We start from the raw sequence: 1,153,433 nt of genomic DNA, 5'->3' as shown, positions 1-1,153,433 counted from the left end.
GTGGGCCACAGTCTGCTCACAGTAAATAAAATGACAATAAAGTTATCTAATAGGCGACTTATAAGTTACAAGCTATAACTTGTGCTTGAGGCACATCTTAGCCCAATTACTTAGGAAGAGCTAGAGCCAATCAGCAAAAGATGACATCTTTGCCTTATTTCTTTCTGCATTTCAGAGTTGAGTCAATACCACATTAACTATAAATTATATCTTTTGTGAAGCATATATTGATTTCAACCGTGTAATCAAATTTCACCCTATGTCCATATCTTCTAGAATTTTGAACAGAAATAATTGGTTCAGGTTATCAAATGGTTTTGAAGTATATTCTTCTAGAGTTCCCACTTATAAATAGATGTCTCTATATGTCTATCAGTTCAAAACTGCCAAGATAAATTCTTGTCCCAAATTCTTAAAAATCAGCTTGTTTGTTTTCAACAAATTTCACCCCTCAATTTTATCCTTGAAATAGAATTCCTTCTAATTTGGCAATATGTGATCCAGTCCTTTACTTAATTCAAAATTACAGATTTATTAGTGGTATCTATTTATGGTGGTACCCACTTAGAGATTAGATTAGATTAGATTAGATTTATTGGATTTATATGCCGCCCCTCTCCGCAAACTCGGGGCGGCTCACAACAATAATAAAAACAGTACATAGTAGCAAATACAATTCCCACCAATCTAATTACAATTTTAAATTAAAAAATTCATAAAACAATCCCAATATATATAAAAAACAGGCACACAGTCAATCAATCAAACGGCAAAACAACATGGGCAAGGGGGAGATGTTTTAGTTCCCCCATGCTTGACGACAGAGGTGGGTTTTAAGGAGTTTACGAAATGCAGGAAGGGTGGGGGCAATCCTAATCTCAGGGGGGAGCTAGTTCCAGAGGGTCAGAGCCCCCACAGAGAAGGCTCTTCCCCTGGGTCCCGCCAGACGACATTGTTTAGTCGACGAGACCCGGAGAAGGCCAACTCTGTGGGACCTAACCGGTTGCTGGGATTCGTGCGGCAGGAGGCGGTCCCGAAGATATTCTGGTCCGGTGCCATGAAGGGCTTTATAAGGTCATAACCAACACTTTGAATTGTGACCGGAAACTGATCGGCAACCGAGGTACACATTTTGTTTCAGTATATAATGTCTTCTGTAATGTGGGAGTTCAAAGACTTCAACTGGGGGAAAAATTCATCTACCACGCAGAAAGACTAGAACTGGAGTGAAATAAATGCAAAATTTTCACACTGCAACTTCTTGCCTTCTTTTTTCCTTCAGCAAAAGATGCACCAGTGTCTGTGGTCGAGATGGCAGCAGCTCATTTGGCTTTGTTCTATGAGAAGTCTCTTCAAGATGTCTTCATTTCTATCACAGCCTCAGTTGAAAACCTGAATCAATCTAGTGCAGGCACATCACTTTCCTCTGAGGTTGCTACATTGTAAATTGCATTAAGGTAAGAAGATGAACAGTAACAGAGATGGTTCTTACCCAAGAAATATATAGTATTTCCAAGAAATATAGTCTTCATAGAGGGGTGACATACAAATCTAATAAACTATAACTATTTATGATGGGTTGTTTACTTTAGTTTTAAAATAAATAACTTTAGAATGCTAAAATGCAATTAGCAACTTGACGGATGATAGAGTATGTTCCAATAAAAACCTGGCAGATAACATCCTTTAGCTGAAGTTTTTTTTCAAGTAAATACAAGATAGATTGGTCACATTTTTATTTTTAGGTTGTTGTAGTCTCTGAAGTATTTACTACTTTCCTATGGAAATGTAGCCCATTTCCTTTTCTCATGAAAGGGACCAAAAACCTGTCCTTGTGACAGTATTTACATTATAACTATCTGCTTTGCTTAGTTTTGATGTTGAAATTCTGATTCTGCAGATTTCAATGGTAAAGAAAGCAGTTTCTTGTATGTTTTATTAGATCATAGCAATAGCACTTAGACTTATACACCACTTCAGTTTTTTACAGCCCTTTCTAAGGCGTTTACTGAGTCAGCAATTGCCCCCAACAATCTGGGTCCCCATTTTACCGACCTTGGAAGGATGGAAGGCTGAGTCAACCTTGAACCAGTCAGGATCGAATTGCTGTCAGTCAGAAGAATAAGCCTGAAATACTGCATTCTGATCACTGCCCCACCACGGCTCTACTTTACCTAGAACAGTGATGGTGAACCTATGGCATGGGTGCCACAAGTGGCATGTGGAGCCATATCTACTGGCACGTGAGCCGTTGCCCATAGCTCAGCTCCAATGTGCATGGGTGGGCCAGCCAGCTGATTTTTGGCTCACACAGAGGCTCTGGAAGGGTGTTTTTGACTTCAAGAGAACCTATGGGGGAGGCATTTTTACCTTTCTCTGGCTCCAGGCAAGACTTTGGAGCCTGGGGAGGATGTAACATGAGTCTACTTGGTCCACCAGAAGTTGGGAAACAGGGCCAAAGGATCTTCAGGGGGTGGGGGAAGCTGTTTTGTCCTCCCCAAGCATTGAATTATGGGTATGGGTACTCGCGCATGTGCGATAGTGCGCGCACTCTCTTTCAGCACCCGAGGGGGAAAAGGTTCACCAATGATTGACTGTCAATTCTGGAATAGCTGTGTGATGCAAAAGCAATTAGACCTTACAGGGAATATCTAATACAGGTAGTCTTCGACATACAACAGTTCATTTAGTGACTGTTTGAAGTTACAACATCACTGAAAAAAGTGACTTATGACTCTTATTCAAACTTACAACCATTACAGCATCCCCATGGCCTTATGATAAAAATCTGGATGCTTGGCAACTGGTTCATATTTATAATGGTTGGGTGTCCTGTGCTGTGCAGTGTGATCATCTTTTGGGACCTCCCGACAAGTAAAGTTCATGGAAAAAGCCAAATTCACATAAAAACCGTATCACTAACTTAACCACTGCAACAATTCCCTTAACTGTGGCAAGTCTTTATATGGAGCAAAATTCACTTACAGTTGTTTAGCAACCTGAAATTTTGAGTTCAACTGTACTAGGACGAGCGCTACCTATGTAGGCTTTGTGTTTATTAAATGAATTTCTTAGAATATATGTGTGTATTCAGAGACAAATTACAAGTGGTTCAGTGTCCATTTGAAGTTACAGTGGCATACAGTGATTTATGACCATTTTTCACACTTAACAACCTTTGCAGCATCCCCATAATCATGTGATCAAAATTCAAACATGTATTGAAAATGAAAGCCAAGTGTGTGACTATGGGCCAATCAGCTGCGAATCCTTGTCCTCCCTTAACTATGAAATCCACTGTGGTTGATAAATCCACAGTGACTGAATTGAAACATGCCTGGGATAAACATAGATCCATCCTAAGATAAAATACAGGAAATAGTATAAGGGCAGATTAGATGGATCATGAGGTCTTTTTCTGCCGTCAAGTCTTCTATGTTTCTTCTATGTATTTATGAATACATGTTTGAATTTTGAACAGTGCAATATTTGCACTGTCCCATAATCACTTGATCACCATTTGATCCCACCACTGGATGGCATCACCTTCCTATCCAATTTCTGATAAGCAAAGTCAATGGAGGAGGCCAGATTTACTTAACAGCTGTAGTGACTGGCTTACTAACTGTGGCCGAAGGTTGTAAAATGGGGCAAAATTCATTTAACAACTGCATTTGTTAGCAATGAAAATTTCAGGCTCAGTTGTGGTTGTATGTCCAGGATTACCTATGAATGGACAGCAAGTATTACAAAAGCCAAGTTAATTTAAATGATCATAGGGAAATGGATGGACCAGAGATTTTGAAATAAGGCCAAGGACTGCAAGATAGCCAGTCTGCTTTGCATCCTGTTCCACCCAAGGCCTTTAGTCAGATGAATAAATTATGTATTATTTATTCATTAATTGGATTTGTATGCCGCCCTTCTCCGAGGACTCTGGTAGAATTTAATTCTACCCACCTTATCTCATCAGCTTATGATGACTTTTGTTCCCTGCCATGAATACCATCTATTTTCAATAATATTGTCTTATATTTGTTTAAAACTGTAGATATAGTAGTATTGAATATTTGAATATAAACTTGAAAGACCCTCATTTTTTTAGGCTTATCCTACTTCCATCACAACTTGATTCTGGCCAAGCTCTATAAAGGGCCATAGGACAGTACATCTAACTTACCTGACTGAAAGGAGACATATGTGGAATTATATACGTATCTGATTTAGGAGGAACATCTCTGTGGATGAAGATTTTGAATATCTGAAAACGCTGCAAGAAGCTGAATTTGGCACATTTGTATCAGTCTTTCACTCAAAGCTCCCAAGACAGACTATACATTACAGAAGTGAGGAAAGCTGTTCTCAGTCTTGGCTCTGATCTCGCATTTTCATAAATTAAATATACATTAAATGGGGCAATGGTATCACATTTTCTTTATATATTCTATATTTTGACATATTTTATTGTGCAATACAACTTTTAAAAAGAAGTCCTAATCTGTGTGGTAGTAAATATAAAATGCTAACTAATAATCAGGGTTTGTGGTTCTTAACAGGGCAGCCCTTATTTTATTTTTATTTTATTAATAGAGTTGAAAGGGACCGTTAGGTCATCGAGTCCAACCCCCTGCCTGAGCAGGAAACCCTACAGCACCCCAGCCAAATGGAAGTCCAATCTCCTCTTGAAGGTGTCCAGAGTTGGGGAGTTCACCACCTCCCCTGGCAGGCAGTTCCATTGGTTGATCGCTCTGACCGTCAGGAAGTTCTTCCTTATTTCCAGGTTGAATCTCTCCTTGGTCAGCTTCCAACCATTGTTCCTGGTCCGGCCCTCTGGTGCCCTGGGGAATAAAGAGACCCCCTCCTCACCGTGGCAACCCCTCAAGTATCTGTAAACTGCTATCATGTCCCCTCTAGACCGTCTTTTTTCTAGGCTGTCCATGCCCAGTTCTCTCAATCTCTCTTCGTAAGTCTTGGTTTCGAGTCCCCTAATCATTTTGGTTGCTCTTTTTTGCACCTTCTCCAGAGTTTCGATTGTCTTCTTACCATGCAGCTTCTCCCCACCAGCCTCCCAGCATAGCCTTTGCTGATTTGGGATTCATCATTAAGACACAAGTCCTCAGGGTTTAGCCATACAAAATTTGCTCTTTATGTTTAAATCAGACAAAAATGGTGCATCAGCAGAGCAGCTATCCTCTCTTGACTTTTTATAGTTAAATATTCCAATAGCATAATGGCACTTTTAGATATCACTCTGAAATCAGACATCATTTTTTCTAATAAGGTTATTTAGCATTCAGCCCAAACATCCACAATTCTCCTTAGGGTGAATGACACAACTCCTTTTTTTCCCCCCCGAAAGAAAACAAGAGACCACAGTTTCAAAATCAAACTGAATCTATTTCAGAAACTAAACAAATTACATATTTTTTTTATTTCAACGTAACAATCAGATGAAGGCTTTTCATAAAACAGCCTCAGTTCAGGCTCTTCCCTTGAAAGCATCAGCAAAGATGAGGGCAGAAAAGGAAGCAAGGCACAACCTGAAAGAGGCACCTTACTTTCCCAATTAAGATGCATTAAAAAATATAAAGATATCTGTTCTCATATATATTATCATATATATATTTATATTCTTTCCCTTTCCCTCTCCAAAATAGAGCATCTTGTCACAGTGAAAAGAAAGATTCCACCTGGTCTCTCCCCCCCTCCCCTTTCTGCTATATGCCTCTTTTGAGGCAATTATTAACTCCATTTGAACCAAGTGGGCCAGGTGTGAACTTTATGCAGTGTTCCCAGTTCATCTACCTATTTGTAGTACCCACTCCGAACTTGCATTTATTTTTACAAAGAACTCTATGCAGAGCTTGGATCAATGGAAAGTCAAAAGCGCTGCACATTTGAACTAAAAAGATAATGCGATCAAAGTGATGTTGCCAAGCAAGGCTGCAGTGAGAATCCTATTACCTCCAGGCCTGAGTGTGCAAGAAGCCACACGTATTTGTGCAAAAGGCAGGGCTCTTCCTAGCGAGACCTCCTTTCTACTGCCCTTTCTATCTCAAGAGACAAATGCAAACTGATGGCAAGGGAGCCCCTTTACAAATAATAAATGTTCAAGAAGAAAGGAACAAGCAAAGGGGTGATTTCCTGTAAATCTATCAGTGGTGTATATATCAATCTCCCATCCAGAGCAGCAGGTGCTGAAAGCAGTTTGTCTTTGGGCATTACAGAGGTACCTGTTTTTTTTCCCTGCTATCCGCGTGTAAGAGTGTGAGAACCTCAAGAACTGTCAACCACCTGATGAGGCAAAGTCACGCATGAACCATTGACAAAGGAACCTTGCTTCTCACGTCCTTTCATAAAATAGGTCAGCAAGTCCCCTTTGCCTTTGACATAAATGTGCCCTCGACGCACAAAACGGAAGCCATACTCTTTCAAGATAAAGTGAGTTTCTTCCACCACCTGAAAAGAATGAAACAATACACAGATAAAGTCAAACCGGTTGCAGACAAGGCTTATCAACCAAATGTATCTTTTTAGACTGTTTTGGGTTTGGGGTCAATATTTCACCCTGCTTTTTAACTGACCCAAAAGAAGTGGACTACAAAGGCTATGTTATATTATCGAATGAGAATGTGTCAGGCCTCATTAACTGAAAATAAATGCAGAAGTAGAATTCTACAGAGATCCATAAATACCATTTATTTATTGCAGGATAAAAGCAGGAAAATGTATTCTAAGAATATATGAATAGAATAGAATAATAATAATAATAATAATAATAACAGAGTTGGAAGGGATCTTGGGGGTCTTCTAGTCCAACCCCTGTTTAGGCAGGAAACCCTACACCACTTCAGACAAATGGTTATCCAACATCATCTTAAAAACTTCCAGTGTTGGAGCATTCACAACTTCTGGAGGCAATCTGTCCCACTGATTAATTGTTCAAACTGAGGAAATTTCTCCCTAGTTCTAAGATGCTTTTCTCCTTTAGTTTCCACCCATTGCTTCTTGTCCTACTCTCAGACTCTTTGGAGAATAGGTTGACTCCTTCTTTTTTGTGGCAACTCCTGAGATATTGGAACACTGTTATCATGTCTCCCCTGGTCCTTTTCATTAAACTAGACATATCCGGTTCCTGTAACCGTTCTTCATATGTTTTAGCCTCCAGTCCCCTAATCATTTTCGTTGCTCTTCTCTGCACTCTTTCTAAAATCTCAACATCCTTTTTACATTGTGGCGACCAAAACTGAAAACTGGGTTCTCCAATTAAGTAACTTTGCCAATATATTCTGATCCCATTAAATCAGAATGCCCAGTGCATTGACTGAAGATTACAATGGTTCATTATATTTGGATGAGCCCAACTGATTGTCTGCTGCTGTATCTTAAGAGCAGATTGTAATTAAGCCACCAAGTCTGCTGGTATTCAGTGTGACTAGAATGTAATTCCTTTAAAATGCTCCCAGGTTCATTATCTGATTTATACAGACCTCATTTTAATCTGCATTGAGGTGAACTAGGTAAATTTCTTGTACCTTTTCAGAGCATCATAATATAGAAGAAATAATGAGATTCCATACAATACTGCTATCATATTGACCCCTACTGTCTCCACCTGTGGCCACAGTTTCTAATTCTTTCTGCCCTTGCTACACAGTAATTATTAAAGCTGGCTTTAATGCAGTTACTGTATAGTAAGAAGTGTGTATAATTAGAGTTAACTGCCACCATTTCCAGAAACCTTTCTGTCCCAATCAGAATAGAAGAGTATCCTCACCTGTATATTTCCCATAACACCTGTGGACTCCATCCGGCTTGCCACATTCACAGTGTTCCCCCAAATATCATAGTGAGGTTTTCGGGCACCAATCACCCCTGCCAGCACTGCTCCTTTATTCATGCCTGTCAGTACATTATAACAAAAAGAGAAAGTAAGAAACAAAAGCATCAGGTATTCAACAGTACTTTTTGGTCTGTCTCAGAGCCAGAACAAGGCTACAGGTAGAAAACTAAAATCCCTGATAGATTTGAACAGAAATCAGGACGCTATTTTTCACAGTAATCCAGCCCAAAAATATGAGTAAAGTAACATCCTCCCCACTTCAAGTATTAGTATTTAGAAAAGGACTATCTTGGACATTTGGTTGACAGACTTTTCCTCCTCTATTTCCTTTATAACGTCCATTAAAGCCATCTTAAACCAACAGCTATTATCTGGTGATATGCCTTGTGTAAGCATTCCCTTTGCTCTGAGTCTGATATTAATCAATTACAATGTTCCAGTGCAGGGGTCTGCAACCTGTGGCTCTGGAACAGCATATGGCTCTTTCATCCCTCTGCTGCGGCTCCGTCGCTCAAAGCATGCATCACAACCACCAATGTGCGACAGCCACCAGCACACAATTTATTGAGTTTTTCAGCCAATTTTTTTTCCGGAATTCAAAATGTTTTTGTTGCATGCAGAAATAAAAAATTGCCTTCTCTGTAGCAGTTCACTGATTACATAAATGCAACACACTATAGGTTTTTTATGCATAGCATAAAGGTAAAAAAATGATACATGCAGTGTTATATTCATGTTAGATGTCAAAGGGGTTTTGTGGCTCCCGGGGTTTTCTGTGGGAAACATCTCGAAATGGCTCTTTGAGTGTTTAAGGTTGCTGACCCCTGTTCTAGTGTAATATGATTGGTCCCATCTAGCCCATATTTATCACACAGGATACCCCACTTGCCTATTCGCAGCATGAAGTTATTGAAGGACTGATAGTTAATGTTCATCAAGGTCTCTTTCATGGCTAAGGCAAAGTCTGCAAGATCTGCCAAATGTTGCCAGCGCTCCTTTTCTGAAAGATCTTCCTTCTAGGGAAGTTAAAAAAAAAAAATCAGAAGAGGAAACATAGAAACATAGAAGTCTGACGGCAGAAAAAGACCTCATGGTCCATCTAGTCTGCCCTTATACTATTTTCTGTATTTTATCTTAGGATGGATATATGTTTATCCCAGGCATGTTTAAATTCAGTTACTGTGGATTTATCTACCACGTCTGCTGGAAGTTTGTTCCAAGGATCTACTACTCTTTCAGTAAAATAATATTTTCTCATGTTGCTTTTGATCTTTCCCCCAACTAACTTCAGATTGTGTCCCCTTGTTCTTGTGTTCACTTTCCTATTAAAAACACTTCCCTCCTGAACCTTATTTAACCCTTTAATATATTTAAATGTTTCGATCATGTCCCCCCTTTTCCTTCTGTCCTCCAGACTATACAGATGGAGTTCATTAAGTCTTTCCTGATACGTTTTATGCTTAAGACCTTCCACCATTCTTGTAGCCCATCTTTGGACCCGTTCAATTTTGTCATCACTTCTCCAGTTTTAAATTCTATTACAAGCTACCCTGAGTAAGTCTAGATCCCAAATCTCTTATACATGTTAGACTTTGTTAAATGTATACACATATATTAAAACTCATTTCCTAGTGACTTGCAAGGTTTTTGAGTCAAGGCTGTTTTATTTTGTCCTTATTTTTAATTGTTTTAATTTTGCATCAGACATTGGTAAGCTGCCCAGAGTCTTGTTGAAATGGGCAGTCATAACAAATTCAAACAAGTTATACCTGATTATTAGGCTGTGGAGTCTATAGCCCTTTAGTTGGTTCTCAACATCAATTCCATTTTTTGGTTAGGTCTGCAGATTTTGGTTAAGTCTGCAGTGAGTTGCTACTCAGAAAAAACTGGAAGGGGCCATGGTGGTTCATGTGCTAAGGCGCTGGGCCTGCCCACCACTGAGGTTGGTGGCTCAATTCCCATGAGCGAACAAACCGCTCCAGGACAAGAAAAGAGCCTCAATTGCCTACTGGCATTCAGGTGTCCCGCGGGTAAAAATATCACCACCCCAAAAAATTCACAGATGCAGGCAGCCACCTCGGTGATCCCTGGCTAACATGTGCTGTATGCTAAATAAATAAATCTGGAGGATCAGAGGTTCTCTACTGTTAAAGGAGAGGCAATTAATTCTATATTAATCAAGGCACTACATAAAATTGTGCACAGGTAGTGCATTCATAATTGAGTGACAGGGTAGTTCTCCACTGCATCTGGAAGGAGAGTCCAACATGGGTAGTTTACCAATCCTATTGGTAGAGACTGAGTTAAATATTTACATATTAATTGAGTACCGCCCCCTTGTATCCCCCATGAGCTCAGTTTTAAAAACGAAGAAACTATAAGAGGATAACCAATTTTTATTTTCAACCATCAACAACTAAACAGATTTCCCCCCAACTCCAGCGTCCCTGAACATAACAGTGCCGGGTGGGTTTGGACTCTCCTTCCAGTGCAGCGAGAAGACCGTTCAGGTAGGTACAACGGTCCTTCTATCTGTATCATTGAAGGATTGAAAGATGTGACAGTCTGCTCCTTCTCAAAGAATCACTGCTGAACTCAATAGTTCTCTATAATTTTGTTACCCATTCCTCTTTTCGACTGCAGCTTCAGGCAGCCTTTGAAGCAGCAACCATTTCCTGTGAGAGTAGTACTGAGGTAGCATTGATTGCAGTTAATAATGATGTATAAGTGACCTGGTATAGGGACCAGGATAGGGAAGATGCATCCATCCTGGCCATTTCTTGACTTCTTAACACCTTTCAATATTTTAGTAATTAATCATGGTATTTGGTAAGAGCAATGTGTGGGGATAGACTGCAAGGTATATTTTGTATAAGTTTTCTTTCTTCATGGCCTGTTCCAGTCAGTGTTGGGGCAGAGGAAGATACTTTTTTTTAACCTTAGGGCCTCACTTTAGAGGAGGTCACAGAAAGCTCAACTACATATCATCTACATAAAGCCCAACTACATATCATCTACATAAAGCCTGAAGGAAGTCATCCAATAATAAAGGATTAGAAATCATCAAAACACTGATATTCATATATACAGCTCAGTCCCTGGTTGCATAATGATGTCTCGACTTTATGACCATTTTTATGATAGTCATAAGTTGAGTCATTGGTCATTAAGCAAATTCATTCTCTCAAATGTCCAGTTTGGCTGGAAAGCAGCCAAAAACAAGTGGACATTTGGGGGAAGGGAGTTACAAATTGGGGGACATTGAAATCGTAAATATGACCCAGTTGTCAAGTGCCTAAAATGTCATGTGACCATGGGGGTAGATGGGTATTTCCACAGTCGTAGTTCTTCTGTCTTCCTTTCACTGCTTACCTTAACAGTGTTGTAACCATTGGTGTTGACATCGGGTGTCACACCAGAAGCTGCCATGTAGGTACTGCCAATGGTTTTGATTTTAGTGATGCATCGGAACTGGGGATCATCCAGGAGCTATGAGTGTTAGAGATACCAATAATTATTGCAAGGATCAATAAATCAGTCAGGAAAGTAGATTTGAGATACTATGAAGCTGATCAGAAATACTAAGGATCAATTCTTGATGTTACATGTATGGTATTATACATGTGAACACTATTAATGTAATGTATACTCAGACACATTTATATAGTTTTCCCTACCATTTGTGCCTCATGTAAAAAATTGCATAGAGATACCCCCCACCTCATGAAGTGCATAATATAAGCAATAGCTTGAAAGAACTATGCTAGATTTGCAAGCTTAAATATATTGCTCAAAAATATAAAGGGAACACTTAAATAACAGAATATAACTCCAAATAAACCAAACTTCTGTGAAATCAAACTGTCCACTTAGGAAGCAACACTGATTGACAATCAATTTCATTTTGTTGTCAGCACATTCAACTTTGTACAGAACAAAGTATTCAATCAGAATATTTCATTCATTCAGATTTAGGATGTGTTATTTGAGTGTTCCCTTTATTTTTTTTGAGCAGTGTATTTTAAAATAAGATGCCTAGAGCAAACTGACAAAAATTTATCAATGCAATAAATGAAGCTATATGGCATTGACATTTACTCTCAAGGTTCAGATGGATAGATCTTGAATTCACATGATCTTATTTCCCTTTTTGAAGGGGGAAGGAATTAAGGGTGAACATTTATAATATAAAAGTGATCGGTGGCAGGATTAAGACAGATCAATTCCTCTGGTTTCTTGCCATTCTAGTATGCAATTAATATGAGTCCAACTGAACCTTTCAAAGGAAGAAGCAGATTTTGGCTATCTCTGTTGACAATTGTCCATTGTATGCCTGTTTTAAACTGAGTAGCAGGATTTTCTTTGGCAAAAAATCCATATAGATACCTTGACTTGGCAGAAGACTATTAAATAGGGCAAGTGTTTGGTTTAGGAACTACACTATCTGTGTTTTGAACTTGTGCCTCTCTTGCTTTGGTTAATGGAATTGTTGGAATTCCAAGGACATGAGAAATACAAATGCAATAAATAAATAAATTCCTGAAAATCGTACTGGTGCTAAAACAAGCTGATACCTTATTTTTTGGACTATAACTATAAAGACACACCAGAGTACAGTATAAGATGCACCTTAGTTTTGTAGAGGAAAGTGAGAAAAAAGCTGATTGGTGGGTGGATTAGCCACCCGGACTACCCAATCAGATGTTCCTAGAAGTGAATTTTAGCAACAGGTTCATTGGTTGCAAGCTCTGCGCCTTGCTTTTTTTTCTGTCTCTGAAATCTCCAGAGGTTTTTTTCTGAAGCTTTTTTCAGCCCCTGAAACCTCCATTTGAGAGGCTGTGCGGGACTACATTGAGAGTATAAGACCCACCTATATTTTCACCCTCTTTTGGGAGGGGGGAGGTGTGTCTTATACTCCGAAAAATACTGTAATTTAATTGCAAAGTTGTTCTTCAACATGGTTTTACTTTTGTGGATCACCTGTAAATTGTTTTTTTAAGAGTGTTTGGCACATAACTTTTTTTCTTCAGCACTACCAACAAAAGCGAGATATATACGGATAAACAGTTGTATAATGAAAATCTCAAGTTTTACCAATTCATGACAATCAATTCAATAAGTAATTTAGATAAAATAATAGATTTCAATACTGCTCTGTAACAAAACTTAAAGTTCCTAACACAGGAAGCATATTTCTTCAAGGACAACTCTTAGAATAAGTAATTGATTTTATTTGGGTCAACTGATCAAGAGGTTACTTTAACTATTGATTAAAGATAACTCACCGCATCAAAATCTGAGATTATTTCATTGAGGAAGCGAAGGCACTCAATCCCACCATTATTTACACTTTCCTCTGTATAGAAGTCGGCAAAGTTGGGGATAGAGGCAAACATAACACCAATTTCATCGTAAGACTGACTATACAGCTCCTACACAAAAGGAAAGAAAGGAGAGGAAATTAAAATAGATAGATAAATGGTGCTTCTGTATTCAGGCATAATTGTCTTCATGTACTCAATTGTGCAATGCAATATACCCAATCTCATCTCATAATTTCTACATTGTCTTCTAGTTTATAGTACAGTGATACCTCGTCTTACAAACACCTCGTCATACGAACTTTTCGAGATACAAACCCAGGGTTTAAGATTTTTTTGCCTCTTCTTACAAACTATTTTCACCTTACAAACCCGCCGCCGCCACTGGGATGCCCCACCTCTGGACTTCCGTTGCCAGCGAAGCACCTGTTTCTGTCTGGAGGTGGGGTTTCCCAGCGAGGGGAGCCTCAGTGAAATTGCAGCATCACAAAAACACAGAGGTCTGGAGGTGGGGTTTCAAGCACTTTGGTGTTTTTGCGATGCTGCAATTTCACTGAGGTTCCCTTCGCTGGGAAACCCACCTCCAGACTTCCGTTGCCAGCAAAGCGCTCATTTTTGCGATGCTGGGAGTCCCCTGCAGCATTGCAAAAACACATTAGTCCAGAGGTGGGGTTTCCCATGGAAGGGAGCCTCAGGGGTATCCCAGCCGCACAAAAACGGGAGCTTCGGCTGGCAAAAGGGGTGAATTTTGGGCTTGCACACATTAATCATTTTTCCATTGATTCCTATGGGAAACATTGTTTCGTCTTACAAACTTTTCACCTTAAGAACCTCGTCCCGGAACCAATTAAGTTCGTAAGATGAGGTATTACTGTACTGCATTCCCCTGAAGGTGGAAACAGCTAGCAGTGCTTTTATCACCATTGGTTAATCCAGCAATTGTATACCTTTTTGGAAGAAAATTATTTTATTGGTGTGACTAACATACTGGTTATCGCCAATCTTGGTAATTATATGATCTGCACTCACTTGATTTAATTCTCATTTCTGACTATCATCCCCTTAACAACCAAAAAATCCTACTTGCATACTGTTTTTCCCATGAACTTCTTTTTTACCCATACATACCTCATCTCGTTTCTTGGAGCCAAGAAAATGGCGGGCCACATGTTCTGGCAGCATGTTGGTGACAAGAGCCTCATTCCAGCGCCGCATCTCATACACACGCTCCTTCTGGCTATGAACATCAATCTTCCATAAGAATAAAGTCCTAGCCAACTTTTCTACCTGCAGCAGGGGAGTAGGAGAAATGTCATTCAGATAATGTAGTCCAAAATCCCACATTAAAATATGATACTTTCTTTTATTCCTCAATGATACTAAAAAACTATGCCATTACCAAGTTGAATCATTCATATTCTGGATGAATCTTATTATCTGATGGCAAAAAAGGACACTATGTTCTAACCAAGAATAGGAATACTTTTTTGGTTGGGTTTTTTTTGGCCCTTAACCCTCCTGTTCTGTTTAAGAAAAGTAACAAATCTTATGTTCCCGGGTCACCCTGACCCGGACCGAAAACTCTTCATTTGCAGTGCTTATGTTTGGTCTTTTTGAAAGCTTTTTTCACTTGGAAAGTAGTCTGAACATTTCTGCACACAATGATATGAAAATTGAAATGAAAAAAGTAAATCTTATTGGTTTATTTTGCGGATATAATGCACGCCCCCCCTGTTTTTGTGAATTTTTTTTCAATTTATGGATAGTTTTGCTTGCAAAATGCATTCTATTTTACTAAAGTTGGTATGGGATTGGTAGCTTGAACATTTCTGAACATAATGATATGAAAATTGAACTGGAAAAATTGATGCATATTGGTTTATTTTGTTGATGAAATGCACGCCCCCCCGTTTTTTTAAAATAGTCTTCACTTTATGGATAGTTTTGCTAGCAAAATACATTCTATTTTACTAAAGTTGGTGTGGGATTGGTAGCTTGAACATTTCTGAACATAATGATATGAAAATTGAACTGGAAAAATTGATGCATATTGGTTTATTTTGCACATAAAGTATGCCTCAATTATTTCAATTTATATAAAAATTATGCTGTTAATTTCAAACTTACATACTTTTTTTTAGTAAAATGGATTTGTTTCATAAAATTAGTTCTCTGGCTACAATGTGGTTGATTTTCAAAAGGATATTCCAAATATTTCTAGACAAATATGTATAAACAGTGACAATAATGGCACACAGCAAGGCCGAGGGGGGGTGGCCTTTTTGTGGCAAAAATAAACCAATAAGAACCATTTTTTTCAGTTCATTTATATTTTTCTTATATTCAGAAATGTTCAATTTAGTATATCAAACCTTTTGGGGGAAAATTCCTTAGGGATTTGTAGCCTTAAAAAATAGAAATTGACACGAAATTTAAAAAGGATGGGGGGAGGGGCTTTTTGATCAAAATAAAAATATAAGTCTCAATTTTTCCAGTTCAATTTTCATATCATTATGTTCATAAATGTTCAAACTAGTTTTCCAGTTGAAAAAGTTTTCAAAAAGATCAAATTCAAGTACCTAAAAAAATTATTTTTGGTCCGGTCACATACGAACAGAAACAGATTCAAAGTTATGATTTTTTTTTGCCCAGAAAACAATTAGCCACCACCCCAAAAATATTTTTTGATGATCAGCATTGTTAAATTGAGTAAATGAATGCCTAAGATTTTAAAGAATATTTCGGATTTGGAGCATAAAAAAATAAAAAGTGAAAATGGTTGCAAGCAGCCAAGGGGGGGGGGAGGCCTTATTTCTGATGTTAAAAAACCAATAAGAATCATTTTTTTCAGTTCCTTTATATTTTTCTTATATTCAGAAATGTTCAAGCTACCAATCCCACACCAACTTTAGTAAAATAGAATGCATTTTGCAAGCAAAACTATCCATAAATTGAAAAAAAATTCACAAAAACGGGGGGGGCGTGCATTATATCCGCAAAATAAACCAATAAGATTTACTTTTTTCATTTCAATTTTCATATCATTGTGTGCAGAAATGTTCAGACTACTTTCCAAGTGAAAAAAGCTTTCAAAAAGACCAAACATAAGCACTGCAAATGAAGAGTTTTCGGTCCGGGTCAGGGTGACCCGGGAACATAAGATTTGTAACTTTTTTTGCCCAGCAAAAACTAAGCCCCCCACCCCCCCAAAAAAATTCTCATAGAGAGAACCCCTGAAATGATGAACCAGCATGAAATTTCAAGTTTCAGATATGCAGGGAAAATTTTTTACAGGGACTCAAACTTGGCTTCGGGTCACATACGACCCGAACAGAACAGCAGGGTTAAGCAGTGAAATCCAGAACTGTTAGGTTTGAAAAACAAGACTCCTCAGTTTATAGGAACAGAAACATCTTTGCCATTTGAGCTGTCCTCCAGTTTGACTGGAAAGAACGCAGATATGAATGTTAAGGCAAGCTATGATAGATAAGGCACCCTGAAATAGTAAAATGCTGAAAAATACAAAAATGAGAGAATAAGAGAATGTGATGGCAAAGTGAGCTTCCAAGATACCAACTACCTAAAATAAGTGATTTAGCAAACTACTCACATGGCGTGAGAAATAGTAGAAGCTGAGCATCATGACCAAGATCATCACTGTCATGGAATATTTTGATGGAACTATTGAGATCCTGAAAGAAAATGAACAGGATTCAAGGTTAGATAATTGGAAAGAGTGGACATTTATTCAGCCAAGTCCTGAGATCAAGGTCTTCCTGAAAACTTCACTTCAGTCTGCAATTTTCTAGGATCTACCTAGAAAGCAAGCATATGAGGAAAAGCAGGTCTGTTGATTTGTTCTCTAAACATAGAAATATTTTAAAGAACATGAAAGAACATGCAGGGGGGCGTTTGCCCAGGTTCGCCTGGTGCATCAGTTGCGGCCCTATCTGGACCGGGACTCATTGCTCACAGTCACTCATGCCCTCATCACCTCGAGGTTCGACTACTGTAATGCTCTCTACATGGGGCTACCTTTGAAAAGTGTTCGGAAACTTCAGATCGTGCAGAATGCAGCTGCGAGAGCAGTCATGGGCTTCCCAAGGTATGCCCATGTTTCACCAACACTCCGCAGTCTGCATTGGCTTCCGATCAATTTCCGGTCACAATTCAAAGTGTTGGTTATGACCTTTAAAGCCCTTCATGGCACTGGACCAGAATATCTCCGAGACCGCCTGCTGCCGCACGAATCCCAGCGACCGATTAGGTCCCACAGAGTGGGCCTTCTCCGGGTCCCGTCAACTAAACAATGTCGTTTGGCGGGCCCCAGGGGAAGAGCCTTCTCTGTGGCGGCCCCGACTCTCTGGAACCAACTCCCCCCAGAGATTAGAACTGCCCCTACTCTCCCTGCCTTTCGTAAACTCCTTAAAACCCACCTTTGTCGTCAGGCATGGGGGAACTGAAACATCTCCCCCTTGCCCATGTTGTTTTGGTGTTAGATTGATTGTATGCGTGTTTTAATATTCTGGGGTTGTTTTTATGAATTTTTAGCTTAAAATTGTAATTGGATTGGTGGGTATTGGATTTGTTATTATGTATGGGGGAACTGAATCACCTCCCCCGGGCATGTACAATTTATGCATGGTATGTTTGTGTGTATGTTTGTTTAGTTAATGGTTTTTTAAAAAATATTTTAAATTATATTTAGATTTGTCATGAATTGTTGTATCCTCCTGTGAGCCGCCCCGAGTCTGTGGAGAGGGGCGGCATACAAATCTAAATAATAAATAAATAAATAAATAATACAGAATTGGATTGCCGCATTTATAATGGGATTACAGGTAATATTTGATTTATAACTAATGGAGCCTGGAATTTCTGACATACATCATGACAGTCATCAGTCAAAGCACTTATATGACTGATTCAATTTTACAACTATTTTGGAGTGACTGTGAAGCAAATCCCACAGTCAAGCAAATGCCTCATGTTTTAAGTGAATCCATTGTCCACAATGGGCATTTTTTGCTGGAACCAGTGGTAAACACCAGTTTCCTGCAAGAAATGTCATTACTCATAGTCAAATGACTGCAGGACACTGCAAAAGGCCATAAATATGGACCAGTTGTCAAGAGTCCAAATTGTGATCACACAGGATGGGAAGGTGTTAGAATTTCAAATCTGGGTCATAACTACCTTTTGGGAGGGGATCTTTCTTAATTTTCAATGGTTGTTAAGCGACCAGTTATAAGTCAAGAAATAATTGTAGACTTAGAAAGAATATGTTGTGACACATTTGTGTCCTGCACAATTAGTAATATACCCAGAGGACTCAGAGACAGTGGAGGCGTGGTACAGGTGTCCTGTGTTCCTGAGACTGACAGCAAAGGGTACATGGTATCAGAGGCTGAAGAGCAACCAGGACCTTCTGTACTTCCTGAGATGAGTGACTCAGGAGAAGAGGATGCTAAGATTCGCAGGGCCTTTAGGAGGCATGAGTGGTTACTTAGGAGGAGGTTTACTCGTGAATAGCAGTGCTGGCTACTGGACTACGCTCTCAGGCTATGTAAGACGGAGTCACATGATGCTTCGGTGCAGAGTAAGTCGTTCGTCCTAGACATCTAGTTTCAGTTCGTGTATTTGGCTTGTGTTTAAAGAACCACATTCTTGGCTTTCTTGATGAGCTCCCGGCTTCCAGCCAACTCTTATTTATTTATTTATTTATTTATTTATTTATTTATTTATTTATTTATTATTTGGATTTGTATGCCGCCCCTCTCCGAAGACTCGGGGCGGTTCACAACAAGTGGAACAAATCATAAATAATCCGACTAGATTTAAAATATTTGAAGATTTTTTTTAAAAAAAAAACCCCATATACTAACAGACACACACACAAGCATACCATGTATAAATTAAACATGCCCAGGGGGAGATGTTTCAGTTCCCCCATTCCTGACGGCAAAGGTGGGTTTTAAGGAGTTTACAGAAGGCAGGAAGAGTAGGGGCAGTTCTGATCTCCGGGGGGAGTTGGTTCCAGAGGGCCGGTGCCGCCACAGAGAAGGCTCTTCCCCTGGGGCCCGCCAACCGACATTGTTTAGTTGACGGGACCCGGAGAAGGCCCACTCTGTGGGACCTAATCGGTCGCTGGGATTCGTGCGGCAGGAGGCAGACTCGGAGATATTCTGGTCCAGTGCCATGAAGGGCTTTAAAGGTCATAACCAACACTTTGAATGGTGACCAGAAACTGATCGGCAGCCAATGCAGACTGCGGAGTGATGGTGAAACATGGGAATACCTAGGTAAGCCCATGACTGCTCTCGCAGCTGCATTCTGCACGATCTGAAGTTTCCGAACACTTTTCAAAGGTAGCCCCATGTAGAGAGCATTACAGTAGTCGAACCTCGAGGTGATGAGGGCATGAGTGACTGTGAGCAATGAGTCCCGGTCCAGATAGGGCCGCAACTGGTGCACCAGGCGAACCTGGGCAAACGCCCCCCTCGCCACAGCTGAGAGATGGTTTTCTAATGTGAGCTGTGGATCGAGGAGGATGCCCAAGTTGCGGACCCTCTCTGAGGGGGTCCATAATTCCCCCCCCAGGGTAATGGACGGACAGGTGGGATTGTCCTTGGGAGGCAAAACCCACAGCCACTCCGTCTTATCCGGGTTGAGTTTGAGTCTGTTGACACCCATGCAGGCCCCAACAGCCTCCAGGCACCGGCACATCACTTCCATCGCTTCGTTGACTGGGCATGGGGTGGAGATGTAAAGCTGGGTATCATCAGCATATTGATGATACCTCACCCCATGTCCTTGGATGATCTCACCCAGCGGTTTCATGTAGATGTTAAATAGCAGGGGGGAGAGGACCGACCCCTGAGGCACCCCACAAGGGAGAGACCTCGGAGCCGACCTCTGACCCCCCACTAACACCGACTGCGACCGGCCAGACAGGTAGGAGGAGAACCACTGGAGAACAGTGCCTCCCAACCCCTCCAGCCGGTGCAGAAGGATACCATGGTCGATGGTATCGAAAGCCGCTGAGAGGTCAAGGAGCACCAGGACAGAAGATAAACCCCTGTCCCGGGCCCGCCAGAGATCATCCATCAACACGACCAAAGCGGTTTCCATGCTGTAACCGGGCCTGAAACCCGACTGCTGGGGACCTAGATAATCGGCTTCTTCCAAGGACCGCTGGAGCTGGAGTGCCACCACCTTCTCAACAACCTTCCCCATAAAGGGAAGGTTGGAGACTGGACGATAGTTATTAAGTACGGCTGGGTCCAGGGAAGGCTTCTTGAGGAGGGGGCGCACGAGCGCTTCTTTATAGAGTGTTGGAAAAACTCCCCTCCCCAAGGAAGCATTGGTAATCTCCTGGGCCCAGCTCCGTGTCACCTCCCTGCTGGCCGAAACCAACCAGGAGGGACACGGATCCAGTAAACAGGTGGCGGAACTCACAGCTCCAATGGCCTTGTCCACTTCATCAGGTGTCACCAGATCAAACTCTTCCCAGACAGGTGGACAAGTACGTGCCCCAGTCACCTCAACTGACTCGTTGTCAGTCGACTCTGTTTTACAATTGGAGTCGAGGTCGGCCCGGATCTGAGCGACTTTATCAGCGAAAAATGTGTTAAAATCCTCGGCACTGCTCTGCAAGGGCTCCCCAACTCCCCCCCGGTTAAGAAGGGAGTGGGTCACCCTGAACAGAGCGGCCGGGCGGGATTCCACTGATGCAATCAAGGCGGCATGGTACGCGCATCTTGCCGCCTTGAGCGCCACTTTGTAAGTCTTAATAAAAGCTCTTACAAGTGTTCGATCAGATTCAGACCTACTCTTCCTCCATCGCTTCTCTAGTCGTCTCTTTTGGTGTTTCAACTCCCGGAGCTCCTCGTTGAGCCATGGGGCTCTACGGGGTCTAACGCCACGGAGAGGTCACAAAGGCGCAATCCGGTTGAGAGCCTCCGCCGCAGTCCTGTTCCAGGCCTCCGCGAGAGACTCCGCCGAACTGTGGACGAGTGCCTCTGGAATAACCCCAAGCACCGTCTGAAAGCCCTCTGGGTCCATCAGGCGTCTGGGGTGGAACATCTTCATTGGTTCCGCCTCCCTGCAGGGAAGGATTGGAGCCAGGAAGTCAAGCCGTAGTAGAAAATGGTCTGACCATGACAAAGGCAATGCTTCTAAGCCCCTTAGTCTCAGACCATTACTCAGTTGCTCAGAAAGGAATACCATGTCAGGTGCGTGCCCTCCCTCGTGAGTCGGACCCTGTACTACTTGAGTCAGGTCCATGGCTGTCATGGTGGCCATGAACTCCTGTGCCAGCCCAGAGGTTTCACCGAGTGACGGCAGGTTGAAGTCCCCCAGGACAATGAGTCCGGGGAACTCCACCGCCAACCCGGCTACCTCCTCGAGTAGCACAGGCAGGGCTTTTGACACGCAGCTGGGAGGCAGGTACGTGAGAAATAAGCCCACCTGAATCCCTAAGTCCAACTTCATCAAGAGGGACTCGCAACCCGCAATTTCCGGAGCAATGAGTCTACGCAGGCAAAGGCTGTCCCTGGCTATAATAGCCACTCCTCCCCCCCTTCCCTGGGGTCGAGGTTGATGCCATATCTGAAACCCGGCTGGGCAGATTTCAGAGAGAGGAACACCTCCCTCTGGGCCCAGCCAGGTTTCAGTAATACATGCCAGGTCGGCCTCCTCATCCAGGATCAAATCCCGGATGAGGAGAGCTTTATTTACCACCGACCTGGCATTAAGCAGCAGTAACCTGAGCCCAGGGCCAGAGTTACACTCACCACCAGTACCCAAGATTGGGCTCACAGAGCCAGAACAAGGGACCGTTATTAAGCAATGATCCCTCGTTCCCCTGGAACGGCTAACTCTGTGGCCCCCGCCATATCTGCCTCTCCCCAGCAACACAGGGATATTCCGACCCTCTGCCACCCCAGAGATCGGTGCCCCTTCCTCTCCTGTCTCCCGAGCATCAGGTGGGCCAAATCTATCATTCACACTACTATCAATCAACTCATCCATACCATAACCCCACCCACCCCCACCCATCCAATCATACCAGTCATTCCACTCATACCCACAAGTATATTTATCCCAGTCATCCATTACTTTAGAACCCCAATTATGTTAAAAAATCAATTAAATTAGTAACAGTGTAAAATAGCAGTTAATAACAATTTAAAAACACTAAAACATTAAAAATATAAATATATAAAATATAAGAGTAAAAATTATAAGTTAATATAAATTGATTTTGTTTGATGGTATAAAATGTAGTCTTGTTAGACTACAATAAGAAACCTACTACAATCTAGTAATTATTTCCTGTATTTATCTATTCCTGGGACTCTGGCTAGCTGCTAAGACTTTATAATCAGTGCAATGAAGCCTTTGCTATATTTCACCTTCTTTACAAAGAGACTCAAACTGTATATAGTAAAACCTTTACTAATCTGGGGGGGTGCATCTGATTTTTGGGGGGGCTTGGCGTTGGGACAGAGCAGAATACCTGACATATTAATACAGTTGAATATAGTATGCAACTCAGTTCTAACTTCACTCATCAAGCAAAGAAAGGTAGTTGAAATTTAAGAGTCTTTTACATTTACTTTCATTACAGGAGCTGTCCAGAGGAAAAAAATGCATTGGAGGGGGCAAAAGACAAAAGTTTTAAAGGTTCTCTGTGTCCAAAGCAAGTTCTCCTGAATTCAAAGAACAAAATATTGCTACCTTACTCTCTCTTTCTTTAAATATTCTTTATTTTAAAATTCCAAACTTTGGAACCTTGGACTTTGGATTCTTCATTTTAGAACCCAACTCTAAATATATGTAATTGAATGGAATGCACTTTTTTGTACTATCTACTTGTTATATTTTTATCCTCACTTTTGGGAACTCAATGTAGATCATATACAACTTCCTCTACAACAACAATCCTGTAAAGAAGTTTAGGCTCAGAGTGAGCAACTGACCCAAATGATTACTGGTTCATAAACTTTACCACCTCAACCAAAAGATTAGCATCTTCACTTTTGTAACCCTTTTCAATATAAATCACTTAATCTATGGAGTCTTTTCAAGTTACTCTGTAAGTTCGACATTTATTGCTGATGTAACATACATTAAAATTAATTAAATAATTTAAGAGAACAATGCATACTAAAAGTAACAAAACAGTGAACAAATTATAATGTTAATCTCTTTTCATTTCAGATATTTTCTAAGCCCTATATTACCCTAAACATACTCCCGTGACATTTTTGACCTCAAGTTTTCTTACATGTTCTCCTGGAATCGCTCCTGATCATATTCATCAAAGATCTGTTGCCAGGCCAGAATGTTAACCACTCCCACTGCCCCTGTGATCGTCACCATCAGAGTGAGCTTGACCATGTGGCTGACTTGCACCAGCATTATGGTTGCAATCAGTGCCAACACTGCTATGTAGCTGTAGTATTTGGGGTTCTCCACACAACCACCCGGAAGCACTACTTGAGCTGTATCATTGAGAGTGGTGTAATACTGCTGGCAACTGAGCTGTTGAAACAAAAGAAAAGGGGTTAGTCTGTTCTCCATTTTAAAAACCTTATTTTCCAGTTAAGGGGGGAAAATTCTTCTACCTAAAACTGTAATATCGGGAGAACTATTAGATAGCACCACATGGATACAGAAAATATTAAATCTCTTGTGATCACTTAGATTTTTCTAACCAGCATATGCTATCCCTACACACCCCACCCCATGGAAAATCTTTGGTCACTCCTTTCCTTAGGTGCTATACATAATACACATAGGCACTAATCATGTCAATTAGTTTAACTAACTGTCACTTCCTGTTGTAGGGATAATTATCCCCATTTCTGTTTATAAAATACATCACTAAACATTCTACATTTCTAGCCCACGGATTGGCTAATGAACTCTACTCTGGTTTATTCACTTGTGATTCACCAAAGCCCTGAAAACAGGTTTTGTGTTGGCTCTAATTTCTTTCAGATAAGTAAATCTGGTGCAAAACACATACGTTTAACATTTTAAACATTTTCCTCTTCAACCTTTATCTTTGTTTTCAGAGTACGTTTATAGCTGGGGGGGTTTCTGAAATCATGTAACTTCATACCCTAACAAGTTGAACTGAGATTCGTAATACCCACTGTAAAATGATCAGTAACAATAGATAACTACTGCATCATATGCAATACAGTATTGAGCTGTACAGTGGTAGACAGAACAACAAAACAAAACAAAAAAGGATTTAGGTGGGCTCACAGCAGGCGACTGCAAAATGAATAAACCCTGTAGCCAGGCATCTGTGAAGGCAAACAAAATTCTGGGGTGCATCACTAGAAGATCACCAGCAGGAAAAAAGGATGTCTTAATCCCACTGCATAGGGGTTTGGTGACCTCATTTTAAAAATATATTGTTAAGATTGAGTTCAGAGATGGGCAACAAAAATGATGCAAAGTCAAAGGAACAAAGGATTTGATAATCACATGTCCGCCAGTCAACAAAAATGAAAATATATAAAAAAATAAAAATAATTTTAAAAAAGAAACTTAAAAGAAAGCAAAAAACACTCAAATACAGACTTGATGGATCCCTAAGTCATTTTCTGCTGCCAGTTTTCTCTATGATCTATCAAAACAGTCTTTGCAAGCTCAATATGCAGTAGGTGAAAATAACATATCACTCAAAAGGGCCTTTTAAACCATCAAAGGATTAAAAAAAAGAGTCACCATAGGGCAATATGAAGATTTGTCTAATTGATTTTTAAACCTTGGATGTTTTCTGATGGATTAACAAAGCCTGGACTGATCCTCCTTAGCAGGACTCCATTATCAACACACCATTCCAAACATGGCCAGCAATGGATAGAAGGAAAAGGCACTGCATTAAGTAATTCTTATGCCATTTTTTTTTCAGAGAGACAGAAAGAAAAAATAACATAGCCTTCCCTCTCTTTCTCCACCCCTTTTGGAAACCTCATCTAAGTTTGCCAGCCTGAAAATAGTATTTCCGTATCAGTTTTAGCACAGAAGAGCTCAAGGTCTGGCCAATTATTAACAGGTACTAAAAATAATCAACTGCAGCTGGCTTTTTACTAATTTCCCTTAATGATTTCCTCTGTACAAACTCTTTATATACTTATCAGCTCAGGCAGGAAAGAACTTCACAGCAGGTGTCAATCACATCTCATGCTAAATTATTTAGGAAAGTGGCAAGTAGTTTCATTGTCTCCTCCTACTTGAAACCACTGGAAAGTAGGACTGGAGAAAAGACCATGGTTTTGATATGTCGGTGTTCTTTTTAAATTTGCTTGGAACAGGAGTAGACAAAGTTGGCTCTTTTATGACTTGTGGACTTCAACTCCCAGAATTCCTGAGCCAGTCATGCTAGCTCAGGACTTCTTGGAGTTGAAGTCCGCATGTCATAAAAGAGCCAACTTTGCCTACCCCTGGCTTGGAGTCTTGGAGAAGAGATGAGGAGGGAACAAAATATAAACATTAATCATTTCTATTATCTGATCATTAAAATCTATGTTTAATACCTTCTCAATTTTTTCTCCCCTCTATCTAGAAAGCTAGCAGAATGCAATGACATCAAGAATGAAAAAATGCCCCCCCCTCCCAATCTTTGCTTACCATATCTACAATGTCAGCCATGGTTACAATGAAAATGGCAGACATAGCCCAAGTGTTCCTGGCCCAACGAGTTCTGTCAATCCATGTGGAAAAAGACACAAGCTTTTTAGGGAAAACCTGTATTAATAAAAACCACATTATTTTGTTATTTAAATTTACTCTAGCACTGATGTAGCAACCAGCATTGATAAGAGTAAGAAAATAAGGAACATAATAATTTCCTATGGAAAACAGGAATGGAAATGTAATAATACCATTTTGTATGCCTCAGCCCATAGCATCTGGCCATCTCCCTATTAACCATTAATTGCATTTTCTAGAGTCACTCATTCATTGTTGTTCCTAATTGTGCCCAAAATAACAGTCACAAGGAAAGACTTTGTTGCATTTCAGTGATGGGTGGATGGATGGTGCTATGGTTTGCTATAGTTCATTAGCAAAAAAAAAATTCGACATTTTGAAACATGAAAAAAAGGAAAGCTGCAATCCTCCCAAATTAATTCTATCAAACACACTGATACTATCCATTTGAACCATTGCAACTTAAAAAAAACTTAAGAAGTGGGTTATTTTTTCTGGGGGTGGGAATGGATACCTTAAGCTGCTGCAAAAGAAATTTTCATTTCTGTCTCTTAAGTCCCATCAATTAAAACAACCACAAAAGCTGCCAGGCAAATATGGCTGTACCTACTCAAATTGAATTCATAATGGCACCAATCCATGCTCAAAATGGAAACTCATTGAGCAGAAAATACTTAAATACGTATGCACATATATAGGAATCTTACTCTTATAGCTCAGGTGGAACTTGAAATAAAAAAATATTTTCATAGAAACACAAATATTTCTGGCAGTATGGTAAAAACAAACACGATTTGGCATTGAAGAATGGCAAAGGGTGAGATTCCTACAATAGTTAACAATTGTGTGTTTTCAAGGAGATCTTACCCCGGGAAAGATGGCAGCAAGTGAACAAAGAGTCAAGATGAGTAGAAGGATTTCGCCAACACCAAATGTCACATAATTTGCTAGCAGCCTGCAGCAGAACAGGGAATTAAAAAACAACAACACTAGATATAAAGAAGATCAAATATCAGTATTCTATTCTGATTGCAGAGGTAGTCAAATTCCGTTATAAAAGAATTTTTTGCACATAATTTTGCCATTCTTTTATATAATTGTTTCATTCTTCTTGATTGCCACCTATTGCTGGAATTGGGCATGGATAGTCTAGTAAAAAGAAGGGCTAGGGGGGACATGATAGCTGTATACAGGTACTTAAGGGGTTGCTACGGAGAGGAGGGGGACACACTATTTTCCGGGGCACCAGAGGGCCGGACGAGGAACAACGGTTGGAAGCTGACCAAGGAAAGATTCAACCTGGAGATAAGGAAGAATTTCCTGATGGTGAGAGCAATCAACCAGTGGAATGGCCTGCCAGCGGAGGTTGTGAACTCTCCAACTTTGGACATTTTTCAAGAGGAGATTGGACTGCCATTTGGCTGGGGTACTATAGGATTTCCTGCTCAAGCAGGGGGTTGGACTTGATGACCTGTAAGGTCCCTTTCAACTCTAATAATAAATAGATAGATAGATAGATAGATAGATAGATAGATAGATAGATAGATAGATAGATAGATAGATAGATAGATAAATAGATAAATAGATAAATAAATAAATATTCCTGAAGGTTCTGGGCAGATAAGACTGTCATAAAAAATACAGATTTCCCCTCGACCCAAATATATATAAAAACATCAATAATTTATGTTGTTTATGCTGTAAGATGCCCCGAGTCCTCAGAGAGAGGCGGCATATTAACAACAACAACAATAATAATAATAATAAAAAATGCATGTGAATGTTACATGTCTTCAATGATCACATTCATGTGCCCATACACCCTCTTTCTTGGCAGGACTAAAAAAATAAGTCTTCACAATTGTCATAAAACCCAAGAGGCTGATCAAATTTTTGCCAGAAGTGTTTCAAAATAGTAGGGACAGGTACTAGAAATGCCAATTTCCATGTAACAATCCTACTGGATCTGGAAGAAATTGATCCTGTTTGATCTAGTATGGGTAGATATAAGAAAAGGCGTTTCTTCAAGTAACCAGGTCTGGAACTATAGCAATAGCATTTACATTTATATACCGCTTCATAGTGCTTTCCAGCCCTCTCTAAGCGGTTTACAGAATCAGCATATTGCCCCCAACAATCTGGGTCCTCATTTTACCCACCTTGGAAGGATGGAAGGCTGAGTCAACCTTGAGCCAGTGGTGAGATTTGAACTGCTGAACTACAGCTAGCAGCTAGCTGAAGTAGCCTGCAGTGCTGCACTCTAACCATTGCGCCACCCTGCCTCTTATAACCTTAAGGTAACTACAAACATCTTGATTTGCAAGTGGAAGCTATTTAGCAACCAACAAAGCTTTCAAAACAAATATATCATTGTCCTTGAAGAACAATGGGAATATCCATTCACAAGCCAATGACCAGATAAATGTGGTTTAAGCCCATTTCAAGGAAAAATTTATTAAAATGTCCCCTAAATTACATGAAGGGATGGAGAAGGGAAGTACATTCAGACTTGCAAGATTCTATTAACTGTTCTAATAAAAGTAGTTTTTTGCCTGTATACTATTGGTTTCTTCATCTGGTTTAACCTAGAGAGGTGACAGGTGCATTGTGGCATTGTGCACTAGCTATAGCTTCCATGTAGAGAATTTTATAGCAGTCCCAGTGGGAGGTGACTTTTTGAGCCAACATTGCTTGTAATAGGTATATAAAATGAACAAAACTCATCCTAGTCCCAGTTACTACCTGCTCTTCAAGCAGAAGCTGTCAGTCTCGGAATTTCCTAAATTTCAGACCTCTAATCTGGGAAGTACAACTCCATTCAGAGTCACAAATTGAATATTCCTGGAATAAACTGGCTATAAACTGAATAAACTCTTCGGAGAGGGGGGGCATACAAATCTAATAAATTGAATTGAATAAACCAAAATCAACTCTGACTTGGTTTTCCCCCCCAATATTTCCACATGTATTTATTGAGAAGTACTAAAGATATACACATTTTGTACAAGCTTTCAATATTAATTTACAATTTCTTAAATAATATTATCCCTAGATAAAATCATAATATACATTACACAGATCCTTGGCTTTAAAAGTTCCATAAGGCTGCTATTGCTGGGTATTTAAATGCAATATTGGCTCATGTCAGTTATGCTTCACACTAAAGTATTAAAAATACCACATTGATTCAAGCATGTAAAGGTGGCTCCAACCTTTCCCCCCACAATCCAAAATGAAAATCACATCTAATATTAAAATGGACACAACCCCATATTTTTCAACATACAGAAAGTTTGGGTTCTGTTGCTCAACCTATTTGAACAAATTTACTTTGAATTGCAACTCTTTTTCAATGTATATTTGGTTTATAATATTTGAGTTGGTCCTAATTAAGATGTTACCCTATTAGACAGGTGCTGAAAGAGCATGGGTGTGCGCTATCGCACATGTGTGAGTGCCCACACCCATAACTCAATGCCTGACTTGGGAGTTTTCATTTAGACCTTATCAGCCTCCATCCACTGTATCAGCACATTAACCACATTACCTGTCCAGTCTGGTAATGAAATGTTTAATTTCATCCTTAGCTCTACAGGTAGTCCTCGACTTACAATCATTCATTTAGCAACTGTTTGAAGTTACAACAGTACTAAAAAGAACATTCCTCACAGTCATATCATCAAGGCAACCAGCTCATATTTACAGTGGTTGCAGTATCCTAGGATTACGTGATCACCATTTGGATCTTTCACAATTAGAACTTTCTCATTGTGCAATGGACAAAATCAATCAATAGATCAATAAATAAATAAACAACCAGTTTCTGATAAGTCAAATCAATAGCGGAAGAAGTTTTTTTATATTCACAGCAAAAAGGATTGTAAAATTGGCTGTAGTCACACGATGCCTCACTTAATAATGGATTTTCCAATCCCAATTGTGATTGTAAGTCAAAGACTACCTGTTTTCTAACAACCCTGTTTGAAAGGGCATAGTGTGACAGATCTAGTTGTACTAACCGTGGATCAATGAAGATCTCCACCATAGCAGTAAAGAGCAGGACCACACATGAACAGCTGAAGGCAGCCCCGCTCTGCTTCTCCTTTTCCACCGAGTAACGTGTCTCCATCTCTGGATCAATGAAACGCATGGAGAGGCGATAGGTGGACCTGCCTTTTAGCCTGTCAGATATTTAGAACATGTCAGATATTTAGGATCCTCATCTAGGATGTATGCGATTTTTAGAACAGTAGTGAAATGATACGCTCTCAGTCCAGTTTCACGGAGACTTCAAGAAAAATCATTCTGTCTTTAACTGCCTACCATTTGAGGGATGTATTCTGCTTGTGGACTCTCAAGGGCATCGTATTTAGCCTTAGGAGAATGTGGGACTAGAAGGGCCTTTGTTCTGATCCTACATGGATTTTTTTGAACTCCTATCTCTGCAGATAGAAAGCTGCCTCATTGCAAATGAGAATGGCCCATCTATTTCAAATCTGGCATTATCTCTTTGAGGCCTCGGGAACAATCTTTGGGGCCTCGGGAACAAACTTTGCCTTTCGTAAAGTTCTTAAGACCCATCTCTGCCGTCAGGCATGGGGGAACTGAGACATCTCCCCTGGGCCTATACAGTTTATACATGGTATGTTTGTGTGTATGCTTGCTTTTAATAATGGGGTTTTTAGTGTTTTTTAAATTATTAGATTTGTTCTTACATTGTCTTTGTTATTGTTGTGAGCCGCCCCGAGTCTACAGAGAGGGGCGGCATACAAATCTAAATAATAATAATAATAATAATAATAATAATAATTAAATAAATAAATAAATAAAATAAAAAAAGCAGGTGTTCTGATCACTGTTACATGTGACACTGCTCTTGGTATGTCCCTAAGAAATTCTTTAAAATCACCCTTGATCCGTGATCTATGGCACAGATCCACAAGTGGCACATGGAGCCATATCGGTGGGCACGCAAGCTCAGGTTCAGAATCCTGCACGCACTGGCCAGTTGATTTTTGGGCCTCCTGGGCCCACTGGGAATCAGGAAACAGCCTGTTTTCAGCCTCCAGAGTGGGTGGGGAAAGCTGCCCCCCACCCCCGGCTCCTAAAAGGCTCTGAAGCCTAGGGAGAGTAAGAATACAAAACCTCTGGTTCAACCGGAGGTCGTCAAACAGAACATTTTCAGCCTCCAAGGTGGGAGGCTGTTTTTGCCCTCCCCAGGGTCCTAGAAAGGCTCTAAAGCTTGGGGAGAGTGAAAAACAGGCGTGCCTTTTTAGTTTTTTCTCTTTAAAATGTACAAAAATAAGCACTACGGCTTAGTTTTTCATTTTTAAGGTATTAGAGATATTATTATTTTTCTAATAATGAAAGGAACATTAATGACAAATATAATTAGAGGATAATTGGGTGTATCTGGATGACAAAATTAGAGGAGGGGGTAAGGGAATGTGATTGATACCAAAACCAAATAGAGGGGAATTAAAATTTTGTTGATTATGTATGATTTACTAACTCTAGACTACTTTATTGTAACAAAAATAGATGGTATGTATGTATTATTGTAAGAATTTATGTGGTTTACGTGAAGAATGCCAATGCAATGTGGAGAGAAAAAATAAAAAATTCCAAGAAAAAAGAAAAACGGGCATGCCATCCTGTGCTGGGAGGGGGAGGTCACACACATGTGGGAGGGGGTGCATGAAATTATGGGTGTGTGGGCGCATGCGTGTTACCCGCAGTGCCACCCCGCTTTTGGCATGCGAACCAAAAAAGGTTCACTATCCCTGCCCTAGATGCTATTTAAGTCCTCATTTTATTTTGGGGGGAAAAACTTATCAGCTTAAATCATAGAATACAATAGAATAGAATAGAATTTTTATTGGCCAAGCGTGATTGGACACACAAGGAATTTGTCTTGGTGCATATGCTCTCAGCGTACATAAAATAAAATATACATTTGTCAAGAATCATGTGGTACAACACTTAATGATTGTCATAAGGGTCAAATAAGCAATGAAGAAGCAATATTAATAAAAAATCTTAGGATATAAGCAACAAGTTACAGTCATACAGTCAACATGGGATGAAATGGGTGAAAGGAATGATGAGAAAAACTAGTAGAATAGAAGTGCAGATTTAGTAGAAAGTCTGACAGTGTTGAGGGAATTATTTGTTTAGTAGAGTGATGGCGTTCGGGAAAAAACTGTTCTTGTGTCTAATTGTCTTGGTGTGCAGTGCTCTGTAGCGACGTTTTGAGGGTAGAAGTTGAAACAATTTGTGTCCAGGATGTGAGGGGTCAGTAAATATTTTCCACGCCCTCTTTTTGACTCGTGCAGTATACAGGTCCTCAATGGAAGGCAGGTTGTCAGCTCACTATGCTGAGGGTGGTTTGTTCTTCAGTTTTATACAGGTGTGTGTGGACTAAATGAATAACAAATTCTTCAAATGCAATGTGAAGCTTTTTTGAACAAAATGAAATAAAAGTTTATACTGCAGAGACAGAGACCCAATGATAGAGATATTTTCTGAACTAAGTGAATTAGCCCAGTGATTTTCCCAACAGGGAAAAAATACCCAGACATAGCAAAGAGAATTTGCAGCTTGAATTGTAAAATAGAGGAAAAGTAGAAAGTAAATGCAATAATAAATAAACAACTAAAATGAAGTCTGTTGGAAAAATACTTTTTCCAACAATACAAAATAGCAACCAAAGCAGGTCAAGGACCTGAATCATGGTGAAAGTCTGAAACCACAGCAGTGGTGGACATTGTTGATAGCAAGTCTGATATTCAAACTGGTAGAGAAAGAAAGAAACATTGGAATGGAGCAAAAAGCACACAGTAAGCTCTAAGAGGGAAGAAAAAGAGGAGACATACGCCTGGACAGATTCCCTCTCCAGCAAGGCCTCATTAAGCAATGTGTTGAGTTCCTGCTCATTTTCTGAAGCATCCACCACTCTCTCTGCTAAGTCACGCAAGCGAAGACGCCTTCGAGGGTTGGGAAAGGAAGGATTCGCTGCCTGGATAGAAAAGAAAGCAAAGCAATAGTTGTATTTTACTTTCTGCTGAAATTTAATTAAACAAGATTTTGTTTTTAAAAAGCACAAATTTATTTATTTGTATGTTAGTTATTTGTCACCCATCTTGCAGTTCTGCAGAGAGGGGCGGCATACAAATCTAATAAATAAAAATAATAATAATAATAAGTTCAAGGTAACTCTGGGCACTTCTTTATACGAAGTAACCCGATGGGTTTGTTTGTCCACTCCCAACCCACCCATCCCCCAAAGAGGTTCTCTTCCTGCCCAGCCTTACTTCATCTCTGTTTTTGACCGCGTGGGCAGTTTTACAGAAAAATCCCCCCTTATTTACCATACAATTTTTTATTTAATTTTTAAATTAACTCTCTAAAAATAAGAAACAAGGAAGGGAATGGAAGTCATGTTGCCACACATGGATGGCAAACCAAGATTTACATGAAAGAATCGTATAACATTTTGTTGAAGCAATCAGCTGAAATTAATAACAGTTGAAAATATTGTTTGCATTTCTCAACTTTTCTGCTTAGATTTGGACACTTGGATGCCACTCACTTACCCGCATTGCTATTTTTAACCTGTTTTACTACTATTGTTATTGCAGTTGTAACAGGAGCATATACAGTACTTCTGAATACTAAATTTGACATATTCCCTCTTGTCACTTTTGTCATGAAACCATGTTGCAATTGTATACATACACACCACACACACCCTTTTTTTCTGCACAATGTTCAAAGAAAACATCTGCGATATTTTCTGATTTTGGAAGAAGTGACACTCAAGTTCTTTTTAAATTTATTATAAAAACAAATAAATAGAAAATATGAAAAACATTAAATATCAACTCCATTCAAAGGTGCTGTTCAAAAGGCATTCTCAACAGTATTTTTAGGACAGTCATGAGTGGGATGACTGAGAATCACCATAGATATCAACTCCGCTACAAAAATCAAAACAAAGAGCAATACAGTGATCCCCCGGTTATTGCGTCCCCGACCATTGCGAACAGGGTAATTCGCGATTTTTCAACCCGGAAGTCAAAATACCATCTACGCATGCGTGCCGGGCACGCATGCGTAGATGGCAACCAGGAGATCAGCTGCTGGGCAGCTTCCCTGGGTCTTCTCCCTCTTGCTGGCGTCAGCGAGGAGTTTCCCCACCGCCCACGCAAACTCCTCGCTGCCGCTTGCCCGCCCTTCGCCTGCCCACGCCGTTCGCTCCCCCCTCTTGCTGGCGGGAGGGCGAGAAGCCCTCCCCAGCACCCGCTCGCCCGCCCTTCGCCGCTCGCCCGCCCTTCGCCGCTCGCCCGCCCTTCGCCCTGGCCGCTTCTTCCCAGCGGAGAAATTCCAGCCCCCACCTGGTCCCGCCCGATCCTCCTCCCTGAGGCAGCTCGCCCTCCCATGGCCGCTTCCTCCACCCTCCATTGCAAGCCCTCGCCACCGCAGCTCCTTTCGGCCCAGCATCCCGGGCCAAGCAGCTGCCTTCCGTGACTGAGCCTGGCTCGCCCGGAAGATCGTAGCGCGCGTTGGCTGCAGCGGCGAGCGAAGCCAAGCCGGCAGCAATGTCACCGCCGGTGCAGCCAACGCGCGCTACGATCTTCCGGGCGAGCCAGGCTCAATGACGGAAGGCAGCCGCTTGGGCCGAGAGGAGCCGGCCTTGATCCGCTGAGCCTTCACATTCCTCCAAGTCATTTCGCCGCTCATGTCCTGGCTAAACCGGGCAGCAGGAGACAGGCTTTGAGTTTTGGCTGCGGGGCGAGGGAGTTAGGAAAGTCCTACTTCTCCCCCCGCAGCCAAAACTCAAAGCCTGTCTCCTGCTGCCCGGTTTAGCCAGGACACGAGCGGCGAAATGACTTGGAGGAATGTGAAGCTGAAACCGGCCGGTTTCAGCTTCACATTCCTCCAAGTCATTTCGCCGCTCGTGTCCTGGCTAAACCGGGCAGCAGGAGACAGGCGGTGGGCTGGGAGCCGCAGGCGAAAGGATCTCGGGCATTGTTCTCCGGACCCCGCCCGCAGCCTGGAGAGGGAAAGGGCCGCCGCGGGGCTGAGCGGGCGGGGTCCGGAGAACAATGCCTGGCGCCGCGCTCCGATGCCCGAGCTCCTTTCGCCTGCGGCTCCCAGCAGCACTTTGAATCCAGCAGCTTCTGCTGGATACGGGCGGTGGGTGGGACGAGCAGCGCGGAAGCCAGGGGCTGTGGCAGCTCGCCCCCCCATCGCCCGTATCCAGCAGAAGCGGCGGGATTCAAAGGGATTCAAGGCTAACTTCTGCGCTTGGCTTGAGGACTCAGCTCGGAAGCTGCACGGGTGTTTTAAAAGGTCTCCGCCGGCATGGGGGGCTTCCTACCACCTCCCGAACCCCCAACTCAGGTTTGGGGGGGTGCTAAGAAGCCCCCCATGCCGGCGGAGACCTTTTAAAACACCCGTGCAGCTTCCGAGCTGAGTCCTCAATCTTCGGCTCCTCGCTAGCGCTGCGGAAGTAAAAACACCATCTGCACATGCGCAGATGGTGTTTGTACTTCCGCAGCGCTACTTCGCGAAAACCCGCTCGTTGCGGGGGTTCCTGGAACGGAACCCTCGCAACGAGCGGGGGATCACTGTAAAGAAAATGGGAAGTGATTAGAAATCACATTGTAAGTAAATATTTTTTAAACTTTTACCATATAATGACAGAATCATCTTCTTTGTCCCAAAGACTAATTAAAAGCAATGCATATCAGCAATACTGCAGCAAATCAAGCATAGATTTTTACTTCCTATACTGGTCAAGCGCGGGGGGGGGGGGCTTTCCCAGAGTATTAGTACAATAAGATATCAAAGATTATTTTATTGGCAGGCATTTCCAATCAATAACATACGATTATTGAAGTGATTCTTCTGGAGTGTAATCCTTCCCATTGTACAGGTAAAAAGAGATTGAACTGTCCCTGGCTCTGCCTTCATGCAGTTCTACATGTTGCTTCTACATGCTGGTAATCTAAGTACAATTCCCCTAATGCAATGTCTTAAAGAAATGCGTCTTAATACAAACCAACTATTTCTATCTGTGGTGAAAGCACACTTCGAATTATATAATAACCTCTTTAGCTAATCTTTGCCCTCAAACCCACAATTTTATTCCTGGGAATATATTGAAGAAAATCATATACTGTACATCCTTAACATACTGCAGATGACGCAGAGTCATCTTTACATCCTGTTAATATTATCCAAAATATTGAGCTTGTCCTAGAACAAATTCAAACCAAGTAGGTTAAAGGATCAAATAGCAGGGTAATAGTATGCAACCTATATTAAGGCTTCAAGTACATATGAAGCAAACTTAGTGCTTGGTGTACATTTGCTTGATCACTTAGCAAGTATACACTGGAATGCTTAACAATTTTATACTGGATTACACTCATTTTAAAAACTCAGAACTAATTCTATGGTGTTTAAGGCAAACCACCATTTATATAACTCAGCTGTAAAGTACACACTCTGCCTGCAAATACTTTCTTATTATTCCCTAGCCCTAGGAGAAGTGTAACAGATGGCACAACACAGCAAGCTTGACTGAACTTTATACCAATCCTCATCAGAGACCAAAGGATAGGAAGTACTTATTAGAGAGCTTCTTGACACAGAAATTTCTCATGCTTGGAACTTTGCTACAAAATTAACCTGATATGTCTTTTGTTTATCCTCCCTCCCTCACAACCTGCACTCATGTAAAGGTTGTTTTTAAAAAAAAAAAAAAATGCTGGACTTACTGCCCTTAAGCTTCCCCTTAGTTTTAATTACCTGGTTAAAGTCAACTGGTTATTGATTCCATTTTCATTTTTAAAGATTTTATTTTTTTAAAGCATTTCAAAGTGTACATTACCAAGAAGGATTTTAGAAATGAATCACTTTTCTATCCACAAAACCCCCATCTATGTACATGCAAATACAGTGGCCCCTCGATTTTCGCGGGGGTTGCGTTCCCAGACTGCCTGCGAAAGTCGAATTTCCGCGAAGTAGAGATGCAGAAGTAAAAACACCATTTTTGGCTATGGACAGGCAAAAACTACACCCGTGCACCCTTTTCCAAGGCCGTGCAAGGAGCTGGGCTTGAAGTTGGGGGCGGGGAGCGACGACAGTGCGGAGGCCGGCAAAGATTGTTTTGAATGTCGGCCGCCCCCACCCCCCCAACGCCTCCGGCACCCTCGCCACTACCCCCGCCCACCCGATCCGCCCCTCTCACCGGCTTTCTTGGGGCATGGGTCCTCGTGCAGCAGGGCTGACGGCTACAGCTTCTCGTCCTCATTCAGCCGCTAGCCGCTCTGAGTGCTTTGAGAATGCCCGCCCCACCCCTCTTGCAGTCCCTTAGCTGAGAGCGCTTTCATCCCAGCTGTCAGCGAGGAGGCTGCAGGAGAGGCGGGGCAGGCGTTCTCACAGAGAGAGAGCAACAGACAGATCGAGATAGAAATGAGAGAGGGAGAGAGAGAGGGAGAAAGAGAGAGTGAGAGAGAGCAAGAGGGGGGAAGAGTGGAAGGTAGAGAGAGAGAGAAATGATAGAAAAAAGGGGAGAAAAAAAGAGAAATGAGAAAATGATTGAAGCAGAGAATGACAGGAGAAAGAGAGAGAGAAGTGACTCTTGGTGGTGACGTATGACATCATCGGGTGGGAAAAACCGTGATATAGAAAAAAACACCATATTTTTTAATTAATATTTTTTGAAAAACCGTGGTATAGCCGTTTCGCGAAGTTTGAACCCGTGAAAATCGAGGGATCACTGTATATATAATTTGTATGTCTTACGGAGATTCTCGGTCATCTAGGTCATGGTTGTCCCAAACCATGCTTTTTCAAGAGGCAACTGGATTTTTTGTTTTTTTTCTTTGAAGATGTTTTGCTTCTCATCCAAGTAGCTTCTTCACCTCTCCTTTAGCTCAGACCTGAAGAAGTTTCTTGAATGAGAACTGACCCATTTACAATGAAAAACCAGAAAAACCAGTTGCCTCTTGGGACATCATTTTTACATTTTACATATACAGTGAACCCTCGATCATCGCGAGGGGTCCGTTCCAGGACCCCAAGCGATGATCGATTTTTCGCGAAGTAGCGGTGCGGAAGTAAAAACACCATCTGCGCATGTGCAGATGGTGTTTTTACTTCCACCGCCGCAGCGCGTTGCTGGGAAGCGCGCGCTCGTTGCTGGGGCCGCTCCCCAGCTGGGGAGCGGATCTGGGGTTTCCCCAAGCGCGCGCGAGTTGCTGGGGCCGCTTCCCAGCTGGGGAGCGGATCTGGGGTTTCCCCAAGCGCGCGCGCGTTGCTGGGGCTGCTCCCCAGCTGGGGAGCGGATCTGGGGTTTCCCCAAGCGCGCGCGCGTTGCCGGCTCCGCTTCCCAGCTGGGAAGCGAAGCTAGGCTGCCCCAAGCGCGCGCGCGTTGCTGGGGCTGCTCCCCAGCTGGGGAGCGGATCTGGGGTTTCCCCAAGCGCACGCGCGTTGCCGGCTCCGCTTCCCAGCTGGGAAGCGAAGCTAGGCTGCCCCAAGCTCACGCGCGCCGCCCGCCCGCCCACGCTGTTGCCGGCTCCGCTTCCCAGCTGGGAAGCGGAGCTAGGCTGCCCCAAGCTCGCGCTCCAGCCCACCGCCGCTGGGGTCTTACCGGGGCAAGAGGGGGAAGACCCAGGGAAGCCTCTGCCCGGCGGGGAAACTCCACCATCTACGCATGCGTGGAAGGGCACGCATGCGCAGATGGTGGAGTTTACTTCCGGGTTGAAAACTAGCGAAATAGCCCTTTCGCGATCCTTGAGGACGCGAAACTCGAGGGTTCACTGTAAGTAGCTTTTCTTGGAACACATGTCAATGAAGCGTTCATTTAGTCTTCTTTATCCATTCTGCCCCTTTACCCTGGTATCCGATTCTTCTGCCTCATCTGGGGTTGTGCAGGTCGTATTAATGCTCCCATTGCATTCTTTGGTGTTGATCAATTGAGGGGAGTTCCCATGGGAGGATGAGACAGATAACTTCTGTAACATGAAACAGAAAAAGAAACAGAACAATGAGTATAGGGCTAGGTTATCTAAATTAAAAGTATCCAGAAGGGATTAGACATCTTGTCACAATTTTTCCCTAAATGCAGAGGAGTCCCAAGCAGAATAATTTTTGTTTGTTTATTTATTTAATTTATTTATTTATTCATTCATTTATTTGTCCAATACACAAATACATAGGAAGAAAAATAGACATGTGGTAATATATATAAGGGTAAAGTGAACTTAGAGGAGAGGATATATGAAAGAAAGAAAATATATATGATAAGTGAGAGAAAGGAAAGACAATTGGACAGGGGACGAAAGGCTTTGTGTATGTGTATGTTTTTCTTTGTGTTACAAAGAAAAACATACACATGCTTAGAATAGCTAATATCAGTAGCAGTATCAAGGTACAGTGATCCCTCGATTAGCACGGTCTTGATTAGTGCGAAATGCTACAACACGGTTTTTCAAAAAATATTAATTAAAAAATACTCCACGGTTTTTTTTTGCTATACCACGGGTTTTCCCACCCGATGACGTCATACGTCATCACCAAGAGTCACTTCTCTGTCTCTTTCTCTTTCTTTCCTGTCATTCTCTGCTTCAATCATTTTCTCATTTCTCTTTTTTTCTCCCCTTTTTTCTATCATTTCTCTCTCTCTTTCTTCCTCTCTCACACTCTCTTCCTCCCTCTCTCATCTCTTTCTTTCCTTCTCTCTCTTTCCTTCTCTCTCCCCCCCTCCACTTGCCCACGAGAAGAAAAAAAGCAACCTCTGCCGGGCAGCTCCCCTTGTGCCCCCGCTTTGTGCCTGCCTCTTGTCCCTCTCTTTTGGGGATTTTTTTTTCTTTTCTGTCTGAGTGCGTCTGTGTGAGCGTGAGAGAGGGAGTGCGTGTATGTGTGTGTGTGTCTGTTGCGGCTTGGGCTGGTCGGCCTTGGAGGCGGGAGAAGGCGAAGAGGTAGCAAGCGGGGAACCCGGCGGGGTGGATGGTGGCGGCGGCGTGTGTGTGTGTGGTGGCCGCCTTCAGCTTGGGGTCGCCGCCGGCGTGCTCGAAGGACGCGCCGCCGCCCGCCTTGGAGCCCTCGAAAGCCTCGTCGTCTTCTGTGCTCTGCTCGCCGCTGCTCTCCAAGCGGGGCGCAGCGGCTGGGACCGCGCGCCTTTTCTCCCCTGCGTGGATCCTGGCTAGCCGTCGCGCCTCTCTTGAAGATGGGGAGCCTGGCGACGCGCTGTTTTCCCCCACCGAGGACAATCGGGGTAAACTCTTTTGGTTGGGAACCAACCGGCCCGGTGCTCTTTTGGCTCTCTTGGGGTTTCCCCTTTGCCTGGGCAGCAGGAAGACCCAGGGAAGGTTCCTTTGGCCGCCCAACAGCTGATCTGCTCTGCAGCGCGGCAGCAGCGAGGAGCCGAAGATGGGGTTTCCCCTTTGCCTGGGCAACGGGGAAACTCCATCTTCGGCTCCTCGCTGCTTCCGCGCTGCAGAGCAGATCAGCTGTTGGGCGGCCAAAGGAACCTTCCCTGGGTCTTCCCCGCTGCCCACACGCAAACTCCACCATCTGTGCATGTGCGGCCATGGGAAAAAAAGGGCGCGCATGCGCAGATGGTGTTTTTACTTCCGCACCACTATAACACGGAAAATCGATTAGCGCGGGAGGTCTTGGAACGTAACCCCCGCGCTAATCGAGGGATCACTGTAATCAATCTGAATTAAAACCGAGCATCAATCTGACCTAGTATCCTGATGAAGCTAAAAGGAAAATGATAGATGAGAACATGTTCTTCTTTCCTTTGATTCCAACAAAGCTGATCTATAATTCCATTCATTTCAAAGGATCTATTGAAAGGAATACTCACCACCCCATTGATCCCATTCTTGAGTGCCTGCTTCGAGACTATTATGAGGTAGGTAGTAATCCCCTTTTCCTTTAAGTAGTCACATCGGGACCCACCATCTCCTGGTTCTACCTCAAATTCTCCTTTTAAGCAGTTCATGGTGCTCTGAGAAATGTGGACACGCCTAAAATGACCACAGAAAATACAGTCAGCTTTAATAAAGTAGAATGCGTAAGAACTGTTAAAGAAAAAGACTGGAGAAAAGTCCAGAACTTCAAGGACTTTTCAGAATTTAAACAAATAGAATATACCGCTGTCCTGAAATAAATAGAAAGTATTTTGCAGTATAATATCCCTGATAATTTTTATTAAGAATTTTGATCCTAATAGATGGACACTGTTGATATTAAAGCCACTAATTTCTGGCCCCATTCTTCAAAAGTCTCTGTTTCACTGTTACAACATGTTACATTATTTTGTAGGGCCAGTTAACTAACACAAAATGTAAGCTTTATTTTTTTTCCCTTAGCCCAGAGTCTTGTCCTTTCTAGTGTCCAATTTTAAAAATCATAAAATTAGTTATCTTTGTTACATTTTGCAATAACTAAATCAGGTCTATTTCCCACAAGAAGCCATTTGTTTTTTATAATTCATTCCAAGAATCTTAAGAATAAAACTTTCTAAGTTTCAAATTTATCTGAACCGTTAATTTATTTATAACTTTCTAAGATCAAAATCTTACTCGTTCTTTATTTAAATTATTTAAATTCTTAAGCTTATGATTAATAATTTTTTTCATTCAGGATTGAAAAAGAAATCACCTAGTACTTTCAAACATGACATTCTGAAGGTCTCTAAGCTTAAAAGAAGTTAATAAGTAAATAAGCAATTTCTGAAAGTGATTAGAAAGTAAAATTAGCAAACTTAGTATTCTTTAAAAGGTGCTGACCATGGTTGCAAGCAAGATGGCTAGTCCCATCATATCCTGACACTCACACTGGTGGGAGACTGCTGTCCTGTGGTCTCCTGCCACAGAGCAGCCATCCAGAGCAAATATGGGCAATCTTCCATCCTCTCCTTATCTGGAGAAGTTCCAAGGAACATGTCTATTCACCAGTTCCTTGGTCTTTGCTACAGTCATCAGTTCTGAATGTAATGCAATGCATAACATATGTTTATAAATTTCCAAGTGATCCTGAAGCATATCCTAAGAACTAGTACCTTGTTTTTACTGCAAAACAATGAGTCAAGGTGCTAGTTAAAAATAAATACTGATTTAAACCAGGTGGGTTCAATAGATTTGGTTTTGGATTTTTTTAAGTTTGCAGTATTAGCGTGCCTTCTAAACACAAGTTACAACCTTATTTGTTTGTTTGATTTGATTTGATTTGATTTGATTTGTATGCTGCCCCTCTCCGAGGACTCAGAGTGGCTCACAACATAATAAAAACAGCATACAATATCAAATCTAAAATCCAATTAATATAGTTAATTGCTCTAAAAACATTGGAGCATTAAAATCATTCATTCATTTTCAGCAACAGACATACTTCGCACTCATCAGCCAGAAACTAGGGTCTAATGACCCCAGGCCTGGCAGCATAGATAGGTTTTCAAGTTCTTATGGAAGGCAAGGAGGGTGGGGGCAGTACGAATCTCTGGGGGGAGCTGATTCCAGGGGGCCGCCCCCCCCCCCCCCCCGACAACCAACATTGCGCAGTTGACAGGACCTGGAGAAGGCTGACTCTGTGGAACCTAACCGGTCGCTGGGACTCATGCAGCCAAAGGTGGTACTGCAAGTAATCTGGTCCAATGCCATTTAGGGCTTTATAGGTCACAAGCAACACTTTGAATTGCGCCCGGAAATCAATCAGCAGCCAATGCAGTTTGCGGAGAGCTGGAGAAACATGAGCATGCCTTGGGAGACCCATGACGGCTCTTGCGGCCGCATTCCGCACGATTTGTAGTTTCCGAGCACTCTTCAAAGGTAGCCCCATATAGAGAGCATTGCAGTAGTCAAACTTCGAGGTGATGAGGGCCTGATATGATTCTTTGTAACATGTTTATAACAGTCCTGGAAAAAAAAACTAATCCTTAGGAGGCACTTACCCAGGGATGCCGCCTGCTTCCATCTTGTTGGCTACAGTTACATCTGTAGACCATACATCATACTGCCAACGTTTCTGCCCTAGGACTCCACCAAGGACAGCACCGCTGTGCACCCCCACACGCATGTCCACATCTGTTTTGGTCTTCTCTCTCACATAGCTTTAGAGGAGTAAATTAACAATAAGCAATATTTATTTGAGAAGACTTTGCTATGGCTGCCTTTATTGTGCATCGGGCTTCATTGCTGCTAAAGGCAGTAAGAAGGAAAAGAAAATAAACAAATTTGAGCTTGCTATAATTGCTGGCTGGGGAATTCTGGGAGTTGAAGTCCAGCCATCTTCAAATTGCCAAGTTTGGGAGACACTGCTTAAGGGAACACAAACCTCCCCAATAATAGTAGTCTTCAGATGTGGATAGACTACAAGGGCCCTAAATCTCAGGCATCATGACTCGGGTTTTGAAGAATATTTGAATACAGGAATCGCCACATTAATAAAAATTAATTCCAAATGCAAGATATGGTTTTTTAAATAGCGGGGTGGGGTGGTTAAGCTATAGCTGGGTAACAGAGCCGTTTCTTTACAGCTCAAGGGTCCCCTGTGAAACCTTGGCCATTTAGATAGGGCTGGGAAAACTATGGTCAAAAAACACGATGAGCTCTATCACTGCCAACAATCCTGGCTTAGAGCACCAAGGAAACATAGTTTTGTTTATTCTTAGGAAATCTGAACTTGTGCCACATTCCAAGGATTGCCTAATAATCCAGCTCTCCTTTTCTCCTCTTTTATTTCTCTAGCTTGTTTCTATAATTGAGCTGTAAAACTAATTTCAGTGTTGCTATTCCTGTAATTTTGCATAAATATTTTCAAGGCCAAAGTTTTCCATTACTTAAGACTTTTCTAAGCATAGAATTTTGTTTTATAGAGAAGCAAAATTAGCTGGATGATAATTGTTTAGTTATCATAATGAATGGAAAAAAGACCAGGAAACTTTTTTCCCCTGAATCTCCAGCTGGAAAAGATAAACTAAGATGAAAATTTACAATTCAGAAGCAGCCACACTTAGGGGAAGATTTCTACCCAATTAACCTTTAGGTGAAAACTATGCAAGGATACATCAGGAAATAATCATATAATAAACATTACTGACTTTAATTATAGTAGGACAACAGAGAAGAGGGAAAGAGTTCTGTAATCAAATGGAGAATCTTGCAGTAAGGCTTATTTATGCATTTATTAAATTTATTTGCCGCCTGTCTCACTCCTTAATAAATGACCTAAAGCAAATGAATTAAGCAAATATGGCTCTCACATCTGTAATTTAATAAAGTTCTTATAAAACAATATATATTCACAAAAAATATTCCTTGGCAACATCATAAAACAAGAGTTATTCATGTAGGAAAAAGAAAAAAAAACATGAGTGGAAGAAAAAAAGACAACAACCCGGACTGCAATAACCAAAAACAGCATGCATATTTGCAAAGTGTGAATGCTTACGAAATAGCTTCCACCATAGCAAGACCCATCATGATTGAGCAAACAGCATGGTCCTCACGGTAGTCTGGCAATCCACAGATACAGTAGTAGCAGTCACCCAGAATCTTGATACGCAATTGATGGTATTTCTGTAAGAATGACATTTTTTGAAAAAAAAGGGTAATGGTTTCAGAATGGTCTCAGAAACCTGCAATTTACTTTTTATTATTATTATTATTGTTGTTGTTGTACAATTTTCTTGAGTTGCATATAACATTTCTATATTCACAATAAAAGATGACGCCAAACTGGCAGAAATAGCCTACTTGGACCGGGAGTCATTGCTCACAGTCACTCATGCCCTCATCACCTCGAGGTTCGACTACTGTAATGCTCTCTACATGGGGCTACCTTTGAAAAGTGTTCGGAAACTTCAGATCGTGCAGAATGCAGCTGCGAGAGCAATTATGGGCTTCTCTAAGTATGCCCATATCATTCAAACTCTCCGCAGTCTGCATTGGTTGCCGATCAGTTTCTGGTCACAATTCAAAGTGTTGGTTATGACCTATAAAGCCCTTCATGGCACCGGATCAGAATATCTCCGGGACCGCCTTCTGCCGCACGAATCCCAGCGACCGGTTCGGTCCCACAAAGTTGGCCTTCCCCGGGTCCCATCGACTAAACAATGTCCTCTGGCGGGACCCAGGGGAAGAGCCTTCTCTGTGGCGGCTCTGACCCTCTGGAACCAGCTACCGCCTGAGATTAGGATTGCCCCCACCCTCCTTGCCTTTCGCAAACTCCTTAAAGCCCACCTCTGCCGTCAGGCATGGGGGAACTGAAACATCTCCCCCTTGCCCATGTTGTTTTGGTGTTAGATTGATTGTATGCGTGTTTTAATATTCTGGGGTTGTTTTTATGAATTTTTAGCTTAAAATTGTAATTGGATTGGTGGGTATTGGATTTGTTATTATGTATTGTTTTTATCTTGTTGTGAGCCGCCCCGAGTTTTCGGAGAGGGGCAGCATATAAATCCAATAAATCTAATCTAATCTAATCTAACTCTCTAGAAGATAGGCTCAAGGCACAGAAGGATCTTGACAGACTTGAACATTGAGTGCTATCAAACAAAATTTACTTAACAATCATGTTACTAACTTAATAGTTGCAGTGATTAACTTAACAAATGTGGCAAGAAAAATTGTACTGTGTTTCCCTGAAAATAAGATCCAGTCTTACATTTTTTAAACCCCAAAATAAGCGATTGGTCTTATTTTGGGTGAGGTCTTATTATTTTGGGGTGCATTGAGAAAGACTCCTCTTGCCATCTTACTTGATTTCCAACTCTGTCTCTTTAACCTTAACCAGAGGAAATTGTATTTTGGGGGAAGGGTTTATTTTCGGGGGATGGCTTATTTTCAGGGAAACACGGTAAAACAGGGCAAAACTCACTTAACAAATTTCTCAGTTCACAAGATAAATTTTGGTCTCAATTGCAGTTCTAAGTCAAGGACCGCTTGTACTTTAAATAGCTGGTATAATCATAAAGTACAGCAGCTTCATTCTATATTCTCTTCAGTCCTATTTATGAGATTTAATCTTTGTGAAAACATTGCCGTCCAGATGCATTTCACTACACTTGCATAGTCTTAGCCAGCTGGCTGAGAAAACAAATGGACAGTCAAATCAAATCTCTCAAGCAATGCTATAGAAACCTTATAATTAAAAAGTACTAAATCTATCCTGATCTGATATTTGAATACATTTAAGAATGACATCAGCTGGGCACAGAATCTTGTTTGGAAGTTGAATATATTGCAGTAAGATATATTTATTTCTCCAGAACTCTCAGTATAATGTCAAAAAAATGTTTTATATTTGAATGTGGTTCTGTTAGTATTCCTTATTTCTAAATGTGTAATTTCAGCCAAAAAAAAGCAGAAGGACAGGAAAACTTAACCTCATCTCAGATATATCTTCTCCCCTTTTATTGGTGCTTGAGTATCAGAATTCTGTGTGTCTCCATAAAGCCATAATTACACATATGATGGGGAAGAGCCTTCTCTGTGGTGGCCCCGGCCCTCTGGAACCAACTCCCCCCAGAGATTAGAATTGCCCCCACCCTCCTTGCCTTTTGTAAGCTACTTAAAACCCACCTCTGCCGCCAGGCATGGGGGAATTGAGATACCCTTTCCCCCTAGGCCTTTACAATTTTATGCATGGTATGTCTGTATGTATGTTTGGTTTTTTATTATAATGGGTTTTAATTGTTTTTAGTATTGGATTATTGTTATACGCTGTCTTATTATTGCTGTTAGCTGCCCCGAGTCCCCGGAGAGGGGCGGCATACAAATCCAATCAATCAATCAATCAATCAATCAATAAATAGTAGTTTAGGTTGAAGTACACACAATTTGCTCTGAAGAGCTAAAGGATTTCCAGATTACATGTAAGTAAGTAATTAAGATTGATCAAGAAACTCACAGCTGCTAGTTTATCAAATCGAGCAAAGAGTTCGTTCAAAAGTTTCACCAATTCTTGGGCACTGCAGGCGGATGACAGCTGTGTAAAACCTACGATGTCAGCAAAAAGGATGCTGTAGAATGAAAGACATGAGAGCCAAAACAGGTGAGATGTCATCATTTAACTTAGCTCCAGCAAAAACAATTTATGATGGCTGTTATACCAACTAATTTATTAAATCTGAAATTTAGTCTTGGTGTCATCAGTTCTTTTGGTATTACTGCTTTTCTGCTTTAATTCTACTCCACATTGATGTTTACTAGCTTCTTCTATTTCAGAAATGTACACTGTTTAAGACATTGGGGGGCTGCAACTGACTCGCAACTGTTTGGAGGGCAACAAGAGGCTATCTGCTAATTTAATAACACAGTAAAATGACACACCTAATTTTGTTCAGCTTTTAGGAAGCATGTAAGGATAGGATTGGGAACAAGAGGCCTCCCAGTGTCACACCATTCCATTCCCATTTCTTAAAATTCTTATCACCACCACAAAGTTAGGTTCAAGGTGCTTGCTGGAAAAATGCAAACCAGTTTGCAGAGGGTGTCATAAAGAAAATAATTGCCTACTCTTCCTCTGTTATTTTATTGCAACACTAAGCACAATAATTATATTATTCCTTCTGCTTCTGAGCTGCATGTTATGCTGTGATGAATCTGAAAAGTTATTTTGCTTGATATGTGCTTTGTGACATAACTGAATTACGTAATTACCTTTTCCTGTGAAGATACTCATTGTGCCCATAAAGATTTATTTCAAATAATGGCTTAGCATTGGATTTTATTTTCTCTTATTTCTCTTATTCCAGGAGTTGGCCTTGTCACTACCAGCAAACCATCTATAGCAGGGGTCCCCAAACTGTGGGCTACAGCCCACTACCAGGCCTCTTGGCCACTGGGCCGTATGAGTGGCTGGCCAGTGCATGTATGGGTGTTTGCACCCACCTATCCCAGTCATGCTACCATCACCGTGAGCATTCTGCAGGCACTACCATCACCATGAGCATCACATGCCCACAAGTATTACAAGTGTCACATGGGCGCTAGCGTCACTGCAAGCATTATCTGTGCTTGTGGCCCCATTCGTGCAGGGAGGGGAATTTGTGCATGTAAAGGCGTCTGCCCCTCCCCCCTCTGGGCCACCAACCCTGAAAGATTGGGGAACTCTGATCTATAGAATATCCTCCTTAGATATATAGAGTTTGCTTTTTGATCCATCAGGAATGCAAACAAAATGGAATTGATGTACAATGTAACCATTTTCCGTTCTTTTTCTATTTTCTTTTTATTCTATTTTCTTTTCTCTCTTTTTTCTCTCTGTCCATCTTTCTTGTTTCTCTTTCTTCTCTTTTGCTAGGTTTTTCCTTCTTTTTCTTCTCCCTACCCTTTCTTTTCTTTCTCTTAATTACATGTTTGCAATAGTCGTTTACTATTCTTTTTGAATTGTATTGTTTTTCTATTTGTGAATAAAAACTTATTTTTTATTTTTTTTTAAAGAATATCCTCCTTAAAACAGCCACATTCATTACCTGACATTTTCATGGCGGTACATATACATGGTGTTGAACTGTTGCAATTCTTTTTGGCTTGCATCTTTCTTCATATCTTTCAGCATTTCATCCGCTACATGCCTGGGCAAAATTGAAAGCATCAAACTTTCCTAAAATGGAAAAATAAATAGACATATTGAAAAGATGGAAGAATTGTTTAAAAAGAGATTATTACTGTAGCAGATTACACCAGAAACACGTAGGAGAGATTTCAGCTGCAGTGGGGATTTTTCCTTGTCTCGAAGTGAGAAAGAATGAAAGTTCAAAATCACGTCTTTCAGGCAGAAATGTTCTTCCAGATATGAACGATTGGGGAATGCCCACTCCATACTCTGATTACTTATGAACTGCCAGGAAGAACCTGCCAGTAGCATCTATCACAGGAGTCTTCTCTGGCCAATTGTCCCAATGAAGAACTTTTGTATAATTCTTGTTTTATCACCAACTGATTTAGCATGGATGATCACATTCTGAAATCCTATGCCATACAATAAACTTATATATATCTGTGGAGCTAAAGAGCTTGAAGATCTGACTCACATATTATTTGATTGCCATTATATAAGGGGGCAAGAGGTAAGTGCCTTGGTTCACATATTAAACATATGGCCCAATGGGAGACCCATATTAAAACAACATGCCTCATCTGTGGCCAGAATCTGAAAATGAAATAGAAACATAGAAGTCTGACGGCAGAAAAAGACCTCATGGTCCATCTAGTCTGCCCTTATACTATTTTCTGTATTTTATCTTAGGATAGATATATGTTTATCCCAGGCATTTTTAAATTCAGTTACTGTGGATTTATCTACCACGTCTGCTGGAAGTTTGTTCCAAGGATCTACTACTCTTTCAGTAAAATAATATTTTCTCATGTTGCTTTGGATCTTTCCCCCAACTAACTTCAGATTGTGTCCCCTTGTTCTTGTGTTCACTTTCCTATTAAAAACACTTCCCTCCTGGACCTTATTTAACCCTTTAACATATTTAAATGTTTCGATCATGTCCCCCCTTTTCCTTCTGTCCTCCAGACTATACAGATTGAGTTCATTAAGTCTTTCCTGATAACGTTTTATGCTTAAGACCTTCCGCCATTCTTGTAGCCCGTCTTTGGACCCATTCAATTTTGTCAATATCTTTTTGTAGGTGAGGTCAGGATAATTTTCAGGATAATTTTGTTAAGATATTTATGAACTGGGAGACCCGATGAATAGGCATAGCAACTAAGTCAGGCAATAGGAGCTAACCACTTCTGCGTCTGTGCAGAGAATCGTAATTGAAATTTTAGCTGAAGGCTGGACATGGCTCAGTCCACTCTGCTCTCCATCAACTGTGCTCTCAATGCTGAAATGAAACTAACTCCTGCTTGTGTTTACTTGAAGAAAGAACTCTGCTAATGAATTGTAAATTCATCTATTATTATATTTATAAAGAAATGTATGAATCCAGCTGAATCAGTCATCTGTGTATGCTGCTGGAAATTGATTTTTCTGCAACAAATTTCTGACTAAAATGGTCCTACACAGATCAATATAGAAACATAGAAACATAGAAGTCTGACGGCAGAAAAAGACCTCATGGTCCATCTAGTCTGCCCTTATACTATTTTCTGTATTTTATCTTAGGATGGATATATGTTTATCCCAGGCATGTTTAAATTCAGTTACTGTGGATATATCTACCACATCTGCTGGAAGTTTGTTCCAAGGATCTACTACTCTTTCAGTAAAATAATATTTTCTCATGTTGCTTTTGATCTTTCCCCCAACTAACTTCAGATTGTGTCCCCTTGTTCTTGTGTTCACTTTCCTATTAAAAACACTTCCCTCCTGGACCTTATTTAACCCTTTAATATATTTAAATGTTTCGATCATGTCCCCCCTTTTCCTTCTGTCCTCCAGACTATACAGATTGAGTTCATTAAGTCTTTCCTGATACGTTTTATACTTAAGACCTTCCACCATTCTTGTAGCCCGTCTTTGGACCCGTTCAATTTTGTCAATATCTTTTTGTAGGTGAGGTCTCCAGAACTGAACACAGTATTCCAAATGTGGTCTCACCAGCATTCTATATAGTGGGATCATAATCTCCCTCTTCCTGCTTGTTATACCTCTAGCTATGCAGCCAAGCATCCTACTTGCTTTCCCTACCGCCTGACTGCACTGTTCACCCATTTTGAGACTGTCAGAAATCACTACCCCTAAATCCTTTTCTTTTGAAGTATTTGCCAACACTGAACTGCCAATACAATACTCAGATTGAGGATTCCTTTTCCCCAAGTGCATTATTTTACATTTGGAAACATTAAACTGCAGTTTCCATTGCTTAGACCATTTATCTAGTAAAGCTAAATCATTTACCATATTACAGACGCCTCCAGGAATATCAACCCTATTGCACACTTTAGAGTCATCGGCAAATAGGCAAACCTTCCCTACCAAACCTTCCCTTATGTCACTCACAAATATATTAAAAAGAATAGGACCCAGAACAGATCCTTGTGGCACACCGCTTGTAACCTGACTCTGCTCAGAATACTCGCCATTAACAATAACTCTCTGATGTCTACGCTTCAGCCAGCTGCAAATCCATAGAACTATCCAGGGATTAAGTCCAATCTTCACTAATTTATCTATCAGCTCTTTATGTGGAACCGTATCAAAGGCTTTGCTGAAGTCCAGGTAGGCAATATCCACGGCACCACCTTCATCCAACACCTTTGTGACATAGTCAAAGAAATCAATGAGATTAGTCTGACATGATTTGCCTTCAGTAAAGCCATGCTGATTTGGGTCTAATAAGTTATTGTTTTTTAGGTGCTGATTTATCCTCTTTTTGAGTAGAGTCTCCATCATTTTAACTACAACTGATGTCAAGCTAACTGGCCTGTAGTTGCCAGCTTCTTCTCTACTGCCCTTCTTGTGAATAGGCACAACACTGGCCATTCTCCAATCCTCAGGAACTTCTCCTGTTAACAAGGATTGGTTAAACAAATCAGTCAGGGGGGTAGCAATGACAGATCTGAGTTCTTTAAGAACTCTGGGGTGGATGCCATCTGGACCCATTGCCTTATTTATCTTTAATCGTTCAAGTTCTTCTAAGACATCGGCTTCTAAGATCACTGGAGCTGAATCCGTACAGCTGGAAGCAATGCTATATCCCTCTATAGTATTATTTTGTAAGGTGTCTTTTGAGAAAACTGAACAGAAGTAGCTATTGAAATGGTCAGCGATCTCCTTATTCCCATTAATGCATGTATTATTCCCGGTACTAAGCTTCGTGATGCCGCAGTTTTTCTTCTTCTTATCATTAATATATCTGAAGAAGGTTTTATCCCCCTTCTTTACAGATTTGGCAATTTCTTCCTCTTTTGAGGCTTTAGCAGCATATATTACCTGTTTCGCCTCCTTCTGTCTCATTTTATATACCTCCCTATCAGCTATACTTCCAGACTCTTTATACCTCCTATAGGCAGCCTTTTTTTCATTGACTATAGCCCTTACATCATTGCTAAACCATAGCGGTTTCTTCTTCCTTTTACCTTTAGTTATTTGTCTTACATACAGTCCAGTGGCTTTTAAGATGGCCTTTTTTAATACAGTCCACTGGATGCTCGCTCCTGCCATTTTATCCCTCCCCTTTAATTGATTATCTAAATATTCTCCCATTGCATTAAAATTTGTTTTTCTGAAATCCAATACTTTGGTTGCATTATAGGATTGCTCACAATGAGTTTTTACATCAAACCACAAACATAGATGGTCACTGCAACCTAAATTTTCTCCCACCTTGACATCTGAAACCCAATTCCCATTTGTAAAAACTAAATCTAGAATATTCTCCCCTCTAGTTGGTGTCTTAACCAGCTGTGCCAGAGCTGCTCCTGTAAAGGCCTCTACTATATTCTTACTTTTGCATGTAAGGGCACTGGGGATATTCCAGTCAACATCAGGCATGTTGAAATCACCCATAACCACAATATCTCCCTTTACTGCCATTTGGGTAATTTCATCCACCATCTTGTTGTCATATTCCTCGGATTGCCCTGGAGGCCTATAGATCACCCCAATTCTAATGACAGAACCTTCTTTATTTTGCATGCAAATCCAGAGAGTCTCTAGATCTTGACACGTATTTTGAATCAGTGTTGTTTTTAGACTTTCTTTAATATAAATGGCTACTCCACCTCCCCTTCTCTCTATTCTATCCTTCCTATACAGTGTATATCCTGGTATGGATATTTCCCATTCATTAGAATCCTTAAACCATGTCTCAGTTATGGCAACCAGGTCCAAATTATCTCTAGATATTATGGCCATTAATTCACAGAGCTTGTTGCTCAAGCTTCGAGCATTTGTGCACATTACCCGAAGAACATTATTTTCGTTATTAGTTTGCCCCTTATCATCAACAACTACATCTATATTATTTGCAGCTCCCTTTTCATAAGCTTCCAAAAACTGCTTTATCCTCATTGGTCGGGGACAGAAATCACCCACATCAGTTACATCTCTGTCCCCTTTACCTAGTTTAAATGCCTGTCCAAAAAAGTTCTGAATTCCTCACCGAGCACCTGGGTACCTCTGTATGATGGATGCAAACCATCCCTCTTAAACAACTCCCTATTAGACCACCTACTGACATCATGACTTACATAGCCAAAACCTTCAGATTTACACCACTGCCTTAACCACACATTAAACTCTCTGATACACGTTGTTTTATCCTCTTGGCCACAAACCGGTAACACCTCTGAGAAAGTCACTGAATCAGTTATTTTACCCAGCTCCACACTTAGACATTGAAAATCTCTTTTTACTACATTAACATTTCTCTGGGACAAATCATTTGTGCCAAGATGCACCACCACATCAACGTTATTACATTTACTCACAGTCTTAACAATGTTTGTAATCCGCCTCCTGTCCCTGCTGGCAGTGGCCCCTGGGAGACACCTCAGCACCTTAACCACATCCTTGCTCTGTCCCAAATCAACACCTCTAACGGTCGAATCACCCACAAGAAAATGTGTCCTCTTTTTATTTCTACTAACTGTACTTGATGGTTTGGTGACATTTACGACAACTTCCCCTTTGAACATCCCCTCATTCTCTGCCTGAGGGACCTTGCTAATATCTCCAACATCCTTACTATTTAAATCCGCAAGAACACTATAGGAATTCGATACAGAGAGACCAAAATAGGCGTTGATCGCTTACCTGAACGCCTCTTCTCGTGCGGTGAGCGGGTACAGCAGTCACGTGGGTTGCTCATGTCCAATCCGGTGGAACTGAGCCTTGTATTAAAAAAGCCTGCTGGATCCGCCCCTTCCCAGAATTCGCGAATCCGTAGACTTAGGCTCAGATGTGAAAGCTCAAGTATGTTCAACTCTCGTGAAAAGGAATAAGGTTAGGTTATAGAAGATAAGAAAAGGAAAACACATAAGGGAGGGAAGTGACTGCTGTACCCGCTCACCGCACAAGAAGAGGCGTTCAGGTAAGCGATCAACGCCTATTCTCCGTGCTAAAGGAGCGGGTCCAGCAGTCACGTGGGACATACCCAATAGATAGGTCCCTAGGGAGGGTTCAAGTTGTCATTGTGAGAAATAACGGATTGGAGAACCCTTCTACCGAAGGCCGCATCTGCTGAGGCATATGTATCGATTTTATAGTGTCTGATGAAGGAATTAGGTGAGGCCCAAGTGGCTGCTTTACACACTTCTTCCAACGGGGCTTGAGTCGCCCAAGCGGCCAAAGTGGCAGCACTTCTGGTAGAGTGTGCCGTAATATTCTTTGGAATGGGGAGAGAGGCTGACTCATAGGCTTTAGATATGGTTCCCCTGATCCAACGGCCTATCACTGTTGAAGACACTTTGGAGCCCATGGATCTGGGGTGATAGGCCACGAAGAGTGCTTCAGATCTCTGAATGTGGCCTGTGCGCTGGATGTAAATTTTCAGCGCTCTAGTCAAGTCCAGAGTGTGCCATCTAATAGCTAGGAGATGATCCTGTTGGGAGCAGAAGGAAGGTAAAACAATATCCTGGGATCTGTGGAACATGGAACTGACCTTGGGTAGGAAGGTGGGGTCCAAGCGTAGAACCACCTTGTCCTGATGGAACTGGCAGAGGTCCTGTCTGATTGAGAGAGCAGCCAATTCAGAAATGCGTCGGGCGGATGTAATCACCACCAGGAATGCTACCTTGAAAGATAGGTACCTGAGAGACGCTGATTTCAGGGGTTCATATGGTGCCTGAGTAAGGGAGTGAAGAACCCGAGGCAAGTCCCAGGAAGGGTATCTGTGGACCTTAGACGGTCTGAGGTTGGCCATACCCTTGAGGAATTCTTGGATTTCCGGAAAGGAACGGAGCGGCTGTCTCCGAGGTCCTGCCAAAACCGTAGAGATGGCTGCTAAGTGCCGACGGATAGTGCTGGTGGAGAGACCTTGATGGAAACCTTTCATGAGAAAGGTAAGTATCTTGTGGATGGGAAGACACAGGGGGGATAAACCCTCCTGCGAGCACCACTGATGAAATTTTGACCAGGTATGATCGTATATCCTATTGGTCGATCCCCTTCTGGCCTTCAGGATGATTTCCACTGTATCCGGATCGTACCCTCGCAGGTCTAAGTCTCTCCGGATAACAGCCAGGCGGTGAGGTGGAACCACTCCGGGTCTGGATGGAATGAGGCCCCCTGCCGTAACATATCCTCCAAAACGGGGAGTCGCCAAGGGTCCTGGACGGATAGTTGTTGAAGGTCTCCGAACCAGGGCTGGCGAGGCCAGTGGGGGGCGATCAAGATCACTCGAGCTCTTTCTAGGATGATTTTGTGAATCACCTCCGGTAAGATCGGAATTGGAGGAAAAGCATAAAGGAGGCCTGGAGGCCAGGGGCTCCTGAGGGCATTGGTTGCCTCCGCTCCCGGGGCTGGAAATCTGGAGATGAAGCGAGGGAGCTGGGTATTGGTTTCGGTCGCAAATAGATCCAGTACTGGAAACCCGAACCTGAGGCAAATTTGGTGGAACAGTGTCTGATGGAGGTTCCACTCTCCTGGATCTATGGTTGCTCGTGAGAGCCAGTCCGCCTGGACATTGAGGCTTCCCGAGATGTGATCGGCTAAGAGCGACTGGAGATGTTTCTCCGCTCAAAGGCCTAACTTTAGGGCCTCCCTCATGAGAGCCTTGGATCTCGTGCCTCCCTGTCTGCAAATATGGCTTTTGGTGGCTATGTTGTCGGTCAGGACCAGAACATGTTGGTTGGAGATGTGAGGATAGAATTGCTTTAATGCTAGAGAGACGGCTCTTAACTCCAGCCAGTTGATGGGCCTGGAGGCCTCCTCCAGAGACCAAGTGCCCTGGGCTATCAATCCTTGGGCATGGGCTCCCCAGCCCAGGAGACTGGCATCTGTGGTGACCACAAACTGGTCTGGGCACCTGAAGGGGGAGCCCCTGTCCATGGCTGGAGAAATCCACCATTTGAGAGATCTGCGAACTGCCGGTGGAATGGCGATACGCCGAGTCGAATTGCTGCGTCCCGATCTCTGGAAAGGTAACAGAAGCCACTGTAGTTCCCTGGCGTGAAGGCGAGCCCAGGGAACAATCCCAATGCATGATACCATTTTCCCCAGCAAGGAAGATAGGGAAACTATGGGGACTGATTGATGGGACAACACACAGAAAATCAGGTCATCTATGCTCTGCTTCCTCTCAGGAGAGAGAAATACCTGGGATATCTCAGTATTAATAATGGATCCCAGATGCAGAATGGCAGTAGATGGTCGAAGGTGACTTTTATCGAAGTTTATGGAGAAACCATGGATCTGTAGAACTGACATGGTGATAGAAAGATCTGCGGCCACTCCATCTCTAGAGTTCCCGTGAACTAAAATGTCATCTAAATAACATAATATGTGAATGGGCGTGGACCGGATGTGAGCCGCTAGAGCTCCCAAAAGCTTGGTAAAGACTCTTGGGGCTGAGGAGAGCCCAAAGGGCATAGCTCTATATTGAAAGTGTCTGCCCTGGAAGGCAAAACGTAAATATTTCCTGTGGTGTTTGGCAATGGGAATATGGAGGTACGCCTCTGTGAGGTCCAGAGAGACCATGAAATCCCCCGGATGAATGGAAGCTAAAATGGATGCCAAGGAGTGCATCTTGAATTTTCTATACTTGATGATTAGATTCAACTTTTTGAGATCTAAAATGGCTCTCCAGCCTCCAGACGTCTTAGGGACCATAAAGAGGATGGAATAAAAACCCCGGCCCCTTTGGTCGGGGGGGACTGGTTGGATGGCTTTAATAGATAGTAAATGAGAAATAGCTTCCTCCATTCGGGAACTGGATGAGGAGGATCTAGGGGAGGGACATGAAATGTAACGTTTAGGGGGCAAGGAAATAAACTCTAAACAGAGACCCCTTTCTACAGTGTCAATGACCCAGGGGTCCTTGGAGGAGCGGCGCCAAGCGGAGGAAAAGTGGGCCAGGCGGCCGCCTATCGGATGTGAAGGGAGATTACCATCTGGGTTTCTTTGAAGCCCTATTGGAAGAGGCTCCTCTTTGGAACCGGAAGCCTCTGCCCCTGGCGCCTCTAGCTTGGGAACGAAAGCGAGGGGAATACTGACCTGGCTGTCTTTGAAAGGTAGATCCCTGCTCCTGTTGGCGCCCTGGGCGATGAAAAGGCTGTGTTTTGGACGCCTTCTTGATGGTGGGGCCCAAAATCTTCTTCTTGTCTGTGGTCTCCGTGAGCAGGGGGTCCAGGAGATCTCCGAAGAGGAGGTCACGTTTCAATGGCCCCATGGAAAGTTGCCACTTTTGACGTACTCCTGCCTGCCAAGGACGGAGCCATAGGAGTCTTCTGGCCGTTGTGGAGGCCGCTATAGATCTGGCTGCAAATCTGGAGGATTGAAGAGTGGCATCCGCCACGTACTGGGCAGCAGCAAAAACCTTGTTGAAGTCCTGTTGACCCCTCAGATCATCTGGAGGAATATGCTGTTGAAGTTGACGAAGCCAAAGAAGCATAGCCCTGGAGAAGAAGGATGCAGCTGCAGCACTCTTTATTGCCCAGGAGTCAGCGGTGAATCCCCTCTTGAGCATTTGCTCAAGTCGCTTATCTTCTGGGCGAAGCACCTCCTCTGCCTCACCAGGCATGGCTGCAGCAGAATGGAGAGTTTTGACAGGTTCATCAGGTTTAGGGCATGATAGAAGCTCTTCGTATGAAGGAGAGAGCTTGTACAATTTCTTGTCTTTGGTAGTGAGGTTGAGGCCAGAGGCTGGATGATCCCACTGTTTGAGTAAGGCATCCTTAAATAATTTTGGCATAGGAATTGCCTCATTATCTTCCTGCTCTTCTGAGAAGTATGGCAAATTTTCCTCTGGGGGGTCAGTGGAGGAAGCAGTCTGCTTCTCCTGTCCAGCTAAACCTGTGGATACTCTTGCCTTGAGAAGGAGAGATTTGAAAAGTTGAGAAGGAAAAATAGTAGCTGGAGTAGGTGTTTTGACTTGAGATTCTTCGTCCTCTGAGAGACCCTGAAAGGGGTCCTCCTCCTCTGCCAGGTATTCATCCTCATCTTCGTCCTGGGAGGAGTCTGAGACCTCCTCCATTGGAGCCCTAAAGGTTGAGGGAGAACCATGGGGGCAGGAAGGACGCACAGGTGGGTGTGACACAGATGGCACATTGATGGCTGAGAGCTTAGCATCAATGGCCTTGGATAAGACAGAGAAAATAGATCGAAATTCTGGTGGTAGAGAAGAAATATCAGCAGGAATGTTAGAAGAGTCCTTGGGAGCCTGAGAGGTTTCTGGCTGGGAGGAGTCTTCCACTAAATCTGGTTCCTCTGGCCCTAGACCCCACAGGTTAGGTTGGGGTAAGTTTAGGTTTGGCTCATCCAGAGATAAAAAAGATGACCCAGGGGGAGGCAGAATAGATGCTTCTGAGGGGTCAGGATTAGGGTGCACTTGGGCCTGCACCTTTAAGCGTTTAGCTGATTTGTCATGAATTTTTTGGAGGGCTAGGTCCCTTCTCTTTTCAGCTCTGGTGGATTTAGCCACATGGTGAGCTCCAGCAGGAGAGGAAACAGAGGCCTGGGGTAAAATAGTAATCTCATCACCTGTAGGCCTGGCCTCTCTGGGACCTTTAGCTGTGCCTCTCTTGGGAAAAGAAGCCATAGTCTGAAATTAGCAGAAAACCAGGCTTGAGCCAAAGAACCTAGGAGGGAGAAGCACTTTAAAAGGGTTTATTCCCAAGAGGAATGGGATCCTGCTCCTAGGCCTAGGAGCTGCTGCGACTTGAGAGCAATCTGGGCGAGACCAGAGTTCGTGTCCTCAAATGCAGCTCGGCTAGCCTCCCTAAAGATAATTAATTAACCAAGGCACACTGGTTAAAGGCTTAGCCGGTGGAGAATTTAGCCTGAGAGACTCAAAGCCCACTCCAGGGACCCAGCGGTGGACTGTAAGCACTAAACGGATGGCAGAAAGCCAAAAACGAAAGTGCGCAATTAAGGGGACATGAAGGCCTTCGCGCCAAAAAAAAAATAAAAAAATTAACGCTCCGAAGTTTAAAGAAGCGATGACTAAGTCCAGGAGACTGACAAGAGAAACTTGAGAACGTCTCACACCGCAGGAGGTAAAGCCCTCTAAGTAAAAGCCTCTTGTTTATAAAGAAAAATAAACCTCCAGGCCGAAAGGATTGAGGGGAAACAATCCAAGCCGGCAGCAGCAGCCGGCTAGCGGCGAAGGGAAAGCCGCGGGGGGCCGGGCTGCAGGCTTCTCTCTTAAAGGAGCCAAGCCGGTTACGGTTGGCTATATACTAAGTAAAAAATAGAGAAATATGCTTACTGTTCTAAGCAGAAGGAGTCAAGGGAAGGTGTTATGTTGAACGAGCGTTTCACCGTACCGTGGATACGAGAACTGAGCGAATTCTGGGAAGGGGCGGATCCAGCAGGCTTTTTTAATACAAGGCTCAGTTCCACCGGATTGGACATGAGCAACCCACGTGACTGCTGGACCCGCTCCTTTAGCACGGAGAATTGCTATGTTTTTGCTCAACTGCACTCAATCTTCCTGAACCGACAGTTGTCCACACAGCCCTCCTCCTCGGGGGGCGCTGTGGAAGTGGAGGCTGGACACATGGCTGCATTACAGCACGTGGCTAGGACAATCTTTCCACTTCTGACTGCAAGCTACAAACTAAGGACTGCAATCTAGAGATCTCGCCATCTAACCTAGATGTCATGCAAAGAGGGCAGTACCCCAAGTTCCACAAGGTACTACGGAAGACAACAGCCAAACAAATGTTACACTGCACCAAGCCAGTCATCTTAACAATGTATTGAAATACAAGTACTTAGCAGGAAAATCAACAACCCCTATTGCTACCAAACTTTGCTGTGATCTGAAGTGCAAATTAAAATGGCTTTTTCCTGCCTTTTATACTTCCCAGTCTAATCCTGCCCCAGCCTAATCTGATTGGTCTGTGTTTGAAAACAAACTGCTAATAAAATTGTCTGTAACAGCCAGTTATAAATGCCCCTTCTCTTTGAATTCAAAAAATGCAAATGCAAAAAGTAAACAGCACTACCTTCCTCTCCTTCTCTGTGATCTGAAGTGCAAATTAAAATGGCTTTTTCCTGCCTTTTATACTTCCCAGTCTAATCCTGCCCCAGCCTAATCTGATTGGTCTGTGTTTGAAAACAAACTGCTAATAAAATTGTCTGTAACAGCCAGTTATAAATGCCCCTTCTCTTTGAATTCAAAAAATGCAAATGCAAAAAGTAAACAGCACTACCTTCCTCTCCTTCTCTGTGATCTGAAGTGCCTTATTTATTTATTTATTATGTTTGTTTGTTTGTTTATTATATTTATATGCCGCCCCTCTCCGAGGACTCGGGGCAGCTTACAACATATAAAAAGATAGTATACATCGAGATACAAATTAATTTAATATGTGGGTCTGATTGGGTTAGATTGCAGGGGTGATAAAGAAATTCAATTCAATTCAATTTATTAGATTTGTATGCCGCCCCTCTCCGAAGACTCGGGGCGGCTCACAACAATAATAAAAACAATATTCCAGCAAAAACAAATCTAATATTAAAAAGCACATAAAACCCTATCATATTTAAAAAAGCAAACAACATATACATACCCAAACATAAATATTAAAAAAGCCTGGGGGAAAGGCTGGCGGTATAGATGGCCGCGTTCTGCACGATCTGAAGTTTCCGAACACTTTTCAGAGGTAGCCCCATGTAGAGAGAGTTGCAGTAATCGAACCTCGAGGTGATGAGAGCATGAGCGACTGTGAGCAATGACTCCCTGTCCAAATAGGGCCACAACTGGTGCACCAGGCGGACCTGGGCAAATGCCCTCCTCGCCACAGCCGAAAGAGGATGTTCCAATGTCAGCTGTGGATCGAGGAGGACGCCCAAGTTTTGAACCCTCTCTGAGAGGGTTAATAGTCCCCCCCCCCCGGGTAATGGACGGACAGATGGAATTGTCCTTGGGAGGCAAGACCCACAGCCACTCCGTCTTGTCTGGGTTGAGTTTGAGTTTGTTGACACACATCCAGACCCCAACAGCCTCCAGGCACTGGCACATCACTTCCACTGCTTTGTTGACTGGACATGGGGTGGAGATGTATAACTGGGTATCATCGGCATACTGATGATACCTCACCCCATGCCCTTGGATGCTCTCACCCAGCAAAATATAATTGTATGTCATTTTATTCTATTTTCCATGCTTAGCAGAGGTGGGTTCCTACCAGTTCAGACCAATTCTATAGAACTGGTAGTAACTTGGTGGTTTGAGTCGCTGGAACCAGCAGTGCCCAGGCCTGCCACATCCCCAAAACTGGTTCTCTTGGCAGCGCTATAAGCAGTGCCATCTTCTTCTTTTTTTGTTCTGTGCATGCGCAGAAGCTTTAAGTACTGTGCATGTGCATGCGTGTAAAGTACGTCCCCCAGCGAAACAGCAGTAAAGAAAACTGGAACCCACCCCTGATATTTATGTATGAAATTTGTGTATTTTTTTCTTATAACTAAAGTATTTTACCCTACTCACAATTATTTGTTTACAATTTTATTGGTAATATGCATTTGAACCTGTAGGTTGATATGGCCTATAGGCTAATCAAAAAATTATACATACTATACATGCGCGTGCACACACCAAAACACACACACAGTGATCACATGAGAGTGGCTTCTGGGAGCTGATAGTTAGGAATCATGAAGGAAAAGCCGTACTCAAATTGAGGTATCGCAATAGGCAGTTAAAGGGGTCCCATTCTGATTTCTGACCCAGCTCTACATATAGAATTGAACTGCACATAAAATGGTTGACCATCATATGCACGCAACATGTCTACCAGATGAAATCTCTTCTTTGCATCATATAAAATCTATATGATGATAGAGCTGCCACTCCAACTCAGGTGTGATAAGAAATAACGGAAAAACTTCACTGAGACTATTTAGGGAGCATTAAATGCAGGGAATGCACTAGACCAGTGATGGCCTTGGGTGCCAAAAGAGCGTGGGCGCAAGCTATCACACGTGTGCGAGTGCCCACATCCATAATTCAGTGCCTGGGGAGGGCAAAAACAGCTTCCCACACTTTTCGGAGGCCCTCTGGAGGATGGAAATGGCCTGTTTCACACCTTCTAGCAGGCCCACCCTCCCCAGTCTCCAAAGGCTTCCCTGGAGCCAGGGGAGGGTAAAAAAAACCCTCCCCCGAGACTCTGGAAGCCAAAAACGCCCTCCCAGAGCCTCTATGCAAGCCAAAAATCAGCTGGCTGGCACACACATGCATGTTGGAGCTGAGCTAGGGCAACGGCTCGTGTGCCAGCAGATATGGCTTCACATGCCACCTGTGGCCCCCGTGCCATAGATTCGCCATCACTGCACTAGACCAACGATGGTTAACCTTTTCAGCACTGAAAGTGCATGCAAGCTAGCGCCCCCATAATGCAGTGCATGTACAACCCTGCCCCTGGATGCCCTGCCCCCCACGTATGCACAAACAACCCCATTAATGTATGCACAAGTGTCCTGCCCCCCGCGCATGTGCAGCAGGAACCCCAAAAATACCTGGCTGCCAGGAGGAACACACGCATGCACAGCGAGGCTGATCTGGGTCGACGGCTCATGTGCCTGCAAAGTGGGTTCTGCGTGCCACCTGTTCACCATTACAGCATTAGACTATTTCTTTTGCAGCTACAGTTCAGTTTAAAAATGGTTTAGTAAACTGTGAACTTTGCCGGAAAAACTATAAAAAGAGCACCCAATACTGTAGTTATCAATGATAACTGTCAAATGGTCAAAGCAATGGAAACTGCAGTTTAATGTTTCCAAATGTAAAATAATGCACTTGGGGAAAAGGAATCCTCAATCTGAGTATTGTATTGGCAGTTCTGTGTTAGCAAAAACTTCAGAAGAAAAGGATTTAGGGGTAGTGATTTCTGACAGTCTCAAAATGGGTGAACAGTGCAGTCAGGCGGTAGGGAAAGCAAGTAGGATGCTTGGCTGCATAGCTAGAGGTATAACAAGCAGGAAGAGGGAGATTATGATCCCGCTATATAGAATGCTGGTGAGACCACATTTGGAATACTGTGTTCAGTTCTGGAGACCTCACCTACAAAAAGATATTGACAAAATTGAACAGGTCCAAAGACGGGCTACAAGAATGGTGGAAGGTCTTAAGCATAAAACGTATCAGGAAAGACTTAATGAACTCAATCTGTATAGTCTGGAGGACAGAAGGAAAAGGGGGGACATGATCGAAACATTTAAATATATTAAAGGGTTAAATAAGGTCCAGGAGGGAAGTGTTTTTAATAGGAAAGTGAACACAAGAACAAGGGGACACAATCTGAAGTTAGTTGGGGGAAAGATCCAAAGCAACATGAGAAAATATTATTTTACTGAAAGAGTAGTAGATCCTGGGAACAAATTTCCAGCAGACATGGTAGATAAATCCACAGTAACTGAATTTAAATATGCCTGGGATAAACATATATCCATCCTAAGATAAAATACAGAAAATAGTATAAGGGCAGACTAGATGGACTATGAGGTCTTTTTCTGTCGTCAGACTTCTATGTTTCTATGTTTCTATCAATCTATGCTGATACTATGAGATTTCCATCATGGTAAATCTTTTAAGATCTATTATCCTCAGTTGCTACTTCGGAACTCAGATTTTAAATTTTCACTCTTTGCAGAGAAGCTTATTAAAACGAACTCCTATTAAAATCAGTGGGAGAGAACAGTGGTTGGTTCATGTTGCAAAGCAAATTCTAGGAAAAGAAGACCTATTCCTGATTTCCCATCGATTTCATTTACTTCAATCCAACACATTTAAACATGGGTTGTCTCGGAAATGAACTTATGCTATTCCCGGCTTGATTCCAAAGATTCCAAATTTACGTGCATAATATTCAACTTGATTACCAACATGGAATTCACTATTTGCCAGAACTACATCCAGGATCCAACGTGCAAATTAAACTAGAGGACCAGCAGAAATAGTTACAACTGAAGAGAACCAAGAAAGTAATAAAGAAGTAAATATTTTGAAACTGTTATACAAGAAAAAAGGACAAAAGTATTCTTTAAATCTTGAGAACTGAGTTAGTATTAAGAAAACCTCAAGTTGACCCCACTGTAACTTTGTGTAAAATATAGTGTACAGAAAAATATGGATGAAGAAAATCTCAACCAGGCTAACAAGACTGGCCATCTAAGTAAAGAACTCAATCTTCAATTTTGTTCATATAGCTCAAGTGCTCATTAAAACTGAAGCATCAAATTATCACCACTGTATCCCTTCTGAGAATCCCTCAAGAGCTTTTGAATGGCAACAGCAATAGCAACAGAAAACATCACCCATTCAAACTCTCTTGGTACTCATTCAGATCCATCCCATAAATTGCCAACAGTATTAGCACTTGCCTTCAAGCTCCTCCACCATTACACAACACAGTATCATTTGTGGCTTCACAAGGCACACATTCCAAAGTCAAACAAAAAAAGGGAGGACTTGAACCTGACTATACTGAGTGCAGAGTTTAGTGTAACACTTGCCACAGAATGTCATGGGTGCTTACATGATGTGAAACAAATATTTAGTTGGTGTTTTTTTCTAAAAAAAAAAAAGTTGCACATTTCAATTCTGGCTGTTGAACAATCAAAACCTTGGAGATAAAAACCTAGAAAGAAAACAATATTCAGATTCAAGATATGTAGTGTGCGTGTGTATTGTATGTGTGTTGTATACATACACACTGCATAGATAGATAGATAGATAGATAGATAGATAGATAGATAGATAGATAGATAGGAAGAAAGATAGATAGATAGATAGATAGATAGATAGATAGATAGATAGATAGATAGATAGATAGATAGATAGATAGATAGATGTGAGCCGCCCCGAGTCTACGGAGAGGGGCGGCATACAAATCTAATAAATAAATAAATAAATAAATAAAAAGATAGATAGACAGACAGACAGACAGACAGACAGACAGACAGATACACACACAGAGAGAGAGAGAGAGAGAGAGAGAGAGAGAGAGTATACAGTGTGTATATACAGTATACAATACTGTATATCATCATCATTTTAGCCATTGTCTATCCACTGAAGGATGAAGACCTCTTTCACATGTTTCCAACCAATACATTCCTGAGATTTCTTTTGCCAATTGGGTCTGCAATACTTGCATTGATCCATCTTATTTTAGGTCTCTTTCTTTCTTTCTTTCTTTCTTCCTTTTTTTCTTCCTCCTTCCTTCCTTCCTTTTCTTTCTTTCCTTCACTGAGCCAAGGTGGTGCAGTGGGTACAGTGCAGTACTGCAGGCCACTAAAGCTGACTGATAGATCTGTAGGTCAGCGTTTCAAATCTCATCACCGGCCCAAGGTTGACTCAGCCTTCCATCCTTCCAAGGTAGGTAAAATGAGAACCCGGATTGTGGGGGCAATATGCTGGCTCTGTTAAAAAGTGCTATTGCTAACATGCTGTTATGCCCTTTGTTAAAAGGGCATTATAAATAAATGTTTATTATTGTTGTTGTTGTTGTTTATTTATTTATTTATTCGATTTTTATGCCGCCCTTCTCCTTAGACTCAGGGCGGCTTACAACCTGTTAGCAATAGCACTTTTTAACAGAGCCAGCCTATTGCCCCCACAATCCGGTTACTCATTTTACCCACCTCGGAAGGATGGAAGGCTGAGTCAACCTTGAGCCGGTGATGAGATTTGAACTGCTGACCTTCAGATCTACAGTCAGCTTCAGTGGCCTGCAGTACAGCACTCTACCTGCTGCACCACCCCAGCTCATTGTTGTTGTTGTTGTTGTTGTTGTTGTTATTATTATTATTATTATTATTATTATTATTATTATTATTATTATTGAACTCTAACAAAACAATTTTAAAACAATTTAAAACCAACAGCTTATGGATGCTTTTTATCCAGCAGGATCCATTCTATGGCTGCCTTGGCCCAACAGCCGTCTAATCTTCTTGCTATGGTATGCAACCAGCCCATTTCCATTTCAATTATTTTACACTGGTGATATTGCATACTTTCATTTGTTATCTAATGTGCAGGTCTTTCTATCTTGTCTTGTAATGCCAAGCATGTATCTTTCCATTGTTCTTGGCACCAGTTCCACTATCTCGAACATGCTAAGCCCACAACCTCAAAAAAAAAAAAACATTTGTGATTGTATTAGATGTTGTATTCATTTTGTTGCAGTGGTTTAGCATGTATTTAATAGCCTTTTATGCTGCACAGGATAAACATTGTATTATTCCTTTCGTTTTATATTCTGAAGTTTTATATTTTATGAAGCTTGGAGAAAATAAAGGAAGCAAGTAGGAAAAGAAATTCAATTAGGTTACCGGATTCTGTAGAGTATAAAATATAGTTAACTAAATTCGTTTTTTTCCAAAGGGAAACCAAAGGAGGCAAGCGGGGAGCATCTGCAAAGGAACCGAAAGGGAGTGAAGATCAGTGTCTTTCTGCTGTGATGCTTATGATCTTCTTTGTGTCATTCAGTTCAGGGTAGGGTTTTTTCTTCCATTCAATTGTTTCCAGTTCTCATGCGTTTGTAACACAATACAGTGTCCCCTCGATTTTCGCAGGGGATGCGTTCCGAGACCACCCGTGAAAGTCGAATTTCCGCAAAGAAGAGAGGCGGAAGTAAATACAGCATTTTTGGCTATGGACAGTATCACAAGCCATCTCTTAACACTTTAAACCCCTAAATTACCACTTCCCATTCTGTTACCAACCATTTACTCACCATTATTACTGGTACTCACCATTGAATAAGACATTTAGTGATCCTGATATTTATAAACATAATTATTTATTAACAATAATTATTTTTTTTGTTATTTATTTGCAAAAATTATTACTTTGGCGATGATGTACGACGTCATCAGGTGGGAAAAACCGTGATATAGAAAAAACCCCCGCGAAATATTTTTTTATTAAGATTTTTGAAAAACCGTGGTATAGGCTATTCGCAAAGTTTGAACCCGCGAAAATCGAGGGAACACTGTATAGGAAAACAAACCCATCAGGAAAAGTTTCAGCAGTCCAACTGCATTTAAAGGATAAAGGCCCCTCTTTCAAAGACAGCAAAGTCCACATTTGGACCACTGGTTTGAAAGAGGGGTCAAAGAGGCCATCTATGCAAAACTGAACAAGCTTTTCTCAACGAAAGGGTACATCAAAAATTTTGCCCTTAGACTATCCACTGTTCATCTCACCCGATTCCTAAGAGGTCAGTAAGGGGCGTGCAAAAGTGCACCAGTGTGCCTACAGTCCCTGTCCTAATGTTTTCCTCTTATTAGTACCATCTCATGTATATGAGCCTTGGTTGTGCAGTGGTTAGAATGCAGTACTGCAAGCTAGTTCTGCTGACTGCTGGATGTAGTTCATTAGTTCAAATCTTAACACCGGCTCAAGGTTGACTCAGCCTTCCAGCCTTCCAAGGTGGGTAAAATGAGGACCCAGATTGTTGGGGGTGATATGCTGACTCTGTAAACAGCTTAGAGAGGGTTGTAAACCACTGTGAAGTGGTATAAAAGTCTAAGAGGTATTGCTATAAAAACAACATTATATCTCTGTATACTACCTATAAGTACTTAACAAAATAAAATAAATTTAAAAAATAATCTATCTTCAGTCTACAGGAGTCCTTTCAGAAGTTCCAAGGCGGCTCCACATCCATTTGCACTACTCAGAGGACACAGAGGACACAGATAAACCTCCAGGTGGGCTTAACAACTCGCTAAAAGAATGCAAATGACCAGCTATGTGCAAGAAGTATAAATCCTTCCGTTTCCCACCATCCAGTCACAGCTGAAGAAGTTCTTTGGATGAGAAGCAAAACATCCTCAAAGAAAAACAAGGAAGTCCAGCTGCCTCTTAAAAAAACACCTTTGGGACAGTTGTCAGATATTGCCTACAGCAGTGTTTTTCAACCAGTGTGCCGCGGCACACTAGTGTGCTGTGAGACATGGTCAGGTGTGCCGCAAAGAAGGAAGCTCAGGTTCCGGTCTTGCAACATTTTGCTAAAAAGGAGAAAGGGGGAGATAGAGTGAAAGAAAGAGAGAGAGAGAAAACAAGAGAGAAAGAAAGCAAGAAAGAGAGTGAGAGAGAAAGAGAAAGAAAGCGAGAGAGAGAGAGAAAGAGAGAGAGAGAGAAAAATGAGAGCAAAAAGGGGAGAAGAACAGGGAATTGAGAAAATGATTGAGGCAGAGAATGAGAGGAAAGAGAGAGAAACAAAAGAGAGAGAAGTGACTCTTGATTTAAAGCATATGATAAAAAACACCCAAAGAATAAGAGGGGGGGACAACCCAGCCCTTACCTGTTTTTGGAAATGGTTCAAGAGTGTGTACATACACACACACACACACACACAAGGGGGGAGGAGACAAGGATGGAAAAAGAGAGGAGAGTGTCTTAGAATGTCATTCTGTGTCATTTTGGTTGTTGGTATGCCCCAGGATTTTGTAAATGTAAAAAATGTGCCCGGCTCAAAAAATGTTGAAAATCACTAGCCTAGAGCAGTGATGGTGAACATTTTTTTCCTTGGGTGCCGAAAGAGCATGGGTATGTGCTATTATGCATACGTGAGTACCCACACCCATAATTCAATGCTTGGGGAGGGCAAAAATGTGTGTCCCTCCCAGAAACCATTTGGAAGTTGGAAATGGCCTGTTTCTCAACTTCTGGTGGGCCCAGTAGGCTCACGTTCCACCCTCCCCAGGCTCCAAAGGCTTCCCTGGAGCCAGGAGAGGATAAAAACACCCTCCCCGACCCCCCGGAAGCTCTCTGTAAGCCAAAAACACCCTCCCAGAGCCTCTGGGCAAGGCAAAAATCAGCTGGCCGGCACACACATGCACGTTGGAGATGAGCTAGGGCAACGGCTCGTGTGCCAGTAGTTATGCCTCTACGTGCCACCTGTGGCACCCATGCCATAGGTTCGCCATCACTGGCCTAGAGGCAATCCTGCAGGGTTGTTTTTTTCTTCCTATGGCTGAGACAGGCCCAAAGACAGGACTGGAACTCATGGTCTCCCAGTTCCTCACCTCAACCACTACACTAAACTGGCTCTCAGTCAGTTCGGTAATGAAAAACAATTTGTTCTATGGAAGATTCATATTTTCAGTGAAGGATTACAAGCGATGAACTAGTTCTATTCATTTAAATGGCCGGAATTGCGCGCAAATGCTTGGAAACTCTCTGATAGGAATCAGCATTGAGACCAGCAATAATTCTGGGTCATTCCTGAAGATGCGGCTTTACAAAATCGAGACAACAAAGCATGAAGGGCACCACTATACAAAGTAAATTGTTTACTACTATGAATACATCAGAACAAGCACCCAGTGGGCTGTATTAAAAAAGGCCATCTTAAAAGCCACAAGACTTTATGTAAAGCAAGTAACTAAAGGTAAAAGGAAGAAGAAACCGCTATGGTTTAGCAATGATGTAAGGGCTATAGTCAATGAAAAAAAGGCTGCCTATAGGAGGTATAAAGAGTCTGGAAGTATAGCTGATAGAGAGGTGTATAAAATGAGACAGAAGGAGGCGAAACAGATAATATATGCTGCTAAAGCCTCAAAAGAGGAAGAAATAGCAAAATCTGTAAAGAAGGGGGATAAAACCTTCTTCAGATATATTAGTGATAGGAAGAAGAAAAACTGCAGCATCACAAAGCTTAGTACCGGGAATAATACATACATTGATGGGAATAAGGAGATCGCTGACCATTTCAATAGCTACTTCTGTTCAGTTTTCTCAAAAGACACCTTACAAAATAATAATAATACTATAGAGGGATATAGCATTGCTTCCAGCTGTACGGATTCAGCTCCAGTGATCTTAGAAGCCGATGTCTTAGAAGAACTTGAAAGATTAAAGATAAATAAGGCAATGGGTCCAGATGGCATCCACCCCAGAGTTCTTAAAGAACTCAGATCTGTCATTGCTACCCCCCTGACTGATTTGTTTAACAAATCCCTGTTAACAGGAGATGTTCCTGAGGATTGGAGAATGGCCAGTGTTGTGCCTATCCACAAGAAGGGCAGTAGAGAAGAAGCTGGTAACTACAGGCCAGTTAGCTTGACATCAGTTGTAGTTAAAATGATGGAGACTCTACTCAAAAAGAGGATAAATCAGCATCTAAAAAACAATAACTTATTGGACCCAAATCAGCATGACTTTACTGAAGGCAAATCGTGTCAGACTAATCTCATTGAGTTCTTTGACTATGTCACAAAGGTGTTGGATCAAGGTGGTGCCGTGGATATTGCCTATCTGGACTTCAGCAAAGCCTTTGATACGGTTCCACATAAAGAGCTGATAGATAAATTAGTGAAGATTGGACTTAATCCCTGGATAGTTCAGTGGATTTCAAGCTGGCTGAAGCATAGACATCAGAGAGTTATTGTTAATGGCGAGTATTCTGAGCAGAGACAGGTTACAAGCGGTGTGCCACAAGGGTCTGTTCTGGGTCCTATTCTTTTTAATATGTTTGTGAGTGACATAGGGGAAGGTTTGGTAGGGAAGGTTTGCCTATTTGCCGATGACTCTAAAGTGTGCAATAGGGTTGATATTCCTGGAGGGGTCTGTAATATGGTAAATGATTTAGCGTTACTAGATAAATGGTCAAAGCAATGGAAACTGCAGTTTAATGTTTCCAAATGTAAAATAATGCACTTGGGGAAAAGGAATCCTAAATCTGAGTATTGCATTGGCAGTTCTGTGTTAGCAAAAACTTCAGAAGAGAAGGATTTAGGGGTAGTGATTTCTGACAGTCTCAAAATGGGTGAGCAGTGTGGTCGGGCGGTAGGAAAGGCAAGTAGGATGCTTGGCTGCATAGCTAGAGGTATAACAAGCAGGAAGAGGGAGATTGTGATCCCCTTATATAGAGCGCTGGTGAGACCACATTTGGAATACTGTGTTCAGTTCTGGAGACCTCACCTACAAAAAGATATTGACAAAATTGAACGGGTCCAAAGACGGGCTACAAGAATGGTGGAAGGTCTTAAGTATAAAACGTATCAGGAAAGACTGAATGAACTCAATCTGTATAATCTGGAAGACAGAAGGAAAAGGGGGGACATGATCGAAACATTTAAATATGTCGAAGGGTTAAATAAGGTTCAGGAGGTAAGTGTTTTTAACAGGAAAGTGAACACAAGAACAAGGGGACACAATCTGAAGTTAGTTGGGGGAAAGATCAAAGGCAACATGAGAAAATATTATTTTACTGAAAGAGTAGTAGATCCTTGGAACAAACTTCCAGCAGACGTGGTTGGGAAATCCACAGTAACTGAATTTAAACATGCCTGTGATAAACATATATCCATTGTAAGATAAAATACAGGAAATAGTAAAAGGGCAGACTAGATGGACCATGAGGTGTTTTTCTGCCGTCAGTCTTCTATGTTTCTATGTTTCTATTCTACCATGCAAAGAACATTCTCATTTAGATAACTATTAGTCTGCCTGGGATTTCCACTTTTGAAATTCCACAGGGTTAGATGCTGCCAATCACCTAACTCTAAAAACACTGCAATAAAATATACTCCTAACATTTTAATCACTTGCACTTCATTGTAGTCCTAAAACACGGCCAGTAAGAATATTTAGCAGGCAAACAACAAGACTACCCTCAAGAGCAAAGCTGCTAGGGCTCATGAGCACATATTGACTCTTCCTTTATTTTATGGTAAGAGGAAACTGATACTTAAAGTTACCATGCCGATCACTGCAAAGTTTTTCTTTTCTCAATCACTGACAATCTGCAATGTGTAACCAGTGAAAGAGAAGTTACGGACAGGTGCGAGGAGAGAAAGCACATCTCCATTGATGAGAGTAAATGCAGGTAGTTCTCAACTTACAGCAATAAGGTAGTTAATGGTATTTTAAAGGTAAAACGCAGGTAGTTCTCAACTTACAGCAAAATTGAATGGGTCCAAAGACGGGCTACAAGAATGGTGGAAGGTCTTAAGCATAAAATGTATCAGGAAAGACTTAATGAACTCAATCTGTATAGTCTGGAGGACAGAAGGAAAAGGGAGGACATGATCAAAACATTTCAATAGGTCAAAGGGTTAAATAAGGTCCAGGAGGGAAGTGCTTTTAATAGGAAAGTGAACACAAGGGGACACAATCTGAAGTTAGTTGGGGGAAAGATCAAAAGCAACATGGGAAAATATTATTTTACTGAAAGAGTAGTAGATCCTTGGAACAAACTTCCAGCAGACGTGGTTGGTAAATCCACAGTAACTGAATTTAAACATGCCTGAGATAAACATAGATCCATCCTAAGATGAAATACAAAAAATAGTATAAGGGCAGACTACAGTAGATGGATCATGAGGGTTTTTTCTGCCGTCAGTCTTCTATGTTTCTATAACTGAGCCCAAAATTATTTATTATTATTTATTTATTTTATTATTTGGACTTCTATGCCGCCCTTCTCTGTAGACTCAGGGCAGCTCACAACAAGATAAATACAAAATACAAAAATAAAGCATATCAGAAATCCAAACCCTAAAATGAATCTAAAACCCTGATACTTAAAAAAGTCAACCACATTCATCCCATCATAATACACATTCACATCATCGGCTGGAGTAAGATGTTAACACTCAATGGCCCCCAAGGCTGCCAGTAAAGGTGAGTTTTTAGGACCTTGCAAAAGGCCAGGAGGGTGGGGGCGGTACAAATCTCTGGAGGGAGGTGATTCCAAAAGGCCAGAGCCACCACACAGAAGGCTCTCCCCCTAGGCCAGTGATGGCGAACCTTTTTTCCCTCGGGTGCCAAAAGAGCGTGTGCGCACGCTATCATGCATGTGTGAGTGCCCACACCCATAATTCAAAGCCTGGGGAGGGTGAAAACAGCTTCCCCCAACCCATAGAGGCTCTCTGGAAGCCAAAAATGCCCTCCCAGAGCCTCTGTTTGAGCCAAAAATTGACTAGCCAGCACACACATGCACATTGGAGCTGAGCTAGGGCAACGGCTCATGTGCCAGCAGATATGGCTCCGCGTGCCACTTGTGGCACCTGTGCCATAGGTTCGCCATCACTGCCCTAGGCTGTGCCAGACAGCATTGCCTAGCTGACGGGACCTGGAAAAGGCCAACTCTGTGGGACCTGACCAGCCACTGGGATACATGAGGCAGGAGATGATCCCGTAGATAATCTGATCCTAAACCATGTAGGGCTTTATAAGTCATAACCAAAATGTCTGTTGTTGCTAAGCAAGCCTCTTGTTAAGTGAGCTCTGCCTCATTTTACAACGTTTTTGCCATCGTTGTTAAAACAAACCATTGGAGTTGTTAAGTGAACCATGTGGTCGTTTAGTGAATCTAGTTTCCCACATTGACTTTGCATGTTAGTAATTGGCTGGGAATGCTGCAATGGCTGTGTGAAAAACAGATATAAATTACTTTTTTCAGTGCTGTTTTAACTTTGAATGCACACTTAAAAATGGTTGTAAATTGAGGACTACTTGTAGTAGCCCAACTGCAGTATATACCAGTGATGGTGAACTTTTTTTTTTTTTTGCTCAGGTGCTGAAAGGGTGCGCGCGCACCACTGGGTGAGATCATCGACTAAACAATGTTGTCTGGCGGGACCCAGGGGAAGAACCTTCTCTGTGGCGGCCCCGACCCTCTGGAACCAGCTCCCCCCAGAGATTAGACTTGCCCCCACCCTCCTTGTCTTTTGTAAACTTCTCAAAACCCACCTCTGCCACTAGGCATGGGGGAATTGAGACATCACCCCTGGGCCTATACAGTTTATGCATGGTATGCTTGTGTGTATGTTTTCTTTTTAATAAGGGGTTTTTAATGACTTTTTATTATTAGATTTGTTATATATTGTGTTATTATTGTTGTGAGCTGCCCCGAGTCTACGGAGAGGGGCGGCATACAAATCTAATAAATTGAATTGAATGGAATGTGTGCTTACACCCTTCATGCAATGCCCTCCTCCCCACGCATGTGTGCACAACCACCCCATGCTGCCCCCCCCACTGCGCATGTGCACAGAACTCACAGAGTCTGTGAATGGCAAAATAACCCAGATTCCAGCTGATTTTCGGCTTTCTGGAGGGTGGGGGGAGGTCTTTTTCACCTTTCCCAGGCTTCAGGAAAGCCTCCGAAGCCTGTGGATGGCAAAAAATGGACCCAACAGCCCAACCCGATGTTCGTTTCCAAACTTCTGGTTGGGCAATTGGGCCATTTTTCACCCTCTCCAGGCTTTGGGAAACCCTCTTTATGCCTTCTATCCAAAGTAGAACAGATTAAACTGCCATAATAGCTTTTATCCTGTTTACTTTCTATAAGTCTTCTTTCTGGCTTTCTGGCTTTTTATTCATGTTAGTGAAACTATAAAAAATTATAGATCTGTTCTCTGATGCTACCCATCGACTCTTTAAAATTAAATGTGCACTCAGACACTACTGAATCTGCAGTTCCAGGAACAAACATGCACTTCTAAAGGACTGTCAGTGCAGCTGAAAATGTAATTAATGCTACCTAATTTTAAAAGCGAGGGTGCTTTTAAGCCTGTATCAGCCAAAATGCTGTGAACAGAAATTATTTTGGATCCACTGGGTTGTATAAATTTTTCTAAGAGACAATGAAGTATGAGAGTTGCTGAGAGTTATAGAGAAAAAGCAGGACCAATGATGGAGAACAGAAAAGCTTCACAATGCTTAGAAACTTTATTTCAGAACTAAGAATTAACTTTTTGCAGTTCCAAAATAACCCCACTCTGATAACTAGGAAAAACAAACCAATCCAACCCAGTACATAATTGTACAAATAGTCCTTAAGTGACAAGCCCTCGTTTAATGACCTTTGAAAGTTATGACAGCCTTGGAAAGGGTATTTTATGGCCAGAAAGTCTTGCTGACTGTCATACTATAAACCCCACCCCACCTTTGAAGTAATGTGACCCCATTTAGGGGGCTTGGCAACCAGCTTGCATTTATGACCAATTGCCAAGTGATATGCAATTATGTGATAGAAACATAGAAACATAGAAGACTGACGGCAGAAAAAGACCTCATGATCCATCTAGTCTGCCCTTATACTATTTTCTGTATTTTATCTTAGGATGGATATATGTTTATCCCAGGCATGTTTAAATTCAGTTACTGGGGATTTATCAACCACGTCTGCTGGAAGTTTGTTCCAAGGATCTACTACTCTTTCAGTAAAATAATATTTTCTCATGTTGCTTTTGATCTTTCCCCCAACTAACTTCAGATTGTGTCCCCTTGTTCTTATGTTCACTTTCCTATTCATTTTCATGATCTCCATTTTCAATCTTCTCTGTCGGTTTCCCCAGACCGGGGATAGGCAAAGTTGGGTCTTCTATGACTTGTGGACTTCAACTCCCAGAGTTCCTGAGCCAATCATGCTAGCTCAGGAATTCTGGGAATTGAAGTCCACGTGTCATAGAAGACCCAACTTTGCCTACACTTGCCCCAGACAGTTAGGTTGCAAGCAGAGGAAAGAGAGAAGAATTGAAATCCTTTGCCCTGCAGAAACAGAGCTGCAATCTTCATGTGCTTAGAAGAGAGGAGAAATTCTTCAGCAGGATGCAGAAATGGAGCTGAAATCATGAATATTGTGAATCCTAAAGACTGGTAGCCTCACAAAGATTTCCTTTAATGCATGAGGGAATTTGACAATCTTTGGTGGGCTGCAGGAACATTTAAAACCAAAAGGGATGGCTGCTGGGAGGATTTAAGCCCCATGCAGAGCTGAAATCCTGCAGCAGGCAGCTCTTTTGCACCACCTGCTTAACAATTTGGGAACCTGCTTACTGACTGCCAGTAAGGATTGCAGATATTGCAGTACTGAGCAAATAATCATGTTGCATCTTGCTTAATGACCATTTCACTCAACAACCAAGATTCCCATCTCAATTGTGTTCGTAAATCAAGGACTACTCATATGAGTGTTGGAAGGGAGGGAGTAAAATGTTAGGGGAGTGTTCTCCAGGGAAGAAAAATGGGGGGGGGGGGGGGAATTAAAGGAATACATAAAGGAAGTATATAGAGAAGCAGAATTACAGAGAAAGAATAAAGCAAATTTATGTCTTAAGCATAAAGCGTATCAGGAAAGACTTAATGAACTCAATCTGTATAGTCTGGAGGACAGAAGGAAAAGGGGGGGACATGATCGAAACATTTAAATATATTAAAGGGTTAAATAGGGTTCAGGAGGGAAGTGTTTTTAATAGGAAGGTGAACACAAGAACAAGGGAACACAATCTGAAGTTGGTTGGGGGAAAGATCAAAAGCAACGTGAGAAAATATTATTTCACTGAAAGAGTAGTAGATCCTTGGAACAAACTTCCACAGTAACTGAATTTAAACATGCCTGGGATAAACATATATCCATCCTAAGATAAAATACAGGAAATAGTATAAGGGCAGACTAGATGGACCATGGGGTCTTTTTCTGCCGTCAGACTTCTATGTTTCTATGTACACTGTGTCAGCAAAGCTACTATACATACAACCTGATTGCTGAAAAAACAAAAGGTTTCTTCTAAAAAACCATTTTGAATTATCAAGAGGGATGGATCCCTTTCACTGGATGAGTTTAACAAAGGATAGAATTCCTCTATTAAGGATACTTTTACTGGAATAATAGATTGGATTCAGTGGCCTAAAATAATGACTATTGCAACCCTTATGTCTCCAGGAAAACAGAAGGAGGAAGGGAAGCCAGAATGCAGCAGTCTGACAGAAGTCAAGATTGGCCAAAGCTCTAATCAAACTATATATCACAGACATTCTTGCCTTTATTCTCTTCGCTTGCCTATTTTAGAATCAGATCCAAAAGCTTTTATAATCTCCAGTGAAAACTCAGGAGAGATGGGATCAGTTTATTATATACAGAAAACTCATCTTTATGCCTAGGCAACCTTGTTGCTCTCTGTATTTTTTCTGATACCAACAGTTTGACTAATCTGGAAATATTTGCCTTTTGCTGTGTTGGAAATGGGTTGCCATAGTGACTCCATCTTACATCAAGGTTCAATTACAAGAAGTGGACCGATCTGATTGGAACTGTGGGGTGGAAGGAAAACAGAGACATTTTATTTTGTTAAAAGAGAGGGAAGGAGTCTCTTCTAATAATCTTCTTTTCTCGTAATCTCTACCCGCGTAAGTAAGCATATATGTTAAACTGCTTGCAGTTTGAAATGAAAATGTTGCGTTGAATCTTTCAGTATGTATTATTTTCATCCAGCAACATGCTTGACACATAGCTCTTTTACAAGCCTCCAGCCAAAGTATTATGCACTAAAAATGTTGCGCTTTGAAACCAAACTTACACATATCTGCCTATTTTGTATAATTCCTTCTCCATCTGCTCAAGGGTGGACTATAATGTGTTTTGATCTTTAGGCATTTGGAGGAAGTTCTATTTTACCTCTGAAGTGAAACTAGATCTTAGTTCACAGCATCTTTGAATTTGAAACACAAAATACAATTATAGTTCCCTTTCCCCAATATTGGTCAGAATTCAACACAGGAGACAGAAGTTTAAACATTTCCCCCATTACTGTCTTGCTGAAAAATCAGACTCATATTCATTGAACTACTATTTATTCCCAAAACACTTATGCAAAATCAGAAGAGAAAATATAAAAGACTTCAAAAATATTGAAAATATCTGCATAGTATAATGTAGAAAATTTGGGAATATAAATTTGAAATGAAACCACAACACTTTCTATTAGGTATAGCCTCAGAAAAAATAACAAGAAATACCGTAATTTAACAAGCTACGTGTTTAACAAACCAAAGATAAATTTTGCTCAATACTAGAAGAAAAATTGTCAGGCTCCAAAAATCATGGAAGACTTGCAGAGATACTTTTAAGCAATTTTCTTTATTGTTTCTGACCCACAGAGAGAAATCTTGCAAAACTAAGCTTTCATCGTTAAAAATATACTCTAAAAGAAATACAGTGGTCCCTCGAGTTTCGCGATCTCGATCTTCGCTAAACGCTATATCGCGAGTTTTCAACCCGGAAGTAAACTCCACCATCTGCGCATGCGTGCCCTTCCACGCATGCGTAGATGGTGGAGTTTCCCCGCCGGGCAGAGGCTTCCCTGGGTCTTCCCCCTCTTGCCCCGGTAAGGCGCGAGCAACGGCGTGGGCGGTGTGGGCGGCACACGCGCGGGGAAACCCCAGGGCCGCTTCTCAGCTGAGAAGCGGCCCCAGCAACAGCGCGGGGCGGGGCGGGCGGCTGCGCAGCGCGCGCGGGGAAACCCCAAGGCTGCTTCTCAGCTGAGAAGCGGCCCCAGCAACAGCGTGGGGGGGCGGGCGGCGCGCGACGGCCCCAGCAACAGCGCGGGGGGGCGGGCGGCGCGCGCGCCGCGTGGGGAAACCCCAGGGCCGCTTCTCAGCTGAGAAGCGGCCCCAGCAACAGCGCGGGGGGGGCGGGCGGCGCGCGCTGCGCGCGGGGAAACCCCAGGGCTGCTTCTCAGCTGAGAAGCGGCCCCAGCAACAGCGCGGGGGGGCGGGCGGCTGCGCGCGCGCGCGGGGAAACCCCAGGGCCGCTTCTCAGCTGAGAAGCGGCCCCAGCAACAGCGCGGGGGGGCGGCGGGCGGCGCGCGCTGCGCGGGGAAACCCCAGGGCTGCTTCTCAGCTGAGAAGCGGCCCCAGCAACAGCGCAGGGGGGCGGGCGGGCGGCGCGCTGTGCGCGCGGGGAAACCCCAGGGCTGCTTCTCAGCTGAGAAGCGGCCCCAGCAACAGCGTGGGGGGGCGGGCGGCGCGCGACGGCCCCAGCAACAGCGCGGGGGGGCGGGCGGCGACGCGCGCGCGTGGGGAAACCCCAGGGCTGCTTCTCAGCTGAGAAGCGGCCCCAGCAACAGCGCGGGGGGGCGGGCGGCGCGCGCAGCGCGCGCGGGGAAACCCCAGGGCTGCTTCTCAGCTGAGAAGCGGCCCCAGCAACAGCGCGGGGGGGGGGGGCGGCACGCGCGCGGACAAGCAGCAGCAGCGAGGCGGCGGGGAAACCCAATCTTCGGCTCCTCGCTGCTGCGGTGGAAATAAAAATACCATCTGCGCATGCGCAGATGGTGTTTTTACTTCCGCACCGCTACTTCGCGACAAATCGATCATCGCGAGGGGTCCTGGAACGGAACCCTCGCGATGATCGAGGGACCACTGTATACTCTAAAAAATATATACTCTAAAAGAGTAAAAAAGAGGTATCTTGACCCTCTTTTTTCCAAACAAACTATCTAAATTTCACTATCTCTTGGTCCTCCCTCTTGGAAATCCATTCTAACACAAAAATACAGTCCTGAAAATTATCCAATGGTGAACCTATATCTGAAGAATGTGCAGCAATGGGAAAATTAACAGTATATCTACACAATGGAAGTTTAAATACATTTAAGCAGAATTGCTTCCCTTGCATACAATATATCAAGAAATACGATAAATATAACTGGCTTTTAATCCTTAAATCCTTAAAAAGTCTGAGCCTGAACCCTTAAAAAGTTTGCAAATTAACATTAAAACAGGGAAGCAAGAAATCAATAATTTTAAAAAACTCTCTCCAGATTTATAATGTTATAATAAAAGGGAGATGGGAGTAGAAAAAGGATGGAAGGCTTTAGTAGACTAATTTTGTTCCTGTACTGTAGATTTAATATAAATTGATAAAGGTATCTTGTGGGATTTTGTTTTGTTTTGTTTTTTTGCATTGGAAGCAACACAAGACTATCATCTGTCATGCCTATGAAAAAAATATTGTGCTGTATGTTGGGAAGCAACATTTCAAACCGGCATCACTTTGCAGTATTTTTTAATGTGGTTCAATATATTGCATTAGGTTTTACAACATAATTCTGCTGTGTGTTTACACCAGACCAACAAAAGACTTCCTGACCTCTTTTGCAAAAGAACTTTCATCTTTCGGATTTCACCCACCCTAAATTTTACCATTACTACTCAAAAACACAGGAAAAATGTTGCTGTCAACATTAATTCAGGACAAGGCACTTTATATGCCTCACCTGTACAATTTTAAATAATTTTTCTCTCCTGTCTCCAATACTCTCTGTGATATTACTGTTCTCTCCCCGTCCCTCCCCCCTCCCTGTGTGTGCATGAAAGTACAGAGAAATGGCTGATATACAGAAGTTTAATTCTACACACATATGTTTTTCTGAAAATCAAATATGTTCATGATAAAATATTTTTTATAATCAGAGGTTTAAACCCTCCTTTTTGAGCTATGAATGAATTATTCCTCTGGTTTTAAACTGCAGAATGATTCAGACTATATCATGACTATCTGCAAAGTCATGGAATCATTCATACATCAATCCATCACCCTTCACCTAGAAACTAACAATCTATTCTGTAACAATTTGGTTCAGAAAAAAATTATCCACTAACCTGCAACTCCTACACTGCAAAAACATATGGACTTCACAACTCGATCAAGGTAATTCAATAGCTGCAATTTACATAGGCTTTTGTAAAGTCTTTGATTCAGTAGTACACAACAAACTACTTTGAAAACAAAAATTGTATGCCATCTCTGGTCCCCTTCATGATTGAATAACTGTGTTTTTGTCAAACAGACAATAAATGGTTAAAATAGGGAATGCCCTATCAAATCCTGTACCTGTCATCAGTGGTGTCTCTCAAGGCAGTGTTCTAGACCAACACTATTCATTCTTTACATAAATAACCTTTGTGATCACATTATAAATAACTGTGTTCTCTTTACTGACAATGTTAAACTATTCAACACCACCAATAATACTTCTACCCTTCAAAAAAAACCTGGACCATGTATCACAATGGTCTGATAACTGGCAACTTCAAATCTCAACCAATAAATGCTCTATCTTACACATTGGCAAAAAGAATCAGAACACAAAATACAAACTTGGAGGACACAATTTTGTAGACAACCCTCACTCTGTTAAGGACTTTGGAGTACTCATATCTAATGACCTAAGCACCAGAGCCCATTGTAATAACATTGCCAAAAAGGTACTAAGAGTTGTTAACTTAATCTTGTGTAGCTTCTTCTCTGGCAATATTAAACAGCTAACCAGAACATACAAAACATTTGCCAGACCAATCCTTGAATACAGCTCACCCGTTTGGAAACCTGCACTGCATATCAGATATTAATACAATTGAGAGAGTCCAGAAATATTTCACAAGAAAAGTCCTCCACTCCTCTGCTCACAACAGAAGACCTTATTCCATCAGACTTGAAATTTTGGGCTTAGAAAACCTAGAGCTACATCGCCTTCGATCTGATCTAACTGTAGTTCATAAAATCATCTACCACAATGTTCTACTGGTCAATGCATACTTCAGCTTCAACCGCAACAATACACATGCACAAAATAGATTCAAACTCAATGTAAACCACTCGAAATTCGACTGCAGAAAATACGACTTCAGCAACAGAGTGATCATTGCATGGAGTGCATTACCTGACTCTGTGGTTTCTTCTCCAAACTCCAAAAACTTTAAACTGTCTACAGTCGACCTCACCCCATTCCTAAGGTCTGTAAGGGGCATGAATAAGCACACCATCATGCCTACCATTCCTACTGTGCAAACTTATATCTACTTGGCTTTTGTTTATGTTTATACCGTATCTATTATCTTGTACACGTTTTGACAAATAAATAAATAAAATAAAATAAAAAATACATCAGAAAGAAAGATGTTGGTATATCTTTATTTTAGCTCTCTAGGTACCAGTTTATGATGTTTAAAGATGAAGCCTATCAGACTAATTACATTTCCTGCCTTTCTTAACTAGCCAGATGAGTTGGAAATGCTGAGAACAGACAACATACAATTCAGTTTTTGATATAATATGGAGCTACTTTTTGAAGAATTATTTGGACACTATTGCTGACCCAAAATATATCAGTTCACTTACTGATTGGTAAGGGCTTCTTTAACAGGATTCCATCCATATTATGAGTACTGCACTGGTTACAATACAATTCAAAATATAAGTTTTAATTTTTAACCCTACATTAGAAACCTTCAACCTAAATCCGACCTTTTTCTGTGCTTCATCCGAGAGGGGTTGTTGGGATCAGCTCATCCTATCTATTCTACTTAATTCAATGGTGAGCCTACAACTGGAGTCTCACTTAGCATAGGCTCACAAGAGAAGACAAGCTGAATGGAGAAGGATTTAATTTATTCGGTTAGCCATCTTCATGAAGTTTCTGTTACAACAGTATACAGTATTCTAATTTTGTTTTGGGAATTGCTCTGAATGAAAATAACATGATTATTAGGTGCATTTTTACTGAAGGCCTGGAGAGGGTTATTCTTTGGTAACAGATACAGAGAATGGGTTACTATGGGAACAGCACTGTCACCATAGCCTCTTTCTTGGTTTCACTGAAAACAGCTAATCTATAATAGTATAAACAAGAAAGAGTCCTCTCAATGAGATGCAAGCTTAAATGACAAGTTCTAAACTCCAGGAAAGAGGCAAAATCCTCCAAATAGAAGGGGCGTTAGTCCTACCTGATACGCCTCTTCTACGATGGTGGATATAGCAGCCATGAATGGGTTAATCCGGTCTGCTCGGTGATTGGACTGAGCCCGCCAAAGCTTCTAATATTGTTGTTGTTGTTGATTCCTAGCTCCAGTTCAAATGAAGGAGCGAAGCAGCAGACTCCATTGTGCTACAGCCATCACACCGTACTACAATATCCTAAGTCAACCGAAACCATAAACCAAGTAGGGAGGATCTGGCTGCTATATCCACCATCGTAGAAGAGGTGTATCAGGTAGGACCAACGCCCCTTCTTCCTCGTGGATATATCAGCCATGCATGGGACATACCCAAGCTGACAGTCCAATGCGGGGGGGGGGGGGGGGGGCTAATCGGTTTGACAAGACCTCAATCCCGCACAACTTGCTGAACTACCCACCGGTCAAAGGATGCCTCCGCTGTTGCATGACAGTCAATTTTGCAATATCTTACAAATGGCGTAGTAGTCGTTCAGGTAACCGCCCGACATCTCCTCTAGCGACGCCTGAGATGCCCATGCCACCGAGGTAGCCACGCTTCTGGTAGAATGGGCGGTGAGTTGTGAGGGAGGTTTCCTGGCCTGCAACTCATAAGCCTTGGTGACAGTGGATCAAATCCATCTAGCTACGATAGACGGAGTAACTTTTCGACCTAGAAAAGTAGGTTGGAACAAAATGAACAACGCCTCCAATCTCCTGAACTCTTCTGTGCATTTAACATAAATAAGTAGAGCTTGTCTAAGGTCCAAGGTACGCCAGAGTTTTTCCTTGGGATGTACCAGATGAGCACAAAAACTGGATAAGACCATGTCCTGCACCCTGTGAAAAGCCGGGTTGACCTTTGGTAAGAAGGTGGTATCTAAATGCAGGACTACCTTGTCATGCATGTACAGATCCTCACGCACTGACAAGGTCACCAGTTCTGACACATGTCTTGCCAAGGTAATAGCCACTAAAAAGGCCACCTTACAAGTGAGGTGACAAAGAGACGACTCTCTCAGTGGTTCATATGACTGTCAGTGACTTCAGTACCCTGGGTAGGTCCCAAGTCAGGTAATGATGTATTACCGGTGGGGCAATCAGGGTGGCGGCCTGGAGAAACCTCTTAATGTGTGTGTGATGGGCCACAGAACTGTACTGGCTACCTGTTATGACAGTCACCAATGCCGCCACTTGGCACAGGATATTGGGGCTAAGACCCTTGTCCAATCCATCTTGGAGAAATATCAGAACCTCAATTTCGGTTGCCTCTGATGGCATCACATCTAGTTTTGCACAGCAGCAGCAGAAAGCTACCCAGGTCACATTGGTCACATTGTAAATTCTCGTTGTCAATGGTCTTCATGATAACTGCATGATCTTGATGATTCATTCGGGAATCCTATCTTTCCTCAGAATGACCCGCTCAAGTACCAAGCGGTCAGCTGGAGCCACTGTGGGTTCAGATGAAGCACTGTTCGCTGGCAGCATGGAACGAGTCCGTCCTCTAAGGCAGTGTTTCCCAACCTTGGCAACTTGAAGATATTTGGACTTCAACTCCCAGAATTCCCCAGTCAGTGAATGCTGGCTGGGGAATTCTGGGAGTTGAGGTCCAGATATCTTCCAAGTTGCCAAGGTTGGGAAACACTGCTCTAAGGCAATTGCCACGGGGGTGATACAGAGAGGGCCGAAAAAATTCTGCATGGACAGAATGCAGTTATCAAGATAATGTTCCACTTTCTCCTATATTGTCTTCTGGATGACCCTTGGAATAATCGGTATCGGGGAAAAGCATAGAGTAGGCCTTTGGGCCAAGAAGAGTGGAGAGCGTCCATGAGCAGAGCCCCCAGTGTGGAGAAATGAGTGAAAACCCGAGAGACCTGAGCATTTGCTGAACTGAGAAACAAGTCCACTCCTGGGTTAGAAGCTTTGGCAGGCTCAGTCCATTCACCGAGCAGACAGGATGAGCCCATGCATGGCTGCTATATCCACCATGAGGGAGAAACTAACATGGCTCTCACTAGTAAGCTAGAATTGGGCCAGTAATTTTCTCAGAGATGGGCCCACTAAATATGATGCAAAAATAATTCTGTCGTGCAAAAATAATTCTGTCGTGCACCTACATTCAAACCTAGAAATCAAAAACTAAGGAAATTGATTTTCTGAGATATTAAACTCAGGTTTTGAATTGCCCGTGTGGTTATGAGCCAGAAAAAAAATAGAAGCTGCAGATTTGTTTGTTTGTTTGTTTGTTTGTTTGTTTGTTTGTTTGTTTGTTTGTTTGTTTGTTTGTTTGGATTGATATGCCACCCCTCTCCGAGGACTCGGGGCGGCTCACAGCATGTACAGAAAAACAGGAAACAATAATAGCAATCCAATTATACCTTAAAAAACAATCTTAAAATTCTAATTAAAAACTATCAATATCATTCACTCGGCAGTCAAACTAAGCATTGATCGGTCAGGGAGGAAGGTCTAAGGAACCCCAGGCCAGGCAGCAAAGATGAGTTTTTAAACTTTTTTGGAAGGCAAGGAGGGTGGGGGCAGTACAAAACTCTGGGGGGAGCTGATTCCAGAGGGCCGGGGCCCCCACAGAGAAGGCTCTTCCCCTAAGTCCCGCCAGCCAACATCGTTTGGTCAGCGGGACCCTAAGGAGACCAACTCTGTGGGACCTCATCAGTCGCTGGGATTCGTGCGGCAGAAGGCGGTCTCGGAGATAATCTGGTCCTATGCCATGTAGGGCTTTATAGGTCATAACCCACAGTTTGAATTGTGTCCAGAAACAAATTGGTAGCCAATGCAGTCCGCGGAGTGATGGTGAGATATGGGCATTTCTTGGAAGGCCCAAGACTGCTCGCGTGGCTGCATTTTAAACAAGCTGAAGTTTCGGAACACTCTTCAAGAGTCTGCGGAGAGGGGCGGCATACAAATCTAAATAAATAAATAAATAAAATAGCTCCATGTAGAGAGCATTGCAGTAGTCGAACCTTGAGGTGATAAGGGCATGAGTGACCGTGAGCAGTGACTCCCGGTCCAGATAGGGCCGCAACTGGACCGGGAATCATAGAACTGTTTGATTCTTACCTGCTGCTGACTTTGCTCTTCAAGGTTGAGCTTGACCTCCAGAGATTGCCGAGCTTCTAGGAAGGCTTTGCGGTGCTTGCGGTCTGCCATGTAGTAAGACATGATACCCACACAGATGGTGCACAGATAGATGGCAACATTGGATAAGATCTTGAATGAAAAAGTGATAAATTACAGTTATCAATCATCACAAGATAAGTATTATTTTTTCCCTAGAAATCTAGGAAGGTTATAGGAGGCTTTCTCTGAGGAATGGCAACTCCCACTAATCCCCAACATGAGCCATACTGAAATGCACTGGTGTTTTATATATTGTCCATTCTTCTCCAAAATATTGAGATATGGAGAGTGAGGAAATTGAACCCCCTTTTCTTATCCATTTGAGAAACTGCTCTTGATTGTAGCATCCCCTAATGCCATATAGCAGTGAAAACAATCTTAGCATGCTTTAGAATTCAACTCCCATAACATTCAGCCAGCGTAAAGATCACAACTTCAGTAAATCTGGCCCTTATTGTTCAAAAATCCTGAAGGGTTTCAGGTTGTTTACCCCTAGTGGACCACATAGACAGAAAACACAAACAGCACATTCAGGATCGGAAAGAATTAAATTGAATTTTTAAAAAGCATGACATTAGTTTATAAAATTGTAAATCAGATTCAGTTCATCTCACAAGAGCAAACAGAACACTCATCTCTTTCCCAGCTCTGAAAAAGGTTCTTTTCACTAAAATATCTCCCCATCTAAACCTCTCTATATCATACTGAAGTTAGGATATTCTGCCTACAAAATACAATCTCTACCAACACTTAATGTTCAGACCCTCCATCCAGTGAAGTCTAGTATTCTAAATATAATATTGCCAGTGTGGTTTAAATAATACTACCACTTCCTGTGGTCTTGATACTGTACCAACTATTGATGCAGCCTAGGAATGTGTTGGCTTTTTTGGCAGCTGCAGTACACTGCTAAATCATATTTAAATGTGGTCCACCAAGGAACCTTGATCCCTCTCATAGCAATAGCAACAGCACTTAGACTTATATGCCACTTCACAGTGCTTTACAGCCCTTTCCAAGCGGTTTAAAGAGTCTGCATATTGCCCACAACAATCTGGGTCCTCATTTTACGAGTAACCCCATGTAGATTTAATTTAGATTAGATTCAATTGGATTTGTATGCCGCCCCTCTCCGAGGACTCAGGGTGGCTCACAGCATGTACAAAAAAACAGTAATAACAATCCAATTAATAGTACATTAAAAACAATCCTTACAATTCTAATTAAAAACTATCATTTCATTCAACAATCATACTAAACATTCATTGGTCAGGGGGAAAGATCTAAAAACCCCAGGCCTGGCGACAAAAATGAGTTTTCAAATTCTTTTGGAAGGCGAGTAGGGTGGGGGCAGTGCAAATCTCCGTGGGGAGCTGATTCCAGAGGGCCGGGTCCCCCACAGAAAAGGCTCTTCCCCTGGATCCCACCAGCCAGCATTGTTTGGTCGCCAACTCTGGACCAACTCTGTGGGGCCACACCGGTCGCTGGGATTCGTGCGGCAGAAGGTGGTCTTGGAGATAGTCTGGTCCTATGCCATGTAGGGCTTTATAGGTCACAACCAACACTTTTAATTGTGTCCGGAAACAGATTGGTAGCCAATGCAGACCGCAGAGTGATGACGAGATATGGGCATGTCTTGGAAGGCCCCAAACTGCTCGTGTAGCTGCATTTTGGATGAGCTGAAGTTTCCGAACACTCTTCAAAGGTAGCCCCATGTAGAGAGCATTGCAGTAGTCGAACTTTGAGGTGCTAAGTGCATGAGTGACCGTGAGCAAAGACTCCCTGTCCAAATAGGACCACAACTGATGCACCAGGCAGACCCGAGCAAACGCCCCCATTGCCACAGCTGAAAGATGGTGTTCTAAAGTTAGCTGTGGATCGAGGAGGATGCCCAAGTTGCAAACCCTCTCTGAGGGTGTTAATAATTCCCCCCCTCCCATGGTGATGGATGGACAGATGGACATGTCCTTGGGAGGCAGTACCATAGCCACTTCATCTTGTCTGGATTGAGTCTGAGCCTGTTGGCACCTATCCAGACCCTGACAGTCTCCAAGCACCAGCACATTATTTCCACTGCTTCGCTGGGTAGAGATGTACAGCTAAGTGTCGTCATCCAAGGGCATGACCTCACCCAACGGTTTCATGTAGATATTAAACAGCAGAGGGGAGAAAACTGACACCTGAGGAGACCCACAAGGTAGGGACCTAGGAGTCGACCTCTGACCCTCCGCTAACACCGACTGCGACTGACCAGAGAGGTAGGAGGAGAACCACCGTAGAATGGTGCCTCCCATTCCCAACCCCTCCAGTCAGCGCAGAAGGATACCAAGATCGATGATATCGAAAGCCACTGAGAGGTCAAGAAGCACCAGGACAGGGGATAAACCCTTGTCCAGAGATCATCCATCAGCCCAACCAAAGCAGTTTCTGTGCTATAGCCGGGTCTGAATCCTGACTGCCGAGGGCCTAGATAATGTAACCTCAAAAGGATGGAAGGCTGAGTCAACCTTGAGCTGGTAAGACTCGAACTGCTGAAATGCTGGTAGTCAACAGTCAGCAGGATTAGTCTGTAATAAATCTAATAAATAGAATAGAATAGAATAGAATAGAATTTTTATTGGCCAAGTGTGATTGGACACACAAGGAATTTGTCTTGGTGCATATGCTCTCAACGTACATAAAATAAAATATACATTTGTCAAGAATCAAATAAACTAATAACAGGTGACAGGTTCTTTTTCAGTGGTCCTGTACAAGCAGAGGCTAGAAAGTCTTATCCAAGATGCAGCAAAACCAACAAATAATTTAGATTCCTGCACACAACAAAAGCTAAAATTAAATGGTGCTACTGACACTTTCCATCTTCCAACTGAACAATTATCTTTGCATCTCGCTGTTCTAGGAAGCTGCACATTCTCAGAATCTCTTCTCATCCTGCTTACAATCTTTTGGGACTGTTGCCTTCTAGCAGAAAATACAGAACAATTAAAATTTGGACCACATGTTTTCTGAATAGTTTTTATCTTAGAGCTATAATTGTACTTAAAGGGTCACAATCAGTGAGCTGTTGGACAGTATTACTTAGTCTATTGTTTGGGGAATTACTTAAGTCTATTGTTCAGAGTGGGGAATTTGTAGTAGGTGGGGCGTGTTTTTGGGACTGATCTTTAGGTATTATGTGAATTTCATTGTATAAGTATACTGTATATATACATACAATGACAATAATAAAGTATCTTATTAATGTATAATTCTCTGTTTCTCTACCATCAATAATCCTTTCATTGAATAAAAGTGAACATTATGACAGAGAAATCAGAAAATGGCAATGAATACTCTAACATTTTGGGGGTTTGGTGGGTTTTTTTTTTTTCAATTTTTCTGCCCTTAAAGTGCTGAAAGTCATATTTCAAAAAGTCAAGGGTACAGCTACCTCAACACAAACTCTGTTTTAATTTATTTTGCATATAATTAAAATTAAATACAATTTAAATGATTGTTATCTAGTCATGTAATGAATACATTTTCTCTTCTGTCCCACTGAAAATTATAATTTGGTAACACTATCTGGAGTTGTTTGTGGACTATAGTTAAAGCATAAACAATTAAGGACTACAGCTAAGAGCTTAAAAAATCCCTGGGATTTTGAGAGTACAGCACATGTCTGATTTAAAGTTAAACCTTCAATAAAAATGACAGGTATAAATGCCACTTTGTTGTTGGGTAAGCAAAAGAAACAATGAGACCAAAACAGAATACAATAACACAAGACAAAAAAACCGAACACCCAGATATCTCATCAGCAACATTTCAGATGCCATTGCTCATAGGTCTTCATTAATGTGTTTTGGAAAAGAAAAAAGCACTGTCATTTCTCTAGATATTTGAATATCAAGGGGCAAGAAGGTGTCTGGGGAGAGCAACTTTTTACAGACAGCTAGCATCCCATAACCACAGAGCAAACATATTTCTATCCTAAGTCCAGAACTAAATCACATCTGGCTTAGATGACCGCTGCCGAAAGTTGCCTATTTTTAAGCCTTTTACTTACATATACATTCTTAAATGGACCAGTTTTACTAGTGATTTAAATCGTGATTTAAATCAAGTTGATTCAAGTTGATTTAAATCAAATCCACTCTGTCGGGAGTAGAAACTCCATATACAGAAGCTCTAAACAAAATATGGGCATACACTATTAGCTAAAAGCTGTTAACTCCTGGCCCGATTCATGGCCTTTTGGAAGCTGATCACATCTAGAAATATTACAACTAATTCCATTTACATCTCACTTCTTTTCCTCATCAAATAGGAGACAGCAAACCATGTTCAACAGTCTGGATTGCTAGACAGTCTGGGTTCCATCTAAAGTACAATCAATTTCCTCCATAATGTTTTTCTGTTTACTGTATCAAATGCTGCACCAAGATCTATTTGTTGACCCAGTTGTTTCCCCTTACTGACATATTTTGCAATTAGATGTTTCCAAAGTGACTGTCAATAATGGATCGATTCTGTTTAAAGCCTGCTTGTTCTTCTGCAAGAATATACTTTTCATCAACTCAGTTCTTGATTCTACTCAAAGTGGAACCGGGCAGATACTGTATTTTAGCCACGGTATTGTATCTATTAGGCTAATGGTCCTGTAATTGCTCATGTAGAAACATAGAAGACTGACGGCAGAAAAAGACCTCATGATCCATCTAGTCTGCCCTTATACTATTTCCTGTGTTTTATCTTAGGATGGATATATGTTTATCCCAGGCATGTTTAAATTCATTACTGTGGATTTACCAACCATGTCTGCTGGAAGTTTGTTCCAAGGATCTACTACTCTTTCAGTAAAATAATATTTTTTCACGTTGCTTTTGATCTTTCCCCCAATTAACTTCAGATTGTGGCCCCTTGTTCTTGTGTTCACTTTCCTATTAAAAACACTTCCCTCCTAGACCTTATTTAACCCTTTAACATATTTAAATGTTTTGATCATGTCCCCCCTTTTCCTTCTGTCCTCCAGACTATACAGATTGAGTTCATTAAGTCTTTCCTGATACGTTTTATGCTTAAGACCTTCCACCACTCTTGTAATGTTTATTCTCTTTTTTAAATTTATAAGAAATCATAAATTTTGAAACTCCTTTAGGGTGCAAACGTTTAAGAAACATTTGCCCAGGAGCTTGGTCAATGAGAATATTTCCTCAGTATTAATTGTAAACCTCTCATCTGCTGACTGTAATTAGAAAAAAATTGTTTTCTTTTCTGAAGTTTTTACATCATAATACAGGCTTACCTCACAGTGATGTGCAACAGGTAGGAGGAAGATTGATCTGCAAGGGATGGTGATTTTGGACTGCTGTTCCAAACAATTCACTTTTCCCATCCCATTTGGCTAGTGAATGCCAAAGATTATTTTCCTATAGATAGCTAGAGCTGCCAATTTTTTCACGTCTTAAAATTACATCACCCATTTTTGTATGGTTAGCAAACATTCTATTAATATACACAAATATCCCTACTTGCTCTATTTTTAAACATATACATACACACATACATACATACATTACGTGTGTGTGTGTGTGTGTGTGTATGTGTCTGTGTGTGTCTAGAACAGTGTTTCCCAACCTTGACCACTTGAAGATATCTGGACTTCAACTCCCAGAATTGAAGTCCCAATATAGGGCTATATATATACCTACAAAAGGAGAACACAGATTTAGCCAAATGATGCAATTTCTTCAGGAAAAATGGAGTGAACCATTGTAATTTTTCAATGGTTCACTCCATTTTTCCTGGAGAAGTTGCATCAATTGGCTAAATCTTTTGTAGGTATACATACATACATACATACATACATACATACATACATACATACATTTTTTTCCAGATGAGAAGATTCCTAGAGTAGAATACAAAACTTGTTGTGGCCCGTTTGTGTTTTGTGCAATTAGTAATGGACCCAGAGGACTCAGAGACAGTGGAAGTGCGGAACAGGCTATTTAAAGGGGAGTTGTGCATTGCTTCGGTGCAGAGAACAACACAGTTCCTTTCAGAAATTATTATTATTATTATTATTATTATTATTATTATTATTATTATTATTATTATTTAGATTTGTATGCCGCCCCTCTCTGCAGACTCGGGGCGGCTCACAGCAAGATACAACACTTCATGACAAAATGTTGTTGCAGCTCGTGTCTCCGGCTTGTGTTTAAAACCACATTCTTAACTGCAGTAATCAGCTCAGGGCTTCCGGCTAACCTTTGTATGTCTACACTACTGAATCTTGCTTCAACTTGGTAGTTACTGTCATGTTTATCTCTTCTTGGGACTCTGGCCAGCTGATAAGACTTTATAATCAGTGCGGTGAAGCCTTTGCTAGATTTTACCTTATTTTCAAAAAGACTCAATTTGCATAAGACTTTTGTAAATAGTAAAACCTTTATTGTTGTTGTTGTTGTTGTTTATTAGATTTGTATGCCGCCCCTTTCTCAGGATGTGTATACTGCAAAACTCAGAGCCATTTCAAACAAATTTAATCTGTACATTTTACGATGCTGAGATGCGCACCCTTAGGATCTCAAAAACCAAACTGACTTTAACAGATGAAAACCAACAGGAATTTCCTACCATTCTGTGTCAGTGGTTAGGGTTAATGGTTAATAATTGGTTAAAATTCTACAAATTAAAACAGTAAAAATCTCCACGTGGTAAAGTTCTGCCTAACACCTTTGGAAAATAGAAGGATAAAATCCATCCAGTGATATTTCAGAATTACTAAGCTAAAAGACTGGGATTTATTTTAAAATAAGATGACACTCTCATTCAAGTGCCTCTGAAAAAAACATTTCTAAAAATAATCTGAAGGAAGCCCACTCCATCTCCCACCTCTACTTTCAACACCAATAATTCTCATGCACGTTCACCACTGACTTGCCATTTTTAACACTCTGGAGTTGTCATGACAACCAGCTATGTTCTGAAGCACTGAAAATGTGCTGGCTTCAATATGAATTTTATAAAGCCTAGTCATTATATCATAACATAGACTACAACAAAGCTATATTTATATGTCTCTAAACATTATTAATTATTATCGGAAATCTGTGCATATGTATGTGTGTGCATTTGTGTGATATATATACATATATGGAGGATAGTCTATCCTCCATACTAACCTACCCAGACCTGCCACGTAGGGCTTTATGCTTTATTTCCTCGCATCATACAGATTTTTCTTGCTATGGATATGCAGTCCAGGTGAAAATTCCATGGTCTTTCGAGACTGAAGGATGCCAATGCATATCTATATAGACCCAGAACAGGAAGAATATGTTTCAAATGGGGGGGAAAAGCTATTATTTACTATTATAAAACTAAAACGTTATACAACTAGACTGAAGTCAGGCATTCAATCATAAACGTTCAGAAGGCCACAGTTTAACTAGATTAAACAAAGTGACAATGCATTATAGTATTTCTATGATTCCTTGTATAACCTTTAGTAGCTTGAGCTGTAGCAATAAGACATGAGATATAATGGAGGCCACTGATGGATCTGGACAATTGGAGGCTAGGTTGAAATCTTTTCAGTTATGGAACTCTTTGCTCATTCATTCATTCATTCGTTCATTTGTTCATTTGTTTATTCGTTTATCTGATTTGTATGTCGCCCCTCTCTGAGGACTCGGGGCAGCTCACAACATATCAAACAATATACAATGTACATATCTAAAAAATCCAATTAATATCGCTAAAAAACTTTTAAAACTCTAATAACATTTAAAATCATTCATTCCCATTCGCACAGCAAGACATACTACACTCGTCAGCCAGGGTGCCAGGGTCTAATGGCCCCAAGCCTGGCGGCACAGATACGTCTTTAAATTTTTACGGAAGGCGAGGAAGGTGGGGGCAGTGTGAATTTCTGGAGGGAGCTGATTCCAGAGGCCGGGCCCCCCACAGAGAAGGCTCTTCCCCTAGATCCCACCAAATGACATTGTCTAGTTGACGGGACCTGGTGAAGGCAGACTCTGTGGGACTCATGCGGCAGAAAGCGGTCCTGGAGGTAATCTGGTCCGATGCCATGTAGGGCTTTATGCTTTATTCCCTCGCATCATACAGATTTTTCTTGCTATGGATATGCAGTCCAGGTGAAAATTCCATTACTTGTTGTCTTATTTACTAGCCTACCATTGCAGGAAATGGATAACAAGGGGAAAGAAAGTTGACAAAGATCCCTTGAAATGTTTGACCTGCAGAAATTAGTCGACGAACCTTTATCTATCCAGATGCAAAGCAATACAGGCACTCCTCGACTTACAACAGTTCACTTAGTGACTGTTCAAAGTAACAACGGCGTTGACCTACGACCATTTTTCACACTTATAACCACTGCAGCATTCCCATGGTCACATGAATTACATTTGGATGCTTAACAACTGACTCTCATTTATGACGGTTACAGTGTGTTTCAGGGCTGTGTGAACCCCTTTTGCAACCTTCTGACAAACAATGTAAATGAGGAAACCAGATGCACTTAACGACAGTGTTACTAATTTAACAACTGCAACGATTCATTTAACAAATGTGGCAAGGAAAGTTGTAAAATTGGGCAAAACTCATTTAACATATTTCTCACTTAGCAACTTAAATTTTGGACTCCACTGTGGTCTTAAGTCAAGGACTATCTGTAGATGTTGTTACTGAAGGAGTGGACTGCTTTCACAGAGGATAGGTAGCCTTTTAATTGAAGGCTTTCAAGCAAACCTCTGACAGGGAAGTTTGCACTCCAGCAAGCAATCAAACTAGATTACATTCAGTTTCCTTCCAATTATATTTATTATTTATATCCTCATGGAACTAATGCAGCATACACAATTCTTTACCCTACCCATGTATTAATTTCCCAGCAATCCTGAGAGATAGATTAGAAAAACAGGAAGTTGCTATACTGCTATCAGTCCAGTCAAGTATTAACTATAGTGATAACTCTTTAGGGTTTCAAGCAGGAATCTTTCTATCCGTCTACTACATACTACTAAAACTCACATGTCTGTAACCTTTAACTGGGTGAAACAGTTCATCATAGGGCAACATTTTTTGAACCGAAGTACTTCAAATGGGCTAACTTACAGAATGTGTCCAGTATCCAGATCCATAACTCCTGTGGAATTAAAAATTGGCAAACTTTGTCAAACATTTTATGACATAAAAATTATCATACAAAATATCATAAAACATTTCTTCTGTTCAACTCCTGATGACGTGACTATGCTGTACAGTTCCATGTGGCCCATTTTCAAGGCAGTTACATCTCTGAATAGTTTCCTGAATTTTCAAGAGCTTTTCAAGTACACTAGAAGCTCTGCCTTTATTAAAGGCACTAAGTTAGGTTCAGAAAGACTAGTTAGCTCAAAGTCACCCATCACTAAACTCAAATAAATCATGTTAAACTATCGTTTTGTTTAATAATAGTTTCAAGATTAAGCCATAATTATCTGGGTTCACAAATAAACTATAAATCATGGTTTAGAAATCTCAGTGACTGAGTTCATACATGATTCAATGACAGCATGACAAATGAGAAGACCCTTCTCTGTGGGGGCCCCCGGCCCTCTGGAATCAGCTCTTCCCCCAGAGTTTCGCACTGCCTCCACCCTCCTCGCCTTCCGTAAAAGCTTAAAGACCTATTTATGCCGCCAGGCTTGGGGCCATTAGACCCCCTGGCTGACGAGTATATCTTTTGCTGTGTGAATGGAAATGAATGATTTTATTAGAGTTTTTAAAAGTTTTTTAGTATATTAATTGGATTTTTAGATATGTATATAGTATATTGCTTTTGACATGTTGTGAGCTGCCCCGAGTCCTCAGAGAAGGGTGGCATACAAATCAAATAAACAAATAAACAAACAAACGAATGAATGAATGAATGAATGAATGAGCAAAGAGTTCCATAACTGAGAAGATTTCAACCTAGCCTCCAATTGTCCAGATCCATCAGTGGCCTCCATTATATCTCATGTCTTATTGCTACAGCTCAAGCTACTAAAGGAATCATAAAAATACTATAATGCATTGTCACTTTGTTTAATCTAGTTAAACTTTGGCCTTCTGAACGTTTATGATTGAATGCCTGACTTCAGTCTAGTTGTATAACATTTTAGTTTTATTCTAGATTTTTTTTGTTTGCATATCTTATTGTGAGGATGACCACTAAGGTAAATGGTTTTATAGCAATAGCATTTAGACTTATATACCGCTTCATAGTGCTTTTACAACCCTCTCTAAGCAGTTTACAGAATCAGCATCTTGCTCCCAACAATCTGGGCCCTCATTTTACCCACCTCAGAAGGAGGGAAGGCTGAGTCAACTTTGAGCTGGTGGTGAGATTTGAACTGCTGAACTACAGCTAGCAGTTAGCTAGCTGTAGCCTGCAGTGCTGCACTCTAACTACTGCGTCACCCCGGTTATTTTTCTTTTATAAGAAGATGAAACAAATAAGGAGATGAAACAAATATGTATTAAGATATGAAAAGTGAAAGTGAATATTCCCAGGATGTCCTGTTTCCTTTGTCTTCCTGACTCTACCAATCCAGTCATTCCACCAGGATTTTCCTAAATAAGTATTCTGGAACAGAAAACAGTTGGATATATTCCAGAGTATTCTAGTATTTCTTACAAGGGGCAATTTTGTACATTATATAATGAAGGAAGGAAGATGTGCCGATGACCTTTGCTGATGATATATATGGACCCTCTATGCTTAGAAGGACTATATCTCTCCAAATGAATGTCGATGCTAAAAACAATCATAAAAAAATACTATTATTCTGATGCTCTGATAGGCCACTCTGAAAAGCAGGATGCTGGACTTTATTGCATTTTCATCTATGTAGTAATTAAGGCCAGCCTTCCTACTGTAATATTGACTTGCTGTGAAAAACAAATTAGAAGACAAAAGAAAATGACCTTGAGATGCGAATCAGAAAGAGCCAAGGACATTAACTACCAACTTCTATTTTTTAAGAAAGATCAAAGTAAAATAAAAAAATGAACAGACTGTCTTAATGAACACAACATCCAATTTTTTGAAAAATAAATCTATACAGTGTGAATCAGAGTACTATATGTGTGTGCATGTATGAATGTTTTAATTTATTTTTCATTTACATTCCATCTTCCTTTTAGAAATAAAAGTAGCACCCATTAAAGTCTCCCCTCGTTCTCACTGCAATAACCAGAAAAAGAGATTAGGCCAGGGGCGGGCTACCATTCCCAGCCCTACTGGAACGGGCTGATAGCGCATGCCCCCACCCCTGTGCGCCCTGGCGCCCTGCAGGCGCACGCCCCCCACATGAGATTCAGCATGCGCAGAAGCCTAATCTCGCGTGATGATAAGATTTCTGGGGGGGGGGGTTTCTTCTGCACATGCCCAGAAGCGAAACCCCCCCGGAAATAGCCTTAAAAGGGGTAAGTGGCCACTTGCTGCTGCTGTTCGCCCTGCTCGCCACCGTTTGCTCTCCCACCCGTGCACCTTTCATGGCGGCTCCCTGCCGCCTTTTGCCCTGCCCGCCCCTGATGCTCTCGCAGCAGCGGCAGCCTGCAGCCGCCAGCCGCCTTTTGCCATTCCTGCCCCCGGTGCCTCTTGCGGCAGCGGCTCCCCACCACCACCCACTCCCGCCTGCCCTGCTGCGAGCGGCCGGCCAGGTCCTTACCTTGCCTGCAGGGGTGTCGGGAGATGGGTTGGGCATACAGAGATCATTTTGTTCAAGTGAGACCTGAATTCAAACCACTTTAATCCAGCACATTAATCTGGGAATGAGCAGTATGGAATAAACCAGCATGTTATACTATATTCTGAGAAGAAAGGCTGACCCCCATTACACTCGATTTTTAAAAGGAATAATTATTGTAAATTAAAAATCACAGAAATCTTCTGAGACCTAAATCTTAGAAAATCTTTTGAGTCTGTGCAAAAAGGAGTTTAGTGTGATGACTCCCTCAGATCCCTAGATGCCCCCGGTACGCCTTGGATCTCCCGATCCTTTAGTGCAGTGTTTCCCAACCTTGGCAACTTGGAGATATTTGGACTTCAACTCCCAGAATTCCCCAGCCAGCAAATGCTGGCTGGGGAATTCTGGGAGTTGAAGTCCAAATATCTTCAAGTTGCCAAGGTTGGGAAACACTGCTTTAGTGGAAATAGTGATTAATGTACATCTGCGTGTCCCCCCCCATGGCCCCCCATGTAAGACTTTCTTCCTGTACATGTGTGGGGAAAAAGAAATAGGGAAAAATCATTGATTTTCATTGATTTTCGGCCTTTCTTTGTTCTTGCGCATGCACGGAAGCAAAGAAATCAACAAAAATAGCTGAAATCGCACTCATGCGAATGTCCTCACGTGAGATTTTTACAATTTTCGCTGGATTTTTTTGCTTTTGCACATGTGTGGAAAAAAATTCTCGCACAGAGGTGCATGGCCCGGTGCGCACCCACCCTGACCTCCGGGACTGATCTACTAGGGAAAGGTAAGTGTGGCCTTTCACTGCCTAGATCCCACTGCAGATGTCAGCTTGGAGGACGATGAACCAGTCCCAAGCACATCTGAAAGGGAGTTGGTCAGTGGCTCCAAGCAGCCATCTAAGAAGGTTTTGGCTGAAGCACAACCATAGCAGGACAGCCCTGAGGCTTCAGGTGAGGAAAGCATGTAGCTGCAACCAGTTGGTGATGAGGAAGAGGAACATTGGCTGCTGATCGGTTTCCGGTCACAATTCAAAGTGTTGGTCATGACCTTTAAAGCCCTACATGGCTTTGGACCAGACTACCTCCGGAACTGCCTGCTACCGCACGAATCCCAGCAACTGATAATGTCCCACAGAGTTGGCCTTCTCCGGGTCCCGTCGACTAAACAATGTCGTTTGGCGGGCCCCAGGGGAAGAGCCTTCTCTGTGGCGGCCCCGGCCCTCTGGAACCAGCTCCCCCCGGAGATTAGAACTGCCCCCATATTCCCTGTCTTTCGTAAACTACTCAAGACTCATTTATACCGCCAGGCATGAGGAAGTTGAGATATTCCTTCCCCCTAGGTCATTACAAGTTATGCATGGTATGTCTGTGTGTATGTTTGGTTTTATAATAAGGTTTTTTAGTTGTTTTATTATTGGATTGTCACATGCTGTTTTTATCATTGTTGTTAGCTGCCCCGAGTCTACGGAGAGGGGCTGCATACAAATCCAATAAATTATTATTATTATTATTATTATTATTATTATTATTATTATTAACTGCTTTCTGCACCTGATCCAAGAACACACAGAGCAGAGAAAAGGCAGGAGAAGAGGTGGTCATCCAAATTACTCATGAGGAGTAATTCTTGCAACAAAGGATATATAACTAAATACTGAGATTAACTTTTGTTATTGACCAAATACTTATTTTCTACCATAATTTGCAAATAAATTTGTTAAAAATCAGACAATGTGATTTTCTGGATGTGTTTTCTCATATTGTCTCTAACAGTTGAGGTCCACCTATGATGTCAATTACAGGCCTCTCTCATCTTTTTAAGTGGGAGAACTTGCACAATTGGTGTCTGACTAAATAGTTTCCCCCCCACTGTATCCATGTATATGTATATGGGGCAGATATAGAATGGGGAAGGATGGGGTCTTCATTTTCAATTCTTTTTTATTGCTACCGGTATCAGAGAACTTTCAATCCAATATGGTAAATGTACTATACAAAAATAACCAACATATTCTTGGCATGCCCAGCTTTATGTATTCCAAATAGTACTATCCAGTTACAAGAGGATATTCCTAAGATCGCTGAAATAATATTTAGAAAAATAACAAGGAACCCTCTAAACAGACTGACGTAGGGGGGACACAACTTGCTGAACATCTGTGTATGTGTACACAACATCCGTGAACATCTGTGTTTGAGAACAAGGAAGCTGAATGGAATGAAGTATCTTGAGAGCAGAGCACAGGTATCTAGAACAGTGTTTCCCAAACTTGACAACTTGAAGATATCTGGACTTCAACTCACAGAATTCCCCAGCCAGCATTCGCATCCCAGCGGCCGATAAGGTCCCACAGAGTTGGCCTTCTCTGGGTCCCGTCGACCAAACAATGTCGTTTGGCGGGCCCCAGGGGAAGAGCCTTCTCTGTGGCGGCCCCGGCCCTCTGGAACCAACTTCCCCCGGAGATTAGAACGGCCCCCACCCTCCTTGTCTTTCGCAAGTTACTCAAGACCCACCTGTATCGCCAGGCATGGGGGAACTAAGACATCTCCCCCAGGCTTTTTATATTTCATGTTTGGTATGTATCTGCTGTATGGTTTTTAATTGTTGGGGTTTTTATATATTTTTTATTATTAGATTTGTTCCATTATTACACTGTTTCTTATTACTGTTGTGAGCCGCCCCGAGTCTTCGGAGAGGGGCGGCACACAAATCTAATAAATTATTATTATTATTATTATTATTATTATTATTATTATTATTATGTCAGTACAACACAGCAAACGAGATCACTATGCTGGATTTCGTATTTCACCACCAGTCGGGCGCTTACCAAGCACCTAGGACTCCGTGATGTAGCGGCGAATTATGTTTGCCAATCCCAGTAAAGCGACCTTTTGCAATTGACAGATAGAGATTTTGTCAATTCCGATGGTTTTCAAATGTCCACTGAGATCCTTTGGTACTGCGCCCAGCGTGCCAAGTACCACTGGGACCACTTTCGCTGGCTTATGCCAGAGTTGTTGCAGCTTGATTTTTAGATCTTCGTATTTCACTAATTTCTCTAGCTGCTTCTCCTCAATTCTGCTGTCTCCTGGGATTGCGATGTCGATGATCAATACTTTCTTTTTCTCCACGATCACAATGTCTGGTATGTTATGCTTCAGAATTCGGTCAGTCGGAAGTCGGAAGTCCCACAGTAGTTTTGCTTATTATTATTATTATTATTATTATTATTATTATTATTATTATTATTATTATTTGAAGTCCCAATATCTTCAAGTTGCCAATTTTGGGAAACACTGATCTAGAATCCCAGATAGAAACTCTTCATGCAGCAACTCAAAGCTGCAAAATCAGTTTACGCTCTGTAAAGCATATATGCAAATATAGCATGAAAAAAACAACATTAAGATGCCTGCAGTGAACTCTCTTCTATTGTGATTTGGAAAGACTGAGAAAACATCAGCTCCCAGACCCCAGTTCCCCTCTTTCTATCAAATAAATACCTGTCAGAAGAATCACATGACATGGGAGGAAATCAAAAGGTCTTGTTCCTATGGAAGATTTGGAGCACAGGAGGCCTAAAATCATCCACTAGCTTTGCATGTTATTATTGTGCATCCTTTTGACTCAGGAGGTAGATAGTTCCCTGCGGAGACAGTTCAGGGCTTCAGTTGCCTGTGTTAAACACAAGCAATTAGCTTTAAAGAGGGCAGGGAGACAAAGTGTCTCAAAACAAACAAACCTCAACAGCAGAGAAGCAACACAAAGGGAAAGAAAGACCAGCATGGCTGATCATTCCAAACATATAACATTCATGTAACATAAACGGTAATACAGGTAGTCTTTCCCTTATGACCACCACGGACCCAAAGATTTATGTTGACAAGTGAGGGACATTTGTTTGCCCCATTTTACAACCTTTCGTGCCACAGTTATTAAGTGAATCACTGCAGTTGTTAGGTTAGTAACACGGTTGTTAAGTGAATCTGGCTTCCACATTTGACTTTGCACGTCAGAAGGTCACCAAAGGTGACCATATGATCCTGGAACACTGCAATCATCATAAATATGAATCAGTTGCCAAGCATCTGAGTTTTGATCCTGTGACCATAGGGATGTTGCAATGGTCATGGAAGTGAAAAATGGCATCAGACCAGAGTACCTTCTGCCGCACGAATCCCAGCGGCCGATTAGGTCCCAGAGAGTTGGCCTTCTCCAGGTCCCGTCGACAAAACAATGCCGTCTAGCAGGACCCAGGGGAAGAGCCTTCTCTGTGGCGGCCCCGACCCTCTGGAATCAACTCCCCCTGGAGAATCGAACTGCCCCTACCCTCCTCGCCTTCCGTAAAATGTTGAAGACTCACCTTTGCTGCCAGGCATGGGGGGATTAATCTCCCCCCCTCCTTTTTAAGCTGACCTTTAATAGTTTATGTTCAGTCGGACTGAGTGTGTATGATGGTGTAGCAGATAAGGTTTTTATAACAATGTATTTTAAAATTAGTTTTTAATTTTTTTTAACATTAGATTTGTATTTATATTGTATTGCTGTTATGTTGTGAGCTGCCCCGAGTCTTCGGAGAGGGGCGGCATACAAGTCTAATTAATACTACAGTACTACTACTACTACTACTACTAATAATAATAATAATAGTAATATTATTATTATTATTATTATTATTATTATTATTATTATTATTATTATTATATGCAGGGTGGGTTCCTCCCGGTTCGGACCAAATCTCCTGACCAACAACCACTCGCTGGTGATATCACAGATCCGTTTCGGTTGGTGCTGCTCCGTGGGCGCAGCCATCTTTTTTCTTCTTTCACTGCTTGAAAAAGGACCCTCCCACCTGTCCCCGGTTAATACTGACTTTTATTTCTTTGCTCAAAGCACAGCTGATCAGCTCCTTTGCTGTGTTTCGGGCCAATTCCAGCTACTGAGCATGCATGGAAGCAAAATTGCACGAGGGGACGTGTACACCCAAATGCCACAATGCAAACTGGTGGCAAAGATAGAGTAACTCACCCACTGGTCATATGTCTTTTTTTTTTCAGTGCCATTGTAACTTTGAACAATCAGTAAATGTATTCTTGTAAGTGAGGGACTATCTGTAGAGACATAAATTCCTCTGAATACCATTGGACTGAACAAGCAAGGAAGCCTCTTACCCAAAAAGTTATGAAATCTGTGAAGCAAAAGTGGCAGAATTTTAAGCTACACAGCAATGAGTTTTTCTGGGGAAACAATGTGATTTAGGCATCAATTAACTGTTTATCATTGATGACCTACCTAGAACAGTTTCAGTGTGGTTTAAAAATAGAATAGAATAGAATTAGAAATAATAGAATTAGAAATAATAGAAATAGAATAATAGAGTTGGAAGGGACTTTGGAGGTCTTCTAGTCCAACCCCCTGCTTAGGCAGGAAACCCTATACTATTTCAGACAAATGCTTATCCAATGTCTTCTTAAAACTTTTCACTGATAAAGAATTCACAACTTCTGGAGGCAAGTTGTTCCACTGGTTAATTGTTCTAACTGTCAAGAAATTTCTCCTTAGTTCTAGGTTGTTTCACTCCTTGATTAGTTTCCAACCTTTGCTTCTTGTCCTATTCTCCAGTGCTTTTGAGAATAGCTTGACTCCCTCTTATTTGTGACACACCCGGAAACACTGCTATCATGCCTCTGAGCATGTAAAATGATTCATTCAATTATATCATACTTTACCATGAGTCTATAGGCATAGTTCCCTCTAAGCTGAGCAGTGAGCAATCGCTCACTTAAAAATCATCATCAACTCAGAGTTTTCCAAACCTGCCCAGAAGCCGAGAGGGAAAGAGTGAGAGGGAAGGAGAGAGAGAGGAAGAGAGGAAGAGAGAGAAACAGATAGAAAAAAGAGAGGAAGGAAAAGAGAAAGAAAAAGAATGGGAGTAAGGAAGAGAGAAAGAAAATCAAAATCTAGTTTGAAACTAGCTCAACTATTTAAGTGGCATTTTGATATTGATAGAGTTGCCCTATTATGAGCTCACTGTTATAGACACACAGTACAGTACAGTATTTTATTTTGAAATTCTCTGAGGCAAAACAGGGTGGGTTTTTTATTTATTTATTTGTTTGTTTGTTTGTTTGTTTATTATTTCTGTGCCACCCAGTCCCGAAGGGACTGCCGCTCAGACACTATACTTTTCCGCCAACCCCCCCCCCCAAAAAAAATTAGAGGGAACACTGTCTATAGGTGTTTTTTTTTAATTAAATCCCATTTGTTCAGTGATTGCAGAGCACATTAAATCTCATAGTTATCCTATGGAAGAGCATGAAAGATTTTAACCGAAATCCCTCTCTGACTCTCAGAGAATTGCAGTTCTAGTTTTCCTTAGTACAGAGCTTATAGACATTAAGGTAGTATGTGCTGACAGTGTAAATATAAACAAGGCTACCCTGGTATCAAACTGGGAATTCCCCTGATATTTCCCACAGTTTATTAAATATACCTTAGAACAGGGATCAGCACAGTTTTTTCCTGATGAACTTTACTATGTCCTTTTGTCCCATGGCATGGGTTTAATGGCTGAAATTCATTAATCCGGAATGTTAATCATATGAGTGACCTCATGAAATCATTATGCAATAGCCATTGAGAGTTTTTATTGTGAGGTTTGTTGCAGTATGTCAGGTATACAAGCATCATCTACACAAGGGGTCTTCAACTTGGGAACTTTATGTTTTTTGGACTTCAACTCCCAAAATTCCTCAGACAACTTTGCTGGCTGAGAAATTCTGGGAGTTGAAGTCCACAAGTCTTAAAAGTTCCCATGGTTGGAGACCCCTGGTCTACACCCTCAGCCTTGGGAGGAGCAGGTTGCTCTATTCACTTTATTGTGGAATTTGCAGGTTTCAAATCCTTAGAACATCTGTAGCTTGCAGCTAATCTGGGGAGAAGAATGGAAGGAGGAAGCAAGCGGTGTACAGTGTTCCCTCGATTTCCGCTGGGGATGCGTTCCGAGACAGCCCGCGAAAGTTGAATTTCCGCGAAGTAGGGATGCGGAAGTAAATACACCATTTTTGGCTATGGACAGTATCACAAGCCTTCCCTTAACACTTTAAACCCCTTAATTACCATTTCCTATTCCCTTAACAACCATTTACTCACCATTATTACTGGTACTCACCATTGAATAAGACACTTAGTGATCCTGATATTTATAAACATAATTATTTATTAACAATAATCATTTTTTTTGTTATTTATTTACAAAAATTATTAGTTTGGTGATGGCATATGACGTCATTGGGTGGGAAAAACCGTGGTATAGGGAAAAAACCGTGAAGTATTTTTTAATTAATATTTTTTGAAAAACCGTGGTATAGGCTATTCACGAAGTTCGAACCCGCGAAAATCGAGGGAACACTGTAATTAACTTTGGGATCAGGCAATCAAACAGACAGATCTGATCCTTGTCTCTTTTGCTCACTCCTCAACTGCCATCTTTGCTAATACACCCAGGCTATTAATATTACCTCCCTAGAGAGAACTTTCCAAAGGTTTGTATAACAATTATAATAATAATAAAGTGGTTCAGCAAACAATGTTTATTTCTGAACATTATGTTCCTCTTTTTTTCCATCTGGGGCATGCTGCGTTGCCAAGGTTTTCCTGGCTAGGTACTTCCTGTACCATCAAAATGATCAACACAGAAAAAAACAAAAAGCAGCTTGCAAGATAGTCACTATAAGATCTGGGTCACCCAGAGGCATTTCAAATTGGGAGCAGAGTACCTCTTTGCTTCAGTTGTAAACTCTCACTTGTTGATTAATGTAAATGTATAAAAGCTTCATTTTTATATCATCTATTTACTCAACTTAAGTAAATCTAGCCACTGTATAAGCATGTACAGTGTTCCCTCGATTTTCACGGGTTCGAACTTCGCGAAAAGTCTATACCACGTTTTTTCAAAAATATTAATTAAAAAAATACTTCGTGGTTTTTTCCCTATACCATGGTTTCTTCTGCCCGATGACATCATATGTCATTGCCAAATTTTTGTCCGCCTTTAATAATTTTTTTTTTAATAAACTTTAATAAATCAACATGGTGAGTAATAATCTAAATGGTTGCTAAAGGAATGGGAAATCGCAATTTAGGGGCTTAAAGTGTTAAGGGAAGGCTTGTGATACTGTTCATGGCCAAAATTAGTGTATTTACTTCCACATCTCTACTTTGCGGAAATTCGACTTTCGCGGGCGGTCCCGGAACGCATCCCCCGCAAAAGTCAAGGAAACACTGTATATTGTACACATCCATATATCACTTAAAAACAGCATTACATAGCCAATAATAACATCCATCAGTATTAGAGAAGTGTATGCCATGTGAGGTCATAAATTAGTCTTTAAGAGTATTCTTTGACTAACACAAGTTGAGATACATTAAAAAGAAGGGCCAGGGATAATGACTCTTTATGATTGGTTGCTAGGTTCTAGGCTGCATTACCTGTTCTAGGCTGCATTAACACGGATAGAATCAAGATCACATCATGTGTTAATACCACTTTATAATGCCTTGGTAAGGCCTCACTTGGAATACTGCATTCAGGTTTGGTTGCCACAATACAAAAAGGATATTGAGACTCTAGAAAAAAAAAGTGCAGAGAAGAGCCACAAAGATGATTAGGGGACTGGAGGCTAAAACATATAAAGAATGGTTGCAAGAACTGGGCAGGGCTAGTTTAATGAAAGGAAGGATTAGAGGAGACATATAGCAGTGTCCCAATATCTCAGGGGTTGCCACAAAGAAGAAAGGGTCAAACTATTCTTCAAAGCACATGAGAGTTGAATAAGAAGCAATGGGTGGAAACTGAGACAAACAACATGCTTAGAAAAATTGACAATTGATGATTGCCATATATATCATTTCATTTTCATGAGTTCAACAAAAGATAGAATGGACAGTGTGCTGGAGAAGCAAGAAGGCAGTGAAAAATTTATACAAGATGATGAAAAATAAGGACCTCCAGACCAGCAAATTCCTGTCTTTAAGTTTAGTCCAAACCATGTCATCTCATACAGTTCATTAATATTTTCTCAGACAACTCTATACATGCCTTTTACTCCTCCAACCATCAGCATCCTCCTTCCTTAAAATACATTTTTTTTTGCTGCTGCCATTCATAAAATGAAAGCCTGGTTTCTATTATTTCTTTCACTGGAAAATCTTTAGTCTCAAGACTGGACTGCAACACATTTTGCCTATTGAAGCAGTGGAGCCCGAATCAAATCAAATCTTTATTATGGTCATAAATCAGCTTACAACCAGTAGAATAATAGTCCCTCAGCCAGCAACAAAGTGAATTGTACTTAAGTCTGGGGAAATCATTTGAACTTGTGCTGTAAAAAAATCTTGTAAGTGCCTTCCCCATGTAGAAGCACTATAACAACTATAACATATTATGAAGAAATGATTTTCTATTCTTTCATCTCTCAAAATCAGCCATAGCAGGTGTGTCATTTTGACTAATAACAGACAACTCTCAACTTGAATTGCCATTAAACCTAAACACTTGTAATTCCATTAGATTCCATTCCATTATGTTTCACCAGTTCTCATTGCAGGAAGCTGGTCTTATACACTATTAGAAATGGCACAGCACAAAAATTCTTCTAGTGTGTGTTTTTCTAACAGTATTGCATGAGTCTTGTTATTAGTGATGGGTGAACTGAACCCGCACACCTCGGGTCCGTACCGAATTTTGCGGTGTTAGGTATGCCGAACACGAACCCGAAATTTTTTCAAACTTCGGGCAAAGTTCGGGGTTGTGTTCAGAGTTCGGAGCTTTGACATCACGGGCAGGTTGTTAAGGACGCCAAGGTGATCACTTCCTGGATTCCATGGAATCCAGGAAGTGATCACCTTGGCGTCCTTAGCAACCTGCCCATGACATCAAAGCTCCGCCCCCGGAATCTCTTCGTTCAGGTTCGGGTTCGGTTTTGTCCGAATTTTGCGTAAAGTTCGTCCGAATTTGCCGAACCCGAACACCGTTGGATTCACCCATCACTACTTGTTATTAAACGTACTGACAGCTACTGGTTTGTTTCCAGAGACAGTTCAGGATGCTAGACCTTACCTACAAAGGACTTGCTTCCACATGCATGAATCTGTAGAAGATCTGATTTATCTGGTGGTCTCACTGTTAACAGTTGCTGATAGAAGTATGGGAGAGAGATTTATGTATGTCAACGTTTCTTTTATTCTCTTCTTTGATTAATTTTAATTGTGTTTTAAATGCTTTCAGCTCCATTTGGCTATTGGATAATTTTAAATATACTGCTCAAAAAATAAAGGGAACACTCAAATAACACATCCTAGATCTGAATGAATGAAATATTCTCATTGAATATTTCATTTGCACAACTACTCCATTTGCACAACAGCATGTGAAATTGGCTGTCAATTAATGTTGCTTCCTAAGTGGACAGTTTGATTTCACAGAAGTTTGATTTTCTTGAAGTTATATTCTATTTTTAAGTGTTCCCTTTATTTATTTTTTATCGGTGTATATTAGCACTGCTATCTGTTCCCAAAGGTTTTCTCTCATTCATTATTCCATTGCTTGTTTTTGTTGTTTTAAAAGTTATAAATTATTTTCTAGTTTTAAACTAGGTTATACTGTATACACACAATATCTCTCAATTCTTTTACTTTATGAAGTTGTGTAAAAAGTTAGCACCCACCCCTTTCCTGGATAAATGAAATGTTTTGAAAAATATTAAGAGGGCAGAGTATTTCCCTGGATGAGAATAGGCGTTGATTGCTCACCTGAACGCCTCTTCTCGTACGGTGAGCGGGTACAGCAGTCACATGGGTTGCTCACGTCCAATCCGGTGGAACTGAGCCTAGTGTTAAAAAAGCTTGCCGGATCCGCCCCTTCCCCAGAATTCGCGAATCCATAGACTAGGCTCAGCTGTGAAGCTCTGTAGTGTTCAACTCTTATTGTTAGAGGAAAAAGGATTATAGAAAGGTAAAGAAGACACATACAAGGGCGGGAAGTGACTGCTGTACCTGCTCACCGTACGAGAAGAGGCGTTCAGGTGAGCAATCAACGCCTATTCTCCGTACTGAAGGAGCGGGTCCAGCAGTCACATGGGACATACCCAATAGATGGTCCCTAGGGCGGGATTAGATTGCTATCGTGTGAGATAACGGATTGGAGTACCCTTCTGCCGAAGGCAGCGTCCGCTGAAGCGTAAGCATCAATCTTGTAGTGCCTGATGAAGGAATTTGGCGAGGCCCAAGTGGCTGCTTTGCAGACCTCCTCCAACGGGGCTTGAGTCGCCCAAGCGGCCAAGGTGGCTGCGCTCCTGGTGGAATGCGCTGTGATGTTCCTTGGAACTGAGAGGGAGGCCGATTCATAGGCCTTAGATATAGTCCCTCTGATCCAACGGCCTATTACTGTTGAAGACACTTTGGCACCCATGACTCTGGGGTGATAGGCTATAAACAGTGCTTCTGACCTCCGAAAGGGTCCTGTGCGTTGGATATAGATTCTCAGCGCTCTAATAAGATCCAGGGTGTGCCATCTAAGTGCCAAGGGATGGTCTCGTTGGAGGCAGAAGGAAGGTAGGACAATATCCTGAGTTCTGTGGAACATGGAACTGACCTTGGGTAAGAAGGTGGGGTCCAGTCGCAAGACTACCTTGTCCTGATGAAATTGACAAAGGTCCTGCCTGATTGAGAGGGCAGCCAGCTCCGAAATGCGTCGTGCAGAGGTAATAGCCACCAGGAATGCTACCTTAAAGGATAGGTACCTGAGGGACGCCGATTTCAGGGGTTCGTATGGTGCCTGCGTGAGGGAATGGAGAACCCGTGGCAAATCCCAGGATGGATACCTGTGGACCTTGGAAGGTCTGAGGTTGGCTATGCCCTTGAGGAATTCCTGAACCTCTGGGAAGGATCGGAGAGGCTGTCTGCGGGGGCCCCCTAGGACAGATGAAATGGCTGCCAGATGACGCCGGAGGGTGCTGGTGGAAAGTCCTTTATGGAAGCCTTGCATAAGGAAGGAAATGATTCTGTGTATGGGGATGCACAGAGGAGAGAGGCCTTCCTGTAGACACCAGTGGTGAAACTTGGACCACGTGTGGTCGTAGATTCGATTGGTCGAACCCCTTCTGGCCTTTAAAATGACCTCCACTGTATCGGGGTCATGACCACGCAGTTCTAAGTCTCTCCTGATAACAGCCAGGCGGTGAGGTGGAACCACTCCGGGTCTGGATGGAATGAGGCCCCCTGCCGCAGCATATCCCCCGAAACGGGGAGTCGCCAAGGGTCCTGGACGGACAACTGTTGGAGATCCGCGAACCAGGGCCGGCGGGGCCAATGAGGGGCGATTAAGATTACTCGAGCCCTCTCGGTGAGGACCTTGTGAATCACGTCCGGGAGAATTGGAATTGGAGGAAATGCGTAAAGTAGGCCTGGAGGCCATGGACTCCGGAGGGCATTGATTGCTTCCGCTCCCGGGGATGGAAATCTGGAAAAGAAGCGAGGGAGTTGGGCGTTTGCACTGGTCGCGAAGAGATCCAGAATTGGTAGGCCGAATCTGAGGCTGATTTGATGGAACAGATCTTGATGGAGGTTCCACTCTCCTGGGTCTATCGTTGCTCGAGATAGCCAATCCGCCTGGACGTTGAGGCTCCCCGAGATGTGGTCGGCTAGGAGCGACCGAAGATGTTTTTCCGCCCAAAGGCCTAACTTGAGGGCCTCCCTCATGAGGGCCTTGGATCTCGTGCCCCCCTGTCTGCAGATATGGCTTTTTGTGGCAATGTTGTCGGTGAGAATGAGAACGTGCCGGTTGGGAATGCGAGGAGAGAAATGCTTCAGAGCCAGGGAGACGGCTCTTAACTCTAGCCAATTGATTGGCCTGGAAGCTTCCTCCGGGGACCACGTGCCCTGGGCTATCATCCCCTGGGCGTGGGCGCCCCATCCCGATAGACTGGCATCTGTGGTGATGACAAATTGATCCGGGCACCTGAACGGGGATCCTTTGTCCATGGCCGGAGACTTCCACCACTTGAAGGATCTGCGAACACTTGGTGGGATGACAATGCGACGATTTGAGTTGCTGTGCCCCGATCTCTGAAAGGGTAATAGGAGCCACTGGAGTTCCCTAGCATGAAGGCGAGCCCAGGGAATGATGCCTATGCATGACACCATCTTCCCCAAAAGGGATGACAGAGTTACTATGGATACTGAAGATTTAGATAAAATGTTAGAAATTAACTCCCCTATACTGAATTTTCTCTCGGGAGAGAGAAAAACCTGGGAGGATTCTGAATTAATAATGGATCCCAGGTGTAAGATGGATGTGGAAGGTTGGAGATGACTTTTATCAAAGTTAATGGAAAATCCATGGTCCTGAAGGACTGACATGGTGACAGAAAGGTCTGTTTTCACCTTCTCTAGGGAGTTCCCATGAATCAAAATATCATCAAGATAACATAAAATGTGGATGGGAGACGCCCGGATATAGGCCGCCAGGGACCCCAAGAGCTTTGTAAAGACCCGAGGGGCCGAGGAAAGGCCAAATGGCATCGCCCTATACTGGAAATGCCTGCCTTGAAAGGAAAAACGTAAAAATTTTCTGTGGCATTTGGCTATAGGAATGTGGAGGTAGGCCTCAGTGAGGTCTAAGGAGACCATGAAATCTCCTGTGTGGATGGCGGCCAAAATAGAAGATAAGGAGTGCATCTTAAACTTCCTATATTTGATGAATAGGTTCAGCTTCTTTAAATCCAAAATAGCTCTCCAACCTCCGGAGGACTTTGGAACCATAAATAGGATGGAGTAAAAACCTAGGCCCTTCTGACCGGAAGGAACCGGTTGAATGGCTCTGATGGACAATAAGTGGGAAATGGCCTCCTCCATACGGTTACAATCTGAGGAGGACCTGGGAGAAGGGCAGGAAATAAAACGTTTCGGGGGAGAAGAAATAAATTCTAAAAGAAGGCCTGTTTGAACAGTGTCAATGACCCAGGGGTCCTTGGAGGTGAGACGCCAATTAGAGGCGAAATGGGCTAGGCGACCCCCTATGGGAATTGAGGAAAAATTACCATCTAGGTTTCTTTGAAGCCCTGTTAGAGGACGCTCCCCTTTGGAAGCGAAAACCTCTGCCCCTGGAGTTCCTACCTTGGGAACGAAAGCGGGGGGAATACTGACCTGGAGATCTCTGATAGGAAGCCGCTTGATCTTGTTGGCGCCCTGGGCGACGAAAGGACTGCGTTTTGGTAGCCTTTTTGGTGGTTGGACCCAAAACTTTCTTCTTGTCCGTGGTTTCCGTGAGGAGTGGATCCAGAAGATCACCGAAAAGAAGGTCGCGCTTTAAGGGTCCCTGGGATAACTGCCACTTCTGGCGTACTCCCGCTTGCCAAGGGCGAATCCATAGGAGTCTTCTTGCCGTTGTAGAAGCTGCAATAGACTTAGCAGAAAATCTAGTAGATTGCAAGGTGGCATCAGCCACGTACTGGGCAGCTGCAAAGACCTTGTTGAAGTCTTGTTGACCTCTCAAGTCATCGGGAGGAATATGCTGTTGAAGTTGGCGAAGCCACAGAAGCATGGCTCTGGAGAAAAAGGAAGCCGCTGCAGAACTTTTAATGGCCCAGGAATCTGCGGTGAATCCTCTTTTGAGCATTCGTTCAATCCGCTTGTCCTCTGGGCGGAGGACTTCCTCCGCTTCGCCTGGCACAGCCGCTGCCGAATGAAGGATCTTGACAGGTTCATCCGGTTTGGGAAAGGATAGGAGCTCTTCATAGGAAGAGGAAAGTTTGTACAATTTTCTGTCCTTGGTGGAGGGATTAAGCCCCGAGGCTGGGAAATCCCACTGTTTAAGTAAAGCATCTTTAAACAATTTAGGCATAGGAATTACCTCGTTATCCTCCTGTTCCTCTGTGAAGTAAGGTAAATTCTCCTCCGGGGGATCAGTGGAAGTGGAGGCTTGTTTCTCCTGGGCCGCTAATCCCGTAGAAATTCTAGCTTTGAGGAGGAGAGATTTGAACAATTGAGAAGGAAAAATAGTAATTGGAGAAGGAACCTTTATTTGGGATTCCTCATCATCTGAGAGGCCTTGAAAGGGATCCTCATCATCCTCCATATCCTCATATTCGTCCTGAGAGGAATCTGAATCATCCTGAATAGGAGCTCTAACCGCTGGGGAAGAACCCAAGGGGCGGGAGGGACGAGGAGGAGGAGGAGGTAAGGGAAGCTCATTGATGGTAGAGAGTTTGGCATCAATGGCCTTGGACAACACAGAAAAAATAGATTGGAACTCAGGAGGTAAACTAGAAATATCAGCAGGAATGGCAGAAGAATCCCTAAAGGCCTGGGAGGATCCTGGCTGGGGGGAATCTTCAATAATATCTGGTTCCTCTGGACCTATGCCCCATAGGTTAGGTTGGGGTCTGTCTAGGTTAGGCTCATCCAGAGATAACACAGGGACCCCAGAAGGAGGTAGACTAGAAGCCTCTGGGGGGTCTTGACTACTGAGTACTTGGGCCTGTACTTTCAAACGTTTTGCTGATTTGTCATGGATTCTTTGTAGGGCTAGGTCCCTTCTCTTCTCGGCCCTGGTGACCTTGGTCGAGGGGCGGGCCCCTGGAGAAGAGGAGGAGGAGGCCTGGGGGATACTAGTAATCTCATCACCTGTAGGCCTGGCCTCTCTGGGACCTTTAGTTGTGCCTCTCTTGGGAAAAGTAGCCATAGTCTGACAATTAACAGAAGACAAGGCTGAGCCAATAACTGAATAATTAAGGAGAAGAATTTCAAGGACTTCCCAAGAGGAATGGATCCTGCTCCGAGGCCTCGAAGCTGCTGAGACTTGAGGGCAATCTGGGCAAACCCAGAGTTCGTGTCCCCAAATCCAGCGGGGCCAGCCTCCCTAAACTTTTTAATTAAGTAAACCAAGGCACTCTGGTTGGAGGCTTAGCCGGTGGAGAATTAAGCCTGGGCGTCCCAAGGCCCACTCCGGGATCCACGCGGTGGACTGAGGCCTACGAGGCTGGCAGGAGGCCAACACGAGAGGCCTAGATTTAAAAAGGGCGCGAAGGCCTTCGCGCCGAAAAATCGCTCCGTAATAGGATTCTTAAAGGGGAAGCGATCGACTAAGTCCAGGAGACTAGAAAGGCGTCTCACTCCGCAGGAGGTATTTCTTAAGCCCTTTAATAATATACAATAATGAATCAATAAAGCAATAAATCAATACTTGCACCAAGACCTCCAGGCCAAAGGATTAAAGGAATCCACAAGCGGCCGCGGGGATCGTACACGGCAAAACCGCCGGGGGAAAACGAAACCGCAACTTCTCCAAAGGAAAAAAAGCCGAGCCACAAACGGCTGGCGCTATTAGTGCAAGTAAATAATAATGGTAAAACAATTCTTACTACTTTTGAAGGAAAAGATCGAAGGGAAGGTGTTAGAATGTTGAACGAGCTATCACAATACAACCGCAGGATATGCGAACTGAGCGAATTCTGGGGAAGGGGCGGATCCGGCAAGCTTTTTTAACACTAGGCTCAGTTCCACCGGATTGGACGTGAGCAACCCATGTGACTGCTGGACCCGCTCCTTCAGTACGGAGAAGTGGAGAAACATGCTCTTGGAAAGTAGCCCTCAGTAGATGTCATCCCTTAAGAAATAAAGAAATAGCTAGCACAATTCATAGGCAGATTCCTGCAGCAAGTTCTGAACAAGGTAGGATTAGCTCTCAGCTACAATAGGAATTGCCCTTTCATTGCATTAGCCAAACTTTAACTGAACCTGGGAGCTGAGACAACGTAGAGAGCCAGCTATGATCCTTACAAGAGCCAATAGAATACATGTTCTTGCACAGGAACATGAAGCTCAAGTTCAAATCCCAAGGGGTTTTGGGAAGTATAAAAACCCCTCACTCTCATTCCATGTGGTCAGCTAACCAGAATCACATGTGCTTTGTGGTTTTATCCATCATTAAAGCATCTTTCCAATTAGCCTCCAGTGTCTTTCTCCCAGCTTGGAATTGAAGCATGTGGATATTTCTTCCAACAATTGGTTATTTAACTAGTTAGAGTTGAGTCATCTTTTCTCAGTATTTCAAATATAAAGTCAACAGAATATGGCTTCCAACACAGCATCAAAAAGGAAACTCTAAGCTATAGGCATTAACTACTATGTAGCCCAGAATTATTAAATTGGTGAATTTAATACATTAAAAAGCCAAGTGATGGGAATGGGGGAGATCAGTAGCTTATCTCTTTATTGGCAATCAGGAATATGGAAATTGTAGATTTTTCTCTAGGGATAGATCTCTGATGATTTTCAGTAGATCTTCATTAATCTCTGACAAGTAAGCAAAAGCAGATAGAAAAAAAATAAAAATAAAATGCAAAACTCCTTTCTGTTTGGATTTGTGCTAAGTCACCTACCAGACTAAGCTTTTCTCATCTAAAAAACAGAAATATTTATTGGTTCCTCTGGCCAAATTGTTCTAGAATTGGTCTGATTCTGGAGATTTCAGGAAACACATAGTTCAGGTCCATAATGAACATGCATAGATGCAATTCGTAACTGGTCCCAGCTTTGAATCATTTTACACCATACTCTATTTTGCCCTCATTCCAATCAAGCAACCTACCACAATTGTATCAGAAACTTCCGGGTTCTGATCATCCCAAATCTGCCTTAACCAGAGGCACGAAGTCAAACTTAAGTTTCCATTTCTTCCGACATGGATTTCTTCTGACACATTTTCCATTTTCCCTCCTTCTGCTCTGTGAGTTTGGTTCTAGCTTTTTGGGGGGACTCTTCCTGCTTGCAATCTCCTATTTTTCTACCATTCTCTACTTCCTGCCTTCCTAGAAATCTTCCTTTTCCCCCCCTCCCAATCTTTCTACATGTGCTGCCTCTGCTAACTGGATCAGGGCTGCTCAACCAATGGCAAAGATGCTTCTGCCTGCCTCTGCTCTCTGGGAACTTAGCCAGACTAATCCCGGCTGTCAATGTAACTCTACAAACTCTATTTAGTGTACTGCAACACAACAGAGTTAGTATGCAGGATTTAGCTTCTTCTTGATGTAGGTTGCAGATTTTAGGGTGGGGGTTCATAATGTAAAATTTGGGTAGCATCTCAGTTTATTTGTTTAGAAAGAGTAAAGGTGTACAGCCCATTGCTCTAAAGCAGGGGGTCTCCCACTAGTGGTGGGTTGCTACCAGTTTGCCCCAGTTTAGGTGAACCCGTAATGGCGGTGGCAGGAAGCTCCACCCAACCAGCCAGACGTCATCACGGACAATCTGCACACGCGCAAAAGCGATGCACGTACGCACGCACACGTGTTCACAACTGGTAGCGAAGGTAAGTTAAACCACTACTGTCTCCATCCTTAGCAACTTTAAGCCTGGACGATTTCAGCCGAATTGAAGTCCTCCAGGCTTAAAGTTGCCAAGGTTGGAGATCCCTGTTCTAAAGGATATGTCACCCTTTATACAAGTGAATTATGTTATCTTTTGTGAATTGCCTCAGACAAAAATACATAAACCCCAAGATAATATTGGGCTGCACTGACTACTGATTGGTTTCCAAATGCAATTTAAAGTTTTGGCTATTACCAATAAAGCCCTACATGGCTTGGGACCAGATTACCTATGGGACCGTCTTCTGCCTCATATATCCCAGCAGCCAGTCAGATCCCACAGAGTCGGCCTTCTCCAGGTCCCGTCAGCCAAACAATGTCGGCTGGCGGGGCTGAGGGGAAGGGCCTTCTCTGTGGTGGCTCTAGTCCTCTGGAATCAACTCCCCCCCCAGAGATTTGCAACTGCCTCCACTTTCCTGGCTTTGCGAAAGGCTTTAAAAACATGCCTTTGCCAGCAGGCCTGGGGTTAACATTCTTCTCTGGCCCATAGTATGTTATGGTATTGGATGAATCTTGGATGAATGGCTTTCTTTTAATGTTTGTGGTTTTAAAATTTTGCATTTGTTTTATTCTGTACGCCGCCCTGAATCCACTGGAGAAGGGCAGCATATAAATTTGAGTAAGTAAGTAAGCAAGCAAGTAAATAAATAAATAATCTGTCTAAAGAAAACGGAAGGACATTACACAGGTTGTAATGCATATGTATATATTGATTTTGAAGTATTATCATTTCTAAGAGGCTAGATTGTCATTTTTAAACCATTACAGAAAAGATAGAACGCAGAAATCAGATGCGTGACAAGCAATAAGTAGTCATCTTTCATCTGACTGGCTGCTTGCCTCCAAGTTAATGAAATTAAACTGACCATGATTCCCCCTCTGAGACCATGATTTCCCATCTGTTCTACAGTTTCAACTTGCAGGCTTTACAAAAATCCTGTACGTGCAAATACATAAGAGGTGTGAGCTCTAAAGAAGGGAAAGTGGCATCTGCGCCAGCTGTACAAAGCTCTATGAGTCCAGAAATAGCAAATGATAAGCATACTTGGCAGGTGACATACCCGTATCTCTAGTGTTAATATCTACAACTGTTATCAACAACCTAACTGCGGGTGAGGGAGAGATTCTTAAAATGCAAACTATTGTCCCACGCAAATTGTCCCCATTTATGGGACTGTCTTCTGCCTCACACTTCCCAATGGCCAATCAGAGTCCACAGGGTTGGTCTTCTCTGAGTCCCATCGGCCAAACAGTTCCGACTGGCGGGACCGTGGGGAGGGCCTTCTCTGTGGTGGCACCGGCTCTCTGGAACCAACTATCCCCGGAGATCCGCCCCGCCCCTATCCTTCTGGCCTTCCGAAAGCCCTAAAAACATGGCTCTGCCAGCAGGTCTGGGGTTGTTGAGCTATAGCACTCTGCTCCAGCCTAGAAGTGATGAGTGCTCTTTGTATTGGGGTTTTAAAGTGTTGTATTTCTACTGTACACCGCTCAGAGTCCATCAGGAGTTGGACAGCCCATAAATTTAATTAAAATCAAAATTCAAAGGAATGATTATACATTGGCCCGTCTTACCCAGTTAGGTGGGGAGGATATTTTTCAGAGGCCCATCAGTTAAAGAACTTTAACTGGTGGGGTCCAGTAAGACAGTCTTTCTGCCATCTCCTGCCCACCCATGTTTTAAAACATCCCCCCCCTGAAGTGAAATGGGCCCCTACTCTCCAGAATTTCTGAAAATATCTGAAGACCGTCGACTTGCTTGGGATCTCAGAGGAGCAATTGGTTAGCAGGGAGGCACCTTTTTAACTTTCATTTGTAATAATTGTGTTTTTGTTTCATTGTCTGCTAATATAATATTCATATATTTTTAAATATTTTTTTAGGTTTAATTGTATACCACCCAGGGTCACTCCTGAGTGATGGGTGGTTTCTGATTGATTGATTGATTGATTGGATTTATATGCTGCCCCTCTCAGAGAACTCGGGGCAGTTTACAGCATATAAAAGATAAAAATAATGCAAACACAATGTCCTAGTCCAATTAATTTCAATTAACTTATCTAATCTAAAATCCCCAATTATGTGAAAAGTCAGGCATTCCCACTCAGACAGCAAACATACATAGCATCCATCGGCCAGGGGTTGGAGTCTAATAGCCCCAAGATTCTCTGGAGGGACCTGATTCCAGATGGCTGGGGCCCCCACAGAGAAGGCTCTTCCCCTAGACCCCGCCAAGCGACATCATCTAGTTGACGGGACTCGGAGAAGGCTGCCTCTGTGGGACCTGACCAGTTGCTGGGACTCATGCGGCAGAAGACCGACCCGTAAGTAATCTGACCCCATGCCGTGTAGGGCTTTATAGGTCATAACCAGGGATGGGCTATGGGCCAGAACAGTGGGAATGCTGTTCTGATGGCGACAATGGAGCATGTAGCTTCACTGCACTGCCACCGGGCGTGCATGTGTCGTGCACGCGCAACTAGTGCGATTCCGGTAAAAAAATTCCCGTTTGTAATTTTTGTTGCCGGAAGTACGTCCGCACCTGAGATTTCTACAAATTCACAGAAGCGAAAAAACCCGGAAATCTCGCATGTGCACATCCTCACGCAAGATTCGGCTTCCGCCCATTCTGGTAGCGCGGGGAATGCTTGGTCAGAACCAACACTTTAAATTATGTCCGGAAACCAATCAGCAGCCAGTACAGTCCACGGAGTGCTAGAGAAACATGGGCATGCCTAGGAAGGTCCATGACGGCTCATGCATTTTGCACAATTTGTTGTTTCCGAACACTTTTCAGAGGTAGCGCCATGCATTGCAGTAGTCGAACCTCGAGGTGATAAGGGCATGAGTGACTGCGAGTAGAGACTCCCTGTCAAAATAGGGCCGCAACTAGTGCACCAAGCAAACCCTGAGTAACTCCACAAGGGAGGAACCTAGGAGTCGACCTCTGACCCCCTGGTAACACCAACTGCGACTGACTGGAGAGGTAGGAGGAGAATCACCGTAAACAGTGCCTCCCACTCCCAACCTCTCCAGCCGGTACAGAAGGATACCATGGCCAATGGTATTGAAAGCTGCTGAGAGGTCAAAATGCACCAGGATAGAAGATTGACCCCTATCCCGGGCCTGCCAGAGATCATCCATCAGCGTGATCAAAGCAGTTTCCATGCTGAATCCTGAGTGTTGAGGGCCCAGATAATTGGCTTCATCCAAGAACCATTGGAGCTGGAGCGACACCACTTTCTCAACAGGACGATAGTTGTTAAGTACAGCTGGATCCAGGGAGGCTTTTTGGGGAGGGGGCACACAACTGCCTCCTTGTAGGGAGCCAGAAAGGACGCCTCCCTCAAAGAAGCATTGACAATCTCCTGGAACTCCATGTCACCTCCCTGCTGGCTGAGACCAGCCAGAAGGGACATGGGTCTAACAAGCAGGAGGCAGAGCTCACAGCTCCCATGGCCAAATTAGTGTCCTCTCCTGAAAAATCAATTAGAAATGTTATACCTCTGGAACTGCCTGCTACCGCACGAATCCCAGCAACTGATAAGGTCCCACAGAGTTGGCCTTCTCCGGGTCCCGTCAACTAAACAATGTCGTTTGGCGGGCCCCAGGGGAAGAGCCTTCTCTGTGGTGGTCCCGGCCCTCGAACCAACTCCCCCCAGAGATTAGAACTGCCCCTACCCTCCCTGTCTTTCCTAAACTACTCAAGACTCACTTATGCTGCCAGGCATGGGGGAGTTAAGATATTCCTTCCCCCTAGGCCATTACAAGTTATGCATGGTACGTTTGTGTGTATGTTTGGTTTTATAACAAGGGTTTTTAGTTGTTTTATTAATTGGATTGTTACATGTTGTTTTTATCATTGTTGTTAGCCACCCCGAGTCTGCGGAGAGGGGCGGCATACAAATCCAATTAATAATAATAATAATAATAATAATAATAATAATAATAATATAATATTAAAGGATTTTCCAGTTTTCCACTGGAATCTTATCTCATTTTTCCTCCAAACCTAGCTGATCACTTTGAGCAGCTCATTGCTTACTTGACTGCTTAGTAGATAATTATTATATCAAAAACTATTTCTTCTCATATTCTAAACAAACTGTCACATTTTAAATGTTCAATGTAAACTTTTAAAAGTAATATTGACCGACCTAGTGTTATCTCAGAAGCATTCTTAAAAGTCTGCTTGTTGACAAGCGATGTCCCATACACTCGGAGGTACCTGACGAGTTAATGCAAGTACAGCATTCCCAGGGAATGGAACACAATTTTGCCAGGCACATAAGACATTCAAGCATCCAGTCACTCTGCCAAGTTAAATGCATCAAATAATGATAGTAATAGACACCTTGGATGTAATCCCAAGAATATGGAGCAGCGCTTGAACACCATCGGCATTGACAAAAGCATCATCAGTCAACTGCAGAAGGCAGCTTTACTTGGAACAGCTGATTGATTGATTGATTGATTGATTGGATTTGTATGCCGTCCCTCTCCGAAGACTCTCCTGCAATGATACCTTGAACAAGTCAAAAGCAACGTATCTCAAGTCCTTGGGAAAGACTCAACAGGTGAATAAAAATGCCAGATCCAGTCTAAACATATGGTTGACTATGCAACCAACAACATAATCATCATGATCGCCATTATCATTATTATTTCTTTTATTTATTAAACATGAAACTTAGTCGACTGAACATTTAAAGATATGTCATAAATACCACTGACTAGTGCTAATGGTTGATACGGATTGGTGTCAGCATCCTAGGTATCAACCAAGTGTCTTCTTTTTTACTCCTGGTTTTTTTTTCTTTGACACTGGCATCTCCTGTTACAACGATATCAATAAACTGTATTCAGAGGATGAAAACATCCCTATTCCAAAACATAATTTTCCTTAAATATCACATCAATCAAAGGAATTCTAAAACCATAAACAATAAGCAATATAAAGCAATTTTGGGAAAGAATGATAATAGATAACAGTTCAAAGCAACATGCTAAGATCATATAAGTTTTTAAATCTGTGGGGGGGAAATTGTCTAGAGTGGATCTCTAGAGTGATTTTAAAAGGAAAGTGAACACAAGAACAAGGAGACACAATCTGAAGTGAGTTGGGGGAAAGATCAAAAGCAACATGAGAAAATATTATTTTACTGAAAGAGTAGTAGATCCTTGGAACAAATGTCCAGCAGACGTGGTAGATAAATCCACAGTAACTGAATTTAAACATGCCTGGGATAAACATATATCCATCCTAAGATAAAATACAGAAAATAGTATAAGGGCAGACTAGATGGACCATGAGGTCTTTTTCTGCCGTCAGACTTCTATGTTTCTATGTTTCTATATTTCTATCTGTTTATGACAGTGTAAGATATCCTGAATATGACAAGCAACGGAACATTCTAGATATTTAGTATTCTGGGAAGGCTTAAAATAAATAATACTGTGGGCTTTTTCGGGATGTTAGCTGCCCAAGTAAGGATATACTACTGGACAAAACAAGTTAGAAATAGGAAAAAATGTGTAAGTCAAATTCAGTTTTCTCCCTAGAGAATTCCTTCTGTTTTCTTAAGAGTACTAAGATTATCATCATAATCACCACCACCACCATTCTCATCTTACTTTTCAATATGTTATTTTATTTCTCATCCATATTCTACTAGTAAGATGACCTACTTTCCCAGTCATTTGAGAGCAAATTTGTTTCTTTTTCTTCTATAATAGACTTTGGTTCTAGTTAAAAAGCTCAGAATTATATTTACTGTGATTTTTGTGCCTTTAAGGCACCAAGAAACAATGTGTTTTAGGGCGTTTGTAAACTTATTTCAGAAAATCTAATCCATACCCTTACTTATCTCACAGCATGGTTAACAAGAAGTCATAATGAGAGATAGTCTTAAATAAACATTGACAATATGGAAAAAATGGAAATCACTGATTCAACAGATAAGGGGATGCTGCATTTCTCAAAGGACATTTCATGAGTGGAAAAATATTTTGACGAGCTATTTGCCCTTGAGTGATACGATTATAGTATCCCAACCTTGGTGCCATTTTGCTTTATGAAAGACTCAGAATTCCATTCCTGCCAGACGAAGGCCACTTATTAAACATAACACATTTATCTCTGTTTGAGAGATAAGAGACTCCAGGACTATATATAGTGATCACTGAAGCTGCAGAATATCTCTGACAATTTACATTATTCATCCACCACTACTAGGCTTTATCACTACTATTATTGTGCTAAAGAATGGTCTAGAGAGACCCAGGTGGATTTTCTCCAAGGGAATTCTTCATTAACAAAGGAATAATGATTTAGGAATTTTTGGTACCTACAAACAACCATAACAGATGGATTTTTCTGACTATATCTGACTTTTACAAAGAACGCTTAGCTATCTTCATCTTGACAATATCAAAAAGTTGTTCTACATATTCTCTTGCAAAATTCAAATGTGAGGCTTTTCGGGGATTATCACGTAGCATCAGAGCCACCTGAACAAATATAAGACACACCTTTCCCCTCCCAAGAGGCTGAAAATTTGGGTGCATCTTATACTCAGAATGTAGCTTTTTTGAAGTTTTTTTTCCAGCCCTTGTTGTGGTTCAGCCTGAGGCTGCTCAGGGACCGGCTGTGTCTCTGCTGGCTCCATGCCCGGAGGAGGATGACAGCAAAGAGGAGGGGGCTGAACAGTTGGACGGGGGAGAGGAAAATCAGGAATGGGATGAAGGAGAACAGCATGAGAGCCCCGGGGGAGGGGGCTCTCCCCAGCCAGTAGTTTGGAGTCATTAGGTGATGAAGCTCAAGCCGTCATTGACATGCGACAGAGACGGTCAGATCAAAGAAAGGAGCAATTAAAGAAGTATTGTCAGCACTGAATTAGGAACAGCTGGGTTTGGGTGTGGTCCTCCTTAGCAGGGTTTAAAAGGCAGGCAAGCCCTTGAAGCCATGTGGAGTGTTATCAGTTTGGAGTTGCGTTATCCTGTCTTGTTTCTCGGCGTCTCTGTTCCTGGCTTGTGGCCCAGCAGCTTTGGAAGACCCGTGGGAGGTGTAGGTCTGCTATCTACAGCCTCGGCTTGGCAGCAAGAATTCTGTATTGCTGCATGGACTTTTGCCTTTGTGGATACATCTGAAGATACAGCATTTTCCTGTTTGTAAGGACATTTTCTGTTACCTGTGTTTTTCTTGAATTTTATAAAACTGCCTTTGCCTTTTACCAGTGTGTCTGGCTTCTCTTTTTGGGTTGGTATTGGCTTCTGGAGTGACCCAGACAGAACAGCCCTAATGTGTGCTAATTATCTTCCCAGCTTGCAGGCTTGTTTTCATTGCTAATCCAAAGGTTTTTTTCCAGCCCTAAGTCTTTGCAGGCTTGTTTTCATTGCTATTCCCTCCAGAAAAAGTTTTTTCAGCCCTAACCAGGTAATAAAATAATGTGCTGAAGCTGAACAGATTAAGGATACTAGCCAGATGAATACCCGGTAGGTAGATTTCCCCCCCCCCCCTATTTTCCTCCCCCAAAACTAAGGTGCATCTTATATTCCGGTGCATCTTATACTCCAAAAAATACGGTAAGTGGACTTCTGTATTCAAAAAGAGTTTCAAATTTTCCCATTTCTCATAGCATTTTTCCTTGTGTATGGTGTTTTCATTTCTGCCCTTGTTTGAAATGTATGTAACAACAATGGCAGCTGTAGCTATTGACAAAGTGTGGATTGTGGGCAAACTGTTTTTCCCACGGAGACACACTCCACTCCACTGATGTAGAAAAACACCCCACTAGTGCAAACTGTTCCACCTTGATGAAGAGCTAAGTTTACCCAGCCTGCCTCAACTAGCATTGTCTCTTGTAAACAGCAGTGAAAGGAAGTAAAGCAGCTGCTTCAGTCCATGAATTAAATGTATGGTATAATTTCATGGATGACGAAACTAGCTGCTTTGGTTCCAGGCAGCTTCTGAGTAAAATTCAAAATGTGAGTAACACCTATAAAGCCCTGTGTGACATAGGATCTTTCATCAATTGTCTCCAACCATTTCTCCTTGCCCAATATGTTTTGGCAGAGTAGATGTGCTTAGGAGAAATTTCCTGACAGTGAAAACAATCAACTAGTGGAACAGCTTGCCTTCAAAATTTGTTGGTGCTCCATCACCTTTGCCGCCAGGCATGGGGGAATTGAGATATCTCCCCCAGGCCTATACAATTTATGTATGGTATGTTTGTACGTATGTTTGATTAATAATGGGGTTTTTAAAATGTTTTTTAAATTATTAGATTTGTTATGAATTGTTCTATTGCTGTTGTGAGCTGCCCCGAGTCTACGGAGAGGGGCGGCATACAAATCTAATAAATAAATAAATAAATAAAATTAATTTGTCTGAAATGGTATATTGAGCAGGGGGTTGGACTAGAAGACCTCCAAGGTCCCTTCCAACTCTAATGACGTTCTGTTTTGTCCTGTTCCATTTGTCATCTTGTGGAATTAAAGTGGCATGTCCTCTCTGTTGCAGCCCCTTGGCAACAGCATCCCATCAGACAAGGGTGGCAATCTCTCTTCTAGGATTCCTGAAAGCTCTGAAAACCGGGCGCTAATGTATTATTGCTTGCATAGAGCTTAGATCGAATTTTACTCTGGGCTATCAATTTGGTTTAATGTTTTGATCTATTTAAACTATTTAAATAGTAGTTAAACTACTGAAGTTTGCAGATGATGCAACAACAGTGATCAAACTCATTCGAGACAACAATGATGAATCTGCATACAGTCGAGTAGTTGAACAACTAACCTTGTGGTGCGACCGGAACAATCTGAAACTGAATACACTCCAAACTGTAGAAATTGTAGTAGAATTTAGGAGAAACCCACCCATACGTCCACTTCTTACAATACTAGACAACACAGTATCAACAGTAGAAACCTTCAAATTTCTAGGTTCAACCATATCACAAGATCTAAAATGGACATCTAAAATAAAAAACATCATCAAAAAAGTACAACAAAGAATGTTCTTTCTGCGCCAACTCAGAAAGCTCAAACTGCACAAGAGCTGCCAATACAGTTCTACAGAGGAATTATTGAGTCTGTCATCTGCACCTCTGGTTTCATTCTGCAACCCAACAAGACAGACACAGGTTTCAGAGGATAATTAGAACTGCAGGAAAAAACAATTGCTACCAACCTGCCTTTCATGTATATTGCATGAGTCAAAAAAAGGCTGTGAAAATATTTAGAGGCACCTCACATGCTGGACACAAACTGTTTCAACTCCTACCCTCAAAATGATGCTATAGACCAGGACAACGAGACACAAGAATAGTTTTTTCCCAAACACCATCACTCTGCTAAACAAATAATTCCCTCAATACTGTCAAATTATTTATTAAGTCTGCACTACTATTAATCTTCTCATTGTTCCCATCACCCATCTCCTCCCACAAATGACTGTATGACTGTAACTTTGTTGCTTGTATCCTTGCATTGACTGGTTCCTAATATGTTTCTATGCTTATTTGTATCCAGATTATCATTATGATTCTTGATGAACTTATCTTTTTTTTATGTACATTGAAAGCATGTTTATCAAGGGAAATTCTTTGTGTGTCCAATCACACGGCCAATAAAGTTCTGTTCTGTTCTATTCTATTTTAATGTTTTTCTAGTTTTGTACACTGTCTAGACTCTAGAGCAGTGATAGAAAACCTTTGACACGGGTGCCATAGGTGGCACGAGGAGCCATATCTGCTGGCACCCAAGCTGTTGCCCTAGCTCAGCTCCAACATGCATGTGTGTGCCAGCCAGCTGATTTTTGGCCCACACAGAGGCTCTGGGAGGGCGTTTTTGGTTTCCAGAGAGCCTCCAGTGGGGGAGGTCATTTTTACCCTCCCCAGCTCCAGGGAAGCCTTTGGAGCCTGGGGAGGGCGAAACACAAGCCTACTGGGTGCACCAGAAGTTGGGAAACAGGCCATTTCTGGCCTCCAAAGGGCGTCCAGGGGGGAGGGCAGGAGAAGCTGCTTTTGTCGTCCCCAGGCATTGGGGTATGGCCAGTCATGCATGCACGATAGCGCACACGCATGCTCTTTTGACACCCAAGGGAAAAAAGGTCTAGAGTCTATTAGAGTTCATTTGCTACTAAATTGAAACAAAGTATAAACAAAGTATAATCCCCTTTTACAGTCACTCATAAAGAGCCAGAATTTCAGCAAATCTGCAACATGGATGCTTTCAGTATGTCCAATGCCAGAGTTTGGTAAATATGTACATTTTGTTCATCTGAAGCACCACAGAAGGCAAAATAAATTTCAAGGTATTAAATATGCACAAGCCTGTCTTTTACAGGTATCACCAAAAGGGTCAATTTAATTTCTAATATTCTGTTGTTTATTATGTCAATTTCATAAGATTGTTGTTTCGCAGTATTGCTCCATCATAACTCTCTTGAGACAGGTGTCCATGTCTAACAGGACCCTAAACCAGAAGTGGGTCAACCTGTAGCAACCCACTGGCGATGTTACAATGATGTCACCGAACTGGCTTGACAAATGCCAGCCTTTGGATGCTGCCATCATTTTTTGGATTTTTTATTTTTATTTTGGGTGAAGAGATTTTTTTCCAGGGTTATTTTTTTCTGAGCATGTGCAGAAGCTGAATTTCCGGCACTGCACATGCGTCACCATCTGGTTTTGGCTTTTGGGGGCGGGGGGTTGGCACACACTTTGCATGCACACACCCACAAAGCACAGCCATGCAGCACGGAAGTGAACCAGCAGTGAAGTAAGTTAGAACCCACCCCTTCCCTGAATTCTACCGCAAATCTACGAATTCGGTCATACACACTTGCTAGCTGATTAACTAACAACTCACAATCAGCCTTCCCCAATTTCAAATGTGTTGGATCACATGACTTAATTTCTGCCAGGGCCTACTGGCTGGAAATTTGGGGAATTATGGCTCATTGCATTCAGAAGATTTCAAATTGATTATCACTCTTGATTCAGCAATACTATAGCAAGTTCTATTTCCGGTCACAATTCAAAGTGTTGGTAATGACCTATAAAGCCCTACATGGCATCGGACCAGAATACCTATGGGATGGTCTTCTGCCGTATGAATCTCAGCAGCCGATCAGGTCCCACAGACCTTCTCTGGGTCCCGTCGACTAAACAATGTCGTCTGGCGGGACTTAGGGGAAGAGCCTTCTCTGTGGCGGCCCCGGCCTCTAGAATAATCTCCCCACTGAGATTCGAATTGCCCCCACCCTCCTTGCCTTCTGTAAGATGTTGAAGACCCATCTATACCGCCAAGCATGGGGGGGGTTTGATTCTCCCCTTACCTTTCCTGACTCAACATATGAGATTGCTATGATTGTTTTCGAATTGTTAGTTTATAATAATGGGTTTTTTAATATAGTTTATATTGGATTTGTATTTTATTGTACCTATTTTTGTTGTGAGCCGCTCTGAGTCTTCGGAGAGGGGCGGCAAATCTATTATTATTATTATTATTATTATTAATAATAATAATAATAATAATAATAATAATATTTTCATTGCAACTTGCGTATCTTCATATTGGTTAACGTGACTGGTAATCTTCGCTTTAGGAAGAGCACTCATACAAGAGAAAATTTCTGCTTTTACTCAAATGAAATCAACTTTAAATTATCTGTAGATTCTCTATGGAGATTCTCAATTATTCAGGTCATGGTTTTCCCAAAGGTGCTTTTCCATATAGGTCCGTGATGGCAAACCTATGGCATGTGTGCCACTGGTGGCACGTGGAGCCATATCCGAGGGCACGTGATGTGTTGCCCTATGTCAGCTCCAGTGCACATGGGTGCACTGGCCAGCTGATTTTCAGCCTTGGGGAAGGCCACTTTTGCCCTTCCCAGGCTTCAGGAGGCTTTCCTGGAGGCCTCCAGAGTGCAAAAAGGGCCAAATCGGAAGATCGGAAAAACGGACTTTTGGTTTGCTCGTTGGGGCATTCTTCAGCCTCCGGAGGCCTCATGGAAGTCTGAGGATAAAAAACAGCCCAAGAAGTTGGGGGGGCACATGCATGAGGATATGTGCATGCGCATATAGCACACAGCAGGGAGTTTTGTGCTGCCACGCACACACTCTAGTTCATGTGCCCACTTCCATTTTTGAAACGCAAGAAGAAAAAGGGTTGCCATCACTGATACAGGTAATTGTACTTTCTTGAGATTTTTTTCAGGAAACGTTTTGCTTCTCATCCAAGAAGCTTTTTCAGTCCGATTGAAGCACCTCTGGAATATTTGTAGCATTACAAAATAATACCGTTTACAAGCTTATTCTGTTTTGGCACCCTGCCCCACCTAGTACAATTCAGACTGTGAAACCTAAATGCTTTTTGGCTTTCAAAGTTTGAAACATTTTAAATGCGTACTATCTTTACAATATTAAAGTACTAAAGGGAGATCTCTGTAACAAGCTTTATTTGGACTTGACAGTTGGATTTTCTCTCTGTGCCTAAAACTTTATAGTGTGGCAAGAAGAAACTTTAAGGATTATTATGTCTGATGGAGTAGAAATCAGTACAAGAAGGGGCCAGTCGTGTAGATCAGGGGTCCCCAACTCCCGGTCCATGGATTGGCACCAGTCCACAACATGCCAGCAACTGATCCATGACAACAAGTGAGACCCCATCTGCAGGATGCAGGCATCATACAAAACCACGCCCCACTCCGGTCCATGGAAAAACCTTTCTCCATGGAATCAATCCCTGGTGCAACATAGCAACACCCTGCACAGCAATGCCAACACACTGTGTTCAAAGTCATGAGATCTTGAAACCCCATGGTACCATTTGCTTGTTTTCTGAAATGTGGCTGTGATTCTAGAAAATTCAAATGATATAAAGTAGGTTAGGCGTGGAATTCCACATATGTGAACTAGTTCTATGGAGTCATTTTATCTGCAGCACGAATCTGCCCCCACAAACTCACTAATCCGTCATCTAAAATCAAAAGATCCCATTTTTCTCTTTCCCTTCCATTAGGCCACAAAAGTTTTAGAAGCGATTCCCCGAAGAATTCCAAAAATTATTACCATCTTGTAATTTTTAGCATGACTGTAATTTGTATTCCAGTTATAATAAATTAACCAATTGACTTACTGTCATGAAATATCAGCATTAAGCTAAATCAGGGGCCCTCAAACTTGGCAACTTTAAGACTTGTGGACTTCAATTCCCAGAATTCTCCAAAGCCAAGAAGAGCTGACTGGAGAATTCTGGGAATTGAAGTCCATAAGTCTTAAAGTTGCCAAGTTTGAAGGCTCCCATCAATCTGCTCAATAGCCAAGGGAAGCTTTCAGCCTAGAAGAAGATAAGCACCTTTGTACTCATTCACAGGCCTTTAACCAAAACATCGTTTTTACCTGCCACAACAAGGCGATTCCATAGATCGATTCCAGCTGCTGCTGCTTCTGCTGTGCAATGGTGACTCCTAACACCAGTGTGTGGATGCCACAAGAAATGGCTGAGATAAGGACAATGGGCATGAGATGCAAGGGCAGGGTGATGAAGAAGGAGAAGACAAAAAAGGCCTGCCATCCAACTGTGTCACTGGCCTCGTGGTAGCAGGCAAAATTCAAGCCCAAGTAGCAGAATATCTGAGCAGCTATCAGTATCCACAGAATGTATGGCATGAATTTCCGGGTGACACGATCAGGCAGGAGTTGATACTTGCATAGGATAAAGAGGAGGATCTGGGCAGCCAGGCCCACGGAGGCTGCCACGGTAGGTGCCAACTTATCTGAAGTGTACACCACTGTGCACATGATGATAACGTAGCAATCGAAGAGGGCTGCAAAGACCACCAAGACCAGCAAAGTCTCATGACGCTGCCTCCGGAAGTAGGTCTGGTAGAGGTTCTCCAGGGACTCAGGGGCAAATGTGAGTCGCATAAAACGGGGCAGGCAGAGACAAGAACCTGAGTTCCTCACCGTCACCTCATGGGTCCGGCCGACCCCATGCTCAGGGTCAGAAGGCAAGCTGACTGAATAGTCTGCAGAATACTCTACCGAGTATTCGGGCTCGGAGAACGCCCTATTCCGAGGCATCCTGCTGGTTTGCAACACCCAATCCTTTAGATACTTTTGTGAAGAGAATCTGCCTAGAAGCCAAAAGTTACATCAGCGACAGTTCAGCTCCCAGTAACCTGGAAGGCATGGAAGCTTTAGGAGCAGGTATTCAGTGGCTTCTTCCAGTGTCAACTTTCAAGACGTCATCTTCCCAACACATGGCAGCCCCTGACTGAGAGAAAAATATATTAGCAAGGGGAAAAAAGACAGGATCTCTTCCCTTCGTATCTGGCCTACTATAACATGGGTTGAATATCCAAGCTCTACAAACCATCACTGTCAGCTGTCACTCCCATTTCCCTGTAACACTTCACCCAAATTTTGTACATGAATTTTGTACTAAGAATACATTTTAAAATAACATTTTGCAGACATAAGTGATTATATTATATGACTAAGTTCCAGAAGCCTTTTATTAAAAAGCTTAGATAGTCTGGTTTTTCATAATTTCAGGAATCCAAGCAACTGGTTTCTAAAAATGTCGGAAGATAGAGCAAAGTTAATTTCACAATCAATCATTATATATTTGCTTCTTTTACCATTTCTAGCTTCTGCTTCACGCCTGTGCCCCTGTATCAATGGTCGCATTCACAAAGTGTTTCACCTGAGTTAACAAAACTCAAGGGCTATATTCACATTATTGTACAGGCAGTGCTCAAACAAACTACATACTAATATTATGTTCTGGTTTCACAGCATACTGAACCACAGTTGGCCCAACCTGAGCAGGGGGTTGGACCCGATGACCCTGGAGGTCCCTACCAACTCTATGATTCTATGATTCTATTTGTATGCCGCCCCAAGTTTTCGGAGAAGGGCGGCACACAAATCTAAATAATAATAATAATAATAATAATAATAATAATAATAATAATAATAATAATAATAATAATAATAATAAGTCCTTTGCAATTGGGCGGCATACACACACAAACACACACATTAATTTAAACCTTGTCTAGGCAAATTCACTCAATAAATATAGAAACAGAAAATGTTGGCGCAAATGTTGGATTCCTTTCTTACTGCAATCGTCCAAATCTGATCAGAAAAGGGTCCTGAATCCATAAAGAAGGATAAGACAGAAAGAATGGAAGTAAGTTGGACACTCTGCCTGCACCCTCCCACAATCTCCCTCAGTTCTTCCATCAGGACCAGTATCTCCCCACTCAGTTTCATATTCATAGAAAATTGCTTCGTCTCTTCTTACCAGCATTCTGGGTGGTGTCTGCAGAAGTAGGTTGGCTGAAATCTTTGGATCAGGCCCCATTGAAATGTCGTCTAAGCTTATTCGAGAAGAATTCACAAAGTAATTTCGCTTAGGTGTGATATTCCGCTTTCTCCCACACAGGGAAGGGAGCGACAAAAGGTGGGAACCAACTCTTGCCAAGAGGTCTTCTCTCAGCGTCTTCCCGGCTGCCAATTTTGAGATGGAGAGCTCGACAAAAAGGGGGGGAGGACGAAGCCTCTCTCAGCAGCAACCCAGCCCAAATAACGCCACCATCTTTTCACCGAAGAAATCCCAGTTTGCTTTTCAGCGGAGAGGTCCAAGCTCAGTTCTGCCCCTTCCTCGGGTCTTCTCTATCCATCCATTTCACACCCGAGCCTCCGGAATCTCATCTGTAGCTCGGGTTTGGTGACCTGGGGTCTGGGGATCAAGCTTTCCTTTCGCTTGCTCTCCACCCAAAGGTGCGCGGTTGGTTCTCTCGGCCCCTGTGGAGGACCCACGTTGCTTGTTCCTGCGCGCCCGCGAGGGTTTTGCGCGTGTGTCCCTTTGCACAAAGGGGAGAGATATTTTTTTAAAGGTCTCCTCCCGGAGCCGCAGCCAAAGAAAAAAAAGGAGGAGCACAGCAAGGCCTCTTCGCCAACGACGAAGGAGACGGAGGGGTGGCGGCGGTGGGGATGGGAGGAACTCAAAATAATAATAATAATAAAAAAGTGCCAAACAAACACCCACACGTGTCAAAACGCCGAGCTAACTGAGGGCGGGGAGTTGGCGACCCTTCTCGCCCGCCGAAAAACGTCACACGGCGCAAAGCGAGGCGGAGAATCTTCCAACGACCCACGAGGGATGGCCGGGAACCGCCGGACTTCTGGCCCCGAGAAGCTCCGGAGTGCGAGAAGCTCCGAAGCCAAGAGGCATCTTTTCTCTCGGGATCTCTCCTCAGGCGGGGAACCCGGCGAAAGAGGAAGATGCCTTTTTGCTTTCCCGGCGCCTCCGCCCGAGTTGGCGCTCGGCTTCCAAGGCTCGCTCTGAGGGCGCCAAAAAGCGGGGGGCGGATTGCGCGAGCTCCCCGTCAGAGCTCGGCCAGCTCTCCTCGGGCGGTTCGGTAGACCTCGGCCGGGTTTCGACGTCGGAGCTTCTCCCGGCCCGCGAAGAAGGATCGCTCGGGAAGGGCGCCCGCCTCTGTTCTCTGGCGGCGCCGGCGGTGGTTCTCCTCACAGGCGCAAGCGCCTAGCGCCAAAAGAGCAGGCTGGCCGAGCCGACGGCTGAGGCAATCCCACCCCTGCCGGTCCGTTGCCTCGGCCTCTCCCACGCTCTGCTCCGGTACTTGAGTGCCTGGGAAAAGGAAAGCCGGCACAGCTGCCCAAAAATCCCACCCTTTTTCTCTCGGCCCTTTGGAGAACTAACCCTTTGTGCTCTGGGCCGACAACATCCTGGGCAGGAAAGACCCACAGCCACTCCTGCCTTTTTTTTTTCCCGCCACGCGGTTGCTAAGATGCCCAAAGCTCCGCCGGCCACTAAACTTTCTTAGAATGACGCCTTGGGCAAAGTGCCTTGCCGTTGTTTCATGGCCTCTCCGGTTTGAAACTAAAGGTTCAAAACAGGCGTAGAAAGTTCTAAGAAACGAAAGAAGTAGATTCAAAGTGTTGTGGGAATTTTTTTAAATAGATTAGAGTTGAAAGGGACCTTGTAGGTCATCTAGTCCAGTGATGGCGAACCTTTTTTCCCATGGGTCGCCAAAAGTGTTCACCCATGCGCTATCGCATATGCGCGAGTGCCCACACCCATAATTCAATGCCTGCGGAGGGCAAAAATGGCCTCCCAATGGAGGCCAGAAATGGCCCATCTCCCAACTTCTGGTGGACCCAGTAGACCCATTTTCCAGCTTCTGGTGGGCCCTGGCTTCTCCATTGACTTTGCTTGTTGCAAAAGGGAATTACATGACCTGGGATACTGCAACAGTCATAAATAATCAATTGTCAAGCACCTGAATTTTGATCACATGATCATGAGGTTGTAAAATGGTCAGAAGTCACTTTTTTCAGTGCTGTTGTAACTTTGAACGGTCACTAAATGAACAATTCTTATGTCGAGTACAAGATGAATTAATTCTTATCTTCACTTTTCTGGAGAAGTTAGGGTAACTGGAATATGCATGTTGCTAGGCATATTCACTCACTCATCCTTTGTATTAAAAGTGGCAAGGTATCTGATATTAAACCTATGTACCTTAATTCTACTTTCTAAATTTAAGGATGAGAGAACAACTGTGTAATGAAAGTGAAACAGGCAGCAACTAGATAAGAAATACCAACACATTGGAAAAGCTGCTTGAGTCATTCAACAGATAAGTGGATTGGGAGATTATGGAAATAGCTTTGACTGAGAATATGAACGCAAACTGACTTTCCTAAGGAAATCTTGCTTTGGCCTCACTGTACATGCAGGTTTTTCATCATACATGTTAATTCAAATAATCAAATTAGCTTTTTGAATAACTATTGCTAATTGCTCTTGGCCAACATTCTAGCAAAGAACCAGGCAACTGATAAAATAAATGTCATCCAATGAGGGATTGGTAGGAACAATTAGATATTCATGTTTGGTGTTTATAATAAATTTATTATTTAAAAAGTTGCATTTCACTACAGTGGGCAGGTAGAAACCTGGGATTAAAGGATTAAAAACCAAGACTGTCATAGGTTTTGTATTCTATAATTATTTCACCTGGTAATTCATGTCGTTCTGTCCTTATAGCATAATATATTCCAGTTAACATGCACAATAAAAATAGATATTCCTCAATTTATGACCACAATTGAACCCCAAATTTCTGTTAGCTGAGACATTTATTAAGTGAGTTTTGCTCCATTTTATGACCTTCCTTGCCACAGTTAAGTGAATCACTACAGTGGAAGAGTTAGTAACACAGTTGTTAAGTGAATCTGGCTTCCGTTGACTTTGCTTGTCAGAAATTCGCAAAAGATGAACACCTGACACAAGTGAACACAGTCATAAGTATGAGCCATTTGCCAAGCATCTGAATTTTGATCACATGACCATGGGGATGATATAAAGGCCGTAACTGTGAAAAATGGTCATAAATCACTTTTTTCAGCACCATTGTAACTGAATGGTCATTAATTCTTGTAAATTGAATACTACCTTATACAAAGTTCACTCCTTACCTGATTTGTGCAATGCTTTAATGATTCTCCTTTTGAAAATTATTTGCTTTAATTTAAATAAATTAAATAAATAACCCAATATATTGGGTTATATTTTGTGTTAGAGATCAATTTATGGGATACAGTTGAGGGCTGTAGCTGAGCATAAAGGCATTATGTCATCCATCTCAAGACCTAAAATGGTCACCTATTATCAAAAACGTCATTAAAAAAGCACAACAAAGAATGTTCTTTCTGCACCAACTCAGGAAGCTCACACTGCCCAAGGAGTTGCTGATACAGTTCTACAGAGGAATCATCTGCACTTCTATAATTGTTTGGTTTGGTTCTGCAACCCAACAAGACCGACACAGACTTCAGAGGGTAATCAGAACTGCAGAAAAAACAATTGCTGCCAACCTGCCTTTCATTGAGGACCTGTATACTGTACTGCACAAGTCAAAAAGAGGGCTGTGAAAATATTTATTGACCCTTCACATCCTGGACATAAACTGTTTCAACTCCTACCCTCAAAACGTTACTACAGAGCATTGCACTCCAAGACAACTAGACACAAGAACATTTTTCCCGAATGCCCTCACTCTGCTAAACAAACAATTCCCTCAACACTGTCAAACTATTTACTAAGTCTGCACCACTATTACTACTAGTTTTTTCTCATCATTCCTATCCCCAATTTCCTCCCACTTATGACTGCATGACTGTAACTTGTTGCTTGTATTCTTAAGATTTTTATTAATATTGTTTCCTCATTGCTCATTTGACCCCTATGACAATCATTAAGTGTTGTACCTCATGATTCTTGACAAATGTATCTTTTATATACACTGAGAGCATACACAACCAAAGACCAATTCCTTGTGTGTCCAATCACACTTGGCCAATAAAGAATTCTACTCTATTTAAAAATTGAATAAACTTAAATACCTGAAGTGATCTGGCAGAGCTTGCAGACTAAAAAAGTTAACTTAAACCTCCTTTTCCAGAAGTGCTCTGGGGCTATACACCTAGCCCCATTTCCTACTTTGACATAGTTACTTGGTATTTACAGCTCTCATATCCGGTCGTTATTTTTATTTATGTTAAACACTTACATAGCCGCCCATCTTATAACAAACACTGGGCAGCTCCCAATAAAAAATTAAAACCTAAAAGCCATGATTAAAACTATAAAACAACAACAAATGCATTAAAAACAAGGCAACGTGCCAAGTCAAGGTTACAATATATTTATTTATAAATTTTATTGGCTGTCCACCTTACCACAGGGTAATTCTGGCAGCTTATGCACTCACCTTATCTTATCCCAGGGCTTGGGCAAAAAGCCAGGTCTTCAGTACTTTACAGAAGACTAAAAGTGTTTGAGGCCTGATGAATTCGAGGGGGAAGAGTGTTCCAAAGGGTAGGAACTGCCACTGGAAAGGAAATGTTTCCTAGCTTCTGTAAAATGACAGTGTTTAAGGACAGGTAGATGTCTCTAGGGAAAGGTGGTAGGGAAGGGAAGGGTGGGAAGCCAGGCAGGCAAGTAAGTTGTGGAGATTGCATAAAAAACTGGCTAGTCAACTTACAGCCACTCACTCTCAACCCAACCCACCTCACAAGGTTGTTGTTTTAGAGGAAAACAGGAGAAGACATATTAGGTATGTTTTCTGCCTTGAGTTATTTATTTATCTCTTTTTTTAATTATTATGATATATAAATGTGAAATTAACACGGTCAAGATTTTTATAAATATAGAAAATAATTGTTAGAAAGCTGCAGTAGCAATGCCAACAAGTAGGTTGGCAAACTTATAAATCGTTCAAGTGTTTAAGTTAGTTTTTATGTTCATATAGGTTATGTTTTGTCTTCGCTTTTAGTTTTTGTTTGTCTTTATTGTAAATTCTTTTTGTTGTTCTGTATTTGCTTTGTCTTTTTTAATGTTAATAATTAATATATTTAAAAATAATAATAGAAACATAGAAGACTGTCGGCAGAAAAAGACCTCATGGTCCATCAGTTACTGTGGATTTACCAACCACGTCTGCTGGAAGATTGTTCCAAGGATCTACTACTCTTTCAGTAAAATAATATTTTCTCATGTTGCTCTTGATCTTTCCCCCAACTAACTTCAGATTGTAATAATAATAATAATAAAGGCAGAATTAACAAAGGAAGGAAGGAAGGAAGGAAGGAAGGAAGGAAGGAAGGAAGGAAGGAAGGAAAGTTGCCAGAATACTCCCCAAATTTATACCTGAGTGTATAGTTCTGATTGTATGGCAATTGTATTGATTTGAAAGTGGTTTCTACAATTTCTGCTTTCAGTAGCTTTCTACGACTATGTCAAACTGAGGTCTAAGGAAACAAAATCACAAATGTTCGGTGGGGGAAGTTGGTATTATTATCATGTAGCGGGAAGCCAGCGGAAGAGAGCTAGCAGTGCCAGTGGTCAGTAGATCATCGTCTGGCGTTGTGGTGAAGGTTAGAGATGAGCGTCCTCATCCCGTTTCCAAGTGTGAAGTGCAGACTGTAATGCGTTACCTGAATGCTAAAGGCATGAACGCTGCTGCGATGGATGCACAAGATTTGTGCGCGATGGGTACCCAAGATTTTTGTCGCTGATTGCTGAGTTTTGAATTTGGGGGCTGATGGAGAATGGGTATGGTGCCACTGCATTGAGTGATGTTTGCTCTCTGGAGTATGGTGATAAGCCCAAGTTTCATCTCCTGTCACTATACAGTTGAGAAAAACCTCACCTTCAATCTTGAAATGGTCAAGAAATTTTCGGGTGGCACTGACTATTGATGTTGTGCATGCCCTTAGCATTCAGGTAGCGTATTATAGTGCACACTTTGCAATTGTAGGGAAACAGAATGAGGACTATGATCTAATGACCACTGGCACTGCTCGTTCTCTTACGCTGGCTTCCCGCTACATGATAGTAATATCAACTTCCCCCGTGAACATTCCCGACGAGAGCGACTTGCCTTGTAACCTTACTTTCCAGATAACCCTTGTAACATTAGCCACTTCCTCTCTTACAGCATATGCTTGGGGGCAATTAGATACAGGCTTGGGGCAATTAGATCTTGGCCGCCTGGCTGACAAATGTTTTGTAAGATTGCTATTTGAATGGGTAGGATAGATTTTTACGTTATTGGGGATTTTAGATTAGTTACCTAGTTTTAATTAATTGGATTTAGACACTGTATTTTATTGTTCTATTTATATATTGTAAGCTGTCCCAAGTCTTCGGAGAGGGGCAACATGTAAATCAAATAAATAAATAAACAAACAAACAAATAAGCAAGCCGACAAATAAAGAAATAAATAAGAGTTGCCATGAGTAAGAGATGGCAGCTAATAAATTTTACAAATAAACAAACTACGAAATTGCTGTACATTTTTTTGTGGTATGGCAACCTAAGCCTTATTTTTCCCTCCAGCCATCTATATTAATTTGAGTTTGAAGATTTGTAGTAGACAATATAGTTCTTTTTTCCCACTTAATACCCTTGCCTCTTCATTTGTTATTTTAGAAGACAAATGCTTACATTTCTGGAGAGCTAATGACTATCATCCTAAAAAAGTACTTTTGCATGGTATGGTTGTTTTGCAGTTGTTTTAATCTACTTGGACAAATAAGGGAAAATATATATAAAATGTTTTTTAGATGGCATTTTCCACCAGCAAGATTGACAAAGAAGTTTAAAGATAAATCAGCTAAATGTTGGAAATGCCATCAGACACCTGCAGGGGTGGGGTGGGTTTCTGCCAATTTGGACCAGATTGCCCAAACCAGTAGCGACCCGCTGGTGACATCACAATGGTGTCACCGATCTGGTTCGATTGGTTCCCTCTTTCTGGGGGGAATTTTTTTCCAAATCTTTTACCGTTTTGAAGTTTTTTCCTCAGTGGCTGCTTGAAAAAGGGCCCTCCCGCCCACCCCCGGGTTTATACTTAGCTTTATTCCTTTGTTGATTGTAGCTTCTGAGCATGAGTGGAAGCAGAATTGTATGAGGGAACGCGAGCGAGCCGAGTGAGAGCACACGCACAAAACGTCATGATGCGAACCGGTGGCAAAGATAAGTGGAATCCACCCCTGGATGCCTGGGTCATATTAACACATGTGGTGGACAGGCGTAGAAGCCAAAAAATATTGGCCAAAAATATGTATTTGATTGGAGAAGATGATACAACAACGTATTGACTTGAAACCTCAAATATTCTTATTGGGGATTTTACCAGAAACTTTACAGTAAAGAAAATGTATATTTGATTATTCATGTAATAACTGTAGCAAGAATTGTATTTGCACAAAATTGGAAAAGTGAAGAGATTCCTACAGAGGAGAATATGATTAGGAAAATATTAGAAAATTATATATATTGTAATATTATATATTAAAAATATTAGAATGTGCAGAAACGAAAAGGTTAACATTAGCAATCAAAAAGTTATTTTATAAATGTTAGAGAAAAAATCTGAAAATTAGAAACAAGAGTAGAGGAGTAAAATATAGAAAAATGTATTAATAGAGTTAAATAAGTCAAGAACAGGGTTGTTATAATATTAGATATGTTAAGTATTGGTATTAAGACTAGATAAGATAATGAATATGGCAGTTAGTTTACAGCCATATTCATTATCTTATCTATTATTAATACCAATACTTAACATATCTAATATTAAACTTTAACTGTTATTGCACAAAACATTTGTACCCAGACGACACACTGTTTAATGAAGGAATATTTGTATTAAAATAAAGAAAAAATATATAAAAAATATCAAGCTAAGCCTTCTTACTCCACTTGTTTCAAGTGAAACAATAAAATATGATGTGTGGTAGAAGTTTCATCACAGATGGCAAAATGAAATGGCACACATCATGTTGTATAGTTTCACTTGAAACAAGTGGAATAATGAGTTGAAATATGATGTGTCTCAAAGCTGTCAGCAAATATAGCACAAAATGAAAGCTATTTTGAAAAATCTCTGTTTCCCAATAATATATTGCTTAGAATGCTGTTTCTCAAAATAGGTCTGTATGCTTCTGACTATAGCAGCACCCAGTGGTCACTGCAGTATATTTAGTATACTTTTTTCCACCTAGAAAATGTGTTCTTTCGTGGTGTAATATAGGACTTGCACTCCACAAAGCATTTCAGCACCAAGACAAACTTCCAATCCCCCCACCCCTTCATTGGATAAACCGATTACTGAATGTCCACAGTTCCAGAATAGTTAGAAATGTATGCATGTAGACTTGTAACCCAGCCATCTTTGAAACAGCTATCAAAGATCATGTGCTTATCTCTTGTTCTCAGATTTCTTGGCTGGTGGGGGAGGGGGAGAAATGATCTTGACATTTGGTATTTAAAAAAAAAACCAGATCTGGAAAATGAATAGTCATGGTAGACTGAAATTGCAGGGCTACCATGCTGTTGACGTTTCAGCCAAGTGTAGATTTAATTACAGAATGCAGATGGGAAGTCAGGTTTTAATTTAAGGAAACCCCAAGCTCAATAATGTTCATAAAATAACTGTAAAAAGCAGGTAGATGGTTTTAGGTTAGCACTCATTCAAACTAATGCAAACTAATGCCATAATTCTAACAGGCAGAACGGTATACAGGGCTCTCGGTCCCAGTTAAATATTTTTTAAATGACTAACTGATGCTGTAGATTTGATAGAGATTTCAAACACATAAGGCCTTTGACAGAACAGCAAGTGGGAGTGGACAGTGTGATGTTTTCAGTTAAAGATCATCTATGCCTACAGGCATTTTCTTTAAATGATAACCTGCCAAATAATAGAGATAATTCAAATTCACATACTCCAGCAGAAAGTCTAGCAGTCTGAACAACAGAAATTATATTTTTTGGGGGGGTGGGGAGGAATCTTGCTATTATGTAACTGAAGCTTAACTACCTTCAGTTATATTAGTTCCTTTTTTTCCAGAAGCAAAGGCTGCACTAGGCAATGCTTTTTGCACAGAAATGTTTGTGCGTTTTAAATAAAGACTGCAATTAAAGGAGGCATGCCCAAGGGACAACAGCAGCAGCAAAATGTTGGGTTTCATGTGCCTTGCTGATTGTGCCCCCCTGTACTAGAAATCACAACAAGCTGCTGTCCAAATATTCAGGATAGGACAGGATCTGAGCTATCTGTTACCTTTCCAATATTCCATGTTCCGCTCTATAAATACAGTACTTTTGCTTCAGTTAAGATGGCATTTTGCTGCCCTTTAATAGAGATTAGAAAGAACTTGTTTCAAAGAACTTCCCACAGTAGTTGTCTTGAAGGTGAGTTTTCCTCAAAGGCTTTGAGCTATTCGCTCATAAATACATCCACCAAATTATGTAATTTGAAAATTAATGTAAAGGATGGCAGCTATTTTAAAATAAAGTTAATGCAATATAATTACATTCACAGCAATTTTACAAATTCCCAATTATACAATGTGCTATTTTAACCTTTCTGTGGTACTCCTTTTCCATTTGGCGGAAGAGCACAAGTAAGTGGAGAAAGGGAAATTAAACTGTCTTGTAAGGAGAAGTGGTCAGTTTCGTAAACCTCATTCTCAAAGATACCTATTATTTGAAATAATCATGTATTGTATGTACAGGAGAAAGAAGAATCCTAGATTACCAGAAAAGCCTGCAGCTTCTTATATATCTAAACTGTTACATCCGATAAGCTACCGATATAAGAGTAGGGTGGAGAACTAGACATGGAATTTCAAGATTGAAGAGCTTATCAAGAGTTGCTTCTTAAGACACACTTGGACATGATTGATGTAAAACATTATAGACAAAACCAGGTCACAAAAAAGTGCAAGTTTATGAATATACAGCATATCCGGTAGCTTAAAAGAATTTGACATTACAAAGCATTCACAGCAACCAGAAGACTAAATATCACTTCAAGAATACAGGAAAGAAGGGACTATTATTGAAGAAATGCACAGAAACAGATCAGCTCAAACAACTAAGGCTTAAAGTTCATATAGACACATACACAAAGAGCAATGTGTATTTTATATTCATACACTGCAGAGTATGCTTTTATTTTGGCTGTGAAGAGTCTTACATGTACATCCTGAGAATGCGGTCTCTTTCCTTGGCTCAAAGAACTCATAGAAGGCATACAGAGGAACATTCTCGAAACCTTCTCAAAACTGGAACCTTGTGGTGACCTGATGGTTATTTTCCTCAATTAATATGTACTTGCAGGTACAACTGCTGTCCTCTTAGCACACTCCCAAAGGTGTGTCCCTCCCATACCTTCCAATACACAATGTAATACAGTTGCCAATCCTTATGGTCCTCCACAGGGCACTGCATAAACAGAATCACAGAGTGATCAAGGCACACCACTATCTTAACTTCTTGTACTATGTTGAGATGTTCTAAAGAGCAACGGGCAAGGTATAACTGCACATCACAACTGCTGTGTTACATTTGACCATTGGAAAAATCAGCTAAATGGCTGAAACATAGTTGCATTCATATTTCTCAACATATAAAAGAGCTGTTTTCCAAAAGTTCTTAAATTTTAGTTTAATGAAGTCTAAGATCTTCAATATTTGGGACTACTATATATTCTTTGTAAACTCAAGAAGGGGGGGGTTGGCAACTCACCCATTTGTTCATAAGGCATTTTTTTTCTCTTTTGCCAGATGATGTGCTGTGATCCTTAGAAAGGTTAAAAAAATTCAATAATTTGTATCCTAAATTAGATCAGTTCTGGAGCAAATCCACGCCAGAGGCTGTGTTCTAGGTAGTGAAAACCTATTTCTATGATCTACAGGCCAGCACAAATTCCAGAAAAGAGTTAAAGTATTGCTTAATAGTTATCATTTTGCCTGAATATTCTTTCAACAAAAATTCCAAGAAGCACTTATCAATACAGCTGGGTTTTCTTCATTTCTTTCTTTGGAATAGCATCATACCACATCCCACCCCTAACTTAATGCCCATTTAATTTTAGAACTATGAATATGCTATGAACATTGTTCCTTTCTGTAATTGGAGTAATAGTGTTATTTATATGGAGTTCCTGTATCATTTGGTAGGAAATTATTTGTTTGTATTACTTTTAAGTTTACTTCTAGGACAAGTGCGTAAGCTGTTCAGAAAATAGCAATAGTGCTTAGACTTATATACTGCTTCACAGTGCTTTACAGCCCTCTCTAAGCGGTTTACAGCGTCAGCATATTGCCCCCAACAATCTGGGTCCTCATTTTACCGACCTCGGAAGGATGGAAGGATGAGTCAACCTTGAGCCAGTGAGATTCGAACTGCCCAATTGCTGGCAGTCAACAATCAGCAGAAGTAGCCTGCAGTATTGCACTCTAACCCCTGTGCCCCCACGGCTCATCACAACAATGGCATATAAATCAAATAAATAAATAAATATGTTCATATTAGTCATGAAACGAACAAGCTTTTTCCTTTTTCCCTTCCCTTCTTCCCTCATTTATGGTAATTTACAATTGAGGAGAAAGCGAGAACAAATTAAGACAAATTAAGTTTCTTTGTGATTGAATCCCTCATCTGGTGAAGGCTACATTCCTTGCCAGGGCCAGAGAGTTTCAAAGTACAGTAATACCTTGTCTTACGAACCTAATTGGTTCCAGGGGGAGGTTCGTAAGATGAAAAGTTTGTAAGACGAAACATTGTTTCCCATAGGAAACAATGTAAAATCCATTAATCCATGCAGGGGGGGGGGAAAAACCGCCAAAAAACGCCGCCGCCCGGCTGTCACCTTTTAAAACAGCTGGGGGGGGCTTCTCAGCAGCCTCCCGAAGCCGAACGCCAAACCCGAACTTCCGGGTTCGGCATTCGGGAGGCTGCTGGGAAGCCCCCTGGCTGTTTTAAAAGGTGACAGCCAGGCCGCGGGGCTTCCCAGTGGCCTCCCGAACGCCGAACCCGGAAGTTCGGCAAAAGTTCGGGTTCGGGAGGCCGCTGGGAAGCCGCGCCGCCCGTCTGTCAGCTTTTAAAACAGCCGGGGGGCTTCCCAGCAGCCTCCCGAACGCCGAACCCGGAAGTTTGGGTTTGGCGTTCGTAAGACAAAAAAAGTTCGTAAGAAGAGGCAAAAATTTTCTGAACCCCAGGTTCGTATTTCGGGTTCTTCGTAAGATGAAGGGTTCGTATCTTGAGGTACCACTGTATACACAAACACTCCTAGAATAATATGACTCGAATAATGAGCAAATCAACTTACCACCTAACTCATTTTTTAAAAAGTACTACCTGTCCCATCAACTCCCAGTCGCTACTAGTGCTTAGCCCCACGGCTATTATGCTATTATTTTTCCCATTTTTATTTGCAAAAGCAGGAGTACTTTAGCCACTTAGTAATGAAGTGGCTCAAAGAATATGAGTGGATAAAGTCATTTCTAGTGTAGGACAAAGAGGAACAACGAAGTGCTTAATTAGAGGCTGAATATCAGCATCGTTTGGAAGAAAATAATGTGCAATATCGAAACAAGTGATTTAAATAGAAGTAACATATTTTAGAGTCATCTCACTCCACGGCCAACTTTTCTGCAGGGGAAAAGAAAGGACAGGATATTACCGTTGTTACTATTACTGAGGCATTCAGATGGGTTTGGAAGTCCACTTCAGAGAAGTCTACTATACTGACCTATTCGTAGTAGAACAGAAAACAGCTTTGGGAATAAATGGTGATGGAAAATTGCCTTTAGGTATTTTTCTGTGACTTGCTTCTTTTGTCTTTTGCAGGAGGCAATCCTTGATGCCTCTCTCGGAATAGGCATATCACTTGCTACTGGTGAAAGCCGCATTTTCTTGTGTTTTACTTGATGTTTTTGAGCAAGGCAGTCCGTGCATTCACCACAGCCTTGAAGGCGTCCTCACTACCTGGAGCCATACACTTATCTGGGTGGAGGAGCACTGCCAACTTTCGATAGGCCTTGTTTACTTCATCCCTGCAGAGCAAGAGAGAAAGAGATAATAGAAGAGTGCGATGTAATGGGTCTATTTATAGAATGATAAATCTTAAAATGTAGGTCTTTCAACTACTGAAGTTTACCGAAGTATTAAAACTAATTGAATGGCACCAACAAAGAACTACAATTATTATTCATTTCGGTTAACCAGGTAAATAGAATTCTAATCAAACAGAAAAATGAAACTGAATTTGCAGTTATATTCAGAACTTAAAGGTCATTGTAGCTTCATTTATTAATTATTATTATTATTATTTATTATTATTTATTTGATTTGTATGCCGCCCCTCTCTGAAGACTCGGGGCAGCACACAACAGTAATAAAAACAATATACTGTAGTAGTGGAACAAATCTAATATTAAAAAACATATAAAACCCTATCATTATTTAAAAAACCAAACAGCACATTCATACCAAACATAAAACAAAGTACTGTATAAAAAAGCCTGGGGGAAAGGTGTCTCAACTCCCCCATGCCTGGCGGTATAAGTGAGTCTTGAGTAGTTAGTTATTTACATTTATTTATTTACATTCATCTCCTGCATTGCTCTACTGCAGTACTTCCCAGCCTTGGCAACTTGAAGATATTTGGACTTCAACTCCCAGAATTCCCCAGCCAGCGAATGCAGGCTGGGGGATTGTGGGAGTTGAAGTCCAGATATCTTCAAATTGTCAAGGTTGGGAAACACTGCTCTACTGTACGCGCTTAATTCCAGACATAGAATTACCATAGTTTCAGACAGAGCCGGGGTGGCGCAGCAGGTAGAGTGCTGTACTGCAGGCCACTGAAGCTGACTGTAGATCTGTAGGTCAGCAGTAGGTCAGCAGTTCAAATCTTATCACCGGCTCAAGGTTGACTCAGCCTTCCGAGGTGGGCAGAATGAGGTTCTGGATTATAGGGGCAATATGCTGGCTCTGTTAAAAAGTGCTATTGCTAACATGTTGTAAGCCGCCCTGAGTCTAAGGAGAAGGGCGGCATTAAAAAATTGAATAAAAATTGAATAAATAAATAAATTTGTCATAGACAGTACTCCCTCCATTCTCTCAGTTCACAAGAAAGGGCTGAATCCTGAACAATGCCAACTGACGTGGTCAATGGATACTGGAACTGTTACATCCATTAGAAGTCATACGGGGGGAAAAGAGGGCTAGGGTAAATAGCTAGTTGTTGTGAAGATGCATTCTGGCCAAATGTCTCTTATGCTATACATAAACATTTGCTGTAAATTAGAAGATATTTTACCTTACATTTCTAAATTCAGAGCTTCACCATACCTATCCTATTCTTTCTAGTCCAACTCTTACCTTATCTATCTATCTATCTATCTATCTATCTATCTATCTATCTATCTATCTTTCATTTATTTGTTTGTTTGTTTGTTTATTAGATTTGTATGCCGTCCCTCTCCGAAGACTCGGAGCAGCTCACAACAGCAAATTTGCTCATTTCTACACCGGCAGCGATTATTTATTTTGTAAAGGTTGAGTCCTTTTATTACCTTGTGGCTCCTGGTTTGACACCCAACATATCCCAGCTATCCTTGCTGTTGCGAATCCTCCGGATGGTGTCTACTTGCTCCTTAGTGAAACTGTTGCTTGCGCTGGTTATGGGGCGCTTCCCACCATTATCACATAAATCAACAATAGCCGAGTAGAAAGTCTGCAAGCACAGGGAAGGCAAAGTTACAAAGTTCTTGTATCTGCCCATGGCTCAGCAATGTTTATTTCATCAAGGAGATCAACGTCCAAATCATTTTCTTTGCCTTTAACAGATCATTCTATTGCCTCAAACTCAGAAATCTTGAGAAAGGAAATGACCTATAGATTTTTAATCTTACAAGCAGAAAATCTTTAAATGCAGAAGCATACACGGCGCCTACTCTACTAAGTGCTTTCTTAATTTATTTTCAATTGGAATACTGTGCCATGTGCCTTCAGATCATCCATTAGATTAATTCTCGCATATTGAAACAATCTCTTGCACCATTTGTTCTTGCTTTTTTTAATAACATAACTTTATGTTATAAATATAACATAAAGACTAAAGGGAGGTAATTAATTTAAAATTCCTTAGAAAACTTGGGAGAACATTGCATATGCAGAGAGAATAAATGAGAATTTGCCAGTAAAAAATGAGAGACCTTAGGACATTTCAAGTCAAGAAAAGGTATTGCTAGTTTCAAAAAGATACAAGAAAATACAAAATATTTTACCAAAAATGCCTTAAGAATGAAAAGTGAAAAATGACAGAAAAGCATCTGCATTCATGACTGGAAATATTTCTGGCATGTTTTTAATCATGCCTCCAAACAATGTTTCATATGACTTGCAGCAAGTCAAAGTAACCATGTTTAAAGGGGAAAAAATCAACAGCATTTCATTTTGTGTAACATGATGAAGATTTACAAAAGCAGACAAAATAGTTGCTTACAAAAACATTTTAGAGAGAAAGCAAATTCTCATTAGGAATAATTCAGTCAAGGATGTCTAGATTACAAAGCACAAATCATCACACTTCAAGGGGAAAAAGATGCAGTAGGACTGCCTTGTTCTGCACTGTAGATTTTACCTGGAACATTTCATTAATTCCTTCTCCAGTCTGGGCAGAAGTTTCAAAATAAAAAAAGCCTCTGCTTTCTGCCCATACTCGCCCTTCACTTTCATCCACACAGCGCAACTTGCCACAATCAATCTGAAACAAAAATGAAAGAAGAGTCTAATCCCAATTATTTATATGTTCGGCCTTAACCCTTCAAGCATTTAAGGAACATGAGTTTTCTATGCCAGTCTTTACCTTATTGGCACAAACCACAAAAACTATGTTTTCCATGTTTCCATGTGGTCCAAGTTCTTGCTTCATCTCAGCAAGCCATAAGTCAAGGCCATCAAATGATTCCTTTTGCCCAACATCATACACTAGCATTACACCCTGAGTGTCTTTGTAAAATTCATTGCGAACCTAATTTAAGGCAGAAATAATGCAGGTGAATTTGAGAGACCAATAGACAGTTCTAGAAAAGTGACTCAATCTATAAATAAGGAGCTTAAATTGGGCAAATAAGGAGCTTAAATTGGGCAAATTTCTGACCATTTATGTGCAACTGCAGAAAATAATATGTGCATTACCCATGAACAAGTCAAACTTTGCAGTACATACTGGTGCACGAATAACAAATATTTTCCATTTAGCACGCATTAGTTGACAAAAGCCAGCTAATTATTACATTACAGTATTACAACTCACACAGAGCTGCAAGTGTTCAGTTAAAAAAAAACTTGGATACAATTTTGGTGTAATGTACAGATTATGGGGCTGTATTTCAGTGATTATTTTAACAAATAAAGTGTACTTGCATGCTATGACCACCAACAACTACAGTTTAACCATTCATTCTCCTTCCGAACAACACAACTACAAACCACTCATTCTTGGCTTATTTTCTGCTAGCAGTTGGACTCAGTACAATTACTATTAATGAGGGGCAAAAAACCCAGAGAATGGATCGGATCCAACTTTACTTTAAGTCATAGACTGGGTAAAATCAGAAATAATCACCAGGCCAAGTTTGCATCTAAATTATAAATCATGATTTATATCCCACAGTGCCTAGGTTCACACATTAGACTAAGACCAAATAACGTATAATTTAGTGTACTGTCTGAACTCTGGTACATAGCATTTTAGCATCTTTTTGCGTAATTTATTCCGTCCTCAGTGCTGAAAAGCCATCACCTTTCTTACCTCGTAAAAGAAGGAGTGTCCAGCCATGTCAAAGATATTCACTTTGATTTCTCGGTCTCTAATTTGCACTCTAAAAGGAAAAGAGTCCTAAGATGCAAGTATGGGCACTCTAAAGAATATTTTTGATGTTACTAAACTAGCATTAATAAGTATCACATTATGACAGTTGTGCCACGAGTAAAGTTAAAGCATTGGTATAGTTATAAAAAGACAGAGGAAAAAGATTCAGGATTAATTTAAGACAAGATGTAATAATTAAATAATCAACAAGAGGAGATACAAGAACTATCAAATAGGACACAGTAACATCACCGTAAAGACTTGATTGAGTCTTCGGAGAGGGGCAGCATACAAGTCTAATAAATTATTATTATTATTATTATTATTATTATTATTATTATTATTAATGATCAGAGTTTTAATAATTTTCCATTCCATACACAAAAATACTTGCAGGGAAACATTTATTGGCCTCATATTATATGCAATGGGATGTCATTGCATATAATGTGAAACATCAACTTCAAAACTGAGGTTTTGAATCATCATCAACTTCAAAATTGATATTTCTACCAATAGCAGAGCCGAAAAACTACAAATGATTGTGATGGATGAACAATCAAGAGCATTTTTCATCTCTCGCATGTATACCTTTTAAGTTTAGCTCGCATGTTGTTGTCTGTAGCTACAGTTGGATATAAAAGAAGAGTACTCACTTGGTGACACCATAATCAATTCCAATTGTTGCAAGATATTTGGGCACAAATCTCTTCTCACAGTACCGCTTGATAATGCAACTCTAAAAAGTTTGTTTAAAAAAAATCTGTTATATTCAGTCCAGTCTGTGCTCGGTTTTTCATAACTAATTCTAATCAAAATATTTTTTAAAAACTGATATGTATATCTAGCAATTAAGTAAATACAGTAGTAGTGCAATTCAAATAAATATAGCAGCAATAAACATAAAATAAAAGCAGGTTTAAGTTGTAATTAAGTATTAATATTTTTTTATTACCGTCAACTACCAGTCAACACAAAACAGATTACATATATAAATCTAATAATTAACTATGAAATAAATAAATACACATTACATGACAAAATGCAGCCCCATTTAAAGAAACAGAGCTTCTCTGAATCTGAAATAAATATTTGTAAATAATATTGAGCAGGGAATCTGGTTTGATGTGGGGTTATGAACTCAAGGTTGGATTCAGAATAAAACAGTACAGTATAACAAAAACAACTGCTAGATGTCTATTTTAATGGCTCCTAAGTAAATATAATTTTATTTCCTACTCAAAACATTGTACAGGTATATTCCAGTTTTTATCATTCATATTACAGGCCAGTGATGGTTCCCATGCCAAAAAAGGGGAGGTCAATTGTGTGTATGCCCACACTCATAATTCCATATGCCCCCCTATGGATGCACGCGTGACTCACCTCCAGCTTCCGGCATGTGGTGGCACGCCCATTTTTTGCTCTGCCCAGGCTTCAGTGCCTTTCTAGGAGCTTGGGGAGGGCACAAATGACCTTCCCCACTCCCATAGAGGCCCTCCAGAGACCAGAAATGGCCCATTTCTCAACTTGGCCCATGGTCCATTTCTGGTCTCCAAAGGGTCTCCATGGGTGAAAAGCCATTTTTGCCTTCCTCAAGCTCCCAGAAAGGCTCTGGAGCTTTTCAGAGCTCCCCAGGATCCTAGATACACTCTGGAGAGCAAAAAATGGGCCATCCTCACCCCCTCCGAAAGCTGGAAACAGCTTGTTTCCTGACTCCCAGTGGGCCCAGAAGACCTGTTGGCCGGCACGCGCATGCACGCTAAACCTGAACTTGTGTGCCCACCAATATGGCTCCGCGTGCCACTTGTAGCACGTGTGCCATAGGCTCACCATCACTGTTATAGGCAGTGCCATCAGCTTACTGTATAGCAAGTACAGAATAGAATTTCATTTATTTTACAAAGAGATAGCATAGATGTTTTCACAGGATATAATGCATCCTGCTATCCATATAGAAAAGAAAGATTAGAATTGCAATTAAAAAGGCCTCAGGCGTAGTCGTTTTTATCTGGAATTTGGAATGTTGTATCAACAGACATAGTACCCATGAGAGATTGGGCGGCACAGAAGTCAAATAAATAAATAGTATAGGTAGTCCTCAACTTACTCAAGTTCATTCAGTGATGGTTCAAAGTTACAGCACTGAAAAATGTGACTTTTGACTGTGACTTTGTTTTTCACAGTTACAACCTGTACAGGATCCCCATAGTCATGTGATCAAATTTCAGATAGCGATAGCATTATAGCAATTAGACTTATATACTGGTTCATAGTGCTTTTACAGCCCTCTCTAAGCGGTTTACACAATCAGCATATTTGCCCCCAACAATCTGGGTCCACCTCAAAAGGATGGAAGGCTGAGCCAACCTTGAGCCGGTGGTGAGATATGAACTGCTGAACTACAGCTAGCAGTTCACTGAAGTAGCCTGTAGTGCTGCACTCCAACCATTGCGCCATCCCGGCTCATTTCTTGGCAGTGGACTCATAACAGTTGAACTGTCCAAGAGACATGTGTTCATCTGTTGTGACCTTCTTACAAAGAAAGTCAATGGGGAAGCCATAGGTGGCACAGTGGGCAGAGTGCAGTACTGCAGGCCACTGAAGCTGACTGTAGATCTGCAGGTCAGCGGTTCAACTCTCATCACCGGCTCAAGGTTGACTCAGCCTTCCATCCTTCCGAGATGGATAAAATGAGGACCCGGATTGTGGAGGCAATATGCTGGCTCTGTTAAAAAGTGCTACTGCTAATATGTTGTAAGCCACCCTGAGTCTAAGGAGAAAAGCGGCATAAAAAGATCAAATAAACATATATCCATCCTAAGATAAAATACCAAAAATAGTATAAGGGCAGACTAGATGGATCATGAGGTCTTTTTCTGCCATCAGTCTTCTATGTTTCTATGTTTCAAATAAATAAATATTCATTTGACAGCCGCATTACTAAACGACTGCAGCGATTCAACTGAACTGTGGCAAGCAAGTTGTAAAAGGGGGCAAAATTCACTCAACACATTTCTCACTTAACAATCTGAATTTGGGGCTCAATTGTAGTCGTATGTCGAAGACTACCTCTGCGTTCAAAATACAGCCAATCAGTCAGCTGCCCAAATCCGGCCAACCTACTTGATTCATTAACCACCTTGAGCCATTCGTCATTTTTACTCTGCTCACAGACTAAAACAGAGATCTTCTCTCATTCAACCCTTATCTGGCAGGAGCCATTCCATCATTCTACAGGAATAGAGGGGGGAGAGAGGGGGAGAAAGAAAGCAGGACTGTTCTGCCAGCAAGCCTGAGAGATAAGCAACTGTTTCCCTTCCAACTTGTCACTATATAAATAGTGAATGAGTGTTTTTGGGTTTGTTTTTGCACTGTTTGCTCTTCTCGGCTAGGATATCTTCCAGACAGCAGGGAACGGTTATACGGTATTACTGGTCTTTATAATCTACAGTGAGTCCTCATCTTATGCTCAAATTCCTGTTGCTAAGTGAGACATCATTTCTAAACTGAATCGTTGCAATTGACTAAGTCAATAACACAATTGTTAGGTGAATCTGGCTTTCCTCTATTGATTTTGCTTGTCGGAAAGTCACAAAAAATGATTGCATGACCCTGGGGTACTGTAACTATCATAAATATGACGAGCATCTGAATTGTGATCGCATGACCATGGGGATGCTGCAAAAGTTGTGAGTGTTAAAAACAGTCGTCATGTTTTTCAATGCTGTTGAATCTGTTTGCTTTGAATAGTTGCTGAGGAATTGTTGCAAGTCGAAGACTACTTGTACATTGGAATATTCTTTCCTTCCTTCCCTCCCTCCCTCCCTCCTTCCTATTTATAAGCTGGCCATCTTCTGACCGACTCAGGGCAGCGTACAACAGTAAAACAATATACAAAACTAAAACCCCAATATTTAAAAAGCATTCATCCATCTACCATTCGTCACTATGGTCCTAGGCCTGCTGGCAAAGCGATGTTTTTAGGCCTTTTGTAAGGCAAAGAGAGTGGGGGCAGTGCAAAACTCTGGGGGGAGTTGGTTCCAAAGGGCCAGAGCCACCACAGGGAAGGCCCTACCTCGCAGCCGCACCAGTCAGCATTGCTTGGCTGACAGCCCAGAGGCCAACTCTGTGTGATCTAATCGGTCACTGGGACGTGTGAGGCAGAAGGCAGTCCTGTAAATAATTTGGTCCTAAGCCATGTAGGGCTTTATAGACGATAACCAACACCTTGAATTGCATTCAGAAACTGAGTGGAAGCCAGTGCAGTTACTATGCCTTACTTGCTAAACTGCCATAATTACCCATGGAGATTCTCAGTCATCCAGGTCATGGTTGTCCCAAAGGTGCTTCTTTTCCAGAGACCACTGGGCTTTCTGGTTTTTCTTTGAAGATGTTCCTCATCCAAGAAGCTTCTTCAGCTCCTGCCTCTGGAAAAAGCACCTTTGGGACTGCTATCATTACCAATCATTGGCCCTGCCTGTTGTGCTCATGAGAGTCCTAATCCAAAACTTCTGGAAGGCATCAGATTCCGAAAGGCTAAAACAACCTAGGATCAAGATGAATAGAATCCAGTCATCGATGTAGACTGCATCTGTTGGCACCTCTTTACATCAAATGTGCCTTCCTAGGATTATATAGCTCTGAATCACATTTTCCTCTACAAATCCAGAATCTCTGCACAGCCCTAACATAAAAGACAACAACTCCCACATGAACTCACATAATTAAAATGAATGGGATTAGAAGGACACGCAAGTGAAATTGTAATAACTATTTTATTTGCAGGATGCCCTGCTCTTAAAGACTAGGCTGGGTATTTGTGTAATAGAGTGATCCTCATTCATTATTATTTATTGAACTATAATTACAAAAAATTTGTGAAGCACTAAAATGTACGTGCATGAATGCTAAGGGTCTGCCATCTCACATATTTCTAGTGAATTACATTAACATTTATACTATCTGTTGCCTATTCAAATTACTCGATTACAATAAAAATCTAAATGTGTGTGTTGTTCCTAACATTTGTTCCACTTTGTTGCAAATTTTGATTATTTCTGTACACTCACTTCAGTTCATATAATGCAGCTATCAGTGTATGATGCACCATGGAAGGTTGATTTTTTTCAGCAGCTTGTCCCAGAGCCTGACAATGATTAGGAGTAAGAAAAGTAACTGGCCCAAGATCACCCCCCCCTGCCTTCTCTGCATGAAAGCAAACTAGAACCTGAGTCTCCTTGCTCCTAATTTAGTTTGAAATTGCTAGAAATTAGAGGAAGTAGGTGCAATAGAGACTGCAGCATTGCTTGTATTCATAATGCTTTTATTCCGGGTACATTTGAGACAGGGAAGTCCAAGTATTAATTCTTTATGTATTTGACTTACGTAATATTTTTATATGACTGTTCATTTACTAAAAACTCCGGTCAGCAAGCAGATAAAAACAGAATAAAACAAGAATCCACTATATAAAATTATGAGGTCAAGTTCCCTTTAAAAAATGCTAATAGAACCTTAATCCACATCAGAGTTCCATTAGTAACCTAGATCATGTTTTCACAGCCTTATGGAAAGGTAGAAATCATAGAAATTACCTGAAGAGCATTGGACTGAAAAAGACAATTCTACCAGTACAGTATAATCTAAGAAGTACATCTAGATCCACCTCTCTATACTTTTAGATAGTAAGTTAAGTACGTATCTGCATTTAGGACCCTTTTTCAATTCCAACAGTATCCAGTGTTGTATTTTCTGATCAAGGAAATCTTTATTTTAATGGAATCTGGATGCTGTACTGCACACACATCAGACAGGGGACAAGTCTCGATTCACTAATAACATTTTCTTATAAATTTAGAGTAATTACCTTCACACACAAGTTGTGATAATAAAAATCTAATATCTTGAATAGGAGCGGAATAAAATTAACAACATTCCACCTTGACAATCTCGCCAAATCACCCAGTCCCATTTGATCTTTTAAGAGGAGTTTGTCAGATTTGACACAATTTATAAGAATTTATAATTTGACGGATTTATAAAACTGTTAATAGCATATTGCATCACATAAATGTTATTTTTATGCTATTAATATACCTTGTGGTGCAACCTGAACAATCTGGAACTGAATACATTCAAAACCATAGAAATGGTGGTAGATTTAGGAGAAACCTGCCCATACTTCCACCTCTTCCAATACTAGACAACATAGTATCAACAGTAGAGACCTTCAAATTCCTAGGTTTGACCATATCACAAGATCTAAAATGAACTGCCTAACATCAAAAACATCATCAGAAAAGCACAACCAAGAATGTTCTTTCTGCATCAACTCTGAAAGCTGATACAATTCTACAGAGGAATTACTGAGTCTGTCATCTGCACCTTTATAACTGTCTGGTTTGGTTCTGCAACCCAACAGGACCGACACAGACTTCAGAGGATAATCAGAACTGCAGAAAAAACAATTGCTATCAACCTGTCTTCCATTGAGGACCTGTATACTGCACGAGTCAAAAAGAGGGCAGAGAAAATATTTACAGACATTTCACATCCTGGACACAAACTGCTTCAACTCCTACCCTCAAAGTGGACGCTATAGAGCACTGCACGCCAGAACAACTAGACGCAAGAACAATTTCCCCCCAAATGCCATCACTCTGCTAAACAAATAATTCCCTCAACACTGTCAACTGGTTCCTAATATGATTTGATTGCTTATTTGTACCTGGAGTGTTGTACCTTATGATTCTTGATGAACTTATCTTTTATGTACATTGAGAGCATATGCACCAAGAGAAATTCCTTGTGTGTCCAAACACACTTGGCCAATAAAAAAATTCTATTCTATTCTATTCTACACTACTCTACTCTATTCTCCGTCAGGCTAAATAATGATACTGAAATAATAAAACAATTTTCTTCGCCAAGTCTTTTAAATGAGAAGCAATTTACCATTTTTTATTTTTATATTAAGCTATGGTGATTTTATATGAGAACTACAATATCTGCTGCTTCCAAACTTCTAATACATTGAATCTGTTTTCAATATTCACCACCAGATATCTGGGTTGCAGGAATCCCCATCTGCATGACCAGCTGATGGCAACCAAGAATTTTGTTTTGCATTTCTTTGCTGTTTCTGGCGACATTCTGGATATTTGCAGCCAAAATATGATAAGATTTAGATGGAAAGCAAGTCAAAAAAAGTTGCCACGGCCTTCACCGAACATACCTTGCAGACTTTACAGGGGGATAAATGTAGTGGTATAATCCCTATCATTTAAGGATTATTTGGCAGGTTGTATCCATTAATTAAACATTAAGTTTAATTGTTTTTAATTTAAAAAAAATAATTGATGATTTGATCGACTATTTTGATATGGGTGGCCACCTAAATTTGGTAAATAAGATAAAAATTAATAATGCATAGCAAAATTTTATGAGGGTCTCAAATACTTTGAATTTTGGAAGCGCCATCATAATAACCTAACTCCTCTACCTCTCTGGAGGGAAAAAAATAAACTACAACGTTCTATTCCACAAACGATCTCCAGTGTCACAACGGCCTAATAAAGCAAAGCGAACTCATTGGTCGACCGGCTTGTCATTCACCTGCCTCGAACCAATAAGGCGCCTCTGCTTCTATTCCCGCCCATTTTACCTTGCCAACCTCGGCGTTACCCATGGAGATTACTTTGATCCTCAACGCCTTGCGCGTTTCTTTCCGTTTCGTCTCCATCCTTAGCGAGCAAGACTGGGAGGAGATAACTCGAAAGCTCACTTCTTTGCCGGGGTCTGAGTAAAACTCAACGGACTCGCGCAAATCACCATCCCAACGCCCCGGCTCCTTGTCCTCACTTCCGTTATCTCCCTCTCCATAAGTCAGTTCAACGAGGCTTAAGTCAAGCCCCGACAAACGCTTCGCGAGTCTTCATGATATCGCGAGAATCATCGAAACGCTGCCGGGCGCTCAATACAAAAAGCAAAGGAAGTCTCGCGAGACCCAATCAGAATGGGCCTTTCGGTAGTCGGGAAAAATCGAGGAATCTGAGGTGTTCCTGCATTAATCGCAGACGCGTTTGACTTCAAAGTTGGTTGTTTCTCGATAAGCTGCTATAGCCTCGTGGCGTTCAGTGCTGTAGTTAGCTGCAATGTATCCTGTTCGTGTATATACTGTACATCTCATTTTGCCTACAATGTCCAGAAATATTTTACTAGAAGAGCCCTCCACTCTCCTCTACTCGTAACAGAATATCCTATGCAACTAGACTTACAATCCTAGGTTTGGAAAGCTTACAACTACGTCGCCTTAAGCACGACCTAAGCATAGCTCATAAAATCATCTGCTGCAACATCCTTCCTGTCAAGGACTACTTGAGCCTCAACCACAAAAACACACGAGCACACAACATACAGTACAAACTTAAAGTAAAACGCACCAAACTCGACTGTAGGAAATATGACTTTAGTAACAGTAGTTGATGCATGGAATTCACTACCAGACTCTAGTATCATCACTTAACCCCCGAAATTTTACCCTTACGCTGTCCCAATTCCTAAGAGGTCAGTAAGGGGCATGCATAAGTGCACCGGCGTGCCTTCTGTCCCCTGTCCTAATGTTTCTCATTTACTAGTATCGTGTATAAATATTGTTATATTTTTGTATACTACCAATATGTACTTGACAAAACAATTTTTTTTTTTCATTTGGTATAGTTCATAAAATTATATACCAAAATGTCCTACATTTTGGTATATGCGACTACTTCATCTTCAACCGCAACAACACACAAGCATGAAATAGATTTAAACTAAATGTCAACTGCTCCAAACTAGTCTGCAAAAAATATGACTTCAGCAATACAGTAATCAACCTCTGGAATGCACTGCCTGACTGGTTTCTACTCCTGACCCCAAAACCTTTAACCTTAGACTATCTACAATTGACCTCTCCCCCTTTCTAAGAGGTCTGTAAGGGGCGTGCATAAGTGCATCATTGTGCCTACTGTCCCTGTCCTACTGTTCTATTGTCATCTATCATTATTTTTTATCACTACTTATCTAATGTTTTATTTGTACAAATTACCATCCTATAATTGTTTGATAAACAAACAAACAAACAAACAGAATTGTGCTGTAAATTAATGAAAATCCCTTTCCATTTCCCCCCATTTTTTAATTTTTCTCCACTTTCTCACATACAAAGTAACATGTATATACCTTCCAATGTTACAAGTAACATATAGTTACATATTTTTATCCATTGTTCCGGAATCCACATATTACTCTGCCCTTTTCTTAACTATCTGCCCCTCTTCTTGTTCTTTCTTGCACTCCCTTCCCTCTCTCTCCATCTCCTCCTCTTACCTACTTACTCCTTCACTCCTACCTCTCCCTCCTTCTCTTCCTCCCTTCTACTTCCTCTTCAACCTCTTTAACCTTTCCCAGAGTGTTTTCCCTCGTAACTCATCTCTTAATTAGCAGACTGACGCTATACAGGGATATATTCAAATTTAAAAGCTATCAGTGGCTCTTCCAAAAATTCTTATTGTTTTTAACATTTACTCATAAAAGGAAAAAAAACCCTCTTTATTCTAGGTATATATCGTCAAAGAAAAAAAGGTACCCCCAATTTAAAAAATCTAGTTTTGTCTTCTGGGTTCTCTGTCAAATTAATCCAAAATTTTACTCCCACTGGAATTCCTCCCCATTTTTATAAGGCTGAATTCCTGCTTATTTTTATGAGGCAGCAGAAGTTGGGAAAATGCTGGATAAACGTTAAGCACAGAGCTTGGCTTGCATCAGACACAGAATAGTGAACAAATGGGCAGAAAAATATCTGGCAGTTTTTGCATTTATTATATGGCTGTAGTAGAAGCAATTTCTTTCAACGCATCACTCGTGCATGAGACGAAAAGCTGAACCTCTCTGGTGTTTCTATTTGGCGCATTCCTTCGGAACCCTTCGTGAAACCCTGCAGCGTTCTGCCTTGTTAAAAATAAATCTGTAGCTTTATTGCAGAAATACTCATGTTGGCTTTGATTATTGACTGATGAGGGAAGTGAACACTGCAGATGTACAAAGAGGTTTTTTTTACTGTGTCCCCCCCCCCCCCCAATTAGCTGACATGTTATCTGCCTTCATCAAGGGTATGGACACTAAATGGAAATGGACATTAGATAGATAATAGATGCATAGAAATACAACAATAGAGTTGGAAGAGATCTTGGAGGTCTTCTAGTCCAACCCTATGCTCAAGAAGGAGATTTAATACAATTCGAACAAATAACTGTCCAGTGGCTTTATCTTGGTATTGAGGCTCAGCTTCTCAAAATAAAAGAATAAAGGGGCATTGGACCTAATTGAAACTAATTTTGATATAGGCAGTTAGATTTTTTTTTTTGTAACAAAATAGCACCATCTAGTGATTTTTTTAAAAAAAAATTATGCTTAAACAAGATGATCTATGTGCTGAGCAGGACCTTAGGCTAAAAAAAATGTTTAAGTGTATTTTGATACTCAGTCACAGAATTATAGAATAGAATAGAATAGAATAGAAATTTTATTGGCCAAGTGTGATTGGACACACAAGGAATTTGTCTTGGTGCATATGCTCTCAGCTACATAGTATAAAGTTTTCAGTACATATAGCTAATCATTTGTGGAGAGGCTAATCAAATTTTAGATTATATTCCCAGTAGAAGAGAGAACAGTTTATGCAGCTGATTTTTTAAAAAATTAGGAAGCTAAAAAGTAAATAAGTAAGTAATTATGTGTGTACATGTAAATGTTTGTTCAAAATCTTAAATCTCCGAAAGTTCTCACTGATTGCTTTGAAATTTTGACACAATGTTGCATTCAAATATGCATCACTCGTGTTTTTATATACCTATATTATATACATGTCACACCTGTGACAGGCAAAAACATACAGGAGCTCAAAACAGGACCTTCTTTACCGATTGCTTTGAAATTTTCACACAATGTTGCATTCGAATACACATGTTTTTATATACTTACTATTATATAGGTGTCACACCTAGGACAGGTAAAAATATGCAGATGCTTAAAACAGGACCTTCACCAATTGCTTTGAAATTTTGATACAACATTGCATTTGATAATGTGTGTGTTTTTATATACCTACTATTATATAGATGTCACACCTGTGACAGGTAAAAATAGCAGCAATGTAGCTGTATGGCAAATTCTTTCATTTCCCATACATGAACCAGCTGTTGTTCACTTAGCAGTAAATCTAGAAAATGGACAGTGTGTTTATTTCACAGCTGCAAATGTGCAACAAATAGCCCTGGATCCACCAGCTACAACATTAACTACTTTCTTCACATTATGTCAAAATGACGCATTTACAAAAATGCTGCTGTATTTGGAAGTGCCTACATATTACAAATGGAATGCGAGTAGAAAATAATTTGAATGTGACAAATGAAAAGAGCAAGTCAACGGACAACCTAGCATATTCAAAGAAACTACGATAGACAGACTGTACACCGTGCATCCAAATCAAGATGAATGCTTCTTTCTTCACATGCTGTTGGTAAATATGTTCGGTCCAACATCTTTCCAGCAACGGAGAATTGTCATGCCACTTTCTGCAGTGCATGTCAAGCTCTGAATTTGTAGGAGAGTGACCGACACTGGGATGTATGCATTAATGACGCATGCATAACATCACATCCAAATCAAATTCATGTTGACCGCCTGCTCTCCTTCATCTCCAGAGTCTTCGGAGAGGGGCGGCATATAAATCTAATTAATAAATAAATTAATTAATTTATGGGAGTGTATGGGAGAAATATAAATCGCACATGGCTGATGATATTTTCCGTCGAATACGTTAGGAAAATGCAAATATTAATATGGATTTCACAGGAAGCAGACTCACTCTTAATAGCCCCCACCATCATCAATAGCCCACAGTAGATGTTAGCACTTAAGAAATAAAGAGATGGATGGGTCTATTCATAAACAAATACCCTCATCCAACACCCAACAAAGGTAGGATTAGCCCTCAGCCACAATAGGAATTGCCCCAAACCCTTCATTTCATCACCGGATCTTAATTCAGACAACCTCAGCTGGACTCCCCCCATAGTCCCCTGAGAGTCTAACAACCAATAGACTGGTTCAGATGAACGGGTAGTTCCGACAAGCAATAGTCTGGAGCATTCGTGGACAATCCCAATTCTCTTCTTGTCTGGAGTGACATCCCAAACAGTCAGTCTATTTACTGACTCTTCATTTCACTGAGATTGTTGGCTCCACTCTCAGTGAAACTATCTTCAGTTCACAATTTCTTCCCAGAAAGAATAAGGGCATTTCCACATCACCATTACTACTATTCTTTAAGTTCATAAAACAATTTGAAACTGATTGGTAATTATTTTCTTTCCTATCCATATTGGAACACAAGGAATAGATCAAATGAGCTCATCAGTCTCCCTCCAACTTGACCCTAGTGCAAAACCCTCATTTAATAACCACTCTGGCCCCCATGAATTATTACAGTCCTGGAAAAACAAAAGTCCCCCTCATTCCAAGCACAAAAGATAATGAATAACTACATTATTACTGGAATGTGAAAGTACATGAGGAATGATGGTTTGTTAAAAAGAAACATCCAAGCCATTATATCACCAATACAGCAATTGCATAGCAATGGAAAATGAAATGATACCATTAGGAATTTAAGTGCTCTCAAATCAGATCCAACCTATGGTAGTTGTAAACATGTCATCTCAACTGCTTCCAGTGATAATTTATTGCCCTTTCATAGATATTTCCGCTCTATCATTCTGGTCATTCACTTTATCTCTTCTAGTTTCTTTCAAACATGCCAAGCATAATCTTTTTTTCCCTATGCCATCTCCTCCCTAACATGAACGAGTTGCTTCTTGCTAATCTTTATTTATTTATTCAACTAATTAATTTATATAGCCTTCCATTTGTTTGCCACCAACTCAGTTTTATTTCTTTCAAGACTTCTTACAGTCCACACTTCTCTTTAAAACTACCTCCATGTATGTAATTCAAAATATATAATTCATGATTATTCCTTTCTTAGCAACTAAGTTTCACAATTATACAATATAAGCCATTATTTAACTGTTGTGACCTTGATTGTCATGGAAATGTCCTTCATGAACATTTCCAAGTTATTGTTACTTTCTCTAGTCCAGTGTTCATCTTTATCTGGCCTTGAAAATTGTATTGACATTACTTATTCATCATCAATGATAAATTCAGTAATCATTCTGCTTGACATTATCTCTGTATTTTTATTTAAATAAAACTTTCTCTTCCCATGTTTACTTTCCTTACACATTTGTTTTCTTTATAATACTTTCACTTAAGTTATTATTATTATTATTATTATTATTATTATTTAAATTTGTATGCTGCCCCTCTCCGGAGACTCAGAGCGGCTCACAACAAAATACACAGTACAAATCCAATAATTAAAAACACTTTAAAACCCTTAATATAAAAACAGTCATACATCCCAGACAAACCATACAGAAAATGGAACGGCCCGGGGGAATCAATTTCCCCATGCCTGACGGCAGAGGTGGGTTTTAAGGAATTTGCAAAAGGCAAGGAGGGTGGGGGCAGTCCTGATCTCCAGAAGGAGTTGATTCCAGAGGGTCGGGGCCGCCACAGAGAAGACGACATTGTTTCGTCGACGGGACCTGGAGAAGGCCAACTCTGTGGGACCTAATCGGTAGCTGGGATTCGTGCCTGGAGAAGGCGGTCCCGGAGATATTCTGGTCCGATGCCACGAAGGGCTTTATAGGTCATAACTAACACTTGTGACCATAAACTGATTGGCAACCAATGCAGACTGCAAAGTGTTGGTGTGACACTTCAATTTCCATTTTTATTCCAGTTCTCATCCCTTTCAGTCTTGCCATTTTTAGGTCATTTATGCTTCCTTGTCTCGTTATCTTCTTTATTGTGTACCCATTTCTTCAAACTCAGTTCTTTCAGTATCTTCTTAATCATTCTAAAATTTCCTTGGAAGCATATTTAGATTTTGAAGCAGGCCTATTAATCCTAATATATTCTATTTCCTGGCATAATCTATGTGATCAAAGACTTTGCTATAGTCACAATAATAAATTTGTGGGGTTGGAAGTCACGTTGGAGATCTTCTAAATCACTACCTTGCTCTGTACCTTACTCACTATCTTACTCACTACCTTACACTTACTCACTACCTGACTCTGTAGTATCATCACCTAACCCCCAAAACTTTACCTTTCTCGATTCCTAAGAGATCAGTAAAGGGCATGCATAAGTGCACCAGCGTGCCTACCGTCCCCTGTCCTAATGTTTCTCTCTTATTAGTATCATGTATATAAACATTGTTATAGCTTTGTATATTACCAATACATACTTGACAAAATAAATAAATAAATAAATCCTCTGCCCAGGACAGTCCGCGACAATGACCATCTAGCTTCAGGAACTGTTCTATTCCTTAAGAACTAATCTACGGTTGACCTATCCAGATTCCTAAGAGGTCAGTAAGAGTGCCTTCCGTCCCCTGTCCTATTGCTCTCCTATATCTCCTATACCTTTCTTCTATTCCTATATCTCTTCTTCTATTCTTTCATTGATATGTTCTATTACTATATCTTCTTTTCTATTCTTTCTTAGATATATTTTACTATGAGTATCTCCTCTATAACCTTCATCGTGTATTTTACTATGTGTGTGTATGTATGTATGTATGTATGTATGTATATATATATATATATATATATATATATATATATATATACATATATATGTTTTTTTCTTATGTCGGATCACCCTGGTATATTTTTAAGGAACGTCACACAAAAAAAAATATACCAGGGTGATCCGACATAAGAAAAAAACATATACCCCTCCCTGGTACAGAGCTGAGAGGATTCAGATCGGATGGGTCTAATTGCTAGCTCTCTGCTTTACAATGCAGAAGCTTCCCAGATCGAATCCCAGTAAAAGAGTGGGTGTGGCCAGCTGATGAGGCCTAATAAGGCCGAAATAGATCTATCCTGGTCTCCCTTAATTTTAAAATTCCAGCTATAAACATTTAACACATACATATATATATACACACACCCCCACTAAATCCCTCATTGTGTATTGGACAAAATAAATAAATAAATAAAAAATAAACTCTCACAGACAGGAAATCCGTCTTAATTTTAAACGTGGAGCTCTCTTTTTAAAGCTTTTACTCATTAGTTCTTATCCTACTCTCGGAGATAAAAAAAAAAGGCAAGGTAAACATTATTCTTAAATTCTCTTACTCTTTTTGTTTTATCATTTCATGTATCTGTATGTTTTCTGCAACCTAACTGTCTGAAAGACATATACGGTACTTATTTAGATGTACAAAAAGTTCTCGCCTTACAAGCACAATGGAACCCAGAATTTCAATCTTAAATCATTGGGGTTCTGTGTGACCTGACTTAATTTTATGACTCATCACAAGTTGAAAACTACCTATATAGGCAGCCAGGTTCAAAGGCTCGAGGTGGCCTACAGAATTAAAGCAGCATTGAAAGAATATAGTAAAAACCATAACAGCATTTAGCAATAGCAATAGCATTTAAATTTATATACCACTTCACAGTGCTTTACAGTTTTCTCTAAGCAGTTTACAGAGAATAAGCATATTGTCTCCAACAATCTGTGTCCTCATTTTACCGACCTTGGAAGGATGGAAAGCTGAGTCAAGACACATATAGTGCAGTGAGGAGAAAAATTCACTTAAATATCAACAATCCATTTCCCCAAAGATCATAAATCATTCTTCCTCTAGCCTGTTTAAGCATCAGTTTTAGAGCTTTGCTAAAGAATTGCAAGGTTTGAACAAGATGGGAAGGGTGGCGTTCCAGAGAGGCACCAAAGGAGGTGGGAGTCTAAGATCTCGCCGTTTCATGTCTCTAACTTATAAAACATTACGCAACATTTTATCTGTTTGAGGAATTAAAATAAAAGATAGTAATGTGTACATTTGCTTCTCTCCTCTTTTGAATTAAGGAATACATACCAGTCTTCTCCAACTTTTATGCCATACAGATTGCTTCTATATTTGTTGACGTAGAATTCTTATCAGTTTGATTGGCTATTCTGAAGCTTTAAACAGTTCAGTATCATTTTCTCTGTGGCTGACATGTGAGTGAAGCTTTGCCTGCTCATTATGGGCAATGTCCATGATTATTTTGGTACCACAATCAAATTGTCATGGACAATATCTTGACACACCCAATTCCATTTATGAAGTCTGTCAGTATAGTTTCATTGTCTTCTTGTTTTTTACCTCACTTGCCTAAAAACCCTATTATTATTATCATCAGTATTTCTGTGATATCCTTGGTCTTCATAAAAAGCACTTTCTTTTCATGTTATTTGTTGACGTTCTTGATTGAAATATCTTTCATCAACCTGTCTTACTTAATGTCAAATATCTGCATTCAGTTGTCATCATACATTCTTCTTGTTACTCAAAGCTTTTATCCTTTGTTCCTAGTTGTCAGGGTTGCTTGCTTTGAAATTCACTTCTACTTTTTTTTTCTCTTAGAAGTTTAAGGAGCATTTTTTTTTCACAGATATCTCTTGCTTTAAATCCTCCAGTTTCTCTTTTGTATGAGAATAAATAAATATTCTGAATCTGTTATTTCCATTGATCATATATTCTGATCCTATGGTTTTCAAGTCGGATATTGCTGGCATCCTGCTGTTTCATTTTCTCATGCATTTGACTTAATCTGTAATTTAATTCCCTATTAATATCAAGGTGCCAGTTTGCAACCAGGAAATTTTCCCCATGACCATGCATTCCTGAAGCTAAGCAAACTGATGTTGGTGAGAGAAAAGGTACAAATTTCAGAAATTTGTAAAATTCATTCCGATGTAAACTCATTCAGTCTTTGCAGATTCCATTTGGCACATCCAGTAGTTGGAGTGAATTAAAGTAGGATTCAACCTGAAAAAAAAGTTTTTTTTCCTTCTTCTCTTCTACAGGATATCCCTTCAAAGCACCATGTTGCTTGTTTGTTTGTTAAATAGCAGCTTCTCTTGAAACAGAATTGCTCAAAAGGCAGAGTGAGTTAAGAATTACTGCCAGTGGAACATTGACTTCCTACAAGCTCTGCATTGCAAAGCCAATCCTGTTTTTTCTCTTATTTCCAATTATGAGCTGGAGTGGCACAGCAGGTAGAGTGCTATACTGCAGGCCACTGAAGCTGACTGTAGATCTGTAGGTCAGCGGTTCAAATCTCATCACCAGCTCAAGATTGACTCAGCCTTCCATCCTTCCGAGGTGGGTAAAATGAGGACCCGTATTGTGGGGGCAAGATGCTGGCTTCGTTAAAAAGTGCTATTGCTAACATGTTGTAAGCTGCCCTGAGTCTAAGAAGAAGGGTGTCATAAAAATTGATTGAATGAATGAATACACACATACATACATACATACATACATACATACATACATACGTACATAAGTACATAAATACATGAATACATGAATACGTAAATACATAAATACATAAATAAATAAATATTGGCTGCAGAGCTATTCTTCCCAATCCCTTCCCACTCCCAGATCCTTCTTCTCTCCTTCCACTCTCTCACTTTCAAGGTGGGAGGGAAAACCAAATAAAAACAGGAGGCAAGGACAGAAAATGGTGCATGGCTAAAAAACAGAAGGGCATTTTTCAACCGCTTTCTAGAACTGAAAAGTTGAGAGGACCCAAGCAGGTGTGGATTCTAACTTACCACACTGCTGGTTCACTCCTCAAGATGGTGACCGCATCTGCCAAAAACTCAGCTTCCACACAGGCTCAGAAGAAAATAAAAAATAAAATAAAATAAAATTTAATAAAAAAGAAGAAGCCAAAAATAAGATAGTGACCACATGCACAGTGCTGGAAACGTGGCTTCTGTACATGCTCAAAAGAAAAATAAAATAAAAAATAAAATTTAATTTAAATTAAATTAAAAATTAAAAGGAAAGCTGAAAACAAGATGACAACCACATGCACAGTGCCAGAAACCTGGCTTCTGCACATGCTCAGAAGAAGATAAAATAAAAAATAGAAAAAAATTCAAAGAAAAAATGGCGGCGCCCATGAACCAGCACCAACCGATACAGTTCGGTGACGTCATCGTGATATCACCAGCAGGTTGCTATCAGTTCGAGTTAACTGATCCTCCCCTTAGCCAACCCCTGCTAACCATAGACTAGGGCAATTCAACTTCATAGCCAACCCTAAACACTGAAACTCACAATATAGTTTTGGACGAGTGGTGGATTGTAAATATTTTTACTGCTGGTTCATGTGCGCGCTTGTGTACCTGCGAGCAATACTTCTGTGCATGCAACACTTCTGCGCATGTGAAGCATCCTGAATGGGTGGGAGAAGCCTCCTACCACCGCCGCAACCCATCACTGTTTTGGACCCAGTTGTTCTCTCAATCTAATATACCTTGCAAGATTGCTGTTAGGGAGCTATAATGAAGTAAGAACTATAGATAAGCTCCTTTGAGCTGAAAAGAAAGATGGAATATAAACCAAAGAAATCCTAGGGAGTTGTCGAAGGGGCTGGTGGAACTAGAGTGTGGCTGCATTATTAATTACAATCCTTTGCTACCAATTCTTTTCTTAGCTTTCTTGTTACCATTTTTAATTTGTCAAAAAATAATACTGATGATAATTCTTATAGATATATATTGTTTTAGCTTTGTTGTCCACCATCCACCATCACTTATTCTGTGATTGTTTTGAATCTAGATATTGAGTACATCATAGTCCATACTGTAGAGTCATATAACATTCTGAAGTGTAAATCATGATTTATAATCTGCTCTAACTGGTTTCATCAGACATACTAAGCCACCAAGAAACCACTCACATTTTCAAAAAAAGAGAAGAGTTAAGAGAATCAACTTCAAGTAACAATAAACTTTTAATGGAGTTCTACAAGTTTAGGTTCAAAATTTGTAGTCCCTGGGCTGTAATTCTTACCTAGAAATGCAAGGTTTCTTATCACTAAATATGTCTACTTAAAAGGCCACAAGCTAAGAGTTGTGGAGCACATATAAAACAAAGACTAATCAATAGAACAGTGCAGGCAGTGATAAAATTTATTAAATGGAAGGCACAGACCATGTAGCAAGAGAGCAATAAAAGAAACAAAGAAAAAGACCCAAAACATTTTAACTGGAAGAAAGATAACTATTAGGAATAAATAAATAAGGATTATGCAGTTACTTTCTTTTTCCACTCAATTTTAAAAGGTATAAATATATTTTGTTCTTCTCTACCTATTCCACCTATATTTCAGGTACTACTTCTGAAATATAAATAATAGTGTTGATTATAGGAGCTTTAGTTAATCTTAGATGTGTGTTGTACTTCTCAAAATCATTAATATATTAAATTAATGTAACAAGTCTTTTAAAATATTTGTATGCCTGTATAGCATACCTTAGAGCTATGATGGCCAACCAATGGCACATGGAGCCTTATCTTTCTCCAGAGCAGGGGTCCCCAAACATGGCCACTTGAAGACTTGTGGACTTCAACTACCAGAATTCTCCAGCCAGCAGAACTCTACACAGTACAGTTGTAAATTGCCCAAAGTTGCTGGGAGCTGGTCAGTATATCAAAAAGTTACTTGTTTTCAAAGAACTCTGTTCAATCAGACCAAAGTCTAGCTTATCCCATATTCTGATCCCATATTAGCCAATCAGATACCCATGAAAAGTCAAACAAACAAATTCATTCATTTTAATCTTACCTTCTATCAGGCATACTGGTTTTGTTTTTGAGAACAGCACATACCAGGGACATAGTAAGGAACCATTTTCCACCCACAGACAGGACATACATTTGCATATACTACTGTAAATATATATAGCATATGTATATATTTAAAGGTGGTTGGCAGGCATTCGGCAAGCTAAGCATAATTTTCAAGAACATGAAAATTATGTTCTGAAGAGAAAAGTTTTCAATCAGTGTGTGCTACCTACATGGTTAAAGAGAAGGACAAAAAGAACACATTCTATACTCTAACAAAAAAAACTAAAGAAATATGACAAGAAAAAAAATATGTCAATAAACTGTAACAGTCCTATATATACTTACCTAATGCAAATGTCATAGAAATACGTATATGTGTAAAATATATTTATATAGCTAGCTTTTTTCCCTACTGTATAAACGAGTCCCGTATTTTATTATACTTGTCTATACAAAGTCTCCATCTCTATGCAATCCTCTCATAAATTGCAAGTGAAATCAGACCTTCTATCCACTGAATAAATGGAAAGATACATTTATCTTCCCAGTTCTGCAATATCAGTGTTTTAGCCATAGAAGGGCACAGAAATCTATTTGTGTCTGGTTATCAAATCCCATGTATGAGGTACATGGTGTGTTATCATGTTCAAAAGACTTCTGAAAATGTTAGTTTTTGTGACACAATCCTACCGTATTTATATAACCCACTGCTTTTTCCCTGAAACTTGGTAAATGTAGGCCATTTTGAAACATATATTTTAAAGAAGCATTGTATACTTACTATACGTCCAACAAAATGCTATTTTTTGCAGTCTTTTGCTATAGAAATGTAACAGAGTCCAATAAAACAGGAGTTTATTTTATTCTCAGCATTCAGAAGTGCTCTCACTTGTTATTGTTGGGCTAATTCAGTTTTGCAATTTTCACCCATCGGTTGGCTTCCACATTTGATCTGATTTCAAGCTGGGATACTCACTGGTACTTCACTGGTACCTTCCCATTGAAGGCTACATTCCTTAGATGGCTTTGGAGGATTTGTTTGCTGCTTTTCTCAGGCTACCACACTACCAAATTGAGAGGGAGTCCATAAATTTTACAACACTAGCATCTCTCATCCTTGCATGCCAGCTGAGACTATTGGGAATTGTAGCTTAGCAACAATTGGCAGAGTGTGTGCATGCTACCTTCACAAGGGATGGACTGGCATAATAGTTCTGCCATACTTTTTTCTTATGCATTTTTTTGTTCTTTAAAATTCAGAAGTGCTCTTTAAAGTGCATTTTCTCTACTCTAAATAGTGTATGTGTATACACACACACACACACACACACATACATGTTTAATGGGAATTTTTCTTTGCTATTTACTTACTTACTTACTTACTTACTTACTTACTTACTTACTTACTTACTTACTTATTTATTTATTGTTAGAGTTGAAAAGGACCATGCAGATCATCAAGTCCAACCCCCTGCCTGAGCAGGAATCCTAAAGCACCCCAGCCAAATGGCAGTCCAATCTCTTCTTGAAAGTGACCAGAGTTGGGGAGTTCACAACCTCCGCAGGCAGGTTGTTCCACTGGTTGATCGCTCTGACCGTCAGGAAGTTTTTCCTTACTTCTAGGTTGAATTTCTCCTTGGTCAGCTTCCAGCCGTTGTTCCTCGTCCGACCCTCTGGTGCTCTGGAGAATAGAGTGGCCCCCTCCTCTCTGTGGCAACCCCTCATATACCTATATACAGCTATCATGTCCCCTCTGGCCCTCCTTTTCTCTAGGCTACCCATGCCCAGTTCCCGCAACAGGAAGCCATTTAAAAGGGGTGGGGGGATGTTTAGCTACAACCATAGGAAAAATATTAGATCAATATTAGACCAAAAATCAAGAAGCAAACAATACTCCAATCAAGGAACTACCAACTCAGACAAACAAGCTAACAGTAAACAATAGTCTAATTGAGTAACCACCAAAACCACTCCCACCAGTAGGGCAAGTCAGTAGTAGTACAGTATATAAAACGAGAACAAATCCCACCCAATCCTAGCACTGATGATGTTGCCTAGTTTGGTAATGAAACATTGCCAAGGAAATGACTAAGAAATCCTGAAGGAAAAGAAATCCTGAAATCTTTTAGGAAAAGAACTTCCCTGGCAAGAAAATTATCTATTTACAGTATTACAACATTTTCTTTTTTATTTTATTTATTTATTTATTTTGTCCAATACACAATGAGGTTTTAGTGGGTATGTATCTATATACACATAGTAAAATACATGATGAAGGTTATAGAGGAGATACTCATAGTAAAATATATCTAAGAAATAATAGAAAAGAAGGTATAGTAATAGAACATATCAATGAAAGAATAGAAGAAGAGATATAGGAATAGAAGAAAGGAATAGGAGATATAGGAGAGCAATAGGGCAGGGGACGGAAGGCACTCTAGTGCACTTGTACTTGCCCCTTACTGACCTCTTAGGAATCTGGATAGGTCAACCGTAGATAATCTAAGGGTTAAGTGTTGGGGGTTTGGGGATGACACTATGGAGTCCGGTAATGAGTTCCACGCTTTGACAACTCGGTTACTGAAGTCATATTTTTTACAGTCAAGTTTGGAGCGGTTAATATTAAGTTTAAATCTGTTGTGTGCTCTTGTGTTGTTGTGGTTGAAGCTGAAGTAGTCGCCGACAGGCAGGACGTTGCAGCATATGATCTTGTGGGCAATACTTAGATCTTGTTTAAGGCGTCTTAGTTCTAAACTTTCTAGGCCCAGGATTGAAAGTCTAGTCTCATAGGGTATTCTATTTCGAGTGAAGAAGTGAAGGGCTCTTCTGGTGAAGTATCTTTGGACATTTTCAGGGGGGTTAATGTCTGAGATGTGATATGGGTTCCAAACAGATGAGCTGTATTCGAGGATGGGTCTGGCAAAAGTTTTGTAAACTCTGGTAAGTAGTGTGAGATTGCCAGAGCAGAAGCTACGTAGGATTAGGTTTACAACTCTTGAAACCTTCTTGGCTATATTGAGGAGAATTAACATTGAAGAGAATTAACCCTTTCCTAATTATAATCCCTTCCTCCTTGAAATCTATTCTTCTACACTACAGTTTAAATTAAGGAGGGGAAAAAAATCTATGAAAATATGTTCAAAATTTAACTGCTGAGCCAGGAGTAATGCTTAGAGGAGTCCACAAGCTAAAAAAATAGGAGGGTTAATAGTAATTTAAGTTTACGAATTTAAAAAAAATTCTGAATTGATCAATACTGGATTTTCTATATGTCCCAATCATGGGGAAAATATACCTAATATTTTTCTTCCCAGCTGAGAATTTCTTATTCATGGCACTTTAATTGAAAGGGATTAGCTGGAGGTAAGATACCCAACACTGGGAAATAGATTTACATTTTTAAAAAAGCAGGAATAATATATACTTAATAATTATGCATCTTTCCTGGCAATACAGTCTTTTCTGATATGTGATAAACAGCATTGCACCATACTTATTCCAGGTTGTTTTGACATTTTCTTACCATCGACCATGGTATCCTTCTGCGCCGGCTGGAGGAGTTGTGAGTGGGAGGCACTGTCCTTCAGTGGTTCTCTTCCTACCTCTCTGGTCGGTCGCAGTCGGTGTTAGTGGGGGGTCAGAGGTCGACCTCTAGGTTACTCCCTTGTGGGGTGCCTCAGGGGTCGGTCCTCTCCCCCCTACTATTTAATATCTACATGAAACCGCTGGGTGAGATCATCCAAGGGCATGGGGTGAGGTATCATCAGTATGCAGATGATACCCAGCTTTACATCTCCACCCCTTGTCCAGTCGGCGAAGCAGTGGAAGTGATGTGCCGGTGCCTGGAGGCTGTTGGGGTCTGGATGGGTGTCAACAGACTCAAGCTCAACCCGGATAAGACGGAGTGGCTGTGGGTTTTGCCTCCCAAGGACAATTCCATCTGTCCGTCCATCACCCTGGGGGTGGAGTCACTAACCCCCTCAGAGAGGGTTCGCAACTTGGGCATCCTCCTCGATCCACAGCTCACATTAGAGAAACATCTTTCAGCTGTGGCGAGGGGGGCGTTTGCCCAGGTTCGCCTGGTGCACCAGTTGCGGCCCTATTTGGACCGGGAGTCACTGCTCACAGTCACTCATGCCCTCATCACCTCGAGGCTCGACTACTGTAATGCTCTCTACATGGGGCTACCTTTGAAAAGTGTTCGGAAACTTCAGATCGTGCAGAATGCAGCTGCGAGAGCTATCATGGGCTTTCCTAAATTTGCCCATGTCACACCAACACTCCGCAGTCTGCATTGGTTGCCGATCAGTTTCCGGTCACAATTCAAAGTGTTGGTTATGACCTATAAAGCCCTTCATGGCACTGGACCAGAATATCTCCGGGACCGCCTTCTGCCACACGAATCCCAGCGACCAGTTAGGTCCCACAGAGTTGGCCTTCTCCGGGTCCCGTCAACTAAACAATGTCGTTTGGCGGGACCCAGGGGAAGAGCCTTCTCTGTGGCGGCCCCGACCCTTTGGAACCAACTCCCCCCAGATATCAGAGTTGCCCCCACCCTCCTAGCCTTTCGTAAGCTCCTTAAAACTCACCTCTGTCGTCAGCCATGGGGGAATTGACATGTTCCTTCCCCCTAGGCTTATAAAATGTATGCATGGTACGCTAGTGTGTATGATTGGTTTTAATTTGTGGTGTTTTTTAAATTAATTTAAATATTGGATTTGTCTTACATTGTATTGCTATTGCTGTGAGCCGCCCCGAATCTGCGGAGAGGGGCGGCATACAAATCTGATTAAACTTAAACTTAAACTTCTTTATTTATAGTAGAGCCATATGTTGCTTCCAGAGCCTTTGTGCTGACCTCTAAGCCTCTGTCACCAAAATTCAGCGGTAAGCTATAAAAAAAATGAGAGCATAGTTTATTTCCATATTTGAGGGAAAATGAAAGTGATGACATCAGTTTTCCAAAACAAATACTACATTGATAAAACATTTTAGAAATTTAAAAAAATAGAAGCTGAAACTCTTGCCCCCATTCTTCTCGTAGTGTTCTTCTCTCATTGTATTTTTCATCAAGCAACACATTTTTACTTGCAATATCTACAAAATATCTGCATCTCATTTAAATAAGCATGGCAATATTTGCATTTTGTAAATTTATTCCTTTTAAGATGATCCTCAATATGGAACTTTGGTTTTTCTTTACATGCTGAGCTGATGTTTTAATCAAGTTCCTTTTCTTAGCCAGACACCAGCAATTTATACCCCAAATATCACCTTTACATAATAAAGTTCATTTACCACTTATCAATAGCATTCATTCATTCATTCATTCATTCATTCATTCATTCATTCATTCATTCATTCATACATTGGACTTTTATGCTGCCCCTCATCGAGGACTCTGGGCAGCTTACAGCATATATCAGAACAATATAACATCCTAAATCCAATTAATTAAATTAATAGTCTAAAAACCCAAAACCATAAAAGACACTCATTCCCATTCAAACAACTAACTCACAATACATTTGTCAGCCAGGGGGCTGGAGTTTAATGGCCCCAAGCCTGGCGGCATAAATGAGTCTTAAGACTCTTGCGGAAGGCGAGGAGGGTGGGGGCAGTACGAATCTCCAGGGGAAGCTGATTCCATAGGGCTGGGCCCCCCACAGAGAAGGCTCTTCCCCTAGGCCCCACCAACAACATTGTCTTGTTGATGGGACCTGGAGAAGGCCAACTCTGTGGGATCTAACCGGTCATTGGGATTCATGCAGCAGAAGGTGGTCCCGCAAGTATTCAGGTCCAATGCCATGTAGGGCTTTATAGGTCACGACCAACACTTTGAATTGCATCTGGAAACCAATTGGCAGCCAGTGCAGTCTTAGACTTAGACTTATATACTGCTTCACAGTGCTTTCCAGTCCTCTCTAAGCAGTTTACAGAGTCAACATATTGCCCCCAACAATCTGGGTCCTCATTTTACCCACCTCAGAAGGATGGACGGCTGAGTCAACCTTGAGTCTGGTAAGACTCGAACTGCCAAATTGCAGGCAGCTGGCAGTCAGCAGAAGTAGCCTGCAGTATTGTATTCTAACCATTGTGTCACCACTTTCTCTTAGAGCAAGTAGTATCATTTTACACAAGCATAACTTCCTGTTCATCAATTTATGCCCACATTTTGCATTTGTAAATGACAAATCATATTTTAATGTGTAATATGGTGTCATATACAAATCAACTCCTAATTTTCAGCTTAAATGCACCCCCCCCCCTTTTATCCATTAAATTGATGGTTTCTGATTTTTCCTTCTCCCGTTCTAGAATTGTGTGCATTTTGCTACCAGCTGTGTTTCCAATATAATTTGGAAATATTCAAAAGTTTGCAATTCATTTGGGAGACATTCTTTTAAACGGTTCCAATAGAATACCATGCATGAGGCAACAGATTAGTACATTCACAGAATCACATCTTCTTGAGGAATATTTTTCATCATATTGTATCAATAGTTGTTTATTGGGATAATTCAAGTATTTGAGATAGTTCAGTAAACCGTAATTCGATTTCCATGGGCTTACATAGGTAAATTGGACCATATGACTTCCTGGTTCAGAAGTTGAGCCTGGATTAAAGGTCTAGACCAGTGATGACAAACCTTTTTTCCCTCAGGTGCTGAAAGACCAACCCACACTTTTAACTTCTTCAGTTTACTATTTATTATTTACTATACACTATTACTATTTACTATACAGTTTACTATTTGTTATTCCTTACCCTAAACCAGTTATGGTGAACCTTTTTCCCTTTCCTTCCGAAAGAGCATGAATGCGCACTATCCCGCATGTGTGAGTGCCCACACCCATAATTCAATGCCTGGAGAGGGTGAAAACAGCTTGTCCCACCCCCTGGAGGCCCTAAGGATGCCAGAAAGGGCCTGTTTCCCAACTTCTGGTGGGCCCAGTAGGCTTGTGTTTCATCCTCCCCAGACTCCAAAGGCTTCCCTGGATCCGGACGAGAGTAAAAACCTTTGGCTCTCTGGAAGCCAAAACGCCCTCCCAGAGCCTCTATGCAAGCCAAAAATCAGCTGGCCAGCACACACATGCACATTGGTGCTGAACTAGGGCAACGGCTCGCGTGCCAGCAGATATGGCTCCGTGTGTCACCTGTGGCACACGTGCCATAAGTTCGCCATCACTGGTCTAGACTACAGAATTATTTCATTGAAATGATGAAAGTGTGATATTATTGCAACACAAGATTTGCTCTTTTGTACCTGTATTGTTTTCGATGACATACAAATGGGATAGAACTTATATTATAGTATTAATTTTTTAATTTGCTTCCATCAGGGCATCTTTAATTTATTATTATTATTATTATTATTATTATTATTATTATTATTATTATTATTATTTGTATGCCGCCCCTCTCTGAAGACTATCATATATATGATTGAGATTTTTTTTTTCTGGTTTCCATGAGTCACTTTTTGATTCTTGACAACTGCAAATTTCCTACTTGCTGCAGTTTTCTTGGCAGGGATTTTCAGAAGTGGTTTGCCACTGGTGTACCTCCTTCCTAGGACTCAGAGGGAGTGACTTAAAGTCACACATTTGACTTCATGCATAATCAGAACTAGAACTGCTAAATCAGTGCTTGCTTGCTTGTAGGAAAATGCGGAATTTTGACATGTAGGATGTCCATGGTTCTGTGTCCGGGTTGTAGAACGCCGGTACCTGAGCCATGACCGAGCTCATGGTTGGTCAGCGGGAGTTCGACCTCCTCGTCGCCACTGTTAAATCAGTGCTCGGAGACTGTCTCAGTTCAATAGGTTTATTTCGTTAGGCATAATCAGTGGTACAGCTCTCTTGACAATCAACTTCTAACAAGGGCAACGGCTAATCCGTTGCCCTATTTATACTGTTCTTTTACGCGGGAACATTTTCTGACAACCGTTTATTTTTGGCGGCATTCTAACTTAAGCCGTGTCTTAACCAATCAGTGATTTTACCATTTATTTCTTTTTTACAAACATAACAAGAACTTATGGTCTCTTGGTGACCACCTGAAGTCCGGCGATGAAACAGTGAGATCCAATTGATTCCAGTCCTTTATTCACTGATACCTAATAGACAAAATCTTGCCAAACTAAAGCTTTAATACAATCCCGAGGGATTGTAGGGTGTGATTACTCTGAACCTCTTTGCCTTTCCCTCTTCCAGCTTGGGATTCCCAGTCTCTTGATCTGCCTCTTGGGAAAGTTCTCAGTCAAAAAAATCCTTCCCTTCTACTGTTGTAGGTGCACTTTCTATCACATCCTGCTTCTAGCTTGATGTCTTAATCACTACACTAAAGTAAGTCTCTGAGGAAGGATTAGAGGAAGAAAATAGCTATTTGTCAGCAGGTTTACAACTCTTGCATTACACTAGAAAAAATACCACCTCGCGATTAGATAGAGAAAGCAATTTGCTGCATCATATCGCTATAGGAAATAAATTTGTCAGTGGAAAGGTTTAAGGTGAAACAGGAACCTACAGGCTAGTAGAAAGACAGCATGCCTGAAATCAATTAGTGAAGTAGTCTGCATATCAATTAAGAGCTTTTCTTACTTTGTTCTTGCAGGGAAGTGGAATGAGAGATTTCAGAGTATGTCTCACCACAGCAACAGAGTTTATATGTTCAAGCCCTATGGTTAATTAACAATTTTCAGCCTGCCTTTAAGGATCACCTGGTTTTGCATCAAAAAATTCTGATATATTTCCAATAAACATATTTGGCTGCAAATATAGAAGAGCAACATTTCTTTATTGTAAAAATGGCCCTTCTGGGCCCAGACCAAAGATCTTGTCTGATCCAGCTATCTGCCTCCCACCAACTATCTCTGGGGAACATTCGTTCAAATAAATATACCCTGAAAATAACAACTGCAGACTCTAACAACCCATGAAGTTGTGAGTGAAGAAAAGCCATATGTATACAATTTATACTGTTTATATTGTACCCATAAATTCTAAGGGTGAAATTTTGGGGGTTTGATGATGAAACCACAGAGTCAGATAGTGAGTTCCAGGCATTAACCACTCTGTTGTTAAAGTCATATTTTCTACAGTCAAGTTTGGACCAGTTCACTTTGAGTTTGCATCTGCTCGTGTATAGTTATGGTTGAAACTGAAATAATCGTTGACAGGTAGGATGTTGTAGCAGATAATTTTATGAGCTATACTTAGATCGTGCTGAAAGTATTGATCATAGACAGCCATGTTTCTAAATTTATTTATTTGTAGCCATTTATTTCAGTTTCCTGTGGCACAGTTCAAAATAAATGATTCCAATCATTTATGAGTTTTCTTATGCTGTAACAGTCCATCACCCCATACGGAAAAGGCTGTAGCTATGGCAACAACAGAGGCAAAGATAGATAGAGGACTACTTAGTGTTAATTACATCATAGGATAACTAACTACATCAATAGAGCTAATCATCTCATCCAAACTGGGCTTGCTGGATGTGCCAGGGAAAAGGGGGGTGGGGGTAGATATCCTTAGCATTACTGCCACTTGCTTTTTCTATAACCTTCTATTGCCCTTGGTGTACTTGCAAATTCCTTCTTCTTGAATAATCCTCTGACTTGGCCTATCAATTTTTACCTTTCTAACTAGAAATAGACTTGTAGATAAATAGAAATATGGGGTTTAAATAGCTACCCAAAGGTTGAATACAGTATCCATGTGCAATGCAACATAGACATAGTGCAATGCAACATAGACATAGACATAGTATAGTATAGACATAGACATGTGCAATGCAACATAGACATAGTATAGTATAGTATCCATTGTAACATGTGCAATGCAACATAGATACACATAAGTGCTGGAGAATCTTACTCAGCAAGTCACCCACTCCCACATAATTGGAAAAAAGCCCCATACTTTTTGGTGGGAGGAACCCCAGATCTTTTAAAGCAGACAGGCTTCGTGGCTCTTGGGATGGGGAATGGATCTACAAAAGGCAGGAACATTTGACATACCCTATCTGTAGCCTTTGCTACCTCTAATTTTTCCCTAACCTACTAGTCTCAAAGGTGCTTTTTCAAAAGGCAACCGGACTGTTTTTTCCTTGAGGAAGAAGAACAAAATGTTTTGCTTCTCGCCCAAGAAGTTTCATCAGTTGTGTTAATGGGGTGGTGTGGTGTGGTGTGATGGAAGTAGGATTGGGTTCCTTACTGGTATGGGCCACTCTGCACATTGGTAGTTAAAGCAGCGATGTGTGGGCAGCTCCTGGTGAGACTTTGCTTCTGCACATGCGCAGGAGGCAAAATCTTGTGAGAGGATGCGCACACGAGATTTTGGCAATTTTGTGCTTCTGCACATGTGTGGGAAGCAACATCTTGTGAGAGGATGCGCACATGAAATTTCGGCAATTTTGTGCTTCTGCACATGTGCAGGAAGCAACGTCTTGTGAGAGGATGCGTACATGAGATTTCGGTGGGTTTTTTGTTTCTGCGCATGCACAGAAGCAAAAAATCACCGAAATCTCACACGCATGCCCATCCTCTCACAAGATTTTGCTTCCTGAGCATGCTCAGAAGCAAAATCTTGCCAGGACGTGCGTACCTTCCCGTTGGTCACCTAGAGCTGTCCATGCATTGTACCGGTACTGGTAAGTAGGACCTCCCTTCTGGATGGAAGTATAGGTTGAGTGACAGTTGAGACTGGCTAGTGGGGAGATGGAAGGATAGGTTCTGATTAGGTGATAGGGGTAGATGAGTGGAAAGATTGTATTTCATTGTAGTCACCTGGTCATTGGTACTCTCCTGAGAGCTCTTGAAGCCACTTGGGAGTTTACCTTTACCCTCAGTGTTAGGTTCGAGTTTCCTTCGTCGCCAATGTTAGATCGGAATAAATGGAAGGACACGTTTTGGCCTGATTCGTTTTTATTAGGAATCGGCCTGTGCAACAAAATAACCAGTAGAAGTAATACAATTGAAGTTCATGGCAAAAAGACAAGGCGCGCAGCACGGTTTCAACATTTAAAGGGTTTTCTTGCTGTAGGCGGGGCTTTGACAGCCATTTGGATTTTCTCACCCGCTGTTTAGCCAATCACCGGCTGGTTGTGTAGATGAGCAGATTTAAACTAATATTAGCATAACTTATTAACATAACTTATTTACATAGGTACATAACACTCAGGGTCGTCTTAATCAATTGTGGAATCGGTTGTGGAATGTTCTTGGAACTGTTGCAATGGGTGCATTGTAAACTCGAGTGGTGTCTTATCCCTTCCCCTCTGTTGACAGAGAGCTGCTCAATGTAAATGTAAATTTAAAACCCCAACATGGCATTGGACCAGACTATTTGTGGGACTGCCTTCTGCTGCATGAGTCCCAGCGTCCAGTTAGGTCCACAGAGTCAGCCTTCTCCAGCTCCTATCAACTAGACAATGTCGTTTGGCGGGGCCGAAGGGAAGAGCCTTCTCTGTGAAGGCACCGGCCCTCTGGAATCAGCTCCCCCCAGAGATTCGCACTGCCCCCACCCTCCTCGCCTTCTGTAAGAGTCTAAAGACTCATTTGTGCCACCAGGCTTGGGGCCATTAGATTCTGCCCCCCCCCCCCCAGCCAACGAGTGTAGGTATGTTTTGCTGTTTGAATGGGAATAAGTGATTTTAAATGTTATTATGGTTTTTAAAGGAATTTTAGCTAAATTAATTGGAATTTTTAGATTTGTATATTGTTTTTGACATGTTGTGAGCCGTCCTGTGTCCTCAGAGAGGGGCAGCATATAAATCCAACAAACAAACAAACAAACCATTAATAAATAAATGGTCTCTTTTATTCCTCTTCCAAAACAAAAATCCTCTCTATTCAAAATGTGGTTGTCCAAAAAGGTAGGATGTTGGACTTTGATTCTGAGATCCAGCCTAGATACACCACAAATTAAAGGTCAACATTTCTTTGGAATGTTCAAATGTATAGTAATACATGTCATTTAGGGTACCTTGTGGATATTGCTTTTGTTCACAGCTTTCTGTCAGATCAAGTCCCCTGATTTTAAGCACCTGTGCCTACTGATTACTCATTGGTCATTGTCTTTGGCAGAGCCCCCAGTTTCAAAATTACTGTAACATGAAAACCAGGTAGATTTGGTAGCTATCATGTACTAGGGAAGAAACACAGACACAGATAAACAGTACAAATCACAATATTAGAAGCAGGCTACACTGATTCATTTAAAAAAATATGGGAAGAATTTGTATGCTCTCATCAGGTACAGATGATATTCAGGATATCACTCTAATCAGAATTTTCAGATGAGGAGAAAGCAAAGTCCACCTGTGATGTTTGGCTATCTGATCTGGGCAGCAAAAATTGAGCAGACTGCAAACTCTTTGTTGCCATCAATCCAGACTCTTCCAGCCTTTATCTGGTTACTGGTAGTCCTAAAATGCGACTCTGTATTTTATTCTGTTGAATAATATAATGTCCTTACTCTAGAACTTTGTAAGAACTAAAAATATTTTTCAGTGTTAGCAGAAATCAGAACAAAGCAGAATACACTCTCACTGCCACCCAAAATCTCAAAAATATTCAGAGAGAGGACATCTTAAAACAGCAGATGTCAGCTGTGATGATTCACTGGTCAAGTGTGAAAAAGGAAAAGTTAAAAAAAATATATAGTGCAAGCAGTTATAATTTGCGACAAGAATCTGTATGTATGATGTAAAGAGATAAGGACCGACACAGAAAAAGGACAAGGAAAGGTGATGAGAAAATATTAATTCAGTAGCTTACATGCTTAAATTCAAATGAGAAGTTATGAATCAAAGTGAGAAATGTACACGTATATTACTGCATGTAGTCAAATCATATTCTACCTTATTTGAACCCAGGCCACAAAGGTGTTCTAAGAAGATTGAAAGAGCATTGGACTCATGGTGGGATTGGGATTGAGGGAGTATGGCCCTTCCGCTCCAGATAGATCTCTCTATAGTAGTCAATAATAATAATAATAATAATAATAATAATAATAATAATAATAATAACAACAACAACAACAACAATAATGCAGACTCTGTAAAGAAACAGATGAAACAATCGATCCCATAATCAGCTGCTGCAAAAAGATCGCACAGACTGACTACAAGCATAGACATGATGCTGTGGCACAGATGATCCAATTGAACTTGTGCCGGAACTACCATTTACCAATGACAAAGAACTGGTGGGATCATAAGCCCGAAAAAGTGGTTGAAAACGAGCAAGCAAAACTACTGTGGGACTTCAGACTTCAGAACTGACCAAATTCTGAAACATAACACACCAGACATCCTGATTGTGGAGAAAAAGAAAGTATGGATCATCGACATTGCAATCCCAGGAGACAGCAGAATTGAGGAGAAGCAGCTAGAGAAATTAGTGAAATATGAAGATCTAAAAATCGAGCTGCAACAACTCTGGCATAAGCCAGTGAAAGTGATCCCAGTGGTACTTGGCACGCTGGGTGCAGTGCCAAAGGATCTCAGCGGACATTTGAAAACCATCGGAATTGACAAAATCTCCATCTGTCAATTGCAAAAGGCCGCTTTACTGGGATCGACAAACATAATTCGCCGCTACATCACGCAGTCCTACGTGCTTGGGAAGCGCCCGACTGGTGATGAAATACGAAATCCAGCATAGTGATTTTGTTTGCTGTGTTGTATTTAAATAATAATAATAATAATAATAATAATAATAATAATAATAATAATAATAATAATTTATTAGATTTGTATGCCGCCTCTCTCTGAAGCCTCGGAGTGGCTCACAACAGCAATACAAAATACAAATCCAATGATTAAAAAGCAAAACAGTTAAAAACCCTTGATTTAAAAACAATCATACAACCCAAACAAGCCATACATAAAACAGAACAGCCCAGGAGAATCAATTTTCCCATGCCTGGTGGCAAAGGTGGGTTTTTAGGATTTTGCAAAAGGCAAGGAGGGTGGGGGCAGTCCTAATCTCTGGGGAGAGTTGATTCCAGAGGGTCAGGGCCGCCATAGAGAAGGCTCTTCCCCTGGGTCCCGCCAGACGATATTGTTTTGTGGACGGGACCCGGAGAAGGCCAACTCTGTGGGACCTGATCGGTCGCTGGGATTTGTGCGGCAGAAGGCGGTCCAGTACCAGTGAGCATGGTAGCCTTTCTGGACCTCCTGCAACAACTGAGGAATGGCAACACATTTTTTGGAAGAGATAGATTGAAAAGAATACTGCCTATTTTGTCCCGGGTGTGTGTGGTGTAACAGCTTCATGCCGCTAGGTCTTAAGTAAGTAATTTATGTTGATTTTATAGTTAGGAAATTTTAATGCTTTATTTTATGAATGAGTGTTGGGGGGAATAAACAAACAAACAAACAAATAGAAAAAGAGTTCTATTTTCATTTGGTACAATTAAAATAAATGTAGATACATATTTATATCCTAGAAATCCCTTCCGGGCAGACAGAAATTGGACAATTTATCCCAAAAGAGATTACTATGATGTATAAACAAGTTCATTAAAAATCTCATTAAGCATCTCAATACTTTTTTTCAAAACAAGAAATTAATAAACAAATCCTCAGACTGCTCTTATAATTTAGTGGACTTCCCACCATCCAAACTTTATTCTGTTATGGACTCTAGAATATTCTTCAAAAGCCATACAGTTGGCCATTTCTTCATTTTTCTCAGTCAGTTCTTTGTATTCCAGAGTTAACCATTACTTTTGCCGCTAAATTTCTCTTTGCTTTGATGCACAGAGTCTGTTAAAAAATAATTCTTGCTTGATCTAGATTCAGCTGCAGAAAATACCATTTGTTTGAGTTTACATGTGCTATGAATCCTGCCGTTGAATCCTACCGAGTCTCCGGAGAGGGGCAGCATACAAATCCAATAAATAAGTAAGTAAGTAAGTAAGTAAGTAAGTAAGTAAGTAAGTAAGTAAGTAAGTAAGTAAGTAAGTAAGTAAGTAAGTAAACAAATAAACAAACAAACAAACAAAATACCGTTGTGGTTTATTTGATAAATTTCGGTTAATTAGATTATGCATGGGGTGGGTTCTAAATTATCTTGCTGCCCCCTCATTTCCTCCTGCACCGTTTGGCTGCATGAAAATTGTGCACTGAATGGCTGAGCCTGGCATGCACGCATACACAGCGCTGAAAACTCAGCTTCTGCGCATGCATAGAAGCCAAAAATAAGATGTCAGTGCTGGTTCGGGGGCATAGCCAGCTGGTGGTCGCTCCCGGTTTGGCGAGTGGGGGGAAATTCCAACTACCAGTTCTATAGAACTGGTCCAAACCAAGAACAACCCACCTCTGATTATGGCTCATCATAAAATGTGTCCAGATTAAAATGTCTGCCTAGTTTAAAAGTCTTGCTCAAGCAACAGCTAGAGCTTGTCTCTGAAAATTCAGGCAGCGGGAAACAGATCTTCCAGCACTATTCCCAAAATTTATTCAGAATTAAATTTTATTTATTTGTTTGTTTGTTTGTTTGTTTGTATGCCGCCCCTCTCTGCAGACTCGGGGCGGCTAACAACAGCAAACAGTATATAACAAAATCCAATACTAAAAACAGTTAAAAATCCATTATATAAAAACCAATCATACATACAGACATACCATGCATAAAATTGTAAAGGCCTAGGGGGAAGTGTATCTCAGTTCCCCCATGCCTGGTGGCAGAGGTGGGATTTCAGCAACTTTCAAAAGGCAAGGAGGGTGGGGACAATTCTAATCTCTGGGGGGAGTTGGTTCCAGAGGGCCGGGGCCGCCACAGAGAAGGCTCTTCCTCTGGGTCCCGCCAAGCGACATTGTTTGGTTGACGGGACCTGGAGAAGACCCACTCTGTGGGACCTAACTGGTCGCTGGGATTTGTGCGGCAGAAGGTGGTCCAATACCAGTGATCATGGTAGCCCTTCTGGACCTCCTACAACAACTGAGGAATGGCAACACATTTTTTGGAAGAGATAGATTGAAAAGAATACTGCCTATTTTGTCCCGGGTATGTGTGGTGTAACAGCTTCATGCCGCTAGGTCTTAAGTAAGTAATTTATGTTGATTTTATAGTTAGGAAATTTTAATGCTTTATTTTATGAATGAGTGTTGGGGGGAATAAACAAACAAACAAACAAATAGAATAACAGTTCTATTTTCATGTGGTGCCATGAAGGGCTTTATAGGTCATAACCAACACTTTGAATTGTGACCGGAAACTGATCGGCAACCAATGCAGACTGCGGAGTGTTGGTGTAACATGGGCATACCTTGGGAAAGCCCATGATTGCTCTCGCAGCTGCACTCTGCACGATCTGAAGTTTCTGAACACTTTTCAAAGGTAGCCCCATGTAGAGAGCGTTACAGTAGTCGAGCCTCGAGGTGATGAGGGCATGAGTGACTGTGAGCAGTGACTCCCGGTCCAAATTTTACCACTATACAGAAGTTTCAGTCAACTTTCAGGGCAAATGGTCATTAATGGTGTGCCCAGGGGTTGGCAGCAGGCAGGACGGGGTGGAACACAGTTCCACCAGTGGAAACTTATTTATTTATTGGATTTGTATACTCCGAGGACTCGGGGTGGCTCACAACATAAATGAAGCTGTGTGCAAAGCTCCAGCTGACCATCCCTCCCTCCCGTCCTCCTCCTCCTCGGAAAGCGGCAGGGAGACCAGCACCGGCAGGAGTTGCAGGGGGCCTCTTTCCTCCCCCATCTTTTCTCAACAGCTGATTGGCACCCGTTCGCCTAGCTACCCAGCCTGAGGCAGGGAGTGACCCAGGAAGAAGAGCGCGGAAAATGCAAAACAAATTATCACCCCAGAGAGCGACATTGGTGAGATTGTAAGTCGAGGACTTAACAGTTCACTTGAAAGATGATCGTTCAAGCCACTCCCACCTGGTCACATGACCGACAAGCCACTCCTACCCAGTCACATGACCATCAAGCCATACCCACAAAATAAGCCACACCCACAGTTTGGCAGTAAAAATTTTGGCTGCCCATTACTGAGGGTGCCAATGGAGTTGTGGTGGCGCACTGGTTAGAATGCAGTATTGCAGGCTAACTCTGGTCATTTCCAGGAGTTCAATTCTGACTGGCTCAGCCTTTCATCCTTTCAAGGTAGATAAAATGAGGATCTAAATTGTTGGGTGCAATATGCTGACTCTGTAAATCACTTAGAGAGGGCTGTAAAGCACGGTGAAGTTGTATATAAGTGCTAAGCACTATCCTGCTACAAAGAAATTGAATCTAAGGATCCCTTCTGTATCTTGTAGTATTCAGCTGAAGACATTTTCTCTCTTTTTCTCTTTCACAATGTTCAGAAACGCACATTTTTCTCAAATAATGCACTTCACTAAATAAAGAATATTGCTCTCAGAAGGGACACATGGTCCCATATTATTAAGATATGCCGTTTGTTTCTTTATTGTAAAGTGATTTCTTAGTGATACTTTTATTTTTTTACAGGCTGGGGGCAAGGTCTATGTATTTTTTTTATTTGACAATCTGTAAGAATAATTCCCTTCAATAATTCAAGAGGCTTCTTCTTCTATCCAGCTCCTATTTGCATTCATTTCAACCTCGCAGAGGCAGCACACTCACCAATCCCTAAAGAGTAAAAGCTAAACTCAGGATCTGCACTGCCAAGGAATAAAAACACCTGAATAATTTTAAAACTCAGTACAGGTAATCCTTGACCTATATCAGTTTGTTTAGTGACCGTTCAAAGTTACAACAGTACTGAAAAAAGTGACTTATAACCTTTTGTCACACTTAATAAGCAGTGATGGCCTACTACCGGAACAGTCAAGTGCTATGGTCCGGTAGCGATTTTCGGGATTCACCCGCACTTACGCAATATTTGGCTTCTGTGCATATGAAGACACTTGCACAAACAAGATTTTGGTGATTTTTGGTGATTTGTTGTTGGTTTTTGGTGATTATTTGGTGATTTTTTGTGATTTTTTGGTGATTTTTGGTGATTTTTTTGCTTGTGCATGCACAGAAGCAAAAATATCAGCAAAAATGGCCGAAATCTCACTTCCGCACATGTAATCACGCAAGATTTCACTTGTTGCGCATGCACAGAAGCCAGCTCTCTCACTGATGGGCGCGCCTGCACCTGCTGGACACACGTGCAACCTCAACAGCCTTGGAGGGCGCACCGGTAGTGCCGAAGATGGCAGCCTTTCGGTGCTTACAACCCTTGCAGCATCCCCCTGGTCATGTGATCAAAATTCAGATTCTGAGCCACGGGCTCATAGTTAGGATGGTTTCCATGTCCCAGGATCTTGTGATCTCCTTTTGTGACCTTTTGGCAAGCATACGTGCACCAGTGTGCCTTCCGTCCCCTGTCCAATTGTCTCTCCTTATCTCATTTATCTTTTCTTCCTTTCAAATATGTTCACCTATACTTTTATATATTTTCTTCTATTCTTTTCTTTACTTATATTATTACATATCTTTCTCTTCAATGTGTATTATGTATTGGACAAAATAAATAAATAAAATAAAAATAAATAAAGTCAAAGGGGAAGCCAGATTCACCTATCAACCACATTACTAAGTTAACGTAATGATTCATTTAACAACTGTGATGAGAAAAAACATACACTGTGGCAAGAAAACTCACTTAACAAATGTCTCACCTAGCAATTTTAGGCACAAATGTGATTGTAAGTTGAAGACTCCCCGTATTTTTTGGAGTATAAGATGCACCATTTTCCTCCCTTAAAAGAAGATGGAAATGTTGGTGCGTCTTATACAGCCATTTTTGGCCTCCTGAAGCCCCGCCCCCATGTCCCATTTTTGCGATAAATGGACTCGTTTTTCACAAAAATGGGGTGGGCAAAAGGTCTGGGAGAGCTCCTGAAGACTGGGGGAAGGCAAAAATGCCCCATTTTTTGTGAAAAAACGGTCAAAACCAGCCCAATTTTGTCTTCTAGTTTCCCCAGTTGAAGCTGTCTAGTATTAAAGCTGTCAAATTTGAAGACCTCTGGGTTAGGGGTTGGAGGTGCAAGGATCTTCAAATTTGGCAAGTTTAAGACTTGTGGACCTTAACTCCCATTCTTGAGCTAGCATGACTAGAGGAGGAATTATGGGAGTTGAAGTCCACAACTCTTAAAAGCTGTCAAGTTTGAAATTTGTAAAAAGTATACATGGTTGTAAAAAGTATACATAGTCCTAAAAAGTCTTATGCTATACTGGTATTTTATTAAATAATATATTACTATAGTACAGTGATACCTCGTCTTACAAACGCCTCGTCATACAAACTTTTTGAGATACAAACCCAGGGTTTAAGATTTTTTTGCCTCTTCTTACAAACTATTTTCACCTTACAAACCCAAGCTGATGCCACTGGCATGCCCCACCTCCAAACTTCTGTTGCCAGCGCGCCCGTTTTTGCGCTGCTGGGATTCCCCTGAGCCTCCCCTCCATGGGAAACCCCACCTCCGGACTTCCGCGTTTTTGCAATGCTGCAGGGGAATCCCAGCAGTGCAAAAATGGGCGCTTCACTGGCAACAGAAGTCCGGAGGTGGGGTTTCCCAGCGAGGGGAGCCTTAACGAAGTCACAGCATCACAAAAACACGGAAGTCCAGAGGTGGGGTTTTGAGGACTTCCGTGTTTTTGTGATGCTGCAAGTTCACTGATGCTCCCTTCACTGGGAAACCCCACCTCCGGACTTCCATTGCCAGCCAAGCGCTCGTTTTTGCGATGCTGGGATTCCCCTGCTGGGATTTCCCTGCAGCATCACAAAAACACAGAAGTCTGGAGGTGGGGTTTCCCATGGAGGGGAGCCTCAGAGGAGTCCCATCAGTGCAAAAACGGGCGCTTCGGCTGGCAAAAGGGGTGAATTTTGGGCTTGCACGCATTAATCACTTTTCCATTGGTTCCTATGGGAAACATTGTTTCATCTTACAAACTTTTCACCTTAAGAACCCCATCCCGGAACCAATTAAGCTTGTAAGACAAGGTATCACTGTATTTGGTTCAAAATACTTTTTTCCTTATTTTCCTCCTCTAAAATTTAGGTGTGTCTTATACTTGGGTGCATCTTATACTCGGAAAAATGCTACACATGTTTTATATTTCACTCACTTGTATAAGTCACAGGAGAAGAAGACTATTGGAAGAAATATAATTTTATTCTCAGGATCAAATCTGAGTCAGTCACCAGGGCCAAAAGTTTATTCTTCCAAGCTTTCAGACTCATGTTGGAGTCCCTCCTCAGGGCTTGTCTCCCAAAGTTGTGAATGCTCCAACACTAGAGGGTTTTAAAAAGATGTTGGATAACTATTTGTCTGAAGTATGGTAGGATCTCCTGTCCAAGCAGGGAGTTGGACTAGAAGACCTTCAAGGTCCCTTCCAACTCGGTGGTTGTTGTTGTTGTTGTTGTTGTTGTTGTTGTTGTTGTTATTATTTATTGGATTTGTATGCTGCCCCTCTCCGGAGACTCGGGGCGGCTAACAGCAATAATAAAACAGCATATAATAATAATCCAGTACTAAAAACAGTTAAAAACCCATTATTATAAAAACCAAACATACATACAGACATACCATGCATAAAATTGTAAAGGCCTAGGGGGAAAGAGTATCTCAATTCCCCCATGCCTGGCGGCAGAGGTGGGTTTTAAGCAGCTTACGAAAGGCAAGGAGGGTGAGGGCAATTCTAATTTCTGGGGGAAGCTGGTTCCAGAGGACCGGGGCCGCCACAGAGAAGGCTCTTCCCCTGGGTCCCGCCAAGCGACATTGCTTAGTTGACGGGACCTGGAGAAGACCCACTCTGTGGGACCTAACTGGTTGCTGGGATTCGTGCAGCAGAAGGCGGTCCCTGAGATAATCTGGTCCGGTGCCATGAAGGGCTTTATAGGTCATAACCAACACTTTGAATTGTGAGCGGAAGCTGATCAACAACCAATGCAGACTGCGGAGTGTTGGTGTAACATGGGCATATTTGGGAAAGCCCATGATTGCTCTCGCAGCTGCATTCTGCACGATCTGAAGTTTCCGAACACTTTTCAAAGGTAGCCCCATGTAGAGAGCGTTACAGTAGTAGTAGTAGTAGTAGTTGTTGTTATTATTATTATTATTATTATTATTATTATTATTATTATTATTATATGGACAACAAACTAAACATGAGCCAACAATGTGCAGCAGCGGCTAAAAAAAGCCAACACAATATTAAGCTGCATAAACAGGGATACACTCCAAGACAAGGGAGGTGCTAATTTTGCATTCAGTTTTGGTCACCACACTACAAAAGAGACATTTATACTCTAGAAAAAGTGCAGAAGAGAGCAACCAGAATGATAAAGGGTCTAGAAACTAAAACATAACAGGAAAGGTTGCAAGAATTGGGCATGGATAGTGTAGCAAAGAGGAGGTCCAGGGGGGACATGATAGCAGTGTACAAATACTGGCTGCCAAAGGGAGCAGGGGAACACATTATTTTCCAAAGCACTAGAGACAAGGGGCAACGTTTGGAAGCTATCCAAGAAGAGATTCAACCTGGAAATAAGGAGGAACTTTCTGACTGTGAGAGTGATCAATCGGTGGAAGGGTTTGCTTACAGAGGTGGTGAGCGCTCCAACACTAGTGATCTTCAAGAAAAGACTGGAGTGCTATTGGACTAGCGTGATGTAGGGTCTCCTGCACCAGCAGGGGGTTGGACTAGATGACCTGCAAGGTCCCTTCCAACAATAGATAAATAAATAAATAAACAAACAAACAAACATGTTTGTTATATATTACATTTTTAAATTATTATTATTATTATTATTATTATTATTATTATTATTATTATTATTATTGTTATTTATATTTGTATGCCGCCCCTCTCCGAAGACTCGGGGCGGCTCACAACAATAATAAAAACAATATAGTAGTGGAACAAATCTAATATTAAAAAACATATAAAACCCTATCATTATTTTAAAAAATAAAAATAAATAAAAACCAAACAGCACATTCATACCAAACATAAAACAAAGTATAAAAAAGCCTGGGGGAAAGGTGTCTCAACTCTCCCATGCCTGGTGGTATGAGTGAGTCTTGAGTAGTTTACGAAAGACAGGGAGGGTGGGGGCAGTTCTAATCTCCGGGGGGAGTTGGTTCCAGAGGGCCGGGGCTGCCACAGAGAAGGCTCTTCCCCTGGGCCCCCCCAGACAGCATTGTTTAGTCGACGGGACCCGGAGAAGGCCAACTCTGTGGGATCTTATCGGTCGCTGGGATTCGTGCGGTAGTATTGGATTATACCTCCGAGACCGCCTCCTGCCGCACGAATCCCAGCGACCGATTAGGTCCCACAGAGTGGGCCTTCTCCGGGTCCCGTCAACTAAACAATGTCGGTTGGCGGGCCCCAGGGGAAGAGCCTTCTCTGTGGCGGCCCCGACGCTCTGGAACCAACTCCCCCCGGAGATTAGAACTGCCCCTACTCTCCCTGCCTTCCGTAAAGTTCTTAAAACCCACCTTTGCCGTCAGGCATGGGGGAACTGAAACATCTCCCCCGGGCATGTACAATTTATGTATGATATGTTTGTGTGTGTGCTTGTTAGTATATTGGGGTTCTTTTTAAAACTTTTTTAAATATTTAAATTTATTTGGATTTGTTACGATTTGTTTATGCCTTGTTGTGAGCCGCCCCGAGTCCGCGGAGAGGGGCGGCATACAAATCTAAATAATAATAATAATAATAATAATAATAATAATAATAATAAGCGATTCCGGAGGTACTCTGGTCCAATGCCATGTAGGGCTTTAAAGGTCATGACCAACACTTTGAATTGTGACCGGAAACTGATCGGCAGCCAATGCAAGCCACGGAGTGTTGAAGAAACATTTACGTGGAAGGCTAAATCACATAGGTTGACTCAGGGCAGCTTAATGCCTTCACCACCCACAAAGATTAATGGATCCCCATATGCCTCCAAATACTGGCCCTACTCACATGGGAGCTACAAGAGGGTAAGAGTGGGCTGTGGGCAGTGAAGGACTACCAAAATTTTTACTACCACACTGTGGGCGTGGCTTATGCAGGACACCCTGCATTTTCTTTCAACTTCTTTCAGTGCAAATTGGGTGCTCTGGTATGGAGCTCCAGTAGCCCACCCCGGCTGTGGGTTACCTACCTTTGCTTGAGGAAACTGCTGAAAAGCCTTCTTATTATGAAGACTGTTTCCTGTTGACAAATTTGCTCCTCTTGACTAAACTATGTTTTTCCCCTGTGGTAGATTGAATTTCTTCTTGTTATTATGCTGCTTAATTTTATTATTTGCATTTTAGTTTGTGATATGGCTCTTTAGAGAAAGTTTGGCTTGAAAAATAGCCTATATGTTTTAATATACCAGTAAATAAATCATTTACTTTGAAAACATGCAGAGAAAGAGCAGCAATCCATCATTAGGGATGAACCAAAGAAAGGATTCCTTTTAAAAACAATAGCAACAATAGCTGCCCTAGCCTTCATCTTCTGCACCATCAATCAATCACCCCCTGGGTGTTACAAAATTCTTCTGCATTTCAAAAAGTTTGGCAATTTTACAATCAAAAAAACCCTCACAGGGAAGGAAATAGAAACTAATTGTTTTGTCACCCTGACAAATGATTAAATGGCAACTTCTTGTATGAAGCAAATACTCATAAACCCAATTCAGGCACCAGCCTAGAAGCAAAAAGAATAAAATTAACAACAACAAAAATCAATTTCACAATTTTCAGTCTAGAAATGCCACTGGTTCATAGTTTCTTGTTATTTGTAGGTCTCACTTTGTGTTTGGGCAATGTCTATATCTTTCAACCAAAATAACATAGAATCTGGCAGCATCTGGAGTAAATGACTGATTATATGGTACCAAAAGTGTAACAGATCCAAAGGCAATTGTTAGATGTACTATAGGTTTGTGGTAGGAGTGGGTCCTAACTTACCTCCCTGCCAGTGTGCTTCCTCCTGCACCATGTGACCATGCTATGTGCTTTGCGCATGCATGCACAGTACCCCAAATCCCCCCCCAATCCCTCTACCAAAAGCCGAAAACAAGATGGTGATGCACACTCAGTGCTGGAAACTTGGCTTCTGTGCAAGTTCAGAAGAAAACTAAAATAAAATTCTTTTTTAAAAAAAGTATTCCAAAAAAAATTCCAATTTTTTTTTTAAAGATGCCAACAGACTGGCACTGACCAAATTGGTTCTGTGACATCATAATAATAAATTTATTGTCATTGTCAAAACAACGAATTGTCATTGGCAACGAAAGTCGTGTGACACCCAGAGACCAGTACCACCATACATAAAATTTAAAAATAGAATAAAAAATAGAATAAAATGTCCCACCCACTACAAATTCCCCACCCTGAACCACTCAACCATCTACATGACAAACCGAGTAATATTGTCCAACAGTTCACTGATGGTGACCCTTTAGTTCGTTGTTAAGTGCGAGTATAGCTCTGGGATAAAAACTTTTCAGGAAACGTGTGGCCCAAGTTCTAGTTGTTCTGTATCTTCTGCCAGAAGGCAACAGTTCAAAGAGATTGTAAGCAGGATGAGAAGAGTCTTTGAGAATGGTATGCACCTTCCTAGAACAGCGAGATGTGAAGATGTCATCCAGGGCGGGTAGCTGGAGCCCAATGATGTTCTGGGCAGTTTTAATAATTCTCTGTAGAGCTTTTTTGTTCACTAGAGAGCTGCTCCCATACCAAGCTAGAATGCCGTATGTCAGGACACTCTCAATGGTGCTGCGATAGTAGGACAACAGTAGATGCTGAGATAAATTTATCTTCCTGAGCATTCTCAGGAAGTACAGCCTCTTTTGTGCCTTCTTCAGAAGCATATTAGTACAGTGATACCTCGTCTTACAAACGCCTCGTCATACAAACTTTTTGAGATACAAACCCGAGGTTTAAGATTTTTTTGCCTCTTCTTACAAACTATTTTCACCTTACAAACCCACTGCCGCCGCTGGGATGCCCCGCCTCTGGACATCCAGCAAAGCACCCGTTTTTGCGCTGCTGGGATTTCCCTGAGGCTCCCCTCCATGGGAAACCCCACCTCCGGGATTCCCCTGCAGCATCGCAAAAACACAGAAGTCCGGAGGTGGTGTTTCCCATGGAGGGGAGCCTCAGGGAAATCCCAGCAGCACAAAAACGGGAGCTTCGGCTGGCAAAAGGGGTGAATTTTGGCCTTGCACGCATTAATTGCTTTTTCATTGATTCCTATGGAAAACATTGTTTCGTCTTACAAACTTTTCACCTTAAGAACCTCGTCCCAGAACCAATGAAGTTTGTAAGACAAGGTATCACTGTATTCATAGTCCATGAGAGGTCCTCTGAGATATAAGTGCCCAGAAATTTGAAACTACCAACCCTCTCCACCTCCTCGCCATTTATGTGCAATGGACATCATCATGATGTCACCAGTGGATAGCTACCAGTTTGGGCACACCAGTCCAAACCGGGAGGAACCCAACTCTGATTTTTGGGCTTCCATATTCTCATCTCAGTCTGGCTAGTGAAGCATTTGATGCTTTCTGAGTATTAAGCCCTGATCCAGAAGATCACCTTTGGCTGCAGCTTTTGCCATGCATGATTTGCATCAAACGAAGTAGCTTATTGCCTTAGTGGAGGATGCTCTCCGATTACCAGTGCAGAAAGAAACACAGCAGACAGTCTGTGCCTGGAATATAGAGAGGCCTATCTTTACTTTGCAAAGCATTCTGTTGCTCATTGGCTGCTGGATCTCAACGACATTGAGCTATCATGATGAGTAGAATTAAATACACAATCCTATAATCTTAAGAAAGCTAGTGATTTTGGTGCTGAACCAAAAGATCCATGTTCCAATCCATAGTTGGCTACTGAGCTCACTGAATAACTGGAGGCCAACAGCTCTGTTTGTCTACCTACTTTGTTTTATAGGTTTATTCTTGCAATGATAACACTGAGAATCTAGAACCTTATGAATGATGAATGCTACCTTGGGGTTCAGTGAAGGACTGCAAAACATTTTACTACCATACTATGGGTATGGCTTATTTTGTGGGTGTGGCTTGCCAGCCATGTGATCAGGTGGGAGTGGCTTGACAATCATGTGACTAGCTTAAAGGTGGCCAACTTGACATCACTCACATCAAGGGTTAGGGTTAGGGTGCCTGGCCTCTCCTCGCCTCAAAGAGATACAATTTCCCTATCTATTTACTATTACTGAACATCCAAAATATGCTATTTAATTCTATGTATATATGCCATATTTGTACATACACACAGACACACAAAAATATACATTATCTACTATATAAACTGTATGCGTATGTACACACACACACGCACGCACGCACAGCTCCTCTAAAATTATACACATTCAATCTCAATTACTGTGATAGGAAAAACATACCCAGAGTCCAGAAGGGAAAAAAAGAAAACAAAAATTCAAAATTTTTCTACCAGTTCTGCGTATCTGACCGTACCCGTAGGAGCCCATCACTGCTTGGGTTCTAGGAGAAGGATAGAGTATAAATGCAGTCTTCTTAATGTCAATTTCTGTTCCATAGTTGTTTTCCTGGATATAACATGACTATAGTTTATCATAGACTTTATTTGAGATGAGTTTCAACTTCAAAATTTAACATGCAAGGCCAAGATTTCCTGGTTGTTTGTAGCATCCTTCCTGTCCCAGTATTAATCAGACCAGTCTGATATTATTATTAATAATCATAATTGCTGACTATCTCTTATCATTAACTTCTGTAACAGATGTATTTTAGCATTCCAAATACTGATGGAGTTGATTCAGATTAGAAGGGAAATGGGTTAGAGAAACAAATAATTATTTCCACAAATGGAAGTGATCTTCTTTGGAGCTTCAACAAGCCATACTGTAACAATTTGCAAAATGTTCTGCTTAATTCCTCTTTCCATCCATTTTTCTGTCCCTCTTACAATTTAATTAGCATTCAGTCATACTGATTGCTTTGTTTCTCTCCATAGAGAGAAATGATGATTTATAAATATATCATTGAGTTTGGAGGGTATGTGTGTGTGTTCTAAAAATATAAGTGTCTTAGTTTACCAATATCTCCTATTTAAAAGTCAACTAGATTGGATATTGTCACATAATTAACAATGGTTTGAGTAGAAAGTAAATAATGACATCCCTACAGAAATCTGAATTATCAGTGATGATGGATTTAGGGAGAAATGCCAACGACTGAATCTGGGATCATCTGCATGCAGGGCCTGTGCTCAGCTCCTAAATTGTCCTGTCTCTCATTTGTCTTATAATCCCTCCCCTGGGGACTGTCCTTGACTTCTCCCATTTGATAGTCATAAAAGGAATGACTCTGCTTTATGTCCTGGAGACTTGCTGCTACCTACTGTAAAAACATGCAGCTGGAATAGATCAGCCCAAGGATTCGACTTGCTGGGAAAACCATTTTTAGATTTCAGATATTTTACTAATTAAGGCATATATTAATCACCCTACTGACGTTCCAAAAAGCCTTAAAGACGTGGCTATTCCAGCAGGCCTGAGGTCATTGATTAGGTGGTAAACCATGGGAATCTAGCCACAAGATATATTCCTGTTTTTTTCCTTAATTGTTTTAATTGCTTGATTGTTGGTTTTAGATGTTTTGAATTGTGTTTAGGAGGTTTTTATGTTATATTTTTAATTGTATTTGGTTGTGAGCCATCCAGAGTACTTCGGGAGTTGGGCAGCATAGAACAATAAATAAATAAATAAAACAATTGTGAATACTGTTATTTGTTATTGTGAGTACTGTCAGCTATTGTGAGTACAGTAACGGTCCTCTTAACTTATTCATTTATTTGTTTGTTTGTCAGACATGTATAGGATAGTAGTTATTTGTATAAACATAACATAAGTAAAAAGTAACAATAAAAGAGGACAATAGGACAGTAGGACAGGGATGGTAGGCACAGTGGTGCGCTTATGCCCGTCCCTTACAGACCTCTTAGAAAAGGGGAGAGGTCAATTGTAGACAGTCTAAGGTTAAAGTTTTTGGGGGGTTAGGAAAGAAACCTCAGAGTCAGGTTGTGCATTCCAGGTATTGATCACTCTATTGCTGAAGTTATCTAGAAACATAGAAGATTGGTGGCAGAAAAAGACCTCATGTTCTATCTATCTGCCCTTATACTATTTCCTATATTTTATCTTAGGATGGATATGTATATTTATCCCAGGAATGTTTAAATTCAGTTATTGTGGATTTACCAACCACGTTTGTGGGAAGTTTGTTCCAAGCATCTACTACTTTTTCAGTAAAATAATATTTTCTCACGTTGCTTCTGATCTTTCCCCCAACCAACCTCAGATTGTGCCCCCTTGTTCTTGTGTTCACTTTCCTATTAAATAATAATAAATGTATTTGCCTAAAAGATGGAGTACAGCTTCCTTTCTGGAACACTTTTATTTTATTTTATTTATTTATTATTAGAGTTGAAAGGGACCTTGCAGGTCATCAAGTCCAACTCCCTGCTCAAGCAGGAAACCCTACACCACCCCAACCAGATGGCAGTCCAATTTTCTTTTGAATGTTTCAAGTGATGGGGCGTTCACAACCTCTGCTGGCAGGCTGTTCCATTGGTTGATCGCTCTCACCATCAGAAAGTTCTTCCTTATTTCCAGGTTGAATCTCTCCTTGGTCAGTTTCCATCCATTGCTCCTGGTCTGGCCCTCTGGTGCCCTGGAAAATAGTGTGACCCCCTCCTTTCTGTGGCAACCCCTCAAATATCTGTATACTGCTATCATGTCCCCTCTGACCCTCCTTTTTGCTAAACTATCCATGCCCACTTCCAGAAACCTCTCTTCGTATGTCTTGGTTTCCAGTCCCTTTATCACTTTAGTCGCTCTTTTCTGTGCTTTCTCTAGAGTCTAGAGTTTCAATGCCCTTTTTGTAGTGGGGTGACCAAAATTGAATGCAAAATTGAATACATCTATACCATACGTTTTATTTCCTGGATCAGAAAAACAGCTCCTTCAAAAAGTTCAGGAATTTTTCCAAGTGGAAAAGTCCTTCGCCCATCCATCACCTCTGATAACTTTATTTATTTTATTTATTTATTTATTTCGTCCAATACACAATAATACACAATGAAGGTTATAGAGGATATAGTAGAGAAGATATAGGAGATATAGGAGAGACTATAGGACAGGGGATGGAAGGCACTCTAGTGAGCTTATGTACGCCCCTTACTGACCTCTTAGGAATCTGGAGAGGTCAACCGTGGATAGTCTAAGGGTAAAAGGTTAGGGGATGATACTACAGAGTCCGGTAATGAGTTCCACGCTTCGACGACCCGACTACTAAAGTCGTTTGGAGCTGTTAATATTAAGCTTGAATCTGTTGTGTGCTCTTGTGTTGTTGTGGTTGAAGCTGAAGTAGTCTTTGACAGACATTGCAGCATACGATCTTGTGGGCAATACTTAGATCATGTTTAAGGCGTCGTAGTTCTAAGCTTTCAAGACCCAGGATTGTAAATCTAGTTTCGTAGGGTATTCTGTTACCTGCGCTCCCCACACCCGGCATCCCCGTGTTGGATTCCCCACTAGGGGGCGCATCCTGTCATTTTTTATTTTTTATTTTTCCATCTCCCCGTTTCAAAAGCTGGGCTTCCCACAATGCACCGAGACTCGGGTTATTACACAGTAGTCCTTGTTTGCACTCTGGAAGTGGGAACAATGCTGCGGGCGGCTGCAGGCGGCGACTCGGCTCGTCCGGTCAACCAACCTTTCCTCGCTCGCTTGCTCGTTCTCTCCCCGACGGGGAGCGCTGCGTAAAAGTTGCTCCTCTTCCCTTCCCGCACATGCTTAGGTAAGAGCGGACGGGATTCGCTTCGGTTGCTTCTTCTGGCTCGTCCTACCGAGCGGAGCGGGCAAAGCGGGGCGCCCGGGCGGAGATCTCTCGCTATGGCTTCTGCTTGCTCGTGCAGGCTTGGGCAGATTCGGAAAGCCGGAGGGAGGCTTTTTTTTTCCTGAGCCGATTCCATGTATTATTATTATTATTATTATTATTATTATTATTATTATTATTATTATTATTATTATTATTATTATTATTATTTTGCACGACGGGAGTTTTTTCCCTCCCTCCGTCCATTCCCACGCAAGGGGGAATTGCTTGGCGTGCTTTTTCCGAGGCTGGGCAAGGAAGAGGCTGCGGTGTCAGGCGTTGCGAAGGGAGCGTGGGGCGTGTGGGGGGGATCCGCGGGATTGTTAGTCCTCGCTGGAGTTGCGCGCTCTTCTTTTCCGGAGTCTCCCGACTTCGGCGAAGTGTCGATGGTGGGTGGGAGGGAGGCATCGGGCGTCGGCTTGAAGCGGCGATGGGTCGATGGAAGAATGTGGCCGGATGCTCGTCTCCTTATACGGTGTACGTTCCGTCCGGGCTGATTATTTTATTTTTATCTATCTATCTATCTATCTATCTATCTATCTATCTATCTATCTATCTATCTATCTATCTATCTATCTATCTATCTATCTATCAAGGCAAGTAGGATGCTTGGCTGCATAGCTAGAGGTATAACAAGCAGGAAGAGGGAGATTGTGATCCCCTTATATAGAACGCTGGTGAGACCACATTTGGAGTACTGTACTGTGTTCAGTTCTGGAGACCTCACCTACAAAAAGATATTGACAAAATTGAACGGGTCCAAAGACGGGCTACAAGAATGGTGGAAGGTCTTAAGTATAAAACGTATCAGGAAAGACTTAATGAACTCAATCTGTATAGTCTGGAAGACAGAAGGAAAAGGGGGGACATGATCGAAACATTTAAATATGTTAAAGGGTTAAATAGGGTTCAGGAGGGAAGTGTTTTTAACAGGAAAGTGAACACAAGAACAAGGGGACACAATCTGAAGTTAGTTGGGGGAAAGATCAAAGGCAACATGAGAAAATATTATTTTACTGAAAGAGTAGTAGATCCTTGGAACAAACTTTCAGCAGACGTGGTTGGTAAATCCACAGTAACCGAATTTAAACATGCCTGGGATAAACATATATCCATTGTAAGATAAAATACAGGAAATAGTAAAAGGGCAGACTAGATGGACCATGAGGTCTTTTTCTGCCGTCAGTCTTCTATGTTTCTATCTATCTATCTATCTATCTATCTATCTATCTATCTATCTATCTATCTATCTATCTATCTATCTATCTATCTATCTATTATCTATCTATCCCTCCCTCCATCTATCATCTATCTAGCTACATTCTATCTATCTATCCATCCATCCCTCCCTCCATCATCTATCTCAGTGTTTCCCAACCTTGGCAACTTGAAGATATTTGGATTTCAACTCCCAGAATTCCCCAGCCAGCCAATGCTGGCTGGGGAATTCTGGGAGTTGAAGTCCAGATATCTTCAAGTTGCCAGGGTTAGGAAACACTGATCTATCTACATCTATCTATCTATCTATCTATCTATCTATCTATCTATCTATCTATCTATCTATCTATCATCTGTCTATCCTTCCCTCCCTCCATCATCTATCTATCATCTATCTATTTATCTACAGTATCTATCTATCTATCTATCTACCTACCTACCTATCCATCCATCCATTTATGTCAATCAAGTATAGGATAGTACTTTATTTATTTATTCGCCTTCTATGCCGCCCAATCCCGAAGGACTCAGGACAGCTTACAACAACGGTATAAGTACAATAAGAATAAATACAAAACAGGAAAAGAAATCGAACAGTTAACTAAGGTTAAAATATGTTGTATATAAACACAACATAGAAAGTAATGATAAAAGAAGACCAATAGGGACGGTAGGCACAGTGGTGCACTTATGCCTGCCCCTTACAGACCTCTTAGAAAAGGGGAGAGGTCAACTGTAGACAATCTAAGGTTGAAGATTTTGGGGTTTGGGGGAAGAAACCACAGAGTCAGGTTGTGTGTTCCAGGCATTGACCACTCTATTTGCTGAAGTCGTATTTTCTGCAGTCGAGTTTTGGAGCAGTTTAAATTGAGTTTGAATCTATGACGTGCTCCTGTGTTGTTGCAGTTGAAGGTGAAGTAGTCATTAACAGGAGGGACATTTTGGTATGGGATTTTCCTTGGCAGCATCTCTCTCCCTCTCCCTCTCTCTCTCTCCTGCAAACTGGACACTTGATCTTTTGGGGTCGGTGCAAAAAGCACATCAAATGCTGTCTTGTGAAAGGATCTTGCGTGGTACGGAATCCCTGAACTTGCCCTATCCCCCCCCCCTCCACTCCTCACTTTACAGCTTCAACTTTCTCGAGAAGATCCTTTGTGTTGTGATCAGTTCTGTTTCGCGGATCTCTTTGCTCCTTGGCGAAGAGAGGGAATCCAGGGGCTTCCTGTTTTTTGTTTTTCCCTGTTCGGGATTTGAATGGCTTTGAAAGGTTGCTCCGAGCACGGGCAAAAAGAAAGATGAGTTGATTGAGCATCCGTAAGAATTAGAACTTGGACTTGCATAAGGTGTGACTCTGTTGAGTCAACCTCTACTCTTGGCAAATCCATTGAATTTCATGTTCCTGGTTTATAATTAGATTCACCGTTGGGTTATTTCTTTACCCCCGAATCAGGTTATTTATATACAGTGATCTCTCGATTAGCGCGGGGGTTACGTTCCAAGACCTCCCGCGCTAACTGATTTCCGCGTTATACTGGATGCGGAAGTAAAAACCACCATCTGCGCATGTGCGCCATTTTTTTCATGGCCGCACATGCGCAGATGGTGGAGTTTGCGTGTGGGCAGCGGGGAAGACCAAGGGAAGGTTCCTTCAGCCGCCCAACAGCTGATCTGCTCCGCAGCGCGGAAGCAGCGAGGAGCCGAAGATGGGGTTTCCCCGTTGCCGCGCTGCGGAGCGGATCAGGTGTTGGGCGGCTGAAGGAACCTTCCCTTGGTCTTCCCGCCGCCCAGGCAAAGGGGAAACCCCAAGATCACTTGTCGCTTGCCGCTTGCCGTATTGCAGCTTGGAGCCTTGCTTCGCCTCCTTCGCTGCAATACGGCAAGCGGCAAGCGATCTTGGGGTTTCCCCTTTGCCTGGGCAGCGCTGGGGCCATGCGGAGCCGCTCATCTAGGGGGGCGTGGACCGGCAAGGTGCCCTCCGCTCTCTCTCTTTCTCTCCCTGTTACCGGTGTGGTATAAGAGAGAGAAAGAAAGAGAAAGGAGGGCGACTTGCCAGTCCACGCCCCCCTGGATGAGCGGCCCCGCATGGCCCCAGCGCCGGACTCCGCCGTTGCCTCCGCCTCTGCAGCTGAGAGGCCACGTCCACCCCCTCCTCGGTGTCCCCGGCACCCAGCGTCCCCACGCCGCCTCCACCTCCCGGTAATGCGCCCGACCTCTGCCTCTCTCTTTCTCTCTCATATACCACGCCGGCAACAGGGAGAGAAAGAGAGAGAGAACTAGCGTGGACTTATTTTTTATTTTTTAATATTTTATTTTTTTAATTAATATTTTTTGAAAAACCGCGTTGCAGCGTTTCGCGCTAATCGAGACCGTGCTAATCGAGGGATCACTGTATATAGACTTTCTGAAAAAATTTCAAAGCGAGAGAAATCAAACCTGGCACTTTCTGTATTCAAAGCTGCTGCTGCTGTTGCTGTTGTTATTACTATTGATTTAATCTTCAATGCGATTCACAGTCTGGGATTGGTAAAAATTTAACAGTACAAGTCCTATCCTAAGAGCTATTAAGTTAGCATCTGGGTATCTATGCAGTTCTAAGTAGGGTGGTATTGTTATTGTTGTTGTTGTTGTTATTATGCATGCTAGCTATCAGAAAGGGCTAGAAATAATTTCAGAATTATAGAAAACTAACTCTGAGAAGTGTCATCCTAAATGATTGTGAGATGTATTTTATAATCAAAAGAAATCTAAATAAAATGCTGTTTATCTTTAAAACCTCTGAATTTATTTTTGCATTGTCCTGCTGTAGGAGATGTGGGGAAGGAGTCTTGTGTATGCTTTTGAAAGTGCATAGGAGAAAATAATGTAAAAATGTCAAATTTGTGTTGTGTTATTTTTCTGAGGACGTTAAAATCATGATGCTATCTCATTTGCTCTCTCAAACTACTCAGTGCCTGGGTTTATATAGAACCCCCTTCCTTGCTGAATCAATCCATTCATGGGGTTTTTAAAAGCCTTGCATTACAAACCAATCAAATGGAGTACATTCATATAGTGTGTTAAAGCTGTGGTGGAAAACTCACCCCAGTCAACATTTGGAGAGGATCCAACAATTGTTTAAATTTTCTACAGTCATAAGGTTACAGTAAGTGATTAATATTTTGCATCCAGATATCAGCAATGCCCCAAGATGACATGCTGTATATCAGTGTTTCCCAACCTTGGCAACTTGAAGATATCTGGACTTCAACTCCCAGAATTCCCCAGCCAGCATTTGCTGGCTGGGGAATTCTGGGAGTTGAAGTCCAAATACTGTATCTTCAAGTTGCCAAGGTTGGGAAACACTGCTGTAGATAAAGATCAAAGGTAGACTAAGCAGGTATAAAAGCCCCCATGTACAGAAAGAATGATTTCCCATATGATAAGGGTACAAGATAAGAGAAAGGAAGTTCTCATCACCTCGAGGTTCGATTACTGCAACTCTCTCTACATGGGCTACCTTTGAAAAGTGTTTGGAAACTTCAGATCGTGCAGAATGCGGCCGCGAGAGCCATCGTGGGGCTTCCTAGATTCGCCCATATTTCTGCAACACTCTGTGGCCTGCACTGGCTGCTGATCGGTTTCCGGTCACGATTCAAAGTGTTGGTAATGACCTTTAAAGCCCTACATGGCATTGGGCCAGAATACATCCGGAACCGCCTTCTACCGCACGAATCCCAGCGGCCGATAAGCTCCCACAGAGTTGGCCTTCTCTGGGTCCCGTCGACCAAACAATGTCGTTTGGCGGGCCCCAGGGGAAGAGCCTTCTCTGTGGCGGCCCCGGCCCTCTGGAACCAACTCCCCCCAGAGATTAGAACGGCCCCCACCCTCCTTGTCTTTTGCAAATTACTTAAGACCTACCTTTGTCGCCAGGCATGGGGGAGTTAAGTTATCCTTTCCCCCTAGGCTATTACAAGTGCATGGTATGTTTGTGTGTATGTTTGGTTTTTTATAATAAGGGTTTTTTAGTTGTTTTTATTAATTGGATTGTTCATGTTGTTTTACCACTGTTGTTAGCCGCCCCGAGTCTGCGGAGAGGGGCGGCATACAAATCCAATAAATAAATAAATAAAAATAAATAAGTCACAAGTTTCATTCAAAGTGTAAAGACCCTACAGGCACCCTTTTTGAAATAGGGGAAGTGGTAAGGCTGTAATTGTTATGCCTTCAAGCTGAGCCTGTGGATGAAGGAAGAGAGGTAAAGAAGTAACATTACACACCCCTGCTTTCAACAGTCTTTGCTAAAGGCAAACATTTCATGGGTATTTAAATAATTGACAACATATTGATATAATTAAAAAATTCTTTACTGAACAGAACTACTAAAGCATATGAATAAAGGCATATAAGCAATAATATCTGTATACAGAAACAACTGTAGAGAAGTATGATTTTAAACAATTAAAACAAATTTCTTCTGTTCTTCGCAAGATAACCCCGTCTTCCAAATCTATCCCAACTAAGGTGCCACTTGGAGTTATAACTGGAGTTTAAAATGCAAAAGGTTGGGCAACTCTTTATCTGAGATGATCCAAAGATTCCTACCCTGGAAGACCATAGTTTGGAGCCATCCCTAAATCAGTTTCCATTGATTTTTTACATAATCATGATTGTTTTCTTTACTGTATAGGCTTAGCATAGTCAAAAATGGTTTGGCGAGCCACACTGGGCCACACAGTTCAGCATCATTTGCTATTGGGGATATTTAACAAAACATGATTAAGCCAATAATGCCTTGTGGAATGCATTAACTCAGCTACACCTTTATGCATTTTTGGACTGAAATGGGCTTGTTCTCCCATGGGAGGTTTCTAAATTATCTGGAGGTCTGCACACAAGTGATACTTCATTGTTTCTGTAGCTAAGTAAGATTTGCAACATTTTTTTTTTTTAAAGAACCAGAACAGATATACTGGAAGAATAGATTGAGACAGGAAGCAGGCCAAAGTTAAAACAAACATACTCTTGCTTCATATTTTCTTGTGATGGGCCAGGGCTCCTGGTGTCTTGTACAAACAGCAAGCATTCCAAACAGTTCCCGAATTCCAAGATGTATTTTTTTTTTCATCAGACACAAATTTGGCTGGTTGTGCTTTACTTTTACTACTTGGCTATATTTGCACTCCCCGCTGCTGCCATTTTCCTTTTTCATCTTCTGAGTCATTACTTTTGGGCTCTTTATTCCCTGGGTAGATTCCACCAGTTCAGCTCTGTTTCAGCTTTTATCCATGTTCTGCATCATTTAATTGAAACAATTAAATTTGTTATATTTTGCACAGCGTGCGTCAGAGGTGGGCTTTCTGGCCTCTTTACTTTTTAAATCCTTGCCTCTCATCTCATCTACATCATATTTAGGGGATTCTCACAGTCTGAAAATGGGCGAACAGTGCGGTCAGGCGGTAGGAAAAGCAAGTAGGATGCTTGGCTGCATAGCTAGAGGTATAACAAGCAGGAAGAGGGAGATTGTGATCCCGCTATATAGAGCGCTGGTGAGACCACATTTGGAATACTGTGTTCAGTTCTGGAGATCTCACCTACAAAAAGATATTGATAAAATTGAACGGGTCCAAAGACGGGCTACAAAAATGGTGGAAGGTCTTAAGCATAAAACATATGGCAGTTCTGTGTTAGCAAAAACTTCAGAAGAGAAGGATTATGGGGTAGTGATTTCTGACAGTCTCAAAATGGGTGAGCAGTGTGGTCGGGTGGTGGGAAAAGAAAGTAGGATGCTTGGCTGCATAGCTAGATGTATAACAAGCAGGAGGAGGGAGATTGTGATCCCTCTATAGTCTGGAGGACAGAAGGGAAAAGGGAGACATGATTGAAACATTTAAATATGTTAAAGGGTTAAATAATGTTCAGGAGGGAAGTGTTTTTAATAGGACACAAGAACAAGGGGGCACAATCTGAGGTTAATTGGGGAAAAGATCAGAAGCAACCTGAGAAAATGTGATTTCACTGAAAGTGTAGTAGATGCTTGGAACAAACTTCCAGCGTACATGGTTGGTAAATCCACAGTAACTGAATTTAAACATGCCTGGGATAAACATATATCCATCCTAAGATAAAATACAGGAAATAGTATAAGGGCAGACTAGATGGACCAGGAGATCCTTTTCTGCTGTCAATCTTCTATCTTTCTATGTTTCTATATTTTGAAACATGTTTAATTATTTTAGGAACCTGGACCTGCAGGGTCAGATCAGTATTCTTCCCCTCCTTGCAGTTTCATTCCATTGTTTCTAGTCCTTCTTTCATTGTCTGTGAGCTGCCCTAAATAGAAAAGTTTTCCTGACCTTTTTGAATACTGATAGTGATAAAACCAACTTTATCTTCAGATATGTTTTCTAGAAAAGAGGAACTATCACTGTGATGGGGTCTGTCTTGGAGTCCTTGATGCTGAGGATCTGAAGCAAACTGCTCTCTCTCTCTCTCTCTTGTTGAATGAATAGATTCCACAAGGAGAAGGTGATCTTGCAGATATCCAAGTCCTGACACGAATCATTTCAAAGGTGACAAACAACACCTACAGTTCTATCCAGAAGCCAATTTGCAATCAGTATGGTTCCTGTAGATTACGGTATATGTAATTGAGCATGTTATTGATTGAGCTATTCTATTCTGGATCAGTTGAATTTTGTGGATGATCTTCAAAGGCAGCCCCATGTAAAGTGAGTTGCAGTAGTCCAAATGTAAGATGAAAAGGGCATGTGTTACAATCCCATCTGTCTGCCCATTACCCTGGGAGGGGGAAATCACTAACCCCCTCAGAGAGGGTCCGCAACTTGGGCATCCTCCTCGATCCACAGCTCATATTAGAGCGTTTGCCCAGGTTCGCCTGGTGCACCAGTTGCGGCCATACTTGGACCGGGAGTCACTGCTCACAGTCACTCATGCCCTCATCACCTCGAGGCTTGACTACTGTAATGCTCTCTACATGGGGCTACCTTTGAAAAGTTTTCAGAAACTTCAGATTGTGCAGAATGCAGCTGCGAGAGCTATCATGGGCTTTCCTAAATATGCCCATGTCACACAACACTCCACAGTCTGCATTGGTTGCCGATCGGTTTCCGGTCACAATTCAAAGTGTTGGTTATGACCTATAAAGCCCTTCATGGCATTGGACCACAATATCTCCGGGACCGCCTTCTGCCGCACGAATCCCAGCGATCAGTTAGGTCCCAAAGAGTTGGCCTTCTCCGGGTCCTGTTGACTAAACAATGCCGTCTGGCGGGACCCAGGGGAAGAGCCTTCTCTGTGGTGGCCCCGACCCTCTGGAACCAACTCCCCCCAGAGATCAGAGTTGCCTCCACCCTCCTTGCCTTTCGTAAGCTCCTTAAAACCCACCTCTGTCATCAGGCATGGGGGAATTGAGATATTCCCTTTCCCCTAGGCTTATAAAATGTATGCTTGGTATGTCTGTATGTATGATTGGTTTCTCAAATTAGGGTTTCTTAATTTAACTTAAACTTAAATATTAGATTTGTTTATATTGTCTTATTATTGTTGTTAGCCGCCCCGAGTCTACGGAGAGGGGCAGCATACAAATCTAACAAACAAACAAACAAACAAACAAACAAACAAACAAACAAACTGGGGTTCCTGATCTGGCACAGAAGCCTTCCAAGCTGATCAGCAGAGTTATACAATTTGTCCGAGTTGTGTTAGAAAAATAACTGTTGTTCTAAGCTTTAACATAAAATGTTAAAGCTCTAAAATTCTTCAAGAACTTTGATTCTGAAATATTTTGGTGAAATAAATAAGTTGTTAAGCCCTATGCATATTTTTAAGGTATGTCTCATGAATGGACTAAAATGCAGTTATGGGCTAATCAGAAGTGACATCTCTTACCTGGATTAACATAATTATAAATAGAGCTGCTGAATAGTATTTCAGAGATAAGTCCTTAAGTCTCATTGAGAAAGTCAGTTTGTGTCTGACTGTAAGACTCTCGATGCAATCTGAAGTGGTACACTTCAAAGAAAACTGGGTTACTGGCTAGGCTATAGTCTTGACACAAAACTCAGTGTGATTGAGATGTGTCAGGTTATTGAATTCAATTGTTCCTGTGGACTGGCTTATTTTTAAAGCGCAGATAACTTGGAGCTTTTATTAATTATTTATAGTACATTTACACTGCTTTTCATCTAAAAAGACTCTCCAGACTACTTTCATAAGATCAATGAAAGAGGTTAGTCCCTATCCAGGAACCAGCAGTCTAAAAAGTGTAACCCAGGGGAAAATGAAGAGGAAGAAAACATTTGGCACAATTTTAACTCATTTAACTTTAATCTATTTACATTGCAAATGGGTGAAATGGAGAAATATCAAGATTGTCTCATAAATGTTGAGTGTGTGTCATTTTTTTGCCTGTTTTAAATGAGGTGGAGATTCAAAAATAAACCCAGTTAAAACTTCTGCACTTGATCTGATTGTTAAGAACATCCACTCAAACAGTCATCAAGGGAATTAAAAATCTAGCAACTTACTTTCAACCTAAGTAAGAGGAAAAAGTTAGTGAAACTAGAAAGTGGAAGCATTGTATGGTATTAAGAAACATGTTTTCCCTATAAATACAAATGCCTGTTATTGCTGTATGTGTAGGGTGATCTTTACTAGAGCCATCTATATTATAAAGTATTTTCCATATCTATGAGTGTTTGATTATAAATGGGAAAAATTACGGGATAGGTTAAAAATAAGTATTTCTCTATAAATGTTTATAGGGTGAGGTTCTCAATACCCTCTGTGTTATTCATAATAACATGGTTGGTATCGGTGGCAGGGATCAGTAGCATCTTTCCAACTTTTTGTCTTGGCAGTGCTCCATTTTCTGTAGCTTTTTTATAATAGTTAAAATATTGCCTATCTTTCTTATCTATCCCTTCCTTCCTGTTGTAAATTGCAGTGAAAATTGATGTTTCGCGTTAGTTCAGAACTAATTTAATAAACAATGAACAAATGTTTAGATACTTGAGCATTCTGTTCTATTCTTGGCATCTGTTTCAAATAGTAAAAAAATGGATTTTATTTATTTATTTATTGGACTTATATTCCGCCCTTCTCTGTGGACTCGGAGCGCCCTACAACAATTCAATAAAAATACAATATATAAAACACTTCTAAATCCAATTAATAGAAATAATGAATTTAAAATATTTTAAAAGAAAGCTAAACATTTAAAATCAAACATTCAGAACAAAAACATGCTACAACATCCTACACATTTTGGTTAAAAACTAGGAAGAACACCATAATGACATAATCTTATAGTAAGTAAAACAGTATAGTGGTTAAGGCGCTGGATTAAAACTGGAAGATTGAGTTCTGGTCCTGCTTTAGGCATGAAGTCAATTGAGTGCTTTGGGCCAGCCACTGACTCTCAGCCTTGAAAGGAACCAATGGCAAACCACTTCTGAAAATGTTGTCAAGAAATCTGCAAGAACTAATTCAGGCAGTCACCAAAAGTCAATATTGACTTAGAGGCAGAAAAAAAGCAAGTATAATTGCCTCTAAAGATTGTGGTTTCTCTCTTTTTTTTTTGCAGAGATGTAATCAGAAACTGGATAATTATCCATCAAAACAGCTTGCAAAGAGATTTCCTGTTTTGAATTGGATGATAGATTTCGTTCTTGGGTTTTCAGAATTTTGAAAGTTAGAATGATGCCCTCAAACCAACAATAACATCTGATGCTCTGTTTGACTAACTGGTTTCAAAGACCCTTCAAAATTGATGGGAAAAAATGTAAAACATTACAATCAATCTGGATTGATTTATTTAGTACATTTATATAGTTGTCTTGTCTCATTTGCATGATTCAGGCAGGAATACAAAGTTAAATATACAAAGTACAATACAACAGGTAATCTAAATCTCCCCCTCCAAAAAAGTAATTAAAAGCAGTAAACACATAAAACATAACTTGCAAGAGAACAATATAATTTCCCTAATAATATAGCCTTTGTAGGCTCCATACCTCTTGGAGATAGACTGACTGAACCAGAGGGAAGAGTCAAGCAGGGAGTTAGTCTGAAATCCTTACATGGGCACAAAGTCCATAGTCTGACACCCCCCACACCTTTGCTGTTGAACTTTATCTAGTCTGTATTAAAGTTTGTTGCAAAATCAAAACCACATTTCTGCTGGCAGGCTTGGGGCCATTGAGCATTGCCTTTATGCTCTGGCTGACAGAATGAATGAATGGCCATGAATGAATGTTAGTTAAATGCTTTTTAAGTACGTGGGGTTTTAGATTAAGTTTTATATTGTTTTTTAGGTTTTATATTGGGTTCCTCAGATTTTGTATTGTATTGACTTTATTATGTAAGCCATCCTGAATCCTCAGGTGAAGGGTGGCCTGGAAATCCAATAAAACAAACAAACAAATAGTTCTTTGGTAGGCATTAGGCTTCTTTCAACTTTATACACTGCTCAAAAAAAATAAAGGGAACACTTAAAAAACAGAATATAACTTCAAGTAAATCAAACTTCTGTGAACTCAAACTGTCCACTTAGGAAGCAACACTGTTGTGCAAATGGAATAGTTGTGCAAATGAAATATTCAATGAAAATATTTCATTCATTCAGATCTAGGACGTGTTATTTGAGTGTTCCCTTTATTTTTTTGAGCAGTATACTTTATTCTGCAAGTCATTTGAGCACCTGACACATCTGGAGGTCATGGGTTCTGGTTGCTAAATCATATCTGAGAATCTAAACAGTTATATTTGGTTTAATAAACTTGATTAAACAAACCATGGCTACGAGAACATTTAAAATGGGAGTATATCACGTTGAATTTGACGGAGCTTACATCTGAATATTTACACCTAGGATACTTCATTGTAATTGCAGTGAGTGAGTGATTGCTGTTGAGCCAGATACAATAACTGTAATTTTATACCTATAGTTTCAAAGTTGTCTAATAGAACAAGCTACATTTAGTATTTGAATATTTTCCATGTTAATTTTTCAAATACCATTTATCGTTTATTAGATTAGATTTATTGGATTTATATGCCGCCCCTCTCCATAGACTCGGGGCGGCTCACAACAATGGTAAAAAAAAATACATATTAACAAATCTAATATTTAGCAATCTAAATTATAGTTTTAGGTTAAAAAATCCAAAAGAAACCCCAATATATAAAAAACAAGCACACAGTCGAATCATACACAGAAACTACATGGGCAAGGGGGAGATGTTTCAATTCCCCCATGCCTGACGGCAGAGGTGGGTTTTAAGGAGTTTGTAAAAGGCAAGAAGGGTGGGGGCAATCCTAATCTCTGGGGGGAGCTGGTTCCAGAGGGTCAGAGCCACCACAGAGAAGGCTCTTCCCCGTTATAAGGAAGTGAGGCTTATCTAGCACTGAACCACTCTCTGGTAGATGGTAAAGGCACATGGAAGAATTTGCAGAGGAAGGAACATTTCTGTTTGGCAAGTGAATATTTAATGGTTAAAGTTTCCTTTCATCAAAGTCTTCATGAACTCCAAAATTTGAGTTAGTGTTCTCTGATGTGTTGGTAGTGCAATTTTGAAATCCTTGATTGAGAAGTCTATCATATCTAACATATCTCAAGGTTTCCAGGGTGGAGTACTTTGGCAATTTTTTAAAGATGTGTGAATTTCAACTCCCACAGTCAGCTAGGGAATTTTGGGAATTGACACATCTTAAAGTTCCCAAGATTGAGAAACACAGCTCTATGAGTTCATTTGGAAGGGGTCCCCAATCGGGCTACAAGAATGGTGGAATGTCTTAAGCATAAAACGTATCAGGAAAGACTTCATGAACTCAATCTGTATAGTCTGGAGCAGTGTTTCCCAACCTTTTTTGAGCCGCGGCACATTATTCATATTTTCAAAATCCTGGGGAACACTGAAAGGGGGGGGGGGGCGGGCTAAAGAAAAGTTTGGACAAAAAAACCCTCTCTCTTCCTCCCTTTTGCTCTATTTCTCCCTCTTTCTCTCTTTTCCTTCCTTCCCTTCTTTCTCTCTCTCCATCTTTCTTTCTTTCTTTCTTCCTCTCTTTTTTGCTCTCTTTCTCTCTCCCTCCTTCCCTTCCTCTATGTCTTTCTCTCTCCATTTCTCTCTCTCTCTGTCTCTCTTGCTATCTCTTTCTTGCTTTTTTCTCTCTCTCTTGCTCTCTCTCTCTTTCACTGTCTTGCTATATGTCTTTCTTTCTCTTTGCCTCTCTTGCTATCTCTCTTTCTTTCTCTATCTTTCTCTCTCTCTGTCTCTCTTGCTATGTCTCTCTTTCTTTCTCTTTCTCTCTCTCTCTGTGCCTCTCTTGCTAAGTCTCTCTTTTTCTCTTGCTATGTCTCTTTCTTTTTCTCTCTCTCTGCCTCTCTTGCTATGTCTCTCTTTCTCTCTTTCTCTCTTTCTTGCTCTGTCTCTCTTTCTCTGCCTCTCTTGCTATGTCTCTCTTTCTCTCTCTGCCTCTCTTATATGTCTCTCTTTCTTTCTCTCTCCAACCGCCACCGTCAGGGCTCCCGCTTGCAGTCAGCTGAGAGAGAGAGAGAGCGATCCCTCTCGCCGCCGCCATCTCCCCGCGACTGCCTGCGGTAGCTGCGGCCGCCCCCCCCGCTCCCATCGGACACTTGCCGTCGAGAGAGAGAGAGAGAGAGAGAGAGCGATCCCTCTCGCCGCCGCCATCTCCCCGTGACTGCCTGCGGCCGCTGCGGCCACCGCCCCCCACTCCCATCGGACACTTGCCGTCGAGAGAGAGAGAGCGATCCCTCTCGCCGCCGCCATCTCCCCGCGACTGCCTGCGGCCGCTGCAGCTACCCCCCCCCCCCGCTCCCATCGGACACTTGCCGTCGACGGCAGAGAAGCTCCAGCTGGGCGGGGCGCTGCCGGTACTTCCGTCCTGGGGCTCCCGCTCGCAGCTGTCCCCCGCCTCCTGCTCGATGCCGCGGTTTTCGGCGCTCTCCTGCTGGGCCCCAAAGAAGGAAGGCGGGAAAAAGGTGCGAAGAATGGAGCTCTCCTTCTTCCTGCCTTCCTTCTTTGGGGCCCAGCAGGAGAGCGCTGAAAACCGCAGCATCGAGCAGGAGGCGGGGGACAGCTGCGAGCGGGAGCCCCAGGACGGAAGTACCGGCAGCGCCCCACCCAGCTGAAGCTTGGTGGCACACCGGTTGGGAAACGCTGGTCTGGAGGACAGAAGGAAAAGGGGGGACATGATCGAAACATTTAAATATGTTAATGGGTTAAATAAGGTTCAGGAGGGAAGTGTTTTTAATAGGAAAGTAAACACAAGAACAAGGGGACACAATCTGAAGTTAGTTGGGGAAAAGATCAAAAGCAACATGAGAAAATATTATTTTACTGAAAGAGTAGTACAGTGATCCCCCGGTTATTGCGTCCCTGACCATTGCGAACAGGGTAATTTGCGATTTTTCAACCGGAAGTAAACAACACCATCTGCGCATGCGCGCCCTTTTTCTTTCTATGGCCACGCATGCGTAGATGGTGGAGTTTGCCGGGCAGATCAGCTGCTGGGCGGCTTCCCTGGGTCTTCCCCTCTTGCCGGGGTTTCCCCTTTGCGTGGGCGGCGGGGAAACCCCAGCCCCGCTTCCCAGCTGAGTGGGGGAAACCCCAGCCCCGCTTCCCAGCTGAGTGGCGCGAGCAATGGCATGGGCGGGCGAAGGGCGGGCGGCGCTGGCTTCCCCTCAGGAGACGCGCCTTCTCTCTTTTTTTTCTTGCGGCGAGCCCGAGCCGTTCCTCTCTCGACCCCTTTGGCCCCCTTTGGCCCCGTCGCCTCCTCCCCGCCTGCGAGACTCTTCTTCTCCGGCTTTCGGAGCTCCTCCGGCGTCACCCGGCTTCTGGCAGAAGCCTTCTCTCTTTTTTTTCGTGCGCTTGGCGAGGAAAAGCAGGCGGGGAGGAGGCGAAGGGAAGCTCGGCTGCGGTCGAGAGAGGAACGGCTCGGGCTCGCCGCAAGAAAAAAAAGAGAGAAGGCTTCTACCAGAAGCCGGGTGACGCCGGAGGAGCTCCGAAAGCACGAGCGGCGGCGGCACCAGCAGCGGCGGCACGAGCGGCAGCAGCACGAGCGGCGGCCGCACCAGCAGCGGCGGCACGAGCGGCGGCCGGACGAGCGGTGGCCGCACCAGCAGCGGCGGCACGAGCGACGGGGCCAAAGGGGGCCGAGGGAAGCTTGGCCGCACCAGCAGCGGCGGCACGAGCGGCGGGCGGGCAGGCGGGCGGGCAGGCGGCTCTTCAGCTGTTGGGCGGGGGTCTTCCCAGGTGCGGAAGTAAAAAACATCATCTGCACATGCGCGGCCATGAAAAAAAGGGCGCGCATGCGCAGATGGTGTTTTTACTTCCGCAGCGCTACTTCACGAAAACCCGCTCGTTGCGGGGGGTCCTGGAACGGAACCCTCGCAACGAGCGGGGGATCACTGTAGATCCTTGGAACAAACTTCCAGCAGACGTGGTTGGTAAATCCACAGTAACTGAATTTAAACATGCCTGGGATAAACATATATCCATTGTAAGATAAAATGCAGGAAATAGTATAAGGGCAGACTAGATGGACCATGTGGTCTTTTTCTGCCATCATTCTTCTATGTTTCTATGGAAAGCAATAGTCTGTACTTTGCTATCAGCAGAAAAGCTTCTGAAGAACTCAGTCCTGTGTTGCAAAATGTACTGTATCGTTCACATTTCAGAATGTGTCTGATGTGAGAATATAAATATAATGAACTGTTATTGAACTGTAAAAATGTGCAACTTGGAAAGAATCTTGCTAATTTGTCTCTTATCTGGTTTGCTAATCTTTGGAACTTCTTGGGAAAGTGAAGAGAAGAACATTCTTCACCCAGAGGGTCATTGGTTTATGGAATTCACTTCCAGAAGAGGTCGTGACAGCTGTCAGCCTTGATAGCTTCAAGGCAGGGTTAGACAGATTCATGGATGCCACGTATATAGATGGTTATTGAAATGGATGTCTAAGTGCTGCCTCTATGTTGGTTGAGGCAGGCAGGATTCCCTTGAGTATCACTTGTTGGGGGTCAAGGGAAAGGGAGGGTCTTGCCTTCTCTTTCTGCTCAAGATCCCCATGGACAATTGGTGGGCCACTGTGTGACACAGAATGCTGGATTTGATGGGCTTTGGCCTGATTCAGCATGACTCTTCTTATGTTCTTATGTTCTGTCAAGTAATTCTGTCATTGCCTGTATAAATTCAGAATAGAACTTATCTGTAAAAACAGGGCCATACTTATCTTGATACTATTTTAGAATATGAAATATGAAAATGAAATATGAACAGAATTTACATTTCAGAAAGAATGGTAACATATAGTCAATATATTGACAATCATTGTTAGTTTGTAAGCATACATTTATCTATACATGTAAAAGTGAAATACCACTCAGACATCATCGTAAAATGTCCAGAATCATAAAGCCTGCAAACTTGAAACTTGGCACGTATGTTTCTCTTGGCTTCTAGGTGCTCTCTAAGAATGGATTTTTTGAAATGACCATCAGATCATTAGTATTTCTTAAATTATTATTAACACACTCTGATGCTAAGGAGTTAAATGTTCTACTCCCCCTTCCCACTTGAAAAGAACTCTGTTCCAATTGCCAGCTGCTGTATATTAACTCCCCACCTGAAAGGGAGAGAAGGGGATAAGATAAGAGAGGATTCTGTAGGGCAAGCGTGAGGAAGGGAAGAGGAGAGGATAGGCTTCTGTGGGGCAAGCCTGAGGGGGAGAAGGGGAGAGGAGAGGCTGATCGTAGCTACTCATTAATGTTCAAGCTTTAACTCAATTTATCAAGCCCGATCACATACTTTTCTAGCGTCTCATGGGTATCCAGCTACTAGTAATGTAAATAGAACTAATATCAGAATGGTATTTTGAAGGGAAGACACTCTGGACCCACTTTCCCCTTTCAATAGCTACACAAAACATTTGATGCGCAAAACTGCCTATTTTTCATAGATAATTGGCAGGCGACTGCATTGCTGTTAGATGCTGTTATGGTGGGAAGATCTTTGGAGCCATAAAAAGAGACATTGCTTCCATTTCTGCTCTAAATTAAAATGTAACCATCTTTTTCAGATGCTTTCTGGAGAATTAAAATGTTAAAGACAGCTTTTAGTGTGTTTAGGCAAGAATCTGAGCAAGGAAGAGGATTTAATTAAAGCCTGCCTCAAATAAATCTGTGCTACATTTTTTCTTCAATCTGCTGTAAGAGAGGAGGAGAACCAGAGCTTCAGACTAGTTCTATAGAACCGTTAGCAACTTAGCGGCCTGGGTCACTGGAACCAGCAGTGACCCAGGCCTGCCATGTTCCCGAGCCAGTTCTCTCACTGGCGATGCCATCTTGTTTTTTGCTTCTGCGCAGGCACAAAAGCTTTTTTTAGTATTGCGCCTGTGCGGAGTGTCCCTGAATAGCAGCAGCAGAATCCAGAACCTACCCCTGAGGAGAACCATATAGAAAGTTACAGTATATTTATTTGTTTGTTTGTTTATTTATTTGTCAAACAAGTACTGTATAGTATTATAGTACATATTTACATAACATAACAAAAGTAGAACGTAGTAATAGAAAGGATAATAAGACAGTAGGACAGGGACATTAGGCACAAAAGTTCCCTTATGCACAAAAGTTCCCTTATGCACGCCCCCTTACAGACCGATTGTAGATAATGTAAGGTTGAAGATTTTGGCGTTGGGGGAAGCAACAACAGAGTCAGGTAATGAGTTCCAGGCGGCGACCACTCTATTGCTGAAATCGTATTTTCTGCACTCAAGTTTGGAGCGATTTTCATTCAGTTTGTATCTATTACGTGCTGTTGTATTGGGTCTCCAATCATTTTAGATAATGTTTGAATTCTATTTATCGCTTTGTATCTATTTATATTGCATTTTTATTATTGTTGTAAGCCGCCCTGGGTCCTTTGGGATTGGGCGGCATAGAAGTCGAATAAATACATTTCCATATGTTTGGATATACAGAAGTTTCTTCAAATGCCTGTGTTTGAATCATGATACTGTATAGGCTGATAGAACAGTCTGTAACCAAAGAGAAAATAATGGGCTAGGATCCAAAGGCTACAGAACAATTTCCAATTGTGGGCTTGAGGGATGGCACACGTTCTTTTCTTCTGAAGTTTCCATATGTGGATCTGGAAAATTCAGTTCAAAGGATCTCCAAGAGCAGAGCCAAGAAGTTGGCTCTTAGATGAGAATTTGAGGAAAAGACAGTTCAAGATTCTGCAAAAGCAGCCAACGTTTGTGTAATCAAACCAGCCTCCTGCATATGTTTAGCTAGACCTCATGATCATTGTTGATTGAAGTTTATAAAAATTGGTTCCATACAGATAACAGGGAATACAAATACAGTGTTCCCTCGATTTTTGCGGGGGATACGTTCCGAGACTGCCCACGAAAGTCGAATTTCCGTGAAGTAGAGATGCGGAAGTAAATACACCATTTTTTGGCTATGGACAGTATCACAAGCCCTCCCTTAAGACTTTAAACCCCTAAATTACCATTTCCCATTCCCTTAACAACCATTTACTCACCATTATTACTGGTACTCACCATTGAATAAGACACTTAGTGATCCTGATATTTATAAACATAATTATTTATTAACAATAATTATTTTTTTTGTAATTTATTTGCAAAAATTATTAGTTTGGCAATGACATATGACGTCACTGGGCGGAAAAAACTGTGGTATAGAAAAAAAACCCGCGAAGTATTTTTTAATTAATATCTTTTGAAAAACCATGGTATAGGCTATCCGCGAAGTTCGAACCCGCGAAAATCAAGGGAACACTGTACAGATATAAATAACTCCTACCTAGGGAAGTCTCCATTTCTTCATTCTTGAAACAGAAGACATGCTCTGAAAGAAGAAAGTATAGATTCTGAGTTAGTTGGGTGACTGTCAATTACTTTCTCTCGACCTACTTTGCAGGCCTAAAACTAGGGCAGAAATCTTAAGTACGCCAACTTGAGTTTTCAGAAAAAACGTGGGACATCATTGCCTTCTGAACCCAAGTCATTAATTGCAGGAAGCTATGCATAGCATAGGGTCAAGCTACCTCAAGGTCTGCTTTAATGGTGCACCTTCTTGGATTTTGGGGGGAGTTTTTGGAGTTTTTCCATGGAGGCCCTGTGCTATGGAACAGATTGATAGTAGAGCGTAATAGTTCCTTCTTAAAATTGAGGAGATGGCGGAACATTCGACTATTAACGTTTCATGTTTTGACACCCTATCTGTCTAGCTTTACATTTTAGTGGTTTATTGCTGTTGTATTTTTAAACTACTTAAGAGTCATGAAAAGCGTACAAGGCATATACATCTTCTCAATAAGAAATAAACATTCTAGCAATACAACTAAATATTTGGGTATGTTTAAAGTGATTCTGGAGATCCTGGCCAAAATTTGCTGTTGTGGGAAGTAATGGGTTGCTAATGATAAGAAGGTTAGCAAATAGTATAGTACTGTATTGTATTGTATTGTATTGTATTGTATTGTATTGTATTGTATAGTATAGTATAGTATAGTATAGTATAGTATAGTATAGTATAGTATAGTACGTATAGTATAGTATAGTATAGTATAGTATAGTATGTATAGTATAGTATAGTATAGTATAGTATAGTACGTATAGTATAGTATAGTATAGTATAGTATAGTACGTATAGTATAGTATAGTATAGTATAGTATAGTATAGTATAGTATAGTATAATACAGTACAGTACAGTATAGTACAGTACAGTATAGCACAGTATAATACAGTGCAGTGCAATATAATGCAATGCAATACAATACAATACAAAACAAGATAGAACGGTTGAGGAACTGGGCATGGCTAGTTTGATGAGAAGAAGGACCAGGGGAGACCTGATAGCAGTATTCCAATATCTCAGGGGTTGCCACAAAGAAGAGGGAGTCAACCTATTCTCCAAAACACCTGAGGGTAGAACAAGAAGCAATGGGTGGAAACTAATCAAAGAGAGGGGTAACTTAGAACTAAGGAGTCTGCGGAGAGGGGCGGCATACAAATCTGATTAAACTTAAACTTAAACTTCTTGACAGAACAATTAATCAGGGAAACAACTTGCCTCCAGAACTTGTGAATGCTGCAACACCGAAAGTTTTAAAGAAGATGTTGGATATCCATCTGTCTGAAGTAGTGTAGGGTTTCCTGCCTAAGCAGGGGGTTGGACTAGAAGACCTCCAAGGTTCCTTCCAACTCTGTTGTTGTTGTTAACATGATATGACATGACATATAATAATATAATATAATATAATATAATAATATAATAATAATAATAATAATAATAATAATAATAATAATAATAATAATAATAATATAATCAGTGATGGGCATATCAGGGAAGTGGAGTCTTTGTATCATATTTTTTTAATGTATGGCCATTAGATTTTGCTTTTTCTCCTTTCCCCCTCCTTCTTCCTTGACAGGGCACCCACTGGATTGTTGTTATTTTGTTCTTTCCCATCCACAGCGGATGAACAGTTGGGGAGGAAGAGAAGGGGGGGAAAGCATCTCTCTCTCTCTCTCTCTCTCTCTCTCTCTCTCTCTCTCTCTCTCTTATTTATTTAGGTTTGTTAATCTCATATTTATTTCTTTACTTTATTTATTTATTTATTTGGTGGCTTTCTGTGCTGCCCTTCTCCGTGGAAATAATAAATAAATAAATAAAATGTATTTATTTATATCCTGCCTTTATTATTTTTGCAAGTCATTCAAGGCAGCAAGCATATCCGACGTATTTTCCTCCCCCTATTTTCCCCACCCACAACAACAGCCTTTTGAGGGGAATTGGATTGAGAGAGAGAGAAAAAAAATGACTGACCCAAGTTCACCCACCTGGCTTTCATGGCTAATACTGGACTAGAGAACTCAAGTTTTCCTAGTGTGGTACTAGACCAAATTTTATAAATAACTTGAGGCAGAAAACATATAATAATCCGACCATTCCCTCCTATTTTAAGAAGTCTTACTCCCTTCTTGGCAACCCTGCTTTAAAAGAAGACAGCAACGGCTAAATATATCTCTAGGACAAGATTGTTGTATAACGTTTGGCCCATCACTGAAAGGCCTGACTTCTACTCCATGCACTTTACAAGTGGGGATGTAAGTATAGACCCTCTTGATCAGAGGTCTTCAAACTTGGCAACTTTAAGAGTTGTGGACCTCAACTCCCAGAATTCTCCAGCCATGTAGGGCTTTATAGGTCATAACCAACACTTTGAATTGTGCCCGGAAACTAATAGGTAGCCAATAGGTAGTCTGCAGAGTGATGGTGAGATGTGGGCATTTCTTGGAAGGCCCAAGACTGCTCACGCGGCTGCATTTTGGACAAATATGTCCAGAAGACAGCACCCAAGTGGATTTGAAGGAAAAAAGTATTTATTTATCTATTCAATTTTTTTAATGCTGCCCTTCTTCTTAGACTCAGGGCATGTTAGACTACAACATGTTAGTATTACAACTCTGTTTTTTTTTAAACAGAGCCATTATGAAACATAGTTGGAGGCCCTATGGGTATGTTTAGTTTGGAGGGGAAAAATTGGGCACAAGGAGAGACACAATGATATTTTTAATGCATCTGAGGGGATGTAATGTAAATAAAAAAGCGTTTTTCCCCCTCCTGTTATGCTGGGACAAGAAATAATGGATTTAAATTACAATGGGTATTTGTTTCAATTTTCCTAATAGCAATAGGTGTTCAATAGAGAGACAGACTGCTTCGGGAAGTAGTAGCCTTTCTTTATTTGGAGGTCTTTTTTCAATTTTTCTTCATTGAATGAGATACTGTACTGTAATAGTAAATTACTGTACTAGGAAGGGAATTAGACTAGATGATCTCCAAGAATCTTCCCAACCCTTCCATGCTATGATTCTATCAATGTGGAGAGGTGTATTTCAGAAAAATCAATGGGAGACAAATGAATTGCTTTGCATTTTATAGCAATCTCCTCTCTTCTGAATTTGTCAGTGGAGTTCTTAAAAAAAAATGCACAGGGACATGTTCCCTATTGTCTAGATTCTTTTTAAAAAATCGCAAACTGTTGTGGAAAGGAATTGAAAAATGACCTTACTGTTGAAAACATAAGAAATTGAACTAATCGTAATATTGACAGATTTGCCTGCTTTATATCAACTTGTACATTAACAAGGAACAAGAGGTTTGCAACAGCAATACATGTCACAATGGGCGGTGGCTTAATTGGTTTTCAAGAAGGAGATGTGATTACTTTCAAGCCCCTAGAACTGCCTTACATTCAGCTGAAAATGGTACCATGATTTCCTGTAGTTCTAAAGTAGAAGACACAAGGAAAACTGCTAAGCTCTAAGTAGTTTTTGACAAACATGCTAGTGTAGGCTTTCAGTTGGTGTGAATTGTTGGGAGATACACTACAGAGCAGCAGCTCACTTTGCCCCTGAAGATACCAGCCATAGCTGCTGGTGAAACATCGCAACAAAACAAAACTAGACTGTGGCCATTCAGACAGTGCCGGATTTAGGTATAAACTAAACAAGCTTTTGAGAGGCCCTTCACAATTTGAAGAGCCTCTCAAAATTTCAGACTACTGTATCAGTTTTCTGATTTTAAAATAAGTTTATTATATTAATAGAAGTGACCCTGATCACTTATTTGTCAACATTTTGTATAATACATATAAATAACACACACACACACACACACACACACATATAAATGGATCTGAAATTATTGTAAAAATTACATTTGAGTAATATACCTCTATAATGTATATTATAATCTGAGAGATATCAAGCCAGCCAAATGATAAATAAGTAATCAATACATTTATTTGAAAATAATTTGTACTTTTTACTTGGAATACCTTGCTGTTAAATGAGAGTTTTCCTAAGAACTTCAGATTTTCTCACTATTCAAAAAAAAAAGAGCACTGTTTCTCTTGCTGCAACAACCATTCAAAACATTTCCATTCTTTTTATTTTTAAAAAAAATATGTGTATCTTGTACAATTTGTGTTGCAATATTCAGGGTTTTTTCAATAGGAATCCAGATGTTAAGACTCTAGAAAGAGCAAAAAACATGATTAGGAAACTGGAGGCTAAAACACATGAAGAATGATTGCAGGAATTGGGTATGTCTAGTTTAATGACAAGAAAGACGTATATAGAGCACCCGCTGTATAGAGCTCTGGTGAGACCACATTTGAAATACTGTGTTCAGTTCTGGAGACCTCACCTACAAAAAGATATTGACAAAATTGAACGGGTCCCAAAACGGGCTACAACAATAGTGGAAGGTCTTAAATCTTATCCGGAAAGACTTCATGAACTCAATCTGTATAGTCTGGAGGACAGAAGGGAAAGGGGGGACATGACCGAAACATTTAAATATGTTAAAGGGTTAAATAAGGTTCAGGAGGGAAGTGTTTTTAATAGGAAAGTGAACACAAGAACAAGGGGTTAATCTGAGGTTAGTTGGGGAAAAGATCAGAAGCAACATGCGAAAATATTATTTTACTGAAAGAGTAGTAGATGATTGGAACAAACTTCCAGCAGATGTGATTGGTAAATCCACAGTAACTGAATTTAAACATGCCTGGGATAAACATATATCCATCCTAAGATAAAATATAGGAAATAGTATAAGGGCAGACTAGATGGACCATGAGGTCTTTTTCTGCCGTCAGTCTTCTATGTCTCTATGTTTCTAAGACTAAGGCTGACATGATAGGAGTGGTCCAATATCTAAGGGGCTGCCACAAAGAAAAGGGGCTCAACCTATTTTCCAAAGCATTTGAAGGCACAATAAGAAGCAATGGGTGGAACCTAGTCAAGGAGAGAACTAACCTAGAACTCAGGAGAAATTTCCTGACAGTGAGAAAAATTAATCAGTGGAATAACCGGCCTTTGAAAATGGTAAGTTGCTCCAACACTGATTTTTTTTAAAGCAGAGATTGGACAACCATTTATCTGAAATGATATAGGGTTTCCTGCTTGAACAGAGAGTTGGACTGGAAGACCTTCAAGGACCCTACCAATTCTGTTATTCTATAATTATTTATTGCAATATTGCCTTAGAACACGGGTGTCAAACTTGCAGTATAATGTTGCCATCATGTGACATTTTGCAACATGTCCCCCATTTGCGGAGCTGGGGTGGGCGTGACCTGTGTGTGATCCATCCAGCCCATGGGCCCCCAGTTTGGCACCCCCTGCATTAGAAGATTCAGAGAAACAGAGCTCGGTATCACCAGTGTAATATTGTTATTTAATTCTGGTCCTCCCAGTTGGCCCATAAATTGTTAAGCGCTATAAAAGATGATGAATACAGGATAGTGTTTAAGGGATGTTAAAATAAGACAATTTTGTTGAATGTTCATCTAGCGCAAGGGTCCCAAAGCTAGGCAACTTTAAGACTTGTGGACTTCATCTCCCAGAATTCACCTTGAGGCTCGACTACTGTAACGCTCTCTACATGGGGCTACCTCTGAAAAGTGTTCGGAAACTTCAGATCATGCAGAATGCAGCTGCAAGAGCAATCATGGGCTTTCCCAAGTATGCCCATGTTTCACCAACACTCCACAGCCTGCATTGGTTGCCGATCAGTTTCCGGTCACAATTCAAAGTTTTGGTTACCTATAAAGCCCTTCATGGCATCGGACCAGAATATCTCCGGGACCGCCTTCTGTCGCACGAATCCCAGCGACCAGTTAGGTCCCAAACAGTTGGCCTTCTCCGGGTCCCGTCGACTAAACAATGCCGTCTGGCGGGACCCAGGGGAAGAGCCTTCTCTGTGGTGGCTCTGGCCCTCTGGAACCAACTCCCCGCAGAGATCAGAATTGCCCCCACCCTCCTTGCCTTTCGTAAACTTCTCAAAACCCACCTCTGCCGTCAGGCATGGGGGAATTGAAATATCTTCCCCAGGCCTATATAATTTATGTATGGTGTGTTGTGTGCATGTTTTTTAAATTATGGGTTTTTAATTTTGTATTATTAGATTTGTATTGTACATTGTTTCTATCACTGCTGTGAGCTGCCCCGAGTCTACGGAGAGTGGCAGCATACAAATTTAATAAATAAATAAATAAACAAACAAACAAACAAATAAATAAATAAAAATTAAAATAAATTAAAATAAAATAAATAAAATAAATAAAATAAAATAAAATTAAATCTTAAAGTTGCTAAGTTTGAAGACCTCTGATCTAGCAGGACAGTATATGCATGTGTAGGTTCTGCAGAAAATGGGAGTTCAGACTGACTTTTAATCTCTGTTAATAGGTGTATAATAATAGGTTTGCTAATTTTAATATAGCACAAGATTCTCTCCAGTGCAATTTCTTACTTCAGTGTAACAACAGCTGTGCAGAGGTTTCTGAAAAGCACTTACTGGAGAGGCTAGAATTTAAAAAAAAATTCCTTACTTTGCTTTTATGTTTCTGGGGGCTTTGAAACAATATGTATTGTTTAACAATATTTAACAATACATATTTGATTAACAATATGTAAGATAGAGGGAAGCAGAATAATTGGAAATTTGCCTAATGAAGGAAACTCTCATGTTCCCCCATACATGAAGTCAAGTTAGAATGTTGGAGATGTTTGGTTTAGGGGAAAAATTACTAAATAAATGGGAATATAATTGATGAGCAGGGCCATCTTTTTATCTCCAGGTGTCTCAGGTGAGCATAGCAGGTGAGCAATTTCTTTCTTTCACCTTATATTTTCTATCCCAGATTTTCACCATCTATTGCTCTTTGAATGTATTCAGTTTTTATCCTATCCAGACAGCAGGGCCAGTACTCATACTGATTATACAGCTTGGGAATGTTAGCCATCTGAAAGGCTGAGAAAGATACGGTCAGCCTTTTTCTAGCAAAGCCAGTGCTCTGATCCCCTAGGAGCAATCCTCTGAAAATTATTCTGTTGCTTTCTGCCACAGCTGTACATGGCAAGTGGGCCAAATAACTTAAATTTTATGCTAGTCATATAGAGCACCTACAATAGAAAGCCCAAATGTGAGCTGAGAAAACAAAATTACTCTGAACTTGCAATGCATGATGACTAAACAAACCAATTTATGGCTTAATAATGTGATAACCTGATTCACACACATAGAAAAGACAGTGAGTGATCCCTACAGCATGCTGAGCCTAAGTCCAAAGAGCCAAGATTTATTTTATTTTTTTAGTTATTTTTTTCGTCCAATACACAATAATACACAATGAGGGTTATAGAGGATATAATCAGGTAGAATGTATTAAAAGGGGAATAGAGGAGAAAATAAAGGAGTAAAATATAACTCTGAGAGAAAGCAAGAAAAGATATAGCTATAGAAGAGAAGATATCCCAGCGACCGGTTAGGTCCCACAGAGTGGGCCTTCTCCGGGTCCCGTCAACAAAACAATGTCGTTTGGCGGGCCCCAGGGGAAGAGCCTTCTCTGTGGCGGCCCCGGCCCTCTGGAACCAACTCCCCCCGGAGATTAGAATTGCCCCCACCCTCCTCGCCTTTCGTAAGCTCCTTAAAACCCACCTCTGCCGTCTGGCATGGGAGAACTGAGATATTCTTTCCCCCTAGGCCTTTACAATTTATGCATGGTATGTTTGTTTGTATGTATGTTTGGTTTTACAAATAAGGGTTTTTTAATTGTTTTAGTATTAGTTTTAGTATTGGATTTACATGAAGTTTTATATTATTGTTGTTAGCCGCCCCGAGTCTACGGAGAGGGGCGGCATACAAATCCAATAAATAATAATAATAAAATAATAATAATATGAGATATAGGAGAGACAATAGGACAGGGGACGGTGGGCACTCTGATGCACTTTCAAGTGCATTTATCTAGTTGGATACTATAGAAATGATCCCTGAAAGTATAGTCTTTAGATCTGAGCCTAAGATTTAAGATCCAAACAGATGTGTGTTTCTCCAGAGGATAGGCATACTAAGTCCCATGTTAGTTCAGCTTAATACAGGATATTGTGCAACCTAGAGGTTATGTCTTAATCAGCCCTCAAATACACATGAGCCATATGGGCAATACACAAATCTTTTTAAGTGGTTTCCTTGGGATCTACTGTATTACATAATTCCAACCAGCAGTTTCACAGTGGGAATTTTAATTAATATAGCAGAGGGCAGCAATTTGACCAAAGGCTGGGGATTGATATGAACAAGAATGAGATAACATTGTAATTGTGTCCTACCTGGATCAGCACATGTTATTAAATGTTGCAGGTATAAAAGACATGTGGTAATGTTTACATTAATGATGATGATGTATCTAAAGCAACATAATTTTATATCTGCATTTACCAGTTGGACGTATACATTCTGATACGTCATAATGTGGTTTGATTTCACTTTGACATAATATTTTAAAAAAATGTTTTTAAATTATTAGATTTGTCATGAATTGTTTTACTGCTGTTGTGAGCCTCCCCGAGTCTATAGAGAGGGGCGGCATACAAATCAAATCAATCAATCAATCAATAAATAGGTGAACCTGACCAGTGTATTCCCTGAAATATTCTCTCACCTAGCTGTATAAGATGACAATTTATTATTAGACTACCTGTTGCTTTTAAGGAACTCAAAAATCTTGAACTGCTTCAAGATTTGCCCCTTGGAGTTTAAGCAGTTGTATGTTTCTCCAAAGGATAATATGCTGGCTCTTTTAAAAAGTGCTATTGCTAACATGTTGTAAGCCACCCTGAGTCTAAGGAGAAGGGTGGCATAAAAATTGAATAAATAAATAAAAACAAACAAACAAACAAACAAGCATGGTAGGGTAATAGAAGACTAGCTGTGGATCAAGGTTGAACTGTGCAGCTGTGGTGCTGAGGTTGTTTGCTTGTATTGTAGATATTTTATTACCCAACTAGGTAGCATAATATTACCTGCTTAGGTAATGAAACATTGGTGATGATAGATAGGTTAAAATTCTGGGAAATGACCATCCTTTTGACTTGAAAAGTTTACTTTCTTCTCCTTCTTTTATAATGCATTATCTGATAGGAAGACTGATTCTACTATCAACCCTTGCTTCTTTGAAGCAAGCAACCAGACACATTTATCAGGATAACAGAATAACAGAGCTGTAAGGAACATTGGAAGTCTTTTAGTTCAATCTGTTGCTCAAGCAGGAAACTAACTATTTCAGATAAATAGTTGTCCAATCTGTTTATTCAAAACCTCCAGTGTTGAGTATTTACAACTTCTGAAAGTAAGTCGCTACACTGATTAATTAATTTAGCTTTACTAGATAAATGGTCAAAGCAATGGAAACTGCAGTTTAATGTTTCCAAATGTAAAATAATGCACTTGGGGAAAAGGAATCCTCAATCTGAGTATTGTATTGGCAATTCTGTGTTAGCAAAAATGTCAGAAGAAAAGGATTTAGGGGTAGTGATTTCTGACAGTCTCAAAATGGGTGAATAGTGCAGTCAGGCGGTAGGGAAAGCAAGTAGGATGCTTGGCTGCATAGCTAGAGGTATAACAAGCAGGAAGAGGGAGATTATGATCCCGCTATATAGAGTGCTGGTAGAGACCACATTTGGAATACTGTGTTCAGTTCTGGAGACCTCACCCACAAAAAGATATTGACAAAATTGAACGGGTCCAAAGACGGGCTACAAGAATGGTGGAAGGTCTTAAGCATAAAACGTATCAGGAAAGACTTAATGAACTCAATCTGTATAGTCTGGAGGACAGAAGGAAAAGGGGGGACATGATCGAAACATTTAAATATGTTAAAGGGTTAAATAAGGTCCGGGAGGGAAGTGTTTTTAATATGAAAGTGAACACAAGAACAAGGGGACACAATCTGAAGTTAGTTGGGGGAAAGATCAGAAGCAACATGAGAAAATATTATTTTACTGAAAGAGTAGTAAATCCTTGGAACAAACTTCCAGCAGTAGATAAATCCACAGTAACTGAATTTAAACATGCCTGGGATAAACATATATCCATCCCAAGATAAAATACAGAAAATAGTATAAGGGCAGACTAGATGGACCATGAGATCTTTTTCTGCCGTCAGACTTCTATGTTTCTATGTTTCTAATTGTTCTGTCAGGTAATTTTTCCTTACTTCTAGGTCGGTTCTTGTTTTCATTAGTTTCCATCCAATGTTTCTTGTCCTACCTTCAGGGGCTTTGAAGAATATGTTGACTCCCTCTTCTTCGTGGGAGCCCCTTAGATATTGGAATACTGTTATCATGTCACCCCTAGTCATTCTTTTCATTAAACCTGACATACCCAAATCCCAATATCAGAATGGAGGCTTCTAAGTTGGTGTATGGAGAAAAGAATGTTTGTTATTTGCAAATAGAATTATTCATTTATTGGCCAAGTGTGATTGGACACACAAGGAATTTGTCTTGGTGCATATGCTCTCAGTGTATATAGAAGAAAATATACATTTGTCAAGAATCATGAGGTACAACACTTAGTGATTGTCATTGGGATCAAATAAGCAATGAAGAAACAATGTTAATAAAAATCTTAAGGATGCAAGCAAAGTTACAGTCACGCAATCATAAGTGGGAGGAAATGGGTGATAGGAATGATGAGGAAAAACTAATAGAAATAATAGTGCAGACTTTAGTAAAATAGTTTGACAATGAATGTGCATCAAATCTTATGTAAAACAAAAATAAAACTTCAAACAATTGCCATAAATTCCCCTTTATTTGATTTTGTCCGTAAAGTATTTGTGATATAAAGGTGCCAAGCCGCACCTTGATATTTGGGGCGGGAAAGTTAAAAAGTTTTGCCTATACGGGAAAAATCGGGGATGAGGATTCGGATTCCGAACACAGTCGGCTGTTCTAGTTATCCGCGGATCGTCTTCCTGTCTCTTTTTCCTATCTCTGGATTTCCCTCTTGTCTTCGCTTCCCGTTCGGTAATTTCCGTTCACACTCGTCTTTTCCCGTACTCTTTTTTCGTCCCCTCCCGACCACTTTTCGACTATTTCCGCTGTCGGCTTTCGGAAATGACCGAAGACGCTTTGAAGGAACCGGCGCCGGGCGAGAGAAAGTAGGGAAAGCGAGAGGGGAGCAGAGATTTTGCGGGTTGGATTGCTATCTCCGGACCGAACCATATGCGACTACCTTGAAGGTGAAGGACGGAGGAAATATATTGACGGAGGCGACCGAAGAGGAAAACAAGCACCCTTCAAAAAAAAAAGGGAAAAAAGGACCGCTTCTGGATAGTAGGAGCCATTGACTTAATATTGCGTCGTCGTCAGGAGGGAGAGCTAATCTCAAAAGGCAAGTGGGGGGCGGGAGGGATCATACTATAACCGATGAAAGGGTTGTGTCCGTGTATAATATACTGTACATATATGCTACGTTTTGGAGACTGTCCGAAGAAAGGTTTTAGAGGAGAAGTGTTCCTCCCCCTCCCTTCTTGCAAGATGGTATAGTCGAAAAGCAATGTTGCTCCCGTTTTAGGTAGTTCAGGGGTACTACTTGGAGTGGTGCTGCAGGGACTTCCCCAAATAGGGGACTGATGGAGGCATGGAGGGACGACTTTAGGAGTCCAAAGGCCCTAATTGTGAAGAATCTGCCTAAGGAGAGAGCGAGAGCTGGCTGTGTTCCTGACAAGTGTAGAGTCAGCATTGCAATTCAAAGAGCTCTCTTAGTCCTTTAATTTAATGAAGGAATTGGTGTTTCTTACCTTACACACATGAAATGCTCACAGCTCAGAATATATAGAATTTTTTATTGGCCAAGTGTGATTGGACACACAGGGAATTTGTCTTGGTGCATATGCTCTCAGTGTACATAAAAGAAAAAGATACATTTGTCAAGAATCATGTGGTACAACACTTAACGATTGTCATAATCAATATTAATACAAATCTTAGGATCCAAGCAACAAGTTACAGTCATACAGTCCTAAGTGGGAGGAAAGGATGATAGGAATGATGAGAAAAAATTAGTAGAAATAGAAGTGCCGACTTAGTAAAAAGTTTGACAGTGTTGAGGGAATTATTTGTTTAGTAGAGTGATGACATTTGGGTAAAACTGTTTTTATGTTTAGTTGTCTTGGTGTGAAGTGCTCTGTAGTGACGTTTTGAGGGTTGGAGTTGAAACAGTTTGTGTCCAGGATGTGAGGGGGTCAGTAAATATTTTCACCACCCTCTTTTTGACTCCTGCAGTGTACAGGGCCTCAAGGGAAGGTAGATTGGCAGCAATTATTTTTTCTGCAGTTCTGATTATCCTCTGAAGTCTGTGTCAGTCTTGTTGGGTTGCAGAACCAAACCAGACAGTAAACTCCTTAAAACCCACCTCTGCCGTCAAGCAAGGGGGGATTGAGACATCTCCCACAGGCCTATATAGTTTATGTATGGTATGCTTGTGTGTATGTCTTTCTTAAATAATGGGTTTTTAGATATTTTTAAATATTAGATTTGTTATGTACACTGTTTTTATTATTGCTGTGAGCCGCCCTGAGTACGGAGAGCGGCGGCATACAAATCTAATAAATAATAATAATAATAAGTGTGTGCAGACACATACATGCAACATCCTATTCATTTTGAGGGTTAGGGTTAGGGCAGAGATGCTGGTACACCGAACCATATTTGCTGGCGCACGAGCCATTACCTTAGCTCCGCTGCAACATGCATGTGTGTGCCGCCCAGTGGATTTTTGGCTCACATAGAAGTTCTGGAAGGGCGTTTTTGCCTTCCAGAGAGCCTCTGGGGAAAGGGGGAGGGCATTTTACCCTCCCTGGCTCCAGGGAAGCCTTTGGAGCCTGGAGAGGGTGAAACATGAGCCTACTGGGCCCACCAGAAGTTGGGAAACAGGCCATTTCCAGAGAGCCTGTGGGTAGTGGGGGGAAACTGGTTTTGCCCTCCCAGGCATTGAATTGTGAGTGTGGGCACTCGCACATGCGGGATAGTGCGCACCCATGCTCTTTCGGCACCTGAAGGAAAAAAGATTCACCATCACTGGGTAAGGGTAAGGAATAACAAATAGTAAACTGTATAATAAATAGTAATAGTGTATAGTAAATAATAAATAGTAAACTGAAGAAGTTAAAGATGTGGGTTAAAGAAAGAATCAGTATCAGAATCAAAATAGAGCTGGAAGGGAACTTGGAGGTCTTTTATTATTGTAATTTATTATTGCAATTTATTTATTGCGTCTCCTAATGATCTAGTCCAGCTCCCTCCTCACGCAGGTGATCCTATACAATTTTCGATAAGTGACTGTCCAGTCTCTTCTTAAAAACCTCCAGTAATGAAGCACCCACAATTTATATCCCACACCTTTTATTGTACTTCTTCATATTTTTCCATCCTTGCAACAATTCTTGCTTTGATCATATCTATTTACCAATTCGTAAATTTCATTTTGTTTTTTGGTATTTCTCATCTGTTTTTCGGGAGTTCATTGAGAGCCTCCCTTGGTCTTTTTTCTTTCTTTCCATTCATTCACTCTTCTTTGCTATATTTGTTTTGCACTTTTCGTTCATGTGCATATTTGCTTTTTGTTCCTCATTCACTTGCTCTACATGACTTCAAACCATCTCAACAACTTCTTATTTTTTGTACTGGTCCTTCTTTGTTCAGCTATACATGCTTCTTAGTCTTAAGTACCCCAACTTCAGTCAGTTTTCTTTTATATTTTGGGCTCTCATTTTCATGTAACAAAACATTAGCTAGTTCAAGTCTATTGCCTGTATTACAAACTTTCTCCAAATCAACAATTTCCCCCACACACTTGTGCCTTATAATTTTCCCAAGCATTTCTTTTCATTCTTCTTGCTAAATAATTTTATACACTACTGTGATAATTACACACTTTTTTCATTCTGTTCCAAGCAGTGTTGACAGTTTATTCTTATGCCCAGTTTGCACTTACTCTATTGAAAGATTAATTATTTTCTAACTGCAGAATTTATATTTTCACTTCAGATTCTTTCACTTTCATTTTTAATATCCTTTTTTCTAGTAATTTGATGTTTGACAGCACCAAATTATGTTCTGTTCACATTCATCATCTCATCACCTTTATATTCAGTGTAATTCTCTCTGTCCTTTATTGTAAACAATCACATCAATCTGCTTTTACATTTATATTTATTGCTTTACCAGATAACATATAAATAAACTTAGGTCTTAAATCATATATTTGGAACAGTTATTTTTCTAAGCAGATTTTTACTAGTCAATATTCTTGTTTATTGTGGGTCTGTGAATGACCCAATTGCTTTTTTCTGTTCTCTATCATTTTGTTTCTATGTATCCTGAGTCCTTCAGGATTGGGCAGCATAGAAGTTGAATCAATCAAATAACTAACCAACAAATCAACCAACCATTCATGTCACACAACACAATGTTTTCATGGATCTAGTTCATTCAGAATGTTGCATTACCCCAGACTTCCTGTCTAGTTCTCTTATTATCACCATTAGCAGCTCTGAAGACAAAAACAATAATATCAGACCAAAAAACATACCATAACTATATCGGACCATAGTAAAAAAAAAACCCCACAAGTATGCCTTCTAGTTCTTGTTTGCATTCAAAAAGGCTTTAGAAGATGTAATTAAATATTGATATAATTTAAAAAGGACTCTGAATCCCTCTTGTAAAAATTCTTGTGCACATTTCAAGACTAATTAATTTATTGTGATTTGAGTTTTTGTAGACAAGAGATGGATTGGCTGATGACTGAGGATTACTGTGCATGTCTTTAATGATGTTGATTATATTCTTTGAAAATACTACTCCTCCTCTGCTAGTTTTAACATTGCTGTAACATTTGTTTTTATCTTTCCCCCCCTACCAACTGAAGCTGCAATTAGTGGTGTAGGTGTTAGACCAGGACTGGGGAAGCCCAGATTCAAGGCTGTCCTCACTGGGTGAATTTCTTAATAGAAACATAGAAACATGGAAGACTGATGGCAGAAAAAGACCTCAAGGTCCATCTAGTCTGCCCTTATACTATTTCCTGTATTTTATCTTACAATGGATATATGTTTATCCCAGGCATGTTTAAATTCAGTTACTATGGAATTACCAACCACGTCTGCTGGAAGTTTGTTCCAAGGATCTACTACCCTTTCAGTGAAATAATATTTTCTCACGTTGCTTTTGATCTTTCCCCCAACTAACTTCAGATTGTGTCCCTTTGTTCTTGTGTTCACTTTCCTATTAAAAACACTTCCCTCCTGAACCTTATTTAACCCTTTAACATATTTAAATATCATTCACTCTCTCTTAGTGGAGCCTACTCATAAAATTATGAGAATAACATGAAGGAAGATCTTCATTTAAACCTCTTGAAGTGCATAGAAAGGCAAATTGTAAGAAAGTACATAAATACATGATGAAGGGACTGTGAATTATAGCTGGCAGCACTGTATATAGATGTACTGTACTTGAGATAAAGAAAATATCAAATGCCCCTTTCTTTCTAAAGTCTACATAAAAGAGCTTTTTTGGTAACGAAGAATAAAAGCAGCAAGTAAATCTTCTTGTATACTAGGGTGTTTATCAGACAATGTCTTTGCCCATTTCATCTGTTCATCTATTTTCTGTGAGGTTAATACAGAAAATGCCTTGGATCATGTATTCTTGGCAAACATATATTTATAGATGAATAATTCTTAGCAACTCTTATTTGTTGGGAGAGGGATCCATGGTTTTCTTAATCTAGGTTGTATGGTTAGAGTTAGGGTTAAGTTTGTTTTAATAATGTTTTGTTGAATAGACCCTAGAAGAGGGCTTTAGTAATATACCAGAGAAAAGACAAGGGCAAAATATACTTTCATGAAGAGCTCGGATACTGGCAGGCCTAGACCATGTGATTGTCCCTGCAGAAGAAGCCATGATGGTTAGTGAAAATGGTGGCAGTGCTGGAAATGGCAGTGACAGAACCAAAAGGGTTAGGGAGACTAACCACATTATTGCCAACACCAGTGGTAGCCATCCAGAATTCTTCCAGGTAAATGACAAACTGTGAGGAAAAGCACATGGGCAACCAGAAGGAACCTTGTGCTACTGAAGAATAAATTGCCAGAATAAGGCTCTAGCATCAGAGTTCCTACAGACCGATTTGTTTACGGTGATTTTTAGAGTGATGCAGACTTGAATCTTCACTGGGTTCTCACATTGTGATAAACCAGGACTTGCTTGAAATGTTCTGTTGGTAAACCATGACTTTCTGAGTTCATATGACATGATAAGCCAAGGGTAGGCAAAGTTGGCTCTTCTATGACATGTGGACTTCAACTCCCAGAATTCCTGAGCTAGCATGATTGGTTCAGGAATTCTGGAAGTTGAAGTCCACAAGTCATGGAAGAGCCAACTTTGCCTACCCCTGTGCTAAGCCAAAATCAGATAAATCACATTATAAGTTATTAATATAAATTATGAGTAAGTGATGGGGTGTGCTGGTGTTGAAAAGATATTTCATGAAATAGGAAAAGATTTCGTTGTACAGTATTACTTTGTATTATAATATTCATTTTTAAAATATGTAATTCTATAGACTTTAAAATTATACTGAAGACACTTATTAGAGAATAATATTCATTAAAGCCAGTAAGGTTTTTTTCTGTGAGAAAAAAGTGCACAGCCTTGAATTATTACCGGTAAATTGACTGGTCTAGACTTTAATCAGATGAATGTAGTTTCTACTTTACATTATGTTATTATGCTCCTCAGAATCTGAAGCCTTGTATTTTTCTTAGGATTTATCCAATACTTCATTATCATAGACTTTCACTACTGGATTAAATCAATATTAAATGAACAGATTCAGCAATTGTGATGACAGCCAAAGGCCCCAGAATGGGGAATGCTGCGTTCAGCAAGAAGCTTTGTGTAGGCATAATGATTATCTTGTATTTGCTGTAATTTTGTGTGTATATGTGTGTACGCGCATGTTTGTGTGCATGCATTTTGATGCCTCTTGCTTCAGCAGCTTCATCTTCAAGCACACTCAGAAAGACTCTGCATTCTCTGAAGTCTTGCTGAGTTCTTTTGTTTTCATCTACTTCATTTCTAGCGTTGCTGTTGCCTTCCTTAGAATTCAGCTCTGTACAGCCAAATTGACTTAGCAGTGAAAATATGGTGCCCAAGTCCATGCAATATTGAATATTCCATTACAGAATAGATGTCAGACAACTTTTTATGCTGCCCTGAGTCCATTGGAGAAGGGCAGCTTATAAATCTAAGAAATTAAATTAAATTAAATTTGTTTAAAGGAGAACAAGTACAGTGGGAAGAAATAATGAAAATGTTGTACTGTGTTGTTTAAGATGTAGACATATATCAGAGCTAGAGAGCAGATCTGAATAAATGCAGAATGATAATGAAGTGTACTTAATTTGGGAATTTTCATCTTTGGATGATTCTGCTTAGCGTACATTTACAATTTCTGATTTTCTTAGATTATGAATTTTTATCAGAAGTAACATTAACCAAAAGTTATCCGTCATAAATAAGTACTTTTCTCTTATGCAGTAGTCTAATTGGAAACTCTTTAAGCACAATTACCTCTCTATTATACATCTTCAATTTTGTATTAAAATGCTGTGCAGAATTTGTCTCTTGTCTTCTTATCTTCTTTCTGATCAGCATTATCCCTTGGAAGTGTTTTAATTTTGGAAATCTTGTATTTATTTTATAAACTTTGACAATTTCTGTCTCAGTACCTCTCTTCCCATTTAAAAAAAATTGATAATGTTTGATAATACAGTATTATCTCTAACATCTTTACCAAAATCCTTTGGAATTGTTATGAATCTCAACCAAAATTCTTTCTCAATTCTAGGAATTAAGAAAAAAATTAAAATTATACAAGTTACATTATCATTTTAAAAAAAATCTTTGTTGGAAGTAATATTCTTCTGGGTTCAGTTCCAAGTGGGGAAAAAGACACTCGATTCATGGAGGTTGCTTGGAAAGAAGGTTTAATGGTGGAGAGGAGCACATGGCATGAGCTCTTGTACAGAAAAGGTGGATCACATGCTTCCAGATGTTGGGTCCAGAGAAAAAAGAGCAGTTTCTAAGAATCTCTGAGTTTTTATAACTTCTGTTGGGCCCCACCTAAGAGTTTCCTGTTCCTGTATAAGAAATGCACTCTGATTGGTTGTCAGATTCCCATGGGTGTCATGCAGAAGCAATTTTATAGGCTGTGTTTTTGAGTTCAGGTTTGGTGACCCTTTGTTGGGTGATGGTGGAATTTGGGAAATTCCTAATATGGCTGTTGTTTGTTATGTAGAATAGATTGGTCCAGCTATTAACAAAGGGGAGCTGGGCCACTCCTTGATAGCATATTAACAAAGGTAGGGGCTACTAGGAGTGAGTCTTTTTCCTTGCCTAAAAGCATGTTTCTCCGTACTGAAGGAGCGGGTCCAGCAGTCACATGGGTTGCTCATGTCCAATCCGGTGGAACTGAGCCTAGTGTTAAAAAAGCTTGCCGGATCCGCCCCTTCCCCAGAATTCGCTCAGTTCGCATATCCTGCGGTTGTATTGTGATAGCTCGTTCAACATTCTAACACCTTCCCTTCGATCTTTTCCTTCAAGAGTAGTAAGAATTGTTTTATCTTTATTATTTACTTGCACTAATAGCGCCAGCCGTCTGTGGCTCGGCTTTTTTCCTTGGAGAAGTTGCGGTTTCGTTTTCCCCCGGCGGTTTGCCGGTTACGATTCCTGCTGCCGCTTGTGGATTCTTTTAATCCTTTGGACTGGAGGTTTTGGTGCAAGTATTGATTTATTGATTCCTTATTGTATTACTATTAAAGGGCTTAAAATAATACCTCCTGCGGAGTGAGACGCTTCTAGTCTCCTGGACTTAGTCGATCGCTTTTCCTTTAAGAATTCTTACGGAGCGATTTTTTTCGGCGCGAAGGCCTTCGCGCCCTTTTTAAAATTTAGGCCTCTCGTGTTGGCCTCCTGCCAGCCGCGTAGGCCTCAGTCCACCGCGTGGATCCCGGAGTGGGCTTTGGGACGCCCAGGCTTAATTCTCCACCGGCTAAGCCTCCAACCAGAGTGCCTTGGTTTACTTTAATTTAAAAGTTTAGGGAGGCTGGCCCCGCTGGATTTGGGGACACGAACTCTGGGTTTGCCCAGATTGACCTCAAGTCTCAGCAGCTCCGAGGCCTCGGAGCAGGATCCATTCCTCTTGGGAAGTCCTTGAAATTCTTCTCCCTAATTATTCAGTTATTGGCTCAGCCTTGTCTTCTGTTAATTGTCAGACTATGGCTACTTTTCCCAAGAGAGGCACAACTAAAGGTCCCAGAGAGGCCAGGCCTACAGGAGATGAGATTACTAGTATTCCCCAGGCCTCCTCCTCCTCTTCTCCAGGGGCCCGCCCCTCGACCAAGGTCACCAGGGCTGAGAAGAGAAGGGACCTAGCCCTACAAAGAATCCATGACAAATCAGCAAAACGTTTGAAAGTACAGGCCCAAGTACTCAATAGTCAAGACCCCCCAGAGGCTTCTAGTCTGCCTCCTTCTGGGGTTCCTGTGTTATCTCTGGATGAGCCAAACCTAGACAGACCCCAGCCTAACCTATGGGGAATAGGTCCAGAGGAACCAGATATTATTGAAGATTCCCCCCAGCCAGGATCCTCCCAGGCCTTCAGGAATTCTTCTGCCATTCCTGCTGATATTTCTAATTTACCTCCTGAATTCCAATCTATTTTTTCTGTGTTGTCCAAGGCCATTGATGCCAAACTCTCTACCATCAATGAGCTTTCCCTACCTCCTCCTCTTCCTCGTCCCTCCCGCCCCTTGGGTTCTTCCCCAGCGGTTAGAGCTCCTATTCAGGATGATTCAGATTCCTCTCAGGACGAATATGAGGATATGGAGGAGGATGAGGATCCCTTTCAAGGCCTCTCAGATGATGAGGAATCCCAAATAAAGGTTCCTTCTCCAATTACTATTTTTCCTTCTCAATTGTTCAAATCTCTCCTCCTCAAAGCTAGAATTTCTACGGGATTAGCGGCCCAGGAGAAACAGGCCTCCACATCCACTGATCCCCCGGAGGAAAATTTACCTTACTTCACAGAGGAACAGGAGGATAATGAGGTAATTCCTATGCCTAAATTGTTTAAAGATGCTTTACTTAAACAGTGGGATTTCCCAGCCTCTGGCCTTAACCCCTCTACCAAGGATAGAAAATTGTACAAACTTTCCTCTTCCTATGAGGAGCTCCTGTCTTTTCCTAAACCGGATGAACCTGTCAAGATCCTTCACTCGGCGGCGGCTGTGCCAGGCGAAGCAGAGGAAGTCCTTCGCCCAGAGGACAAGCGGATTGAACAAATGCTCAAAAGAGGATTCACCGCAGATTCCTGGGCCATTAAAAGTTCTGCAGCGGCTTCCTTTTTCTCCAGAGCCATGCTTCTGTGGCTTCGCCAACTTCAACAGCATATTCCTCCCGATGACTTGAGAGGTCAACAAGACTTCAACAAGGTCTTTGCAGCTGCCCAGTACGTGGCCGATGCCACCTTACAATCTACTAGATTTTCTGCTAAGTCTATTGCAGCTTCTACAACGGCAAGAAGACTCCTATGGATTCGCCCTTGGCAAGCGGGAGTACGCCAGAAGTGGCAGTTATCCCAGGGACCCTTAAAGCGCGACCTTCTTTTCGGTGATCTTCTGGATCCACTCCTCACGGAAACCACGGACAAGAAGAAAGTTTTGGGTCCAACTACCAAAAAGGCTACCAAAACGCAGTCCTTTCGTCGCCCAGGGCGCCAGCAAGACCAAGCGGCTTCCTATCAGAGATCTCCAGGTCAGTATTCCCCCCGCTTTCGTTCCCAAAGTAGGAACCCCAGGGGCAGAGGTTTTCGCTTCCAAAGGGGAGCGTCCTCTAACAGGGCTTCAAAGAAACCTAGATGGTAATTTTTCTTCTATTCCCATAGGGGGTCGCCTAGCCCATTTCGCCTCTAATTGGCGTCTCACTTCCAAGGACCCTTGGGTCATTGACACGGTTCAAACTGGCCTTCTGTTAGAGTTTATTTCTCCCCCCCCAAAACGTTTTATTTCTTGCCCTTCTCCCAGGTCCTCCTCAGATTGTAACCGTATGGAGGAGGCCATTTCTCACTTATTGTCCATCAGAGCCATTCAACCGGTTCCTGCCGGTCAGAAGGGCCTAGGTTTTTATTCCATTCTATTTATGGTTCCAAAGTCCTCCGGAGGTTGGAGAGCGATTTTGGATTTAAAGAAGCTGAACCTATTCATCAAATATAGAAAGTTTAAGATGCACTCCTTATCTTCTATTTTGGCCGCCATCCACACGGGAGATTTCATGGCCTCTTTAGACCTTACTGAGGCCTACCTTCACATTCCTATAGCCAAATGCCACAGAAAATTTTTACGTTTTTCCTTTCAAGGCAGGCATTTCCAGTATAGGGCGATGCCATTTGGCCTTTCCTCGGCCCCTCGGGTCTTTACAAAGCTCTTGGGGTCCCTGGCGGCCTATATCCGGGCGTCTCCCATCCACATTTTATGTTATCTTGATGATATTTTGATTCATGGGAACTCCCTAGAGAAAGTGAAAACAGACCTTTCTATCACCATGTCAGTCCTTCAGGACCATGGATTTTCCATCAATTTTGATAAAAGTCATCTCCAACCTTCCACATCCATCTTACACCTGGGATCCATTATTAATTCAGTATCCTCCCAGGTGTTTCTCTCTCCCGAGAGAAAATTCAGTATAGGGGAGTTAATTTCTGGCATTTTATCAAAGCCTTCAGTATCCATAGTAACCTTGTCTTCCCTTTTGGGGAAGATGGTGTCATGCATAGGCATCATTCCCTGGGCGCGCCTTCATGCTAGGGAACTTCAGTGGCTCCTATTACCCTTTCAGAGATCGGGGCACAGCAACTCAAATCGTCGCATTGTCATCCCACCAATGGTTCGCAGATCCTTCAAGTGGTGGAAGTCTCCGGCCATGGACAAAGGATCCCCGTTCAGGTGCCCGGATCAATTTGTCATCACCACAGATGCCAGTCTATCGGGATGGGGAGCCCACGCCCAGGGGATGATAGCCCAGGGCACGTGGTCCCCGGAGGAAGCTTCCAAGCCAATCAATTGGCTAGAGTTAAGAGCCGTCTCCCTGGCTCTGAAGCAATTCTCTCCTCGCATCCCCAACCGGCACGTTCTCATTCTCACCGACAACATTGCCACGAAAAGCCATATCTGCAGACAGGGGGGCACGAGATCCAAGGCTCTCATGAGGGAGGCCCTCAAGTTAGGCCTTTGGGCGGAAAAACATCTTCGGTCGCTCCTAGCCGACCACATCTCGGGGAGCCTCAACGTCCAGGCGGATTGGCTATCTCGAGCAACGTTAGACCCAGGAGAGTGGAACCTCCATCAAGACCTGTTCCATCAAATCAGCCTCAGGTTCGGTCTACCAATCCTGGATCTCTTCGCGACCAACGCGAACGCCCAACTCCCTCGCTTCTTTTCCAGATTTCCATCCCCGGGAGCGGAAGCAATCAATGCCCTCCGGAGCCCCTGGCCTCCAGGCCTACTTTACGCATTCCCTCCAATTCCAATTCTCCCGGACGTGATTCACAAGGTCCTCACCGAGAGGGCCCGGGTAATCTTAATCGCCCCTCATTGGCCCCGCCGGCCCTGGTTCGCGGATCTCCAACAGTTGTCCATCCAGGACCCTTGGCGACTCCCCGTTTCGGCGGATATGCTGCGGCAGGGGGCCTCTTTCCATCCAGACCCGGAGTGGTTCCACCTCACCGCCTGGCTGTTATCAGGAGAGACTTAGAACTGCGTGGTCACGACCCCGATACAGTGGAGGTCATTTTGAAGGCCAGGAGGGCCTCGACCAATCGAATCTACGACCACACGTGGTCCAAGTTTCACCAGTGGTGTCTACAGGAAGGCATCTCTCCCCTGTGCATTCCCATTTACAGAATCATTTCCTTCCTTATGCAAGGCTTCCATAAAGGACTTTCCACCAGCACCCTCCGGCGTCATCTGGCAGCCATTTCATCTGTCCTAGGGGGCCCCCGCAGACAGCCTCTCCGATCCTTCCCAGCAGTTCAGGAATTCCTCAAGGGCATAGCCAATCTCAGACCGTCCAGGGTCCACAGGTATCCATCCTGGGATTTGCCACGGGTTCTCCATTCCCTCACGCAGGCACCATACGAACCCTTAAAATCGGCGTCCCTCAGGTACCTATCCTTTAAAGTAGCATTCCTGGTGGCTATTACCTCTGCCCGACGCATTTCGGAGCTGGCTGCCCTCTCAATCAGGCAGGACCTTTGTCAATTCCATCAAGACAAGGTAGTCTTGCGACTGGACCCCACCTTCTTACCCAAGGTCAGTTCCATGTTCCACAGAACTCAGGATATTGTTCTACCTTCTTTCTCCCTCCAACGAGACCATCCTTTGGCAATTAGATGGCACACCCTGGATCTCATTAGAGCGCTGAGAATCTATATCCAACGCACAGGACCTTTTCGGAGGTCAGAAGCACTTTTTATAGCCTATCACCCCAGAGTCATGGGGGCCAAAGTGTCTTCAACAGTAATAGGCCGTTGGATCAGAGGGACTATATCTAAGGCCTATGAGTCGGCCTCCCTCTCAGTTCCAAGGAACATCACAGCGCATTCCACCAGGAGCGCAGCCACCTCGGCCGCTTGGGCGACTCAAGCCCCGTTGGAGGAGGTCTGCAAAGCAGCCACTTGGGCCTCGCCAAACTCCTTCATCAGGCACTACAAGATTGATTCTTACGCTTCAGCGGACGCTGCCTTCGGCAGAAGGGTACTCCAATCCGTTATCTCACACGATAGCAATCTAATCCCACCCTAGGGACCATCTATTGGGTATGTCCCATGTGACTGCTGGACCCGCTCCTTCAGTACGGAGAATAGGCGTTGATTGCTTACCTGAACGCCTCTTCTCGTACGGTGAGCGGGTACAGCAGTCACTTCCCGCCCTTGTATGTGTCTTCTTTTCCTTCCTATAACTTTTCTTCCTTTAACTATGAGAGTTGAACACTATAGAGCTTCACAGCTGAGCCTAGTCTATGGATTCGCGAATTCTGGGGAAGGGGCGGATCCGGCAAGCTTTTTTAACACTAGGCTCAGTTCCACCGGATTGGACATGAGCAACCCATGTGACTGCTGTACCCGCTCACCGTACGAGAAGAGGCGTTCAGGTAAGCAATCAACGCCTATTCTGGAGATATTCTATATAATGTTCTGCCTTTTAAAATATTTCCTAGGATATTTCATATTTTTCTAGGAGTGGGGTGGATAGTAACTTCCTACACATTGATGGACAATTTTGAGCTTGATGTGTGGAGCAATTCAAGATAATACATTTATTTTTCTAAAATACACATATCTTCTCCAAGAATAGATATATTTTGATTTTGACAAATTTGACTAATAAGGTGCATAAAGTAGAGATATTACCAAAGACCTTTTCAGATCCAGTAAGTAACGCACCCTGAGTCCCCGGAGAAGGGCAGCATATAAGTCCAATCAATCAATCAATCAATCAAGTTTATAAATGAAAACCCAGTTCCTTGCTAGAGCATTGTTTCCCAACCTTGGCAACTTGAAGAAATCTGGACTTCAACTCCCAGAATTCCCCAGCCAGCATTTGCTGGCTGGGGAATTCTGGGAGTTGAAGTGCAAATATTTTCAAGTTTGCCAAGGTTGGGAAACACTGAGCTAGAGGTTAAATGAAATGTTATTACAGAAGGAAGTAATAGTGGGGGACTGTACCCAGTCAGACTTGCGAAAATATACCCTAATGTAGACCCAACATGCTCGAAGTGTAAAATAGCTCATGGTACATATTATTATCTATGGTGGGCCTGTCCAATGGCAAGAAAATTTTGGAACATGATTAGGAGCTGGATAAAAGAAATGATAGAATTTGAAGTAGAATTGGAACTAGAAACATTTATTAGTGATTGTCAGAAGACAACATACAAAAGCAAATTGCTTACTTATTATACACATTTAACAACCGCTAGACTCCTTCGCACAGACATGGAAGGAGGGATATCCCCCGAAAGAGAACACGGTGATTTAAAAAAAAAAGTTGGATTCTGCAGAAATGAGTAGACTTACTTTAGAATTATAGAACTGTCAAGAGAAAGAATTCTTTACTGTGTGGGAAAAATTCTATAATTGGCTTGGGGGGGAAAACCTTAATAATAAGTAATCTTATAAAATTGCAAATATTAATATAATTGTAAATAAATAATGCGATAGATTGACATGAATGCACAAAGATTGTATACCGATAACACAGAAATGTAAAATGTAAATATGTTTACCGTATGTCTTTTACCTTTTTTTGTATTTTTCTTCATTATTTTAAAAATTGAATAAATTTAAAAAAAAATAGTGGAGGGACTGTAAAAAGAAAAGAGATGTAAGAATGGTTTGGGACTCAAGCAAAGCTTTCGTAAGAGGTTTCCTGAACTTCAAAAAGAAGAGACAAGAGGAAAAAACAAGCTATTTTGGATGAGATAAAAAAAAGTAATTAAAGTTGTTTCCAGAGATGATAGGTATTTCTCAACAAATTAAGCTGCTAAGGCAACAATTATCTATGTTAATAGTAATCAATGGAAAGAAAAATGAATTATGCAAAATAAAACCCTTTGAAATAAACCAGAGAAGTGGTTGGCATACAAATTATGAAAAGAAAAAAATGATATTGAAATTACAAGAGGATGTGAGGGTGTGTGTAAAAGGCATAGTGTGGGTTGGGGAGCGTGTGACGCAGGTAACTAAGGGTGTGCAAAAAATGCAGGTATGTTCAAGAGGCTGGCATGGTGCAAGCAGATAGGGGCTGTTGTTGGCTTGGATTAGAGCAGAGGTCTTCAAACTTGGCAACTTTAAGACTTGTGGACTTCAACTCCCAGATTTTTCCAGCCAGCATAGCTGGCTCGAGAATTCTGGGAGTTGAAGTCCACAAGTCTTAAAGTTGCCAAGTTTGGGGACCCCTGGATTAGAGAATAGGTGCTGCTAAGAAACAGAAGCTTCTTAGAGTTATAAAAACAGAAGCCAAGGTTTGAGTGGCACTGATATTTGTGGCATGCAAAAATTAATGTTAATATAGATTACAAAAATAACTATGTTAGACATGCCATATTGGGAATATGGACTACTTGCTTAATGATTTGTCAGTTTGAAATTTGAAGTTACAGTGGACCTGCCCAAAACGTATTTAACGGCCTGACTCCCGAGTTCCAAATGTGTAATCTCCCTGTGACTTTGTTAGAAAATAGTGTTAACAAGTATGGTATTCGTTTAACAACTGCAACATTTGTTTAACAATCACTACCAAAAAAAATAATAAAATCTGGTTGGTTGCATGGTGTCTCAATTTACAATTGAAATCGCAGGCTCGTTAAGAGTGTCTTTGATTGATGGATGCTATTAATTGACAAGAATGCTGCTATAGATTGTTTTATAATTTTATCTGTGTTTCAGGTTTTAAAGACATTTTTGCTTACTGCTATGCAATCATACTTATACCATGGATGTTTTTTTTGTTCTGCTGAGAATCTCTGTTGTGGAAAGCCAGATAAACGAATACATATGTAGAAATACTCAGTGGCGGGATTCAATTTATTTTACTACCAGTTCTATGGGCGTGGCTTGATGGGCATGGCATGGTATAGCTTGATGGGCGTGGCTTGATGTAGCATGGCAGGGGAAGGATACTGTAAAATCTCCATTTCCACCCTACTCCAGGGGAAGGATACTGCAAAATCCCCATTTCCTCCTTATCAGCCGGGACTTGGGAAGGCAGAGAATAGATGGGGGTGGGGCCAGTCAGAGGTGATATTTACCAGTTCTCTGAACTATTCAAAATTTACGCTACTGGTTCTCCAGAACGGGTCAGAATTTGCTGAATATATCTATATCTATAACTGTATCTATATGTATATACTGTATATCTATATCTCTGTCTGTCTGTCTGTCTATCTATAATCTATCTATCATCTATCTATCTATCTATCTATCTATCTATCTATCTATCTATCTATCCATCATTTATCTATCTATCCCAACTATCATGGTTCCCAGGCTTGCTGGCACAGATGTGTCTTTAAGACCTTTTGAAAGGCAAGGAGAGTGGGGGCAGTTGATTCCAGAGGGCCGGGGCCACAACAGAGAAGGCTCTCCCCCGTGGACCTGCTAGTTGACATTTTTTGACCGACAGGGCCCAGAGGAGACCGACTCTGTGCACATCTTGTGATATGTATATCAGAATGCCACCTCTGATACATACACACACACACTGCACATAGACAATTACACACATACTGGTGAGGTCCTGATGGAGCACATTTCACAGTCTCATCTGTTTTTGTGTAGATAATGAATGAATTAGAAGTTTTGGTTGCTGTCTAGCTTGGTAAACCGATTTCAAAAGAAAAAAAAAAGAGGAGAGCTAATTTTCAACTGCACATCTTTGTTTTCAGAAATAATTGGTAATAAAAATCTCCCAAAGAGAGCGGCCACTACAGTAGCCTGGCTCATTGATGTTAAATTGTGACGTTCAATGAATCCTGATTTTTTTTTAGAGGAAATGAATAGTTTGGGGGCAATAGATGAAACAGCTGTTTAATTCTGAGGAGACTTTTGTCTGTGCTTTTTAAAGATTGAGTTTTCCCATTATTTCAATGTTCATGGAGATTCAGCAGGTCTTTAAATATCCTTCCAAAATATTTCCTCAGGGGCACTTACAGTATAATAGTTTCGTGCAGCAAAAGCAAGAGTTTCAATCCACCTACCAGACACAAAGACTATACAATAATAAGTGTCTTGGTTTTAAAGTGCCAGAAGACCAGGCTTTAAATAACCTGACCATTTGTTTGTAGAAAGGATGTGGGTGGATAATATTGCCTTGATTACTCAATTAATAATGCAAACTGTGAAATGTTCCAATATGAACAATGTGGTTCTTTTTCACATTGTACTTCTTGCTAAATAGCTATCAGTATGTGTTGAGATGTTTATGCTTATATTGGCAATTATATTTTTATCCTTTCTGGCTTTAACTATCATTCCAATTGGTGTGCACTATCACATCAAGAAAATATTTATAATCAAGCATTTAGAATTGACTGTGGTAGGTAATCGGTGCCCTCCTATGCATAAAGTGTATAAATAAATGGAAACATTTAGGTTTAATTCCTACCTTTTCCTCCTTTTTATGAGTACGGTGGGAAGAAACGGCAAAGGGGTGTATTCTTAACACAGTTTTAGAAGGATATTTCATATTTGCATATATACAGTGTATATTTAAAAAGTTTTAATTTGCAAAAGGTTTTATTCTTAATATCTGCTTTGTAAGCTCTGCTACACAGTTATTTGGCAAGGAAATAGTATGATTTTCTGTTTGATTTCGCAAAAGCAGGTTTATGGTTATTTCACTGGAGCTACTGTTCTACTGTTACAATATTTTATAAGCAGTCCCATCCTCTAGGAATGCATTGTGGCATTTATCTATTAAGTGTTCCTTAAATTCCAGATCATTTTTATACAAATGAGATCTGTACCAATGATTGGCTGTTGTGCTTAAGGTATACTTCAGGCTAAAGTAGATAACATGAGAGGAACAAAGAACAGAACTGTATCATGACACAACCTAACAGTTCTCATTAATTAATTAATTAATTTTTCAATTATATCCTGTCTTTTTATCCAGAGGAAACTCGAAATGGCTGTAGTTGTTGTTATTAGTATAAATTCTTACCCGATTAAATGGAAGGTTTTTAAAAATAATAATAATAATAATAATAATAATAATAATAATAATAATCCCACAGAGTTGGCCTTCTCTGGGTCCTGTCAACTAAACAATGTCATTTGGCGGGCCCCAGGGGAAGAGCCTTCTCTGTGGCGGCCCCGGCCCTCTGGAACCAACTCCCCCCTGGAGATTAGAACTGCCCCCACCCTCCCTGTCTTTCGTAAACTACTCAAGACTCACTTATGCCGCCGGGCATGGGGGAGTTAAGATATTCCTTCCCCCTAGGCCATTACAAGTTATGCATGGTATGTTTGTGTGTATGTCCGGTTTTATAATAAGGGTTTTTAGTTGTTTTATTAATTGGATTGTTACATGTTGTTTTTTATCATTGTTGTTAGCCACCCCGAGTCTATGGAGAGGGGCGGCATACAAATCCAACAAATAAATAAATAAATAAACAAACAAACAAACAAACAACAACAACAACAACAATAATAATAATAATAATAATAATAAGCCCTCCCTGAAAATATTTAACCACATGTGTAGCTGCTTCCTGCCATTTCCTCTGGTTAGGGTTAGGGAAATCAGGTAAGATGGGAAGAGGAGCCCTGTCTTGCTCCATGTGCCCCAAAATAATAAGACCTCCCCAAAAATAAGGCCAAGGATTTATTTTGCCGTTCAAAACCCCCCATAGGGTCTCATTTTGGGGGGAACATGGTATGTAATTGTAGAGCACTGTGAAGATTAGTTGCAAGAACGTGAACACTAGAACTATGCATTGAAAAGAGTGCTAAATGCATGATAATTTAGAGATTCAGTTCACAATCTCGTGTGATGTTTCGCAAAATTTCTATTTTGCATATCACTGTGAAGAGAGGTATTATTTCAGCACGATGCATCGCTCTTACAGTTCATTTAAAGAAAACAACAGCTGTGTTTTCTTTTAAAATTCCAATTTAGGCAATAATCTGAACTCCTAAGAAGGATCCTAAAATTATAATAAAAAGTGCTATGGGAACATCTTTGGTATGATTCAGTAACCTAACCTATTTTTTTTTAAAAAATTACAAACTTTAAATAGAGATAATTAGGAAAAGTTTTGAAAATAAAACATAATTTGAGTTATTCTGATCTTGAAAATAATATGGTACAAAAGAGTATCTAAAATTGTGAGAGGGCTGAACTTTGCCTCCAGTTTAGGAAAAAGTCATATGAAAGAGGATCAGGTATATGGTAGGTTGAAAACACCTTCCTTCCTTCCTTCCTTCCTTCCTTCCTTCCTTCCTTCCTTCCTTCCTTCCTTCCTTCCTTCCTTCCTTCCTTCCTTCCTTCCTTCCTACCCTCCCTCCCTCCCTCCCTCCTTCCTTCCAATTCAGTTCAGTTCAATTCAATTCAATTTATTAGATTTGTATGCTGCCCCTCTCCGAAGACTCGGGGCTGCTCACAACAATAATAAAAACAGTATAATAATGGAACAAATCTAATAATAAAATTATATTAAAAAACCCCAACAATTTAAAAACCATACAACACATACATACCAAACATAAAATATAAGAAAGCCTGGGGGAGATGTCTTAATTCCCCCATGCCTAGTGATATAGGTGGGTCTTGAGTAACTTGCGAAAGACAAGGAGGGTGGGGGCCATTCTAATCTCCAGGGGGGGAGTTATTCCAGAGGGCCGGGGCCGCCACAGAGAAGGCTCTTCCCCTGGGGCCCGCCAAACAACATTGTTTGGTCGACGGGACCCGGAGAAGGCCAACTCTAAAGCCCTACATGGCATTGGACCAGAGTACCTCCGGAACCGCCTGCTACCGCACGAATCCCAGCGGCCTATAAGGTCCCACAGAGTTGGCCTTCTCCGGGTCCCGTCGACTAAACAATGTCGTCTGGCGGGCCCCAGGGAAAGAGCCTTCTCTGTTGTGGCCCCGGCCCTCTGGAATTAACTCCCCCTGGAGATTAGAACTGCTCCCACCCTCCTTGTCTTCCATAAACTACTTAAGACCCACCTATACCGCCAGTAATGGGGGATTTGAGACACCTTTCCCCCAGGCTTATTATAATTTATGTTTGGTATGTATTTGCTGTTTGGTTTTTAATTATGATAGGGTTTTTAGTTTTTTTTAATATTAGATTTGTGCCAGTATAATATTGTTTTTATCGTTGTTGTGAGCCACCCCGAGTCTTCGGAGAGGGGTGGCATACAAATCTAATAAATTATTATTATTATTATTATTATTATTATTATTATTATTATTATTATTATTAACTCTGTGGGACCTTATCGGCCGTTGGGATTCGTGCGGTAGAAGCCTTCCTTCCTTCCTTCCTTCCTTCCTTCCTTCCTTCCTTCCTTCCTTCCTTCCTTCCTTCCTTCCTTCCTTCCTTCCTTCCCTCCCTCCCTCCCTCCCTCCCTCCCTCCACCCACCCACCCACCCACCCACCCACCCACCCATCCATCCATCAGATTTCTATGCTGCCCTTCTCCTGGGACTCAGGGCAGCTTTAACTTGCTTTTCAACTTTACCTGGAATTAGGGTGTCCCAAAGGTGTTTTTTCAGGAGGCAACTGGACTTTCTTGTTTTTCATTTGAAGATGTTTTTCTTCTCATCTAAGAAGCTTCTTCAGCTCTGACAGGTTGGTGGGGAATGGAAAGGTTTATATTCCTTGCAGACAGCTGGTCGTTTGCATCCTTAGAGGGTCATTAAAGCACTTGGAGAGTTATCTGTGTCCTCAGGGTCACCTAAATAGAGCTCCTGGTTCTTCTAGTCTGCAATTTATTTCCCTCTGGAAATCTATTCCTACTCCCACACCATTCAAAGGGTGTTCATCCCAAGTCCTTCATTCCCCGCTATCCCATCAGAGCTGAAGAAGCTTCTTGGATGAGAAGCGAAATGTCTTCAAAGACAAAACAAGGAAGTCCAGTTGCCTCCTGAAAAAGCACCTTTGGGACAACCATGACTTGGATGATTGAGAATCTTTACGGAAAGTAGGGTGGTACATATCCCTATAATCAGAGATCATCATCTCTTTTAGATAGATTGTATGTCAAAAATTTTGAGAACCTTGTTGGACTCTTCTTTACAAAATGGGTGTTGCCTGCCATGAAACATTCATTTACCAGAAACTTGATTGCAGAAGTGGTCTTCAGAATCTCCTTAAACCTGTACACATTTCTTTAAATGCTAGGGGTTTTTGGTGTGTGTGTGTGTGTTATTTCCTAACAGTTCTTAAGCCATTTCTGAAAAGACCATGTTCATTATTTTAAAAACAGAGCATGTCAGATACAATGCCCATAGGTATCATGTAGGAAATTCCCTCTAGAACCAGAATCTCTGGAAAATGTAAAAATGGTAAGTAAATTCTTTTCTTTCGGTTATTAGTAACTGTTCTGTCGGGCTCTCTGGTAGAATCCTCCCAAAAATTGACAGGTACAAATGTCAGACACACACACACGTTTGAAAATTCAAAACAATGTTCTTTATAATGAAATTTCACTTAAACTAAGCCCTTTTTTGGTATAGCAAAGAACACTCGTCTCCAACCAAACTGGTAATTTGTACAAGTCTCTTATCAGTTCTGGGATACTTAGATTGCAGCTGTGAGGCAATTCACAGTCCTTCTTCTTTCACAAAGTGAAACACACTTTGCTCTGTTTAGTTTCAAAGCAGGGAAAAATCAGCACACAAAAAGTCTAAGTCATTAAAGCAGTCACGAAACACAAGGATCAGATAATCCTCCACAATGGCCAAACCCACAGGCTGCTATTTATAGCAGCCTCACTAATTACCACAGCCCCACCCAACCACAAGTGGCCTCATTTTCTTTGATAATAATCTCTCAGTTGTTGCCTACCCATTGCTCTCCTCATGTGTGGCTGTATCATTAACTCTTGTTCTGAATCCAAGGAGGAGCTAGATAATTGATCTCCTTCTGAGCTGTCTGCCACACTCTCCTCCTTCCTGTCATTCATGTCTTCTTGGTCAGAGGAGCCTTCATCAGCAGATTCCACCGGGGACAAAACAGGCCTGCGGCATGTGGATGTCTCCCCCACATCCACAGTCCTTGGAGCAGGAGCTGGGCCAGAGCTAACCACAACAGTAAGGATGTGGTTTAAGAGAAACATATGATTGGGGGAAATTAACTTTGTTTTTCATATAGGATATAATTATGGTGGGCTCCAAGTTATGAATGTAGTCTGTGGCTTAATGATTTTCAAAATAAGATGCGTTTGATTACAGAACTATAACAGCTACCATAAATGAAAGCTTTTGCCTTAATGTCAAATTTGGATTTCTTTTTCAAATTTTGGAATGATTTTGGCTAAAATAAACTATACTCTTCTTATTAATGCATCAATAAACTTTAATAATTTTCTTATTAATGCGTCGGAATGGCAAAAGGAATGGCAGAGTGAAAAAAAAGTGTGTGTTTGTGTGTGTGTGTGTGTGTGTGTGTGTGTAATTAAGGAGTCATTAAATCCATGTTGGATGTACACCTCTAGTAGCTTAAACTTTCTCTTTTGGCATGACCCAAAAACTTTTATAAGAAGGGATCTTATGATATTTTATCAGGCAGTGATTAAAGAGAGAGAGATAGAGATGAGTTTGATTTCAGAAACAGAATTTGCAGTCCCTGACACAATCAGCTCTGAGGTTGTTGAAGCACACTAAAGGGCCCGTGTGTGTGTGTGTGTGTGTGTGTGTGTGTGTGTGTGTGTGTGTAGGGACCTTCCGGATATCCTGTTCCTAAACTGAATGAAGCTTTAACAATCTTGACTCTCCCCTTTAGTTGGCCCAGGAAATCATATGGAGGGAAATGATCTTTCCCATTAATAACCTGGCTGTTGCATTCTCAATAGATTGTTCAGTTGCCATCTGGAAGAGTATTTCTGCTTCTCATCCTAGAAGAGTAACAGTAAAAATTTCCGAATGCAGTTGACGCTCCTCAGACTGTACCACGCTGTTCCAAAGCATGCCAAGGAATCAATTTTTTCCAGTCTTACACGTTGCTGTGACTTTTGATTGTTGACTTACATTAAATTTCAGTCTCTTAAAATTGTCTAGAGACCCCACCCCACACATACCTGGGTGGGGCAATATTTCTAGGAGGGTAACATAAAAAAGAACTATGTAATTTTGTGTTCCAAAAGCTTTAAGAAAGCCTTTAAGATTTCTGTACTCCACTACCCGAATCCTTTGCCATTACTAGAAGTCTGGCTCCAGGTCCTTCTGGATGTCAAGTTAGTTGGCTGGAGGCTGTTGGAGTCTGGATGGGTGTCAACAAACTCAAAACTCAAACCAGACAAGACGGAGTGGCTGTGGGTCTTGCCTCCCAAGGACAATTCCATCTGTCCGTCCATTACCCTGGGGGGGGAACTATTGACCCCCTCAGAGAGGGTCCGCAACTTGGGCATCCTCCTCGATCCACAGCTGACATTGGAACATCATCTTTCGGCTGTGGCGAGGGAGGCGTTTGCCCAGGTTCACCTGGTGCACCAGTTGCGGCCCTATTTGGACAGGGAGTCACTGCTCACAGTCACTCATGCCCTCATCACCTCGAGGTTCGATGACTGCAACGCTCTCTACATGGGGCTACCTTTGAAAAGTGTTCGGAAACTTCAGATCGTGCAGAATGCGGCCGCGAGAGCCATCGTGGGGCTTCCGAGATTTGCCCACGTTTCTGCAACACTCGCCGATCGGTTTCCGGTCACAATTCAAAGTGTTGGTAATGACCTTTAAAGCCCTACATCAGTGGTCCCCAACCTTTTTTCCACCAGGGACCAGTTTCAGCAAGACAATTTTTCTATGGCCCGGTGGGGGCGGAAAGGGGGTTTAGCTTATCGTTCCATTGTCTCTCTCCCCCCCTTTTAATTTTGCGGGGGAGTTGAGGTGACAGAGGGAGGAAGGGTAGGAGGGGGCAGTTTCCTGTCTCTTTCCCCTCCTGTTCACTCGGGACCGCCGTTTGCCTTTCAGCGGTTCCAGAGGACACCCCCCCCCCGTTCCGGCTGGGATTGCAGCAAGGAATCCCAGAGCAGGGGGAGGTGCCTCCACGGACACAGTCACCTTCCTTTGCGATCGCTGCCTGCTTGGAGCGCCCACCAGTGCCAGGTCTGGTAATTTTCTTGCAGCAAGGAATCCTTCCAAAAGAAAATTACCAGAGCTGGTGGTGGGGGTTTCATGGTCACACACACACCCCTGGCTTCACTCCCACCCAGGACCCCGGGAATAGGGTGGGGGAGCCTAACAAAAAAAGAGCTGCACAATGCCAAAGCCTTTTCGTTTGAGCTGCAGGCAGAGCGAGGGCTTTGCAAGGGCTTCGCAAGGAGGAAATAGACCACTTTTGACGAGAGAAGAAAGACAGGAAAGGAAGAAAGCAAGCAAGCAAAGGTTTTCTCAGCCCGAGGCAAATGGCGGTCCCAAGTGAACGTGAGGGGAAAGAGACAGGAAACAGCTTGGCACTCGCCGGCTCCATAGCAGCTGCTGACTCCACGGACCGGTGCAACATGCCTTGCGGCCCGGTACTGGTACGCGGACCGGCGGTTGGGGACTCCTGCCCTACATGGCATTGGGCCAGAATACATCCGGAACCGCCTTCTACCGCACGAATCCCAGCGGCCAATAAGGTCCCACAGAGTTGGCCTTCTCCGGGTCCCGTCAACAAAACAATGTTGTTTGGCGGGCCCCAGGAGAAGAGCCTTCTCTGTGGCGGCCCCGGCCCTCTGGAACCAACTCCCCCCAGAGATTAGAACGGCCCCCACCCTCCTTGTCTTTCACAAATTACTTAAGACCCACTTTTGTCGCCAGGCATGGGGGAGTTAAGTTATCCTTTCCCCCTAGGCTATTACAAGTTATGCATGGTATGTTTGTGTGTATGTTTGTGGGTTTTTTTAAATAATAAGGGTTTTTTAGTTGTTTTTATTAATTGGATTGTTCATCTTGTTTTACCACTGTTGTTAGCCAGCCCGAGTCTGCGGAGAGGGGCGGCATACAAATCCAATAAATAATAATAATAATAATAATAATAATAATAATAATAATAATAATAATGAAGAAGACCAGAGTGATGCATCAGCCAGTTCCGAAAGCCAAATACCAAGAGCCCACCATCAGAGTAAAGGGACAAAAGCTACAAGTAATGGGCCAGTTTACATACCTTGGCAGCACCCTCTCCCCAGCAGTGACAATTGAAATTGAGGTCAATTGCAGAATCGCCAAGGCAAGCTCTGCATTTGGCAGACTAATGACCAACATGTGGTCATAAGCCTTGCTACAAAGCTCAAAGTCTACCGACCCAGTAGTGCTAACTACCCTGTTGTATTCCAGTGAGACTTGGACTGTATACAGGAGACATGCTAGGCCAGTGATGGCAAACTTATGGCGCGGATGCCACAGGTGGCACGCAGAGCCATATCTGCTGGCACGTGAGCTGTTGCCCTAGCTCAGCTCCAACATGCATGTGTGTGATGGCCAGCTGATTTTTGGCTTGCACAGAGGCTCTGGGAGGGTGATTTTGGCTTTCAGAGAGCCTCTGGGGAGATGGGGGAGGGTGTTTGTACCTCCCCCAGCTCCAGGGAAGCTTTTGGAGCCTGGGAGGGCGAAACACGAGCCTACTGGGTCCACCAGAAGTTGGGAAACAGGCCATTTCTGGCCTCCAGAGGGCCTCCGGGGAACAGGGGAAGTTGTTTTGACCCTCCCCAGGCATTGAATTATGGGCACTCGTGCATGTGCGATACGTGTGCACATGTTCTTTCGGCACCCGAGGGGAAAAAGATTCGCCATCACTATGCTAGGCAATTGAACCTGCCTCCGTAGAATTCTGAGGATCCGGTGGCAGGATAAGGTGCCTGGCACTGAGGTCCTCTCCAGAGAAGACCTGCCATCAATTCCCGCCCTGCTGATGAAAGCCCAGATGCACAGGGCAGGCCATGTTGCTAGGATGCCAGACCACCGCATCCCTAAACAGTTCCTCCATGGTGAGCTGTCTAAAGGAAAGCGATCGCATGGGGGACAAAGGAATTATTATTATTTTATTTATTAGATTTGTATGCCGCCCCTCTCTGTAGACTCGGGGCGGCTCACAACACTAACAAAGACAATGTAAGAACAAATCTAATAATTTAAAAAACGCTAAAAACCCTATTATTAAAAGCAAACATACACACAAACATACCATGTATAAACTGTATAGGCCCGGGGGAGATGTCTCAGTTCCCCCATGCCTGATGGCAGAGATGGGTCTTAAGAACTTTACGAAAGGCAAGGAGGGTGGGGGCAGTTCTAATCTCTGGGGGGAGCTGGTTCCAGAGGGCCGGGGCCGCCACAGAGAAGGCTCTTCTTCTGCCAAACGACATTGTTTAGTCGACGGGACCCAGAGAAGGCCAACTCTGTGGGACCTAACCGGTCGCTGGGATTCGTGCGGCAGAAGGCGGTCCCGAAGGAAGCAATACAAAGACACGTTGAAAGCCTCCTTCAAGTCTCTCGATATCGACACCACCTCCTGGGAAACCCTGGCGCAAGATCGATCAACATGGCGCATGCTGATCCACCAAGGTGCCAGACATCTGAGGCCATTCATCGGCCAGAACATTCATAGCAGAAGAGAAGCAAGCGCTCTGCAAAGCCAGAATTGCAAATGCTGTGACAATGGTGCCCACACATGTGGCAGAACATTTCATGCCCATATTGGCCTTGCCAGCCACCTGCGGACACATTGCGCACAGGCCACAACCCATTAGATGTCAAGGTCCTCTTCAAACACGATGGACGAACATCATCATTTGAAATATTTCCTCTTTCCATGAAGGTTGCCTGTATTAAATCTTAAATTTAATATTTTCAGCCAGAGAATGTTTATAAGTAGTTTTCAAATTATTTTTATACATGTTATTGATTTAAGGATTACTGCTGCAGTTTGATACTCAATTTTATTTTCTGTGTTTTAAAATTGTATGCTTGAGGGATTTGCATTGACAGGAGGATGTTTAACAAAATTGATTTAAATATATTAAGCCAGTTGGGGAAGGATACTTTAAGAAAACAGAGCTTCGGTCCTATTTTCTTTTTATATATATTGTAATAACATGCTGTGACAAATACCTGCTTCCATCGGATTTGTAGCAGAAAGCTGTGAATGGTAGTGGTGTTAATGTACGGTATGTCCAGCAAAAAGTTCCTGTGAATGGGACAAAATGCCATATCCACTCTTTGCTTTTGCTTATTTATATCTTTCAGTGAAATCTGGTCATGTCACTCTTATTTCAGGTTTTTTGTTAATTTTAAAAAATAAATCTTGAAGCCTTTCTTTTTCAATGGACAGTGATGTTCTCATTTTAGAAAACACCCCTATAAAGTTAACCTCTATCTCTGCTTTTCTTTCTCCTTTTTCTAGTAGAAGAAACACTAAACAACATTGTGATGCAAGAAAGTGGGCCTCTATAATGCCCTCCTTTTTCTCATGTATTTATACTGTGTGCAGGTGAGAAGGGTGGGAGAAAGGTGTACATGGAAATAATAGGCAGTGCTGGGTTAAGTGAGTAGGCAGATATAATTTAGGAAGAATGCTCATCTTAATTAATGCTATTCTTCCCATAAAGGAGAGTTGTAGATTTGACCATCCATTTAGATCGGCTGTAATTTGTTCAATTAATTTTTCATAATTGTCTTTTTTAAGTGTGGCACACCTCACTGTTAATTGTATCCCCAAATATTTTATTTTCTTTGTTGTTCGAATATTCAATTTCTCTATTAGTTCTAATTCTTGCAATTTAGTTATATTTTTTACTATTATTTTCATTTTTTCTTTATTAATTTTCAAACCAGCCAATTCCCCGTAGTCTGTAGAGGCAGATATAATTCCATGATGTTATCTTCAAGGTTGGTGTTGGGACTGTTTTTGTTAAACCTATAGGTAATTCCTCCCCTCCCCCCCAAAAAAATTGTAACTCGGAGCATTAAGATCCATTTGTGGATTGAATAGATGAATACATACTTCAGTGGTGCTTTATTGTAATATTGTAAAGGAAAAGAACATGGAGAGTTTTACAGTAATGTGGATTTTACACAATAATCAATAATCAGACTTCACACCATAATAATAATAATAGCCTTGTAATGAGTTACTATTGGGCCCTAAGCCTCTTGATGCTAGCAGTACATGAAGCAAAGAACAAGTAGCCTGTTCTTAGATATGTTTATTTGCCACAATAAGATGATGTATACTGTGTTATTTCCGTATACAGTGATCCCTCTATTATCGCGAGGGTTCCGTTCCAAGACCCCTCGCGATAATCGATTTTTCGCGATGTAGGGTTGCGGAAGTAAAAACACCATCTGCGCATGCGCGCCCTTTTTTCTATGGCCGCGCATACGTAGATGGTGGAGTTTGCGTTCCCCGCCGCCCACGCAAAGGGGAAACCCCGATTCGGCTCCTCGCTGCTGCTGCGCTACCAAGCAGATCAGCTGCTGGGTGGCCGAAGGAACCTTCCCTGGGTCTTCCCCCTCTTGCTGGCGGGCGGGCGAGCGGCGGGCATCAGCGAGGAGCTGGGGTTTCCCCTTTGCGTGGGCGGCCGGGAAGACCCAGGTTGGGGGTTCGGGGGGGTGCTGGGAAGCCCCCCAGGCCGGCTGCGACCTTTTAAAACAGCTGCGCCGCTTCCCAGCTGACTCCCGAAGCCAAACCCGGAAGTGGGGTTTTTTTTAAATTAATATTTTTTTAAAAATAGCGATATAGCGTTTCGCGAAGATCGAGATCACGAAACTCGAGGGATCACTGTATATCATGATTACTATTAAATAATAATAATAATAATAATAATAATAATAATAATAATAATAATAATAATAATGGAGAGCAAAGAGTCAGCATTGATGGAGGTCAACAATAGGAAGCTTCTCAAAGTGAAGCAAACCAAGGACCAGTATAGAAAAACTGTAACTCAATCTCATATGGACAGTTGGTGGAACAAAGCATTGCATGGCCAGTTCTTGGAGAAGATTGAAGGCAAAGTGGATAAAGAAAAGACCTGGTCATGGCTTACAAGTGGAACACTCAAAAAGGAGACAGAAGGACTGATACTGGCGGCACAAGAACAGGCCATTAGAACAAATGCTGTCAAAGCCAGAATTGAAAAATCAACAGACGATCCAAACTGCAGACTCTGTAAAGAAACAGATGAAACAATCGATCACATACTCAGCTGCTGCAAAAAGGTCGCACAGACTGACTACAAGCATAGACATGATGCTGTGGCACAGATGATCCACTGGAACTTGTGCCGGAACTACCATTTACCAGTGGCAAAGAACTGGTGGGATCATAAGCCCGAAAAAGTGGTTGAAAATGAGCAAGCCAAACTACTGTGGGACTTCCGACTTCCGACTGACTGAATTCTGAAGCATAACACACCAGACATCCTGATTGTGGAGAAAAAGAAAGTATGAATAATCGACATTGCAATCCCAGGGGACAGCAGAATTGAGGAGAAGCAGCTAGAGAAATTAGTGAAATACAAAGATCTAAAAATCGAGCTGCGACCACTCTGGCATAAGCCAGTGAAAGTGGTCCCAGTGGTACTTGGCACGCCGGGTGCAGTACCAAAGGATCTCAGCGGACAATTAAAAACCATCGGAATTGACAACATCTTCATCTGTCAATTGCAAAAGGCCGCTTTACTGGGATCGGCAAACATAATTCGCCGCTACATCACACAGTCCTAGGTGCTTGGGAAGTGCCCGACTGGTGATGAAATACGAAATCCAGCATAGTGATCTTGTTTGCTGTGTTGTATTGAAATAATAATAATAATAATAATAATAATAATAATAATAATAATGCTGAAGAAACAGTGGACCACTTGGTTAGCTACTGCAAGAAGATCTCACAAACCGACTATGAACAACAGCATGACAAAATAGCAACAATGCTGCTATTGAAGATCTGTAAGAAATAACATTTGCCTGTAAATGAGAACTGATGGGACCATAAAATAGAGAAAGTCATAGAAAATGAAGAAGCTAAAGTACTCCGGGACTTTAGTTTTCAAACTACCACATAACACTCCAGACTCCCAATTGTCAAAAAGAAAGACAAAAAAAATCTGGATAGTGGACATAGCAGAACTTGGAGACGGCAGAAGAGAAAGAACTGGAGAAGATAACAAAATGCAATGAGAGCTGCTTATAGAAATAGAATGACGGTGGCAAAAGAAAGCAAAAGTAATACAGTGGAACCCCGACATAAGAGCTGCTCTACTTAAGAGCAACTCGTGATAAGAGCTGGGAGGGGAGAGATATTTTTGTTCTACTTACAAGCCCAAATTCGAGATACAAGCGCCAAGGAGCTGTCTCCTGAAGCCAAACGCTAACTTCCGCGTTCGGCTTCAGGAGACAGCTGCGAAGCGGCGCGCGTGTTTTAAAAGGTTGCAGCCGGCCTGGGGGGCTCGGGGGGGTGCTTGCAGCTTTCTTTCTTGCTCTTTTTCTTTCTCTCTTTTACCTTCCCTTCCTCTATTTCTTCTTTTCTTTCTCCTTCCCACCTTCTTCCCTCCCTCCCTCCTTTCACTCATTCCTCTCTTACTCTCCCCTTTCATAAGTTTCCTTGCTTCCTTCCTCTGTTCCTGTCCCTTCCCTCTTTCTTTCTTTCTTTCTTTCTTTCTTTCTTGCTCTTTTTCTTTCTCTCTTTTACCTTCCCTTCCTCTATTTCTTCTTTTCTTTCTCCTTCCCACCTTCTTCCCTCCCTCCCTCCCTTCACTCATTCCTCTCTTACTCTCCCCTTTCATAAGTTTCCTTGCTTCCTTCCTCTGTTCCTGTCCCTTCCCTCTTTCCTTCCTTCCTTCCCACCCTCCGTCCATTCATTCACCCATTCCTCTCTTGATCGCTTAAAGCCGGTCCCTGGTGCAAAAAGGGTTGAGGACCTCTGTCCTACAGGATTGGGTGGCAGAGAAGTTGAACATATGTAAATTTAAAAGTTTAAGAAAGTTTACAAGTTAAGTGAAAGAAACTTCATTATTCATTTATATGTACATGTACATTTCTTCATTAAAAACATGTCTTTCTGCATAATTTAGACTAACTTTGTGAGTTTTTTGAGGGCTGGAACCAATTAAAATTATTTACATTAATTCCTATGGGGAAAAGTCGTTCGAGATAAGAGCTGCTCGACTTAAGAGCCCAGGTCCGGAACGAATTAAACTCGTATCTCGAGGTACCACTGTACTATTAATAATAGGTGTCTTGGATGCAATCTCAAAACAACTGGATCACCACTTGAATACCATTGGCATTGATAAAATCACCTCCAGTCAATTGCAAAAGACAACTTTACTTGAAACAGCTTGCATCCTGCAATGATGCCTTTAACACCAACAAAAATTCACATCTGCTTATTCCAGGTCCTTAAGAAGGATAAAAGGATAAAAATGCCAAACCCAGTCTGAACATCTGGCTGACTGTAGAGTGAACCATAATAAGAACAACAACAATGCAAAATCAATATGGGATGGCTTTTATATTTCAGCCACTTTAATTTGTGTTTGCTAAAATTAGTGGTTTAAAGCAAGAGCTGAAACTTCCTTGAACAAAAACATGAAGGGCTTTGTTGTGGTGCACTGAAGGTGACGTGGTGTGGGTTGTTGGCAGTAGATTCAGAAGGGTTCATCTAAAACTTTCGCAGCATGAAGTGTTAGCATAATGAAAACTGCATTTGTGTTTTTCTCTTTCCTGCTACGAATCCGATATTGTTTCCGGAGAATCTGAACCATTAGCTATAGGCTGTTGCTCCAAAGTTGAAAACTGCAGTTCCACTTTGGAATCTTGTTTTATTTTGCCTGATCAAAATGATTACAATTTTTCTGAGGTGTATTTTTATTCCTGGATAAAGGTTCTTCAACGTAAAATCGTTCACAGCATAGCAACATCTATTTCCCCTTCGACCTCTTTTCATTCTTGCAGTGTATAACAGTGTGAATGCATTGTTCCTTCTTTCCCAAATTCACACTGAGCAGTGATCCATGGATTTTTTACCCATTGAACTTTACCCACTTTCCTGGGGAGTCTTCTGCTCTAGGTAGGAGAGTTTTAATCATTTTTGCAAGTTGTTCTCTTTATAGATTTTTGAGGCCAGCCATTGGCATGTTTGGGATGATTTTTTGTACCAAGAAAGAAGCAGAAATATACTGTAGAATTGTATCTGTGCTCAACAGAAGAATGTGCATAGATTTCCCCCCGTAAAATAGAATAGAATTGAATTCTTTATTGGCAAGGAATTTGTCTTTGGTGCATACGCTCTCAGTGTACATAAAAGAAAATATACATTTGTCAAGAATCATAAGGTATAGCACTTAATGATTGTCATAGGGGTCAAATAAGCAATCAGGAAACAATCAATATTAATAAAAATCTTAAGGATACAAGCAACAAGTTACAGTCATATAGTCATAACAAAGAGGTTTTTCTGCTGACTTAGACAGTAGAAAGCACGGCTACATTGCCAGGGTTTTTTTTTTTGTTGGATATATTTATTACTTCAACCTGTAAGGAATTCCAATTCATAATTATTTCATTTCTACTCTGTTCCCCCCCCCCCAAATAAGACATCCCCTGATAATAAGCCCAATTGGGCTTTTGAGGGCATGGCAATAAAGCCAAGGACTTATTTCAGGGTTCACAAAAAATATAAGACAGGGTCTTATTTTCCAGGAAACACGGTAAATAATCCCATATCTTAGAAAGTAATCAGGAAACCTTTCTGTTCGGTTTTGGGGGAAACAGGCATGTGATCCAGACTGTTCAGCTGCACGCCTCCCTGATAACAGCATGTTCTTAGAGTTTTGTTTGGAGCTTCTAAAAACCAGCTGAAAAGGAGTGGGAATATGGCAGTGATTAATTGCTACTTGCACCATTCTATCTAAGTTAACTGCTTCCCTCTGGGTAACATTACCTAGCTTAAATTTATGGCTGTTCAGAAGTACAGTGGTACCTCTACGTAAGAACTTAATTTGTTCCTTGACCAGGTTCTTAAGTTGAAAAGTTTGTAAGTAGAAGCAATTTCCCCCCTTATGAATCAATGTAAAAGCAAATAATGTGTGCAAACCCATTAGGAAAGAAATAAAAGCTCGGAATTTGGGTGATAGGAGGAAGACAGTCGCTGCCAGAGCAAAGGGAGCATTTCTTTTCTCTGGGCGCTGGCAGAGGTTTATTCCCTCTCCAAGTGCCCAGAGAAAGGAAAATGCTTTGTTCGCTATGGATGCCAAAGCCTCCTTAAGCACCACCGAAAGACTCCTCTGGCAGCCCAGAAAAGCCCGAGATGGCCAGGATTAAAGGGGGGATGGCCGGAAACTGGCCAGGCCTTCGTGTTGCTCTCAAATTAACTGGGAAATTTTTCCGGACTCGGGTTCTTAAGCAGAAAATGGTTCTTAAGAAGAGGCAAAAAAATATTGAACACCCGGTTCTTATCTAGAAAAGTTCTTAAGTAGAGGCGTTCTTAAGTAGAGGTACCACTGTACAGGGGTTTTTTTACAGTCCCCATTTGGAGATGTGTAAAGAGTTCATAGGATCTATTTTTCTTGCTTCATTCTTCTTACAAGACCATCTGCTCCAAGTGAGGGTTCCGGGATTGTCACGTTGGATGTGAGATTTCATTTCTGCACATGCGCAGCAAGTGAAATCTCATGCGAGGATGCTCTTGCCTGTGAGATTTTGCCGATTTTCGGTGATTTCTTTTCTTCTGAGCATATGCGGAAGCAAAAAACTTCCAAAAATCAGCGAAATCTCATGCGTTCATGGACATGCACACATTGGGGCACAGAGATATGTGCACATCTAAATTTCCGCCACCGGAACCCTGATCCCAGCCGTGCCAGCTACAACCCACTACTGATCTGCTCTAAGAAAAGATACCCCATCCCTCATCGGTGTCAGTCATAGCCCTCCACAGATGCTACCCAGGAACACTACAAGAATCCTACCTTATGCTCTCATGGAATCAACATGCCTTCAGCAATTCAAACTTCTTTAAACCGACATTGGGTTCTGTTCTTCTCCAATAGCTTTCTATGGCTTTCTTTGACTGTCGGTTTTCATAACAGGATGGCCAACTGTACTTCAGCTGTCAAACTTACAACTTACATTTACATTCTACTTCATCGGATTCCTGAGTGGTTGTTGCATTTCCTATTAAACATGCTACAGGTGTTAAAAATATAAGCAGAAATAAAAGCGAGTCTTTGATACATATTCCTTTAGGTAGAGAGGAAATAATCCCATTCATAATTATGTGAGCAAAGGTATTCAAATATTTTTTTTCCAAGAAATAAATTTGATTAGGAAATCTAATTTTCTTCATCAGTTACATCAAAAATTCAATTTGCAATAATATTAAGGCTTTTGCTGCAGCTAGTGATGCCAGGATACTTTATTTCTTATATTTACATAATGGTAATAAATGCAATAATTCTTTAATATTATCAGAGGCTTGACACCCTTTTCATAAAATCCGACTGTGTAGGAAGTATTATTAAAGAGGATACTTTTTGAATTTTTGTGCCATCATAGCTACGTAGGAAATGTGTCAAGAAGTGTTCACTAATAATAATTCAATAATTCCAAAACAATTCAGGAATGTTCGTTTTACAAATAATAAAATTTGGAATACTGTGTTCAGTTCTAGAGATCTCACCTACAAAAAGATACAGTATTGATAAAATTGAACGGGTCCAAAGACGGGCTACAAAATTGGTGGAAGGTCTTAAGCATAAAACCTATCAGGAAGGACTTAACAAACTCAATCTGTATAGTCTAGAGCAGTGTTTCCCAACCTTTTTTGAGCCGCGGCACATTATTCATATTTTCAAAATCCTGGGGAACATTGAAAGGAGGGTGGGGGTGGGGGGCGGGCTAAAGAAAAGTTTGGACAAAAAAACCCTCTCTCTTCCTCCCTTTCGCTCTATTTCTCCCTCTTTCTCTCTTTTCCTTCCTTCCCTTCTTTCTCTCTCTCCATCCCTTTTTCTTTCTTTCTTCCTCTCTTTTTTGCTCTCTTTCTCTCTCCCTCCTTCCCTTCCTCTATGTCTTTCTCTCTCCCTTGCTCTCTCTCTCTCTCTCTTGCTATCTCTTTCTTGCTTTTTTCTCTCTTTCTTGCTCTCTCTCTCTTTCACTGTCTCTTGCTATATGTCTCTTTCTTTCTCTTTGCCCCTCTTGCTATCTCTCTTTCTTTCTCTCTCTCTGTTTCTCTTGCTATGTCTCTCTTTTTCTCTCTCTCTGCCTCTCCTGCTATGTCTCTCTTTCTCTCTCTCTTTCTCTCTCTCTCTTTCTCTGCCTCTCTTACTATGTCTCTCTTTCTCTCTCTGCCTCTCTTATATGTCTCTCTTTCTTTCTCTCCCTCTCTCAGCTGACTGCAAGCGGGAGCCCTGACGGCGGCAGCTGGATGTGCTGCTGGACACCGTATATGCCAGGCCCACAGCGCCAGCATGTACGACGTCCAGCAGCACGTCCAACCGCCACCGTCAGGGCTCCCGCTTGCAGTCAGCTGAGAGAGAGAGAGAGAGAGAGCTCCCTCTTGCCGCCGCCTGGAGCTCCCTCTCGCCGCCACCATCTCCCTGCGACTGCCTGCGGCCGCTGCAGCCACACACCCCTGCTCCCACCGCCAGTGCCCTCCCGCCGGGCCACAAAGGACACTTGCCGCCGACGCCAGGGAAGCTCCAGCTGGGCGGGGCGCTGCCGGTGCCTCCATCCTGGGGCTCCCACTCGCAGCTGTCCCCTGGCTCCTGCCTGATGCCGCGGTTTCTGGCGCTCTCCTGCTGGGCCCCAAAGAAGGAAGGCGGAAAAAAGGCGCGAAGAATGAAGCTCTCCTTCCTTCCTTCCTTCCTTCTTTGGGGCCCAGCAGGAGAGCGCCGAAAACCGCGGCATCGAGCAGGACCCGGGGGACAGCTGCGAGCGGGAGCTCCAGGTCGGCACCGGCAGCGCCCCGCCCAGCTGGAGCTTCCCTAGGCGCTTCGCGGCACACCTGACCGTGTCTCGTGCCGCGGCACACCAGTTGGGAAACGCTGGTCTAGAGGACAGAAGGGAAAGGGGCGACATGATCGAAACATTTATGTTAAAGGTTTAAATAAGGTTCAGAAGGGAATTGTTTTTAATAGGAAAGTGAACCCAAGAACAAGGGGGCACAACCTGAGTTTAGTTGGGGGAAAGATCAGAAGCAACGTGAGAAAATATTATTTTACTGAAAGAGTAGTAGATGCTTGGAACAAACTTCCAGCAGACGTGATTGGTAAATCCACAGTAACTGAATTTAAACATGCCTGGGATAAACATATATCCACCCTAAGATAAAATACAGGAAATAGTATAAGGGCAGACTTGATAGAAACATAGAAACATAGAAGACGACGGCAGAAAAAGACCTCATGATCCATCTAGTCTGCCCTTATACTATTTTTTGTATTTTTTGTATTTTATAAAGGATCTACTACTCTTTCAGTAAAATAATATTTTCTCATGTTGCCTTTGATCATTCCCCCAACTAACTTCATATTGTGTCCCCTTGTTCTTGTGTTCACTTTCCTATTAAAAACACTTCCCTCCTGGACCTTATTTAACCCTTTGACATATTTAAATGTTTCGATCATGTCCCCCCTTTTCCTTCTGTCCTCCAGACTATGATGGTCCATAATGTCTTTTTCTCCCATCAATCTTCTATGTTTCTATGAAAGCTGAATGTTGAGATTCACAGGATCCAAATTTTACACTAAAACTTAGAGGCTGTGTAAACTCGTGGAATCCATGCAGCTGTACATATCCATTTTTGGTCTTGCAACCCCAGGTTATGCTTTTCAAAAAGGAAAGCTTGTCGTTCCATTAAAAAAAAAATCCCCCTTTTTTCTTCATCTTTCGTAAATGCACTTCTGGCTATATTTTCTCATTGATCATATTTCTAACTTTGACTGCAATGTTCCTCTTGTTCTTTCACTTGTCTGTGGAACACCTGTTGCTTGTAAGCATGCTTCAAGGATCACCAATAAACCCAGAACTCTTCTTCAGAAATATCTGCGGGCTACTATAATGGCATTCTCAGCTCAGTTGCAGCTGTTGAGCTTCTGGACCAGCCTGTACTGTACCTTTACTCTTCATTAGACTCTATTCACAATTTGAGGCTGTAACAAATATTTTGCTTATGAGATTTGCTGATAGGGATTTGGAAAGAGATTCTGCTACAATTTTCAGGATTATGCATGTTATTCTGAGCCTTTGCCTAAACAGCTGTTCCCCTCCCCCCCTGGGAAAGCAGCAGTTTTGCTTAGGGCTTTTAATTCAGATTTTATGAATGCAAAGGGCATGTTTGCCCTTGTGCTCTATGCACTTCAAAGAGAGGAAGCTGAGCACCTCATTTGCAACCCAAAGTGCCTCTGGAAATATATGCTAAGGACTGATCAATTGAACTAACCCAGGAGGCAAAACATGCACTAACAGACCCGACAAAATATCGTCCGCATTGATTGCACTGATGCATTTTGACAGAATGAATCATGTTTCTACCACTATGGAATAACTTCACATTTTGTCAGATTTAGGGAATCTTCTCTATGCTAGTTTGAATGTTGGGGAATGACATGTGTCTGCCACTGAACTGTTTATTTGAGGCCTCTGGCATTGTACCAGGCTTCAGTAAGGCCCGTGCAATGCGCAGGGGGCAGCGCAGGGTGTATGCGCTTGCACGGGGGGATGGAAGGGGTATGGGCATGTACACGCATGCCAGCACAACCACACACACCCTTTCAGCATGCAAACCAAAAAAGGTTCCCCACCACAGGTCTATAGAGTTAACTAAGGGCTTTCCGCTTGCCATCTTTTGGGGCTAGTGAGTTTTCCTGGGTCTTCCGATCTTCTTCTCTCTCTGGATGTCTTTGTTGTGTAGAGAAGTCCTAAGCCATGATATCTTTCTGTTTGTTTTATCTTGAATCATTGTCAGGGCCACTTGTCTTTCAACACTTGGGCACTACATGAATTCATTGGTTGCTAATCATTTTTTTCTTCTCTTCCCCTGAGTTCAGCTTCCTTCCTTCCAACTACTTCCTGCCAGGTTTTTCATCCATTTCAGCTTTTCCTGCCCATGCAATGGTGTATGAAAAACCTGATCTGATTTTCTCCTTCTTTTCAGGTTATCACCACAAAGATGGTGTCTACTTTCTCCATTCTGTCCTACTGTGTTGTTGCTGTTGTTGTTGTTGTTCTTCTTCTTCTTCTTCTTCTTGTTCTTCTTCTTGTTCTTCCTGTTCTTCTTCTTGTTCTCCTTCTCCTTCTCCCTCTTCCTCCTCCTCTCCTCTCCTTCCTTCTTTCCTCCTAGCATATTCCCGGGGGTTCAGGGTCCAAATTCTTATTCTTGTTCTTCTTCTTCTTCATCTTCATCATCATCATCTTTATTATTATTTAAATTTGTATGCCGCTCCTCTTTGAAGACATACAAACAAGGAAGGTTAGCAAGCTGCAACCACCTTTACGGGAAAACACACATATACACACACACACACACAAAGTTAGTAAGCTGCAATCATTTTTAGGGGAAATCAAAAGGTACGGGTGCACAAATTGACTATCCCTTCCTCTCTTTTTTTGTCAGTCCAAACCTAAATTTAGAATAACAGTAGGAATTATCTTGTGTGCCCTTTTTCTGAACTTGGAATTATGGAGGAAGCTGAGAACTAAACCATACAGTTTCATTGTTCATGTTGTTCTATAACTGATCCCTTTGAACTATAATTTGTCTCCCTGCTTGAGCACGGGACTCAGTTGGCCTGCAATACGTGAGGCTGGTATCGTATAATCCTCTACTACAATGGGAAGGGCTATAGGGGAAAAAAATCAATAAATGTCAGTCCAAGCTACAATATAGAGAAAATTGATACACAGTGTTTACAGATTGCATATAGGCCCATATATGATTGCTAAGAAAAATAAAGCATGTAACAATGAATGTTGTAAATGCCTTGGTTAACCCAACTGAGTCAGTTCAGTATTGGAAAATAAAACACTTCCTGTGTCTGGTGTAGAGCAGTGTTTTTCAACCAGTGTGCCGCGGCACACTAGTGTGCCGTGAGACATGGTCGGGTGTGCCGCAAAGCTCAGAGAGAGAAAGAAAGCAAGAGGGAGAGAGAGAAAGAGCGAGAGAGAGAAAGAAAGCAAGAGGGAGAGAGAGAAAGAGCGAGAGAGAGAAAGAGAACAAGAGAGAGAGAGAAAGCAATAGAGAGAGAGAGAATGAGAACAAGAGAAAGAAAGCAATAGAGAGAGAGAAAGAGAGAGAAAGAAAGCAATGGAGAGAGAGAGAGAGAAAGAAAGCAATAGAGAGAGAAAGAGAGGGAGGGAAGGAGAGAGAGAGAGAAAGACATAGAGGGAGGTAGGGAGGGAGAGAGAAAGAGAGCAAAAAAGAGAGGAAGGAAGGAAGAGAAAGAAAGAGGGATGGAGAGAGAAAGAAGGAAGGGAGAGAAAGAGGGAGGGAGAGAGAAATAGAACAAAAGGGAGGAAGAGAGAGAGAGGATTTTTTTGTCCAAACTTTTTTTAGCCCCCACCCTCCCCCCGCTCAATGTGCTCCAGGGTTTTGTAAATGTAAAAAATGTGCCGCGGCTCAAAAAAGGTTGAAAATCACTGGTGTAGAGGAACATGTAAGTGGTGTTATTTGCAACAGTCTCAAGGAAGATACAAATCCAGATATTGACTGATACTGCTGTTAATTTTAAGGGGGATGAATGGAACGGACACAAATTGTTACAATTTTATATGAACTTTGCTTAAACCGATGATTGCAAATAAACATACTAATAACAAACTGAATCTTGGAAGTTGATTTTGCCTTTTCCTTGGAATGCAGTGACTTGACACTATCCACATATGCAGAAATCTCTAGCGGGAGCCTTATTAATACGGCAGTTTAGGGTAATACAGGGGAAGCTAGGTAATACTTTGTGTGTTGATCAGCATCACATTTTCAGATCAGTCTAGAAAGCAAATCAAATGCCTTTATTCAAATGTATGAGACTGAAGTAATCATGATATAGGTGTATTTTTAGTCCATATTATAATTAGTATAATAAGTCATTCAGTCATTTTTATCTATGTAGGATTAGGCTTCCAAGTACTTCCTCTGCTGTTTGGTCTGCAATTTTAATTTTTTTCTTTGCTATCTAGAATATTTTAGCTTTTCCTTCTCAGAATTTGCATTTAGATTGGCTACCTGGAGTGAGAGCAGCATAGATAGTAAAAGAAGATGCCAACCAGTTTCCTTTTCCTTGTAATCGCCTTGCAATGAAGAGAGATGCATAAAAGCATCTCTCTTGCTTATTGATCAACATGAAAAGCATCCTTTTTAGCTTAATTTTTCATGGAGAAATCCCTCTTTTACGAATCCACAAAGCTATATCATGATTACTTTGGTCTCATACATTTGCGCAAAGGCAGCTGATTTGCTTTCTAGGCTGATCTGCAAATGTGATGTTGATTCAATACATAAAGTATTACCTACCTTCTCCTAGATTACAAAGAAGCAAAAAAGAGGGATTCCCCCCTCATTTTTTTCTTTTGCACTTTTCTACAATAATTACTTTGTATTGGTTAAGCACAATTGCAAGTCTGTGCTGTACAGGTATAATAAAACCTCAAGAAGATTACTTAACCTTGCAGAATGTGGGCAGGGAAATATTTAACACCATGCTTTACGAACAGAGTTGCCTTTGGCACGTTGAGATTTATGATTGTAAAGATTGTAAAGCAAGTGATTCTCTTTATCCTCAGTCCTGGTGGAATTTGGTTAAAAGTCAAGGGAAGAACTAACATTCTTGACTTCCTTTTCTTCAGGGCCATATTAAAAACAGGATTATTCCATAGACAATTAATTTCTTGACTTAGCAGCCAGGGGAAAAAAAGCCTCAAATTGCTTTTGTGTTCTTAATTTATATTTCATCCATGTTTCAGGTTTGCAGTTAAGAATAATTACCAAGGAAAGGAGAATTTTACTGGTGTGGGAGTTTTACAACCTGTCTTTTCTGAAATGCTATGAAATAAAATAACTTAACACTTATGAATCAAGAAGTCCTTAAACTTTGTATAGATGGCTAACTGGGTTAAGGTGCTCATCCTCAGCCCTTCTGCCTCTGATATGGGGATATTAGGATTGATTTATATAATGCCTGAAAGTGCTTCAAAGACTTTAGAACACAGTATAAATATTGATCAATAATCTTTAATTCCTGGATTAAATGGAAGGGTTGATTATTTTAAAAGTTAAATAGGAAAAATAAGGAATCTTTGGAGCAGGCTTCATTAACCAGAAAAACTTCAGATATTTTGAGCTATGACAGCCAGGTAAATACAGCACTTTGCTACCTTCTGGAACCAGAGGTGTTATGCCTATATACTACAGATCCTTCCCAGGATACTATTACTGAATTTGGAGGATAGGGCTTCTTATATTATAGGTGCTGTTTGGGCAGAGCAAAACTTCTGCATAGCATTCCAGAGTTTAATGAAAAATGGTTTTACATATATCTTAGTGTCATTGGTAAGTCATTGGAGACCTACGGTATCATGAAAAGCTTGAAACCCAAGGACAATTAAAAGTTTATTGCCTCCCAAGGACACGTCCATCTGTCCATTCATCACCCTGGGGAGGGGATTATTGACCCCCTCAGAGAGGGTTCGCAACTTGGGCGTCCTCCTCGATCCACAGCTAACTTTAGAACACCATCTTCCGGCTGTGGCGAGGGGGGTGTTTGCCCGGGTCCACCTGGTGCACCAGTTGCGGCCCTATTTGGACAGTTAGTCTTTGCTCACAGTCACTCATATCCTTATCACCTCGAGGTTCGACTACTGCAATGCTCTCTACATGGGGCTACCTTTAAAGAGTGTTCAGAAACTTCAACTTGTCCAAAATGCAGCTGCGCGAGCAGTCTTGGGCCTTCCAAGAAATGCCCACATCTCGCCATCACTCCGCGGACTGCATTGGCTACCAATCTGTTTCCAGGCACAATTCAAAGTGTTGGTTATGATCTATAAAGCCCTTCATGGCATAGGACCAGATTATCTCCGAGACCGCCTTCTGCCACACGAATCCCAGTGACCGGTGAGGTACCACAGAGTTGGCCTCCTTAGGGTCCCATCAACCAAACAATGTTGGCTGGCAGGACCTAGGGGAAGAGCCTTCTCTGTGGGAGCCCCGGCCCTCTGGAATCAGCTCCCCACAAAGATTCGCACTGCCCCCACCCTCCTTGCCTTCCGAAAGAGCTTAAAAACTCATCTCTGCCGCCAGGCTTGGGACTTTTAGATCTTCCCCTGATCAATGAATGTTTCAAGTATGAGTGTTGAATGATTGGTTTGATAGGTTTTACTTTCTTTTAATAGAATTTAATGGTTGTTTTTATGTAGTATTAATTGGATTTATGTTATTGTTCTGTTGTTTTGTATATGCTGTGAGCCGCCCCAAGTCCTTGGAGAGGGGCGGCATACAAATGCAATTAAATAAATAAATAAATGAGAAATACTTCTGTGGCCCAGAAATACTTCTGTTCATGTGGATTAGGAGCTCAGATAATAATGGGAGTATTGTTACTGTTTCTTGCAGTTGCCTGCCCAAACTAGACTGTAAAAAATATGACTTCAGCAACCGAGTTGTCGAAGTGTGGAACTCATTACCTGACTCAATAGTGTCAACCCCTAACCCCCAACATTTTTCCCTTAGACTATCCACGATTGACCTCTCCAGGTTCCTAAGAGGTCAGTAAGGGGCGTGCATAAGTGCACCAGTGTGCCTTCCGTCCCCTGTCCAATTGTCTCTCCTTATCTCATTTATCTTTTCTTCCTTTCATATATGTTCTCCTATACTTTTATATCTTTTCTTCTATCCTTTTCTTTATTTATATTACTACATATCTATTCTCTTCAATGTGTATTTTGTATAGGACAAAAATAAATAAATAAATAAATAAAATAAATTATATCTTGCACCCTTCCCCAGAGAGCCTAGAGCCGTGATGGTGAAACTGTGGCACACGGTGCCATATCAGTGGGCACGTGAGCTCAGGTCCTGTGTGCATGCATGCACCAGCCAGCTATTTTTTGGGCTTTTTGGGCCCACTGGGAGTTGGGCAACAGCCTGTTTTCAGCCTCCAGAGGGGCTGAGGATGGTCCGTTTTTCGGGGGGTCTTGGGGAGAACGAAAAACAAGTGTGTGGTGTGTGTGAGTGTGTTATGCATGTATGCATGGGGTGGGTGGGTGATGCATGGAATTATGGGTGTGGGCATGGATGCCCCCCCACGCCCCTCCCCTTTTGGCACACAAACCAAAAAAGCTTTTCTATCACTAGCCTAGAGGGAAATCATAATCTGTTCTGCTGGGAATAAAATGGCGGCTGGATCTGCGCCAGCATAGTACATTTACTGTCTACAAGTGACAACATTTTGCTGCAGTTGGTTAATTCCCCAGAGGGTCTTGAAAGAAATTTGAAAAGCCAGCAAGCCCCAAAAGTGGATGCTGGTGGGGAAAATGGACGAAATGTTAGCATGGGAAAATTGTACTCTAATTCCTTTGCATTTCATTTTGATGACAGACTGATGGGCTTTTAACACAAAGCAGTGACATTAGAGCTTTATTTCAGTCTCAAAGAGATTCACGGAGGATAAGCCTGCTGGCAATAAGCCACAGAAGCTAGATGGAGCTTCCCAGTCCAGAGGTGATATGCTTCTCAATACTAGATGCTGGAGATAAAGAAAGGAGAACAGATACCTTCATGCCCCATTCAGGAACTACTTGGATAATTCTGGCCAGCCAGGCCGTTGTTGAAAATGGGAAGCTAGAAGCTATGTTTAGCCAAAGAAACCACTTATCATTTTGGATTTTCGTTCAGGAGCAGGCCAAAGGAAAAATGACCTGTTGGATTCTAAATATTTACTTACTTCTAACCCAGGGGGATCAAATTCGATTTTATTGAGGGTTGCATCAGGATTGTGTTTCATCTCTTCATATTTTTAAAGAAAAAGTATAAGAATGGCAAAAATTTAATTTATTTATTGTATTTATATGCTGCTCATTCCAAAACAGACTCAGAGCGGTTAAAAATATACATTGGAAACATCAGTGTATTTACCAAAATCTACTCCCTTTACTATAAAAAATGTAAAAAAGTCATCTATGGGTCACTCCCCATAGAAGAAAACCGAAAGAATTGCATATTTGAGTTCAAAGACAAATGGAAGAGATTCTGAGCAAGATTATCAAGAATGTTGTTGGTGATTTCATTCTTGCAAACTGTAATCAACATTCCTGCCTGTTAATTAAAAGGCATCAAGGCAAATTAAATTGTTCCCCCTGAACAATCGATACAGTTATATTTAATTTACAGTAGGTGTTATTTTGGGGAAACTCAAAATACTATAGAATTTTTACCCAGTTTCCCTCAATCTCTTTAAAGATTTGTATAAAGCATTCCCTGTTTCAGCTCAAATTCATCTTGATTTTAAGCAATAAACTAGCTGTATAAAAACAAGTGAAGAAACCATTTTCCAGGACCCTGAGTTCCAATCTTTACTACTTCTTTCTAAACTTGCACATTGATTACAGAATTGGCCAAAAGAATCAAGCAAAAGACTTATCTCTAGATTTACTTGAATCTGTTACTTCTTTAGCATCTTTAAAAAAAAATCACTGCAGTGCCATTATATTTCCATATCTCAACTATGATTTTGAAAATGGGCCAGCAATTGGCTTCCAACTATTGAACAGCTGGGCTTTGCTTATTAAGCCTAAATTGGGGGGTTGATGGATTTGTCTCAGACACAGACTAAATGCTTCCATCACATTTAGAAATATCTTAAAAGAATGCAGGGTTTTTTTGAACCAAACAAACAGAAAAACAACAGCAGCTTTATTTTCAAATTCCAGTATGTTTCCTCGAGACAGGCTGTGAGCATTGGAAAAACTGCTAGTGCATCAATTTTAATTTAGGGTTTTTTACTTACCTGCAATCTTTAAAAATTGCTCTAGCATACCTGTTTGAAATACTAATCCCATTTGTCATAGGATAAGTTAGCATAAAAAGAATCTGATGTTGTGTCACTGTTACTGTACAACATCCTAAACCTATCTGCACAGCCACAAGATGGAATATTTTGTCTCAAATAAAAATCTCTTTTTTTAATGAATGGGAGCCAAGTGTATGTCAGTGTTTCTCAAACTTGGGAAATCGAAGATATATGGACTTCAACTCCCAAAATTCCTGAGCTGGATTATATAATGGGTGAGTCTCAGATCTACCAACAAGGACTAAGAGCCTCGGTGGTGCAGTGGTTAGAGTGCAGTACTACAAGCTACTTCTGCTGATCACCGGCTGCCAGCAGTTTGGCAGATCGACTCTCAGTTGGCTCAAGGTTGACTCAGCCTTCCATCCTTCCGAGGTCAGTAAAATGAGGACCCAGATTGTCGGGGGCAACATGCTTATTCTCTGTAAACCACTTAGAGACGGCTGTAAAGCACTGTGAAGCAGTATATAAGTCTAAATGATGTTGCTAAATGCACGTGTAGAATAAATGCCTCCAGTGTCTGGAGGCTATTAGGACCTGGGTGGGTGTTAACAGGCTCAGATTCAACCCCAACAAGATGGAGTGGCTGTGGGTTCTGCCTACCAAGGGCATTTCCATCTGTCCATCCATCACTCTGGGGGGGAATGTCTGACCCCTTCAGACATGGTCTGCAACTTGGGCATCCTCCTCGATCCACAGCTGACTTTGGACTATCAACTTTCAGCTGTGGCGAGGGGGGCGTTTGCCCAGATTCGCCTGGTGCACCAGTTGCGGTCCTACTTGGACAGGGAGTCTCTACTCACAGTCACTCATGCTCTTACCACCTCGAGGTTTGACTACTGCAATGCTCTCTACATGGGGCTACCTTTGAAGAATGTTCAGAAACTTCAAATTGTGCAAAATGCAGCCGTGCGAGGGGTCATGGGTCTCCTCAGATATACCCATGTCTCTCCAAAACTCTGTGGACTGTATTGGTTGCTGATTGGTTTCCGGACACAATTTGAAGTGTTGGTAATGGCCTACAAAGCCCTACATGGCATCGAGACAGATTACTTACGGGACCACCTTCTGCCGTATGAATCCCAGTGGCCGGTTAGGTCCCACAGATGGCCTTCTCCAGGTCCCGTCAACCAGAGGCCTAGGGGAAGAGCCTTTGGCGAGGCCTAGGGGAAGAGCCTTCTCTGTGGGGGGCCCGGCCCTCTGGAATCAGCTCTTCCCAGTGCAGAGCAGATTCACACTGCTCCCACCCTCCTCACCTTCCGCAAGTGTTTCAAGGCTCCCTTATGTCACCAAGCTTGGGGCCATTAGATCTAGGCCCCCTGGCCAATAAATGTGATGTATGGCTGCGATTGAATTGTTTGATTAATTTTAATATACTGGGGGTTTAGCTTACGTAGTTTTTTAATTAATTAGATTTGTTTTGTATTCACTGTTTTATATTATATCCTGTGAGCCGCCCCAAGTCTTTGGAGTGGGGCGGCATACAAATCTAATAAATAATAATAATAACAATAATAAACAGAACGCCCCAGATTTAGTCCTTCACATCTATAGTTAAAAACAACCAGATAGGTAGGAAGTATTGAGAAAGGCGATCTCTCTTGAGAATCCTGCAGAGCTGCTACTTTCAGAGCAGAATATACAAGAATAGGATTTAGGGGTAGTGATTTCTGACAGTCTCAAAATGGGTGAACAGTGCAGTCAGGCGGTAGGGAAAGCAAGTAGGATGCTTGGCTGCATAGCTAGAGGTATAACAAGCAGGAAGAGGGAGATTATGATCCTGCTATATAGAGTGCTGGTGAGACCACATTTGGAATACTGTGTTCAGTTCTGGAGACCTCACCTACAAAAAGATATTGACAAAATTGAACGGGTCCAAAGACGGGCTACAAGAATGGTGAAAGGTCTTAAGCATAAAACGTATCAGGAAAGACTTAATGAACTCAATCTGTATAGTCTGGAGGACAGAAGGAAAAGGGGGGACATGATCGAAACATTTTAATATATTTAAAGGTTAAATAAGGTCCAGGAGGGAAGTGTTTTTAATAGGAAAGTGAACACAAGAACAAGGGGACACAATCTGAAGTTAGTTGGGGGAAAGATCAAAAGCAACATGAGAAAATATTATTTTACTGAAAGAGTAGTAGATCCTTGGAACAAACTTCCAGCAGACGTGGTAGATAAATCCACAGTAACTGAATTTAAACATGCCTGGGATAAACATATATCCATCCTAAGATAAAATACAGAAAATAGTATAAGGGCAGACTAGATGGACCATGAGGTCTTTTTCTGCCGTCAGACTTCTATGTTTCTATGTTTCTAATAGATGTATGCGTAATCTGATTTGGTGTTTTTGGTATTGCTGTGTTCAGTAGTGGAATGTTTATTGGACAAGGAGCTTTGAAACACCTCTCCAATCATTTGACTTGAGCTTTGCGGGGGGATAAACCTTCAAAGATTTCCAAGTCCTCTTTTGTTTTACTCCTGATGTGCTTTTACAAAATGTCTGTATGTAGCCGGAGTAATTACAAGACATGCAGAAATGAGAGACTTTGGATTCTAAAACAAGAACAGTGCCAAAAATGGGAACAAGAGCTGTAATCTTGTTTCTTGGAGTTCATTTTTTCTCTCTTGCTCATCTTCTAACATTCTCCAGTTTGCTGTGTTAGATATGCATTGCTGTTAATATCTGGATATTGTAAAGCGCTGCTGCCATAGCTGTTTTGTTTTTTTGTTTTATCTAAAGCAAATCAAAAGCAATCTTTTTAAATCTTTTTAAATATTTTAAATTTATTTGGATTTGTCATGATTTGCTGTATCTTGCTGTGAGCCGCCCCGAGTCTGCGGAGGGGGGGGGGGCATACAAATCTAAATAATAAAATAAATAAATAAAAAATAAATAAATAAATCCCACGGTCCACAGAAAAATGAAATGAAAATGCTTCCCATTGTTAAATCCATTCCTAGCTCTCTAGCCTACTGGCTCTTTCCAGATGAAATTCTATTGAGAAAATGTTATACAGTGATACCTTGTCTTACAAACTTAATTGGTTCCGGGACGAGGTTCTTAAGGTGAAAAGTTTGTAAGACGAAACAATGTTTCCCATAGGAATCAATGGAAAAGCAATTAATGCATGCAAGCCCAAAATTCACCCCTTTTGCCAGCCGAAGCGCCCATTTTTGTGCTGCTGGGATTCCCCTGAGGGTCCCCTCCATGGGAAACCCCACCTCCGGACTTCTGTGTTTTTGCGATGGTGCAGGGGAATCCCAGCATCACAAAAACGAGCGCTTCGCTGGCAACGGAAGTCCAGAGGGGGGTTTTCCCAGCGAAGGGAGCATCAGTGAAATCGCAGCATTGCAAAAACACGGAAGTCCTCGAAAATCCACCTCCAGACTTCTGTGTTTTTGCGATTTCCCTGCAGCATGACAAAAACACGGAAGTCTGGAGGTGGGGTTTCCCATGGAGGGGAGCCTCAGAGGAATCCCAGCAGCGCAAAACGGGTGCTTCGCTGGCAACGGAAGTCCAGAGGTGGGAATCCCAGCAGTGGTGGGTTTGTAAGGTGAAAATAGTTTGTAAGACGAGGCAAAAAAATCTTAAACCCCGGGTTTGTATCTCGAAAAGTTTGTAAGACGAGCCGTTTGTAAGACGAGGTATCACTGTACTAGGAAAAGGAGATTGTAATACAGTGATACCTTGTCTTACAAACTTAATTGGTTCCGGGACAAGGTTCTTAAGGTGAAAAGTTTGTAAGATGAAACAATGTTTCCCATAGGAATCAATGGAAAAGCGATTAATGCGTGCAAGCCCAAAATTCACCCTTTTTGCCAGCCGAAGCGCCCGTTTTTGCGCTGCTGGGATTGCCCTGAGGCTCCCCTCCATGGGAAACACCACCTCCGGACTTCTGTGTTTTTGTGATGCTGCAGGGGAATCCCAGCATTGCAAAAACGAGCGCTTCGCTGGCAACGGAAGTCCGGAGGTGGGGTTTCCCATGGAGGGGAGCCTCAGGGGAATCCCAGCAGCGCAAAAACGGGTGCTTTGCTGGCAACAGAAGTCTGGAGGCAGGGCATCCCAGCAGCAGTGGTGAGTTTGTAAGGTGAAAATAGTTTGTAAGAAGAGGCAAAAAAAGCTTAGACCCCGGGTTTGTATCTCGAAAAGTTTGTATGACGAGGCGTTTGTAAGACGAGGTATCACTGTATTTTAATGAACAATCTCTGAGAATCTTTACATGTTTCCTATGTGCTTACAATGTGTCAAGGACATCCGAAGTTTGGGGATCCTTGGTAAAACAGCTTATTTTGAAACTAGTGTAGGAAACATTGCAGCATATAATTGTAATACTAAATGCATAAGCACAGCAAGGAAGAAGCCCCACTGAGTAATGTGCAGAAGACCACAGTTCTAAATGTACATGGATATTTCAGGTTCGGTAAACAAAATGATAGATCAGTACATTAGTTTTGTCATTATTGTTGCTTAATGACAGGTTTTTACACACACACAAACACACACGTTGGAGATTGCTATAGATCAGCATACCGCTAACAGATTTTAGAGAACATTTACTTTTTCAAACAACTACATGGCTTAAAGCCCCATTTCTGGATATTAATGAAAGATATTGATTTTAAGCTTTTTAAAATCCCCAATCAACCAGGTTCAACATTCTTTAAGGATTATATTCTCCTACAGAAACCTGCTTGGTTGTTGCAATCTGCTTTAATTCCTCTATAATCAGCTGTGGAGGGCTCCAGTTGATGCTGCTGCCTTTTTAAAGATCCTGTACAGTGGTACCTCGAGATACGAGTTTAATTCGTTCCGGACCTGGGCTCTTAAGTCGAGCAGCTCTTATCTCGAACGACTTTTCCCCATAGGAATTAATGTAAATAATTTTAATTGGTTCCAGCCCTCAAAAAACTCACAAAGTTAGTCTAAATTATGCAGAAAGACATGTTTTTAATGAAGAAATGTACATGTACATATAAATGAATAATGAAGTTTCTTTCACTTAACTTGTAAACTTTCTTAAACTTTTAAATTTACATATGTTCAACTTCTCTGCCACCCAATCCTGTAGGACAGAGGTCCCCAACCCTTTTTGCACCAGGGACCGGCTTTAAGCGATCAAGAGAGGAATGGGTGAATGAATGGACGGAGGGTGGGAAGGAAGGAAGGAAAGAGGGAAGGGACAGGAACAGAGGAAGGAAGCAAGGAAACTTATGAAAGGGGAGAGTAAGAGAGGAATGAGTGGAGGGAGGGAGGGAAGAAGGTGGGAAGGAGAAAGAAAAGAAGAAATAGAGGAAGGGAAGGTAAAAGAGAGAAAGAAAAAGAGCAAGAAAGAAAGCTGCAAGCACCCCCCCGAGCCCCCCAGGCCGGCTGCAACCTTTTAAAACACGCGCGCCGCTTCGCAGCTGTCTCCTGAAGCCGAACGCGGAAGTTAGCGTTTGGCTTCAGGAGACAGCTCCTTGGCGCTTGTATCTCGAATTTGGGCTTGTAAGTAGAACAAAAATATCTCTCCCCTCCCAGCTCTTATCTCGAGTTGCTCTTAAGTAGAGCAGCTCTTATGTCGGGGTTCCACTGTATTATGATTGTGTGTAGGTTTGCACCTATGTTTACTAGAATTTGTATATTTCTGTGTGAAAGTGAAATGACTTCAGATTCTCGAAAATTGAACAAATAGGAGCACTTGTTGATTTGTACAGCTTTTTTGTTACAATTACTTTGCATATTAGAGCAGTCATTTCAATAGAAAGGAATGAAATTTCTTGAGAATCAATATATAAATATAGCAGGACTTCAGTAGATGTGACCTTCTTGGTCTAAACCCATGTCTTAATACTCGCTTGCTTTTCCCCCTTGAACATTTACTCTCAAAAACTAGTTCTGATGTTTTTCTCCTCCTCAAATTTATTACATTGAACTAAAAAAATTAAAAGTGACTGTCAACAGAAATCATTTGATCCCTCTGTCTGCTTGCCAAACTAATCTAAATACATTAGCTGAATTTTAAATCACAATTATATCATCTGTACTCAAATTTGTCTGCCTAGTGATTGATGGGTCATACCTTTCATTACCTACTCTATGCATCTAATTTCTTAGCTTCTTTTTCTTGGTATACAATAGCTGTCAGTTTTTTGTTCTTGAGTTGCTTGCTTACTGCCGTATTTTTTGGATTAGAAGACGCACCGGAGTATAAGACATGCCAATATTGCCCTCCCCAGCCTCCTGGAGCACTCTGCAGGCCTCCCAAACCTTCTGCGCCCCCCATTTTTGTGAAAAATGGGATGCCAGTGTGTGTGTGTTTTAGGAGGCCAAAAATGCCTATATTCAGTGTATAAGACGCACCAACATTTCCACCCTCTTGGGGGATGGGGTGGGAGTGTTTTTTTATACTCTGAAAAATAGGGTGCTTATTTTTCTACTGTCCTCAGAATTCATTTCTTTTTCTCCAACTCACTTCTTAATATCAATTTTCTAAAGTTGCTTTGTTTGTTTATTTTTTGTTCCAAACAGTTAACTCTACAGGTAATCCTTGATTTATGACCATAACTGGGGCTGAAATTTTGGTCATTAGGCAATGGAATGGAATGGAATAGAATTCTTTATTGGCTAAGTGTGATTGGACACACAAGGAATTTGTCTTGGTGCATATACTCTCAGTGTACATAAAAGAAAAGTTCATTAATTTAATTTAATTTAATTTTTGTATCTCTGTGCCACCCAGCTCCCAACAGGATATAGAAAATACATTTAAAACATCATAAAATATTAAAGTAAAAACAGTTTAAAAATCACATACATACATATCATTCAAGGCCAGACCTCGTAAATTGTGAGTTCGCTGGCCCCAAACCTGCAGGAAAAGCCAGGTCTTCAATGCTTTCCAGAAGACCAGTAGAGTGGGGGCAGTCCGGATCTCAGGGGGTCGTTGGTTCCAGAGAGCTGGGCCAGACACAGAGAAGGCCCTTCCCCATGGGCCCGCCAGCCGACATTGTTTAGCTGACAGGACCTGGAGGAGACCAACTCTGTGGGATCTTACCAGTCGCTGGGAACTATGTGGTAGCAGGCGGTCTTGAACATAACCTGGCCCTGAGCAATATAGGGCTTTAAAGGTAATAACCAACACCTTGAATTGAGCCCGGAGACCAATAGGGAGCCAGTGCAGCTCACGGAGTATTGATGTAATGTGAGGGTACCTAGGTGCATCCACAACCACTCGAGCGGCTGCATTCTGGACCCATTGTAGTCTCTGTAGCCCCATTTAGAGTGCATTGCAGCAATTCAACCATGAGGTGATAAGGACATGAGTGACTGTGAAGAGAGCCTCCCGATCCAAGTAGGGTTGCAATTGGGGCATCAGACGAACCAGTGCAAAGGTCCCCCTAGCCACAGCTGTTAGATGTTGGTCTAATCTTAGCTGTGGGTCTAGGAGGACACCCAAATTGCAAACCTGTTCTGAGGGGGACAATTTCTTCTCCCCCCCCCCCGAGTCAAGGATGGACAGTCGATATAGTCTTTAGGAGGCAGTACCCACAGCCACTCGGTCTTGTCTGGATTAAGTCTGAGCTTGTTGACACCCATCCAGACCCTCACAGCTTCCAGGCACTGGCACATCCCATCCACTGCTTCATTGAACTGATGTTGGGTGGAGATATACAGCTGGGTATCATCAGCATATTGCTGATACCTCACCCAAAAATGTTGGATGACCTCACCCAGTGGTTTCATGTAGATATTTAATAGAAGGGGATACAGGACTGAGCCCTGGGGCACCCAGCAAACAAGGGGTCTAGGGGTAGACCTCTGTCCTCCTGCCAACACAGGCTGTGAATGACCAGAGAGAGGAGGAAAACCACCGCATCACGGTGCTTCCCAACCTAAGCTCCCTTAGTTGTCCCAGTTAGTTGTTCAACCTCTCGTCTGTATGCGGATTAATCATTGTCTCGAATGGGTCCGATCACTGTTTGTCATCTACGAACTTCAGTAGTTTAACAGATGGATCATTAGAGATGCAATCATTGGTATATAGAGAGAAGAGAAGTGGAGCGAGCACATAGTAGTTAAACAACTCATCACATGACCCAACAGATTTTATGACCATTTTTACTACAGCTGTTAAAGCAAATCCAATTAAAATGAGCAAATAGGTAGGAGGTGTCGGGAAAGATAATCTCTTCCTAAGAATCCTGCGGAGCTGCTGCTCTCCGAGCCGAATGCTCTTCTTTAGATGAATACTATAATCTAACTTGGCATAAAGTAGATCTTGGTGATGTTGCTGTGTGCTTCTGAAATACTATATTGTAGGTTGGCAGTTTGCCTGCTGGCGTGGAAAATCTGGAGCCACTAGACAGCCCTTCCCTACTAGATTTGATAAACTATGAACAGCAAGGATTAAGCTTGTAAATGGTAGACCAAACATGTCTGAGTATCTTTCCCACCTTCACAGGCTTCAATTTCTGAAACTCATTGAATTATGAGAGCTCTAAGCATTTCTATTTTTGGTGTTGCATTAATTTGGTTAATTAAGTTTCAGTTTGTCTAAATATTTCATAAAGTATATAGTGCAGGGATGGCGAACCTTTTTGGCACCGAATGCCGAAAAGGGAGCACTTGTGTGCTTCGCACACATGCACATGCTCATCTGGACCATGACCAGGAAGAGGAGCTGCCCAGAGGGTATGCATGTGCCGGAAAATGAATTTTTGGTTTCCGGAGCATGCATGCCAGCCAGAAAGTCTTCTGCATGCGCACATGTTAATCAGTTGGCTGGTGTACATGATTACGCCAGAAAACAGAAGACCAGCGTTTCTGTTTTCGGGCACTGCGACATGCGCATAGGCCAGCTGATCGTCATGTGTGCATGCTTGCCAGAAACCCAGAAGAGGAACAGATGGTGCCGCGAATGTTCCACTTTGGGCATGCATGCCCTAGATTCGCCATCACAGGTATAGTGCATCTCTCATAACTGATTTTTCTTCCCTTCCTGCTTAAAGACTTGACTGATCAAGTTTTGGATTAAATAAATCTGATCCATAAGATTTATTTGACAATGCTGTTCATTTTTTTAAACATTGTTTTTTTAGAATGGGTGTATCTATCAGTATATAGAAATGAAATGAGTCTTGGAATGATCCTACTATGATCACAAAAGGTCTTCAGCAGTTCACAAAGCTAAGAAATCACCATCATCATATACAGTGGTACCTCTACTTACGAACTTAATTTGTTCCGTGACCAGGTTCTTAAATAGAAAAGTTTGTAAGAAAAAGCAATTTTTCCCATAGGAATCAATGTAAAAGCAAATAATGTGTGCGATTGAGGAAACCACAGGGAGAGCGGAGGCCCTGTTTCCTCCCAGGAGATTCCCAGAGAGGCCCCACGGAGGCTTCTTCCCGCCTTTTCCGGCCCTGTTTCCTCTCAGGAGATTCCTAGAGAGGCCCCTTGGAGGCTTCTCCCTGTCTTTTCCGGCCCTCTTTCCTCCCAGGAGATTCCTAGAGAGGCCCCATGGAGGCTTCTCCCCGCCTTTTCCGGCCCTGTTTCCTCTCAGGAGATTCCTAGAGAGGCCCCATGGAGGCTTCTCCCCGCCTTTTCTGGTTACAGTTTAAGAGACTCGGGTTTGTAAGTGGAAAATGGTTCTTGAGAAGAGGCAAAAAAAATCTTGAACACCTGATTTTTATCTAGAAAAGTTTGTAAGTAGAGGCGTTCTTAGGTAGAGGTACCACTGTATAAGAGCATCTTACAGATACAATTTTTTTTTGTTTATATCCCATCTTTATTATTTTTACAAATAATAACTGAAGACCGTGAACATATTCAAACATACCTTTCTCCTCCTATTTTCCCCACAACTACCCTATGAGGTGAGTTGGGCTGAGAGAGAATGACTGGTCACAAATCACCCAGCCAATTTTCATGGCTAAGAAGGGATTTGAACTCACAGTCATAGTTCCCTCTAAGATGAGCAGTGAGCAATCGCTCACTTAAAAATCATCATCAACTCAGAGTTTTCCAAACCTGCCCAGAAGCCGAGAGGGAAAGAGTGAGAGGGAAGGAGAGAGAGAGGAAGAGAGAGAAACAGATAGAAAAAAGAGAGGAAGGAAAAGAGAAAGAAAAAGAATGGGAGTAAGGAAGAGAGAAAGAAAATCAAAATCTAGTTTGAAACTAGCTCAACTCTTTAAGTGGCATTTTGATATTGATAGAGTTGCCCTATTATGAGTTCACTGTTATAGACACACAGTACAGTATTTTATTCTGAAATTCTCTGAGGCAAAACAGGGTGGATTTTTTATTTGTTTGTTTGTTTGTTTGTTTATTTATTTATTTATTTATTTATTTATTATTTCTGTGCCGCCCAGTCCTGAAGGGACTGCCGCTCAGACACTATACTTTTCCGCCCACCCACCCCCCAAAAATTAGAGGGAACACTGCTCACAGTGTTCTGCTTTCTCGCCTGATGCCTTAAACCACCAGACCAATGAAAACGTCCCTGAACGATATATGAATTATTACTTGGTTTGGATAGTTTAAGTCCCCAATACTTTCCAGCCTTCTCTCTCAAAGGCCTAACTGACTTTGGAATCTGTGAGGCTTTTTTGTCTGAAATGTTATGTGAAATAGTCTCCTCTATTTTTAATATAAAATATGTGAAGCATGAAAAGGTAGAGATTTGGGGGAGAAAGGTTGTATATATAGTTGGATGATTTCTTAAATCATGCGGTTTCCAGATATACATTATCTCGCAATAGTTTTATAATAGTGTTCTTTTTAATTCATTGGGATAATAGAACCAAATATTCCTTGGGTAAATGATTTTGCACAATTCATTTAATTTCAGCCAAAAGGAGAAAATAAAGTATCAGTTTTAATTGCCTCCATCCCATCAAGTTTGGCATCAACCAAACTTACTTTGCTCAGGGTTTATTTAGCATATTCCGATACCCGCAAGGATTATTGTTCACTTAAATGCTTAGTTTGCAAAGAATACATTCAAATAAGCTGTCATGCCTCAAAGATAATTCTCAAAATTGCAGAATGGGAGAGTAAAAAGAGAGAAAGGCTGATTAGAAGAGGTGTTAAATAATCAACAATTTATTTGCTTGGTTTAGCTCAAGGTCAAAAATCTTAAAGTTTATAAGCAACCCCAGTAGATCCCAAGAGCATTCTAACATAATCTTTTTGTTTCTCAGGGATCCTATTTCAGGTTCCATTTTGTCAGCAGCAACCCACTTGGTTCCTATGTGATCTGTTTGCATGTCAGTTTCTTTTGGGAGTTACAGAAGAGAGAGTTGGAGGATTTAGCATTCTCATTACAGCTGCTAGACTGACTGTCAGTAAATACTGGAAATGCAGAATTTATTTAACTAATACACAAATTATTAAACACGTAATTACCGGTGTGCATGGGAGGCTTTTAATAATGGCAAAAAGATATGAGGAAGAACATTATTTTCCTAATAATACTTCTGTCCCTGCTGAAATTAAAGAAGCAATAGGCATCACTGCTAATTTAATTATTCTGAGTTCCTTAGAATGTTTATTTACATAAATTTGTTTCCTTGCTCACAGAGTGTGGTTTGGTTTATACTTAAAGTATAGTGATACCTCATCTTACGAACTTAATTGGTTCCGGGACAAGGTTTGTAAGGTGAAAAGTTTGTAAGATGAAACAATGTTTCCCATAGGAATCAATGGAAAAGCGATTAATGTGTGCAAGCCCAAAACTCACCCCTTTTGCCAGCCGAAACCCCACCTCCGGACTTCTGTGGTTTTGTGATGCTGCGATTTCGCTGAGGCTCCCCTCGCTGGGAAACCCCACCTCCGGGCTTCCGTTGCCAGCGAAGTGCCCATTTTTGCGCTGCTGGGATTCCCCTGCAGCATCGCAAAAACACAGAAGTCCGGAGGTGGTGTTTCCCATGGAGGGGAGCCTCAGGGGAATCCCAGCAGCGCAAAAATGGGTGCTTTGCTGGCAACAGAAGTCCGGAGGCGGGGCATCCCAGTGGCGGCAGTTTGGGTCTGTAAGGTGAAAATAGTTTGGAAGAAGAGGCAAAAAAATCTTAAACCCCGGGTTTGTATCTCCAATATAATTTGGATTATTATCATTGTCAAAAATGCATTTGGAGGGAAATTTGTACTCAGAAAATCCATTAGTAGTGACCCTTCCTGAGAAACTACCCCATAGATTATGGTTCAAGCAATCGAAGCTCACAAATAATTTGTATATTTGTTGGCCTGTCCACCTGTGTATATTTGCTTATTTATAAATGCCTTCATTTGACTGCTATTTCTCGTTTGTTTTGCTGTCCTGCAGCTGGTCTGCTCATCATCTGCTTATGTCTTTGGGGTGCCAAAGGAGTCAAAAGATGAATCTTTCAGATTAATGGATTGGAGGCTAATTTGGGGTCTTGGGCTGAGAAATTTGAAGGTAAGATGGTATTCTGTCATTGCTGGCAATTTTCTTTACTACTACAACTTCTTTTCATTGCAAAAATATCCAAACCATTGAATCTTCTATGAGAAAAATATGTATACTTACTATTTATTTGTTTATTTAGTTCAATTTGTATGCCGCCCAACTCCCTAAGGACTCTAGAAATGCATTTTTGGAAAAAGTGCCTTTCTTTGGGGTTCTCAGTATTTCTACCCTATTTTCTCTGCTTTTAATGATTATGGCTGCTTAGAGTCTGTATAAGAAAATTGCCCAGACTGCATTTGTATAATTTATCTCTGCTGGTATCTCCTGTGCCATATAATTGTTGCTATGTTGTTTGTATGTTTTTTTTTTAAAAACTAATGATGTAATTTTTTAAAAAAATGATTTTTAATGTAAGTCTTCATAAACATCTGATTTGACATATAGAGTAAACCTTCAATTTAATGAACTGTTTGTAAGTAGAGACTGGGTGTACATTAAACCCAAATGCCCATTAAATCTGAATTTATATGAGTATCAACAATTTGTTCATTTAAGTAATGACATGTGGCTGATTAATCTAAATTATGTCATTTACATTAATTGTGTTATTTGTATAATTATGTAATGAGGATAATAATATAAATTGTTAATATGTACCATTGTATACAGATGACACAAATTTATAAAAATGTTGAAACTTATCTGGATTATTGTAGAACAAAAAACTTTATATCTTAAATGCTGAAACATAAAAAATGTGTTCATTGTTTCCAAAATTTACTAACCAAAGGTTCATTAAACCAAGGTTTACTGTATATGGATATATATTTATGTATTGTAGTTAACAATGTATTTTTAAAAGCTAATAGATATTATGATCTATAGACTAGAAGTATATTTCAGGTGATCCATGCACTAAAGATTATAAATGAATATAATTTGTAACTAATTAATTATATGGGGTGGCGCAGCAGGTAGAGTGCTGTACTGCAGGCTACTGAAGCTGATTATAAATCTGAAGGTTAGCGGTTCAAATCTCATCACCGGCTCAAGGTTGACTCAGCCTTCCATCCTTCCGAGGTGGGTAAAATGAGGACCTGGATTGTGGGGGCAATAGGCTGGCTCTATTAAAAAGTGCCATTGCTAACATGTTGTAAGCCGCCCTGAGTCTAAAGAGAAGGGCGGCATAAAAATCAATGAAACAAACAAACAAATAAATAAATAAATATGAAATAACTAACTTTACATAAATAAAATCTAGATATATTTGAACTAATAATTCCAAATTTGAATCTCAAGATACATCATTGACTAAATTTATGGTTTAAGATTTTCTTTAAAAAAATCAAGAACTCCAGCAAGACAATTATTTTGCCTTCCAAATCACTTATTCCTGTTTTATCTGTTCAGTCTTCCTTGTTAAGTAACATTCCATGGGAGATAGCTGTTCCCCCTTTGGCTTCCTCACTCCTTTGAAGAAGAAAGTTATTTTTAGGGGAAGATAGAAATTTACTAGAAAGATCATTCTTTGTAGAATTAGTGTCGTGCAGATGTCAAGGTAAACTACAGTATGTGATTTATTTTGATGGGCATCATCTATATCTCCTCATTTTTTACATGGTTAGTAGTATATCAAAGCAATAGTATAGTTTCTAGTCCTTCCATTTATTTTAATTCAGATCCTCTCAGTAGTTCTACCAGGTTCGTTCCTTTGGATATTTGTGGAGCTGTAGATATTTATAGGCTTTAGTATTCCTTTACTACATTTAGAATAATCCAAATTGTAGTCTTCAAAAATGAGAATTTCCTTAATGGATGTCATATAGTTTTGAAGTCATATGTGTCAAATTTAGTTCTCATTCTTAGCTGCCCTATAACCACTTTCTGAACATCTATTTTATTCAAAATTGTATTTTCCCGAGCCATATCTGCCGGCATGCAAGCCATTGCCTTAGCTTAGTTCCAGCGCGCATGTGCATGCTGGGCAGCTGATTTTTGGCTTGTGCAGAGGTTCTGGGAGAACATTTTCATCCTCCGAGGGGGCGGGGTAAAACCTCTGGAGCCTGTGGAGGCAGAAAACGGGCTTACCAGGCCTACCAGAAGTCGGGAAATGGGGGAGCGGGGTGTGTGTCTTGTGCACATTGACCGGGGGCAAAGCAGTGGTGTGTGTGTTTATGCACGCATGTCCAGGGGGCAGGGCATGTTGAATTATAGGCGTGGGCATGCACATGCGCATGCTTTTGGTATCCAAGGGGGGAAAAAGGTTCACCATCACTGCTATATAATGACAGCTCTAGAGTGAAGATGACCATATCAGACTCAAAGCACTCTTGTTTATCTCAGGTGAGAATATCATACACCTAATTTCATTCAATTTTCTTCTCCACTTGATTTCTACTGTTTCCCCTGCTGTGCAGTGTTCAGTTGATCTTTGTAACAAATCAAGTAACATAAAACATCTCCAACTATATCCCCATTACCTCCGTGTGCAATTGAGAGTACAGTGATACCTCGTCTTACAAACGCCTCATCATACAAACTTTTCGAGATACAAAGCCGGGGTTTAAGATTTTTTTGCCTCTTCTTACAAACTATTTTCACCTTACAAACCCACCACCGCCTCTGGGATGCCCCGCCTCCAGACTTCCGTTGCCAGCGAAGCACCCGTTTTTGTGCTGCTGGGATTCCCCTGAGGCTCCCCTCTATGGGAAACACTACCTCCAGACCCCACCCCAGCAGGGGAATCCCAGCAGCACAAAAACAGGTACTTCGCTGGCAACGGAAGTCCGGAGGTGGGGTTTCCCATGGAGGGGAGCCTCAGGGGAATCCCAACAGTGCAAAAATGGGCGCTTCGGCTGGCAAAAGGGGTGAATTTTGGGCTTGCACGCATTAATCACTTTTCCATTGATTCCTATGGAAAACATTGTTTCGTCTTACAAACTTTTCACCTTAAGAACTTCGTCCCGGAACCAATTAAGTTTGTAAGACAAGGTATCACTGTATTAGAAAAAAATATTTGCTAATGGTTAGTTCATTTTTATAGATTTGTATGTCACTGTCCATAGAAAACATTAAGAGTGGCAGCAGGTTCCTGTATCCTGAATTCTTATTTGTTTGCTTTGTTTGTACTGAATTGTATTTTGAGACGAACACAGCAAACTAGTGTTTCTGAAGGACAGGGCCATTAAGTAAATGTCATCTGTGCTTGTTTGGCTTTGTGTTCCTTGTTAATAATTATAGAGAGGAAGCTACCTATTTCCTCTTCTCTGTCCCCCTTCACCCCAGTGGAAGTGTGTGGAGGCCAGATGTTTGACCCAGGGCAGAAGATAATGATGGCCTTGAACTGCCAACTTAAAAATTGTGATTGTGCATGTTTCTCTTGAGGCTCGCAATGTCATCCGAAGTGTATGGATCAAAACAGAAGGGTGAACTTAACTAGAATTACTCCAATTTTCCAATTTGTTACAAGAGTGAAAGACCTGTTGTGTTTGTAACTGTCGTAAAGTATATATTTTAGAAATAATATACAATACAAATAAAAATATAAAAAACAATAGTATACCTTTTAGAAAAGAGTAAATAGGCAGAGGAGAAAAAGCTTTGTACACATGTATACGCATGCTAGACAGAACACATTTTCCATCCTTCGTTCTGTCAATTATCCTGTCTTCCTAACTGAACTGGAAGTTTGGATTAATAAGAGTATTGTTTGTCTTTTTAAAAGTCTGAATCATATAAGCAAAGGTTTCTAGTTCTCATGGCAGAAGGAGTGCATCTGCTTGGGGAAGTCTCTGGATCCGGTGCAAGTCAGACTTCTAATAATGAGATGAGTAAGATTTGTTTGCTCAGCATGGTTTCCCATCTCTTCACGCAACTAGCTACCGCATAGAATGTTTCTGCAGATCACATTGCAGCTTTATTATTTCGATCATAATTTTTTCCCCAAAGAAATAAAGGTTCATTTATATTCATTGGAGTTAAAATTACTGTGTTAAATAGCTGTTATTGCAGTCATTATGAGCTGGACTGACTGCATCCTGGGGTCTAAACGAAGCTGGTATTCTTGTAAAACCTTTCATTCCTTTTATGGTTCCTGTTTACTTTCAGCTCAAAAGAAATGCCGGTCCTACCCATCGACTAAATAAAGAGGATGCAGGCATAGAATAAAGTGCAATAGAGCAAGGACCAGAGGTGGATTCTAACTTATGTCCCTGTCGGTTCATTTCCTCCCGTGTTGCATGGCTGCGCCGGCATTGCACATCGCGGGGCCAGGCGGTGTGGGCACACGCACGCATGTAGTGCCAAAAAACCCAGCTTCTGCACATGCACAGAAGCAAAAAACCTAGTTTCTGCGCATGCACAGAAGCAAAAAACAAAATGGCGCTGCCTACGGGGCCGCCATTAGCTTTGGGGGTATGACCACCCGGTGATTGTTCCTGGTTCAGTGAGTGGGGGGAAATTCCTGCTACTGGTTCTATAGAACTGGTCTGAATTGGGAGCAACCCGCCTCTGGCAAGGACTCTGGACAAAGATCCTGGCTTCCTTTCAAAAAATTTTAATTGAAAAATCTTTAATTGAACAGAAGAAATAACAGAATAGAGTAAAGCAGTTTTTAAGACTTACATTTTGGTCATGATGACCGTTATGCAGGATATATATATGGGGATTAGAGAAGGCAGAACAGAACATAGGCTTTAAGGAGTAGAAAACCTCATAAAGATAATTTAATTAGCAGATCACTTGATATATGTAAACATATTGAAAAGTAACTTGAAACTTGACTTTTGGTCTATCTGTCTCCAGGCAGCTAGTCTCACTAGCAGGGTCATTTATCACAGGTCATATTTCAAGGTTTGTAAAATAGATGGTTCTATGTCAGGCACGGGAATGACTTCTCAAATGTCCCACTGATTTTTATTTGTCAGGCCTCCAAATGAAGAAATGTGCATTGGGGATTTAATTAGGTATTCATGCACTGTGGTACACAGAAAGCAGCGTAGGTACCTTATGGCAATTTAAAGAGAGTAAAAGGAATGTTATAAAGCCACTGTCCTTTGAGCAGCCAGGGAGCTCTTGTGGAACAGAGTAATTTTACTTGAGATGAACTGCTACTCTGCTAAACCTTGGCATTAGGACAGCATGAGAGATAGGCCTAAAAGAGGTAAAATATAAAAATGCTGATGAAGTAAAATGTATTCTTGAACAGGATGAATTGGAGGAAAGGGAAACATCTTCGTTTCTTTTTGTAATTCTCTCCAGAGTCTGGTACAGTTTATTTGTTTATTTCCCCAGGATATCCCATACTTTATCTCATAGGATTAATTTTTTATGACTTCAGAATAATGAGATTCATTTTCAGATGGCTCAGGTTTTTGGAGGCCTTCCCACGCTCTTAAATCAACACTGGAATAGAGTCCTCGGTATATAGCACATCCTCTTTGTCAAAATGTTTGAATGCTTTGTACCCAGTTGAGAGTAGTTCTTGTATCATCTCTAGGTAGTGTTAGGAATATGTAATACTGTATAACGGGAACGTTGATTTGCCTTGGGGTTCATTTTACCTAGTGATTTTTAAGACTTGCCTATTGTAACATGAACTGCCTTTGAATGCTACTTAGTGTTCTGGTTTCTGGTAGAAGTTTAGTAATTACAAATAACTCTCATTAAATGCATCATTTCATGAATAAAGTAATTCCATTTATTTCTCTGCTCTCTTGTACTTCAACACATTTCTGACATCAATGGGTCCGTGATCTCTCTTCTAGCCGCATTCCTCACATTCTTTTTCCTGCTTAACTTAGACAAGATTTATTTTCTAATTACATAGCTATAAAAAACAGCCACTCTGACTAAATACAATACAAAATACTTTGGCTTACTTTAGCTTGGCGAACAAACCCCTCCATATTTCTTGACGGCAACATTGAAACTCCACCCTTCTTCTCCACTAGCCCCCTGACGTGCCAATTACCTCACTACAATATTTAGCCCATTCCTCTCCTTAATATCTTCTTCCAGACCTTTGCTCTCTACGTTTCTGAATTCTTCTGAATTTAGGATTAACCCAGCGCTCGTCTGATTCTCCCTCGCTAGATCCTGAACTCATAGCCCCATCCTGTGGCTGGCCTCCCACCTGTTCTACTACCTGTAACCCCGCCCCCCCTACTTCATAAACACTATCTGAATCTGAGTCCTCAATATCTTCATCATCCTCCAACTGATCAAGAGTATGTACAACACTTAGAATCTTCCAATGAGTAAAAATGTAAATTTCCCAAATATTTAAGGGAATTCAACCCACAAAGAAACCACCAGTTTTTACAGATTACTATATTAAAATCCAAGGAAAGCAAATAAAGCAAAAAGGATTGCCCCATTGACATTCCTAAATAATTACTGGATAATTATGTGAAATATACATAAAGCATACGCATATATATATGTATGTATGTCTGCATTCATGTCTTATTGATAAAACATAGCATATCATCACCATATATTGACAGCTTATAGTCATTTCCAACCATAATTATAATTTAAAATAGGTCAGTGATTCCAATATTAAAAGTTAAAAATAAAAGATGAGGGACACTCAGATATTATTATTTTAATAGAGGATATCTTAAGTGAAAATTCCGTTTGTAATAAAGATAGCACAAGGAATAGATGATCATTTTATTTTCATCGATAAAAGCAGGAGAAAATCCGTATTTAGAGAAATCTGGAAATTCACTTTAGCAAGAAAATGCTATAGTTTTTTTCCCCATGAGTTTTCTCTTCTAGGCAGATTCTGCATTTATTATTGAATATTGAGATTTCTAGTTCTTATTAACTTTACATCAAAAATGCTTCTTTTGGAACGGTGGAGCTGCTGTTCCAGATGGTGACTGCCAAGAGATCTAAGGGCTCTTGAAATCAGAGCCGACTGGCTTTTCAAAATTAAAGAAACAATACTTTTAAAAAACCACCTGTTTTAGTTGTTTTATTCAAATGTTAATAGTCTTAATACTTACATCACAGGAATATTAAAATCCTCAGAGGTAGCAATGAGAATAGTAATAGTGCAAGGCAATTTTGGCTTATTCTATTTTAAGATTTTTCCCTTTGGAGGTGTGTGTGTGTGTGCTGATGCTACTTTCCTAAATTGCTGTAGAATTTTGCTTTTATTATTATTATTTTTTGTAAGCCTGGAAATTGAAGGAGTACAAAATTACACAGAGAATGTTTATTTATTTCTTTATTTTTGTATTTATATGCCGCCCCTATCCGTGGACTTGGGGTGGCTTACAGCATATAAAAATAAAACAATACAATACAGTATCTCAATCCAAATTAAGCTCAATTAATGAATCTAATCTAAAATCCCTGTTATGTTACAAATCAGGCATTCCCACTTAAACCACAAAAATACATAACATTCGTCGTCCAGGGGGGCTGGAGTCTAAGAGCCCCAAGCCTGGTGGCATATCAAAGTCTTCAGGCTCCTGTGGAAGGCGAGGAGGGTGGGGGGAGTACGAATCTCTGGGGGGAGCTGATTTTAGAGAGCCGGGCCCCCCACAAAGAAGGCTCTTCCCCTAGGCTCCACTAAGCAACATTGTCTGGCTGACGGGGCCTGGGGAAGGCCGACTGTGAGACCTAACCTATTTCTGGGACTCATGCTGCAGGAAGCGATCCTGTAAGTAGTCTGACCCGCTGCTCGATAGATGGGCAACATTTAATTAATAAATAAAAATATTTGTTTTTGCACTGTGCAGTGATTTGAATTCGTTTTCAAAGGGGTGTTTTGGAATTATTATTATTATTATTTATTATTATTTATTCGATTTGTATGCTGCCCCTCTCCGAAAAATGAATGTGGCATCTTTTGCAACTTCTCCCTAGCAATCATATGTTCCTCGATATAGAGGTTCCTACTTTAATGAGTCCCAGAAGTGCTCTGTTTCTGTTTTCATGTATTATGGAATGCCTCTTTTTAATGAACTCTGAACTACAGCGCAATCTAATGTATGGGTTATAAGTCTGCTTCCAATAATTCTCATGCTGCATCAACCTTTTAATCTACCGAGATGGCCAGTTTAGATATTACTTTATTTTGCAAGCCTTTGGGATTTTATTGTTGATACAATGAACAATAGCATCTTTCATATTTTTGAAAAAAAGTGTCTCTATGTATACACCCTTCGTTTCAAATTTGCAGACTCATCATCATCTGTTCACTTGGAAACCTGCCACATGCTTGAATTGTACAAGAGATAAAAGATGCAGGGTCAAGTTAGAGAAGGTATATGTTATTTGAATGAACAGTTTAAGGAACAATAATGATAGCTTTTTTTTTTAAGCAGCGCCTGGAGAATTCTAGGAGTTGAAGTCCACAAGTCTTAGAGTTGCCAAGATTGGGGACCCCTGCTATAGACACATACATACATACACACACATATGCCTAAGTAGAAAAAAGAGTCTTGAGAGCATTACTACTACTTGAAAGAGAGTTGAATTGAACAGCATTTTTCCTATTATGAATATTACCGCAGTAAGTTGTATTCAGCAACTCTTTCAGATTATTTCTCTTCCTGAAGAGGCAATAGATTTGATTTCTTATGTACTTGGATAGGGGCAATTATAGAAACTAGCAAGGAGAAATAGCAGTGCTCTTATCAGGGATGACTTAGCTACAACAGTCTCCTAGTTGGAGTATTGCACTGCAGTTTATCTTGGTCTGCCTTTAAAGAAGACTTCATGACAACATGGGATGCAAATATATAAGTATGGGCCATACCTATATATATATAACTTATATAACATGGGCCAGCAATGTGCAGCAGCGGCTAAAAAAGCTGCATGAACAGAGGGATACACTCCAAGACCAGAGAGGTAATAATACCACTCTATAAGGCCCTGGTCAGACCGCACCTGGAGTATTGCATCCAGTTCTGGTCACCACACTTCAAAAAAGATATAGAGACTCTAGAGAGGGTGTAGAAAAGAGCAACTAAAATGATAAAGGGACTAGAGACCAGGTCATACGAGGAAAGGTTGCTGGAACTGGGCATGGATAGTCTAGTAAAAAGAAGGGCTAGGGGGGACATGATAGCTATATACAGGTACTTGAGGGGTTGCCACAGAGAGGAGGGGGACACACTGTTTTCCAAGGCACCAGAGGGCTGGACGAGGAACAACGGTTGGAAACTGACCAAGGAAAGATTCAACCTGGAGATAAGAAAGAATTTCCTGACAGTGAGAGCGATCAACCAGTGGAACGGCCTGCCAGCGGAGGTTGTGGACTCCCCAACTTTGGACACTTTCAAGAGGAGATTGGACTGCCATTTGGCTGGGGTGATGTAGGAGTTCCTGCTCAGGCAGGGGGTTGAACTTGATGACCTGTAAGGTCCCTTTCAACTCTAATAATAAATAAATAAAATAAAATAAAAATAAGTACAAATATACATTTACTTGATGTTATTACATCACTTGCTCCTCCATGTGCTCTTCTCACGCATGGCCCACCTTTTCTGGCATGGCATCTCAGCTTTGGAAAGAGAAATGTACAGGTTCTTTCATGCAGTGGATTGAAGACCTGATTGCACTTGTCACCTATGAGCACGTTGCCAATACGTGTAGATTTTGCATGGGCAAGTAGAAGGAAATACGGGACTCATTTGTACAAAATACAGTTGGTTAAAAAAAGGATAGCTTATGTAAAGTTATTCAAAATGTGTACATACTTGAATTATATTTTCATTTTTTTTAAAAAACCACATTTTCTATGTGGTTTCCCCCCTTTCTTTTATATGGCAGTATTTGTATTTCATTTATAACTTACTATTTAACACTAGATAGGCACACCATTTTGGAAAAGATGTAACTCTCAATTGACATGCAAATTAACCCAACAAAAAGTAAGCCGATAATAGATGGCAGTTTAGCTTCAGGAAAAGCTATTCCAAAAATTTTGTTTTTTAGAAATAATAACAAAAAATAAATTAAAAAACCAACAAAATATACTTCTTAACTGTTTTAGAATTATGGAGTAGTGTGTATTTTACCTCTACGTAGTTTAATAGTGTACTGTATATGCATTTTACAAATGTACTCTGTCACGAGGTGCTCTTTAGTTTCCTAAGGATTTTAACATCTCAAGATTTATGTGCCTTGCTTGTTAAAAGCAGGGTGTGGCTTTGGTGTTTTTTCATTCTTTTATATGCCCTGCAGCAAACCAGGGGAGAAGGTGTGTAATATAAAATGTACATCTTGAATTAGCCTGATGGAATTTAAAGTGTTTGGGGAGTTTAACTTTGTTGCACTTAGGAGGAGGGGAATAAAGGGGACTGCCTCCAAACTCTTGCATTTACAGCTGTTAATAAGGATGAAGGAGATTTTTATCTGACGTTACAAAGCTCTGAATTGCCTTCTTGCCCATTCAAGAGGTCTCCCTGTGGAGGAAGATTTTTGGGCAATCTAGGTGGGGGTTCCTGCTGATCTCTTGAAGTTTGTCTTCCTAATTTGGTAATTCGATGCAGGGATTCTTCTCCCCCCCCCCCGCCCCCAGGATTTTGATTCTTTTTTGCTCAGTATTCTTTATAGCAGTGTTTCCCAACCTTTTTTGAGCCGCGGCACATTATTAACATTTTCAAAATCCTGGGGAACATTGAGCGGGGGGGTGGGGGGTTTGGACAAAAAAATCTCTCTTCCTCCCTTTTGCTCTATTTCTCTCTCCCTCCCTCCCTCTTTCTCTCCCTTCCTCTTTCTCTCTCTCTCCATCCCTTTCTTTCTCCCTTCCTTCCTCTCTCTTTTGCTCTTTCTCTCTCCCTCCTTCCCCCCTCTTGCTGTCTCTTTCTTTCTTTCCTTTCTTTCTCTCTCTCATTCTGTCTCTCTTGCTATCTCTTTCTTTCTCTCTTCCTTCCTTCCTCTCTCTTTTGCTCTTTCTCTCCCTCCTTCCCCCCTCTTGCTGTCTCTTTCTTTCTTTCTCTCTCTCTCTCTCTCATTCTGTCTCTCTTGCTATCTCTTTCTCTCTCTTCCTTTCTCTCTCTCTCTTGTTCTCTCTCTTCCTTTCTTCTCTGCGGAGGCCGGCAAAGCTTTTTCCGGGTAGGCTGGCTGGGGGATAGGGCGTGCGCACGCATGCACCCCCGACGTTCCAAAGAACCTTCTCCGACTTCTGCTGTGAGAAGGTTTTCTCCGAGCGCTCGCCGCCGTTGCAGCCACCACTGCGGGAGGAGCTGGAGAAAGGGGCAGATCGGGCGGGCGGGCGTCAGCGGCGAGAAGCCAGGGGAGCGGAGGCACTGGGGGGTGGGGGCAGCCGCGGAGCCGGCCTCCGTACTTTCATCGCTCCCCACCCCAAACTCCAACGCCCAGCTCCTTAAGCAGAAGAATTAAGCTCTCCTTTTTCCTGCCTTCCTTCTTTGGGGCCCAGCAGGTTTGTGCCGGAAGCAGCAGCATCGGACATGAGCCGGGGGACAGCTGCGAGTGGGAGCTCCAGGTCGGAGGCACCAGCAGCGCCCCACCCAGCTGGAGCTTCCCTAGGAGCTTCGCGGCACACCTGCCCGTGTCTCGCGGCACACTAGTGTGCCGCGGCACACCGGTTGGGAAACGCTGCTTTATAGTCCTCTCTCTCCCCACCCCACACCCCTAGGCAGGCCTTAAAATGGGAATTAATGAGGTTAAAAACTGATGTCCTCTACATTAAAAAGAAGGACATCAGCCCCCAAGCTGTGAATCCTCCTAAAATGCTAGAGAATCAAGAATGTGAAAAATAGATTGGAATAAGCTCTGTAATGGAAATACAGAGTTGTAGTAGGATTGCCTACTATTGTCAGACAGGTTAAAAATACTAGACTAATTCAGTACTGGTCAGCTATATATTTCTGGGCCAAATTGAACTGCTTGCTTTGGCCTTTAAATCTGATTTGGGACCCAGATTATTTGAAGAAATCCGAATGCTTGCATTTGTCAGCATTTTTATTTTATTTATTCAGATTTATAAATCTTCCCATCCCCACACATGTGACTCTGAGTAGCGGTACACTAAACAGCCAGTTAAAATAATGAAAAAAAATAATTAAATACAAATATAGTAACATACAAACAAAAGAGAGAACATGGGAGAACAAATCAGCATCTTAACACAAATCATCCCATGCTCCCCCATTTCGGTTTCTCCCCCCAAAGTTTTCCTAGATGTCATTAAAGTCAGGTCTAGATTTCAGCAGGGATAGTAAAATCTGCTGTTAGAAGTTTGAAGGAGGTAAAAGATTAATAGAAATATATTCTTGTTTGAATGCTGACTATAGTCTCAGTCATGCTATCTGCCAATTAGAGATGTCTCTGAAGACAGTACTAAGATTAACAGCAGTATCCTTACTTATCTGCTTGCCTTTGAGATTAGTTAGATTGGCAGAAAGAAGGAACAGAATTTCAAATATTGGCTATCTTGTCTTGTGGAATGGGTAATTGGCTTCCTCAGTTGCAGCAGTCAAAAGCACAACTCGTTTAAAATTCTTCTTAAGCTGCTTCCTATCAAATTCTGACAGTAAAAAGCTATAAAACCACACTTCAGGTTACACATATTGTTCTTTTCCTATATTAAAGGTTTGTTAATATTATACGTCACTGTTTTCAGTGGTCATGATGGAATTAGTTATCTAGGGCAGTGTTTTTCAACTAAGTGTGCCGCGAGACATGGTCAGGTGTGCCGCGAAGCTCAGAGAGAGAAAGAAAACAAGAGAAAGAAAAGAAAGAGAGAAAGAAAGAAAGAAAGAGAAAGAGAGAGAGAAAGAGAACAAGAGAGAAAGCAAGCAAGAGAGAGGAAAGAAAGAAAGAGAGAGAGAGAGAGAAAGAGAATAAGAGAGAAAGAAAGCAAAAGAGAGCAAGAGAGAGAAAGAAAGAAAGAGAGAGAGAGGGAGGGGAAGGTGGGAGAGAGAAAGACATAGAGGGAGGGAGGGGAGAGGGAGGGAGGAGCAAAAAAGAGAGAAAGAAGGAAGAGAGAAAGAAACGGATGGATGAGAGAAAAAAAGAGGGAGAGGAAGAGGGAGAAAGAAATAGAGCAAAAGGAAGAGAGAATTTTTTTTGTCCAAACTTTTTTTAGCCGCCCCCCCTCCCCTCAATGTGCCCCATGGTTTTGTAAATATAAAAAATGTGCCGTGGCTCAAAAAAGGTTGAAAACCACTGATCTAGGGGGTCCCAAATTGCAGCATTTACAATATTTATAGGAGAGCCCCTGTGATCCACTAGTCTATGAGGTTGGATCTTCAGTGGGGACCGCTATTCAGCATTATCCTCAACTTTTAACTCACAGGGTGACTTTTGAGCAGTAATTATCTTAATCCAATCTGTCTCACAGAGTTTTGCTATTGCTGGGGGAAAAATTGGAGCTCTGTGTATGCTGTCTTTTGCTCCTCTGGTGAAATCTGGGACATAAACTTTACATACGTACATATATACATAATATCAGAGGGGTTTCTACCAGTTCTAACCAGTTCTTTAGAACCGTTAATAGTTTGGCGATGACATCACAGAGCTGGTTCTGTCGATGTCTCTGTGAGCACCACCATCTTAGTTTTTTTGTATTGCTGCGGGGCGATGTGCAAAACATGCACACACAGTGTGTCTCTGAGCGAATTGGCAGCAAAAAGGATCCAGAATCCACCCCTGATATACAACCTGGGAGAAACCCCTCTTAGCAGTAGCGACTGCGAAAGAGACCTCGGAGTCTTGGTGGATAATCAACTAAACATGAGTTAACAATGTGCAGCAGCAGCTAAAAAAAGCCAACACAATCCTAAGCTGCATCAACAGGGGAATACACTCCAAGACCAGGGAAGTCTTAATACCACTCTACTACACCCTGGTCCGACCACACCTGGAGTACTGTGTTCAGTTCTGGTCACCACACTTCAAAAGAGACATTGAAACTCTGGAGAAGGTGCAAAAAAGAGCAACCAAGATGATTAAGGGACTGAAAACCAAGACTTACGAAGAGAGACTGAGGGAACTGGGCATGGATAGCCTAGAGAAAAGGAGGGCCAGAGCGGACATGATAGCAGTCTACAAGTATACGAGGGGATGTCACAGAGAGGAGGGGATCACTTTATTCTCCAGGGCACCAGAGGGCTGGACGAGGAACAACGGCTGGAAGCTGACCAAGGAGAGATTCAACATGGAGATAAGGAGGAACTTCCTGACAGTCAGAGCGATCAACCAATGGAACAACCTACCAGCGGATATTGTGAACTCCAACACTGGATGTTTTTAAGAGAAGATTGAACTGCCACTTGACTGGTGTGCTATAGGGTTCCTGCTTGGGCAGGGGGTTGAACTTGATGGCCTTCATGGTCCCTTTCAACTCTAACAATCAATCAATCAATCAATAAAAAAATAAACATACATACATACATAATACATACATGGACACATGCATGCATGCATACATACATACAAAAACCACAATATTGATGCTGCTCATATGTCAAAACATTATTGGCACAAATTTTATATTCTTATTCTTTCTTCTAAAAAGTAGATCTAACATCTTAGTGCTGCCTAATTTAATATGATGCTGCCTTTGAAAACCGTCTTTGCTTTTTATAGAGACTTTCTAGGATTCCATTTAAGGGCTACCATGTCTACACCTTTCCCAAATGCACAATTTCAATAGTGGATAAAGTGATATAGGAACTGGGAATAATGGATTCATCAGATGTGTGTGTCGTGTATCTGTGGGGAATGAGAAAGGAGGTGGGAGGAGGATGGCATATCTGCAATTCAGTTAAGTGACATGAGGTGTTACATCTTTAGGGCCTTGCTGAAGCAGTGCATGAAAAATAATAAAAAAGGGGAATCAGCCAACATGCTTTGAATGCTGAAAATGCTAGATTCCGTTCTTGGCACTTTTAATTGGAATGATATTTGTTTGTTTAAAATTACATTCTGACCCTCCTGCCTGGAATTGACTCTAGGTAGCTAACAACCATAAAAACAAGACAAAACATATTAAACCTTAAATCAATCAATAAATAATGAATGAATGAATGAATAAATAAGTATTAACACTAAAATAAATTTAAAATTGAGAAGATGGGAAGGAAGGGAGCAAGATGGACACAGGGAAGAAGTGGGGACTTGTCTTAGTCCAATGGTAGAAAGACACACACGAAGCTCTTCCTCAACAGTTCTCAGTCTCTCTCTGTTTTTAGTTTTTATCGCAGTCAAGCTTGAGAAGCTCAGTTCACATAGATATGTGGTTGAAAACGGGAGCAATCTTTGTTGGCCAGAATGGGGAACTCCTTGGCAACAGATAACCAAAAACTGTCCAAAGGAAGATCAGCAAATTTTAGCTTTAAACCACAATTAGACATCGGGGCCACGGGGAGGAGTAGCAGCTTCAACTACTCACCACAGCCACACAATGACAAGTGCGTGGCAGCCCGAGTGGGGACCTTCCAGGGTGTGGATGAGAGGCGGCCTGCTATTGGTTCATCGCTAGTGGTTGGGATGAATCCTAGAAGGTGATTGGTCAATGAGCATTCCCTGTGCCTCCACTCTTCCTGTCGCTGATAGCTGGAGGGATTGTGAGGGGAATGTTTATGTTCGGTTGGAGGCGGCTGGCGGCGGGCTGGATAAATGGCCTTCACGGGCCATATTTATTTATTTATTGGATTTGTATGCCTCCCCTCTCCGTAGACTCGGGGCATGTAACAATCAAATATTAAAACCACTAAAAAAAACCCTTATTATAAAAACAAAACATACATACAAACGTACCATTCATAAGTTGTAAAGGCCTAGGGGGAAAGAGTATCTCAGTTCCCCCAAGCCTGACGACAGAGGTGGGTTTTAAGGAGCTTACGAAAGCAAGGAGGGTGGGGGCAGTTCTAATCTCTGGGGGGAGTTGGTTTCCAGAGGGCCGGGGCCGCCACATAGAAGGCTCTTCCCCTGGGTCCCGCCAAACAACATCGTTTAGTTGACGGGACCGGAGAAGGCCCACTCTGTGGGACCTAACTGGTCGCTGGGATTCGTGCAGCAGAAGGCGGTCCCGGAGATATCCGGCACATGGGCCGTAGTTTGGGGACCCATGTTTAATTTCCCCACGGCACACCTGACCATGTCTCACAGCACACTAATTGAAAAACACTGCAAACCCTGCTGTTCTGTTTAAGAAAAATAACAAATCTTCTGTTCGGGTCACATACGACCCGGACCGAAAACTCTTCATTTGCAGTGCTTATGTTTGGTCTTTTTGAAAGCTTTTTTCACTTGGAAAGTAGTCTGAACATTTCTGCACACAATGATATGAAAATTGAAATGAAAAAAGTAAATCTTATTGGTTTATTTTGCGGATATAATGCACGCCCCCCCTGTTTTTGTGAAATTCTTTTCAATTTATGGATAGTTTTGCTTGCAAAATGCATTCTATTTTACTAAAGTTGCTATGGGATTGGTAGCTTGAACATTTCTGAACATAATGATATGAAAATTGAACTGGAAAAATTGATGCATATTGGTTTATTTTGTTGATGAAATGCACGCCCCCCCCCGTTTTTTTTAAATAGTCTTCACTTTATGGATAGTTTTGCTAGCAAAATACATTCTATTTTACTAAAGTTGGTGTGGGATTGGTAGCTTGAACATTTCTGAACATAATGATATGAAAATTGAACTGGAAAAATTGATGCATATTGGTTTATTTTGCACATAAAGTATGCCTCAATTATTTCAATTTATATAAAAATTATGCTGTTAATTTCAAACTTACATACTTTTTTTTAGTAAAATGGATTTGTTTCATAAAATTAGTTCTCTGGCTACAATGTGGTTGATTTTCAAAAGGATATTCCAAATATTTCTAGACAAATATGTATAAACAGTGACAATAATGGCACACAGCAAGGCCGAGGGGGGGGTGGCCCTTTTGTGGCAAAAATAAACCAATAAGAACCATTTTTTTCAGTTCATTTATATTTTTCTTATATTCAGAAATGTTCAATTTAGTATATCAAACCTCTTGGGGGAAAATTCCTTAGGGATTTGTAGCCTTAAAAAATAGAAATTGACACGAAATTAAAAAAGGATGGGGGGAGGGGCTTTTTGATCAAAATAAAAATATAAGTCTCAATTTTTCCAGTTCAATTTTCATATCATTATGTTCATAAATGTTCAAACTAGTTTTCCAGTTGAAAAAGTTTTCAAAAAGATCAAATTCAAGTACCTAAAAAAATTATTTTTGGTCCGGTCACATACGAACAGAAACAGATTCAAAGTTATGATTTTTTTTTGCCCAGAAAACAATTAGCCACCACCCCAAAAATATTTTTTGATGATCAGCATTGTTAAATTGAGTAAATGAATGCCTAAGATTTTAAAGAATATTTCGGATTTGGAGCATAAAAAATAAAAAGTGAAAATGGTTGCAAGCAGCCAAGGGGGGGGGGAGGCCTTATTTCTGATGTTAAAAAACCAATAAGAATCATTTTTTTCAGTTCCTTTATATTTTTCTTATATTCAGAAATGTTCAAGCTACCAATCTCACACCAACTTTAGTAAAATAGAATGCATTTTGCAAGCAAAACTATCCATAAATTGAAAAAAAATTCACAAAAACGGGGGGGGGGGGGGCGTGCATTATATCCGCAAAATAAACCAATAAGATTTACTTTTTTCATTTCAATTTTCATATCATTGTGTGCAGAAATGTTCAGACTACTTTCCAAGTGAAAAAAGCTTTCAAAAAGACCAAACATAAGCACTGCAAATGAAGAGTTTTCGGTCCGGGTCAGGGTGACCCGGGAACATAAGATTTGTAACTTTTTTTGCCCAGCAAAAACTAAGCCCCCCACCCCCCCAAAAAAATTCTCATAGAGAGAACCCCTGAAATGATAAATAGTCATGAAATTTCAAGTTTCAGATATGCAGGGAAAAATTTTTACAGGGACTCAAACTTGGCTTCGGGTCACATACGACCCGAACAGAACAGCAGGGTTAAGAAACTCTGCTCTAGGACATCAATATCATAAAACTTCCTCCTGCTTTTATCCCCTAGCCACTAGTCATCAGGAATATGCAGGATAGCATATAGACACGATTACTTTATCAATCACTTCTTTCTAATGAATAGCATTCTATGCTAGCTTTCTGTGTACAATTTTATATTGCAAGAGGATACATTTGGACATAGAAATTCACAGTCTGGCCATTTAAATTGGGTCAGACGGTGCAGCTGTGCTTTTAGATAATTGCGAAACTCCAAATATGGTTTGGAGAGATGTGGGGGTTTTTGCGGTGATGGATTCTGTCTGTGAGGTTTAGCCAATCTCTGCACTGAAGTAAGTTCTCTCTGTCTCAATCTGCTCAGTTTTTCCTCTAACCTCTTTCCTTGACAGAATGAATGTCAGGCTTGATTCCAACCAGCATGCTGAGACACAATCTTTCTCCAGTCGATATCTAAATAAGTATTACTTTGCTTGCCGTTTCCTGCTGTGAATACATATCCCCGATGAAGATGAAAAGATGCTATGGGATATACTGAGGTTCATGTATTCCCTTGCCTATGTAGTTTTGTGTATGATATGACTGTGTGTATGTTTTCATATATTGGGTTTTTCTCTTTTAGACTTTTTAATTTAAAACTGTTATTTTAGATTTTAATTATTAGATTTGTCACCATGTATTGTTTTTATCACTGTTGTGAGCCGCCCCGAGTCTGCGGAGAGGGGCGGCATACAAATCTAATAAATAATAATAATAATAATAATAATAATAATAATAATAATAATAATAATAATATTTAAATATAAAATCTAGTGAGTACAGCAGCAGATTCAGAATTTTAAGCACAGGTCATCTCCCTAATCAAGATCTGTTTTAATTTTTACTGTATTCTAGTAATTAACTATACAGTGGTACCTCTACTTAAGAACTTAATTTGTTCTGTGACCAGGTTCTTAAGTAGAAAAGTTTGTAAGTAGAAGCAATTTTTCCCATAGGAATCAATGTAAAAGCAAATAATGCATGCAAACTCATTAGGAAAGAAATAAAAGCTCAGAATTTGGATGGGAGGAGGAGGAGGAGGAAGAGGACAGTCGCTGCCGAAGGAAGAAGGTGAGGTGAGGGGAATCACAAATATCCATTGGCACTGGTCTAGGACATACTAGAAATCAGGCCATGTAAATAAGTGAAGTCCCATCCGTGGAATGCAGGAAGCACATGAAACCACATCCCTTCTGGTCCACAGAAAAACCTCTCTCTCCATGGAACAGGTCTTTGATACCCAAAAGGTTGTGGGCCGCTGCTCTATACTGCAATAGCCAATATTTCTCAGCACAGAGATAAAGATTAATCTGGGAGTACAAATTACCCTGCATAGTGTTGCAAAGGATCCTGTGGTCCCCTTTATCGGCTGCAGGGATAGGTAACAGATCACTGGTAATTGTTCAGATGACTTCTGGTTTTGAACGTTTTCATCCACAGGTAGGAACTTGAAACGGATAATACTTGTTTTGTCCTGTGAAGCAAACACGCCAGCATCGCAAAGTTTCTGTTTACATTGCCATATGCAGATTGCCTAACAGAATGATTCATCAGATCTTGGAGCTGTATTTTTTTGCAAGCCAGAGGAAAATAAAAAAACCTTTGGTTTGATTCACGCAACTATGTCCCTTTCCTCGAAGCTCCTGGTACCATCTCTATTCAAAAGATTTTGTAGCTTTGAGCCAGGTTGTAATAAGCTTCAAAAGAACATACAGTGGTACCTCTACTTAAAAACACCTCTACTTAAGAACTTATCTAGATAAGAACCGGGTGTTCAAGATTTTTTTGCCTCTTCTCAAGAAACATTTTCTACTTAAGAACCCGAGCCCGGAAATATTTCCCAGGAAATTTGAGAGTGGCACAAAGGCTTGGCCAGTTTCCTGCCATTCCCCCTGGGTTTCTCTCTCTGGCACAGTGTATGGGAGACTGCTTCGCGCCGGGTGTATGAGAGGCACGTGCTCCTCCTCGCCGTCTCAAAGTCTCTCTCTTTTTTTTAAGCCTTAAAGTTTGGGATATTTGTGATTCCCCTCACCTCACCTTCTTCCTTCGGCAGCGACTGTCCTCTTCCTCCTCCTCCTCCTCCCACCCAAATTCCGAGCTTTTATTTCTTTCCTAATGGGTTTGCATGCATTACAGTATTTGCTTTTACATTGATTCCTATGGGAAAAATTGCTTCTACTTACAAACTTTTCTACTTAAGAACCTGGTCACAGAAAAATTAAGTTCTTAAGTAGAGGTACCACTGTATAGTTAACTACTAGAATACAGTAAAAATTAAAACAGATCTTGGTTAGGGAGATTACCTGTGCTTAAAATTCTGAATCTGCTGCTGTACTCACTAGATTTTATATTTAAATATTATTATTATTATTATTATTATTATTATTATTATTATTATTATTATTATTATTATTTAGATTTGTATGCCGCCCCTCTCTGCAGACTCAGGGCGGTTCACAACAGTGATAAAAACAATACATGGTGACAAATCTAATAATTAAAATCTAAAATAACAGTTTTAAATTAAAAAGTCTAAAAAGAACAAACCCCAATATATAAAAACATACACACAGTCATATCATACAGAAAACTACATAGGCAAGGGGAGATGTCTCAGTTCCCACATGCCTGATGGCAGAGGTGGGTTTTAAGGAATTTACAAAAGGCAAGGAGGGTGGGGGCAATCCTACTCTCTGGGGGGAGCTGATTCCAGAGGGTCGGAGCCGCCAAAGAGAAGGCTCTTCCCCTGGGCCCCGCCAGATGACATTGTTTAGTTGACGGGACCCGGAGAAGACCAACTCTATGGGACCTAACCGGCCGCTGGGATTCGTGCTGCAGAAGGCGGTCTCGCAGATAACCTGGTCCGGTGCCATGAAAGGCTTTATAGGTCATAACCAACACTTTGAATTGTGACCGGAAACTGATCCGCAACCAATGCAGACTGCGGAGTGTTGGAGTGACATGGGCATACTTCGGGAAACATTTGCTGTGTTTCTCTGGTAGGTATAACATGGAGATAAATAATAAAGTCTACTTCCCGCCTTTGAGCCAACATAGTCAGTTGGAAGGTTTCTGGCAGCTGATATGTTCTGAAGTAAACATTTTATAACATGTTTACATTGGGAAGAATAGGCATACCATGGAAGAAGTATAGAGCAAATAAAAATTAAGAGCATGCAGGATTTCTGCTGGATTTGCAACTTTGAGCCAGTCCTTTTCTGTGCCTTCAAAGTTTATCCTAACTACTCATAATGTGTACTTGCTAGAGAGTGGGAACTTTCTAAGACTCTCTAAATAGTACTGAATATGAAACTACGGTACCTGCATTTTCACTCCTAACTATGCTTGCTGGAGCCCTTAGGAGTTTTTCACCACATTCCTTGTGAATCACCCATGGAGAAAAAACAAAGAATGACTAAATCTCCAAATTGCTTACAATTATCTTCAAACTGGAATGTTTTTCACATGTTTCTCATAGTCAACATAGACAATGGCACTCATTAGATCCTGGATATGTTATATAGTATGGAGCAGGGTTTGACTGCATTTTCTCCAGGATAAGCTTTGTTAAGACTTTAAATACATAAGTGCAATTATTGTATTAAGCAGCTTGGATGGTCAGTTGTTGGATGGACATCCCTTATAGCAGTGGTCCAAATATCTCCAAGTGGCCAAGGTTGGGAAACACTGCCTTATAGGATGCTCAACAGTGATAGGCATATAAGGCATCCCTTATAGGATTCCCTTATAGGAATCATGAATTCATTGAGGCAGAAGAGAAAGCAAGTCAAAGTCCACTTTAGAGGTGAGACAGGATGCTAGGGAGAAAAAACACCACTAAATTGAATGTTGTTGTCTTATGGCTTGTGGCAATTGTAGAAATATTTTTCACAGAAGCCTGTTGTCTACAGAAGGAATTGCTGCCGCATGTTGATTGTTAAAAATCTTCAGGCCTCTTGCCACACAAACGACCAATAAGGGCCCACCGGGTTGGCCTTCTTTGGATCTCGTCAGCTAGACAATGTCAGTTGGCGGGGCCACGGAGGAGGGCCCTTCTCTGTGGTAGGCACCAGCTCTCTGGAACCAGCTGCCCCCCACCCTGCTGGTCTTCCGGAAGGCCGTGAAGACCTGGCTTTGCTGGCAAGTCTGGGGCCATTGATCAATTTGATACCATCTAGACCTGGCCACTAAAGGATATGAATGATTTTAACAGGTTTTAGATTGTTACTTTTTTTGTATACCGTATTTTTTCACTCCATAAGACGCAGTTTTTTTTCCTCCCAAAGTAGGATGAAAAATCAGCCTCGTCTTATGGAGCGAAGATGCAGGCAGGGAGGGGGGGTGGAGGCTGCGAATTCGGAAGCGCCATCCCGCCGGCTGGCTGGCTAGCTGCTGCCTGGCCCACCGTTCCCCGTAAGCTGCGCCCGTGAGCAGGCGTGCACCCCCAAATACACCCGAGCGCCCTTTTCCACGGGCGCGCGCTCCCCATCCCCCTGCCAGCCCGCGGGGAGGTGGGCGGGGGGCGGGGAGGTGTGGCAGTAGGAGTAAAGGGAGCGCGGGCCGCCCCTGCCTGCCCACGGTGCCCTCCGGCCAAATGCGCCCCTGGCTTCTCCACGCTGCCCTATTGCCCCGCCCGATCCGCTTCCTCTCCTCCTCTGCCACCTCCTGCGTTGGGGCGCGATCTGCCTCCTCTCCTCCGCTGCCTCCTCCTGCCTTGGGGCGCAATCTGCCCCCTCTCCAACGTCGCTGCCTTCTGCCTTGGGGCGCGATCCGCCCCCCTCTCCTCTGCCGCCGCCTTCTGCCTTGGGGCGCGATCCGCCCCCCTCTCCTCCCCCGCCGCCCCCTGCCTTGGGCGAGCAATCCGGGAGTCCGGGACAGGGTGGCTTTACGCCATGAAGAGAAAACGGCCGACTTTTCCCTGCTGCCGGAGCCGTTTCCTCTTCATGGCGCAAAGCCACACAGTCCCGGACTCCGGGATTGCTCGCCCAAGGCAGGAAGCGGCGGAGGAGGAGAGGGGGCGGATCGCGCCCCAAGGCAGAAGGCGGCGGCGGAGGAGGAAAGGGGGCGAATTGCGCCCCAAGGCAGAAGGCAGCCATCTGCCCAGACAGAAAGGAAACAAGAGAGAGAAAGTGAGAAGAAGAGAGAGAAAGAGGGGGAGAGAGAGAGAGAAGAGAGAGGGGGAGAGAGAGAAAGAGAGGGAGAGGGAGAAAGAGAGTGGGAGAGGGGGGGAGAGATAGCAAGAGAGGGAGAGAGAGAAAGAGAGAGGGGTAGTAGAGAGAGGGAGAGGGGGGAGAGATAGCAAGAGAGAGAGAGAAAGAGAGAGGGAAAGGGGGAGAGAGGGGGGGAGAGAAAGAGAGAGGGAGGGAGAGAGAGGAGATAAAGAAAGAGGAGAGAGAGAAAGGAAGAGAAAAGAAAGAAAGAGGGATAGAAAGAGAGAGAGAGTGAGAGATGCTCAGTGAGCCTTTCTTTGAAGTTGCCTTTCTTTCTTTCTTTCTTTCTTTCTTTCTTTCTTTCTTTCCTTCTTTCTTTTTCTCTCTTGCTCTCTTGCTCTTTCATTCTTTTTTCTTTCTCTTGCTTTCTTTTCTCTCCTTCCTTCCCTCATTCCATTTCTTTCATTCCCCCTCTCTATTTTTATTTCTCTTTCATTTTCTTTCTTTCTCTCTTTCTTGCTTTCTTTCTTGCTCTTTTTCTTTCTCTCTCTTTTACCTTCCCTTCCTCTATTTCTTCTTTTCTTTCTCCTTCCTACCTTCTTCCCTCCCTCCCTTCAGTCCTTCCTCTCTTACTCTCCCCTTTCATAAGTTTCCTTGCTTCCTTCCTCTGTTCCTGTCCCTTCCCCCTTTCTTTCTTTCTTCTTTCTTTCTTTCTTCTCTTTCTTTCTTTCTTTCTTTCTTTCTTTCTTTCTTTCTTTTCTTTCTTTCTTTCTTTCTTTCTTTTCTTTCTTTTCTTTCTTTCTTTTCTTTCTTTCTTTCTTTCTTTCTTTCTTTCTTTCTTTTCTTTCTTTCTTTCTTTCTTTCTTTCTTTCTTTCTTTCTTTCTTTCTTTCTTTCCTTCCTTCCTTCCTTCCTTTCCTCCCTCCATTTTCTTGCTTTCCTTTTCCTTCCTCCCTTCTTCCCTCCCTCACTCCCTTCTTTCACTCCTTCCTCTCTTCCTCTCCCCTTTTTGGCTCAAAATATTTTTTTTTCTATTTTCCTCCTCTAAAATCTAGGTGCGTCTTATCAGCAGGTGCGTCTTATAGAGCGAAAAAATACGGTACTTTTTTTTAAACATGTTTCTTATACTGTGTCATTCTTTGTCAAGTAGACCAGGTGAAATTGAAGCCTTATTTGAAAAGAAACCATCACCAAAAACCCCATATGATAAGAAAAAAACATATTCTTTCTAATGAAATAAAAATGAAGATGATTGAAGGTGAGAAGACAGAGAGAGATAGAAAAAAACTTGCTCTAATGAAGATGATTTGAAGGTGATGAAACAGCTCTCTGTTTTCTCACCTTCAATCATCTTAATTTATCTTTCATTAGAAAGAGCCCCCTTTCCCCCCTATCATATATGTTGTTTTTGTTGATGGTTTCTTTTCAAACACGGCTGCAAAAATCTGTCAAGTGGATACCTGGTCCACTTGGCCAAGAATGACTACTGCCTTTTTACATGATGTATGTCGCCCAGAGTCCGGAGGAGTTGGGCTGCCTATAAGTGTGATTAGTAAATAAATAAATAAAATAAAAACAAGTACAGATATACCTAAGTGAGATCAGTGGCCACAGGAATTTTTATATTTCTGCTCTGTGCCTGATCTTGCAGTACCAAGTCCATACAGTATCTTACAATAAGCCTTATTCATTTGGATTGAAGATACCTAACAATGAGTCAGGCTGATGCTGCATTGCCTGCTTTGAATGATAGTAGCTTTCAAGAGTGTCAGGCACATTACCCCCTCCCACTCTGATTAGAGAAAATCAAACCCAGGTCCTTTATGTGTATAAGTGTATGTGTATATGCAGCGAAGGGTTACCAAAAAATTTTAATACCACACTGTGAGCGTAGTTTTATGCAGGACGCCCTGCATTTACTTTCAACATCTTTCAGTGCAAATTGGGTGCTCTGGGGTGGAGCTCCATTTTTGCTACCCCACTGCGTTCCCCCCCAGTAGCCCACCCCTGTGTATATGTATATCCTTGCTTTACAAGTATAAGTACCCATGTAATTAAATGAGAGAAATGAAAATATATATATATGGAAGAAACATGGTTTAAATCTATGGTCACTACAAATCCTTACAAAAACCTAGATTGTTAATTGCTGGGATTCTCATACCAATGAAGGAAATGTATCCCATAGGTTAGTGACGGTAAACCTTTTTTTTTTCTCGGGTGCCAAAAGCATGCACGCACATGCTATTACACACATGCAAGTGGCTCACATCTATAATTCAGTGCATGCATGCACATTTGATCTCCCCATGGTGCTCCATCCCCTGTGCATGCACACATGATCCCCCCACTCCCCCATTTTCTGGCTTCAGGTGGGTCCAGTAGGCTCATTTTTCGCCTTCTCCAGGTTTCAGAGGTTTTCGTGCAGCCCGGGGAAGGCTAAAATGGCTTGCCCCACCCTCTGGAGGCCCTCTGGTGGCCAAAAACACTCTCCCAGAGCTTCCGCACAAGCCAAAAATCAGCTGGCTGGCATGCACTGGAGCTGAGTTAGGGCAATGGCTCATGTACTGGTAGATATGGTTCCATGTTCCACCTGAGGCACGCATGCCATAGGTTCGCCATCACTGTCATAGATGTATAGAAACATAGAAACATAGAAGACTGACGGCAGAAAAAGACCTCATGATCCATCTAGTCTGCCCTTATACTATTTTTTGTATTTTATCTTAGGATGGATCTATGTTTATCCCAGGCATGTTTAAATTCAGTTACTGTGGATTTACCAACCACGTCTGCTGGAAGTTTGTTCCAAGGATCTACTACTCTTTCAGTAAAATAATATTTTATCATGTTGCTTTTGATCTTTCCCCCAACTAACTTCAGATTGTGTCCCCCTTGTTCTTGTGTTCACTTTCCTATTAAAAAACACTTCCCTCCTGAAACTTATTTAACCCTTTGACATATTTAAATGTTTCGATCATGTCCCCCCCTTTTCCTTCTGTCTTGCAGACTATACAGATTGAGTTCATTAAGTCTTTTCCTGATACGTTTTATGCTTGTATCCATTCTTGTAGCCTGTCTTTGGACCCTTTCAATTTTGTCAATATCTTTTTGTAGGTGAGGTCTCCAGAACATGTATGTGAATTTGTTTCAGTCCTCAACATTTTTCACGTCCTAAGTGCCAGGATAAAAATGGTAGAGGACAATAGATGGATCAATCATTTTAATATAAAGCAGGTTTATATACTTTGTTGCCGTATATTTGGAGGATACAGTGTTCCCTCGATTTTTCGCGGATTCAAACTTCGCGGAAAGTCTATACCACGGGTTTTTTAAAAAATATTAATTAAAAAATACTTTGCGGGTTTTTTTCCCTATACCACGTTTATCATATGTCATTGCCAAACTTTCATCCGACTTTAATAAATATTTTTTTAAATAAACTTTAATAAATAAACATGGTGAGTAATGATCTAAATGGTTGCTAAGGGAATGGGAAATTGCACTTTAAGGGTTTTAAAGTGTTAAAGGAAGGCTTGTGATACTGTTCATAGCCAAAAATAGAGTATTTACTTCCGCATCTCTACTTCGCGGGAAATTCGACTTTCGCGGACAGTCTCGGAACGCATCCCCTGTGAAAATCGAGGGAACACTGTAATTCACTCTAAGCAGCTCCATCTCACTCTGGTAAACAGGACTGCAAGAAGACTATGTTGAAATGCCAAGGCCTTCAACAGCGATAGCTCAAAACAAGAAGATAGATTTCCAAAAAAGTCCTCTGAATCAGATCAATTCATAGGCTTAATTATTAACTGTCATATTTAGAGATACTATAAACAGGCGAAAGAGAGCCAGGCCTGAATAGGTAAATTTTAAAAAGAGAAGAAGTAATTGTGAATTACAGCCATAGGATTCTGTCACCATTCACTTAAACTGCTGCTTCTGTTTAATCCTCGTCTCTAAGATCCTCGGAGTTTTCTAACTACAGATTTAAGAAAGAAATTATTGGTGGTGAAAAGAGTTGGACCGTATCCATGACCAGGTTTCTCTACAAGGACATAGAAGTAAGTGCCTGCCAAGAAATACTCCATTCCCTGCATCTGCTTAGAATGCGCTATATGATGAGGCTTTTTCAAAAAACCCACTTTGAGTTCAAGGATAAAAAAGCCTTTTCCAACAGTACTTGGCAGTAGCTTCAATACATAATTTAATCCCGGCTCTCATGCAGTAGCACATTTGATAGCTCCCAAAGGGGCAAGAAACCTAGGTGTGCTGCTTACTTTCTTTCTGCTGCCTTCCTATGTTAGTTTAGCACTCTTTGGGGAAACTATTCTTACGGAACAGGTAGAGTAGGCTGTCTCTGAAGCTTCCAAGTACTTTATCTTAAATAAGTGGGATTTAATGGCTTGGATGAGCTGGGAAACGTGGAGAGTAGTTAGTCTGGGAGTAGGGCAACATAATAGCTGTGTAGAATCACCGCAGAGCCCACCTCAGTCTCATGTTTGGTTTCTCATAGTAGCCACAAAATTCCTACGCTCTAGAGCAGTGAAGGTGAACATGTGTGTGTGTGTGTGTGTGCAATCACGCCTGTGTAAGTGCCCACACCCATAATTTAATGCCTGGGGACAACAAAAAATGGCCTCCCTCGCTCCCCGGAGACCCTCTGGAGGCCAGATATGTCCCAAATTCCCCCAACTTCTGGTGGGACCCAGTAGGCCCATTTTTTACCCTCCCCAGGCTCTAGAGCAGTGGTTCTCAACCTTGCTAATGCCACGACCCCTTAATACAGTTCCTCATGTTGTCTAGCCATAGCTGTCCAACCATAAATCTAGCGCTAGTTCTCCCAACAGAGCTTTAAGCTGATTGGCAGGAAGGTCAGAGGGTCACCCACACTGTAAACACCTGATTGGTCCAATTGTAACAATATGTTCCAAGGCACCAGAACAGAAGCTTTAGTTGCTAACACCATGGGAAAATTTGTCTTTTTTAAAGGTCTTAACTTAAGCGATCCCTGTGAAATGATCATTCGACCCCCCAAAGAGGTCCCAACCCCCCGGGTTGAGAACCACTGCTCTAGAGGCTTTCCTGGAGCACGGGGAGGGCAAAATCGCCCCTCCTCCATCCCCCTGGAGGCCTCCCGGAAGCTGAAGACTCCCTCCCAGAGCCTCTGTGTGAGCCGAAAATCAGTTGGCCGGTGGGCACATGCGTACTGCAGCTGAGCTAGGACAAAGGCTAGTGAGCCGGCAGATATGGCTCCGTGTGCCACCTGTGCCACATGTGCCATAGGTTCGCCATCACTGCTCTTGAGCAGGGGTATGAAACTTGATTTCATTGAGGGCAGCATCAGGGTTGTGTTTCATTTTGGGGGAGGAGGCGTGTCCAGGGTGGGCATGGCCTGCTCGACATCACTTGTGTCAGGGGTACTTGTGGTGGCCCAAGTGCTCTACCAGCGAAAACGGACTCCCAAGCTCCATTTTTGGCTGCGATAGCTTCCTGCAACCCTCTGCCAGTGAAAATGGAGAAAACTGAGCTCCATTTTTGCTGGCAGATGGCCACTTGCAGGCCGGTCCGTTGCTGTTTTCCAGGGTGGCCCTCATGGGCCAGAACTAAGCATTATTATTATTATTATTATTATTATTATTATTATTATTATTATTATTATTATTATATTAATTATATTTATTATTATTATTTATTAGATTTGTATGCCGCCCCCCTCTCCGAAGACTCAGGGCAGCTCACAACAGTAATACAAAAACAATATAACAGTGAGATAAATCTAATATTAAAATAAAACATATCTAAAACCCCCAACAATTTAAAACCATACAGCACATACATACCAAACATAAAATATAAAAGCCTAGGGGAGGTGTCTCAGTTCCCCCATGTCCTGGCGATAAAGGTGGGTCTTGAGTAATTTGTGAAAGACAAAGAGGGTGGGGGCCGTTTTAATTTCTGGGGGGAGTTGATTCCAGAGGGCTGGGGCCGCCACAGAGAAGGCTCTTCCCCTGGGGGCCCGCCAAACGACATTGTTTGGTCGACGGGACTCGGAGAAGGCCAACGAGTCTGCGGAGAGGGACGGCATACAAATCTAAATAATAAATAAATAAATAAATAAATAAATAAACTCTGTGGGACCTTATCGGCTGCTGGTATTCGTGCGGTAGAAGGCGGTTCCGGATGTATTCTGGTCCAATGCCATGTAGGGTTTTAAAAGTCATTACCAACACTTTGAATTGTGACCGGAAACCGATCGGCAGCCAATGCAGGCCATGGAGTGTTGCAGAAACGTTGGACGAATCTAGGGAGCCCCAAGATGGCTCTCGCGGCCGCGTTCTGCACTGCATCCTGCGGGTCAGATTCAGCCCCTGGGCCTTGAGTTTTAGTGGGATGTTTCCTTTGTTGCCTGCTGATCATTTTATCTCCTTATCAAATTTCCATTTAAAGCCACACAGGTTAATGACTATCACCCCATCTTGGGGTCACTGCATGTCTATCATTAGAGGAAAAAATGGTGAAGAGTTGAAAATCAAATTCAATCTTTTCAACATCGAAGAATGATGATGTTTAGGTTTTATACAAGAAATGCCTGACAAAATTGAAAATGGGTATTTTCTTTGATATCCCATAGAATTCAGCACCAGTCGTAAAGATTCTATTGAGCTGGTAGTAACTAATGGATCTTTTCCTCTTTGCTGTGATTAATTTCTTTTAAAAAATAAGAGCAAAAATCTTTGGCTTGGTTCTTAATTTGTGGTTGTGGTGGTGAGGTTTCCCCCCCTAATGGGATCTCTTTTTACATAATTATCTTCATTCTTTGAGCCACAAGTAGATCCAAACAATGGAGCACTTTAATTACGTGGCAATAAACCAAATGGTCTATATATCCAGAAAGTGCTAGGTTTAATTCTTGGTATCATCTAGTCTAAAGCAGCTGGTTTATGGTGGTGGAGTTTTTTGTTTTGAAAGAGAGCTAGGAGTAGTCTTCCGATATCCTTTCCCCCTTTCTGCTAGAAGTACTTTAGTGGTTTTGGTTTTACTTCTGCCTTTTTTTTTGGATTTTAAAAATTTTTTCCTACCTTTTCGCATACAAATTCAACAAGTATACAGTATACCATTCAATATTACATAAAATTATATAAATTTCATAATTATACATTTTTATCCATTGTTAATATTTCAAAAGATTTTTTTGCCAACAGCCTTCCCCCTTAGCTATTTTTTCTTGCACCCCCTTCCTCTCTCTCTCTCTTTCTTCCTTCTAACTACTTACCCTTCACACCTCCTAAGCCCCCTCCCCTCTCTCCCTCCCTCTCTGTCTGTCTCTCTCTCTCTCTCTTTCTTTACTCTCTCCGCCTCTCATCCCTTCTCTATCTTTCTATCTACTTCCTCTTCAACTCTCTAAAACCTTTCCTTTGCTGTAAATTTAGTTGCTTTAAAAAAACCCAATAACAACCACTATGTTTTAGTTTTAACTTGTAGTTCCAAAAATGGTAAAACGTTTAATTTCAGGTATATATCGCCAAATTCAACTACCTCCAATAAAAAAAGCTAATTTTGTCATCCGAAGATTTCCTGTCTAATTAATCCCCTCTTTAAAATCCAACTTTAATGACTATCCTCTTTGCTTTCCCAAACACCTATAATTTTTTATTTCTTCTCATCTCAAGGCCTAATGCTCCCTCCCCTTTCTTAATCTCTTTCCTCCATGTTTGTTTCTTATATTATAACTATATGCCCCTGCAGTAGTTTTATATAATTTGAATGTGCCAAATTATGTTAAAAATCATTATATATTTCAACATTTTCTAATTACTCCTCACAACTTGCATATTTTTTATTCTAAGTCCTTTAATTAACTCAGCTTTTCAAACATTTTCCTTCAAATGAGTCTTTTCCAACCCCATACATATTGCATCTAAATTTAACTTTATCTGTCTTGCATCGACAAAGAATCTATCTCTTAAGATTTTTCTTCTGCCTTTGAGCCACAGCTGGGGATTACATTTCACCAAAAAAGCTATTAGTTCTCCCTTATTCTTTTACTTCTTCCCCACTCACCTTTCTCCCAAACCCACTCCTATTTGTATCTTCCATAAAAGGCAAGCAGTTGAAAGATAGAAGTATCTTTTATTCCACAGCTTAAACTAAGCAACATTACAGCAATGAAACAGATTCTTCAAGTAATTTTGTTCTTCCTGCCATATGCCAAGAACGATGCTGAATGTGTGCCTTGTAAATTTTGGACACAAGCATTTGATGCTGAAAATGAAAAGGGCAATGCAGCTGTTTTGAGCCAATGTCAGTGGCTCAAAAGCTTAGCCAGAGTTTTTAATGATTTTTTTATTGTCCTGATCTGTGCTCAATAGTCCCCACTTAAAGCTCTACCCCACTTATGTGCTTTGGGGGGGGGGGGGAAGGAAGAGTTTTAAGCAAGAATAATAGTAAAACATTGTTTTTTGGAATAGGAAAGGTGAAAGAAAGAAACAAGGAAATGGTAGTGAGATGGGGAAAATAAGATTTGTTAATTATATTTTACTGAAGAAAGTTGAAGAACTTTGCGAAGGAGTTGCGAAGGAGAGTGAATTAGTTTTGTCATTGAGGATCAATATGACGTAAAACACAGATGCTCTATTTGGATTGGGAGTTATTTTGCCTTCGCCTTGAAGGTATCTCACAGCCAAACTGAAGAACGCATGCTGGAGGAAAAGCCAAGTACCTGCTGAGTGGTTGAAATGTACACTTAGGAATCTGTGTGTAAAAAGCTGGTGCCAAACCACCAATTTTCACCCTCGCTGGGTATAAATTGTTACGAGAGCAAACAGCAAAGACTCCTTGAAGTAAATAAGTTGTGTAATGGGGTAATGTACCAATTTTGTTCTATTTTTTTTTTCCTGTTTGGTTTTCTTCCTGTTTTGTGTACATTGGGTTTACTTCTCTGATAATTGCCTCTCCTGCTCTTTTAGGATAGCCTCTGTTTTAATTCATGTCCCTATATTCCTTTTTAAGTCATTGAAAATGATATCAGGAGAAGGAGATATCACAAAAGGAGATCAAAAGTGACAAAAGATTGCGGAATAATAAAGGAATGGCTACTGGAAGCGGAAGGTAGCCATTCCTTTATTATTCCACAATCTTTTGTCACTTTTGATCTCCTTTTGTGGTTCCATTGCTCATCTGCAAGAACACACTTATTTTTACTCTACATATGTCCACTACTTTCTCCAGATCTCTTCCATTAACTCTTATCCCACATACTATCCAGCTTATTGCAGGAGATCCCCTAGTTAAAAAAGACAGTGCCATTGGGCTTCAAAAATTCTATTTTGGGGGGTGTTTCCGCTTTTCTTTTCTGTTGATTTGCTGAGTGCGTGCTGCACAGTTCAGAGGGAATAGATCTTCCACATTGCAAACTAGGCAAAGAGCACGGAAAATAGCTGCGGCGCGGCAATTCAATCTGCAGCTCCTGATTCGCTGGGCTTCAGAAGCGGAGATAAAACTCCGTATAACCCTTTTGTGGTTGGCTCTGGCCCAGCTCCTGCCCCAGGGAATGGGGAGGTGGATGCAGGGGGAAATTCAACATGTCACAGGCCTGTGTTATTGCCAACAGAATCAGATCAGAGTTTAGTTTCCTCTGATGAAGAAGAAGGTGGGAGTGACTTGGCAGAGGAAGGCTTGGCACACAGCCAAGGCAGTCAATCCTCCTTATCTTCTATTGCTTCAGATGATGACATTTTGGACCCATGCAAGCACAAAATTATGCGTAGAAGAGACCAAGTAAGAACATATTACAGGAAATAAGGGAGGCCACCTGTGTTTGGGCGGGGGTTCCAGTAATTAGGGCTGCTGCTATAAATAGCAGCATGTGAGTTTGGCCATTGTGGAAGAATATTTGTTGCAGTTTTGTCAGGAATCTTGTGTGCTGGACTTTGTTGCTTTTTCACGCCTTTGAAACCAAAGCAGAGCAGTGTGTGTGTGTGTGTGTGTGTGTGTGTGTGTGTGTGTGTCTCCCTTCCTTGGAAGAAGAAGGGGTGTGAAGTTTCTCCACAGCTGCTGGCTAAGTACTTAATGACTGCTTAAGGGACATTGTACAGATTACCTGATTGTGTTGGGAAGAGTGCTCTTTGCAATACAAAAAGAGTGCTTAGTTTATTTTGACTTTTGTGATAAAGAACATTGTTTTGAATTTTCAAACGTGTGTGTGTGTGTGTGTGTGTCTGAAATTTGTATCCTTGAATTTTCGGGAGGCTCCTATCAGAGAGCCCGGCAGAACAAACCCAGAGGAGGGTGGGTGGACCCACTTTCACGGATACAGAGAACCAGTTTTCTCTCAGCTTGGAGTTCAGTGCCACCAGTTCTAAAGAACTAGTCCAAACCGACAGCAACCCACCATTGGAGTACACTGTAGTTGGCAAAGCAATGATTTGCAAGGCCTTTTTATGCTGGGGCTCCATAAAAACTAATGTCTGAGGGCCTGTGGCAAGAATAACAATTTTCTTGTTATTGGGCAGCAAAATGTCCTAAAAACAAACCACATTTTCCACTTTGCCTCTTTTAGGCTATGGAATGTTAGGATGAGTATCGAACTGATGTAATATTCCAAATGCAAGAAGGAGTATAATTATTGTAATGACTGTAACAAGAAAAGAATGCTGAGTCACCCTGACTTTACAGAATGTGCTACAACCTGATTGGTAGACAAATGTATAAAATGTAATGCATCTTTGCATAGGTGTGGCTTGTTGTGGATGGTCTGTAGTAATATTGTAATAGTGTCGTCTAGTGAGATAGTTATAGTGTAAATAGATAGAACAGTTTTCGCTATGAAGAAGTAAATATTTTGTCAAGAACTCCCGCTACATTATATTCATTCAAAGACTTCAGTTTCTGATATCTTGGTCTGTGGCTGGTTGGTTAGGCTGGATAGCTTTTGAAAAACGCAACTCTAACATGGAAGACTGACATATGGTTTGGCTTACTAGAAGAAACATAGAAACATAGAAGTCTGACGGCAGAAAAAGACCTCATGGTCCATCTAGTCTGCCCTTATACTATTTTCTGTATTTTATCTTAGGATAGATATATGTTTATCCCAGGCATGTTTAAATTCAGTTACTGTGGATTTATCTACCACGTCTGCTGGAAGTTTGTTCCAAGGATCTACTACTCTTTCAGTAAAATAATATTTTCTCATGTTGCTTTTGATCTTTCCCCCAACTAACTTCAGATTGTGTCCCCTTGTCCTTGTGTTCACTTTCCTATTAAAAACACTTCCCTCCTGGACCTTATTTAACCCTTTAATATATTTTAATGTTTCGATCATGTCCCCCCTTTTCCTTCTGTCCTCCAGACTATACAGATTGAGTTCATTAAGTCTTTCCTGATACGTTTTATGCTTAAGACCTTCCACCATTCTTGTAGCCCATCTTTGGACCCGTTCAATTTTGTCAATATCTTTTTGTAGGTGAGGTCTCCAGAACTGAGCACAGTATTCCAAATGTGGTCTCACCAGCATTCTATATAGCATTCTATATAGACTTTGTTTTTGTCGTTTAATTGTATCAGAGGGAAGTATTTTTATAAGGTAAAGTCTTAAAAGAAAACATTTGCAGCTCAGGGTTAATTGTGGGGTTTTAGTGCTGTCTAAAGCTTTGTGGGTTTTCCTGCAGATGTTTCATTACCGAACAAGGTAACATCCATACTAGAAGGGAGTGAGATCTGCTCTTATTTTTATATACTAGTGGATTGCCCTGTCAGTCTTGGTGAAGGTGTCTCACAAGGAGTGTCTGGCAATCAAGAAGCTTTTGTATCGATTGGGAGGTTAGTGTCCATGTTTCACTGGCATATGTTAGAGAAAGTAGCACACACTAGTTGAAAACATTTCTCTTTAGGCATAGAGGGTGGTTGCTTTTGAAAATTACGCTTAAGAACGTAAGAAGAGCCATGCTGAATAGGGCCAAAGCCCATCGAGTCCAGCATTCTGTGTCACACAGTGGCCCACCAATTGTCCATGGGGATCTTGAGCAGAAAGAGAAGGCAAAACCGTCCCTTTCCCTTGACCCCCAACAGATGGTATCCAAGGGAATCCTGCTTGCCTCAACCAACAGAGAGGCAGCACTTGGCTTAATTTGTCAAACGCCTGCCAACCACATTTAATGTGCCATTCAATTTATTTATTTATTTATTAGATTTGTATGCCGCCCCTCTCCGTAGACTCGGAGCGGCTAACAACAGTAAAAAACAATATAAACAAATCTAATATTAAAAGTAGTTTAAAAACCCCAATGTAAGAAACCAATCATACATACAAACATACCATGCATAAATTTTGTAAGCCTAGGGGGAAGGGAATATCTCAATTCCCCCACGCCTGACAACAGAGGTGGGTTTTAAGGAGCTTACAAAAGGCAAGGAGGGTGGGGGCAACTCTAATATCTGGGGGGAGTTGGTTTCAGAGGGTCGGGGCCGCCACAGAGAAGGCTCTTCCCCTGGGTCCCGCCAGACGACATTGTTTAGTCGACGGGTTCCGGAGAAGGCCAACTCTGTGGGATCTAACCAGTCGCTGGGATTCGTGCGGCAGAAGACGGTCCCGGAGATTTTGGACAAATGGCAGTCCAATCTCCCCTTGAAAGTCTCAAGTGTTGGAGCTCTCACAACCTCTGCAGGCAAGCTTTTCCACTGGTTGATCGCTCTCACTGTCAGAAAGTTCTTCCTTATTTCCAGGTTGAATCTCTCCTTGGTCAGCTCCCATCTGTTATTCCTAGTCTGGCCTTCTGGTGCTTTGGAAAACAGCCTAACTCCCTCCTCTCTGCGGTAGCCCCTCAAATATTGGGAAACTGTTATCATCTCCCCCCCCCATGCACTATTCCTGTAACCGCTCTTTGTATGTTTTAGTTTTCAGTCCCCTTATCATCCTGATTGCTCTCTTCTGCACTTTCTGTAGAGTTTAAATGTTTTTTTTGTAGTGTGGTGACCAAAACTAGATGCAATTCTCTAGTTCTGGTCTAACTAGGGCTTTATAGAGTGGTATTAGTATCTCCCTAGTCCTAGATTTTATCCCTGTGTAGTATTGGGTATTGTTTGCTGCCTTAAATTATTCATCAAAATAATGAAGGTGAATTTTAAAAAACCTTAGAAGAAGCATCAATAAGATAGCTTCCTTGACAGTTTTTCTCCGGTCATCAAGGTTTGCCTCATTTATTTTTATTTATTTATTTGTTTGTTTGTTTTGTCAAGTACGTATTGATACTATCCAAAGATGTAACAATGTTTATATACATGACACTAGTAAGGGAGAAACATTAGGACAGGGGATGGAAGGCACGCCCCTTACTGACCTCTTAGGAACCGGGAGAGGTCAACAGTGGATAGTCAAAGTAAGAGTAAAATTTGAGGGGTTAGGTGATGATACTACGACTCTGGTAGTGAGTTCCATGCATCAACTACTCGGTTACTAAAGTCATATTTCCTGCAGTGCAGTTTGGAGCGGTTTACTTTAAGTTAGTATCTATTGTGTGCTCGTGTGTTGTTGTAGTTGAAGCTGAAGTAGTCGTTGATAGGAAGGACGTTGTAGCAGATGACTTTCTGAAGTCAGATTGTCTGTTGAAGCACACTTAACTCATCATGGTTTGGCACAATTGCAGGGTTCACAGCAAGCTTTGTTCACACCAAATTTCACCTTTAGGGAAAGATTTTACAAAATATGTGACAATATTAGCAAAGAGAGGTGGTTTTAAACGCTACTTTTTACTGGCCTTCATAATTGGAGTCTATTGATTTTTGTTTGCCCCCCATCTGTGTTTCCCAGTATGCTGCAATTGCTCAGGTGACTGCTCATTTGGAACAACTAAATTGCCTGTTGCAAGAACATTATGTGATTTAGATTGTTGTCCTGAGTAGCTTGTATTAAGTTAATACTTCTCAGACATTGAAATATGGGAGTTAGGTGAGTGTCACTGCCCTCTGCTGGGTGTAAGTTGCTTTGCGATTGATCATACCTACCAGAGATCTCCTTTTGCCAGAAGCTTGGATATAGCTACCATCTTAGAAACATAGAAACATAGAAGACTGACAGCAGAAAAAGACCTCATGGTCCATCTAGTCTGCCCTTATACTATTTCCTGTATTTTATCTTATAATGGATATATGTTTATCCCAGGCATGTTTAAATTCAGTTACTGTGGATTTACCAACCACGTCTGCTGGAAGTTTGTTCCAAGGATCTACTACTCTTTCAGTAAAATAATATTTTCTCATGTTGCTTTTGATCTTTCCCCCAACTAACTTTAGATTGTGTCCCCTTGTTCTTGTGTTCACTTTCCTATTAAAAACACTTCCCTCCTGGACCTTATTTAACCCTTTAACATATTTAAATGTTTCATCTTTGTAAATGCTTTGTGCTAAAGCGAAATTCAGCAAGCTTTTAGCCTCCAGATTTATGTAAATAAAGGTCAGTGTTACTAGTAATCATCTGTCACTACAGAAAATTATATTGAGTAATCCCATTTCCCTGGTGTAATTCTATTCCCTTTCTTACAATATGATGTTACCTGGAATTAATAATGGGTTGGGTGAAGAATAACTGATTAAAACTCAGGCTACACAGAAAAGTGGTGGCTGTTGTTGAATGATTTGTCAGTCAACCGAAGCGGCATTTAATATTTCCTAGAGGCAGGGCAGACAGAAAGTAATATGTCCGTGGGTTCCCCACTGCTGAGTACAAAAGAAGAGAAGGTGTAATTGCTTTTGGATGCTACACAGAGCTCATCCTTTGGAGAACCAAGATTGTGTCTGATGGATCTGACACTTTATTTAGCATTCCATTGCAACCTGTGACAATGTCAGCAAGTTTTCTCACTCAACTAGACCAGCTTCTATGATAGGGCTACTTAACAATCTAATAATTGCTGTTTCAGGTTATCGCCAATAGTCCAATCAGGGTAGCAACTATAATTATGAAGCAATCCACAATATCTCAGCGCTCACTATTGCTCTGTTGGCTGAGTGGACTAACATGGTTTGGTGATTGATGGAACTTCTGCTGCTGCTCTTTGCTCTGCTGTGTAGGTGCTGGTTAATAGTTTCCTTCACTAACTGTAGATTGAAAGTGGAGTGGTTACTGCTGCTTTCTATTACCCAGCTAATGAGACAAGAAAGAAGTTAGGGACAGTGACTGCTTAGGAGACCAAGAGAAGCAGCTATACAAGGGATCCTCTTTTCACTCTTCACGCTTGCCTTCTATTGCTGACCATTCAACTGCACAATGGGCTAAAAGCAGTAGCTGCTTGGGAATGAGAATGAGAGTGAACTGCTAGATAGATAAAAGGGAGTGGGAAGTACACCTTCAGCCTATAAAAAGGAAAACAAGCAGTTAGAAGTCATATATATATATATGTATCACAAGTTTTTGCTGAATTTTTAAAATTAAGGGAGACTAGGATAGCACTATTTCGGCCTTGTTCTGGCCTCATCAGCTAGCCATACCCTTACTGGGATTTGATCCGGCAGCTTCTGCCTTGTAAGGCAGAGAATTAACCTCTAGGCCGCCAGATCTGATCCCTTCAGCTTTGTACCAGGGAGGAGCTATATGTTCTTTCTGTTGGATCACCCTGGTATATTGAAGGAACGTCACAGCTCCTTTTTTGCCTCTAGGCCAAACCCAGGGCCACTTCAAGGCAGTTATAATTTATTCATAGCCAACAAACTATGTTCTGTATGTATCACATGTTTTTGCTGAATTTTTAAAATTAAGGGAGACTAGGATAGCACTATTTCGGCCTTGTTCTAGCCTCATCAGCTAGCCATACCCTTACTGGGATTTGATCCGGCAGCTTCTGCCTTGTAAGGCAGAGAATTAACCTCTAGGCCGCCAGATCTGATTCCTTCAGCTTTGTACCAGGAGGGGCTATATTAAATGAGAAATCTAATAACTATAAATATGAAAATTTACTAAAAGTTTTTAAAAGGCCCCACTTACACTCACAGACATTCATACAATCCAATCATATCTCGTATCGGCCGGAGACAGTCTCATCACTCATGGCCCCCCTGCTTGCCAGCAGAGGTAGGTTTTTAAAGCTTTACGAAAGACCAAGTGGGAGGGAGCGGTACCTATCTCTGGAGGGAGTTCGTTCCAGAGGGCTGGGGCTGCCACATAGAAGGCTCTTCCCCTAGACCCCATCAATCGGCATTGTCTGGCCGACGGGACCTGGAGAAGGCCAACTCTGTGGGACCTAACTGGCCGCTTTGATACGCTTGCTTATGTAACCAAGGCCATACATACCATGGGTGTCAAACTCACAGTGTTACGTTGCCATCATGTGATGTATCGTGATGTGTTTTTTTCCCTTTTGCACACCTGGGGTATGTGGCCTATGTGTGATGCATCCTGGTCTTGCCATTAGAACTTGCCAAGTAGAACTTGCCATTAATGAGCATAAGCTACAACAATTAGCTGTTCCGTTCACTCTTAGATAAGGAGAATTGGTGTGGAGACAACATCTGGTTGTGGTGGTCCTTAGAAATGTTTGTTTAGGTTCTTCCAAAGTCTAAATCTGGTCTAGACTTTTAGCAAAGCCATATATTTCCTCCTCCCAGCTGCACTAATTTTTTGTTTAATAAATGAAGAGGTTTTCATTGGTCTTCATTTTGGCACTTTTAGCCTATTTCACCATTCTATCAAGAACAGTTTGAATTTTCAATTTCTGATCTTTCGAGACCCCAGCTGTTTTATTATGTGCAGATTTGATGAGCATTCTATCAATTTTTCATCCACATCATTAATTAACATATTGAAGAGTTGATAGAAGCTTGTTATTTTTCTCCGTACTGAAGGAGCGGGTCCAGCAGTCACATGGGTTGCTCACGTCCAATCCGATGGAACTGAGCCTAGTATTAAAAAAGCTTGCCGGATCCGCCCCTTCCCCAGAATTCGCTCAGTTCGCATATCCTGCGGTTGTATTGTGATAGCTCGTTCAACATTCTAACACCTTCCCTTCGATCTTTCCTTCAAAAAATAGTAAGATTATTGCCTTTATTTATTACTTGCACCATTGCGCCAGCCGTTTAAAGAAAAAAAGTAAAAAAGCGGCTCGGTTTTGTCCCTTAGGAGAAGTTGCGGTTTCGTTTTCCCCCGGCGGTTTTGCCGGTTACGATTCCTGCGGCCGCTAGTGGATTCTTCTAATCCCTTGGCCCGGAGGTCCTGGTGCAAGTATTTATCGATTTCATTATTGCTTATTTATCGTATAAATATATTTAAGGGCTTAAAAAATACCTCCTGCGGAGTGAGACGCCTTCCAGTCTCCTGGACTTAGTCGATCGCTTTTCCCTTAAGAAATTCTACGGAGCGATCTTTTCGGCGCGAAGGCCTTCGCGCCCTTTTTTTAAAATCTAGGCCTCTCGTGTTGGCCTCCTGCCAGCCGCGTAGGCCTCAGTCCACCGCGTGGATCCCGGAGCGGGCCTTGGGGGTCCCAGGCTAAATTCTCCACCGGCTAAGCCTCCAACCAGAGTGCCTTGGTTTACTTAATTATTAAGTTTAGGGAGGCTGGCCCCGCTGGATTTGGGGGCACGAACTCTGGGTTTGCCCAGATTGTCCTCACTCTTCAGCAGCTTCGAGGCCTCGAAGCAGGATCCATTCCTCTTGGGAAGTCCTTGAAATTCTTCTCCTTATTATTTAATTATTGGCTCAGCCTTGTCTTCTGTTAATTGTCAGACTATGGCTTCTTTTCCCAAGAGAGGCACAACTAAAGGTCCCAGAGAGGCCAGGCCTACTGGCGATGAGATTACTAGCATCCCCCAGGCCTCTTCCTCCTCTTCTCCAGGGGCCCGCCCCCCGACCAAGGTCACCAGGGCCGAGAAGAGAAGGGACCTAGCCCTACAAAAAATTCATGACAAATCAGCAAAACGTTTGAAAGTGCAGGCCCAAGTAATCAGTAGTCAAGACCCCCCAGAGGCCTCTAGCCTGCCTCCTTCTGGGGTCCCTGTGTTATCTCTGGATGAGCCAAACCTAGACAGACCCCAACCTAACCTATGGGGCATAGGTCCAGAGGAACCAGATATTATTGAAGATTCCCCCCAGCCAGGATCCTCCCAGGCCTTTAGGGATTCTTCTGCCATTTCTGCTGATATTTCCAATTTACCTCCTGAGTTCCAGTCTATTTTTGCTGTGTTGTCCAAAGCCATTGATGCCAAACTCTCCACCATCAATGCGCTTCCTCTACCTCTTCCTCCTTCTCGTCCCTCCCGCCCCTTGGGTTCTTCCCCAGCGGTCAGAGCTCCTATTCAGGATGATTCAGATTCCTCCCAGGATGAATACGAGGAGATGGAGGATGATGAGGACCCCTTCCAGGGATTATCTGATGATGAGGAATCCCAAATAAAGGTTCCCCCTCCAGTTACTATTTTCCCCTCTCAATTATTCAAATCTCTTCTCCTCAAAGCTAGAATTTCTACGGGATTAGCGGCCCAGGAGAAACAAGCCTCCACTTCCACTGATCCCCCGGAGGAGAATTTACCTTACTTCACAGAGGAACAGGAGGATAACGAGGTAATTCCTATGCCTAAATTGTTTAAAGATGCCTTACTCAAACAGTGGGAATTTCCAGCATCTGGCCTTAATCCCTCCACCAAGGACAGAAAGTTGTACAAACTTTCCTCTTCCTATGAGGAACTTCTATCCTTTCCTAAACCGGATGAACCTGTCAAGATTCTTCACTCGGCAGCGGCTGTGCCAGGAGAGGCGGAGGAAGTCCTCCGCCCAGAGGACAAGCGCATTGAGCAAATGCTCAAAAGGGGATTCACCTCTGATTCCTGGGCCATTAAAAGTTCTGCAGCGGCTTCCTTTTTTTCCAGAGCCATGCTGCTGTGGCTTCGCCAACTGCAACAGCATATTCCTCCCGATGACTTGAGAGGTCAACAAGACTTCAACAAGGTCTTTGCAGCTGCCCAGTACGTGGCTGATGCCACTTTGCAATCTACTAGATTTTCTGCTAAGTCTATTGCAGCTTCTACAACGGCAAGAAGACTCCTTTGGATTCGCCCTTGGCAAGCGGGAGTTCGCCAAAAGTGGCAGTTATCCCAGGGCCCCTTGAAGCGCGACCTGCTCTTCGGTGATCTTCTGGATCCACTCCTCACGGAAACCACGGACAAGAAGAAAGTTTTGGGTCCAACCACTAAAAAGGCTACCAAAACGCAGTCCTTTCGTCGCCCAGGGCGCCAGCAAGACCAAGCGGCGTCCTATCAGAGGTCTCCAGGTCAGTATTCCCCCCGCTTTCGTTCCCAAGGTAGGAACTCCAGGGGTAGAGGTTTTCGCTTCCAAAGGGGAGCTTCATCTAACAGGGCTTCAAAGAAACCTAGATGGTAACCTTTCCTCTATTCCCATAGGGGGTCGCCTAGCTCATTTCGCCTCTAATTGGCGTTTCACCTCCAAAGACCCTTGGGTCATTGACACTGTTCAAACAGGTCTTCTTTTAGAATTTGTTTCTCCTCCCCCAAGACGTTTTATTTCCTGCCCTTCTCTCAGGTCATCCTCTGATTGTAACCGTATGGAGGAGGCCATTTCTCATCTATTGTCCATCAGAGCCATTCAACCGGTCCCTTCCGATCAGAGGGGCCTAGGGTTTTACTCCATTTTATTTATGGTTCCAAAGTCCTCCGGAGGTTGGAGAGCTATTTTGGATTTAAAGAAACTAAACCTATTCATCAAATATAGGAAGTTTAAGATGCACTCCTTGCCCTCTATTTTAGCCGCCATCCACTCGGGAGATTTCATGTCTTCCTTGGACCTCACTGAGGCCTACCTTCACATTCCTATAGCCAAATGCCACAGAAAATTTTTACGTTTTTCTTTTCAAGGCAGGCACTTCCAGTATAGGGCGATGCCTTTTGGCCTCTCCTCGGCCCCTCGGGTCTTTACAAAACTCTTGGGGTCCCTGGCGGCCTATATCCGGGCGTTTCCCATTCACATTTTATGTTATCTTGATGATATTTTGATTCATGGGAACTCCCTAGAGAAAGTGAAAACAGACCTTTCTGTTACCATGTCAGTCCTTCAGGACCATGGATTTTCCATCAATTTTGATAAAAGTCATCTCCAACCTTCCACATCCATTGCTCACCTGGGATCCATTATTGATTCAGAATCCTCCCAGGTGTTTCTCTCTCCCGAGAGAAAACTCAGTATAGTGGAGTTAATTTCTAAGATTTTATCTAACTCTTCAGTATCCATAGTCACTCTATCTTCCCTTTTGGGGAAGATGGTGTCATGCATAGGCATCATTCCCTGGGCTCGCCTTCATGCTAGGGAACTCCAGTGGCTCCTGTTACCTTTTCAGAGATCGGGGCACAGCAACTCAAATCGACGCATTGTCATCCCACTGAGTGTTCGCAGATCCTTCAAGTGGTGGAAGTCTCCGGCCATGGACAAAGGATCCCCGTTCAGGTGCCCGGATCAATTTGTCATCACCACAGATGCCAGTCTATCGGGATGGGGCGCCCACGCCCAGGGGATGATAGCCCAGGGCACGTGGTCCCCGGAGGAAGCTTCCAGGCCAATCAATTGGCTAGAGTTAAGAGCCGTTTCCCTGGCGCTGAAGCATTTCTCTCCTCGCATTCCCAACCGGCACGTTCTCATTCTCACCGACAACATTGCCACAAAAAGCCATATCTGCAGACAGGGGGGCACGAGATCCAAGGCTCTCATGAGGGAGGCCCTCAAGTTGGGCCTTTGGGCGGAAAAACATCTCCAGTCGCTCCTAGCCGATCACATCTCCGGGAGTCTCAACGTCCAGGCGGATTGGCTATCCCGAGCAACGATAGACCCAGGAGAGTGGAACCTCCATCAAGACCTGTTCCATCAAATCACCCTCAGATTCGGCCTACCAGTCCTGGATCTCTTCGCGACCAATGCGAACGCCCAACTCCCTCGCTTCTATGCCAGATTTCCATCCCCGGGAGCGGAAGCAATCAATGCCCTCCGGAGTCCATGGCCTCCAGGCCTACTCTACGCATTTCCTCCAATTCCAATCCTCCCGGACGTGATTCACAAGGTCCTCACCGAGAGGGCCCGAGTAATCTTAATCGCCCCTCATTGGCCCCGCCGGCCCTGGTTCGCGGATCTCCAACAGCTGTCCGTCCAGGACCCTTGGCGACTCCCCGTTTCGGGGGATATGCTGCGGCAGGGGGCCTCTTTCCATCCAGACCCGGAGTGGTTCCACCTCACCGCCTGGCTGTTATCAGGAGAGATTTAGAACTGCGTGGCCATGACCCCGATTCAGTGGAGGTCATCTTAAAGGCCAGAAGGGGCTCGACCAATCGAATCTATGACCACACGTGGTCCAAGTTTCACCAGTGGTGTCTACAGGAAGGTTTCTCCCCTCTGTGCATCCCCATACACAGAATTATTTCCTTCCTTATGCAAGGCTTCCATAAAGGGCTTTCCACCAGCACCCTCCGGCGTCATCTGGCAGCCATTTCATCTGTCCTGGGGGGCCCCCGCAGACAGCCTCTCCGATCCTTCCCTGAAGTTCAGGAATTCCTCAAGGGCATAGCCAACCTCAGACCTTCCAAGGTCCACAGGTATCCATCCTGGGATTTGCCACGGGTTCTCCATTCCCTCACGCAGGCTCCATACGAACCCCTAAAATCGGCATCCCTCAGATACCTATCCTTTAAGGTAGCTTTCCTGGTGGCTATTACCTCTGCCCGACGCATTTCGGAGCTGGCTGCCCTCTCAATCAGGCAGGACCTTTGTCAATTCCATCAGGACAAGGTAGTTTTGCGACTGGACCCCACCTTCTTACCCAAGGTCAGTTCCATGTTCCACAGATCTCAGGATATTGTCCTACCTTCCTTCTGCCTCCAACGAGACCATCCCTTGGCAATTAGATGGCACACCCTGGATCTCATCAGAGCGCTGAGAATATATATCCAACGCACAGGACCCTTTCGAAGGTCAGAAGCTCTTTTTGTAGCCTATCATCCCAGAGTCATGGGGGCCAAAGTGTCTTCAACAGTACTGGGCCGTTGGATCAGAGGGACTATATCTAAGGCCTATGAGTCGGCCTCCCTCTCCGTTCCAAGGAACATCACAGCGCATTCCACCAGGAGCGCGGTCACCTCGGCCGCTTGGGCGACTCAAGCCCCGTTGGAGGAGGTCTGCAAAGCAGCCACTTGGGCCTCGCCAAATTCCTTCATCAGGCACTACAAGATTGATTCTTACGCTTCAGCGGACGCTGCCTTCGGCAGAAGGGTACTCCAATCCGTTATCTCACACGATAGCAATCTAATCCCACCCTAGGGACCATCTATTGGGTATGTCCCATGTGACTGCTGGACCCGCTCCTTCAGTACGGAGAATAGGCGTTGATTGCTTACCTGAACGCCTCTTCTCGTACGGTGAGCGGGTACAGCAGTCACTTCCCGCCCTTGTATGTGTCTTCTTTTACCTTTCTATACCTTTCTTCCTCTAACAATGAGAGTTGAACACTACAGAGCTTCACAACTGAGCCTAGTCTATGGATTCGCGAATTCTGGGGAAGGGGCGGATCCGGCAAGCTTTTTTAATACTAGGCTCAGTTCCATCGGATTGGACGTGAGCAACCCATGTGACTGCTGTACCCGCTCACCGTACGAGAAGAGGCGTTCAGGTAAGCAATCAACGCCTATTCTCTACAGTTTGATAAGGATCCATTGATGAGCACTCAATGAATGCAGTTCTTGTCAAATATATATCAATGTTTTTGTCATCTCATTGAGTTCTTTATAGACTAGTTTTCTAATCAGTATCTCATGGGTACTTCCTTAAATGCTTTTCTGATGCTAGTGTGTATTATTATTTGAACAACATTCCCACAGAATGTTAAGGAAGTTATTCTTTTTTTAAAAAAGAGGAAGGATGACTGCAAGTTATTCTTCTGACTAATTTATTTTTTTCGTGATAATTACCACAGAGATAGATAATAAGCGAAATAAATTAAATGTATGAAATAAGCGGAAAGGAAGTGTACCTAAATCTGATTTATAACAACAACATTCATTGTACTTTTCTATCATTGCAAACTATCATATCTTCCTAACATCTAATCAGTTCCTCAAATCCCAATGGTTGGGCTGCCCGGCTCACACACATATGCTCACAACAAAGAATTCAGAAGTTTTTATTCAAAACACACATACACACACACAAACACACCAGTTGCAAACCAAACAATCTGGTCCGGTTCCCAACAGTGTTCCCTCTAATTTTTTTTTTGGGGGGGGGGGGGCGGAAAAGTATAGTGTCTGAGCGGCAGTCCCTTCGGGACTGGGCGGCACAGAAATAATAAACAAACAAACAAACAAACAAACAAACAAACAAACAAACAAACAACCCACCCTGTTTTGCCTCAGAGAATTTCAAAATAAAATACTGTACTGTGTGTCTATAACAGTGAGCTCATAATAGGGCAACTCTATCAATATCAAAATGCCACTTAAATAGTTGAGCTAGTTTCAAACTAGATTTTGATTTTCTTTCTCTCTTCCTTACTCCCATTCTTTTTCTTTCTCTTTTCCTTCCTCTCTTTTTTCTATCTGTTTCTCTCTCTTCCTCTCTCTCTCCTTCCCTCTCACTCTTTCCCTCTCGGCTTCTGGGCAGGTTTGGAAGACTCTGAGTTGATGATGATTTTTAAGTGAGCGATTGCTCACTGCTCAGCTTAGAGGGAACTATGGTTCCCAAGTTAGACAAGACTTAGTCTAAGAAGCGCAAACGTAGTCTCCCACCTGGTCATTTCCCCATGTTTGGTAGACATTCTATTAAAGGGCAAAAATCCATGTGCAGTTTTACCCTCTATCTATTATTTGTAGACATTCACTCCGTTTTCCCTGTCAAACAAAGCTACCTTGATTCTTAATTTATACATTTTCAAATCCATATTCCTCATCATAGGGCCTAATATTGATGCAAATCATTTGTGATCTCAACCAACAACTGGGAACTGTCTGAATGTACTGCATAATTATATACATCTTCATACACACCCCAGTCACACCTATTGTAATGTCACACAAATATTCCTTTTACATTTTCCCACAAACATATTAAGCTTCTGAGGAAATATTACATATATATTTTTTATTTCCTGTTCAGTGTTTGATGTTTTATTAACCATTCCAGTTACTTTTCAGGAAGAAGTCATTAAGGATTATAGAAATCAAAATTAAACCTCTGATTAGTTACATTCAAAAACCATACTGGAGCCCAATGCAGCTGCATGGCTATAATGGGCCTCTGCAATTTGTATCGACTGCAGTTCTTTGCAGCAGATACTGCAGTATCTATCCTGAAGGTGATAATGGCATGACTTGCTGTTGCCAAGATATTATAGAAGGCAAAGAGAGCATTCTGCTCACAAAGGCTAAAATATTTAGAAACATAGAAAGCAGAAGAAGACCTCATGGTCCATCTAGTCTGCCCTTATACTATTTCTTGTATTTTATTTTAGGATGGATATATGTTTATCCCAGGCAGGTTTAAATTCAGTTATTGTGGATTTACCAACCACGTGTGCTGGAAGTTTGTTCCAAGCATCTACTACTCTTTCAGTAAAATAATATTTTTAAAAATAATATTTACAAGAACAAGAGGACACAATCTGAAATTAGTTGGGGGAAAGATCAAAAGCAACATGAGAAAATATTATTTTAGTGAAAGAGTAGTAGATGCTTGGAACAAACCTCCAGCAGACATGGTTGGTAAATCCGCAGTAACTGAATTTAAACATGTCTGGGATAAACATATATCCATCCTAAGATAAAATAAAGAAAATAGTATAAGGGCAGACTAGATGGACCATGAGGTCTTTTTCTGCCGTCAGTCTTCTATGTTTCTTTGTTTCTATCAGAAGCAGAGTTCTACTTTACTTCTTTCTGACTTAAAATATTTATATATTGTCCTAGAGGTAAATATTATGGGCAATCTACAAGTAAGGGACAATTACAATTAATCTAATATTTCATTTAAAAAAATGGCAACTTCAAATTTTCACTCTGGTCCAAATACCCACCGGGGGAGTCGGGGGTCATCATGTCCCACAGTGTGGAACTAGTATCAAAAAGCTTTGAAAATAGTAACCATTTGTCAGAAATGGCAAACATGGTCTAATCAGAAATATGGCAGATTGAGGTAACGGGTGAAGAAGGTGAGCTTTCTAAACTAATGAAAAGTAGATGGTCTGGGACCAGGGGTAGGCAAAGTTGGCTCTTCTATGGCTTGTGGACTTCAATTCCCAGAATTCCTGAGCCAATCATGCTAGCTCATGAATTCTGGGAATTGAAGTCCACACAACATAGAAGAGCCAACTTTGCCTATCCCTGGTCTGGGAGATTCATTTAGATCCAGACTCTTTCTAGAAGGTTGCAAATTTCTCAGTTTGAATGTCCTGCATTCTCCAATAAAAAGCTATAGATTCACTATCTCTTTATATACTGTATCATTTGTAATGTTAATGCATTTAAAAATGCCCGTTCTTCTCTCTCATATTCATGTAGGTCTAGAATTTCAGAGCCTGAACAGAGCCCAGTGGTGTATATCTGAGTCATCTGACACATCTCCCCACACCCACTGTTGCTGTAAATGGAAAATACATTGGTCTAATTTTTAAAGGCAAGAACATCTTTCTTAGCGTCTATTGCATGCCTTTTGTGACTAGTTCTGAAGGACATTATATAAAATTAGCCTGCTATTTAGAGACAGCAAAGAGAGCTGGTATGGAATTAGTGTTCTATTACAAGAGCTTTGTGGAAAGCTCTTTAATAATTTGCTCTTACTGAAAAAAATCTTATTGGGCTCTTACTGAAAGAAATCTGAGGAAGAAGGCAGAAAATGAAAGGGTAAAGGCTAAGATCACTTCTAGATGGAAATGGCAGAGTTTACCACCCCTTTAGCAACTTTTGACTTCTTTTGGCTTTCAAAAGAGAGTGTAAAAATCTTTCCTGATATTTATTCTATAACACTACAGTTATCATATAGATATTGGTTGCCGGTCGGTTTCCGGTCACAATTCAAAGTGTTGGTTATGACCTATAAAGCCCTTCAGAATACCTGTGAGACCGCCTTCTGCCGCACGAATCCCAGCGGCCGGTTAGGTCCCATAGAGTTTGCCTTCTCCAGGTCCCGTCGACTAAACAATGTCGGCTGGCGGGACCCAGGGGAAGAGCCTTCTCTGTGGCGGCCCCAACCCTCTGGAACCAGCTCCCCCCGGAGATCAGGACTGCCCACACCCTCCTTGCCTTTCGTAAACTTCTTAAAACCCACCTCTGCCATCAGGCATGGGGGAACTGAGACATCTCCCCTTGCCTATCTAGTTTTATGTATGGAATGTTTGTGTGTATGTTTTTATATAAGGGTTTTTTTAGGTTTTTAATGTAAAATTGTTATTTTAGACTTAATATTAGATTTGTCATTGTATACTGTTTTATCACTGCTGTGAGCCGCCCCGAGTCTGCGGAGAGGGGCGGCATACAAATCTAATAAGTAAGTAAGTAAGTAAGTAAGTAAGTAAGTAAGTAAATAAATAAACAAAGAAAGAAACAAAGAAACAAAGAAAGAAAGAAAGAAAGAAACAAACAAACAAACAAACAAACAAAGAAACAAATTTATTCCATAATACTACAGTTATGTATAACCTCCCTCCCTCCCCAACACACTACCCTTCGAGGGGTGTACAGATGTGTAGACTTTATTCTCTACTCTTAAATATTTATTTTGTAACTGCAGGTATATGAAATAGATATATTAAATCTCCCGGTATTCTGTCGGCTTTCCATTCCTGGGCGTAAGCTATCCTAGCAGCTGTCAGAATATGGATGGACAAATACCTTGTATTAAAGATGCCCAATAAATATAGTTCTGCAATGGAAAGCCGACAGAATACCGGAAGAAGGTATAATTATTAAAAAGTTACTAGAATGTGCAGAGATGGACAGAATGTCCAAAAAATTGGAAGGAAAAGAAGACACATGGGATTTTGGTGGGTTTTTTGCTTCTGTGCATGCCTGGAAGCAAAAAATTGCTGAAAACCCATATGCGTGCAAGATTTCAGCATGTTTTTGCTTCCTGCGCATGCGTGGAAGCAAACTTACGCTGGAGACGCGCACATACATGTGAGAATCCTCATAGTGCTCCGGTAGCAGCAGGCAAGAGGAATCTGCCCCTGGTCACTTCCTGGTTAGATTACTGCAACATATACTACATGGAGCTGCCTTTGAAGATCACATAGAAATTAAAACTAGTCCAGAATAAATTGGCACAGACAATTTTGGATACACCATCTTTTAAATAAATACACAAATTGAGGCAAACATATCAAGATGGAATTGTTCACAAAATCTTCAAATGATGAATTGATTGTGAGCAAATATATGACAGTTTTTTGTTACATATCGAATCCTCGGAATTTCATATCATTATATATTTTAGACAGAAAGAGAATAGGGTGAATCCATTTTTGGATGAAGCTTTAGTTCAATTTATTATTATTTGAATGCTGAGACAAGATAGCAGGATGCGAAGTCACCATATGAATGACAGCCAAACATTTTCAACCATAATGATGCCTGTTACTTTAGAATCTGTAGTGTATTAACAGACACCTGCTAGATAAATCCATGTAATAATTAAAATGCATTTTTGCTGAAGCTCAGCATTTATATTATGTTGTTCATTTAAGATAATATTAGAAGTAGAAATCTATGCCATTTTTCCCCTTGATCATCATCCTTTTGTGGCTTCAAGAAAGCTTTTACTAGCTAAGAACGAACTTCTTGAAAAACAGACACTTTTTTGGTCTGTTGCTTTCAAGGTAGGCTGCATACAGTATCTTGGCTCGTCTTTGTAACCCAAAACATATGTCAGCATTATGAAATCTGGCATCTCCCGATTGGAAAATTCTCCAAGGGTTCCTTTAAAATTTTTGCTTTGTGATTTTCTGCTCAAGATTAGTCACATAAAGCATTTTAAAATCCAAAAGCTGTTTTTGCCCACAGTAATGCAAGCAAGAAAAGAGATATTCTTTTATCTCAGTCTGGGATGTGGAAAGAGCATAAAAATAGAGAATTGAGCAAAATATTCTAGCAGAAGTAGGGAAATATTAGACCCCTTGTTTCAAATATTTTGTTCTACCTTTCAAATATAGGATTTCCAGGTTGATTGTTTTAAATTACAACAGTACCTTGGTACTCAACTGCTTTGGCTATGCTGAATCTTATGATAATGAAGATGATACAATTTTCTGTCTGCTCTCGGACATGCTCTCTTTTTCTTGTCTGTCTTGAACCACCCATGTTTAATACAACTGGATGATCCATATTGCAGTGTTACTCTTATGCCTACCACAAAGTACAGTACATGAATTTTATTTTATTTATTTTTATTTTATTTCAATCAAATTACCTTACTTTTTGATCATGTAAATAATTTAAAACTGATAACATATTATATTAATATAATGTAATATAATATAATATAATATAATATAATATAATATAATATAATATAATATAATATAGAAACATAGAAGACTGATGGCAGAAAAAGACCTCATGATCCATCCATGATCCATACTATTTTATGTATTTTATCTTACAATGGATATATGTTTATCCCAGGCATGTTTAAATTCAGTTACTGTGGATTTACCAACCGCGTGTGCTGGAAGTTTGTTCCAAGGATCTACTACTCTTTCAGTAAAATAATATTTTCTCATGTTGCTTTTGATCTTTCCCCCAACTAACTTCAGATTGTGTCCCCTTGTTCTTGTATAATGTAATAGCAGAGTTGGAAGTTTTCTAATCCAATCCTCTGCTTAGGCAGGAAACTCTACACCACTTCAGACAAATGATTGTACAACATCATCTTAAAAATTTCCAGTGTTGGAGCATCCACAACTTCTTTCTCCTTTGTTCTAAGTTGCTTGTCTCCTTGATTAGTTTCTACCCATTACTTTGTGTTCTACCCTCAGGTGCCTTGGAGAATAGCCTGACTCCCTCTTGGTAGCCCCTGAGATATTGAACACTGCTATCTTGTAACCCCCAGTCCTTCATTTCATCAGACTAGACATACCCAGTTCCAGAAACCATTCTTATGTTTTAGCTTTCAGTCTTTTAATCATCTTCTTTTCAACCTTTTTTGAGCCACGGCACTCTGGGGCACAATTTTTTTCTCTCTCTTACTCCCTTTCGCTCTATTTCTCTCCCTCCCTCCCTCTTTCTCTCCCTTCTTCTTTTTTTTCTCTCTCTCCATCCCTCTTTCTTTCTCTCTCCCTTCCTTCCTCTCTTTTTTGCTCTCTTTCTCCCTACCTCCCTGTATGTCTTTCTCTCTCCCACCTTCCCTCCCTCTCTTTCTCTCTCTCTCTTTCTTTCTTTCTTTCTCTCTCTCTCTTGCTTTCTTTTTCTCTCTCTTACTTTCTTTCTTTCTTTCTCTCTCTTTCTCTCTCTCTCTTTCTTTCTTTCTCTCTCTCTTTCTTTCTTTCTCTCTCTCTTTCTTTCTTTCTCTCTTTCTTGTTTTCTTTCTCTCTCTGAGCTTCACGGCACACCTGACCATGTCTCATGGCACACTAGTGTGCCGCAGCACACTGGTTGAAAAACACTGTTCTAGACCACCCACACCTTTTTTTTTACATTGTTGTGACCAAAACTGGATGCAATATTCCAAATGTGTCTTACCAAAGCATTATAAAGTGGTTTTAACACTTCATATGATCTTGATTCTATCCCTCCGTTAATGCAGCATATGCTGCATAAAAGTCCACAAATAAAAACAAGATTATGATACAATAGAGAAGATATATTATATTTCTTCTTCAGACATACTGACTTCAACTTTAAAGAATTTAAAGCCAGCTGAGATTGAAAAATACTATAGTATTGGAAGAAAAGAGAAAAAAGAGCAGTCCAACCAGGATGGTCAATAGGAGATAAGGCTTAGCAGCATTTGGACCAGAGGTAGAGAACAGAGAGAGGGTTGTAAAGAGATTGAAGGCTCTCAGTAAAAAAAGGACACAGAAGTAAAATTTGGGCATAACTTTTTTTCTCTTGGAATCTCTTCCTTTCCAGGCAGGAGCTCAGATTATTATTATTATTATTATTATTATTATTATTATTATTATTATTAATTAGATTTGTATGCCGCCCCTTTCCGTAGACTCAGTATATATCAGATGGTATAAATTGTATACATTTTTACAAAGCATATTCTGTAACCTCTGTCTTAGTTTAAGCGGCTACTCCTTGCATACATTTAGCATCCAATAAACCACATCTGTTTCATACAGGGGTTGCAGTGGGACCCAGGGGCACAATAATAACATGTTATTTTGAAGATTGAATAGTTGGACAGCATAACATCACCATGGTAGTACCTATTAATGCTTATATCAGTACAACACCAGATCCATAAACAGGACTTTATTTTCTTGAGAACCAATTTGGTGTAGTGGTTTGAGGCACCAGACTTGAAACCAAAGAGAGTGTGTGAGTTCTAATGCTATCTTAGGCCCAAAGCCAGTTTATTTTATTTATTTATTTGATAAATTTATTCTCCACTTATCTCACTGTGGAACTACACTAGGTGGCTTATAACAATAAAAAGGGAGAAATGAGAAGAGTGTAAAACAGAACAGTAGTAAAATAATAATGTAGAACAATAAAATAAACAACCCACTTCTGAAAAGTCATGTCAAGGAAACTGCACGAATCCCAGCGACCGATAAGATCCCACAGAGTTGGCCTTCTCCGGGTTCCATCAACTAAACAATGTCGTTTGGCGGGCCCCAGGGGAAGAGCCTTCTCTGTGGTGGCCCCGGCCCTCTGGAACCAACTCCCCCCGGGGATTAGAACTGTCCCCACCCTCCTTGTCTTTCGTAAACTACTCAAGACCCACTTATATCGCCAGGCATGGGGGAGTTGAGACACCTTCCCCCAGGCTTTTTTATATTTTATGTTTGGTATGTATGTGTTGTTTGGTTTTAAATATGATAGGGTTTTATATGCTTCTTTTTAATATTAGATTTGTTTTGCTGTAATATTGTTTTTATTATTGTTGTGAGCCGCCCCGAGTCTTCGGAGAGGGGCGGCATACAAATCTAATAAATTATTATTATTATTATTATTATTAGTAGTAGTAGTAGTAGCTAGGAGTAGGCGGGCGTTGCAACTTAACTCCGCTACTGGTCCTGATGCGCGTGCAGCTCTGGGTGACCGGTGGGCATGGGCGTTCATTGGAGTGAGATTTGGGTTCTGTGCATGCGCAGGAAGCAAATGTTGCGAGAAGACATGCGGGCGGGCGAGATTTCAGCAATTTTTTTGCTTATGTGAATGCAAGGAAGCAAAAAATTGCCGAAAGTCGCTGAAATCTTGCACTCCCGTGCTTCCTCTCATAAGATTTTATTTATTTATTTATTCATTCATTCATTCATTCATTCATTCATTCACTCACTCACTCACTCACTCACTCACTCATTCATTCATCCGTTCTATTTTTATGCCGCCCTTCTCCTTAGACTCAGGGCGGCTTATAACGTGTTAGCAATAGCACTCTTTAACCAGAGCCAGCCTATTGCCCCCACAATCTGAGTCCTCATTTTACCCACCTCGGAAGGATGGAAGGCTGAGTCAACCTTGAGCCGGTGATGAGATTTGAACCGCTGATGTACAGATCTACAGTCAGCTTCAGTGGCTTGTAGTGCAGCATTCTACCTGCTGCGCCACCCCGGCTCATGTGCAGAAGCCAAATCTCACTGCGATGTGCCAGTCACCTGGGGCTGTGCATGCAGTTCCATTTTTGTTACCAGTATGCCATCCCCCTCAGTCCAGGTAAGAACCCATTACTGGCTAAGAGTCAAGACTGACTTGGAGCCCCCTCCTGCTGCCAATACCTGCATGCCTCTATTTATTTATTTATTTATTTGATTTATTTATTTGATTTTTATGCCGCCCTTCTCCTTAGACTCAGGGCGGCTTACAACGTGTTAGCAATAGCACTTTTTAACAGAGCCAGCATATTGCCTCCACAATCCGGGTCCTCATTTTACCCAACTCTGAAGGATTGAAGGCTGAGTCAACCTTGAGCCGGTGATGAGATTTGAACCGCTGACCTTCAGATCTACAGTCAGCTTCAGTGGCCTGCAGTACAGCACTCTACCTGCTGCACCACCCCGGCTTACTATATTATTATAACCTACAACAGTGATGGCAAACCTTTTAGACACAGAGTGCCCAAACTTCACTTATGTACATGGCCAAACTGAAACGATGTGCGTGCATTTGTGAACATGCACGAATGTGCGAATACAAGAACTTGTACAAATGTGTGCATGCGTGGACATGTGCAGCAGTGACTCGAAGACCAGCTGGCTGGCAGGAGGCATTGCATTACAACATTGCCAGTGTGGTAAGAGGTAAGATCTTTTTCTTTCGTGACCTTCTGTTTCATCGTGTTCAAGGAAACAGAAGCTCACGAAAGAAACGCCACGGAGATCTGACCTGGAGCGAGGGCGCGGGTGCCAGCAGAGAGGGCTCTGCGTTCACCATCATGGACCTACAGAGTTATTCTTTCTTGTTTTTGCAGGACTGTATCTCACTTTTTCCTTGTGAAATATGTCCGGATGCCCTTTATTGGCGGCATTGTGAATGAATGGGGACAGTGTGTTTGCAAATGACTTCAATGGCATTTAATCCAATTCAGCCAAGTGTATTTTTATCTTGTTTTCACATTCTTGTATTATCCAAAGCAACAAGACATATTTTTTTTGAGTAAGAAGAATTGTAATTTTGGCACGTGATAATTTTTGGGATTTAAAAGCCAATTCCAAATAAAGATGCTATTATAACACTTCTGACGGGTGTTTAGGGCTGAATGTTAGTGAGATACTAAGGCGACCTTGCTTGCATCTCTCTGCATTTATTTAACCACAAGTAGTCCTCGACTTGCAACCACAATTGAGCCCAACATTTCTGTTGTTAAATGATTTTTGTTATGTGAGTTTTGCCCCACTTTATGACTTTCCTTGCCACAGTTGTTAAGTGAATCACTGCAGTTGATAAGTTAGCAATTGATTGTTAAGTGAATCTGGCTTCCCCATTGACTTGGCGTGTCAGAAGGTCACAAAAAGGGATCATATGACCCTGGGACACAGCAGCGGTCATAAATATGAACCTGTTTCCATCATCTGAATTTCACATGATCATGAAGATGCCAAAAAGGTCACAACTGAAAAACTGTCCTAAGTCTTTCCTCCCCACTGCCATTGTAACTTTGAATGGACAATAAATGAACTGTTTATTGGATTAATTGGATTATTACTATTAATTGGATTGTTATTACTGTTTTTTCTGTTTTTTGTACATGCTGTGAGCCGCCCCGAATCCTCGGAGAGGGGCAGCATACAAATCCAATTAAATCTTAAATCTGTTGTAAGTCAAGGATTACTTGTACTTTTTATAGTTGGCAATACTGGCTTGGAATCCTAGAAGTTGTAGCCCAAAATATTTGGAGTGTCTAAGGTTGGAGATTTCTGAAGGGAGACCATCAAGAATAAATCACATAGTTATTTTTTCTGTTTAAATGTGTCTGTATAATCAAACAGACATTTCATCCTCCACAGTCTATTCCTTTCTTTAAAAAAAACTGTTTTATTTCATAGTGTCTTGCAATAAATTCTGTAAGCCAATTATGATATATGTGTGGAAAATCCTCTTAAATCTGCTCCTTTCATTAGCTCAGTTGATCCCCCCCCCAAGTGTGATTAATTCCTACCCTCATCCAGTTCCCTTTATGTCAATGATGGAAACCTGCATTAGAAAACTTTTTGCCAAGAAAGGTATCAGAACAAAGATACATGTGAAAAAAAGCTCTTTAGTAATTTGGTTCTTAAATTCTACTCCAGAAACTCAGAAACTTGTTCTTGCTCAACCATTGTCATAAAATTCCTAATACTTTACCAAAGATAACTAAACTTGAGTAATTATACTTCAGTATAAAAAGCACATCTTTCTATATCAGGGGTGTCAAACTCTGGATCCGGCCTGTGGGGTGCTTTGAAAACAGTAAAGAACTGGCCCATGATGTGTCTTCAGAAAAAAATGGAGCTCGTGAGGGTTGTGTACGGCCCTCCCAAGCTCTGTTTTTGCTGGCAGTGGGTTGCAGGAAGCCATCCCAGCCAAAAACGGAGCTTGCAAGGGTTGTACATGTCCCTCCAAAGATCCATTTTCGCTGGCAGAGGGTTGCAGGAGGTTCTTCTAGCTAAAAACTGAGATGAAGACATTAACATCAGATATCTTTTTCAAATAATGTCTGATCAGCATAATTTTTGTAAAGATAGTAGATAAAGCAGTATGCTATTATTTCTCCTTTGTTGTTCAAATACATGTTCAAAATGGTTGTGCCATCTTTTAGGAGTTGCTATTAAGTAAATAGCAAATTAATTTCCATCTCATTTTGATAAGCAGACACTATACTTGCTACACTCAACGAATCAGAAATTCTATACAATATGTGCATATGTAAGAGGAAAATGGTTTTGGCAGGAAGCTCTGTATCGTATGTATTGCATCAATTGTATTTTAAACAATTAAGCTAATGAAAATTCCCACTGTTTATATGATCTGATATATCATTGTTGTTTTTTAGGCTAGCGGACTACCGGCAGCATGATGACGGCGAGGGATACAGATAGCATCGGATTCTTCATTGTTGCCTTGCTTATTGGATGCTAATTCAGAATGCGGATCACAACAGTAAATTTGAAGTGCTCCTTTTGTGTGTATTTGGCCCGGAGAAGACTTCTGATTGCCATGTCGACCCTCTTTTCCCTTGCCTTGCGACACCCAGTTAATTGAAGCTTGAGAAAAGTATTACTAGTTATTGGTTCCCGTCAAAACAAAAGTTGTATCCCTCATCACAAGAAGATGAAATTTCCATTCTATTGGCTTTTTGTCACACAGACACAATAATATTTCCTTCTGGAAATCCCGGGTTACAAACTGTTTTGGGTATGGCTACTGATCCCACGTGATAGAGGTGTGTGGCACCAACCTTGGGACTCATGAGTGGGTATACAATGTTGCGGAATGGGGGATTAGGGAATGGAGGCCAACCTTGGATGCTACGATGGTCTAGTCGGATTCGACTCACGTGGCTTAGCTTCACCTTATTCATTATCCTGGTCTTCTTTCCGCTCATTGCCCATTACTACTTGACCACCATAGATGATGTGGACGATGCTGGCAAGCGCATCTTTGGTCCCCGCATTGGTAACGAACTTTGCGAGGTGAAGCACGTTGAGGATTTATGCCGAATTCGAGAGTCGGTGAGCGAAGAGCTGCTCCAGTTAGAAGCTAAGCGGCAGGAGTTAAACAGTGAGATTGCCAAGTTGAATCTCAAGATTGAAGCCTGCAAGAAAAGCATTGAGAATGCGAAGCAGGATCTTCTGCAACTAAAGAATGTTATCAGTCAAACAGAACATTCGTATAAAGAGTTGATGGCTCAGAACCAGCCCAAGCTTTCACTGCCGATCCGGCTGCTACCAGACAAAGATGACTCTAGTTTTCCCATGCCAAAATCCAATAGAAACTGCCGGCTGCATAATTGCTTTGACTATTCACGTTGTCCGCTAACCTCTGGTTTTCCAGTATATGTCTACAACAGTGACCAATTTAACTTCGGGAGCTCATTGGATCCTTTAATTAAGCAAGCCTTTGAATCCACGGTCAGAACTAACATATATGTTACTGAAAATGCAAACATTGCCTGTCTCTACATTGTCCTAGTTGGGGAAATGCAGGAACCTGTAATGTCTAAACCTACTGAGCTAGAACAAGAGTTGCATGCTCTGCCGTTTTGGAGGACAGATGGACATAACCATCTCATTATTAATTTATCCAGGAAGTCAGAAACTCAAAACTTCCTTTATAATGTCAGTACGGGGAGGGCCATGGTTGCCCAGTCCACCTTTTATGATGTACAGTATCGTCCAGGGTTTGACATTATAGTATCTCCTCTTGTCCATGCCATGTCTGAACCCAACTTCCTAGAGATCCCACCCCAGGTGCCAGTCAAGAGAAAATACTTATTCAGCTTCCAAGGGGAGAAGGTTGAATCTCTCCGGTCCAGCTTGCAAGAAGTACGATCGTTTGAGGAAGAGATTGAAGGAAACGCACCAGCAGATTACGATGATAGGATCATTACCACATTAAAGGCTGTTCAAGACAGCAAATTGGACTTTGTCTTGGTGGAATTTACATGTAAGAATCAGCCAAAGGCAAGTTTGCCCACTGAGTGGGCTCTTTGTGGGGAAAGAGAAGACAGGCTACAGCTACTGAAATTATCTACATTTGCACTGATAATCACCCCGGGTGATACCCATCTTATGATCTCTTCCGGCTGTGCAATGAGACTGTTTGAGGCTCTCGAAGTTGGTGCTATTCCAGTCATCCTTGGAGAGCAAGTCCAACTGCCTTATCATGATGTAATTCGGTGGAACGAGGCAGCCTTAATTATACCAAAGCCACGTATTACGGAAGTCCACTTCCTTCTGAGGAGCATTTCGGACAATGACCTCTTGGCCATGAGGAGGCAGGGCCGCTTCTTATGGGAAACCTACTTTTCCACTTCAGACAGTGTTTTTAGCACGGTCTTGGCTGTCATAAGGACTCGAATCCAAATTCCAGCTGTCCCCATTCAAGAGGAAATGGCGGTGGAGATCCCTCACCGTTCTGGCAAAGCTGCTGGCACAGATCCCAATATGGCGGACAACGGGGATTTAGATTTGGGGCCAGTAGAAACTGAGCCACCGTACTCCTCTCCTAAATATTTGCGCAATTTTACTCTCACAGCAATGGATATTTACAGAAATTGGAACTCGGCTCCTGGTCCCTTCCACCTCTTTCCTCACACACCCTTTGACCCTGTACTACCCTCAGAAGCCAAGTTTTTAGGGTCAGGCACTGGATTTCGACCTATTGGTGGTGGAGCTGGAGGTTCTGGGAAGGAGTTCCAAGCTTCGTTGGGTGGCAATGTTCCCAGAGAGCAGTTTACAGTAGTCATGTTAACCTATGAACGAGAGGAAGTCTTAATGAACTCCTTAGAGAGACTCAATGGTCTCCCTTACTTAAATAAAGTTGTAGTGGTCTGGAATTCCCCCAAACTTCCATCAGAAGACCTCCTTTGGCCAGACATTGGTGTTCCAATTGTGGTAAGTCAAATTCAGATATTTCCTTTTTTATTCCTACGAGAAAACTCAAGTTACTGTTTATATAAAATGTTGGTCTTCAGTTGTGGTATAAGATGTTCTCAGTTTGCATGTATTTTTACAGATTTTAGAGCAGAGCAAAAGCATGAGATCTAGAAATTGTTCAGGACATTCAGTAAAAATATAAGATTTGGATTATAGTTAAAGCTGGAATATAGTAATTGTGTATACAATATATATATATGTATGTATATATGTAAGTATCTATGTATGTATATATACAATATATACATACAATGTACAATATATACATATATGTATGTATGTAAAATGTTTTGCTGATAATGAAAAAGAAGGGAGACTACTATAGATCTATTTTGGGCATATTTGCCTTCATCAGGTAGCCACACCCTTACTGGGATTTGAACCTGGGGCCTCTGCCTTGTAAGGCAGAGAACTTAGCCATTAGACTACAGACTCATCTCCTGTATCATCTTGTATTATATTATTATATATTATTATATATATATTAAGTACAAAAGTGTGTATGTGTGTGTGTGTGTAACGGAAAACTCTAAAACAATCCAAAATAAAAGCATCATAATGTTTGCATAAAACAGATTACATTATGAGGTGATACACTTATTAAATAACCAAATGGTCATATAGATCTTTGAGTTTCCCATTACATCTTTAATGGGATTTATGATTAATATTATAATTCATGTGACATTTTAATGTATTTAAAGTTTGGTAAAATATTTCAACACTAGATTCCAATTTTGAGGGCAATATCACTGAGGTATTCATGATGTAGGTACATTTTATGGGTTCTTGGTTCAAGAAATCAAGACTGTAGATGAATCCAAAGTACAAGGAATGGGAAAATGCCATAGCCGGTTTGCAGGAAAAAATGAAGTTATGACCATATGCCCACTGGTTTCTCTCGAGGCTTTGTTTGATCCTGAGAAGAGATTTCTTTCTTTCTTTCTTTCTTTCTTTCTTTCTTTCTTTCTTTCTTTCTTTCTCTGTCTGGTTTGGTTGTTTGTTTGTTTTGACCTCTATGCCAGTGTTTTTCAACCAATGTGCCGTGGCACACTAATGTGCTGCGAGACATGGTCAGGTGTGCCGCGAAGAAGAAAGCTCAGGTTCTGGTCTCACAACTTTTTGCTGAGAGAGAAAGAGAAAGAAAGAGTGAGAGAAAGAGAGAGAGAGAGAACGCAAGAGAGAGAGAAAGTGAGAGAGAGAGAAAGTAAGAGAGAGAAAGAGAGAGAGAGAGAGCAAGAGAGAGAAACAGAGAAAGAAAGCAAGAGAGAGAGAAAAGGAGAGGAAGGAAGAGAGAGAGAGAGAGAAATGAGTAAAAATGGGAGGAAAAAAGAGAAATGAGAAAATGATTGAGACAGAGAATGAGAGGAAAGAGAGAGAAACAAAAGAGAGAGTGAGAAGTGACTCTTGATTTAAAGCATATGATAAAAAGCACCCAAAAAATAAGAGAGAAAACCCCCCAGCCCTCACCTGTTTTTGGAAATGGTTCAAGAGTATGTATACACACACATACACAAGAGGGAGGAGACAGGGATGGAAAAAGAGAGGACAGTGTCTTAAAGTGTCGTTTTGTGTCCTTTTGGTTGGTGGTGTGCCCCAGGATTTTGTAAATGTAAAAAATGCCGCGGCTCAAAAAAGGTTGAAAATCACTGCTCTGTGCCACCTAATCCCAATGGGGCTTACAGAAATACAAAAAATACAATACAATAATGAAAAGAAGTCAACTATTAAATACTAAGACAATAAAACCCGTTATAAAACCCACAAAACAAGCAGTCCAATCAAAACACACATGCATGCATGTTTGAATAAGCACAGAGCATTTACTTGGTCTGTGGTTAACTTTTTACCTTCACCAAGTTCAAGATTGTTTCTCTTGGACAATCACAGTCAATGAGGACACTTGTCAACCATGTAAGCTTTCAAGCACAGCAATTCTATTTCTCTTATCCACTATAAAAATTTAAGATTGCAATAATATTAGAAGCAATTTCCCCCATTATGTTGCTTGCAGTAAGGCAGTACTACGACAAATGGTTTGGGGGTGGGTTTTTTTTTTAATTCTCAAATAGAAATACAGTGGTACCTCTACCTACGAACGCCTCTACTTACAAACTTTTAAAGATAAGAATCGGGTGTTCAAGATTTTTTTGCCTCTTCTCAAGCACCGTTTTCCACTTACAAACCCGAGCCTCCGAAACTGTAAGTAGAAAAGGCAGGGAGAAGCCTCCATGGGGCCTCTCTAGGAATCTCCTGGGAGGAAACAGGCCGGAAAGGGCAGGGAGAAGCCTCTGTGGGGCCTCTCTAGGGATTTGGTGGGAGGAAACAGGGCTAGAAAAGTTAGGAGAAGCCTCCGTGGGGCCTCTCTAGGAATCTTTTAAGATAAAAATCGGGTGTTCAAGACTTTTTTGCCTCTTCTCAAGCACCATTTTCCACTTACAAACCCGAGCCTCCGAAACTGTAACCAGAAAGGCGGAGAGAAGCCTCTGTGGGGTCTCTCTAGGAATATCCTGGGAGGAAACAGGGCCTCCACCCTCCCTGTGATTTCTCCAATCGCACACATTATTTGCTTTTACATTAATTCCTATGGGAAAAATTGCTTCTTCTTACAAACTTTTCTACTTAAGAACCTGGTCACGGAATGAATTAAGTTCGTAAGTAGAGGTACTGCTGTGTATGTTATTATATGGGCATGCCATTAAAAGAGAATATATGTAGCTCAGGGTTGTATGGAGGGGCCCTTGGTGCTCTGTGAGTTCCTCAAGCTCTGATACCACCAGGACCTCCTCATGCATGGGTATGTTTAACATTTCCTAAGGTGCAAAAGATGTAGAATCTAAACAAATAATGGAAAAGATGTGTAAAGTAAAAGTTGCAAATTTAATGGTAGGTGGCCAATTTTAATTTTAGAATTTCCATTAAAGCAATGCTGCTTTTAAGGTATTATTTTAAAATAACAAATTTCATGAGTGCTGGTGGAGAATGCTATTAAGTATTGCATAAAATAAGATATTCTGATTGTTTTTCCATCCATTGAAGCAGGATGGCCCCTTTAAAAGCTTCTCCGATATTGTGCTGAGGACTGCAAATGCACTTCACTTCATAATCTGAGCTTCCCTATAGAGGATGGGATCTTGTATTATGCTTCCTATTTCCTAACTAGCATCTTTACGGCATTGCATCTACTTGAATTGAGATAGATTAAAACCATCAATTTTGGCTGGGAGGAGGAACGAATGGACTTTGTGAAAGAGACTCAATAGAAGAAAATTAATAATATTCTGCCTTATGGGATGATGGTATGTTTGCTGTTTTGCATTCAAACACAAGCACTGTATGTGTATGTGTGTGTGGGGGGGGGGCATGAAAGAGAGAGTGTGTGTAAAAACCCAATGATAGAAGAACAATTTATTATGTTGTCATCTAGGACCTTGACATTGGGTTAAATGAAATTAATATGTCATCTCGCAGTTTCCAGCTAATGAATCACACTGTTCAATTCCGACAGCAATGGATGAAACACTTTTTTTCCTGAGAGCAATAATATAAAATACTTATCTCACTGCAAATGGGCATTTATATTAGGGTTGCCGAATGTTTTCAGCAACACTAATATACAGTAAATGGTGACCATTAATTGGCTACTTAGTCAGAAGTGGACAATCTGTTGCCCGCATGCATTGCCATTCCCTTCCCATAGACCAAGCCTCCAGTATTTGATGACAAACTCATAATAATAATGCCTTGCTTTTTATGCGCTGCAAATGGCAATGCGTTAATGTATTAACAGACCTATTTTGCAATTAACCCCAATAAAACCAAAAGGGTTAAGGAAAGGGCTGAAAGGCAGTGAAATCAACACATCATCAAAACTGCTGCCTTGTGGATTTTGGGTACAAATGGAGTTGCAACTCCAATTTTTTTTTCAAAAAGAAACTTGTCTGAAGATCTATTCTCTTCACCAAGAGTAGTGCTGTTTAATCTAATAAAGGAGGTGAGGCAGATGCAAAGATTATTTGTATCTTGGACATTTACAGAATACATAAAGCCTTTTCCTTGCTCAGTCTATGGCTGAATTCACCACTGCACCTTTAGATTAGAATAAGCCTTTGAAGTGTTCTGTTTGTTGACCTGGAATCATGTACTTTTGTATTTAGGGCTGTGTGTACATTGCAATCTAATGTTGTTTAGAACAGTGATTTTCAACCTTTTTTGAGCCGTGGCACATTTTTTACATTTACAAAACCCTGGGGCACACTGAGTGGGGCGGGAGGGGGGGGAGCTAAAAAAAGTTTGGACAAAAAAATTCTCTCTCCCTCTTCCTCCCTTTCGCTCTATTTCTCTCTCCCTCCCTCTTTCTCTCCCTTCCTTCTTTCGCTCTCCATCCCTCTTTCTTTCTCTTCCTTCCTCTCTCTTTTGCTCTCTTTCTCTCTCCCTCCCTACCTCCTTCTATTCTTTCTCTCTCTCTCCTTCCCTTCCTCTCTCTCTCTCTCTCTCTCTTGCTTTCTCTCTCTCTCTTGCTCTCTCTCTTGCTCTCTCTTTTGCTTTCTTTCTCTTGTTCTCTTTCTCTCTCGCTTTCTCTCTCTCTCTTGTTCTGTTTCTCTCTCTCGCTCTTTCTCTCTCTTGCTTTCTTTCTCTCTCTGAGCTTCACGGCACACCTGACCATGTCTCACGGCACACTGGCTGAAAAACACTGGTTTAGAATATAGTAATGGCTATATAGACTTCAGCTTTCAAAAGATATTAAATACTCTTTTTTTTTACAATGCCTTTTCTAGTGTATATCCTGGAAACACATAGGTGTGTGATAGAGATTAGTGAGATTTTGGTAATCAAACTTGCTTAATTGTTTTTTCCAGAAGTTCTGATGATAAAGTGCTTCATAGTTCTCTCTTTATAGTTCAGGTCTCCTATATTGTTGGTCTACCTTACACAAGTATTTCTAAAATATTTCCCAACAATATAGTGGATTTATTTGCATGACAAAATGAGAGAAAAATTAACAAACCAGGTTAATTTAGTGGGTAGTGGGTAGTCTAAACTCAGCCAGCATGGTTATTACATGGTTCATTGTATCTGAAAATTGGGTTGAAGAAATCGTGCAACAGTGTGTTCTGCAAATAAAGACCTGAAGTTGATCGGAAATTTTATTTCAAATGTAGCAAAATGAACCTGAATTCTTCTCTTCTCCCGCCATTTTTCTTAGTTTCCTGGACCTGTTCCCAACCAAATACTTTTCAATAATATCCTGTTTAAATTCAGTTACTGTGGATTGACCAACCATGTCTGCTGGAAGTTTGTTCCAAGCACTCTTTCAGTAAAATAATATTTTCTCACATTACAGTACTTCTAATCTTTCTCCCAACTAACCCTAGATTGTGTCCCCTTGTTCTTGTGTTCACTTTCCTATTAAAAACACTTCTCTCCTGAACCTTATTTAACACTTTAACATATTTAAATGTTTCAATCATGTCCCCCCTTTTCCTTCTGTCCTATACAGATTGAGTTCATTAAGTCTTTCCTGGTAAGTTATATGCTTAAGACCTTCCATCATTCTTGTAGCCCGTCTTTGGACTCGTTCAATTTTGTCAATATCTTTTTGTAGGTGAGGTCTCCAGAATTGAACACAGTATTATTCCAAATGTGGTCTCACCAGTGCTCTATACAGCGGGATCACAATCTCCCTCTTCCTGCTTGTTTATACTTTCCCCACCTGTTTATACTTCCATTCATTGACTCGGAATGCTTTAGTAGCAAAGCATTCCATGTGTCTGAATCCCTGTGGGGTTTAAAACCTGATAGCTGAAACCATGGAAGATTCCCCTTTCTCTAATAGGGGTTGTGATGTGTTTTTGTTTCTTTACTTGGCATTATTCCGTTGCGAGCTATTTAGCAAAAGGTGTCAGAGTTAAGAAAGCAAAGTTTTTCTCTAATTAAAAATGAAAGGGGTGGGGTGAACTGGCATCATTTAAAAATTGTTTTCCTATTAACACTAAAACCATTTCAAGCATCAGGAGTCTCCCAGGTGCAGAACAGTGATAATGCCACCGTGACAAAGTGATTACCGATCAAAGCACCTAAAGCAAGTGGCTAATGAACTCCAACAAATTACAGTGTAGTGATATGAATGCCTTCTGCATTTTGAAGTAGGAACAACTGCTAAAGTCATAGCAACCAGTACACTGAAGCTACCAATTGGAGGAGAGCCAGGAGTAATGGAATGCATTGAATGCTAAGTTTGAATGCAGGAAATTCAGAATGGATTAAAATCCTTCCTATAATGACTGAAGAGACAGGGATGAAAAGTCTGGTTAATCAACATAGCTAGTAGAATTTCTCTCTTTTTAACTTCTTCCAGTTGAATAAAAACAGTTCCTCCCTTGTTAGAGGAAGAATGGATTAGTTAAGAATAATATAAATTGGGGGGAAAAGGATTTTAGGAGATGGGTGAGACAAAATGAAGAGTACCATGATGAAAAATGATGGAAGGTTTGAAAAGTGTTCGGAAACTTCAGATCATGCAGAATGCAGCTGCGAGAGCAATCATGGGCTTCCCAAGACATGCCCATGTTACACCAACACTCTGCAGTCTGCATTGGTTACCGATCAATTTCCGGTCACAATTCAAAGTGTTGGTTCTGACCTATAAAGCTCTTCATGGCATCGGACCAGAATATCTCCGGGACCGCCTTCTGCCGCACGAATCCCAGCGACCGGTTAGGTCCCACAGAGTTGGCCTTCTCCGGGTCCTGTCGACTAAACAATGTCATTTGGCGGGACCCAGGAGAAGAGCCTTCTCTGTGGCGGCCCCGACCCTCTGGAACCAGCTCCCCCAGATATCAGAGTTGCCCCCACCCTCCTTGCCTTTCGCAAGCTCCTTAAAACCCACCTCTGTCGTCAGGCATGGGGGAATTGAAATTTCACTTCCCTCTAGGCTTATAGAATTTATACATGGTATGTTTGTTTGTATGATTGGTCTCTTAAATTGGAGTTTTTTAGATTATTTTTTAATATTAGATTTGTTATATTGTCTTTTTTATTGTTGTTAGTCGCCCCAAGTCTTCGGAGAGGGGCGGCATACAAATCTAATAAACAAACAAACAAACAAACAAACAAATAAATAAAAGAGAAGCTGGTAAGAGAAGTGAAGGCTATAGTTGAGATGGGAATCTGATTACAATAGGCAAAAGAGTAGATGAATGGTTATGGAAGAAAGACTTGGTGGCAGTTGGCAATCTAAATATTAAATCCTTTGATGAATGTAGCATCATTCATCATGTAACATCGCTCATCATGTAGCAACATTCATCATGATTATGGGCAAAAATGAGTGAGCATGACTGAGTTCAACGTACCAATTTTGTTACATGATGCAATAAAGAAGCTCATCCTTAAGACAATCTTGTCTTGTAGCCTACACAGTTTGAGGAAATAAAAGGATATATTTCCTCTTTTATTAGCATTCCCACATGGCCATGACACTGCTTTTTCTTTGCTCTAGTTTGATTCCAGTTATGAAAGCTTGGGAGAAATTTGTATATTGGACTCATTTTCTGAAAACTGTCTTCTTTTAAAAAGGAAAAAAATAAAGAACCACCTTTTCCCATTCTTGAAGTACTGTACATCTTCCACGCAGCAAAACATACAGCACTTATTTTGGAAATAGCAGCGATGACGCAGCTTTGAAGCAGATGATGAGAAATAGCTTCACAATCATATTAGCAGTGGATGAGTTGGGAATTGAATAAATGTCTCCCTGGTCCAAACCAATATTTTATCCACTGTGTGATACTGGTTTTCATATTAAGTGCATTTCCCTTCATTCCCAATGGGGACAGAGAAATTGGTCCAGCCAATAACACAATTCTCTCCCCCCCCCCCCTGTTTTTTTAGTCTATATATCTGGTTATATGCATTGATATCTGTGTATTGAATGGTATCAGCAATATGAAAGCAATATGAAAGTTGGGTCTGATGGTAACAGCTTCACTGATAAGAATAAGATATTGACAATGAGGGTGAAGAAGGGTGAACACTACTTATATCTTAATAATCTGAGTGAGAATTTTAAATGTATGGAAGTAGCACAGGAATAAAGCAAGGATTTAAATGCATGTTGCAAATTGCCTTTTCTATTCAAAACATCCTTACACTTCTTCAGTTAATGGGGTTTCCTTTCATTTAGTCTGTTTAACTGAGTAGTAATGTAAAAAAATGAAAAAAGGAATACAGTGATCCCTCTATTATCGCGAGGGTTCCGTTCCAAGACCCCTCGCGATAATCGATTTTTCGCGATGTAGGGTTGCGGAAGTAAAAACACCATCTGCGCATGCGCGCCCTTTTTTTCTATGGCCGCGCATGCGTAGATGGTGGAGTTTGCGTTCCCCGCCGCCCACGCAAAGGGGAAACCCCGATTCGGCTCCTCGCTGCTGCTGCGCTACCGAGCAGATCAGCTGCTGGGCGGCCGAAGGAACCTTCCCTGGGTCTTCCCCCTCTTGCTGGCGGGCGGGCGAGCGGCGGGCATCAGCGAGGAGCCGGGGTTTCCCCTTTGCGTGGGCGGCTGGGAAGACCCAGGGAAGGTTCCTTCGGCCGCCCAGCAGCTGACCTGCTCGGCGCAGCAGCAGCGAGCAGACGAAGATCGGGGTTTCCCAGCCGCCCACGCAAAGGGGAAACCCCGGCTCCTCGCTGATGCCCCCGCTCGTCCACCCGCCGCCCGCCGCCCGCCAGCAAGAGGGGGAGAGATAGAGAAAGAGAGAGAAGGAAAGAAAGAGATGAGAGAGGGAGGAAGATAATGTGAGAGAGGAAGAAGCAAGATAGAGAAAGAGAGAGAGAAAGAAAGATGAGAAAGGAAGGAAGAGAGTGACGTCATCGGGTGGGAAAAATCGCGATATAGCGTTTCGCGAAGAACGAGATCGCGAAAATCGAGGGATCACTGTAATGTTAAAATGTTTTTTAAAAGTAAATGGTTGTTTTAATCTTGTTAAAAGTGTTAAAACTAAAAGTGTTTTATATACACATACTGTCTCACATATAATAAAGGAAATTTCAGTCTTAGTACTTTTTATTATACATGTACTTACATTCAATAATTTAAGGAATAATGCATAGATACAGCTGTAATCTTGAATTTTACAAGAGTTATCTCTTCCCCTTGCTCACTTTGTTTGTGACCCTTTACTTTCAGATTATTTTAGGAAAAGGCATTTAGCCTCTATTGGAACCAATTAGTTGCTATCGTTTAGGATCCTTTGGTGATAGATGATGTTAATGTCCAATTCCGTGTCATTCACAGCAATTTCAATACTCAGGTGGATGAATGTATGCCGCCCCGAGTCTGCGGGGCGGCATACATTATTATTATTATTATTATTATTATTATTATTATTATTATTATTATTATTATTATTATTATTATTACTGGGATCGGCAAACATAATTCGCCGCTACATCACACAGTCCTAGGTGCTTGGGAAGCACCCGACTGGTGATGAAATATGAAATCCAGCATAGTGATCTCATTTGCTGTGTTGTACTGACATAATAAAAATAGTAGTAGTAGTAGTAATAATAATAATAATAATAATAATAATAATAATAATAATAATATTAATGTGTCTCAGTAAGGAAAATTATGTAGTTCTTATAAGAAAGCAGGCATACAGAGATACAATTACCTGCCAATATGGCCATCTCTCCCACCCACTCAAAAAATTTGGTGCAATTCTTAATGCTCTGAGTGTGATTTTTTACAAATAGCTTTAATGATTATCCCATAGACCATATCAAAGCACAAGGTTCAAACACGTATCACCAATAAAATCCTATACAAACAATTTAAAATACAGTAATAGTAGGTTAAAATACAATAGTTATAGAATAAGGTACAATATAATTTAATACATAAATATGTAAAATAGAATAAAATGACATAAAATTATATTTCCATGTCAACCTTTACAATTTCTTTTAAATAACAGAGAATACTTCCAGAAAGCCACATCAATTTTAAAGGTCTGTAAAAGTATAATCTGAAATGTCCTGTTTTAGTATTAAGTATTAGTATTAAGATAAGGCAGCTGAGTGAAATCCTGACTTAGTCATGTTTGAGTAGATCTATTAAAATAATTGGGAGGAGTTAGTGTGATTACATTTCAGAAAACTTTCTGCCATAATGTACATTTCCCCAATTCTTTGCTATTTCTATGGGTCAGGCACACATGCAGAAAAATCTGTGCTGTTTGCTGTTTGGCAAATTGCTGGGAGACAGAGGCCTTTTTTCTGTGTTTTCCTCGCCCAAAACTAAGGTGCATCTTATACTCCAAAAATATGGTATTACATGTCCATACTTCTCTCAGTTGCACAGGTTAAGGGTGATGAGGACCCAGGGCTATTTTTGTTTTTTGCCAACAAATAGGGTTTTATATTTAAGAAAGCTTAGGACAGACTAGGATCAGAAATCATCTAGTAGTCACTGTTTCATTTGTTTCATTACATCATTCCTTCAAGTACTATACAGTTATTGAACAGTCTTGAACAATACAGTGGTACCTGTATTAAGTAAAAGTTTGTAAGAAGAAGCAATTTTCCCCATAGGAATCAATGTAAAAGCAAATAATGTGTGTGATTGGGGAAACCACAGGGAGGGTGGAGGTCCTGTTTCCTCCCAGGAGATTCCTAGAGAGGCCCCACGGAGGCTTCTCCCCACCTTTTCTAGCCCTGTTTCCTCCCACAAAATTCCTAGAGAGGCCACACGGAGGCTTCTCTCTGCCTTTTCCGGCCTGTTTCCTCCCAGGAGATTCCTAGAGAGGCCACACGGAGGCTTCTCCCTGCCTTTTCCGCTTAGCAAGATATTATTGATAGCTTCGATCACGCTGGAAGAGGAATCGCATCAGTTAGTCATGCTTCATAATTTCTCTTCAAAGTATTGCATTACAGTGCCACATAAAGTATTGACCCTGTAATATCCACGTGCTCTAACCTGTATGGGGTGTGAAGGATTAGTTAAATCCTAGGTAATATTCCATTATGTTACCATTTAAGGTAAAAGAAGTGTGTTAAACAGTAATGATTGCTGAGTCATAGGTTATGAACTGCAACCTGATTGGGCCAGAGCATTATAAAATGCAAAGCAACTTTACAATGATTATTAGCTGTTAAGCTGTTGGCTGTTGTTGTTGGTAATGTTGTTAGCTGGTTGGAGCAGTTTGAGCGTGAGTTAATTATTGAGTTGGAGCTGTAGTGTTGATACAGAGAAATCTGGATTGGTTTAGTGTTGTGGTTGGCTCTGGCCCAGCTCCTGCCCCAAGGAATGTGGAGGTGGAGGTGGGGGAAACATCCGCATGCCATAGGTCTGTTTTGCTCCCGATAGAATCCCCCAACAAAGGCTCCTCTGACGAAGGAAGCATGAGTAGCAGGGATGGGGGAGTTTGGCAGACAGCCCAGGAGGAGATCAATCATCCTTATCATCCCTGGATTCTGAACAAGAACTTATGACAGATCCACGCATGCATACAGTGATGCATAGGAGAGAACAACTGAAGGATTATTACAGGAGATAAGTGAGGCCAGCTGTGGTTGGGTGGGGCTGCTGTAGTTTGTGCTACAGATAAAAAGAACAGCGTGCTGGTTTAGCTTTGTGGAAGTTTATCTGATTCATAGTTTCGTCAAGATTGTGGTTTTGCTGTTTCCCTATTCAAGATTGTGTATGGACTTTCTGGACTTTGGAATTGGACTCAATTTCCCAGTTACTGGGTGAGAAATTGGAATGCATTTAACCTGTGCCTTGTGTGCACCAGAAAATCCCTTTGACATTTAAAAAGGGAATTTTTTTCTGCTTTTCTGTTGATAAAGACTTTTGGTTTTCCTTCTATTGTGTGGTGTGTTTCTTTTCGGACTAATTACCCTGTTGGGACAGGCTGGCAGAACAGTTTAGTATCTATATGTAAGTAAGCTTTACTTTGTTTCTCTAAAAAAGAAGACTAAGATGGAAGATATTTTGATTGCACTGAAGAGTAAAACTGTTTACTACTGTTTTCTACAAACGTGTCTTCGTTATTTCTTTGCACTGGTTCATAAATGGCCACACTATAAATCCTGGTATCTTGTCAAGTTCTACTGCGTAGCTCTGTATATCCGGACAGGGAGTTCTAACAAGCACATTGTCCTGATAATGTCCATACTTCTCTCAGTTGCACAGGTTAAGGGTGATGAGGACCCAGGGCTATTTTTTTTTTTTGCCAACAAATAGGGTTTTGTATTTAAGAAAGCTTAGGACAGACTGGGATCAGAAATCATCTAGTAGTCATTGTTTCATTTGTTTCATTACATCATTCCTTCAAGTACTATACAGTTATTGAACAGTCTTGAACAATACAGTGGTACCTCTACTTGCAAACGTAATTCGTTCCATGATCAGGTTCTTAAGTAGAAAAGTTTGTAAGAAGAAGCAATTTTTCCCATAGGAATCAATGTAAAAGCAAATAATGTGTGTGATTGGGGAAACCACAGGGAGGGTGGAGGCCCCTGTTTCCTCCCAGGAGATTCCTAGAGAGGCCCCACGGAGGCTTCTTCCCACCTTTTCTAGCCCTGTTTCCTCCCACAAAATTCCTAGAGAGGCCCCACAGAGGCTTCTCCCTGCCTTTTCCGGCCTGTTTCCTCCCAGGAGATTCCTAGAGAGGCCCCACGGAGGCTTCTCCCTGCCTTTGCCGCTTACAGTTTCGGAGGCTCGGATTTGGAAGTGGAAAATGGTTCTTGAGAAGAGGCAAAAAAATCTTGAACCTCCGGTTCTTATCTAGAAAAGTTCGTAAGTTTGTAGGTAGAAGGACCACTGTACTTTGAAGCCATGTCAAGTGCACCTTCTAAAGAACAGTTGCATGGATCTGCTAGTTAAGCATATGGTTAAAGTCCCCCCCCCCATGAATAATACTTAGTGTGGGAAGCTAATAAAAATAATTAGCCCTTCACATTTTCTGTGTAAAACCCAGGAAATGTATGCAGTGAATTTATACATAAATGCCTGCTTTATAGATATAACCTCCATTATTCCTTGCCCACGGAAAAAGGACTTGTACTTTTAAAGACATAACTTTAGGGGCAGATGTTGCCCTTCCTAAAGGTTAACTCAGCCTTCCAGCCTTGCAAGGTCAGTAAAATGAGGACCCAGATTGTTGGGGGCAAAATGCTGACTCTGCAAACCATGTAGGGAATGCTGTAAAGCACCACGAAGTGGTATGTATATAAGTCGTAAGTGCTATTGCTATGGCTAATTCCCACTAGAGTTTTATCAAGTGCTACTACTAATGTTGTAATTAATGGAGACTGTTAATTTCAACAGGAGAAAATTAATATGTGTACAATACTAGGCGGGAGCTAACATTGTCCCTGGGGACACTAAATTCTTGGTAGAAGCAGATTTTGTACTCTTGCAAAACAAAGCATCTTACCAATACTATGTGAACTGAGCTATGTGTGCATCTCAGCTAGCTGTATCTAAGCTTGCATGCTAAGCAGCATTCTATAGTATGTCTACGAAGATTCTCATTCATCCAGATCCTGGTGGTCTCAGAGGTGCTTTTTCCAAGAGGCAACTGGACTTTGTTGTTTTTCTTTGAAGATGTTTCACTTCTCATTCAAGAAGCTTCTTCAGTCATGACTGGATGGTGGAGAATGGAAGGATTTATATTCCTTAAAACAGCGATTTTCAACCTTTTTTGAGCCGCGGCACATTTTTTACATTTACAAAATCCTGGGGCACACCACCAACCAAAATGACACAAATCTAATAACTAACTAACTAACTAACTAACTAACTAACTAACTAACTAACTAACTACATACATACATATATACATACATACTTACATAACCCCCTCATATATACAATCCCATGTAACATCCTCTTATAAATACAGTCAATCATCAATCATCCCTCCTCAAATTTATACCGCTCCCTCATTTCTGGGTACTTCTCCTGTCTTTCCCCCTTTTCTCTCTCATGTTTCTCATTTCTCTCTCTTCCTCCCTTTTTCCCTCATTCCTTTTCCCTCTCACTTCTCCTCTTTTTCCATCCCTGTCTTTCTCCCCCCTTTATGCGTGTGTGTGTATACACACTCGAACCATTTCCAAAACCAGTTGAGGGCTGGGTTTTTTTCCTCTTTTATTCTTTTCAAAAACAGGTGTGGGCTGGGGTTTTTTTCTTATTATTTGGGTGCTTTTTACCATATGCTTCAAGAAGCACCTCTCTCTCTCTCTTTTGCTCTCTCTCGTTCTCTCTCTTATTTTCTTTCTCTCTCATGCTTTCTCTCTCTTGTTCTCTGGCGGGATTAGTCATCTGTTGTCCTCCTGATGCTGCTGACGTGGTGCCAGGGACAAAACGCCCACCCACTCCTGAGGGAAAAGACGGACTGTTTGGGATGGGAATTAGCATCTCTCCCGCCGCGTTAAGTAGGCAAGGCAAGGCAGAAACTCACCGGACGTGGAGCCCCCAAAAAGCGCCTCAGGAAGGCAAAAGCGAAGCGCCCCCACCGCCCGCTCGCTTTCCAACACTGCGCCCGTTGCGCCGGGCTCTTTGCCTGAATCCGCCTCCTTTCTGCCACCTGACGCTGGAGGGGCAGGAGGGGAGGGGACACTTATCTCTGGGGTGGCAGAGGGTCAAAATATCCCAGTCTTGCTGGGGAGAGGCAGGTATGGCGGAAGCCATGGAGCTAGCCGTTCCAGGGGAAGGAGGAATCGCTGCTTAGTAGCGATCCCTTCTTCAGGCTCCATGAGCTTAACTCAAAGCACTGGTGATGAGTGTAATTCTGGCCCTGGGCTCAAGTTGTTGCTACTCAATGCCAGGTCGGTGGTAAATAAAGCTCTCCTCATCCGGGATCTGATCCTGGATGAGGAGGCCGACCTGGCTTGTGTGACCGAAACCTGGCTGGGCCCAGAGGGAGGAGTTCCTCTCTCTGAAATTTGCCCAGCTGGGTTTCGGGTATGGCACCAACCTCGACCCCAGGGAAGGGGGGGAGGAGTGGCTATTGTAGCCAGGGAGAGTCTTGGCCTGCGTAGGCTCATTGCTCCAGAGGTTGCGGGTTGCGAGTCCCTCCTGGTGAAGTTGGACTTAGGGGTTCAGGTGGGCTTGTTACTCACGTACCTGCCTCCCAGCTGCGTGTCAACAGCCCTGCCTGTGCTGCTCGAGGAGGTGGCCGGGCTGGCGGTGGAGTTCCCCGGACTTATCGTCCTGGGGGACTTCAATCTGCCGTCGCTCGGCGGTTCCTCTGGACTGGCACAGGAGTTCATGGCCACCATGACAGCCATGGACCTGACTCAAGTAGTTCAGGGTCCGACTCACGAGGGTGGGCACGCACCCGATATGATATTCCTCTCTGAGCAACTGAGTAATGATCTGAGATTAAGGGGCTTAGAAGTGCTGCCTTTGTCGTGGTCAGATCATTTCCTACTGCGGCTTAACTTCCTGGCTCCAATCCTTCCCCGCAGGGAGGCGGAACCAATTAGGAGGTTCCGCCCCAGACGCCTGATGGATCCAGAAGGCTTCCAGATGGCGCTTGGGGTTATTCCAGATACACTTGTCCACAGTTCGGCAGAGTCTCTTGCTGAGGCCTGGAACAAGGCTGCAGGGGAGGCTCTTGACCGGATTGCGCCGTTGCGACCTCTCCGCGGCACTAGACCCCGTAGAGCTCCATGGTTCAACGAGGAGCTCCGGGTGTTGAAGCGCCAGAAGAGACGTCTGGAGAAGCGATGGAGGAAGAGTAAGTCCGAATCCGATCGAACACTTGTAAGAGCTCATATTAAGACTTACAAAGTGGCGCTCAAGGCGGCAAGATGCGCGTATCATGCCGCCTTGATTGCATCAGCGGAATCCCGCCCGGCCGCTCTGTTTAGGGTAACCCGCTCCCTTCTTAATCAGAGGGGAGTTGGGGAGCCCTTGCAGAGTAGTGCCGAGGATTTTAACACGTTTTTCGCTGATAAAATCGCTCGGATCCGGGCCGACCTCGACTCCAATTGTGAAACAGAGTCGACTGACAATGAGTCAGTCGAGGTGACTGGGGCTAAACGTCTTTGTCCATCTGTCTGGGGGGAGTTTGACTTGGTGACACCTGATGAAGTGGACAAGGCCATTGGAGCTGTGAGTTCCGCCACCTGTTTACTGGATCCGTGTCCCTCTTGGCTGGTTTCGGCCAGTCGAGGGGTGACACGGAGCTGGGTCCAGGAGATTGTCAACGCCTCCTTGGGGAGGGGGTCCTTTCCGCCACTTTATAAGGAGGCGGTTGTGCGCCCCCTCCTCAAGAAGCCTTCCCTGGACCCAGCCGTGCTTAATAACTACCGTCCAGTCTCCAACCTTCCCTTCATGGGGAAGGTTGTCGAGAAGGTGGTGGCACTTCAACTCCAGCGGTCCTTGGATGAAGCCGATTATCTAGGTCCTCAGCAGTCTGGATTCAGGCCCGGCTACAGCACGGAAACTGCTTTGGTCGCGTTGATGGATGATCTCTGGCGGGCCCGGGACAGGGGCTTGTCCTCTGTCCTGGTGCTCCTTGACCTCTCAGCGGCTTTCGATACCATCGACCATGGTATCCTTCTGCGCCGGCTGGAGGGGTTGGGAGTGGGAGGCACTGTTCTTCAGTGGTTCTCCTCCTACCTCTCCGGTCGGTCGCAGTCGGTGTTAGTGGGGGGTCAGAGGTCGACCCCGAGGTTTCTCCCTTGTGGGGTGCCTCAGGGGTCGGTCCTCTCCCCCCTGCTATTTAATATCTACATGAAACCGCTGGGTGAGATCATCCAAGGGCATGGGGTGAGGTATCATCAATATGCCGATGATACCCAGTTGTACATCTCCACCCCATGTCCAGTCAACGAAGCAGTGGAAGTGATGTGCCGGTGCCTGGAGGCTGTTGGGGCCTGGATGGGTGTCAACAAACTCAAACTCAACCCAGACAAGACGGAGTGGCTGTGGGTCTTGCCTCCCAAGGACAATTCTATCTGTCCGTCCATTACCCTGGGGGGGGAATTATTGACCCCCTCAGAGAGGGTCCGCAACTTGGGCGTCCTCCTCGATCCACAGCTCACATTAGAAAAACACCTTTCAGCTGTGGCGAGGGGGGCGTTTGCCCAGGTTCGCCTGGTGCGCCAGTTGCGGCCCTATTTGGACCGGGAGTCATTGCTCACAGTCACTCATGCCCTCATCACCTCGAGGCTCGACTACTGTAACGCTCTCTACATGGGGCTACCTTTGAAAAGTGTTCGGAAACTTCAGACCGTGCAGAATGCAGCTGCGAGAGCAATTATGGGCTTCTCCAAGTATGCCCATATCACTCCAACACTCCGCAGTCTGCATTGGCTGCCGATCAGTTTCCGGTCACAATTCAAAGTGTTGGTTATGACCTATAAAGCCCTTCATGGCACCGGACCAGAATATCTTCGGGACCGCCTCCTGCCGCACGAATCCCAGCGACCGGTTAGGTCCCACAGAGTTGGCCTTCTCCGGGTCCCGTCGACTAAACAATGTCGTCTGGCGGGACCCAGGGGAAGAGCCTTCTCTGTGGGGGCCCCGACCCTCTGGAACCAGCTCCCCCCTGAGATTAGGATTGCCCCCACCCTCCCTGCCTTTCGTAAACTCCTTAAGACCCACCTTTGCCGTCAGGCATGGGGGAACTAAAACACCTCCCCCTTGCCCATGTTGTTTTGTTGATTGATTGACTGTGTGCCTGTTTTTTATATATACTGTTTTGTTTTTTTGTTTTTTTTTAATGAGATTATTAATTTCAATTGGAATCTGGATGGGTGGGCATTGGATTTGGTATTGTGTACTGTACTGTTTTTTTATTATTGTTGTGAGCCGCCCCGAGTTTGCGGAGAGGGGCGGCATATAAATCCAATAAACCTAACCTAACCTAACCTCCTTCGCCGGCAGCCGGGGGGTCAGCTTCACCCCCTGCCCAGCCGAAAGTGTGCGTGTGAGGGGGGAGAGCTTGCTTCTGCAACGGCATGGCCAGAGAGAAGCGGGATAGCAAGGCGGCGGCATTCTTCTGCCTGGCCTGGGCGCTCTGCTTGGTTTTCCCGGGCTTCCCGCAGCATGTAGGTGGCCGAGAAGACCGAGCGGGACTGTGAGAGGGGTGGGCGTTCCCACAGCGCTCGGAGCGGCTAGCGGACGGATCGCCAGCGCCGCTGCAGCCACAGCTGTGGGAGGAGCCGCGCCCCAAGAAAGCCGGAGAGAAGGACGGATCGGGCGGGAACAGCCACAAGTGGAAGCCTCAGCCCTGGAGCTCCCACTTGCAGAAGCCGCCCCTCCCCCGGCTATTGCCCGCCGCTATTAGCGAGGAGAAGCCATGCGCGTGAGGGGGCCGACTTTCAAAACAACCTTTGCTGGCCTCCGCCTCGCGGCACACCTGACCATGTCTCACGGCACACCAGTGTGCCGCGGCACACCGGTTGGGAAACACTGCCTTAAAAGAAAGCTGGTCATTTGCATTTTTTTAGAGAGTCATTGAGGCCTCTTGGAAGTTTACCTCTGTCCTCAGGGTCACCGGAGCGCAAATGGGTTGGAGCCTTCTTGGAACTGCTGAAAGGACTGTAGACTGGAGATAGATGATGTTGCATCGTTCCCCTATGAATAGCCCTCTCTCAACAGAGGGGAAGGGATACTACACCATCTATCCTCAATCTACAACACAGTCCTTTCAGCAGTTCCAAGAAGGCTCCACACCCATTTGTACTACTTAGGTCTTCAAAGAAAAAGAAGAAATCCCGGTTGCCTCTTGACAAAAGCATTAGAGAGTGCAAGGGCTGCAAATGATTGAATATATACCATTGAATAATTTTCAATTCCTAGTGGCCACACATAGATTTTTCTCCATGACGATATGTCTTTAACCTGGTCTTTCAGCATATCTAATCGTGCACCTATCAACATCATAACTGAGCCCATCCACTTTACTGCTTGCATGACCCAGTTCAAAATGGACTGTGGTCCAGTACCAGGCTGTGGTCCAGTACCGGGGCATGACCTAGGGCAGTGATGGCGAACCTATGGCACGGGTGCCACAGGTGGCCCGCAGAGCCATGGATCTGCTGGCACACAAGCCATTGCCCTAGCTCAGCTCCAATGAGCATGTGTGTGGCGGCCAGCTGATTTTTGGCTCACACGGAGGTTCCGGGCGGGTGTTTTTGGCTTCCAGAGAGCCTCCGGGGGGATGGCGTTTTTCCCTCCCCCGGCTCCAGGGAAGCCTTTGGAGCCTGGGGAGGGTGAATTCTGTGATCACCAGAATTTGGGAAACAGTCCGTTTCCGGCCTCCAGAGGCCCTCCAGGGGGTGGGGGAAGATGTTTTCGCCCTCCCCAGGCATTGAATTATGGGTGTGGGCACTCCCACATGCGCGATGGCACGCGCCCATGCTCTTTTGGCACTCGAGGGAAAAAGGGTTCACCATCACTGACCTAGGGGTGCAGTGCTCCCATCTTCTCAACATTTTGACTTTGCCGTATAGAACTGGGTGAGACCTATTAAACATAGAATCACTTCCTGTATGCAAAACAGATATGCAGTTTAGATATTATAGTAGAATAAATTTGGGTGTTTTATGCAAAAGTTGAATCTGTACAGATGAATACCTAAAATAATAAGTGTTCCTCTTGAATTGTTGTACGTGAAATTCAGATTAATTTTTCTTCCTAGAGAGACCTGCAGCTTGAACTCAAATAGAAAGGTTGTCCCTATAGAAGAAAGTCAGTCTACCAGTTCTTATTAATCCCCGTGGCCATGAATATTCAAGTTTCTTGCTGTGAGTCATGCATTTTAAAACATTCTACAGTTTTGGATAATCTGGTGCAACTGCTCCAGGGCACTGTGGAGCACAGCATTTCTGTCATTGTTGTTCTATAAATTACTTTTGTCATCTACCGCTGGAGTATATTATTACTTTCCTTGTAGATCTCAGGGGCATACTTGTTTGTGGTGTGAATGCCTGTATGCAAAACTGCATCATATTATGCAAACACTCTGAAGGTTGCGAGAGGCCTTGTGGATATTAAGTAGTGAGATCTACAATTTATACGTGTTCAGCCTTGCAGGCGAGTAGAAATATTCCTGAGTTGCTAAGAAACAACATTGAAAATATTACCAGGTTATTTATTACAAGAGCAGTGGATTGATGAAGTTACATCATCATTTCTTGTGCTGGTGGAATTCATTGCCATATGAAATTTTGATAACCATAAACGGGCACGATGCATTTTGTTTTATATTTATTCCAATTTTAATTTATTATTGACTGCTCGGAGTTGATTACTGAGTGGGCAACCATTTAAAATGAGTTACACAACAAATAAACAAAAGCTGCCTGATTTCTTAGCAAAAGCATTTAGACTTACCGTATTTTTCTGAGTATAAAATGCACTTTTTCCCTCCCTAAAAGAGACTGAAAATTCAGGTGCGTCTTATACTCTAAATGCAACTTTTTCTGAAGCCTTTTCCCCCAACTAGGTGCTAACGATCTTCCCAGCTCTTATCTTGCAGGTTCTTTCATTGTTACTGTCTGCGAAGAATGTTTTCCAAGCTCCAAGTCTTTGCAGAGTTTTCTTCATTACTCTAACTTGCTCCAAGTAAGTTTCTTTCCAGCCCTAACCAGGTGCTAACAATGTTCCCAGCTCTTATCACTTGCAAGATCTCATTGTTACTCTCTGCACAGAATGTTTTCCAAGCCCTGTCTTTGCAGGGTTTTTTTCTCATTGCTCTAACTTGCTCCAAATGTTTCTTTCCTGCCCTAACTAGGTGCTGACAATGTTCCCAGCTCTTGTCACTTGCAAGATCTCATTGTTACTCTCTGCTAAGAATGTTTTCCAAGCCCTATCTTTGCAAGGTTTTTTTCCTCATTGCTCTAATTTGCTCCAAATGTTTCTTTCCAGCCCTAACCAGATGCTAACAATGTTCCCAGCTCTTATCACTTGCAAGATCTCATTGTTACTCTCTGCTAAGAATGTTTTCCAAGTCCTGTCTTTGCAGGGGTTTTTTCTCATTGCTCTTAACTTGCTCCAAATGTTTCTTTCCAGCCCTAACCAGGTGCTAACAATATTCCCAGCTCTTATCACTTGCAAGATCTCATTGTTACTCTCTGCTAAGAAGGTTTTCCAAGCCCTGTCTTTGCAGGGGTTTTTTCCTCATTGCTCTACTTGCTCAGAATTTTTCTTTCCAGTTCTAACCACATTCTAACAATGTTCCCAGCTCTTACCGGCTTGCAAGCTCTTTCATTGTTACCCTCTCCAAATAAGGATTTTTTTAAAGCACTAACCCAGGGGATAAAATAATGTGCTGCAACTGACCAGACTAAGGATGCTAGCCAGATAAATATCTGGTAAGCAGATTCTTTTCCCTATTTTTCTCCCCAAAAACTAAGGTGCATTTTATACTCCAAAAAATTTGGTATATATTGCTTCATGTTGCTTTACAGCCCTCTCTAAGCGATTTACAGAGTCAGCAGCAGAGGTGGGCTACTGCCTGGACTGGGAGGGATGTAGTGGGGGAGCGAAAATTGAGCTCCACCCCAGAGCACCCAATTTGCACTCAAAGATGTTGAAAGAAAATGCAAAGCGTCCTGCATAAGCCACGCCCGCAGTGTGGTAGTAAAAATTGTTGCAGCCCTTCACTGGTCAGCAGATATTGCCTCCAACAATCTGGGTCCTTTTACCAACCTTGGAAGGATGGACGGCTGAGTCAACCGTGAGCCTGGTGAGATTCGATCTGGCAAACTGCTGGCAGCCGGTGATCAGCAGAAGTAGCTTGAGTACTGCACTCTAACCACTGCACCACCGAGGCTCTTCTTGGTGCTGCTTTGAAACTTATACTTCTCCCTGTTTGCCAGATAGTATTATCTATTATTTACCATACCTACTGTGGACAAGGTGCCTTGCAAAAACTCTTTCTTCGGGCCTGCTAGAAGTAAAGTACCTGGTCTGTAATGGCACTGTTGGGGATTTGGGTTAGGATAATTCTGGCATAAATAAAAATTCCTATTTGTAACAGCATATTTTTGGCCTGCTGGAGGATACATCCCGTTACTCTGAAGCTTATATGTGCATATTTGTACATGTGAAGTTGTACTTATAGCACACACTAACCCGGTCCCTAAAGAATAGAGTAGAGTAGAATAGAATAGAATAGAACAGAACAGAATAGAATTCTTTATTGGCCAAGTGTGATTGGACACACAAGGAATTTGTCTTTGGTGCAGATTTATTTATTTATTTATTCATTCATTCATTCATTCATTCAATTTTTATGCCGCCCTTCTCCTTAGACTCAGGGCAGCTCACAACATGTTAGCAATAGTGCTTCTTAACAGAGCCAGCCTATTGCCCCCACAGTCTGGGTCCTCATTTTACCCACCTCGGAAGGATGGAAGGATGAGTCAACCTTGAGCCGGTGATGAGATTTGAACCGCTGACTTACAGATCTAGTCAGCTTCAGTGGCCTGCAGTACAGCACTCCACCTGCTGCGCCACCCTGGCTCATAGTGTACATAAAAGATGCTCCCAGTGTACATAAAAGAAAAGATACATTCATCATGAATCATGAGGTACAAGGCTTAATGATTGTCATGGGGTCAAATAAACAATCAGATCACATTAGGAAACAGTCAGTGTAAATTGTAAGGATACAAGCAACAAAGTTATAGTGGTGCAGTCATAAGTGGGAGGAGATGAGTGATGGGAATGATGGGAAGATTAATGGTAGTGCAGCTGTGGTTTGCTTCCACCACAGTTCTTTCCTAAATATATGACAAAACACTGGAAATAAATGGCTTAATTTTTTGCTGCTGTTAAGATTAATATGATAGGCCTAAGACTGGATTCAAATGATCAAGGTAATGCTAAATACTCTCTCCACAAGTATAAAAAAACTTGAAAATTATGTCTTAGTAAAGTGTATGATTGTGTGTGTGTATATGTGTGGTGTGTGTGAGGAGGAAATGGTTCCCTGTTACTGAAAGGTGGTCTGCTCTTTTCAATATTGATCACTTCAGCTTTTGAGAAAACATTGAAAACAAAATTATTTTGAGCTTGTAATCTCAGTTGTGGGATGCAATTTTTCTGAAACGTGGATGGGAACAGTCCACACTCCATTTACTCCTCTTGAAAATAAAATTATTTACATGTTTTTCTCTTTTTTACAAAAGCTCCATAATGGGGGCACGATACTTTACTTACATTTGTTAGGAATGAAAATGGATGACTGGTGAAATTGCCTCATTTCTTTGAAGACGTTCAACATAGTCATCTCTCATCCACCGATGATATTTGAGGCAAAAGGAAATAGCTTCCTACACTTTTTTTTCCTTTTATGCCTCTTAAATACATGTATTAAACACTGATTAAAAGTATATCTTGGTAAATACTGCTGTGTTTGCATCTTTTGAAATTTCTACTCTGCAGCCTAACTCCATAACTTTCTTTGGGAAGATTGGAGTGCTAACAGAAGCTCTCTTCATCATTCTGTTTGTTTTTTTGCAGGTACGTTTCAAAGAAATTTCTTTTATGGATGTGAACTTTGTAGCGTTTTAAATATGAAAAATCTGAAAGAGCTTTTCTGTTTGAACAAGCTCATTCCTTCTGCTGTTCAAAAGCTTTTAAACTATTTTTTTGCATTTACTGTAGGTGTTAACTATATTCAATCTGGGAATTCAGCAAACCTGAATTATTAACGCCGTTGCTGGAATTTCTTAGACAAATAGCATAGCCTACTTGAAAGAAACTCAGGTTTTTTTCCTTCTTCAGTCTTCAGAATTTTTCATAGTATTTCCATTTGCAGAGAAGGAAGAATATGCTTTTGCATAGTGCTCTAACAAAAATACAGAACAGGTGCAACTACACTTTCTTCATTGTGGTCTCTGTAATTACATATACAGTGATACCTCGTCTTACAAACGCCTCGTCATACAAACTTTTCGAGATACAAACCCGGGGTTTAAGATTTTTTTGCCTCTTCTTACAAACTATTTTCACCTTACAAACCCACTGCCGCTGCTGGGATGCCCCACCTCTAGACTTCCATTGCCAGCGAAGCACCCGTTTTTGCACTGCTGGGATTCCCCCAAGGCTCCCCTCCATGGGAAACCCCACATCTGGACTTCCGTGGTTTTGTGATGCTGCAGGGGAATTCCAGCATCGCAAAAACAGGCGCTTCGTTGGCAACGGAAGTCCGGAGGTGGGGTTTCCCAGCGAGGGGAGCCTCAGTGAAATTGCAGCATTGCAAAAACACAGAGGTCCGGAGGTGGGGTTTCGAGGACCTTGGTGTTTTTGCGATGGTGCGATTTCACTGATTCTCTCTTCGCTGGGAAACCCCACCTTCGGACTTCTGTTGCCAGTGAAGCGCTCATTTTTGTGATGCTGGGATTCCCCTGCAGCATCGCAAAAACACAGAAGTCCAGAGGGGAGCCTCAGGGGAATCCCAGCAGCGCAAAAACGGGCGCTTCGGCTGGCAAAAGGAGTGAATTTTGGGCTTGCACGCATTAATCGCTTTTCCGTTGATTCCTATGGGAAACATTGTTTCGTCTTACAAACTTTTCACCTTTAAGAACCTCATCCCGGAACCAATTAAGTTTGTAAGGCAAGGTATCACTGTACAAATTATGCATCTGTGTAGACCCCATTTGAAATTTTGTAGCATTTACAAAACTTTTTGAAGGAGTTCCTCCACCACCAGCATTCAAAACTGCGGGGATTAACTGTTAGGAATTGGAGCATCAGGTTCACTGCCAGTTGACATTACAATTCCTGAGATGGCCCATGCCATGATATTATGATATTCACATAATATCTTTCCACTGCACGGTTTTTGCCTTCAACCAATTAACCACCATGGTTTCTCAACTAATTATGATCATAATTTTAAATAATGATTCGGTAACAGATGGTTTTTCATTTCATTGCTTTTATACTTCTAGGACATGTCTGTTCTTCAGGATGTCTCTCCAGGGCAGTCCTATTTGACCTTCCCCACTACTAGGGATTCAATATGCAGCACTTTTGAAGTGCATCATTTCCACAATCATAAGCTTTAGAATAATTTATAAGAAAGGAATCACTCTGTCATTGATGCCTCCTTGGATCTTTCAGCTTTTCTATTTATTCTGTTGCCAATTCTGTTGTTGACTAGGTACCTGGCTACCTCAAAAATAACTATTACTGTTTAGTAAATAAATTTGCTAAATGACACAATCAATCCATTGACCTAAAAGTTCCGTTGACCTAAAAGTTCACCAGCCATCCCAAATCTTGGAGTAAAGAACTCTGTTTAGGGGCTGCTGAAGACATATCATTGTGGTCCAACTCTTGCTAAGAGGACAAGAGGGATGAAATCAGCAATTACAGTGATACCTCGTCTTACAAACCCCTCGTCATACTTTTTGCGATACAAACCTGGGGTTTAAGATTTTTTTGCCTCTTCTTCCAAACTATTTTCACCTTACAAGCCCAAGCCACCGCCACTGGGATGCCCAGTCTCCGGACTTCTGTTGCCAGTGAAGCACCCGTTCTTGCATTTCTGGGATTACCCCGAGGCTCCCCTCCATGGGAAACACCACCTCTGGACTTCTGTGTTTTTGCGATGCTGCAGGGGAATCCCAGCAAGGGAATCCCAGTAGCACAAAAATGGGCGCTTCACTGGCAACGGAAGTCCGGAGGTGGGGTTTCCCAGCGAGGGGAGCCTCAGCGAAATTGCAGCATCACAAAAACATGGAAGTCCTCAAAATCCCACCTCTGGACTTCCGTGTTTTTGTGATGCTGCGATTTTGCTGAGGCTCCCCTCACTGGGAAACCCCACTTCCGGACTTCCGTTGCCAGTGAAGTGCACGTTTTTGTGCTGCTGGCATTCCCTTGCTGGGATTCCCCTGCAGCATCGCTGCAGGGGAGCCTCAGGGGAATCCCAGCAGTGCAAAAACGGGCTGGCAAAAGGGGTGAGTTTGGGCTTGCACTCATTAATCGCTTTTCCATTGATTCCTATGGGAAACATGGTTTCATTTTACAAACTTTTCACCTTACGAACCTTGTCCCGGAACCAATTAAATTCATAAGATGAGGTATCACTGTATATGAAAAGAGTGCCAAATCTTAGAGAAATATACTGTCCCTAATTCTCTTTCAGTATCTGAGTCTAACAGAAAGTAATATTCTCGGTTGTTTGTGTGTGTGGATGAGCAAGGAGGTTGGACAGAGAGTAACTCTTCTGGGTCTCTTTTCCATAAAGCCCCTAATCAGCCATGCATGGTAAAATTCCTATTCATTCAAAAACATCTCAAATAATCTCCTTTGTGTTTGTTTTTTTAATCTTATAATTGGAATTTTCTCTCTTTACTCATGGCTGTGTATGAATGTACAGGTCTATGTGTATACATATAGAAAACCTTTTTTGGTTTTTATCACTTAGTTTTAATCTGAAATCCTCAGCATTCACTCAATATAGTATATATCGTAAGGTCTTATTTTATTTTGGTGAGGACCTCTATGAATTAAATTAAGTTACTTAGAACTATAAATGTATTTAATTTTCAAAATATATATTTCCAGCCAGATACAAAAAGTTTTGGGCATGAAAGCTTAATATTCTAATCCAAAACTACATGATGTTTTGTGATCTGGAACTGAAAAAAATCTGGGGTTCCCAATTTTGCTATTTCTTAGAGCAAGTTTGAAATTTCTTTCTTTTGGCACTGTTGAGCTACTGCACTAGATATATTTAAGTCTGTTAGAAGTGGTACCTGTTTAATATGTCCAGGAGAGACACAAGATACACACATGCTAAAAGATTTATGTGGGAATTGTGTTTCATTAGCTATCGAGCAGAAATCCTGTTTGAAGTTGAACTATCAAAAGATTGTAGATGAATCATATATTCGAATGTACCTACCTACCAACTTATCATATTATTCCCTTTTGGGATAGGCAAACATGATGATGATGATGATGATGTTTTATTGATTAGACAAGAGTCCATATTATGATACAAAACAGGTAGATGAAATTGGGCAAAGCATATTAAAAGAAAAAAATAGTAAACCAATGCAATTTAAAGGCAAGTGATAAGAAAAAGAGGAAGAAATATACTGTATTTTTCAGAGTATAAGACTCACTTAGATTTTAGAGGATGAAAACAAGGAAAAAACTTTTCTGAACCAAATGGTGCGGTAATATATTATTTTATTACTATATATGATTTAATAAAATACCAGAGTAGCAAAATACTTTTTATTTATTTATTATTTGGACTTATGTGCCAGACTCTGGGGTGGTTTTTACAACCATGTATACTTTTTACAAACTTAAAAGTCAACAGCTTTAAGAAATGTGGATTCCAACTCCCAGAATTCCTCCTCCAGTCATGCTAAATGGGGTATTTAGGGGACAAAAACACCCCTATTTTGCAAAAAAAAAAAAAAAGGACCAGTTTTCGCCCTTTTTTACACAAAGAGCCTGCAGAGAGTTCTTGGGTGCTGGGGGACGTCACCTTGTCACCCCATGTCTGCATCGGAGAGTAAAGGAGGAGGAATCTTCAGAGCCTCTTCAGTAAAGCTGTTAAGTGATGAGCTGTAATGAGTGATTGTATGATTAACCTTTCTTCAAGTAAGAGTGTCAAAACACCGCCCCAATACTGTATACTCTTTTCCATCACTGTTGTAAACGCCCACAGAGGGGCTGTGGTAGTAACAAAAGCTTTCCTAATTTGGCAGAGCCTTTTATGCAAGGTTCCTAACTATGTTTGACTCTTTTGGCAACTCCACGCTTCTTGCGAAATATTTAAGAATCTCTGCCAAGGGTAGCTTTCTTTGGCATGGTTACCATATGCACCTTGAACTTCGAATTTAAGAAGTGCTTCTCAGCCTTTTGCAGAGACAGCTTACCTTTTCTTAAAAAAAAATAGAAGCTCACTTCTGGCATGAGTAGTAAGCCACCTGTTATCCTGGTCTTAATGATCATTTAACACCAGTTCCTCTCACTCAGTATCTTCAAGCATCAGAGGGCCTTTTTGCTGTTGGCAGCAATATCTCAGTCACCTGGCATCTTATCCTTGCCAGTTGGTTGGTTCAACCTACGAGAAGATAGAGGGATGTGACTCCTACCATGCCACTGTTTACTTCTCTGAGTAATGAACTAGAGATGCTTCTGTGGATCTTGTCTTTGTAGCGGGCATTGTGCGAGAGCAGTCATGGGCTTCCCCAGGTATGCCCATGTTACACCAACACTCCACAGTCTGCATTGGTTGCCGATCAATTTCCGGTCACAATTCAAAGTGTTGGTTATGACCTTTAAAGCCCTTCATGGCATCGGACTAGAATATCTCCGAGACCGCCTTCTGCTGCACGAATCCCAGCGACCAAATAGGTCCCACGGAGTGGGCCTTCTCCGGGTCCCGTCAACTAAACAATGTTGGTTGGCGGGCCCCAGGGGAAGAGCCTTCTCTGTGGCGGCCCCGACTCTCTGGAACCAGCTCCCCCCAGAGATTAGAACTGCCCCTACCCTCCTTGCCTTTCGTAAACTCCTTAAAACCCACCTTTGTCGTCAGGCATGGGGGAACTGAGATATCTCCCCTGGGCCTATACAATTTATGTATGGTATGTTTGTATGTATGTCTGCTTAATAATGGGGTTTTAAAAAATATTTGAAACTGTAAATTATTAGATTTATCATGAACTGTTTTATTGTGTTGTGAGCCGCCCTGAGTCTACGGAGAGGGGCGGCATACAAATCTAATAAATAATAATAATAATAATAACAACAACAACAACAACAACAACAACAACAACAACAACAACAACTTAGGTTTCTCTTCATCCTTTTGCTATTTTCTTGAAAGCAGTTCTGGTGCCTGTGTTTTTCGGTGGAAGAGGGAGAGGCTGCCCTATCCCTTCCCACTTTTTGGCAGGAGTGCGATGCTGAATCACCATGTCAGAAGTCCTCCAAGGGACCAGACATGTTCTTTGTTCTGGCAGGAAATTATATTTGACATTTAATTTGAAACACAAGCACAAAACCCTCCCTGTGATAATATGATAATGGGACCAAGTGAAGCAGAGTTTTGAGTTGGCAGGATTAAGTGCTGCTTTAATGCTACCTTTGAATTTTCTTCTCATGCTCACGGCCAGGCTAGCTGGAATCTGGTACTGATTAATAGCAATAGCATTTAGGCTTATATACTATCCCAGGGTGTTTACGCACTCCCCGGACAGTTTGAAATGTCAACATTATTTACACCTTGCCTCCAACAATCTGGGTCTTCACTGGACCAACTTTGGAAGGATGAAAAGCTGAGTCAAACTTGATCTCTGTCAGGATCAAATTCCAGGCTGTGGGCAGTTTCCCTGTAATATTGCCCTTTAACCACTATGCCACCAGGGCTCTTAATAGATAAGACTGGTTTGCTTAGTTTCTTAATTGAATAAAAATGAAAGAAAAAGGTGCATTGATCAGCTATGTAATCACATTTTTTGTGTAAATTTTTAAAAAAGTTTTCATCAACTTTACACCCATACATGTACCATAATATCAACATGTTGCTACGTTTTTCCAATACAGTGGTACCTCTACCTAAGAACGCCTCTACTTAAGAACTTTTCTAGATAAGAACCGGGTGTTCAAATTTTTTTTGCCTCTTCTCAAGAACCATTTTCCACTTACAAACCCGAGCCTCCGAACCTGTAACCGGAAAAGGCAGGGAGAAGCCTCCGTGGGGCCTCTCTACCAATCTCCTGGGAGGAAAGAGGCCTGGAAAAGGCAGGGAGAAGTCTCCGTGGGGCCTCTCTAGGAATCTCCTGGGAGGAAACAGCGCCTCCACCCTCCCTGTGGTTTCCCCAATCGCACACATTATTTGCTTTTATATTGATTCCTATGGGAAAAATTGCTTCTTCTTACAAACTTTTTTACTTAAGAGCCTGTTCACGAAATGAATTAAGTTCATAAGTAGAGGTACCACTGTATATCATAAACAGATATCCTATTATTATTATTATTATTATTATTATTATTATTATTATTAATTAGATTTGTATGCCGCCCCTCTCCGAAGACTCCTAACTTTGCATTGTTTATACTTTTATCTCCCATTTGTTTTCCTTCTGTATTTCATGTTATTCCCTTCCCTCTATCTCCCTCTCTTCCCTCTTCCCTGTAACCACATTGAATACTATTTTAACTGGTAATATTATTTTGTTACAATTAGAATTCTTTATTGGCCAAGTGTGATTAGACACACAAGGAATTTGTTGCATAAGCTCTGTGTACATACAATGGTGATAGATCATTATCATAGTGGTTGTAAAAATACATTTGAAAGTGATATTATTGAAAGTGAACTGTGTCCAGTTCATGCCTTCAGATTATTTTGAGGTTAAAACGTGCTGTTTAAGAAAGAAGGCACTTGTCTACATCGTTCTAGCCTTGCTGTTTCTTTTAGGCTGTTGGCAGCCATTGTTTCCTCAGTATGCAAAAGTTTTGGATCCCATTATTCATCAAGCAGACACACAGCAAATGTAATTATGTCACAGAACCAAACAAATTTATTTCCATAATGGCAAAGTATTGATAGAACACTGCCTTTGCTCAGAGTGGAAATTAGAGCTAAATGAGGGACTAGAAGCACAAATCATCACATTTGCAGATAACATTAAACTGGCAGGAATAGCCAACATTCCAGAAGATGGGCTCAAGATCCAGATGGATCTCAACAGACTTGAACCCTGGGCCCTAATTAAGAAAATGAAATTCAATGTAGCTTTCTTAATCTAGCTGATCTCCAGCAGTGTAGACAACTTCCACAATCTATGATAATGGTCATATTGTCTGCAGAATTTGGGGAGATTTTTGGGAGCTTGTCTAACACTAAACTTAGATAAACTCATAAACACCGTTTACAAATTTGCTTATGAAATCCTGATTTCTGTAGACTGGATCTGATAAATTCCAATCATACGCAACATGATTTGGGTGTTCTTGCTTATAGAACAGAAACCTACATCTTTATCTCTATTGCTGTCACTGTAATTTTTAAAGTTACAGTGGGGAAAAATATTAAATGCAGTACTAAATAAATAAAATATTTAGTGTCACATCTGAATTAAATGAATTTAAGGTTAGGTGTGGTTTAATTCTGTTTACTTTTGGGGGTTAGTCTATATTACTCTATTCAAGTGTCAAATATTGGACCTTCCTCGCTGATGAGTTTCACTGATTCTTCTAATTAGCCTATATATAATAGGTAATTATTTTACTAGTGAAGAGAAAAAAGATCCTTATGCCATCTAGATATCAAGAGAAAAGGTTTTCAGCTAGTAAAATCCTCAGGTTTGGTTTATATTAGTATATTCACTCTATATTGTATATAGAGTTTACGGTTTACAGAGTCAGCATATTGCCCCTGACAATCTGGGTCCACATTTTACTCACTTCAGAAGGATGGAAGTCTTGGTCAACTTTGAACCTGGTGAGATTTGAACTGCCAAATTGCAGTCAGTCAGCAGAAGTAGCCTGCAGTACTGCACTCTAACCACTGCACCACCACGGCTCAATATTGTATGCAGTTTATATGGTATATTATAGCAGATTATTATTGCAAAAAATATCCAGATAAATATCCTATATTTAAACCAAACTTTTAGTGAATATATTCAGGATTATGAGCTCAATCTGTTTCCCTAGTACCAAGCTGCTTATTTCTAATGCAAGGGGTCTCCAACCTTTTTTCCCCCTCAGCAGTGTTTTCTGTATATGGTGATTTTCACAAGAAAGTAGGTGGAGAATTGATATTAACTGATTGAGACAGTTTCCTAGAACATATTGATTCACAGGCTTTTTGCACGTTAAATATCTCCAAGTAAGTATGCTTTCCTTCTGGTAAAAATCAATAGAGCTGTAAAGGTGCATGATTGTTAGTACAGTAATGATTATTGATTGTTACCCAAACAGTGTGGAACAAAAATGTAAAACCTTTCTGAATGCATTCTGTGGCGTAAACTCTTTTATATTTAAGACCTGGAAAATATAAGGACTACAGGGTAGTTTTGCTTTTGGTTTTGTTGTCTCTTAGCCACCATAATTGTTGAGAATGGAACAGCTGGATATTTTTATACTTATATGATATCATTAATTTTCAGATATGGCATCAACCTCGACCCCAGGGAAGGGGGGGAGGAGTGGCTATTATAGCCAGGGAGAGCCTTTGCCTACGTGGACTCATTGCTCCGGAAATTGCAGGTTGCGAGTCACTCTTGATGAAGTTGGACTTAGGGGTTCAGGTGGGCTTATTTCTCACGTACCTGCCTCCCAGCTGCGTGTCAAAAGCCCTGCCTGTGCTACTCGAGGAGGTAGCCGGGTTGGCGGTGGAGTTCCCCAGACTTATTGTCTTGGGGGACTTCAATCTGCCGTCACTCGGCGAAACCTCTGGGTTGGCACAGGAGTTCATGGCCACCATGACAGCCATGGACCTGACTCAAGTAGTACGGGGTCCAACTCATGAGGGGGGGCACGCACCTGACATGGTATTCCTTTCCGAGCAATTGAGTAATGGTCTGAGACTAAGGGGCTTAGAAGCATTGCCTTTGTCATGGTCAGACCATTTCCTACTACGGCTTGACTTCCTGGCTCCAATCCTTCCCCGCAGGGAGGCGGAACCAATGAAGATGTTCCGCCCCAGACGCCTGATGGACCCAGAGGGCTTTCAGACGGCGCTTGGGGTTATTCCAGAGACACTCATCCACAGTTCGGCGGAGTCTCTTGCGGAGGCCTGGAATACGGCTGCTGCGGAGGCTCTCGACCGGATTGCGCCTTTGCGACCTCTCCGTGGCGCTAGACCCCGTAGAGCCCCATGGTTCAACGAGGAGCTCCGGGAGTTGAAACGCCAAAAGAGACGTCTAGAGAAGCGATGGAGGAAGAGTAGGTCTGAATCTGATCGAACACTTGTAAGAGCTTTTATTAAGACTTATAAAGTGGCGCTCAAGGCGGCAAGATGCGCGTACCATGCCGCCTTGATTGCATCAGCGGAATCCCACCCGGCCGCTCTGTTTAGGGTGACCCGCTCCCTTCTTAACCAGGGGGGAGTTGGGGAACCCTTGCAGAGTAGTGCCGAGGAGTTTAACACGTTTTTCGCTGATAAAGTCGCTCAGATCCGGGCCGACCTCGACTCCAATTGTAAAACAGAGTTGACTGACAACGAGTCAGTCGAGGTGACTGGGGCACGTACTTGTCCACCTGTCTGGGAAGAGTTTGATCTGGTGACACCTGATGAAGTGGACAAGACCATTGGAGCTGTGAGTTCCGCCACCTGTTTACTGGACCCGTGTCCCTCCTGGTTGGTCTCGGCCAGCAGGGAGGTGACACGGAGCTGGGCCCAGGAGATTACCAACGCTTCCTTGGGGAGGGGAGTTTTTCCATCACTCTATAAAGAAGCGCTTGTGCGCCCCCTCCTCAAGAAGCCCTCCCTGGACCCAGCCGTACTTAACAACTATCATCCAGTCTCCAACCTTCCCTTTATGGGGAAGGTTGTCGAGAAGGTGGTGGCACTCCAGCTCCAGCGGTCCTTGGAAGAAGCTGATTATCTAGGTCCCCAGCAGTCGGGCTTCAGGCCCGGTTACAGCACGGAAACCGCTTTGGTCGCGTTGATGGATGATCTCTGGCGGGCCCGGGACAGGGGTTTATCCTCTGTCCTGGTGCTCCTCGATCTCTCAGCGGCTTTCGATACCATCGACCATGGTATCCTTCTGCACCGGTTGGAGGGGCTGGGGGTGGGAGGCACTGTGCTCCAGTGGTTCTCCTCCTACCTCTCTGGCCGGTCGCAGTCGGTGTTAGTGGGGGGTCAGAGGTCGGCTCCGAGGTCTCTCCCTTGTGGGGTGCCTCAGGGGTCGGTCCTCTCCCCCTTGCTATTTAACATCTACATGAAACCGCTGGGTGAGATCATCCAAGGACATGGGGTGAGGTATCATCAATATGCCGATGATACCCAGCTTTACATCTCCACCCCATGCCCAGTCAACGAAGCGGTGGAAGTGATGTGCCGGTGCCTGGAGGCTGTTGGGGCCTGGATGGGTGTCAACAGACTCAGACTCAACCCGGATAAGACGGAGTGGCTGTGGGTTCTGCCTCCCAAGGACAATTCCATCTGTCCGTCCATCACCCTGGGGGGGGAATTATTGACCCCCTCAGAGAGGGTCCGCAACTTGGGCGTCCTCCTCGATCCACAGCTCACATTAGAAAACCATCTTTCAGCTGTGGCGAGGGGGGCGTTTGCCCAAGTTCGTCTGGTGCACCAGTGGCGGCCCTATCTGGACCGGGACTCATTGCTCACAGTCACTCATGCCCTCATCACCTCGAGGTTCGACTACTGTAATGCTCTCTACATGGGGCTACCTTTGAAAAGTGTTCGGAAACTTCAGATCGTGCAGAATGCAGCTGCGAGAGCAGTCATGGGCTTACCTAGGTATGCCCATGTTTCACCATCACTCCGCAGTCTGCATTGGTTGCCGATCAATTTCCGGTCACAATTCAAAGTGTTGGTTATGACCTTTAAAGCCCTTCATGGCACTGGACCAGAATATCTCCGAGACCGCCTACTGCCGCACGAATCCCAGCGACCAATTAGGTCCCACAGAGTGAGCCTTCTCCAGGTCCTGTCAACTAAACAATGTCGGTTGGCGGGCCCCAGGGGAAGAGCCTTCTCTGTGGCGGCACCGGCTCTTTGGAACCAACTCCCCCCAGAGATTAGAACTGCCCCTACTCTCCCTGCCTTCCGTAAACTCCTTAAAACCCACCTCTGCCGTCAGGCATGGGGGAACTGAAACATCTCCCCCGGGCATGTTTAATTTATGCATGGTATGTTTGTGTGTGCGTCTGTTAGTTTATGGGGTTCTTTTAAAGCTGTATAAATTTTAAAGTTTTCTGATTATTTATGATTTGTTCTGTTCTGTTGTGAGCCGCCCCGAGTCTTCGGAGAGGGGCGGCATACAAATCTAAATAATAAATAAATAAATAAATAAATAAATAAATAAATAAATAAATATTCCTTATTCCTCATTTATATACAGTGGTACCTCATCATACGAACTTAATTGGTTCCAGGAGGAGGTTCGTAAGGTGAAAAGTTCATAAGATGAAACAATGTTTCCCATAGGAATCAATGTAAAAGCAAATAATGCATGCAAATCCTTCAGAAAAATCCCAAACTTTAGAAGGGAGGCGAACAGAGGGCAGGGAGGAGCAGCTAAAGGGGGCGGGTGGAAGAAGCAAGGCTAGGCTAAAGGGTGAGTGGGAAGGAAGAAAGGCAAGGGGGGCGCCCGTCACTTTTCTTTCTTAAAAAGACACTGTTTCAGTGCCTTTGCAAGCATGCAAAATCTTTATTCCTCCAAGCTGCCCCTCCCTTTTCTTTCTTAAAAAGACACCGTTTCAGTGCCTTTGCAAGCATGCAAAATCTTTACTCCTCCAAGCTGCCCCTCCCTTTTCTTTCTTCAAAAAAAGGGGGGGGGAACCCCCCCTTCATCCCAGCAGCAGCTGCTTGGGTTCGTAAGGTGAAAATAGTTTGGAAGAAGAGGCAAAAAAATCTTAAACACCAGGTTCGTATCTTGAAAAGTTCGTTAGAAGAGGCATTCGTAAGATGAGGTACCACTGTATATGGTTATTTTTCTGTCGAAATAACCCCTGTATTCCCAAATATGGGAGGAAGCAACTTTGCTTTCTTTTTCCCTGTCGGCCCCACGCAGGGGCCATTTCCAAGGCAGATAAATTTTTATAATCGACAAACTATAATTTACATGGTTACATATTTTTGCTGATAAGTGAAAAGGAAGGGAGCCAGTTATAGATCTATTTCGACCTTATTATGGTCTCATTAGACAGACATACCCTTACTGGAATTTGAACCTGTAGCCTTCTGCATGCAATCTTCATAGAGATGAGGCTGTCATAGATGCACATAGAGCTTTGAATAAATAACAGGTCTTCTATTATTTCATCCATAATTTCCTGTGTTTGGAAGTATTTCACTCTCATATCCTTCTTTCAGAGGATAGATCATGCTATAACAGAAAAAGCTTTTGGAAATACAGCGTAATGTGTCTTTTTTAAAAAAAATAAAATTCTGAGGTCAGGAGAACCCAGAGTGGGAAGTTCTGTGCATTGGGGCATAGTAATTGATTAACCATTCTGTTTTTACTGTGTTTTCCCTTCTAATTAATTATGTTTCAGTTTTGGATGAATATTTTCTAAAATGCTGCTTGCCTTCTCCCTTGTGTTAGCTGTTGACAGGAGGAAAGGCTAATGTTGATTTAATGCAGGATCTTAATCATATCAACTGTCACCCAGCTCTTTTTAATAAATATTTTCCACTGTTAACAGTTTCGGGGTAGGATTTCTTTTTATGACAAGATCCAAGGGTGCTCTTATTTAATGACCTTTTATTGCCACAGTGCTCTATCTTTCTTCGTAGGCATTGCTTGCTTTACAAAAATATCACTCTGGAGATTGTGGGAAAGAGTTATTTATGTTTGTAGCAGTGGGAACTGGATTTTTCTTTTAGAATAGCAGTTTACACTCTGATTCCCCAAGAAGGCAAACCATTGCTCCACAATGAACGTATATCCATACATGGTGAACTCACTAAGAATACATTTAGTAGAGACATATAGTTTACGGTCACAATTCGAAGTGTTGGTTATGACCTATAAAGCCCTTCATGGCACCGGACCAGTTTACCTCAGGGACCGCCTTCTGCCGCACGAATCCCAGCGGCCAGTTAGGTCCCACAGAGTGGGTCTTCTCCGGGTCCCGTCAACTAAACAATGCCACTTGGCGGGACCCAGGGGAAGAGCCTTCTCTGTGGCGGCCCCGGCCCTCTAGGACCAACTCCCCCCAGAGATTAGAATTGCCCCCACCCTCCTTGCCTTTCGTAAGCTACTTAAAACCCACCTCTGCCGCCAGGCATGGGGGAATTTAGACTTCTTCTCCCCCATGGCGGTTACAACTGTATACATGGTATGTTTGTATGTATGTTTGGTTTTTATATATTAAGGGGTTTTAATTTGCTTTTAGTATTGGATTTTATTGTATATTGTTCATGATTGTTGTTAGCCGTCCCGAGTTTTCGGAGAGGTGCGGCATATAAATCCAATAAAACTTGAAACTTGAAACTTACTGTTCTTCTGCTATGCCTACATACTATGTTTCCCCAACATGGTATGTAGATATCTAAGACGCAACCCCAAAATAAGCCCTCCCTGACTTTTTGGGGTGGGCCTAATATAAGCCCTATCCAAAAGTAAGCCTGGGAGATTGGCATGGCTAGTACAAGAGGTGATGAGCTCCACTATATCTGATTGGCACTTTATGTCATATGTCTGCTTCTGGTTTGGTTATATCCACTAAGGCCATTATTAGATACTAAACCCTAAAAATAAGACAAAAATCAAGTCTAAATGTATATATATATTTTAGGTTGTACGGACCGAGAAGAATAGTTTGAACAATCGGTTTCTGCCCTGGGATGAGATTGAAACAGAAGCCATTTTATCCATTGATGACGACGCCCATCTTCGCCATGATGAGATCATGTTTGGATTCCGGTGAGTAAAATCTAATTTTTAATCATCAGCCATTAGTATCAGGTCTGAAATAATTGTCTGTTTCCATCAAGATTTGCAGATATGGAGGATTACAATTCCTTTTATCATTACTTCTTTGGCCATTTCTGTGTTGAGTGGGAATGATGGAATTTTGAAACCAACGTATAACTTTCTTTCAAGTTTGCCATTATATCATTGGTCTTCATGCATTGTTATTACTTCCTCTTCTCAATAATGAGGGGTGTGCATGTGTTCTATTTATAATATTTTTAAAGCTGAAGATTGAAAACAGTTATTTTATGGCCTTGACTATCTTCTCTTGTCTTTTGTTTTGTTTTATGTACACTGAGAGCATATGCACCAAAGAGAAATTCCTTGTGTGTCCTATCACACTTGGCCAATAAAGATATTTTCTGAAAGATCAGCTATGTGATTGCATTTCTCTCTGTTCTTAATTCCCACCATATGGAGACGCTTGTTTTTAGCATACTTCATTTTTAGTAACAAGTTGCTATTTATACCACTATTAAAAGAGCCTGTTGTTAGCTGGCATGACATAAACAGACATGGGAATATCACAGACAGAGACTTGAGCCAATATTAGAAGACAGAGTAGCAAGAGGAAGGCAGGGTTTTTTGGATAAAATTTCCTACCCAAGAAAATCAGCTCTTTTTCAAATTGGTTCCAAAGCTTTGACAACTGCTTCAGAAAGATCGAGAAATTTTGTTGAAAATGACATGGCTACTTTAATCATTTGAAAAGAGGTGGTTTACATTCATTCCTTTTTCAAAGGCTTTATGCTCTCACAGTGTTGGAATGTCTGAGTATAGCCTTGCTCTCAGGTTTCAGTTCCAAAATAAATAATTAGAATTTTGATTTGTTATTTGTGCTCAAGATCAAGCAATGAAAAATTGAGTCAAAATGTTATATCAGTTGAGAGTATTACTGTAGTAATATTTAATGCATCTGAATTGGAGTCCCATTCATCCCAATTCTAGAAGGTGTGGGTGGAGGAACCTTTTAAAAGTTTTTAAAGTTTAAAATAAGTGTGTAATGTAGACAACTCAATAATAACAATCATGCAATAGCAAACATCTCTCTGTTTCTAGTCTCTCCAGCATGTTCCACCTCTTCTCTGCCTGCTTTAAGTTGTTTTGTTTGTATTTATAGGGTCTGGAGAGAAGCTCGGGACCGCATTGTGGGATTCCCTGGGAGGTATCATGCGTGGGACATCCCTCACCAGTCCTGGCTCTACAACTCCAATTACTCTTGTGAACTGTCCATGGTGCTGACGGGTGCTGCTTTTTTCCACAAAGTAAGGGGCGAATCCTTAGAAAGAACCATATTTCATGATGACTTAGGGCAAATACAGTGGTACCTCTACTTAAGAACCTTTCTAGATAAGAACCGGGTGTTCAAGATTTTTTTGCCTCTTCTTAAGAACCATTTTCTACTTAAGAATTTAAGCCTGGAAAAATTTCCCAGGAAATTTGAGAGTGGGACAAAGGCCCGGCCAGTTTCCTGCCATTTTTTTAAAATTTAATCCTTAAAGTTTTGGATTTTTTTGATTCCCCTCACCTCACCGTCTTCCTTTAGCAGCGACTGTACTCCTCCTCTTCTTCCTCCTCCTCCTCCCACCCAAATTCCGAGCTTTTATTTCTTTCCTAATGAGTTTGCACACATTATTTGCTTATACATTGATTCCTATGGGAAAAAATGCTTCTACTTACAAACTTCTCTACTTAAGAACCTGGTCATGGAACGAATTAAGTTCTTAAGTAGAGGTACCACTGTACTTGCTCTAATGAGGAAAACTGCAAGATTACTAGTTGTGGAGAATTTAAGTTTTTTCTCAGTTTTCCAGAATAAGTGTAGGAAATTGAAATACTCTTGGTCACAGATTGATATCATTATGTGCTCCAGGAACAGTTCTATGTGCTATGTGTTGCTGTGCAAGTATGTTTGGCTTTGTTGTACTATGTGTTGGAAATAAAGGAGGACAACTAAGAATAATCTCTGCATTGCTGTTCCCTATCAAGGGCCACATCTTTTTGTATGGTCAAAATCCTGGGTTTGAACTGAATAGGTTTTTTTTTTGCTCATTGGGATTATTGAACCTTAGTCACAAATTGCCTATTGAATTTCTGAAGCAACTTATCTTGGGAGCATTACGTTCTTTTTTGAAACTTGATCTTAATCCTTCTCTCTCTCTTCCTCCTCCTTTCTCTCTTTGTATTTTTTATTTATTATCTTTAAAGCCCTACAGAGAGACTGGGCTGTGAATATTTGCAGAACTGTCTGTCCCTAAGAATGTTTGTCTGCCTTACTAGGCCAGATAGAGCAGGGGTGTCAAACTGGTGGCCCACGGGCCAGATACGTCACGCACAGGCCACACCCACCCCAGCTCCGCAAAGGGGGAAAAACATCGTGAAACGTCATATGACAGCAACGTGATGCCACGAGTTTGATACCCATGAGATAGAGACCAAAGTGCAGGTCCTCTTTCTGAAATCTTGCCATCTAGTGGGACCTTAGAAATGGAGAAGTGGGGCTTTCACGTGGCTGCCCCTACCTTGTGTAACACCCTCCTGTTGGTGATTTGACGGGTTCCTCTTCCCCTTCTAGCTCTTTGGAAGGTCATCAAAGCCTGACTTTTCAAGAAGATGCTGGGATTTTATGGGTGGAAGGCATGGAAAGAAGGCCTGCTGTGGGCCATTCCAAGGGGAATGATTATAGCATAGAGTTTTTGTTTATTGTTTTTATGATTTATTTACTGATTGTAAACTGCCCACAGTTGCTTAAGATGGGCGGATCTACAAATGTTTTAAATCAATCAGTCGATAAAATACAGCCCTTTTCTGCTGCTCATGTGTTCCAGAGCTGAGAAATTTAAATAAAATTCAACCCTATACAATTTCACAGTTTCAGTTTTAGCCTTAGTGTTCTGAATCTCCAACAGCAGAATTGTTACCTTATCTCACTTGTCTATTAGGTGTGTATACCTGGGAGATACTTGTGTCTTCTACCCAGCTATAATTAGCCAATGATGGAAAACCGAACAGGAATCTCTCCTTCATTTCTGCAATGCCTTTTCCAACCTGCCTCTTGATGGAATAGTTTGAAATGATTAAGCATGCCCAGCCATCAGCAGTTTTTACAAGTCTCATGAGAGTCGGAAATGATGCAGTTGCTTTAATAATATTCAGAGAAGTGGTTTGTATCTACTGTTCTGTGTTCTGAAGCACCTCTTTTCAATGGATTGGACAGAGAGGAAAAAGCATGAGATTTTTAGACCGTGACCACATAGAAAACATCATGTATGGACTTGAAAATCACTCAAACTGGCCCTTTCCTTGATGTTTATTTGGGAGCCCTGCAGCTTACTGTTTGTGAAGATTTCATTTCCCAAATTTGCCTGAACTGAGCTAAGGCATTGCCCCCCCTCCTATTTTACACAAAATCAGAACTCTTGATTACTCCAACATACTCGGACTCTTCGTTGACTACAGTATGACACGCTTGTCTAATTTCATCTGATAAAAGATTTTATATTTTATCTAGACAGTGATGGTCTCATCTTTCTTTGTTGAAAATCATTAATTTGAACTGTATTCTCTAATTATTAAAAGCAGTTCTTTTTTTGTGAAAATAATCCACATGACAAGAAATAAGCCTTTTTAGCAGGGATGGTGAACCTTTTTTTGGTTCACGTGCCAACGGGTGGTGGTGGTGGTGGTGTTTGCATGTGTGCATACGCCTACACCCATATTTCCATGTGCTACCACCACGCATCCACGCGTGACCCGTTCCTGGCATGCAATGGCAATCCCATTTTTTTGCTCTCCCCAAACTCCACAGCCTTTCTAGGAGCCTGGGGAGGGCAGAAAAGGCCTCCACACCCACCCAGAGGCCCTACAAAGGCCAGAAATGGGCCATTTCCCAACTTCCGGAAGTTGGCAAATGGGCCATTTCCGGCTTTCAGAAGGCTTCCCGGGGTGGGTGGGGCTTTTCACCCTCCCCAGGCTCCCAGAAATGTTCTGGAGCTTGAGGAGAGCAAAAAGTGGACCTTCCTCACCCCCTCCAGAGGCTGGAAACAGCCTGTTTCCTGACTCCAGTGGGCCCAGAAGTTCTGTTGTTCCATATCTAGAGATCATAAATTCATATTTCCACTTGTGGTGATGTCACTTTGACTTTTAGAGAGCAAATATATTAGCTGTCATGAAAATGTCATTATATGTGTGTATCTTGGTTAAAGGGCAAAGTTAAGTGTGCTTATCTAATGTCACCTGGTAAAATATTTTGCTTCCGCATTGCTTATTTGACTCCTATAATCATTATGTGTTGTACCTCATGATTGATGTATATTTTCTTTTATGTACGCTGAGAGCATATGCACCAAAGACAAATTCCTTGTGTGCCCAACACTTGGCCAATAAAGAATTCAATTAAATTCAACTCTACTCTACTCTACTCCACTCCATTCTATTCCTTCCTTTTTTTAATGTATGCCCATTTTTTCTTCTCCTTGTAGTACTACGCCTACCTGTATTCTTATGTGATGCCACAGGCCATCCGTGATATGGTAGATGAATATATCAACTGTGAGGATATTGCCATGAACTTCCTGGTTTCTCATATTACTAGGAAACCACCAATCAAGGTAAGTGCTTGCTGACATATTGAGAAAGGCATTTTCCCCAAGAACAGGAGTATAATACGATCCTGTTTCCTGCTCTCTTGTGCCCAGGTCACTTCCCGGTGGACTTTCCGTTGCCCTGGCTGTCCTCAGGCACTCTCTCACGACGACTCCCATTTTCACGAGCGGCATAAATGTATCAACTTCTTCGTCAAAGTCTACGGCTACATGCCCTTGCTGTATACACAGTTCCGTGTTGACTCAGTCCTCTTCAAGACACGGTTACCCCATGACAAGACTAAATGTTTCAAATTCATCTAAACGGAAGGCATGGCTGTGGATGTCTGGAACTGGCCTATGGACAAGGCAAGAAAGGTCAATGAACTGGGGATACAATTTTCCCCTTTCTGTTTATACTGGGACACAACTCTGCCAGAACTGTATGGCACAGGACTCCATTGAACGAGAGCAGCTTTGACTCACTCATTCAGAAATAAATGAAAAGACTTATCTTTAGATCCCCAGTAAGTTGTTTCACCAAGGGTATGACTGGGGTTTTAAAAATATTAATTATTATTTAAAATGAAAGTGTTTTAGATATGCCTTTTAAGAGCTTTTGGGAGGAGGGAGGAAAGGGGGAGTATATTTTGATTTTCTTCCCAGCCCTAAGGATGCTTTGAGGGGAGCAGAGACCTAAGAAATTCCTGTATTCCTCAGTGAACAGTTGGGAAAGTTGGATTTGGTCACCAGAGGCTCATAACTGCTTGCTCTTTGGTCTAAATGTACTTCAGATCTGGATTTCACAGAGGAAATGACGCATTCCCTCCACCCGGAATCCCAGATCTCATCTGTTTCCCTTAGCAGGTCCAAGGAGCTCATTGATATGGTCAAGCTTTTTCCTTCTTTTCTCTCTCGCTGACCTCGTTGTAAAGCGAGGTCCTCCCAGAACGCTGCCTGTCCTGTGTGCCTGCTGATGGATTATCTCACAACACCACAGTGACTTCCTGTCTGTGCTCCCAATTCACGGCTACTGCTGCTGTTGCTTCAGAAGAAAGATAGCCGAGACCCTTTTCCTCCCCAGATCTTAGGTGCTGCTTTTTCTGCCATTAGCAAATCTCTGTCTCCCTGGCCTTGGAAGATTTGGTTCAGCTCAGAGGTCTTGATTGACAGATTATTTATTGATTCTGTTTTCACGCCGAGTTTCCTTTTGGTTAACTGGACCGTGGTTTTATCCAATTGACCCAATTTTCTGGGTTTGCATGACATACTGAAACACAGGCTAAACTGTGCAAGGCTGACTTTGGGCAGCATGAGAATCTAAACGGGTGGATGCTGGTTTGTATTTCGATGTGTCATGTGAATACAGCCATAAAATATGGACAACTACTTGTGAGCATAGTGCCAACAGAAAAGCAGGCTAAAAGAAGCAGATGTGTCTGTAAGGAGGCTGATCCGGAGTAGTAGGAAAGAGTGAGGTCTTTGTTAAAACCCTTTGGATGAGGACTGCCATAATTCCACATCAGATATTTTTTGTCCCCCTGCCTTCCTTCTATGTGGTCATGGGCCTGTTGCATTCAAGACAAAGAGATGGTTCTGGCTTGCTAATGGAATCTGTATTGATGCCAGCCTCCGGGATCAATTCTGCAGACATAGGCGTGAACTGAAGAGGTTTCTATGGCCTAGTTTCATAGCCCTTTTCCTCCTGGTATCCCTTTTTCATTTTAATCGCATTCATAGCTGTTGTTAAAACATTCTGGAAATTTCTTGTTGGCAATGTGTGTGTAAGTGTGTGTGTGTGTCTCAACTTATATATAAGCTCCATTTTTTCCTACCTTTGTTTTCTGTGCCTAGATCTTTCATGCCCCAAAGTTACTAACTTTCAAAGAGGTCCATTCCGGTACACTCTTTCCCAAAGTAGGCTATCAGTAAACGGTTTTGGAGCAAAATGGGTGTAATAACTGCTGTCAGTCCTAAACCTCTAACTTTAACTGAGTTTTCACTTCAGCTGTTTCTTTTCATTTCTGGAAAGATAATAAATTACCCAAATTCCTATAGAATCTATAAAAAGTTGGCACTCCTGTAACAAATGTTTCTGAGGGAAAATAATTCTATGTGCCTCTCCCCCATGGACCATTTGGTAGCGCCAACACTTCTGTAGAGTTGCACTGCTTATTTGTATCTTAGCTGTATTGAATGTTACTGTGAAGTATTAACTACCCATTTCTTTATTTCCCCTTTTAATATTTACTCTAAATTACAGATGCTCACAGTTAGTCCTATCACAGTCTTAAGGAACGGCCAATCCTACATAAATATATTGTCTCTCATTTGCATGAGAACAGCCCAGATCTGTCCTTGATAAAATAACAGAACACCTCTTCATGGTACTGATCATTCCTCACTGAAGTGGGTCCTTGCCCTACATTTAGATTCCAGTTATTTAGTGATGCTGCTGAACTCATAGATGGTTGAATGTCCCCTGAAAAAAAAAGGCAAAAACGGAAGGGCACGTTGGAAGTGTTTCATCAATTGTGTTTGGTTTAAGTTGAGTTTGACTGGCCTGTTGTGACCACTCTTTTACACATTTAGGTTTGCATGCTCATACAGATCTAAGTGTATTCAAGGCATTGTTCTTTATACTCCATTTAAACCAAGCCTTTTGGGGGCGAAAGTTGCTGTGAGTTGATGGTATTATGTCTTATTCTCACTCTTGTTACTTAGAAAATTACTTCCTAGTAAATATGTGATTCATCCCATTTTCCAGCCTGAGCTTACCCAGTTCTTTCAGGCATCAATTTTGAGTTGAGATTGTATTTTTTTTCCCCTTAAGCTTGGAGTGTTTACACTACAACAGGAATCCTTTCATCTTTGGCCTATAGCTTGCAATTAATCCTGATCGTCCATAGTAAGTTGTGATGCTGCCAGACCTCTATCATGTATGAGGAAACCCAGATTACAATCCTAATATGCTTCAAAGACATGAGCAAGTGGCATCTGTTTCTTTCTAAAGTTTATAACACATGTACCCTTTTTGGGGTTTTAAGTATCTACCGGTGATGGATAATCCATTTAAATACCACCCCAAATATGAATTTGGAAAGGCATAGAATGGGAAGAAGCTTCGATTGAATCTTACTCTACTGGATTTCATGCTTGATCTGCTTCCAGTGAAAATAAGAAGGAAAAAAAACAAGCAATCATATGAATTGTCCTTTTATCAAGCCTTCAAATTAATCAGATCTCACCATACCTTGCCCACACCTGATTTTTTAAAAAAAATCCAACTGATAACTCTGCTGTAGTCGATATGGTTCTCTGTCAAAATGGTAGATTTCTTTTCCTTTGAGAAGATGAGCCAACAGGTTGGTAAAACAGCGGAAAAAACTTCCTGTTTTGTGGCATTCTGGAATGTCAACCACTGTAAATGGCCCTTCCTTTCTCCCTATTCTGCTACAGGGGAGTTTTTTAAAAAGCTCAGTGAGCGTCACATTTTAAATAATGGTTTAAGGGGGGGAATGAGTCTAAAGCCTTGGGGCTCTAAAACCTTGAGCACAATACTCATGCTGAATTTTGTAAAATAATAAAATAAACACCGAGTTTACCTTGAATGTGTCTAATTGTCAGCCATTTATAATGAAGGAAAGTTGATGATGGGAAACAGGTGAGCCATGCAGATTGAAAAGCAATGGCCCTCAATGCTCCATTGTCAACAGCCGACCTTTCTGGCACAGAACTGGCCATGGTGCTGAATTGAAAATTAATTAAAAACATCTCTGAGCCATTTGAACGTCTTAATTACATTTGCTTTTATTATTATTACTATTACAGTGGTTATGTTGGCTGTGGTGTTAGTGATAATGCTATTTGTGGAAATGCACAGATGTGAAAAATAAAATGTTAATTTTATATTTTAGGAAGAAGGATGAGAACTTGTATTGGATTTGAACTATTGAGGATTTGATCCTTAACTCATAGTTGTACTTATGGTGGTGGTCATAAATCTACGTGTAAAAAACCCTTTCACTTTCAAGTGGGAGGAGGAAAAACTGGGTTCAACATCTCCTTTGATCCCACATCAGTGGTTCTCGACCTGGGGATGGGGACTCCTTTGGGGGGGTCAAATGACCGTTTCACAGGGGTCGCCTAAGACCATGGGAAAAGACAAATTTCCCATGGTGCTAGGAACTAAAGTTTCTATTCTGGTGCCTTGGAACATATTTTTACAATCAGGTGTTTACAGTGGGGGTTGCCCCTCTGACCTTCCTGCCAATCATCTTAAAGCTCTGTTGGGAGAATTGGCGCTAGACTTAGGGTTGTGGTTCACCATAACATGAGGAAGGGGTCGTGCCTCCCATTTTACCCATTTCTCAGCTGTTGGTTATTGTCAGGAACAGAGCTAGCAGAATTTGTAAAAAAAACCAAAAAACTGTGCAGATAAGTGTTTGGCTCTTTTTGAAAAACATCTGTATTGAATAGATCAAATGCACATGAGACTCTAAAGACACATGTTCTATAGAAAGAAAAGAATTAACATTTAAATATGTCAAAGGGTTAAATACGGTTCAGGAGGGAAGTGTTTTTAATAGGAAAGTGAACACAAGAACAAGGGGGCACAATCTGAGGTTAGTTGGGGGAAAGTCAGAAGCAACATGAGGAAATATTATTTTACTGAAAGAGTAGTAGATGCTTGGAACAAGCGCCAAGCAGACGTGGTTGGTAAATCCACAGTAACTGAATTTAAAAATACCTGGGATAAACACAGTGAAGGGCTACCAAAATTTTTACTACAACACTGTGGGTGTGGCTTATGCAGGATGCCCTGCATTTTCTTTCAACATCTTTCTGTGCAAATTGGGTGCTCTGGGGTGGAGCTCCAATTTTGCTACCCCAATGCATTCCCCAACATCCAGGCAGCAGCCCTCCCCTGGATAAACATATATCGATCCTAAGGTAAAATACAGGAAATTGTATAAGGGCAGACTAGATGGACCATGAGGTCTTTTTCTGCCATCAACCTTCTATGTTCCCATGTTTCTAATTCAGAAAAAAATATGTTTTGATTCAGTTTTAAAGAAATACCCAAGTAAGCAACTAAAAAGATATGCTTTGGCCAATGATTTATATACAATACTTTTGCTGTGTTCAGCCATCTTCAGACCTAGAGCTTACTACATGCTGTAATTTTATCCTGGAACTAGCACTTATAGCACTAGTACTTAGGCTTATATACCGCTTCACAGTGCTTTACAGCCCTCTCTAAGCGGGTTATGGAGTCAGCATACAACAAACCTGGTCCTCATTTTACCCACCTTGGAAGGATGGAAGATTGAGTCAACCTTGAGAACTGGTGAACTGCAGCTTGCAGTCAGCAGAAGCAGCTTGCAGTACTGCGCCACCATAGCTCAGTGTGAGAAACTGTGAGGAAGCTGAGAGGACAGGAGGAACAAATAGTCCCTTAGGATATTTTGAATTTGTTGCCTTGGTATCAAGGGGCTCCCCATTTAATGTCTACAAGGGTATAAAACATTAGCCCTGGTTAGGAAAAGGCAATGCACACTCAAGATTTAAAAAAACATCTGTCATGACTACCAATTTGAGATATTTTTCTAAAAAAAAATAAAAAATTCAACATTAACATTACAATGAAGCTGAACTTGAAAGATGGTTGGGTCCTGAAAAACTAATTTTAGAAGCCTCCGTTTTTAATTTTATAGCTTTCTTTACTGCACGTTACCCTTGTTTTTACACAAAGATTGTATCTTAAAATGGCTCACATCAGCGGTAAAAAAAAAATGTCTTGCCCTCTGGCTTAGGATCTAAAAAAGGCAAAACAGACAAGTGAAAGGAAATGAGAAAGTTCCTCCTGGCTAGAAACAGGTGTTAAAAAAAGATATACAAGCGTATTCCTGTTGTTCCTGCTGGATTGAGCTTCCCTTCCATCTTACATGAATAGTGACTGTTTCAGATACGAACAATGCCCTTCCTTCCTTCCTTGTTATGGCTGACGTTTGTGTTGTAACAGGGCCCTCCAATTTCTTTTACTCCTGAGCACATTTGGAATGTTAAAAGCATAATCTCCTCGTATTCAAACTGGCTGGTGTGAAGGGAGGATGTGTCCATTCACAAAAACAATTGCAATAGGTCAAATTAGTCACAAAGCATTAATGAACAATAATGTTCACAATTGGGGGGGTTTCATCACTTGTCCATGCTATTTTTTTTTAAATAAAACATTTGAATTCCGTTTGTATCACATTTTCTTGCTGAATTTGAAAATTAAGGGAGACTAGGATAGATCTATTTCGGCCTTATTTTGGCCTCATCAGCTAGCCATACCCATTGGGACTTGAACCTGCAACCTTTGCCTTGTAATATATATATATATATTAATAGTCTTGCATTATCTTAGACTTTTCAGATTCCAGCTTCTACTTTTTACAATGCTTATTTATATATAAATATTAACTTGCCTGAGAAGTGCCAAGAGAGCCTGGTCCTATTGATTTTCATGAGAATTATTGGAGATTTCAGTGTTAATAGTGTTAATAGTGTTAATATTGCTTATTACACTTAAAGACATAGGGCTGAGTGTAAAAGCATTTACAGTGATACCTTGTCTTTCAAATTTAATTGGTTCCAAAACAAGATTCTTAAGGTGAAAAGTTTGTAAGACAAACAATGTTTCCCATAGGAATAAGTGGAAAAGCGATTAATGCTTGCAAGGCCAAAATTCACCCCTTTTGCCAGCCGAAGCGCCCGTTTCTGCGCTGCTGGGATTCCCCTGAGGCTCCCCTCCATGGGAAACCCCACCTCCGGACTTCTGGGAATCCCAGCATCGCAAAAACGAGCGTTTCGCTGGCAATGCAAGTCCGGAGGTGGGGTTTCCCAGCGAAGGGAGCATCAGTGAAATTGCAGCTTCGCAAAAATACCGAAGTCCTCGAAAACCCCACCTCCGGACCTCTGTGTTTTTGTGATGCTGCGATTTCACTGAGGCTCCCCTCGCTGGGAAACCTCACCTCCGGACTTCTGTTGCTAGTAAAGCGCCTGTTTTTGCGCTGCTGGGATTCCCCTGCAGCATCACAAAAACACGGAAGTCCGGAGGTGGGGTTTCCCATGGAGGGGAGCCTCGGGAATCCCAGCAGCGCAAAAATGAGTGTTTCACTGGCAACGGAAATCCGGAGGCGGGGCATCCCAGTGGCAGCGATGGGTTTGTAAGGTGAAAATAGTTTGTAAGGAGAGGCAAAAAAGTCTTAAACCCCGGGTTTGTATCTCGAAATGTTTGTATGATGAGGCATTTGTAAGACGGGGTATCACTGTACTGTGGTTTTCAATTAATCTTGTCAGTCCCTCCCCACCTCCAGATAACCATACCTGAATGAAATCATTTAAACATACCTTCATATCTGGATCAGGGAGATAGCAGTTCTAGACTGTAGCATAGCATAATCTGGATTTACATATAGATAACAGACTCTTGTGACCTTAATCAGAGTTTATTCTGATAATGGAACTAGCTTTTGGTTTGAATCATACTGTTGATTGCATCCTTTAAGTATAAAGGCATTTGCCAATCAAATTTGAATCCTGGTGCCTAGTTTTTGTATCAACAAATTTCCACTGGTGCTTTTGGGAATTTCTTAAAAAACTCCATGGCCTACGGAGTTTTGGCCTTTTCAAGTATTAACTAGCTCTGGTCGGTCTTGTTTGTTTTTTTATTTTTGGAATTTTTTAAAATTTCATTTGACAGAGGAGTTGGGCGGCTTATAAATTTAATAAATTTAAATTAAATTAAATTAAATTATTCAGAGATATATGGTAAAATATATTGTAACAAGTTAAGGTAAAATGTATTGTAACAATATTGGTTTCCCCCTCCCTTGCAAAGCAGGCCCAAAATTTATAAATTACTATATCTTCTTGCTATCAGTTTGACCTGCCATCCATCTCCTATATAAATATAAAGTAGTTAACAGGTGAACCAACAATAAAGTTAAACTTCAAAGCCCTCTGTTAACACTCTTTTATTGCACTGAACTTGTGGAAAGACTACAATGGCTTTATCTACCATAAATCACAGTAATGATCTCTGATCAGTCCAGGATCAAATAGAATAACTTTTACCATAAAAATCAAACAAATATAAAGAATGTTTTTTTAAAAAAATTACATCAAAAGTTGTAAAAATTGTTTATTTGTTAATTTTTATACCCTTTAAAAATTACTTTTGTTTTTAATTTTCTTTCATTAAAATTAGACTACTTTTTTTGAATAAAATAAAAATATTTTAATATTTAATATTTTAAAATAAAAATAAAAATATGTTTATTTTTACGTGAAAGGACCGCCCTTTGCTTGCAACGCCACTCCGGCATCCTTTCACGTAAAAATAACAATGTTTATTTTTACATGAAGACCTCCCTTTGAAGGAGCTGGGGAATCCCTCCCACGAAGAGATTCCGGGGGCAGAGCTTTGACGTCACCGGCAGGTTGCTAAGGACGGCAAGGTGATCACTTCCTGGATTCCATGGAATCCAGGAAGTGATCACCTTGCCGTCCTTAGCAACCTGCCGGTGACGTCAAAGCTCCGCATGCCAACCACGACCCCGAACTTTGCCCAAAGTTTGAAAAAATTTCGTGTTCGTGTTCGGCATGCCGAACACCGCAAAATTCAGTACGGACCCGAATTGTGCGGGTTCAGTTCGCCCATCACTACTCATGTGTTCAATAGCATCGGGCAATCCAGAAAATGGGTTAATTCACTAACCAGATTAATTGCATTGGTACATTAATAAAGAATATACAGTATGAAGGTCAAGGCTAAGCAGTTGAGTTCTTGATTTTCTCTGAATTTGGTTATCTGCAAATTTATATACTGAGTTGTTGTCCTGCAGTGACATCAACAACCTAATCATGCCCACCTCAGCCAAAACTGTCAAGGCAAGATATATGTATTATATATATTGACAGTCTTGGTTGTGGTGGGCTTGATTAGGTTGTTGATGCTACCACAGGACAACCCAGTAAGAGAACACCAAGAACCCAATAATTGTATTGTCGCAGCGCAGTCAAATAATGGATTTGTTTTATTTGATTTCTATGCCACCCCTCTCTGAGAACTTATGGAAGACCCGGGCGCTTGGATGCAGTCTTAAGACCCTGTCTCTTAGGGAACATGCAGAAAGTGACTCGTTCAAAGCAGGTTTAAGCTTCTCTACCAATCATGATAAAATGTTGTCATTTGCCTGTTTGATAAAACCCAGTAAGAGGTACACTCTTGTCAAGGAAAACAGAGTCTTAAAAGGTCTTAAAGCCAGAAAAACTCAGCCCAATCTATGTCACAGGCCAATGAAGAGGGAACCCTGAATGTTGTCTTGACCATCTGCACAAAAGGGTGAGATATACATCTAATACCAAATAAATTCCTTTTCTGACTCAGGCACTGAAGATTTGCCTAGTTCTATCACAACACTGGTAAAAGTCAAGCTCCTCTTTTGGCTTCATGATGTACTCCTGCTAGGTTTTCCTACTATCAATATCAACTTTATTTGATTAGTCAAACGACCATATCAAAGCGAGGAAAAGGACCACATCGGTCGTCATAAAACTGTGACTGGTTAAAATACAATAAAATTGGCTAAAATAGAGGGAATTTGAATAAATAATAAGTTAAAATGCAGTATAATATGCTAAAACTGAGTAGTAAAACATGAGAATATAACTCGTGCAAAGGATTATATTAAACAAATCTAAGATACTGATATAAAATATTCTTAAGTGAGTTCATCTCCTTTGCATGCCACCCCAATATGTTCTGTAAAACGTATTCTCATCTGAACAGCCCTGACTATAAACTTAGTGGTTCTAGAAACTACATATATATTTGTACCCTGAAGAAAATATGATAATTGTTTATTACAGTCCCAGTGTATGATTTTGTCAAGTAGGGGCTGTAAATACTGAGGTCTTACTGAGGAGTATAGTTTACAATTGAGTAGCACATGTGCAATGTCTTCTATTTCTGGTGCACCGCAAATGCATGTTCTCTCAAAATATGGTACTTGGTGGAATCGTCCGTATCTAACCATAGAATCTAACTGCTCAAATCTTGCTCTAGTGAGTGCTGTTCTATGGTATTGGTTCAGATCCATTGTCAGGTATTTTTCTAGTTGAAAGGCTGTTTTGTTCTTGGCTAACCATTTCAGTGACCTGCACTTAGCAAGTGCCTCAATATCAGTTTATGCATTAACTTCTGCACAAACTTCCAAACTTCTGGCATATTTTGGTGGTCTCCCAAACCCAAGTTCCAAATCCAGCAAAAAAAAAAAATCAAAATCAACTTCAGTGCTGCTGACTGCTGCGACATTTAAATATAAGGATAATAGATTAAGCCGCAAGAACAAGATAATGAAGAAGCTTCACAGCTAATGATTCCGAAACAGCTGTGCTACGTGAGGGATGCACTCTCTGGCACTTTCAGATGTTCAAAGTACTTTAATGACTGCTAGGCAGGTATTAGAGCATCTAATGATCCCCAGTCAAAGCTCTGACTGACTGTTTTGAAGAACACACACAGCCTTCAAATCCTGTAATGGAAAGCTGCTTTCTATAATTGTTTATCAGGAAAGCTTCCTGATTTTAAATTGAATCATGTAGCTTACTTTTTAAAATAGGTTGGTTGGTTGTTACTTTTCGAAGCTGGATATCCAACTTGGCGTCTTGCTATGGCAGAAATCTATGCTTGATATTATGCCATATTGAGTCTTTTTAAAAAATAGTTTTCTCTCTCTCTCTCTCTCTCTGCTGTATGCATAGACACATGGACATTTATATATTTTTGTAGTGCTTTATTAGAAATGGAAGTAGAGCAACCAGTTCCATGTCCAAACATTAGTTGTCTTATTCACAGGGTGTCCAGCAAACCTGGAAATCAGGGAATTATCAGGGAAAAGCCCTTCATGGCACCGGACCAGAATATCTCCGGGACCGCCTTCTGCCACACGAATCCCAGCGACCAGTTAGGTCCCACAGAGTTGGCCTTCTCCAGGTCCCGTCAACTAAACAATGTCATTTGGTGGGACCCAGGGGAAGAGCCTTCTCTGTGGCGGCCCCGACCCTTTGGAACCAACTCCCCCCAGATATCAGAGTTGCCTCCACCCTCCTTGCCTTTCATAAGCTCCTTAAAACCCACCTCTGTTGTCAGGCATGGGGGAATTGAGACTTTCCCTTCCCCCTAGGCTTATAAAATTTATGCATGGTATGTCAGTATGTATGATTGGTTTCTTAAATTGGGGTTTTTTAAATTAACTTAAATATTAAATTTGTTTACATTGTATTATTATTATTGTTAGCCGCCCCGAGTCTGCAGAGAGGGGCGGCATACAAATCTGATTAATAAATAAATAATAAAAACTGCAGTTCGGAAAATATCAGGGAATTATCAGGGAATTCATGAAAAAAATGGAATAAATCAGGGAAAATTTATTAAAATGTTAAAAGTCAGGGAAAAATCATGTTAAAAAAAAAGAATTGCACTGCCTGGCAGAGTCAAGCAAAAATGGGCATAACTGGCAACAACTTGCTTCCTCAGCTATTGATATTTCTCCACGGCTTAGCTGTTTGGTATGACGTCATCTACGACCGCACCTTAACTAGATCACAAGTTACAGGGAAATATCAGGGAATTTCAAAATGCTTTGAAATGCCTGGACACCCTGTATTCAGAATCCACCCTATTAACCTCTAGCCCTATCTGCATTCACATAAGGGTTAGGTGGTTTTTTTTTCATTTGTTTATACAGAAAACAATGATTGTCTGCCATACAGATGTTGTATATTTTCTGTCCTTTTCTAGCCACTGGGATCCTGGTACTGCTGCCCATTTAATTTTCCTTTCATCTTTTTTTTTATTAACACAACTACAAGCTAAAACCACGCCTGCTTTCCCAAGATGAGAAAACAATTACAGTTTAATGGAACTGGAAGAGGGGGGAGACCTCGCCCCAATTTCAGGGAGGGCTGACATCCATCTGCTAAACTTGAAGAAATTGCCCATTGATGGAACATGGTTTTTCAAAGTCAGAACACAATTTGGGAGGAAAATTGCAAAACCCAGCAAGATACAGTAAGAGGGCAGGTGGGGGAGCGTTGGGGAGGAGGGTTGGGCAACGGGGCTGGTGCCGAAGCCTTTTCATTTAGTGCCTGTTTATTCATTCTCCACTGTGTTTACTAAGTAATTGCAGACTTGCTGTGGTCCCCAGTGGGGAATACGTTCCTGATTTCAGGCATCGGCTTTTGTGCATTGCTTCTCGGTAGGGGAGGTCTCTGGTCCCTTGCTGTTCCAATTTGTTTGCATCTGTGTTATTTCCATTTAACATAAATGTGATGGGCATGTAACCTGCGTCACCAACTGTTATACGCGATAATAGCTTTTCTTCTCACGCTCTGTAAAGCAGTTGTCATGTCTCAGCCACAGGCAGTCAAACCTCTCTCTGGGGGCTTTACAGTACTTTGACACAAAGTGTGCCCAGGCTGTATTATAAGCAGGGGAGGAGTGGTGGTGGAGGATAATAATGGGGGAAAAAATCCCTCAAGTCTCTTTCATTTGGGGTCAATATTAAAACTAGTGCTTGTTTTAGTAGTATTCACAGATAAGGCAAAATTGGCCCTTGCAAGAACCAAGAAAGGAGAGGCAGGGGGGAGTACATTATGCAGGGTCTGTTCATAAATGGAAAAGGAGAAGATTAGCAGGACTTAAATAGCTATCCTGGGGCCAAATTGTGACAATGGGACCTCCACAAGCAACTGCTCTATCCTTTGATCATTTAACTAAGCTTTTCATTGTAGCTGACCAGATATTCATTTTCTGCATGGTTGGGCCAGGGATAGAGGAAGTAATGCTGTTCACAACTCCTTCCCTAAGCGAATGTTAGAGGATTTCTTTCTTTTTTTTCAAAAAAGGGAAAAAAGGAATAGGAGAAAGTTGTGCATTTCGACAACTAGTCTTGTATAACAGTAATATTTCTGCCTGAACAGCTGTACCAGAAAAATAAAATATACTTAGAAGCACATGCTATTGTAAGCAGGCCACTATTTAAAGATAAGACTTACAACCACAGTGCAAGTTCCAATGTACTTTTAAATAAAAAATCATGTTTATGTTCATGATTCATGAGCCAGGAGAGCATGACATGAGATTATTTTCAGGGCTGTGGTGGCGCAGTGGTTAGAATGCCGTATTGCAGGCTAATTCTGCCGATTGCCAGCAGTTTGATCCTCACCGGTTCAAGGTTGACGCAGCCTTTCATCATTCTGAAAAATGAGGACCCAGATTGTTGGGGGCAAGATGCAGACTCTGTAAACTGCTTAAAGAGTGAGTTGTTAAGCCCTGTGAAGCGGTAAATAAGTCTCAGTGTTATTGCTACTGCTTGATCTCTTGAGTCTAAAGAAGACAAAAGTGTTCCATAATCTGAACTGGTCAAATAAGCTTCATGAGATTATGGAAGCAACTATACGAGTGACATCATATTTGTAGAATACCCAGTAGAACACTTTCCCTATAATTCTAATCACATGGGGAGGGGTGAACGCATACAAAGTTCCATTGCTCCCAGATCTGATAATTACCGTCTCTTGTTTTGAGTTCTTAGAAAGGGTAGACAAATTAAGAGCATGTTTTCAAATCTGAAGTGAGGTTGGGGAAATTGGATATTCTATCGTTGACGCTACTTCCATACATGGAGATTCGGAATAACCTTCAGCTAAGAAATAATTTCTTAGCATTACAGTATATTTATCATGTATTTAAAATGAGCCATCAGTTACAACAAAGCAGGTCTGTATTTTATTAAGGTCTGTATCAGGTCTGTATAAAGGACTTCAGTATTACAAACTTTTAAAAAATAAAATAAAATTTGAAACTAAATACATGTTTAACATTTATTTCTGCCCCCCACTTTTAGTAAAAAATTAAATAAAAGGACAGATGGCAGGAACGGCTGTTCCATCAGCTGTTTTGGTTTTTTGTAATATCAGCTAAATCCCATCTTTTACGCTGCAGTTAATAAACAGATGGGCATTTTTATAGCAAGGTGTCTAGATAGACTTAACCGGGACTCCTTAGCTTTGGCCCATATAAACAGAGGTTCTTATCATCTTCCTTTCAGGAGAGAGAATAGCACGCCTACCTGTTGAGTGTTTCACAAATCAAAGGTGAGCAACTCTGCACATGGCTTTCAAGCTTGCTCTTCCACCTTGTGACCCAAATCCTTGGTTTCTCCCTTTTCAAAAGTCTAAGGAGAGCAGGGCGTGTGAACTTTGGCAGGATCAAGTCTAGAATTTCTGCAGGAATTTGAGGACCAGGTCCTGCAGCTTCACCCTAAGCGACTCGTCATTCTCACACATGATGTGGGTCGAATCCTCTTCAATGCGGATTAGAGTTTCCACATCCTGGAATAGCACCAGATGCCCTTTCGGGGTATCTTCCACTTTGATGTCGCTGAAGCCGTGCTGTTAGTCACCATGGGCAAGAGGGAAAAAAAATAGCCCCCAAATAAGAGCCTTTTAAAACCCTCCATCTGATAAGCATCTGGTTAATATTTGTCTGTGCCCTAAATTGTTTAGGAATAGGAATTATACCTAAACTTATCTTTAATGGGAAGGATCAATACCATAAAATCTAATATACTCCCAAGGAATTATACCTTTAGATAGCGATTAAAAATAGACAAATCATCCCATTTCTTCTGTTGCTGCAGCCCAACATTCAATGGGCTCTATCACTGAAGTCTTATCAACTTTGCATCCCTCAAGTGTGCTAGCAAAGAACTATGAGTTTCTTTTCTAGTTGGCACATGGCTGGTTAGACAGGGGTCTCCAACCTTGGCAACTTTAAGACTTGTGGACTTCAACTCCCAGAGTTCCTCAGCCAGCTTTGCTTGTGGACTTCAACTCCCAGAGTTGCTTGTGGACATCCACAAGTCTTAAAGTTGCCAAGGTTGGAGACCCCTGGATTAGAAGATTTGGCACTTGCAGTCTAATATACCTGGAAGATGATAAGGGTAGCACCAGGCTGGGAAAGCTGCTCTTATTATTTATTTAAAAATAATAAGCAGAGCAGAACCATGGGTAATGCTATATAAACTGGTGTAGTTTGATACTCGATGGCTCCTGCTGAATTATGTGGGACGAGGTAAGCAACAAACAAGTTAAAATGGCCTCTTTCTTTTAGAAATGAGGTTCAGAAAGGATAAGGTTAATAAAAGCTTACCTTCGTGGCACTGATTGGAATTCTTAGGAAATAAACGCTGATCAACAGGACCAGCTTCTTTAGTTTTAGATGCTTAGCCGATCTACCAGGTTTTCTCTATTAGTACCAGTATTCCCGTTTACCTTTTCCAGAGTTTGTACCAGTTGGTCTACTGGGATAGAGCCACTTAGGAGAGGTTTGGTAGGCTTGAGTTCCGGCACGTCCTCCGTTACTCTCTTCCTCTTTTTCCCAGGCTGTGGCTGGGGAGGTTTTGGTGGGAGCTACCAATAAAAGAAGATTGGAGATGAAAAAAGGTAAAGAGTGTGTACGTAGCTAAAGCTCTACATTAAAGACTTCTACTATCCTGCAAGCCTCAAGTGGCCAGGCAACGGATACTCTCAGCCTCCCCTCCCCGGAGGTCCTCTGGAGGCCAGAAATGTCCCACTTCAAGTTTGGATGGCTCGAAAATCAGCCAAACCTGAGCTCGCGTGCCCATTGATATGACTCCATATGCCACTTATGGCATGCGTGCCATGGGTTTACCATCATGGCACTAGGCCATTGTGCCTCTATGAACAAGGTCTACTATCACTGGCAAATCTTTGGAATCCACCAATTCCACCCCCCACCCCACCTTTCATGCATGTCTCCACCCCACCCCAGTACTAGCTGTATCTGTTGTGGTTAGCTCCTGCCCCAAGGACTGTGGATGTGGGGGAGACATCCACATGCTGCAGGCCTGTTTTGCCCCCCCGGTGGAATCTGCTGATGAAGGCTCCTCTGACCAAGAAGACATGAGTGACAGGGAGGAGGAGAGTGTGGCAGACAGCTCAGAAGGAGATGAATTATCTAGCTCCTCCTTGGATTCGGAACAAGAGTTAATGATACAGCCACGCATGCGGAGAGCGATGCATAGGCAACAACAACTGAGAGATTATTATCAAAGAAAATGAGGCCACCTGTGGTTGGGTGGGGCTGTGGTAATTAGTGAGGCTGCTATAAAGAGCAGCCTGTGGGTTTGGCCATTGTGGAGGATTATCTGATCGTTGTGTTTCATGACTGCTTTACTGACTTTGATCTTTGTGTGCTGATTTTCTCCCCCGCTTTGAAACTAAACCAGAGCAAAGTGTGTTTCACTTTGTAAAAGAAGAAGGACTGTGAATTGCCTCACAGCTGCAAGCTAAGTATCACAGAACTGATAAGGGACTTGTACAAATGACCAGTTTGTTTGGAGACGAGTGTTCTTGGCTATACCAAAAGAGGGCTTGGTTTAAGAGAATTTTCAGTATAAAGAACATTGTTTTGAATTTTCAAAAGTGTGTGTGTGTCTGAAATTTGGACCTGTGAATTTTTGGGAGGAGTCTACCAGAGAGCCCGACAGAACAGTATCATACCTGCAGCACATGCTTGTTGTCTTTAGTGTGCAAAACAGCACTAACAGTTGCCAAGGAAATACCTGGTTTCATCTCAGTGGGTACCAGTGAATCTGCAAGCTGAAGTAAAAGATGAGTTAAAAATAAGCTGGAACATTTGCCTTGATGGAGAAAACTTTAGCACAGCTAGTCTGGTAGTTTAGACAGAAAAAATACTGAACATGAATACAATACAACTTTATTTATTTATTTATTTATTTATTTATTGGATTTATATACCACCCCTCTCCGCAGACTCGGGGCGGCTAACAACAGTAATAAAACAGCATATAATAATAATCCAATACTAAAAACAGTTAAAAACCCATTATTATAAAAACCACCTTTTCTGGCCCTGTTTCCTCCCTGGAGATTCCTAGAGAGGCCCTACAGAGGCTTCTCCACGCCTTTTCCGGGCCTGTTTCCTCCCAGGAGATTCCTAGAGAGGCCCCACGGAGGTTTCTCTCTGCCTTTTCCGGTTACAGTTTCGGAGGCTCAAGTTGTAAGTGGAAAATGGTTCTTGAGAAGAGGCAAATAAACCTTGAACACCCGATTCTTATCTAGAAAAGTTTATAAATAGAGGTGTCCTTAGGAAGAGGTACCACTGTATTAGTATTCCTGCTCTGGGAAGGGAATTAGATTGGAAGACCTTCCAATCTTTCCAAACCATGATTTTATGAAAAAGGGAGATAATGTTGTTTTCCTGCTCTGTCTGTGGATTTCTCATGAGAACATAGTTGGCCAAAGATGTTGAATTGAGACAGCCTCTTTCTGACCAAATTTTTGCAACAAGTACATTGTTGGAAAACCTGAATGACTAGGTTGGGGACTGAGCTTTCTGGAGAAAATCTATGTGGTCATTAAGAGGCAATTTCAACTTGATAGTACATCAATCAAGCAATTCAGCTTACCTTTCTAACCTTATCGTTGAACCTCTCTATCGGAGTGTCTACTATGTACAGATTTCTGCAGCTACGCCATGCATTACAAACCATGTTAGTATTCAAACTACGTATCAGATAAAATAAAAAACACCTTCCTGACAGTATCATAAAAAAGGTGAAGGGCCTACACAGCCACTGTGATGATTGTCTTCAATAAAAATGTGATGTGCCTCAGGGCCACCAACGGACTTACACCCCAATAAATAAATCATTAACAGCCTGGAAAAATCCTCCCTAAAGCAAGGGGAGTAAAAGACAGTTGTCTTCTTGCTTTATTTTATTTATATGGGCTGAGTTTTATTTATATATTAGATCAACAGATACAAGGAAAATTTACCTCAGCTGCGTGACTTTCTACTAATCTTAACTTTCACCATTCCTACTACCTATCCAACATGATACATGGAGAAAAAGAACACGGGCCACTAAAATATAGAGCTTGATACTATTAGCCTAAGCCAGGGGTAGGCAAAGTTGGCTCTTCTATGACATGTGGGCTTCAACTCCCAGAATTCCTGGGCCAATCATGCTAGCTCAGGAATTGTTTGTTTGTTTGTTTGTTTGTTTGTCCAATACACAAATACATAGGAAGAAAAATAGACATGTAGTAATATATATAATGGTAAAAGTGAACTTAGAGGAGAAGATATATGAAAGGAAGAAAATATATATATGTGAGAGAAAGGAAAGACAATTGGACAGGGGACGAAAGGCACACTAGTGCACTTATGTACGCCCCTTAGGAACCTGGAGAGGTCAATTGTGGATAGTCTAAGGGAGAAATGCTGGGGGTTAGGGGTTGACACTATTAAATCCGATAATGAGTTCCACGCTTTGACAACTCGATAGTTAAAGTCATATTTTTTACAGTCAAGTTTGGAGCAGTTCATATTAAATTTGAATCTGTTGCGTGCTCGTGTTGTTGCAGTTGAAGCTGAAGTAGTTATTGATCGGTAGGATGTTGCAGCATATGATCTTGTGTGCAATACTTAAATCGTGTTTTAGGCGCCGTAGTTCTAGGCTTTCTAGGCCCAGGATTGTTAGTCTATTTTTGTAGGATATTCTGTTTCGAGTGGAGGAGTGAAGGGCTCTTCTGGTGAAATATGTTTGGATGTTTTCGAGAGTGTTGATGTCTGAGATGTGGTATGGGTTCCAGACAGATGAGACACCTTTCCCCAGGCTCTTTTATATTTTGTTTTATGTTTGATATGAATGTCTTGTTTGGTTTTTTAAATAATGATAAGGTTTTATATGTTTTTTAATATTAGATTTGTTCTACTATAATATTGTTTTTATTATTGTTGTGAGCCGGGAATTGTGAGCTGGGAATTGAAGCCCACATGTCATAGAAGAGCCAACTTTGCCTACCCCTGGCCTAGGGGATTAGCCACTTCAAGACACTGCTTCCTTTTGTATGCCACTACAGAATATGTTTAAGGAGCTGGACTACAACAAGGCCTAGTAGTTTTTCCTTGTCCACTGAAACTCATTGTGTAATTTTGGGCCGATAACTCTGTCCTGGTGCAACTCTCGGGTTGTCCTGGATGAAACTTGCAAGAGGAAGAATTATATATATATCGCCTTGAGTTTCTGAACAAAAGATTGGCTATATATCCAATCACAATTTAGCCCTTGGGCCCTATCAAAGTGCCAAGTTCCAAAAACAAATTATTACTAAAATGTGATAAAAGTTCGCGGAGAGGGGCGGCATACAAGTCTAAATAATAAATAAAAGCAGTTTAAAATGGAATTTGATAAAATACAATTTAAAATGAAATTGGAATAAAATACAGTCTAAAATGAAATTGAATAAAATGTAATACTTTAAGATATAGATAAAATATGATACAGTTATATTTTGGTGTCACCCCTGCAATCTACCCCAATCAGTCCCAGTATGCTGATCTCAACTAAACATTTTTCTTTAAATACTGTGCTGTGTTACATGTTATTTTCAAGTTCTGACTTGAAAGCAGGTCAGCAGTTCAAATCTCATCACCGGCTCAAAGTTGACTCAGCCTTCCATCCTTCCGAGGTGGGTAAAATGAGGACCCAGATTGTGGGGGCAATATGCTGGCTCTATTAAAAAGTGCTATTGCTAACATGTTATAAGCCGCCCTGAGTCTAAGGAGAAGGGCGGCATTAAAAAACCCCCAATCAATCAAAGAAATAAACAAACAAATAAATAAATACAGTGGTACCTCTACCTAACAACACCTCTACTTAAGAACTTTTCTAGATAAGAACCGGGTGTTCAAGATTTTTTTGCCTCTTCTTAAGACCTGTTTTCTACTTAAGAACCCGAGCCCGGAAAAATTTCCCAGGAAATTTGAGAGCGGCACGAAGGCCCAGCCAGTTTCCTGCCATTCCCCCTGGGTTTCTCTCTCTGGCGCAGTGTATGGGAGGCAGCCTTGCGCCGGGTGTATGGGAGGTGCGTGCGCCTCTTCACTGCCTCAGTCCCTTTTTTTTGAAGTTTTAAAGTTTGGGATTTTTTTGATTCCCCTCATCTCCCCTTCTTCCATCAGCAGTGACTGTCCTCCTCCTCTTCTTCCTCCTCCTCCCACCCAAATTCCGAGCTTTTATTTCTTTCCTAATGGTTTTGCACACATTATTTGCTTTTAGATTGATTCCTATGGCAAAAATTGCTTCTACTTACAAACTTTTCTACTTAAGAACCTGGTCATGGAATGAATTAAGTTCTTAAGTAGAGGTACCACTGTATAAGGTAAGCTGTTTTGATATGGGGATCCCAATGGGTCATTCATTTGGTATATAAACCAAGGTACCTGTCTCTCACACCTTTGTACAAGCCACAATCAAATAGGATGTTAGCCAGATCTAATAGGAAAGTGAACACAAGAACAAGGGAACACAATCTGAGGTTTTTCTCACGAGAAAATATTATTTTACTGAAAGAGTAGTGGATGCTTGGAACAAACAGGAAATAGTATAAAAGCAGACTAGATGGACCATGAGGTCTTTTCCCGCCATCAATCTTCTGTGTTTCTATGTTTCTACCTCTGCCACTCTGCAAATGCAGAGACGGTCATTATAGAGTGGAGTCTCCCATTTCTAACCATCATGTCGAGCTGTTCGAATACAAAAACCTAACAGAATCCCTCTCTATGGGGCAACATTATTCAACCCGTTGCCGCCGACAACAATCACAATGCTGTGGCTTCTCTGATAAATATTCTCATTTTAAAAGCTCATCGAGATGCTGCAACTGGAGCAATTCTTTGCCCACTTAAAAGACGCTCGTGGACTCCAGCTGCTGTTCAGGCTAATGGGCTCTTGGCATGCAAATCATAGCTCCCTCTTCAATTGAATGGGGGCATGGGGGGGGGTGCAAGAGGAATGGGGGGAGTCGGAAATAGCTTAATTGTACACGCCAGGGTGGCTTTTGCCTTTGTGCTGAGTTTTACATTCTGTACGAAACGACGATGCTTTGAGATGCACTAAAGAGGGACGTTCTTACCACCTTAAGTGGTTTCTTTCCAAAATGCTCGCTTTGCAATAAAGGTTTTCCGTGTTTCGGAACAGAACGCATCCTTTTTCTTTCAGGAGCACCTGTTGTATTTGACGCTTACAACAAGGCTGGATGTATGACCTGACCCCCTATCACCAATGCACACCCCGATGTATTATTGCGCCCTGCTGCTACAAAAAACAAATCACAGTAGAGGAAGGGCGCCCTCTTCAGGCTTGGATGCGCTCAACCGATGGGAAGACGTGGACGCTAATTGGCAGATGGCCAGGCACCTGGGATAATAAATAATTTATTAATTAATTAATAAATAAATAAAAATAAATGACAAGGATGGGGACCAAACCTGGCTGTGACTGGCAGAAATGAGTCCTACAGGAACCGAAACTAGCACTTCGGGCTTTGGATCACAGTGAAACTACCTATGTTATAACATGTTTTATATTCTGCCCTTGAAATAACAATAGCATTAGACTTATATACCGCTTCACAGTGCTTTACAGTCCTAAGTGGTTTATAGAGTCAGCCAGTGATGGACTCCTATGGCTATGGTCAGGTACGCAGTACCGGTAGAAAAACTTTGATTTTTTTTTTCTTTTTTTCCCTTCTGAGCTCCAGATATGTTTTTCCTAGTGCAGTTAATGAAGTTGAATGTGTATAATTTTAGAAGAGCTATGTGTGTGTGTACATACACATACAGTTTATATAATAAATAATGTATATTTTTGTGTGCCTGTGTGTAATATGTATGTACACATATGGCATATATACATAGAATTAAGTAGTATATTTTGGATGTTCAGTAATAGTAAATAGATAGGGAAATTGTATCTCTTTGAGGCGAGGAGAGGCCAGGCACCCTAACCCAAACCCTTGACGTGAGTGATGTCAAGTTGGCCCTCTTTAAGCTAGTCATGTGACCTTTAAGTCACCCCCGTTACATGATTGTCAAGCCACTCCCACCTGGTCACATGGCTGACAAGCCACACCCACAAAATAAGCCACGCCCACAGTGTGGCAGAAAAAAAAATTGCAGCCCTTAACTGGAGTCAGCATATTACAACCCTCAATAATTTGAATCCTCATTTTACCGACCTTGGAAGGACGGAAGACTGAATCAACCTCGAGCCTACTGAGATTCGATCTGCCAAACTGCTGGCAGCCGGTGATCAGCAGAAGTAGCTTGCAGTACTGCACTCTAACCACTGCCCCCAATAAGTAGTAATCAAGTCTTTGCAATCCAGAACAATTGATTCCACAGCATACTAGTCTTGAAAATTTTCTCGCATGCTCTCCCATTATTCCTTCTCAACTGTGGAAGTGATGTGCCGGTGCCTGGAGGCTGTTGGGGTCTGGATGGGTGTCAACAGACTCAAACTCAACCCTGATAAGACAGAGTGGCTGTGGGTTTTGCCTCCCAAGGACAATTCCATCGGTCCGTCCATAACCCTGGGGGGGGGGAATTACTAACCCCCTCAGAGAGGGTCTGCAAGTTGGGCGTCCTCCTCGATCCACAGCTCACATTAGAGAACCATCTTTCAGCTGTGGCGAGGGGGGCGTTTGCCCAGGTTCGCCTGGTGCACCAGTTGCGGCCCTATCTGGACCGGGAGTCACTGCTCACAGTCACTCATGCCCTCATCACCTCGAGGTTCGACTACTGTAACGCTCTCTACATAGAGCTACCTTTGAAAAGTGTTCGGAAACTCCAAATCGTGCAGAATGCAACTGCGAGAGCAATCATGGGCTTTCCCAAAAATGCCCATGTCACACCAACACTCCGCAGTCTGCATTGGTTGCCGATCACTTTCCAGTCACAATTCAAAGTGTTGGTTATTACCTATAAAGCCCTTCATGGCACCGGACCAGATTATCTCCGGGACCACCTTCTGCCGCACGAATCCCAGCGACCAATTAGGTCCCACAGAGTGGGCCTTCTCCGGGTCCTATCAACTAAACAATGTTGTTTGGCGGGACCCAGGGGAAGAGCCTTCTCTGTGGCGGACCCGGCCCTCTGGAACCAACTCCCTCCAGAGATTAGAATTGCCCCCACCCTCCTCGCCTTTCGTAAGCTCCTAAAAACCCACCTCTGCCGTTAGACATGGGGGAACTGAGATATTCTTTCCCCCTGGGCCTCTACAGTTTATACATGGTATGTCAGCATATATGTCTGGTTTTTATAATAAGGGTTTTTAGTTCTTTTATTATTGGATTGCTACATATTGTTTTTATCACTGTTGTTAGCCGCCCCGAGTCCACGGAGAGGGGCGGCATACAAATCCAATAAATAAATAAATAAACTAACTGAGCGTTGAAGAAAAGACCACACGCTCAGGGTTTCAGTCCTATATTGAGCAGAAATGTACTTGGAAAATCTGATGGCCTGGATACAACATCTAGGGAGGGCTTTGTTGCAGCAGACAAAAGCCCCTTGAGTCCAGGAGCACCTTCTTTCCAGCAGCATGGACAGAGGTCGGTTAGGAGGATAATAGCTCTCCTTTATTTTGCCTCCCCAGTGTCCAACATTGTGAAATGTAATTTTCTAGGAGACTGACCGATTTAACCATGATGGAAAATGGAAGCATTTCTGAGAAATAATGCTAGCTGCAAAGACACAGAGTGGAAACATCCAATTTTCAATACTTCAGTAGCGGGTTCTTACCAGTACGGTTGACGCCATCGCACAGATAGCAAAAATTGAGCTGCGTATGCATCTCTGCATCTCTGCCGTGCATGTGGACACATCCGAGCGAGAGTTTGCTTCTGCGCATGTGCAGGAAGTAAAATCTTGTGAGGGGTCATATAGGTGCATGAGATTTCGGCGATGTTTTGCTTCTGGGCATGGGCGGAAGCGAAAAAATCACCAAAATTCATACACGTGTGGCCCCTCGCAAGATTTTATTTATTTATTTTATTTATTTATTATTTAGATTTGTATGCCGCCCCTCTCCGCGAACTCGGGGCGGCAAAGGAGAGCTATTATCCTCCTAACCGACCTCTGTCCATGCTGCTGGAAAGAAGGTGCTCCTGGACTCAAGGGGCTTTTGTCTGCTGCAACAAAGCCCTCCCTAGATGTTGTGTCCAGGCCATCAAATTTTCCAAGTACATTTCTGCTCAATATAGGACTGAAACCCTGAGTGTGGGGTCTTTTCTTCAACTCTCAGTTTATTTATTTATTTTACTTCCTGCACATGCGCGGAATCTCACTCGGATGCATTCACGCGCACACCGAAGACGTGGGCTTGCAATTGGCAAGCTCCTACCAGAACGGAGCACCGGAGCACACTGGTTAGGAACCCACTATTGATCTAGGTGCTCTATTCATGCAATTTGTTCATTGCTTCAAGGCCTTTCATTTCCCCTCCCCAAACAATCCTGAAGAGACCACTTATCAGTCCCCCCACCTTCTTTCATGAGCCCACTTCTCATTCCTCACCTCTGGGGTGATTTCAATCTTCTCATAGCGGCGTTTGAATGGAAGAGTTAATACCTCTGCTCTACGGTAGGACATGGGTGGAGGCAAGCAGTCAACCATCAAATCCGTGCGATGGGCTTGGGTTGGAGGAGGCTGAGTATATTGCTCAGGACAAACCACATGGAGAGGCTGTTAAGAAAACAAGGAAAGCACTCTTGAGATTATCAGCAAGTTACACCATACAGTTTCGAAGTGTGAAAAAAAAGTTTTAAATACACTTTTTTCAAGATAAAGTAATTAAGAGTACAGTGGTACCTCTACCTAAGAACGCCTCTATTTACAAACTTTTCTAGATAAGAACCAGGTGTTCAAGATTTTTTTGCCTCTTCTCAAGAACCATTTTCCACTTACAAACCCAAGCCTCCGAAATGTAACCGGAAAAGGCAGGGAAAAGCCTCCATGGGGCCTCTCTAGGAATCTCCTGGGAGGAAGCAGGGCCAGAAAAGGTGGGGAGAAGCCTCCGTGGGGCCTCTCTAGATATCTCCTGAGAGGAAACAGGGCCTTCACCCTCCCTATGGTTTCCCCAATTTCACACATTATTTGCTTTTAGATTGATTCCTATGGGAAAAATTGCTTCTTCTTACAAACTTTTCTACTTAAGAACCTGGTCATGGAACGAATTAAGTTCATAAGTAGAGGTACCAATGTATTTGCTATCCAACCCCCAATTATTCCATATACAGTATATACGCTGTATATAGAAGGAGGGGTGGCATACAAATCTAATAATAAATACAATTTACAAAAACTAAAAAATAGCATGTCAGAGAGAAAATATCCAGATCAGTCTGTTTTCTGCTTGGAAAGGAATGAAATGAAGTAAAATAATAAAATAGGACATATTTTTCCCCTTCCACCCCCACCCCTCTCAAAAGTCCAGCCTACATATCCAAGGTACATTCAACCATTACAGGACTGTAAGACCAGACCTTAATCTTTTGACCGAAAAGGTATTCTGGGAAGATCTGCAGATGGGTGAATTTCAAATCCCATTTTTTTTCAGCTTAGGGGATCATTCTTGGAGGGAATGTCCATGAATCCAGGGAATGCCTTGCTTGAGGAAAACTAGAAAAAGTTGATTACAGTGATCCCCCGATCATTGCGAGGGTTCCGTTCCAGGACCCCTAGCAATGATCGGGTTTTCGCGAAGTAGCGCTGCGGAAGTAAAAACACCATCTGCGCATGCGCAGATGGTGTTTTTACTTCCGCAGCGCTAGCGAGGAGCCGAAGATTGGGGTTCCTGTTTTAAAACGTCGCCGCCGGCATGGGGGGCTTGCCAGCACCCCCCCGGACCCCCAACCCGGGTTTGGGGGGCTGCTAGGAAGCCCCCCATGCCGGCGGCGACGTTTTAAAACAGCCGCGCGGCTTCCCAATGAGTCCCGAAGACAAACGTCAAAGGCGAACTTCCGCGTTTGTCTTCAGGACTCATTGGGAAGCCGCGCGGCTGTTTTAAAACGTCGCCGCCGGCAAGGGGGGCTTGCCAGCACCCCCCGAACCCGGGTGGCCGGGCGAGCAGCGAGCGAACGGCGTGGGCGGGCGAGCGGCAGCGAGGAGCTTGCGTGGGCGGTGGGGAAACTCCTCGCTGATGCCCGCCAAGAGGGGGAAGACCTAGGGAAGCCGCCCAGCAGCTGATCTGCCTGGCGCCATCTACGCGTGCGTGCCCATAGAAAAAAGGGCGTGCATGCGCAGATGGTGTTTTTACTTCCGGGTTGCAAAATCGCCATATAGCCATTTCGCAATGATCGGGGTCGCAATACCCGGGGGATCACTGTATACTGAAAAACTGAAAGAAATGGTAGCCTGTTTCAAGCCTTCAGATCAGTCCATGTGAAGGCTTATATTACTGTTAAACCTGTAGTACACCATTGGGCAATGCAAATGTAGATACATTATAAATTGTATCACTTTTATGGTCATACAGTAGTGACTTGTTAAATTCTGGGGGTCCTGAGGACTATATGTTGACATGATGTTAAGTGGGTGAGAACAAATCACATAGACGTGACAGCAGTGTTCCAATATCACAGAGGCTAAATATTTTATTTATTGATTTTGTCCGATACACAATGAGGGTTTTAGTGGATATACACATAGTAAAATACATAATGAAGGTTATAGAGGATATATTCATAGCAAATTATAAGAAAGAAGAGAAGATATAGGAATAAAACATATCAATGAAAGAATAGAAGAAGAGATATAGGAATAGAAGAAAGGTATAGGAGATATAGGAGAGTAATAGGACAGGGGACAGAAGGCACTCTAGTGCACTTGTACTCGCCCCTTTCTTAGGAATCTGGATAGGTCAATCGTAGATAATCTAAGGGTAAATTGTTGGGGGTTTGGGGATAACACTATGGAGTCCGGTAATGAGTTCCATGCTTCGACAAGTCGGTTACTGAAGTCGTATTTTTTACAGTCAAGTTTGGAGCGGTTAATATTAAGTTTAAATCTGTTGTGTGCTCTTGTGTTGTTGTGGGTGAAGTAGTCGCCGACAGGCAGGCCATTGCAGCATATGATCTTGTGGGCAATACTTAGATCATGTTTAAGGCGTCTTAGTTCTAAGCTTTCTAGGCCCAGGATTGAAAGTCTAGTCTCGTACGGTATTCTATTTCGAGTGGAGGAGTGAAGGGCTCTTCTGGTGAAGTATCTTTGGACATTTTCAAGGGTGTTAATGTCTGAGATGCGATATGGATTCCAAACAGATGAGCTGTATTCGAGGATGGGTCTGGCGAAAGTTTTGTAAGCTCTGGTAAGTAGTGAGAGATTGCCAGAGCAGAAGCTACGTAGGATTAGGTTTACAACTCTTGAAGCCTTTTTGGCTATGTTGTTGCAGTGGGCTTTGGCACTTAAGACTTTTGTTATTAGTATACCGAGGTCTTTAACCAAGTGGGGGTTATCTGTGATAATTTGATTATTCAGTTCGTATTTGGAGTTCAGATTCTTCTTCCCAATGTGTAGGAGCATTTTCTGGTTGAGATTTGGAGTTGCCATGTGTTAGACCACTCAGAAACAGAGTTCAGGTCTTTTTGGAGAGTAGTTGTGTTATTGGTGGTGTTGAAGAGTTTTACATCGTCGGCGAAGAGGACACAGTTGCTTTTGATGTAATCGCAAAGGTCATTGATGTAGAGAATGAAGAGCGTTGGTCCCAGTACATTACCTTGGGGAACACCGCTTTTAACTGGGACGGGGGTGGATATGGTGCTTCCTATTTTGACCATATGCATGGTGGCAGGACTTTGGGTTGGGAACAAAGAACATTCAGCCATCGACCAGCTTGAAGGCAGCAACAGTGAACACTGGCTAATTTCTGTAAGTTTTACAGAAGTTTACAGTAAGTTTAATGAAAAGAAGGACCAAGGGAGACATGACAGCAGTGTTCCAATATCTCAGGGGTTGCCACAAAAAAGAGGGAGTCAAACTATTTTCCAAAGCACCTGAGGGTAGAACAAGAAGCAATGGGTGGAAACTAATCAAGGAGAGAAGCAACTTAGAACTAAGGAGAAATTTCCTGACAGAACAAATTTCCTCCAGAAGTTGTGAACACTGGAACACTGAAGTTTTTATGATGTTGGATAACCATTTGTCTGAAGTAGTGTAGGGTTTCCTGCCTCATCAGGGGGTTGGACTAGAAGACCTCCAAGGGCCCTTCCAACTCTGTTATTCTGTTTTTTTCTTTATGGTTGGCTTCCCCCCCCAATTGCTGTTAAAATTATTTTAGAACTTACCATGTCCTATGTGTTCTTCGTCTCAAAATGGCAATCCGCCACATGGTTGATTTTGGACAATTGCCCTGACAAACATAAATGACAAGGAGCCCTAGAGGACTGGAAAAATGGGGTCAGGGCAACCTAGGTTGGAGGTTGGAGTATTTTCTGCTTTTGTAATACAAGTCTGTATTACAGGAGTACAAATGTCAGTTACACGCTCAACAGAACTTCACATAATGCAGTCTGGCAAAAATACAGTTTCTAAAAAGAGCCTCTTTGGAAGTCTTCAAATAAAGCCAATGATAATGTTTTGGATTTTCTTCACTGAGCAATAAATTGGCATAAAGGCTGCTGATCGGTTTCCGGTCACAATTCAAAGTGTTGGTAATGACCTTTAAAGCCCTACATGGCATTGGGCCAGAATACATCTGGAGCCGCCTTCTACCACACGAATCCCAGCGGCCGATAAGGCCCCACAGAGTTGGCCTTCTCCGGGTCCCGTTGACCAAACAATGTCGTTTGGTGGGCCCCAGGGGAAGAGCCTTCTCTGTGGTGGCCCCGGCCCTCTGGAACCAACTCCCCCCAGAGATTAGAACGGCCCCCACTCTCCTTGTCTTTCGCAAATTACTTAAGACCTTTGTCGCCAGGCATGGGGGAGTTAAGTTATCCTTTCCCCCTAGGCTATTACAAGTTATGCATGGTATGTTTGTGTGTATGTTTGGTTTTTTATAATAAGGGTTTTTTAGTTGTTTTTATTAATTGGATTGTTCATGTTGTTTTATCACTGTTGTTAGCCGCCCCAAGTCTGCGGAGAGGGGCGGCATACAAATCCAATAAATAATAATAATAATAATAATAATAATAATAATAATAATAATAATAATAATAATAATATAATAATAATAATAATAATAAAGAATATTTCTAAGCATGTCCACAAAAGCAGAGGTTTCATTGAAATGATGTTGAAATTAAAACGATGAAAGCAACATTGGACCGTTGCAACATAAACTGTACCACAAGAACACATTTACAAAAGGGATGGAATTTGTTTCCTGGGGGTGTGACACTGCTTTAATCATTTCTCCAATGCTTGACCCCCCCCTTCTATCAATTATAGCAGAATATATTTTGGAGGCATCCATACTTAGGTAAGTATAATTTGGACTTGCATTGAGCAAATTAAGACAAGTTAATTTGATTACCTGTACTTCTTTGAGAAGTTTGGACACCTGGATAAAATTCAGCCTGGTGTCTATAGGACAATAGATGCACTTCATGGCCAGTGGCTGGTAGGGAGCCAATGCATCCAGATAAGAGAAATCAGGCTCTATAAACAAGAGAGGGAAGAGAAAGAAAGAAACCTAGTGTTTAGTATTATGCCAAAACTTTGTCAAACCACATGCTTGTGTATAGAACTAGGGACTTTGATTTAAACCAGAAAGCAGGGACTATAGGGCTTGGTGTCATTTCAAGTCCTGAGACAAAGAGAAAGCATAGAATAAACAATGGCAAGACCAATAGAGGAGTACAGTGTTCCCTCGATTTCCACGGGGGATGCGTTCTGAGACCGCCCGCAAAAGTCGAATTTCCGCGAAGTAGAGATGCGGAAGTAAATACACCATTTTTGGCTATGGACAGTATCACAAGCCATCCCTTAACACTTTAAACCTCTAAATTACCATTTCCCATTCCCTTAACAACCATTTACTCACCATTATTACTGGTACTCACCATTGAATAAGACACTTAGTGATCTTGATATTTATAAACATAATTATTTATTAACAATATTTTTTTTGGTTATTTATTTGCAAAAATTATTAGTTTGGCGATGACGTATGACGTCATTGGGCAGGAAAAACCGTGGTATAGGGGAAAAAACGCAAAGTATTTTTTAATTAATATTTTTTTTAAAACCGTGGTTTAGGCTATTCGCGAAGTTCGAACCCACAAAAATTGAGGGAACACTGTATAAGAATCAGATCTGTGTGGTAGCTAAAGGCTATTACACAAATCTAAAGGCAATGAGCTATAGATGGCAGGAGACAGTGAGTTCTAATTCCACTTTATGCCTGAAGCTAGTTGGGTGGTTTAAGGCCAGCCAATCCCATTCAGCATAGGAGGAAGACAGGGGCAACCCACTTCTGAAAATGTTGTTAAGAAAATTCAGCCTGGTTCACAAGGAATTAAGTTTGATTGAAAGATACCCAAAAGGAAAAGAGGGCTGGTGACAGAACTTATGCACTGCATTCCTGGAAAAGGAGAAAGAGTTGGCTTATTACTCAAAGCCTTTGTTGGTCTAAACAGGTCAAATTCTGACAACTGAATACAGATGCAAGAGGGAATACCAAAGTTTGATGCCAAACTTCCCTGGACTGTATGGTGGTTCCTGCTGGCATCATTTTTCTTTCCCACAATGTCCCAGAGCAATGCTATAGCGGAATCTTTGGAGAAATTGACATTTAGAGATTCCTGCATATTTGCTCAAGGGTTTTACTACCACCTTCTTTATTATGAATCTGTTGACTCTCCAACACATTATTTTAAGTAGTTCAATTTCCCCTTCTTGCCACCAATCATAGGCTGCTGATTTGAATGAAATCACTTTGACAGGTGATTCAACAGGGAAAGGCTTTAGTCAATACACATTTACCATGTTTCCCTGAAAATAAAACCCAACAGGAAATTATGCTCTAGCATGATTTTTCAGGATGCTCGTAATATAAGCCTAACCCCCAAAATAAGCCCCCGTTAAGATTATCAGCTAGATGGACCATCTTTCCCCCAAAATAAGACCTAGATGGAAATAAGCCCTAATGTGTCTTTTGGAGCAAAATTTTATATTTTTATGTTGGGAGGTATTTGTGTTTCCCTGAAAATAAAACCAGGTCTTTATATATATCAAAATACCTGGTTCTATTTTCAGGGAAACATAGGTACCTTCCAACATTTTCAAACATAATCCACAAGCAGTACAACTATTTTAATTAAGAATCAAAGTTTCTTGTCATCTGTCTTTTGCAACTTTGTTAATTGAAGTTGCCACCTGATCCATCATTCTTCTCCAACTTGTTGCCTTCGAGATATTTTGGATTACAACTCCCATCATCCATATGGGAAGAGGCAAGATGAGGAAAGTTATTGGATGGACTCATTGTCAGGCAATTCCCACCAATTTTGGGGAGGATCTACTTCTGAGTAACTACTAATAGGCTTGTCCCATAATAGTTGGACTTGAAAATTAGATTATCATCAGATAGAATAGAATAGAATATAATTTTATTGGCCAAGTGTGATTGGACACACAAGGAATTTGTCTTGGTGCATATGCTCTCAACGTACATAAAAGAAAAAGATACATTCAAATCTAAAAAAGATTTATATATTAGATCTACTTTTACCACAGTGCTTGTCTAAAAAGTAAGGAGCTACATAACACTATAAAAACAGGGCTTCTACTGTATCTTCAAATTTAACAGAAATAAAATGGGCTGCTATTCAAGAACTTCAAAGGAAGAGATATCGAGTTCAGCTTATCTCTATCTGTTGACATCCCTCAACATGACATACTGAATCACAAGTCCCATTATCGACACATCATAAGAATGATACCGCAGTGGGGAAGCCTAATCTAGTTATTTCAGATAATCAATAGAAAATTGTATCAATTAGTCTCATGTAGAACAACAGTAGCAATGAATCCAGAAGAATCATCACTTCTTTCCTATTGGAAATTTAATCAAGAGGCAATGGCAAGAGGTCGGGGGGGGGGGGGAGGGCGGATGAGGAAACTATGTCTTGCATTTAATTAAATTTTCTATTAAACCAGAAATAGTTCATCCTGCATCAAGGACATTGAATTAAAAGGGACCGCCTTCTGCTGCACGAATCCCAGCGACCAGTTAGGTCTTACAGAATGGGCCTTCTCCAGGTCCCGTCAACTAAACCATGTTGTTTGGCGGGACCCAGGGGAAGAGCCTTCTCTGTGGCGGCCCCGGCCCTTTGGAACCAACTCCTCCCAGAGATTAGAATAGCCTCCACCCTCCTTGCCTTTCGTAAGCTTCTTAAAACCTACTTCTATCATCAGGCATGGGGGAACTGAGATATTCTTTCTCCCTAGGCCTTACAATTTACGCATGGTATGTTTGTATGTATGTTTGGTTTTATAATAAGGTTTTTTTTTAGTTGTTTAGTATTGGATTGTTACATGCTGTTTTTTATCACTGTTGTTAGCCGCCCCGAGTCTGCGGAGAGGGGCGGCATACAAATCCAATAAATAAATAAATAAAATAAATAAGTACTCCTTAAACAGTTCCCCATCTTTGAAAGAAAATGTTGATATAATAGACTGCAATATTTCTTCATAGCTTTCCAACATATAAATAGCAAATTGTGGGCTTCAGCCCAAAATATTTTTCTGAAGTTACTTGCGCAGCCCTGTTTCAACTTCAGTATTAAGTTATGTGAACTGAAGTAGCATATCTTTTCTCTCTGTTACAGCAAAAACCTAAAGTTCTGTGGGAAAATCCAGAATGGCCAGGCAGTCTGGGACAATTCCCACATATCTAGACATAACTATAGGCACGATGTTTTAAGTAAAACAGAAAAAAATGGTTAATATTGAGCTCTAAGTACTGGGCTGATTTATTTCTGGTCTCATCCAGCAAACCTGCTGTTTCTTGATCACACGGTCAGAAAACATGGTTTGTGGGTCTGCCCTTGGAGATGGTACATAAGTGTCGCTTTTAGCCAGAAGGATGCCAACGTTTTAATTAGTTATTCAAACTTGATCAATTTCAGAATAACTTTATTAACTGCTCGTTTCCCTTTCAGGCCCAATTAAAACTGCAGCTCTTTATTTTTAAGGCCCCATTTACTTTCCATAATGATAAAATGTCTGTGGAAAACCATATTGGCTTTTATTGGAAGCGAAGCCTCTGCGGGCTTGATAAAAAGATGATGCATACAGTTTGTGGATTACTTTACCCAGCTCCACACGTTGCAGCTCTGTTTTGCTGTTAATTATAACCGCCTGCTACCGCACGAATCCCAGCGACCGATAAGGTCCCACAGAGTTGGCCTTCTCCGGGTCCCGTTGACTAAACAATGTCGTTTGGCGGGCCCCAGGGGAAGAGCTTTCTCTGTGGCGGCCCCGGCCCTCTGGAACCAACTCCCCCCGGAGATTAGAATTGCCCCCACCCTCCCTGTCTTTCGTAAATTACTCAAGACTCACTTATACCGCCAGGCATAGAAACATAGAAACATAGAAGACTGACGGCAGAAAAATACCTCATGGTCCATCTAGTCTGCCCTTATACTATTTCCTGTATTTTAGGATGGATATATGTTTATCCCAGGCATGTTTAAATTCAGTTACTGTGGATTTACCAACCACGTCTGCTGGAAGTTTGTTCCAAGGATCTACTACTCTTTCAGTGAAATAATATTTCCTCACGTTCCTTTTGATCTTTCCCCCAACTAACTTCAGATTGTGTCCCCTTGTTCTTGTGTTCACTTTCCTATTAAAAACACTTCCCTCCTGAACCTTATTTAACCCTTTAACATATTTAAATGTTGCGATCATGTCCCCCCTTTTCCTTCTGTCCTCCAGACTATACAGATTGAGTTCATTAAGTCTTTCCTGATATGTTTTATGCTTAAGACCTTCCACCATTCTTGTAGCCCGTCTTTGGACCCGTTCAATTTTGTCAATATCTTTTTGTAGGTGAGGTCTCCAGAACTGAACACAGTATTCCAAATGTGGTCTCACCAGCGCTCTATATAAGGGGATCACAATCTCCCTCTTCCTGCTTGTTATACCTCTAGCTATGCAGCCAAGCATCCTACTTGCTTTTCCTACTGCCCGACCACACTGCTCACCCATTTTGAGACTGTCAGAAATCACTACCCCTAAATCCTTCTCTTCTGAAGTTTTTGCTAACACAGAACTGCCAATGCAATACTCAGATTGAGGATTCCGTTTCCCCAAGTGCATTATTTTACATTTGGAAACATTAAACTGGTTTCCATGGGGGAGTTGACATATTCCTTCCCCCTAGGCCATTACAAATTATGTATGGTATGTTTGTGTGTATGTTTGGTTTTATAATAAGTGTTTTTAGTTGTTTTATTAATTGGATTGTTACATGCTGTTTTTATCATTGTTGTTAGGTGCCCCGAGTCTACGGAGAGGGGCGGCATACAAATCCAATCAATCAATCAATCAATCAATAAAAATTACATTAGAAATCATACCTGTAAATATAATGGTGTTGAGGCTGGATTTCCCCCACAGTTCCATGAAATGCACCACATCGCCAAACCGAAGCGAGGGGTGTCCAGTGAACACCACACAAGGCTGCTTGAAGTCGTTGCTAAAATCTCCATGGATGCTGGGGTAATGCTTCAGTTTGTTTGACTGGATGAGCTGGTATTCAGAAGGAGGAAGAGGGTCACTTGTCCTTTAATAATTATTTTGAAGACACATTTCAGGGACGGTTAAACTGGCCCTCCACCCTTCCAGCCTCTGTTCCCAGAGGATTAAAAAAGGGAATTTTTAGAAGCTCAGGTGGCACAGTGGGTAGAGTGCAGTACTGCAGAAGCTGACTGTTAGATCTGCAGGTCAGCGGTTCAAATCTCATCACCGGCTCAAGGTTGACTCAGCCTTCCATCCTTCCGAGGTGGGTAAAATGAGGACCCAGATTGTGGGGGCAATATACTGGCTCTGCTAAAAAGTGCTATTGCTAACATGTTGTAAGCCGCCCTGAGTCTAAGAAGGACAACATAAAAAATGGAATGAATGAATGAATGAATGAATGAATTTGGCCGTGCTTCTCAGTTTTGTAGGTAAGATCATGTGGTTGTTGTTGTGAGTGGTTCACGACCCAGCCAGTTAGTGACAGATTCTGAGGAGGATGAACCAGGCCTGTCTTGGTGCCCTAGGGCAGCGTTCTTTGCAGCTGAATCAGAGAGCAAGAGTGAGCTAGAACCTGAGGAACCTCCAGAGACTATAGAAAACCCCAATGATGGTCTTCCTTGATTCAGAAGAGGGATGAGGACCTGGGGGATCAGGAGCTCCTATTAGGAGTCTTCGGAGAGGGGCGGCATACAAATCTAATAAATAATAATAATAATAATAATAATAATAATAATAATAATAATTAGATGCCTGGGTCAGAAGGTTTAGAAGCAGTTCAGATGGTAAGTTTATGGGAGAAGTCTAGGCATTTTTAGTTCTGGGGACTACACCCATACAGTATAAAAGGAGGATTTCTGGGGTAAAGAGGTGTGATCTGACAATGAGTCATTATGGTGGCATTGCGAAGTTCCAGAAATGTTTTGCTGGCACACTGTGGCTTTTCCTTTAAAATCATCACACAGAGGCTGTAGCTGCTTGCCAAGTTCTGAAGACTAATGTGGTATGTTTCGACAACACGTGTAATCATTGTGGAATGTTCTAATTACGCTGGGCTCCAGGCCCGTAGCCTGCTCCATTATGTCTTGACTCTTGACCCTGAACTTTGCCAGCAGCAATTAAAAAGAAGGACTACGCTTTGCAACTTTCGTTTTATAAAATACACTTTTGTTCTGGTTTGAACTTTTGCAGTGGATGGTTCGTTATTCAGTTCCGTTCAGGCCCAGAGCAGAACAGTTGTAATGTCTGTTCTTACAAGATTTAGTTTATAAATAAAGTAACCCAGCAATATTGTAGGCTATACATTCCGTGGCTCCCATACAGAGAAAGGAAGTACAGCTCCCAAGTCAAATATGGTTCTTGTCTTCTGACCATTCCTTCCAGCAATGAAACCTGGAGGGTCAGCAGGCAATTGTAGGAGATGAATTCCTCTGCAAGAATTTCATCTCCAGGGAGCAGAAATAAAGGGCTCTGTAAGCAAGTCTTGCCACAGGTCCAAAATGGGGGGCTTTGCCTTGGTGGTGTTGCTAATGGATACTTTCCTCGCTAAGAACGACTAATAATAATAATCCATTAAATAAATGGGTGCAGACTTTTGAAAACAGATTCAATTTCTCCTGGTCTCCCATTTGATGGAAGGAAAAGAAGCTGCTTCAGGGATACCTTTTACACTATATTGACCAAACTCTCCAGGGGCTGGAAATGGAAAAACAAAAACTCAAAAGCAAAAACCAAATACATTTTCTAAGCTTAAATTGCAGCATTCAAAACAAGAGCATTCTCCAACCGCTTGCTTTTTTCTTTCATATAAAGTGGATGCAGTTTGGAAGGTCAATAAGCACAGATGTAAACTGCAGAAATCTACGAGGCCACTCTTTTAAAACAACAAGACATATTGCCTTGATTTGAGTTGGCAATTTTATTTATTTTATTTTATTTATTCGATTTTTATGCCGCCCTTCTCCTTAGACTCAGGGCGGCTTACAACATGTTAGCAATAGCACTTTTTAACAGAGCCAGCCTATTGCCCCCACAATCCGGGTCTTCATTTTACCCACCTCGCAAGGATGGAAGGCTGAGTCAACCTTGAGCCGGTAATGAGATTTGAACCGCTGACCTTCAGATCTACAGTCAGCTTCAGTGGCCTGCAGTACAGCACTCTACCTGCTGCGCCACCCCAGCTTCTCCCAGTTTCACAAATGGTACGGAAGGCGCTGTAGTGGACCTCCTCTATCTCCCAAGCTTTCCTTCCATAGCTTACAGCTTAAAAGACATTTCATTGTAGCCTATACTGTTACAATAAATTATGAAGCCCTGGTATTTATGGATTTGGGCACAGGAAGAGATAAGAAGTCATCTACTAAAAAAGGCAACTGCATCACTGTTTGGTGGCTGCAGTGCCTCGGATAGAAAGTCCATACAGAGAGTGGTAAGGACGGTTGAGAAGATCATAGGAAGCTCGCTTTCAATTATTCAGGATACTGCTTATAAGCGCTATGTGCTTAGAGCTCCAAGAATTGTTAGAGATTCCACACACCTACTTTATGGTCTGTTTCTGTTACTCCGCTCTGGGAGGAGGTTTCCAAGTACAGTGATACCTTGTCTTACAAACTTAATTGGTTCCGGAACAAGGTTCTTAAGGTGAAAAGTTTGTAAGACGAAACAATGTTTCCCATAGGAATCAATGGGAAAGCGATTAATGCGTGCAAGATCAAAATTCACCCCTTTTGCCAGCCAAAGCGCCTGTTTTTGCGCTGCTGGGATTTCCACCTCTGGACCTCTGTGTTTTTGCGATGCTGCGATTTCACTGAGGCTCCCCTCGCTGGGAAACCCCACGTCTGGACTTCCGTTGCCAGCAAAGCACCCATTTTTGCTCTGTTGGGATTCCCCTGCTGGGATTCCCCTGCAGCATCACAAAAACACGGAAGTCCAGAGGTGGGGTTTCCCATGGAGGGGAGCCTCAGGGGAAACCCAGCAGCGCAAAAACACTGGCAATGGAAGTCTAGAGGCGGGGCATCCCAGCGGCAGCAGTGGGTTTGTAAGGTGAAAATAGTTTGTAAGAAGAGGCAAAAAAATCTTAAACCCCGGGTTTGTATCTCGAAAAGTTTGTATGACGAGGCGTTTGTAAGACGAGGTATCACTGTATTTCTAGCAGGACTTCCAGATTCTGTATCAGCTTTGTTCCTTATGCCATTGCAAATCTGGTCAACACGCAAGATTTGTTTCTCTCGTCATGTACATGTATGCATCCAAACTAGCAATAGCACTTGGACTTTTATACTGCTTCATAGTGCTTTACAGCCCTCTCTAAGCAGTTGACAGAGTCAGCATATCGCCCCCAACAATCTGGGTTCTCATTTTACCCACCTCGGAAGGATGGAAGGCTGAGTCAACCCCGAGCCAGTGAGATCTGAACCGCCAAACTGCAGCTAGCAGTCAGCTGAAGTTTGGCGGTTCAAATCTAAATGCTAAACTGTGTTGTTTCTCCGTATCATACAATGTCGTTTGGCGGGACCCAGGGGAAGAGCCTTCTCTGTGGTGGCCCCGGCCCTCTGGAACCAACTCCCCCCAGAGATTAGAATAGCCCCCACCCTTCTTGCCTTTCATAAGCTCCTTAAAACCCACCTCTGTCGTCAGGCATGGGGGAACTGAGATATTCTTTCCCCCTAGGCTTCTACAATTTATGTATGGTATGTTTGTATGTATGTATGATTGGTTTTTAAAATAAGGGTTTTTAGCTGTATTAGTATTGGATTGTCGCATGTTGTTTTTACCACTGTTGTTAGCCGCCCTGAGTCTACGGAGAGGGGCGGCATACAAATCCAATAAATAAATAAATAATAAATAAATAAATGTGACAATATGCATAATTTTGTATTTATTTATTTGTTGATTTAGTCATGTTTATGTAGTGTATATTAGAGGTGGAGACATTGTGAAAGCGCTATGCAACGAAATTTCATTTTAAAGTATGCAGATTAGTGTACATTCAAAAGGACAATGAAGTTATTCTAAGTCCACGTTTAATAAAATGAAATGACATTAACTTTCCATAGCTTTAGACTTAAAAATGACACCCCTGGAATGCAGACACCACGGAAACCTAACTTAACCAACCTACTCATTTGTTCCAGAAAACCATGGGAAGGTTACATTGTTCAAAATTACTTATATCTTGGGCTTAAGAGTTAGGGGGTCTTTGGCTTATAAAACATAAAACACATACAATAGAAAAGGGTCAGTCATCAAATTTATTATTATTATTATTATTATTATTATTATTATTATTATTATTATTAATTAGATTTGCATGCTGCTCCTGTCCAAAGACTCGGAGCGGCTCACAACAAGAAAAAAAAAGTACAAATCCAATAGTTAAAAACAATTTTAAATCCCTTAATATAAAAAACACTCATACATCTCAGACAAACTATACATAAAGCGAAAACGGCCCAGGAGAATCAATTTCCCCATGCCTCTTCCTCTTCAATGCAGAAATCCAACCCCAAAACACCTGGGCTACATGCCGGAACTCATCCATAATTCCAAGAAAAAGCAGCCACAGGATTTGTGCGCCTTCTGCCGCACAAATCCCAGCGGCCGGTTAGGTCCCACAGAGTTGGCCTTCTCCGGGTCCCGTCGACTAAACAATGTCGGCTGGCGGGACCCAGGGGAAGAGCCTTCTCTGTGGTGGCTCCGACCCTCTGGAACCAGCTGCCCCCAGAGATTAGGATTTCCCCCACCCTCCTTGCCTTTTGTAAACTCCTTAAAACCCACCTCTGCCGTCAGGCATGGGGGAACTGAGACATCTTCTCCTTGCCCATGTAGTTTTTGTGTATGATATGATTGTGTGTATGTTTTTATATATTGTGGTTTTTTTAGACTTTTTAATGTAAAATTGTTATTTTTAGATTTTAAATATTAGATTTGTTACCATGTATTGTTTTTTATCACTGTTGTGAGCCGCCCCGAGTCTATGGAGAGGGGCAGCATACAAATCTAATTAATAATAATAATAATAATAATAATAATAATAATAATAATAATATTTGGGTGTGCAGACCATGAAGGATTGCAGTTAGCCAACGGAAGCAAGACATATCTGGACCGCACTTGGTCTCTGAATGATATGCCAGGAATGCAATCTAAGAAATAGGGATGGCCAGGACAAAAATGAAATTTAATTATAGTTGAATTAAAACTAAATAGCTTACCAAGCTTATGTATGCACCCCCTTTCTGTCATTCTAAGATCATGACGAATCAATAATTTTGCAGTTGGAGGGGCGGGTCACAGACCTAGGATATAGCAGAGCAATAGGACAGGGGATGGAAGGCACTCTAGTGCACTTATGCATGCCCCTTACTGACCTTTTAGGAATCTAGAGAGGTCAACCATGGATAATCTAAGGGTAAAGTGTTGGGGGTTTGGGGATGACACTATGGAGTCCAGTAACGAGTTCCACGCTTTGACAACTTGGTTACTGAAGTCATATTTTTTACAGTCAAGTTTGGAGCGGTTAATATTAAGTTTAAATCTTAATAATAATAATAATAATAATAATTTATTAGATTTGTATGCCGCCCCTCTCCGAAGACTCGGGGCGGCTCACAACAGCAATAAAAACAGTATAACAATGGGACAAATCTAATAATAAAATATATAAAAAACCCCAACAATTAAAAACCATACAGCACATACACACCAAACGTGAAATATAATAAGCCTGGGGGGAGATGTCTTACCTCCCCCATGCCTGGCGATATAGGTGGGTCTTGAGTAACTTGCGAGAGAAAAGGAGGGTGGGGGCCGTTCTAATCTCCGGGGGGAGTTGATTCCAGAGGGCCGGGGCTGCCACAGAGAAGGCTCTTCCCCTGGGGACCGCCAAACGACATTGTTTGGTCGACGGGACCCAGAGAAGGCCAACTCTGTGGGACCTTATCGGCCGCTGGGATTCGTGCGGTAGAAGGCGGTTCCAGAGGTATTCTGGTCCAATGCCATGTAGGGCTTTAAAGGTCATTACCAACACTTTGAATTGTGACCGGAAACTGATCGGCAGCCAGTGCAGGCCGCGGAGTGTTGTGAAAACGTGGGCGAATCTAGGAAGCCCCATGATAGCTCTCTTAGATCCAATAGTCTTTTTCAACTAAATAAGTTATCTCCATCCTTTCTCATTTTAAATGGAATAAAATGGAAGCTCTGCACGTTTAGGGAAACCAACTTACCTCTGCGTGAGGAAAGGGAGGTTCTGGTAGGTACACTTTTGTCTGCTTGTTGTGACATAACCTGAAGTCGAAAGGAGAGAGCAAAACAATCCAGAGTTATAAGCCTGCTGGGTCACACATAGCAAGTAACTGCTGCCACCTACTGTCCAGCTCTTTAGCCAAAGTCGGGTGGCAGCAACAACAAAATAGGTAAATAAATCTGGAACTTCCTCTAGGATCCCACTGGAATAGAGGAACAACAAGACATCTGGAGGTGCTTTGAAAACTAACAATGTCATCACCGTATATCCCTTCCCAGGCATCAGACCTGGACATTTATATCGCAATAAATCTGTATATCTTGAAGGGATTAGAATGACATTTTGGTTTTTCCCCCTGTATCAGACTCAAAAGCTTCCCCTTCCCCTGTTGATTATTTATAGAGGCAGCGCAGCTATAGATGAAAGAAACATCAGCTACTATGGTTTGTCTGTCTGTCTGTCTGTCTGTCTGTCTGTCTGTCTGTCTGTCTGTCTGTCTGTCTGTCTGTCTGTCTGTCTGTCTGTCTATCTATCTATCTATCTATCTATCTATCTATCTATCTATCTATCTATCTATCTATCTATCTGATTGTATGCCGCCCCTCTCTGAGGACTCAGAGCGGCTCACAACAAGAAAAAAACAGTACAAATCCAATATTTAAAAAACTGTTTAAAACCCTTAACATTAAAACAATCATACATCTCATACAGGCCATACATAAAGTGAAAACGGTCCAGGGGAATCAATTTCCCCATGCTTGACTGCAGAGGTGGGTTTTGAGGAGTTTGCGAAAGGCAAGGAAGGGGGCTAAGGTCTAGTCACCCCAACCTGGAGACATAAACAAGTCTTTAGACTCTTGCGGAAGGCGAGGAGGGTAGGGGTAGTGCGAATCTCTGGAGGGAGATGATTCCAGAGGGCCGGGACCCGCACAGAGAAGGCTCTTCCCCTAGGCCCCGCCAAGTGACATTGTCTAGTTGACGGGACCTGGAAAAGGCTGACTCTGTGGGACCTAACCGGTCGCTGGGACTCATGTGGCAGAAGGTGGTCCTGTAAGTAACCTGGCCCGATGCCATGTAGGGCTATAAATAGGTAGACTCAAACTTTTGGATGAAGGATTTATTTATTAGATTTCTATGCTGCCCTTCTTGACAGACTCAGGGCGGTTTACAACAAGAATAAATACAAATACAGAGCATGTAAGAAATCTAATATTAAAATTCTAAAATTCCCATTTTCCTAAAAACAATCATCCACATTCATTCAATTGGATTAGTCATTCATGACATCAGCCGGAGTTAGACCTTAACGCTCGTGGGCCCCCATGCCTGCTGGCTAAGATGGGTCTTCAGGGCCTTGTGAAAGGCCTGGAGGGTGGAGGTGGTACGAATCTCCAGAAGGAGTTGGTTCCAAAGGGCCAGAGCCACCACAGAGAAGGCTCTTCCCCTAGTCCCTGCCAGACAGCATTACATAGCTGATGGGACCTGGAGAAGCCGACTCTGTGGGACCTGACCGGTTGCTGGGATACATGAGGAAGAAGACAGTCCCGTAGATAATGTGGCCCCTAAGCCATATAGCAGGGGTCCCCAAACATTTTACACAGGGGGCCAGTTCACTGTCCCTCGGACTGTTGGAGGGCCGGACTATAAAAACCCCTATGAACAAACCCCTATGCACACTGCCCATACCTTATTTTAAAGTAAAAAACAAAATGGGAACGTACTATTTAGAGGGCGCGGGGAAAGAAGTCTGAAATTCATATATGTTTATGTTTTGTTTTTAATTTTCTTTTGTTAACATCTGATTGGCTATACGAGGTTTTCTTGGCTTATGGAAAAATGTATAAAGAAAGAAGGAAGCACTTTGGCATAATGGTTAATAAGTTTGAAATATAATTGGTGTTGTACTTTTTTGAGGAGGGAATTTAACTAACTGGATGACAAAATTAGAAAAAAAACTTTTGCAACTTTTTTGATGATTGATATTAGTTACTAACAAAACACCGCATTTTATTCGTGGAAAATTAGATGTGTTCCTGTCACTCACCCGCGGGCCGGATAAATGGCCTCAGCGGGCCACGGGCCGTAGTTTGGGGACCACTGCCCTATAGGATGTTTACGCCATCACTCTACTAAACAAATAATTCCCTCAACACTGGCAGACTTTCTACTAAATCTGCACTTCTATTCTACTAGTTTTTCTCATCATTCCTATCACCCATTTCCTCCCATGTTGACTGTATGACTGTAACTTGTTGTGTATATCCTAAGATTTTTATTAATATTGCTTCTTCGTTGCTTATTTGACCCCTATGACAATCATTAAGTGTCGTACCACATGATTCTTGACAAATGTATATTTTATTTTATGTACGCTGAGTGCATATGCACCAAGACAAATTCCTTGTGTGTCCAATCACACTTGGCCAATAAAAAATTCTATTCTATTCTATTCTAAAGACTAAAGGCTTAAAACTCCATTCCACTCCCAAAGAGCCCTGAATACCTCCTCTCCAAGCCAGAGTGATTTCCCCCCCCCCCCCCATTTCTCAGGAACATGAAAAAATGAAGTGTTGAATCTCTGGCTGATAAACAGAAGCTGCTGTCACTTACCATTCAGCGAAGATCTGGGAAAACTCAAGAGAGCTGTTTGCGACAGGTGAAATGAAGTAGAAGAGGATGTTGGAAAGTCCAGCAGAATCAATGTACTGATAGAGACACTCCAAAAGATCATAGATCACTCCAGAGGGGTAGCAAGGGACCAGCACATTCCCTCCATTTCGAACTGTAAGAGCTGAACAAAGGCACAAGGCAATAAATATATATATATATATAAAAGATATATAGTTCCAATAGTGGCCAATTAAGAAAACTCACAAACATGGCATAATGGAGGCAGCTTTCCCTGTGGTTTCTTCACAACTTGAAGATACTGAAGTATACTGTCTCTGAATACAAAGGTTTCATTAATTGGCAATAAAGCGAACAAGCATTGGCAGATCCTTCCGAATTTAGAAAAAGACAGTTATGTCCACAATTATTAAAGTTCATACATTTTCCATGCATTCTCTCTTTCCTGGGAACAGATCCAGCACCTTAATGTGGTCCATTTAGTTAATAATACTAGAATTCTGTATTTATTTATTTTTTGGCTTTTTATATTAGTAATTCTGAAAACTGCATTTTTTAATTTTTTTTTCAGAAGTTTTCAAAAGCCTTTTTTATGCCTACACTCCAGTTCTATATTCTATCTATGGCTACTCCCAAGATTTCAAATCTGCATAAACTAAGGTTAAAGTATGTCTTTGTTTATTAGTTAATTAAAGCATCTATTTTTTCTTCTCTTCAAAACAAGGGTTCTCTTGGAGAAATCACAATAAAAATTGAGACTCTCAATAAAAGCAACACAAACCCCCCCCCCACCAATTTTTTCCTGTAAACGGTGTAGAAAACAATATAACTAATACAATTGGTTAATAAAAACTAAGTTATGAATCAGAGGTTGCTGAATTTGGGGGCCACTGGGAACAAAAAAGAATTTTGAGAGTATCTTATCGACATATTATGGCTGTCATGGCAGGCAGAATCAGACATAAAATACTCCGTGGCGAGTATATTTCCAGAGAACGCAATTGGCAATTATTTTCATTTTTAAGGATGGTTCCAATATAAATTGTGCTTGAGTTTAAGGGTCTTGCTTTGTTCGTTTCTCATTTACATTTTTTCTAACTAAAAAGATTTTTTAAAAATAGAAGCAAGTGACTTCATGGAGCCCAACACATGCTTATGGAAAGGACTTTGATTATGGTAGCTCTTGTGGGCACTAAAAGATCTGGGGGGAAATAGTTTTTAACATGGGGCTATTTCTTTTTGTAGTGAAACAGGGGGCCTTCTCAGTGAAACATCTTCTGGTTTTAGAGAAAGATTCTCTAATCCAAGTTTCTCCAGGATAGGGTGGATGTATAAAGGGACTTCCTATTCCAATTTAGACTTGCTGTGATAATAACCCCTCTCTAAGCATTGGGCAATTTTGATTCCACGGCTATTTTTTGGCTTGAACTTCTAGCTTCATCCTTCTCTGTCTCTAGATAAGACTTACTGTTTTGCTCTTTGATTTCTAGTTCCTATCATCTATCTATCTATCTATCTATCTATCTATCTATCTATCTATCTATCTATCTATCTATCTATCTATCTTTCTATCTATCTATCTATCTATCTATCTATCTATCTATCTATCTATCTATCTATGCATCCATCCATCCATCCATCCATCCATCCATCCATCCATCCATCCATCCATCTATCTATCTATCTATCTATCTATTTTGACTTCTATGCCACCCAATCTCGAAGGACTCAGGGCAGCTTACAACAGTATAAAAATTACAATTAACAACAAACTAAAAAGAAGTCAAGGGAAAAAAACTAATTTCTAAAATCATCATTAAAACGAAGACAATTTAATTGCATACATACTAATCATTCAAACCCAGGTCTTCGTGGTCTTACAGAAAGCCAGCAGGGGGGGGGGGCATATGGACCTCAGGGGGGAGTTGGTTCCATAAAGTCGGAGCAGCAACAGAGAAGGCCCTCCCCGCGGCCCTGGCAATCTACATTGTTTAGCTGACGAGACCTGGAGGAGGCCAGATTGACTGCAGATTATTGCCATGTCCCAGCCTGACATTGTTCGCTATGAGGAATTTTTTTCATGTAACTTGATTTTTGGCAAAAATGAAATAAATTATGACTGCAGGATGCTGCAAATGGTAAATGTGGGCTGGTTACCAACAAATATTATTTTACTGAAAGAGTCGTAGATGCTTGGAACAAACTTCTAGCAGCCGTGGTTGGTAAATCCACAGTAACTGAATGCAAACATGCCTGGGATAAACATATATCCATCCTAAAATAAAATACAGGAAATAGTATAAGGGCAGACTAGATGGACCATGAGGTCTTTTTCGGTCGTCAATCTTCTATGTTTCTACGTAAAACAGATGAGCTGTATTTGAGGATAGGTCTGGCGAAAGTTTTGTAAACTCTGGTAAGTAGTGTGAGATTGCCGGAGCAGAAGTCATGTAGGATTAGATTAACAACTCTTGAAGCCTTTTTGGTGATGCTGTTCAAGTGGGCTTTGGCACTTAGGCCATTTGATATTAGTATTCCGAGGTCTTTTACCGAGTGAGTGTTATCTGCGAGGTCTTGTTTATTCTGTTTATATTTGGAGTTTTGATTCTTTTTGCCAATGTGGAGGACAGAGCATTTATTGGTTGAGATTTGGAGTTGCCAGGTATTAGAATAGAGAAGGAAGCAAATAAGAACAAGACTGAAGCAAAGAAAGGTCTCTGCTCCGCAAAGAAAGAGAAGCAAAAGAAAATCAGGGTTAGGTCTGATCTTGCTGAGATATTTTCCTTGATTCTATCATCCCACACACAAATTTTTCGAGTTCAATACATATTTGAATGTTTTAAAGAACTGCCAGTTAAGTGACCAAAGTGAAATGATTCCTTCGCACCTCTGCTTGACAGTCTAGCTTTTTAAAAAGTGTTTTTAATGGCATTCTCTTTATTTTCTTCATTTGTGACTCACTTGGCATGAAAGACTTGAGCGTTGCATCCCTTTTAGGCTAATAAACTCATCCTTACGCAGTGCTTGCGACAAGACCTGCCTTAAAGCCCATAGTAACACCTATCACCAGGAGAGGGCAGCAGAGTTCCAGAAAGCTATTTTGACTTAAAAGAAAGGAGTCAGGAAACAGGTGTTGGTACTAGAACAGGTAAATGAATAGGCACATGTATACATACCTGCATACACACATATCCTTCAAAGGACAAAACCTGTAGGACAGAGTAAACTTTGCAAGTGTCATCATGCTGGCTTTCCAGCAACTGCAGCCCAAATATATAAAATAATTACTAACTCATACAAGAGAAGGTTTTTGAGTTTTTGGAATGAAATAATTCTCATAGCTAGCAGGAAGATAGAGCCAAGGGCTCCTTTGGATTGTCATCACCATTGCCCATGAGCTCGAATGAGAATATTGTTGAGTTTGATAGTGTGACAGTGGTTCTCAGCCTGGGGGTCGGGACCCCTTTGGGGGTCGAATGACTGTTTTACAAGAGTCACCAAAGACCACGGTAAAAGACAAATTTCCCATGGTGTTAGGAACCAAAGCTTCTATTCTGGCACCTTGGAACATATTTTTGCAGTCCAACCAATCAGGCGTTTACAGTGGGAGTGTCCCTCTGATCTTCCTGCCAATCAGCTTAAAGCTCTGTTGGGAGAATTGGCGCTAGACTTATGGCTAGGGGTCACCACAACATAAGGAACTGTGTTAAGGGGTCGCGACATTAGAGAGGTTGAGAACCACTGGAAAGATCAGAAAGGACTACACTGGGACCAGTTGCTCCAAAAAATGTAACTGTAAATTAGTTGATAGATGATGGCAACATTCTATAAAAGACAACATAATCCTGATTACAACCATGGACCAATCAAAAAGCAAGGAACATCTTAGATGAGAAACAGACAAATGGGGAAAGTAAGACAATGCCTATCTATGCATTAAAGGGCAAAGGGTACCTGAAATACAAGACTCTATATAAGGAATTCAATCTCAGGTAATCTGAGACGCCCCAAAGGTGATTTTTCAAGTGGCAACTGGAATTTCTTGTTTTTCTTTTGCTTCGCACCAAAGAAGCTTTTTCTCTTTTTTTTGGAAATAATCTTTATTAAATTTCTACATATAAAAACAGCCAAAACAAACAAAACATACAAAGAAAAAAAAGAAAGATATGAGGAAAACAGACAGACAAATCAGCTTAGAGCATATAAAATGTTTAGTTTCAATAATAAAGACACAGTTTGTCAACCATATTGTTGACTATCTTTATCGAGCGACCTGATATTAGGTATTTATGTCTAGTGTGTGGAACTGTGTGTTTTATTTTCTTTAGTTCTGTATACAGTAGTACCTCTAGATACGAGCTGCTCCACAGGCGAGTATTCCAAGTTACGAGCCGCGACGTGAGCAAAATTTCTGTTCGACATCCGAGCTCAAATTCGGGATATGAGCCGAGCTTCCACTAGGTGGCGCAAGAATCTCCTTGCTTCCAGTTATCTCGGTGCGAAAAACAAAGTCTAAAGGCATTCGTTCGAGATGCGAGTTGATCGACTTATGAGCTCGGGTCTGGAACGAATTAAACTCATATGTCGAGGTACCACTGTACTATATTTGTATTCATTTTGGATATTTCTGTGGAAGGTACAAGTTCGTTTTTAGGGGTTTTGTGTTCCATCGATTTATGGTGCAGTGTTTCTATATTTTCATTATGTTTGGGTAAGAAAGGAAGAAGTGTCTAGCTTTTTCAGCTCTGACTGGTTGATGGGGAATGGAAGGATTTTCATTCCTCCGAATGGCTTCGGTGCCATCCGGTCAGAGTTGAAGAAGCTTCTTTGGATGAGAAGCAAAACAACTTCAAAGAAAAACAAGAAAATCCAGCTGCCTCTTTAAAAAGCACCTTTGGGTCAACCATGACCTGGATGACCGAGAATCTCCATAGACATCTGAGAACATGCATTATACGAGCAAAACAATGTAAATCCTATCCAGTCCTTTCAGTGTGGAGCTGGACTGGGAACTGGAGCTACAACAGTTTGGTGTTGTAGCTCAAGGTGCTGGACTAGAAACCAGAAATCTGTGAGTTCTAGTTCCGATTTAAGTAGAGCTGGCTGGGTGAGTTGGGACCAATCAGTCTCTCTCAGCCTAATTTACCTTTACAATTGTCGGGCAGAAAATAAGAGGGCAGAAGTATTATGTAGAGATCACCTGGAGTTGTATAAGGTGGGATAATAATAACAATTACAATTGATATAAAAGTCAACAGGCCAAACTTAGCCAGCTGAAAGTGAACAGAGTCAAACCAGAATTAAGGATTGGCAGGCTTCAAAAAACCAAATTATTTTGCAACTCTCCCCACTTAGAAGGTCAAATTGTTATTATTTTAGTAACTTTATTTTCTTACAAGTTGCTGTGACGCCATTTGATAAAACAGGCTATAAAACTGGGCAAAAGAATGCTTCTTCCCTCCCAATCACATGGACTATTTCAGGCAAGCTGGGAAATTATACTGTTTGCACCCATGACATTGTACAGCTCAACAATTATCAGTTTTGCCGTCAGTGAAAATTAATTTGCTAGTGAATTCTAAATTTGTAATCACAGTTGTGGTGATACCTATCTATAAACCAAAAGAGAGAAAGTACAATTACTTTATGTAAATGGAGACAAGGGTCCATAATAAAAACAGTTACTCTAAAGCCATTGCTTGAATAAAAATAAAATAAAAAGTCAGTCTGGACTATGTGTGTTGTGCATAACAATTAATACCATTATGAGAAATATGGTATTAAATTTAATTATAATCAATACATACCGTACATATAATAACAATCCCCTTTTAAAAATTCAAGGACAAACTCTAAAACAGATTTAAGAATGTTTTAGTAGAATTGAAATGAGATTCACGTATTCTCAATTTTGTTTCAATTAGAAACAGTTTGTTAAGGAGTGTGCAGAATTCTTGAATTATCAAGGATATGCACAGCAAAAATGTGGGATTCCAGCAGATATCCAGGAGATAGGAGTAGATTAGATTAGATTAGATTTATTGGATTTATATGCCGCCCCTCTCCGCAAACTCGAGTAATTACACAGTCATACCAAAAACAGATACATTAAAGTTCAATTAGTGTTTACTTTAGAAATAGCACAGTCAAGTTAAACAGTCTGGTCATACACATTCAAATCAGTCAACATCTCTCAATGCAATAATATTACAAGCCTGTCTTTGTCTTACATATCAGACATACATTACAGCTTACAAATACTTCAAACTATCATCGAATACACAGAGCGTACTACACGAGTCACAGTGAATCAGCAGAAAGAACAGAGAGAGTAGAAAGAGAGAGAATCATGCTTTCTAGCTCCCTCTTATGGCAATTTGCAACACTACCTCTTAACGCTATTTCAATACAAACATTCATTGTTAGTTGCAAACCCAATTGTTTTGTACATAGTACTAACACAGTTCACTTTGTTTCACCAAAGCATTTTATCCTGAATAGTCTCCTTTACTGTACCCTGCCGCTTCCACCCAAATTTTACAGCTACCTATATCTTTTTTTATTTCCTAGATCATAATGGGAGAGGGTGAGAATAATAGCAGAAATAAAAACAAAAACCTATCTTGAAAAAACTTCCTCCCTAAGGCTACTGAAGTCCTTCCGTTGTTGCTTGCTGAGGGTTCATAAAAAAGTAAACCATTGCTGCTACCAGATCAACAATCCTTCCCCCTTCTTCTCCCTTTCCTTCCCCTTCCCTCCATTCGTCTTCCCTTCTTCTCCCTTCCCTTCCCCTCCCCACCTTCCCTTCCCTTCTCCTTCCATTTCCCTGTTATGCATCAAACCTAATCCCAGCAACCGGTGAGGTCCCACAGAGTTGGTCTCCTTAGGGTCCCATCGACCAAACAATGTCAGCTGGTGGGGCCTAGGGGAAGAGCCTTCTCTGTGGGGGGCCCGGCCTCTGGAATCAGCTCCTCCCAGAGATTTGCACTGCCCCCACCCTCCTCACCTTCCGGAAGAGTTTAAAAACTCATCTTTGCTGCTAGGCCTGGGGTTCTTTAGATCTTCCCCCCTGACCAATGAATGCTTTAGTTTGATTGTTGAATGAATGATATTGATGGTTTTTCTTTTTAATTAGATTTTTAAAGACTGTTTTTTAATGTATTAATAATAATAATAATAATAATTATTATTATTATTATTTATTAAATTTGTATGCCGCACCTCTCCAAAGACTGGATTGCTATTACTCTTGTTTTTCTGTACATGCTGTGAGCCGCCCCAAGTCCTCGGAGAGGGGTGGCATAGAAATCCAATCAAACAAACAAATAAATAATCAGATCCTCTGGAAAGCTCCTCCCCAGCTCCTCCCCTTCCCCTATCCTTTCTTCCCTTCCCCCCCCCTCCCCAACTTCCCTTCTCTTCTCCTTTCTCTTCCCTGTATGATCAAATGTAATCAGCTCCTCTGGAAAGTTGCTAGCAAGTGAAATCCCATCTCCTTCCCCAAATTTTGAACACTTCAGAAAAAATAAGGGTGGGAAATAAGTTGCCTGAGAGTGCTTTAGAAGAATTCCGGAGTGCAAAGTGCTATCCTCAGCATAGAGCCAGGGTGGCGCCGTGGTTAGAGTGCAGCACTGCAGGCTACTTCAGCTAACTGCTAGCTGTAGTTCAGCAGTTCAAATCTCACCGCTGGCTCAAGGTTGACTCAGCCTTCCATCCTTCCAAGGTGGGTAAAATGAGAACCCAGATTGCTGGAGGCAATATGCTGATTCTGTAAACCGCTTGGAGAGGGCTGTAAAAGCACTATGAAGCGGTATATACGTCTCAATGCTATTGCTATTCTTGGGAGTAATAACAGTATTAATGGAAGATTTGGAATAACTGACCTTTCTCATGGTCACTCATGCCTTGTCACTCTCATGCAGATTACTGCGATGTCCTCTACCTGAGGTTACCCTTGAAGACCACTCAGAACATCCAACTGACCCAGAAGAGCACCAGCGTGGGTACTTAAGTGTTGTGTCTTGGAACTGAATCTCTTTTGAGTTTCTGGCTACAAATTTAGGAGCTGGTTGTCCCCCAAAAACGTTTCATGGCACACGGCACAAGGCCTGGATAGCTGAGAACCAACCTTTCTGTCTTTGTTTTTGACTGTCTGATAAGATCTAAGGAAGTGGATTCGCTTTGTGTTCCCTCAATCCAACAATGCCATCTGATAGAGCCTAAGAAGCAGGCCTTGTGTCATGATACTTGCCCTCTGGAATAGCACGCCCTTTAGAACAGTATTTTTCAATCTTGGCAACTGTTAAGAAGGGTGGACGTCAATTCCCACAATTCCTTAGCCAACATGCCAGCAAAAAGATGGCAGGAGACTTGTGCTTTTGAATCAAAGGCAGCAAAATAGAGGGTGATAATGTATTATTCTGCTTATCAGTTTCCCAGAAACATCTGTCTGGTTACTGCAGAAATATAAACTGCTTTGATTTTGCAGGGAGGATTTTTCTAAAAGAAGCACAGAGTAATCAAACACCACTAAACCTTCTTGCATCCTTTCCTAACCTGTAGCAGAGAGACAAAAGACTGTGTAGCAATTAAACCAGAAGACAAATCCACATGCAGACTTACAAATCAGGATGCCCAATTTTCATAAAGCCAAATCCCTGATCCATCTAGCTTAGCATCCTCTACATTGGCAGTTTTCCCAATACACTTTTAGATCACTGTCCTCAGTCCAGCGGTGAAATCTATTTCCCTTCCTTATCGGTTTGGAAACGTACGATTTAAAGACTTTGTGCATGCGTAGAGGGTTAACAAAAAAGGAAATGGCGGCATCCGGTCGGAGCTTCACACTGTGCTGCCACTGGTTCTCTGAACCACTGGCGACCACCACTACTGATATACCAGAACCGGGCTAAAGCAGTAGCACTTCATCCCTGCCCCAGTGTTTACTGAATCTGGGCCATTTTCCATGCAAACTGTGAAGTCCATTATTAAATTACAGCCTCCTGCGTTTCTCCGCTTTTAAGCCTGAAGCTGGGGAAGGGAATGGGAATTGATCCCATATCCTGCAGAGCTGCTACATGAGGTCCAGCCTTTAGAACTGTGGACACGTGGCCAATGTCAATCAAAGGCAGACTGCATTTCTGGATTTTGGGCTTTTGCTCCGGCAGAGAGTGTTCAGTGATTAAGTATAGGAAAGGATATAAATGGCAAAGGAAAATGGTGCTTCTAAAGCAGTGTTTTTCAACCAGTGTGCCGTGAGACATGGTCAGGTGTGCCGTGGGGAAATTAAACATGGGTCCCCAAACTACTATTCCTGCCAGATATCCCTTTTGTGTTCATCAAAACAGGCCCAGGTTTCACACTAAGTGATTATAAATACATTTAGAAACTATATTATTAACTATATGTATAATATGTATTGTGTTAGAGTGTCATTTTGTGTCATTTTGGTTGGTGGTGTGCCCCAGGATTTTGTAAATGTAAAAACTGTGCCGCGGCTCAAAAAAGGTTGAAAATTACTCTTCTAAAGAATGCAAATGGGTTATATGTTAGCCAAACAGAAGATGGTGTAAGATTGGGAGCAATGGTGCTACTATTTAGCAGAGAGCGAACAGGAGCAAATAACTTAATCTCATTATGTCAGATTTCTTCCAAAATAGTTCCCCTCACCTCTGCAAAGTACAATTTGCATTTCTCACTAATTATATTTGTAAGAGAGAGACAAAGGCACCCTGTAAAAATACCATCTGAAGCATGGGTCTTCAATCTTGGCAACTTTAAGCCTGGTGGAATCCCCCAGCCAACTTTGTTGGCAGGGGAATTCTGGGAATTTATCTGTCTGTCTGTCTGTCTGTCTGTCTGTCTGTCTGTCTGTCTGTCTGTCTGTCTGTCTGTCTGTCTATCTATCTACTTACTTACTTATTTACTTATTTACTTACTTACTTACTTACTTGTTTGTTTGTTTGTTTGTTTGATTTTTATGCCGCCCTTCTCCTTAGACTCAGGGCGGCTTACAATATGTTAGCAATAGCACTTTTTTAACAGAGCCAGCCTATTGCCCCAACAATCCGGGTCCTCATTTTACCCACCTCGGAAGGATGGAAGGCTGAGTCAACCTTGAGCCGGTGATGAGATTTGAACTGCTGACCTTCAGATCTACAGTCAGCTTCAGTGGCCTGCAGTACAGCATTCTACCTGCTGCGCCACCCCGACTCATTGAGTTGAGGACCACCAGGCTTAAAGTTGTCAAGGTTGGAAACCCCTGGTCTGAATTGCTGATGTTATGCCATAGGAGAGAAGAAGCAGTCACCTGGATTGATTAAATGAGCCTTAAGAGTTACTTCCTGAATACAGCAAATATTTTCCCAGACATATTATGGAAAGCAGCAAAAACATTGTCCAGCCACCTACCAAGGTTACTGCAGAATTCGCCCACCATTCCATCTGGATTGGCAGTGGGAATCTGGGTGAGTCCAGTTAGGATGAGAACATCGCTCTTCTTAAGAGAAGCTTGGTCCATGGGCTGAAAGGCAAATTTTGAAAGAAAAATCATTTGTTGAATCAATGGACAGTACCGTCCATCTTAAGATGTGGAACTCCCAAAGGCAAAGAAAAAGATAGAAACACAATAAACAAATAGAATTCATTAAAGAAAACCTAACAAGGGACCTTAAAAATTGCTTTAATAATATACACATTCTATATAAAGCCCTTCATGGCACCGGACCAGGGTATCTACGAGACCGCCTTCTGCCGCACGAATCCCAGCAACCGGTTAGGTCCCACAGAGTGGGCCTCCTCCGGGTCCCGTCAACAAAACAATGTTGTTTGGCGGGGCCCAGGGGAAAAGCCTTCTCTGTGGCGGCCCCGGCCCTCTGGAACCAACTCCCCCCGGAGAGTAGAATTGCCCCCACCCTCCTTGCCTTTCGTAAGCTCCTTAAAACCCACCTCTGCCATTAGGCATGGGGGAACTGAGATATTCTTTCCCCCTAGGCCTTTACAATTCATGTATGGTATGTTTGTATGTATGTATGTTTGGTTTTACAATAAGGGTTTTCAGTTGTTTTAGTATTGGATTTACATGCTGTTTTGTACTACTGTTGTTAGCCGCCCCGAGTCTACAGAGAGGGGCAGCATACAAATCCAATAAGTAAGTAAGTAAGTAAGTAAGTAAGTAAGTAAGTAAGTAAGTAAGTAAGTATACATACATACATACATACATACATACATACATACATACATACATACATACATCAGCCTATACTAGCATCCAAGCCCCAGTGATTGGGGCAAAGCTAGGTCTTCATTGCCTTCCAGAAGGCTAATGAGGTCAGGATAATCCAAATCTCAAGGGCGTGGTGACCCAAAGTGACCCAAAGCATGCCCATTTTGCCAATATCAGGCAATACCCCCACAGCAAACATAACTCCAAGGCAGATGGGTTCCTCAAAGATTAGTTTTACTGGGCATATCATATTGACGCAAGCTGGTGAAAAACAGCTGTAAAAGTTTCCACAGTTTTCACTTTAATTAAAAGTAAATGTTTTCACCCTATCCCAAACAATCAGTCACATGGTCCAATCAAGGTGCCTGGTAACATCATTCCACCTGTGGGAATGTCCTTGGTTCTCAGGAGAAAAAAAATTGTTTTGGCTACAAAACTACAGTTATTTCCATTCCTCCCTCCCTATCTCTCAGCTCCAGTGAGGCAAACACTACAGCCTAAAATGGTTTTGGTCAGGCCAGCTTCAGGGTTGACAGCCAAATCTGTAGAACAAACAGAAACTATTGGGGATAGGCAATCCTACAAATATTTCATGAGAACTTTTTTTTTAATGCAAGTACCTTTAAAAGATGTGCCTTATTTGTGGTGGCTTCAGAGCGTTTACAAAAGATCACCCTTTATTATAGAGTTCTACAACTTCACTAAGCATGCAACCCCAGTTTCTCCCAAAACTACTGCTGAATTATATAGAGACTGAGTTATAGAAAAGGGAAATTATTAAAGATGGCAAAGCAACCATGTTCACTTTTCATTACATTTACTAATTGCCTGGCTCTACCCCCATTTTAAAGGACAATTCCACACGTGCTACTTTAAATGCCAAGTATACCTTATAGTTTATCCTAAGGACATTATAGACTCTTGATTTGGTAATTTTGAAGTTGACAATTAATTTCTGTCTTGCAAATATATTGAGTTAGTTGATTACACACATATGCAAAAAAGTATTTTCAAACCCATATAACAAAGCACATGATAAGGAACCAGAGTCCAAGAAATATGTGTCATACAGATGTGATGTTTAGTTACAATTCTTCTCATTCAAGAGGAAATAAGATGTTTTTGGATCTTCTCGGATATACCTCTACCTAGACTTGGCTTTGAGGAACAAACTGGATATAAGGGCTCTCTGGTAGAATCCTCCCAAAAATTCACAGGTACAAATTTCAGACATACACACATTTGAAAATTCAAAACAATGTTCTTTATAATGAACATTCACTTAAACTAAGCCCTCTTTTGGTATAGCAAAGAGCACTGTCTCCAAACAAACTGGTAATTTGTACAAGTCCCTTATCAGTCCTGTGATACTTAGCTTGCAGCTGTGAGGCAATTCATAGTCCTTCTTCTTTCACAAAGTGAAACACACTTTGCTCTGGTTTAGTTTCAAAGCGGGGAAAAATCAGCACACAAAAAGTCAAAGTCAGTAAAGCAGTCACGAAACACAATGATCAGATAATCCTCCTCAATGGCCAAACCCACAGGCTGCTCTTTATAGCAGCCTCACTAATTACCACAGCCCTACCCAACCACAGGTGGCCTCATTTTCTTTGATAATAATCTCTCAGTTGTTATTGCTCTCCGCATGCGTGGCTGTATCATTAACTCTTGTTCTGAATCCAAGGAGGAGCTAGATAATTGATCTCCTTCTGAGCTGTCTGCCACACGCTTCTCCTCCCTGTCACTCATGTCTTCTTGGTCAGAGGAGCCTTCATCATCAGATTCCACCAGGGGCAAAACAGGCCTGCAGCATGTGGATGTCTCCCCACATCCACAGTCCTTGGGGCAGGAGCTGGGCCAGAGCTAACCACAACAGATACCAGTAGTTTATTGCAGCTGCCAGCAACAACTGGCTTCCTGCCTATGTACACCTTTCCAATATACATGGTTCTTAAATGCTGACAAATGCCTCCTGGACAATTCTATCTATAATGTTTCAAAAGGTATCTCTGTCCCAGTGATGGAAGGTTGGGCAAAAGCCAACAATAAACAAACAGTGTGACATAGTGGATGGACAAAAAAGTACTTAAGAGCCACTTTCTAAAAACCAACCCACAACAAAATGCAGAAGCTATGAGATGCTTGTCAAATGAAAATGCCAATAAACCAGTAAAAGTATCATTGAATTGGCTGTGGGAAATACACATAATGGTCATGCAGGATTCAAGAGTCATAATTTCATCTTCTATTGACCCAAGGTGCTACTATTGATTCCTTGAGTCAACCTTCAAAATAATATACTTTAAAAGACTTTTGACAAATCTTCTGGGCTGCCCTATCTCCTTCCCCTGCCATTATCAGCTCCAATTTTGCTTTCTAAGTCAAGAGTCAATTTTCATAAGTTATTGTTGCTGGGAGTTGTATTGAGGGAAAGTGTCCTTGTAGAAACTGGTCGTTTCAAATTTCAACCACAAAACATCTTATGAGTTTCAGTCATTCTGAAACAAGATAAAACTTTCTGATAGGAAGGGCTCAAAATTAATCAGCCTATCAAACAGTGCGCGTCTTGATGCTCCCTGAAAGCTGAAGTTAACACTCTTTTCAGGAATATGATTCTACAGCAATGATGGTGAACGTTTTAGAGACCAAGTGCCCCAACCCCAAACCCACTTATTTATCGCAAAGTTCAAACATAGCAATTTAAGCTGAATAATGAGGTTTTCATATAGAAAAAACAACTCATATTTGAATTATATCTGAACCCTGCCACCTCCACTAACAGTGCTTTTCAATGATAACAACTTTTTATTGAAAGGTAAAAGTTTGCATTTGGCATGCTTTTGATTAATGTGACTTTTGCTGTTGTATAGATCAGTGTTTCCCAACCTTGTCAACTTGAAGATATCTGGACTTAAACTCCCAGAATTCCCCAGCCAGCATTCGCTGGCTGGGGAATTCTGGGAGTTGAAGTCCAGATATCTTCAAGTTACCAAGGTTGGGAAACACTGGCATAGATGCTGATATTTTTTTTAACCTTGGCTCATACTTTGTAAGTTTGAAAGCAACACATGCAGCATTCACATCATCTGTTAGTGAGTAACAGATCTATCTCTGTACCAAAAAATAGCTAACACTATTAGTTAACACAAAAGAAATGGATATTCCTTGAATCAACTAATCTACAGCAGTGATTCACAGCTGGTGTTTCTAGTTGCTTTATTTTCTTAAGTCATTTGGGTTGCTCTTTTCTGCATCTTTTCCACCTCTAAATATTCTTTCTTAAATGCAGTAATTAGAACTGTGAAAACTATTCTGTGATCACATACAGGAAAGTTGGCAGTAGCAGTTTGAGTTTTGATTCTGTTCCTAATTATTCTCAACATACTGTGTTTTTGGAGTATAAGACTCACCAGAGTATAAATGCGGAGGAAAATAGGTGGGGGAAATCTGCCTACCAGGTATTCATTTGGTTAGCTTCCTTAGTCTGATTAGCTTCAGCACATTATTTTATCCCCTGGTTAGGGCTTTAAAAAAAACCTTATTCAGAGAGAGTAACAATGAAAGAGCTTGCAGGTGGGTAAGAGCTGGGAACATCCTTAGCACCTGGTTAGGGCTGGAAACAAACATTGAGGAAGTAGAGCAATGAAAAAAACCCTGCAAAGATTTAGTGTTTGGAAATAATTATTTGCAGAGAGTAATAATGAAAAAGCCTGCAAGGTAAAAGCTGGAAAGATCGTTAGCAGCTAGTTAGGGCTGGGAAAAAAGCTTCGAAAAATGCTACATTCAGAGTATAAGACACACCCAAATTTTCAGCCTCTTTTAGGAGGAAAAAGGTGACTCTTATACTCCGAAAAATACGGTAAATGCTTTTTGGACACAACAGAAGCCACACACAAGGTCAATTTGGCCACAGCAACCTTCAGTACAGTCCCTACCAGTTCACAAAACCTCCACAGGATAAGTAAAATTGGGATATTTTCTTGTTCCAGTCCCAGCATTCATCATGTTTATCTTAATATAGTCAACAACAGTTACAACAGTTCACTTAGTGACCGTTCGAAGTTACAACATCTTTGAAATGAGTAGCATCCCCATGGTCATGTGATTTACAAATACAAATCTTATAAATTGAATTTCCATTCGGATGTTTGACAACTGACTCACATTTATGATGGTTGCAATGTCCTGGAATCATGTGATCCCCTTTTGTGACCTTCTGACAAACAAGGTCAGTGGGGGAACCAGATTCACTTAACAACCATATTATTAATTTAACATCTGCAGTGATTCACTTAATGAATGTGGCAAGAAGAGCCATAAAATGGGAGAAAACTCACTTTAACAAATTTAACAACATAAATTTTGGGTTTCATTGGGGTTGTAAGTTGAGAACTACCTGTATATGCATTTATTTCAATTCATGTCTCTGAATTCTTTTCTTTTTACAAGTTGCCATGAATGCTCAAACCGAACAGCAAGGTCAGACATAACAAAACCACAGTCAACCAATTCTCTGCTTAATGCAGGATACAAGAACAGAATTCCTAACATTCCTAACCTCTATGTCCTTGCCTGCAAATGAAAGAAATCTACTACATATATATATATATATTTTAAACAGTCTCTTCCGCTGCCAGACGTATTTTTAGAGTTTTTCTAAATGTTTATAGTCAAAATTTGCCTTTGCAGAAACCATGTTGATTTTCTTTCAGCAATGCCTGTTTTTCTAATGTGCCCAGTAATTTTATCTTTAATAATGTCACCTCTTAATGTCTTTTCTGGCCTGCAGAATATTTTTAAATGTATTTCTATGGTCACAGTTTTAAGCAACTTTTATGTACTCTAGGAAGACTTTGCTTCCTTTTGCTATCCCCCTTTTAGCAATCCATCTTTGCAGAAGTTCCTCTTTTGAAATCAAACAAGGCTATGTTGGACATACTGATTTTCTTCTCCATAACTTTAAATAAGAAGCATTTTCCCTTAGAATATGAAAGGAAAGTACTTATAATTGAATTTTCTTGATGTAAGAATATAAGGATCAAATACCTCATATTGATGATTCCTTAGTGAAATTTAGTGTATAGGTCAGTGATGGCAAATCTTTTTTCCCTTAGGTGCCGAAAGAGCATGTGCGTGTGCTATTGCGCAAGCACAAGTGCCCACACCCATAATTCAATGCCTGGGGAGGCCCTCTGGAGGCCAAAAATGGCCTGTTTCCCAACTTTTAGTGGGCCCAGTAGACTCATGTTTTGCCCTCCTCAGGGCCAACCACAACACCCTGGAGCCAGGGGAGAGTAAAAATGCCCTTCCCCATCCCCCTGGAAGCTTTCTGGAAGCCAAAAACACCCTCCCAGAGCCTCTGTGTGAGCCAAAAATCAGCTGGCCGGCACACACATGCACATTGGAGCTGAACTACGGCACAGCTCGCGTGCCAGCAGATATGGCTTTGTGGGCCACCTGTGGCACCCATGCCTTAGATTCGCCATCACTGGTAAAGGTCATTTGGCACATCCTGGAAAGGCATTCATTCTCCTGTGGTACCTGTGGATGTGTTGTAAGGAGTGAGGATCCTGAGACATAGGAAACCTTCTCATAATGTGACTGGATGATCCAATTGGAGCTGCCCAGTGCGTATCCGGAACTGAGAGGAGAGACTTGTACTGCACCAAAAAGCTCCTGTAGGAGGAAGGGAGAAGAAAACAACTGAATTCTGGATGAAACTATCCCAGAAAATAAATTTCCACATATAAATTTCCACATCTTGTGGCAAGATGTAATCTTAGCTCACTGAGCTGATCTCCATGTTCAAGGGCAATACATCCATGGTCGGCCACCCTGAATCCGCAAGGAGAAGGGCAGCCTATAAATTCATTCATTCATTCAATCAATCAATCAAAAAACAAATGGTGAATCATCATGAACTGGAGAATTCTTAGTACTATTATATGCCGCCCTGAGTCCCATGGGATTGGGCGGCATATGAATAAATTATTAAATTAAATTAAATTAAATTAAATTAAATTAAATTCTGGTTTGCCCAGAAAGTTTGGTTGGGTTGCTGTGAGAACAGCATTTTAAACTTACATCTTCTTGCATCTATAATGACTGTATTTAAAGCTGTTTTTTCTTTCTTTCTACAATTAATTCAATCTTTATTTCAAAGGTGCTTTTTTCCAAGAAGCAACGAGACTTTCTGGGGTTGCTTTTGAAGACTTTTCGCTTCTTGCCCAAGAAGCTTCTTCAGCGTGGAGAATGGAAGGATTCATAATCCTTGCAGACAGTTGGCCATTTGCATTCTTTGTTTGTTTTTATAAATTTTATTTTATTATATCTTTTTTATTTTTTTCAATTAAAACAGACATACAAATAAACAAGTAAAAAAACAAAAACAGTAACTAAAACAAAACATATAATTAAATACAAATATTTGGGAAAAATAATTCCCCCACTCTTTCAGACATTTTGATCAGAGAAATTTTTCCTCATATGTTGATATTCTTTTGTTAACGTATTGCTTTGCTTTACATATACATTTCTAATTTGTCATTTATTTATTTTATCATTGTCCTTTTCTCTAGCCAATTGTAAAGATTTCCCCATATCTTATAGTATTCTGTATCTTCTTTTCCTTCTATTTTTTTGGACATTCTGTCCATCTCTGCACATTCTAATTGCTTTCTAATAATTATACCTTCTTCTGGTGTTTTGTCTGCTTTCCATTGCTGGGCATAGGCTATCCTAGCAGCTGTCAATATATGGATAACCAAATACCTGCCCAATAAATATTCTTTGCATTCTTTGAGTGAGTCCTTGAGGCCACTAAACATTGAGGTTTATCTGGGTCCTCAGGGTCACCCGAGTAATGCAAATGGGTGTGGAACCTTCTTGGAACTGTGGAAAAGACTGTGTTGTAGACATACATTCCCCACCATCCAGTCACAGCTGAAGAAGCTTCTTGGATGAGAAGTGAAACCTTTTCAAAGAAAACCCAGAAAACCCAGTTGCCTCTTGAAAAAAGCATAGAAACATAGAAGACTGACGGCAGGAAAAGACCTCACGGTCCATCTAGTCTGCCCTTATACTATTTCTTGTATTTTATCTTGGGATGGATATATGTTTATCCGAGGCATGTTTAAATTCAGTTACTGTGGATTTACTGACCATGTCTGCTGGAAGTTTGTTCTAAGCATCTACTACTCTTTCAGTAAAATAATATTTTCTCACATTACTTCTAATCTTGCCCCCAACCAACCTCAGATTGTGCCCCTTGCTCTTGTGTTCACTTTCCTATTGTGTTCTCTCCTGAACCTTATTTAACTTTTTAACATATTTAAATGTTTCGATCACGTCACCCCCCTTTTCCTTCTGTCCTCCAGACTATACAGATTGAGTTCATTAAGTCTTTCCTGATACGTTTTATGCTTAAGACCTTCCACCATTTTTGTAGCCCGTCTTTGGACCCGTTCAATTTTATCAATATCTTTTTGTAGATGAGGTCTCCAGAACTGAACACAGTATTCCAAATCGCCAGCGCTCTATACAGCGGGATCACAATCTCCCTCTTCCTGCTTGTTATACCTTTAGCTATGCAGCCAAGCATTCTACTGGCTTTCCCTACCACCTGACAGCACTGTTCACCCATTTTGAGACTGTCAGAAATCACTACCCCTAAATCCTTCTCTTCTGAAGTTTTTGCTAACACAGAACTGCCAATACAATACTCAGATTGAGGATTCCTTTTGCCCAAGTGCATTATTTGACATTTGGAAACATTAAACTGCAGTTTCCATTGCTTTGACCACTTATCTAGTAAAGCTAAATCATTTGCCATATTACAGACGCCTCCAGGAATATCTTTGCATTTTTGCATCTTTGGGGAAACCATTACCTTTTTAAAAAAATAAGAAACCAATTTTAATCAGTACTTTCAAATTGCATATGTACACACTCATAAAATTCTGACAATCATTCTGAGGTTGTTAATAATGTATTTGAAACTCACATAATTCCGATAATAATATAAAATTCCTGATTGGAAGAAGACTGAATAGAAAACAACAGCAAGGAGGGGGAATGTGGGAATTTGAATTAAGAGGAGAATTTTACATCCCTCAAATACAGTCTTAAATAACACAATATATTAGTGAATGTGCAACTAGCAAGCTGATTTCATAATGTGGAAATGCCCAGTTTTGAAGCATCTTTATAGAGTAGGACTTCAGTCCTCCTCCAAGCAGACTTAAGAGACCCGATTTGTTGCCATCAGTAGTAACGATTCAGGCTCCTGGTTCCTGCAATATCTGGCTGGCCATTGCCTTGATGACTGAGAATCTCCAAAGACAATTCAATGTTTATATTTAAGACAGTGACATGGAAATAATTTTTTGGAAAGGAACACAGGAAAACAAACACAAATGTGAAAAGCATTAGCAAAAAAATTATAACCAAAGTTCTTTTAAAAGTCTATACAAATCAAACAACTATGGGCTGGCATCCACATGGACACACGAGACTGGGTTTTGTGGAACTGCTTCAAAGATAAACCTGGAAGCTTTGATCAGGAAGAAGAAATCTATGGTTACGAGATTTTTATTTCATTCACATTTGAATACAAACAATTGATTATTAACTTAATTGATTATTATTGATTAACTGACTATTGTCAGCGCTCCAAATATGATATTTTATCCTATGATAAAACAGATACAGAAGGAAAGAAGACAGCTACAGATTTTTCTTCCCAAATCCTTTTTTTTTAAAAAAAGAGAAACTCACAATTTTCTGGGAATATCCCACCAGCTGGATCTTACTGAGTGCAGAGTTAACTTCCTGCATGTTGTAGCATCTTCTCCACGTTGCAACTTCAACAGCATCTTTCAGGGGTGCAGGGAGCATCCTGGAAGAGAAACACGTTTAGAGAATTAAGGGCTTGCCAGTGTAATAAAATTCTGGACTCACTTTCTAAAATTCCAAAAATTAATATCACAAGGGGGAGAAAAAAGAGTGGGCTGAAGAAGAGCACTTTAACAAGCACCTCAATTCCCAACATGTGTCAATTTACATCTAGTGAAATGAGGTGAGAGTCTAGCCTTTATTACCTCTCTAGCATGCTCCATTTTTGAGGAATTCAAGATTAGTCTTCAGAGAGGGGTTGCATATAAATCCGATAGATAGATAGATAGATAGATAGATAGATAGATAGATAGATAGATAGATAGATAGATAGATAGATAGTGTTCTGTCTGGGTCACTCCGGAAGCTATGACCAACCCAAAAAGATAAGCCAGACACACCGGTGCAATGCAAATGCAGTTTATAAAGTTCAAGAGAAACAAAACTAACAGAAAATGTTCTTACAAAGCAGGAAAATACTGGAACTCCAAATATATCCACGAAAGCAATAGTCCATGCAGCAATACAGGATTCTTGCTGCCAAGACGAGACTGTAGATAGCAGACATACACCTCCCACGGGTCTTCCAAACTGCTGGGCCACAAGCCAGGAACAGAGACGCCGAGAAACAAGACAGGATAACGCAACTCCAAACTGATAACACCCCACATGGCTTCAAGGGCTGGCCTGCCTTATATACCCTTTCCCTGTTAATGAGGACCACACCCAAGCCCAGCTGTTCCTAATTCACTGCTGATAGTATTTCTTCAATTGCTCCTTCCTTTGATCTGAACATCTCTGTCGCATGTCAATGACAGCTTGAGCTTCGTCCCCTAGTGACTCCAAGCTACTGGCTGGGGAGAGCCCCTCCTCGGGGCTCTCATGCTGTTCTTCCTCGTCACCTTCCTGACTATATTCTCCCCCGTCCGACTGCTCAGCCCCCTCCTCTTCGCTTTCATCCTCCTCCGGGCATGGAGCCAGCAAAGACGCAGCTAGACCCTGATCGGCCTCAGGCTGAACCATAACAGATAGATAGATAGATAGATAGATAGATAGATAGATAGATAGATAGATAGATAGATAGATAGATAGTTAGATTCTGCTAAAAAAATAAATAAAGGGAACACTCAAATAACACATCCTAGATCTGAATGAATGAAATATTCTCATTGAATACTTTGCTCTGTACAAAGTTGAATGTGCACAAAAGCATGTGAAATTGATTGTCAATCAGTGTTGCTTCCTAAGTGGACAGTTTTATTTCACAGAAAATTGATTTACTTGGAGTTATATTGTGTTGTTTAAGTGTTCCCTTTATTTATCTATTTTTGAGCATTAGAAAAATTGAGAACCACTGCTCTAGTGCATAGTGAGGTGGGGCTCTCAAATCCTGTATTTTGGGCAAAGAAAAGAATAAATCTCTTTCTCCAAGCGACACCAACTGGAATTGGCCCCAGAGAAAGGAAAAGCATCACTGTAAGATGATCCCCCCAAACCACAGAATCTGCTCAAACCAATACTGTGATTGACGGTATAGAAAGCTGTAGGGAGTTCAAGGAGCACAAGGATGGATATCTACCACCATCCTGACTCTGTCACAGGTGAACCGAAAACATGACCAAAGCTGCCGCTATATTAAATCCTTGCATGAAATTAGAATTAAAAATGAGTACAATGAATAGACTTAATAGTATGCAATTATCCAATGTTACTTATTTCTTGAGATGATATGATGTCTAAAACTAAAACCCCCTTAGGGCTGCAGCAAAGAAGCAAGTTAGAAAGTCACTTCAAAAGTCACTTCTCCTTCATAAAGCCAGATGACTGATCTCTTATGGATCAGTGTTATTCAAAAGTCATAAAATGGAGTATAAGGTCCATAAAACAATTTTCACAGTGGTTGGAAATAAACACTGGAATCCCCCAAAGATTTCCATTTTTAACTTGTTCACAAATCCTTTGGAATTAGGAAGGAAAGAATTAAGTGGCTAAGTCTGTTGGTATCAGCACGGCATTTATAATTATGTAATCCCACCGCCAGTGACGAGATTCATTCAAATCTCCAGATGACAAATAATCCAGATTTCTCTGTTAAATAGCAGATGAATTTAGAACCGACTGCATTTCACTAATCATCTGTAATGCTATGCTTAAAATGCTAGATATAATGTTTGTGGGTGTGGGTGTGTTGGAAAAGGTCGTTCTATTCCTTGTGTTTTTGTTATTACTCAGAAGAGGACAAAACGTTCCTTGCTTTCTGTTGGGATATACAGTACTGGAATGGCAGTTTGCATACTATGTACACAGGCAATCTTGGCCCAAGCCATCATTAATGCTTCCTTTGGTGTCTTAAATTATAGGAAGAAGGTCATTGACCCAACAGCTTCCCCAATAAATTAAGTTCTCTTAAATAAGCAAATCGGCAAAACTTGACCAATTTCCATAAATCACTGGAAATGAGCTGGAATGAGCTTTTGATTTAGTGTCTGTTTAATATACTTCTTCCACTCTTTGGCAGCTTTCACTGCATTCCTGCCTGGCTTCCTAGTACAGCATGAGATTTATGTCCCAGGAGATAACCATTCTTTTTATGGGCTACAAATGTTGTCATTTGCTGTTTTTTGTATGTTTCTCTCTCGCTTGCTCAGTATTTTTAAGCACTAGCCTTTCTAGGGAGCGAAACAGACATAACACAGTGGTACCTCTACCTACAAATGCCTCTACTAACAAACTTTTCTAGGTAAGAACCAGGTGTTCAAGATTTTTGCCTCTTCTCAAGAACCATTTTCCACTTGCAAACCCGACCCTCCGAAACTGTAACCGGAAAAGGCAGGGAGAAGCATCCGTGGGGCCTCTCTAGGAATCTCCTGAGAGGAAACAGGGCCAGAAAAAGCAGGGGAAGCCTCCGTGGGGCCTCTTTAGGAATTTCCTGGGAGGAAACAGTGCCGGAAAAGGCGGGGAGAAGCCTCCGTGGGGCTTCTCTAGGAATCTCCTGGGAGGAAGCAGGGTCTCCACCCTCCCTGTGGCTTCCCCAATCACACACTTTATTTTCTTTTACACTGATTCCTATGGGAAAAAATGCTTCTTCTTACAACTTTTCTACTTAAGAACCTGGCCATGGAACGAATTAAGAGGGAAAATATCCCCAAAGAAGAAGAAGTTATTAAAAAAATATTGGACTGCGCTGAAATGGATATGATGACAAGACGGTTAAAAGATCAAGAAGATACGGAATTTTACGAAATATGGAACAAAGTTTATATATGGATTAATAAGAAGAAACAGTAAAAAGTTAACATAAATAAGCAAATAAATGAGTGAATTGTATTGGTAGAGATAAGATTTAAATGTTATATTAGAATTAGATGGAAGATGATTTTAGAATTATATTAGAATTAGTTTATATTTGAAGAATTATTAGAAGTTAAACAAGCTAAGCAAAATTTTTTCTTTACATTTAAAATAATGAATTGAATTTAAATATGTATTTTTTTTGTGTACTTAAATCTGTACTTTTGAAATAAGCGGGGAAATTACAACCCCATTTTTATGTTAAATGTATGTTTGTCTATTTTACGAAAATCAATAAAATTTATGCAAAAAAAAAAAAGAACCTGGTCAAAGAACGAATTAAGTTCGTAAGTAGAGGCACCACTGTAATATAACAAGGGTTAATTATGCTACTGACTCTGATATTTGAATTTCTCAATTCCTGTTGGATACCGATTAGAGTCTCTATGGTAATTTCTGATGTTTAAGATTATCTGAGGATAGAAACACAAGAGTATCATTTAATACTGATGGGAGACTAACATCTTCAGGCCAGGAGGCACAGAAGATTATACTAAGAATTCTGTCTGAGTTATGGAAAGTACAGATCCTAAGGAAATCTCTTCTGGTTTTATCATCCAGTGTCCAGAATCCATTTCTTATTTTCCCCTTGCTCACCTTTCAAATGCTCTAGGCTTCCCTAGCATGGAGATAACAGCAGCAACAGCACTTATATTTATACACCACTCACTCTATAGCGCAGGGGTCTCCAATCTTGGCAACTTTGAGACTTGTGGACTCCAACTCCCAGAATTCCTCAGCCAGCAAAGCTGCCATAGCGCACTCCACTGTTTACAGAGTCAGCATATTGTCCCTAACAATCTGGGTCCTCATTTTACAGACCTCGGAAGGATGGAAGGCTGAATCAATCTTGAGCTGACAGAATTGAACTCTAGACCAGTGATTTTCAACCTTTTTTGAGCCGCGGCACATTTTTTACATTTACAAAATCCTGAGGCACACCACCAACCAAAATGACACAAAATGATACCCTAAGACACTCTCCTCTCTTTTTCCATCCCTGTCTCCTCCCCACCCTTGTGTGTATGTGTGTGTGTATACACACTCTTGAACCATTTGCAAAAACAGGTGAGGGCTGGGGGGTTTTCTCTCTTATTCTTTGGGTGCTTTTTATCATATGTTTTAAATCAAGAGTCACTTCTCTCTCTCTCTTTTGTTTCTCTCTCTTTCCTCTCATTCTCTGTCTCAATCATTTTCTCATTTCTCTTTTTTCCTCCCCTTTTTGCTCATTTCTCTCTCTCTCCCTTCCTCTCCTTTTCTCTCTCTTTCTCTTGCTTTCTTTCTCTCTCTCTTGCCTTCTTTCTCTCTCACTCTTGCTTTCTCTCTCTTTCTCTTTTTTTTCTCTCTTGCTTTCTTTCTCTCTCTCACTCTCTTTCTCTCTCTCTTTCTTTCTCACTCTCACTCTCTCAGCAAAAAGTTGCGAGACCGGAACCTGAGCTTCCTTCTTCGCGGCACACCTGACCATGTCTCGCGGCACACTAGTGTGCCACGGCACACTGGTTGAAAAACACTGCTCTAGACCATAGGCAGAATTAGCCTGCAATTCTAACCACGGTGCCACCCGAGCTCTTCTTCCTAATGAACTTCTTTTTCCACTGATATTATTCCCTGTGTGATGCTAGCCAAATGGCCCTTCCTGCACTTAGGTAAGATCCCAATGTGTCCCCTTTGGCTTTCCAACAAATCTCTCCAACATTTACCGAGAATGTGCCATTACTGAAGAAGGGGAGCGAAAAGCATTACCTTTATTATAATCCATTATGACACCATTTGATTTACAAAGCCTCAATGGGGTTTAATGTTGTCAGCAGTTGGCTCACGTTGCACAGAGTAATGGGGTGGAAACATAAACTATTCCGGCGCACTTAGTATTTTTTTCTACAAAGCAATTTTCCCCCCTAAGAACTCCAAAGCTTACACCTTTACCCAATAAAGATAGCAACTCAATTGTATGCAACCTATTTAGGACTGAAGCAGCTAAGCTGCACACCGTCTTGCAATAAAGCAACACTTTTGACAGTTCTGAGAGTCAGAGAATGTGGCAGCCTCGCACAGTCACCACAAGTTAACCGAAACCAAAAAGAACGGTCATATTAATGTTATGTTTTATAGACATCGTTGCCCTCAGGAAAGAGGTTCCATTATGGTCACAGACAATAACGCATAATAAGACTAAGCCTATTCATGGTTGCCACTGACGAAAACAGTTCTGAGAACAAGACTGCAGGGAAATTCCTATTGATTTATGGCCACTGACACTGTTGAGTTTCCAAAGTCATTGGGGACATGTACAAGGTGCCACGTTCTCAGCAAAATGTTGAAGTCAATATACGCCAGGGGTGTTAAACTCAAGGCCCAGGGTCCACATCTGGCCCATGGGGTGTTGATATCCTGTCTTGATAAATCCTTCTCTAGATAAGGTTGCCTATTCAGGATGGCTGAGGATAGAATAAGGAAATGAACTATAAAATAATTAGTGAGCTCTCAGAGACACTTTTCAAAAGGATGAAGAAAGAGGAAGATGGCAGTCAACTTACCGTTGCACCTCCTTATTCTTCCACAAGGAGGCAGACTGAGCCTTTGGTACTCGCTCTATAAAGTTGACCAATTCCTCCATAAGAAGCCTGAAAACAGAAAAGGCCTCAAAATGAAAACATAGCAGGTTGAACTGACACACTAGAACAAGGATCAGCAACACGTTACTCTGGAGCCATATGGGGCTCTTTCGTTCCTTTGCTGCGGCTCTGTATTGCCAGTCGGCTGCACAATTCACAGGGCTTTTGGTTAGGACAGACAACAGATTCAAACTTATTATTAACCGCTCTAAACTTGACTGTAAAAAACATGACTTTAACAATCGAGTTGTTGAAGTGTGGAACTCATTACCGGACTCAATAGTGTCAACCCTCAACCCCCAACATTTCTCCCTTAGACTATCCACGATTGACCTCTCCAAGTTCCTAAGACGCCAGTAAGGGGCGTACATAAGTGCACTAGTGTGCCTAACGTCCCCTGTCCAATTGTCTTTCCTTATCTCATATATCATATATATTCTCTCCCTCTCATATATTTCTCTTCTTTTTTTACTTACTATCTTTATATATATTACTCAATGTCACGCGCGCGGTCGGGACTCCCTAGCTCGGCTCCCCAGCTGGGGAGCGAGCTGCGATGTCCCCAAGCGCGCGGGCACCGCCCGCCCGCCCACGCTGTTGCTGGGGCCGCTTCCCAGCTGGGGAGCCGAGCTAGGGAGTCCGGACCGCGCGCGCGTTGCTGGGGAAAGCGCGCGCGCTTGGGGAATCCCTAGCTCCGCTCCCCAGCTGGGAAGCGGAGCTAGGGATTCCCCAAGCGCGCGCGCTTTCCCCAGCAACGCGCGCGCGGTCCGGACTCCCTAGCTCGGCTCCCCAGCTGGGGAGCGAGCTGCGATGTCCCCAAGCGCGCGGGCACCGCCCGCCCGCCCACGCTGTTGCTGGGGCCGCTTCCCAGCTGGGGAGCCGAGCTGGGGTGTCCCCGCGCGTGCCGCCCGCCCGCCCACGCCGTTGCTCGCGCCGCCGCTGGGGTCTTACGGGGGCAAGAGGGGGAAGACCCAGGGAAGCCTCTGCCCGGCGGGGAAACTCCACCATCTACGCATGCGTGGAAGGGCACGCATGCGTAGATGGTGGAGTTTACTTCCGGGTTGAAAACTCGCGAAATAGCCCTTTCGCGATCCTTGAGGACGCGAAACTCGAGGGTTCACTGTATTGTATATTGGACAAAGAATAAATAAATAAATAAATAAATAAAAAAAAGACAGAGTTAAAAGGATGCCACAGTAAGAGGAGACTCTATGGCAGGGGAAGTGGACTTCCAGTTTACTCATTCATTCATTCATTCATTCATTCATTCATTCATTCATTCATTCATTCATTCAAATGCCAACCAATTGCAAATGGACTCTGGGAGGTTGGCTCCAAAATTGAACAGGAGGCACCTGGTTAGGACCTTTGTGGCTCTTTCAGTGTTTAAGGTTGCCGACTGCTGCACTACAATAAATTTCTGAGGATTTTCCACACAGCTGATGGTTTGATTTCTCAAACTGAACCAATTCTTTAGGTTTGATTGTTTCTCCAAATGAAGCATTCTTAACAGAGTGGATGAATGTTTACCCCAATTGATCAGTGAACACAAGACCAGCAGGGTGATACTTCTGCAACAGAGGCAAATGTGTTTTTAGGCTGGTGGCAATATTCATTAATTTAGAAACATAGAAACATAAAAGATTGATGGCAGAAAAAGACCTCATGGTCCATCTAGTCTGCCCTTATACTATTTTCTGTATTTTATCTTAGGATGGATATATGTTTATCCCAGGCATGTTTAAATTCAGTTACTGTGGATTTATCTACCACGTCTGCTGGAAGTTTGTTCCAAGGATCTACTACTCTTTCAGTAAAATAATATTTTCTCATGTTGCTTTTGATCTTTCCCCCAACTAACTTCAGATTGTGTCCCCTTGTTCTTTTGTTCACTTTCCTATTAAAAACACTTTAGAATAATTTACAAATTCTCTCTCCAAGTAAACTTTGTCAGGTATTCCATTTCAGGTTTTCGTAGCAACTACACTGTGGCTTTTTTCATTAAGCTTTACTGCCATCACCCTGGCACATTGGTTACAGAATTCATATGTTCTAGAAAAGAAAGCAGAGGCTGCCAGGAATGAGATCTCAGATGGCCATTGAAGGGTCAGAGTCTAATTCTTTTACCTGTTTCCTCCATTGATTAAATTAAGTGGAATTACTCCCATGGAACCATTGATGGATGCCAATGTTGATCTGACTGTCAAACCACTACCCAACCATCAACGTTGTGACAGTACCAGTAAATTGCCCAATACAAAGCCCAGATGTGAAAAATGATCCTATCCTGAAACTCTCTGTTAGAAGAGACGGACTGGTCAGACTACCTAGCCATCAGCATCACTTATTATTGTTTTATTGTCAATAGTTTTTGTCCGTCATAGCATGGCTGTTGCACTATCCATTCAATTTTAATTCTTTGAAGTTAGTTCTTTATTTTGCCACATCATCCCAAATTCAAGTTTAGAATCAGTAAATTGTTGGTCTTTTTTCTGAAGTCACTAGAAGTGACACAGAACACAGGCAGCACCTGTTATTTTCTTCTCTTGAATCAACTACTTGCTGCATTTGCTCGAAGATCAGATGCACATGTGACCTGCACATATTCATTTTGTTACATGCAAAATTCTCTAAAAGTAACAATAATAAATGTTTGTAATTTACTATTGAAAGCAAATATCTTAGCTACAGTTCTTTGAGCTAAAAGAAGCAGTTACCCACTGAATCATATACCAGAAAGTGGGATGGGAGAAAAATAAATTTTAATTTCTATGTAAATAGACTTGAAATTGTGGTACTTAAAAAGGTCTATTATACGTATGTATGTATGTATGTATGTATGTATGTATGTATGTATGTATGTATGCATGTATTTGTGTGTGTGTCTGTTTGTCTATCTATCTGTCTATATGTCCCAAAGTAACTGCTCTAAAGCCCTTAATGATGGATCCATTCTTGCAAAATCACAAGGCATAACATTTCTACATCATCCTGTATTTGTATTGTATTTTTATTTATTAGATTTGTATGCCGCCCCTCTCCGAAGAGTCGGGGCGGCGAACAACAATATAAAAAGACAATGTAAACAAATCTAATATTAAAAAACAATCTAAAAAAAACCCAATTTAAAGAACCACTCATACATACAAGCATACCATGTATAAATTCTATAAGCCTAGGGGGAAGGGAAATTTCAATTCCCCCATGCCTGACGACAGAGGTGGGTTTTAAGGAGCTTGCGAAAGGCAAGGAGGGTGAGGGCAACTCTGATATCTGGGGGGAGCTGGTTCCAGAGGGTTGGGGCCGCCACAGAGAAGGCTCTTCTCCTAGGTCCCGCCAAACAACATTGCTTAGTCGACGGGACCCGGAGAAGGCCCACTCTGTGGGACCTAACTGGTCGCTGGGATTCGTGCGGCAGAAGGCGGTCCCGGAGATATTCTGGTCCGATGCCATGAAGGGCTTTATAGGTCATAACCAACACTTTGAATTGTGACCGGAAATTGATCGGCAACCAATGCAATACTGTTTATGTCTGACTTCATTTAGTGTTCTTTCTCTAGTACTAGATGTAGAGTTAAAAGGTGGGTGGTTTCAGAAGATGCCAAAAGTGGAGGAAAAGTTGAAAGACATTAGAATACTCAATAGGCAGAAGCAAAATATCAGATTGGAAATAGGATACAGATCAAATATCTAGGAGGCAGACTTCATAGGCCAGAACTAGCTTGAACAATTAGAAGATATCAAAAGGTAGGATTCTGGTTAAACATTAACTTAAATAACATGCTGACAAATACATTACCAAAGGGTCATGTAGTAGAATGGGGAATCAGGCAAATAGTCACACATTTACTAGAGATTGAGCCTATGAATTTCCTATAAAGAATGAGACTCTAAGGCTTACAACCTCTTCTCTAGCTGTTAGATTTTATGGTTCAATCTCAGTGAGTGCTGGCAGTCCTCTCTCTTGGACCCAGTAATAATCTTTAGCAACTAGCAAAATTTGGGGACTGTCAAGAGATTATTTTTGATTTTTTTTTCTTCACAGTGGGAGGACCATATTCTTCATGGCTGTCTTTCTTCAGTACTGCAGTGTAGGTTATTATCAATTATTGCAATGATATGCACACATATATTGCCAATAAAGCATTTCATTATTCTCAATTATTTAAAACATAAAAAATATACTCTCTATTGTTGTGGTTAGCTCTGGCCCAGCTCCTGCCCCAAGGAATGTGCAGGTGGATGTGGGGGAAACATCCACATGCTGCAGGCCTGTTTTGCTCCCGATGGAATCTGCCGACGAAGCCTCCTCTGACCAAGGAAGCGTGAGTGACAGGGAAGAGGGGAGTTTGACAGACAGCCCAGGAGGAAATCAGTCATCTGTATCATCCCTGGATTCTGAACAAGAATTAATGACACATCCATGCATGCGTAGAGTGATGCATAGGAGACAACAACTGAAGCATTATTACAAGAGAAAATGAGGCCACCTGTGGTTGGGTGGGGCTGCTGTAATTAGTGCTACAGATAAAAGTGCAGCCTGGTGTTTTAGCCTCATGCCAGTTTATCTGATTCATTGTTTCGTCAAGATCGTGGTTTTTGTGCTGTTCAAGATTGTGTGTGGACTCTCTGGACTTTAGAATTGGACTCAATTTCCCAGTTATTGGGTGAGCAATTGGATTGCATTTAACCTGTGCCTTGTGTTTACCAGAAAATCCCTTTGACATTTAAAAAGGTAGTTCTTCCTGTTTTTCTGTTTATAAAAACTTTTGGGTTTTCCCTTTATCGTGTGGTGTGTGTCTTCCTGGACTAATTACCCTGTAATTACGGGCGGTTGAAACACGCCGGCAGAACATCTATGTATCTAGGAAAAAAGTTACATGCTTATTCAGCTCTAGTTAAAAGGTCAAACCAACCATGATTGGATTAAGAACCTAAGTTAAAGCAACTCAACCCTTCTTGATTAGTTTAAGGAAATAATTATTTGGGGTTCTATTGACTTTAGGTAATTGAAATCCTTCTCTTTGTTTAGTTAATTAAGATGCTCTCCTGTTTATTTGGCAATCTTTGTATCCTGACAGGATTTGCCACATATTAACTATTTACATGTAACTAGGTTAGTTAAGAATTAAGGTTTTATATTTGTACGCGCAAGAAACTGGTTATAAAAGAATACATTTGCAAGTCGAAAAAGAGACAGCATCATCCCAGAGAGACAGAGAGTGCTTCTCAACATGACACAGCTCTGTTCAGCACAGAGAGATATTTCCAACCTGGATAAAGCATTCTAAAAATCATGTCTCAGTGTCTGTGATTTCTATACAGTGTTCCCTCGATTTTCGCGCGGGATGCGTTCCAAGACCGCCCGCGAAAGTCGAATTTCCGTGAAGTAGAAATGCGGAAGTAAATACACCATTTTTGGCTATGGACAGTATCACAAGCCACCCCTTAACACTTTAAACCCCTAAATTACCATTTCCCATTCCCTTAACAATAATTTACTCACCATTATTACCGGTACTCACCATTGAATAAGACACTTGGTGATCCTGATATTTATAAACATAATTATTTATTAACAATAATTATTTTTTTTGTTATTGATTTGCAAAAATTATTAGTTTGGCGATGACATAATGGCGTCATCAGGCGGGAAAAACCGTGGCATAGAGCAGTGGTCCCCAACGTTTTTTCCACCAGGGACCAGTTTCAGCAAGACAATTTTTCTATGGCCCAGTGGGGGCGGAAAGGGGTGTGGTTGGGGGCGGGATTAAGCATGGGGGTGCTGGTCCTCCCCGCCCCTCTTTCCCGCCATCGCCCTGTGGCCGGCAGAACCTGCCTCCCAAGCCCTCTTGCCCAGCGGGGGCTAAGCGCTGGAGATAGGGGGTCAGGCTGGCCCTCCTGCCTCCCCCCAGCCAAAAACGCAAAAGCGCCCCACGGCAGAAGCCAAAAGAGGCTTGAGCCTCTTGGTCCTTCCCACCCCTCTGTCCATCGTCCTGTGGCCGGCAGAACCTGCCTCCCGAGGCCTCTTGCCCGGCGGGAGGCGAAGCGCTGGAGGGAGGGGTGGCGGCATGAGGGCCGGCAGCTGCTGACTCCATGGACCGGTGCAACATGCCCCGCGGCCCGGTACTGGTCCGCGGCCCGGTGGTTGGGGACCCCTGGCATAGAGAAAAACCCGCGAAGTTTTTTTTAATTAATATTTTTTGAAAAACCGTGGTACTGTATAGGCTATTCGCGAAGTTCGAACCCGCGAAAATCGAGGGAACACTGTATCTCTACACTGCAACACTCATATAACTTTGCCAAATGGTCAAGTCCGGATGGCTTTTCAACATTTGGGAAATAAGGAGTTAAACACATGCATATGCTTAAAAGTTTCAAAGGCTTCTTTGGCTTATTTTCAACCCTGTGAAAAGTTCCTTAAATTCTTGAGAAGCAATGTTTCTATGCTGTCAGTTACCTTTCCTCTTCCCCTTTGCCACTTCTTTCAGCAGTGGAATAAAAGGGATTAGATAACACTGACTTAAGTCGATTTTTCTTACCTCCCAATCTGCACCGTTGGCTCAGTGGCATACACAGTTCCAGTGAACCCAGTATGTTCTGTGATGTAGGGCAAGGCCATCATGCAGTGATAATTGGAGATCAGGATCACATCTACTGTAGACAGGTCAATCAGTTCCATCTGAAAATAATATGACCCAGAAATCATTTGGAAAAATAGATTTTTGAACTTAGCCCTCTCCATGTTCCTTTCGTATATGTTTAAGTTTAAGTTTAAGTTTAATCAGATTTGTATGCCGCCCCTCTCCGCAGACTCGGGGCGGCTCACAGCAACAGCAACACAATGTACAACAAATCCAATATTTAAATTAATTTAAAAAACCCCACAAGTTAAAACCAATCATACACACTAGCGTACCATGCATACATTTTATAAGCCTAGGGAGAAGGAACATGTCAATTCCCCCATGCCTGACAACAGAGGTGGGTTTTAAGGAGCTTACGAAAGGCTAGGAGGGTGGGGGCAACTCTGATATCTGGGGGGAGTTGGTTCCAAAGGGTCGGGGCCACCACAGAGAAGGCTCTTCCCCTAGGCCCCGCCAACCGACATTGTTTAGTTGATGGGACCCGGAGAAGGCCAACTCTGTGGGACCTAACTGGTCGCTGGGATTCGTGCGGCAGAAGGCGGTCCCGGAGATATTCTGGTCCAGTGCCATATATACCATCCCTGCAAGCAATACTTAGATTAAAGAAATCTTGCCCGCCATTCATCTGAGAATTCTAATATAGACAGAATATGCCTTCAGATTATTGTTAACACACTGTTCTATATAAACAGTGAGAAATTATCTGGTTCTTCACCTTAATTTTATTTATATATAGCTCGGAACTGCAATATGTTGTTTGAGGGGCCAGGGAGCCTTCATAAACCTCCCTTGCTGTCCAATGAGTTCCTGGCCCATTTGACATTTTCATTAAAAAAGATTAAAAAGAGGAACTTGGCATCTTACAAAGAAAACCACTAGTCTGTGTATCCTCTTTATTTCTAAGAATGCCTCATAGCCACCAAAGAAAACAATAGAAAAAAGGTGAGTTTTCTTATAACAATTGAATAGCCACAAAGTAATGTCCATGGAACTAAAAAGCCTATATGTACAAATGTGTACAAAAGTACACACATCATGCCATTTGAAAGATATCAAATTAGTGTTCAGGAGGGAAGTGTTTTTAATAGAAAAAGTGAACACAAGAACAAGGGGGCACAATCTGAAGTTAGTTGGGGGAAAGATCAGAAGCAACGTGAGAAAATATTATTTTACTGAAAGAGTAGTAGTTGCTTGGAATAAACTTCCAGCAGATATGGTTGATAAACCCACAGTTACTGAATTTAAACATGCCTGAAATAAACATATATCCATCCTAAGATAAAATACAGAAAATAGTATAAGGACAGACTAGATGGACCATGAAGTCTTTTTCTGCTGTTAATCTTCTATTTTAATAGGATGGATAATCCATTCTCTGTAAACTTTCAAAGTTGAATACTTTGAGTTGCCTTTGAGACCTTTGAATGGAATGCATGAATGGCTAGACCAGAATAACCCAGGCAAAAAGTAATTCTAATTTTAAAATTGGGTGGCAATTTACTTAAATATGGCACATGTTCACTTAATTAACAACAGCAAATACGATAACTTTGTGTACTTAGTAATTTCCACATTTATATGTGTATGTGTATATGGGATAAACATATATTCATCCTAAGATAAAATACAGGAAATAGTATAAGGGCAAACTAGATGGACCATGAGGTCTTTTTCTGTCGTCAATCTTCTATGTTTCTATATATCGTATAAACATATATCCAGTCCCACACGTTTCTGAAGAATGCTGGTAATTTAGAGTCAATTCAGGTTTTATCTCAAAGTCTTAGAATTACCAAACATTAGAGGTTGCACCCATTTTGGAACTCACCAGTACCTTGGATTCAAGGAGAAAAGGTTGAAGCAGAGGTTTTCAACCTTAGCAACTTTAAGCCTGATGGACTTCAACTCCCAGAATTCCCCAACCAGTTGGCTGGGGTATTCTGGGAGTTGAAATCCACCAGGCTTAAAGTTGCCAAGATTGGAGACCTCTTCCCTGGAAGGTATGGGATGGGTGGGAATATAAAACCTCTCGGCAACTGCTTAAATCAAACACCCGTAAGATGAATTTATTTAAGAAGTTCCTAACAGGTAGAATAAGAATCCCCAAGCCATATGTTCCAAAAAAATATCTTTCTACCTAGAAATCTGAAATAGTGCACCATCTTGATATGCAGCAGACTTCCCCTAAGCAGTGCCCTTCTACTTTGCTGGCTTATAATTATTAAAAAAATTAATTCCACACTGAAGGAAAAGTAGGTCTACCGAAAATCCTCAGAAAATGAAGATTGCAGCTGAAAGACTGAACTTTCAGACGCTAGTTATGTTCTCTTCTCTATAGTGTCTGAAATTAATTCCTTTGTCTTCTTTTTGCTAGCTCTAAAACCTGTCCAATTTCAGGGTTGGGATGGAGTTTAATCGTTTTCAGGCTATTCTGTGAGTACAGGAATAGAATCAGATAAAATGGATTTGCAAGGCTGAAGGAAAAGATTTTGCTTCCTGTAATAAGAAATATTTACAGGTATGGCTGGGACATTGGTGGACTCAATCTGGAGAATTTACCAGAAGTTTAACCTCTAACTCAGTTATTATGGAGCAACTTACAACATTCAATAGTCATCAAGCAGAAAAATTATCCTTACACAAATCTAAACTTATTGATTTGAAGTTAATGGTGGAGAAATCAATCAAATTGGCTGTTTAAAAACCAAATGTCTCCTAATAACTAATTTCTGCCCTGGGGGGGATCCCTTTTCTATTGAGATTAAAATTGCACCCATGGATGATTGTTAAAATTAATACAGTGCAGAATCATGAATAGAATTGGAGAGATTTGTTAAAACAGGCATTAAAAAAGTTTCTCATAGAGAACAGTTGTTTGGTTCCCTTTAACATTAATGAGCTTGTGAAATCTGCCACTATAATAAAATAACGGGCACCAATTTTAGCCTTGGGAAAAATATTTAGATGTCACGATATGTCAATACTTACAAAAATTATTATTGTGCAAGCCATAATATTCCCTGTGACAATTGCCGATCAATTTCCGGTCACAATTCAAAGTGTTGGTTATGACCTATAAAGCCCTTCATGGCATCGGACCAGAATATCTCCGGGACCGCCTTCTGTCGCACGAATCCCAGCGACCGATTAGGTCCCACAGAGTTGGCCTTCTTCGGGTCCCGTCGACTAAATAATGTCGTTTGGCGGGTCCCAGGGGAAGAGCCTTCTCTGTGGTGGCCCCGACCCTCTGGAACCAGCTCCCTCCTGAGATTAGAACTGCCCCCACCCTCCTTGTATCGTATGTTGTGTGCATGTTTTTTAAATTATGGGTTTTTAGCTTCTTAATTATTGAATTTGTATTATATATTGTTTTCTGTTGCTGTGAGCCGCCCCGAGTCTGCGGAGAGGGGCGGCATACAAATTAAATTAAATTAAATTAAATTAAATTAAATTAAATTAAATTAAATTAAATTAAATTAAATTAAATTAAATTAAATTAAATTAAATTAAATTAAATTAAATTAAATTAAATTAAATTAAATTAAATTAAATTAAATTAAATTAAATTAAATTAAATTAAATTAAATTAAATTAAATTAAATTAAATTAAATTAAATTAAATTAAAATTAAATTAAATTAAATTAAATTAAATTAAATTAAATTAAATTAAATTAAATTAAATTTAAAAAAATAAAAAAAAATAAAAAAAATAAAAGTTCTAAATCAGTTTTTTCAAACCTTAGCAACTTTAAGACGCATGGATTTCCCAGAATTCTCCACCCAAACATGCTGGCTGGGGAATTCTGGGAGTTGAGGTTCACATATATTGAAAGTTGCCGAACCTGGGAAATCCTGCCCTAAATGTTTGAGGGGGGGGGGGAAAGGTAGCAATTCAGTAGGATCTTATGATGTATTCCTCTAGAAATACAGTATTTTCTCTCATGAAAAGTGAATATTCTAGGCTGCCCCTAACTCACAGATGCCACTTTGAATTGAATACAGAACTAGTAAGTGATCAAATTTCTCCGAGATTATACTGCAGTTCTGGCTGGAACTCCAATGTTTCCACTACTAACTGCCAAAGCACTAAGAGAAATATTTTGAATTGTGTTCAATAAGGAGACCCACCTCTGGCAAACAAAACTCAGGAACAGAATCCACAAAGACACGGCCAGAACAGTCTTTCAGCTCCTGGGAAATGGGGTAGAAAGAAACCACGATGACATTCAACACTGTGTAAACGGATAGTGTTAAAACATTTTAAAAGAAAATTACAAAATAATTCACCAGTCCGTCAGATGAGGTAAATAAATGGTAGGATATGCAGTTCCACTGGGCAAGTACCAATCCAATCTCCCTTCTTTCTTGGCATTACAGCAGAACAACACTGGACCTCAGCAAAGGATTAAAAGTCGACATATGGTCCATTTTTAACCAAGAAAGTTGTGTGGGCACAGTTTAAAATTACCCCAGTCTCCTTTTGGGTTTGTTTTATTTTTATTCCTTGGCTCTAGATTCTTTGCTTTTTCTACTAACTAAAGTCCCATTTTTCATTCACTTGGCTTTCAGGACTGAATTTGTGCTTTTAGTATGATCACATACATATTCTAGATTCTTTGCTTTCTGGTCAATTCAAGAGGTCTGTGCCCTTTTTCTTAACATCTCGATCACTAATTGAAGCACATACAAATAGGTCTGAAATGAAATAAAGGCCACAAATGGAAAACTACTAATTTTACCTCTGTACAAGTAGAGAAAAGTTGTGTTATTTCTCTTTATAATTCTAAAGAGAAGGGGATTTTTTTGGATGAGGGAATTCTCCATCTATGAAATCACAGCTTTGCCAAACACAATACAGTGGTACCTCGAGATACGAGTTTAATTCGTTCCGGACCTGGGCTCTTAAGTCGAGCAGCTCTTATCTCGAACGACTTTTCCCCATAGGAATTAATGTAAATAATTTTAATTGGTTCCAGCCCTCAAAAAACTCACAAAGTTAGTCTAAATTATGCAGAAAGACATGTTTTTAATGAAGAAATGTACATGTACATATAAATGAATAATGAAGTTTCTTTCACTTAACTTGTAAACTTTCTTAAACTTTTAAATTTACATATGTTCAACTTCTCTGCCACCCAATCCTGTAGGACAGAGGTCCCCAACCCTTTTTGCACCAGGGACCGGCTTTAAGCGATCAAGAGAGGAATGGGTGAATGAATGGACGGAGGGTGGGAAGGAAGGAAGGAAAGAAAGAGGGAAGGGACAGGAACAGAGGAAGGAAGCAAGGAAACTTATGAAAGGGGAGAGTAAGAGAGGAATGAGTGAAGGGAGGGAGGGAGGGAAGAAGGTGGGAAGGAGAAAGAAAAGAAGAAATAGAGGAAGGGAAGGTAAAAGAGAGAAAGAAAAAGAGCAAGAAAGAAAGAAAGAAAGAAAGAAAGAAAGAAAGAAAGAAAGAAAGGGGGAAGGGACAGGAACAGAGGAAGGAAGCAAGAAAACTTATGAAAGGGGAGAGTAAGAGAGGAATGAGTGAAGGGAGGGAGGGAGGGAAGAAGGTGGGAAGGAGAAAGAAAAGAAGAAATAGAGGAAGGGAAGGTAAAAGAGAGAAAGAAAAAGAGCAAGAAAGAAAGCTGCAAGCACCCCCCCGAGCCCCCCAGGCCGGCTGCAACCTTTTAAAACACGCGCGCCGCTTCGCAGCTGTCTCCTGAAGCCGAACGCGGAAGTTAGCGTTTGGCTTCAGGAGACAGCTCCTTGGCGCTTGTATCTCGAATTTGGGCTTGTAAGTAGAACAAAAATATCTCTCCCCTCCCAGCTCTTATCTCGAGTTGCTCTTAAGTAGAGCAGCTCTTATGTCGGGGTTCCACTGTATAGTGTATTTTTCAGAGTATAAGACACACCTTTTTCCTCCCTAAAAGAGGCTGAAAATTTGGGTCTTATATTCTGAATGTAGCTTTTTTCAAAGCTTTTTTCCCCCAGCCCTAACCAGGTGCTAACGAAGTTCCCAGCTCTTATCGGCTTGCAAGCTCTTTCATTGTTACTCTCTGCGAAGAACGTTTTCCAAATCCTATCTTTGTAGATTTTTCTCATTGCTCTACTTGCTCCGAATGTTTCTTTCCAGCCCCAACCAGGTGCTAACAATGTTCCCAGCTCCTACCTGCTTGCAAGCTCTTTATTTTTATTCTCTCCAAATAAGGTTTTTTTAAAAGCCCTAATCAGGGGATAAAATAATGTGCTGAAGCTGACCAGACTAATAATGCTAGTTAGATGAATACCTGGTAGGTAGATTCTTTTGCCTATTTTCCTCCCAAAAAACTAAGATGCGTCTATACTCTGGTGTTTCTTACACTCTGAAAAATATGATACTATCCTGCTTTTTCAAGTATCCAACATTAGGATTTGGGTTCAGTTCTTAAGAAACTCTCAACAACTTTGCCAAGTTATAGACATCAGCAATTGTATCTGACAGAAAGCCCCTAACCTTATCAAGAGAATTTAGAAGGTGAATAAATGGGAAAGCAAGGGGAATTTCAATGCCCCACTGAACACTGGATTTAAAATAGCTGCTTCAAAAATGCAGCAAAAACTAACATTCTCCTTACAAAAGAAAGTGCTCACTCCAACTCCATTCTGAGCAGAACTAGGGAAGTAATTTGTCACTCTAAGCAAATTAGATCCCTAGAATGGGCCCTATCTGGCCTAAATAAAATTGCTCTGAAATTCTTAATGTTAAACTTATTTGCCCCTCTGGATTCTCTCAAGGATCAGAGTCAATGGAAAGTCAGTCAGGTGTTATGATTAAGGTGATGAGCTAGTGCTGGGAAGACTCAATTTCAAGGTGAACTTCAGCCATGATAATTAAAGGGGTGACTTCCAGATCTTTAAGGGACGTATCTGTCAAGCCCATAGCAGTAACTGCACATTATAAAAGGTATGGTAGGAAAAACAGGGGTTTGCGTTACAGAAATGTTGCTTACTGCTGGTTATGTTTATTTCATGTCTTAAGTTAATTAGGGCAAAGATACTCTTTTGTCACCCATTATCCTAATAAAGGAGGAATATCTAGAGGTCCCAAAGTTAAAATATTCTGCAAAGCAACATCTTTTTCAAACTCTTGACAGGTTCATTGCATGATAGAGGAATCTTACAAAGTGCCTTCAAAACTTTTCAAAGACCATAAGGAATCTGCAGGGCAAAGGGGCTTGAAACAAATCTTCCAATACATGAGATCTGGCCATACAGGGAAGCTTGAGATGACTTCACTAGATTTTTCAAGGGCCATGTATGATAAAGTTTGAGCACTCCCCCTTAATACAAATACAATTTAAGCAACACCCTGGAAATAGACAAGGAACTGTAATTGTTCCAATGCTTTTTCATTCGTTATAAGACCAGGGAATATCAATCAAACAAAGTACAATTTTCAAGATAGCTAACTGACAAAAAAAGTATATTGTACTGTATTTTGTACAATACACACTTACTGTATATTGTACAAAATATACAAATATATTTTGTAATATACAGTATTTGATTTCCCAGCTCAAAATTGGACTTGAAAAATGCTACCACACTCATTTTGATGACAGATTTGTTTTTTTCACTGGGTAAATGGATTTTGCTTGGCCATGGTTTCATTGACTAATTAGTTAAATTCACTAAGATGCGTCTATACTCTGGTGTTTCTTACACTCTGAAAAATATGATACTATCCTGCTTTTTCAAGTATCCAACATTAGGAGTTGGGTTCAGTTCTTAAGAAACTCTCAACAACTTTGCCAAGTTATAGACATCAGCAATTGTATCTGACAGAAAGCCCCTAACCTTATCAAGAGAATTTAGAAGGTGAATAAATGGGAAAGCAAGGGGAATTTCAATGCCCCACTGAACACTGGATTTAATATAGCTGTTTCAAAAATGCAGCAAAAACTAACATTCTCCTTACAAAAGAAAGTGCTCACTCCAACTCCATTCTGAGCAGAACTAGGGAAGTAATTTGTCACTCTAAGCAAATTAGATCCCTAGAATGGGCCCTATCTGGCCTAAATGAAATTGCTCTGAAATTCTTAATGTTAAACTTATTTGCCCCTCTGGATTCTCTCAAGGATCAGAGTCAATGGAAAGTCAGTCAGGTGTTATGATTAAGGTGATGAGCTAGTGCTGGGAAGACTCAATTTCAAGGTGAACTTCAGCCATGATAATAAAAGGGGTGACTTCCAGATCTTTAAGGGACGTATCTGTCAAGCCCATAGCAGTAACTGCACATTATAAAAGGTATGGTAGGAAAAACAGGGGTTTGCGTTACAGAAATATTGCTTACTGCTGGTTATGTTTATTTCATGTCTTAAGTTAATTAGGGCAAAGATACTCTTTTGTCACCCATTATCCTAATAAAGGAGGAATATCTAGAGGTCCCAAAGTTAAAATATTCTGCAAAGCAACATCTTTTTCAAACTCTTGAGAGGTTCATTGCATGATAGAGGAATCTTAAAAAGTGCCTTCAAAACTTTTCAAAGACCATAAGGAATCTGCAGGGCAAAGGGGCTTGAAACAAATCTTCCAATACATGAGATCTGGCCATACAGGGAAGCTTGAGATGACTTCACTAGATTTTTCAAGGACCATGTATGATAAAGTTTGAGCACTCCCCCTTAATACAAATACAATTTAAGCAACACCCTGGAAATAGACAAGGAACTGTAATTGTTCCAATGCTTTTCCATTCGTTATAAGACCAGGGAATATCAATCAAACAAAGTACAATTTTCAAGATAGCTAACTGAAAAAAAATGTATATTGTACTGTATTTTGTACAATACACACTTACTGTATATTGTACAAAATATACAAATATATTTTGTAATATACAGTATTTGATTTCCCAGCTCAAAATTGGACTTGAAAAATGCTACCGCACTCATTTTGATGACAGATTTGTTTTTTTCACTGGGTAAATGGATTTTGCTTGGCCATGGTTTCATTGACTAATTAGTTAAATTCACTGAGAATCCTAATCCCATTGGTACATTACCTTGTCCAAGAAAATGCTTCCATCTTTTAAGATCCATCCTGGGAGCTTTGATAGCCTTGGACTGTAGGAAAGTAATAAACATTGTTTTAATCAGCACCCATTTTCCAAGATCTGCATATAAAACATTGATATTGTACACACTTCAAAATAATATTAAGTAAGCATCTAAGAAAATTTTGCTGTAACAGCAGTATGACTAAAAGCTAAAGATTTACTTCAATATTTTTCAAACTTGGCGAGTTTAAGACATGGAGACTTCAACTTCTAGTATTTTGTTTTAAGAGGACCAAACTTCTTCTTGAATAGGAATTATTTACTGGCTAAGTGTCATTGGACAAACAATTTCTCTTTGGTGCATATCCTCTCAGTGTAAAAGACAAGATACATTGCTCAAGAATCATAAGGTACAACTTAATGATAGTCGTCGGGTACAAATAAGCAATCAAATCATACTAGGAAACAATCAATATATATCTTAAGGATACAAACAAAAAGTTACAGTCATGCAGTCATTTGTGGGAGGAGATGGGTGATAGGAATGATGAGAAGATTAATAGTAACAGTAATGCAGACTTAGTGAATAGTTTGAACGTGTTGATGGAATTGTTAAGCAGAATTATGGTGTTTGGGGGGAAAATATTCTTGTGTGTAGTTGTTCTGGTGTGCAGTGCTCCACAGCATCCTTTTTGTTGTGGCCCAGCTCCTGCCCCAAGGAATGTGGAGGTGGATGTGGGGGAGACATCCACATGCCGCAGGCCTGTTTTGCTCCCAGTAGAATCTGCCGACAAAGTCTCCTCTGACCAAGGAAGCGTGAGTGACAGGGAAGAGGGGAGTTTGGCAGACAGCCCAGGAGGAGATCAGTCATCTGTATCATCCCTGGATTGTGAACAAGAATTAATGACACATCCACGCATGCGTAGAGTGATGCATAGGAGACAACAACTGAAGGATTATTACAAGAGAAATTGAGGCCACCTGTGGTTGGGTGGGGCTGCTATAATTAGTGCTAAAGATAAAAGCGCAGCCTGGTGTTTTAGCCTCATGGCAGTTTATCTGATTCATTCTTTCATCAAGATCGTGGGTTTTGCTCTTCAGGATTGTATGTGTGGACTCTCTGGACTTTAGAATTGGACTCAATTTCCCAGTTTTTGGGTGAGCAATTGGACTGCATTTAACCTGTGCCTTGTGTGTACCGTAAAATCCCTTTGACATTTAAAAAGGGAGCTGTTTCTGTTTTTCTGTTTATAAAAACTTTTGGGTTTTCCTTTTATTATGTGGTGTGTGTCTTCCTGGACTAATTACCCTGTAATTACGGGCAGTTGAGATATGCCGGCAGAAGAGTTTTGAAGATAGGAGTTGAAACAATTTATGTTCAGGATGCAAGGGGTCTATAAATATTTTCACAGCCCTCTTTTTGACTCGTGCAGTATATAGGTCCTCAATGGAAAGCAGATTAGTAGCAGGTTCTAATTATCCTCTGAAGTCTATGATTATCTTGTAAGGTTGCAGACAGTTATAGAGGTGCAGATGACAGACTCAATGATTTTTCTGTAGAACTGTATCAGCAGCTCCTTGGGCAGTTAAGAGTTTCCTGAGATGGTTCAGAAAGAACATTCTTTGTTGTGATTATTTGATGATGTTTTTGATGTTAGGTGTCCATTTTAGGAGCATTTTCATTCACTTTGAGGGATATGAATCTTGAAAGTACTGTCCTACCACCAGGCATTGGTGTTGCTACAATACTAAGGATACTGTAGCAATAGCAACATCTCCATGTCTCCTAAATTTAATGAGGATCAAGTTAGTAACAAGTGTCTTTGCTGTTCCTCCTGTGCAATCAATTAAAATTATTGAAGAAAGATTGCTTTGCAAGCACTTGCACACTGTCATATACTGTTCTTCGCTCATTATTCAATACTGACTCACTGTGTGGTATAAATTCCTGCTGTTTGTCTCTGTTGCATTGCAATTCATGCAATAATTCCTGATTGAGACCATTTTGATTGATTGTACTATTTGTCAATTTGAGCAAGTTACATTCAAAGGTTCTGTACAATTTCCTAAGTTTTTCTTGGAAATACAGAAGAACGTGTTCGTGATGCCTCTTATTGATCATGATAGTATTTATTTATTTATTGGATTTGTATGCCGCCCCTCTCCGTAGACTCGTAGTAGGACCATTAATATTTCTTCTCTCAATTTGGAGAAAATCTTCAAACAAGTCACTCTTGATCTGATTCCATATTGTTGTTTAGTTTTACTGTTTGATAGTAAGATGACAAACAAATTCTTGTTTTCAACATCTTGCACAAGCATCAGCTTGCAACAACCCTCTAGCTCTGCAGACAGTGATAAGGAGTTTGCAGAGTGATCCTTGAGTTATCAAGGACATGCACAGAGAAAACGTTGGATTGCAGTAGATATCCAGGAGATATGAGTAATTATCCAAACAAACACACAGATACATTAAAGTGCAATTAGTGTTGACTTTTAGAAATAGCACAATCAAGTTAAACAGTCCAGGTCATAGACATTCAAATCAGTCAATATCTCTCAATACAATAATCTTCTTACCGGTCTGTCTTTGTCTTATATGTCAAACATACATTAGAGCTTACAAATACATCAAGTTATCATAGAATAACACAGAGCTCACTATATCTATAACTAACCTCTACATTGACTACCGCTCTGATTGCATCAGGACCAAAACTCATAACACTCCTTTCATCTCCAAACCCACTGTCCCTCCTCAACCATCCCACACTTCTCCACCCACCATCCCTCATCTACAAATGGATCTCCCCAGCACTTCAAGCAATGAATAGGATAGCACGCCTCTTACTACCTCATTTCAATCTAATTTCAACTCAACTCAATCCAATCTCACCCTTGATCACAAACTCAATCTCAAATGTAAACTAATCAATGCAAGAAGCATAATCAACAAGTTGTCTGAATTCCTCGTCCTACTTGACACAAACATATTTGACTTAATCTTTGTTTGTGAAACATGGCTGAATTCTTCCTATCCTGACTCCATCATCACACAAAGTAAATAAAATAAATAAAATATCAGACAGAGTGCCAATAACGAACGAATCAGCAGAGAATCATGATCTCTATTGCCCTTTTATGGTAACTTGTAACACCACAGACAATCGGAACTCAGTAAAACATTTAAAGCTATATTACCTTAGTACATACAAACATGCATAGTTGACCTGTATGTATATTGCCAACCCAACTGTTTGTACAGAGTACTAACAGACATTTCTGAATAATGGAAGGATATGTTCATTTTGAGTCTTTGAGGATTTGAGAAATAGTAGCCCCTTTATGTCAGGAAGAAGCAAATTCAAGCAGTGGTGACCACTTTGTGGAAAACAGTATACACTCAACCAAGAACATTGGTTAGAAAAATTCCAGAAAACTCATTAATCCTTTCCTCTTCCTTCTTTCCCATCTTTTATTATACCAAGCATAGAACCTTGGGATATCCATTTAATTCAGCATTTTTGCAAATGGATCGTGTTTGCAAAGATGCACAAATTCTGTTAGTATGGCTCTTGCCATATCACTATTAAATACACAGCAGTATTGTTTCAAAAGAATAGTCAATGCTTTTGTGGAAGGTGTTGTTGGAGGCAAAAAATAGCCATTCCTGGGCATGAATCTGAAATCCAAATATTGATACAACAGGTTCAGAGGACCTAATGCATCTGCCTGTCAAGTGCTGTGTGATTTTTGTTTTCTCCGTTCAATGTGAAAACTGCCTGATTACTCCCCTTCCTGGTATACTTGATGTTGCATTTGATAGATTTGACAGATGAGCATATGAGCATACCATTGAGATGTCAGTTGGACAGCCTCAATAGTTGTGTATTCTGGAGTACCACCCATTGAGGAGTTTTAGGTCAACTCTGTCATCCTGGCTTGATGTACTTAAAATCCTCCTGTAGATAGGATATTAATAATCACTACAACTTGTATGCTGGTTGAATGGCTATTGCTAATGCTTACTGGATGCTATCATTTTCCCAACATCCTGAGCAACTGCTGCAAAATGGACTATGGATCATGTGCTTTAATAGCAATTTATGCAGCTCTGGGTGTTCATTTAGGTCTGGTATTTTGACTTGCACAAAAATATCACAGCTGTCTTGGCTTGAACGATTCACCAAGCTACAGCAAATGAGAGAAATCCTGCTTTTGGTATCCTTATTTATTTTAATTATTTATTATATTTGTATGCCGCCCCTCTCCGTAGACTCGGGGCGGCTCACAGCATACAATAAGACAATTCATAACAAATCTAATAAATTTAAAAAACATTAAAAAACCCCATTATTAAACCAGACATACACACAGACACACCATACATAAATTATATAGGCCCGGGAGGAGGGAGGGGGAATGCCTCAATTCCACCATGCCTGATGGCAGAGGTGAGTTTTAAGGAGTTTACGGAATGCAAGGAGGGTGGGGGAAGTTCTAATCTCTGGGGGGAGCTGGTTCCAGAGGGTTGGGGCTGCCACAGAGAAGGGTCTTCCCCTGGGACCCGCCAGACGACATTGTTTAGTCGAAGGGACTTGGAGAAGGCCCACTCTGTGGGACCTAATCGGTCGCTGGGATTCATGCAGCAGGAGGCGGTCTCGGAGATATTCTGGTCCAATGCCATGAAGGGCTTTATAGGTCATAACCAACACTTTGAATTGTGACCGGAAATTGATCAGCAACCAATGCAGACTGTGGAGCGTTGGAGTGACATGGGCATACCTGGGGAAGCCCATGATTGCTCTCGCAGCTGCATTCTGCACGATCTGAAGTTTCCGAACACTTTTCAAGGGTAGCCCCATGTAGAGAGCATTACAGTAGTTGAGCCTCAAGGTGATGAGGGCGATGATCCTTACTTAGAACATAACCTATCTACCAAAGAGATCATGTATTCCAGTGTGGTAGTTCAGGAATAGCTCACAATTAAATCCAGCTGATCACTTGGCTGCTGATTTTTAAAAAATGATGTGTATTTCTGCCCATTTTAAACTGCATGTCACTGTAATGAAAAATGAAGTATTGTATACTTCCGTATATATATATATATATCATGACATTTTGACATCATTTCATCATACATCTTGGTCCTCCCAACAAATGTTGCAGAGAGGGTGATGCAGTCTTCTGATGTTTCTAAAATCATCACCATCATTCATTCAATCAGTCAGACTGCTGTAGGTTGTTGTTCTCAAGATTGCTTGATTCATTTGGATGTAAGTCAGCCTCCTGCTTTCACTCTCAATAGTCATGTCAACCATGTATTGTTGTAATAGACATCCTCCTTTTAGAAGGTTATTAAACTCATTCTCATGGTTCAATATGCATAGTAATGTATCACCATTAGTTTCTTGCTGTCTTTCGTTTGAAGCTGATTATGCCAACCATAATCTCTAAGAGGAAACAAAAATATATACTGTAAGCTGTCATGGGAGCTTCTTGTTCTTTTAACATAAAAGTACCAGAGGGCTATGGCAGGACTAGTCTATCTGATCTCCAGGAGCTGATGGCAGGACTGGTCTTCCCAACCCTTGTGGAGGGCTAGGATAGGATCACTCTACTGAAGCTCCAGGCAGCAGCTTGGCAGTGCTGAAGTACTGAAGCAGCCCCAAACCTGCCAAATTTCAATCCCCATGGGAATCATAATGCTAATGCTTCATGACATACAGTCATTATTTTATTCATTTTAACTTTGTGGTACTCGTTTTTGTACTATAGGCAAAATTCCCTAGAGTAGGCAAAAATGTCATGAAAATTATAATAGCAATAGCAACAAAGCTCTCTTTTTGAAAAGCAGGCTGTTGAAAAATATTTGGGAAGAAAACGTGTTCTTCACATCACAAGTACAGTGGTACCTCATCATACGAACTTAATTGGTTCCAGGAGGAGGTTCGTAAGGTGAAACGTTCGTAAGATGAAACAATGTTTCCCATAGGAATTAATGTAAAAGCAATTAATGCGTGCAAATCCTTCAGGAAAATCCCAAACTTTAGAAGGGAGGCGAACAGAGGGCAGGGAGGAGCAGCTAAAGGGGGCGGGTGGAAGAAGCAAGGCTAGGCTAAAGGGTGAGTGGGAAGGCAGAAAGGCAAGGGGGGCGCCCCTCCCTTTTCTTTCTTCAAAAGACACCGTTTCAGTGCCTTTGCAAGCACATAGAAGAGAGCACGTTGTTCTCTGCAAAAATTTTCCTCCCCCAAGCTGCCCCTCCCTCCTCCCTTTTCTTTCTTAAAAAGACACCCTTTCAGTTCCTTTGAAAGCACCTTGTTCTCTGCAAAATGTTTCCTACTCCAAGCAGCCCCTCCCTTTTCTTTTTTCAAAAAAGGAGAAAAAAAAGAAACCCCTTCATCCCAGCAGCAGCTGCTTGGGTTCGTAAGGTGAAAATAGTTCGGAAGAAGAGGCAAAAAAATCTTAAACATCGGGTTCGTATCTTGAAAAGTTTGTTAGAAGAGGCGTTCGTAAGATGAGGTACCACTGTAAATGAATTACCTGGAGTTTAATGGTAAGAAACAGTTGAAAAAGGCAAAAAAGATGGACAAGGACTAAGGCGGCTGATGTCAACTTCAGACCGAACCCAACAGAAGCCATTTTGTTTGTTCTCAGTTGCCACAGAGTATGAGAGTGGGGAAGGAGGCTGGAATGCAGTGCCAGGCATAACACTGCTCTATCTCCTGGGAACCAAGGTCATCTCCACGGGTGTCATATGGAATGGAGAGGAGTGCCACTGCCTAGGGAGCCCACCAATGAACCTAATTGGACAATGTGACCTGTGACTCTTGTGGAGGGGATCATCATTGTTCCTGAATGTAGTTGCCCTGTTAGTCACAATTTCTCTTACTTAAAGGTTATGACAGCCAGGATTTTAGTGCTACAGGTAGTCCTTGATTTATGACCACAAGCAGGCCCCAAAAGTTTTTGCCACAGTTGTATTCAGTAAATCATGTGGTCATTAAACCAATCTGGTTTTCCCTCATTGACTTTGGAAGTCATCTGGGAAGGTTACAAATGGTGATCACATGACCCTGAGATGCTGCAACTATTGGTTAATACATGCCGGTTGCCAATGCCCAAATTTGGATCATGTAAACATTTGGGATGCTGCAATGAGTTTAAGTGTAAAAACCAGTCACAAGTAACTTTCTTGATTGTGAGAAGCTGCATAGCAACTTGGAAGTAAAATCAGTCACAAGCCACAAGTCCCATTGGGATTGGGCGGCACAGAAGTCGAATTAAATACACTTTTTCAGTGCTGTTGTAACTTTGAACAGGCACAAATGTGTAATTTGAGTACTACCTCTATAGAGTCTCTTACAGACTACTGCACTCTATCACAATTCCTTGCAGTTTACAAGATTCTGATTAAAATGTAGGATATATAATGATAAACATAATTTCCCTGTGTTAATTCTCCAAGCAGTGTCTTCAGATTAAGAACTGTATGAAAAAGTGTCTGCCTAAATACAGCTCATCTATCTACAATCCACACCGCATTTCGGATATAATGTCCAGAGATACTTTACTAGAAGAGCTCTCCACTCGCAACAGAATGCCCTATGCAACTAGATTTACAATCCTAGGTTTAGAAAGCTTAGAACCAGTGATGGGCTCCTACGGGAACGGTCAGGAGTGCAGTTCCGGTAGCAAAATGTGGAGCTCCACCCCAGAGCACCCAATTTGCACTGAAAGATGTTGAAATAAAAGGCATAAGCCACGCCCATAGTGTGGTAGTAAAAATTTTGGTAGCCCATCACTGCTTAGAACTACGTCGTCTTAAACACGACCTAAGCATAGCCCATAAAATCATCTGCTACGACGTCCTTCCTATCAATGACTACTTCAGCTTCAACCACAACAACACATGAGCACACAACAGATACAAACTTAAAGTAAATTGCTCTAAACTTGACTGCAGGAAATACGACTTTAGTAACCGAGTAGTTGATGCATGGAACTCACTACCAGACTCTGTAGTATCTTTACCTAACCCCCAAAATTTTACCCTTAGACTATCCACTGTTGACCTCTCCCGATTCCTTCCGTCCCATCCTGATATTTCTTACTAGAATAATGCATATAAATATTATATCTTTGTATACCACCAATATGTACTTGACAAAGCAAAAAAATAAATAAAATAAAAAACTAGGCAGGAGGATGTCATTACAAATTACTGGAGTGGGCTATTCTAAAAGGATGAAGCCAGAGCAAGCCCCACTACCACAACATGCATTGTTTCCTGACCCCTCCCCAATCTTACATGGGAAGGAGACCCTCAACAATCTTTCAACAGAAACTCAATATTCAGGACATGTAGCCTGGATAGATAGGTTTTACCTGAAAGAGACAGTTTTAGATTTACAGCATTTGAATGTCGAGCCATGTAGATTTCATAGCTCCTGCCCCAAGGAATGTGGAGGTGAATGTGGAGGAGACATCCACATGCTGCAAGCCTGTTTTGCTCCCAGTAGAATCTGCCCACAAAGTCTCCTCTGACCAAGGAAGCGTGAGTGACAGGGAAGAGGGGAGTTTGGCAGACAGCCCAGGAGATCAGTCATCTGTATCATCCCTGGATTCTGAACAAGAATTAATGACACATCCACACATGCGTAGAGTGATGCATAGGAGACAACTGAAGGATTATTACAAGAGAAAATGAGGCCACCTGTGGTTGGGTGGGGCTGCTGTAATTAGTGCTACAGATAAAAGTGCAGTCTGGTGTTTTAGCCTCATGGCAGTTTATCTGATTCATTGTTTTGTCAAGATCGTGGTTTTTGCTCTTTAGGATTGTGTGTGTGGAATCTCTGGACTTTAGAATTGGACTCAATTTTCCAGTTATTGGGTGAGCAATTGGACTGCATTTAACCTGTGCCTTGTGTGTACCAAAAATCCCTTTGACATTTAAAAAGGGATGTTTCTGTTTTTCTGTTTATAAAAACTTTTGGGTTTTCCTTTTATCATGTAGTGTGTGTCTTCCTGGACTAATTACCCTGTAATTACGGGTGGTTGAGAACAATATTTATATGCCTCCCTCTCCCATAGGACGTAGGGCAGCTAACAATAATGGCAATTGAGAACAACAAGAAATATAATAAGAAAATGGTAGCTCTCATCTACCAATATGCAGGCTGCTACATTTTGAATCAGCTGCAGTTATTGGGTAGTCTGCACAAGTAAATAAAAAAGCAAAGTGCAGTTCTGTATTGTATTCTAGAGGTGATAAGGGAAGGATTCACAGCCTCTCCTTCCAGGAAGGGCCATAGCTAGCACATCAATCAAAGCTGGGCAAGATCCCACTAGCCATGCCCTCCACCTCATAGTTTCCGGGAGAAAACAAATGTAGAGACCGGCTCTTTCAAGGGAGTACAACTCTTAATACAGCATAAAGTGAGATAGATGATTTCCGGGGGGGGAAACTGGGAAGTCTGCCTTAACAGGGTTCAACTTCACCCAATTTCTTTCCATCCATCTCCTCGCAGCTTCCAAGAACCAGGTCAAGATTCCAACTGCATATTTAGCTCAGACCCGGTTAGAGCTGAATATGACCTGTATAACACGGTACTTCAGCCTCTAATGACAGATGACCTCTCCCTGTTAGTTTCAGATACTGTATATGTTAATGAAGAGAGGAGAGAGAACTGAACCCCATTAAGTAGCACAAGTAAGCAATAGATTCATTTCTCTTCTGCTGCTATAAACCAGTAACCCTCTCCCTCCAAAGCGATGTAAAATAATATCACGACTGACAGTATTTTTAAAAGGTCTAAAAGAAGCTGGAAGGCATTGAGAGCGGTCCGCGACCATCTCAGTTAGCCACAGTTTCCGAGGAGGATGAACCAGGTCCGCCTTGGTACCCTAAGCCAGTGTTCTTGACAACTGAGTCAGAGACTGAAAGTGAGGGAGAATTGGAATCTGAGAAACCTGAGGAACCTCCAGAGACTTTAGAAACCCCAGTGATGGTAATGTCTGACTCAGAGGAGGAGGGAGATTTTGGGGATCAGGAACCACTATCAGATGCGAGGATCAGAAGGTCACGAAGCAGACAGGAATATCTTTGCTGGAAAAGAGGTCCACAGAGTTGGCCTTCTCCGGGTCCCGTCGACTAAACAATGTCATTTGGCGGGCCCCAGGGGAAGAGCCTTCTCTGTGGCGGCCCCGGCCCTCTGGAATCAACTCCCCCCGGAGATTAGAACTGCCCCCACCCTCCTTGTCTTTCGTAAATTACTCAAGACCCACCTATACCACCAGGCATGGGGGAGTTGAGACACCTTTCTCCCAGGCTCTTTATATTTTATGTTTGGTATGTATGTGTTGTTTGATTTTTAAATATGATAGGGTTTTATATGCTTCTTTTTTAATATTAGATTTGTTTTGTTATAATCATTTTTTAAATTATTGTTGTGAGCCGCCCTGAGTCTTCAGAGAGGGACGGCATACAAATCTAATAAATTATTATTATTACTGTATTATTATTATTATTATTATTATTATTATTATTATTATTATTATTATTTCTAGAAGGTCACATTTCTATGAAAGAATGTCTAGACACAATATATTAAGGAAACAGTTGACCACACCCAGACAGTATATAAGTGAGGATTTATGCGTAAAAGAGGTGTGGAGTTCCAACGTTTGTAATGGTGGAGGTCCTAGATCTGGGGTTCCAGAAATGCTTCACTGGCAAACTGCTATTATTCTTTGAAATCTATCGAGCAGAGATGCAGCTGTCTGAGGGAAACCTGGAGACTCATAAGTGTGTGTGTGTTCGAAGAACATTACCTCACTGAGGAATGTTTAAATTAGCTTTGACTCCTGGTTGATTTACTAGATAAATGGTCAAAGCAATGGAAACTGCAGTTTAATGTTTCCAAATGTAAAATAATGCACTTGGGGAAAAGGAATCCTCAATCTGAGTATTGCTTTGGCAGTTCTGTGATAGCAAAAACTTCAGAAGAGAAGGATTTAGGGGTAGTGATTTCTGACAGTCTCAAAATGGGTAAGCAGTGTGGTCGGGCGGTAGGAAAAGCAAGTAGGATGCTTGGCTGCATAGCTAGAGGTATAACAAGCAGGAAGAGAGAGATTGTGATCCCCTTATATAGAGCGCTGGTGAGACCACATTTGGAATACTGTGTTCAGTTCTGGAGACCTCATCTACAAAAAGATATTGACAAAATTGAATGGCTCCAAAGACGGGCTACAAGAATGGTGGAAGGTCTTAAGCATAAAACGTATCAGGAAAGACTTAACGAACTCAATCTGTATAGTCTGGAGGACAGAAGGAAAAGGGGGGACATGATCAAAACATTTAAATGTGTTAAAGGGTTAAATAAAGTTCAGGAGGGAAGTGTTTTTAATAGGAAAGTGAACACAAGAACAAGGGGACACAATCTGAAGTTAGTTGGGGGAAAGATCAGAAGCAACATGAGAAAATATTATTTTACTGAAAGAGTAGTAGATCCTTGGAACAAACTTCCAGCAGACATGGTTGGTAAATCCACAGTAACTGAATTTAAACATGCCTGGGATAAACATATATCCATTGTAAGATAAAATACAGGAAATAGTATAAGGGCAGACTAGATGGACCATGAGGTCTTTTTCTGCCGTCAGTCTTCTATGTTTCTATGCTGCAGCCCGCTCCTTATCTCTTAGCCAATTTAATCAGGAAAGCTGCCAACATGGACTAAAAAACCCGACCTTGCTTGTACAAATCCTTTTTAAAATATAAATGTGTTTGATTTGAAATCTCTGCACGCAGATTCTACTTTGTTCCAATCCAAGTAGTCCCAGAGCAGAACAGAAGGGTTGCATTTATAGGGTTAATGTACTATAACTAAAGGATCTAAACTGAGCCTTTCTGTTGCTTTTTGATGTTCCTATTACAAAAAAGGCCTAGTCATAAAGGACAAAAAATCCAGCAAATCTTTCCTGAGAGAAATAAAAAGTTTGGTTGTACTATTGGTCTTGAGTTAATTACTCTCCTAAAACTGGTCCATGATGCATGACTGATGTGAGAAGACTGAAAGGCTAATTCCAAGTTTGCTGTCTTGGGACAAAGAATGAGATATAACTGAATTATATAGGATGCATTACATACCGGTAGGATAAAATAAAAAATTATACAGTAGTACCCCTAGATTCGAGCATAATTCGTTCCATAAGGGAGCTTGTATCTCAAGGCAACTCGTATCTGGAACAGGTTGTTTTTCCCCTCCGAGATAACCAAAAGCAAGGATTATTGCGCCACCTAGTGGACACTCGGCTCATATCCTGAATTTCAGCTCGGAACTAGAACAGAAATGTCTCTCCCCTCGTGGCTCGTATCTTGAAATACTCGCATGTAGAGCAGCTCGTATCTAGAGGTACTACTGTACATTATATTATATAGATACCATACCATATTTTAACAAAGAGGGGAATATGTTTTAGGGGTGGCTTCAATAATTTTATGTTCCATATTTATAAGTGCAAGGTGTTTCCAACTGATTAGCGAATCTAAATGAGCAGTGGAAAAGAGCTTCATTTCCTATGATATTGAAGCTCTTTACCAGAAGCTATCAAAATAAAACAATTCTCACTGATGGACTGCTGACATTATAATGAAATGATTGATTAATTCCAAATAGTTCAACCTATCTCATAAATAAAACAAGCAGCTGTGTGATTGATTGATGGACTGATTATGTGCCATCAAGTCATTGTTGACTCAGTTACCAACATAGATAAATTTTCTCCGTGACGTTCTGTCTCCAACCTAGTGCTTCAGATCTTCCAAGGTGCTATGCAGCTTCTCACAATCAAGAAAGTTGAACAGTCTTCCTGAAATACTTATTTGTATTTCAAGTAAGCTTGTGGGCCTAATTCAAAGCGGTCATTACCACTTTAAAAGTTCTTTAAACTGCAGCACTGGGATACATTAGACAATGATTTGACAGAATTAAATCTTCCCATCTGGACCAGTTGTTTAGGGAAAACCTATTGGGAATACTACCCCTCATTAGAACCAAGGGAAGAGGTACCAGGTTTTCTCCTACCATTCTTGCATTTAATAAAAAAATTACATTCAGCCCTAGGTGATTTGATGGAAAAGATCTATTGCAAATATTTTGATCATCGTTTTTTGCTTTGCTTTTGTAATTACAGTGTTCCCTCGTTTTTCGCGGGGGATGCGTTCCGAGACCCCCCCGCGAATTTCCGCGAAGTAGAGATGCGGAAGTAAATACAGAGATACCTCGTCTTACAAACGCCTCATCATACAAACTTTTCGAGATACAAACCCTGGGTTTAAGATTTTTTTGCCTCTTCTTACAAACTATTTTCACCTTACAAACCCACCGCCACCGCTGGGAGGCCCCGCCTCCGGGCTTCTGTTGGCAGCGAAGCACCCGTTTTTGCACTGCTAGGATTCCCCTGAGGCTCCCCTCCATGGGAAACCCCACCTCCGGACTTCCGTGTTTTTGTGATGCTGCAGGGGAATCCCAGCAGAGGAATCCCAGCAGCGCAAAAAAGGGCACTTCGCTGGCAATGGAAGTCCAGAGGTGGGGTTTCCCAGCGAGGGGAGCCTCAGTGAAATAGCAGCATTACAAAAACACAGAGGTCCGGAGGAGGACTTCGGGAGCTTCAGGGGAATCCCAACAGTGCAAAAATGGGCACTTTGGCTGGCAAAAGGGGTGAATTTTGGGTTTGCACGCATAAATTGCTTTTCCATTGATTCCTATGGGAAACATTGTTTCGTCTTACAAACTTTTCACCTTAAGAACCTGGTCCCGGAACCAATTAAGTTTGTAAGACAAGGTATCACTGTACACTATTTTTGGCTATGAACAGTATCACAAGCCTTCCTTCAACACTTTAAACCCCTAAATTGCAATTTTCCATTCCCTTAGCAACCATTCAGATTATTACTCACCATGTTTATTTATTAAAGTTTATTAAAAAAAAATATCTATTAAAGGCAGACGAAAGTTTGGCGATGACATATGACGTCATCAGGTGGGAAAAACCATGGTATAGGGAAAAAACCCGCGAAGTATTTTTTAATTAATATTTTTGAAAAACCGTGGTATAGACTTTTCGTGAAGTTTGAACCTGCGAAAATCGAGGGAACACTGTACTGTTAATAAGGGATGGGTTCTACTTAACCTTCCCTGCCGGTTCGCATCGCGACAGAAGTGCACATTTTGCGTGTCCCTTCCCAGAAATTTTATTTATTTATTTGTTGGATTTATATGCCGCCCCTCTCCAAAGACTCAGGGCTGCTTACAACATATAAAAAACAATAAATCATCACCTCGAGGTTCGACTACTGTAATGCTCTCTACATGGGGCTACCTTTGAAAAGTGTTCGGAAACTTCAGATCGTGCAGAATGCAGCTGCGAGAGCAGTCATGGGCTTACCTAGGTATGCCCATGTTTCACCATCACTCCGCAGTCTGCATTGGCTGACGATCAGTTTCCGGTCACAATTCAAAGTGTTGGTTATGACCTTTAAAGCCCTTCATGGCATTGGACCAGAATATCTCCGAGACCGCCTCCTGCCGCAGAATCCCAGCGACCGATTAGGTCCCACAGAGTGGGCCTTCTCCGGGTCCCGTCAACTAAACAATGTCGGTTGGCGGGCCCCAGGGGAAGAGCCTTCTCTGTGGCGGCACCGGCCCTCTGGAACCAACTTCCCCCGGAGATTAGAACTGTCCCTACTCTTCCTGCCTTCCGTAAACTCCTTAAAACCCACCTTTGCCGTCAGGCATGGGGGAACTGAAACATCTTCCCCTGGGCATGTTTAATTTATATATGGTATGCTTGTGTGTATGTCTGTTAGTATATGGGGTCTTTTTAAAATCTTTAATATTTTAAATTGTCAGATTATTTATGATTTGTTTCCACGTGTTGTGAGCCGCCCCGAGTCTTCGGAGAGGGGCGGCATACAAATCTAAGTAATAAATAAATAAATAATAAATAAATAAATAAATAAATATCCTGAATCCAATAAAAATTAAATTAACTAATCTAAATGTTAAAAATCATTCTCATTTGAACAATCAAGCATACATACCATTCATCGGACAGGGTCTGATATCCAGTGGTCCCAGGCCTGTTGGCACAAATAGGTCTTCAAGTTCTTATGAAAGGGGAGGAGGGTGGGGGAAGTACAAATCTCCAGGGGGAGCTGATTCCAGAGGGCCAGGGCCACCACGGAGAAGGCCCTTCCCCTAGGCCCCGTCAAGTGACATTGTCTAGTTCAGTGTTTCACAACTTTGGCAATTTGAAGCTATTTGGACATCAACTCCCAGAATTCCCCAGCCAGCATTTGCTGGCTGGGGAATTCTGGGAGTTGAAGTCCAGATAGCTTCAAGTTGCCAAGGTTGGGAAACACTGGTCTAGTTGACGGGACCTGGAGAAGGCTAGCTCTGTGGAACCTAACCGGTCACTGAGACTCATGTAGCAGAAGGCAGTCCCACAAGTAATCTGGTCCGATGACTGTGGGAATCAAATTGGAGTAGGGAGTGCTGTGTAGGTCATCTTGGTAGAGAGTCGGAATTTAAATGCAACAGTAATAAAAATAAGAAACAAACATGACAGCCCTTTTAAAAACTCTTGAAAGAGTGTTACATAGAAGGTCAAGATGAAAGCTTGTATCAGAAGGCAGAACACGGAGGCTGAATGTTATTACATCCAGCTCAATATAAAGCGCAGAACTGCTAACGGTAAATTTTAATGTTTCGAGAATAAAAAATATTTGACAGTGAAACCGATAATGTACTCCGGCATACAGAGCTGAGTCCTGAGGAACAGATGAGAAAGATAGAAACATAGAAACATAGAAGACTGACGGCAGAAAAAAACCACATGATCCATCTAGTCTGCCCTTATACTATTTCCTGTATTTTATCTTACAATGGATATATGTTTATCCCAGGCATGTTTAAATTCAGTTACTGTGGATTTACCAACCACGTCTGCTGGAAGTTTGTTCCAAGGATCTACTACTCTTTCAGTAAAATAATATTTTCTCACGTTGCTTCTGATCTTTCCCCAACTAACTTCAGATTGTGTCCCCTTGTTCTTGTGTTCTCTTTCCTATTAAAAACACTTCCCTCCTGGACCTTATTTAACACTTTAACATATTTAAATGTTTCGATCATGTCCTCCCTTTCCCTTCTGTCCTCCAGACTATACAGATTGAGTTCATTAAGTCTTTCCTGATATGTTTTATGCTTAAGACCTTCCACCATTCTTGTAGCCCGTCTTTGGACCCGTTCAATTTTCAGATGGTGAAAGAAGGGCAGTTTCAGATGCTGTAGTTTTACAACTTCAGGAAAACATTCGGGGACAAACTGGTAACATTTATAACATAAGATATGGTAACTTTTTGAGCAAGTTTGGTAAACTTTTCAGCATAGTGCTGTATTGTCTCTCTATTTTTTTGATAGGTAGCCAGAGAAAGTAATAGAGGCTATGATTTAAGAAGGTCAGATGGAGGCTGGTGTATCTATTGGCTTGAGCTGGTAAGTACGGTATATCTGGAATTACAGGTCACAAGCATTTTCATAAGGGGATGAAAATGAGGGAATTTTATTATTTATTTATTTTATTAATAGGATTTGTATGCCGCCCCTCTCCGTAGACTCGGGGCGGCTAACAACAGTGATAAAAAACAGCATGTAACAATCCAATATTAAAACAACTAAAATAACCCTTATTATAAAACCAAACATACATACAAACATACCATGCATAAATTTTAAAGGCCTAGGGGGAAAGAGTATCTCAGTTCCCCCATGCCTGATGGCAAAGGTGGGTTTTAAGAAGCTTACGAAAGGCGAGGAGGGTGGGGGCAATTCTAATCTCTGGGGGGAGTTGGTTCCAGAGGGCCGGGGCCACCACAGAGAAGGCTCTTCCCCTGGGTCCCGCCAAACGACATTGTTTAGTTGATGGGACCCGGAGAAGGCCCACTCTGTGGGACCTAACTGGTCGCTGGGATTCGTGCGGCAGAAGGCGGTCCCGGAGATAATCTGGTCCGGTGCCATGAAGGGCTTTATAGGTCATAACCAATACTTTGAATTGTGACCGGAAACTGATCGGCAACCAATGCAGACTGTGGAGTGTTACAACATGAGTAGACAAGCAAATGTTTTCCCTGTATTTTCTCCCCCAGCCTGCTCTCCAGGCCACAATCCATTACTCTTGACAAAACACTAAACTGCAGGCACTTACAATATTTTTCTTTTTTAGAATATTAGGTGAAGGCATCCTTTAAAAAGAACATCAGTGAAAAAATTGTGTCGCATCCTTTTAAAATAAAGAAGATGCTAGAAGTTTGGAGTTCACAATATTAAAAAAAATATTTTCTTTAAAAAGTCAGATGGGGAAGGAAGGCTAGTTGAAGGTTGTAAATATTTGGGGGTCAACAGGTAGTATAGCATTGGGTGTCGATGTGTAGTAGTATACATTTATTAAAAAATGTATCTCTTGCTTCTTCTTCTCCATTAGAGACCACTAGAGACTGGACAGCCATTTGTCCAGAATATTTTAGGGCAGAGGTCTTCAAATTTGGCAACTTTTAAGACTTGTGGACTTCAACTTCAATTCTGGGAGTTGAAGTCCACAAGCCTTAAAGTTGCCAAGTTTGGGGACCCCTGTTAGGGTCTATTTGACCAAAGAGTTGGATTAGAAGATCTCCAAGTTTCCTTCCTTTCTCTGTTATTAAGACAAAGACCCATTTGGATGAAGTTTCCTTATTGAAAAAGTCTTCCAATGCTGTGCAAAACTTACAAAAAATAATACTCTGGAACACAAGGGGGCGCAAATATAACATCTGTCTGCAACTCCTGAAGCAGCTGCTTCTCTTCCGGGGATCACTTGCCGAGTCTTCGGAGAGGGGCGGCATACAAATCTAATAAATTATTATTATTATTATTATTATTATTATTATTATTATTATTATTATACCGCCAGGCATGGGGGAGTTGAGACACTTTCCCCCCAGGCTTTTTATACTTTGCTTTATGTTTGGTATGCATGTTGCTGTTCGGTTTTTAAATAATGATAGGGTTTTATATGTTTTTAATATTAGATTTGTTCCACTGTTATATTGTTTTTATTGCTGTTGTGAGCTGCCCCGAGTCTTCGGAGAGGGGCGGCATACAAATCTAATTAATAAATTAATAAATATATGTCTGGCACACTTATACTTCACCTTTCTCATTTGTCTCCTCTTGCATGAAGAAGCCAGAGAGAGAGAGAGAGGACAATTCTGTGACCTCACTTGTGCTGAGCTGCTACTGCAATATTTTAGTGAAGCTTAGAATAAATTATCTGGAAACCAAATCAATAAATCCATAAAATGCTTTCCATCTACTAAGCCAAAGGATGTTATTTTGATAAAGGGAATTTTTAAGTGGGCAAACTCTTTATGCTATCAGATGATGTTGCATGTTCATTTCAAACTCCTTTCCTATAACTGATCCCAGGCCTTCTCCAACAATGCTTCGTTCCTGCATTTAATTAGTCCCTTCTTCCCCTAAAAGTGTATCAAGTACAGAGTAAAACTGGAGCGGGGAAAACCCAGAGAAACACACAAGAATGCAGTGTACCTCTGGGCCAAAGGCAGCGGGAGGAAGTTGAGAGCTGAGGTCATATCGAGCCCACAGTCCAACATGATAGTGGTAGATTTGAACTTGAGTACGTTGCATGGTAAAGTCGGATGCCCAGACAAGCAGTACTAAAAAAAATCAGATTAAATATCTAGCATTAGGAAAAGATAACAGTACATTCAGAAAACAGAAAGTAGACCTGATAATAATAATAATAATAATAATAATAATAATAATAATAATAATAATAATAATAATTTATTAGATTTGTATGCCGCCCCTCTCCGAAGACTCGGGGCAGCTCACAACGATACTATCCAAGGATACTATCCAAGAATCCTTACCATGGTTTAAATACCATTTTAATACAGTATTTTAATACTATTTAAAGATTATTAGGTGATAATAATTCTTAACCCATTCTTTTGGATACATACAAAAATAATTGTTACTATTGTGCAGTGTTTCGACTTTGGTTCACTCTTGTTTGAGAGGAGAAAAGCAATCTAGAATTAAGAATAAATTTCCTGATAGTTAAAACAATGAATCACTGGAACGACTTGCCTCCAGAAGTTGGGAATGATCCAACACTGGAAGTTTTTAAGAAGTACCTGGACAACCATTTGTTTGAAATAGTACAGGGTTTCCTGTCTGAGCTGGGGGTTGGATTAGGACTAGAAAGAAAACACCAGGAGCCACAAAAGCTGGATGGGCATGGCCAACTCACGTCACTCACTCCCATCCATTCACATGACCTTCCAGCCACACTTACCGAGGTTTTGTGGCTCCTGGTATTTTCTTTTATCTGGGAAACAGATATCTTTCTTTCTCTCTGTCCTTCCCTCTCTCTCTCTCTCTTTCTCATCTATTGTGTGTATGAGTGGGTGTGTTCCCTCTTGAACCATTTCCAAAAACAGTCAAGGGTTGGTTTTTCCCCCCTGATATTGTTCTTTCTTAGAAACATAGAAACATAGAAGACTGACGGCAGAAAAAGACCTCATGGTCCATCTAGTCTGCCCTTATACTGTTTCCTGTATTTTATCTTACAATGGATATATGTTTATCCCAGGCATGTTTAAATTCAGTTACTGTGGATTTACCAACCACGTCTGCTGGAAGTTTGTTCCAAGGATCTACTACTCTTTCAGTAAAATAATATTTTCTCATGTTGCTTTTGATCTTTCCCCCAACTAACTTCAGATTGTGTCCCCTTGTTCTTGTGTTCACTTTCCTATTAAAAACACTTCCCTCCTGAACCTTATTTAACCCTTTAACATATTTAAATGTTTCGATCATGTCCCCCCTTTTCCTTCTGTCCTCCAGACTATACAGATTGAGTTCCTTAAGTCTGTCCTGATATGTTTTATGCTTAAGACCTTCCACCATTCTTGTAGCCCGTCTTTGGACCCGTTCAATTTTGTCAATATCTTTTTGTAGGTGAGGTCTCCAGAACTGAACACAGTATTCCAAATGTGGTCTCACCAGGGCTCTATATAAGGGGATCACAATCTCCCTCTTCTTCTTTGGGTGCTTTTTACCATATGATTTAAATCAATAGTCATTTCAGGTTCCCATATAAATGAAGTTCTTTCATCCCTCTTGGCTTCTTGTCAACTGAACCTACCACTGGTTGGCTCACCCCTTGCCCTCCCAGTCACTCTTCTCCTGCCTTGAGAAGGTAAGAGCAATGACCGCGGGTGGAGACTTGCTCCATGTTCCAGAGCAGGACAGAAGCACCTCTGTACTTGCCTCTTCTTTGGGTCCTTGTTGGTGCTGTGCACACCTCGGTTGCTTGTGGAGATGCGCCCAAGATACTGGCCCAACCTGGTTGCAGCTGATGCTCTGCATCGTAATGGGCTCCAGGAGGAGGAGAGAGACGCTGTCTCTCCCATTGTGAAAGGTGCTAAATTTAAGTGAGCTGTGGAAGGCAACGAGCAGGCCATGGAAGTGGCGAGAGTAGTGGTGTCAGCCGCAGCTGGGCCAGGCCAGTGTCTCAGGGTAGAAAGCAAGTTGAGCATCTCCCCGAGTGTTGACGTGTGAGCAGCATGAACAAGGGCTGTAAGAAGAGGCAAGTACAGAGCTCTTCTCTCCCACTCTGGAATATGGAGCGAGTCTCCATCAGCTACAATCGCCCTTATCTGGACCGGGACTCACTGCTCACAGTCACTCATGCCCTCAACACCTCGAAGCTCGATTACTGTAACGCTCTCTACATGAGGCGACCTTTGAAAAGTGTTCGGAAACTTCAGATCGTGCAGAATGCAGCTGCGAGAGCAATCATGGGCTTCCCCAGGTATGCCCATGTCACACCAACACTCCGCAGTCTGCATTGGTTGCCGATCAATTTCCGGTCACAATTCAAAGTGTTGGTTATGACCTATAAAGTCCTTCATGGCATCAGACCAGAATATCTCCAGGACCGCCTTCTGCCATACGAATCCCAGCGACTGGTTAGGTCCCACAGAGTGGGCCTTCTCTGGGTCCTGTCGACTAAACAATGTCATTTGGTGGGACCCGGGGGAAGAACCTTCTCTGTGGCGGCCCCGGCCCTTTGGAACCAACTCCCCCCAGAGATCAGAATTGCCCCCACCCTTCTTGCCTTTCGTAAACTTCTCAAAACCCACCTCTGCCGTCAGGCATGGGGGAATTGAAATATCTTCCCCAGGCCAATATAATTTATGTATGGTGTGTTGTGTGCATGTTTATTAAATTATGGGTTTTTAACTTCGTACTATTAGATTTGTATTGTACATTGTTTCTATCACTGCTGTGAACCGCCCCGAGTCTATGGAGAGGGGCGGCATACAAATTTAATAAATAAAATAATAAATAAAATAATAAATAAATAAATAAATAAATAAATAAATAAATAAATAAATCTCCTCAGGGCAGGCAAGGAGTGACTGGGAGGGGAGGGCGAGGCCAGACAGTGGTGGGATCACCCAACAGGAATCCACAGCAGAGGGCCCAAAAAGCCCCATCTGGCTCTAGAGCAGTGGGTTCGCATCAATTTGACTTCTTACACCTAGTTTCATTTTCAGTTCTAGCACATGGCTTGCCTGTGCTTGAATCACCTGTGTGTCGGGAGTATTAAACTCACTTGCTTATGCTAATCAGGATCTGCACTTTTTGCTGCAAGGAGATAAATTGCTGGGAGGCAGAGACCAAAGGGTGGGGGTGGCTGGGTGAGGCTATATTGGGTGTATAAAATGCACCCAAGTTTTTACCCTGTTTTTTGACAAAATTGAACGGGTCCAAAGACGGGCTACAAGAATGGTGGAAGGTCTTAAGCATAAAACGTATCAGGAAAGACTTAGTGAACTCAATCTGTATAGTCTGGAGGACAGAAGGAAAAGGGGGGACATGATCGAAACATTTAAATATATTAAAGGGTTAAATAAGGTCCAGGAGGGAAGTGTTTTTAATAGGAAAGTGAACACAAGAACAAGGGGACACAATCTGAAGTTAGTTGGGGGAAAGATCAGAAGCAACATGAGAAAATATTATTTTACTGAAAGAGTAGTAGATCCTTGGAACAAACTTCCAGCAGACGTGGTAGATAAATCCACAGTAACTGAATTTAAACATGCCTGGGATAAATATATATCCATCCTAAGATAAAATACAGAAAATAGTATAAGGGCAGACTAGATGGACCATGAGGTCTTTTTCTGCCGTCAGACTTCTATGTTTCTATGTTTCTATGTAAAAAGGTGTGTCTTATAAGCCAGTTTTTAGGTTAAATCAGTTTCAGATAAAAGGTAGTACCCAAACAATTAACAAGTTAATGGGAGGAAAAAACCCTTTCGCCCTTTTCTGATCTGTTATAAGTTATGGAATTTTTGAACAATAAAAAACAATACTGTAATACTATTTATCATTCCCATATTAAACAGATACACTAGTTACCATTTGGTTTCTGGACACCACTGATGGTGTGAAATAGGTGTGTCTAGACTCATGTGCCTTTAAGCCAATTACCTATAGGTTTTATAGGTTGCAGATACAATTAACATCTATAATGTAGCTAACTCTGCTTTTTCTGTAGAAAAAACAACTCATTGTGAAGTTTATAGACTGCTGCACTTAGAGGTCGGCTTCTAGCATCTTTCTACCAAGGTCTTTTAGTTTAGATATTGTTATGCTGGCAATATTTCAATGGTTTTAATCACTATATTGAATTTTAAATTGGATTTTAGATATTCATAAGCCACTAAGAACCACAAAATGGGAGCAGTCATATATTACATTTCAAATAAGTAGCACATGGAAAGGCATAATATGTTTACCCTCGCAGGCTTAAAATGCAGCCACTAAAACTGATGCAACATTTAAGCTGAAATCCTGGGCATATTCGGGATTGGAAGCAAGTCCTATTTAAAGCAATGAGAAGTAAATCAAAATGAACGAAAAGTATACATTTCATGAACCAGTGCCTTGTTCTTCATTTTCCCCCTTCCTTCTTCCTCTGTCCTCTGATGGAGAAGACTTTTTTCCTCAGGTGCTGAAAGAGCGTGGGCGCGCACTATCGCGCATGCATGAGTGCCCACACCCATAATTCAATGCCCGGGGAGGGCAGAAAAAGCTTCTTCCACCCCCTGGAGGCCCTCTGGATGCTAGAAACAGCCCGTTTCCCAACTTCTGGTGGGCCCAGTAGGCTAGTGTTTCACCCTCCGCAGGCTCCAAAGGCTTCCCTGGAGCTGGGGGAGGGCAAAAACATCCTCCCCCATTCCCCCGGAGACTCTCTGGAAGCCAAAAACACCCTCCCAGAGCCTCTGTGTGAGCCAAAAATCAGGTGGCCTGCACACATGCACGTTAGAGCTGAGATAGGGCAACGGCTCACGTGTCAGCAGATATGACTTTGCGTGCCACCTGTGGTACTCATGCCATAGGTTCGCCATCACTGCTCTATCCTTTTCCTGGTGTCTATAAGCTTGCCAAGAAGCTTGTCAACAAAAGAATTACCATAAATAAATACTATAAGACTATCGGGGATGTCAAACTGGCGGCTCGCGGGTAGATGCGTCACTCACAGGCTACACTCATCGCAGCTCCATGAAGAGGAGAAACATCACAAAACATCACATGACAGCAATGTGATGTGGTGAGTTTGACACCTATGCTATAAGTGAACAGCCTATTCATGAGCCAAAGTGTAATATGCTAGTCTCTTTAAAATGCAATGAATGTTATGTGTTGGTCTCCATTTCCCTAAAAGGTTCTACTTTGCTAAAAAGGAATGAAAATGATGCAATCAAGAAATATTTTGTTAAAAATGTTTACATTTTCCCAAAAAGTAAACCTGACTTTTAAGTTTTTTATCATCTGATCTGACACTTCAACACGTCAGTTTATTATTAAATAAAAATAAAATAAATGATAAAATAAAGCAAAACAAAATAAATACAATATGAGATGCAAGTAACCGGCTAAAAGTTTCTTCTCTTACCCAGAAACCTTACATAACAGATTTTCCTTACACTGATATCTTCAGATGACTGCTGCATCCTTGAGATAACATATATTGGCTGCGGATATTAAGAATTCTAATCCAAGATATTTGGAAGGTACAAATTAAAGAAAGATGTTCATATTGTAAGAATGTGCTTTGTCCAGCTTTGAATAACGTTATTTTACTATTACTAAAATGACAACTGTTTGATTCTTTTTAATATCAAATGAAAAATGAAGGGCATGTTATATTATGATAGTGTTCAGTATTTGTAGTGTTATTTCTATAACACTATTTGCATTATTTATACAAAATAATTTGTATTATTTATACAATGCAGGAAGCAAAGATGTTCCTAATGATCTCAGCATCAGGTTTTGTTTATAGTAAGAAAGTATACTTGATTTAAAAATAAATCTGATATGCAATTAATAAAAAAGATGTGACATCAAAACCAGAAAGCCAGAGCCTTTGCAATCTTGCTGGCAAGGAAGCCAGTACAGTATAGAAACTAAATGTAGATCTGAACCAGGGGCACCAAGTTTCAAATCTCCACTCATCCGTAGATCTAACTAGCTGATTTTGGACTATCACTCTTTGTTAGTCCAACCCATATCACTGAGTTGTTTATGTAGTGTTCTCTCCTGCTGGAGAATCTTATGTACTTGGAGCTTTCAAGAAGGAAAAATGTTATATAAAGCTGCTCCAAGTCTTCGGAGAGAGGTGGCATACAAATCTAATAAATTATTTATTTATTTATTTTTATTTATTTATTTTGTCCGATACACAATAATACACAATGAAGGTAATAGTGGACACCTTCGAAGAAATAGAATTAGAGAAAGAATAGAAGAGAGAATATAGGATAAAATAAACCGATGAGAGAATAGAAGAAAGATATAGGGATAGAAGAGAAGATATATGGGATATAGGAGAGACAATAGGACAGGGGTCGGAAGGCACTCTAGTGCACTCATGCACGCCCCTAACTGACATCTTAGGAATCTGGAGAGGTCAACCGTGGACAGTCTAAGGGTAAAATGTTGGGGGTTAGGGGATGATACTACGGTAATGAGTTCCATGCTTCAACAACTCTATTACTAAAGTCGTATATTTTACAATCAAGTTTGGAGTGGTTAATATGTCCAATGTCATTATTAATAATGATATTGGACATCTAACAGGTGACAGCCAATGTAGCTGGTATTTGATAGTGCACTTTTCTATTGTGTGGCAGTTTATTTTAAATTGTAGACTGCAACTCTTACAGGGGAGATAGGAAGATGCAGACACTCATGCAACTGCTGAATGCTGCACAACCTCTATAAATTTTAGCATTTAATTCAATATGTCATAATATGAGGAAGAGTAATCAAAGATAATTTTTCAGGTATCTATCATTTATTTTTACTTATATATCATTATTTCTCCCAGAAATATCCAAAGAGTTTCCATAGGTGGGTGGGGGGCAGGAGTTGAAAATAAAACTAACCAACGTAACAATACTTAAAATCAATACATTATAGTTGGCTGGAAAACAAACGCACAACTGAGACGCATCAAATTAAAGCTTCCCTAACAAAATGGATCTTTCAGAATTGCACTACAGGAGAGAGAAATTAGGTGGCCCCTCGTGTCCGTCTTTAGATCTCCTTCATCAAAACCCACCAATAGTACATCCAACTCACCAGCTTCATGCTTTACCCGGCTCTATATACGGCGGACCATGCTTCTCTTTCCTGGTCTAAACCTCTTGCATTGCATCCTGGGAAATGTAGTTTTAGTTCTGGAGCCCGCCCTCCTAATCACTCCGCCCACCGCAAAATGATGTCACGAGCAGCCATAATCTCCGCCCACCTGAAGAGCAGGATGGGAATCGTAGTTTTTTTCTCGCCCTGATCATCACTCTCCCGTTTACTGTCAGCCATTGGTGAGGCAGTTCCAGCGCAGGTCTCTGGGAGTCGTAGTCCTAGACGGCTCACATTATCTCCGTCCCCTTGGGAAGAAGGAACTACAAGTCCCAGGGTCTCACAGCGGCAGCAGGTGGGAGCTTGGATGTTGATATCAACATGGCGCTTGTCAGACAGACAAAGGCAGTCAGTCTGGTCTGATTGAGCCCAAAAGGGAGCAGGAAGAAGTGGGAGGGGTTTTTTTCCTTTCCTTGGGGGGGGGTTCAAAGGAAGCAGAGCTCGGGAGTCCGAAGCAATCTCCCCCCTGGAGCTCCTCTCTATTTTATTTTGCAGGATCTCCTAAAAAAAAGAAAAGAAATCTTTCCCCTTTTCTTATTTGGGAGCCACCCCCCAACTTCTGCTTTCTAAATGGTCAAGTGGAGAAAAAAGTAGCCAGAACCAAAACGTGAGTATCCTTTGGACGGCGAAGGGCACGATCGGGGCTGTTCGGGGAGCGAAGGGCGATCGTGCAAAGGAAGAGGAGGAGGAGGAGGAGAAGAAGAAAAAGGCTCTTCTTGTCTTTGCCTTTTGTTTTGATCGGGCTAGTGGTCTTTATTTTATTTAGGGGATGAGCACAGCCTTTCTTTTCGGAAGGCATCCCGAAGTGACTTTGTGAGATCTTGAGAATTTTAATAAGAGTGGAGACAGGACGAAAAGGAAGGAAAAAATGTGGATTTTTTTTTCATCTTCTTTCCCTTTTTTGCAGCTGAAGGAGAAGAGCCAGTTTAAAACAAGCTCTTTTCAATTCTTATTTAGACGATCAGAACTTTTGAGGGTACAGTAGCCAGTTCTTTACCTTGTTTGACCAGCTATCACAGATTTGTTATCTTGTTACCCCACTTTAGCTACTCTTTCTGAAGAGGCAGAGAGATAGGATTGGATGGAGGCATTTGCAATCTTTTTTTTAAGTAATAAGGGGTTTTGATCTGAGCTCTAGAAGGGATGGGTTTTGGGGTTTTTTGGAAATTATTACAAACAATAATAATGGTTCTCCTGGGGAAAAGGAGGGAGTGATAACATCTCTATGTTGTGTTGTTTTATTTTGTTCCTTTTGGATTTCCCCAAGCTTCTGAGAAATCTTGGGCTACTGTTACAGCACCTTGCAAAAATCTAGGCAGGGTTACTCTCATCCGATGCAATGTTTTCCCGACAAATCTGCTTTTTGCATAGGTCAGGGTGATGGTTTTCCAAGGCATGTAAAAAGGTCAAAGCGGGATACGCTGAGATTTGTAAGTCTCCACATTCCATGCAAATGATATGGACGAGAAATCCTGGATCCGTATGATACGTGGGATGATGGTGGTGGGCTTTGCTTCCTACTTTACTGAGATTTGGAGGGCTGTATTAAAATCATATAAGAAACTATTGTCTGAGATGTTAACGGGAAGGAGAATGGTTTTTAAAATGATCTTGGAGAGGAGTATTTCTTTTTTGTTTGGGTGGTTAATTGGAATGGATATTAACAAAAGTGAAATAATTCTGAGCTGAATGAGAGACATTTGGCTTTATTGTTAAGTTTTTCTGGAGAGTTGAGTCTACTATGGTATTTAACGGGGCACTTGATGTTCAGATTATTTAAGCATCTTTAGTCATAGCTTCGTAAGATGAAGTGCTTGCTTTTAATTAAACTTTAATAACATTGTTGACTCCAGGACCACTGAAATTAGTTGAAGATTTCAGGTGTAGATTATGTGCGCAAAACATTAATGTTTATACCTCTTGTTTAGCCAAAGAAGTATTTGTTCATGGGTTTAACAGGGTTTTAAGTGAGAAAATATTAACAACTTTAGTGTGCAAAATATGCACAGGTTGGAAAGGGAGACTTCTGTCTTCACGAAATGAGAGGCTAGTGTAGAGGGAGTAGTCGCTGGAGACACTGGGGTGTGCCAGCTATTGCGGGATGAGGAAGGGAAGATCTTCTTGCAAACAGAAAAGCATGACAAGTCAAATGTTGTCAGCTGTTGCTGCATTCAGCTCTTTGCAGGTGTGGAATATGATGTGGGAATATTGATTCAAACTAGAAAGGTTACTATTTAAGTTACTTGAGTTCCCCCATGGTTTCTTTAAGTTAATGTGTGCTGATTCAAATTGGTTATGAGCATCATCCAAGGCCATGTTATGTATTTTCTCGTTCTGTGTTTGGAGGCAGTTTTAATAGCTTAGGTTTCCTCCCTCCAAAAAAGTTTATGAAATTGTTTGAACCCTTTTGAAATCATTTTTCTTTCCAACACTAATTCTTAGAAAATTAATAGTTATGAGCTGTATTTTGAAGCATCTTTAAAGCATTATTTAAGAGTTCTATGCTTAAAGTACCATGTTGGACTTCAGATGTTTGATTTTAAACCTTACTTAGATGCTGTGAATTCATTGTGCAAGTTAATGTGAGCTGATGCAGCATGGTGCTGGAGAAATTATGCTGTGGAGTGGGAAGTCCTCTAGTTCCCATTCTATCTTAGCTGTGAAATCATTAACAGCACATTCCTATTCAGCTGTATTCAAGTAATTCATATAGGATTACAGCATAAGTGGCTTCATGCAAACTACCTTTTCTCAGTCTCAGCGTTTCTCATATGAAATATAGTGATAAATTGATATTGCTCCTTTTCAAGGTTATTCATAAAGCCTTATGCATGTGGAATGCTATAAATATTCAGAAGCTCTGTATGAGTACTAATTTATCATATTGTTTTTTAGACTATGCGTAAAATGAAATTGAGAGCGGTTCTCATCTATTGATAATCTAAATAAATAATATTTGTGAATCCTCTATCTGCCTGAAGACATTGAAAACTATAGAATGCAAGTCTATCTCAGAACTTTCCTTCCTTCCTTCCTTCCTTCCTTCCTTTTTTCCTTTTTTCCTTCCTTCTTCCTTTCTTCCTTCCTCATAATAAAAGGAGCATTTTGCAAAAGAGCTCCATGTAAGAAAGCCAAAGATTAATTAAGAGGGATATACAATAACTGACCTGACAAAGCATAAGCAGTATTGTGATTCTATTGACTCAATGTGCACTTATCCAAATGGTTGAGACTTATTTGGTAAACCGCAATAAATTACAACATGACTTAGTACAATTTACAAGTTTAGGCAGAGAATATTATGAACAAAGATGGAGCTTTAAATTGTCACAGAAGCAGTAAGAAATTAGAGGGGTAGCATTTTTGGTGGAGGGTATGTAACATAATTTTGCTATATCAGTACAAAGACTGGCTGATACAAAGTTAGTCTTATGCCTTAGCATCTGCTGATTAATAGATAAAGAATTGTATTGGTTGATTGATTGCTGTCTGGGGTATTTTAACTAGTGATTTGAGATATTGAACAAGTTACATCTGCAGGCAGATCCTATACTCAGTCCTAGGGAACATTGATCATCTCTCTGTGAAAAATAATGTTAATATCTATTATTTTTATTGAGCATGGAGTGATACGTAAAACACAGGTCTTCTCACCTGATCTGAAATGTTTTGCTAATGCTTTTGGAGAAAACATTGAATATATTTGAGATGAATACCTAACCTCCAATGATTAATGTTGATATTTGCAAATTGTTATAGTTCAAATCTCTCTGCATCTTCTGTTTTCTCCGCTGCCACTCCTGGAATAAAAGGCTAGTTTCTTTAAAAGTTGTACATTTTGTCATAGTGAAGTGTGCTTCATTTTTCACAAAGCCCAAATCATGATGTTCAGCCAACAATCTTTAAACCAAAGTAAAATCTACAAATCAGACATAATCATATTTAAGAAATTGTTCCTTTGAAGCCTTTTGGGATTTTAAACACATGTTTACTACTGACAATGAATTAGCTTTACGTTTTATAGAGGTATACTTTTCTCTCTCCTATAGTTAGGATTGTCACTTCTTTCTTTACCATTTTTTTGGAAGATTTTTTTTAATACTCTCCTGTCTGATCCTTTACTCCTTTGTGAAATGATGGGACAAGATATAGTATTTAATCCTCTGTTTTCCTCTGTTATCCTTCCCTTTTCTGTTAAAATTTTCTTGTATTCTATTGCTATGTGACCATTTTGGACCAAAGGTCCCGTCATTCTTGTTTCTTAAAAATTCTATGTATTTATAACTTACGTATTAATAAATATGACTCTTCATTGAAAAATGTACAAAGAATGCTGCTGGATCTGATGAAAAGTCCAGCTAATGCAGCACCTTTTTAATTTCCAGTTTATCAGGTTACCTTTCACGGTAATTAACTAGAGATACAAAAAGTATAAATGGTCCTTCTGAAATGCAAGTCATAAATGCAAGGCTCTCTAGTGTAGTGTGTCCTTTTCCGTAGAACACTGAATATCCTTTTCCTTCAATATAACGATAGATATAAAAATTAGAGTAAGGAAGGATTAAAGAAAGGAAGACTATGGGACATGCAATATGGTAGGTTTTCAAGAAACACTGCAGAGCGACAGTCCATTGATCAGGCATATATTAGATATGAATATCTGGTGCATCTGTACAGATGTCTTCTTGAAGTCACTCTATATGGATTAATATATTATGTGGAAAATATAGGTGGCCTGACACTAATATTCTTATGTATAATTGAATTGAACAAATACAAGTGAATTGAACAAATACAAATGCAAATGAATATATTGACTGTGTGGGTGCTTTATTTTGCTATAACGTCCACTACAGAGAATTGTACTCATTCCATGGTAAGTATCTCTAGGATTGTGACCATAGAACATGACCTTTGGCAAGCTATAAAAATCACTCAGCTGCAGGTTAGTTACTCTTTTAGCATCCTTTATACTTTGTTTGTTTTGTACTTTCTAGCAGAAAAGTGGACTATCCCCATGTACTACTTTTGATGCTTGCTTGTGGGGGATTTTAATCCATGTTTTATGACGGTGCGTATTGAACTAGATGATATCATCACTTCAGGTTAATTAGCACAGAATGGAAGGTTATGCTTTTTGTGGATGCAGCATTGGATCATGTGTTTCTGGACAATATTTTTTTTTTTGGTAGCTGCATTGCAAAAGAGGCTATTTAAAAAGTGGTGCATCCTGCACAAATTGGAGGAAGGAAGGGCATTTATTTTATTTTATTTTTAATTGTCCCACTTCTCTTTGAAAATAAATCTGTAAGAAAGGTTCCAGAGGATGTTTTACTGTGTATGAAAGATGTGGCATAATATTAAACTTGCTTTAAAAAAAACCCACAGCACTTGTGAAAAGAAAGGAGGAGAGAAAGTGCTGGCTCATAGGCTCATATCACTGCGGAGGGCTTGGCTCAGTATTCTGAATGCTGTTTCTTTCCTATGATGGCGGAGCCATCAGATTCTTTTCTCCTTCCCATAAAGGCTGAAAGTGAGCAGTTTTATCTTGGGGGAGTTATAATCAAGGAGCTTGATTCCATCTCATTTAGCCAAGGAATCTATTCAATGTTCACATACAAATATTAAACTCTGATAATGGAAGAGGCCGTATGCCAGTGATGGCAATCCTAAGGCACGGGTTCCACAGGTGGCATGCGGCGCCATATCTGCTGGCACGGGAGCCATTGCCCTAGCTCAGCTCCAGCGTGCATGTGTGTGCCAGCCAGCTGATTTTTGACTCGCACAGAGGCTCTTGAAGGGTGTTTTTGGCTTCCAGAGAACCTCCAGGGGGATAAGGGAAGTCATTTTTACCCTCCCCCAGCTCCAGGAAAGCCTTTGGAGCCTGAGGAGGGAGAAACTTAAGCCTATTGGCCCACCACAAGTTGGGAAACAGGCCATTTTCAGCCTCCAGAGGGCCTCTGGGATGCGGGGGAAGCGGTTTTCGGCCCTTCCCAGGCATTGAATTATGGGTGTGGGCACTTGTACATGCGTGATAGTGATAGCTCTTTGGGTACCCGAGGAAAACAAGGTTTGCCATCACTGCTGTATGCTATGCTACAAATGAGGCCAGCTATGTCCACAAAAGTTTGACATCTGAACTGAAGGGTCATCCAGGAGATGAAATTTGTTATGCCCCACCCATTAGCAATAGCACTTAGACTTATATACTGCCTTACGGTCAACCTTGAGCCAGACAGGATCAAACTCCTGGCTGTGGGCAGAATTGGTTTGCCATGCAGCATTTTAAATCATTGCACCACTATGGCTCCTCGTTACTTATTCAGCCTTTCTAGAAAAAAATTGTATTGACCTATTTCATAGCTTTCATAATTTGCAAGAAGCCACACTTTATCCTCATAACAGAAAATGTGCTGAACCTAGCCCCCAACACCTTTCTCTATCCCTTTTGAACACATCTTTATGGGATGGAGTGGGGAACCAACAATGTTTGTGTTGTAGGTCCCACTTTGCAAACTCAAGGCAGTTACCAGCAATCCTTGTGTTGGTGGAATTCAACTCCACCTGGTTGCTAATCGTTGGCTTCTCTTAATCCAGAACTTCTGCATAAGGAAGAACAAGAATGTAGTCCCACACATTTGGAAGATGTAATTTAAATTGTTGCCTGTCTTAAATACCTTTATATTTAACAGGGCAGATTGATTTGTTGAATTAACAAACATGTTAGCTGCTTTGTGAAGTCCTACTCTTGGAAATAGATATCTTTATAATAAAGATCAACATTTAACTGTGTATGTGTAGCAATAGCTGGATATTTCTTGTAAGATTTCCTTTTCTACCACTGTAGCTCTTTTTCCAGGTATTACTTATTTTTTTTATAAAGTACTAAATGTTCAATTAAAACAAGATAAATAAACAATAGTATGGTAAGACTTCAAAAGAGCAAACCAATTATAGTTGATATAAAATATAAAGCATAAAGTAGCCCTTAGCAGGTGCAAAAAGCCATGAATATTTTCTAGGGTGCTACATTCTATAGATAGGCTTCATAATAAAAAGTTTTCTATTTTTTCCCCCTTAGAGACACTTAAATATGGCACCTGATAGGGTAGAACATAATTTTTAAAGTATGTGGTCCTCAAAATAGTTGTCTCCAGGCAGCTGTTAGTACTCTAAAATTACAATTTAATTTTCTTAATTAAAACAATTAAAATATCCAGCGTATAACAATGAAAACATAAACAGCACATAGAAATGGCTGAAAGGTTCTGAATTTTAAGAATTTAAAATATTAGAAATACAACAAGTTACTTTTATTTGGCTCAGGAAAGATGAATAAACTAGGTATGCTTTGGGGAAGGCATTCTAAAGCAGAGGTCTTCAAACTTGGCAACTTTAAGACTTGTTGACTTTTAACTCTCAGAATTCTCCAGCCAGCTAAGTCCACAAGTCTTAAAGTTGCCAAGTTTAGGGACTCCTGTTCTAGAGTTTAGGAGACTATTAGTACTGAGAAAGTAATTCCCTAGAAACTACACTGCTCAAAAAAAAATAAAGGGAACACTTGAACAACACAATATAACTCCAAGTAAATCAAACTTCTGTGAAATCAAATTGTCCTGGTTGTCACTGATTGACAATCAATTTCACATGCTGTTGTGCACATTCAACTTTGTACACTACAAAGTATTCAATGAGAATGTTTCATTCATTCAGATCTAGGATGTGTTATTTGAGTGTTCCCTTTATTTTTTTGAGCAGTATATTTATTACACTTCAGTATGGGAGGATGTCCAGAGCAGTGCTTCTAAGAATGACCATAATACAGGTGGGGAAATTTGGGAAGAAACAAACTTTCAAATGCTGTGATTGAAGACAATTAAAAAGCACTAGTACTTTGCATCGTGCTCAGCCATGGGTTTGCAATTGGTCAAGTTATTACTGAACAGGCATGAGTTATTCATAAAGTTGTCTAAAAAACATGCTTCTGCAAGTGGAATTTTCTAAAAAGCCTTCCAAAGCTGATGGACATCAACACATTAAGTAATACAATCTAAGGATTACTTGAGATTGATTTATTTGGATAAATTTTCAGGAATATAGATTAAGCTGGCTGTATCAGTATGAGATATTGTCCTGTTCAGCAAAATGCTATTGCTCGTGACTAGCAGAGCTCTTCAGAATGTCATGTGAAGGTCATTTCCATACCTGATAACGGAGATCTCTTTTAACTTGAGTGCCAGAAAGTCTTTTGTATGCAAAGTATATGCTATACTGCCAAGCTGTTGTCTTAAAATACAGACGTGATGAGGTCCCTATTGGAGGATTATTCATATGAGAGACAATTACAAACAACAGAATGCCTTTCTAGGGCCTGAAGAGAAGAATTCTGCAATCTACCGCAACCTATGTGAATGTATAAGTGTACCTGTATGATGCTGTTCTATGGTGCCTTCTGCACCTGGGGCCACGCTGAAAGCTATTTGATACTCAAGCTGGACCATTATAACTTCTCAACCACTCTCTTCCTCTAAGAATTCATTAGTATCGTCCATCCATCTTTGTAGTTTTTCAGTCTAGAAATGTAGCTTTCTTAAAATAAAAGCTGAAATTTTCAAACAGTTGGACTTACTTTCAGCATTCATTGAAGAGAAGAGCAGCACTCTCAGAGTCTTCAGAGAGGGGCAGCATACAAATCTAACAAATAAATAAATAAATTTTGGTGTATGTTTTGATTGGATTGTGTGATTATTTTATTATAAGGGTTTTCAACTGTATTTTTTAATAATTGGATTTGTACACTGTGTTGTTGTGAGCCGCCCCGAGTCTTTGGAGAGGGGTGGCATACAAATCTAATAAATTTTTATTATTAATTATGAAATCATTCTTAAATAAATTAATAAAAATACTGTAAACAAATAAAATAAGCTGGATTCAATATCTGCCCAATTTAATTCCATTGTAAGGATGGCTGTTGTTTTATAATTAAAGTCATTCTGGGTTTTCAATTATCTCTTTGAAATTTTAAATGGTAAGACATGTTTAAGGGCTGAATATATATTGACTTTCAGATGACACTCTTGGGCAAAGAAACCACCCTGAACCCCCTCTCCCCTAGGAGCTCCATATAGTTTTTATTAAAATATAAAATTTTGGAGGAACATTGTATCTAGGGATTTATCTTTGCAAACAGAAATGTAAAAATACAGGACACACATTAAACTTCCAGAATCAAGATCACATGAAGTGTTAATGCCACTTTATAATGCCTTGGTAAGACCACACTTGGAATACTGCATTCAGTTTTGATCGCTACGATGCAAAAAGGATGTTGAGACTCTAGAAAGAGTACAGCGAAGAGTAACAAAGATAATTAGGGGACTGGAGGCTAAAACATATGAAGAACAGCTGCAGGAACTAGGTATGTCTAATTAAATTAAAAGAAGGACCAGGGGAGACATGATAGCAGTGTTCCAATATCTCAGGGGTTGCCACAAAAAAGAGGGACTCAACCAATTCTATAACAAGAAGCAATGGATGGAAACTAAACAAGGAGAGAAGCAACTTAGAACTAAGGAGAAACTTGCTGACAGTTAGAACAATTAATCAGTGGAACAGTTTGCCTCCAGAAGTTGTGAATGCTCCAACACTGGAAGTTTTAAAGAAGATTTTGGATAACCATCTGTCTGAAATAGGGTTTCCTGCCTAATCAGGGGGTTGGACTAGAAGACCTCCAAGGTCCCTTCCAACTCTGTTGTTGTTGTTGATTTGATTGATTGATTTTATTGGATTTGCATGCCGCCCCTCTCCGTAGACTCGGGGCGGCTAACAACATTGTTGTTGTTGTTGTTGTTGTTGTTGTTATTGACACATTAGTTCCATGGGAGGGGTATCTATGAATAGAAAAAAATCTGTATATTAGGCAGAGACAGAAGTGACTCCAGAAAGATCTTTGTTATTACGAGAGTCTTCTGGTTGACTGACCAAAGTCCTTTAGTTCAAAAGATAAGTTAATGGGTTAGCATATATCGTTGATACATCTAGCACTGGTGTTAGTACTGGTAGTATTTCTTTAAGTTAGCTGACATTGAATAGTTCTCTGAGTCAGAAATCCTCAAACTTTATAGTAGTACAACCTGATCAAATGATGAATTTATTGGACCCTACCGCATAAATAAACTAATAATAAATGGTTTAAAATTGGGAAGAAATAAATACAGCAGCATTTATACATATTTTAAGTTATCTTTCACAGACCTTCTCACAGTTTGAAGTACAATACTATCCAGTGTGAGTTTGGACAGCACATAAGGAACTAAGCCCAGAGTGAATTATAGCAGTTGTCCAATTTAATCTGTACAAGTCTGATCAGTTTTTTCAAAAACAATTGTAATCCTCTAACCCACAATATGACCTACTCCACCTTCCACAATTGCAACAATTCTGCTTGTGTATATACCTATCAATTTTGGGGGTTTAAGGCAGGATAAATCTTACCATATTCTTTAAAATGCTGGACAAGCATTAGCATTGTCAATCATCAGAAATTATTTCCTGTCTTAAGGTATTAAATCAAACATGCAGAATAAGACAGCAACCTTTGCCACAGGGAAGTTTGATTCACAGCACTATACTATAGAAGGCCCACTAGAACCTTGCTATCACTGCCAGCTAATGTATAAGACACATCCACTAGCAAAATGATTGCTAGACTTGGAGTTCCTAGGAAATATCAGCAGGGATATAACGCTGTGTGATAAGGTTCCTCCTAAGTTATCCTGTTCTCTTTATTCATTTATAAAGCTTACCTACCTGCAGTGCAATGAGTCCAAATTTGAAAAAAAATTGGCCTATTAGACTCTTTCTTCTGAAGCTTTGGAAAAATGTAGATGGCAAATGCTCAAGTAGATGCCGTTCTCTCTGCAGTAGGTAAATTCTGGCAGTTTTAGAATGATCAGTGTTTGAACATTTTGATGGTTATTTCTGAACGATGTGCTCTGAACTCTACCTACAGTTCGGTAATCTGTAGGTAGCTAGAAGAGAAAGCTAAATGCTAGAGAGCTAGTGGAAAGGGAATAAGTTGTAGGTATCCTTTTGCACCACAGGTAAATGAAGATGTGCGTACTGCAGGTATGTGAGAATCCGGCTCAGGAGAATTGAGAAATATTGCCATTGTTATCAGATGTTTCTACGTTGATTGATGAATGCATATACAGTGATACCTTGTCTTACAAACGCCTCGTCATACAAACTTTTTGAGATACAAACCCGGGGTTTAAGATTTTTTTGCCTCTTCTTACAAACTATTTTCACCTTACAAGCCCACCACCGCCCCTGGGATGCCCCGCCTCCGGACTTCCGTTGCCAGCGAAGCACGCTTTTTTGCACTGCTGGGATTCCCCTGAGGCTCCCCTCGCTGGGAAACCCCGCCTCTAGACTTCCGTTGCCAGCGAACCACCCATTTTTGTGCTGCTGGGATTCCCACACGGAAGTCTGGAGGTGGGGTTTCCCATGGAGGGGAGCTCAGGGGAATCCCAGCAGCGCAAAAACGGGCGCTTCGGCTGGCAAATTGTGGGCTTGTACGCATTAATCACTTTTCCATTGATTCCTATGGGAAACATTGTTTCGTCTTACAAACTTTTCACCTTAAGAACCTCGTCCGGAACCAATTAAGTTTGTAAGACAAGGTATCACTGTATTGGAGATTTATGTCCTTTTGTCTGAGGAAAAAAATAAGATTATAGCCTTTTGCAGTGTAAAAAGGGTATCACGAATCATCATCTGAAACTTTGAAATTAAGATGTCTGAGCCAGAAGAAGAGGCTTGGTGGCGCATGGGTTAGAGTGCTGTTCTGCAGGCCTCTTCTGCCGTCTATGAGCCACCTTCAATTTGGCAGTTCAAATCTCACCAGGCTCAAGGTTGACTTAGCCTTCCATCCTTCCGAGGTGGGTAAATGAGGACCTAAATTGTTAGGGGCAATGTGCTGATTCTGTAAAACGCTTTGAGAGGGATTTAAAGCACTATAAAGCAGTATATATGTCTCAGTGCTAAGTGCTGTTGCTATCTGCAACTCAATCTTAGCTGATAATGGTGAAAAGCAGCTTCGTATGTTAAAGCTGTTTCTTAAAGGGGAAGCAGCAGAGGTGGGTGCCTCCTGGTTCTCACCAGTTCTATAGAACCAGTTGTAAACCTGTGATGATGTCATGGAGGCAGTTCTGGTCTGTGGACGCCGCCATATTTTTTTGGAATTTTTTCCAATGGGGGGGTGCTTGTTTCCTGGCTTTTCTCCTGGTTTTCCTGAGTTTTTGGCACTGTGCATGCCCAAAGCGCATGCCCATGCAGTGCAGCTATGTGCGCAATACACATACAGCCACATGGCCCAGGAGGAAGTGAACCAGCAGCGAGGTAAGTTAGAACCAGCGAAGGCCTGCTGTCTTTGGCACTACCGGTGCACCCTGTGCGCCCATCATGGGCACACACATGCCCAGTGGGTGCTCGTGGGCCCATCGGTGTGAGATTTTGCTCCTGCGCATGAGCAGCAAGCAAAATCTTATGTGAAGATGTTCGCGTGAGCAAGATTTTGATGATTTTCACTGATATGTGCATGCGCCAAAGCAAAAATTTGGAAAAAATTGCCAAAATCTCATTTGCGCAAGCATCTTCAGGTGAGATTTCTCTTGCTGTGCATGTGCAGAAACAAAATCTTGTGAGGGGTCATGTGGGCATGATTTTGGTGATTTTCACTGATATTTATAGTGCCGTGCATGCGCCGAAGCAAAAAGTTGAAAAAAAATTGCTGAAATCTCACTCACGCGAGTGTCTTCACATGAGATTTTTCTTGCTGTGCATGCGCAGAAACAAAATCTTGTTCAGGGGCGTCGGGCGTGCAGCTGCACACGTATCCCCAAAATTGCTACCGGAATGTAGCACCTTTCCATTCCAGTAGCAGGCCATCACTGATTAGAACCCACCCCTGGAAGCAGTATTCAATTTTGTGTCATGGGGTTGAGCACATTTCCCAGACCTTTGGCTTAGGATAACAGGATTAACATGACACATAAGGAAACGAGGAAGGAAGAAAGAGGAACACAAAATTTCCCAAAGAATTGACCTTTGGATTTGTTCTTTTTTTACCCACAAAAGTATTTGTAATTCGTTATCTATTCTGTTAGGCACTATGACAGAGTAGCAGAACAAACTGTTGTTTCTTTATTTTTTTTGTTAATGAATTGATTTTTATTTATTTTTTAAGAATTATATCTTGCCTTTTATCCAGGTCCTTAAGGAAACTTCACTGATGAGTTTGCTAACATTTACCATCCCTTCTATTGTTAATATTTCATGCTGGGACAAAATTTTGCAATAACATGTAGAAGGCCAATTGGTGACTGTCTTTACACTGCTCAAATATCTGACTGTTGAAATCTGGCAAGGATATACTTAAGGAAGATTAATATAAAGTATACTTATACAGTGGGTTGATCAATTTCTGGATATTAAAAAGTTTGTTTTTAATTTCTGGAGTACTTATTTGAGACTGAGTATAAGGATTGAATTGGAAGCAGAATAGAAGGTGCATAGAGCACCTTAATGAAATATAATAATAATAATAATAATAATAATAATAATAATAATAATAATACTAATAATATAATAACAACAACAACAACAACAACAATAATAATAATAATAATAATAATAATAATAATAATAATAATAAGTTACTAGACTTTGTTGTGGTTAGCTCTGGCCCAGCTCCTGCCCCAAGTACTGTGGATGTGGGGGAGACATCCACATGCTGCAGGCCTGTTTTGCCCCCCCCCCCCCGGTGGAATCTGCTGATGAAGGTTCCTCTGACCAAGAAGACATGAGTGACAGGGAGGAGGAGAGTGTGGCAGACAGCTCAGAAGGAGATCAATTATCTAGCTCCTCCTTGGATTCAGAACAAGAGTTAATGATACAGCCATGCAGAGAGCGATGCATAGGCAACAACAACTGAGAGATTATTATCAAAGAAAATGAGGCCACCTGTGGTTGGGCGGGGTTGTGGTAATTAGTGAGGCTGCTATAAATAGCAGCCTGTGGGTTTGGCCATTGTGGAGGATTATCTGATCCTTGTGTTTCCTGACTGCTTTACTGACTTTGACCTTTTGTGTGCTGATTTTTCCCTGCTTTGAAACTAAACCAGAGCAAAGTGTGTTTCGCTTTGTGAAAGAAGAAGGACTGTGAATTGCCTCACAGCTGCAAGCTAAGTATCACAGAACTGATAAGGGACTTGTACAAATTACCAGTTTGTTTGGAGACGAGTGCTCTTTGCTATACCAAAAGAGGGCTTAGTTTAAGTGAATTTTCATTATAAAGAACATTGTTTTGAATTTTCAAACGTGTGGGTGTCTGAAATTTTTACCTGTGAATTTTTGGGGGGAGTCTACCAGAGAGCCCGACAGAACAGACTTGTATGCCACCCTTTTCCGAAGACTAATAATGGGCACAGCAAGAAAATGTATGCATTTTATCATTGTTGCCTCCAAATATTAAAATACTGTTCCTATGGAAAAATTTAATATATACTTCTTATATGATTACATTATTAACTCTGATCTCAGCGAAGTTTATAACCATTAACAAGCTTTTTGCTTTGTCAAATTGTTGTAGAACTGATATGATGAATTCTATGAATACAGTACTGAATGGTAGACATCAAATGAACTATACTGCTCAAAAAAAATAACGGGAGCACTTAAACAACACAATATAACTCCAAATAAATCAAACTTCTGTGAAATCAAATTGTCCTGGTTGTCACTGATTGACCATCAATTTCACATGCTGTTGTGCACATTCAACTTTGTACAGAACAAAGTATTCAATGAGAATATTTCATTCAGATCTAGGATGCGTTATTTGAGTTTTCCCTTTATTTTTTTGAGCAGTATACAGTGATACCTTGTCTTGCAAACTTAATTGGTTCCGGGACGAGGTTCTTAAGGTGAAAAGTTTGTAAGACGAAACAATGTTTCCCAAAGGAATCAATGGAAAAGCGATTAATGCGTGCAAGCCCAAAATTCACCCCTTTTGCCAGCCGAAGCTCCCGTTTTTGTGCTGCTGGGATTCCCCTGAGGCTCCCTTCCATGGGAAACCCCACCTCCAGACTTCTGTGTTTTTGCGATGCTGCAGGGGAATCCCAGCAGGGGAATCCCGGCATCACAAAAACGAGCGCTTCCCTGGCAACAGAACTCCGGAGATGGGGTTTCCCAGCAAAAGGAGCATCAATGAAATCGCAGCATCGCAAAAACACCGAAGTCCTCAAAACCCCACCTCTGGACCTCTGTGTTTTTGCGATGCTGAGATTTCATGAGGCTCCCAGCAATGCAAAAACAGGTGCTTCGCTGGCAACGGAAGTCCGGAAGTGGGGCATCCCAGCGGCGGCGCAATGGGTTTGTAAGGTGAAAATAGTTTGTAAGAAGAGGCAAAAAAATCTTAAACCCCGGGTTTGTATCTCGAAAAGTTTGTATGACGAGGCGTTTGTAAGACGAGGTATCACTGTAGTTTTGATTTTTTTTAAAAAGCCCTTTATAACGGGTGGCTTGGCAGAGAAAATAATACGAACTGTTTGAGAAAGACATTGTAAGAAATATGTTATGACTAGCAGTTATTGGTAATCTAATCATCCATTAATTTCTCTAAACTGTAACAGTAACTAAATGGCAGCTAGTGCCATCGAATCAAGCAAATGTGGTTCAAAAGTGCAGTTCTATGGATCTAGTTTGAAGTTATTGATGGAAAAACTTTTTAAGTGCTTCAATATCTTGTTGCCTTTCTGGAAGCTCTAACCTGTGGGAACTGGAGGAGACAATACCATTTTCATAATCAGATAAGAAGTGTTGCAGATGAAAAGTCCTAGCTTTGCAACGTTGCTGGCAATAACCAGGTAGATGTTTATGAAAAATAGACAGGAAGCTGTCAGCTTTTTTAAAAAAAATTACATCTATTGAGATGTTGAACTCTGAAGGTTTCCCAGAAAAATGAGAGCAACAGTAGTGTTCTCCAAAACTCTCAAGTGCAATTTCAGGCAGTTCCAGTTTAAAAGAGTTTAGCTCTGAGAATATGTCTAGAGTGGTTTAAAAGAAATGTTACGGAATGCTTTCTTTCTTTCTTTCTTTCTTTCTTTCTTTCTTTCTTTCTTTCTTTCTTTCTTTCTTTCTTTCTTTCTTTATTCATTCATTCATTCATTCATTCATTCATTCATTCATTTATTTATTTATTTGTTAGATTTGTATGCCGCCCCTCTCCGTAGACTCGGGGCGGCTCACAACACAATAAAACAGTTCATGACAAATCTAATAAGTTACAATTTAAAATATTTAAAACCCCCCATTATTAAGCAGACATACATACAAACATACCATACATAAATTGTATATCTCAGTTCCCCCATGCCTGATAAGAAAGGTGGGTTTTGAGGAGTTTACGAAAGGCAAGGAGGGTAGGGGCAGTTCTAATATTTGGGGGGGGCTGGTTCCAGAGAGTTGGGGGGGACCCGGAGAAGGCCCACTCTGTGGGACCTAATCGGTCGCTGGGATTCGTGCAGCAGAAGGCAGTACTTCTCAATTTTCCTAATCCCATGACTCTTTAACATAGTTCCTCATGTTGTGGTGACCCCCAACCATAAAATAATAAAATTATTAGGAAATTCAGGGGTGGGTTCTAACTTATTTCGCTGCCGGTTCACTTCTTCCTGCGCTGCGTGGTCGTGCTGAATTTTTTAAAAAAGATTGCCCAAAAAAAAGGGCAAAAACAATATGGTAATGCATGCTCAGTGCCTGAAATTTGGCTTCTGCGTATGCTCAGAGGTTTCCGTGCTACAGGTATATTTTTTGCAGTAGCCTATTTGCATGTGGGTGGACCCGCCTGAAGACAAACAGAAGCAGTGTCTCAGTTGCTAAGACCATTGGAAAGGATCATTTGACCCCCCCCCAAGTAGTCGCGACCCACAAGTTGAGAACCGCTGCCTTAGAGCATGGGTATCAAACCTGATTTCATTGAAGGCCACATCAGGCTTGTGTTTGACTTTGAGGAGCTGGGATGGGCATGGCCAGCTCAACGTCACTCCTGTCGGGGGCGCCTGTGGCGGCCTGAGTGCTCTGCCAATGAAAACGGGCTCTTGAGCTCCATTTTTGGCTGCCATGGCCTTCTGCCAGTGAAAATGAAGCCCTCCCAAGCTCCATTTCTACTGACAGAGGATTGCAGGAGGCCATGGCAGCCGAAAATGGAGCTCGGAAGCCCATTTTGTCTGGCAAAAGCACTGTGGGCGGTCCTTTGCTTTTTCCAGGGTGGCCTTGCAGACCAGGGCTGGATCCTGTCTCCAGGCCTTGAATTTGACACCCCTGCATTAGAGCAAAAGGATAAGCATTTCTTTAAAGCAGCTCCCCCCTCCCCGCCCCCCAAGAATAATGATTGGAAGCCTAATAAAAGAAACAATTACTAGAAATGGATGCTATGCTTGCACTCGCATGTATTCAGAAACATTGGGATCATTTAGAAACATTCATAGTCATAATTTAGAGGAGCACCCATTCTGTACCCAAAATCCTAGATAAAACCTGGACATGGTACAGAAGCACCTGCATGTATTTCATAAGGAAAGCCTGTTATCAGTAGGTTTATCTAACCATTAAAAAGAAAGAGAAATTTAAGTTAGATATTATTATTATTATTATTATTATTATTATTATTATTATTAATTAGATTTGTATGCCGCCCCTCTCCGCAGACTCGGGGCGGCTCACAACAGTGATAAAGAACAATATGTATTGACAAATCGAATAATTTAAAATCTAAAATAGCAATTGTACATTTTAAAAATCTAAAAACAAGGAACCCCAATATAAAAAAGACATACAGTGATCCCTCGATTTTCACGGGAGTTACGTTCCAAGACCTCCCACGAAAATCGATTTTCCGCGATGTAAAAACACCATTTTTGGCTGCCCCCCGCCCGCCCGATCTTCCTCCGCCCGGCTGGGGAGGTGGATTCGCCGCCCCCACCAGCCCGATCTCCCTCCGGTGGCTGGGGACGCGGATCCAACGCCCTCGCCAGCCCGATCTCCCTCCGGTGGCTGGGGACGTGGATCCACTGCAGGGGGGGGGGGGGCGAACCGACGATCGGGGGCTGTCCGTCCCTGTTGGGTGGCGCAGGGCAGGCACAGGGAGGGAGGGAGAGAAAGGAAAGAGAGAGAAAGGGAGGGAGAGAAAATTGAATGAAGGAGGGAGAGAAAGAAAGAGTAAGAGGTAGAAAGGATAGAGAAAAAGGAAGAGAAAGGGAGGGGGAGCACTTTCGTCCCAGCTATCAGCGAGCGGGCTGCAGGAGAGGTGGGGGCAGGCGTTCTCACAGAGAGGGAGAGGGAGAAAGAGAGAGGGAGAAAGAGGGGGGAGAGTGGAAGGTAGAGAGAGAGAGAAAAATGATAGAAAAAGGGAGAAAAAAGAGAAATGAGAAAATGACTGAAGCAGAGAATGACAGGAAAGAAAGAGAAAGAGAGAGAGAAGTGACTCTTGGTGATGACGTATGACATCATCGGGTGGGAAAAACCGTGGTATAGGAAAAAAAATGTGGAGTATTTTTTAATTAATATTTTTTGAAAAACCGTGGTATAGTGTTACGCGAAGTTTGAAGCCGCGAAAATCGAGGGACCACTGTACATACAGTCATATCATGCACTAAAACTACATAGGCAGGGGGAGATGTCTTAGTTCCCCCACACTTGATGACAGAGGTGGGTTTTGAGGAGTTTACGAAAGGCAAGGAGGGTAGGGGCAGTTCTAATCTTTGGAGGGAGCTGATTCCAGAGGGTCGGAGCCACCACAGAGAAGGCTCTTTCCCTGGGTCCCGCCAGATGACATTGTTTAGTCGACGGGACCCGGAGAAGGCCATAACCATTGCCTGCCAGATTTTGTGATGCATTCCTTCCACCCTCAGTGATACAAGCCCTTGATTGTGTGTCGTCGTCCCCCCCCCCATTCCTTTCCCAGTTTTCAGTTATTCTAGCGGATGAAGAGATGCTCTTCACTGAGTGAAGCTTATTTGGATTTCGGGCAGCCTACTGTGATGTGGAATGGGCCCATGTGGAATGGACTTCGTCATTGGCTCAAATACCATTCCATGGTGTGACTTAATTGGATTTGTCTTAGCATCTTTTGTGAATATAATCATTGTGATTTATAAATTGTATTTTCTGGCTTAACATTCAGGGTGTGAAGCCAGCCACTTTGGCTTATTCACAAAAAATGATTATGTAAAATTTGGCTTTGTGCAATATGTACAAATCTAGTTGCTATAAATGATGTGAAGCTGTTTCTGTCTCCTTTCGCCTTTGGAAATGCTGTCAATAGCATAGAGCTTATGGTAAGGTGGTCCTATATGAGATGCAAAAATCCAGATGACCTCTAGATGGCGGCAAAGAGAGGTAGAATATTCTACTACAGTGGCACCTCTACCTAAGAACGTCTCTACTTAAGAACTTTTCTACATAAGAACCGGGTGTTCAAGATTTTTTTGCCTCTTCTTAAGAACCATTTTCTAGTTAAGAACCTGAGCACGGAAACATTTCCCAGGAAATTTGAGAGCAGCACGAAGGCCCGGCCAGTTTCCTGCCATTTCCCCTTTTATCCTGGCCATCTCGGGCTTTTCTGGGCTGCCAGAGGAGCCTTTCGGTGGCGCTTAAGGAGGCTTTGGCAGCCCAGAGCGAACGGACGGAGGCACGTGCTCCTCCTAACCATCTCAGAGTCCCCCTTTTTTTTTCTTTTAAGCCTTAAAGTTTGGGATTTTTTTTTATTCCCCTCATCTCACCTTCTTCCTTCGGCAGCGACTATCCTCCTCCTCTTCTTCCTCCTCCCACCCAAATTCTGAGCTTTTATTTCTTTCCTAATGGGTTATCACACATTATTTTCTTTTACATTGATTCCTATGGGAAAAATTGTTTCTTCTTACAAACTTTTCTATTTAACAACCTGGTCACAGAACAAATTAAGTTCTTAAGTAGAGGTACCACTGTATTTTGCATTCCTCTTCTGGTCATTTAGATTTTTGCAACCCAAATATGAGAGGTCCAGCTGGTATATGCTTGTATAAGCTTGAGTGATTGAATATTTCTTGGTGTCCTTATATGTTGACATTTTTGTAATCATACACTTTGGGAGAGCTATCATCTGGCATTGTTTCAGTACTTATGATACTAGGTGAACAGGAAGGATGTCTGCTTAAATATTTGAAACAATCTTTTGTGGATTTTAGTCCATGTAGCACGGTGCTGTTTTTTCTCTCAGATCTCAACTGAAAATGGCAGATTGACGTGTCAGTGAAAAATGACTGTACTAGTTCACACTGCAGGTAAGTGAGACATTTTAATGAAAAAAATCCCCATTGCATTATGTAAACTCATTGCAATTAGAAAATAAGCATAGCAAAGATCAAGGACATAGACCAGTGATGACTAATCTTTTTGTTGTCGACCCATAATGCAGTGCGCCATCCCCATGCCTACATGCGCAATCCCCTGCGTGCCCCTGACCCTCACGCATGTGCACACAACCCTCCATGCGTCCCTGCATGTGAATTGCACATTTATTTATTTATTAGATTTTTATGCACGCACTCCCTGCCCATGTGAGCCCTGCACTCCCTTTGCACATGTGCACATGACCCCGCGAATTCACATGCAATTCTCTGTGCATGCACAGATGTTTCCAGCATATGCCCTGCATGGCAGAGACCCCAAAACTAGCTGGCTGGCGGGAGGCACATGCGCGAATGCACAGTGGAGCTGAGCTGATGGCTCACATGCCCACAGAGAGGGGTTTGTGTGCCACCTGTGGCATGCATACCATAGGTTTCCCCATCACGCACATAGACAGTTTCTTCCTGCCTCGTTAGTTATAATAAATGGTTCACTCCAAAGTGGTGTTTTAAAAATGACAGTAGAATACCTGAAACTTTAGGAGCAGTTCTCTCCTACCTCTTTCAGACTGGACCACCTTATTCTAGTTGATGGCAAGATTAGGCTTTCCTGCACTACAAAGTAAAATAATACCAGAGTTCAAGCATATGCATATATCTGATACACAATACTTTAAAATTGTGATGTAGTAGATGTAGATCCTCAATCTGAGTATTGTATTTGCAGTTTTGTGTTAGCAAAATCTTCAGAAGAGAAGGATTTGGGGTAGTGATTTCTGACAGTCTCAAAATGGGTGAGCAGTGCGGTTAGGCCAGTGATGGCGAACCTATGGCACGGGTGCCAGAGGTGGCACGCGGAGCCATATCTGCTGGCATGTGAACCATTGCCGTAGCTCAGCTCCAATGTGCATGTGTGTGCCAACCAGCTCCCCCTGGAGATTAGAATTGCCCCCACCCTCCTTGCCTTTCGTAAACTTCTTAAAACCCACCTCTGCCATCAGGCTTGAGGGAATTGAGACACCTCCCCTGGGCCTATACAGTTTATGCATGGTATGTTTGTGTGTATGTTTTTTGCTTTTTAATAAGGGTTTTTTAGTCATTTTAAATTATTAGATTTGTTATACATTGTTTTATTGTTGTAAGCCGCCCCGCCCCCGCCCTGGACAGCATACAAATCTAATAAATAATAATAATAATAATAATAATAATAATAATAATAATAATAATAAGGAGGGCACTTTTACCCTCTCCCAGCTCCAGGGAAGTATTTGGAGGCTGAGGAGGGTGAAACATTAGGCGACTGGGCCCACCAGAAGTTGGGAAACAGGCTGTTTCCACCCTCTAGAGTGCTCTGGGGGGCAGGGAAGCTTAGATTAGCTGTTTTTGCCCTCCACAGGCATTGAATTATGGGTGTGAGCACGCATACGCTCTTTTGGCACCCAGGGGAAGAAAGGTTCACCATCACTGGGTTAGGCGCTAGGGAAAGCAAGTAGAATGCTTGGCTGCATAGCTAGTGGTATAACAAACAGGAAGAGGGAGACCGTGATCCCGTGGTATAGAGCGTTGGTGAGACCCCATTTGGAATACTGTGTTCAGTTCTGGAGACCTCACCTACAAAAAGATATTGATAAAATTGAACGGGTCCAAAGACTGGCTACAAAAATGGTGGAAGGTCTTAAGCATAAAACTTATCAGGAAAGACTTATAGTCTGAAGGACAGAAGGGAAAGGGGGGACATGATCAAAACATTTAAATAGATTAAAGGGTTAAAGGGTTAATAGGAAAGTGAACACAAGAACAAGGGGGCACAATCTGAGATTAGTTGGCGGAAAGATCAGAAGCAACGCGAGAAAACATTATTTTACTGAAAGAGTAGTAGATGCTTGGAACAAACTTCAAGCAGACGTTGTTGGTAAATCCGCAATAAGTGAATTTAAACATGCCTGGGATAAACATATATCCATCCTAAGATAAAATACAGGAAATAGTATAAGGGCAGACTAGATGGACCATGAGGTTTTTTTTCTGCGGTCAATCTTCTATGTTTCTAGGGAGGAAAAAGAATCAGTTTCTATCTGGTGTAGCTTACACCACTTTCTTTGGACGCTATCATTTTCTTATCACCTTACAACCAAGGGATAGTTAAATTTATGGCTGGTACAACTAAGAAATAGCCTTGCAAAAGAAGCGGACCATTTTCCCTCCTGGTGATATCTGAGCTTGTTTTCATACCATCATCTTTTGTTTGGAGCATGACTTCCTAAATTAATGCATCCCGAAATAGTTTTCTTGTGAGCAAGATGGGGTTTTTTTTCTTACTTTCTTTAGTAGTGTGAGAAGTTCTTTTGATTAAACACTAAAGGAAAGATTCGAGCGTGTTCGCAAATAGATGCAATTTAAGTATAAGATTAGCACATATAAATATCAAATCGCTTTCTCACTATAAAACAGCCTTCCAGCTTCGAGAGTGGGAAATCATTCTTCAAATAATGGGTTGGCTGAAATTCTCAGTGTAACTGTGAAATGCACACTTTATTTTTATCTTGTGTCTGCCTTTTTTAAAATGCTAATGCGAAGTTCTGATATTTATATAAAATCTGTTTTCTGCCAGAACCGTTCTGTACTACCTAGGCCCTTCCTAACACAAGCTGCAGAAGAATTTGGCATCCTGGAAATAAAAAACAGCAACAAAATAAAGAAAGTTGCCAATTTTTATGGTGCGAAGAACAGCTTGGATGCATGTGGGCAGACAAGGAATTGACTCTGTGATCAATTGTGGGCAGGTGGGAAATAATACTGGTGTTTGGGAGGCATCTGGATCACCTAGCTTTTTACTAGATGAGTTTCAAGGTCTAAAAAGTTGCAAGTAAATCTGAAGAAATCATAGCAAAAACTTCAGAAGAAAAGGATTTAGGGGTAGTGATTTCTGACAGTCTCAAAATGGGTGAACAGTGCAGTCAGGCGGTAGGGAAAGCAAGTAGGATGCTTGGCTGCATAGCTAGAGGTATAACAAGCAGGAAGAGGGAGATTATGATCCCGCTATATAGAATGCTGGTGAGACCACATTTGGAATACTGTGTTCAGTTCTGGAGATCTCACCTACAAAAAGACATTGACAAAATTGAACGGGTCCAAAGACAGGCTACAAGAATGGTGGAAGGTCTTAAGCATAAAACGTATCAGGAAAGACTTAATGAACTCAATCTGTATAGTCTGGAGGACAGAAGGAAAAGGGGGGACATGATCGAAACATTTAAATATATTAAAGGGTTAAATAAGGTCCAGGAGGGAAGTGTTTTTAATAGGAAAGTGAACACAAGAACAAGGGGACACAATCTGAAGTTAGTTGGGGGAAAGATCAAAAGCAACATGAGAAAATATTATTTTACTGAAAGAGTAGTAGATCCTTGGAACAAACTTCCAGCAGACGTGGCAGATAAATCCACAGTAACTGAATTTAAACATGCCTGGGATAAACATATATCCATCCTAAGATAAAATACAGAAAATAGTATAAGGGCAGACTAGATGGACCAGGAGGTCTTTTTCTGCCGTCAGACTTCTATGTTTCTATGTTATGTAGAAGGTTAACACTTGAAGTTAAATTACACTCAGCAGAAAAGCAAGGTGCATGTATTAATTCTTGCATTGATAACATTTTAAGAGTTAACATTTTAAGAGGCCAAAGTTCATATAGTTAAAAACAAAGAAATATTTAAAAAAAAACCAAAGAAAATCAACCGTTTTGTTGCCTGTATAAATTTTTCAGAGCCTCGGAATCGGGGAAATATTTCTGCCCTCATTGCCCAAAGAGACAGCTAAGGCAAGAGAGCAAGGCAGGAGTCTGTGGAGAGGGGCGGCATACAAATCTAAATAATAAAATAATAAATAAAATAAACAGGTAAATCAGTGAAACAATAAGCCAACCTGAGGTGCAACCGATGGCTTCATACTCACAGTTAAATGGTGCCATGACCCAAACTTTTCAAGATTCTAATTTTAAAGCTAATCCTTTGCATGGTTTGTTTAGCTTTCTCTCTTTTTAAAAAAACATTTTATTTTTTTTAACTCTACATCCATCCATATATCAATGCATATGCCTTAAAAGACAAAATATCAATAGCATATTTAATTATATAATTCTATCTAATCTCTTGTATTACAATATGTACAGCTATATCATGCTGATTGCTTATCAATCTATATACCTGTTTGCCCTCTCACTCCCTTCCCACTCTCTCCAATTCTTCCTTTAACCTTCTTTCCCTTCTCTCCTCCCTTCCTTCCTCTTTCCATCCCTCCTCCTCTCTCTAAACTACTTCCTCTTTCTCCTTCTAAGCCTTCCTTTGAGTGATTTCAGTTATAGTAGCTATAATATTCAACAGACTGATAATATATTACTAAATATTTATAACCCTTTGGTGTCTCTTCCCCTTTTTAATATTTTTATAACATGTTTATAATCGTTATCCTTTAATTATAGGTATACACTTTAAAATTAGCGCTACCTTCTTACATTCTAATTTTGTCATCTGGGTTACTTCATTTCTTTATCACTCCTAGTCTCGTAACTTTGTGATCATTCTGTTTCATTTTTTAGCTATATTCATTTTCTTTCCAATTATAAAATTTCATCCAAACACTGTAATATTCAGGTTCTTCTCTGTCTTTAAGTTTCATTATCATTCTGTTCATTTCAGCACAATTCAATTTTTTTGAGTATGTCTCTTAATGTAACATATGAATCTAGCCTTTGTGATTTATAAACCACACTATGTAGTTTAGTTGCTGTCCAAACCTAGCCGTGAATCTACTCCCACTTTAAAACAATCTGATGTAAAGCAGTTGGTAATTGCAGAAATTTGCTTTTGAGTGTATGGGGGGGAGAGTAGTTGTTTGCTCTGAACTTCAGCTTCCTCCTTGTCTTGTGATTATAAATCAGTTTCTCCTATCTTGATGCTGTCTAGATGCACTGGACTACAATTGAAAGGATTTCCCAAAAGCATAGAAAGAATAAAAAATCTGGTAGATCTCCGATACAGAACAATTTCAGAGAGTTGTTATTTAAAAATTAGCATTAAAAAAGTAACATAAATGGAAAGAGAAATTCACAACTCCGAAGGGGTTATTTAGTAGTTATTTTTGGTTGAGCAAGGACTAAGAAGCTAATGAAAAGCTTAATTATCTGCAAGCTGAAAAAATATTCCAGGGGTAGGTAGTTCAAATTTTTTGGGAATCCTACCTTAGCTGAATTGTTTTGCTGTTTACATTTTTATTTAAAAGATTACGCTTCTGGTTATCAGATTTATAAACTTTGTTGAATCTCTAGCTGCTGGTTGCCATCTAGTTCCAGAACTAATGGGCTTTTTGAACTCCTCCATTATACCAATTATTATGCTCAAGTAACTGAGAAGATGCCTGTGTCCACCAGAGCTTTATCTATAACACAGAGAAAAGCTGTGGTCCTTTGTCTATTGAACAAGTCCAAGAATCTCAAATTTACAGAGCTATTGAGAGATAATTTAGTAACATCTGGAAGGCCATACATTCCATGCCTCTGTAGGGAAAGGTAAAATGAGGAGTTGCATTATTTGAAATCAGACATTATGAATGCATTTATTTATTTATTGGCTATATACCATGCGTTTCTGCCAATGAATGGCACTCAGTGTTTCTAAGAATAAGAATAAAAACAATATTGAATAATTCAGGGACCATTAAGAACACAATAATAAACAACTGTACCACCAACTCAACTCAGCAACCAAAACCCACTTATACACAAAAGAACTACATAAATAAAAACATATTGTGTGCCAGCAGAAAGGTGATTGAAAGGCAAACAGCCTGATCTTTTGGGCAGAGAATTTCAATCCTGGGAGCAGCCACCAGGAAAGTCCTCTCTTTTGTTTTCATCAGACATCCCCGAGAACTCTTCCTTTGCATGTCTGTTGTTGTACTGGAAAAGTGCAGAATTTTTTCTCTGACTTGAAATTTTGGAAGGAATTCAAGTTTCTGAAAGTACAAGTCCTTCCCAAGAAGTAAGATTTTGCAATCGTTCCAATAGAAACAAAAATGTCTATATGTACTTGGCCTACATATCAAAAGGTAGCTGATAAATGGCACTCAGACAAAAGCAGAAGGACTCCAGGAAACCCAAATTGTTGACTGCTGATACCTCAGTGGCTGATGTTATTGGACAGTGGAATGTATGGAAGAAGGAGGTGGCAAATTTGGTCCTAGCAGACATCAATTTGTCTGAAGAAGACCAAAAAGAGAAGTCCGAGAAGAGAATGATGTGGGACGACCAGGGAAAAAGCTGAATCATTTTAGGGCTAATACTGTAGAGGGAAAAATCAGTCAGCTGAGATCTGTGCACAAACAAAGGAGAAACAGTCTGCAGACTGACATGGAGTTATTCATCTGAAATCTCTAGGAGAAAGAGAGCCGCAAATCTAAAATATGAGTGAATAGGCTAAGAAAATACTGCATAAAGAGAAAATGAATGCAGTTCAGAGAGAAGGAAAAGAAACAGCCCTCAAGGAATATAAACAGTATTATTTGGAGTCAGGCCTTTAAGAGGCAACACAGAGAGTTCTATAGAAAGCTTAAAGGGTTTGCATTAAAGTAAATGGAGAAAATAAATCAGGCATAAGTGTTGACTTATGTTAGAAAAATCTCAGTGCTGTCTATGTATCCCTGAAGCAGCAGAATTCTTTAAGGGTGAGGCTTTTCGTACTTTCCTGAATCATCCAAAATTTATTTATTTATTTATTTATTTATTTATTTATTTATTTGTTAAATTTGTATGCCGCCCCTCTCTGCAGACTCGGGGCGGCTCACAACAGTAACAGAAAACAATATATAATACAAATTCAATAATTAGAAAGCTAAAAACCCATAGTTTTAAAAAAACATGCACACAACATACCATACATAAACAGTATAGGCCTGGGGAAGATACTTTAGTTCCCCCATGCCTGACGGCATAGGTGGGTTTTAAGGAGTTTACGGAAGGCAAGGAGGGTGGGGGCAGTTCTAATCTCAGGGAGGAGCTGGTTCCAGAGGGTCGGTGCCGCCACAGAGAAGGCTCTTCCCCTGGGACCCGCCAAACGACATTGTTTAGTCGACGGGACCCAGAGAAGGCCAACTCTGTGGGACCTAACCGGTCGCTGGGATTCGTGCGGCAGAAGGCGGTCCCGGCGATATTCTGGTCCGATGCCATGAAGGGCTTTATAGGTCAAGACCAACACTTTGAATTGTGACCGGAAATTGATCGGCAACCAATGCAGACTAACTGCATGGACCGAGGACAGTGGGATCAGGAAAAGGTGGTTCTGCAGGATCAGAAAACTGATTTTTAAGCTGGAAGACTGTCCAAAATTTTCTCCAAAAATGTAATAAAATTCTTTCCCTTTCCTATCTCATGTAAATGAAGCTTTCTCCAAACTAAACATTGTTCCTGTTGTCACAGCTGTACATCTTGGGCAGATGAAGTATTCTGTTTACAGCGATGGGTCGTCAGGTCCTTCAGGAAACCCACAAGGGAGCATGGAAAAAGTGGTCCCTTTTGCAGTTAGTATGCCGGGGATGAGCATAGTTCTATGTTTTTGTTTTATTGTGGATGACAGAGGACCCAAAGGATTAAGCTGCAACTAAGTGGCCATCACCACATCTTGCAATATTGAGTTCTGTTAATAATGTCTATGTTTTGTGAAGAAATTCTTCTCTGGCCTCTTGTCACAAAGAACCATTTCATCCCTGTCCATCCCTGTCTTGTTGCCAGAAACAAGGGAGCATTTTTTTACTGATCGATTTCTAAAGAGTTGGAGGCAAGACTTACAGTATTTTCAGACTATAAGATGCACTGGTGTATAAGACGCACCAAGATTTTAAAGAGATTAGGAAATAAAGATTTTGTCCACACCGCCCCCCCCTGGGGCCACTCTGCACGCCTCAGTGTGAAAAATGGGCCTGTTTTTGCAAAAAATGGGGTGTGCAGAGGGTTTGGGAGGCCTGCAGAGTACTTCTGGGGGTGTGGGGGAAAGCAAAAATGCATTTTTTGCAAAAAAATTGCCGTTTTTCGCAAAAACTGTGTAGCACTCTGCAGACCTCCCAAATCTTCTGCATGCCCCATTTATCCAAAAAATGGGATGTGGGGACGGGGCTTCGGGGAGGCCAAAAATAACTGTATTCAGTGTATAAGATGCACCAACATTTACACCCTCTTTTTTGGGGGGGGGAATTTGTCTTATACTCTGGAAAATATGGTACTTGCTTCCCCCACTCTTGCTTTTTAGAAAGTGAAAACACATCAGTGAACTCTTATCAGTGATTGCATCAGTTGTTGCTCTTGAAGTGCAGTGAGAAAGTCCCAGCTTCATGCTTCTGAACTTAGTGTTTAAGTCCTACGAGCTTGAACAGTTTCAAGAAGAATTCTAGGAAGTAGGCAGGTTTTTCCAAGGATCCTGAACAGAAATAATGTTGCACCATGGTGCATGGTGCTGCTAACCATGGTTTACTTCCTTAAAGGGATGAACTTGTGAATGACCTATATAGGAGATAACACTTGTAAAAAAGCAAAAGTAAGCCATGAAATTTTGCATAACGTAGACAAGAGGAAGAGGATGAAAGCATCTTGTTCCCAATGTTTTAAAATGACTAGAATAATCTACCTTAGTTCATACATAACCCAAAGTCATAATATGGCTTATTGGTTATTGGTTTATGGCAGTGCTGGGCAGCCTTTGCACAATCAGTGACTTCTTTTACATTTGAAGGGAATTTACAGCCTTAACAATCTAATTATAAGATGAATAAACATATGTCATGAATATGGGAATAACTAAGATCTCCATCTCCTATTTTTCAAGGGAATTTAAAAAAAATCTGTTAAGCCTATTTTGGAGCTTATAGAATAGTTTTTGTGTATTTTCTATATCATGCTAGTGAGAAAATGTGCTGTGAAATAGACCCACAAGTTTGTCAGTATCTCATTTAATGTGATAGGTAACCTACATTTTGGATTACATTTATATGTGAACCATGGCATAATATCAGTACAACGATTAATATAAATTCTGATTAGGGATTAACAACTACTGTATCTATTACAGGGGGTTCCAAACCCCTGGTCTGCAGCCTGGTACTGGGTTATGGCCCATTGGGAACTGGGCTGCACAAGCAACAAAGCTTCATTTGTGCAGTTGGCGAGCACATACGTAAAATCATGCCCTATCTCCCACGACGCCACCAGTGCCAGTCCACAGAACCGGAAAAGTTGGGTACCACCGATCTATTAGATATAGGCACCATCTTATTCCAAAACAACATTCAGCAGTTTGTGATACCACACAACAAAACAAAACTACACTGCTATATCATATCAGTAAATGGAATGGAATCAGACCACTTAATATGCAATATGTACAAAGACTCATCCAAAGTGGAGGGGTGGTTATCTCTATCTTAACTTTAGCTAAGCCAATATCTGGCTTCCTATTTATAATATTACTAGCTGATTACTGGCACTGTCTGGGTATTTATTTATCCCAATCTTGTATTAGACAAGAAAAGGAATGAATTGTATCTATAGTGTCAAGTCAAAGCAATTTTACTTACTTGTTGTGAGCCGCTCCAAGTCTTTGGAGAGGGCCGGCATGCAAATCTAATTATTATCATTATCATTATTATTATTATTATTATGATTATTATTATTAATAATAATAAAAATAACAACAACAAAACAACAGCTATTATTATTATTATCATTATTATCATTATTATTATTATCATCATCATCATTATTATTATTATTATTGTAATTATTATTATTATTATTATTATTACTACAGGGTTTTAAATGTATAAGGACATTGTTCAAATCCCAGCTATGGAACCTGTGGACAGCTGGGGGATTTAGAAGCGCCAACCCCCTGCCTCTGCCACCACCCATTTCCACAAATTGGGCCTGTTCTGTCTGGGTTTTCCCAGACCTCCACACCCACTGAAAAAACAGCCAGACACTCTGGTAAAATCCAAAAGTATTTTATAGCAGGAAAAAATAAGCACAAAGGAAAACCTGTCTTCACAGCAGACAGGTTACAATACGTTACAACAGGGTCCTGATGTCCAGTCAATTTCACAAGCTTCTTGCTGGCACCCCCCCCCAAGGTTTCAATAGTCCAAGGCACAAACCAGGATTGTAGCCACCAAAGTTCACAGACAGATCTCACGAATCTCCAAGATAAAACTCCACAAGCCAGGAAGGGTGGGGCCGCCTTTTATCCTTTCCCAAGCACCACACCCAAACCCAGCTGTGACCTCTAATGCTGGAAATACCTAGCCAATTGAGTTCGTCTCTGATTAGCTCTCCTGTGTCGCATATCTATGATGTCATGAGCATCTTCCCCCAGGGAATCCAGGCTGCTTGCTGGGGAGAGCTCCCCCTGGTGGAACTCTGGCTGTCCTTCTTCTTCAGCCTGGGATTCCGCTTCCTCGTCAGTCTGCACCTCCTGGTCCTCAGCCTCTCCCTCTGAGCTGGAAGCCGACAGCAAATCAGCCATTCCCGGAGGGGTCCCAGGCTGAACCACAACACCATTCCCCCGCGGAAGGCCCCTCCCCACCTGCCAGCGGAGAGGACGCGGTTTCTGAGGGAACTGGGCGTGAAAAGCCCGAAGAAGATCGGGAGCGTCCAACAACGCCGCTTCCACCCAGGAGCAATCATCCGGATCCCCCTCTACCCATTGCACCTTGTACTGGAAACACCCATCCACCCAACGGGAATCCACAACGTCATGTACCATAGCTTCAGGGAGGTGATCACGAACACACGGGGCAGGCAACACGGGAACATTGGGACGGAGCGGACAATCGGGAGGGACAGGGACTAGCAGCGAACGGTGAAACACAGGGTGAACCCGCAAGTTGTCCGGCAGGGTGAGCCGGTAAGCCACCGGATTAATCACCCGCTCAACGGGAAAAGGACCCAGGAACCGGGGATCTAGTTTGTGCCGGGGTAATTCAGAGGCTACATATTTCGTGGACAACCACACCTGATCCCCCACCACCAAGGGGGGCACATCCCATCTGGAGCGATCAGCCACCCTCTTGTAGTCCTCCTTGGCTTTATTCAGGTATCTCTTCACCATCTCGTGAACCGCCTGCAGCTCTGAGAGAAAGTCCTCAGCAGCAGGCACCGGGGAATCTAGGAGGGTCAAGGGAAAGAAGCGAGGGTGAAATCCATAATTTGCGAAAAAGGGCGTGAGCCGGGTCGATGAGTGACGGGAATTGTTGAAAGCGAACTCCGCTACAGGGATAAACCGGGACCAATCCGTCTGACGATCCGCCACTACACACCGCAGGTATTGTTCCAATATCCCGATCACTTTTTCTGTACCGCCATCGGTCTGGGGGTGCTGCGTCGAGGCGAGGCACACGGACACATTCAGGGCCGACATCAATTCCCGCCAAAACCGGGCTGTGAATTGTGTGCCCCTATCAGAGACCACTCGATCCGGAAGCCCATGTAACCGAAACACGTGACTAATAAACATTTGAGCCGTGAGTTGGGCAGTGGGCACCCTAGTGCAAGGGACAAAATGCACCATCTTGGTGAGCATGTCCATCACCACCATGACTACCGTGAAACGAGCAGAGGAAGGCAAATGAGTGACAAAGTCAATGGACACGGCACCCCAGGGTCTCTCAGGCGTGGGCAAAGGTTGCCGTAATCCCGGTGGGGCTCCAGTCACCCCCTTGGCCGTACGACACTGGACACAGGTGGCCACATAGGAACGCACATCGTCTTGGAGGCGTGGCCACCAGAATGTCCGAGAGACTAGCTCCAATGTTTTAAACAGACCAAAATGCCCCGCCACTGGACAGTCATGACACTGGGTCATAATCAACCCTCTCACTGGGCCGGCGGGAACATACAGCTGCCCCCGGTACCGAAGCAGACCGTCTTGAAACGTCCATGGGGAATTGGGTGTTAACTCCCGCACTCTTTGCGCTACAAACCCATCCTCACGCTGCGCCTCCCGTAAACGGTGACGCAAGTCTACTGGGTCCTGAGTGGCAGCCAAAGCTGCAGGGGGTAACACTGTCTGCAGAGGGGCCAGCTCCTTCGGGTGCGTGTATTCTGGCTTGCGCGACAAGGCATCCGCTCGGGGGTTCTGGGCACTGGGAGTGTACCTGATGCGGAAATTGAACCGCGCGAAAAAGAAAGACCAGCGGATCTGTCTCTGGTTTAATTTCCGGGCCGTCTGCAAATACTCAAGGTTCCGGTGATCCGTCCGTACCTCGATTTGATGACGGGCCCCCTCCAGGTAATGCCGCCAATGCTCAAAGGCGGCCTTCACCGCTAAAAGTTCCTTCTCCCAAATAGTATAGTTCCTTTCCGAGGGAGACAGCTTCCGGGAGAAGTAGGCACACGGAAACAACATGTCACCGGGCCGATAGGCTTGGAGAAGCACTGCGCCAACCGCTACATCTGAAGCGTCGGTTTCTAACACAAACGGCTGAGCGGGATCAGGATGGCGCAGAAGCGGTCCCGCCATGAACGCCGCTTTCAGGGCATCAAAAGCCCGCTGTTCCGCCTCCCCCCAACCAAATGGGACTTGTTTTTGTAACAACCGAGTCAAGGGCGTGGTTAACGTGGCATACCCCGGAACAAAAGCCCGATAGTAGTTTGCAAACCCCAAAAGACGTTGTACGTCTTTCACCCGTCGTGGAGGTGCCAAGACTGAAGTGCGGCCACTTTGTTCGGGTCCATGGAAATGCCACCTGGAGATAAAATGTGCCCCAGGAATTCGACGGTAGTCTGGAAGAATTGGCACTTCTCCAGCTTGGCATACAACTGCTGCTCCCGCAACCGGAGCAGGACCCGGCGCAAATGGGTCAAATGCAAGGCATGGTTCGGGGAATACACTAAAATGTCATCAAGGTAAATCACCACAAATTGGTCCAACATGTCCCGGAACACGTCGTTCATCAGATGTTGAAACACGGCCGGGGCGTTGGTGAGGCCAAATGGCATCACTGTATATTCAAAGTGGCCGTAACGCGTGCCAAACGCTGTCTTCCACTCATCCCCGGCCCGCATCCGGACCAAATTATACGCACTGCGCAAATCGATTTTGGTGAATACCGTTGCCGTCCGCAACCGGTCCATGAGTTCAGGGATCAAGGGCAAGGGGTACCTATTCCGCACTGTGATGGCGTTAAGGCGGCGATAGTCACAGCAGAGGCGAAGATCGCCTGTTTTCTTTTTCACGAACAAAACAGGGGCAGACAAAGGGGACTTGGATGGCCGAATAAATCCCTTGGCCAGATTCTTTTCCACAAACTCCTTGAGAGCCACAAGCTCCGGCTCGGACATGGAGTACAAACGACCAGCCGGGAGCTTGGCGTCAGGGAGCAGGTCAATGGCACAGTCATACGTCCGATGTGGTGGTAGCTGATCCGCCTCTTTTTCGTTGAACACATCGGCGAATTCCTCGAGGCAACGGGGTAATTGAATCGCGGGAACTACTGGGCCGTGGGCTGCGCACACATGTCGGTGATGGTCCACGCACTGCAAACTGGAGAAGGTGACCAAGTTCTGAGACCACACCACCTGTGGGTCATGTGCACGCAGCCATGACAACCCCAACACGAGGGGAAAATGAAGCCCCTTGGTAACATAAAACTGTAGGGCCTCCTCATGAGTTCCGATGCACATCCGCACCGGCAGGGTCTGGAAACGGATGGGACCAGCCAACAAAACCCGCCCATCGATAGTCTCCACAGTTAATGGCGGGGTAACAGGACAAAGGGGCAAGGAATGACGTTGGGCAAAGGCTTCGTCTAAGAAGTTCGTCGTCGCCCCCGAATCCACAAGGGCCAACGCGGGGTAAGTCCGAGTCCGTTGCGCGATATGCAAGGTCACCGCAAGCGTCAGGTGTCGAGACGGTCCAAATTCGGGAGTCGTGGAGTCAGACGAAAGTGGGATCCCCGCCCGACCTAGTGTTGCCACCAAGCCGGGCCCCCCTCGTTTCCCGATCGTTCCGGCGACGGAGGACATCCAGACGAAGGCCCCGCCATCGGAGAGTTCAGGGCAGGAACGGGGACACCAGGGGTTGTCTCCTGTAACTGCACAGGGGACGCCATGGGAAGCACGGGAGGGCTGTAAGGTACAGGAACGACAGCAGCCACGGTGCTCCGCCTCTTGTGGGGACAAACGACAGCAAAATGTCCCGGGGCCCCACAATAGAAGCACAACCCAGCTGCCCGCCGACGCCCTCATTCCTCCGGGGTCTGTCGGGGTCGGGCGTAACTTACGTCCATCGGCTCCCCAGCAGCAACACGATCCATCAAGCGTGGAGGCAGCGCTGGTGAAAAACGTCGGGGCGCAGGGACCGGAGCCGGGGTGCTTACGGTTGACAACCCCCGCCGCGAAACAGGTGTCGGCGGGACGCCTGATGCACGGGGGTTGGACCGTCCCGCTCGACGGACTTCCCTGGCCAACAGCCTGGCCTCTATTGCCAAGCAATGCCGCTCCAAACCGTCCAACGTGCCGGGCATCACCTCATGCACTAAGGCGTCCAACATCGTGTCGGATAGTCCATCTTGAAAGGCCTCGATCAGGGCAGCCTCATTCCACTGGACTTGCCCGGCCAGAGACCTAAAGTCAGCCATATAGTCCACCAGGGGGCGCGAACCCTGGCATAATTGCTTCAGCGCCCGCGTGGCCGTTTGTTCCTGCACCGGGTCCGCAAATTGGTGACGCAGCAAGTCACAAAAAGCATTGTAGTCCTGGAGTAGCGGATCATCCCGGGCCAGGTAAGGTGCCACCCACGACGCTGCAGGGCCAGCCAATAAACTGCACAGAAATGCCACCTTGTGGTCATCCCCTGGGAAGTGCATCATCTGCGCGTTGATAAAAAGCTGCACCTGGCTCTGGAACGCAGAAAACAGCCGCCGGTCCCCCCAGAACTTTTCCGGCATCGCCACAAAACATTTCCTTCTGGGCAAAGGTGCTGGAGGTGGTACCACAGGTGCCGCCTGGGGTGGGGCCGCCTGGGACAAAACCTCCACTTGACGTTGTAATAACAAGACTGTCTGGGTCAAGTGAGCAATGTCCCCTCGCAACTCTGCAAAGACAGCCTGCATGTCAGCTGCAGAAACATCCATGGTGACAGGCAAAAACAGGAAGCCGACAAACAAAAGAAGTCCAACCAGGAACCAGCAGCAAAGAGCAAGGAACAAAACAACCAAACCACCCCTCCAAAATGAGCACCAGGTGTCTGGTGGTTGGTGGAGTTTTATTCTGTTCTGTCTGGGTTTTCCCAGACCTCCACACCCACTGAAAAAACAGCCAGACACTCTGGTAAAATCCAAAAGTATTTTATAGCAGGAAAAAATAAGCACAAAGGAAAACCTGTCTTCACAGCAGACAGGTTACAATACGTTACAACAGGGTCCTGATGTCCAGTCAATTTCACAAGCTTCTTGCTGGCACACCCCCCCCAAGGTTTCAATAGTCCAAGGCACAAACCAGGATTGTAGCCACCAAAGTTCACAGACAGATCTCACGAATCTCCAAGATAAAACTCCACAAGCCAGGAAGGGTGGGGCCGCCTTTTATCCTTTCCCAAGCACCACACCCAAACCCAGCTGTGACCTCTAATGCTGGAAATACCTAGCCAATTGAGTTCGTCTCTGATTAGCTCTCCTGTGTCGCATATCTATGATGTCATGAGCATCTTCCCCCAGGGAATCCAGGCTGCTTGCTGGGGAGAGCTCCCCCTGGTGGAACTCTGGCTGTCCTTCTTCTTCAGCCTGGGATTCCGCTTCCTCGTCAGTCTGCACCTCCTGGTCCTCAGCCTCTCCCTCTGAGCTGGAAGCCGACAGCAAATCAGCCATTCCCGGAGGGGTCCCAGGCTGAACCACAACAGGGCCTAAGCCTGAAATATAAATCCCTGAGCTGGCCTGTGCTGCATGTCCTTCACCCTTAAAATAGGCTGGGTCTCTTCTCTGGCTTGCATACCTGTTTCGCCTCAGTTAGGGTGGTTCCGTTCTTCAAGTGATGAGTTGGGGCAAAGGGTGATCCTGGGAACATGGGATGAAGCAGTGAGGTGAAAGTGGACGATCAGCTTAGGCCGTGGCATGCTCAATCAAAGGCCTCTACTGACCTAATCAGGCTCCCTTCACTTCATAGGACTACTGTGTGAGCGAGGCCTAGGCCTGAGTTGAGGTGAAGGACGATCCTGGGAACACAGGCCAAAGGTATTCCCTGTGACATTGGGACACCACAGTGAAGTGCGGGTGGGTGATCCGCTTAGGTTATAGCACACTTACTCAAAGCCCTCTATACTGCCCTAATCCACCCTTGGTACGTTCAATCAAAGGATTATGTACTGGCCTAATCATAGGCCCCGTTCCCAGGCCTACTATGTGGGGAGGCTTAAACCTCTTCAGAAAAATGTTGAGCTAGGCTCAGTGTACAGAACACGACTGTTGTTCCAAAAGGCCAAACCGAGGGATGCTAGGGTTACCTCCCACAGTATTTTTTGCCACATAGTAAGTCATATGTGTACAAAGTTTTGTTGAAATTACTCAAGGCGTTCCAGAGTCAGTGTACACAACACGACCACTGTTCTGAAAGGCCACCTCTAGGGATGCTAAGGGTGTCTTACCTCCACAGTATTTTTCACCACATGGTAAGTCATATGTGTGCCAAGTTTGGTTGAAATTGCTTGAGGCATTCCAGAGTTATGTTGATACATACATACATACAGGCATACATACAGGCATACATACAGGCATACATACATACATACATACAGTGAAGGGCTACCAAATTTTTTACTACCACACTGTGGGCGTGGCTTATGAAGGACACCCTGCATTTTCTTTCGACATCTTTCAGTGCAAATTGGGTGCCCTCTAGTTTTGCTACCCCACTTTGTTTCCCACCACCCCCGTCCAGGCAGTAGCCTATCCCTGCATACCTACATACATACATACATACAGCCATTTATATATAGATAGATAGAAGAGAAGATATAGATATAGATACTATCCTAGCCAGTATAGGTTATATGCCATTGTTTTGGATTATGTATGTTGTTATGTCGGGGACTCTGGTAGAATCCTCCCGAAAATTCATAGGTACAAATTTCAGACACACACAATGTTCTTTATAATGAAAATTCACTTAAACTAAGCCCTCTTTTTATATAGCAAAGAGCACTCATCTCCAAACAAACTGGTAATTTGTACAAGTCCCTTATCAGTTCTGTGATACTTAGCTTGCAGCTGTGAGGCAGTTCACAGTCCTTCTTCTTTCACAAAGTGAAACACACTTTGCTCTGGTTTAGTTTCAAAATCGGGAAAAATCAGCACACAAAGGTCAAAGTCAGCAAAGTAGGCACGAAACACAATGATCAGATAATCCTCCACAATGGCCAAACCCACAGGCTGCTATTTATAGCAGCCTCACTAATTACCACAGCCCCACCCAACCACAGGTGGCCTCATTTCCTTTGATAATAATCTCTCAGTTGTTGTTGCCTATGCATTGCTCTCCTCATGGGTGGCTGTATCATTAACTCTTGTTCCGAATCCAACGAGGATCTAGATAATTATCTCCTTCTGAGCTGTCTGGCACACTCTCCTCCTCCCTGTCACTCATGTCTTCTTGGTCAGAGGAGCCTTCATCAGCAGATTCCACCGGGAGCAAAACAGGCCTGCAGCATGTGGATGTCTCCCCCACATCTACAGTCCTTGGGGCAGGAGCTGGGCCAGAGCTAACCAAGAAGACATGACTGACAGGGAGTATGTTGTATGAAGCAAATCACTGGTAACTTATTCAACAAGCCATGATTAAGCAGCCCAAACTTAGTTTTTGTGTAAATTCAGCCTCTGTTTGAATGAGGGACTGCTTTAATTAGGCTTTCTGAAGCAGTTGTCTTTGAATGTTGTAGGTCTTTAGCTTCCAAAATTCCTTACCAGCAGGAATCATTGGGGTCATTTGAAATGTAATCAAAGCTCTCTCCAGGACCTATTTCCTTAGTGCAATCAGTATTCAGCTCACAAATAGATTGGCACATCTGGCAGCTAATACATATACAAAATTCTGTGCGTGTAGGATATTTTTGGTAATATGAGAGAATTATAATGACTCCAAGCATCAGCTTGGTATTGACTCTGTCTGAGAAGAGTCTAACAGGAGACATTGTAATGGTGGCACAGAAAAATCTTTACAGATTGCTGCTGAGTTTGCTCATGAATTACCCTTCCTGGGTTCATTTCCTGGAGATAATTCGGACAAATTTCAGTGTCACTCTGGTCACACTTGACTATACTCAGTTTTATCTATACCCATCCGCCTTCTTAATTGCATCACACAATGAAGCTCCTGGAGGTTACTTGTTGTTGGCAGTTGTGGGACAGCGGTGACCTGAAACAAAAGGGGAGAAAAACCTTTCTTGCCTGGTTTATGTATTCTTCCCTTACATGGAAGAAATTGTTCTTTTGCTACGGGTGGCCAGACAGTGGGCCATTTGGTACAGTGGTACCTCTATCTAAGAACACCTCTACTTACAAACTATTCTAGATAAGAACCAGGTGTTCAAGATTTTTTTTGCCTCTTCTCAAGAACCATTTTCCACTTACAAACCCGAGCCTCCGAAACTGTAACAGGAAAGGGCAGGGAGAATTATTATTATTATTTATTAGATTTGTATGCCGCCCCTCTCCGAAGACTCGATGCAGCTCACAACAGTAATAGAAACAATATAACAGTGAAACAAATCTAATATTAAAATAAAACATATCTAAGAAGCCTCCATGGGGCCTCTTTAGGAATCTCCTGGGAGGAAACAGGGCTGGAAAAGGCGTGGAGAAGCCTCTGTGGGGCCTCTCTAGAAATCTGGGAGGAAACAGGACTGGAAAAGGCGGAGAGAAGCCTCCATGGGGCTCTCTAGGAATCTCCTGGGAGGAAACAGGGCCTCCACCCTCTCTGTGGCTTCCCCAGTTGCACACGTTATTTGCTTTTGCATTGATTCCTAATGGGAAAAAATCCTTCTTCTTACAAACTTTTCTACTTAAGAACCTGGTCACGGAATGAATGAAGTTCGTAAGTAGAGGTACCACTGTATATGTAAAATCAAGCGGAGCATTGATTGAATATTCTGTGCAACATAATACCACAGATAGGCTAAGTCTTGTTTACTGTTGATGACATAGCTGCTTTTTGTGCAGTTAGGAAAACTATCCTGTGGTTTCCAGCACACATTTTACCCACTCCAGTTTTAGCCTGTCCCCATATCACACAAAATATTTGAAGCTGACCTTCAGTTGTCTTCCCTGCAGCTCAAAATGTAAAGTATAGATGGCATTTTTCAGGATCGCATTAACTATGTTGGTAGGTAGATTTGAAGATACGTGTGAGATACGTGTGTGGAAAGAATAAGTTGGTTCCTTAAGCTTGAGGCTGGGATAGGATATGAACTTTTAAAATAAGACTTATGAAATAGACTGCAAGGCATAAGATCAGTTCTTTACAAAGTAGCCTTCCTTTTTGTTCAGCATAGCTACTGTAGGTTCCAGCAGATGTTGGGAAGGATTTGCTTAGTATCAGACCTTTAATGCAGGGAAAAGCGAGAGCAAAGCTTGTACAGAAACAAATTCTGTCCAAGTTAAGCAATGCCAACAATAGAAAAGTAATTTATTTATTTATTGGATTTGTATGCCGCCCCTCTCCGGAGACTCGGGGCGGCTAACAGCAACAATAAAACAGTGTACAATAGTAGTCTGATGTTAGAAACAATTAAAAACCCATTAATATAAAAAACTAAACATACATACATACATACCATGCATAGAATTGTAAAGGCCTAGGGGAAAGAGGATCTCAATTCCCCCATGCCTGACGGCAGAGGTGGGTTTTAAGCAGCTTACGAAGGGCAAGGAGGGTGGGAGCAATTCTAATCTTTGGGGGGAGTTGGTTCCAGAGGGCCGGGGCCGCCACAGAGAAGGCTCTTCCCCTGGGTCCCGCCAAGCGACATTCTTTAGTTGATGGGACCCGGAGAAGATCCACTCTGTGGGACCTAACTGGTCGCTGGGATTCGTGCAGCAGAAGGCGGTCCCTGAGATAATGCTACTTTGCTCCAAATTGAGCCAGAAGAACTCTTAACAGAGTCCCCTCAGTTGAGCCACCTTAATGAAATGGGTTGATCCAGAGATAATGCGAGAATGTTTATACTAGTGATGGCGAACCTTTTTCCCCTTGGGTGCTGAAAGAGCATGGGCACATTTTATCGGAGAGCCCACACCCATAATTCAATGCCTGGGGAGGGTGAAAACAGCTTTCCCCACCCCTCCAGAGGTCCTCTGGAGGCCGGAAGCAGCCTGTTTCCCAACTTCTGGTGGGCCCAGTAGGCTCTTGTTTTGCTCTCCCCAGGCTCCAAAGGCTTCCCCTGGAGCCGGGGGACGGTAAAAATGCCCTCCCTCATCCTCCCGGAGGCTGTCCAGAAGCCAAAAATGCCCTCCAGAGCCTCTGTGCAAGCCAAAAATCCGCTGGCTGGCACACACATGTATGTTGGAGCTGAACTAGGGCAACAGCTTAGGTGCCAGCAGATATGGCTCCGCTTTCCACCTGTTGCACCGGTGCCATAGGTTCGCCATCACTGGTTTATACAGTAAAGGGGCATAAAGAGTTTTTAGAAAGTGACAACATGGGTCCATCATCCAGTGCAGAGCACTTATTTTGCACGATAACGCTCCGGGTGCAACTCCAATCATCTCAAAATGAATATGGGAAAGTCACAGCTCTCATCATGTTGTTATGGGAATTAAATCAGGAGGTACCCTCGTGTACATTTGGCTTAGGAGAAAAGGGTAGAATATTTGTATTAGAAAATGCATACACACGTGTCTGAAATTCTCAAGGCCCAATTCCAGTCAGTGTGGATGTTACTGAGATAGCTGAACCAGTGATTTTATTTAGAGTGAAGCACTGTAGCTTCCTGTGTTTGTATACTTTTCGGTTTTGCTGACACCTGATAACCATGCATTATGTGGTTGCATTTTTCTCTTTTGCTGAATTTATTGCGCTGTGACCTTGGGATTCTGCTACTGTAGTGTAATGCCACAACTCACATCTTTACTCTGATACAATGCCCCTCTCAACCAGTCCTATTCATTGCTCATGTTACATTGTTACCAATGGGCTGTGAATAATAAATGTAATTGATTATCTATTTTCCTAAATAATGTAAGAGTCCTTCTAGCACATCCAGTGGTTGCCAGCCAGCTATCTCTGGGAAGGTCAACAGAGGATAAAGACAGTATTCTTCCATAGCGTATGTGGAGCTGTGATGTCCTTAAACATGGAGGCTCTATTTAGCTATTGTAAACCCTCTTTTCCTATGGGGCAGTTGACTTTTCTGTAACATTTGCAAAATTAGCATACATCCAAGAGTGTGTGTACTGTATTTCTGTATTTTACTGGTGTGTTCTACAAAAATATACCTTATTTCAATCTCTGTATTGAGTAATGTATAACTCTGCCCTTTTGTCAATCGGTCTTTTGGTTAATCCTTAATCCTGACTTGTTTAAGTCAAGTTAATAAAATTCAATATCTCACCTCACTTTGCTGATTTGCTGTCATTTCCTCTTAAGGTTGTCTGCTACTGTGACAATTGCAACCCAAGCTACCAAAATATCTTTCTGAGCAACTCGGAAAGGAGGTTTGTCCAATTACTCCATAGCTGTTGGTTTGATACAATTAGGCTTCCTGATTCTATCTCTCCTTTTGGGGCAAGACAATGATATGTTTGTAATATCGTATCTCCCTAGTTCAGTTTAGCTGCACGTTTCTGTCAGGCTTTATTTCTTCAGATCCCTTCACTTTGTCAAATTTCTTTAAATGTTCTTGTCTCTTTTTTATTATTATTATTATTTATTGGATTTGTATGCCGCCCCTCTCCGCAGACTCGGGGCGGCTAACAACAGTAACAAAACAGTATAATCCAATACTAAAAACAGTTAAAACCCATTATATAAAAAACAATCATACATACAGACATACCATGCATAAAATTTTAAAGGCCTAGGGGGAAAGTCTATCTCAATTCCCCCATGCCTGGTGGCAGAGGTGGGTTTTAAGCAGCTTACGAAAGGCAAGGAGGGTGGGGGCAATTCTAATCTCTGGGGGAAGTTGGTTCCAGAGGGCCGGGGCCGCCACAGAGAAGGCTCTTCCCCTGGGTCTCGCCAAACGACATTGTTTGGTTGACGGGACCTGGAGAAGACCCACTCTGTGGGACCTAACTGGTTGCTGGGATTCGTGCAGCAGAAGGCGGTCCCTGAGGTAATCTGGTCCGGTGCCATGAAGGGCTTTATAGGTCATAACCAACACTTTGAATTGTGACCGGAAACTGATCGGCAACCAATGCAGACTGCGGAGTGTTGGTGTGACATGGGCATATTTGGGAAAGCCCATGATTGCTCTCGCAGCTGCATTCTGCACGATCTGAAGTTTCCGAACACTTTTCAAAGGTAGCCCCATGTAGAGAGCATTACAGTAGTCAAGCCTCTCTCTCTCTCTCTCTATTTCACCTCATTTATGATAATATTTATCTGTTATTAACTATATGCTATATGTCTTTCCTTTTGTTTGGACCATCATAATTCTGTTTCCTGCTTTCCCAACTCTTTTCTTTAAGCTTCATTCTATTTTAATTTGCTTCTTTTGCATTCTATCTTCCCATTTCCTTAAATCACATCAGTCTTCAATCTGTGCCTGCCCAGTCAAAAGGTCTAATCCCAGCAAAATGGACAATTCCTCTTGCCCATAGATACTGGGTCTGAAACATTCCAACATCAGTTGGACTCCTGGGGACAATGGGTACATCAATGCAGCTTTCTTGGTAACTGCAGACATGGCTTGCTACTGCTTTTTGCAAGTTACCGTATGTTTTATTTCCCAGGCTAGCTGCTTCTCTAAAAACCAGTAGCACGGATTGTGTCTGCTTTCCTCATGTGATTGCAACTGTGGATACTGTATATGAATGGGATTTTCCATCATTTCAAACACTGGTATGATTGGATGTATTGTATAACATGCCTGTTATATGTTTAAACAGTTGTAGGAAAAAGTTGATTTGCTGGGTAGAAAAGTTAAATCTGACGTCTTCTCGTAATATGGACGGTTAACTGCAGTCTGTTTGAACTGGTTAATCTCTAACGTTCATGTTCAGATCTTTTACCAAAGTAATAACTTCTATACCCAATACAGTACTGTACTGCTTACCTGGTAGCAGTTTAAACTCCCGCCCCCCGAATGTTCCCAGATATTTGCAATTTAATATATAACTACAAATGCTTATGTCATAGAAGTTTGACCTGGGAGATTTTGAACAGTGACGATACTTTCTACACATACTTTTGATTGGAGTCTGTTGTATGGCTACAATCGTGTTCTCTAATATGTCACCTTCAGTTTAATACTTTAGCTCTGTACTTTCTTTCTTTCTTTCTTTCTTTCTTTCTTTCTTTCTTTCTTTCTTTCTTTCTTTCTTTCTTACTTACTTACTTACTTACTTACTTACTTACTTACTTACTTACTTACTTATTAGATTTGTATGCCGCCCCTCTCCGCAGACTCGGGGCGGCTCACAACAATAACAAAACAATATACAGAGAACAAAACTAGTATTTAAAATCTAAAAAACCATTATTTAAAAGAATATACAACACAAGCATACCATGCATAAAACTATATAGGCCTGGAGGGAGATGTCTCAATTCCCCCATGCCTGACGGCAGAGGTGGGTTTTAAGGAGTTTGCGAAAGGCAAGGGGGGTGGGGGCAATCCTAATCTCCGGGGGGGAGCTGGTTCCAGAGGGTCGGGGCCGCCACAGAGAAGGCTCTTCCCCTGGGTCCCGCCAGACGACATTGTTTAGTCAAGATTTTCAAATTACAACTTTCAAAATTTCCTACCAGCATGGTTAGAGAACTTGCATGTTCTTTTTTGTGATAGGATTCACTTTCAGGATGATAAAGAAGCAAGACATAAATTGTTTTAATTATAATTTGTAGGAAGATGCAATGCTTTGTAGTTAAGTTGGAGAGAAACAGGGGATCTGGATCTGAGTCATCGAAGCAGGCAGGTCTTGATTTCAGGATTTTTCTCCTGCATTCAAAACCCCCTTTCCAAATCAGCCTTAATAATCTACATGAGAACTCAACATAATCAATGATCATGCAGACATCTCACTCTACAGGATGTGATCTTTGGCCTGTAATTTTTCTTAAGGATCAGGTTTGAAGTATTTTCAGGCGGTGAGAAGGAAGGGGATTTGTTCCGAGAGCTATGATTTCACTTCCACTTAACTGAAGGCAACCTTCATTAAATTCAGCAGGATTTCCAGGTAGAAATGGGTGGGGATTATCCTGTCTGCATCAAGATTACACACTTTAAGTTGTTTTCCAATTCCTTTTATCGGGAAATTAACAAAAAAAAGACCTAATTTAGAACTGGATGCAGACTGTTGGATTTGGCTCCAAATATCTACAATGGAAAGTGATCTTTCTCTCTTTGAGTCTCCAAAGAAACATAGAAACATAGAAGACTGACGGCAGAAAAAGACCTCATGGTCCTTCTAGTCTGCCCTTATACTATTTCCTGTATTTTATCTTACAATGGATATATGTTTATCCCAGGCATGTTTAAATTCAGTTACTGTGGATTTACCAACCACATTTGCTGGAAGTTTGTTCCAAGGATCTACTACTCTTTCAGTGAAATAATATTTTCTCACGTTGCTTTTGATCTTTCCCCCAACTAAATTCAGATTGTGTCCCCTTGTTCTTGTGTTCACTTTCCTATTAAAAACACTTCCCTCCTGGACCTTATTTAACCCTTTGACATATTTAAATGTTTCGATCATGTCCCCCCTTTTCCTTCTGTCCTCCAGACTATACAGATTGAGTTCATTAAATCTTTCCTAATACGTTTTATGCTTAAGACCTTCCACCATTCTTGTAGCCCGTCTTTGGACCCGTTCAATTTTGTCAATATCTTTTTGTAGGTGAGGTCTCCAGAACTGAACACAGTATTCCAAATGTGGTCTCACCAGCGCTCTATATAAAGGGATCACAATCTCCCTCTTCCTGCTTGTTATACCTCTAGCTATGCAGCCAAGCATCCTACTTGCTTTTCCTACTGCCCGACCACACTGCTCACCCATTTTGAGACTGTCAGAAATCACTACCCCTAAATCCTTCTCTTCTGAAGTTTTTGCTAACACAGAACTGCCAATGCAATACTCAGATTGAGGATTCCTTTTCCCCAAGTGCATTATTTTACATTTGGAAACATTAAACTGCAGTTTCCATTGCTTTGACCATTTATCTAGTAAAGCTAAATCATTTACCATATTACAGACCCCTCCAGGCAATATTAAAAAGAATAGGACCCAGAACAGACCCTTATGGCACACCGCTTGTAACCTGTCTCTGCTCAGAATACTCGCCATTAACAATAACTCTCTGAGCTATTGCCAGTAAAAAAAAACAGTGTTGGGCATACATGAATCTGGTGTAAGCTGGCTTTCTTTTTTCCTGACAATAGGACCCATGTCCCAGTGGAAGTGTTCTTGAAAATGATTACCGATAGAGTTGGTAGTGACAGCTGATTAAGCATGGAAATGTTTAACCTTTGTTAGTAACAATTCAGATATCACAGACCATTCATTTTCAGCCTCTGTTTGCAGTGTCCTAGCCTTTGCTGGATAATGTTGTCTTCCTCCCAAAGGTTTTCTTTCTGAATTCAGGTAGATCAGTTTGCATGTAGTTGCACTGTCCATCTGATTAATTAAGAGGCTACCCCTTTTCCTGTATTATTTTTCTGAAAAGGAAAAAAACCCGTTGCTCCTTGAATCATATCTGGAGCCCTTCACAAACTGTCCTTTATATTTAGAATATAGTTTTAATGATGGACGTACACAGTACTTTTATTAGGTCCTTGGACCATTGGTAAATAATATATATTTATTAATTTTCTTTTTATGCTGCTGCAATCGAAATGACCTTTGGTGAGTCACATAACAAAAATATAATATAAACCAAATGCATATTTTAAGAAAAACAACAACAATAGGAATAGAGCCAGAAGGTCTAAAACATCAGCAATGTAATAATACAAAGAGAATAAGAAGATGGCAGGGGAACACTCTCTGAAGCAGAAAGGTCTTCAAAAGCTTCAAGAAAAATCAACAGAGTCTTTTAAAAATCAGTTCACCATTTGAATGTTTTCCTTTGTATGTGAAGAATATTTTTCTCAGTGTGAAAACACACATCTATATTGCATGAAGTGGCAATATAGTGATGTGCCGGTGCCTGGAGGCTGTTGGGGTGTGGATGGGTGTCAACAGACTCAAGCTCAACCCGGATAAGACGGAGTGGCTGTGGGTTTTGCCTCCCAAGGACAATTCCATCTGTCCGTCCATCACCCTGGGGGGGGAGTCACTAATCCCCTCAGAGAGGGTTCGCAACTTGGGCGTCCTCCTCGATCCACAGCTCACATTAGAGAAACATCTTTCAGCTGTGGCGAGGGGGACGTTTGCCCAGATTCGTCTGGTGCACCAGTTGCGGCCCTATTTGGACCGGGAGTCATTGCTCACAATCACTCATGCCCTCATCACCTCGAGGCTCGACTACTGTAATGCTCTCTACATGGGGCTACCTTTGAAAAGTGTTCGGAAACTTCAGATCGTGCAGAATGCAGCTGCGAGAGCAGTCATGGGCTTTCCTAAATATGCCCATGTCACACCAACACTCCGCAGTCTGCATTGGTTGCCGATCAGTTTCCGGTCACAATTCAAAGTGTTGGTTATGACCTATAAAGCCCTTCATGGCACTGGACCAGAATATCTCCGGGACCGCCTTCTGCCGCACGAATCCCAGCGACCAGTTAAGTCCCACAGAGTTGGCCTTCTCCGGGTCCCGTCAACTAAACAATGTCGTTTGGCGGGACCCAGGGGAAGAGCCTTCTCTGTGGCGGCCCCCACCCTTTGGAACCAACTCCCCCCAGATATCAGAGTTGCCCCCACCCTTCTAGCCTTTCGTAAGCTCCTTAAAACCCACCTCTGTCGTCAGGCATGGGGGAATTGACATGTTCCCTCCCCCTAGACTTATAAAATTTATGCATGGTACGCTAGTATATATGATTGGTTTCTAAATTGGGTTTTTTTAAAATTAACTTAAATATTAGATTTGTTTTGCATTGTATTGTTATTGCTGTGGGCCGCCCCGAGTCTGCGGAGAGGGGCGGGCATACAAATCTGATTAAACTTAAACTTAAACTTACTACTTTATTATGTCTTGGGAAGGCCACACTTGGAATACTGCATTCAGTTTTAGGTGCCACAATGTAAAAAGGATGTTGAGGCTCTAGAAAGAGTAAAGAGAAGAGCTGATTAGGGGACTAAAGGCTAAAACATATAAAGAACAGTTGCAGGAACTGGGTATGTTTAGTTTAAGGAAAAGAAGGACTAGGGGAGACATGATAGCAGTGTTCCAATATCTCAGGGGTTGCCACAAAGAAGAGGGACTCCACCTATTCTCCAAAGCACCTGAGGGTAGAACAAGAAGCAATGGGTGGAAACTAATCAAGGAGAGAAGCAACTTAGAGCTAAGGAGAAATTTCCTGACATTTCATCAGTGGAACAGCTTTCCTCCGGAAGTTGTGAATGCTCCAACACTGGAAGTTTTAAAGAAAAATTTGGATAACCATTTGTCTAAAGTGGTGTAGGGTTTCCTGCCCAAGCAGGGAGTGGGAGTAGAAGACCTCCAAGGTACCTTCCAACTTCTTGTTGCTGTTGTTATTTATTTATTATTTATTATTTATTACTTAGATTTGTATGCCGCCCCTCTCCGAAGACTCGGGGCGGCTCACAACATGTAAAAAACAAATCATAAGCAATCAGACAAATTTAAAATATTTAAATATTTAAAAAAAACCCATATGCTAACAGTCACACACACAGACATTATTATTATTATTGTTGTTGTTGTTATTATTATTAAAAGAATGTGTTTTCCATCTTTTGTGATAGGTTGCATTTTCCTAGGCAAGTATGTACATTTGAAAATTATTTATTAGATTTTAGATTTGTATGCCGCCCTTCTCTGTAGACTCGGGGCGGCTAAAATATAACAGAGATGAAAAAAAAATGCAGAAGAAATAACCAAATTCACTGTCAGCTCAAATATCTTTCAAATATCTTTCCTCTAGCAAAAAGTTAGACTAGGCCAAATCCCAAAATGGCAAGGAATTTCTAGATTCTAGCCTGGCACTCTGACAAATCAACCACCAATAGACTCATAGACATTAACAGCAACTATAGGCAATACAAGAGACAAACAACCAGCCCAAAAGAGGGAGAAAAAAGAGAGTCCAGTACTTCTCCACCAGTAATCAGCAACCAGATTAGTGTAGATTAACTCCAGGGTTAACGTCAGACCTAAAATTAAGTAAACAATACCCCAGTCAAGAAACTGTCAAAAAAGCCAAAAGCCCAACCAAATAATCTCTAAAACCATCATTCCATCCACAAAGACAAGGAAGTCACCAGAATATAAGGGGATAGCAAACAGCACTCCTTACTGACACTGATGATGTTACATAGAATAGAATAGCATAGAATAGAATAGCATAGAATAGAATAGCATAGAATAGAATAGAATAAAATAGAATTTTATTGGCCAAGTGTGATTGGACATACAAGGAATTTGTCATTGCTGCATATGCTCTCAGTGTACATAAAAGAAAAGATACATTTGTCAAGAATCATGACGTACAACACAATGATTGTCATAGGATACAAATAAGCAATCAGGGAGCAATCAATATTAAGATAAATTTCAGTCCTGAGCTACAAATACGGCATTCTCTTTTAAAGGTATATAGCATCATATGAGGCATGGAGAAGATGGGCAACGAGAAAGGGTTTTTTTTCTCCTTTCAGACAAAACAGCAGGACAGAACTCATCCAATTAAATTGATTGGAAGGAGGTTTAGAAGTCAAAAGAAAGTATTTTTGCATATAGCCCATAATTAACCTGTAGAATACATTACACAAAATGTGGTGATTAAACCACCAACTTGGGTGGCCTAAAAGGGAATTGGAGCACATATCTCTTATTGTTTTCCCTAGATAGAGAGCTTTTTCCAAATACCAGTTTCAGGAAAAAAAACTGATGGGGGAGGATATGTCTCTTGCTTGAGAGCACTTTGGAAACATTTGATGGTTGGCCAGTGGGAAAAACAGTTTCTGGATTAAGATAGACCTTGACTTGATTTATCAACACTGTTCTTTTATTCTTAAAAGTAAATGAGTGGATTGGTGCCTTCTCTTTATGTGTCCTGCCATTCCCACTGCACACATTCTGTCAGTAATATGAGTGAACACTTCTCTGTCATACCTGCCACCTGGATATGTATCTCTCCTGAGATTAAATTTTCACTTCCTCTTGGCTTTCCATAATGCCTGGAAAATTTGGCTTTCCCCCTAAATATTGTCACCGGACCAGATTATCTCAGGGACCGCCTTCTGCTGCATGAATCCCAGCGACCAGTTAGGTCCCACAGAGTGGATCTTCTCCGGGTCCCGTCAACTAAAGAATGTCGCTTGGCGGGACCCAGGGGAAGAGCCTTCTCTGTGGCGGCCCCGGCCCTCTGGAACCAACTCCCCCCAGAGATTAGAATTGCCCCCACCCTCCTTGCCTTTCGTAAATTGCTTAAAATCCACCTCTGCCGTCAGGCATGGGGGAATTGAGACCCTCTTCCCCCTAGGCCTTTACAATTCTATGCATGGTATGTATGTATGTATGTTTGGTTTTTTATATTAATGGGTTTTTAATTGTTTCTAACATCAGACTACTTTTGTACACTGCTTTATTGTTGCTGTTAGCCGCCCCGAGTGTCCGGAGAGGGGCGGCATACAAATCAAATCAATCAATCAATCAATCAATAAATTGTCAAGGGTGCTGGATGAGTCAGCTGCAATAGTTGGGAACTGATTATAGACTAGCTTCAGTTATTTTACCTTTTTTATTTTATCAATTGATGTTTTTTAATATCATCCTCAGTAAGCCTTGCAATTTGGGAAACCATACAAATTAATTGAACAAATGAATAAGGCATGAATTAGACTAACCTTTCAGCGTACACACACACAAACATGCAAATGTATATAGATTATTTATTTCCACTTCAGAGATATTTGTTTTTCTCTGAAATTCCAACTTTGATCCATTCTTATGGAGAGACAGATCATAAGGTTCATAATATGATACTGAAAATGTGTTTTAAATGTCAAGAATTAGTGTAAGATTTGTGTATGTATAATGATTATATTATCTGAGATTATTCTTTGGATTTTGCAGGTTGAAGGATTTATTGTTTCATCATGCACGATTGCTTTATCTGTTACTTGAACTGCCTTTGTTATATACACTGGCTCTAAAATTGTTTTCCTGGTATAGGCAGAGGCTATAATATTGCCACCATCCTTACATATTGCTTCTCAGAAATTTTAGAAGTGCTCTCGACTTGAAAAGCTTAACATCAAAAGTTGTATTTTCAAGTTTCCTGTTGGTCAATTTGCCATTAATAAATTTGTATCAGATTTCAAAGTGCAAAAGTTCCAAATATTAGCATGTTTAATTTCCATTCCCTTTGTTCATTGTTAATTTATTAATTATAATCTGTTATTGCCCCCCAAAAACTGAAATTATTGTTTAAAAAAAGAAATATACAAACTCTAGTATGTTTTCCCAGAGTCTTCCCAAAAGTTATTATCAGATTGCAGTTTACAATGGATAAATTTGGTAACAGTGTTGATCTAAAATTAAATCAGATTAATATTTTTTCCTGGTTCTTTTTACTTCCCTCTGCTTAGTTTTTGGTCCACGAATCTCAGATTTCTAAATGCCTTCTGTGGCCTTAAACATTTAGATAGAAATAGCAATAGTAATAGCCATTAGACTTATATACCACTTCACAGTGCTTTACAGTCTTCTCTAAGTGTTTACAGAGTCTGCATATTGCTGCCAACAATTTGGGTCCTCATTTTACCCACCTCGGAAGGATGGAAAGCTGAGTCAACCTTGAGCCTGGTGAGATTTGAATTGCCAAATTGCAGGCAGCCAGCAGAAGTAGCCTGCAATACTGCACTATAACCACTGTGCCACCATGACTCATAGAGTGTATCATAGATACTCTTAAATTTAGTTTGGTCTAATGGTTAAGACACCAGGCTAGAAAGCGAGAGACTGTGAGTTTTAGTCCTGCCTTATCCATAAAAGCCAGCTGGGTGACCTTGGGCCAGTCACTCACTCCCAACCCACCTTGAAGAATTGTTTTGGGCAAAATAGAAAGAAGAAGGTGTGTTGGATATGTTCGCTGCCTTGAATTATTTTATAAAAATAATAAAGGGATAGCATACATGCATGCAAACATACATACATACTAAATGGCAAGCTTCTAGAATGAATTCCTATTTAGGAATATTTAGAATTGCAATTCTTGCTTGCACAGTTTTATGAGAAAGAGTGAATGTATTATTATTATTTTTTTGCTAAAAGTTGGCAAAGCTATTTGTGAAACCCTGCAGGTGTGCCTAATAAGAAAGAGGACTTTGCTCTGCAAGTAGGTACAGTACCCCGATTCAGTCCTTAGCATCTTCAAGGGGAAAAATGACTATCATATTCCCAAAGGACAGTTAAAATGGAACAAAAGCTCCTCGCACAATTATTTGTACTGGTTTGACTTTTGAAGGTTCCAGCAGAGATCTCTACAGTGTCCTTGGAGAAGAATGAAAAAAAGCCACATATCTATGTGTTTCTGTCTTTTCAGCTCCTAGAACTTTGACCAACTGGGCAGATATTCAAGTTACTCATCTGTTAAATTGTTCTAATAACCGAGCCTCTCTTGAGGCTGAAAGGCTAAATCTTGCAGACAGTCCTTCACTTCTGGCTTCACATTGAAATCCACAGTCTGGATGGGGAACAGGGAGTCAGAGTGTCACCTGCATTTCAGTAGCTTATGTTTCCCTAAAATGTGTCTGTGTCCAGCTAACTGTCCACAATGTTTGCCTTTGATGAGTGCCTTTTTCCAATTTTGTTGAGAATAATCCATTTCTACATCTGGCAGTTGAGATTCACTGGTAAGACTGCAGCCTATTGTTACAGTCCTAAAAGCAAATAAGTCTTTTTTTAAAAAATTCTTTCAAAATCTTTATTACTTCTTCTAAAGAAAGTGTAATTACTTTATACTTCTTAGTATACAGATTGCCTTGCATGCTATATACCTCATTTCAATCTAAGTTATCAAGAAAGCTTTGTACTGTAGTTTAATAACATTCTGAATCAAATTTGAGTTCAGTCTAATTTTTATGGTGGACTTGCAGCTGTTTGAAGCTGGCAGAGGGAGGTTTGAGAAAAAGTTCTTATTTTAAACCTTTTTATCCTTGCCTATTTATCCATCTTTTTCTCCGTACTGAAGGAGTGGGTCCAGCAGTCACATGGGTTGCTCCTGTCCAATCCGTTGGAACTGAGCCTAGTATTTTTCCTACTAACATTTTCCCCCAAGTTGCAGTTTCATTACCACTGAGAAAAAGAATTCAATTAAGGTTTGCCAATTAAGAAAATCCCACTAACTAAGGGATATGAAAGTAGCAGACTGGCTACTCTTGGTTGTGTTACACAATGATATATGACGGAGCCAACTCAGAAGACTTTCTTTTCTTTTTCTTTTTAAATTTTCTCCGCCATACACAAATTAATATATATATATATGTCACATGTTTTTTTGCTGAATTTGAAAATTAAGAGAGACTAGGATAGAACCTGCAACCTTTGCCTCTAGGCTACAGTATCCAATCTCTTCAGCTCTACACCAGGGAAGGGTTACATATTTTTGTGTCGAATCACCCTGGTGTTTTGAAGGAACATCACAGCTCCTTATTTGCCTCTCGGCCCAACCCAGGGTCATTTCCAAGGCAGTTAATTTTATTGATAGCCGACAATTCTATCTGTATGTGTCACATGTTTTTTTGTTGAATTTGAAAATTAAGGGAGACTAGGATAGATCTATTTTGGCCTTATTTTGATCTCATCAGCTAGCCATACACTGGGACTTGAACCTGCAACATATATATATATACCATTACAGAAATTATATACAAAAACATATTTCTTATCATTTAATCAAAAATTCCCTTCTTTTGTCGCCCCCAGTCCTTCTCTTGATTCTTCTCTCTCGAATTGCCCTCTGTCTTTCATCAACTCCCCTCCTACCTACTTGCACCTTCACTCCTCCTCTACCTCTATCTCCTTCTCTCCCTCCCTTTCTACTTCCACCCTCTTAAATCTTTCCAGCATATCTCCCCCCTCAAGTTTGTAGACTGGTATACTATAATTCCCTTGTCTTCTTCCTTTGCCTCCCCCAGTCTATTTTTTTTCCATCATTCTTTCTCAAACTCCCCTCTTTCTTTCACCACTCCTCCTCTACCTCTCTCTCCTTCTCTTCCTCCCTTTCTACTTCCCCAGAAGAAGACTTTCTGACAACACTACGGATATTGAGTTAAAAAGCTTATTCTTTTGCATCCTTGTGCTACATCTTGCTATGGCCCATGATTACTAGAGGCTGAATGAATCATATTAAATGAGTCAATATGCTCAATTTTGCTTGCTTTGCATGATTTCCACACAGGGTGCTGAATTTAGCTTTACTTGGGAAACAATTCAAATGACCTTGATGTACCAAGGATGTATTTATTTTATTTTTTGAGACGAGAATGCTCAGTGTTGCTGTCTCATCATAACCTTCTGCCGGATTAATACGTTGAGTCTTTTAAAATGCTTGCTTCTCTCTGTAATCTGTTCCTCTGTGGCAGCGAAGGGAGAGTCTTCCGTTTGCAGCGCACTGTATGTTCTCTTCGATACCAAGGAGCCCATTTTTGCAAAGTCCATATTGACATTGGCAGTTTTCCCAGGGTACTTAAGATGTTTTTGAAAAGAGGGCATGGAGCGGCCTTAGGTTGCTTCTCAATTCTGTGTTTACCGCTTTTCAAAGCATCTTGCTTTTCACTATCTCCTTAGAGTAAAAGCAACACAAGTCCAGCTACTGCTTATGCTGGACTTCCTGGGTCGTATCTCAAAATGCTCTTCGGGTTCCTGGAAAGGATCACGTTAGTTTCTCAGGTCTGCTCACTTCTGCTTGAGATTGTAGAGAAGGGAAACAGGAAGTGTTTGCTTGTTTCCCCCCTTAAATGTGGTTCTGATATCCTTGTTGCCACTGTTTATGCTGGCAAGGAGCATAAAGGAGAAAAGGCGAGAGATGTGGTAGCTCCTTTATTATGTACGCACAAAATAACAAACTGACTGCTGAGTACAGTATAACTATGAAGTTATACTGTATTTGATTGGCTAGATTAAATACAGAACAGTATGTGAAACTTAATCCTGATTCAGATTTACTAATAAAATTACAGCAGGGCAGGTTTTGGATTTGGTGAGCTGCGGTGGCGCAGTGGTTAGAGTGCGGTACTGCAGGCTATTTCTGCTGACTGCCGGCTGACTGCAATTTGGCAGATTGAATCTCGCCAGACTCAAGTTTGACTCAGCCTTCCATTCTTCTGAGGACACAGGTTGTTAGGGGCAATATGCTGACTCTGTAAACCGCTTAAAGAGGGCTGCAAAAGCACTGTGAAGTGGTACATAAGTCTAAGTGATATTGCTATTAACTTCAGGAGAAATAATTTGATGTTAAAAGCAGTTATCAGCAGAACCATTATTATGTTTGAGATTAGCTTTCTTTGTTGAGTTGGAAACAGGTTCCTCTCTGGGATGCATTATCTCTGGATTTCCTGAATCATTCAAAAGATACGACTAAATTAGGATTTGCACCTATACTCTCATGTAATATTACATGGCTTTCGTAAGCACTTATATTTTAGTGCTCTGAATTCATGTCTTTATCCCACTGCCCCCAGTGCAAAATAGGTCTATTAAACCTCCTTGATAATTAACGTACTTACTTCGTATCTCAGTTCTCCTAATTAAACAAGGTGGGCGGCCACTTGCTTAAGGAGGGTCTCACCATGTGGCTGCACGCTCCCCACTCAGCCAGAGACGGCCAAGGGGTCACAAGAGAAGGGGGAGGAGAGTCGCCAGAGAGTGCAGGAGCGAAGCAGCCCGGTACCTGCCTTTGCGCCACATTTCCTTTGCTTCTTGCTGCTTCGGGTTAGAGTTTGCGCCCTCCGCGTTTGACCGAAGAGCTGCCGGAGTTCAGGAGAGAAGCAGCATCCTGTTAAGACCCTCCTTAAGCGAGTGGCCACCCAGCTCACGGGCACCTTTCCTACACTTTGGCGCTTGCTTGAGGAGGGTCTTCCTGTGCACGCACACACTCCCATCTCAGCCACAGACAGACAGAGGGTCAAATGAGGAGAGGGAGAATAAGGGTTGCCCAAAGGGAAGTTGCAGTGGCTGGCAATCGTTCCTCACCCAGCCCGGATTTCCAAAAATATCCAATAAAGAAATAAGAGGGTGAGGGGTGAAGGGCGGGGCCAACCAGTAATGGGACACGGAGCCGTAGCAGAGGACTCAAAGAGCCACATGCGTCTCTGGAGCCCCGGGTTGCCAACACCCGGTCTATGTCCTATTTAAATTTTTTTAATTGGTTCTGTTCTTTAGAATTCTACTAAGCCTTTTTTTCTGTTCTGTCTGTAACACTTCCCTAAATATTTCTTTCTTCCCCATTCTTTCCTCCCTAGTGGGAGGAAAATAAATTCTTTCCCATTTATTTAACACTTCCCTAAACATTTCTTTCTTCCCCATTCTTTCCTCCCTAGTGGGAGGAAAATAAATTATGTAAAATAAAGTGGATCCTGTACCTATAGATAATTTATGCAGGCTAGAGAATTTGATTGTGGAATCTGACAAGTGATTGTTAACCTGGTATGGAAATACATTCACTTTTTTTACTCGGTTCAGCCTGTAGTATTTGGAGAGCCCAGCTGCCTACGGTGCAAACTATTAAAATGGATTGATTTTTTTAATATACCATTTCTAATGAGATGGATTATAAAACAGGCACAAAGAATGGACAATTGACAAAAAAGAAACATTTTAAAGATTAATCATAATTAACTGATAAATTATGCTGCTGCTGGCCCTTGTCCTGGCCACTGATTTTGCATTAAAAGCTAAAAGTAAGGCCAGCTCTGTTGTCTATTTCCAAATGGCTAGCAGGGTGAGCACATCCAGTCATAAAAACCTATTTTACCAGAAGACGAAATGAGTGACATTGTCCCTGCTCTGTGTGCCTTTTAAATATCCACACCTCAGTGGGATAATATGTATATTTCCAAGCAAAGCAGTGAACTGTAGCCATCTACCATTTTTGTAGGACCCACAACTGTTCTTGCAAATAAAGATAGATGCTTACCTTATGCTTTCCAATGTGCTTTCCCCCCAGTATTTAATCATTAAAACCAGTCAGATGGTGCAGAGGGTCAAAGAAAAGTTCTCGAGTGCCTACCTCTGTTGTGCTATATTTAGTATTATTACTGTTTTGCAAAATATTTCAAACCACAATCCATATATTAAAATACTAGAATGATATACAATGAGTATGATTAAACTAAAATCATGCCAGAAGAAAATATGCAATTGAAATGGTACAGCAGATAATTTTAACTGATACCTTAGAACAGTGTTTCCCAACCTTGGCAACTTGAAGTTATCTGGACTTCAACTCCCAGAATTCCCCAGCCAGTATTCGCTGGCTGGGGAATTCTGGGAGTCGAAGTCCAAATATCTTCAAGTTGCCAAGGTTGGGAAAGACTGCCTTAGAATGTAGGGAGGATTGGTTCTTTTATTTTCTTTCCCCCCTTCTATTTTTTCTTTTGAGTTAATGCTGATCGTGCTTTTGTTTTGATTTAATAAGGGCTGTGGTGGCGCAGTGGTTAGAGTGCAGTACTGCAGGCTACCTCTGCTGATCACCGGCTACCAGCAGTTTGGCAGATCAAATCTCACTAGGCTCAAGATTGACTTAGCCTTCCATCCTTCTTGAAGTGGGTAAAATGAGGACCCAAATTGTTGGGGGCAATCTGCTGATTGTGTAAACCGCTTAGAGAGGGCTGTAAAGCACTGTGAAGCGGTATAAAGGTCTAAATGCTATTGCTATTCTTGGGAGTAAATATGATTGTATTATTTTATTGCAACACTGAAGTTGACTTCATCCTGTTGTCTCATGTTTTGTCACGAATCTGATGTTATTAAATTACAATGTTCTGCGAGGTTTATGACATTGTTACTATGAGCTGCTTGGGCCAGTGTAGGAAAATAGCATATAATCAAACTAAAAGGAATTTGATTTGTAGAAGAGAGGCTCATGAAGGGTTTATGAGCATAGGTCATGTAAGATACTTTTAATATCAAAGGAGTTTACCTGTAAATAAAATAGAGAAAAGGATGGACTATGGATTCAGGGTCTCCTTGTAGATTTAAAAGCCAGTTCACTAGTTATGAGGAAAAAAAATGGCTTATTGAATTGTGTGATTTCAACTTCACTAGAAAACATAGAAACATAGAAGACTGACGGCAGAAAAAGACCTCATGGTCCATGTAGTCTGCCATTATATTACAGTATTTCCTGTATTTCATCTTACAATGAATATATGTTTATCCCAGGCATGTTTAAATTCAGTTACTGTGGATTTACCAACCACGTCTGCTGGAAGTTTGTTCCAAGGATCTACTACTCTTTCAGTGAAATAATATTTTCTCACGTTGCTTTTGATCTTTCCCCCAACTAACTTCAGATTGTGTCCCCTTGTTCTTGTGTTCACTTTCCTACTAAAAACACTTCCCTCCTGAACCTTATTTAACCCTTTAACATATTTAAATGTTTCGATCATGTCCCCCCTTTTCCTTCTGTCCTCCAGACTATACAGATTGAGTTCATTAAGTCTTTCCTGATACGTCTTATGCTTAAGACCTTCCACCATTCTTGTAGCCCGTCTTTGGACCCGTTCAATTTTGTCAATATCTTTTTGTAGGTGAGGTCTTCAGAACTGAACACAGTATTCCAAATGTGGTCTTACCAGTGCTCTATATAAAGGGATCACAATCTCCCTCTTCCTGTTTGTTATACCTCCAGCTATGCAGCCAAGCATCCTACTTGCTTTTCCTACCGCCCGACCACACTGCTCACCCATTTTGAGACTGTCAGAAATCAGTACCCCATAATCCTTCTCTTCTGAAGTTTTTGCTAACACAGAACTGCCAATACAATACTCAGATTGAGGATTCCTTTTCCCCAAGTGCATTATTTTACATTTGGAAATAACACTTAAAAGAATTGTGCGCATATTTACGGTGCAGAAGAACACAGAATATATTTGTTTCAAACAGGTGCACATGTCTACGACCAACTACTGGCAGCTTTTCATCTGGTTTTTTTTTTTTTTTGTCCCATTATGTAGCTGGGATAAACTGGAGCAAATTGGGCCTGGCAATCAGGGCAAATAAAAATTGATTGAGTTTTTAATTTCAAATTGGGCCTTGATTTTTAATACCCAGCAGTTCTCCAAATTAAGGGTTAAATATAGCTGTTAAATCACCATTTTAAATGTAAAAATATACTGACTCAATTAGAAATCATCAGGCTTTAATGAGAGAGAAAGTCAGTTGGCTGCAACCTTTCAATGTTTTATTTTAAACAGTAGCATGTGGGAGGAAGGAAATGCATAGTTGGTCATTCTGCATCAAGTCTCAACTCTGAATCCATCTTGAGCTATCCTTCTGAAATGAAGCAAAACAGCTACTCTTTTATGGAACAGATGGTTCTGGTTTTTGCAGAGAAGCTCAAGGTTGGGGAGGCAGCCTCTAAATTCACCCCTAATACTGCAGTGTTTGTTGTGACCATCTTTAATTGCAGGCGAGAACAGGTGGACATAGAATAAAGAACCTTGATTTCTGAGAGTGCTTAAAGTTTAAACAATATTTCTTTGATTTGTGGATTAAAAATACACCCAGCTTAGTAATAGCTGTGTCAATGTTTCAATGAAAACAAACAGCAGCCTTTTATGGCATGGGTCCAGGGTATTTGAGGGGACCTCAGAAGTTGTCTCAGCCCAATGGGACCAGCCTGCCCCACTGATTTTAGAGGAAAGAACCTACTTCATATTCCATTGGCCAAAGAATTTTGATTGGCAGGGTCCAGGAACTGTACCTTTTCTGCTGTGGACTCCACTACCCTTGCAATATTCTTCCACCAAAGAGTAAGGTCCTCCCCACACTCCAGAAGAGCCTAAAAACTTAACTTTGCCACTGAGCCCCCGATAGTGGGTGACCGGGTAGAAAAGAGTTGTACCCTCAAAACACTCACCCACTTGCTTTTTAGCTTTCAATTCATTTTTTCTACTTTAACTAGTTTTCTAGTATTTTTTATCTTTTATTTTATTGTAAGCTGTCCGGAGTTGCTTTATTGGCGAGGTAGGCAGCATAGAAATTTAATAAATAAATATCTTTATTTGTTTTATTAACCAAGTCCCAGTTATTTGATAAATAGGTTTATTTGTTTTCACCTTCTTTAGTTTTGAGGCTGAAGGCATCAGTTCACATCCCATAAAGCTCTATTGGGAGAGTTTGTCACTATCACACAGGCATGTTGTGATGATAAAATGAAAAACTAACAAACTACAGTATGTGTTTTCTCTTAACGTTATGGAAATGTGAAGTACATTAGGGGTAGGGAACAGAACTCAATGGGAACTGTCCCAATGGTTTATAAATTCAGATAAGCAGTGATGGGCTACAAGCCAGAACGCTAAATTGCGCTCACCGCTGCGGCTCATAAGTTCTTGCGGGGCCAGCGTGATTTTGCTGCTGCACCTGTGGAGGCAGCAAAAACGCACACGGAGCCACAGGTGCGCCCGTGTTTCGGCATGCGTGGAAGCAAAAAACACCTCTCCGAAACACAGGTGCACCTGCGGCTCTTTGCAAAATTGCGCTGGCCCTGCAAGAACTTGCAAGCGCAATTTAGCATTCCGGCTAGTAGCTTACTGCTGCACATAAGTAACACAAAGTGAAAATTGGGATATTGTAAACACACGACAATTTGTTTGTGTGATAAAACGTATCAGGAAAGACTTAATGAACTCAATCTGTATAGTCTGGAGGATAGAAGGAAAAGGGGGGACATGATCGAAACATTTAAATATGTTAAAGGGTTAAATAAGGTTCAGGAGGGAAGTGTTTTTAATAGGAAAGTGAACACAAGATCAAGGGGACACAATCTGAAGTTAGTTGGGGGAAAGATCAAAGGCAACATGAGAAAATATTATTTTACTGAAAGAGTAGTAGATCCTTGGAACAAACTTCGGGTTTGGCGTTTGGGTTCAGGAGGAAATAGTATAAGGGCAGACTAGATGGACCATGAGGTCTTTTTCTGCCGTCAGTCTTCTATGTTTCTATTTACAGTTCCAGCATAACTTCTCAGATGTTAAAATATTAAGAATTTTGAATGCCAGTCCTAGTTTGTAAAGTTTAATGAGAGGCTATGAATTCTATTTTGTTAAGAAAAAAAAATGAAAGAAAAAGAGGGTAAAAACAGACTACTTATAGCTTTGGGATAATCAGTTGCTTCTCAGATACTTCTTGAAATTACTATTGTAAAAGGCACATTAAACACAGGTCATACATATGCAGCCCAGGGTATTGTAATGTAGGGTTAGAGTCTTGGATGAGGACTGGGAGATTCTAGTCTCAATAAAGAAGAATATTTGTAGCTCAGGGTTGAAATGATCCTTGGTGCTCTTTAAGTTTGATTGTTTTCTTGCAGATGTTTCATTACCCAAACTAGGTACTACCATCCATGCTACTAAGAAGTGGGGTTTGCTCTCAGTTTTTATTTTAATGGTTTGCCCTGTCAATGTGGGTGGAGTAGCCTTGGAGGTTCTTTACTGTTTACTGTTAGCTTGTTTGGCAGTTTCTTGATTGAGGTATTGTTTACTTCTTGATTGTTGATCTGATGTTAATCTTGGAGTTAATCTTGCTCATCTGGGTGCTGATTGTTGGTGGGTCTTTTTGTTCCCTTTTTGATTTGTTGATTGTCTCTTTTGCATAGGGTGGAGATATTGTTTATGTCTAGGTGTCTATTGATGGAAATTTCCTAGATTTTTTGTACTTGGCTTGGTTCTAGGATTGTCACAGTTTCCCAATTGAAACTATGTTCAGTCTGTCCATATGTTTTGAAACTGAAGAGTTTTCCTCCTGTTTTCTGCTAGTTGGTATTTTGGGTCCTCTCTGCCACTCTTCTGCCTGTTAGTACTGCAATGAAACTGTTTTGATGAGTTTATTAACATCATTATTGAAGTCTATTGTATACATGCATTTGATTACACATTGTTCCCCTTAAAATCAAAATTCCATGTTACAATATTTATGCAGATTCTCAGTCTTCCGGGTCATGATTGTTCCCAAAGTGCTTTTTCAAAAGGCAACTGGACTTTGTTTTTCCTTGAGAATTTGTTTTCTCATCCAAGAATCTCTTGGATGAAGAAGCTTCTTAGTTGAGAAGTGAAACATCCTCAAGATAAAACAGCCCAGTTGCCTTTTGAAAAAGCACTTTGGGGACAATCATGTTACAATGTTACCTTCCATAATTGTTTTTCTACTTCCACTTCCTTGACTAAGTGTTTTTAGATGGTTAAGTTCTTGTGCTTCTCCTCCAACCTCTGAAGGAGAGAACTCTGAGCAACAAAGATCAGGAATTTCCTGGATGGATCCAGCATGGCAGAGTTTCTTCAGCCACAACTTTGTCATTTCTCACTAGTCCAGATTTAAAATATGTGCATGAAGAAAATGAATGAATGAATGAATGAATATTGAAAATGACTATTGTGAAGTTTTGTGTATATTTGACTAACTTTTAATTGTAAAATACAGATGAGAGTGAATTATAGAGAGAGTGACTGACCCAGAGTCACCCAACTGGTTTTCATGCCTAAGGCAAACTAGAACTCCCAGTCTCTAAGGCCTGTACCTTAATCATTACAATGAATACATTATGGCATTTTTCAGAGTATAAGATGTACCGGAGTATAAGATGCAGCTTAGTTTTTTGGGAGGAAAATAAGGGAAAGAATCTGCTTACCAGGTATTCATCTGGCTAGCGTCCTTAGTCTGGTCACCTTCAGCATATTTTTTTATCCCCTGGTTAGGGCTGAAAAAGCCTTTTTCAGAGGGAGTAGGAATAAAAACAAGACTTAGAGCAGGAAAAACTGCTTCAACGGAAGTAGGAATAAAAATAAATGCTGCAAGCCAGGAAGATCATTAGCATTTAGTTTGGGCTGGGGAAAATACTTTAAAAAAGTTACATTTGGAGTATAAGATGCACCCAAATTTTCAGCTTCTTTTAGGGGGGAAAGGTGCGTCTTATACTCCAAAAAATTCAGTCTTTATTTTGGAAATTATACAGGACTGCATAGTATATGACTATACAGTATATCCATTACATTTTCCAAAGAGATTAACTCTTCCAAGAGTTGAACCTAAAACACAGCCTCATAAGAAACTACAGTACAATGCTGCTAACATTGGAATCAGACCTTGCAAGATATCCAGACATATACTTTGCACTCACATGTGTACCAACAGCATCATTATAGGCCCTTAACATTTCATACACAAATTAGAGGGACCTTCAGATTTTCTTCCCCTTATGTAATATATAGGCCATCATCTGCCAACAAATATCCCTTTGGATTCTACATTAGACATACAGGCTAGATTTTGTACAAAATAATTGCTGGACAAAAGTTGGACATCAGAACTCAAAACAAGGACAAAATGAACATCCCAATGTATTGTAGATCTCAAACTAACTTTTTTGGATCAATAAAACCTCACCAGTACTATAGAGCAAAAGGCTGTGAAACTCATATCAAAATGGTTCATGGTATCTCAGAAGGTCTTAATAAATTCAATAAGCTTTTAACACATTACAGCTGTTAATTGAAACGGATATCCAAGTGCTGCTTATATGTTGGTTGAGGCAGGCAACATTCCCCTTGAGCAGTGATTTTCAACCTTTTTTGAGCCGCGGCACATTTTTTTACATTTACAAAATCCTGGGGCACACCACCAACCAAAATGACACAAAATGACACCCTAAGACACACTTCTCTCTTTTTCCATCACTGTCTCCTCCCCCGCTGTGTGTGTGTGTGTGTACATACACACTCTTGAACTATTTCCAAAAACAGGTGAGGGCTGGGGTTTTTCTCTCTCTTATTCTTTGGGTGCTTTTTATCATATGCTTTAAATCAAGAGTCACTTCTCTCTTTCTTTTGTTTCTCTCTCTTTCCTCTCATTCTCTGCCTCAATCATTTTCTCATTTCTTTTTTCCTCCCCCTTTTTCTCCCATTTCTCTCTCTCTCTCCCTTCCTCTCCTTTTCTCTCTTTCTTGCTTTCTTTCTCTCTTGCTTTTCTTTCTCTCTTTCGCTCTCCCTTGCTTTCTCTCTTGCTTTTCTCTCTCTCTCTCTTGCTTTCTCTCTCTCTCACTCTTTTGCTTTCTTTCTCCCTCTTTCTCTATCTCTCTCACTCTCTCTCTCTCAGCAAAAAGTTGCAAGACCGGAACCTGAGCTTCCTTCTTCGCGGCACACCTGACCATGTCTCGCGGCACACTAGTGTGCCACGGCACACTGGTTGAAAAACACTGCCCTTGAGGGTCAAGGGAAAGGGGGGGTTGCCTTCTCTTCCTGCTCAAGATCCCCATCTAAAATTGGTGGGTCACTGTGTGACACAGAATGTTGGACTCGATGGGCTTTGACCCGATTCAGCATGGCTCTTTTTATGTTCTTAATTGATGAGTTACTTGTAATCTGTTGTACATGTAACCTACATCTGCACAACTGTTCTGTCTTCCTCTGTCCCTTCCCCTGCCACACTCCCGTTAAGTCTTATATCAGTTTTAACTATTTTTTGCAATTTATGAAATGAGATACAATTTACAGAAGCTTATGCTTTTTAATAAAAAGTGTTAGCCTTAAAAGATAGTATCAATCTTCACCTGATTTTGGCTCCCACAGACTAACATGGCTCTTCTCTTGTAGTAGATGTAATAGCAGTAAGTGAAGCACACTAGGGGTGGATGAGGGGGAGCTCTGTTCTTCCAACCCTGCAGTTAGAACAGGAGATTTTCCTAGCTATAATTTACTAAACTTCATTATGTAAGCTTATCAGAAATTTTAATCATTCATTAAGTTTAAGGGGACAGGGTTTCCCGGAACTTCACAGTAGGATCTGGCCTTTCATCTACACCAGTTAACAAATCAGGTTTGTTCAGCTTCCTTAACTCAGATCACTAGGCTGGTGGGCATCGGGACAGAAAAAGCTGTTTTCCAGGGTCCCACAAGATGACACTCCTTAATAGACTGAACACTGATGGCATTAGTGTTCTATTGTGGTTTCTCAAAATTAATGTGACATTTTCTAGATTTGAAAACGACTTCTACCCTTGCTCATATTTCCACCCTTATTTTCATATAGTATCAGTATGTAATCATGGGCTTTCCCAAATATGCCCATGTTACACCAACACTCCGCAGTCTGCATTGGTTGCCGATCAGTTTCCGGTCACAATTCAAAGTGTTGGTTATGACCTATAAAGCCCTTCATGGCACTGGACCAGATTATCTCAGGGACCACCTTCTGCTGCACGAATCCCAGTGACCAGTTAGGTCCCACAGAGTGGGTCTTCTCCGGGTCCCGTGAACTAAACAATGCCGCTTGGCGGGACCCAGGGGAAGAGCCTTCTCTGTGGTGGCCCCGGCCCTCTGGAACCAACTCCCCCCAGAGATTAGAATTGCCCCCACCCTCCTTGCCTTTCGTAAGCTACTTAAAACCCACCTCTTCCACCAGGCATGGGGGAATTGAGATACTCTTTCCCCCTAGGCCTTTACAATTGTATGCATGGTATGTCTGTATGTATGTTTGGTTTTTATATTAATGGGTTTTTAATCATTTTTAGTATTGGATTATTATTGTACGCTGTTTTATTATTGCTGTTAGCCGCCCGGGGTCTCCGGAGAGGGGCAACGTACAAATCCAATAAATAAATAAATTAATGTATACCCCTTTTACAAACCATTAGAAGTTAGGTGCAGGCCCTGGAGAGGTTACAATCTAAATATCAAGTGAGATAACAGCGAAAGGCCGCTCTACTTACCTGCAACTGGAGCTCCCTCGGAGGCTCTCATGGGTGCATGCACTTCCTTCAGTCGCACATGGGCCCGTTGGCGTGAGAATTGGAAGCCAAATCTCGTGAGAGGACATGCACAAGAGTGATATTTTGGCTATTTTCACCGATATTTTTGCTTCCACGCATATGCAGAAGCAAAAATTGGTGAAAATAGCAAAATCTCACTTATGCGTGTCCTTGTGTGAGATTTGGCTTGCTGCACATGTGCAGATATATATATAAGAACCTGGTCATGGAATGAATTAAGTTCTTAAGTAGAGATACCACCGTATGTATGTATGTATGTGTGTGTGTGTGTACATACATACATACATACAGTGGTATCTCTACTTAAGAACTTAATTCATTCCGTGACCAGGTTCTTAAGTAGAAAAGTTCTTAAGCAGAACAATTTTTCCCATAGGAATCAATGTAAAAGCAAATAATGCGTGCAAACCCATTAGGAAAGAAATAAAAGCTCGGAATTTGGGTGGGAGCAGGAGAAGGAAGAAGAGAAGGACTACAGTCACTGCCGAAGGAAGAAGGTGAGGTGAGGGGAATTAAAAAAATCCAAAACTTTAAGGCTTAAAAAAAAAAAAGAGGGACTCTGAGCCAAGTTGATCCAGCCGGGGTGAAGTGCGAAGTGGTTTATTCCCTCTCCAAGCACCCAGAGAAAAGAAAACACTCCGTTTGCTCTGGGCTGCCAAATCCTTCTTAAGTACCACCGAAAGGCTCCTCTGCCAGCCCAGAAAAGCCTGAGATGGCTGGGATTAAAGGGGGAATGGCAGGAAACTGGCCAGGCCTTCGTGGCGTTCGCAAATTTCCTGGAAAATTTTTCCGGGCTCGGGTTCTTAAGTAGCAAATGGTTCTTAAGTAGAGGCAAAAAAAATCTTGAACACCCAGTTCTTATCTAATAATAATAATAATAATAATAATAATAATAATAATAATAATTTATTGGATTTGTATGCCGCCCTTCACTGTAGACTCGGGGCGGCTAACAACAATGATAAAACAGCATGTGACAATCCAATAATAAAACAGCTAAAAACCCTTATTTATAAAAACCAAACATACACACAAACATACCATGCATAACTTGTAATGGCCTAGGGGGAAGGAATATCTCAACTCCCCCATGCCTGGCGGTATAAATGAGTCTTGAGTAGTTTACGAAAGACAGGGAGGGTGGGGGCAATTCTAATCTCCGGGGGGAGTTGGTTCCAGAGGGCCGGGGCCGCCACAGAGAAGGCTCTTCCCCTGGGGCCCGCCAAACGACATTGTTTAGTCGACGGGACCCGGAGAAGGCCAACTCTGTGGTACCTTATCGGTCGCTGGGATTCGTGCGGTAGCAGGCGGTTCCAGAGGTAATCTGGTCCAATGCCATGTAGGGCTTTAAAGGTCACGACCAACACTTTGAATTGTGAAAAGTTCTTAAGTAGAGGCATTCTAAAGTAGAGGTACCACTGTGTCTTAAAGATATTTCAGATGGCAGAGTTTACATTCAACCTATCCTGCTCATAGCTCTAAACAAGCAGGGGGGGAATGATTAGAGCCTCCTCTCCTTCAAATTAATGCAAAACTTCCTTTGGAATGAATAACAGCTAGTTATAAATCCATCTCCCTGAGGCCATGCCCACTAAGGGATTTGGAGAGAAAAGATATGCCCAGGGTGAGCAGAATGGCAAGGGAAATTCTACCCAAACATAAGAGCTCTGGATCCTAATGGAGTACTTAGTGCTAATTTATTACTATATCAGTAGCACTGACTGGAAATTGTGTTTATTTTTTTTATTTTTTGCAGTAGAAGGCAACTCTTAGAGCTGCCTCCTATTTATTTTCATTGGTAATCATAAATGTTTTTTCCCCCTTTTGAATATGATGATAAAATCTTTTTTTAAAAAAATAACCCAGGAAATGCCCCCTTTCCCACTTGCATAACAATAGTCAAAATGGCTTCCTTGTGTCTCCTATCACAGTGCAAGCTACACAATTTGTAGAACAAGGAGAACAAAAGTGAATCTTAGTTTCATCAGGTTGTAAGCAGGATAGTTGAGGGTCTTCTCCAGATCATGTCTCAAGAGAGACTTACCAATAATTAGGGGTCTCTGAAACTGTTCATCTGCTGCTCCTCCACTTTTTATTCTTTGGCAGGGTGTCACTACCCCATTAAGGACAAGGATAAATCCTTTTTAAAAAAAATACCTATAATAATATGTTGGAAGAAATGTTCATCTGGGTTCAGTTCTAAGTGGGAAGAAAGAAAACTGGTTTAATGGTGGACAGGACCACATGGTTTTGAGGTCTCTGGCAGAAAAAGCACATGGGTGTGTGAGAGAGATTTATACCCTCTGTTGGGCTTTGAATTTGAGCTTGTGTTTTGATTGGTTGTCAGACTCACATGGTGCCATGCAGGGGCAACTTTGTAGGTTGTCTTTTGAGTCCCAAGCTTAGTTGAATCTTGCTGGGTGATGTAATCTCCCCAGGTGCCATATGGTGAGTTCTGTTGTTAGATGGGTGGAAGGCTAATTCTACCCTTTTTTGGATCTTGGGTGAAGGCATTTGCTTGTTGATTGATTGATTGATTGATTGATTGATTGATTGGATTTCTGTTAGATGGGTGGAGGGCTAATTCTACCCTTTTTTGGATCTTGGGTGAAGGCATTTGCTTGTTGATTGATTGATTGATTGGATTTGTATGCCGCCCCTCTCCGAATAGACCTAGCTATTAAGGTCTATTGTGAGCTATTGAGGAGGATGGGGGCTAGCCTGAAAAAACATATTTCTTTCTTTCTCACCCAGGGAAATATAATATCCTGCCTTTTTAATATTTCCTAGAATATTTCATTTTTCTAGGAGAGAGGTGGGTACTAACTTTCTACAAATGCTAAGATCTTCCTTGAAATGAGATAATGGACAATTTTAAGAACAAGTGTTTTTTAAAACCTTGTTTAATTTCATGGTGCTGAGATAACATTTCAGGATGTTGTGGATACCATGTTATCAACTCTGGTATTACTGCACATAACTTTTTTAAAAAATTATTCAGTTTATAGAATCTGGGCAGCTCACAGGCTCCACTAACAAAAATAAAACTCATATAAATAAAAATGATTTAAAAACAAGTGAAAACAATTTACCAAAACCATAAAATGCTGGAAAGTGCTAACTAACAAGTTAGAAACAATAAGTATATTGCAGGCTTTATACTTCCATAGCAAGGGTGGCTTCTTACCGGTGCAGTCTGATTCACCGCTCCAATAGTGGCCTACCGTTTGTGCAATTTGGGCATGATGGCTCTGGTGCTGTTTTTGCCGGTTTGTGTGCACCACCATTTTCTTTTCTAATTTTCAGCAATTTTTCAGCTCTCTGAGCATGCGCAGAAGGAAAATAGACCAGCTCTCTGAGCATGCACGGAAGCAAAATTGCACTAGGGCAGGGGTAGGCAAAGTTGGCTCTTCTATGACATGTGGACTTCAACTCCCAGAATTCCTGAGCTAGCATGATTGGCTCAGGAATTCTGAGAGTTGAAGTCCACAAGTCATAGAAGAACCAACTTTGCCTACTCTGCAGTAGGGGATGTGCGTGCACATGAAACATCTCAAAGCACACGCAGCACATTGGTAGGAAGGTAAGAGGAATCCGCTTCTGCTCCATAGGATCCCCAGGTGGCAAAATTATGTTTACAGGGACTCCCAAAAGGCCCATCTAGCCTTACAAGGGATGATGTTCCAAAGGAAAGGTGCCATGGCAGAAAAGGCCCTTCTGAATCCCATCAGATGAAACCACTGCTGTAATTGATGGGATAGGCAGATGTAATGGGGAAGAGGTGAACCCTCAAATAACCCAAACCTCATGCCACATAGGGCTTCCTAGGTCATTACCAGAACCTCAAATTGAATTCAGAAGCAAATTGGCAACTAGAGCAACTTGCAGAGCAGAAGTGTAATGTGCTCTGATCTTGGAGTTTGTTTATTTATAAGGGTCTTTTAATTATTTTAAATATTTGATTTGTTTCATGTTGTTTCATTATTGTTGGTAACCGCCCCGAGTCTACAGAGAGGGGCGGCATACAAATCTAATAAATAGATAGATAGATAGATAGATAGATAGATAGATAGATAGATAGATAGATAGATAGATAGATAGATTTGTATGCCGCCCCTGTCTGTAGACTCGGGGCGGCTAACAACAATAATGAAACAACATATAACAAATCTAATATTTAAAATAATTAAAAGACCCTTATTTAAAAAACCGAACATACACACAAACATACCATGCATAAATTGTGTAGGCCTAGGGGGAAGGGAATATCTCAATTCCCCCATGCCTGACAACAGAGGTGGGTTTTAAGAAGCTTACGAAAGGCGAGGAGGGTGGGGGCAATTCTGCTCTCTGGGGGGAGCTGGTTCCAGAGTTCCCATAACTGCTCACACTGCTGCTTTTTGCACCAGCTATAGCTGGTATTATCGGGAATTATGAGTCCTGATAAGGACCTCCAGATTGCTTCACCCCAATGGTAAATTTCTGGATTTTGAAGACACCCAAACTGAAAGCCACTCACTCCCACAGCCTCCAAACACTGAGAAAGACAGGACAACAAGTAGAAGAAAAGAACCCGAGTCGCCTCGAGAAGGGCGGCAGAGAGGTCTAATAACTAACTAACTAACTAACTAACTAACTAACTAACTAACTAACTAACTAACTGATGGTACCTGACCACATTAGTGACAGTTAAATTATTTCACCCAATGGCTTCCTATGGGGGTTATAAGCATGGTTGAGAAAAATTACCCAACATGATTTAAATGTGTGGAAAAACAGATTGCTGCATTTTCAAACAAGCTGGATATTTTTACCTCCTCTCCCCTGCTCATTAGTTCCTAAGGTATTTCTTTGGAATACTCATATCTGTATATTAGTTGCTTACATAATTTACGGTTTTTTTTGTTAGAATGCATGTTAGTCCTACTTCCTTTAATTGAGAAATGACTCATATGGAATAGGTAAATATTGAGTCTTTGTGTTTTCAGTTTGAATACATTCCCATTGGAATAATGGAAAAATAATGTCTTCTCCCAAAGCATCTCAACAATAATGTTGATTACTTATTTGTTAAGAATACACGTAACCTTTATGGAAAATACATTTTACTAAATTGCTGGTATTAAGCTAGTTGACAACAATTCCTCCCCCCCCCTAAATTTACTATTAAAAATCCTTTTAATAGTAAATTTACTCCTCATTGAAGAAATAAACCTACAAAATGATGCAGGAAGGCAGATAAATTTAATATGCACTTAATCATCTTCAAAGTTTTATTTTAATATAGCTCACACATTTCAATAAATTAAACAATTTTAATATTCCCTAGCTAAGTATGTAAATAGCTTTCTATTCACAGTCATTTCTCAAAAGATCCATCTAATTCTTCAGAGGAGTTAAAGTTTTTGCTAATTACTTCTGATCAAGGGCACAACAATATTAATATATCAATCTGTTGAAAGTCATCTGGATAACCTTAATTATTCTCTCTCAGCCCAACCCATCTTACAGGGTTGTTGTCATGTAGAGAAGGGAGCAAGGAAGATTAGATGTGTTCATTGCCTTGAATTATTTGTAAAAATAGTAAAGGTGGAATGCAAATAATTAATGAGCTGTGGCGATGCAATATTGCAGGTTAATTGTGCTGGCTGCCAACTGCTGGCAGTTCGATTCTCACTGGCACATGGTTGACTCAGCTTTCCATCCTTCCAAAATCAGTAAAATGAGGAGCCACATTGTTGGGGGCGATATGCTGTCTTGGTAAACTGCTTAGAGAGGGATGTAAACAGAGTGGGCCTTCTCCGGGTCCCGTCAACTAAACAATGTCGGTTGGCGGGCCCCAGGGGAAGAGCCTTCTCTGTGGCGGCACCGGCTCTCTGGAACCAACTCCCCCCGGAGATCAGAACTGCCCCTACTCTTCCTGCCTTCCGTAAACTCCTCAAAACCCACCTTTGCCGTCAGGCATGGGGAAATTAAACATCTCCCACTGGGCACGTTTAATTTATACATGGTATGCTTGTGTGTGTGTCTGTTAGTATATGGGTTTTTTTAAATCTTTAAATATTTTAATTAATTGGATTATTTATGATTTGTTTTCACTTGTTGTGAGCTGCCCCGAGTCTTCGGAGAGGGGCGGCATACAAATCCAAATAATAAATAAATAAATAAATAAACTTGCAACTGGTGAAAGAGGAAGACAATCGCCTTAAGTTAATTTATATTTTGAAGAAATGCATGAAACATAACGAAGAAATTACCTATTATAATCCCCCCCCCCCCCATATTCATCCGACAGTTTTTAAAATGACAATAGACTGGTAAAGAATTAACAAAAGTTGGTACATCATTGCTGCTACAAAACAGCCAAATATAACCAACATAACCAGATATTCATAGCTATGTGACAAATAAAATCTGTTTTTACCCCCCAAAAAGGGAAAAAACCTCCTTATTGCTCAAATGGCAACAAAGGGACGTGATACTGTATGTATGAGTTCAGAATAATGAAAGTGCTTGAAAATCAGTGAATTGCAAGGCTTTGCAGGATGGCAGTGGGCTATATAAAGTAATAAAAATAAGCTTGGAGCTTTGTTGATCGGGCTGCGTAAAGAGGATGCATGGTATTTGTAAATATTCACAGATAGATAGATAGATAGATAGATAGATAGATAGATAGATAGATAGATAGATAGATAGATAATAATAATAATTTATTGGATTTGTATGCCGCCCCTCTCCGTAGATAGATAGATAGATAGATAGATAGATAGATAGATAGATAGATAGATAATAATAATAATAATTAATAATTTATTGGATTTGTATGCCGCCCCTCTCCGTAGATAGATAGATAGATAGATAGATAGATAGATAGATAGATAGATAGATAGATAGATAGATATACATAGAGAGATAGAGAGATACTGTAGATAGAGAGATACTGTAAATAGACAGAGAGATAGAGATATATGTTTATATATTTATTTATTTTTGTGTCGAGGAGGACAGGAAGATTAACTCAGCTGTGCACTTTTATCATAGGCGAAGAAAATGATTTAAGATACATTTCTTAAAACTGCATTTGTTTCAACAAAATGGCGTGACATGAGTGATGTAATGTGAAAAGATTATTGTTATTTCAGGAGACTTAGTGCTGCTTTCAACATGTCCAGAATTTTGAAGTTATTTTTAGCACCAATTCCGACTAGCATAAATTTATGGTAGGCTTATTAACATGCAAATTAAGAATAGCTCATTTACTGCTACGTCTTTGGGGGCCTATACATTTATCAGCAGAAATGGCTTCTGTTTGTCCTGGGATTAGTCTTTTCTCTTACTTGCTGCCTTTTCCTCCTGTACCAATGGGATGCCTTGTTGATTCCTGCAAGTGTACAAAAGAGGCCGACATGAACTAAAAATATCCTTTTTAAATGGAAATGTAATATACTAAAACATGCATTGCAAAACACGGTGCTTGACACCAAAGTGAAGAAAACAAACAACATAGAAAAATTGCTATATCATTCTGTAATTCAATATACTGTATCTTTAATGCACGGTATATTAAAAATATTAGGAACGTTTGTCACCTTGAGTTATTTATAAAAGTAATAATAAAGAGAATATAAATAAATGAAGTAATGTAATTACACTATTTAAAGTAAAGGACTTTTAAATGACCTTATTTCACAGGCAAAGCGACTTACAACAGTTCATTTAGTGACTATTCAAAGGTACAACTGCCCTGAAAAAAGCAACTTACGACTGTTTAGTTATTACATTTCCAGCATCCCCATGATCATGTGATCAAAATTCAGATGCTTGGCAGTTGGTTCATATGTATGACCTTGGTTATGTCCCAAGGTCATGTGATCCCCTTTTGTGATCTTCTGACAAGCGAAGTCAATGGGGAAGCCAGATTCACTTAACAACCGGGTTGCTGACTTATCAATTGCGGCGATTCACTGAACAACGGAGGCAGGAAAGGTTGTAAAAGGGGACAAAACTCACTTAACAACAGAAATTTTGGGCTCAATTGTGAACATTAAGTCAAGGACTGCCTGCACAAGTCCATTTTGATAAAAAAAAACATGTTACCCTGTGTAAAATTCTAAAGTGGCTTTGTAAAAAGAAAAGAAAAGAAAAGCTCTTGAGAAAGCTCGGTTTCCAATTTGTTAATCTGGTTATACTTGTCAACAGTTGTAAAATACAGTGGTACCTCTACCTAAAAACGCCTCTACTTATGAACTTTTCTAGATAAGAACCGGGTGTTCAAGATTTTTTTTGCCTCTTCTCAAGAACCATTTTCCACTTACAACCCGAGCCTCCGAAACTGTAACCGGAAAAGGCAGGGAGAAGCCTCCGTGGAGCCTCTCTAGGAATCTCCTGGGAGGAAACAGGGTCGGAAAAGGCAGAAAGAAGCCTCTTTGGGGCCTCTCTAGGAATTTCCTGGGAGGAAACAGGGCCTCCACTCTCCCTGTGGTTCCCCCAATCATACACATTATTTGTTTTTACATTGATTCCTATGGAAATAATAGCTTCTTCTTACAAACTTTTCTACTTAAGAACCTGATCACAGAACAAATTAAGTTGGTAAGTACCACTGTATTGATTTTTTTTAAGGTGAAAAGTGAGCTATTTCATTGACTAATTAACTATTTTCCAAGATTGAACTCTAGTGATCCTTTCTCTGAATGCATTTTTTACAGCTTATTTTAAAATACTGTACTTTGATTTGCTCACGAGAATGGATGTCAACTTTTATTGTGTTTTCTTTCTGCGGTCACCTTTACTGGTAAAACTCCACTTGGTAAAACTGCTGTTTACTGGGCCCAAGTGTAAGCATTCAATAACAATGTTCATACTACCCCTATTAGCATTGACTTTTCTAATTTTGTATCTGCTTAGTGTATTGGATTTCAAGCCTCCTAATCCGTTATGGACATGTTCTTTGAAATTAACATCTGGAGGACTTCTGATAGGGAAGACTATCCATATGGATATCCATCTCCACTAAAGTTTTAGAAAGGGACAAAGAACATAAAACATCTGAGTACATTCTATATACAAATACTTTTTGGTCCAATATTTACTGACCCCTCGCATCCTAGACATAAATTGTTTTAACTCCTACCCTCAAAATGATACCATAGAGCACTGTATATCAAGACAAACAGTATTTTCCTGAATGCCATCACTCTGCTAAACAAACAAATCCCTCACCACTGTCAAACTATTCACTAAGGCTTCATTACCATTACAATTAGTCTTCTCATCATTCCTATCACCCATCTCCTTCCACTTATGACTGCATGACTGTAATTTGTTGCTCGTATCCTTACGATTTATATTAATATTGATTGTTCCCTAATTACTTATTTGAACCCTATGACAATCATTAAGTACTTCATGATCCTTGACAAATGTATCTTTTTTTTTATGTGCACCAAGATCATATGCACCAAAGACCGATTCCTTGTGTTTCCAATCATACTTGGCCAATAAAGAATTCCATTCCATTTCAATTCCATTCCATTCTATTCTATTCTATTCTATTCTATCCTATTCTAGGAAGTGTTACTGTAGGTTACTGTAGACATGTCTCCAAAGTTTTCCCCACCTTGTATATTGTGACCATTTTGGGAACATATTTTGAAAAGGACTTGGGCAAATTGTGACAAGCCCAAAGATTATCAGGGAAATGTTGTAGGAAAAAATATAATAAAACATTTCAAGAGTGGAACCATTTATTAAGAGAGGTTCCATGCCTTATTGTACACACTGCCAGTGTATAAGGAACTCCATTCCATCAATACGTATAATGCCCCTTTTAATATAAACAAGAAATAGGACAGTACAATTTCAAGCTCCCTGTCCACTGTTGGTTCACAACTTGTACCCACTTCTTTGTTGCCACCATCTATAAAATTGCCATGTCAGTAAGCAAGAGGCTGCTTAAAGAAAGCTAGCTGCATTATTTTATTCTTTAAATAGGATTGCAACTTTTTATTCTGGCTAGTAGCAATTAAGCTATTAATATTAACCAGGCAGTTAAGAGCATATGCATTTAGTACAATTGATTATTCTTGATCCTTTTATGCTGAATACAGTGGTGAAGATTACTTGATATGAACCTTCTAATTATAATGACCCCATTTTTTGTCTTCTCAACAATTCTGTAAATCTGTAAATATTTCCTGACCTATGAAAAGGGAAGTGATGAATACCAACTTTTTCACATTTTTTTCATTGATTTATTGGCAATATTAACAATAAGCCAGAATTTTGGCACCGTCTGAGTTACTATGAAAAAGTGCTGTGTGCAAGCAGTCTTTTAATACCATTGGTAAAACAAACCAATATATTAGTAGAGACTACTGTAACAAAGAGTTTGGCTTCCTGCTCTGAAATAAAACTAAATAAAATATAGGTATTGGCAACCCAAAGTAATTATCAGAAAACCATAACCTGTTTTAGTATACAAAGGCTGCATGTGCAATACTCATAATTTGAAAAGAGACATTCAAGAGTGATTCAGCTGTTTGTTACTTGATCTGAAAAAATGAAGCTCAGCTTTGAGAATAAAATGTGTGAACCAGTTACTGAATGGGAAATAATGCAGCATTCTCACATCAGGCTACATTTATCTATTGCAAGTGTGTGTGTGTGTGTGTGTGTGTGTGTGTGTGTGTGTGTGTGTGTGTTGGGGAGTGTATTAAAGTTCATGTCAACGTAGGATTTCAACCAATATCCAAGATTTTTGCCTTCACCATTGAGCATCTTTTTGGTCATCTTCTGAACTTGATGAATACAAATCACCAGGTCCGGATGGGTTATACCCCAGAGTATTAAAGGAGCTGACTGATGTCATCTCAGATGGCACCACATCTTTCAAAAACCCTGAAACACACTGGGAAACTACCAGAAAAGAGCAGATATGGTTCCCATCTTCAAAAAAGAAAAACAAAATCAACCCAGGAAACTACAGACCAATCAGCCTAACATCAACAGATACTAGAAGATGCTGGAAAAGATAATGATAATTTAAAAAATCTGTTACTACTAGAAATGAGTAAAGTAATAACTAGCAGCCAACAGCTTATGCCAAGCCAATCTCGTTTCATTCTTTAACAATGTGACTAAATTAGTAGACCAGCGAAATACTGTGGCCATAATATACTCGGACTTCAGTAAGGCATTTGACAAAATAGACCATAACCTACTTCTTCATAAACTAGAAAAAAGTGGGGTAGACAACCTCACCACCAGATGGATCCACAACTGGATGATAAACTGCATTCAACAATAGTCCTTAATGACTCTAAGTCCACATGGAGAGAAGTAAGCAGTGGGATACCACAAGACTCCGTCTTAGGTTCAATACTCTTCAAAATCTTCATAAACGACCTAGGGAATAGTAGAGGAACTTACCAAATTTGCAGATGATACTAAGCTGGCAGGAATAACTAGCACCCCAGAAGATAGGCTCAAGACCCAGACGGATCTTGACAGACTTGAATGCTGGGCCCTATCCAACAAAATGAAATTCAAGGTAGAGAAAAGTAAAATCCTACAAATCCTAAAATATAAACTGGGTAAAACCAAGCTTAATAGCACTGACAGTGAAAGGGATTTTGGAGCCCTAGTGGACAACTAGCTAAACATGAGCTAGCAGTGTGCAGCACCAGCCAACAAAGCCAATGCAATCCTTAATGACACAGGGATACAATCTAGAACAAATGAGGTACTAATACCACTCTATAAAGCCTTAGTTAGACCGCACGTGGAGTATTGCATCCAGTTTTGGTCACCACATTACAAAACAGACATTGAGACTCTAAAAAAAGTGCAGAGAAGAGCAACCAGAATGATCAGGGGACTAGAGACTAAAACAATACAAAGAGCGGTTGCAAGAACTGGGCATGGATAATCCAGCAAAGAGAAGGACCAGGGGAGACATGATAGCAGTGTACCAATATTTGAGGGGCTGCCACAGAGTGGAAGGGGCCAAGCTATTCTCCAAAGCACCTGCAGAACAGGCCAGGAATAATGGATGGAAGCTGATCAAGGAGAGATTCAACCTAGAAACAAGGAGGATCTTTCTGTCAGTGAGAACAATCAATTGCCCTTGGAAATTGTGGGAGCTTCATCACTTGAGACTTTCAAGAAGAAACTGGCCTGCCATTTGTCAGAAATGGTGTGGGGTCTCCTGCCTGAGCAGGGGGTTGGACTCAGTAATGGGCTGCTGGTTACGCGGTCCGGTGCACACTCCTGGTAGGAAATTCCAGGATGTGCATACATCTGCACATCCCCAATGTGTGCATGCATGCCCCTGTGCGAGATTTGGATTCTGTACATGTGCAGCAAGCGAAATTTTGTGCAACGATGCTTGCATGAGTGAGATTTCAGTGGTTTTTGCCGACTTTTTGCTTCTGCGCATGCACAGAAGCAAAAATACTGGTGAAAATCACCCAAAGCTCGCTTGCGCGCATGTCCTTGTGCGAGATTTTGCTTCCTACACATGCGCAGAAGCCAAATCTCACACCGATGGGTGTATGTGCCCACCAGATGCACATGCGCCCACCACAACCTCAGAGGGTGAAGATGAGCAGCCCTTCCCTGGTTGGACTAGAAGGTCCCTTCCAACTTTGTTAAACTGAGAAATTGATGAAGCACTAAGAACCATCAATGTGTGTACATTTTGTGGTTCTCAGTCCTGTCTTTTCCTGGAACTCATCCCTTCTTTTTAGGCCAGGCATGTGAGCAACTCATCCACCCACCCACCCCATCAGCAACCGATCAGTAATAAGCTCTGCCGTTCTTTGCTTTAACAGAACAATGGGGCTCACTTTAAAGCCTAATGGTGCATTTTCTGGGAAGTGGGGGAAACCTTTAGGAAGAGAAGGAACCAACTCCTCCTTGCAGAAGCGCTGCTGTGTCTTCAGCCACAAAGCCAGCTTCTCCGTACTGAAGGAGCGGGTCCAGCAGTCACATGGGGTTGCTCATGTCCAATCCGGTGGAACTGAGCCTAGTATTAAAAAAGCTTGCCGGATCCGCCCCTTCCCCAGAATTCGCTCAGTTCGCATATCCTGCGGTTGTATTGTGATAGCTCGTTCAACATTCTAACACCTTCCCTTCGATCTTTTTCTTCAAAAGTAGTAAGATTTGTTTTATCATTATTATTTACTTGCACAAATAGCGCCAGCCGTTTGCGGCTCGGCTTTTTTCCTTTGGAGAAGTTGCGGTTTCGTTTTCCCCCGGCGGTTTTGCCGGTTACGATCCCAGCGGCCGCTTGTGGATTCTTCTAATCCTTTGGCCTGGAGGTCCTGGTGCAAGTATTAATCTATTGATTTATTGATTATTTATTGTATACAAATATTTAAGGGCTTAATAAATACCTCCTGCGGAGTGAGACGCCTTCTAGTCTCCTGGACTTAGTCGATCGCTTCCCCTTTAAGAAATCTTACGGAGCGATTTTTTCGGCGCGAAGGCCTTCGCGCCCTTTTTAAATCTAGGCCTCTCGTGTTGGCCTCCTGCCAGCCGCGTAGGTCTCAGTCCACCGCGTGGATCCCGGAGCGGGCCTTGGGGGTCCCAGGCTAAATTCTCCACCGGCTAAGCCTCCAACCAGAGTGCCTTGGTTTACTTAATTATAAAGTTTAGGGAGGCTGGCCCCGCTGGATTTGGGGGCACGAACTCTGGGTTTGCCCAGATTGTCCTCAAGTTTCAGCAGCTTCGAGGCCTCGAAGCAGGATCCATTCCTCTTGGGAAGTCCTTGAAATTCTTCTCCTTATTATTCAGTTATTGGCTCAGCCTTGTCTTCTGTTAATTGTCAGACTATGGCTACCTTTCCCAAGAGAGGCACAACTAAAGGTCCCAGAGAGGCCAGGCCTACAGGCGATGAGATTACTAGTATCCCCCAGGCCTCTTCCTCCTCTTCTCCAGGGGCCCGCCCCTCGACCAAGGTCACCAGGGCCGAGAAGAGAAGGGACCTAGCCCTACAAAAAATTCATGACAAATCAGCAAAACGTTTGAAAGTGCAGGCCCAAGTAATCAGTAGTCAAGACCCCCCAGAGGCTTCTAGTCTACCTCCTTCTGGGGTCCCTGTGTTATCTCTGGATGAGCCAAACCTAGACAGACCCCAACCTAACCTATGGGGCATAGGTCCAGAGGAACCAGATATTATTGAAGATTCCTCCCAGCCAGGATCCTCCCAGGCCTTTAGGGATTCTTCTGCCATTTCTGCTGATATTTCCAGTTTACCTCCTGAGTTCCAATCTATTTTTGCTGTGTTGTCCAAAGCCATTGATGCCAAACTCTCCACCATCAATGAGCTTCCCTTACCTCCTCCTCCTTCTCGTCCCTCCCGCCCCTTGGGTTCTTCCCCAGCGGTCAGAGCTCCTATTCAGGATGATTCAGATTCCTCCCAGGACGAATATGAGGATATGGAGGATGATGAGGATCCTTTTCAAGGCTTATCAGATGATGAGGAAGCCCAAATAAAGGTTCCTTCTCCAATTACTATTTTTCCTTCTCAATTATTCAAATCTCTCCTCCTCAAAGCTAGAATTTCTACGGGATTAGCGGCCCAGGAGAAACAAGCCTCCACTTCCACTGATCCCCCGGAGGAGAATTTACCCTACTTCACAGAGGAACAGGAGGATAACGAGGTAATTCCTATGCCTAAATTGTTTAAAGATGCTTTACTCAAACAGTGGGAATTTCCAGCCTCTGGCCTTAATCCCTCCACCAAGGACAGAAAGTTGTACAAACTTTCCTCTTCCTATGAAGAGCTTCTATCCTTTCCCAAACCGGATGAACCTGTCAAGATCCTTCACTCGGCAGCGGCTGTGCCAGGCGAGGCGGAGGAAGTCCTCTGCCCAGAGGACAAGCGCATTGAGCAAATGCTCAAAAGAGGATTCACCGCTGATTCCTGGGCCATTAAAAGTTCTGCAGCGGCTTCCTTTTTCTCCAGAGCCATGCTGCTGTGGCTTCGCCAACTTCAACAGCATATTCCTCCCGATGACTTGAGAGGTCAACAAGACTTCAACAAGGTCTTTGCAGCTGCCCAGTACGTGGCTGATGCCACCTTGCAATCTACTAGATTTTCTGCTAAGTCTATTGCAGCTTCTACAACGGCAAGAAGACTCCTATGGATTCGCCCTTGGCAAGCGGGAGTTCGCCAGAAGTGGCAGTTATCCCAGGGTCCCTTAAAACGCGACCTTCTCTTCGGTGATCTTCTGGATCCACTCCTCACGGAAACCACGGATAAGAAGAAAGTTTTGGGTCCAACCACAAAAAAGGCTACCAAAACGCAGTCCTTTCGTCGCCCAGGGCGCCAGCAAGATCAAGCGGCTTCCTATCAGAGATCTCCAGGTCAGTATTCCCCCCGCTTTCGTTCCCAAGGTAGGAACTCCAGGGGCAGAGGGTTTCGCTTCCAAAGGGGAGCGTCCTCTAACAGGGCTTCAAAAAAACCTAGATGGTAATTTTTCCTCAATTCCCATAGGGGGTCGCCTAGCCCATTTCGCCTCTAATTGGCGTCTCACCTCCAAGGACCCTTGGGTCATTGACACTGTTCAAACAGGCCTTCTTTTAGAATTTATTTCTCCTCCCCCTAAACGTTTTATTTCCTGCCCTTCTCCCAGGTCCTCCTCAGATTGTAACCGTATGGAGGAGGCCATTTCTCATCTATTGTCCATCAGAGCCATTCAACCGGTCCCTTCCGGTCAGAAGGGCCTAGGTTTTTACTCCATCCTATTTATGGTTCCAAAGTCCTCCGGAGGTTGGAGAGCTATTTTGGATTTAAAGAAACTAAACCTATTCATCAAATATAGGAAGTTTAAGATGCACTCCTTATCTTCTATTTTGGCCGCCATTCACACGGGAGATTTCATGGTCTCCTTAGACCTCACTGAGGCCTACCTTCACATTCCTATAGCCAAATGCCACAGAAAATTTTTACGTTTTTCCTTTCAAGGCAGGCATTTCCAGTATAGGGCGATGCCATTTGGCCTTTCCTCGGCCCCTCGGGTCTTTACAAAGCTCTTGGGGTCCCTGGCGGCCTATATCCGGGCGTTTCCCATCCACATTTTATGTTATCTTGATGATATTTTGGTCCATGGGAACTCCCTAGAGAAAGTGAAAACTGACCTTTCTGTCACCATGTCAGTCCTTCAGGACCATGGTTTTTCCATCAACTTTGATAAAAGTCACCTCCAACCTTCCACATCCATTTCTCACCTGGGATCCATTATTGATTCAGAATCCTCCCAGGTTTTTCTCTCTCCCGAGAGAAAACTCAGTATAGTGGAGTTAATTTCTATCATCTTATCTAATTCTTCAGTATCCATAGTAACTCTCTCTTCCCTTTTGGGGAAGATGGTGTCATGCATAGGCATCATTCCCTGGGCTCGCCTTCATGCTAGGGAACTCCAGTGGCTCCTGTTACCTTTTCAGAGATCGGGGCACAGCAACTCAAATCGGCGCATTGTCATCCCACTAAGTGTTCGCAGATCCTTCAAGTGGTGGAAGTCTCCGGCCATGGACAGAGGATCCCCGTTCAGGTGCCCGGATCAATTTGTCATCACCACAGATGCCAGTCTATCGGGATGGGGCGCCCACGCCCAGGGGATGATAGCCCAGGGCACGTGGTCCCCAGAGGAAGCTTCCAGGCCAATCAATTGGCTAGAGTTAAGAGCCGTTTCCCTGGCTCTGAAGCATTTCTCTCCTCGCATTCCCAACCGGCACGTTCTCATTCTCACCGACAACATTGCCACAAAAAGCCATATCTGCAGACAGGGGGGCACGAGATCCAAGGCTCTCATGAGGGAGGCCCTCAAGTTGGGCCTCTGGGCGGAAAAACATCTCCAGTCGCTCCTAGCCGATCACATCTCGGGGAGCCTCAACGTCCAGGCGGATTGGCTATCCCGAGCAACGATAGACCCAGGAGAGTGGAACCTCCACCAAGACCTGTTCCATCAAATCAGCCTCAGATTCGGCCTACCAATCCTGGATCTCTTCGCGACCAATGCGAACGCCCAACTCCCTCGCTTCTTTTCCAGATTTCCATCCCCGGGAGCGGAAGCAATCAATGCCCTCCGGAGTCCATGGCCTCCAGGCCTACTCTACGCATTTCCTCCAATTCCAATCCTCCCGGACGTGATTCACAAGGTCCTCACCGAGAGGGCCCGAGTAATCTTAATCGCCCCTCATTGGCCCCGCCGGCCCTGGTTCGCGGATCTCCAGCAGCTGTCCGTCCAGGACCCTTGGCGACTCCCCGTTTCGGGGGATATGCTGCGGCAGGGGGCCTCTTTCCATCCAGACCCGGAGTGGTTCCACCTCACCGCCTGGCTGTTATCAGGAGAGACTTAGAACTGCGTGGTCATGACCCCGACTCAGTGGAGGTCATTTTAAAGGCCAGAAGGGGTTCGACCAATCGAATATACGACCACACGTGGTCCAAGTTTCACCAGTGGTGTCTACAGGAAGGTCTTTCCCCTCTGTGCATCCCCATACACAGAATTATTTCCTTCCTTATGCAGGGCTTCCATAAAGGACTTTCCACCAGTACCCTCCGGCGTCATCTGGCTGCCATTTCATCTGTCCTAGGTGGCCCCCGCAGACAGCCTCTCCGAGCCTTCCCTGAAGTTCAGGAATTCCTCAAGGGCATAGCCAACCTCAGACCTTCCAAGGTCCACAGGTACCCATCCTGGGATTTGCCACGGGTTCTCCATTCCCTCACGCAGGCACCATACGAACCCCTAAAATCGGCGTCCCTCAGGTACTTATCCTTTAAGGTAGCATTCCTGGTGGCTATTACCTCTGCCCGACGCATTTCGGAGCTGGCTGCCCTCTCAATCAGACAGGACCTTTGTCAATTCCATCAGGACAAGGTAGTCTTGCGACTGGACCCCACCTTCTTACCTAAGGTTAGTTCCATGTTCCACAGATCTCAGGATATTGTCCTACCTTCCTTCTGCCTCCAACGAGACCATCCCTTGGCGATTAGATGGCACACCCTGGATCTCACCAGAGCGCTGAGAATCTATATCCAACGCACAGGACCCTTTCGGAGGTCAGAAGCACTTTTTATAGCCTATCATCCCAGAGTCATGGGGGCCAAAGTGTCTTCAACAGTAATAGGCCGTTGGATCAGAGGGACTATATCTAAGGCCTATGAGTCGGCCTCCCTCTCAGTTCCAAGGAACATCACAGCGCATTCCACCAGGAGCGCAGCCACCTCGGCCGCTTGGGCGACTCAAGCCCCGTTGGAGGAGGTCTGCAAAGCAGCCACTTGGGCCTCGCCAAATTCCTTCATCAGGCACTACAAGATTGATTCTTACGCTTCAGCGGACGCTGCCTTCGGCAGAAGGGTACTCCAATCCGTTATCTCACACGATAGCAATCTAATCCCACCCTAGGGACCATCTATTGGGTATGTCCCATGTGACTGCTGGACCCGCTCCTTCAGTACGGAGAATAGGCATTGATTGCTTACCTGAACGCCTCTTCTCGTACGGTGAGCGGGTACAGCAGTCACTTCCCGCCCTTGTATGTGTCTTCTTTACCTTTCTCTATCCTTCTTCCTCTAACAATGAGAGTTGAACACTGCAGAGCTTCACAACTGAGCCTAGTCTATGGATTCGCGAATTCTGGGGAAGGGGCGGATCCGGCAAGCTTTTTTAATACTAGGCTCAGTTCCACCGGATTGGACATGAGCAACCCCATGTGACTGCTGTACCCGCTCACCGTACGAGAAGAGGCGTTCAGGTAAGCAATCAACGCCTATTTCCAGTCTGTCTCTTCCAGCTAAGTCGCTTGCTGTTGGTGCATTACTTTCCAGCTGGTTTGTGGACATGGTAGTTAATCCATCTAGGTTTATCCGCTTATATTCACTACATGCAGTATTCTTTAATTCTACATTCAGGCCCTTCCTGGTATACAGGAAACCCAACATTGTTTCTACGTTTACAACCGTCTTTCCTTTGCACAGTTTCCTTCCTGTACCTGATATGGAGTCCCAAGCCCTTGCTGCCTTTGTACAGCAAAAAGATATTTTTATTCTCTTTGGAGTCCTTTATAATGCAACAAGGTAAACAAAATGGCAAGCTGACCTTTTTCCTCCTCCCTTCACATCCCAAACTGTTTCCGCTCCCTGACATCACCTCCTTCCCCCTTAGCCAGTGTCATTTAATCCATTTATTCCTATCCACCCACCCATCCACCCCCAACTTCATGATGGGCATTTTATGACCTTGTAAATCAACCTAAGGTACCAAAACAAATGCTTTCTTTCCAAAGACCCCCGATAATGTATGCCTGCCATTTCATTCTCGTCTAACTATTTGGTCGTATAATAAAACCAGATTTCAAGTAGATTTGTCAGCCATGACCTTCGCTTTTTATGAATACAGGCAGGCTGTCCTCTTGTTAAATTATGCATTTCGAAGTGCTGCCATATTTGTGCTTTTATTAGCCTGCTCCTGTAGAATTGCCTTCTGCCGCTCCCTTCCAAAATAATCCAGTGTTAAATTTTAGTTAGGATGAAGGACCCAGTTATGTAAGGTTAAGGAGGAATTGTCTGTGCCTTAACTGTGTTGTTTTGTTTTTTTGCATCGGTTCTTTTCATAATTGGTCTGTGTGCTGTTTTTAAGGGACATAGAAACATAGAAGACTGACGGCAGAAAAAGACCTCAAGATCCATCTAGTCTGCCCTTATACTATTTTCTGTATTTTATCTTAGGATATATGTTTATCCCAGGCATGTTTAAATTCGGTTACTGTGGATTTACCAACCACGTCTGCTGGAAGTTTGTTCCAAGGATCTACTACTCTTTCAGTAAAATAATATTTTCTCATGTTGCCTTTGATCTTTCCCCTAACTAACTTCAGATTGTGTCCCCTTGTTCTTGTGTTCACTTTCCTATTAAAAACACTTCCCTCCTGAACCCTATTTAACCCTTTAACATATTTAAATGTTTTGATCATGCCCCCCCCCTTTTCCTTCTGTCTTCCAGACTATACAGACAGAGATATATGTTGGGTGACCCTTACAAAGCCTGCATTAGGAGTAGTTAAATGATATCTCACAGACCAGAGCTGACTCCCAAAGCAATTTTCTATTTCTGCTGCTGGACTTGCCAAGTTTTAATTAAATTGCAACTAAAAGATTTGCTTGTAAACACGTCAGATAGGTTAACCTTTGTCCTGTAGATTGGCCTGTTTGTAAATATAGTCCTCGTTTAGCAACTGCCAATTGGAACCAGCAACTCAGTCATTAAGCAAAATAGTCGCTAAGATAAAATCACGTGGTCGTGATTACGCTTACATTTTTCCTTTGCTTCTTGCTACTTTCTCTGGCTTTGGTTCTTTCCCTTTGAGGGCATCTTGATTATTGGCTAAATAAACAAGTAAAATAAGAAGAAGGAGATGCTGCAAAGGTCAAAAATTCAAATACCGGTCAGCTGTTAGGTGTTTTTTTTTTTAAAAACCACTCTTGTTACTTCAAACATTTGCCTTTAAGCAAATAATAATAATAATAATAATAATAATAATAATAATAATAATATAATAATAATAATAATAATAATAATAATAATAAAAGCCAGAATTGAAAAATCAACAGACGATCCAAAGTGCAGACTCTGTAAAGAAAGAGATGAAACAATCGATCACATACTCAGCTGCTGCAAAAAGATCACACAGACTAACTACAAGCATAGACATGATGCTGTGGCACAGATGATCCACTGGAACTTGTGCCGGAACTACCATTTACCAGTGGCAAAGAACTGGTGATATCATAAGCCCGAAAAAGTGGTCGAAAATGAGCAAGCAAAACTACTGTGGGACTTCCGACTTCAGACTGACCGAATTCTGAAGCATAACACACCAGACATTGTGATCGTGGAGAAAAAGAAAGTATGGATCATCGACATCGCAATCCCAGGAGACAGCAGAATCGAGGAGAAGCAGCTAGAGAAATTAGTGAAATACGAAGATCTAAAAATCGAGCTGCAACGACTCTGGCATAAGCCCATGAAAGTGGTCCCAGTGGTACTTGGCACGCTGGGCACAGTACCAAAGGATCTCAGCGGACATTTGAAAACCATTGGAATTGACAAAATCTCCATCTGTCAATTGCAAAAGGCCGCTTTACTGGGATCGGCAAACATAATTCGCCGGTACATCACGCAGTCCTAGGTACTTGGGAAGCGCCCGACTGGTGATGAAATACGAAATCCAGCATAGTGATCTCGTTTGCTATGTTGTACTGACATAATAATAATAATAATAATAATAATAATAATAATAATAATAATAATAATAATATAATAATAATAATAATAATAATAATAATAATAATTTATTAGATTTGTATGCCGTCCCAGGACTCACTAAATGAGGATTACCTATACACATACTTTCTTCCCTGGTCTCAGCAACTAAGAGCATGATACTTTACAAACAATGCAGCATCTAAGTATCTTTATGCAACTGTCAGGCATCCCAGCAAAACCCACAATTTCTGCTGTTCCTCCTTTTTGGTCTGCCCACTTGATTTGGATTTATGGTGCCTGCCCTATTGATTTTCTCACCAAGCTCCAAAGGGCTTGATTTAATATTGCTATGAAACACCGCAGGAGAATTAAAGTGGTAGATGACTTTCTAGAGTCAGCTCTGGTAAGCCCTGCATTGAGCAGCAAATGGATAACAAAACAGTACTGACCCCATCCAAAACGCTTTCTAAGCTGCACCATCATTAACTTGCTGTGCCTAAAAGTGAACTAGGGTTGAAGACTGGGCTCTAAATTATTAGATCTTGGTACCTTCAACCATAAGTGTCCCAAAAGTGTTTTTTCAGGAGACAACTGGACTTCCTTTTTTTTTCCTTTTGAAGATGTTTTGCTTCTTATCCAAGAAGCATCTTCAGCTCTGACAAGATAATGGGGACCAGAGAGATTTATATTCCTTGCAGACATCCTTCCATTCTCCACTATCCTATCAGAGCTGAAGAAGCTTCCTGGATGAAAAGCGAAACGTCTTCAGAAGAAAAAAAACAAGAAAGTCCAGTTGCCTCCTGAAAAAGCACCTTTGGGAGAACCATGAACTGGATGGTTGAGAATCTCTATAAACCTTATACCATAAGCTCTGTCCTTCCTGATTGTGTTAATCAAGTATATAAAAACAAAAGTAATAATTCCAGTTGAGTTTGATTATTCTTGCAACTCGTGCACTCCAACATAAACACTCCCCCCCCAATTAAAATAACAATATTACAGTGAAGATAGCAAGGGTTACAATAAAATTAATGCAAAGTAAAAATAAAACCATGGCAGTCAGTAGCACCCAAGCAGGCAAGATGTTAACTGTTCTCTTATATGTTAGGGCAGGGGTTGGCAAAGTTGGCTCTTCTAGGACTTGTGGACTTCAACTCCCAGAATTCCTGAGCCAATCATGCTAGCTCAAGAATTCTGGGAGTGGAAGTCCACATGTCATAGAAGAGCCAACTTTGCCTACCCCTGTGTTAGGGGATTGATCGTGTAAGTTCCCTTTAAGAAAAAATCCTGCAAATACAATACTGGGTGGGGTGAAAATTTTCACAGATCAAAATGGAGATTAACAGAGTCCTTTTCTAGGAACAAGAGATCTGGTAAAGTTGATTTAACTCTCAAGTAAGAGGAAAGAGTAGATGTGACAAACAAGATGAATAAGCCAACTACAGTTATAGTCCAGCTCCATAGTCTCTGCATGGGGCAAATAAAACCCCCAATTAACATCCTAGCAATGATGTTTCCAACTAACATACATAGAATATGAATCATAAGACTGGAAGGGACCTCAGATTAATTATTAATATATGTTGATTGATGGATGTCATTGTAAAGGCAGTTGCCCTAGAAAAGGAGAGAAAGAGAAATTGGCCACTAATTTCCGAAAGAATCCGTAACAGTCTCGAGGTTTAAACAGTTCATTTCTTTCACTTCAAAGCACTTTAGTGATCATTGATGACTGTTTTATTTATTTATTTATTTGATTTGATTTGATTTGATTTGATTTGTATGCCGCCCCTCTCCGAAGACTCGGGGCGGCTAACAACAATAAAAAAGACAATGTAAACAAATCTAATATTAAAAATAATCTAAAAAACCCCAATTTAAAAAACCAATCATACATACAAGCATACCATGTATAAATTCTATAAGCCTAGGGGGAAGGGAAAAATTTCAATTCCCCCATGCCTGACGACAGAGGTGGGTTTTAAGGAGCTTGTGAAAGGCAAGGAGGGTAGGGGCAACTCTGATATCTGGGGGGGAGCTGGTTCCAGAGGGTTGGGGCCGCCACAGAGAAGGCTCTTCTCCTGGGTCCCGCCAAATGACATTGTTTAGTCGACGGGACCTTGAGAAGGCCAATTGACTGTTAATTGCCTGATGGGCCTTATTCCTTAACAACGCTTGGGTTTTGAGGTGATCCCAAGTTAACATTTGGCTCAGTTGTGGGGCAAACAGTTCCTAACAGGTAGTAATCAACAAGTAGAAGAACTGGAAACTCATGCTGCAACGGAGCTTTCAATATTTTGTTACCTTACTTGAAAAGGTGCCAGTGCTGTATCTAAATAGAAGAGAGAAAAGACATGCATATGTATTCTAAGCCCAAGTCCAAAACTGAGCAGATAACCTGCAGGAGGAAGCCAAAGAGGATCAGTACCTTCCAGCACTTAGTATAGCCATTTAGAGGCCCTATTAGTATCTTAGATTTCCTGCTGCCTCTCAGAGCAAGCATCAATAGCCACTTAAGGGATTGTTTTTCCTTGGCTGGGAAGCTTTTGCTCTACTGCTTTGGAAGGTAGTTCTTGCCCTGGGAGGGGCCACAGTTCAATGCCAGAAGACATGCTTTCTCTGGTGAAGCTCTTAAGTACATTCCCAGAATCTTTAGTTATAAAAAGATGCCATGAAGGGCTTTACCTATAAAGCCCTTCATGGCACCGGACCAGATTATCTCCGGGACGTCTTCTGCTGCATGAATCCCAGCGACCAGTTAGGTCCCACAGAGTGGGTCTTCTCCAGGTCCCTTCAACTAAGCAATGCCGCTTGGCGGGACCCAGGGGAAGAGCCTTCTCTGTGGCGGCCCCGGCCCTCTGGAACCAACTCCCCCCAGAGATTAGAATTGCCCCCACCCTCCTTGCCTTTCGTAAGCTACTTAAAACCCACCTCTGCCGCCAGGCATGGGGAAACTGAGATCCTCTTTCCCCCTAGGCCGTTACAATTTTATGCATGGTATGTCTGTTTGGTTTTTATTATAATGGGTTTTTAATTGTTTGGATTATTATTATACTGTCTTATTATTGCTGTTAGCCGCCCCGAGTCTTCGGAGAGGGGCGGCATACAAATCCAATAAATGAATGAATGAATGAATGAATGAATGAATGAATGAATGAATGAATGAATGACTATGGGAAGCTAAGTTGAAACAGTAATGGTACTTCAACTCTATGATCTAGTAGTCTAAGGTGGCATAAGGCAGCATGCGTTGTCCTGTGTCTACCAAGGTTGTAGTTGGTTTTTTATGGTGCAACCAGTATTGTCATATGAGTAGAAAAGCTGACCCAGGAAATTTTGGAAATATTTATTATTTATTATTTATTCCTATCACCCATTTCCTCCCACTTATGACTGCTTGTTGCTTGTATCCGTAAGACTTTTATTATTATTGATTGTTTCTTCTTTGCTTATTTGACCCCTATGACCAGGGGTGGGGTGGGAGGAACGCAGTGGAGTAGCGAAAATGGAGCTCCACCCCAGAGCACCCAATTTGCACTGAAAGATGAAAGAAAACGCAGGGCATCCTGCATAAGCCACACCCACAGTGTGGTAGTAAAAATTTTGGCAGCCCTTCACTGCCTATGACAATCATTAAGTGTTGTACTCATGATTCTTGACAAATGTATCTTTTTCTTTTATGTACACTGAGAGCATATGCACCAAAGACAAATTCCTTGTGTGTGCAATCACACCTGGCCAATAAAGAATTCTAATAATTTTATTTATTCGACTTCTATGCCGCGTAATCCCAAAGGACTCAGGGCAGCTCAGAACAATATAAAAATACAATTTACAATAAAAGAAGTCAAATATAAATTAAAACAACAACCCTAGTTAAAACCCAGGACTCAAACAATTCAATCAATACATGACTGTTACTGATTCAGTGGATAAAACCTTATTTTGCACCAGGTGCTCCAAATCTTATTGATTCCTTCCTTCTGGGCTGGAAATGCTGTTTGGTCTCTCTCAGTCATTTCCAAATTCTGTGTATCTATATTCATTCGTTCGTTCGTTCAATTTGTATGCTGCCCAGCTCCCTAAGGATTAAGGACTAGAAACTTGTATTCTTTTGTTTTTTTAAACCTTTCATACTGTTTTCTTAATAAATAGGTGTGTTTGTGGTATATGTCTTTGACATATACAGTACATACTCATGAAAGTGGCTCTAAAATATAGCACAAAAAAAAAATAGGATCACTCACTGCTGTGTGAAATCTTTGTTGGGAGGATGTGCATTGATATTGTATTGTTATACAATAATAGTCTGAATATGTAAAGCTGTTGCAAAATTTTAGAGGACAGACTCTCATTCCTAAAAAGCTCATCATTTGAAATTTGGGTTCCTGAGCTGGAGGATATGTATTAATATCTGATAAGTGATTTCAGGGCCACAGTCTGGCTATTTATTTATTTATTTATTTATTTATTGATTGGTTGGTTGGATTTGTACGCCGCCCCTCTCTGGAGACTCGGGGCGGCTAACAGCAACAATAAAGCAGTGTACAATAGCAGTCTGATGTTAGAAACAATTAAAAACCCATTAATATAAAAAACCAAACATACATACATACATACCATGCATAGAATTGTAAAGGCCTAGGGGGAAGAGGGTCTCAATTCCCCCATGTTTGACAGCAGAGGTGGGTTTTAAGCAGCTTACGAAAGGCAAGGAGGGTGGGGGCAATTCTAATCTTTGGGGGGAGTTGGTTCCAGAGGGCCGGGGCCACCACAGAGAAGGCTCTTCCCCTGGGTCCCGCCAAGTGACATTGTTTAGTTGACGGGACCCGGAGAAGATCCACTCTGTGGGACCTAACTGGTCACTGGGATTCATGCAGCAGAAGGCGGTCCCTGAGATAATCTGGTCCGGTGCCATGAAGGGCTTTATAAGTCATAACCAACACTTTGAATTGTGATCGGAAACTGATCGGCAACCAATGCAGACTGCGGAGTGTTGGTGTAACATGGCCATATTTGGGAAAGCCCATGATTGCTCTCGCAGCGGCATTCTGCACGATCTGAAGTTTCCGAACATTTTTCAAAGGTAGCCCCATGTAGAGAGTGTTACAGTAGTCGAGTTTCGAGGTGATGAGGGCATGTGTGACTGTGAGCAGTGACTCCCGGTCCAAGTAGGGTTGCAACTGGTGCACAAGGCGAACCTGGGCAAACGCCCCCCTCACCACAGCTGAAATATGTTTCTCTAATGTGAGCTGTGGGTCGAGGAGGATGCCCAAGTTGCGAACCTTCGTGGTTCTCCCCCTAGGGTAATGGACGGACAGATGGAATTGTCCTTGGGAGGTAAGACCCACAGCCACTCCGTCTTGTCTGGGTTGAGCTTGAGTTTGTTGACACTCATCCAGGCCCCAACATCCTCCAGGCACCGGCACATCACTTCCACCGCTTCGTTGGCTGGACATGGGGTGGAGATGTATAACTGGGTATGATAAAAGAAGAGAGTACTGTAACATTTTTAGACTAAGAAATCACTTTTGGTATCTTTGCCATGAAACTATCTTTTGTATCTTAATCAATATGAGCTGATTCTTCCATATGTCCTCCATTCCTCCATTATGGTTTAAGAATGGTGGAAGGTCTTAAGCATAAAACATATCAGGAAAGACTTAATGAACTCAATCTGTATAGTCTGGAGGACAGAAGGAAAAGGGGGGACATGATCGAAACATTTAAATATATTAAAGGGTTAAATAAGGTCCAGGAGGGAAGTGTTTTTAATAGGAAAGTGAACACAAGAACAAGGGGACACAATCTGAAGTTAGTTGGGGGAAAGACCAAAAGCAACATGAGAAAATATTATTTTACTGAAAGAGTAGTAGATCCTTGGAACAAACTTCCAGCAGACGTGGTAGATAAATCCACAGTAACTGAATTTAAACATGCCTGGGATAAACATATATCCATCCTAAGATAAAATACAGAAAATAGTATAAGGGCAGACTACATGGACCATGAGGTCTTTTTCTGCCGTCAGACTTCTATGTTTCTATGTTTCTAAGATGAATTGAGTTTTCTGGCTGGTGAATCTTAGTGAGAAGACAGCACTTGTTGGTCTTCTTAACTGCCCAGAAACTGGTTAAAGCAAAGCAAAAACAAAAAAAACCCCCACCACATTTGAGAGGAAGTGTAGAAGGTGGAAGCAAAGGTGGAGACGGGGGTACTCCAATATCTTAATTGCAGTCAAAGAGAAATGAACAAAACTGAAGTGGCTCCCAAGGAGATATTAGAAACCGGCGAGTTGAAAATGAGAATGATTTAATGTCAAATGAGACAAATGCCGAGTTGATACTCCAGTGCCTTACGCTTCCACTTGTCCTTGGCATTGAGAAAATGAGATTTTTAATATCGGAAAAACAGATTGCCATGAAGGCTCATCCATTGTAAATTTGAGCCGCCTTTTAGAGCAGCTTTTAAGCCGAGGATTGGATTGTTCATTCCATTCTACAGTCGCTGCCACGATTTTCATACTAATACAGAATTCCTCCCTCTTTTCTCCTCCACTCTTTTGCATACTGTTTATGCACCAGGGAGGGAAGGAAGGCTGACTTCCTCTTTCAGTCTCTGCTTCTCCCTCTCCTCCTCTTCCCCACGCCCCCCTCCCACTTTAACAAGTTAATTTCATTAATGAATAATGCAGACAGGACAAAGGTTTGTCAGGTTTAACCTCTGCATTAGTCATACAGATTAATGATACTTGCTGTTCTGGCTAGGGAGACAAACCTAGATTCTGTTTGTCAGACTGAAGGGTTGAGGCCTTATGGTTTTGAAATGCCATTATAGGGAGGGATGTCCCATAAAACCTAGTGCCTGTATTCAGCTACTGGATCCCCCCCCCCTTTTTTTGAAATCAAATGATATAGTGAAAAATTGACTCCAATTTACCACTAAGTTTGGAAGTCACTATGAATGTTTGGACCTCATTCTTAAGTCTTATATGTTTTCCCCAACTGTATTGTTTTTAAACATAGAAACATAGAAACATAGAAGTCTGACGGCAGAAAAAGACCTCATGGTCCATCTAGTCTGCCCTTATACTATTTTCTGTATTTTATCTTAGGATGGATATATGTTTATCCCAGGCATGTTTAAATTCAGTTACTGTGGATTTATCTACCACGTCTGCTGGAAGTTTGTTCCAAGGATCTACTACTCTTTCAGTAAAATAATATTTTCTCATGTTGCTTTTGATCTTTCCCCCAACTAACTTCAGATTGTGTCCCCTTGTTCTTGTGTTCACTTTCCTATTAAAAACACTTCCCTCCTGGACCTTATTTAACCCTTTAATATATTTAAATGTTTCGATCATGTCCCCCCTTTTCCTTCTGTCCTCCAGACTATACAGATTGAGTTCATTAAGTCTTTCCTGATACGTTTTATGCTTAAGACCTTCCACCATTCTTGTAGCCCGTCATTGGACCCGTTCAATTTTGTCAATATCTTTTTGTAGGTGAGGTCTCCAGAACTGAACACAGTATTCCAAATGTGGTCTCACCAGCATTCTATATAGCGGGATCATAATCTCCCTCTTCCTGCTTGTTATACCTCTAGCTATGCAGCCAAGCATCCTACTTGCTTTCCCTACCGCCTGACTGCACTGCACTGTTCACCCATTTTGAGACTGTCAGAAATCACTACCCCTAAATCCTTTTCTTTTGAAGTATTTGCTAACACAGAACTGCCAATACAATACTCAGATTGAGGATTCCTTTTCCCCAAGTGCATTATTTTACATTTGGAAACATTAAACTGCAGTTTCCATTGCTTTGACCATTTACCTAGTAAACCTGAGTTTGCCACTACTTCTTCACTTATTAGAATGTTTGCAATCACTGCATGTATGACATGCAGCAAGCTCAGCTATTGCACCGTGGAATTTACATGGCAACTATGGCAGATAATGTAGGAAGCAGCCTTTACAAATGCAGGTGTTGATTATAATGTCAATATAATGGATGCACATCTTCTGGTTTCCTAAATAAACAGGTTACTGAAAAAAGTGAGAGTAGGAAGCCAGGAAGATCATTAGCACCTACCGGTAGTTAGGGCTGGGGGGGAGGAGCTTTAAAGATTTGTATAAGATGCACCCAAATTTTCAACCTTTTTTAGGGAGGAAAAAGATGCATTTTATACTCAAAAAAAAAATACGGTAATCACTCTTGTAGATTTCTCTGGATCTTTCAGAGATCAATGTGAGTTTCCAAAATAGCACATAGTCAAATAAAGCATTAACAGTTTTGAAGTGAGATATGTCTGGTTTCTCTAAGTGATGCAAAACAAATTTAAAATGATATAGTTTCATGGACCTCAAATCATGTTGTCAGCTTATGTTGATTTGTCATTCTAAAGCTATACATCTTTCTGAGCAACTGGTATTTTAGTTCTGTGTTTTATTCAAAAATTATAGCTTAGCAACCCATCAAGTGCAGATGTATTTACATTGTGAGACACTGTAACATATTTTAAAAAGACCCCCCTAACCATCAGTGTGCTGTCTATTTTAAGACAGATTCTGACTTTATATGAGTCTGGTAGAAAATGAAATAATCATTGCTTGTTTGTGTGCAATAACTTCTAAATTAAATGTCCTTATTTGTTTCAGAATGATAACAAATACTGAAGACCTCCAAGAGGCTTTCTGACCTTCCTCTCCCCATGTAAATTATGCTGAGAACCTTTCCAGTGGTGTAAGTACAACTTCCACTTTTTTCCCCTCTGTCTGTGGTCAAAATCTTGAGAGCCAGTAATTCTTCTGTGCACTGCTAAGGAGAGTCAAAGTATGGGAACAAACTCTGGTCGGTTGTTAGGGACTGAGTTTAAATTTGTTTAAATTTGTTTGAAGTATGCCTTCTATCTCCTTGGCTAGCCAGTTGTCAAATCTCAGTCGAGTGAAAGGAGCCTTAGTAATTTTTCTCCCAGTTTCTAGTACTACCATCCTAGTGTCCATGGCGTCCCAACCCAACATATCAGTTGGAACATCATTGGCATAAGTTAGACATCAGGAAGGCTCTCCAGATTTATATCTGTTGGACGGCTTCATTCCAGAAGACTGAAATGACCTAGGAATATATTGTATTTTACTTCATGAAATTTTCCTCCTAAGCTTACAGAAATGTGGTCGTGTGACAATGATTTTCATTAGCTTTATAAAGAGTATTCCTACAACATGGATGTATCCCAGCTTTTGGATCAGTAATTAAAGGTTATAGGAAATGTTTTCCAGATAGCCTAGACTTCCTAGAGAGTAGTAGCTCACTCATATTTGTTGTTACATTTATACAATTTTTCAACATGAAAATTTTGGAGATACTTGTTTTATGAATGTCCTACATTTGTCATAAATATTTCCATTTTACAGATTGCTTAAAATGATTCAGAAAGGATTTGAACTTCAACTTGGGTATTTCTACCTATACAGCATGCAATATTTGTATTTGTGATTGGCAGACATACGGACATAAAGTATTTTGATTGGATGGCTCAAAGTAATAAACATTTCATTTGTTTATAGTGCAGGGAGATTAAAAAGAAAGGGTTTTATTTGGATCTACAGCACTTTTTAAAAAAAAATTTGGCTAGGCTATAAACTGAGAAAATAGTCATTGATTGGTTGCAGCTCTTAAAATTCAGTTCTTTCTTAACCAAACTAAGTTATACATTGAAGCATTCCCTGGAAATATAGTAGAGTACAGTATAGAATATGAATTTGTTAGTCCCTTTTCCCCTTGCTGGGATCAGAGGAATATTTCTTGCAGAGCAAAAAAGCTGAGGTTACCACTATAAGGATAGAGCATTTGGTTTTTACTGTTCAAACTTTACCCAAGCCAAAAGTTTCATAATGCCTGCCAGTTACAAGAACGAGTGGAAGTTTCCTCTGTGATGGACGAACGCTCTGAAATTCAAATCTAGATGATTCTAAATCTAGTTCCACAGTAGGATTCTAACCTGTTTGCTTGAAAATGCAATACACACCTGTGCAAACAAGAAAAACTGTTTTCTTATGCTGATTATTTCTCCTGGCAGATCATGAAGAAATGGATAAAGCAATCAGAGACGGGAATTATTAATTTTGTCTGATTTGTTTCCCCATTCCTCTTTATTCTTAGAAAGTTACTTCAGGACTGATCATTTGTTCAACTTGCCTAAACTGTTTGCCTTCCCCTACTTATTGCCCTGCTAATGTACTAGACCTGTGATGGTGAACCTTTTTTCCCTTGGGTGCCAAAAGAGCATGCACGTGGGCTATCGTGCATGTGAGAGTGCCCAAACCCATAGTTCAATGTCTTGGGAGGGCGAAAACTGCTTCCCCCATCCCTGCGAAGGGCCTCTGGAAGCTGGAAATGGCCTGTTTTGCAACTTTTGGTGGGCCCAGTGGGCTTGCGTTTCGCCCTCCCCAGGCTCCAAAGGCTTCCCTGGAGCTGGAGGAGGGTAAAAATGCCCTCACCCGACCCCTGGAGGCTCTCTGGGAGCCATAGATGTCCTCCAAGAGCATCTGTGCAAGCCAAAAATAGGCTGGCCTGCACACACATGCACATTGGAGCTGAGCTAGGGCAACGGCTTGGGTGCCAGCAGATATGGCTCCGCGTGCCACCTGTGGCACCTGTGCCATAGGTTCGCCATCACTGTACTAGACAGTGATTTCCCACATCCCCAGTTATTATTTATGATAGGGTACTAGAATGGCAAAGGTAGTGTATTTTTGCAGTGATTATTAGAGTGAGTTTCTCCCCAATCTATTCTCTGCTCTTTTTAAAAGGCGGTGCCAGAGGTTAGATATGGCAATTTCATTATGTAACCCTAATTTCACCTGTGGGTGGCAGTGATGAAACTTGATGGTTGGTTGTTGCTCTGGGTGAATCCAGAAAAATCTTGGGATATATTGTAGATTCTTCTTCAGTGGAGTTTTGTGGCACAGGGGATCCTCATCTAGTCAAACCAAGGAAAAAGGATTCCTGGGGTATAAAATTCTGCAAATTACTATTTATCATGGGACATTCATGCACCATTTACTGCTTTGGGGGCCTTGTGTGTGTTGTTTTAGGTTTAAGATAATTTTATTCTAGGTTTTGTTGTGGTTAGCTCTGGCCCAGCTCCTGCCCCAAGGACTGTGGATGTGGGGGAGACATCCACATGCTGCAGGCCTGTTTGGCCCCCGGTGGAATCTGATGATGAAGGCTCCTCTGACCAAGAAGACATGAGTGAGAGGGAGGAGGAGAGTGTGGCAGACAGCTCAGAAGGAGATCAATTATCTAGCTCCTCCTTGGATTCAGAACAAGAGTTAATGATACAGCCACGCATGCAGAGAGCGATGCATAGGCAGCAAGAACTGAGAGATTATTATCAAAGAAAATGAGGCCACCTGTGGTTGGGTGGGGCTGTGGTAATTAGTGAGGCTTCTATAAAGAGCAGCCTGTGGGTTTGGCCATTGTGGAGGATTATCTGATCATTGTCTTTCGTGACTGCTTTACTGACTTTGACATTTGTGTGCTGATTTTCCCCCGCTTTGAAATTCAACCAGGGCGAAGTGTGTTTCACTGTGTGAAAGAAGAAGGACTGTGAATTGCCTCATAGCTGCAAGCTAAGTATCACAGAACTGATAAGGGACTTGTACAAATTACCAGTTTGTTTGGAGACGGGTGCTCTTTGCTATACCAAAAGAGGGCTTAGGTTAAGTGAATTTTCATTATAAAGAACATTGTTTTGAATTTTCAAACGTGTGTGTGTCTGAAATTTGTACCTGTGAATTTTTGGGAGGCGTCTACCAGAGAGCCCGACAGAACAGGTTTCAAGTAAGTTCTCATGATTCATGGGAAGAAAAAGGCATAAGCAAACCCTAAATATATACTTCATGAAACCATTAATAATGTGCTAACCTATATTGATGCACTTTCCCTATGTCTTTTTCTCTTTAATGGATATGCATGACATTCAAATCAAGACTTTTGGTTGAAGGATCCTCTTCCCAAATAGATCTTAATTATTGTGGGATTAACCAAAGAGGTGAAGCCCTCCATGAGAATCAACTGGCATGTCAAAACTTGGCAGAGATTTCGAAGTTCATTTTGTCATGAAATGAGGCTTTGGGAGATGGTTAGCTATTGCCTTGGCTCTTGAAAAGCACTGGAGATGGTTATATATGTATAAAAGTGATATTTATGAACTATTGGGGAAAATTTTGTTTGTTTTCAGATGATGTAAGCATTTTGTTTTTAGAAACCTCAGCATGAAGATATTTTTTTGCCATTGTCAGCTTTTATAGATACTTATGATCAGTGAGTGGAAGAAATACATTTTAACCAGAGGTTTGATTTTATTTAAACAGATAAGTATTCTGTTCCACTCTTTCCCAGACTGTTGTCATTAGGAATTCTGGATTCTGCATTCCCAACATATTTTTTTTGTAAATTTATTCTTTGTTCAATATACAATACATACGGAAGAGAATACACATTAAGTAATATATATAACGATAGAAAGTAAAAAGAAGAGAAGTAGATGGGAGGGAGAGAATATATATGATATAAGAGATAAGGAGAGAATATATATGATATAGATAGATAGATAGATAGATAGATAGATAATAGATAGATAAGGAGAGAATATATATGATATATGAGATAAGGAAAGACAATTGGACAGGGGACGATAGGCACATCAATGCACTTATATACGCCCCTTACTGGCCTCTTAGGAATCTGGAGAGGTCAATCGTGGAGAGTCCTGAAATCCTGAAAAGGATTAGCTTTTTGGGGTGGGGGTGGGGCAGAAGATTGTAGCAATACTAAGCATTTATGTCATACTTGATGTGGATTTACGTAATTGAAGAATATCTGCACTGGACACATTCAGTGGCTGTACATTGCTTAAATTGAGGTATCCCATTGCATTGTAATTAAGACCATGATTTCGCATGATGTCTGGAGGAATGATCAAGACCCGAAAACAATGAAGTTGCTTCCTGCAGCTTTGTGACTTAATCAATTATAGTTATAGCCAGAGTTTCACTTCCGGAGGAGATATGCCATGTTATAACATTGCTAGTGTAGAAAGTTAGTACCCACCCCTCTCCTAGAAGAATGAAATATTTTGAGAAATATTAAAAAGGGCAGGATATTATATTTCTCTAAAGGAGAAACATATTTTAAAGACAGAAAGTAGCTCCCTGCCCCTGGCAGTTAGTATTTGGTGCCCATTAAGAAAGACTGGGCCAGTCTATCTACAAGACAGAAGACCTCCAGCTCTGGACTGATAGGATTAAGACATGACCTTCCAGGACATAATAAGATTGACCCATCTAGCAGCAGAGCTCACCACACGGCACAATCTCCTAAGGACATTGCATCCCCCAACAAACTACAACCAAGCCGGGAGTTCAGACAAACATGACCCTAAGGCAGTGATGGCAAACCTTTTTTCCCTTGGGTGCCGAAAGAGCGTGGGTGTGTGCTATAGCACATGCACAAGTGCTCACACCCATAATTCAATGCCTGGGGAGGGCGAAAACAGCTTCTCTTGCTCCCCAGAGCCCTCTGGAGGCCGGAAATGGCCGGTTTCACAACTTTCGGTGGGCCCAATAGGCTCATGTTTTGCCCTTCCCAAGCATCCTCCCCCATCCCCGCGAATGCGCTCTGGAAGCCAAAAATGCTCCCTCAGAACCTCTGTGTGAGCCAAAAATTAGCTGGCTGGCACACACATGCATGTTGGAACTAGCTAGGGCAGCAGCTCACGTGCCAGCTGATAGGGCTCCATGTGCCATCTGTGGCACCCATGCCATAGGTTTGCCATCACTGCCCTAAGGAATCTGACCACAGCCAATAGTATATATGTTCTTGCACTGGAACATGAAGTTCAGGCGCAAAGCCCAAGAGAAGGTATATATATATTTACAGCAGCACGAAGCTTAAAACTTCAGCCTGATGATGGTGAATGTGATTTCACCGAAACGTCGCATAGACACTCAAAATATTACACGGGGCAAAACCCGAACTCAGAACAATCTACATATATATGTATATATATATAAACCCTCTCTTTCAATTTCATGTGTTCAGCTGCACCAGGACCATGTGCTTGGTGGTTCTGTTCACCATTAAACCGTCTTTCTAATCAGCCTCCATGTTTCCAGTGTCTTTTTCATGGCTTGGAAATGAACCAGATGGAAGTTTCTTCCAACACCAGTTATGTCCAAAAAGAGCTTTTCAAAAGGCAACTAGATTTTCTTAGGTTTTTTCCCTTCAAAATGTTTCACTTCTGATCCAAGAAGCTTCTTCAGTTCACCCCCCAAATAAAGAAAGTATCTCGGAATCATAGACACAGAGACATGATTTCTTGAACAAACCTTGTCCGAGTTAGGAAGAAACCTCTCTGAGCTGAGCTGCCCCTTTGTGAAGAAGGTCTCCTTCTCCATAGTGGGTGGAGCTAACCTCCAAGAATGGGGATGGCACCATCCCCTCAGCCAATGAGGACTGAGTCTGAGGATTGATATTTTCATCCTCCTGCCTCAGTTCCCCTTTTTTTGACTCAGTCCTCAAGCAAGAAAGGAAGCATGCTTTAGCTCCCATTCTTGAGATTAATACCAACTAACACCAACATCGTAAGGGCTCTTCTGGCCTCCAGGAGGCTGTCCACTGAGTGAATCTATTCGGCCACCTGATCCTCTCCAATCCCTTTTGTCTGACACTGCAGGCTTGACACTTTTGCCTCTGCTGAAGAGCCTTCGGACATTGGGTTTTGCAACAAATGGTGTCAGAGACTAGGGTTGCCAGCCACACTTAGGCCTTCCAATGAACAAACTGCTTTGGTATGCCCCATTCTTGGAGATTACCTATACCCACTATGGCGAATGGGTATTGGTCTTACCTGAAACACTCTTTCTCGTAGGGTGGAGCTAACCTCCAATCTCCTGGCATTCAGGACATTAAATTTTTCATATTTGTTTGGACTTTGGAGAGCTACACACAGAGTCTGATCATTGTTCTTCATCAAAGAGGAAGAATTGAGGCTGGAGGACAAAGATATCAGTTCTCAGATTCAGTCCTCATTGGCTGGAGGGCAGTGTCATTCTTGGAGGTTAGCTCCACCCTACGAGAAGACCAATGCCCATTCTCTTGGATTTGTGTTTATTTTTAATAACAAATTTCTCATTTGTACAAGTACAAAAGATTAACTTGACTAACTTTAATAACAATGCTAAATGTTAATGTATAACATATAGTATACAGACAGATCATGTCAAGGTGTTATTGCTAACTAAACAGAAGAGTGTCTAATTAGCTTTTACCCTAGACAAACAGAAGAGTTTTAATTAACTTAGATAAACAGAAGCTGAGTAAATAATATTTTCATTAAGCTGAGTAAATAAGTAGGTTGCTTAGTCAATATCAACCAGACAGGCATTCCACATTCTTGGCAAATATTGATAATCAACCTATAAAAATCCCATTGCCTTTTGAAAAAAGCACCTTTAGGACAACTGTGGCCTCAGTGATTGACTATATCCATGGATATTGTTAGTAAGGAAAACCAATGTAGGCAAATGTACTAAATCAAGATTTGTTTATTGAGTTAAGAATAAAAGCCTCTTCCACATACTGGCAGAATCCAAACTCAATGCTTATACTCAAATTCTCCATTATTTCTTGGATCTTAACTATCCATTCAGCTCCTTCTCTAAAAAGAAAAAAATGTAAAGGCAATGAGAGAGAGAATTTTTATTTCAGATTAGAATTGTGGATAAAAGCATATTATTTATTTATTTATTTGATTTTTATGTCACCCTTCTCCTTAGACTCAGGGCGGCTTACAACATGTTAGCATTAGCACTTTTTTAACAGAGCCAGCCTATTGCCCCCACAATCCGGGTCCTCATTTTACCCAACTCAGAAGGATGGAAGGCTGAGTCAACCTTGAGCCGGTGATGAGATTTGAACCGCTGACCTACAGATCTACAGTCAGCTTCAGTGGCCTGCAGTACAGCTCTCTACCTGCTGTGCCACCCCAGCTCGGGTATTAAAATATTAAATATATTAAATATATTAAAAGAAAATTAAGTAAACAAAATAGAATAAAATATAATTAGTGGAGTTTCATCAATCAAAATCTGTCTGAATATATAAAATTTGGCTATACTCAAGGAGATTGAATAATATTGATCTGACAACATCCTTACATACAAAGGATCAGAATCTCCTGGATATTTTATCAGGTAAGGAGTTATAAGGTAGGTCCTTATAGAGTGTACAATATAACAGGATAGGAGTGGTAGTTTCAATGGCCCTTTGAAGACAGGGGACATGTTTGTATTGTCCTTCCAAAATTGTTTATTTATTTATTAGATTTGTATGCCGCCCCTCTCCGAAGACCCGGGGCGGCTAACAACAGTATAAAAAGACAATGTAAACAAATCTAATATTAAAAATAATCTAAAAAACCCCAATTTAAAGAACCACTCATACATATAAGCATACTATGTATAAATTCTATAAGCCTAGGGGGAAGGGAAATTTCAGTTCCCCCATGCCTGATGACAGAGGTGGGTTTTAAGGAGCTTGCGAAAGGCAAGGAGGGTGTGGGCAACTCTGATATCTGGGGGGAGCTGCTTCCAGAGGACCGGGGCCGCCACAGAGAAGGCTCTTCTCCTGGGTCCCGCCAAACAACATTGCTTAGTCAACGGGACCCGGAGAAGGCCAACTCTGTGGGACCTAACCGGTCGCTGGGATTCGTGCGGCAGAAGGCGGTCCTGGAGATATTGACTATGAAGTTAGTTTTCCAACATTTCCTTGAACTGCAAGCCTTCTATTTCCTGTTTCATAGATATCCCAGTATTGTCCTGGTTTCTGGGATTTCTCTCTCCCTCCTACAGCCAATCTTTATAATTTGTGCCCTCTCACTGGCAAGCTTGGTTAGGTCCTGGTCAGCTCAGTGAGAAAGATGGAGATGAGCAGTAAGACCATTCTGGTGGCAATGCAACCCTACTGCAGATATAAGAGGATGTGGCCATTACCCATGTGGAAGTATCCATGAAGGATACAAACAACTCTAAGTAATAGTGTGCTAATGATAGATTTTGAAAGCCCTAACAAAGTGGATTTTAAATCGTCATTAGTGGAGGACAGAGTTTGATCTGAAATCTGAAATCCACGTCTGCCTGGCAAAATAACTATTGTGCAACACAAAGCCCCAAATTCCACTTAATAGCTGAAGGACTTCAAGACAAAAGAATGCTTCTTCCATTCTATTATTCTATTATCCTATTGCTATTCCATTCTTGCCTTGCGTTGTACAAGTCGTGTTGGCGAGCATTTGATTATGCTGGGTTTATTTTCAGATGTCTCGGGCTGTCCTTATTAACTGTCATTGCTCTGATCGAAAGTGCACAACAGATTTCTGCATTTGTAGCATCCTGCTTTGCATGCCTAAACAGAACATTTTGGAGAGGCAGATGGGCAAACCCGGTCTGCTTTACAGTTCTAACCTGAATGTCGCTAGGGCTGAGCAGTTGTAAGAAGAGACTGATGTCTAAACATCAAAGTGGGTTGAAGGGAGAAAAGTTAACAAGAGAGGATGTAAACCTTTCCTTTAAAATCCCTCACTCTTATGACTGTTTAACCTTTACCTGTTCTCTGGATTCCTCTGATAGAGACTGTTGCAATGAGCCTCTGGCATAGGAATCTTCTGAAAAGGGTTAATCACCCTGGAATGACTCAAAATTAAGAATAAAGTCAACCACTTTGTTGAAAGGAAAACAGGTTCTCATAGTGGCAAAGATGACATCTCCAGGAAGGCAACACACAGAACAGAAGGACAATGGCGGCCTCTTTATTTATTTGTTTGTTTGTTTATTTATTTATTTATTTATTTATTCATTCATTCATTCATTCATTCATTCATTAGATTTGTATGCCGCCCCTCTCCGTAGACTCGGGGCGACTCACGGCAATAATAAACAATATGTAACAAATCTAATAATTTAAAAGAAACACTAAAAGCCCCATTATTAAAAGCAAACATACACACAAGCATACCATACATAACTGTATAGGCCCGGGGGAGATGTTTCAATTCCCCCATGCCTGACGGCAAAGGTGGGTTTTAAGGAGTTTATGAAAGGCGAGGAGGGTGGGGGCAGTTCTAATCTCAGGGGGGAGCTGGTTCCAGAGGGCCGGGGCAGCCACAGAGAAGGCTCTTCCCCTGGGTCCCCCCAGGCGGCATTGTTTAGTTGACGGGACCCGGAGAAGGCCAACTCTGTGGGACCTAATCGGTCGCTGGGATTCGTGCGGCAGAAGGCGGTCCCGGAGATATTCTCCACTGCATCTGGAAGGAGAGTCCAACATGGGTATTTAACCAATCCGATTGGTAGAGACTGAGTAAAAATTTACATAATAATAGTTACCGCCCCCTTGCAGTCCCCCCATGAGCTCAGTTTTAAAAACTCAGTCCCAGAGTAGAGACATACTGAGTTTTGCTGAATAAATTTTAAGGTGTTAGTACCAGTTTAATCTTTTTTCTTTTGTCTCCTTACAGATCTGATCAACGTTGGAGGCAGGGGTCTCTGTCCTCCGTGGACAACACCCCCAACGATCTCCTTAGGGGCTGCTTCCCCCCGAGGGAACTGCCCCCAAGAGGAGCACCTCAGCCCGGAGTCCCTGGCCTCAGCGGTCAAACAAGGGCTGCGAGCCGAAGGTGGGGGGGTCCGCCCCCCCCACTGGGAGGCTCGAGGAGAACGGCGACCCCTGGAGGGGCTCGCAGGCAGCGCCGGAGCCCGAATCAGCTGTAAAGCGGCAAGGAATGCCGCGGAGACTACCGCCGCCGCCGCAGCCGCCAGCGCTGGGATCGCCGCGGCTGGACTGGGCGAGCCCTGGAGGGCCGAGAACGGGCTGGAAGAGCCCGAAGAAGCGGCGAAAAGGGGAGGCGAGCGCAAAAGACCCGCGAAAATGCTGGGCAGCGCCATTTTGACTACACCCCCCCCACGGAGCGCAAGGCGCCATCCGGAAGGGCTTCCGGCAGCTGAGAGGCGCGAATTGGGCTACGGCTCTAATGCGCAGCCGCAAGGGCGAGGCCAGCATCAGCAGCCATTTTTTCTATCGTGACGAAGCTGTTGAGAGGCAATTTTCTCGTAATTCTCCTATTACAACACCGGAGCTGTGAGTACAATGGAGGATAAGCCCAATACCGAGAAAGCCAGCTCCCCAGTGGTGAGCAAGGAGAAGGCTAAGGGGAAGGATAAGGAGAGGTCAAAGCCCTCCCAGTCCCCTGCTTCGGTGGCCTCATTAAAAGAGGCAGAAAAGCGCATAAAGGCGCTAGAGAAGAAATTGCAGGCAGCCTTGCACCCCTCCCCTTCTCCAGTACCTCTGACTCAGAGGCAGCCAACCACGCCTGAACCTGGGACCCCTCAGTCAGCCTTTGGACACCTGGGACCCCTACAGGAGGGTGACTGGTCCCCAGAGGGACAGTTCATGTCATTGCCACAGGCCCCGTCTCCAGCCTTGTCCTGGACTAGACCTGAACCTTCCGGGATCCCAAGAAGGGGCACCCAGGCACCTTCTGCCACATTTACACCTACAGCGGCGGGGCTGCGTCCCCAGACTGGTTCGTGGCAGCACATGGCTCCAGAATTACAGGAGATGTTTGCAAATGTCTATGCTCAAGGAGTGACTGCCGGGACAGGCCAACAAGTGAACCGTTCTCAGACTCAAGCAAGAAGCCTTTGGCCAATACCGCCCCCCTCGGGTTTGGGGTCTCTGTCAGAGGATCCGGACTTTGGCGAGGACAGTGATAAAGACTATGATTTCTCAGAGGATGAGAACACTCCAGAACAGCAGCCAGTGGCTGGACTGTTTAAGCCCACGCTGTTTCGGACTCTGCTTTTTAAGGCAAAGCAGGTAATGGACCTGCAGGGAGCAGCTAAGACACCAGAAGCAGAGACCGGCAAGACATCTGCTTCCCTTTTAAGAGAACCCCAACCCGAGTCGGACCACATCCCGGCATCGCATATCTTTGTTGAGGGAGTCAAAAAACCCTGGCAACACCCCGCAGCGGCTCAGGGCCCTTCGAATTTGGAGCGCAAGTTCTACACATTCGACGATGAGGTGGAAAAACTTTTGGAGTTTCCCCCCATTGACCAGCCAGTAGTCACACTGGTTTCCAGTGCCCTTGTACCGTCAGAGACGGGGGAGAGCTTGAAACCAGAGGACAGAAAGGCGGAAACCCTATTACGCAAGACCCACCAAATGGCGAGCTGGGGTTTCAGAGCGGCTGCTGCGGCCTCCTTCTTCAACAGGGCCTCCATCATGTGGCTCCAGGAGCTGCAGTCGCGCCTTGGCCCGGAGGAAGCCAGACTTCGCCAGGATATCAGCAAACTACAGGCCGCAGCTGAGTTTTCCGCCGACGCCACCCTACACGCAGCTAAGTTTGCAAGTAGGGGCATGGCCACTACGCTGTCGTCACGCCGACTCTTGTGGCTGAGAAATTGGCCAGCGGACTTGAAATCAAAATGGCGCCTGGCTTCAGCTCCACTGCAGGGATCGATGCTCTTCGGTGACATTTTGGATAAAGTCCTCATAGAGGACAAGGATAAGAGGAAGGTCCTCCTTAAGTCCAATAGACGCCAAGACCGTCGTTTTACTCCCTACACCAGACGGCAGAACCCACGTTGGGATGCTTCTACCGGACAAGGACAGGCGCAGAGAGGTTTTCACCAGAATCAGTACTCCCAGCAATCATTCAGGAATGATCGAGGATCTTATCAGGATCGCCCCAGAGGCTTCCAGCAGTCCAGGCGGCCCTTTCGTGGAGGCAACCAGAGGGGATATCGTCGCTCCAAATGACTCCTCCGGGCCCCTACCTCTAGGAGGGAAGCTGCAACACTTCAGCCCCTCCTGGCTGCTCACTTCCTCGGACAAGTGGGTTCTAGCCACCGTATCGGAAGGACTTCGTCTGGAATTCATGGGGCCTCCTCCTCATCGCTTTGTAAGTTGCCCGAGGCTCCGGGACCTTCACAAGAGGCAACAGATCCGCAAGGAGATTGCCCATTTACTGGAAATACAAGCCATCGAACAGGTACCTCAGCAGGAGGTTGGCAGGGGATTTTACTCCAGGATCTTCCTGGTACCCAAGACTTCAGGAGGATACCGAATGATACTGAATTTGAAACAACTCAATATCTACATCAAGTACAGGAGATTCCATATGCACTCCTTACAGACTATTCTTCCCTCGGTACGTTCCAGGGACCTGTTGACTTCAATAGATTTAAAGGAGGCCTACCTCCACGTACCTGTGCACCCGGCACACCGGGAATTCCTCAGGTTCTGTTCAGAAGGCGTACATTACCAGTACAGGGCGATGCCCTTCGGCCTCTCCTCGGCCCCACGGACTTTTACCAAGTTGCTGGACGCCCTGACGGCCAGTCTTCGGTCTCATTCTATCAGACTGATGGCCTACCTGGACGACATAATCATTTTGTCCAGGTCTCCCAGGCAGGCCAGAGAGGACTTAGCCAGGACAATATGGACACTAGAAGCGCATGGCTTCACTATAAACGTGGAGAAAAGTCAGCTGTCTCCAACAACCAGACTGCAACATCTGGGTTCCATCATCGATACCATATCAGGCAAGGTAACCCTTTCTCCCGAGAGGCAGGAGAACATTCACCGTCTGGTTTCCGGCTTGATCCGCCTCAGACGGGCTCCGCTGGCGCTATTGTCAAAGGTGCTAGGAACGTTGGTGTCAGCCATAGGTATAGTTCCCTGGGCCAGACACCACATAAGAGGCCTTCAGTGGTTTCTCTTGCCAGCCCAGAGGGCCAGGGTCAGCCACTCACAAAGGATTATCTTCCTACCAAGGAGAGTCAAAGAGTCGTTGAAGTGGTGGCTCACCGCAGCAATTCAGGAGGGTTCCCCCTTTCGTACTCAAGACCGTCTCATTCTGACCACAGACGCCAGTTTGTACGGGTGGGGTGCCCACCTGGGACGTCATATGGCCCAAGGACAATGGACAGTAGAGGAATTGGCTTCGGTCAATATCAACTTCTTAGAACTAAGAGCAGTGTTTCTAGCCCTGTTGGCCTTTGCCCCCCTAGTAGAGGGCAAACACATACTTATCTTAACAGACAATGTAGCAACCAGGGCCCACCTGAATCATCAGGGGGGCACGAGGTCTCAACGTCTCATGGAGGAAACTATGCGGCTCTTCACCTGGGCCGAGACCCATTTAGCGTCACTAACCGCGGAACATATCGCAGGGATCAGCAATTCCACAGCGGATTGGCTCAGCAGGGCTACCCTGGATCCGTCAGAGTGGCGACTCGATCCAGGCCTGTTCTACCAGTTGACCCAGAGGTTTGGGGTCCCCCTAGTGGACCTATTTGCCAGCGGCCAGAACACTCAGCTTCCGAGGTTTTTCACACGGTTTCCGGATCCAGGAGCAGAGGGGACCAACGCCCTACTGTCACCTTGGCCTCCAGGTCTCCTGTACGCCTTTCCCCCCGTGAATCTCATCCCGAAGGTGGTGGAGAAGATTCTTCACGAGGAGGCGGAAGTGATCTTACTAGCACCGTATTGGCCACGTCGCCCGTGGTTCGCGGACTTGGTGGAACTTTCAGTGTCACCCCCGTGGAGGATTCCAGATCGGATCATCTCGTTGAGCCAGGGGAATCTGAAACACCCAGATCCTCAATGGCTACACTTGACAGGTTGGCACTTGAAAGGCATAAATTGAAGCAGTTGGACTTACCAGAGAAGGTTATAGATACCATGCAGGCTGCCAGGCGCCCATCGACTTCACGAATTTATCAGGCGACCTGGGCTGCGTTTTGTAAATTTTGCGACAAGGATTTACGGGATCCTAAAGAAGCTTCTGTAATTACTGTTTTAGAGTTTCTGCAAGCAGGGGTGGAACGTGGCTTAGCCCCTAATACTTTGAGGCGACAGGTGGCAGCCCTAGCCACCATGATTCAGACTCCAGAGTCTCGTCCCTTGGCTCAGCATCCTTGGATCAGAGATTTTATTAAAGGAGCCACGAATAAACATTCTCCACCTGTCAGGAGATTTCCATCCTGGGACCTCACGTGGGTACTTAAGGCCTTAACTAAGCCTCCCTTTGAACCATTGAGGTCTATACCAATTAGGCTACTTTCCATCAAGACAGCCTTTCTTGTAGCTGTTACATCTGCACGCAGGGTGTCGGAGTTATCGGCGTTATCCGTGAGACCTGACCTCTGTGTCTTTTATCCGGATAGGGTGGTTCTTCGTTTGGACCCCACCTTTGTACCAAAGGTAAATACAGTGTTCCATAGGAAGCAGGAACTTATTCTTCCAGATTTCTGCTCTCATGGGAGTCATCCATCAGAGCTACTGTGGCATAAGGTGGATGTCCGGAGAGCTCTCAAGATTTACATTAGAAGGACAGAGGAGTTTCGTAAGTCTGAGAATCTTTTTATTTCATTTTCTGAATATAGGAAGGGACTTGGATTATCGGCAAAATCCATTAGTCGGTGGATTAAGGACTGTATCTCGGAAGCCTACAAGGCTGGAGGGCACACAGTTCCAGAAGGATTGACAGCTCACTCAACCAGGAGTGCGGCGACTTCGGCGGCTTGGTCTACTCAAGCATCGATAGAAGACATTTGTCGAGCTGCAACCTGGGCAGCCCCTACAACATTTATTAGACATTATAAGTTGGACTCCTTTGCTTCAGCGGAAGCGGCCTTTGGCAGGAGGGTTCTTCAAAGAGTTTGTGTTTCTCCTAAGTCCCTAGTTAGACCTTCTCCCTCCCATGGGCTTTAAAGATCTTTGGTATATCCCATGTTGGACTCTCCTTCCAGATGCAGTGGAGAAGACCCGTTGTACCTACCTGAACGGTCTTCTCGATGCACTGGAAGGAGAGTCCAAACCCACCCGGTAGTTGAAGTTCAGGGACACCGGAGGTTGGGTTGGTTCATGAGTTATTGCATTGGTCAATAAAAGTTGGTTATCCTCTTAAGTGCCTTTCGTTTTTAAAACTGAGCTCATGGGGGGACTGCAAGGGGGCGGTAACTATTATTATGTAAATTTTTACTCAGTCTCTACCAATCGGATTGGTTAAATACCCATGTTGGACTCTCCTTCCAGTGCATCGAGAAGACCGTTCAGGTAGGTACAACGGGTCTTCTGGCCCGATGCCATGAAGGGCTTTATAGGTCATAACCAACACTTTTGCTGTTGTTCTGCTATTCTTTGTCTACAAAAATATATACTGGTATTGAATCTTAGTGTCCATTTAGATAAATTTTTTCCATCACAATTTGTCCCTAATCTCACCCTTCTTCCAAGGTTGCATCAGTCACCACTGCAACTAAGTCTGTCCCCCCTTTTCTTCCCTTCTTTCTACTTTTTCCAACATTAGAGTCTTTTCCAGAGAGCGAGATCTTCATATGTGCCCAAAGTGAGATAATTTGAATCTGGCTACTTGTGCCTTGAGTGAGAACTGTGGGCTGATTTCTTTGATGATCTTTTTTTTTCTTGGTTGTCCATGATATTCTTAGGAGTCTTCTCCAACAACAAAGTTGAAAAGTATTAATATTCTTTCTGTTCTGCTATACATAGACTGGGTTACTTGAAATTGTCTTTGGATTTCATTTTAACAATGAAGAGTGGGCTAGATGTTTCCACACCCCCCCCTCATCATTATCAAAGCTCAGTTAAACATCATTAAATCAGTGGGATTTACTACAGTAATCCCTGAGTCTAACATCATGTTACTCCAATAAAGTAAGAAAAAAACCCAATTCAGCAAAAGCAAAAAAAAAAAAAGACCAGGAAAGAGGAAAACATATTGATATATTATTCTCGTAATATTCCTTTGCCATTGTTTATTTTATTCCATTATCTTACTTTCTGTTTTTGTTTGTTCATTTTTATTATTGTAAACTGCCTATTCACCCATCGAATGTGAGATTAGCGCCAAATAAATTTAACAAATAAATAATGTAGCCCATTATACAGAACATCTCAAATGTTTTAGCATGATAATTCGCTGACCTGAAGGAGAACTACGGTAGTTCAGCTAGAAGAGGAACCAGCTAGAGATACATTTTCAGCACATGAAAATGAGTAGTTCTCACTTCTGCGGCAAGTAGGTGGAGGAGAGCTGAAATAATTGCAATTTAAGAAACAAGTCCACAAAAATTTATTCCTAGATGAATTTGAAAATTCCCAATCTCCATAACTGCTTTTAAAAACACATATTCACTCTGATTTAAGACAGACAAAAAACTTTAATGCAGAAATATGGGAAGAAATTAAAAATCCTGATTGGTTTGCATTGTGAGAAAAATAATTTTTCCCCCCAGAGATGGTTAAATTTGACATGTTCCTGCTCTTGTAGTTTCATAAGCGGAATAACGTTTTGCAAATATGTTCTGCTTTTTGTTTATTAAATCTAAAAACAAACGACCAGATCCTGCTTTTTCTTTTTTTTAATGGGCTAATTCCTGCAAAGAAAAAAACAGTTCACCCTTCTCCCATAAGAAACAAATTAAAGTAATACAATTAAAGTAGTTGTAGCGAATTAGAAGGGCTTCAAACATTATGTAGTGATAAACTGCTAATGGGGATGCATGTCCCTTAATTAACAAGGAGCATCACATTATTCTTAAATGTCTGGTTGCAGAATTGCCTCGTAAATTGGCTTGTTAAACACAGGACACCTTTACATTAGGGATTTGCATGCAGTTTACAAGTAGAATTGCTGTGAGCTTAACTCTACCATTAAAAAGGTAAGATGTTGCTGGGAAGAGTATGGTGTGTATTGTCTTCTATCTCCACCATGCAATTTTCTTCTTGAATTTCTGAGTGCTTCCAAAGAGTAGGGCATCATTAAAAACTGGGATTTTCTCTGTGGCTTGAAAAATGTTATTGTGTGTGACAGCCTTGTTAAAATCAATTGCACAGAATGCAGAATAGGTTCACATCGGCACAGGTGAAAGAAGCAGCTAATTCTGTATCTGTAACATAGATACCCTATACAGTATAGTATTTACATGCATTGTCCAAAATTGCATCTTTGGAAAATGTAATGGGCATACTATATAGTCCTATGCATAACTTTCAAAATAAATACCGGAGTATAAGACACACCATTTCCCCTTAAAAGAAACTGAAAATCTGGGTGCATCTTATATTCTGAAAAATATGGTAGGTTATTTTGGGGGGACAGTGGGGGATTTAGAGTAAGTGTATTAAAGACTGTAGTCTATTATATCTTCATTTCTTTGGTTTTCTAAATGGAACATTTTAGGGCTATACAAGCACATTGGCTTTAAAGATTGAAAAGTACTTCAGGAATGTCTGCTATTTCTTAAAGCGGTTGTATATTTTTGGAAATATGTACTTGTTCCTTGTAGAAGAAACAGCAGCATAATCTCAGGATAGGATAGATTTTGTTTAAGTTATTGCAAACAAATGTCCTCTTTTTTTTTCTTTTTTCTTTTAATCTGAAGTGTTACATAGGAACATTTGTTCCTAGTAGATATTGAGCCTAATTATCCAAAATTTGTGGCTGGCCTTGCTGCTAGTCATTGTCAAAACTCACAAAGTCCCTGATACCTATTCGCTCTTTTATTTTTACAAATTAAAAAAGTTTTTTAAAAAGTGTTTGTTTATCCAAATGTAATTATTGCTAATAATTAATTGAACGGATCACTTTCATAAATATGATTTATAGTTCTCAGTGTTTTTTCTTGGTTCTGCAATTTATTTATTTATTTATTACATTTGTATGCCGCCCTTTTCCTAGGACTCCGGGCAGCTAACAGCATATAATATAACAATACAGTACAATGGCAAATCTAATTAAATTTAAAATTACAATCTAAAATCCAATATTTAAAGACAATCATACCAGTTCAATCATACAACATATATCTCATTTCGTTGGCCAGGGGGCTGAGACCTAATTGCCCCAAACTTGGCGACATAGGTGAGTCTTATGGAAGGCAAGGAGAGTGAGGGCAGTGCGAATCTCCAGGGAGAGTTGATTCCAGAGGTTGCTCCCCCCCAACTCTGTGGAACCTAATCGGTCGCTGGGACTCATATGGCAGAAGGCGGTCCTGCAGGTAATCTAGCCCGATGGCATGTAGGGCTTTATAGGTCATTACCGACACTTTGAATTGTGTCCGGAAACCAATCGACAACCAATGCAGTCCGTGGAGTGTTGGAGAAATATGGGCATGCCTAGGGAGGCCCATGACCGCTCTCATGGCTGCATTTTGCACAATTTGAAGTTTACGAACACTCTTTAGAGGTAGCCCCATGTAGAGAGCATTGAAGTAGTCGAACCATGAGGTGATAAGGGCATGAACAACTGTGAGCAGAGACTCCCTGTCGAAATAGGGCTGCAGCTGGGGCACCAGGCGAACCTGGGCAAATGGTCCCCTGGCTGAAAGATGATGGTCCAAAGTTAGTTATGGATCCAGGAGGACATGTACCCTCTCTGAGGGCATCAGAATTTCTCCCCCCATAGTAATGGATGGACAGATGGACGTGTCCTTGGGAGGCAGAACCCACAGCCACTCAATCTTGTCGGGGTTGAGTCTGAGTCTGTTAATATCCATCCAGATCTTAACAGCCTCCAGACACTGGCACATCGCTTCCACTGCTTCACTGAGTGTACATAGGGTGAAAATGTATAGCATACAAATCTAACAATTATTATTATTATTATTATTATTATTATTATTATTATTACTATTATTATTATTATTATCATTATTATTATTATTACTACTACTACTATTATAGGAGTTGAGGTCCACATCTCATAGAAGAGCCAACTTTGCCTACCCCTGCCCTAGACAAACAGAAATATTTCCTTAAACTAGTCAAATGGCTGGGTTGTCTCAAGCACGTAACTACTTAATCCAATCATGGTTGGTTTCACCTTTGCTCTTAGATTAACTTTTACCTTAGATACACAGAAAGGTTTTAGGTGAAGGGAAGCGTAAGTGAATAATTATTTCCTTAAATTAATCAGAAGAGGTGAATTACCTTTTGACCAGGCATGTAGGTTTAATCTCCTCACCTCTGCAGGGGCATTCCCGTTCATGCAGTAATGGAAGGTTAACCCACAAGAACAACAGACATGTTTACAATTTTGAGAACTGTTGAGTGTTCAAAAACTGGCTGCCATGAGTAGGATGACTTTCTTCACAAAATGGCTGCCTAAGTACCAAACACCCATTTACCAGAACTGTTAAATTTTATTCCTTCCTCTTCTTGTTGCTAATTCAGTGAGAATCTCTTTGCCTCTCCAATTTCTTTCTTTCTTTCTTTCTTTCCTTCCTTCCTTCCTTCCTTCCTTCCTTCCTTCCTTCCTTCCTTCCTTCCTTTCTTTCTGTTGTGGTTAGCTCTGGCCCAGCTCCTGCCCCAAGGACTGTGGATGTTGGGGAGACATCCACATGCTGCAGGCCTGTTTTGTCCTCTCCCCCCCCCGGTGGAATCTGCTGCTCTGACCAAGAAGACATGAGTGACAGGGAGGAGGAGAGTGGGGCAGACAGTTCAGAAGGAGATCAATTATCTAGCTCCTCCTTGGATTCAGAACAAGAGTTAATGATACAGCCACGCATGCGGAGAGCGATGCATAGGCGACAACAACTGAGAGATTATTATCAAAGAAAATGATGCCACCTGTGGTTGGCTGGGGCTGTGGTAATTAGTGAGGCTGCTATAAATAGCAGCCTGTGGGTTTGGCCATTGTGGAGGATTATCTGATCCTTGTGTTTCGTGACTGCTTTACTGACTTTGACTTTATGTGTGCTGATTTTTCCCCGCTTTGAAACTAAACCAGAGCAAAGTGTGTTTCACTTTGTGAAAGAAGGACTGTGAATTGCCTCACAGCTGCAAGCTAAGTATCACAGAACTGATAAGGGACTTTTACAAATTACCAGTTTGTTTGGAGACCAGTGCTCTTTACTATATCAAAAGAGGGCTTAGGTTAAGTGAATTTTCATTATAAAGAACATTGTTTTGAATTTTCAAACGTGTGTGTGTGTCTGAAATTTGTACCTGTGAATTTTTGGGAGGAGTCTGCCAGAGAGCCCCACAGAACACTTTCTTTCTTTCTTTACAGGAAAAATGTATTCTCTTCAAAAGCATAAGGTTGTAATCCAGCATTTTCATTTTTTTTAAAGAATAACTTGGAGGATTGATTGGACCTAGAGAAATATTTTAAAACAAAAGGGCAGACCAGGGTTCATTTTATATTTTATTTTTGAGACAGGAGGCACTAGAAGATAGCAGTTACCTATCTCTGCATTAAAAAGGTGTCCCCAATCACGGCTTAGAATAAAATAACTTTCTGGCCATATCTAGGGATGTACAGTGGTACCTCGGTTCTCAAACGCCTCGGTTTTCATACATTTCGGATTTGAAACAATTTTTTCTGCAAAAATTTGCTTCGGTATCCAAACAAAAATTCGGATACTGAACAGAAAATTTTGTTTACTATCCGAAATGTAAGATCTGAGGGGACGAGGTCAGAGGGAATGGGAGTCGGAATCCCGACACACCCCTCCTGGCCGCCCTCTTAACAGCCTCCCAGTCTCTACCTTGTAACTGCTCCAAGCTGCAGGGAGGGTAGGGCTGGCTGCAATACCGGCAGCTTCGGGGGGCTCCTTTCCTCAGCGGTTCAGTTCGGTACCTCCAGGCAGCTGCACCAACTATTTCCTTCGCGGCGGCGGCTCCGGCGGCTTCCCTACGAGGAGGAGCAGCGTCAGGAACGTCATGTGATGAAGGTAAGCCGCCGGAGCCGTCGCTGCCGGGAAGGAAAAAGTTGGTGCAGCTGCCTGGAGGTACCAAACTGAAGTGCTGAGGAAAGGAGCCCCCCAAAACTGCCGGTATTGCAGCCAGCCCTACCCTTCCTGCAGCTTGGAGCAGTTACAAGGTAGAGACTGGGAGGCTGTTAAGAGGGCGGCCAGGAGGGGCGTGTCGGGATTCCTACTCCCATTCCCTCTCACCCCGTCCCCTCAGATCCTTATCCCATAGGAAATAGAGGAAATACTGTAGATTTAATTGGTTCCCAGCAAGTCAATGGGCTGGGAACCAATTAAATCCATTTCCATTATTTCCTATGGGATAAATTAATTCGGTTCTCAACCAAATCGGTTCTCAACCACACTTCTGGAACGGATTGTGGTCGAGAACCGAGGTACCACTGTATATTTCTGTAATTTCTGTAATTTCCAGAAACATTGAAGCTATGGGAATATCCCCCCACATACATGCACACTTTTCCCCTTTGGTAAGGAAAATGAAATATGTGGGAAAATGGAATTATATACAATAATTAATTTTAAGTTATCTTAGAGACTAAGTTAATTTATAGATGTTTTATGTATAACCTGATTGCTGTATTCAATATATAACATTGTGTATAATAATATGACGGGGGGAATATTTGTATATTGTAGGAGACTTTGAGACGTATTTACTTTTTTACATTTTCATTTATTTCTTGATTAATGTTAATGTTCCCAAATATAGCATGGTATGATTTATATGTGATCTAAAATTAAACTACATTTTTTCCCAATCTTAAAAAATAATACACAAAAAAGGCTTTGAGATTTTAAAACAGAGGAAAATTGTTTTCTGGTGGTGTTTCCCCCCCTGTTTTTTAGGGAAGGGAGATAGAGTTCTATGTCTGTATCCATAGTTTTTGCAAGATATGCTTCTTACAGGTTTCTTTCTATTAATATCTTATCTTCTGTTCACTGTAATAAGTCAAAGTTTGAATGATTTTCCTCTGTATATTGGATTATTGCTTTACTTGTAATTTCATGATATTCTTCTGTTGCTGGGCACATTTCTTTCTTTTTAAAAATGTATATTTTATTGATTAATTCTAATACAGTATTTATTTTGAAGGCCTTTGGGTGGGAAATTGACTTAAAATGCTAATATAAGTAAAACTAACATTGCTTCTGAAATGGGGTGGGGATTTACAAAATCAGATCACTGAATTGATGTGCGAACTTGCTTTAAAAAGGGGCGGTCAGACCTCTATTGATAATTATTGATTCCAAGGAGCTGAACTGAAATATAATGTACAGTATAAAATGTAAAATTAACAGTGACAAATGTTTGCCTGCAGGCTTATAATTCTAAATAAACAGACATACAAAGAAGAATTGGACCAGAATAATATAGTCAAATCTCCCATCCAGTTTGCTCAGTGTTGCCTAATCTGTCAACAGCTCCCTGGGATTTCAGATGCAAGATTTTATGTATTTATTTTATTTATTTGTTCATTTTCTATATTTCCTAGACTTATCTAGGAAATTTAGAAGTATTTTTAATAGGAAAGTGAACACAAGAACAAGGGGACACAATCTGAAGTTAGTTGGGGGAAAGATCAAAAGCAACGTGAGAAAATATTATTTCACTGAAAGAGTAGTAGATCCTTGGAACAAACTTCCAGCAGACGTGGTTGGTAAATCCACAGTAAATGAATTTAAACATGCCTGGGATAAACATATATCCATTGTAAGATAAAATACAGGAAATAGTATAAGGGCAGACTAGATGGACCATGAGGTCTTTTTCTGCCGTCCGTCTTCTATGTTTCTATGTTTCTATCAGGGTGATTGAACAGATGAACACTAAGGCATCCTATATGCAAGAGAGTGGTACTACCGTGGAGATGTGGGCTTTCTGGAGTGGGAAAACAGAAATAGGAAAATACGATAGATGAAGAGAAACTCTTACTTTCAAAACAATCAATTATTGAATAATAAATATGCCTGCCACGAGGCTCATTCTGAAACGTGGGTAGAATATCTTTGTGCTATGTCAGAGTATAGTGGCTGATAATATTGTATGGTGAGGAGAGAGACTGCATCTACATTTGGTGGAACTGAATTAAATGAAATATGTTTTTTTATCTTTTCACCCCTAGTCTGCTGGAAACCATGTTTCACTACACAGATGAACCCAGATTCACCATAGAGCAAATAGACCTACTTCAACGCCTGCGGCGTACTGGTATGACACGCCACGAAATCCTTCATGCTTTGGAAACCTTTGACCGTCTTGACCAGGAACACAGTGACAAGTTTGGCCGGCGGTCTGCCTACGGGAGTGGATCCTGTAGTAACAGCACCAACAATGTTGCAGCGTCTTCCTCTACAGCCACAGCTTCCACACAGACCCAGCACTCTGGGATGTCCCCGTCTCCAAGCAACAGTTATGATACCTCCCCACAACCTTGCACTACCAATCAAAATGGGAGGGAGAGTAACGAGAGGTTGTCTGCCTTCAATGGAAAGATGTCGCCGACACGTTACCCTCTGGCGAATAGCATGGCTCAAAGGTCATATAGCTTTGAAGCCTCTGAGGAGGACTTGGATGTAGATGATAAAGTAGAAGAATTGATGAGGTAGGCAAAGTTGTATGTTATGGATCAAGAATTACCCATTCCCAGCCTTTTTTCTCTTCCCATTCCTGCAAAGGCACTTCAGAGGGTTGGATAGTTCTGAATTGCTTTGTTTATTTCCCCAGATCAAAGCTTAGCTGTCTTAGTTGGATTGAAGGGGAAGCCTTAGCACTTTGTTCATCTGGTGCATTCTTCACAGCCTTAGTTTGGATCTGAATGATGATCTAATGCAAAAACTGACATGGTGAAACAACCAGTGAGTGACATTTCTGACATGGCAACTGGTCATTTGAACACTTGAATGCATTGCTTTGGTGCAGAAAGGTTCAAGCATAATGACAGTTTCCCCAACCTAATGGCTTTCAATCATCGTCTATTAGACTAGGTCAAGTAAAGCTATTGTGGGGATCTTTTTTGGTTTAATGAAGAAAATAGATACTCAACAATAGAATTCTGATTCAAAACACGGGGCTTGGAAGACAGTTGCTTTGTGTAGTTCAGTAGATTATAGGTCAGGAGTCAATATGGGTTTTTAAAAGACCCATTGTGCCAGTATTATTATATAAGTAAATAATCAGACATACTTAAGAAAAACCCCCCACAATTATTTGGATTAATGTACTCATATATGAGTCGGCCATAAAGTTATAGGTATTTGCTGTAATTATGCAAACTCTAAATTGAACTCAGTAACTGTGTGTGTTTCTCTCTGCGTGTAAATAAATAGTCCAGACTAGAGTATCTTATTTATGCACCTTAAATTGTATTTTACATGGTTTATTTGATTTTGCCAGAATAAAAAGGAACAAAGAATCGAGGAAGATAATGCTAAATTTAGAATTACTTTTAAGATAACTGAAAGTACTACTGAAGTATAGTTTTCATTCAGTTATAAAGAAGGGAAATTTAAAGAATTTTGATGTGCACAGAGCTATAGATGTGACTTTTACTTTTTGGCCATGCAATGTTAGAACCAAATGTTTATATATCTATTGACTGCTTCACCATATCAGTTACTAAAATTTGGGTCTTTTACTTCTGTTTATTACTCACCAAAGCATGCTTTCTACCCCCCGTGTCCATTCTCACAAATCCATTCTAATTATTGTTTCGTAGTGAATATTGCTTTTCCCCCCCTAGCATTGAGAAAATGAACAGTTACAGTGATAATCAGGATAGATTTAATATTCTGGAGCAGATAGATTTATGAGGAGTAATTATGAAATAGCCAATTCTGTCTTCCTGACCTGTTTGTGGAATTTCTTGCTCCATTTTGCTTCTCACTCCCACAGACATCCATTCATACTGATCAGCTTTATGTTGTGCTTTGCACTGATGTGTGCAACACATATTCTTTAGTTCCCCTTAATTAACTTCAGAGTGACCATTCACTGAGTGTATCCTGTGTTGGTTGTAGGAAGATACTAATTGCAGTACCACAGGTCTCCACACCAAAATAAAGAAGATGGGGCAAACTCATTCTATATGTAACACCAGAAACATTTAAATTGCCCCCACTTCTAATAAATTTAATAAATAAACAAAACAACCTCTGCTTTCATAATTGTGGCAATTTGCTTCAGGTACAGTCTGGATCTTAAATCTAGGTGCCAATGTGGTTTGCTCTGATTTCTCTCCTTTTAACAATATAGTTGTACCTCATCTTACGAACGCCTCTTCCAACGAACTTTTCAAGATACGAACCCAGTGTTTAAGATTTTTTTGCCTCTTCTTCTGAACTATTTTCCCCTTACGAACCCAAGCAGCTGCTGCTGGGATGAAGGGGTTTCTTCCCCCCCACTTTTTTGAAGAAAGAAAAGGGAGGGGCAGCTTGGAGGAGTAAAGATTTTGCATGCTTGCAAAGGCACTGAAACGGTGTCTTTTTAAGAAGGAAAAGGGAGGGGCAGCTTGGAGGAGTAAAGATTTTGCATGCTTGCAAAGGCACTGAAACGGTGTCTTTTTAAGAAGGAAAAGGGAGGGGCAGCTTGGAGAAGTAAAGATTTTGCTTGCTTGCAAAGGCACTGAAACGGTGTCTTTTTAAGAAAGAAAAGGGAGGGGCAGCTTGGAGAAGTAAAGATTTTGCATGCTTGCAAAGGCACTGAAACGGTGTCTCTTGAAGAAAGAAAAGGGAGGGGCGCCCCCCTTGCCTTTCTTCCTTCCCACTCACCCTTTAGCCTAGCCTTGCTTCTTCCACCCGCCCCCTTTAGCTGCTCCTCCCTGCCCTCTGTTCGCCTCCCTTCTAAAGTTTGGGATTTTCCTGAAGGATTTGCATGCATTATTTGCTTTTACATTGATTCCTATGGGAAACATTGTTTCATCTTACGAACTTTTCACCTTACGAACCTTCGTATGATGAGGTACCACTGTATTTCTTTGTGGGAGCCTTATTTAATGATAGAAACTGTTACTGCTACCGTTTCCCCTCCTCCCACCCCCAAGATATTAGATGCAGAGATTTATTCATCCCCTGTAATGAAACTTTGTACATTCCATATGGCTTGCATGAATTTATACAGAGCGCGAGTCATCCATTTTCCTTGTATGCTTTGATCCACCAATGACACTGATTAAAAGAAATGTCTGCTGGCAAGGGCAATATATCAAACCCCCCCACCCCTTCCCACCATCCACCACAAATGCATCTTCAAATTCTACTTTGGTCCTCTCTCTCTTCTCTTTTTATTTTTCTAACTCCACACATTTTGATAGGAGGGACAGCAGCGTGATAAAAGAGGAAATCAAAGCCTTCCTGGCCAACCGGAGGATTTCTCAAGCAGTTGTTGCACAGGTTACAGGTAAGAGCTTGAAAATATCCCCTTTTCTATTCTGAAATGTTTCTACATCATCTTGCTCATCTGCTGGCTAGTGCAGGTGTTGGCATATTGCGAGGCATTCTGCATTGCAGTGCGTATCTGTCAGTGTAGTTATAATATATGCCTTTGATTTAATATCCATTGTCATCCATGTCATGAAACTTCCTTAGTGAATCAGTGCTTTTATTCCCCTTCTCTAATGCTGCCTGATTTTTTTCCCCCTCAGCTCCCCTCCATTCAATGGTTTATGCTAGTAGGATTTCCTCCCAATAATATTGTAATGTGCTTTTGAAGTGGCTTTTTAAAAAAATTCTAAAAGTTACCTGTGGTGACTTTGTTTCAGTGCAGAAAAGTGCATTTACTTATTTACTTATTTACTTATTTACTTATTTACTTATTTACTTATTTACTTATTTACTTATTTACTTACTTACTTACTTACTTACTTACTTACTTACTTACTTACTTACTTACTTACTTACTTACTTACTTATTTATTAGATTTGTATGCCGCCCCTTTCCGTGGACTCAGGGCGGCTCACAACACAATAAAACAATTCATAACAAATCTAATAATATACAATTTAAAATTTAAAATAGTTAAAAAAACCCATTTTTAAGCAGACATACCTACAAACATACCATACATAAATTATGTAGGCCCGGGGGAGATATCTCAATTCCCCCATGCCTGACGACAAAGGTGGGTTTTGAGGAGTTTACGAAAGGCAAGGAGGGTAGGGGCAGTTCTAATCTCTGGGGGGAGCTGGTTCCAGAGAGCCGCCGCCGCCACAGAGAAGGCTCTTCCCCTGGGGCCCGCCAACGGACATTGTTTAGTTGACGGGACCCGGAGAAAGGCCGACTCTGTGGGATCTAATCGGTCGCTGGGATTCGTGCAGCAGAAGGCGGTCTCGGAGATATTCTGGTCCGATGCCATGAAAGGCTTTATAGGTCATAACCTATAGGCATTTATTTTATTTTTATTTATTTATTTGATTTTTTTATGCCGCCCTTCTCCTTAGACTCAGGGCGGCTTACAACATGTTAGCAATAGCATTTTTTAACAGAGCCAGCATATTGCCCCCACAATCTGGGTCCTCATTTTACCCACCATGGAAGGATGGAAGGCATCCTTTGGACTAGCTGATTTAAGGGAGACATTAGCTCAGTTCACCTGGAAAAGTTTTTAATTATACTTGGTATATTACATCCATAATTTGACCTTTCTATTTAAGCTATGTGAGTAATACTACTCCCGCTTGGTTTATCAATGCTTACCTTTTACATGTAGTCTCCTGGTTACGAATGAGGTCTGTCCTTAGTTGAATTTGTATTTCATCCGGAACAATATTATTGTGTAATACTGTGTAAGTGAATATTGTATAATGATGTTGAACTATTGTGGATTTAATTTGATTTAATTTATTTATTTTCAATTTAAATTTTGCTACAATAGTTTGCATCTTTAAACCAATATGTTCTTGCTTGATTTGTAATATTCACATATAATAAAGATGTTGTACAAATACAATGCGCGGACATAGGTAGTAATTTTATATTTATATTCCACCTTTTACTCTAGGATTTTAAGCTAGCATACACAGTTCTCTCTTGCATCCCATTTCTTTCCCATAAATTCTAATTCTATCCAAAATGAACTCAGTAAGCTTCCAGGCTTTGGAGGAATTTGAATATTTGAATATTTTGTCTTAATACAACTTTTTAACTATGTGAAACTAGGTCCTCCAAGTGGAAACTCTTTAAGTAAACTGGTACCCATTTATAAAAACACATTGTTGAAATAATTATTTTCAATCAATTCAAAACTTCAGGAAGAAGAAAGAAAACTCTCTCTATAAAGGGACTTACTCAGTTGAGTACATGTTTTAAGTTCAGATTTAACATAGAAACATAGAAGACTGACGGCAGAAAAAGACCTCATGGTCCATCTAGTCTGCCCTTATACTATTTCCTGTATTTTATCTTACAATGGATATATGTTTATCCCAGGCATGTTTAAATTCAGTTACTGTGGATTTACCTACCACGTCTGCTGGAAGTTTGTTCCAAGTATCTACTACTCTTTCAGTGAAATAATATTTTCTCACGTTGCTTTTGATCTTTCCCCCAACTAACTTCAGATTGTGTCCCCTTGTTCTTGTGTTCACTTTCCTACGGTATTAAAAACACTTCCCTCCTGAACCTTATTTAACCCTTTAACATATTTAAATGTTTCGATCATGTCCCCCCTTTTCCTTCTGTCCTCCAGACTATACAGATTGAGTTCATTAAGTCTTTCTTGATACGTTTTATGCTTAAGACCTTCCACCATTTTTGTAGACCGTCCTTGAACCTGTTCAATTTTGTCAATATCTTTTTGTAGGTGAGGTCTCCAGAACTGAACACAGTATTCCAAATGTGGTCTCACCAGCGCTCTATATAAGGGGATCACAATCTCCCTCTTCCTGCTTGTTATACCTCTAGCTATGCAGCCAAGCATCCTACTTGCTTTTCCTACCGCCCGACCACACTGCTCACCCATTTTGAGACTGTCAGAAATCACCACCGCTAAATCCTTCTCTTCTGAAGTTTTTGCTAACACAGAACTGCCAATGCAATACTCAGATTGAGGATTCCTTTTCCCCAAGTGCATTATTTTACATTTGGAAACATTAAACTGCAGTTTCCATTGCTTTGACTATTTATCTAGTAAAGCTAAATCATTTACCATATTACAGACCCCTCCAGGAATATCAACCCTATTGCACACTTTAGAGTCATCGGCAAATAGGCAAACCTTCCCTACCAAACCTTCCCCTATGTCACTCACAAACATATTAAAAAGAATAGGACCCAGAACAGACCCTTGTGGCACACCGCTTGTAACCTGTCTCTGCTCAGAATACTCACCATTAACAATAACTCTAGTTCAATTTCCTGTACATCTAATTTAAAAGTAGCAGTGCTAAAAAACCCTTTCCCAATAGTAGTAGTAGTAGTAGTAGTAGTAGTAGTAGTAGTAGTAGTAGTAGTAATGATCTACATGGATCAATAATCTGACTTCCTAATTCCATCACTTACTATGCTACTGACAGTGCTTATGTTTTGGGGAATCTCAGAAGAAGGTGTAATCCAAGAATTATCTCTAGTTGCCTTTGCTTGTTTTTGTTGTATGGTTGGTTCAAAAGTTGACATACTATAAAACAAGTCAAAGAGCTTTGGTGACTAGTAGTTGGAGTGATTGGAATGAGATTGTCGCTGTCTTCTGAGCTTAGAATTTGTTCAGGTAGTCCTCAGATGACGACCGTTCATTTAATAACACAGGTCTACCCAAAAATATTTTTTGTAATCATTGCAGTTGATCTTATACTTTTCTGAATCATTTTCTGTTCTGATTTCAAAAATGTACATAGTTTTTCTGTAGCAAGTATAGTTTCCATGGAGCAGCATCATTATATAAAGTATAGGAAATATACTGGCGACATTAAGAAAACAGTAATGGTTCAAAGTTACAATGGCCTTGGAAAAAGTGACCTACAACACATCTTCAAAGTGATGACCATCACACCATCTCTGCAGTCACATGCAATTCAGGTGGTTGACAGTTGCAGCGCCTTGTGATCACATTATCACAATTCGCAACCTTCCCAATTGGCTTCTGACAAGCAAAATTAATAGGGGAAGTCAGATTTCTTTTAACAACTACATGAGTCACTTAATAACCATGTACAGTAGTACCTCTAGATACGAGCTGCTCCACATGCGAGTATTCCAAGTTACGAGCCGAGACGCGAGCAAAATTTCTGTTTGACACCCGAGCTCAAATTTGAGATACGAGCCGAGCTTCCACTAGGTGGCGCAAGAATTCCTTGCTTCAAGTTATCTCAGCGCCAAAAACAAAGTCTAAAGGCATTCATTCGAGGTGCGAGTTGATCGACATACGAGCTCAGGTCTGGAACGAATTAGACTCGTATGTCGAGGTACCACTGTAATTCATTTAACAATTCTGGGAAAAAGGGTCACAAAATCATGACTGGCCATGTGATGGCTTGTTAATGGCTGCATTGCTTAGCGATTGAAATTCCACCCCAATTGTTTAAGTCAGGGACTCTTTGCTACCTCATCAGAATGACTCCTCAAATATCAGTGCTACGCATGGCTAGATTTATATTGACTATGGCCTATCAACATTCCTTTTATGGCCACCTGAGTGGATGAGGCCAAAAAAAAAAGTCACAGTTATTCATTTTTAGAGGAACTGGGGAAGATTTTAAGGAGAAATTGCATGCTTTAAACCTTACAATTATTATTGTTAGTTGCAAAGTCATGTTCAACCCATCGCAACCCCTTGGACAATGTTCCTCCTGGTCTTCCTGTCCTCTACGATCCTCCAGAGTCCATTAAGCTCACACCTACAGCTTCAGTGACTCGATACAGCCACCTCATTCTCTCTTGTCCCCTTCTTCTTTTGCCCTCAATCTTTCCCAGCAACAGGCTCTTTTCCAGTGAGTCCTTCCTTCTCATTTGAGTTTCATCTTCAGGATCTGGCCTTCTAAAGAGCACTAATGGTTGATCTCCTCTAGGAATGACCAGTTTGATCACCTTGCAGTCCAAGGGACTTGCAGGACTCTTCTCCAGCACCATAGTTCAAAGCTCAATTCTTAGTTCTCAGCCTTTCTTATGGTCCAACTTTAACAGCCATACATTGCAACTGGGAAAACCACAGCCTTGACTATACACACTTTTGTTGGCAAGGTGATGTCTCTGCTTTTTAGTATGCTGTCTAGATTTGTCACAGCTTTCTTCCCCAGGAGCAAGCGTCTTTTAATTTCTTGGCTGCAATCCCCATCTGCGGTGATCTTGGAGCCCAGGAAAATAAAATCTGTCACTACCTCAATTTCTTCCCCATCTATTTGCCAGGAATTGAAAGGGCTTTACAGAACTAAGGATTAGTATCTGTAGGACACAGAAATAATTTTACAAGTATGCGTCAGTTAAATAGACATACGTATAATGTATATGATGCATACTTTTCTATGCAGTAATAGAGAGAGAATTACTTATGAACAGTTGTGAATTTCAAATTTCCATTTTCAAACTAGTTAGAGGATTTTACTGATTTCCTTTACTCCAGTTTCTTCACTTTTATTTCTTCCAAATCTCTCATTAACATATAAACTGTTGCAGAAAACAAAAACTGATGTTATATTGACTTAAAAATCTGGCTGGTGTTCTTCTCCAGCAGCTTCCAGGATAATTTAGAAATGAAGCAATACCACCATGGTCAGGGGAATGAACACATGAGTACAGGCAGTCCTCGACTTCCAACAGGTCATTTAGTGAGTGTTCAAAGTTACAATGGCATTTTAAAAAGTGACATGACTATTTTTCACACACTTGCACCTTCCTCATGGTCACATGATCAAAATTCAGATCATGTGACCATGAAAAACCAATGGACAGTTGGTTCGTATTTATGATGTTTGCAGTGCCTCATGGTCATGTGATCAGCTTTTGCGACCTTCTGACAAGCCTAGCCAGTGGGGAAGCCAGGTTCACTTAACAACTATGTTACTAATTTCACAACTGCAGTGATTCACTTAACAACTGTTGCAAGAAAGCAAAACTCACTTAACAAGTGTCTCACTTAAGCGACATAACTGTTGGCCTCAACTGTGATTGTCAGTTGAGGACTATCAGAGGTAATGGTTCATTTAGTGACCATTCAAAGTTGACTGATGTCCATTTTTCACAGTTACAACCTTTGTAGCAGCTCCATGATGACTTGATCAAAATTCAGGTGCTTGGCATCTGGTTCATATTTATGACCGTTGCTGTGTCCTAAGGTCACGTGATCGTTTTTTGCAGCTTTCTGACAAGCAGAGTCAATGGGGAAGCCAGATTCACTTAACAACCGGGTTAATAACTTCTCAATGGCAGTGGTTCACTTAACAACTGTGGCGCGAAATGTCATAAAATGGGGCAAAACTCACTTAGCAAATATCTCACTTAACAACAAAAATGTTGGGTTCAATTGTGGTCATAATTCGAGGACTACCTGAACAATATATTCAGAGAGGATAGGGAATCTATAATCCATCAGACTGTAGTCAATTGCCTCTCCCATCATCTTTCATAATAATCTCTGCTGTAGCTGTTATTCACCATCAATTGGAGGATCATAGATCCCTCATCCCTGGCATATAGGATTCAGCCCAGGATTCAGGGGAATGACCCCTAAAAGGCCTAACAGTATTTCTCTGCCTGAAAATGGCCTAGACGCCAGCTAGTTGCAACTACCTTTCCTCATTCAATGTAGTACAGTGTTCCCTCGATTTTCGCGGGTTTGAACTTCGCGAAAAGTCTATACCCCTTTCCCCCCAAAAAATATTAATTAAAAAATACTTCACGGTTCCCCCCCCCCCCCATATCATGGTTTTTCCCGCCCGATGATGTCATATGTCATCGCCAAACTTTCGTCTGCCTTTAATAAATATTTTTCTTAATAAAATTTAATAAATAAACATGGTGAGTAATAATCTAAATGGTTGCTAAGGGAATGGGAAATTGCAATTCAGGGGTTTAAAGTGTTAAGGGAAGGCTTGTGATACTGTTCATAGCCAAAAATAGTGTATTTATTTATTTATTATTTAGATTTGTATGCCGCCCCTCTCCGCAGAATCGGGGCGGCTCACAGCATAACACAACAATGTATAACAAATCCAAATATAATTTAAAATATTTAAAAGAACCCCATTTTGCTAACAAACACACACTCAAACATACCATACATAAAATGTACATGCCCGGGGGAAGTGTTTCAGTTCCCCCATGCCTGACGACAAAGGTGGGTTTTAAGAAGTTTACGGAAGGCAGGGAGAGTAGGGGCAGTTCTAATCTCTGGGGGGAGTTGGTTCCAGAGGGTCGGGGCTGCCACAGAGAAGGCTCTTCCCCTGGGGCCCGCCAACCGACATTGTTTAGTTGACGGGACCCGGAGAAGGCCCACTCTGTGGGACCTAATCGGTCGCTGGGATTCGTGCGGCAAAAGGCGGTCTCGGAGATATTCTGGTCCAGTGCCATGAAGGGCTTTAAAGGTCATAACCAACGCTTTGAATTGTGACCGGAAATTGATCGGCAGCCAATGCAGACTGCGGAGTGATGGTGAAACATGGGCATGCCTAGGTAAGCCCATGACCGCTCTCGCAGCTGCATTCTGCATGATCTGAAGTTTCCGAACACTTTTCAAAGGTAGCCCCCTGTAGAGAGCGTTGCAGTAATCGAACCTCGAGGTGATGAGGGCATGAGTGACTGTGAGCAGTGAGTCCCGGTCCAGATAGGGCCGCAACTGGTGCACCAGGCGAACCTGGGCAAACCTGGGCATCTCTACTTCGCAGAAATTCAACTTTCGCGGGCGGTCTCGGAACGCATCCCCCGTGAAAATCGAGGGAACACTGTATACAGTATTTCCAGTGACTTCTGCAAAAATGCACAATACTCAGATGATCTTTCAAACACTCGCTTTGGAAGCTTTGCAGCTTATTTTGGTTTTATTTTGCTGTTTGAATTTATGATATAAGTGTGTAGAATATTTTTAGTGTGTGTTCTTTGCCGTTCAGAAGAAGATAATGTTCGGTTAGGCCATAATTAGTGCCCTTGTTTCCTATGTGCCAATCATGTAAGTAAATAATAAGCAGACTGTTTTCAAAAGTGGAGGTTCTACTGTTAACATTCAAATTATGAAAACTCTTGAAGGTAGACTTTTAGGCATTCCTGGTCAAATTAAACATTTCAGTGAACAGAAGCTGACACATCCTGTACGTGGGGCATAGTTAAACACGACAGCTTTCTGCAGATTTAAATGCATATTTATTATTTATGTTCAGTTGCTGCAGATTCGTATTAAGAAAGTTATGTGCATGGCTGTGCAGAAGCTTGCACGGCCATTTAGTCAATGCTTTGTAATGCCTCTCGGCAAAACAAGTTTCCAAATACTTTGTTACCTTTGGTCATTAAGATCCTTCCTATTCTTGCTTTTGGAATTTTTGCCTCTCTTCCTTGGATAATTCTTCTAACTCAGAAATATTCCTAAATCTTTACCCTTTTTCAAAAACAATCAACTGTGGGGACGGCAAAGACCATTTCAAAACATTTATCTTTCTTTCCTTTAAGTAGTTCATGAAAGTAAATGATGGTTGGTTTGCAGACATGGGCTGTTGGTTGTTGTTGCTTTTGTTTTGTTTTTTTGTTTTGCCTTTGTGAAATATCCACCCTTTTTTTGTCTTCAGTTTTCTTCACTTAATTAAATGCTTCATTTCTTTTTCTCCAAGTGTATCTTGTATGGTTGTGGCTGAAGAGTTTGGTCTTTGTTTCATCAGCCCAAGGCACTTTGTTCCAAAATGTTTCCAACTTAACAAGGTTTCCTTTTGCATATTTTAAAATATAATTTCTGAGATGAGGTCAGATAAAAGGTTTCCTTCTGTCAACTCTGTGATACAAATCTTTGTTCTGTGTACTATGGACAGATAAACTCTTCAGCAAATCATCATCCTTGGGATCTTTATTGCAAATTTGACAGGTTCCGGATAACTCCCACAGAGATTTTTCTTGATCTTCCAGTTTTGCCTTGACTTTAGCAGTTCCATGGAACTTCCATTTCTTGCCTGGTGGCTTCTCTGCTATGCTTTCCTTTCCTTCCCTACGGTACCAACCAGTTGTTCTCCTGAATATGAAGTAGTCATTGCTGTGAATCAGAGCTGATAATGACAGATTCTAAACAAGATGAAAAGCTGGAACTTTTAAAAAGGAATATTCCACAATTCTAAGCCTTGCCGTGCCAGTCATCCAGTATTTTCCATTCAATTTTTCTCTATCTACTCTTTTATAAGTGGCTAAAATATGCTTATTCTTAGTTAACTTGAAGAGGCTTTAGAAATCTCTTTTCTGCAATTACCTTGCAGGAAGTCAGCAGAGGTGAAGCCTGGGTTCTCTCTTTGCTCAGCATCCAATCTTCCACATCCAAACCTGGTCAATTTCACGGTCCCGAAGAGTGAGGAAGAGAATGTGAAATTGACGATGAAAGCTACAGCACTTTCTGTTACATAGAAAAACTTGTGAGAAAAGGAAAAATCTGCTTTAGCTTCAGATTTATAGAGGGCAGAAAAGATTCATTCATCCAGTGGCCCTGCATGAACATGATTACCAGCAAGGTGTCCTCAGACACTGCTGAGGCCATCCTGTCACTGCTCATGAATACCATGATGGAGGATAGTTCTGTCTTCTACCTGAGACTCAATATTGGGAAGAAGGATTGCATGCCAAGCTGCTGGGCCATCTGAACTCTCAATAGAGGAAGGGAAAAGAACTTAGTTGTCCTCTATTGTCTCCCCTTGACTACAATGGTTTAATGCTACATATTATCACTGCCTACTAATCAAAAGTAGCATAGGTCCCTTGGGTGCCAAAAAAGCGTGGGTGCACACTATCGCACATGCGTGAGTGCCCACGCTTCAATGCCTGGGGAGGGTGAAAATAGCTTCCCCTACCCCCCGGAGGCCCTCTGGAGACTGGAAATGGCCTGTTTCCCAACTTCTGATTGGACCAGTAGGCTCGTGTTTCACCCTCCCCAGGTTCCAAAGGCTTCTCTGGAGCCAGGGAAGGGTAAAAATACCCTCCCCCATCCCCCAGGAGGTTCTCTGGAAGCCAAAAATGCCCTCCCAGAGCCTCTGTGCGAGCCAAAAATCAGCTGGCTGGAACACACATACATGTTGGAGTTGAGCTAGGCAATGGCTCACGTGCCAGCAGATATTGCTCCGTGTGCCACCTGGGGCACCCGTGTCATAGGTTCACCATCACTGGTATAGATTATAGGGAAGCTGTTAAAATTGTTTTGCTGTAATTCTTATTTTCCTTCACAACGGAAATACCAGCCTCCACAAGGTTACTCTTTCCCCCTAACTAAAACTTTAAGAAATGGAAGAAAATAGCTCCCTAAAATAAGTGTGCCGTCAATATACCAATGGCCACGAAGGTGAGGAATTCAGCAGCCACATCTAAGGACTCAGTTCTTCAAAAGTCTAATTGGAGCTCAGTATATTGTTGACTTACATATTATTGTTGACACTGAAACTTCTCTTCCATGGATCATGAATTGTCCAGAAGGAGGGGCTGGAGCTAGCATAAAAGGGAAAACAGTCTTGGGCTGCTCTAACATCAGACTGGTGGCAATATGGAATTTTTGTGTGAGGACACGTACTCAGCAAATTGTCTCTGCTGACACATTTTCCTTTTCTATGTCTCTTCTACTCCTTTCTGCTCTTCTTTGCACTCTTTCATTCTCTCTCTCCTCTGCCAGAATCCTATTCCTGATTCTACTCTCCCCAGGTTCAGCACAATATAAGGGTTTCAAAGGGAGTTTGAGGAGTAACATGTATCTTGGGAGGAGGGAGAATGCAGAAGGTTAATAGTGAGCCCACTGCATAGAGCGCTGGTGAGACCACATTTGGAATACTGTGTTCAGTTCTGGAGACCTCACCTACAAAAAGATATTGATAAAATTGAACAAGTCCAAAGATGGGCTAAAAAAATGGTGGAAGGTCTTAAGCATAAAACTTATCAGGAAAGACTTAATGAACTCAATCTGTATAATCTGGAGGATAGAAGGGAAGGGGTGGACATGATCGGAACATTTAAATATGTTAAAGGATTAAATAAGGTTCAGAAGAGAAGTGTTTTTAATAGGAAAGTGAACACAAGAACAAGGGGCCACAATCTGAGGTTAGTTGGGGGAAAGATTAGAAGTGACATGAGAAATAAATATGATTTTACTGAAAGAGTAGTAGTTGCTTGGAACAAACTTCCAGCAGACGTGGTTGGTAAATCCACAGTAACTGAATTTAAACATGCCTGGAATAAACATATATCCATCCTAAGATAAAATACAGGAAATAGTATAAGGGCAGACTAAATAGACCATGAGGTCTTTTTCTGCCGTCAATCTTCTATCTATGTTTCTAGACATCTAAGGAGGCCAACTTGGGTGCCAAGCATATCATCAAACTAGACCATTCTAGATGAATTTTACCTACTTGTTTATTAGGACATTCATTCAAAATATAAAGATACATTCCTGTTCTTATTGATGATTTTCCTGGGAGGATTAAAAGTAGGAGATGCAGAGAGGGAAAAAAACCCAATGCCATCAAATAAAAACACATCTAAAATCAAAAGGGTTAATGTTGGTATTGTTTGTCACATTAAAAACAATTGTATGATTACTGTCTAAAGGGGTCCTACATAGAAGAAACCCTACATAGAACTTCTAATGTGGAAACTGTGTTTGCCTGTTTGTTTTTCTGTTTAGAAACTATATTTTTGGGTTTTGGCAATGAGATAAACAAGACAGTGGCAGGCTGGGCATGGTGTTATTAATATACAGATAAGGCAAATGACAATATGAACAGCTAAGAATAGCTTGCACAGAACACTCAGTCATGGTTCAGCTCTTTCTTTAGTGCTTGCTCCCTCTAAAGGTCAGATTGGAGAATGACACATGTCGGGAGCAGAAAGTGGGAGATAGAATTAGAGGCTCCTTTACAGGAATTCAGTATAAACGGTGCCAAAAAGAATTATGTGCAAAGGGGATATTTTAAATTACTATTTTAAAATTGATAGTAAAGTAAAATTTAAAGGGAACATTGAAATATGCTTTAAAGGAAAGCATCTCCTCAAATGTGAATGTTATAAAACATTTAACCCTGTTCTTTATCAAAAGTCTCTCCCAGTTCAGACAGAGGGGGTTGAGTGATTAAAAGAACTTCCCCTCCACATGTGTGATCTATTTATTATGGGAAGTGTAGCCCTGAAAGATGGTACATTATGGCAGAGTTCTGCTAAATTGACTGTACTCTCTCTATTTGAAAATATGCTGACACGTAGTCACATATGCCAACCCCTTATGTGTTTCTCAGCTCCCTCTTTTTCCCCACTACAAAATGCATAAATTCAGCATCTAGGAAAATATCACCACCTTTTTTGTATGTGATGGGAAAGGACTGTTTGACTGTTTCTCTCCCTGCATTTTGGACCAAGCCAGCGCTAAATAATGGCCGAATGCTCTTCACTTTCTGATGTTCCATGTGCCTGCTTTGCTCATTCTGACCAGTGCAAAACGAACAACTGAGTGAGTCATTCCATTTCCTGGTGGACGTGTTCATAATGTCCTCTAAGCTGATATCTTGAACTCCCTCTTCCTCCTCCTCCTCTCACTCCACTGTTCCCTATCTTTGCAAGCAGTCGGAGCAATTAATCACAATAATGTCATTTGAAAATTAGGTCTCTTCAACTTAAGAGCTCAAAGCTTTTTATATTAGAAAAAAAGGCTGGCATTTTTGTAATGTACAGTGTGTGTGTTCTTTCCCCATAGACAGTAAAACCGTGAGATTACTGATTGAAGGGGGAGAGTGCAATCTAACCACTATAACTGAGAAGTGTAATCATTTCTATCTGCAGTTTCAGGGTGCTCTTTAAAAGCCCGTTTTGCACTAGATATAAGTTGAGAGGTGCGCATAAGCATGTTCGTAGACTGGAAGTATTATAACCACAGGAAGATATAAGGGTTGCTTTATTCCAGATCAAGCAAATGCAATATTTTGTTTACATTCCTTTAAACATTTTAATTCTGCTTTTCTACATAGAATCTTCTCAGCATTTTTATAAAAGCCAGGTAAAAATGGTAAGCAGGCTCTCTGACAGAGGTAGAGGACATTTTTTGCTTTATGAACTGGAGAATCAAAGGAATGATCCTTTGATGCAAAGCTTATACCTTTCTCTGCATTAAAGATTCCAAAGTACAGTGGTCCCTCGAGTTTTGCAAAACAGCTATACCACGGTTTTTCAAAAATATTAATGAAAAAATACTTTGCGGGTTTTTTCCCTATACCACGGTTTTGCCCGCCCGATGACGTCATACGTCATCGCCAAACTTTCGTCCACCTTTAATAAATATTTTTTTTAATAAACTTTAATAAATAAACATGGTGAGTAATAATCTAAATGGTTCTAAGGGAATGAGAAATTGCAGTTTAGGGGTTTAAAGTGTTAAGGGAAGGCTTTTGATACTGTTTATAGCCAAAAATAGTGTATTTACTTCCGCATCTCTACTTCGCGGAAATTCGACTTTTGCGGGCGGTCTCGGAACGCATCCCCCACGAAAATCGAGGGAACACTGTATAGGAATTCCCGAGCTTAAGATATATGGCCTCTGCAACATCAATAACACTAAACTAAGGACAGACAAGTTGGTTTTGATGTCCAAAAGTTCTGTGACATCAGAGTGATCAGTTAGTGGCATTAAGAAAGAGGCAGAGGCAAAGGAAGATTTGAAACCACGAGGAAGCAGATGTGATAGCATTTTTTTGAGCAGTTCCTTCACAAGTATGGCAATAAATAAGATTAGGCTGCACGTTTGCTTGTTTGTTTAGATGCACTTTGCTAGGAATGCATCTTGCTAAACATAGTGTTAAAGTTGTGAGTAAGGCTATATAGAACTCCAATGCATGTTTCTAGTCTGTTGTGTTGCAACAAATGCATCTTCCATAAAAATTTGAGAAAATATATTGGACAAAAATTACAGGCCATACCCGCTTGAAACCACCCTGTACAGGAAATGCTTTAAATAATGTATGAGAAATGCACAAGTGTGTGTTTTAACAAGCCCTTGAGAGAAAGGCTCCAAAGATATGGGAGCAGCTTCAGAAAACAAGGCCTTATTCCATTATTGTTTTTGACTCATGCTAGATAATGTTTTGTCAGCAGATCTTAAAAATGGCAATTGATACAAAAGAGTTGAGCTTTCAACCGCAAGAATTTTTGGGAGCTGCGATTGAAAAATATTAACATGAAAGATAAAAGCAGTTCAGTTGGTGGCATAGGGGACACAAAAACATGATAAGAACTTGGTTGTTTTACCAATTGCTTAGCTTGTTCTGTAAATTACTGACGGATGGAGGGGGACAATTCTATTTCTCAATGAGGGCTAGCTGCTCTGAAGCTACATTTCTTGACTGCTATCCCTTCTACAGTGTTCAAAGTAGTTATCCATTTTCTGAGACATCTTTAGATTTTACTTTCTTCCCTTTTTATGTTGGAAACCTGCGGTTTTCTTTCATCAAATTAAACAGGTATTTTCAGAAATTCATATTTTTTTAAAAATATTTTTTATTGGTTTTGCACATTTGAAAATAACATAAAACAAACATAAAACAGTGCACAGTGCATGTGCCCATCACCCGACTGACAATACCCACCACCACCACCACCAATTGCGGGGGGTTCAAATATTTACTAGTTTATATTCTTTTATTTCCTTAGCTCTAATTTGCATTTGTTTACTATTCAAAGAGTGATTGGAGTTTATTTTTCACATTTTCGTCACAAATTCAACTCAACATATAATCTTTCACCTTATTCCACCGTACCATCAGCTTCTCCAATTTATTTTCATCAGAATTGTTTAATCTTATTTCCATGATTTGAAAATGAATGTGATCCACCATGTACCAGTACCAATTCTGTAATGTCCATTTTTTAGACTCTTTCCAACCCAATACCACTACCGCTTGAGCGCTTTCTAATGCTGCAGTTTTTATTTCTTTGAAGTCTCTTAATTCTCTTTGTTTAACTAATATCGCTATTTCTTTTGTAATTATCCACTTAATATTTATCATTTTATTTATTTCATTCTGCACTTCCTTCCAAAATTTCTGAACTTCAACACACTCCCAGAACATATGCATAAAGATTCCTTTAATAAAAGGCTTGACCTTCTACTGTTTCTTCTTATTGTCTCTTATCTTAACCTTCTACGTGCTATAATAGAATTACCTAGAATATGTTTGTTTTAGAAGTATATTAGAATTAGTCTATATATGAATAATTATTATGAGAAGAATTTTGAATTTATATTAGAATTAGTTTTAAATATGAAAAGTTTTAAATATGAAAAATTATAATGAAAAGTTTAACAAATTATTTCTTAACATTTACAATAATGAATTGTACTTAAATATGTATTCTTTTCTCTGTATTCAAATTTATACTTTTGAGATAAGCGGAGAAAATACAACCCCACTTTTATGTTAAATGTATGTCTGTCTGTTCGTCTATTTTATGAAAATTAATAAAAATATTTGGAAAAAAAATAATAATAAAAGGCTTGAAAAGATGCTGGAAAAACGATTTACAAATCGATGATAGAGAAATGAAAGAAATAGTAGAAAATATATATAAAACTAAGAATACAAGAGTTAGAGAGATGAGAAGAAAATTTTTACATAAATGGTACTATACACCAGCACAACTTTCACACTTCCAGAGGAAAGGGAAAGGTAATTTTCAGAAATTCATATTACAGGCTAAATGACAGGTAGATTCACTGAGCCTTGTTCAGATTCTTTGCAAGTAGCTTAAAGCCTCCGTGCATAGGTAATGCTTTGCTATTTAAATAATAAAAATAGGTGGTGTGGAGTGGTGGAGATGTCTGATGATTGTTTCTCCCTTGTTTCTCTTTGTCTCCCATGCAGGCATCAGTCAGAGTCGGATCTCACACTGGCTGTTGCAACAGGGATCAGACCTGAGTGAACAAAAGAAAAGGGCCTTTTACCGATGGTACCAGCTTGAGAAATCAAATCCAGGTAAACAAAATCAAATTAAGATACTCTGGCTGTTCCTTCTAAACTATGCCTTTTGTCCCAGGGCTGTGAGTGTTGTTGGCGCCATGCTTTAACCAGCAGAAAACACACACTCTTCCCCAATCACAGCCTATCAAAGATCATTATTTGAAAGTGGCAGCTGAAGCACTTTGCAAATAGGCTTGACTATAATTGGCATTATTATTTTAATTAGGCTAAGAAAACTTTTACCAATTTTGTGCTCTCCAGCTATGTTGGGCTCCAAGTCCCACAATGGCAAGACCCAAAGTCATGTTGGCTGGAAATTTATAGACCTACCAGTAAATTTCCACTCATGAAGAGGAGACCAGATTACAAAAACTTAAGCATTTTCTCATCACTTTCTCTTTTAACTCACATCCTTGGATTAATGGTAATTGAGTGGCCGGCTGACTAGAACTAAGTAGCCCTCATCTGCAAGAACATAGTGATTTTTAAGGCTGGAAGAACCTGGCACTACAACCACATATTCCTGATTCAACCCATCAATTCTTCCATTATTGTTTCACCTTATCTGAGCGCCTAAGAGAAAACCTTTGTTTTGAGGTTAAAAAGGTTGGCATCCTATCAGGTCTCCAGTAGGAGAGTGTTTATAGGGCAGGGGCAATGGAAAACTACATTTCCAAGGATCCACAAGGTGACAGGGAGTGGCAGTCCTGCAGATAACATAAAAATACAGTGGTACCTCATCATACGAACTTAATTGGTTCCAGGAGGAGGTTCGTAAGGTGAAAAGTTCGTAAGATGAAACAATGTTTCCCATAGGAATCAATGTAAAAGCAAATAATGCGTGCAAATCCTTCAGGAAAATCCCAAACTTTAGAAGGGAGGCGAACAGAGGACAGGGAGAAGCAGCTAAAGGGGGCGGGTGGAAGAAGCAAGGCTAGGCTAAAGGGTGAGTGGGAAGGAAGAAAGGCAAGGTGGTGCGCCCCTCTCTTTTCTTTCTTAAAAAGACACCCTTTCAGTTCCTTTGCAAGCACCCTGTTCTGGGCAAAATTTTCCTACTCCAAGCAGCCCCTCCCTCCTCCCTTTTCTTTCTTAAAAAGACACCCTTTCAATTCCTTTGCAAGCACCTTGTTCTCGGCAACATTTTCCTACTCCAAGCAGCCCCTCCCTCCTCCCTTTTCTTTCTTAAAAAGACACCCTTTCAATTCCTTTGCAAGCACCTTGTTCTCGGCAAAAATTTTCCTACTCCAAGCAGCCCCTCCTTCCTCCCTTTTCTTTCTTAAAAAGACACCCTTTCAATTCCTTTGCAAGCACCTTGTTCTCGGCAAACTTTTCCTACTCCAAGCAGCCCCTCCCTTTTCTTTCTTCAAAAGAGGGGGAAAAAAGAAACCCCTTCATCCCAGCAGCAGCTGCTTGGGTTCGTAAGGTGAAAATAGTTCGGAAGAAGAGGCAAAAAAATCTTAAACACGGGGTTCGTATCTTGAAAAGTTCGTTAGAAGAGGCGTTCGTAAGATGAGGTACCATTGTATTTATGAAGGTATCGTGTGGTATCCAGAGTGTGGATTATTATACAGTTTAAATTAAGATTTCTTTCATAGCTCTTTTGGAAGGGCCGCATCCTCTTGGTATAGTGCTAGGAGAGAGATGAATGTCCTGGAATATAAATAACTCAGAATTGAAATGAAATTTGGAAAGGATCAACCCTTAGTTCAACCCTCACAGATGCAAGAAATTTGTTATTGAGATACCCTGCCAGGTGGCCATGCAGCTTCTATTTAAATCTCCTAACAAATACAACAACTTCTGACAACAAGAACTATTCAGTGACAGAAAGAGAGCTTCAGAAGATAGCACATCATTCTTCATTAGAGTATCTGAAGAAGGTGCTGGATAAAAACCTGTAAATGTACAAAACACAGTATGTATTATTGGATGGCTTTCAAATGAAGGAGATGAAACTTAGGTGAGACTTCATCTGCCTAATATTTCAGAAAATAAATTCCTCTTGTGTGGAGTTTCCCTTTTTATTCTTGGCTCTCAAACTTCAAAAAAGCAGAGCCAAACAAAGCTTTGGGGAGGGGGGTTGTAATTTAATGCCATCATTTCTGGGTGCGTTCCTTATTAAGATTTATAGTGATTTTTATGCAGTTGCATGGGTTTTCTTCCAATAAAGGCGAATATTTGTAACTCAGGGTTGAAATAATGGTCCTTGGTGCTCTCTGAGCTTGCTTGTTTTCTTGCAGGAGTTTCGTTAGCCTAACTAGCTAACATCATCAGCGCAAGGAATGCTGTTTACTGTCAGTTTATATTCTGGTGACTTGCCTGTCTGTGTGGGTAGGGCAGTGTTTCCCAACCTTTTTTGAGCCACGGCACATTATTCACATTTACAAAATCCTGAGGAACATTGGGGGGGGGGGGGAAGTTTGGACAAAAAAAAATCTCTCTCTTCCTCCCTTTCGCTCTATTTCTCTCTCTCTCCCTCTTTCTCTACCTTCCTTCCTCTTTCTTTCCCTCTCTCTCTCCATCCCTTTGTTTCTCCCTTCCTTCCTCTCTTTTTTGCTCTCTTTCTCTCTCCCTCCTTCCCTCCCTCTTTCTCTCTCTCTCTTGCTTTCTCTCTCCCTCCTGCTGTCTTTCTCTCTCTTTCTCTCCCTCTCTCTTTTTTGCTTTCTCTCTCTTTCTCTCTCCCCCCCCTCTCCCCCTCTTTTGCTATCTCTTTCTCTCTCTTGCTATTTCTCTCTTTCTTTCTCTCTCTCTTTCTCATACACCACGCCACAGCAGCGGCATTGGGCAGTAGCCATGGGGCGGCGGCAGGGTGGTCAGCTGTGAGGCGGAGCTCCGGAACTGAGGCACTGACGGTGGTGCCTGGACGTGTTGCTAGACGCTGTACATGCTGGTGGCGTTGCGATGGGCATGGGCATGGGCATGGGGCTGGAGCCTCCGTCCCAGCCCAGCCAGCAGGCAAGTGCCAGCCACGCAATGCCAGCATGTACGGCATACAGCAACATGTCCAGCTGCCACCATCGGTGCCTCTGTCCTGGAGTTCTGGCTCGCAGCCGACCACCCTGCCGCCGCCCAGTGGCTACTGCCCGGTGCCGCTGCTGCCGCCGCCCTCCCACCAAGCCCCAAAGCTCACCTGCTGCCGCCGCCAGGGAAGCTCCAGCTGGGCGGGGTGCTGCAGCTGCCGGAAAACTTGGAAGGCGCAAAGAAGGAAGCTCAGCTTCCGGTCTCACAACTTTTTGCTCTTCGCACTCTCAGCAAAAAGTTGCGAGACCAGAAGCTGAGCTTCCTTCTTTGCGGCACACCTGACCATGTCTCGCGGCACACTAGTTGGGAAACACTGGAGTAGGGGATGATCTTAGAGATTCTTTGGTTGGGCAGTTTACTGATGGCTCTTTGACAGTTCCTTGAATTGGGGTATTGTTTACTTGATCCCCTCCCTTTGGAGACTGAGCCACAGGGCACTATTCCAACATGATAACAAACCCAAACACACCTTCAAAACAACAGCTGCCTTGCTAAAGAAGCTGAGGGTAAAGGTGATGGACTGGCCAAGCATGTCTCCAGACCTAAACCATATTGAGCATCTATGGGGCATCCTAAAATGGAAGGTGGAGGTGCGCAAAGTCTCTGACATCCACCAGCTCTGTGATGTCATTATGGAGGAGTGAAAGAGGACTCCAGTGACAACCTGTGAAGCTTTGGTGAACTCTATACCTAAGGGGGTTAAGGCAATGCTGGAAAGTAATGGCCACACAAAATATTTTCCCTTTGTGCTCCATTTGGATATTATCACTTAAGGGTGTACTCACTTTTGTTGCCAGCAGTTTAGACCAGTGTTTCCCAACCTTGGCAACTTGAAGATATTTGGACTTCAACTCCCAGAATTCCCCAGCCAGCGGATGCTGGCTGGGGAATTCTGGGAGTTGAAGTCCAAATATTTTCAAGTTGCCAAGGTTGGGAAACACTGGTTTAGACATTAATGACTGTATGCTGCGTTATTTTGAGAGGACAGCAGACTTACACTGTTATACAAGCTGTATACTCACTATTTTACATTGTAGCCAAGTGTCATTTCTTCTGCTTTTCTTTAAAAAAAAATTAAACATTTTATATTTAAAAAAATTACACTCTGCTTATTAGACAACTATCCAAAAACTGTTCACATTGCTTTCTTATTCATTTGTTCCACTTTTCATCTTATAATGAACATATAATATTTACATGTAGTGTATACACATTAGCCCTTTATTTCATCTTTACATCCTTCTACTATGCTAAATAAAGTCCAGGAGGGAAGTGTTTTTAATAGGAAAGTGAACACAAGAATAAGGGGACACAATCTGAAGTTAGTTGGGGGAAAGATCAAAAGCAACATGAGAAAATATTATTTTACTGAAAGAGTAGTAGATCCTTGGAACAAACTTCCAGCAGACGTGGTTGGTAAATCCACAGTAACTGAATTTAAACATGCCTGGGATAAACATATATCCATCCTAAGATAAAATACAGAAAATAGTATAAGGGCAGACTAGATGGACCATGAGGTCTTTTTCTGCCGTCAGACTTCTATATTTCTATGTTTCTATGTTTCTATGTTTATCATATGGTAATAATATTATGATACTAGAATTCCATTTTTGACATTTCTCAGCACCTTTTCTTACCACATTCTTGCTTTTGTACCTTCTTAAAATTCAACTTTCCTAACCTATGCATCTATTTTTTAACCATTTATAACAATCATCTCATGTTTTGTAGTATTCTGATTTCTCTTCCTCATTTATTACTTTAGTGAGCCTATCCATCTCTGCACATCCTAAAATTTTGTTAAGCACACAGTCTTCAGTTGGTGTGTTGTTATTCTTCCACATCTGAGCAAATATTATTCTCGCTGCTATAACAATATGTAGAATTAAGTATTGGGTTTTGTTATCTTGATTTTCTGTAAATATCTGTAATAAAAATAGTTCCAGTTTCATTTCTTTATGTTGTTTTGTTACTTCTTCAATCCATTTCCTTATCCTTTGCCAGTATTGTTTTTCTTTAGGGCAAGACCACCACATGTGTTAATATGTTCCTGAGTTGTGTTTGCATTTCCAGCATTCTGGTGACGCAGTGACCTACATTTTTGTGATCCTTACTGATGGAAGGTGCCATCTGTGAAACATTTTATAAATGTTTATTTATTTATTTTATTTATTTAATTATATTTCTATGCTGCCCTATTCCTCAGACTCAGGAATAGGGCGGCATAGTGTTTTCTTTATATGCAACAGACGTTGTCATTTTATAGCTTTTGGTCCAGACCTTCTCCCATCTTTCCAATTCTATATTGTACCCAAAGTTTTGTGCCCATTTTATCATAACCTCTTTTACAACCTCTTCCTCCATCTTATAACTCAATAAGTATCTATAAAATTTTGTAATCAATTTATCCTCCTGTCCCAGCAAAATTTTATCTAATTCATTTTCTTCTTTCTAGAATCTGTGTTGTTCTGCATCTTTGTTATGTCTAGATTTTATTTGTAAATATTGGCCATCCGTCTATTTCTATGCCTTGCTCCCTTAGTTCTTCTCTTGCTTTTAGTTCACCTTGTTCATTTAATAGTTCTTTATATGTCTTCATTTTGTTCATGTCCAGTAATTTTGGATATATTGAGGCTTCCATAGTTGAGAACCAGGTAGGTTTTTTTTTTTGTAGTAGTGATTAAATGGCTTTGAAAATATTTAGGGTCTTTCTTTTACCGTCCCATAAAAGGCATGCCAGCCTCTCTGGAGATCATGCCCTTCCAGCGTCAGAATTCTTTTATTTTTAAGTGATACCCAATATTTAATCCAATTAAGAGCTGCTGCATAATAATACATATCCCAGTTGGGCAAATCAAATCCCCCTCTTTCTCTTGTCCTGTAAGACTTTTAGTTTGATTCACAATTTTTTCCCTTGCCAAATATAGTCTATTATTACTTTGTTTAACTCATTAAAAAACCCTTTCGCTAATTTTATTGGTAAGGCCTAAAATCAAAATCAAAATCTGGGGAATATACTCATTTTTAAAGAAACTATTCTACCTATAAAAGATAGTTGAAGTTTCTTCACGGTTCCTAAATCTTTTTAAATCTGTTGAATCAATCTATCATAATTTTCCTTTTTCAAAGTTGAACAGTTAGGTGTTATCCAAATTCCCAGATAGTTGTTTTTTTGTGTGACCTATCTGCCCATTTTTTCTTCCCATTCTTTCTTGTTTTTTCATGAGATTTTTCAATGTTGTCACATGAAAAGATATACAAAAAACTAAATTCACTCAAAAAACACATCCTAGATCTGAATGAATGAAATATTCTCATTGAATATTTTGTTCTGTACAAAGTTGAATGTGCACAACAGCATGTGAAATTGATTGTCACTCAGTGTTGCTTCCTAAATGGCAGTTTGATTTCACAGAAATTTGATTTACTTGGAGTTATATTGTGTTGTTTAAGTGTTCCCTTTATTTTTTTTGAGCAGTGCTTTTACAAAATGTTAAGAGGTGTACTCATTTCTGTAACATACTGTAGGTGCAGGTGAAAGTAGGAATCTCTGTGTTGGTAATAGTTACATAGTATAGGAAATACTAGGATTTTCTGTAACTTATTTTTATGATGCAATAAAGAATAGGAACTAAAATTAGTATAACAAATACTAGGGTAGTTGTATTTGATAAAGAAAATTAAGCAAACTTTGTAAAGTACATTTAAATGTTTAAAAACTAGAGCCAATAGGTGAAGTTATTATTTCTTGGTAAAATATTTATGAAAGATGAGAAATAAATTGAGAAATGGAGGCATGAAAATTCTTGCAGGAAAATAGTGGATACCATATATTTTATTGAGTGAAAGAAGTGAAGAATTTCTGTGTATGATAGTTTGCTTCTACTTATTTTGTTACGCGGGAGAGTTGGATATATCAGAAGAAACATAAAAGTAAATCAAATGTAATGGGAATGGTTACTTAAAAACATGTGTGGTAAAATAAGAGGATAAGGTCAAGCACAGATACAGTAAGTGCCGAATGAATATGGATTGAATATGAAAGTGAGTCATCAGAGTGAAAAGAAATAGATTGAAATATAAAACGAATCAGGATCAAATCACAAAACAAATACCTAACAGAAGAGTAAATAGGTTAAGAGGAATGGATAAACTGGGAAAGTCATGATGAGATGGAATTGATAAGAAAAGTGAAAAGTTTCAAGACAAAAAGCAATGTTTGAAGCAGTTTCCCGTTTTGGTGAAAATAAGATTGATTTTCAGGAAATACCTGAAAGAACTGAAGAAGATGAGAAGCAAAAACATATTCAAGGAAAGGCGAGGTCCAGTTGCCTTTTGAAAAAAGCAACTTTGGGACAATTTTCAACAAACAGGAATATGGTGAATAGCTTTGATATTAATTACATTAGTATTTTCTTATTCCATGCCTTTATTTCTTTGACATGCCATTCTCAAAACTTCAAGAATTAAATTGCTCCACCTTGGAGGTGTTGTTGTCATTGTTAATATTACTTTGTTTGAAGCCTGTCTCGTAGTTCCTGTCTGTAGGCATGTGAGGTTACCTTGCTAGATTAAATTTTGGTTAAGTTGTTGCACATTGCCTTTCCTTTCTCCCCTGGCAGGCTTCTCATGAACGTTATAGACTTTTTCATGTGGCATATCATTTTTGTGTAAAGATACAATGAAGAATCTCTGGACATTTGAGTTTCACTTATATATTTGATAAGTAAGCTGCACGAATCCCAGCGACCAGTTAGGATCATAAGTAATTCTGCTGCACGAATCCCAGCGACCAGTTAGGTCCCACAAAGTGGGTCTTCTCCGGGTCCCGTCAACTAAACAATGTCGCTTGGCGAGACCCAGGGGAAGAGCCTTCTCTGTGGTGGCCCCGGCCCTCTGGAACCAACTCCCCCCAGAGATTAGAATTGCCCCCACCCTCCTTGCCTTTTGTAAGCTTCTTAAAACCCACCTCTGCCGCCAGGCATGGGGGAACTGAGATAACCTTTCCCCCTAGGCCTTTACAATTTTATGCATGGTATGTCTGTATGTATGTTTGGTTTTATAATAAGGGTTTTTAACTGTTTTAATATTGGATTGTTATATGCTGTTTTTATTACTGTTGTTAGCCACCCCAAGTCTACGGAGAGGGGCGGCATACAAATCCAATAAATAAATAAATAAATAAGCACAAATGACAGCCATCTGTCAAACAACCATAATTAACAAAGACCTATTGTTCGTGTTTACAACTTTTAAAAAGTAGACAAAAAGAAGAATTGGTAGGGATGAGGGAGCAAAAAATCCCAAAACACAGCTATTAGCTTTTGGTTGCAAAATTACTTATATGGGTAATCCTCAACCTATGACCCCAATTGAGCCCAAAATTTATGTTGTTAAGTGAGACATATGTTAAGTGAATTTTGCCCCACTTTACGACATTTCTTGCCTCAGTTGTTAAGTGAATCACTGCAGTTGTTAATGTAGTAATCCAGTCATTAAGAGAATCTGGCTTCTGCGATGACTTTGCTTGTTAGAAGGTTGCAAAAGGTGATCACAGCAACCATCATAAATATGAACCAGTTTGCAAACATCTGAATTTTGATCACATGATCACGAGGAAAGGTCGTAAGTGTAAAAAATGGTTATAAGTCACTTTTTTCGATGCCATTGTAACTTTGAACAGCCATGAAATGAACTGTTGTAAGTCGAGGACTTCCTGTATAACACACTTCTTTGACTAATTTGGAGGACCAGGTTGATAATTCTTTAGGAGAGCAAAAGGAAGCATAGCCTCTAGACCAGTGTTTTTCAACCACTGTGCCGCGGCACACTAGTGTGCCATGAGACATGGCCAGGTGTGCCGTGGGGAAATTAAACATGGGTCCCCAAACTACAGCCCACGTGCCGGATACGGCCCGCGGAGGCCATTTATCCGGCCCGCCTCCATCTGCCTCCATCCGAACATTAACATTCCTTTCCCAATCCCTCCAGCTATCAGCGACAGGAAGAGTGGAGGCACAGGGAACGCTCACTGACCAATCACCTTTTAGAATTCATCCCAACCACTAGCAGTTAACCAATAGCAGGCCGCCTCTCATCCACACCCAGGAAGGTCCCCGATCATGATGCCGCGCACTTGATATTGTGTGGCTGCGGCGAGTAGTTGAAGCTGCTATTCCTCCCCATGGTCCCGATTTCTAATCCTGGTCAGGACTGAAGGTAAATGTTGCCACCATTAGATTTTATTTATTTATTTATTTATTTATTTATTATTTGGATTTGTATGCCGCCCCTCTCCGAAGACTCGGGGCGGCTCACAACAAGTGAAAAAACAATCCAATACATAATCCAATTAATTAAAATATTAAAAGTTTTTTTTAAAAAACCCTATACTAACATACACATACACAAGATGAAGCCTCAGCCTCAGGTTATGTCTATCCTGATGGTGTATATAGATATTTGACCTTTTTCTTTTTATAAGAGGCCCCCACAGAGTGTGATATACAATACATCACAACGTTATCTGTATTGTATAAGGCCTCCTGAAGGGTCATCTTCTTAAAGAGCTCAAGTGTCATTTTGTGTCATTTTGGTTGGTTGTTTGCCCCAGGAGTCTGTAAATGTACAAAATGTGCGGTGGCTCAAAAAAGTTTGAAAATCACTGCTCTAGACAGCTGAATAATAGTTACAGTAACTCCTTTATGTATCTTTCCATTTGAAAAATGCATACATTTTCTGAGAAGTTTTGGATTCAGACTTGAGTACCGCTACAAAGGTGGACTTTTAAGCCGCTCCGACAGGTATTGCAGTACCCTTGTTTTGACATCCAGAATGTTAATTCATTTGGTCTGGCTTGATTAGTCTTATTGGCAAATAGGTAGCCGGGCAGCCTCTATGAGTCGATGAGTGCATAACCTTGGCAGCACTTTCTGTCTCTTTCTCCAGGTCGTCACCAATTTAAGCAGACATGGAGATGTGATGACTTTGGCTTGCAGTCCAGGCATAGCTGTCTGCATTTTTAAAGCAAAAATGCTAGAGCTTTCTCCTTGGGCTTTATCCCATATCTTCCTTGCTTGAACATGTATGGCTTTGTTCTCTGCAAGGGGAGGAGAAGGCATTTTTCTTCCTTTAGAAAGAAATTTGCTCAGCTTGTTAATGCTTTAGCAAGGCTTGCCAGCGATTGACCCTGTCTGGCCTACTATTTCTAAGGGCCAGACTAACAATGAAGATAGAAAGACTCCCTCCCACTCCCACTGTCCCGTCAAACCCATTGAAACAAATGTTTTAAAAGTCCCCTTCCCTGTGATTTTCCCCTTCAAATTTTGTGGATCATTTTTTCCACTTCTCCTTGGGTCTTGGGAATGGGTTCTCATAAAGTAGGAATTTCACAAAATGAATTCATGATTGAAACACAGCTGCAAGTTTTATAATTTCAGATTTGACTTGACATTTTGCCAGTGACTTCACTTGTTCCGTTTTTATTCCAAACTTTGAACTGTTTCAACTATATGTTTATACTACTAGCAAACCCAAAGGAACATAATAATTGTAACAATGCAGAAAACACCCCATAGGGTGGGGTATTTCAGTAGACAGTACTATGAAAACTTTATTTAATATTTATTTAATAGCCGCGTGACATTAGCTAAATTTGGGGGGTGATTGGGAGAAAGAAATTGAGGAAGTGAGTTTGGGAAGTAGTGGATTTGCTGCAATCAACATTAGAATATTTTGTTTCAAATCCACCTTGTAATTTTTGTTCGTTCCTCAAATGTCCACAGATTTGTCTGCTTTCTAAACTAAAATGCCACAATCCTATTATGTATTTGCTTGTTCGTTACAAATACTTTTACCACAAAAAAACCGAATCCTAATAATTTCCACATAATTCAAACTATCAAAACAAAGTACAGTGGTGTCTCTACTTAAGAATGCGTCTACTTAAGAACTTTTCTAGATAAGAACCGGGTTTTCAAGATTTTTTTATCTCTTCTTAAGAACCATTTTCTAGTTAAGAACCTGAGCCGGAAAAATTTACCAGGAAATTCCCCCTTTAATCACGGCCATTTCGGACTTTTCTGAGCTGCCAGAGGAGCCTTTTGGTGGCGCTTTGGCAGTCCAGAGTGAATGAAACATTTTCCTTTCTCTGGGCTCTTGGAGATGGAATAAACCTCTGCCAGCGCTCAGAGAAAAGAAACGCTCCCTTCACTCTGGGCAGCAACTGTCCTCCTCCTCTTCTTCCTCCTCCTCCTCCTCCCACCCAAATTCCAAGCTTTTATTTCTTTCCTAATGGGCTTGCATGCATTATTTGCTTTTACATTGATTCCTATGGGAAAAATTGTATTTGTATACAATTTTTCCCATAGGAATCAATGTAAAAGCAAATAATGCGTGGAATTGGGGAAACCACAGGGAGGGTGGAGGTCCTGTTTCCTCCCAGGAGATTTCTAGAGAGGCCCCACAGAGGTTTCTCCCTACCTTTTCCAGCCCTGTTTCCTCCCAGGAGATTCCTAGAGAGGCCCCATGGAGGCTTCCCCCTGCTTTTTCCGGTTACAGTTTCGGAGGCTGGTGTTTGTACATGAAAAATGGTTCTTGAGAAGAGGCAAAAAAATCTTGAACCTTCGGTTCTTATCTAGAAAAGTTTGTAAGTAGAGGCATTCTTGGGTAGAGGTACCACTGTATATCACTAACTCTTTGCTTGTAAAATGGGTTTTAGTTCTACCAGGTTTTTCCTTTTACAGGGAGTGGGATGACAGAATCATCATGTGCTGAATTAAAAGTAGGGCTTTGAAGCAGCAAAGCTTTCAGGGTTTGTAGCCAAGTGATCTAATCTCTTGGCTCTGCTACTGTTTTGCATGGCCATTTCTAATACTTAAGAGGAGGAACTGCAGAGCAGGGGAAACGTGTTGTGTGTTCAGAAAGCAGGCCTGTCAATAATAAGTGATTTACATGGAAGCAGAAATATGGCAGAAGAAAATTTATAGATTTTTTTTTTTTGGTCTTCTTTTTAAACTAAGAAGCATCTCATAGAATTATTTGTTTTTGTTACCTAGAAGCTTAGCGCTTCAGAAATTTATTCTTTCCCATTCTGCTCCGATGTTCACCAAAAAAGGATTTCCAGAGAGAAGTTTTGCTTTTCAGAGCCTCCTCTCGATATTTTGCATTTAGCTACTGATACTTTATTTTTAAAAGATTTTTAAAGCTACAGTTTGAAGATGAAACTGTAAATTTCACTTTTGATCCATTTATTTTGGAATGAACTATGAGCCCAAAATTCAATTAGCTTGCAAATTTGTCCCTTCTTCCCTCAAATTCTACAGATTTTTCTGTACATTCCTCTGCATACACTTTTATGAATATGTACATTAATACATAAATATTTATATCTATATACATTTTCTATATGGACTTATATGCCTCAAGATGGTTGGCATATAAATTTAATAATAAAAATATTTTTGGGTAGTTTTTGAACTATTCATAACTTGTAAACATATTTTTGCTCTTATTTTGCCTTAATTTATGTATTTTCATGTTGTTTTAGAATTGCAGATTACATGTCAGCACTAAGAAAAATGTTGAATTTTATGAATATCCGTATTCTAATTTGCAATGTTTTGGAAGTGCAGGCTGAATAAATCCATTTAAAAGTTGAGATCCTATTTTAGTACATACCATACACAGTTGTGTAGAGATTTCTCTGATGTCGTTGGCACAGGTATCCACAACCACACCTTTTACATAAAAAAGCATATATTCTATATCTTCTGGGTTTGTTGTGCTGCCATGAAGTATACTAAACAGGAAAAAATAAGCAATCTGAGGTAAATATAGATTCATTTGTAAGTCATTATTAATCTGAAGTAGGTTGACAGTCTCTGGCTTTTTTAATTAGCTTGAATATCTGTGCTTTCATATGCTTAAATATGCTGTTGTCTAAACTGCTAAGGTGTTATTGAATGTTAATGAACATTCCAGCTGTTCAGATACAAAACCCCAAATGCTCTGTACATTAGAGGGAGTACTTAATGAGAGGAGGTGCAGACAAGGAAGGAGGCAGTTTTGCCATAATGTTAGGTAATAATTACTCTTTGTGTTGGGTGTGCATAAGAGAAGAGGGAAAGCATATAAGTCGCCCCGAGTCTACGGAGAGGGGCGGCATACAAATCCAATAGATAGATAGATAGATAGGTAGGTAGGTAGGTAGGTAGATAGATAAGAAAGAGAGAGAGAGAAAGAAAGAAAGAAGGAAGGAAAGAAAGAAAGAAAGAAAGAAAGAAAGAAAGAAAGAAAGAAAGAAAGAAAGAAAGAAAGAACTTTTTAGGAATATTCTCTAAATGTTAAGGAGGAAACAAGTATCTCTTATATTTCACCAGGTTACTTACAATATGTTATAAGCCATCACACTAAATTAGAGTGGTGCCACATGAAGTGATGTATTTTAAAAAGAAACTTTCTCAATTTTTAAACAATTTCTTTAAAAACAAAAATACAACCATACTTTTAGTACTTCTGCATTGTTACATTTAAAAAAGCAAAGTTTCATTTTTATTTATCATCATGGCACTCTTATGTAAATCTTGTTCCTTATAACTATATATTTCTTTTTGCATACACATATTTACATTTTAATTAATTTTGAGAGTTAATCATGATCTTCTTGTTCCTTTTCCTTAATTCAATCCATTTATGCCATTGTTCCCACATCTCATAATATTCTGATTCTTTTGGGCCCCTTAATTCCAATGTAAGTTTATCCAGTCGTAAATTTTATTATTACTTTTTCGGGGGGTGGGGAGGTGTCTCTGCATTTTTCCAAAATTGAGCAAAAACAATCCTAGCTGCAGTTGTAATATGCAATATTAAATATTTTTCCTTTTACTATATTCTTTGTTGAAGATTCCCAATAAGAACAACTCCTGAGTAAATTCCACCATTATTTGCATTACCTCCTGTAGCCTTGTGAATTTTATTCCAATTTTTTTTGTCTCAGGACACAACCACTACATGTAAAAGAAAAAAAAATATTACTTTCATGTCACGGTCAGGTTATTTTATTCATAGAATCAAGTGTATTATCTTTGTTAACTACTTTCTAGGAAAGCTAGGCTAAGCAACAGTGCCTAGAATCTGTCCTTCCCTTACGTAGTAACCCAGAATGCTAAGAATTTCCTTCCCACTACCCATCATATTTATAAGCAATCAGACAAAAAAAAAGACATGACTGTATATGTATGTGCCTTTCACGATCTCTAAAATGGAAATGGGGCCTTCTATTTTGGAATTCTGCACTGTAATATTAGCTGTTGCTTCAATGTGAGGTGTCAGGAGACTTGACGTGACAACTTGCAGGCTGTTGCACTGTTCTTTGACTTAATTCCTTTATCAGGAGCTCTTCTGTTATACACACAGGGCTCTGTTTCTCTTTATTGCTAGTTATCTTAATTTTAATTTCAGAGAAACAAAGTCTCATCCCACTGGGAGTTGCTCCTTGTCATCAGCCAGACTGGGAAGAGGATTGGGTGTTATTTTTAGTTCCTTAGGAAAAAAAATGCTTTTTGCTTTGCTTTTCCAGGGGCTACATTAAGCATGAGACCAGCCCCTCTTCCAGTTGAAGAGCCAGAATGGAGACAGACGCCTCCACCAGTCACTGCTACCTCTGGGACTTTCCGCTTGCGACGTGGCAGTCGGTTTACCTGGAGAAAGGAATGTTTGGCTGTCATGGAAAGGTAATATATCAACTGTATGTGGTGAGAATTAGATTAGACCGGGGTGCCAAACTCAATTTCATTGAGGGCTGCATCAGGGTTGTGTTTGACCTTGGGGACCTGGGATGGGCGTGGCCAGGATGGGCATGGCCAGCTCAACATCACTCATGTAGGGGACACCTGTGGCGACCCAAGTGCTCTGCCAGCGAAAACTAGCTCCCAAGCTCTGTTTTTGGTTTCCCCAGCCTCCCGGAGTCCTCTGCCAGCAAAAATGGAACTCGGAAATTCATTTTTGCCTGCAGAAGGTCCTTTGCTGTTTCCAGGGTGGCCCTGCAGGCCAGATCTAAGTACTCTGAGGGCCAGATCTGGCTCCTGGGCCTTGAATTTGAAACCCCTGGATTAGACTATCTCACAGAGCCCAAGATAATTTTTTATGTGTGTATGTGTGTATTGTTATTCAATCAGTGGTTACTCAATGAAAAATATGCATGAGATCACATCAAAGGATATGCAAGTGAACAAGCCATATTATATGATATTGTTGTGGCCTACAACAATGTTGCTCTGGTATGTGGAAATATACAATAGTGAATAATATCATTGGTGCAAGAATTGATTCCTGATAACTTATTAATGGCCACTTTAGGGGTCTTGATGGTTCTCAAGTATGCAGCATAATTTTATCGATGTGCAAGAATATTCTGAGAATGTTTTAGATAATGATTGATTTGAATTGATTTGATTTGATTACGTTTATATGCCGCCCATCTCTTCGCAGACTCAGGGCAGCTAACAACAATAAAATGCGATACAAAAAGTTAAACCCCATAATAAAAACATTCATCTCACAATCACATTCAGGCTGGAGCAAGATGTCGATGCTTAACGGTCTTCCCAGGCCTGCCGACAGAGCTGTGCTTTTAGAGCCTTTCGGAAGAGGAGGAGAGTGGGGGCAGTGCAAATCTCATGGGGAAGATGGTTCCAGAGTGCCAGAGCCACCACAGATAAGGCCCTTATCTCCATGGTCCTGCCAGCCGACATTGTTTGGCTAAGGGGACCCGGAGGAGGCCGACTGTGGGATCTGATCGGTCACAGGGATGTGTAAGGTAGAAGGTGGTCCCATAAGTAATCTGGTCCTAAGCCATGCAGGTCTTTATAGGTAATAACCAACAGCTTGAATTGCGCTCGGAGATCAACCGGAAGCCAGTGCAACTTGCAAAGTGTTGGAGTAACATGGGTGTATCTAGGTACACCTATGATGGCTCGTGTGGCTGCTTTCTGGACTAATTGAAGTCTCCAAACGCTCTTCAGGGGTAGCCCCATAGAAACATAGAAACATAGAAACATAGAAGACTGACGGCAGAAAAAGACCCCATGGTCCATCTAGTCTGCCCTTTTACTATTTCTTGTATTTTATCTTACAATGGATATATGTTTATCCCAGGCATGTTTAAATTCGGTTACTGTGGATTTACCAACCACGTCTGCTGGAAGTTTGTTCCAAGGATCTACTACTCTTTCAGTAAAATAATACTTTCTCATGTTGCCTTTGATCTTTCCCCCAACTAACTTCAGATTGTGTCCCCTTGTTCTTGTGTTCACTTTCCTGTTAAAAACACTTCCCTCCTGAACCCTATTTAACCCTTTAACATATTTAAATGTTTCGATCATGTCCCCCCTTTTCCTTCTGTCTTCCAGACTGTACAGATTGAGTTCATTAAGTCTTTCCTGATACGTTTTATACTTCAGACCTTCCACCATTCTTGTAGCCCGTCTTTGGACCCGTTCAATTTTGTCAATATCTTTTTGTAGGTGAGGTCTCCAGAACTGAACACAGTACTCCAAATGTGGTCTCACCAGCGCTCTATATAAGGGGATCACAATCTCCCTCTTCCTGCTTGTTATACCTCTAGCTATGCAGCCAAGCATCCTACTTGCCTTTCCTACTGCCCGTCCACACTGCTCACCCATTTTGAGACTGTCAGAAATCACTACCCCTAAATCCTTCTCTTCTGAAGTTTTTGCTAACACAGAACTGCCAATGCAATACTCAGATTTAGGATTCCTTTTCCCCAAGTGCATTATTTTACATTTGGAAACATTAAACTGCAGTTTCCATTGCTTTGACCATTTATCTAGTAACGCTAAATCATTTACCATATTACAGACCCCTCCAGGAATATCAACCCTATTGCACACTTTAGAGTCATCGGCAAATAGGCAAACCTTCCCTACCAAACCTTCCCCTATGTCACTCACAAACATATTAAAAAGAATAGGACCCAGAACAGACCCTTGTGGCACACCGCTTGTAACCTGTCTCTGCTCAGAATACTCGCCATTAACAATAACTCTCTGATGTCTATGCTTCAGCCAGCTTGAAATCCACTGAACTATCCAGGGATTAAGTCCACGGCACCACCTTGATCCAACACCTTTGTGACATAGTCAAAGAACTCAATGAGATTAGTCTGACATGATTTGCCTTCAGTAAAGCCCCATGTAGAGCACATTGCAGTAATCAAGCCTTGAGATGATGAGGGCATGAGTGACTGTGAGTAGAGACTCTTTGTTCAAATAGGACTCTAACTGGCGCACAAGTCAAACTCAAATCCCATCACCGGCTCAAGGTTGACTCAGCCTTCCATTATTCCGAGGTGGGTAAAATGAGGACCCAGATTGGTGGGGGCAATATGCTGGCTCTGTTAAAAAGTGCTATTGCTAACAGGTTGTAAGCCGCCCTGAGTCTAAGGAGAAGGGCGGCATAAAAATCGAATAAATAAAATAAAATAAAATAAATAAATAAATATTTTTAAACTTAAGGGTGGATAATCACAATATATGAGTTACTTTTCTCTGTTGAGAGGGGAGCTACAGTTACTCCAGATAAATGCTTTGGATATAAATGGAAAGTCAGTTTGATTATATGATTATTCATTCACATTTCTAGTCTGCCTTAGAGACTTAGAATAAGTAAATTCGGTTATAAAGAAACACAAACTTATTAACATCAAATATTTCATATACTGTTATATAGATTTAGGACACTCTCTTATAATGGCTTAAGGCACATACAACAACATATTGAAAAAAAGAAGTCCACCTCAATAGATTTGGCAATTTATGAAACAAAGTGGGCACCTTAATCCAACTTTTGAATTCCTCCATATTTAAATTGTACATAAAAATGATCTGAAACTTTTAGTCCCATCTATCTGAGTGGTGGCCTTGCTCAGTGGCAGCCATGCTAACTCTTTGTGTGAAGCTAGAAGAATCATGTCTGAGTACAGAGAGCCTGAGAACCAGTAAGACCATGGAATAACAACTTGAAGGTGTCTATCGTCACATTAAAACAACCATTGTTAGGGCATACAGGTGGAAAAAAGCGATATACAGTTTGACATAAATAACATATTTTTGGAGTATAAGATGAACTGGAGTATAAGACGCACCTTAGTTTTGGGGGAAGAAAATAAGGGAAAGAATCTGCTTACCAGATATTTATCTGGCTAGTATCCATAGTCTGGTCAGCTTCAACACATTATTTTATCCCCTGATTAGGACTTTAAAAAAACCTTATTCAGAGAGGGTAACAATGAAAGAGCTTGCAAGCCAGTAAGAGCTAGGAAAATCATTAGCACCTGGTTAGGGCTGGAAAGAAACATTCGGAACAAGTAGAGCAATGAAAAAAACCCTGCAAAGACTTAGGGCTTGGGAAACATTCTTCGCAAAGAGTAACAATGAAAGAATTTGCAAGCCGATAAGAGCTGGGAAAATTGTTAGTATCTGGTTAGGGCTGGGAAGAAACATTTGGAGCAAGTAGAGCAATAAAAAGACTTACAAAGACAGGGTTTGGAAAACATTCTTCACAAAGAGTTACAATGAAAGAATCTGCAAGGTAAGAGCTAGGAAAATCGTTAGCACCTAGTTAGGGCTGGGGGGGAAAAGCTTTGAAAAAAGTTACATTCAGAATATCAGCCTTCCATCCTTCTAAGGTGGGTAAAATGAGGACCCGGATTGTGAGGGCAATATGCTGGCTCTGTTAAAAAGTGCTATTGCTAACATGTTGCAAGCCGCCATGAGTCTAAGGAGAAGGGCGGCATTAAAAAATTGAATAAATAAATAAATAAAATGCATCTGGATTTTCAGCCTCATTTAGGGAGGAAAAAGGTCTTATACTCCGAAAAATACGGTATATCGTTTGAAGCTTAAGAGCTCTGCTGTAAGAACACCTTTTGTAGTGATCTGCAATAAAAGTAGAACTAGATTATCAAAGAGTTTTGTTCTCAAATCTCTGGCTTCAGTTTGTTCCAAATCAGTTTTCTAACATTTCAGGATGAACCTCCCCAATGTAAGAATCAGCAAGCTTGGTAATATATATACTGCTCAAAAAAAAAATATGGAACACTTAAACCACAGAATATAACTCCCAAGTAAATCAAATTTCTGTGAAATCAAACTGTCCACTTAGGGAGCAACACTGATTGACAATCAATTTCACATGCTGTTGTGTGCATTCAACTTTGTACAGAACAAAGTATTCAATGAGAATATTTCATTCATTCAGAGCTAGGATGTGTTCTTTGAGTGTTCCCTTCATTTTTTTTGAGCAATATAGAATATAGATTAATAGAGTTGGAAGGAACTTTGGAGGTTTTCTAGTACAAGCAGAAAATCCTAAACCACTGATGGTTTCTAGACAGAGAGCCCAAGCATGCATGCAAACCCTAAATGCAATGTGTGTACACCCCCCGCATGTGCCCCCACATGCATATGTGCCCCACCTCCTGCACATGTGCAAAATACAATGTATGCATACCCCCCACATATGCATGGTCCTCCATGCATGCGCCGCATAGATCAGCTGGCCAGCACAAGACACAAACACATGCATGGCAGAACTGAGTTGGGGCAGTTCTGGTGTGCCCACATAGAGGGCGTCGCATGCCACCTCTCGCATGCATGCCATAGGTTCACCATCACAGCTCTAAACCATTTCAAGAAAATGATTGTCCAATCTCTTTTGGAAAGCAACCAGTGATGGAGCACCCTGCCGCACGAATCCCAGCGACCGGTTAGGTCCCACAGAGTTGGCCTTCTCCGGGTCCCGTCGACTAAACAATGTCGTCTGGCGGGACCCAGGGGAAGAGCCTTCTCTGTGGGGGCCCCGACCCTCTGGAACCAGCTCCCCCCTGAGATTAGGATTGCCCCCCACCCTCCCTGCCTTTCGTAAACTCCTTAAGACCCACCTTTGCCGTCAGGCATGGGGGAACTAAAACACCTCCCCCTTGCCCATGTTGTTCTGTTGATTGATTGACTGTGTGCCTGTTTTTTATATATACTGTTTTTATGAGATTATTAATTTAAATTGTAACTGGATGGGTGGGCATTGGATTTGGTATTGTGTACCGTACTGTTTTTTTATTATTGTTGTGAGCCGCCCCGAGTTTGCGGAGAGGGGCGGCATATAAATCCAATAAACCTAACCTAACCCACAACTTCTAAGGCAAACTGTTCCATTGGTTGATTGCTCTGTTAGAAAGGTTCTCCTTAGTTCTAGATTACCTCTTTCCTTGGTTAGTTTCTGTCCATTGTTACTTTAGGCTTAGTATTATATAATACCAGCAGTGGGCTACAAGCCGGAACGCTAAATTGCACTCGCCGCCATGGCTCCTAAGTTCTTGCGGGACCAGCGCAATTTTGCTGCTGCACCTGTGGAGGAAGCAAAATCGTGCACAGAACTGCAGGTGCGCCCGTGTTTCGGCAAGTTTTTTTGATTCCGCACATGCCGAAACACGGGCGCACCTGCGACTCTGTGCATGGTTTTGCTTCCTCCACAGGTGCACCAGCAAAATCGCCCTGGTCCCGCAAGAACTTAGGAGCCACGGCGGCAAGCACAATTTAGCATTCTAGATCATAGCCCACCGCTGTATAATACCTTAGTATTTTAGTATGTCAGAGACTAGATAGAACCCCTTAACTCTAGGATACAATGTGGTTGAATGAGAAGGGTAGCAATTCTCAGAGTTTATATTTGACCAAGGTTATCATCAAATAACAAAAAGTAACAATCCCTATTTATCAGTAGCAAATACTGCAGAGCTAGAGTTCTCCAGATAAATGAGGATTGTACATCATTTGGGTTTGTAATCCTTTATCATCATTCATTAAATTAGATCAATAATATTTTCTCAATATTACAAATGCAAGAGGAAAGATGAGAGAATAGCTTACTTAAGGGCACCCAGGGAAATCATAAAACAAGGAGTTTCCAGTTCTGGCTGTAGCTCAGTCTGTTCATCACTGCATTTGCACTTGAGCCTGGAAGCTTTTCTTGCCTTCAGGGAATGTGGTGCACCCATAATGCCTGGATGTTTTTTTTTAATGTGAGATTTTTTTTAACTTTTTTACTTTTATGATAAAAAGTTATCTCTTGGAGCCTTGGCGCAGGTATCATGCATGCTTGGTTTATATCCTTAAGGCTTCTTTCTTGATATAAATTACTTCTGTATTTCAATTGTTGCATAATAAGTTTATACATTTATTTGCAGCCATATGTTTTAGCAAAATTCATATAAAATTACAATTCATATCAATTCAATACATCCTCTCCAATTTTAACAGCACTATTTTTCAACATATGCTTTCGTATCTTCCTTTTGGCCAGTGCAAACAATTAAATTTTTTTGGTTAAATATTTATCTACATCAGTCATCAGATTTGTTTTTTTTCTTATAAACTAAAGTTAACAAGGGTATGATGAATCTAGCTCTAGGTTCCTGATATAACTTGCAATGTAGTATGTAGGCTCAGATTTTCCAATGGTGAATTATTATAAATGCGTAAAATTATGTATTCTTTATATCTTCCATCAAAATAGGCTATTGGCATTATTTGAAGTGAAGTTATGGGAAAGCTTGTCTCAGGGAATGACATTAAGACATTGTAAATAATGTGACATTCCTTATCCGTCTTTAAAGAATTGATACCACTTTGCCATCTTAAACTTACATGCTGGCTCTTTTTAAATCTTTAAAACATAATAGTGTATGATAATTACTATCAGTCAGCAGTCCTGATAATTATCAGTTCCTGATAATTGTGAAAATAGCTTTAGACACAAATGCATTCATTTATTATTGTTAAGATGTTCATGTAGATGCATAGCTATTCTTAGTTGATGGAGCAATTTGTCTGCTTAATTCTGACAACAAACAAGTCTAGGGCATTTTTCAATTGTCTAAGTGACTGTTGGTCACATGAGCAAGATTTATAACAACATCACTTAATGGGATTATGAGTAAGATTTGGAGCTCCTTTCTCCTGGCCCTTTTCTTGGGAGTGGAGAAGGGTTAAAAAAGTAATAAATATAGTTAAGCCTTCTGAAGATTTAATATACCTATCTACTTTTGTGATTTTGTGACAAGAGTGTTAGGGGATTTGAGGAATCACAAGAAGGAGGGAGGGAGGGAGGGAAGGAAGGAAGGAAGGGAAGGAAGGAGGGGGGAGGGAGGGAAGGAAGGAGGGAGGTAGGGAAGGAAGGGAGGAAGGGAGGGAGGAAGGAGGGGAGTGAGTGAGGTGGGAGGGAAGGAGGGAGGGAGGGAGGGAAGGAGGGAGGGAAGGGAGGAAGGAAGGAAGGAGGGAGGGAAGAAGGGAGGGAGGAGGGAGGGAGGGAAGGAAGGAAAGAAGGAAGGATGGAAAGATGGATGGATGGACGGATCCTGGAAAGGTTTATGGCCTGCTTTCTGAGCAAGACTCAACCCTGCTTCTGGAGGCAAGAATATAGAAATGGAAACATAGAAACATAGAAACATAGAAGTCTGACGGCAGAAAAAGACCTCATGGTCCATCTAGTCTGTCCTTATACTATTTTCTGTATTTTATCTTAGGATGGATATATGTTTATCCCAGGCATGTTTAAATTCAGTTACTGTGGATTTATCTACCACATCTGCTGGAAGTTTGTTCCAAGGATCTACTACTCTTTCAGTAAAATAATATTTTCTCATGTTGCTTTTGATCTTTCCCCCAACTAACTTCAGATTGTGTCCCCTTGTTCTTGTGTTCACTTTCCTATTAAAAACACTTCCCTCCTGGACCTTATTTAACCCTTTAATATATTTAAATGTTTCGATCATGTCCCCCCTTTTCCTTCTGTCCTCCAGACTATACAGATTGAGTTCATTAAGTCTTTCCTGATACGTTTTATGCTTAAGACCTTCCACCATTCTTGTAGCCCGTCTTTGGACCCGTTCAATTTTGTCAATATCTTTTTGGAGAAAGCAGTAGTGATGTAAAATGTTGATTGAATGTGGAAGACTGAAGGATTTATATGCCTTGCAATCATGTGGTTCAATACTGGGTTCTAAAACCTGTTGCTACTGTTTGTGTGTGCGTTTGCCCATGCGACGCTTTTGTGCATTTGCAGAGGTGCCCAGGTGGGTGGGTGGGTGGAGCCTCCCACCACTAGCGCTACCGGTTCACAGAACCGGAAGCAACCCACTGCTGATCTGGTTGTTAGCACATTTTTGAGAGCCATTTGAGACCATTTGAAGAAGTGCCCTCAGCAGTGCCCTTCTTGTGATTCCTCAAATCCCTTAAGATTATACTGCAGAGGTGGTTTTCTGCCAGGTTGTACCCCTACAGGTAGTGCTGGCATGCAGGTGGTCCTGCTCACCCATCCTGGTGCTATGCCATCCTATTTAGGCTCATTGTGTAGCTGCATGCAAGCTGTGCATGTGAGCAAAGTACATGCGCGGAAGGCCGTGCAGATGCGTGGATGATGTGCATGCAAGTGAAGCGCGCATGCGTGCATACACACATTTGGAAACCAGTAGAGAAGGTAAGTGAATACCACCTCTGGCCCTCAGGATCACCAGAATAGTGCAAATAGGTGTAGAACCATTTTGAAACTACTAAAGGGACTGTGCTATAAACAAGAGTGAACAGTCAACAAGATGTATGGTTGTGATTGAATTGGTTGATTGGTTTTAATATATTGGGTTTTTAGCTTGTAGTTTTTAAGTAATTAGATTTGTTTGTACGCACTGTTTTATATTGTATCTTGTAAGCCGCCCCACGTTTTTGGAGAATGGTGGCATTCAAATCAAATAAATGAGTGAGTGAGTGGGTGGGTGGGTGGGTGGGTGGGTAGGTAGTATCAGTCAGAACTGGAGAAGCTTCTTGGATGAGAAGCAAAACATCTTCAAGAAAAAACGAAGACTTTGGGACAGCCATAGCCTAGATGGCTGAGAATCTCCATAGACATTTAGGGAAAGCAAGGTTTTATGTTGAAAATGTGTAATCCCAGCAACTAGTTAGGTCCGACAGAGTGGGCCTTCTCCGGGTCCCGTCAACTAAACAATGTCGTTTGGCGGGACCCAGGGGAAGAGCCTTCTCTGTGGCGGCCCCGGCCCTTTGGAACCAACTCCCCCCAGAGATTAGAATTGCCCCCACCCTCCTTGCCTTTCGTAAACTTCTTAAAACCCACCTCTGTCATCAGGCTTGGGGGAACTGAGATATTCTTTCCCCCTAGGCCTTTACAATTTACGCATGGTATGTCTGTATGTATGTTTGGCTTTTATAATAAGGGTTTTTTAGTTATTTTAGTATTGGATTGGATTGTTACATGCTGCTTTTATCATTGTTGTTAGCCGCCCCGAGTCTACGGAGAGGGGCGGCATACAAATCCAATAAATAAATAAATAAATTTCCTGACAGAATTTTGTATATGCAGGATGGATGGTAACACTTCACACAACGTAGGATACATTAATGCAGAACCTAAAATTATTTTGCCTAACCAATTATCAGAGTTGAATTTTATCAGTGCTCTGCTTATACTGTCTCTGATGGTGCAGATTTGTACAGGTTGGCAGCATTTCTGCGTCCCATGTAAATCATAGAAATGAACAGCTTCAAGGATCTTTCAGTCTTTTTTAGCATTGCTTCACATTCTAGTCCAGCTCACACATTTTGGCCACTTTTCATTTTCATCCTTTACTGTCACCCTACACAAAAGAGATCATTTGATTCTCTCTGCAATCAGCCATCGCCATCCTGACGGGCGCCTTTTGTCTAGAAAGCACAATTGCATTTGTTGAAGGTTTATCCCCGGGCTTTTGTAATCATTCATTCTGCACATCTTGCTGCTTTCTTCCCCCACCCCATCTATTTACCCCCATACGCTACACTTTTTTTTTCTTTTTGGCTTCACTGCTTACATAGAAACATAGAAGTCTGACGGCAGAAAAAGACCTCATGGTCCATCTAGTCTGCCCTTATACTATTTCCTGTATTTTATCTTACAATGGATATATGTTTATCCCAGGCATGTTTAAATTCAGTTACTGTGGATTTACCAACCACGTCTGCTGGAAGTTTGTTCCAAGGATCTACTACTCTTTCAGTGAAATAATATTTTCTCACGTTGCTTTTGATCTTTCCCCCAACTAACTTCAGATTGTGTCCCCTTGTTCTTGTGTTCACTTTCCTATTAAAAACACTTTCCTCCTGAATCTTATTTAACTCTTTGACATATTTAAATGTTTCGATCATGTCCCCCCTTTTCCTTCTGTCCTCCAGACTATACAGATTGAGTTCATTAAGTCTTTCCTGATATGTTTTATGCTTAAGACCTTCCACCATTCTTGTAGCCTGTCTTTGGACCCGTTCAATTTTGTCAATATCTTTTTGTAGGTGAGGTCTCCAGAACTGAACACAGTACTCCAAATGTGGTCTCACCAGCGCTCTATATAAGGGGATCACAATCTCCCTCTTCCTGCTTCTTATACCTCTAGCTATGCAGCCAAGCATCCTGCTTGCTTTTCCTACTGCCAGACCACACTGCTCACCCATTTTGAGACTGTCAGAAATCATTACCCCTTCGTTGCATTCTGAACCTAGTATAGTCAAATAATTTTTGATAGACATTTGGGAGTGGGGACCACTTTACTAGGGTGTCAACACTCACATATCTTTAGCATTTATTTGTTTGTTTGTTCAATTAATTATTTAATTATTTAATTATTTAATTAGATTTATATCCACTCAACTCCCAAAGGACTCTCACAAATCTCTCTTTCGGACATTCAGAAAATGTTTCTTTTGTATTGATACTGGCACTATTCAAATGTTGATTAAACCATATTGCCGATTGGTTTCCGGACACAATTCAAAGTGTTGGTAATGATCTACAAAGTCCTACATGGCATTGGGCCAAATTACTTATGGGACCGCCTTTGCTGTATGAATCCCAGCGGCCGGTTAGGTCCCACAGAGTTGGTTTCTCCAGGTCCCGTCAACCAGACAATGTCATTTGGCAGGGCCTAGGGGATGAGCCTTCTCTGTGGGGGCCCCTGGCCCTCTGGAATCAGCTCCCCCAAGAGATTCCTCCGAGTCCTCGGAGAGGGGCGGCATACAAATCTAATAAATTATTATTTATTGTTATTAATATTCACACTGCCCCCACCCTCCTCGCTTTCCGCAAGAGTCTCAAGACTCACTTATGTTGCCAGGCTTGGGGCAATTAGATCTATACCCCTGGCCAATAAATGTGATGTATGGCTGCGATTAAATTGTTTGATTGATTTTAATATACTGGGTTTTTAGCTTAAGTAGTTTTTTAATTAATTAGATTTGTTTTGTATTCGCTGTTTTATCTTCTATCCTGTGAGCCGCTCTGATTCTTTGGAGAGGGGTGGCATACAAATCTAAATAATAATAATAATAATAATAATAATAATAATAATAATAATAATAATAATAATAATATACTTTCTTTGAGTGGTGTGTATGAAGGGGCAGCTGGAGGAATTCTTCATAGTGGTAGGAATGGTAAAACATGATAGGCTTTTAACAGAAGGAGAGGTAAACAGATTGCATCAGTCATATTCCAGACTTCGATATTTGCATTTAATTAATTAATTAATTCTCTCTAGTCGCCCAATTCAACCAAGAGATTATGAGATCTGCATGATAATTGTATTTAAATGCATATTCATTTGCCTTGAAGACTAGCCCCTTGCAGTTTTCTTGGTGAGATTTTTCAGAATTGATCTGCCACTGCCTCCTTCCTAGGGCTGAGAGCGATGAACTGGCTCAAGATCAGGCAGCTGGCTTGGTATCTAAGGTGGGGCTAGAACTCATAGCTTCCCACTTTCTAGCCTCATTACCTAAACCATTTCACCAAGCAGGCTCTTCTTTTTTAATGTACGTGTATAATATTTTGAGCTAAATACTGTACTGCAACTTTAGTAGAAGTGAGGAATATTTTTGTTCTGCAAGACAATCTGAAAGTATCCTTAAGGTCACTGCGTAAGGATAACTCACCAGGAATGGAGAGGGAGAGGGATGTGAAACTATTAGGTGGCCAAAGGAAGGGGATAAGGAGGCACCCAAGAGAAGACTGGGGAACACAAAAAGAGAGTCGAGGTGGAGAGCAGAGCGGAGGTGGCGCAGTGGGTAGAGTGCAGTACTGCAGGCCAGTAAAGCTGACTGATAGATCTGCAAGTCAGTGGTTCAAATCTCATCACCGGCTCAAGGTTGACTCAGCCTTCCATCCTTCCGAGGTGGGTAAAATGAGGACCGGGATTGTGGGGGCAATATGCTGGCTCTGTTAAAAAGTGCTATTGCTAACATGCTGTTATGCCCTTTGTTAAAAGGGCATTATAAATAAACGTTTATTATTATTATTATTATTATTATTATTATTATTATTATTATTAGAGTTCTCAAATGTCTACCCCACAAATCACAAAAGAAACAAGAGCCAGTTTCAAAACTGGTTTTCTTTTCTTCTTTCCATCCTGTGTTCTTTGTTTCTTAAAACGATTCTCCATTCTTTCAGGTAGTAATAATAATGGGGCGGGTGGGCTGGATGATACTTTCCGTAGTCATTAATTAACTGACTTTCCTTAGCACCCCATGTCTATTATTTGTAGCAGGAGCCGTATGACTCCTGTGTACCTATGTTAATATTTGGCTTCTATTTTTAAGCATCCATAATGAGAAACATATGTTTTATGAACTAGACGTTCTGGCTGCCTTCATCTGTTGCCTATTTTGCTTCCTTTCATTCTACCCTGCTCTTCTTTACCCACGCCCCATTCCCCCCCCCCAAAAAAAAATGCCTGAGCCCAGTAGGATAAGCACTAGCAAAGCTAATTGAAGTATAGCCACACACCTAACTTTCTGGAACAGCATACCTGGAGGGAACTCTTTCTCCATATAGCAGTTCTCTTAGTCTGAAAAATATGGCATTTGTTTGTTTGTTTGTCTGTCTGTCTGTCTGTCTGTCTGTCTGTCTGTCTGTCTGTCTGTCTGTCTGTCTGTCTGTCTATCTATCTATCTATCTATCTATCTATCTATCTATCTATCTATCTATCGAAGTCTGATGGCAGAAAAAGACCTCATGGTCCATCTAGTCTGCCCTTATACTATTTTCTGTATGTTATCTTAGGATGGATATATGTTTATCCCAGGCATGTTTAAATTCAGTTACTGTGGATTTATCTACCACGTCTGCTGGAAGTTTGTTCCAAGGATCTACTACTCTTTCAGTAAAATAATATTTTATCATGTTGCTTTTGATCTTCCCCCCAACTAACTTCAGATTGTGTCCCCTTCTTCTTGTGTTCACTTTCCTATTAAAAACACTTCCCTCCTGGACCTTATTTAACCCTTTAACATATTTAAATGTTTCGATCATGTCCCCCCCCCTTTCCTTCTGTCCCCCAGACTATACAGATTGAGTTCATTAAGTCTTTCCTGATACGTTTTATGCTTAAGACCTTCCACCATTCTTGTAGCCCGTCTTTGGACCCGTTCAATTTTGTCAATATCTTTTTGTAGGTGAGGTCTCCAGAACTGAACACGGTATTCCAAATGTGGTCTCACCAGCACTCTATATAGCAGGATCACAATCTCCCTCCTCCTGCTTGTTAACCTCATTCATTCATTCATTCATTCATTCATTCATTCAATCGGGTTTTTTTAATGCCGCCCTTCTGCTTAGACTCAGGGCGGCTTACAACATGTTAGCAATAGCACTTTTTAACAGAGCCAGCCTATTGTCCCCACAATCCGAGTCCTCATTTTACCCACCTCGGAAGGATGGAAGGCTGAGTCAACCTTGAGCCGGTGATGAGATTTGAACCACTGACCTGCAGATCTAGTAGTCAGCTTTAGCGGCCTGCAGTACTGCACTCTACCCACTGCGCCACCTCGGCTCATAATGAGAGTGACTAGTTAATGAATGTTGCTAAAAAAGACACCCAAAGGAAAATCCAAAATAGCTGAGGAGGCTGGAGGACTCTCAGCCAAGAGGATGGAGTGGTTGGAAAAGCAACATACTGATGAGACTGAATTTTGCGGTGACATGTCCTTGCTGATCCAAACGTCTAACCATATTCCTTGGATTAGATAACAAAATATGAACACTTTAAAAACATTAACTAATGCTTATTATTTACACCAGCACATTGAACATATTGGAAGACATGAACCTGCACATTTTTAAAATTTATAATGATGGATAGCATCAAAATTTGATAAATAAATACTTCTCAGTGAGGAGTGGAATAGAATTCTGCCTGTTTTTCCTTAAATCTTCAGAAAGAAAAGAGGAAGGATCATTTAAACAGCAACAACAAAAACTTACCTGCCAGGATAATTCAGACAAGCAATTATTCTTCCACTAGCAGATCAAAATGATTTTATCGGGACAAGTTTTTGATGGGTCAGCTAGAATGCCTCCTTAGTGGGCTTTAAATGGGTGGGGAAGATTTGATTTTATAGATATGTTTATAATGGTGCATTTATCAGTGTTTTGAAATTGGCCTTTGTATTTTATTCTTCTGATGGTTAGCTACTGTAATTTAAAAGGTAGAATATAAATTCAACAGATATAATCCAGAAATGGGTTGAAATATCTCAGAAGGTAGAAAAAAGTCCATGGCCCTAATTTGGTCTGGAAACTGGACAGATCTAAAATATATTCTGATAATACAATTTAGGAGCTTACTAGGCTCTAAGCACCCCAAATTAGTACATCAGTACCTGTAAGTAATATTTAATAAATCTCCCCAGCCTACCTGTTAAGAGGTCAGTTATATGTTAGCACATATTTTAACTGCTGGAGACACATTCCTATCTTCTTTCTCACATGGATATTTATGTATTTGTCTATGATGAATGTAATGGCTGTTACCGCATTTTGCTAGTAACATTTCCAAATAATGCCAATTTGTAATTTGTAAATCTCTTTATAACCTGGATATACAATCTTGTTTAATGGTGACAGACTTCTTAACCTTGTAGCTATCACCAGGACGATGAACTTTTGAAGAAGAACCTGCTTCTGGTTGCCCACCTCTGACTTGAACTCTGACCATTGGCTCATATGCATTAAGGGTTTTGCAGCTCTTCTGATTCGAAAGAGAAAAAGCATTGGCAACTCTTTAAGACAAAGGTCTCTCTTCCTGGGATAATCCTGCTATGATTCCAAAAAGAGAGGCAGCTGTTTTAAGGAATTGCTGATAACAGAGGTGGATTCGGACCAGTTCCCCTGAATTGGTAGCCGCCCACTGGGGATGTCATGATGACATCACTGAACTGGATTGGTCAGTGCTGGTGCGTGGGTACCGCCATCTTTTTTAAATTTTTTTAAAAAAAATATTTTATTTTATTTTTTCTTCTGCACATACACAGAAAACTATGTTTCCAGCACTGTACATGCAGTCGCTATTTTGTTTTTGGCTTTAAAATTTTTTGGGGTGGGGGTTGTACTGCGTATGCGTGTGAGCGCTTTGTGCCGCACGCCCATGAGGCACAGCCATGCAGCATGGGAGGAAGTGAACCAGCAACAAAGTAAGTTGGAACCCATCCCTGGCTGATAGGGGTTATTATGGGCATTTTCCCCTGCTTCTGATCCGAAGCAATGAAGAACATTATTCTTCACAGTCTACAAGTCTCTTTTATGTATTCAAAATTGGTGTTGTTTTTCCTCTGTACAGGATTTCTTAAAGATTTGTGTCTTGAGTTTGTTGGCTTTATTTTGTGTACAAGAAATACAATTTCTAAGATGAACACACTCTCTTTGCTTCTGTAGCTACTTCAATGAGAATCAATATCCTGATGAGGCCAAGAGAGAAGAAATTGCAAATGCCTGTAATGCAGTTATTCAAAAGCCAGGTACACAAGGAAGCCAAGAAGGGGATATGTGACTTCTCTCCTCTCCTCTCCTCCTCTCCTCTCCTCTCCTCTCCTCTCCTCCTCTCCTCTCCTCTCCTCTCCTCTCCTCTCCTCTCCTCTCCTCTCCTCTCCTCTCCTCTCCTCTCCTCTCCTCTCCTCTCCTCTCCTCTCCTCTCCTCTCCCCTCCCCTCCCCTCCCCCTCCCCTACCCTACCCTACCCTACCCTACCCTACCCTACCCTACCTACCGCCTCTCCCCTCCTCTCTCTTAATATATATTTTGCCTTATTTACTTAAACATATATTTTCCTTATTGATCCTATGCAAGAGTTATATGCAAGAGTTATAATAGAAACTGCGAGAACCCTAGACAAAAAGAAAAAGAAAAACAATATCCAAATATGCCATTTTTAAAAATAACCAAATGCATTTTTAGTTTCAGTAGTAATCCACCATCCCAGGAACATTTTCCATTTGGGCAAAATTTAAAAAAGGAAAGAAGAAAAGAGATTTGCGATGTGGGAACGAGGGGGAGACCATCAAGTTTTGGGGAGTGTTTCAAAACAGAAAAGCCTTTTTGAAAGAGAACTGTGAAGCTCAAAGTATGTCAAGCCATTTTTTAATTAAAAAACAAAAAGTGCTAAATTAATAGTGTTGACTTTCTTGTCCTTATGCTAGAGTGTTTTTGTCTACCTTCAAAAGGGCAGGATATATTTTCGGCAGTTGAACTGAGTAATACCCAACAGTATAGTCAAAAGGTGCTTCAGAAGGACAAAACTTAGGGTGAGATTTAAGGGCTGCGTGTGGTTATAAAAATAAGATCGGGTGAGCAATCTGTGATCCTGAGATCCTTTTTGGAGGATCTCAAAGCTGCTGCTCCTTATTGAATTTGTTGGGAAACGCAAGAAGACTTAAGCCCTAAAATTCCTGTCCTCCTCAGTCCTAGATACTCATTGTGATGTAGTTATACTCGCTCCGTAGCCTTCAGGACCAAAAAATATTTAAAAGGGTTTTAAAGTTTGGGTTTTATTTTTATTTTTTATTTTTATTTAGAAAATAGCCTCTCATGATTTGGGAAAACCACCTCCAAGATCCTTTCCAGCTCTGATAATCTACATATTCTCAATCCCGCCCTGGAGCTTCTAAAAGCAAGCATAACCAACATGGTGGTTTTTTTTATTTCGAACAGGAAAGAAGCTGTCAGACCTGGAGCGAGTTACCTCCCTCAAAGTGTACAATTGGTTTGCCAATAGAAGGAAAGAAATCAAGAGGCGAGCCAATATTGGTAATGTATCAGACAGCCTTGAAGAACTGCTGAAGAAAGATGGAACATGATTGACTTTTCTTAACAGGAAAACAGAGCCTTGATGATATTTTTAAAGTAAAAGCTTGACAACATGGTCAAAACAAATTTTCTCTCTTCCTTTGTGGTTACTGAACAGTTCATCAATGTTAACATGTCAAAAAGCATCGGTATGTGTGTATGATAGCATCTTTAAGTCCCTTAAGTCAGGGAATTTCATCATGCCTTTCAAGGAAGCCTAGAGATTTCCAGTTTTGTTGGAAACATAGAAACATAGAAACATAGAAGTCTGATGGCAGAAAAAGACCTCATGGTCCATCTAGTCTGCCCTTATACTATTTCCTGTATTTTATCTTAGGATGGATATATGTTTATCCCAGGCATGTTTAAATTCAGTTACTGTGGATTTACCAACCACGTCTGCTGGAAGTTTGTTCCAGCAGACGTGGTAGATAAATCCACAGTAACTGAAACCTCTCTATACTTGGTCTGATGAAAAGATCAATGGATGAAATATATTTAGTCCACTACTGTGAATACCTGGGAATATTAGGCCATACAGTAATGAATTTTAATATACTTAAGGTGGCAATAAGGCCCAATATAATAGTAAGTGCTACATATGAACCCTAAAGCATACCTCAGAATGTTCTACAATGTACCATATTGTTTGGGACCAACAATTTGCTTTGAAAAGCTTTCTTTGCCGTTGGGTTATTTTGAACAACCTGCCTTATCTCTCCCAGTGTCCTCTAAGTGAAGCAGAGGCTGTTCAAGTTATTGAACAAGTTTGTACGATGCATATCTCTTTATAAAGTTTGTCCTAGCCTGCTGTCCAAATCTATTCTAAGCCAGGAGTAACTAAAATGTTCCACCAAACTATGATCTGAAACTGTGGTTTATGTTTTCATGCCTTGGCTGTGGCTTCATGTTCCATGCAAATGGAGCAGAAGCAGGTTAGCAAATGGATACTCCCCATTGTATATCTCTCGACATAGAGTTGGCTGGCAGGAATAGCAGCATTTTTGTTCCTCTCACCTTAACTGTTATTCCCTGCAAATATTTAGTGAATTTGTAAAATTGGAAGGATTAGTGATAACCATGTGCCCGGTGAAGCAGCCATGTGCCTATTTTGGGTTGCTGTCGCTGGTTTAAAAAAAGTTTAAAGTAGGGAGTGATAATTGCAACAACAGCTGGGCAGGAAGAAAGCTTTGCATAATTGTTTGCTGAGTTCCCCTTTGGGTATGTCTCTTATAGCTGATCACTTTCAACCACAGACTAATGTGTCTTCTGATTAAGCCCTTCTGATGCCATGAAGAGTGGCATGTTCCCATCTCTGTCCCCCAATTTAGTTTTCCTTTGCATCCTTCTCCCTCTTTATCATCTCACCACAGTCACAAATATAATACCATACAGCACCCAACATTCTGCTAGAGAAAATAAATATTTAAAGAAACGTCCTCACTTTAATTAGCATTTCTTGTATACTGATAAATAATACAGGTATCCGGTACTTTCCAGAGTTTGAAATGCTTTGGATATAGAATAGTAAATAACACATTACAATTTTCTAACATATTATGCAGAAGAGCTTTAAATTGTGCCTATCTATCATATAAAATATTTAACATATAAATGTGCAATTAATTACATAAATTAATTTCTTTTTGCTTTGAATTTTTAATTTGTGTATCCTTTCGGAGAAAAACCTCAAGCATAAATCTTTCCCCAGATTTCTGAACTTTTTAAATAATTTAAGAGTTCAGGTTCTTCCAGTGAAATTGACTGATAGCAGATTCAAGAGAGAACAAACAAGAAAAAGCAAACTTTTGACAGTTTTTACACAATACGGTAGTTGCCCCACAATTAAAATTATTTTTCATAGGGCCCGAAACCAAATGATGGCGCAGAATTGTTTTATTGGCTGTTAGCTGGGATAGTGATCTGCAATCTGCAGTTTTAAATGCAATGTATTTCAAAATGCCAGTTGCGGAAGGTTACAACCACCAGAGAAAAGTTGTTCCCTTCAAGTCCTGCTTGTGGACTTTGGTGGCCATTGTTGGAACTAGAATGCTGAACTAGATGGACCTTTGAGCTGATCCATGCAGGGAACTTCTTATGTTCTTATACTTCCTTAGGATAAGATGGCAAGATGGTGTCTGGGGACTGGTGGGGCAACACCAAAAGGATGCTGACAGATTTTGTCCATTAGTACGAGAAAGTCAAACACCAAACAGTGGTATGGATAGCAGACCAATAAAGTAGCATGAATCTAAGATGCTTTGCAATCTTACAAAAAAAGAATGAAGCATCTTGTTATCTTCATATAACTTGTGAGTTGCAACCTGGAATATTTATATTGCAAGCTCTGAAGTCAAGGGATTGGTGCTAGCTAGAAAACCAGTTTGGAGTTTTATAATATTTTCAAAGGCTGATGACCCTGGATAGAAACTGTTTTTTTTTCCCTAATTTTTTTCTTTTTTAAAAAATTGGCATTTATATTCCTCCAACCAAATTAATTTTCTTTTTTCTAATAGTGCAATAACATGCACAAAAGGGGCTTGCACCATATTGAAATGAAGATGAAAAGCGGACTTCACTTAGGGCATGAGTTTGTTTATTGTAAGGACCATCAAGACAGAATTAAAATTGTAGAAAAGGGATAGTCAAAGTTACTACATAAAAAATAAGAGAGAGACAGAGAGACATGTTACTTTATTCCTTTGATTATGGTTTCATTAATCAAATGTGCATTTAGTGCCTTTCTTAAGGGTCTCCTAAATTCAAGCCTATTTGGTAGGACAAGTTCTGTGTGCGACAGGAGCGTAGGAAGATAATCCAAACTGGGTGCCAGTTGTAGAATGCAGCTATTGAGATTTGCTGGTTTTGATGTAGAAGGAAGTTTTATTTAGATGTTTCCAGTCCTTATGAACCCTTATGAATTTAGCATTTGATAAATTCTCTAAATTTAAAGAGAGGGTCATGAAAGATACTTTAGCATCCTGTAAAAAAGATAGTTGCCTCTCCCCAGTACTAGGAAAGCCAGAGGAGAATGTGTAAAATCAGAATTTATCCAAGCTCTGCATCAGAAAGTCTGCAAATTGAGCAGAATTTGGCTTGCAGATTCCCCCTTCCCCCATAGCTGAGTTTAAACTATAAAGAAAAAAAATAGTTCTGAGTTTTCCTCTGAGGTTCTTACAAGAAACTAAATGCCCCACTTGTGAAGATTCTGGTTTTTCATCTTCATCCTTATTGGTAACCCTGCAGCAGATAATTCAGGGATCAATTTGCTTTTTTCGAAGAAGCAGCAATCCTGGAGAGTCATGGGATAGATGTACAAAGCCCCGGAGGCCACTCCAACAGTGACGACGTAGACGGAAATGACTATTCAGAGCAGGTAAGTATGTGAGCTAAGTCAGGGGGCTCCAATATGGAGAGTCCCCCTGTAGGCTGCTCTTGCTCCTCTGGGTTGGGGGGCGGAATGTGGAGCGGTGGGGTCTTTCATCCTTCAGCCTCCTAAGACCATGCGGCCCTTTTATCCTGCTGTGCAATGGGGGGAAGGCAGAAAAAACACAGCATTCCTCCTCCCCCCACCCCCAATGGGACCAGCTTTCACCCACATGGATTTGTTGTCGTACAACAGGAGTCTTGGCAAGTGCGCAATGGGGAGGAGGAGGGAAGATGTACAGAGGGAGGCAGAGAAGCAGAGAAGTTAGAAGAAGACAGGAAGATCTGCTCAAAACAAGCAAGTTGACGCTCTGTTCACACATATTTGCCAAATGCAGGGGCATGATGAACCCCCACCCCCAATTTGCGCCACCATGCATAGTAAACACCATGTCTGTTTCTCTCCTGTCCCCCCCCCCCCTTTCCTTGTAACCAGAGCTGTGTGCATCCCCAGAAATCCTTTTTGAAACTTAAGACCGCTTCCTTTTTGTCCTCCTCACCACTCTGAACTGAGAGCATAGGTGCAATTGCGCACGGTCCATTTAGTGGTGCTGTTCCCTGAGCAGCACATGAAGTTTGAGGAACGGAAGGACGAGGCAAGCATCTCTCATCCAATTTGACAATCCTCTTCCCTTTCCCTATTATCTTCTGATGTCATTGTTTATGGGACCTTGATGTCCATGTTATGCCCACTGTGTACTCCTTACAAAAAAAATTAACAGTTCAGTTTCGAAAAGAAAATAGTTAAACGATTCGTGTCAAATAAAAGAATCTCTGCTGGCTTAAGTTTCAGGGTAAATTTTCTGAATTGCACACTTGATGTGGAACACACAGCCCCTGCTTATACCATAATGATCTACGAGTTTTACTCTCTCCTTACCCACCCTTCCCACCTCCACAGTACAATGAATGCATAGCTGCATGCTCCTCTTCCCCAAACCGAATGCATTGATGTAAATTGATAACACGGCAGCTCAATTCCAACCAAAAATATTCCATCTAACCTCCTGGTGTGCCACCTTGTTTACCTTTTTTTAAGGCAGGGTCAAGCTTTCGTCATAATTTTTCCCTGCTCTTGATATACTCCCCCCCCCCCCCTTAAATTGCTTTTATTCTTAGGAACATAGGAAGTGCCTTTTACCACTGGTCCATCTAGCACAGTGTTGTTGAAGTACTGGTTTACCAATGATTTTTCTAGATCTCACTTATTGGAGTTTCCCCTAACCATTTCAGGAGATGCTAAGGCATGAATTTGGAACCTTTGGCATGGAAAGCAGGTGTCCTGCCTCTAAGCTATAGGGCCTGTGCATTCTTGATAGGCCACCGCTATCATCTAATCTTCATATTTTATTATATTTCTTTTCCCCTTCTTTCCCCCCATACTTTCTGTTAGTTTATGCTCATATTTTCAAAACTACTTTTAGGTACATTTTGGTAATGTAAACATAAGAAATGAAATTAAAAAGACTTTTCTTTTTAATTTGAAATGAAAGAAATTGATTGCTAAAGAGGAAAATAAGAGGATATTAATAGAAAAAGAAGCTCTCTCACCGAAGTGATGCTTTGGCCATATTTCATGTTTGAGTGAGACACATTGGACGATGGGGCCAATTATTTAGAGTTGTGATAATCCCACTGGTCTTTTTCTTCCATTGTTGAGAATCTTCCAGCTTTGTGGTTCCTGCATTAATTAGGTCAGATCAGATGGCATTATTGTGATCAGTGTGTTTTTTTAATGGAAATGATATGATTTGTACATGAATAGTACTTTTTTAAATGTTTTAGTGGGAATATGGAAAATAAAAACAGATAAAATATAAGCCTTTAACCTGAATATGTAATGAAGGCAGCTAGGAACAAATTAATCATCTATTGTAATCCATTTTCTTTGTCTGCAATTTTTCTGTAGTCAAGCTCTCATTCAGTTAATCAGATTGGCAGAACTTTAATCTTGTTAACTATCTCAAATATTTTGCAGCCATTGGCTGAGAATGTTCTGGTTCTGGATTTCTTGTTTGTAGCAGGGTATAAGTTCTATAGATTGGTATGGTCATATCCAACTCTGTTTCTGTACCTTTTGTGTAAATCTAATTAAGACTACAAGCAGAAATCAATTGTTTCGTTGAGCTTCCACAGTTTTTTAATTGTTCCTTCAGGAGCTCATGTTACACTGCCTAGTAATTTATTCCAGTTCAAGTAACCTGATGACCACATTTCTTTTGTTAGTAAGTCTTGATCATGATGAGGAAGCATTTTTCCCCTCCTCGTTTAACCAGACTCATGCAAATTAAAATTACAAATCTTGTTGTTAAATGGATTGTTGTATAGAACACAGAATTGTCTCCGATGTTCTCTCATACGATTGAACAAGAGAGGCAGAGCCTACATAGAGAAGGGAAATATCAGTGGTTAAATTCTATAAACTATTTGCTTGTAACATTTTAACAGGAAAAAAACAACAGATGGGAGGATAGATGGATATGGTCAGTTTTTTCATCTAAAATCATGTTTTTTCTTGAGGGTTTTGGAATAGTATGATGGGAGATAATGTTCTATAAAGCTCTACTGAGCTCTATAAAGCTCAGTAGAAGTAATGACTACTTCTTAAACCTTTTGATTGACATCATTCTGTACTGGAGAGACCACATACAAACGTTTTAAAGGTATAGCACCTACTTCCCATACCATCCCGTTTTTAAAAAATCAACATATTTAAGCACTGGTCTGTTTAGATTTCTCAAACTTCATCTTTCTTCAGTTCAAACTAGAGAAGACAATAATGATCACAGAATCTAATTATGCTCAGGTTTGAAGACCATTTAGAAATTTCAGTTGGCTTTGATTATTTGAGACAAAATGATCAAAACATGTAACATCTCTTCTATAACCAGTTGAATTGAATGAGGCTCCAGTTCAACATATTTTAAAGCATAGGTGAGTCAACATTTCAACTGTGGTATTAGCACACACATTCAGAGCCAGAGTAGTAGTCTGTGGAGGAAAGGCTTTAAATGTATTTCCCTCCCCATACGAGTAAATCCAGGATTTCTGGATATATTAGATATCTAATATATTTCTCTCCATCCTTTACAACTTTATTGCTGATAATAAGGTTCTTTTAACAATTGGTTTGGCAGCAGCTATGAAAAAGCCCCATGATTTGTCATTTAGGCATGAGTTGACTCTGTGAGTCATCATACGTTGAGAAGTTAGGTGGATGTATTTTAATACAATAAATATAATATTGGGAAAGAATGACAGTGGAGATGAAAGAGAAGAAACATAGGCACTTAAGACCATAAGGTGCAGGTGGACCATCCACTCAGTGGACTTCTTCCTTCCTACACAAAGCCAAGCTAACCTGTTCAGAAGGAAAACACTCCTTAGAGGTTCCATTTTAACCAACAAGCTGCAGAAAGTCTTTCATCATGATGTGGAAAATTAACTTTACTCTCATACTGTGTTTTAAAGAGAAGTAATATATGGGGGCAGCTGCTTTACACACATTTTTCTTAATTTATTTGAGATGACACCTGGGTTTTAGATTACATTTATATATTTTTTTTCACCGAAAAGGCTCTTCAATAATTTGTTTTGAATAGTATTGTTGAATATGGTTTGAGAGTTTGTTTTATAATCATTTGAATGTGTGTATTGTCTTCACAGGCTCATTAGCCTTTAAGACTATATATACATTCTTAAAATATATTAAATAAGTCAAGCCATTTGCTGCTGAATATGTGTTGGAATGTTCAATTTTTCTGTCCAGATGTTATTCTCTGTGGGGTTTTTAAAGAAATATTTAAAAAAATACAAATGAATACAGGATAGTGTATTGTGCAGTTGTAATAATAATAGTAACAACAACAGGCAACAACAACAGCAACAAACAGAATTGGAAGGGACTTTGGAGGTCTTCTAGTCCAACCCCCTGCTTAGGCAGGAAAACCCTACACTACTTCAGACAAATGGTTATCCAACATCTTCTTAAAGACTTCTACTGTTGGAGAATTCACAACTTCTGAAGACAAGCTGTTCCACTGATTTATTGTTCTAACTGTCAGGAAATTTTGCCTTAGTTCTAAGTTACTTCTCCTTGTTCAGTTTCCACCCATTGCTTCTCGTTCTACCCTCAGGTGCTTTAAGGCAGATTAATAACTATAATATTTTAATTCTATTCTTATGTGAATTACAATATTCCACAAACACAGAACTAGACCATCGATCCCTCTACCTACAGTGGTACCTCTACTTAAGAACGCCTCTATTTAAGAACTTTTCTACATAAGAACCGGGTGTTCAAGATTTTTTTGCCTCTACTTAAGAACCATTTTCTACTTAAGAACCCGAGCCCAGAAAATTTTCCCAGGAAATTTGAGAGCAGCACGAAGGCCAGGCCAGTTTCCTGCCATTCCCCCTTTAATTCAGGCCATCTGGGCTGCCAGAGGAGCCTTTTGGTGGCGCTTAAGGAGGCTTTGGCAGTCCAGAGTGAACGAAGCATTTCCCTTTTCCTGGGTGCTTGGAGAGGGAATAAACCTCTGCCAGCGCCCAAAGAAAAGAAATGCTCCCTTCACTCTGGGCAGCTGAGGAGTCACCACAGCAAAGGTAAAGCGCTGGCTACAAAGCGAATGAGCGAGAGGAGAGGGGAACCCTTCAGCATGGGAAGGAAGAGGCAGCAGGTAGCAGCAGTAGCAGCCAGTGTATGGGAGGCAGCCTCACGCTGGGTGTCTTTGAGGCGCATGCTCCTCCTCGCCGCCTCAGAGTCGTCCCCCCTTTTTTTAAGCCTTAAAGTTTTGGATTTTTTTGATTCCCCTCCCCTCACCTTCTTCCTTCGGCAGCGACTGTCCTCCTCTTCTTGTTCCTCCTCCTCCCACCCAAATTCCGAGCTTTTATTTCTTTCCTAATGGGTTTGCACGCATTATTTGCTTTTACATTGATTCCTATGGGAAGATTGCTTCTACTTAAGAACATTTCTACTTAAGAACCTGGTCACGAACCTGGAATGAATTAAGTTCTTAAGTAGGGGTACCACTGTATTATCAACACCTGCTTAAAGCAGTTAATTTTCCAGAGTTTCAGACAGGTTTTTTTTTTAATGTTACATGTGTTATGCCACTGGGCTCTTATGCTTTTATATATACTTGGCTATTACAAATGTGAGGAATGAATCATAGATTTTTTTAAAAAAACTAGAAGGTGCTTCCTTAAATATTTATTAAAATATTATTTATACATTAATTAGAATTTTTATAATAATAGAATCATGGTTCGAAAAGTGTCTGTGTAAAATTTTACATTGCTTCAGTTAGGACAGGCAGCTTTGTGAAGGCTAAGAAACACATTTTATTTTATGTGGAAGCTTTTGCTTACAAAATGTGTGGAGCTGAGAGTAAACAGAATTGTTTCATTTTTTTTTAAAAAAACACCCTTTAAAGATAATAAATATAAACTCCTAAGTTTGTACTACTGTTAACGTTTGCTACCCAGTTTTGCGGTAAAATCTACAATCAAATTTCAGTGGCAAACAATTCAATAGATTTGGAAACCATTTGAAAAAATTTAAAAGCCTGTGTGCGGCTAGAGGATATACAGTATATTGCCCTGCTTTTTTCAAAGAATCAGCACTCCAAGGAATTTCATTTCATATTGCATAGGGAATTCTAGAACATATAAGTAGGAAATTGGAGGTGCAGGTGTGAGACAATGGGCATCTGGAGCCAAGCTTATCAAGTGGCATAATTGGTTTTAATGGACAAATACCGCATGGGTCAGCTTAAAGAATATCCTCTTTTTTTCTCTCTTTCTACACTTTGTATTATCTAAGGAAAGCATTGCTGCCAAAATGAAGATGAGAGAAAACTAGTGTACTGTGTGTATAGAGGAAAGCAGGTAGCTGCAAAGAATGTAATTAACGAGAGGAAGAATCCTAGCAAACCCCAGCGACCAGTTAGGTCCCACAGAGTGGGCCTTCTCCGTGTCCCGTCAACAAAACAATGTTGTTTGGCGGGGCCCAGGGGAAGAGCCTTCTCTGTGGCGGCCCCAGCCCTCTGGAACCGACTCCCCCTGGAGATTAGAACTGCTCCCACCCTCCTCGCCTTTCGTAAGCTCCTTAAAACCCACCTCTGCCGTCAGGCATGGGGGAACTGAGATATTCTTTCCCCCTAGGCCTTTACAATTTATGCATGGTATGTTTGCTTGTATGTATGTTTGGTTTTACAATAAGGGCTTTTTAGTTGTTTTAGTATTGGATTTACATGCTGTTTTTTATTACTGTTGTTAGCCACCCCGAGTCTACGGAGAGGGGCGGCATACAAATCCAATAAGTAAGTAAGTAAGTAAGTAAGTAAGTAAGTAAGTAAGTAAGTAAGTAAGTAAATAATTAGGTCCCACAGAGTGGGCCTTCTCCGGGTCCCGTCAACTAAACAATGTCGGTTGGCGGGCCCCAGGGGAAGAGCCTTCTCTGTGGCGGCACCAGCCCTCTGGAACCAACTCCCCCCGGAGATTAGAACTGCCCCTACTCTTCCTGCCTTCCGTAAACTCCTTAAAACCCACCTTTGCCGTCAGGCATGGGGGAACTGAAACATCTTCCCCTGGGCATGTCTAATTTATGTATGGTATGCTTGTGTGTATGTCTGTTAGTATATGGGGTCTTTTTAAATCTTTAATATTTTAAATTGTCAGATTATTTATGATTTGTTTCCACGTGTTGTGAGCCGCCCCGAGTCTTCGGAGAGGGGCGGCATACAAATCTAAGTAATAAATAAATAAAATAAATAAATAATTTTAAAAAAGGGCAGAGATGATGTTATTTTGATGGAAGTAAAGAATTGTTTTGGCAGAGAGCAAAGAGAGCTACTAAAAAGAGTTTCCAGCAGAATGGATGGAATTAAAAATAAAGTGATGAATCAGTTTAGGATGAAACTGAAGTGAGGGAACAGTTAGAAAGAGTAATTTAAAGATTTGTGTGGAAATGGTTATATTGCAATATGTCAAAGAGTTTGGTGGTGGGGGAGATATTCGTGGAAAGGAAGGGCAAAGAACAATGGGCCAGTTTGGTCTAGTGGTTAAGGCAGCAGGCTAGAAACCTGGAGACTGTGAGTTCAAATCTTTCTTTAGTCATGAAAACCATCTGGGTGACTTTGGGCCAGTCATTTTCTCCCCTTCCGACCCACCTCACAGGGTTGTGGTTGTGAAGAAAACAGGAGGAGGAAGAAGTTTTTGATATGTTCATCCTCTTCAGTTATTTGTAAAAATAATAGAGGTAGGATACAAATAAATAAAATGGGAGCGGATGGCAAGAGTATAAAGTCCCTGTTGGATCACCCAAGGTGTGAAAATCGTCTCAGCTGCCCAGCTACAGCAAAGAGGCACCTATATCTCATGTAGCCGTGATAGAGGAATTTCATACTGCATGGGAAAAGACAATGATAAATGACCACTATATTTTACTAAGGAAATCACACAAGTAGACCAGATAAAGCAGGGTATCCCAAACTTGGCAACTTTAAGACTTGTGGACTTCAACTCCCAGAATTCTCTATGCTGTGGAATTCCACAAGTCTTAAAGTTGCCAAGTTTGAAGACCTCTGAGATCAAGGGATTGCTTGATATTAATATACTGTAGTATTGGGTGATGGGCGTTCAGATATTACTCAGCATGTAGCTGTGATTTGAGTGGATAGGAGTGAGAGTGGATATTAGTGCAAATGCAATTATGATTTCTGTATAAAGAAAAATATAACAACTATAGAGATGGGAAGGTATATCACACAGGTCTGATAGAAAAGGCAGGAGATGGGATGGTAAGCAAAGTGCTTTTGCCTCACCCCAGGCAAAGGCCATAGGAAGATCAAATGTTTGTCCTTTTGTTCTCAACTGGTCATTGAGAAGTGGACAAATATGAGAAAAACAACAACATCTTCATTAACTTAGAAGAGGCCTATGGTAATGCAAAAAAAAAAAAGCTTTAATTTAATAAAATTACAACAGGTTCATCAATTCCTGGGAGATTGCTCATAATCACTCATTCCATAGACACTTCCTGGTTGGACTAGGACAGTGATGGCGAACCTATGGCACGCAGAGCCATATTTGCTGGCACGCGAGCCGTTGCCCTAAGTCAGCTCCAACGTGCATGTGTACCGGCCAGCTGAATTTTGGCTCGCACAGAGGATCTGGGAGGGCATTTTTGACTTCCGGAGAGCCTCCAGGCGGATGGGGGAGGGCGCTTTTACCCTTCCCCGGCTCCAGGGAAGCCTTTGGAGCCTGGAGAGGGAGAAACATGAGCCTACTGGACCTACCAGAAATTGGGAAACAGGCCGTTTCCGGCCTCCAGAGGGCCTCCGGGGTGTGGGGGAAGCTGTTTTCGCCCTCCCCAGGCATTGAATTATAGGTGTGGGCACTTGCGCATGCGTGAAATAGTGCACACACGCTCTTTTGGCACTGGAGGAAAAAAAGGTTCGCCATCACTGGACTAGGAGATTGTGCTCTGTCCTTGAAAAGCCTTTGGAAGCTTGAACTGGTTCAAGTGGCACAAACAGTGTTGAGTGCAGTGAAGTTATAAGGTAGACAGACTAAGAAAAGAATGCCAAGTAGGCCAATACTTCTTTCACTGTAATAGCTGTTGTAACAGAATTTTGCAAGCCTGAATGTGCTTTTCTGTCCCTTTATCTCTGTATGCACTACAGGCTTGCCTGAGAAATTTTCTCAAATTGGTTGCATGACTTAGATTCAGACCCCTGTTATCTGACTGTTCCTTCATGAATAGAATAGAATTTTTATTGGCCAAGTGTGATTGGACACACAAGGAATTTGTCTTGGTGCATATGTTCTCAGCGTACATAAAATAAAATATACATTTGTCAAGAATCATGTGGTACAACACTTAATGATTGTCATAGGGGTCAAATAAGCAATGAAGAAGCAATATTAATAAAAATCTTAGGATATAAGTAACAAGTTACAGTCATACAGTCAACATGGGAGGAAATGGGTGAAAGGAATGATGAGAAAAACTAGTAGAATAGAAGTGCAGATTTAGTAGAAAGTCTGACAGTGTTGAGGAAATTATTTGTTTAGTAGAGTGATGGCGTTCGGAAAAAAACTGTTCTTGTGTCTAGTTGTCTTGGTGTGCAGTGCTCTGTAGCGACGTTTTGAGGGTAGGAGTTGAAACAATTTGTGTCCAGGATGTGAGGGGTCAGTAAATATTTTCCCCACCCTCTTTTTGACTCATGCAGTATACAGGTCCTCAATGGAAGGCAGGCTGGCAGCAATTGTTTTTTCTGCAGTTCTGATTATCCTCTGAAGTCTGTGTCGATCCTGTTGGGTTGCAGTCATGGTGGCTTTTCCTCTTGACCTTCTAGAGCAGAGGCACTAAACCCCTCATATGGTGTTTCGTATCGGGTTTTTTTAACTTTGCGGAGTTTTTCAATTGGAGAGGCCTATTCTGGGCCTGCGTGGGCCTTATCAGTTGGACAGGCCTATTCTAGACCCTTTCGTCTTGTAGGGCTCAGAAGTCTGTCCTTTTAAGTTGCAGTGTCTGCCCTATCACACAGTTTAACCCACCAGCACACTGGGCATAGCGGGCCCAGAACTCTCTCATTGCCACATTCTGGGCCAGTTACAATTTCCAATGGTCTTCAAAGTCAGCCTTATGAAAACCATGTTGTAGTAATCTAACAAGGTAATGACTAGGGCATAACTGACCATGTACCAGGCTTCTTGGTCCCAGAATGGGCATCCCTGGTACAAAAAATGGGTCTGTGCAAAGACTCCCCCTCCCCAGCAACAAATAAATATATCTGATACTATAAAAAGAATATCTAGAAATTCTTCTCAGAAAGAAAGAATTCTGATTAGTTCTGCCTCTTTTTTCTTGTAATGTTTGCTGCAGGTTAACAAAGGGCAGGAGAAATGGGAAGGGAAATAGAAGGGATTGCAAGTGGAAGTTGTTTTCTGGGCCTTCATAAAACCCAGTAAAAGTGTTTGGTCTGTTTAGTAATAAAAATGGTATAGAAGCAGCCAAAGGCACATACACAAGTTTGTTAGATCCTTTCACCCACCCCATTTTTTTCCTTCTCTCTCTTATATACAAACACATAAATAGGTATGTCTATACTCAGTCATCCAGGTCATGGTTGTCCCAAAGATGTTTTTTCAACTGGACTTTCTGGTTTTTCTTTGAAGACATTTCGCTTCTCATCCAACTGTCTGCAAAGAGTATAAATCCTTCCACCTCCCACCATCCAGTCAAAGCTGAAGAAGCTTATTAGATAAGAAGCGAAATGTTTTCAAAGGAAAACCAGAAAGTCCAATTGCTTTTGAAAAAGCACCTTTGGGACATAAACAAATAACTTCTGCTGCTTAGTCACTGTCTTCTCTTAATTGAAAAAGCCCCCACTAGTCAATGAATTTCTACAGTCTTATTCATTTGTCTAAAACTGAGTTGCATCCCTGCATTTTATTTGGTACAATCGGTTAGTGGTGGAATAAGGTTGTGGTTCTACATTCACATGGATTTGGAGTTCTTGCAGAATCTGTTTCCAGGGGCCCACTTCAAATCATTTCATCTACTTCCTGACTCTTCTTCCACTTTTCAACTTTAACAGACACCCAAACAAACAAAAAATGTTATTGTAAGGTCAGTTAGCATTGATGGCCATCCCTATTATTTGAATTGTGGAAATGGCACAATTAATTTAGTTTTCATATCATTGCCCCATTTTCAAGTTTAGGTTTCTGTTTGCAGGTATAGGACAAGGGCGGAATTTCCAAAGTTTTTCTCCAGGTGGTTAGTAGGTTGGTTTATGCCTCGTAATAATAACTTGAGGCTTGGAACTTGAGTGCCTTTCCTTTTTCATTCTCATCTATCCAGTGTGAGGTCTTCTCCAAATACCCTCCCTCCTCCTTCCCATTTACCCTTCACCCAATGCCTGTTCAGCATGTGATATGTTCTTTTAAAATAAATCCCTTTATCCCCGTTTCTCCAGCCCATTGAATGAAAACATTGGACTGTTTATAATAAGACATATTTTAAAACTGGATGAAATGATTGTTGAAGATGTTAATGAGACTTGTTCCTCCCCCTCCCTCTTCATCCCTTTCTCCTTCTCCGCTCATGTAGGATGACAACACTAGCCATAGCGACCACCAAGACCCTATCTCACTAGCCGTGGAGATGGCAGCGGTAAATCACACCATTCTGGCGTTGGCCCGGCAAGGAACCAGCGAGATCAAAACAGAGGCCCTGGATGATGACTGATGACGCGATGGAGGGGGAGGGCTCCCAGATGAGAAAGTAACTTAGTTTTAGACGTAGCACCTTAGCAGCCTTTTTCCTGGTCCCTAATATGTGTCCTTCTTTACAATATAACTTTGCAGTCTCTTGTACGTCAAGTTTGCCGTTTAGGGTCTTGTCCTGTGAAGATGGCATGGTGCCCTCTGACTCTACGTATAAACTCTCAGTATTAACTCCCAGTCAGATAATTAACCAAGCCGACTGACCTCCCTCTCCCAGTGCTCCCCCCTCAGCTAGATGAAAACCTTTGCTGCTGTGTCTTTAGCATTCCATGAACGTGCTTCCAGGTGTCGTAGGCAGCCCTCGATTCCAGGCCTTAGGCTAAATCTGTAGAAAATCAACAATACAAACTCGGATTATCTTTCAGACTTCCTGGTGTTAACACTTCTTTATTTCCTCTTTTTATTGTTACAAAACCAAAAGGAGATTCAGTGGTTTGAAGGAAAATGGGTTGAGAGTTTGGACAGAGAATGGGGTGATGATGAAGCTCAGATCTGTTGCGAACGTCTTGTTACCAGGTGCCAATAAGCCTCCCTTGGCAGCGCAGCAATATAGTCTTTACTGCTTTTCCATAGGATTCGTACTGTTTTCCAAAGGTCCTGTCTAGTTGGAATGGGGAAAGAGAAAGTCCACCAGCTTGTTTTGATTGATGTTTGCTGCTGACATGATCAACATAACCGTCCTCTTTTCTTTGCAAGTTGTGTTATGGGAGGAACAAAGCATCCCCCCCCCCCCCCGACTTCTTAAGTTTCCCCAGTTAGGCCAAAGTTTCCATCTATAGAAGAAGCTATGTCTATGAATGAGACCCACTGTGACTGTGTTCCTTCCAATAAGTGGTCAGGTTGATAAGGCTGATTGATAGTGGCTAAGGAATGATGTAGGTGTGATTGGATCCCTCACAGTTCTTTTATCAGTTTATTCATAAATGATCCCCGGCAAAAGTTCATTAACATTTAAACCCACATCATACAATTATATTCTTAGACACCTCTATGAAGAATTCCTACACTTGGAAAAGACCTGATTTATATACAAAGATAGGATGAGCATTGGTGGAAGTTAATAAGTTATTTTCACGCGCACACACACAAACACACACACACACACTGATGAAACATGTAAAGTCGCTCTCCAGTTCAGTCTGTAATCAGAAGCTGCAGATAACTTGGGTTGAAAAGTTGGTCATCGCTAACCTCCTTGCAACGCCCTGACTCCAAACTATGGTGCACTCTAGGGAAGGATTAAGAAGCAACTCCTAATAACCCTCCTCACTAATTACAGAAAATATGCATACGTGTAAATTTTCATTATTTGCATAGTAGAGTACATTGATCCCTATCTATTGTCTGTGGTGTTGGCTCTCCAAGATACCACATCATGGTTGGTTTTTTTTTAACTTCTCTGAACTAGTCACACATTCTTTGTCTTTCTTTGTTCTGTTCTTCCTCAGAAACTGGAAAGCTGTACCTGTCTGGGCAGGTTAACTAATTCTTGGAAGCCATATTTCAGCAGATGTTGCCACGAGCGAAGGATTTAGTGGCTCTTGTGCTCCGGGGAAATAGGATTATTTTTTTACTTTCCTATTGTTAGGGCAATCTGAGATTGGATTTAGATATTGGCTATCTAGGAAATTAGAATTAGTGATTAAATACTGATGGAATGTGAGATGAATCTACTTCTATATAGCAAAAAATAAATAAATATCAAATTATGTGAGGGGGGTGGTTCGTTTTATCTTGATCATATGTAGCACTTTGGTATTTTTTTCCTTAACTAAATATATATATATATATTTGTATTTTGAGCATTTTTTAAAAAAAATAAATATCATTGGATAAATCAACAATAACATGCTATAAGCTCATGTTACAGTCATCCGGTAATAAACCTTGAACATAGCCCATGAGGAACACCTCTGATGAAATGGACCTGGGCGAATAGCACCAGGTGATTCTCCTGAGCAAGATATTTTGAAATGAAGGAAGCAGGGAGGTGACTGTAAAGCGTTCCCAAGACATATCTTTACCGGCTTGATCATAGCATGTGGTTTTCCTCTTTCTTGTGCTCTTTTCACCTTCACCTTATTTCAATGTTCACAGAAATTCTTCTCCATTCATTGTGCCCTTTGAGCTGCCTGTGCATTGGTGAACAACTAATATACTTTAAAAGGAAACTGACACGCTGACAGTCCCATGATATAGTGCCTGTTGCGGCCACAGTTCCCAATGTTTGGAAATGTGTTTTGCCTGTGGCCTTTTTCCCATCTATACTTTGCCAAGGCAGATAATAAAAATTTGCAGAGCTTAAAATCTTCAGAATGTTGGAATAATGTCATGCTGTCCCTGAAATTGATAGGCCCTTTGCTATTTTGGAATAGGCAGTTGGGTGGACAGTTCTGCCATTCTCTAGTCTAGTACTTTATTTGTAGTCATAGTTTCTCTCTTTCTTTGCATATATCTTGAATGCTCTCAGAAGTCATAAAGAGGGAGTATCTGCCAAGATGCTGTTGCTTCATGTAGTATGGTACCTACTAGCTCCATTAACTGCATAGATAGAACTTAATTATATAATTATTCGGCAGGATTTTTAAAAAATAGATTGATATGAATACATTTTGAAAAAGTGATTGGCCATAAGTAAAAATAAAATGCCATTTTTTCAAGGGGCTGGAGCAGCTCCTTACTATTGGACCTCTGCTTAAGAATAGTGGATGATTCCTTATGGTGGCCAGACCATCTAGGTAAGCTTAGTGTGACTTATTCATGGGCTCTCAAGTAAAGAAATATCTTTCCCATCAACTGATCTTTCTGAGCATAATTGCTAAGGGCTGAGCTGGAACCCTTCTACATATGTCCTCTATTTTCCTTAATGAATCTAGGGCAATGACTAGTTACTTCTGTGTTACCCTGAAAATAAAACTAGGTCTTATATTAATCTTTGCTCCAAAAGACACATTGGGGCTTATTTTCTAGTTAAGTTTTATTTTTGGGGAAATACGGTACTGAATGCATTTATCTGGTTGACTATCTTAACTGGGGCTTATTTTTGGAGTAGGGCTTATAACACGAGCATCCCAAAAAAACATGTTAGGGCTTATTTTCCAGTTGGAACTTCTTTCTGGGAAAACATGGTATCTCCATCACTCACTTTCTCCACCAGGATCCTTGATGATGGCTTCTCATCACAGCCATTTTATTCCAATTAAAATGTTGGCGCTTTGCTGGTATTTTGCTGTTCCAGCTTGCGTATTTCATTGGCTATATTATCTGTAATTTTAAAAAATCAACTGTTGATCATTAAAGCAGATTGTTGTCGTCTGTCTTGTTTGTCTATTGAGAGCAGGTAAACTCCACAAGGAGTTTTGACCTTAGACTCAGGGAAAAATGTAAGAGTTGTTTGGTAGCTGCAGAGAGAATTTCTTCTTGTGACATTGACAAGCAAATTTGTCTCTCCATGGCAGGTAACAAAGAAGTGAAGCAACTTTGTTTTGTGGGTTAAATCAGTGTTTCCCAACCTTGGCAACTTGAAGATATTTGGACTTCAACTCCCAGAATTCACCAGCCAGCGAATGCTGGCTGGGGAATTCTGGGAGTTGAAGTCCAAATATCTTCAAGTTGCCAAGGTTGGGAAACACTGGGTTAAATGACCTGGTAAAATATAGCCACTGCAACAGAATTTTATATTTTCATTGCTATAATGGTAAAATCTTCCACATTGATGAAACGAAGCCATCATGGGTTTTTTGCCACTGAGATTCTCCCATTACTGTTTTGGCACTGCTGTTTACTGAGGTTTTATTCTTTCTTTGTATGTAGTTTTAGCAGGACATTACCAGCTATTTCCAGTATGAATATAAATAGCAGGATTCATGAATAAGCCATCCATTGCAAATTATATCATTCAATTTTAGTCAGTCTCTCCTATTAACTGGTAGCCTTTCCCTGCTTATCTAGTAGTACAGTATCCTGAAAGGGCCATAAGTCTTCATGGCTTGGCCTGAAGCACTTTTCAATTATGGTAAACGGTTATTGGATTCAGCCCCTTTTATATATTGCACGTACAAATAAGTAACAGGAAACAATGAACAAGTTTTCAGTATGCTGGCTGAACTTGTTAAAGTTCTTGTTAGGACAATAGGTAGCCTACAATTATCTTAATTCCAGAAGAATCGTGCACATGTTAAGAGATCTTGAATCTTTAAAAAGGGAATCTTGGCAAGAAACGTATTGCAAAACAGTGAACTAGAAGACCCATTTTGATAAGAAAAAGCTTTGTTCAAAGGACAAAAAACATTTGGATCCAAGTTTGTCGAGTTACAACTTCTTACCGCATTTTAATCCTCTTTCTTTTTATCTGAATTCAGGTGCTAAGTTTCTTGTTACTAATAATTAAATTGTGATTGGATTTTCTTCTTCTCTATTGGGATCCTCTGTTGCTTTGGATGTTCAGAATCCCCAAGCTGATTTTCCCCCCTTGCCTTTCCAAAATGCCTTTCCAAGATGAGGTCTCTAACAAAAACTTTTATCTGTGCTTTGTATATAGCATTCTGATCTTTCAACACAATCCATTAGGTGTCTGACTTACATTATGAATAGTTGAGGAATTGGGGATACTAATAGAATCTAATATCTTACTTGCTCCATGAGCAAGTATGGTTTGTGAAGCATCTTAAGAGTTTGATCTAGAAGCATCCCTTAATTGTGTCTGAACTCTTAGCTTGCTGCCCATCTATAATATGAATTATATTTTCTCAATAAATGATGAGTGGTGTATCCTTGGGATATTTTCAATACTACAGAACTGTCTGGTTCTGTGAAATCACTGTAATATTGCTGCTACTGGAGAATAAATTCTCAATTCTTGAGCATTCACGATACCCAATTCTGCCTTCTATAGTCTTAGATTTAGAGGCAGTGCTTTGAGATTGGCTTCAGACTCGAATGATGTAATGTTTGAGATATGATTTTAACTAGCTGTCTACAATATGATGCTGCCCCCAAATATGAGGACTACAATCCCATGATTTCCACTCAGAATCCTAAACTGAGCTTTGGAATATGGGAGTCAAGACACATGAAGAGAGCTCTAATTGAGCAACAACATTCAACATCATCTGGTCCCCCCCTCCACATTTCATATTGTGCAATCTGTACCTGTTAATATTATAAATGTTGCTTTGCTTTGCTTTGTTTTCCATTCATTCTTCTTAGTCATGGCTACGATCCAACCACAAAAAGTCATAGACAATGATATTGGAGAGATCGAAACTTGTTGGAAAACTATTAGTACAAGAACATGACAGATTTCTTAATAGAAGCAAATGTTTTTAATTAAAAGGGGCTTCCTAATGAAATAGTGTTGCTGGTTTCTAACACTCTACACTATTTTCTCGTCTTTTCAGTGTCCTGGACTGGAAAGACTTTTAAGGCAATAAGTGGATTTCCTTGTGTGCTTGTAGTTGACTTCATCCCTCCTGAAAAGACTCCCTTGATAAAGTTTTAGTTGCAGCTTCTATGAGTGACATCAGCTTTCTTCCAATGGAACAGTTTCCTCCCATGCTTGTATTAACCTCAAATTGCAAACAAACTAATTTTTCTGTTCCTTCTATGTTGTGAGTCCCTTAGCAGCCAACATTCAGTAGTATATTGCCTTTGAATGTGGAGCATTCATTATGGTTATGAGTTTCAGCCTTTGATCACTGAGCAAAATATATTGAATTATGCAAACGATGCCAGCTAGAGAAAATGTAGTACAGAATGCTGGTAGCATTTGTCCAGGAAAAATACTTATTCTGGTGATTTGTTACTTGCTCTGTATGAGACTAACAAACAATAGCCATTTTTCTAGATACGTAGGAAGCTTGAGATCAAAATGTGATTTAGTTGATAAGTTGATTTTTTGATAGGAAACACTAACTTTTTGGTATCATAGTGTGTTCTAAATATAAGTAAGCCCAGGTCTTTTGTTGGTTGTCAATTTCATAACTTATGGATAATCATACCCAATTGTCTTCCTAAGATCAGTGTGTTGTGTAATTGAGGTAATTCTGAGAAGGACGCTGATGTTCTGTGTGGATGTCAAGAGGGTATTTAAGCAAATTCCTATTTTGATCAAAGAGCCAAAGCCCTTAACTTTATCGTAATTCCAGTTGTGTTGGATGTCAATTTCTATAGTTTCCAGCTAGCACAACAAAGCCCCATAAGAATTGGAATGCAATTTATCTAGAAGAATCATGCAAAGGAAGTCTGCCTTGCCTTGTGATGTTGAAGGGGAACAATAGCTCTGGCCTCTAGAAGTTCATGTCTAGACCATTTACCACCCTCCCATATTCAAGGCAAGACTAGCTTTGGAAACCGACTTTCAGCGGTGAGTTCTGTGGTCCATTTGCTGTGAATGAAAGAGCTAACTTCCGTAGCAGGTGGCACTGAGCAGTTTCCCTGGTTTTTCAGGATGCCCAGAATCCGTTTACTGGATTGTTTCCCATCCAGTCAGCATCCAATTCTAAAAGTGCCTAATGTGATAACTGAACCTGGTTTATGTAGGAGACACTGATCTTGCCTCTTGCCCTGATATGGGAGGACGTGGCAGGCTAGAATGTGAATTAGCTTCTGGAACAAGCTGGACAACAACCATAGTTGCTTTTTCTTTTTCTTTCTTTCTTTCTTTTTTCTTTCTTTCTCTCTCTCTCTCTCTCTCTCTCCCCCCCCATTTGACTCTGTGTTTGTGGGCTGGGAATCCTTGGAATTGTAATCCAACACAACTGTTGACCACTTGCCTGACGTTTTATACTCTTAGAACGACCATGATAAGAGAGCCTAACAAAAGAATTGCTGTAGTCCATGTCCACCTCCTCCCTCTTCTTATTTCCCTCCACATAAAAAAGTGCCGCCTTGTTGGAAGGTTGCATCTTGAACTTCTCATCTGCATTTCCTGTTACGTGCAGAAGAGAAGTCCTGACCTATTCTTCCCAGCAATCTTTTATGAATGTGAAAAAGGTCTGAGCGACTCCTCCCTCCCTTTCCCCCCAATTAGTACATTTCATTTCTACATTGGCTGGATTCCTGCCTTGAAAGGAACCAGAAGTGTAGGAAGAAACCTGTTATCTTTCATTCCAGAACATTGTTTTAAGATAATGGGGAGAGAAGGCATTAAAACATTGTACTAGGGAATTGGAAGTGAATATGCCTCGTGTAAGAGGGTAAGGAGGGACCAGATTTATTTCCACCTTCCATTCTGAGCTTGTATATGAGCTGAAATACATTGCAGCTTAATCCATTGCAGGTTGCTGTAGCTTGTGGGCAAGACACGTTTGTGCATTTTCTAACTTCCATTCCAGGACTGCCTGTCTCTTTTCTCCTCGCGTTCCTCTCTGATCCACTACTGTGGTGGCACTCCGACACTTTGCCTGGTGTTGTTTTGGCCTGCCATAACTGAGTTCAGCCTACCTCAAGAGGTAAATTCTGTGTCTCCCTGTCTTGCAGCCACAATCCCTTTTATTTCAGCGTCCTTTTTGACATATGCGTAGGTAACACACACAAACAACACTGGACTGTCTATCTCCCTAACTCTCCAACCCCCCCTTGCTGTTGCCACCAGTTCTTATTGCAGATTGGATGCTGCTTTAAATGTGAAAAAAAAAACAATTGTTTTAAAAAGCTATATAAAGAAGAAAAAAAATAAAAAATAAAAAACCTGAATGAAAAGCTAAAGCTGAATTTATAAGCCTTGTTGCATATGAGCCAAAAGTGCAAAAAGCTCCATATAATAAATTAACCTGCCACTCATATAAATATAAATATATATAAATATATTAAAATCAGACTGTTCTACAAAATTGTGTATTTGTATTTTTGTGTACGTACAATTTTCTGCTAAGCAGAAGGAGGATGTAGTATAGGATGTGAGAGAATTTTTTTTAATCAAATTTCTTTTGCTACTTATTTTTCTTAACATTCATCTCTCTGTCTCTGTCTTCTCTATGTATGATGCAGTTTTTGAAAAAGCTGCAGTCTCTCTCTTCTTCCCCCTGTCCCTCTTAACCCCCCCCCCCCAAAATGGTCAATTGCCAGGGTATACGCTGCCACTAGTTTTGCAGAGATATAGAAACTCTCAAAAGTTTGAGAACTCACTGCTTTTAACACATGTGCTTTGTTGGGACTTGGCATAGTTGCTTCCAATTGAATCTTGAATTTTGTCAGTGAATTTCTATTTCCCTGAAGCAACCTGGCACTTTTGGTAGTCTTTGGTTTAAGATCCCAAATATCTTTGTGAAGGAGAAAATAAAATCTCTGTCAATCAGACAGGCTTTAAATTTCTAAGAACGAGCCCTGGAATTGAGGGAAAAGGCATTTAGCCAGGTTGAGTTTACTGCTCAATTGAAAACCGAAAAGCCAAACTAGTGTAGGTATGATTTGAACAAAACTAGGATGGTCTTAAGTGCCCAAAATATCTTGGGAATTTTTTTTTACAATCCTATTAACCATTCTATTTTTTTAAAAGCAAGTAATCTAAATAGGAAGATATTTTGTGTGGGGGGAAATGTAGAGTGATGAGAGAAATTTTTTTAGGATTATCTCATGTCTGGTTAATGTTTCTCAGTTTTCATGTTTCTTCCCCCTTTGGAAGGGTATTAGTGGAACTGCCACTTGTTTATCAGTGAATTTAATCTGTCAAGGGATTTATTTCTTCTTTGAAAAATGCAAGCCAAGTTCCCACAAACCTGCATCTGTCCTTTTTGCCTCTACACAGGGGTCTCCAACCTAGGTAACTTTTAAGACCTGTGGACTTCAACTCCCACATTTCTTCAGCCAACAACGCTGTCTGAGGAATTTTGGGAATTGAAGTCCACAAGTTCTTAAAGTTGCCAAGCTTGGAGACCCCTGCTCTAAAATATATTTGAATTTCAGAATGGTTAATAACCTCACAGTCTTGTTGAGATATAAATCCAACTTGGTCAGGCTAGAGACCCAGGGCTGATGTTCCTCTGAGATCTCCAAAACAGGCTACAATGAAATACAAAATAGAACATGCAAGAGGCTTACAACTCCTTAGAAAAACCATGTGGGAGTACTGAGAACTACCCTGTTCCTACCTCCTTGCAAGATGATGTTAAATTCCAAAACCATTTTTCCAGGGTCACTTTAGTTGAGAGGGTTTTCCTCAGCTTCAAAAAGAAGTTACATATGAGCTCCTAATTCAAAGATAGGAGAGCCTTTTGTACATTTGGAATTCCCTTGACTGATAAAATCCACTTTCCCATTTAGTTTCCCATAGCTTTTCCTTTGCGGGTGGAAACCTTTTCTCTCCTTTTAAAGCTACATGCCTCATACTGTTGACCCTTACCATTTCTTCCAGGGGTGAGAGAGAGACACTACATCTTTCTAAGTAGGGCTCATATTTATACCAGTGTGTACTGACTGTGGAAGAAGTCCTTGTTTCTGTATGTGAATGGGGAAAGAAACAAGTGCTCTATTGTATTGATTAAAAACTAGCTTAAAAACAAATGAGTCCTGTATCATTGTATCTCCTATTCTGGATTATTAGTGCCTTTTTGGACAGTAGACTGTTCTGTAATTAAATTGTAGTATAACTGCTTTTTTGTACAGTTTTGTTTTAATAAACTTTTTTTAATTTGTGTTTATTTTAGTATTGTACCTACTAGAAAATTAAAATGTATAACTGAAAAAAAACCCCTCTGCTTTGGTGTCTTTTTTCTCCCCAAGACTGTCTGCTTTTATACAAGGTACAAACACTATGGAGTCCCACCAAGGAGGAGATGTTAAAGTAGCTAGAGCCTGATTGGCCACCTCTTTGGCAGAATACATGGGACTACAGCAGGGGTGAAATTCAGCAGTTCCTGAACAGTTCTGGAGAACTGGTAGTGGAAATTATGAGTAGTTCGGAGAACTAGCAGGTATCACTTCTGGCTGGCCCGAGTGGGGTGGGAATAGGGATTTTGCAATATCCATCCCCTGCCACGCCCATCAAGCCACGCCTACCAGATTGGTAGTTTTAAAGTGATTTCACCACTGGTCTACAGTATTCAGTTGTTTGTTTATTATAAGGTTTTAGATATCAATCATTTAAAGGGGAAACCACATCAAAAAAGATACGATTGCCATATGATGGAGAGCTGAAACATGGGGTAGACAGGATTTCAGCAATTGATTGATTGGATTTTTATGCTACCCTTCTCCGAGGACTCAAAGGTGGCTCACAACATATAAATTTGCAGGAATGGAGGGTTATTTGGCTTTCAAAAAAACCCCAAAAGTAGTTGTAGGGGGCAAAAGTTTGTAATATGATACACACATTTGTCTGTGTAGCTGTAGACTATATACACTGCTCAAAATAAATAAATAAAGGGAACAAATACATCCTAGATCTGAATGAACAAAATATTCTCGTTGAATACTTTTGTTCTGTAGAAAGTTGAATGTGCTGACAACAAAATGAAATTGTCAATCAGTGTGTGTGTGTGTGTAACGTGTGTGTAAAACATTTTTGCTGATAATGAAAAGGATCTATTTCAAGCTATTTTGCTCTCATCAACTAGCCATACCCTTACTGGGATTTGAACCTGGGTAGTCTGCCTATAAGGCAGTAGTTTTACATTTTAGATTTATATACTGCTTACTGCCTTCTCTAAGCAGTTTATAGAGAGTAAGCATACTGTCCCCCCACAATCTGGGTCCTCATTTTACTGACCTTGGAAGGATGGAAGGCTGAATCAACCTTAAGCCTACTGAGATTCGATCTGCCAAACTGCTGGCAGCTGGTGATCAGCAGAAGCAGGTTGAAGTACTGCACTCTAACCACTGCACCACTGAGGCTCTTTAACCTCTAGGCCACAGGTTTTTAGAACTAGTTACAATTTGTACATCATTAGAAAATGGCTGGGGCTCCGATCAGTAAATTCTACACATTCATTTGAGGAAAAAATAATATAGGGAAACCAGGATGCCATAGCACCAGAACTCAATCTGGCATGATGGGGGAATTTAGTTTCATCTACATGGCTTTTATCTTGAAAAATATAATAAACGATAGAATTATATCTACCTTTTGCTTATAGGGTAGATGTTTAATTTCATAGGAAAGAAAAACATAAGCAGTTTTTTGTCGAGAACTCTAAGAAAGAGGTCTTGTGTGTTTTGTGTGTGTGTGTGTGTGTTTGGTGTGTGTGACTAGGACCGTAAGGTAAACTTTGCAAATAAAGAAGAATAGTGCAAAATCTGTTCACTTTATAGAACACGTACAGGCCAATGTAATTGGCATTTCTCTTTCAAACAGAGACCTGGACTATGTGTATTGTATGAATCCTTCATTCCAATCTACTTAAACCAACAATTTTGCATTAGTCCACTAAGAAAGGTGGTGCAGGGAGAGAAATGAGCCTCGACAGAAGGAAAGTATTTTATTTAGGTAACATTTGTCACAGATATGGTACAATATTACAAGTTTAGTATATAATACAAGAGAGAGCATTACAAACTTTACACTTCATTACAAGAATCTTTGGATTTTAGCATCTTTTATAAAGGTACAACCAACAATACTTCTGAAAAGCCGTCTCAACATTTGTTCTTTATATACAGGCTCCCAACATTTACAAAATGACAAATCAACAGACAAGAAACAGCTTCTCAAACACAGGAAGTTAGTGTCCAGGCAATGAAATGTTTTGGGCAGCCTAGTGGGTAGAGTTGCTTGGAAGGTGAACTTGCTCTCCACCAAACACAAGCTCATCTTCTGTTCGTAGGTCTTTCAGGATACTTTGTGAACATTATGTTAAATGCACAGCTGAAAAAGAGTCATGAGAGGCCCTGCGAATACTGTCATGCTGAACAGAGTTCCATGTGTAAAAAATGACTTTAAAATGCTGATACAAAATATAAGTTTATCCCACTATTCTGTCCAAAGGAAAGGCATCGTGACACTGAAAAGGAACCCTATCAGAACTATAAAGAGATGTTGTGTCTGCCATGAAGAATCTCTCAACTTTCAAGCAGAACCTACAGACAGGATGATGCCTTAGATAGATTAGAATCACGCAAGCTCCTATATTCCACAGAGTGCCACTTGCCATTATTAAACATTGCCTAGCATGTAACAGTGCCAAATCAATAGATGGAACACATTAGTCAGTACCAATCAAGAAAATGAAGAGTGTGTGCCGATATATAAGGAAGACTTAAGAAGAAGAGAATGATATAATTTTTCTATTGATTAAATTCCATTTAAATTACTTCAATTACTTAAAATAAGTGACAAGCAGCCTTTTAGATAAAGATCTGATAGAGATTTCCATTGGCACTCAGTGAACTTTGGGGCAAAATGGGAGTTTGAACTTTGATCATAAGAACTTTTAAATGACAATTCCATACTATCTCAACGTAAGTGTTTCCTACATTGTCAGGGCAATTTACAAAGTATCTTAGTTTACATTATCCTAGTTTCACTAGGATTCCAATTACACGGCTGACCTACTAATGTTGCCCATCATACGATACGGTCAATCTCCAGTTGTGATATATTATAAACAGACTGAAATAACACAGCCTCTTTGTGAAGGCTCTATGGTTCATGTGTTCATCACGCACATTTTCCACCCATTTCTAGCCTTCAAATTTCTTCCACGAAGGTTTGAACTTTGACAAAGGAAGATGGCAACCAAAACATTCCAAATGGGATATTGAACCCTTCACTTTGGGGGGGAAATGAGCTTGCTGTGTGAAATCTTGCTGTATGAAAACCTGCAAAGTGAGGGAAGCAGTAGATATGGGGGAGGGATAATGAGCAACCAGATTTTGAACTAAGGCACCATGGTGCGGCCTGGCCAAAATGAAACCGCTGTCGCTATTGGAATTACATGTGATTTCTTGCAAAGCAGTGTCACAGATGCCTATCACAACCTTGTTTTGCTTAAAATTGTTGGATGCAAATCATGTGCAAAGGGAATGCAGTGGTAAATCAATTAGGTAACTTCTTAGAAATATTTTAATGTTTAAGACAGACTCTTTAGTTGCAGAGAAGTCTGGGGTGGTGGTTTTAGCAGAGCACTTCAGAAAGCTTTTGCTTTAGATGTTAATGGACGGAAACAAAAGGAATATTCTTTTCTAAGCAGCACTAGCAGAACCTCAACAACATTTCAAAACCCATTTGAACAAAGCAATCGCCTTTGTTAACCCAGCTTCCTGATTACTCAAGCTGGGGAAACCTCTTTGGCTTATTCCACCAGAGCCATCCTTGCTCCTTTTGCTTTAAGAACAGAAATAGAGTTTAATTGGGAGAAAAGGGGAGGGAGAGAAGAATTTCACTATTGGAAAAGAAGGCTGCCTCTTATAAAGTTCACTTTTCCAATCCAGGAAGCCAGTGAGAATCTCTTTACCCGCTCCCCCTTCAGTATGCTTTTAAATCAACACTTTGTTTCCTCTTTCTTCACTATTTTTTGTCAAATAATTTTTGAAAGCTATTCTGCATTATAGATAGTGTACCTTGGTTGCTGAATAAAATACAGAAGGAGAGGGGGGTGGAGGGAGGGAGAGAGAGAGAGAGAGAGATAGGGAGGGAGGGAAGGAGTTAGAAAGAGAGAAGAGGTAGAGAGATTATCGTGAACTCAAATCTAGAAGTATCTTTAATCAGGCTTTTAAAAACTGCATCCTATGGAAGCTTAAGAGTTTCATGAAAACTTCACTGGGTTATGTGAGAGTCTAAGGGCAAAAAATCCAGGAGTGAAATGCTCCTGATTTGCTTGTGCCTGTCTGTCGTCGGAAAACTGGTTGCGAAACATAGAAGATTGATGGCAGAAAAAGACCTCATGGTCCATCTAGTCTACCCTTATGCTAGTTACTGTATTTTATCTTAGGAGGGATATATGTTTATCCCAGGCACGTTTAAGTTCAGTTACTGTGGATTTACCAACCACGTCTGCTGGAAGTTTTTTCCAAGCATCTACAGCAGCATGAGGCTCCGCCCACCCAGCCACCTGGATGCTGCGGGTTTTTTTACCCTCCACACATACACGGAAGGCCTTGTGCATGCGCAGAGGGTAGAAGAACCAAAATGGCGGCGTCTGGATGGGTGGGCGGAATCTCATGCTGCCTTCGCGATTGGTTCTCCGACGACCAACCAGCACGAGCAAACAGGGAGCATTTACCCCTGGTTCACACAAATGCAGCCAGTTTTCTATTACTGGAACTCTGTCTTGAGAAGGATCCTGGGATTTTTATTTTTTTAAAAACCACTAAGATCTGTAATGTGGACTAGACACATTTGAAAATCACTGCCCTAAAGAAACTCTACATTGTCCACAGCCTGTCAGCATTTCTTCTAGCTCTGTTTTCCTTTAGGATAAAGTGCATGGAAAAAACTTGGAAAAGGCCTGTGCATTAAAAAATAAAACAGGAAACCACTTCTTTTTCCTCTTTCTTTCTGAACTTTTCTCTTTTTTCCTTTCTTTTTCTTCTCTACCTTCTCTGCTTTTTATTTGTATTCGTTTATGTTAATTTTCTAGGTCCTTTGTCAAGCTTTTAATTAAAAAAAATATTTATAAAAAAAATTAAAATACAACACTAGGCAGTTAAACAGAAAATAGCTATCCAAGTTGCAGTTGTCAGCAGTTGTCACCCACCCAATAAAACAGTCCTGAAGAAGGGCAGAAATCTAAGAACATTATTAGTGCATTGATTTTAACAAGGCTTCAATGTGATTTCATCCTGCCTGCAATCGGCAGGAAGGTCTTTAAGATATATATATTTTAAAATGGCCTTTTGTTTTAATTGTTTGAAAAGAAAGACCGCTTTAAATCATGTAAATGTTCTACAACCGTAAAATATTCCAATTCCATATACACAAAGCAAACAGGAAAATGAAGGCTCTCTGGAAACGGCGAAGCTCTGCTCCTTTTCCTTAGCTGCAGCTTTAATTGTAGTTTTCTTCAGTTAGAAAATCAGATTAGTACAGAAGGAAGTCATTTAAGATGTAATAGTTAGATCAATTTCCTTAAGATCACCAGTACAAAGAGAGTCTATTAGCAGCATATGGAAGGATATAAAAATATGGGTCAGGAGAATTTATATGCTGTTAAGCAAAGCTCTTAGACCAGAGGAGTCAAACTTGATTTCATTGAGAGCCACATTAGGATTGTGTTTGACCTTGAGAGGGAGTGGGAGTGGCCAGGGTGGGCGTGACCAACCTGACGTCATTCGTGTCAGGGGCGCTTGTGGTGGCCCGAGCACTCTGTCAGCAAAAACGGGCTCCCGAGTTCCGTTTCCAGCTGTGATGGCCTCCTGCAACCTTCTGTTGGCAAAAATGGTGTGTTTTCGGTGGCAGAGGGCAGCCCTACAGGCCATATATAAGCACCCTGCAAGTCACATCTACTGCCCACCCCGGCCCTTGAGCTTGACACTCCTGCCTTAGTCTAGCAGCTCTCCTTCTCGGTCTCTGATATCTTTTGGTGGCTAGCTACATCCAAGGAGCCAGAAGATTTTTCCTCTCATTGGCATCATTTAGGTGCGTCTGCCATTGCCTAATGTTCTGCATAAAACCCCTCTACTCAATTCCCAACCATTTTACTTTGGACATTCCTGCAGTCTTTCACAGGAGCATCAGAAGCCTGATTATCCAAGGCCAAACCTCTGGCTCATGTAACAAAGCTTCCTGGCAATTGTTCTCTTGAGTGTTTGTTGAGCAAGGACCCTTCTCACCACTCTCTAGCTGGGGTTCAATCTGTAACCTGCTGCAGGCAAAGCATCTGATTCACCCCTGAGCTATTTGCTCTCGTTTCAAAAACAGCTAAACCTCATTCTATCTGGCCAGCAAAGCTAATTTTATTTCCCGGTTGGGGCTTTTTCCAAAATATATTTTCAAGTCACGGAGAAGCCATTGATGGCTCTAAGTCAGTGATGGCGAACCTATGGCACGGGTGTGTTTTTGGCTTCCAGAGAGCCTCTGGGAGGAGGAGGGCGCTTTTAACCTCCCCGTCTCCAGGGAAGCTTTTGGAGCCTGGGGAGAGAGAAACACGATCCTACTCTGCCCACCAGACGTTGAGAAACAGGCCGTTTCCAGCCTTCAGATGGCCTCCAGGAGGCAAGGGAAACTGTTTTCACCCCCCCCCCCCAGGCACTGAATTATGGGTGTGGGCACTCGCGCATGTGCAATAGTGCATGCGCACGCTTTTTTGGCACCCGAGGAAAAAAAGGTTTGCCATCACTGCTCTAAGTTCTGCAGATAAGATCCAATTGCACCCATGGAAATGACACACGGCATTCAAGTTTTGACCCCCCAAAATCCTGCCGGGATATATAAAGTACAGTGTTCCCTCGATTTTCGCGAGTTCGAACTTCGCGGAAAATCTATACCACGGTTTTTCAAAAATATTAATTAAAAAATACTTTGCGGGTTTTTTTCCCTATACCACGTTTCTTCCCACCCGATGACGTCATATGTCATCGCCAAACTTTCGTCTGCCTTTAATAAATATTTTTTTAATAAACTTTAATAAATAAACATGGTGAGTAATAATCTGAATGGTTGCTAAGGGAATGGAAAATTGCAATTTAGGGGTTTAAAGTGTTAAGGGAAGGTTTGTGATACTGTCCATAGCCAAAAATAGTGTATTTACTTCCGCATCTCTACTTCGCGGAAATGCAACTTTTGCGGGCGGTCTTGGAACGCATCCCCTGCGAAAAGCGAGGGAACACTGTATATTCATTTTGAATTCACTCCTTCTTTTTCCATAGGAGAAAGATAGCGTGAGTACATGGAAAGAAAGCTGATTACCCCGAACTCTGTGCAATGGTAAGCAGTGGGTTGATTGTAAGTCGCAAGGGATTCTTTTTAAAAAGAAAACAATAAATAACAAATAAATAATATAGCTCTAGCAACATGGAGAAGCATAGTTTAGCCAGGTTTATCACTGGTAAAAATCCAGATCATAAGGAAGGCCCACCCTACCTCTAGGGCTTTGAATTCCCACTTTGCGTTACGTTAACTTAAAAGCAAAGAATGCCAAATGCTGACGTTTCCTTTATAAATACAACAGCACTGAAGGGAATGCTGAAAATAACAATAGTAGTAATAATACCTTTAATAACAGGAAACAACAACATCTGCCTACCAAAGGTCCTTGGGAAAGACATGATAGGTTGATTAAAAAAACCCAAATCCAAGTGAAACATCTGGTTGACTTTGTAGTCAACCATCACAATGAACTAGAGAAAAAAAAACCCCAAAGCCTTCTCCTATTTACTCTCCCATTTAAATATAAAATGTCAGATATGTTAGGCCAGGGGTCTCCAAATTTGGCAACATTAAGATTTGTGGATTTCAACTCCTAGAGTTCCTCAGCCAGCAAAGCTGAGCCGAAGTCCACAAGTCTTAACGTTGCCAAGGTTGGAGACCCCTGTGTTAGACTGTAATCACAGATTGAACCGTCATTCCAGTAAAATGAGGGACAATATTTTCCCTCTGGTATCAACAAGAACAGTTTAAAGATCATACAAGAAGTCTTAAAGGACAGGCACTTTTTCCAATAGGCTGTGGTTTGCCAAATTCTCTGATTCTCAATGGTTTGCTGTGGTTTAATGATGAGCCTTGAAAGGACAAAGTTTTGGTAGTAAGCAGCATTCGGCAGTCTTCCTACAAAATAAGCCCTGCCAACATCTCTTACAGGAGATTTCCTTCGAATGGCTGGGGAATGAAAGGGGAGATTGGGAAAAAAACACTCGGGGAAAGGTCATCATTTGCATCAAGAGTCTCCTGTTACTCCATCATGACAAAGGTCAACACATTTCAGTAAAAGAAAACGAGAATGTGCATGACTTATTTATTTATATATATTTATAAATTTATTTATTAGATTTGTATGCCGCCCCGAGTCTACGGAGAGGGGCGGCATACAAATCTAATAAATAAACAAACAAATAAATAAGTAAACGACACACACCAACACCTCCTCCAAACTGGCTTAGTAGTGCAAAGAAAGGCCATTCAGGAAGGAAGGAAGGAAGGAAGGAAGGAAGGAAGGAAGGAAGGAAGGAAGGAAGGAAGGAAGGGTGGAAGGGTCAGCTTCACACAGTAGTGTTGCGAGCCAGGCAGACATGCCCGTTGAGAAACGCTCTCAGGTAGCCCATGATTTCCTGTTTTCTGTATTCTTTTTACTCTTCTCGGTCTGTTGAACTGGTCCTCCTTCTGTCTTGGCAAAAGCAGTCAAGGAAGCTAAATTGGAGGGAGAGCCTGAGAACGTACCGCTCCGCCGGTGCTCGGTTGTGCTCCCAGTTGTGCCCTGTAGTTTCATTCCAGCACTCCGGCGCCTTGCAGAGCCCGTAGCTCTTTTGACTCGACTTGGCTTCACAAGGAGTCCATAGCCTGGATTGCATTTGAAGTACTGCCGGCCTCCAATTGAGCCATCGTTTTTACCTTTGAGATAAACAGATTTTCTATGAAAACCGTGAAGTAAATGCATTGGGCTAAGACAGTGATGGCGAACCTATGGCATGGGTGCTGGCACACAAGCCACTGTCCTAGCTTAGCTCCAACGGGCATGTGTGTGTTGACCAGCTGATTTTTGGCTCACGCAGACGCTCTGGGAAGATGTTTTTGGCTTCCAGAGAGCCTCTGGTGGGACAGGGGAGGACATTTTTATCCTCCCCTGGCTCCAGGGAAGCCTTTGGAGCCTGGAGAGGGCGAGACACAAGCCTACTGGGCTCCCCAGTAGGGAAATAGACCATTTCTGGCCTCCAGAGGGCCTCCAGGGAGGTGGGGGCAGCTGTTTTTTGCCCTCCCCAGGCATTGAATTAAGGGTGTGGGCACTCATGCATGCCCAATAGCTTATGCACAAGCTCTTTTGGCTGCCAATGAAAAAAGGCTTTGCCATCACTGGGCTAAGGATACTGCCATGCCCAATGGATGCTCATTAATGGGTAGTTCCATAAAACATGTTGCCCCATGACATAGCATCCCGTGGCAGCATCTGGCTGCACATCAGCACCCAGGATACTTTCCTAGTGTGGATGCAAAATGTGGGTTTGGCCACTCAGTAAAGTACAGTGGTACCTCGTCTTACGAACGCCTCTTCTAACGAACTTTTCGAGATACGAACCCGGTGTTTAAGATTTTTTTGCCTCTTCTTCCGAATTATTTTCACCTTACGAACACAAGACGCTGCTGCTGGGATGAAGGGGTTTATTTTCCCCCCCTTTTTTGAAGAAAGAAAAGGGAGGGGCGGCTTGGAGGGGGAAAGACTTTGCAGAGAACAGCGTGCTTGCAGAGGCACTGAAAGGGTGTCTTTTGAAGAAAGAAAAGGGAGGGGCGGCTTGGAGGGGGAAAGGCTTTGCATTAACAAAAGTAGGAGAACAGTGGGCTTGCAGAGGCACTGAAAGGGTGTCTTTTGAAGAAAGAAAAGGGAGGGGCGGCTTGGAGGGGGAAAGGCTTTGCATTAACAAAAGTAGGAGAACAGTGGGCTTGCAGAGGCACTGAAAGGGTGTCTTTTGAAGAAAGAAAAGGGAGGGGCGGCTTGGAGGGGGAAAGGCTTTGCATTAACAAAAGTAGGAGAACAGTGGGCTTGCAGAGGCACTGAAAGGGTGTCTTTTGAAGAAAGAAAAGGGAGGGGCGGCTTGGAGGGGGAAAGGCTTTGCATTAACAAAAGTAGGAGAACAGTGGGCTTGCAGAGGCACTGAAAGGGTGTCTTTTGAAAAAAGAAAAGGGAGGGGCGGCTTGGAGGGGGAAAGGCTTTGCATTAACAAAAGTAGGAGAACAGTGGGCTTGCAGAGGCACTGAAAGGGTGTCTTTTGAAGAAAGAAAAGGGAGGGGCGCCCCCTTGCCTTTCTTCCTTCCCACTCACCCTTTAGCCTAGCCTTGCTTCTTCCACCTGCCCCTTTTCGCTGCTCCTCCCTGCCCTCTGTTCGCCTCCCTTCTAAAGTTTGGGATTTTCCTGAAGGATTTGCACGCATTATTTGCTTTTCCATTGATTTCTATGGGAAACATTGTTTCATCTTACGAACTTTTCACCTTACGAACCTCCTCCTGGAACCAATTAAGTTCGTAAGAGAAGGTATCACTGTATTTCCAATCAGCCAGAGTTCCATCAGTGCTGGACGGGTCAGCCTATTTCCAATCACTGTGATTGAAGGAACGAAGGCCGGTTCCTCTTTTCACTAGAGATCAATCCAAGTGGAAGGTGGCAGAATTTCAAACCACACTGGACATTAAGGAGAAAAGCTCACCCTACTAGTGACTTTTTCCACTTGCACCACTCTACATGGCTTAAGAAAAAATGTGCATGGGCATCTGGCTTACACTGGGAACAGTGAAGGAAACTATTATTTATTTATTTAATTCGACTTCTATGCCACCCAATCCCGAAGGACTCAGGGCGGCTTACAACAATATAAAATATAGAAACAGTAAAAAGAAGTCAAATGTACAATCTAAAGCTATAAAACCCCAATTAAAACTCATAATTAAACTCTCTAGTCAGCAGAGATTCATGCATACCATTCATACAATGTGGCCATGATAGTTGTTAATTCATGGCCCCCAAGTCTGCCGGCAAAGCCAGGGCTTTGTGGCCTAATGGAAGGCCAATAGGGTGGGAGCAATACAGACATTGGCGAGAGGGGGGGAGTTTAACAGAGAAGGCCCTTCCCTGCGGCCCCGCCAACCTGCATTGCTTAGTCAACAGGATCAGGAGGAGGCCAACTCTGAGAGCTCTTATTGGTCTCTGGGAGGTATGCGGCAAGAGGCGGTCCCGTAAATAGTCTGGCCCTGAGCAATGTAGGGCATGGGGTGAGGTATCATCAGTATGCCGACGATACCCAGTTGTACATCTCCACCCCATGTCCAGTCAACGAAGCAGTGGAAGTGATGTGCCGGTGCCTGGAGGCTGTTGGGGTCTGGATGGGTGTCAACAGACTCAAACTCAACCCGGATAAGACGGAGTGGCTGTGGGTTCTGCCTCCCAAGGACAATTCCATCTGTCCATCCATAACCCTGGGGGGGGGGGATTATTGACCCCCTCAGAGATGGTACACAACTTGGGCATCCTCCTCGATCCACAGCTCACATTAGAGAACCATCTTTCAGCTGTGGCGAGGGGGACGTTTGCCCACGTTCGCCTGGTGCACCAGTTGCAGCCCTATTTGGATCGGTAGTCACTGCTCACAGTCACTCATGCCCTCATCACCTCGAGGTTCGACTACTGTAACGCTCTCTACATGGGGCTACCTTTGAAAAGTGTTCGGAAACTTCAGATCGTGTAGAATGCAGCTGCGAGAGCAATCATGGGCTTCCCAAGGTATGGGCAGTCTGCATTGGTTGCCGATCAATTTCTACGGAGAGGGGCGGCATACAAATTTAATAAATAAATAAATAATAACCAACACCTTGAATTGTGCCCGAAGACTAATAGGAAGTCAGTGAATCTTGCGGAGTGTAGGTGTTATATGGATGTAGCTTGCGCGGCTGCATTCTGGACAATTTGGAGTCTCCGAACACTCTTCAAGGGTAGCCCCATGTAGAGCGCTAGACAGACTTCAATTAGAGATAAAGGTCTGAGGGAATTGTCTGTGGATTGAGGGAAACAAAAACAACTACCAAAGCCACCCACAACCATTTCCTGTACACCTGAGGTGTCAAACTTGCGGTCTGCAGGCTGGATACATCATGTGCAGATCACGCCCACTCCAGCTCCATGAAGGAGAAAAACATGGCGATACGTCACATGATGCGAGTTTGACACCTGTACTGTACACCAACAATATTTCTCAACACTTACCTGATGGCAAATCCAATTCGACTCCAACCCAGGTTCCCTCCTGGAAGTCTGTTGGACCAACGTATCTCACGGTGCCCATTTTATTCGTGCCCACAGTTACGTATTCACCTTCTTTCAGCCAATCTGGGATTTCATTGGTTTCTTCAGAGTCAGATGCTGCTGCATCCAATTTCTCTTCAGAACCAGCATCTATGCTGTTGTTCTGGTCCGAATCTTCTGAATTCTGTCTGCTTTTTTCTTCCTCTGAACTCAAAGAAGCTCCTGGATCCCCACTCAACATGCTGGAGAAGGACTTGAGTTCGGATGTTCGTACTCTTTGGATTTTGAAGGGAGACATAGTGCTGGACTGAGAAGACAGGTCAACCGCAGCCTGAGACTTTGAAGGTCCTGTTTTATAAGTGGGAGCATCCTTTGGGACAGAAGGAGGGCTCTCTGATGGTACTGAGATGGTTTTTTGTGTCAATTGTATTTGTTTCTTATTAGGAGAGCTAGAACAGCAATGTGTATCTTGGGTAACTAGAGAGAGAGAAACCTGATCGTCATTTAGAGCAATGGCAGAATCAACAGATCTTGATTTTAAGTTGCCATTATGGCTCACTTTCTCATTGTCCTTGTCAATTTGACCATCTTTAAGGCCAGGGAGAACTGGATCCCTCTTTGGAAGAGAGTGACAACACTGAGGAGCTAAATCAGAACATGATTTTATAGGACCATCTGTTGAAGACACCGCCTTAGGGGTTGTTGAAATTGGGGGGGCATCATTTGTGGTGGAGGTCTGACTACTGGGTTGAAGATGTGGGTCATTTCCTGATGCAAGTGCTTCAGAAAGGGTTGCTGTAGAAACACTGTGAGAGAAGTATCCACTGGAAGCTTCACTCAAGGGGCTTGGTGGACCTTCTTGAGAATCTTGTGCTTGGATGTCCGCTGTGGTCTGCTGTAAAGGCACTTTGGTTGATTTTTCAATGTTCTTCCCCGACTCTGTCAACTGCAAAGCCACCTCAAAAGGTTCTTTGCTGCCTTGTCCTTGGGTAACCTGAAGGATCAGAGGTTGTCAAAGTTACCTTTTGGAAAACATAAAACAACACAATAAAGATATACTAGACATCTGTTTCTTTTTGTTGCCATATCTAAATAGGCTTACAACATTTTGATTTACATTTTGAAGGAAGTAGAAGATAAAAGATGGATTTGGATAAGGGCAGACAAGAGCAACCCTCCTGCATCATCTAAGATCTATCTGTTTTTTAAAAAAATCCCATTTCTAACAATGCTTAATCAGAGGTGGAGGGAAGGCCCTATGTCCTTTGTTCTCCAGCATTTAGAGTCCTGATATATCAGTGATGGGGAACCTTTTTTGGCTCGGGTGCCAAAAGGGTACGCACACACAATAGCGTGCAGTCGTGAGCCCACACTCATAATGCAATGCCTCTGTGCATGCGCACAACTTATAAATTAATCAATTTATTAATTAATCAATCAATTAATTAATTAGATTTGTATGCCGCCCCTCTCCGGAGACTCGGGGCAGCTCACAACAACAATAAAACCATGTCCAACAAATCTAATAATTTAAAAACACTAAAAAATCCTTATTAAAAGCAAACATACACACAAACATACCATGCATAAACTGTTTAGGCCCAGGGGAGATGTCTCAATTCCCCAATGCCTGACGGCAGAGGTGGGTTTTAAGGGGTTTACGAAAGGCAAGGAGGGTGGGGGCAGTTCTAATCTCCGGGGGGAGCTGGTTCCAGAAGGTCAGGGTCACCACAGAGAAGGCTCTTCCCCTGGGTCCCGCCAGCCGACATTGTTTAGTCAAGGGGACCTGGAGAAGGCCAACTCTGTGGAACCTAACCGGTTGCTGGGATTCGTGCGGCAGAAGGTGGTCCTGGTCCGATGCCATGAAGGGCTTTATAGGTCATAACCAACACTTTGAATTGTGACCGGAAACTGATCGGCAACCAATGCAGACTGCGGAGTGTTGGTGTAACATGGGTATTTTTGGGAAAGCCCATGATTGCTCTTGCAGCTGCATTCTGCACGATCTGAAGTTTCTGAACACTCTTCAAAGGTAGCCCCATGTAGAGAGCGTTACAGTAGTCGAGCCTCGAGGTGATGAGGGCATGAGTGACTGTGAGCAGTGAGTTCCAATGCAGATAGGGCTGCAACTGGTGCACCAGGCGAACCTGGGCAAATGCCCCCCTCGTCACAGTTGAAAGATGGTTTTTGCCATCTCCAGGGTTCAGAAAAGCCTCCTGAAGCCTGGAGATGGTAAAAAAAGGGCCAATGAGCCAACCTGAAGTACAGAAATAAATGTCCTGTTGGGCCCTTGGGGCATTTTCACTGGGGAGAGGGGGAAGAGCAAAAATGGTCAAAAGGAAGGCTGAAAATCAGCTGGCTAGTGCACACATGTGCACTGGAGCTAACATAGGGCAACGCCTTATATGGCTCCGTGTGCCACCGGTTCACTATCGCTGTGATGTACAGTTTCTATAATTTATTTATTTATTTATTTATTAGTTGGACTTGTATGCCGCCCCTCTCCGAAGACTCGGGGCGGCTCACAACAAGTAAAAACAGTCACAACAATCCAATTAATTAAAATATTTAACGATTTAAGAAAACCCCATGTAATAGCAAACACACACACAAGCATACCATGTATAATTAACATGCCCAGGGGAGATGTTTAGTTTCCCCATGCCTGACGGCAAAGGTGAGTCTTAAGGAGTTTTCGGAAGGCAGGAAGAGTAGGGGCAGTTCTAATCTCCGGGGGGAGTTGGTTCCAGAGAGCCGGCGCCGCCACAGAGAAGGCTCTTCCCCTGGGACCCGCCAACCGGCATTGTTTAGTTGACGGGACCCGGAGAAGGCCCACTCTGTGGGACCTAATCGGTCGCTGGGATTCGTGCGGCAGGAGGCGGTCTCGGAGATATTCTGGTCCGATGCCATGAAGGGCTTTAAAGGTCATAACCAACACTTTGAATTGTGACCGGAAATTGATCGGCAGCCAATGCAGACTGCGGAGTGATGGTGAAACATGGGCATACCTAGGTAAGCCCATGACTGCTCTCGCAGCTGCATTCTGCATGATCTGAAGTTTCCGAACACTTTTCAAAGGTAGCCCCATGTAGAGAGCATTACAGTAGTCGAACCTCGAGGTGATGAGGGCATGAGTGACTGTGAGCAATAATGATAAAGAAGCAGAGAGAACATATTCCTCTCCCTGTACTTCTTTGTGCTGTTGTTATTTTTCCTTCCAGGATGCATATATGCCCCCATCCCCATGTAATGGCATGTGAGAAAAACTGTGGGAAACTGGGCAAAGCAAACCTGCCAAGGATATGTGTTTTCATTTTAATGCGGCTTTACAACGAAATTAAATAAGCTGATCTGGTCATGTTTCCTAACTCGTCTACTTCATAAGGCTGCATTGTTTGCAATTACTACTGGATATATAGTAGATGGACAGAGAGAAAGAAGTCCCAGTATATCATGCAGGAATTCTTAAGAGTATATCAACAACTCAGAGGCCTTGCATTCATTAATGCCAAGTGTTCATAAGTGCCTTTTCCCATCCCTATGAAGAAAGTGTCACCCATTATTCAAAATGTGAAAATTCTCATAGTCTGAAGAAGACTATGATTTGGGATAAAAGGCATTCAGAATTAACTACTTAGGATACATTGATATCCAAAATGGAGTAATGTATCAGCTTATGGAATTTTTTTCTGGCTCATTTACTGTTCATTTATTGTTTTATTCTATGCATTTTATAGCTTGTATAACTTTGAGATCCTTCGGGCAATGGGAAAAGTAAAAATAGGTTAATAAATAAGTATGCAGAAATAAATAGCATGAATAACATACTAATGAGAGTGTGGCTTATTTCTATGCTAGAGCATTAACAGACTCAAAGGAGGCAGTCTGGCTAATAGGCTGAAAGTCTAGTAGGATTAATATATAAATGCATATAGCGCATGAAATATGACTCCTATTATTTACTAAAAGATCATTTATATTACAGAAAGATATGTTTGCTGTTTGAAAGAGGCAATTTATATGAAGTGGGAAAACAAGCCAGATTTATAAGTCTCTCCCAGTTATTTGGCATAACTCACAGAAGACATAAATCATCATTTCCAAGTCAAGTATCACCTTGTGTAACTCCATATGCCAAGGATGGCTTCCTTCCCAAATGTGTTAACCACAACACTACAAATCCACAACTTTCAGAATTAATGACTCTTTCTATGCTTAACAGTTCATAATATGCATATGATATATATACCCACACATACATACATATACTCATAATATAATAAATATGAAGTAGCACCAGCCAACTTTGAAAAAACATGGGCTTTTGCCAGCCCATGCCCTCAGCAAACTCTTGAGATCGAGATTTCTTTTCTCAATGTCTCCCGATAAGGTTTGCTGCATGTCTATTCCCTATTCTTTCGTTAGATCTTTGATCTAAGGCCACATTGAAAGGAATATTTCTGCAGAAGAAGGTGCAGTCCTTACAACAGGACCTTGGGGGATAGAAAAATAGAATTAACTATGGTGCAACTGAAGCAAGGAAATTGACTCCAAGATGATATTTGCAAAGGAAGAATCGTAAGAAAAATCAATGGATCGGCTGATACTATGCAGTCTAAAATGTGCTACCGGTATCATCTGAGATAAGGAGATTTAGCCACCAAACCTGGCTTCCTGTTTCTTATTCCATTGCATACCTACAACATGGAATACTGCTTATTTGGCATAGTAGTGTGGTTGTGCAATTACTGGCCTCTGGACACCCTAGTGATGACATTACAAGAGGATACTAATCCAACAAGACTTAGACCTTTATCTGTGGAAACTGAGCAATTAGAATGGCTGGAGCATGCAGGATCAAGGCATAAACTAGGATTTTCTTTTCTGACATTAACAACTTAATATGCATTGGGATTCAGATAAATCATAAACAAATGTCTCTAATCTGCACCATGAGCATATATAAATAACTATAACAGCTTTCTGCAATGTCTTGCAGAATTCAGTTCTTTACTGAGTCCAGCAGTAGTTTTGGTATTACTGTTGCCTCCCATCTCCATGTAACAATAATTTAGTTATTCAGCACCATGGACAGTTCAGAAGGACCCACCTGTTGGGTTTTTGCAGGACTGGCTTCAATCCTGGCAGGCTGAACCGTAATTCGTGGGATTGGCTGCAATAAGAAAAGATGTTCCTTTTGTATTAATCTCTGAATGACTGCAAACAATTCTCAAACAACAGTAGAAAGTTACTTACTTCCCAGGTATCATAGTTCAGCCATAATGAGTCCTGATAGCCCAATTCCCTTATAATGCTAAACAGATTTTTTTGGGAGGTGTAAATAAGGGGCTCCATTCTTTTATGACTTTATGTGCACATTAAGCTGTTATAAATTGCTCAACATCAGAGTTAAAAACCTGAGCTCAATGAGAAAACAGTATTTCCCAATTATGGTATTTCCCACTGTAGTTATTGTGCCTACTGCCAGTAACATTATGCTGAAGAGTAATACTCCCCTAGCTTCCATTGTGACTGCCTCCCCCTATAAGCATTCTCAGTCTCTGTTTGCTTGAGTTGAAAATACTGGAGATTCAGTGTAGTATCGTTTCTTGAACTAAGCATTCTTGTTACTAACTTCCTTCGGCATGCTTTCTTAAGCATGCTTTATGGTGCTTTTTTTCCCTAAACATTCAGATAAATTTATATCTCCATCCAACCCGAGAATTTTATTTGATGAACCATTTGTAATACTTTTCTTTGAAGACAATATACTTCCAGTGCTGATATTTGCATTTTTCAATTCATCTTTTTTTAAAAACTGTAAAATTATTCCAACAATAAAATACTTTTGTAAAATAGTCTCCTAAAAATTATTAAAACCTCCCTTACTAAAAGCTACCAAAAATGGTTTCTTAACATGGCAAACCTCTTAAAAGCAGAACAAATTAGCAATTAGTAAGAAAGAGTGCAGAAAAGAGCAACAAAGATGATAAGGGGACTGGAGGCGAAAACATAGAAAGAAAGGTTGCTGGAATTGGGTATGTCTAGTTTGGTGAAAAGAAGGACTAGGGGTGACATGATAGCACTGTTCCAGTATCTAAGAAGTTGCCCCAAAGAAGAGGGAGTCAGGCTATTCTCCGAAACATCTGAGGGCAGGACAAGACACAGTGGGTGGAAACTAATCATGGAGAGAAGCAACCTCCGGGACCGCCTTCTGCCGCATGAATCCCAGCGACCAGGTAGGTCCCACAGAGTTGGCCTTCTCCGGGTCCCGTCAACCAAACAATGTCGTTTGGCGGGACCCAGGGGAAGAGCCTTATCTGTGGCGGCCCCGACCCTTTGGAACCAACTCCCCCCAGATATCAGAGTTGCCCCCACCTTCCTAGCCTTTCGTAAGCTCCTTAAAATCCACCTCTGTCGTCAGGCATGGGGGAATTGACACTCTCCCTCCCCCTAGGCTTATAAAATTTATGCATGGTATGCTAGTATGTATGATTGATTTCTAAATTGGGTTTTTTTAAATTAACTTAAACTTAAATATTAGATTTGTTTACATTGTATTATTATTGCTGTGAGCCGCCCCGAGTCTGCGGAGAGGGGCAGCATACAAATCTGATTAATAAATAAAATAAATAAATAATCCTAAAACTAAGGAGAAATTTTCTGACAGTTAGACAGTGGAACAACGTACTGTACCTCCAGAAGTTATAAATGTTCCAATACTTAAAGGTTTGTAAGAAGAGATTGGATAACCATTTGTCTGAAGTGGTATAGGGTTTCCTGCCTAAGCAGGAGGTTGGACTAGAAGACCTCCAAGGTCTATTCTATTCTATTCTATTCTGTTCTATTTGAACAATTATAAAAGAAAAAGTATATTTACTTTGGAGTTGGTGATTTGCTAGTTTGCAACTTTTTGCCTGCTTCCAGCAAAAAATGAACCCATCTCATTGCAGAAGCTGGATTCACATAATGACCATGTGATTTAGAAACATAGAAACATAGAAGTCTGACGGCAGAAAAAGACCTCATGGTCCATCTAGTCTGCCCTTATACTATTTTCTGTATTTTATCTTAGGATGGATATATGTTTATCCCAGGCATGTTTAAATTCAGTTACTGTGGATTTATCTACCACGTCTGCTGGAAGTTTGTTCCAAGGATCCACTACTCTTTCAGTAAAATAATATTTTCTCATGTTGGTTTTGATCTTTCCCCCAACTAACCTCAGATTGTGTCCCCTTGTTCTTGTGTTCCCTTTCCTATTAAAAACACTTCCCTCCTGGACCTTATTTAACCCTTTAATATATTTAAATGTTTCGATCATGTCCCCCCTTTTCCTTCTGTCCTCCAGACTATACAGATTGAGTTCATTAAGTCTTTCCTGATACGTTTTATGCTTAAGACCTTCTACCATTCTTGTAGCCCGTCTTTGGATCCGTTCAATTTTGTCAATATCTTTTTGTAGGTGAGGTCTCCAGAACTGAACACAGTATTCCAAATGTGGTCTCACCAGCATTCTATATAGCGGGATCATAATCTCCCTCTTCCTGCTTGTTATATTTGATTAACAACACAGCGTTCTGCTTAAAGACCACTGTAAAAATTGTTGAAAAATCAGTCAGACTCAACATATGACCGCAACACATTATGACAGAAATTCTGGTCCCAGTTGTTGTAGTAGTAAGTTGAGGACTACCTGCACTTGACAAGCAATTCTTAAAGATGGGAAATTTCCGTGCTAATCCCAATTTTTTTCCTTTCGTTCATCAGAACATGGGCTGAAAACCCACAGTGGAGGTCAAACAAAACAACCCTCTTGTTTCCTTAGAATTGAAATAATTTCTTTGAACTGCTGCTATAACAAAAAACATTTCTTAATTTCCCTCACAGAAAACCAATGTCTGCTTGTTTTGGTCTCTTTTCCTCGCCGTTTCCACAGATGTAGAAATGTCCACCCATCATTTCCCCCCAGAAAACGTTACATCACTTTTAATTTTTTAAAATCTTCCCTTAAAAAAAACAACAGCTGCTGAAGTCTGTTTTCACTTTTCAGTTATATCACTTCTAACACGTTAATTGCCTTCTAATAAATAATCTTCCATTTCTGTAACGCCCAAGAGTATCTGCATGGTGGCAAAATCACTAACTACAGTAAGCCATCAGCACTGTAAAGCCATAATTTCCATTTGCAGTAATAATATTTTTTTTGGCAAGCACAACAGGAAGATTATTTGGTCCCTTTTAAGATTCCTCCGAACACTTGACCCTCCATTTGGGTGATCGCTACTTCATTTTTTTCTGCTTATCCAATGCACATTACTTCCCATTGTATTCCCACTCCACATTTAACTGCAGGGTGTCTTTTTTTTTTCTATTGGCATTTCACAGTTGCCGTTTCTTCAGAGATTGTTCAGATTGGACCAGATCCTCCTTATCTTTTGCATGTTTATCGATGCACGTAAGCATCTGCAGACATTTCTTTTATGCTAACCAAAAAATGAATATTGGCTCTTCTTTCTGAATAAAATATTTTCATAATCTTCGCTTATTCTGAGGTGCTGCATGATACCGGAGGAGAATTCAAAAAATAAAAAGAAAGAACCAAAAGAACAAAAGAAGTTCATAGGAATAGAGAAATATCTTTTGGGGGAAGAGTAAGAGGGGAACAGACACCAACAACAACTACTTTCGGCTGTGGCGAGGAGGGCGTTTGCCCAGGTTCGCCTGGTGCATCAGTTGCGGCCCTATTTGGACAGGGAGTCATTGTTCACAGTCGCTCATGCCCTCATCACCTCGAGGTTCGGTTACTGCAACGCTCTCTACATGGGGCTACCTCTGAAAAGTGTTCGGAAACTTCAGATCGTGCAGAATGCGGCCGCGAGAGCTATCGTGGGGCTTCCTAGATTCGCCCACATTTCTACAACACTTCGTGGCCTGCACTGGCTGCCGATCAGTTTCCAGTCACAATTCAAAGTGTTGGTAATGACCTTTAAAGCCCTTCATGGCATTGGACCAGAATACCTCCGGAACCGCCTTCTACCGTACGAATTCCAACGGCCGATAAGGTCCCACTGAGTTGGCCTTCTCTGGGTCCCGTCGACCAAACAATGTGGTTTGGCAGGCCCCAGGGGAAGAGCCTTCTCTGTGGCGGCCCCGGCCCTCTGGAATCAACTCCCCCCAGAGATTAGAACAGCCCCCACCCTCCTTGTCTTTCACAAGTTACTCAAAATCCACCTATATCGCCAGGCATGGGGGAACTAAGACATCTCCCCCAGGCTTTCTTATATTTTATGTTTGGTATGTATGTGTTGTATGGCTTTTAACAGTTAGGATTTTTTATATAATTTTTATTATTAGATTTGTTCCATTGTATACTGTTTTTATTACTGTTGTGAGCCGTCCCGAGTCTTTGGAGAGGGGCCGCATACAAATCTAATAAATTATTATTATTATTAAGAAAAGACTGAATCCACGACTTTCTCTTTTTGTCCCTATGGTGCTACCGTCAGGTACATCTATAGCTCCTTTTTCACATTGGGAGAGCTGAAGTAGGTAACCGAAAGCAAATCAGAACACAATATCCCAACCAAAACTCCAAGAACAAAATCTGGAGAGCACAAATCTGCGAGCTTAATGCATAGATTTGTAAAGATCATCCTTGAAGTTTGGAGTTATCCTTCTCCAACTCCACATTGTGTGATGGAATGTTGTCAAATTCCCAGGAGAGAGGATGTGCATTCCGGAGGAGCAAAAGACAATGCAGTTTAGAGGGTTTGCATGAGAGAAAGAGGGTGAAAATGGCTCCCCCCCCCTAATAGTTGCAAGCTCTATATATGATGCACATGCTTTAGTTTGGTAACATTTCTATCTATAGATGAGAAACGTCTTCGGAGAGGGGCGGCATACAAATCTAATGAATGAATGAATGAATGAATAAATAAATAAATAAATAAATTAAAGAAATAAACTTTAAAAAGAAGACAGATACTTAATTTTGCATATCCTGACTGTAGCCAGAATACTATATGCCCAATACTGGAAGGAAAATAATACCCCATAAATAAAATACATGAATGTGCAGAACTAACTAAACTGACTTATGAACTGCAAGACAGAGACACATCAGACTTCTACCCAGACTGGGATTGTTGGTATAATTGGTTGAATCATTACAAATATTCCAAATAAAAATTAATTAAAACTGAAAAGCTCTCTTTCACCTTTCTTGGAAATATTACAAAAGAGACAAATCTGAAATATTATATACAAGAGAAACTGCGAACCTATCGATAGATGGCTATCCAAAAACCATTAGGAGTCTTCGGAGAGGGCAGCATACAAATCTAATAAATAATAATTATTATTATAAACTAAAACGGCTAGAAATAATCTGAACTAAATCTTTAAAGTCGCAATTTAGCGGTCAACATATAGTTGACAAATCAATAGTAAAGATCTTCAGATGGTATCATTACAATTCTATGGAGTTTAAATTTGACTATATAAGATCCAAATATAACCAAATTAAGAATGAAAATGTAAATTATGCTAACCTCAACTTATATATGTTATCCCTACTTAGTGATAAATTACTATATATTAACTTGATATATTCATAAAAATCACTTTTTATAGTCACAGCATTAAGTTTTTACTTTTGTGATGTGTACCACCTACAGTTCACATTTTGGAAATGCTCATTTTGTTATGTCCATATGTTATGTTTGTTTTTTCTTTTTTATAATCAATAAAAATTAATTTTAAAAAAGAAAAGAAATAAGCTCAGAAAAATCTCAATGTTTCTTTTTTGATTTTTGGAGCCTCACATGTTTCTTCTTCACAAGTATTTAATTTGTGTCATAAAATTGAAAGTGGGATAGGATTTCTTCAAAGACTTTGATCTCTCAAAATGAACATTGTTATCCACCACCTCTCCATAACCATAAAGAGTCCAAACATTTATAAGAAATAAATTGTAGAATGCACTCACATGATCTAATGACTCAGAATTGAACATGGAATGGAAGAACTGCCTGCTGAATATAAGTCAGCATGTGGCAAATATTGAGTACGCATTTGATCTCATTGGTGAACGCAGTGGGGTGGTGCTACAATCTGAATTATACTCAGATCACCACAATACAAGCATGCAATGGCTTTACAAGAAACAATAGAGGAGTAGAATAGAATTCTTTATTGGCCAAGTGTGATTGGACACACAAGGAATTGGTCTTGGTGCACATGCTCTCAGTGTACATAAAAGAAAAAGACACATTTGTCAAGAATCATGTGGTATAACACTTAATGATTGTCATAGGGGTCAAATAAGCAATGAAGAAACAATCAATATTAATAAAGATCTTAGGATACAAGCAACAAGTTGCAGTCATACAGTCCTAAGTGGGAGGAAAAGGATGATAGGAATGATGAGAAAAAACTAGTAGAAATAGAAGTACAGACTTAGTAAAAAGTTTGACAGTGTTGAGGGAATTATTTGTTTAGTAGAGTGATGGTGTTCAGGGAAAAAACTGTTCTTGTGTCTAGTTGTCTAGGTGTGCAGTGCTCTGTAACAACATTTTGGGGATAGGAGTTGAAACAGTTTGTGTCCAGGATGCGAGGGGTCAGTAAATATTTTCACCACCCTCTTTTTGACTTGTGGAGTATATAGGTCCTCAATGGAAGACTGGTTGGCAGCAATTGTTTTTTCTGCAGTTCTGATTATCCTTTGAAGTCTGTGTCGGTCTTGTTGCAGAACCAAACCAGACAGTTATAGAGGTGCAGATGACAGACTCAATGATTCCTCTGTAGAACTGTATCAGCAGCTCCTTGGGCAGTTTGAACTTCCTGAAAGTAGCCTGGAAGCCAAGTTTTTAAAAGAAATCTATGCTACCCTTCCAAACAAAGTCTCTTTCAAATGTCAAATGGGATGATTTAGTTGTTTTTTATTATTGGATTGTACATGTTGTTTTTATTATTGTTGTTAGCCGCCCCGAGTCTACGGAGAGGGGCGGCATACAAATCTAATTAATAATAATAATAATAATAATAATAATAATAATAATAATAATAATAATAATTATTATTATTATTATTGATTTTAAAAAATAATAATTGTGGAAAATATTAAAAAACATAACTTCAAATAATGGGGTAAAAATATCACATGAAAACAGGGATGACTGAGTGGAATAAAAATCTATTTCACTTGGATTTTAGGTTAAGACTTTGTATGGAGACAGCCTCGGTTGCACATGTTGATGATCTGAGATGGAGCCAAGGTGAAGGTGGCGAATTAATTCTGATGCTCATCGGTCTCTCACTAGCTTTTGATGCCATTGACCCTAATATCCTTCTGGGCCAACTCTGGGGGTTGGAAATAGGAAGAGCTGGTTCTCTTATGTCTTCCAGAGTAGGTTCCAGTTGGTATTGGCTTGGTGTTTGATTGTTATTTTACTTCCTAGACCTCTCCTCTGTGGGTGCCACAGGATCTGACACGCTCTCTCCTTCTATTTAAAGTCTACATGGAATTACTTGGTCAGTTTATTTACTGGTCTGGGGTTTGATATCACCAGTTGGCTGGCGATATCCAATTATATATTTTGATTCCAAGCCAGGTTCTATCCCAGTGCCCAAAATTTATGTAGGGTTGGATGGGGAGGAATCATCTCCAACTCAATCCTTCCAAGACCAAGTGTTCATGTTAGAGCCAACTAGATCTGGAGAATTCCATCAGAGAAGATTATTTTCCCCACCACTATCATCACCCAGGACAATTTTATATATAACTTTTTGGGATTGGGGCTGATGCAAGAGACCATATTATCCTGTGCAAGAATCCACAGGAAATGCTGCTATCTTCATCATCGTCCTATGGTGACTGAGTATAACTGTCCTCTATTATAGGACCAAAGAAAGCCAAGAGAATACCCTCCATTTCACCAGCAGCACTATTTAAACTTATTGATAACACTTAAGCACCCAGCACTTTCATCTAATGTGATTTATGAAAACATCGGTTCCAGCAACAATAGTAAAATTTATGATGAGCACTTAGTGCATTTGTGTATTGCCAAGTAGAAAGTGCACTTCTATTTTTAAGCCATGATTCTATTCCTCATCCCTCAGCTTCACTCCGATAATCCTCACAAGATAAGTTGGTCAAGGAAATGGTAGAGATCGTAGTAGAAATGGGAATTTGCAACTATGAAGTAAGGAGAGTATTTATATCTGGATGCTTAGGAAATCTTTGGTGGACATACTTTAGGAAGCCTGATACTCAACTTGGTTTGGAAAACGAATAAAACCATGAATTGTTAAGAAGCAAACTAGCACCTGAGAATGAACTGCCAAGTCCAGAATTTTATTTCTTAGGAAATTATCTTATAATTTACTGCTTTTTCATCTAAAGCTAACCTTCTAAAACTCCCAAGGGACCACATTGACTTGAAATTGGGAATTATATTCACAACAGGTTTGGCTGACACCTGCTCAGAAAAGCTGAGTTACAGTCGTATCCACAGTAGAAGAAGAATAAAGGAGAATCATGAATGGTCTTACACCATCTTCCAAACAACTCCACCAAAAGTGAAAACTTTTGCCAGATGCTTCACACACACACACACACACACAAGTTTGCTATTTTATTGTTTAAGGTGCCTAGTTCAGATGAAAATGAAGGGAACATGAAATTATTATTATTATTATTGTTGTTGTTGTTGTTGTTGTTGTTGTTGTTATTATTATTATTATTATTATTATTATTATTTAGATTTGTATGCTCTCCGAAGACTCGGGGCGGCTCACAACAGTAATAAAAAACAGTATAACAATGGAACAAATCTAATAATAAGAATTATATAAAAACCCCAACAATTAAAAACCATACAGTACATACATACCAAACATAAAATATAAGAAAGCCTGGGGGAGATGTCTTAGTTCTCCCATGCCTGGCGATAAAGGCGGGTCTTGAGTAACTTGCGAAAGACAAGGAGGGTGGGGGCCGTTCTAATCTCTGGGGGGAGTTGATTCCAGAGGGCCGGGGCCGCCACAGAGAAGGCTCTTCCCCTGGGGCCCACCAAACGACATTGTTTGGTCGACGGGACCCGGAGAAGGCCAACTCTGTGGGACCTTATCGGCCGCTGGGATTCTCAATGTAAGATCTAAATGTTTTTAAAGTAGATAAATTTTATAGTTGCTATGTATGAACTTCCCTTAGGATTGTTGCACATGCTATTTATCATTTGGATTTATGGATCTGCAATCTTAAAATGTAGATACAGAAAGGCCTGTGCTAATAAATATATATCAGTATTAGCCCCACTAGGTAGATCAGACTAGGAACTCTACAGGAAGACCAGAACTACATTTTACTGAAATTGTCAATAATAATTGAATCTTGTCAGTCTGATGGTGCCCTCCTTCCCCTCCTTCTCCTTATACTCCAATGAATCAGAATGCATTTGCATTGTCTCCCAGGACTTAAACAAAAGCGCAACTTCAAACTAACAGGAGGGAAAGTTTGAAAGTAATGTTAGAAATTATTACTTCACAGAAAGAGTAGTGGTAACTTGGAATCAAATTCCAGCGGAGATAGTGGATCAATCATCACTAACTGAATTTAAACACACATGGGATAAACACATGTCCATCATTCAACAAAAAATAAAATAAAAAGCGAGATGGAAGAAGTAGTAGAAAATATATATAAGATAAAGAACACAAGAATTAGAGAGATGAGAAGGAAAATTTTACATAAATGGTACTTCACGCCAGTAAAACTAGCACACTTGCAGAGGAAAGGAAAAGGAAATTGCTGGCATGGTTGCCAAATAAAAGGAGTTTTTATGCATATGCCCTGGGAATGCGTTGAAGTTCAAAAATTTTGGAAGGAAGTACAGAATGAAATTAACAATATGCTAAACATTAATTGGATAATCACGAAAGAATTAGCAACACTAGTTAAATATGGGGAATTACGAGAATTTAAAGAAATCAAAACAGCAGCTTTGGAAAGCGCTCAAGCAGTAGTGGTATTAGGGTGGAAGGATAGCAATAAATGGACAATTCAGAATTGGTACTGGTACATGGTGGACCACATCCACTTCGAAATTATGGAAATAAGATTAAATAACTTTGATGAAAATAAATTGGAGAAGCTGATGGCACGATGGAATAAGGTGAAAAATTATATCTTAAGTAGAATTTATGACGACAATGTGAAAAATAAATTCCAATCACTTTTTGTATGTAAAGAAATGTAAACCGAAGCTAAGGAAGAAATTGAAACGTATTGCAAATAATTTAACCCCCTAAATGGTGGTGGGGTTTATTGGTGTTGGGCACTTTTTCTTTAAGTATTTTTTTTGTTTGTTGTAATAAAATTTAATAAAAATATATTTTAAATTTTAAAAAAATAAAATAAAATAAAAATAAATAAAACAAAATAATAATAATTAAAAATAATAAATACATAAAATGGGCAGACTACTAGATCTTTTTCTGCTGTCACTTTTCTATGTTTCTATGTTTGATTAGATAACGGTTTTTATATATTTCTGTCAAGTTCACCTCTCTTACTCTCCTTATTTAGCAAATTTTCTAAAAATTTAATTGCAAGTTATTGCAACTCTGTGAAGAATCAAAAGAGAAGCTGGAATGTGTTACACTTTAAAATACTTTTTTCTTTTCAAAAGAGTTTTGAGGAATTTATTTTATTTTTATTTTATTATTCAGATTTGTATGCCGCCCCTCTCCGCGAACTCGGGGCGGCTCACAACATGGCATAAACAATCATAACAAATCCAAATAGTTTAAATATTTAAAAAGAAAAAGTTTAAAAGAACCCCAATATACTAACAGACACAAACACAAACATACCATACATAAATTGTACATGCCTGGGGGGAGATGTTTCAGTTCCCCCATGCCTGACGGCAAAGGTGGGTTTTAAGAGCTTTAAGGAAGGCAGGGAGGGTAGGGGCAGTTCTAATCTCCGGGGGGGGGTTGATTCCAGAGAGTCGGGGCCGCCACAGAGAAGGCTCTTCCCCTGGGGCCCGCCAACCGACATTGTTTAGTTGACGGGACCCGGAGAAGGCCCACTCTGTGGGACCTAATCGGTCGCTGGGATTCGTGCGGCAGGACGCGGTCTCGGAGATATTCTGGTCCAATGCCATGAAGGGCTTTAAAGGTCATAACCAACACTTTGAATTGTGACCGGAAATTGATCGGCAACCAATGCAGACTGCGGAGTGATGGCGAAACATGGGCATACCTAGGTAAGCCCATGACTGCTCTCGCAGCTGCATTCCGCACGATCTGAAGTTTCCAAACACTTTTCAAAGGTAGCCCCATGTAGAGAGCGTTACAGTAGTCGAACTGGACATGGGGTGGAGATGTAAAGCTGGGTATCATCAGCGTACTGATGATACCTCACCCCATGCCCTCGGATGATCTCGCCCAGCGGTTTCATGTAGATATTAAATAGCAGGGGGGAGAGGACCAACCCCTGAGGCACCCCACAAGGGAGAGACCTCGGAGTCGACCTCTGACCCCCTACTAACACCGACTGCGACCGGCCGGAGAGGTAGGAGGAGAACCACTGAAGAACAGTGCCCCCCACTCCCAGCCCCTCCAGCCGGTGCAGAAGGATACCATGGTCGCTGGTATCGAAAGCCGCTGAGAGGTCAAGGAGCACCAGGACAGAGGATAAACCCCTGTCTCGGGCCCGCCAGAGATCATCCATCAATGCGACCAAAGCAGTTTCCGTGCTGTAACCGGGTCTGAAACCCGACTGCTGGGGACCTAGATAATCGGCTTCTTCCAAGGACCGTTGGAGCTGGAGCGCCACCACCTTCTCAACAACCTTCCCCATAAAGGGAAGGTTGGAGACTGGGCAATAGTTATTAAGTACGGCTGGGTCCAGGGAAGGCTTCTTGAGGAGGGGGCGCACGAGCGCTTCTTTATAGAGAGTTGGAAAAACTCCCCTCCCCAAGGAAGCGTTGGTAATCTCCTGGACCCAGCTCCGTGTCACCTCCCTGCTGACCAAGACCAACCAGGAGGGACACGGATCCAGTAAACAGGTGGCGGAACTCACAGATCCAATGGCCTTGTCCACTTCATCAGGTGTCACCAGATCAAACTCTTCCCAGACAGGTGGACAAGTACATGCCCCAGTCACCTCGACTGACTCGTTGTCAGTCGACTCTGTTTCCCAATTGGAGTCGAGATCGGCCCAGATCTGAGCGATTTTATCAGCGAAAAACGTGTTAAAATCCTCGGCACTGCTCTGCAAGAGCTCCCCAACTCCCCCCTGATTAAGAAGGGAGTGGGTCACCCTGAACAGAGCGGCCGGGCGGGATTCCGCTGATGCAATCAAGGCGGCATGGTACGCGCATCTTGCCGCCTTGAGCGCCACTTTGTAAGTCTTATGAATGAATATTGCCTGTGAATGCTTCAATTTTGTGAAGCAACGAATCTGAAAAACAGACATAGATAATTTTTTGGCTAGCCAAGAGCCACATTTAATACGTTTACAGTACTTTTACACTTTATAGAAGATGAGCCCACAAAGAGGATGGGACCACATCATAGACATGGGGGCTGCTTCATATGTTAACTATGATCTGCTTGCTTTACAGATTGTGTTTCTGTTTTCATGGCTTCCACATTCAAATGGCAAGCAACTACACTTCCAATTTTCAGGAATCATGTTTTAAGGTGGCTTCAAGTATTGCAAACAGATCACTTCTGTAAAAGGAAAGTATAAATACTAAAGCAGTTATGGACCAAGCCTGTGAAGAGATGACAAAACTTTTAATATTCTTATCATTTCCCCCAATGTTTTATAAAAGAGTATTAACATTTTTCTTGAGAAATGCAGACCGTATTTGTGATGCTCTTCTGAATTACTATTTCCTGAAGGTCAGCTCAGAACTCGTGCTTGACAGCTACTAATTTGAAATTCATACTGGAGAGCTGGGTCTCTGAACTGTCCTAATTGAGGTTTTTTAGCTTTCTAAAATACTGTACATGCTGGTTTGGCAACTCTTAAAACCATGTTTCCAAATTTAATAAAATTAAAGATTATACTGAAATGCCACTGTTTCAAATGTCTCTTTCTTTCTCTTACAAAGGCAAGACACAAAGGGAATCAACATATATGCAGTGGTACCTCTTCTTATGAACGCCTCTACTAACAAACTTTTCGAGATACAAACCCAGTGTTTAAGATTTTTTTGCCTCTTCTTCTGAACTATTTTCTCCTTATGAACCCAAGCTGCCGCCGTTGGGATGCCCCACCTCCGGACTTCCATTGCCAGCCGAAGCACTGGGATCCCCCTGAGCCTCCCCTCGCTGGGAATCCCCACCTACGGACTTCCGTTGCCAGCTGAAGCACCCATTATTGCGTTGCTGGGATTCCCCTGAGGCTCCCCTCGCTCGGATTCAAAGCAGGGCTGGCAAAAATGAAGGGAATCCCAGCGAGGGGAGACTCAGGGTAATCCCAGCAGCGCACTAATAGATGCTTCGGCTGGCAACAGGAGTCTGGAGGTGGGCTTTCCCAGCGAGGGGAGGTTCAGAGGAATCCCAGCAACACAAGAACGGCTTGCAATGGAAGTCTGGAGGCGGGGATTCCCTGCGGCGCAAGGCAAAAGGGGTGACTTTTGGGATGGGGTTGCATGCATTATTTGCTTTTACATTGATTCCTATGGGGAAAATTGCTTCTTCTTACGAACTTTTCTACTTACGAACCTGGTCACGGAACGAATTAAGTTCGTAAGAAGAGGTACCACTGTATTTATGTTTAAGCTCGCTGCAATTTCAGGTTTGCCTTTTTATTATACTGCAGCTTAGGAGCAAACCCAGCATGAAAAATGAGCCCATCTAGAACATTCGCACAAACAAAAGCAAACAAAAAGTGCATAACAGAAATGTCAGCTAAGTCACTTGAATACCTCAGGAGCTTGCTGGGGACATTCAAAAGACCGGTGATTGCACTAAAAGAAAACTCGATCTAAACAGGGAAAATCAATTTGACCCTCAGTATTATGTTTTAGAAATTAACCTATCGCCTTTAATCACACTGATAATGTAATACAAGGATGGCTTCTAAATCAATCACATTATTCCCCTCTTAAAAGGCCCAGCTATTCTTTTTGTGGCTTGTTTTGTTGCTTGTCAGTAACTTTTTGTGGGTGGCTCTACTCCAAGTTATTATGCACAAACTAAGATGTTCATTATTCCAAAGTAGCTGATAGTATTTCAGCAGCTTTTAAATCTTCATTAACTGATGGGACCATGTCTTAGTTTTCTTCCGATGACTTATTTCTCTTACACTTCCCCCATTGGTAGAGATCCAGAGAGATCCTTACATATTTTGATCAGTGAATGGAATCAGCCTGAAACAATTCTATGCATAGTTTGTGATTCTGAACTGGATTTTTTTAAATGACACTTTTCAGATGTGTTCAGGTTACAATTCTCAAAACACAACAGTAGTGTCATAAGATCCAAAAGGGCACCAGGCTGGAGAAGCCAAAACCCCCCTCACAAAACTGTACTACCAAATACAATCTATTGAGTCATTAGGAACCAATCTTGGTGAATTAAATTGTGTTTTGCTTCCCAAATTGTACACTGTACTGAAATGTACACATGGAATATGACATGGTAAGTTTAAAAGATAAAAAACACTCCACCGTTGTGGTTGAACAATCATTTGCTAGCCTCAGGAATATACTCTAAACTCCATTCACTGGTGAATAATTTCTTATTCATCTATCTATCTATCTATCTATCTATCTATCTATCTATCTATCTATCTATCTATCTTTCATTCATTCATTCATTCATTCATTTGGCAACGGAAGTCCGGAGGTGGGGCATCCCAGCGGCGGCGGCGGGTTCATAAGATGAAAATATTTCAGAAGAAGACGCAAAAAAATCTTAAACCCCGGGTTTGTATCTCAAAAAGTTAATATGACGAGGGGTTTGTAAGACGAGGTATCACTGTACAAAATTTTAAACCCCAATATTAAAAAAAAACATTCATCCATCTATCATTCATACTACTGGCCGAAGCAAAGTGTTGTCGCTCAATGGCCCCAGGCCTGCCGGCACAGCCATGTTTTTAAAACCTTTTGAAAGGCCAGGAGGGTGGGGGCAGTGCGAATCTCTGGGGGGAGTTGATTCCAGAGAACTGGGGCTGCTACAGAGAAGGCCCTTCCCTGCGGTCCTGCCAGTCGGCATTACTTGGCCCCGGAGAAGGCCAACTCTATGCGATCTAATTGGTCACTGGGATGTATGAGGCAGAAGATGGTCCCATAAATAATCTCGCCCTAAGCCATGTAGGGCTTTATAGGTGATAACCAACACCTTAAATTGTGTTCAGAGACCGATCGGAAGCCAGTGCAGCTTGTGTATGGAGTTACATGGCTGGATTACGACTGGGTGTATCTGAGTACACCCATAATGGTTATCGCAGCTACATTTTGGACTAACTGAAGATCCCCAAATTTCTTTAAAGTAGCCCCAAGTAGAGCGCTTATTCTTGCCTGCAACCCCCTAAATATGATGCTCTTGTACCTGTTGTGCAAGGAGAGAGGTCTGCCTGCCCTTTTTTTCATCTCTAACGGGAAACAGAGATTTGAGCAGCTTTGGCATCTGAGGCACAAGGGACTTCACAGGATTCAAGTAAGAGGCAGCCAGGTTACCGAGTCCTGAACAAGACAACAAATGAATGCACAATACTGCTACCTGTCTCTTGATCAGCCACATTATCATCGAAGTCTACTTTGAACCATTTCTAAATGTATGGGCTGGCTTTGCTTAATGTTGAACTTGGCTGCCAAGAAACAACCAAGCCATTTCCTTCCATTGTTTTGGTGGAAAAAATAAATTATTTCCGTCAAAGGGAACTCTGGCCTTGCTCATGACATTAAATCATGGCCGTCCATCCAATGTGGTGCTCATTCACCAAAGAAATTAGAAACTGTTTCAAAGGCATGGCCTTTATATCTTATACTATATAAAACTAGGGGAAGGAGGAGGAATCTACAGCTGCAGTGGCTTGTTCACATCACTGATTTGCCCTAAAGTTTTTACCTTGGTCTGTAGAACCATTTTGCTGAGTTGAATCATGGAGATTTGCACTGCATCTGGACTCTGTTGAAATCTGAGAAATATCTTGCTGACTTTCCCATCGACTCTAGAACGATTAATATAGATATAGATATTTGTACAATGGTCACACTGAAAGTAGCAACCACTCAAACAATTTGAAAAATGCTGAAACATACAATAAAACAAGAACCGAAACCTATTAATATCCCATGCTGCAGAGGAAAGGCACAGGCCCACTCCATGCTTTTCTGAGCCATAGGTTAAGATCTAAAAGGCCCTGTTGTAAACCGTAGCCAAATCTAAGCAGATCTAGGTCTGATCAGGGCTTGAATGGAAAACATCTGGCAATATTATTTATGGAATATTGAGTTTACCTACACGAGGGCAATAATTAAGTATGTATGTCAGCCTTCCCCATTGGGGCATCCTTCAACGGATCTTGCATGGACCTTGACTCATAGAACTTTCAGCTATCAACATGTTGGCTAGGGAATTCTGGACATTGATATTTAAACATTCAGAGGAAGCATTGCTTCAGAAAGATTAGCAAAGTTAATTGGGCTACACTTCTTCCTATGTTGTGTTTCCCTAAGAGAACAGACGCCTACAGAAGTTCTTAGATCTTTATGTCCTGAGAAAAGTACAATTTCTTGTCATTTAATATTCTGGTACTCTCTTGAGCCGTGTGTCAGAACTAAGATTCAGGGCATGTTTAACAGAGAGACTGGACTTACATACTAGCCACTGATAGAACCTCTTGCCCTTCATTATTAATTTATAGGTGTTGGCATAAAATGGGCACTCCGAAGAAGCATTTAATAAGACAGCCTGTCTGTACAATTGCAATCAATGGAAAAAGCGTCTGTAACAGTTGGTACACCTGCACCAGAATGCTAAAGGAGTTACTGAGCTGGCAAGCATTCACTCTGAAAAAGGGACAGAGTTATCTTTTTTCCCCACTGAATCTTAGAGGCTTTCTCAAAGTCTATGGATAGTCTATGGGATATACGGTAATTTAACAATCACTAGGTAATGAGCCCTAGACAACTGTTTTGTGGCTTTGGCAAGTGAATAACACAAAAGAAAGAGGAAAAGTACAATGTAAGAAATTTCTGACTACTGCACAATGGCAACCAATTGAAATTATTTTATTGAAATACAGCCACAACATTCTACTATGAATAAAGTTAGTTGTTCGACAAGTGGTGGGTACCAAGACTAATACTTGATGATATCTCAACAATCCATTTTTAGTTCTTACAAAAATCGATGCTCTTTATGATTCAACCTGCCTAGGTTTTCCCCATATTCTCTCTTCCTCCGAAGCAGATAAAAGAGAGAGAGAGAAGGATGGCTATGTTTTCCACAAAAAGTCTGTAACAAGGAAAGAACTTATTCATTACTTGTCTGGAGAAATGTTTGCCAAATGACTGGGCACCAAGGTCAGACTTCATTAAACTAATTTTCATCAGTCCATTTAAGAACACCATGCTCTCAGTCTCACATTGGGACAAAGTCATTACAGAGATAGCTTGGCATCTTCCAAATAAGCCTTATCATTCTCTGCCGCCCTCCTGCAAAACCCCACCAACTGTTATTTATCCCTTTTATAGAACTGCCCCCCATTATGGAGCTCATAGAAGATTTCCTATACTGTCCATCCACCACTCTAGAAAACAGGATTCTTCTTTAACTGGATCTTGGTCTGCTCCAGCAAAGCCTATAAGGATCCCTAACCCTGGTGGTGGTGGTGGTGGTGGTAATGAAGCAATAACCAGGGTTGCTGAATTGTGGGCAAAACAAAGTATCCATTTAAATGGAGATCCACTGAATCCACTCATTCTGAAAACATTTTTTGCATTATTCTGCCTTGAAAATTGAATTTTATCAACTAGAATATTTTTTAAAAAGTCAAATCCAGCACTATGAATCAAACTTTTTAGAAACATTCAGTAACTTATTATTACTTATTTTCATCCTGCCGCCCACCCCACAAATGGATGGGAAATAACACCTAAAGACTATAAAAACAGCATTAACGATTAGTAAACCTACAGTGGTTGTTGAGGGCATACTATATTTGTTAAATTCTAGTAGCCATAGAAATGTCCCCTTACTATAAGCAGGAGTGTTAAACTGGTGGCCTGCGGGCTGGATACATCATATACAAAGCCATGCCCACCCCAGCTCCCCGAAGGGGAAAACATTGCAATACATCACGTGATGGCAACATGATGTGGTGAGTTTGACACCCATGCCCTAAAGCAGTGATGGTGAACCTATAGCACAGGTGCCACAGATAGCACGTGGAGCCATATCTGCTGGCACACGAGCCGTTGCCGTAGCTCAGCTCCAACGTGCATGTGTGTGCTGGCCAGCTGATTTTTGCCTTACACAGAGACTCTGGGAGCCTCCAGGGGGATGGGGGAAGGAGTTTTTACTCTTCCCCCAGCTCCAGAGAAGCCTTTGGAGCCTGGGGAGGGCGAAACATGAGCCTACTGGGCTCATCAGAAGTTGGGAAACAAGCTGTTTCCAGAGGGCCTCCAGGGGGTGGGGGAAGCTGTTTTTGCCCTCCCCAGGCATTTAATTATGGGTGTGGGCACTCGGGCATGCACAATAGGGTGCACACATGCTCTTTCGGCATCCGAGGGAAAAAAAGGTTCACCGTCACTGCCCTAAAGTATCCTTAGCTTTTCCTTTGGTCATCAGCACCGATAGTAACAAAAAAATAAATCAGGATTTTATTTGATCTGTGCAACTCTCCTTTCTATTTACACCGTCTTGAATTCTGTATGGCTAACCAGTTTGTTTTGACCTAACTGCTTGCAACTGGTTATCAACAAAGCAAAGGCCACTCTTTACTCATACAAAGTACGCAATGGAAACTCAACAAAAGTCCTGGGAATCCATGCCAGTCTGGGAATGCAAAACCATAGGGAAAGAGGGCATGTTCCATCATCTGATAATTCAATGGCTTGCAACAATTTGCAAGTTATAGAACTATAACATGGCTAAACCACATAACTATAGTTTGTGCTATAAAGTCGTACTAACTTTGTATTAAGCCTTTCTTGAAACACACTGGAAGGAATTTGAAAACAGATGTATATGCTATTGCACTGTATAATCTGACACATCATAGACTTATGATGTATGACTGCATCACTGAAGGACTGGATGAATAAAAATCACCTCCTTGTGGATTGAGTTTCAAGCTAGCCATCTACTAAAGTCATCCTAACTTTCCAATGTGTGTTGAATGCCATCTATAGGAATGCATAAATCCTAACTGAATTTACGGGCAGAACAGTTGAGGGGCAGCCAATTTGGCCAAGCAAACTAATCTCACATTGCAGGCTCCCTAAGGTAGGTTATGCTTACCAGACCAACTGGAATAGCTCGGCTATAAATTCAATAGAAGTTTTAAAAAGGTACACTACTTCATTCTACAGTGATGTAATTTCTGAAATTCACAAGACGTGGGAATTATTATAAGCTTAAATGGCTTCTCTTTCTATTGCACGCTGTCTTGAGCATATGAAAACGTAGCAAATAAATTGTTTGAATAAGTAAACAAATTAAGCAGATGCATGGGGAATCGGTATATAACCCAGAGACACTAAGTCTTGTGCCATCTTAAAGATTTACAAATGTATTATTGGATGGATGTCCACAGAAAACACAGTCCATGAACATTCTACTGAATGCCTGTTATATAGTCCTATGATAGAATATTCAGAAAAGAATACATCAAATTACACTCCATACACGTAATCAAATGGACTGTCATCCACAAAGGGCTTTGCTAATAACAATTGTTAGTTTTTCTTCTGTTTGTGCTGCAAAATGCTAATATAGCCATCATCCTGGTTTCCATTCTTAGTTGCTCTATTGCAGTGATGGCAAACCTATGGTACGGTTGCCACAGGTGGCACGTGGAGCCGTATCTGCCGGCACATGAGCCATTACCCTAGTTCAGCTCCAGCATGTGTGTGTGCACCTGTCAGCTGATTTGTGGTTCACATGGAAGCTCTGAGAGAGTGTTTTAAGCCTCTGGAGGGACTCTGGAGCCTAGGAAGGGTGAAAAATGGACCTACCAGGCCCACATAAAGTTGGGAAATGGAAGAGCGGGGGGGGGATCATGGGGACATGCATGAGGGATGGGGCAGCATTGAATTATGGGTGTAGGCACTCAAGTGTGTGCAATAGCGTATATGCACCTGTTTTCGGCACCCGAGGGAAAAAAGGTTCGCCATCACTGTTCTATTGCATTGGCTATCAGGGCAATTCATGGGAGAAATATTTCCTTTCAGGCTCTGCTTGTGCTGTTTCTGTAGAAATCTATCTGGCTATTATTAGAACCAGGATGCCATGCCTCTGGTCTGATCCATCATTCCTCATTACAACAATTGAAGGAGTTCGTGTTAATTCTCCATTTATTCCACCTTCCTGTTAGTAAAGTTTAGATTGTAAACTCCTTGAGTTGAAAAGGCAACTTTTTGGATTTAAATAACTTTCTATTTGTCATACATTGATGACACTATACTAGTTTGTTGACTTTATACCAGGTTTTAAATTATTTTACCATGTTTTTTTAGCTGTTGTAAACCGCCTAGAGTCCTTTGGGAGTTGGGCGGCATACAAATTTAAATAATAGATTTTAAAAAATGCATGTTATTTTATGGACATAGTTTAGACTGCTCAGATAAAGCTGGCAAGCTCCCTGTTTCAGAAGCAAGGGCACTTCCAAACCAAGATTGCATACCACCACATTCAGAAATATTACCTTTATGTTAGGTTAATGAAGCAAAGAGGGGGGAAAAAAGCAAGCACCATGGCAGCAAATCCAAAGCAGAGTGTTAGAATTAGAGTTAGGTCACAGAAAACCATGGAAATGGATAGTTTGTTTATCCTATTCATTAGATGAATCTAATGAATTTGTTACCTCTGCCACGACCTTGGGATACTGAAACAACACATGCATTGAGGGATGGATATCGTTGGAGGGTTAAGAAACAAACAGACGTATAAAAAAAAGGAAAGAGAAACAATGAACATTCAGATTATGAATTATTCTTCCTGCTGAAAATGCCGTTGTTCAAGGACTCTTGAACTATTTGTGGATTCTCCGGAATTCAGCAGCCAACTTACAAACACTTGGAAACAGGAAAGTATCTAGAGGTGAACAAAAGTATAAATACTTGGCCATGACTTCCCCTCCAAAAAGATTTTCCTGCTTTTTTTAAAAAACTGGGAACTCTCATTCACACAACAAACTTACGAAATCTCAACATCTTCCACATTGGCCTTTGCTCAAAAACAGAACCAAGCCCCTGGCCTTGATATTAAAGGGATCATATAATAACTCTGGGCCAACAGTGGACATTAGAAGACCGTTCCAAAATTTAGGCCGAAAGATATAGCCATAAATTAGGAAAGTTATAATCATTACAACAGTTTTTTCCCGAACGCCATCACTCTACTAAACAAATAATTCCCTCAACACTGTCAGACTTTCTACTAAATCTGCACTTCTATTCTACTAGTTTTCCTCATCATTCCTTTCACCCATTCCCTCCCATGTTGACTGTATGACTGTAACTTGTTGCTTATATCCTAAGATTTTTATTAATATTGCTTCTTCATTGCTTATTTGACCCCTATGACAATCATTAAGTGTTGTACCACATGATTCTTGACAAATGTATATTTTATTTTATGTACGCTGAGAGCATATGCACCAAGACAAATTCCTTGTGCACTTGGCCAATAAAAATTCTATTCTATTCTAGTCATACTTTTTTTTTTTTTTAAGCTACCCTTAAAAAAAGAAAAAAGAGGAAGGGGAAAAAAAGAAATTAAAACAGAAATGAAATAGGTTGGCAAATGTGTAAATCATTGAGTGTTTAAGACGATATATAATTGTAACTATGAAAGACGATACAGTATATATATATATGTTTGTATAGGTCGTTTTTTGTTCTGTGATATTTATGTATTTTTTTCTTAATGTAAATAATTAATAAAATGGGGGGGTTTTTTTAAGCAGAAATGAAACAAGGCTTTGCTGATGTGGAGGCCTGGAGTGGTGGCATCTGGTTGAGGCTGCTGAAGGGCCCAGGCCTCTACTTAAGCCCAGTCTTGGTGATGCTGCTGCACTAGGGAGCCTAAATTAGGGAGGACATAGGCAGATGTGGGAAGCTGAAGTTTTTATTATTATTTATTTTTAATTTTCATACTTTTCACCCTTAACCCTCCCCCTCCCTTCCCTCAGTTCTTTCTTATTCATAGGCCCAGCCAGGTCAGAGTTCTAGACAATTTCTTCTTTATGTCTTCATTGGCCTTATCCCTTTCCACCCATGCAAAATAAAGTTTCCATTTTTTTCTTATCCTTTCAGCTTTTTCATCCCATGAACAGTTCAGTGAGATAATATGAGTTATTTCTAGGGCTGAAGTTGAGGCTTGGAACCGTAATAGCGGGCTGAGAGTGCTGAGAGACCCAGACCTCTCACTTAGGCCCTGATACAGGCCTGGTGCTGCTGTCAACGAGTGTCGCATTGCAAGACTAGTAGGCTGAGGTTGCTACAGTTTTGCATCACACTGCACCACACACAAACATATACACACCCCGGCTTGTGCATGGCTTGTGTGTGTGGCCTACACCTGGGCTCCCATTCCCTGACGCACATGCCAGGCAGGGAGGTTCCACTCCTGGTGTTACCGGTGCACTGCGTCTCGGGCATGCATGTATGCGTGCGTCCGAGCGAGACTTTGCTTTTGCGCATGCGCGGGAAGCAAAATCTCATGAGGGGATGCGCATGAGATTTGGCGATTTTTTTGCTCCTGTGCATGTGCAGAAGCAAAATCTCACTCTGATGCGTGTGCGCCACAGACATGGAGCTGCGCACACAGCTCAATTTTCGCTACTGGTACAATGATGTCGATCGTACTGGTAGGAACCCGCTACTGGAACATCCTTACATTCCTCTGAAAAACCTATGTGACCACTTAATGACTACAACTGGAAGTACCGGGACTGCAGTTGTTGAGCAATCAACTTTGCTCAATGGCCGAGATTCTGGACTCAATTTTCTGGTTGTAAATTGAGATTATACTACCTGCACAGTATTCCCTCAATTTTCACGGGTTCGAACTTCGTGAAAAGCCTATAACATGGTTTTTCAAAAAACTATTAATTAAAAAATACTTCGCGGTTTTTCCCCCTATACCGCGGTTTTTCCCGCCTGATGACATCATACGTCATCGCCAAACTTTCACCTGAATTTAGAGCTCTTGGTAGTGCTGTGGTTAGAATGCAGTACTGAAGGCTACTGATCACTGACTGTTCGGAACTCACAAGGCACAAGGTTGACTCAGCCTTCCCTCCTTCTGAGGCGGGAAAAATGAGGTTTAGAGTCAGTATATTGTTGGGGGCAATATGCTGACTCTAAACCACTTAGAGAGAGCTGTAAAGCACTCTGAATTGGTACAGTATAGAAGTCTAAGTGGTATTGCTATTGCTATTCTGTGTGTCTGCATGCACATTTGTGCGTCTTCCTTTTTGTGGGGGGTACAATCAATTTAAATTCAAAATCTCAGAGTATAGGCAAATAAATAACAAAAAAAATAATTATTGTTAATAAATAATTATGTTTATAAATATCAGGATCACTAAGGGTCTTATTCAATGGTGAGTACCAGTAATAATGGTGAGTAAATGGTTGTTAAGGGAATGGGAAATGGTAATTTAGGGGTTTAAAGTGTTAAGGGAAGGCTTATGATACTGTCCATAGCCAAAAATGGTGTATTTACTTCCGCCTCTCTACTTCGCGGAAATTCGACTTTCGCGGGTAGACTCGGAACGCATCCCCCGTGAAAATCGAGGGAACACTGTATACCTAAATTAATGCCATATAACACAATTAATTGATATATTATAGTTTTGATTCTTAAGAGTGCTTCAGGTATAAAAACACAGACTGAAAATAAATTATGTATTTTAACAACCACATCCCATATTGGGTCATATATCTTAGTTAAAACAAACACCTCAGCTCAGAACTAATAATAGTTAAAAAAAATAAGTAAACCACTTTTCAAAATCAATTTTCCCAAATAGTTAAATTCTTATTTTTCTGAAAAAGTGCAACCTCTTAAACACAATAAAGAAATTTACTAACAAACTGAATGCTTACTTTGTAAGAAGCAAGGCTGTATGATGGATTTAGATCTTGGCGGCTACTCGAGAGCTAAAAGAGTAACAATAAAATTGTGACTTTCAAACGGAGTCTTTAGTCTGTAAGACTTACAGCAAACATAGAGGCCAACAACCAATGAAGGGAAACCAAAATTTTTACTACCACTCTGTGGGCGTGGCTTATGCAGGACGCCCTGCATTTTCTTTCAACATCTTTCAGTGCAAACTGGATGCTCTGGGGTGGAGCTCCATTTTTGCTACCCCACTGTGTTCCCCCCCGGTCCGGGCAGTAGCCCACCCCTGCCAACAACACACCAGAAGGTAAAGATTTAGATTTATTATTAGAGTTGGAAGGGACCTTGTAGGTCATCTAGACCAACCCACTACTCAAGCAGGAGTTCCTACACCATTTGAGACAGATGGCAGTTCAGTCTCTCCTTGAAGGTCGCAAGTGTTGGGGCTTTCACAATCTCCACTAGCAAGCTGTTCTATTGGTTGATCACCCTCACCGTCAAAAAGTTTCTCCTCACTTCCAGGTTGAATCTCTCCTTAGTCAGCTTCCATCCTTTTGGTTTGCTGGTGCCATAAAGAACAACCTGGCCTCTCTGTAGCATCCCCTCAAGCATTGGAACACTGCTGTCATGTGGTCCTTCTCTCTGGCCAAGCTCAATTCCTGCAACCGCTCTATATAATGTTTTATTTTCCAGACCCTTTATCATCCTGGTTGCCCTCTTCTGCACTTTCTCTAGAGCTTCAATTGTCTTTTTTGTAGTGTGGTGACCAAAAAGATATTTTTTGGTCACCACGCTACAATACATACATATTGTACCGTAATATTATTAATATTAAATACATAGATACTTGCTATGCCTTCAGTGGGACCCCAATATGGTGTTACCAGATGGATAAATGCTCCTTATTTTCCTACAAACTTATTGTAGAACCACTCTTTTCTTTTCTCACCCTCTTCCAACTATGTTTTGGGAGGAATTCAGCTCCAGTATTATATACTCACTCGATTGACGTTTGGTGAACTAAGACTCTTCCGAGAAAGTTTTCCCTTTCCTGTTAACTGTTCCTTGACAGAAACCTCCTGCAAGGAAGAAACAGATCATTTTTTTTCGAATATTAATTGACAAATAAAAGAAAGTTTGAACTGAACCAAGGCCAAGGAATATTAGGCACTACTGTAGGAACCATTGAAAACATTTATGCAAGTGAGTGTTGCTGGCTTGGAATTATGGAAAATGTAGTTCAATATATCTCGCTGGAGACAACTAAGACATAGAAACATAGAAACATAGAAGTATGACGGCAGAAAAAGACCTCATGGTCCATCTAGTCTGCCCTTATACTATTTTCTGTATTTTATCTTAGGATGGATATATGTTTATCCCAGGCATGTTTAAATTCAGTTACTGTGGATTTATCTACCACGTCTGCTGGAAGTTTGTTCCAAGGATCTACTACTCTTTCAGTAAAATAATATTTTCTCATGTTGCTTTTGATCTTTTCCCCAACTAACTTCAGATTGTGTCCCCTTGTTCTTGTGTTCACTTTCCTATTAAAAACACTTCCCTCCTGGATCTTATTTAACCCTTTAATATATTTAAATGTTAAATATATGTAATGTAATCAGAGACATGTATGTAATCAGAGACTGGAACAAACTGTCATATAAATGCAGTCTAAGACTGCGTGCAGAGCTCCTTGGATAACAACACGAATCCAACTTTGGAATAAGACAACATTGAACCCATCCCAAAAACAATACACTCATTTTTCCAAAAATTAAATTACAATAATGATCTAGTCATTATGTTACAATGATAATATAGTCTGATAATGATTGCTTCCCCTTCCCTACAAATATTGAAAATGCCCCTCTGCTAATGGTTAACCCATTTCTGGGATAAAAGTGCAACTGACCCCTGTCCCTCCTGTTTCAAAGCTGTTTCAAAGTTATTACTCTAAAATTTTACAAATAGAAAAAAAATACAATGTGAAAGAGCCACTCCTTCTCAATGTTAGCACTTTCTCAACAAAATTCTACCTGTCTATGAATATAATTCTCATTTATTATTGATTAAACCAATGAAAGTATTACTTATAGACAGACTTATTTTATTTAGATTACCCTTTGTTTGAATACAGTGAGGCTGCCCCCTACTCTATTTTCTTTGGAAATTGCCCTATTGTTGTTCTATTTTCTTGCTGTTGTTCTATTTTCTTTGGAAGCGAGATATAACCCAAGTAAAATTTAAAATTTAAACATCATTTGGTTCATCAGCTTAGGAAACCACTTTAATTTTTAGGCCTTTAACAATAAAGTTAGAATAGATGTTACAGTTCCACGTCTTAAAGCTGGTGTATGGCTCCAGAAGCCTTCAGGATCATACATTTGAAATACAGCACTATGTATTACTACTTTAAAAAAAATAAAATAAATCCTAAAATCACAAGAGTTATAGCTAGAGTTGGAACATAAAGAGCCAACCCCTTCTTTTTATGGCTAATCTTCAATGACTGCCAGTATCAGCCAACAGTTTCCTGGGATTTTTAGATGGGAAACAGATGAAACCTGCAGGACAAGCCTTGGAATAGGCAATGCCCTATCAGCCTTGCTCATTTATGATGTGGTTTAATGCACTTTGTTACTGAACTGTACCCCAAAAATGGCACTGCATCCTATAGCCTAAGAAAGGTTTCTGTTAGTACAGGGTACATGGTTGTTAGGGATTGCCATTGTAACCTGCATATTGTACACTTGTACCAAACTTGTACATAAAGAGTTAATGTGCACTTAAAGAGTTAACTTGTACTTGAAGAGTTAATATTCAAGGCTGTTTCGTCACTTCCTCATTGAAGCTATAAAAGCTCATTATTCTGCTCAGTCATTTTTTTTCCACTTTGCCTGTGAGAGGGGGAGTTGTGTTTATGCTTTGTGCGTATCTTCTTGTATAAGCTTAGTGCTTATTATCTTCTTGTATAAGCTTCGTACTTATTATCTATATTGTATTTTGCTTTGTGCTTCTAATCTTGTAATTACAAATAATGCCCATGTAACACCAACACTCCGGAGTCTGCATTGGTTGCCGATCAGTTTCCGGTCACAATTCAAAGTGTTGGTCATCACCTATAAAGCCCTTCATGGCACCGGACCAGGGTATCTACAAGACCGCCTTCTGCCGCACGAATCCCAGCGACCGGTTAGGACCCACAGAGTGGGCCTCCTCCGGGTCCCGTCAACAAAACAATGTCATTTGGCGGGGCCCAGGGGAAAAGCCTTCTCTGTGGCGGCTCCGGCCCTCTGGAACCAACTCCCCCCGGAGATTAGAATTGCCCCCACCCTCCTTGCCTTTCGTAAGCTCCTTAAAACCCACCTCTGCCATCAAGCATGGGGGAACTGAGATATTCTTTCCCCCTAGGCCTTTACAATTCATGCATGGTATGTTTGCACGTATGGATGTTTGGTTTTACAATAAGGGTTTTTAGTTGTTTTAGTATTGGATTTACATGCTGTTTTTTGTTACTGTTGTTAGCCGCCCGGAGTCTACGGAGAGGGGTGGCATACAAATCCAATAAATGAATGAATGAATGAATGAATGAATGAATAAATAAATAAATAAATAAATAAATTGCTCAGTGCTTATTATCCTGTATTTGCTTCGTGCTTATTCTGGATTGTTTATATTTTGTTTATATGTAAATAATACTTATTTAACTGTGTCTTGGCTTTATCACACATCCACGCTCTGTTAAAATTCTCTGCTCGGTGATGTCGAAGGTTCCATAGCCTAGCTATACCGAGACTTGCCAACAGTTTCCACACCTTGTAATACTTTCCCGTACAATTAACTAACCTGGCGTAACCGATCAAGGGTAAGGATGTTTTCTACGGCCAACACACTTCGAAGGTATTTTTCTATATGGACTTCCGAAGCAGCAGAAGCTGCATCTTCAACATTGGCCGCCATTCTTGCTAAGGCCTCACGTTCCTCTGCCCCCTGAGCCTCCTAAAAGAGAAAACCTCTCAAGTTAGCAAACCCATTGGCACATAAAAAATAAAAGAAACATGGTTGCAGGAGACTTAACATGATGAGCTATATTTGTGAGGGCAAGTTTTGAACCAGCGGGGAGCATAAATCCCTTCAAAGGTATCTCTGTATATGGATGAAGAAATATTGTCTCATTTTCTCTTTGTCTTTTCTCGTAGACAGACACAATCCAACATACACAAAATTAGCACATCTCAGGCAGTCTAAAGCCTGAATTTAAATAAGGTGCTTTTCAATAGTCAATAGTCATTCAACTACTGAAAGTTCTTCAGGTTTAGAGATGATGGATAAGAAAAAGACATATTGGGCTGACCGGCTTGGGGACACTACTCATCAGCCCCTGCCTATGGATGAATATATGTTGAATGGAAAGTATGCTGGGGGACTGGAAATGACTGTTTTTAAATTAAATTGGGGTTTTAGACTGTTTGTTTTTAGTTATTGTTGGATTTCAGAATTATATTGTTTTTTCACATACTTTAAGCCACCCTGAGGCATCAGAGAGGGGCGGGGTACAAATCCACTAACTAACTAACTAACTAACTAACTAACTAACTAACTAACTATCTAGCTAACTAACTAACTAACTATTAATAAAATGGGAAAATAGAAGCATATATATATACATACATACATACATACATACATACATACATACATACATACATACACACATAGTCACCCAATCTATTTGCTACATTCAAACCAAATCTCCACCCCCACACTATATACTAGGAAGAAATGACAGTTGCAAACATTCCATTTTACAACAACACGAAGCTTGGAACTTCAGCCTGATGACCATCATCAGGCTGAAGTTTTAAGCTTCGTGTTGCTGTAAATATGGAATGTTTGTAACTGCCATTTCTTCCTTATATATAGTGTTGGGGGTGGAGATTTGGTTTGAATGTAGCAAATAGATTGGGTGACTATGTTTTAGTGATATGATTGGTTGGTGGAATCACACTTACTTGAAAGATTGATATGGTGATTATTCTGATATGTTTTTTTGTTTAAGGCTGGTTTCCAAATCTCTGGTAGGAGGGACGTATCATCTCTTTTATTCATGCATAGGGGGCGTTTCTCAATCTCTATAGCTTCTCTAATAATTCTTCTGTATAAATTTTCTGTTTTGGAAAGTAATTTAGTTTTTTCAAAGTCAATTTCGTGCCCTGTTTTTTTAATGTGCTGGACAAGGGAGGAAGTCTTTTCTTCTTTTTTAACTGCATTCACATGTTCTGCAATGCGTTGGTTCACTCTTCGATTGGTTTGTCCAATGTATGTGGCTGCACATGTTTTGCAAGGGATTTCATGTGCAGCCACATACATTGGACAAACCAATCGAAGAGTGAGCCAACGCATTGCAGAACATGTGAATGCAGTTAAAAAAGAAGAAAAGACTTCCTCCCTTGTCCAGCACATTAAAAAAACAGGGCACGAAATTGACTTTGAAAAAACTAAATTACTTTCCAAAACAGAAAATTTATACAGAAGAATTACTAGAGAAGCTATAGAGATTGAGAAACGCCCCCTATGCATGAATAAAAGAGATGATACATCCCGCCTACCAGAGATTTGGAAACCAGCCTTAAACAAAAAAACATATCAGAATAATCACCATATCAATCTTTCAAGTAAGTGTGATTCCACCAACCAATCAAATCACTAAAACATAGTCACCCAATCTATTTGCTACATTCAAACCAAATCTCCACCCCCAACACTATATATAAGGAAGAAATGGCAGTTACAAACATTCCATATTTACAGCAACACGAAGCTTAAAACTTCAGCCTGATGATGGTGAATGTGATTTCACCGAAACGTCGCATAGACATGCAAAATATTACACAGGGCAAAACCCGAACTCAGAACAATCTACATACATATACCCATGAAAATCTACGAAAACACACACACACACACACATATATATATATATACACACACATACATATACATACACACACACACACACACACACATATATATATGTCAAATGTTTTTTTTAGCTGTATGTTTTTTTTATGTCGGATCACCCTGTTATATTGAAGGATATATATATATATATATATATATATATATATATATATATATATATATATATATATATATATATATATGTCGCATGTTTTTTTGCTGAATTTGAAAATTAAGGGAGACTAGGATAGATCTATTTCGGCCTTATTTTGGCCTCATCAGCTAGCCATACCCACTGGGACTTGAACCTGCAACCTTTGCCTTCTAAGGCAGAGAGTTATCCTCTAGCCTACAGTATCCAATCCATGAGAACCTGTGGCCTACAGATTAAATCTACTGCCTTACAGGCAGACTGCCCAGGTTCAAATCCCAGTAAGGGTATGGCTAACTGATAAGAGCTAAATAGCTTGAAATATATCTATACTAGTCTCCCTTCATTTTCATTATCAGCAAAAATACGTTACATAGATTCATACATACATATGTACACACACACACACACACACACACACACACACACACACACCCTATACCCTGTTTCCCCCAAAATAAGACATCCCCTGATAATAAGCCCAATTGGACTTTTGAGTGCATGGCAATAAGGCCAAGCGCTTATTTCAAAATTCAAAAAAATATAAGGCAAGGTCTTATTTTTGGGGAAACAAGGGTAAAATAAGTTAAGGCTAGTAGATGGGAATTTAGGATTAGGAAATGTAATTGTATTCTTAACATTTATAGTGTGTTAAAGTATATTGTGAATTTAAAATATTAATGATTGGAAATTGTGGGGGTTGTGGGGACACTCCTGGGATTGATTAATAATATTTGGTATTATTAGTAATCCTACACATTTGGAATGTTGAAGTTATGGAGGAATAATGAATAATTTTTAAAATATTAAATAATAGTATTCAGTAGGGGATAACAAATACATCATCATCACCATCATAACTACAACAACAACAACGAGTTGGAAAGGACCTTGGAGGTCTTCTAGTTCAACCCCCTGCTTAGGCAGGAAACCCTACACTACTTCAGACAGATGGTTATCCAACATCTTCTTTAAAATGTCCGGTATTGGAACATTCACAACTTCTGGAGGCAAGCTGTTCCACTGATTAATTGTTCTAACTGTCAGGAAATTTCTCCTTAGTTCTAAGTTACTTCTCTCCTTGATTAGTTTCCACCCATTGCTACTTGTTCTATCCTCAGGTGCTTTGGAGAATAGGTTGACTCCTTCTTCTTTGTGGCCACCCCAGAGATATTGGAACACTGATATCACGTCTCCCCTGCTCCTACTTTTCATTAAACTAGCCATGCTCAGTTCCTGCAACCGTTCTTTACATGGCACAAAGAACTGTTATTTATATTTAAATGAATTAATGGGAAAATGATAAAGAATTATGAAAAGAGAATAGCATTGTTGAACTTGGAAGATTTAGACTAGACATATTGATTTGTATTATTATTGTTAGAGTTGCTTTAGAAAAAAAGACCAGCAAAAGAAATTGGCTTGTATTTGCGTGGTACATTTAAAAACAACATTACTTGAATTTCCCATAATATTCACCTCTGGGATGTTTGAAACAATTTCAAAAGTGATTCCACAGCCAGGGACAGAACTCCGGTAAGACATTCTTCTCAGGAAACTCTGAGCAAAACCCTAGAGATAAAAAAGAGACCTTGTAGTTTCATATAAGTCAATACTAAAAACAGATATTTCTTTTTCAGTAAGGTTAAACCAATACTCATATCAGCAGCAGATTATTTAGCATGATAGAAAAGCAAACAGCAACAGATTAACCAAAGAAAATTAAAAAAATAGAGCCATTTAATTTTTGGAAACCCCATTTGTGTGGTGGACAATATTCCCTTGGCCATCTCCATGCTGTATATGTTGATAAAGCAACCTCCTTTGTACCCAATTGAAGACATTATTTTGACAACCACTCTATCAAAATCCCCTTATGGGGGTAATTCACACATTGTGAAATGATTCCAGTTTTGGAACCCTTTAATATTCCCCCCCCACAGTGTAGAAAGATTTCGGGATCTCGTTGGGTTCAAGTAGGCTTGTGTCCCATTAAAGAAAGGTAGAGAGGGGTCAAACATTGCTTGGGTTCCTAGGAAGTAAATACGTGAATTGATTCCAAATTCTTTATGCTTGATGCTTGAATCAAGGTGACCACTTAACTGTCATGCTGAGTATCCCCCCTCCTTTTTTTTCTATGCATGTGCATATTTACTTGTGAGCTTGGAATTACTGGTGCTTTGCATTGCCAACAATCCTGATTTCTGAATCCCAGGCCACTGGGATCATTACAAACAATGATTTAAGAGGATCAGTGACATTGTTTATTCTGACAGGAAGGTTCATGAGGTTAAAATCTTGACTTCTGAATTAATGCAGAGATGAGTCATCCAAAGTTGCTAGGTGTCTGGAAGGTTATTGATACAGTTTTTGTAATGCATGTTTTGGGTTGTGTATTGACAATAGACAGAACAGCTAAATAATCCCAGAGAGTTTAGCAAGCTGCATAGAAAATACATTTCTAGAGAATTTATGCTAATGGCTGTAATGAACTACATCAACTGAGCATTTTTGGCATTGGCTATCCATGGTCAATGACAGAGAGCATGCTTTGAAACTTTGATCTCCAACATCTCCAATAAAGTGAACTCTAGAAGCTGCCCCACATTTGAAATTTTAGAAAACTGCTGCCAAAGATCTAAAACAATATATGACACCTCTTTCAATTATGGAAGGGCTGTGTGGACAAACCCATGTGAGACCCTTTTCTGGATTCTTTTTTAGATTAATCTCAGATAGTTTATCACATGAATACCTTGTTGTGAGGCCAAACAAATATAAGCTATCTCAAGCTTGTAAGAAATTGGTTGGGTATCCAATTTTAATAGGCCAAGGAGAATATGACTGAGCATCCTAGAATCATCACCCAATTTTACTTCGTTTTCTGAAAAGATCTTCTCTCACTTGGGTACTCACCAGATGTGGGACTCAATCCCCAGTTGGCATTACTATTGCTGAGAATATTGGAAAATGAGGTCCACACATCTGGAGTTTGGAAATGACTATCTTATGCCATTATAATTTACGTGCTGCAATAAACCAGCAAGACTGGGTCTCTGGGAAATGTTTACACAACTGTGTCTCTTGAATGTGTTTAAGCATCTTCTTTCTATTGTCTCACCCTCCCTCAGAACTGAGCTGTTGGAGAGCAAGGCAGAAACAAGCGAGGCAGATAAAGCACAAACCAAGAATCCAACAACATCATCAGTAACATTTCAACACACAGCAAAAACAAAGTTTCTATTTACAAATGTCACCAAACAATATTGACTACGTGGGTTGATGAGAGATGGGACAATCTGCTGGCAGCATAGATTTGCTGAAGCGTGTTTTGCTAACATGCAGAAGAGCTCATTAAGGTACAACCTATCAAATACTGCCTATAAAAGTCACTATGAGATGAACTATCTATTTCAGCAGTAAACAATGCTGACAACATGAATGATCTTCAATACTTCAGCTTCTTGCACGCACAGAAGCCATACAGAAAAAAAATTGCTGGTTGCAAAAGTGATAATATTACTACCCTTGTGGAACCTCTATGCAGCATTCTAGCAACTGCCATGGAGTCAGGAGCAAGGAACAATGAAAGAAAAGGGAAAAAACAGTCAATTAGATAAGGAGATCTGGCTACAGAGAACACCCCAGACCAGACTAAAGTCTAAAACTGCTCAATAGATGGAAAAATACTGTGAATTCCAATCATACAGAATGCAGCACTTCTTCTACGAAGGTTTGAGTACAAACAATTGGAGCCTAACTGATAAATCCCAAAATCTATTTAAACTTTCACAGAAGATCTTCTGATGAAAGAAAGCTGGGTAGTGTTGGTGGTTGTTGTTTCTTGTTGTTGTTACTGAATACTTTATGTTAGACTATTGATGACCGGGAGATCATTAACGAGATCGGTCAATGAATAGGCATAGCAACTAAGTTAGCTAAACATATCTGAGTCTGTGCAGGGAACTGAAACTGAAGCTGTTATTCTTAACAAACTTATCTTTTCTTTTATGTACACTGAGAGCATATGCACCAAGACAAATTCCTTGTTTGTCCAATAAAAATTGTATTCTATTCTTTTCTGTTCTGTTCTATTCATCAGCAGCAAAAGGATAGCAAAGTGTAAGAGAAAAGGGGAAACAGGATAGGGAGAAGCCATTCCATTCTATATATTTTAACTTGGGATTTAAATGATCTATCTGGCTAGTAGTTATTGGAAGACCAAATGGCTGGCTAGATGGATTTTTGGCTTCATCCAGACAGGTAATGGTTTTGACAGCGTACCTGTTTGCCATAAACATTGACGCAGATCCGCTTACGAAGGACAAGCTGCATTTCTGCTGGATGGCTGAGCTGCACTGCAACTCTCACAATCAGGAAGACTCTCTGTTCAGCCATTGTTCCTCTGCTAAGCTGTGCACAGTTGTGAACTGTGGAATCCCAGGAAGCTTCAGCTTTCACCTGCAAAATCATCCAGAAAAAAAGAAAGGTGGATTATAGCTAGGCTAAAATTACAACATTAGATGATGTTTCACTCTGTCACTCTGAGTATCAATTCAAACTTAGTGGGCAACTCACATAGTAAAGCTGTGCTTTATTTTGTTTTCCAAAAAGAGGACACCCCACATATCTACAACAATTCATTGTGTTTACCTATGGAACCTATCAGTATACAGTGGTACCTCGTGATACGAACCCCTCGAGATATGAACATCTCGAGATATGAACCCGGGGTTCGGAAATTTTTTGCCTCTTGTTACGAACTTTTTCCGGCTTACGAACCCATCGCAGATCGCAAAATGACGCTCCGCTGGGCGCTGCCGCCTGGCTGTCACCTTTTAAAACAGCTGGGGGGCTTCTCGGCATTCTCCCGAACACCGAACCCGGAAGTTCGGCAAAAGTTCGGGTTCAGGTTTGGGTTCCGGAGGCCGCCGAGAAGTGCCCGGCTGCTTCAGAAGGTTACAGCCGGGCGCCGCCACCCGGTGGAGCGCCGTTTTTGCAATCAGCAGCGGCATTTTCGGCCGATCTGGAGACTGAAATGGAGGTGGGGAATCCCAATAGGGAATTCCATGGGCGGAGCTTTGACGTCACGAAGACGTCCTTCCTGGTCATAAGTAAGTAAGTAAGTAAGTAAGTAAGTAAGTAAGTAAGTAAGTAAGTAAGTAAGTAAGTAAGTTAGTTGACTATCACAGTAAGAAATAACCACACAAGATATTTGCCTCTTTCCCTTTAACTTTCAGATGATAAATCATACTTTCAAACTCGCTCCAAAATACATTAGTAGAGTGGCAGCCATTAAAACCAAAGGATCATGCCATGATTTCCCAGGGCTGTTGTAACATCCCCCATTAGCAGCAAGAGAGCCTTCCAGCTCCAACGCTTGGGTACTGCCTTACCTCACTCTCGAGGTGCTTTATAATCTGTAACTCAAAGAATTCATCTTCGTCTTCAGCACTAAGGGTAGCATCCCAGCCACCAGCTTCTGGCTCATCGAGATTATCCTGAGAGCTGAAGTCATCGGCTGTAAATGGGGGGACAGAGAAAGAGAGCTTCCGTAAGCAATTGCTGTGCACAATGTAATTTTTAGATTTTTTTTTACAAAGGTTTGAACACCATGGCTGTGCAAGTTGTTTGGGTTCAGTTTCCCAAAGTTGCTTCAAAGCACATAGGAGCTCAAGTGACATTTGACCATAATGGAGCCTGCCTATTACAGTTATGCGTCAAAACAAACTGATTTTACATTTTTGTTTGTGGATGTTAAGCTAACATTGAGGCCATTAAGTGAACCAATAGTCCGCTTTGGGCATGATTTTGCTAAAAATCAGAAGTGCCGGTTTTCAGCAAAACCCATTGTAATATTATGATCACATGACCACGAGACTGCTGCTTAAATGCCCAAAGTTTGGTCATGTATCCTGAGAAGGGAGCATGACCATCTGAACTTCAAATGTGGTTTGTAAATCCCTTTTATCTAATTCAGCAGTGTCAAACTAATTTTCGCTGAGAGCTGCAACAGGGTTATGTTTGATCATGGGGGGCGGGAGTGGGTGTGGCCAGCTCAACATCACTTGTACTGGGGGTGCCTGTGATGTCCCGAGGGCTCTGACAGAGAAACTGAGCTCCTGAGCTCCATTTTGGGCTGCAATGGTCTCCTGCAACCTGCTGCCGGCAAAAACGGAGCTCGAGAGGGCTGTCCGTGCAATCTCCATTTTTGCTGGCAGAAGCACCACGGACCAGTCCTGTTTCGAGGGTGGCCCCACAGGCCAGATCTAAGCATCCTATGGAATGGATTTGGTCCCTGGGCCTTGAGTTTGACCCCAATCTACTTGGTTGTAAATTCAAATTGTCACGAAGCAACTTGTTTTTTCTTGAGATCTATTTGCTTTTGTCTAAAGCTACATTTTTCAACTTTGGCAGTTTTTCAGATTGCTGGGCTGGGAAATTCTGGGAGTTGAGGTCTACACATCTGAAAGCTGCCAAGGCTGAGAAACACTGATCTAAAGCAAGTTTATCTTAACTTATGATTGCACAACTATGATGATTAAACTCTTATGTTGCACAATTACTAACTCTGAGTTCCCATGATAGAAACATAGAAACATAGAAGTCTGACGGCAGAAAAAGACCTCATGGTCCATCTAGTCTGCCCTTATACTATTTTCTGTATTTTATCTTAGGATGGATATATGTTTATCCCAGGCATGTTTAAATTCAGTTACTGTGGATTTATCTACCACGTCTGCTGGAAGTTTGTTCCAAGGATCTACTACTCTTTCAGTAAAATAATATTTTCTCATGTTGCTTTTGATCTTTCTCCCAGCTAACTTCAGATTGTGTCCCCTTGTTCTTGTGTTCACTTTCCTATTAAAAACACTTCCCTCCTGGACCTTATTTAACCATTTAACATATTTAAATGTTTCGATCATGTCCCCCCTTTTCCTTCTGTCCTCCAGACTATACAGATTGAGTTCATTAAGTCTTTCCTGATACGTTTTATGCTTAAGACCTTCCACCATTCTTGTAGCCCGTCTTTGGATCCGTTCAATTTTGTCAATATCTTTTTGTAGGTGAGGTCTCCAGAACTGAACACAGTATTCAAAATGTGGTCTCACCAGCATTCTATATAGCGGGATCATAACACAGAACTGCCAATACAATACTCAGATTGAGGATTCCTTTTCCCCAAGTGCATTATTTTACATTTGGAAACATTAAACTGCAGTTTCCATTGCTTTGACCATTTATCTAGTAAAGCTAAATCATTTACCATATTACAGACGCCTCCAGGAATATCAACCCTATTGCACACTTTAGAGTCATCGGCAAAAAGGCAAACCTTCCCTACCAAACCTTCCCTTATGTCACTCACAAACACATTAAAAAGAATAGGACCCAGAACAGACCCAGAACAGATGAGGATACTTTGTATGTAAGCATCCTACTTTAATTACTATTTTGTTTCAAAGAAATAAAAGAAATACCAGCACACCATAAGTGATTGAGCTATCATTTAAACTATTACTTCAAACAGGATACATATACCAAATTGGCCATATGAGTTTCAACCTGGCCTCCATTAGTTTGTAAGTTGAACAAACAAACTGATTAACCAAAATGGATAAAAAAAGGTATTTTCTCCCTTATCCAATCCTCATAAGGAGATACATGTAGAGCTTCCACTGTGAAGTAAGAAATCGGTGTGGCTGCTCCAACAGGATGTTTTCGCCCAGAAGACGAAGATTTTTATGGTTAGAGTAAAATGGACGACTGCAGTCCCAAAGCGTAAACATAGGGCACAACTTAGTCTACATCTCTTATAGCCTCCAAAATCTTTTCAAGTTGAAAAGGCAACGTTGCAATGAACAGAGCAAATGCTTTTGTTTTGGGGAAGGGAAATAAAGGAGAAGAAAAGGAAGAACTCACGGATGACAAGATCTATGGAGCTGTTTTTCACCCATCGAAATCTACTCAATAATATCCCTTTTATATTCCCTTTCTTGAAATTCACCTGCCTTCATAAGGCTCTTATCTCACATTGTTCACCATGGTGAAACTTACCATTTAAATCAAGGAAAATGACTGGAATGTGTGTCTCCATACCAGGCACAGGTGTCCTAAAAGAAAACAAAAGCCACAGACAAGACTGGCATATCAATGCAGGAGAACGTTAATGCAGGACATGTTCTTGGTGATGCACAGCCATTGCATATTACATTCAGTACCCATGCAACTCTAGGACAAGGCAATGATAACCTTGGTGAATGTAGCTTTAGCTTAATTTTTTTCCCCCTTGCAGATGTAAAGGACAATCAGTAAATTTCAGGGCTGGTGTTCAGTCATGGCAGAATTCTCAACAGCAAGAGAACAAATACACATGTCTATCTCAAATAACATAGAAACATAGAAGACTGACGGCAGAAAAATCCATGATCCATCTAGTCTGCCCTTATACTATTTTCTGTATTTTATCTTAGGATGTATATATGTTTATCCCAGGCATGTTTAAATTCAGTTACTGTGGATTTATCTACCACGTCTGCTGGAAGTTTGTTCCAAGGATCTACTACTCTTTCAGTAAAATAATATTTTCTCATGTTGCTTTTGATCTTTCCCCCAACTAACCTCAGATTGTGTCCCCTTGTTCTTGTGTTCACTTTCCTATTAAAAACACTTCCCTCCTGGACCTTATTTAACCCGTTAACATATTTAAATGTTTCGATCATGTCCCCCCTTTTCCTTCTGTCCTCCAGACTATACAGATTGAGTTCATTAAGTCTTTCCTGATACATTTTATGCTTAAGTCCTTCCACCATTCTTGTAGCCCGTCTTTGGACCCGTTCAATTTTGTCAATATCTTTTTGTAGGTGAGGTCTCCAGAACTGAACACAGTATTCCAAATGTGGTCTCACCAGCATTTTATATAGCGGGATCATAATCTCCCTCTTCCTGCTTGTTATACCTCTAGCTATGCAGCCAAGCATCCTACTTGCTTTCCCTACTGCCTGACTGCACTGTTCACCCATTTTGAGACTGTCAGAAATCACTACCCCTAAATGCTTTTCTTCTGAAGTTTTTTCTAACACAGAACTGCCAATACAATACTCAGATTGAGGATTCCTTTTCCCCAAGTGCATTATTTTACATTTGGAAACATTAAACTGCAGTTTCCATTGCTTTGACCATTTATCTAGTAAAGCTAAATCATTTACCATATTACAGACACCTCCAGGAATATCAACCCTGGAGGCGTATGTAATATCAAATAACTGGATTTTCTTATGTGCTGTAATTTATGTAGTTAGTTAAGTGCAAAGACACACGTCTGCCAGGAAAGGGAGGATCAGAGCTTTGAGGAAGCTAGCCTGTTTGTGCCCAATCAGCAAACCAGTCCAGCCAGCCCACCAACCCAACCAGCCAGCCACCCACAGACCAGAAGAAATGTAGTTGAAGTCTTCAATGAAACACAGCAGCAGTAGGAAGTTGTGGAAAAATATATTTACTTCTTTATAATATCTCCGAGACAGTCTCCTGCCGCACGAATCCCAGCAGCCGATTAGGTCCCACACAGTGGGCCTTCTCCGGGTCCCGTCGACCAAACAATGTCGTTTGGCAGGACCCAGGGGAAGAGCCTTCTCTGTGGCGGCCCCGGCCCTCTGGAATCAACTTCCTCTAGAGATTCGAATAGCCCCCACCCTCCTCGCCTTCCGTAAAATGCTCAAGACCCACTTTTTTTGCCAGGCGTGGGGATAATTACCATCTTTCCCCCTTTTTATTATATTTTTGGCCTTACTGCATGATAGATTAGGTTGAATGTGTGTGACTGCATAGCTAGGGGTTTTATTATGTTATTAATGTTTTTTAAATGGATCTAATTTTTTATTGTTAGATTTGTAATGTATTGTATTACTGCTATGCTGTGAGCCGCCGCCCGAGTCTTCAGAGAGGGGCGGCATACAAATATAATAAACTATAACTAACTAACTAACTAACTAACTATACTACTACTACTACTACTGTCTATACTATACATACAATAAACTGGTATCTTACTAGTACCTTGCTACAACTATCTTAGTTCAATAACTTACAGGAACCAACATTTACAGCGTTACATCTTCTTCAAAGCATACTTCCACGAACAGCAACAGCACACAGCTAACAGCGAACAGACAGAGAACTCTTGCCTAGTTAAATGCTTTTCACATAATTGCTACGTTGCTGCATGCTCAACTGCCCCTGAATAGCTCAGCATTCTTACCTGAGGCCTACTTTCTGCATTATGATATTACCTGGGGATTTTTAATTTCTGACAGGGAGAACAAATAACTAGGTCTCCTAGTTTTCATGGACAGTGTTAGGGTTGCAATGGATGCCCTAATTAAATCGTGATCCTTGAACCAAGCTTCCAAACAGTTAAATTGGGGTTTAAAAAAAACTTTAAAAATTTGGGTAGTACCAAATATACTGTCAGGCCGAAGCCTTCATATGGAGTTAGAGTTCAGCCTGACACAACAGAAGGGGGGATGGGAGGGGCAGTGAGTAGTCAGAGAGGAAAGTTACTAGACACCACCAAAGATTCCTTTCTCTGAGCCAAGGTCACTGTTTGTTCTGCCTCAACTGAAGAGGAGAGGAAGTTGATAAGCCCCTGCACACGGACTGGTTCTCGTGATGAACTTGTGGGTGTGGGGATGTAAGATGAACCTTAACCTAGGTGGGATTCTGGGAACTATTCAGAATCAGAATGACAATGGCGTACCAACATGGTTCTGTTAATAAACGAAGCTCTTATTGAGAGAAGTGAACTGGGACTTGGTTTATTTCTCAGGTGCTATTTGGAACACTGACATATACATTACTAAGAGGAAGAGGGGGGAAATTTGAAATTGGATTTGTTTGTTTGTTTTTTTCTTTTAGTTTTTAGTATTAATAGGATATAGGGGTATTTAGCTTTTAATAAAATGTATAAAGGGAGGATGAAGGCACTTTGGCTGAGTGTTTAATAAGTTCAGTTTGCCGATCAGTTTCTGGTCACAATTCAAAATGTTGGTTATGACCTATAAAACCCTACATGGCATCGGACCAGAATATCTCCGGGATCACCTTCTGCCGCATGAATCCCAGCGGCCGATTAGGTCCCACAGAGTTGGCCTTCTCCAGGTCCCATCGACTAAACAATGTCGGCTGGCGGGACCCAGGGGAAGAACCTTCTCTGTGGCGGCCCCGGCCCTCTGGAATCAACTCCCTCCAGAGATTCGAACAGCCCCCACCCTCCTTGCCTTCCGTAAAATGTTGAAGACCCACCTTTGTCGCCAGGCGTGGGGATAATTACCACCCTTTCCCCCCCTTTTTTGTTATGTTTTCAGCCTTACTGTAGGATGGATTAGGTTGAATGTGTATGATTGTACAGTTAGGGATTTTACTATGTTATTAATGTTTTTAAAATTTATTTAATTTTTTTACTATTGGATTTGTAATGCATTGTATCACTGTTATGTTGTGAGCCGCCCCGAGTCTTCGGAGAGGGGCGGCATACAAATCTAATAAATAATAATAATAATAATAAATAAATAAAGTTAGAACTATTGTTTCTACTAAATATCTGAAGAAATATTAATGATGAAATTTAATTCTATGACAATTGGTTCAACTGGATGACAAAACTAGGGGGAAAGAATGAAATACAGTATTTACCAACAAAATATTTTTGTTTTATTGTACTAAAATAGGAGGTGTACTGCATTGATTAATGTCTGTGGAGAGAGGAAAAAAAAATCTATCCCCCACCCCCAAAAAAAGAAATCCAATCATTTATTAGGAGCTCCATGTTGGCATGTACCCAAATGAAGTCAACTCTGATTCTAACTATGATTTACTTCCCTAATCATGACCTGTTTCCGCTTCTCCCCCAGGATGTTTCATCATCACATTCTCCAAGGGAGAAATTTCATAGGCTGTAGAGATCACTCCCCTCCAGCCGCTGTGGGGTAACCCTGGGATACTCTATGTGTAACATGTGATATCTGAAATTGCATATAAATCAGGGGTCACCAACCTGTGGGCCATGGACTATTGCATAGGTGTCGCCACAAGCATTGCAGCCCCACTCACACAAGCAATGGGTGAATCCTGCGCCTCTCACAAAACCATCCCTCTTTCCCACTCCCCCCACTCTGGACCACCAACCAGGAAAGGTTGGAGAACCCGGATAAGACGGAGTGGCTGTGGGTTTTGCCTCCCAAGGACAATTCCATCTGTCCTTCCATTACCCTGGGGGGGGGAATTATTGACCCCCTCGGAGAGGGTCCGCAACTTGGCCGTCCTCCTCAATCCACAGCTCACATTAGAGAACCATCTTTCAGCTGTGGCGAGGGGGGCATTTGCCCAGGTTCGCCTGGTGCACCAGTTGCGGCCCTATTTGGACCGGGACTCACTGCTCACAGTCACTCATGCCCTCATCACCTCGAGGTTCGACTACTGTAATGCTCTCTACATGGGGCTACCTTTGAAAAGTGTTCGGAAACTCCAGATCGTGCAGAATGCAGCTGCGAGAGCAGTCATGGGCATGTTTCATGGGTATGCCCATGTTTCACCAACACTCCGCAGTCTGCATTGGTTGCCGATCAATTTCCGGTCACAATTCAAAGTGTTGGTTATGACCTTTAAAGCCCTTCATGGCACTGGACCAGAATATCTCTGAGACCGTCTGCTGCCGCACGAATCCCAGCGACCGATTAGGTTCCACAGAGTGGGCCTTCTCCGGGTCCCGTCAACTAAACAATGTCGGTTGGCGGGCCCCAGGGGAAGAGCCTTCTCTGTGGCGGCCCCGGCCCTCTGGAACTAACTCCCCCCGGAGATTAGAACTGCCCCTACTCTCCTTGCCTTCCGTAAGCTCCTTAAGACCCACCTTTGTCGTCAGGCATGGGGGAACTGAGACATCTCCCCCGGGCATATACAATTTATGAATGGTATGTCTGGATGTATGTTTGTTTAGAAAATGGGGGTTTTAAAATATTTTTTAAACAGTAATTTAGATTTGTTGTAAATTGTTTTCAGTTTGTTGTGAGCCGCCCCGAGTCTGCGGAGAGGGGTGGCATACAAATATAAATAAATAAATAAATAAATAAATAAATAAATAAATAAATAAATAAATAAATAAATAAATAAATAAACAAACAAACAAACAAACAAACTAACTAACTAACTAACTAACTCCAATCTCAAACATTTTTTTCATACCAATCATTATACAGTGATCCCCCGGTTATTGCGTCCCCGACCATTGCGAACAGGGTAATTCGCGATTTTTCAACCCGGAAGTCAAAACACCATCTGCCCATGCGTGCCCTTTTTTCTATGGGCACGCATGCGTAGATGGTGCCCGGCAGATCAGCTGCTGGGCGGCTTCCCTGGGTCTTCCCCCTCTTGCTGGCGAGAGGGCGAGCAGCGGGCATCAGCAAGGAGTTTCCCCACCGCCCACGCAAACTCCTCGCTGCCGCCCGCCCTTCGCCCGCCCACACCGTTCATTCTCGCGGCCAGAGCGAGCGCGGACAAGCTGTTCGCTGGCGCTAGCTCTCGCCCGCTAGCGAGGAGCCGCCTGCCTGCCCGCTAGCGAGGAGCCGAAGATTGGGGGCGGCGCGACGTCGCCACCGGCATGGGGGGCTTACCAGCACCCCCCGGACCCCCAACCCGGGTTTGGGGGGCTGCTAGGAAGCCCCCCATGCCGGCGGGGACGTTTTAAAACACCCGCGCCACTTTCCAATGAGTCCCGAAGACAACGCGTTTGTCTTCGGGACTCATTGGAAAGTGGCGCGGGTGTTTTAAAACATCCCCGCCGACATGAGGGGCTCACTAGCACACCCCCAAACCCGGGTTGGGGGTTCGGGGGTGTGCTAGCGAGCCTCCCATGTCGGCGGGGATGTTTTAAAACACCCGCGCGACTTTCCAATGAGTCCCGAAGACAAACGCGTTGTCTTCGGGACTCATTGGAAAGTGGCGCGGGTGTTTTAAAACATCCCCGTCGACATGAGGGGCTCGCTAGCACACCCCCAAACCCGGGTTGGGGGTTCGGGGGTGTGCTAGCGAGCCTCCCATGTCGGCGGGGATGTTTTAAAACACCCGCGCGACTTTCCAATGAGTCCCGAAGACAAACGCGTTGTCTTCGGGACTCATTGGAAAGTGGCGCGGGTGTTTTAAAACATCCCCGCCGACATGAGGGGCTCGCTAGCACACCCCCAAACCCGGGTTGGGGGTTCGGGGGTGTGCTAGCAAGCCTCCCATGTCGGCGGGGATGTTTTAAAACACCCGCGCGACTTTCCAATGAGTCCCGAAGACAAACGCGTTGTCTTCGGGACTCATTGGAAAGTGGCGCGGGTGTTTTAAAACATCCCCGCCGACATGAGGGGCTCGCTAGCACACCCCCAAACCCGGGTTGGGGGTTCGGGGGTGTGCTAGCGAGCCTCCCATGTCGGCGGGGATGTTTTAAAACACCCGCGCGACTTTCCAATGAGTCCCGAAGACAAACGCGTTGTCTTCGGGACTCATTGGAAAGTGGCGCGGGTGTTTTAAAACATCCCCGCCGACATGAGGGGCTCGCTAGCACACCCCCAAACCCCCAACCCGGGTTAGGGGAGTGCTAGCGAGCCCCCCATGTCGGCGGGGACGTTTTAAAACACCCGCGCCGCCCCCAATCTTCGGCTCCTCGCTAGCGCTGTGGAAGTAAAAACACCATCTGCACATGCGCAGATGGTGTTTTTACTTCCGCAGCGCTACTTCGCGAAAACCCGCTCGTTGCGGGGGGTCCTGGAACGGAACCCTCGCAAAGAGCGGGGGATCACTGTATATTACTCTACACATACTATAAGAAAGAGTGACTCCTTTCCCAACTCTAATACTGACAAATGACATTTCCTATGCATTTGAATGGGTCTCTTCACAGCCATAAGGACTAGAACCTTTATTTTTTTAAAAGAATACCAAGATTCTCAGGCACCCATATTCTACATTCAAGTAAAGCCTTCTGATACTTCCTTGGGGTGGCAAAGATTACAGTATATTGTATTTTCAATATTCTAAAAAGACAATTTTGCAAAAATATCTCTGTCTACTCAGGACTTATGAAATGCTGAATCCAGGTTAATCTTACATGCAATACCACAAGGAAAGGGAAGGCTTTTAAGTGAATGAGCCAGGCAATTGCTATTCATTTTTTTTCTTTTAAATCAGCTAAAGTGCAGTAGCAATAAATATTGATTCAACTCCTACAGAAGATTGTAATTAAACTTTGTTTAAAAATTCTGCTACTTTAAAGAAAGTGCACAGAGAATAAGGATTTTTCTCAAACATCCTCGGGATTATTTGTTCTTACATCTCCTATCCTCCTTCAACTCAAGCATTATTTTAAAAATCTCACATAGGGGCCATTCCAAAGGCTGTTTAGCTGCCCTGGGGCAGCTTCCAAAATACGCTTTAGATTTTCTTGCGGTACTAGAACCAAACCTGATTAACTGTGGAAACACCAAGGGGCAGACATATTTTGTGAGGGATTATGCAAACCATAGAAACATAGAAGACTGACGGCCGAAAAAGACCTCATGATCCATCTAGCCTGCCCTTATACTATTTCCTGTATTTTTATCTTAGGATGGATATATGTTTATCCCAGGCATGTTTAAATTCAGTTACTGTGGATTTATATAACATGTCTGCTGGAAGTTTGTTCCAAGGATCTACTAAATAATACTAAAATAATATTTTCTCATGTTGCTTTTGATCTTTCCCCCAACTAACTTCAGATTGTGCCCCCTTGTTCTTGTGTTCAATTTCCTATTAAAAACACTTCCCTCCTGGACCTTATTTAACCCTTTAACATATTTAAATGTTTCGATCATGTCCCCCCTTTTCCTTCTGTCCTCCAGACTATACAGATTGAGTTCATTAAGTCTTTCCTGATACGTTTTGTGCTTAAGACCTTCCACCATTCTTGTAGCCCGTCTTTGGACCCATTCAATTTTGTCAATATCTTTTTGTAGGTGAGGTCTCCAGAAATAAACACAGTATTCCAAATGTGGTCTCACCAGCGCTCTATATAGCGGGATCATAATCTCCCTCTTCCTGCTTGTTATACCTCTAGGTATGCACCCAACCATACAACTGCATTATACTGCCCTGAGATGTAATGGTCTCATATTTGGATGATTTTCAAAGAGGACAGGACAAATTTGGGGGCAGGGTAGTGTCTCCGTTACTACTAGTGGATGTCTACCTACTCATTACTCACAGCCAGTAGATTTTAAACGCCAGCTGCAAGGAAGTAACAACTCTGTCATGTTTGTGAGTTTCCTGTACACAGCTGTTTGGCCACCATGAATGCTGGACTAGATGGCCCAATAGGGCTCCTCATGTGATCCATATACAACCATTCCTATTGGTAATCCTGCTCTCTTTCAGGGTAAGTTACATTATGCAGAGCACAAAAAAAGGAATAAATATATAAAAGGTTTGAGAAAAAAGAAAAGGAAACGTAGCTAAATCTACTTCAGGCTGTTGAACTGGCGGCCCACGGGCTGGATTATTATTATTATTATTATTATTATTATTATTATTATTATTAATTAGATTTGTATGCCGCCCCTTTCTGTGGACTCGGGGCGGCTCACAACACAATAAAACAATTCATAACAAATCTAATAATATACAATTTAAAATTTAAAATAGTTAAAAAATCCAATTTTTAAGCAGACATACCTACAAGCATACCATACATAAATTATATAGGCCCGGGGGAGATGTTTCAATTCCCCCATGCCTGACAACAAAGGTGGGTTTTGAGAAGTTTACGAAAGGCAAGGAGGGTAGGGGCAGTTCTAATCTCTGGGGGGAGCTGGTTCCAGAGAGTCGGGGCCGCCACAGAGAAGGCTCTTCCCCTGGGGCCCGCCAAACGACATTGTTTAGTTGATGGGACCCGGAGAAGGCCCACTCTGTGGGACCTAATCGGTCGCTGGGATTCGTGCAGCAGAAGGCGGTCTCGGAGATATTCTGGTCCGATGCCATGAAGGGCTTTATAGGTCATAACCAACACTTTGAATTGTGCCCAGAAATTGATCGGCAACCAATGCAGACTGCGGAGTGTTGGTGTGACATGGGCATATTTGGGAAAGCCCATGATTGCTCTCGCAGCTGCATTCTGCCGATCTGAAGTTTCCGAGGACGCCCAAGTTACGGACCCTCTCTGAGGGGGTCAATAATCCCCCCCCCCCAGGATGATGGACGGACAGATGGAATTGTCCTTGGGAGGCAAAACCCACAGCCACTCCGTCTTATCCGGGTTGATGTGTCACATGCAGGCCACGCCCACCCCAGCTCCACAAAATGGCACGATATGTCATGTAACGTGATTGAGTTTGATACCCATGATCTACTTCATTATGCCTCTCCAGAGCTTTCTAGCTTATTAGCTACATCAAAGCACGACTTTCGTAATTTTCCCCTTTCTCTAGACTCTTTCACTTTTCCTTCATAGATTTGTCTTCATTCTTTCTTTCTATATATGATCAAATAAACTCACTTTATTTCTTTTGTATTGGTCATTTCCTTCTATATTCAGTCCACATTTGAGTTGGCACCTGTACATTTTTGACCCTATCTCGTGTTGTTATATCACATACACTTCTTCACATTTGTTTGTTTGTTTAATTGGATTTCTAGGCCAACCTTCTCCTATGAACTCAGGGCGTCTTACAACATGAATCAAATGCAAACACAAAGTGTGAGAAAACCAATATAATCTAAAAAAAAAAAACAATCTAAAACCTAATCTAGCAACACACATAATCCAAAAATATTCAACTGGCATTCTTTCATAGTCATTGGTCATTGGCCGGAGCATCAGGCAATGCTCAATGGCCCCAGGTCTGCCAGTAAAGATGTGTTTTTAGGGCCTTACAAAATACTCAATATACTTTGCTTTTCCTGACACAATTAACTCTCATTTTTAAATTACAAAATGGAAAGAATCTAGCTTTTATATGCAAACATTTCTCTGTCTTTCAACCAGCAATGATTCTTTGCAACAGGCCACATGTCACTAGTTGTTTGCAAGCACGTGCACACGTTGTATTTTGGTTCTCAATCTATAATATGCTATCATTTACATACATAGTACAAACACATTTAGGCCTCCAACCTGCCCTAACTTTAACATCAAGACAACCATTCCTTATATGTTAACACATTAAGCAATTAAGAAAATGTCATGGTTTCTCAGTTTTACTTCCTGCCCAACTTAAATCATTTGCTAGGCATTTCATTCATTTTTGTGCACCTTTTACTTCCCCAATATCCTACTCTTACCACTTTCAAAAACCAATCCTCTCTTTACTTCTCTACCATCTTTCAAGAGGGTAAACTTAACCTCTTTGCTTCTCATCCCATTGGCACAATGCCTACACCAGTGATGGCGAACCTTTTTTTCCTCGGGTGCCGAAAGAGCGTGGGTGTGCACTATCGTGCATGCACAAGTGCCCACACCCATAATTCAATGCCTGGAGAGCTTCCCCTGCCCCCCCAAAGGCCCTCTGAAGGCAGGAAATGGGCTGTTTCCCAACTTCTGCTGGTCCCAATTGTTAGTACAGGGTACATGTGTGTTATGGATTGCCATTATAAACTGCATATTGTAAACTGTACCAAACGTGTACTTAAAGGGTTAATGTGCACTCAAAGAGTTAACATTTATTTGAAGAGTTAATGTTCAAGGCTATGTCGTCATTGAAGCTATAAAAGCTCATGATTTTGCCCAGTCACTTCCTTGTTACTTTACTTTTGCCTGAGACGGGGGAGTCGTGTCTAAGCTCTGTGCTTGTATACGCTTTGTGCTTTATCTGTATTGTATAAGCTTCGTGCTTTATCTATATTATATTGTAGCTTTGTGCTTGTTATCTATATTCTGTTTTGTTCTGTATTTGCTACGTGCATATTTTGGATTGTTTATATTTTGTTTATATGTAAATAATACTAAGTCTGTGTCTTGGCTTTATCACACATCCATGCTCTATTAAAATTCTCTGCTCGGTATTGTCGAAGGTTTTATAGCATAGCTAACCAAGACAAGCCAACACCAATACACTTGTGTTTCACCCTCCCCAGGCTCCAAAAGCTTCCCTGAAGCTGGGGGAGGGTAAAAATGCCCTCCCCCATCCCCCAAGGCTCTCCGGAAGCCAAAAACACCCTCCCAGAGCCTCTGTATAAACAAAAAAAAAAAAACAGCTAGCAAGCACACACATGCACGTTGGAGCTGAGCTAGGACAATAGCTCACGTGCCAGCAGATATGGCTCTGAGTGCCACCTGTGGCACCCGTGCCATAGGTTTGCCATCACTGGCCTACACTTTCTCCATGGTGACAAGCAAGATAAGAGCGCCCATCTATTTCTCCATCACAAGCAAATAATAGGAACCCAAACAATTTGCGAAGCAAGCAGGGTGCAGCCTTTTTTTAATTGGAGGCCTTACCACTCAGCGGGTGCTCCAGGGATCCCACTGCCAGCAGACGGCACCATTACAGCATTCCTCTCTTCTGTAAGGGTCAACCTCATCTCTAACAGCTGAGCTTCTCGATCATGATCATCTTCTGATTTGTCTGGAAGAGGTTCAGAAAGTTTCAGTGTACACTCAACAACACCTCCAAAGAATACGTCTGCTAAAATTGCAAGGGACCTCATGTCAGAAAATGGCAGCATCTGGGTGGCTTTGTTCCCAGAGATTTAGCAGGCTAGCACTTAAATGGGAGATCATCAAAATTACCAGGGTTGTAGGCTAGATTGGGAAGTCAATAAATATCCACAAACTACCGTATTTTACAGACTATAAGACGCACCAAGACTATAAGATGCACCAAGATTTCAAAGAGGTAAGTAAGTAAAAAAAGGTTTTGTCCTCCCAGCCCCCAGGAGCACTCTGCAAGCCTTCCAAAAACAGTCCTGCTTGTTTGCAAAAAATAGACCTGCTTTTCATTCGTTTTTGCAAAAAATGGGGCACACAGGGGGTTTGGGAAGCCTGCAGAGTGCTCCTCGAGTGGAAGGCAAAAATGCTGCTTTTGCAAAAAACGGCCCATTTTTCGCCCATTTGTTTGCAAAAATGGGTTGGGCAGAGGGCTTGGGAGGCCTGCAGAGTGCTCGTAGGGGCTGAGGGAAGGCAAAAACGCCCAACATTTTCAGCCTTCTTGGGATGGGGGAAGGTGCACCTTATACTCTGAAAAATATGGTACTCGTCTACTATTGCCAAGAAAGCTACTTAGTTGTGTCCATGTAATCAACGGAATCAGGTGTGACTTCAGAACTTATTGATTTTTACTGGAGACCACAAAGCCCTAGTCTTTCACCCTTGCCTTAAACTACAAAGAGAAATTCATATATTGTTTAGGATACTTGGGAGGACTTTTAAAACCCTCTTCAACTGTTGTATTAATACTGATTTGAATAGTCTTCTAAAGTACATACAGGTATGGATAGACGATGCCATGTCAGGTAGTTCCAGTGTGGTCTCTTCTATTCTTACCTGAATGCCTACGGTTCTTTCAGTCCTATATTTATTTTATTTATTGTTAGAGTTGAAAGGGACCATGCAGGTCATCAAGTTCAACCCCCTGCCTGAGCAGGAATCCTAGAGCACCCGAGCCAAGTGGCAGTCCAATCTCCACTTGAAAGTGTCCAGAGTTGGGGAGTTCACAACCTCCGCAGGCAGGTTGTTCCAACGGTTGATCGCTCTGACCGTCAGGAAGTTCTTCCTTACTTCTAGGTTGAATCTCTCCTTGGTCAGCTTCCAGCCATTGTTCCTCGTTCGGCCCTCTGGTGCTCTGGAGAATAGAGTGACCCCCTCCTCTCTCTGGCAACCCCTCATATACCTGTATACAGCTATCATGTCCCCTCTGGCCCTCCTTTTCTCTAGGCTATCCATGTCCAGTTCCCGCAATCTCTTTTTGTAAGTCTTGGTTTCAAGTCCCCTAATCATTTTGGTTGCTCTTTTCTGCACCTTCTCCAGAGTTTCAACGTCTCTTTTGAAGTGTGGTGACCAGAACTGGATGCAGTACTCCAGATGTGGTCTGACCAGGGCGTAGTAGAGTGGTATTAATACTTCCCTGGTTTTGGAGTGTATCCCTCTGTTGATGCAGTTTAGGATGGTGTTGGCTTTTTTGGCCGCTGCTGCACATTGCTGGCTCATGTTTAGTTGATTGTCCACCAAGACTCCGAGGTCTCTTTTGCAGTCGCTACTGCTAAGTGGGGTTTTTCCCAGGCTGTATGTGTGTCTAGGTTTTTTTCTTTACCAAGGTGAAGGACTTTGCTCTTGTCGACATTAAACATCATGTTGTTAGTGTGGGCCCATAGTGTTAATCTGTCCAGATCACCTTGTGTTGAGCAGATAGCCCTGGAGCTGTTCTACGTGCTTACAGTAGTCTGAGTGCAAGGATGAGGATACCCTGAACATCTTTCAGGTTTCTTAGCTTCCCAACAACTTCGGCAGCAATGGAAAATAATAAACGGCTTATGCTTACCAGGCTTTCCCACGAGTTTCTGCAGTTGTTGATCTAGATACTCTTGGTGTTTTGTAAGAACATTTAACCATTTCCTCCGCAGCCTTTCTAGATCTCTATCCTGTAAAGAAATGACATTTAAAAAATAACAAAACATTCAGCAGTGATAGTTTGCTTCTGAATGTGGATGTCTGAACCTATGCATGCAAAATGCTTTGAAACTCAGATCTCAGATCAAAGAAATAGTCACCGAAAGTAAAGCACGCGCACACACACACACACACACACACACACACAAAGCAATGTGCTAAAGGTTCCCTTAGTTGTTCTTGTAAAGCCATAGGTGACCATTGCAGCTTGTGCAACAGTACTGGAACATGAATGTAACACCATATGCCTACAACTACTTATACTGCCTCATTCTGGACTGGTCACAGCTTTCAAGTGTTTTTCAAAGGAAATGATTGTGTAATAATAGTCCAAGCAAGAGCTAAGGAGGATTCAAATTCCTGTGGAGGATCTCTCAATCCAGGAATGAGTACAATTGATACAAAAGAAGGATTATGATAATGCAAAGATCTTCGTCCCCTTCGTCGTTGAAATCTGTTCTTCCAGCATGAACCAGAAGTCTAAAATTCCCAAACTGCTCTTCAGTTGCACTAGGGGTACTGCAACCTGAACTGATATAACAACTGAAGTCCTCCAAATCCACACCCACTTGTTTTGTATATTTTTTATTTATTTTATTTATTTTTTTGTCCAATACACAATGAGAAAAGTGTTCGGAAACTTCAGATCGTGCAGAATGCGGCCGAGAGAGCCATTGTGGGGCTTCCCAGATTTGTCCATGTTACTACAACACTCCGCGGCCTGCACTGGCTGCTGATCAGTTTCCAGTCACAATTCAAAGTGTTGGTTATGACCTATAAAGCCCTGGCATCGGACCAGAATACCTCCGGGACCGCCTGCTGCCGCATGAATCCCAGCGACCAGACAGGTCCCGCCGTCTAGCGGGACCCAGGGGAAGAGCCTTCTCTGTGGTGGCCCTGGCCCTCTGGAATCAGCTCCCCACAGAGATTAGGACTGCCCCCACCCTCCCTGCCTTTCGCCCAACTTTTGAAAACTCATCTATGTCGCCAGGCATGGAGGAATTGATATATCCTTAGCTGCCTTTGACTTTATGGATGGTGTGTTTGGGCTGTTTGACTGTTTTTAATAGGGGTTTTTTAAAGACTGTTTTAACATTGGATTTGTATATGATGTTTTATTGTTGTGAGCCGCTCCGAGTCCTCGGAGAGGGGCAGCATACAAATCTAATATATAGATAATATATTATAATTATTTAATTTATTATTATTATATAATTATTATTACTATTACTATTATTATTTATTAGATTTGTATGCCGCCCTAATCCTCTGAGCCAGACTAGAAGGATATAATGATTGATGGTTTAAAAATTTACCAGAAATCAAGAATCCAACTGACAAGATAAAATTTATATATTTATTAAATTTGTAATTACAGTAATACCTTGTCTTACAAACGCCTCGTCATGCAAACTTTTTGAGATACAAACCCAGGGTTTAAGATTTTTTTGCCTCTTTTTACAAACTATTTTCACCTTACAAACCCACCGCCGCCACTGGGATGCCTCACCTTTGGACTTCCGTTGCCAGCGGAGCATCCGTTTTGGCGCTGCTGGGATTTCCCTGAGGCTCCCCTCCATGGGAAACCCCACTTCTGGACTTCCGTGTTTTTGTGATGCTGCAGGGGAATCCCAGCAGGAGAATCCCAGCAGCACAAAAATGGGCGCTTCACTGGCAATGGAAGTCTGGGGGTGGAGTTTCCCAGCGAGGGGAGCCTCAGTGAAATCACAGCATCGCAAAAACACAGAGGTCCGGAGGTGGGGTTTCGAGGACGTCAGTGTTTTTGCGATGCTGCGATTTCTCTGATGTTCCCTTTGCTGGGAAACCCCACCTCCAAACTTCCATTGCCAGCAAAGTGCTCGTTTTTGCGATGCTGGGATTCCCCTTTTAGCATTGCAAAAACACAGAAGTCCGGAGGTGGGGTTTTCCATGGAGGGGGAATCCCAGCAGCGCAAAAACGGGCGCTTCGGCTGGCAAAAGGGGTGAATTTTGGGCTTGCACGCATTAATCGCTTTTCCATTGATTCCTATGGGAAACATTGTTTCGTCTTACAAACTTTTCACCTTAAGAACCTCATCCTGGAACCAATTAAGTTTGTAAGACAAGGTATCACTGTACTTATTAAATTTATATGCTACCTATCTCACTATCCAAAGCTCTATCCCCATCACATGTTTTCCAAAGCGGTCCACAAGTATAGCCAACACTTTCTCAGTACTATGCCCAGACTTTGTTTTATTCTTACCACATGTTTTTAAAGAAAATTATTTTACTTGACTAATGGCCATAATAAGGCTAATAACTTTTGTTTAGAAAATACAATATTGAATTGAGAGACATAATATAAGTTGATTAGACATTGTTATTTTTTTAATGGAAAAGCTAGATAATTCCAAGAAGATACTCATCTCGACATATTTACCTGATAACTGTCCATGTCATCATCTTCTTCCTATGTAAAAGCCATGAAAAGTCACATAAATTCCAAACTTTTTGCAGCCAAATTTACATCAAACATGCATATATCATGTACAAGGAAAGACTCTAAGTTAATGGATCCACACGGTAGGGAAACACTCTTTTTAAAATGGATTTAATTTTTTATTATTAGATTTGTAATGTATTGTATTACTGCTATGCTGTGAGCCACCCCGAGTCTTCGGAGAGGGGCGGCATACAAATCTAATAAACTGTAACTAACTATAACAGTACACACAGATGCCTGCGACTCAGCACATATCACAACTCTGATGAGCTTAAGGAAATAGGTTCTAATTCACCATTCCATTCTGCATGGCAGTTCTTTTTTCCCCCCTTCTATATACAGTATATGATTTATATCAGTTAAGTGTATTTACAATGGTTTATTCTTATTTAGTTACATGGCTGTCTTTTTCTGTATGCTTAAACTGGTTCATTGCCTAAAGAAGAGAAAAGAAAAGAAAATACCTACTAGTCAACCATTCTGTTGACTTTGCATATTTGAGCAATCTACCATTTGGCCATGTTTATTTGGTTTGCGGATTATTGAGCTATATTTGTTTATGTTAAAGTATATTCATTGTCTTCCGTGCACATAGCTGCTAGGGTGATGTATATTATTTGGTATTCTATCGATAGGTGGTGTGATATTCATTATCTTCCATGTACATAGTTGCTAAGGTGATGTATATTGTTTGGTATTCTATCGATGGGTGGTATGATATACTTGTTTTACATTCCCTATATACGGAAGGGCTGCTTGGTTTGAGTTTTTTTAATTTTGCATATATATTTTCTGCTTCAACCAATTGTACCATTTCCCCCAAGCGTTATAGAAGTCAGATTCATCTTTTTCTTGTAGTTCCATTGTTATTTTAGTCATTTTGGCACACTCCATGACTTTAATTATAAAGGATAAAATTGTGGGGGTTGTTTCCTGTTTCCAATTTTGTGCGTATAGCAATCTGGCGGCAGTAGTAATATGGAGAATTAGGTATCTATCCTTTTTTTGCAAAATTGTTGTCTAGTGATGCCTAGAAGGAAGAGTTCTCGTTTTAGCTTAATTGTTTGAGATGTGATTTTCTCCAAATATCTTTTGATTTCCCCCAAAAAAATTCCTTTGCAGCAGAACAGGTCCATCAAGTTAAATTATAGAGGAGAAGAAATGCAGTAAGCTTATTTGTCCAAGTAATTCAGAATGACCCACTCATTCCAGAAACTGAAACAGAGAAAGTTCCCTTCCAATGATTTATAGATAGACGTTTTTGTCAGTGGATTTGACCTGTATGCATGAGCATACTTAACTGTTTTGGTATGCAACAATAAGAATCTTCTACCTGATAATTCTCATGACTCTTTGGTGACTTGATATTTCTGATCTGCACACAGCCCACTGCTACAGATAAGATGGATTCTTCCATGAGAGGCAATGTTCCAGATTCCTGCACAGATTTCACTTCCACTTGGATTCGGTGTGACTGTCCCTGCATATCCAAAGACAATATAGTATAGTACAGTACAGTATTCCCTCGATTTTCGCAGGTTCGAACTTCGCGAAAAGTCTATCTCTGAATATCTCTGGGACCGCCTTCTGCCGCACGAATCCCAGCGACCGATTAGGTCCCACAGAGTGGGCCTTCTCCGGGTCCCGTCGACTAAACAATGTTGTCTGGCGGGACCCAGGGGAAGAGCCTTCTCTGTGGTGGCTTTGACCCTCTGGAACCAGTTTCCCCCAGAGATTAGGATTGCCCCCACCCTCCTTGCCTTTTGGAAACTCCTTAAAACCCACCTCTGCCATCAGGCATGGGGGAATTGAAACATCTCCCCCTTGCCCATGTAGTTTCTGTGTATGATTCGACTGTGTGCTTGTTTTTTATATATTGGGGTTTTTTTTGGATTTTTTAACCTAAAACTGTAATTTAGATTGCTAAATATTAGATTTGTTACTATGTATTGTTTTTTACCATTGTTGTGAGCCACCCCGAGTCTACGGAGAGGGGCGGCATATAAATCCAATAAATCTAATCTAATCTAATCTATACCACGGTTTTTCAAAAATATTAATTAAAAGATACTTCACGTTTTTTCCCCCCTATACCACGGTTTTCCCCACCCGATGACGTCATATGTCATCGCCAAACTTTCGTCCGCCTTTAATAAATATATTTTTAATAAACTTTAATAAGTAAACATGGTGAGTAATAATCTAAATGGTTGCTAAGGGAATGGGAAATTGTAATTGAGGGGTTTAAAGCGTTAAGGGAAGGCTTGTGATACTGTTCATAGCCAAAAATAGTGTATTTATTTCCGCATCTCTACTTTGTGGAAATTCAACTCGGAACGCATCCCCCTCGAAAATTGAGGGAACACTGTATATAGAAAAAGCAGTATAGGAAGACTAAGGAGTAAGGGCGACCTCTGCTGGCAAAAAGAGGTCTCATCATCTCTTGATCATTCAAACTGATTACTGTAATCAAACCATTTGCCCACTCATTCTGAATTGCTCAGCGGGAGAGAGAACAGCAAATTGAAAACATTGTGTGCATTAAGGCCTCTTCATAAAACACTAAGATCATAAAATTATAAAACTGCCTTACCATGATAGTCAGACAATTAGTTTACCCAGTCCAGCATTCCTTAATTCTGATTAGCATCACTTTCCAAGATCTTCAGCAAAGGCCTTTCCCAACCCAGCTATCTGAATTTGTTTGGAGCACATTGCAACCCAGGCCTCTCTCTGATGTATGTAAACTTGGTGATAAACTATTGAGCTATATCCTCTACTAAGAGCTGATCCTAAGCCTGAAAAATAAAGCACTCACGCACCATTCCTGAAAGTTGAGCATGAAAAACATTCCATTTTCTCGATGAGTGTTCACAATGTATTGGGATTGCAATTTGAAGAATTGGAATGGGCAGAGACTGCTACAAGTAGTAAATGCCCAAAAAATTGAAGGTTCCAGGATGGGGAAAGCTACACTAGAACTACTCTTTAACTAATGGTGTAGGTTTTAGAAAGTACAGATAGAGTAATAGCAACATGTTATGGAGCAACTTGTCTTCCTTGCTCGCATATGCTTATTCATTCATGTGCATGTGATTAATGGCAACTAATCAAAGGAATGGATTCTAAGATAGCGTTCTCATTGGCTGCTTTCACATAATATGCATAACCAAGTACATAACTGTATTAATTCATTTTCCGTATATATACACAAGTATCCCAATTGGTCTTAACTTGCCCAATGCTAATCTTATTGAAGGTTGATGCTAAGATTTCTATTTTGTGCAGATGAATCTAAAAGCTTAGTTAGTCAGATTCACCTAAAGCAGAGGTGTCAAACTCACATTGTTATGGTGGTGTTGCGTGATGTATCGGGACTCCTCCCCCCAATAAACTGGCTATGGGCGTGGCTGGCGCATGAAGCATCCGGCCCGCAGCCTGGAGTTTGATAGCCCTGACCTAGAGGGAAGGCTTCTCCATAAAGCCTTTTCTATAGAAAACTACTTAAAACCTCAGATGATAGAAGACATAGACATTAATTTAAAGTATCTGTTAAGTTACTTCATTTTCATCCATTATACCAATTAATCAAAGAGATGATTAATTGGTATAATGCGGAGAGGGGCGGCATACAAATCTAAATAATAAAAATAAATAATAAATAAAATAAATGTAGAACATTAATGCTGTAATCATGCAAATGATATCAATTATATACATTTTCTAGTCTTGGAAACAACATACAGTGGAACCCCGACATAAGAGCTGCTCTACTTAAGAGCAACTCGAGATAAGAGCTGGGAGGGGAGAGATATTTTTGTTCTACTTACAAGCCCAAATTCGAGATACAAGCGCCAAGGAGCTGTCTCCTGAAGCCAAACGCTAACTTCCGCGTTCGGCTTCAGGAGACAGCTGCGAAGCGGCGCGCGTGTTTTAAAAGGTTGCAGCCGGCCTGGGGGGCTCGGGGGGGGGGGGGGGGTGCTTGCAGCTTTCTTTCTTGCTCTTTTTCTTTCTCTCTTTTACCTTCCCTTCCTCTATTTCTTCTTTTCTTTCTCCTTCCCACCTTCTTCCCTCCCTTCACTCATTCCTCTCTTACTCTCCCCTTTCATAAGTTTCCTTGCTTCCTTCCTCTGTTCCTGTCCCTTCCCCCTTTCTTTCTTTCTTTCTTGCTCTTTTTCTTTCTCTCTTTTACCTTCCCTTCCTCTATTTCTTCTTTTCTTTCTCCTTCCCACCTTCTTCCCTCCCTCCCTCCCTTCACTCATTCCTCTCTTACTCTCCCCTTTCATAAGTTTCCTTGCTTCCTTCCTCTGTTCCTGTCCCTTCCCCCTTTCTTTCTTTCTTTCTTTCTTTCTTTCTTTCTTGCTCTTTTTCTTTCTCTCTTTTACCTTCCCTTCCTCTATTTCTTCTTTTCTTTCTCCTTCCCACCTTCTTCCCTCCCTCCCTCCCTTCACTCATTCCTCTCTTACTCTCCCCTTTCATAAGTTTCCTTGCTTCCTTCCTCTGTTCCTGTCCCTTCCCTCTTTCCTTCCTTCCTTCCCACCCTCCGTCCATTCATTCACCCATTCCTCTCTTGATCGCTTAAAGCCGGTCCCTGGTGCAAAAAGGGTTGGGGACCTCTGTCCTACAGGATTGGGTGGCAGAGAAGTTGAACATATGTAAATTTAAAAGTTTAAGAAAGTTTACAAGTTAAGTGAAAGAAACTTCATTATTCATTTATATGTACATGTACATTTCTTCATTAAAAACATGTCTTTCTGCATAATTTAGACTAACTTTGTGAGTTTTTTGAGGGCTGGAACCAATTAAAATTATTTACATTAATTCCTATGGGGAAAAGTCGTTCGAGATAAGAGCTGCTCGACTTAAGAGCCCAGGTCCGGAACGAATTAAACTCGTATCTCGAGGTACCACTGTACTTTGTTGCTCAGAACAGGAAGTCCAAATTAAAATGTCCAAAACCCAGTTAATGTACGTCCAAGGAATTTGAGATTTTTCTATAGCAATGATGGCCAACCTTTTTTACCTTGGGTGCCGAAAGAGTGTAAGCGCACTCTATCACGCATGCGCGAGTGCCCACACCCATAATTCCCTGCCTGGGGAAGCTGAAAACAACTTCCCCCACCCCCCAGAGGCCCTCTGAAGGCCAGAAACAGCCTGTTTCCCAACTTCTGCTGGACCCAGTAGGCTCATGTTTCATCCTCCCCAGGCTCCAAAGGCTCTGGAAGGTTCCCACGGAGGTTCTCTGGAAGCCAAAAATGCTCTCCCAGAGCCTCTGTGCAAGCCAAAGACCAGCTGGTTGTCCAATTTATTGGAAAGTTAGAAAGCAGAACTTTATTTCTTGTTCTTCCACTGAGTCAGAATATGCTTGTGTTTCTGACTGTTGTAATGCTTTAACCTGTGTTTCTGCTCTCGTTGATAGTATTTGGGGTGATCCCATGAAACCAATTGTTATTATGGAGGACAATGTTTCAGTTACTTTCATATCTGAAACTGAATATGTTGAAGCTTGTTCACGGCACATCGACATAAGATATAAGAATGCAAGAGAATATGTAAAACAAGGATTCGTGAAACTACATTATGTGCCCACAACTGAACAGATTGCTGATGTGCTGAACAAACCACTGCCAGCTGACCAACATGAATACCTCTCCAAGAAAATGTGCCTTATGTGAACCAATGTCACTGATGACTGCAAAAGAAGGGGTGTCACACTGAATATTGCCAGCCTTCAGAGACATTCAGTAATTAAAGAGTTAACTTTGTGTGTCTTTCTAAGATCCTCCTATTATGATGTAATATCCTGCCAAAACTAACATCACTTCCTCCTTCTTCATGCTGAAATTCCATTCTCCTTTTTACCTCTATCATGTGAAGACATATTTGTTTTGTCCCTCGTGACATGTTTTATTTTTCTACTTTTATAATAAAAAGAAATCTTGTTTTTAAACAAATGACTGGCCTCCGCGAGGGTTAATGTTCAAACGGACATTAATCACTTACAAACCGTGACACTGAGCTAGGGAAAGCGCTCATGTGCCAGCAGAGATGGCTCTGCATGCCACCTGTGGCACCCGTGCCATAGATTCGCCATCACTGCACTAGTGTGTGCATGCCCACATCCATGCCCTCCCTGGAAACATAAACACTCCCCTGTCCCCTATACATGCACATAGGCCTCACAACGGACTCCTGAAGACTAGGGATGGGGGAAAACAGCCAAACGGGCCAAGTGGATGTTCGGAAACAAACGCTATTTTTTGCCGTTCCCCTGGCTTCAAAAGGCTTCCTGGAAGCCTAGGGAGAGCAAAAACAGCCAAAAAGAAGGTTTAAAAAAATCAGCTGGCTAGCGCATGTATGCGCACTTGAGCTTACATAGGGCAATGCCTCTCATGCCTTCTGATATGGCTCCGTGTGCCAACTGTGGCATGCGTGCCATAGGTTTGCCATCACGGTTCTATAGAATATCAAGGTGAAGAATTATGTGATGTAAACAAACTTAGTCTCCCTCAGAGGTGTTTAGAACAGCGGAACAAATAATGGGAAGGAAAAATGTGATGTTAAGTAACCTATTCATGCTACCAAAGGAAGAAGTGAGTAGCCTGAACATCTTTTGACAAAAAGCCAAATTCATAGTGTTTACATAGTGAAATCAACCACATCTCTAAAAAAGAGAAGCAACCTGACATTATTGATGGTCTTTACCATCTTACCTGCTTGAGCTGAAAAATGCCACCTGTATGTACATCCTTTGCTGAAGTTACTTCTACTGGGCAGTATTCTCCATTCTCATTGAGTTCCAGAATCTGAATCCATAGCTCCACTTTGCGGGTGACCTCACTCCACCTACCAAAAGACAATTTTTCAGACAAATGAAACACTATGCCTTTTGGAAAAGTGCTCAAAGATTTTACTTTGCTTTGGAAACAGCAAGAGATGTTTGCAAGTATGTTTGCAAGCCGCTCCGAGTCTTCAGAGAGGGGCGGCATACAAATCTAATAAATAATAATAATAAAATAATAATAATAATAATAATAATAATAATAATAATAATAATAATAATAATATAAGGATGCATGTGTGAAAGAGAGGGAGGGGAAGTATATATGGGCAAGAAAGAAAGCAAAAAAGGGAACATATGTGTGTGTGCATGGGAAAAAAACATTACAAAGGGAAATAGTTTCAGTGCAGCTTCACTTCAGTTGGGAAAACACATTTAAGTTTCCCTTGTGGTTACGCCTAAGTTACTTAGAGTATCAAATTTTGCCAACATTTACATTCTGAAAAGAGCTACCTATTGAATTGAGTTGAAAACTACTCCGTTCCTAATATAATAATAGAATCTTGAGATTTTAGAAAGACAGTGATTAAAGAACAGGGGGAAGAGTTGTGGCAGAGTGCAAACAAGAAGGGGGGAAGGTAGTAATGCTCCCCTTATACTCTATGGCCTTTGGGAATAGGTGGGAAGATCAGTAGAAAGTGCACAATTACTAATACAGTGGTACCTCGTGATACGAACATTTCGAGATACGAACCCGGGGTTCGGAAATTTTTTGCCTCTTCTTACGAACTTTTTTCGACTTACGAACCCACCGCAGATCGCAAAATGGCGCTCCACTGGGCGCCGCTGCCCGCCTGTCACCTTCTGAAACAGCCGGGGGGCTTCTCGGCATTCTCCCAAACCCAGAACCTGGAGGTTCGGCAAAAGTTCGGGTTCGGGTTCCGGAGGCCGCCGAGAAGCGCCTGGCTGTTTCAGAAGGTTACAGCCGGGCGGCACTACCCGGCGGAACACCGTTTTTCCAATCGACGGCGGCGTTTTCGGCCGATCTGGAGGCAGAAACGGAGGTGGGGAATCCCAATAGGGAATTCCATGGGCGGAGCTTTGACGTCACGAAGACGTCCTTCCTGGAGGCCACGTTTCGGGAGAACGGCGAGAAGCCCCCCGGCTGTTTCAGAAGGCGACAGGCGGGCGGCGGCACTTCTCGGCGGCCTCCCGAACCCGAAAAGTTCGGCAAAAGTTTGGGTTCGGGTTCGGGAGAATGCCGAGAAGCCTCCTGGCTGTTTTAAAAGGTGACAGCTGGGCGGTGGCACCCAGCGGAGCGCCATTTTGCGATTTCCCCCCCCCCTTGCACGCATTAATCGCTTTTACATTGTTTCCTATGGAAAACATTGTTTCGTGTTACAAACTTTTCGCCTTACGAACCTCCTTCCGGAACTAATTAGGTTCGTAAGACAAGGTATTACTCTATTTTGCTTATACATTTTCTCTTCTGTTTTCTACAGAGTTTTCCCTCATAAGTTTTAAATGTGTTGAGCATCTCTTTTACCTGTCTCGGAGGCTCCGTGTTTTGGCTTGAATTATTCCTAAATCCCACAGTGCTGGGTTTTTGCGAGAATCACACTGCTTGTGTCCGTATACGTCAATAGCCAGAGCACCATCAGAAACATATTCCATAAAATCTTCAGTGACATTGACTAAGAATTCCTAGTCAGAAGAGGATTAAAATGATAACGCATCATTCATTTCCTTCCCTATAGATGTAACATATAGATGCTGAAATACGGGAGCAAACAGTTAGCATACATTAATCCCAACAGAATACCTGAACTGGAACAGTCAACAGCTGAGATATGCAACTTTAACAGAAAGCTTAAATCATTATGATAAATGGAGTACCAGAAGGATCTAGAGAGCAATTTAGAAAGCTTTATGCTTGGAATCCTGAAGCAAACCACAGGGGGAAACATAGCAAAATTAATGGAAGGAATTTGCTGTCCTACTTTTAGAGATTTATTATTGCTTTTCATTATGATGAATTCATTTCTCTCTTCCATGTGATGTTGCCTGATTGTACAGCTTCGACAGGCAATTAACCAGCAGTCTTTTGGAAAAGATTATATATCCATATAGAAAGTTCCAAGTTGTTAGAGAATATATTATCAAGAATATTTTACCATGATAGATAGATAGATAGATAGACAGACAGACAGACAGACAGACAGACAGACAGACAGACAGACAGACAGACAAGATAGATAGATGATAGATAGACAGACAGACAGACAAGATAGATAGATGATAGATGGACAGACAGACAGACAAGATAGATAGATAGATAGATAGATAGATAGATGATAGATGATAGATAGATAGATGATAGATAGATAGATAGATAGATAGATAGATAGATAGATAGATAGATAGATAGATAGATAGATGTAGACAGACAGACAGACACAGGCAGACAGATAGAAACATACAATATATTACTTGGTAATATACATTCTATTACAACTTGGAGCTTTCAATATGTGGAGATACTGTTTTTATCAGTTTCCTGAACCTGCTGTCTTCAAGAAGGTGTGGTGGAGAATGCAATGTTACGCACGGAAAGGGTACCAGTCTAAATCACGCCAAGAATCACTTTCAACAATCTGAATCTGTTGGGTTTTATGATCAGTGCCAGAAGCAGCCGATATGTAGTTGGACAGCATTAAGAACACCGCTATGTGAGTGCTGTTATTAATTTAAACTCTTTTTAAAGGGATAGGAACAGTATTTTAAAAGTGCCGGAATAAAGGAAGAGAGAGAGAGCTCGTATTGTTCAACAATATACTGAATTATAATTTGTTTTATAATGCTTTTCTATTTTTTTTACTTAGGGATGTTTTAAAATTAAAAAAATCAAAATATTTCAATTTTATAAGTCATCATAAGAATTGATTTCAGTTTTAAGGGCATGGTATGCATGCTTTAGACCGGGGTATCAAACTCGAGGTCTGTGAACTGAATCTGGTCCATGGGGTACTTAGAAGCGGCCTTCGAGACCACCCTGGACCGGCCCATAGGGCTTCTGCAGTGAAACCAGAGTTTGAAAGGGCTGCATGCAGCCCTCCCAAGCTCTGTTTTTGGCTGCAATGGCCTCCTACAGCATTCTGCAAGAGGAAGCGGAGCTCAGGAGCACCATGCACAGCCTTCTCAAGCTCTGTTTTAGGTCGCAATGGCCTCCTGTAGCGCTCTGCCAGCAAAAAAAAGAGTTCAGGAGGGCCACACATGGGCTCCTGAGCTCCGTTTTTGCTGGCAGAGCACTAGAGGAGGCCATCACAGCCAAAAATGAAGGCTGGGAGGCGTGCCCCCAACATGAATGACATCGAAGTGGCCATGCCCAAGCTGGCCTTGCCCACTCATCTTCCTAGGATCAAACACAACCCTGATGCAGCCCTCAATGTAATCGACTTTGACACCCCTGCTTGAGACTGTATAAAGGAGGCTTAAAGAACTTGCTTACGTTAGAAAAACTGTTGTGGAAAAAAGGGAGGGAACCGAGTGCTTGAGACAGGCTTTTCCAGAATAGCCTTTTGTACTTTTAAGAGTCCCCAGAAGAAAAATGATCCCTGGAAAACACTGTAGCTCAGCAAATAAGAGACAGTCAGCCTGATTCACAGATAGCACATGTTTCCCAGGGGTAGACATTTGTTAAGTGGGACAATCATATTATCTTACTCTGCTGTCTTTCCTATTGTTTCTGGTTTGTTCCAAGATGCAATGCAAAATGCTGGTTTAGGTTTCTAAAGCTCTAAATGGTTGGGACTTTCTTATCTGAAGAGTCACACCCTCTCTCGTTTTCTACCTGGACTTTGGTCCTCCGTAGAATCCTACAACGAAATTCAGAGGGTGTCCACAAAGGAAAAAGGCATTTCTTCCAATGCTTGGTTATTAAAAAAAATAAATTTTCCTACAGCCTAGTTTGTACTTTTTGCAGTGAACATTTCATTTTCCCTTTATTTCAGGCTTATTTATTTTTGATATAGATATTTTTAAAGAACTTTCAAACTCATCAAGATCCTGATAATTTTGAATTTCTAGAGTTTCAAAATTCTATGTACATGATTTTTTAAAAAATTAAGGGTATTTCATGATTTCTTAGTTTTCAACATTTCTGCCAATGGTTATAAGTACTTTTTGATTAAAAAAATATTTTAACTCCTAATGGAAGTGATCCAGAGAATTCCAATTATGTGACATGCTAGCAATATTCTAAATAAATAAGTAGAGTGTATATATATATATAAAGTCTAAATATGTAGATCATATATATATACATATATATATATATATATATATATATATATATATATATATATATTTGTTTTCGTAAATTTTCACGGGTATATGTATGTAGATTGTTCTGAGTTCGGGTTTTGCCCTGTGTAATTCATATGCAAAACATTACACAGGGCAAAACCCGAACTCAGAACAATCTACATATATATATATATATATATATATATATAAGCTTCGTGCTGTTGTAAAATGGAATGTTTGCAACTGTCATTTCTTCCTAGTATATAGTGTGGGGGTGGAGATTTGCTTTGAATGTAGCAAATAGATTGGGTGATTATGTTTCAGTGATCTGATTGGTTGGTGTAATCATAATTATTAGAAGGATTGACATGGTGATTTTTATGAAGTGTTTTTTGTTTAAGGCTGGTTTCCAAATTTCCAAATTCCAAATTCATAATTATTAGAAGGATTGACATGGTGATTTTTATGAGGTGTTTTTTTGTTTAAGGCTGGTTTCCAAATTTCTGGTAGGCGGGACGTGTCATCTCTTTTATTTATGCAAAGGGGGCTCCTCTCAATTTCTATGGCTTCTAGAGCAATTCTTCTATATAAATTCTCTGTTTTGTGAAGTAATTTAGTTTTTTCAAAGTCAATTTCGTGCCCTGTTTTTTTAATGTGCTGGACAAGGGAGGAAGTCTTTTCTTCTTTTTTAACTGCATTCACATGTTCTGCAATATATGCAATATATGTGTGTGTGTGTCACATGTTTTTTGCTGAATTTGAAAATTAAGGGAGGCTAGGATAGATCTATTTCGGCCTTATTATATATTATATATATAATGTCTAAATAAGTAGAGCATATATATAATGTCTAGCCTAATACATGCTAGAAAAAAGAGAGAGATTTGGAGCAATGTCACTTTAAGTCACTAATCCTGATATTCAGTCATTAGCTGTATGCCTATTGAGATCATATTTCCAATCTTGGTTACAGGTAAATATAAACAATACCAACCAAAAATGTGACAATGCAGGATTATAATTCATTATGAACATACATGACAACATTCTTAAGATAACAATCGGTTTAGAACTGGCATATGAATATAATAAATTATTTAGATGCAAAAAACCAGTAACTTTCATTTGAATGTTGTACTAAGCTACCTCTATTTGGTTTTTATGTTTCAAAGAATGGGCTGCTAAGCATTCCCATTTTATTACTAATAGCAGAATTTCAAGTTTAAGATGAGACACATGCCATACGTTTCAGAGCATAAGATGTACTCCCCGACCCCCACAAAAGAGAGTGGAAATGTTGGTGCATCTTATATATTGAATACAGCCATTTTTGGCCTCCTGAAACCCTGCCCTGCGCATCCTATTTTTGCAAAAAAACCAGGCTGTTTTTCGCAAAACTGGGATGCGCAGAAGTTTTGGGAGGCCTATAGAGGCCAGTTTGGGAGCTGCGCAGGGCAAAAACACAAAGTGTGCATAGTTCGGAAGGCGAAAAACGGGTCCGTTTTTTTTGCAAAAATGGGAAAGGGGGGCACAGAGGGTTTGGGAGGCTTGCAGAATGCTCCTGGGGGTTGGGCAAGGCAAAAACGCAAAGCATGGGGGGAATTTGGAAAACAAAAAACAGGTGGGGTTTTTTTTGCCAAAACGGGGCACAGAGAGAGTTTGGGAAGCTTGCAGAGTACTCCTCGGGGGTGGGGAGTGCAAAAAGGTGATGGGGGATTTGGGAGGCCAAAAATGGCTCTGTTTTTCACTGAAATGGGATGTGCAGAGGGTTTGGGAGGCCTGCAGAGAGTGCTCCTGGGGGGCCGGGAAAATTCCCCCCCCCCCCTGTTTTGAAATTTTGGTGTGTCTTATACTCTGGTGTATCTTATAGTCCAGTGATGGTGAAACATTTTTTCCTTGGGTCCCAAAAGAGTATGCATGCACGCTATCACACACGTGCAAGTGCCTACACCCAAAATTCAATGCCTGGGTATGGCAAAAACACCTCCCCCCCGGAGGCTCTCTGGAGGCTGGAAATGGCCTGTTTCTCAAGTTATGGTGGGCACAGTAGGCTCGTGTTTCACCCTCTCTAGGCTCCAAAGGCTTCCCTGGAGCTGAGATAGGGTAAAATGCTCTACCTCATACCCCAGAGGCTCCCCTGAAGACAAAAACATCCTCCCAGAGCCTCTGTGGGAGCCAAAAATCAGCTGGCACACACATGCATATTGGAGCTGAGTTAGGGCAACGGCTCATGTGCCAGCCAATATGGCTTCATGTGCCACCTGTGGCACCCGTGCCATAGGTTCACCATCACTGTTATAGTAATACCCAGTCGGGATTATTAAAATCATGATTCATCAAACAGTCCACAATGACCTGGATCAGCTGTAATCTATATTATAATATGTGCGTCAACATCATATATCATTATAGCTCAGTATCATTTCAGAATTAGACTAGGAAGAAAACATTTTGCCCAGCCCTCCTAGCAAGCACTTTAATCATCAATGTAAACAATTACATTGCAATGATCGAAGACAACCATGCACCGTGGTTCCTTGCTGACGGGAGACAAAGAAGGATCCATTTCAGGGGCAACGATCACAGGTTCCGGCTGGTCCCAGAAAGAATACTTGCAGAACACAAAATTGGAGAGATGATGAGGCAACCCAGTTGCTTGAAGGATTTTAATCTAGGGGATTAAAAGGGGCACATATAGATACAGAAGTCAGTATAATAAATAATCAATAGGGCGCATTCAATAACAGTTCAATATATCTTTACAGGAATGGCTTGTTCATACTATAATAAAAAAGCAAAAAATTGTGATTTGATGTTAATGCCTTAGTTTACTGTAATAGATTGGGAAGTCAACGCTTCTTTTTTTCTTCTTGTTATCTTTCCTCACTTCTTTCCCTCCACCCCTACTGCTTTTCTATTTTCTTTGTATTTTGTATTTTACAATAAATAAATGTACATTATTACATTTCAATGAAAAATACTGATGACATAATAACAGTTCAATATAAAATGAAGCATAGCTAGTTTGTTCAGACTGATGTCTTATCGCAGTGGTGAAATCTATTTTTCTGCGCATGGCTTGGTGAGTATAGCTTGGTGGGCATAGCAGGGGAAGGATATTGCAAAATCTCCATTCCCACCCCACTCTAGGGCCAGCCAGAAGTGGTATTTGCCGGTTCTCCGAACTTCTCAAAGTTTTCACTACCAGTTATCTAGAACCTGTTAGAACCTGCTGGATTTCATCCCTGATCTGCCTTATAAAACCAGAAGCTTCCATAACAGGCAGTATTTATCTAAAATATGTCTTAAATTATGTCTTGAAATAAACATTTCCACCAGGTGTCAGCATAGGAACAGATTTGACCTGTTTTCAAAGCTTCATTCACTATAAAACAGAAACTAAACCAGGAGACTAGATTTGTTCCAATACAAATACATTTTATTGCTCCAATACATATTTGTCTTTGTGACCGTTGGAAAAAAACCCGGTAAAAGTTATGTACTTTGAGCTACCAAACTCTCGGTTTAAACAAAACCTCTACAATAAAATGAATACATTTCACATTCAAATGCTTTGGCCTCACAGCTCTATCAGTTATATATAAAACTAACTTAGGCCACACTTTCTCCAGTTCTCCATGGATAATATGTTCTTCCAATATATTACACAATATGCATCAGCCCTAGCCAGCACACTCAGTGGCCACAATTGCTTTTTTAAAGTCAGAATGGCCTCCAGTCAACTATAGTTTCCTTAGCAAGTTTTCAGAAGTGGTTTGCTGCTGCCTCCTTCCTAGGACTGAGAGGAGGACTGGTCTGAGGTCAGTGAGTTGACTTCACGCTTAAGGTTGGACTAGAACTCAGGCCCTTAATATGGTTTCTTGCCTAATACTTTAAGCATGATCCCGCTATATAGAGTGCTGGTGAGACCACATTTGGAATACTGTGTTCAGTTCTGGAGACCTCACCTACAAAAAGATATTGACAAAATTGAACGGGTCCAAAGACGGGCTGCAAGAATGGTGGAAGGTCTTAAGCATAAAACGTATCAGGAAAGACTTAATGAACTCAATCTGTATAGTCTGGAGGACAGAAGGAAAAGGGGGGGACATGATCGAAACATTTAAATATATTAAAGGGTTAAATAAGGTCCAGGAGGGAAGTGTTTTTAATAGGAAAGTGAACACAAGAACAAGGGGACACAATCTGAAGTTAGTTGTGGGAAAGATCAAAAGCAACATGAGAAAATATTATTTTACTGAAAGAGTAGTAGATCCTTGGAACAAACTTCCAGCAGACGTGGTTGATAAATCCACAGTAACTGAATTTAAACATGCCTGGGATAAACATAAATCCATCCTATGATAAAATACAGAAAATAGTATAAGGGCAGACTAGATGGATCATGAGGTCTTTTTCTGCTGTCAGTCTTCTATATTTCTATTACACCAGGGGTGTCAAACCTAAGGCCTGTGGAGCTGTCCTGGATACAGCGAATAACCAGCCCACCAGGCAGGGGTTGCTACTTACCGCCGTTACCTGTGCAATGCACATGTAGCTTCAGGTCGGCGGTGTGCATGCGTGTCTCAGCAATATTTTGCAGGAAGCAAAATCTCGCGAGAGAACGTGAGCCTGTGTGAGATTTTGGTGATTTTTTGCTTTCATGCATGCGCAGAAGAAAAAAAATTGCCAAAATCTCATGAGCGCATTTGTCCCCTCACGAGATTTTGCGCATGCACAGAAGCAAAATTTCACTGGGACGCACCATTCTTGTAGCCCATCTTTGGACCCGTTCAATTTTGTCAATATCTTTTTGTAGGTGAGGTCTCCAGAACTGAACACAGTACTCCAAATGTGGTCTCACCAGCGCTCTATATAGCAGGATCATGCTTAAAGTATTAGGCAACAAACCATATTAAGGCATGCCGGAGATGCAGAGATACGCACGCAGATCCATTTTTGCTACCAGTGTGCAGTGTGGTGTGTATTGGGTAGTAACCTGATACTGCAGCCCATGGTACTTCTGCCAACAAAAATGGAGCTCGGGAGGGCCAACTGCGGCCAAAACCAAAGCTTGGTTTTCACTTGCAGGAGGCCGTTGCAGCTGAAAACGGAGCTCAGGAGCTGTTTTCACTGGTAAAGCGCTCAGGTCACCACAGGAACCCCCCCACATGAGTGACCTTGACCTGGCCACACCCACACAACCCTGATGCAGCCCTCAATGAAACTGAATTTGACACTCCTGCATTACATCAAACCGACTCTCCACAATAACTCCGAGACCGCCTTCTGCCGCACGAATCCCAGCGACCGATTAGGTCCCACAGAGTGGGCCTTCTCCGGGTCCCGTCAACTAAACAATGTCGGTTGGCGGGCCCCAGGGGAAGAGCCTTCTATGTGGCGGCCCCGACTCTCTGGAACCAACTCCCCCCAGAGATTAGAACTGCCCCTACTCTCCCTGCCTTTCGTAAACTCCTTAAAACCCACCTTTGTCGTCAGGCATGGGGGAACTGAATCACCTCCCCCGGGCATGTACAATTTATGCATGGTATGTTTGTGTGTATGTTTGTTTAGTAAATGGGTTTTTTTAAATATTTTAAATTATATTTAGATTTGCCATGAATTGTTGTATCCTGCTGTGAGCCGCCCCGAGTCTGCGGAGAGGGGCGGCATACAAATCTAAATAAATAAATAATAAATAAATAAATAAATAAAAGTAAATTTGTAATCCAAAGAGCACACAGTTCAGGACAGGCAGGATTTTCTCTGCGAAGCTGTTTTATTTTGGAAAAGCAAAATTAGGAGAACTCACCATGCACACTAACTTGTGCTCCTGCAGATCATGCTCAAAGCAGCCCTCCACGCTGTCATCGCCTCCTGCAATTCTCTCCCCGATGTCTCCACTCACACGTACCACTTCAACATGCAAGCGACCTGCTACCTGATAAGGCACAAATCCCAGAAAAAGGAGGGGTAAAGTCCTTGGAAGCAAATAAAACTACATTACTGGAAATAAAATATTCATTAGCAAAACTCTCATCAAACCCCGTTGCCCCAAAAAGCGATACATATTTTTCAGAGGGATTCAAAAGTTTTCCACTGTTCTGCCTCAGGAAATACTGGCCTTCAATTTTCATTTTTCTCTTGGGCTTTTTAAGATCTATAATTTAATGTCTGTAGTCTACTTTAAATTCTGGGGCTGCAAGCTCTTTTTAGCCCTGATAAATTTTGTTGCTATGAATTTATCTGAGCTGTTGCCCTGCACTTGGTTTGAAATGATTTATTGGGATGCCTTTTGCAGTATTATATTTTGAAGTGATTGTTTAGTGCTGGGAGGGGGGAATCACTCTATCATGTATTTATCTTATGCAAAAAATTAAAAGTAAAAATTGGGCATGCCGTTCTGCATGTAACTTCCTATGCCCTGAGCTGGGAGATGTGGCACCAACCAAGTGATGCAAATATTCATGTTGTACATATTCCAAGAAGAGGCAGACAATTATCAGGGCATTAGTCCTCTCTGAGAGTCCAGCGGAGAAGCAAATGGTAATAAACTGGGAAAAGTAATCTCTTCTTTCTTCTATTTCAACTTCAAGGATCATACAGCTCAGTGATAATATCAGAGATGTTGAGAGAAATTGTCCTTCAAGGTAGGTTTTCCTTAAAAGGAGCTTGTTTGTTTTAAAAGCATTTCTAGACTGCCTCACTCCCAGTGAATGCTGGATCGCAAACAACGGAATAATAACAATGCAATTGAAACCTCCTGATATATATATATATATTAAAACCATCATGGGTCCTTCACTCAGTCTGGCCAAAGGCACAATGAAGTAACAGAGTAACAGTGGAACTCATTACCGGACTCCATAGTGTCATCCCCAAACCCCCAACACTTTACCCTTAGATTATCTATGGTTGACCTATCCAGATTCCTAAGAGGTCAGTAAGGGGTGAGTACAAGTGCACTAGAGTGCCTTCCTTCCCCTGTCCTATTGCTCTCCTATATCTCCTATACCAGGGGTAGGGAACGTTGGCTCTTCTGTGACTTGTGGACTTCAACTCCCAGAATTCCTGAGCTAGCATGATTGGCTCAGGAATTCTGGGAGTTGAAGTCCACAAGTCATAGAAGAGCCAACGTTCCCTACCCCTGTCCTATACCTTTCTTCTATTCCTATATCTCTTCTTCTATTCTTTCATTGATATGTTCTATTATTATAACTTCTTTTCTATTATCTCTTCAATATATTTTACTATGAGTATCTTCTCTATAACCTTCATCATGTATTTACTATGTGTATATAGATATATACCGTACCCACTAAAACCCTCATTGTGTATTGGACAAAATAAAAAAATAAAAAATAAAAGGGTAGGAAGGGACGTTGAAGGTCTTCTAGTCCAACCCCTGCTCAGGCAGGAAACCCTTTATCATTGCAGACAAATGATTGTCCAATCTTTTATTAAAAATGTGCAGTGTTGGAGCATTCACAACTTCTAGAAACAAGTTGTTCTACTGATTAATTATCAGGAAATTTCTCCTTAGTTCTAGGTTGATCATCTCTTTGATAAATCACCATCCATTATTTCTTGTCCTGCCCTCAGGTGCTTTGGAGAATAGGTTGATTGGCTTCCTTTGTCTTTGTGGTGATCCCTTAAGATTGTCAAGAGTGGGACCTGCAGATACTTTGGGGACAGTGGGAGGTGGTAGAGCTTCCAAAAATCCGAAGGATTGTTGCCTACTCTGTATCCACTACTAAAAAAAGGGGGAGACTCTCAGCAGGTTCTCTAATGACCATTTTGCAATCATACTCTCTCCACCTAAAAATACATTAAACGAATGAAAAAACCCCACAAGAGTGAACGTTTAACACTACATAAACCTACATAATGAGATTAATAACTGAATTCTATATGTGAAGTAGTTGTGGAGATGAAGGATGATTCCTTCATCTGCATTTCCACTTGCTGTAGGAATGATATGGTGCAGGAACAGGTTTATCAGTTTAATGAGAACTAGACATACAGTCTTCTCCAGTTCTGGTTTTCTGGTATTTTCTTTTCTTTTCTTTCTCTAGTTCTTTCTTTTCTTATCAACATGGGTCCTATAGGAGATCTGTGCTTAGCCCAGAGTCAAAAATCAACACTGCCATGCCTGCCTGTTTATACAGTTTACATAATTGTCAAATCAATTTCTCCCAGGAAAAACTCAGGGGGCAAACTGGGAAGAAAATTAGGAAGAATTAAAAAAGAATTAAATGCAACTGCCTATATTCGAGGCATATATGTCAAAAGATAGAGAATCAATAGTAACTGTGCATAGAGCAATGATTCTGAAATAAGTAACTGAGTAATTATGTGACCAGATAATGATTAATAATTGATTGTGTAGAAAGATACCTCTCCTTTCTGATTGATGATGGGCACAGCATACTGCAGCTTCACGTCATGAAAGAGACATTCAAGGAAGACATTGGCGACTCCAATGAGGCTGTGGTTCTTTTGTTCATCATAAAAAGGATCTGCTCGCCGAAAATAAGACCTCATAACCTTGAGTTGAATAGAAGGGAAAAAAGAGTGAACAACCAACTAGACAATGTCGCTTGGCAGGGTCTAGGGGAAGAGCCTTCTCTGTGGGGGCCCCAGCCCTCTGGAATTAGCTCCCCCCGAAGATTTGCACTGCCCCCACCCTCCTTGCCTCCTGCAAGAGTCTTAAGACTCATTTATGCCACCAGGCTTGGGGAGATTAGATCTTAGCCCCTGGCCAACGAATGATTCTATGTTTGTTGTTTGAATGGATATGATTGATTTTTAATATAACCGGGGATTTTAGATAGTTTATGTAGTTTTAATTAATTGGATTTAGCTTATTGTATCCTACTGTTCCTTTCACATGTTGTAAGCTGCCCCGAGTCCTCGGAGAGGGGCGGCATATAAATCAATCAATCACACAAATAAACAAACAGACAAATAAATAAATGTGTCATGATTAGATCCTCTTATGACAAAAGTTCATTTTGGTAGGGAGAATCATGTTTTGCCTTGTAACAGACATCTTAATAAGTGAGAAAGACCCATTCTCTTTCTTACCAGTTCATTTTCAGTCACCTTAATATGATGTCTGTAACATGATTTAATCCAGCCCTCCACAATGATAGGCCTTTCAGAGTAAAGACCATGCTAGAGGGAAATTCAAGGAGGACAAATTTATTTATTGATCGATTTTATTCAACCTCTGTGCCGCCCATTTCTGAAGGACTCAGGGCAGCTTACAACAATATAATAAAAATACAAATACAATAAAAAAGTAGTCAAATATAAATATCTAAAACTATAAACCCCAGTTAAAAACCCACAACTCAAACAATCCAATCAACACATGTACATGTCATTCAATACAATTCGGCCATGACAGATGTCAAATTGTTGACAAGACTGATTTAATCAACTGTGAGCATTGCACAGGAAGGCATACCGAAGGCAGCTGCCTAGCCCCCATTAAGTCATGTGATTTGTTTTTGCCTTAGCCCAATCACAACCCACATTCTATTAATAATCACAAGCCAGATTCTATTTACAATCCAGAAATAGTTCACTGTAGCTATTTTAGGAAACCAGGTTATGAACCCATTCAGAGAGGATTGCAGGTGTGTATAAAACTAGAATAGAATATTTTATTTGACCAAGTGTGATGAGACGCACAAGGAACTTGTCTCTGGTGCAGAAGCTCTCAGTATACATGCAAAACAACAGAATAATAATAATCATCATAGTACCACCAGTAAATGGGGGTAGTAAGGAGGTAGGGATAACAACAACAACAACAACAACAGAGTTGGAAGGGACCTTGGAGGTCTTCTAGTCCAACCCCATGCTTAGGCAGGAAACCCTAATACTACAGCCATACAACATACTGTGAGAAGAGAAATATATCCATTGGAAAGTTGTAGGTAATAAGGCCTAGGAGTGAGCTTGTAGGCCTCACTGAATCAAAGTTTTAAACAAACATAAAATGTACTAGACATATTTCTAATGTGCTGACTTGTATGCTGCATTTTCTGCAAAGTATGTACAGTGGTACCTCTACCACTCTACGACCAGGTGATCAGGTTCTTAAGTAGGAAAGTTTGTAAGAAGAAGCAATTTTTCCCATAGGAATCAATGTAAAAGCAAATAATGTGTGTGATCAGGGAAACCACAGGGAGGGCCCTGTTTCCTCCCAGGAGATTCCTAGAGAGGGCCCATGGAGGCTTCTCCCTGCCCTTTCTGGTAACAGTTTTGGAGGCTCGGGTTTGTAAGTGGAAAATGGTTCTTGAGAAGAGGCAAAAAAATCTTGAATACCTGGTTCCTATCTAAAAAAGTTCGTAAGTAGAGGCGTTCTTAGGTAGAGGTACCACTGTACTTGTAGGCTGTCCCCTGATACCGCCAGATGACATCACTAGAAGATGTCTGGAAAGAAGATGTCTAGAAGAGTGAGAAAAATCCACAGGGATGACTCATACCCTGGTCAGCACTTCTTTATTCTCCTGCCATCGGGACGGAGATATAGAAGCATAGGCAGCCATACAAGCAGGCTGAAGAACCTTTTTTGTTTTTTTATTAGAATTTTCCCATGACAATGGGTCAATATCCATAGACAATAGGTAGTACTGTGAGAATTGGATGTTTAGCAGAGTGATGGCATGAGGAAAATACCTCAAAATACCTCATCAAAAAACAACTGTGTCCTAGTTGTTTTGGCATGCAATATCCTGTAGCAGCGTCCTGAGGGGAGGAGTTGACACACTTTAATTCCAGGGTGTGAGGGGTGTGTAATTATTTTCTCAGCCCACCTTCTGACCTGTGCAAAACACAGGTGCCTTCCTTTCTTGTATTCAACAATCAGGCAGAAGGGGAGAAAAATTCTACCTGAGAGTTTGAAAAGTTGCCAGACCAGAAAATATATATATTCAGCCCACCCCCTTTCAATTTGCTCAGTAGACCATGGAGAGAAGACAGAAAATAGAGGAAGAAAAAAAAGGGGGTTGGGTTATTTCCTTTAAGGCTTGCTTTATTGTGTTACTGTGTTATTATAACTGAAATATATTTAAAGACAAGAGTTCGTGGGACAAGAGTTCACCACAGAATTAAAGAATTAAAAGAAAAAAAGTTCAAACTTCTGATGGCCCTACTTAAAAGCCACATATAATGTTATTTTGGTTCAGTCTATGTAATTATTTTTGGAACTTCAAAGATACAGCAATTATTTATGGAAAAGCACACACTCTCATAAAACAAAATCATAGTGCGATTTAGGATAGTTCTCTTTGTAGAATAGAGATAAAAAAACTGCCTCATATGGCTTTGGGGCAAGATAAGTCAAAGATAAATATTTCCTTTGCAAACTGAACATGTCACATGAAAGATAAGTATAAATGCTGCGGTGAAACTGATCCTTCTCCCTTCATGTTCATTATCTCTGTTGATATGGTTTGACAATGTTTACATGCATGTATGCGGTAGCTGAGTGGGTAAGGGGATGGCCACTTTTAAAGGATGACATGATGGTCAAGCCTATAGGACCTTTGACATTTTTTCACCTTCAAAGAACCTAATGCCAATATGAAGTTCATTCTCAGGGTATAACTGGGTAACTTTGTGGCCAATAACACAGGAGAAGCAAACAATAATCTAGGCTTTCCTAGTTTACAAGTCTGCTTCCTCCCAGCAATACAAAAGCGAAATGATGGTTTTATCACTTCTCTTAATATAGTCATCCTGCCTAACTTTGGGACAAAAAAAATCTCTTTTAAGGACTTTCAGCCCAATATTTTTTTAAAAAAATAGCAGGAAAAGAATTTTCTCTAAGGATCATATATATGGATACCCGTTCCTCTACCTCCTCTACCTTCCTCTACCTCCTGATAAGACGGAGTGGCTTTGGGTTTTGCCTCCCAAGGACAATTCCATCTGTCTGTCCATCACCCTGGGGGGGAATTATTGCCCCCCTCGGAGAGGGTCCGCAACTTGGGCGTCCTCCTCGATCCACAGCTGACATTGGAACATCATCTTTCGGCTGTGGCGGGGAGGATGTTCGCACAGGTTCGCCTGGTGCACCAGTTGCGGCCCTTTTTGGACAGGGAGTCATTGCTCACAGTCGCTCATGCCCTCATCACCTTGAGGTTCGACTACTGTAACACTCTTACATGGAGCTACCTCTGAAAAGTATTCGGAAACTTCAGATCGTGCAGAATGCGGCTGCGAGAGTTATTGTGGGCTTACCTAGGTTTGCCCACGTTTCTCCAACACTCTGTGGCTTGCATTGGCTGCCGATCAGTTTCCGGTCACAATTCAAAGTGTTGGTAATGATCTATGAAGCCCTACATGGCATCGGACCAGAATACCTCCGAGACCGTCTTCTGCTGCACGAATCCCAGCGGCCGATAAGGTCCCACAGAGTTGGTCTTCTCCGGGTCCCGTCGACTAAACAATGTCGTCTGGCAGGCCCCAACGGAAGAGCCTTCTCTCTGGCGGCCCCGGCCCTCTGGAATCAACTCCCCCCAGAGATTAGAACTGCCCCCACCCTCCTTGTCTTTCGTAAATTGCTTAAGACCCACATATACTGCCAGGCATGGGGAAATTGAAACATTTCCCCCAGGCTTATATAGTTTTATGTACGGTACGCTTGTGTTGTATGGTTTTATACAATGGGTTTTTAGATATCTCTTTTAAATATTAGATTTGTTTACTGTATATTGTTTATTATTGTTGTGAGCTGCCCCAAGTCTTCGGAGAGGGGCGGCATACAAATCTAATTTTTTTAAATTATTATTATTATTATTATTATTATTATTATTATTATTATTATTATTCTCCTCCTCCTCCTCAATGGGTAGTTTCCATGAATGCTAAGTTTAATTTAATGTTATCCAGGGCTGTTGGGATCCAGTGCTTAGGGAATAGTTCTAGAAACTGGGAGACTATGAATTCTACTTCCACCTTAGGGGGAAAGATAGCTGGACGACTTGGGGACAAATACTCTCTCCAGTCCTCCAATGGCAAACCACTCCTGAAACCTTGCGAAGAAACCTTGTCCAGGCAGTCTCCAAGAGCCAAAACTAATTCCAACTTCCAAGGCTGTCAAGCCAGGTTATTTGAGGAAAATAAGATAGCAATACAACACATCTAGAGTAAACCAAGCTGATAAATCACGTTTCACCAATTAAGGAAAATTTTGTTCCTACATCTCCTCCACATACCAGGTTGTCTTCCTCGCAGTCTTTCCATTCTTGATAGAGGTCTCGCATATCTACCAGTCGGTTTTCCAGTTTCTCTAGGGACCAGATTTGTTTGCCTTTCCCTTTTCGTCTCACCTGAATAGCTGGCTCACTAAGCACTGCACCCCGCTACAAAACACACAGAAGGAAGAAGAAATACAAGAGGGGAGGGGAAGAGCGAGGGGGAGAGGAAGAGAGGAAGAGAGAAAAGGAGGGAGGGAGGGAGGGAGGGAGGGAGGAAGGAAGGAAGGAAGGAAGGAAGGAAGGAAGGAAAAAGAAAGAAAAACCAATCAATGCAAATAATGAAAAATCTTTTTCTTACCTGCATAGCTTGAGAACTTGAGTAGTGAAATAGTCAAATATAGCCTTTTGTTTTGAAAATGTTTTTGTTGGAACTCATCAAAGAATGATTGCCTCTTCATACAAACATAGAAGTCTGACGGCAGAAAAAGACCTCCTGGTCCATCTAGTCTGCCCTTATATTTTCTGTATTTTATCTTAGGATGGATATATGTTTATCCCAGGCATGTTTAAATTCAGTTACTGTGGATTTATCTACGTCTGCTGGAAGTTTGTTCCAAGGATCTACTACTCTTTCAGTAAAATAATATTTTCTCATGTTGCTTTTGATCTTTCCCCCAACTAACTTCAGATTGTGTCCCCTTGTTCTTGTGTTCACTTTCCTTTTAAAAACATTTCCCTCCTGGACCTTATTTAACCCTTTAATATATTTAAATATTTCGATCATGTCCCCCCTTTTCCTTCTGTCCTCCAGACAATACACATGGAGTTCATTAAGTCTTTCCTGATACGTTTTATGCTTAAGACCTTCCACCATTCTTGTAGCCCGTCTTTGGACCCGTTCAATTTTGTCAATATCTTTTTGTAGGTGAGGTCTCCAGAACTGAACACAGTATTCCAAATGTGGTCTCACCAGCATTCTATATAGCGGGATCATAATCTCCCTCTTCCTGCTTGTTATACCTCTAGCTATGCAGCCAAGCATCCTACTTGCTTTCCCTACCGCCTGACTGCACTGTTCACCCATTTTGAGACTGTCAGAAATCACTACCCCTAAATCTTTTTCTTCTGTAGTATTTGCTAACACAGAACTGCCAATACAATACTCAGATTGAGGATTCCTTTTTCCCAAGTGCATTATTTTACATTTGGAAACATTAAACTGCAATTTCCATTGCTTTGACCATTTATCTAGTAAAGCTAAATCATTTACCATATTACAGAAGCCTCCAGGAATATCAACCCTATTGCACACTTTAGAGTCATCGGCAAATAGGCAAACCTTCCCTACCAAACCTTCCCCTATGTCACTCACAAACATATTAACTGACAAGTCTGCCAAATTTTATATTAAATGTTTGTTGATTAGCCACAACCCTAGGATGTTATTAAAGTGTTTTGTCAATGGCCCCAAGGTAGAGATTATAGTGCAATGTAAGTTATATTAATTTTTTGGCACTTGGCAGACTTTATGTAATATGACACATTTTTCCTTATAACCAAGATTCAGTATCTTGTTTGGATTTATTTCTATTCTATTGGCCACAATAAATATTCATTTCAAAATCAAGACAAATTTACTTGAGGGTATATTTGAATTCTCTCCCCTCACACCCTATATTGCTTTTAAAAAAGAATCTCAGAAACACTTGTTGAGATGGGAGGTTTTAAAAATAAAATAAAATAAAATATGAACAAATAAACAGAATATGACAAAAAGACCACCATCTTATTTGGAATACTGTATTTTTGAGTTATATAATCTTTCTCTGGAGGAAGAAATTTAATCCACTTTGTCCGCAGTTACTGAACTTACACTTCAAAAGGCATTTTTCAACGTTTTAAGAAAATTGTGATGACAGATTGAACATAAACATTTAAATTGAACTGATGCTTTGATCAGCATTTCATCATTATAAGATTTATTTGGGGTTATTTTTTGATAACAAATAGGCAATTGATCACATGCACTGTGAAATTAAACATTTCCTCCATTTGAGATAATACCCTGCAATTTCTTTCACCATTTTCTCCTCTCTAGTTGAATTTCAGTATAGTCTGTTTTGAAGATGCAGAACTTGATATATTTCCCACATTCTTTTCTTGAAATCTGAGCTGCCCCTCCCTTTTTTAAAACAGTGGAGAGTCTGAAGCCTTTTTACTTATATCAGTAAAAAGGAATGCCATGCAGGTTACATAGTCACATAGCAATTCACAGAACTTGCCTAACCAGGTCAGTTAAAATCATAGCTGTTGGTTTGCAAAAATAGGTAGTTTAGTGGTTTCTTGGTTAATGTATCATTCAGTATAATAGGTGAAGCCAGAAAAGTATTTTAACTAGTTCCATTAACCTAGCCTGTGGATAGTAAAACTGCACATGATCAATAAATATAGAGGTAGTGCAGATATATGCATGCATATTAAATCATTTAACTGCTCAGGTTGCTAGTTTAAACTGGCTATGAACTGCCCTCCCTTTGCCCTGGTCTAGCAACCACCAACTCCTGTTTTATACATATTGCATTAGATCAACAGAAACAAACTTTCTACATCCTGCTTACTGTAAATATCACCTTTGGAACAGGAGGAAATGTTTGTCTGGACTGCCATATCCTGGCAGATAACATACTGTATGTCTCTGAATAGACTTTAAGTGCCTTACCTTTTTGTTTGCATTAAGACTTGAGGCTGGGATTTGGAGGGTGACCTTGTATTCAGTCCTTTTGTCCATCTCTTCTGCAATGAAGCTGGCTTCTCTAACATACAAGTTGGCCTTCATGATCTGCTCCCTTAATTTTCTCAGGCTATGGGTGAGCATCTCTTCTCTATTGCAAAGCAATGGAAAAAGGGAAAGGAGGTTGGTATCGAAAAGAAAATATTCATTTGGAAGCACACTGCAATAATGTCACTGTTAAGGATGTTTTGCTCTGGTGCAAGCCAGTTCATTATTTTCGCACCAGTGAAAAGAAGGACATGGGGAGATATGGTAGCAGTGTTCCAATATCTTAGGGGCTGCACAAGGAAGAAGGGGTCAAGCTATTCTCCAAAGCACCTGAAGGCAGGGTAAGAACCAATGGATGGAAACTAACCAAGGAGAGCAGCAACCTAGAACTAAGGAGAAATTTTCTGACTGTTAGAACAATTAATCAGGAGAAGGATTTACTTCCAGAAGTTATAGGTGGTCCAACACTGAAGGTTTTTAAGAAAGGATTGGACTGCACTGGTTGCTGATTGGTTTCCGGACACAATTCAAAGTGTTGGTGATGACCTATAAAGCCTTACATGGCATCGGACCAGATTCCTTACGCGACCGCCTTCTGTCGCATGAATCCCAGCGACCAGTCAGGTACCACAGAGTCGGCCTTCTCCGGGTCCCATCGGCCAGGCAATGCCATCTAGTGGGGCCTAGGGGAAGAGCCTTCTCTGTGGTGGCCCCTCCCCTCTGGAATCAGCTCCTTCCAGAGATTCGCACTGCCCCCACCCTCCTCGCCTTCGGCAAGAGTCTTAAGACTCATGCATGTCGCTAGGCATGGGGCAATTAGATCAACCAATTCATTCACAACCACACATCACATTTAGTAAACTAAATGTGATGTGTGGTTGTGAATGAATTGGTTGATTGATTTTAATATACAGTGATACCTTGTCTTACAAACGCCTCGTCATACAAACTTTTTGAGATACAAACCTGGGATTTAAGATTTTTTTGCCTCTTCTTACAAACTATTTTCACCTTACAAACCCACCGCCGCCACTGGGATGCCCCGCCTCCGGACTTCCGTTGCCACCGAAGTACCCGTTTTTGCTTGCTGGGATTCCCCTGAGGCTCCCCTCCATGGGAAACCCCACCTCCGGACTTCCATGTTTTTGTGATGCTGCAGGGGAATCCCAGCAGGGGAATCCCAGCAGCGCAAAAACAGGCACTTCGCTGGCAATGGAAGTCTGGAGGTGGGGTTTCCCAGCGAGGGGAGCCTCAGTGAAATCACAGCATCACAAAAACACAGAAGTTCGGAGGTGGGGTTTCCTATGGAGGGGAGCCTCATGGGAATCCCAGCAGCGCAAAAGGGGTGAATTTTGGGCTTGCACGCATTAATTGCTTTTCCATTGATTCCTATGGGAAACATTGTTTCGTCTTACAAACTTTTCACCTTAAGAGCCTCGTCCCAAAACCAATTAAGTTTGTAAGACAAGGTATCACTGTATTGGGATTTTAGTTTGTAATTTTAATTAATTAGATTTGTTTGCATTGAATTAATTAGAATTTGCATTGTTTATATTGTATCTTGTGAGCCGCTCCGAGTCTGCGGAGAAGGGCGGCATACAAATCTAATGAATTATTATTATTTATTATTGTTATCTATTGTCTTAATCCAAACATATGCCAAGATGAGTATTCTCCATAGAAGAGAACAGGGAAAAATACCAAAGTTCATTCCCTTCACCTACCTCTCCTCCGCCCACTGGCGTAAACGCTGCTGTGCATTGGGAGAATGGAAGGAAAACCTGTCCATGGTGCGGAGATGCTGCTTCTCTGGAGACAAGCGTCTCCGGAGCTGTTCTAGTTCATGCTCATACATCAGTCGCTGCCGCTCCAGTGCTGACCGTTTCTCTTCTTCATGCTGTTGCTCTAGACTTTGTAAAATGGACTGCATTGGATCTAAGCAGAGAGGAAGAAAGATGTCATAAGGTAAAAGCCTAGAACAGAGGTATCCAAGCTTGGCAACGTTAAGACCTATGGAGTTCAATTCGCAGAATTTCTCAGCCAGTCAAGTCCACAAGTCCTAAAGCGGCCAAGCTTGGACACCACTGACCTTAAACAAATAATTTTACGATAAATTTAAAATGTGGAGCCACAATTTGTGTTACTTACAGAGGCAGCGTGGGTTTTAAAGGAGGACAGTAGAATATAATAGAATTAGAATTAGAATTAGAAGAATTAGAATTATAATAGAATAGAATAGAGAACTGGAGGCTAAAACATGTGAAGAAAGGTTGCAGGAACTGGGCACCACTAGTTTATTGAAAAGAAGGACTAGGGGAGACATGATAGCTGTGTTCCAATATCTCAGGGGTTGCCACAAAGAAGAGTGAGTCAACCTATTCTCCAAAGCACCTGAGGGTAGAACAAGAAGCAATGGGTGGAAACTAAACAAGGAGAGAAGTAACTTAGAACTAAGGAGAAAATTCCTGACAGTTAGAACAATTGATCAGTGGAACGGCTTGCCTCCAGAAGTTGTGAATGCTCCAACACTGGAAGTTATTAAGAAGATGTTGGATAACCATTTGCCTGATAACCATTTGAGTAGGGTCTCCTGCCCAAGCAGAGGTTTGGACTAGAAGACCTCCAAGGTCCCTTCCAACTCTGTTTTATTATTAATATAGAACAGAACACTTTATTGTCACTTTAAATGTACATTAATCGGCATATATTAAAATGAAATTACATTGCATACAGCTCTCAAAGGGTCTCCATCTCTAATAAACATGAAAAGTAAATAAATGAATGAATATAGAATTATGCATATGCTCACATATATTACATGATACAGAGAAACAACGCAATCTAGTTTGTTTATATTCCTCTGAGTATACTATGCCTATGTCATCCATCTGGTAAACTTGCAAGAAACATATATATATATACCAGATGAATGACATAGGCATAGTATACTCAGAGGAATATAAATGGATCTTTGCCTCAGTTTCCCAGAGATTACCTGAATAAATGATTACCTAAATTAGTTTATTTCAGTTTCATTGCACTGGAGCTAATGTCACAAAAATCCAAATGATTTTTCTTAACCTGGTTCAGCTAACAAACCCAAAGACTGCATTTGTTTCCCCCCACCCCAAAATCATTTCATTTTACAAAATTAAACTCCTATTCCTTTACATGTAATCTTAGTCATAATTCTGCACTTGGTTTTGCCTATTTTATTCTACAGCCTTACTTTTAAGTTTACCACTATTTCTATCTTATTTGATCGAGAAAGTTCTACTGTATTTTTATCTCTATAGTTTGTGTCAAACTTCCCATTTCCACGTTTGCAGCATTATGGTTTCCTAAATTAACTACTTCTTAGCTCTTTAAGTGTTTTCCTTATCTCCAGGTCTTCAGCTCCTATACCATTACCCATACATTTTTATGTGAAAACCCTTTTCACTGCTCTGTAGCAGGGATGGAAAGTTTAAGACACATGGACTTCAACTCCCAGAATTCCCCAGGCCAACCTGAAGTCTACAGGTCCTAAACTTGCCAAAGTTGGACACCCTGCTCTATACTTTGCTCTCCCCTCCCCCACCTCAGCACTCACAGTCCTTTGTTCCTGGAGCTGGTTTGTGGAGCTCTGCACCTGAGACCCTGCAGGCAACAGGCCTGCTTTGCTTTGCAGATTCCGGTTGGTCTCTTTTCCCCTGCATTTCTTAGTCTTGCAGTTCCAAGAATTGCAGTTTTCTTCCACTCCCTGGAAAACTGCTGCCTTTGGGTCGAAGGTTTCTCTTTCCTGCTTCTTTGCTCTCTCTTTTGGCTTGGCTTTATTTATTTATTTTTTTGACTCACACACGCTTTGGGTTTGGTTTTATGGGATAAACTTTCCAGTGAAGGAGCGGGTGGGGCTGCTGCTTTAACCCTCTTTCCCAGGCAGCACCAAAACTCTGGATCTCATGAGGGAAAAAGAAGTGCCTGCTTCACTCTGGGTGGTAAATTTACTCTTCCACACTCGGTCAAATCACAATTGAGGCTACTGCAATGCATAAAGCTGTATAAAGCTGACCTTTAAGAGTTCCCAGGAGTTTCCTTTGGCACAAAATGAAGCTGCCAGCTGTTAACTCCTGGCATAATGCGAAGGCCATGTTATGTCCATTTAAATGGTTTGCACTCAGTTCTAGTTATTTTTTAAAGCGACATTCAAGTTGTTCCTCTTCATCTTTAAAGCTCTAAGCAGTTTACTTTGGCTACTCAAAGGCTTTGCTTTTTCAGAGTGAATCTTTTCCGGGAGAAAGATTAGTAGGAGAGGCCTTTTAAAAAATGGCTCCAATTTCAGAGATCAGCTTTTTAGATTTATGGAATGGGATACCATAGTCTCAGGAGTAGCTTGTACAGCTTAGGAAAATAATCAATATTTTTTTTCAAATAACCTTTTGAGCTGATTATTATTATTTTGGCTGCCTTGCCTTGTCAATGGACAGCATCTCTTAATTCAGTGACAGTAAACTTTTTTCTCCTCAGGTGCCAAAAGAGCTGTCGCGCATGTGCGAGTATCCACACCCGTAATTCAATGCCTGGGGAGGGCGATAACAGCTTCTCCCACCCCCTGGAGTCCCTCTGGAGGCTGGAAATGGTCTGTTTCCCAACTTCTGGTGGGCTCAGTAGGTTCGTGTTTTGCCCTCCCCAGGTTCCAAAGGCTTCCCTGGAGCTGGGGGAAGGTAAAAAATGCCCTCCCAGAGCTTCTGTGAGAGCCAAAAATTAGCTGGCCAGCACACACATTCACGTTGGAGCTGAGTTAGGGCAGATATGGCTTTGCGTGCCACTTGTGGCGCCCATGCCATAGGTTCTGTTGTGGTTAGCTCTGGCCCAGCTCCTGCCCCAAGGACTGTGGATGTGGGGGAGACATCCACATTCTGCAGGCCTGTTTTGCCCCCGATGGAATCTGATGATGAAGGCTCCTCTGACCAAGAAGACATGAGTGACAGGGAGGAGGAGAGTGTGGCAGACAGCTCAGAAGGAGATCAATTATCTAGCTCTCCTTGGATTCAGGATAAGAGTTAATGATACAGTCACGCATGCAGAGAGCGATGCATAGGCAACAACAACTGAGAGATTATTATCAAAGAAAATGAGGCCACCTGTGGTTGGGTGGGGCTGTGGTAATTAGTGAGGCTGCTATAAATAGCAGCCTGTGGGTTTGGCCATTGTGGAGGATTATCTGATCATTGTGTTTCATGACTGCTTTACTGACTTGGACCTTTTGTGTGCTGATTTCCCCCCGCTTTGAAACTAAAACCAGAGCAAAGTGTGTTTCACTTAGTGAAAGAAGAAGGACTGTGAATTGCCTCACAGCTGCAAGCTAAGTATCAGAGAACTGATAAGGGACTTGTACAAATTACCAGTTTGTTTGGAGACCAGTGCTCTTTGCTATACCAAAAGAGGGATTAGTTTAAGTGAATTTTCATTATAAAGAACATTGTTTTGAATTTTCAAACATGTGTGTGTCTGAAATTTGTACCTGTGAATTTTTGGGAGGAGTCTACGAGAGAGCCCGACAGAACAGGTTCACCATCACTGCCTTAATTGAACTTATCTAAGCAGGTTGGAATATGATTACTACTTGGATGGGAAACTACTGAAAAGCCCAGGATTGTAGAAGAATTGAGGAGTCAACACAAGCTTGAAAGGAGGCCACAGCAAACCATTTCTATCTTTTTTCCAAAGAAGCAATATGTATTACTCATGTATCACTCTTAATTTTCTGGACAAATGGAAAAAGAATTCAGGTAGCCTCAGTGAATCAGTATCTAAATATGGATTTATTAAATGACAAAAATATAAGATGATAGGCCAAATTACTAAAAGAAATCCCATCTTTGTTTAATACCATACTTGTCCCTTACCAACAGCAGTTACATGCAGCTTAGTTTATCAGAGATGGGGACAATTGAGGCCAATGTAGAAAAAGATAGAAAAGATGCAATGTAATAATGTATATTCCTCTCTTGTATGACAGAGTTCATAAACTCAATTCAATATTTGATTCTTGTCTAACACCTTGGTCTTGATGGTGCATTATTTTTTGTGGCATGAACACACCATCCCCACCGAAATCTTGCAAAATATTTTGACCCATGGATTCGAGGCTTATATGGAGACTGAGTTGTAGCATCTAGGCCAAGGCTATGAAACTCGCAGCCCATGGGTCAGATGCATCATACGCTGGCCACACCAGTGGTGGGTTGCTCATGGTTCAGCCCACTTCTTAGAGCCAGAAGCACGGGTGGTGGGAGGCTCTGTCCACCCACCCGGATGCTCCTCTGCATGTGCAGAAGCGTCATGCATGAGCACAGGAGAACCAGTAGCAACAGGTTTTAGAACCACTACTAAGTTACGCCCATGCCCGGTTCAGTGAAGGGGAGGAAAGTCGCAATACATCAAATGACACTGCTATGATGACACGAGTTTGACACTCCTGCTCTAGGCTATGGAATTGGCTGTACTAGGAGGATCAATGGGAATCAGTATAAAATACTATTAAGATTGCATGTTATCATTCTTTCTTCAGACAATCTTTTGGGATATTTTCAAACTACAGCATTTGTAAGATTCTATCTATGGTATTACATTTTTAAGTTCTTCAATTATCTTATGATGCTAATCTTCCTTGATAATATAATCAAAGTTTATATTATTATTATTATTATTATTGTTATTATTATTATTATTGCTATTATTATTATTTTTATTATTGTTGTTGTTATTATTATTACTATTACTATTATTATTATTATTATTATTATTATACATTTGTAGGATTTTAAGTCTTATAAAACAAACCAAAGCTAAACATATACATCCATGATATAATCCCTAGAAACTGTATCCTGCAATCACAAATCACACAAATTGTTTCTTATGTCATACGCACAATGATGTCATAAAGCATGTGGCATAACTGTGGCTTCTACCGAAAGCTTTGGCCACCACTGTTTATCTTCCATGATAACTTGCTATCACAAAAGTTCATTGCATATAGCAATAGCGCTTAGACTTATATACCGCTTCACAAAGTTTTACAGCTTGCTTTAAGCGGCTTACAGAGTCAGCATATTGCCCCCAACAATCCGGGTCCTCATTTTACCCACCTTCAGAAGAATGGAAGGCTGAATCAACCTTAAGCTAGTCAGGTTCGAACTCTCGGCAGTGGGTAGAGTTAGTCTGCAATACTGCATTCTAACCACCGCGCCACTATGGCTCTTATATCAAACAGATAAATCAAAGCAGAAAAACTTGCCCCAGTAAATTATGGAGAGTAGCACTGTATTAAAATTGTGGTCCAAAAGACAGTCATAACATAACTCTGGATTGCAACCATGTGCAAAATGGCATACCATAATGTGAAAACAATGCATCCACATTCCTTACCATTTCCTCCAAGAGCTTTCATGGTTACTTCCATCTGGGCATATTCATAGTTGAAGCTGATCTCACTGGATACCTCACTGGAGCTGTCTCCATCTAAATCCAGCTGTTCAGAACTGTTGCTTCCTTTCATTGAATTATCTTTGTCTTCATCCTCTGTTTCTACTTTCTTTTTCTTTTTGGGCAAATTCAGCCTTAAATGTGAAAAAAAAAAAGCTAACGAACACCACCCTTTGAAAACTGGTTTAATTTGATTTTGAAAAACAAATGCAAAGATGCCTTGTCAGTTCCCACAAGGAAAGTCAATTTAAAATCCAGCAGGAAGGGGCGAGTACAAGTGTCCCCTGTCCTATTGCTCTCCTATATCTCCTATACCTTTCTTCTATTCCTATATCTTTTCTTCTATTCCTATATCTTTTCTTCTATTCCTATATCTTTTCTTCTATTCTTTCATTGATATGTTCTATTACTACACCTTCTTTTCTATTATTTCTTAGATATACAGTGGTACCTCATCTTATGAACGCCTCTTCTAACGAACTTTTCAAGATACGAACCCGGTGTTTAAGATTTTTTTGCCTCCCAACTATTTTTACCTTACGAACCCAAGCAGCTGCTGCTGGGATGAAGGGGTTTCTTCTCCCCCCCCTTTTTTGAAGAAAGAAAAGGGAGGGGCTGCTTGGAGTAGGAAAATTTTGCTGAGAACAAGGTGCTTGCAAAGGAATTGAAAGGGTGTCTTTTTAAGAAAGAAAAGGGAGGAGGGAGGGGCTGCTTGGAGTAGGAAAATGTTGCCGAGAACAAGGTGCTTGCAAAGGAATTGAAAGGGTGTCTTTTTAAGAAAGAAAAGGGAGGAGGGAGGGGCTGCTTGGAGTAGGAAAACTTTTGCCAAGAACAAGGTGCTTGCAAAGGAATTGAAAGGGTGTCTTTTTAAGAAAGAAAAGGGAGGAGGGAGGGGCTGCTTGGAGTAGGAAAATGTTGCCGAGAACAAGGTGCTTGCAAAGGAATTGAAAGGGTGTCTTTTTAAGAAAGAAAAGGGAGGAGGGAGGGGCTGCTTGGAGTAGGAAAACTTTTGCCGAGAACAAGGTGCTTGCAAAGGAATTGAAAAGGTGTCTTTTTAAGAAAGAAAAGGGAGGAGGGAGGGGCTGCTTGGAGTAGGAAAATTTTGCCTAGAACAAGGTGCTTGCAAAGGAATTGAAAGGGTGTCTTTTTAAGAAAGAAAAGGGAGGAGGGAGGGGCTGCTTGGAGTAGGAAAATTTTGCCGAGAACAAGGTGCTTGCAAAGGAACTGAAAGGGTGTCTTTTTAAGAAAGAAAAGAGAGGGGCGCCCCCCCCCTTGGCTTTCTTCCTTCCCACTCACCCTTTAGCCTAGCCTTGCTTCTTCCACCCACCCCCTTTAGCTGCTCCTCCCTGCCCTCTGTTCGCCTCCCTTCTAAAGTTTGGGATTTTCCTGAAGGATTTGCAGGCATTATTTGCTTTTACATTGATTCCTATGGGAAACATTGTTTCATCTTACGAACTTTTCACCTTATGGAACCAATTAAGTTCGTATGATGAGGTACCACTGTATTTTACTATGAGTATCTCCTCTATAACCTTCATCATGTATTTTACTATGTGTATATAGATATATACCCACTAAAACCCTCATTGTGTATTGGACAAAATAAATAAATAAATAAGTTGGAAGTCCCAAATCAGCAGTGATCGCTGCCAGGTGGAGTAGAGATGGAGGGAGTTGAGGGGACGCAGAGGAGGCTCAGGGCAACGGTGAAATGTACTTATCGCTCCTACTGGTTCAGAAATGCATGCCAAAAAGAAAATGGCGTTGTCCAGATGGGTGGGCGGAGCCTCGCGCTGCCGGCACTAGGGATTCTCCGAACCACCACGCCCACTGCTACTGGTACACCGAAAACGGTAGCATTCCCCCCCTGGCTCAGGGTAGGTGAGGGACAGTGCATAGGATCTGCAAGATGTGGGTTTGGGGAGTGTGCGAGGGGGAGAATACAAGAGGTGCATGTGAAGCCTGGGTTGGGGAGGGTGTATAGAGGTTTGCAAGAGGCACCACAGGGGGTCAGGGAAATGATGAGAGGTGCTTTGTGGGTGAGGAAGATTGTGCAGCTCAGTGGAGTATGAAGGTTTATGAAGGAGTATGCAAGAATGCAAGGGAGACAAAGTGAGGGTCAGGAGCAGGGGTCCCCAAACTTTTTACACAGGGGGCCAGTTCACTGTCCCTCAGACTGTTGGAGGGCTGGACTATAAAAACAAAACTATGAACAAATCCCTATGCACACTGCACTTACCTTATTTTAAAGTAAAAAACAAAATGGGAACGTACTATTTAGAGGGAGGGAAGAAGTCTGAAATTCATATATGTTTATGTTTTGTTTTTAATTTTCTTTTGTTAACATCTGATTGTAGGTTTTCTTGGCTTATAGAAAAATGTATAAAGAAAGAAGGAAGCACTTTGGCATAATGGTTAATAAGTTAGAATTATAATTGGTATACTTTTTGAAGGAACATTAAGGAGGGAATTTAATTAAAAGAAAATGAATGTAACTGGATGACAAAATTAGAAAAAAATATTTTTGCAACTTAATTAAAAGAAAATGAATGTAACTGGATGACAAAATTAGAAAAAAAACTTTTGCAACTTTTTTGATGATTGATATTAGTTACTAACAAAATGCCACATTTTATTCATAGAAAATTTGATGGAACACTGTTTTGTGTCACTCACTCGTGGGCTGGATAAATGGCCTCAGCGGGCCACATGCGGCCCGCGGGCCATAGTTTGGGGACCGCTGGTCAGGAGGGTACGTAGGGGCATGTGAGTGGAATCAATGAAGGGCTACCAAAATTTTTACTACCACACTGCGGGCGTGGCTTATGCAGGATACTCTGCATTTTCTTTCAACATCTTTCAGTGCAAATTGGGTGCTCTGGGGTGGAGCTCCATTTTCGCTACCCCAATGTGTTTCCTCCCCATCCGGGCAGCAGCCCACCTCTGAGTGGAAGTTAATGAAATATCTCTGAAACAATGACCCAAAGAGTCCAGGTTGTATAGCAAAGAGCCTGGGTTGTATTGCAACATTACAACAATTTTTAAAATTGTTCAGCCACAAGAGTTAACGTTTTGCAGTAAAATTATGACCATAACATCAAAGAAACAAAGACCCAAAGAAAATAGGTTTACAATTCCTGAAATTCCCAGCTAGCATATCAACTGATTGGAAGGATTTGGGGACTGGTACTTCTAAAATATCTGACAGTTGCCCAGTTGAAGAAGGCTAAACTATCTTGACTTTAGCAGAGAACAGGACCAGCTAATGCAGCCTGCAGAGTCAAGCCGGATTTTCGGATATGAAATGGTGCCAAAGGCAATCCAACTCCCTATCTCTCAAAGCCGTACCAATTACAGAAGAAAATGAAAGGAATCAGCAGCTTACCGGAAAAAGTGATTGTTCCCCCACAAAATTCTGTCACCGTGGTGTAGCTGTGTGGGACCTACAACAGCTGTACCATTCACAAATGTCCTGTGTTGGAGGGGGGGAGGAAAGTAAATATAGTCATTCCCACATCCAGGATTTGACCTGCCTTTAATGCCACATGGCAATGATTAAGAAAAACACAATGTGAAGAACTTGTGTTGATCCCCCTCCTTTAAGCCACAGCAGCAAAGCAGAGACGTTGCATAGCAAAAATAAATTATAGACAATCCAACACAGGCAAATATTTTTACAAGGAAGCTCCTACAACTGGAGAAGGAAAGTCTTAGAATCTTCTTCTTGGGTGGTTGTTTTTTCCAGTTCCCTTGTAACAACTGTCCCACCTGCTATTTAAACATCATCCCAAACAAACCTCTCTTGCACGCACCAGGTACTTGCCACCAGGGAACAGAGCATGAAAATTTAGGAGAGGGAGCAACAACTGGTTTGAGCAATTTCCTTCGTTACTTTGCTTTCCATAATCGAAAACTGCAGCTCAGTCCTAGAGACATGTTGCTTGTTTCAAGGCTTCTGGTCAATGCAGCAGGGGGCAGGGATGTTCATGGAGTTCTCCCTCGCCCTTTACTGAATACATAAGACATTCTGAGCCAAGAAAGCCCACAGTTTTGGCACTATTATTTATTCCAATTATGTGCATGCATTTACTCTACTGGAAAAGTATTGGGATGATGAATGTATTGTGAGCGGCCCCAAGTCCTCGGAGAGGGGCGGCATACAAATCCAATAGATAGATAGATAGGTAGGTAGGTAGATAGATAGATAGATAAGATAGATTAGACAGATAGACAGATAAGATAGATAGACAGACAGACAGATTGATTAGACAGATAGATAGATAAGATAGATAGATAGATTAGATAGATAGATAGATAGATAGATAGGTAGGTAGGTGGGTAGGTAGGTAGATATAGATAGATAAGATAGATAGATAGATAGATAGATAGATAGATAGATAGATAGATACAGTAGATAGATAGATAGATAGATAGATAGGTAGGTAGGTAGGTAGGTAGGTAGGTGGGTGGGTAGGTAGATATAGATAGATAAGATAGATAAGATAGATAGATAGATAGATAGATAGATAGATAGATAGATAGATAGATAGATAGATAGATAGATGGTAGACAGATAGACAAGCCACTCAATGGAATGCATGCTTGATTGTATGCATGAGAGTGATTGATTTTTAACGAATTTCAGTTTTACACTAGTTAAATTAAATTAATATTAGATTTAGGATATTGTTATTGTTTTTTATATGTTGTAAGCTGTCCCGAGTCCTTGGAGAGGAGCGGCATATAAATCCAATAAACAAACAAACAAATGAGAGATGGAAAAAGCAAGCAATGAGGGGAAACGTGAGTCCTTTCATTTAGCTACAAAGGTTCCAAAATCCAACTTCTTCCATGCTTCGTTTAATCCCGAAATAAGAGCAAAATTCTTGCCTCTGTAGACAGAAAACAGCACTCAGTTACCTAGTATTCTTCTGAGGCGTCAACATGACTTGTCCATCCTCAGTGATATCTATTATACAGTGCTCAGAAAGAATCCCCAATCCACAGAGCTGTATGTCTTGGGAATTATCAGATCCAATGAGTGTGTGCTCCTGCAAAAGATTCAAGATCAGGTCCACTGAAATCCAACAGAAATTCATATTACTTACCACCTATGAAACTGACCGTTCTCAATTCATCAAGTCCGGCTTTCTCAAAGTGCCCCAGAAAACTGTAACTTATAAAACTTATTTCCCATCACAATGAAGCCAAACTAAACAGATTGTGGCATGACTTAGTATCAAGTGTGAACTTGGCCATTACTTTCCCTTACACTTACTGTATAAAATGCCAACACAGGGGGGGGGGGGAACTGTGAGGAGGAAGTAGAGGGAAAGAGAAGCTTCCAGTCCTCAGGGTTTACAGATATTATCTGACCAGTTAAAATGGAAATAATTCAGGATTGAATTAATGGAACGTATGATGGCAGAAAATAAATGGGGAAAGAATGAAAGGATAAGAGAAAAAGAGAGAGAAATCAAATTTCCTATTGAATTAACTTTGCTTTCTTCTCCCCTGTACTATTTTTAATTTGGAGCCCAGTTCTGATGAAGAATAATGTCTTCTCATCTGAGAAGATGCTGACTGTACTGTAATGGAAATTACACTGTCCTTGACATTAAGTCTACTAATGTTACTCATCTTCACCAGGAAACTGCAGTTTAATGTTTCCAAATGTAAAATAATGCACTTGGGGAAAAGGAATCCTCAATGTGAGTATTGTATTGGCAGTTCTGTATTAGCAAAAACTTCAGAAGAGAAGGATTTAGGGGTAGTGTGGTTGGGCGGTAGGAAAAGCAAGTAGGATGCTTGGCTGCATAGCTAGGGGTATAACAGGCAGGAAGAGGGAGATTGTGATCCTGCTATATAGAGTGCTGGTGAGACCACATTTGGAATACTGTGTTCAGTTCTGGAGACCTCACCTACAAAAGGATATTGACAAAATTGAACGGGTCCAAAGACGGGCTACAAGAATGGTGGAAGGTCTTAAGCATAAAACGTATCAGGAAAGACTTCATGAACTCAATCTGTATAGCCTGGAGGACAGAAGGAAAAGGGGGGACATGATGGAAACATTTAAATATGTCAAAGGGTTAAATAAGGTTTAGGAGGGAAGTGTTTTTAATAGGAAAGTGAACACAAGAACAAGGGGACACAATCTGAAGTTAGTTGGGGGAAAGATCAAAAACAACATGAGAAAATATTATTTTACTGAAAGAGTAGTAGATCTTTGTAGTTTGGCACTTGGAACAGATTCCTCCCGCATGTGGATCATTATCAACTTGAGCTACATATCTGAATGGAAAGAAGGAGGAGAAGTGCATACTATTTGAGGATGAGTCTATCAGAGGCTATGGACCATGTAACCATGCTAAAAGGCAAAAAGAATGGGTGTCTGTCTGGAAATGTAAGAAATAAAAGTTTGTTTAAAATATATATTTCAGCATAAACTAAAAAGATACTGAGTTCTATGCTGAATTAAATAATGCACAGAGCTATTTCTCTCTGTTGTTGTTAGTTGTGAAGTTGTGTCTGACCCATCGCAACCCCATGGACAATGTTCCTCCAGGCCTTTCTCTACCATCTTCTGGAGTCCATTTAAGCTCACGCCAACTTCTTCAGTGACCTAATTCTCTGTCATCCCTTTCTTCTTTCCCCCCCAATCTTTCCCAGCATTAGGCTCTTCTCCCATGAGCCTATTTCTCTAAATACATTTAAACAAGACTTATTCAGACAGTGAGATCTCAACTATTCCGCCCCCCCCCAAAAAAGAGGCAAAGGTTGAACAAAATGCAAATTGTAGTAGATAAAATGTGATAATGACCTTGAGAGAAGTGAAAAGATATTGCAATTGCTTAAGGATCACAGAAAGAAATATAGATAGGGCCCACCTCAACTGATCTGCAGAGAGGGGCAGCATACAAATCTAATTAATAATAATGATAATAGTAATAACAACAACAACAACAACAACAACAATATAAAAAGAGATGGTCGGTGGTTTGTACTTTCAGACTTGGGAAATTGTGTTAATATAGCCTTATAATATTGTAGAATTAGCTGTTGGAGAAAGAGACTTAGGGAGTCTCTAGTTGATCCTGGTTCTAAAGAGAGACAGTGGGAAATTTGTGCTTTCAGACTTCCAAAGTTATATTAATGTATCCTACAATAAAGGAGAATTAGCTCAGCAAGTCAAGTTTCCTGTCTGCAGGTTATCCAGGAGAGCTGACACCAGGAGAGCCTTCATATTGCAGTGCACCTGGGGGTAATATCCTATTATAAATTTGATCACCACTGTTAACTGTAGCATGTCTTAATAAAGAAGTCACCATTTTAGATTCCTAAAGGAGGAGTCTAAACTTACTACAAAAGGAGCTGAGATAATTGTGTGAATTTTCTCCCTCTTCTGAATTCTAAGATATCTCTATCTATCTATCTATCTATCTATCTATCTATCTATCTATCTATCTATCTATCTATCTATCTATCTATCTATCTATCTTGTCCAATACACAATAATACATAATGAAGGTAATAGAGGACACCTTCAAGGAAATAGAATTAGAGAAAGAATAGAAGAGAGAGTATAGGATAAAATAATGAGAGAATAGAAGAAAGATATAGGGATAGAAGAGAAGATATAGGGATATAGGAGAGACTATAGGACAGGGGACAGAAGGCACTCTAGTGCGCTTATGTATGCCCCTTACTGACCTCTTAGGAATCTGGAGAGGTCAACCGTGGACAGTCTAAGGGTAAAATGTTGGGGGTTAGGGGATGATACTACGGAGTCCGGTAATGAGTTCAACGCTTCAACAACTCTATTACTAAAGTCGTATTTTTTACAGTCAAGTCTGGAGCGGTTAATATTGAGCTTGAATCTGTTATGTGCTCTTGTGTTGTTGTGGTTGAAGCTGAAGTAGTCGTTGACAGGCAGGACATTGCAGCATATAATCTTGTGGGCAATACTTAGATCATGTTTAAGGCGTCTTAGTTCTAAGTTTTCTAGGCCCAGGATTGTCAGTCTAGTTTCGTATGGTATTCTGTTACGGGAGGAGGAATGCAGGGCTCTTCTGGTGAAGTAGCTCTGGACATTTTCAAGGGTGTTAATGTCTGAGATGCGGTATGGGTTCCAAACAGATGAGCTGTATTCTAGGATGGGTCTGGCAAAAGTTTTGTATGCTCTGGTAAGTAGTGTGAGATTTCAAGGGCAGAATCTACATAGAATTAGATTAACAACTCTTGTAGCCTTCTTGGCGATGTTGTTGCACTCAGGTCTTTTGTAATTAGTACAAAATGTTAAGATGAAATCTTAACATTTTGTAAATAGTCAAGGTCACCCCCCTGCATATATTTTGTTGCCAAGACATTCTTTGAAGGCCTTCACACTGAGTAGCAAAGAAACAGTCATCAGGAACTAGTTAGGAGGGGGGGAGTGCCAGCTGACAAAGCTAGACACCTACACTGCCTTGAAATTCTCCGAAGCTATTCAAAGTCAGCTCTTTTGTTGCTTCAAGGGAACAGTGATGACTAAAGATTTCCCCAACCCCCATCCTGCACATTCTTCAGGGTGCTAGCCCACTATAAATAGGATTGCTGGTTCTCCTTAAAGAGGCAGCATTTCAAATAATGTCACAGGTCTGAATAGATTTATAAGCAGTTTTTAACATATCTAAACAAAATAATTAAGGCCGAGATAGTTAAGAGAGAAATAAGATATTTCTCTCTTTTTAAATGGTGGTATTTTTGTTTTTGTTCTTTTTTTGTTTCGTGTGTGTGTGTCCTACCCCCCCTCTTTTTTTGTCTCCTTTTGTTGACCTGCTTGCTTGCTATTACTGATGTTATTGTGACTAGAATAGAATAGAATAGAATTTTATTGGCCAAGTGTGATTGGACACACAAGAAAAAGATACAATACATTTGTCAAGAATCATGTGGTACAACACTTAATGATTGTCATAGCAGTCAAATAAGCAATGAAGACTATATCAGTGTTTCCCAAACTTGGCAACTTGAAGATATTTGGACTTCAACTCCCAGAATTCCCCAGCCAGCGAATTCTGGGAGTTGAAGTCCAGATATCTTCAAGTTGCCAAGGTTGGGAAACACTGGACTATATATATTGTAAGTTATTTGTGTAAATACACTATATATGTATCCCTTTTAAATAATAAAATTTATTATAAAATTTTAAAATAAAAAAAAAACAAGATATGAAAACAAAAGAAAAAAGAAAAAGAGCCGTTCATTGCATAACTCCCATAAAAGTCTGTGATCAATATACTGTATTATTGGCTTGGTTTAAATGGCAGCCTATCCATTTAGGAGCTGGCTGCATTCTTTGCCTGATGCTTCTACTTTTGTGTTATGACTTGGCATTATATATATGCAGTAATGCAAGCCATGATTCTGCAAATTTAGTTCCCTCAGAATCATGGCTTGCAATTTGCTAAAAAACAAGAACTGGGAAATCTGTTTCAATTCCATGGTAGCCAAGATAGGACTTTTCCAAGCTCCAGGGGAGCAATAATGATGACTCATTGTACAAAGCTGCTGAGAAATATTACATTTTATTGTATAGCACTAAGTACTGAAGGAGTCACTAAGTCCAAGGAGACTATATTCACAGAATGATGACACTGCAAATACAGTATACAGTAATACCTCGTCTTACGAACCTAATTCGTTCCGGAAGTAGGTTCATAAGGCGAAACGTTCATAAGACGAAACATTGTTTCCCATAGGAAACAATGTAAAAGCGATTAATCGTGACGTCAAAGCTCCGCCTATGGAATTCCCCATTGGGATTCCCCACCTCCTTTCTAGCCTCCAGATCGGCCGAAAACGCCGCCGCCGATCGCAAAAACAGCGCTCCGTCGAGTGGCGGCGCCCGGCTGTAACCTTCTGAAACAGCCGGGTGCTTCTTGGAAGGCTCCGGAACCTGAACCCAAAAAGTTCGGGTTCGGGAGAACACCGAGAAGCCCCCGGCTGTTTTAAAAGGTGACAGCCGGAGGGTGGCACCCAGCGGAGCGCCATTTTGCGATCTGCGGTGGGTTCATAAGCCGAAAAAAGTTCGTAAGAAGAGGCAAAAAATTTCCGAACCCCGGGTTCGTATCACGAGGGGTTCGTGTCACAAGGGGTTCGTATCATGAGGTACCACTGTATTTATAGGGGGATCAAATCATGATACGAAACATCTGCTTTTTATAAGCAGAATGATCATATCAGTGAGGGTAAAACAAGTGCCCAAACTGTGTGTACGCACATGACCAAACTGAAAGGCAGATGTGCGTGTATGCATATGAACGCGTGCATGTACGAACAAGCACATGACATGCATGGACATGTGCACATGAGCAGCAGAGACCCAAAGACCAGTTGGCCTATAGGAGGCAAAGCATCCCAACACCAACAGCATGGCACAAGGTAAGAGCTTTTCCTTTTTTGAGCTTCTGTTTTAGTTATTTGTTTGTTTGTTTTGTCCAATACACAATAATACACAATGAGGGTTAAAGAGGATATAATCAGGTAGAATGTATTAAAGGGAGAATAGAGGAGAAAATAAAGGAGTAAAATATAACTATGAGAGAACAGCAGAAAAATATATAGGGATAGAAGAGAAGATATAGGAGATATAGGAGAGACAATAGGACAGGGGACGATATAGGAGAGACAATAGGACAGGGGACGATAGGCACTCTGGTGCACTTATGTACGCCCCTCACTGACCTCTTAGGAACTTGGTGAGGTCGACCATGGATAGTCTAAGGGTAAAGTGTTGGGGGTTAGGGGATGATACTACAGAGTCCGGTAGTGAATTCCACGCTTCGACAACTCGATTACTAAAGTCGTATTTTTTACAGTCAAGTTTGGAGCGGTTAATATGAAGCTTGGATCTGTTGTGGGCTCTTGTGTTGTTGTGGTTGAAGCTGAAGTAGCCTTTGACAGGCAGAACGTTGCAGCATATGATCTTGTGGGCAATACTTAGATCATGTTTGAGGCATCTTAGTTCTAAGCTTTCTAGACCCAGGATTGTAAGTCTAGTTTCGTAGGGTGTTCTGTTATAGGTAGAGGAGTGAAGAGCTCTTCTGGTGAAGTATCTTTGGACATTTTTGAGGGTATTAATGTCAGAAATGCGGTATGGGTTTGAAACAGATGAGCTATATTTTAGGATGGGTCTGGTGAAAGTTTTATAAGCTCTGGTAAGTAGTGTGAGATTTCCAGAGCAGGGAAACAGAAGCTCACGAAAGAAATGGATGCCAAGTGTATCAGTGGTTATTGAAATTGATGTCCATGTGCCGCCTCTATGTTGGTGGTGGCAGGCCGGATTCCCTTGAGTACCATTTGTTGGGGGCCAAGGGAAAGGGAGGGTCTTGCCTTCTCTTTCTACTCAAAATCTCCATGGACCATGGAATTGGTGGGCCACTGTTTGACACAGAATGCTGGACTCGATGGGCTTTGGCCTGATTCAGCATGGCTCTTCTTATGTTCTTAAATGCCTCGGAGATCTGACCTGGATTGATGGTGTAGGTGACAGCAGAGAAGGATCTAAATGCCATCTCTGGCATGTGTGCCATAGGTTTGCCATCATGGATCTATACCCTAGTGTCTGTTAAAAACAGTTCACAGTTAACAATAAAATCTTGGATTTGAGTATACTGGGACTGAATAAAATAGCTTTGTATCCTGAAGAGCCTAGCCTGACAGAAATGTCACAAAATCTGCTTTTGCCCAACCAATCTGTCTTGATCCATTTAAAAAATGATCAAATCCAGGGTGGACTTTGAAATATTTTCTAGGTAAAGACAGTGGATCTTAGAGGAGAATTCAGGAATGAGATCTGTAGGAGCTTCTTACATTTAAGCAATTTAAAAACCACCTCACCTTTAAATAGTAGACCAAAAGTTCATTGAGAGCAGGGTCAGCATTCAAATTCACCAGAAAGCACTTGTTATCACCCACTTTGATCCCAGATGACTGAAGAGAGATGCCAAGACTTTCAAGCTGTTTCTGCCGTTCCTATTTGAGAGAAACACAACTACCATTAGAAAAAACAATGAGAACTAGATATATTCTCCCATTATGTGTGGTTATTCCTCTCCCTGGACATAATAGAGAAAGAAAGCAAAAGGACAGCCACTGTCAATGATTGGCTAATGTAACCCTATCCATCTCTTGGAGCTGATACAACCACAGCTGCTTTCCTAATCTCCAAATTTCAAATTTCTGCAACCCTCAACCCATGTTTGGCCCTAACTAGTGAAGGGCTACTCTTCTTACCTCCTACAAGAGCTCCTTGGGAGGCCGTCACGGACGCAATATTTTTGCTTCTATGCATGCGCAGAAGCAAAAAAATTGGCATAAATAGCCAAAATCTCGCTCTCTCGCATGAGATTTGGCTTGCTTCAGATGTGCAGAAGCCAAATCTCATGCAGGGGCACCCCGGATTTTCCTACCAGAGCCGCACACCTGGGTGCACCGGCTGCTGCCTGTCACTGGCCCCAACCACTTTTCACAGATCCAGAATCCCAGAAATTACACTATCAAATCACGGAAAAAGAAAGGAATGAATATCAACATTTAGACTTAACTCATTGAATAATTAAAACATCTGCAATATGAAAAATAAATGATCCTGAAAGCACTGACCTGTCCAATTCAATGACATGATAGTGTTATTGTCCTACAACTACAGTCTTTGGCTGGGCTCATTTAGCCCAACTACCCACTCATTCTCATTCTTGGAGGGGGGAGGAAGTATTGCTGATTTGATTTGGAATTTAGCCATGTGAAACACCATTTTCCAGGAAAATCTGGGACAAAAGTAGCCACTGTCCCCCCCCACCCCACTCCACCCCAAAAAAGAAACATGTATGTGATGCAGGGAAGAGGAGGAGAAAAGAGGTTTAAGTTTCTTGTAGAATTTCATCTCAAGGACCATTAATTGAGAAACCAGGACCTTGGGTGTATAAGCTAAAAAGGTATGCATGAAGATTAAGCTCCAAAGTATTTGTTCTCATCCAAGTTATTCTGACATGAAACCATATTTAGAAAAACGTTTCCCAGCAGGGATCACTGGTGGTAATAGGGTGTGGCTTTAGATATGCACAATGTCAAGAATTTTGTAGAATTATGGCACAACTGACAAACGTGAAATGGCCCAATTTTCAGGCGAGGGCTCAATTTCACAAATGTTTGGCTTTCTCAACAAAGCTGTACAAGGTTTTAAGTGGGAACGTCAACAATTCCTAACATCTTGCGAAGTATTTTTCATTCCTTCGGTCCCTTAATTTTTTTAAAAAAAATGATTTTTGGACTCCGTGGAGGCCCTGTAAGGAAGTATGTATGTATGTATGTATTTATTTATTTATTTAGTGATTGATTGATTGATTGATTGGATTTGTATGCCGCCCTTCTCCAAGGACTCGGGGCAGCTCACAACATATATAAAAAACATAGCAATACATCTAATCCAATCAATATAATTTAAAAACTTTTAAAAACTTAAAGCAGAGTTGGCAATGGCACCCTTAAAAGCTTGTTTCATACCTGCTGCAGAACCATTTCCACAGGATCAGTAAAATAAAATTAGCTTAAGGCTCAAACTTTTCCCCCACCACCACATTATCACAGCACCTACTACATCCCTCAACCTTGCCTTTAAAACTATCAGTAAATCCATCACTGCTTTTGAAAGTTTTATGACAAGAATAAACATTCCTGAGGGCACAAATTAAAAGATGGAGGAAGGAGACCATCAAGCAAGGAATAACATTTAAGGAAGATATGACTGAAGGATCTGACCTCCATCATGCTGCTTTTAAGACCCTGAATAGGTTGAGGGTTGGAGCGGCTAAATGTAAAACCAATATGTTCCAATGGAGACTCTTGGCTGATAACAATACACCATGTGAATGTAGAGACCAGAATCCAGACCATCTACAACCAGAAATATGTAGCAACAATGATTTATTTTTGGCCAACAACAATTGATCGGCAACCAATGCAGACTGCAGAATGATTGCGAGAGCAATCATGGGCTTCCCCAGGTATGCCCATGTTACACCAACACTCCGCAGTCTGCATTGGTTGCCGATCAATTTCCGGTCACAATTCAAAGTGTTGGTTATGACCTATAAAGCCCTTCATGGCATCGGACCAGAATATTTCCGGGACCGCCTTCTGCCGCACGAATCCCAGCGACCGATTAGGTCCCACAGAGTTGGCCTTCTCCGGGTCCCGTCGTCTAAACAATGTCATCTGGTGGGTCCCAGGGGAAGAGCCTTCTCTGTGGCAGCCTCGACTCTCTGGAACCAGCTCCTCCCAGAGATTACAACTGCCCCCACCCTCGTCTTCCGTAAACTCCTTAAAACTCACCTCTGTTGTCAGGCATGGGGAAATTGAGGCATTCCCCCCCCCCCCCCGGCCTATACAATTTATGTATGGTATGTTTGTGTGTATGTCTGCTTTAATAATGGGATTTTTTAATGTTTTTAAAATTTATTAGATTTGTTATGAATTGTTTTATTGTATGCTGTGAGCCACCCCAAGTCTACGGAGAGGGACGGCATACAAATCTTATAAATAAATAAATGAATAAATAAATAAATGAATGAATGAATGAATGAATAAATGAATAAATAAATAAATAAATAAATGCCATGAAGATAGCTTCATTTTGGCAGTCCAAAATTTGATCTGCACACAGAAAATAACTGCTTTTGCAACAATAATCTCTCTTTGAACTGACCATCCTAGAAATTAATAACTCATTCACAGAATCATAAATTATCCAGAGGTATCATGAGCTTTCATAGTATTCCGCCACTGTTAAATGGTGACAGTAATCTTCATTATGTGTCAGCAAAACTCAATACAAAAATGCAGACCTGTGCAATTTCCTCTGTCTTCCTGAGCTTCTCTTCCCAGGTTACTGTCATCTCCTGGATAAGTTTTTCAGATTCTTCCAAACGATCTTTTAATTCTGGAGATTTCATAGCCTAAAAGATTAAAGGGGGGGGGGGGGAGTGGAGGTGTGAAAGAAAAAAGCAAATTATGGAATTATCCTAAGAAGGGCCATCAAATTAAGGTTGCATGCATTCTTCATGATCTTATCAGTGTGATCTATGTGACTGAAAAGTAGCCACCATGAATAATACATGCAGGAAACCTCTTATTGAGTGTAATACCGGGAGAGGATACCTCCATACGGGTGGAAAAAGTCTGACCTTCCAACTCAGCATTTTACTACAATGCTGGTAACAAGAAATTCTAGTGTAACAATTGTGTATTATTATTAGTAGATTTTTTACAGTTACTGACCAGTATTTTGCACAATTATAAGAAATTACATGGCTTAAATGAAAAACATAAATATTTTCTAAAACCAATTAAATAAATGAAATATTTTTATAATGCTATAAATGCAGGTTATAAAATACTTAAGTATTAAAATTAATAATTGGGATTATAAAACTGTTTTGGGAATTAAAAAAGTAAAATGCTTACTTTATATACTAAATATTAAACAGCTAAAAAGGTACGTATCAGGCATGTAGGTATCTGCATGTAGATGCACAGGTATGTGAATCAGTAGTGGGTTCCAAAATCCTTTACTACTGGTTCACGGGCGCATGTGCATGATGCTTGTGCACCAGGTGGGTGGGTGGAATCTCTAGTTATTGATGCTACCAGTTCTTAGAACTGGGCTGAATCAGGAACAACCCACTGCTGATGTGTGTATGTATAAATCCTGCATGTATATGCATGTATACGCAAGTATATATGTACAGTATATAAATGTTATTAGGATTGGTGACTGGTTAAATGTAACAGAAAACTAAAAAAAACCCTAACTCTAAAAAACATAAAACATGAAAAAAAGAAATAAAGTATACATATATTAGTAGAATCCTAAATGTTAAAGGAATAGTTTCCTATGTAAAATAATGGCAGCTGAAATAAATTTAGTAATGTTAGACATGTTAGGGTTCCAGTTCAATTGTAAGAAGCAAATAAAGATGTCCTCAGGAATAATGAAACAGAATTATAAAGATTAGAGTACAGGTGAGTACAGAAAGGACAGCTAAGAAATATGTGGGTTAGAATTTCAGGTTCCTTCCTTCAGCATGCAGGAAACCTCATTATTCAAAGTCAGGTTATAGTATTTGCAAATTGTGTTGGAATGTGCTTTAAGGTTGGAGGAGAGGAACATCACCCACTGACTGATTAAATGAATTACTCCTTCTATTGCCCTTGGTGCAAGAAGACTTACCTCTGCTTTGGTAAGCTGTTCCCTGAGTTTTTCTACTTCCTCCCTCAGTTCTCGGATGATTCGAGCATTGGGATCTTCATTGACCACAGCATGGTTCACAATGTTCTTGGCTCGGTCTGCATACCTCAAGGTAGATAGTATCTCATCATAATTATCTGCTGCTGGACTGACGGTAGCAACCATCGCAGTCTTACTGTTGCCACCAAGGCTGTCCTGGAAATGTGAAATCAAAGAATAAGATTGATTTTGATTGCTTGATTTTAAGAATTTATAAGGCCACCCAACTTCAAGATTAACAAGGAGTAACCTATCCATGAAAAGGAACTGATAAGAATGGATCAATCAGAAAAAATATCTAAAAGCATAAATATTTATAAATCTCTCACAAGTTGAAATAAAATGAAAAAATATCGGTAATCTTATTAATCCTTTAACCAAATCATGATGTATATATAATACAAAGAAAAGTCGTTGTCTAGCAATCTCTTCTTTTACAATTCACGAACTAGGTAATATGACCAAAAATTACGATATAGCATACAAGTGATACATTATAGTAAAGTATAAATTAATAGGCTTGATATAAATTATATTACAAGTGATACATTATAGTAAAGTATAAATTAATAGGCTTGATATAAATAGGCTGTCATAAATAAGGTCAACAGGATGGTTGACCTCTGTGTAAATCATCGAGGGTTTAAGAATTGATATATAACTGTAATATGATTGATTGTACATGTTTATGTTTGTATAAGTCATGTTTTGTCTTTGGTTTTCTTTATATGGTTTTTGTTTTTAATGTAAATACTTAATAAAGATTATTTTTTAAAAAAAGAAAGATAGGCGACTGATCTTTGACCAAAGCAAACAACATATCATCTACCTTTAATTCCTCTGACGAGAAATATTTACTGATAATATTTCTGGGAGATGGAAGCTACTATAACCCATACAAAATGCAGACAATAAGTGATATGAGCCATGGTGGTGCAATAGTTAGAATGCAATACTTCAGGCTGCTGATTGCAGACTGCCTGCAAATTGGCAGTTTAAATCTCACCAGGCTCAAGGTTGACTCAGCCTTCCATCCTTCTGAGGTTGGTAAAATGAGGACCCAGATTGTTGGGGGCAATATGCTGACTCTGTAAGCCACTTAGAGAGGGCTATAAAATACTGTGAAGCAGTATATAAGTCTAAATGCTATTACTATATCTATATCCGAGACCGCCTTCTGCCGCACGAATCCCAGCGGCCGATTAGGTCCCACAGAGTTGGCCTTCTCCGGGTCCTGTTGACTAAACAATGTCGTCTGGCGGGACCCAGGGGAAGAGCCTTCTCTGTGGCAGCCCTGGCCCTCTGGAACCAACTCCCCCCAGAGATTAGGACTGCCCCCACCCTCCTCGCCTTTCGTAAGTTATTAAAAACTCATCTTTGCCGCCAGGCATGGGGAAACTAACACACACCCCAATTGTCAAGGTTGATGTATGGTTTGATTGTGTGATTATTTTATTTTATTATAAGGGTTTTAAATTGCATTTTAAAATTGGATTTGTACACTGTTTATGTTGTTGTGAGCCTCCCCGAGTCCTCGGAGAGGGACGGCATACAAATCTAATAAATAATAATAATATATTTATGTTGGCCTCACATAACCAGGAACCCAATAAAACTTGCCTCTGTTGGGTTACATTTCCATTAAGACACCATCTAGCATTCCTAGTGGCTAGGGAAGATAGGAGATACCATCTCAGACATCTAGAAGTCATTAGGTTGTATAAGGCTGATTTAAGTTGCCTACAAAATGTAGGTGTGCACAGCTGCTGGGCATCATTCATAAACCTTTTTGAGACATTCCTAATTATTGTGGTGAATTTAAGCTTTCATAACTACCCTCGTTAAAGTTCAGTATAATGTCTTGCACATTTGCTTTAGATGTGGGAAACTAAACTTTAAATCTGTGCTAAGTAACCATCACCTTTCTCTGCCTGAGGATGGAGATAAATGAAGATTATTATAATGCATAACTTTCCAAACCGTAAGCAAAAGGCTAGATAGCAATACCACTTAGTTTTAAATACAGCTTCATAAAGCTTTCCTGCCCTCTCTACGCAGTTTCCAGTGTCAACAATCTGACACCTCATTTTGCCGGCCTCAGAAGGATGGAGGGCTGAATCAACCTTAAGCCAGTGAGGCTTGAACTGCTGATCTGCCAGCCGGCAGTCAGCAGAAGTAGCTTGCATTTTAACCACTGCGCCACCGCAGCTCTAGATACTGACCAAAACACAATCTGAGTAGCAATAATATATAGCATACTCCAAATGTATAAAGCCTTTCAAGGGCATTGTCTAAACTAGAGGTAGGCAAAGTTGGCTCTTCTATGACTTGTGGACTTCAACTCCCAGAATTCCTGAGCCAATCATGCTAGCTCAGGAATTCTGGGAGATGAAGTCCACATGTCTCTAAATCAACCAAAATTCATGAAGGACGTTTTAGTTTTCATCAGCAGGGGAAAGGAAAGTGCTAAGCCAGAGAAAGCAGTGATTGGGTCAAGCAACAATAAAATTCTCTTGGCTACACCAGCTGTGCTACAAGAAATAATACAACATGCGCAAAAGAGAATTATTTCTCTTAAGTAGATGGCATTGACAGCCGCTGCTGAACAAATAATTAAAAAGGACAAACAACCTTCACACATCTCTAAATGAGTATTATTTATTAATTGGATGTGTATGCCGCCCCTCCCCAAATACCAAATACTTTGACGATGAATGCTTAAAATGGGCTGGACTACAGGATCAGTTCGGGCGAACCGGGAGTGGTGACCTATGTGTGGCATTATATTGCCCTATTTAGGCATGTTTTGAAGCCACGCACATGCATGCAAGCTGTGTGCGTGATCAAAGTTCATGCATGTAAGAGTATTTGCAAGCGTGGAAGGAATCACATTTGCGAACCGGTAGGGAAAGTAAGTCCTCTGGTCTGGGCCCAAAATATTCAAAGACAGCCCTTAAAAGCCTGGTATCCTCCAGATGCTTTGGAATTATTGCTCTTTGAATTCTGAGCTAGAGTCTGTCATCCATATTTCCACTTCTCCTTTGGTTAATGTTAGACTGAGCAAAATGGACTTGCTTCGGTTTGGAGTAATTCCTCAGCATGAAAAAGGTATCTTTTTACGGTACCTTCCTCGATGTTATTATAAATAAAAAAGGCAGAGACGGGTCATTGATTAAAAGCCATGCTTGTTAATTACTTTTTAGCATTTCAAATTTAGTATTTAATGTTCAATTTTAATTAAGCTTAAAGCATAGAAATTATAAATCAGCTCCCCCGGAGATTCGCACTGCCCCCACCTTCCTCGCCTTCCAAAAGAGTTTAAAAAATCATCTTTGCTGCCAGGCTTGGCGTTTTTAGATCTTCCCCCTGACCAATGAATGTTTTCAGTATGATTGTTGATAGGTTTGATAGGTTTTCTTTTTTAATTGCATTTAATGGTTGTTTTAATGTATTATTAATTGGATTCATATTATTGTTCTGTTTTTGTACTTGCTGTGAGCTAACCTGAGTCCCCGGAAAGGAGCGGCATACAAATCCAATTAAATAAATAAATAAATAAATAAATATACTCACAAGAGCCTACAAAACTTTTGCCAGACCCATCCTTGAATACAGCTCATCTGTCTGGAACCCATACCGCATTTCGGACATCAACACCCTTGAAAACGTCCAAAGATATTTCACCAGAAGAGCCCTTCACTCCTCCACTCGAAACAGAATACCGTACGAAAATAGACTAACAATCCTGGGTCTAGAAAGCTTAGAACTACGACGCCTAAAACACGATTTAAGTATTGCCCACAAGATCATATGCTGCAACGTCCTACCTGTCAATGACTACTTCAGCTTCAACCGCAACAACACAAGAGCACACAACAGATTCAAACTTAATATTAACCGCTCCAAACTTGACTGTAAAAAATATGACTTTAACAATCGAGTTGTCAAAGCGTGGAACTCATTACCGGATTCAATAGTGTCAACACCTAACCCCCAACATTTCTCCCTTAGACTATCCACGATTGACCTCTCCAGGTTCCTAAGAGGTCAGTAAGGGGCATACATAAGTGCACTAGTGTGCCTTTTGTCCCCTATCCAATTGTCTTTCCTTTATCTCATATATCATATATATTTTCTTCCTTTCATATATCTTCTCCTCTATTTTTATATATTTTCTTTATATAAATCCTTTCATATATCTTCTCCTCTATTTTTATATATTTTCTTTATATATATTACTTCATGTCTATTCTCTTCTATATGTATTGAGTATTGGACAAAATAAATAAATAAAATAAAATAAAATAAAAATAAAAGTTCAAGCATTTTACCCTTCTTCCTTATGTGGGAATAAAATGCCTTCATACTTTCTCTATGGCTGAGCTTGTGATAATAAAGGCTTCTCCATAATAAGCCTTAGCCAATTATTACTTTTAACGTGGACAGAAGCTTCCTTGAAGATATGCTGTGGCCATAAATTCTAAATGAAAATTCAAAGAAAGAACGAAGGAAGGAGCTATAGAATCAGGGGACAAAGATAACATCTAGTCTCCACCAACCAAAAGTTGCATTCGATGTCTCTTTTAAAGTTAACACAAATTAGGCCCTTAATAAGAAGTGAATAACTATAAAAGATGATTAACTCCAAACAGCTATGCATAAAAATCCTAGCAGAAAGCAAAATAAATGATAACTCCCCCCACTCCCTTTCTTGCTCTATAATTGCTAGAAATAACTCGTCATATTTGTTTAGAATTCAAATGTTATGCCAGACGTTGCCAGCTTTGAGCCCAGATTGGGTTCTTTCGCTGTTCCATCAAAGCGCTTTTTTAACCAAGCCCAGGAACTCTATATTCCCAGCCTTCTATTCAACACAGGGAAAAAGGTTGCTGAAACCTCCATAATTCAATGTTCCTTTTCTCTGAAACCATAGCACTCTCAATAATAACTTGGAAGGTTGTGACAGAGGAAAGAGAAAAGCCCAAAAAAAGGGCAATGGAATTTAACCATCCCTGTTTCTCACCTCAATATCACCTCAATATTTACAGTAGCTGCTTTTTTTTTATTATGAAGGAAAAGATATTCCCCTTCCCCCAAGAGAGAAACATGATTTTTACTTGTAAAACAAAATTAGAAGGGAAAGAACATAGATTGACACAGCAGGAACAATCTCAAGCTAGAAAATACTACTATAATGTAAGCATTTACTGTCTGTCTCTCAAGGCCACCAAGAGACCTGGTAAAGATTTATTAATGGTGGTGTCAAACTTCAGTCATTTGGGGAAGTTCAAGGAAACAAGAACTGCGGACCTAAGCTGTTTTTAATGCTAGTCTAAGGAAACTGCAGAATTCTGGAAGTAAAGAGAATCTTCTAGACCAGTGGCTCCCAACCTTTTTTTTGGCCATGCCCCCAAAATCCTGACATATAATGCCCCCCCAAGTGACATATAATTCTTACTGTTCAAAAAGTGAACTCCTACTCACATGGGGAAAGCCTAAAAGGCTTGGTTTAAACAAGGTTCTAAGTGCCCCCCTCAAAAATCAAATTGCCCCGATGTGGGGCGTATGCCCCATGTTCGGAACCAGGGTTCTAGACCCTGCTTATATGCTGCCCCTGCTCCAAGTCCTCGGAGAGGGGCGGCATACAAATCTAATAAATTATTATTATTTTTATTATTATTTTTATTATTTTATTATTATTATTTATTATTTTATTTTATTATTATTACTGTATTATTATTATTATTATTATTATTATTATTATTATTATTATTATTATTATTATTATTATTATTGAAACATAGAAGATTGACAGCAGAAAAAGACCTCATGGTCCATCTAGTCTGCCCTTATACTATTTCCTGTGTTTTATCTTAGGATGGATATATGTTTATCCCAGGCATGTTTAAATTCCGTTACTGTGGATTTACCAACCAGGTCTGCTGGAAGTTTGTTCCAAGCATCTATTACTCTTTCAGTAAAATAATATTTTCTCACGTTGCTTCTGATCTTTCCCCCAACTAACCTCAGATTGTGAGGTTGAGTTCATGTTAGTGGGGAGGAGAGTTATCTCTTTGAATGAAGCTTCTTCACAAGTCTCGTCTCTTAGACCTAGACATTTATAAGGTAAGTGGCCAATGGGTTTGCCTCAGGGGTGAAATTCTATAGGTTCTATAGAACCGTTAGCGGAGATTATCACGATTGCACCACTCCCTTCCCCTCCCACTCACTCCTTCTCTCCTCCTTCTTGGGCTCATATGTTGGATTTTTTTGGCAGCTGCAGCACACAGCTGGCTCATATAAAGTGGGTGTCCACTAGGACTCCAAGGTCCTTCTCATGGTCACCACTATTGAGCAAGGTACCATGTATAAGTGCCCCCCTTTGTTGACAAATACTTCAAAAGAAAAGGATTTAGGGGTAGTGATTTCTGACAGTCTCAAAATGGGTGAACAGTGCAGTCAGGCGGTAGGGAAAGCAAGTAGGATGCTTGGCTGCATAGCTAGAGGTATAACAAGCAGGAAGAGGGAGATTATGATCCCACTATATAGAATGCTGGTGAGACCACATTTGGAATACTGTGTTCAGTTCTGGAGACCTCACCTACAAAAAGATATTGACAAAATTGAACGGGTCCAAAGACGGGCTACAAGAATGGTGAAAGGTCTTAAGCATAAAATGTATCAGGAAAGACTTAATGAACTCAATCTGTATAGTCTGGAGGACAGAAGGAAAAGGGGGGACATGATAGAAACATTTAAATATATTAAAGGGTTAAATAAGGTCCAGGAGGGAAGTGTTTTTAATAGGAAAGTGAACACAAGAACAAGGGGACACAATCTGAAGTTAGTTGGGGGAAAGATCAAAAGCAACATGAGAAAATATTATTTTACTGAAAGAGTAGTAGATCCTTGGAACAAACTTCCAGCAGATGTGGTAGATAAAGCCACAGTAACTGAATTTAAACATGCCTGGGATAAACATATATCCATCCTAAGATAAAATACAGAAAATAGTATAAGGGCAGACTAGATGGACCATGAGGTCTTTTTCTGCCGTCAGACTTCTATGTTTCTATGTTTCTATGTATACTGTACATATACTGTGCATTTTGTTTTTCTTTCCTAAATGTAGAACCTTACTTTTTTCACCATTGGATTTCTTTTTGTTAGTGCCCAATGTTCAAGTCTGTCAAGATCCTTCTGTATCTTAAGCCTATCTAGTGGTTAGAGTGCAGTACTGCAGGCTACTTCTGCTGCCTGCCGGCTGCCTGCAATTTAACAGTTCAAATCTCACCAGGCTCAAGTTTGACTCAGCCTTCCATCCTTCCGAGGTCGGTAAAATGAGGACCCAAATTGTTGGGGGCAATAGACTGACTCTGTAAACTGATTAGTGAGGGCTTAAAAAGTGGTATATAAGTCTAAGTGCTATTGCTATTCTCAGGCTATGCCAGTGTCAGCCGCCACTTTGCCTGCTTGTTTCGACTGTCAGAGTAACGGGGGGAGGGGGGGGAGGTTGGGTATTTGAGTGAGTGGGGAGGAAACATGCTGGAGGTTGTTCTTCTTTGTTTGATTAGAACGCTAGGGAGGAAAGTTCTCATTGCTGAGTGTCCTGCACCGCCAAGTTTATAGCCTGCTCAAGGTCAACAGCTTCTTAGGAACAGATGTGGAAGACGAAATGGCCATCCTGACATCTTGGGACATGGGGATTGGATGAATTGCCGGGGGATGGGTGGGTTATAAGGGAGGGTTTTGAGATTCTTTGTATATGCATTTCGCATGCCTTTTGCCTCAGAACTTGCTTCCTTTTTGTTGCTGTCACTTCTTGTCTAGTAAAAGTATTCATCTCTCTCAAATGGAGTTGGAGTTTTTCTTTCCTGAACTTTGAATTCAAAGTGTTGGTAATGACCTATATGGCATCGGACCAGAATACCTTCGGGACCGTCTTCTGCCGCACAAATCCCAGTGGCCGATTAGGTCCCACAGAGTTGGCTTTCTCCGGGTCCCATCAACTAAACTCCTTAAAACCCACCTTTGTCGTCAGGCATGGGGAACTGAAACACCTCCCCCGGGCATGTTCAATTTATACGTGGTATGTTTGTGTGTGTGTTTGTTAGTAAATGGGGTTCTTTTTAAATCTTTTTAATTATTTTAAATCTATTTGGATTGTCATGATGTGGTGTGTCTTGTTGTGAGCCGCCCCGAGTCTGCGGAGAGGGGCGGCATACAAATCCAAATAATAAATAAATAAATAAATAAATAAATAAATAAATAAATAAATAAATAAACAAACAATGTCGCCTGGCGGGTCCCAGGGGAACAGCCTTCTCTGTGGCAGCCCCGGCCCTCTGGAATCAACTTCCCCCAGAGATCAGAACTGCCCCCACCCTCCTTGTCTTTCGCAAACTACTTAAGACCCACCTATATCGCCAGGCATGGGGGAATTGAGACATCTCCCCCAGGATTTTTATAGTTTTATGTATGGAATGCGTGTGTTGCATGGTTTTTAAATGACAGGTTTTTAGATGCTTTTTTAATATTAGATTTGTTTACATTGTCACACTGTTTTATTATTGTTGTGAGCCGCCCCGAGTCTTTGGAGAGGGGCGGCATACAAATCTAATAAATTATTATTATTATTATTATTATTATTATTATTATTATTATTATTATTATTATTATTGAATGGGAGCACACCTGACAGCCAGTTTCTGCTGCAAAAAAGGCGATTGCAATCTCTCTCTCTCTGCATTTGCATACCTACAATAGCATTGTGTTTCTTAGAAAACTAAATTCTTATGCATTGGACTTCTAAGGCCAAACTTCAGCCACAGGGTAGAATGAGTGAAAAAGACATTTAAAGGCGGGCAAGGGACCATGTTCACTGCCTAGAGCTTGGAACAAGCAAAAAGGAAAAGGAAAGGAAAGGCAGGTCATTGAATCAATGCCTAAAGCCATTATCTCTGCTTCTCCCAATTCCGCCTGTATGACACAAAGGCATGTAATGCAGCAATCTCACTTAAGCAAAACCAGTTTGTCTTAATGTCTTTATACAAGACCTCTCATAATATTGTTAGCTGCCTTCAATGAAGTAATTTCCAAACTTTACTGAAACTAAAACCCGAGTTTCATTTATCTCACGCAGTGTATGCTGGCATTTTATTGAGTTCTGACAGTTATTTGTGTCTTTTTTTTGTGGCAAAAAGTTTTTTTTTATTTTTTTCCACACCAATCACATATGCAATATAATATACCATCACTCTTAAAATACAATACAATAATTAATTTTTTGAATTTGGTATTCATAATCCATCCAATGCTACCTCCTATATATTTGACAGCTGGATAAAAAATAATTATTCAAATTTCTTATATATCTTTAAAAAGCTATTAACTAATACAGTTTTTCTTTTGGCTGCTTCTTTTCTTATTACATCTGATCATTTAGGCCGTCATGCTTCAATCTCCTCGATATATCCTTAATATCAATTTCATATATATTTCTTACCATTACTTTTATTGTAATCGCCTTTTAAAAAAGAAAAGAAAGAACCAGAGTTCCCACTCATAACAACTAAATCTTAAGTTTTAACTAAACGTTACAGGGTTCTAACAATTCATATTTGTGACTCCGGAAACATTAATTGTGGCTCCTAAATAACTAATTCTTTTTTTTTAAGTGGAAAGAAGTTGATGAATTTGATGTTGTTGTTGTTGTTGTTGTTGTTATTATTATTATTATTATTATTATTATTATTATTATTATTATTATGTCAGTACAACACAGCAAACGAGATCACTATGCTGGATTTCGTATTTCATCACCAGTCGGGCGCTTCCCAAGCACCTAGGACTGCGTGATGTGGCGGCGAATTATGTTTGCCGATCCCAGTAAAACGGCCTTTTGCAATTGACAGATGGAGATTTTGTCAATTCCGATGGTTTTCAAATGTCCGCTGAGATCCTTTGTTAATGCGCCCAGCGTGCCAAGTACCACTGGGACCACCTTCACTGGCTTATGCCAGAGTCGTTGCAGCTCTATTTTTAGATCTTCGTATTTCACTAATTTCTCTAGCTGCTTCTCTTCAATTCTGCTGTCTCCTGGGATTGCGATGTCGATGATCCATACTTTCTTTTTCTCCACGATCACAATGTCTGGTGTGTTATGCTTCAGAATTCAGTCAGTCTGAAGTCGGAAGTCATTATTATTATTATTATTATTATTATTATTATTAATAATAATAATAATTTGATTTATATGCCAAAGTTACCGTAGTGTTAGTAACAGAGCCTTGGAATAATAAGCTTGAATATCCTGTTCAGTGATGAAGGTTACTTTAAAAAAAAATGAAAGGAGTCTTTCTCAATCTTGAATTAAATTTAATATTTTGTTTTGTGTATGCTTCACAGCTAAAGTAAAGACTATCTGCAGTTGCCCTGATGTTAAAAATGTAACATAGAACACGGATCGCCAACCTTGGCAACTTTAAGACTTGTGGAGTTCAACTCCCAGAAATCCACAAGTCTTAAAGTTGCCAAGGTTGGCAGTGTTCCCTCTAATTTTTTTGGTGGGTGGGTGGAAAAGTATAGTGTCTGAGCGGCAGTCCCTTCGGGACTGGGCGGCACTCTTTCCCTCTTACTCTTTCCCTCTTGGCTTCTGGGTAGGTTTGAAAAACTTTGAGTTGATGATGATTTTTAAGTGAGCCATTGCTCACTGCTCAGCTTAGAGGGAACTATGAAGGTTGGAGACCCCTCACATAGAACATTAACCAGTGAAGGATTGCTGCCTTTGGCGCTACCAGTGCACCCTCTGAGGCCATTGCGGGTACGGGTGCATCCGGCGGGCGCCCAGGCACCCATCGGTGTGAGATTTGGTTTCTGTGCTGCACAGCAAACAAAATATTGTGTGAGGACACGCGCGAGAGTGAGATTTCTGTGATTTTCGCTAATATTTTTGCTTCCGCACAGAAGCAAAAAAAAAAAAAAAGGTGAAAATTGCCCAAATCTCACTCGCACGAGCTTCCTCAAGCAAGATTTCACTTGCTGCACATGTGCAGAAGCCAAATCTTGCGTGGGGGTGCATATGCATGCGTCGTAGATGTGCAGCTATGTGCGCATCCCCAAAATCGCTACCGGAGCGTAGCACCTGACCACTCCAGTAGCAGGCCATCTCTGACATTAACCTACAAGTTTATTTCCTATCACCTCATTTGGAGGTGAAATCCGCAAATTTGTTAAACCTTTGCTTCTTGTTCAGGAGAGAAATAATACTCTCAGCTATCTGCCACTATTTGGAATGTATTACCATAGTAAGAATTATAGAGTCCTTTTGAGCATTTTTCTACTTATTTTCTTTTTATGTGGGTTTTTTTACCAATGTTTGACTTAGGAGGGTTTGTTTGTTAGTTTCAACAGAAGGGTAAAGAAGATTTTGGATGAATTGTTTTATCCTATACATTTTCAAGCCTTTTGCCTTTTAAAAAGGTATTTAATTTTTATACATATTGTCATTATTTTTTAATGAGAATCCACATTCATAATTTATGCTGCTCCTCCGTTTCCTTTCCCCAGTGGATGAAATGTAGACAACAGTATAGTATCTCCATCCCATTCAAGGTTTTTAACAGAAGAACCAAGTCTCTCCATATCCAGTTATGGATTTGCTTAGTAGTGCTAATGAGGACGAGAAAGAGTATATTTTCTTCTTTTACCATAGTGATGTAAATCTATTAAATGAGAAATAGATTCTTTTCTATACTTATGGAATTGTCTTGCCAGGAACGGAAGTCAATCCACTTCACATTCTGCTTATTCCCTAATGTAAAATCACTGAAAATATAACTTGGGGGGGGGGGGAGGAAGCATAATCTATACATGTAGTAAAGGGGACAGGGGGATTTAAAAACACTGCTTCTGGGTTTCAAGTGTTAAAAGTTGGGACAACTTCTTAACTTCACAAAAGTTGGCACTCGAAATGTTGCCACCAAATTGCAATGTTTAATATAATAGAGGTAGCAATTATTACATACATGAGAAATAATATTAACATAATTCATGCACATAATTACAGATATGTTATTACTGTAATACAGTGTTTCCCAACCTTGGCCACTTGAATATATTTGGACTTCAACTCCCAGAATTCCCCAGCCAGCGAATGCTGGCTGGGGAATTCTGGGAGTTGAAGTCCAGATACCTTCAAGTGGCCAAGGTTGGGAAACACTGCTATAATATAATCCAAATTTAATTGGGTTTAAATTTATTCTGTCCTCACTTACTCCTTTGTACTAGAACTGTCAATTTTGGGGTGCATGATCCCTGCCACACTATCCCTACGCACAAAAAATGAGCATCCTGATGTTAAGCTACAGATGGTACCGAAAAGAGCAATTAAAATAATGCATAATATTAATAAAGATTAAAATTATGGAGGAAGGCTAAATAATCTGCAGATTGGAAGATCTCTCGAAAACCTTTTTATTTCATCACATTTCTATAGGCTGCCCATCTCACATAGTGACTCACACAGTGACCGTTAATTCAGGTCTCTGTCCAGTGCAAGTAATCAACACTTAAAACTTGCACCCTTTGGTAATTGGGATTGTTTTTTTTTAAAGAAAAAAAATGTCTTGCAAAATTGGAATGTAGTAGTGAGAGAAAGCTTTCACATAATTCTAGCACACATCAAATGAAATTACTGACAAATTCAGGATGCAGAAGAACAAATATGTAGCACAGATAGTCCTTGATTTAAAACAGTTCATTTACTAATCATTCAAAGTTGTAACAGCATCAGAAAAAAGTGACTTATGACCATTTTCTCACTTACAACCATTGCAGCGCCCCATGGTCACATGGTCAAAATTTGGACACTTGGCAACTCATATTTATGATAGTTGCAGTGTTCTTAGGTCATGTGATCACCCTTCCCAACTTTCTGACAAGCAAAGTTTTGGTCATCATGATGTAAAAAGGATATTGAGATTCTAGAAAAAGTGTAGAGAAGAGCAATAAAGATGATTAGGGGACTGGAGGCTAAAACATATTCCAGCAGACGTGGTTGGTAAATCCACAGTAACTGAATTTAAACATGCCTGGGATAAACATATATCCATTGTAAGATAAAATACAGGAAATAGTATAAGGGCAGACTATATGGACCATGAGGTCTTTTTCTGCCGTCAGTCTTCTATGTTTCTATGTTTCTATGACGATTGCAGGAACTGGGCATGGCTATTTTAAAAAGAAAGAAGGACCAGGGGAGACATGATAGCACTGTTTCAATATCTCAGGGGCTGCCACAAAGAAAAGGGAGTCAACCAAAGCACATGAGGGTAGACCAAGAAGCAATGGGTGGAAACTAAACAAAGAGAGAAGCAACTTAGAACTAAAGAAAAATTTCCTGACAGTTTCCAGAACAATTAATCTGTGGAGCAACTTGCCTCCAGAAGAGCAAGTGATTGCTTGTTATTTTCCCTTCCCAGTTCTGGAAAAACCAGGTATTGCATTAAAAATCTTCATCGGCACTGACAGATTTGGATATGTACAGTCTAATTTCTCTGAATATTTGCATGAATATATTTTATTAGCCCACAGATAGCAGCAGAATTTAGCAATCAGATTGTGTCACTGAACTCCTGCCAGCATTTTATTCCTGTTTGAAGTTCTTCCAAACCAGTTGCGTTCTTCGGTAAACATCAAGCCAGCCAGGTGTATGTGTGTGTTTTTTAACAGTGCCATCAATTCTGTGAGTCTTTCAATTTGAAAGAGATTGAGTCCCTCAACCCTTTCTCCTGAGTTACAACTGATATGTCTATTGCAATCCACACTCATATTTAATGGACATTACATGGCTAACAATTGAAAGCAACATATTGTTGTGAGCCGCCCCGAGTCTATGGAGAGGGGCGGCATACAAATCTAATAAATAAATAAATAAATAAATAAAAACATCTCTGATGTTAGCCAGTGGACTAGCCACAGTATAGCTTTTATGGTAGAAAAACTGTGGATGTAGCTGCCAGTAAATTGACAAAGAAAGTGCACTATTGATTAGGGGAGCCACCTAAGGGGATCCAACTCTCTCACAAAGCTAGGAAATTCTACTCCTGGAGAAAGAAGAGAGCTTCCTGAGGAGAATTATTCACAGAGCTAAGGCGTTTTTCTACTGAAATCAACAGCTGCAATCATTTATGTTCAGTAGGTATCCCTTCCAAATAGACCCGAAACAGAGAACGTTGTCTTGCTTGACCTCAATAATAATAATAATAATAATAATAATAATAATAATAATAATAATGATGATTCATTAGATTTGTATGCCGCCCCTCTCCAAGGACTCGGAGTGGCTCACAGCAACAATATACAATAGAATACAAATCCAATATAAACCATATTTAAAAACCTGTATTGTTAAAAGCTAGCAATTCTAAAACAGTCACACCAATCTCAAGTGTTTAAGTCAGAAAAGGTGAGGGGGGAAATTAATCCCCCCATGCTTGGCGGCATAGATGGGTCTTCAACATCTTGCGGAAGGCAAGGAGGGTGGGGGCAATTCGAATCTCAGGGGGGAGTTGATTCCAGAGGGCCGGGGCCGCCAGAGAGAAGGCCCTTCCCCTAGGTCCCGTCAGACAACATTGTTTAGTCGACAGGACCCGGAGAAGGCCAACTTTGTGGGACCTAATCGGCCGCTGGGATTCATGCAGAAGAAGGCGATCCCGTAGGTATTCTGGTCCGATGACGTCTCACTTACTTTGAGTAGCCAGGTGAGCACTGAGTCGCGATAAGGAACGAACTTGTTCTTATTTTTTCCAGCCGCTTGATCTGCCAGGGCTGAAATGACCAACCCAAGAGTTGTGAGAGACCTGCATTGGAGAGAAAAAGATTTTGTAATTATATTGTGACTAGACTCAGATATACGCTTACGAAGAACTGGTCCCTCTATTAATTTGCATTTTGCTTTTAGGGGTAAAATTGCATTAACTAACATATAAACAAAACCCAGGAAAAATATTTCTCAATGTTTCATTCGTTTCTAATCTAATAATTTTTGAGGTCTCAGAGAAGAGCAGAAGGAAGCCCTGTTTCTTTTAAAGCAGGGGGACTCAAACTTGGCAAATTTAAGACTCCTGGACTTCAACTCCCAGAACTCTCCAGCCAGCTAAGCTGGGAGTTGAAGTCTACAAGTATTAAAGTTGCCAAGTTTGAAGACTTCTGTTTTAAAAAAAAGTTGGAGGGAAAACTTTTCGAGATCCGGCCATAAATGGTATGTATGGTTTTCAATGGTTGGTTTTCAATGGTTGGATTTAAATTGTTTTTTAAAGGTTTTAATATTATACTGTTTATTTGCATTGTGACCTGCCTAGAGTCCCTAGGGAGTTAGGCAGCATACAAATCGACTAGATAGATAGACAGACAGACAGACAGACAGACAGACAGACAGACAGACAGACAGACAGACAAATCGACTAGATAGATAGATAGATAGATAGATAGATAGATAGATAGATTAGATTAGATTAGATAGATAGATAGATTAGATAGATAGATAGATAGATAGATAGATAGATAGATAGATAGATAGATAGATAGATAGATAGATAGATAGATAGATGATAGACAGACAGACAACAGACAGACAGACAGGAGAACTTTGTCTCTTTCTTTCCTCTTGTTGTCATTCTGAATAAGTAAAGAACAGCAGGACATATTTACTTTTGCCTTTTCCCTTTAAAAACATTTAATTCCTTAAAAAGGTGAACTTTACTTGTTAATGTTGCTTCCTTCCTTCAACCGATCGCCTGCAGCTCCCGTCTTGTTTGCTCTTTCACTGCCAGCTAGGTCAACTAGGCTCAATTTGCCTACTTTCTCACCGGAGGTCTAGGGAATGAAAATAACATTAGCCCAATGAAATATCACTTTCTCAGCACCCCAAAATACCCTCCATACTTCTTCTCAGTTTGGGGGCAAAGAAAGGAAGAAGGGAAAATGAAAAGATCTTGATGCTAAAGAGGTATTTAAGTACGGACTGTGTAATGATATCAGAAATGATTTGTTGTATAACAAATGTGCCTCTTTAAAAGAATTTACAGAGAAGTCTCTCGTGCCTTCTACAATAAGTTGCAGCTCCCCTAATCACCAGGCCAGAAGTTAATATCTAGCACAAATAAACGTAACCCAAGCTGATCTATATTTTACTGGTGGGGGAAAAACAAAGGAATTAGAGAGTTTAAAAGCAAAGGTAACAAAAGATGAATCCCCTTCCACTAATAAAATAATAAAGGTTATTTTATTTCAGAATGAGGACTAGAGGATTGAATATTTTAAACTTGCATGTTGGTGAGTTTTAATTTTTCAAGTATTGAATGATCAAAATAATTAAGAGAAAAGGCACATAATTTCACTAGAATGTATTCAGACAATAATGTCTGCAGATTTTTGCTTATACCCACCCTGGGCTGCAGCTCAGTACCAGGCCTTGAACCAGGCCATGGAAGTGGTGAGTGAATGTGCACAAGCACATACCCACTTGCACTGCATGTGAAAGCAATGGGTCAGCATGTGCATGCATGCTCCATTTGAGTAAGCAGCAAACGTGCTTGTCCATAGCTTGTGTGGTACCATTTCCTCTCTCTCAGCCCACCAGTGCACAAAGCTGGAGAGATTGGGCAACTCTGGCATATACGGAATCATACCCTTACTCGGGGTTAGAAACATATCAAGTGAGAACAGCCTTAGGTTCAACAGGGATTTTCAGACTGCATAGAAATTGGTTTATGTAGTTCATGTATTATATTTTAACCTACTCAGACAAAGATTAAAGAAGTTTGAATAATATAAGGATTTTTCAAATTCACTGTCCTAATGTTTCTTTTTTACTAGTATTATGTACTGTAGATGAATATTATTATATCTTTGTATACCACCAATACGTACTTGACCAAACAAACAAATAAATAAATAAAATGTCAAGAAGTATGGTACCACCTACCCCTACAAAATGTGATCTTCCTTTAATCGGGTTTTTGGATGTAAAGGAGTGCTGTTTAAAATGGAAAAGTCCTTAATAGTGTGGCTAAAATGAGGGATATTTTATCTATTATCTAAGACCCAAATCAGCAAATGTGATCAGTGATGGGTTCCTATAGGTATGGTCAGGTACAGAGAATCGGTACAAAATTTTTGATTTTTTTCATTTTTTCCCTTCTGGGCTCTAGATATATTTTTCCTATCCAGTAAATGAGGTTTAATGTATATAACTTTAGAAGAGCTGTGTGTGTGTGTGCGTGTGTGTGTGTACATACACATACAATTTAAATAGTAAATAATGTATATTTTTTGTGTGCCTGTGTGTAATAAGTATGTACACATATGGCATATATACATAGAACTAAATAGTATATTTTGGATGTTCAGTAATAGTAAATAGATAGGTAAATCGTATCTCTTTGAGGCAAGGAGAGGCCAGGCACCCTAACCCAAACCCTTGATATGAGTGACGTCAAGTTGGTTATCTGTAAGCCAGTCACATGACCTTTAAGCCACCCCCGGTCACATGATAATCAAGCCACTCCCACCTGGTCACATGATTGGCAAGCCACACCCACAGTGTGGTAGTAAAATATTTTGCATCCCTTCACTGGTTTGGATAACATTGAAACTTCCAGATGAATCACTTTTCATACATGAATAATCTTCATATATCCCAAACAAACTTTAGAGAACAGCAACTCTGCCTAACATTAAAAGATTTGAGATTGCAACCTAAAAGCATATCCCACGTTATTTTTTTTAAAATCTTGGCTTTAAGTAAATAGCACTATTGCTCCTAGAAAGTTTGTGCAACCTCTCATAAGGAGGTTGGGGATCTGGGGTCACAAACCTCTGACCTTAGACCAAAATGCTAGCGCTAATAAGAGTATGAGGTGAAGGCCATCTGAGGACCGCAGTAACAAGATCTATCCTAAAAGCAAACAAAATAGGAGTAAAATTCTGACAAAAATATTTGTTTTGATATGGCATTTATAAAACTCCTTTTTTCATTGTTTTTTTTAAATAGATCTCTGTTATTTATATGCACTGCAAATTGCAGAACTTACCCCTGACTTTACATCATACAATATGTGTGTGAGGATAATTTTGAAAACCGCATGTGATCGACTGCTCTCTTCATTCATGTTTGTTGCAGCAACTGTACGAGATTTATTGCCTTCGGACATCAAAGACTCTATATCCTAAATAAAAGAATCACAAAACATATTGTGTTTCAGTGAAGTTCATGCACAACTTGAGAGCTGAACTAAGCCATGTGGCTCAATCAACAAACCATAATTGAAACAAACCACAGCTTAATGTGGCGCCCATGTCACTGAAATCTTGGTTTTGTCAAGAGGTTAGAGAATGCTATGTTCAGTGAGTATAACAAGATCTTATTGTTCTACATAAATCATGGTTTTATAATTCCCTGGTATATCCTAAATCAGTGGTCACAAACAGGTGGTCCATGGACCACTGGTGGTCTGTGAGAAAATTATGGTGGTCCGCAGAAAAATTATTTCATTTTTTTATATTACGCTGAATACTATTGATCTTTTTAAAAATTCATATTAGTGGTCCATAAGATTTAAAATTATAAATTTAGTGGACCCTGAGGTCTGAAAAGTTGGTGACCCACATCAGAAAAATAACATGTCTAGATAATTAAAGTATTATTTGACAGCAAGTAAAATATTTTAATTATCTTCAGTCATCAGGCTGTTGCTATAGGGCTATAGGTTGTACCAATAAATTCAGCATTTTTCAAAAGGATTTGGGTACTTTGCATTTAGAGTGGCATTAGATTTGTACAATAAAGATTAGGGAACTTCAAGCAAACATGTTCTGTGACATGGAATCTCTAACCACCCACATCTCTAATAGGCATGGGTGCACACTCATCTATTCTGGAATCACAGATTCAAAAGAAATCTTAGAAATCATCTATTCAAAGACCTCCCAAATATACTTTTTTAAGACGCAACTGGACTTTGTTTTTCCTTGAAGATGTTTCCCTTCTCATCCAAGGAGCTTCTTCAGTTCTGACTGGTAGGGAATAGAAAGATTTACACTATCTGGTCATTAGCACTCCTTCTGAGAGTCGCTTGGAGGTTTAACTGTGGCTATGACAGCAAGGGAATATAAATCCTTCCATCCCCCACCATTCAATCAGAACTGAAAAACCTGGATGACTGAGAATCTACATAAACATTTAGTCAATATATGTCTTCTCTCTCACTGAGCATTTCAACATGTTCCAAAAACCATTTGTTTAGAGACCTCTAGGAGAAAGGTCTGATGATCCCTGGTTACAATTTTGCTTAGTATTTTCATTAAGACATATACAAATCTTCAGCTAAAATGGAAGTATTTGATCAAACTATTTGGGTCTTGCTTGCATTCAGTACATTAAACTTCCTTACTTAAATAAGAGAAATTATCCTACTGAAACTTTCAATGGTAAGACACAATGTATGCGTGTGCATAGATGCATGCTTAAGATATAATCATTCATTAAAACTTACAACAGCTTTATGTAGTAGATTAGCATCATTATTATTACTCTGTTGCAGGGTGAGTTGAGAGAAACCAAGACAGATGGCTTTAGAAAGTGGTGGGCTTTCCTGTATTGGAGGCTTTTAAGCAGAGGTCTCTGGAGCATACAGTACCAAAGCGACCCATTAATTGACCTTAGAGGTCATTTTCAATGATTTTATGAGATGGCTTCATTATGTTAGACTACTCAGCACGTTTACTGCAAAAGTCAACTAATAAAACTTACATTTAATCTAGCAAAAAAAAAACAGTATTCAAATTCTAAGTTACAAATAGAAAAATTTACCCATAATCAAAATACTATGTGCAAATTTGCTTTAAATTTACACTGGAGTTGGGGGAAGGGCTTTTGGTTTGCAACAGAGCACAAGTGCTGAACAGGAGTTGTGATTCATACTCTGTGTAATATATTTCCTTGTGTTTTTGACTTGGGTTTTTGGTGAGTCCCAAGTTAGTCTGTTGAAGTGCAAACATTCTCAGACTCTTGAGGTTATAGCTAAAGTTCTGCAAACAAACCTACCATAATTACTCGCTAAACCAGTTTTGCAAGCTCTTTCTCTTCTTCTTTTAAAGGCAAAGATAAAAATCTCCTGATGACTTCATGAAAACATCCAGGTAATTTAAAGGTAAGGATTTCCCCTGTCCAGTCATTTCCAACTCTAGGGGATGGTGTTCATCTCTGTCTATTAGCCAAGGGAGCCAGTGTTGTCCAAAGACATTTCCAGGGTCATAACTATACACCAAGGTGCACAGAATGCTGTTACCTTCTCACCGAAGTGATACCTATTTATTTACTTGCATTTGAATGCTTTCAAACTGCTAAATGAGCACTCGGATCTCGAACCTTATCTTCTACCACTGTGTCTTTAACCACAGAGCCATCACATATATACCCTTTCCGGGTAGTTTAAATGGAAATACCTAACTGCCTCCTTCTCAGGTGTTTTTACAGGTGATAATAATAATAATTTTAATAGTAATTTGTTAGACTTGTAGGCTGCCCCTCTTGGAAGACTCGGGGTGGCTCACAACAGCAATAAAACAGTACAATACAAATCTAATACAGTATTTAAAACTATAACCACACATAACTCTTAATGGTCAGAGAAGGGGATACATTAATTGCCCTATGCCTGGCGACATAGATAGGTCTTCAGGGTCTTGAGGAAGGCGAGGAGGGTGGGGGCAGTTCGAATCTCCGGGGGAGTTGATTCCAGAGGGGCCGACACAGTTTATTCCAGAGGACTGGAGCCGACACAAAGAAGGCTCTTCCCCTAGGGCCCACCAGACGACATTGCTTAGTCGACAGGACCCGGAGAAGGCCAACTCTGTGGGACCTAATCAGCCGCTGGGATTCATGCGGCAGAAGGCAGTCCTGTAGGTATTCTGGTCCGACACTTTGAATTGTGTCCGGAAATTAATTGGCAACCAATGCAGGCCGCGGAGTGTTGATGAAACATGGGCATATCTGGGAAGAACCATGACTGCTCGCGCGGCCGTATTCTGCACGATCTGAAGTTTCCAAACACTCTTCAGAGGTAGCCCCTTGTAGAGAGCATGATCTTTCCCATTCAAATAGTCCCCCATTCAAATGTTAACCAACTGCACCCCTTCGTAACTTTCCAAGCCAGCCAGGTCAACTAGGAGCTGGGTTATGAAATCAGAGCTGATCCTCCAAGATTATAGTTTTATAGATGCCTTCTCATTCTGATTTCCACTAGAATGCAACAGATTAAAATATCTTCCACTATCAACTAATGTAGCAATGTTGGTTGCAGACAAGTTGCAATTCAGCAGATTTCTGCAGCGCTACAGGACCTTAACGCCTGCAAGGTTTATATGGCAGAAATGAAGATGGGGGCAAACAAATAATGTTAGTATGCCTCATTAGCTACAGAGTTATAAACATTTCAAGGATGGGAGCTTCCTAAAGGCCAGTTCATAAGTGCAAGGACACTGCGGGTGGAAAGATATTGGTTGTACAGATACAGCAAAGATATTAAAAACAAGATAATGGTATTTCAAATAACATTTTATCTTTGCTTCTAGTGCTGCTGGACCTCAATTGTTAAAGGTTTGCCTTTACGGAATCTCAAATTTAATCTTAAAATACAGCACTGGACAAGTATCTTCTGTTACAAAAATGTGCAAGTGACTTCTACCATTAATCTTGGAAAGCTATTGCTAACCAAGCACTAGGATCACTAGGCCAGACAGATCAATCGGTCCAAGATCTCTTAAAGTCTACTGAAACTCCCTCTCATCAATCCTGAACAGACCATGGAAAAGATGGGGAAAGCATGAGGTTTCATTTCCCTTCCACTGACTTCATTCCTGCATTTCCTTTCCTGAGATCCTATGCGAACATCACTAGCAAGGGGAATTGGTTGGGCGCTAGTGATTTTGCTTGCTGAGAAATCCTAGGTTAACAGATTAGGGTTGTTACATCTTAACTGATTGGCTATTATTTTCTATAAGATGTTTTAGACACATCTTCTTGTAGAAAAGAAGTATATAAATTGCTGGGTTATGATAACTATTCCACTGAACATTATTAGACTAGACTAGACTAGACTAGACTAGGCTAGGCTAGGCTAGGCTAGGCTAGGCTAGGCTAGGCTAGGCTAGGCTAGGCTAGGCTAGGCTAGGCTAGGCCAGATTAGATTAGAACTAGACTAGACTAGATTAGACTAGAACTAGACTAGATTAGACTAGAACTAGACTAGATTAGACTAGATTAATCTAATATAATCTAGACTAGACTAGATTAGAACTAGACTAGACTAGATTAGATTAGAAGTAGACTAGACTAGATTAGGCTAGAACTAGACTAGACTAGACTAAACTAAACTAGACTAGAACTAGACTAGACTAGACTAGACTAGATTAGACCTAGACTAGACTAGAACTAGACTAGACTAAACTAGGCTAAACTAGACTAGACTAAACTAGACTAGACTAGAATTCTTTATTGGCCAAGTGTGATTGGACACACATGGAATTTGGCATCGGTGCATATGCTCTCACTGTATATAAAAGAAAAAATACATTTGTCAAGAATCATAAGGTACAACACTAAATAACTGTCATAGGGTACAAATAAGCAATCGGGAAACAATCAATATTAATATAAATTGTAAGGATACAAGCAACAAGTTACAGTATTGCAGTCAAAAGTAGAAGGAGATGGGTGATAGGAACGATGAAAAGATTAATAATAATAGTAATGTAGCCTTAGTGAATAGTTTGACAGTGGTAAGGGAATTATTTGTTTAGCAGAGTGATGGTGTTCAGAGAAAAAACTCTTCTTGTGTAAGGTAAGCCTATTATAATGGATTTCTTTACCTTGTAACTGGCAACAGCTAGTTTTGAAAGACCATCTACATAAGGTCCGTAAACACTGTGCTCTCTGACTTTTAAAGATTGACGGCTCCTGTTTGAAAGCAAGCATAGAACAAGATGTTACATTTGCAGAATGTAAATGGGCAATATTGTCCATGCATTATTGTCAGTGAGGCACTTCTGAGTCAGGCTGATTCACACTTGCTTAGACCTTTCCACTTAACCTCAAATGAGGTTTCAATTTTGACTGGACTGTGTCCAGCATATAAGATTCTGTTGGGCTGACAAATTTCACTGTTCAGCTTGGGGGAATTAATTCAGCCTTTTCAAGGTGAAATTATCAACAACAAAAATGTTATCACACAAAGATAAGAAAGAAAACAAAACAGAGGCTATCCTATTTGAATATTATCAAGATAATAATCAACATATTTATTTAAAACATTTAACAGATTTTTTTACCTTAAACTTCCCTGAGATGATGTTGAAATTGAAAAGCCTACTCAAATATTTAAGATAACTATGTTTCCCTCCCCAACAATTGTTGAGTACAGTTAAGAGAAAAGAGTCAGGATGACAAATCCAATTTAGCCTGGGCTCCATCTACCAATAACTTTTTAAAGGAAATATGGGAGAACCTTATCATGGACCTCCTAGTTGGACCACTAATTTCATTGAAATACAAGAAATCCTTTACACCTAGGATCAGCAGCAAAACTATCAACACTATTTTTGGGGGGAAAACCCAGCAGACCCTTAGAAGTAAATCAAAACTTTATTTTGAAAAAAGTAAAATGAGTAAAGAAAATGTGTTAATAAACCTTGTCTAGGAATGCTAGAATCCTGTCTATTTCGGTATTCAGCAAGACCTTAAGAATTTTTTTGGGAGGCGGGCAGAGAGCTACTTGAAGATTTGTACCCCTCCCATATAGTGAGTCACAGTATAGATTCACCTAGTTGAGTTATCGTGGTGAAGGAAAAGAGAGTGGCTCTCTTAAATTCCAATGAAGACTCTTTCAAGAGCCATGGTGGCATGGTGGTAGTAGGCTACTTCTGCTGACAGCCGGCTACCTGCAATTTGGCAGTTTGAATCCTCCCCAGGCCCAAGGTTGACTTGGCCTTACATCCTTCTTAGGTAGGTAAAATAGGATCCAGATTGTTGGGGGCAATATGCTGGGTCTCTAAACCGCTTAGAGAGGGCTGTAAAGCAATGTAAAGCGGTATATAAATCTAAGTGTTATTGCTGTTGCTTTTCTAGCCTATATAGGGAGGCTTAGAATAAAATATAGCTCTTTCTGCATGCAAAACATATATTTAATTACGGAGGGAAGGCAGATACTGAGAAACAAAAATTACTGGTTTTGTTCTGGAGGAATGCATGTTGATCTTGTGAGGAATGCAGAAGAGGGAGACTTCCACTCCCATCAAATGATTACTGGGTTGCCTGCAATCTCGGTGTTCCCAAAAAACCTTCCTTACCCCTTTGGGTCCAGGAGATCTCTGACTTTCTCATTATAAATCTCCATGTAGGATACTTCCACCTTAAAACTCTGCTCTTCGCTCTCCTCTTGCTGGGCTCTTTCAAAGAGACTGCTACAGAGGCGAGGTATTAATCCAGGTTCATCAGCGGTGCCCATCATTGTGTAGGATTTTCCAGATCCTGCATAAAAGGGAAAGAAAAACATTTTTAAAAGAAATAAAAAACAGCAGGAAAGCCGGTTAAGTCTTACCTAGGACCTTTATAAATAAATCTACAAGCAGATTTAGGTAACTCTTCCATTATTAGTGATGAAAAGACGAAGCAAAATTATTATTCGGCATACAAGTCTAATAAATAATAATAATAATAATAATAACAACAACAACAACAACAATAATAATAATAATCTGAATTCATGGGAAAGAGTTCCTTTTCAAATATTGCAGCAGATATTTCATGCCTTGGCTACGGAGTGTAAATAAAGGGTTACAGTTCTATAAACCAAGTCTAATTGAATTTATGGACTGAGGTGGATAAATAAATTACTATAACTATCTTGATTTCTCTGACATCACAGGAAAAAAAAAATCCTGGTTGGTCAAATTGCACAGTTGAGTTGGAGCACTGTAACCTTGTGCTGTTATACCCAGGTCAGTTACACCACTGGTAGGAGATGCTTATCTGCTTAATGTGGAAAAGAATCAAACCGTGGATAAATAAGGGTTATATCTGGTTACATCCCTGCATAACCAATATTATCCTGGATCTACAGCTCTTTTGTTTGTTATATATAGGTGAAACTTGAAAAATTATAATATAGTGCAAAAGTTCATTTATTTTAGTAATGCAACTTAAGAGGTGAAATGTAATATATGAGAGAGACTCATTACATGCAAGGCAAGATAATTCAAGCTATGATTTGATTGTAATCATTATGGGGTAAAGGTCATAAAAACCCCAAATCCACAATCTCAGAAAATTAGAATATTACATGCAATCAATAAAACAAGGATTGTATATAGAACAATATTGGACTTCTGAAAAGTATAAACATTCATATGTACTCAGCATTCATTCATTCATTCATTCATTCATTCATTCAATTTTTATGCTGTCCTTCTACTGAGACTCAGGAGTTGGTTTGAGTCCCTTTTGCAGTAATTACTGCCTCAATGTTGTGTGGCATGGAAGCTATCAGCCTGTGCCACTGCTGAGGTGCTATAGAAGACCAGGATGCTTCAGTAGAGGTCTTCAGCTCTTCTGCATTGTTCGGTCTCATGTCTCTCATCTTTCTGCTTTTGGCAGTGTGGGCAGGTGACAAGTCCTGCTGGAAAATGAAGTCAGCATCCCCATAAAGCTCATCTGTGGAAGGAAACATGAAGTGCTCCAATATCTCCTGCTAAGATGGCTGAATTGACCCTGGACTTAATGAAGCACAGTGAGAAAGTGAGGACAAATCAAGGGAAATATTTCTTCACCCAGAGGGTCATTGGTTGTGACTACTGCCAGCCTTGATAGCTTCAAGGCAGGATTAGACAGATTCATGGATGTCAAGTGTATCGGTGGTTACTGAAACGGATGTCCATGTGCCGCCTCTATGTTGGTTGAGGCAGGCAGGAGTCCCTTGAGTACCATTTATTGGGGGTCAGGGGAAAGGAAGGGTCTTGCCTTTTCTTTCTGCTCAAGATCCCCAAGGACAATTGTTGGGCCACTGTGTGACACAGAATGCTGGACTCGATGGGCTTTGGCCTGATTCAGCATGGCTCTTCTTATGTTCTTACAGTGGACCAATACCAGCAGATGACATGGCTCCCCAAATCAACATAGACTGTGGAAACCTTTGCATCTCATTTGGAAACCAAGGACCCAGAGTATGGAGGAAGAATGGAGAGGCACACACTGCAAGATGATTGAAATCCACTGTAACATTTCCACAAAGTCTGTGTTGATTTGGGAAGCCATGTCATCTGCTGAAGTTGCAATGATTGTGGCTGATAATAACTTCTAAGTAGGTGAGATCAAATTTTCAGCTTTCTTCTGGTGGAGTTAAGCATCAAAAACGATAGCTGGAGTCTTGTAGAGACTCAGGGAAATAGTTTTCCTCCTCATAGAAGTAAATCAATTTGATCCAGAAAGATTTCAGTTTTATTAATGAGAATTTAATTTTGATTCTTAAAAGAGCAATAGCACTTAGACTTATATACTGCTTAACAGTGCTTCACAGCCCTCTCTAAGCATATTGACCCCAACAATCTGGGTCCTCATTTTACCCACCTCGGAAGGATAGAAGGCTGAGTCAACCTTGAGCCGATAGGACTTGAACTGCCATACTGCTGGCAATCAGCAGTCAGCAGAAATAGTCTGCAGTACTGCACTCTAACCACTGCACCACCGCAGCTCATCCTTATTCTGTCATTTTGGTCTTACTAATTTCTACAGTATACTAAGGCTTAGGGAAAAAATCCTTGGCGGTCTGTAAGTTGGGAATAACTTGCTTTTGGTGTTGCATACTGTTATGAATCAACTGCCTACCTAGTTGCACCCAGGTCCAGCATTTGAACATGAAAATACTCAAAACGCTATTGGTTGATGCATCTGACATCTCCTTACTAATGCTTACCGGTCTGTCCATAGGCAAAAATGCACGCATTATAACCTTCAAAGGCATTCTGGAGAATGTTCTCACCAAGGCACTTGAAAACAACATCTTGACCTAAAATTAGAACAAAAACTTTCAAATTATTTGGGGGGGGGGGGGGGGAGGAGAGGAAGAATTAAAAAAAATACCTTTGTTCAAACTCTCAAAAGCTTCAAACACTTCTAATGTGTGAAAACATCTCATGCTTTTCATGTGCGTCCAAAATCAATGGAGCTACCCACAATGGAAAGCATAGAGCAGATACTCATCTTAACTAGACCAAGGTATCCAGTAACTTCCTTTGGAGTTGCTCTGTCTTTAACCAGCACTGGATGAATCATATTGAAGTATATCTTATAAAAAAGAAAAACCTTTCTGGCCTCAAGAAAACTAGACCCATTATTTTTATTGCTATTTAAATTCAAGGCAAACCTCCCCACGACCCCCCTCCCCCAAGAACCTTATCTATAGGGGTTATTCAGTTTTATATTCACAACCATTTTGTGCAATTCATTTGGGTAAGAAATTGATGACCTTCATTAATTAAACAGGAATCTGAACCTTTTCCTGTTTTTAGTCTTTATGGTTAATTGATTAAATCTCAGACCACAGAATTGGGCAAAAATGAGACTGAATAATTAGGGATTTGGAATGTTATAGGGTCATGATATATATATATTAGGCATAAGATATTATGAACATGCAAAAACTGCTTTGTTAACTTGAATTTAGGGTTTAACATGCTGTCTACATCTAACAATCTGTCCTTTGTAAGTTCCAGGATGTGGGTATATAAAGACTACATCTTCTTCTTCTGTTTTGTTTGGATTGTTCCTTGCTTTTGTTCTCTTTTATATGATAATAATATAAAAAATATTTGTTCTCTTTTGTATGATAATAATGCAAAAGTAACTTGGTGTATTCTAACTGTTGTGTTTTATAATAGAGGGAAATCACAACTGATAGCTCTTCAGAAAAAGGATTGAGAGTCTTTGGGGGAAAGGGGGGAGACCTGATGCTGGTCCTAAAAATTATTTATTTTCTTCTAGAAATGTGTTGGAAATGTTCTGGATACAATCTTTAAACCTTCTAACTCCTTTGACAAATGATTGCCAATTTTCCTCCCACCAGACTAGTTACAATGATACCTGCATATTTTTCTTTGTTAGTTTCATCCATAGACCAGAAGCAGTGATCATAGGCAAACACCTGCAGAGATATAAACAAGAAATACATTATAAACATAAATGTTTATATTTATGGTACAGGGTTAGAATGCAGTACTGCAGGCTATTTCTGCTGACTACCGGCTGTCTGCAATTTGGCAGATCAAATCTCACCAGGCTGAGGGTAGACAGGAAATATTTTGGCAAAGAATTGAACACAATTCTCCACCCTATGCTGCACAGTATTATAAAAAAATCTTTTACCTTTGGTTGGCTCCTTCAGTTCCATGAGGAAACACAACAGGACATCACAGGAGACGAGGGGAGGAAGAAAAGAAACTGATTAACATGTACATATTTTAAGTTCAAAAGAAATGGCAAGTTTAGAATACATTAATCAACATTGGCTCAAGAAAACTTGCACATTTGCAATGTTCTCTCTTTGAGTTTTGGAAAGAAACTGTGAAAAGAAACCTGACTGGCTTTGAATAAGAGAACTTTCTTTGGAAGTTATACAAGCGTAACAAGGTCAACAACAAACAAATACATTTTGAAAGAAGGAATCCAAAATTTCCCACAAGATCAACACAGTGCTCTCATTATTATAATTATATCTTAAACAGCAACAGTTAAGGTGTCTTCTCCAGTTTAGTGCCCTTTAGATGTGTTGGGACTTAATTCCAACAATTCTGTTATATCTACAAAGGACTGTTAAATGCCATCTTCTTTCTGCTCGTGGAGGCAACTATGTTCTCGTAAGCTCTCCCTTACACCCCAAATTGGAGATGCAGCTACTCTAACATATTTTAAATACCCACTGAAGACGCCATTCTTCACTCAGGCCTTTCTGGTATGTATTTTCAAACACTAATTTTTCATTTTCAATAATAATAGGAATAAAGCTTTATTATTCAACATCATTTTAAAGACTATGTTTTTACTTCTGCTTACAGCTTCAAGAGGGGGCATATCAATATAGTGCATTAAATAAATAATAATAACTCCCAGCTACTGCTAACCATATGCCCAACATATTTAGTGGATGGAGACAGGAGAAAACTGCATTCATATATTGAATGAGATCACATCTTTGGGTGATTTAAAATTTTGGTTTATAAGTGTAATATTGATAACATGAATACTGTACTTCAGAATTTACATTGGGCTTTAGTTTAAGGAGGGCGACTTAAAGACTCTTGTCTGAATCACATGCCACACCATAGTTTGAAATAACAAAACTGATCCATTGGAAGTCCTGATTTCATATATGGTTCTCTTAAGTGGGGGAAGAATCTGGAAGCTCCACATGACATGAAGTTTGCTAAGGTTTATTATTATTATTATTATTATTATTATTATTATTATTATTATTATTATTATTATTGTTTTGTTGTTGTTGTTGTTGTTGTTGTTATTATTATTATTATTATTATTATTATTATTATTATTATTATTATTATTTAGATTTCTATACTGCCCTTCTCTGCAGACTCAGGGCTGCTCACAGCAAAATAAATAAAAAATACAATGTATAAGAAATCTAATATAAAACAATGCTTAAAACCAGTCATCCACATTCATTCCATATACATTGGCTGGAGGTAAACATAACACTCAAACAGGAGGCCAGGAGGGTGGGGGCGGTGCAAATCCCCGGAGGGAGTTGATCCAGAGAGCTGGGGCTGCCATAGGGTGGGCTGTTCCCTTAGGCCCTGCCAGGCGGCATTGCTTGGCAAATGAGACCTGGAGAAGGCCAACTCTGTGGGACCTAAGAGGCCGCTGGGATACTTGAGGCAGAAGGCGGTCCTGTAAGTAATCTAGCCATAAGCCAGGTAGGGTTGGTTTTATAGGTCATAACCAACAATTGCATTTGGAGACTAGTCGGCAGCCAATGCAGCTCTCAGAGTGTTGATGAGACATGGGCATGGGATCTTGGAAGGCCCATGATAGCTCGCAGTGCTGCATTTTGTACTACCTGCATTCTTCAAAAGTAGCACCATGTAGAGATCACTGCAATAATCAAACCTCAAGGTGATGAGGGCATGAGTGACTGTAATCCTCTATGAACAATGTGAAAATCAGATTATAATGCTAGTTATATTTATATGAATCTGGTATCATAGACTGTCATTGCTCCAACATTTATTATCCACCCCACCCCCCTTGATATACCATAATTGCTGGCCTTCTTTATCTTTGACACAACCCAAAGAAATTCAAATGCAATACTCAGTTAATATTGGGTGTAAAAGCTGAGAAATCTGGACAGGCCTGAGAAAGAAACCAACAAAAAATGAACTACCTAGTGTAAGAGAGTGCCTCTTATATTTTACTCTTCCCTCACCCCACTATGAAGAGAAACAGAAGGAAACCAGATTCTCCTTTTCTGGTCACATTTTGGTTTCAGTACAAAAGAGACATTTGCCTCCTACTGCCTCATACTCATCATCTAAAGTTATCCTCAACCACTCCTGATCCTTTCATATTGTCCATCATATTAAGCACCTTTCTCTTCTATAAAAAGCAGTCAGCGTTCTATGCTTACTAAGCATTACTACTTGGAATAGTCTTCTCAGCCCTATTTCATGTAAGATTTTTTTGGACGGGAGGGCTACTTGGACAAACTGGGATTCTATGACCCTGCCCATATATGTAGGTGGAAAAGCTGTCTGAGAAAGAATTTTCCATTAGTTTACAGGATGGCTTAGTTAAGACACATGGCTAAGTGTTATACCTGCAAACCAATATATATGACTAAACTCTATGGAAGTCACTCAAAAATCCAGGCTCTAAAACCACTGAGACATGTTAAGTGTCTGTACAAATTACACAGTGAGTTCCTTCAACTTAGTTATGCATAGTCAACTAATAGAATATTGTAAAAAAATTTCAATTTCTTATCAGATCCTCTGCCAAATGTTTTGTTGAAGAGTTACCTTTTGCTATTCCATCAAAAGCATAGCAAAAGCTCTACCCAACCAAATTAGCCCTAGCAAAATGTAAGTAAGGTAGAAGGGTGAGATGAACCTGGCAGTGTTTATAAAACCTGGACCTGGAAATGGAAAAATGTCAGGTGGCTGACTAATGGATCGAATGAGGTTTTCTGATGCTACATATAATATAGAGCTTGAAGTTGGTACACAAATTGATCCACTGAACATTGTGTTTATCTTAGGAGTGCAAGGAGGAATAATTCTCAGTTATTATACCTACGTGTTTTTAAAAAGTACACAAAGCCATAATGACATTTAAACCCACCTACATTCCAAAAAAAGATTGATGTTATTACTTTGGTCTTACATTGGTAATGCCCCTCCCATGTTCTGCCTGGATTACAAACAGCAGTAAAATATAACTCCAGTAAAAATATTATTTCTTGTACAAGGTTATTTCAAATAGGGGGTTATATTTTATACATAAGCAGTTCAAAAGGCTAATGTCAACTAACCATTGTATTCTTTCTACATCAATGAGAAACACAGTTTTTATTAATTTTATTTTTAGAACAAGAAACAAAAGCTTTCAACTGAAAGGACAATTTCCACCCGGATAAGATAAATAGTGGCTACAGCTCTCTAATACCAATCACAACATGGGCATACATGTATAGTATATAAGTTCACATTTTTTCACACATTTTTTTTAAAAAGGACATACTAAATAAAATATCTATAAAAGCAGATTTAGGTAAATATTCTGGGATTTATTTTCTCCGACAACACATTCTTCTCTTCAAAATCCCCTGCAGAATTTAAAATTACAAAATCCAATTGGTACAGCAAGTGATACTCAAATAATTTTGCGGCAAAAAACCAAACAGATTTCTTCAAGCGTGGCATGAAACCTTAAAACCACAGACTGACTCTAAATTTAATGCATGACAGAAAACACAATGCAATTTACAGCCCTGAACAGTACATCCTTGTCATAAACAAAGCCAAAGAATTGAACAGCAGCAGTGTTTCAGGGCTTCCAGATAAAAAGAAAAGCACCACTCATCTACAGACATCAAAGCCAGCCAATATATGGCTCTTCCTTTAATAGTAACAGCTGGCGAAAGAGGATGCTAAATAGATCCCTCCTTGTTGGAAATTAGTTTCATATCAATTAGAATGGAGAAATATATATTTTTGGGACATCAAGATTATAACTTTTTCTGCTTCTGTTGACCTTATCTCCCCACAACTCCCATGAATGTGTGTCAAGCCAGAGAAGGTACAGAAGTTGGGGATAAATCAACAGCTTGCCACATTATCTATAGAAGGCCTGATGTTTATGGGAACTTGGGAGGGATGATTTCATGAGGGAACACATGGAGCCACAAGGCATTATTTCAAGAAGTTCAAGGCCATCATATGTCCACCACCTGGGTGGATGTGGAAGAAGTTGCCAAGCTGGCACAACCTGAATGAGCAATTTGACAGGTTGGTGGGTGGGGGACAAAGCATGTGAACTTTCAATGGGGTGGGAAGCTCAGATTCGGGCTCTCTGGTGGAGGTGCCAGGATGACCAGAAATAAGTTGGAAATTTGAGAAATGCCTTGACTTGGATTTAATTTTGGATGTTACCTGGAGCTCTGACAGTGTGTGTGTGTGTGTGTGTGTGTGTGTGTGTGTGTGCAGCTAAGAGATTAAAATAAAATATTTTACATTCTGACATGTAACAATATTAATCTTAAATAATAAAATGGAGCTATTTTTAAAAACGCCCTTGGAGACCTCAGGATTAGTTGTTTTTAATTTGATGTTCATTCATTTCATCCATTAAAAATATGCAAATTTAATTTTTGCTTCTCCTTCTATTATAGCAAAACATATTGCTTAGTTAATCTTGGGCAGTTATAAGAAACTAATATACTTGGCTTCTTAAAAATGCTTTAAAAACCACAACAGATTGCAGTGGCAATAACAATTAGTGAGCCAGCATGGACAAGTGCCTGAGTTGAATAAAAAGAAAGGATCAAACATTTTTATATTTTTTATTTTTTCTATATATATGTTTTTTTATGGTTCATATTTGTGAGTGTTTGTCTATGTTGTTTGTGTTGAATGTAAATAATCAATAAAGACTATTTTAAAAAAAACAAAGGATCAAACAGAAAGGAGAAGCAGTCAAAATTATAACTAACACCTATTCTTTCTCATTTATTCACCAGCTCTCCATGAGAATTTTCAATATTTTGGGAAGTCCAATTGAATCCTTAGATTAGGTAAGGTTTCTTATTCTATTACGTATATCAGTGGATTCCCATCTGGCCAATACGTCTTGGCTGGGCAATTCAGGGCATTTGATTTGAATTATTTGAAAGTACTGTATTTGTTAGCATTGTCAGTGATAGAAGTTGGACTTCGTCTGACTTGGACAGTAAATATGGAAAATTTGCAAAAGATGTCCATCTATTAAAATAGACCAGATAGGAAACAAGGCAGAATTAGTTGATTCTACTTTATTACAAGTTACATTAACAGAATCTTACAACTTGAAAATACTTCCCCCACTCCCCAACTTGGGGGTCTCCTCAAATTAAAGAGTCTCTTTTGAACCTCTTGCGCGCCCCCCCCCCCCCCATTTCTGCTGCAGGGTGCCTTTATCTGACAGTCACCTTGGTTGTGTCCCAATGCCTTGTCTCTCAAAGTCATTCCCTCCTATTGGAAAGCTGAATAATTTTTAGATATTGCAATTTCTTTAGGAACAGCAGAGCTTTGACAAAACTGAAGGCAGCTATTGAGAAATCCAGGATGACACGAGAAGCTGATTTCCCTTATTCCCTCTTCTGACTAAGATAACCATCCCACTGTCCTAGCAATGATTGGCAGTAATTTGACATAATCCCATATGCAAATGCCCATACTCTAGTTTCCAATTCTTGCGTGAACAGATTCCTTGGCTTTCAAAAGATGATAAACACAATCATGTCAATAAGTTCTACTTAGCTAATAAGTTCTACTTAGTTAATAAGTTCTACATGGTATGTGCGTAGGACTTTATTTAGTGCTGGGAACATTTTATATACGGTAGGTTTTATTTAATGTTATCTAGATGTAATCAGTCCTGGATGCCCTAAGTGTCTTCTTAATTTAATTTAATTTAATTTTTAATTTATTCTACTTGTATGCTGCCCAATCCCGTAGGACTCAGGGCAACTTACAACAATACAAAGCAATACAATAATACAATGATAAAAAGAAGTCAAATATTAATAATAATTATAATACTCATTATAAACCAATACTAAAATAACCCCCAATAAAATCCCTAAATCCAATCTAACAACAACATACATCCCGAACACTATCACTCTAACAAACAAATAATTCCCTCAACACTGTCAAATGTTTTACTAAGTCTGCACTTCTATTTATACTAGTTTTTTCTCATCATTCCTATCATCCTTTTCCTCCCACTTAGGACTGTATGACTGTAACTTGTTGCTTGTATCCTAAGATTTTTATTAATATTGATAGCTGCTTCATTGCTTATTTGACCCCGATGACAGCCATTAAGTGTTGTACCACATGATTCTTGACAAATGTATCTTTTTCTTTTATGTACCCTGAGAGCATATGCACTAAGACAAATCCCTTGTGTGTGCAATCACACTTGGCCAATAAAGAATTCTATTCTATTCTATTTTATACCAATCGAACATGATTCGGGCGTGCCAGATGTTAAGATTCATGGCCCCCAGGCCTGTCGCAAAGCCAGATCTTGACAGCTTTTTGAAAGGCCAGTAGAGTGGGAGCACTGCGAACATTGGGGGGGGGTGGGGTTGGTTCCATTCAGCCGGGGTGGCAACAGAAAAGGCCCTCCCCCACAGTTTCTATTTAGTGCTGGAAACCTTCCACATACTGTAGGTTTTATTTAATATTATCTAGATGTAATCAGTCCTGGATGCCCTAAGAGTCTTCTTGGGCAGATAGATAAAATATATGTTGAATGAACAAATAAATAAATACCAGACACAAATTTCTAACCATTACCTTCTGTATTCCACAGCAACAAAGGGAACCTTAAGTTACTTGTTTAGGCTGAAGTGAAGCCAGGAGGCAAGAAAAGGAAACTTATCATCTGACAAGCACTTTCTAATATTTTTCTGCTCCAGTGATAAGGAAGATGATATAGGGCAGGGGTCGACAAAGTTGTTCAGAATCTAGGAGCCAGCCAAAAAATTTAGGAGCCAGAATTTTTTTTAAGCAAACTTGGTTTTTTGCCGAGTCTCCACCTGACATCGCTTTCACCCCCTCCCCCCCGGCGCAGGCCTGGCTCCGCCGAGCCGGCTCTGCTGTACTCCCGTCGGGATCCGAGGGGAGACCGTTAGTCAGAAACCGAAACAGAGAAGAAGGAAAGGGAGACCGGGCCGGGGACGCGGGTGAGGGGGGGAGGGGGGAGGAGGGGTTACTGGTCGGAAGTCACCGCGCACGCGGCCGGAGGAGGAATGAACAAAACCTCACGCTGGGAGGGGAGGGGCTTCCGCTTCTCTCCGAAGGCGGGTGAGCGGCCAAGATCGGAGCGTCTGTGTGCGGTGGGGGGGAGTGAAGGGGTTCGAGTAGGAGGCGGAATGGAGGCAAGGGGGGGAGGGAGAGACGCACGCAAGCGCAGGGGACGCTGGGAAAGCAGCTCGCTCCGAGGTTGATGGGCGGAGCTACGGAAGCCAAGATGTACCATTTCTGGGCGTAAACACAAGGCGGGAAAAATATACTGTATACCAGTGATTTTCAACCTTTTTTGAGCCGCGGCACATTTTTTACATTTACAAAATCCTGGGGCACACCACCAACCAAAATGACACAAATCTAATAAATAAATAAATAAATAATAAATAAATACATACATACATACATACATACATACATACATACATACATACATACATACATACATAAATAACCCCCTCATATATACAATCCCATGTAACATCCCCTTATAAATACAGTCAATCATCAATCATCCCTCCTGAAATTTATACCACTGTCTCATTTCTGGGTACTTCTCCTGTCTTTCCCCCTTTTCTCTCTCGTGTTTCTCATTTCTCTCTCTTCCTCCCTTTTTCCCTCATTCCTTCTCCCTCTCACTTCTCCTCTTTTTCCATCCCTGTCTCTCTCCCCCCCTTATGTGTGTGTATGTATACACACTCCAACCATTTCCAAAACCAGTTGAGGGCTGGGGTTTTTTTCTCTTTTATCCTTTTCAAAAACAGGTGTGGGCTGGGGGGGTTTTCTTATTATTTGGGTGCTTTTTACCATATGCTTCAAGAATCACCTCTCTCTCTCTTTTGTTTCACTCTCCTCTCATTCTCTGCCTCAATCATTTTCTCATTTCTCCTTTTTTCTCCCCTTTTTGTTCTCATTTCTCTCACTCTCCTTTCCTCTCCCTATCTGTCTTGCTTTCTCTCTCTCTTGCTATCTTTTTCTCTCTCTTGTTCTCTTATTTTCTCTCTCTCTCTTGTTCTTTCTCTCTCTCATGCTTTCTCTCTCTTGTTCTTTCTCTCTCTGTTGCTCTCTCTCTCTTATTTTCTCTCTCTCTCTCTCTTTCCTTTCTCTCATTCCCTCTTTCTCTCTATCCTTTCTATCTCTCACTCTTTCCTTCTCTCCCTCCCTTTCTCTCTCTTTCCATTCCCTCTTTCTCTCTATCCTTTCTATCTCTCACTCTTTCCTTCTCCCCCTCTCTTTCTCTCTCTTTCCTTTCTCTCATTCCCTTTCTCTCTATCCTTTCTATCTCTCACTTTTTCTTTCTCTCCCTCCCTTTCTCTCTCTTTCCTTTCTCTCATTCCATCTTTGTCTCCTGGGGCTGACTGCGCCTGCCCTGCACCCCCCACCGCGGAGGGAAAGCATTTGGCATCGGCACCGCCAAACCCCCCCCTCCACAAGCAGCAAAAGCCTCTGCGACTGAGCCGGAAGGCAAACGGCGCACCCCACCGCTTAGGCTTTTGCTGCTCCTGGGGGGGGGAGGATTTTCTCCTCCCCGCCCCCCCGGCAGCCAAACGTCGCTGGTGCAGGAAAGCAGCGTGTTAAAAGGCGCGCTGCTTTCACGGAAAACAAACCCGGCTTTCCTGGCAACGGAGGATGACAAGCAGGATGAAGCGGGGTGGAGCAACGTGAGGCTCAAGCAGGCAGCTTCCGCGCGTTTCTTTCAGCGGAAGAGGAGGAGAGGGAGCGGATCGGGCGGGCGGGGGCTGCGCCTTCTACTGCCGGCGCCTCCCCGCCCCCGCCCCCCCCCCAGGCAGGCAGGGGAATGGGGACTGCGCGCCCATGGAAAAGGGCACGCAGGGGGGGTATTTTGGGGTGCGCGGGTAGCGGCGGCGGCGGGCAATAGCCGGGGGGCGGCTTCTGCAAGTGGGAGCTCCAGGGCTGAAGCCTCAGCCCTGGAGCTCCCACTTGCAGGAGCCACCTCGTGAAAAACACTGCTGTATACATACAGTACAGCAGGCAACATTTTCTAGGCGCCAGACAACATTTTCTAGGCGCCACTGGCGACCAGGCGCCTGGGTTTGTCGATCCTTGATATAGGGATCAAGGGATCACACAAAAATGACATAAGAAGAGGGGTTTCCTTGTTTCTTTCTCACAAGTCAAAGTGTTGGTTATGATCTATAAAGCCCTCCATGGCACCGGACCAGATTATCTCAGGGACCGCCTTCTGCTGCACCAATCCCAGCGACCAGTTAGGTCCCACAGAGTGGGCCTTCTCCGGGTCCCGTCAACTAAACAATATTGTTTGGCGGGGCCCAGGGGAAGAGCCTTCTCTGTGGCAGCCCCGGCCCTCTGGAGCCAATTCCCGCCGGAGATTAGAATTGCCCCCACCCTCCTCGCCTTTCGTAAGCTCCTTAAAACCCACCTCTGCCGTCAAGCATGGGGGAACTGAGATACTCTTTCCCCCTAGCCTAGGCCTTTACAATTTATGCATGGTATGTTTGTTTGTAGGTATGATTGGTTTTAAAATAAGGGTTTTTTAGTTGTTGTAGTATTGGATTTGCATGCTGTTTTTATTGTTGTTGTTAGCCGCCCAGAGTCTATGGAGAGGGACGGCATACAAATCCAATAAGTAAGTAAGTAAGTAAGTAAGTAAGTAAGTAAGTAAGTAAGTAAGTAAGTAAGTACGTACATTGGGGTGGAAATAGAAATACAATATACAGTGGTACCTCTACTTAAGAACTTAATTCATTCCGTGACCAGGTTCTTAAGTAGAAAAGTTTGTAAGTAGAAGCAATTTTTCCCATAGGAATCAATGTAAAAGCAAATAATGTGTGCAAACCCATTAGGAAAGAAATAAACGTTTGGAATTTGGGTAGGAGGAGGAGGAGGAAGAAGAGGAGGAGGACAGTCGCTACGCAGAGCGAAAGGAGCGGTTTTTTTCCTCTGGGCGTGGCAGAGGTTTCTTCCCTCTCCAAGCACCCAGAGAAAGGAAAATGCTTTGATCGTTCTGGACTGCCAAAGGCTCCTTAAGCGCCATCAAAAGGCCCCTCTGGCAGCCCAAAAAAGCCCGAGACGGGCGGGATTAAAGGGGGGAATGGCAGGAAACTGGTCGGGCCTTCGTGCCGTTCTCAAATTTCCTGGGAAATTTTTCCGGGCTCGGGTTCTTAAGTAGAAAATGGTTCTTAAGAAGAGGCAAAAAAATATTGAACAACCGGTTCTTATCTAGGAAAGTTCTTAAGCAGAGCTACCACTATACAATGTAATTTTTGAACCCAGCATTTTAAAAATCATCTAGTTCCATAATTTTGTAAGATTCCATTCTGAGTGGGGAAGAATGGAATTATCTTCTTAAATATATCGAATGCAAAAACTTAGACAAATAACTTGGCATAGTTAACATTTCCCCACCTCAGATGTCTCTATAAGATATTATAAAATTGTGGCTATTGCACTTTTCCTTGTCATCCCTGCAATGCAGCCCGACCTTCCCTATTTCTGTCATTCTGTGTTAATCAGCTTTCACTGGTGGGAGGAAAAAGAACTGTGACAAATGAGTTAATTTAGCACACACACAACAAAGCGGACAAGCAACCATTTTCCTCTGTGTGACAGAAACTGCTAATGAATCCTTTCACGCAGTTATTTATTTATTTATTTTATTTTATTTTATTTATTTATTTTGTCCAATACACAACGAGGGTTTTAGTGGGTATATATCTATACGTATACACATAGTAAAATACATGATGAAGGTTATAGAGAAGATACTCATAGTAAAATATATCTAAGAAATAATAGAAAAGAAGATATAGTAATAGAACATATCAATGAAAGAGTAGAAGAAGAGATATAGGAACAGAACAAAGGTATAGGAGATATAGGAGAGCAATAGGACAGGGGACGGAAGGCACTCTAGTGCACTTGTACTCACCCCTCACTGACCTCTTAGGAATCTGGATAGGTCAACTGTAGATAATCTAAGGGTAAAGTGTTGGGGGTTTGGGGATGACACTATGGAGTCCGGTAATGAGTTCCACGCTTCGACAACTCGGTTACTGAAGTCATATTTTTTACAGTCAAGTTTGGAGCGGTTAATATTAAGTTTAAATCTGTTGTGTGCTCTTGTGTTGTTGTGGTTGAAGCTGAAGTAGTCGCCGACAGGCAGGACGTTGCAGCATATGATCTTGGGGGCAATACTTAGATCTTGTTTAAGGCGTCTTAGTTCTAAACTTTCTAGGCCCAGGATTGAAAGGCTAGTCTGGTAAATTTCTGGAGTTATGTTGTCATTTTTGTTTTGCATTTCCAAACATGGGTCATTTCAGAAAATGCCAGAAAATCTACATACATGAGACGTTTTTCAATGATATAAAATGCTGCAAAATTTGTCAGAGAGGGATGGAGAATGGGAAAAGGAAGCAAGTCCAGATTTTAGTGACAGATGGGCATGAAATCCAGGGAACAATCAAATGGAAGCTCAGAACTCAACAGCACTTCGAAAATAATTAATAATAATAATTTATTACATTTGTATGCCGCCCCTCTCCGAAGACTCGGGGCGGCTCACAACAATAATAAAAAACAATATTATAGTGAAACAAATCTAATATTAAAAAAGAAGCATATAAAAGAAGCAGCAGAAGAAGTTGCTATGTCCCAGGAAAAGAAGACAGCAAAGCAAGTAGGATGCTTGGCTGCATAGCTAGAGGTATAACAAGCAGGAAGAGGGAGATTGTGATCCCCTTATATAGAGCGCTGGTGAGACCACATTTGGAATACTGTGTTCAGTTCTGGAGACCTCACCTACAAAAAGATATTGACAAAATTGAACGGGTCCAAAGACGGGCTACAAGAATGGTGGAAGGTCTTAAGCATAAAACGTATCAGGAAAGACTTAATGAACTCAATCTGTATAGTCTGGAGGACAGAAGGAAAAGGGGGGACATGATCGAAACATTTAAATATGTTAAAGGGTTAAATAAGGTTCAGGAGGGAAGTGTTTTTAATAGGAAAGTGAACACAAGAACAAGGGGACACAATCTGAAGTTAGTTGGGGGAAAGATCAAAGGCAACATGAGAAAATATTATTTTACTGAAAGAGTAGTAGATCCTTGGAACAAACTTCCAGCAGACGTGGTTGGTAAATCCACAGTAACTGAATTTAAACATGCCTGGGATAAACATATATCCATTGTAAGATAAAATACAGGAAATAGTATAAGGGCAGACTAGATGGACCATGAGGTCTTTTTCTGCCGTCCGACTTCTATGTTTCTATGTTTCTATTTGTGTCTCTAAGGAGTATTTAAGTATTTCCATTTTCTTTTTTCTATAAATCCAGTTTTGAAGAAGTCAACATTTTTACTTAACATACATTCCATCCATCCATCTATTCTTCAAAAGCTTCTCTTATTTTTTTTATTCTTGGAATGGGCTTTCAACATCTGGTGTATTATTCTTCCACTCACCCAGAATAATTTATGAAGGATTGGCAGGTGTGAATGTCTTTAAAATATATGGAAAGGTAAATAAAAATACTAATTTTATTCTATTCCTTTTTCTTAATGCTGGATTTTTATGTCTTACCGTTTCTAGTTCTTTTCTTCTCTCCTCTCAAGACGTTCTCTTTTGCTCTATTCAAATTTTCTGTAACTTATTTTGCATATTACATCTCATTTCAACAGCAGAACTATGCAATGCACCGAATACTCACTTTAATCTGGGTTCCTGGACCACTGAGTAAGTCTCTTCCCCTTGTTCCTTCCCCTTTGCCAAACAACCATAATGCAATGAGATTCTTACCATCAACAAAGCCAAACTGAATCATTGTCTCCTTGGATACAGTATTCTGATATATGTAATGTTCTGATATAGTTTTACTATTAAAAGAGGGAGGAACTTTTCTCTATCCCACTTCTCCCTAGAAAGCATAGTTTTATGCACTCCTATTATATTGCCTCCTTCCTATGTTAGTACAGTGATACCTTGTATTACAAACTTAACTGGTTCCGGGACGAGGTTCTTAAGGTGAAAAGTTTGTAAGACAAAACAATGTTTCCCATAGGAATCAATGGAAAAGCGATTAATGCGTGCAAGCCCAAAATTCACCCCTTTTGCCAGCTGAAGCACCCGTTTTTGCACTGCTGGGATTCCCCTGAGGCTCCCCTCCATGGGAAACCCCACCTCCGGACTTCTGTGTTTTTGCGATGCTGCAGGGAAATCCCAGCAGGGGAATCCCAGCATCGCAAAAACGAGCACTTCAGCTGGAAAACGGGAGAATTTTGGGCTGGTAATGGAAGTCCGGAGGTGGGGTTTCCCAGCGAAGAGAGCATCAGTGAAATCGCAGCATCGCAAAAACACCGAAGTCCTCGAAACCCCACCTCTGGACCTCTGTGGTTTTGCGATGCTGCGATTTCACTGAGGCTCTCTTCGCCGGGAAACCCCACCTCCGGACTTCCGTTGCCAGCGAAGTGCCCGTTTTTGCGCTGCTGGGATTCCCCTGCTGGGATTCCCCTGCAGCATCACAAAAATATGGAAGTCCAGAGGTGGGGTTTCCCATAGAGGGGAACCTCAGGGGGATCCCAGCAGCACAAAAACAGGTGCTTCTCTGGCAACAGAAGTCAGGAGGTGGGGCATCCCAGTGGCAGCGGTGGGTTTGTGGGTTTGAAAATAGTTTTCAAATAAGAAGAGGCAAAAAAATCTTAAACCCCAGGTTTGCATCTCGAAAAGTTTGTATGACGAAGAGTTTGTAAGACGAGGTATCACTGTATATCGCTGTTGCAAAAGGATGGCATGGCTTTGTCATGAATATATAAAATTTTAAATCAGAAAAAGAGAATGGACCTGGGATATATAAACTATTCCCAACAACTATGTACAGTACAGTTATTTACATTCAGGGAACTAATATTAACAAGTAGGACTGTGCAGCGTATTGGATTAAAAGACAAAAGACGCTGATAGGATTTGTCTTCAGTCCCTTAAGCAGCTACATCTTTTCCCAGCATCTCACTCCTATCCCCAATGTTCATATCTGCATCTATGCAGCAACAACACCTAGTAGCAGAATTACCAATAAAGGACAATATTTGTAACTCAAGGTTGAAATGAGGGGTCCTTAATGCTCTCTGAACTTGCTTGTTTTTTTGCAGATGTTTCATTACCTAGACTAGGTAACATCATCAGTGTTAGTGATAACTAGCAGTGATGATGTTACCTAGTTTGGGTAATGAAATGTCTAGAAGAAAACAAGCAAGCAGAGGCCTCTTTTTCCACATAAACAATTCTATTTCTTCATTCAAAAAGAATATTGCAGAAAATGCCAATGTAAGTGTTTTGCTTTGTTTGAAATACTTATGTGCCCCTTTTTGGTTCTGCAACCCTATTGCAGCCTTCCATTGAGGACCTGTATACTGCACGAGTCCAAAAGAGGACAATGAAAATATTTACTGACCCCTCGCATCCTGGACATAAACTGTTTCAACTCCTACCCTGAAAACGTCGCTACAGAGCACTATACACCAAGACAACTTGACAACTAGACACAAGAATAGTTTTTCTCAAACGCCATTACTCTGCTAAACAAATAATTCCCTCAACACTGTCAAACTATTTACTAAGTCTGCACTACTATTAGTACTAGTTTTCCCCATCATTCCTATCACCCATTTCCTCCCATTTATGACTGTATGACTGTAACTTGTTGCTTGTATCCTTAAGATTTTTATTAATATTGTTTCCTCATTGCTTATTTGATTCCTATGACAATCATTAAGTGTTGTACCTCATGATGCTTGACAAATGTATCTTTTTCTTTTATGTACACTGAGAGCATATGCACCAAAGACAAATTCCTTGTGTGTGCGATCACACTTGGCCGATAAAGAATTCTATTCTATTCTATTCTGTCCTACCCTATTCTATTCTTTTTCAGATTAAAAGCCTTTCCAATACTCGAAAAGTCTCTCTTGCTGAGAGATTTTAAACAAAACAGGGTGATACACACACGCATGCAAAGAAAATTTATTTAGAAAAACATTTAAGCAAGTAAAAGGGTACTAAAACTTAGAAACAAACATACGAAATGATATACTATGTTTATCTGCAAACATAGCTAGCTACAGAGACAGGTGGCAAACATTCTACAAGGGGGAATCATTCGTTCAACAGATGTTTCCCAGGGATTTTTTTTCCTATCAAAGCCCTGCTAGGAAGCACAGCCAATTTTCTCATCCTCTTCCGCCATCTTTAAAAAGCAACACATTAGGCTTGGATTAAACTATCCTCGGCAGATGTCGAGTATTAATATCAGGCTTTCAACTTCTCAACTGTAAGTTAGTACATAAGCTACATCTTGCTGAAATGTGTGTCAGAGTAAGAAAAAAGGAAGGAAATAGATGGGATGCTAATTAATAGTCATAGCAGCATTGGCTGAGATCAGGAAACGTAAGTGGGAGAAGCTGTCAGCTCTGCTCTCTCAGAAATCCTCTAGGTTTTACACAACTTGGCCTTCCTATCTTGGCACAACAGCTCTACAAGTGCCACCATCTAGCTTTAGAGGACAGAAATGCCCTGACCTTGGCTTCCTCTCCTTCACTCCGGCTAGTGAGAAAGACAGGGAATCCAACAACCTGAGCACTTCCTTGCCAGAAAACTGATCATAATAGTAATAATGGTGATGATAATTATAATGATATCAAAGGGAAATTACACATTATAACATCATTTCTTGGCCCTTGTAGCTTGAGGCACATGTCCGGAGAAACACATCTTCCCCTCCTTTTTCCAGGAGTTGCGAACAAATCCAGAAAGTGCAATTTAAGAAAATACATTTATTTTAAAAATGAGCAATAATATAAATTTTGCACAGCCAAATCACCAAAAGACAAACAAGAAAATGAAATAAAAAGTAAAGAGTACTGATAAAGCCTCAACAGAACCCTAAATATAAATTTGCCATAACATTTTTAATTAATTTTTATACTGTTCTTGGGTTTTAAATACTTATATGAATAAATGTGTTCCTCCCTTATTTTTAATTTTTAAATAAAGTACCTTAGGAATGATTCAATATGATTATTTTACCTTCTGGCTCCAATCTCTAAACTCTGTTCTCCAGAGAAACAGTTTAGCTATGTTTACTATGGATCCAGACAGTTTTATCTCTTCAAAGTCCTCAAAAACCATCTTTAGATTTTTAGAACTAAGCCCTTTTTTTAATCCATGAAGACTTCTGGAGTCCCAATCCAAGGGTTCCTTCCTCTTCTCTCTTCTCCACTTTTTCTTTTCAGTTATATTTTCCAGCGATCCTGAGTGATGTATGTAAGAAATAGTTTTTCTTACATACATCACTCAACAAGGCTTTGTTAAACAGAAAAGGCTGAACTGTGGGAAAAAGTCTTCTGGGCTTATCCAGACAAAACAACCCATCCCTCCTTCTCAAGGCCAGGATTCCAAAACAACTAATTTTTAAAAAACTTTTTCCAGCCAAAAGAGTAGATTGTTGCTCACCCCACAGTGCATGAATTATCATGCATCTTCCACTTGGGTAGAAAAAATGTTGATTCCCATATCTGATAGATTTCATCTCAGGTGAATGTGGAAGCACCTTGTCTCCTTAGTCTATGTCAGACAGGTTCTTCATTGATAGCAGACATGCACATTCACTACATAAGTGATATTTAGTTCTTTCAACTTACTTTATTTCATCTTTGTAACACTATGGAAGGGGTGAATTTTACACATAAAGATGATTAGGTTTCCAACTGTTTCAGAAAGCCACTTACACTTCATTTATAGATAGATCCTCCTGACCCCATAATTTGTTTCAAATCAGTAAAAATTTAACTTGATTTCCATGGCTTGTTTTAAAGGGGAAAAATATTTCTAATTATTCCCATTGGCTCTCTCTGCAAAGGAGAAGATACTCAATAATGAAACAGAATGAATGGATTATTTAGGAAATTCACAAAACTGGTTTGTGAAACAGGCAGTGTTCAAATCCACACAGAGCATCAGAGTCAAGTTGTTGTTTAGCAAATGCTTGAAGCCCTTATAATTTTTGCAACCCCAAAACAGAAGCAATGGCTTCAGGCAAGCAGTCAGGCACCTGCACTTCCACCCACTCCCTAACTATTATTAGAGACAAATATTGTGCTCCATGGGGTCAAGTCATGGGGTCAAATAAGCAAAAAATAAATAAATATTAATAAAAATCTTAACGATACAAGCAACATGTTACAGTCAAGCAACAAGGAGAAATAATTCCACACTTTATCACACATAGTACCTTTCACTAGGACTACAGAATAAGACCTAAATAACAATTTAATCTAGGAAAAGGAGGATACCAAACCTATAGAACTTGAATATTTCCATGACGATACAATCCAGAATTCCTACTATTTTGAAATAAGTTGACATAGAATAAATCTGCAGAAACTACTAGTCATCTATTTGTCTTCCAACTTACTTATGAGATTCCAGGATACATTGTGTTGGACACAGGACACTTGACTAGTTGAATGCTTAATCTCATCCAAGAAGAATCAGGTTATATTCTGATTCAATCTCTAGATGGCCAATATGCAATTCCTTGCCTATATTCAAGTTTTCACACCTAAGTAAATGTAGTAAAATATCCTGCAACAGTTTCTCGGATTAGTATTTCAATAGAATAGAATAGAATAGAATAGAATAGAATAGAATTCTTTACTTGCCAAGTGTGATTGGACACACAAGGAATTTGTCTTTGGTGCATACGCTCTCAGTGTAAATAAAAGAAAAAAGATACATTTGTCAAGAATCATAAGGTATAGCACTTAATGACTGTCATGGGGTCAAATAAGCAATGAGGAAACAATCAATATTAATACAAATCTTAAGGATACCAGCAACAAGTTACAGTCAAGCAATAAGAAGAAATAATTCCACAATTTATCACCCATAGTCCCTTTCACGAGGACTACAGAATAAGGCCTAAGCTACAATTTAATCTAGGCAAAAGGAAAAGGTTGTCGGGAAGGAGAGATTCTGTAAACTTCTTGTTGCTCTCTGAGCATGGTTGTTTTCTTGCAGATGTTTCATTATCCAACGAGGTAATATCATCAGTGCTAAAAGAAAATGGTGTATGCTCTTTTTTAATATTAGCGACGGCTAACCTTTTTGAGACTGAGTGACCAACGTGTGCGAATGCGAATGGGCCTGAACACCCCAAATAGCAAAAGCAGCAGCATAGCATTTAGACTTATACACCGCTTCATAGTGCTTTTGCAGTCCTCTCTAAGCAGTTTACAGAATCAGCATATTGCCCCCAATCTGGGTCCTCATTTTACCCACCGTGAAAGGATAGAAAGATGAGTCAACCTTGAGCCGGTGGTGAGATCTGAACTGCTGAACTACAGCTAGCAGTTAGTTGAAGTAGCCTGCAGTGCTGCACTTTAACCACAGCGCCACTCAGCACATGTGCTCATGACCCCCTTGCACCCCCGCATTCAGGGGCCTGCATGCACCCCTCCCCAATACATGCATGGCAGAGACCCGACGGCTTGCTGACTAGGGGGAGACGCATGCACATGTGTGGTGGAGCTGAACTAGGGTGACAGCTTGCATGTTCACAGGGAGGGCGCTGTGTGCCACCTGTGGCACGCGTGTCATAGGATCACCATCATCGTACTAGTGGTTTGCCCTGTCCTTGCTGGGCTGTGTGTTCTTGACAGTTCCTTCATGCTGTGTAGAGTTTATTAGAGATTTTTGTCTGATACTGGTGGCAAGGCATAATATGAAGGGCATTCATGTAGAAAAATACTTGTTTCTCGGTAACAACTATTCCAGAGGAATTTTGGAAATGTTCCTGCCTGTTTTGGATTAGAAAATATTCTTAAGTCAGGGGATACTTCAATTGTTTTTTTGCACTTGGATACCCAACCTTGGGCTAGGGCTAACAAAGTCCTTGCTTAGCTTGGCAAACATCTCTGGATTTGTGAAGCAGTCTGACCCAAGAAGGCCTTCTAAAACATCAAGGAAAAGGAAATTTCAGAGTTTCTTGAAAACAACTGCGGATCAGAGTATCATGCAATAACTGCTCGTCCAAGGAAACAGCAGGGAACAAAGGAAGCAAAATACAATTTAAAGTGAGCAAAAATCACATCTTTTTTGACTCTCCCATGACACGTAGGAGTCTTGAAGTATGAACAGAGAATAATGAATGAATACACAAGGAAAACAAACAAAAAGGAAGAAACAGGTTTATGACTAAAGAATTTAGCAAATGAGTAAAGTTTATGTAATTGATTCAAGGATCCCATCTCAAAATCGGACACCTAATTACTTGAGTGAATACCTCTAATAATTATAACATCATATTAGATGTCCAAAATTTTATTTATTTATTTATTTATTCATTTGTCCAATACACAAATACATAGGAAGAAAAATAGACATGTGATAATATAAATGAGGGTGAAAGTGAACCTACAGGAGAGGATATATGAAAGGAAGAGAGTATATAAGATAGGAGAAAGAAAGGAAAGACAATTGGACAGGGGACGAAAGGCACACCAGTGCACTTATGTACGCCCCTTACTGGCCTCTTAGGAACCTGGAGAGGTCAATTGTGGAGAGTCTAAGGGAGAAGTGTTGGGGGTTAGGGGTTGACACAATTGAGTCCGGTAAAGAGTTCTACGCTTCAATAACCCTATTGTTTGAAATCATATTTTTTACAGTCAAGTTTGAAGAGGTTCGTATTAAGTTTGAATCTGTTGCATGCTCTTGTGTTATTGCGGTTGAAGCTGAAGTAGTCATTGACCGGTAGGACGTTGCAGCATATGATCTTGTGGGCAATACTCAAATACTCAAATGATTGAATGATTTTGCAAATGCGTAACTGTGGTCCTTCATTTCAAGCCTTGTTCTATGTAGCTTTGCTGCATGTACTTAAAACAAGAATTGGGCACTCAACTCTAAAAGCTTCAAGAGCTCCAAAATGCTTTGGGGATCGTTTGGAACAGATGTACATTAAATATCGATGATGTAGCTGTCATGTTGCTTCATAGATATATTTTGTAATTTGCAACTACTGCTTCAGCTGCATTTCTACCAACTTTTGTTCACTGGTAATTGTGAAGTTTCTAATTAATTGTATTGTTTTAAAATGTTGGAAACCCATCTTATCCCAAATCCCCTTGAGAGAAATGTTCAGCTTGGAAAGGCAATGCAGTGTTATTTTCTCCTCAGCATGGCAACTGAAGCAATCTCTCTTCTCACCCTGCAATTATTTCCCTTCTCCATGTCTCAGTATCGGCACTCCAATGACTTAATAACAAAATATTCCCAGCGGAAGAATCAGATTGCAAATCTAACCCACAGGCTTCCATTAATTGTTTCAGGGGGCAGAAGGGAAACACTGATCCTTTAAAATAAAATGTTTTAAAAAATAGACATTCCAAAGCTACAGTGCAAACTTAGCATATCCAACTACTTCCTCCAACAAGTAGAACATGATGTTTGAACACCATCATGTCAGATAAAACTCAGGACATCTCGTGGTGGTGGAGGAGGGCACATTAAAATAAGAGAGAGCTTTCATTGAGGACAGAATCTTGGCCTGACTCCTAAAAAAACTGTGTAAGTAGTAGTTTAAATAGTGCCAACACTTCCTCAAGTCTTGGGGAGGATGAAGAAGCCAAAAATGGCCTTAGGCTCCTACACACAGCTACTATTTAGACCAGGATCCCCAAACTCTTCAGTCCATCAACCCCTTTATAAATGTTTAGAATTATTCATCAACTCTCAAATGCTTATTATATGAAAAAAATTCAATCAATTTTACCATTATGTGACTGTTATTGGCTGATCATGTAACTACTGTAAAATAATAGCAATTAAAAAATTGTCACCCCAGTTGATTCTAAAACAAGAATCACCTTTTCTCTGCCATCTCAACTCCACAATTTATTTTTATGATCTCCAGTTTTAGGATGGATTTCAGAATCTCCTAATCTCACTTGAAAACAGACATAGATTTGGATAAGAAAATCAACTGACTATCAAATGTGACATGGAAAAATTGTGCTATTAAAGCACATATCAAATGACAGTTTGCCCTTTCAGTAAGAATACACATCTCATTTTACAATTTTTCCTGGCCTCTTTGAAAAGAAGCTCAAATGGTAAGCTAAGGTTCAGAGGAACCCGGCTTTGCAAAATTGCTTTTCAAGGCAGAACTTAGAGATGGAGTCCAAAGGTGTCAGTTTGCCAATAACACAGATGCCATCACTAGTATAGATTCTCCTTTATTATCTCACATTTCCCATATGCCTGCTAAATCTGCTGCAGCATGCTGGCAAATACGGGAAAGCAGATAGGAAAAACAAAGGGAAAATTTATTGGTGGAATTTAAGATATCCAATTGTAAAAAAGTATTTTTAAAATTTTTCACAGCCAGTTTAGTACAACAACAGCTAATCTATTAGGGAATCATTTATACAATTTAGAGATGGACTCTTCCTCGTGTTTTATAGTAAGCTGGGCTTGCAGATAAGTTTATTTCCTATTCTTTCCTCTATCCATTCCCAGATATTCATTACCTCTCCTCCATGGTCTGATGTCCTTATAACTACATTACTTATTTGTCTATACAGGAAAGGAAAAAAATAACAAAATAATAGTAATAATGCATATATATAGCATAATAAAGATATAATATTACTTGAGTGTGCAAATAATAAGTCATCTAGCCGGGGTGGCGCAGCAGGTAGAGTGCTGTACTGCAGGCCACTGAAGCTGATAGTAGATTTGAAGGTCAGGGGTTCAAATCTCATCACCGGCTCAAGGTTGACTCAGCCTTCCATCCTTCCGAGATGGGTAAAATGAGGACCCGGATTGTGGGGGCAATATGCTGGCTCTATTAAGAAGTGCTATTGCTAACATGTTGTAAGCCGCCCTGAATCTAAGGAGAAGGGCGGCATAAAAATTGAATAAATAAATAAATAAATAAATAAATAAATAAATAAATACTTGTGTTATCAATTTTGGACTGACAGAAGTTTATCTTATTTCACACTGCATTTCTAATATATGTGATAGTAATCAACAAGGCATTTATAGGAAACACATACGCTACAAGTGCTATCTTCTTTTGCTGTTAGTATTTGATTGTGAAAGTTCTTTGATTGTGAAGTCCTACTTAGCCAACATTACTAAAAGCCATTGGTTGACCTTCTTTGGGCCTCATTCCTTTTTGAAACCATCTAGTCCTGTGATGGTGAAGCTATAGTGGATGTGCCAGAACTGACATGCAAATCCCTCTCTGTGGGCACTAGCACCTTGTCTTAGCTCAGTCAGTTGGTCAATGGGTTTCCGGCACTTGGCACACGCGCCTTCCAGTTTGGGCACTCTATTCCTAAAAGTTTCACCATCATTAATCTAGACCAGGGGTGTAAGCAATGTTGGCTCTTCTATGACTTGTGGACTTCAACTCCCAGAATTCCTGAGCCAATCATGCTAGCTCAGGAATTCTGGGAGTTGAAGTTCACATGTCATAGAAGAGCCAACTTTGCCTGCCTCTGATCTCGACCAACATCCCTTGAGCAAGTAGAAGCAAGTTCCATACATTTATTAGACGTTGTTGGAGATATACTTTCCTTCAGCTGCTCCTGAATTTCCTGCTGATTCATTCCACTGGATGACCTCAAGTTTTCACACAATGGGGAGAGAGGAAAAGGCTGATCTGTTTTCACTTTTCTCATACCACACATAATTTTATTAGCCATAATAACATCCTTTCTGCTTAAGTAATCTTTTTTTTACCCTCACCGGCCTTCTCCAACTTTAGCTAGAGGTATAACAAGCAGGAAGAGGGAGATTATGATCCCACTATATAGAATGCTGGTGAGACCACATTTGGAATACTGTGTTCAGTTCTGGAGACCTCACCTACAAAAAGATATTGACAAAATTGAACGGGTCCAAAGATGGGCTACAAGAATGGTGGAAGGTCTTAAGCATAAAACGTATCAGGAAAGACTTAATGAACTCAATCTGTATAGTCTGGAAGACAGAAGGAAAAGGGGGGACATGATCGAAACATTTAAATATATTAAAGGGTTAAATAAGGTCCAGGAGGGAAGTGTTTTTAATAGGAAAGTGAAAACAAGAACAAGGGGACACAATCTGAGGTTAGTTGGGGGAAAGATCAAAAGCAACATGAGAAAATATTATTTTACTGAAAGAGTAGTAGATCCTTGGAACAAACTTCCAGCAGATGTGGTTGGTAAATCCACAGTAACTGAATTTAAACATGCCTGGGATAAACATATATCCATTGTAAGATAAAATACAGAAAATAGTATAAGGGCAGACTAGATGGACCATGAGGTCTTTTTCTGCCGTCAGTCTTCTATGTTTCTATGTTTCTATGTTATACCCTCTAGATCTGCTCTTTGGTTCTCTAACTTTTCCCGTGACTCTCATGGCAGGAGGGATTACAGGAATTGGTCCAATGCATTCAGACAGTGCCACATTGGGAAAGATCAAGCAGGTTATCAGTATAGTCCACCTACTGAGATCCCAAACAGTGGAGGGCAACAGAAGTGCCACAAGTTTGCAGGGCAGCCAGGAACCACATTTGGTCCAAGGCAACACCATGGCAACGGGTCAGCCTCACTCCAGGATTAGTTTTTAAGACTCCTCTGAGCTCTCTTTTATTTCTGCCACTTGTAAACACAAATCAAATTAGGCAATTTGCCACTACCAATTAAAAACAAACTAATAAAACCCTCAGAAAGAAACAGTGCTGCTGCTGTTTTATTGCAAACTTTAGCATTCAGCATTGTAATAAAGCCCCAAAGTGTCTGTTAGCCACAGGAATCAAAAACATACACACACAATCCCTTGTCCTTTTTCACAAGTCTCTCTACAACAGAGTGAAAGAGGCCTAGCTAATATACTTCTATTCATGTCTTTTGAATATACAGGTCCAAATTGTGCAAAATAAACTTTGATAGGTAATCTGGGGCTGAAAAGGGTGAAACAGAAATAATCAGATTGCACAAAACAAAATTGTTGGGATATCAACTATAAACTTGTTGGGATATCAACTATAAAGAAGAAAACAAAAGCAGGCTCATAATCAGGTTCGATTGTAAAACTAGTTGCAACAAGGATCACAGTTTATGTACAGGGGGTAGACAAAAACATGGAAACACCTTGAAGCTCTTCCATGGAATCCAGATTTGTAAAGCTCCCTTCAAACAGTTTTTGTGGAAACTGGGTTCTGTACGTGTCTATTGGGCTCTGCAGTGATTTTAGGAGCTGCGCTCTTGCAATCCGTTCTAACAATTCGCTTTAGAGTCCGACGGTCTCTCTCAGACAACTTTGACTTTCGACCAGACCTGTGCTTGGCTGAGGACGTTTTCCCTTTTCCTTCAAAAGCAGTCATTACTTTTGAGACATTACCTCTTGAAATGCCAAACATTCGGGCACTTTCTGTTACACTAGCGCCTGCCATTCAAGCACCAACAATTTGGCCTCTTTGAAAGTCTGAGAGGTCTGCCATTTCTAGATGGTTATAACCATTTCCTTAAATTTCTTTTTAAAAAAGAGGTAGTTTTAAAAAAACATATTATATAACAGAACTTAAAAAAACATTAAAATATGTCAAGTTTTGATTGATTTCAACATGTTATTTTAGACTTTTAATATCAGATTTGTTACTGTATATTGTTTTATCACTGCTGTGAGCCGCCCCGAGTCTGCAGAGAGGGGCAGCATACAAATCTAATAAATAATAATAATAATAATGTTCAAACATTATGATGCCAAAACGTCAAGTGTTTCCATTTTCTTGTCCACCCCCTGTAGTTGCACAATTATGCTAAAATAATCACTGCAAAGGGGGATGGACAGAAATGGGTATTTTTCAACGATACCTTCAATACACACACTTAAGACAAAGCTACACCTGGACACATTTCAGCAATGTATATATGCCTAAGAGCTGTATTTGCAATGTAAAGAACGCTAAGTTTATAGCAAGTCAAAAAAGGTACTTATAAATGTTTCCTTGCCAGAGTGTTCTGGAGGACAAAGAAGACGATATTCTACCATCTGGTAGAGACGACACAGTTCTGAGTTGAACTGAGGTCAAAATGATCCCATGCACACAACACAAAGTGATACATTCAGCTTGCTTGAAACTACTTCTGGCAGATGCGAGCTCTTAACTTGCAATGGAAAAGAACACAGAAGGCTGCTTGCTGCTTTGCTTCTGTGGGCAGCTTCTAATGGACAAAAGTAGGTAAGAAATTTTGCTGTGGAAGATCTGTATCATCGACTCTTGTTTCCACTTCTGAGACAAGGATCTTAAAAGCCACTTAGAAATGTTCCTCCAGCTGTGTAAATTCAACATCCAGAATTCTTTAGCCTACACTGTCACAGTAGATAAATTTGCTTTGAAGACTCAAAGAAGGGAAAAGTAGTTTTAATCAAGCTTTCTCCAAACCCCTGTCATGCAAATTCTATATACCATATTTATATAGAAGGGGAATAGCATGGCTTCGAAGTCAGGCTGGTAAGATTAAAATTAACGAAGTCTTCTACTCACAAAGTATATGACCTGTACATAATCCTCGAATTACGATTAAAGTTGAGGCCAAAATTTCCATTAATTTCCATTAAGCAAAGGAACAATTGTTAAGTGAGTTTTGGCCCATTTTATGACCTTTTTTTGCAAGATTTGTTAAGCAAACCACTACTGTTGTTAAGTGAATCATGTGGTCCTTAAGCAAATCTGAATCCTCTATTGACTCTCTCGAAAGACACCTGGGAAGGTTACTGTTGTAGTTACCGTAGCTCTGGGGCAGCTCCAGCCCCAAGGAATGTGGAGGTGGATTTGGGGGAGACATCCACAGGCGCCAGGCCTGTTTTGCTCCCAGTAGAATCTGCCGACGAAGTCTCCTCTGACCAAAGAAGCGTGAGTGACAGGGAAGAGGGAAGTTTGGCAGACAGCCCAGTAGGAAATCAGTCATCTGTATCATCCCTGGATTCTGAACAAGAATTAATGACACATCCACGCATGTGTAGAGTGATGCATAGGAGACAACAACTGAAGGATTATTATAAGAGAAAATGAGGCCACCTGTGGTTGGGTGGGGCTGCTGTAATTAGTGCTACAGATAAAAGTGCAGCCTGGTGTTTTAGCCTCATGGCAGTTTATCTGATTCATTGTTTTGTCAAGACCGTGTTTTTTGCTCTTCAGGATTGTGTGTGTGGACTCTCTGGACTTTAGAATTGGACTCAATTTCCCAGTTATTAGGTGAGCAATTGGACTGCATTTAACCTTGTGTGTACCAGAAAATCCCTTTGACATGTAAAAAGGGAGCTGTTTCTGTTTTTCTGTTAATAAAAACTTTTGGGTTTTCCTTTTATCATGTGGTGTGTGTCTTCCTGGACTAATTACCCTGTAATTACGGGCGGTTGAGACACGCCGGCAGAACAGTTACCAGTGCTGATCGTATGACCCCAGGACAGTGCAAATACATACCAGCTGCCAAGCACCCAGAATTTGATCATGTGACCCTGGGAATGCTATGTTGCTGGGAAAATCAGTTGTAAGTCACTTTTTTTCAGCCCTGTTGCAACTCGAATGGTCACTAAATGAATAAGTCTACCTATAGTTGAAATTCTGGGAGTTGAAATGTCAGAATATCTAGAAAGCAATGAAAATGTGAAAAGCTGACAGTCACCTCTCAGAAACACGGAACAAGGCAAATTCTATAACGTTCCAAATTTCAGGCCCGTGTTAAGTATAACATTTTTCCTCTCTGCCCCCCCAATATTTTTTTAAAAAAGACAGAAAATCAAAAGAAAATGGAATTTTTAACCTGGAATAACTTTCAACCACCCTTACATTTTAATAAAAGCAAATAAGGAAAGTATTCAAAATGCCCAGTGCATCTTCTATCTATACAAAGGACTTAAAATTTTTGTTCCTATCTTCCCTAGAAAGTGGCACCAAATATAGTATGTGTGTGTAGGCTCATGCATCCTATTTGCAGGAGCGAACTGAAATTAGAGGAAGCCAAATCTATCACAACAATACAAGCCAACACATGAACTATTTGTCCTGATTCCAAAAACCTCAGGCTAGTTCAAAAGAATCTGAAATATTTTTCAAGTTCCTTTTCTTAGGACTATAAACAGTCTTCTAATAATTTGCAGTTGTGGGGGGAGGAGAGAAGTGGAAACCAGATTTTAAGTTCAATAGTCAACTTTTATAACAAAGAAGGACCAAGTGACAGGTTGCCTTTGCCAGTCAAAGGCTTCCACGTGTGAATGTCGTGTTCTGTGTGGATGTCAAAGCAGATACAGAATAAATTGTTTGTTAAAGGTATATAAAAATGCTTATAAATAGAAGACAGTATATCTGGAACTTCTGTCAAAAGGGCAAATGTTACAGCCCAAAAGGAAAGAAAGTTATTTTCTGGTAAGCCAAAAGCAAATGTTAAAACACACTTATAAAGAAGCTACTGCAATAAAGAATATACCATACAAAATGCTAGATTATACTGAGAAAGATAGTGACTTTTGTTGTCTTTGCGGCATGAAGACCTTTAAAGCCCTTCATGGCACTGGACCAGAATATCTCCGAGACCGCCTTCTGCCGCATGAATCCCAGCGACCGATTAGGTCCCACAGAGTGGGCCTTCTCTGAGTCCCATCAACTAAACAATATTGGTTGGCGGGCCCCAGGGGGAGAGCCTTCTCTGTGGCGGCCCCGACTCTCTGGAACCAACTCCCCCCAGAGATTAGATCTGCCCCTACTCTCCCTGCCTTCCGTAAACTCCTTAAAACCCACCTTTGCCGTCAGGCATGGGGGAACTGAAACACCTCCCCCGGGCATGTACAATTTATGCATGGTATGTTTGTGTGTGTGTTTGTTAATAAATGGGGTTCTTTTTAAATCTTTTAAAATATTTTAAATTTATTTGGATTTGTCATGATTTGCTGTATCTTGCTGTGAGCCGCCCCGAGTCTGCGGAGAGGGGCGGCATACAAATCTAAATAATAAAATAAAAAATAAATAAAGAGACATGGGCACAACAGAGATGTCAAGGAAGACAAAGAGAAAAGTATGTTATGTTGTCCCTAAGGATCTATTAATTAAAAACTTTCCTTTTGGCAGACGTCCTGAGTGTATCAAGGATAGAAATGGAAGTCCCTTAATTTAAAAAAACTGAATCTGTTCCATAACTATGTAACTTTCATGAATTTAGAGGAATTTCCTTCACAAGTATTGGCAAAAATCATAGCTGAGTCATATAGAATGATACAAAGGCATAATTTCCAGGCTATCTTAGCCAAGGGTCTCCAACCTTGGCAACTTTAAGACTTGTGGACTTCAACTCCCAGAATTCTGAGAGTTGAAGTCCACAAGTCTTAAAGTTGCTAAGGTTAGAGACCCCTGATCTAAGCAACTGCTACTGAGAACTTTACTTTCTAGCTTTGTTGACACAAAAAAAGACCCTAAAGTAACAGGATGCTAGCAAAATAGTAACAACCACCCCTCTATTGTTGAAATGCACTAAGTGGAGTTTTCTGACACAAAGATATGCATTTAAGGAATAATGCCACACTTCCTGAAAAGTGGGGGGAAAGGGTCAAGAATGGTCATGTGGAGCCAAAGGCATCTGAGTCAAATTATTCAGGCCTGGATTCAATTCTATTTATTTATTTAATTTGTGAAATGGCTCCAAAAGCAGCCTTTTCCAAATTAATACCTTCCCTCCCGATGTGTTGCAATATGGCTCCCAGTCAAGGCTGGGTTCTGACTTATCTCGCTGCTGGTTCGTTTCCTCCTTCACCACATAGTGCTGAAAATCCAGGTTCTGTGCCTGCGCAGGAGTGAAAAACAAGATGGCGGTGCCTATTTGGATAAAGTGCTCCCAGTTTATCCAAACCCTGTATTCCAACATACCCGGTGAATGAGGCGTCCTTGGTGCTCTACGTCAGTGGTCCCCAACCTTTTTTCCACCAGGCACCAGTTTCAGCGAGACAATTTTTCTATGGCCCGGTGGGGGCAGAAAGGGCGGTGGTTGGGGGCAGGATTAAGCATGTGGGTGTCGGTCCTCCCTGCCCATCTGTCCCGCCCATTGCCCTGTGGCCAGCAGAACCTGCCTCCTGAGTCCTCTTGCCTGGCGGGAGGCGAAGCGCTGGAGAAAGGGGGTCAGGCCGGCCCTCGTGCCTCCCCCCCCAGCGAAAAATGCAAAAGCGCAAAAGCGCGCTGCGGCAGAAGCCGAAAGAGGCTTGAGCCTCCCGGTCCTAACCGCCCCTCTGTCCTGTCCATCGCCCCGTGGCCGGCAGAACCTGCCTCCCAAGCCCCCTTGCCTGGTGGGAAGCGAAGCGCTGGAGAGAGGGGGTCAGGCCGATCCTCCTGCCTCCCTCCAGCCAAAAATGCAAAGGCGCGCTGTGGCAGAAGACGAAAGAGGCTTGAGCCTCCTGGTCCTCCCCGCCCTCTCTCCCACCCATCACCCTGTGGCCGGCAGAACCTGCCTCCCAAGCCCTCTTGCCCGGCGGGTGGCGAAGTGCTGGAGGGAGGGGGAGGCGGCAGGAGGGCCAGCAGCTGCTGACTCTGCGGACTGGTGCAACATGCTCCAGAGCAAATCTTCTTTATTGGTACTACTTGTTGATTGATTGATTGATTGATTGATTGATTGATTGGGTAGGTAGGTAGGTAGGTAGATAGATAGATAGGTAGGTAGGTAGGTAGGTAGATAGATAGATAGATAGATAGATAGATAGATAGATAGATAGATAGATAGATAGATAGATAGATAGATAGATAGAGCCGCCCCTCTCCGAGGACTCGGGGCGGCTTACAGCATATAATTAAAAAACAATAAAGACAAAGACAAATCTAATTAATTAAAACTACATAACCTAAAATCCCAATATATTAAAAATTAATCATACCAATTCAGATCTCAACTATACATCACATTTATCAGCCAGGGGGCGAAGACCGAATTGCCCCAAGCCTGGCGACATAAGTGAGTCTTAAGACTCTTGCGGAAGGCGAGGAGTGTAGGGGCAGTGCGAATCTCTGGGGGGAGCTGATTCCAGAGGGCTGGGCCACCCACAGAGGAGGCTCTTCCCCTTGGCTCCGCCAAGCAACATTGTCTGGTTGACGGGACACGGAGAAGACCAGCTCTGTGGGACCTAACCGGTTGCTTAGATTCATATGGTAGAAGACGGTCCTATAGGCAGTCATACAGGCATCAAATCCTTCAGGAAACACACAAATGGGAAAAATTTGCCTGTAGGTACACTTCATGGGTGAAATGCTACCGGCTCATCCCGCATTGAATGTACCAGTAGCAGTAGGTGCCGGTAGTACAGAAAATCAGTAGCGATGGCAGCGTGAGGCTCCACCCACCCATCTTTCTTGTCACCTGATAAATATCAGATCAGTAAAAGCATTTTGTTTCATTTGGATACTGTTGGATTGTCTGAAAAATAAAACACCACATTACGCAAAGCCAGTGTTAAGAAACTGGACCTGGGATGAAGAGATACAGTTCAAATCCCCACTTGCTTATAGAAATGAATGTTTATAGGTACGCATTTTAAGCCAATCAAACTCCATAAGACTGTTATCATATGGAGTTTGATTAGCTTAAAATGTGTACCTATGAAACATTCAGTTCTATAAGCAAGTGGGGATTTGAACTGTATCTCTTCATAGGACAGTTATCATAGGAGGAAGGAACCTTCTTAGACTTCTCTTTAACTGCGTGAAATATAAACACAATGAATACATAACTAAAAATTAACATTGTTGTTCAGTCCCCAGAGTCTGGAAGGAGTTGGGTGGCTTATAAATCACAAAAATAATATAAATAAAATAAAACAAAACAGAAGAAAAGGGCTGTTTTACAATGTTCATCAATTTAATTGGTTTGCTATTTTGTTAATAGAATAGTTGGATAAAGGTATGTATGAAAGAATGTATGTATGTATGTATGTATGTATGTATGTATGTATCAGCAGCAGGTTCTAAAACCCTTTACTACCAGTTCACACACACTTGTGCACACGCAAAGGCTTATGTGCATGCCTAGAAGCATCCTGGGTAGGTAGGTAGAGCCTCCCACCGCCTGCATTACCGGTTCTAAGAACTGGGCCGAACTGGGAGCATCCCACTGCTGGTATGTATGTATGTATGTGAGGTGGGTTCCTCCTGGTTCGCCTGAACCAGTAGCAACCTGCTAGTAACATCACAATGACATCACTGAACTGGATCGATGGATGGGCGCCACCATCTTTTTTATTTTTTTTTTTATTTTATTTTTGCAAAAAAAATTCCTTCTGAGCATCTGCAGAAACCACGTTCTGGCATGTGCATGCGGTCACCATCTCTCTTTTTTTGGGGGGGGGGGGGGTTTCTAGATTTTTTGTTACTATGAAGCATGCAGGCACCCATAAGTCACGCCCACATGGCGCAGGAGGAAGCAAACCGGCAGCGAGGTAAGTTGGAACCCACTCCTGGTATGTATGTATGTATGTATGTATGTATGTATGTATGTATGTATGTATGTATGTACGTATGTATGTATGTAGGCAATCCATGAGCACCAAATATTTTTTTTGAAAGATGCACATGGAATTATACTGAATGCTGCCACATCTGTTTCTATTTAAATGACACGGTGGCACTGACATTATGCCCTTTCAAATGCAGTAGCTTCCATCAACCGTTGCTTTCAGAATTGAAGGCAATAATTACTAGCACAATGTTTACACAATATTTTGTAATAGATACAATAAGTGCAACACTGTTTGGGCAAATCGTTATTATTCAACATAATTATAGATGAAAAGTAGGAGGGGGGGGGAATGTCAGAATTATTTTGAATTTGCGTTGGAAACGTGGCAGATACCAGGAACAAGGTACTTTTCTCAATAAAGACACGACAGCAGCAGTTCTTTCTTCAGAAGGCCTTTAATTTCTTCAGTAGTATCGAAAAGTAACTATTTACTCCACACTATATTACAGAATAAACCAGCAATCAACCAACCAACTAAACCAAACCATCAAACCAGATCACACCCACACAAAAGGTGTATTACATACACATGTACTGACCAATCAGATCATAGAACAGATTGCATCTTTCTGCTGAAACACCATGACTCAGCATTCACTTCTACTATACTTGTAATATTACTTCAGGTTTATATCCTGACAGGAAAGTGTCTTGTGTCTAAAGAATCTGTGACACAGAGAAGGCTTATAAGAAATAACCACAAGCCACTATCCAGGAGATGTTTTATGGAGGAGAAAGTAAAAGATGACCATCTGTTGTGAAGACCAACGCCTTCTATATTTAGACCATGCTCCAATTATACTGGGGAACAATTTCTAACACAATTTCTGTTGAGTTTGATTTTGGAGCTTTTTTATAGTTAATTAGGCATGCTGGTTTAAAAACTGTAGTTAGTTTTCTTCTAACACATCAAGTTTTTTCTCTTCACCTTATATATATATAATATAGTTAATTAGGCAACATGAGCATCAAATTGCATTTTTTACATAGCTGTTTTGCTAACTTCCCGGAAAATCTTGGTGCAGTCAATTATGAGCAGGGTGAGCGATTCCACCAAGATTTGAAGGTCACGGAGGCACAGTATCAAGGTAGATGGGATGTACGTACGATGGCTGACTATTGTTGGAGCATCAAGCGAGAACGTCCACAGATTAAACACTCCAGAAAAAGCTCTAAGCTATTGTGGTTTGCTCTGGCCCAGCTCCTGTCCCAAGGAATGTGGAGGTGGATGCAGGGGAAACATCAACATGTCATAGGCCTGTTTTATTGCCAACAGAGGCAGGTAGTGCAGTTTCCTCGGATGAAGAAGAAGGTGGGGGTGACTTGGAAGAGGGGGGCTTGGCACACAGCCCAGGAAGCCAATCTCCATTATCTTCGGTTGATTCGGATGAGGAAGTGTTAGACCCATGCATGCGCAGAATTATGCATCGAAGAGACCAATTGCAGAAATATTACAGGAGATAAGAGAGGCCACCTGTGTTTGGGTGGGGCTCCAGTAATTAGAGCTGCTGATATAAATAGCAGCGTGTTGGTTTGGCCATTGTGGAAGATTATCTGATCGTTGTTCTTCAGGACTGTGCCTTGCTGTTTCCGGACTTTGTTGATTTTTCACGACTTTGAAACCAAAGCAGAGCAAAGTGTGTGTGTGTGTTTCACTTTGTGGAAGAAGGAGGGCTGTAACATTTCTTCACAGCTGCTAGCTAAGTACTTAAGGACTGATTAAGGGGATTGTACAGACTACTAGGTTGTTTTGGGATGAGTGCTCTTTGCAATGTTTATGTTTGTTTATGTTTATTTAGATTTGTATGCCGCCCCTCTCCGCAGACAAAAAGGGTGCCTTGTTTCTTTTGAATTTTTTTGATAAAGAACATTGTTTTTGAACTTTCAAGCGTGTGTGTCTGAAATTTGTACCCTTGAATTTTCGGGAGACTCTTACCATAGAGCCAGGCAGAACATAAGCGAAAAATTTTTACTTTAATACTGTTTGATAAAAAAACTATTTGTATGAACACAATTTAACTTGCAGTAATTATTATAGCCTTTGTATGAATAAAATTATTCTTTGTAAACAGTCTATTTGGTAAGTTTTTACTTTCCTTTCCTTTATATGCACAATTTGTATGACTTTTGAGGGTATCCCGTAGCTTAAAAAGTTGACGTGATAGACAAAAACTCTGGTTATTTTTAGATCCAGAGGCCAAAAATTAGTGGAAAACAAGTCACAGATTTAAGACAATGAAATTGCTGTTCCTCAATGTTATCCATGGGATCCATGCTGCTTTTATGAAGGACTTAATGTTGTCCATCACCATATCAGGTGACCTCAAATCTCTGTCTTGTGGGATTCTCAGCTTCACTTGTAAATTTCTAACTTTTGCCTGCAAAGAGTTTACCAATTATACAAGAAAATGAATGGCAATAAGCATTCAGTTTGCTGACTAAAATTGCCTGTTGGGAACATACTCTTCACATGTGGTTTCTCCAAAAGAATTTGTCTCTTTATAGCGATTTTATTTTTAGGGTAACCACACCTTTGAGGTTGTTTTTTTCCCCCAAGGTTACTTTAATTGCAGAAGCCTTTATTGTGGGAAGGGCTCAATAGGGTTAATGTGTAATAGAAAGCCTTCTGCACTAATAGAAGCCATGATATTTGCTCAAAGCAAACAATTCCTTGAAAAGAATGAAATAATTAAGAAGCCGTTTCAGGAGCAAATTATACGCAGTATAAATTCTGAGGTGTTGGCATATTGAGAATCATTTGGGTTTATTTTTAAATCACAGAGAGTAATTTTTTCCTCAACCTCAAGGGCTTACATCACACACAGGCAAACACACAAACCCAAAATGCACAAGCAAAGAACGAGCACATTTCTCCTCCAGGCAGCTTGCTGGCAAAACACTAATGTGATCATGTTTGGATGACTAAATCTGATATTCAGAGTCCAACAATAGATTATCAGTAGTAACTCAAGAGGAAAATAAATGGCCGTGCTACTCAGTTATTTAGTAACATACAGGCAGCGAAAAACTTCCTGAATTTTAGGGACTTGATTTGTATCCTGAAGCCTCACATCAGTGCTCTCATTTTTTCTGGAAGGATGGCATCCATCTTCCTGAAATTTGAGATTGACTAAGGAGACCTCATCCAGATTCCATAGCTATAGTCTGTACCCACCACAAGCAGATGTTTCCTGTTATAGGGGTGCTGTGATGATGGTTGTTGTTATTGTTATTACCATGGAATAATTATTCTTGGAAGTTCATTTGCTCTCTTTTCTTGTTTTCATAAGGAAAAAGTAAAAGGTATCCCTATTCTGCCATCCTCGGAAGGTATTTAGTTCACTAAAACTACAAGAATACTTTTTTTTTAAAGGTATGTAAAGTGCTATTTACACAGGGTTGTCTGGAGATTATTAAGACCTTGTTGCTTTAGATCAGTGTTTCCCAACCTTTTTTGAGTCGCGGCACATTATTCATATTTTCAAAATCCTGGGGAACATTGAAGGGCGCGGGGGCGGGGGGGCGGGCTAAAGAAAAGTTTGGACAAAAAAACCCTCTCTCTTCCTCCCTTTCGCTCTATTTCTCCCTCTTTCTCTCTTTTCCTTCCTTCCCTTCTTTCTCTCTCTCCATCCCTCTTTCTTTCTTTCTTCCTCTCTTTTTTGCTCTCTTTCTCTCTCCCTCCTTCCCTTCCTCTATGTCTTTCTCTCTCCCTTGCTCTCTCTCCCTCTGTCTCTCTTGCTATCTCTTTCCTGCTTTTTTCTCTCTTTCTTGCTCTCTCTCTCTCTTTCACTGTCTCTTGCTATGTCTTTTTCTTTCTCTTTGCCTCTCTTGCTATCTCTCTTTCTTTCTCTCTTTCTTTCTCTCTCTCTTTTTCTCTCTTTCTTTCTCTCTCTCTCTGCCTCTCTTGCTATGTCTCTCTTTCTCTCTTGCTATGTCTCTCTTTCTCTCTTGCTATGTCTCTCTTTCTCTCTCTCTCTCTCTCTGCCTCTCTTATATGTCTCGCTTTCTTTCTCTCTCTCTCAGCTGACTGCAAGCGGGAGCCCTGACGGCGGCAGCTGTACGTGCTGCTGTACGCCGTATATGCCAGGCCCGCAGCGCCAGCAATTATGGCATCCAGCAGCACGTCCAATTGCCACCGTTGGTGCCTCCACCCTGGAGCTCTCCCCGCGACTGCCTGCGGCCGCTGCCATCTCCCCACCATCTCCCCGCGACTGCCATCTCCCCACGACTGCATGCGGCCGCTGCAGCCGCCCCCCGCCCCCACCGCCAGTGCCCTCCTGCCGGGCCCCAAAGGACACTTGCCGCCGACGCCAGGGAAGCTCCAGCTGGGCGGGGCGCTGCCGGTGCCTCCGACCTCCCGGTTCCTGCTCGATGCCGCGGTTTCTGGCGCTCTCCTGCTGGGCCCCAAAGAAGGAAGGCGGGAAAAAGGCGCGAAGAATGAAGCTCTCCTTCTTCCTGCCTTCCTTCTTTGGGGCCCAGCAGGAGAGCGCCAGAAACCGCGGCATCGGGCAGGAGCCGGGAGGTCGGAGGCACCGGCAGCGCCCCGCCCAGCTGGAGCTTCCCTAGCTTCGCGGCACACCTGGCCGTGTCTCGCGGCACACTAGTGTGCCGCGGCACACCGGTTGGGAAACGCTGCTTTAGATAACTTAAATCTTTTAAGATGAAGAAAAAAAGAAAGCTTATGTCAATATTAATTATGATTTCCAAAATATTTATATTGAGAAGCACAAGATTTCTTAAATTTTACTCATCTAAAGCTGAATGCAGCATTAATAAACCACAAAATGCATCACATTATTTGCCATATAATAAAGGTTTTTATTTTAACCTTAATACATAATACTACGGTCTCCACTGTATTGTTACTTATTGTTGTTTAGGCATATTAATAAAACCAAAAAACCCAAAAAACCAACATGTTTAAAAAGCTATTTGTTTTCTAATCTTATGTATACACACACACATATATATACACACATATACACATAAACTGTCAGCATCTAGATATATATTTACTTCATTTAAATTGTTTTATGAAATAAAGTAATATATAAATGATACAAATCATTTTGTTGCATTATCCCACAACATACAGGTGAAACTCAAAAAATTGGAATATCATGCAAAAGTTCATTTATTTCAGTAATGCTACTTAAATGAAATAGAATAGAATAGAATAGAATAGAATTTTATTGGCCAAGTGTGATTGGACACACAAGGAATTTGTATTGGTGCATATGCTCTCAGCGTACATAAAATAAAATATACATTTGTCAAGAATCATGTGGCACGACAATTAATGATTGTCATAGGGGTCAAATAAGCAATGAAGGAGCAATATTAATAAAAATCTTAGGATACAAGCAACAAGTTACAGTCATACAGTCAACCTGGGAGGAAATGGGTGATAGGAATGATGAGAAAAACTAGTAGAATAGAAGTGCAGATTTAGTAGAAAGTCTGACAGTGTTGAGGGAATTATTTGTTTAGTAGAGTGATGGCGTTCGGAAAAAACCTGTTCTTGTGTCTAGTTGTCTTGGTGTGCAGTGCTCTGTAGCGACGTTTTGAGGGTAGGAGTTGAAACAGTTTGCTACTCATTTCATGCAAGACAAGATAGTTCAAGCCGTGATTTGTCATAATTGTGCTTCAATAGTGGCCATCAGCTCTTTACATTGTTCGGTCTCATGTCTCTCATCTTTCTCTTGGTAAGGAGTTTTTGGAGCACTTCAGCTTCCTTCCACAGACAAGCTTTACAGGGATGCTGACTTCATTTTCCAGAAGGACTTGTCACCTGCCCACACTGCCAAAAATGCCCAAACCTGGTTCAATGACCATGGCATTACTGTGCATGATTGGCCAGCAAATTCACCTGACCTGAACCCCGTAGAGAATCGATGGGCCATTGCTAAGAGAAAAATGAGATATATGAGACTGAACAATGCAGAAGAGCTGAAAGCCGCTATTGAAGCATCCTGGTCTTCCATAGCATCTCAACAATGCCAAAGGCTGATAGCTTCTATGCCAAGCCGCCTTGAGCCAGTAAATGCTGCAAAAGGGGCCAAAACCAAGTACTGAGTACATATGCATGCTTATACTTTTCAGAGAGCCAACACTGTTCTATGTACAGTCCTTGTTCTATTGATCGCTTGTAATATTCTAATTTTCTGAGATTGTGGATTTGGGGTTTTCATGAGCTGTACCTCATAACCTTCACAATTATGACAAATCACAGCTTGAACTATCTTGCCTTGCATGTAGGTGAGTCTCTCTCATATATTACGTTTCACCTTTTAAGTTGCATTATTGAAATAAATGAACTTTTGTACACAATATTCTCATTTTTAAAGTTTTTTAAGTTTCACCGCCTTCTGCCGCACAAATCCCAGCGACCAGTTAGGTCCCACAGAGTGGGCCTTCTCCGGGTCCCGTCAACTAAACAATGCCGGTTGGCGGGGCCCAGGGGAAGAGCCTTCTCTGTGGCGGCCCCGACCCCCTGGAACCAACTCCCCCCAGAGATTAGAATAGCCCCCACCCTCCTTGCCTTTCATAAGCTCCTTAAAACCCACCTCTGCCGTCAGGCATGGGGGAATTAAGATAATCTTTCCCCCTAGGCTTCTACAATTTATGCATGGTATGTTTGTATGTATGATTGGTTTTATAACAAGGGTTTTTAACTGTTGTAGTATTGGATTTTTATATTCTGTTTTTTGTCACTGTTGTTAGCCGCCCCGAGTCTACGGAGAGGGGCGGCATACAAATCCAATAAATAAATAAATGGTAGCCTTCCTCCCCCAACTCTTCTGCTTAAAGATTTTCTCTTCTTTTAGTCAAATTAAATACATACATAGTCAAATTACATACATACATAAATACATACATACAACTTTATGGTTTCATTGACTGTCAGATTTACAATTTCTTTCCCAAGTAGTGATACACAATTCCAGATTTATATCACTTAAACTACCCTCATGTGTAGACTATCAAACAGTCTTGGTGGACTGGATGATAAGGCATGTAGGAAGCTGACAATGAATTCAGGAAGGGGAAATTCTATCACAGCCATTCTTTTCGTCTTTCCTTTTCTCAGATGAGAATGGCAAGCATTATTCCCTGCCTCCTTCTGAGTGCAAGTTGGCAGGCTTTACTCTACTCTTATAAGCTCTCTTCAAAAGCCACCTTTTCCAACTCTAATCTTTTAAACTGCAGCAACACTGGAAGAAGCATTGCAAAAATCTGTGCAAGCAAACAAACAGAGCCTTTCATGTTTGTTCCCTTAGAAATTAAGAAATGTATTGTTATGCAAACGTTCATAAGCAAACATTCACTTTGTTAAACACACGCTCTAAGAAAGAAGAATTACATTTTGCATCTACTACAGTAGATATATTATACAGTATATGGTATATTATCGTGCTGCCTTTAATCAATCTTGTTCTTAGCTCCAGCAATTAATTAAAAAAAAAAAACCTAGAAAGAACACCTGCTTCAGTGATAAGTCTTCAATCCATGTGGGAACATGTTCTTCATTTGCGTAAGTTTAAGTAAAGAAAAATACATATCCAATTTTTAAAAGTTCTCCCTGAAACCCAGAGAAGTCACTCTTTCTTTTTTTTACTGATTATACCAGAGACAGGCCTCATGTAACCCAGAGGCACCAATATAACCTCAGATTATAATCAAATATCCTTGGTTTCCATTGGATCTTCACTCTACTTAGCAATTTAAAAATATTATTTTCATATATGTAAAGACAACCCAGGAATGCCTTCAAAGCAGTTGGGCTGAGTATTCCAGAGGATAGTTTCATAATGCTAATGTGCTTTGTGAAGTTCTCTTTGAAAGGTTTGCAAAGTCACCTAGAGCATTTAAATTTAATAAATCAATCAATCAAACAAACAAGTCCTGGTAAATGCAAAGGTAAGTTATACATATGAAGGTTACAAGTTTTAGATTCAGCTCTGGGAACAGCGATAGCAAGAGCAAATCTGACTTATCATGATCTACACAACTATGCATAATTGAGCAGCATTCCAAGAGCATATACAGCAAAAGGGGCCTTATCTACTGGGTTGATGCAACCAACCTCTAAAATGTTTTTCTGCAAGGGCTCAACTCAATTATACTTCATACGTGGTATAGTGATCCTGCTATTATCCTTCCTCATACATAATAGACAGTAGTCACTTTTTAAAAGCCCTGAAAAAAATTTATACTATGAAATGCCACCAATGCTCTTTATGTGCCAGCTCAGGAAGCTCAAACTGCCCAAGGAGCTGCTGATACAGTTCTACAGAGGAATCATTGAGTCTGTCATCTGCACCTCTATAACTGTCTGGTTTGGTGCTGCAACCCAACAGGACCGGCACAGACTTCAGAGGATAATCAGAACTGCAGAAAAAACAATTGCTGCCAACCTGCCTTCCATTGAGGACCTGTATACTGCACAAGTCAAAAAGAGGGCGGGGAAGATATTTACTGACCCCTCGCATCCTGGACACAAACTGTTTCAACTCCTACCCTCAAAACGTCACTACAGAGCACTGCACACCAAGACAACTAGACACAAGAACAGTTTTTTCCCGAACACCATCACTCTAGTAAACAAATAATTCCCTCAACACTGTCAGACTTTTTACTAAATCTGCACTATTTATACTAGTTTTTCTCATCATTCCTATCATCCTTTTCCTCCCACTTAGGACTGTATGACTGTAACTTGTTGCTTGTATCCTAAGATTTTTATTAATATTGACTGTTTCTTCATTGCTTATTTGACCCCTATGACAATCATTAAGTGTTATACCACATGATTCTTGACAAATGTATCTTTTTCTTTTATGTACGCTGAGAGCATATGCACCAAAGACAAATTCCTTGTGTGTGCAATCACACTTGGCCAATAAAATTCTATTCTATTGTATTCTATTCTATTCAAAGCAAAAAAAAAAAAGAAATTTAAAATCACAATTTAGTTCGGAAGTGCATTATTTCTTTTTTAGTATCTGGTGCTACAGAATCTGGTGCTATCTTTACATTCTTCAAAAAATAGTTTGCATGACTGCAATTGTTTATATTTGTGAGGGTGTCACCTAAAAAGCATTGGCCAACATGTAGGATTCATTTATGACTGATCTAGGTACAGTCCAGGACCTCCTAAAAGCTGTGGAGAGGAAAATGCACAATCCAAGACTTGTTGCCATAATTTCAAGACCTGAAATAGAAATACAACTCAAGAATAATGTATAGGAAATCCTTGATTTACAACAGTTCGCTTAGTGACAGTTTCAACAGCTTAGAGCCATGATGGTGCCCTATGGCATGGGTGCCACAGGTGGCACGCGGAGCCATATCTGAGGGCACCCGGGGTTATGCTTTATGTCAGCTCCAGCACATATGTTTGCGCTGGCCAGCTGATTTTTCAACCTTCTGGAGGGCAGGGGAAAGTCATTTTCGTCTTCTCTAGGCTTCAGAACAGCCTCCTGAAGCCTGGGGAAGGTGAAAAAATGGCACAACGGGCCTATTGAAAGTTCAGAAACAAGCTTCCGGTAGGCCCTTTGGTCCCATTTTTCACCACCCATAGGCTCTGGAGGTTTCATTGAGGTCTGCATGCATGCACAGAGGGGGGAGGGAATTGCATTATGGGTATGTGAACACATGTGCATGCTATCGCGGGTACGGGCACCCTTTTGGCACCGGAGTAAAAAAAGGTTTGCCATCACTGGCTTAGAGCCTCGGTGGCGCAGTGGTTAGAGTGCAGGACTGCAAGCTACTTCTGCTGATCACCGGCTGCCAGCAGTTTGGCCGATCGAATCTCAGTAGGCTCAAGATTGACTCAGCCTTCCATCCTTCCAAGGTCGGTAAAATGAGGACCCAGATTGTTGGGGGCAATATGCTTACTCTCTGTAAACCGCTTAGAGAGGGTGGTAAAGCACTATGAAGCGGTATATAAATCTAAATGCTATTGCTAATTAAATAAATGTATCTTTTTCTTTTATGTACGCTGAGAGCATATGCACCAAGACAAATTCCTTGTGTGTCCAATCACACTTGGCCAATACAATTCTATTCTATTCATTCGTAAATCAGTTTTTCACACTCACAATCATCATAGCATGGCCACGGCCATGTGATCAAAATCCAGACTCATATATATGACTGTTGCAGTGCCCTGGGGTCAAGTGATTCACATTTTGCGACCTTCTGATAAGCAAAGTCAATGGGGAAGCCAGATTCACTATGTTCCTCACTCAACAACTACGAGGATTCATTTAACAACTGTGGCAAGAAAGGTTGCAAAACGGGGCAACATTTCCCTGAACAGGTGTCTCATTTAGCAACAGAAATTTGGGGTTCAATTGTGGTCGTAAGTCAAGGACTAACCTGTACTGTAATGGAAAGGAATTCCTGCTCTCCTGCATTTCAAGCAATATGGTTCATCTCTTTCGCAATAATAGCAACGTTCCCTGTGGCTTTGCAAATCCACACTGGAGCGTTCAAGCTATTTATTTAAAAAGTGGGTTGGCTGTCGAAGTTCCAGGCACACAACCAACCTTGTGATCTTGATCTAGATGCCTGAACTTTGCTCGGGCGCTTAAGTAAGCAGACTTAGCTGACAGAAGTGAAAGTTCAGTGCAAACACGGCATTACTCAGCCGGACACCCAGCTCTCCCTAAGCCATGAATTCTAATTACATGTTTTGCCACTGCTGCCAATGAGTCTCATACTTGCATTTCTGCTTAAACAACCTCAGGAACAGTAGTTTTTGTTGTCATGGTTTTATAATAATCGGACAAGAGGTAAACAGTGTTTAGACTGTCTTGTCTGCCAGAATTTTCCCTTTATTATTTTGGGGAGTAATACAGGCTCATGTAAGAGTGATTTACCAGAAAGATCTAAATCTAAAAACTACCAATAAGGAAGTAGAATCTAAGAAGCTCTAAAAAAAAAAAACCCAGAAGAGAAACTGTTGGTGCTGCCGTTTGCCAATAACTGGTGGAAATCATGTAAACTAATGGTAGTTGTTCCCAAATTGGCCTCCTTCCTCAGTTTTCCTGGACACCTCACCAGAAACAGAAGGAATCTTTGCTAGGTTTCATAGAATAGCAATGACTAGGAAGAATGGAACACATTAGCAGTTCCAAAGTAGAAATATTCTTCAGCTGGATTGAAATTTTCCCTGTATAAAAGGGCTTCTTGGACATTTGGACAAACATCTTCGGGATCGTCTTCTGCCACTTAGCTCCCAGTGGCCAATAAGATTGGCCTTGTCCGGGTCCCATCGGCTAAGCAGTGTCAGTTGGTGAGGCCATGGAGGAGGGCCTTCTCTGTGGTGGCACCAGCTCTCTGGAACCAACTTCCCCCTGAGATCCCTACTGCCCCCATCCTACTGTCTTTCCGGAAAGCCTTAAAGACTTGACTTTACCGGCAGGCCTGGGCCGTCGTCAATTAACACACCTTTAGATCTGGCCACAATAAGACTGAATGATTGTATTAAATGGGGTTTTAAATTGTTTTTACATTGTTTTAAATTGTTGCAAGCTGCCCAGGAGTGGGCAGCAAAATGAATGAATGAATGAATGAATGAATGAAAGACAAACAAACAAACAAACAAAACAAAACAAACAAACAAAACCAACCAAAAACAAACAAACAAACAAACAAACAAACAAACTGTTACCAAAGTGGGTTGCCCAAAGTACAGGATTTTCCTAAGATTTAAGACATGGGAATCATGGTCTTCAAGAGTTCAAGAGTTCTCTACGAATAAATTGAATACAATTTTGCTTGGGTTTCATGACTCTCAGATTCTGGCTAGCTTCCCTCCACATTGACACCAATAACGACATCACAGACCTCAGAAACTTCACATACAAGATCAGATTAATTTGTTAAATGCCATGATCATCTGCTAGCAATGCTCTTCCAAAATCTATGAAGGACAAATGAACCAGGCTTTGCACAAGTTTGATTCAAAACAAGGACAAAGTAATATCAGATCATTTGAATACCCTAGCCTAGGACATCGAATTACTGATATGGTACAAAGAAATTTCACCAGCACAATAAATTCAGGAATAAATTTGCCAGCATTAAAAAGGATTCATGCCACCTTAGAAGGTCTCAATTCATCTAAGAGGTTTTTTTATCATATTACAATTACAATCCCCATCTGGGCACTTATACTCCAGCAGTTCAGAAAGTTTGTTAAATCAATCAATAATCAAACAAAATGAAATTCAATGGTGAAAAAAGTAAGATTCTACATTTAGGCAAGAAAAACAAAATGCACATGTATAACAGTTCCTTGCTCAACAGTAGTAACTGTGAGAGGGACCTTGGAGTCCTAGTGAGCCAGCAGTGTGCAGTGCAGCAGCTGCCAAAAAAGCCAATACAGTTCTAAGCTGCTTTAACAGTGGGAGGCAATCAAGATCACGTGAAGTTTATAAGGCCTTGGTAAAGCCACGCTTGGAATAAAGCATTCAGTTTTGGTCACCACAATGTAAAAAAAGATGTTGAGACTCTAGAAAGAGTGCAGAGAAGAGCAACAAAAATGATTCGTGAAAAGAAGGACCAGAGGAGACATGATAGCAGTGTTCCAATATTCTCAGTGGTTGCCACAAAGAAGAGGGAGTCAATCTATTCTTCGAAGAAATGGGTGGAAACTAAACAAGGAGAAAAGTAACTTAGAACTAAGGAGAAATTTCCTGACAGTTAGAACAATTAATCAGTGGAACAGATTGCCTCCAGAAGTTGTGAATGCTCCAACACTGGAAGTTTTTAAGATGATGTTGGATAACCATTTGTCTGAGGTAGTGTGGGATTTCCTGCCTAAGCAGAAGGTTGGACTAGAACAGTGTTTCCCAACCTTGGCAAGTTGAATATATCTGGACTTCAACTCCCAGAATTCCCCAGCCAGCATTCGCTGGCTGGGGAATTCTGGGAGTTGAAGTCCAAATATATTCAAGTTGCCAAGGTTGGGAAACACTGGACTAGAAGACCTCCAAAGTCCCTTCCAACACTATTATTATTATTATTATTATTATTATTATTATTATTATTATTATTATCATCATCATTACTAAATGATGAGTCACTTTTAATTGTTTCACATGCAACCTGCCTCTGCACAACTGCACCTGTCTTCCCCCACTATTTCCCCCTCACTATATCATTCCAATTTAAATCCCAAATCAATTTCCCTATGCATCAATTAAAAAAAGATGTGGAAAGATGTATTTCTTAGCTTTCAGAATAATTTATAAACATCTTCTACTTGATTCACAAGAAGGCGTTGTACTACTGAATTTAGGTAATATCACCCCCCAAAATTGAAAAGCACTTTAGTGTAATCATGGTTAAAGCACCAGGCTATAAATCAGGAGACTGTGAGTTCCAATCCCGCCTTAGGTATGAAACCAGTGGGTGACCTTTGGCCAGTCACTCTCCCTCAACCTTTGAAATCAGGCAGTGGTAACTCACTTCCAAAATGTTGCCAACAAAATGACAGGCACTTGAAGGGATCAAAAATAACAACAAAAATAGCATCTTTATCTGCTGAAAGAATCATACAAATTGTTGTGGTTCAGCCTGAGGCTTCTCAGGGACCGGCTGTGTCTCTGCTGGCTCCATTCCCGGAGGAGGATGACAGCAAAGAGGAGGGGGCTGAACAGTCGGAAGGGGGAGAGGGAAATCAGGAATGGGATGAAGGAGAACAGCATGAGAGCCCCGGGAGGGGGGGGGGCTCTCCCCAGCCAGTAGTTTGGAGTCATTAGGTGATGAAGCTCAAGCCGTCATTGACATGCGACAGAGACGGTCAGATCAAAGAAAGGAGCAATTAAAGAAGTATTATCAGCACTGAATTAGGAACAGTTGGGTTTGGGTGTGGTCCTCCTTAGCAGGGTTTAAAAGGCAGGCAAGCCCTTGAAGCCATGTGGAGTGTTATCAGTTTGGAGTTGCGTTATCCTGTCTTGTTTCTCGGCGTCTCTGTTCCTGGCTTGTGGCCCAGCAGCTTTGGAAGACCCGTGGGAGGTGTAGGTCTGCTATCTACAGCCTCGGCTTGGCAGCAAGAATTCTGTATTGCTGCATGGACTTTTGCCTTCGTGGATATATCTGAAGATATAGCATTTTCCTGTTTGTAAGGACATTTTCTGTTACCTGTGTTTTTCTTGAATTTTATAAAACTGCCTTTGCTTTTTACCAGTGTGTCTGGCTTCTCTTTTTGGGTTGGTATTGGCTTCTGGAGTGACCCAGACAGAACACAAATGAAGTATTTTTATATCATCTTTTACTTGTGCTGTATGATTCTAAATATTTGATCTAATTCTATGGTAAGACAAGAGTCATATCAGCTTAAAATTCTGATTTAATTTGAAAAGACTGATATATTCATTTCTGCAAATTTCATACAATTTCAGTTCTGCATAATATGCACAGGTTTGATTGTATGTTTTTATTTCTGCCACTATAGATGTATATCATAATGGTCTTCAGTTTTCAAAACATCTACTTAAGAAGGAGCTGAAACAGCATTAGTGTACAACTCAGACATTACCACATTAAAACTGGACAGCTTGCTTTATGAAAGAGCACCCAGGAAGTAGTTTTCCTTGTATTTTACAATTTATTCTTGAGATGCTTTTGTGAGAAACAGCCGTAACTAAAATTCAGTGGAGCTGTCTCATATAAAGTTTTTCTCACGTTCTAATTTATGGAACAGTTGTCAGAGAATCAGATTGTGTTATTTTAAAGTTATAATAAAAAGAGGGTTATAACAAAGCTTTTCTGCTTTTAATTTGTTAACTATTTATTATTTTTTGAACTAGGCATAGTTGTATTTTATGGATAACATGGGTATTTTTTAATTTGAACTGTTTTTGATGGTCTTATTCCAGTTTATAAACTGTTGGGAATCTTTCTTAAGTAATCAATCAATCAATCAATCAATCAATCAATGTGTAGGTTTAAATATGAATGAAATGTAGTTTTAATTGTGAATGAAAGGGATAAAATGTATCCCAGAAAGTATGAGCCATTGGCTAGTGTTTTACCATTCAAGTGAATGGTAAAACTGTACATGAGAAAAAAGCATATAAGATTATGATTGCCAAAAGGATGAAATTATTATAAGAAATTAATTGTCTAATATTAAATAAAAGTTGTAAAGTCAAGGGAAAAATTATTGTAAGCTGAATGTAATAAGAATGGTTTTATTTAACTAGTATAAGAGAAAAGGGAAAAGAACAGATAAAATCAAGTGAATCATGAATGGGTGCTGAATAAATGCAAACACAAAGTAGGTGACCCATATAAATGAAATATGTAGTAGTGTTAAGCCTGATCATATAGAGAAAAATGGTGATCAAATCACGAAATATATATATGAAAGTTGAGTGAATGTATTGAGAGAACGGGGAAACTGAGAAAAGCATATTTGAAAAGTGTTAATTAGATCCTTTAAGAGAGAGAACAAAAAACAGAGGGAAATTATGGATGTGTTATCCAGGGGTTTGTAAAGACAGAAAGAAATGGAGAAGTATAATAAATGGGTTGGTATAAAACATATTCATCAGCATTCCTACTTCCCCCATTATCGATGACTTCAAATTTCTTTGGCTTATCATTTCTTTCTGCATTTTACATAAATTGATTAGTCCCAAAGGAAATAGCGTGCAGTGTGTATTTGGGTGTACATGTAGGCATATATATTTTAGAAACTTAAATGGGAGATCAACATGCTGTAAAATAAAGTAAAACCTACTGCATCTTATTCATTTCCTAATATGGTTCAGCATCTCACATAAACCCTTTAGGGAGAATTTCTTTCTTTGGAAGCAAGCCCATCTGCCCAGAAAAAAAATATAAGTTGATGTGGTGAGGAACAATTTCTCCTTATGTAAATGGATATGTTGTTACTGGCCATGTTCAGCATGGCAGCCATTTACAAGGCTGTACCAACTGGCTCTAAAAGATTAGAGATCTCTGCTTTATATGTTCTCACTGAACATGAACAAAGAGACATTTAAAATAAGTAAGAATAATTTTATGTGCCATATCAGTGATGGCTAACTTTTCCAAACTAAGTGCCCAAAACATGCAAATGCACACATGCACAAACTCCCAAAATGCAATGTGTGTGCAGCCCTTTGCATGTCCACACAGCCCTGTGCATGCACGCATGGCTCTGTGCATGCGTCCCCCATTCATGCACCCCCATGCAAGTACCACTCCCCAAATGCACGACAGAGACCTGACAAGCAGTGGGCAAAAAGAGGCATGTACGCATGTGTGGTGGAGCTGAACTAGGGCAACAGTTCATGTGCCCATAGAAAAGGCGCACACATGCCAAAGGTTCACCATCACGGTCTTATATGGTAGGGTAATGATCTTTTTCAAAGCAGAACCTTCTACATGCTTTGGATTACAACCTTCTGGTATAACCCAAGACAGTTCAAATAGAATTTTGTTACTATTCTAGAATGACATAGATTAACTTTAATGTGTGCTAAAGCAAAGTACAGTGGTACCTCAAGATACGAACCCCTCATCTTACGAACAACCCGAGATACGAACCCGGGGTTCAGAAAATTTTTGCCTCTTAATACGAACTTTTTTCGTCTTACGAACGCCAAACCCGAACTTCCGGGTTCGGCATTCCGGTGGCTGCTGGGAAGCCCCGCAGCCCGGCTGTCACCTTTTAAAACAGCTGGGGGGCTTCCCAGTAGCCTCCCGAATCCGAACCCGGAAGTTCGGGTTTGGCGGCTTCGGGAGGCTGCTGGGAAGCCACCCGGCTGTTTTAAAAGGTGACAGCCGGGCGGCGGGGCTTCTCGGCGGCGGCGGCAGCAGGTTGGTAAGACGGAAAACATTCGGGAGGCCGCTTTGGGTTTTTGGCTGGGAGGGAGGGAGGGCAGGAGGTCCGGCGCCAGGGGAGGGAGTCAGGAAGGTCCTCCTGCTCCCCCCCTCAGCGAAAAACACAAAGACGGTCTGCCGCCGCATGACAGGCAGGGCGGAGCAGCGTGAAGCAAAGGGGGTCTGAAACTGCCAGCAGCTTCAGCTTCCCATTGCTCCGCGGGCGGCGGCAGACCGCCTTTGTATTTTTGGCTGGGGGGGGGAAGCAGGAGGCGCAGGATCGAGCCAGCGGCGGGCGCAGGGAGAGGCAGCAGATCTGCATCCTGGGCGGGCGGGCGAGGAGGCGCGACCGACCGGGCCCGGCTAGGACAGGGCGGGCAGCGGCTGGGCACGGCGACGAGGGTGCATGCAGTGGGGAACATCAGCGTGGGAGGCAGGAGAGGACCAGGCAACCGGAGCGGCGTCGCCGCCGCTCCCGGCTCGGCTTCCTTCGCCGCCGCAGGCAACGTGCGCTGTGATCTTCCGGGCCGGCCAGGCTCAATGACGGAAGGCAGCCGACTGGCTCGGGATGCTCGGCCGAAAGGGGCCGGGCTTGATCCGCTGAGCCTGGCCGTCCCGGAAGATCACAGCGCACGTTGCCTGCGGTGGCGAGGGAAGCCAAGCCGGGAGCAACTTAGTCGCCGCTCCTGGCTTGGTTTCCCTTGCCGCCACAAGCAACGCGCGCTGCGATCTTCCGGGATGGCCAGGCTCAGTGACGGAAGGCAGCCGCCTGGCTGGCCCGGAAGATCGCAGCGTGCGTTGCCTGCGCCGGCGAGGGAAGCCAAGCCGGGAGCAACTTAGTCGCCGCTCCCGGCTCGGCTTCCCTCGCCACCGCAGGCAACGTGCGCTGTGATCTTCTGGGCCGGCCAGGCTCAATGACGGAAGGCAGCCGACTGGCTCGGGATGCTCGGCCGAAAGGGGCCGGGCTTGATCCGCTGAGCCTGGCCGTCCTGGAAGATCACAGCGCACGTTGCCTGCGGCGGCGAGGGAAGCCAAGCCGGGAGCAACTTAGTCGCCGCTCCTGGCTCGGTTTCCCTCGCCGCCACAAGCAACGCGCGCTGCGATCTTCCGGGCCGGCCAGGCTCAGTGATGGAAGGCAGCCGCCTGGCCGGCCCGGAAGATCGCAGCGTGCGTTGCCTGCGCCGGCGAGGGAAGCCAAGCCGGGAGCAACTTAGGCGCCGCTTCTCGCTCGGTTTCCCTCGCCGCCACAGGCAACGTGCGCTGCGATCTTCCGGGCTGGCCAGGGAAGCCAAGCCGGCAGCAACTTAGCCGCCGCTCCTGGCTCAGCTTCCCTCGCCGCCGCAAGCAACGCGTGCTGCGATCTTCCAGGGGGGCCAGGCTCAGTGATGGAAGGCAGCCGCCTGGCCCAGGATGCTCGGCCGAAAGGAGCTGGGCTTGATACGCTGAGCCTGGCCGTCCCGGAAGATCGCAGCGCAGGTTGCCTGCGGCGGCGAGGGAACCCAAGCCGGGAGCAACTTAGTCGCCGCTCCTGGCTCAGTTTCCCTCGCCGCCACAAGCAACGCGCGCTGCAATCTTCCGGGCCGGCCAGGCTCAGTGACGGAAGGCAGCCGCCTGGCCGGCCCGGAAGATCGCAGCGTGCGTTGCCTGTGCCGGCGAGGGAAGCCAAGCCGGGAGCAACGTAGCCGCCTCTCCTGGCTCGGTTTCCCTCGCCGCCACAAGCAACGCGCGCTGCAATCTTCCGGGCCGGCCAGGCTCAGTGACGGAAGGCAGCTGCCTGGCCGGCCCGGAAGATCGCAGCGTGCGTTGCCTGCACCGGCGAGGGAAGCCAAGCCAGGAGCAACTTAGTCTCCGCTCCTGGCTCGGTTTCCCTCGCCGCCGCAAGCAACGCGCGCTGCGATCTTCCGGGCCGGCCAGGCTCAGTGACGGAAGGCAGCCGCCTGGCCGGCCCAGAAGATCGCAGCGTGCGTTGCCTGTGCCGGCGAGGGAAGCCAAGCCGGGAGCAACGTAGCCGCCTCTCCTGGCTCGGCTTCCCTCGCCACCGCAGGCAACTTGTGCTGCGATCTTCCGGGCCGGCCAGGGAAGCCAAGCCGGGAGCAACGTAGCCGCCGCTCCTGGGTCGGTTTCCCTCGCCGCCGCAGGCAACGTGCGCTGCGATCTTCCGGGCCGGCCAGGGAAGCCAAGCCGGCAGCAACGTAGCCGCCGCTCCTGGCTCAGCTTCCCTCGCCGCCGCAAGCAACGCGCGCTGCGATCTTCCAGGGGGGCCAGGCTCAGTGACGGAAGGCAGCCGCCTGGCCCGGGATGCTCGGCCGAAAAGAGCCGGGCTTGATATGCTGAGCTGATGTTCCCCGCTGCGTCGGGCACCGCCAGCCCCGAGTCGGACGCACCCTCGCCGCCGCGCCCAGCCGCTGCCCGCCCCATCCTAGCCGGAGCCTCAGTCGGGCCCAGTCGGTCGCGCCTCCTCGCCCGCAGTGGTGGTGGAGGAAGGTGACAGCCGGCCGGCGGCGCGGAGAATGTGGCCCGGAGGCTGGGAGGGAGGTGGAATACAGGAGGAGAAGGAGGAGGGAGGCCAGGAGGGAGAGGGGGGAGGAGGGAGGGAGGAAATCAGAGAAGACGCACGTACAAACCGCCCGTGCGTTTCCCTCCCTTCCCTTCCAGTCATTGCAAGCCGGACAGTAACTGCTGACTTTTCCATTAATCCACCCACGAGGCTCCCTCCGGGCAGCCTGTGCTGTCTCCCCCGTCTCCCCCCCCCCTCCACCCACACCCGAACAAAATCCGAATGCCGGCGGAAATGAGGCAAAAGGGGTGAATTTTGGGCTTGCACGCATTAATCGCTTTTCCATTGATTCCTATGGGAAACTTTGTTTCGTGTTACGAACTTTTCACCTTACGAACCTCCTCCTTTCACCAATTAAGTTCGTATCATGAGGTATTACTGTATACATCACTTTCTTCTCCATTCTTTATCCAGAGTTTTAGATCACTTCTTAGCGCATCTTCTCTGCTACCTCTAACTTTTCCCATTCTTCTTTTCTTCCCTACATTTTAGGCCCACGGAGCAAACATGAAATGCTTGTAACCTGCCAAGCATTACTGCAATCAAACCCCTGCAGAAATCAGTTAGGGATTCAATATAATAAGGTTTTGCTATAAACTGGAATTAGTTAAATCACCCTGGGTCCCATTAACGAGGAAATGAATGAATAAATGAATCAATCAATCAATTAAGAGGACGCAGAATATGATCAGGAAATTAGCAAGAGACTTAATCAGATGCATTTTTACCTGGGCCAGATATTATATTACTTTGCACTAGACCAAGGAAATAGAAATAAGTAAACTCATCACACAATTTTCTAATCATTCTCCAGTACTCGTATCTTTATGTCAGAATCCATAAAAACAACATATTATCCATTGCTTTCCAATTAAACCTGTATCTCCTCCAATCAGTTGCATTCAGACATTCAGCATTCAGAGGAACTAATCTGCTTTAAATTTCAAAGTTGTTTTCAAATAAAATATTTGAGCCAAAGGTGCTTTTTTCAAAAGGCAACTGGACTTACCTAGCATCTCCTTTCGAAAGGTTAGTGTTCACAGGATGAAGAATAACTTTGTTTGTCTCCACGTCTACCACACATTTTGTACGCAGATCCATTTCTATTATGAGAAAAAAGAAGGGGATAAATACGTTAAATGCCATCTTTAGAATCATAGAGTATTTCAGCATTACAACCTGTTCATTTATATTTTGCTAACCTACAGTATTTGTCCCCTGATTATCTATAACTGCCTACCAGGATATTCAGCTTTATACTTATTTATTTTTGTTTTCTTTATTTATTTTATTTGTCAAACATGTATAGGATAGTAGTTTGTCTAAACATAACATAAGTAGAAAGTAATGATAAGAGGACAATAGAACAGTAGGACAGGGACCTTAAAAAAGAGTTACAGCATTCTTCCCAAATCTGGCATCATCCACATCTGTTGGATTACAACTGTCAGCATTCCATTAGTATGGCTGGAGCTCCAATAGATGAAATGATGGGAACTTTTATCTAACAAATGGAGAGAAGGGACCAATTCTGGGGAAACTACTGCAGGCTTCTTTTTATTGGTCCTCCCATCTCCAAATCTGCAGATGCATTCTGAAGGGCTATGAAGGAACTGTAAAATTCAGAAATAGAGAGGAAGGAATACAAAAGCTGTCACACAACTATTTAGATTATGCAAGTGAGAGATAAACATTTCCTCTCTAGTTTCGATATACCGTGATCCCCCGAGTTTCGCGATCCCGATCATTGCGAATCGCTATATCGCGATTTTTCCACCCGATGACGTCACTCCCTTCCTTTCTCATCTTTCTTTCTCTCTCTCTTTCTCTATCTTGCTTCTTCCTCTCTCACACTCTTCCTCCCTCTCTCATCTCTTTCTTTCCTTCTCTCTATTTCTGTATCTCTCCCCCTCTTGCTCTCGAGCGGCAAGCGAGCAGCCGGGCGGGCGGGCGAACGGGCAAGCGGGTGACGGGCAAGCGGCAAGCGATCTTGGGGTTTCCCCTTTGCCTGGGCGGCGGGAAGACCCAGGGAAGGTTCCTTCGGCCGCCCAACAGCTGATCTGCTCCGCAGCGCGGCAGCAGCGAGGAGCCGAAGATGGGGTTTCCCCGTTGCCTGGGCAACGGGGAAACCCCATCTTCGGCTCCTCGCTGCTGCCGCGCTGGGGAGCAGATCAGCTGTTGGGCGGCCGAAGGGTCTTCCCCACCGCCCACACGCAAACTCCACCATCTGCGCATGTGCGGCCATGGAAAAAGGGGCGCGCATGCGCAGATGGTGTTTTTACTTCCGTGCCGCTACATCGTGAGTTATCGATTATCGCGAGGGGTCTTGGAACGGAACCCTCGCGATAATTGGGGGATCACTGTACTGTATATTTTGTCATTGTTACATGCAGAACAGAAATACACTGCTCAAAAATAATAATAAAGGGAACACTTAAAACACAGAATATAACTTCAAGTAAATCAAACTTACGTGAAATCAAACTGTCCACTTAGGAAGCAACACTGATTGACAATAAATTTCACATTATTATTATTATTATTATTATTATTATTATTATTATTATTATTTAAATGATGTGCAAATGGAATAGTTGTGCAAATGAAATATTCAATGAGAATATTTCATTCATTCAGATCTAGGATGGGTTATTTGAGTGTTCCCTTTATTTTTTTTGAGCAGTATACTTCCTTAGTGTAAAGAACCAGTCTTACATGAAGATTTTATCAAACCTGCCTCCATAGAATTCTAAGGATCCAATGGCGGGATAAGGTGCCTGACACTGAGATCCTCTCCAGACCAGGCCTGCCATCAATTCCCACCCTGCTGATGAAAGCCCAGACACGCTGGGCAGGCCATGTTGCTAGGATGCCAGCAGACCATAGCATCCCTAAACGGCTCCTCTATGGTGAGCTGTCTAAAGGAAAACGATCACATGGGGGACAAAGGAAGCGATACAAAGACACATTGAAAGCCTCCTTCAAGTCCCTCGATATCGACACCACCTCCTGGGAAACCCTGGCACAAGATCGACCAACATGGCGCATACTGATCCACCAAGGCTGCCAGGCATCTGAGGCCAGAAGAAGAGCAATAGAGAAGCGAGCGCTCCGCAAAGCCAGGGCTGCAAATGCAAATGCTGTGACAATGGTGCCCGTACATGTCTGCCCAACATGTGGTAGAACATTTCGTGCCCGTATAGGTCTTACCAACCACCTGCGGACACATCACGTGCAGCCATAACATCAAGGTCCTCCTCGAACACAATGGACGAACATCATCATCAAACAATGTAGAACAAATATCCTCATAGATCTACCACTGACAATCAGACCAAAACAAATAAATAGTACTGGGTTAGATAGTCCAACTGTGAAAGACTAGAACTGTACAAGTTTACCTAATAAAAATGTGCAGCCATGTTCTCTCCCCTATTCTGATTGGTCCAGATCAGGGTACAAGCTACTGATAAAGAATCCAAGAAGAATTATACTTCTCTATTCGCATTTTCCCTTTGTATCCATACAATCACACATTTTATCTTATCAATACCTGCAGATTTACTTATTTATTTGTTTGTTTGTTCGTTTGTTTATTTATTTATCCCAATATACATTGTAGGTTATAGAGAATATACACGTAGTAAAATATATCAAGAAAGAATAGAGGAAAAGATATAAGAATAAAAATAAAATAAGTCAGTGAGGAATAGTGGGAAAGATATAGGAATGGAAGAAAAGATAAATGAGATAAGGAGAGACAATTGGATAGGTGACAGGAGGCACACTAGTGCACTTATGCACGCCCCTTACTGGCCTCTTAGGTACCTAGAGAGGTCAATCGTGGATAGTCTAAGGGTAAAATGTTGGGGGTTAGGGGTTAACACTAGGGAGAATTTTTTGAATATTTTTTGAATATTTGAAGTCTGTTTCTCCTCAAGTTCTGCTGAATGAGGACGATAGTTCCCTTTCTGGTTGCTCAACATTTCTCAAACTTTGTGTGAGTTGACCCTCCATGCAGAAAGCCCACCGAAGGTGAGGACACTGAACACATCTACAGTATCCTATGTTGACTGCAGCTTTCAAATTTTCACATTTGCGGCTAAGGAAAGATTTGAATTGCTAGATATCAAGAAACATATAGCTTTGTTTCACTACAGAGAAGTTGAGAACAAAGCAATACTTCTTCCTGGAATCACAGGAAATTGTCAATAATATTGAATCTAAATTGCAAGTTGAAGTGTGTATTATTTATATTTCTAAACCGGAAGTTGTAAGTCCAGTTAATTGAAAATCTATCTTTTAAAACATCCATCACAAATTAGTTTTATTGTCAAAAGGAAAGGAAAGGTGGGAGATCTTCTAGAAAAATGAAGTATAATCTGGTATTTTAATCATTTGCAATCAACTACAGAAAAACCAATTGCTACCAATCTGCCTTATGGGCACATAACATTCTGGACATAAACTGCTTCAACTCCTACCCTCAAAACAATGCTTATAGAGCACTGCACACCAAGACAACTAGACACAAGAACACCATCACTACATTACTGTTACTATTAGTCTTCTTATTGTTCCTATCACTATCTCCTGCCAATTGCTTCATGATTGCTTATTTGTACCCTATGACTATCATTAAGGGTTATACCTTATGATTCTTGACGAGTGTACCTTGTCCTTTTATGTACACTGAGAGCATATTATTATTATTATTATTATTATTATTATTATTATTATTAATTAGATTTGTATGCCGCCCCTTTCCGTGGACTTTGTACCAAAGACAAATTCCTTGTGTGTCCAATCACATTGGCCTAAAAAGAATTATATTCTGTTCTGTTCTGTTCTATTCTAATTCTATTTTAAACATATTTTACATTTGGGCAGCAGATAAATATTCTGAATTAATAGTACCTAAACATTTTTAGCTTACACTAAAGAAATCAAATATATTCATCCTTCTTATTTCGCATTGCAAATGAGAGCTACTGAAAGAGTGCAGGAATTAGTTCAAACAAAAAATATAATTTTTCTTATTGAACATAAGATGGAAGGGGGAGAAGGTAACCTAAGGCAGCATGCTAATTCTTTTCAATAAACATAAAATAGGGCATGTGGGAAGCACTTCAGATATAAAAATAGCTTTTCAAAATATCCACCCTGGAAAACTATGGGCAGATTTCTTATAATATAATTTTAGTTTCCCTGGGCTGACATATTTTGGTCAAACAGGATGGTCAAAAAATATGTGTTTTATGCAGATATGTATTAATATTAAAATATAATTAATTCTGAAGATACAAGCAACTTCAAAGCATACACACACACGATGCAAAATGATTTATAATCTATCCACCTCTAATGGCCTCCCCCTCTGTGCCCAGCAACTAACCGTTCTTCTATCGACTGCAGATTCTCCATAAACTGTAAACAAACGTTTGTGAATGTTCCCAACTGTTTCTTTCACCGCAGTGAGAAATTCAATGATGACACACTGCTTGTAACGTGCATCACTTACAGACGCCATTTTGAAACACTGCTGCAGCTACACTATCTGTCTGAAGAAACACAAAACTTACACATGCACGCCTGACAATTCAAATAATGTATATCTAAAGTTTCACGTTCGTACCATTACTGTAGGCTGAGAAAAAAATGTGGTAAATCTCATACTATTTTCAATCACTTTCCAAGGAACTTCAAAATCCTTATGATAGAAAGCTCCAGTGATTCTGGAAATAAATCCTACAGATTCAAATAGATACCAATTGGCATTCCAAAAGGGAAAAAAACCAATGGACCTCTAATTAGTGAAACTAGGCGTTGATTGCTTACCTGAACGCCTCTTCTCGTACGGTGAGCGGGTACAGCAGTCACATGGGTTGCTCATGTCCAATCCGGTGGAACTGAGCCTAGTATTAAAAAAGCTTGCCGGATCCGCCCCTTCCCCAGAATTCGCGAATCCATAGACTAGGCTCAGTTGTGAAGCTCTGTAGTGTTCAACTCTCATTGTTAGAGGAAAAAAGATATAGAAAAGTAAAGAAGACACATACAAGGGCGGGAAGTGACTGCTGTACCCGCTCACCGTACGAGAAGAGGCGTTCAGGTAAGCAATCAACGCCTATTCTCCGTACTGAAGGAGCGGGTCCAGCAGTCACATGGGACATACCCAATAGATGGTCCCTAGGGTGGGATTAGCTTGCTATCGTGTGAGATAACGGATTGGAGTACCCTTCTGCCGAAGGCAGCGTCCGCTGAAGCGTAAGAATCAATTTTGTAATGCCTGATGAAGGAATTTGGCGAGGCCCAAGTGGCTGCTTTGCAGACCTCCTCCAACGGGGCTTGAGTCGCCCAAGCGGCCGAGGTGGCTGCGCTCCTGGTGGAATGCGCAGTGATGTTCCTTGGAACTGAGAGGGAGGCCGACTCATAGGCCTTAGATATAGTCCCTCTGATCCAACGGCCTATTACTGTTGAAGACACTTTGGCCCCCATGACTCTGGGATGATAGGCTACAAAGAGTGCTTCTGACCTCCGAAAGGGTCCTGTGCGTTGGATATATATTCTCAGCGCTCTGGTGAGATCCAGGGTGTGCCATCTAATTGCCAAGGGATGGTCTCGTTGGAGGCAGAAGGAAGGTAGGACAATATCCTGAGATCTGTGGAACATGGAACTGACCTTGGGTAAGAAGGTGGGGTCCAGTCGCAAGACTACCTTGTCCTGATGGAATTGACAAAGGTCCTGCCTGATAGAGAGGGCAGCCAGCTCCGAAATGCGTCGGGCAGAGGTAATAGCCACCAGGAAAGCTACCTTAAAGGATAGGTACCTGAGGGACGCCGATTTTAGGGGTTCGTATGGTGCCTGCGTGAGGGAATGGAGAACCCGTGGCAAGTCCCAGGATGGGTACCTGTGGACCTTGGAAGGTCTGAGGTTGGCTATGCCCTTGAGGAATTCCTGAACTTCAGGGAAGGATCGGAGAGGCTGTCTGCGGGGACCCCCTAGGACAGATGAAATGGCTGCCAGATGACGCCGGAGGGTGCTGGTGGAAAGTCCTTTATGGAAGCCTTGCATAAGGAAGGAAACAATTCTGTGTATGGGGATGCACAGAGGGGAGAGACCTTCCTGTAGACACCACTGGTGAAACTTGGACCACGTGTGGTCGTAGATTCGATTGGTCGAGCCCCTCCTGGCCTTTAAAATGACCTCCACTGAATCGGGGTCATGACCACGCAGTTCTAAATCTCTCCTGATAACAGCCAGGCGGTGAGGTGGAACCACTCCGGGTCTGGATGGAAAGAGGCCCCCTGCCGCAGCATATCCCCCGAAACGGGGAGTCGCCAAGGGTCCTGGACGGACAGCTGTTGGAGATCCGCGAACCAGGGCCGGCGGGGCCAATGAGGAGCGATTAAGATTACTCGGGCCCTCTCGGTGAGGACCTTGTGAATCACGTCCGGGAGGATTGGAATTGGAGGAAATGCGTAGAGTAGGCCTGGAGGCCATGGACTCCGGAGGGCATTGATTGCTTCCGCTCCCGGGGATGGAAATCTGGAATAGAAGCGAGGGAGTTGGGCGTTCGCATTGGTCGCGAAGAGATCCAGGACTGGTAGGCCGAATCTGAGGGTGATTTGATGGAACAGGTCTTGATGGAGGTTCCACTCTCCTGGGTCTATCGTTGCTCGGGATAGCCAATCCGCCTGGACGTTGAGACTCCCCGAGATGTGATCGGCTAGGAGCGACTGGAGATGTTTTTCCGCCCAAAGGCCCAACTTGAGGGCCTCCCTCATGAGAGCCTTGGATCTCGTGCCTCCCTGTCTGCAGATATGGCTTTTTGTGGCAATGTTGTCGGTGAGAATGAGAACGTGCCGGTTGGGAATGCGAGGAGAGAAATGCTTCAGAGCCAGGGAAACGGCTCTTAACTCTAGCCAATTGATTGGCCTGGAAGCTTCCTCCGGGGACCACGTGCCCTGGGCTATCATCCCCTGGGCGTGGGCGCCCCATCCCGATAGACTGGCATCTGTGGTGATGACAAATTGATCCGGGCACCTGAACGGGGATCCTCTGTCCATGGCCGGAGACTTCCACCACTTGAAGGATCTGCGAACACTCAGTGGGATGACAATGCGTCGATTTGAGTTGCTGTGCCCCGATCTCTGAAAAGGCAACAGTAGCCACTGGAGTTCCCTAGCATGAAGGCGAGCCCAGGGAATGATGCCTATGCATGACACCATCTTCCCCAAAAGGGAAGATAGAGTAACTATGGATACTGAAGGATTAGATAAAATGTTAGAAATTAACTCCACTATACTGAGTTTTCTCTCGGGAGAGAGAAAAACCTGGGAGGATTTTGAATCAATAATGGACCCCAGGTGAGAAATGGAAGTGGAAGGTTGGAGGTGACTTTTATCAAAGTTGATGGAAAATCCATGGTCCTGAAGGACTGACATGGTGACAGAAAGGTCTGTTTTCACTCTCTCTAGGGAGTTCCCATGAATTAAAATATCATCAAGATAACATAAAATGTGGATGGGAGACGCCCGGATATAGGCCGCCAGGGACCCCAAGAGCTTTGTAAAGACCCGAGGGGCCGAGGAAAGGCCAAATGGCATCGCCCTATACTGGAAATGCCTGCCTTGAAAGGAAAAACGTAAAAATTTTCTGTGGCATTTGGCTATAGGAATGTGAAGGTAGGCCTCAGTGAGGTCTAAGGAGACCATGAAATCTCCCGAGTGAATGGCGGCCAAAATAGAAGACAAGGAGTGCATCTTAAACTTCCTATATTTGATGAATAGGTTTAGTTTCTTTAAATCCAAAATGGCTCTCCAACCTCCGGAGGACTTTGGAACCATAAATAGGATGGAGTAAAACCCTAGGCCCTTCTGACCGGAAGGGACCGGTTGAATGGCTCTGATGGACAATAAATGAGAAATGGCCTCCTCCATACGGTTACAATCTGAGGATGACCTGGGAGAAGGGCAGGAAATAAAACGTTTAGGGGGAGGAGAAATAAATTCTAAAAGAAGGCCTGTTTGAACAGTGTCAATGACCCAAGGGTCCTTGGAGGTGAGACGCCAATTAGAGGCGAAATGAGCTAGGCGACCCCCTATGGGAATGGAGGTAAGATTACCATCTAGGTTTTTTTGAAGCCCTGTTAGAGGAAGCTCCCCTTTGGAAACGAAACCCTCTACCCCTGGAGTTCCTACCTTGGGAACGAAAGCGGGGGGAATACTGACCTGGAGATCTCTGATAGGAAGCCGGTTGATCTTGCTGGCGCCCTGGGCGACGAAAGGACTGCGTTTTGGTAACCTTTTTTGTGGTTGGACCCAAAACCTTCTTCTTGTCCGTGGTCTCCGTGAGGAGTGGATCCAGAAGATCACCGAAGAGAAGGTCGCGCTTTAAGGGGCCCTGGGATAACTGCCACTTTTGGCGAACTCCCGCTTGCCAAGGGCGAATCCATAGGAGTCTTCTTGCCGTTGTAGAAGCTGCAATAGACTTAGCAGAAAATCTAGTAGATTGCAAGGTGGCATCAGCCACGTACTGGGCAGCTGCAAAGACCTTGTTGAAGTCTTGTTGACCTCTCAAGTCATCGGGAGGAATGTGCTGTTGAAGTTGGCGAAGCCATAGCAGCATGGCTCTGGAGAAGAAGGAGGCCGCTGCAGAGCTTTTAATGGCCCAGGAATCAGCGGTGAATCCTCTTTTGAGCATTTGCTCGATGCGCTTGTCCTCTGGGCGGAGGACTTCCTCCGCCTCGCCTGGCACAGCCGCTGCCGAGTGAAGAATCTTGACAGGTTCATCTGGTTTGGGAAAGGATAGAAGCTCTTCATAGGAAGAGGAAAGTTTATACAACTTTCTGTCCTTGGTGGAGGGATTAAGGCCAGAGGCTGGAAAATCCCACTGTTTGAGTAAGGCATCTTTAAACAATTTAGGCATAGGAATTACCTCGTTATCCTCCTGTTCCTCTGTGAAGTAAGGTAAATTCTCCTCCGGGGGATCAGTGGAAGTGGAGGCTTGTTTTTCCTGGGCCGCTAATCCCGTAGAAATTCTAGCTTTGAGGAGGAGAGATTTGAATAGTTGAGAAGGAAAAATAGTAATTGGAGGAGGGACCTTTATTTGGGATTCCTCATCCTCTGATAAGCCCTGAAAAGGGTCTTCATCCTCCTCTACATCCTCATATTCATCCTGGGAGGATTCTGAATCATCCTGAATAGGAGCTCTGACCGCTGGGGAAGAACCCAAGGGGCGGGAGGAACGAGAAGGAGGAAGAGGTAAAGGAAGCTCATTGATGGTGGAGAGTTTGGCATCAATGGCTTTGGACAACACAGCAAAAATAGATTGGAACTCAGGAGGTAAACTGGAAATATCAGCAGAAATGGCAGAAGAATCCCTAAAGGCCTGGGAGGATCCTGGCTGGGGGGAATCTTCAATAATATCTGGTTCCTCTGGACCTATGCCCCATAGGTTAGGTTGGGGTCTGTCTAGGTTTGGCTCATCCAGAGATAACACAGGGACCCCAGAAGGAGGCAGACTAGAGGCCTCTGGTGGGTCTTGACTACTGATTACTTGGGCCTGCACTTTCAAACGTTTTGCTGATTTGTCATGGATTTTTTGTAGGGCTAGGTCCCTTCTCTTCTCGGCCCTGGTGACCTTGGTCGGGGGGCGGGCCCCTGGAGAAGAGGAGGAAGAGGCCTGGGGGATACTAGTAATCTCATCGCCTGTAGGCCTGGCCTCTCTGGGACCTTTAGTTGTGCCTCTCTTGGGAAAAGTAGCCATAGTCTGACAATTAACAGAAGACAAGGCTGAGCCAATAACTGAATTATAAGGAGAAGAATTTCAAGGACTTCCCAAGAGGAATGGATCCTGCTTCGAGGCCTCGAAGCTGCTGAAACGTGAGGACAATCTGGGCAAACCCAGAGTTCGTGCCCCCAAATCCAGCGGGGCCAGCCTCCCTAAACTTTGTAATTAAGTAAACCAAGGCACTCTGGTTGGAGGCTTAGCCGGTGGAGAATTTAGCCTGGGACCCCCAAGGCCCGCTCCCGGATCCACGCGGTGGACTGAGGCCTACACGGCTGGCAGAAAGCCAACACGAGAGGCCTAGATTTTAAAAAAGGGCGCGAAGGCCTTCGCGCCGAAAAAATCGCTCCGTAGAATTTCTTAAGGGAAAAGCGATCGACTAAGTCCAGGAGACTAGAAGGCGTCTCACTCCGCAGGAGGTATTTTATAAGCCCTTAAATATTTGTATACAATAAATAATCAATATTCAATGGATAAATACTTGCACCAGGACCTCCAGGCCAAAGGATTAGAAGAATCCACAAGCGGCCGCAGGAATCGTAACCGGCAAAACCGCCGGGGGAAAACGAAACCGCAACTTCTCCCAAGGAAAAAAGCCGAGCCGCTTTATTACTTTTTTTCTTTTAAACGGCTGGCGCAATTAGTGCAAGTAAATAAATAAAGACAATAAATCTTACTACTTTTTGAAGGAAAGATCGAAGGGAAGGTGTTAGAATGTTGAACGAGCTATCACAATACAACCGCAGGATATGCGAACTGAGCGAATTCTGGGGAAGGGGCGGATCCGGCAAGCTTTTTTAATACTAGGCTCAGTTCCACCGGATTGGACATGAGCAACCCATGTGACTGCTGGACCCGCTCCTTCAGTACGGAGAAAAGCAATGAAGGGCTGAAAATGTGTTTACTACCACACTGTGGGTGTGGCTTATTTTGTGGGTGTGGCTTGCCGGCCATGTGACCAGGTGGAAGTGTCTTGATGATCATGTGACCGGGGGTGGTGGCTTAAAGGTCATGTGATTGGCTTAGAGTTGGTAAACTTGACATCACTCACATCAAGGATTTGGGTTAGTATTAAGGTGCCGGGCCTCTCCTCGCCTCGAAGAGATACCATTTCTCTATTTACTATTGCTGAACATACAAAATATACTATTTAATTCTATTTATATATGCCATATGTGTACATACATATTACACACAGGCACCCAAAAATAGGTACACACAACACACAGGCACACACAGCTCTTCTAAAATTATACACATTCAACCTCATTTACTGTGATAGGAAAAACATACCCAGAACTCAGAAGGGGAAAAAATAAAAAAATTTAAAAAAAATCTACCAGTTCTGCGTACCTGACTGTACCCGTTGGAGCCCATCACTGGAAACAAGGTATGAAAGATAACCATATCTCTACTCAATTTTCTCAGTGAACACCTGGTATCCTTGAGATATCTTTCCTTTTAACATCATCATTTCCTTGAGGGTCTCTTATTAAAAAATAAATGGACCTACTTCTGAATACTTTGTGAAGTTGTCTGCGGCTTGTGGCACTGATTTTATCTGAACCTACAGTTAAAAGTAAAGTTGGGGGAAAGGGGAATTTATAAAAAGCTTAAAACAGGATTTACAATCAACATTTTTTTCTAATCACCTTACAAAGGATGTCCCTGTTACAATCCATTAAAATTTCAGACTACAATAGTTCATTTATTATGTATGAGTACAGCAGCTAGAAAACACACAATACTTGTCTTCAGATTTCCAGTGCTAGGTAAGATAGAAATTCAAAAAGTAGCCCTTCTCCAACCAACTTAGAAGAAGAATATACTTAGAAACATTATTTTGAGCGCTAAGTGTCAAATAAAATTCAAATCAGTCAACTTTTCTTCTCACAAATCTATTCTTCATCTAAGAAAAGTTAATAAGTTTTAAAGTGTACAGTGATCCCTCGATTTTCGCGGGGGTTGCGTTCCCAGACTGCCTGACCACCATTTTTGGCTAAGGACAGCCAAAAACTACCCCCGCGCACCCTTTTCCAAGGCCGTGCAAGGAGCTGGGCTTGAAGTTGAGGGCGGGGAGCGACGAAAGTGCGGAGGGCAGCAAAGATTGTTTTGAATGTCGGCCGCTCCGCCCCCCCCCCCAGCGCTTCCGGCCCCCTCGCCGCTACCCCCCTGCCCACCCAATCTGCCCCTCTCACCGGCTTTCTTGGGGCACGGATCCTCCTGCAGCTGCGCTGGCGGCTACAGCTTCTCATTCTACTCATTCGGCCGCTAGCCGCTTTGAGAATGCCCGCCCCGCCCCTCTTGCAGTCCCTTAGCTGAGAGCGCTTTCGTCCCAGCTGTCAGCGAGGGGGCTGCAGGAGAGGCGGGGCAGGCGTTCTCACAGAGACAGCAACAGAGTGAGATAGAAAGGAGAGAGGGAGAGAGGGAGAGAGAGAGAGAGGGAGAGCAAGGGGGGAGAGTGGAAGGTAGAGAGAGAGAGAGAAATGATAGAAAAAAGGGGAGAAAAAAAGAAATGAGAAAATGATTGAAGCAGAGAATGACAGGAAAGAGAGAAAGAGAAAGAGAAGTGACTCTTGGTGATGACGTATGATGTCATCGGGTGGGAAAAACCGTGGTATAGAAAAAAAACCGCGGAGTATTTTTTAATTAATATTTTTTGAAAAACCGTGGTATAGCCATTTCGCGAAGTTTGAACCTGCGAAAATCGAGGGATCACTGTACTTTAAATGAAAATCATCAGTTACTTGAGAGCTAGGTATGTTATGAATATGTTCTTAAATTTTGTCTTCCTGTAATTTTTACATCAATGTTTTAGGTCATGCAGGGTTAAACAAGGACAAAATCTTTTTAACTGTGCTGATAAAGTGAGGTTTATTGGGAGTCAATTTCAAGTGTTTCATGTATAATAATCTAACTGCTTCCTTTCAAAACAGACATGTTTAATTCCCTGCTACATTACCATAAGAGAGCATTGAGACTCTCATAAAAGAATGTGACAATTGCATACTTTCATCACTGTTCTATTTTGAGCATTCTGAAACTATATGACCACATGCTTCATTTCTCTAACAGTTTCCCCAGATTTTATTAGTTTTGTCATTCAACGTATGAGCACGTTCAAAATCAATTAACACAATGTGCAAAATCTTCTTGGTTTGGAAAAGAATAATTGAGAACAGAATCCATAGGATTCTCTTACAGTATTTTGCTAGCAAACCTGAATGTGATATTTTGTTAAAAGCACAATCCTGTTAATAAGTAATTAAACATTTCAGGTTACATCCACACATTTGTCATGTCTTATTTGAAAAATATACAGCCTGATAAAACTTCAAAAAGTTCTCAAGTGTTAGCTATATACCTATGAGGAACATGAGTTGTGCAGGAAAGGGTGTTGATATTTGTGTAAAGAGGTTCAAAGGGGAATCCAATACGGACTGTAAGTGAAAGAACAGAGGCATAAACAGAAGAGGATCTGTCTGATGAAAGACTAACCCCAATTCATTTGTCCCTTAATTTAGAAACTGGAAATTAACAATTTAGAACCTCTAATCCAGTGATGGCGAACCTTTGTTTCTTCGGGTGCCGAAAGATCATGTGCGCATGCTATGGCAGATCAAATCTCAGAAGCCTCAAGGTTGACTCAGCCTTCCACCCGTCCAAGGTCAGTAAAATGAGGACCCAGATTGTTGGGGGCAATATATGCTGACTTTGTAAACTGCTTAGAGAGGGCTGTAAAGCACTGTAAAGCAGTATATAAGTCTAAATGCTATTGCTATGTGCAGAACGCCTGCACTACCCCCACGTATGTGCACAACCCTCCACACTCTCCCCCCCCCCCCCCAAAGCATGAGCATAGACCTCACAGAAGCCTCCGGACTTCCGGTAGGTCCGTTGGACTATTTTTCGCCATCCTCAATGTTCAAGAGGCTTTCCTGAAGTCTGGGAAGAGCGAAAACGGTTGTAAAGAAGGCCAAAAATCAGCTGACTAGCATGCACATGTGCGCTGGAGCTGACATAGGGCAACGCCTTGCGTGCGCTCAGATATGGCTCCATGTGCCACCTGTGGCAGCTGTGCCATAGGTTCGCCATCACTGATATAGTTTCTTGGCACCATTCTTGGGTACTTCTGTCCACACTTACAACTGGTTATCAGCCGCTCTGAGTCTACGGAGTGGGGCGGCATACAAATCTAAATAATAATAATAATAATAATAATAATAATAATAATAATAATAATAATAATAATATGATTATTATGGTTATTATGATTATTATTACTACTACTACTGGCACAGATGATCCACTGGAACTTGTGCCGGAACTACCATTTACCAGTGGCAAAGAACTGGTGGGATCATAAGCCCGAAAAAGTGGTCGAAAATGAGCAAGCAAAACTACTGTGGGACTTCCGACTTCAGACTGACCGAATTCTGAAGCATAACACACCAGACATTGTGATCGTGGAGAAAAAGAAAGCATGGATCATTGACATCGCAATCCCAGGAGACAGCAGAATTGAGGAGAAGCAGCTAGAGAAATTAGTGAAATACGAAGATCTAAAAATCGAGCTGCAACGACTCTGGCATAAGCCCGTGAAAGTGGTCCCAGTGGTACTTGGTACATTGGGCGCAGTGCCAAAGGATCTCAGCGGACATTTGAAAACCATTGGAATTGACAAAATCTCCATCTGTCAATTGCAAAAGGCCGCTTTACTGGGATCGGCAAACATAATTCGCCACTACATCACGCAGTCCTAGGTGCTTGGGAAGCGCCCGACTGGTGATGAAATACGAAATCCAGCATAGTGATCTCGTTTGCTGTGTTGTACTGACATAATAATAATAATAATAATAATAATAATAATAATAATGTGTCCCACAATCGTATGATTGCCATTTGCAATCATCTCTCCCTTCATCCTTGGGTTGTCAACCGGGAAAGTGGCAGTTGCTGCTGCCTTTTCCCTGGGGGCTGGCTGAAAAAGCACCCCGCTGATCTTTGCCTACATGAATCTTGACAACTGAAATGCAAGCAGGCATCCTTCTCGCCACACCTCCACAGAGCTCCCTGCAGAGCTAGGGAAGCAAGGACCCCAAACTCCTTATTCATGCACCCCGGCAGTCAAAATTGAAGCAGGCACAAGAGCTCAAATCCCAATCCCTGCCTCTGTGGAGTTCTACACAGAGGCAGGAGAGAAAGACCCCAAACTCCATGTCTGCCTGGATTTCCAAGCATGCACAAAACCTCCAAATCCTTCCCTCCTCACCCGCAAAGAGCTCTCTGCAGAGATGGGGAAAGAAAGACGCCAAGCTCTGTGCCTGCTTGAACCTTGGCAATCAAGATCCAAGCATACAGGGAGGTGAAAATTCCCCCCTCTCTCTTTCTCCACCTCCTTCCCCCCTTCCTTCCTCTGCCTCCCAGCTCTTTCACTCAAAGAGCTGTTCTCGGGGAGGGAATCTCAGCCAGTTCTCAAAGGGTTGACTGACAGAGCATGGGGGCAGCAGGGGAGGGGGAGGATCTGAGCTGTACATGGAGCTGAGATGTCCTCTCAGCGGGCAGCCTTTTCACTCCGTCCAGTTAATGACCCAGAGAAGATCATTTAAGGACCACAATTGGGAGTGCGATGTTTGTGGTCACTGAGCGAGAAGTAGTCGTGTGGGCGTCTCACTTAATGACTGCTTTGCTCAACATCCCAGGTTCCCCAATTGCACTTGTTAAGTCATGTAAGTCCATATCTTTACTAGTTGAACACGGCGGAAGTAATGTTTCCTTAAAAATACACCAGAGGTAAAGATTCATTTATGATAAACTAAGCCAGTGATGGCTTGCATATCTGCTGGCACATGAGCTGTTATCCTAGCTCAGTTCCAATGTACATGTGCGTGCTGGCCAGTTGATTTTCGGCTCACCCAGAGGCTCTCGGGGGGGGGCATTTTTGGCTTCCAGAGTGTCTCCGGGGGCTGGGGAAAGGCATTTGTGCCTCTGGAGCCTGGGGAGGGCAAAAAACGGGCCTACTGGGCCCACAAGAGTTTGGGAAATGGACAGTTTCAGGCCTCCAGAGTGCCTCTAGGGGGGATGGGGGGCATTTTCACCGTCCCCAGGCAATTAATTATGGGTGTGAGCACTTGCGCATGCACTATAGCAGTGTTTCCCAACCTTGGGCACTTGAAGATATTTGGACTTCAACTCCCAGAATTCCCCAGCCAGAATTAGTATATGCACACGTGCTTTCAGCACCTGAGGGAAAAAAGGTTCGCCATCACTGAACTAAGCTATCGTTCCATTTTACAAATGGCAAAACTAGGATTTAACGTTGGTTTTAAGGAATAAATAAGGTTTTTCAACTATTCTTCCTATATGTTTGTGACAGGAATATAGAGAGATTTCAACATATGGCTCCAGGAAACTGAAGCATTTGTAATTGTAAACAAAGATCATTTAAACCATTTTTCTCTAGATAAGGCTATTGTTAGGGCAGACAATGGCATGCACAAGACATCTTTACTCCAAAGTGAGAGAGCTTTGATATTTGCCACACTCCAACACAGAAGCACAATTGTTATTGGAATCTCAACCAGGCCTCTCCTCTCCCCAAGTGTCAATTTCTCCTTTTAAAATTCAGCTGTCAAACAAATTTTCAAGTTCCATTCCATACTATGCACACACACACTTGTATGTTTCAAATGTAAAATATGTCTGTTTTGATACCACACATAGTTAATGAAGTATTTGAACAGTTTGTCTTTTAAAAAATAGCTATATAATAAATGCATATCCATTTACCCTTTTACTTTCACAAATGTAAATATAGAGAAATTTTACATGCCTCAACCAGTCCATGATTTTCTGCAATCCTATGGCCTTTATGATATCTGCAGAAATGTCAACAATCATCTCAGAAATATTAGTGAAGCTTCTGCCTGGGAGATCAGTGTGTAGAGGAGTCACTGGTATGAATTTTGGAGTACAGATTTAATAAAGAAATATGGAAGTGTAGCTGAAACAGACATTGTGCAGAATAATGGAGAAGAGGAGGAATATATCAGCCCCTTCCTGCCATTAAAATTTCCCTGACCCCCCTTCTTTTCACTTCCTAAGATGTTAGCTGGGAGATTGTTAGCCAGGCACCAATTCAACGCTAACAATTTTACGCTTGGGAACAAAGAGGAGAGTTGGGCATCTGGTTGGATGGAGAGAATATTCTTAGATCAAACTAAAACGACAATATTCTCCATCTCCAAACCAAAATGAATGGTGAATGATATGGTTCTGGTCTAACAGATCTCAACTATACATCAAGCAATTGATAAGGGTGGCATTTTTAAAAACTTTTTCTGAACAAAAGCCACATACAGGGGAAAGCAGCAGCTGACATTCTAAATGGTATTATGGCCTGGGGGAGTGGGGGGGGCTCCAGAGAGAATGATAAAGCCGTTTTGTTTAGGGCTTCATCTAATAATTATCATTCTGTAAGCTCACGCAAAATGCAAACTATTCAGTTTGCCCTCAAGCACAAATGTAAAAAGGCAGAGCATTGGTAAATATTATCTATTGAGATATGCATTTCTTTAGACTTGAAAAAGATTTCAGACCTTACCATTTTGCCATAATCACATAATTACAACCTCATAGATAGTAACAAAAATGGCACTGGGAAGACATTTAAAAAGTATTGTTCCCATCAGAAATATTCCTGTTATTGGAGGGGGGGGGAGGGAGGAAATCAGGGAAACATTATGAAGAAGCATCCACGAAACACTGTAAATTCTAAACTCAGATGAATAAAAACATAATGGCTATATGCATTTAGCATGTTATGTCAATGAAGCAAACCATAGTATCTGCTTGGACATAACATACAATATCCTACTGCAGTTCACACTACCTAATAGTATAACTACTGCATTCTCATAATGAACCCTAATCCAACCTGATTTTAGCCTAGACTAGTGAATGGATTGGAAAATTTAGTTTACACTTTATAATAAGAATTTCTATATTCATTGTCTTGTGATAATTAAGCCGTACAATCATACAATCATTCTTGACAAATGTATCTTTTATTTTATGTACACCAATGACAAATTCCTTGTGTGTCCAATCACACTTGGCCAATAAAGAATTCTATTCTATTCTATAACATTGTTTTCTGCTTGATGCAGAAGATGACCTAAGCAGCTTGATAGGGATGAAAATTCATAGCACAGGACAGGTTTCTCACTGCAGTCTCTGCCTCTCCAGCCTAACAGACAAGAAAGTTTAGACTACTTGGCATTTGAGCATCCTGTGAAATGCAAAGCTTAGCAACTAGCTTTTTCAAATATGAATTCTCATAGGAGGGGAGGAGAAAAGTTGAGATCTGGGGGGAAGGGCGCCATACATGGGGGAAAGAGGGTATTATATATATAAATAATACGCCCCGAGTCTACGGAGAGGGGTGGCATACAAATCAAATCAAATCAAATCAAATCAATAAACAAACAAACAAATAAATAAAAAGAGCTATAAATTGACTTGTTTTTAAAGGGCATGAAAATGCCATTTAGTTGCTTTTCTAACCAATTTAACAATTGTTTAAGAACACCAGAAAATTTCCTCCATCCCTACAAAAGAAAACTATACATGTCTATCTTCCATGATAGGACATGCCTCAATTGAAATACTGTATTAGGAGACAACCTGTCTTAATCCCCATGCTTGTATTACTTCACCTGGATAGTTGACACCTGTGAAGAAACGTATAGCAAAAAAAAAATGCAGCTATAGCACCTCACTAGGTGCTTCCCTACCATTACGCATGCAGATTTCTTAAGGGTAATATTACAATTCATATTGCCAACCTGAACTAAAAGCAATGCCTTTGTGTATTTGTGTATACAAATGCTGTATATCTGTCTACAACAGTGTTTCCCAACCTTGGCAACTTGAAGATATTTGGACTTCAACTCCCAGAATTCCTCAGCCAGCAAATGCTGGCTGGGGAACTCTGGGAATTGAAGTCCAAATATCTTCAAGTAGCCAAGGTTGGGAAACACTGGTTTACAATGTAGAAATAATTGTAAGTAGGTGAAAACAAGAGACTGTGGAAAAAAATATACCAAAGGGAAAGCTGGAAAAATAATCAAAAATCACCCTAAAAGGAATAAAGGCAAATTTACAAGAAAAAGAATGAGATGACATTTACACAACTAACTTCAACCAGATCAGTTAATATCTTGGCCGTCCACTTTCATAACTTGTGAAGCTTAGTTATTTTTAACCTTAGTTTTTTGTTTGGTCTGCTGGCCATCTGGTTAATGTGTAGTGTCATGTCTTGTGCAAAGCCAGAAAACTGATAACTGTCTAATAAGATGATTTTAAAAAACTTTTTTTAACAACAAGAAAAGGTTTAATAACATTTATTTTTTTAAAAGTCAGAAAAGTTTAACAACTTGTACAAAGGCAGTCAATCTCTGATTCTCATCTGGCCTCCAAATTGCTCCAGGTCTATTTAGTTCTTTCTGACCTTGAAGGAAGAGATTTCACTTTGATCTGCACACACATACATACAGAGAGTATTTGCTTCTTAACTCCTTCTTAAAGTTTGGTTCGCACATCTTCAGTTGCTTTCCCAGGCCTGGGGTGAAGGAAGGACTTCCTACCTTATGAGCACAGATTATTCTGTTCCACCTCTGTCCCAGGGGAGGCTGAGTGGACATAGGACATTCACCAGTTTCATTCTGGTCCACCTAGTTTCTCTGCTATTTGGGCAGCGGTGGCTATCAAACAGGGAACTTCCCTCCAATTCCTAACACAGGCTGGTGGTGCTCCTTCCTATCTTCTGCGTTTATATAATTCCTGGGCACACTTTCACCTTAGCAAGGGATTCCCTCACCTCAGCAAGGAAGCGGGCCACATAAAACTATGTTTCCAAGCTGCTGCTCCTTGACTCTTCCCCCCTGTATCTGCCTCCTGCCCCAGGGCAAAATATTTTTTTCCATACAGTGAAAGGGGGGAAGTGGCCCTTTCTCGACTGTACTTTCTGAAGAAGGATTCCCCAGACTTTCTCAAATCAAGAATGAGGGCTGAGGCTTTCGTTCCATGTAGGCAGCCCTTCAGTTCTGGGGAAATCCACCCTTTCCTTCTAGCTCTATATTGAAGGGGGGGGGAGGCATTGTTAACTCCTTAATAGAAAAGAATTCTTTATTGGCCAAGTGTGATTGGACACACAAGGAATTGGTCTTTGGTGCATACGCTCTCAGTGTACATAAAAAGAAAAGATACAGATTATTCTGTATACTTAATGGGGTCAAATAAGCAAAGAGGAAACAATTAATATTAATAAAAATCTTCAGGATACAAGCAACAAGTCACAGTCATACAGTCATAAGTGGGAGGAGATGGGTGACAGGAATGATGAGGAAAAACTAGTAGCAATAGTAATGTAGATTTAGTAAAGTTTGACAGTGTTGAGGGAATTATTTGTTTAGCAGAGTGATGGCGTTCGGGGGGGGGGGCTGTTCTTGTGCCTAGTTGTTTTGGTGTGCAGTGCTCGGTAGAGATGTTTTGAGGGTAGGAGTTGAAATAGTTTATGTCCGGGATAAATATATATAAATATATTGTAAATGATTGAATTGTATGGTTTTTAATGATATGGGTTTTTAGATGTTGTTTTTAAGTATTGGATTTGTTACACTGTTTATCGCTGTTGTGAGCTGCTCCGAGTCTTCGGAGAGGGGCGGCATAAAAATCTAATAAATAAATAATAATAATAATAATAATAATAATAATAATAATAATAATAATAATTATTATTATTATTATTATTATTATTATTATTATTATTATTATTATTATAGGCTGAACTGGGGCAGTGGTTTTTTGGGTGGTGGCAGTGGTGGTAAATCTTTTCTACTTTTTAGATGCTTTTCACGCACTCAGTCGAGTGTGTATATGTGTGTGATATTGGTCCTTACTTCTTCTTTGGTCCTGGGAGGGGGGGGGGGGTTCTCTCCCGCAAGCATTCCGAAGGATCCTTAAGTCTCCCCGCTTGTAATCCTCTGCAAGAGGGGGCGCCTCTTTTGCCAACCCGAGGGAAGAAAGACCTGCCCAGCTGCCAAGCCCTCTCGGCTCCTTGCCCCGCGGCGTTTGATTCCTTTCCAAATGTTATTTGCGTGGAATAGGGGGATATTTTTCTTTGGGCGCTGCTTGGGGAAGTCTCCTCCGTCCTTCCATTCGCGCCCCGTCCGCTCATCGCCCCCCGCAACTCACCTCTCTTATTCATGGGTCGGATCCGCACCGCCACCTTCACTTTGGAGCCCCCCATCGCGCCAACTCCACTCCTCTTCACTTTTCCGCAGGCTTCCGTCTTCGGGAAGGAGGAGGAGGAGGAGAGCGAGAAGGAGGAGGAGGAGCGTGGTTACAGGGAAAACCCTCCCACGAGGACTACAACACCCAGCAGCCTCTGCGCCACTGGCGAGCTTTTTTTTTTCCTCTCCCTTCTCGTTGCCTATCGGGAAATGTGGTTTGCTCCGTATACTCTTTTTCGGCTGTTGGGAATTGTAGCTCGAGGAGTAAACCCCGGGAGAAGTTGGGGGGAGTTTTGGACGTGGGTGATTTGGGTTTGCAGTTTTGGGGAAACAGGTATTTCGAGAAACACACACATACACACACACAAATATCCGCACGTGAACAAATAACACATCAAGGAGACCGTCCCCTCTAACTCACTAGATATAAACATAACACACACACACATATTGTATTGTACTGTACTGTATTCTCTGAGATGAACAATCTATCCTTTTTTAAAGTGGAAAGTCCGAAATAAAAAAAATTAATTGCAACATTACGTTCTGAAAAATAATATACATCTGGTGCAAAATAAGATTCCCCTCCCAATTCAATTCAGGTAAAAGCTGCTATGTGGATTCCTGTTTCAAAACTCTCCAGAACACTGTCAAAAATGTTGGTTTAGTACAGTGGTTTTTAACCTTTCTAATGCCATGACTCCTTAATACAGTTCCTCATGTTGTGGTGACCCCCAACCATAAATCTAGCATCAATTCTCAACAGAGCTTTAAGCTGATTGGCAGGAATATCAAAGGGATAATGCCACTGTAAACTTTTGATTGGTCACATTATAAAAATATTTTTATTTATTTATTTATTTTGTTCAATACAAATTGAAAGTTAAAGAGAATAAAAACATGTAGTAGTAAATATCAGGCAAGGGATAGAAGAAGAGATATGAGAATATAATACATCAATGAAGAGTAGAGAAAAGCATATATGAATGGGAGAAAATATATATAAAATATAGGAGAGACAATTGGACAGGGGTTGGAAGGCACACTAGTGCACTTATGCTCGCCCCTTACTGACCTCTAAGGAATCTGGAGAGGTCAACCATGGAAAATCTAAGGGGAAAAGGTTGGGGGTTGACACCATGGAGTCTGGTAATGAGTTCCACGCTTCAACAACTCGATTGCTAAAGTCATATTTTTTACAGTCAAGTTTGGAGCAGTTGATATTAAGCTTGAATCTGTTGTGTGTTCTTGTGTTGTTGCGGTTGAAGCTGAAGTAGTCGTTGACAGGCAGGATGTTGCAGCATATGATCTTGTGGGCAATACATGTTTAAGGCGTCGTAGTTCTAAGCTTTCTAGACCCAGGATTGTAAGTCTAGTTTCGTAGGGTATTCTGTTTCGAGTGGTGGAGTGAAGGGCTCCACCACTCGAAACAGAATATATTCCAAGGCGCCAGAATAGAAGCTTTAGTTCCTAACACTATGGGAAATTTGTCTTTTCCCGTGGTCTTAGGTAATCCCGTGGTCTTAGGGGGGCGTTTGCCCAGGTTCGCCTGATGCACCAGTTGCGGCCCTATTTGGACCGGGAGTCACTGCTCACAGTCACTCATGCCCTCATCACCTCGAGGCTCAACTACTGTAATGCTCTCTACATGGGGCTACCTTTGAAAAGTGTTCGGAAACTTCAGATCGTGCAAAATGCAGCTGTGAGAGCCATCATGGGCTTTCCCAAATATGCCCATGTTACACCAATACTCCGCAGTCTGCATTGGTTGCCGATCAGTTTCTGGTCACAATTCAAAGTGTTGGTTATGACCTATAAAGCCCTTCATGGCACCGGACCAGATTATCTCAGGGACCGCCTTCTGCTGCACGAATCCCAGCGACCAGTTAGGTCCCACAGAGTGGGTCTTCTCCGGGTCCCGTCAACTAAACAATGCCGCTTGGCAGGACCCAGGGGAAGAGCCTTCTCTGTGGCGGCCCCAGCCCTCTGAAACCAACTCCCCCCAGAGATTAGAATTGCCCCCACCCTTCTCGCCTTTTGTAAGCTTCTTAAAACCCACCTCTGTCGTCAGGCGTGGTGGAATTGAGATATTCTTTCCCTCTAGGCCTTTACAATTTATGCATGGTGTATGTTTGGTTTTATAATAAAGGTTTTTTTTAGTTATTTTAGTATTGGATTGTTACATGCTGTTTTTTATCACTGTTGTTAGCCACCCCGAGTCTACAGAGAGGGGTGGCATACAAATCCAATAGATAGATAGATAGATAGATAGATAGATAGATAGATAGATAGATAGATAGATAGATAGATAGATAGATAGATAGATAAATCCATGTGAAACAGTTGTTCGACCCCCAAAGGGGTCCTGACCCCCAGGTTGAGAACAACTGGCTTAGTAGGACTAGGTTGTGTTATTGGGAGACCATGAATTTATATGTCTATAGTGGTATTAAGAAACAGTGTACATGTTCCACTATTGCTACAAATAATCGAAGTTGAAATACTATCATTTTCATGGCACAATGTGTGAACTGCACAAGGCTAGGCTGAAAGAAGCTATTCTGGAGAAGGGAGATCTGAACTGGGAACCCTCACCCAATCTGAAGTTCATCCTATCTTGTTTCTGGAAAAGACAAGTGCATTAGTAATATCTGTATTTTATTTCTGATTTCATTTTTCTTTTCATAGTAAATACAATATGTAGATTGTTCCTATTTCAGTTTATGTATTGTTCTTCATTTCAGCTCTGTGCATAATTTTAACCCCAAAATATTGGAGCAGTATGATATTTATAAAAAGATAAAATTTCAGACAAAACATTATTCTGAGATTTTCTCCAAGCTGGTCTCTTCCAGATATATTGGATCTGCAGCTTCCAAGAACGCAACCTCAACAAATCTGGAATCAGCCAAGCTAGGAATCCTACATTAGACAAAGAGAATAAACAGAGGGAATAAATTTGGGGTCCTTTTATTGAACAAGGCAAAATGAATAAATAAAATTACAAAACAGGAACCATTGCTTTTTTGTTAGATTCATATTAAAAACTATATCTCCTGGTTCATCAAAGTCTGTTAATGAAATATGATCTATTTGTTTTTGTACTATAAATCTCTCTGATTTTCTTAGTATACTTTTCTTTCATAATTTCCTGTGGTTTCTCTATTTATGCACTATATTCTTACATTATGTATATTCTTCTTGATAATGAAGAAAACCTTCACTGCATCCATCATATACAAAAGGAAATGATACTGCCATTCTTTATTAAATTTGTAGATAGATAGATAGATAGATAGATAGATAGATAGATAGATAGATAGATAGATAGATAGATATAATTTGAGATATAATTGACATAATACAATCTGAGGTTAGTTGGGGGAAAGATCAAAAGCAACATGAGAAAATATTATTTTACTGAAAGAGTAGTAGATCCTTGGAACAAACTTCCAGCAGACGTGGTAGATAAATCCACAGTAACTGAATTTAAACATGCCTGGGATAAACATATATCCATCCTAAGATAAAATACAGAAAATAGTATAAGGGCAGACTAGATGGACCATGAGGTCTTTTTCTGCCGTCAGACTTCTATGTTTCTATGTTTCTAATTATAGATATAGATATAGATATACTGCTTGTATCAGATCTAATTTGATTTTAGAAAGATCTCAAATTAAATCAGAAGGATGAAGTGTACAATCAACTCACATGATAAGAATAGAATCATAGAATATAAAGATTGAAAGATATTTTGGAGATAATCTAATCCTATTTGCTACAACTTTGTCAAGAACTGGACATCCAAATTTTGTTGAAATATCACCACTAATGGACAGTCCATCACCTACTGAGAAGGTGTGCTCCATCGTTGAATTACTATTACTGTTAAGAATTTTTTTTCTGTTTTCCAAGTGAAATTTACTTCTGTGTAATTTAAATCCACTGTTTCTTATCCTGTCTTCTTGAGCAACTCAGAACCATTTCTGCCCCTTTTCCCATAGGAGACAGAATGCTGATACTTGAAAACAGCATCTGTCTCCTTTTCACCATACTAAATATACTCAGTGACTTCAACTGTTCCTCCTAAGTGCTTCCTTTCAGACCTTTTACCATCTTGGTTCCTGTCCTCTGGACACATTTTAGTCTGTCAATAAATTCCTAAATGTAGTGCCTGAAATATTCTTGATATGGTCTGACCAGTACAGCATAGAGAAGAATGATGATGCAATACTAACATATGCATCTAGCAACACATTTGTTTTATTTGTAGTTGCATCACCCTTTAGGGTTATGTTAAAATTGTAATCCTGATTCTGAGCTAAATTCTGAGATCCTTTTTGAATGTACTGTTGTCCAGCAGTATTAATTCAATTGCTTACATTAATTACATTGAATTTAAATTAATTCAACTTAATTTATGACATTTAAAGGTAATAATTATTTTTTGTGCTGGTTCCATCCATTCAATTATCCTGTTGTTTGGAACACAGCCTCTTTCAAAGTTCCTTGAGCTACAAAAAAGGACATCCTTTGAAATTACCCACAGTATGGTTTTATTTTTTTAAGTGCCATGGTGTGTTGTTTGAACTCAGCCATTATGATTTATGTCTCAATGCAGTGTGCAAATCCAGCAATCACATTTTGCAATCCCATGATCTCTGGTTCAGCTCTTGTTATTTTTCCAGAGTCTACGGAGAGGGACGGCATACAAATCTAATAAATAAATAAAGAGATCTTAGGGTTCAGGCAAGAAAGATTGCATTTTACGACTTCGATGAAGAGCTATCGTTCAAATGAAATTATTCTGAGGAAGATTGACTAATAGTTGAGTCAGCATAAATATGCTTTTAAGTATTCATACATATCAGGTTCTATGTTTTATTAGCTTCACCAGGAGTGCCACTGACTTACCCTGTGCATGCAAACACACAGACGTACACACCCTTTCTCGTATTACTCTTTTGCCACTCAGCAGATACTAGAAATCCTGCTCCAGAATCAATTTGGTCTGGTTCCACCCTTTTCATACTTACATACATATGGTTTTCATATAACACCAGTCATTGCCTCCACACCCGCCCTGGTTTCATCAGGCACTGCCCACAATTACCTTTTCATTCTTATAGAGTAAGAACATTTAAAGATAATAACAAAGAGATGAGTTTAGCTAATGTTTCTGCTATGTGATACATTTTGGGCTGCACATCAGTAACTGAAGAGTTTGTGCCCAGCTATTCCAAACAAAATTGCATGTTATTGTTTGTTTGTTGTGTCAAGAAAGCAAAGAATAGACACTGGACAAATGGGCTGCATATAGGGCTTAATTTAAGGCTTGACTCATTTGGGTTTCACCTCAGAACCAGTTTTTATTGCCAAAATGCAAGATGTGCCACCTCTGCAAAGAATGACAGGAAAGAAACTGATGATGGAAGGATGATTATAGCCCTCACTAACAGCCTTCTTGCGCTCCTTTTAATTCTATTCTTTCATTGTTTTTCTTTTTTTGAACTTTTGAGGACAATAATTCTTGAAATTGCAACATTTTTCCCTTGATTTTTTGTTGTCTCCTGCTGTCTGTTTGGTAACTTTGGGGCTCAGGTAACTTAATTACCTGAGCTAGATAGGAAAAGGACTTGTGTTCACTTGATTGTCCCATATAGCTGTCTTTTTTAAGGCAGGCTGCTTTCAGACAATACCCTGGTCTAGCGCAAAGATAAACTGTCTAGTGGCCCCTGAAGGCTGAAAATAATCCCAGACAATCATTTGTGGAAGGGAACCCCCCCCCCCCAATTCCCCATTGTTTCCCAAGAGGCAACCTTTGAGCTCAGTCGCTGGATATATAAACAGAAGAGTAATATGATTGAGAAATTCTGTTTGTATTAATTGTCTGGGATAAACAATGAAGTTTAAAGGGAGGAATGAACTTATCCCCTTCTGGTTCATACATGAAAGGAGAAAGGATTCAGGTAGCTTTTCCTCACTTCATACAACCATTGTTACCTTTTCTTTTAGCCTGTGCAAATCACACACTAAGAGGATTCTTTATTATTATTATTATTATTATTATTATTATTATTATTATTATATTTGTATGCCGCCCCTCTCCGTAGACTCGGGGCGGCTTACAGTAATGATAAAAACAATATATAATGACAAATCTAATAGTTAGAATCTAAAATAACAATAATACATTTAAAAAGTCTAAAAAACAAGAAACCCCAATATATGAAAACATACATACAGTCATATCATACACAAAACTACATAGGCAGGGGGAGATGTTTCAGTTCCTCCACGCTTGACGACAGAAGTGGGTTTTAAGGAGTTTAGGAAAAGGCAAGGAGAGTGGGGGCAGTTCTAATCTCTGGAGGGAGCTGATTCCAGAGGATCGGAGCCGCCACAGACAAGGCTCTTCCCCTGGGTCCTGCCAAGCGGCATTGTTTAGTTGACGGGACCCGGAGGAGAACCAACTCTGTGGGACCTAACCGGTCGCTGGGATTCATGCGGCAGAAGGCGGTCTCGTAGATACCCTGTTCTGGTGCCATGAAGGGCTTTATAGGTGATGACCAACACTTTGAATTGTGACCGGAAACTGATCAACAATCAATGCAGACTGAGGAGTGTTGGAGTAACATGGGCATATTTGGGAAAGCCCATGATTGCTCTCGCAGCTGCATTCTGCACGATCTGAAGTTTCCGAACACTCTTCAAAGGTAGCCCCATGTAGAAAGCGTTACAGTAGTCAAGCCTCGAGGTGATGAGGGCGATGAGGTGATGAGGGCATGAGTGACTGTGAGCATTCTGAATTTAAAACAGATGAAGCATCACACAGCACATTGTGGTTCCAAGCCCCAAGATTACCATGGCATGTTTCACTGGGGCCAAACTATTTCAGTATAGAAACAACTGGCCAGAACATTTGTAGACCTTCTGTAGCTACATGGAGCTTCAAGGACTAGATGTAGAGCTAAAATGACTCAAGAAGTGCTACCTGCTCTTTTTCCAGAAGTACAGTAGTTACGGAGCAACCACATCACCTCAATGCATCTGATAAGTGCAGGGAAGCAAAACCAACTTCTGGAATCAAAAGGCAGAAAGATTCTTGTCTTGTTAGTTCAAGGGAAAGGAATTTACATTCAGCCAATGTTAAGGAACAAAATAGCTTAGAGATAATCTCTAAAAAAACAGCTGACTTTATGCATAAAACAGACTGACACCTGGTGGTGTGATTACAGTTCACTCTAAATAAATATTTGATATAAGTGTTTTTATTTTGTTACTAACAGTAGTAACTTTTGTTTTGAGAAGAATCCATATAACACATATAAGAGATAATTACAGACATTTTGCAACTACTGGAAAAAAATAGATACCTTTCCAATGAATTGTACAGAATTGAAAGCTGATACTTTTCTTGTTTTTCCTTACTACATAGAAACATAGAAGATTGACGGCAGAAAAAGACCTCATGATCCATCTAGTCTGCCCTTATACTATTTTTTGTATTTTATCTTGGGATGGATATATGTTTATCCCAGGCATGTTTAAATTCAGTTACTGTGGATTTACCAACCACGTCTGCTGGAAGTTTCTTCCAAGGATCTACTACTCTTTCAGTGAAATAATATTTTCTCACGTTGCTTCTGATCTTTCCCCCAACTAACTTCAGATTGTGTCCTCTTGTTCTTATGTTCACTTTCCTATTAAAAACACTTCCCTCCTGAACCTTATTTAACCCTTTGACATATTTAAATGTTTCGATCATGTCCCCCCTTTTCCTTCTGTCCTCCAGACTATACAGATTGAGTTCATGAAGTCTTTCCTGATACGTTTTATGCTTAAGACCTTCCACCATTCTTGTAGCCCGTCTTTGGACCCGTTCAATTTTGTCAATATCTTTTTGTAGGTGAGATCTCCAGAACTGAACACAGTATTCCCAATGTGGTCTCACCAGCACTCACAATCTCCCTCTTCCTGCTTGTTATACCTCTAGCTATGCAGCCAAGCATCCTACTTGCTTTTCCTACCGCCCGACCACACTGCTCACCCAATTTGAGACTTGTCAGAAATCACTACCCCTAAATCCTTCTCTTCTGAAGTTTTTGCTAACATAGAACTGCCAATACAATACTCAGATTGAGGATTCCTTTTCCCCAAGTGCATTATTTTACATTTGGAAACATTAAACTGCAGCTTCCATTGCTTTGACCATTTATCTAGTAAAGCTAAATCATTTACCATATTACAGATGCCTCCAGGAATATCAACCCTATTGCACACTTTAGAATCATCGGCAAATAGGCAAACCTTCCCTACCAAACCTTCCCCTATGTCACTCACAAACATATTAAAAAGAATAGGACCCAGAACAGACCCTTGTGGCACACCGCTTGTAACCTGTCTCTGCACAGAATACTCAACATTAACAATAACTCTCTGATGTCTATGCTTCAGCCAGCTGCAAATCCACTGAACTATCCAGGGACTAAGTCCAATGTTCACTAATTTATCTATCAGCTTTTTATGTGGAACTGTATCAAAGGCTTTGCTGAAGTCCAGATAGGCAATATCCATGGCACCACCTTCATCCAACACCTTTGTGACATAGTCAAAGAAATGAGTACTTTTCAAATTAAAATATCCTCAGTGAAATAATAGCCACCTCTTTCAGAAAACACACACACAAGCAATCCATTTTAAAGATTAATAGAGGGTAGTATATAGGGTTTAAATTAATCAGTAGGATGACTCACTATAGCAAGGGTGTCAAACTCATGACAACACATCACATGGCATATCACAACCACCAGGTGTGGATGTGGTTAGCGTGTGATGCACCTGGCCCATGGGACATGAGTTTGACACCCCTGCACTATAGGATTTAACATGTTCTTCGCAAAACAACGTGTTTGGAATTTTTAATCCAGAAACAGTTGCTAGCATAAGCCAAATTAAATATTCAAAAATATGGAAAAAGGAAGCTTTCCTGAACTCCGGGGATAGTGAAAAACAGCCAAAAAAAGGGCCAAAAATCAGTTGGCCAGCACGCACATGTGTACTGGAGCTGACATAGGGCAACTCCTCATGTGCCTTAAGATATGGCTCCATGCGTGCCATAGGTTCATCATCACTCTATTATATGGACTACTGTTGGTGGATAATAAATTTCTGAATACAATTCAAAGTGCCAGTTTTAACCTATGAAATCCTATATAGCTTAGTCCATACTTAACTTCTATAGCTTGGTACTTAATTATGGTACATACTTATATGATGGCATTCTCCAACCAGAATCAAAGTTATTTTCTCAGTTTTCTGAGTTGACTGAGAAGAAGAGGGTTGATTTAGCAGCACCTGCCTCTTGGTTGAAGTTAGAATTTCTTCCCACCTTGATTTCATTTTGGAAGATGCTTAAATCTGAGATCTTCCTTAGAGCATTTATTCATTAACCAAAGGCATCTAAGTTAGAATATATGTTTTGTTTTGCTAATGATTTGCAAATTATTTTTTAATTTTTAATTCATTCTTCCTGTGAATGGTTTACAGTTTTTTGTCTCTCTTACCTTGGAGACTTTATTGAGTCATATGCTGTGGATCTTTGTTTATATTATGTATGTTGTTAATGGCTAGGAGTTCTGTGGAACCTGACAATGTACAAGTTGAATGAATGAATAGAATGAATAATTTTGACCCGTTTTCAACTTTTAAAATTTTGTTTTCTTTTTAAAAAGTAGGTGTGCCGAATTTTTTTTCTTTACTCATTTTAATGAGTAGTAACATAGTTTTCAGTATTCACATTTATTTTAAATCTATTTGTTTTTTAATTAATGAAGCAAAAACCATTAAAGGATCATTGGCTTTCCAGGGGCACATGTAGGATGCGGAGGTGGGTTCTAACTTAGCTCGCTGCCAGTTCGCTTCCTCTCACGCCACGTGACCATGCCACGTGGCCGTGGGTGTGCGCATGTGCAGTGTCGAAGAATTTTAATTTTTTTTAAAAAGCCACAAACAAGATGGCAACACATACACAGTGCTGGAAAATCCCCCCAAAAAATCCCTACTCAAAAAACCAAAAACAAGATTGTGATGCATGCACAGTGCTGGACAGGAAAATGCCAAAAAATGCCCCCAAAAAAGAGATAGTGGCGTCCACAGATCGTCACCAACAAAACTGGTTCCATGTCATCATTGTGACATCACCAGCAGGTTGCAGGTGAACCTCTCTGTTGTGTGTACTCCCTTGCAGCGCGCGGAGTTTTCAGATTCGGATGATGATGAGTGGGATTTAGAGATCATAAATCTTCCTGCTCTACCAACAGTTAGCAATGTTAGTAAAGACCATGGAGCTAATGACATAGACATGAGTTTGAGTGACTCAAATGGGGGAGACCCCAGATGGAGGGACGCTCATTTCAGAAGGTTTCAGAAATGCTGGGAAGAAAGAGGGAGGAGACATTAGAGAGTTATTAATTAATGAATTACTTCACATCTGGGTGTAAAACAGAAGAGACGCTGAGTTCGTTCAATCTTGCAAAATAAGAATGGCCGCGTCCTGAACTTGCTCCGAAGCTTATTACTTGTTTCTTTATGACTCCTGGCTAGCATTAATTAGCCATACATTTTAGAATGACTTGTGGAATGTCTTTTAAGTTACTGCCAAGCTTAACTACTTAGTTGCTGAGATAATAATGATGAAAGAAGAAAACTGCGTGCAGAGTGGAAGTGACACAGAGCCAGTGTGGCACAGCAAGTAGAGTGCAGTACTGCAGGCCACTAAAGCGGACTGTAGATCTACAGGTCAGTGGTTCAAATCTCATCACCGGCTCAAGGTTGACTCAGTCTTCCATCCTTCTGAGGTGGGTAAAATGAGGACCCGGATTGTGGGGGCACTATGCTGGCTCTGGTTAAAGAGTGCTATTGCTAACATGTTGTAAGCTGCCCTGAGTCTAAGGAGAAGGGCGGCATAAAAATTGAATGAATGAATGAATGAATGAATGAATAAATAAATAAATAAATAAATAAAGTGTTTAGGAGGAATTAAAGAGGATATGTTTTACAATGAGATGCATTGAGAATTCCTTTATTCCAAGTATTAATTGAATCAGCTGAAATCAGAACACTCTCTGAACCAGGAAGAACACATCTCTGGTAGGATGTAAAAGATTGAAAAATAAGATCCGTGGGCTAAGTACACAGGCTTCAATTTATCTATCTTTGTAAAGCCCAGCACACATGCACACACATACACACACATTATTATTTAAGAGAAAATAAATAGTAATCAGACATTTAGAAAATGTGCCTTGCTGAAAAAAGTGAATATGACCTATAAGGAAGATTCTTGTCTCACTAACTTATGAGATTTTGAGAGGGTCAATAAATACTCAGACAGAAAAAAACATCAATCAGAGATTGCAATCTTGGACTTTCAAAAACTTTTTGGCTAAATCCCCCAGCAAGAGAGTAGCTGCTATCATAGATTGATTAAAAGATACAATAAAATTACACATGCATTTTTTCATTTGGAGAGATGTGAATGGTGAAGCCTCCTGGGAAAGAATGTGGGGAAAATAGTTTACTGTTGCTGCCAAAGAAGCTACAGGAATTGTAAGAAGTCACGATCTTTCTCTTTGCCTGTTTGGGCAAGAATACAGAATCATAATGATACCCAAATATTCAAGAAGGCAAAATCAAAAGAGATTGCAGAGATTTCCAGTAAATACATCTACAAATATTTATGATGAAGCCCAAAGCACTTCTGAACAATTTTTGAATTGTACATTATTGTAGTTGGTCGGGCTATCTCAATTTTTGAAGGCAAAAACATTCTCTTGAATACTCGTGGGTGAGCATGTAGCACCTGTCTGCAATTCATTACATTAAAAGCTCTTTTGATTGGCTTGCTCTGCATCTGTAGAAGACAACTGTGCTACATTGGAAAAATATGCAGCTGCTTTAAAGAGTGTAGAAGGACATGGTGTACAATGATTCATCACCTTGAACTATATTTTACCTTCTAAAATGAAGTAGAACATGGTCTATTAGTGTTCAGTGATAATTTTAACACAGTCCACAACTTTTTTCTTTTCTTTTCAAGGAACACTACCTAATTTGGAGTGAAACTCTAAATACATTTAGCTGATCTTATCACTGTGATGTACTTGGAGAAAATGTGGATAAAGGGAGGTATGACAGAGATATAGGAAACTATATAAAGTATAGAAAATCTGAATAAAGTTTTTCCTATCTCTCTTTAACGTTTAAAGTCATCCTTTAAATAAAACATTTCTTTAATAGTGGAATTTGTGAATATCAGTTTTATAATCGGCCTCCTATCATTGGCTACTGATGGCTACAGATTTGAGGGTGTTACTTATCTCTGGACAAGGGTGGGCCTCTGCCTGGTTGCTAGGTGGGCGTGGCCATGGTAGGTCTGGCCTAGTCAGCCTCCTGCACCATGGCGGGTGGGCGGGGGCATTTTTGCCCTCCCTAGGCTTCGGAGGCTTTTCTCAGGTTTCTGGGAGGGTGATAATGGCCTCCCCAGGCTCTGAAGGCCCTCTGGAAGCCAGAAAGGGGCCCATTTCTGGCCTTCCTGAATTTCTGGTAGGCTGATTTTTCACCTTCCCCGAGCCTCTACCCACACCCTGCACCAAAATAGGCCACATGTTGACTCCTGGGAGGGGAAGGATGGGTGGGGCCAGCCAGGAGTGGGATTATACATGATTGGGATTCGGCAATTTTGGAGGAATGGGTTTAATGTTGGGAATTTTTAAGTCTTGGGTTTAAGGGTGGGGTGCAGTGTTCCCTCTAATTTTTTTTTGGGGGGGGCGGAAAAGTATAGTGTCTGAGCGGCAGTCCCTTCGGGAGTGGGCGGCACAGAAATAATAAACAAACAAACAAACAAACAAACAAATAAAAAACCCACCCTGTTTTGCCTCAGAGAATTTCAAAATAAAATATTGTACTGTGTGTCTATAACAGTGAGCTCAAAATAGGGTAACTCTATCAATATCAAAATGCCACTTAAATAGTTGAGCTAGTTTCAAACTAGATTTTGATTTTCTTTCTCTCTTCCTTACTCCCATTCTTTTTCTTTCTCTTTTCCTTCCTCTCTTTTTTCTATCTGTTTCTCTCTCTTCCTCTCTTCATCTCTCTCTCCTTCCCTCTCACTCTTTCCCTCTCGGCTTCTGGGCAGCTTTGGAAAACTCTGAGTTGATGATGATTTTTAAGTGAGCGATTGCTCACTGCTCAGCTTAGAGGGAACTATGGTGGGGTGTATAATTTATATCTGTAATTTTATATTGATTTTATGCTGTAAGCCACCCTGAGTTCCCTGGAGAAGGACAGCCTAGAAATTAGATAGATAGATAGATAGATAGATAGATAGATAGATAGATAGATAGATAGATCAGTGCTTCCCAACCTTGGCCACTTAAAGTCTAAACATCTTCAAGTGGCCAAGGTTGGGAAAGACTGAGATAGAAAGAAAGAAAGATAGATAGATAGACAGACAGACAGACAGACAGACAGACAGACAGACAGACAGACAGATAGACAGATATTTGGGGGTTCTTCAAATTGCGTAGAATCTTAGCTAGAGGTTCTCCCGAATCCCTGAGAATCCCCAGCAGCCCATCCTTGTCTCTGTCTATGTTAAGTACTTGGAGAATAACAATGGAAGAGGGCCATAATCTTTCTTTCCATGCTTTTGGGTCGTTCTATGATATAGTAGGCCTGACCTAGCGGAACCAATTCTTCTGGCAATGCCTGAAAGGGTCCAGATGATTTTACCACCTTGTTCTGATGTAAAATGTTTCAGCTACAAATAATTGCATTTGGAAGATTTGGACGTTAAAAGCATTTATTAATTAACTGTGTAGGTGTAAAATAGCCAGATCCTCCAGTGTACACTATACACCTGATATTAAAGGCTTCATGTAAGATAGAGAATGGCTGGGTTTAAAATGGGAGGCATTCCGATTATCTCTGTTATTTTGATGCTCGGCACAAGAGGGTGCTCACCACCTTTACCTCAAAATATAATTGCCTTGCAAGCAGTGGACATCCCAGAAAGAGGATTTTGCAAAAGTAATTGTTATATAATATTTTAGGGTAATATAATATATAAGTGAAGGCAAATATACATAACCCAGGATAATGTTGCAGCATCCAATCTGGGTCAGTCACTGGGAAAAGAGTTTTAGTCTTCCAAGCTTTTGGATTTATGCTGGAGCCCATCCTCAGGGAATCTCTCCCTCCTACACACCCTGCTAGAGATAAATTTATTTCTTTTATTTCTTTTATTTATTTATTTGTCAATGTATAGAATAGTAGTGGTTTGTATAAACATAACGTAAGTTGTAAGTAATGATAAAATTGGACAATATGACAATAGGCTTATGCAAACCCCTTACAGACCTCTTAGAAAAGGGGAGAGGTCGACTGTAGACAATCTAAGGTTAAAGTTTTTGGGGTTTGGGGAAGAAAACACAAAGTCAGTTAGTGCGTTCCAGGCATTGATCACTCTATTGCTAAAGTCGTATTTCTGCAGGCAGGTTTGGAGCTGTTTACGTTTAGTTTGAATCTATTACGTGCTTGTGGAGCGGAGGAGTGAAGGACTCTTCTTGTGAAATATTTCTGGACTCTCTGGATTGTATTAATGTCTGATATGCAATGCTGGTCCCAGAAAAGTGGGCTGTATTCCAGAATTGGTATAATAAATGTTTTGTAAGCTCTGGTTAGCAGTGTAATATTGCCAGAGGCTTCCCTGAGGATGGGCTCAAGTATGAGCCAGAAAGCTTAGAAGACTAAACCCCTGGTCCAAGTGGCCGACCCAGATTGAATCCTGCAAATATAATATAGGAGACAATTGCTTCCAGAATACGTCTATTAGTGTGTTGCATTGAAACAAGGAAACAACCTATATGAAGAGGAGGGTCTTATGTAGTCATAGATCCAACAGAACTACACAATATTCTTTTATTTGTCCCCTAAATTTTATTATTTATTTATTTATTTATTATATTTGTATGCCGCCCCTCTCCGTAGACTCGGGGCGGCTAACAACAGCAAAAAGACAATATGAAAAAATCTAATACTAAAAGTAATGTAAAAAACCCCCCAAAAACCCAATTTAAGAAACCAATCATACATACAGACATACCATACATAAATTCTATAAGCCTAGGGGGAAGGGAATATCTCAATTCCCCCATGCCTGACGACAGAGGTGGGTTTTAAGGAGCTTACGAAAGGCAAGGAGGCTGAGGGCAACTCTGATCTCTGGGGGGAGTTGGTTCCAGAGGGTCGGGGCCACCACAGAGAAGGCTCTTCCCCTGGGTCCCGCCAAACGACAATGTCTGCTGCCTGCTTATAAGAACAAAATTATGTGAGCATAGATCTGTACTTAAAATAGTGCTAAATCAGGGCCCTCATGGAATTCTCTATCAATACATCTACACACATTCCTTCTCAAAAATAACATTCTCTTCATCAAAAGAGGGGAAAGCAAGAATGGTTTCCATGGTGGGCAAACCTGCCCAAGGCAGAGGGGAGGAGGTGGAATCCAGATTTATCAAAGGGATAAAATTCTTCTATTTCTGGTGGTCATCCAGATTTTCGCAGCCTAGATATGGTAACCATGCAAAATAGTGCAGAAACATTAAAACATAACATCCAATAACTTTTCTCTGGAATCCAGCACTTAACAAGAAAACAAGGAGATAGACCCGTGATGGCGAGCCTATGGTATCTGTGCCACAGGTGGCACACAGAGCCATATAAGAAGGCACATGAGACTTTGCCATGTTTCAGCTCCAGTCACAAGCTGGCCAGCTGATTTTCAGCTTTGGAAAATGCTGTTTCACCCTTTGGATATTTCACAGAAGCTTCTCTGAAGCCCTGAAGGGGGAAAAAATCGCCCAACAGAAGATATTGTATATTGTTTTATTATTGTTGTGAGCCACCCCGAGTCTGCGGAGAGGGGCAGCATACAAATCTAATAATAATAATGTTGTGGTTAGCTTTGGCCCAGCTCCTGCCCCAAGGAATGTGCAGGTGGATGTGGGGGAGACATCCACATGCCGCAGGCCTGTTTTGCTCCCAATGGAATCTGCCGACGAAGCCTCCTCTGACCAAGGCAGCATGAGTGACAGGGAAGAGGGGAGTTTGGCTGACAGCCCAGGAGTTGATCAATCATCTGTATCATCTTTGGATTCTGAACAAGAATTAATGACATATCCACGCATGCGTAGAGTGATGCATAGGAGACAACAACTAAAGGATTATTACAAGAGAAAATGAGGCCATCTGTGGTTGGGTGGGGCTCCAGTAATTAGGGCTACTGCTATAAATAGCAGCGTGAGGGTTTGGCTGTTGTGAAAGAGTATCTGATTGCAGTTCTTCAGGAATCGTGTGTTGCTGTTTTCTGGACTTTGCTTGTTGATTTTTCACGCCTTTGAAACCAAAGCAGAGCAACGTGTGTGTGTGTGTGTGTGTGTGTCTCACTTTGTTGGAAGAAGAAGGGGTGTGAAGTTTCTTCACAGCTGCTAGCTAAGTACTTAATGACTGCTTAAGGGAAATTGTACAGACTACCCGGTTGTTTTGGGACGAGTGCTCTTTGCAATACAAAAAGAGTGCTTAGTTTATTTTGAATTTTGTGATAAAGAACATTGTTTTGAATTTTCAGATGTGTGTGTTTCTGAAATTTGTACCCTTGAATTTTTGGGAGGCTCCTACCAGAGAGCCCGGCAGAACAAATAATAAATAAAATAAATTGAAAATTCAGAAAAACACACATCCGGTTTGCCAATGTGCTGTTTTTTGCACTCCGGGGGGTTCAGGAAAGCTTCCTGAAGCCCCAGAATGCAAAAAACAGCGCAATGGGGCAAACCGGAAGTGCGTTTTCTGAACTTCCAGTTTGCCTGTTGTGCTGTTTTGTACACTCCGGAGCTTCAGGAAGCGTCCCTGAACCCTCTGGAGTGCAAAAAACAGCACAACCGCAAACTGGAAGTGCATTTTCCCGAACTTCCGGTTTGCCCTTTTGGGCATTTTTTCACCAAAAATACCTGTGCGCATGCGCAGGGACAGCATACAGGAGTGCACATGTCTAGGGGGGAGGGAAGGGGTTTGAGCACGTGCAGGCATGCTAGCACACACCCACACACCCCTTTTGGCACACGAACCCAAAACGGTTTGCCATCACTGACATAGAATATCATAGGTCTCAAAAGGATTCAGAGATCTCCTGCTTAAGGCAGGAGAACTTTGCCATCCTGATCAAAGGGTTGTCCAGTCTACTTTTGAAAACCTCCAGGAATGGAGCACATACAACTCTGTGAGGCAAGCTATTCCATTGATTAATTGTTCTCACAGTAAGAAAATTTCTCCTTACTTCTACTTTGATCTGTCTTTAAAAACTTCTACCCATCACTTCTTGCCCTGCCCTCTGGTGTTTTGGAGAATAAGTCACCACTCATATTTATTGCTGATACACAATTATAACAAAGATCAGCTTCTCTGCCCCCCCCCTTTCTGTGCAACCCCTAAGACTGTGATAACGAATCTATGGCACATATGCCACAAGTGGCACGTGAGCCCTTGACCAGCTCAGCTCCACTGCATATGTGTGGGTGCCTCCCAACAGCCAGCTGATTTTCGGGTGAGACAAGCTGATGCTTTCTGCTCACTTTCTGTGGCCCATGCCTTCCCAGATCTCTGGAAATCCACGCTGTTTGGCCAGGCAAGGCTCCCCCGCCCAGCTCCATTTGAGGAAAGATGGTTCCCCCCTCCCAGCTCTGTTTAGGGAAAGAGGCTTTTCCACCACCACCCTGCTCCATTTGAGGAAAGAGGCTCCCCCAGCTCCTTTTGGGGAAAGAGGGTTTTCCAACCCCCTCCCCAGCTCCCTTTGGGGAAAGAGGCTTCTCTTCCTCCCAGTTCTGTTTAGGGAAAGAGACTTTTAGTTTAGTTTAGTTTAGTTTAGTTTAATCAGATTTGTATGCCGCCCCTCTCCGCAGACTCGGGGCGGCTCACAGCAACAGCAATACAAGACAAATCCAATATTAAATTAATTTTAAGAACACCACAAGTTAAAAACCAATCATACACACTAGCATACCATACACAAATTTTATAAGCCTAGGGGGAAGGAACATGTCAATTCCCCCATGCCTGACGACAGAGGTGGGTTTTAAGGAGCTTACGAAAGGCTAGGAGGGTGGGGGCAACTCTGATATCTGGGGGGAGTTGATTCCAAAGGGTCGGGGCCGCCACAGAGAAGGCTCTTCCCCTGGGTCCCGCCAAACGACATTGTTTAGTTGACGGGACCCGGAGAAGGCCAACTTTTCCAACCCCCTCCCCAGATCCATTCGAGGAAAGAGGCTCCGTTTGGGGAAAGAGGCTTTTCCACCCCCACCCCCACCCCCAGTTCCGTTTGGGGAAAGAGCCTTCTCTCCCCTCCCAGCTCCATTTGAGGAAAGAGGCTTTTCTCCTCTCCCATCGCTGTTCTGAGATGTGAAGTCAAAACGGGAGGTCACGCGTACTTGTGCGATAGTTGTGTGTGCATGTGCAGGGGGTAGGATATGCTGGAGGGGCATTGCATTATGGGCGTGGGCACTCATGCACCTGCAACAGTGCATGCGCGCACATATTCGGCACCCAAGAGGAAAAAGGTTTGCCATCATAAGTCATGGGCTCCTATGAGTAAGGTCAGATGCGCAGAACCAGAAGAAAAATTTTGATTTTTTTTTCTTTTTTCCCCTTCTGGGCACTGGGTATGTGTTTTCTATCACAGTAAATGAGGTTGAATGTATATAATTTTAGAAGAGCTATGTGTGTGTGTGCATGTACATACACATACAGTTTATATAGTAGATAATGTATATTTTTTCTGTACCTATGTAATATGTATGTACACATATGGCATATATACATAGAATTAAATAGTATATTTTGGATGTTCAGTAATAGTAAATAGATAGGGAAATTGTATCTCTTTGAGGCGAGGAGAGGCCAGACACCCTAACCCTAACCCAAACCCTTGACATGAGTGATGTCAAGTTGGCCACCTTTAAGCCAGTCACATGGCCTTTAAGCCATCACATGATCATCAAGCCACACCCACCTGGTCACATGGCTGGCAAGCCACACCTACAAAATAAGCCACACCCACAGTGTGGTAGTAAATAAATTTGCAATCCTTCACTGGCCATCACTGCTATAAGATTTCAATCCTGAATTTGATTCAGGACAATATTTTTTCCTCCTTGCCAAAACCAGCACTTGTACCTATCTCTAGTTTATTTATTTTTATTTTATTTATTTATTTTGTCCAATACGCAATACACATTGAAGAGGATAGACAGGTAGTAATATATATAAAGAAAAGGATAGAAGAAAAGATATAAAATAGAGGAGAAGATATATGAAAGGAAGAAAAGATAAAGGAGATAAAGGAGAGACAATTGTACAGGGGATGGAAGGCACACTAGTGCACTTATGCATGCCAACTTTATCCAACTTTCCCTAACAATGCCTTGTTAATAGGAAGGGGGGATGAGATAACTACCTATTTGTTCTGTCTGGGTCCCCCCAGACGCCAACACCAACCAAAAAGAGTAGCCAGACACACTGGCAAAAAGCAAAGGCAGTTTGTATAATTGAAAGCAAACACAGGTAACAAAAGCTGTTCTTACAGACAGGAACACTATGAAGCTTCACAGAGGTTTCACGAAGGCCAGGCAATAAAACAGGATTCTTGCTGGCAAAAACAACGCTGGAGATAATAAAACCCACGCCTCCCCCAAGTCTTCCAGACTTCTAGGCCACAAGCCAAGATCAGAGACGCCAAGAATCGAAGCAAGGTCACAGGACTCCCAGTTGATAACTCTCCACAAGACTGTAAGGGCGGGCCTGCCTTTTCAACCCTGCTGAGGAGAACCACACCCAAACCCAGCTGTTGCCAATTCAGGGATGGAAATACCTTTCTAATTGGGCCCGTCTTTGAGCTGCACGTCGCTGCCTCATGTCTATTATAGCCTGTGCGTCTTCATCCAATGAATCCAGGCTACTAGCTGGGGAGAGCCCCCCCCCCCGGGGGTCTCAGGCTGCTCTCCCTCCTCCTCTTCCTGACGTTCCTCTCCCCCATCTGCCTGGTCCTCCCCCTCCTGTTCACTGTCCTCCTCCTCTGGGCATGGATCCGGCAGAGCTCCAGCCGGTCCCTGAGGAGCCTCAGGCTGAATCACAACACCTATTACTCTAATTTTTCAACACATTCCCAAGAGCATCATTTTCTTTAGAGATCCATTGGAGATTTTTTTTCCAAGCTGTACTCTTCACTCCCACAGGAATCACCAAATGATTGACAGTTAATTGTGAACTGTGTCAGTTTCCCTGTCACATCTGAACACACATGTTCCTCTTAAGGACTCATGTCAAATCTACACACAATTGCCTCTATTATACTCAGCAGGTAACCTTCAAGTCCCTTTTATACGCTTTCCATCTTGAAATACTACCAGGATTCTCACATATTTGAAAAATGGGATTCCTTTCTATGAAGAGTGGATTGATCTTTCTTCTGTGAAAGACAGGGAGTCCACACCTTTAGCAAAATAGTTTATGAAAAGGATTTTATCATCATCATCAACAACAACATCACTTAACAACCCCATAATTCCTTGCTGGGTGGAGTCTGTGCAACTGAATGGGGTTAGAAGAGTATTTAGTACAATTTAGAGCTGTAATATATATGTACACAGGGCATATATACATTGAATTATTTATTTATATATATATTTACTTATTTATTTTATTAATTGGACTTATATGCTGTCCCTCTCTGTGGACTCAAGGCGGCTTACAACATTTTAGTAAAAAAGTACAATAAATAAAACATTCTAGGCCAATTAATAGGATAATTAACAACAACAACAACAACAACAACAACAACAATAATAATAATAATAATAATAATAATAATAATAATTTATTAGATTTGTATGCTGCCCCTCTCTGAAGACTCGGGGCGGCTCATAACAATAACAACAAAGTAACAAATCTAATACATTAAAAGAAATCTAAAACCCATTATTTAAAAACCATACAATACACTCATGCCATACATGTCAGCTTCCCCATGCCTGATGACATAGGTGGGCCTTTAATAGCTTACGAAAGGCAAGGAGGGTGAGGGCAGTTCTAATCTCTGGGGGAAGTTGGTTTCAGAGGGCCGGGGCCACCACAGAGAAGGCTCTTCCCCGGGGCCCGCCAGATGGCATAGTTTTGTCAAAGGGACCCGGAGAAGGCCTTTAAAAATTTTCTTAAAGCTAAACATTTAAAATCAAAAAGTCACACACATACTATCACACCAAATACATTCATTGGGCAGAGGCTGGGGTCTAATGACCCCAAGCGTGGCAACATAAATGTGTTTTCAAATTCTTACGGAAGGCAAGGAGGGTGGGGGCAGTGCGAATCTCTGGGGGGAGTTGATTCCAGAGGGCCGGGGCTCCCAGAGAGAAAGCTCTTCCCCTAGGCCCCGCCAGCCGGCATTGTCCGGTTGATGGAACCCTGAGGAGACCAACTCTGTGGGACCTCATTGGTCGATGGGATTCGTACGGCAGAAGTCGGTCTCGGAGATAATCTGGTCCTGTGCCATGTAGGGTTTTATAGGTCATAACCAACACTTTGAATTGTGTCTGGAAACCAATCGGCAGCCAATGCAGTCCGTGGAGTGATGGAGAGATGTGGGAATTAAATTAAATAGTATGTTTTGGATGTTCAGTAATAGTAAATAGATTGGGAAATTATATCTCTTTGAGGGAAAGAAAGGCCGGGCACTTTAACCCTAACCCAAACCCTTGATGTGAGTGACATCAAGCTGGCCACCTTTAAGCCAGTCACATGACCTTTGAGCCACTCTGGTCACATGATCATCAAGTCACTCTACCTGGTCACATGGCCGGTAAGCCAAACCCACAAAAAATCCACACCCACAGTGTGATAGCAAAACTTTTTGCAGCCCTTCACCGGTCATACTAAAATGCATATGGAGAACATCTTGAAACCATGAAAGCCCTTAACTTACAACAGTTTGTTTAGTAAGCATTCAGACATGAAAAATGTGATATGCAACAATTTTTCATAGTTACGACCTTTGCCACATCTCTATGATTATGTGATCAAAACTCAGATGTTTGGCAACTGGTTCATATTTATGACCAATGATGTGTCCTGGGGTCATATGATCCCCTTTTGCGAACTTCTGGCAAGCAAAATCAATGGAAAAGCCGGATTCACTTAATAACCAGGTTACTAATTTATCAACTTCAGCAATTCCCACAACAAGTATGGCAAGGAAAGTCATCAAATGGGGAAAAACTCACTTAAAGTATATCTCACTTAACAACAGAAACTTTGGGCTTAATTGTGGTCTTAAGTGGAGGATTACTTGTAAATGCTAAGCTCATAAAGATCCCAATGACACCAGAAGGCTGAACTTCTTCAAATCTCAAGAGTTTGAAATATTTGACTGTTGATTAGCAAAATAGTTTCTGATGGATGAAGTACAAATGGGAAGCCAATTATACATGCTATAGGACAGTGATGGCAAACCTTTTTTTCCTTGGGTGCCAAAAGAGTGTGTGTGTGTGTGTGCATTATCATGCATGCACAAGTGCCCACACCCATAATTTAATACCTGGGGAGGGCAAAAACAGCTCCCCCCCATGAGGCCCTCTGGAGGCCGGAAATGACCTGTTTCCTAACTTCTGGTGGGCCCAGCAGGCTTGTGTTTTGCCCTTCCTGGACTCCAAAGGTTTTTCTGGAGCCGGGGCAGTGTAAAAACGCCTTCCTCCCAGAGCCTCTGTGTGAGCCAAAAATCAGCTGGCCAGCATACATATGCATGTTGGAGCTGAGCTAGAGTGACAGCTCGCATGCCATCAGCTTTGTCTCCACGTGCCACCTGTGGAACCCGTGCCATAGATTCACCATCACTGCTATAGGACAATAATGGTGAATCTTTTTTTGCCAAAATGGTGTGCACGTGGAGATAACATAAATCAATGCCCTCCTCCCTGTACATGTGTGCTTCCCCTCTGCATGCGCACAATCCCTCCATTTATTTATTTATTTATTTATTTATTTATTTATTTATTTATTTATTTATTTATTGATTGATTGATTGATTGATTGATTGATTGATTGATTGGATTTGTATGCCACCCCTCTCCGTGGACTCGGGGTGGCTAAGAACAGTGATAAAAAACAGCATGTAACAATCCAATACTAAAACAACTAAAAACCCTTCTTATAAAACCAAACATACATACAAACATACCATGCATAAATTGTAGAAGCCTAGGGAGAAAGAATATCTCAGTTCCCCCATGCCTGACGGCAGAGGTGGGTTTTAAGGAGCTTACGAAAGGTAAGGAGGGTGGGGGCTATTCTAATCTCTGGGGGAAGTTGGTTCCAGAGGGCCGGGGCCACCACAGAGAAGGCTCTTCCCCTGGGTCCCGCCAAACGACATTGTTTAATTGACGGGACTCGGAGAAGGCCCACTCTGTGCGACCTAACTGGTCGCTGGGATTCATGTGGCAGAAGGCGGTCCCTGAGATAATCTGGTCTGGTGCCATGAAGGGCTTTATAGGTCATAACCAACACTTTGAATTGTGACCGGAAACTGATCGACAACCAATGCAAACTGCGGAGTGTTGGTGTGACATGGGCATATTTAGGGAAGCCCATGATTGCTCTCGCAGCTGCATTCTGCACGATCTGAAGTTTCTGAACACTTCTCAAAGGTAGCCCCATGTAGAGAGCATTACAGTAGTCGAGCCTCGAGGTGATGAGGGCATGAGTGACTGTGAGCAGTGACTCCTGGTCCAAACAGGGCCGCAACTGGTGCACCAGGTGAACCTGGGCAAATGCCCCCCTCGCCACAGCTGAAAGATGGTTCTCTAATGTGAGCTGTGGATTGAGGAGGACGCCCAAGTTGCGGACCCTCTCTGAGGGGGTTAGTAATTCCCCTCCCCAGGGTAATGGATGGACAGGTGGAATTGTGCTTGGGAGGCAAAACCCACAGCCACTCCATCTTATCAGGGTTGAGTTTGACTCTGTTGACATCCATCCAGACCCCAACAGCCTCCAGACATCGGCACATCACTTCCACTGCTTCGCTGACTGGACAAGGGGTGGAGATGTAAAGCTGGGTATCATCTGCATATTGATGATACCTCACCCCATGCCCTTGGATGATCTCACCCATGTTCCCCCCCAGCCTCCAGATTTCAAGTACGCCAATTGGGCTGTTTTTTGTTGTCCCCAGGGTTCGGGGGGGGGGGAAAGAGAAAAATGGCCAAATGGACCAACTGGAAGTTTGGAAATGAACTTCCGGTTGAGTCGTTGGGCTGTTTTTCACCATCCCTAGGCTTCAGGAGGCTTTCCTGAATCCTGGGGACCGTGGAAAAATGGCCAAAAAGAAGGCCAAAAGCCATGTGGCCAGCACACACATGTGCGCTGGAGCTGACATAGGGCAACACCTCATGTGCCATCAGATATTGCTCCATGTGCCACATGCCACCTGCTATAGGAGCATCTTAATAACAATGTTTCCAAAGGAGTAGTGGCCATGTAGAGGATGAGTACGGTACAATTAATGTATTGGACAAGATTTATTTTATTTTAAAAAATATATATTTTCTTCCTAGATAATAGGCAGGAGGAATGGGACATGAAAAAGACAAGGGACAAAATTCTATCTGTGTTGCAATTTCCTGCAGAAAAGAGACTTGTCTTCTTTAGGAGCTTACAGATTTTGCAGAGATGACAAGCAAGTGATGAGGAAGGTAGTAGCATATCAAAAGTAGTAATACTGTAACCCAGTTTCAGAGCTCTTCAGAGTATGTTTTTCTTTCTTTGTTCTGGATTGAAACTTAGTTTTCAGGGGATCAGCCAAGATACAGCTACCTGCTATGCCACCCAAGCAGGCAGAACATCCGCTTGACAGAATTGAACATAACATCTTATTCTTGTTTCAAAATTTTAATCCCCACCTTAAAAATAACTCTGCAAGAAGAATTAGAATTGCCTTGCTACTGACCGAAAATTTATTAGCAAGTAGGGATGGCTGTCCGCCATTTTATGTACTGCCTCGGCTCAAAGAATTGCCATTTCACTGGAAAGTAGTATAAAATGCAGGCGTAATCATCGCAGAAAAGTAGGTCACTGTGTACACTTGCTTTCCTCTGACGGCAGGAATAGGTGCAGCTTGCACTCTCCGTTCAGTATGCTGAGGACTTTCGGGATGCATAAATCACTCGTTCCCTTCTTATTGATAAATGCAACTGAATGTCGTGGTGGACCCTAATTGACTCATTAATTTAACACTGCAGAGAGCAGAAGGATCTTGAAGAAAGCATTGCCTTATCACTGATATCAGAGGCAAATATTTCCTAACAGCTTACAGAATCAGGAGTCTTCATCTAAAACATGCATCTGAGACCATTCTTAAACACTAGATGCCATTGATGGTAAACCTTTTTGGCATTGAATGCCCAAACCAGAACATTTGTGCATGTGTGCATGCCAGAGTACAGGAAACCTAAGGGTCTGGTGGGCACTTGCCTGGTTTTTGGCTGTTTTATTCCCCTGTCATTTTCAGGCCATTTTCCAGGCTATTTGGGGGCAATTTTCAGGCCATTTTGAGTCATTTTCAGACTTTCGGGTTTTGGGGGGGCATTTTCAATGCAAAAGCATCCAGAAAAATGACCTGAAACAGCCTAAAATGCCCTGAAAACCAATGGCCTTATAGTATTCCATTTTTTCTCTTATTTATTTATCTTCAAAGACAGTGAAAAACAAATGATTTATAATCCACTAATTGCTATTTATTCTATAGTGAACTCTTCTGTTGTGGTTAGCTCTGGTCCTGCTCTTGCCCCAAGGACTGTGGATGTGGGGGAGACATCCACATGCTGCAGGCCTGGTTTGCCCCCGGTGGAATCTGCTGATGAAGGTTCCTCTGACTAAGAAGACATGAGTAACAGGGAGGAGGAGAGTGTGGCAGACAGCTCAGAAGGAGATCAATTATCTAGCTCCTCCTTGGATTCAGAACAAGAGTTAATGATATAGCCACGCATGAGGAGAGCGATGCATAGGCAACAACAACTGAGAGATTATTATCAAAGAAAATGAGGCCACCTGTGGTTGGGTGGGGCTGTGGTAATTAGTGAGGCTGCTATAAATAGCAGCCTGTGGGTTTGACAATTGTGGAGGATTATCTGATCGTTGTGTTTCGTGACTGCTTTACTGACTTTGACTTTTTGTGTGCTGATTTTTCCCCACTTTGAAACTAAACCAGAGCAAAGTGTGTGTCACTTCGTGAAAGAAGAAGGACTGTGAATTACCTCACAGCTGCAAGCTAAGTATCACAGAACTGATAAGGAACTTGTACAAATTACCAGTTTGTTTGGAGACGAGTGCTCTTTGCTATACCAAAAGAGGGCTTGGTTTAAGTGAATTTTCATTATAAAGAACATTGTTTTGAATTTTCAAACGTGTGTGTGTCTGAAATTTGTATCTGTGAATTTTTGGGAGGATTCTACCAGAGACCTCGACAGAACATCTTCTCCCCCCTCCCAGCTCAGCAATCTGCTGTAAAAGTACAGAAGACAAATTATATTAGTTCAAGGTAATTCTGAGTGTAGATATTTTAGCAAGTTGATATGAGCTTAAGATATGTGCTTTCCCTGGTTATATCCACCCTTTTACATTGCCAATACCAGAGCCACTCATATATGAAATGAAGAAATAGATTTGCAGAACTTACTGGCCATTTTCCTCTGTCAGTCAGAAGAACTGATAGCTGTCAGTGATCTCCTGAAAGGTAAAATCTTTGATTTTCATCTTTTATCTACTTTTGGATCATCCACTGTGTCCTTTGCACTAGTATGGTATTCCCCACAGTGCTTTTACTCCTTTTCTGGGTCTCACACTCATATGCTTTCTTCAGTTGTCACCACTAAAGAATCAACTTTGAATCAACTTTGAGCAGTATAAACAATCTAATTTAGGATTACTACCCACTTATTCTCTGCCTTAAAGTTAATAGGTTATTATTTTCAATAATCACTACTACTCTGTGTCTATTTCTGCTATTCCTCTCCTCTATTTTTTAAAATAAGATTTATTGGCCTGACATCTTATCACAGGGCAACTCTGGGCAGCTTACACTCATAAAAATATTGCTTCATGCCTGTCTTTTGATGGATGGAATTTAAAAGGCTTTTAATAGGTTTTAGTGGGGAGGGGATCAAGATTTAATTAGTAGTAGTAATAGTGGCATTTATAAATCCATTAGGGCCTTCATAATGATATATTCCTCCAATCCCCATCAGCCAAAAGAAAGCAGTGCCTACAAAAATTGTCATTTTATTTGAAAAGCACTTAATGAGGTGAGCTTTCTTTCATGATTATGCTTGCCAGACTATAAAATTCTATTTTTTTCTTCAGGCTAATGCTGCAGTTACTGGCCTGCAGTTTAACTGCATGATAGCTGTCCATGGTCCTGAATGAATTTTTTTTTGCCTGGTAAAGTTATTTGCAGCACAAATTCCACAGATTCCACAGTCTATTTAATTTTGGCTCTGCTCCAATCAGCAGATTTTGGCTGGGCAGGGAGGATGGAACCTCTAATGAACTAGAACTGCTCTGTGTCCTGAACAAGATTATTTAGGAGCAGTGTGAGCCTGAAGATGTTTGTTGCGCTGATAACATACATGCACATGATTGAAATAAAAATGTGTCACCAAATTTTGTGGATGTTACATGAGAGTCAATGAGTTGTTAGTATTCTTGTAAGATTTCTTAGATGAGATCTGGAGTGTTCTAAGAATGGAATTCTTACAACCTTAGGACATTTCTGCCTGCATTTTTAAATTTAGGTTTTGGGAGACATCTGTTCTGCAAAGGTTCATAGCACCCTAACCTTAACCCCCAATACAAGATAATAGTTGATTTCACACAACATGCTAATCTTTATCCTAATTAACAAACACAATTGCTATGTTCTGTCCAAAGAAATATATTGCTATTTATTGTGATACTCTGGTTACTAAAACCGATTCTCACAATACATTAAACCATAACCTTTCTAGACCTTGTCATAGGATGTTGTGTGAATCCAGACTAATAGCTTGATCCCATAACATGTTTAATTAGGTCAGCTGACAACTGTAATTCCATTGCTAGTAGTTATGTCAAAACACAATTATATGGTGTATGTCAACAGTCTCAGTGTTTGTAATTATGAATCTCTATCCTGTTTTTTTCAGAATATGCCAAATGTTTAACAGTATTTGCATCAGGAAAAGATTGGTAAGGTTTCATGGCATCACTAATCCCAACTCCAGATAAGTAGCAGTAGTTATAATTTGCCAAGTACAGCAAATTAAGGTTTAGAACTTGTTACAGGATCCAATCTGAGTTAGTCATTGGAACTAGAGGAACTAAAAGACTTCCAAATTTTTCTTTGACTGGAGCCCAACTTCAAGGGAACTCCTCTCTAGCCTAGATCAACCCAGATTGGATCTTGTAACATTATCCTGAATCATGTATATTTGCCTTCATTAGTTTAGAACTTGTGTTCTGTGCTGTCAGGCTTTGCCAGTGAGAGGCATAATTTTTCAACCACTTTTAATTCTAATTCCTTTTTTTGAGGGCTAGATATGTAAGTTGAATTAACTAACTGGTTTTAATTCTTCCCAGAATACAACTAAGTGTTAGTTTAACTCTGTGCATCAATGGATTTGTTTAGGGATAAATAGAGCCTTATAGAGTTATTCAACATGGTCAAGAAATATCATATGAATTTGCTCATTTAGTCAGCTTTTAAAGCATTTTGTGGGATTGGTGCCCAAGAGTCTCAAATTAAACAATCTAGCATTAAACAAAATAATTTGATCAAATCATTTTTGGTTGGCTATTAAGCAAAAAGAAATAGGCATCAGATGTTTCTTTTCCCCTACTACTATTTTAGCTATTCTTGCTAACTACAACTGAAACATTAGTTTTTATTGTTTCCTGTCTTTATTCAAAAATGAATATCAACCTACACTAAGACTAAGTGTACTGGACTACAGTTGCCAGAATTAAAGTTCTAACCATTTGGCTAATAATTCTATGGGATTTAGGCTAATATAATTGGAGGGCACAAGAATGGAGACAGAAAAAATATCACATTTTAAAAATTCATAGGCTATTTCATGAAACCAAATGCATTTGTTTAAATGAATTTTGATGGTCAGTGAATTTTGTTATCTTCTTAATTATTCCCCTTTGTTTCTTACAGTTTCAAAATGGGAAACTGATCCCATATCCAAATATTTGAAGTGGGATCTCCTGAGCACAGGTCAAAAAAGTAGACCTGTATATGTGTGATTAAGAGCCATAGTGGCCTAGTGATTAAAATGCAGTGCTGCAGATTAAATTCTGCTGACTGCTGATTGCCAGAAGTTTGACCGTTCGAGTCTTACCAGTCCTTCCCAGTAAAATGAGGATCCAGATTGTTGGAGGCAATAAGGTGACCCTATAAACAGCTTAGAAGAGTGGGCTGTAAAGCCCTGGGAAGCGGTATATAAGTCTAAGTACTATTGCTATTAAGTTGTTTTGCTTTTCTCTGCTATGCTTTAAGAAACCCTTCAAAACAAATGTTTTAGGGAAATCAGCAACAGCAATAAAAGCTGAAAATAAATATAATAAATAATAAAAAGGGTGGTTAATAGTAGGTTATGCACTGAATAAAATCTCAACAGAGAATTCTTTGGATATTAATAAATTCCTCTGCTACATACATATACAGTAAATAAACGTTTAATATTATTTTTATTATACAACTTTTCAATAAGCAGACAAGTAACTGCAAGTGCTTTGAGCACTAAAGTACTCAATGCAATTCATAGAACAGTAATTCTTATGGCAGCCCAGCACTTTTGGCATAACAGTTTCATCTCATCTTGACCATCTGTATCGGGTGCTCTGATTCCCAAGCCCAGTGTGTTGTCAGCTTCCTTTTCATATCTCTTCTTGTGAACAGATTTTTAGGACAATCTGCCAAGCCATTTTCAGATGTAGATCTTCAGATTTTATTTTTTAAAGGTTAAAATTCAATGGTGAAGAGAACATGTAGGCAGAAAAAAAAGGACCGACACTGTTTTTTAAAAAACTATTTATTTATGAAAATTTTAAAAAATGTATGAATAATAAACATTTGATACTGAGTTTAGCATTCTAAGAAAAAACATAAATTCCACTTGCTTAAATATGAGCTGGAAATGAATGGATAGCGTTGTACTAAACCAAGGCTCATCCTGAGACTAATGGGAAACTGCTGATCCTCTCTTCATCTTCCAGGAATATGTCTAATACTTTGTGAAAGCCAAGTAGGGGAGCAGCTCAGGTCTAGGAATCCCAATCAAATAAAAACAGATGGAAGAACCCATGCACGCTACTCTTGATTAGTCACAAAGGGTCCTCTTCACCTTAGGAATTAACCAAGAAGACAGTTCAGGCCATTGTGGAAAACATTAACTAGGCAGATAAATCCTACATCCAGCTGCCACTGCAAAGATCCTGGCCAGTATAGGTCAGGCCTGGAGTGGTCCCTGGTGGAAGACTTAGGTCCCAGAAGCTGCTCATCAATACAAGGCTTTGATGCTTGCCTTAGTGGATGAGCCTTTTGCTGTAAAATGAGTTGACTATCACAATATTGCCATAGAATTTGGTTCTATACCCATCTCAAAACGCAAGTCTCATCTGTATAGCATATGCAAGGAAAAGAATATAGAAAATATCTGTTAAAGGTCATCAGTCTGGAAACAAAACATGATCTCAGTCATCCAAGACAGTAGAACGTTGACTATTAGATATTGGAAAACAAAGCAGAAGATGACCACCATTTTTTGCCCAGCGATATCTGGTTTGTTAATGTAGGAAGCAGGATCCTGGAGGAATGTTGTTTGGTGGCAATATATCAAAATTAAAGTTCTTTTTTGAAACCTGTGAAATAAACCATTTTCTGATCCAATCCAAACTTATAGTATTTTGATTCAGGAAAAAAAAGTAATACTTTAGATAGTGGAGGGTAAAATTGCTTAAAATGGAGGCCTCTTTAATCTATAATGATAACTGAGAAAATACATTCATGACAATCCAGCTTTAAAGGAAAGATACTTTTCAAGACATTGTATTGATGTCTCACCTGCTTAGTTTACTTTAGTGCCCTGTTGCAAATGTCAATATTCGAGTACAAGAAGCCAGCGTTAACAATGCCTATCCTGCTCTTGAATCAAGCTATTAAGATTAGTTTGCAGCTCATTGCTGCATTCCCATATGACATGAAACTTAGATTTTTATTTTTTAAAAAATCTATTGTATTGAACAAGCAGAGGAAATGGTTTTATACACTCTGCTGATATTGGGATTTCATGCATAAATCAAGGAAGTCTTACCAAATGAACTAAAAATTAAGGAAGAGTTGAACCTTCAACCAGAACCTGATGTTTGCTGAGTGGAATTTACTTTAGCCAATCTCCATGGAATTTAGGAAATGCTGTGAAACATTTGTTTTTATGTTATTCGTTTAAATATCATATGGCTGTTGATGATTTGTGGGCAACAAATTTTAACCTGATGTTATTTTATTGTGTCTTTATAGTTCATGGTCATTAATGAAAACTTTCATGTTCTGAGTTTGAAAAATTATAAATCTCAATTGCTTCTTTCTGGGCAGGTCAGACTCTTCAGGATGTTGAAGGTAGAAATAAGTAAAATGTAAGTAGTCTATAACAAGAATCAGGCAAAAATCTGCAATTTGGATCACCTTTTGACCACCAAACTCTAAATATGTATAAACCGAACACAGATATTCATAATTAAACGTCCTTGCATTTAATAAACCTCTGCTGTTGATGCTGATGCAGTCCTGTACTTACCTGGAAATGAAGCTTACTTAATGGATTTAGTTCTGAATATGGATGTATATCATCTAGCCATGACTATGCATTCCACATAGCCTTGCTCTGAAACATGGTAGTCTCCATTCTATCAGATTATATTAGGCTGAATTTTTGCTTTCGAAGGATATCTATGACGTGGATGCAAGATTGAACTGCCATCATACAACAGTAAATGATCTGATCTGAAGTTGAGTCTAAATATTTATTTTCTTGGATACAGACTCATTCAATCCCCAGTGCAAGGCAGGTTTCATAAAGATGCTTACTGAGTTATTGCACTGTGGTTAAACTGCAGCAAATGAGGGGGACTAAGAGTTCAGTGATAATTCTATGTTCCATGCAGATGGCCCCAAATTCAAATCCTAGCATTTCTTGTTGGGTAATGAGGGGGAAAAAACCACTTTCTCCGCGTGAATCTCTGAAGAATCATTCCCGGACAGAACAGACAGGCCTAAGTCAAAGGGATAAATAGTGTAATCTGGGATAAAGTATCTTTCTTGCTGACACAAAGTTTAAAAAGGTAACTCAGCTGGGAATTGAATGTTAAGGTCCTGCCTAAAGAGAGAAGAAAAAAATGGAATGGATGTGAAAAACATGGCTCTTTCTATGGCATAGACAGTCGTAGAGATACAGTGCCCTATTTCTATATACATCCACCCACCCAAGCAGGATATAATATATACCAGTCAGACATTGAATTGAAACAAATACCTTTTTAATAGGAAATTCTAGAGGAAGAGTAGTGTGTTCCCTTAGGGAGTAAAAACTTTAAATCAGTGGGTGCCTTAACCGGACCATAGTGAAATGAAATTAAAAAAAGAAAAGTCTTCTAATGTTATCCAAACCTGATCCAATTATTTCCCCCCGCTTGTCCTACAGGAGGCTCGTGTCCCTGAGCAATTGTTCACCCCCTTATTTCCAAGGAACAGAGCTTATGCCTTTGCTTCATCTTCGTATTCCCCTCCTTTATCATTCCTTTTGGCTCAATAGATTATGTAGTCTATTGATACCCCCCTTTCTTTCCTTGGCTGGCTGTTGTGGGAGGAAGGGGAGGGCTCTGTAACAAATTAAATAGAGGGTGGGGGTCATTTCTGGAGGGTAATTGGTCCCATTATTGGAAATGCCGGGGCAGCTGCTGGGGGTGAGGAGATGGTGAGGAGGGATCTATATTACCATACAAAGGAAACAAATGAGTATGTTTTTACCAAACAGACTGACATCTCATCCCCCCCCCCGGTCTCATGCATATATACATATACTGTATATATGTGGCTACCCTTTTCCTTCTAATTTAAATTTTCTCCCTCTTTTTAAAATCATAAATGAGAAGAAACAAAGCCTATAGTGACCCAGTTAGAAATATATACATAAGCACGCACACTCAGTTCTGAGGATTCGCTTACGTTCTTAACAATATATTTTATTTTGATCTGAAATCATTAAAAATGCTGCTTTTCTCCTATCATCTTTACCATGCTCTGAATATTCTGATTGACCCCATTCCATTGAAAAACAAACCAGCCTGTTAAAGAAAGATATTTGTTTTTGCGGTAGAACCAGCTATAGCAATACTCTGGATGTGCATTTGCTAGAAAAGCTCCATTAATATTGGATATTAAAATAGCATTATGTGCTGTTTATGGCATCAGGGAGAACCCCACATATATGTATATTATTTCTGCCCTTGCGGACTGCATTTTTACCTCTCACACCAGTACACAATTCTATCCCAGCACAGTATGGTGCTAAATCACATTTAAAGATTATGGATGGCAGTCATGTAAGTATGTACAATTTGCTTTATTGTTATATTTGAAACTAATAAATGCTGTAATTATTCTCTCATCCTAATATCTACGAAATTTGGCCATTGATTGCGATACAATGCAAATTTCATCTCCATTACCACCATCACTCTAATATGCATGCATTTGGAACATATAGGCACAGATATTCAATGTGTAATGGAACCAGTTGTCCCATTGCTTTAAATGATTTATTATTTTATTTAGTTCTCTATTTGAAAACACTAGAAGTACTTGTTCTTAGTTCTTCTTCTGACTGAGTAGTTTTATATGTATCCAATAAGCTAAATATTCATTTATTTAGAGTATGATTAGAAATACATATTTATACATCTATAGCATCTGTCAGAATACTTAGCTATGTCTCTGTCCAGGCATACGATTTTGTAAAGGCAGTGATATATGAATAGATAATATAAATAATTTATCTCTTCATCCATCCAGCCATTACAGTATCTGTTCTTGGTTACAAAGGATCTCTTTTTCCTCTTCCATTGTGTATATGCCACTGCATCATATCTAAAATATTAATTCTGGCTTCAGATTTAACCCTAAGCGGATTTAATTTTGTGTAGGATTTGCTGTCTTTTGCAAAATAATCTGGGCTGTGGGGTGGGAGTGTGGGGGTGGGGGTGCCGTGGCAGAGCTTCTAGATAGGGAACCAATATGCTTGCTTTAATTGTCATCCATTCCTGGCCCCGTTGGAGTGGTTACCATTAAGAATGGAGCGATGCTCTGCATTAATAGGCATATCCAGGGGATATGGGCACATGAAATCTGACAATTGTGGTTATACCATCAATATACCATCAATATACCATCACAAGTGGGGGTTTTTTTAAGCAATAAACCTTAGGTTCTATCATAATGTCTCAGGCATATTAGATTTGTTCTCCCCTCCTCCATCTCATTGCAACAATTTTAAGTAGGGAGGCCATCATTCCAGACTGAAAATATCGTGCAGGAAAGAGACAGAAGAAATCAGGGAATATCCTGCAGGCAGACTTCTACGAGAGCAAGGTTCTCCAGCTCAGTTGGAGATTGCATCTAAGTAAACGTGCAGCAAACCTGTACCGCAGTTGCCAATGGGGGGGAAAGGGGGGGGGTAGTGCAGGAGAAGGGGGGGTTGGGCCCCAATTCACCCCAATTTTTATATTCCCTCCCCTATTGAAACCCACTTTGTATCCTAAGCCATGGAAGGAAAGGGCCTATGGAGTATCATCACACTTACCTGGGATTCGAGTAGGAATTCTTTCTGAGGACGCAGGTCTAGGCTGGGGCTATTGAAATCCAGGTTCCCAACCTTTGGCCAAATTGCGCCCATTGTGCATCATCCGCACACACACACACTCCGGTGCCTAATCCATCCTTCCCTGCGGTTCTGCACCCCCCCCCAGCCCGGAATTTTTCTCCCCCCCCCCCCTTCCCGGCCGGCCCGAAGTTTTTCCAGCCTCGTTCTTAGCATTCACCGCGTGCCTTAATTGTATGGACATTTAAATCAAGGTCCGCTGTGAACACGCAGAGAGGGGCCTTTGCCAGCAGCCGCTGGTCCTGATGCTGACCAGGGTGGATGGTGGGAGGAAGCGAGGAGGACCCCATTCCTTCCTGGCAACGCGTGGGCGTGTAGAGAGGGGCGGGTGGGGTGGGGGATCAAAGAGGGGGGGGGGCAGAGAAATTGCGGCTGGCCAAGGCAGGTCAGCCGGAGCCTTCATCCTCCCCATCCCCGCCCGCGGAACAAAAGCGGGAACGAGAGGCGCGGAAGCTGCCTCTGCGAAAGGGCGTCTTTGTTCTTATCAGCCTCCTCGCAGCGCCGCGGAGATCTCCCGCCACTGCAATAGGCGGTGGGGCCTGTTTTCTCCGCCCTCCCCACCCCACCAGCCCACCCCCGTCCCACAAGAGCTGCTGCAGGTGCCCTAGTCACTCAGCCAGGAGGAGAAGCGGGGAAGATGGGGGCGGGGGGCGGGGTGGTGGTGGAGGGGAGAACGTCCAGCTTAGGATGGGCGAGGCTACCTCTCCCTTAGACCATCTCTCTCTCTCTCTCTCTCCCTCCCTCCCTCCCTCTCTCTCTCCCCGTTTCTCTCTTTTATCCCTGCTGGTCCTGATGCTGCGGATGCTGTTACGGATGCTGCTGCTGTGCGGCAGATGCCGCCGTTTGGTCTGCCTGCAAAGATGCTCAGCCAAGGCCAGGGTGGGAAGGAGGAGGAAGGGAGGGGGGGACAGAGAGAGAGAGAGATGAAGGGAGGAAAGGAAAGAAGGGAGGAGAAGGGAGGGAAGGAGGGAGGCTGGGGCTGCTGCATTCGTCTCTTTAATGATAAGGTACCGAGCGGTCCTCCTTCCTCCCCCACTCCAAGGATGAAAAAAAAAGCAGAGGGAAGAACACGGGCTAAGCGGGGGCCCATCTGGCTTGCGCACAGCTTTGTCAAGTCTTGCATACGCTAAAATGCTAATGACCTAGATAGCTCATGCAAAATGCAGCAAGCAAAAACAGAGAGGGGAGGGAGGGGGAGGGACGGAGGGCTAGGGAGAGCACCAGATTCAACCCCCTCCCCGCTCAAAAACCTCCATTCTTGCCCCACCCGTAGATGTACTTGACTATACAGCTTGGCCAAAGGTCGCACCACGTTTGGTGGGGCGGGGAGTGAATAGAAGAGAGAGAAGAGAACCTGATTTCAGGGATTACTTGACTGCATTGCGTGCATCCCGTCAAGCTCCCCCCTCCCATCTTTCTCAGAGAGGGAAAGGATTGCCTCGGTCTCCTCCCGCACTCCCCCCCCCTCTTTAAAAATGCGGGATGGCAACAACCACGACTAAACCCCTCTAAATCCAAAAAAAGGGCAGTTCATTGCTACGTTCTTCCAAATCCCCCCCCCTCTCTCTTGCACACCATACAGATATTGAGGCACCGCAACGGGACAACTCTTTCCCTCCTCCATCTCTTTCGCGACCTCGCCCCCCCCCCATGCCAAGGTCTCTCCCCAGTCCCCACCCTCACCTCTCCTTCCTAAAACCCGATAGGAGAGAAAAAGAGAGCTGGAGAGAATTCCATCTTGCCCAAATGTTAAAGAGAACCTGGTATCTCGTCAAAAAAAAATCTCAGAGCCCGAACATCCAAAACGGATGCTCTTGAAGTCAGACCGATAGGTCTACGATTCTGCTCCCAACCGACGTCAGCCAGATGAATCCAGAAAACCCACCAACAGATTCCCCCACCCCCTAGGCAGCAGCCCCCTCCCCCTGAGCTGTTTACCCATCTAGGAGTCGATACTCAGAGATAGATAGATTACCTCTGAATGGACAGGCTCCACTTAACCGTTGACGGAGCTCTCCTCTATGTCATTCTTGAGAGGTCGCTTCTAACCTCTCCCACCCCACCCACCCCCGCACCCCCACCTCCGTTCCTCCCAATAAAACCGACCACTCGAGAGCAGAAAGCCGAGCATCCTCTGGTCTCTTTCTCCCGCATCCTCTGGTCTTCTGGGTAGTAGTAGGCGGGCTGCTCTCCCTGCAGTCTCTTCCTTTTTGGGGCGGAGGGACAAGCTGCAAATGGGGTGGAAGCTGTGAAGGGATGAAGATGTGGGGAGGAAGGAGGAGAAGGAAGATTGGCCCTTTTTTTTTTTTTTTGGAAAAAGAATAAAATCGAAAATCCGCCGGTAGGACTACTGGACGCCTCCGTGGCTCGGACAGGCAAAAGGTGGTCCATGGGGAAGGTCTCTCGCCGCCGCCCCCCCCCCCCACCGGAGGGCAAGCGAGGTCGGCCATCTCCAGTGAAGATCCAAAGAGGGGATGCGCCACTCCGAGGAAGAGAGGAAGGCGCGCGCCCAGCGTTTTTGCTGGTTGTTAGGCACTGCGGGCTGTGCCTCGAGTTGGAGCCCAGCAGAGGGATGGGATGGGCTGAGAGGTGCTGGGGGTGGACAGAGGGGGAGGAGGCTGCGGATCACCTGAAGGGGGAGGAGGCAGAGAAGGAACCCTTACAGAAGCCCTTCCTAGGACAAGCCCCTGCTCGGAGCTCACCCACTATTCTGGAAGCCTTGCCAGCAGCTTTCCTCCCTCAACCTCACCCCCTTTAAAAAAAAAAAAAATCTTGGAGGGATTTATCAGCCATCCCCTAAAACCCACTGTTTAAATCTTGTTTCCCACCCATCCACCCAACTTCATTTTTGCTGCCTTCATGCTTGCCCTGGAAACAGAAGGCTTGGGTGTGTCTCCCTTCAGTAACCTGCTTATCAACTGAATGTTTCATTTATTTCTTGATTGTTTATTTTTACAATTACAATTATTTTTACAATTAACTCAATAGACTCATATACCGCTTCACAGTGCTTTACAGCCCTCTCTAAGGGGTTTACAGAGAGTAAGCATATTGCCCCCAACAATCGAAAAAATCAAATAAATCAGTCTGGCTCCTCATTTTACTGACCTTGGAAGGACGGAAGGCTGAGTCAAGCTTGAGCCTGCTGAGATTCGATCTGACAAACTGCGGGCAGCTGGTGATCAGCAGAAGTAGCTTGCAGTACTGCACTCTAACCACTGCACCACCGAGGCTGGGTGTTGTTCTCTTTTTCCCACAACAACCCTGTGCGGTGGATTGGGTTGAGAGAGAGAGTGACTGGCCCAAGGTCACCCAAAGAACTAACATCCTTCCTTCCTCCCTCCCTCCTTCCTTCCTTCCTTCCTTCCTTCCTTCCTTCCTTTCTTCCCTCCTTCCCTCCCTCCGTCTCCATGGCCTACACTAAAAGGAGAAGGAAGAAGATCTCCACCATATAACCTTTTGGAGCAATAATGATCAGCTAGTATACAACCCCTCCAAATCCTCTGGAATTCTAGAACATTTTCCTAGAGATAAAGGCTGATTCTGTACTAAGGGATGTTAAGTGACCCATGGTTTCTTGTTCTAACAGTGTTAATTTCCTTCTTCCTTCTTCTCTCTTCAGATAATGCACAGCCTCTTACCCACCCACCCACCCACCTCCATCCATCCCCTTTTCCCTCTCCTTGCATGTAACAATGTGTGCATATACAGTAGGTGATACTCAAACACACACACACCGAATATGGCACACATGAGCAGCCATTCATGAATGTGGATGAATACAGAATACGCTACATTGTATGCAGTGAAGGGCTACCAAAATTTCAACTACCACACTGTGGGCACGGCTTATGCAAGATGCCCTGCATTTTCTTTCAACATCTTTCAATGCAAATTGGGTGCTCTGGGGTGGAGCTCCATTTTTGCTACCTCACTGCATCCCCCCCCCCCAATCTGGGCAGTAGCCCACCCCTGATTGTATGCATATCTGAAATACATGCAAGGTTGTACTATAATGCTTTTAAAAACATCTATATATTGCGTCCTTGGAATTATGCATCACCAGCACCATTTTTGGAACATTACATTATTGCTCAGCAGTCATGTTTTGGGGGCTCTCGGCATGCATTCCGAAAATTATGGAAACCTATGTTTATAGGTTGCTAACAGTCCTGTGTGGATTGTCAAACCACAGATTTGGAGATTCTGTGGTCACACGCATCTCAGTATTTCTTTATTTGTCCTCAAATCTCACCTCTTGTAAAAGCTTGTCCAGTGCCCATTTAAGGAGTGAAATGAAACGGCTCGAAGGACAGATGGATGGAATGGGCGCGTGTGTCTGCGTGTTCAGAGAGTGAGAAAAAACGGACAGCATGTGTCTAATTCAAATGACATTTTAGAGCGCTAATCCCATCTCCTAAAACCCATCTCCAGCAAAGCACGCATAGATGTAAACGCTATAGGGCTCGAGTAAAAAGAGTGAGGGAACTGCAGGGATAGGTAAGATAGGAAGTAGATTGGGGAGGTGGAGCGGGGTAGTCAAATCACCTCCAACCTCTTGTCACCCTTTCACTGGAATTTATCTCTTTTTTTTAAAAAAAAATATTTTTATTGGTTTTGCACATTGAAATAAACATAAAACAAACATAAAACAGTGCACAGTGCACGTGCCCATCACCCGACTGACAATCCCACCACCACCACCACCAATTGCGGGGGTGTTCAAATATTTACTAATTTATATTCTTTTATTTCCTTAGCTCTACTTTGCATTTGTTTACTATTGAAAGAGGGATTGGAGTTTATTTTTCACGTTTTCGTCACAAAGCATATGATCTTTCACCTTATTCCATCGTACCACCAGCTTCTCCAATTTATTTTCGTCAAAATTGTTTAATCTTATTTCCACGATTTCAAAATGAATGTGACCCACCATGTACCAGTAACCACTTGTCACCCTTTCACTGGAATTTATCTCAACGTGTGTGTGTGTGTGTATGTTTGTGTGTGTGTGCAAGGCAAGTAGAACTGTGCACATGGTTGGGGGGGGGAGTGAATGTTGTTAAGGAAGGGAAGGGTAGCCATGTTTTGCAGCTGACAGCACTGCAGTGAAAACAGAATTGACAGTTGGCTACATGCAGGCTGCAGTGGTTAGGATTTTTTTTTTTTAAATAACACTCTCTTCCTCCTTTCCCCAGCCTTTTTCCATCGGGGAAGAGAATTAATTCATTCTGCCCACCTCCCTCCAGCTGCCATTATACCCTTTTGCACTTCCACTCGCCTCCCTGCATCCAAGGTGAATTAGAAGCTTTTATGGAGGAAGGTGCAGGGAGGCACAGAGGCAGGCCAATAATGCAAAAGACGGAGAAGAAAATTGAGAGAGGAAGGGGGGGGAGAGGCCTTTTTAAAGGAAGAAGCACATTTCCCCAAGAGAAAAGGAGATTAAAAGGGACGGGTGGGAAGGAGAGAAGGGCGATGTGCTGGGAAAAAAAGGAATTTTAGTACTGCCATATTTCTCTGCTCTTTAAAAGAAGGGAGAGGATGCAGGGAGATGTTTAAGCTTGGAGGGAATAGGGGAAATTTAGTGTGCCTTTCTCAACAAAATGTCTCCAGAAGTGTCAGAGTCAGATTCCCTTCATCTCCAACCAGAATAACCACGTGAGTTTTGGGCTGGTAGCAGTTGGAACGCATGAAATTATTGGGGCATCATTTTTTAAAATTATCATTATTTTTAATTGATTTTTATAATAGTAAAACATGCACACAACATATAACAATGTGCTCAGTGTTCAAAGTACCTGCCACCAGACAACATTCATACCCCTCCACCAAAATGGGGGCATATTTTCTATATACCGTTTTAACTCAAGAGCAATATATCTATTTACACATTATAAAGCAATTCTAATTTATTCTTTATAGCTTGGTCTCGAATTTTACTGACCAAGTATCCTCTTACCTTGTCCCATCGTCCCATCAGTTCCCGCAGATTGGCCGAATTCATCCTCGAAATTATTGGGGCATCAGGTTAGAAAAGACTGGATTAAACAGTAAAAATATTTTTTTTAATCTTAAAGGAGCCCTTTAACTGGTCGAGGAGCTCTCTGTCTCTGAAAATAGTGCTGGACAGACGGTTTTCACAATGCCTATGTGACTGTCGTGCATGTCTTGAGACTGAAATTCAGGAAAAATATCTAAGCTTTCTATTTATGTTTACAATTTGCAGGTGTTTCTTTTAGAGGCTGTTCAAATTTAGCTATAAGTGGTATGCACCTTGATCAAACTTCACTCCCCTGCTCAGCATCCTTGATATGGATACCGCTTATGTATCTTTCCACATAAGTAGCATTTAGCTAAATATGGAGGAACACACTGACTTAAAACATTATAATGTTCAAGATAAATGAGAGATCCTCAGGTAGGAGAACCACTCTGGAACAACTGAATATATTTTGTGAGCAGAACCAACTTCTAATGTTTTAGTTAAGTGCAATAGGGACACTTAGTCCTGTTTCCCCCCCCAAAAAAAAACTGAAAGAGGAGTAGGTTTTCAGGACAAAGGACAGCGGTTAAGCAGTTCAGATGCTTCTCTGTTGGCGTAATTCCATTGCCACATCCAACTGATTGTAACTGTATTTCCATATTTGTATACAGAAGCAAAGGACAAAACATCTAAATCAAGAGAAACCTTTAACCTGAACTTACCAAGAAAAAAAAAATCAAAATTTAAAGTGAGATATGAACATCATTTTATATATGATCATAAGGTTGACTCAGCCTTCCATCCTTCCGAGGTGGGTAAAATGAGGACCTGGATTGTGGAGGCAATATACTGGCTCTGTTAAAAAGTGCTATTGCTAACATGTTGTAAGCTGCCCTGAATCTAAGGAGAAGGGCGGCATAAAAATCGAATAAATAAATAATAAATAAATAAGAATAAACAGAAATGTTCATAGAACAAACCAGTAAGATTAATATAATAAACCAAATGCAGCTGATATTAATACCTTGATAGGTACATCAGAAATTCGTAACAGTTATTAACAGAATCAACAACATTAAAATTTCTACCTAGGTCGTACACTTACTTCTGTTTTCATCTTCTTAATGTATGACCCAAGGGAAGAACTCTGAGAAGACCATTTGTATTATTCAAGATTTTTTTCTTTGTGCCTATTGGCCAAATACAATCTTTTCTGGCCCTTGTTAATGGCCTTTTCAGCAAGGATTGCTTGGGGATTGCCTTGGTTCACAAGGACAAATGTTATTATTTGACCCAGTTTAACCAGTCCTAGTTTATGAAATCAAAGGAATAGTTTAGTGCTTTCTGATAGTTACTTTTGTCTCTTTAACCTTGCATTAAGAATCTGTAGCTAGCATGGATAGTTGTCCTTAATCAATGATGGCTAACTTTTTCCAGGATGAGTGCTCAAAGCATGTGTGAGTGAATGTCCAAACCTCCAAAATCCAATGCGTGTGCAGCACTACGAATGCATACCACCACCTGTGCATTTGCCCATGTGCATGCGTACAACCACTGCATGTGCATGTGTACACCCCCACACCCCAAACATATGTGGCAGAGACTGGACAACCAGCTGGTTGATGGAGGCATGTGTACATGCGCAGAGGAACTGAACTGGGGCAATGGCTCATGTGTCCACAGAGAGGGCACTGCATACCTCCTGTAACACGCATGCCATAGGTTCACCATCATGGTCCTAGATGCTCTAACCAGGAAGCAAACCTAATCTGGCAGTTTGGGGGGGACGGGTCAAGTATACCATATAATTAACCTATCTCCTTTCTTTTCTTCCAACCTTTTATTTAAAAGAAAGTTTATTGAGTTGAAATAGTTAAAAAGGGTGGGGGGGAAAGGGAAAGGGGAGAAAAGCCATTACATAGTAATAAAACAGGTCCTAAGTTATACAGAAAGTAATCAATATTATGACCACAGTTACAGTACGTAACAAAAGATATAAAGTACAACCCTTTGATCTATCTTTATTTATTTATTTATTTAAAAAATATAATCTTTATTGAAGATAAATAGGGGAAGGGATACATAAAGCAAAAGGACTATGCAAATATTGGTACAAATGTATATTAATTTTGAGTGTACAGTTATAAGTCAAAGTACACACATATATATAAAAGGAAAAAACTAAAGGGAAAGGGAGAGAAGGAAAGAAAAAGGAAGAGGAAAGAGAAAGAAGGGAAAAAATAAAAAAGAAGAGAAAGAAGAAGAAAGAAGAGGTAAATTGACATCTATAAATTTATCAGATGTTGTAAATAGTGTCAACTTATCTGTTGACCTGATTACTCTATGGCTTTTAAGATCTTTACTGTCAGTATAGATGAAAATTTTGAGTTTCTAAACTTGAGTTAGAGTTTAAATTTTTATTGTTTTAAATTTGTTCATCCTTTTATCAATGATTCATAATATTATTTTATGGGTTTGTGGGATAGTCGTTTGAGTGAAGGTTAAAAGGGTCACGATGGAGTTGCATGTTGTATGATCTATCTATTCTGCACCAGCAAATAGTTCAGATCAGGCTAATGATATCACCTTCCAGAGACATCATTGGAAGTCTGGGGACAGCAGTAAATTTGAATTGAAGTCCAGATGAGAATTAAATGACCAACAACATGGCTTCTGATAGTTTTGCTTAATTTAATTTATTAAATTTAAAAGTCGCCCAACTCCTTTTGGATTCTGGGCGGCATACAGCAAGTAAAAACAATGCAGTTAAAACCCCAGAAATAAAACAGTCATTCAACAAACATTCATTTCTTCTTGGCCGGAACTAGATGATCTTACTCAACAGCCCCAGGTCTGTTGGCAGAGCCAGGTTTTCACAGCCTTTTGGAGGGCTAGGAGGGTGGGGGCAATACAGATCTCCCAGGGTAGTTGGTTCCAGAGAGCCAGAGCTGCCACAGAGAAGGCCCTCCCACACAGCCCTGCCAATCAGCATTGTTTGACCGACAAGATCTGGAGAAGGCCAACCCTGTGGGCACTAACCAGTTGCTAGGAAGTATGTGGCAGAAGACAGTTCCGTAAATAGTCCACCAATGCCATGTAGGGCTTTATAGGTGATAACCAACACCTTAAATTGTGCCCAGAGACCAACTGGAAGCCAATGCAGCTTGTGGAGTGTTGGAGTAATGTGGGTGTACCGAGGTACATCCACAACAGCTTGCGCAGCTGCGTTCTGGACTAATTGTAGTCTTTGAACGCTATTCAAAGGTAGCCCCATGTAGAGCGCATTGCAATAGTCCTGTTTAATAAAAGCAAGGCTTCCGTAATTGAGAGCCAGTGTAGGGTACTTCCTAAAGTGAGATGTCTTTTGTGTTTTCTGAACACGATTGTTTTCTTGCAGATGTTTCATTAACATCATCATCACTAGCACTGATAATGTTTATTTATTTTATTTATTTTGTCAAGTAAGTATTGATTGTATACAAAGATATAACAATGTTTATATACATGATGCTAGTAAGAGAGAAACATTAACCAAGGTCAGATAGCATCAAGGATCCCTGATTTCAAGCTTGAGCTACATGTATTCTCCTTTATTAGTTCTTAAGATGTCAATCTTGGAACAAAGAGATCTAGGCTCTGTCCTATTAAGTGATGGAGCTCAGTTTGTGACTTCATGCGTAGATGAACTTCAGTCCACCATATCACCCAACTTAAATCAAGACCTTCTGTAATGAATGAATGCAGGTTAAAGTTCAATTTTAATTCAATTTTTTATTACTGCACAAACCTCGAACCTTCAATGCTAAATCTTCCTTTTGAAAGCGCAACCATATTTGTTATTATTGCATTCATTTTTATATTGTTAATTAATGAGTCTTGATCTGTTGAATCAGTTGGGTTTTTTTACTGAATACTAACAATAAAAGTAAATGCAAATATAAATGTATCCATATATTCTGTTTTGAGAATATATAGATTGCAATCCATAGATTGCAGTGATTTTATATCACATGAAGTGCAAAAAGAATTATTTATATATATATAAATAAATAAAAATGTAAATGTACGTTTGTTCGGGACGTCAAATCTCTGAAAGTTCTTCACTGACTGCTTTGAAATTTTGACACAGCATTGCATTTGATCACAGCCCTTTTTATATACCTATTTTACACTATATACCTTTTATATACCTATATTATATAGATGTCACACCTGTGACAGGTAAAAACTGGTGAAAAACATAGGCTTGGCACAAGGCAGACCCACAGGTTTAAATCTTGGTAAGGGTATGGCAAGCTGAAGAGAGCAAAAGAGCTTGAAATAGATCTATACTAGTCTCCCTTCCTTTTCATCATCAGCAAAAATATGTTATACACACACACAAACACAAACGTGTGTGTTTGTTTTTCTGTCAAAAATATTTATCTCTCTGTCTCTCTGTCTCTCTGTCTCTCTCTCTCTCTCTCTCACACACACACACACACACACTGTATATCAATGTCAGTTGTTAGTTATACCAATCATTTCCCCTGGGGTAGGAGCTATGGGGGTGGGTGGGAGGAGGAAGGGCTCGGTGTGTGTATATCTGTGTAGTGTAGGGTTTGGAAGGTGACCCTGTCTAGCCAATGAGAGCAATTGTGGTGGTGGGGAGATGGCATGGGTAAAAGGAAGCGGGTTCTTTTGAGTCCTCCATAGTACTATGAACTGAAGTGCCTGGAGGACTCAATTTCTTCCTCTTTTTAGATCAGACGTGGTATTTTATAGCCTGCAGGTCACATTCAGTTCTTTGGCTGATCGTATCTGGCAGCAGCTGAGAAGTGGCTGGAAAGCAGCAGCAACCTTCCACAACAGTCCCAGTTTTTCATGCGATCCCTTGGAAAAATTAATTGTTTATATCTGCTTTAGGTAAATGAATGATCATGGGAAGAAATGTGAAGATAGATACCCTGTTTTGAAAACCAGAGGCCATGGGTTGGGGTGTAGGAGGAATTTGGGGGTGGGATTGGAAGTGGAATGGAATATCACAGTGGTGATAGGCATGGGAATGTATGGTGGGAGGTTAGGGACAGGGCAGTATTGCAGAACCCAGGTCCAGTACTTTATACTGATCTCATGTTCTGGCTCCTGAACCACAATCCCAATTCCTGATCAGCAGGTTTTTAGAGGTCCTTTTGGCTTTTGGCTGCTACTACTGAATGTCAAGCCAGCCTGTAATAAAGCTTCCCCCATCTAAATGAGTAACCTGATGTGCATTACCAAGACTTAGCTAAATTTGGCAGATTCCCCTCTCTGAAATGTGTCCAGTTGGTTCTAAGTTATGAAATCAGTAAAGATTCCAGGCTGGGTGACAATGTGGCAGTTGTAAATCAAGTCTCTCTTATGGCTTTTAGAGGTCTATCAGAGGTTCGATATGCGACCCTGTTCCTTAAATTGGATTTTAGGGGTCAGTTGTGGCTGCTGCTACAATGTTATGCTGCAATCTCCCTGCCTATCTCAGGATGGAAAGTACAAATTCCCAGGCTCATGGTTTTGTGAGATTTCATTTTACCAACCTAGCAGCAGGGTCTGAGATAATAATAATAATAATAATAATAATAATAATAATAATAATAATAAATGGTAGTTCCAGCACAAGTTCCAGTGGATCATCTGTGCCACAGCATCACTACAAGCATAGACATGACGCTGGCACAGATGATCCACTGGAACTTGTGCCGGAACTACCATTTACCAGTGGCAAAGAACTGGTGGGATCATAAGCCCGAAAAAGTGGTCGAAAATGAGCAAGCAAAACTACTGTGGGACTTCCGACTTCAGACTGACCGAATTCTGAAGCATAACACACCAGACATTGTGATCGTGGAGAAAAAGAAAGTATGGATCATCGACATCGCAATGCCAGGAGACAGCAGAATTGAGGAGAAGCAGCTAGAGAAATTAGTGAAATACGAAGATCTAAAAATGGAGCTGCAACGACTCTGGCATAAGCCAGTGAAAGTGGTCCCACTGGTACTTGGCACGCTGGGCGCAGTACCTAAGGATCTCAGAGGACATTTGAAAACCATCGGAATTGACAAAATCTCCATCTGTCAATTGCAAAAGGCTGCTTTACTGGGATCGGCAAACATAATTCACCGCTACATCACGCAGTCCTAGGTGCTTGGGAAGCGCCCGACTGGTGATGAAATACGAAATCCAGCATAGTGATCTCGTTTGCTGTGTTGTACTGACATAATAATAATAATAATAATAATAATAATAATAATAATAATAATAATAATAATAATTTATTAGATTTGTATGCCGCCCCTCTCCGAAGACTCGGAGATGGCTGAGTTTATGGCCACCTTGACAACCATGTGCCTGTACCAGGTCATGGGGCAGCGGTCACATATCTGATCTGAGTATCTGTCAGAGTAGTAATCAATTGATCTGACATTAGAGGAGCTTTCTGTGCCTTCTATGTTATGATCAGATTATGCCCTGGTAACCACATCGCAGGGAGGTTCAACCTGTTAGATTGATCTGTCCTTAGTAACTGACAGACCCTAAGGCAGTGATGGTGAACCTTTTTTCCCTTGGGTGTTGAAAGAACATGCATACACGCTATCACATATGCACAAGTGCCCACACCCATTATTCAATGCCTGGGGAGGGCGAAAACAGCTTCTTCCGTCCCCCGGAGGCCCTCTGGAGGCCAGGAACAGCCGGTTTCTCAACTTCTGATGGGCCAAGTAGGCTCGTGTTTTGCCCTCCCCAGGCTCCAAAGGCTTCCCTAGAGCCGAGGGAGGGTAAAAATGCCCTCCCCATCACCTCGGAGGCTCTCTGGATGCCAAAAATGCCCTCTCAGAGCCTCTGTATGAGCCAAAAATCAGCTGGCGGGCACACACATGCATGTTGGAGCTGAGCTAGGGCAACGACTCGTGTGGCACCAGTTATCGCTCAGCGTGACACCTGTGACACTCATTCCTTAGGTTTGCCATCACTGCCCTAAGGGTTCCAGAAGGAACTGTGGTTTTCTTCCTTATAGTTTGATGCATTATCTTAGTTGGCAAGTTGGAATAAGAGAGCAGCTGTGGCCTTGATCAGATGTTGTCCACGCAACACCTTCTTTCCATTGGTTCCTGTTGCTTTTTGTTTACGAAGGAGCTGAAGGAGATGACATGGAAGAAGAGGCATCTAGAGCACTGCTGGAGATCAACATACACTTGACTGAACGTGGGTAGGAATTGCTATAAGAGTCACTTTGTGATGGTAGGCTGGCAAAGCAACAATTTACTTTCTAAAAAAGTGTTAATCTTAAGTTTTTCCTGTGCCCCATTTTCCCATGTACTTTTATAAGTTATTTTGGCCACATAATTTATTCTGCCACCTGTGCCACCTAAAATTAAGAGAGGGCCCTACCCCCCCCCCCCAAATGACAGAAATAATGCGGAAAGACTTCATCTACTTTGAAAAATCAAAGTTTTTTCCTTAAGTATCAAGTAACCTTTGATAGGTAGGCAAAGTATGCATGGAGCATCCTAAGAGTCTTTAACACTCTGTGTTTTGGAAACATGAGAAAAGAAGAGATGAGCCTCCAGAAAACCAATCTTAAATGATCAGAAAGAGGGATTAGTTTTAGCTGGAGTGATTGATTGAATGTGTTTATTATTGTGCAGTTAATCAATTAATTGTTTCAAAGGTAAGTGATTTATTAGTGAGACATTCATGCAAGCTTAAGGCTGTTTAAAGTCAAACTTTATTTATTTGTTTGTTTATTTGATTGATTGATTTCTATGCCGCCGTTCTCAGATGACTCTGGGTGTCGTACAACTTAACAAATACAGTACACTACACATGTATAGAAATCTACTATTAAAAATTACTATGAAAAAACTAAAAAAAATTTAAAAACCCATTCATCCTAACACACTCATCCACATTTGCCTAAGCAATCACTCATGGCAACAGCTGGAATTGATCTTGATTCTCATGGCCCCCATGCCTGCGAGGAGGGAGCGGGCGGTATGTATCTCTGGAGGAAGTTCATTCTAAAGGGCCGGGGTCGCCACAAAGAAGGCTCTTTGGTAGGATCACCAAACTGCCTCACATTTAAGAGGCAATTCACTTTTAGCTATCCCATGCTTTCTAATAATTATATTTAAACAGTAGCTAAGGAGGACATTCCAGCTTGGTCATGGGACTTGAACATTTTTTGTATAAATCAATAACTAAAAATATTCTAATTATGGAATATGCTCTTTCAACACTTGTTTTATTCTTCTACCCCATTTATTCAGCTTTCAAGGAAGAAATCACAACTTTCCTCTGCCAGTAGGTTTTTGGAGTTGGATAAATAATAATTTTATTTATTTATTTTGTTAAGCATGTACAAGGTAGTAGATATTGGTATAAACATAAATTCTAACAAGGTAGGTACAGATAAATTAAGCAATAGGACAATAGAACAGGGACAGTAAGCATAATGGTGCACTTATACATGCCCCTTACCGACCTCTTAGGAATGGGGTGAAGTCAACTGTAGATAGCCTAAGGTTAAAGTTTTGGGGTTTGGGGAAGAAACCACAGAGTCAGGTAGTGCATTCCAGGCATCGATTACTCTGTTGCTGAAGTCGTATTTTCTGCAGTTGAGTTTGGAGCGCTTTACATTGAATTTGAATCGATTGTGTGGTCGTGCATTGTTGCAAATGAATCTGAAGAAACCATTGACAGGTAGGACATTGTGATAAATTGTGTGAACTACATTTAGGTCAGATCAAAGGCGACAAAATTCTAGGCTATCTAAGCCCAAAATTTCATGTCTGGTGGAATAAGGTATTCTGTTGTGAGCAGTGGAATGGACTCTTCTTGTGAAATATGTTTGGACTCTCTTGATTGTATTGATTCCAATATGGAATGCAGATTCCAGACAGGTGAGCTGTACTCAAGAATTGGTCTAGCAAATGTTTTGTATGCTCTGGTCAGTAGATTAATATTGCCAGAGAAGAAGCTATGCAGGATTAGATTAATAACTCTTAGTGTCTTTTTGGCAATGTTTTTACAGTGGACTCTGGCACTTAGGTCATTAGATATGAGTACTCCAAGGTCCTTGATAGAGTGAGAGTTATCTATAAGGTCATGACCTTCAATTTTGTATTTTGTGTTCTGATTCTTTTTGCCAATGGGTAAGACAGAGCATTTATAGGTTGAGATTTGAAGTTGCCAGTTGTTTGACCATTCTGATACATGGTCAAGGTCTTTTTGAAGAGTAGCAGTATTGTCAGTGATATTAAATAATTTAACATCAGCAGCAAAGATGACACAGTTGCTTGTAATATGATAATATGATATATTGTTATGATGTATTGTTTCATATTTGTATTGTTGGACACTTTAAATGTTCACAAATAGATATTGTGGAATAACAAGTGATAAACACTAAATAAACCTTACAAAATGATAAATGTTACAAGATTCCAGTGTGAATGTAACTTGTATATCTGACCTAGACAATTAGAAAAATTCTAGCAATTGTCTTTTCAATTTTTTTCTTATGTCTGTTAGAAACAGGGTTGATATATCACGGATATACTGTAAATATGCTCTAGAGCCTTATTACTGAGCAAGGCTTTTACAATAAGTCAGTGTTGCTGGAGGCAATTTTCCCCATGTCAGTTTGCATTGTGTCCCTGAACTTATACAGCATGATAGAATGATGGATTTTCCCCTTCGCTGCAAGAACAAAGCATTTCTTTGATTTTCTTCCTACATCCAAATTACAGTTAATTTGGTATGCCGTATCTAATTAAGTATGGTTTGTATATGTTTAACTAAAACATCATCAGCAAGTTTCTATGTCCTTGCTTGTGAAATTTGCATATCAAAAAGGGGCACAACTACTGAAAAATGTTATATTTCCACGCTAAGACGAGGTGCTTTAAAAACTCTTTTAAGAAACAAACTCTCTTAAGAAAGGATCAGACATGAAACAATTCCATATATGTGTATGTTGCTTTGACCAGCTAAGCTGATTGTGTTGACAAAAGCCGGTTGTCACAGAAACCCAAGAGAAGTTGCTAGACATAATCATGTAGTCAGGACCATAGACAGCTCTCTGACAGGCTTTGATGCAGACGTTAAACATGTAAGACAGTGCTTCCCAAACCTCTTCTTTCATTACCCCAAACCACGAATCAGAAGTCGTATGTATGTATGTATGTATGTATGATGTATGCATTTACTTACCAACTTACTTGTATCTCGCCTTTATTATTTTTGCAAATAATTCAAGGCAGCAAGTGTATTCATTACATCTTCCTCCTCCTATTGTCCCCACAAAAACAGAGAGAGAGTGTGTGATTGGCCCAAGGTCACCCAGGGCAAGTAAGTCAATTTAAATGTCCTCATTGTAATTGGTTAATGGATTTGTGATTCATACCGAAAGAAAAACCACTTTTGCCAAATGTGGGAGAATATACCTCGGTTTGGGAAACATCAACATGACAGCTTTTCTTTAACATGCTACCATTTTGTGGCTTGATATCTGAATACCTGCGTGACTGTCCACAGCTGGAGGTTGGAATAAGAAGCTCAGGAGGAAGTCCTGAGGTTATTGGCCAGTAAAGGTGACAGTGGGAGACTTGTACTGTCAGACCTGCAGGACTGATGGCAGCTTTAGCAGTCAGACCAGACAAGAAACATGGTCAGATAAGTAGATTCTATTTTATTGTAAGCTACATAAACAGAAACTTGCAGATGAAAGGAAACAAAAGCAGGTTATAAACAAAGAAATAAATAAGTTATTCCAAAATGTATATAAATATAAGTCCAGAATAACATATTTCTGTCTATTTTGGTATAAATAATTCCAATTTCAATCAATATATATTATTTTAAGAAATTCTTAGTATTTTAATTTGCAGTGTATTGGGTAGAAAACCACAGAAAAGCAATTTTTAAAAATGCTGCTTAGGCATGCAGAATTATCCAAAAGGCATCATTGAGGTGCCCAATTGCTCTTTTATCTTTTGTACAATATATGGTATTGAACAAAATACCATATTTATTTATTCGATTTTTATGCCTCCCTTCTCCTTAGACTCAGGGCGGCTTACAACATGTTAGCAATAGCACTTTTTAACAGAGCCAGCATATTGCCCCCACAATCCGGGTCCTCATTTTACCCACCTCGGAAGGATGGAAGGCTGAGTCAACCTTGAGTCGGTGATGAGATTTGAACTGCTGACCTACAGATCTACAGTCAGCTTCAGTATAGCAATCTACCTACTCTGCCACCCTGGCTCATTATTATATTAGTATCATATATTAGTATGATTCATATATCATGTGAAATATAAGCCTGCCTTCCTGTCTGATTTTCTGTCTATCCATCCATCCAGTAATAGATGGGAAGATCATTATCACCTTGTTAGAACTGGGGAAAAAAACTTATTTGGAGCAAGTAGAGCAATGAAAAAAAGCCTGCAAAGGTTTAGGGTTGGAAAAAACATTCTTAGGAGAGAGTAGCAATGAAAAAGCCGGCAAGGTAAGAACTGGGAAGATTGTTAGCACCTCGTTAGGGCTGAAAAAAAAGCTTCGATAAAGCTACATTCAGAGTATAAGATGCACCCAAATTTTCAGCCTCTTTTAGGGAGGAAATATCGCCGGCTGACTTACCGGCCCCACGGCGCTTTTGCGGAAGGGCCGGGCAGACTCGGACCCTTCCTATGGCGGCCGCCATCTTGGTTTCGGCCGAAATCTCGCGAGGCGAGATTTCGGCCGGGATTGCTTTGCCCACGTGGCTGGGCATGACGTTGGGTCCGGGCGGGGCCTGCTGGCCCTATTTAAGGGCAGCAGGCCTGGAAGCAGGCCTTTTCGCCCCGGACCCAGCTCAAGAGCAGACACTCGGCTGAGTGCTGCTCCGACGCCATTTTGGGTTGCCCTCGTGTCGCGGCCGCCATTTTGTGGCCGACAGAGGGAGCGAAAAGTTTTTTCTTTATTCTCTTCACCGAATCTGCCGATCGAGGCTCCAATCCCTAGGACTCGTGGAGCTTTCTTCCAGAGGATCCCCCTCGGGCCCGAGGGGGCCTGGTAACCTCCTCCCGGCCGGGAGGAGGGCGCGGTGGGGCGGTTTGGCTTCTGGGGTCCCCGGTCCTGGGCTGGTTGGAGGCAGGATTTCAGGCCTTTAGGGCCTACCTGTGAGGGGAGGCTTTCTCTTTTGCGCCTAAGGAAAGGGGGCCTAGAGGGTTGGCAAGGGCTTCTCCCCTTCCAGTAATTGGCTCTAGGTAGGGCCCAGTGGTGGGGGACCTTTGCTTGCCACTCAGACGGTGGGGAGTTCAATCCTAGGTAGTATTTGAGGTTGCTCCCTGCATATTAGAATTTAAGAATTTGGGATGGCTCCGAAAAAGAGGCCTGCCACTGCCCCTACGGCTCCGCCGGCTGCGCGTCCCAGGAGGGCCCTTAGGCCTTCTGCCCGGGCTCGGGCCAGTAGGGAGGGGCCTACGGGGGTGGTTACCGAGCAAGGTGGGGTGGTTTCGTTGCCTCCTGCCCCTCAACCTGTTCTTTCTCCTGCCATGTCTTGGGCCAGGGTGTTGGAGAGGCTCGACGAGCTCGAGCAGTGGAGAAGCGGTGCGGGCTCCGGAGGGTCCCTTGATCCAGTTCCTGCGGCGTTGGGGAGAGATCCTGCGGCGGCCCAGGCTGGGCAGATGGCTCCGGTTGGACGACAGGCCCCGGCAGGGCCGATGGCGGCTTTCCCGGGCCCCGCAACAATGGGCCCCCCGTGGATGTCATCAACCCCGTACGGGGCAGGTGAGGCTGCACCACACACTACACCGGTGTCCTTTCTTCCTTCCCCCACCCCGGGTTTTCCCCCGGCGGGGGTTGGGAGCGGGTCCAGTTTTTTAGGGTCTTCCACGGGCACCTGCGGGCAGGTCTGGGCACAGCCGGTTCCTCCTTTGGGGCCGCCGGCGGCCGGCCCTGCCCCGCTGCCCGGGCCAGGTCCTACGGGGATACCTGCGGTGCCCGGGGCAGGGGGGTGGGTTCCTCCAGCCCCTGCTGTTATGCCCCCGCTCCCTGTCTTGCCCTACCCCCACGGTGCGGGAGTTTTTGGTGTGGCGGCCAACTCTGTATGGGACCCGTTCGCTTGCATTAAAGCAGGGGCTATCCCGTGCGGGTTGCCGTCCACCCCTTTAGGATGCCACCTTCACCCTTCGGTGAAGGAGGCTATATGGCGGGGAGAATACGTGGATCTTTTTTCGCTTTTGAACCGAGAGGTTCCTAAGCAGGAGAAAGAGATTGTCCCGGGGGAGAAAACGAAGAAAACCAAAGTAACGAAATGCTTCAGCTCTTGGCTGTATGCTTTTCTTACTTATGGGTCTGTGGTGATTCAGAGGCAGCCGGCTATGGCCTCTGCCATGTTTAAATATATAGATTTGATTGCCAGGGCCCACTTCGAATATAAGGGCACCATATGGCGCCATTATGATAAAGGCTTTCGTATGAGGATGGCGGTAGAGCCTAACTTGCCTTGGGATATGGTGGTGCCGGACCTTTGGTTCCGGGCCACGCATATGTCAGGGAAGGAAGGGTGTGAGCGTACGGATAGTGGGCACTTCATGGAGGAGGAGCCTGGCGCGGCTTCGCCGGCCAAGGTGACTCCTGGTGTGGCTGGCAAGGGGGCCTCGCCCGCTTGTCATGAGTTTGCTGCAAAAGGGGCGTGTTTTCGTCCCTTTTGTAAGTACAAGCATGCCTGCGGGAATTGTGGGGGGTCCCATGCGGCTTCAGTCTGTCCCCGCCCCAAGAAAGGGGCGGAGAAGAAGGGCGGGGGTCCAGGAAAACCTCCCCCACCAGCTGGGGGAAAAGGGGACCAGCCCAATTAATGTTTCTGTGCTCGAGGGTTGGTTGGTCGACTACCACCCTCGCCCGAGAGCCGAGTTGCTCTTGAGGGGCTTCTCCGAGGGATTTAGGATCCCTTATGTGGGCGTTAGGAAGGCTTTCATGTCCGACAACCTCAGGTCGGTTGTCGGACATGAGGACATTGTACGGGCTAAGATTCGGAAGGAGGTTGCTGAGGGCAGGGTCCTCGGGCCTTTCCCGGAGCCGCCCTTTTCGAATCTTAGAGTGTCCCCCCTGGGGGTGGTCCCCAAAAAGGCGAGTGGTGAATTTAGGTTGATTCACCATTTGTCTTTTCCAAAAGGGGAGTCAGTGAATGACTTCATTCCTGACGAACTTTGTTCAGTCCGGTACGCATCCTTCGATGCGGCCGTGGCCATGGTTAGGGAGTGTGGGGTGGGAGCCCTTATGGGTAAATGCGACATTAAGTCGGCATTCCGGCTCCTCCCCATTCACCCAGGCGACTTCGAGCTTCTGGGCTTCCATTTTGAAGGTGGGTTTTATGTGGACAGGGCATTGCCTATGGGCTGCTCTGTTTCTTGCTCCCTTTTTTGAGAGCTTCAGTACCTTCCTGGAGTGGGTGCTCAGGAGGCGCAGTGGCCTGGGTTCGGTTGTTCATTACCTTGATGATTTCCTGATGGCCGGGCCGGCGCACTCGGAGCAATGCTTTGCTTTAATGCGGGACTTCGAAGCCCTTTGTGCTCAATTGGGGGTGCCTTTAGCCCCTGAGAAGACCGAAGACCCTGCCACCAGGATTACCTTCCTCGGTATTGAATTGGATTCAGAGGAGCAATCTTCCAGATTGCCCCTGGATAAGTTGGTTAAAATTAGGACCAAGCTTGAGGCGGTCTTGGGCTGCAGGAAGGTTACTCTTCGGCAGCTCCAGGAGTTGGCCGGGATCCTTAATTTCGCCTGTCGGGTAGTGGTGCCTGGTAGGGCTTTTTCTCGCCGGTTGTATGATGCGATGAAGGGGCTACGGTTGCCCCACCATCGTACCCGCTTATGCGCTGGGGTCAAGGCTGACCTCTGCGTGTGGCGGGAGTTTTTGGAACATTTTAATGGGTTGTCTTTCTGGCGGCAGGAGCTTCTTTTGGAAGCGGAGCTGCAGCTGTGTTCTGACGCCGCAGGGACTTGCGGTTTTGGGGTAGTTTTAGGTGACCAGTGGTGCTGGTCGGCATGGCCTCCGGAATGGAGTGCCTGTTCATTGGTTAAGGACTTGACCTTTTTGGAGCTTTTTCCCTTAATAGTGGCCTTAGAGCTCTGGGGAGAGCAGTTCAGGGACAAGACTGTGCATTTTTGGTGTGACAATCTAGCGGTTGTCCATGTTGTGAACGCCCTGTCCTCTAAGAGTGACAGGGTAATGCGGCTTGTCCGCCATTTTGTGCACAGGTCCTTGTCTTTGAATGCCTTGTTTTTGGCTAGGCACGTCCCTGGTTTAGATAACGGGGTGGCTGACGCCTTGTCCCGTGGTCAGTTGTCCAGGTTTCGGACCCTGGCCCCGTGGGCCCGAGAGTCGCCAGAGGTGTTTCCAGCCCACCTGTGGAGCCTGGGCGGGCTCCCGAGAGCTGGAGAGATGAGGCCTCCAGGGCGATCGCCTTATCTGTAGCACCTGGCACCCTGCGAGCTTACCAGCGTGCAGGTAAGGAGTTTGGGGATTTCAGGCAGGGTAGGGGTTACTCCCATAGCTGGCCTGTCCCGGTTGAGCACCTAGCTGAATTCTGTGTCCTGCTGAAGGGGCGTGGCCTTTCAGTTAGGACTATCAGGTCTAGGTTAGCCGGCCTCGCCTTTCTGTCCAAGGCGGGGGGGTTTAGTGATTTTTCGGGTGATTTTCGCATCCGGAGGATGATGGAAGGCTGGGTGCGGGAGCGACAGGGGTTCCCTTCTGACACTCGTCAGGCCCTGACGGTTCAGCAGCTGTCTTTGATTAATCAGGCATTTGACAGTCTGTGTGCCTCTCTGTACGAGGCCCGTCTTTTTAGGGCAGCGACTTGTGTTATGTTTTTTGGGGCCCTCAGGGTCAGCGAGGCAATGGCCTCCTCGCTGTCTGACTTGTCGCTCCGTGCTTTCCAGCTCACTGATCTGACCTTCAGACAGGGGGGTGTCTCCCTTTTGGTGAGACACTCTAAGACAGATCAGTTACACAGAGGGGTTAGAATTGAGCTCGGCGCGGCCACCGATCAGTCTGTTTGCCCGGTGGCTGCTTTGCAGCATTTTTGCGGATTGCGGGGGTCAGGGTGTGGGTACCTTTTTCAACATCAGGATGGCACCCCCCTGACCCGGTATCAATTCTGGGCGGTAGTGTCAAAGGCAATGGCTCAGGTAGGCATGGATCCCGCCGGCTACGAAACGCATTCGTTCCGTATCGGCGGCGCCACTAGCGCGGCACTTTCTGGTTTCCCGGCCCAACGGATTCAGGAGATCGGCCGCTGGCGGTCAGCGGCATATTTGGGTTATGTTAGGCCCGCTGAGGATTCTGGGCAGGGTTTAGGCTAGGTAACCTCTCTGTGTGTGTCCTCTTCCAGGTTCCCAGTCCAGGCAGAAACCGACGGCGCTGCTGTGTGGCCACAGCATGGTCTTCTGGGCCGGCCGCTCAGCAGCCAGAAGCGCCATTGGGACCCAGCTGTCGTTGGGACGGTGGGTTAATGTTGTTTGGATGGGCCGGAGGGGTATGCGGTGGGAGGGGCTCCTACCGACGTTGCTGGGTACTCAGCACCTCAGGGCGGTACCCGGCGCTGCTGGGCGGGCGGCTACCCAGGGTCGCGCCCAGATGGGACTGGGTGGTCGGCAACCCATAGCCGCACCCAGATGGCTGGTCTTGCACCTCGGTGGCAATGACCTGTGCCTGCTTGGTGGTCTTCCATTGATCATCCAGGCGCACGAAGACCTGCGGTGGCTTCGCACGGTATGGCCCACCACGCAAGTGGTGTGGTCAGAGATCCTCCCAAGGATCATTTGGAGGGACGCCATTTCCCTTAGGGCCATACACCGGGTCAGGCGTAGGGTGAATAAGGCCGTGGGAAAAACAGTCAAAGAATTGGGTGGGGTTGTAGTGGCCCATCCCCTCATCACCGTAGATCGGCCGTGGCTTTACCGGGCCGATGGCGTTCACCTGTCAGAACAGGGGAACGCCATTTTCTTACAGGACCTGCAGCGGTCTCTGCGTGAGCTGGCGCAGATAGAGGGGGGAGTCGGGGGGCCAAGATAGAGATCTGACCCCCGCTCCGTGGCAGGTTAGGGGCGGAAATCTGGGTGGTTTCAGCAACTGCGCGTTCTCCCTTGGGCATCTTTGGGGATGATTGACAGGTTCTCTCCAAGCCCATGGTGGGTGCTACCTGCGCACTTGGGGGGAACCTGTCTTTGGGTCCTGCTATTGAAGTCCCAGGGTAGGGGTGAGCCAGCGGGACCCCCCTCATGCGAGTGCATGGCAGGGTCTCAGGTGAGGGAGAGGTCCCTCACCTGGACCAGCATCGACTACGCCCTTAGTTGCCCAGGAATGTTGACCTTTTACGTCATTTCCGCCCCGGAAGTGTTTGTTTGACCCTGCAGGTCCACTGTTTCCGGGTCATAGTTGAATATGTTGATTTATGCAAATTTATGCTAATTCATGCTAATTTAATTAATAAATTATGCAAATTTATTATAATAAAAATGACCCAAGTTTAAATCCAGCTCTGGTGTCCGAGTCGTTACTCCGTCTCTTCTGCAAAAGGTGCATCGTATACTTTGAAAAATATGATATAGTTAGATGGGAACACTAGAGGTTCCCAACTAATTATACAACTGGTCATTCAACAGCTGGAAGAAGAAAAAATAAACATTTTCACTTCACTGTTATTATTGCATATTTGTGCTTCATTCATTTATTGAAAATAAACATTGTGTATTTGAGAATCAGATTAACTTGTGATATTGCATTTTCTAAGCCTTTTCTAAGTTTTCCACTTTTGGGATTACAATTCCAAATATCCCCATCCCTACCATATATAGTGGAGATTTCTGGATACAATAATGCCAACCCATCTGGAAACCAACAAATAGTGGATGAGTGATTTGAGAGTTTAAGTCAGATCTCAATGCCATTAGAACAATTAGTTTCTCCTGTTACCTACCCAGGAATCAGAAATTCATTTTGACCTGTTTGGTTGCTTCACATATAGGGATGGAGATTTAAGTAGCTCTTTACATCATGAAAGAAGATAGCCCTTGCTAGCTTAATACTGCATTCTGCTTCTGCAGGATGCATATGAATGTTTACATGTCCACAAGGGGACAACAGAACAGAAAGGAAGACAAAAAGTAGAAGAATGGGAGGCAGGAATGGCAAAAAAATGCAGCCAGCTTTTCATTTCTATGGGGATCGGAGCTAAGAGTTATGCAGATCCACACAATGCAGTGTGTAGCCTCTGCCCACCCCACCCTAATAACTGCATTTTGCTGCTCTATTCAATTCTTGAAATGAAGGTTTTAAGCCTTCCTAAATCAGCTCTAGGCTTTTCTTGCCTCTGCTTGAATAAGATGCTCCAAGGAAATGGTGCAAGCCTGACTTCATCGCCTACCTCCATTCTGTTCCCCTCCGCCCTGCCCCTTGATTCATTGCCCAAGGCTGCTGCAAAAAACGTGGAAACGCTGACTGCAGCAAATTGCCATTTTCCTGCCTTTAATGCAGGGAAAACACACCAAGGAACAGAATGTACAACCTCCTTCCCCGACTGTCTCTTGATCCAAGTGATTTGCTGCAGAAATATATAGAGGGAAGAGAAGTAATGGTGGGGATGGGTGGAAGTGGGCTGATGTGATGAAGGAAGGAATATCTATGGGGGTCGCCCAGAAAGTATAATGCACCACATTTTTTTCTTCAACAATTATTTATTGAACACAATGAAACTTACACACAAAAAGCATGTTTCTTTTACACTCCCTATTTTCCCATGTAATCTCTGTCCTGTTCTAAGGCCTTCCTCCAGCGAGACACAAGGACGTGTATGCCCTGTCGGTACCACTCCTTGTTCTGGTCACGAAGCCATTTCTTCACTGTGTGAATCACCTCTTCATTGTTCTCAAAATGTCTTCCGCAACTAACCGTACTTCTGTCGACTGCAGATTCTCCATAAACTGTACACAAATGCTTGTGAATGTTCCCAACAGTTTCTTTCTCCGCAGTGAGAAATTCAATGATGCACGCCACTTGTAACGTACATCACTTACAGACACCATTTCGAAATACTGCTGCAACTACACTATCTGTCTAAAGAAACGCAAAATTTACACACGCACTCCTGAAAATTTGAATTATGAATATCTAAAGTTTCGCATTCGTACTATTACTGTAGGTTGAGGAAAAAAAAGTGGTGCCTTACTTTCTGGGCAATGCTTGTATCTATCTATCTATCTATCTATCTATCTATCTATCTATCTATCTATCTATCTATCTATCCTCTATTTTATTTTATTTAGTCAAACATATGCAAGATAATATAAAGGTATAAGTATAAGAGCCAGGGTGGCACAGCAGGTAGAGTGCTGTACTGTAGGCCACTGAAGTTGACTGTAGATCTGAAGGTCAGCGGTTCAAATCTCATCACCGGCTCAAGGGTGACTCAGCCTTCCATCCTTCTGAGGTGGGTAAAATGAGGACCTGGATTGTGGGGGCAATATGCTGGCTCTGTTAAAAAGTGCTATTGCTAACATGTTGTAAGCCGCCCTGAGTCTAAGGAGAAGGGCAGCGTAAAAATTGAATGAATGAATGAACGAACGAACGAACGAACGAGCGAGCAACAAGCAAGCAAGCAAGCAAGCAAGCAAGCAAGCAAGCAAGCAAGCAAGCAAGCAAGCAAGCAAGCAAGCAAGCAAACAAACAAACAAACAAACAAACATTGACATGAACACAGGAAATGAGTATGAATAAATGGGGACATTAGGACAGGGATGGTAGCAGAGGTGGGCTGCCCAGACGGGGGGAACGCAGTGGGGTAGTGAAAATGGAGCTCCATCCCAGAGCACCCAATTTGCACTGAAAGATGTTGAAAGAAAATGAAGGGCATCCTGCATAAGCCACACCTACAGTGTGGTAGTAAAAGTTTTGGTAGCCCTTCACTGGATGGTAGGCATGCTGGTGTGCTTATGCATGCCCCCTTACAGACCTCTTAGGTATGGGCTGAGGTCCACCGGAGATAGTTTAAGGTTAAAGCTTAGAGATTTGAGGATGTTAATGAACTCAATCTGTATAGTCTGGAAGACAGAAGGAAAAGGGGGGACATGATCGAAACATTTAAATATATTAAAGGGTTAAATAGGGTTCAGGAGGGAAGTCTTTTTAATAGGAAAGTGAACACAAGAACAAGGGGACACAATCTGAAGTTAGTTGGGGGAAAGATCAAAGGCAACATGAGAAAATATTATTTTACTGAAAGAGTAGTAGATCCTTGGAACAAACTTCCAGCAGACGTGGTTGGTAAATCCACAGTAACCGAATTTAAACATGCCTGGGATAAACATATATCCATTGTAAGATAAAATACAGGAAATAGTACAAGGGCAGACTAGATAGACCATGAGGTCTTTTTCTGCCGTCAGTCTTCTATGTTTCTATGATGTAACAACAGAGTCAGGTAGTACATTCCAGGCATTGGCCACTCTGTTGCGCAAATTCAGAACAAATTGGAAAATGTAAACGTAGATGCTTTTGTGGAACCTTAAGTCAGGATGGTTGAGATTTTTGAAAACTGCATGAATCCTGCACATTTGGAAGGGTACCGGTTGAGAAAGAGGGTATACATTTAAGGCCTCTCAGTGGCTGGGGGTTGCACTTAATTTGGGGGAAGGAAGGGCAAGGTCTATGGGCATTAGGTAAAGTGACTTCACTACATGTGGGTAAAGTCAGAATTTTGCATTTTTTAACTGCAAAGGGGTTTGGAACTTTTAAAGAGATAGGTGAAAAGATTTAGCTGATCTTGAAAAATTAAGAAGGCGGACATGGTTTGCATATGATCAGAAGAAAGAGCCATAGTTGTAGGCCAGAATAGGAGGACAGACAGACATCCTGGAAGAAGACAAGGGCAAGTTTCTTCTATCTTATTGGGAAAAAAACCATAATATGTCAATAAACTCACCCAGAATTGAGGGACATTTTATTTTTTCAGCCCAATTTGTTCATTTATTTACATGGCACGGGAGGGTGCAAACCAACAGCGAGCCCAGTTGGAACCCACCCCTGTACTGATACTATGATCTGCAGAATTAGGCTAAACCTGTTCACTGAAGTGGATGAAGGAGAATTCACTCTTGGAAATTATTTCGGAGAAGAACAGCATTTGGGTGAAATTCTGACAAGTGGATGTGATGCTACTGCACTTATTTATTTATGGAAGGCCACAAGGTGTGCTTGTGAGGATGTCCTATTTTGGATAGTACTGCCATCTCTTCAGCAATCTGAATTCCATCCACAAGATTTTTCAGTCTGGAAAAATGAGACAGAGAGGGATGCTTTTATGTGATGGAAAAATGAGCGGTACAATAGCTACCTCCAGGGTTAAAATATGCTGAAAACACCAAAAGACACTGGAATGACATTCTGAGATTGAAGTTAATAGATAGATAGATAGATAGATAGATAGATAGATAGATAGATAGGTAGGTAGGTAGGTAGGTAAGTAGGTAGATATAGAGATAGAGATAGAGATGGAGATGGAGATGGAGATGGAGATGGAGATGGAGATAGAGATAGAGATAGAGATAGATAGAGATATCTCTGCTCACAGTCACTCAAGCCCTCATCACCTCGAGGCCCAACTACTGTAACGCTCTCTACATGGGGCTACCTTTGAAAAGTGTTCGGAAACTTCAGGTCGTGCAGAATACAGCTGCGAGAGCAATCATGGGCTTTCCCAAATATGCCCATGTTACACCAACACTCCGCAGTCTGCATTAGTTGCCGATCAGTTTCCGGTCACAATTCAAAGTGTTGATTATGACCTATAAAGCCCTTCATGACACCGGGCCAGATTATCTCAGGGACCCCCTTCTGCTGCACGAATCCCAGCGACCAGTTAGGTCCCACAGAGTGGGTCTTCTCCGGGTCTTGTCAACTAAACAATGTCACTTGGCGGGAAGAGCCTTCTCTGTGGCGGCCCCGGCTCTCTGGAACCAGCTCCCCCCAGAGATTAGAATTGCCCCCACCCTCCTTGCCTTTCGTAAGCTTCTTAAAACCCACCTCTGCCGCCAGGCATGGGGGAACTGAGATACTCTTTCCCCCTAGGCCTTTACAATTTTATGCATGGTATGTCTGTATGTATGTTTGGTTTTATAATAAGGGTTTTTAACTGTTTTAATATTGGATTGTTATATGCTGTTTTTATTACTGTTGTTAGCCGCCCCGAGTCTACGGAGAGGGGCGGCATACAAATCCAATAAATAAATAAATAAAATATAGAGAGATATAGAGATATAGAGATAAAGAGATATAGAGATATAGAAATAAAAAGTATTTTTCAATTATCCTTCTTTTCTTTTTTTAAAATGGGGGAAATAAATGCCTGGAAGCCATCTTGGGCATTGGATCTTCAGGCCTGCCACATTTAGTGCTGTGGGAAACTGGGAAGGGGGATTGTATGGAGTGAGGAGATAGATAGTCAAAATAACATACCTTTCCATGTGCAGGGTAGAGTCAAGGCCACTCCATCCTGCACTTGGAGGGGTGTGACTGGGAAACATCTCCAGTTGGAATGGTGCATTGATCGGATCATGGGATGGACATGTGGGTGCTGGGGCAGGGACTTGGATTTTCTTTCGGGTGGAGAAAACATGGAAGCTTTCAGATTCGGGTTTTCCCAGGTGTGCCAATATGGCATCTCTAATAAAATGGATCTTTGAGGAATGCTTAGCCTCGGAGTCTTCTTTTGTTGGGCTTGGAACCCAGACAAAAAATGTTGGCAGATTACAGGGCAGACTTTGGAGATTAAGCTCCTGAACTGATGGCTGAGAGGCAGGGAGTGCTCAGCTTCATGATCTCATTTTGGAGCACTGAAATTGACTCAGTGACACTGCTAAATTTGGCATGGTGTGGGTGGAGTACATAGCAATAGAGGTTGCTGTTTCCTTGGCTGCCTTCCTTCTTAGCAAGAGACACTCCAGGGGAAGACCACATAGGATGGATAATGGGCCTTGCCTGAAAAAATGAGAAGCATTTCAAAGTCCTTTCTGTATAATTCAGAAAATTAAATGTTATATTAAAGCAGGGATAGAATTTTTTTGGAGCAGGGGGGGTGTTCCACCCATGCTCTATTTTGACTGGCAGAGGGCTAGCAAAACAGACTAAAAGCCAAAAAAATAAAAGGGAAAAAGGTTTCTCCTTTTACATTTGAGCATCCAAGAAGGGGCAAAAAATGAAAAAGGGAAAGGAGAAAGGAAAAAGGAAAGAAAAAGAAAAAGATAGAAAGATGGGAAGAGTGAAGGACAAAGAAGGAAAGAGGGAAAGGAAGAAGAAAGCCAAATGAAGAGGGAAGTAAAAAGAAGAAAAGAAAAAGAAAGGATGAAAGAAAGAAGGGAGGGAGGGAGGAAGAAAGGCAGGCAGGCAGCAAGGATCATCCCAACCTCGCCTGGACCACTACAGGTGTTCCTGACATGAGTGATAGCCATGTCCACCCTGGCCACACTGATCTCAAGTCAAACACAACCTTAATGTGGCCCTCAATGAAATTTATTTTTATGCCCCTGTTCTAATGCATCAGATTACTCACCTTTCTCTGAAATACTAATTCATTTCCATAGAGTGTAGTCCAATACATGCACAAATCAGAATAACAGTATGCATATTAAGAGATTAAAGAAGGAAGAGGGGAGGGAGAATCTAGCATCCTCTTTAATGCACCCTCATGGGGCGCATGGTGGGGCAAGACCAAACCAATGGAAGAGGTATGTGCAGCTGGTACCAGTGGGATCAGGCTTCCGGTGGCGGAAATTGAGATGTGCATGCATCTCCATGCCCCTTCCATGCGAGATTTCACTTCTGCACATGCACAGCAATCAAAGTCTCACCAGGGGATGCTCTTCTGCATGAGATTTTGCCAATTTTTGGCGGTTTTGGCTTCTGCGCATGCGCGGAAGCAAAGAAATCGCCTAAAATCGGCAAAGTCTCATGCGCAAGAGCATCCTCATGTGAGATTTTGTTTGTTGCCCATGCACAGAAGCCAAATTTTGTGCTGATGGGCATGCGCGTATCCGCAACGACCCCAAAAGGAATACTGGTAGGGGTCGGTAAGTGGAACCTCCGCCTGGGTATGTGATATTTTGTCTCTCCTTTGATGCAACAAAGCAAAAATGCTACTGCTAACAAATGGTTTTAGAAAGCAGAACCCCCCAAGGAAAAACTGCTGGGCTGGCTTGATGAAAGTGACTGTCAAGTGGTGGGTTGCATTAGGGACCACTGTGCATCCCTTGCAATGCTTAAGCTAGACATAGAAATGTGTGATTCCAGCATACAAAATTGACTTTTCATGGACATCAACTGCTAGTCCCTGAGTGACATCTGATTTTGATGCCTTCTAGAGCAACCTGGTAAAATCATGTAAATACTGTGTTCAGTTCTGGAGACCTCACCTACAAAAAGATATTGATAAAATTGAAGGGGTCCGAAGACGGGTGACAAAAATGGCGGAAGGTCTTAAGCATAAAACCTATCAGGAAAGACTTAATAAACTGAAGGACAGAAGGGAAAGGGGGAACATGATCAAAACCTTTAAATATGTTAAAGGGTTAAATAAGGTTCAGGAGAGAAGTGTTTTTAATAGGAAAGTGAACACAAGAACATGGGGGCACAACCTGAGGTTTGTTGGGGGAAAGATTAGAAGCAACGTGAGAAAATATTATTTTACTGAAAGAGTAGTAGATCCTTGGAACAAACTTCCAGCAGACGTGGTTGGTAAATCCACAGTAACTGAACTTAAACATGCCTGGGATAAACATATATCCATCCTAAGATAAAATACAGGAAATAGTACAAGGGCAGACTAGATAGACCATGAGGTCTTTTTCTGCTGGCAATCTTCTATGTTTCTAAATTGCCCTTTCCCCTGCTGGCCCTCTTCATATTTCCTGGGAATATCACTCTTGCTGCAAGAAGAGATCTATAATCCATCACGCTGATTATTATCCATCATGTTAGATTGTGGGCTGCTGCAGAGGCTTTGTAAGAGTTCCCAGTGGAAATTTTCTACTGGATCCGGCCTGCATTTTGTTTCATTAGAAGTAATCCCAGATATAGTGTGGGTTTCAACCTATGCCGCTCCACTGAGATTCGTTTCTCCTGGAAAAAGAAGATTTGTGCATCAAGGCTTTAAATCAAGAGGTCCTCAAACTTGGCAACTTTAAGACTTATGGACTTCAACTCCCAGAATTCTCCAGCTGGAGAATTCTGGGAATTGAAGTCCACATGTCTTAACGTTGCCAAGGGTGGGGGTCCCTGGTTTAAATTAAGGGAAGGAAGCATTTGTGATTATCCATTGGAAGAATTGCCTCTCTAAGAAAGAAGCTCATCTGTTTTGACTCATAGATGCCATTAATAGATGGCCTGTTCTGGCAGAATGAACTAGAACAGAATGATCCTCATTCATTTTCAGTCTTTGACAGAAAGAGTTGCTTTGTTGTATTAATACCTGCCTGGGAAAGTTTGATCTTTCTGACTTATGTAGCACCAGGACTGTCACTGGCTGGGCAATGGTACAGGAAGTGGTGATTTTTACATACAAACCAGAGGTAAAATCCAGCTGGTTTTGACAGGTTCTGGTGAACCAGTAGCAGAAATTTTGAGCAGTTCGGAGAACGTGAAAATACTACCTCTGGCTAGCCCCAGGAGTGGGGTGGGAATGGGAATTATGCAATATCCTTCCCCCAGGAGTGGGGTGGGAATGGGGATTTTGCAATATCCTTCCCCCAGGAGTGGGGTGGGAATGGGGATTATGCAATATCCTTCCCCCAGGAGTGGGGTGGGAATGGGGATTTTGCAATATCCTTCCCCCAGGAGTGGGGTGGGAATGGGGATTTTGCAATATCCTTCCCCCAGGAGTGGGGTGGGAATGGGGATTTTGCAATATCCTTCCCCCAGGAGTGGGGTGGGAATGGGGATTTTGCAATATCCTTCCCCCAGGTGTGGGGTGGGAATGGGGATTTTGCAATATCCTTCCCCCAGGAGTGGGGTGGGAATGGGGATTTTGCAATATCCTTCCCCCAGGAGTGGGGTGGGAATGGGGATTTTGCAATATCCTTCCCCCAGGAGTGGGGTGGGAATGGGAATTATGCAATATCCTTCCCCCAGGAGTGGGGTGGGAATGGGGATTTTGCAATATCCTTCCCCCAGGAGTGGGGTGGGAATGGGGATTTTGCAATATCCTTCCCCCAGGAGTGGGGTGGGAATGGGGATTTTGCAATATCCTTCCCCCAGGAGTAGGGTGGGAATGGGAATTATGCAATATACTTCTCCCGGGTGTGGAGTGGGAATGGAGATTTTGCAATATGCTTCCCCCAGGAGTGGGGTGGGAATGGGGATTTTGCAATATCCTTCCCCCAGGAGTAGGGTGGGAATGGGAATTATGCAATATACTTCCCCCGGGTGTGGAGTGGGAATGGAGATTTTGCAATATGCTTCCCCCAGGAGTGGGGTGGGAATGGGGATTTTGCAATATCCTTCCCCCAGGAGTAGGGTGGGAATGGGAATTATGCAATATACTTCTCCCGGGTGTGGAGTGGGAATGGAGATTTTGCAATATGCTTCTCCCAGGAGTTGAGTGGGAATGGGGATTTTGCAATATCCTTCCCCCAGGAGTAGGGTGGGAATGGGAATTATGCAATATACTTCCCCCGGGTGTGGAGTGGGAATGGAGATTTTGCAATATGCTTCCCCCAGGAGTGGGGTGGGAATGGGGATTTTGCAATATACTTCCCCCAGGAGTAGGGTGGGAATGGGAATTATGCAATATACTTCCCCCGGGTGTGGAGTGGGAATGGGGATTTTGCAATATGCTTCCCCCAGGAGTGGACTGTGAATGGAGATTTTGCAATATGCTTCCTCTGCCATGCCCACCAAGCCACAGTCACAGAACCGGTAGTAAAAAAAAAATTAGATTTCCTCACTGATGCACATAACGTGTATAAAGCAATACTGATGAAGAAAAACTTGAAGGTTTTTTCTATTCATATTGGACTCGCTCCAAACACAACCAATATTTTCCCCAATATATTGAGAGACAATAAACCAGGACCATAACTCTTTACACCCCCAAGTCAGCTAATTGCAAGGGTAACTAGGAATTCTAGCAGTCACAATTCTAAATATATCCAAAACCAAAGGCACTAGGGCAGTGATGGCGAACCTTTTTGGCTCGGGTACCAAAAGGGTATGCGTGTACACGATAGCATGCAAACGGGTGCCCCCCATAATGCAGTGCCCTTCCCCCAGTCATGCACACAATCCCCATGCTCCCCCACTACCACCATGCATGCAAACAGGCTTCACGGAAGCTATGGAGCTGCCCTACTACTTACCTTCAGATATTTGCAACCAGGTCTTTCATCCTGCATGTCCTCTCTAGCTGATAACAGAGCTCCAGATTACTTTAATAATAAGTAAGTGTATTTTGATTGCATTGTATATAGAGTGTTCTGTCTGAGTCCCTCCAGAAGCAAACACCAACCCAAAAAGAGAATCCAGACACACTGGTAAAAAGCAAAGGCAGTTTATATAATTCAAAGCAAACACAGGTAACAGAAAATGTCCTTACAAACAGGAACACGCTGGAACTTCAAATATGTTTCACGAAGGCCATGAAGTAAAACAGGATTCTTGCTGGCAAAAACAATGCTGGAGATAACAAACATACGCCTCCCCCAAGTCTTCCAGACTTCTAGGCCACAAGCCAAGATCAGAGACGCCCAGAAACAAAGCAGGGTCACAGAACTTCCAGTTGATAACGCTCCACATGGCTCCAAGGGCTAGCCTGCCTTTTAAACCCTGCTGAGGAGAACCACACCCAAACCCAGCTGTTGCCAATTCAGTGATGCCAATACCTTTCTAATTGGTCCTGTCTCTGAGCTGCACGTCACTGTCTCATGTCAATTATAGCCTGTGCTTCCTCATCCAATGAGTCCAGGCTACTGGCTGGGGAGAGCCCCCCCCCTGGGGCTCTCAGGCTGCTCTCCCTCATCCTCTTCCTGACTTTCCTCTCCCCCGTCTGCCTGTTCCTCCCCCTCCTGTTCATTGTCTTCCTCTTCCGGGCATGGATCCAGCAGAGACGCAGCCGGTCCCTGAGGAGCCTCAGGCTGAATCACAACATATAGTAGATATTGAAATATTGATATTAATAAGGAAATAGATTGAAAGTTAAGAAATGTAAAAGGAATACAGTTTAACTGATTGGAATATAACAACAGTATAGTTTACCGTTAAAAGAAAAGGTCTAGAAGTTGGTTTTCTTATTTTTTTTCTTTGTTTGCATGGTTACATGTATCTATGTTATGTGCGTACAAGTCTGAATCAATGTTTTCAATATAATTTTAATATTTATATTCAATAAAAATCATTTAAAAAAAACCCAGAGCTCCGGATTGATTTGGAGCTCTGTTATCAGCTGCAGAAGCGTTCAGAAAAACCTTGCCAGCTGCAGAAGAAATGGGCCAAGGTTTGGGAGGCCTAGCGGAAACTGCCAAAGGTGAAGAGGTTCCTGAAGACCAGCGAAAAGGAGGCCGGGGGCAAGCACACAAGTGAATTTCTGGTTGGGCCATTTTTCGCTGTCCCCAAACTTCAGGAGACTTTCCTAAAGCCTGAGGAGAGCGAAAATGGCTGAAAAGAAAGCCGAAAATCAGCTGGCCAGCAGGTGTACACGTGCTGGAGGTGACATAGGGCAATGTCTTGCGTGCCCTCAGATATGGTGTCACATGCCACCTGTGGCAAGTGTGCCATTGGTTTGCCATCCCTAGGGTGTGGATGTGGGCAGGATACAGTGAAAATTCCAAACATAATCGCTTTTCCGTGGATTAAATGCCTTTTAAAAAAAAATCATGCTGGAATGTATTTGTGATCCCTTCTCAATATGCCATTTCTTCTGTTTGGAAAAAGCAATGTTCTTTCACTCAGTTTTGCAAAGCTCCAGCCTACTTTGAAGGTAAGAAAGAGCATATAGTGTTAGTGGTCCATTTTTCCTCTTTTTTCCTCTCAATCAGATAAACTGCTGCCAGCCTTGATCTGGAGATCCTTTGATAAGTATCTTTTCCATCATCTTCAACCTACCTACCTTATAAAAAAAATACCATTTTCTTGTTGAAGACTTTCTCCTTAGGTTGTCCCCTCAAATTCTTCATGAACCTCAAGCTCATGAACTAAATAGCTTTCAGCAGTGTAAAAAACCTGCATGATCCATTTAAAGGTATCTCAATCCTTCACTTTTCTCTGGATAGAAAGCAACAGTTCACTTTCATCAGTACAGTGGTGTTGTGTTTGGGCCTGGGCCAGCCGTTGCTCCCACAGATGGGAGAGATGCGGCACAAAGTGAGTGCGAAAGCCTTGCTGACAGCCAGGAAGACATGGCAGACAGCCAGGAGGATGAGGCCACTGGTTCGCAGGACTCAGCAGACAGCCCAGGGGATTTGGCATGCAGTCCCTCAGACAGTCTTTCGTCCTTGGATTCCTCTGCCGAACAATTCATAGACATGTGTAGCAGAAGAGCAATGCAAATAATCAATTGAAGGATTATTACAAGTCATCAGAGTAGCACCTGGGTTGGGTGTGGTTCTTATACTGAGGGTTGGGTGTGGTTCCCTTAATGAGGGCTAAAAGGTATAAAAGGGAACAGAGGCACAAGGCAAACTGTGGCTGTTTATCTGTGTTATTTTGTGGTTCCTGCTCTGAAGTTTCTGTTCCATGCCTTTTCTGTTCAGCTTTTTCAGACACATGGGAGGTGAAACCTCTGGGACCTGCTGTTTGCTCCAAAGATTCAAAAGGACTCCTGAAACGTCTTTGCTCATTCCAGGTTGTCTTTGCTTGCTTTTTCCTGTGTTTTTGTATGCGGCTGAAGTAAGCCATGCACTATCATTGTTTCCTGACACTAATGACTGTTTTGAGTAACCCTTTTTTGTTTGTTTAATACAAGTTTGCTGATTAGAAGAGCACGTGTGTGTTTGATTTCTTTTCCTTGGACTGTTACGCATTGCCTGAGCCCAGTCAGGCAGAACAAGTGGTACCTCTACTTAAGAACTTAATTCGCTCGGTGACCAGGTTCTTAAGTAGAAAAGTTTGTAAGTAGATGCAATTTTTCCCATAGGAATCAATGTAAAAGCAAATAATGCGTGCAAACGCATTAGGAAAGAAATAAAGGCTCGGAATTTGGGTGGGAGGAGGAGGAGGAAGAAGAGAAGGAGGAGGACAGTTGCTGCCCAGAGCAAAGAGAGCATTTCTTTTCTCTGGGCACTGGCAGAGGTTTATTCCCTCTCCAAGTGCCCAGAGAAAGGAAAATGCTTTGTTTGCTCTGGACCGCCAAAGCCTCCTTAAATACCACTGAAAGACTCCTCTGGCAGCCCAGAAAAACCCGAGATGGCCGGGATTAAAGGAGGAATGGCAGGAAACTGGCTGGGCCTTCATGCCGCTCTAAAATTTCCTGGGAAATTTTTCTGGGCTCGGGTTTTTAAGTAGAAAATGGTTCTTAAGAAGAGGCAAAAAAATCTTGAACACCCGGTTCTTATCTAGAAAAGTACTTAAGTAGAGGCATTCTTAAGTAGAGGTACCACTGTATTATGATATAGTATATGTGCATATTGGTGATTTTAGCTGCCAGTCGTAATCCTCAATTCCCAGCTTTTCCTTCCCCCAGTCTTGTACATTTTTCAACTTCCTTTTCCATTCCATCAGCTACCCCTTCTTCTCCTATTACAACTAGTTTTTAATCAAAACCCAAACTAATATTTATTCTTGTCAACTTATCAGCAAATTGCATATAAATTGTTTTTTCTGAGTTCATGTATATTGGAAAAGTCAATAAGAAAAAATTGCTAAGAGCAGCCTCATCTCATTGTCTTTTTTTCCTAACTTTTTGGGGTCACTTAATAGCACTTAGACTTATATACCGCTCCACAGTGCTTTATAGCCCTCTCTAAGCGGTTTATAGAATCAGCACATTGCCCCCAACAATCTGGGTTCTCATTTTATTGACCTCTGAAGGATGGAAGCTGAGTCAACTTTGAGCCAATGAGAATCGAACTGTCAAACTGCAGTCAGCCGGCAGTTAGTAGAAGAAGCCTGCAGTACTGCACTCTAACTACTGCTGCCACCACATTTATTTTTGTGTTCTTGTACATTGACTCTGAAAGCATTTAAAGGGAACATTTTACAGGTTACACATAAATAATGAAAACCACAGCCAGTAAATGAATTTGTCCTCCTTAACAGAACATTAACTCAAGATGGAACAATGAGCACAAATTGGAAGTATAGTGTAGCTTTTTGCAGGGTAGATTTTTGTGCAGAACAGATTTTTTTTCTCCTGAATAGGCCTTATATTAAACAGAATATAAGAAAGAAGGTTTATGGAAGCTTGTTGATGATAAAAATATGATTAAATGAATAGGCTTGAATTCTGGAATACTCTCATAAAGATGAACTGCTGAATATGATAAGATCAGTATTGAAGAAGATAAGGCATGCGTGTGACAACTGAGAAACTTAACAAATGATTTAATATTGATTTAGGCAGCAAAATTTCCCCTTGGCTATTTAATGTAATGTAATAAAATCACATTGATGCCTCTCTGATATAGCTCTATATCAGAGGTGGGTTCCTCCCAGTGATGGGCTACCAAAATTTTTACTACCACACTGTGGGCGTGGCTTATGCATTTTGTTTCAACATCTTTCAGTGCAAATTGGGTGCTCTGGGGTAGCACTCCAAATTTTGCTACCGGAACTCCATTGCTGACTGTTCCCGTAGGAGCCCATCACTGCCTATTCCTATCCCTATCCTATCCTATCCTATCCTATCCTATCCTATCCTATTCTATTCTATTCTATGTTCTATTCTTCTTAATTAGGTTTGTGTTTATGGATTTCTAATACTATTCTAATATAATTAAAGATTTGAGGTTTGGTAATAAATTAGTGATTCATCTTGTATCTACTACATTCACTTAAGAAATTAAATCCGTTCCATCATTACACTTAAAAAAAGATTGTATTGATTTTCTGTTGTTTACATTTTGTTAGTGCATAATAAACACTTTCTCTGCTCCATCAAGGATCTTCTATAGATTAAATTTTTCAATGTTTTTAATCCTAGAAATTTCCTCCAAAATTTGAAACTTTATCCTCTATACCATAGAGTCTATAGGTCTGCCAGATCCAATCTTTTCTGAAATTATCGTGTAGACTTAAAGCTGAATATGGGCCAGTTTGGTCCTAAGCAATAGTACCTGATGCAGTAATAAAGAAGACAAGAGTCACTCAACAAGCATAGGTCAGTCAGAGTCAAAAGTAAATAAAGGTCAGAAAACCAAATTTCAAGCCAAAACAAACTGTCAAGAAAAAGTCCAAATCAAAAGTCAGTTTAGCAGCAGTCAGCCTAAGACAGAGGTATCAAAGTCGCATTGTCACAGCAGCATCACATGACATATTGCAATTTTCCCCCACTTTCACTAAACAGAGCATTAGCGTTGTCAGCATGTAATGTGGCCTACAGGTTTGATAGCCCTGGTCTAAGAGATGCATCTCAGGATGGATATATGATCTGAGGACATTGTTCCAGCACTGATATGTTGCAAACAAACCACTATTATGCCCCTCTTTGTAGATACCTACCCAACTCAACTGTTGGTATTCAGGCAACCAGAAAGATTATTCAAGAATAATAGCTTATTTCTGGGAAAAAAACCACCTGTTATTTTATTACAAATTATTTTTTGCAAATAATCAATAGTTTGCCTGCTGACTCTTTGGTTCTGCAACCTAAAATATAGCATCTCTGGGGGCTTGCCAGAACTTTCTCACCTACTTTGGAGCCAAATATGGCATGCTGAAAGCATAGTTCCCTCTAAGCTGAGCAGTGAGCAATGGCTCACTTAAAAATCATCATCAACTCAGAGTTTTCCAAACCTGCCCAGAAGCCGAGAGGGAAAGAGTGAGAGGGAAAGAGTGCTGCCCAGTCCCGAAGGGACTGCCGCTCAGGCACTATACTTTTCCGCCCACCCCCCAAAAAAATTAGAGGGAACACTGGCTGAAAGTCTTCCAATGGATCTTTGACACCACATTATTTTATAATTCTAAGTTCAGGGCTTTCTACATCTAAATCTTGTCTTCTAAAAATAAATTCTCCATACATACTGCTCAAAAAAATAAAGGAAACACTTAAAAAACAGAATATAACTTCAAGTAAATCAAACTTCTGTGAAATCAAACTGTCCTCTTAGGAAGTAACACTGATTTCACATGCTGTTGTGCAAATGGAATAGTTGTGCAAATGAAATATTCAATGAGAATATTTCATTCATTCAGATCTAGGATGTGTTATTTTAGTGTTCCCTTTATTTTTTTGAGCATTATACAGTATATAAAAAGAAATTATTGGCATCATTCACTAGCACTGACAATCTCAGAGACATTCCTTATTACAGGACAAACTAGCTAAACCAGCACTCTATCTATTTCCTCATTTTTAACAAATATTCTAGAGGTATACAAATCCATCTATTAGCTCTAGTTTGGTGCTATTTAAGTATAATTTTTAATTGTTCGTTCTGTTTTCCCTATTCAGCATTTTAGCTTTTAATACCTTAATTTTCAGAACCATATGCATCATATAGTCTTGGTCAACAGTGTAACATGAATTGCATGAAGAATTCCACATAGGTTCATGATCCCAGCCAACACAGTTCTCTTTCATACAGCGGTGTATGTCAATGATTTATGATATAGAGCAGGAGTGCATTCGAATTTTCTTTATTGCTGGTTTGTTCCTTGGTATGCCGTGCGGGCACTTTGTATGGGTGTACTCAGGGGTGGGCTACTGTCCAGATGGGGGGGAATGCAGTGGGGTAGCGAAAATGGAGCTCCACCCCAGAGCACCCAATTTGTATTTGTATTTGTATTGTATTTATTAGATTTGTATGCCGCCCCTCTCCGAAGACTCGGGGCGGCTAACAACAATATAAAAAGACAATGTAAACAAATCTAATATTAAAAACAATCTAAAAAACCCTAATTTAAAGAACCACTCATACATACAAGCATACCATGTATACATTCTATAAGCCTAGGGGGGAGGGAAATTTCAATTCCCCCATGCCTGACGACAGAGGTGGGTTTTAAGGAGCTTGCGAAAGGCAAGGAGGGTGGGGGCAACTCTGATATCTGGGGGGAGCTGGTTCCAGTGTGGTAGTAAAAATTTTGGTAGCCCATGACTGGGGATAGGGATAGAGATAGGGATAGGGATAGGGATAGGGATAGGGATAGGGATAGGGATAGAAAGAATAGAACAGAACAGAATAGAATAGAATAGAATAGAATAGAATAGAATAGAAAATAGAATAGAATAGAGGATAGAATAGAATAGAATAATAGAATAGAGAATAGAGAATAGAATAGAATAGAATAGAAAATAGAATAGAATAGAGGATAGAATAGAATAATAGAATAGAGAATAGAATGGAATAGAATAGAATAGAAGTAGAGGAAAAGACAAAGAAGAGGCCACTTTCTCTTTTACCCCACAGTGGTAGATGGATTTATTTAACTGGGGGAAATGAATTATATCAACCTGAACAAGAGCAACCAATGAAGTATTTGTTATGCAAATCTTTTCATTACAGCAAAAACAGAGTGCTGATCGCAGATAAAATTCTTTGTTGCTCCCACCCCCAGCCTCCACCCCTGCAAGAAGCAACTACCTAGGCTGATTACCAGTGCAAGAAGGGAGAGGAAGAGGCAGACCTTTGGGTGACACAGTCTCTTCTTAGCTTCTTTATTTTATTCCCAGAAGAATAAAAAGCTGGATGATAAATGAAAAAAAAAATCCCTGCTGTGTTCATCAAAGTTTTCTCATTTTAATTTCTCTTTCTTTCTTTTTATGTCCCCAGCTGGGGTGACATCTGCTCTTGAATGACCTCAAGTGCCTTCTGTCAGTGAATATTCCTTTGGGGGTAGCTGGCCATTTTTCATATGCGCATATATTAAGGTGTTGGTTAGAGGCCTCCCTCCTGCTTTCTTGGATCGCTAGTCAAGTCCTGTCAATAGGCTAAAATGGTAAGATAGATGAGGGATAGGTCATTCATGGCTTATGACAGACCTTAAACCATTTCTTGTAGCCCAAGTAACGCATGGGCTGCTGGATGAAGCTTTGTCTACAGGACGGACATGCTGAACATCAGCAATTTCTTATGAAAAAGTGAGGCTTTCAAAGGCAAGAGTCAGATCTGATTTCTCTGGGAACTCAGAAAGACAATATCAACTCATGATCCCTGATCCCTTGACATCTGCATCTATGAGAACGTCTTGAGATTATTTTACGACCAGATCTCATAGATCAGTCTTTATTGATCCCAGGGCTTTCCAGATGTGTGGATTTAAATCCCCAGAGTTCCTCAACCAGAGGGTCCATTATTAGACGTTTGCGAGTTGAATTTTTTTTCTCCAGAGGCACTAAACTAGGAAAACCTTTCCTGAATATTGTTTGATCTGTTTTCAGACTCCTACGCCCATAGAGGGTGAGATACTCCAGAATTCACCTATAGCTCATTTTGTTGTAGCTAGAGCTTGAGGCAAAAGTCAAATAGGGCTAGAAGAGCCACCTTAGAGGTTTGACAGGCTTTGGCTGCATTGCCAGCTGCTCTATTTAAGTCAGAGATGAAAGTCTGAGGCCCAAGAGCTGGGGGGGGGGGAGCCCCTAGAGCCCTTTTAAAAATTCCCACTGAATTTTTTTTTCAGTAACAGCAGAGAAAAATGTTCAGTGTGGGGAGAGTAATGTTAAAAGTATTTAATCAACAATGTAATGTTGAGAACACTTAAATGGCATACATTTTATTCCACCCACTGGCCTACTCATAAAAGATGTGTAAGCTCACCTGGCATTGAGACATTACTATAAACATTTATTTATTTTATAATTTAATTTAATTTAATTTAATTTAATTTAATTTAATTTAATTTAATTTAATTTAATTTAATTTAATTTAATTTAATTTAATTTAATTTAATTTAATTTAATTTAATTTAATTTAATTTAATTTAATTTAATTTAATTTAATTTAATTTAATTTAATAATTTAATTTAATTTAATTTAATTTAATTTAATTTAATTTAATTTAATTTAATTTAATTTAATTTAATTTAATTTAATTTAATTTAATTTAATTTAATTTAATTTAATTTAATTTAATTTAATTTAATTTAATTTAATTTAATTTAATTTAATTTAATTTAATTTAATTTAATTTAATTTAATTTAATTTAATTTAATTTAATTTAATTTAATTTAATTTAATTTAATTTAATTTTATGCCACCCTTCTCCTTAGACTCAGGATGGCTTACAACATGTTAGCAATAGCGCTTCTTAACAGAGCCAACCTGAGCAGCCCACCTCTGCTACCATCCCTGTCCTACTGTCCCCATTTATTCATACTCATTTTCTGTGTTCATGTCAATGCTTATTCATTCATTCATTCATTCATTCATTCATTCATTCATTCATTCATTCATTCATTCATTCATTCAACTTTTATGCTGCCCTTCTCCTTAGACTCAGGGTGGCTTACAACATGTTAGCAACAGCACTTTTTAACAGAGTCAGCATATTGCCCCCAGAATCCGGGTCCTCATTTTACCCACCTCGGAAGGATGGAAGGCTGAGTCAACCTTGAGCCGGTGATGCGATTTGAACCGCTGACCTTCAGATCTACAGTCAGCTTCAGTGGCCTGCAGTACAGCACTCTACCTGCTGCGCCACCCTGGCTCATCTTTTTATCTTTGATCCATCTTCTCCAAATTCTAGACTTTTCATTACAGACTTTCCTGGCTTCTTTTTACTGATTTTAACATACCACATATTACATAATTGCTTATTCTCACCACATTTTTACTTATTAATTAAGTCAGTTAACAATCCTATTTTCTTGGTTCACTTGACGTTCAACTATTTGGATGGATTTGCACAACACATTAGTCCAAAATGCGGCTGGTTAGATTCTGATGCTATATATGTTGTGAAAACATAATCACTACACTACTTATGTTCTGATCCCTTGCTAATATTCCTGACTATAGTTTATACAGTATTAGGGATTGCTTCCTGGCTTCTGACAAGAAGTCAGCTCTGGCCCAAGTTTCACAAGATAACAAAATGTATTCGATATTCCACATATAATATATACCCTGTTTTTCCCAAAATAAGACATCCCCTGATAATAAGCCAATCGGGCTTTTGAGTGTGTGACAATAGGTCCAAAGCGCTTATTTCAGAGTTCAAAAAATATAAGACAGGGTATTATTTTGGGGGAAACACGGAATTAGCTTAAGAAGCTGATAAAAATCAATATAAATCAAGAAACTGGGTGCATGACTAGATCAAGGAATATCCCCAAGCATTTTACTTATAATAATATTGTATTCTGGGATATGCTGTGTTAATTATTTAGATACCCCACTTTTTTTCACCAGAAAGTTTTTCAAGTTATTACCGTTCTCTAGTTCATGTGCTTTTGCTAATAGTGCATTCAGAAGGACAAAAGATCTGAGTCTGCGGAGAGGGGCGGCATACAAATCTAAATAATAAATAAATAAATAAAAAGATATAAGACGGACAAATCTTGTGCTGCTTTCTCTATATCACCATCTTTTCTCAATTTTGTAAAATTAACCTTAATTTTTATCAAAAAGTAATAGCAAAAAAGGCTACTTTGCAGGAGGCCGATTCATACTAGAACACCTTCTAGATAAAAGGCTCCCTCAGGTATTTAGCTTATTTTCCCTTCTTCCACAGACTGGCATATTTTCCTATTTTGATTTGTAAATGCTTGAAAACTGTAGCAAAAACCCCTTTAAAAAAGGCTTAATGCAGACTTTTTAAAAGAAAAAAAAATCTTCAAAAACAAAGAGAGAAAAAACAGCCAAGAAAATACCTATTTGGCATCAACTTAATAATAATAATAATAATAATAATAATAATAATAATAATAATAATAATCATCATCATCATCATCATCATCATTATCCTGATCCTTTGATAGATAAGGATATCATTTTGGTGCAAGAGACCTGGACCAGGGATGACCTTCTGTTAAATGGATATCACCCGTATAAGCTAGAAGCAAGAGCAGGTAGGGAGACTGAAGGGAGGATTGGATATTTTCATTTCTACCAATTTGAGAGCAGAGCCTACTCTTATTGCCCCACTAAAACACATGGCCATGGCCCTTCTCCTCAAGATAGATTCAGTCCAGCTTTTAAAAATTAACGTTTATCTTCCGCCATTGGTAAGAAAAGTTGAAATCACTGCAGTATGGATGGAGTTGGAACATTATATTAATAAACTACACATGGACCATCCAAAAGCAAGAGTCTTACTGGGGGGAGATTTCAATGCTAGTGTGGGACTAGATGATTACACATTATATACTAAATATCATCATCATCCACCAGCGGAGGCTCCAATAAGGACAAACTCCTCCTTCACACGACTCTCTAAAGACAAGAAAGCAAATTTTGCTGGTCTCTCTCTGGAAAAGATGGCGAATAAACTTAATCTTTATATAGCCAACGGATCCTGGGCTGGAGATTATCCTGGCAAGATCACCTTTATGGCAGGGTCCAAAACCAGCACTATTGATTATATTCTAATCTCTATGGATTTATTACATTATGTAAAATTTTTTGAAGTCCTTCCTTACTTGGAAAGCGATCATCTACCTTTATGTATATACATGAAGTCGCTCATCAGGCAGCTGCCCCTTGCAGACCAATTTATCCCTGCAATTTCTTCAGCAGGCCCAACAAGATGTAGAGTCAAATGGTCCCAACAACTTGACCAAAAGGTGAAAAAAGCTCTATCAGAGGATAATCTTCAAAAACTTCTCTCAGCCTTTATCACAGCCAATCCTTCCCAAAACTTACTAGAATCATATACAAGTATAATCCATAAGCTTCTACCAATTCTAGTATATGATCTAAACTTTTCAGCTAAGAGGTCCTATACTATCTCAAAACAATGGTTTTACAAGGACTGTGTGGAAGCCAAGAAAGCTCTCACCTTGGCTTATAAGCGGTACAAAGGTGAGACTGGGAATGGCAGCAAAACAAGCCTAAACCATCTTGTTACCCTCAAAAAACAGTATAAGCAACTAATTGCCCTTAAGAAGAGACAAGATGAAATGTCCTCCTGTGAACAGCTTATTGGGGCTGCAAAGCAAAAGAACTCCTCTCTATTCTGGCATTTAATAGCCAGACACTCAGATAAAATACATACTCCATTAGACGTTCCTATACCTACTAACACCTAGGAACTTCACTTTCAGAGGATGTACGAAGACCCATCTAAAGAAAGTATAAGATCTACAAAGAAGGACTTGCCAAATTGGCCCCCAGTCTCAGAGTCTGAAATTAAATCGCTCATTGGCCAACTCAGGCCAGGCAAAGCCCCGGGAGCTGACTCAGTTACCTCAGAAATATTGAAGAATAACTTGGAGTGGTGGACACCAGTTTTGGCAGCGCTATTCACATATATCGATTCCACTGGCTACGTCCCAGAGGATTGGGGCTTGGCAATTGTGATCCCAATTTTTAAGAGGGGGAAAAGAAATGACCCTGCCAATTATAGACCAATAAGTCTATTAAATATAATTAGTAAACTTTATTACACCTGTAGTAAACACCTACAAGGCAAGCTAAAGGAGTGGCTGGATTCTGAGAATCTGATCACTGAAGAGCAAGCCGGCTTTAGAGAGGGAAGGAGCACTATTGATCAGTGCTTAGTCCTCCGCCATCTTATAGAAAAATACGGTTAGGTTAGGTTAGGTTTATTGGATTTATATGCCGCCCCTCTCCGCAAACTCGGGGCGGCTCACAACAATAATAAAAAAAAAACAGTACAGTACACAATACCAAATCCAATGCCCACCCATCCAGATTCCAATTGAAATTAAATCTCATAAAAAAAACAAAAACAAAACAGTATATATAAAAAACAGGCACACAGTCAATCAATCAACAAAACAACATGGGCAAGGGGGAGGTGTTTTAGTTCCCCCATGCCTGAGATGAAATACATCTCAAATAGTCCTGTATCACTATATGCTGGATTTATAGATCTCAAGGCAGCCTTTGATTCAGTAACTAGGACTAAATTATGGGAGAAGTTGGAAGCTGCCTCCATTGATCAAAGGCTTCTTCATTTACTACGTGCCCTACATACCAAGATGTCCCTCAAGGTGAGGTGTAATACGCAAGGGTCCCTCTCAAAGCCAGTTAAAACTGAAAGAGGGGTTAAACAGGGTGTATCCTGGCCCCCCTACTTTTCAACTTTTATATAAATGATATGGCAAAATGGTTGAACAAACCAAATCAAACCGAGTCTTCGGAGAGGGGCAGCATACAAATCTAATAAATTATTATTAATTATTATTATTAAATCACACACCCCCCAAAAATAGGCGACCGAAACATCACCCTTTTGCTCTATGCAGATGACGCCGTGATCCTTTCCTTAAAAGAGCCTTGCAAGCCCTCCTTCAGTACTGTAATAACAATAACCTGAGTATAAATTATGAAAAAATAAAGATTTTTACTCATGGTATCTTGATGGGCACAAAATAGAGCAGGTAACCACCTTTAAATACCTGGGGGTGGTCTTTCAGGCCAATGGCTCAAAGAAAACACATGGAGAATATGCAGCTGCCTTGGGCCAAAGATCAGCGAGCTCCATTCTCAATTTTTTCCGCACAAAGGGAGGTTAGTGACTCTAAAGTGTGCAATAGGGTTGATATTCCTGGAGGCATCTGTAATATGGTAAATGATTTAGCTTTACTAGATAAATGGTCAAAGCAATGGAAACTGCAGTTTAATGTTTCCAATGTAAAATAATGCACTTGGGGAAAAGGAATCCTCAATCTGAGTATTGTATTGGCAGTTCTGTGTTAGCAAATACTTCAGAAGAAAAGGATTTAGGGGTAGTGATTTCTGACAGTCTCAAAATGGGTGAACAGTGCAGTCAGGCGGTAGGGAAAGCAAGTAGGATGCTTGGCTGCATAGCTAGAGGTATAACAAGCAGGAAGAGGGAGATTATGATCCCGCTATATAGAATGCTGGTGAGACCACATTTGGAATACTGTGTTCAGTTCTGGAGACCTCACCTACAAAAAGATATTGACAAAATTGAACGGGTCTAAAGACGGGCTACAAGAATGGTGGAAGGTCTTAAGCATAAAACGTATCAGGAAAGACTTAATGAACTCAATCTGTATAGTCTGGAGGACAGAAGGAAAAGGGGGGACATGATCGAAACATTTAAATATATTAAAGGGTTAAATAAGGTCCAGGAGGGAAGTGTTTTTAATAGGAAAGTGAACACAAGAACAAGGGGACACAATCTGAAGTTAGTTGGGGGAAAGATCAAAAGCAACATGAGAAAATATTATTTTACTGAAAGAGTAGTAGATCCTTGGAACAAACTTCCAGCAGACGTGGTAGATAAATCCACAGTAACTGAATTTAAACATGCCTGGGATAAACATATATCCATCCTAAGATAAAATACAGAAAATAGTATAAGGGTAGACTAGATGGACCATGAGGTCTTTTTCTGCCGTCAGACTTCTATGTTTCTAAGAGAAACAGGCTTGGTACATGAACGATTCTAATGTTATCATAGCCCTGAGAAGAGGAATGGTAGGAGATGCTTTTCTGACTCCATACAAGGAAGCATTTGGCCGTTCAAAGCATGTAAATATTTCTGAGCTAGCTGTCGCAGCCATGCCTTGCTGTTGCTATAATACATCTTTTCCACCTAGAACATTTCTGCATAATGCATTTACAGGACATTTCGCACATGCTGTCACTGTGTGAAGTGGTTGTAGACAGAGTGAACAATTTCTTTGAGGGATGTTGGCATGGAGAACCCGCAGTGATGCATCAGGCTTCGTCTCTATTAAAAAGTAATCAGAACTTAATCTAGCTTGTTTTAAGTACCTAATGGGATCTGTAATTTCTTGCTAATTATATAATTATTATAGTTTGTTGTTTATGGCTGCCAATTAAACATAAAAACCCCATATCAGGAAAAAAATCCCATTCCTCTAAGTATGTGAATGATTTTTTATTATTATTTCCTTCTCAGTAATACTTCACATTTACTATTCAGATGTGTATTTCCTCTGCAACAGTTCCCACCCACTAAGTCTGAATTCAAACAAAGGCCTGCTTCATACATTACACTAAGATCTAATATATTTCTTCCTTTTTGGCTTTGTGTGATATGTGATCCTACATTTTGACTTGAATGTGAACCAGAGCACTATGCTAATTTAACATTCAGCTTGTATGAATATGTTCTGATTGGCCTTTTTTCTTATGCTTTAAGTATTGTCCATAATAATGTCATTACCCAAAACTAGGTATGCACGCCTCTTACTTTCTCAATATCATCCACTGCTGATTTTAAATGCAAACTAATTAATGCAAGAAGCATTGTAAACAAAATACCTGAACTCCTCCTCTTACAAAAAACTGCTAAATTTGATATTATATTCGTCTGCAAGACATGGCCGAATGCTTCCCTCCCTGACTCCATTATTGTCACGCTGGAAATGGCCAGCCACAGAGACATTCAGTAATTAAAGAGTTAACATGTGTGCCTTGCTATTAATCACTCCCATACTCCACGTCATATCCCATATATCACTTCCGTCCACATGAGATTGCTCTCTGCCTCCATCCTCGTTCCTCTCCAGACGCCATTATGTTTTAAGCTGCTTAGATTATTTTGTCTCTCAAGACACTGTTTGCTTTCTGTTTTATAAATAAAGAAATGCTTGTTTTGCTAATCACTGCTTGGATCTCTTAACTCCGTCGACCTCCGTGGGTGTAAGAGTTTAAACGGACTCTTACTCTCCGCGACAATTATTACAGCAAGAGACTATCACATTTACCGGTTCGATTGTGAAACCCGTAGAGAAGGTGGAGTTGACATCTTCTACAAAAAAATCACTAAACCTTAAAAATATCCAAGTTAGACATGAACTGGATCTTCCAGAAACTATCATCTGCGAACTGACCTTAAATACTATACTTCGCTTCCTACTATGTTACAGAGCCCCTGATTATGACATCACAAATGCGAACAAACTAACCTCACTACTAATGTGGGCAGCCTCCAACTCACACCCTCTCATTTTTCTTGGCGACTTCAACCTACCTCATATTAACTGAACCCTAAATGAATGTTCAACTGGACCCATACACTCAACCCTTTATAATGCTATTACTAATCTAGGGCTCGAACAGCTAGTAACAAGCAATACTAGACTCAGCAATTGTCTCGATCTCAGATTTTGAAACAGTTTACACTTTACACTCAATTTATGGACTGCAAACAATAGAGCCCTTTTCCAGCAGTGACCATAGCATGATTGACTTTTGTCTCAATATACATCCTTACAAAAATGACCACAATAAAAGTATAACCAATTACAATTTAAAAAAAGCCAACTATGATATCATAGATACTGACCTCTCATCTCTTGATTGGCAAACTTTATTCTCTGACTGTAATACTGCTGAAGACTATTACGATTTCTTTTTGCTCAAATTATAATCTTTTTGCAGAGATTATAATTATCACCAAAATCAAGACAAACAAATTACCCATAAAAATAAGAAAGGTCCAATCCAAAAAAATATCCCTTTAGCAGAAAAACAAAATTGGCTACATTACTAACTTTAAAGGCTGCTACAAAAAACTATGCCACCAATTACAGACCAGATGTATCAATTATCATATCAATCAAGAAGAAAACCTTCTTCTTGATTGATATGATAATTCCACATGTACCTTCTACATCTGTGTAAACAACAAACTCAAAGATTCGACATCCATCCCACCCGTCAAAGGACCAAATGGTAAAGAATACAGGTGAAACTTGAAAAATTAGAATATCGTGCAAATGTTCGTTTATTTCAGTAATGTAACTTAAAAGTGAAACTTAATATATGAGAGATAATCATAACATGCAAGGCAAGATAGTTCAAGCCATGATTGTCATAATTGTGATGAATATGAGGTACAGCTCACGAAAACCCCAAATCCCCCATCTCAGAAAATTAGAATATTTCATGTGATCAATAAAACAAGGATTGTAGATAGAACAATATCGGACCTCTGAAAAGTAAACATTCATATGTACTCAGTACTTTGTTTGGGCCCCTTTTGCAGCAATTACTGCCTCAATGAGGCGTGGCATGGATGCTATCAGCCTGTGGCATTGCTGAGGTGTTATGGAAGACCAGGATGCTTCAATAGTGGCCTTCAGCTTTTCTGCATTGTTCTGTGTCATGTCTCTTATCTTTCTCTTGGCAATGCCTCACAGATTCTCTATGGGGTTGAGGTCAGACGAGTTTGCTGTTCAATCAAGCACAATAATCCCATAGTCATTGAACTACCATAGATTTTGGTGCTCTTGGCAGTGTGGTTAGGTGCCAAGTCCTGATAGACTATAGATGCAAAGCTGTGTGCATAGTCTGGCCCCATGTTTTACATAGGGTAAAATTCATTGGAGGGATGAGTTTATTACATCAGACACTAAGTGACACCGATGATTTACCATACAATTTCTATTGCATTTATATCAATGCATTACAGTGGAATAAAGTACATATTTTACAGATAAAGACATGTAGTAAATAATACAACTCTTAAAGATGGAATACTTTCATTTATATTATATTCCTTTTTAATTAATAAAAAGAGAAGAAACTCAAAACACAAGTGAATTTTTGATACCAGTACTGATGGAAATACACACTGCTCAAAAAAAAAAGAAAGGAAACACTTACACAACACAATATAACTCCAAGTAAATCAAACTTCTGCAATATCAAACTGTCTACTTAGGAAGCAACACTGATTGATAATCAATTTCATATTTTTTTTATTTTTATTTTATTTATTCTTTGTCCAATATATAATACATAAGAAAGGGAATAGACATTAAGTGGTATATAAAAGATAGGAAGTGAAGAGGAAGAGAAGTAGGTGGGAAGGGGAGAATATATATGATAAAATGGAAAGGAAAGACAATTGGACAGGGGACGAAAGGCACATCAGTGCACTTATGTACGCCCCTTACTGGCCTCTTAGGAACCTGGAGAGGTCGATCGAGGAGAGTCTGAGGGAGAAATGTTGGGGGTTGGGGGTTGACACTATTGAGTCAGGTAATGAGTTCCACGCTTCGACGACTCGATTGTTAAAGTCATATTTTTTACAGTCAAGTTTGGAGCGATTAACATTGAGTTTGAAGCTGTTGCATGCTCTTGTGTTGTTGCGGTTGAAGCTGAAGTAGTCGTTGACCGGAAGGACATTACAGCGAATGATTTTGTGGGCAGTACTTAAATCTTGTTTTAGGCGCCGCAGTTCTAAGCTTTCAAGATCCAGGATAGTTAGTCTGTTTTCGTAGGGTATTCTGTTTCGGGTGGAGGAGTGGAGGGCTCTTCTGGTGAAGTATCTTTGGACGTTTTCGAGAGTGTTGATGTCTGAGATGTGGTGAGGGTTCCAGACAGATGAGCTATATTCGAGGATGGGCCTGGCATAGGTTTTGTAGGCTCTGGTCAGTAGTGTGAGATTGCCAGAGCAGAAGCTACGTAGAATCAGGTTTACAACTCTGGAAGCCTTTTTGGCAATATTGTTGCAGTGGGCTTTAGCACTTAGGTCATTTGAAATTAGTATTCCGAGGTCTTTTACTGAGTGTGGGTTTGCTGTGAGAATTTGTTTGTTCAGTTCATATATGAGGTTTGGGTTCTTTTTGCCGATGTGGAGGGTAGAGCATTTGTTGGATGAGATTCGAAGTTGCCAGATGTTAGACCAATCTGAAACATAGTCAAGGTCTTTTTGGAGAGTGAGTGTGTTGTCAGTGGTGTTGAAAAGTTTTACATCATCGGCAAAGAGCACACAGTTGCTTGCGATATTATCGCAGAGGTCGTTGATGTATAGGATGAAAAGAGTAGGACCTAGTACGCTGCCTTGGGGAACGCCGCTTTTGACAGGGACAGGGGAGGAAATGGCGCTTCCGATTTTGACAACTTGTTGCCTGTTTGACAGGAATGCAGTAATCCAGTTGTGGAGGAGTCCTGAGATGCCATAGGATTTGAGTTTTAGGAGAAGTTTGTCATGAACCACTGAGTCAAAGGCTTTGCAGAAGTCGATATAAATTGCATCTATGGATTTTCCTTGATCAAGGTGGGTAGTCCAGATGTTTTTGCAGTGAAGTAGTTGTAGGTTGCAGGATAGTTTCTTTCTGAATCCAAATTGTTTTTTTTGATAGTAGGTTATTAGATTCTAGGTAAAGGGTGATTGATCGATTTATGATTGATTCCATGATTTTACAAGGGACGCAGCATAGTGATATTGGTCGGTAGTTGTCAACTAGTGATGGGTCTCCTTGTTTGAAGATGGGGATGACTACTGCTTTAGACCACAGCTTGGGGAGAGTACTGGTCCTGAAGGATTTTTGGAAGATAATGCTTAAGGGCTCAGCTATGGCAGAAGAAAGTTTTCTTAAGAAGTATGCACAAAGACCATCTGGTCCAACAGATAGGGAAGGTTTGAGATCACGGATTGCTTTTTCAATGTAGTCTGTAGTGAAGATGATTTGGGTTATGCTGTTGTGCACATTCAACTTTGTACAGAACAAAGTATTCAATGAGAATATTTCATTCATTCATATCTAGGATGTATTATTTGAGTGTTCCTTTTTTTTTTAGCAGTATATATATTATCAAAAAGAAGAAAAGAACACACAGATAAAAAGTGCTCTAACAAAAAAGTGAACTACAAGGAAAAATACATCATTAGTAACAATAGTAACAATTCTATATATTGTCTAATGCAAATATTATTCAAATATGTATATTTCTGATACATTCATAAAACTGTTTAACCTACTCTATTCTGCATAAATGAATTGCATATTTCATTCTACTTGCCTATGCAAAGTCTATGTCTACAGGTAATCCTTTCAAAAGTAACAAGTGGAATCAGATCTTCAATCCATTGAATGTATGGAATCATACATTTATCTTCCCAATGCTGTAATATCAGTCTTTTAGTAATAGTAAAGGCAAGTTGAATTCATTTTAATTCAAATTCCATGCATTAGTTACATAGTACAAAAGAACACTATCATCTGAAAATTTTAGCTTTTGTCACACAATTGTCCAGTATTTATTCATTAATTTCTCCCCAACTAATGAAAACTTTGTGGTTGACATTACAGGTTAAAAGCTCTGGAAACAGTTCTGCCTTCATTGCTTTAGTTCTGGAAGTGGGCAGAATCAGCCTACAAAAATGCATTCTCTTGCTCTTGCGATATCCAGGGTGTGTCTCAATGCAGAACCATCGAAGATTTTGTAGGTTAATATTAGCACTCTGAATTGTTGTTGAAAGTCTTTGGTAATTCAGGCAGTACCCACAAAATTGGTATTATGTAATTGTAACGGCAAATTAGCTGCTGTATTTTACATCCAATAGCTTTTTGTTAGAGTTCAAATGCAGACTGTACAATGTGTTGTGGTAATCTATCCTAGCAATGACTGAGGTGTTACACTAGCTGCAGCATCTTATTCCTTACTCCATGGGAGGGCCATTATTATATTGGTTGAGAATAAAATAAAAGGTACTTTTTTTTCTATTTGAAAAAACAGTATCTTAAATTCAGGGACATCTTCCTTTTTACTAAATATAAAACTTACCATTCATGATAGGGTTTTTGCCTATCAAATGTGGCTTCTGTTATTAACTTTTCTTAGTTAAGTGATAAATAACCAAATACCTTTTAGAGTAAATAGCTTCAGAGTTCAAACCCTTGTTACTAGCCATGTTGGGTGGAGCACTTGCTGTGTTCTTTTTAAAGAAGCATTGGGTTTATTTTTTTCTTTTGATGTATCAGTAGATGATCTTTGAAACATACAGTACTGTATTTGAATGGGCCCTAGTTAATATTGGTTGGGAATCACCAAGGAATTCCAGGGCTGTTGGTTATGTAGAAATAAAACATATCCTGGAAGAAGACAATTGAGAATAATTTTCATTTCCCAAATGAAATGAAATGCTTTTTTCAAGAGGCAACTGGACTTTCTGTTTTTTCTTTGAAGACCTTTTGCTTCCCTTCCAAGAAGCTTCTTCAGCTCTGGATGGCCTGGATGACTGAGAATCTTCATTGGCATTTCCATTTTGTTGCCAATAAAACTTTGTTAACCTATCCACGAAGTCCTCAGGAGTCAAATTCAGCTCACAGAAAACTTAAACTTTTTTAGTTTTGTCTTTGATAATTTGGTCAGTTTTTATCCCTTTTCTTTCCATTGTCATCTGGATTAGTTGCTCTTTGTCTTTCCTCTGGACCATGGTACTAAGGCAAAGTAATATTCTAAAGCAGAAGAAAGGGGACCTTGGTAGTTCTGGTATTATTTTGTACCCCTCTTTTAACTAGCCCCTGAAATAGTGTCTATTCATCTTTGCCTTATTAGAGGACAACTGCCTGGAAATAATAATAATAAAAAACCCTTACACACATACACACCTCTTAATGGTCCTAATGCATCATATGGCATTGTTATAGTTATAACCTTGTAAAATATTGCTCTATGAAATCTTTTATTCTAGCCTTCTCTGTCAGTCAGGCCTACAAATGGTCAATGTCTAATATTTAAGAGAGCCGGGGTGGCGCAGCAGGTTGAGTGCTGTACTGCAGGCCACTGAAGCAGACTGTAGATCTGCAGGCCAGCGGTTCAAATCTCATCACCGGCTTAAGGTTGACTCAGCCTTCCATCCTTCCGAGGTGGGTAAAATGAGGACCCGGATTGTGGAGGCGATATGCTGGCTCTGTTAAAAAGTGCAATTGCTAACATGTTGTAAGCTGCCCTGAGTCTAAGGAGAAGGGCGGCATAAAAATCGAATAAATAAATAAATAAATTTAAGTTCTTTAAGCCCCCTGAAGGCTTTGTTCTGATAGCCATTTCTCCCTTCTCATACTTGATATTTAGCTGGATCCTTTTATTCATCACCAAGACAGATTTTGAGCCCTAGAGTCAAGGAGGAAAAGCAACTTGTCAAAGAAAGGTTGATCTTGTTCTTTTAATCACAATGCCCTTTTCTATTTCTTACACTGATCCTCTTCATCTTGAAAATGGAGTACAAGCTCTTGATTTAGTTCTGATCTCAAGTCTAGCCCTCTCCAACTTGAGATTTCTACCCTCAAGATTATCAGTCATTTGGAAGTGACGGTCAGCCTTTGTCAGAACCAGAGTTTATTGAAACTGCAGCTCAAATATATATGTAGGGAAGATGGGTGGGTAGGACTGCTGTAGTATTTTACATTTTAGTATTTACAGGTGTCTGTATATACTGTAGGTAGCTTATATGTTCCACTTTATAAAGGATAGCCCGCTTCCCATTTGGAAGTATCTAAAGGGCTGCAAAGTTCAACTTTTCATTTTAAAAATAAAATAATCCTAAAGGAAGAGCAGGAATGTTTACTTATGAACAGTTAAAATTCTGGACAGTACAATTTCTGCCTCACACCAAGAAATGGTTCTTTCTTCAATGTTTAAATATTACATTAGCTACATTAATGGCCAGATTTGCATTTCAAAATTAACCAGGTGAAACAGAGATACCATTATATCTATGTAGTATATTTAGATGGTAGTTTTGCCTTGATTTGGGTTTTTGCTTTTTGGAGCTCAATGTACTATATTATCTAACCAGTGGGTTTCTGTATAATTCAATATATAGCCCCCATAAAGAGATTGATTCAATAATCAAAGTAAACTGTTGAAACCTTAAATGCAAATCACATGCTTCTCTGTTTTTAAAGTGGAAATGTTGTAATTACTGTAAAGTGGAAGGAATGCTGAGTCATGGTGCATCAGCAGAATGATGCAATCTGTTCTACAACCTGGTTGGTCAATACTTGTGTATATTGTAATACAGTACACCTTTGCATAGGTGTGGTTTGTTTTGATCTATTGCGGTTTGTTGTTAGTAGTGGTCTAGTGGTTGGTTGGTCTGTGATAGTCATATTGTGTAATAGTTTGGTTAAATATTCTGCAATATAGTATAGAGTTAATAGTTTTGATACTAAGAAGTAAAAGCCTTCTGAAGAAAGAACTCCTGCTGTAGTGTCTTTATTAAGGAAATTGTCTAGTACCTGGTATCTTGCACATTTCCAAAGCAAGTTCAAAATTAACTCTGACAAGAACATGCCCAGAATTCCTCTGTGTCTTGCTTGGGATGGTTTATTTATTACACTTTATGCATTCTCAAGCCAACAAGGCTCAAAATGGTCAATAACAACAAAGCTCAAAGAATATGAAGAACTCCACAAAACAATTCAGCAATAAAAAGTATTTACCAAAAAGAGTAATGACACCGAGGAAGATATAACATACAATCCATAGGAAAAGGGACTACTTTATTAATGTCTATTTATTCCAGAGAAGATTTTAATTGCTTCCCAATAAACTAGTAGGTAGGAACCAGCCTTATATTGAGATAGTTGTAAAACTATTATTAGAGGAGGTCATTTGCACTTATTCATCTTTTCCTTGACCCTCTCATAGAAAGGAAGCTGAGGAGTTTCTGGAAAGTTCTGGAATATAAATTTTTCTTAACATATTGAGCAGGTAGGCTCAAAGAATCTTAAGGAATTTTATATTGAAAAAGTTTTATGGAGTTAAACTAAACTGATTATTTCTCATGCATGTTGTGAAATTGTGTAAAATTGTATCTACATCTGAACTCTCAATTCTGAAACCTGATTCCAATTGTGTGGAATCATGTGACTTTCCAAGTCTAAATGAAACAATGGATGTCTTTATATTTCTCTAGTCTAGCATATGTGTAATTTCCTAACAACTGTAGGTACTTTGCCAACCTTTTAGTGAAAAATTTAATTTCATAGCACTCATAGCTCCAGCATTGATCAAATATCCTCCACATGTGTTTGATCAACTATCATACTTTCCCAAATAGCATACTGGCTAGCTTACAATTTGCTTATATAGGGGGCTGAGCATTATAGAGTTTAATCAACATCATTGCTCTTGTTGTCAGATAATTTTGGCTACAGTTATGAAACTAGGCAAGAAATTTCTATTCTCAAGAAAATGTGGATTGCTGCCACATCCCCAGCAACCTTGTCTAAAATAACTGTGCCCTACAGTGAAAACATATTCTTTAGATGGAATTCCTGATACGTTGGTGGCATGCATACCAATCTGACTACCATGTAAACAGATATCCACTTTGATAATTCTTTAATTTTTTTGGAGACGGAATTAGAATTGTTATGGTGGATTTCCTGTTCTGTACAAAATCAACAATCAAGTACTCATTATCTGACACTTGTCCACAACTATAAACATTTTAATTTGAAGACTTGTACTAGCCAATGGATCCATAAACTAACTTTAGACTATGCCTCAGTATGCATCTGCTTCTTCTCTAGTGTAGCCACAGTAAAAAGTGTGGTATCTCTGTCTTGATATTCTATACTAAAAACTGGTCTGACAAGAATGGCAATTTTTTCGTAATTTTAAATGCATCTTTTCTTTTGAAAAACACATGGCCAGAAAGCTTATAAAGTGGCTACTATACTGTATATCCTCTTGAATTTTTCTTCTTTCATTGGATGGGTCTGGTCTTAAGCTTTGAAATCCAAAAGAATTTCCTGATGTAAACCAGCATAAAGTGTGATGCTGCGCTTCTTCTAGAAATCCACCAGATGGCTTTGGAGAACTCATAACTAAAACTGAAAACTTCCTAGAAGGAAGATAAACCCCAAGGGGGTGGGGGGAGTCCTTTTAATAACATCACTGTTATCATTTAGAGCAGTGTTTCCCAACCTTTTTTGAGCCGCGGCACATTATTCATATTTTCAAAATCCTGGGGAACACTGAACAGGGGGGTGGGGGGGGGGGGTAGCTAAAGAAATGTTTTGACAAAAAAAAATCTTCCTCCATTTCGCTCTATTTCTCCCTCACTCTTTCTCTCTCTTCCTTCCTTCCTTCCCTTCTTTCTCTCTCCATCCCTCTTTCTTCCTTCCTCTCTTTTTTGCTCTCTTTCTCTCTCCCTCCTTCCCTCCCTATATGTCTTTCTCTCTCCCTTGCTCTCTCTGCCTCTCTTGCTATCTCTCTTTCATTCTCTCTCTTTCTTTCTCTCTTTCTCTCTCTCTCTGTCTCTTTCTCTCTCTTGCTAGCTCTCTTTCTCTCTCTTTCTCTTTCTCTCTCTCTCTGCCTCTCTTGCTATGTCTCTCTTGCTCTGTCTCTCTTTCTCTCTCTTCCTTTCTTCTCTGCGGAGGCCGGCGAAGGTTTTTCTTATTTTAAATGTTCCGGGTGGCAGGGGGATGCGGAGCCCGCACGCACCCCCCCGACATTCCAAATTCTGCCTCAGCTGTGAGAAGAACGCCTGCCCCGCCTGTCCTGCAGCCCTTTCGCTGACAGCCTGGGACAAAAGCGCTCCGTGAAGGGACTGCAAGAGGGGCCGGGCGGGCATTAGCAGCCGGATGAGGAGGACGAGAAGCCGCTGCAGCCACCCCCAATCCCCCCCCTTCCCTGGGTGCCTTCCAAAGGCCCCTGGAAAAAGGCAGGAGGTAGCAACAAGGCGCGAGGACAAGCAGGCAGCTTGGCGGAGGGGAAGCGCTGAGAGGCTCTCCTCCTTCCCCACCCCCACGCTTCTCTCCCGCCCTGGCTTTTGCTTTGCCCGCAGATTTCCCCGCAGTTCAAAAGGAGGCAAGAGGTGGCCTGGATGAAATTGCGGGGAAATCATGGGGCGAAGCGAAAGCCAGGGCGGGAGAGAAGCGCGGGGGTGGGGAAGGAGGAGAGCCCCTCAGCGCTTCCCCTCCGCCAAGCTGCCTGCTTGTCCTCGCGCCTCGTTGCTACCTCATGCTGCTCCCACCATGGCTGCGCGCGGTTCCGGTGCCCCTGGCTGAAGGTCGTCCTGTGGCTGGTCTTGGGCTTTACGGTTGCTTTCTGGTTCCCTCTCCTCCCTCCGCCTGTGTCTACTGCCAGCGCCTCATTCCTCGGAGCTGCCGCTTCCTTCCAGGCAGCCCAGCCACGCTGCCGTAGAAAGTGCAGAGGTTATTGCCGCCACCTCTGCCTCCACTCAGGGAGCCACCGTGGTTGAGCTGAGCGAGAGGAAAAGGCGTGGTGACCACGGTGGCTCCCTGAGTGGAGGCAGAAGCGGTGGCAATAACCTCTGTGCTTTCTACGGCAGCGTGGCTGAGCTGGACGGAGGGAAGCGGCAGCTCCCAATCGAGGAACCCAGGGCAACGGGCGACGGCTTGGTGGGAGGCAACGGCGGGAGACACAGGCGGTGGGAGGAGAGGGAACCAGGAAGCGACTGTGAAGCCCAAGACCATCCGCAGGACGACACTCAGGCAGGGGCGCCGGCAGCGCCCCGCCCAGCTTGAGCTTCTCGCGGCACACCTGGCCATGTCTGTGCCGCGGCACACCGGTTGGGAAACGCTGATTTAGAGATATAGAATGGCAAGAAAATTCAACTTCACCCTCTGTTTTATTCATGTTGCAAAAGACTCCCCCCCCTTTTTTTCTTTTACATTGTAACTTCTTGTTGCACTGTTTCAGCTGAATCCCATGTAATCTCTGCCAAATGAAGAAAGAGAATCTGTTATTTTATTGTATGAACTCTATTTGGTCCACAGAAGGTGTCACAAGATATTGAGCTATCCTTTTTGATATTTATAGCATCCCTAATTCTTGTGGCCTTAGGCAAATCAAGAAAAGCATTTCTGAAGATTTCAATGAGTGCATTTTTTTGTATATGTGGAGGCATTATACAGAAAACATTTCTTCAATGTTTTCCAAACGAATGGCCCATGTAACATCACTGTTCCATGAGCTGCATTGGCTTCTCTTCCACAATTCAAGTTGTTGTCCCAAAGATGCTTTTTCAAGAGGCAACATTTGGGCATTCCTTATTCATGAAGAAATTCCAATTTTTTTGTTCAGAAAAACCTTCATGTGGGAAATTAAGGAAAAGTATTATGGCACAGTATGCTTTCCTTAGTCATAGGCTAGTGTTGTACAAATTGAAGCACTGCAATTTACGAATTTATGGATTACAATAGAGTTTATGCTGGCACAAAACATTATTAGGACACCAAATATTAATATGCAGAACCTGAGTACAGTATATGCATTTTTCAAGTTACATGTTCTAGGTCAGGGGTAGACAAATTTGGCTCTTCTATGACTTGTGGACATCAACTCCCAGAATTCCTGAGACAATCATGCTAGCTCAGGAATTCTGGGAGTTGAAGTCCCCACGTCATAGAAGAGCCAACTTTGCCTTCCCCTGTTCTAGGTGAACTTCCCAAATTAGTAAACTAACTATAGTGCAGTATGTTTTCGGAGAAGGGCGGCATACAAATCTAATAAATAATAATAATAATAATAATAATAATAATAATAATAATTCATTGTATTGTATAAAGCCAGCCACTTGTTTCATAAATCATACTTAAGTAAAGCTTAGATTACTGTCCGATATAATCCATATTTTAAAGAGGAAGCAAAACAATAACCAACTTTTATCCAACTGTGGTGTTAACTAATAGCATCCACACGACTGATTTAACTATGGTTTATTCCAGTAGTTTGCCAGCTTTTCCCTTCATTATCCAAAACTGCTGATCGGAAAATCCTTTTTTATCCAAAGCCAACTTCAATTTGAACATCCTTGTGACTGGCTAATGAACAGATTCATGTCTCGTTACCCTAAGAAAAAGCACCTTTATCCTATTTTGGGTAACATATCCAGATTTTGGGAAGGACTATTAACTCTAATTTTCCAAGTACTCACAACACTACCTAATCACAAACTTAGCATGGATTCTTGTTTTCCACCACTGTAAACTGCAGCCAGGTATCTCGTAGTTTTAAGATAACAAGAAGAATTGGAAGGGACCTTGGAGGTCTTCTAGTCCAACCCCCTGCTTAGGCAGGAAACCCTACACTACTTCAGACAGATGGTCATTCAACATCTGCTTTAAAACTTCCAGTGTAGGAGCATTCACAATTTCAGGAGTTCCACTGATTAATTGTTCTAACTGTCAGGAAATTTCTTCGTAGTACTAAGTTGCTTCTCTCCTTGTTTAGTTTCCACCCATTGCCTCCTGTTCTACCCTCAGGTGCTTTGGAGAATAGGTTGACTCCTTCTTTGTCGCAACCCCTGAGATATTGGAACACTGCTATCCTGTCTCCCCTGGCCCTTCTTTTCGTTCAACTAGCCATGCCAGTTCTCGCAACCGTTCTCCACATGTTTTAGCTTCCAGTCCCCTAATCATCTTTACTAACAAACCTTTACTATAGCAAACCTTTACTATATCTTCGTATTGGCCAGATATCCCGTTGTGAATATTGCCTACGGTAGGTGTCTCCAACCTTGGCTGCTTTAAGACTTGCGGACTTCAACTCCCAGAATTCCTCAGCCAGCAAACCAAAGTTGGCTGAGGAATTCTGGGAGTTGAAGTCCGCAAGTGTTAAAGCGGCCAAGGTTGGAGACCCCTGGCCTACGGAGTCAAACGAAAGTTACACACGGATTTTTTTCTCTCCCGCGCGCATTGATTGACTACGTGCTCCGAGTCGCTTGCCCAGTTCCTACGCAAGCCGTCCGGCAGTTCGCTACCGCCTCTTCCTCCTTTTTGCCCTTGGGTATTTAAAAGGAGGCGGGGGGGGGGGAGTTAGCAAATGCTTTCTGCTGCTGCTGCCTGCCGTCTCTTCCGTACTTTCGCCACCATGGGAGAAGCCGCTTCGGTTTTCCTAAAAATTCCCAGCAAGGAAGCATCTTTGCCTGGCAGAGACCAGAGTCTCGTCCGTATTCCGGGTAGGCAAAAGGAGAAGGAAAATGTTTATTCACCGTGAGCTGTTGGTGTGAGGCGGTTTCCTGCGCACGCGCTTTAAGAAAGCAGTAGAAGGAAAACGTCAACGAGCGTTCTGAAGCTTGGGGGGGGGGCGTACGCTTTCTTTCTTCCTTCCGAGTAGGGCTTGTTGACGCATGCGCATGAGAACGCCTTCCGATATGATCTGATTCGGCTGCTCAGGAAAAGTAAAGCCAAGCCATTCAGCCTATTGCGCATGCTTAGTCGTGGGTCTGGTCTTGTGTAACTTGCCTATTGCGTTTGGTTGGTGCTTTTATTAGTATGGTATTTTTGATTTTGCAGAAAATAAATGATTCATTTGTTACCAGCTTTGATTTAATATTATTGCTAAGATATTTTTCCCCATAGGGAATATTTTTTACTTTACTTGAAATTTCAAATGAAAATTATCTTTTAACTTTTATGTACACTGAGAGCATTCCTTGTGTGCCCAATCACACTTGGCCAATAAAATTCTGTTCTATTACAAAAACAATAAGAAAAAAAATCATCTGGCCTGTTTTTAACACAGTAACAAGCTTCACCCACAGAAATCAGCAGGTAGATATTTTACCAGTTTCAGATCGATTTTGCTATTAAAGACAGGAATATATACTAGTATAAAGTCTATTAGGACATTTTATGTTCTCCAGAGGTGTATTCAATATTCTTGAAATATTTCTATTATTATTCTTATTTCTGTAACTATAATGTTCTTAATTGCATTTTATATTTGCTTCTGTAACAGAACCTGGCTATACTAATGACATGTTTCTACTTCCTTAATTTATTTTATTTTTATTTTATTTATTTATTTTGTCCAATACATCAGTGTTTCCCAACCTTTTTTGAGCCGCGGCACATTATTCATATTTTCAAAATCCTGGGGAACATTGAACGGGGGTGGGTGGGGGGCGGCTAATGAAAAGTTTGGACAAAAAAAATCTCTCCCTCCCTTTCGCTCTATTTCTCCCTCCCTCATTCTCTTCCTTCCCTTCTTTCTCTCTCTCCATCCCTCTTTCTTTCTTCCTCTCTTTTTTGCTCTCTCTCTCCCTCCTTCCCTCCCTCTATGTCTTTCTCTCTCACTTGCTCTCTCTCTCTCTCTTGCTATCTCTCTTGTTTTTTCTCTCTCTCACTCTCTTCTTTCCTCTCTCATCTCTCTTTCTTTCTTTCTTTCTTTCTCTTTATCTCTCCCCCTCTTTCTCTTTCTCTATGTCTCCCCCTCTTGCTCCTCTCTCTTTTTCTCACTTTCCCTCTCTTGTTTTCTTTCTCTCTCTTGCTTTCTCTCTCTTTCTCTCTTGTTTTCTTTCTCTCGTTCTCTCTCTTGCTATCTCTTTCTCTCCCCCTTTCTCTCTCTCTTTCTCTTGTTTTCTTTCTCACACTTTCTCTCTCTCATTCTCTCTCTCTTGCTATCTCTTTCTCTACCCCCTCTTTGTCTCTCTCTCTCTTTCTCACTTTCTATCTTGCTCTGTCGCTCTCACTCTCGTTCTCAGGAGGCTAGCGAAAGTGATTTTTCCAAGGGTGCACCCGAAGCCGCGGCCGCCCCCCATGCGCCTCTACCCCCCTCACGCCCCTGGCTACTCATCGCTGCCTTCGCCGAAAGTGCTTTTGTCCCAGGCTCTCAGCGAGGGGGCTGCAGGAGAGGTGGGGAAGGCGATCTCTCTCGTTCTCCGGAGGCTGGCGAAAGTGATTTTCAATGTCGGGGGCGTGGGCCGGCGTGCACTCTCCCCCTCCCCCTGCCACATTCAAAGTAAGCCGGCAGGGGGATGGGGAGAGAGAGCGCGCCGGCCCGCTCGCTCAACATTGAAAATCACTTTCGCTAGCCTCCGGAGAACGAGAGAGATTGCCTCTGCCGCCTCTCCTGCAGCCCCCTCGCTGAGAGCCCGAGACAAAAGCGCTTTCAGCGAAGGCAGCGGCGAGTAGCCAGTGGCGCGAGGGGGCTAGAGGCGCGGGGGGGCGGCCGCGGCTTTGGGTGTGCCCGTGGAAAAGGATGTGCGGGGGTGCGTTTTGGGGTGCGCTGGCGCAGGCGTGTGCGGCCCGGCACCCTCCTGCCCCCACAGCCAGTGCCCTCCCTCCAGGCCCCAAAGGACATTGGTTGCCGCCCCTGCCAGGGAAGCTCCAGCTGGGCGGGGCGCTGCTGGTGCCTCCACCCTGGAGCTCTTGCCACCGCCATCCCCCGGCTACTACCTGGTGCCGCTGCTGATGGTGCCCTCCTCCTCTTGCTGCCGGTGCGAAGAATGAAGCTCTCCTTTTTTCCCGCCTTCCTTCTTTGGGGCCCAGCAGGAGAGCGCCGGCAACAGCGGCATCGGGCAGTAGCCGCACCGGCAGCGCCCCGCCCAGCTGGAGCTGCCCTAGGAATTTCGCGGCACACCTGGCCATGTCTCACGGCACACTAGTGTGCCGTGGCACACTGGTTGGGAAACGCTGCAATACATAATACACATTGAAGAGAATAGATATGTAATACTGTAATATAAATAAAAGAATAGAAGAAAAGATATAAAAGTATAGGTGAACATATTTGAAAGGAAGAAAAGATAAATGAGATAAGGAGAGTTAACATTGCCAAAGCCAACAAGACACATAGGGAATTCAATACAGTATGCTTGATGAATGTTTAAGATACTGTTTAAGAATGAATCTAGGCTAGGTGAAGGTTTCTTATATTGCACATTTTCTGGTAGGTCGAAGGAGAAAATGCCTACATTCCTTGATTTACAACCATTTATTTAATGACCATTTCGAAGTTAGAACAACACTAAAAAGTGGCCTGACTCACTCATGACTATCACAATATCCCCATGGTCACATGACCAAATTTTTGATGCTTGACAGCTGGCGTGTATTTACCAAGGTTGCAGAATCCCTGGGCTATTGTGATAATCTTTTGACCAGCAAAAACAATGGGGAAGCTAGATTGACTTAACCATGTTACTAATGTACCTGCATTGTTTCACTTAACAACTGTGGCAAGGAAGTGGTACAATAGGCAAATCTGACATAACTGTCTTGCTTAGTAACAGAAATTTGGGGCATATTCTCTAGGGCATACTTATTTAATTCCCAGCAATCCTTTCAGTTTAAGTGGGAAATGGAAGTGAATGTGAAATGAAGTGAGGCCTTATGCAATGCATGTAATAAACACTACATTTCATTTGTAGTAACTTAACAGTTGGAGATGGCCTGTCCATTTATCTATTATACGTTTAGGACTAGATTGCCAATATGGCTAGCTTCATATTTGGTTTTGTTCAAGAAACTTAATGAAGTTTGTTCAAATCACAGTTGGCTGGATTGACATGTTAAATCATGGTTTACAAATACAGTGGGTGGGTTCATATAATGCGTTATGAATACGCATTATAGTTTCCTTACATTCCATGCATCAGTTCACTGCCTTCTAGCATTTATTTATTTATTTATTTATTTATTTATTGATTGATTGATTGATTTTGTCCATTACACAATGAGGGTTATATTTTGTATACATATAGTAAATATAAAATGAAGGTTATAGAGGATATACTCATAGAAAAATATATCTAAGAAAGAAGAGAAGAGAAAAAATAGGAATAAAGTATATCAATGAAAGAATAGAAGAAGAGATATAGGAATAGAAGAAAGGTATAGGAGATATAGGAGAGCAATAGGACAGGGGACGGAAGGCACTCTAGTGCACTTATGCACGCCCCTTATATTGTAGGAAATCTAAATAGTTAAAAAAAGATCTTTAAAATATTTCATTAATATGCACTCAATCTTCACAGTACATTCTTTTGCTGAAGATTTATTTATTGATTTTATTGATTTTATTTATTTATCAAGCATATAGTAGCTTGTATAAACATAAGTAAAAAGTAACAATAAAAGAAGACAGTAGGACAGTAGGACAGTAGGACAGAGACGGTAGGCACAGTGGTGCACTTATGCACGCCCCTTACAGATCTCTTAGTAATGAGGAGAGGTTGACTGTAGACTGTAGTTTTTGGGGTTTGGAGAAGAAACCACAAAGTCAGATAGTGCATTCTAGGCATTGATCACTCTATTGTTGAAGTCGTATTTGGTTTGGAGCAGTTTACATTTAATTTGAATCAATTATGTGCTCGTGTATTGCTGTGGTTGAAAGTGAAGTAGTCATTAACAGGAATGACATTTTGGTACAGTGTTCCCTCAATTTTCGTGGGTTCGAACTTCGCGGAAAGTCTATACCACGGTTTTTCAAAAATATTAATTAAAAAATACTTTGTGGGTTTTTTCCCTATACCACGGTTTTTCCCACCCGATGATGTCATATGTCATCGCCATATTTTGTCTGCCATTAATAAATATTTTTTTTTATAAACTTTAATAAATAAACATGGTGAGTAATAATCTGAATGGTTGCTAAGGGAATGGAAAATTGCAATTTAGGGGTTTAAAGTGTTAAGGGATGGCTTGTGATACTGTTCATAGCCAAAAATAATGTATTTACTTCCGCATCTCTACTTCGCGGAAATTCAACTTTTGCGGGCGGTCTCGGAACGCATCCCCCGCGGAAAGTGAGGGAACACTGTATATGATTTTATGAATTACATTTAGTTGTAAATTGTCTAATCCAAGTATTTCAAGTCTGGTGGAATAAGGTACAGTATTTTGTTGCAAGCAGAGGAGGGAAGGACTTTTCTTGTGAAATATTTCTGGACTCCCTTGATTGTCTGATATGCAATGCTGATTCCAGACAGGTGAGCTGTATTCCAGAATTGGTCTAATAAATGTTTTGTAAGCTGTGGTTATCAGTGTAATATTGCCAGAGAAGAAGCTACGTAAGATTAGATGAACAACGCTTAGTGGATATGAGTACTCCAAGAGTGAGGGTCATCCACAAGTTCATTTCCTCCAAGTTTGTATTTTGTATTCCGATTCTTTTTGCCAATGGGTAAGACAGAGCATTTGTTGGTTGAGATTTGAAGTTGCCAGTTGTTTGACCCTTCTGCTACATGGTCAAGGTTCTAACTAGAATTATTAGGAAAAATGATGAGATAAAAGGTCTAAAATGTAAAAATGAGACATACAAATTACAAGCCTTTGCGGATGACCTTGTATTCATTTTAGAGGATCCATTAGATTCAGGCCCAAAATTACTAGCTATCTTAGAGAACTACGGTATAGTGGCAGGGCTAAAAACCAATAAACTAAAAACACAAAGATCGTTTATGTAGAGTATGAAGTTCTAGAACACTGCCTTGAGGGACACCACTATTGATAAGAGCAGTATTTGATATGACACTTGCTGTTTTGACCACTTGTATAAAGCATAAAAAATAAATAAAACATATTTTTATAGATAAATAGTGCAAAGAGAGCTTATGATGGGCACTTGGCATTTCTTGGCATTTCTTAATATAAAAGCTTTAAAGAAAGCAAGATGTTAAAGCACATACCGTACTTAAAAGCTACAATTCCTGGATATCTGGCACATTTTTATTAACTTGCAGTATTCATTGGTAAGCCTTTCTCATTTAAAAGATTCTGTTCCAGTTCAATTCAAGGCCAAAAATCAGCTGGCAGGCACACACGTGTGCTGGAGTTGAAATATAGAAAAGTCTCGTGTTCCCTCCCATATGGCTCTGCGTGCTGCCTGTGGCACGTGTGCCATAGGTTCACCATCACCGGCCTAGGCTATGCTTCTATGGTCCTGTGTAAATAGGGAGCAGCTTGTGAGTAAATGGCAACTGGAAATGAACTCCACCACTGGGCTGAAGAAAGGAAGTGAGGATTGTGAAGATCCAGATTTCATTTTCTTGCAAAGTTCCTTTAACAAGGCACCTCTTTCCCTTTGTCTGCTTTACAACTTGCTTATTGACCACATCATTGAACAACCAAGGTTCTGGTCCCAATTGTAGTTGTAAGTTGAGGACTAGTTGTATTGACAAACTGGCTGCCTGAGAAAGTCAGATATAGATGAATCACAAGTTGGAATTAAGATTGTCGGGAGAAATATCAACAACCTCAGATATGCAGATTATACCACTCTAATAACAGAAAGTGAAGAGGAACTAAAGAGCTTTTTGATGTGAAGGAGGAGAATGCAAAAGTTGGCTTGAAACTCAACATTAAGAAAACTAAGATAATGGCATCGGCCCTCTCAATTCCTGGCAAATAGATGGGGAAGAAATGGAGGTAGTGACAGATTTTATTTTCCTGGGCTCCAAGGTCACTGCAGATGGGGACTGTAGCCAAGAAATTAAAAGATGCTTGCTCCTAGGGAGGAAAGCTATGGCAAACCTAGACAGCATACTAAAAAGCAGAGATATCACCCTGCCAACAAAAGTGCGTATAGTCAAGGATATGGGTTTCCCCGTTGCAATGTATGGCTGTGAAACTTGGACCATAAGAAAGGCTGAATGCCAAGTAATTGAAGCTTTTGAGCTATGGTGCTGGAGAAGACTCCTGCGAGTCCCTTGGACTGCAAGGGACTCGCCTTGCCTTTCGTAACCTACTGAAAGCCCACTTATGTCGCCAGGCATGGGGAAATTTATTTATTTATTTATTTATTATTTAGATTTGCATGCCGCCCCTCTCCGCAGACTCAGGGCTATTAGCTATTATGATTTATGTATGGTCTATTTGGGTTATATGATTGTTTTTTATTATAAGGGTTTTAAATACTGTTTTTATTTATTTTTTGAAATAATTTTTATTACAATACAAAGATTAAAAAAGAGCAGATATATAGTATTTTACATATTATATCATTTCAGAGTATAATTATTATTTGTATGGTTGTTGTGCTTAAATTCTAAGATACAGAGCTGCCCCTAGTTCCCCCTCCCTCCCCATTGAACTGTTGACCTAACAGTTCTATTTTTTCCTTTTTGATATCAATATGCAGCTTATGGCATCAAGGGTTGTCACACATTTGTTCTATCGTACAATTAATCTAAAGTCAGATTGGATTGATCTTGATTTTGTTTTTAATATTGGATTTGTACTCTGTATATTGCGAGCCGCTCCGAGTCTTCGGAGAGGGGCAGCATATAAATTTAATAAATAAATAAATAAAATAAATTAAGGTAATCAACCTGGTCAATCCTTGAGGAGATCAACCCTGACTGCTCCTTAGAAGGCCAGATCCTGAAACTTAAATACTTTGGCCTAATATCTAATGAGAAGGAAGGACTTACTGGAGAAGGGCCTAATGCTGGGAAAGACTTAAGACAAAAGAAGAAGGGGACGACAGAGAATGAGGTGGCTGGATGGAGTCACTGAAGCAGTTGGCATGAGCTTAAATGGACCCTGGGATATGGTAGAAGAGATGAAAGTCTAGAAGGAAGTTGTCCATGGGGTTACAATGTGTCAGACACTACTTCACAACTACAACAACAACTTGTACTGAATAAAACACTATGGTTATAGTCATGCATTACATTATTCTGTACACATTACTATAACAAGATATTACATGATAATAGCATAGGGGTTGGTTATTTGAGATAGTACCTATCTTCAATTGTTTCTACCTGTTTGTTATATTTGGACAGAATAGGTATGCTACAGGTCCTTTGCATTCATGATATATTATGGGACCATGAAGCATGCATTATTTGTAGCATACCCTGCCCTATAGCATATCCTCAGAGAGATACTACATGTGGTTTTCAGTTACCTGATATTCTGGAAGGCTCATAAGATCTGGTTCGGCTCCTAAGCTTGGGTTAATGTGTTTGGCGCACATGTCATCTTTTAATTTTTATGATTTTTAAAAATCCAGCCTGTTTTCTTTTATGTTTTGAACTGTCTTAATTGTATGTTTTTGGAGTAGGTAGCAATAATAATTCATAATTTATGGTAACTTACATGAATAAACAGCTAAATATTTTGTGTTGCATTAAGTCATACTGTGTTTGATTTTGGTTATAAAAACCAAACAGACAGCTGATAATTGTAAATTGGCTTCATTTTGAAAAATGTTTGAATATAATTTGAATTTAGGATTGTTGTTAGTTTAAATTAAAATCTAAATTTTCATGGTTTGTGTGCTTTTCTAAAATGACGACATCTTGCTTGGCTGCAGCTGCTTCGACTCTCAAGAATGTTGGGGTTGTGGAGATGAAAGTGCCACCCGGTTTCAGTGATTCTTTGGGAATTATGACAAGAACTACAAATTGTTATGATTGTCTGTATTGGATTTGGTGATATTTAGCCAGAGAGGAGCTATTGATAAAGCTATTCTGCAGAGTCTGCATTGCTTCGGACTGCTTTGGTTGAAGGTGCAAGCAGCAGAAGTGACGGGTTGTGTAAAGCAGTGTTTCCCAACCTTGGCAACTTGAAGATATTTGGACTTCAACTCCCAGAATTCCCCAGCCAGCGAATGCTGGCTGGGGAATTCTGGGAGTTGAAGTCCAGATATCTTTAACTTGCCAAGGTTGGGAAATACTGAGGTAGAGGGTATGATATCAACTGCAGTCGCTGAAAGGGCTTGGCAGAGCACTTTCAGAGTTTTGGGTAGTGGAGGCAGTGGGAACAGCAGACTTTGAAGCAGGGAAGTCTTCCTCTGGTGTTGAGCAGTATGATGGAAAGAGGAAACGAGGCAAACATGAAGGGCTAACAACTAGGCTAAAGGCTAATCCATATTGAGTGTCATTAACCATCTATTTTGTTTGCTAATGTGCTCCTTAGAGTGCAAAATGGACTACATGAATCTAAAGTTACCAACTTTACAAACTAGCAGGTGAGAAACTGCTGTGTCATCATTGCAACAGAAACTTGGATAAAACATTACGTCCTGGATAGTGCTGTTAGCTGGGTGGATTTTCAATATTTCATCTTATTTTCTTTTGAGAGCAGGCATCAGAATTTCATTTTTTAAATATATGCCAGAGTGTTTATAGAAAAAAAGTGACAGTAGAAGTGGTCCTATCTCATCCGATCCCACAGTGTCTTAATATTGTACATGTTTTGAGTTATTTATGCTATAGCATTGGTTCTCAGCCTGGGGGTCAGGACCCCTTTGGGGGTCGGACAACCATTTCACAGAGTCTTCGGAGAGGGGCGGCATACAAATCCAAATAATAAAATAAATAATAAATAAATAAATAAACATGGGAAAAGACAAATTTCCCATGATATTAGGAACTAAAGCTTCCATTCTGGCGCCTTGGAACATATTTTTACAATCCGACCAATAATAATAATAATAATAATAATAATAATAATAATAATAATTTATTAGATTTGTATGCCGCCCCTCTCCGAAGACTCGGGGCATCATGCATTTACAGTGGGGGTGTTCCTCTGAACTTCCTGCCAATCAGCATAAAGCTCCATTGGGAGGTGGCACTAGATTTAGGGTTAGGGGTCATCACAACATGATGAGCTGTATTAAGGGGCCATGGCATTAGAAAGGTTGAGAACCACTGTGCTATAGGAAGATCCTCCTATGTGAAAAGCTTCTCCAGATGCTGATGTTACTAGGCTTAGTGCTACTTAGTGTTGCTTATAATTGTTCAGGCTTGCTGAGTAAAGAAAAAAAGTGACTATGTATATGAAATCTGTACTGGAGTTTGGCAGGAGAATGGAAGTTGTTGCCAAGATATGGTTTCTGACCACCAGTAGAATTGGTCAAAAACCATATCCTGGCAGCAGCACCCATTCATTCAGTCAGGTTGCCTTATACAGTATATATCATGGTTGATATATTGATTTTCAAAGGACTTCTATTGGAAACAAGGACTTCTGATAGGTTAGCACAGATTGGAGCTCCACCAAGACTGCTTGGGAAGGTTGCCATCCAGGGAGAGACGAGTAGTGTAAGCTGAAGAAAAGAGGGGGGGGGGGAAGAAAGGCAAGACTTGGCAAGGTTTAGTGAATTGGCTTCTTTTGTCTATTTTCTCGGCTTGAGCATCAGAAAAGAAAACCATCTTGTGATAGAGGAAAAAAACAGAAGTTCTTGTTATTCAAACTTAGAATGATATTAAAGTCGCTTGGGATTTTTTTAGTAAAAAAGATGAAATATTAAATTTGCTCATAAGTGACTTGGGAAACATTTTTTTAAAAAAAGAAGCAATCACAGTGTTTGTTTTGTACATGTAGGATAATAGGTATGGGATCTGCATTTTGAATGTATAAGATTTCAAAACGGAAGATGGGGCAAAAATGAAGATTCTAAAAGTGTAAATACTCTATGTAGAAAAGAATGCTATTATGATAAGAGTTATTGATTTATTTCTTTTTAAAATTGGTGGATGCTTTAAAATTTGGAATAAGAATATAAATTTCCTTTTCTGTCTTCATAACGCTGAAAATATTAACTTTTTAAAGGCTAAAAACTATTATATTTAAATTGATTAAAAAGTCAAAGGGGAAACCCGGAATGATAGTTCCTTATTCATTACCATAAAATGACAATTATAATAATAAAACATTATTATTAAAAAAACTTTTCAAGGTGCCCCTTCAAGGATGCATCCTGAGATCTTCTGTGAAGCAAGAATACATCAGAATATATTTTTTTTAAAGAAAAGCATTTCTTTTTTAGCTTTTCTCCTCTCCTGGCTTACATTTTCCTTTCACTGTTAACTGTCAGTGAGAAAGACCAGAACATGCAATTGGAAGAAACTGCTATGTGCTTGAAAAGGAACAAGCAGTGTTGAAGATGGGATTTCTACTATTGCCCACCAGGAGTTTGGGGATTTACCTTTTATAACACAGGTGTGGGATCAGTGTTCTTTTTATATTATTTCTGGATAAAACTTGTAGTTCCAAAAAACTTACTTCTCTTGAATTCAAATGGGGACAGAATTCATCACTTGATGAAGAATGTTTTTACTAGCTGTATCTGTAATTGCTATATCTAGACGAAAAAGTGCCATAATAATTATTGGTTTAAGGAATAATAGATAAAAATCAGATTCATTGCAATTTTAACTATGGATTTGAATATTTAAGGTGGAATTCGTAACTATTGTCAGGAAGTAAGTTTTGGTGAACTAAATGGGTTTTAATTGTCAGTAAACATGTATATTTAGAGACTGTTTTCAGGACATAAGAGAGGAATGATATGTAATTTTTCTGTAGTACATATATGAAATACCTTGTCAATCCGGCCTCAAATCTTGATTATTTTTTGAAACATGATGTGTCCTAATGTATTAAAATTAAGTTTCTTAAAATAGTTTTCATATAAATTTGTGAGGTTTATTTATAAATGTGTTTATTCCTATTTGTATACTATTGTTGATATCACAGCTGTAATTCTCAAGATATTTAGGTAGAAGTAAATTTATAAAGAGTGAATACAATTTAAAAGCAAAGCATTAAAACAGAGTTTTCTAAATTTGCCTGATATTAAAATTGATTTATTTTATTTGGATTTAAAAAATGCTAAAAACTTGCTTAGTTCTTTATTTCCAGAAATAATTACAACATTATTCTTAAACGGTTCATTGAATAGAATGAACCATACATGTTTTTGAAAAGGAAATATGTCATGTTCTACTCTATTTTGTAAAATTAACGTTTTGTAAATGGAGTATTATTGTATATGTTATAACTCCATTATAATTAATGGAGTTAAGATTTTGGTTAATCTTTCATTATATACATTTAAATCAATCTAGTCCATGTCTAAATTTTAAAATTCTATTGATTTGAATGTTTAAACATATGCTTAATATTTCCTTTGAAATGTAAGGGTTTGACAGTTCAGTTCTGTGCCTTTGACATCTCCTTATATCCAGGGGACTCACACTAATAATTACCAAGTTCCTGCTACGCTTATAAACTGTCTGTCTGAGATTAAAACTTGTACTACCTTCAAGGTCTGTATTAGATTATCCTTTGGGTTTTTTGGATGTGTGTGAGATATTTTCTGTTTTGCAAACAAATCCCAAACAAAGAGGATTAAATATGTTGTTATTATTTAAAAAATTTAATCTTCTTTAAATAATGTGTATGCTAAATAATGTGTTTTAAATATACTTTGGATAATTAATTTTAAAAATATTAATGTATTTCTTATTCTTCTAAAATCTTTAAATCACTTTGTACTGTAAGCTGAATGGTTACGGAACTAAAGAGTAATTCTGATTTTACAAATGGAAATTACACAATAGTACAAATCTACTTTATATATCAATATTCTGGAATTCTGGAAGATTTGGAATGAATTCTCAGTAGTTCAGGACTCCAGTTAATAGCTTTGCTACGTAAAAAGACAGATTCTTAATAGGAGAATAAGTAGAACTATATTATTTAATATGAAATTAAATAATTTTTTAAAGAGAATTTCCAGTGAAATCTGACCAGAATAAGTCTTGAGCAAGTCTCACTGAAATCAGTAATATTTCCAGCATTATTGATTCAAGCACATTTCTGACATAGTATGGCTTTAGACTAAATAATACATAAAAGCTTTTGAATATTTCAGCTCTAATCTATATATGTTTGTCAGGAAGTAAACTGTACTGAATGGGACTTAACTCTCAATAAACATACATATTTAGAAACTATTTTCAGGACATAAAAGAGGAATAATTTATTATAACAGAAAGTATCATTGCTAGCTTTGCTCATCTACTGTATGGATAAAATTATTAGTCATTTTCCCTTAATTTCTTGGAATATTTAACCTTTAGGATAAATTGCAAAATTTACAAAATTAGGAATGCACAGTTTGCAGCCTGAGCTTAGTATGTGACCTCAAATGCCTTTGATGTAGTCCTCAGACCCCATGCAAAACCTGTATTGGAGTTTTAATTTTTTTTTTAATGTTACTTGAACAATATTCTATAAAGAAGTATTTTATTTTTTATTTTTAATCAAATTTAAATGTAATTTTAGTCTACTTCCCCTCTATATTTAGTATGCATTACCAGACATTATCATTATATAAAAGGGTTACATCACAACCCTTTTTGTCTATATTGACTTTTTTTGTTTTTGGTGTCCGGCGACTGCTTGGACTAATCTCTGACGTTTTCTTTGACTTTTCGGAATGGTTTGCTGTTGCTTGTTTCCTAGAACCAAGGTAGAGTAACTGGCCAACATCACTCAGTTAACTTTGTGCCTAAGGTAGGACTAGGACTCACAGTCTCCTGGTTTATTTATTTATTTAATTGGATTTGTATGCCCCCCCCTCCGAGGACTAGTCTGTTGCCTTAACTGCTTGATCAAACTGAGTCTCTGTCTTAGAACATATCCTGAATAGTCTTGAATGGTTTTGGTTTTTTAAATTCAGAATAACAATTATTTCTAAACTTACTTTATATACATAATAACTTTCTGTCATTGTAACTATTTGATTATAAAAATTAAAGTTAATAGCTACAGCTGAAAACCAATAATACAATATATAACATTTAATAATAGTATTAATTGCGACAGAATGTACTATACTAAAGAGTCCTGAGAGAGAAGTGGGATATAAATAATAATAATAATAATAATAATAATAATAATAATAATAATAATACGACTCTGCAACAATTCTGGCATAAGCCAGTGAAAGTGGTCCCAGTGGTACTTGGCACGCTGGGCGCAGTGCCAAAGGATCTCAGCGGACATTTGAAAACCATCGGAATTGACAAAATCTCCATCTGTCAATTGCAAAAGGCCGCTTTACTGGGATCGGCAAACATAATTCGCCGCTACATCACGCAGTCCTAGGTGCTTGGGAAGCGCCCGACTGGTGATGAAATACGAAATCCAGCATAGTGATCTCGTTTGCTGTGTTGTATTGATATAATAATAATAATAATAATAATAATAATAATAATAATAATAATAATAGAAATTATCATGAAAGCTGTAATGAATCAAGGTAAAATCTTATAAAAAACCCTCACCAAACAAACACTGTGTTTTAGGGAAGTAATATTTCATGCAGTCGATTTTCTATAACAACAGTTGACTAAACAGAAGAATTGTGGATCTACTTTGGGTGACTTTTTTTCCAATGAAACGGGGAAAAAATGATGGTCCTGGAGCTTTAATATAGTTCTATAGGGTTAATAAGAGAACAGAGGATGTGTTTTGGGGGGAAATTGCAACATTTCCAATAATTCCAATGGAATTAAAAAATATTTTATGAAGTTATGAAGTTACACGCATAGATGGATATTGGCTTCCTATAGATAGAGGGAATGGGCAACTTGACAACAATGTAATACAGAAAAATTAACTAGGCCATTTGGAGACCCAAGAATAAGTGCAATTGATTGTTTGGCATCTGCTTAGAAAAGGGCATGTTTGTTTTGAAAATGTATGTTAAATATAAGAATATTCATTTATATGCATAACAGCAAAATGAATATAAAGCATGATGGAGTTGTCATTTATTATAAAAGTTTATTATTTGTTATGGAAGATTAAAAACATACGGAAGATAAAAGAATCTGATGTTTCTTTTGTTTAGTGATGTTTAGCGATGTCAATTTTTAGTGATGTAATCTGATTTTTAGTGATGTCAAATACACATCTTGTGAAAAAGATTGTGATGGAAAGAAAAATAAAACAAAAAAGAATAACTTGGAAAGAAAAGAAGATATGAGAAAGTAGATCAATGTGCCCACAAAATGAATGGAAAATAGGTGTTTTGTGGAAGTGTCTTGTAACAAGAGGGAAAAGAATTTTGCTGCAAATTGCTATGGAAGTGTTAACTTTTTAATCTTAACCTCTAAATTAATGGATTTTACAGTAGAATGCACCGCTCTCCAATATCGGATTCAATCTTCTTAAATTGAGTCCTTCGGGACTGGGCTGCATAGAAGTCAAACAAACAAACAAGCAAACTCAATAGTTCTGAGGTTATCTTATAAATAAACGAACTCTGCATGATAATGATGCTACAGAGCCAATGTGGTCCAGCAGTGTTGGATTAGGATCAGGAACTAAAATTTCAATCAAAATTGGTTCCAGGTGCAAAGTTCTTTGATTCATTTTCATGAGCATTAACAACAAAGTGAGTCTTATAAATTATTCAAGGTTTATTTGCGAGCTTAAATACTTGAGAATGCAAGCAAGCATATACAGTATCTGAACCCTATCCTATCTTTAAAAAAAAAAAAATTACCCCTAAAACATTTTTATGATTAAGAAGTGTTACTTTATTCAGTAGGAATACCCCAATTTTGGATTAGATTAAGTGAAAAACTATTATACAAGGAAAACATTGCAACAGGATATTGACTGAAAATTATTTTTAAACTCCCATATACTTTATAAAGAAATTATTTTTCCTAATACAGTACTTATTCTCCATAATGCTTGGAAAAACAGTGATCTTGATGTATTCAACACTTTATCTTACTTATCTATAATTTAAAAATTAGATATAATGTAATGAGCTGCTGAGAATATTTCTAGTTCATAATTCCAATACTGTACAGATCTACCGTACACCCGCCCGCCTTTTCTTCCTTTTTTCTTTTCTTCTTTCTTTTCTTTCTTTTCTCTTTTTCTTTTTTGTTTGTCTGTCTGTTTGTTTGTTTGTCTGTCTGCTTGTTTTGTTCTTGTTTACTGTTAAATGCATATTGTCTAGGCCATAATTTGACACACAATCTTTGTCTCTCAATTACCCAATTCTTCTTTCCTTTCCCCCCCTGTATCTCGACATGTTTACACTGTTATTGCTGGAGAGACGGAGTAACGACACGGACACAAGAGCTGGATTTAAACTGGGTCATTTTTATTAACATAAATTTGCATAATTTATTCAATACTTTGCATAAATTAGCATAATCAACTATGACCCGGAAATGGACCTGCAGGGTCAAACAAATACTTCCGGGGCGGAAATGACGTTATGCCAAAACATTCCTGGGCAACTCATGGGCGTATCTCGATGCAAGTCCAGGTGAGGGGCCAGACCATCACCTGCGACCCTGCCATGCTGTGCATGAGGGGGGTCCCACCGGCTAACCCGAATCCGGGAATTAAAGGTGCAGGACCCAAAGACAGGTTCCCCCCAGCTGCTCAGGCAGAAACTCCCCCCATGAGCTTGCGGAGAACCTGTCAATCATCCCCAAAGATGCCCAAGGGAGAACGCGCGGTTGCTAAACCACCCCAGTTTTCCGCCCCTAACCTGCCTACCCAAATGACCAAAGGTAAGCCAATTAACCTAATAAATGCAAACACCCCCTAACCGCACATCCATCTCCTCAGTGTGGAATGGGCGAAAAAACAGCTCGGCTAAGAGGCAGAACTGCCAAAAATTCCCATTCGGCCCCCTAAGGGCGACCCCTAAGCGCACTGAAAAATAGGGAGGGCGGGCGGGTGTCTGCTCGTGGCCTCTGCAGTCCGGGCGAAAAGGGAGAGCCCCGGGCCTGCTTGCCCTTATATAGGGCAAGCAGGCCCCGCCCGGACCAATCAGAAGCCTGGCCAATCAGGCCCAAACCTCCCGAGCGAAGTCTCGCATCGCGAGACTTCGCCCGGGATCCAAATGGCGGCCGCCATGAGGGACCGTGTCTCCCGGTCCCTCCAGCAAAGCCTGCCGCCGGGTAAGTCCGGCGCTGCCATTTACACTTAAATGTATTCATTGTATTTATTCTTGTAAATAAAAACTTTATTAAAAAAAAGGAAAACAGTGATTAAGATTTATGTAATAACTCATGTAATACAGTGAAATCAGAGATTAATTAACTTGGAGATCAAGTTCAAAGAAGAAAGCCAATACCATCAATGTTTACAGTGTTTGAAGTACTTTAAAAAACAAGCACATAATAATATATAACAGAAGTACATAAAATAATGCAGGTATTATTAAAATATCAGAATTGGAACTGATTAAAAAGAACTGAATGTTGTAGACTTCAGAATATGTGAGGTGACACTTGTTCCATAAAGTATCGTTAAAACAATGGAATTCGCAGCCATGAACTTGATTTTTAAAAAACTTTTATCTTTTAATTAAAAGAAAAAACCCTAATGCTGGTATACAAACAAGTGAATAATCAGTGCAGAGTTCTAATTCAAGGCACAAATGGCCAGGCTCAAATTATGCTATATACACACATTATAAAGACCTGGGTCTCTGGAGAAGGCTATAATACTGGAAGAGAAGGAAGGAAAGGAAAGACAATGAAGAAAGAGACAAAGCTCTCTACATGGGGCTACCTTTGAAAAGTGTTCGGAAACTTCAGATCGTGCAGAATGCATCTGCGAGAGCAATCATGGGCTTTCCCAAATATGCCCATGTTACACCAACACTCCGCAGTCTGCATTGGTTGCTGATCAGTTTCCGGTCACAATTCAAAGTGTTGGTTATGACCTATAAAGCCCTTCATGGCACCGGACCAGATTATCTCAGGGACCGCCTTCTGCTGCACGAATCCCAGCGACCGGATAGGTCCCACAGAGTGGGTCTTCTCCGGGTCCCGTCAACCAAACAATGCTGCTTGGCGGGACCCAGGGGAAGAGCCTTCTCTGTGGCGGCCCCGGCCCTCTGGAACCAACTCTCCCCAGATATTAGAATTGCCCCCCCCCTCCTTGCTTTTTGTAAGCTCCTTAAAACCCACCTCTGCCGCCAGGCATGGGGGAATTGAGATGCTCTTTCCCCCTGGGCCTTTACAATTTCATGTGTGGAATGTCTGTATGTATGTTTGGTTTTTTATATTAATGGGGTTTTAAATCATTTTTAGTATTTACTGTATTGGATTATTATTGTACATTGTTTTATTACTGTTGTTAGCCGCCCCGAGTCTTCGGAGAGGGGCGGCAAACAAATCCAATAAATAAATAAATGAAATAAATGATGAGCAAGTTGGATGGGTGAAGTAGTGATGAGTACACTGTTGAAAGACCTGAAGAACCAGTTTAGGGACATATAGAGAAAATGTTGAGGTCTTTAAGAATTAATGAAGACTTGATGGCACGCAATCACAATTTTGATAAGAAAAGTTTGATAAAGTGCTTATCTTTTATAGAAACAATAAAACCCTACTAGTATAGTTAAAACAATGGAATTCATAGCCATGAACTTGATTGAATAATAAACTTGAACTTGTAAAATAATAATATATTACTTGTACATTCATTTTTTTTCTTTTCAGAAACCTGTTCAAGAAAAGTTACAGATTAGATTTTATTATCCCATCTGTCCATTGAAATATTACCTTAATATTTCCACTATTTAACAATAACTAATTTGGCTGATAGACGTACCTGAACATTTTATGAGAAATTCACTTTTTCATTGGCAGTATGAATAGCTGCTAATTGTAATTGCTATATATTTTTTCCCTTGCCTTGAATTACCAGTGAAATAATATAATATTCTTACATAAGTGTAAGTCAAATAATTGTGCATATTAAAATATATATTTTAATTGGATTAACAAATTGGTAAAATAAAGAAATGATAGTTTTATTAAAAAAACATTTTAAACATTATTACATGTTGCTTATATAATGTCAGCCACAAAATTGAATGCATTTTCCCTGAAAAATGCTGTTATCAGATTATTTTTTTTAATTTTTTCATGCTGAGGCATGATGGGATATATTTTATATAAATACAGTACTAATAATTTTACACTATAAATATAACTCGGTTTAGTCTTCCTCTTATTGGAAAAATTATTTAAAGACTTTGTCTGTTTATGAATAGTCATCCCATAAATCAGTGGTTCTCAATCTGGGGGTCCGACGAATTTCCCAGGGTGTTAGGAACCAAAGCTTCTATTCTGGCACCTTGGAACGTATTTTTTACAATCCGACCAATCAGGTGTTCACAGTGGGGATTTCCCTCTGACCTTCCTGCCAATCATCTTAAAGCTCTATTGGGAGAACTGGCGCTAGACTTATGTATCCCATCTTTAAGTTTTACACAAGATGGCAAATATCCAAAACACCTTCCTCCTCCTACTGCCCCCCATCAACAACTCCATGAGGTGAAATTGGCTGAGAGAGAGTGATTGGCCTAAAGTCACCCAGGTGGGACTTGAACTCATTTTCTCCTGCTTTCTAGCCTTGTGTCTTAACTAGGTTCTATCGTATATCAAGACCTAAAATGGTCACCTAACATCAAAAACATCATCAAAAAAGCACAACAGAGAATGTTCTTTCTGCGCCAGCTCAGGAAGCTCAAACTGCCCAAGGAGCTGCTGATACAGTTCTACAGAGGAATCATTGAGTCTGTCATCTGCACCTTTATAACTGTCTGGTTTGGTGCTGCAACCCAACAGGACCGACACAGACTTCAGAGGATAATCAGAACTGCAGAAAAAACAATTGCTGCCAACCTGCCTTCCATTGAGGACCTGTATACTGCACGAGTCAAAAAGAGGGCGGGAAAAATATTTACTGACCCCTCGCATCCTGGACACAAACTGTTTCAACTCCAACCCTCAAAACGTCACTACAGAGCACTGCACACCAAGACAACTAGACACAAGAACAGTTTTTTTCCGAACGCCATCACTCTACTAAACAAATAATTCCCTCAACACTGTCAGACTTTCTACTAAATCTGCACTTCTATTCTACTAGTTTTTCTCATCATTCCTTTCACCCATTTCCTCCCATGTTGACTGTATGACTGTAACTTGTTGCTTATATCCTAAGATTTTTATTAATATTGCTTCTTCATTGCTTATTTGACCCCTATGACAATCATTGTTGTACCACATGATTCTTGACAAATGTATATTTTATTTTATGTACGATGAGAGCATATGCACCAAGACAAATTCCTTGTGTGTCCAATCACACTTGGCCAATACAAATTCTATTCTATTCTATTCTAATAGACCAAACTGAATCATTATGGCCTGTAGCTATTATTCTTCCATGGAGTAAAACCATTTAGATAAACATCTAAATCTTTGTTAATTTGGCAGTACTGTACATTGATGCATCTGAGTTATTTAATGCTTCTTTTTTTCTTTTAAAAACAAACATTACAAATTAGTCCTATGTATTTAACTACCGTATTCTTACACTTGGTATTCTGAGTACTTTGGAAACTCCTAATTGATTAATTAACCAATGCACTAAGTTCTAAAGATTAATTACTTTAGATGTCTTTAATTGACTGTTTGAAATGTGTGTGATCTGTTGCAGTAAGATTGGCTATAAAATAGAGTTCATTTTAAAATCATAATTCAAAATAGCAGAATTGTTATAATTACACAATCCTAATAGATTCCATCTGCCTTTCTATGTTCCTATATCACATTTTGTGGTGTCCCTATGAACTGTAGTCATAACGTGTGTAATGTAGATGCCTTTGAAGTGTAGGAATTGCCCGTGAGAGAAGAGAAATCAAAAGAAAATTAAATGATTAATTAATGCAGTCTAGAGTCTTTTACCAAAGGCATTTTAGGGACATATTTAGCTCTATTAATGATCATGATCATGAAATTCAAAAACAGGTTCACAGTGTTTTGAAGATTATAAAGTACAATGTTGTAGTTGCTACAGGTTCTGCTGAACCTCCCATTGAACTTGGATTTAGAAAGGAGGGATTGAGAATTTCTATTTTTTTAAAAAAATATTTCCACAAGGGGAGGATCAATATTTGGAAGTAAGGAAGAATACCAAGTAATTGGATCTAATTAAGGAGCATGTACTATGACCTTTAATTTCCTGTATTTTGATGCAAAGAACTAATGAAAGTTCTGTCAGGATTTATTGTGGAAGTATGTAAAGCAATTTTGGAGGACAACATAGGAACAAAATATGACCTCTTATATCCGTAATCTTAAATTTATTAATACTTGGAGAGAGTAATGGATTGGAGAGCTGTATTTGGCTTCATAATTATGGTTCCAGATTAGAATTAATTGTAAATTTTCTGAAATGTTGCACCGTCTAAATTTGGGTCCTTGACTGTCACTTAGCGTAAGAGAATTGACAAGGGAGTTGTTGTGGGAATACAATAGACATCCAACAGGTGAAAAATGTCTAAGTTCAATGGTACTTAAAAGTTTGTGAACGCTTTTGAATTTTCACTTCATGAATTCCTTACTTAAGGAGATTTGTTCAGCAGTCATTTGAAGTTACGAAGGGACTAAATGAATAAATAACTGATATTTATGACTGGTTTTAAAAATTACGGCTGTTGCTACGACCTGTTGTAATTCAGCCTGAGGCTCCTCAGGGACCGGCTGGATCTCTGCCGGATCCCTGCCCAGAGGAGGAGGACAGTGAACAGGAGGGGGAGGACCAGGCAGACAGGGGAGAGGAACGTCAGGAAGAGCAGGAGGGAGAGCAGCCTGAGACCCCCCGGAGGGGGGCCTCTCCCCAGCTAGTAGCCTGGATTCATTGGATGAAGATGCACAGGCTATAATAGACATGAGGCAGCGACGTGCAGCTCAAAGTCGGGGCCAATTAGAAAGGTATTTCCATCCCTGAATTGGCAACAGCTGGGTTTGGGTGTGGTTCTCCTCAGCAGGGTTGAAAAGGCAGGCCCACCCTTACAGTCTTGTGGAGAGTTATCAACTGGGAGTCCTGTGACCTTGCTTCGATTCTTGGCGTCTCTGATCTTGGCTTGTGGCCTAGAAGTCTGGAAGACTTGGGGGAGGCGTGGGTTTTATTATCTCCAGCGTTGTTTTTGCCAGCAAGAATCCTGTTTTATTCCCTGGCCTTCGTGAAACCTCTGTGAAGCTTCATAGTGTTCCTGTCTGTAAGAACAGTTTTTGTTACCTGTGTTTGCTTTGAATTATATAAACTGCCTTTGCTTTTTACCAGTGTGTCTGGATACTCTTTTTGGTTGGTGTTGGCGTCTGGGGGGACCCAGATAGAACACGACCCAATGGTCACATGATAAAATTTTGGGCATTTGGTAGTAATGTTTTAATTCTATGCATGGTTTAAGTCTATGCACAATTTAATTCCATGCACAATTATGCATAGATAAGAACACTTGAACATAGAGCTACTGTATATCTGAATACATGAATAGAATTGTTTTGTGAAGTCTGAGGACTGCCTTCTTTTTTTTAAGTTGCATTTGCCATCTTTTGGCAAGAATGTATCTTAGGTTTTTTTGATTGCATAATAAAGGAGGAAGGAAAGCATGATGAAAAAAATAATCTGATCTTGAAATCTAGTTGAAGTATGAAAGAGTTAATTAAATTTTATCAGGAGGCTTTTTTTCTCTGGGTGCATTTTCACACCTTTTTAAACCTTCCTCCTATTATGTACATTCCACAAGGGAAATTAAATTAAAATTACATTTATAATGGTTTTACTTAATGACATCACGATTCTGTGTGGTTTTTAATGAGCTGGAAGAAATTATATGGCTATAGTGAAGATGTAAAACTATCTACATGACTTGGGAGTTATTCAGATGATCAATTTTTTAAAATTGATTCTTTCCTAAAGATTAAAAAGGTGTATGACAAATTTATACATTACATATTTTAAATACAAACGCTTTTAAAATGGAAACGTTATTTATTTATTATTTATACTATATATTTCATATTTCTAAACTGCCCAACTTCCTCAGAGAGTGTATGAAATTAGTATTAAAATATTAAAATTAAGATTAAAAAATAAATTATAAAATTATAAAATTTCAAAAGGATATTCCAAAATGTTTATTTAGCATGTTAATAAGTGGAATAGGAAATTATGGAGCCAGCCAGCCCCACAGTAGTATGGTTCTCTGTGCCTTCCATGTAAGGCCACAGAGTCGAGTTTGACTTCTTTGCGGAAGGCCAGGAGAGTAGACTTCAATTTCAACTTGGTATGATGAGGAGTCAAAGTTCAATTATTAGTTAGTGAAATAACAGAATTATGACAAAGCTTTGGTAACAAACGTCTTTGATTTTGCTTGTACCATAGAAGTACAAGGTGATGTACTGAAAAGGTGATGCTAGTGACACCATCAATATTGTTTTATTCTATATAAATTCATTATATTATTCATTTAACCTTGCCCCATTGGTGTTAAAATATGATTTATGTAGTCAAAATCTCTAAAAAATGTTGCATAGCTTTATATTTCTATTACTAGTAACATATATTTGATTATATTGCTTATTTAGAATTGGAATTATCTTATACTAGTTAATCATTTAGAAAAATCATGACAAGAAGTAGCATTTTATGATTCCAGATCAGAAAAAAATATCTTTATATAGAACTTGTGTAGTTTATCTTTTTCTTCTGTTTAACCTGCTGTTCAATAGTATGATCAAGATATAAAATATGATTTTCTTCAGAGTACATTATTTAGTGACTGTGAAAATTACGACACTGAAAAAAATGACATGATAATTTCATAAAAATGTGATGTGTTATGTGACGGCAATGAGTTTTTTAATTTAGAGACTTCCTCATTGATTTCTCTGTACATTCAGGAATTTTTTAGATTAGTACTCAAAACTTACATTTGGTAGATGTCCATGCTATTCTTAGATCTAATATTCCATCGTATGTTTCATTCCAACCTCCCTTTGCCAGTGGGTATGGGGGCCGTGAGTGATGGGTGTGGCTTCAGGTGAGTGTGACCATGTGTTCATGTGACTGGGTGGCCGTGGCCAGGTTGTCATGTGACTGGATGGGTGCAGCCAATTTAGCAGTTTATTTTGCCAGGGATCAGGGAGTTGGAGTAGATGACCTCTGAGGTCCCTTCCAGCATTTGCTGTGCTGTTTCAAAGCATCCTCTGAAGCTGTGTCTAGTGCTAGCCAGGTTTGTGTCCTTCCTTCCTTCCTTCCTTCCTTCCTTCCTTCCTTCCTTCCTTCCTTCCTTCCTTCCTTCCTGCCTGCCTGCCTGCCTTCCTTCCTTCCTTCCTTCCTTCCTTCCTTCCTTCTTTCCTTCCTTCCTCTCTTCATTCTGTGCGAAGCAACCCCTCCCCCAAAATAGAATATTACTCATAAGAAAAGGCTCACAGAAAAACAAGGACAATCAAGCTGCTAACAAAGAACCTGCCTGAAGTTCATTCCACATTCCTGCCCGATAGAGATAATGACCATAAGAAAGTGGAAGCCTGATGTTTGGCTCCATTCATACAAGCAGGCAAACAGATCCCTAGAAAACCCATTCAAGATGGGACATCTTGAAATTTCCCCGTGGCAAGATTTGGCAGCTAACAAAACACAGTGCAGTAGTACCTTGTGATACGAACCCCTCATCATACGAACTTTTCGAGATACAAACCCGGGGTTCGGAAATTTTTTGCCTCTTCTTACGAACTTTTTTTCCCTTACGAACCAGCCGCTGCAAATGCCGAACCTGGAAGTTCGGCAAAAGTTCGGGTTCGGGTTCAGGAGGCTGCCAAGAAGCGCCACTGCCTGGCTGTCACCTTCCGAAACAGCCATGGGGCTTCTTGGCGTTCTCTGGAACGCCGAACCTGGAAGTTTGTCAAAAGTTCAGGTTCGGCGTTCGGGTTCAGGAGCTGCCGAGAAGCGCCGCCGCCCGGCTGTCACCTTCGCAGAAGAGCCACGGAGCTGTCGGCCGGTTGGGAGGCTCAATCGGACGTGGGGAATCCGAATAGGGAATTCCATGGCCGAAGCTTTGACGTCATGGAGACGTCCTTCCTGACTGGCCGAAACGATCAATGCGTGCAATTTTATTTTTTTTTGCTTGCACGCATTAATCGGTTTTGCATTATTTCCTATGGGAAACATTGTTTTGTCTTACGAACTTTTCACCTTACGACCCTCGTCCCGGAACCAATTAATTTCGTAAGACGAGGTATCATTGTAGTAGAATCAGAATAAGCAGCCCCACACTCAAGACCCGACACAGGACAAAAGTCATTTAGCCACAAGGGGAATCACCCAAACCCTTTTAGAAACTCAAAGCCCATATTGCACAAATGGCAAAACTTCAAAAACATAGAGCCATATAAGAATCCTTTCTTTTATCCACTTTGTTGTTCAGAATGTCACTTGGCTTCTGGAATTAAAAACCACCTTCCAAGCAGCTTCTGAAGGCTTTTCCATTTAAAACAGAGTTTCTAAAGTTCCAACATGAAGACTTGAATTCTTCAGCCAGCTATGTGGCTAAGTTTGGAAAATCCTGATTTAAAGCAACAGCATTTGTTTCTTCTTCTTTGCCAAGTGATCTCCTGCCTGGAAAGTTAGTCCTAATTTTTTTCCTTCTAACACCTTTCTCTTTCTTTCTTTCTTTCTTTCTTTCTTTCTTTCTTTCTTTCTTTCTTTCTTTCTTTCTTTCTTTCTTTCTTTCTTTCTTTCTTTCTTTCTTTCTTTCTTCCTTCCTTCCTTCCTTCCTTCCTTCCTTCCTTCCTTCCTTCCTTCCTTTCTCCTTTTCCTTCCCTTCCCTGCCTCCGCCCCCCTTCTTTCTCTCAGGCCAACTGGCAGGGGGAAAAAGGCTTTCAGTAGTTTATTTAAAAACCCAGGCAGTGATGGTATCGGGATGGGTGTATGATAAAAGATAAAAATGCCACTGAAACAGGTACCAATGTGTAAGCAGAGGACTATGGAAGAAAGGGATCATTTATATAATATAAAATATCCATTATTTAGAATGTAAATGCTAATAGATTAAGATTGGAAAAATATAATTAGCATACTCATAACATTATGTCAAGATCTTCAAAGCAGATTTTCAATTTTTCTTCTTTGGAAAGCAATTTCCCTTCAATTATAAGTATGGAATTAAGGGTTAAAATATCTTTATAGCTTTTAGCCCAAATTCCTCAAGTTAAGTACTGATATTTTGAGACTGGATCCGATGTTTTTCCATTTGATGTTGTGTTTTTTCTTACTGACAGATACCGTAATAAGTTGTTCCCATATTTTCTTTAGTTAAAAGAGAATTAAGCAAATCCCCATTTCTCTGTTGTCATTGCCCATTGAAAGGGGAAAAAAAAGCTACTTTGGACCTGTTTTTTTAATTGTGAATGCATTTCTAATACTATATTTCTGTTAATCTTTTTTGTCTCATTTTTTTATTACCAAGGTTGCAGGGGAAAAAAAAAATCATATTTAAGTATTCTGAGCTTTGCAAAACAAAGGCACTACAGTATAGTGGCTTCTTCCCCTATGCTTTTCCCCTTGAACTGACCTAGAGCAATTATGTTACCTCCCTGATGAGATGCATTTATGTGTTACTATTCTGTTCCTAGTGTGCTTTTGTTTGTGTTCTTGCATAATTACAGGGAGCAGGATAGGCATGCTGTATGCTTTTTGAAAACTATTGTTTCATCGTAGACATTTGTACTCTAGGTTTGCAGGCCATTTTTGGAAAAGAGAAAAAAACACAATATTTCACTGTATTTACATTATAGTTATTTCAGTAAATGCTGATTTATTTTCTGTTGCAGTCATATTTTTTAATGCTAAAAAATAACTTCCCAATCTTTTTACTGGTGTTTTTCATCCTCTTTGAGATAATTCAGTTTTGAAAACATGGTTTCATTTTCCTGAAGGGAAATTTGTTATATGATGCCTGAATATTCAGTGCTCGTCAATTAAGAAGCTTTCTATGCTAAATACTGTAACTGATTCCAGTGTGTAATATAAAATAAAAAATAGGAAGTTGTTATGTTGTTCTGTTTGCTTTTTAATGATATGGTTCACTTCTTTCAGTATGTAACCACCCTTATTTAATCTCTATATTAATTAGTTATTTGAAATTTTACTACAGGTAGTCCTTGACATGATCATTCACTTAGTGACTATTCAAAACTCTGATGGACCCCCAAAAGATACTTACAACACTGTTTCAAAATTGCAGTGGCTGTCCTACTGATCTTTTGATCATGTTTTGGGCACATGGAGCTCCCAAGATCTGCCCACATTTCAACAACACTCTGTGAGCTGCACTGGTTGCCAGTTGGTCTCTGGGCACAATTCAAAGTGCTGGTTATGACTATAAACTCCTACATGGCTTAGGACCAGGTTACCTATGGGACCATCTTCCGCCTCATGTATCCCAGTGGCTGGTTAGGTCCCACAGAGTTGGCCTTCTTCAGATCCGTCGGCCAGACAATGTTGTCTGGCGGGGGCTAGGAGAAGGAGCCTTCTCTGTGGTGGCCCTGGCCCTCTGGAATGAACTCCCTCCAGAGATACATACTGCCCTCTCCCTCCTGGTCTTTCGTAAAGCTTTGAAAACCTACCTCTGCCGGCAGGCATGGGGACTGTGAGTTACAGGATTGTCCCCAGCCGATATGAAGGATTGGATTGAATGAATGAATGTGGATGATTGCATGAGGGGTTTTAGATTTTTACTAACTGTGCATATATCTTTTAAAATAATTAGGTTTCTCATGTATATTATGTTTATTTACAATGTTGTACGCCACTCTGCGTCCCTTCGAGAAGGGCAGTATAGAAATCTAATAAAACAAACAAACAAACAAACAAACAAACAAACAAACTTGACACTTGTCTGCATTTCAGTTTTGGTGTCAGTGAAAGTCCATTAAGGATTACCAGAAATGAAAATATATCTATGTTAATCTCAATGAAATAAATCACCTTTTATTATTTCCTTTTACTCCTAATAATCTTTAGAATCGTGGCAGCGTCCAAAGGTATGGTGACATCACTCCTTCCTTCAGCTAGGTGTTAGAACTTTCTTGGTTTCCAGGGTATTTTATTTTGACTACACAACCCCAGCTATCTCTAATCCCCACTCCCTATCCCTTGCTCCTGGATGGTAACACTGAAGCTCCAAGATGACTTTGCCAGGTCAACTTCAGGATCATTAAAACATTACAGAATTTGATTTTTCTCCCCATTTTTCTTTTTCCTTTCTCAAAATAGTTTTCAAAATTTTAACAAGCCTTTTTTGTAAATGGAACATTGAACATTATCCTACTGCAATCAAGTTTGGAGTGGTTTAACATAAGTTTGTATCTATTGCTTGCTCGACTATTGTTGTGTTGAAGATCAAGAATTCATTGACAGGTAGAATATTGTAAAGAATATTTTTATGTACTATGTTTACATTGGATATAAGATGGTGAAATTCTAAGTTGTCTAGGCCCAAAATTTCAACTCTAGTGGCATATTCTGTTGCGAGCAGAGGAGTAAATTATTTCTTTCCCTTCCATACTTTTCTTTTGTTTAGAATAGACCCAGTCATTGTGCATTCTCCTTGTTTGTCCTAACATTCTCCTTGTTTGTCCTAATGGGGTGGCGCAGCAGGTAGAATGCTGTACTGCAAGCCACTGAAGCTGACTGTGGATCTGAAGGTCAGCGGTTCAAATCATATCACCAGCTCAAGGTTGACTTAGCCTTCCATCCTTCCGAGGTGGGTAAAATGAGTAACCGGATTGTGGGGGCAATATGCTGGCTCTGTTAAAAAGTGCTATTGCTAACATGTTGTAAGCCGCCCTGAGTCTAAGGAGAAGGGCAGCATAAAAATTGAATTAATAAATAATAAACAATACCTAACAGCTCAGCTCTTACTGAGAATATCCACATCATGCTAGTCCAAATTCCAAAAATGTTTTCCAGCCCAAATTCACAAAACTGAATTTTTCTTTGCTCAATATTAGATAAAGGGGCTGGGAATTTGTCTTGTTCTGCAGTTCTGCTTCTAACAGCATAATCTCATGCATGTCTGAGAGTTAGATAATTGGCAACTAATTGCTATTATTGAGTCTATCTCAAGGGGGCATGGTAACAATATGCTATCATGTGATTGGATGCTACTCCCTCCAGCTATTAACCAATAGGAAGCATCAATTTTTTGAGTTATATTCACGTGCATATTTATTATTATTATTTATTAGATTTATTAGATTTGTATGCCGCCCCTCTCCATAGACTCGGGGCGGCATACATTTATGACTGCCGGACTTTTCTACTCAAACATCTCATCATTGGATTTTTCCCTTTCCTCCCTATTTTATTATCTTTTGGATTACTTATCCAAGAATGAAAATGTGTAATCTGTTTCCGATGTCTCATTTACACAGCTTTTATGTAGGTTAAATATAGAATAATAAGACAGTGTCTCTATCCCTCTCAAAAGTGCTGTAAAAATTATGCGCGGATGAAACATTTTTGGAATGAACACCTAAATATTGTGAAACAACCATTAGTTATTGTAATGTTAGACACAATAAGCTAAACAAGACCCTTATTTTATTAAAGAGAGATTACTTCCAACATTAAAAATTGCTCTACATTATTGTTTGTTTTGTTTTTTAAAAACAAATGTGGCAAAATTTCAGTGTGAACCTTTTGTAGACCTCCATTAAAAAGCTTTTATCTTGTTTCCATAGAAACATCACTATTTCTATAAGAGTATAAAATCTTTTTGCTATGTTTGGTAGCTATTTTCTCCAAATGACCTCCGTATAATTAACACAATGGTTTAACCTAGGCATTAACATTATTTTCTGTGAACCAAACTGATTTTCCCCTTTAAAAATGTATCTGCATTGTTCATCCAAGGAGAAGAAAGGTCCTTGAAACTTGATCTTTTCTGAAGTGCTTTTGTGAATTGCCCCTGTTAACACTTCTGTTCTTATTAAAACATTTGATCTAACCTTGTGGAAAGCTACATACGTATATGACCTGTATGTCTTACTTTTCTGCCAGAAAACTGGCAGTGAAAAACTAAGTAAATACAAAATTGTCAAATGAATTTATACAGTATATCATCAGGTGAATTTGACCCACCTTTCTTTCTAAAATAATTTGGTCAGAAGTGATATAATTTCTTCTTTTGGTATAAAAATATAACAACGACAACAACAATAACACCTCTTTACATAATCAGACAGATATTTAAAATGGCATTTTTCTCTGTCTACCAAGCCCTTTCTTCCCAAGGACCAGAATAGGGAGATTGATATTTGATGGTGTTAAAGGTATTGTCAAAGGTTGTAAGTTGTTCCAAGATGTCTTTTGCAATTGATTAATAGTGGTTTTATCAGTGCTTGTTTGAAGTGATTAAGGCTTCTATCCATCGACCTCTGGGATTAAGGTCCTAACAGACTTTAATTTCCAAACCATGACACTGATGACATGCAAATGATGTTCTAGAACCTGTGGTTTGTGGAAGGCTGGGAGGAGGGGGAGACAATTCAGAGAGAGTGCTCAAAGGGTTGAATAAATGTTATGATTTAAATCTTGAGTTACGTCTTGGGGGTCCATGTCTATGATCTGTGTCCACAAAAAGTATTTAAAGGGGGTTCATGGTGAAGAAAAGATTGAGAACCACTGCTCTAGATGTTTTGGGATTGCAGTGAAGGTGCCTATCATTATTGGTACTATCTTTGCTTTCTTTTGCTATTATAGTTTTACTTCTGTTTTCATGACTTTGACTTTTATGATTATTTTCTCCAGTTCTTTCTCTTCTAGTCTTCTGTATCCAGATATTATAAAGATAGAGGTGTTATTGGCATATGCTTCTCTGTCTGCATTTTAAAGTCCCAGAGCATTTTAATAATAATAATAATAATAATAATAATAATAATAATAACAACAACAACAACAACAACAACAACAATAACAACAACAACAACAATGTTACAATGGAAACAAATCTAATATTAAAAAACATCTAAAAACCCCATCATTTAAAAACCATGCAACACACGCATACCATACATAAAATATAAAAGCCTGGGGGAGGTGTCTCAATTCCCCCATGCCTGGCAATACAGGTGGGTCTTAAGTAATTTACGAAAGACAAGGAGGGTGGGGGCAGTTCTAATCTCTGGGGGGAATTGGTTCCAGAGAGCCAGGGCCGCCACAGAGAAGGCTCTTGCCCTGGGGCCCGCCAAACGACATTGTTTAGTCAACGGGACCCGGAGAAGGCCAACTCTGTGGGACCTTATCGGCTGCTGGAATTTGTGCGGTAGAAGGCTGTTCCGGAGGTATTCTGGTCCGATGCCATGTAGGGCTTTAAAGATCATTACCAACACTTTGAATTGCGACCAGAAACTGATTGGCAACCAGTGCAAGCCACGGAGTGTTGGAGAAATGTGGGTATATCTGGGAAGCCCCACGATAGCTCTCACGGCCGTATTCTGCACGGTCTGAAGTTTCCAAACACTTTTCAAAGGTAGCCCCATGTAGAGAGCTTCTTCATTTAGTTTCTTTATCTAATCTGTGAACCCACCAGTTCTTGTTTGCAAACAAATAATATTTTTTGAGATATTCCAATGTACCATTGTTGGTAATGTCATGTTCTACTTTCTAGTCAGTCTGTGTGATCTTGCAACAACTAACTAGCCAGGAGGTCATGATCCATTTGGAGCTACAATAGCTGCAACTCACCAACTGGCACTTGAGAGGAGCCTCCTGAGGAAGAACAATTTCTCCTCCAGGGACTATTACAGGCCACAAGACGACCATCAACAAACCAGATTTACTACTGTAATTGGCCAGCATTTTCTGGGTGGTCTCTAAAAAAAGGGTTTGTCCCGGGGGTGGCTACTGCGTGGACTGGGGGGGGGACACACACACGACGCAGTGGGGTAGTGAAAATGGAGCTCCACCCCAGAGCACCCAATTTGCACTGAAAGATGCTGAAAGAAAATGCAGGGCACCCTGCATAAGCCATGCCCACAGTGTGGTAGTAAACATTTTGGTAGCCCTTCACTGTTTTGTCTCTTCTTCAGCATCCATGCCCTCTAATTGTGGACTTCCTCCAGGATGGGCTAGACAGAGGCCTGTCACACAACACCATCTGCAGGCAAGTGGTGTTGACATGTGGGGAACAGGGTTCTCTGGCTCACCACCCTGTTATTAGGAGGTTCACTAAGGGGGCAGCAAACCTGAACCCACCTATGATTCACAGATACACCACTTGAGACTTCTCTAGGGTCTTTCAGGCCCTAACCTCTGTGCCTTTTGAACCACTAAGAACCATCAGCTTGTGCTTCCTGACTTTTAAGGTCGTGTTCCTTATCGCCATAACTTCAGCCCGGTACATATTGGAGTTGTCAGCTCTTTCAGTCAGAAAATGCATTTTCCATCAGAACAAAATAGTCCTCAGAATGGATCTCTCCTTCATTCCCAAGGTGAACTCCTGGTTCCACAGGGCCCGGGAGGTCATTTTGCCAGACTTCTGTCCAGGGCCAGCTCATGCCCTGGAGAAGAAGGGGCATACCTTGGATGTGAGGAGGACCATCCAAGGTGGGGAGCAAAAAACCTAACTGAAACGTGCCCATATGCACATTCCTGTGCGAGATTTTGCTACCTTCACAGGTGCGGGAAGCAAAATTGCACTCGATCCCACACACACGCTCCAGAGTTGCACACAATTACGGTAGCTCTTCTGGCAGTAGTCCACCAGTGTTTACAGCTACGTCCTTGCCAAAACTGGACCAGAGAGGGGTCGACGGGTGTGTGGCCACAAAGTTGACAGCTTGTCTCTAAAAGGAACAGACGAGTTAGTCCATTCTTGGACTCTACCGCAGCTACTCAGAGAAAGGGCGTATCAGGTAGGACCAACACTCCTTTAAAAAAAGAAAAGAAAACTAGCTTGAAAATTATGCCTTTAGTTAACTGGAGTGTGAAATCACTATTTATTTACATAGTTAAATTGTTTTGGGGAAAAAACCCCATGTTTTAGGTTACTTATATGGTCAGCGCCAACTCCTGGCATCTTAAGGCAGTTGTAAAGTCAACATTTTCATTTAAATGTACAAAATATATTTTAGGCATACTCAGTATGTTAGTATACACAAATAATACTGGACAGAAATTGTATAAAGGTGCAGGAGACTTTCTCTTTCAGCAGGATAATTGTCCTAAAAAAATCACTATCATTAATACTACAGCAGGGAAGGCAGCTGGGTTGTGCAGACACGATATTAAGAAGACAGTTGTTGGCACTCCTTCAAAACTTAAAGCCAGTCTAATATTGCTGTTAACAAACTTTTGGAAACTGCATTTGGTGGCTAAACGCTGCAGAGGATGGACAATCATGCAGGAAGTGTAAAGCCTCCCATGGATATAAATAGGAATGGGATCTTCCATTTTCAAGAGTTTTGAATATGCAACTGAAAAGTTTCATTTTCCATTTTCCATTGTATGCTACATTTTTCTTATATATTTCCAGCCTGATTTTTTTTTAAAAAAACCCCACATTAGCAATTTTATGTACTCATGCTACCACATTTGTAGTTTAGCGAGAAAGAATGCTTCGGTTTTTGAGCCTGTTCATACCTCTGAAACTAAAGATTCACAGCCTTTAGTAACAATTCTGATAAATATGAAACTCAGGAAGAATTTATCAATTTTTAGATCATTCAGAGATCTAAAAAGATCTTGTGTAAAAGAAAAAATAACTTCAGGGAGGAAATAATAGATACAGGAACAGCTTAGTACTCTCTCTTATTCTTACTTCGTTACCTGAAATTCCCTCCACTCTGCCAGACTTACATTTCAAGGCCTACTATAGGCCTACTACAATCTAAATATGTAGTAGGTCTTTGCAGAAGCAAAAAAATTAGATATTTTAGAAGCATATTAATTATAGTTTGTTTAAAAGAATTTTGCCAATGCCTGATTTGTTCATAAGTCAAGCAGGACCCTTTGTCAACTAGGTCTGGAGAAGGAATACATTTCTTCTGGGCTCCTCTTAAAGCAGTTTAGTTTTGCAGGTGAAGCAGCACATTTTTGAAACATACTAATACTAATAATCATGTATACACTTAAGCAATCAAAGCAGAGAGTTAAGCGGAGTCAGATGTGCCTATTCTTAAACTGGCCACCTCTGATGAGCCAGCTGTGAACTACAATTGCCACATTTTAATTTCAGGAAAGGTTGGGAGAAGGAGGAGGCATTTGAATTGACACAAGGATAACATAATTATGCACAGCAGGATGCTGCAGAATTAATTTAGCCAATCAGAATTACAGTTGGGGGATGGGCATGTGCAAGGCTGGATGGAGCGAGATAAGCATATATGGGAAAGACGGGAGCAAAAATGTAACTTTACCTTGCTAATGTTTTGATTATTCATCATTCACTAGAAATGAAAGTCAACCAACTGAAAATATAAACTATTTTCGGAAGGTCCTTGGCTTTTATAAACCATCTTGAAATTGGAGAAACAGTGAGCAGGGATCATTATACCATAGCATGAGTGTAATTATTGATACATTATATAAATATCACAAGTACATTCCTTAGCTGTGATGCAATAAAAATTCTAAAACAATTCAAGAGGTTTTTAAACATGCAAGAAAAATCTAATCCATCTGAATAGGAGAAGACGGAACATAGAACATTCCCATTTCAAATTCTAGCATCCCAGTTAAAAAGAGCAGGTACAAGTTTTCTGATTAAGACCTTGACAGTTGCTGCCCATCTATTACTGCCACATACCAAGTCTCAAACTGTGAGGACAAAAATCAGATAATACCAAAGAAAGGGATACTCGAGGACAAATGCTTTCAAATTTTGTCCTTCAAAAATGGAGGTCAATGCCTTCAAATGTTCATTACAGTGATAGGAAGATTTCTTTTATTCTGATTTTATTAAAACATTTTTAATTCCTTTAAAATAAAACAAAATACAATAAAGTAAAACAAATTCAATAAAACTACTAAACTGCATCATCTTGAAATGAGCCAGGGTGGCGCAACAGGTAGAGTGTTGTACTGCAGGCCACTGAAGCTGACTTGCAGATCTGAAGGTCAGCGGTTCAAATCTCATCACCGGCTCAAGGTTGACTCAGCCTTCCATCCTTCTGAGGTGGGTAAAATGAGGACCCGGATTGTGGGGGCAATAGCCTAGCTTTGTTTTAAAAAGTACTATTGCTAACATGTTGTAAGCCGCCCTGAGTCTAAGGAGAAGGGCGGCATAAAAAACGAATAAATAAATAAATAAATAAATAAATAAATAAATAAATAAATCTTAGAAAACGCCTCTGCACCCTCTCCACAATGGAGGAAGCCTCTGCCGTCTCATATAAACCATTGACTTCAGACTATTTTAATCTGAAATACCTGGCTTCTTGTATATTGCTGAAATCTTTCCCAGTCCACATTCAGATGAAACTCAAAAAATTAGAATATCGTGCAAAAATTAATTTATTTCAGTAATGCAACTTAAAAGGTGAAACATAATATATGAGAGAGACTCTCATTACATGCAATGCAAGATAGTTCAATTTGTCATAATTGTAATGATTATGGGGTACAGCTCATAAAAACCCCAAATCCACAATCTCAGAAAATTAGAATAATTCATGTGATCAATAAAACAAGGATTGTTTTATTACTATCAGATATCTGAAAAGAATAAGCATTCATATATACTCAGTACAATGATACCTCATCTTACAAACGCCTCATCATACAAACTTTTCGAGATACAAACCCGGGGTTTAAGATTTTCTTGCCTCTTCTTACAAACTATTTTCACCTTACAAACCCACCGCTGCTGCTGGCATGCCCCGCCTAAGGACTTCCATTGCCAGCGAAGCACCCTTTTTGGCACTGCTGGGATTCCCCTGAGGCTCCCTTCCATGGGAAACCCCACCTCTGGACTTCCGTGTTTTTGTGATACTGCAGGGGAATCCCAGCAGGGGAATCCCAGCAGTGCAAAAATGGGTGCTTCACTGGTAATGGAAGTCTGGAGGTGGGGTTTCCCAGTGAGGGGAGCCTGAGTGAAATTGCAGCATCGCAAAAACACAGAGGTCCGGAGATGGGGTTTCGAGGACTTCAGTGTTTTTGCGATGCTGCAATTTCAATGATGCTCCCTTCGCTGGGAAACCCCACATCTGGACTTCCGTTGCCAGCGAAGCGCTCGTTTTTGCGATGCTGGGATTCCCCTGCTGGGATGCCCCTGCAGCATCGCAAAAATACAGAAGTCCAGAGGTGGGGTTTCCTATGGAGGGGAACCTCAGGGGAATCCCAGCAGCGCAAAAACAGGTGCTTCGGCTGGCAAAAGGGGTGAATTTTGGGCTTGCACACATTAATCGCTTTTCCATTGATTCCCATGGGAAACATTGTTTCGTCTTACAAACATTTCACCTTAAGAACCTCATCCCGGAACCAATTAAGTTTGTAAGACAAGGTATCACTGTACTTGGTTTGGGCCCCTTTTGCAGCAATTACTGTCTCAATGCGGCATGGTCTGTGGCACTACTGAGATATTATAGAAGATCAGGATGCTTCAATAGCTGCCTTCAGCTCTTCTGCATTGTTCGGTCTCATGTCTCTCATCTTTCTCTTGGCAGTGCCCCATAGATTCTCTATGGAGTTCAAGTCAGGCAAGTTTGCTGGCCAATCAAGCATGGTAATCCTATAGTCATTGACCCAAGTTTTGGTGCTTTTGGCAGTATGGGCAGGTGCTAAGTCCTGCTGGATATTTGAAGTCAGCATCCCCTAAAGCTCGGCTGTGGAAGGAAGTATGAAGTGCTCCCTGTGTCCCATAGGATTTGGGAGGTGTATAAGTCAAATAAATTAAATTAAATTAAATCTCCCGGTAGATGGCTGCATTGAACCTGGACTTAATGAAGCACAATAGACCAATACCTACAGACGACATGGCTCCCCAAATCAACACAGACTATGCTTGGACTTAATTTAAGGTACTTTTATTAAGTGGTCTTTGTGATACGTTTTAACTACTGGTTTTATTATATGCTACACCTTGTGTAAAATGGGCAGCCATATAAATTAAATAAATTTTTAAAAAATCAATCCACTGTTTATTAAAGCCAATTGTGTCAGCAGGTCAACTTTCATTAAACTGTACATCATGATAAATGAACCACAATGACCCAGCCATAATATGTTCTGGTTTAATATATTATATGAATCCAATTAGGAATCTCTTGCTTTTGCTAAAATTATGGTAAATATTAATATTTTATTATCTAAACATTCACCTGTCTTAGAATAATTTTATATTCAGCATACTTTATTCACTTTTACGTTCTAATCTGCAAAGCACATCAAGAATTAATCTCTTCCTAAAATTCTACCTGATTAATGAAAGAATTATGTGTGAATGATCCATGAGGTGACCTGAAACCCTTTTTTACAAGGGACATCATATGCCTTCAAATTATGTTCCTCTGAAGGGAAGATCTTACATAAACAATCTACAGTTCATACCAGTATCTTGCAAGAGTTAAGGATATTTATGGAATAAGGAACTAGGATACATAAAAACTGTTTCTGGTAACGACGACTTTAAAATGACAGGAAAATTGGTAGGATTTAAGGGGTCTTTGGTGTTCTGAGCTTATTTGTTTTCTTGTAGTACAATTTAATATTTTGCAATAAGGGTTGATCTGTGCTATTGCCAAAGAAAACCATGGTTCTGTCTATAACGATGTGGAGTCCTATGTTGAAAATGATATAACTACAAATCCTTATTAACAATCATTGCAACACTAAAATGAGTTTCCATAGCAACACTGGAAAATTACACTGTTATACTGCTTTGCAATAGCAAATAAATTATTCTGTGAAATGTTCCATTTGCAGAAATCATTTGCTTTTCTGCTGCATTGATGGTTAAAAGTCTGGCAAGTGCTACTTCAGATGCTTGTGCCATACCTCCCAAGAAACATGCTGAATTCCATCATCATTTGTATGCCGCCCCGAGTCTTCGGAGAGGGGCGGCATACAAATCCAAATAATAAATAAATAAATAAAATAAATTTAAATATCTCAGACCTGCTTTTCTAAATTGCATTTTAAAAAACCGCAAGCTAGAGGCTAAATTGTCCAAATTAAGATAGGTGGTTTGTTTTTAACTTTAAATGACACTTATTTTGCTTAAAATAAGTCACCTGAATTCCAGCAACCGGTTAGATCCCACAGAATCAGCCTTCTATAGGTCCTGTCAACTAGATAATGTCATTTGGCGGGACCTAGGGGAAGAGCCTTCTCTGTGGCATCTCCAGCCCTCTGGAATCAGCTCCCCCCTGAAATTCGTACTGCCCCCACCCTCTTCGCCTTTCGTAAAAGTCTAAAGACTCATCTGTACCACCAAGCTTGGGGTCATTAGATTCTGCCCCCTGGCCGATGAATGTATGGTGGGTTTGTTGATTGAATGGGTATGTGTGCATTTTAATTGGTTTTTTAGTTTTTAGATTTAACTCTTAACTTTAATTAATTGGATTTTGATGTACATTGTCTTTTATATATATTTATTTATTTATTTATTTATTTATTTAATTTATTTATTAGATTTGTATGCCGCCCCTCTCCGTAGACTCGGGGCGGCTCACAACATACAATAAAACAATTCACAACAAATCTAATATTTTTTTTTTATTTTTATTTTTTAAAAACCCATTATTAAACCAGACATACACACAGGCATACCATACATAAATGCCTCAATTCCCCCATACCTGACGGCAGAGGTGAGTTTTAAGGAATTTATGGAAGGCAAGGAGGGTGGGGGCAGTTCTAATCCCCAGGGGGAGCTGGTTCCAGAGAGTTGGGACCGTCACAGAGAAGGCTCTTCCCCTGGGACCTGCCAGACGACATTGTTTAGTCGACGGGACCCGGAGAAGGCCAACTCTGTGGGACCTAATCGGTCGCTGGGATTTGTGCGGCAGAAGGCGGACCCGGAGATATTCTGGTCCGATGCTATGAAGGGCTTTACATGTTGTAAGCCACCCTGAGTCCTCAGAGAGAGGTGGCATATAAATCTCATTAATACATAATAAATAATAAAATATGAGATAAAGCTATACAAGTAGTCCTCGACGTGACCACAACTCAGCCCAGAATTTATGCTGCTAAGTAATAAATTTATTGTGAGTTTTGCCCCATTTTATGACTTTTCTTGCCACATTCACTACGTGAATCACCGCAGTTGCTAAATTAGTAACATTCTGTACTTGTTTGAATCTGGCTTCCCCATTGTTTTTACTTGTCAGAAGGTCAAAACAGGTGAGCACATGACCCTAGGACAGTGTTTCCCAACCTTGGCAACTTGAAGATATTTGGACTTCAACTCCCAGAATTCCCCAGCCAGTGAATGCTGGCTGGGGAATTCTTGGAGCTGAAGTCCAGATATCTTCAAGTTGCTAAGGTTGGGAAACACTGCCCTAGGACATTGCAACCATCATAAATATGAGCCAGTTGTCAAACATCCGAATGCAAATCATATGACCATGAGGATGGGACAATGGTCATAAGTGTGAAATATTGTCATAAATCTCTTTTTTCAGTGCCGTTTTAACTTTGAATGGTCACTAAATGAACTGTTGTAAGCTGAGGACTACTTTAGTCTCACCTTTGAACTTGATTTATTTTTTCCTTATCTGTTTCCTATCATTCAGATCATCTGTTTCCAAAAATGACTCCTGAGCCTTAAGTAACAGTGTTTGCTTTTCACATTTGAAAGAGTTATTAGCAGATGTGAATAAGTAGCCTACCAGTTGTTTTCTCAAGTCCTATATATCAAGTCCTATATAAAAGTACCCCTGGGATACTTGTTGTGAATGTATGTTGTGTTTTAATCTGATGGTTTGCAAAACACTGCTTTCACATTTTATTTTATTTTTAAGTCAAATTTATTGTGGAACTCGGTGGGCATTAAGAGTAATATATCTGCTAATATATGGCTACCATAGGTTTCCAAAATGTAGCGAGTTGTGCAATGTTCATAGCTCAATATCTTATCAACTTATGTTTAATATAGCATTTTGTTCTTTTATATGTTACCTGGAAAATATATCAAGGCAGTTCCATTAAAAAACCAAAGTTGTAATATTAAAATTGCGGCTTTTGCTTCCTGGTTAGCTATTTTAGGTGGCACCAATTAGGGTTTGAATCACTATGCCAACAAATAAACTATTTTTTTTAATATAATTACTGCAAATTATTATATTCAAGCATAGCAACTGATGTAAAAATCAATCCTTGGTCTCCAATATTGAATTGCTTTGCTTTCCGTTTCCAAGGTGGAACTAAACAGCAGCACTAATAGCAGCCTATAGAAATTCCCCAATTCTGTCTATTATATGAACTTGATTCAAATAAGGTGGCTCCAGTGTATTTTGCTGAGAATATTGCTATGATTATATTTATTAATCCCTAATTCTCTTTTGAATAGTTTTGCCTTTTATTTCTGCAGGATTGTCTATGAAGTGTTTAGGAGTCTTATTTATTTATTTATTTGTTCTATTTTTATGCCACCCAACTCCCTAAGGACTTTGGGGGCTCACAACCCAAAGAAAAAAACATGTTAATATTAAAACATCTAAAAAGAACCATTTAAAAAGACCATTTAAAAACTCATAATAAAATGGTCTTGATCTATATACAGTAGTTATGCTGCATCCCCATATAGGTTCGGATTTGAGAGAAAAATTGCATTGTTTTTCAACCTTTATGTGTAACTAACAACAGCAAAATAGCCAGCAACTTAATTTAAATTTGTGACTTCAACTCTTTCCCCCTTTAAGAAAAAGTGCACAGAACAGTTTAAAAATAACAAATCAGTCTTAACTTTGGATTGAAAATTTACTTAAAAATAACCTTTTTTTTTTAAAAAAATCCTATCAGTGTTTACCAATTATGAGTTGCATAATATAGATAATTTTTAATTTACTACTGTAATTGAGCCTGGAATTCTGGTCATAAATTGTGCTGCTGTTTAAGCAGGTCATCGATAAATTCAGCATCCGATATACACTCTTTCTTACTTTTGCTGGACTTGCTGGACTTACTTTTGTCCTAGCAAAAAGCCTATGTAAAGAACCTTCATTTGTCCAGAATTGCTGGGAGTCTAGGCGGTAGCAGCAGCGGCAGCAGCAGCACAAGTAGTGTTATATGTATGGATTGTATTGCAGCTAAATTATGGGATTTTTTGAAAAACAGATTCCATGTGAACTGAGCTGTGCAGATGCTTTTCTGATCTAAATTGGAACAGTCTATCTCAGTGATGGCGAACCTTTTTTCCCTCGGTTGCCAAAAGAGTGTGGGCGTGTGCTATCGCGCATGTGCAAGTGCCCGCATCCATAATTCAATGCCTGGGGACGGTAAAAACAGTTTCTCCCGCCCTCCTGGAGGCCCTCTAGAGGCGGAAATGGCCTATTTCCCAACTCCTGATGAGTCCAGTAGGCTAGTGCCTTACCCTCCCCAGGCTCCAGATGCTTTCCTGGAGTTGGGGAAGGGTAAAAATGCCCTCCCCCACCCCCGGAGGCTCTCTGGAAGCCACAAACACCCTCCCAGAGCCTCTGTGTGAGCCAAAAATCAGCTGGCCGGCACACACATGCATGTTGGAGCTGAGCTAGGGCAACGGCTCGTGTGCCAGCAGATATGACTCCACGTGCCATCTGTGGCACCCGTGCCATAGGTTCGCCATCACTTGTCTATTTGATGCTACTGTTACCTGAAATCTCCTTCCATAGAGTCATATGCTGTAACGTCCTGCCTGACGGCGACTACTTCAGTGTCAACCACAACAACACAAGAGCACACAACAGATTTAAACTTAATATTAACCGCTCCAAACTTGACTGTAAAAAATATGACTTCAGTAACCGTATTGTCGAAACGTGGAACTCATTACCGGACTCCATAGTGTCATCCCCAAACCCCCAACACTTTACCCTTAGATTATCTACGGTTGACCTATCCAGATTCCTAAGAGGTCAGTAAGGAGCGAGTACAAGTGCACTAGAGTGCCTTCCGTCCCCTGTCCTATTGCTCTCCTATATCTCCTATTCCTTTCTTCTATTCCTATATCTCTTCTTCTATTCTTTTCTTGATATGTTCTATTACTTTATCTTCTTTTCTATTATTTCTTAGATATACTGTATTTTACTATGAGTATCTCCTCTATAACCTTCATCATGTATTTTACTATATGTATATAGATATATATCCACTAAAACCCTCATTGTGTATTGGACAAAATAAAAAAATAAAAAAATAGAGTCACGTTCACATGACAGAAAATTCTATTAATGTAGCCTCCTGCATTCACATGAGAAAGCCATTTGCAAACCTGTCCCTGACCTCTCCTTATAATGCCTATTCTTTGCCAATATTTCATGTTAAAATATGGTTGTGGGTAGATGATGACAGTGCAGCATATGATGAAAAACCTTAATATGCGATAACGTTAATCCTTACCATGTGATAGCTTGTAGGGCATCACCATTTGCTCTGTCATGCAGACTGAGGAGTATTTATATTAATCCTGGTCTTTTTTTTTACCGATAAAGTTCTTACACCAACTATATTATGTAAGAGTGTAGTACAGTACTGGAATGTTGCTCTTATTATACCAAGACTAATTTTTAAGTATCCCACTTATTCAAATCTGCTAATAGCTCTTTCAAATGTGAAAAGCAAAAGTATTTAATATTCATTGTGCACAGACTTCCAGCAAACATATCCAAGAATTAGAGTATTACAGCAACCAAATTTGCTACCTAACCTCCCCCGCCCCCCTCCCACTTGTCAGGATTCTTCCTTGATCTTTAATCAGTGCTCTGCTCTTCATTTATTGTCTCTCCTGAGTCATCAGTATTGGTCTAATGGACTGGAACAGCCTAAGGTGAATGATAATTACTTATTGAGTTGCTGATAGCCAAGATGACAATAGGCTTATTAGGTCAGTAATAATGGAAATCTGTATTTAATATAGAAGTGTGCTATTCAGTTCAAAAGAAAAGAGCGTAATCTTTTTTTGGGGTGGGTGGGGTGATATCGGTTCAGAAAATTTTCAAGACAATTGTAAGAAAATTGTAAATTTATTTATTTATTTATTTATTTATTTATTTATTTATTTATCAGATTTGTATGCCGCCCCTCTCCGCAGACTTGGGGCGGCTAACAGCAATAATAATACAATGTAAACAAATCTAATATTTAAGTTAATTTAAAACCCCAATTTAGAAACCAATCATACATACTAACATGCCATGCATAAATTTTATAAGCCTAGGGGGAGGGAAAGTCTCAATTCCCCCAAGCCTGATGACAGAGGTGGGTTTTAAGGAGCTTATGAAAGGCAAGGATGGTGGGGCCAACTCTGATATCTGGGGGGAGTTGGTTCCAAAGGGTCGGGGCCGCCACAGAGAAGGCTCTTCCCCTGGGTCCCGCCAAACGACATTGTTTAGTTGACAGGACCCGGAGAAGGCCAACTCTGTGGGACCTAACTGGTCGCTGGGATTTGTGCGGCAGAAGGCGGTCCCGGAGATATTCTGGTCCGGTGCCATGAAGGGCTTTATAGGTCATAACCAACACTTTGAATTGTGACCGGAAACTGATCGGCAACCAATGCAGACTGTGGAGTGTTGGTGTGACATGGGCGTATTTAGGAAAGCCCATGATAGCTCTCGCAGCTGCATTCTGCATGATCTGAAGTTTCTGAACACTTTTCAAAGGTAGCCCCATGTAGAGAGCATTACAGTAGTCGAGCCTTGAGGTGATGAGGGCATGAGTGACTGTGAGCAATGATTCCCGGTCCAAATAGGGCCGCAACTGGTGCACCAGGCGAACCTGGGCAAACGTCCCCCTCGCCACAGCTGAATGATGTTTCTCTAATGTGAGCTGTGGATCGAGGAGGACGCCCAAGTTGCGGACTAGGGGGGTTAGTGATCCCCCCCCCAGGCTAATGGAGGGACAGATGGAATTGTCCTTGGGAGCCAAAACCACAGCCACTCCGTCTTATTAGAGTTGATTTTGAGTCTGTTGACACCCATCCAGGCCCCAACAGCCTCCAGGCACCGGCACATCACTTCCACTGCTTCGCTGACTGGACAAGGGGTGGAGATGTAGAGCTGGGTATCATCTGCAAATTAATGCTACCAATCCTTCTAGAAAAAGAGAAAAATACATTGATCTTAGTCAGAGGTGGGTTCCTACCAGGGCGGTCCGATGCACTGCTTCGGTAGTGATCTGCCAATTATGCAATTTTGGTGCGATGGCTCCGGTGCTGCCTTTGCTGTTACGTGTGCGCGCCGCCATTCCCCCCCCAATTTTCGGTGATTTTTCAGCTCTCTGAGCATGCACAGAAGTAAAATTGTCCCTCTGCACATGTGCAGAAGCAAAATCACACTAAGGGATGTGTGTGCATGAGTGCAGCGAGCGTGTGTACATGCAACATCGCAATGCGCACTGGTAGGAAACAGTAAGGGGAACCCGCCCCTGATCTTAGTCTTATATTTTTGAAGGAAGTTCCCAAAAGGTAATGTGATTTACATCACAACATATGCATTTGGAGACAAAATGAAATATTTTATGCTCCCACAATGTAGTAAAATTAAGGACGTTGGTATGTTAAAATTAATTATATGAACATATTGGCAGATTCTTAAATCCATGCACTACAGTAGTATAATTATTCTAGCTAACTATCCATTATTTTCTACTTGTTGGTTCTGCCACTTTTCTATAAATAGTACTTTATGTATAATTATAAAGAAAATCTACATACATGGCAGCTTGAGGAGCAGATGAAGTTCCAAGAAAGTTAGTTTAGATTCCAAGTCAGATTTCAGTACTGTAAGGAGCTAACTTGTAGACTGGGTTCTTTTTAAGTTGAGATTTGTTCTATTTCATCTTAATATAGAAACATAGAAACATAGAAAAATAGAAGTCTGACGGCAGAAAAAGACCTCATGGTCCATCTAGTCTGCCCTTATACTATTTCCTGTATTTCATCTTACAATGGATATATGTTTATCCCAGGCATGTTTAAATTCAGTTACTGTAGATTTACCAACCACGTCTGCTGGAAGTTTGTTCCAAGGATCTACCACTCTTTCAGTGAAATAATATTTTCTCACGTTGCTTTTGATCTTTCCCCCAACTAACTTCAGATTGTGCCCCCTTGTTCTTGTGTTCACTTTCCTATTAAAAACACTTCCTTCCTGAACCTTATTTAACCCTTTAACATATTTAAATGTTTCGATCATATCCCCCCTTTTCCTTCTGTCTTCCAGACTATACAGATTGAGTTCATTAAGTTTTTCCTGATACATTTTATGCTTAAGACCTTCCATCATTCTTGTAGCCTGTCTTTGGACCAGTTCAATTTTGTCAATATCTTTTTGTAGGTGAGGTCTCCAGAACTGAACACAGTATATTCCAAATAAGGTCTCACCAGCGCTCTATATAAGGGGATCACAATCTCCCTCTTCCTGCTTGTTATGCCTCTAGCTATCTACCTTGATGGAGTCTTCTCCCAAAAGACAGGAGGGCAAAGAATAATGCTGCCCATCTGCCTTTCCTGTGTTTGATGGCAGTAATTTAATATGTACATGTGTTAAATCTTTCTAAGGTTAGGAACAACCTGCCTTTATGTAGTTAAGCAAATAGGGAGAGGAAAACGTGTTCCAGGCCATTAGAGAGATGTATAGATGTGTAAAAAAGAGTCAAGATTAGGTTCACATATTTAATTTAATTTATTTGACTTTTATGCTGCTCAACTCCTTGTGGACTCTGGGCAGCGTACAGTAATAAGTAATATAATATAATACAAAATAAGCAATAATAAACAACATAGTAAAACAGCGGTGATATAAAACAGTTAAAAAAGAACCCCCAAATAAAATAATCTTTCAGCAAACATTCATATTTCCTGGGCCGGGCTAGTTGGTCTTGTTCAGCTGCACCCAGGCCTGCCGGCAGAGCCAGCCTTTCGGAAGCCTAGGAGGGTGGGGGCAGTACGAGTCCTTGGGGATAGTTGGTTGCACAGAGCTAGAGCCCCCACAGAGAAGGCCCTCCCCTGTGGCCCCACCAATCGGCACTGTTTGGCCGACGGGACCTGGAGAAGGCCAACCCTGTGGGCTCTTAATTGGTTGCTAGGAAGTATGTGGCAATCTGGCCTGATGCCATGTGGGGCTTTATAGGTAATAACCAACACTTTAAATTGTGTCCGGAGACCAATCGATAGCCAGTGCAGCTCTCAATGTTGGAGTTATGTGGGGGGACCTAGGTATGTGAGACGTGAGATGCACGTCCTGCCTGAACACTTGTAGCTCTGTCATGTTCCTTGGTGTGCCTACCATCCCTGTCCTACTGCTCCCATTATTTGTACACACTTTTATGCATATACTTTACCTGTTTATACTTACATATTTATATCTTATGTCCATACTTATCATGTTTTCTCATGCAGTACATTCTTGACAAAATAAATACATAAAATAAATGTCTTGGACAATGGTGAAGGTTTGGGAACTGCAATCCAGTAATGGCTGAAGGGACACTATGTCCATCATTCTCTACTTGTTTTGGGAGGGGAAAATCAAAATTAAAGATTTAGAAATAAATGAAGATAAATTATGAGTTTATATATCTTTAGAACACCACAATATTCTAATTATGTTTGCACATTATGCTATGCCATGTTAATTTATCCATGCCTTACTGAGTAAATCGCAGCTGTTGAGTTTGCAGTACACATGGCTAAGCCATAAACTAAACCACATCATGTCTTACTAATGCAGGAATCTGGTCTTCAGATTTCTTTCCAAAGTACATCTGAAGTCTTACATTGTGACAGATGGTGCTATGTTCATGAAGAACTTTTCTCTAGCTGCCCTGGATTTATGAAAGCATGGCTGGAGAAAATAATTGGATAGGGTCTCTGCTATTGTTTGATTGGAGGTAACAGACAATTGCTTCTCAGCTACCATATGTAGCTTCTTTTGGTTTTGTATCTTCTGTCTAGAAAACGAATGGTATAGGACAGTGATGGTGAACCTATGACACGGGTGCCACAGGTGGCACATGGAGCCATATCTGCTGGCACACGAGCTGTTGCCCTAGCTCAGCTCCAACCTGCATGTGGCTGCCAGCCAGATGATTTTTGGCTCACACAGAGGCTCTGGAAGGGTGTTTTTGGCTTCCAGAGAGCCTCCTGGCGGGATGGGGGAGGATGTTTTTACCCTCCCCTGGCTCCAGGGAAGCCTTTGGAGCCTGGGGAGGGTGAAACAAGAGTCTACTGGGCCCACCAGAAGTTGGGAAACAGGCAAATCTGTAGTAGATGTTGTGAGCGCTCCTTGTCCGCCTCTGATAATGTCAGATTCTGAGGAGGATGAGCCAAGCCCCTCTGGATACCTTGGGCCAGTGGGGTTGCCAGCTGATGCCGAGAGAGTGATGGAGAAATAGACCTGGATGAACCCAAGGAACCACCAGAGGGGGCAGATATGTCAGGGGGGATTGGTCAGAGTCAGATGATGAAGGAGACATTAAAGTGAATGAACCACTCTTAGATGCTAGATTCAGGAGGTTACAAAGCAGACAACAACACTTGTATGCTAAAAGGAAATAAGTTTGCAGCTTTAACTTTAGGGGCTTCGATGACACTCCCAGTAAATATAAAAGCAAAGGATTTTGGGAAATTCTGGGTGGAGTTTCAACGTTGCTTCATGGATGCTGTGTTAGAGGTGGGGTGCTTGAAAATGCCCCCCTAAATACCTGATTTCTGCCTTGCTAAAACTCTTTGCAGATGTTGCATGACTATTAGAAATTGGTAAATTGAATTTTATCCTCTATGTTTCAATCCCTGTCTTATCTCGCTGGAATGCCATTTGGGCGAATTTGGTGCCTTTCCCAGAAGCTTATCTGATAGGTTCGCAACAGAGAAAAATCCTCCCTGAACTGCTTTCTGCACATAATGCTGTTTTTCTAAATACAGAGTGTAATTAAAACTGAAATAGTGGGTTTTAGCCATTTGCTTCAATCTGAAAGCCTGGAACAGAACAGTAGAGTTATGGATTTCAAAGGCTGATTAGTTGTGTATTGTTTGAAGTATAAACATATGGACTGCAATATTGTGAAAGTATTCTTGATTTCAAAAAAAAAAAGAGTAATTTAAAAGTGTATAGCTATTTTATTCCATACTTTAATTTTCCCACTGATAGTAATTTATTGTAAGTTAATTTTTCTTTGCATTGATAGCTGCTTTCAAACAACAACAACAAAAAAAAAACAAATCCAGAAGGAATTTGGGTGTATCTTCAACTCATTCTAAAATGAATTTTGGAATAATTCTGCAGAAATACTGTGCTGCAATACAACATATTTCTAATATTGTTCACTATGCAGACAGTAGTACTTTTGCTGTAATAGATCCAATGGCATGTGAAGTGTCAGATTGTGCTACATTAACTATATGAACAAATTGTTCAAACTTGCCACAGTGTCCTTTATCACTGTCATTTTAATAACTAAATATAATTTGTTTTGAAGTATAAATTGAAACCTTGTTGTTTTTTATAAGTCTCCATCTAAGTAGGTGAAAAGTCACCAAATTGGTCTGGAGATTTTCTCATTCTTTACTTCATATTATTTCTTCCTGAAAAGTACAATAGCTGAAAATATAATTCTTTGCTTAGGATCCCATTTCCAAGTGGGAAGGTGGCTGCTGTTTCTACTGCTTCAGGTGCTCTGAAACTCTCAGTTCTAATGGCAGCTCTTGGTAATAGTTTCATTTAATTTAATCTTGTAATTTAGTTCTAGAGAAGCTGCAGATTCAGATTACGTTTTTTGTATTTCTGTTTGCTCTTAGTATTAAATTCTGTATTGGTAAAATGCTTAAAAGCTGGATACATTCACACATCATATTTAGCCACTGTTGTGGCCTGTCTGCATCCCGCTCAGCTGATCACAGATTATGAGGATCGAGAGACGAGTGTGTTTTGGTATCCTAGGCCAGTGTACTTGGCACTCGAGTCTGATAGCGAGGAGGTCAGAGAGGATGTAGAGTCAGAGGCTGAAACTCAACCAGGGACTGTTGCATCCCCAGAGATGACCATAAGTGACTCAGGAGAAGAGGCAGATCCCCTTCTCCACTCAAGGGTGTGCAGGAATATTAGCAGACAAGAATAGCTTAGGAGGAAGAGATCTACGTGTGAATAGCTCTATAGAACACTTGCCCACACCTTGTCACTTTATAAGAAGGTGTGAACGAGAATGTTCGACAAAGGGTCATGGCTTAGACATTGTGAGTGAGAACTATTTCTGCTAAAAGAAAGAATTAGAAGCTGCAATTTGCCTATTCAGGATTCCTGCCAAGATAATGTGAGTTATGGTGATTAACAGACTGCATCAAAGAAACTTTTAAGGAGTTTTTGGCTTCTGGCCTGGACTCTGATTAGCAGCCGGTAATTTGCCATGGAATGCTGAGCAGGGTTCACTGATATCTATTTCTGCTATGAGCTATTTGAAAATATATACTGCAAATTTGTATCTTCCGGCTGTGTGTGTGTACCTATTTCTTGGGGGGCTTCTCGCTTAGACAGAACCGCCACGTATTTTATTTTATTTATTATTTTATTAATTAAACTTCTATGTCGCCCTTCTCAACCAACTCAGGGTTTAGCACTGTGGTTTTAAAACCTTGTTTTATGGCTTAGTGCAAAGAAAGAACCATTAATAATGTTTATTCAACAAACCATGTTTACCAATGATTTTTTAAAAACAAAAATGCCAATTAATTATTTGGGGGCAAATATCATATTAGTCTGGGATTTACTGGACTCATCCTGATGAAAAAAATAATGTGCCAGGAGCCAATTGAAGAATAATAGTTTTTAAAAATTTAAATAGCTCCCTTTCCCACAATTTTTGGAAAAGCAAAATCCAAAGGCCTTTGTGAAGTTATTTGGACAATTACCGGAACTTTGATCACAGGGTGGCTACCATTTTCTATCTATGTCTAGAGACTTTTGTTGGGAGGGAAAGTACTTGGATTGAGGAAGCAAAGTTAAAGCTATAGGCTTGCTTTGACTGCACAGACTGGAATATTTTTAAAGACACCTCTGCAGATCTAGATGAACTCACAGATACTGTAACATCATATATCAGCTTCTGTGAAGACCTATGTGTACCAACCAGGAACTTGCAAATATACAGTAACAATAAACCTTGGTTCACATCCAAACTCAAGCAGTTACGTCATTCCAAAGAGGAAGCCTACAGAAAAGGTGATAGAATGCTGTACAATCAGGCCAGAAATATATTAACAAGGGAGATCAGAGCAGCAAAAAGGAACTACTCTGAAAAGCTAAAGAATCAATTCTCAACAAATGAACCAGCAAACATGTGGAAAACTCTTAAAAACATCACCTGTTACAGCAAACCACCTTCCCAAGCTGAAGGAGATCAGCAATTGGCAGATGACCTGAATGTGTTCTACTGCAGGTTTGAAAAGAAACCTCAACCACTTATCTGCACAACCTCCATCCCAGACACACAAGAACAGCTAAATCTTCCACAACTGAACCCATCCCATTGGGTTCATAACCCCTAGTGATCACAGAAAAGGAAGTGAAAGATCTATTTCTCAGACAGAAGCCTGGAAAAGCACCAGGCCCAGACAAGATAACTCCTTCTTGCTTAAAAGTCTGTACTGACCAATTGGCCCCCATCTTCACCCAAATCTTCAACAAATCACTAGAGTTGTGCTATGTTCCTTCCTGCTTCAAACGCTCGACTATCATCCCAGTGCCAAAGAAGCCCACCATCAAGGAACTGAATGACTACAGACCAGTTGCTCTAACATCTGTAGTTATGAAAACCTTTGAAAGGCTAGTGATGTTTCACTTGAAAACCATCACGGATCCACTGTTAGAGCCCCTGCAATTTGCATACTGAGCAAATAGATCAACAGATGATGCTGTTAACATGGCTCTACACTACATCCTTCAACATCTTGAATCTCCAATGACCTACGCTAGGGTCCTCTTTGTGGACATCAGTTCAGCATTCAATACCATCGTACCGGACATTCTCTTAACCAAACTAAATCAGCTAGCGGTACCTGAACACACTTGTAAGTGGATCACAAGCTTCGTAACAGACAGGAAGAAGCAGGTGAAGCTAGGAAAAATCACATCAGATACATGTACAATTAGCACAGGTGCCCCCCAAGGCTGTGTACTCTCACCACTTCTCTCTATACACTAATGACTGCATCTCAAAGGATCCATCTGTCAAACTACTGAAGTTTGCAGATGATACAACAGTGATTGGACTCATTCGAGACAATGATGAATCTGCATACAGACGGGAAGTTGAACAACTATCTTTGTGGGGTGACCAGAACAATCTAGAACTGAACACACTCAAAACCGTAGAAATGGTGGTAGACTTTAAGAGAAACCCTTCCACCCTTCCACCTCTCACAATACTAGACAACACAGTATCAACAGTAGAGACCTTCAAATTTCTAGGTTCTATCATATCTCAAGACCTAAAATGGTCACCTATCATCAAAAACATCATCAAAAAAGCACAACAAAGAATGTTCTTTCTGCGCCAGCTCAGGAAGCTCAAACTACCCAAGGAGCTGCTAATACAGTTCTACAGAGGAATCATTGAGTCTGTCATCTGCAGCTCTATAACTGTCTGGTTTGGTGCTGCAACCCAACAGGATCGACACAGACTTCAGAGGATAATCAGAACTGCAGAAAAAACAATTGCTGCCAACTTGCCTTCCATTGAGGACCTGTATACTGCACGAGTTAAAAAGAGAGCGGGGAAAATATTTACTGACCCCTCACATCCTGGACACAAATTGTTTCAACTCCTACCCTCAAAACGTCGCTACAGAGCACTGCACACCAAGACAACAAGAACAGTTTTTCCCGAACACCATCACTTTACTAAACGAATAATTCCCTCAACACTGTCAGACTTTCTACTAAATCTGCACTTCTATTCTACTAGTTTTTCTCATCATTCCTATCACCCATTTCCTCCCACGTTGACTGTATGACTGTAACTTGTTGTTTATATCCTAAGATTTGTATTAATATTGCTTCTTCATTGCTTATTTGACCCCTATGACAATCATTAAGTGTCGTACCACATGATTCTTGACAAATGTATATTTTATTTTATGTACGCTGAGAGCATATGCACCAAGACAAATTCCTTGTGTGTCCAATCACACTTGGCCAATAAAATTCTATTCTACTCTATTCTGTTCTATTCTCATGCAGGGGTTTGGGGTTTTTTTTGGGAGGAACATGAGGTCCACAGTTCAAAAGTGAGGTAAATCAAGAGACCATGTTTGGAGGAGAGCCCAAGATTGTTAATTGTGAAATAGGTGCTATAAAGCCTAAAGCATTATTTTGCCTCTAAAAGCTCTAGAAACTCCTTCAGATGCTTAAAGTGTTTAACTTCAAGAGATATTGGCAAATCACAAACTGGTCTCCGGCCATAATTTTTGTACTGATCTATAGTAACGTGTATGATAAGGATCACTCTGATAGATTTGCATATTATCTGCACATGAAATGAAACTGATATGTATGCATGGTTATTTTGATATCATTATTAGTTTTGTGTGGAAGTTACTAGGTCAATTTTTCTCTATTTTAGGATGCCTTCTGATATTTAGCATAGAAGCAACCACTGACAAATGGGAAAAAGTCTTTGTCTTATTTAAATAAATAAACTAAGGATATTATATATTATAGGTATGAAGTTAAAGAAGTATTTTCAGTAGGGGCTCAAACACAAACTGGAAGGCCAGAACTAAGAGAAGGCTGGAACTGAAAAAAGAGATAATAAGTGGGTGAAAAAAAAATCTAAGAACCCCCCCCCCCAAGTGCTAATTTAGGAGGGAATTTTCATCTAAATTATTGGGAAAAGAAATTCCAGCAAACCCCCAACTCTTTCAAATTTAGTCAGATACCTTCTGCTCTATAGACTTTTAAAATAAGTACATTATGACATAAAAATAACTGGATATGGATTTTCTGATGTGTTGATAATGTGCCATACTATGTTGACTCTTAGTTCTTTTCTATGATGGCCTGTCCCTAACTCAAACATTGCTGAAAAAAGGAAATGAATGCCACTTTAAATAGAACCCATAGTTATGACCACATTTTATGCACATTCTCACCACTATCCTAGTAGTGTATATAATTATTACATTCACTTGCTTGTCTTAAAGGCAAAAGATCTGCCAACTTTTTCTACAACCTAGGCTTTTGTCACAAGGTTCATTGAATATTTTTTGTTTTGCTTACCTGCTCCACATTTAGACTACTAGTTGGACAGTATTTATTTCTATTTTTATGCTAAAAGTTAGATTTAATACAAAAACAGTGGTGTGTCCACCAACAACAGGATGTTCTGCAGCATTTCAGAACTAATTTTTTTTAAATTATAGTGTCAGTGGTTGCTTTGCCAAATACTCCAAAGGTGTTTTCCAGATGAAGGTTTTATTTTACAAGAGACTAGATTGGCCCCAACCCTGCTGGCTATTTTTGCAAGACTTAAAGACATGCATTTGTCACTGAGCTTGAGGATCAAGATACATGGTGAGCTTAGGCAGTGGTTGTGTTAATTTGCTTTTGGTGGCTTTTTTTAAAACAGAAACCTAAAACCTATTGTTTTAGGTTTCTGTATAGTTCTTAATATTTAGATTTTAATTGCTTTCAGTCCTCCAAAGTTTTAATATTTTAATCTGTTTAGTTTTATATTTTTAATATGATTTTATTTATAATTTTAACTTTTGATTGGGAGCTGCACACAGTTGGTTAGAAAATGGGTGGTAATGTAAATGTGTTAAATAAATAAGGTCATGAATTTTAGATGGATGGTCATATAAGATAGTGGGGTGGTGCAGCAGGCAGAGTGCAGTACTGCAGGCCACTGAAGCTGACTGTAGATCTGTAGGTCAACGGTTCAAATCTCATCACTGGCTCAAGGTTGACTCAGCCTTCCATCCTTCTGAGGTGGGTAAAATGAGGACCCGGATTGTGGGGGCAATAGGCTGGCTCTGTTAAAAAGTGCTATTGCTAACATGTTGTAAGCCGCCCTGAGTCTACGGAGAAGGGCAGCATAAAAATCAAACAAACAATCAATCAATCAAACAAACAAACAAACAAACAAACAAACAAATGTAAATGAAAACAAGGGATTAATTTGTACTTATTTTTAAACGAGAAAATAAAAATTACTTAGCATTGCAAACAATTCTAGGTAATAGAATTATCCCTTATTTTGTAGCAGATTACAAGAGACATTCCCACATGGACTTAAAAAAATGATCTAGCCCAGTGGAAGGTAGTTTGTATTAATAAATTGTGCTGTTATATAAAAAAACCACTATATAGCATAGTAGTACTTTTGTCTCCCATCCAGGAATCTGTCATCATTACATTTTATATTGAAGGATACATTTGACATTTATTATATGCTGCACTTCATAGTAACATTTTTATGTTTACCTCCTGTTAGGTATGCTCTAAGCTGAGCTGGAAATTAGCCTTAGATTGTCCACAACTATTTGTTCTGTTGTTAAAAGAGTTGAGCAATTTTTCAGCCAATCTTGTAGTTTGAGATACTTTCATTGTTTGTACCAGGAGAAGACATTTGAGACTTTTTACAGACCAAGTTATAACATACCATATATGTCAAAACATAACACTGCATCAAAATTATAATGTTTGGAATTACCGTATTTTCGGTGTATAAGACGCACCCTTTTGCCACAAAAAGGTATACATACAAAAAGCATACAGATTACTTTGGAAGTTAGCAAGACGGCTATGTAAAAAATGCAATTTGATGCTCATGTTGCCTAATTAGCTATATTATATATATAAAGTGTAGAGAAAAAACTTGACATGGTAGAAGAAAACTAACTACAGTTTTGAAACAAGCATGCCTAATTAACTATAAAAAAAGCTTAAAAATCAAACTCAACAGAAATTGTGTTACAAATTGTTCCCCAGTCTTATTATAGGTGTAGATAGTTAGGGCTCTGTCAAATGTTTCCCAATTTTTATGTTGATATTTGACATGGCCAAACATAGTACTAAGGAATAATTCCCTGCCAAAGGCTTGTGCTGTTTGTACATCCAAAGGCTTTTGATGTCATTCTTGTCAGGGGCACCTGTGGTAGCCCAAGTGCTTTGCCAATGACAGCAGGCTCCCCAGCTCTGTTTTAAGCTGCAACAGCCTCCTGCAACCCTCTGCCAGCAAAAACGGAGGTCAGGGAGTGGCCCTCAAGAGCTCTGTTTTCAGCTGGGACAGCATCCTGCAATCCCCCACCAGCAAAAATGAAGCTAGTTTGTGCCACGCACAGACCTTCTGAGTTCCGTTTTTGCTTGCAGAAGCACCACGGGCCAGTCCTTCACTGCTTCCAGGGCAGCCCCGTGGGTCAGATCTAAGCACGCCCTGGCCCACATCTGGCTCCTGGGCCTTAAGTCTGGCACCCCTGCTTTAGAAGAAACCAGCAAAATATGTGTTAATCCAGATTTATATCCTAGATATAATTTATCAATTTTCCTTTCAAAAATGAACCCACCCATTCCCTAAAAAATAAGGAAAGAGCTAGGACAAAAAGGAATCGAAACTCTCTCTTGCCATCTCTTCCTGGAACCCTGGTCACCCATGTGATCGCATGACTTTATTGCCATGTCCTGCAGAGCTGCAAAAATCAAAGCAAAAAAGCAGTTTTCCTAATGGAATAAAGCATTGCCATTTCTGGCATGGCTTACAACCATAATCATCAGTCTTTTTCTGTCCATGAATTTTTACTTGTTTAACATTGTGGGGAATAATAAGTCCATTTTTTTGTGTTGGTTTCAGCGATTAATATTCTTGTTTCTTATTGTTTCTTTCATTGAAGGCAAAACTGGCCATACTGAAGTTGTGCGAGTGGTATTTCCGCCAGAAACTATCAGCTTTGAGAAACTGCTCAAGGTCTTCTGGGAGAATCATGACCCGACACAAGGTAGAGTGATGAGTGAGCCAGTATTTAATTATCTTACTAATTACAGCTGGGATAATTAGTGTTTGAGCTACTTGGAAGAGATGAACCTTGAAATCACACCACAGCTCAAGAGTATGATTGCAGGCATTTATTGATCTCCCCTCCTCTCCACTGCTCCCAATAGATGTGTATGTTGTGAAAATTCCCACAGAAAGACTTATAAGACAATAGAAAATCTTCTCACCTTTGTGGATTATTATGCTTTCTTCCTTAATGCAATCTCTTGCTTTTCAAATTAAAGGTCTTCTTTCTACATAGCTATACAGTCGATCATTTCAATTATAATGTTATTCTATGGATTTGGTCTATTTTTTTTTGTGCAGTATGTTTTACGCTTTGAAAATAAAAATAAAAATATCAAGACATTTACAATGTGGTGGGCAATTCTTTTAATGTATTTTGCTGTAACAAGTCCGTCCTTGAAGGTGTCTGCAGGTTGTATGTAATATGCCATTAACATGATGGAAGTAAGAAAATGTTTTAGTTTGGCACCTTTTCGAAGGGTAAATACTGTCATATGATTTCATGATCACATGAAGATACATTTATGTTCATTAGTGTTCTCCTATGTGTGTTCATTAGTGTTCTCCTGTGTTCTCCAGTTCTCCTAAAGAGAGTCCGAGCAGACCAGTTGTTCTAACTTCTATAGTTATGAAAACCTTTGAAAGGCTAGTGATGTCCCTCTTGAAAACCATCATAGATCCACTGTTAGACCTCCTGCAATTTTTATACCAAACAAATAGGTAGGCAGATGATGCTGTTAATATGGCTCTGGACTACATCCTACAACATCTTGAATCTCCAAAGACCTACTCAAGGGTCTTCTTTGAGAACTTTAGTTTAGCATTCAATATCATCATACCAGACATTTTTCTAACTAAACTAAATCAGCTAGTAGTATCTGAACACACCTGTAAATGGATCACAAGCTTCCTAACGGACAGTAAGTACCAGGTGAAGCTAGATAAAATCACATCAGATACCTGTACAATTAGCACAGCCTCCCCCCCTCAAGGCTGTGTACTCTCACCATTTCTCTTCTCTTCTCTCTATATACCAATGACTGCATCTGAAATGATTCATCTGTTAAATTACTGAAGTTTGCAGATGATATCCCAGTGATTGGTCTCATTCAAGATAACAATGAAATCACATGCAGACATGAGGTTGAACAGCTAGGCTCTTGGTGCAACCAGAGCAGTCTGGAACTGAACATATTCAAAACCATAGAAATGATGGTAGACTTTATGAGAACCCCCACCACCACCACCATTCTACCATCTCTTACGAGGGAGGGCGGGAAAGGGTGGGAGAGGGAGGGCGGGAAGGGTGAAAGGACTGGGTGGCCCTACATCCTGAGCGCAGAAGGAAAGGAAGACAAATACCTTTCCCTTCCCCCCTCACCCCACTCAAACATGTCCTTTCTGGCGTGTGGGCGCGCGGCTCGAGTCGCTCAGTTTGTCTGAGTCCCTTGACTTTGCTGGCGCTGAGGCCACCACCATTTTGGAAATGGCGGGCAAGGAGGGTCCCTCTGAGTGCATCAATGGGGTGGGTTGGAGACCTGGGTCTCTGGTGTCCCTCTCGGTGCAACTCTCGATGAAGGAGGTTTTCCAAACCAGAGTCTGGCAGCTGATGAGCAGGGAAGCCCGCCCAGTTTCAATTCTTAGCCTAGCAGTCCCTGAAAGCTCTGCTGGGTGGGAAAGGCCACTTTCTGCTGCAGTAGGGAAAGGAGAACCAGAGTCTCCACTGGTGAAAATGGGAAAGGCTTGTCTTGTCTTATACTCCAGTCATGGCTGTTTCTCATTCTCTTTGAAGATTGTCTGCCACCACCGGGATACAGGAAAGCCGCTACCGCCACTGCTGACCACTGAGACAAGCTGGTCTCTTCTCAGCGGTCAGCAGCAGCGGCAGTGTGTTCAGTTCTAGGTTGTTCCGGTCAAACTACAAGGATAGTTGTTCAACCTCTCGTCTGTATGCAGATTCATCATTGTCTCGAATGAGTCCAATCACTGTTTGAAGCCTGCAAACTTCAGTAGTTTAACAGATGGATCATTTGAGATGCAGTCATTAGTGTATAGAGAGAAGAAAAGTGGTGAGAGTACACAGCCTTGGGGGGGCCCTGTCTATAGAGCACTGCACACCAAGGCAACTAGACACAAGAACAGTTTCCCCCCAAAAACATCACTCTGCTAAACAAAAAATTCTCTCACCACTGTCAAATTATTCCCCAAGGCTGCATTACTATTACCATTAGTCTTCTTATCGTTCCTATCATCCATCTACTGAGTCTACGGAGAGGGGCGGCAATCAAATCAAATCAAATCAAATCAAATCAAATCAAATCAATCAGGGAGTTGAAGTCCACAAATCTTAAAGTTGCCAACTTTAAGACTTGTGGACTTCAACTTTGGGGACCCTGCTTTTAGAAAACACGAGGGTGTGACAGCTTTCTCTTGCAAAAGTTTGAGATATATCAGGATTTTTCATTGAAATAATTCTGCAATCATCTTTTCTTTCAAATAGAATATTGAAACATAAGAAAGAAATATATTTTTAGCCTTTTGGATCATTCTTTTTTAAGAGGCTTATTTCCTTTTGCAAACCTATATATTGCATGTATAACAGTGTGCACAAATGTACACTGAGAGCATATGCACCAAGACACATTCCTTGTGTGTCCAATCATACTTTGCCAATAAAAATTCATCTTCTCTTCTCTTCCCCTTTCTCTCACATTAAAAAGAGCTCTAATCTGGTATTAAGAAATTTCCTGACTATAACAATAATTAGTCAATGGAACAGCTTGCCACCTAGAGTTGTGGGTGCTTTATCACTGAAGATCTTCAAGAAAAGATTGTCCAGAATGCAATAAGGTCTGCCTTGGGCAGTGGGTTGGACTAAAAAACCTCCAAAATCCTTTCCAGGTTCCTGGCTTTCCCCATTTTATGAGAGTATCCATGATGTGTTCTCAAATAAGTTCTCAAAATATCAAATACAATATCTGATCCTAAAGTGTTGGGTAGCTTTTAAATATATGATATTCTTTATTTAGCTGTCATTGAACATGGAAAGAAATGCAGTTTCTGTCATTGTAAAGTGTTAAAAAGATAGATGTGGGTTGTTATCAATATTTGCCAAGGTATGTAGAATGCCTGTCTTGGTAAACGTTGACTGAGCATCCTACTTATTTACTCAGCTCTCTGTGCAGCTTGATGTAAAAATTATTTACTCAGTTCTCTCTTCTGTTTGTCTAGGATAAAAGTTAATTAAACACTCTTCTGTTTAGTTAGTAATCACACATTGATACGAGCTGCCTGTATACTATTTATTATATATTAACCATTTATCCATTGTAACTAAATTAGCAAAGTTAATCTGTTGTATGCAAAAGAAATTTGCTATAAAAGTAAACACAGATCCGAGCAAAAGGAGGACTCTGATACCCAAAAAGAAGAGATCTCTGAACACCATATCTGTACGGAGGCTTCATGCTCAAAGAGATTTTCCTAGCTCAGAACAGCTTTGCTCAGAAAAACCATGTCTCTGTGTTTATGATTCCTACAGATTAAGTAGAGAAAGAAGTGAAATAGGAATTTAGGAATCAAAGCATTTAAGCAAAATGCCTTTTTTGGGCCACACTTTTCCTTTATTTCTTTCCCATTATTCATTTTGGAGAATCCCTTCCCTTCTTTCATCTTTTCTGCAGACTGCTGAGCTTCCTTCCTGGGATGCATTGCCTGTCCTGTATTTTTAGATAGGAATATTTCATGCTGTGCTGTTGCTGTTTCACTTTGGGTCAGGGTCATTAGTGCACTGAGCATGAGCACAAGGATGTTGTTTTGATGAGCTGTTATTTTCTGCCCAAATAGGATGCTGTTTTGGTACCTTCTGGTACCTACCCTATCAACACAATGTTTCATTTGACACATGACCACAACCAAAAAGAGAGTCAGGGAGGAATAGGTACTTCCCAGCTGTTTGAATGCCTTTGGCATCTCTGGTAATAAATTATCACAGTAGAAGCCTACAGGATTTTGTATACCAAGTCAAGTGCATGAAACCACTTAATTTAGGATGCTAATATCAAATAGTACAAGGCTGTGGACCAGAAGTTTCCTCATTCTCCTTATCGAGATGTAACTGCCACATTCAATACACATAGAAATGGACACAAATTTGTATCAGGCCCTTCCTGCTTTGGTTCTTGTTACCTAAAGGCCCTGGTTATTAGTCAATGAATGGGAAAAGCTGAGCCTTTATGGAGGCTGCACAAGGAATCTATCATCTGCAAATAATTAGAATTAGGCACTAGAAATTACATTGTTTTTCTAATGAGCAGATGTGGCTACTTAGAGAAGGAGGACAGCTGTACCCATATACAAAGCCAGGCTAAACCAACATTGCACATTTTGTGATAAGCCTACTTTTATAATGTCAAATGGGTCATTACATAAAGGATCATTGCATAAATTGTTCAAGATGGCTCCTCCAGAACTTTGAAAAAAGATATCTAAGCAACTCAGACCTCAGTAACATGATGTAAATTCAGTTATTGGGATGGTATTTCCTATTTACCTAGATTTATTATTATTATTTATTTTATTTATTCATTTTATTTTATTTATTTATTACTTAGATTTGTATGCCGCCCCTCTCCGAAGACTCGGGGCGGCTCACAACACGTGGAAACAAATCATAAATAATTTGACAAATTTAAAATATTTAAAGATTTAAAACAGACCCCATATGCTAACAGACATACACACAAGCATACCATATATAAATTAAACATGCCCAGGGGGAGATGTTTCAGTTCCCCCATGCCTGACGGCAAAGGTGGGTTTTAAGGAGTTTACGGAAGGCAGGAAGAGTAGGGGCAGTTCTAATCTCCGGGGGGAGTTGGTTCCAGAGGGCCAGTGCCGCCACAGAGAAGGCTCTTCCCCTGGGGCCCGCCAACCGACATTGTTTAGTTGACGGGACCCGGAGAAGGCCCACTCTGTGGGACCTAATCGGTCGCTGGGATTCGTGCGGCAGGAGGCGGTCTCGGAGATATTCTGGTCCAGTGCCATGAAGGGCTTTAAAGGTCATAACCAACACTTTGAATTGTGACCGGAAACTGATCGGCAGCCAATGCAGACTGCGGAGTGATGGTGAAACATGGGCATACCTAGGTAAGCCCATGACTGCTCTCGCAGCTGCATTCTGCACGATCTGAAGTTTCCGAACACTTTTCAAAGGTAGCCCCATGTAGAGAGCATTACAGTAGTCGAACCTCGAGGTGATGAGGGCATGAGTGACTGTGAGCAATGAGTCCCGGTCCAGATAGGGCCGCAACTGGTGCACCAGGTGAACCTGGGCAAACGCCCCCCTCGCCACAGCTGAGAGATGTTTTTCTAATGTGAGCTGTGGATCGAGGAGGATGCCCAAGTTGCGGACCCTCTCTGAGGGGGTCAATAATTCCCCCCCCCCCGGGTAATGGACGGACAGATGGGATTGTCCTTGGGAGGCAAAACCCACAGCCACTCCGTCTTATCCGGGTTGAGCTTGAGTCTGTTGACACCCATCCAGGCCCCAACAGCCTCCAGGCACTGGCACATCACTTCCACCGCTTCGTTGACTGGGCATGGGGTGGAGATGTAAAGCTGGGTATCATCTGCATATTGATGATACCTCACCCCATGTCCTTGGATGATCTCGCCCAGTGGTTTCATGTAGATGTTGAATAGCAGGGGGGAGAGGACCGACCCCTGAGGCACCCCACAAGGGAGAAACCTAGGAGTCAACCTCTGACCCAACACTAACACTGACTGCGACCGGCCAGAGAGGTAGGAGGAGAACCACTGAAGAACAGTGCCTCCCACCCCCAACCCCTCCAGCCAGTGCAGAAGGATACCATGGTCGATGGTATCGAAAGCCGCTGAGAGGTCAAGGAGCACCAGGACAGAGGATAAACCCCTGTCCCGGGCCCGCCAGAGATCATCCATCAACGCGGCCAAAGCGGTTTCCGTGCTGTAACCGGGCCTGAAACCCGACTGCTGGGGACCTAGATAATCGGCTTCTTCCAAGGACCGCTGGAGCTGGAGTGCCACCACCTTCTCGACAACCTTCCCCATAAAGGGAAGGTTGGAGACTGGACGATAGTTGTTAAGGACAGCTGGGTCCAGGGAGGGCTTCTTGAGGAGGGGGCGCACAAGCGCTTCTTTATAGAGTGATGGAAAAACTCCCCTCCCCAAGGAAGCGTTGGTAATCTCCTGGGCCCAGCTCCGTGTCACCTCCCTGCTGGCCGAAACCAACCAGGAGGGACACGGATCCAGTAGACAGGTGGCAGAACTCACAGCTCCAATGGCCTTGTCCACTTCATCAGGTGTCAACAGATCAAACTCTTCCCAGACAGGTGGACAAGTACGTGCCCCAGTCACCTCGACTGACTCATTGTCAGTCGACTCTGTTTTACAATTGGAGTCGAGGTCGGCCCGGATCTGAGCGACTTTATCAGTGAAAAACGTGTTAAACTCCTCAGCACTACTCTGCAAGGGCTCCCCAACTCCCCCCTGGTTAAGAAGGGAGCGGGTCACCCTAAACAGAGCGGCCGGGCGGGATTCCGCTGATGCAATCAAGGCGGCATGGTACGCGCATCTTGCCGCCTTGAGCGCCACTTTGTAAGTCTTAATAAAAGCTCTTACAAGTGTTCGATCAGATTCAGACCTACTCTTCCTCCATTGCTTCTCTAGACGTCTCTTTTGGCGTTTCAACTCCCGGAGCTCCTCGTTGAACCATGGGGCTCTACGGGGTCTAGCGCCACGGAGAGGTCGCAAAGGCGCAATCCGGTCGAGAGCCTCCGCAGCAGTCGTATTCCAGGCCTCCGCAAGAGACTCCGCCGAACTGTGGATGAGTGCCTCTGGAATAACCCCAAGCGCCGTCTGAAAGCCCTCTGGGTCCATCAGGCGTCTGGGGCGGAACATCTTCATTGGTTCCGCCTCCCTGCGGGGAAGGATTGGAGCCAGGAAGTCAAGCCGTAGTAGAAAATGGTCTGACCATGACAAAGGCAATGCTTCTAAGCCCCTTAGTCTCAGACCCTTTCTCAATTGCTCGGAAAGGAATACCATGTCAGGTGCATGCCCTCCCTCGTGAGTCGGACCCTGTACTACTTGAGTCAGGTCCATGGCTGTCATGGTGGCCATGAACTCCTGTGCCAACCCAGAGGTTTCGCCGAGCGACGGCAGATTGAAGTCCCCCAGGACAATGAGTCCGGGGAACTCCACCGCCAACCCGGCTACCTCCTCGAGTAGCATAGGCAGGGCTTTTGACACGCAGCTGGGAGGCAGGTACGTGAGAAATAAGCCCACCTGGACCCCTAAGTCCAACTTCAACAAGAGAGACTCGCAACCCGCAATTTCCGGAGCAATGAGTCTACGCAGGCAAAGGCTCTCCCTGGCTATAATAGCCACTCCTCCCCCCCTTCCCTGGGGTCGTGGTTGATGCCATATCTGAAACCCGGCTGGGCAAATTTCAGAGAGAGGAACACCTCCCTCCGGGCCCAGCCAGGTTTCAGTAATACACGCCAAGTCGGCCTCCTCATCCAGGATCAGATCCCGGATGAGGAGAGCTTTATTTACCACCGACCTGGCATTAAGCAGCAGCAACCTGAGCCCAGGGCCAGAGTTACACTCATCACCAGTACCCAAGATTGGGCTCACGGAGCCAGAACAAGGGACCGTTATTAAGCAACGGTCCCTCGTTCCCCTGGAACGGCTAGCTCTCTGGCCCCCGCCATATCTGCCTCTTCCCAGCAACACAGCAACATTTGTCCAATACATAAATACATAGGAAGAAAATAGACATGTGATAATATAAAAGAGGGTGAAGGTGAACTTAGAGGAGAGGGTATATGAAAGGAAGAGAATATATAAGATAGGTGAAAGAAAGGAAAGACAATTGGACAGGGGACGAAAGGCACACCAGTGCACTTATGTACGCCCTTTACTGGCCTCTTAGGAACCTGGAGAGGTCAATTGTGGAGAGTCTAAGGGAGAAGTGTTGGGGGTTAGGGTTTGACACAATTGACTTGACGTTGTATTTTTTTCTGCTCCTTTTCTGTAAATTTTTCTGCTTCTGCTGGAAGAAGAACATCCCATATGCCTCATATAAGGTTTTTGTTTCCACCTGTTTCCTTTCTCCCTAATTCATTTGCACTTTTGTCCCCTATCCTTTGCTTCCATCTTTGTCAGATACACTGCTCTGCCCTTTCCCTTCTTGCACACGAGTTGTGCTTCCTTCCCGATCTTCTTCATTATTTTATTTCCTCTGTTCTGTCCTGCTACTATCCATCCTGTGTTGCCCTCTCCATGCTGCCTAGCACAGGCAGTCAAAATAAATCACTAGCACTTTTTAGGAAATGGTCTACATAGCCAGGTTCTACACCAGGTGAAGCCCATCAAAAGCTGCTATTATCTCTCCCCAATTTCCAACACATTTTATCACGTAAGGCAAGTGACATTTTTATTTTGTACACTGGACGCAAGGTCAAAGCTTCTCTTACCAAGACAGGTGTTGAATTCTGAGCATTATACGTGTGGTCATTTCAGGCAGGAAATAAAACAGTTGCCTGCAGTCCATAAAATAAAACTCAGCCAGTGTAACCAATAAGCTTTAGCACAGTTTTGGATTTTCAGAAGGTTTTTGTAATAATCTGACCTGCTTTTCACATTTTTGCTAACCAGGGAATTGGGGAGGGATGTGATACAGTGGCTGCATCCAATACAAAATAGGCCCCTTCATTATTTATGCATTATTCATGGCAGTTTGTGAACATTGCATTCCTTTGGTCAGTTTGATTTACATGCTGCATTAAAATTCAAGCATAAATGCTACATGGATTATTAGTAGGCTTTTAATCTTTGATTTCATGTCTAATTAGTTACAAGAGGTCAAACGTGATTTTTTTCTTTCTTCCCCCCCCCTGAAACAGCATTTTCAGATGACTCTTTTTCATCCCTATTACCTAATGCCTGTACCTTTCCATAAATGTAATGCAGTAATAACTTGCCTTAATGATAACTTAAGAGACTTCTATGAATTTTATAGAAGTCTTAATCCTCAGTATGCTGCAACCTAGACAGGCTTGAGTGATTCTGTGCATAAGTAAAACAGAATAGTGAGTGCATTAGGAAGCCATATTGTATGAAAGTAACTCATCCATCTTGCTCATTGCGTCTTAAGTGTACCATAGTTTGATCAACCCAGTTTTATGGATTTGTGTGATACTCTGCATTATTAACTACATAGGTGAGGTTCTCACGATCTATTAGGTGTAATGAGCTTTTCTAATTTTGTGGCTTGATGTATTATACAATCATCCCTTAATAAGCATTGGTTCTCCAGGCAGAGAGATATCCTTCCTAATCCCTGTTGCTGATTCTTTTAAGTCTAGAATTATAAATGAATCTTAGATATTTTGCTTTTAGATCAGGGATATTGCTAAGCAGATACAATTTCTCCCCAAAGTTAAGCTGATACTTTCAGCTCTTTAATGTATACCAGGTCAGTGAGCAAATAGCGCAATAAATGCTGGGAGTTACTTTATTGTTATAAGCAGAGGTAGGTTGCTACCGATTTGGCCAAATTCAGGCGAACTGGTGGCAGTGGTGTCGGGAGGCTACACCCACCCACCTAGACATCATTGCCAACGTTCTGTGCATGCGCAGAAGGTTCTGTGTATCTGCAGAAGCAGCACACCTGTGCGCTTCCATTCCTGAAACAGTAGTAAAGGTAAGTGAACCCACCACTGATTATAAGCAATAATAAAAGAATCTTGAATTTTCGTGAGGTTGGGTCTATTTTTCACATCCTTGTAATTTATTGTTGCTTCTTTCATTAGATCGTTTATTAAACCTTTTATGAAATTCATTATGTTCAATATCAAATCCTGTTGAAGAAATTATAAAATCATTGTATAATCCCAACAATCAAAACAGTCAAAACAATCAAAACAAATCAAAACAAGTGCACTAGAGTGCCTTCCGTCCCCTGTCCTATTGCTCTCCTATATCTCCTATACCTTTCTTCTATTCATATATCTCTTCTATTCTTTCATTGATATGTTCTATTACTTTATCTTCTTTTCTATTATTTCTTAGATATATTTTACTATGAGTATCTCCTCTATAACCTTCATCATGTATTTTACTATGTGTATATGTGTATTGGACAACATATAAATAAATAAATAAATAAATAAATAAATAAATAAATAAATAATTTTTTTTAAAAAAAAGCAGTAACCACTGGGAGTTGAAGGGCAGTTCATCCCTGTGTTTCATTGGACATACAAATGGCTTTACCATACTAGCTGATTTTCATACTGTGACTTCTTTTCAGTTTTCTTTTCCCTTGGCAACTCTTAAGTTCTGTTCACATAATCATTACAGTGAGTGATGAGATCAAGCCAGGGCAACAAAATATAGATAACTTTTCCTAGATAATAATACGAGGAGCTGCAGGAAAGGAGTTTTTATTAGTCTTAAGCCAGCAGGTATTGATTGGGGTGGAGAAAGAAAACGGTGGATCAATATATTAGAAAGCAAATGGCAGGTGTAGAAAATGTAAATCAAAGCTCTGGTTTTTTTACAATCTAAGAAACTATTGGCTGCCCTTTACAGTTTCACTACATTACGCCAAAGAGAGTTTCAGATAGTAGTAATTTGTCTCCGTTATTAGTATAATTTCATTTGGGAATGAAAGCCTAGAAAAAAGAACCATTAGCTTCTTGTCACTTACGGGAAGGAAATTAGAAATGCTACAAGTATGACCCTCAAAGTATCATTACACCTTAAAAGTAGAAAGGAGGAAAAATTGAGAATTCCATAATCTCAACAGAGAGATTGACAGATTAAAATAAATTCATCTAGATGCAAACTTTATTGCAATGTGATAGGATTTTTGCTTTCCTTGTACCAAAATTTAGTAATTCTTTTTCACTTGTAAAACACATTTTACTCATTTGTAAACATTTGTAAACACATTGATTAAGAAGTACCTATCTCTGTTGCGAATATTCAGCTTTATTTTACAGTTTTAATTGTTGTGGTTAGCTCTGGCCCAGCTCCTGCCCCAAGAAATGTGCAGGTGGATGTGGGGGAAACATCCACATGCCGCAGGCCTGTTTTGCTCCCGATGGAATCTGCCGATGAAGCCTCCTCTGACCAAGGAAGCGTGAGTGACAGGGAAGAGGAGAGTTTGGCAGACAGCCCAGAAGGAGATCAATCATCTGTATCATCCCTGGATTCTGAACAAGAATTAATGACACATCCACACATGCGTAGAGTGATGCATAGGAGACAACAACTGAAGGATTATTACAAGAGAAAATGAGGCCACCTGTGGTTGGGTGGGGCTGCTGTAATTAGTGCTATAGATAAAAGTGCAGATTGGTGTTTTAGCCTCATGGCAGTTTATCTGATTCATTGTTTCGTCAAGATCATGGTTTTTGTGCTGTTCAAGATTGTGTGGGGACTCTCTGGACTTTAGAATTGGACTCAATTTCCCAGTTATTGGGTGAGCAATTGGATTGCATTTAACCTGTGCCTTGTGTGTACCAGAAAATCCCTTTGACATTTAAAAAGGGAGCTGTTTCTGTTTATAGAAACTTTTGGGTTTTCCTTTTATCGTGTGGTGTGTGTCTTCCTGGACTAATTACCCTGTAATTACGGGCGGTTGAAACACGCCGGCAGAACATTTAATAAAAGAACAGGAGGTCATATATCAGGAATAACTAGCCCAAACACAAACAATAAAATATAAGCAGAAGGGAGAGACACATACAGAAAGAACTGGGCATTTGATAAATGAATACCAGGAAGAACAAATATGAGTTCTCTTCCATAGAATTAGGAAATAGAATAAATGTTTTAAAGCAGAAAAAACTACATACAAAAATCAACACTGGTTTTGATAAATAGGGAATAAACTCTGTATGTTGAAATACTTTAGTCTTGACAATAATTAAAATACAGTACTGAATAAATTATGAGAGGTCTTATTCTACATTTGATCAGTGCACAGGTTATCAACATATGTGCTTACTATAATACAGTAATAAAAAAATCTTCTTGGTTTTCTTCAGTTTCCTTTCATTAAGTTGAAGCTACATAGTATATATATCATAGTCTATGTTCTGGCTAGACTTTGGTCCAGTTGAAAACATATAAGTACCTCAGTTATACTATTAAATTTCAGATAAATCAGATGTGTACAGCATCTTTAGTTTACTGATTTCTGCTTTCTAGTCTATGCTTTTAAAAGGCCAGGCTATTTAAGACCAATTCTGTTTAAAAATATTTACTTGGTAGCATGTTAATGTTACTATGATACTTGCATGATGCCTAAATACAAATAGCATGTCATGTTAAACAATTTAATATCCTTACTAATTTTACCAGTATAATTTGCATAATAGTTATCTCTAATCCTAATAGTACTCTAAATATCATTTTGCTTCTCTGTGGAAAACTCTCCTAAGATTTTAAAATACAGTGATAACTTGTCTTATGAACTTAATTGGTCCCAGGACGAGGTTCATAAGTGAAAAGTTCATAAGACAAAACAATGTTTCCCATAGGAATCAATGGAAAAACGATTAGTGCGTGCAAGACCAAAATTCACCCCTTTTGCCAGCCGAAGTGTCCGTTTTTGCACTGGTGGGATTCCCCTGAGGCTCCCCTCTATGGGAAACACAACCTCCGGATTTTGCGATGCTGCAGGGGAATCACAGCAGGGGAATCCCAGCAGGGGAATCCCACCAGCACAAAAACAGGCGCTTTGGCTGGCAACGGAAGTCCGGAGGTGGGGTTTCCCAGGGAAGCCTCAGCGAAACAACGCAATTTATCCCCCAGATATCTTCAGATCGTATAAATCTTTCGCCTTTCACTTATTTTCTTTATAGGTCTTTGAGAAGCAGCTGCTTTACCATGTGATCGTCCTACCCAATGGAGACCATGTGGTGCCATCTCAGAAGGGGATACCATTTTGGGAGCAGATGGAATGAATTGTGGCTTCCCTCTTCCAGGAAGGTGCCACATGGCCTCCACTGTATAGGGAGGCCTAGAGCCAACTCTCCTCCCCAAACACTATATCTTTTGATAGAATCTTCATGTAACAGCAAAATTTCTATCTGATGATTATTGGTTTGTGATATGCTGCAGAGTTGCATTTTCTGTTGTAATTTTATCCAAATGGCTAATCATGATCTAAATTTATTTAAATTGAAAGCTCTGAATTTATCTTCTCCTTACATTTGCATATTAGGTACTTGAAACCTATTTTATTTCAGGTTTGCTTTGTTGTTGTTATAATAAAATTTGATTTTATTTATCATCTTTGAGATTGGTCTGCCTCCCACGGGAAGAAAAAAGGACTGAAATTTCTAGTCACATGCTTATATGTTACATAGAAAGGTGACTGAACTTTTTTTTTTCTTTTTGCATTTTTATCCCTTAACCACCAGAAAAAAAACACCACAGGTTATAAAAGCTTCTTTCTCACATAAGAAGGTATTTACAGATACCATTTGAAGTGACTCCTAGAGGAAATATAGTATCAACTGGAAGTCATATACATTTCTATTTTATAGGATTCATTATTCTGGAGTTCTGACATTTCACTGTTGTTATTATTACTGAACTACATTGGAGTTCTATAACTAGACATTCTATTCCTTCCTTTATTTTTAGGGATGCGGCAGGGAAATGATGCTGGGACACAATATCGGTCTGCCATATATACAACCACCCCAGAACAAATGGAGTCTGCCTTGAAATCTAAAAATGATTACCAAAAGGTAAGGATAAACTTGAAGTGCTTCCAGACTGAGAAAAGCCATTACAACATATCCTCTCAATATAGGTCTGCAATTGGAACTAGAGTCTCAGGTTAGATAATAGAATAGAATAGAATAGAATTTTTATTGGCCAAGTGTGATTGGACACACAAGGAATTTGTCTTGGTGCATATGCTCTCAGCGTACATAAAATAAAATATACATTTGTCAAGAATCATGTGGTACAACACTTAATGATTGTCATAGGGGTCAAATAAGCAACGAAGAAGCAATATTAATAAAAATCTTAGAATATAAGCAACAAGTTACAGTCATACAGTCAACATGGGAGGAAATGGGTGAAAGGAATGATGAGAAAAACTAGTAATTAAGAAAGACATCCATGTGACCGCTTCCCTCAATTACTTCAATCCCAGCTCTCCCTGTTGCAGTTGTTGAGCAGGTAGAGTGAAACAGCTGCCTGCTGAAAAAGGGCAGATAGCATACATGAAGGTGAACTCATGCTGGGCTGGAGAAATGAGTCAGGGATGGCGAAGATTATTACTTTGTTTCTCCACTACAGAGCACAGGTTCCGCTCTCCTCTGTGTTCAGAAGGGAACTCATGCACTGAGCTAGAGAGATGAGATGATGGGGATCATGCAGCTCAACAAAGGAATTCTGTCCCTTCTCCTGCCATGCATGGAGGAGTAACTTGCAATCTTCCCTGTTAGCTTCCCCATTGACTTTCTGGGGAAGCTGGCAGGGAAGATTGCAGATGATGATCACATGACTACAGAGCACTTGGCAATCAGTTATAATATGCAATGTTGTCAAGCATGGTGGACCACATTCACTTTGAAATTATGGAGGTAAGGATGAATATGTACAATGAAAATAAACTGAAGAAACTGATGGAACGATGGGATATGGTGAGAGGTTATATGACAAGTAGAATTTGTGATCTAGCCATAAAGAATAAATTAGAATCACTCTTTGATATGTAAATAAAATGCAGATCCTAGCTTAGAAGAATGTTAAAGATGTTTGTACATACCCTCCAATTGGTGGTGGGGTATGTATGTTGTTAGGTGGTGGGTGCACCTTCACAGGGCACTTTTTTATGTTGTATGATGTGCAGTCTGTGTGTGTAACATTTAAAAAAATCAATAAAAATATTTTTTTTTAAAAAAGCAATGTTGTCAAGCACCCAGATAACAAACGCTTCATGAACACAAAAGCCAAGTTTTATGATAGTAGGAAGTAGTTGACAGATAGTAAAGCAGACTTTAATGCCTTCATAACTTTGAATGGTTGTTAAACTAATGGTTGTATGCACTACATTAATCAGTTTTGTAGCCCATTAGTCCAAGGATGGGCATTTAATTTTCTAAAAGTCATTGTTCATTGAACACCAACATTTTGTTTCAGCCTACTGATGAATGAATGAAGGATGAATGTTTTTATTGTGAGGTTTTTAACTTTGACAGAACTTTGGGGTACACTACTGCGTGCTTCCCTCCATGTAGAACTCACAGGTCCCCCAGTTTCTAGCCTGATGCCCCAATATGAAACCACTATAGACGCAGTTTTAAAATTAGACAATTAGACAAGGTTCTCATAAATAACTGTATATTAATGAATAATATGCACTAACACAGAGCTGGGGTGGCGCAGCAGGTAGAGTGCTGTACTTTAGGCCACTGAAGGATCTGTACGTCAGCGGTTCAAATCTCATCACCGGCTCAAGGTTGACTCAGCCTTCCATCCTTCCGAGGTGGGTAAAATGAGGACCCAGATTGTGGAGGCAATATGCTGTCTCTGTTAAAAAGTGCTATGGCTAACATGTTGTAAGCCACCCTGAATCTAAGGGCAGCATAAAAACCTTAATCAGTTTTGTAGTCACTAGTCCATTTAATTTTTTTAAAGTCATTGGTCATTGAACACCAACATTTTGTTCCGGCCTACTGATGAATGAATGAAGTATGAATGTTTTTATTGTGAGGTTTTTAACTTTGTATTCATTTTATTGTTGTTCGCCATCCTGAGACTGCAAGGAGAAGGGCGGCATATAATGAATGAATGAACGGATGGATGGATGGATGGATGGATGGATGGATGAATGAATGAATGAATGAAAGGGTCAGATGAGAAATGGGGATTATTATCGAGGCTTGCTGCTACCCCACCCACCACTGCCAACACTCTGCCCTGAAGCTGTTCTCTGCCAATGCTGACATTGCTGCCCTGTAGTTGATGCTACTGATGCCTGCTCTCTGCCGTCAACGCCATGGATCAGATTAGGACCATCTGTGCCCACAGGCCATAAAATGCGCAGATTGGCATTAGTCCCGGGATGGCAAACCTATGGCATGTGTGCCAGAAGTGGCGTGCAGAGCTATCACTCCGGGCATGCGAGCTGTTTCCCACTGCTCTTCTGGATTCTGGCATACTGACCATCTGGTCTTCATGCACACAGGAGCGCTGGAAACCGAAAGAGTGGCCAACTTGTGCGCATGCATGTGCTGATATGATTACCCTCTTGATTCCAGTGCATGCATGCACATTGGCCAGCTGGTCTTCATGTGTGCATGCCCACCAGAAATCAGAAGACCAGGTGGCCAGTGCGCATGCAAGTGTTGAGACTGGAAGAAAATCTTCCCAATGCATGCATGCGCACTGGATGGCTGCTCTTCCGTTTTCTGGTATATGCACTGGCCAGCTAGTCTTCATGCACACATGCCTACCAGAAACTGGAAGACCAGGTGGCTGGTCTGCATGCATGCACTGGAAATTGGAAGATCACCTTCCTGACTCGTGCATGCGCACCAGACAACCGCTCTTCTGGTTTCTGGTGTTTGTGCACATGCACTCACTCCCATTTCGGCATTCAGTGCCAAAAGTGTTGCCAACATTGCATTAGCCTGTACTTTGCTGGGAAGAGGGTTTTTTCTGACTCCTTGAAGATTTTATATCCAATCTCACTGTTTAAAGTCAGTGTATTCATATCAGATATTATTTTGGCATTGCTGTAATTTTTCATGCTCTCATTCAGAATGAGGAGAAACTCCATTCAGAACTGTGAATATCTTCCAGTATTGCTTGCTGTCTGTTTGAATAGCTAATAGCTGGAGAGTCTTTATAAAATATGTGATGACTGACATCACTATATTTGAGGTTTTTTTCCGCAAGGGATAGCGAGCCAAGTAAAATACCAGCAGGGAGATTGTTGGCTAATGATTTCACATCAGCTAGATATAAAGAAAAGAAGAATGGAAGACAAACATGTAACTCTCCTAATTGCAAGCTTGAGTTGTTTATTCGCTTGAGAACAATGATACTTTGAGAAATAGTATAAAATATTTCATATTTACATAGTTAGAAATGTAGGATATTTCCAAATCAAGCTCCCATACAGTTGTATAAATCAAGTCAAGTTACACAATAACTCTAATATTCTTGTACATTCAGTTTTGTATTTATCCTGAATATATTGACTATATCTGAAATAGCAGAGATAGCAGCAGGTAGCAGCATGGAAAAAAATGGCAGTCTGCTTCTATATTAATGGCCTTTCCCAAAGTCTCCTTCTTACTACTTTCCAGTGAACTATAAACTTTATTCTAAGGAATACCTGCATCATTATTATTCACTCTCCCTCCCTAGAGGACTAAGGATGGTTCTCATTAATTTATATTGTGTTTTCCCCCCCTCTAGTTTTATGTGCAGTTTTTGGAGATGGGTTTAAGGTTGAAAAATCTGGCTTTTTTCCTTGCCCCAGAAAATCTTTCCTCTTATATACTGAAATATTTTTTTTAAAAAAAATGAGGGAAGGCTTGCTATCTGTATTCTTATACAGATATTTATTATTAAATTCTTATTCTTATTTATTTCTTATTTATTTATTTAGATTTTATTCATTCATTCATTCATTCATTCATTCATTCATTCATTCATTCATTCATTCATTCATTCATTCGACTTCTATGCCGCCCAATCCCGAAGGACTCAGGGCGGCTTACAACAATGATAAAAATACAATAAAATAGATACAAAAGATAAAAGAAGTCGAACATTTCTAAAACTAAAATGTTATAAAAGAAAAAAACCCATAAGGAATAAAAAACAGTCACAGTCATACACATGCACACCATTCATATAATTGGCCATCTAGGATGTAAAATTTATTTTACAAACTCGCAAAGCTTGAGTCTCGCTTTAGCACTCACATAACTGAGATTTCATGCCAGCAACTCTTCTCTACTTCGTCCTTGGCTTAGACCACAGCTTATCATGCTGTCATTGTCTGTCTGTTTTGGTCTGTCAAGTTGAAGAGAGAAGTATTGCCTTGTGACTGACTGTTATAAGGTCATCTGTGATCTTGGGTATTGGTCCTTTAATCAGAAGAAGTTACTAAAAGGCGGTAGGGAAAGCAAGTAGGATGCTTGGCTGCATAGCTAGAGGTATAACAAGCAGGAAGAGGGAGATTATGATCCCGCTATATTGAACGGGTCCAAAGACGGGCTACAAGAATGGTGGAAGGTCTTAAGCATAAAATGTATCAGGAAAGACTTAATGAACTCAATCTGTATAGTCTGGAGGACAGAAGGAAAAGGGGGGACATGATTGAAACATTTAAATATGTTAAAGGGTTAAATAAGGTCCAGGAGGAAAGTGTTTTTAATAGGAAAGTGAACACAAGAACAAGGGGACACAATCTGAAGTTAGTTGGGGGAAAGATCAAAAGCAACATGAGAAAATATTATTTTACTGAAAGAGTAGTAGATCCTTGGAACAAACTTCCAGCAGACGTGGTAGATAAATCCACAGTAACTGAATTTAAACATGACTGGGATAAACATATATCCACCCTAAGATAAAATACAGAAAATAGTATAAGGGCAGACTAGATGGACCATGAGGTCTTTTTCTGCTGTCAGTCTTCTATGTTTCTATGTTTTTATGCTCAAATTGTGAGATTTTTTTTGTTTATGCATATTTTCCCTCTTTTCTTACTTGCTGTTTCATTCTTGATGTGCTAGTTTTTCATCAATAAATTTTATGGATAGGGATTGGACCATTTAAATGGAAAGAATTAAGGTGTTTTCAGGAAAAGAAAAGTTTGAAGTAGTTCCAGGCATTCTAATCAGACCATGAGTGGGTTCTGCTTATCTTCCCTATCTATTCAGGGTGGCACCAGAAATACGTGTTTTGCCCCATCACCCTCGTTGCTCCTGGGTTGGTCTTGTGTAAACTGGTCTATGCAGGCACTGGAGGCTTTGCGCATGCACAGAGCATTATTTTTGTGTAAATTTTGTTCTGGTGGATGGATTTCAAGCTGGAGGACTGGTTTAGGGGCGTGTCCAGCCGGCTGTCGCTGCCAGTTTCATGAACGGGGGAAAATTTCCACTACTGGTTCTATAGAACCGGCCCAAACCGGCAGGAACCCACCTCTGAATCAGACCCTTTCTCCATATCTCTTTTTCTCAATATAGCTTAATGTTTTACATCTTAGTTTCTCCAGTCAGATGCAAGAAGATTTTAAAAGGTCAGATCACTGAGAATTATTCATATAATTTTTTACATTATCAGTTGTGTCTGTCGAATTTCAATAATATGGACTAAAATTCAGGGGGGAGGAAAAGTCTTATTAAGATTGAAATAATTTTGTCTTGAGGATTGTCGGTACAGGATTTAAGCTTTAGATATTTAACTCAAGTCAAGTTATCTCTCTGTAACCCGGCTGCTTTAAAATCACTTTTACGTATACTGTATTCAGTTTGTTGTGAGCCGCCCCGAGTCTTCGGAGAGGGGCGGCATACAAATCCAAATAATAAATAATAAACAATAAATAAATAAATAAATATTCTGCAAGCAACTTCTGTAGACAGTTATTTCATTTGGTTGTTGTTTGGTAGATTTAAAAGCACAATGGGGAACTACCAATCATTTTGTGCGGTTGAATAAAATAAGCTTTATGCGGGTATTTTCCCTCATTGATGTAATTTTTCCTACCCTACATCTGAAAACAGGGGTCTCTGCAGAGTTATGCTGCCAGCCTTTTGCCTTTAGAAAAATTTAGAAAGTATGAATTTGCCATATAATTGTTTTGGATAGTTTCTTCAGAGGAAAGCAAGCACATAGGTACATATGTTTCGCCTGTGAAATGTCCCCCCCTCCACAGTGTTTAGGTTTTATTTATGTATCATCTTGTATTTGTGTATCATTTTGATCATGTTTAATTTATTCTGCATCCTATTTATTTTCTATAGTTTTATTTTTATTTATTTTTATTTTTTATTTATTCATTTGTGCAATACACAAATACATAGGAAGAGAATAAACATGAAGTAATATATATAAAGATAAATGTAAAAATAGAGGAGAAGATATATGAAAGGAAGAAAATATATATGATATATGAGATAAAGGAAAGACAATTGGACAGAGGATGAAAGGCACACTAGTGCACTTATGTATGCCCTTACTGGCCTCTTAGGAACCTGGAGAGGTCAATCATGGAGAGTCTAAGGGAGAAATTTTGGGGGTTAGGGGTTGACGCTATTGAGTCTGGTAATGAGTTCCACGCTTCGACAACTTGACGTGCTCTTGTGTTGTTGTGGTTGAAGCTGAAGTAGTCATTGACCGGTAGGACGTTGCAGAATATGATCTTGTGGGCAATACTTAGATCGTGTTTTAGGCGCCGTAGTTCTAAGCTTTCTAGACCCAGGATTGTTAGTCTATTTTCGTAGGATATTCTGTTTCGAGTGGAGGAGTGAAGGGCTCTTCTGGTGAAATATCTTTGGACGTTTTCAAGGGTGTTAATGTCCGAGATGTGGTATGGGTTCAAGACAGATGAGCTGTATTCAAGGAATTCTATGTTCTATGAATTTATTTATAAAAATGTTGAGTATTTTTTCATCATTTGCAAAGTAGAGTGAGTCCAGCTCATAGTCTCTGCATTTGTTTCAAACACTATTCCTCTACGAGTATTGGGATTTTTCCCCATTCTTTCTAAAATGTATTTACTTTTACCTTTGCACACTGTGCAGTATTTTCTTAGCCTCCCTGTTCATGGTATTTTCTCTCTCTCTCTTTCTCTTCACTTGTCCTCGACTTTAAACTGCTTATCCTTAATATAGTTCTCAGCTGACTCTACTTTTTGTTTTTGACCCCATAACAATTTAACACTATCCTGGCTATCATACACCATTCTCTTATGGACTTGTGCCTTCTCTTTTCTAAAACAAATACGCTGTAAGCTCAAACATGTCAGTCCTGCCTCTAACATGCTGCACATTCCAGCATCACAACTGTTGGTTATGACCTATAAAGCCCTTCATGGCATCGGACCAGAATATCTCTGGGACTGCCTTCTGCCGCACGAATCCCAGCGACCGGTTAGGTCCCACAGAGTTGGCCTTCTCCGGGTCCCGTCAACTAAACAATGTCGTTTGGCGCGACCCAGGAGAAGAGCCTTCTCTGTGGTGGCCCTGACCCTCTGGAACCAGCTCCCCCCAGATATCAGAGTTGCCCCCACCCTCCTTGCCTTTCGCAAGCTCCTTAAAGCCCACCGCTGTCATCAGGCATGGGGGAATTGAAATTTTTCCTTCCCCCTAGGCTTATAGAATTTATACATGGTATGCTTGTATGTATGAGTGGTTCTTTAAATTGGGGTTTTAAAAATTATTTTTAATATTAGATTTGTTCACATTGTCTTTTTTATTGTTGTTAGCCGCCCCGAGTCTTTGGAGAGGGGCGGCATACAAATCTAATAACTACAAATACAAATACAATACATTTAGACACTAAGCAGTGTTGATCTTCAGCCATCTTTTGCTTCTGAATTCTTGTTGTCACTTGCAAGTAGGTAGGGGACATAGAGACATTCCTATTTATTCTAGAACAGTTGTGGGCCAACTATGCAAAATAGAATTTGCTACATTCCAAAATCTCGGTTCTCTCCCAAAAGCACCAAACAGAAGAAAATCTTCACATACAGTTATGCTTCTCTTTATACATAGGGAGGAAAACTTTGCATTTTCCAGCCTCTTCAATACAGGCTTTCTAACAGCTTCAGAGATGGACTAATTTGGCAGTGTTCCATCAGGATTGCTTCTGTGTGTAAAAGATGCACAGCATAAGAGTTGTTAACCTAATCCTTCGCAGCTTCTTCTCTGGTAATTTTGAACTGCTAACAAGAGCTTACAAAACATTTGTCAGACCAATCCTAGAAAACAGCTCGCCTGTATGGAACCCACATTGCATATCTGACATCAACACAATTGAGAGAGTCCAGAAATATTTCACAAGAAGAGTCCTTCATTCCTCTTCTCACAACAAAATACCTTACTCCGCCAGACTTGAAATTCTTGGTTTAGACAACTTACAACTCCGTCATCTCCATTCCGACTTAATTATAGTTCATAAAATCATATACCAAAATGTCCTACCTGTTAACGACTACTTCACCTTCAACTGCAACAACACACGAGCACGAAATCGATATAAACTAAAGGTCAACCGCTCCAAATTTGACTGCAAAAAATACGACTTCAGCAACAGAGTAATCAACGCCTGGAATGCACTACCTGATTCTGTGGTTTCTGCTCCTAACCCCAAAACCTTTAACCTTAGACTATCTACAATTGATCTTTCCTCCTTTCTAAGAGGTCTGTAAGGGGCGTGCATAAGCGCACCATTGTGCCTATCGTCCCTGTCCTATTGTCTACTTTTTATCATTACTTATCTAATGTTTTATATGTACAAATTATCACCCTATAATTGTTTGACAAATAAATAAAATAAAATAAATAACAATATTACAACAACTGATCAATCCACAGGAGTTTATTATCTAATAGCTAACTATTGCCAAGAGAAAAATACATTGCAAGTGAATGACAAAATGATACAAATTCCAGTTCAAGCCTATGATTGTGATAAGTCAGGATTCAAGTGCTATAATTGACTGGGATTTGAATTGATAGGCCATTTGCTGTGAAATGCAAGGTTATAGCATGAACTCAGAAGGAAGGGAGGAGATGTACAGTGATCCCCCGGGTATTGCGTTCCCGATCATTGCGAAACGGCTGTATGGCGATTTTTGAACCCGGAAGTAAAAACACCATCTGCGCATGCGCGCCCTTTTTCCTATGGGCACGCATGCGTAGATGGCGCCGGGCAGATCAGCTGCTGGGCGGCTTCCCTGGGTCTTCCCCCTCTTGCTGGTGGGAGGGCGAGCGGCGGGCATCAGCGAGGAGTTTCCCCACCGCCCACGCACACTCCTCGCTGCCGCTCGCCCGCCCTTCGCCCGCCCACGCCGTTCATTCTCGCCGCTTCCCAGCTGAGTCCTGAAGCGAATTGGCTTCAGGACTCAGCTGGGAAGCGGCGCGAGCGAGGGGCGCGAGCGAACGGCTTCTCCGCCGCCTGCCTGCCCGCGCGCCCGCCCCTCGCCCGCCCTTCGCCCGCCCACGCCGTTCATTCTCACCGCTTCCCAGCTGAGTCCTGAAGCGAATTGGCTTCAGGACTCAGCTGGGAAGCGGCGTGAGCGAGCGGCATGGGCGGGCGAAGGGCGGGCGAGCGGCAGCGAGGAGTTTGCGTGGGCGGTGGGGAAACCCCAGCGCCGCTTCCCAGCTGAGTCCCCTTCCCAGGAACCCCAATCTTCGGCTCCTCGCTAGCGCTGCGGAAGTAAAAACACCATCTGCGCATGCGCAGATGGTGTTTTTACTTCCGCAGCGCTACTTCGCGAAAAACCGATCATTGCGGGGGGTCCTGGAACGGAACCCTCGCAATGATCGGGGGATCACTGTATTTGCAAAACCTGCATAACAAAGATAAAGGAAGAGGGAATGTGAACAGCTGGGGCTCCTTTCAATGTAGAAAACAAGAGCTAAGACAGAGCCAATAGAAGACTTCCTAAAGGCCTTCCATGTTTCCTATTAAGGTTGAAGTAGATCCAATAGAGCACTTGTCAGATACCTTTTGAAGTGTTTATTAGTTAAGAGGTAGAAATAGGGATGGTGTGGAGCCAATAGAGGACTCTAGATAATTTAAAAACACCTATAAGATGGTTTCTTTATCCTGCCTTTAAAAAACTATAAAAGCTTGTTGTCTCTGGGTTTTTGCAATTTTTTTTGGCCCCATCCCCCTTTGTTGAAACACTTCAATAAAAGAAAATCAATCCTTCATCTCATGTCTGGTAGTCTTGATTAGCTTTGGTGCCAGGCTAAGTCCTGAATTTGGGGACAACAGAATGGTCAGGATATTTTGTGGAATGTATCTGTCATGTCCCCGTCAGAGTCTGAATCTGCAGTGGAAGATGAGCTGGAACAAGAACTGACAGCGAGTGAGAGGGCAGCTCCGAGTGAGAGGGCAGCTCCATTGGCCTTGGAGAAAACTGGGAAAAGGCAGAGTCAGTCTAAGGAAGGCTGTTTAGAATTAGACAAGCCTGCAGGCATGGAGGAGAGAGAGCTCGGATGAGAAGAATCGCCCATCCTAATGCAAGGGCTCAGAAAATGCAGAGAAGGCGTGATCAGTGCAGATGGAGCAGGCCACTCATGAGAGTTTCCTCCACGTTTCACCTGGCACACCTGGAGAATGAGACTTGAGGAGATGCCATGGGGAGGGGCATTTTTCGGGAACAAACATGAGTTCCTGAAGTTTGCTCCCTGGATCTTTTGCTCCCTGAACTTCTTGCTTTGCTCTTGTTTTGCCAAATACATTTGGGATTTATTGCTGGTGCAGACAGCCCTGGACTAGATTAATTGAATTCAGTGGCTGCTTGAGGTTTGTGTGGGGCGGGGGGGGGGGTGTTCCCACTCTGCTCTGGGGCTTGCCAGAAACATGGGAGCGTTTGGGGAGATTTGGAGCAATAAAGGGACAGTTTGAACTGCCAGCTGTTTGTGTTATCTCCGTGCCATGCCCTGGATCGTCACAGTATCTTTGGTTTAACATCTCTGCACTTTGTATTTGTACTACATTCTTCAGTGGCAAAAGTATGCCATGATATAAGTGTTACATTCCTTGTTCTTTGTGTTGGTATAATTTCTTTTTTAAACTATTTCAGTTAATTATATTTCGACAGATCGTCCACCACTCCAAATTTACGATTAGCGCTTCCACATGTGCAAATTGGGGTTGGGCATCAACTTAAGCCTCAAATAAACATCCACATCACCCAATGGCATTTTATGACTGCAAAAAATGAGAAATACTGTTGTGATTGACTTGCCAGCTCCCAAAAATAGTATGGAAGTTCAGAATTTTGATCAGGGCAGAACTTGGTTTATTTCATTGCCCTCTGGTGGCCCTAGGACATGTCTGCAATATTTTGAGAACAGTTCATATTCCTCTTTTTTAAATGAATGAATGAATGAATGAATGTTATTAAATATTTTAAAAGGATCATAAATATTAGCACAAAATAATACAAAATTGAAATGATAAAGAAAAAAATATGCAGTAAAATGAATAAAAAATTGAAAAGAAGCTTTTCAGCAAATATAAGGCAGCATGTAAATTGAATAATTAAATATAATAATCAAGAAAGATTTAATTTAGCCTGAAAATTGGGTTTTTTCTTTTTAAAAGGCTAAGGAAATTATTTATTTAATTTGTATTCTCATTTTATCTTCAAGAACAGAGGTTCCCAAACCTGACAACTTTAAGATTTGTAGACTTCAAGACCCGGAGAATTCTAGGAGTTAAAGTCCACAAGTCCTAAATTTGCCAAATTTATTCAAGAGTATTCAACAAAATTTAAAATTTTGTTGAATACTCTGTGAAAATATAAAAAAAAGAAGAAGAAGTAGGCAGCCTTGTTAGGCAGCTACAGAAAGGTAAAAAAGAGTACAGTTCCTAAAGAAGCTCAATTCATAGCACAAGAAAACAAAGGAATACTCTTATATAGTCTTAATGTTTCACAGCCCTCTCTAAGTGGTTTACAGAGTCAGCATATTACCCCCAATAATCTGACTCCTCATTTTACCAACCTTGAAAGGATGGAAGTCTGATTCAACCTTGAACCGGTCAGAATTACCCACTGTGCTATTCTTAACTAGTATTCTTCTCCCTCTCCTGCTATGTGTTTAACCTACTCTAAAACAAGATTTTCATCTTTTAAAAGTATAATTAAAGCCCAGTCAGGCTTAAGAGAAACCTCATAACTTCATAAAATTCATGAAAGTGGATTATTTGCTAGAAGAATAGTGTGAGATATTATTGGAATTAAAAAACTGAATTGTGAAATTATTGGGGAGCTGTTTTCTGTCCTTAAGCCCTGCTCTTAGTTGCCCCTTTTCCCCAGTTCTGATTTCACAAACTTGTAATCTTTATATAAAGATTATAAAAACATTTTATAATAAATGTAGGACAAGTTTTTGTAAGGAGATAAAAGCAGTTTATAATTGATGGTTTTATATCAGTCTTACTATTTATATGGTGAACATGATTTGAGATATCACTGTGGGTTAATAGAGGACTTGCAAATATTGGCAGCTTATTATTTCAGTATTACAGCACCTAGCCAAATGTGGCCAATCTCAAAAAAGTTAATCAGTGTTGGATTTAGTTAGAACTTGAATAGTACACTTAGCTGGAAAATTTTAAATAATAAAAAATAAAAGAAGCCTACAGCATTTTTTGTTATTGTTGCCAAGAAAATAGCATGGATCATCAGGATGGAGCTCAAGTTGAGATAGATGTTTATGTTCCCTATTCATTAATTTTTTTTCTGTAGTATTTTTTAACTTGTGATATGCTCATTAATTTTAATAGAAAAGCAAGTTGCAACTATGATAAATTTAAGAGGAATCAGTTATCATATTTTGGGGGGACAATAGTACAAATTGTTTAAAGCTAATTTGGTGTCAACAAAATGCATTATTTTGGATTTAAGCACACCTAGAAAAAAAATGAGATTTTTAAAAATATCAAACATAGGGAATTTGTGTTCTCCAGATATTTCAGTCATTCTTGAGAATTAGTCTACAAGCTAGGTTTGTTAGATCTGGAGGATTTTTATTCCCCCCATAGCTTTATTTAATATTTGAACAGGGCTGGGGATAGTAGAAATTTCCAGTGTAGTTCAGTGTCAAATTGATAAAAAATGACTCTTAGGAGCTCTCTGGTATTTATGCTAGAGACCTATTTAGGGAAATACTGTAGGTTCTCTGAATTACTGAAACAACTTCACAGAACTTTGATTGAATCACAATTTCAATTCCAACTTACTTGGAATGCATGCCTTCAATTACATAGACTATTCAGGAGGATTAGTATTCTTCAAAAACGGCAGAGTTTCAGTCAGTTTCAAACATTTTATTTCCATTTTCCAGTGCTGAGCTCTATCCAGAAGAGCTTACTTACTTACAATTTATTTGTTTGTTTGTTTATTTATTTATTTATTTATTCATTCGATTGATTGATTGATTGATTGATTGATTGATTGATTTCTGTGCCACCCTTCTCCTGAGACTCAGGGCGGCTTACCACGTAATATCACATTGTAGAAATCCATATAAGATTACAACTAAAAATCCCCATAGTTAAAAACCAACCAAACAGATTCAAACATCATGCATCAAACATGCATTCATGGGCAGGGCAAGGTTTTAACATTTCAATGGCCCCAAGCCTGTCGGCAGAGGTGGATCTTTAAAAATTTTTGGAAGGCAGGGAGAGTGGGGTCAATACAGATCTCTGGAGGGGAGCTCGTTCCATAGGCCCAGGGCCACCACAGAGAAGGTTCTTCTCCTAGATCTCACCAGAGGACATTTTCTGGCTGATGGGACCTGGAGAAGGCTAACTCTGTAGGACTTGACCGAAATCTGGGATGTATGAGGCAGAACAGAAATAAGTTTTGAACAGAAATAAGTTCTATATAGTATATTTCTATGAAAGAGACTGGAATCACTGTTGTGAGCCGCCCCAAGTCTATGGAGAGGGGCGGCATACAAATCTAATAAAAAATGAATGAATGAATGAATGAATGAATAAATAAATGAATAAATAAATTTCCGCTCTTTTTAAAAAAGAAAACATGATAGACCTACATTGAATTAACTAAAATAATTCCTTTCTTTTATATAGAGAGGCTGCACATGTCCTGTTTATAAAACTGCATTTCTTTTAAAATATGGGTTCGTTTGTTGTGTTGGCAGGGTGAGACTTATAAAGAAGACAAAAATGGAGCACTTTAACAAGACTTGCTCCTTCTGATGAGCATGTTTAATCCTGAATCTGATCTTATTCTCAGCCTCCCTCTTCTCGTTTCTGCCTCCACCCTTACATGCAACACATTTATCTTCTTCCATGTGACACCTTGAATATGCTTCAGAATTGGCTACAGTTGCCATAGTAACCGGCCTAAAAACCATGTCCATTGGACGCATCTTTGGGAGGAAGAAGAAGAAAAAAAGCCACCCACCATTGTTCCCTATCAACTCTTAGCTCAGAACCCATTAAGAGGAAGAAAGGGCAACACCCGGAGGTCACTTGAATTGCCAGCTGTATACCCTACTTGCCTTGCTGTGTCACTAAGAGCTCCTTCCCTTCTCCCTGGGTCAATACCATTAGTTTGACCCTTGGAAGTGGATGTTGCCAAAGAACAGAAGTCCCGCAGAGAAGTGCAAGCGGGGAACTTCTTTTGTTTAACATCTTGCCACATTTCCTTTTGAACTGTTTAGGATTCAGATGCAGTTGCAAGTGGGGCCTTTCCTCCTGCCAGTTCAAATAGCGGAAATGCAGATGACAGGCCTCAGATATTATAATTAACTTCCATTTACAGCACAGCTGTCATCAGAATTACTATGACAATTGAGTAACCAAGAGGGCTATTCTGCACCTGGATCAGATTAAATTCTAAACTTGGTTCTCCTTTGATCTTCTCTCCGCATATATATCTACATATATATATACACCCACACAATCCACATACATTCTAATGGTGTTTTATTTGTTAAATTTGAAATATTTAAATATAAGTATAAATAAGCTCAGCACAATCTTAATACTTCTAGCATCCTGGCACCCAACGGCCCTTGAAGCCTTTGCAGTCTTCGGACCTTGCAAAACAACGAAGCTTTAGGGAGGCAGATGAGAAATTTTCCACTAAAAGGTTCTGTTCTACCAGCCAATAGAAAAAGTTCCATTTCATTTATATAGTTTTACGATTTTTATCTTTCCACCTCCAGTTTTGTAATCATTTTAATGTTCACTGTATTTGTGTGTGGCAATTTTATAACACTATTCTGTTAGGATGTTTTTCAAGATTGAAAATTGTTGGAGGAATATTTAACACTTAGATGTAATTCAGCTGTGCCCCATCCTGTCTGATTCCATCCATCCACTTAATTAATTTGTCTTCTCTTTCTATTTCCCTCAAGTATTTTCTCAGTATCTTCTCGCATCATATGCCCAAAGTATATGAGTTTCTAATTGGTGATCATTGCTTCAAGAGAGCAATTGATTTTTATTTCATTTCAGATCAACTGAGTTGTTCTTTTATAGTCTGTGATTCTCTTAGTAATGTTTTAGATTGAGAATCTTTTAGATTCTCAAAATACCTAATTCAAAGGTAGTTATCTTAAACTTTTTGCTTACAGTGTCCAACTTTTACAGTCCTACATTACCACTTGGGGGGGGAGTTTATTTCTGTATTTGTATTAACACAGAAGCATGGGGGAGTTAAGTTATCCTTTCCCCCTAGGCTATTACAAGTTATGCATGGTATGTTTGTGTGTATGTTTGGTTTTTTATAATAAGGGTTTTTTAGTTGTTTTTAATTGGATTGTTCATGTTGTTTTACCACTGTTGTTAGCCGCCCCGAGTCTGCGGAGAGGGGCGGCATACAAATCCAATAAATAATAATAATAATAATAATAATAATAATAATAATAATTCTTAAGGACCCTGTGTAGGCTTCCAAGAGTCCAAGAAAATGAAATAATCTAATATTTTGTCACCATCAGCAATAAATTCATCGACCTGTTCTTAACATTACCTTCATTTTAATATTTAATATGATTTCAGATTTCTATATTTACTTTAATAATTATATCTACATGGTTGTTTACTTTCAGTTAATCTGAATCAAGTGGAAATTGTATATTTCAAATTGTTGGTGTTCTGGCTTCCAAGTTTGATTTCAAATGCCACCTTTTCTAACCCCACCATTCTTACAGTAATTCACTGTTCACTGTTTAGCATCCTTAGAAGAATAAACAGATTCTTGACCCACCTATTAGTATTAACATTTGAATGTGAGCTACAGAAGGAAAGTCTTGCTTTTGTTATGTGGACCCTAAGTATAATGGATCTTTACAAGGCAGATTCACATACATCTCTTCTCTTATATAGGCATGTGTTCTGATCCTGGTCAGTCTCTAGGCAAATATTTCCATATTAGCTGAGAGAACTGTTAACTTTTTAGCAGCCTTTTCTCTTTCAGCTTTAAATAGTTCAGGAAGCATTTGTTCAGGCTTGTCCTTTCTTCATTTTATGGCTGGTTCTATGCTTTTGGTACATTTCTTCCTTGTGAAATCAGTTCCCTAGCCCCCATATGTTCAATCTCATGGACTTGTTCTGCACTCTGTTTTTCTGCACCAGTAATCAGATAATTTTGAGAGAGGTTATGTGTGTGTGTGGGGGGGGGGGGCAGGAGTGGTTTTTCTACTACCCAAAGAAAGGTAAAGGTGGCCCTACCCAACATTAGAAGGGGAAGATGAGAGACACTACTGATGAACAATAGAAATGAAGTACAAGGGCTGACATTATGGTGTAAAGAAAACAATCTTACACTTAACACCAAAAAAACTAAAGAACTGATAATTGACTTTAGGAGGAAGAAAGATGTATATTCACCATTGCACATAAATGGCGAGGAGGTGGAGAGGGTTGGTAGTTTCAAATTTCTGGGCACTTATATCTCAGAAGACCTCTCATGGACTATGAATGTTAATATGCTTGTGAAGAAGGCACAAAAGAGGCTGTACTTCCTGAGAATGCTCAGGGAGATAAATTTATCTCAGCATCTACTGTTGTCCTACTATCGCAGCACCATTGAGAGTGTCCTGACATACGGCATTCTAGCTTGGTATGGGAGCAGCTCTGTAGTGAACAAAAAAGCTCTACAGAGAATTATTAAAACTGCCCAGAACATCATTGGGCTCCAGCTACCCGCCCTGGATGACATCTTCACATCTCACTGTTCTAGGAAGGTGCATACTATTCTCAAAGACTCTTTTCATCCTGCTTACAATCTCTTTGAATTGTTGCCTTCTGGCAGAAGATATAGAACAACTAGAACTCGGACCACACGTTTCCTGAATGGTTTTTATCCCAGAGCTATACTCGCCCTTAACAATGAACTAAAGGGTCACCATCAGTGAACTGTTGGACAATATTACTCGGTTTGTCATGTAGATGGTTGAGTGGTTCAGGGTGGGGAATTTGTAGTGGGTGGGACATTTATTCTATTTTTTATTCTATTTTTTATTCTATTTTTTATTCTATTTTAAAATTTACCTATTCTGATTTTATGTATGGTGGGACTGGTCTCTGGGTGTCACACGACTTTCGTTGCCAATGACAATTCGTTGTTTTTGACAATGGCAATAAATTTATTGTTGTTGTTGTTGTTGTTGTTGTTGTTATTATTATTATTATTATTATTATTATTATTATTATTATTATTATTATTAAGATATAGAGGCTTTTCTCTTGCCTGGAATCCAGAGATTGAAGTTTCCACTTCCTTATTGTGCCCATACTATGAAGACAGAAGAGATATAGACAGATATAGACTGGTAAGAAAAAATGTATATTAACAGCCCCCCTTCTACCCACCCAAGCCAAGATAGTGCCACTGAAGGGAGAGAAACATGTCAACGAACAGATGAAAAGAGGAGGAGAACAAAAATCTCCTGGCATTTGTGGTTCTAAAGAGGGAGTGATGGATGAAACTGGAAAAGGAAGTAATGCCAGGATTGAAGTTAGTAAACTGAAAAGAGGGAACGATAGGAATAAAAATGTTATCATGAACATCTATCCTGTTCCTGTAAAACTGAGAGGAGGGTGGTTAGTACTTAATTTGCAACATCAGAATGAGAGAATAAAACCTAGAATTGAACCCTGTGAGGCCAGATTCTTTAGCTGGTAAATGTTTCTCTTTGTTTAATTTGATATCACTGTGGTAATCAGCTGAATGAATTATCTTTCCTTATTCGTTCTTGTTTCATGTTCAAAGTCTGTATAGTTCTTATATTTATTTATTTATTTATTTATTTATTTATTTATTTATTTATTTATTTATTTATTTATTTATTTATTATTTGGATTTGTATGCCGCCCCTCTCCGAAGACTTATCATCATCATCATCATCATCATCATCATCATCATCATCATTTATTTATTTATTTATTTATTTATTTATTCATCCATCCATCCATCCATCCATCCATCCATTCATTCATTTATTTATTTATTGGATTTGTATGCCGCCCCTCTCCAAAGACTCAGGGCGGCTCACAACATATCAAAAAACATAGCAGTATACATCTAAGAATCCAATAAATATAACAAAAAGACTTAAAAAGCTTCAATACTATAGTTAAAAAACATTCATCACCATTCACTCCATAAAACATTCTAAGACATTTGTTGGTCAGGGGGCAAGGAACTAATGACCCCAGGCCTGGTGGCAAATAGATCTTTAAACTTTTACGGAAGGCAAGGACGGTGGGGGCAATTCGAATCTCCGGGGGGAGCTGATTCCAGAAGGCTGGGGCCCCCACAGAGAAGACTCTTTCTCTAGGCCCTGCCAAATGACATTGTCTGGTTGGTGGGACCCTGAGGAGGCCGACTCTGTGGGACCTGACTTGGTGCTGGTATTTGCGCAGCAGAAGGCGGTCTCGGAGGTAATCTGGCCTGATTTCATGTAGTACTGCATATATCCTTCTTGTTGTTGCCAAAGGCTTTCCTCATATGTCTTTCTCTAGTCATTATGATAGTATATTTTCAAAAACAATTTGATTCTTTTTCCTCTGAAATTTTGGAATATTTTTTTCCAATTGATTACCGTTTCCTCTTTCCATAATTTCTCAAATTTCTTGCATAAGTATACTGAACGATTCCATGTGTTACACTTATATCCTGATAATGTCTTCTAAGCCAAATTTTATAGGTACACCTGGTGTCTTTAATTTTCTAAGTTTAACCTCTACATTTGACACTAATAAGTCATGTTCTATTTTATAGTCAGCATCTGAAAATGTCCTTGCTGATTAGATTTCACTTCCTTCTGTTTCCAATAGATAGTTTGATCCTGATGTTATTATCTGCTGATATCTGAATGTAGAATATACATTTATGCTATAATCAACTGAGACTGAAGACTGATATTTCTCTGCCAATTCAGTTGTAGAAAGGAGGAGGAGAACTTACCAAACTTTCATCTCTGACACTAGCAACACAAATGGAACATGAATCAGAGGCTGATTGCCCCTTTTATATAATAAATGGTAGAGATGGCTGGCATAACTATAGCAACTGCTGGAAGTTTTATAAAAGCTAATGTATATGATGCCAGATGAACTGGCAATTCGGTATTCTTATCTTAAGACACAGGATATCATTAGAGATACACTACAAAACATCAAGAGCTAAACAAAAATCTAGGGAAGGGCCAATTCCTAGCAAGATGAAGCAGTGAAAAGTCTTCCCTGTCACACAGAGGAGCTGGGCTAAAGGCCTATCATCAAACAATCTAACTTGCTTGCATGATGTGATCTGGTGTAGTCTGTTTGGCATGAACAGTGTTGGGCTTTCTAGAGCTGGAGTTAGGAAGAACCATCCCTAAGAATTTAAAGTACAAGAAATATTTTACCCTATGTTCCTCAGTACTTCAAAAGCAGGGCTTAAGCCACTTGGCAAAGCCCATAAATTTAATTTTCCTATAGTTTATATCAATGGTGAAAGATAAAAGTTATCTCCATTCACTATTATTTTGGCTGGTTGTTTACTGTAAATTGTTTTAATTACATTGATAAATCTCTTTCCAAAATCCATATTTTGAAGTTGCATTGTTATAAATTGCCAATTCACATTGTCAAATGCTTTCTGTGCATCTAAAAACATTAAAGCCACTTGTTTTTAAAGCATTCAGAATTGTACGTTGTCTTTAATCTGTCTTTTGGGTAAAAGCCTATTCACCATTATTGAGGCAAAATTTTTGTAATCTGCATTCAAAAGTGAAATCGGCCTACAATTCTTAATTTTCTGTAAGTATGTCTCTTCTTTTGGAATCAGAGTTATAAATGCTTCTATTCATGAGTCCCGTACCTTAGCTTCTAATAATAGTTCATTATAGAGCTCCATCATCAGAATTTCCAAGATTTCTTTGAATGTCTTATACACCTCTGCTGGCCATCCATCTGGTCCTGGTGTTTTACTATTTTCCTGTCTTTTTATTGCCTCTAATTCCATCATTGTTATTTTTTACTCTAACAAATTCTTGTATATTTCTGGTATTTTAGGTAATTTTATTCCCTCCAAATATTGTTTTATATTCCTCTCAGTTAATTTCTCTTATTTATATAAGTACAGTACTAGTAATATGTCCACGTTATCTTTTTTATTTTCTCATTTCGATGTTATAAGTTCCCGTCAGTATTTTCCAATTGTTTAATCCTTTTTTCCCTTTTCCTTCTTATTTGGTAAGCTAACCATCTCTATTTCCATTCCTCTTTTCCTTCCCTTCTCCTCCTTAGCCCTCCCTTCTCCACCCAATTGCACTCCACCCCACAACCAAACAACATTGCCAGCATGTATGCTTATTACAGCTTCCTCCCCAGGATGTACACATGATGAAAGAAAGAAATGGATGAGATGCAAATTTCCAAAAAAGAATTACAGAAATTTTAAAAGAACAGTAAGCAGAAAAGGCGTGTCTGCTAGGATTTGAAGAAAATAAGAAGGGTCTTTTTTTGTTCAGCCTGGTCCTGCTGTGGAACAACAGCTATGAATAAATTGGTACTGCCCAGTTAATGGGCTTCCAACTAAATCTCATCAAACTGCATCTAGAAAAATCAATGAATGTTCATCCCCCACTTTGCCATCATAAAAAATGGCCAGTTGAAAACAAATATACCTGAGTTTTTTCCCCACTCATTCCATTATTTTTGAAAGAGATGGCTTTAAAAACGCAATTCAATAGTTTTAAAAAGCAATTAATTTCTGACTTTGTGAGATTTCTGTTTTTTAATCAATTTTATTAAAAACTAATATAAACAACTAAAAATTAATACACACTAAAAATAAAAATAGAATATATATAAAACGGTCTTCCCACTTCATCACAACAAATATAAACAACTTTTAATCAAAGGTGTAATTGCTGTTTTGCTATTTATTCCCCAACATTTTAAAAACATTTTAAAACTTGTATTTGAAATTTCCTTTGCTGCATATTGAAGAAAAGTCACCCATGCTGTAAAACCGCTTGACCCAAAGATTCCTAATAGCTGAAAAGCAGTAAATAAGCAATTTTCAAAAGTGATAACAAAAAGAAAATTTGCAAATCCAGTATTAGGCAATGATGTGATTTGAGCAAAATGCCCCCCCCCACACACACACTCTCTCCCACAGAGAGAGAGCTTTAAACCTGCAGAAACCACTGTCTTGTGTCTCACAAGGAGCAACTTGTGTGTGATATCCAGTCCTCTCCTTATTCAGAGATGAATTAGGAACAGCTGATCTACTTGCCAGCTAATCATTCTGTCTGTCATTGGCACTGCTTTTTGCAAAAGTTTGCCATTTCTTCCTCAGAAGTTGACATTTCTGGTATTTTAATATGTTGATTTATCACAAATATTATAATAATAAGCATCTATCAGAGATGTTGTACTTCACTGAGCAGTGGGTTGGATTAGATCAGTGATTTTCAACCTTTTTTGAGCCGCGGCACATTTTTTACATTTACGAAACCCTGGGGCACATTGAGCGGGGGGAGGGGGGGCTAAAAAAAGTTTGGACAAAAAAATTCTCTCTCTCTTCCTCCCCTTCGCTCTATTTCTTTCTCCCTCCCTCTTTTTCTCCCTTTCTTCCTCTTTCTTTCTCTCTCTCTCCATCCCTCTTTCTCTTCCTTCCTCTCTTTTTTGCTCTCTTTCTCTCCCCCTCCCTCTATGTCTCTCTCTCTCTCCTTCCCTCCCTCTCTCTCTTTCTTTCTTTCTCTCTCTTTCTCTCTCTTGTTCTCTTTCTCTCTCTCTTGCTTTCTTTCTCTCTTGTTCTCTTTCTTTCTCTCTCGCTCTTTCTCTCTCTTGCTTTCTTTTTCTCTTTCTCTCTCTCTCTCACTCTTTCTCTCTCTTGCTTTCTCTCTCTCTTGCTTTCTTTCTCTCTCTCTCTTGCTTTCTTTCTCTCTGAGCTTCGCGGCACACCTGACCATGTCTCGCGGCACACTAGTGTGCCATGGCACACTGGTTGAAAAACACTGGATTAGATGACATCCCAGATCTCTTTCAACTTGCATTAGATGACATCCAAGATCTCTTTCCGCTATTATTTTTAGCTCCTCTTGATCTAATGTAGTACTTTGTTTTCTCCTGTCATATTTTTTTGTTGTAAACATGATGTAGCATGCTTCATTGAATTATAGAATCAGGCTAAGATCTGCCTTGTGGCCATGTTTAGTATCCAAGCCAACCAAGAGAAATAATCCCCTTTCCTCGGTTGGCTTGGATTTTAGAAATATTTTACCTGTAAAATGCCTGACTGGAATTTTGTAAGGTCCTGGTATACACAGGTTTAGTCGTCTGTTGGAAGAGCAGTAGACCTGTATTTCACAGAAGGTCTGTTTAAATCAGGGAGGAAAGACAGCTAATTCTATGACCAGACGGTGCATTAGGGGTTTCCACTATTTCTCTCAAGCAGGCATTACACATAACTATAATTATTAGTATTTTTATTAATGGATACGTAATGGATAATGAATTAGTGATGATAATGAATTCCACGACTCATTCTACTACTCATAGCAATTTGCTGCTATCACTGCTAGTCTTTTGCAGCACTGGTCAAGGACAGCTAGAAGTGGATCTGAATATGGACACTGAATATCTAGGAGAGGGGCGGCATACAAATCTAATAAATTATTATTATTATTATTATTATTATTATTATTATTATTATTATTATTATTATTATTATTATTATTATGATGTCAGTACAACACAGCAAACGAGATCACTATGCTGGATTTCGTATTTCATCACCAGTCGGGCGCTTCCCAAGCACCTAGGACTGCCTTACGTAGCGGCGAATTATGTTTGCCAATCCCAGCAATTCCGATGGTTTTCAAATGTCCGCTGAGATCCTTTGGTACTGCGCCCAGCGTGCCAAGTACCACTGGGACCACTTTCACTGGCTTATGCCAGAGTCGTTGCAGCTCGATTTTCAGATCTTCGTATTTCACTAATTTCACTATTTCACTGATGGGTACGCCTTGTCGTGGTAGTGTGGCTTGTGTGCTTCAATGAAGCTGAGAGCTGTGCCGGGGTAGTGTAAACTACTGGTAGGTCTAACCTTGCCGGAGTGGTCAAAGCAGAGGAGCCAGACTAAACGTACCTAACCCATTTAAACTAATGGAGAGACAAAACAAAAAGAAGTCCATACTGGCTCAGTCGTCGCCCAGGATAAAAAGGACCGTGATGGCTGCTGTGGAACCTGGGCAGCCATCGACAAATGAGCTACAGGAACAAAACAAACAAAGCTTACAAATCAAAAAGCGGCAGTGATTCTCAATGTCAGAGAATCACACAATCATGAAGTGTTGTTCTTCTTATTATTATTATTTTATTATTATTTTAAAAGGTCATGAGGTTTGTCATTAGTCCGTCCATTCCATGGAAAAGTACTGGAAAGGGGAAAGTAATACTGCAAGTGAACAGCTGGCTGCATTCATAGTCTGGAACTGTATTCTGATGATAACATTGCAGGCCTGATGGGTTTCGCCTCACAAGGATTTTAAAAAAATATCTTCAGGCAAAGCATGATGGGTTTGATTAGAAGTTCAATTCTATCTATGGGTGCTGGAGATAAACCTTGAACTAAGGACCTAAGTCAGAAGGACCTGTAAACATTGTTTTAATCATGTTTATGAAATTATTAAATGAAAAACTTCTAAATTAAAAAAAAACAGGAAGAACATTGGGGTATAAAGTTCATAAGTATTTGTATTCTAAACACTAGTGTTCACACATTGGAAGGTACACAAAATGAGCTTGAACATTTATTATAGATAGACAAATACGATTTAATAACCTATCTAATTATATTCCCTTAATAAGAATATAACAAATGAAGTATATAGAAGAACAGTCCAGCTGCATTCGGGCAAGTTCATATTGTTCAGTATTTTGTTTCTCATAGTTGTTCTGCCGGACTCTATGATATGAGTCTCCCGAAAATTCAAGGGTAAAAATTTCAGACACACACACACTTGAAAGTTCAAAAACAATGTTCTTTATCACAAAATTCAAAAGAAACAAAGCTGCCTTTTTGTATTGCAAAGAGCACTCGTCCCAAAACAACCTTGTAGGCTATACAATCCCCTTAATCAGTCCTTAAGTACTTAGCTAACAGCTGTGAAGAAACATCATAGCCCTCCTTCTTCCATGAAGTGAGACACACACACACTTTGCTCTGCTTTGGTTTCAAAGTCGTGAAAAATCAAAAAACAAAGTCCGGAAACAGCAAGGCACGGTCCTGAAGAAACAACGATCAGATAATCTTCCACAACGGCCAAGCCAGCACGCTGCTATTTATATCAGCAGCTCTAATTGCTGGAACCCCACCCAAACACAGGTGGCCTCTCTTATCTCCTGTAATATTTCTTCAATTGGTCTCTTCTATACATAATTCTGCCCATACGTGGGTCTAACACTTCCTCATCCGAATTGACTGAAGATAATGGAGATTGGCTTCCTGGGCTGTGTGCCAAGCCCCACTCTTCCAAGTCACCCCCACCTTCTTCTTCATCCGAGGAAACTGCACTACCTGACTCTGTCGGCAATAAAACAGGCCTATGACATGTTGATGTTTCCCTGCATCCACCTCCACATTCCTTGGGGCAGGAGCTGGGCCAGAGCCAACCACCACTTGACCTTGAAAAATTTTGTTCTGAAAGGAGGGGCCTTAAATCTTTGAATGAATGTACCAGTGAATCAAGAAACAGTGCTGCAATTTTTCCACATCTGTGGGATTCCCTTAATTGTAAATGATCCAGATGGCCTCTTATCATTCTTGTTGTGAGAGCTTCCATACATGCAAAAGATATGCAAGGAATTTTAAAATTCTTTTTGCCTAGTATTACTTTTAAAAAAATAGCAAATTTTAACCTTGCCATATCATAATTAACCCACAAGCAGTACATGTTTTCAAGAAAAAGAAATCCCTCTCAAAACTATTGATGTGAAACATATTGGCAACATTATTTCTTTAGCTGGAATCGGAGAAACCTGTGAAAAAGCTCATTTAATCCAATCACATAAGTAAAAATATAGCAAGTGGAAAGAAGGAAGTGAACAAAATGAAACAAAGAGAGCTTTTCGTCTCTGACAGTATTGTTTATAGCAAACTTGTTTGGCTGAATTGTACATTTGCCCATTATCTTAACATGTTATATGTATGCAAATTGCATTCCTTGCTTATTGTGCAGCATACATACTGTTAACGTAGCCACAAGGGTGCTAGAATAGCATTATTTAAGCATCATTAGTATGCAACAAGGTATCTTGCTTCTCTCTTAATCCCTTTGCAAAGTGGCCCTACAAGCTCTCTGTCTCTTTGTTATGACAGTGCTAGTCTTTGTGCTTCTAATGAAATACTAATAAGACTTTAAACTAGAGAGCTATATTAGGTAGGCAGGAAATTGAGAGGAGAGAATAAATCCCAAGAATGGGGAGTTGGGGGGAAGAAAATGATCAGAGGGGAGATCCTATTTTTGAGCAGAATGAAGATGGGATAGAGAAGCACAGAGATACCCTGGAGCATTTAGGCAAATGGCTTTGCAGAAGGGACATATGTGGTGGGGAAAGCTTCTTAAAATTGTTTCCTTCTGCTACAGGCAGATAAATTTGCAGTGTCACGAGGTTGGGACCCAAATGTAGCTTTCAAAGGCTATTTGAACTTAAGAGTCCTCAAAATCAGGCTTTTTGATGGATTTTCTCCTGAGTTCTTGCTGCACTGCTGGTTGGTAACCCTGTCTAACCCTGTCCACTACAAAGCCATGGTGTCAATCCTTCAAGGTATGGAAGGTCAAAAGATAGAGGAGCAGGGATTTCAGGTGGATCACTACTTTATTGTTGTAGGATTTATTAAATAGAGTCTTGGAAGCCTGTCCAAAACTTTCTCTGACTTTTAAAGAATAACTTAGTCAAGGCAGAATTGTCCGGCTTCATTAAAAGTTAAATTCCTCCACACATGAACTTAGAATTTGCTATGGGATGGTCAAGCTGGACAACCTAAGGCATGTACTGTACCTTTTTTGCCCCTTTTCAAAACGAGTAGCTGAAATTATGCTTGATTTATCAGTGCTGTGAACCAATATAATTTCCCACTAAAATCAGAAATGAAAATAAAACACATTTAAATTCCAGGTGGTTTCATGTAGATAAAAACAAAATAAAAGTACTTGTAATAAAGGTAGGCGATGAAGAAAGAGGAACTACCATTCCATTCTTAATTTAGCCCTCCTTTTTTTCCCAGGGAGAGAAATTTCTGCCATCAGAGCTATATACAGTATTTGCTTTGGGGAATATCTATAGAGCTTGTAGGAGGAGGAGGAAGAGAAAGAGGAGGAGGAAAGAAGAAGAAGAAATGGAGGAGGATCTTAATTTGATATTTAGTTTCATCTTCTGATTCTTGATAAGATCTACTAGTGGGGTTTTTGCATTGCTAACTTTTAAAAATACACACTGCTCAGCATAGACTCTTTGTGTAAACTACTGAGTCAGTGCAACAATTCAACTATAGCATCAAGCCATACATGTAATTTCCTTCAAATGAAAAAGAAACAGACATTTAAATTAGAAAATATGCAGAGAGAAAGAGTAGGCTTCTATTTTGATGTATGTAAGTAATAGTGATCCATAAACAAACCAGTATGCAGTATGATCACATTTTATGAGCAAGCCTGGCATGTTTTGCCAGTGATTGATGGTTGCTATTATAAATCCATAAGCATAAACACTGTTGCATTTTCTACCATTTATAGCACCTCTGTCAAAAGCAATACTTTTGCACCCTATAGCCCTAGTAGAGCACAGATAGACAGGTAGTCCTTGACTTGGAACAGTTTGTTTAGTGATTGTTCAAATTTACAACGTCACTGAATAATGTGACTTACCTAATGTGAAAGATGATCATCTTTCATAGTTGCAACCTTTATAGCATCCCAGTGATTATGTGATCAAAATTCAGATGCTTGGCCCCTCCTATGAGAATAGCTAAAATGGATAAAATGAATTCGCCGAAATGTTGGAAATGCAAAGAAACGCTAGCGACCTACTACCATATGTGGTGGAAATGCCCCAAAGCTCAACAATTCTGGTATCTGAACATTGGCTGGAAGAAATATTAATGCAAAACATCAAGTTAAAGCCAGAACTCTTCTTGTTGGGTATTATCAAGGATAAATACAATAAAGGAACCCTACACCTATTTATTGCACATGTTAACAGCAGCAAGATTAGCCTTTGCTCAGAAATAGAAAGATAAAGAGACCCCTTCAGAAGAAGAAGTACTAAGTACTAAGTACTAAGTAATAAGATATTATCCTGTGCTGAAATGGATAGGTTGACGTTAGAGCTCAAGGAGAAGAGTGAAACAGATTATCATGAAATCTGGAAGGAATTGTATAAATGGTTGGAATCGAGGAGAAATGCTGGAACAAGTGATAATTGATAAGTTAAAAATTCAGGAATCTTTATTCTAGTACAGTACTTTGTACAAGATAAGTTTGGAATCTGTACGATTGCAATGTATGCAATTGAAAGAACATGTATTTTTGAAAGTTGATAGATTGTTGATAGATTGTATATAATGTTATAATGAAACTGATTTCTTGTAAGGTAGCACTTAATGATATTGTTTAAATCAGGGAAGTTATACCATGTCCAATGTTTTCAATTGTACTATTAATAAAAACATTTTAAACAAAAAAAAATCAGATGCTTGGCAACTGGTTCATATTTATGGCTTTTGCTGTGTCTCAGAGTCATATGATCCCCTTTTGCGATCTTACTAGCAAAGTTAAAGTTCAATTATTAGCCAGGGAACTAACTTATAAACTGCAGTGATTCACTTAACAACCGTGGTAAGAAAAGTCACAAAATGGGGCAAAGCTCAGTTAACAAATATCTTACTTAACAACAGAAATGTTGGGCTCAATTGTGATCATAAGTCAAGGACTACCTGTACCATATTAGTACATAGCTTTCCCCACATTATGCTTTCTTAAAGACAATTTCTCCAATAGGTACATGGATAATACATTTGTATTGTAAACCTTTTTGAACCAATACTTTTTTTTCTGCTGAATGCAGACAGATACTACATGTCATAGAAACATAGAACATAGAAACATAGAAGTCTGACGGCAGAAAAAGACCTCATGGTCCACCTAGTCTGCCCTTATACTATTTTCTGTATTTTATCTTAGGATGGATATATGTTTATCCCAGGCATGTTTAAATTCAGTTACTGTGGATTTATCTACCACGTCTGCTGGAAGTTTGTTCCAACGATCTACTACTCTTTCAGTAAAATAATATTTTCTCATGTTGCTTTTGATCTTTCCCCCAACTAACTTCAGATTGTGTCCCCTTGTTCTTGTGTTCACTTTCCTATTAAAAACACTTCCCTCCTGGACCTTATTTAACCCTTAATGTCAATTTGTACTGCAATAGATCCTGTTTAGAACAGTATAGAATTAGAATATTTCATCTGAAAATAATTCAAGGACAGCATATTTTATGTCTTGATGAATAAATGTGTGTGCTGTGGCATATTCTGCCAATATATTTTCCACTCATCAATATTATCACTCTGTCAAAGTCCCCTTAAGATAAAAACTGATTTTTTTTAATGGTGAAAGACTATAGCTCTGTCACAAAGATTACCAGTTTAATATATGGCATCTTTAGCTTAGAAGGTCAAATAATAGAAGATTTGAAACTGATGAATGAAATTGCAGATGAAACAGATAATTCTGTGATAGACAAAAATCATATTTCTTAATATGTTCACGTTGCAGCATGTAACGGGAAAGGATAATTCTTCACCGTTTTGTTGGAAAGTCTGTGGACTTAGCCCTCAACTTACAACAGTTTGTTTAGAGATCATTTGAACTGACTTATGACCCTTTTTCAAGCTTATAATTTTTGCAACATCTTCATGGTCATGTGATCAAAATTGGCAGCTTAGCAACTGATTCATATTTATGATAGTTGCAGTGTCTCGATGTCATGTGATCACCGTTTGCAAACTTTTGACAAGCAAAGTCAATGGTAAGCCAGGTTTTCTTTACAGCTGTGTTATTGACTTAACAACTGCTGTGATTCACATAATAATTGGGGCCAAAAAGGTTGTAAAATGGGGTAACAGCTGTCTCACTTAGTAACAAAAGTTTGGGAGTCAATTGTGGTCATAAGTCAAGGACTACTTGTATTGTTATCTAATGTTATGATGATAACACTCCTGAACTATAGCTTTGAATGGGGTTAATATAGACTTACATGCCTGATACCATGGTGTGATTTTGGACACTAAATAAGTTTCAATTTTCCAATAATTGGAATACCTGCCAAATCTCATTGGGTTCCGAAAGGTCAAAATATTGAGGGATTTAACATTCTTATATAAGATTTCATATTTGAATATCAATATTTCTGATTAAGATTTTACTCAAAAACATTGATGAAGATTATGGCAATTTTAGCAAGAAGTTTAGTCTCTTTTTCTATCTGTAGATGGGATGGGTGAGTTGGCATTGCTATTTTAGAGTGGAAAAGATGCATAGAGTCTGTAGTTGCCTCCTTGTTGAATGTTGGTCTGGATGAAAAAAATAACTTAGTCAAAGTAACTCTCTGACAATCATGATTGAAAAAGAATTTTTTTCAAAAAAACAAATGAAATTCTTATTTTAAAAATTGTTTGAAAAAGAGCTCATTAGCCCATCATTGTATTACACCCCCTTGATCTTGCAGTTACTTATATTTAGGAAAAGAAGGCAGCCACAAGAATTGCAATATGAAAATAAATGCAGGGGAAATTTCAAATAGTAAAATAATCATTTTAGAGCCCGCCATTAAAGTATATCTATCATATTTCATCTATTTAATAATGCATGGTGAGACTATTGTAATAATTCATATTTTAAAGATGTAGATACATCACAAGAATGAGTATAAATAAATAAATGACATAGTGCCTTTATGAAATTGTATCATCTTTGATTTGCTAAAGAGACAATACATAACTTTATTTTCATGATTGTGGTTAAAGAAACAGCAAGGTATGACATGCATTGGGCACTATGCCCCAGTCGAGGTGACTGGGTCACGTACTTGTCCACCTGTCTGGGAAGAGTTTGATCTGGTGACACCTGATGAAGTGGGCAAGGCCATTGGAACTGTGAGTTCCGCCACCTGTCTACTGGATCCGTGTCCCTCCTGGCTGGTTTCGGTCAGCAGGGAGGTGACACGGAGCTGGGTCCAGGAGATTGTCAATACTTCCTTGGGGAGGGGGTCTTTTCCATCACCCTACAAAGAGGTGCTTGTGCGCCCCCTCCTCAAGAAGCCTTCCCTGGACCCAGCCGTGCTTAATAATTACCGTCCAGTCTCCAACCTTCCCTTTATGGGGAAGGTTGTCGAGAAGGTGGTGGCACTCCAACTCCAGCGGTCCTTGGAAGAAGCCGATTATCTAGGTCCCCAGCAGTCTGGATTCAGGCCCGGCTACAGCACGGAAACAGCTTTGGTCGCGTTGATGGATGATCTCTGGTGGGCCTGGGACAGGGGCTTGTCCTCTGTCCTGGTGCTTCTTGACCTCTCAGTGGCTTTCGATACCATCGACCATGGTATCCTTCTGCGCCGACTGGAGGGGTTGGGGCACTGTTCTCCAGTGGTTCTCCTCCGACCTCTCCGGTCGGTCGCAGTCGGTGTTAGTGGGGGGCCAGAGGTCGACCTCGAGGTTACTCCCTTGTGGGGTGCCTCAGGGGTCGGTCCTCTCCCCCCTGCTATTTAATATCTACATGAAACCAGTGGGAGAGATCATCCAGGGGCATGGGGTGAGGTATCATCAGTATGTGGATGATACCCAGTTATACATCTCCACCCCATGTCCAGTCAACGAAGCAGTGGAAGTGATGTGCCAGTGCCTGGAGACTGTTGGGGTCTGGATGGGTGTCAACAGACTCAAGCTCAACCCAGATAAGACGGAGTGGCTATGGGTTCTGCCTCCCAAAGACAATGCCATCTGTCCGTCCATAACCCTGGGGGGGGGGATTACTGACCCCCTCAGAGAGGATCCGCAACCTGGGCGTCTTCCTCGATCCACAGCTCACATTAAAGAAACCTCTTTCAGCTGTGGTGAGGGGGGCGTTTGCCCAGGTTCGCCTGGTGCACCAGTTACGGCCCTATCTGGACCGGGACTCACTGCTCACAGTCACTCATGCCCTCATCACCTCGAGGCTCGACTACTGTAATGCTCTCTACATGGGGCTACCTTTGAAAAATGTTCGGAAACTTCAGATCGTGCAGAATGCAGCTGCGAGAGCAATCATGGGCTTCCCAAGGCATGCCCATGTTACACCAACACTCCGCAGTCTGCATTGGTTGCTGATTAGTTTCCGGTCACAATTCAAAGTGTTGGTTATGACCTATCTTTATAGCATGACCCTTCATGGCACCGGACCAGAATATCTCCTGGACCGCCTTCTGCTGCACGAATCCCAGCGACTGGTTAGGTCCCACAAAATTGGCCTTCTCCGGGTCCCGTCGACTAAACAATGTCATTTGGCGGGACCCAGGAGAAGAGCCTTCTCTGTGGTGGCCCCGACCCTCTGGAACCAGCTCCCCCCAGATATCAGAGTTGCCCCCACCCTCCTTGCCTTTCGCAAGCTCCTTAAAACCCACCTCTGTCGTCAGGCATGGGGGAATTGAAAATTTTTTCTCCCTTCCCCCTAGGCTTATAGAATTTATACATGGTATGCTTGTTGGTATGATTGGTCTCTTAAATTGGGGTTTTTTAGATTACCTTTTAAGATTAGATTTGTTACATTGTTTTTTATTGTTGTTAGCCGCCCGAGTCTTCGGAGAGGGGCGGCATACAAATCTAAATAAACTAAACTAAACTAAACTATACTTTATATTTTCTAGGTCTTTAAATCATTATTTCTTTCTTTAAGGAATTTATAATGACTTCCTATTTTCTCAAAGAAAGAGTATAAGAAATTAAAATAATTAAACTGTGATGTTAAAAAACTTCAATCAAAATATTACATATGTAAATATGAAATTATGAAAATAGAGGAAGAAATAAATAATAATAATTTAAAATTATTTAAGAAACAAGCTACATATTTAGCTTGCATATAAAGAAACCCTCAGGAAAGATATATGTGAGATTATGGTAGTATAAACTTGAAATTTCTTAAATACCAGGTGTGTGTGAAGAGAAGATTTCAAATATGTAATTGATATATGATAAATGATAAATGAACATGTAATTGTAAGTTATCAACTATTCATAATAAGTTATATTAAATTACATTCATAATTCAATATTATATTCATAATCAGAAAAGCTGCCTCCAAAAATCAATTTTATATCCATCACTCAGTTTTATAACAGGGAAGATAATTTGGTCCCAAGTGGTTTGGGGCTTTAGATTCTAGCAGTAAGATTTTGAATATGATTTAATATCCAATTTGCAGTGATGTGATCTATACGTCCATTCCTGCACTCAGGATTTTGTAAACATTTCTTTAGGACTCATTTTTCAACTGGTAGTGTATTTCTAATTCTAAAATGTCCAATATAGATGGATTTACCAGCTGGATAAATTTGAATCAGGCAAGATCCAATATAAATAATATCAATACAATAATGTAACATCAATATTGCATTCGTTTATTCAGTGTGTATGCTTTTTTATTGCTTTGGTCAAGAAGCAAATCTCAATTGCTTACCAAAATCATCATTAGGAAAGCCTATATTCCTCCTAGGGTCATATATCCACTATATTAATCCCTAAATGCTGATCTTTCACAAGTCTTTTAAATCTAAACCTTCTAAATATTAACAAGGATTTCATGGGAAGGGAATTCAGCATAATGGGAGTTCTGGCAGAGAATGCTCAGGTTCCTTCCCACTGGACCTCAGAGAGGGACGAGGCTTTCTACCAGAGATGGGCAGATACTTCTTGGAATAAATAGATCAATTTCCATTGTCCCAAGCCATGTTGTTGTTATCAGCCCCTTCAGTTTATCCAGAAATTAGCCATGTGTGCCATGGGGTAGAAGTATTATATGCAGAGATGGGCTGCTGCCGGTTCGGACTGGTTTGAAAGAACTGGTAGTTCCAACCAGCACTTGGACCCTCCTACCCACCCCGGCGCTATCCTGTCCTATATAATCCCCATGTGTTTGAAACCACGTACATGTGCGGAAGGCACGTTCGTGAGCGAAGCATTTTTGGTTCTGGGTGAACCGGTTGTTACATTACATGTGACGGCCACCTCTGGTTATATGGCAATGTTGAGCTGTTTCCATTATTATATAGGCTGTTGCATTCTGCCCCAGCTTTAGAATGATTTCAGGGCTAGTCCTAGGGAAGTCCATTTGAGAAATGATAAAAGTATGAGTGAAACATGACAGTGTTTTCCACTACAGCAGGGGTCCCCAAACTTTTTACACAGGAGGCCAGTTCACTGTCCCTCGGACTGTTGGAGGGCCGGACTATAAAAAAAAACTATGAACAAATCCCTATGCACACTGCACATACCTTGTTTTAAAATAAAAAACAAAATGGGAACGTACTATTTAGAGGGGGGAGAAGATCTGAAATTCATATATGTTTATGTTTTGTTTTTAATTTTCTTTTGTTAACATCTGATTGGCTATACAAGGTTTTCTTGGCTTATGAAAAATGTATAAAGAAAGAAGGAAGCACTTTGGCATAATGGTTAATAAGTTAGAAATATAATTGGTGTTGCACTTTTTGAAGGAACATTAAGGAGGGAATTTAATTAAAAGAAAATGAATGTAACTGGATGACAAAATTAGGGAAAAAAACCTTTTGCAACTTTTTTGATGATTGATATTAGTTACTAACAAAATACCACATTTTATTCATGGAAAATTAGATGGTACACTGTGTTGTTTGAATGTATGTTGAGAGAAAAACTTTAAAAAATTACCCCCCCCAAAAAACAGTCCTTTCTTCCTCTGTCCCTCCATTTCATTCTTCCTTCCTTCCTTCTTTTCTTCCTTGTTCCCTCCATTTCTCCTTTCCTTCCTTCCTTCCTTCCTTCCCTCCTTCATTCCTCTCCACTTCTCCTTCCCTCCCTCTCTTTCCCTTTTCTTTCTCTCTCTCTCTCTTTTCCCTGTGCTCTTGTCACTCACTGGCGGGCCGGATAAATGGCCTCAGTGGGCCGCATGTGACCCGCGGGCCGTAGTTTGGGGACCACTGCACTACAGGAACAGTGTAACAGGCACTGGAGCACTTATGGCTGGAGTTTCCCCCAGCTGTTTTCCCAGAAGCTGTCAATTCAAGAGAACCACCTGATTAGGAACCATCTCCTGAGAGAAGAGCTGAATATGGAGACAGAAAATTCAACTAACTAGAATGAGAAGGAAAATGAAAATATATTTTAAAAATACATACAGTATGTATAAGGATGGTCTATTAGATAAATTTCACTCCTCTCCCATGAGCAAGCTGATAAAATGAGATGGTTTGGGAAACAAAGTGTTAATACATAGATTCTCCATCACACGGAGAACGCTAGTCCTCTCCAGTCCATTTCACATATGGGTTAATTTTCTGTTTATATCCTCCAGCGGCCAACTCTGGCAAATCTAACTTGAATAGCTTCATCTGTAATTCCAATGTTGTAGCTTAAAACTGCACAATGAGATATGGAAGATATGTGTGACTTTATATAGAGATAGGGAAAAAGAGAAATAGATACCAACACAGATATCTGGATAACATTTTTTAGTTAGTGAGACGGTAATTTTACCGTAGAAAATGATTTTAACGTGTATTTGGCGCTCTTTAGTAGGGTCTCCTTTCTTGCTTGCAAAATTATTTCAATTATTTGCTTTTTTTAAAAAAACTATTGCTTTGGGGACTATTCCTCAGGAAGATAAATTAAATTCCATCTTGTATGTTGTTTTTAGCATTGTCTATAGATATGAAAAGGACACTTCAGGGTAGTGCTTGCCTAGCATGACTTAACTCCTGATAGAGGGAAAGGAAGAATGTGCTTTTCCTATATAGTGTATATTGGTTTGGCACAGGCTGCTTGTTGGTGTGATTCTGGCAGCTGTGAAGCCCAGCTGCCCAGTTCCAACTAATCTCTTCTTTCTGAATATTAGCAAACCTTCTTTTAGTACCACATTGCCAAGAATCAAATTGAATATTGTGTTTGGCTGTTTTAATGTTTGTGCAGTACACTCCTCGGTATTGGGTATATGGGCGGAGTGGTGGTAGTTTTCTTTTTTAAAGTAGTATTTTTAAAAATATTGTTTTTAACCCTGTAAGCTATCAGTCATAGTGCAAAGTTTTAGCGATCTATGAAAGAAATACATGAATTTGGAGTAGTGCAATAGTTAGGGTATTGAAATAGGATTAGTGAGACCCTATTTTAAATCTGCCTTTCTATAATTTTAGGCCAGTCACTCTTATAAGGTACGGGTTTGCGTTCATGCGGCATGGGATCCTATGACTTCCTGGAAAAAATATACTGTAGGATATTAATCTGTATTTCTGTATTCGTTTATTATTAGATTTGTATGGCCACCCATCTCAAGTACATGACTTTAGACAGCTAATAATATTAAAAATTATAAAAGTGTATACAACCTTCCCTCTAAGACATATCCAAAAGACCAGAAAAAATATAAAAATTACATTAGTCAGGCACTTGATACAGCTAAGGAAATGGCTCCATCAACAATCTACCCACTGCGCCGAGGTGGCGCAGTGAGTAGAGTGTAGTACTGCAGGCCACTAAAGCTAACAGACTGATCTGCAGGTCAGCGGTTCAAATCTCATCACCGGCTCAAGGTTGACTCAACCTTCCATCCTTCCAAGGTGGGTAAAATGAGGATCTGGATTGTGGGTGCAATATGCTGGCCCTGTTAAAAAGTGCTATTGCTAACATGTTGCAAGCCACCCTGAGTCTAAGGAGAAGGGTGGCATCAAAAATCGAATAAACAAACAAACAAACAAATAAACAAACAAACAAACAGAGCCAGGACCTAAGCTTAAGCACAGATCCAAGTCTTCAAAGAGGAGGGCCAATCACCACTCTGGGTGATAGTCCACAGCAGGGGTGTCAAACTTGCATCATCACGGTGGCACAATTTCTTCCCCTTGTTTCCCCCCTTCGCTAAACTGGGGGGGGGGGCAGGCAGCATCCTTGATCCAGAAGATAGTGTCATTACAGAGAAAGTTCTCTTTCTGAACCCTACTAATACCTGACATTCCTTAGCAGATGAAACCTGGATCATGATAGCATTAGCATTATTACATCTAGACTGATATACCATTTCACAGTGCTTTACAGCCCTCTCTAACCAGTTTACAGAGAGTAAGCATATTGCCCCCAACAATCTGGGTCCTCATTTTACCAACCTTGGAAGGATGGAAGGCTGAGTCTACTGAGATTCAATCTGCCAAACTGCTGGCAGCGGATGATCAGCAGAAGTAGCTTGCAGTACTGCACTATAACCACTGCGCCACAGAGGCGCACTATGATATGGTAACTCATTTATTATGCCCAGCCTTTCTGCTCAATTCCATGAAACTATAAAACAAATTATTTAAAGAAATCTAACTACTAGGAATAATATGTAATATGCATATTCCTGCTGTATTCTCTCATGCTCTAGGGATGTTACTTTGATTGTTCTTTAATGTAAACTAATGAGAGAAGGTAGCATGTTCTCAGACCTTCCACTAGAGTTAATGCCTGTGGGAAGATTTGAATGAGAGGCTTTTTATTTCACAGTCTTAATCTCTGGTCTTGCTACATCATTATTTCTTGTGCAGTATCTGTATTGTAAAGTTAAGAAAACTGCTTAATGACATTTTACTGCTCCAAACTTTGTGTAAAATGCACGACCCACGGCTTAAACTGCCAGCTGAAATTGCCCCCGGAGCAGGGCGACGCTGCTGGTGGCTCTGTTGAGCCCCGAACTTCCAGTTTCCGGTGAAGCTGGAAGTTCGGCTTTTGGCAGCGTGCCAAGGAGGCGCACTGCTTGCTGGACTTAAGGGGAGGTCCTAGATCGCCCTATTTAAGGGCGGTTCGAGCAGGACCTCCTCCTTGCTCGGCTGAAACTCCGAAGCGAACACCCGCCCGCCCTCCGCTATCAACAGTGTGTCTGAAAGAGGTTGCTTCGGGGCCGAATAGGAATTTTTTGCAGCCTCCCCTTTAGAGGCGGCCAGTTTTTTGCCTATTCCACACTGACGGTAAGGATGGAATGGTTAGGGGGTGCAGCGCACATAGATTTTAGATTTAGGCTTCCCTTTGGTCATTGGGGTTGGCAGGTTAGGGGCAGAAATGGGCAGTAGAAGCGACCACGCATGCTCCTTTGGGCATCTTTTTAAAAGGTGATGGACCGCCTCTCTCCAGGAACTAGAGGTTATCACAATGTCGGGGATTGGAGAGAGGATGCCCATGGGACTCACCAGATCCAATTTCTCTTGGGGATTGGAGGGTGAGCTCCTCCCACATGCCGAAAGACATGGCTCGGATCCAGGTGAAGGTGGCTACATTGACCTGATTCAGCAAGGAGTTATGCCCAATGTTGCCAAGGAAGGTTCTGGCAGGAATTTCCGCCCCGTTAGTTTTTGGCCTCTGCAGGTCCTTTGTTATAGTTGAATTTAAATATTTAAATTTATGTACTTAAAGTTACATTATTTAAATTTATGTTAATTTAATAAAGTGACCCTATATTTAATCCATACAATGTCTCAGCGTCTTTACTCCGCTTCCGGGGCAAGTGGTAACTAATGCTGCTTTTCTTTGATTTATCCATTTAGAAAATTTATATGGCTGTTCATCTTTGCAACATAATTCTGAGAGGTTCATCACAACATACCAAAATCACAAAACTCAGGAAAATTAAAACCATTGTACGCACCCAAGCATCATACCACTAAAACATATACAATGCAATTGCTCAACCTCCATCCTGGTCAAAACCCAGGGGAACAGTCAGTCTTAAAACTCCAGAAAGCCATGAGAGTAAAAGCATTCCTTGACTAATGGCTCTTCCTTAAGCATCAGATGGCATCCATGGCTTGGAGATGCTTTTTCATTGATCCATCTTTGGTGCTTGTTGCACTCATTCCTGGGCTGGGAGGCTACACTTATGCTCACTCTCATTTTAGTTATTTTTTCAATTGGACTACTTCAAAGAGCTCTACAAAGTGTTAACCTTGAAGACTAACCAGAAGCTTCAACTGATGCATAATGCAATGTTTTAGGAAAATGACAGGTAAAGTTAGGAAGCCATAATCCATAATGGCTGGAATTGGGATAGTCAGGGCTTCTGAGCTTCTGTGGGTTTTCTTTCTTTTTTAACCTGATCAACTGTTTTGTGTATTTTCATCCTTGAATTGGTAAGAAAACATTGCTATTGATAGGGATTGAAGAAGCCTTTTATATTGCTTTGACACACCTTGATTTTTAAAAAAACATGTGACATGGCTTGCTTGATATAAACTCTTCTTTCGTTGTTTCATTTCTAGTGAAAGGACTCTTGCCTTATGCCAGTAAAATAGCTGCACCGAGAAAGTTCATAACCTGGACGTGATGAGCTGCCAGAAATTAGTAATCATTTCTCTGTGTGGAACTTTTTAACCTTAAAATATAGAAGGCATTGGTCTTCATGAGTTCAAATTGGTAGAGAAATTTCTCAGGCTGCTTCATACAGCAACATTCATAGCCCATCTTGACTGGGGACTATGGAAATATGCCTCATATCTCAAAGACTGATTGACTGACTGACTGACTGACTGACTGACTGACTGACTGACTGACTGACTGACTGACTGACTGACTGACTGACTTATTTATTTATTTATTTATTTATTTATTTATTTATTTATTTATTTATTTATTTATTTATTCTAATTTTATGCCGCCCTTCTCCTTAGACTCAGGGCAGCTTACAACATGTTAGCAATAGCACTTTTTTTAACAGAGCTAGGCTATTGCCCCCACAATCCGGGTCCTCATTTTACCCACCTCGGAAGGATGGAAGGCTGAGTCAACCTTGAGCCGGTGATGAGATTTGAACCGCTGACCTTCACATCTACAATCAGCTTCAGTGGCCTGCAGTACAACACTCTACCTGCTGCACCACCCCGGCTCAATATTTGTAAAAAAAATTGCTGTCTTTTCTCCCACTTTTCATTACGGGGATTATTATAAAATTTGTCATAACTGCTCAGATCTTTGTAGCTTGAGTTGAAATGGGCCTCCTGTGGATCTGCCAACATAGTTTGATTCTTTTATGGAATAAATTTTAAAGAATAAGGCTTTCCTACATTGAAATTGAATTATATAAATGTCGGTAAGTTTAAGATCATGAACTCTCAGTGAGAATTTTCTTTCTATGGCAGCCTTCTCAACCTGCTGCTGTCAGATGTGCTGGAGTATGAGTTCCATCATCCTCAGCCAACACAGCCAGTGGTCCATATGATCCCTATTATGGTATGGCACATGTTCAGGCAGGTTTTTCGGATTTGAGCACTTCATCTGAGGCTGCTGTTAAACAAAAACTAATCAAAAGCCAGCTCTCCAGCGTAGCCACAATGTGAACATGTTGCATAAGCACACCGTGTCCTTTTTAACACTTTCCTCTCAAGCAGCATCTTTTAGCAGTTAAAATGCTTCCTAAAATATTCTGGTATTTTTAGCCATCATGTATGAATCAGTTTGTACAGTATTGCACATTTCCCTGGTGAACAAAAGAGATGAGATTGTGTTCATTAACTCTGGGCCATCTGGTAAAAACATGATGCAGTCTGTGAATCAAAACATGGACCAAACTCTAGGGATGGGGAGAGGTGCCAGGGCCTGTACTGAGAACCTGGGGTGGATAGGCAGCAGTTAATTGCATAGATATTTTTCTTTCTCTCCTTCTCTTAATTATCTTTCTTTTACAGCATATCTGGGCTGTAGCTGCTATCTCGTAAATCTGTGTTCTTTTCACAGAATATGTAAATGGTTTTGCAATCCAGCTTTATTACTGGCAGGTTAAAATTGAGCTGAATGGGAGTTTTCTGCTTTCAAAAGGGGGATTCTTCTACCTTAAAAGAAATGGTCCATGTACTGCAGCAGGAAAAAAATCCTCTCTATATCGAAAGTCATCCTCTACTCAATTAAAGTTTTGTGTTTTTATACTATTGAGTTAGCCATTGTTCCATTGTCCATCCTTAATTAAACATTTTAAACTAATCTGTTTAATAAGCCATTGTCATTACATGTAGCCCAATAAGCTAGAAACTTTGTTTTCTAATCGCAGTAGTAAATTCAATAACTGCTTGGAAGCAAAACATTCCCCATAACCACATTTTGTTGAATCAGTTTCCAGTTCTGCAGTATAGTGAGGCTGGTTTTACAAACCTGCTGTATTCTGAATAATATTGACTATCTTGACCTTGCTAGGAGGCAGGAAGTACCACACTGGAATAATCGTTTGGAGGATCAAAATTTTCCCTCCTTCCCTTATCAGTCATTCCTATGGTAATTAACTGTGATGTCATGATCAGAAGATTGTAATTATAGGTGTGGGGAACAAGAAACATAAGTGAATAAGAGAAGTGTTTTGCAGAGCCAAGATACAGTTTCCATGCCAATGCGGTATACTTAGCACAGTCATTTTAATAGTCCTGATTTTCTAGCTATGTGTGGGAAAAGCATTAGCAGCAAAATGATAGACAAAACTATGGCAAGAAAATAGTCTGGGGGAAAATTGTATAGTTCAGCATCTCTTCAAAATAATTTTTATATTAATGGGATTCATTTTGCAGCCTCCGCCTTCATATAGGCAGTATCTAACCTGCCACCATGGGTCAACCAATAATCCAGTGTTGTAACAATAGCTAGATATCATGTCAGTCACTGGAAAGTGCATTCTGGGCAAGATTGTCTTATTAATTCTAACTAGCCTAGGCAACAGTATGATGATGGTCCTTTTCTTGTTCCTCTCCAGTCTCCTTCTGAAAATCAAGAAATTGTGCATATTACAATACATGTCAAGAAAGAGCCATTGAAAATGACAGAATAATACAGAAGGGCATGCGAGAGTACAGAATGAGAGTATTCCCATTCTAGATTTTTTTTCTGAACTTTTAAAAACTATTTTTCATTTCTCCCCAAATGGCAGAGAAAAATTATGTTCTGCTATAATCAAATTATGTGCTTAGAAATATTTTTTTAAATGCTTCTGAATATATGAAGTAACTACGTAACTACAACTCTTGAAGTTAATACAAGAAATCCCCGATTTACAACAGTTCATTTAGTGACTATTCAAAGTTACGGCACTGAAAAAATGACCTTTTAATATTTTTCACACTTATGGCCATGTTAGCATCCCCATGGTCATGTGATCAAAATTCAGGCGCTTGGTACTGATTCATATTTATGACGGTGGCAATGTCCTGTGTCACCTTTTGTGGCCTCCTGATAAGCAAAGTCAGTGGGGAAGCCAGAGTCTCTTAACAACCATGTTACTAACTTAGCAAGTTCAATAAGTCACTTAACAACTGTGGCAAGAAAAGTCATAAGAACATAAGAAGAGCCATGCTGAATTAGGCCAAAGCCCATCGAGTCCAGCATTCTGTGTCACACAGTGGCCCACCAATTGTACATGGGGATCTTGAGCAGAAAGAGAAGGCAAAACCCTCCCTTTCCCTTGACCCCCAACAATTGGTACCCAAGGGAATCCTTCCTGCCTCATCCAACATAGAGGCAGCACCTGGACATCCGTTTCAATAACCACAGATACACCTGGTATCCATGAATCTGTCTAATCCTGTCTTGAAGCTATCCATGCTGACAACTGTCCCAACCTCTCCTGGAAGGGAATTCCATAAACCAATGACCCTGTGGGTGAAGAAATATTTCCCTTTATTTGTCCTCATTTTCTTACCTATGAGCTTTAAGGAGTTCCCCCTCGTCTCGGTACTGTGTGATAGAGAAAATATTTTTTCTCTTTCCACTTTTCTATCCCATGCATGGTTTTATACACTTCGATCAAGTGTATAAACTCATACACTTTGATCAAGTGTCATAAAATGGGACAAAATTCACTTAACCAATGTCTTGCTCAGCAACTTAAATTTTGGACTCATTTGTAGTTGTAAGTCGAGGGCTTCCTGTATTGCATTTTTAACTGGTTTCCATGAAATGCTAAGAACTTTTTTTGCAAAAGTTTCATTGTTGCGCCATAGCCCTATGTGTAATCTTCCTCCACTTCCTTATTTACACAGTGTATATCTCTCCTTCTGCTCACGATGGCTAACAATAAAAGTTGTGTTTTTAAAAGTTAAAATTATAATCAATTCCTTCAAACTGAAAAGGCAAAAGAATGTTTAGGCTCCTTTCTTTTAAACAGAAATCTAAAGGAGAGAGCAACTCTTTAGAGAGTGAAGCTACAGAGTTTGAGAGCAATGGATTATTAGCTTGCTTCCCTCACATGACCCATACATTTCAAACAATACTTTGCAAAGATAATAGTTAGGGTATCCTGTTGTAATTGAGGCTTATACTCATTTAACATTTATAGACTGGACAAGATTGAGCTGGAGACCTACTTTCCTCCCTCCCTCCCTCCTCTGTATTCTGTTTTTTATTTTTATATAACACTGAACATTTAAGACAAAATAAAAGTTATTGAAGGCTTTATTTGATTAAAACCATGATGGGCAGCAGCGGTCCATATATGTGGTTCCATCTCACGATGATACAATTTACAATAAAGAAAGAGTGCATAATACAGTAGTTAGAATGTATTAGCAAATGAAGTAAAAGAGAGAAATTTAAATAGGCTGAGTGGAAGAACAGAGAAGGGAGTTGATGTGAATGAAGATATTTTGAACCTGTGGGATTAGTTGACTAATGTGTATCTAGGGAACTGAAGGTGGAAGTTAGTTTACTTATCATGAAGCAGCTATAACATGTCAGAAAAATTGAATTTATTTATTTTTATTTTATTTATTTTATTTGTCATACAAATATAGTATTGTACTGTAGTATGTTTAACATAATATAAGTATAAAGTAGAGATAGAAAAGATAAAAAAGACATTAGGACAGGAATGATAGGCACAAAGGTACACTTATGTGTGCCCCATAATTGATGTAATCTAGGTAGATGTAGGCATGCTTGAAAGAAAGAATCCATATGTTTGTTACAATCCATATGTTTGTACCCATATATGTTTAGAATTTATACCCTACTAGCTCCAGGAAGCATGTAGTCCTAAACAGCTGGAGAAAACCAGATCGCACATTACTGATTTGGCAATGGAATTCCGGGGCTTTTCCCTATTCAAATATTCTTTGATGTCTGAGCCAAGAAATAAATCCTACAAATCTCTACACTTGAGATATTCAGGCTTTGTTAACTGAACTGCATATCTCAGTGTGGCAATTGCTGGTATTTGTAATTCTGGAATCAGCTGTTTTGAGCTCTAGAGTCTAATAACCATTACTAAGATATACCCAGTCCTAAAAGACAATAATTAATCTTTATAGCTTAACATTTAACATTTAAAAGCTTTGAATTCTATATGTATGATTTTCTCAGGAACTAATACATTTAAAACATGATTGATAATAACTATACCATACATTCCATGCAACTTTATTAAATAGTGCAACATCCAACACACTACAGCACAACAGGTGCAAGCCATACTTTAAAACATCTCAGAAGTAAACAGCAGAATACTACAACCAGATGGTATTACATCTTAAGTAAACCAAAAGATCCAATAATAATAATAATAATAATAATAATAATAATAATAATAATAATAATAATAATAATAATTTATTAGATTTGTATGCTGCTCCTCTCCGAGAACTCGGGACGGCTCACAACAGTAATAAACAATGTACAAATCCAATATTTAAAAACACAATTTAAAAACCCTTATTAATAAAATAATCACACAACCCAAACAAACCATACATAAACCACGAAGTTAGGGTAGGTGTCAATTTCCCCATGCCTGGCAGCAAAGATGAGTTTTCAACAACTTACGAAAGGCAAGGAGGGTGGGGGCAGTTCTGATCTCCGGGGGGAGTTGGGTTCAGAGGGCCGGGGCTGCCACAGAGAAGGCTCTTCCCCCGGGCCCCGGCAGATGACATTGCTTAGTCGACGGGACTTGGAGAAGGCCCACTCTGTGGAACCTAATCGGCTGCTGGGATTCGTGCGGCAGAAGACGGTCCTGGAGGTATTCTGGTCCGATGCCATGTAATAACCAAAAAAGGGAGAAAAACCAGGAATCATTTATAACCCACAGTGTAAGGACTGTAACAGTCAGACAAATCAAAGACTAGCAGATTACATTTATGAATACCAACTAATGATAAAAAGACAGGCTGAAATCTCTTTAATCATATACATAGAGTCAACTATAGTTATAGTGGGGAAATTGTGCATATCCTAGAACAGTGTTTCTCAAATAGTGGGGCGTCCCCCCGGGGGTGGCATGGAGCGATGCCACGGGAGCACGGGTGACCCCAGGAAATATGTGTGGTCCCTCTCAATTGATTCCCCTAACTTCCAGGTAAGTGCAGGCTTCCCCAGCCAATAGTTGTGGTCCCTCTCAATTGATTCCCCTAACTTCCAGGTAAGCGCAGGCTTCCCCAGCCAATAGTTTGCTTGCAGCTTATAATAAGTAAAATAATAAATATTAGAAACATAGAAACATAGAAGACTGATGGCAGAAAAAGACCTCATGGTCCATCTAGTCTGCCCTTATACTATTTCCTGTATTTTATCTTACAATGGATATATGTTTATCCCAGGCATGTTTAAATTCAGTTACTATAGATTTACCAACCACGTCTGCTGGAAGTTTGTTCCAAGGATCTACTACTCTTTCAGTGAAATAATATTTTCTCATGTTGCTTTTGATCTTTCCCCCAACTAACTTCAGATTGTGTCCCCTTGTTCTTGTGTTCACTTTCCTATTAAAAACACTTCCCTCCTGAACCTTATTTAACCCTTTAATATATTTAAATGTTTCGATCATGTCCTCCCTTTTTCCTTCTGTCCTCCAGACTATACAGATTGAGTTCATTAAGTCTTTCCTGATACGTTTTATGCTTAAGACCTTCCACCATTCTTGTAGCCCGTCTATATTAACAATAAAATTCCATTGGGGCCCAGATCGAAGAGTTGTGGGGGGGAGTGTGAAATGTTTACTTCTTCCGGGGGGGGGGGAAGAGAAAATAATTGAGAAGCACTGTCCTAGATCAAGTCAAATCCAAAAACATCATGGAATTCCTGGAAACAGACACATAAATAATCCACATGTATACATCATTGAAAAGGGACAATAAAAAAGATAAGAAGGAAACAAAAAAACCCAGAACACATCCTCTCCAGCAGTCAACACCTAGATATGAAGGGATTAGCATCAGACAATCAAACAGAAAGCAATACGCTCATCAAGGAACTACTAAGGGAAAAACTTCTTCCACACCAAACAATGGCAGGGAAAGAAACTGTATATAAACAGCAAACATCACAATCAGTACTACTAATAATGTCACCTAGTCAGGGAATCAAGCTCAGTGAGTACCCATGGCTCCATAAAACACTTGTAAACTGCCACAGATTCAATTCCTAATGTCTCCAACGTCTTCTAATGGAAAATATTTGTCTGAAATTCTGAAGGGTGTCTGACATTGACTGTGGGTATGATTGAGACAAAAGGGCCAATAAATGTTTCCTATTTTCTAAAGAAAGATGCTTGTTAAATATTTCTGATAAAAGTAGGGTATTGCCATTGGAAATAAATTGATTTCATTGGGCTTCGAAATTAATCAGTGTTAAGTTATTTCCACAACTCTTTTAATATTTCAGTTTTAACTTCATGCATACACTTTTATTGTAAACTACTGGTTGGTTTTGGTAGCTTTATTGTAAAAATCTCAACAGGTAGTCATCAGGCTTCTCCAATGTAAGCATTAGGAAATAGCTGAGGAACCCAAAAAAGGGTGTACAGTAGCTTCCACTTCTTCATCTACTGCAGTGCTGTCAAACCCCTGTCCCATGGACCGGATGTATCACCTGCTGGCCACGCCCATGCCCAGGTTTAGCGAAGGGGGGGAAAGTCCCGATACACACCGTGACCATAGTTCCCTCTAAGCTGAGCAGTGAGCAATCGCTCACTTAAAAATCATCATCAACTCAGAGTTTTCCAAGCCTGCCCAGAAGCCGAGAGGGAAAGAGTGAGAGGGAAGGAGAGAGAGAGTAAGAGAGGAAGAGAGAGAAACAGATAGAAAAAAGAGAGGAAGGAAAAGAGAAAGAAAAAGAATGGGAGTAAGGAAGAGAGAAAGAAAATCAAAATCTAGTTTGAAACTAGCTCAACTATTTAAGTGGCATTTTGATATTGATAGAGTTGCCCTATTATGAGCTCACTGTTATAGACACACAGTACAGTATTTTATTTTGAAATTCTCTGAGGCAAAACAGGGCGGGTTTTTTATTTGTTTGTTTGTTTGTTTGTTTGTTTATTTATTTATTTATTTATTATTTCTGTGCCGCCCAGTCCCAAAGGGACTGCCGCTCAGACACTATACTTTTCCGCCCCCCCCAAAAAAAAAATTAGAGGGAACACTGACCGTGACAATGTAAGTTTGATACCCCTAATCCATTATAAGTCTTTTCTGGGCACTTTTCTCTCATTTCTCACTCAAAAATACATTAAAAAAACCAGACTGATTAATAATAATAATAATAATAATAATAATAATAATAATAATAATAATTTATTAGATTTGTATGCCGCCCCTCTCCGAAGACTCGGGGCGGCTCACAACAACGATAAAAACAATATTATAATGGCACAAATCTAATATTAAAAAACTAAAAACCCTATCATAATTAAAGTCCACGGAGAGGGGTGGCATACAAATCCAATAAATAAATAAATAAAATAAATAAATTTTAAAAAACCAAACAGCACATACATTCCAAACATAAATTATAATAAGCCTCGGGGAAAGATGTCTCAAATCCCCCATGCCTGGCAGTATAGGTGGGTCTTAAGTAGTTTACGGAAGACAAGGAGGGTGGGAGCAGTTCTAATCTCCAGGGGGAGTTGATTCCAGAGGGCCGGGGCCACCACAGATAAGGCTCTTCCCCTGGGGCCCACCAGATGACATTGTTTAGTCGACGGGACCCGGAGAAAGCCAACTCTGTGGGACCTTATCGGCCGCTGGGATTCGTGCGGTAGCAGGCGGTTCCGGGGGTACTCTGGAATTTACAGCAATTTACAGCATCCTAAACCAGATTCCATAGTTGTCCTAATTTTTATGCTAATGCAATGGCAATGGAACAGAAAATAGTGATTTAATTCCCGCAATATATCCAGAATATAGTCCCACAAAATATTTGGTATCCAACATCCACAATACGAGAATATTGCCCTTGTGATTAATTAAAATGGTGGAAAAGACGGGACCAAAATTTAAGTTCATCAGAATTTTTTATGAAACAAATCATAAAGGGGTGGTGGTGGTTAAAAGTCATTTTAGTGAACGATTTAGGTAATTCAATCTTAATATTCAAGAGGGAGAGTTTAGCTTCAAAATATTAATCAAAAAGTATTATCAGTACCTAGCATTCAGGAAAAAAATTGTCTGAGACGCTCTCCTACTCCTCTCCAGATCTAAAAACACAAAGATCGCAAATCCAAATGTGTCCCCTAGCTTGAATATGGAAAAAAAACTTTGCAGTGGGAAAATGTGATTTGCAATGCCTGTAAATTTATCAGTATTTAGAAGGGAGAGTGAAATTAACTAGTTAAAATAGTGTTAACTTAGGTGCAGATAGCAGGATCTCAGAAATGAGTCACAGTCTCTTGGAGACTCTAATTTCTTCATCCATGACCATTTTCCATCAATCTGGAATCTGCATGCCAGTTGATCATATATTTTCTTGCATTTGTGAGGAAATTTAATCAAAATAACTGCCGGATAAGTGAACTTACCACAGAAATGAATTTTCATTTAAATAGTTACAGAAGAAAAACATAAATTGATTCCCATTGCTAATGGAATTTCCCCCATCCAGCTGCATTCTTTTCAAAACATCTATTTAACCCTGATTCAGAAGGTATTTAAATTATTCTCATTTTAAATTGGATCCTGTTGAATTAAAATGGCTTCCAATCCAAATTGTGCTTTTTGGTATTTGCACACTTCCAATCTGCTACCATCAAGTTGTCAAGTGACCTAATTCCGTTCTCCCCTAAAATCAAAATTATACATGAAAAGTAACTTCTAGGAACTGCCCTCAGAGATCTTCAGGGTTGGTGCAAGTACAGTGGTACCTCGAGATACGAGTTTAATTCGTTCCGGACCTGGGCTCTTAAGTCGAGCAGCTCTTATCTCGAACGACTTTTCCCCATAGGAATTAATGTAAATAATTTTAATTGGTTCCAGCCCTCAAAAAACTCACAAAGTTAGTCTAAATTATGCAGAAAGACATGTTTTTAATGAAGAAATGTACATGTACATATAAATGAATAATGAAGTTTCTTTCACTTAACTTGTAAACTTTCTTAAACTTTTAAATTTACATATGTTCAACTTCTCTGCCACCCAATCCTGTAGGACAGAGGTCCCCAACCCTTTTTGCACCAGGGACCGGCTTTAAGCGATCAAGAGAGGAATGGGTGAATGAATGGACGGAGGGTGGGAAGGAAGGAAGGAAAGAGGGAAGGGACAGGAACAGAGGAAGGAAGCAAGGAAACTTATGAAAGGGGAGAGTAAGAGAGGAATGAGTGAAGGGAGGGAGGGAGGGAAGAAGGTGGGAAGGAGAAAGAAAAGAAGAAATAGAGGAAGGGAAGGTAAAAGAGAGAAAGAAAAAGAGCAAGAAAGAAAGAAAGAAAGAAAGAAAGAAAGAAAGAAAGAAAGAAAGAAAGGGGGAAGGGACAGGAACAGAGGAAGGAAGCAAGGAAACTTATGAAAGGGGAGAGTAAGAGAGGAATGAGTGAAGGGAGGGAGGGAGGGAAGAAGGTGGGAAGGAGAAAGAAAAGAAGAAATAGAGGAAGGGAAGGTAAAAGAGAGAAAGAAAAAGAGCAAGAAAGAAAGCTGCAAGCACCCCCCCGAGCCCCCCAGGCCGGCTGCAACCTTTTAAAACACGCGCGCCGCTTCGCAGCTGTCTCCTGAAGCCGAACGCGGAAGTTAGCGTTTGGCTTCAGGAGACAGCTCCTTGGCGCTTGTATCTCGAATTTGGGCTTGTAAGTAGAACAAAAATATCTCTCCCCTCCCAGCTCTTATCTCGAGTTGCTCTTAAGTAGAGCAGCTCTTATGTCGGGGTTCCACTGTATATGCAGCATATGATGAGAAGTATTTCCACTTCCTAAAATTCTGCCATTTTCAATCTCACATATTTGTGGTGCTGTACTCAAAGCAGCTGGGAATCTCTGTCAAAAAATAGATTTGCTTTGGATCTGTACAGACATATAATGTACAGACCTATAAAGCCTACATGGCATCAGGCCAGGTTATTTACGGGATTGCCTTCTGCCGTATAAGTCCCAGCGACCAGTTACCGTATTTTTCAGAGTATAAGGCGCATTGGAATATAAGACACACCTTAGTTTTTGAGGAGGAAAATAGGGAAAAGAATCTGCTTACCAAAGTATCCATCTGGCTAGCGTCCTTATTCCGGACAGCCTCAATACATTACTTTATCCCCTGGTTAAGGGCTTTAAAAAAATTATTCTGAGAGAGTAACAATGAAGGAACTTGCAAGCCGGTAAGAGCTGGGAACATCATTGGCACTTGGTTAGGGCTGGAAAGAAACTTACTCAGAGCAAGTTAGAGTAATGAAAAAAGCCCTGCAAAGACTTAAGGCTTGGAAAATATTCTTCGCAGAGAGAAACAATGAAAGAGCTTGCAAGGTAAGAGCTGGGAGGACCGTTAGCAGCTAGTTAGGGCTGGGGTGGGGGAAGCTACATTCAAAGTATAAGAGGCACCCTAATTATCAGCCTCTTTTAGGGAGGAAAAAAGGTGCATCTTATACACTGAAAAATACGGTAGGTCCTACAAAGTCAGACTTCTCCAGGTCCCACCAACTAGACAATGTCACTTGGCGGGGCCTAGGGGAAGAGCCTTCACTGTGGGGGCCCCGGCTCTCTGGAATCAACTCCCCCTGGAGATTCCCACTGCTCCCACCCTCCTCACCTTCTGTAAGAGTGTTAAGACTCATTTATGCCGCCAGGCTTGGGGAGATTAGATCCTGGCCTCCTGCCTGACGAAAGTTTGTATGGCTCTTGTTTGAATGGATATGATTGTTTTTTTTAGCATAACTGGGGATTTTAGATTGTTCGTTCTTAATTAATTGGATTTGCTAATGTATTCTGTTGTTTTATATGTTGTAAGCTGCCCCATGTCCTCAGACGGGCAGCATATATATTTGATATAATATATATTATATCAAATAAATCAAATAAATAAATAAATCAAATGAATGAATTAATGAATGAGTGAATGAATGAATGAATGAATGAATGAATGAATAAATAAGCCCTACATGGCACCGGACCAGATTACTTACGGGACCGCCTTCTGCCGCATGAATCCCAGTCCCATAGAGTTGGCTTTCTCCAGGTCCCTTGACTAGACAATGTTGTCTGGCAGGGCCCAGGGGAAGAGCCTTCTCTGTGGTGGCCCTGGCCCTCAGGAATCAGCTCCCACCAGAGATTTGCACTGCCCCCCCTCACTTTTCGCAAGAGCCTCAAAACTCATTCATGTCGCCAGGCATGGGACAACTAGATCAAGCCCCCTTCCTCTGTTTACGAGATGTAATGCATGGTTGTGAATGAATTGGCTGACTGATTTTAATATATATGGGATTTTAGTAGTAATTTTTAATTAATTAGATTGGCTGTTGTGCTGTTTTTGTATCCTGTGAGCCGCCCGAGTCCTCGGAGAATAAATAAAATAAATCAAGTCAAACAAACAAATGAATAAATAGCAACTGAATTCCTAATGGTGAGAACAATTAACCAGTGGAATGGCTTTCCTTCAGAAGTTGTGACTGTTCCCTCAATGAAGACTTTTAAAGAAGAAATTGGACAGCCATTTGTCTGAAATGGTATTGAGTGTCATGCTTGAGAAGGGATTGGACTAGAACAGTGTTTGCCAACCTTGGCAACTTGAAGATATTTGGACTTCAACTCCCAGAATTCCCCAGCCAGCATTCGCTGGCTGGGGAATTCTGGGAGTTGAAGTCCAAATATCTTCAAGTTGCCAAGGTTGGGAAATAGTGGACTAGAAGACCTCTGGGGTTGGAATAGAAGAACTCTGTTATTTTTTTATTTGATTTGATTTGATTTGATTTGGTTTGGTTTGGTTTGGTTTGGTTTGGTTTGGTTTGGTTTGGTTTGGTTTGGTTTGATTTGATTTGTATGCCGCCCCTCTCCGCAGACTCTGGGCGGCTAACAACAGTGACAAAAAGCAGCATGTAACAATCCAATACTAAACAACTAAAAAAAACCTTATTATAAAACCAAACATACATACAAACATACCATGCGTAAATTGTAAGGCCTAGGGGGAAAGAATATCTCAGTTCCCCCATGCCTGACGGCAGAGGTGGCTTTTAAGAAGCTTACGAAAGGCAAGGAGGGTGGGGGCAATTCTAATCTCTGGAGGGAGTTGGTTCCAAAGGGTCGGGGCCGCCACAGAGAAGGCTCTTCCCCTGGGTCCCGCCAATTGTTTAGTCTTCAGAGAGAAATAGACCACAGGAATATTTCCAAATTGACCCTCAGTATTTATCTATGAACTGTCCAAAACATTTCCATCCCTGGTGCTAGTACCACCCTTTTAAAAGCAAGGCTGCCTCAGACTTCTAGAAACAACTTGGCAGCCATTACGTTCAAAGGAGGTCTGATTTCCATCACTGTTCACTTTTCTGCGCGCGCGCGCACACTTTTTTTTTTTAAAAAAGGAAAGTGCTGATTGAAAAAAAGAAACTTTCAGCTAATGATGGTCTCTCTCTTTTCCCCTGTGAGTCTCACTACTGTTCTTAATTTCCTGACCAGCTTGAGCCCCTCCCCCGCTCCTTTCCTAGCATCTGTGATTGTTTCAAATGGAGCTGCACTACCTGCTGCTCTGACTTTCTAACACAGAATACATGTTGCACTGCCAAGCAGTGAACTGCCAGCCATCTGCCATCCAAATCAAAATTTGCATTGTTTCTTCTTAAAATAACGCCTTTAGAATACAAAGTAACTCTCTGCATCAGGTTTCGGTGATGAAAGATCAGCCAGAATTTAAAAGAGGGAAAAGAGGCAATAGAGAAGTAGACCTACCAAATCTACTTGAAAGAGGGGGGGGAAAACTTGTGGACCCTTTAAAGAATCGAAAGGTCTGTTTTGCTCCCCCCCACCTCCTCTTGCAGTCTGTATTATGTATTTATGGAAACCCAGAATAAGAAAAAAGATTGCAGAAAGTTCAAAGATGCAGGACTTTCCCCCCACCATTCCCAGTTCATATGTCTTGCAAAATCTGGACCATAATACTATACAGACAAAGGGCAGATGTACTGCAGAGACTCAAGAAAGCAAGCCAGGCTATATCTAAATATACCTGTAGATATATTAGATATATTTATATCTAATATAGATGTAGGTATATCTATATTATATCTATATAATATATAGATATATTTCTTTCCTATAGAAATATACCTATATATTAGATAAAAGATATCTATCAATCTATATATCCAATATCTAATAGAATATATTAGATATAGGAATATCTAATATATTAGATATATATCTAATATATATTAGGAAAGCAACAGAAGTAGAAGTAGAATTCACTATTGGCCAAGTGTGATTGGACACGCAAGGAATTTGTCTTTGGTGCATATGCTCTCAGTGTACATAAAAATATATACCGTATACATTTGTCAAATATGATATTCTATCATATTAAATATATTTTATGGTATTTATAGCTACTGTTGCTTTTATATTTTGGGCACTGTCATTTACAAATTCTTCTTTCTCTGTTTACTGGAACCTGGAAGGTGGGTTGCTAGGCATCTCACTTTGCAAATGAGAAGGAGAAAGGGGGAGAACAGAAGGCGTACAGGGTGCGTTCCAAAAGTAATGCAATTTTTTTAAAAAAGTAATTTATTGAACAGATTTGCACAAACATTTAAAATTCTTCAAAGTACTGTCCTTGGGTCTCTACACATTTTTTTCCAGCGACTCTGCCATGACTTGTACGCACTTTGGAAGGCGTCTTCAGGGACCTCTCGCAAGGTCTTCGCCACGGCTGATTGGATCTCTTCTATGGACAAAAAATGAGTTCTTTTCAGGGCTGGGAACAAAAAAAACCTGCTGGGGCCACGTCAGGACTATAGGGAGTGCGGGGCAGCATTGGCACCTGGTGTTTGGCCAGGAACTCGCGGACTCGTAGCGCGTTGTGGCAAGGTGCATTTTTCGTCAATAGAAGAGATCCAATCAGTGGTGACAAAGACCTTGCAAGAGGTCCCCGAAGACACCTTCCAGGGCGCATACCAGTCATGGCAGAGTCGCTGGAAAAAATGCGTAGGGGCCCAAGTACAGTACTTTGAAGAATTTTAAGTGTTTGTGCAAATCTGTTCAATAAATTACTTTTAAAGAAATAATTGCATTACTTTTGGAACGCACCCTGTAACTTACCTTGCTGTCTCAAAAAATTGTATAGGCAAGCAGAGATTTCACACACATACACTCACACTCACTCAAAGTCAACCATCCTCCAGAAGGACATACAGATTTGGAACAGGAACTACAGTAGAAGTCAGTATAAATCGTATCTAGGACACATCCAGAGAACAAACTGAGTTACAATGTGTAGATTATTATTAAATTGTACATTCTCTAAGCCAGTTGCGATGTTCAGTTGTTGCTTTTGGTTACTTTTTAAAATACTTGATGTAGGCTGACAGTTTATCATTTATAATATGATATAAGAATATAATAATCTTTTACCTTTGTTTTATAAAAGCTAGGTTTTAAAAAGAAAATATGTTTAATTGGTCAATCACATGCAAAATTATAACTGAAAATGCAAGTCCATGAGTGATTAAAATAATCTCTGTAAAACCAGTTGACCCCCACATGGGTATGGCATTGTCTCTGACTGGTATTGATTAAAATTGTTGATGCCGTTTCCCTCCATTTTGGGGTAGAATACACCTCTGAAATAATAATGGAAGCCGTATAAAAGTTTCACGTTTGTAGAATTATCTTCATATGGATTATGAACTGTTGTGTCATTAATATTAATATGGGTTCTCTTGCATCTTTACTCTTGTAAGTTTGCTGGCTACTCTTCTGATATTGCCAATATCAGTAGGACTCATAGTTACAAAGCTTCTTTTGAGTGGTAATTTGTGTGTGTGTGAGAGAGAAAGAGTGAGAGAGCAAGAGAGAGAGAGAGAGAGCAAGAGAGAGAGCGAGAGAGAGATCTGTGTTGTACAAAAAACATAAAGACAGTCTATCTATAACTGTTTCTTTCAGTGGTCATCTATGTATTCACACAACCTTTCCACCATTACCACCTGTCTTCTCCTCTATAGGCGACTGGTTTAAGATAAGCTGAATTTGATATTACAGGAATCTATGGGAGATCCACCCAGAACAAATGCATTAAAAGATGTGAAAATCCCCTGCAGCTGAGTACAGGTTGTCCTGGACATATGACCACAATGGAGTCTAAACTTCCTGTTACTAAATAACATAGTTGTTAAGTGAATTTTGCCCATTTGCGAGCTTTCTTGCTACAATTTTTAAGTGAGTCACTGCAGTTTTAATTTAGTAACATGATTCGTAAGTGAATTCGTAAGAGTCCAGAAATACTTCACAAGAAGAGTTCTCCATTCCTCCTCACATAAAAACAAATTACCTTACTCCTCCAGACTTCAAATACTACATTTAGAAAATTTATAGCCATGTTGCCTAATATTTCCTCTGAAAAGAGGGACGTACTTTTCCGCAGTATTTGTCTAAATAATTTTTTTCCCGTTTCTAACTTGCCAAGTCCGTATGGGTACATATTTTTGTTTGGATTTTTTTTTCTAGTTTAATGAAAAATAAAAAGAGAGACAAGATGTTACATAATGAGGGGAGAAGGATTGTGGTCTTATTGCTGAGTGGTCTTATTCTCCAGTATACAAGCCAGTTCTTTAGTTATTATTATCGTTCGTTTAGGAGATGAGCAGCCAAGCCTGAGGGAGGGGTCAAATATGTCATCAGTCATCAGTTCAGCCCATCTTGAATTCCTTTCTACTCTTAATGCCCACTAATTTCTCTTGACTGTTAGTAGGTCAGATTTTTAAGCTTGCAATACAGTATATCTTTATACTTATTTGAACAGCCTGAATATCCCGATTTCTCTGGCGCTTGACAGTTCATTGCATAGTCAGTCAGATGTTTAAACTGGATATAGCATTTTTATCAACCGATTGAGTCTCACCCAAGGACTTGGTCTATGAAGATATTGTTCTTTGATGGTATTAAAGGTATCATTGTAAGAAGTAAACTGTTCTGAGTAAAACTGCCTTTAACAATACACCTAATGATGATTTTGTTAATACTGAAGTGGTGCTTCAATTGTTTTGGGATTGCATCCAAGGAACCTATGTTTATTAGCACCATTTTTCCAGAACTGGTGCATTATTTTCTGACATATGGCTGCCTTTAAAGTTGAAATACTCCACTATCTGCACGGAGCAGCAAAAATCCTGCCGCTAGCTTTCCTCGCCTCATCAGAAGTTCTGTCTTCCACAAAAATATAGGTACGATTGACAGATGACCCAATGTTTGTTTTTGTAAGTTATGGGGATCCATTTTATTTCGGAAGGATTTTGTCTACTGCATACAGATACTTTTATTGTAGTTTTTATCTTGATAATTTTCTTCTTCTTTTATATTATTTCCTTTTTACTAAAAGTATTGTTTATATTGTATCACAGTTTTAAATTGTTACAAAATGTTCTGAATTATACAAAATCATTAGGAATGATAGGACAGGACTGCCTAATACATAAAAATAAAATTTAAAATTCCTTCAAATGTTAATATATTTTCTGCTTTCCTCATGCATCCTTAATGTTGCAAGGCAACAAAGATGAATTTGAAGGGATAATGGGAATGTGATCTAGTATTCCTTTTGCTTTAACTCCAGCCCATCAAAAAGAGGAGAATGCAACTTAGAGGTGCAATTCAATTGGATGTGAAGGTCTCATTTATATCGCTTTGAGTTGCCTATAAAGCTGCCATCTTTATATTTCTACATCTATTCTTTATGGTTTGCAGGGTGGATGCTGGGGGTCACAAGCATTTGTTTGTATTCACTGCTAGCACTAACCTAGCAAAAATTTATCAGAAGGAGTGCTATGTTTTAATCTTGCTATTCAGTTCAAGGAGGCCTTGATAAAGGAACTTTGGAGCCCTTGAAAATATCTCATCTACCATTTTGAAATGGGTGTGTGTAAAACCTTGCTGTTATTCATTTGTTCATCAGTGGTTTGAGCCTCCGTTCAAGCATCAAAAAGGAGTATTCTGTCAAGGTCATTCCCATATTCTAAGTCTGTTCGGGATTAGGACGATGGGTTAGCTCTCTGGGCATCATGCTGAGCCCCATGGCTTGCAGCATTCTTTCTCTCTCCATCTCACCATATTTTTATCCCTTAATTTTTTTAAACTTATTTATTTCATCAGATAAAAATAACATTGCATATTGTCTTGTCTGCCATCAGATTTTTAAAATTTCTGACGTCTGTTTCGCCCCAAAGCATAATCCTTTGCATCGTTCAGTTGAAATATCATCTGTCTACCAACTAAAACTCTATTACAAATAGGAAGGATGTGTTATGGGAAGCAAAACCCCCAAGGGTTTATTTGTTTGAATAAAAATGGAATACATCATATTGTCATTATCCTCTTTTATTTTATTTTTCTCAAGTTACCCAAGTTTTGGAGAAACATGCAGCATAAAAATGATGAATGTGTCAACTTAGTAAATGCCTTCTGGGCTACATCAATGGAATCTCCTTGTGGTGAGATTGGCAGCAAGCAAATTTGATAAGTAAAATACAACCCACACCACCACCACACAAAGTCTTGACCCCTTGAGAGGAATCTCTTGTAGAAAAGGTTTTCACATAACTTATTATTTACCACTCGCCAACTCAGAAAGCTCAAACTGCCCAAGGAGCTGCTGATACAGTTTTACAGAGGAGTTATTGAATCTGTCATCTGCACCTCTATAACTGTCTGGTTTGGTTCTGCAACCCAACAAGACTGATACAGACTTCAGAGGATAATCAGAACTGCAGAAAAAACAATTGCTGCTGACCTGCCTTCCATTGAGGACTTCTTATATTGCTGGAGTGAAAAAAAGGGCTGTGAAAATATTTACTGACCTATCACATCCTGGGCACAAATTGTTTCAACTCCTACGCTCAAAGCATTGCTACAGAGCACAGTACACCAAGACAACTAGACACAAGAACAGTTTTTTCCCAAACACCATCACTCTACTAAACAAATAATTCCCTCAACACTGTCAGACTTTTTACTAAGCCTGCACTTCTATTTCTACTAGTTTTTTCACATCATTCCTATCATCCTTTTCCTCCCACTTAGGACTGTATGACTATAACTTGTTGCTTGTATCCTAAGATTTTTATTAATATTTATTGTTTCTTCATTGCTTATTTGACCCCTATCACAACACAAACTACTTCAACTCCTACCCTCAAAATGATGATATGTGCACTGCACACCAGAATAACTAGACACAAGAAAAGTTTATCCCCCAAACACCATCACTGTACTAAACAAATAATTTCTTCAACAAAGTCAAACTATTTACTAAGTCTGCACTACTATTAATCTTCTCATCGTTCCCATCACCCATCTCTTCCCACAAATAACTGCATGACTGTAACTTTGTTGCTTGTACCCTTACAATTTATATTGACTGATTTGTAATATGATTAGATTGCGTATTTGTACCCAGACTATCATTAAGTATTGTACCTTATAATTCTTAACAAACTTATCTTTTCTTTATGTACACTGAGAGCAAATTCCTTGTGTGTCCAATCACACTTGGCATATAAAAAATTCCTATTCTATTCTATTCCATTCCATTCCATTCCATTCCATCAGTTGTTCGTTTATTTGCACCTTACTTTATTATTTTTACAACACATCTTCCTCCTCTTATTTTCCCCACAACAACAACAATCCTGTGAGTGAGAATGAGTGGACCAAAGTCACCTAGCTGAACTCATGGTCTAGTTTCTAAACCAACATCATAACCAAACTACTTCTCTAAACTGAGATTTATTTCAGTTATAAAAATAAGCCATAATCATCTGCTTTATAGAACAGGCAAATCTATAAACTCTGTTTTACAAACAATAGTGCCTATATTCTTATTTATGTATTTTCCTACCACCTATCTCACTGTCATCCGACACATTCGTATATAATATCTACAGACATTCTCATTCATCCAGGTCATGATTGTCCCGAAGGTACTTTTCCAGAAGACAACTGGACTTTCTTGGATTTTATTTTCCTTGAAATCATTTTGCTTTTCATCCAGGAAGCTTCTTCAGTTCTAACTGAATGGAGGGAAATAGATATAAATCCTAACATCCGCCACCATTCAATTAGAACTGAAAAAATTTCTACAATATGAAACAAAATATTTTCGAGGGGAAAAAAACCAAGGAAGTCCAGTTCCCCTTTTTAATTATTTTGGTTTTTGAAGTTTTTTATTAGACAAGATGAGTAAATAATAGATCTAAAAGTTAAAAATGAGATTTTAAAATTGAGAATCTTTGATGAAAAAATTGAAATATTTTGATATAGCAGGTTTTACGCTTAATAAACAGAAATAAATGATGTTGGTTATGACTAAGTGAAATCAAGATGCTCTGATCAAGAAATGTGGTTTGAAATTTGAGAAAAAGTAAATAATTAGGTGTTACTGTGACTAATATGAATTGCATGTTTTTCAAAATAACTTTGTGAAGTTATGGGATGAAGTTAAAAAGATATACTAAATGGAAAAATTACAGTTATCATTGTTGGGAAGAATTCCTATAATTAAAATAAATGTTTTACTTATAATGATATTTTTATCAAGACAGAAACTGATGACTGAGGTACCATGTAATCTATGGCAAAAGGGTATTTCTAAATTTGTTTGGCAGGCAAGAAACTGAGAATTAAATACAAACTCCTGCAGAATGCTAAAGAAAGGGGTTGGGTGGGGTTAAGATTATTAAATTTAAAATTGTGTTTTGAAACTGGTCGTTTAGTTTGGATGAAAGAATGTGACTTTAAGAAATAGGAGGTTAGCAAAAGTGGCAGAGCATGATTTAAAGTTTGGATAGCAGAGTTATTTGTGCTACAACAATTCAGGTGAATATAAGTTTCAAAATCAATTTTATTAGACGTACTATATTGAAAATTTGTATTAGGTATTGTTGGAAGGAATGTCCTTCTGGGTTCAGTTCCAAGTGGGGAAAAAGACACTGGATTCATGCAAGTTGTTTGGAAAGAAGGTTTAATGGATGGCATGACCTCCTGAACAAAAAAGGTGGACCACGTCCTTCGAGATGTAGAGAAACAGAAGGAAAAGATACAGAGTCCCTTGATTTTATGACCTCTTTTGGGCCCCACCTCAGAATTTCCTGTTTCTGTATAAGAAATGCACTCTGATTGGCGGTCAGACTCCCAGGCCCATGCAGGGGCAACTCTATAAGCTATGTTTTTGAGTTCACGTTGGGCTGACTCTACAGAGCCTTCTCTGCAGGCATGCAAGCCATTGTTCAACTCAGCTCCACTGCACATGTACTGTTGTGGATAGCTCTGGCCCAGCTCCTGCCCCAAGGAATGTGGAGCTGGATGTGGGGGAGACATCCACATGCTGCAGGCCTGTTTTGCTCCCAGTAGAATCTGCCGACGAAGTCTCCTCTGACCAAGGAAGCGTGAGTGACAGGGAAGAGGGGAGTTTGGCAGACAGCCCAGGAGGAGATCAGTCATCTGTATCATCCCTGGATTCTGAACAAGAATTAATGACACATCCACACATGCGTAGAGTGATGCATAGGAGACAGCAACTGAAGGATTATTACAAGAGAAAATGAGGCCACCTGTGGTTGGGTGGGGCTGCTGTAATTAGTGCTACAGATAAAAGTGCAGCCTGGTGTTTTAGCCTCATGGCAATTTATCTGACTCATTGTTTCGTCAAGATCGTGGTTTTTGCTGTTCAGGATTGTGTGTGTGGGCGCTCTCGACTTTAGAATTGGACTCAATTTCCCAGTTATTGGGTGAGCAATTGGACTGCATTTAACCTGTACCTTGTGTGTACCAGAAAATCCCTTTGACATTTAAAAAGGGAGCTGTTTCTGTTTTTCTGTTTATAAAAACTTTTGGGTTTTCCTTTTATCGTGTGGTGTGTGTCTTCCTGGACTAATTACCCTGTAATTATCGGCGGTTGAGACATGCTGGCAGAACATGTACCAGTGCCTTCCACCAGTAATGGGCTGCCAAAATTTTTACTGCCACACTGTGGATGTGGCTTATTTTGTGGGTGGGGCTTGATGATCATGTGACTGGATATGAGTGGCTTGCCAGCCATGTGACTAGGTGGGAGTGGCTTGAATGAACATCATCGTTCAAGTGAACTGTTAAATCCTTGACTTACAACCTCACAGGTGTCACTCGCTGGGGTGAAATTTGCTTCACGTTTCCCCTGCTCTCCTTCCTGGGTTGCCCCCTGCCACAGGGTGGGTAGATAGGCGAACAGGTGCCAAGAAAAGCTGTTGAGAAAAGAGGGGGGAGGAAAAGGGCCTCCTGCAACTCCTGCCCATGCTGGTCTCCCTGCCACTTTCCGAGGAGGAGGAGGAGGATGGCAGGGGGGATTTAAAAATATCGGAAATATAGTTATTATTGCCGCACAATGCCTTTTCATCTCAGCTGCGGGCGGAGTGAGGGCTTTGCAAAGGGAAAAAGCACGGCTCAGCTCTCCTTTTTTCCCCTGCTGCTGCTGTTGCGCGCTCCTCACTTTTTTCCTCTTTCCTCCTTCCTGGGCAGCCGAGCAGGAGAGAGGGAAGCTCATCTGAGGCCAAGAAGGAGGAAAGAGGAAAAAAGCAAGGACTGCAGATGCAGCAGCAGGGAAATAAAGGAGAGCCCAGCCAAGACCGGTAATCCCGGAAGCGCCACCAGTTACCTAGAGCTGGGCACACAGCTTCATTTCTACCGGTGGGACTGCGTTCCACCCCGTCCTGCCTGCTGCCCACCCCTGCATCCCACCAGCCAGCTGATTTTGGGGTCAGATAAGTTCGAGCTTTCTCCTAAATTTCTGTGGCCTGTTCCTTCCCAGATCTCTTGAGATTCCTTCCCAGTGGTATTGGGCACGCAAGGCATTTCACACCCCCAGCTCTATTTGGGGATCGGAGGCTTTTCTCCTCTCCCACCACTGTTTTGGGATTGAGGAAAAAACGGGGAGGTGGTTGTGGTGGTATCGCATGTGCACGCATGGTGGGTCACATGCACATTTGCAGGTGTGGAACATGCGGGAGGGGCATTGCATTATATATGTGGGGACTCACACTTGTATGACAGTTCGCGCACACACTCACTTTCAACACCCAAGAGAAAAAAGGTTCACCATCACTGTCCTATCTATATCTTTTCAGACAAGTGTCTGTCCAGTCAACCTCCAACCTCTAGTGATTTAGCATCTACAACTTCTGAAGGCAAACTGTTCCATTGCTTAATTGCCCTCATTGCTAGGAAGTTTCTTTTTAATTCCAAGTTGCTTTTCTTCTTCAGTAATTTCATCCATTGATTCTTGTCTTGCCATCTCGTGCTTTGGAAAATAAGTTGACCCCCTCTTCTTTGTGGTAGTGCCTCTAATACCGGAATGCTGCTATCATATTATCCCTAGTCCTTATTTTCTCTAGACTGGCCATATCCAATCAATGTAACTGTTTTTCTTAAGTTTTTGTCACTAGGTCCTTAATCATCTTAGTTGATCTTCTTCACAGTTTCTCCAAAATCTCAGCATCTTTTTTGTAATGTGGTGACCAAAACTGGATGCACTATTGCAGGTGTGGTCTCAATAAGAATTTATACAGCAGTAATAATACTTCACATAATTTTTAGTATTGGGCGAACCCAACGAAGTTCGGGTTTGGTGAACTCACCCGAACTTTGCCATGAAGTTCGGGTGAGTTTGCCGAACCCAAACCCGAACCTTTGCTTGCAGCAAGCTGCTGCGGCGTCCTTTTCTGTGAAAATAAACAAGGTGGTGGGGAATTCCCCACCTCCTTTTGCTTCCTTTTATTTTTACATAAAAGGATGCTGCATCGGTGCTGCAAGCAAAAGGAGGTGGGAAATCCCATGAAGGGATTCCGGGGGCGGGGCTTTGATGTCACAGAGACTCCTTCCTCCCTGTTTCAGCTGGCCAGGAAGTAGTCTCTATGACATGAAAGCCCCGCCCCCAGAATCCCTTCGTGGGATTTCCCACCTCCTTTTGCTTGCAGCGCAGCAAGCAAAAGGAGGTGGAAAATCCCATGATGGGATTCCCAACTCTCTTCCCGGGCGGTGGCATTTCACGATGTTCTGCCAAACCCGAACCCAAACTTTACCCAAACTTTTTTAAAAGTTCGGGTTCGGGTTCGGCATGCCGAACACTGCAAAGTTCGGCACGAACCCAAACTGCAGGTTCGGTTCTCCCAACACTAATTACAGTATTTTAATTCAATGCCTGTGTTTACACAACCAAGGATTGTATTAGCTTTTCTGGCTGCTGCCACATCAGCTGCAGTCTATGGAGATGTTTGGGATGAGCCTGCCGGTTCCCCCTTAAAAGTTCCCATCATGTTGCCTTTGTTAATGTAATCAAATGCTAATGTTAAATTGCATGGCATGACACTAAATTTTGTACTGTATGATCAACACAGAACTTACACATCAAAGGCATCTCATGGCTTGGAAAATGTGCACACCTCGGCTATATAGCAACAAAGGATCTCAGTTACTGTCTGAATATTAGCTGTTACCTTGGAATCAATATTAAAAGGAGTTCTCAACCTTCCTAAATTCTTTTCAGAAGACAAAAAAAATGCAAAGGAAAAGAAAAACAGCAGGAAGCAACAGAAATAAACAATTGTTGGGCTTCTCTGCCTCCACTGGGTGACGTGGGTGGTAAGACGTGGGTGGAATTTGTCAACAGCACTGCTGTTTTTAATGAAGCAGGGAGCTAATTTGAAACTTGGCAGCACCCAGCATCACTTTCTTCTAGAGACTGTTGCCATATTGCATCATCTGGATATATGCTGCTTTGATTCATCCTATTATTTTTTTCTTCCTGCAGCTACAGTGCAGCAGGCTCTTCAAAGAGCAGTGCAGAGGACTTGCTTTGAAACGTTGAGCTAGAAATTTTATAAAGAGAAAGTGTGGGTAATGAAATATTGGCTGACAACTGGGGTGGCCCATAATGAATCCACCTTCAGCCATGAAATTTCAAAAGATAGGTTTGGGCCAGTCACTCTCTCTCAGTCCCATCTATCTTGCAGGCTGTTGGCATCATTGGCACATTATCTGTATTAAGGGTTGGCACATTATCTGTATCCATAGACTCTTTTTTTTTCAGAGAAGTGCCTTTTCTTTCCAGTGATTTATCAAAGAAATGCAAATTTTGATTTATATAGAAAATAGGCATAATACAGTGGTACTTCATCTTACGAACGCCTCTTCTAACAAACTTTTCAAAATACGAACCCGGTGTTTAAGATTTTTTTGCCTCTTCTTCCGAACTATTTTCACCTTACGAACCCAAGCAGCTACTGCTGGGATGAAGGGGTTTCTTTTCCCCCCCTTTTTTGAAGAAAGAAAAGGGAGGGGCTGCTTGGAGTAGGAAACATTTTGCAGAGAACAACGTGTTTGCAAAGGCACTGAAAGGGTGTCTTTTTAAGAAAGAAAAGGGAGGGGCAGCTTGGAGGAAAGATTTTGCAGAGAACAACGTGCTTGCAAAGGCACTGAAACGGTGTCTCTTGAAGAAAGAAAAGGGAGGGGCGCCCCCCTTGCCTTTCTTCCTTCCCACCCACCCTTTAGTCTAGCCTTGCTTCTTCCACCCGCCCCCTTTAGCTGGTCCTCCCTGCCCTCTGTTCGCCTCCCTTCTAAAATTTGGGATTTTCCTGAAGGATTTGCATGCATTATTTGCTTTTACATTGATTCCTATGGGAAACATTGTTTCATCTTACGAACTTTTCACCTTTCGGACCTCCTCCTGGAACCAATTAAGTTCGTATGATGAGGTACCACTGTACTGTTGTTTGGTCATTAGCCTGTACTTTGTTGTTCTGATTGTAAACTCTTTAAACTAACAGCTTACCCTTCTTTCTGTGTGTCCTATAGGGAATAAGTTTACTCGTGATAGATAAAATAAGTGGCATGGCATAACTCAGTTGGCATGAATTCAGCAGTACAGATATCAAAATGCAACTAGTTTTATGTGTACAAGTAAACTCCTTTAATAATTGTTATTGGCACTGGAATTTCCATCAGAAAGTGAAGCAATTAAATTGATGACAATAGAGCTGGAAGGGACTTTGGAGGTCTTCTAGTCCAGCCCCCTGCTCAAGCATTAGACCCTCTACCAGTGATGATGATGACCCTCTACCACTGTGGCCGGGTACCACAGGTGGCACGTGGAGTCATATCTGCTGGCACACAAGCCGTACCCTAGCTCAGCTCCAAAATGCATGTGTGTGCTGGCCAGCTGATTTTTGGCTTGCACAGAGGCTCTGAAAGAGTGTTTTTGGCTTCCCAAGAGTCTCCGGGAGGGATGGGGAAGGGCGTTTATACCCTCCTCCGGCTCCAGGGAAGTCTTTAGAGCCTGGAAAGGGAGAAACACCAGCCTACTGGGCCCATCAGAACTTGGGAAACAGTCCATTTCCAGCCTCCACAGGACCTCCAGGGGGCAGGGAAAGCTGTTTTGACCTTCCCCAGGCTTGGAATTATGAGTGTGGGCCCTATAGGGAATAAGTTTACTCGTGATAGATAAAATAAGTGGCATGGCATAACAGATTATGGAAAAAAGGATGAATTTGGTCAATGAAACTAATTGGCGACAACTGATGGGACGATGGGACAAGGTAAGACGATACATGGCGAGTAGAATCTGAGACCAAGCCATAAGAAACAAATTGGAATCATTTTATAATATGTAAAAATATATTTTGCTCTTGGGTTAAAATGGTTTATACAAGAAACACCCCCAATTGGTGGTGGGGTACGAATGATTGTCTGGTAGTGGGCACAATCACTCTGCACTTGTTATATGTTGTGTGTGTGTTTTATATTATAAAATCAATTAAAAAAAATTTTTTTTTAAAGTGTGGGCACTCGCACATGATCCTGGCCACAGGATCTCAGATGTCATTCCCTCGATTGTATTTTTGTCTCTGTTCATCCTCTTCGCTGTCTCCTCTAGCAACAACACTAGCATAAGAACATAAGAACATAAGAACATAAGAAGAGCCATGCTGAATCGGGCCAAAGCCCATTGAGTCCAGCATTCTGTGTCACACAGTGGCCCACCATTTGTCCATGGGGATCTTGAGCAGAAACAGAAGGCAAGACCCTCCCTTTCCCTTGACCCCCAACAAGTGGTACTCAAGAGAATCCTGCTTGCTTCATCCCTCCACCCAGCAGTGAAATCTACTTCCCTTCCCTACAAGTTCGGAAGCTTGTGCTAATTTACCGTCTGTGCATGCGCAGAGTGCTTTGCGCATGTGTTGAGGGTTAAAAAAGAGAAAATGGCAATGGGCGGGTGGGCAGAACCTCACACTGCCGCTGTTACCAGTTCTCCAAACCACCAGTGGACACTGCTACTGCTATGTCCAAACCAGGCCAACTGGTAGCATTTCACCTCTGCCCCCTTCCTTTCTCTTATCGTTTACCCTTTTCCCCCAGCATGCTCCTAAATGCTTACAGGGGTAGTTTTTGATGTGTAATCAGTGACACAGTACTATCATTTTTATCATATCTTCACTTCGAAAGTTGCAAGTTGGGGGGAAAACGTTTGTCTTTCCAAACCTCCTCTGAAGATACCACTGAGCTGCATGCAGGAATGAAGTTTAGTTTTGAGGATATCCGGATAAAATTGGGCAGGATTCTTGCCTGATATCTTGGGGAATGTTTACCAATCAGTATCGACAATGCCAAGCTAGGTGGCCCAGTAATCAAACTTGATACAAGGCCCTTTCTTTGTACATACATGTGGGCTAGCAGCTCTCATTGATCTATAAATATCTCTTAGTTGAAAATGAGAATAGAAATTAATATGGTGTCACAGAGGCTTTGTCACTACCCTAAATTTGTATTTGTATTTGTATTTATTAGATTTGTATGCCGCCCCTCTCCGAAGACTCGGGGCAGCTAACAACAATAAAAAAGACAATGTGAACAAATCTAATATTAATAATAATATTAAAAACCCCAATTTAAAGAACCACTCATACATACAAGCATACCATGTATAAATTCTATAAGCCTAGGGGGAAGGGAAATTTCAGTTCCCCCATGCCTGACGACAGAGGTGGGTTTTAAGGAGCTTGCGAAAGGCAAGGAGGGTGGGGGCAACTCTGATATCTGGGGGCAGCTGGTTCCAGAGGGTCAGGGCCGCCACAGAGAAGGCTCTTCTCCTGGGCCCCACCAAATGACATTGCTTAGTCGACGGGACCCAGAGAAGGCTAACTCTGTGGGACCTAACCGGTAGCTGGGATTCGTGCGGCAGAAGGCGGTCCCGGAGATATTCTGGTCCGATTGATTAGATTTGAGATTAGATTTATTGGATTTATATACCGCCCCTCTCCGTAGACTCGATTGGTTTTGAATGAGCTTTTTTTTTAGCCATGAAAGCTTCGTATACAGTGTTCCCTCGATTTCCGCAGGGGATGCGTTCCGAGACCGCCCGCAAAAGTCGAATTTCCGCGAAGTAGTGATGCGGAAGTAAATACACCATTTTTGGCTATGGACAGTATCACAAGCCATCCCTTAACACTTTAACCCCCTAAATTACCATTTCCCATTCCCTTAACAACCATTTACTCACCATTATTACTGGTTCTCACCATTGAATAAGACACTTAGTGATCCTGATATTTATAAACATAATTATTTATTAATAATAATTATTTTTTTGTTATTTATTTGCAAAAATTATTAGTTTGGCGATGACGTACGACATCATTGTGTGGGAAAAACCGTGGTATAGGGAAAAAACTGTAAAGTATTTTTTAATTAATATTTTTTGAAAAACCGTGGTATAGGCTATTCGCGAAGTTCGAAGCCGCGAAAATCGAGGGAACACTGTAATTGATAACTCTTGGATATTTCAGTTATTTAGATAGCATTATCAAGTGGCCTGTCTATGTAGGCTTACAGTATTCTGAAGCTTCAAAAACTTTGCTTTCACTGGTTCATTAAATAACATTTAACCTGAAACCTACTGTGAAAGCAAACTGGTTTTCTCTGCATTGCAAGACATCTCGGGGAAATTAATTCTCAGGGTCTGATTTTATTTCTGTCCCCTTTAGCTTCTACTCCCTGCGTCTCCCTTTGCTAATTCCATTTACTGTTAAACCAGAATTTCTTGTCATCTCCCAAATTGTTTTTTTCTTTGGCGCATTGCCATGGCAGTCTATTCACCATTACACAGCAAACACTTCAGTCTCTGATTAGTCACCTGTATCCCAAGGACGTGTATTTATCAGGTGGCATTTCTTCAACTATGGTTTAGGTTACCTTGCTCTGAATTCAGTTAAATTGCCTGGGAAAATTCTCCCGTTTGTGCCCATTGACAACGTTTGTCCTTGGCGTAAGTGGTACATTTCCAAGATACAGGATTTTCTTTTTATCTGCTAAACACTGTCACACTTCACACTCTTAGTTTTATTTGGTGTATGAGAGGGTTAAGTTGTTGAGTCTCAGAATAAAATTGGAAGATTCTTTGTTTACTCCATTCCTTGTTTTTTTGGAAATTTCAGCCAGGAAAAACTATCTATAGTGATACCACGATTGAAAGCCTAGGAAATGAGAATTGCCAGGAAAATTATATGCCCAGGATTATTGCTGGCCAAGGTTTGTGATATAGACAGTTCTGGAATGTGATAATGATTCTGTCATCAATAAAACCCCCCCAAAACCTCAGCATTCTTCCTTCTTACTCATAC

General features: G+C 41.0%; 9 protein-coding genes and 1 non-coding gene across 22 annotated transcripts in view; 5 read left to right on the top strand and 5 right to left on the bottom strand.

Annotated features, from left to right (window-relative positions):
* Positions 1-23,360, top strand: part of CENPO (centromere protein O) — a 42,360-nt gene extending 19,000 nt beyond the window's left edge. For 2 of the 4 annotated variants that reach the window (XM_070734867.1, XM_070734866.1), the window contains exons 7-8: positions 1,283-1,457; positions 4,106-4,533. In XM_070734867.1, the coding sequence (XP_070590968.1) occupies positions 1,283-1,446 (164 nt within the window). In that variant the 3' untranslated portion in view covers positions 1,447-1,457; positions 4,106-4,533. Of the gene's footprint in view, positions 1-1,282; positions 1,458-4,105; positions 4,534-22,795 lie in introns of those variants that run through there. The other 2 variants (XM_070734869.1, XM_070734868.1) reach the window with 2 other exon arrangements.
* ADCY3 (adenylate cyclase 3) lies at positions 5,377-132,539 on the bottom strand. Its single transcript, XM_070734865.1, has 21 exons — positions 131,139-132,539; positions 129,224-130,100; positions 85,589-85,738; positions 48,401-48,531; positions 46,834-46,945; positions 44,374-44,501; positions 42,875-43,033; positions 40,787-40,949; positions 38,808-38,927; positions 32,775-32,917; positions 29,919-30,080; positions 26,767-26,854; positions 25,819-25,935; positions 23,456-23,712; positions 16,775-16,856; positions 14,293-14,451; positions 13,129-13,275; positions 11,216-11,332; positions 8,733-8,859; positions 7,778-7,902; positions 5,377-6,459 (listed from the first exon to the last, which is right to left on the bottom strand). The coding sequence occupies exons 2-21, from the start codon at positions 129,905-129,907 to the stop codon at positions 6,277-6,279; spliced, it is 3,354 nt and encodes a 1,117-aa protein (XP_070590966.1). The 5' UTR covers positions 129,908-130,100; positions 131,139-132,539; the 3' UTR covers positions 5,377-6,276.
* An 8,608-nt stretch (positions 132,540-141,147) lies between these two features.
* DNAJC27 (DnaJ heat shock protein family (Hsp40) member C27) lies at positions 141,148-156,060 on the bottom strand. The gene is made up of 9 exons (XM_070734870.1): positions 155,769-156,060; positions 148,759-148,841; positions 148,043-148,112; positions 147,095-147,259; positions 146,870-146,992; positions 145,800-145,960; positions 143,975-144,278; positions 143,353-143,874; positions 141,148-143,240 (listed from the first exon to the last, which is right to left on the bottom strand). The coding sequence occupies exons 1-7, from the start codon at positions 155,844-155,846 to the stop codon at positions 144,146-144,148; spliced, it is 813 nt and encodes a 270-aa protein (XP_070590971.1). The 5' UTR covers positions 155,847-156,060; the 3' UTR covers positions 141,148-143,240; positions 143,353-143,874; positions 143,975-144,145.
* Positions 156,061-224,916: 68,856 nt separating this feature from the next.
* On the bottom strand, positions 224,917-224,995 carry LOC139158257 (small nucleolar RNA U3). The gene has a single exon (XR_011557649.1). It is a non-coding gene; the product is annotated as a small nucleolar RNA U3 (small nucleolar RNA).
* Positions 224,996-228,114: 3,119 nt separating this feature from the next.
* Positions 228,115-391,549, top strand: EXTL3 (exostosin like glycosyltransferase 3). Of its 3 annotated transcripts, XM_070734862.1 has the most exons (8): positions 228,115-228,385; positions 285,193-285,306; positions 333,989-334,103; positions 343,125-345,687; positions 383,177-383,304; positions 384,476-384,620; positions 387,837-387,965; positions 388,053-391,549. In XM_070734862.1, exons 4-8 carry the CDS (start codon positions 343,540-343,542, stop codon positions 388,260-388,262), a joined length of 2,760 nt encoding a protein of 919 aa, XP_070590963.1. In that variant the 5' UTR covers positions 228,115-228,385; positions 285,193-285,306; positions 333,989-334,103; positions 343,125-343,539; the 3' UTR covers positions 388,263-391,549. The 3 variants fall into 3 exon arrangements, with proteins under 3 accessions (XP_070590963.1, XP_070590964.1, XP_070590965.1); XM_070734863.1 differs by lacking the exon at positions 333,989-334,103 and having other exon boundaries at positions 228,135-228,385; XM_070734864.1 differs by lacking the exons at positions 228,115-228,385; positions 285,193-285,306 and adding an exon at positions 312,426-312,525.
* A 10,209-nt stretch (positions 391,550-401,758) lies between these two features.
* Positions 401,759-499,147, bottom strand: INTS9 (integrator complex subunit 9). Its single transcript, XM_070734858.1, has 17 exons — positions 499,037-499,147; positions 491,897-492,024; positions 473,256-473,316; positions 468,359-468,421; positions 464,125-464,264; positions 457,505-457,591; positions 451,500-451,620; positions 448,266-448,400; positions 441,911-442,022; positions 431,483-431,663; positions 428,853-428,913; positions 422,469-422,640; positions 417,416-417,540; positions 412,462-412,629; positions 404,580-404,678; positions 403,329-403,466; positions 401,759-402,446 (listed from the first exon to the last, which is right to left on the bottom strand). Exons 1-17 carry the CDS (start codon positions 499,043-499,045, stop codon positions 402,270-402,272), a joined length of 1,977 nt encoding a protein of 658 aa, XP_070590959.1. The 5' UTR covers positions 499,046-499,147; the 3' UTR covers positions 401,759-402,269.
* Positions 499,148-499,371: 224 nt separating this feature from the next.
* On the top strand, positions 499,372-685,916 carry HMBOX1 (homeobox containing 1). 7 transcript variants are annotated; one of them, XM_070734852.1, is made up of 12 exons: positions 499,615-499,703; positions 519,416-519,479; positions 594,830-594,914; positions 618,157-618,636; positions 621,343-621,428; positions 637,025-637,135; positions 651,723-651,876; positions 667,964-668,046; positions 669,235-669,330; positions 672,651-672,745; positions 672,992-673,093; positions 683,918-685,916. In XM_070734852.1, exons 3-12 carry the CDS (start codon positions 594,892-594,894, stop codon positions 684,053-684,055), a joined length of 1,368 nt encoding a protein of 455 aa, XP_070590953.1. In that variant the 5' UTR covers positions 499,615-499,703; positions 519,416-519,479; positions 594,830-594,891; the 3' UTR covers positions 684,056-685,916. The 7 variants fall into 7 exon arrangements, with proteins under 7 accessions (XP_070590956.1, XP_070590955.1, XP_070590954.1 ...); XM_070734854.1 differs by lacking the exon at positions 519,416-519,479 and having other exon boundaries at positions 499,384-499,703; positions 672,657-672,745; XM_070734853.1 differs by lacking the exon at positions 519,416-519,479 and having other exon boundaries at positions 499,384-499,703; positions 672,654-672,745.
* Positions 608,180-610,189, top strand: LOC139161957 (uncharacterized). The gene is made up of 2 exons (XM_070741806.1): positions 608,180-609,500; positions 609,683-610,189. The coding sequence occupies exons 1-2, from the start codon at positions 608,217-608,219 to the stop codon at positions 609,713-609,715; spliced, it is 1,317 nt and encodes a 438-aa protein (XP_070597907.1). The 5' UTR covers positions 608,180-608,216; the 3' UTR covers positions 609,716-610,189.
* Positions 685,917-702,130: 16,214 nt separating the features above from the next.
* Positions 702,131-918,157, bottom strand: KIF13B (kinesin family member 13B). Of its 2 annotated transcripts, XM_070734859.1 has the most exons (40): positions 918,062-918,157; positions 897,027-897,120; positions 844,866-844,878; positions 844,584-844,644; positions 843,418-843,510; positions 840,797-840,977; positions 839,321-839,408; positions 834,484-834,618; positions 832,152-832,264; positions 831,138-831,249; positions 816,332-816,544; positions 814,947-815,057; positions 811,942-812,076; positions 804,979-805,109; positions 803,444-803,530; positions 800,002-800,192; positions 794,313-794,523; positions 792,529-792,691; positions 789,828-789,974; positions 784,990-785,139; positions 782,405-782,533; positions 779,093-779,263; positions 773,834-773,991; positions 772,220-772,352; positions 766,840-766,986; positions 765,444-765,473; positions 762,894-762,993; positions 760,856-760,982; positions 749,410-749,465; positions 746,748-746,872; positions 745,636-745,812; positions 742,831-742,923; positions 739,086-739,238; positions 736,238-736,315; positions 735,221-735,274; positions 727,008-727,110; positions 726,489-726,622; positions 711,016-711,078; positions 705,867-706,899; positions 702,131-702,511 (listed from the first exon to the last, which is right to left on the bottom strand). In XM_070734859.1, exons 1-40 carry the CDS (start codon positions 918,114-918,116, stop codon positions 702,213-702,215), a joined length of 5,847 nt encoding a protein of 1,948 aa, XP_070590960.1. In that variant the 5' UTR covers positions 918,117-918,157; the 3' UTR covers positions 702,131-702,212. The 2 variants fall into 2 exon arrangements, with proteins under 2 accessions (XP_070590960.1, XP_070590962.1); XM_070734861.1 differs by lacking the exon at positions 735,221-735,274.
* A 96,741-nt stretch (positions 918,158-1,014,898) lies between these two features.
* MSRA (methionine sulfoxide reductase A) overlaps positions 1,014,899-1,153,433 on the top strand; it is a 154,951-nt gene continuing 16,416 nt past the window's right edge. Inside the window, exons 1-3 of the mRNA XM_070734850.1 lie at positions 1,014,899-1,015,208; positions 1,070,654-1,070,758; positions 1,084,525-1,084,631. Of these exons, the coding sequence (XP_070590951.1) occupies positions 1,015,073-1,015,208; positions 1,070,654-1,070,758; positions 1,084,525-1,084,631 (348 nt within the window). The 5' untranslated portion in view covers positions 1,014,899-1,015,072. The remainder of the gene's footprint in view (positions 1,015,209-1,070,653; positions 1,070,759-1,084,524; positions 1,084,632-1,153,433) is intronic.

The sequence above is a fragment of the Erythrolamprus reginae genome, chromosome 1 (genome assembly GCF_031021105.1).
Source record: "Erythrolamprus reginae isolate rEryReg1 chromosome 1, rEryReg1.hap1, whole genome shotgun sequence".
Taxonomy (NCBI): Eukaryota; Metazoa; Chordata; class Lepidosauria; order Squamata; family Dipsadidae; genus Erythrolamprus; species Erythrolamprus reginae.
The sequence above is the reverse complement of the archived record's forward strand: the minus strand, read 5'-3'. Positions and strand labels throughout refer to the sequence as shown.

Coding starts and splice junctions, on each gene's coding strand:
- EXTL3 (XM_070734862.1), top strand. CDS start 343,540: ATGAGTGGGTATACAATGTTGCGGAATGGGGGATTAGGGAATGGAGGC. Junction 383,305..384,475: donor GAGATCATGTTTGGATTCCG/GTGAGTAAAATC, acceptor TTGTATTTATAG/GGTCTGGAGAGAAGCTCGGG. Junction 384,621..387,836: donor GTGCTGCTTTTTTCCACAAA/GTAAGGGGCGAA, acceptor TTCTCCTTGTAG/TACTACGCCTACCTGTATTC.
- LOC139161957 (XM_070741806.1), top strand. CDS start 608,217: ATGGACAGTAGAGGAATTGGCTTCGGTCAATATCAACTTCTTAGAACT. Junction 609,501..609,682: donor ACCCCACCTTTGTACCAAAG/GTAAATACAGTG, acceptor TTCTGAATATAG/GAAGGGACTTGGATTATCGG.
- KIF13B (XM_070734859.1), bottom strand. CDS start 918,116: ATGGGGGGCTCCAAAGTGAAGGTGGCGGTGCGGATCCGACCCATGAAT. Junction 834,619..839,320: donor TAGCTGTTGCCAGTTACAAG/GTAAAGAAATCC, acceptor TCTTTTATTTAG/GATATAGAGTCTTTGATGTC. Junction 762,994..765,443: donor ATGACATGGACAGTTATCAG/GTAAATATGTCG, acceptor ATTTCTTTACAG/GATAGAGATCTAGAAAGGCT.
- INTS9 (XM_070734858.1), bottom strand. Junction 451,621..457,504: donor AAGAATAAGGAGGTGCAACG/GTAAGTTGACTG, acceptor TTTCTCTTCCAG/GATGCTCCCTGCACCCCTGA. Junction 422,641..428,852: donor CTCCCTTTCCTCACGCAGAG/GTAAGTTGGTTT, acceptor TCTGAATACCAG/CTCATCCAGTCAAACAAACT.
- DNAJC27 (XM_070734870.1), bottom strand. CDS start 155,846: ATGGAGACGAAACGGAAAGAAACGCGCAAGGCGTTGAGGATCAAAGTA. Junction 148,842..155,768: donor GTAACGCCGAGGTTGGCAAG/GTAAAATGGGCG, acceptor CAAACTTTTTAG/AGTTGCATTATCAAGCGGTA. Junction 148,113..148,758: donor ATTGATTATGGTGTCACCAA/GTGAGTACTCTT, acceptor TTTTCCTTTTAG/AGTGCAAATTAGAGACCGAG.
- ADCY3 (XM_070734865.1), bottom strand. CDS start 129,907: ATGCCTCGGAATAGGGCGTTCTCCGAGCCCGAATACTCGGTAGAGTAT. Junction 85,739..129,223: donor GAATCGCCTTGTTGTGGCAG/GTAAAAACGATG, acceptor TTTTCATTCAAG/ATCTTATCCAATGTTGCCAT. Junction 25,936..26,766: donor TTGCTGCCATCTTTCCCGGG/GTAAGATCTCCT, acceptor TTATTAATACAG/GTTTTCCCTAAAAAGCTTGT.
- HMBOX1 (XM_070734851.1), top strand. CDS start 594,892: ATGCTGAGAACCTTTCCAGTGGT. Junction 672,746..672,991: donor GAAATGACTATTCAGAGCAG/GTAAGTATGTGA, acceptor GTCGTACAACAG/GAGTCTTGGCAAGTGCGCAA. Junction 673,094..683,917: donor GGAAGATCTGCTCAAAACAA/GCAAGTTGACGC, acceptor CCGCTCATGTAG/GATGACAACACTAGCCATAG.